Source organism: Rhodnius prolixus, unplaced genomic scaffold (genome assembly GCF_049639745.1).
Source record: "Rhodnius prolixus isolate KJV_2025 unplaced genomic scaffold, Rpr scaffold_8, whole genome shotgun sequence".
In the NCBI taxonomy this organism is placed as follows: domain Eukaryota; kingdom Metazoa; phylum Arthropoda; class Insecta; order Hemiptera; family Reduviidae; genus Rhodnius; species Rhodnius prolixus.
The window spans coordinates 7,509,260-8,567,024 of NW_027411593.1; the positions used below are offsets into that span (position 1 = coordinate 7,509,260).

The window sequence follows — 1,057,765 nt, forward strand, 5'->3', positions numbered from 1 at the left end:
TAGCCAACCCCAGATGTACATTACACGCCTGGCTTGAAAATACAAAGTAGGAAGCTGGAAACAAGGAAAACCTAGTAAAACAAAGGGAGATTGGTCTATTTTTCCGTTCTTTTATTACCTTAAGTTCCAAAACTAGCTAGCTACGGCTATATTTTGTACGCCTGGTTTGAAAATTCATCGTATTAAGAATGAATGAAGGAAATTCTAGTAAAAATAAGAAAGGTCCGTCTTATTATCTGTATTTTGAGAAACTTAAGATCCAAAACTAGCCAACTACAGTTGTATATGGTACACCTGGCTTGAAAAAGCAACGTAAAAAGCAGGAAACAAGGAAAATCTAGTAAAAGTAAGGAAGATTGGTCTATTTTTCCTTTTTTTGTAAGCTTTAAGTTCCAAAAGTAGCCAGACCTAGCTGTACATTCTACGCCTGGCTAGAAAATACAAAGTAAGAAGCTGGAAACAAGGAAAATCTAGTGAAAATTTGAATGGTTTACATATTTTTCCTGTCTTAGATAACCATACGACCCAAAACTAGCCAGCACAGGCTATATATTGTGCGCCTGGATTGAAAATACAAACTACGCAACCGGATAGAAGGAAATTCTATTAAAACTAAAAAATGATTCGACTATTTTTCCTTTCCTTTATTATCTTAAGATCAATAACCATCCTGCTCCAGTTGTACATTATACGCGTGGCTTGAAAATACAATGTAAGATGAATGAAACAAGAAAATTCTAGTAAAAGTAAGGAAGATTGGCCCATTTTCCTTTACTTTTATTACCTTAAGATACAAAACTAGCTAACTACAGTGGTATATAGTACGCCTATAGTGTGGTATATAGGCTTGAAAAAGCATCGTACGAAGCAGGAAACAAAGAAAATCTAGTAAAACTAAGGAAGATTGGTCTATTTTTCCTTTCCTTTTGTAACTTAAGTTCGTAAATTAGACAGACCTAACTGTGTATAACAAAGTTAGAAGCTGGAACAAGAAAAACCTAGTAAAACTAAGGAAGAATGGTCTATTTTTTTTCTCTTTTATTACCTTAAGATCCAAAACTAGCTGTACAATGTACGCCTGCCTTGAAAATACAAAGTAATAAGTTGGAAACAAGGAAAATCTAGTAAAACTAAGGAAGAATGGTCTATTTTTCCTTTCCTTTTGTAACTTAAGTTCGTAAATTAGACAGACCTAACTGTGTATAACAAAGTTAGAAGCTGGAACAAGAAAAACCTAGTAAAACTAAGGAAGAATGGTCTATTTTTTTTCTCTTTTATTACCTTAAGATCCAAAACTAGCTGTACAATGTACGCCTGCCTTGAAAATACAAAGTAATAAGTTGGAAACAAGGAAAATCTAGTAAAACTAAGGAAGAATGGTCTATTTTTCCTTTCCTTTTGTAACTTAAGTTCGTAAATTAGACAGACCTAACTGTGTATAACAAAGTTAGAAGCTGGAACAAGAAAAACCTAGTAAAACTAAGGAAGAATGGTCTAATTTTTTTCTCTTTTATTACCTTAAGATCCAAAACTAGCTGTACAATGTACGCCTGCCTTGAAAATACAAAGTAATAAGTTGGAAACAAGGAAAATCTAGTAAAACTAAGGAAGAATGGTCTATTTTTTTTCTCTTTTATTACCTTAAGATCCAAAACTAGCTGTACAATGTACGCCTGCCTTGAAAATACAAAGTAATAAGTTGGAAACAAGGAAAATCTAGTAAAACTAAGGAAGATTGGTCTATTTTTCCTTTCCTTTTGTAACTTAAGTTCGTAAATTAGACAGACCTAACTGTGTATAACAAAGTTAGAAGCTGGAACAAGAAAAACCTAGTAAAACTAAGGAAGAATGGTCTAATTTTTTTCTCTTTTATTACCTTAAGATCCAAAACTAGCTGTACAATGTACGCCTGCCTTGAAAATACAAAGTAATAAGTTGGAAACAAGGAAAATCTAGTAAAACTAAGGAAGAATGGTCTATTTTTTTTCTCTTTTATTACCTTAAGATCCAAAACTAGGTGTACAATGTACGCCTGTCTTGAAAATACAAAGTAATAAGTTGGAAACAAGGAAAATCTAGTAAAACTAAGGAAGATTGGTCTATTTTTCCTTTCCTTTTGTAACTTAAGTTCGTAAATTAGACAGACCTAACTGTGTATAACAAAGTTAGAAGCTGGAACAAGAAAAACCTAGTAAAACTAAGGAAGAATGGTCTATTTTTTTTCTCTTTTATTACCTTAAGATCCAAAACTAGCTGTACAATGTACGCCTGCCTTGAAAATACAAAGTAATAAGTTGGAAACAAGGAAAATCTAGTAAAACTAAGGAAGATTGGTCTATTTTTCCTTTCCTTTTGTAACTTAAGTTCGTAAATTAGACAGACCTAACTGTGTATAACAAAGTTAGAAGCTGGAACAAGAAAAACCTAGTAAAACTAAGGAAGAATGGTCTAATTTTTTTCTCTTTTATTACCTTAAGATCCAAAACTAGCTGTACAATGTACGCCTGCCTTGAAAATAAAATATAAGAAGCTGTAAACAAGGAAAATCTAGTAAAACTAAGGAAGATTGGTCAATTTTTCCGTTCTTTTATTAACTAAAGTCCCAAAACTAGCCATCCCCAGATGTACAGTACACGCTTGGCTTGAAAATAGAAAGTAAGAAGCTGGAAACAAGGAAAATCTAGTAAAACTAAGGAAGAATGGTCTATTTTCTTTTGTTTTATTACCCTAAGATGCAAAACTAGCTGTACAATGTACGCCTGCCTTGAAAATACAAAGTTAGAAGCTGGAACAAGAAAAACCTAGTAAAACTAAGGAAGAATGGTCTATTTTCTTTTGTTTTATTACCCTAAGATGCAAAACTAGCTGTACAATGTACTCCTGCCTTGAAAATAAAAAATAATAAGCTGGAAACAAGGAAAATCTAGTTAAAGTAAGGAAGATTGGTCTATTTTTCTAGTCTTTTATGACCTTTAGATCCAAAACTAGCCAGCCCGAGCTGTACATTATACGCTTGCCATGAAAATGCAGAGCAAGGAGGCAGAAAAAAGAAATGTTCTGGTATTACTATTAATAATGTGCGAATTTTTCTCTATTTTTCTAACCTTAGGACCCAAACTAGCCAACCCTAGCATTAAATTGTACACCTGGATTGAAAATTCATCGTATGAAGCCGGAAACAAGGAAAATCTAGTAAAAGTAAGGAAGATTGGTCTATTTTTCTAGTCTTTTATGACCTTTAGATCCAAAACTAGCCAGCCCGAGCTGTACATTATACGCTTGCCATGAAAATGCAGAGCAAGGAGGCAGAAAAAAGAAATGTTCTGGTATTACTATTAATAATGTGCGAATTTTTCTCTATTTTTCTAACCTTAGGACCCAAACTAGCCAACCCTAGCATTAAATTGTACACCTGGATTGAAAATTCATTGTATGAAGCCGGAAACAAGGAAATTCTAGTAAAAATAAGGAAGATTGGTCTATTTTTCTAGTCTTTTATGACCTTTAGATCCAAAACTAGCCAGCCCGAGCTGTACATTATACGCTTGCCATGAAAATGCAGAGCAAGGAGGCAGAAAAAAGAAATGTTCTGGTATTACTATTAATAATGTGCGAATTTTTCTCTATTTTTCTAACCTTAGGACCCAAACTAGCCAACCCTAGCATTAAATTGTACACCTGGATTGAAAATTCATCGTATGAAGCCGGAAACAAGGAAAATCTAGTAAAAGTAAGGAAGATTGGTCTATTTTTCTAGTCTTTTATGACCTTTAGATCCAAAACTAGCCAGCCCGAGCTGTACATTATACGCTTGCCATGAAAATGCAGAGCAAGGAGGCAGAAAAAAGAAATGTTCTGGTATTACTATTAATAATGTGCGAATTTTTCTCTATTTTTCTAACCTTAGGACCCAAACTAGCCAACCCTAGCATTAAATTGTACACCTGGATTGAAAATTCATCGTATGAAGCCGGAAACAAGGAAAATCTAGTAAAAGTAAGGAAGATTGGTCTATTTTTCTAGTCTTTTATGACCTTTAGATCCAAAACTAGCCAGCCCGAGCTGTACATTATACGCTTGCCATGAAAATGCAGAGCAAGGAGGCAGAAAAAAGAAATGTTCTGGTATTACTATTAATAATGTGCGAATTTTTCTCTATTTTTCTAACCTTAGGACCCAAACTAGCCAACCCTAGCATTAAATTGTACACCTGGATTGAAAATTCATCGTATGAAGCCGGAAACAAGGAAAATCTAGTAAAAGTAAGGAAGATTGGTCTATTTTTCTAGTCTTTTATGACCTTTAGATCCAAAACTAGCCAGCCCGAGCTGTACATTATACGCTTGCCATGAAAATGCAGAGCAAGGAGGCAGAAAAAAGAAATGTTCTGGTATTACTATTAATAATGTGCGAATTTTTCTCTATTTTTCTAACCTTAGGACCCAAACTAGCCAACCCTAGCATTAAATTGTACACCTGGATTGAAAATTCATCGTATGAAGCCGGAAACAAGGAAAATCTAGTAGAAGTAAGGAAGATTGGTCTATTTTTCATTTCTTTTATTAACTTAAGTCCCAAAACTAGCCAACCCCAGATGTACATTACACGCCTGCCTTGAAAATACAAAGTAATAAGTTGGAAACAAGGAAAATCTAGTAAAACTAAGAGAGATTGGTCTATTTTTCCTTTTTTTGAAAGCTTTAAGTTCCAAAACTAGGCAGCCCTAGCTGTGTATTGTACGCCTGGCTTGAAAATAGAAAGTAAGAAGCTGGAAACAAGGAAAATCTAGTGAAAATTTGAATGGTTTACATATTTTTCCTGTCTTAGATAACCATACGACCCAAAACTAGCCAGCACAGGCTATATATTGTACGCCTGGATTGAAAATACAAACTACGCAACCGGATAGAAGGAAATTCTATTAAAACTAAAAAATGATTCGACTATTTTTCCTTTCCTTTATTATCTTAAGATCAATAACCATCCTGCCCCAGTTGTACATTATACGCGTGGCTTGAAAATACAATGTAAGAAGAATGAAACAAGAAAATTCTAGTAAAAGTAAGGAAGATTGGCCCATTTTCCTTTAATTTTATTACCTTAAGATCGAAAACTAGCCAACTACAGTGGTATATAGTACGCCTGGCTTGAAAAAGCATCGTACGAAGGAGGAAACAAAGAAAATCTAGTAAAACTAAGGAAGATTGGTCTATTTTCCCTTTCCTTTTGTAACTTAAGTTCGTAAATTAGCCAGACCTAACTGTGTATAACAAAGTTAGAAGCTGGAACAAGAAAAACCTAGTAAAACTAAGGAAGAATGGTCTATTTTTTTTCTCTTTTATTACCTTAAGATCCAAAACTAGCTGTACAATGTACGCCTGCCTTGAAAATACAAAGTAATAAGCTGGAAACAAGGAAAATCTAGTAAAACTAAGGAACATTGGCATATTTTTCCTTTCTTTTATTAACCTAAGTTCCAAAACTAGCCAACCCCAGATGTACATTACACGCTTGGCTTGAAAATACAAAGGAAGAAGCTGGAAACAAGGAAATTCTAATAAAACTAAGAGAGATTGGTCTATTTTTCCTTTTTTTGAAAGCTTTAAGTTCCAAAACTAGGTAGACCTAGCTGTACATTCTACGCCTGGCTTGAAAATACAAAGTAAGAAGATGTAAACAAGAAAAACCTAGTAAAACTAAGGAAGAATGGTCTATTTTTTCCTTTTTTGAGAGTCTTCAGTTCCATAACTAGCCAGCTCTAGCTATACATTGTACGCCTGGATTGAAAATTCATCGTATGAAGCAGGTAAGAAGGAAATTCTAGTAAAAATAAGAATGGTCCGTCTTATTTTCTCTATTTTGAGAACCTTAAGATCCAAAACTAGCCAGCTGCAGTTGTATATGGTACGCCTGGCTTGAAAAAACAACGTACGAAGCAGGAAACAAGGAAAATCTAGTAAAACTAAGGAACATTGGCATATTTTTCCTTTCTTTTATTAACTTAAGTTCCAAAACTAGCCAACCCCAGATGTACATTCTACGCCTGGTTTAAAAAAGCAACGTACGAAGCAGGAAACAAGGAAAATCTAGTAAAACTAAGAAAGATTGGTCTATTTTTCCTTTTTTTGAAAGCTTTAAGTTTAGCTTTCTAGCTAGACTAGCTAGACCTAGCTGTACATTCTACGCCTGGCTTGAAAATACAAAGGAAGAAGCTGGAAACAAGGAAAATCTAATAAAACAAAGAGAGATTGGTCTATTTTTCCTTTTTTTGAGAGTCTTCATTTCCATAACTAGCCAGCTCTAGCTATACATTGTACGCCTGGATTGAAAATTCATCGTATGAAGCAGGAAAGAAGGAAATTCTAGTAAAAGTAAGAATGGTCCGTCTTATTTTCTCTATTTTGAGAGCCTGAAGATCAAAAACCAGCCAGACATAGCTGTATATTGTACGCCAGGCTTGAACATAAAAAGTAAGAAGCTGGAAATAAAGAAAATCTAGTAAATCTAATGAAGATTGTTCTATTTTTCCTTTCTTTTATTACCTTAAGATCCAAAACTTGCGGTACATTGTACGCCTGGCTTGAAAATACAAAGTAATGAGCTGGAAGCAAGTAAAATCTAGTAAAACTAAGAGAGATTGGTTTATTTTTCCTTTCTTTTATTACCTTAAAATCCAAAACTAGCCAGTCCCAGCTGTACATTATACGCCTGGCTTGAAAGTTCAATGAACGAAGCCAAAAAGAAGGAAATTCTAGTAAAACTAAGGAAGATTGGTCTACACTACCTTTCTATTATTACCTTAAGATTCAAATCTAGCCAGCTCCAGCTATACATTGTACACCTGGATTGAAAATTCATCGTATAAAGGAGGAAAGATGGAAATTCTAGTAAAAGTAAGAATGGTCCGTCTTATTTTCTCTATTTTGAGAACGTGAAGATCAATAACTAGCCAGACATAGCTGTACATTGTACGCCAGGCTTGAACATAAGAAGTAAGAAGCTTAGTACTAGGAAAATCTAGTAAAACTAAGGAAGATTTCCCTAATTTTCCCTTTTTTGAGGACCTTAACTTCCAAAACTAGCCAACTACATTTGTATATTTTACGCCTGGCTTGTAAATTCATAGAAAGAAGCCGTAATCAAGGAAATTCTTGTATAACTAAGGGAGATTGATCTATTTTTCTTTCCTTTATTACGTTAAGATCCAAAACTAGGCAGCCCCAGCTGTACATTATACGCCTGGCTTGAAAATACATAGTAAGAGGCAGTAAACGAGGAAATTCTAGTAAAACTAAGAAAGATTGGTCTACTTTTTCCTTTCTTTGATAACCCTAAGATCGAATACTAGCCAACACAAGCTGTACATTTTACACGTCGCTTGAAATTACATCGTACGAAGCAGGAAACAAGGAAATTGTAGTAAAACTGAGAATGATTTATCTATTTTTCCAGTCTTTGATAAACTTGCCACCCTAAAGTAGCCAGTCCCAGCTGTATATTGTACGTCCGGCTTGAAAATAAAAAGTAAGAAGCTGGAAACAAAGAAATGGTCGTATAGCAAAGAATGAGATCAAAGTCTACCCAATCCAAGCTGCCCATTGTACGCCTGGCTTTAAAATACGTACAGAGCGATTGTGCAGAAATAATGAAGTTCTAGTAGAAATGTGCTTTAGAGCACCTATTTCTGTCCTTCCTGTTTAATTAGTTTCAGAATTAGGGGATGGGCGATCTAACTTACGCTATTCTAAGTTACGCTTTCAATGATTTTTGTTGGAAATTGACCTTTCAAATTAAGACGTCTAATATTAGGCTGGCATAACCATTCTGATGAGTAATGAATTCTCCTAGTGCCACTGTCCTCTGTTAAGCATCCTAAATTAAGAAGTTGTCAGAATACTAAGAAGTGAGTCTACTATTTAAGGATAACAACTCCCAGGTGCCATTCACCTCTGCTCTGACAGGGAAAAAAAAGTATCCAACTTCAGACCTGTGGTAAGTAACAAGTCTTGAAAAAACCTCCAGGAATAAAAGGTAGCCGGGAGATCTGGATAATCACTTCCTGGTACCTAGATAACCTTACCACTCAAGATATACTCTGCAGAAAGTTAAGTACGCAGGCTTTCTGGGAACGGGGAAGTTCCTTCACTCGGAAGGAGTGGGTTCCTCTTGCCGGGTCCATTTTATCTCTACTAACGCCGGTTTCATTCTTTACTATTGAAAAGTCTGGCCACTCTGGAGCAGGATAGGAAAAAAACTTTAAGAAACAATGCTTCTTTATTTCTGTAATGCCAAAATACATATCTTTTAATAATACAAAACAAATTAGATTAATTAACAATTTTTATTTATTTATTTAGTAATTTACAATCTGTATACAAGTGTACAATGAGTAAATATGAGATATGATGAACTGGTGCGTGAAGAGCAGGAGGAGAGAAGCTACCCAGCAGTGGCACTCTCTGTAGGAGAGATGAGAATGTGAGGAGGAGAGAGGAGAGATAGGAAATAAATGACGTTTAGGTCTTCAGACTGCAAGGAAGTCGCGGGGCCACTGGCGATTCAGTCGCCGAGTAGGGTTGTTAGGGATGCCAGAGGAGGCGAGAGACTGTACAAGAGGTTAGAGCTAGTAGAGAGAGCAGTATAGTACTGGCGATTCAGTCGGCGAGTAGGGTTGTTAGGGATGTCAGAGGAGGCGAGAGACTGTACAAGAGGATTAGAGCAAGTAGAGAGAGCAGTGTAGTTATGTTATTATACAAAACAATATGTTGATAAAAATAACTAATATTCAGCCCTTATACTCTAATATCCTTTTCATTTGCCCTCAGCATGAATAGCTTTTCAAGCCCTGACCAGACACCCCCGATGACCATTCTAAGTCTCATTGTTCACGAAATAAAAGTATGACTTCACTATTACAGAAGCGAGAGAATGAAAGACTTTTACTTCCAAGAAAGACAGCTGATATCGAAAGATTGTTGACTAAAGATAAGTACAAATTGCAGAGAACAGTTACTGTGGAAACACTAGCAACTATAACAAAGCGTTTTTTGAAAATTCAAAAATATTAATAAAAATCTCAAATATGCCTACTAAGTCAGCTAAGAAGGTGGTGAACGTGGCTGGAAAGCGTAAAGGGACGGAGAGTGGATCGGTCCCTACCACTAGAAGCATGTTGCGCCAACCGGATGTGAAGGTAGCTATGGAACTGACTGAGGTAAGCACCAACCAAGAAGCAAACAAGGTAAGTGATGAACAAATTTACACCAAGGCGAACAAAAGTACAAATGGATACACAAATATGGCATATCAAAGTACGGATTTAGGACCCTTTTATGTTATAGTGGAAAGCACTAACAAGGACAAAAAGGGGCTTTCGAGGGTGCACCCAATGTCAGTTGGGAAACTATTATACGAAAAACACATAGACATTGCCAAAAGTATCGACGGAATTAAAAAGCTTGGCGTAAATAGAATGAGAGTTGAGATGAACAATGGGGTAGCAGCCAACAGATTAGTGAGTTCCGCAATTCTAAAGGAAAAGGGGTTCCGAGTATACATACCCAGATATTTATTGCAGAGAAGGGGAGTAATTAGGGATGTAGACACGGATCTGACAGAAGAGGAGATAAAGGAGGTTATGAGGGGCCCATTAGGGGCTGAATACCAGCTAATAGAAATCAGAAGATTAAAGCGAAAAGTGATAGACAGGGATACGAAAGAAACAAAATTCGTTCCCACTCGGTCGGTTTTGTTCTCGGTTAGGGGACAGCAGTTACCACAATACGTTTATATACATTACGTAAGATGCGAAGTGCACAATTACGTTCAAAATGTTATACAATGTAAACAGTGTTTACGATTTGGTCACTTTAAAGACCAATGTAAAGGGAATGTAAGATGTGGGAAATGTGGGGAGAATCATGAAGCATCTCAATGTAAAGATAACACACCTAAGTGTGTGAATTGCGGCAGTGCTAGCCATTTGGCAACTAACGTGAATATGTGTCCCCAATATAAGAAAGAGAAAACTCTAAAGCAATTAATGGGCGAGAAGAATATCTCATACCTGGACGCAAGAAGATTGCTATCCAGTAACAGTAACTCGTTTGCCGCCTTAGCGGAAAAACAAGCCCCCACTTTAGATAGTCTAAAAGAATTCCCCTTACTAAATAAACTCGTAGGTAACGATAATAGGCCATTCGCGTCTACCATCTCTTATAAGAGGAAAACCAAAAGAAATAGGTTTGAGGTGTCCCCTAATTTCGATAAAAAATTGATTAACGACCTATTAATTCAACCGGGTACGAGTAAAAGTACACCAGGAGGATTAATTCCTCAAAACCCATACCGCCCCTCAGAGGTAATGAAAACTGCGAAATCCCTTCAACAGGATCCCCATTTAGATATATTATATGAAGCGGTATACTCCATTTTAAAGAGTATAAATGGAATAGAATTAAAAATACCTGACGACAAACTGAGATTACTAATCAAAGATAAAGTGATAAGTTTGAACGAGGCAATGTAAATTTCCAATTGGTTCTGTTATTAAGTAACAAATACTTTTTAACTGTACAGTGTATATAATATCTCATAGTTTTACTTAGTATACTTTCATTTACAACACATGAATAAAATAAAAATACTACAATGGAACGCAAGATCAGCCGTTTCCAACAAAGGCAGCTTGGAAATCTGTCTAGGCGATGAAAAAATAAATGTAGCTATATTAAGCGAAACTTGGTTTAAGCCAAAGTCAATTATAAAATTTACACATTTTAATATAGTGAGAAACGACAGAATGGACGGAAAGGGCGGTACAGCGATACTAATTAAAAATGATATCCCTTTTAAAGAAATTACCAATTTGTACAAAATAAATAAGCTGATGACTGTGGGCGTTAAAATTCCATTTTTTAAGGATGAATTGTCGGTAATTTCGATATACAAAACCCGGAGAATAAAATAACATATCGCGAATGGAATTCACTCTTTCAGAGTATATCCCCTCCCTTTGTGGTTGCTGGTGACTTCAATGTACACAGCCAAGCGTTTGGCTCTAGTTACACTGAGTCTAAGGGTCGCTATCTATTAGAAGCAATACAAGATAACAATTTAGTTTATTTGAATGACGGAGCGCCCACTTTATTGAATAATTTAAAACAAAAAAATAATTCGGCCTTAGATATTACGATTTGCACCGCACAAATTGCTTCAAAATTTTCCTGGTCCGTAATGGATGATACAATGGGCTCAAATCACTTTCCCATTATTATAGAAACGAATGAAAAATGCTTAGAATGTATTTGTCGACAGAATTTCCGGACATGGAATTTAAAGAAAGCCGATTGGCCGACGTTCCAAAATAGGTTAGATGAGGCTATTTCCAGTGTAGAAGATTATGACAGTTTCATAAATGTTTTAAATATTGTAAATGGAAAAGCTATACCTAAATTAAATCCACGGGAAACCTCGCGTAGTAAATGCTGGTGGGACGAGAAATGTAAAGCCAGTGTAGCAAGTAGGAAAGATGCATTTAGAAAATATAAGTTGAATCCTAACTACGACAATTATATAGAATATAAAAAACAAACTGCTAAGACGAAATTAATTATTAAAGAAAGCAAAACGAAACATTGGAGGAATTTTTGTGAAAATTTGAACAAAAATACTCCAATAAGGCTAATATGGGAAAAAATCAAATCTTTAATGACCCCACCAAATAGTTACATTCCAATAGTTAAAGGTGACTGGTCCAACGATTTTATAAACAAATTAGCTCCCCCTTTTACACAAAATAAAATAGAATTAATGGGCAATAATAATGATAAACATACGCTATTAAAACCGTTTACCATCAATGAGTTTAAAAGAGCTATCAAAAACCACACGAATACGGCCCCAGGAATGGATCAAATACATTACGCAATGATTTTTCACCTTCCCTTAGCGGCTAAATACAGGCTGTTACAATTGTATAACGAAATGTGGAGTAAAGGTGAATACCCACAACAGTGGAAAAATTATTTAATAAGTCCGATATTGAAGAGAAATAAAAATAGGGACCAATGTGAGTCATATCGACCAATTTCGCTGTCTTCTTGCGTCATGAAGACGTTCGAAAGGATGGTGAAAAACAGGTTGGAATGGTGGCTGGAGTCAAAAGGTTTACTTCCGAATAGCCAATGCGGGTTTAGGAAAGGCAGATCGGTACAAATTGTGGAAATTAATGCACCTCGAACGTGAGGCTTAATTATATTGAATAAATAAGTTGATTTTTTTTTTTTTTAACAGTACGATTATTGTTACAACTTTAGTATTAATTTTAAATAAATTTATACTTTGGCTTGGTCTGTAGGTCACTAATTACACATAAAAGTAATTTAAAAATAAAAAATAAAATAAAAAGGCTTGACTTCAAATATCCAATCTTCCAACCAAAATAAATTTAAAATTTTTACCTAAACAGTTTGAATTTTAAACACCTGTATCAGTCTATAGTCACGCACGAGCAGAAAAAAACTAAACCGAAATAAATAAAAATAAAAATCAAATAAAATAAATAATAACTTAGTGAAAGTGAATATTTTAGTAAACAGAGTGGCCGCTAGGTGCCGTCAACTCCGTTGCTTCAATATTACACGATCGGCCGGTACGACTTCACTCTCTAGTATTAGAGTTGTTGTTGGTTGAACGTAACAGTCAAAACGTTACAAGTGTCAGTTAAAGTTTACTTAAGCGTAGTGTTTATTATTTCCCCACCCACCTCCTAGACACGTGCGTCTTTCATGTTTTATTTTTAAATTTTTTTTGGGTGTTTTATTGTTTAAAAAAAAATATTATCAACAAACTTGGTGTCAAAACGTTACTGGTGTGTTGTGTGTTGTGATAATTGCTGGTGTTTTAGCGCACTCATGAAGGCCAGTTGCTATCTTGTTTTGGATACACGACCAAGTAAGTGTTCACGATCAAAAAGGTTTTTAAGTTTAAAAGTTTCAAGTTTTCCACCCGGCCTCTTGGGAGAAATAATAGAAAGCTTAGCTTGAAAATGAAGCCTAAAAGATCTTATCTACAACTAAGAATTTTTACTTTTCATTCTCTCTTTTACTTGGTATCCAGAAATTTGGGTGGAGAGGCTTCTGATAGTGAAAAAGTAATATTTTTTAGAAATTGATTTATCTTGGGGGCAGATGGAAAATTTGAATTTGACTAGAATGTTGCCGGTAGTTTTAAATTCAACTGAATGATTTACTAAATTTATTCAAAATAGGTTTCTAAATTTTCCTACCAGTGATTATCCCATTCAGTTGAATTACTGAATTGGAAATTTCCTAGCTTTGACTAGTTTTAGAGTAAACTGTTCAATGAATTTGTCTGTACGTATTTTTGTGCGTGTGAGCTATGAATGGTGTAGTAAAAATTGGACTTAATAGAAAATCGCAAATCCGTTTCAGTGTTTCTAGGGCATCCAGACCATTCGGAAGCATATTTTGGTAAATATTAATCGATCATCCTGAAATCCATTTTACTTATTAATTATTTTCTTGAAAACAAATTTGATCTTTTCTTTGTAAAGTTCAAGTACAAACTGTATCCACTTCTTCGGAAATATAAATCTACTTAAAATATCCCATCTCCAAAAGAAAAATTTATTCCTCCCAAATTTTGGGGGATTTTTGAGTAAAGATAGGCTTTTCTTTAATGTACATTTCAAGATATTGCACATTATTGATATATGTTAAATATTAAAAGGAGGGATCGTGCCAAAATGCCGCATTTTTTTTTGGTTGACAGGAATGGTAATCTCTTGTGTATTATTTCCCCACTTTATTTTCGAGGAGCTTCTGTTAGTTCATTGGCAGGGTCTGTTTCCGTGGCTATTTACTGGGGAACCGCAGCAACAAATCGGGCTCACTCTGGGCTAAACTCTAGGAGCGCAAGAACCATGGTTTTATTACAATATTTTAGTTCCTCTACTTGAATTCAAACATCTCATCATATTGCGAACTAACCATTATAAACTAACCCAACCAAAGATACGAGGTGAGCAAAACACAGTTTAACTACCGAACGTGTTATTTAAGCCTACCGTGCTTTGTAAAAAAATAAATAATAATAATAGTAAATAAAAAATAAAAAAAACAGATCGTGTCAGCTAAAGTATTCAGCAGGGATTAGTTCGAAATATAGGCCAGTAGCCAAATAGCCAGCTTATTTTCGTTGATAACCAAGTAGCCAGCGTATCATAGTTGATAACCAAGTAGCCAGCGTATCATCGTTGATAACCAGCGTATCTTCGATGGTAACCAAGTAGCCAGCGTATCATAGTTGATAACCAAGTAGCCAGCAGAGACTAGAATGAACTTCAATAAATCGACTGTTGCGATTCCGCCTGCAAAGTAAAACAAAATATTCTAAGTAAATGAATTCTAGCAGCCCTTTTACTAAAAAAAAACTAAATTACTTTCATTGATCTATACTAAATTTATTAATTACGTACACCAAAAAGGCTGTTTATAATTATAATGAGTTTACACTTACAGTGGTAATGAGATTAAGAGAAAAAAAGAAAATCTTTAAAAATGCAATAGTTGGCACAAAATAAAACCATTAAGGTCATCAAATTACTGTCGCTACAAAAATTGTCCTCAGAGGACAATATTTAGGAAGAAAAAGTACTTATTCCAATTATCTTAAGTCTTCAATACTACTATGGATTTATTAATCAAATATTAGTTTAAATTTACTAAACTATTTGAAATCTTTTCCCTTGATAACTCGCTTTACTATAGCTGTTCTTTTTAGAGACTTTGCAGATCCAGTGGTAATATCCCACTTTCTTAGGCCCTTTTGAACAATCAAAAGGACCTTTAAGCCAATTAAGAAAGCTAATGTGAAGCAAGGCAATCATAAGGAAATGGTTTCCAACCCTTTCACTCTTGAATCGAATTTTGTTTACCTTAAAAGGGAAAACCTTTTTCTTTTCTTTTTATAACTGTGCTGAGAAATTTATTCTGATCGACAGCTAATCCTCAGATATGATTAACAGCAGAACCAACTGCAGAATACGGATCTCACACTGACGTCATTGTTTTCTTTCCTAACACAAATAAAAGATCACCATATTTTCATTATCTTTCAATAAAATAGAGCAATAAAAAGCAATATTATTCTGTGTTTTAGCTAAGGCAAGATGATGGTCTAAAGAGAAAGGTTAGATTGCTTTTTTTTAAAAAAAAATAAAAGTACTCCTGTCACAAGGATTGTGGCTACTTCCTTGCAGTTCTAGAACGAGTATCCTTTCCTTTATTCAATTCCAGCTAATTCCCAACAGACACTTTTTGCCTCTCATCCTATGGTACAGGAAACTAACACTGTACGTCTCATGAGTCTTGGCATAAAACTTTTCCTAAATAAATACAGATGTGAGGAAATAGGTCTTGCGATCGAGTCGAATTGTCTATATCAGATTTCCACCGGAATTGTCTATACTGATACTAGTTCAGTTACTCCAAACATGTGGTTATGTGTTTAAACAAAATATCTCAATAAAAGGAAAACGTTCAGGAACCTGAAGCTTTAGATTTCAGAACTGAATCAACCAATAGCAACTTTTACATGTATTGTTTTTACAAAAGATCTATTGTGCTGTCAACAGGAGCCAGGCCAGTTCCTACAGCACCCTCAACAGTTCCACATATCGAAGAAATCACAGACTGTAAGAGAGAACAGATTCTTCTCCAATCCTTGGTAATTTCCCAAGTCCCTGAATCTTTTTTATTCGCAGACATATTGGATTTACCTCAACCCTCTCAAAGAATATGCAAGTACAATCGCGTTCTTGATCAACTTCTTTAGTTGGAAAGTAGATCAGTTGTTTTTATTTCAATACATTAGCCAGGAGAATCCGTTTTAGGGTAGATCGAGATAGTGATGGGCTTTAACTTACGAGTATTGAGAAGTGAAAGAAGTACGTAAGTAGTAGAATTTTTTGTTTTTCAGAAAGGGGAGATACTATAAATTTAGGTTGGCTAGTTTATTCCAGTGGAATTATTAAACGTAACTAAAAATTTATTAAAATCTCATGTTCAAAGAAAACTTTTGGCTACTTAATTTAAGAAAGAGTAAGCCTTTAATTCCATAAATATCTTTTCCTCCTATTCTAGACCGGCTAACGAAATGATTCTTAATAAATCGCTAGAGAAATAACTGAATTACCTACAATTGAAGCACAGAATGCATGATACATTACAGTACCTACGAGGGTCGTTTGAAAAGTCCGTGAAAAAGTAAAAACTACTTAATTTTTTGGGGTAAACCTTTTTTATTTTTCAACATAGTCTCCATACACTATGTTGAACACTTCGTCCAACGCTGCTCTAGTTTGTTGATCCCTTCCGAATAATAGGATTTGTCCAAGTCTGAAAAATAGCCAATCGTTTCTGCAATCACCTCCTCGTTTGAATAAAATCTTTTTCCCGCCAGCCATTTCTTCATATTAGGGAACAAATAGTAGTCCGAGGGAGCCAAGTCTGGAGAATAGGGGGGATGTGAAACGAGTTGGAACCCTATTTCCATTAATTTTGCGACCACAACTGCTGAGGTGTGAGCTGATGCGTTGTCGTGATGGAAAAGGACTTTTTTGTGGGCCAATCGTGGGCGTTTTTCTTGCAGCTCGGTTTTCAAACGGTCCAATAACGATGAATAATATGCACCTGTAATAGTTTTACCCTTTTCCAGATAGTCGATGAGGATTATTCCTTGCGAATCCCAAAAGACAGTCGCCATAATCTTTCCGGCCGAAGGAACGGTCTTCGCCTTTTTTGGCGCAGATTCCCCCTTGGTAACCCATTGTTTAGATTGTTCTTTGGTCTCAGGAGTGTAGTGATGTATCCATGTTTCATCCACAGTGACGAAACGACGCTTAAAGTCCTGCGGATTCTTCTGGAACAGCTGCAAACCGTCCTTGCAACACTTCACACGATTTCGTTTTTGGTCAAGCGTGAGCAATCGCGGCACCCATCTTGCGGATAGCTTTGTCATGTCCAAATGTTGATGCAAAATATTATGTACCCGTTCATTCGAGATGCCCACAGCACTAGCAATCTCACGCACCTTCACTCTTCTGTCATCCATCACCATATCATGGATTTTATCAATGATTTCTGGAGTAGTAACCTCAACAGGGCGTCCAGAACGTTCAGCGTCACTTGTGCCAATATGGCCACTCCGAAAATTTTGAAACCACTTATAAACTGTTCTAATCGAAGGTGCAGAGTCACCATAATGTTTATCAAGCTTCTCTTTAATCTCCTGAGGCGTTTTGCCTTTCATAAAGTAGTGTTTAATCAACACACGAAATTCTTTTTCGTCCATTTTTTGAAAATCACTCGACTTCCTCGATTCAAACGAATGCCAAACACAAAGAAATAGACCGATCTGGCTGAAACTTGGTGTGTGTTCTTCCAAGAGATGCTACTAACTAAACATAAGCTCGATACGCGCCAGTAGTGCTATCTCTCTGACTTTGCACGGACTTTTCAAACGACCCTCGTATAACTTGAATCTCACTACATTACAGCATGATAACCGTTTCTTTAAAAAAACAAAAAAATATCTACGAAAACAAAGGAAAAAGTTGTTGTTTTTTAAAACATCTTAAAAGTTGTAAATAAACATGCTTTATTGTGTCTGCATTTATCTTTTTTTTTTATCTCATTTTAACAACCTATTTTAGCGTTAACGCACGTTTTGAAATTTTTCATAATTACCGTTAGGAGAGTGACAACAAATAGTTAACAAGCCAAAAAAGAAAATGGAACAAAATGTTTGTACTAAGTTGATTTACCTTGAAACAAGTTACCTAATAAATAGTTAAAAATAAAAATAATATAATTTATGCAAAATCATGATAATTAATTGAGTAAGTTAAATAGATAGTGATAAGAGTTATTCAGGCTAAACTATTTACTTATATTAGAATAAGGCCCACTAATATCATTACCTTTTTTTTATTTAAATTTGAATGTCCACTTAACATGCTCAATTTGAAAGTTCTTTAGCGTTATATATTATTAATTCAAATGTGATCAATTTGGCGGATGTTTTTATCAGTTTCCTTGGTTACTGGACAAACAATCTGATACAGTGAGTAGAAATTGGAAATGAGATTAATTTAAAACTGTCTGTACAAAGTTAATCTAAATTTTGTTAATGAAATTAATGAGCAAATAAGTTTGATTAATTATTTCGCTTAAAGCTGAAAGTATACTCGTAGTATTATTGAATTTTATGAACTTACATATATTTTTGGCCATTTTTACTGAGTCAGATTACCTTATAGGGAAAACATAGGTTAACAATGTCACCTGTAACAATAATTATTGTAGGTGTTACACGGATAGATCTGTAGTGGTTGGAATGACAGTCTATTTTAGCGAGTGGACTGTTTTCCTGGTCCTGAGCTTTAACACTGCACTATCCTCCGTTAAGTTTCGGGTGAACGGATCTTCAACTTGCCGTTAAAAGGGGTTTGCGACTGTTCAGACTGTAGTCATAGTTCATTGAAGCCAACTAAACTCTTGGGTCTTCACGTCAAGATTGTAGTTGTGGAATGTTATGATGGCTCAGGTTATTTGAAGGTTTCCTTCTAGGGGCCAGAAAGTATGCCCTTTAATGCCCCTTTCTCCTAAAAACCCTAAAAAAAAAAAAATCTTGAAAATATATACAGATGCTCATCATTCCAGCAGTATCACATGATAGCCCCTCTGCCCTCAAATTTCTGTGTTGGGAGTCGTTCAGAAATCGGAAGTTATTAGCTTAAAATAGTTCCATAATTATTAATGGCTAAACAAAGTCATATTGTTTATTTTATAGCTTAAAGAGGATCATACTGCCTAAATTATTTAGTAAACATTTTCTCAGAAACTATTTCATTAAGAAAAAGTGTTCGTGCTGAATGCATACTAAATGCGAGAATAATCTAAAATGAATAGCAATACATTTACTTTCGTAGACACATAAGAGTTTGTGCAAAAACATTGCTTTTTGTGATCATCGATATACATTTGAAATCGATGAAAATTCAATCTTGAAAATGAAACACTTTACTATTAAGAAAAAATAAAAGAATTTAACATTTATTTTAATAGTATAATTATTGCGTCAAAAATTTTCCTTAAAATTTTTTTTTTACTTGATCTATAAATTATTTCACCGTATTAACTTTTACAGAGTGTTTTAATTCCAGCTTACTGCAATAGTGTTGAATATTGAACACAATTGCAAAACACCCAAGGTCGGATAATAATGCGAGTTACAATTGTTGATGTAGATATAAATAAAATAGGTAAGGTTTAAATTAAACTAGACTAGAATGGTAGGTTCTTTTCAGGTGATAGTTACTATAGATACAGCGGAAGAGAGAGATAGAAACATTGGTAGTGACAAAGAGGGTAGTGGAGAGGGAGAGGCTTAATGTGTTTGTATATGAATGTCGTAGAATGCAAAGTGCATCAAACTACAGTTCCACTATTATAAACAGTTTTAAAATAGACTGGATTTTTACCTGTTATGAAGAGGCAGTATTAACCTGCAGAATTATGAAATATGATTTTAACGTTAATTTCAACAGAAGAAGTTTTCTTTAGAAAGGTACAAATGAACTTTCAAGTCAGAATTTCAGAGTGATGCAAGAAAACCTGTTCAGAATACTTCTCTGATTATTATTAGAACGTTCGATTCAAATTATAAAAAAGAAACCAATCAATCAATTAAAAAAAAATCTCTTTCACTTTATAACTATCTACTTATAGAGGGCAAATTTCTTTTAAAATATTACTCAGTTTACTAAATGTTTACGTTACCTTCAACATCATGTAAAAATGCACAGGCTTATCCAGAATTTTTTTCGTTAGGGATTGATTTGAGAAGTATTCCATACATTTTGATTTTAAGATTATTTATTTAATTCATAATAAAACCCACTTTCTTGATGAGATTGTTTCTCAGAATATGTTTACTGTAAATAATTAAAGCAGCACGATCTCTGCAAGAAAGAAAATAAATATTAATAATTGGCAGCTATTAATAATTAATTATTACTATAAATCGCTTAGTTTAGCCGTCATAGTGCGCATACTTTTGTTTCTCTGATCGATTTCAGACTTTCAGGCATCATCAATGAACTGATTCATCAGTTTGGGATAAAGAATTTTGCCTTCAACTGTGGTTTTACCTCATACCCTCACTTACTGATTGTGTGAGGGAAATAACTATGTTTTTTTTTTAAAAAAAAATGTTGATTAACCGTTAAAAACATTTTTTGTAAAAATAGTGAAATAAAATTATAGAAACCTAGCATGTGTTTAAGAGTTCTGAATATTTAGTGCATATGTAACTCCTTAACAAAAACTTACAGTTTTAAAAGTTAAGTATAAGGGTTGATTAAACGCCAAAAGGTACACAAATCAGCTAGTACCCAACATTTCATTCATGGTTAGTTGATATAATTTAAGTAATTTTGCTGCATTAACTTTTCCTTCACATTTTTTAGAATTTATTAGATGTCACAGACCCTTATGCTGGCCAGTTCGTTCATAATATTATTTGGTTATAATTATGATAAAATGTATATTATATCTTCGTTTTTAAATAGGTACTTTATTTTAACTCTATTCCAAATTATTCTTCGGATTTATCTTTAATATGCCCTTTATTCTGAAGTTGTCACATCTTATACATGCATGTTAAAGTAGAAAAAGACAAAGTTAGAGTCGGCTACTGTTTAAATTTGAATCACGGAGGATTTAAAACAATATTTCAGACTTGAATTCGTCTTACCGAAATATTCGTGAGCACAAATAACACACAGTTAATAACAAGTAGATTATTCAACAACAATTATTCATTTCTCAATTGTAATTTAATTTAGTCTCCCTAATTTTACTTATAGTAAAATACTGGAATAATTAGCTGTCCTAAAAAATATGCATATCTTATTTATTTTATATTACATAACATATAGAAGAACAGCTACATTGAGAGTGTGATTGAAGAAAACTATATTATTTGCGATAAAGCCAGATAATTATTACCTATTATTATAAACGTTTGACTACTACATAAAATAACAATTACTTTAATCGAAAAATAAACTTAAACCGACGATTTTTATTAAAAATAAAATAATCGAAATCATTGATGTATGTTGGTGTAAGCATTTTTTTTAAAAAGTTTTTAAATTTTGTAGCCTCGTAATTTTTTTTATTTTTTATAACGTTCTCTTTTTAACCTGTAATTAATAGTTTGATTATTATAAATAACTAGATATTACAGTCAATCTACAGTGCTACTTGAACAAATATTTTGTAGATGAAAATGGCCAGCATAAGGTCTGTGACATCTAATAAATTCTAAAAAATGTGAAGGAAAAGTTAATGCAGCAAAATTACTTAAATTATATCAACTAACCATGAATGAAATGTTGGGTACTAGCTGATTTGTGTACCTTTTGGCGTTTAATCAACCCTTATACTTAACTTTTAAAACTGTAAGTTTTTGTTAAGGAGATTTTTGTACCTTTTGGATAGATTTTCATTTTTGTCTATTTTGCTAAGTTACATATCTGCTTTACTGTTTTTTTTTAAAATTTGGAATAAGCAATTCTATCATTATAACCTGATAAGGTGTTAAGTAGGAACCGTAACTACCACTGGAGAGATCTTTTTAAAGAATGATTATAGTTGCGGTCCCCAAACCATCCTCAATAACAATTTCTTTGAGAAAGCCTTTGTATATAAAATAGGAAGGTATTTGTACGTAAAATGCAAATTTAAACTGCGATTTCAGACCTTCCTTTTAAGAGGAGTAAGAAAAATAAACGGGCGATTACAGTACTTCTCCCTAAAAGGCAAAGAGGCAAAGATTTTGAATCGAACGACAATTCATTAATGTAAATAGGTTCACCCATTGATAATTTTAACGATTGCAGTACTTCCTCTTAGTAGGTGTAAGAGCATGATGGCACTTCACAGCCATGTAGAGGAGCTTTAATCACTTCTTCGTGCTAAATTTTATCAAAATCGGACTAAGCGTTATAGAAATATTGGTAATAATAGTTTTAGAAACGGCCTTACTTGGGTGGGGCAAACTCCCCTCCATATGAGGCATAGCGACGAGACTTTTAAAGTGAAAAATTTCGATTCGAATGACACTTCATTCATGAAAATCAGTTCACGTGTCGATAATTTGAAACGATTGCTATACTTCCCCTTAACTAGTGTAAGAGCAGATCGTCGCTTTAATGTTACATAGGGGAGCCCTAACCCCATCATCCTACCAAATTTTATCAAAATCGGGCTAAGATTTACAGAGTAATTAGTAATAATAATTTTGAAGGGGGCCTTACATAAAGGGGGCTAACTCCTCTCCCATTCGGTGTACAGCGTCGAGACCCCCAAAAGGCACATCTACATAAAATTCCGAATCGATTGACACCTCATTCATGAAAATCGGTTCACGCGTTTAGGCGCTACGTTGTTTACAAAAAAGGTAACAACAACAAGAAGAAGAAGAAGAAGAAGAAGAAGAAGAAGAAGAAGAACAACAACAATTTCTGAAAATGCCGTTTTTGCTCATTTTCGGCAACTTTTTTCTCGAAATCTATTAGGTCTGGGTGGTTGCAAAAAAATTACAGTTATAAAGGAGGATTTGCCCTATATTTTAAAGAAAATTTGGGAATTTTATCTTTTATAGAAAAAGAGAAAAAAATTGTCAAAGTTGGGTGTTTTTTAACGTTACGCTTTTTCTTGCACTTTTTGACGATCAACCCTTATACAACTGTCCTACCGGACAGTTTTAATGATTTAGGATGAAAAATACAACATAATATCCAATAGAAAGACACAGAACTACAATTCACAATAAACCTCACATCACATTACTAACTTTTTTCACTTCTATCCCTAACAGAGACACTCTAAATATTATAAAACAGGTACAAAAAGATGAAAATATACAACATGACATGGAACAATAAATAGCTCTAACCAAAACTAAAGCATTCTAAAGATAATACCAGTGCACAAAACATACAGAATTTTTTCTTTTTTTTTTAATAGCAATTATTGGACAAATTATATTTTAATGTACTTTTAGGGAAGTTTTAATTCCTAAAAGTCTGCAAGGTGCATCTCACCAGGAAGGAAGTTAGTTCAATAGCTTTGCAAAAACCGTAAAAACCAACCATTGTTTTAAATAATGTTTCAACATTATCTGTCTTTAAAGCAACAAGTGCAATCGTTCATTAAGTAAAAAAAAATATATATATATATAACTGCGCTTTTTTTGTTCGATGTCAATGTCCTTAAATGCAAAAAATATTTCTGTTCAACAACTTCTCCTAAAGAACTTTCAATTTTGGCATTAGATTTACTAATGTATTGAATGTAATAGAATCAACAGCAACAAAGAAAGCGTAAATTCAATATTTCAATAGAACACCTTAAAATACACATTTTTCTGGTAAAATATTTCAAAAAAAAAAAATTACATACAAAGAGTAATAGACATACTCATTTAAAGTGTCAAGAAAAGTCTGGAATCTGTACTAGAAAACAGAAACAAAAACATCTGTAAGTGAAAGAAAAAAAAATACAGGGTTAAAAGTAAACAACCATTCTCTAAGATATTAGCAACAAATCTGATAAATCCTTCAAACAGAAACAAAAATAAACATACACAAAAAACGCACCAGTTTAAACCGGGTTCTACATGAAAAGGTCTAGGTCATCTTTTCTTTTAAATCTGTTTAATCGTTGAAAAGTTAATTCGGCTGTTTTACTTCGGTTAAATCATCATGTGAATTTAAAATTAACACCAGACTACTGGTATACTAATACCAGAAGACTATTTACCTAGGAGTACTTAAATACTTTTCTTCTAAAACCCATTTAAATTTTCAAGAAAAAGAGTTTAAGGAAAGCTTCTTAGGCTATATAAGCATATATAAGGAAAGCTTCTTAGGCTATATAAGCATATATATATAAGAAGCAAGTTTTAAGAAAAATCTTGTGGTTTTCTTGAATGAAATTGAAAATAAAAATCATACATGCTTACACGGAACTGTTTTTCAAATTTGTTATTTTATTAATTCATTTAATCCCCGTCAATATTAAACAAGTGATAGAATCGTATAATACACCCATATAACACATTTATGGGATCCTAATCTCACTAAATAAGTATGTACTTATAATTTTCTCAGAAAAATGTTACAAATAAAATTTATAGAACGAGATACTTATGAGTACTAATCATAAAAAACTTTCGATAAATTCTATTTAAATAAGTCGGTAAAATTTATTTATTTGAATGGTATTTACTTGCCTTTAACGGGTTTAAAGCACGAGTTTCCTGCTATTTTGAATCAGGAGTCACCTATGTTTCCGGTGTTAAACTTGGATAAGCTAGCCAAAATCTTTCAGAAATACAGGCTTCAATAAAGTCCTTTAAGCTCAGATCACCCTCTCAGAAAAGCCAGGCTTCTTTTTGAGCAATTAGATACTCCTAAGTTAATGCAAGGTTTGAATAGAACCACTTGGAGATCTTTCTGAGAAAATTACTAGCCCAAAAGAGCCTCAAAAAGGACTTCTTCAATATCCGAAGTTTGACCCCGACCCCTTTGAAGCATAAAAAGATGCCGCCTTATACTTTTTTCCTAAACGCTCAGAAAGGCTCCAAGTGTGGTAGGTGGAAACTTTTAACTGGTCATGCAGAAAACTATATTATTTACCTAAATTTACTACATTATTCCAACAAGGCCGTGCGATTATACTGACGACTGGGGCATGACTCTAGAACTCCTACTCTAACAAATTAATAGTCTGAAGACAGGAAGAGCAGTAAACAGCAATGAAAATTAAGTCTATTATTTCGACTCTTCAGGAGAGGAAAAAAATCAGAACCTTCTTAAAATTTCATTCAGAGGCCTCTAGAGATATTTCTAATTAATCAAAACATGAAAGAAATGGATATGTCCTAATTTTGGATGCCTTAGTAACTCTAGGCCGAAGGCTAACACTCTAACAGATCTATTGTAAAAAATTTGAAATTTATACTAACCAAAGACTGGTAACAATCCGGTTTAAGATTTTTCCTGAACAATACTGATAAAAAACTAATTTTTTTCTTCACTAATTTCAAAAGCACTTTTAAACAACACTTTAACAAATTATGGATCTCTTTGCCAATTAAACCTTAATTTAATAACACTTCGTCTGTAAGCAGCGTCATCAAGATGAACTGAAACAAAGAGAAGGTTACACTTGTTATATACAAATGTACATACTTATAGAATTTAATAATTTACAGAATAAAATTGTAGTATTGTAAAATTGAAGAATCTAATTGTTCAAAAGAAATTAGTTCTATATAAAAATAATTTTAAAATTGCTACTTAAGAATGTTTGAAATTAAAAAATATTTTTGACCGAGGTCATTTATGATTTTTTTCGTTTTTTAAAATTAATTTGGGAAAGAAAAAAATATACATTAATTTAACAATCACTATTTTGGTCAAAAATAAATTTTAATTTAATTTAATTGCAACGGATTATACCCTAATGTCTCCGGTAGCCCTGCGTTTGTGCCCCGCAGTCAAAATCGCGAGTGTTACGTCATCAACTTCGTTTTGGACTGGTAAGCATTTTTAATTTGAAATATTATATTAAATTTATGATCTAAATAAGTAAATCAACTGAGAAATCTATAAATATTATTTCAACAAGAAAAGTGTATAAAATTTTCTGAGTTTAATAAAGGATTATTTAAGTTAAATCTGAAAAGGTGTTTGGACAGTAAGGTAGGATTTTCTTATAATTACAAATGGCGTTATATTCAAAATTAATTATTTTAAGCTGAGTTTCATTAAATGAATCTTACAGGCTTTGGGCTAAGCAAAGTAGTGTAATTTTGTTTAAATGGATTGAATTAGATTTCTCAGTTTTTTAGATTAACGAACTGAACTCAAGGCCACCAGCTTAGCATCTAATCTCCGAGCAATTAGATAACCGGAGTTTTTGCTTTATTATAAATACGTAAGTTTTAAAAATGGAACACTGAGTATTATCTTAAATATTTGAAGTAAATATTCAGTTAACAATTAACAGTTTGGTCATTACCTGGTAACTATGATATTAATTACAGAAAATGACCTTCATCTTTAGATAATTTTTTTTTTATTGTGATCAGGTTTCTTGAATTTCTTTTATTGTTAAATAGAAACATTATCTGGACAATATAATTAATATTATTTTTACTTTGTCTTATTTCTTTTTGTTTAAAAGTTCACTTGAATAATTTGGGAAATTTTTCTTCTGTCCTTGAATGAATGAGTCACTAAAAAGGTACTAAGTTCCTTTTACAGACTAACAATAGTGATTAGTTTTTTGTTTTTAGTAATTTGAATCAGAAAATATCACGGTTATCAATTAGGCAAAGAAAAAAGGAAAGAAAAGCTAGTTTTTCAGTTTCGTGTAAATACCTTTTTGTTTACATGTCTCCAAGTTTGCTTTAAAATTTTTTCTAAGTAATTGGCAGATGGTCATTTTAAGCAAAGTAATTTTTGACTGGTTGTATTCTGCTTAGGTGAAATCACTAAGCAGATGATGTTCTGGCAAATTTATTAGGTATGGTATCTAGCTGATTTACTGAAAAAGGAGTAGGATTCATTTTATGATATGTGTGAGAAACTTGAAGTAGGATCAGTGTTTTAGTATTTAGATTTGCTTCTAAGACAAAAAGTAGTAGATTACAGTATTTAGGCATTTTCTTAAAGTTTTAAATTTAACCTTATTTTGTACAAGTAGAAAGTCGGAGCACTTCATTATTCCTTCTAAAAAAGACTGCGTTTTTAGTAATTTTTAAGCAAACTATAGCAATATTTAGTACCTTTGGATAGATAGCTTAGCAAACCTTCAAGTGTTCTAATAATTTATTGCATTGTTCATCACTTTCTCGCACTGTTGGTGAATAAGCTAAATATTATTATGCAGATTAGGTTCACGAATTCTATGATGCTTTGGTGAAGTTTCTTGTTCAAACCAAATCGAAGCACCATGTAAATTCTGTCACTGAAGTAAGGGCAAATTTCAATTTTAATAGAAAATCCAAATGACATGGATTTAGTGAATAGAAAGTAGCCTTAACAGGTTATCTAATTTTGATTGAATCCTTTGTGAACTGTTCATATTTGACAAAGTAATACGGGTCTACTTACTGTAGCTTTACGTCTAGACTCTATTGGCAAAAAACTTCTGATTCATAAATGTGTCTTCAAGTTTTGCCAACCCAATAGCGGACAATGATAGTCGCGTAGCTACTAACTACTGATAAATTGCCATCTGCCCATGCTAAAATAACCATTTGCTTCTAAATGTCGTGATTCTCCTAAACTTAAGAACATCCTGATGGAAATAAAAAGAAATTATTAGAACTTTATAATTACAGATTTTTAAATTCGTGCCGGGAGTGTTTTGTGAATTGAGTGTGCACCTTCCTCTAGCTGCAAAAAAGGGACTGAATCTTCAGTAAGCATAAGGTCAGTTTTTGTTTTTCAAATTATCCATTGCATCTGTACTCTTGATTTCCACGTACACAAAGTTGAAATGAACGAAACTGAAAGAGTTAAAATAACACACTTTTAAACATTAACACCAGATTAAATAAAATAGAAATTGTAACCTATGTAAACTGTTACACTCCCATTGGCATCTTACGAAAAGCAAAGCGTGTAAGGTTATTTGTTATGTGGAAGAAATGATGATCCCCACCAAGCAGTTTTTTTTTTTAAACTAAATCTTGTAGAGACTAATCGAACCCTCTATGATTTTATTTTGTAGGCTTTTGGATGCAACTATTTATGCTGCAATTTTGGGGAATATAGGCTCTTTTATGTTATGTTCTGTCCTGAATATATGTAGGTTCTGTTAACTTTTTCTGTCTTGTTTTCAGAAAGATCAAAATTAAATGTATGTATACTTGAACAAAAATATGTCCTTAATAAATATGATACTTCTTAGAAAGGGAAAAGATAAATATTTCTTTTTAGATAATCAGAACTGCAATTTCAGTGGTCAGAGGCTCATTTCTTTCGATGAATTAGTGTTGGTCAAGCATGGATGAGGATAAGAGTCTCCTCGGCCTTACCCTACGCCTACGCGTCAGGAAACTTCACATCAGTTTCCTGACAGTTTCTGGAGCTTTTTTTTTTTTTTATAGCATTTCATCATAACTGTCGGCTCAGTAGAGGGGACCCAACAGCCAGGGTAGTCTTTCTGAAGCTCACATTACCTCCTTTCTTACATGTTCAGAAAAGAGTCTTTCTGTTTTACAATTTTGTTGCATCAATATCTCGCATAAAGCCCCTGCTGTTTTTATCAACAAGAAAATGTTGGTTGCATTTTCAACTTGCAGTCGTGCCATTTAGCAAATATTGAGGTGCCAAAGGTTGACAATTTAAGCAGCTTTTGTTTGAGGTTTAGCTCGTTATTGGCAGTCTAAGATTTCTAATTGGGTATCCATTCAGAAATGATCATGAGATTCTGTAGCCACTTCAAAGGACCATGCTCATGTTTCTAGTTTAAATTCTTTCAGGACTGTACGGCTTAAGAAGACATCTGAAAAGGGATAAATACCAGACTATTTTGGTTGAAATCTTGTTTCTTTATAAGTTTTTTGGACGATCTGTTGTGAGCTTTAGACGGATTAGGTTGATCCATGAATCATTCCCTTTTTTGTTGTTTTTATTAGAAGAATCACGTTATTCATTAGTTACAAATCTTTATTTTTCTTTGTTACACTTCTATATAACTATAATTTATGATTTTATTTCTTTTCATTTTTTATTTTTAAAAAAATCATATTTCATTGAATAATGAAATTATTCGTTTTATTTATTTAATTTCATAGACGTTATTGTGGGGATGCTGCCTAAGGTTGAAGTCATATCTAGCTAAAAACGTTTTTCTCATCACCCACAATTAGGGTTATAAAGAAAACCCTGCACGCTTGGAGTAAATATATTTATTATATTAATGAAAGCAAGGAGAAAGAGGAATATGCTGATGATGTTAGGCAACCACTACTTATGTTACTTCTGGGCTCAGATATGCCACACATTCTAAAATGATTAGTCCGATTAAGAAACTATTTAAGGAATTATAATTACATTTTTCTTTCGAAATTCTTTAATTGAAGTAAAGCTGATTAAAGTTTCAGATTTCTTTTTATTTTTATTGAAAGCTGTTCAGTTAGCAATACTTGTCTTAGCTGCCGCTCCTCTAGACTGCTAGACTTACTAACCATCATTACAGTTATCTTTCAAGTTATGGGACTCGAAGTTATTTTTCTTTCAAATTAAAAACCGAGTATAAATGTACAGCACCATAAACGTTCTGTTGTTACTACTAGTAATAGACAAGAACTAGTTGTCACTTCCGAAGTTGTCGTCACTTAACTGTAAATACAACTAACCAGGGTCATTAGGTCAGTTTAGGTCAATAAAATGAATTAAACACTATTCTTAAGTATTAGAAACAGCTGTGTTTAAATTTATGTAAATAATTAATTATCTATTTTCTCAGCTAAAATAAATTTAATTTGTGTAAGTCTCCTGTTTATATAAAGTTATATCGTAGCAAACAGTGTATAATTGTGTTTTTGTACAGATTCAAAACTGTTTAGGAATATATGGTACATACTAAATTCAGATTCGAAAAATGCTGATAAAAAGTGATTTGAAGGTTAGAATCGAATACGAATGAGGCGACATTATCCATCCATCTCATTTTCAGCCTTCACACTCTTCTTTTCTTTTCTGTTACAACGATCAGCAGTGTTCTGGGAATGGCAGTGTCTTCCATTCTACCACCAAAGCTTCGTTAACTTTGATAATACTTCACTTCCGAATTAACCTTGCCTATTCCACGAGGTGAGATGTCCTCCATTGGCCATTTTCCTTTATTGGACTGAATATATCAGAAATTAATGCGAGACCTGGAAAGCTAATATGTATTGTGGTACTCGGTTCGATTCCCGGTCTTAGGCCTTGGATTTTATTTAATGGTTAATAAAAGAAATTAAGTATGTTAGCTAGACGCCTCCGTCCACGACACCTAATTAGTAGTTGGACGTTAAGCCCCGCCTGAAAAATTGGGTACTTTTATATCATAATTAAAATCTTTTTTCCAAAGACGAGTAGTTTTTTTGCTCCGACTCTTTGGTCCAAACTTCGGCTCCATATGTCAAAACGGGCGTATTAATTCTTAGTACAAAGTATATTTTGGATAAACTTAAATTTACATGTCAGGAGCCTATAGTGGTATTTAATGGCAGCTATGAGCCTCTGGTTTACCTCCCGTTTTAAGTCACTATTCTATATTTGTTGGTACCTAGTATTTTTTTTTGTTTTGGATACTGGTATTTAGCTCAATCTAGAGTCTGAAAGTTTAAGAGATGGTTCTGCTTATTTCTTCGCAAGAATTAGGATCTCAGGAGGAGGAGAGTAAATATCGAATGCTCAGGAGTAATACAAAAGAGTCTAACTTTTGTGGTTAGAGGCGTGGTCCGCAAAACAAGAACAATATAATGGTTTCAACTCAAATAATGGGTGGTAATGGGTTTAACTCCCGGTTTAGACCTTGGTTGTTTGGTTGTTATTTAATGGTTAATAAAGGGCATTGCTAGTAAAGTATGTTTGCTAACGACACCTAATTTGATAGCAGTCCGCCTGAAAAAATTTGATTAATTAATTTGACTTTAAATTTTTCACTTTCATGCAACCTTGTAGTACATTGACCTTCTTTTATATAGGAGATAAATAGATTCCTTCTTTCACCTCGAAATAATGCTTCAAACAATTCGAGCATTTGTCGTCCTCAGTTTTTCTTAAATAAATATAATAATACGAGGGTCGTTTGAAAAGTCCGTGCAAAGTCAGAGAGATAGCACCACTGGCGCGTATCGAGGTTATGTTTAGTTAGTAGCATCTCTTGGAAGAACACACACCAAGTTCCAGATCCAATGCCAGATCGGTCTATTTCTTTGTGTTTGGCATTCGTTTGAATCGAGGAAGTCGAGTGATTTTCAAAAAATGGACGAAAAAGAATTTCGTGTGTTGATTAAACACTACTTTATGAAAGGCAAAACGCCTCAGGAGACTAAAGAGAAGCTTGATAAACATTATGGTGACTCTGCACCTTCGATTAGAACAGTTTTGTAAGTGGTTTCAAAATTTTCGGAGTGGCCATATGGACACAAGTGACGCTGAACGTTCTGGACGCCCTGTTGAAGTTACTACTCCAGAAATCATTGATAAAATCCATGATATGGTGATGGATGACAGAAGAGTGAAGGTGCGTGAGATTGCTAGTGCTGTGGGCATCTCGAATGAACGGGTACATAATATTTTGCATCAACATTTGGACATGACAAAGCTATCCGCAAGATGGGTGCCGCGATTGCTCACGCTTGACCAAAAACGAAATCGTGTGAAGTGTTGCAAGGACGGTTTGCAGCTGTTCCAGAAGAATCCGCAGGACTTTAAGCGTCGTTTCGTCACTGTGGATGAAACATGGATACATCACTACACTCCTGAGACCAAAACAATGGGTTACCAAGGGGGAATCTGCGCCAAAAAAGGCGAAGACCGTTCCTTCGGCCGGAAAGATTATGGCGACTGTCTTTTGGGATTCGCAAGGAATAATCCTCATCGACTATCTGGAAAAGGGTAAAACTATTACAGGTGCATATTATTCATCGTTATTGGACCGTTTGAAAACCGAGCTGCAAGAAAAACACCCACGATTGGCCCACAAAAAAGTCCTTTTCCATCACGACAACGCACCAGCTCACACCTCAGTAGTTGTGGTCGCAAAATTAATGGAAATAGGATTCCAACTCGTTTCACATCCCCTCTATTCTCCAGACTTGGCTCCCTCGGACTACTATTTGTTCCCTAATATGAAGAAATGGCTGGCGGGAAAAAGATTTTATTCAAACGAGGAGGTGATTGCAGAAACGAATGGCTATTTTTCAGACTTGGACAAATCCTATTATTCGGAAGGGATCAACAAACTAGAGCAGCGTTGGACGAAGTGTTCAACATAGTGTATGGAGACTATGTTGAAAAATAAAAAAGGTTTACCCCAAAAAATTAAGTAGTTTTTATTTTTGCACGGACTTTTCAAACGACCCTCGTAGGAGTCTGATTATAAAACAAGAGTTACTATTATAAATGATACATACCTCAACATTAAATACATTATTTAAACGATTAGCGAACCAGTAGCCAACAACCTTGGCTGATTTGTTCCCCACTCCTTGATTTATTTTCACTCAAAAACCAGTCTGTACTTAGTGCCTGTAAAATTATTTATTGATTCTTTTTTTAAATAACCCTTTCCATTTTAAATATTTTATAAAAATAAACAACGGTTTAGGCAGGTGTTTTATTTCTTCATTGAAATTTATGAAAATATACAAATTTTTTTGAAGATAATGGAACTTCATCACTGTAGTTATTATTATTTTTAAGCACAGGTGTTTTATTAAATGGGAACACTTATAAAGTTCAAATATCTTACCAATAAATTTAATATTTGGCAATACGAAATTTATAGAAAAGTAATTTGTTTGTTACTTTTGTGAAATATCTGGTGGTAAACTGCTGAAACATTTCGCCAGCAAGAATGTTCGATAATTGGCTGATCCTGCAATAAAAATGCTAGACATCCTTTTGAACAATTTTTTTTTTATTTGATGTCTGCTACAAATTCCTTGGGCGTTCACTATGAAAGTTTATTATGTGGAAGCGATGTAGTAACCATTTTTTAGCTCCAAGTCCTGGGCCTTGGATTAAATAAATCATCAAAATATTTTTCGATTAAAGAAAACATCACTTTTATTAGACCTTTAATATTAACTATTTTTTATTATACTTACTACCGTATTTTGTGCTATCAAAGATTCCATATCTTCTTATCCAATCATCACTGTATAACCTTTTCTAGTTTAACCTTACCCAACACACCGGTTAGACGATTGAAGCGCGGCCACGTGATCACCTGAACTAATTCCATTGCCATAAAGCAATGCCACGTGGTATCTTTTTTCAAATATAACTTGTCTCTTTATTGTAGTATCGCAATACACTTGTTAATGAATAAATGGTGATAAGTAAATAAACAAATATTATATTTCGTTGCACTAATAGAGTAGATTTGAATTTCTCCTTCGTAAAATGCATCTGTATTGTATCACTGACCAGTTTCGAACTTTCATACATCATTAGAGATAGATTACATCAGTTTTTGACGTCGAAATCCCTGCACCAAACTGTTTAATCCATCTCTGGGAATGGATATTAAACCAAAATCTGTCAGGGATACAGTAAACGTGCGTGCTCTTATCCAGTACTGCATTCCTAACCACATTTTCAGTACTATTACAGCTTTGATAATTTAATTTTTTTGTTGTACTGTCTTATCATTTGAATAATACAATACATGTTAGTGAGAATCAAATTTGAAACTAAATGTCCAAATTTAAATAAAATTAGCTGACCAAAAAGGCACTTTAATTGAAACGTTTTCCAGTATTTTCAGGTTTTCTTTTTTAAATTTTCGTAAGAAAAACTTGTAAGAGTTAGAACTTAAAGAATTTGAGAGTTTACAAAGAGGAAGCTATGAGAATGTTTACGCTAGATGTTTTTTTTTAAGTACTCTAAACTTTTTAGCATTTCTAGAACAATTTCTTGAACATTACGTGAATTACAGCTTTCATGTTATTAACTTGAAAGTTGAAACTGAAGTTTCTGTACATACGAGGTGTGTTCATAAAGTAACGGGAATTTTCGTTTTTTGAAAAAAATATTTATTTATTCATTTACATTAATATTGTCGCCTTCAAAGTAGTCCCCTTCGCATAAAATACACTTGTGCCAGCGCTTTTTCCAATCCTCGAAACACTTCTGAAACTCGATCTTTGTGATAGTTTTCAGCTCTTTCAGCGATTCGCTTTTAATGTCATCTATGCTTGTAAAACGACAGCCTTTTAATGTTCTCTTTATGTTTGGAAATAGAAAAAAGTCACATGGAGCCATGTCTGGCGAATATGGAGGCTGGGGCATCGTTAAAGTTTTGTTTTTGGCCAAAAATTCACGAACAGGCATGGTGCATTATCGTGGTGCAAAATCCATGAATTTTTTGCCACAAATCCGGGCGTTTTTTTCGGATTGCTTCACGCAAACGGCGTTGAACTTGTAGGTAGTACTCCTTATTGATTGTTTGACCTTGTGGCAAGAATTCATGATGCACTATGCCATTAAAATCGAAGAACACAGTGAGCATAACCTTCACATTCGACCGCACTTGTCGAGCCTTTTTCGGTCTTGGCGATCCAGAATGCCTCCACTGGGACGATTGAGCCTTAGTTTTGACATCATATCCGTAAACCCATGTTTCGTCACCTGTTATAACACGTTTCAGTAGATCCGCATCGTTGTCGACTTCATTGAGTGACTCTTGAGCAACTTCCATTCTCCGCTGTTTTTGTTCGAAATTCAACAATTTTTGAACAAATTTTGCTGCCACACGTTTCATACCCAAAACATCCGAAAAAATTTCATGGCATGAGCCAATTGATATGGCAACATCATCAGCGACTTCTCTGATTGTGATTCGGCGATCGTTCATAACCATTTCTTTCACTTTTTTCACGTTTTCATCGGTTGTTGATGTGCTTGGACGTCCAGGTCGTTCGTCATCTTCAACGTTTTCGCGGCCATCTTGGAAACGCTTATACCACTCGTAAATCCTTGTTTTACTCATAGCAGACTCACCATATGCCTTTATTAACATTTCACACACTTTATTTCATTTTTTACACAAAATTTAATACAAATTCTTTGATCCATTTTTTTTAACAAACAAAAATCGCCAAGCTCGAAAAACACGTCTAACCTTAACGGCTGCCACTTAAGAAGTAAACAATGAATATTACTGAAAATTTTATCGTACTTCAGGGGCATGTGTACCAACATAATAAAAAAAAAAATTTTACAATCAGACTCTCCAAACCCGCGAAATTTAAAAATTCCCGTTACTTTTTGAACACACCTCGTATATATAGACAATGGGTTAAGAGCTACTTAAATTATAATGTGTAAGCTAGTACACTGTAATTGGTTTGGAAATTGACATTGTGACGCCTTGAATGATTTGTAACAGTTGAATGAAACGCTAGCTGTAAACATTTACATGCAATTACTGCACTTCTCATTCCTGTAACTGACAAGTTCTACGCATATTGCGGTTTGTTAAATACGATTTAATTGAACAGCTAATTTTTTAGAATACTGTATGAATTTTGGAAGCAAGCATATGTTAGTACAACATTTTAGGGTGCTAACACTCGAAATGAATTATGGTACTGTTAATTATTAATAGAATAGAGAGAAACGGTGATAATATTAGATCCTAGACTATTATGCTATAGGACTAATATCCAATTCCCGTAATTGGATAATTGGATTAGGCGCCTTGTTCAAGGATGTTGCTGTCTCCCAGCTAACAGTGATTTGTGTCCGCTGATTGCTATTTAGATATCCTCTGGATTAACTCCAGCTTAGTCTGCACATATTTCCCTTCTACAGATGGCTGTTTAAATGCCTTGCTGTTTTTACATCATAAAGATTCCCCTAGGAAAGTAGTGTGGTGTGAACAGTCACACACTCACATTGACATTCTCTTACTGGTAATCTCACGGGTGTAACTCATAAGTTTACTTCAAATTCCAAATATTTGAGTTACTCAGTTTGAACTGTAATCTTGCAGGGAAGTGCCTATCCCGAACTCTTCCCCCAAAACAGACTCCTTCCCCCCAAAAAAATGTAAGTTTGCAAAAATAATTATAAAGTGTAAGTTATCAATCTTTGTTACACGTTGAATATTAGAAATTTATAGAAAATCCAGGAAGAAATATCTGGAAAAAAAAGGTGAAAAAAAGTCATACTCTCTAAAACCTTTTTGAAAAGTGAAATATCACATTAGTAAAGTCGTTGTCTGGTAGTCTGGTTGTTGACAGATGTCGTTCATTATAATTGGTGTTAAAAGGGGCATTAATGTCAAAACTGAATATTAAGTTTTAAGTTATTGATGTATTGTGTTAAAACATACGTAAATATGCACACACACACACACACACACACACGCCCAGACAAAACCGGAAGAACATTTTTTTTCTGATTTATGGGATTCTAAAACATGTAAATCCAGATAAAAATCATTTCCTAAGATTCGACTCGTTGAAAAACTACTTCTTACTAAAGAGTAAAAGTACGTAAAAAGGAACAAAAAATCGAATTTGTTAGTGAGTCCTAATTGTTTCCGCTTTACCAAGATCAGCTTAGTTGTTTACTTCTAGCCAGGTAAAACTATCGGTTTGCTTGAATGAGTTGGTAACAGCATGCTGCTATAACCATTTCCGGTAGAGTTCTAAGTGGTGAATCGTATAGGAGTTTATCAGTAATCAAAGTTTTGAAGACAATTAGTTGCCCACAGTTTAATAGGATCTAGTATTTAGGCTCATTATTCGTGACCATATTATTTGGGGTTTCTTCGATCATCTTTCGTCCTTCATACGTCTGTCTACATGGTACTACGTAGAGACGTTTCCTCTACTTTTAAGATGATTATATCTTTTTAGCGTTTCAGGATTTTTAAAGTTTGGATATTCTACGTTGCTAGCCGTCCATCTTGGGACCTTTAACTTCCCATTCGCGCCGCAGGTCCAGCATTATTCCCACAATTCCCTCCAAGATTCTTTTTGTTAATGTTTCTTCCCTATAGTGCTAATCCGCAGTAAAGTATCCGGGCATCTTATTAACTCCTATGGATTTGCAAACTCTAAATTAAAAGGGGCATTAGCTATGAGGTTAGCATACTGGACTCCCACGCGGAGGTCCCGGGTTCGAATCCAGCTGTTGACCCTTAGATTTTCTCTTCCTAGGAGCTTCTTACAGCTCACTGTCCGGTGATGGACAGTGTTGTCTGTCTAGAGGCCGGCAGTGCACTGAAAAAAGCTCCGGGCGCCAATAAACCTTAGATGTTGACGCGCCTTAAATCATAAAAAAAAAAAAAAAAAACTCTTCAGTCTTTAAAGATTCAATTTCCTCGATTGTTTTTCTTGAATTAACACTTTTCCACGCATAAAGAGATACTCTGTTGTTGTCTCCCAAGTTTGCCTTGAGAATCAAACATTTTTTTAGGTCTGCTAACAGTTTTCTATTCTTTCAATTTTGCCATTACCACCTGGTCGCGGACATCTGGCCAGCAAAAGTGAGCTGAACCTTAAGAATGTGCACAGGTGTTCGTTATGAGATGTATGAGCAGTTCTAATCTCTGACAACATTTTGAAGATAGATTTGGGAAAGTGTGAGCGATATGGCTCTTGAGAAAGTCAAAGTTCAGCATCTAAATCCTTCTTCCAACTCTTTGATCGAGCTCTACAAGCACTATAGTCGAATAAGAAAGCTTGTAACTTCAAAATTACAACAGTATATTTACCTTCCAAGTGTTATGACTACAGGACAAGTGTTATGAATTGAATTTTATTTTTAAAAAATATATGTTTAAATAATTTTAATGTTTTTCTCTCTTGTCGAGAAACTGTCTATAACAGATTCATGTTTATTTTCAAAGAGGAAGACGTGGTGATAACATGTACATATATATAAAATCCTGACACCCCATATCCGGATTAAATATATATTTTTTAGCCAGAATTTATTTATTTATAAATAAATGAAGTTCCATCGTCAGTTTTATATTGAACCAATTTACCTGTGTAACATAACCACAACGTTTTCAGCTGCCCTTGACATTTCCAATAACCTGGTCGAACTCACAGACTCACGCACTTACATACATATGATGTACACACGCATTCAAGGACCTGCACAAACCAACCAACGTGTATTATATTGTATAAATAAGGTATTTTCCCGCAAAAAAAGTAAATATGTGTTAGTGAATACATACATGTGTTTTTTTTTTTTTTTTTTTTACATGTTCATTTGGTCGGCTTTGTTAAAAGTTCCGTGGGAATGCATTATAAAGTTTTATAAAAAAAAGGGTAAAACATAAGCGTCGCTAGAGGTATTAGTCATTTGCAGTTGGTTTACGAGGGTCGTTTGAAAAGTCCGTGCAAAAATAAAAACTACTTAATTTTTGGGGGTAAACCTTTTTTATTTTTCAACATAGTCTCCTTTTAGGCTTATACACTTCGTCCAACGCTGCTCTAGTTTGTTGATCCCTTCCGAATAATAGGATTTGTCCAAGTCTGAAAAATAGCCATTCGTTTCTGCAATCACCTCCTCGTTTGAATAAAATCTTTTTCCCGCCAGCCATTTCTTCATATTGGGGAACAAATAGTAGTCCGAGGGAGCCAAGTCTGGAGAATAGGGGGGATGTGAAACGAGTTGGAGCCCTATTTCCATTAATTTTGCGACCACAACTGCTGAGGTGTGAGCTGGTGCGTTGTCGTGATGGAAAAGGACTTTTTTGTGGGCCAATCGTGGGCGTTTTTCTTGCAGCTCGGTTTTCAAACGGTCCAATAACGATGAATAATATGCACCTGTAATAGTTTTACCCTTTTCCAGATAGTCGATGAGGACTATTCCTTGCGAATCCCAAAAGACAGTCGCCATAATCTTTCCGGCCGAAGGAACGGTCTTCGCCTTTTTTGGCGCAGATTCCCCCTTGGTAACCCATTGTTTAGATTGTTCTTTGGTCTCAGGAGTATAGTGATGTATCCATGTTTCATCCACAGTGACGAAACGACGCTTAAAGTCCTGCGGATTCTTCTGGAACAGCTGCAAACCGTCCTTGCAACACTTCACACGATTTCGTTTTTGGTCAAGCGTGAGGAATCGCGGCACCCATCTTGCGGATAGCTTTGTCATGTCCAAATGTTGATGCAAAATATTATTTACCCGTTCATTCGAGATGCCCACAGCACTAGCAATCTCACGCACCTTCACTCTTCTGTCATCCATCACCATATCATGGATTTTATCAATGATTTCTGGAGTAGTAACCTCAACAGGGCGTCCAGAACGTTCAGCGTCACTTGTGCCCATATGGCCACTCCGAAAATTTTGAAATCACTTATAAACTGTTCTAATCGAAGGTGCAGAGTCACCATAATGTTTATCAAGCTTCTCTTTAGTCTCCTGAGGCGTTTTGCCTTTCATAAAGTAGTGTTTAATCAACACACGAAATTCTTTTTCGTCCATTTTTTGAAAATCACTCGACTTCCTCGATTCAAACAAATGCCAAACACAAAGAAATAGACAGATCTGGCTGAAACTTGGTGTGTGTTATTCCAAGAGATGCTACTAACTAAACATAATCTCGATACGCGCCAGTGGTGCTATCTCTCTGAGTTTGCACGGACTGTTCAAACGAGCCTCGTAAGTAAAATAAAATAAATAATAAATAATAACATTAAAAAATAAATGTAATACAAATTTTATTTATATAAAAAGTCGTAAGGAAATGCGGAAGTAAGGGTATTACCAATAATTTTTGGAACAAGAGGTTTTGGCGTTTCAGTTGGGATTAAATTTTGTCCGAAATCGGTTAACCGGAAATGCGTCATTACTAAAGAATTTTTTTTTACGTTTCTCCGGAAATGGCTTCCAAAATGCTCTGAATGCTCAAATACTTCCTTCCCTAAATAACAACTCAAGATCAATTTTCGCAAGAAAATTTGTTATGAAATCATTTTACGGCTTCAGTTTAAATATATATTTTTTGCACCCATTGTAAATCACTCGGCTCCTTTGAGGGCATCTTCAGAACTCTCCAGGGCGAGACAGGCTGTCGGCCTTCCTTACTGTCTCACACTATCTTCAATTAAGTTTTTACAACCTGATGAGCCAGTAGAGTATCCTAGATGTCTGAGAAAATAGATTATCTTATTCTTATTCTCTCAGAAAAAATCATTGTAACTTGCCTAGAAGGCTATAGACAGTTTTCCTAGGCTTACTGAGATGATATTAGCGCCAATTATACCCTTTATCCACCTAAAAACACCTCACAAAGTCATAGGCTTGAATTGAATAATTATTAAATATATGTATTAATTATTACATATATTTAATAAATATTAATGTTAATTTTATCGCTTAAACAGATCACATTGCCTAAATTATTATTAAATTATTCTCCTCAACCATCTCATTAAGGAAGTGGTCCCTTTTTATCCTAAATGGAAAAATAGTTTTAGAATTAAATAAATATTACTTTTACTTTTTTTAATAAAATAATATAAAATAGTTTCTGGGTTCGATTCTGTGTACGAGTATAACAAATGGATAATTCGAATTTCGTTTTATATTTTGTATGAGTTATGCTTAGCCATACGTATTATTACACAGGTACTTAGATCATTGTGCTAATCGATTTCGTATTCAGTATTCCTCAGTAAGTGCATTTCCTGTGTAAACGCTAAATCGATAAATACGAACGATTGTAGTATTTCCACTTTTCGATTTAAAATGGCGGTGTTTGATGATTTTTGGTATTTCTGAAAGCGAATGAATGCCAACTGTACGGACGTGATTAACTCCATGATTGGTGTATTGTTTTTAGATGTATATGAGGTTGATAACGATTAGTTCAGCCACGAAAACTGTAGCTGGTTATTTTTTTTAGGCCCGAGCGGATTATTAGATTTGATTGGGAAGGCTGAAAAGAGAAATAAAGATAATATTACTAAATAACTTAGGAACGAGTGTAAATAACAAATAACTATCTGGGGTAAACTAAATATAAACTACTTCTAAAAGAATTGACTGAACACTGAATGACGAGTAGAGAAAGGTCGTGAAGAGAGTGTAAGAATGAATCCTCAGCGAGTGAATGCAATGCCCTGAATGCGATTGCTTCTGTTCTTCTGAACCTAGCTAACCATACTAAAAGAATAGGCTAAACTGAATGACGAGTGGATTGACGTCGTGAAGAGAGTGTAAGAATGAATTCTCAGCGAGTGAATGCAATGCCCTGAATGCGATTGAGTGTCCCGAACGGCGATCCTCTGATGCTAGGGCAGCTTCTACTGTTCTGAGCCCTACCTGGGCTTTAACCCTTTAAACCTTTGACTGCCACTTTGACCAACTTTTGAAAGTCCTAATTCTGGGACACTATACTCGGTTATTCAGTCTAAATGTTTACCATAGCAGTACGATTTTTTTACATTTATTAAATTTTTTAAATTGATGGAATTGAAAGGAACTGAATTGAAGATTAATTCATAGAATTAACAAGTTGTTTATTTCCTTTATTCACAAACTCAGCTATCTGAATAGTAGTGTTTACTTCCAAAGTTGAAATAATCGCCAAGATATTATTATTCCTCCATTATAGTGCTTGTTCCTCTACATAGCTATTATTTACAATAGGACTTCCTGTGTGTTTTATCAAACCGTAACGTGTTCACCTTTCTCCGACAGTTTTCATGTTCCCCAGTCAGAAATCAAACTTCCTACCAACATTCAACATTCTATGCCCAGAAACATCTCTGGTGAATTAATTGTGAACTATTCTCGTTTTCTACTTTCTCGTATTACTGCAGCTATCATGTAATAGCCAATTGACAAATGTTCTTAACATTTTATTGTTATTAAACGTTTATTGTGTTTTTTTTTTCTTTTTTTTTGTAATCGAGAACTATTGTGCACTGCGACCGAATAGATTTATTGTGCTCCTACTTGGAAGTAATCATTCTACTAAACGACATTCTTGTAGATTCATCCTGGTTGTCTTCAGTTCTTAGTCGGGAGCAGATAGAAATATTCTTTGGTGCTAACTCACCTCTTCTAATCTGAAGAAGGAGAGAAACGTATGCCTCTTCAATGCCTGGTAACTGTCCAGGCTCTCTAGTTAAGATGTACGAAGAGCAAGGGAATCAACTATCGGAGAAAATCCTTCTCTGAGGTAATTCCTGATGTTTTAAGGATGGCTGTTAGAAATTAAGGGGGATCAGACCCTTCAGGAATGTTCTAGAAAAAGAAAGATCCAAGCCAGGATGGGATAACCTCGCTGACGTCCAGATTTCCAATGATTGTACCCCAATTTAAGAAGTTTAGAGAAAGCCCTGTTCTTCTAAACTTAATAAGAAACCATGCTAATTAGGGAAATGCTTAGAAGGAGGGATTTCCTTTAAGGAACAGCTTAAAGGACTGGAAGTAACCTCACCATTTTTACAAGGTCTAGGGTTTTCCCACTAAGCAGTTTTGGATATCACTAACTGTGCTCCCAATTAGATAAATTATAAAAGTTAATTCTATTAATAAATACGGATTTACCTCACTATTAGTGCTCTTTCTCTCCTCTCTCCTCTCTGAATTAAATTTTAACTTTCAAATTAAAAAATTGAGCGGAAGTTCCGCTTTACTACATAATTTTTATGATACAGATTGCAGGAAGAGAATAACACGTCTCTGATTAAACCACACGTCTAATTATTTTTTTTTTAATTTATTTTTCGATTAGTTCGTCTTTAACAGCGGCAATAAATAAATAAATGATTTGTACAGCTGTTAGATAAATACAATTAAATCGATTAAAAGTGCGCAATAATGGAACAATCGACGACCCAACTTACACAAAAAGGAGCTGACACTAAACAAAGCGTTGGTGTTTGTCTGTCACTCAGCGACGGAGGAGATGTTTCACTTTTCTAGCGTGTCAGATTCGTTCCATTACAGGTCGGTGTTTTTTTTTTTTTAACTCTCAGCAACCTTTTGTGGTTCGTTTACATTTACTGTCAGCTTATTTTATTTTAGCTAACTCACGTTTAAAACAAAGAAATCTAGAAAAAAATAATAATAATAAAACTAAATTCTTGAACGTGTACTTGATTCTTCGTCAGTATCTTTTATGATTATATGATAATAAAGAATTTTTGTTTTAAGGCAACAATGAATTTGAATTCGAAGTTAATTAAAGACGTTAGCTTTGGAATAACGTCTTTACTTTTTTGTAAGTCCAGTTTGGACGTTGTTTGGTATTCAACTTTTTGTTTGAAATAGGAAACGTGGATTTCAAATTAGGTATCTCGCAATTACCTCGCTAATTTCTTCGAGAGATACTCTTTGCCGAACTCGAGATCAAGAAAACTGGGGGTCTCGAAGCACCCAAACAAGCTCAAATCTAAGAAGCCAAAATTTTCGTTGTCTGGTATTCCTCTTTTTTTTCTAAACTTCTGCCACTGCAGGCTCAGAAAACACATGCATCGCATGGGCCTGGCAGAAGATAGCCTTTGTAGGTACTGTCAGGAAGAGGAGGATACGGCACTGCACGTGTTGTGTCATTGTGAGGGGCTTGTATGGCTAAGGATGGTACTTCTCGGGGAGGAAAAACCAAGGCCTGAGAGCTTTACTCAGGAGCCACTCTCCAGAATTAAGAGTCTGATTAAACGGACGGGTCTGGAGGGTGAGCTCTAAAGTCGGGGAGCCACAATAGATCCAAAGGGGTCGCAGTGGGCGTAGGCCTTGAGGCCGCCCTAATTTAAACTAATCTAATCTAACATCTTTAGGAAATTATAGTATATCGTAGTATATTATAGAACAGGCGGATGATAGAACCATCCTTACATTCAAATGTTCCTCAATAGGAATGCCTACGTAGCCCCTCTCCACCAAAAGTGCCCTTCGTCCAGGATTTTCTGGGGAAGTAAGGCAAGCTATACTTTGTAGACCACCATCAGCACAAAGGGGGAACACACAATTTAAAGAAAATCGGTGGGGGGGCTATTTTGGGGAAAATCTAAAAAAAAAAAACAAAGTCCAAAATCCGCTCTGTGGAAATGGTACTTCCGTTAAGAGTTTTCTTGATCGCTAGTTTACAGTAGCCCCTCCCCCCTGCTAGGATTCAATTTAAAGTTTTCAGCTTTCTGGATTTTTTCTGACAACACGGTACCTCAAAATCCGTATATTTCCGGTGAGACGATCGCAATACTTCCGGTTTCAAATATGTGAAAATAAAAAATCATGACGGATCAACTGTATAAAAGTTAGAACTTCGAAAAATAACGGTTTTTAATTAAAAATCGAGTTAGTGCCCACTCCGTATGTATATATTTCTTATTTTAATGTATTATTTATTATAAATACATGTATAAAATTATTCAGTTGTATCCTACATATGGCGAAGAGCTGTCCACAATTCCATTTTCGTAAATCCACAAAAAAGAAGGTCGATTCCTTTTCTTTCAAGTGAAAGGATGTATATACGTATGTATACATGTATATATCTTGGGGAGCTTATACAAAAAATAACAGCATGTCCTTTGTCCGAAGTATCAGACACAATTAGTAGCCCTTGTATCCTAATGAATTCCTATCTACTCCTGTTTCCTTCCTTCCTGTGTCCTCCATTATTCACTTCCTTTTCTTGTATATATTTTCTGGGGTAATTTTCATTTAAATTAATCTGATTTAATTTGTGAGCTTCTGCCCCTCCCCTTTACTTATCGAATGTTCATTAACAAAAGACGTTTTCTTTTCGTATTTATTACTCCTGATGGTATTAAATTTTTTAAATTCTCTGTTGGCGAATTGAGCAAAACCGGAAATGCCTCTGCATTTGGCCGAATTTTTTTCAGTTTTGCGGAATACATCTCTTAACGATTTCTTTTGAATTTCACCTATAACCGTAAAATTCTTCTTAAGACAGTTCTGGGGAAGAGCGGGTTAAGCCTGCCTTTTAAATGTCATATGGGATAATGTAGTCACAATAATACTAATAGATATTAGGCGCCACGGTAGATTAGATTAGATTAAATTAGGGTGGCCTCAAGGCCTGCGCCACCGCGACCCCTATGGATCTATTGTGGCTCCCCGGCTTTAGAGCTCACCCTCCAGACCCGTCCGTTTAATCAGCCTCTTAATTCTGGAGAGTGGCTCCTGGGTAAAGCTCTCAGGCCTTGGTTTTTCCTCCCCGAGAAGTACCATCCTTAGCCATACGAGCCCCTCACAATGACACAACACGTGCAGTGCCGTTTCCTCCTCTTCCTGACAGTACCTACAAAGGCTATCTTCTGCCAGGCCCATGCGATGCATGTGTTTTCTGAGCCTGCAGTGGCCCGTTAATAGGCCTACAATTATCCTTATAGCCCCACGGTCTTGACGGATTAATTCTGCGGTCAGCCTCGGAGGCGCCACGGTAGCCGAACGGTTTAGAGGCTAAGCCCCACAAATCTAGGATGTATTTTTGGTTTCTGGGTTCGATTTCCGGTCTAGGTCTAGAGTCTTATTTAATGGTCAATATGAAGACTTTATTATAAAGTTGGACGCAAAAAACAAACGCCTGAGATTTAGGGAAGGGAGTAGCTCAACCAACCCGAAGATCCCTGGTTCGAAAATCTAGCTGCTGTCTGTTAGATTTTTCTCTCTTTATTGAACTTCCTACAGCTGACTGTCCGTTGCTGGACAGTGCAGTCTGCAACGAGAGAACACTTTCTAAAGGCTTTAAAAAACTCCAGGCGCCAATAACCTCAGATAGTTGACGCACCTTAAAATTAAAAATAAAAAATACTACGTAGATTGCTGTAAGAGGATGTCATGAGAGTTTACACTTTATACTTTTATCTCCTTGAAAATACATTAAAAATCCTGTATTGTAACAAGTATTCTTTGCTAATACATAATATTTACTCGTTTAGATGATAGGGGGAAAAATTATACAAAGTAAAACATATATATATTTATTTTTCTTTGTGGATAACATGCTTTAATTCTAAAAAGGCGGAAATAATACAATGTTTTAGAATGATCATGACGGCCATGGAATGACGACCATTATTGTTACCTTCACCCACATCTTTCCAGGAATGAATATGTTAATACGTTGGGCGAAGGTTTTTTTTTTTATAAAAACAGATCATTTTTTTGTCTTTGCGTTTTTGTAAAATGACTGTTGCGATATTCTCACGTGATTTTTTTTGTACCCCCCCTTCAAAAAAAGGAAGTGCCCAAAAAAATCCCCTTCGCTAATTCTTTTACAAACTTTTTTTTCGCAGAAAGTCACGAAGTAAAAGTGCCTGTTATGCAATAATTTTTAAAATAGAGCAAATTTAAAGATTTAAAGATGAAATTGTGTGAATTCGAAATTTCATTTAAGCCATTATGTTCAAAATTTGGAGTTTCAAAAATTTTAGTTGGGAGCTTTAGATTATTAATTAGCGATAGTCTCGTGTTAGAGTACTCTGCTCGTTAGTTATTTACCTATTAAGGGAATGACATCAAGGATACTGTTTATTGCTCTCCACGTCAAAGTTGGTGCTTTTAAAAATCATGACGAAGTACATATTTCGATGCTACTTATGGCTACCGACCTTGAGTTTTGTTACCATAAAAATAGGAGGCTAGAATCCTGAACTAATTAATTTGGGGGAAGAAAATCAATCGTTCACTCGATAACCTTCAGATGTCTTCATACTAATTTCAAGTTATAGTTACTATTCCAATCGACAGGTAGCTCAGTAGATCTCTCCCTTCATATTAAACCCTCTTGTCCAAAATCCTCTCCTCAAGAACAGCCCTAGGAAATCCTGCCAGGCAATAAGCCTTCCCCATTTTAGCAAGCATATCCCTGACTGAATAACTTATCATCCCTCTTTACTCACTCTTCGGGGCTCGTGTGGCTAAGGATGTTACTTCTCGGGGAGGAAAAACCAAGGCCTGTGAGCTTAACCAAAGCATTAAGAGTCTGATTAAAAGGACAGGTCTGGAGGGTGAGCTTTAGAGTGAGGGGAGCCACACTAGATCCAAAGAGGTCGCAGTGGCGTAGGCCTTGAGGCCGCCCTAGTTTAATCTATCTATCTATCTACCCAAACTTCGTATCACCACCGAAACCATGGAAATAAAGGAAATATAACTCATGGAAAAGTGGTAGTTTACAACCACTTTTTCGTAAAACAAGTGAGCTCTTTCCGCCGGAAACTAGGCAAAATAAAACTTTGCACAACTTGCAATGCTTCTTCTTATTTGAGTAGTAAAGGAAAAGTAGGAAAATTCAAGGAAAATATTAGGCCCTTCTTACAATAAAAGAAAACAGAATTTACTGTAGCACGACCGATCAACGATAGGGAAATTGTCGCAACTTTTCTTTCATAATACAAATGATACGCATTAAAGAAAATTTTCTTCTACTTCTTTTTCCTCATAAAAGTTGATTGTCATCATTGTAATGATGTTTATTTACTTATTTTTATTTTTTTTTTTTTATGTATCATTACAAAAAATTAGGTTATATTTTTGTAAGTGAAAGTTTTGAATGATGATGACACTGAATTTATTTAATGAAAGCTGTAATTCCTATTCAAAATATATAAATAAATAAATAAAAGCTATTAAAGAGTACATTTGGAGATAAAAAAAATGAACCCTACATCCACGAATACAGTATGTTGTTGTTGATTACATCACAAAAACTTGAAGTCCACACTTATGCAACAACAACGCTAACAACTGGCGTGACTTACTTGCATATACGTGTATGTTGTATACTGAATAAATTATTATATATTCTGTAGTCGAAATACAGAGGACAAAGTAAATACTCCTTCGTAATTTTTTTTGGAACTTGTTACTGTTTGTTACTCTTCTTTAGGTACATGTTTATTTAGTTTTACTTTTCCATAAACTCGAGTTATTTTTTGTATAAACAATGGGCTGGTTAAATTAACCTTTGAATTATAAACAGAAAACATCGAAATATTGCTGACGCTTCTTTAAAAACATAAAACTGTTCTATATATATATATATATATTAATATACTCGTATCTAATAAAAAAATTGAAATTGAAATTCCCCCCTCTAAACAATTTTCTATTTCGTCAATTCTCAAGGTTTTAATTTGAAAATTTTTCTTTAACTTATGAATTTCTAATAAATATTAACTAGCTTTAATATTAATCTAATAGAAGAGGATAAGAAAAAGGAGAGTGTGTGTGAGATAAGCGTTTGGAAGAGGCTGGAGAGCAGTGTTATGAACTTGGGAACAGCGGTAGAAGTTCAGAATTTTGAATGGAGCGGTAGTGGTGTGACTTTTGACTAGCGTAGTTTTTTAAAAATACGAAAGGAAGCCGAGTTGAATGAGTTCTAGATTGAGAGCCGACAAGTTATGTTCCCATATTTTGGGAATAATAACCTGCGAAGCTAATATGTATTGTGGTACTGGGTTCGATTCCCCCGGTCTTAGGTCTTGGATTTTATTTAATGGTTAATAAAAGAAATTTACAGTAAAGTATGTTTGCTAGTCGCCTCCGTCCACGACACCTAATTTAGGTAGTTAGACGTAAAGCCCCGCTTGAAAAAATAGGCGATTACTTTTGGGAATATTATTTTTATTAATTCTGCTTTTACATTTAACCCGTTGCCGCAAATGACGGCTATAGCCGTCCGATCTTTGTTGATATCTAGGCAAACGACGTCTATAGCCGTCGTGCACATTTTAATTAATAAAAAAAAGTACAGCGTTAGTACGAAGTGTACTAACGCATACACTTGTTAATTATTGAATTAGTAAAGCAAATGCTGTATAGTCGTCACGACGGTCATAGCCGTCATTTGCTCTGGAAAGAGAAAAAATGACATGATGAGCAAATGACGGTTATAGCCGTCGAGAGGTTTTTTGGAAAAACCGTGGCCAAATGTGATAATTTTTACTTCCAAACATACAACTTACACTTGATTCCATCTGGCAGTCATAAACAATTGAGAAAAAAAAGTGTGTTTCTGAGCTAGATCATCAAATTAAAAGTGTGCGGCAACGGGTTAATTACTTTTTGAGATCATTTTGAGTAATAACTCCCTCACTATACTGTATATATTAAACATTCATGTATGATAAATTAATATTGATACAATTCCCGCATTGTTATACTCCACTCCTTAGTTAAAGAACACCCAAATTTCTTCATCTAACTGATAGGAGACCCTAGATAGCTAGCTCTCAGGAGACCCCAGATAGCTAGCTCTCAGGCGACCCTAGATAGCTAGCTCTCAGGCGACCCTAGCTAGCTAGCTCTCAGGAGACCCTAGATAGCTAGCTCTCGAAAGATATTCAGACATTCTAATTAGGAGAAATTAATAATATAATAATATGAACACCGTAGAAATTTGACTAACTATAAATAATAAAAATCTAATATAAGATAAAAAATGAAATTTCTTCACCGTCTTTGATGGGCAAACTTTTTTTTAGGAGCAGGCCAAAAACTAAAATGTAAAATTTTGACGGGCCATAATAATTATTAGAATATTGATGAGTTCGAACCTTCAGAATAGTAGTAAAAAGGTCGTCTAAGATTCAAGCCAGATTTTTGTTGTTTTTTTTTCCTCTATTAATAGGACTCATTTTATAAAATTTTGACACAATATTAAATACTTCATTTAATATGAAATTAAATAGCAAAACGCAAGCACAAATCAGTATTGAGGTCATCTAATTTAAAATGCACATTTAATCTCAGCATTTAATTAAAACCTTTACTGGTTCTATCTGATGTTACTTTGTTCGAACGTTGGGAGGTTTACCCAATTGGTGATTGGCTCCTGTTTAGCCAACTGGTCCTTTGATTAATTAGCCCACAAGGGAAATTTCTCAGTGCCTCATCAGGCTTAATTAGCCTCTACTTGTCTTCGAGGAGGTCAGTACATTGGTTCTCCTCGTTCCATGCAAATTGTATTAAATGCTTATTCCTCTTTCCTCCACCAATTTTCTGCAAGCTGGATATTGTATCCAGTTTTGCAATAATAGTATTGCAATTAGCAACTTTCTTATAATCTTTTCTTTCTGATTATTCGTCCATTTTGCCTAGTTTGCGGAGGCTCAGTGATAAATAAATAGGCTCGCCATTAGTCCACGCTATTTATTTAAAAATAATAAATACTTTATCAATATTATCCATTGCTTTATTATAAAGTCCTTCGTTGGAGTTTATTACATGAAATTATGCGGTAATAATAGATCAGTAATAGTTATTTCCCCCCTCCACTGTTAACACAAAGAGAGAGGGAGATTATAGATCGTGGGCAGTTCGAGATCCATAAATAGTAGAGCCAATAAAAATTCTGATCATAATTATAGACCAAACACAATCTAGAAGCGTACCATATTTAGATATCATGCTTTTTAATATTTTTAGCTTTATTATTTTGAGTCCAGCTCTTTTAATTTCTAATATTTAAATATATTTATACTTTTTTTTTATTTTAATTATTTTTTAACGATCAAAATTGACCCTGACGAACAAACGATCACTATATACCGCCCTGCTTGCTCCAATACGGAATACAACTCTACGGAAGCGCTAAAAAATTGAACCGACTTCAAACCTTACAATCAAAAATTCTAAGAACAATAGTTAACGCTCCCTTCTATGTCAACAATCATACTATTAGATTAGATTAGACTAGGGCGGCCTCAGGGCCTACGCCACTGCGACCCCTTTGGGTCTATTGTGGCTCCCCTAACTTTAAAGCTCACCCTCCAGACCTGTCCTTTTAATTAGACTCTTAATGCTGGAGAGTGACTTTTGGGTAAAACTCACAGGCCTTGGTTTTTCCTCCCCGAGAAGTAACATCCTTAGCCACACGAGCCCCTCACACTGACACAACACGTGTAGTGCCGTTTCCTCCTCTTCCTGACAGAACCTACAAAGGCTATCATCTGCCAGGCCCATGCGATGCATGTGTTTTCTGAGTCTGCAGTGGGCCAGTTAATAGGCCTACAATCATCCTAATAGCCCCACGGCCTTGACGGATTAATTCTGCAGTCAGCCTCGGCGAATAGCCTTTAATAAACTCCTTCGCCTGTCTCTGCCCAGTGGTGGCAAGCCACCACTCCTGAGATCTACTCTGCACCCATAAGTTAATGGTCGCAGTCTTAACACACTTCGGAACCCCAAAAGAGGGCTCCGGGCCAACGAAGTATCCCGCAGAGCCTTCCCGGGCCAATAAATCTGCCGCTTCGTTACCCTTATGTCCTGAATGACCAGGTACCGAGACCAGAAAGACCTTATTTTGGTCACTAATTTCCTTCAGGGCACCCAGACAGTCCCAAACCAGTTTTGAGTTAACCTGATAGGACTAATTGCCCGTAGAGCAGCCTGACTATCCGAGAAAATTACGACCTTAGAATTAATATAAATCATACTATACACTCTGTGATCTAAATATTCCTCTCGTCTCTGAAATAGCCCTGATCTCGGATACACAAAACTCCATTCAAATCTACACAGTCATTACAACCCTCTGATCTATACAACATGTCTACTACAACACTTCCTTCAAATCCACACAGCGCAGACTGAAGCGGCGGTGGCCACGCGATCATCTCAACATTTAACGCCGACCTCCTAGGATGATTGCTGTGTAAGCTTGCCAATCTGGCGACTTCCATCACTGGATGGTCGTCGTTCACTCCACTCATGTCTCTAGGTGCAGATGCATGTGCGCGTGTATGTATGTATATGCATGTGTATTTGCGCCATCCCTTATCTCTCATCACTTTTGCCTATTGTACCAGGATACAGTTGCAAAATAAATAAACAAATTAAAAAAAAAAAAATAACAAATCTACGTTAACAGGCAGGGAACGGATTAGCTCAATCCGTTTAGGTTAGGGTATACTGGATTCCAACGGGAAGATCCCGGGTTCGAATCCAGCTCCTGGCCTAATAATGATTTAAAACTTATGATGATGACGTTTATTTTATATTCTAACTATTTAAATTCTCCTTCAAAAGTATGTCTTCTAAATTACAACAAGAATATGTTTCAGGAATGAAATAATTTTTACGAATAAAAAAAAGAGAGACAGTAGACAAACAAATTGACATTAAAGGTCTGTGAACTCTCGTGAACTCATCTGTAGAAAACTCATTTGGAAATGCAATCCAAACTTTTTGTCACTATTTTTTATTCTCCTTCTCTCTAGACTCTCATTTCTCTCTAGCTCACTAACGGAACTTCCTTCTACTAATCTAAGAGCAAGAAGACGTTACTGCAGTCGCTCTTCCGGAGTTATTTCATTTTTATTTTTTTGAACAGGAAGTAGAAAGTGTTGCTTGGTATGTTACAGTCATCTAACGTTTCAATACGTCATTCCATAACTTTCTTTTTTAAACAAAATTAAAGTCTGATACAAATCGTTATTATTCTGGATAAATCGGATTTTTCGATAAAATAAAATTGGTCTCTTGAATAAATAAGTAAATCATAATCCTATTAATAATCATGAATACTTGAATTAATTATTAAGAATAATTAATAATCCTACAATGGAAAATAATTTTTTTTTATTTTGTAATTTACAATCTGTATAAATATATACAATAAGTAAATAGGAGGTGAATGAGATGAACTGGTGCGGGAAGAGCAGGAGGAGAGAAGCAACCCAGCGGTAGCACTCTCTAGATGAGATAGGGGAATGTGAAGAGGAGAATATGAGTAGGAGAGAGGAGAGATTTAGTTCTTCAGACTGTAAGGAAGTCGCGGGGCCACTGGCGATTCAGTCGGCGAGTAGGATTGTTAGGGATGTCAGAGGAGGCAAGAGACAGTACAAGAGGATTAGAGCTAGTCGAGAAAGTAGTATGGATTTTTTTGATATTTAGTTTTGGCGTGGTTGGTCTACGAAGGGAATGTTGAGGTCGGTGTGAAGAGTGAGGTTAGTCACCATAGAAATGGAGCGTCAACTATCTGTCGGCAGTAGTTTTGACTGAAATGTTTGCACCGTCCGTACGTTTGTTGGTTTGGCTGGACCCCACAGCTATAGTCCGTAAGTCCACCATAGGTTTGAGGATAGTACTGTATATTAAACGTTTGAGTTCAATGGGCAATTTAGAGCGTTGTCCAAGTAGCCTGTAAAGCAGTTTCGCACGTTTCGTCATTGCTTGTCTTTTAAGTTTAGTGTGTGGGTTCCACGTGAGTCTTTTGTCTTTGTAGAGCCCAAGATAGCGCACCAGATCTGTACAAGGAAGAGGATTGCTGTTGAAGAGGACAGGTGGACAGGAGCCCCGCCCGGAGAGCAAACGTGGAAAAATAAATTGGATGAATAAGAAATACAAATATTTTTTAATATAAAATTAAAACCTAAATGATTTTGGATGCACCTCTTTTCTCTAATTAATGGCTTGTTCGTCCTTTATGCATCTCTAACATCGTCCATCTACCACCATCTCTTCCGTCTGCTTCTGCTTTCACTTCCTTCCGGCTTCCATTCTAAAATCCTTTTGTATATTCTCCATTATCGTACAGTTTTTTGATTTGCCGAGCTACCATATTCGTTTTATTTGCAGTATGTTCTTTTCTACTTCCGTTATCTACCTTAAGTCGTTGCTCCTAATACTGTTCACTTATTTTCCAAATTTAATTTCTCAGATTTGAATTAAATTTTGTTTCTAGTTCAGTTTTCACAGGACGTAGATGTTTTAAAGACTCTTGATTTAATAAGAAAGTGATTTAGCGAACGCACACTGTGGGACTGAACCATCTTGTCTCCTAATTTGGTGCTATTAGTATTATTGGAATCCTGTAAGTTTGCAATAATCGAGCTTTTTTTCGGCTAAACGATTCTTCTTGAGCTGCGGGTACCTTATTTAGTGGTGAGGCATAGATGGGCAACAATGGGCATTCAAAAAGACTGCGTTCCTTCCCTAAAGGGAGCCGTCCGGTTGTTCAATCCGACTAACTATTGGCGAATGGTAACTAAGTGGAATTCAAAATAATCTTACACTTCTCTTTGGGCAAAATATTTGACGCTAAGGAAGTGGTTAACACTAATTGCCATTATTGTTGGCTATTTTGGGGGAGTATCAGTGTTGGTGAGCTTCAAGTTGTTTTGAGGCTGGATAGCCTCAAGATCGCCAAGAAGCTAGAAGAAGATTAGATTTTAAGAAGCGAGACGGGACCCATGCTCCACGGCACCGCAGCCACAAGAGGCTTATTGTGCCTTCCTCTTTTGAGTCTAGTAGATGAAATCTCCCCTTCTAAAAAGGTTGAGGACTTTCCCTACCAGTTCCTTCGGCGCTACAATCTCCTTTGGCCTCAAAGTTCCAAAAGGTTTCATAGCGCAACCAAAACAAGTGAGAGGCCGTTTCCTCCTCTTCCTAGCACAATCTGCACAACACGGTTCCGAGCTGATAAGACCCTCGTACTGATGCTTTTCTGAACCTGCCGTGCCCTGTGAATACCAGAGTAATCTGATTTCTGCCCAAGCCCAGAGTCTCCCTGGTGATCCCCGAGGACTGGTTCCCGGGCCAATGAAAGGAGTACTAGCTCCGTTCCTGGCCAGTTAGTCAGTTAATTAATCCCCTACATGGCCCGGCACCCATTCCAGTCGAACTTTCTAGAAGCTAGAAGAAAGTGCTGAAACCTGGACGGCTTTTAGGGAAGAAATAATTCCCTGTTCCTCTAGTTCCAGTTCTTTTCCTAGAGAGCCAATTTAATTACCAGATTATAGAGGAGTCCTATCCTCAACGTATGCATTCACTCCACGAAGTTGTCCTAGCCACTCCTGATCTTCCAATTATTCCAGTAGAGAGCCTTATTATCTGTGAGATTATATCCACCCGTAATATTCAACTTTTGAAGAAAATAATTTTAGTTGTTCGCGTATTTTTCACCAGGTGTTTTAATATTGTGAATTCAATAGAAAGTTTCAGATGGGAGCCAAATTAATCTTTCTATTTTCCCTTTTCGTCAGCCAAATTTCTAGAGTTCAAACTACAATGTAAAAAATAAAAATAAAAAGTGTAGGCCTAGAAGGTTATGAAAGTCTATTTTAAATTTTATATCTTATTTAAAAAGAAAAAAAGTTATGTCTACATCACTTTCATTTAATTATTCCAACAAAAACAAAATCGAAAGCCTATTATTAGAATTTCAATTTCTAAATGAGAAAACTACAAACAAACCGGTCTAGGGCATCACCAAAGCTGGTACGTTGATGAACAGTTCGCTGTGTGACCTTCTGTAGCTCTCTGCACGTGTTCGAATGGCCAAACTTAAGACGTTCTTCTTGCATTGTCTCCACTAAATCAACAACATTGATGACCTCTACTGAAGAAAGTTCTTACCCGATGTTTTCTTTGTGAATACATTTGTACAAATTTTAACTTTCTATTGTTTTTGTTTCTGTTTTTACATTAACTTTAACCAATTTTTTTTAGAAACCAACAGTATAATAAATAAATAAATGATTGCTATATTCCAAAATAATTTAAAGTGTATAGAAAGTAGAAGTATTAAAGTTGAAATTTTGATTTTCTCTTTGTTTATTGCTTTCGAAAAGTAAAAGTTCGCTGAACTTTTTTTATTCGTTTACATAAATTTATTTTTGCTTATAGATACATGACTGAAAACATAGAATTAAGCGTTTACTTTCTTTGCTTGGTTGTATTTCATGACGATGGTTTCTAGACTTGACGTCTTTTAAAGACTATTCTTTCTTCAAATTTCTTTTTACAATTTTTTGGACACCTTTATATTATCGAACTTATATTTTAAACTAATTGTTGAAAATTGATAAAAGTGACGAAAGTTTGTATAATACTGGGAAAACCGCTAAAACTCCTTCTATAATCCATGGTTCATATATCTTGCTGGAGTTTCTGTCAGGATTATTTGGCATTAAAGTGCCACATAAATAAATAAAATCAGGTTTACCAACCAACTCTGGTTGGCACACTGTATGTTTAATAGTAGAATTGCTGAAAATGTGGTTAGGTTGGCAGTGCTAGGCAATATCTTTTGATTTTACTCTTCGTAGCTAGCGTATATTTCGACTTCACTTATGTGTCCTATAAATATTTATATAGTAAAGTTAAGTAAACTATTTTTTTTCAGGCGGGGCTTAACGTCCAACTACCAATTAGGTGTCGTGGACAGGGGACGGAAGCTCATACTTTACTATAAACAATTTTTTTCTAACAAATAAAAAGTAGTCATACACGGGATACGAACTGAGGATCTCCTACCTGCAAAGCCGCACTTCATATCCACAGATTAGCGCCAGTTCACTGAAATTATACGGTTTTATTAGTAAAAATTAATTTACTCGCCCAATGTTCAGGAGTTCCGAAGAAATTCGCGTATCTGTGGTCAATTCAGTAAAAAAAAATTCAAGTGTTTGAGGAAACCTACAGAACTTAGCATGAGAAGTCTTGTGAGTCACAGCAGATGGTTTTTTTTCTCTCTCTCTCTTTTCACATCATTAATATAAACCAGTTCGGTTCAGGGACTCTATTATAACTAACTGGTAACCTTGTAACCGCCCGTAAATCATTCTACCATTACATTAGAATGTAAACTATCCAACGTTACCATAACAATGCTTAGTGTCGTTTCCGCTAGAGTGGAATTATTCAAATCTATTTTGCTTCCTTCCTTTTGCTAAAATAACTATCTAAAATTAATTTGAAGATAAGTTTATTTTTTGGGGAGGGAACTGTTATTCTTTAGTTCATTTGGGTTTTCTTTATTTTTTTACCAGAAAGAAATGCGTCTTAGTCATATATTTGAAATGCAGAGTGTGCGGGTGTAAAAATAATACCTCAACAACGCAGAAAAATTGCAGAAATCCTTAAATTGGTTATCCTTAATACTATTGTCGCTTCAGATGCTGCAGAGGTTTTCGTACACCACAACAAGTTTTGTGTGTATGCTTGTGTTATAAAATAGAGAAGAGGTCCTTTGTCCTTTAAGGTCTAAACTTACTCCTTACTGATGCTAGGTGAAACCCTGCAACAATGCTCCAATCTAAGAAATCTTATAATCGAATAAGATTTCACAGAGTCCTTCCACAATCAACTGGGTAATTTCCCAGGTGTCTATCTCTTCCTTGGATAATAGCGGTCTAGTCAAGAGGTGTATTGGGATTGCCTTGCCTTTCTCACAGAGCCCACAGGCGCTTCACGTTTCTGACCCATCTTCCCCAGGGTCGACAATGTCCTGTGAGATGTATCACGGGTAATAAGTTTGTAACAAACTAGGCGTGCAAACTAGGAAGCCTTGGGCACTTAAACCCATGCCATACTCCTAAAACGCTTCCCAAATATTCTAAGGATGGCCGTTACAAAAAAAAAGAAAAGGAAACCAAGCTCCCTCCTGGGAAGTTCTAGAAAGAGAAGAAAGCCGGAAGTTATGTGTAACCTCCTAGTATCGCCAATACTCTCGCCACAATACCCTCTCCAGATGTTGTGGCTCCAAATTAAAAATGTTGGAGATTGTTCTTAGGAGGATAGGAGGATCCCTTTAACCCTAATAATTGCCCAGTAAAGTAACTGCCTATTTTTTCAGGCAGGCTTTACGTCCAACTACCAATTAGGTATCGCGGACGGAGGTGACTAGGGCAAACATACTTAACAGTAAATATGTTTTAATGACCATTAAATAAAATACAAGGCCTAAGACCGGGAATCGAATCCACTATCCAACAATACATATTAGCTTTACAGGTCTCGCCTCTAACCGCTCGGCTATCGTGGCACCTAATAACTGCTCAGTATCTTATCGGATACCCGAGAAATAGATTTAACTACTTTTTAGCGCCAAACCTCTCTCTCAATTCTTCCACAGAAGGCTTCTCTCTGACAACATCTGGTGGCGACTATTCCAGGCTCTCTGGGGAACTCTTTAAGAAGAGAAGTGAATCGGAAGATTGAGTTGATCACGCCTAAAAGCCTTAACACCCCCTCCTATGCAAGAGAGGATCTATCTTCTTCCATCGCCCGACATTTATGAAGCCTTTATGAAGGAATAAAAGTATTTTCTCCCAAAATCCCTTATCAACCAAGAACTACTTTATCCTTAGAGGTGATCTTTTTCAACTTGCTCCAATCTTGTGCATCATGCTACGAAGAGACAGAAGCTGTAGTCTGGGGATATCTCAGGATAACTCTCTTTTTTTCTCATCCCGCCCAAAGAAATGAAAGATCTTTCTTACCAAAGTTTCACTTTCAAATCTTGGGATAAAAACAAAACTTGCCCCACTCTTCCAAATTTAAATGTCAATATAAAAATCAAATGTCATTGTGGGAAAATGTTTTTTACATTTTTATGACACTCTCTTAACCTTTTTTTTATGACATGTTTGGTAAGGTTATGTTAATTTACGCTGCTTTTTTAAAAAAAGGTTAAATATAAATAAATTTTTTATTTTATTCCAGAAATATTCGTACAGAAGTCTTTTTTGAACAGATATTATGTGTCATTAAATAATAATAAAGATAATAAAATCGGGTTAAAAAGTGGTTACTGTTTCAAATGAACTTTTAACTTGTTATTAACCAATCGGTTGTATTTGTTCACTAGAATGACTACTTTTATACAAGGTGTGCGTAAAGAACGAATGAGAAGGTTCGCCAAAACCGACCAAAGGAAACCTGTTCGCTCACTTTTTCTATAAACAAGGCCCCAAGCCCCGTCTGTTACTTAGTAACCAGCTAGCACACCATATCCATAGTTTACTTAAGGGTACCCCCACCGCTGTGATACCACTTTACAACATCCTAACGATAGTTAAAAAAAATAAAATAAAAAATGTCCGTTCACCAACATAACACTTCTACCTTTATGGAGAAACCGTCTCAAGGTAAACTGCATTTAAGCGCTACGTAAAGATACGATGTGTAATGAAAGAAGGAACTGGGAGAGAGAGAGAGAGGTTGAAGTGAGAGGATGGAAACAAATTGCTCTAGAGGAAATTATTATTTTTAAAATTAATCAAAAATATGTCGAAGTCCTTATGGTTAAACTAAGTTAGCCGAAAGTAATGAACTAAGTCTTTTGAAGAAGCTTACTGACAAAAATATCTTTTATTTATCAAACTGAAAAACTTCAAATTTTGGGAATTGTTCGTACTGGTTTTTTTAAAAATTTATTTCATTTATACCAGGAATGTGGACATAATTCGATCGTAAAGATTTTCATTTTTTCCTTTTTATTACCGGGAATATCCTTTTTAAAAGGTTCTGTAAAAAAAGGCGCCACTGAAGCCGAACGGTTAGAGGCGTGGTCTGCTCTAGCTGAGAAGTATTGTGATATTGGATTAGATTCCTGGTCCTAAATCTTGGATTTTATTTAATGTTTAATGTGGGAAATTTATAGTAAAGTATAGTTGGCTAATCGCTTCCGTCCACGATAGCCGAGCGGTTATAGTCTAGACCAGCACAGCTAAGATGTATTGCGGTACTAGTCTATATTCCCAAATGGTTTATATGAGAAATTCACAGTAAAGTATAGTTAGCTAATCGCCACGATAGCCGAGAGGTTATAGGCTAGACCCCCAAAGCTAAGATGTATTGCGGTACTAGTCTATATTCCCAATGGTTTATATGAGAAATATACTGCAAAGTATAGTTAGCTCTACGCCTCGGAAGTCAAGTGGTTATAAACTAGACCCGCAAAGCTAAGATGTATTGCGGTACTAGTCTATATTTCCAATGGTTTAATATGAGAAATTTACAGTAAAGTATAGTTAGCTAATCGCCATGGTAGCCGAGCGGTTATAGTCTAGACCAGCACAGCTAAGATGTATTGCGGTACTAGTCTATATTCCCAAATGGTTTATATGAGAAATTCACAGTAAAGTATAGTTAGCTAATCGCCACGATAGCCGAGAGGTTATAGGCTAGACCCCCAAAGCTAAGATGTATTGCGGTACTAGTCTATATTCCCAATGGTTTATATGAGAAATATACTGCAAAGTATAGTTAGCTCTACGCCTCGGAAGTCAAGCGGTTATAGACTAGACCCGCAAAGCTAAGATGTATTGCGGTACTAGTCTATATTTCCAATGGTTTAATATGAGAAATTTACAGTAAAGTATAGTTAGCTAATCGCCACGATAGCCGAGCGGTTATAGGCTAGACCCTCACAGCTAAGATGTATTGCGGTACTAGTCTATATTTCCAATGGTTTAATATGAGAAATTTACAGTAAAGTATAGTTAGCTAATCACCACGATAGCCGAGCGGTTATAGGCTAGACCCGCACAGCTAAGATGTATTGCGGTACTAGTCTACGTATATTCCCAATAGTTTATATGAGAAATTCACATTAAAGTATAGTTAGCTAATCGCCTCCGTCCACGACACCTAATTTGGTAATTAGATGTAAAGCCGGCCTAAAAAAAATAGGCATTATTCCCTTTTTTTTCCTTTTTTTAAACCCTAAAATGTGGTTTTTGAGAAATTTTTGTATGAATTTGGTCAGTATAAACGGAAACAAAAAAAAATTGAAACTCGGGAAAAGCTCATTTTTTGATATTTCTTTTTAAATTAATGTTCTACCGTTGAAACAGGCCATAAGCTTTGGATAAAATCAACCTTCTGGAAATGCCACTTTTCCGAATCGATTTGAGTGAAAGTTTTTCTTGAAAACTGCTACGATTTTCTTTAAAAAGTGACAGATAATCGTTATCGGTGGGGGAAGGGGGAGGTTATCGTACAGCTTCTATTATCTGGAGCGTTCTTTGAAGTCATTTGATTTCCTGTTTAAGTTTTTAAGTAAAATAGGTCAAGTATATTTTGATCCAATGTCAGGCGTGTAGACATGTTTTTAATATTACATTTTTTTTTTTTAAATTCAATTGACTATCTTCTTAAACTAAAAAAGCCCCCTTGCGAACGTGGGGGGGGGGCAGCTTATCCTTTGAAGTCCTTCCAAAGAAGCTAAATGGGTAAAAAGTCCAGTGAGGTGGAATATTGTCTGAAACTTTACAAACAAACAAAAACAACTTATTTATTTCTTGTCGTAAACTATTTACAACGGACCACATATATACTTTACATACAGACAGACAAAGCATGTTCACTGAATAGAATACCTTCATTTCCGGTAAAAAAAAAACAACTCCAAATTCGAGAATTTGACATGGATCTTGCAATACTTTTCTTACGTAGTAAGAGATGGTAACCAAGTAACACTGTAAGGAATAAGGGCCGGGAACAGTGTAAACAGAAATACTAGAACCTTTCATAAGGATTGGATTTCACGTAAACCTTTTCTTGCTGATGTTATGAGATGTTTATAAAAAAAAAAAGTATAAAAACGTTCAAATAAACATTTTTTATTTATTTTTTTTCATACTTGAAAGTGATCGTGCTGTTGTAACTTAATACTTACCTGTCTAGGTTCAAAGACATTGCTTCTACAACCATTTCCGGTATAACACATCAAATTCGAAATTTTCGCGATATTTACTTTTACTCTAATGTTGCAGAAGAGGGTGGTGAGATCGTGCATGTTTCCGGTTTTGATTTTTCACCTGAAATATCCGTTTTCAGGTCCTCTCTTGTTTAAGTTGGCCCCAGAAGTGGGCAGTTCGTCTGTATTGCCTTCCACAGCTGATCCCTACCGCTCTTGTTCTTGCTGTAGGCCAAGATAGTAGTAGATGGGACGAGACCTATACCCCAAGGCACCGCAGCCAAAGAAGACTTATTGTGCCAGTCCCTTCTTAGTTCTAGTAGGCGAACCCTCCCCTCCTAAAGAGGTTAAGGACTTTCCCTACTAGTTCTTTTTGCGCTACTATCTCCTTCGGCCTCAACGTTCCAAAGGTTTCATAGCGCAAACGTTCGATTGCAACGCAATCGAACAACAGGTGAGAGGCCGTTTCCTCCTCTTCCTGACATAATCTGCACAACGGCTCCGAGCTGATAAGCCCCACCTTGCGCAGATGCTTCTTGAACCTACCGTGCCCCGTGAATAGGCCTGTAATCAGAGTAATCTGATTTCTGCCCAAACACAGGGTCTCTTTGGATCTTTGCTTACACAGCCAAGGCATCAAGGTCTTGCTGTGTTTAACCCCAGGACACATCACCCAGTTCTTTTCGTGCTCCCTCCAGATCCAATCTCTGAGAGCCGCACGAACCGAACCCCTGGTGATCCCCAGGACAGGCTCTGGACCGATGAAAGGAGTGTTAGCCCCATTCCTGGCCAGATAATCAGCTTTTTCATCCCCTTCAATACCCACATGACCCGGCACCCATTCCAACCAAACTTTGTTGTGCCGCGCCAGTAGTTCTAGGGCCTTCCTGCATTCCCAGACCAGGGAAGAGGTGATTCTGAAGGATACGAGAGCCTTCAGTGCAGCCTGGCTGTCCGAAAAGATGCGAATCTCCCTATTTCTAGGTTCCATCCGCAGGTTTTCCTCAGCACATATTTTAATAGCAAAAACCTCGGCCTGGAAGACTGTGGCGTATCTCCCAAGAGATCTCTCAATGAGTACCTCGGGTTTAACCCCACACACTCCAGACCCAGTCCCACAGTCCATCTTGGAGCCATCGGTAAACCAAATGCCTCCCTTCCGGTACTGATCCGTCCAGTTTACCCTCCATTCAGTCCTCGGTTTAATACACACCTGAAAAGGAGTCTCGAAACTGTATTTAGGACAGATACTGTCTCCTGCCATGTCAATAACCGGCCCAGGGTCGACCTTATCTGAAATAATCATATGGCCAATGCAGGAACTTATACGCCTCCATTGCCCATTGCTCGCCATTCTGTACGCACTGGCCCTTGCCTCCGCCTGAATAACATATTGAAGCGGAGCCAACCCCAGAAGTACCTCCAGCGCCGCAGTAGGGGTGCTACTAAAGGCCCCCGTGATCATTAGACAGGCCAGTCTCTGCACCCTTGCTAGAGCCTTAATTGCCGTCTGTTGTTCAGTCTTCCTCCACCACACCACTGAACCGTAGGTGATGATCGGTATGTCTGTACGTGTGTAGAGCCAGTGGGTCATGTTTGGGCTAAGACCCCATGTCTCTTGTTCTTGCTGCAGGTCAAGATAGTATGATTTGATTTATTATCAAAAGAGCATATGGGGTTTATTTGGCAGCCAATAAGTGCTAAATGGTGAAGGAAGTAATTATGATTACTTCTGAATATACTGTAACCGCATTTTTACTGGGATGGAGTTTACTGTATGGAGTCCGAAACTCAGGAAAACGTTTTAGAATAGAGTGTATTAATGAACATTGTAACTTAAAGACGAAAACTGGCAAAAAAATTGAAATTACATTTGTATTTAAGAAGTAAAACAGGATTTGGTCAATATCCATCTACCGGAAGTCCTCTGTACTCAAACAATTGGTCAGTTTTTTTAAGTGTTTTTCAAAAAGGTCCCAAAAATTTTCGTTAATTTTAGTGAACTAATTGCGTATACAGGGTGTATGCGGAGGAGTGGTCGAAACTTCGGGAGGTGATTCAACAGCTCAAATGCAATAAAAAATATTCTCTTCACTTTGACCCGATTCTCAATAGTGTCCAAGATATTTAACATTTTTAACTTTTCCGTCGATATTCGCGTTTTTCGCCCATAAAAACGGCCGTAACTTTTCTATCCTTTATCCTACAACAAATCTGCTTATTCCAAACGAAAGAGCATTAAATTTCCTATAAATTTGCTCAATACAGAGCCTCAAAACGTTTCTTATAACAATGAAATTTTTACTTTAATGTCTTAAAAATTCGTTCTCGATGATTTCTGTTTAAAATTTTCAACTGCATTTTTTCAATGATTAATGGAATCAAGGAGTCACATAATTTCAAAAAAAAGTTGCGCATTTATTGAGCTTCAAGACAAAAGGGATTTTTTTTTGTTTTTAATTAAACCCTACCCTTTAGGATAAAGGATAGAAAAGTTACGGCCGTTTTTATGGCGGAAAAACGCGAATATCGACGGAAAAGTTAAAAATGCAAATATCTTGGACACTATTGAGAATCGGGCCAAAGTGAAGAGAGTATTTTTTGTTGCATTTGAGCTGCTGAATCTCCTCCCGAAGTTTCGACCACTCCTCCGTATACACCCTGTATTTATGCAAAAATAGCTTTTGGTTCAACACTCCATCCCAGTAAAAATGCGGTTACAGTATATTCAAAAGTAATCATAATTACTTCCTTCACCATTTAGCACTTATTGGCTGCCAAATAAACCCCATATGCTCTTTTGATAATAAATCAAATCATACTATCTTGGCCTGCAGCAAGAACAAGAGCGGTAGGGATCAGCTGTGGAAGGCAATATTACAGACGAACTGCCCACTTCCGGGACCAACTTAAACACTATACTGACTTACCCAAACATTTACCCTGACTTATAAGAGGTCTAACCTAAAAGAAGACTAATAAAAAATAAATATATAATCAACTTCCACGCATCCAAACTAAAAATTATATTAAAACTGCATATTACAGACAGACCACCCACTATTTAAAGAAAGACCAATGGATAATGGCTGATTTGCAAGGAACATCAGACCAAGGAAGGAAGAGAAAGAATAAAAACAATTTTTGTTGGAAACATTTTATTCCAGGGAAATGTTTTTATTCCAGGATTAAGGGCAGAGAATGGGGAGTCAGGCCATTATTGTTGATTTTTCTGTGTTGCTGGATTACATATTGTATTATTATAATAATACGAGGGTCGTTTGAAAAGTCTGTGCAAAAATAAAAACTACTTAATTTTTTGGGGTAAACCTTTTTTATTTTTCAACATAGTCTCCTTTTAGGCTTATACACTTCGTCCAACGCTGCTCTAGTTTGTTGATCCCTTCCGAATAATAGGATTTGTCCAAGTCTGAAAAATAGCCATTCGTTTCTGCAATCAACTCCACGTTTGAAGAAAATCTTTTTCCCGCCAGCCATTTCTTCATATTGGGGAACAAATAGTAGTCCGAGGGAGCCAAGTCTGGAGAATAGGGGGGATGTGAAACGAGTTGGAACCCTATTTCCATTAATTTTGCGACCACAACTGCTGAGGTGTGAGCTGGTGCGTTGTCGTGATGAAAAAGGACTTTTTTGTGGGCCAATCGTGGGCGTTTTTCTTGCAGCTCGGTTTTCAAACGGTCCAATAACGATGAATAATATGCACCTGTAATAGTTTTACCCTTTTCCAGATGGTTGATGAGGATTATTCCTTGCGAATCCCAAAAGACAGTCGCCATAATCTTTCCGGCCGAAGGAACGGTCTTCGCCTTTTTTTGGCGCAGATTCCCCCTTGGTAACCCATTGTTTAGATTGTTCTTTGGTCTCAGGAGTGTAGTGATGTATCCATGTTTCATCCACAATGACGAAACGACGCTTAAAGTCCTGCGGATTCTTCTGGAACAGCTGCAAACCGTCCTTGCAACACTTCACACGATTTCGTTTTTGGTCAAGCGTGAGCAATCGCGGCACCCATCTTGCGGATAGCTTTGTCATGTCCAAATGTTGATGCAAAATATTATGTACCCGTTCATTCGAGATGCCCACAGCACTAGCAATCTCACGCACCTTCACTCTTCTGTCATCCATCACCATATCATGGATTTTATCAATGATTTCTGGAGTAGTAACCTCAACAGGGCGTCCAGAACGTTCAGCGTCACTTGTGCCCATATGGCCACTCCGAAAATTTTGAAACCACTTATAAACTGTTCTAATCGAAGGTGCAGAGTCACCATAATGTTTATCAAGCTTCTCTTTAGTCTCCTGAGGCGTTTTGCCTTTCATAAATGTAGTGTTTAATCAACACACGAAATTCTTTTTCGTCCATTTCTTTGAAAATCACTCGACTTCCTCGATTCAAACGAATGCCAAACACAAAGAAATAGACCGATCTGGCTGAAACTTGGTGTGTGTTCTTCCAAGAGATGCTACTAACTAAACATAACCTCGATACGCGCCAGTGGTGCTATCTCTCTGACTTTGCACGGACTTTTCAAACGACCTTCGTAAGGATCAAATGTTAAACTAAATAACAAAAAAAAAAAACAAAAAAGAAAATGGCCGAGAATTGAAATCGTTTTCGAGTGATACGCGAAAAAGTGAAAAAGTTCGGTTAATTTGGATGATAATCTCTTTGTCAGGCTCTTGGTGGGTGGCACCCAAAGTATAATTTTCTTTTGTATCTTCCGTTTTTGATGCGCATAGACGTACATACAAGATCAATTTGGAAACCACCTTTTTCGTGTACTGTAGTCCCCCAAAACTTAAGTATACTTCTGGTTAAACTATGCACAAAACGACATACTCACGTTTAAAGAAAGTATTTACATGAAAATAAATAAAATAAAATTAAAAATGATCTTTTTACAAATAATAATAGTTCTTTATACTTTAAAGAATGTCCATCCAATCTAAAAACCATTGTTCCCATTGAGTTCTAAAAAGCTTTACAATTCTCACTTTTTACCCATATTCACTATAACTTTTCTTCTAAATTAAAAACTATTTAAAGTTCTCTTTAATGAAGTAGTTCTTACTTTTTTTCCTTGCAAAACATAGCAACATTCTATTAGCACCTCGCTTGGGAAAAAAAGTGATTGCAAAGATGTTTTGTAAAGATGTTAGTTTGTACTATCAACCATTGATAACTTAACAAACTTAAGCTAATGCGTATTATTATAGAAATTATTATAATTATCACTTTGATTATAATAACTGATAATTATTTTAGTAAATTATTATTACTATAAAATATATATATGTATTTATGAAAGATGATTACATAATGTAAGTAACGTAGTGCAATTCAAATACTTGGCGATTTCGCCATTCGGAGCCTAGGTACAATAAATTTTCATTAGACTCCATTAAATATTACATCATCAAGACTTGTTATTTTAGATAATTTAGGTAATTTTATTGGGCAATTGCATTTTGATACTTTTTTTTTTTTTTTGATAGGTCAAAGAATTTATCATAACGTTATCTGTATTTTCTGATTATTTGTTAGGATATCAAAGTGGAATATCAGAAGCTTCTTTTTTTTCTAGAACTTTCCCTAATTCATTTTAAAAAATATCGTGCCAAATTTAATGGGATTTTGTTTCCCACATGGGAAAATCATTGCCGTAATCGGAAGAAATCATTTTAGTGATTTTTTGTGCCCTAAAGGCTGTGGTTTCCAATTATTACTAAAAGTTACTTTGATTAATTGCAACATATATTGGGACCACTTTAAAGCGGTATTTTTGGCGATAGGTTAAAAAAAAAAAGTCCTGAAGGAAGGGATTACCCAAGAGGGTAATCTCCTGTGCGGAGATTCCTGAAAAGAACACTGTCTGGAGACTAGTAGTGCTCTAAAAAATTCTGCGGGCACCATGGCCTTAGATGTTGACACGCCTTAAATAAAATAAAATAAAACAGATCAACTTAACAGCGCTTTAAATTGCTGATTGATGATTTTCTGACACTCAACATGTTTTTTTTGGTTTATTTCATCAAAGAAGTAGAAAGTAAAATTAAAACACATTCCACGTTTTACCGTTTTCCATTATCCTTGGCTAACTAACTGAGTGAATTGACTCTTTCTCTTAAACTGACAGTTCCAACTAGCAGATGGACAAAACAGTGAAAGCGGTTATCTGCATTTTTAAAAGACAATCAGATTTTACTATCCGTTTTTGCATATCATTAAGTTTACTTCTTTGATTGTAATCAAGGAATTCATTTCTCTTTAGTATCAAAAATTTTATTGATCTACAGATTCTCTTTTAAAAAAAATATAATATATTATATCATTTAGCTGAGGAAATGATATTTTTGTTATTTCATTTGTGATAGGGTAAACTGTTTGATTGTATAATTTAAATAAATGTCTCACGAGAAGATCTGGTATCTCATTCCGAATTTCTTCAGTGAAATAAAGTCAAGAAGGCCGATGACAAAATATAATCAGCAGTTAGAGAAAAATAGAACGAAATGGTAGATTGATAATTGAGAAGATAATGATGATGAAAGTTACGATATACCATGAGAATCGATAGTTCTAAAAGAATTTACGGCCAAAATCTCTTTTTACTGAAAATCTAATTATTCTAAGTTTTTCGTTATGCAAATTTTCCATAGTTCTCTCGAGACGGCGTATAGTTTTTCTTAAAAAAAATGTCTGTAAACAGTATCTCCGACCTTAGCTGATACTACTGTCCTTATTTCTCATCCTGGAAACTATCTCTGTCTCTGGACACCTTCAAGAAAAATCTGACCCTAATAGAAAAAAGGGTGCAAAAAATGGAAGATAAAGGTTGAATGAATAAAAATTTATTCAAAAACCATTTTTATGCTCTGACACTCTACTTGTCCTGTTGTTAAACTACATTATCTTGGGATGCACAGGGACAAACGGCTAACTTGGGAATCCTCACAATAGGCTGTGAAAAGAATGGAGACTAGCAGACGATTTAACATGCTATCAAGACTACTCGGCCAACGATCTAGACTTAAATTACAACACAAACTTTTTACGAAACTTTGCTGCAACCTATATGGGGGGAACCTACGGATTAGAGGTGTGAATCCACCCTTTACTGAATCCCAAATCCTTCGAAAAATCACCACTACTCCTTGTTATGTCTCCAGTTAAAACCCTACATAATGATCTATCCAATTCCCTTCGAGTTCCGATCTAAAGTTAAATTACCAAGTCAAAGATTCCGCAACTCCTTATCCCATCATCATAATTCTCGGGTAGAACAGCTTTCAAGATTACCCAGTACTTTCTCTTTAAACGACTGAAACGCCACTGGCCAAGTGATCATCACTATCTGCAGTGTTATCACTTAGTTATCTTCTTCAAATGATTCTTATGCCATTTTATTCTAGTATCACTTTTGCTTTTGGTAAAGTTTTTTTTCGAAACTTTGCTGCGAGCTATATGGGAACCTACGGATTAGAGGTGTGGGAATCCGCTAAGTATTCCACCGTTTACTGCATCCAAAATCCTTTGAAAAATCACCAATGCTCCTTATTATGTCTCCAGTAAAACCCTACATAATCCACTCCCTTCGAGTTTCGACCTAAAGAAACTCCCAAGTCAAAGATTCCGCAATTCCTTATTCCATCATTACAATCCTCGGGTAAAACAGCTTTCAAGCTTACCCAATACTCCCTTCAGACGACTGAAACGCCAATGGCCTCGTGATCATCACTATCAGCAGTGTTACCACTTAGTTACCTTCTTCAAATGATCCTCGTATCATTTTATTCTAGCATCACTTCTGCTTTTGGTAAATTTTTACAGTTGCGAATAAATTAATGGTTGATAAAAATAATATAAATAATTTAAAATTATGGGGAAAATGGTTTTTTTCCAGTGGAAAGAGTCAAGGGACGGTTCGGTCACTAAGAATGATTTAAGATTTCTGGCAGCCTTAAGTTCTGTATGCTTTATTTATTTTATATTTCTTGAAGGGCCAAGGGTTATTGTGGATCTGCTTTTTATTAGGTTTTACAGTAGAAATGTTTTTATTACTCTGACCCAATCATATGTAAAAATATTGCCAATAAAGTATAAAGGTTTCTTGTTTGATGCTTTAAGTGAAAGAAAAATAAAGCAAAATTTATTGAAAAATATAAAGATACTTGAAAAACAAATTTAAAAACTACGTACTTCCAAAATAAAGTCTACCATGCAGTGTTGACCGAACTTTACTTAAAAGGGTAAAAGTTGGTGAAAAACTTCTCATATTCAATATTTATCTGATATATTCCGAGATTTTTAATATTTAAGAACTTATACTACTTAAATCAGGTCGCTTGAATAAGTTTATTCATTTCGCTATTCAGGAATATACGTAAACCCTCTGCCCCCTTCCAAGCTCTACCCAGATTTGAGATTTTTTTTGGAGCGTATTCAATATCACATTGGCTCTTCAAATAATTTTTGAAAACTTCTCTGTTATAAATCGATAAACTCACAAAGTACACAATTAATTTTGTAAACTATAGGAGGCAGGAAGTGCAATTTAAAAAAAAAGGAGCTGCTGACGACAATGATCTCAGACGTTTGATACGTCTTAAAAAAAAAAATGAAGAGTTGTAAAGAGATCTTATCCGACATCGCTTTTTAAGGAATAAATAACACGATGATTTACCTAGAGGGTAGATAGTATCGTAATAATATTAAATTTAAAAAAATATATTTTCTTAAAAAAAGACTTACAGCTTATAATAAGTGTAAGCACGGTATTGTCTAATTACAACATATGTATGCACATAAGCATTTTGTGCCCACATACATATTATACAAAAGAACGTCATTATAAAAAACAGTCACGGAATAATCGATCACAGGAATCGAAGTTATTATCGTCTATTGATTAGATACAATCACCGGAATTACATTTTGATTTAATTGTAAAAAAAAGAGCTAGAACATTTTTATTTTAATATCTGATGCGTTCAAGTTTTATTAAAAATTACTGTTTTAAAAACAGTTTTTCTGGATTATTATTATTTTTATTATTGCTCTACTGTATTCACTAGAATTTAGTTTGGGTTTTTAGAAAATAGTTAAAGGTGAGGCCTGTACAGCTAACATTAAAGAAAAAAGTAAAGAAAAGTAATGCATATTTTTTCAGGCGGGGGCTTAACCTACAACTACCAATTAGGTGTCGTGGACGGAGGCGACTAGCAAACATACTTCACTGTATATTTCTCATATTAACCATTAGATAAAATCCAAGGCCTAAGACCGGGAATCGAACCCACTAAACCAACAATACATCTTAGCTTTGCAGGTCTCGCCTCTAACCGCTCGGCTACCGCGGCACCCCAGCTAAGATTATATTGTGGTACTGCGTTCGAGCGTCCAAGCCTAGAGAACATTGGAGTAAAGTATGTTTACTGGTCGCCTAAGTCAGCAACACCTAATTAGCCAGTTGGACGGTAAAGCCCATCTGAAGATATAAGCATCACTTTACTTTTTATGCGATCAATTGTAGCTCAAAAACGGACAATCTTTGTGGAGCTTAAAAAAATAGGCGGAAAAAACAAGACCAAATCTCGACGCCATCCTCTGTTGATGGGTGAAAGTTCGAAATCCGTCTGGGATCCAATAAACCAGCGTGCTACGATGGGTTAAAACCAAAGATATTAACCAGCACTGTGGAACTAACCGCAGTTTTTAACACCTATATTTACTTTAATTCACGTGTAGTGTGAGATGGAAAGTTAAGTGAAATCAAAATCTCTACATCAAATTGGTCAATCTTACCCTGATGATGGGTGAAAGTCCGATGCTGGCCAGGGATACAATAAATCAAAGCACTGGAGGACCATTTTTTCCAAAAGAAAAACCACTTTACGAAAGGCATTCTACAATATTTTCCTAGTAAATTTGCTCGTTTAAATGTCCTTAAACTTTGCATATTTATGCATCTAAAGCTCTAATACTTGTAGCTTATATAATTTTTTAAAGGGGTCTTATGATGGGAATTTGATACTGCTTAGAATAGATCATGCCTCCTCAAAAGTATTCTTATTGAAATAAAACGTTGGTTCATTAAAGCCCAAAATAAAGTGAAGCCGACCAAAATTCAGTAAAAAAAGTCTTGTGAGTGTGCATAATCAATTTTTTCTTAAAAAAGAAAAAAGAAAAATGAATCTTTGAGTATTATCTCGAACACTAGCGCTCCGTCATGGCAAAGAAACGCACTAGTCATTCTGATTACTTCAAATTATCTAAAAGCAAAAAAAAACAAAATGGTTACGCTAATGAAACTTGTTCCACTTTTTCTTAGTTAACGAAATGCAATTTGGAAAGTAAAAACGTTTGTTCCCAAATCTAGAAAAGGAAAGGAGAGAATCGCAGACAAGACATAAATATAAATTGGGTACGCACACCGCCAACTGTTCCAAATATGTCCGTCCTTCAGTATGTCTGTGCTGTAAATGATTGAAGCTAATTGTAATTGGCTTTCACTAAACGTATTTTTCTCACGCTAAGTTTAATATTTTATAATTAGATGGAATTAATTGTCAGCTGTTAAGAAGAAATCTAATTGCAGGTCTGATTTATATCAGCTGATGCGCCTTTTTGTAAATCGTACGGTCTTTTTTTCTTTTCGTTTTTTAAATAAAAAACACATGTTTTTATGTGCTAGTCTACACAACTGCTTGTACACATATCGCCACAGCAAACATCAATAATCGACTTGATCTATCGATTAGTTTTGTTTGCACTGTTTTTTTTTTTTTTTTTTAAAGTAGACATACTGTTGTGCGCATTTTTGTTATAAAAAAAATTTACTAGCATAGTGAGCCATCATAAAGTTCTTTTGTATGAGCGGTTTATCGCCAATGAAAATGTTTTAAAGGGTTAAGGTTGTGGAGGATCAGCCTACCGCTGGAGCTTATGGCGACTGTTTTGTTGAGTTTATGGCGGATCATAGAGGGCACTTCGCGGGGAAACAATAAAGAATAAGGAGGTTAATGTAAGGAGAGTTCTCTCGGATAGTCTCGGACAGTTTTGAAAATCCTAGAATAACCGGAGTGTTCATCAAAGCTGATGAAGGAATTTAGAAGAAGACTTAATTAGATTTTTAAAAAAAAGAGACTTTGGACATTAAGGAATCATGAGTGTAGAAAAGGCAATAGCAAATTGGCGTAGTGGGTTCTTCTCAATCCTTTCACAAACCCAGCAACTAGGCTGACAGCATTGAGAAGAGTAAGAACTACAAAAAAATGGGCATTAGTTGGGCTATTTCAAATTAAACCCATGGATTGACGAACAGGAAAGGTCTAATAATAAATAATGTGGCGCTGATTACTGAAACATCATGAACCAATGACTGCAATTCAGCAAGCTTAACAGTAGGTTAACCATTGTGGACTTTGAAGAGTTTACAAGAGTCTATGGCAGCGTCCTACCTTGGGAAATGGCTGCACTTTTTACAGTGCAGATAGAGACTTTTTCGTGTGAAGGTTATTCAAGGGTTTAATCTGCCCCTGACGGATTTGAGAAGGTAAAACTGTAACGAGACTGGTTACTGGGAAGGTTTAGGGTTCACTCTAGGTGTAGGTCCTAAACCTTTAGGCATCTGTCCCCCTCAGAAGTACAGTAAAGTAATGCCTATTTTTTCAGGCAGGCTTTACAGCCAATTACCAAGATGTCAAGATCGAGGCGACTCGTAAACTGTACTTTACTATTAAATTCTCATATTAACAACTAAATAAAAATCATGGCCTAGACAGGGAATTGAACCCACTATCCAACATCTTAGATTTAAAGGCCTCGCCACCCACAATTTTTCTAAAATCCGAAACTAAATTCTAATTAATCTAATTTGGCAAACAAAAAAATGTAGAATTATTAAATTTAAAAAAATATTTAAACTATAAAAATGTACAGCAAACATACCTCAACATCCAAATACCATTCTTTCTACCTTTGCTGACGATACTGCAATCTTATCTCCTCATTCCGATCCTCTTATCGCTACACGAACTCTACAAACACACATCGACCACTTACAGGGACTGGCTTTTCAAATGGAGAATCAAAACCAACGTTACGAAGTCAAAGTTTATAGTATTTACTCTCAGACGGAAAATCCTACCTCCTATCATCTGTGAACCAAACTCCTATACCAACTGTGGACAAAGTACGCTATCTTGGACTGCACCTAGACAAACGGATGACATGGAATCCCCCATACTAGACTCGAAAAGACAAGAAACTAACCAACGCTACAACACTTCTCGCCAGACTACTTGAGACAAACGATCTAAACTCAATCTACAAAACAAAAGACTCTTATATCTTCTGTTACTGCGACCTATTTGGTCATACGGCATCGAAGTATGAGGGGATCGACTAAGCGTTCCAACTCACCGTACGCCTCCAGGCATTACAGTCCAAAAAAATACTTCGAAAACTTCTTAACGCTCCATTCTATTGTATCTAACCTCACTATCCATAATGACCTCAAAATCCCTTTCATTACAGATCTTGCTAACACTCGTTTTCTCAAATTTCATTCCTCTCTACAGCAGCTCATCCTAACCCTCTCATAGAACACCTATCTTCCTCCACATTACCAGGTAATCCTCTAAGGAGATTGAAGAGAAGATGGCTTCTCAACTCATGATTTTCTTTTATTTCTTTTTTCTTACCATATTTGCTTGTTCCAACAACTGTTGCAGTGGTAAATTTCAATAAAAGATTAAAAAAAAAAAAAAAAAAACTAAAAGTTGACGCGATGCTTTCTCTTTATGCAACAGAAAGTGAAAAAACATGAATTTACTAACTTTAATACTAAACGAAACTCGTATTAGTTGTAGTAATTGTAGTTGTAATTATTGTAGTAGTTGTAGTAAGCAATACACTTTATTGAAAAACTAAATTGATTAGTGACTGCTCTTTTTTTTAATGGTAATTAGGAGATTAGTGTTCTACTTCCTTGCCACCACGGATTATCACTTCCTTGCCACTAATCCTTATCACTTAAGACATTTAGGAAATTGAAAATGTTGGGGATAAAAAAAAAGCCGACAAAAAAAATGCAAACAACGAACAAGAAGTTAGCAATAAAATTACTGGCAGTTTGACAGGATGTTGCCAATGCTCCTTTCTCCGTTTCATCAACCTTTTTGCTTTCACTGTCCATTTACAAACCATCGTACCGGTTGTTTATTTACTCTGTGGTAAAAGTTTTGCTGCTGATGACAGTTTTGAAAATGCGCATTAAACATTGATAATAACTTCTAAGCATGATAACATAATTAATGATTTTTTCTTCTTTTTTTTTTTAATTCTGAAATTATTACGCTAAATCATTATGATTTAATGGAGAACATCAATCAGATAGATTTTATTTGTTTTACTTTCCAATATCTCCCTCTTTATCAGCCACTTATCCTGTTTCTTTTTAAAAAGTGAAAGACTCATTTATTTGACAAGTTGTGAAGTTGTCACTATTATACAATTTGAGTTCCGGTTGCCTACTTCCGAGTGTCAACGAAATGAATACTTTACACCTGCTTTTAATATCGTGTCATACGTTTTTCTAAACCGTTGGAGTTCACTAGAGTTCTAAAAAAAAAAAAAAAAAGTGTTAGGCGATTAGTAAACATACATAAATGTAAATTTCTCTTATTAACGATTAAATTAAATCCAATGCCTAACCTGGAAATCGTACTAAATAAACACAATTCAGCTGTTAAGCACGCCTCGGCTATCGTAGCGTCTATGTCGTCTTAAGTCGTTTGTAAATCGGTAATTCTTTGGTTAATATCATGGCTGTGGAGGAGGTTTTTCACTTGATCGTCCGCGTAAGTAGTTCAAGTCGAAGAAGAAGGGTCTGGGGAATGTCCGAGCAAAGTGGAGATTGAAAAGTAGGAGGCTTATGCTAGAGCACCGTGATTCTCAACCACTGTGCCGCGCAGCACTTTTGCGTGCTGCGAAAGTTTTTGAAGTGTGCCGCCCAAATTTTAGAAATGCAAACAAAAATTATATATTAAATTGTAGAAGACGATATGAGAGTAGCATTAACCCATTTATACGACCAAATATAAACTGTAATTATCAAAAAAAATACATAAAGCTCAAATTTCTCATTAAAAGTATTCTTATTATTAACTTGTAATTAATCCCTTAATAAACATAAACTGTTCGTTTTTGTAGTACATATTATTTTATATTGGAAAATAAACATAAACTTATTTTACACAGGTATTATGGATAAGTGAAATACTTTTAAACTTATCTTATTGTTAGTGTAACGCCAAATTTTGAAATTGTTAAATGTGTGCCGCGACAAAAAGAAAAGATTGAGAGTCACTGATGAAAGCATAAGCGTTCATTGACTTTTATGCTCAAACCAAGAAATGCCGAATTTTTTTTATAATCAATTTTATGTTAACTCCTACCTGGAACATAGTAAGCTAACTGGATTTCCACTCCAAATGGAACCCACACACGAGACTTAGAAGAGAACAACTAAACAAAAAGTGCAGGCTAGTTAAAAGACATGATTGGACTTAAATCCAAAAAAAAAAAAAAGCCAACTAACCCTCTACAAGGCTTTACTTAAACCCTTTCTTAAATCCTACAGATCTAAACTAACTAGAGGGCTCTGCTGAACCCACCAATATTGTCTGGATCAAATCCTTTCTCCTTCGCCGGATTTTTAACGGCCCTGTTATAGTCTATCCTATTCATATTGAAGTCAGCAAGTGAAGTACGAGATGGAAACAAAAAGTGAGGTCGACTTCTCTTCACCAAACTGAGAAATAACCCCTGACGATGGACGAATGTCCGAAAAACCGGAAGGAGCACAACAAACATGCGCACTACGACCGAATAAAATCAACGATATTAATAACCCCTTTGTCATCGAAACTGCTAACACCACCTTTCCTCAATTTTAAGATTAAGATTTTTTAGAGTTTAATTAACATTAAATATAGTGTTAAAAAATCAACATTAGTAATAGCGAAACATTAATAGACATTAAGTAACATTGTAACCTAATGTTCTATAAAACCGTGTGAAAATGACTCACACTTATGTTTTCAAAGTCTGTAACTCCATATACAACTACTTTAACTGTTGTTGAGAAAAACAGATCATTTGCGAAGCATTCACGTGATATTTTCTGATTGCAAAATATACTTAAGTATAACAATTATGCATTTATCCTAAACTTGCTGGAGAATAGATTTCCTGCAATAAAATGTGGAAGCCAGCAAACTTTTTCTAGCTATTGAAATTAAATAAAACTTTTTAAAGAGAAATGAAATAAAATGCTAAACTATAGCTCCGAGAAGACTAACTTTATGTACTTTACTACTTCATTAAGTATTTATTGAGAATAGAGGAATCGCTTTGCATTCAATTCCATACTTTGCTTTGAAGATTTTTTTTTTTTTCGTAGATCACATCTGGTCTACATATCCAAAACCTTGGCGTTAGTTCCATTTAAAAAATAGAAAAAAATAAGAAAATCCAATAAGTTATCTATAAGTCCTTTAAAATGATCTTTATCATTGATACCTGACATGCGCCATACGATGGATAAATACAAAGATAGTAGAGGGAATCTACAAATCCACCACTATTCGAAAAAATTTCCCAAATATAAGTTGTTCAAAGACCTCACGATAGCCGAGCGGTTATAGGCTAGACCCGCACAGCTAAGGTGTATTGCGGTACTAGTCTATATTCCCAATGGTTTATATGAAAAATTTACAGTAAAGTATAGTTAGCTAATCGCCACAGTAGCCGAGCGGTTATAGGCTAGACCCGCACAGCTAAGGTGTATTGCGGTACTAGTCTATATTCCCAATGGTTTATATGAGAAATTTACAGTAAAGTATAGTTAGCTAATCGCCACAGTAGCCGAGTGGTTATAGGCTAGACCCGCACAGCTAAGGTGTATTGCGGCACTAGTCTATATTCCTAATGGTTTATATGAGAAATTTACAGTAAAGTATAGTTAGCTAATCGCCACAGTAGCCGAGCGGTTATAGGCTAGACCCGCACAGCTAAGATGTATTGCGGTACCAGTCTATATTCCCAATGGTTTATATGAGAAATTTACAGTAAAGTATAGTTAGCTAATCGCCACAGTAGCCGAGCGGTTATAGGCTAGACCAGCACAGCTAAGGTGTATTGCGGCACTAGTCTATATTCCCAATGGTTTATATGAGAAATTTACAGTAAAGTATAGTTAGCTAATCGCCACGATAGCCGAGAGGTTATAGGCTAGACCCGCACAGCTAAGGTGTATTGCGGCACTAGTCTATATTCCTAATGGTTTATATGAGAAATTTACAGAAAAGTGTAGTTAGCTCTACGACTCGGTAGTCAAGCGGTTATAGGCTAGACCCGCACAGCTAAGATGTATTGCGGTACTAGTCTATATTCCTAATGGTTTAATATGAGAAATTTACAGTAAAGTATAGTTAGCTAATCGCCACGATAGCCGAGAGGTTATAGGCTAGACCCGCACAGCTAAGGTGTATTGCGGCACTAGTCTATATTCCTAATGGTTTATATGAGAAATTTACAGAAAAGTGAAGTTAGCTCTACGACTCGGTAGTCAAGCGGTTATAGGCTAGACCCGCACAGCTAAGATGTATTGCGGTACTAGTCTATATTCCTTTATGGTTTAATATGAGAAATTTACAGTAAAGTATAGTTATCTAATCGCCTCCGTCCACGACACCTAGTTTGGTAGATAGACGCCTGTAAAAATAGCTATGATATTACTTTTTACTAGAAGACTAATCGAATCAATCGTACACTAATAACCTATTCTTTTGTGGTTTCCTTTAATAATAATTAACATTGTTTTTTTCTTTATGGTTGCAGATGTAATGTGATGTTGAGAAAATGGCGGAAGATGTGGAAAACCACCAGAGAGGACGAGAAAAGTCCAGACTTCTTTTTGGCGTTCAGCTGGAGGTAGGTTTGGCTATAATCTTATAATTTATAAATGTTTATTGTTAATAGGCTTATTCAGTTCATCTTTTTTGGTGGCTGTTTCGGTAAAATATGTTTCATAGCCCTGAAGATGACCTAGTTATCAGTTCAAAAGCTTGGTGAAGCAATAACAATAAAAATTACGGCTTAAATTGGCAATAATCTTTCATCTCTAAGGCTATTAAATATCTATGAAATAATCAGGCTTTAATTTTTCTAATTAATTCTGTTTCTAACGAAATCTAAAGAAATTCATTTCACTTTAAATCTCGATTAAATCTTGACAAGATTGGCTTTTTAGAACCTATTCTTTAGTATCCCTTCTTATTCCAGTTCTGGATATGTAATTTTTCATGTTGGTATGCTGTGTAATGCAGAAAAAAAGTGCACTAAGAATATAGTCGAAGAGTGGTAGTGAATGACTCTCATTCATGCAAGTTCATCCACGTAGTCAAAGAAAATCGCACAAATTCTAATTCTAGAGTAGAGGTTGTAAGTCCTACAAATTCAAGAATACCGTAAAAATAAGCCTCTTTGTCAGCAATGCACCTTTCGTGGGGTACAAAAAAAAAACCTCCCTCAGTTCTCCAATCACATTGCCCTAATCTATTTGAAAAGTCTGTCGCCAGAATTCACTCTAGGTTTTCATCAGTTCTGCTCAAAGTACTTACTAGACCCTGGCCCTTAATTTAGCCTTATAGATCTTGATAATTCAGAATGATGTTTTCGCAAAGTGATTCGCTGAAGATTGAAACTAGCCGATATGCAGAGGACGATAGAAGGAGAGGAAATGTCTCCTACAATCTACCGACAGAAAGGACTGGTTGAAATCCCCTGTACCTGCCAAGGGGTTGTCACTATAAGTCTCTTTTCTTCTCCAGGTGGGGTTAAGTAGGCTGGAGTCCCTAATTTAAGATATTCTCTGGAATAGGCCTGTTTACTGGCATTGCAATCGCTATTTGGCGATACGATATCTTTGGTACGCTAAGATCAGAAGAGAAATCGTATCGCCAAAACGGACAGTTGGGCTAGAACCCAGGAAAGAGTGGAGGTTGTTAGTTCTACAAATTCAAGGATCTCTATAAAATAGGCCTCTTTGTCAGTAGTGCACCTTTTGTGGGGTACAAAAAAACTTCCCTCTGATCTCCAATCACATTGCCCTAATCTATTTGAAAAGTCTGTCGCCAGAATTCATTCTAGGTTTTCATCAGATCTGCTCAAAGTACTTACTAGACCCTGGCCCTTAATTTAGCCTTATAGATCTTGATAATTCAGAATGATGTTTTCGCAAAGTGATTCGCCGAAGATTTGCTGATCTGCGGAGGATGATAGAAGGAGAGGAAATGTCTCCTCCGACAGAAAGGACTGGTTGGAATCCCCTGTACCTGCCAAGGGGTTGTCAGTCACTATAAGTCTCTTTTCTTCTCCAGGTGGGGTTAAGTAGGCTGGAGTACCTAATTTAAGATATTCTCTGGAATAGACGTGTTAGATGGCATTGCAAACGCTATGTGGGCGATACGATATCTTTGGTACGATAAGATCAGAAGAGAAATCGTTTCACCAAAACGGACTAATGGGCTAGAACCCAGGAAAGAGTGGAGGTGGTTAGTTCAACAAATTCTAGGATATCGTAAAATAACTGTTAGCAGTGCACCTTTCGTGGGGTACAAAAAAAAACCTCCCTCTGTTCTCCAATCACATTGCCCTAATCTATTTGTCTGTCGCCAGAAACTTGCTTTTCATCAGATCTGCTCAATGCTGCTGCATTTCCTCTAGAAAGTGCAATTGTGTCGGTTCCCCTTCGCTTTTTTTTTTTTTAGACTAAACAGACTAATATTTAATGATAACTTTGCTAAGAAAATGCTTCCGCGTACGTTCCTTTTAACTGACAGGAATGTCCATAAATTTAAATCTCAAATTAGAGAAACATAAATTTATTTATTTAAATTAAAGTGAAAGTTTGGAAAAAAAACGAAACTTTATAACTATTTTCCGTATCTAAAATAAAAATCAAACTAAAATAAATAAACTTTCATCTAGGAAGTAATTTGAAACTTTCTAATTTAAACTTACTTTTTAATTTACAAAAAGCAAACAGTTTGTCACTTCCCCTTAGATATAGAACGTTCCAATTATTGGCCAAGTTTTGATAAAGACTAATTTTCATATTTTACCCTGCCAACCCCCTCTTTCTATACAAACTTAATTATTTGCAGGTGACTAGCCTGTTATTAGAGGCTGAACGACGTAAACTAACAGTTTTACAAAGAGAATTGCAAATTGCTCTAGAGGAAGGAGGCTCTATCAAGGCCAAAGAACACCAGAAACAAGAATTAATACAAGCAATTACGTAAGTATGACCTTTTTTTTTTTCTTTTATTTTTGGTTTTGTTTTTTAAAAAAAATAAGAAAAACGTAAAGAAAGGGAGAAAAATAGTTTAATAATTGGCATTCCTGGACTACTAGTTCTGTAGTTAGTTATCTCCATACTTCCTTTTCAAACCGGAAGTAGTTTCACCTTCTCTCCGATCATAACTATAATCACTACTCGGTTCTGGCGATTTTATTTGATATTCATATACAGGGTGTCCCAAGGTATATGGATAACTACTTTTTCTCGGAAACTAAGATATCTAGAAAACAACTAAAAAATACGTGTTCCCTTAGTTTTTTGTTAGAAATCCAAATTTAATTTGTAAATTTTTTTCGGTGCTTCCAGAAGCGAGATACAGGCACCAACTTCATCTTTTCAAATGGGAAGGTGCGGTTTTTATTTCAGAAATAGATTCCTCTATTTTTTTTTAAGAAAAATTTACTCGAACGGTTTTTTGTCTGTGAGCGATATTTTAGAAGTTACGAATGAAAACATGATTCTTATAAGAAATGTCAAAATGATAATATTTAACGGTTTTTTGATTGAATAAGAAGAAAAGTACTACTTTTTTATTAAAAATTTTACTCCTCATTAATATTACAGATCATGCTCGAAATGGCCTCCACCATTAGAGATGCAAAGACATGCTCTTTCCTGCCAATTGTCCCTTACTGCCAAAGAAATAGATTCGGCTTTAACCGAGTTACAGGCATCTACTATTCTTTGCTTTAGTTCATCTACAGATGCCATCCCGACTTGATTCTGATACACCTAGATTTAGAAATGCTTTTAGATAAGCAGAAATAAGAAAAGAAAGAAAAAAGTTATGAATAATCACCTTGTTTTTCAGGTATCCCCAAAGGAAATAGTCCATAGGTGTCAAGCCCGGTGAGAGAGGTGGCCACTGAATCGCTCGCCGTGTCGATATAACACCATCAGGCATGTAAAGAGATATCTCGAAGGCAATTAAATGGGCGTGTTATATCGACACGGGGGGCGATTCAGTGGCCACCGGATTTGACACCTATGGACTATTTACTGGAGAGATTGAACTTAAACTAGATTGAACTTAAACTCTTGTGTATTTTTTTACAGGAAAATACAAGCCCAATATGACCATCTGGACAAGGAGTACAGACAGCATGCAATGGGCGCTCTTCGATCTTCTAACACCAGAGGAATTGGAAAGGTCAGTACATAATAGTCTCTTAAAATTGGGTGGTGTAAGGGTCACTTATATATTTTTAGAAATAAATTGTACTTCCCTCTTGTTCTATTTTATGTAATTAATATATTATTGTTATTAATATTTGGGCTAATTAGGACTGGAGAAAGGTAGCTAGTTCCTGTCTTGCAATTTATTTTATATGCACTCATTTCTTATCTCTCGCGATGTGTAGATTAAGGAAAGTTTTATTGCTATTTTTTTACAAATTAATGTAAAATAATAGCTTATTTTTTAGGCGATGCTTTATGTCCAACTATCTAATTAGGTGTCGTGGACGGAGGCGACTAGCAAACATACTTTACTGTAAATTTCTTTTTATTAACCATTAAATAAAATCCAAGGCCTGGACTTGGAATTGAACCCACTAAACCAACAATACATCTTACTTTTGCGGGTCTAGAATCATAACCGCCTAACATAATTTACTGTAAATTTTTTTATTAACCATTAAATAAAATCCAAGGCCTTAGACCGGGAGAATCGAACCAATTAAACCAACAATACATCTTAGCTTTGCGGGTCTAGTATCATAACCGCCTAACATACTTTACTGTAAATTTTTTTATTAACCATTAAATAAAATCCAAGGCCTTAGACCAGGGGAATAGAACCCACTAAACCAGCAATACATCTTAGCATCGCGGGTCTAGCCTATAACCGCTCAGCCCACTGTGGCGTCAACCTTAATGTGTAATTTCAGCGTATTTTACGGTTTCACAAATGTAAATATTGGTAAGAATCATGTATATTATGAAATTCGGAATTTTAAGCAAATTCTAAGTTGGAACTCTATTCACTTAAAATAATAGTAATAGGGAGGTGCCCACAACAGATTTGAGTTTTGATTTTTTATTTGAGTCATTAGCTGTTCTTTGCATTGCCAGCTTCAGACAATTACTAGCATTTAGAATAACAACGGCGCATTGCTGGACTCGAATGCTAGACTTGCGCGTGTAAGTCCGATGTTCTAGCCACTTTGTTAAGTTCTTTCTTTTGGTGGAATAGAAGGTGTCTGGGTTTGGCTAAGAGATGATTGTTCTGTTTGTAATGATGCTGCACGAAAATGTTTTTATTTTAACGTGATGAAGTCAGTTTCAAATGGAATGTTGTATATGGTTAGTGTGCTAACAGCAAGGTTCCATGCATAACAAGATGTGTCAGCAAAGTGTCTGTCTTATCCGGTTGGATTGAAATGTCTGTGTGGTGGTTGACACGATAACATATTGTTGTTAATAAATTACTTCTGCCCAAAACTTAATCTGTGTAGCTCTGTTGCAATAGTATTTTATTATTCAGATCAAGTTCTGCAGGAAAATGGCGATTTGATTTGGCAAAATAGTTTTATTTCAAAATGTGTGCATTATTTGGGTGCAACAAAATTGTTTTGTGTATCAAAAAACATAGATCTAGTGTAAAATATTTAATGAAATGTAATTGTGAGTGACAAATAAACGTAGACACAAATACATTTTGAAGTTTGGTAGGTTTTTTGGGGGGGGAGGGAAGGTCGGCAGAGGGATGGGTGACAGTGGAGACGGTGGCGCTACTGTTTGGACTGGAGGCGGGTGGTTGGCTGTGCGCATGCCGCCTCCGCACAGTGTTCGATCTGCCTTCGGCCCTGCCAAGGCAGTTTTGTTTACCGGCCTGTTCAAGCAATGTGACTCCTCTCGCCCTTCAAGGCCCTAGTGTATCCGTGAATAGAGTGTCTGATCTTCTAGTGCTGTCTAGTGATACCCCGTTTTATTTTTATTAATTTTTTCTCTCATTTTTTAATTTATGTGAAAGATCGTTTGAAAATTAAAAAAAAAAACGAGAAGAATATACTGTGTCAGTGATTGGTTTGTTGAGCTGGATACAAGCTGTGGTTTCCCGCGGTAGGGGCGTTACCCCTGAGGGAGGACCCGGGCCAGCGGCCTCCGGGACCCGCAGGCCGTTTACTCATGGAGCCGCCTCATGGCCGACACGCCGGCGGTGCACATTCTTCACTGCAACACAATGGAGGACCGCCGCCGTACGGTTCAACATTTCGGCCAGAACCACCACCTGCCAAACAACCAACCAACACCCCGTTAGCTACACCTACACCTCCGCAACCAGTCAGAGGTGGTGTACAAGTACTACCGCCTCTTATACCTCCACGTGGGCCAACCAAAACAAAACCAAAACCACCTGTCCCGCCAAAAAGGGATCAACTAACCCGACTCACTACAGTGAAAAAAGAACCCATACCAATTCACCGGGATGACAAAGACGAGGCAAAACCGCTTGAAGCTCTAGAACGAAAGATCAACGAAACGACAGAACCACAAGAAAGAACCTTCTCCGAAACCATAGAACACTTTGAACGACAAGGAAGTTTTGCCCAAAAGAAAAAAGTGGCCAATTATGAGAATACCTCCGAACTGGACCAACCAGTTTACGCGACCATAAATCCTGACACTAAGAAGGTGCACAACAGTGAGTCCAAAACCTCCTTAAAATCCGATTGTGAGCCCAAGGAGTCTTCCTCAGAAGAGGAAGGCGGAGCTACGGCCGATATTTGGGTAAGAGCCATAGACTCACCTGTGAAGAAGCCAGACAAAGCGTTTAGAAGTTACTCGAATGCGGAAGAAGTTACGGAAAAACCACCGGCTGCACATAGGGCTTCAATAGATAATTCCCAGCTGAAAATACCCCCAAAACTGGATAAACCAGAGATAATAGTTGAAAAAGATGGAGAAGAAGACAGGAAGTGTAAACTTGGTACTGAAAGTCTTCCTTGTTCAAGGCCAGGATCCAGGGCGACCAGTAGGTCTTCCTCGCCGGCCAATTTCGGCGATAAAGATAAGAAGAAGATAAGCGCGGCCGAAGCATTAGGCGTAGTGGCTAAGCCCTGTCCTCGGCCACCTCCAGGTAAAAGAATAAAAAATCAATTAGAATTTAGGAGGCAAAGTTTAGGCAATTTATCCGATTCAAAACTATCGATGGGCTGTTCAACATCTTGTCCGAGTCATCAGCTTTGGAGCAGTTTTGGTGAATGCCAAGAGACTGACTATAAAAGACATGAGCGATCCCGGGGACAGAGTGCAGATTCCAGGACCTTGCAAAGGTTAAAAACGGATAACTGGGAGACCCAAAGTTATTCGAGCACTCTTTCAAGAATTGGTAAATATTCTACCACTAAATATTTTACAAAAACCTCCACTTGTCCGGCGACTACATCTGCCACGTGTCCACCAACAACATGTCAGGATCGGCCAAAATCTACGTGTAATTGTGGCCGACATTCGGCTGCATCCAGCAATGGTGCGGCCGGTGCTGTTGCACCCAAGGATGTTGGCAAAAGGACATTTTCTGTGGAAGAATTAAGATCTGGTGGGTTTGTACGAGGTTCAAATAGTACTGGTTCGGCTAGAAGTTCATTTGGAAAATCACCCAGAGTCACTTTTGCCCTGTCAGAAGATGAAATGGGTGCCACGGGAACTACACCTCCCAGTAAATATGAACACGGTGGCGATTCAAGGAAAGCGACGGGACGAGCAAGGAGTTACGACGCGGACGATCGACCCCAGGTGAATCCTAGAATATTGCTGTTTATTCTATTTATTAATATAACATGATTAGTCAGTCTATTGTTTTCCGGCAGATTTTTAGTTCGTGTTTTCACCAATACGGTTATTGGTATTTGGTATATTAATATGATTTTTTACAATTTGATAGTGGCCGTGTGTGTAAGGTGTTTGCGTCAGAATATATTAAAATTAAAAAAGGCTGAGGGTATGAATTTAATATTTCATGTCCAATCATTGCTGTCCTAAATTCTTCTTCGTCCAATAGAATCCAATATTCTATCCACAAAGATCTTATTATATTCGTCCAAAACATTTCATTCTCACCTCGTTCATCTTAAGCCGTTAGCTCTCATCTCTTTCTCTTCCCGACAATCTTATTCGACGTCAAAAACAGCGCTGGTCGGGCGATTTCCTCATCGATGGAGATGTCAGTAAAATTACTTGTTTAGGAGAGCCACTACTGATTACTCGCGTATCCTTGTCAGCTGATCTACTTGTTGCAGGACTATTGTTTTGCATTAGTAAGTTACAGCGGAAGGTTTTTCGTCAAAACCGATTAACCGGAAGTGACTTTACTGGAACGATTTAATTTTTATTTTCTCGAAAACGACTCCATTTTTTTTTCTCTCCAAAACTTATTATAAATTTAGAAGACATCTTACACTCCATAGAGATTATACGTTTATTTGAAACAATTTACGATTGGCTGATATTGTAAATCTTGAGGGAAGACCAAAAAAAAAGTGCTGAGCAATAAAGTACCATTTCTTAAAAAATTAAATGATCTTAATCTATGAACTATATTAACTAAGAAGCTAAATTTATGATGTAAAAACCAGACAGTTTACCGGAGGATCACTTTCTGTGAACAAGGTTTACTAACAAGGGCTTACACCAGAAAGCTACCAAGCTTGTAGTATTAATTGAATACTATTCATCCCTCTCTTTAGGATTTTTTTTGGGGGGGCAGTTAATTTAAGGCATTTTACAGCTGAGGTTGTTTGCGCTTGGAGTTTTGTTTCCAGGGTCTGAACAGTGTTCTCTCTTTTCAAACAACACTAACACCGGAAATGAGCTTTAAGAAGCTCCTAGGAAGAGAAAATCAAAGAGCTAGTAGCTGTATTAGATCATTGGAAGTCTTCACATGGGAATCCAGAACGCTAAACACTTAGCCAATCCCTTTTCTTAGAACGTTAGTTTTTTAAAAAAAAAAAAAATTTAGGAACTTACTCGTATTACCAAAAGTGCCGCTTTTGTACAGTTGTCCAGTGTGAAAAAATAAAGTAATGTCAATTTTTTTCTGGCGGGCAACTACCAAATTAGGTATCATGGACGGAGGCGAGTAATTCTCAAATTAACCATTAAAATAATACCCAAGGTCTAGACCGGAAATCGAACCCAGTACCACAGTGGTCCAACATATGTAGCATTAAACGTACGATAATGCGAAAACAATTCTATACTTCTGTCGTGTTAGATAAAGTATCCAGATCGAATTTCTGCCGGATTTACTGCTTTAAGCCCCTAAAGTTAGAAAAAAAATCTATATTAACTAAGAACAACTTTTATATCAAAGCTTTTTTTTTGGAAAAGCCATTTTATGATAGTCCTGGAGGATCAATAAGGAATTGCCATTACAAAGTAATTTGTGTATTTCCAGTTCTAGAATAGAAATTCATTAAGTGAAATTCCGATTTTCCAGAAAATTACTAAAATCTTTACTTAAATCTCTTTTTTTAAAGTTAAAATTGACGTTAAGTCCTTCTGTGAAGTAACGTTTCAGTATATTATAAAAGTTGTATAAGGGTTGATCGTCAAAAACTGCACGAAAAAGCATAACGTTGAAAAACATCCGACTTTAACAATTTTTTTTTTCTCTTTTTATATAAAAGATAAAATTCCCAAATTTTCTTTAAAATAAAGGGCAAATCCTCCTTTATATCTGTAATTTTTGGCAACCACCCAGATCTAATAGATTTCGAGAAATACGTTGCTGAAAATGGGCAAAAACGACATTTTCAGTAAAAGTTCTTGTTCTTCTTGTTACCTTTTTTTGTAAACAACGCAGCGCTTAAACGCGTTACCGATTTTCATGAATGAGGTGTCATTCGATTCAGAATTTAATATTATTCAGTATTATCATTTGTAAAATATCTGTTGAATATGGAAAAATACTTAAAATTATTGCTATTCTGTGTAGTCTAGTCGTTTTTGAGTGTCCTGTAATTTCCTTTGACAGTCGCTAAATGATTTAATTGATGGGGGTTCTGAGGGAACAGTGACGTCTTGCTTGCTTTGATAGTATACTTTTATTGTAGTGCACAATATCAAGATAAACACTCTTGTTTTAATAAAAATGACAAGTTTGCAGAAAATGTAATTGCGAAATTTTGTTAAAAATCATGTATGTTCACAGTATTTTTTTTTTATTGTAATTTAATTACATTAATAGCCTTGTTAAATATTAATTATACAATTCACAATAAACTGATAATACGAAACCATCTTCTCCTGATTATATCTAGGAACTAATTTATGCGAGAAGCCTGGAAAGTAAATTAGGCTGAAAATAAACAGCCTCTCACATTATCTAACTAATGAGTGAATGTGTTGCTTAAGGCTGGAAGTTTCTGGACCATTAAACTGAAGTTTACGATAAGTCTTTACCATAGTATCACAAAATTTTAAACTTCCATTATACATATAAATAGGAGGGGAGGGATCCATAGAAACTTTGTGAACAATACATTTCCTTAGTTTCCTTAGGGTGCTTCAGTTTTCTTTGTTTATTTGCTACTGTAAAATTACTTACTATCAGTGTTTGTACGAGATATATAATTTATGTTTTAACATAAATGAGAGATACTAGCCAGCGCTGGCACTCTCTAGCGTGCAGGAAGTGAGGAGATCGCAGGAGGCTAACGTCGTCTTAAACGACTTGGCGTATTTTCAGGTTGGAAGTGTGGTGGCTAAAGATTAGACCAAACGTAGGATTCAAGATTGGCTTTGGAATCGGTCAAATAAAAAACAAACTCGTCTTCTTGCCAACGTTTCTGGCAAATATATTGTCCTCTTCAGGGCGTGGCTACGCGGGTTGGTTGAGTTACGCCCTGAAGAGGACAATATATTTGCCAGAAACGTTGGCAAGAAGACGAGTTTGTTTTTTATTTGGACCGATTCCTCGCCAATCTTGAATCCTAAGTTTAACAATTTACGGTCACGAAACCTATATATTCATATTAGACCAGAGGGTTCGAGTGGTTTGCTAGATTGAAATGGGAATTTTGGAATCGGGTGTGGATTACTTCATTGATATTGTCTGCAGAATTAATCCGTCAAGGCCGTGCGGCTATTAGGATAATTGTAGGACTATTGACTGGCCACCTGCAGGCTCAGAAAACACATGCATTGCATGGGCCTGGCGGATGATAACCTTTGTCGGTTCTGTCAGCAGGAGGAGAAGGAAACGGCACTGCACTGTGTTGTGTCAGTGTGAGGGGCTCGTGTGGCTAAGGATGTTACTTCCTTGGGGAGGAAAAAACAAAGGCCTGAGGAGCTTTACCCAAGAGTCGCTCTCCGGATTTAAGAGTCTGGATTAATCGGACGGGACTGGAGAGTGAGCTCTAGAGTAGTGGGAGCCATATGGGGTCGCAGTGGCGTAAGCCTTGAGGCCGCCCTACTTGAATCCAATCTAATCTACTTCATTGACGTAGGGCACTTAATCCATCATTAAAGGCACATTAACTATGACCTCCTTCCTGCTTAGACATACTTCTTTTTTTTTTCTATTTCCGTTTTAGCAACTGGACATGACTGCTTGTAGAGACATTTATACATCATCTCTAGCTCTGTCTCAAATCGGGATTTCTTCTCTATGATTCTTAAAAACCTATGTACACGTCATTAGTAGCACTGGAATGGATTATATTGGTGGACGACCTCACGGAAATAAGTGCCAAAGAAATACATTAATTTATGCAGCAGCTAGAAGTGAATTATATAATTGCTTCTCCCATCTATGATAAAACGAAGTGTCTGCAGCCAATAAAAAGAGGAGAATAGATGAAAGTAAAGTAGACCCTTTGACACTGAAGAAGCGCAAATAAATATTCTTCTTTCAAGGTCAAGACTTCCTTATTCCACAATTTTAAAAGCCATCTTCGCGCATGATTAGAATTTCAAGTGCTGCTAGAGATGCTAATAAAAGTCAAGATGAAAGTCAATCAGTACTATCACTCGCTAGAAATCGTAATTACTGCGCGTTTAGCCAATGAATAAATCAGATTCAATGATTAAGAAATTGCAATAAACGGAGTTGTCTTTCGTTTACCTTTCTTTTTTCTCTTATATTAGATTTTTATTATTTATAGTTATTCAAATTTCAACGTTCAAAATGATATTATTAATTTCTCCTAATTAAATTGTCTGAATAACCCCTTCTGAGAGCTAGCTAGCTATCTAGGGTCTCCTACCAGCTAGATGGTGTAGAAATTTAGGTGTTCTTTAGCTGAGGGTGGAGTATAACAATGTAGGAATCGTATTAACTCACATGAATTTATAATATACAGTGTAATGAGGGAGTTATAACTCAAAATGGCGCCCACAAGATCTCAAAAAGTAATTAAATGTAAAAGCAGACTTTATTAAAATAATATTCCCAAAATATAGGAACATAACTTTTCTGCTCTCAATCTAGAACTCCCTCAATTTGGCTTCCTTTCGTATTTTTCAAAAAACTACGCTAGTCAAAAGTCACACCTCTACCGCTCCACTCAAAATTATGAAATTTCTACCGCTGTTCCCAAGTTCGTAACACTGCTGTCCGGCCTTTTTCAAAGAATTTTCTATTATTATTATTTTTTAACTGATTTAAAGTTATTAGTAATAATTTGGTTATTTGTAAAATCTTTTCTTTTTATGTGTACGTTGATGCTGAAATATTTTGACATCATCCATTATTTCAGTCATTAACCAAAATCACTGAAACTTATCCCAGAATATTGCTATTGACTGCCCATTCATTTTCAAATTAATGTTGACGCCCCTTAAATGAAAAATAAAATTGATGATTCTAAATTAATAAAGGCCAACCAAAAAAATGGTTTAAAATTTAAATCCAATCGGAGTTTCGCTAATATTTATTTTGGTATTTATATTTTTCTCCATCATTTATTTTTGAAAATTCTTTAATCAAAGGAGTGGAAAGTAAAATGAGTTTTCATTCTACGTTCCACCTTTCTTATTATCCTTGGCTAACTAACTGAGCGAATTGACTCTTGCTACGAATTGACAGGCAAATTGGACTGACAGGGTGGACAGAACAGTGAAAGTGGTTATCTGCATTTTTAAAGGCAACTACATTTTATTATCTGTAATTGCGTTTTATTAATTTTACAACGTCTAGTAAATATATTATCTCTCTTCTTTATCCTTTTTCGAGGTGGCGTTTTCTTGATTATCTATAGATCATCACAGCCCGCCGGGATGCTGTAGGGTCCTTTCCTCTTCCTTTTTCCTGGAGGGCTTACTTCGGCCATGTTTTTTTTTTATCCTGCATACATCTCACATGACCGCACCATTGTACGTAGATTTCTTTCCTCTACTTTTCTGATGATATCCTTATTTTTGCTTTCCATTACCCTTTTTCCTATGGGACTCTTTGCTGTTTGGCTATTCTGCAACCACTGCTCTTAACTTCTGTCCTTCTGTTTTTAATTAAAGTTTTCACCAGTAGGTGAAGAAACTTATTACAATTAACTCCAGAAGTGTTTCTCTATTTGGACAGGGAGGTTTTCTTTTCTAATAACTGCTCTGGCTTTGCAATCTCTTTGGTCTATGTCTTTCTTTTATTTGCTAATATTAGTTTCTGAGAAGGATGTGCTTACTTCATTGAAAGAATGATGCGAGCAATAAAAAAAATATTATACTAATATATAAAACAAAAGGGCAAGAAATATTCAATATTATTTTTAAGGGCTTCATAAACAAAACAAGGGCATATAAACACAGTTGCGTGCTTTAATGCTATTAGAAGTATAAACAAAAGTATGATAATTCTACAAACTTACTAGTAGTAGTAAAGATGGATAAAGTAAAATGGTAATGAAGGAAAATAAAGCGAATGTGTAGGGAAACGCTGATTATCGACTTAGCTAACTGAGTACTCCAGTTCAACGGTGAAAATAAAGTTTAATTTGCTTTTCTTTTGTAATTAATTAATTATCTTTTATTGCGAAAGCTAAAAACTTTAAAAAAATTATATTTTAACATTCATTTCTAATTACGATCGTAAGAACTTTTCCAAATTCTGTTGTTACCGGAAATGATTTGTAGGTGTTGGGCCATTTCCGCTGGCTATATTAAAATTTCTCCCAAATTCGTGAACCGTGGAAGTACGACTATTACCAGTAAGTTTTTAATATAATGCGATTGCCATATTTTTTTAGTGCAATTATGGATTCACGCTAGCCGAGCGGTTAGTGATGGAGCCATCTTAGGCTAAGATGTACTGAGTTTGATTCCTCGCTTTAATGTGTTCATTATGAGAAATTGTAAGTAAAGTATGCAGAACATTTTATACTTATACAGAATATGAATATACAGGTTTCGTAACCGTAAATAATTAAGCTAAGGATTCAAGATTAGCGACGAATCAGTCAAATAAAAAACAAACTCGTCTTTTTTGCCAACGTTTCGACAAATATATTGTCTTTTCCAGGGCCTGGATATTATAAATACAAAAATACAAAACAATTTAGACATTTAGAGAATCAGTAAGATAGAAAATCAGTTAAAACTTTTTTTTATTTTTTTACTGATTTTCTATGTTACTGATTCTCTAAATTGTTTTGTATTTTTGTATTTGTAATATCCAGGCCCTGAAGAAGACAATATATTTGTCGAAACGTTGGCAAAAAAGACGAGTTTATTTGATCGATTCCTCGCCAAATCCTGAATCCTTAGTTTTATACAGAATATTTATAATATTTACTAAATTGGCTTCAATTTGGAAAATCAAAATTAAAATTTCTGCGATTATCATTTTGTTTTAAGTTATGATAAGTATTGTCCGCCATTTATCGTTTCGTCTCCTTCAAGATCATTCTCTCTAAAATGGTTTAAAACACCAGTGGCTTCCCGATTTTCTCAATTCTAAAGAAAGTAGTTACATTTAGAGAGTGATACCGCCTGGATAACTTCTTCCCACCCTTGGTGAGTCTGGAGTCTGTCATTGTTTTTATTTATTTTGTCAATTTGGGGGTCAATTATGATTTTATTTGGTCAACACTTAATGATGGATGTTGAGGGAGCCAGATTTATTAGTTTCAGTCTTTTGTCCGAACAGTTTGAAATCGGAGGTTCATAGGCTATTTACTTTGCTCTATTCTATGGTATGTGTGCTTTAGGTGGCTCAGGTCTGAAACAAGGACGAAATTCTGCTGATCTCGTTCCATGTACTTATTGTTTCTTTTTTCCTTTATGACCTCAGAGGCGATTGAGCGGGATTAGTCTTCCCTCAAGGACGAATAAAATCATAACATAACACCTAGGAGGGGGAGTAACACCTCACTATGACCTTGAGCAGTAAGCCTTTCACCTCGAAATCTTGACACGAACAATCTTCGGCCATTTTGCTGTAGACAAAAACGGGACAAGGGTCTTTGAAGATAATGGTGGACCCATTATTTGACCTGGATGCTGTAAATAAGCGATGAACTTTTGAAGGCTGTGCCTTTGGATTTATTTTTTTCCCCCACTTAGTTTAAAGAGTGATGATTTAAGTGAGAGAAGTAAATCTGAAAACTGTATTTAATAAATAAGTTTACCAATTAATAGGGTGAAAAAAGTCACATGAGTGTTTGTAAACCAGTTATTGAACCTAGGAAACCATAATACAATATTTGGTGAAACCTCCATTTGGAAAATTCGACCCAAATCTCCTCTCACGAGTAACTAAGAGAAAAATAAAGAGATTAACTGTGCGAAGGTATATAAGGTATTGTACTGTGAAGGTATTTAGGTACTATCTTCCCTGGGTGTGACTGAGTGCTGTTCATGTATTAGTAAGCGCCATGTTGGCCACAATGCGGATAGCAAAGCTTGATCCAGACGTCGTGTCTAGTTTGTGTCCGTATTGTCGTCTGCTGGGTAAGCACGTTGATGTTGATGATGAAGAAGCAGGGGGGCGCGGAGGAGGAGGATAATAATGATGTTCAGCGAGAAGACGGTAGTTTTAGAACAATAACTGAGCCAATGAGAAGTGTGTGCTAGCATGTAGTAGGATTTGCTGAAGAGAAAGAGAAATTAGATTTTCTCTTTCTCCTTTCTCTAGAGCCTAGAGAGAAGGAGAAAGAGGGAGAGATGATTTTCTCTTCAAGAGTATACAGTTTGAAGAGAAAATCATCAGACTGAACGCTGTGGGAGAAGGTTATAGAAGGCTCAGCGGTCGAGGTGGTGTGTTGAGCGTGCAATATCAGACTCGACGCTTGTCGCTATATATATCGACACAGCCCACTGCACTTATCGATATTGCTTCTCCTTCAAACGTTCCATTTTCCAAACCACACATAGAACCCACTCACCGGGTACTATTTCTTCTACGAATGAACCATTCTATCCTCTCAGGAAGGCAATAGTTTCTTGTCACATCCTCTACTCACTTCTCACTTACTGTTTTCATCTTTAAACCCAGGTCTTTTGCTTTATACTATCTATTCATTACCCTCTCACAGCTGTTTTGTCTCATCCGCCAGCTGTTAAGCTGTTGAATTTTAACTTTTAAAACTTTGACAGATCTCTTTTTTCACTTTCAAAGAGTTTTCTTTTTGGAAAATGGACCCAGTTTGTGTGTGTGTGAATAAAATAACTCCAATATAAGATATCGTGGGAAGACCCCACTTTATATTGCGTCATGGTTTCTAGCGCAGATGCTGACTGAAAATTTGTGTTCAGAACTCCCGCCCGAAAATACCACTTTACCAAAGTGATTCTGTTTGCTTTTTTTTTTAAAGTTCTAAACTAATTGAATGAATCAATTCAGAACTGTACCCTTGCACGAAGTTCCGTTAACAATAATGTCAAGTGCAAGATAATTACATAATATGACTGGTTGACCGCTAAAACTTCGTGGCATAAGTCGAAATTTAAATTTGTGAGTTCCCATCTTTTTTGTTATGCTGATCACTCACAAACGTCTTCTTCTTCTTCTTCTTCTTCTTGCTTTGCACTACAGTCCATGAAGGACCTTGACCCCTCAATAATCTTGTGCCATTCATCTCTCCCTCTCTTAGGCCGCTCTTCTCCATCTTCTTAAAGCCCAAATCTCTCAAATCCTGCTCAACACTGTCACTGCCATCTCACCCGGGGCCTCCCTCTCCTTCTAGCCCCCTCCTGGATGTCCAAAAAAGAGTTTCTTGGCTATTCTTTCCTCCCCCAATTCGTTCCAAGTGACCTAACCATCTAATTCTTCCTTGTTTGATAAGGCCAAGTAAGCTCTCTGACTTCCCTATAGGTCCTTATCCACCTTCCAAAATGGGGCCATACAGTCTTCTTAAAATTTACTCCACCTTCTTACGCCCACTTTATTATTTATGGGTACCTACCCACAAACGTACAGACAATTTTTTTAACACCATTTTTTCATAATCAGATCATTGAATTTCCGGTGTAAAACTGTAAATAGAAAATCTGCTTGACGTAATACTAAATAATTAAGGTGCCCACGATATCCGGGTGAGCTTAATATCTATTATGGGTTCGATTCCCGGTCTAGGCCTTGGATTTTACTTAGTGATTAATATGAGAAATTTATAGTTATGTTAGGCGTTTATAGGCTAGTCCCGCAATGCTAATATGTATTGTTGGTTAGTAGGTTCAATTCCCGGTCTTAGGTCTTGGATTTTATTTAATGGCTAATAAAAGAAAATAGTAAAGTATGTCAGGAGGTTATAGGCTAGACCCGCAATGCTAAGATGTATTGTTGGTTTAGTAGGTTCGATTCTTGGTCTAGGTCTTGGATTTTATTTAATGGCTAATAAAAGAAAATAGTAAAGTATGTCAGGAGGTTATAGGCTAGACCCGCAATGCTAAGATGTATTGTTGGTTTAGTAGGTTCGATTCTTGGTCTAGGTCTTGGATTTTATTTAGTGATTAATATGAGAAATTTAAAGGATTATTTCTTTCCACTCACCAATCTGATGAAGCACCTCACTAAAACTTTTTTCCGCAACTGTTGTACGACAAACTTTAAATTCGTTTATCTACATTTTAACGATTGCTTTTGATTAATAATTTGTAGTCTAAAATTAAAAATATGTATAACTTAAAAATTTTTATATTTAAATTCTGTACACATTTATGAAATAGTAAAGTTTATCACTCGTGGCGGTCACTACTTGGGGTCTTTTTGTTAAGTAAAACGGTAAAGTTCAACCAACCGTGCTTAAAAGTTTTAAGAAACTAGAAAAAAAGTTACCTTCAGTAATTTTATGATTCAAGTAGCGAAGGAAAAAGAACCATTTCGGCTGGAATATGAATTTCATTTTATATGAACTTTATTTTTTATGGCTATTTTTTATTTCCTATTTTTTATTACCTGTAATAAAAGATGGGAAAATTAAATGCGCTTTTTAAAGTTTCAAAGTTTAATGTAAATTGGGATCTTTATGATTATCTAAGCTATTTATTATTTATTTATTTATTTATTACCACCTGATATTAATTCCTGAAAATTATTAGAGTTCAAAGATCTGATGTAAAGACTCACTTGACTATCTTTAGTTACTGCTCTCAAGTTTATTGCTTAAACATTTTCTTCATCGGCATATTTAATTCTTACCAACATTAACCGTAATTACGGCGAGTCCTGGCCTCCCTAATCAGCATCCGCCCATCCTGCTCTATCTTGTGCGGCTGCTTTCCAGTTGGAACCGTACAGTCCACTAAAATGTAACCTTAGTGGTATAACGCCAACTTCTCCTCAGCAACTACCTAAAATAAACCTTTTGTAAAAATAAATAAATGTTTTTATTGAAAATCATAATTCAGAAAGCGAAATTAAGTGAACCAGGTTGCCAGACAATGCCAAGTAAGCCAGACAATGTTCAGGTTGGACTTTCATTGATTTCGAACACTAAGGCCGGGCGATAGTAATTAATTGGTAGGACTGCAGGCATGTTTTTTGCCTAAGGTTCACGCTCTGCGTTCTACGAACCTACGTATGCATTTATTCATCTTGCTTTACTACCAAATTAGTAGGTATCGTGGAAAGAGGCGACCCTAGCAAACATACTTTACTACCAAAGTTCTGGTATTAAACATTAAATAAAATTCAAGGCCTAGACCTGGGAATCGAACCTACTAAACCAACAATACATCTTAGCTTTGAGGGCCTTGCCTATAACCACTCGGCTATCGTGGCGCCTACCCTTTGCTAATGTCGGTTACACTATTTTTATTTATTTTTTGTTGAAATAAATTTTTAGCTACCGTCTACAGCTGACTCTAGATCTCTAGATCTGCTTCACACGCTTAGTGATGTATGAAGATGATTACGTACACGTAATAATAAAAACTTACGTCATCTTCTCGTTCGGTTTATATACTCATCATTGTAAAAAGACTGCATCTTGTTTGTATGTTAATTGTTTTTGGTCCTACTGACCGTATTATTGCATATGTGGGAATTTCATTGGATGCCGATGTTAGAAATATTATAATACTGTTTAAAAGTAATAAATTCTTCTCCAAACTTCTGAAGCAAGAAGTTACCATAGAGACCAATTATCGAAATCCCAGAATAAATTATAGGCATCATTAGAGATTCATTTTCGTCGTTGTGTAGCAATAGAATCTCATCCGATGGAGTTAGGTCTCATCGACTTAAGATTTTCATTAAATCTTTTTCTCTTGGCTATTAGTTTTCCATTATGTCACTATTTCCAGAGACTCTCGCATTTCGCACTGCTACGATGAGTTGAAGTGGCTTTTTCCTGTCTATCGCCGCCAATATTTTTTGGCTTCTTTCCTTTTTCAAGTCATCCAGTCTCAAAGGCCTTCCTATATTTTTCAACTCCTTAAGTTTAAATCCTCCATCCATTCCCGTAACACTAGATCTCGCTCATCTGATCTCTATATTCCCTCTCACCGTACCTCATCCTTTGACAAGTCCTTCCTCATACGTGCTACCTCTCTCTGGAACTCCTTGCCTTCATCTGTCCGCCATGCTCCTACCCTATCCATCTTTAAATCCCGTCTATTCAGTTATCTCCTTTCTATTCAGCTTCCTCCGAAATTCTAATTGTTTTAATTTATTTCCTTAATTTCTGCTGTTTTATTATTTTATTTTTACTTTCATTTTCACTTATTATATTTTCACTTTTGTAAATATTTATTTATTTATTTAATTTCTGTATAATCACAGGCCAAACTATTAAGGCCTCTAATTGTACCTGTGTTTATTCTTAGGGGACAATATTCCCAGAATAATAAATTTCTTTTCTATTCTATTCTATTCTATTTATGTCCAAAAATGTTAAGTGAATGAAATACTATTATACACTATTATTGTAGAGGGAAGGGATTAGCTATGCGGTTAGCGTACTGGACTCCCACGCGGAGGTCCCGGGTTCGAATCCAACTGCTGACCCTTAGATTTTCTCTTCCTAGGAGCTTCTTACAGCTCACTGTCCGGTGATGGACAGTGTTGTCTGTAACGAGAGAACACTGTCTGGAGGCCGGCAGTGCACTGATAAAAGCTCCGGGCGCCAATAACCTTAGATGTTGACGCGCCTTAAATCATTAAAAAAAAATAAATAATAGTATATTGTATAATAATATACAACAATTAAATTAAAAATTGACAATTATATTTTTAACATCAAAAATTGGGTAGCACTTTTGTCCTGCCTTTTAGGTACAACCTTTGATGCGAAAAATGTAAAAAAAAAAACAAAGTAAATATTGCAATCGACAGACAAGCATGAGCCCCTAAAGATGACCTAGTCCGTACGACGAAAGCTTGGCCAAAAATAATGACTAAAATTGGCAAAATTCTCGATTTTATTTTTGGATTAATGAATTAGCCACCAAGAAAACCACGAACAAAAATTCTACAACTCATTACTTGATCTTCCTTATTACTGTAAATTAAAGCGAGTCAAAGTACACACTGTAAGTTAAAAGCTCACCAATTTGTTGAACCAACAAACCCAGTTCACCAATTATGGTTCCAAGTCTCCAGATCGCCTAAATGATAATCCAATATTAAAGAAGGATATTAAAAGAGATTAAACGTTAATAGGATGAATACATGACTTCATTCAGCGCCATCACCATGGTTACAGTTTTCTCTACAATTGTTACTACGTAGTCATTATGAATTGTGGAATATTACGTACTTTCATTAGATAGAGCTTTATCTTTTTCTCGCTGCCACACTTAGGAGAAGATTTAAAGGTCGATGTGTGGGTGTCACTTATGAATGAAGTCATGCTAGTAATTACACTCATCAACTATATACACACATACGCATAGACACTCTTGTTATGTATTATAAGAGCATAATTTCTCGCACATCTTCAACGGCCCCGTCGTCCTTTGTGTTATTGTTTGGCTTCTTTATTCTCTTAATTACGTGTCAAGCTGGGAAATTCAGTTATTTTACGGTAGCAGTCTATTAACCTACCTATCTACACCTGTAATCTAAAATTAAGAACCTTCAATTAATAATAAAATGAGTTTTACTCTTTTTTTTAATTATTAATTATTATTTTTTTTATATCCCAACTTCTTTTTTTAATATTTTAAATGAATATTTTAAAATAATCGTCAGAAATTTATAATTAACAGGTTGAGATGTTAAAAGAGATAATTTTTCTCTTTTCTCATAATCTTTGTGACCGGCTAGGAGAGAGAGAGAGAGAGAGAGATCCGTCTCTCTTAAGGGCCGGTATCCTTACGGGCGCCAGATAGCCGGAGCTATCGGAGACGATATCCCTAACCAGCCCCAAACAGAAAAATACCCTTAAGGGCGCCTCTGGCGGGATAACTCACTCGTGAGATGAGGAAGGGTCCTGTAGACAATCACCCGGGGCGACAGGAAGCAAAATAAAATCCCCTCCTGTGCTACACTTGAACAAATAAAAAAAAATACCTTTATTTAAGGAAAGATTGATACAGAAAAGGTTGAGAGATTTATTACAGAGAAAATTGTATGTTCTAAACTAAAGCAAAGTAGAATGAAAAGCTAACAAAAGAGAATAATTAGGCTAAATACAAAATAATAATAAGAAAATACAAAACTCACAGTGACGATAACGATATCCAAGGCACTGGCCAAGCCGAGCGTACAGGAAGGAATGAATCTCTTATTTGTTTAAAAATGTAAGCGGTAAAGAGTACGTCACTCTGTCAGTTCAAGGGTCACTCCAAATTTATATTAATGCGGCAGCTCCTGCCATCTATCGCCCATTTTTCGGTACACGTTTTTGTTTTGGGTTTAAATATTTAAAACTAGTCATATTTCGTAGGCTGATTATACGGCCATTTTATCCCATTCTTCAGTTCCTTCCGTAAACCGCAATCCGATCCTACTCATCTTCATATCCTGGTACACCAGCTTCGCAAATGGTGGATAATAGCCAGCGAGACCAAATCACTTTTAAAACCAGTTAAGCGTGGAATTTAGTTTAAAAAAAAAACCGACAGTGTGCGGAATTAAAATCAGGCAATGACGTAGTATACACGTGTCGAACGCAGGGCAAAAACGACCAAAAGTTTACAATAGTCGTAATAGTCACTGTGCAAGCGACTTTTTCTGCAATCTCTCTGGGGGGGGGGGCTTACAGATTACCAGAGCATTCTGTGCTCTTTCAAAAATCTTGCACCGCTTCACGTATGCATTGCCTCTAGTTAACTAGGGACGCAAGAGCTTTTACAAGAGCAAGAAAAGAGCTTTGAATTCTGTACAAAATGAAATCATGCTTGTACTGAGGTCTGAATCTCTATCTAAAAGGTAAAAAACGTGCATTGCACAAGGGTTGAGAGCTTCTATTTGTATATGTAATTCCCAGTCTCTAATGCGGAGACCAAACATGTACCAACCACTTATCATTTGGCTGGCTCCCTCCACCTCCCTCCGTATAAAATACTTGGCAGTTCTATTGGTAAGATAAAGGAAACATCCCATCAAATAATATTCTGTAATGGCAATTTTATATTATTTAAAACGAGTATACACGTCGAACGCACTTAACAGGTTAAACGTCTTTAAACGTTATATTATCATATATTGTACATATATGTATAGTTATTTATTTAACAAGTGTGGAAAGTAGTACTTTTCCTCACGCGAGGCAGGGTTTGCAAGTGCAAATTGCCGAGTGTGAGGAAAATACTTTACACTAGAGTTAAATATTATATTTTTTCTGCAACCATTAGATTTATTAACTAAAAAAATTAAAAATTTCATTTTTACAGTCTACAAAAAGTAATTTATATATTATAAATATTTATTGTTATATTACAATTATTGGCATTAGTAATAAAAGGTTGGTTTGAAGACTTATTTAATGTAAGATTTGAATTTGAACTGGTGGAAGTACTAGGGAGTGACTGATTAGTTGAGAAGTGGGGTTGCCCTTGTAGAATCAGCTGTGCAGTGTTCTGTTTGGCGGCCATGGATCTTTCTATATAACCTTCTGCTATTGTTGAACTTTTCCAACCTCCATGTTTTTTAACTTGTATCAAGTCGCCTCCTTCGTTGGCTAACAGTGATGCTGAAGTTCGACGGAAAGCATGTCCAGTGTATCTTTGAAAATTGTCTTTTTTTAAATATTTTGCTATTCTTGATGGAATTTTAGAAATGGTATTTATACCTACTGGCTGTATATTACATTTACCATGGTTGTACCCAACAAGTAGCCGAGGATGTTTAGTGTGCTTGGGTCTGAGGTTAATATATTGTTGAAAGATCTGTTTAAAATTATAGAGCCCTACTTCATTTGAAATAAAAAAGGTACGTTGTACGTTATTTTTTGTGTTAGGAATATTTATTGTTATAAAGTCTTCTAAAAATTTAATTTGACTGAGTTCTAATTGTACTAGCTCACAACTCCTACAAGCCCCAGATATTCCAATAACAAAAACTACTTTCATCATTAAAAACATGTCATTTGGTGCATCATGTAAGAATTTGTTAATTTCTTCTCTAGTAAATATTTCTGATTTTTTTGGTATGTAATGTTCAGATTTTCTTTTAATATAAGTTTTAAGCTTTTTATATTGACTTATGTCTAAATTATCATTAATGTTTAAGGTAGTTTTTAACATGGAATATACAGACCACAATGTAGATGAATTCAATGTTGATGAAATTTCATCAAAGTAAGCTATAAGTATATTTTCTGATGTGTTTTTAACTTTTTTGTCAGTGCACCATTTCTTAAAATTATTGCAACAACTTGTATGACGATCTTTCGATTTTTTTGGTAATAAATTACTTATTACATTCTCTGCTGTTTCTTTTATTGATGGAGGAGTGTTTTCTAAACAGGAATCACTAGAATCCATTTTAAATTTCTATAAGGTAACACTATAACCTTTTTAACTGTTATAATTAAAAATATCTAATTATTTATTAAAGTATTATTTTTATTTCTATATTCCTTTCAATTTTTATTTTATTTTTTTAATATTCGTTTTTTAATTATTTAGTTACGTTAAATAAGTTTATTAAAGTTTTACCGAAAATATTTATGTTAATAACAAAACTTCTTATATCAAGGAAGCACAATAAAGTTTTTCCACTCACTTGTGCGGAAAGTGACACTAATGGAAATTTCCCCCCACTAGTGTGGGAAGTTGGGCATTACACAGCTGATTTTAATTGAGTAATGAGAACTTCCCTACATGGTTGCAGAAAAAATTAATTAATACCATTTTATTGTATTATTTGTACAATATATTCTTTGTTTGTTCTTATTTTGTCGACTTTTAATTCACTATTGATGGACACAAGGTCCCTGTTGTATTTTTTAAAAAAAGGATGGAATTACGTTTTGTAGAAATAAATTGGTTCGATAGAATATTTAATGTTACGAAAACGTTTCTTGTTTAATGCCGGCTGATTTAACCAAATTGAATATTTGATTGAATCACAAGCGTTGTGTCAAAATAAAATGCTAATAGGTGAAAGTATGGAGGAGGAGGAACACATGTACGAGTATGTTTGTAAATGAGAATTGTGTGGTTAAGGGAACAGGGAACTCTTTGAAAGTTACATTATTATTCTCCATTCGTAAATTTTCTAAAAAGTGAAAATTTATTGTGTTTTTATTAATGTACATAATTTGGCATAGATCCTAATTTGTGAGAGGACATAAAATAGAAATTGAATATTTTAAAACAATGGTTTTTGGGGGAGGCAGGAAATGGGAGTCTGTGAATGGGAGTCTGTAAATTTGAAATGAATTTGTTTGTAGAAAGAGTAAACAGTTTCTTGTACTATATCCGTTAACTAGAAGATTGGAAACTTGCAGATTATACAATATAATTACAAGTTGGTTACCATGGAGATGAGACAAGAGGGAGTTAGCTTGAAGAGTTAACTTTGAATGGAAAGCTCTCTGGAGAAAACTTGATCATTTTATATGCAATGCTGGAAAGCATCTTCTTAAAACTGTTTCCGAGTATTAGACGAAACGAAACAAATGTTGCTGCATTGTGCACCTGATATAAGAGAGAAAGGGGTGGATGCAAATTAATGGGAGAAAATAGTAAGAGATAGAGACAGAGTGAAGAAGGAGGAGGAGGAGAAGTAAAATGAGACGAAATGCTGACATCAATGTTTATCTAAGGAGTCATTGATGGTTTAATGACCGCCATGACATTCAGTGACCTTTCTGCAATGCAATCACCAACGGATAGTTCATTCTATGAAAACTGCAACCAAACAAAACCAGGAGTCTTCAACCTGGGTTTCCTGGGAACGTAGGTTGGAGTTCCCGCAAGTGATCACTATTTGCTCAGCCAAAACGCGCGTAAAATGGGTATCCTATTAAAATATGTGATTAATATAATATTTAAGTAAAAATTAATACACACTGACCTTCACAACACTTTCGTCACTGACCTAATCAAGTCTCGCTACCGCAAGATTTCACAGCCTCCTAGCTCTCTCCATCCTAATCCTCTTGTACAACAGCTCTCCTCTCCTCACCTTCCGGACAATCCTCCCTCGTCGTTTGAAGCGGAAGTTGCCTAGAGATCTATTGTGATTAAATCATTGTGAAAGAGTTTCATTGCGGAAGTTGCTCTAACCATGACATTACAAGTGAACTGAACCAGTAAGATCAAATTTACTTGATGCAACAATTGTTGTAGTTGTAAATATACAAATAAAGTGGGGGGAAAAAAAGAGTAAAAATGACAATATTAATATAAATTGGCAGTTGATTATAAAAAATAATTATAAATAAGTGCTTTCATGAACTATTTTATCTGCTACTTAAAAATGAGGTTCCTTCAAGAAAGACCATGAGCTCGAAAGGTTCCTAAAAGTGTAGAAAGGTGGAACACACCCGTTTTAGGGCAAATACAAAAAATTTTCTGTCCTTTTTTTTACTGGAACCAGAAGGAATTTTTTTTTTTTGCAGTTTCGGCCGCCAATACAGTTCTTCAGGTATGCTCAAAGATCTTTCGGATAAAGCGAGAGTGGATGCTTAGTTGGTCAACGCTAATCTTTTAAATATTTTACGATTCATTAATACTTTGAATATTAATATGTATTGTGGTACTGGGTTCGATTCCCGGTCTTAGGCCTTGGATTTTATTTAATGGTTAATAATAGTTATTTATTTAACAAGTGTGGAAAGTAGTACTTTTCCTCACGCGAGGCAGGGTTTGCACGCACGAGCGAGCGAAGCAAGTGCAAATTGCCGAGTGTGAGGAAAATACTTGGCACTCGAGTTAAATATTATATTTTTTCTGCAACCATTAGATTTATTAACTAAAAAAATTAAAAATTTCATTTTTACAGTCTACAAAAAGTAATTTATTTATTATAAACATTTATTGTTATATTACAATTATTTACATTACTTACGTATTCACATTACTTATTACATTTTCTGCTGTTTCTTTTATTGATGGAGGAGTGTTTTCTAAACAGGAATCACTAGAATCCATTTTAAATTTCTGTAAGGTAACACTATAACCTTTTTAACTGTTCTAATTAAAAATATCTAATTATTTATTAAAGTATTATTTTTATTTCTATATTCCTTTCAATTTTTATTTTATTTTTTAATATTCGTTTTTTAATTATTTAGTTACGTTAAATAAGCTTATTGAAGTTTTACAGAAAATATTTAATAACAAAACTTCTTATATCAAGGAAGCACAATAAAGTTTTTCCACTCACTAGTGAGGAAAGTGACACTAATGGGAATTTTTCCCCACTAGTGAGGGAAGTTGGGCATTACACAGCTGATTTTAATTGAGTAATGAGAACATTCCAACATGGTTGCAGAAAAAAGAAATTTACAGTAAAGTATGTTTGCTAGTCGCCTCCGTCCACGACACCTAATTGGCTTTACCCGCCTGAAAATACTTGGAATAACACACATGTACGCCATATAACCTTCCTGACAAAGTCAGCAAGTTTAGTGTGAGATAGAAACATAATTTATGTTGAAATCTTTAATCTAAACTGATAAATCTACATCTAAAGATGGATTAGAGACCGAAACCGGTCTTAAAAAAAAAACTATTAACAGGTGCTAAGATTGATAAAATCAAAGAAACTAGCACTAAATTGTCGAAAACCTTTTCTTTTCGAAAGAATATTTTACAAAGCAAATATTTCTGAGTAGAAGCACAAATTCGAAAATCTGCATTGCCTCTTCTTAGGTGAGTGAATTAAAAAAAAAATTACAATATATACTTTTAAAATTGGAGTATATAAAAAGATATTCAAACAAAAATAATAGAAGAAAGGGGATCTGGTTAGGAAACACCTCGGTTTTAGTAAGGAGTCTTTAGTTTGTTAATCGATAATAACGAACTGGACAAGCGCAGATTGAGGCAGGGCTTTTGGAATTGCACGAAACTTCGCTAATCACGAACAATTTCATTAATCACGTATATTTATTGGCTTGTATCCTAATATATTTGTATATATAATATAAATTTGGTGTCAACAAACATGAATCTTTCTCTTAGTTTCAAGCTACGAATGGAAAAATGGAAAATTCACATCAGTGGACTGAAATTTCAATGAAAAGTTTTAAATATGAGTGCAAGACTACTTGCAAAAAAAGACTAATAGTTCTTTAAATAAATATTTTGATTCGTTCAAAAAAATAATATTGACTCTTGATTTTATTTAAGAAATCTTGTTTTTTCTATTTCTATATTTATTTAATGGACAACTTATTTAATTCATACAAACTTACAAAATGATGTATGTAAATTTAGATAAGGAAATTGGTTCTCGATTTGATCAAGACAACCTAATTTAGCCGAAAATGTTGTTGGTAGAAAGAAAATCAAATGGGAAAGGAAGGAAAATAGATTTTCAAACTAGCACAATATGTACATGCTTTTTTTTACATCGATTTATTTTGTTAAGTAAATAATTCAGACAAGAAGATTGTAATTCCGGTAGCTTTTTTAGTAGAAATGACCTTCTTACTTCCTCTTCTCACCTCTCGCTCTGTCTCTAGGTGCCTGTGAAAGTGTCTGACATTTTGTTCAGTGCACATGCATTTCCGCTTAACTAGGTTTTCTTCAATTTGAGAATAAACTTCCTGTCCAATTCCTGTTTAATATTTAAGGCAACTAAATAGGAAATAAGACTGGATAATGCTCATAAATGACCCTTTAAGGGGATACAAAAACCCACTTTTCTCCCAGAAATGTCTTGAGAAGGTTTTTCTTCTTTGGAAAATAAAAATTAATGGATTTAAAAATTTGCTATAAAATGGACTCTTGACTGAGTTTTAGGGAAAATACGCACTAATATATAAAATAAATATACGAGGCTTCGTTTGAAAAGTCCGTGCAAAAATAAAAACTACTTAATTTTTTGGGGTAAACCTTTTTTATTTTTCAACATAGTCTCCTTTTAGGCTTATACTCTTCGTCCAACGCTGCTCTAGTTTGTTGATCCCTTCCGAATAATAGGATTTGTCCAAGTCTGAAAAATAGCCATTCGTTTCTGCAATCACCTCCTCGTTTGAATAAAATCTTTTTCCCGCCAGCCATTTCTTCATATTAGGGAACAAATAGTAGTCCGAGGGAGCCAAGTCTGGAGAATAGGGGGGGATGTGAAACGAGTTAGAACCCTATTTCCATTAATTTTGCGACCACAACTGCTGAGGTGTGAGCTGGTGCGTTGTCGTGATGGAAAAGGACTTTTTTGTGGGCCAATCGTGGGCGTTTTTCTTGCAGCTCGGTTTTCAAACGGTCCAATAACGATGAATAATATGCACCTGTAATAGTTTTACCCTTTTCCAGATAGTCGATGAGGATTATTCCTTGCGAATCCCAAAAGACAGTCGCCATAATCTTTCCGGCCGAAGGAACGGTCTTCGCCTTTTTTTGGCGCAGATTCCCCCTTGGTAACCCATTGTTTAGATTGTTCTTTGGTCTCAGGAGTGTAGTGATGTATCCATGTTTCATCCACAGTGACGAAACGACGCTTAAAGTCCTGCGGATTGTTCTGGAACAGCTGCAAACCGTCCTTGCAACACTTCACACGATTTCGTTTTTGGTCAAGCGTGAGCAATCGCGGCACCCATCTTGCGGATAGCTTTGTCATGTCCAAATGTTGATGCAAAATATTTTGTACCCGTTCATTCGAGATGCCCACAGTACTAGCAATCTCACGCACCTTCACTGTTCTGTCATCCATCACCATATCATGGATTTTATCAATAATTTCTGGAGTAGTAACCTCAAAAGGGCGCCCAGAACGTTCAGCGTCACTTGTGCCCATATGGCCACTCCGAAAATTTTGAAACCACTTATAAACAGTTCTAATCGAAGGTGCAGAGTCACCATAATGTTTATCAAGCTTCTCTTTAGTCTCCTGAGGCGTTTTGCCTTTCATAAAGTAGTGTTTAATCAACACACGATATTCTTTTTCGTCCATTTTTTGAAAATCACTCGACTTCCTCGATTCAAACGAATGCCAAACACAAAGAAATAGACCGATCTGGCTGAAACATGGTGTGTGTTCTTCCAAGAGATGCTACTAACTAAACATAACCTCGATACGAGTGGTGCTATCTCTCAGACTTTGCACGGACTTTTCAAACGACCCTCGTATATATTCAGTAAATGCGTGCTACTCTGACCCTCATGCAAATCACTGTTATCTCCATTCTCAGCTTGAAACCAGACGTTGTGTTCCAGGCTCCTGCATAAATGCAGTGTGTCTTTGATACTACTTATGTTATTGTTTTTTTATCAAGTGTGTACGTCATATCTGTAAGTGCGTAGAAAGAATAGAAGGAAACAGGATGTACATGTATAATTAAGGGGAAAAACAAAATGCATTAAACAACAAAAAAATTAAAAAAAAAAAAAAAATAATAACCTGTTTAAACAATTTTGAAAGGTGTCCAAGCGATTTGTTTGCGGTACGGACAAATGGTAACACTTAGAAAGCTGGGTTGCCAAGGTTACCTACCGCCAGAAGGGTGGGGGGATCGATTTCGCCGAACTTGTATAATACGCCCACGCAGGACCAAAACTCTGGCTGGTTAGCATGGGTTAGGGGGTGCTTTTATTTGGGTGATGAAGGAGGGGGATGTTGCTATCTCTCGTCATGTTGGGATAGGTCAGATTAATGGGCAAAATAAAATAAAATAAAGCATCAAAATAGACCTATTTTATTTATTTGGTTCTGTATTTATATTTTTATTCTATCTTGAACCTCGGAGGAGCATGCGTTATACTGGCGTGCAGATTTTGGATTTTGTTTTTCCACCGGAAGTACAGCGTGGTATTTAGTTCCGGAGTTCTGGGTAACATCTTTCGTAAGTAACAAGTGCATTGTATCCCTAATCGGTTTCGGTCTTACATCCTTCATTAGAGATTAGATTAGATCAGAAAAGGTACTGGATCTACGCTCCACGACACTGCAGCCACAAGTCACTAATTGTGCCTGCCGCTTTTTTGAATCTAATAGACGAAACCTCCCACTACTAAAGAGGTTGAGGATTTTCCTTACTAGTTCTTTTTTTGCGCTACTATCTCCTTTGGTCTCAAAGAGCCAAAGATTTCATAGCGCAATTGCAACGCAATCAAACAACAAGTGAGAGGCCGTCTCCTCCTCTTCCTGACCACAATCTGCACAACGGTTCTGAGCTAATAAGACCCCCACCTTGTACAGATCCTTCCTGAACCTAGCCATCAACCCCTGGGAATAGACCTGTAATCAAAGCAATCTGATTTCTGCCCCAATCACTGAGTCTCTTCGGTTCTTTGTTTATACAGCCATCATTAGAGATACCTTTTGATACACTTTGTCAAAGATATTTCTGCGTTAAACAGGGTTCTACGTATTCTGGTATTCCTTAAAGACATTTTCTGTAATTAGACTAAATCTCTTATATTTATACCCAAATTAGACCTTCCTACTCATCCTAACACCATCTTCTACACCTAAGACATCCGTTGTCTCTTCCCTTCCTGACCCAGTACAGTTTTCTCACATCTCACAGCGATACTTACATTTTCTAGAACAGAGCTTTAGAAAATGGAAATTTTCATTTCAAAAATTTCCTTTCCTTTATGAAAAACAAATTGTATGCTATTTTCTTAAACATTCCTATACCATAAATTTTGTTGAATTATGCACAATTAGCAGTGGCATTGGATTCAAGACCCTCTCCTCCTTATATTTATTGTGTCTTCCATGAGCTTATTATCTCTCTAGGTATGAAAAGCAGGCAGACTCCATTTCAGATAGCGATAAATAACATAAATTATTTTTGTTCACTGTAATTATGCTTAAATTGAGATCTTCCATTCTGAATGAATAGTTTAAACAGCATTCAAACTAATATATATTTTAATTATTTTAAGAAGTAGATTTACTATTTTTATGGATTTTTTATTTTTATTTTTTGCACTATATTCAATAACAATATGATTTTGATTTAATCTATCACTATTTTTGATTAAGATTATTTTTGAATGAAAAATACTGTACACATTTTGATGTCCTATTGTTCAAAACTTATTTAATAAATTAATAAATAATTAAAAAGTATTGAGAACTTACAAAAATTATTAAAGCTCATTCATTTTTTTGCATCGACATCGATGATAAATTAAAGGAAAGTTTGATGTCTGCAAGTTATAGTAATGAATGAGGTAGAATATATAGACTATTGCTTCATATTTTCTCCTAATATGTAAGCAAATAAATCTTCCAACTTTTCTGTTCATGTTGAAATAATAAATCAAACAGTCGAATCGAAGAAAAATATATATATTTTTTCTTTATTGGCCTATACTAAAGTACGTAAATAAATAAATAAAGAAAACCAAAATAAAATGTAGAAAATGTTCAAATTTATGATTCTGAACAAAGAGACGGTATTTCTTTTCGTTTGCAGTCGTGATTTTTCGCTTGATTTGAATAATAAATTTTGTTTGGAAGAAGTATTATGATTTGGAAATATAACGTTTGTGATATCGTACGAGTTTTTCACTAAGAAATCTGTTTAAGAAGTCCTCTGAGTAAAACCAACAGACAATAATTAGTTACCCCGCGAACAAAACCGCTGAACCCGGAAATATTATTTAATTTTTTGGAAAATCTCTTGAAAATAACTTCAAAAATTTCCACTAAACTTCTTATTTATAACTGCACACGCTTAAGATCTAGTTATCCTAGAAAAACTTTGTCTTAGGGCAGCTCTAGGGGAGGGATAGAGTTAGGTTACTCCTTCTTAAATTTCATGTTGATGAAAATGTGCGGTCATATGAACCACATAATGTTACATTACCCGCAAGGGGGTAGCTGATGCATGCAGCTTCCAGGGTGTTGCAATCTCGCGGGTTCAGTAGCACAGTACACCATGCACTTATAAAATGTAATTGCGTATTTTTTCAGGCGGGGCTTTACGTCCAACTACCAATTAGGTGTCGTGGGCGGAGGCGACTAGCAAACATTCTTTACTGTAAATTTCTTTTATTAACCAGACCTGCGAAGCTAATATGTATTGTGGTACTGGGTTCGATTCCCGGTCTTAGGCCTTGGATTTTATTTAATGGTTAATAAAAGGAAATTTACAGTAAAGTATGTTTGCTAGTCGCCTCCGACCACGACACCTAATTGGAAGTTGGACGTTAAGCCCCGCCTGGAAAAAATAGGCGATTTCTTTACTTACTTTTCTTTCATTAACCATTAAATAAAAATCCAAGGCCTAAGACTGGGGAATCGAACCCAGTACCACAATGCATATTTGCTTTGCAGGTCCCGCCTCTTAACCGCTCGGCTACCGTGGCGCCTTACCACGACACCTAATTGGTAGTTGGGCGTTAAGCCCGTCTGAAAAAATAGTTAATTACTTTACTTTACTTTAAAAATGATTGGAGAAGTTACCAAACTGACTAAAACACTGAACTATATTATGTTAGTTACTCTCTTTACTTCAAGCCATGGCGCACACACACCCAAAAAATACACTTACAACACATGACTCACAAAAAACACATACAGAAACACCAAAGACACTAAGTTCATATAATATAGTCCACACACCCAAGAGCTACCGTACGTTGAAGATTGTTTTCGGCAAAGGAGAAAAACCTTTTTCTCCTTCAAGATCCTCCTTAGAAGTGGGAGTTGGGTGTAGGGTTGACGGCACTATCCTGGAATAGTATCAAAAGTCAGGAAACCAAAAAAGAAAAAAGAGGATGATCCAGTTTACGTTGGCTGGATTACGTGTTAGTGGAACTGAGGGTATTGGGTTCAAGGAGATGAAGTTTCTACTCGAAGGCAGAAGGCCCAGGACAGAGAGCAGTGAAAGAAAGTGTCTTCGGAGGCCAACGTTCTGGAATAATGTTACTTAAGGATTTAATATGGTTTCTGTAATAGAGAGTTTAAAGGAAAATGGTCATGCTTAACGGTCCCTTAGCGCCTGGCCTCTATTCATTACCTGAAGCTCCTAAGAAGAAAAAAAATCTATAGATCAGCAGCTAGATTCGAACCCTGGTCCTCCGTGGCCATCCATTTCACTTTTTCTTATTCTTTCTAGTAAGAAAAACTTGTTGAGAACGTGTCGATTTTTACTTTTTGCCCGGAAATATCCGTTTCATTCCATTTCCGTTTACGGAAACTAAGAAAAAGAATCTATTCGCCTTCTCGGATTCGAAGCAAATGCGCTACCTGACCTAAAGTCTTGTTGTTCTTAACTCGAAAAAAGATGTAGAGAAGACATAAGAGCAGTTAATAGGGTATAGAGGACAAGTTTAGGGAAGTTGATGAATAACAGGCTGTAGAAGCCAGAAAAAGCGCTACAAACTGGGTCAACAAATAGTTTGCTATATTAAAATGCAAATTATTGCTAGAAAATACTGTATTTCCACGTAAGCCAATTTCAGCCTTGTTCTGAAAAATGACCTGATTAGATTGCATTTACTGTGCAAAATTGGTTCTCAGTAAATTGATAAAGGCTGGCGTATTACCCACATTAATAAATGATGTGGTCAAATTGGCAATGGATAGAATAACGTGGAATCCATGACAACCCCGGTCACCAATTAACAATTAAAATGCGACAATCACTGAGCTAAGAGAAATACGAGAAAGATTTCAATTTTACACAAAAATTTAAATTGCGCCCATTGAATTTCTATATTTATCTATAATGAACGTTTTTTTTTGTTTTTTTTTTTTTTTACTTCCGCCCTTATACAATATCCTTTTCAATTACAATGTTTGTTACTGTCATTGTCAGTAAAATAAAGACTAATTTAATATTTCTTATTTACAGAGCAATCGCAGTCAACCTGCCATCGGACTGAAGCAGACCCCTAAAGCAAGGGTGAGTAGGCTAGACTTGTATTACGCCTGTGTATTCACATATTGCCTATCCTATAAAAAAATGGTTCTTGTTATTTCCACGTATTAGACGATCTTTTCCTTGATTTTAATAAGTAACTTAGGTAATTCTTATTTTTATATAAAGGAAACTTTTTTTAGGTCCAAAAGCCTGATTGGCATTTTCAAATTTTACAAAACATGGTGTTCTTATTAAATATTTCATTTCTTTTAATATTATATAACGTTTAATAAAATGAGTTAAGAAAGGAAATTGCAATAGTCATCTCTGAGCAGTCTTTGCCAATCTTTTCTACCGAGCTAGAGAAACGCTCAGTGCTAATGTGAAATGTCCAAAGACTGCCTAAGAAGCCAACTATCTCTAAAAAAATAGTTCTTAGAAGATAGCGAGCCAAAGAAATCTTGAACTTTTATGAAACATTATTCTTTTTTTTTAAAAAAAGTTTTGTTCAATTAAGTTTTCTGTCACTTAATTAAGTTTTTGTTAAAAAAAAAAAAACCACTTCAAACTTAATTTTTTAGTAAGTTCTTGAGTCAGTATGTCTAGTAAAAGTGGGCGATACTTTGTCTGTAGACAGAGAGGCCGTCACCGGCAGTTCTTAAACAGATTCACTTGGACGTGCAGAAGGGTGGGAGCAGACGTGGGTGATGATACTAAGAGGGCGGCGGAGAGATAGAGAAAACTCATCGCTGCCTCTCTCTCTAGAATTCTCATGGTTCTGAATAACACAATTTTTCTCGCTTCAAATATTTTGCTCTCAATTTGAAGGAAGGAATTTATATTATTTTGAATAAGTGAACTAACTACTAAGTTAGGTGTGTACTCAGTAAACTAGTTTTAGGTAACTCCCTAGAGTCTGTATCTTCGGAAAAGTCTTTCTTGAATGAAGAGCTAATTTCCGAGTTGTTTAAAGTAACTCGTTGGTGCCATTTCTGGGAAAATGGTGGAAACTCAAGGGAAAATCGAAAAATTTATTTCCTTTATTTGTTTTCTTCCATTTAATAATTACTCTCTTGAATCTATTTCAAATTAAGGCGCCAGTTAGCGAGCGTTTAGAGGCGCCAAGTAATGTGCTAGTGGTTTCGATTCCCGGTCTTAGGCCTAGGATTTTATTTATTGGTTAATATGAGAAATTTATAGTAAAGTATGTTAGGCGGTTAGAGTCTAGACCCGCAAAGCTAAGATGTATTGTTGGTTTAGTGGGTTCGATTCCTGGTCTTAGGCCTTGGATTTTATTTATTGGTTAAAATGAGAAATTTATAGTAAAGTATGTTAGGCGTTATAGGCTAGACCCGCAAAGCTAAGATGTATTGTTGGTTTAGTGGGTTCGATTCCCGGTCTTTTGCCTTGGATTTTATTTAATGGTTAATATGAGTTTATTAGTAAAGTATGTTTGATGGTCGGTTCCGTCCACGGCACCTAATTAGGAAAGTATTGGTGAGGGAGTTAATGCGGAAGTGATTATCAGCAACCATCGCCTTCTATGCCTTGTACTTGGAGACCCGGGCGAGTTTTAAGTTTGATGAATTAGCTCTTGCTTGTTTTTCTGAGGAGACGATTTTGTAACGAAGTGTAATTTTTTTTCTAGCAATACATTTTAAAGATATATATTTTTACTTAGTTATAGCGGGGCTAGATTTGTACAGTTGAGCATTGATTAACAGTCAGAACTTTACCGGAAACCAAGGAATACGTATTGGCGTTAACTTCCTGACAGATCCTCAAGGATCTCAGTGGAATATTAAGTTTTAGAACTTCCTGCAAAAAAACAGATCCTTTTCTAGAAATTAATTATTTCTTGCAATGTGGGGGGGGCCTCTAAAACATGCAATGTTTTTGAAATCCTCCATTTTCTAAAAATTTAAAACTATAACAAAAGAGGAAAGAGAAAATAAAATGGACACGTGTAAAAATTGTATTTTGCAAACAGTAGCTCCTCCAGTGTTTATAGTGTTTCAAGTTTTAAGCTTGAATCTCTCAGCAGTCTTATTGTCGCCCAACAATGCCTACTTATTGACCTCCTGTGCTTCTTCAGGCTCCAGTTTCTCTCCCTTGCCTTGCGGTTATTGACACTGATAAGCTTGGTAGTGTAGGTGGGGGGGATCCAGTTTAGGGTTAGGGCTGAAGAAAGGCAACTTCCTCGTGTTGAGGGTCCTTCTGGGCAACAAAAGGTCTATTTACAGCTGGCGGAGAGAGGATGTTTTGTTATCTTTGCCTCCCCCTTTACTTTTTATCTCGTGACACCCAAGAAGCTGAAAATGTAAATAACCACTTAGGAAAATGTTGAAAGTGGCCAAGATTTGGATGATCATATTAACATTTATTAACAGAATTAACAAAACAAAAAAAGTGAAATCGCAAAGAACGCCAAGATCACTTAAACGAACGTGAAATCACTTAAAATTGCACTTCTGTATAATTGATTTTCCCTAAAAATCGGCTTATATCAAGGCTTTAAATGTGCCTTATTTTGCTGCTGATAGAATTAGGACATTTTAGAGAGATGCTTCCCAGACCAAATCAAACAATTGCACTTCTCTAGTAACCCTTACAAAATCAATTTCCGCCTAACGTTTTTTAATTCAGTGACTTCGTCGATGGCGTTCGGTCAACAAGGCGATGGGTTACCCAGTAAATGAAAGAAAAGATTGCTCAGCCTCTTGTGGCAATGGTCTAACTCTAACGTACGTTCGAGTACCAGATATTCTTCAAGAGTGGTATTCTTTCTACTCCTCAGAGTATACTGGGCTATCACCACCAACAATAAGGTGAAGATGAGTGCGGGCATAGTTGTGGACAGTGATCAGCCGGAAGGAAATCACTGTCACATTTATGGGATGGTTGAAAAGAATCCACTTTCAGGGTAGGCAACTGCTGGTCCTCTGCTTGGTTGGAAGTGTCTATTCTCCACCACTTTACTGAGCCAGCTTCGGAATCACCCGGTTTAGCGATGAATCCTATTCTATAACCTAATGGGGCTGCTCTTTTCTGCCACATTTTCTTTGCTAATCTATCGAACCTGCTCGATATCTATCACTTTACAAATACGTGACTGTAAAGTACATTTGCTGGTCGCCCTGGACATGCATTATTTTACTACTTTTTCTTTGCTTTACTAAGTAACTATAAAATATATATCAAATAAATCTAGAGAGAAAGAGATCTAGGACAATAGGCAGTAGAGGGTTCTTGGTTGCAATAATACAGTTTGGGTGTGATCAGGAGCCGGTAAGTTCAACGACCTTTAGACGGCCGACTGCGTAGTACTTGGTGGGGAGCAGTAGTATGCGCCATGACCGGCCGAGTAGGAAATGAATAGGGGTTTCCATCTGGGGGCGGTGGAGGCGGTAGACCCTATCATCCATTGCCAGGATTCTGCACGGTGTGGTCTGTATGTGAGAATATACACGGCGGTACTTTAGTTTGACCTTTTTTAATTTCCCTTTGTACTGATCGTTTTAAATAACTTATTTGCATACTTCTCTCGTATATACTTCAGTGCTTGATTTACTTTGTGTATGTGTTTTTTTTTTAATCCTAACTTTTCCGTTTGTGGAAATTGGATACTTTTGCTTTTGGGAATTGAAAACTAGCACAAATTGACCACTGAATGGTGGCTTCAGAGCTGTCTTTCCACTGATTTTGCTGCTCTTACTATTTACAAGAGGATGTGTTACGATTGTGCTGAACATTAATTTTACGATTACTTCCTTTTAATACAATATTTGAAGTCTCCTAGTACGAAAAATTAATATTTGGTACGTCTTAATCAGTAGATTAGATTAGATTAAATCAGGGTGGCCTCAAGGCCTGCGCCACCGCGACCCCTGTGAATCTATTGTGGCTCCCCGGCTTTAGAGTTCACCCTCCAAACCAGTCCGCTTAATCAGACTCTTAATTCTGGAGAGTGGCTCCTGGGTAAAGCTCTCAGGCCTTGGTTTTTCCTCCCCGAGAAGGAACATCCTTAGCCATACGAGCCCCTCACACTGACTAATCAGTAGATACGTATGTCTGTATGTATCTCTCAAAAATTTCAAATCTCAGGAAATTTCAATTTGTGATATTTAAGAATTAGGTAGTTCTAGTGGCACTGGCAATAAGTCTGGTTCACAAGGCGTACGACTTTGCGGTATAAGATTGTCATGATCTCGCGCCTGTAGAGGAGTCTGTAGACTCGTTTTCGCTCAAGACACTTCGGAGTGTCTTGAACGATCCCTTCTAAATGTCGCTTTATGCTAAGTCATAAAAGGATTTGGGGTTTAACGAATGTCAAGCTTCAGTACGGGCTTGTGCATCCGTTCCCACAACCTATTGGGCTTTGTTAAGCCGTATTTTTCATTTTCGTAACTTTAATTGGTGAATATTTTGATTATGGAATGGAATAACGAAGTTACTTTCGGATCTAAGTAAAAGTCTTGTAGAGGTTAATTTTTTTGGGGTGCTTAGTTTAGATTTAGATCCAATCATACTTCTTAGTTGTCTCACTTTTTGTTTAGTGGTTGTCTTTTGAGTCTCGCATATGGGTTCCCATATGCAGCGAACTGCCCTAGTAGGAACCCAGTTAGCGGACTACGTTCGAAATAGGGATGAGATTGTTATGTTAGAACACACGTTTTTGGACTCGTTTGTCGCCTGTGCGTGAAAGTTTTATGGACACTTTTGCTTTCATTTATTGTTATGCGCCAATGGGTGCACCAGCTTTCTATTAGATGGAGACTTCCATTAATACGGAGGTTTCGAAACCAGTTCTGAAGATTTTCTTTTAACTTTGTATCCTCATTACTTGCAGAAAGATGTAGAATTTACCATTATATCCATTTTTCCTGGATAATCATTACTTTCAATCACTAGCTATTGAACATTCTTCCCTAAATTTGATACAATAATGGGCCCTTTATTAAACGATTGCAGAAAATATTAATTTCTTATCACGTAATCCATGGTTCTAACCGCCTTTAGGCAAGGTGCATATTTACTCCGGCTTATACCAAGGCTTTAAATGTGCCTTATTATGCTGCTGATAGAATCACGACATTTTAGAGAGATACTTCCATGGCAAAATCAATTTCCGCAAGACGTATTTTTATTCAGTGACTTCGTCGTTGGCGTTCGGTCAACAAGGCGATGGGCTACCCAGTATAATTTTCTATTGTAAAAGAAGGAAAAGATTGCTCATCCTCTGTGGCAATCGTCTAACGTGTGTTCGAGTATCAGATATTCTTCAAGAGTGGTATTCTTTCTACTCCTCAGAGTATACTGGGCTATCACCACCAACAATAAGGTGACGATGAGTCCGGGCATGGTTGAAAAGAATCCATTTTCAGGGTTGGCAACTGCTTGCCGTCTTCTTGGTTGGAAGTGTCTATTCTCCACCTTTACTGAGCCAGCCTCGGAATCACCCCGTTTAGCGATGAATCCTATTCTATAACCTCATGGGGCTGCCTTTAGGCAAGGTGCATATTTAGATGTACGCGGAACTCAAACTGGACTGTTATGACTGGACTTTCCTTGTTAGTCGCGTTTCCATGTGCATATTATGATGCAGTTTTCGCACGCAAACCCACAGCTCTGATCTACAAGGATTAAGCAATGTCTGATGGTAGGTAAGATTGTTGGGTGTGCTTAGTTTAGATTTAGGTCCAATCATGTATCTTAGTTTCCCGCATCTTTTGTTTAGTTGTTGTCTTTTTAAGTCTTAAGAGGGGTCCCCATGTAAGTCTACCTTTCCAATTTTATTATAAATCAACTATGTACTTAATAGGAATTTTATTTCATTGACATTTTATCTTACAGCCATATACAGGGTGTTTCAGGGTTAAGTGTCCTAACTGAAAATATGAATTTAGGACCTCAAAACAAGAAAAAGTTTTCCTATGAAGGTATGCCCGTTAACGCTTTGTTTTTCACGTATAAAGATTTCCAATTTATGAATTATTGTTAGGTGGGTTATTAAAAAAAATAATAGTGTCTTCCAACTACTTTATTAATAGAAAATAATGACAATTAAAAGTAAATAATAAAGAGGAATCGGTATCTTTCTTCCACAGCAGCAATAGCCGATCGGCACTGGATTGCTGTTATTGATTCAATTACTCTTCTTCTTAAAGAATGAAGATCATTGACCGGCATTTCAAACAGTTTTCCTCAAAAGGCACCCTAAGCAAAAAAAAATCTATTTGTCTCAGATCTGGAGAGCAAGCAGGCTAAGCCGTCGGTCCTGTTCGGCCAATCCATCGGGTTGGGATAATGTTGATTTAGCCACTTTCGTGGACCTCTGCCGCAATGCGCTGGACAACCATCTAATTGAAACCATGAGTTCCTTCTAAGTTGAGGCGAAACAACTTCAATCAAAATGTAATAACCATTGCTAAGAAACTGTAGAAATGTGTCCGCGTCAAGCCTAGGTGGTATCAAATGCGAACCAATTAAAATATTGTGTAATATCACTGAAACTCACGCTGAAAATGGTGCTCACGAATTGCATGAGGATTTTCGAGCATCCAGAGATGATAAGTTTTTTGGTTGAACATTTCTTGTGAGTGTAGCTTCATCCGTCCAGAGAATATGACGCGGAAATTGCGGCTTAAGATCAGCTTGATTTAAATACCAATCGGAAATATTTCTTTGACAAAATTCTTGAGGTAATGTCGTACCGTTGATAATGCTATAGGTGAGGTCAATTTGCAGAAAGAGTTCTCCTTACTGTAGTTGGCGTAATATGTAATTCAGCTGCAGCTCTTCGTACACTGGCAGACGGATTATCGTCAAAATATTGTAATATTGTCGCACTCCTTTCATTTCATTAAGGGGCAACAGCTCCATCAGCACGTTCCATTAAAGCAAATATGCTAGTTACTCTAAGACGTTGAAATGTGGACCTAAAGATAGTCTTTTATGGTAACCTTTTATTCGGAAATCGCACGGAATATTCACTACGGGCAGCATTGCAAAAACCATATCGGCGTATTCACTGTTAGAATAAATGCGATGCATAATGATGCAAACTCTGCATAAGCGACAAACTGATGAATGTTATTGAGAAAGAGTTATTATTTAGAAAGTCCACACTGCTAATTCCAGATGGTATTATTCCGTAAAATATCAATATTGGTATGTGCAGTTAGAGGCACAAGATGATTTTAGCACTTATACAATCAATTTATCATTCGTTCTAAAATCTTTAGACGTGAATATCTCATAAACAAAGCGTTAACGGGCATACCTTCTTTGGAAAATGTTTTCTTGTTTTGAGGTCCTAAATTCATATTTTCAGTTATGACAACCCTGAAACATCCTGTATAATTGAACATTAATATGGGGCATGGAGCTGATAAAGCCGAATTATCCTTCACCAATGAATTTAACCTACCACATCCATAAAATAAACACTCGCTCGCCAATAAATACAGCACATCGTGACTAAAGAACCTAATGCGACAATAACTGTGTTAAGACACCATTAAAATGAATGATTCGAAATTAAAATTTAAAGTCTATTTATTCAGTGAGAAATTGGTGGTCCATATCAGCATCAGGAACCCAAGAAGCTAAAAAATGCAGTTAAGTGTAAAAAAAAAAAAGAGAGAAAAAATATATAACCATTGTACACGATAACCTCAATAGAAAAAGGTTAACAGCTGTGAAGTGGCAGACTCGCAAATCCGGCACGAAAAACTGTCACAACTGCAGTAAAATAAGGCCGCGACCATCAAAGTGTGATGTTGGAGACCAATTGGTGCCCAGAGCTAAACTCTGTGATACCACTCACGTCTCAATATGCACCCTTGCTTTTTACCAAAATAATTTCATTAAAAATTAATAAAAAATCCAAAACAAAAAGGCAAAAGTTAAAAGCCCAGTTTATTTTTTTATTTTTTTTCAAAGCATAGTGGGGGGGAATAGCAATCAGTACCCCTGACCACAAACGCCATCTAGCATGCACTGCCCCAACTAAAGTAGTAGAGACCGATTCACAGAGAGAGCGACTTGCGCGGCTACAATTCTACAAAATAATCAATAAGCGTAATTGTGTGCTTTTTTAAAAAGATGAAATTAGCTGAAAATGGACCGCGATTTTACTCCAGTCTTTCAGTTACAATTGTATGTTTTTTAAAGGTTAAACGATTGCATCATTTAAAGCTTTAATAACCAATTGAGATTTAACCATAATCCTTCCTGATAATCGACCACGACGTCTAAAACGACGTTGGTCTCGTGATCTCCAATCTTCCAAATAAAAAGAATAATGGAATTTAATTTAGGCTATTTTATTTATTTATAGCTACCTGTATAAAATATATGTACATCAGGCAAAGTGTAGATAGAGAGTGAACAATATCAAGATGAAAAAGCTGCCCTGCGTAGCGGATGCATAACGCAACCGTAAAGTCAAAGGAAGAGAGTGCTGACACTCTCGGCAATTTTAGTGATTGGAATTGTCAAGGATTGAAGATCACGAGGCCAATGTTGTTTTAGAAGTCGAGGTGGATTATTAGGATGGATTATAGAGGAAAGAGTTCGAGCTGTTGAATTGGGATATCAGGATAGGCTTCTGTGGAAATTGTAAGAAACTCAAGTGGATAGATTCAGTGACAAAGGAGGATGTTTAGATTTTTGTGAAGCGTGAGGTTAGATACATAATAGGAAGCATTAACACAATGTCGTAGTAGTTTACCAGAATGGATCATAGAGGAAAGAGTTCTAGCTGTTGAATTGGGTTGGCTGGATAGGGTTCTGTAGAACCTTGAGGATTCGAGGAAGGATAGATTCGGTGACGAAGAAGATATTTAGATCTTTGTAAAGCGTGTGGTTAAAGAATTAATATAGGGACCATCAACACGAAGAAGACTTTTGATTGATAAGATTAGAAGTGGAAGATATTAGTGGGTTCAGTTAAGTCCTGCACCTACGATTCGTATATACAGATGGGTTTAAGTAAAAATCCTGTAGAGGGATAGATTTTCTTGTCCCACGTAAGAGTAAATTGTATTTGTTAGCACTATTTCTACGTTTGCCTCCAGAATAAAATATATTCAGCTCCCAAAAAGTTCTAAGTATACTTAGTCAGTGTCGTAAAATTTGATTTACATATCATCAAAGTTTTATGTATTTGTATTTTCATATTGCTTGATATCTTCTTCTTCAAGTGAGAGATTGTATTGTAATATTTTGTCAAATATTTGAAATCAATTTCCGGAAAAAGAGAAACTGTCTTTTGAGAAAACGTATTCTCACATTTTTTTTGCCCTCAGTTTCTCTTTTTCATTTTGTGTAGAATGTGTTGGCGTGTAAGTGTGCCTGGTATTTGTTATTATATTTAAATTTTTACAAATTGGATTATTTTAATGTTTGGGGGTGGGGGTGGGATGCAATAAGCAAAATCAAATGCGCAAAAAATTCAGGAAAAGCGCCAATAAGTTTTGGTTAAAATTGGTTCAATCAAAAGTAAAATTCCCTCTTTTCTAAAAGGATTTTTGCAGTGTTTTTTTTAAAAAAACATATTTTTCGTAAAAGACTCGAACAATTCTCATCACAATTTCGAATCCCATTACGTACTGGAGATCTATGATTTTATTTTTAATTTAAACGTAATTTAAGTCTCAAAGAACAAAAAGTTAGTCTCAAACAAAAAGTGTCAACTTTTGATTTATTGTAATTTTCTTTGTTCTTTTTCCAGTTTTCTAATTAATTTCCCTTCTTTTTCAGGTAAGTCCACTTATTTGTTGCTGATTGTGAGTAAATAACATTAAATTATATACATTTTATCCGTAAGTTAAGCTCTTAATACAAAAAATAATAATAATAATTTAAAAAAATAATAGAAATAATAATAAAAGTAACAATAATAATAATATTAATAATAATAATAAATGGTCAAATGTGAGGATCACTTGGAAACAGAGGTTTTATTCCAAGCTGCAGTCCTAAAACTGGTTTGCAAAACCACCAGATTTTAGTACTACAAGCTGTAGATGATAGAGATCATCAGAGTTAACCGTTAGAACATGTTTTAGAGAACATTATCATCTCAGTTTTCTCGACATGTTATAATATGTTATCTGCTATTTTATTTACTGACGCTATCATAACTGTTGTCTAGTTTCAAACAAACTCCTGTACTATGATAACATCTTTTGAAATTGTTCCATATATTGTGTTTGTAAATGTTGAAATATGTATTATGGTTTATAAATTTCATTTATTGTATGTTTTACAAAATTTTAAATACATTTTATTTGATAGAATAGTTATTTGTTTCGCATGGGGCGCTTTTACTTTCTCTAATTTAATGTTGTGCGAGAAGCTGTGGATATGACATCTCTTCTAGATTTAGAATCTCTGCTTCTGCTTACCCTTCAAATTTCTGAATTGAACACGGATGCCTCCAGAAAATGGAGAACTGAATCCCTGGTTTAAAATTTGTGTAAGCCTATGCTGGCTGGGACAAACATTTTTTTTTAAGGGCGAAGCAGTCCAGTGTATCTTTTGTTTTTACTGTCAAGATCTTAAGTCAGACAACAATCAATTAACCAGCGTTGACCAATTAAGTGCACCGGAGTTAAGCTGGTGTAGGGCTGTTTAGAAATCTTGTCAAGAATTGGTAACCAGGTTAAAGTCTTAAGAATACTTGAGGATAAGGATACATTCGGTATTCAGGGCCAATAAGAAGGCGTATCATTTTGCCCTTGGAAAGGGACTTGCACAGTGTTCACGGAGCCTTTAAAGTAAATAACAGCATCAATCTTTTGACTATCTTTTTTAAAAAAACTTGACTTTCAAATCTGTATTCTATATTTTCATAATGAAACGTTCCCTTTCACCAGACAGTTGTGTAATGATTTAATAATTGAAACTGGTTTTACAACTTGTAAATAATTTTTTTTTATAAATAATAATTTCATCACTGTTTAGTTTGCAAGGATTTTAAAGACGGGTCTTTATTGTTTATTATAGTATACAAGCGCCATAAATTGTAATAAATCATTCGGCTTATTATTACAACAAATCGGGCTAGCAAAAGGCTCTTAATTTAGTTAAGATGTGTTTAAGGTACGTATTGTTCCTTAAGGAGGGGATTCCATCGTTTAGCTTCTGTTTACGTAATTTTAAAAACGTTAATGAGCTGCTTCGAATGATGTTCCGTTTCGGAAGGTTTCCAGTAACGGACTACATTGCTCTTATTAAAAGAAAAGTGCAGGAGAAATGCAGCCAAAAACCGGAAACACTGAATGGATTGTTTATTCGAAATTGGCCACCACGATTTCCTTTCTAGATACACGCATTTACTTTATGCAATGCTTTAAAATTTTGTATTTGAATGAATTTGTTTTGGATCAGTGTAGGATCTCGGGTAGTCTTTATTATTTCACACTTTATAAAGAAGGAGTTTCAAAATTAATAAATAAATAAATAAAAAATAATAATGATAATGAAAAAGCTAGAACATTGAAGAAAAATCGTTCTTTATTAAACGCACTGACAGATTTCCAGGTGAAATTCATCACCGACTCGGGCGCCATATTGTGAGAGGATGTTAGCATTGGAATTGGATTTTTTTTTCTTAGCAAGTGATACAATAAATCGAGAAATATTTACGTTCGATGTAATTTTTCGATAAATTGACTCCTAAGGCGATTAACTTGCCAGGAAACTTATATAAGGAGTAGGGAAAGAATTAGGCCCTCTTTCCTTTCCTGAACTTATCAAAAACGTCTTGCAGCATCCCCCGCTCGGCCTATCTCACAACAATCGCTTTATTCACCCCCTGCCCCTCCCGGCTTGGTTGGCAATTCCCAATAAGAATTAAATTTTCTCATAGTTCCCCCCCACTCTCAACATTTTCTCCCACACTTTCTCTTACATACTTCATCAGTAAGAATGTATTGAGAAGAATGGTTGCAGATTTTTGAACTCCTTTCAGAACAGAACAAAACAAAATGGTCTCCACCACAAATTGGTCTTTTTTCACCACTGTGGGAAAAATTCCCAGCAATACCAGATTTGATGTTTGCCAATGACAACATGGTGAATACCGGTCAATTATCGCTTTAGTTCAGTCGATTTTTATTGTTTGTTTTTTGAGAGATTTCTTCGAATAGCTCCCGCAATTATGTTTCAACTTGTTTTTACTATTATCTACGTGTTTATCGAATCACTTTTCTGTGCCCAATTTTTTTATTTTTTTTCTGAATTTGATTTAGGGCATTTTTGGGAGAGGGGATAATGATAAACTATGGAAATAAGATCTAAATTTGAGAAAAATCAGCTGAAGTGCTGTATTACTGTTTATATTTTTCTGAATTTCTCAAATTTTTTTTTCGATAACAGATTTAATTTAAATTTTTTAAGTGATTAAAAAAATGTTTTTAATAAGAGGTTGAACTTTTCACCTCACAATTTTTTCACATTTCATCTAAATTCAGATAATCTGTTGCTTAAAGTTTATTGAATATAAATGTTTAATTGAATTAAAACTCTTATTTGATCTCGTTATATAATTGGAATTTTCTAAATGTTTAAATAAAAAAAATTGTTTTTGAAAAGAAGGGAAATTAAGTGAACAAGTCGGTTGTTGTTGGCAGCAGTGCGCATGGCCGGGCCAACTCCCTGTCAATGCTGCCAGTCTTGCTTTTACACTAGTGTGTGTGGTGTATGTTCAGTATTAAGTGTGCGCTCGTTATCATTTTTTATGTTTATACCGATTTTGTGGTCAAATATCCTCTTGTGTTGTTCAATTTTACACCAAAAAAAGAAAAGTGTTTTTCCAATTTATGATTAATAAATGGGAAAATGCGGTGAGAAAATAATTTAGCTCTATTAGTGTTTTGTGTTACTGTAAAAATTGTGATTTGAAATTATTCTGGGTGCGCTCGTGACAGTGTTTACAAAATGAAGTGTGACGTCAGTCGTTGAAGAGGTGTCAAGAGAACAGGTTAGTTATTTATCTTATCCCAAATGGTGATTACTTATTTTTTTATAAATCTAAACAAGACTTCACCGTTTTGTTTTTAATTACTTTGACATCGATTTAATATAGTTTTTATTTATTTATTTAATAAATTGTTGCCTAAATAAAAAAGAAAGAGATACAGCCATTTTTACTATGCTTTTTATTTGTGCCGAGAGGTTGGGTTGTTTCCAGTGTGTGAACCGGTTTCTTTAAGACCTGTCCAGGTAGTCTGACAATATACAGCTAACAAGAGGTACTCGTCCAGGTCTTAAATTAAAAATTTCTTTTAAGTCATTCTGTTATTATTTATTCTTTAATTAAGATATACCAGAGTTTTACTAAAAATAAATTATGGAATTGATTTTAAACATTCAAGATGCTGTGTTGTTGCCCAGCATTTGGATCCATCCACATTTTCAAGTGCTTTAATTAGGCTTAAAAGGTAGATTGAGCCATTACTACATTAACTTAATGTATGACTGCCATTAAATGTTAAAAGCATTAGCAATATTATATGCATACCATGCTTAATGTATTGCTGACTATAATTTCTGTCTAAATGTCAATTAAGTCATTAAACGCCATTTCTCCACTATATGTGCATTAGACGAAATAAATGCGATTTAAATTTAGAATTTTTTAAAAACGGTAAGTTATTCAAGAATTATTGATTGAAAGATGGAGCGGCTTAAATTCAAGTTGAATGAGCCGAAAGATCTATTGTGGGGCTTTAGTTTTATAGAATGTGTGGGCTTCATGAAAGTTTCTATGGTGAATGAGTCTGTATCGTTAATGAGCTAGAGCTTACTAAAGCCAAGAAGTGGCACGCATATGAACTCTTGTTGTGGCAAGCCATGAGCTCCTTAAAGAAGTGGCTGGCCTAGTTTCCACGCTACAAGTTGAAGAAGTTTGGAATATATTACACGTTGATAATGCTTTTCGGTGCTTTATTTGGTATAAAAAGAAGTTTTAACAGTTCTGTAAGTGAATTGTCCTCCATCAGAGCTTAAACTTACTTAATCGGCGATTTCCTATATATATTAGTGGTCGTTCAAGTTCCTCTAAAGCTCCTGATTCTGCCAGTCAGGCTTCTGACTGCAATCTTTTCCTTTACTTCTTTTTCCTGTTCTTCTGTTCCGCCAGGAGATCCAGCCTCTGGTCATCTCGATAAGATAATCTAGCTTATGGTGCAAATAACATCTTAACCCCTATCTCCTCTCTTCTCTTCTTTATACTTCCATTTCCTGTCTAACGCTTCTATCTTTCATTCAATCCTTTCGCTTATTATTTTTTTTTTTGTGTAGTTTGCTAAAAAACACTTTTAAGTTTCGAGAACGGGGCAATAAGGAAAACGATAAAACTAATTTACGATTTTGTAAACACCTAAATTCACTACGAAAACATTTAGATGCTTCCGTAATCCAGTAGCGGGTATAATGAAGATGTCATGCTGACTCTACCGTCAATAATCTCCTTTAATATTGACGATAGTATTGAAGTTAAATTAGAAGTACTGAATATTTGATGTAGTTTGATAAAAGTGAACGATTCCTAATTCGAGTCCCGCGAGTATCTGAACCTGTATTTGGCAAAGCGTTAACAGTAAAGATGTGTGTGTTTCCGCTCTCATCCAAAACACCTAATTTGTTAGTCAAGAGTTAAACCCTGTCTGAAAAATTAAGCGATTTATTTACGTAATTTCTTGGCAATTGCAAGTCACAAAGGGTTACTCTAGATTGTGGCGTTGGTAAATAAAGGGACTATGGTACTATACCGCACTTTTCTATTGCCTTCGAAAGGGTTAAATTCTTTAGGGGAAATTCTATCTCCTTTTTGACAGAACGGTTTTCCTTTGAATCCACCATCCATTTTCTTTTATACACACCCAATTTTCTTACATCAATATTTATTAATTCAGGTAACATGGGATGAAATTTATTGCCTAAGAATTTAATAAATTATTAGAGCTGCCTTTATGGAAGTTTAAGCGGAACGTTTTGAAACATAATAACCCTTCCAAACCCATTGTCTGGATAGCTTTGTCCCCTCTCCAGTTGACAATATCTTCGCTAACCTTGTTCCAAAGCAAAAATTGAGGGGAGAACAATGGTTGGTTGAATGAACTAATCAGGAGATTGGGTTGAAGGTCAGAATTTCATTTCATTTTATTTTTTATTTTTTAAAGCCTACCTAATCTTTGTAAATGTTAAGTTTCAACTTAATTTTTCGCCCTTTTATTCCCTGGAGTAGGCGGTATTTTACTTACATTGATAAGCAACAAAATAAAAGGGAATCGTTACAGATTTATGGCTCCATAGCTTCGTTACAGAATTTAAACAGGACATCTTCCTGAAAAAGCAAAAAAACTAGCTGTTTGTATCCCTTTAAAATGTGCCCTACAATCTTAGACCTACATTCTTCGCACTTTTTTTTTAGCAAGAATGATGTTATTCTGGTAATAAATGGTCACCTGAAATAACACCTTTAGCAGGAGGAATGCCTTAAAATAAACTGTACTTGCCTGAACGTGACATTTTTCTTAAAAAATAGGGGTGTTATTTTCAAAAAAAATATTTAATCATTTCCTGTTTCTGTATTAAATAAGGACATTCCTCTCATTTTATCCCCAGATTTTAATCGAAAGTTATTTATGTTCTACGGAAAATCAATCCTTTTTGGCATGGGTAGCGTGTATTTTCGATTTTAGGAGCTGGCAATTAATTTGTCCCCATTTAACGTGTAGATTGTTAAAAACAAAATTTATCCCTCTTAAATTCAAATATTGATTATAAAAAAATTAAAAAGCGACCCGACAATTAGCACATATTTATATATTACGTAGCATAAATAGGTCATTTAATGAGCTGTAGATCAATAAATATCCTGTTCTGGATTAATCCGAGTCAGAATCAGTTTTGCTCTTATTCCTTAGACTTCTTCTTAAGAAGAGAAATGAATGGTCCCCCAGTAAGTTAGCGTACCAATCCAATCTCTAGGATTTCCTTTCATTGGATCCATTGTGCCCCCCGTACCTCTGAAATCCATATCCACATTGCTGGCGCCCCTCCACAGAATTCTCTTATCCAATTATGTTCTAGCCGCTGTCTTCAGAATCTTAGTTATCCTTCGTCATCGCGGGTGATTTATGAACTACTGTATATCTTGAATGTCTCCAATATGTGCCTTTTTTCAGCTAAGAGTTCTAATGTCTTTAAAGATGGAATCTTTATAAAGATGTGAATGAATTACTTCTGTATTCCTGTAAATTTTCTACATCTTTTTTTTTTTTGGCTCCCAGAGCTTTTCCCAGTGCACTGCCACCTTCCAGAAGTTTTCTCACGTTACAGAGACAACACTGTCCATTCCCGAACAGTTCTCCTAAAAGAAGCTCCTAGTGTTAAAAAAAAAACCTGACGGGATCTCCGCATTGGAATCCATACTGCATACACGGCGTTATTTACATACATCCTTGTCTTTCTCAGGTAATGTTGGGTTCTCCATTTCCAGATATAAGATATACGAGGATCTCGTACAGGATTCTTTCCCCCACCTCAAGGATGAACTCATATTTATAACTCCACCCCCTCACCTGATTATGTTAACACTATTAACCAGCTTGAATCTAGAACTTTAATTGGTCCAAACCCGCTGAAACGTGCTTTTCGTTGTGCTGAGCACGTTGCACTTCCGTTGTCGTATTTCCTGGGTTAATGGACAGAGTTTTTCTTATAATAGACAAGTTATCTGTATAATTTAAAAGAAAAATTTAATTTTTATGGAATTATTTACATTTATATTATAAGACCTAAAAATATCTACTTTTTTTTTACTAGAAATATCATTATTTTAATATGTTCCATTATCTACAGAAATGTACAGTTAAATAAATAAATTGTCACGTTTTGATATAGAGTAGATAAAACTGTATTTATCTATAAATTTATGGTCAAGACAATGCTTTGATTTTATTTTTACGTCATTTGTTATCATACTTTTAGCATGCCCTCATCATTGGGCTTATCATTCAATTGATCTTATCACAAACATTCCTTTCGTAGATGTTTTACCTGAAGTAGACTATTTTCGTAGAACGTTAATTAAAACTGTCCGGTAGGACAGTTGTATAAGGGTAGATTCTTGTATTTCTCTCTCTGAAAATCGTTATGAAATGGGTCTATTATTGTGATAAATTTAGTGAAGGAAGTTCTACTTTCAGTCACTAGTTTTAGAAAGAAGTTTCAATCACTTAATTACTTAGCTACTGCGTCAGGCACTTTGATTAGTGAAATCTAATATTCTGTTACTAAGCCTCACCTTCAGCTAGGTAATTTTTAGGTTATAGCATTCATCTACTAAATTTCTGAAACGATTGTCGGAAAATTTAATGCTGAACATTTAATGAAAGAGGCTTATTGTGTACCTCTCGTTGAAAGATCTGGTAGATATAACCTCCTCTATTTAAATGGCTATGCTTCTATTCAATTTTGCGACTAATCTCCTCAGGTCTCAATTTGCCATAGATCTTTTACCCAGCCTGTCTAGTTTTTACTTTAACGGGGAACATTAAGGCTATTTCCATTTCTTCTACAATCAGCCCAGGGACTCTAGGTAGATCATGTCTAGAAAGGAGGATTGTTGTAACAATTCCTTATAGTTCTAGTAAGAAATAAACCTCTCCTTTTTTACAAGGTCCAGAATTTTTCGACAGCCGATTTACTCTGAGTTGGCTAAAGTTCTCTTAAACGCAAACTAGTGGTTATAATACAATCTTGAGAAGTTGAGGGGATGTCTTAGTTATATCAGGGATCTGATCCCATCTAAAGCGTAACATCTGATGGAGATGTTTTCTGATCTAATTTTGCTTTATATTAGATCGGGTTAATTGGCCAGAGGGATGTTTGGGTTCACTAGACTAGTAGGATGATGTTGAACGCGTGATGAACAGTCTTTCCAGCTCAGCATCTGCTAGGTCCTCGCCACCGTCTCTAGATACATCCCACAATTAGATAGCCAGCATCCCAGATTACAAAAATCTGTCATCCCTAACACTTACTACCGCTTTGTAACACCAGCAAAGTCGCGGAATTCAAAAAACGGAAGTCGGACATTAGACAATCGCTACTTCCTCCACTCTCCCCTCTTTCTTACTGTTAGTCTTTCCATTTTTAAAAATGTTCTCTAAAATTGGTTCTTCTGATTTTCCCTAATCTTCGTACTTACTCTATATACTCGTACGAGGGTCGTTTGAAAAGTCCGGGCAAAGTCAGAGAGATAGCACCACTGGCGCGTATCGAGGTTATGTTTAGTTAGTAGCATCACTTGGAAGAACACACACCAAGTTTCAGCCAGATCGGTCTATTTTTTTGTGTTTGGCATTCGTTTGAATCGAGGAAGTCGAGTGATTTTCAAAAAATGAACGAAAAAGAATTTCGTGTGTTGATTAAACACTACTTTATGAAAGGCAAAACGCCACAGGAGACTAAAGAGAAGCTTGATAAACATTATGGTGACTGCACCTTCGATTAGAACAGTTTATAAGTGGTTTCAAAATTTTCGAAGTGGCCATATGGGCACAAGTGACGCTGAACGTTCTGGACGCCCTGATGAGGTTACTACTCCAGAAATCATTGATAAAATCCATGATATGGTGATGGATGACAGAAGAGTGAAGGTGCGTGAGATTTCTAGTGCTGTGGGCATCTCGAATGAACGGGTACATAATATTTTGCATCAACATTTGGACATGACAAAGCTATCCGCAAGATGGGTGCCGCGATTGCTCACGCTTGACCAAAAACGAAATCGTGTGAAGTGTTGCAAGGACGGTTTGCAGCTGTTCCAGAAGAATCCGCAGGACTTTAAGCATCGTTTCGTCACTGTGGATGAAACATGGATACATCACTACACTCCTGAGACCAAAGAACAATCTAAACAATAGGTTACCAAGGGGAGAATCTGCGCCAAAAAAGGCGAAGACCGTTCCTTCGGCCGGAAAGATTATGGCGACTGTCTTTTGGGATTCGCAAGGAATAATCCTCATCAACTATCTGGAAAAGGGTAAAACTATTACAGGTGCATATTATTCATCGTTATTCGACCGTTTGAAAACCGAGCTGCAAGAAAAACGCCCACGATTGGCCCTCAAAAAAAGTCCTTTTCCATCACGACAACGCACCAGCTCACACCTCAGCAGTTATGGTCGCAAAATTAATGGAAATAGGGTTCCGACTCGTTTCACATCCCCCCTATTCTCCAGACTTGGCTCCCTCGGACTACTATTTGTTGCCCAATATGAAGAAATGGCTGGCGGGAAAAAGATTTTATTCAAACGAATGGCTATTTTTCAGACTTGGACAAATCCTATTATTCGGAAGGGATCAACAAACTAGAGCAGCGTTGGACGAAGTGTATAAGCCTAAAAGGAGACTATGTTGAAAAATAAAAAAGGTTTACCCAAAAAAATTAAGTAGTTTTTATTTTTGCACGGACTTTTCAAACGACCCTCGTAGATGTACTACTTTCAATTGGATAATGTTAGGAAAATTCGGTATCTTAATAATAAATTTTCATTTTAATTTCGAGTATGTAGTAAATGCCTTAGGATCTTGAAAATTGTCGTAATAATAGATCACGCCATATTTATTTTTTGGTTTAATTTGTAATTCAGTTGAAGCATTTCAATTTAGCTAGGAAATCTCCTTGAATAAAATAGCTCGTTCATTTCCTCTCAGAAATCCAATTCATCTATACTTTAAAACAGTAAAAATTAATTTAACTTTTTTGCATCATCTAACGGTTCGCTTGAACTTGTAAATTCTTGACTGTGTGTAACCATTCACTTGTACTATATTAAAAAGTATTATTTTAAATACTGTTAACATTACTGTCGGCGTGAGTGTAAGCGGGGGTTTTCTCAAGGCTTCAGTATTCTAACTAAGTGATGATTTTTGTGTAGACGTGAAGATACGAGTACTTGAAATTTTAGAAACCTTTGTTCGGTAACCTGTGAGAAGCTTAGTTTTTTCGGATTCTGGGCTAACTTCTAACATCACGATGCGTTGGTTAATTTCACGCGATTGTAATCAATATTTTTATAAACGTTCTTAAATTAAAATCAATTACCTGAACTCAATTACAGTCAATTATCAGATAAAGACACCTTTAAAGTATTCATTCATTTACAATTTCTCTCTAAAGGGCTAAGCTAGTACCATGTACTGATCTACCACCTTATAAGTGAACTAAGTGACGTTAAAAGCATTACCAGAAATCCAGGTTTAAACAATGCTGGCTAAACCGGAAGTATAACCATGTACAGAACAATTTCTAAATGTTTGCTCTTGGATTTTTTTACTCCAAATTTCGACCTTTTTTTCCCCCTCTCAACACCAAAGAAATTGTCTTAATTTAAACACCAAATGAAGACAGCTTAAAGTAGAAGTCTTTATATCTAATTCCCACCGGTTTGCAGTGCCCGTATGATTTCAGTTCTGGTTCTTTCTAAAAATGTTCTTTGTGTTTTACTTGTAAGATATACTACATGCGGGTCTCTCTCGGCTTTGTTTTTGTCGTAATCTTTTATTTACTAAAGATTCTAAATTTTACTGAAGACATTTTTTTAAATAAATTGCTTTAATATTTAATTAATTTGTTCAAAATATTTAAATCATGATTGGAGTTCAAAATTATTATTGCGTTTGGTGCTATTGTCACTGAGAATAAGTAGTGAGCAAGTCAAATATTTCCCCCCCCCCCTACTAGAAGCCGCAGGAAGTACAAATTTGATATTAAGCTCAGTTGCCACAAGAGGAACGCGACAATAAGATTTTTGGTCAAAATCAGTCATCCGACAGTACCAATTTACAGTGATTTACTTTTATTTCGAAATGAACTCCCAGGATTTTGCTTTGAGTTGATGCGCAGAAATGGTTTTAATAGATCAGTTTCTACGAAGATTCCCACCATGATCCAGTGGGTATATTGTGAGCTAGAGCTCCTCTCCAGTATCGTTTGACTAGACTTAGAAGACTGGTGGAAAAAAGCCGTCTTGGGCGAATCGTGAACACGTGGATATTTCTCCAATCAAAGAACCGAATCTTGAACCAAAACAGCCATTCATATTGACTCAATTCAGGCAGTCTGTGGCTGTCTTCTGTCAAGCCCCTTGTGATACATATGTAAGGCTAGAAATGCTAGTTGAAAAAATACTTAGATAACCGGATGTATACTAAAAGTAAAGTACAGTAATCGCCTATTTTTTTTCAGGCGGGGCTCAACGTCCAATTACCAATCAGGTGTTGTGAACAGAGGCGGCTAGCAAACATACTTTACTGTAAATTTCTTTTATTAACTAATACAAAAAATCCAGAGCCTAAGGACCGGGAATCTTACCCAGTATCACAATACATATTAGCTTTACTGGTCTCGCCTCTAACCTCTCGGCTACCGTGGCACCTATGTGCGGAAGTGTAACTACAGGGTGACCAAAGTTATATGCTCCACCCACTTTATTTTTAAACGGCGGGAAATTTCGAAAAAATGAAAAACACATATTTAATCATTTTTAGTCTAGTTTATTTTCAGTGAATGACCCATTTTTTTAAACCCTTGTATCTCGAGTTACAGCATCCAACTTTTGTTTTTCAAATGGAACAATATATTTTTTGTTGCATATTTTTATAGTATTTGAGCTCCTAAAAAAAACAATTTTTGAAATCGGTTAGGTTTTTCAAAAGTTATGATAATTTAAAATATGGAAAACAAATTTCAGTTTATTGTCAAAATTACGTTATTTTTTTTAAAGAATCTATTCAAACTGGGCACAATCAACGGATAGGCAAGCCAAAACTCTGGACTCCCACGCTTTGGTTGTAGCAGCACTTATGGTGGCGAAGTCAAGATCTAAGCAGGCTAGAGTTATTCGACGTTTCAGATCATCGACTGAAGCCACGGGATTAAGGATACTGTACACTTTATTTTTTTAGGTATCCCCACAAAAAATAATCCATTGGGGTTATGTCCGGAGAACGAGGTGGCCATTGGATCGGACAATGAGTTCCTAAGCACTTTTCATGGAAATTTCTGTCCAGGTAACCTCGAACCACTCTCGCATTATATGCCGGGCAACCATCTTGTTGAAAATACATATCTAGCCGACGTTGTAGATGAACATCTTCAAGCAGAACTGGTAAAATGTCTCTTAAAAAAAAGTTGGATACCTTTCACCTGTTAGAAGTATGGGCCGATTAGTTGATTTCCTATAACTCCCACCAAACGTTTGTAGAAAAAACAACCTGAACGTCGAATAACTAGCCTGCCTAGATCTTGACTTCGCCACCATAAGTGCTGCTACAAGCAAAGCGTGAGAGTCCAGAGTTTTGGCTTGCCTATCCGTTGATTGGGTCAAGTTTGAATAGACTCTTTTAAAAAAATAACGTAATTTTGACAGTAAACTGAAATTTGTTTTTCATAATTTAAATTACCATAAATTTTGAAAAACCTAACCGATTTCAAAAAAACTTTTTCTGTTGTTTTTTGGAGCTCAAATACTATAAAAATATGCAACAAAAAATATAATGTTCCATTTGAAAAACAAAAGTTGCATGCTGTATCTCGAGATACAGGTGTTTGGAAAAATGGGTCATTCAACGAAAATAAACTAAACTAAAAATGATTAAATACGTGTTTTTCATTTTTAGGAAATTTCCCGCCGTTTAAAAAAAAAGTGGGTGGAGCATATAACTCTGGTCACCCTGTATATACAAACTATATGCGTCAAGATCTGAGATTATTAGCACTCCGTAGCTTCTTTCAGTGCACTGCTGGCCTCCGGACAATGTTATCAAAGCCACAGACACTGTCGCATCACCGAACAGTAAGCTGTAAGAAGCTCCTAAGAAGAGTAAACTCTAATGGGCCAAGCAGCTGGATTCGAAACCTTTGATCTACGCGTGGAAATTGAGTAATCGAATAACCACTCAGCTAATCCCTGTTATTATTATTTCTATTACGAGCTGTAATAACAAAAATGATTAAAATCTCATTTTCGGTTGAATTTTCCATTTGAATTCTTCGTACCGGAAACAATGAAGGTAACTAAATTTTAGATTTAGGCTTCCTGTAAGTGTTCATTGAACATTAACCCTTTCGAAAACATGCCATTTACCTTGAACCATGAATATAATTTAAAAATAAACTTCCAAAAAAAGCCATACTATTCCTCACACTGCTTTACAACTCTGTCCTCAGAACAACGCACTTTCCTACTCTGTGGAAATTCTCAATCATCAAAATGATACCAAAACCGACGAAACCCATCACTAGTATTACTTCCTACCGACCAATCTGCTTACTACCACTTCTTTCCAAAATCCTCGAAAAGCTACTTCTTAAAAGACTTTATCCTTTAGTGTCAGAACAAAATATGATTCCGGATCATCAATTCGGATTTCGGAGACATCACTCAACTTCTCACCAGGTGCTTCGCGTTGTAGACACTATTGCTACCTCCCTCGAGCGAAAGCAGTATTGCCCGAGTGTTTTCCTTGACGTCGCTCAGGCGTTCGACAGGGTGTGGCACGAGGGACTACTGTTTAAGCTGAGGGAGATTCTTCCTCATACTTACTACCTCATCCTCAAATCTTACCTAAAAGATCGATATTTCAGAGTCAACTGTGGAGCAGCAGACTCTGATATCCGTCTAGCTCGAGCTGGTGTTCCTCAGGGCAGTGTCCTAGGTCCTATTCTTTACTCCTTGTATACAGCAGACATACCTCAACATCCAAATACTATCCTCTCCACCTTTGCTGACGACACTGCTATCTTATCTCCACATTCCGATCCTCTTATCGCTACACGAACTCTACAAACACACATCAACCACTTACAGGACTGGCTTTTCAAATGGAGAATCAAAACCAACGTTACGAAGTCTAAGTTTATAGTATTTACTCTCAGACGGAAAATCCTACCTCCTGTCATCTTGAACCAAACTCCTATACCAGCTGTGGACAAAGTACGTTACCTTGGACTGCACCTAGACAAACGGTTGACATGGAATCCCCATACTAGACTGAAAAGACAAGAAACTAACCAACGCTACAAACTTCTCGCCAGACTACTTGACAAACGTTCGAAACTTAACCTACAAAACAAAAGACTCTTATATCTAATGTTACTGCGACCCATTTGATACGGCATCGAAGTATGGGGATCGACTAAGCGTTCCAACTCACTACGCCTCCAGACATTACATTCAAAAATACTTCGAAAACTTCTTAACGCTCCGTTCTATGTATCTAACCTCACTATCCATTATGACCTCAAAATCCCTTTCATTACAGATCTTGCTAACACTCGTTTCTTCAAATTTCATTCCTCTACAGCAGCTCTTCCTAACCCTCTTATAGAACACCTATCTTCCTCCACATTACCAGGTAATCCTCTAAGGAGATTGAAGAGAAGATGGCCTCGTGATCTTCTCTTATCTTAAGCACGTTACTGGAGTGGCACCACTGAGTGCCTTCTCCAATCATGATTTCCCGTTATTTCTTTTCCCTTTCACCGTATTTGCTTGTTGCAACAACTGTTGCAGTGGTAAATTGCAATAAAAGATTTAAAAAAAAAAAAATAAACTAATAAAAAAATTTGTGTCTGTTATAAAATAAAAATTATTAAGAATATAAATGTACGTTATGTTTTACGTAGAATAGATCGTTGGATTCAGGTGAGGACGTTGCATTCTCCACGGTATTTTTTTTTATCCCTGTATATTGGTTGCTACGTCAGTCTGTTTATACATGCATACAGTACAGGATATTCATGCGTTATGATACGACTAAGCGGACATGTTTGTTCAACTAAGTTCAATACAGATTTTTTACGGGCTATACAAGGCTCTGGATACAACTTGTCTCACTCTATTTTTATTATCCTAAACATTTATTTTTTTTGAATAGTTATTGTCGGTTTGAACTGTAAATGAAAGGTTATTGAACTCTCATCTTTTGTTAGCTCATTTATATTGATTTTTTTTTTGTATCATTTATTTTTTTGTAACTCCCTTGTTATTGTAACGTTTTATGTATATATGTTTACAAATACTTATTTCTAGCAAGTTCTCATACAAGAACGTTGTGTATAATACAGTACGCACTAGCTCGGCCCGTACGCATGCACAGTACGCACCAAAATGTGTAGGACCTTTTCCACTTTCGTTTCTAGCATATACACCCACAGATGTACGCACAGACAACTAGCCGAAGCGTGACTGACCCTCCAGTTGGTGTTCCCAGTTATAATACCACGCCTATTTTTTCTTTTATTTCTTATTTAAACTCTCTCCCTATAAAATGTTCTCCTAGTCTATAAATATCTATAGAATTGGCTTTTTTAAAAATTTAAATTCACTCGTTGTTTAAACATTTACTTCTCTTTGTTCATTCACTGTCTTGTTTGTATCCATTTAATAAATTAGTTAAGGAGAATAAAAAATGGTTTACACTTTTTTGGGATAAAGATACATATTATTAAAACGGATATGAACGCTGGACGATTCGATATCGTTGCACGATCGCAGTATTTCCGTTATCAACTTCTCAGCGAAGATCCATAAATGGTTGGAGATTCTAGGATATACGTTTTTAATTATCTGGTAAGAAGCAGCGTTACGAGTAAGGAACCTTTTGAATGTTTTATTAAATATTTCTATAGTCGAACCTCTTAATAACGGACACTGGCGGAGGGAAAGCAAAGTGGCCGCTGTTTGGAGGTGGCCGTTAGAAGGAGGTAGGCAAGTTTCATATTGAAAAAAATATGGGTTTTTTTTTCCAAACATCTATTTAAAAATTGTTTATTATTAATAGATTTAAAAAGCTACATAATTGCATAATTATTGCAGCTATACGATATGCATCCAGTTTTCCTTAATTATCCAAAAAAATTATCAAAAAACTACATATTATTGACTTAATTAATAATTTTTATAATAATCATCACATTTATTCATAACAATAATAATTTATGATAAAATTATCATCATACTATCATCTATTATTAGAAAAATAGAACAAACCTTTTGGAAAGTTGACGATGGCTCGATTTGGTTTTTGCAAAATCTTCCAACACATTTATTTTCTCTTCTAGAGTTAAACCCACTTTCGTTTAAGAGACATATTGGTAAAAATAATATTGTTCGTCCAAAGTAATATCGAAAAATGAGATTAAAATGGTACAAGATGTATGGAGCTTATACAGGAAACTTTAGGAAAAACCAGGAGAAAAACAACAAAAACTTGAGAGGGGATAATTCTTTTTATCGGCGCGTCAAACGAACTTTTTTAATAATAAGGTAGTCGTTGGTGGGAGGTGAAACATATAATCCGTTCCCTGAAAATCAATGTCCGCGGTTGCTATGTAGAGTGACCGTTAGACGGAGGTTCTTTTATTGTATAGAAAGTGTATAGGGGTAAAACGGGGAAATCCAAAAACTGTCCTTTATAGGACGCTCGATTGTATTTGTTTTTATTAAATTTAATAAAATTATAATTTAGAGCTCAATGAAATCTCGAGGAAGATCGCGTAAACGAGTCAATTAATCTCTTTGATCACAAAAAAAAAAAGTTTGAGGAGCAAAAAATTAAAATTATAAATATAATTGTGTATAAAAACCAAGTGAGAAATCGTAAATAACACCTTGAACTCAGATCACAGTTATTAGGTCCAGATGTTGCCTAATACCATAACAGATGTAAATAGGCAAGGTTAACACACAAGAAGAAAACCACCGCATCTTCTATTGGGCTTTAGGGAACCAATAAAAAAAACCTGTATCATTTTACATAGAATAGTAATTTACGATTGGTTAATTTTTTTTAAAGACGATGATAATAGCTACAACAATTTTAAATTAGAGAATTTATGTCATTTATTCCACGTTAGTGAAAGACACTACAGGAAACAATGCGTTCGTATCTTAAATTTTTACAAAAAATCCGCAATTTAAGATCCGCTTAACTATTTATATATCTAGTTTACTAAAACAATAATAAATAAAACAGACTGAAATTGGCAATAATTTCTCTTACTTTCCGGATAAATTATAACAGCGATCAATAAAAAAAAAAAAATGAACAATACTCAACAATAAAGAATAATTAAAAAGAACAACAATGGCGCACAGTGTATCCATAAGATTGTGTACCTAACGAAACGCTTCAAGTAAAATAACGCTTCATAAAAATGTTTCGTCTGTATGTCCGCATGTACTCTAAAAAGGAAAAAAAAAACACAGGAAGTTGAAATTTATTATATTTCGTACACTACAATGAGTTTTGGTCAAAATGAACCGGAAGTGCAGTTTTTCTAAAAGTTTTTCTCGAAAACGGTTCCTTTGATTTTCCTCAAAACCTTGATATACTAGTTGCATAAATGTAGAACTATAACTTTCATTTGAATCATTTTTCTTCGGGGAAATTCGGTTAAGAGTATTTTTGGAAAACTCTGGTTGGTTTTTCATTCCTCATTTTCGTACTTTCTTGCTAGCTTATTTAATAATAATGAGATTCAAAAATGATTAGATTAAATTAGGGCGGCCTCAAGGCCTACGCCACCCCTTTGGAGATCTATTGTGGCTCCCCTCACTTTAAAGTTCACCCTCCAGACCTGTCCTTTTAATCAGACTCTTAATGCTGGAGAGCGACTCTTGGGTAAAGCTCCTCAGGCCTTGGTTTTTCCTCCCCGAGAAGTAACATCCTTAGCCACACGAGCCCCTCACACTGATACAACACGTGCAGTGCCGTTTCCTCCTCCTCTTCCTGACAGAATCTACAGAGGCTATCATCTGCCAGGCCCATGCGATGCATGTGTTTTCTGAGCCTGCAGTGGCCACAGTTAATCGGCCTACAATCATCCTTATAGCCCCACGCGGCCTTGACGGATTAATTATGCAGTCAGCCTCGGCGAATAGCCTTTAATAAACTCCTTCGCCTGTGGTGGCAAGCAGATATTCTCGAAAGTAGCTTTGAGACTTCCCCGAATTCGTAGAGTTATTGGAAACTTTGGGAAATTTCAATAAGAGCAATTCTGAAATAAAGGAGGAGGGTCGATTCCCTCTTCTCACTCTATCTCTCAAGGACCTCTTTTTTTTGGTAAGATACGGATCTATCTTTTGTATGCAATTAAGGGGAAGAAGTAACGTATTTTAAACGTCATGTTTAGTAAAAAAAAATTCCTCTACCGTAAATATCCTTTTATTTCCAAGTTTCTAAGTTTTGCCCTAAACTTCCTCTTGGTTTGGGTAGATTTCTCCCGTAACGTTGTATTTCAATGTAATTACACGCTCTGATGTTGCTGCGAAAAAAGATATTGGTCACATATTCGGAGTTTGAAAAAAATATTAATGAGTTCAAACTTCGAAACTATTACTAAAAAAAAAAGTCATGCGGGTGACCACACCAGATTTTGGTGGTTATATTTGTTGAACATTTGTTCCATACAAATATTATGGTTTTAAATACAAATCAAGAATTAGCTATTACTACCATTTTCAAATTTTAAATAGTTTTATTAATATTTTTCTCTAAATTCTAATTTTAGTTGAAGTAAAAATGGCTAGTTTTGTCTACGTGTTCGCTTTCACTTCTTTATATATACGTATAGCCAGGTCATGGCCATTTTAATGTTTATTACAATTCCGTTTTTATTGCTCCGTAATGTTATTATCCTGTGTTGTTTATTGCCAGGGTTGGATACCTAATATGTTATTGTTCTAGTAAAAAATTTATTGGTCTATCTGTATATAGTATAATAAACGAATATCTGATCTAAAAATTGTAAACATTTGTTCATGTGAAGTAGTAAAAAGTAAAGTAATTCCTACTTTTTTAAGGTTAGCTTTACGTCCAACTACTTGATCACGTGTCGTGTAAAGAGGCGATTAGCTTTACTTTACTTTAAATTTCTCATATTAACCGAATTAAATAAAATATAAGACCTAGACCGGGGGCATCGAACCCACTAAACCAACAATACATCTTAGCATTGCGGGTCTAGCCTATCAACCACTCGGCTACCGCGAGGGCCATAGTTCATTTTTTTTTTATTTATTTGTAATTTACAATCTATATACATTGTATACAATAATTAAATGAGAAGAGTATGATGAACTGGTGCAGGAGGAGAGAAACTACCCAGTGGTAGCACTCTCTATAGGAGAGAGCAGAATGTGAGGAGGAGAGAGGAGAAATAGTAGAGAGTGATGAACTGTTGCGGGAGGAGAGCAGGAGGAGAGAAACTACCCAGCGGTAGCACTCTCTATAGGAGAGAGGAGAATGTGAGGAGGAGAGAGGAGAAATAGGAGAGAGTGATGAACTGGTGCGGGAGGAGAGCAGGAGGAGAGAAACTACCCAGCGGTAGCACTCTCTATAGGAGAGAGGAGAATGTGAGGAGGAGAGAGGAGAAATACGAGAGAGTGATGAACTGGTGCGGGAGGAGAGCAGGAGGAGAGAAACTACCCAGCGGTAGCACTCTCTATAGGAGAGAGGAGAATGTGAGGAGGAGAGATAGGAGAGAGTGATGAACTGGTGCGGGAGGAGAGCAGGAGGAGAGAAGCTACCCAGCGGTAGCACTCTCTATAGGAGAGAGGAGAGATAGGAGAATAATGATTCCTAAATCATCTGAAGACCCATCATCAGCCTATAAGGAAGTCGCGGTGCCACTGGCGATTCAGTCGGCGAGGAGTATTAGAGATGTCAGAGGAAGCGAGAGACAGTACAAGAGGATTAGAGCTAGTCGAGAGAGTAGTATGGAATTTTTGGTATTTAGTCTTGGCGAGTTGGTCTATAAAGGGAATGTTGAGGTCGTTGTGAAGAGTGAGATTAGTCACTGCAGAAAGGAGCGTCAACTATCTGTCGGAGGAGTTTTGACTGAAATGTTCTGTACAGTCCGTATGTTTGTAGGTTTGGCTGAATCCCACAGCTCTAGTCCTGTAAGTCCACATAGGTTTGAGGATAGTGTTGTATGTTATACGTTTGGAGTTCTAAGGGCAATTTGGAGCGTCGTCCAAGTAGTCTGTAACGAAGTTTCGCAGTTTTGTCATTGCTTGTCTTTTAAGTCTAGTGTGTGGGTTCCACGTGTGTCGTTTGTCTACCTGGTTCATATGAAGTACCAAACCTGAAATCTTATTTATTTTTTTAAGAGAGTGTTGTTATTTGTAGTTATTTTTGGACATTAACTTTTCTTTCTAACTTTTCTTCTAACATTGTTTTGGACATTAACTTGTTTCTTGAATGAACGTATGGAAAAATCTAGAGTATAACACTCTCCTGACTTCCTGTTTACTATGATTCTCAAGGTTCGAACTCATTAATATCCTCCAAACTTGGAATATTTGACCCACATATTAAAGTCTAGCAAAGATTCTACGGTTTGTAAAACTGTAAATTACACTGCAATATGTAACTTTACAGGTTAGCCTAACTTAACTAATACGAAATTAGTAGATTAGCCTAGAAGCCATTTTATCTATGTATCCATTGAAGAAAAGGGGTACTTCCGGTATCTTGAACTTTAAAAATTCATTTAACCTCCATTAATAGTACCTACACAAGAGATAGGGCCGTCTCTTTCAGAAAAGTAGCACATTAGTGGGAAATCTATCGATCAGAAGTAATATCTTAATGGATTTCTGGAAAAGAATGTTTCAAAAAATAAGTTTCGAGATTTGTATGTTTGTTCGCGCTATGTGAAAAACGTTAACATAAGAGAAAGTAGTACAAAAAACATCTCTCTCTCTCTCTCTCCCTCAGTGCAAGCGAGACAGAGAGGTGCATTTGGAGTGAGAGAAAGGAGTCTTCCTTTCTTATGTTACTCTCATAAGATCGTAACATCTGGCAGCAGTTATTTTTTGCTGCCCCAAACTAACCGCCCTTGAATATTATACGATTCCCCTCTTTTTTTTATTTACTTCCCACTTCTCCCCCTGCCTGTCAGTAATTATTATTTCGGTTTTACAGCCGTGTGTCTAAACTCGAGTGTACAAGTCCAAATTGTCTTTTATTTTATGTCTATTTTTTTTATTTATTTTTATTTTTATCTACTGTCTCTAAAAGTTCCTGTATTTTTCAACTAAATATTAAGACGATCTTATTTAAAGTACTTAAAGTTTTTGGTAATTTATCCAGAATTTTGTTCTTTGGTTTTTGTTTTATGGTGCCCAGTTTCATTTATTATTTTTCTTCTTTTCGAGAACTAGTTTGATAACCTTCATCAGGAGCTTCTGAAAATTAGCTAACAACTGGACACATTTGGAAGTTGACATAATTGTTTATACTGAAAATAATATCATAAAAGATTATAAATTATGCCGATTTTAGGGAATAGTAATTCCAATATATTTTTTTCGCTATTATACAGGGTGTTCATTTTAAGACGGCTCAAAAGTACTTCATGCTTAAACGGATATACTCGGCAAAAAATGGTAGAGGAAAAATTTGTTGCCCGTCAACTCTAGTTTCAGAATATGTGACTTGATTTTAGATTTCTGCCCGCAAAGTGAGGGCTTGCAGTTGACCCCCATTTTCATATATAGAAATAGAAAAGAAATTTATTATTCTGGGACAATTGTCCCCTAAGAATAAGTACAGGTACAGATAGAGGCCTTAATAGTTTGGCCTGTGATTAAACAGAAAATAAATAAATATTTACAAAAAAGTGAAAATGAAAATAACAGCAGAAATTAAGGAAATAAATTAAAACAATTAGAATTTCGGAGGAAGCTGAATAGAAAGGAGATAACTGAATAGACGGGATTTAAAGATAGATAGGGTAGGAGCATGACGGACAGATGATGGCAAGGAGTTCCAGAGAGAGGTAGCACGTATTAGGAAGGACTTGTCAAAGGATGAGGTACGGTGAGAGGGAATGTAGAGCTCAGATGAACGAGATCTAGTGTTACGGGAATGGATGGAGGATTTAAACTTAAGGAGTTGGAAAAATATAGGAAGGCCTTTAAGACTGGATGACTTGAAAAAGGAAAGAAGCCAAAAGATATTGGAGGCGATAGACAGGGGAAAAGCCACTTCAACTCATCGTAGCGGTGCGAAATGCGAGAGTCTCTGGAAATGCTGAGAATAAATCTGAGAAGCAGTTCATGAGGCGCTTAAGCTTCAATATCACCAGAAAGACCGCCATACACTAAACAACCATAGTCGAAATGGGGGAATATAAGAGAGGATACTATATACAGTTTTAAAGAGTAAAAAAAGTTATTAAAGAAACCGGAGACCTTAATTCGATGTCTTCAAAATTAAAGGTGCTAGGCCATTTCAAAAATCTGGTATTTATTAATCATATTTCAATTTTTTAACTTGTTAACTTAGAGAAAGAAGAGCACGCGATAGGTCATTTTTATGTATTTTTTCATCTCCTTTCTACTAAAAATATTGCCAAGGCAGTAAAGCTAGTATTTTTCTTAATATCGGGAAATATTTTAAATTAAAAGATTAAATTATTTTTTAGCCATTTTGTCTATGCTTGAGAACATCTAAAGCTCTATACATTTGATTTTTCTTAGAAAATCATTCGGAAAACGACTTATTTCTCGATATTAAGAAAAATACTAGTTTCTAACGCTGCTGGTATTTAAATCAATATTTCCCCTTAAAAATAAATCACTTTTGAGACCAAGATTCTTTCTTTTCAGTAAGGAAATAAATATCAAAGAATTGAGTAAGGTTTTTCACAGTAAAACTGAAATTTTTTCCTCTCTCTTTATTTCTACTCTTTTTTTGCTGAGTTTCTTTACAGAATTCCTTCTCTTTTTGTTTAAATGAACGTCTTTTACTTTTCGTTTTATTTGAAAATCACTTTTGAAAAGAAGAGATAATTAAAAGAAATGGCCGGCGCCTTACTGTCGCAAATAATGGTAGAGTGATCAAAGAAACACTTTTAAAAAACCATTCTTGTAAGAGAGTGTTCTTATATACACGAGAATTCTCTGTAGTGTAAAGAAGTAAACAGAGAGCATTAATGGATTAAGCATTCGTTCTACTAATTTCTCTTTTCTCTTACTTTACTTTCAGTAAGAGAATGTGTTTTTACATTTTCTATTTTCAGTTTTACATCGGTATTATCCGTTTTAAAGTTTCTTGAATCCGAAAAAGTGTTTTACACTTAACTATCTGTGTATGTATGTGGCTCTAATCTGTATTAGAGGGAAAGACGTTTCTTTTGTATCAAGTTTACAGCGTCAAAATTGCTTTTGTGCCTGTTTTTAAAGAAATACCAAATCTAAGCTATCCATTTTTGAGATATTCTGTTAACATATGTGCGGATCTTGAAGAAATTATATTTGTTTCTTCAATAAAAAAGTAAAGTAATTGCCTATTTTTTCAGGCGGGCTTTTTTCATGCAACTAGGTGTCGTGAACGGAGGCGACTAGCAAACGTACTTTACTGTAAATTTCATTTATTATCCATTAAATAAAATCCAAGGCCTAAGACCGAGAATAGGACCTAAGAAGGGAATTATTTACAACTTATCTTGTGAAGAAGTCCTTAATGCTGGACTACTTCACAGTTTTAGCTCGTTGTCTGGCCGCAGAGTCCCTCAACTTCCTCAAACACATAATGTCGGCTGCGGATATTCCTTCCTTGTTGAGTAATGTACTCTAGCGCTCCGTCTAGCATTTTAAACCCTTCTGAATGTGGGATAAGACTTGTCTGGTTCTCGGTTAGTTCTTCTTCCCAAGGTTTCTTCATTTGTTACCATTTTAATAATATCGTCGTCTGTTATTTTATTTTCATCGTTATTATATTACCTTATATCAAATCAACGTTTTGTCGTATTTATTTGCAAGAAATTATATTTTTTTAAATTCAAGATCATCGATCCGGACTACCCAGAGTCCGGACTAAGCCGATCCGGATTTCTGAGAGTCTACTGTATTAGCTTTACAGGTCTCGCTTTCTAACCGCTCGGCTATCGTGGTGCCATTATATGCTATTAATGTCCTAATGGACGGAAATTGAAACTCTCTTATTCATTTGTACTTCCATTGTTTCTTCAATATATTAGGGGAACATAGACTTCCGTCGGAAACAAAGTCGACAATTTGTGCACCAGCTATAAGACATTATTATGAGTGCTTTGATTAACTCTTATATTAGACTAAGCACTAACTTTATCTATAACTTCTAAATTTATAGCCTAAATCATATCCGAAAATGCAAATCTCTCCTCTTTTTATCTCAACAACATTCCTGGTCCTACTGCGAATCATGTAAATTACCTCGGTCTTTACCTGGACTAGAACCCTCCTATTCAGCTAAACAGTTAGACTGCTTGTAAAAAAATGTTGAAAAGATTGCTAGACAAACTAACTCTTATGAGACTAAAGACAAATTTACCATACTTTACTTGCTTCTATGTAGGACTTTTAACTTTACGGAACAGCCAAACGAACTATCGAAAAAAGAAAATCCCCCAGAATATCAAATTCTGAGAAATTATGCCTCTAACTTCGTCACCTATTACTAAACCTTTAATCCTTAGTCATTCTTCAAGAACACTCCCGGACCAATCTTTTTCGTAGGTGGTTCAGGCGCGCTGATATTCCTGTGATACGTTTAACTGCAATAACATTGATCGTCTAGGTTGCCAAGTGACAGTTAGCGCTGACTAATGGTCGGGCGCCGTTCGTTTTTATCGCGCTAGTGCGTGCATATCGTACATGTATATGATTAAAGTCGTAATTTTATTTGTCATTCTTGCTATTGCACAATTGTAAGCAGTTAAACAGGAAAGGAAGGCTGCTAGCTCTTTCATTATTTTAAATAAAATGTGTTTTCCTGTAATTTCCTTTAAATTCTTATCCAAGAAAATAAATCGCTAACTCTGGAGTAATGTTTCAAATATTGGATTCTTTATACGAGTAAATGGAATGCATGTTTTATTTAAAGCAAAGATTATATTACTATTATTAATAATAACTGCATGATTGTCGTGTAGCATACTGAATGTTCTATAAAGAAGCTAAAAAGAACCTGAACGTTGACATGAAAACGTGCAAATATGCACGTCTGAGTAGCTGTGCCGTGCTTATAAATCGCGATCTACTTAAAGCAAACACGACATACATACATACCTATATACACACTTTGATGACCTAAATTTCTTTCCTAGACCTAGTTGACAGACGGAATTAATAACGCACTATGTGCACTTTCTCTAATTACTTGTTACTCTAGTTACTGTTAAAGATTCTGGAAGTTGTCTTGGCTAATAGCCTAAAGAGAGAGGAAGGAAGTCGTGTTTTTGTCATTCTCTCACCTTCATAAGATGAAATATTTGGATTGTATTTGAGCTTCCTGAGAAATTCCTCATTTTGGTGGAAATCGTCGAAATTCTAGGACATTTAACTCAGTAGAAGGGCAAAGTCAGGTCGCTGTAGTCAGCTAACAAGGGCAGCTGAACATCCTCCTCTCACTCCCTCTCCCTCTTTCCATCAAATAAAAAGTAAGGTAAAGTAATCGGCTACTTTTTCAGGCGGGGCTTAACGTCCAACTACCAATTAGGGGTCGTGGACGGAGGCGACTAGCAAACATACTTTACTGTAAATTTCCTTTTATTAACCATTAAATAAAATCCAAGGGAATCGTACCCAGTACCACTATACATAATAGCTTCGTAGGTCTCGGCCTCTAACCGCTCAGCTACCGTGGCACCCCTTTCCATCAAATATATGTATATATATATCCTTCAATTACTGTTCATTGTTTTTGGTGACTGATACACTAATCTCGTAGGAAGAAAAGAATAATGCCAGTCTCAGACATTTTGTTTTAATTTCTCGAGCTTTCGACCTAGGTATCAGTGAAGATGGCCTCTCCAATTGACCTAGTCAAAATAAAAAATAATGACTGAAATTGGCCTTAATCTTTTCGTCCTATTGATCCTTCTTCATAATGAACCTGCCAAAATTCATTCTTAATCCAAATCCTCTTTATTCTAGAGCTCAGTCTCCATCATAGGAAAATTATTCTGGTGCAATCAATAAATATTGAAACAAATTTCCTTTGTTTTTTTCCACCGTCGTTTCAGTAAATATATTTACCTTCTTCAGGGTATTATAAAATTTGTGAAGTTTGATGGCTGTTTAACAGTTATGATGGTGTAGCTCAACATTAAACTTCACAAATTTTAAAAATACCCTGAAAACGTAATAAGTAAAGTACTGTAAATTTCTTTTTATTAACCATTAAATAAAATACAAGGTCTAGACCGGGGGAATCGAACCCAGTACCACAATATATATTAGCTTCGCAGGTCTCGCCTCTAACCCGCTCGGCTACCGTGGCGCCTCTTCAAACGTAAAATATTTTTATTAAAATAATAAATTAAATAAAAAAATAAGTAAAAAAATAAATTGATTTCAATATTTATTGACCGCACCTCAATAATTTTACCTACGATAATCTAATAACGACGCGTCGAAAACCAAAACCATCATTCTCGTATCTCCATCTTTGACCAACAAAATAATCAATTCCATTTAAAATTAAATTTTAAAATTATATAACGCAGATTCTCCATAGATGGCGCCAATGCATAAGTTTAGTTCTTTTTTATTTAAATTTTTATTATTGGAGAAAAACGAATTATTATTGGTAGTTCACTTTGATTCGCTAAAAATCATTGAAATGGTGCTAGTGATTGGTTGGTTGAATTTTGTGAGTAAAATTTTCATGTAAATGAAACAACTCGTGGTAATTAAACTTATCTATGAGTGCAGGTGTGTTTATTTACATTACATTCGTTGCATTTATTGCATTTTTATGCTTCAGTAAACGACATTGACCTCTCTCTTTGTTTCATTATTACGATAGAAAAAGAAGAAGATATATATATATAAATAAAGTCATGCGGGCGTCTAATACACATGAAATAGCCGATAATTTATCTGCCGAATCGATAGTTTCCTTTACTTATTCAGAGAGGATAGATGCCTCATTATTTCAGCATTGAATCTTATGTATAAAATTTATGATAAGAACAAAAATTGGCAAGATAATGAGCTAGGCGCCTAAAATGAATAATCCGTTTATTTATTTATTTTTTATAATTTTATATAAAAAGACACATCATCATTTATATAATATTTATATATACATATTGTTATCAGTTCTTCTACATATAGTCTCATTCATATAAATAATCTTACTCATTGTAACTCTGTTATCTGTTCCGTACTAACGCGAGTATAGTAACACGCAAAGTCGGGCAATTACAATAACCACAAGGAATAATGGAAAAAAAGATGACCGACTAGATTATCTTATTACGCTGTGACTCTGTTTGTTGTTAGTCTTTTTTATATATTTTTTGCTTTTTGTCCTTTCTTTTTTGGGGGGGAAAAAATGCAATAAACATCTTTCGCCTTTTTTGTGGTTTACTTCCGTTCCGCTTTTCATTGTAATTCTAGCAACTAATGCTATTTATTTAGTTTCTGGTTGAAGCAGCGACGATGATCAGAAGGACTTAATTTTATCATTCAAGCCTTGAGCTTCTAAAATGGTAGCACTTTTGAGTGAAATCTCCTGCAGTAAGTTTAAAATTATCTTCAGGAGTTTGACGGATGAAAATGACAATTTATCCCCAGAGCTTTGCCAGCAATACCTGTGGAGGAGGGCGATGGTAAAAAACTAGTCATGGACTAAGTAGAAGGGATAACAGGCAGGACGCAAAAAATGGGTGATTCTAGTGGACTGTGGACTTTCTAAGTTAACTACAGATAGAGCCAAGCTGGGCTTTAACCTTCTAATCATTTACTCTAGCTCTACTTTATATTGAACTAAATAGACACAACTTTCTGTACCCTATACCCTAGTTCAGGGAAAGGCAACCTAATTTAAGTAGAGAGCCATTTCTCCTTAAATAACTTTAATAAATCTTACCAAGAGCCGCAAGGATGATAATGTAAAAAACTCTGTAGATCATATGTATTCACAAATTATTATTTTATGATATTCTATAACATTTAAATGTTTTATATACTTATTTTCACATATTGCAAAGTAAATAAACAAATAAAATATAACTTAATGAATGAAAAGGCGGCAGTCTTACAATATAAATCGAGTACTTTATTTTGATATTGTATAATTCTATTCAATTTCGAACCTATCACATTTAAAATTATTTTTGAAAAAATACCTTTAATAAATGAAATTTTCATTCGTTTCAATGAAATTAAATTGTACAATATATTTTGGGCAGGCTGAAGAGCCATACAATTTGGATAAAAGAGCCGCATGCAAGCCGCGGGTTGCCGACCCCTGCCCTAGTTCAATTACGTTTGGTTTCATGATTTTTAAATGGATTTATAATTACGTATTACAATAACCCAAAAAGTTAAGTGATAAATCCACAGCAAAGCAAAGTAATTGAAAAAAAAAAAAATTAAAAAATTAATAAATAATGAATTGAATTTAAAGGACGTCTGCTTTATTGTTCGACCAGGTAGATCATCTTGAAGGAACAAGTTGCCGATTAAAGGATTAAGAATGTACACACTTTTCGATAAATAATTCGATTTAGCAGACTTGGACTTAGCAGTTCTGGAATAAAATTGGTATTCAAAGGTCGGCGTGAATAGTATGTAGATTGCTCACATTAAATTGGCGAATATAAGTCCTCTGTCTCCCGCTCATTTCTCAGTTAAAAGAAAACACTCGCAAGTCCATAGCCAATCGTATTCCTGTATTTGATGTACAGATTGCGGCAAAGAAAAAAGGAATGCCTTGATCAAGTTGGGGAATAGTGTGGCCATGAATTGTGTGTTTTTGAGAACGGTAATCTTTTGCGTGTGGCTATTGATAATAAATCATTAGGCTAAAATCCGTTCACCGAAAGTGCGACTATTTTTAAATGGATTTATGTGTTTCCCTTTTTCTTGAAAACCGCACCATTAATTTTCCTCTTACGCCTTTTTATTACTTAACCATCTACGAGCGGTTAGAGGCGAGACCTGCAAAGCTAATATGCATTGTGATACTGGGTTCGATTCCCGGTCTTAGGCTTTGTATTTTATTTAATGGTTAATTAAAGAAATTTACAGTAAAGTGTGTTAGGCGGTTATAGGCTAGACCCGCAAAGCTAAGATGTATTGTTGGTTAGTGGGTTCGATGCCCCGGTCTAGTCGCTTTGGATTTTATTTAATGGTTAATTAAAGAAATTTACAGTAAAGGATGTTAGGCGGTTATAGGCTAGACCCGCAATGCTAAGATGTATTGTTGGTTAGTAGGTTCGATTCCCGGTCTAGGCCTTGGATTTTATTTAATGGTTAATAAAAGAAATTTACAGTAAAGTATGTTAGGCGGTTATAGACTAGACCCGCAAGGCTAAGATGTATTGTTGGTTAGTGGGTTCGATGCCCCGGTCTAGTCGCTTTGGATTTTATTTAATGGTTAATTAAAGAAATTTACAGTAAAGGATGTTAGGCGGTTATAGGCTAGACCCGCAATGCTAAGATGTATTGTTGGTTAGTAGGTTCGATGCCCCGGTCTAGTCGCTTTGGATTTTATTTAATGGTTAATTAAAGAAATTTACAGTAAAGGATGTTTGGCGGTTATAGACTAGACCCGCAAAGCTAAGATGTATTGTTGGTTAGTGGGTTCGATGCCCCGGTCTAGTCGCTTTGGATTTTATTTAATGGTTAATTAAAGAAATTTACAGTAAAGTATGTTAGGCGGTTATAGACTAGACCCGCAAAGCTAAGATGTATTGTTGGTTAGTGGGTTCGATGCCCCGGTCTAGTCGCTTTGGATTTTATTTAATGGTTAATTAAAGAAATTTACAGTAAAGGATGTTAGGCGGTTATAGGCTAGACCCGCAAAGCTAAGATGTATTGTTGGTTAGTGGGTTCGATGCCCCGGTCTAGTCGCTTTGGATTTTATTTAATGGTTAATTAAAGAAATTTACAGTAAAGGATGTTAGGCGGTTATAGACTAGACCCGCAAAGCTAAGATGTATTGTTGGTTAGTGGGTTCGATGCCCCGGTCTAGTCGCTTTGGATTTTATTTAATGGTTAATAAAAGAAATTTACAGTAAAGTATGTTAGGCGGTTATAGACTAGACCCGCAAAGCTAAGATGTATTGTTGGTTAGTGGGTTCGATGCCCCGGTCTAGTCGCTTTGGATTTTATTTAATGGTTAATTAAAGAAATTTACAGTAAAGGATGTTAGGCGGTTATAGGCTAGACCCGCAATGCTAAGATGTATTGTTGGTTAGTAGGTTCGATTCCCGGTCTAGGCCTTGGATTTTATTTAATGGTTAATTAAAGAAATTTACAGTAAAGTATGTTAGGCGGTTATAGACTAGACCCGCAAGGCTAAGATGTATTGTTGGTTAGTAGGTTCGATTCCCGGTCTAGGCCTTGGATTTTATTTAATGGTTAATAAAAGAAATTTACAGTAAAGTATGTTAGGCGGTTATAGACTAGACCCGCAAGGCTAAGATGTATTGTTGGTTAGTAGGTTCGATTCCCGGTCTAGGCCTTGGATTTTATTTAATGGTTAATAAAAGAAATTTACAGTAAAGTATGTTAGACGGTTATAGACTAGACCCGCAAGGCTAAGATGTATTGTTGGTTAGTAGGTTCGATTCCCGGTCTAGGCCTTGGATTTTATTTAATGGTTAATAAAAGAAATTTACAGTAAAGTATGTTTGCTAGTCGCTCCGTCCACGACACCTAATTTGGTAGTTGGACGTTAAGCCCGCCCGCGCCTGAAAAAATAGGCGATTACTTTACTTATTTACCATCTAAAGCCAAATATATTTTAATATTCCCCCTCCCAAAAAAGAAAAAAACAGTTTACTTTAAATTATCCCCTCCATTGTATTTAGTATTTTATTTATTTTTAATAGATAATGGATTCATTGTGATTAAAAACTCTAAAAAGATAATCAAACAGCCTATCAGATATATGTGCTATCATCTTTCAATACAACATTGAGGTGGTTTATTGATTGGAAATTAAAATAAATTGTTGAGAGTTAATTTACACAGTGAACTCCCAATGTTTGTTTAAATTGTTTTGAGATTGTTTCACGTTTCAAGTTTATTAAATTATTGTAAATATGATACTTTTATTAATTAAAAAAATAAATATTATATTAAAAAAAAAAAAAACTTACAATTTCAAGGTTTCGTATTAATAATAATAATAATAAAAATAAATGACCTTGATAAAAAGTTCATTATTATTAATTTATAATAAAATGTTCGTTTGTATGTATGTAGTAACTTTAAGCTTGCAACTCAAACGATGATTCATACTTCCCTTAATTACGGACGTGTTTGTTTTTCCTATCTATGGGAAAATTTTAAGCTTTTTGTTCAAACTATTGTTTCTAAATGTAACCTGGTATTTATTGTTATATAATAAGACTTTTACATTCATTACAAGATCCGTGTATGTATGTTTTGTACGTATATATTTATGCTTTTAAGTACAGTTTTTGTATGTTTGCTTTTTTCTTTTGTCTTTTTCTCTATGTTAAAAGAAATTCTCGTTTTGGCTCTGGTCCAGTGGCTTGGTTACAGTCAACAATGTGCTATTATTCTCTTGTTTGCTTTGTATGAAAATTTACGGCTTTTTTCTTTTTTTGCCTGAGATTAAAGGGAATCTCTTGTTTTTCTTTTAACATATTTTAAAATAAACTTTTTATTTTCAAAATAAGTTGCGTCTGTCTTCTAAATATGAGTGAGGGTGGTTAAGTGATATAATGATACTCAGCACGTGTATTGTGAGATGGAGAAATAAGTGAAATCGATTTCTCTGCACCAAACTCTGAATAATTGACCTCTGAAGGTGAATTAAAATCCAAAACTGGTCAGGGATACTTCTTCTTCTTCTTCTTCTTATTTGGCGCGACAGTCCGTCTAGCGAACCTTGGCCTCCAACCGTATTTTGGACAGCCATTCCATTAATTTGGTTTCATAATATGTTAATTTAAGGAGAGTGGGTTATTAGCCCAAAGCTCCCGAGTCCAGTGGAGGGGCTGCCTTCTCTTAGCCTCTCAGGGGTTCATTACTACGAACCCTTCTCAGGGCGGAGACCCTAAGTCCTGTACTGTAATTGTCCTTTGTCTGTAAAAGCCCGGGGGTTCGTAAAGCCCCAGTCAGCTAGCGAGCGTCAGCTACCTCTTGCGATCAGGGATACAATAAACATAAATGCTTTTCTCAACTTTTCTTTAATTTCATTACACTTTTGGACACTGCAATCTATTTTACGCTGCAATCTCATGCATCATTAATATAGTGCTAGCCTAATCGCTAAAATATATCGCTAAAAATACATGATAATTCAAATTGAAGTTTAATATTTCAATAAAACCCAATTTAATATTTAATCTCCAGCTTCTAGCCATTAGATCCTCTCTTCCAAGAAGCTATTTACTGCTCACTGTCTGTAACGAGAGAACACTGTCCGAAGTGCACTGAAAAAAAGCTCCTGAGATGCGCAATGACCTTTGAATTAATGCGCCTCAAACAAAAAAATAAATAAATAAATAAACCTTTGAGGAATCATCTTTTTTTGAAGAATAAAGTTTTGAAACGAATCGTTTTTCCTAGCGGATTCGTTCAGAGACCCGAATTCAGCTCATTAAGTCTTTTTTTCAAGAGTCTAAACTCATAACCAATGACTTCACTCAATTTCAGACATTACCTCTTACAACCCAGCACAAGCTAGCTTCGCTGAAGTTAGATGCCGAGGTTGCCAAAGTGGTCTATATAGACCCCCCTAGGGGTCTATTTAACAAAAGTAGGGGTCGATCTGAGCCAGGGGGTCGAAGGAAAGACAATTTCGAACCCAATATAGCGAACCTTGCAAAGGAACACCAGGCACACCCATCTCATTAATTAAGAAGCTATACTGTAGTTTCTTTACTTACTTATAATTGCTTATTATTTAATAAATATTAAGGTATTTAAATTTCAACATTAAGATATTTTTCATAAAACTATTGTTATAAAATGTAAAATTACTTTAATAAATGTTTAAAATCATAAAATCAGTATACAAACACAGTACTTAATTTCTGATAGATAGTTTTATTTTTAATTAACTGAAAATTACTTTTATGGGGGTCGAGGAGATTTCGAAAAATTATATAGGGGGCCTATGATCGAAAAAAGTTTGGCGACCCCTGAGTTAGATAGAGTGAGCGTAACGTCTGTAAGGAGTAATCGTGAAATACTCTTTTTTAGACTCTTCTCAGCTACGTCATTGATCACCATAGATAAAAATAAAAATAAATCGACTTTGTTCACAAACCGGATCGGTTAAATCGCTTATCAGGCAATATGTTAAATGTCCATATTACGTATTCGTTTTAATAGGAACATTTAACGCTTAATGTGACTAACTAGCTGATTCTTTAGGAACAATTGTACGGCCTCATTTTGAATATTAAAAATGACTTTTAAATCATTCTCACTAATGAGTACCTTGCCAGTTTGGTTATATAAGACGCGAGAGTGCACTGGTGCTGATTCTATCACTAGGTCATGGTCCTTCCATAAATACAATACTATCTCATTAACAATCTTAAGAGGTTAAAGAGTTTTCTTGTTTTATAATTAGCACAAATTAAAGTGACTTGAGAATTGTATTATTGTTTTTGTTTTTAATTTGTAATTACTTTCATTGTTTCTAATTAGATCGTTAGAAACCTTTGTTCGTATGGCTTTTACAGCTGTCTTACTGGGTACCAGGTCATATGGAAATTTTTGGTAATGAGGATGTGGTCAGGTTAACCAAATCGGAAGTCTTATTTCTCCCTCAATTTGGGAAACCACTTTTCGTAATGAGTTCCTTTTCCGGTAAAAACTAATAATCGTAAAATTGCCTGTCGCAATACTGCAGTAATTAGGGCGCCACGATAGCCGAGTGGTTGTAGACGCGAGGCACGCAAAGCTAAGATGTATTGTTGCTTTAGTGGGTTCAATTCCTAGTTCTAGGTTTTGGATTTTATTTATCGTTAATATGAGAAATAGAATAGTAAAGTATGTTAGGCGGTTATAGGCTAGTCCCGCAAAGCTTAGATGTACGAGGGGGTACCCAAAAAAAACCGGAATTATTTTTTAAAAGCTATTTATTTACAAATTTTTTACAGAACAACCTTATCCCCTTCAAAATACTCTCCATTACAACTAATACATTTGTTCCACCGGTGCTTCCACTGTTCGAAACATTTTTTGTAGTCATCTTTAGAAATGGCTGACAGCTCCTTCTTCGTTTTTTTCTTGACCTCTTCAATGTTGTCAAATCGGTGACCTTTCATGCCCTTTTTCATGCGTGGAAATAAGAAAAAGTCGCACGGAGCCAGGTCAGGCGAGTAAGGTGCGTGGGGCAGCGGAACCATGCCATTTTTAGCCAAAAACTGTGTAACAGAGATGGCTGTGTGTGCAGGTGCATTGTCGTGGTGGAAGAACCAGTCTCCTGTTTGCCACAAATCAGGTCTTTTTTGGCGAACACTATTGCGCAATCTTTTCAAAACTTCCAAATACAAGGTTTGATTGACGGTCTGACCTGGGGGGACAAACTCTGACTGGACTACGCCTTTGGCATCAAAAAAGCAAATCAGCATTGTTTTGATGTTTGACTTGACTTGACGACATTTTTTTGGTCGGGGTGAAGATGACGTCTTCCATTGGCTCGACTGTTGCTTTGTTTCTGGGTCATAACCATAGCACCATGACTCATCACCAGTAATGACCTTTGACAGAAAGTCTGGATCAGTTTCAAGCTGTTGTTTCAAAGCACGACATGTTTCAACTCGATGTTCTTTTTGATTGTCAGTCAGAACTCGAGGAACAAACTTGGCAGCAACCCTTTTCATCCCCAAATCTTCCGTTAAAATTCGCTGAACCGAGCTCCAAGATAACCCACTACTCTCTGACAGTTGATCAATTGTCTGTCGACGGTCTGTGAACACCAGTTCTCGAATTTTTTCAACATTTTCGTCGATTCGGGCAGTTGATGGACGTCCAGAACGAGGTTTGTCATCAATCGACATGTCGCCATTTTTAAACCGAGTAAACCACTCGTATACTTGAGTTTTTCCCATAGCGTCATCTTTGTAAGCTGTTTTCAACATTAAAACACTTTCAGCAGCATTTTTGCCGAGTAGAAAACAAAATTTCAGAGCTGCACGTTGTTCACTTAAACTTGCCATCATAAAAAACGAAAAAAGAACAAAACAGCGCTGGTAAAAACATTCACTGCAGATGAACAGAACAAGCCAGGCAGACAACACAGGCAGGACTGAACTGGCAAGGAATTGCGCTATACACGTCTAGCGGCAGAAATGCGTACTACATAAGCTCCATGCGCGGCAACGCAATTCCGGTTATTTTTGGGTACCCCCTCGTATTGTTGGTTAGTGGGTTCGCTTCCCAGCTCTAGGTTTTGGATGTTATTTAATGGTTAATATGAGAAATTTATAGTAAAGTATGTTAGGCGGTTATATGCTAGACCCGCAAAGCTAGGACGTATTGTTGGTTTAGTGGGCTCCATTCCCAGCTCTAGGTTTTGGATGTTATTTAATGGTTAATATGAGATATTTATAGTAAAGTATGTTTGTTAGTCGGCTCCGACCATGACACCTAATTTGTGTCACTAATTTAGTAGAACTTAAAGCTCGCCTGAAAAAAAAAAAATAGGCACTTAACTTTACTTTTTTTTACTTCACCTCAACAGACCCGAAACATGTGTTGACGGTCCGGTCCGTTCATCACATCTGTGTGTCAGACTTCCAGGCTTGCTTCGTTGAACTCCGTATTGCTTTCGGCAATTTAAAATTGTTGATTCTAAGCCCATTTATGGGTTATTAATGAGATGCTCAAACAATAGTTTCTTTCATGACGTTATTGTTTAGAGTGTAGTGTAGCTTAGACTGTGTTCCCTTAAAGCTTAGACTAAGTACCTTGCATGGCTCCAGTTTACGACTGGACTTAAATCCTAAACTCGGTTTGTTGCGTAGGTTTTTCTTTGGCCTAGTGATTATACGTAGTGCCAAAGAGGTTTTGGATATCGTTTGCTTTCCTTGTCACTGAAGAATAATAATTCGTACAGCTATAAACTGATCGCGTCATACGAGGGTCGTTTGAAAAGTCCGTGCAAAAATAAAAACTACTTAATTTTTTGGGGTAAAACTTTTTTATTTTTCAACATAGTTTCCTTTTAGGCTTATACACTTCGTCCAACGCTGCTCTAGTTTGTTGATCCCTTCCGAATAATAGAATTTGTCCAAGTCTGAAAAATAGCCATTCGTTTCTGCAATCACCTCCTCGTTTGAATAAAATCTTTTTCCCGCCAGCCATTTCTTCATATTGGGGAACAAATAGTAGTCCGAGGGAGCCAAGTCTGGAGATTAGGGGGGATGTGAAACGAGTTGGAACCCTATTTCCATTAATTTTGCGACCACAACTGCTGAGGTGTGAGCTGGTGCGTTGTCGTGATGGAAAAGGACTTTTTTGTGGGCCAATCGTGGGCGTTTTTCTTGCAGCTCGGTTTTCAAACGGTCCAATAACGATGTATAATATGCACCTGTAATAGTTTTACTCTTTTCCAGATAGTCGATGAGGATTATTCCTTGCGAATCCCAAAAGACATTCGCCATAATCTTTCCGGCCGAAGGAACGACGCCTAAAGTCCTGCTGATTCTTCTGGAACAGCTGCAAACCGTCCTTGCTACACTTCACACGATTTCGTTTTTGGTCAAGCGTGAGCAATCGCGGCACCCATCTTGCGGATAGCTTTGTCATGTCCAAATGTTGATGCAAAATATTATGTACCCGTTCATTCGAGATGCCCACAGCACTAGCAATCTCACGCACCTTCACTCTTCCGTCATCCATCACCATATCATGGATTTTATCAATGATTTCTGGAGTAGTAACCTCAACAGGGCGTCCAGAACGTTCAGCGTCACTTTTTGCCCATATGGCCACTCCGAAAATTTTGAAACCACTTATAAACTGTTCTAATCGAAGGTGCAGAGTCACCATAATGTTTATCAAGCTTCTGTTTAGTCTCCTGAGACTTTTTGCCTTTCATAAAGTTAATCAACACACGAAATTCTTTTTCGTCCATTTTTTGAAAATCACTCGACTTCCTTGATTCAAACGAATGCCAAACACAAAGAAATAGACCGATCTGGCTGAAACTTGGTGTGTGTTCTTCCAAGAGATGCTACTAACTAAACATAACCTCGATACGCGCCAGTAGTGCTATCTGCACGGACTTATTAAACGACCCTCGTAATTTGGAACGAAATAATCTAATCCTGATAGTAAGGATTAAGGCATAACTTTCTGCTTTCACCTCCCGCGAAGTCAAATAGTTTATTACTTTAAAATTAGACTTATAATTTTATCAAAACTATGTATTCGCGGCCATTTTGAGTAAGGTTGCCTAAACTAGCAGCAAAATATTCTTTAAAAAATCCAAATCTGACTTAGCGTTGTTATTTTTATCATAGTCATTCTTATTCTTTCTTTCTTTTACCCGCCTTTCGTTGAATCTTTCTGCTCTACCTATTGGGTAAAGCTTCTTATCTGTGGAAACTGAGCGGGAAATTAATTTTACTTCTCTAAGCCTTATTTCTAAGTTTTTTCTACTGCTTCTTATCCTAAAAGGGAATCGATAGAACCAATGAAATTGTAACAGCTCTCAGTTTTTTTATATTATTTTTTCTAAAAATAATATCAATTTTTTGATCAGCTAGAAGAAATATTTCTTTTAATTTCTCATTTTGGGATATTAATTATTTTATTTATTTTTTAAGTGCTTGTTTTGGACTTTTAATAGCATGGCTTGCTACTAGAGGTAATCCAAGCGTACCCATTAGCTACCATTTCCGATTACGACAGTCCCAAATATTTCCCCCAAACCATACCTAATGAGGAACATGTTTTTATTTCACACTAAGCTAGTTTTCCATTTAGTTTACATTTAGAAAAGATTTTTGTAGTAATGAAATGGTGCAATAGCGTAGTATATAAAAGAATACAAAAAAAAAGTGCCGACGTGCCAATGTAATGATGGCAGTGCTTTATATTAGGTTGGTAATACTGACACAGCATCCTCATGTCGCCTCCTCTTAATTCTGATAAGGAATACTCAATTCAGCCCACGTTCTCCTCCGCATAAAACCTTCCTCTTCTTACTTTCAGCTAGAATTAGTCCTAAGCGCGTATGTGTGTGTGTGTGTGTGTGTGTGTATGTGTGTGTGTGTGTGTGTGTGTGTGTGTGTGCGTATATATATATACGCTGTATATGCGGTACACATTATCCCATAATGTTCTGTAAACACAATATACATCTTGTATATACATATATATCCGTAATTTTGTCTTTGCCTGATATAGAATATGATTACGGTTAAATTTCATCATCTGTGTAGCTAGTAGAGTTGTTAACAAATCAAAATATTGTGTCTGTAACTGTTATCGTGTTTTCAAATTACATTTTTTTTTAATTTGGATCGCCGTATCGACCAAGATGTGCTCTATCATTGTAAACATTAAATACGGTGGCTTATTACTCATATTGCTGGCTACAGGTAGAAAGAACTCTAGAGAGTACGCATTCGAAAACAGAATGAGAGAACAATTACAAGAAAATGATTTAAGAATGCACAAAACTGTTACATCCGGTGTTGAAAATTGACGCCAAATAATTATTCTTTATGAAGACTTGCCTATCTCGGCAAGTTATTAACTCAAAAAAAAATTATGTACATGGCCAGAATGTTCGCCAATTTCTCGTTTTGAAATACGTAAACGGAAGTAACATTTTTTATTTGATGGATTTTTCAATATCTTGGGATTTTCTTAAAGTTTGCTCTAACGAGTTTCTTTTCTTTTTTATTTCTTTCCCGATCCAGGGCTGTTCTGTTAAAAGGATTTCTTGGGAGTGGAATTAGGATTTACTTCTCTATTAAATTACACTTCAGTAAAACGTACGACTCATACGTACGTATGACTGTGTTAAAGTAAAGTTCCTATTAAGTGAACAACTCGAGAACGGTAGTTAAAGAAAGTCGTGGTACTGTTCACACCAGATTTCCGCTGAAATATTGAAGCCAAATTGAAAACCTGTAAAAATAGTATAAACAAGGCACCACGGTAGACGAGCGGTTAGAGGCGAGACCTGCGAAGCTAATATGTGTTGTGCTACTGGGTTCGATTCCCGATCTTAGGCCTTGGGTTTTATTTAATGTTTAATAAAAGGAATTTTACAGTAAAGTATGTTTGCTAGTCGCCTCCGTCCACAACACCTAATTTGGTAGTGGACGTAAAGCCCGCCTGAAAAAATAGGCAATTACTTTACCTTACTTTACTTTAATATAAATAATAAAACTTTTTAATGTAAATTTATAAGTAATAATGATTAAGTAGCGGAAAATGAAGTTCATGGCGTAAAGTTGTAATTTCTAAACTGTAACCATGTTGATAAAGATCGATTTTATTCCCTCCCGAACTTAGGGAAATACTTTAGGAACATCAAGTTTTGAATATAGTAAATAAGAAAATAGAAAGGAACAAGTCTCTTGTGGAATAGTTCAAAGAAAATTCGATCGCAGTATAAGTTAATAAGGAAAACAAAACGTGTAGTACATACTACTTTATATCTTTTCATCTCCAGAGATGTGGTTTAAGTGTGTTATAGAATGTTCCTTGCGGAAACGTCACGCTGTTGTTAACGCCGAGGAGTGTGCGATACAGATTGTTGTGGGGCACGTCATGCATCGTTGATATTTCTCTCCATTTCTTAGTTTGTAACAAGTCACGTGCAATCCACGAGCTATTTTCTGGATCTATTTTGTATCTAAATTTACAACTTCCTGTATAGCTGAACATGAGTGGTTTTTTTTAAAGAGCTACTCTAGGATTTATAAAAATAATATTTAAAATTTTTTTTTTTGAATTTTCATTTAATCTACTTCCGGGGGGAGAAGAAATCGAGCTGATTTTGGATTTTGAGTTGACACTAGGCCTTCTGTGTCCAAACAAGTGGTTGTATTTCTATCTTTGATTTTATCCGAGCCATGTTAATTGCATTTCCTGTATGGCTTCGAACTTTCATCCATGTCGCGTCATGCGAAACGGTAACATAAATGTATAGAAACCTCTACACTAGGCTGCCTCTGATCTTGAATCAAAGTCTGATTCCGGGGATGCAATAAACATGCTTCCTACGATGGATAAAGTCTAAGATATGGTCCAGCATTGCGGATCTAACTACATTTCCAACGGTTCTATTTCGAGGAGAAAATTTAAGGGCCTGCAGCTGATCTTGAATCATATTTCCGGTATTGTTTCCCTCACAATTGATCCGAAGCTAACAGTAAATCTTTTTTTTTGCTAAACAAACAAATTTAAACATTCATTGATCCATTGATGTTTGAAGGTCATTAGATGCTATAAATGATCATGATGTTATAATTTATGAAGTCACCACTTACCTCGCCCACAGTTGAGGTTCAATATAGGAAGGTATAGATAAATTCTGTATGGCTTCTCTTTGGAAACTGCTCTAAGGCTTCTTTCTTCCATGATGTCATTTATTATAGTAATCTTTTACCAAAAAAAAAAAAGGAAAAAATTATCTAGTTCCCCAAAATGGTTTCCTATAAATTCTTAACATTTCCTTGACTTCAGCATATAATATTTAATTATGCTGTATTTTCCACAGTCTTGTTACTTATCCCAGTTAATATTTGTAGTTAAGCTCCATCTTAGGCGGGAGGTCACCTCATAACCATGTTTCTTCTACCATTAAATGAAGCTACGAAAAGACAGTATGGGAAGGCTTTAAGGTGGTCTTTGATAAAAGACTCATTATCTCGTGATAATGAGATCTTTCTAATCCTGGATCGTGATACAAAACGAGTTCGGCCAGAGTGGGATAGCAAAGGTGAAAAAGAAGTAGATCAAAGTTGTAGATATATTGACAAAATAATAGACTAATACTTATATAGGTTATATTTAGTTAATTGTAAAAAATTAGTTAAATATGAGAGTAAGATAATCCTGTATGTGTCTAGTGTGTCACCTACATTGTTAAATTTGAGTGAAAGGTGGTTCTACATATGTTTAGTGAGTCATCAACATGGTTAACTATGAGTGTAATAGAGGCCTACATAAGTCTAGTGAGCCGTCAACATTGTTAAATCTAAGTGTACAAAATTGCATTTATGTTTACAGAAATTGTCGCTAGAGTTCTCCACCTGATGGAGTATAAAGTAAGCTTACAGCCTATTTAATGGCGGCTTACAAGTCTACAACGTGCCCATTTCTCTATTACCTATTTCACGATTAAACAATACAAATTCTCAACTTTTTTGTTTCTGTTAACAATAATTGTGTAAAACATGAAGTATTATCCCAAAAGAAAAATTATTTATCGCATTTTTACAGGGAATTTTTTTTCTTGCTTAAATCGAAAGTTTATCAAATACCTATGGGAGAAATGTTGGAAAAAAAATTTTAAATCAATTATTTCATTGAAATTTAAGCACTAGCCAATCACAGTGCAGTACGGTGGCTGACTGTGGGCGGGTCATGCCCACCTCTAGCGTCATCACTCCCACCACTGGTGTAGCCACGCCCCGTCCAATGAAAACCAGTTATGGGTGGATCTAATGCGTACTAACAATGGTGCTTCAATACCTTTCACTTATTTTTCTAAATCTTTTATTATTTTCTCATATTTTAATAACATTTTCTGTTATTTTAGAAATAATATTAATCTTACGTAGATATTTGTAAATAATACTAACAAATTATTCGAAAAAAAATGATCATTCTCAATTTTCAAGAAATTTTTCATAAGTTAAGATAGTTTTCGCCAATATTCGACTTTACTTTCTCACAAAAAAAATCTCGTACGAACACTCACATGACTTTTTCTTACCATAATTTGCGAATATAATTATTGAATTTTCTTGTAACTTAGAATTGCATAACAGAAAGAAAAAAGGATATCAAGATAGATAGATACGGTATATTCCCTCTGAATCAAACTACTAATTACGAGCCAAATTGACATCTAAGCTTAAGCTACGCCATTAGATCAGCTTCAAATGAATCCGTTTGGAAAATTCATAGTAAATTACAGGAAAAGCCTTTCTTTAAAATTGTACTTTCGGTGTATTGCTTTCCTTTCTTCTTGGAAATTTGGTTAGAAATTTAATAATCAAATACTTAGCAGGTAGTAAAACCTTAAAATATCTAAAATGGAAGTTTAGAAAACCTTATTATATTTAACCCCCTCGTAAATTGAGATTATAAGATGGTCCAACATTTTAAATAAGTTTAAAAAATTATCAGTTAAATGTATGATTAAATTGTATTTTAAATCATACATTTAATTGATAAATATGTATGATTTCAACAAGGAAATGAACCCTGAGGTATCACGTAGGGAATGCAGTCAGTATAATGCATACTGCAAAAGATTGAACACTATCCTCTATCCAGCGTTTAAGTGATCATAGAGCACTTCCTATCCAAAGAAGGCAGAATACATTTCGAGTTAACTGTTCCACTTTATGGATGGCCAACAATGTGACCTGATTTCTGTTCTTTGTTCTTCCAGCATTTCTTAACACTTATAGTTATTTTCCCAGATGAATTATTCATAAAGTATATAATATTATGGTTAACTGTAAACAAGGAAGAAATTAACATTTACATAACTTCTTTTATACTGACAAAACTAACATTGTTCGAGTTTACAAACTACTGTTAGAGCTGTAATTTTCGCTAGCATCTGTAATATTCAATAAATGGATATCTATAATATTCATTTATTTGTGTTTATTTATTTATTTATTTGTATGTATTAAGGCGCGTCAACATCCGTGGTCATTGGGGCCCGGAGCTTTTTTCAGTGCACACTCTCGTTACACCGAACAGTGAGCTATAAGAAGCTCCTAGGAAGTGAAAAATCGAACCCAGCATCTCCACGTGGGAATGCTAACCGCAGAGCTAATCCGTTCCCTGATATCCTTAGGAATTATTTTAATTTTTAGAAGGAAATAAAAAGATAATTGCTTATTTCAGTCGGTATTCATTTTTTACCGAGCTGTCAACCTAGGTCATCTTCAGAGCTTTTGCTCTGTGTGATGATTTTCTGTGTTCCTCTTTAGTATTAGTTCAGTCTTTTTTCACCGCCCCAAATTTTGGGTTATTACTCCTTCATATTTTTTTGAGTAATTTCATTTTATAGCGTTTTATAATTTCATTTTAACGTTTATAACGTACAGGAAGCTGCTGATACTGGTCCCAAATTTTGCCTGAAACGCAGTGAGAAGTAATAAAGAATTTTTTTACTCAAATAAAAGAGATTTGCTTTGCCGTTAATACCGATATCAGACTCCTCATAAATTAAAGGCCTGACGATTCACTAATCGATAAAATTTTACGATTTATGGCTTGTTATCTAAGAACGAGTCCATGTGTCTTTTGGCATTATGAGTGGCTATCAAAGTGTCCTTGATTTTTTATTTTTAGTTATTCGTATTTGTTTTGTTTTCTTTTTTGTTTTACGTTTCCGCACTAGGGGAGGAAAAAGTTCAAGTTTTCATTTAAAATCTTTATTCTTATGCCCTTTGATTCGGCAAACAGTGGTTATAAAGGAAATGACGTGTGTTTATGTTGGCAGGCTGTTGTAAATCCTAAAAAAATCTTAGGAAACTTTGTTTTTCGATTGGGAACTAACTGGGGACACAACTGCAGTACAGCGATCATAATCCGGAAGTTATGTCATTAAGATAAGTTGCACCAACTATTGTAGTCGACTACTGTGTTTTATTGCAACTGTATTTTTTACTTTCGGTTTAATTAAATAATAATTGGTAAAAACTAAAAGGGTTAAGTATTTTTTTTTTATTACTGCTCCAAAAATTGACATTCGAGTAAATCAGTAGTGAAAAGTCAGTTCCACAAAATCCCAGTTTTCTGCATTTACACCCCTCCGTTCGGGTTAGGGTTTTATTAAAAACCAAAAACAAATCCATATGATCTTGAAGCTCAATAAATGCACAACTTTTTCCTGTAATTGGGTGACTCCTTGATTCATTAATCATTGAAAAAAATGCAGTTGAAAATTTTAATAGAAATCATCGAGAACGAATTTTTTAGGCATTAAAGTAAATATTTCATTGTTTATAAGAAACATTTTGAGGTCTGGGTTAAGCAGATAGATTTATAGAAAATTTAATGCTCTTTCGTTTGAAATAAGCAGATTTGTTGTAGGATAAAGGATAGAAAAGTTACGGCCGTTTTTATGGGTGAAAAAACGCGAATATCGACGGAAAAGTTAAAAAATGCAAATATCTTGGACACTATTGAGAATCGGGCCAAAATGAATAGAACACTTGTTGTTGCATTTGAGCTGATGAATCACCTCCCGAAGTTTCGATCTCTCCTCGGTGTACACCCTGTATAATGGGATGTAGTTGGGCCTGCATTGCTTTGAATAAATATCAAAGATATATTACGAGGGTCGTTTGAAAAGTCCGTGTAAAGTCAGAGAGATAGCACTACTGGCGCGTATCGAGGTTATGTTTAGTTAGTAGCATCTCTTGGAAGAACACACACCAAATTTCAGCCAGATCGGTCTATTTCTTTGTGTTTGGCATTCGTTTGAATCGAGGAAGTCGAGTGATTTTCTCACGCTTGACCAAAAACGAAATCGTGTGAAGTGTTGCAAGGACGGTTTGCAGCTGTTCCAGAAGAATCCGCAGGACTTTAAGCGTCGTTTCGTCACTGTGGATGAAACATGGATACATCACTACACTCCTGAGACCAAAGAACAATCTAAACAATGGGTTACCAAGGGGGAATCTGCGCCAAAAAAAGGCGAAGACCGTTCCTTCGGCCGGAAAGATTATGGCGACTGTCTTTTGGGATTCGCAAGGAATAATCCTCATCGACTATCTGTAAAAGGGTAAAACTATTACAGGTGCATATTATACATCGTTATTGGACCGTTTGAAAACCGAGCTGCAAGAAAAACGCCCACGATTGGCCCACAAAAAAGTCCTTTTCCATCACGCAACGCACCAGCTCACACCTCAGCAGTTGTGGTCGCAAAATTAATGGAAATAGGGTTCCAACTCGTTTCACATCCCCCCTATTCTCCAGACTTGGCTCCCTCGGACTACTATTTGTTCCCCAATATGAAGAAATGGCTGGCGGGAAAAAGATTTTATTCAAACGAGGAGGTGATTGCAGAAACGAATGGCTATTTTTCAGACTTGGACAAATCCTATTATTCGGAAGGGATCAACAAACTAGAGCAGCGTTAAGTAGTTTTTATTTTTGCACGTACTTTTCAAACGACCCTCGTATACGATGTAATGGGAGTTGAATACTAGAATATTTTGCAAAATTCCAGTTTGAATTTCTTATATGATTAGAACTCTAGTTATTGTAGTCTTAAATAGTCTTAATTGATTGAATATACTTTAAAAACAGGTTTTCAAAAAAAAAAAAATTCAAACTGTTTTTAGACTATAGTTTTTACCATATAGTACAATTCCAAGCGGTTAATAATGATTAAGATCGTTACCACTTTAGTTGCCTCCATTGTTTTCAGATGGAAACTTGTGTTGCAAACAATGCTTTCACTTATAACTTCTATTTGACACCTGAATTAACTCAGGTATTGTTACATTTCCTTTCATAGAAACTTTCCTTTTGCATAAATAATTAGTTATAAATGTTTATTTCCATTTTTTTTTGTTACAATTATTTGTTAAATATTCGTTTATTCTTATTCGTCTATTTAGAATATTTTTTATTTATTCTTTTGTAACAGTTGTAACAACCTAACCATTTTTACGGAAAGATATCTAAAAAGGAAATTCATTTTTAGGGGCCCCTCTTAAAAAAAAAATTATTCTACTTTTTCCTTACTTCGTGTAAAAAATTATATTCAAGAAAACATTAAGTTACTAATACGATGTGGTACTTAAACTTTATAGTATGATTAATATTGGTTAAGTTCGGCCAAACTGAAGTTGTCAGCATTTTATTTTAAAGGAAATAGCTACTATAATCTCCACTAAACTTTAGATCTTGTTGTTGAAGTAACATCTTTGATTTTTGATCAGTTGTAAGCACGCAGGTTTAGAGCTTTAATCCATTATCAGAGGTAGATCAGCGTCTTACTTACTTGGTCAGGAAGTGTAATGCAAGATGGTAACGTAAGTGAAGGAGTAAATCTCTACATTAAACTGGTTATTCGTTCTCTGTTGATAAGGATGAGATTCTGAATGTGGTTCTAAAATAAACATGAGTACGACCAAGTATACTTAAGACATTTTTTGGACAATCTGAGGAGGTTTTTGAGTAAGTTTAAATGGGCTAGATTAGATTAGACTAAGGCGGCCTCAAGGCCTACGCCACTGCGACCCCTTTGGATCTATTGTGGCTCCCCTCACTTTAAAGCTCATCCTCCAGACCTGTCCTTTTGATCAGACTCTTAATTCTGGAGAGCGACTCCTGGGTAAAACTCACAGGCTTTGGATTTTCCTCCCCGAGAAGTAACGTCCATAGCCACACGAGCCCCTCACACTGACACAACACGTGCAGTGCCGTTTCCTCTTCTTCCTGATGGAACCTACAGAGGCTATCATCTGCCAGGCCCATACAATGCATGTGATTTCTGAGCCTGCAGTGGCCATTTAATAGGCCTACAATTAAATGGGCTATTTCAGTGCAGTGTTTAAGAGTTTTGCAAGCTTGATAAAGAGTAAACAATGTTTTAAATATTAGGTGATAGTTAAAATTGTTTTCAGTTCGAGTATTTTTGTAAGAGGTCTTGGGTGTGATTATACCAGATTGGTTACAGTGGTTAGTGTAGTGGCGTTTGTTTTCTAACTTCGATTTACCAAAGTAAAAAAACCAAAGTACCTTGGCGCCATAATATAAGTCAGCTGGGAATTACATTTTTAGTGATTTTGTTTTTATTTTATTATTTTTCTAGAGTTTTCTGGCACACGACCAGTAATCGTCTTTATATAGTAGTAGTTTTCCATCCCCTAGCAATACACGACAGTCCTGCCCCCTCTGGTAGCGTAGCTAAGGCCGGCGGTGTGCGCACTGGAGGGTGAGTCAGTCACAGATGTGGGTGTTTTGCTACCCTCGGCTGCTACAAACATTCATCCGGACAGATCAATAACTTGGGGGCCCCTGCTACTGCCAGCCTGCCTCTTCCCGCGCGTAGTGCCCAGCATCCCGCGCGCGCCAACGTACTCACGTCTTCACCGGCGGGGGGGGAAGCGCACACACCATAATATTGCGTCACTCCCACGTGCAATCCACCCTCGTTACACATGTGCATTGCAGTAAGAAATATTCAAGGAATTTAGATGCCAGTTAGGTTTTTTTTAAGTAAACCTTTTCAAACTTTATTTTTGGTTGCGTTATAAACAAAACTAGCAACTAAATAAAATTATTCCAATTATCTTCTAATCGTAAGAAAATGCAGTTATGTCCACAGTGCTGAACAATATCTTTGATTTTACCAGTCGTAGCAGACATGTTTAATTGTCGTCCCGATCAGTTTCTCTGCTACAACTGATTAAACCAAAGAAATTACCAATTTATTTATCCAGGCTTAAAAATAAAGTGCATTTTAACCAGGATTCTGACATAAATTTATAATATAGGCAAAGTTATTTCATTAAAGTTGAATAAAGTAATCGCCAATTTTTTTAAGGCAGGCTTAACGTGAAACTACCAAAAGAGGCTTATTGTGCCTTCCCTCTTTAGGATCTAGTAGACAATATCTCCCCTACTAAAGAGGTTGATGACTTTCCCTACCTAGTTCTTTTTGCGCTACTATCTCCTTTGGTCTCGAAAGTTCCAAAGGTTTCATGGCAACAGCAGCTGCGAGGCCATTTCCTCCTCCTCTTCCTGACCACAATCTGCCCAACGGTTCCAAGCTAATAAGCCCCCCCCACCTTGTACAGAACTTCTTCCTGAGCCTACCATGCCCTATGAATAGGCCTGTAATCAGAGTAATCTGATTTCTACCCAAGCCCAGAGTCACTTTGTTGGCCTACAGGGTCCAACTAATTTATAACCTTTTATTAAACCTTTTATTAAAATTTGGGCGAAGGGACGTTAACCTAAGAAGATAGCTATTTCAGTGTTGTAAATGATCTAGAAACGGAACTGTTTCTGAGATAATGTAGTGGTGGTGTTTAGGTATTGTTTTGAAATCATTTTTTTTCTTCAACTATATCCATTTGTTGAAATAAACATGTCTAATAAGTGCAATTCAAAAAAAGAATCGTTATTGCTAGATTCGGTCATAATATTTTAATTAATTTACCGAGCTTTCGATCTTAGAACTAGGACATCATCATCAAGGGGTGCGGAACATATTTTACAGTCACAAAATTTGTTATGTTCAATGCATTAATTTGATACAGAAAACACAGTTCACATAATTTATCTTATGCTTGCATAAAGGGCAGTAGACCCACCATCCTTTTAAATATTTGAAGGATTCCTTCGTCTTGATTTCCTGGGTAGTGCGGTGGATAATTTGTTGTGCCCGTTCCTCATGATTTTTAATGTCAGTTAGATTTTAACATCTATGGAAACTCAAAATTGAAGAAGTTTAAAACTTCAGCAGTTTCTAATAAAAATAGTGATTGAGGGAACCGCACTTTTCTCATTAAAGAGCTCCTATTTTAAGATCACCGATTCTCTCGCTCGTCTAGCTTAGGGACATAACTCTGTTTATTATCTTAAATTGCTGAAAGATAATCCAAAAAATTTGTGCACCGTATAAACGAGACAAATAGTTACAAAGAACCAAACATAATGGGGAAAGTGATCCAAAGAAAATCCGTCCATTTGTACGGGCGAAATTATTTTATTACAACACAGCCTCCAATGTCTTGCCCTGGTGTTATATAAAGTCCAAAAAGTATAATAAGAACTGAGATAGTTGGTTGGAGAGAGAGGGGATAAAATAAAAGACAGTTTCAAGGAGACCCAGGTGTGCTGAACAGGAAACCAGCATAACATCCACTAGCGACGGCGGCACGCAGCGTGACGATGCCGGAGGCTCGCCCACTGCTCCTTCTTAGAATCATACTTGTGTGAATGTCGATTCAACAAATTTTATACCTTTTCATTCATTCATAAAAGCCAGCAAGGTTGAAAAAGCAACAACCACAATGTAAACATAATAAATCTGAATGGATAATGGGATTGTTAATGAAACACTTATAAATAGTATTTCTATGTTGGAGAATAGACCATGACGAGGGATCGCCTGGATAGCGGCACTTCTGTAAAGATTTGCTGGATTTTCTAGTAAAAAATTTAAAAAAATTAAAAAATATTGTTGCCACAATATTTCGTTAAAAATTTACATTTAACAATAAATTAAAGGGAAAAGTTAGTCATATAAATATAAATTAAATCTATTATGAGCGAGCATTCCTGCCACTTCCTGAAAAAACCCGCTTCTTATTGGTTTAAAATACGAATACGAGTATTTAGAAAAATAATACACTAAAGTGAAACTTTAAAGTAAAGCATATTCTCACCATACTCTCAGAGCTACTCTAATCTAAAATTAACACTAAGTTTAACAATAAAAAAGTATAGGTATATGACAGGGTTCGGCAACCCGCGGGTCGCGAGCCGCATGCGGCTCTTTTATCCAAATTTTGTGGCTCTTCCGTCTGTCCAAAATAAATTGTATATTTCAATTTTATTAAAACAAATGACAATTTCATTTATTAAAGTAAAGATATTTACTCAAAAAGAATTTTAAATTGAGATTTGGTTTGAAATTGAATAGAATTATATTAAAATACAGTACGTAATATATAGGACTGAGGCCATTTTCATTCAAATACAGGTTTAGTTATTATGTATTCGTTTATTTACTTTGCAATATGTGAAAATAAATATATAAAACATTTAAATGTTATTGAATATCATAAAATAATAATTTGCGAATACAAATGATCTACTGAGTTTCTTTACAGCATCATCCTTGGTAAGAATTATTAAAATTATTTAAGGAGAAATGGCTTTCTACTTAAAATAGGTTGCCGACCCCTGGTTTATGATTATGCACTCTACAGAAAAATATGAATATACAGGTTTCGTGACCATAAATTATTCAATTAAGGATTCAAAATTGGCGAGGAATCGGTCCAAATTAAAAAAACAACAACTCGTCTTTTTGCCAAACGTTTCGACCTAATATATTGTCTTCTTCAAGGCGTGGGTGTGGCAAAAAGGGAGGATTCGTTGTTTTTATTTGGAACGATTCCTTGCCAATTTTTAACAGAAAAACTTCAAAGAGAAAAACTTATCACCAACCTCCAGAAATATTTCACAGAAAAAAGAAAAATTAGAAGGAAAATCCGTTCTATAAGTGTTACATCCGGTTTAGCAAATTTCTTTTTGAAACTCAGAATTTTAGAAATCCATTTAATATTCCGTAATACTATTTAAAGGTATAGTATTATATAGTATTATATACAGTGTAAGATACATTAAAACGGCACTTTTAAAGCATTCTACCTACCTCATATCTACAAAAGTACCTTCAATCGTATTTATTCGCAAAAAAAAAGAACATTATAGAGTTACGTGCGTGTAATGGGGGAAACGGCATCTTCAAAGAAATTATTTTATTAAAGAAAAACTGATTTCCGTCGTAAATTTATTGTCAGCTTCCTGTGTGAGGGCAAAGAAAAAGGTTTAAGCTTACAAGGAATTTTCTTTTTTCCTTGAAAACTCTTTTCACCGGAAATAACACATGTTTTGGTGGCCCACAAAAAATATGGATATTATATCGATTTTGATTTATCTGTGGCTGAAAGGAGAAAATAATTTATTTTTTTGTAAATCATTTTATTAGAACTAAGTAAAGTAAAAGTAAAGTAAAGTAATTGCCAATTTTTCCAGGCGGGCTTTACGTCGCAACTACCAAATTAGGTGTCGTGGACGGAGGCGTCTAGCAAACATACTTTACTATTTCTCATTTTTAAACATTAAATAAAATCCAAGGCCTATGACCGGGAATCGAACCCAGTACCACAATACATTTTAGCTTCGCAGGTCTCGCCTCTAACCGCTCGGCTACCGTGGCGCCTATTTTATTAGAACTATTTGTTACGACTATTTGGTTTGTAAAGGCGAGATAAGATGCAAAGGACCGGCGAAGTGGGAGGGTAAAAAAAGAAAAAAGCCAGTTAATGTAAACAAATGTTAAAAATAAATAAACACGAACTTACATGTGAGATAAATACATAAAACTATTAAACTAAACTAGTTACCGAAATAAATATCACAGAACTATTTCTAAATATATAACATTAAACTAGCTAGCAAGATGAACATATGGTCAGATAAGTTAGTTCACTTCATGGTAATCGTGTATCTTCTTCAGTTTTTGAGTACATTAGAATTTTGTTCGGGAATTTCATTTTTATTTTGGTAGCTATTATAAAAAAATTATCTTTTTACAAACAGGATTCGAACCCTTGATCTATGAGCGCGAATTCAGTACTCTAACGATTTAGCCTAAATCCTTTCCCTATGAATAATGAACTCATGTTTTCTCTCAGTGCTTTTGATTGGCAGTTTAGAAACTATTCATTCTAAGTCCTCCTTTTCCTTGTACAGATCTGGTGCTAGCTACCTTGGGCTCTACATAGACAAAACTGCTCACGTGGAATCCACATACTAGACTAAGAAGACAAGCAATGACATAACGTGAGAAACTGCTTTACAGACTTCTTGGACGACGCACCAAATTACCCATAGAACACAAACGCTTAATATACAGTACTATCCACAAACCTATGGTGGACTTACAGGACTAGAGCTGTGGGGTTCAGCCAAACCAACAAACGTACGGACAGTACAGAACATTTCAGTCAAAACTACTGCCGACAGATAGCTGACGGCTCCTTTCTACGGTGACTAACCACACTCTACACGACGACCACAACATTCCCTTCGTAGACCAAGCACGCCATGACTAAATATCAAGAATTCCATACTACTCTCTCGACTAGCTCTAATCCTCTTGTACAGTCTCTCCCTTCCTGACAAATCCTCCTCGCCGACTGAATCGCCAGTGGCCGCGCGACTTCCTTGTAGGCTGAAGACCTAAATTATTACTCTCCTCTCTCCTCCTCCAATTCTCCTCCTCACATTCCCCTATCTCATATAGAGAGTGCTACCGCTGGGTAGCTTCTCTCCTTTTGCTCTCCTCCAGCACCAGTTCATCTCATTCACCTCCTATTTACTTATTGTATATATTTATACAGATTGTAAATTACAAAATCAATTAAAAACAAAAAAAATCATTCTAAACAATGATGTAATCAGTATTTCAATCAACTTTTAATTACATGTTTTAATTTAATTATAAAAAAAATTAAGGGTTTTCAATTAAATTATTAAATTAAAAAAAATAAAGGGAAAAGAGGAGATTGGGAAAATAGATACATCGCGTCTCTGATAATACTCAAGGACTACAACTTCATCCAGATCATTTCATGCTCCTTGAGATCGACCCACTGTTGATATTTCTACGAACATATAGCTTCCGGATGACCCAATCAGTAAATATTGTTCCTTAATCAATTAATAAGATTCCCATAAATGGAATTCAAAACAATTCCTTTACAAACTATGACACAATTGCTAAAGGCTGTCTCCCCGGCAAACTTAAGTACATTGGTTTAGTTTCTATATAATAAATTCTCTAAATATTTTTTTTTTTTTTTTACTGTTTACAGAACAAGGGACGCCATGTTTATACTATGTTCTTGTAAAACACTTAGAATACTTAAAAAGGATGACTCATGCGCCATTAACAAATGTAAATTACGTCACCTGGGACTGCAATAGTACTAGCACACTCTGTAGATTTATACTTTTTTATTACGTCATTAGTTTACTTAAGAATTAAATTTTTAGTTTTTAAAAAACACATTTTTTTTTTGTTTTTTTTTACTCTCTTTTACTATTCAGGCGTGCTTTACGTCCAGCGACTAGCTAACTATACTTTAAATTTCTTATAATATAAACCATTGGGAATATAGACTAGTACCGCAATACTTCTTAGCTTTGCGGGTCTAGCCTATAACCGCTCGGCTATCGTGGCGATTAGCTAACTATACTTTACTGCAAATTTCTCATATAAACCATTAGGAATATAGACTAGTACCGCAATACTTCTTAGCTTTGCGGGTCTAGCCTATAACCGCTCGGCTATCGTGGCGATTAGCTAACTATACTTTACTGTAAAGTTCTCACATAAACCATTAGGAATATAGACTAGTACCGCAATACTTCTTAGCTTTGACAGTTTAATTGTTAAAACGAATAATTGGTTGACGTATTTAAATCATATCTTAACGCGTTTAGGATATCCTCCAATTTTAGATTCGAATTAAGATTGTAAAATTATTCTCAATAATTGTGATTACATTCTAAACAAATGGGCTGATCACTTACAAAGTAAAGATATTGAAAGTATCCTTAATTCAAGATATAAGTCCTTATATCTTATATATAAGGACTAAGGACTGTCCAGTTATAGGATTGATGGCATCATTTATTAATGATTAATACCTTAAAATATAATTGGTTAATAATACCTTAAAATATAATTGTAATCTTAAATATATTAGAATTGTGTCCCAATTGATGTTGTCAAGTATCACATAATTAATGCGGAGGAAATATGTGAAATGCGCAACTATTATGAATACGATAGTCACTTTCTCATGTACTTATCAGGTGCCTTCTTCCCTTAGAAATATTATTATTATTATTACATTTTAGCTTTGCGAGCCTTTACCGCTCGGTTAAATTAAAAATCACGTATTTTTATTTCGATTTTGAGCCACCAGAGGACCCGAATGTGTGTTGTTAGCTGTACATAATATCGATACTATACTTTATACAGTCGATACATGTGCTGTACATTGATATCGATGAGTGCAGCCACGATAAGGAGATTTGAGTAGCTATTAATTTGTAGACGCGTGCGGATGATTCGATTTGATTAGGGAGACTGAAGGGCTAAATACGGAATGAAAGATAGGATTACTGACTGAGAGTTTAGTGGCTAGCATTAACACTAACTTAGGAACGAGCGTAAATTACATTAACAAACTAGGCGGAAACTAAACATAAACTATTTCTAAAAGAATTGGCTGAACACTGAATGACGAGTAGAGTAACGTCATGATGAGAGAGTGTAAGAATGAACCGATATAAAATGACAACTCTTCTCCTGTTAAATACAGATTCTAAAAATATCTCTTGAAAATACTTCTATTGTTTCAAAAAAAAAAAACGCAACATGCTCTCGCAGAGACGACGGCTTCTTCTAATGACCAATGACGTACACCAAATCTCGTGGAAGTGAGCAGATTTGAAAAGTTTTCTAACGGTATTATCAGCTCTTGCAGGCTTGAAATTTTGATTTGAGAAAATTCTTTCGAAGGAAATTTTGTTCTAAAACTGACTTTTCATCATTCTTCACAAATTTGAATTAAATAGTAGATAAAGAAAATTAAAGAAATGTTTAATAATTAAATCTCCGCTTTTCCAAAGATTGTGTTTTTCACAATAAGTTAGGAAAATTTAGAAATTTCTTTTAATAAGTAATCTTTTAGAGTTACTACGTATTTATCAATGAAATTCCGGTTAGTACAGGTCAACAAATATGTGCGGCGGATTATCCTATCTAGTCTGCAGTCAATTTTTGGTGAGTAGCCAAGAAATGGTATGCATTTATCTAAACTGATGATTAACAGACAGATGTCCTCAAAAAATATGTCTCAAAAATATCATTGATCCCCTTTTTTTACTGATTATTTTGTTGTTTTTTTTTAGTAAGTGAAAAATAGATTCAGTTAATTTGGCAGTTATTTAATTTTGGGCATTTAACATACTGCATGTTAAAATATCATTTATTTTTAAAAATTGTCTTTTACTCGCTCTCTGTTCAGAAGGTAGCGTAGGCCTACCCAGATAAGTTTTTATTCGGTCAAGTATTTTTAGAAGGCTGGGTAGCCGGGAAAAGGTGACTTATAAAATAAAGTGCATCGGATTCTTGGCTTAAAGTTATAGTAAACGAAGATATCTTATATTTCCTGGACTAAGTTTAATAGCGGGAAAAAGCAAAATTTAATATTAAGATGAACATTTTAAAATCTTTTAACGCTAGATTGACTGAAATGGCAATCAGCATATCCTAGAATATATAGTTGTGCCAGGAAGTGTGCTGATAAAGTGTTATTTAAATATTTGCTAGATGTTTCTACGTGCTAGAGAGTATAATTCAGCAGACATTACAGCTATGTTGATGCTGTTCCGTGGGTGGGGCAGGTTAGGTTTAAACTATCACCAAGGGAAAGTTTGGTGTCCCATAATCCTCTCCCAGTTCTCGAGAGCCGGGAAAGTGGTGTGTGTGTGTTCTTCATCCCCGGTTTCGTGCCTCTTCTTGTATTTGAATTATTTACTGGTTTTGCCCTAGAAGTTTCCCCCCTACTAGAGAGGAAATGCTACTAGGGGTACCTCAACCTGTACCATTAACAACCCACTCACCAACACACACACACACACATTTGCCTGCCATAAAATAGTGTTGTTGTCTCGCCTTTTAAAGATTAACCAAAACCACCACCACAACTACTACACTAACTTCACTCCTAACTACATATAGCTTCCCTGCTACTCTGGCCAAACTTCACTTATGCGTTAGCCATTATGTTTTTAGTCCTGTTTTAGTATTTTAACGTCAACTTCATTGATTACTTTTTAAGTGAATTATGTAAATTTACGCCTTGTTCTTTGTTCATTTAATGTATACGTTAATGATTCTGTTGGCTATAAAACACGCATTTATTATTCATTGCTTAAGACGTAAATATAACTTAGCAAAGACCACAAAGCAAAGATATATCGAGTTACCAATTGCAATTTCCTGTATTGACCTTGGATTTTATTTAATTACTTTCAATCATTACTGATGAAAAAAAAAATTATTCTGATGACATCAAATTTTTAAATAGATTTTTAGAAAGAGGTTCAGAAATGTGTGGGAAATCACTAGCTTAGGAATGAAAAAAGTCACAGAAAACCTAAACTGTGTATTTCCGTGGATTTGACGGGAAGTTGATCGATCTAAATCCCCTCAATTGGCAGATGGTATTATTCAACTTTTGGATCTTTGTCTGGTGACATAACAGCGACATCTTGCAGGACCTTCAAAACCCATCAGCTTCAAAGGTGGCAAAATAATTGCTGTAGAGCTCTTTCTTTTTTGAAAAAGTTGAACCAATCATATTCTTAGCAGCCAAGATGAATGCTGAAGACATTCTAGGTTTCGTCGTTACTCTATCTATGGAATTCTATCTTACTCATTCCTTCCCTCGTTCTTGAGAGACTTCCCAGATGTTGGTGAGCCCGCCCTCTGACAACCAGCTTTTTTTTTTTTTGGTAAATACAATCTTGGTATATTCTTGCAGCAACAATATCGTCCTTTAAAAAAATCGATTTAGAGCTTGAAGTTTCGGTCGAAGGTTATGTCAAGTTGCATAGGCCTACCCAGATGGAAGGTTCTTGGAACTGTCAGCGGAGAAGCAGCCGGAATAGGTGGTTTTTGTTTTGGGAAGTGTATCGAATTCCTGCTTAGAAACTGGCTTTAAGTTGTATTAAAGAAATGGTATCCTATATTTCGTTGAAAAAGGTTAATAATTTAAAATTCTAAATGATTATAATATGGATTCAAAGCTTTCTCCCATTCTCAAGCTTGCTAAATATGGTTCTACCATTGGTACTTGCAAAACTGGACATACTACTTTTTTGATAAAGCATCGAAACGTAATAAATAGCTTTTTGATTCTTGCTAAGATACTTGTCAGAATCCATCTTGCCTATTTATTCTGTCATGCTTATTATTATTAATTTACGGCGTTTCAATGCAGGTGGGTGGAGTCCGGGCGCTCAGTGGTATTCAAAGGCTAGCTTGCCTGAGCGTCACTGGTGCCATGAGGACTTCCCCTACTGCGGCCTTGGAGGTTTTGTTAAATCTGCCCCCATTGCACATATACATTCAGGGCGTCACAAGGGCCGTTGTCGTTAGGCTTATGGAAGGACAAGCTCCTATTACCGTCAGGCATGGAGGAGCATATCAAGAGTTGTACGAGGAGCTGGAGGCCGATCCTATTTTGGGTCTGCCTTCGGATTTTATGACTCCCAAATATAACTTTGACAAGCCGTTCAAAGTCTGTATTGGAGACCGGGAGGCTTGGAGACGTGGACCCCCAGTGGTGGGAGATTCAATGTGGTACACTGATGGCTCCAAGATGGAGGAGGGTGTGGGAGCGGGAGTGTACGGGGTGAAGCCGAAATGTAGCTTTTCGGTTAGCCTAGGGAAACTAGCTACAGTTTTTCAGGCTGAGCTAGCTGCAATTAGGTTCTGTGCTACCGAGATTGAAGGGCGAGGAATTATTAATTCTAAGGTCGTAATTTTCTCGGATAGTCAGGCTGCTCTACGGGCAATTAGTTCCTGTCAGGTTAACTCAAAACTGGTGTGGGACTGTCTGGGTGCCCTGAAGGAAATCAGCGACCAAAATAAGGTCTTTCTGGTCTGGGTACCTGGTCATTCAGGACATAAGGGTAACGAAGCGGCAGATTTATTGGCCCGGGAAGGCTCTGCGAGATACTTCGTTGGCCCGGAGCCTTGTTTTGGGGTTCCGAAGTGTGTTAAGACTGCGACCATTAATTTATGGGTGCAGAGTAGGTCTCAGGCGTGGTGGCCCTGAGGCCGCCCTAGTCTAATCTAATCTAATCTACGGCGTTTCAATAGCTGAGGAGGTCATTGTTGTTTTGAGACTCTTATAAATAGTGAATCTAAGGCAGACCAACCAGTTTCGAACCTAGAATTTCCGCTGGTATCCTTACACACTTGTAATTCCTTACCTTATTGTTATTATCATAATCATTTCTCCCAACCATTTTTTCAGACACTTACCTAAGATTTGGTAAACATGTGGTTTTAAAAGGGGAAATTATGGCTCGTATTTGAGGTATTTAATTTGGTTGAAGTGAGATTCTCTTTATTTCATATTTATTTATTTACTTCATCTCTACGATTTTATTTTTAAAAAAAATATTAGTCAGTTATTTTATTAATATGCTTTTAAAGATATTTCGCTTTTCCATATTCAAAGGGGAAATAATTCTGCTAGAAATTCTCTTAAATTGAATTAAGATGTTGAGGTCGCCAACGGAATAGGATATGACTTGATTGGAATTAATTTCAACTGTCAACGTCATCTAAATAATTTGAAAAGTTACTTTAAATAATTCACTTAATCTTCCTTCTCTGGACGGCTTTTATTGAAATTTCTTTTTAATTAAATGGATTGTTATTTTTTTAAAAAATTGGCAGTTGGATATTTTATTTTCACAAATGATTGTGAGGGGAGGGGAACATCAAGGGAAATACAATTTTGATGATTTTCATTTTTCATTTTTTTAAAACTGATTTTCTCGAATGATTTATCTGTAAAACTCACGAGTTCACTCCTCTACAAAGAGTTCTTACTTTTATTCGAAACATTTTTCCAAAGAAAATTTGGGGAGGGGATAAATGATTCTCGGTGATCTTAAAGCTTTCCTTTAAAGTACAGGAAATAATTTCATTCAAAATTAAGGGCATTACTAGAATTATTCTATGTTTTATGTGGTAAGAAAAGTTGAACTAGATTCATTAGATTCATGGTGGTGATCTGGGAAACAGTGAACAGAAATTCAGATCAATGAATAGCCGTGCTTCAAACGTTCGTCGAAAGTGTGTATATAATGTACAGTAACGTTCCCTCCTCTTTCTATCCCATGTAAAGGTTGTATAGGTTTCTTTAGTCAACACGGGCTCTTCAGGAAACCCACAATCCTATGTAAGGCCGCCCCATGCTAGGGGTTTTCTGGTGGCTTAGGCGCCCCAATAGCCGAGAGGTATGATTTCCGGTCTAAGCTTTGGATTTTATTTATTGGTTAAAATGAGAAATTTACAGTAAAGTAAGTTATGCGGTTAGAGACTAGAACCGCAAAGCTAAGATGTATTGTTGGTTTAGTGGGTTCGATTCCCGGTCTTAGGCCTTGGATTTTATTTAATGTTTAATAAAAGAAATTTACAGTAAAGTATGTTTGCTAGTCGCCTCCGTCCACGACACCTAATTTGGTAGTTGGACGCAAAATTCGCCAGAATAAATAGGCATTATTTTAATTTATTGAGACCTAAAAATACACCCAACTTAAATGCGATTTGATATAAATGTAGTTTTCTAAGCATTTATCAGGCCTTCGAGGAAGTACTTTTTGAGAATTAGCTTAAGAGCATTTTTCGGAGAGCGACGTTTAAAAACATCATTTCCAATATTATGTAGGGTTTTATCAGTTAGATCTGAGTTTATGAATTTGTGCATATCTCGAACGTTCTTCTTCTAGATTAATGCAATTTTCTCGAAAACTATTTCGACCAGAATTCTTTAAATTTCGACTATAAACTACTAAAAGTAAAGTAATAGCCTATTTTTTCAAGCGGGACTTAACGTCCAACTACCCAATTAGGTGTCGTGGACGGAGGCGACTAGCAAACATACTTTACTGTAAATTTCTTTTATTAACCATTAAATAAAATCCAAGGCCTCAGACCTGGGAATCGAACCCAGTACTACAATACATATTAGCTTCGCAGGTCTCGCCTCTAACCGCTCGGTTACCGTGGCGCCTCCTATAAACTACTAAATCCTATCGATTTTGTAGAAAAAGAAAAGCTTCTTAAAAATTAATGTTCAAAGGCGAGATGTTGGATTGCTTAAAAAGTCTCTCTTGTAATGAAGCTGGGCTAAAAGTCTTGTTTTAACTTAAGATTTATTTGCTTGTGTTACTTAAACTTGTTCTCTATCTCTCTCTAATTAGTAATCAACGTGCGCACTTCTCCTTCACTTAATTACAGGCACTACTAACTACTGATTGCCTATTATAACTGTAAATGTTTATTTCTGTTTTAAAACTTTAGTTTGATTAATGGCTGACTTAGCGTCTCTATATAGTCTATATATGGAGCTTTCAGGGGAGTTAACGAGGCAGAAAGATGCTGCATTAGCTCTCTATTTTTATATTACTATTGGAAAGGTGGGCTTGCCATTTAATCGTTAAAATTAATGCGGCTCGCTTCGTTTTGCTCTCCTAATTCTCTTCCGCCTAAATATAATATACAGCTGAGGTTAGTCAACTCTGGCATACTGGAGTTATGGAATTCCTTTTCTATTTATAAACTTTCCATATTGTTCCAAGTGAAAAGGAGGGATAAACTTTTTACAAACTTCTCTGGGTGAACAATCAGAGGACTTCCGTTTCCTCCTTAATTCCACCCAAAAGTTTCAAAAAGTAAAATTGAGTTTATTGGTGCAATCGTATTTTAAAATGTATTTAATTTTTTTTCTATTATTATGCAGTTTGGAAATTGCACACATCGCAATTACACTTTACAGTCCTTGAAAGAGATACCTTTCCCCTTTCTCCATCCCTCAGAACTGCTCTAAAACTATATATTTCAAAGTTTGTGGAAAATCAAATGAGTTAAGTTTCAAACGAGTGAAAAATCTATTTTCTAAAATTATATTACCTTAATTTTATCTTCTTTTTTTTTATCCTTTTATTGAAATTTACACCTGTACCTACAGGGTACAATAAGTAAATGAGATAAGTGTATAAATAAGTAAACGTGGTAGACATGAATAACGATCATAGTTACAGTAATGGCCGCCATTAGTCCACCCAGTTGGTCACTGGGCCAACGGCGCCTCAGCCGTCTTCGAGGATTGGTGGGTAGCGTAGTTGAAGACAAGTTTGCAGCTAAAGGTTTGGGGGATGAAATGAGAGTTTTTAATGAAAATTTTTATATCGAATTTTGGCAAGTTCTCGGAGATGAGTGGAATTTGGAGATCTGTATGTATTGTGTGGTTGCTAACATAGAATGGAGCGACTACTATGCGGCGGAGTATTTTGGATTGGAGTGTTTGCACAGTCTATTGATGTTGGATTTTTTAGCTGTTCCGGTAAAGCTCGAGTCCGTAAGTCCATATTGGTGTGAGAAGAGCTGAATAGAGTCGTCGTTTGTTCTGTAGTGAGAGTTTTGGGTCGTTTGTCGAGTAGTCTGGCTAGAAGTTCGGTACGTTTAAGTCTCGTATGGGGGTTCCAGGTAAGTCTCTTGTCTAGGTTCATTCCAAGGTACCGCACATGGTCGGCTGGTGGGATAGGTGTATTTTGCAAGAAGACAGGTGATGGAGTTTGTCGTTTGAGAGTGAATACTACGCATTTAGACTTAGTTGGGTTAATTTTTGTACGCCAGTTTTCTAACCAAGGTTCTATTGAGTGAAGGTGGGACTGTAGTGAGCGTACTGTGAGGATAGGGTCAGAGTGTGTGGAGAGAATGGCAGTGTCGTCAGCGAAGTTGTAAATATTTTTATCTGAATTGAAAATTCCAGTAAATCATTTAAACCTCAATAATATTATTAAGTGATAGAACCGTACATTACACTGAAATGGTACTGTAGAGGAAAAATCTACCCACATTCTACTCCTTGTTGAAGCCTAACTCTAATTTTTTGCCCCAAAATAAAAAGAAAAATGCTTTTAGTAAGAGTTGAGGATTAAGAATAACAAATTTAAAGCACATACCATTAGCACCGTTTTGAGAGACGCACACATCAGGCCTTAATATTCAACCAATAAAGAAAAAGTATTGTGGACCATTACTGTTAAAGATGCTGTATCAATTAATTACAGACCGGACACGATCAACTAAAAATCAAACATATATTCAGATTAAGAACGTTCAATTACGAAGGCATCGGCAATAGGTTCCATTACGGACATCTGATTATAACCACTGTGGAGTGTTACCTCCTCATAAATCACACTCCACTTTTCATGGAGCAATGTGCCACTTATACAGTGCCGACTTTTCAGGTTTGTATCAAACCGAGGACTGAATGGAAGGTGAACTGGACGGACCAGTACCGGAAGGGAGGCATTTGGTTTACCGATGGCTCCAAGATGGACTGTGGGACTGGGTCTGGAGTGTATGGGGTTAAACCCGAGGTACTCATAGAGAGATCTCTTGGGAGATACGCCACTGTCTTCCAGGCCGAGGTTTTTGCTATTAAAATATGTGCTGAGGAAAACCTGCGGATGGAACCTAGAAATAGGGAGATTCGTATCTTTTCGGACAGCCAGGCTGCACTGAAGGCTCTTGTATCCTTCAGAATGACCTCTTCCCTGGTTTGGGAATGCAGGAAGGCCCTAGATCTACTGGCGCGGCACAACAAAGTTCGGTTGGAATGGGTGCCGGGCCATGTGGGTATTAAAGGGAATGAAAAAGCTGATTATCTGGCCAGGAATGGAGCTAACACTCCTTTCATCGGTCCAGAGCCTGTCCTGGATCACCAGGGGTTCGGTTCGTGCGGCTCTCAGAGATTGGATCTGGAGGGAGCATGAAAAGGACTGGGTGATGTGTCCTGGGGTTAAACACAGCAAGACCTTGATGCCTTGGCTGTGTAAGCAAAGATCCAAAGAGACCCTGTGTTTGGGCAGAAATCAGATTACTCTGATTACAGGCCTATTCACGGGGCACGGTAGGTTTAAAAAGCATCTGTGCAGGGTGGGGCTTATCAGCTCGGAGCCGCTGTGCAGATTATGTCAGGAAGAGGAGGAAACGGCCTCTCACCTGTTGTTCGATTGCGTTGCAATCGAACGTTTGCGCTATGAAACCTTTGGAACGTTGAGGCCGAAGGAGATAGTAGCGCAAAAAGAACTAGTAGGGAAGGTCCTCAACCTCTTTAGGAGGGGAGGGTTCGCTTACTAGAACTAAGAAGGGGCTGGCACAATAAGTCTTTTGTGGCTGCAGTGCCATGGGGCATAGGTCCCGTCCCGTCTACCATCTTATCTTATCTTATCTTATACAGTGCCGAAACTTTGTCCATCTAGAGCTAGAGGGTGTAGAACTTGAAAAAAAAAAAGGGAAAGTTAAATCAAGTAAGCTGAACTCGAGTAAATTATTGGATAAAGAGAAATTCGTGTTTGCAAACTTAAGTTTCTATTTAATGTAAATGAATTCGATTGTAAAAGATAGAAACAGGAATTAGAAGAGATTTTATAAATTAGCATGTATTCATGAGTACTGTATGTATTATATAGGTATGTTCACTATATGAAAAAACCGGATGTAGGTTAAAACAAATAATTTATGCGCATGAGTAGGCAGAAATTGAGGAGATAAGGCTAAACACTGTATTAGGATAACTCCTACTTGTCGTCTTTGTTGCCATTGAGCAAACCGAAACCTCAGCCATGAGTGCCTGTAGTGTTGACGACCTAACAGGTGTTTCAGCCTCCAGACTCCACTCTACCCACTGATATTTTCACCTCAAAATATGTTAATAGAATCTGTATGGTCAGTAAATCTTCTATTTTTCAAAAAAAATTCTCTATTTATACATTTGTTTGCATCATTATATTAGGGAAATTGAGCACGCAAAAAAAAAATGGCGATTACTATTAGGAAAAAATTAGTTATAAAAAAATTAGAACAAGACAGGTTTACGATAATCTGTGTATCCCCTTCTATTAAATGGTTTTTTTTTTTTTAAAGCGGGAATGAAAAGGTGTTGGCAATGCTAGAGAACATTTGTAATAGCCGACTGGCGCTCTAGTTGGCTATTGGCTTCAAGCTGTGTGTACACGAGTAATTGCTTGTAGTGTCTCTCAGTTGGCACCAATTCAGTTATGTTTATTATTTACATTCCTCAGATCGCTTTAGATGAAACTTTCTTGGCTAACTCGGAGCTAGTACAGGATTCTGTGTTGAAACATAAGGATAGAAAAGAAAACATACCTTCTTTCCGGTTCTGTAAATTAGAGTAACCTATCATAAGGTAGCCTAGTTTCCGGTTTTATTCTTTTTTTTTTACTGTTTTCACTTTTTAAAATTCAATCAATCGTTTTATTGTTTTTAAGATAATTTCTTGCAACAAGGGTTTTGCCAATTTACAAGATTACAAAAAGACGAAATAACATAATAATAAGGGTAAAGTAGGATGAGATGGCCACCATTTTATTTGGAGGGTGCCTGCAAATTTTTGGTAAGGGCTAGGCTTACTTTATTATTATTTTTGGAAACCTCATACGCTCACAAACATAAGATTTCTGTAGTTGAAGAGAATAAAGGTTTTGATCCTTGCCATAAATATTCTTCTACAAAATCCAGACTCTGCAATCTAATAGGATGTAGAAATCTACTTTCAATGTCTTTTCTTCTGCCCATCAGTTTCGAAACTTGGCAACAATCACAGTGCATCCTCTCACAGAAGGTATTAGGCTCCAAAACTACAGAATATTTCTGTCGAAATTGGAGAAAGGTGAATGATCTTCTGTGAAAACATCTGATCACTTTCTCATAACCCTTAATGATAGTATACAGTTTGCTTAATACTCGTGTTTAAATATAGGTGATTCAACTTAAGATAAATGTATGGTTGCATAATTAGAATAATATTAACATAAATTTACTAAGCGAGTACATAGTGCAAACATGTGCAAGGTATATCATGTTCACTATCATTATATAGCGCATACTAAGTAGCTACATGTATAACGGTTTATAATGTTGCCATTATTCTAAAGTCAATTTGAATTTACTGTCATTACAGAGAATTAAGCCCACAATAAAAGGGGAATTAAGAAAGCTGGCTAAGTAGAACTTTCTTTTTTTGGCGGCAGGAGCAGTGTAGTCCCTTAAATTTTGGTTAAAGTTGGTTATATAACCTTCCCCAGTTTGCTGTTCATCTGCTCATTCTCGCCTTTGACAAGTTCAGGAGCCGTATAGGATATTTAGTCATGAAGGAATCAGTATTGCCTATCGATAAGGTTCGAATAATAGGCTGGAAATTGATTGATTTTTTTTAAAATAATAATTATTCTGCCAATGTTTTATGTTCTTACTTTCATTGTGATTATGTGCTGAATAACCGAGCATTACGTTGTGAGCATGAATAAGGCGGATACGCGCACAGAAGATAGTTAAAAATAAAACCTAGTATGCTCGCATAATCAAGAATTATCTTACAGTAGTTGACGTAATTAGATTATATTTTATTAATGGCTTTTTTAAATAGACGTCATCTAACAATTAAAAGTAAAGTAACGCCTATCGTGGACGGAGGCGGATACCAAACATACTTTACTATTAAATTCTCATATTAACCATTAAATAAAATCCAAAGCCTAAGACCGGGAATCGAACCCAATACCACAGTACATCAGCCTCTAACCGCTCGACTACCGTGGCGTCTACGTGATATTTACTAGTTCCATCCTAGGTCCTATTCTTTTTTTTTTACTGTTTTCACTTTTTAAAATTCAATCAATCAATCACCTACATAAATCCTCTTCCCAAACCTCCTCATTTCAACCTTGCCTTGTACGCTGATGACGTGGCCTTTTGGAGAAACCAGACTTACTCTTGCAGCAATAGACAGTAACAAAATTCAGGCGCCACGGTAGCCGAGCGGTTAGAGGCGAGACCTGCGAAGCTAATGTGTATTGTGGTACTGGGTTCGATTCCCGGTCTTTAGGCCTTGGATTTTATTTAATGGTTAATAAAAGAAATTTACAGTAAAGTATGTTTGCTAGTCGCCTCCGTCCACGACACCTAATTGGTAGTTGGACGTTAAGCCCCGCCTGAAAAAATAGGCGATTACTTTATTTTACTTTTTTACTTTTACAGTAACAAAATTCTGCAGCAAATGGAAAATATTAAAATTAACCATGACAAGACTAACGCTATACTCTTCACCAAACGCAGACCCTCTTTTAACCGACAAATCAGACATAATAACACTCTCATTCCGTGGTCTACCCACGTTAAGTACTTAGGGCTAACTTTAGGCAACAAACTTTCACTACACACTTCAGGACAAAGTACGAGTAAACGCAGGCAAACTGGACTATACGACTATTATTTCCTCTACTCTCACATGACTCCAAAATGAGTGAGACTCAACAAACTCTCCTCTACAAAGTAGTCATTAGGCCCCGATGTTGCTCTACGCCTGCTCCACCTGGAGCCTGACTTGTAGTAATAACATCAAGAAACTTCAGATAACGCAAAACAAATTTCTCAAGACTCTCCACGACGCACTAGGATTGACTCACTTCACGAGACTGCGACCATTATCCCCAGTACACTCCTTTATCCAAAATCGTCTGCTCAAACTCCTTTCCATCCTAGACTGCCATCCTAATCCACTATGCCGCGACATAGCCTCCTACAGATCCTTCTACAACATACGAGTACAGACACAGAAGACTAAAACATATCCTACTCTAACTCTCTACACTAGCTGCAGGTTTTTCCTCTCCTTTTTTCCCTGCATTCCAATCCTCCTCACCTAACTTTTCTCTTTCCTCACTTAGTTAAGAAGGTTAAAATGTATAATACATTTACACTTCTGTATTCATTTTATATATATATTTATTGTAATAAATATTTATTCAATTAATAATTAACCATTAATTAAAATCTAAAGTCTAGACCGGGAATCGAACCCAGTACCACAGTACATCAGCCTCTAACCGCTCGACTACCGTGGCGTATACACGATATTTACTTGCAGCAAAAAAACCAAAACAAAATGTACCCTCTGGTCATATAATAAATAACTAATGCCTACAGTTATGCAAAAAAATTGACCGTCAAAATCCATCAGACTGGGGAAGCCCCCCATAGTTGCAGCTTGCTTTAGCAGCTGCCTTTGCCATTGTAGCACGTGCCTGGCTAACATCTGTCCCCCACTCGACAATCCAAAAAGGTGTTTTCTATTTTGTTAACGTCAGATTCGGAATAATAATCGCTTAAACGGGGGGGGGGGTCAAGCTTAAGTATCCATTGTATACCTATAATACTGGTATCAGCTACATACACCTGGTTTAGCGTACGATATTTTGCATAAAAATGCTCTCTTCTTGTTTGAAATACAATTTCAGTGTGTATTTACCAACTGTAAAAAAAAGCTATTAAAAATTAAATCTGTTTCATTCTAAGAAAATGAGTTTGAACCAAGAAAATTTCTATTTCCAATCATGCAGATTTGTGATTTCTCTAGTTTTCTCTCCCGGAATTGTAGGTTTCCAAATCAAATTAAGATTCTCTGAAAACCTCTGATATCGTTGTGGACGGCGCATATTTTTCTTTAATTAGCAACCTAATTTGTTTTGATTATTTACTAATTCTCCAAGGATAACTTTATTTTCATAACAAATTAGAAACATAATTGTTGCTAGTAATCATTTGTAGAACAAATTGTTATTCTTGTAGTTATAATTTGTGGCAGTAATTACAATTAAAATGTAATTTTCAAGATTTACATTCAGTATATTACATATTATGTAAATTGACGCATGCTTCGTATTCTCCCAGTGTTAAAATTGGTTCACAAAGCTATTATCGAAATAATAATTGTAGACATTTTAAGAAAATTCTAGGCTATATTATATTTAGCTGAAAATGATGAAGTTACTATTTAGATTCAATTTTAGCAGAATATAAATGGAGAATTTTGAACCTACTATACCAACAATACTTCCTAGCTTTGCGGGTTTTGCCTATAACCAATTGGCTGCAATGGTGCTTTTAGTGTTGCTTTTTAATTCTATGATTAATTCCATCTGTTTCTAACGTCATCATTTATTCTTTTGAATGGTGAAGAAGACTTTTTCAAGACTTCTACTAGTTTCATTTAAATCTTTTTTTTACTGTATCTGGTACCTTAAATTCATGTCCCTGAAAATAGAATGCAATTTCAGCACTCCCTGCATACGAGGGTCGTTTGAAAAGTCCGTGCAAAAATAAAAACTACTTAATTTTTTGGGGTAAACCTTTTTTATTTTTCAACATAGTCTCCTTTTAGGCTTATACACTTCGTCCAACGCTGCTCTAGTTTGTTGATCCCTAGCGAATAATAGGATTTGCCCAAGACTGAAAAATAGCCATTCGTTTCTGCAATCACCTCCTCGTTTGAATAAAATCTTTTTCCCGCCAGCCATTTCTTCATATTGGGGAACAAATAGTAGTCCGAGGGAGCCAAGTCTGGAGAATAGGGGGGATGTGAAACGAGTTGGAACCCTATTTCCATTAATTTTGCGACCACAACTGCTGAAGTGTGAGCTGGTGCGTTGTCGTGATGGAAAAGGACTTTTTTGGTGGGCCAATCGTGGGCGTTTTTCTTGCAGCTCGGTTTTCAAACGGTCCAATAACGATGAATAATATGCACCTGTAAATAGTTTTACCCTTTTCCAGATAGTCGATGAGGATTATTCCTTGCGAATCCCAAAAGACAGTCGCCATAATCTTTCCGGCCGAAGGAACGGTCTTCGCCTTTTTTGGCGCAGATTCCCCCTTGGTAACCCATTGTTTAGATTGTTCTTTGGTCTCAGAAGTGTAGTGATGTATCCATGTTTCATCCACAGTGACGAAACGACGCTTAAAGTCCTGCGGATTCTTCTGGAACAGCTACAAACCGTCCTTGCAAACACTTCACACGATTTCGTTTTTGGTCAGGCGTGAGCAATCGCGGATAGCTTTGTCATGTCCAAATGTTGATGCAAAATATTATGTACCCGTTCATTCGAGATGCCCACAGCACTAGCAATCTCACGCACCTTCACTCTTCTGTCATCCATCACCATATCATGGATTTTATCAATGATTTCTGGAGTAGTAACCTCAACAGGGCGTCCAGAACGTTCAGCGTCACTTTTTGCCCATATGGCCACTCCGAAAATTTTGAAACCACTTATAAACTGTTCTAATCGAAGGTGCAGAGTCACCATAATGTTTATCAAGCTTCTCTTTAGTCTCCTGAGGCGTTTTGCCTTTCATAAAGTAGTGTTTAATCAACACATGAAATTCTTTTTCGTCCATTTTTTGAAAATCACTCGACTTCCTCGATTCAAACGAATGCCAAACACAAAGAAATAGACCGATCTGGCAGAAACTTGGTGTGTGTTCTTCCAAGCGATGCTACTAACTAAACATAACCTCGATACGTGCCAGTTGTGCTATCTCTCTTAAGGTAGCACTCTTACTCTTATTCACTTATTATACGAACTCGCACACTTTTGTGAAGAGGCTAGGACCCTGTTAAAGGGTGGTAATACCTTGGAGATGAAGGGAAAGATATTCATATGAATATAATAATATTATTTTCCACGAAATAATTACTTTTGCGTGTGTTATTCATCTGGGTAGAAGGAGTATTATGTTTCTAAACATCTTTTGTGAATACCAAAACTAACCTTCTCAGAATTTATATTTCAAAATTAAGATAATATGAAGTGAAATTTGAATATCAGTTTTCAAATTCACCTTAGAAATATGTTGTATTTTAATATTTTACCAAACCTAAATGAAAAAAAAAAAAAAAAAAAAAAAAAACAAGATATGGGCCACTTAGAGGTGTGTTTCAGTGTGTGTATACAGAAATACCTTTGAAGATTTAAAAGACTTGTCGGTATGTTTGTATATACGGATTAAAGAATAGCAAACCTTTCAAAAAGCCTAGTCTTTCTCTAACTTTGGAACTAAAAGCCTCTTTCTATCTTTTTGCTAACCAAGAAAACACACGGAAAGCAGAAAATGAAAGATATTTACTATTTTATAACTTTAGTAGGGTTAAAGGGTTAACCATTTTGCCTTGGTAGTTATTGAAGGGAAAGTAATCATGTGATGGGGCAACATTCATACAACTTCCTTGGTAGCTACAACTAATTAGGTAGTTGGACGTAAAACTCATCTGTAATGATACTTTACTTTTTAATATTCAATTAAATCTAGTTAGATGTATTTATACAAAAGATGTGCTTTAAAACTTAGCAGACACCGTAACTGATACTTTGGATTCAAATTCAGGATTCAGGATTCAAGAAAATTTAATATGTTGTAATGACTGTTGTAAAAGAAAATTCTGTCCAAATGAGAATGTTTGTTTACTAGTAAGCTGATCTTCCTTATCAATGAAATGACTTCAGGAATAATTGATTATTAATGACTTTTTAAGTTGTACATCTGCTTTGATTGAAAATTTAGTTTTATCAGTGCAGCTACTTTGGCTTCTTATCTGTATAAAAAGCAGTCTGCATGCCTTTCTTATCTATTTCTAGTTAAATATAGTACCGCCCCCTTTGAACCACTCTCATGTTTCACTCTCCGAGCTTCCTTGTTACGTTCTTCTTCTGGGCCATTTCTATCTTCCGGATCTAACCTAACCTAACTCTAGACAGTATTCTTTAGTTTTTACTACTTCCTAATCTTCTATGTGAAAAACCTGTTTAGAGTTATGAATTTTGTGTGTGTGATCTAAAGTTTCAGCCGAAGTTTAACTGAAAAATTCACGTACTCTCTCTCTCTCTCTCTGTTCCTGGAACACAACTCACACGACCTGTTCCCGTCTTAGATAAGGACAAAATGAATATTTTTGAGGAATCTGGTTTGAATACTCGCGTCTTTCTGTATCTCCCATTCGCTTGCGGTATCAATTTAAATACTTTTTCAAGTTCTAAAATTTTAAAGATATGCTTTAGTTGTTAAAAAACACTTTCCAAATTTTAAACTGTAAATAATATAAGTTAGATGGCTCAGCAGAATTGTAGTAATAGAAATTCGGTGTGACCGTTCACATAGAAATTGGTAGCGCTGATTTAGGTATAAAAGGTACCTGAGTTATCACGCACTTTAGGCTGAATGATATTTATTGGCTGAAACTTTAGGAGTAGGCAATTTCAGCCAATAACGTGGCGAGTATAAAATTACTTAGAAAATTATAATTTTTTTTATATTTTATTTGCACAATCTACAGAATAATGAAATCCGTGAATTCGATATAAGTAGTCTTCTCACTGGATTGGCTGGATTAGGCAAGTAGGTAACCAACCATTGGCAGACACTCTCGCTAGAGTTTGTTTTGCATTAGTTTCGGAGATAATCACGAGTCCATTCGTTCCAGGCGTTTCTATCGACGTTGAAGAGGATTTGTGCGAAAAAGGAAGAGAATCGAAGAATTTTCTGTTTAAGTTTTGATTGATCCTGGGAATCCATAATCTTGATGAAGTATATTTGATTGAAAGGATTGGATTTGTTCGGAATTTGATTTTGAAAGTTTGGTCGAATCCCAGAGTATCAAATTGCTTAAGTCCAGATCAGTTTGAGTAGGTCTTTTTTAGTGCTAGCTTCGATTCTCTGCCTAATAGTCTCAGTAGTTTACTTGTTTCGTCGATTAAGATCAATTTTTTTCAGTCTTAAGTGCGGATTTCACGTTAGGTGTTTTTTTTCGATGTACACCTAGTCTCAAAGATAGCAGAAAAAAGAGGAAATGAGTTCAGTCTTATAGAAGAACACGAGTTACATTGCAGAGTAATAGTTATCTTTTGGCATTTTTGTGTATTAAATTCGATTAGCCACTTATAGGCTCATGGTTTGAGTTTTAATTTAGAGTGGCTACCAGATGAGAGGAAGCTGTTGTGGCTTCCGAGCTAGAAGAGGCTTCATGTATTTTCAGAGTTAAAAGTTATAATAAACTTGAAAAAGCTGTTCTGTACAGTTTACACACTTACGAGGGTCGATTGAAAAGTCCGTGCAAAAATAAAAACTACTTAATTTTTTGGGGTAAACCTTTTTTATTTTTCAACATAGTCTCCTTTTAGGCTTATACACTTCGTCCAACGCTGCTCTAGTTTGTTGATCCCTTCCGAATAATAGGATTTGTCCAAGTCTGAAAAATAGCCATCCGTTTCTGCAATCACCTCCTCGTTTGAATAAAATCTTTTTCCCGCCAGCCATTTCTTCATATTGGGGAACAAATAGTAGTCGGAGGGAGCCAAGTCTGGAGAATAGGGGGGATGTGAAACGAGTTGGAACCCTATTTCCATTAATTTTGCGACCACAACTGATGAGGTATGAGCTGATGCGTTGTCGTGATGGAAAAGGACTTTTTTTGTGGGCGAATCGTGGGCGTTTTTCTTGCAGCTCGGTTTTCAAACGGCATGGCTGAAACTTGGTGTGTGTTCTTCCAAGAGATGCTACTAACTAAACATAACCTCGATACGCGCCAGTGGTGCTATCTCTCTGACTTTGCACGGACTTTTCAAACGACCCTCGTATAATGGACTGATATTCTTTCATCTGTAAGAAATCTAAAATTCCAAAAAAATTTGTTTGCGTAAATTGATGTTAGCAAAAAATCATATGAGTGTCCAAACCATAGTTAAGCAAACATATAACCATATAACCATAGTTAAGCACACATAGATAACATTAATTTAAAGGTTAACATTTACACATTAGTTCCTTTTTGTTGGGAATTTATTAACTTCGAAATAAGGATATTACACAATCTTTTAAAAACTTGGGAAGAAAAATAAACGATGTAATTTACTGTAGTCATTGAGAAGAGTGATGCTGCGCCCTTCAATTGTCATGAGATAAAAGGCACTTTGTTGTTATTGTTGTTGTTGCCAGTGTGAAGAAAAAAAAATCGAACAGTTTACAAAGAATCTGGTATGTGTGTGTGTATATAATGGTTAAAACCAAACCATAGCTACGGCTCTTTGACCGCTACGGTTCGATCTGGACCAAGGACAACTTCGTTTCCGTTTTCCGCTACAGTGATTACATGACAAACCTGTTACACCTCCTCCTTCTCCTCTTTGTATTCCAAAAATCATTTACACTGTCACAGAACTACAGGGACTACTGTTGTCATAGAATAGAATTGTGTTACTGATCTACTGTAGGATCGTTGATATTTTTGTAATACTAGTATTCAATTTTGGTTGCTAGAGGTCGCATTGTACAAATAAAGATGCTTTTTCGTTTAGCAATAACGTCATTCTTTTCCAGAGTGGTTAACTAATGAAATGTGTCTTCTTAAAATAAGAATTTTATGATTCTTAAAAGTTTTATAAAAACGTCGTTTTTTTAAAAAGTGAATTCTGATTGTATATCTACGTATGAAAGGTGATTATCTAATTTAAAATCTATTTTTGTCTATAAAATCTTCTACTTAACCATTTTTTAAGCCTACTTCCAGGTTTTTTTTTTTTTTTTTTTAAATTCTATGGAAAATATCCATTTTATGGTTCCCAGAGTCCGTACATGGGGTTTCCGCAAACTAGTCAGCATATTTACAAAAAAACAGAAAATCTCGAGAAAATTCAAATTTGATATTTAAATCCAAGTTTTGGATTAAATCTGCGAAACCGGAAGTGGTTTTTTCTTTTTGTAAAAAGTCGGAAGTTTAAATGAAAATTTTATTACGTAAATGTGAATTACGTCTTTTTTTTGGTTTTATTTTTAACAAAAGTGTAAATTTACATTTTTTTAAAAAAATTATTGTAGAAAGTTCGTCAGTGAACAACGTCACTTTTCACCGGAAATTGTTTTTCTTTTTTAAAGTCCTTTGAGTTCGGAAAAAAAAATATATGCTTTTCTGAAAAGGAAATGTATTTCTGGTTGATCAATTGTGGTTAGATCCGCAGTGCTGGATAATATCTTTAATTTTATCTGTCTGTAGTACGTATCTTTTATTGTATCCCTGGCCGGGGTTTCGATTCATCAGCAGAGACGAAACCGATCACCAATGATGTAATCAAGCGTGCTGCAATGGAAAATTTTTTTGTTGAATTTTAATGATAATTCAATTCAATTATAGAACTTTAAAGATTTCTCGAATTTCCCCGCTAAATAAAGTTTGAAATTGTGGCATGATTTCATTTTTCACATTTCCGTTTAAAATATATTTTTCCAAGTTCAAAAATCGGCGCTAGTGCAATAATTTTCCTCGAAAGAATTTTAACATCTCTATTAAATATTCAATTTAAAATTTTTCAATTGAAACAATAATGGATTTCAAAGTCACATAGTAGTTGTATATTGTAATTTATTCTGATATTCAGTGGTGTGGAAATTTCATTTGAGTTCGGCTTTCAATCAGGGTCACCACTTCAACGTTCCTTTGATGTAGTGAACTCATGGAAACCGGCTATGCCCTGGCTCCCTGCTGGCCCAATTTTAGAACACTTTCCACCTGGTACACAAACTTAATTGGTAATTTAATTATCATATTGTTACCTAATTTACAATTCGGGCAATTCATTAACTTCTGTTAAAAGCAATGTATTATTAAAAAGTAATCAATCTGGTTTTTTTTGGGGGGGGGGGGTTGAGAAAACCCTGAGTTTTTTGGGCTGTATTATACCCATAATGTAGCTGAAAATAGAATACCTACCTCTTTTAATGAGCTGAAAAACAATCTGTACCTCCCACTCCATGTATATTTATGTTAAGGGCAACTAATGATTAAGTATTCTAGATTTGAAGATAATTGTAAATAATTGCGTAGAGAGTTAGCTGTAATCCCACACGGAGATCCCGGGTTCGAATCCAGCTGTTGGTCCTTACAGTTACTTCTCTTAGGAACTTCTCACAGCTTTTTTTTTTACTGTCCTGTCACTTACCGTGTTGCCTGTAACGAGAGAACACTCTGAAGAGGCTGGACCGTGCTCTTAAATGAATCCCCAGCCGCGCGAATGACCCCTCAGATGTTGATGCGTTTAATACAAAAACAAATCAAAAAAATGCAAAGAAATATAGGTTTTAACGTTTTTTTTTAGCACCAGTTTGTTGTTCAAAGGATACATTCTGTAGTTTTAATGGTTGAAGTTGTAAACTTCACTTTTATTTTCACTTTTTCATACGACCGAAACAGGAACTGCTTAGTTTAAGATTCTTCCGGATGCAAGTTTTTTTGGACCCCTTAATGCAGAGAGAAAAAAAAAAAACAGCCTGAAAACTCGAGGCAAATTATTATTGTAGCAGCTATAGAAATGCATAAATATTAGTAGTGCGTACGTGAATTATTATAGAAGTGCATAAGTATTAGTAGTGCGTACATGGTGTTCAGATAAATCGTGAAAGATGTTATCAAGATAATCTCAAAAAAATGAAAAAATAAACCATTTTTATGAAAAAGTCACACTTCCGGCTTAATTGTCGGAAGCGACAATAATACCAAAATGGAATGCTAAAGTTCGAATTTGTGACAAACGCACACACTTAGTGATTAGATAAAAGAGATTTTTATTTTTCAGCGGACTCTCAAAATATAAATTATATAAGCGAAGTAAATGTCTTATTAATTCAGACGGGGTGTCTGTACGTCCAACTGCCAAATTAGGTATCGTGAACGGAGGCGGGCTAGCTAACTATACTTTACTCTGCAAATTTCTCACATTAAAGATTAATTAAAAATCCAAGGCCAAGTCCAGAAATCGAACCCAGGACCGCATACTAGGCTTTGCACCTCAAAAAATATATTTCCGGAAATTTCCTAAAATTTGACCACCTCGCAATACTTTTCTTAACAATAATAGGAGAATAAATAAAATAGACAGGAAGTATTATAGTTTTATACATAAAGTATATTTTAATAGTTCGCAAATGCCCAACTAATCTTACATCTTACTTCCTACTTCCGGGTATTGTAAGAGTAGCTAGTATTTATAGAAACAGCTCCTGATTAGAAAGGCTGCATGTTGGATACCAGTCTCTTGTTAAAATAAATTTAAACGTTAAAGAGTGTTACCCACCTAATCTCCTGCTATTTTCTGAAGAAATTTATTTCATTTCTTAATTAGGGAAATTCTCTTGGAAAATTGGGCAATTAATTTGGTTTCTAAATAAAGGAAATCTCTAAAAAAGGCGAAAATTAAGGTTAAATTCTGGATAGCGCTAGCGAATCTTTAGATTTTTTTTTGTTTTAAATAGGATTATAATCGCATCCATACAACTTATACTTAAATGCTAGAAGATAGACCGTGATCTACCACTTTAAAAGCTCAGCTTAAAAATAGTGAGCGTCTTACAGTATTGTAAAGTTTTTGTCCGTTCACTAAAAACTTTAACTACAACTAGTGACTGCCACTAGTTATTAACATGTGTGGGTTCGATAAATAATAAAACTCGCTAAACTTATAAGTAGTAACCTGATTTATTAGCACATTAACATTACCAACATTAACATTTACTAGCAACTATCAATGTTCATTACATTGACCATTCCCAACAGTCACAACAGTTTATTGTCTCCCAGAACAATCTATGTAGGCCTTTCTTCTCTGGCTCGCGTTAACTTCGTTACAGTATTCTTAAAAAGAAAAAGACAACTTTGGGAACGTAAACCGAAAAGTAGAAACGAGAGCACTCCTCTGGCTGAGTTTCAGGCTAGAATCTCGGGCAGAAGATCGAAAAGAAGAAGAAAGATAACCCATGGGTGGTAAACCTGAGAAAGATGATTGGAAACAAATGGGCTTTTGCAAGGAATTGTTTGCAAATACAAAAACAAACCAAAAAAATGCAAAGAAATATAGGTTTGTAACGTTGCAAATCTTGGGTGCATCTTCTCAATTTAGATTAAAATTGTTAAGATACTGATTATTTTTGTTTTATTTTTGAAAATCGATCGCCCAAAAGTTGGAATTATCCAGATTTTTATTTCAAAGATTTGCTGGACTTACTGGATGAGATTAGCGATGAGTTTAATAATAATAATTTAGAACCCCTCAAAAAATGGCAGTGTTCAAAAGTTTAAATATTAAACAGTTTTTGGTTTTTGGAAAAAAAAATGGTGAAACATTGGAAACGATTTTGGAATATTTCCGCAAATTTCTCTCATTTCCACATGTATGGCTGAGTGAGGGGTGGGTTGAAAAAGAACAGGCCACCCTATTGATGAATGCCTTAGTCAACAAATCATTAATCACTGTTCTCTAGCGTTGTGGCCGGACCATTATTTATCTCTGGTAGCCCAAGTTTAGAGAGGTGGAGGTGGATTCCCACTGCAGGAGTTCTCCAGTATTGAGCTGGGATGGTTAACACATTAGAGGGACGGTTTGCCTCGTCTCCACTGCATCCCAGATACGGGACCAAATACTATCGTTTCAGCTTCGTCTAATGGCTGAAGTTAAATAATTACCTCCAATAGAATGGAAGTTTTTTGCCCTTAACATTGAAACATGGCAGGGATTTATATTATTAGTTAATAGTGAGCCACTAAGCCGTTTTGGCGACTTAAATGAACCAGCTCTTGGTTCTTGTCAAGCAATGTTTGGCCACGTGTTCTAGATCTACTTTAAACCTTCTTTCTCCCATGTTTATTCATCTGATACTTTAATCTGTAGAACATTTAAGAGTTCTGGATACTAGACACTTTAAAACTCATAAGCCTTTGAATTATTCTATTTTATTCTACATACTTTTAGATAAAATTAACTTGTTTTTAAGTTACAATAAGATTATGCCTGCCCTGTTTGCATTCTCTACTGACTTCATATTATTTCTACTTAAATTTCTGAGCCTAAATAAAGTTTTTGTGAGCTTAAGAAAAGAATATAAGACCGGAAACTGGATTAAAGTGAGAACTTTCATTGTAACTTTGTCGGCTGAATTAAGATATAAGTTTACAAAAAAAGGTAATAATAAGAACAAGAACATTTTCTGAAAATGCAGTTTTTGCTGATTTTCAGCAACTTTTTTCTCAAAATCTATTAAACCTGAGTTGTTACAAAAAATTACAGTTATAAAGGAGGATTTGCCCTATATTTTAAAGAAAAATTGGGAATTTTATCTTTTATAGAAAATGAGAAAAAAATTGTCAAAGTTGGGTGTAAAAGTGTATACACTTTTTAACAATCAACCCTTATACAACTGTCCTTCGTACACTTTTTAACAATCAACCCTTATACAACTGTCCTTCGTACACTTTTTAACAATCAACCCTTATACAACTGTCCTTCGTACACTTTTTAACAATCAACCCTTATACAACTGTCCTTCGTACACTTTTTAACAATCAACCCTTATACAACTGTCCTGCCGGACAATTTTGAATATTATAATTTCCCTTACGGTACTCGTAAGAGAATTTCTTCTTATTGAGATTTTGAGATTTAAATGAAAATATCGGTTTTTAGGTCTTCAGAGACTCCGAAAAAGTGATTGAGTTTGGTCGGTATATCTATTTGTATGAATGGGTGCCACTGTCAAAGTTACGAAAAACACCGAGAGTTTAAATTTGATATTTGGATCACGTGATTGAACATGAGATTCAGCAATTTGAATTATATCATTCAATCAAAAGTGGCCCTACACTAGATCAAATTTTCATTTTATGGGTGGGGCGGAATTTCTTTCAACTTTAAGTGCTTATTGCTTATATGTTTGGTCTATATCTGTTCCATTTCCTAATCTCGCGGGAGTACTTAGACTTACTTAACATTCTTCTTCTTTGGTGGGCATCATTTCATGCCATATTCTCTCAGGTCATGCCCATTCTTTGATTTTTTGGCAGCCCAATTGGATGCCAGTGTAGGGCAACATGGGCTCTGGGGCTACAAGGGTTTGAGAAGAGAGAACCCTTCGCCAACTGATCAGCTTTTTCGCTACCCTGGTTTCCTGCATGTGTAGAGCGGCCATGGACTTAGTTCTGTTCATGAACACGCACACGCGCAGACCATAAAACATCCATAAAAAAACATGTCAAATCATGTATTTTCGGTGACAAAAACTGTGAATTTCCTGTTAAAAAATCATTTTCTAAAATTTGTCACAATTAAAAAACTGTTCTCCTGTTCATATGAGAGGCAAGAGAGAGTAGATGACATTAATATAGGTCTAGCACAGCCTTTTTTAACCCCAGTTATAATGCAATTTATAATACCACCCGAGCGGATAGTTGGCCCTAAAGTACCCGAGCTCTTGTTCGTATTAATATCCTTGGAGAACTAGGGCTCCTTTACTCCAGTAAATTCTATGGTAATAGAATACTTGTTAAAATTCACTTAGCAACAACATGCTTTTTTAATAAAGTATACCTGCAGCGGACTTAAAGTGCTCTTGGCTAGAATATTGTTTTCTGATATTGGGAAAGCTTAAAAATGTAATTTTGAAACTTAATAAACAATGGCTGTATCTCTTTATTTTTTTGCCGGCAACAAAACGTGAATTAAAAAAGGTTAAAAAAAAATTATAACCCAGGTTGTTTCCTAACAGGTGATGGACGACACTGAAATCCAAGAGACCGTCGAGTCCATTCTTGGCAAAGGTGCACGTGTGGTAGATTGTGAAAAGAAAAGCACAATTCGTGAAGAAGAAGTATTATTAGTGAATGGTTGTCCAATTAGACTGGAAGGCAGCGAAGGTGCCGTAATCAGAGACGCTTTAATCCACGGTACAGCTCCACATTCGGATCTTCTGAATCAGATACTAATTAGAGCTGGTATCTTGTCGGCGCCAGTTAGGTTAGAGACTAGTCTATCAGTGAAATCTACCGTTGTGACCAGGGAACAAGTGACTGTGGCCAGAGGTGGCCGTGTGGTAGATGGTAGATCTAGAGAGACTAAAGAGGATAACTATTATACTTCCACCACTGCAGAAGTCTGGGAACCTAGTGGTGGTAAGAAGGAGTCAAGTTCTGGAGCAAGCTCTTTGACTTCAGTTACTAAAGATGATAAGTTCTCGTCTTCAAGTTCATCTACTGGCAGATCGTCCACCACAGAAGAAGATTCTTCGTCATCTTCTGTAGATGATCTTGTAGGAAATGATGTTACTGATCGAATATCTGGGCTTAGTATTAATGGACATGAGGTAAGCTTATCTGAAACACTTAAAAAAATTGCTTGACTACTAAAATTGTGTGTAAAAATTTGTTAACTTGTGTTGTTTTTATGCATTACTATGTCGAAAGATTTTTGGCATAAAGAAACTCATGACTTCAGAGATCTGATTAATCCAAGTAATCATGCATCAACGCTATGATAATTGATGTTATCACAGCAGATGAAACCATTCAAACTTCTGTTTCAGTAAGCACAAGTAAAAACCCTCCAATTGACTATTTAAACTTTAGAAGGATAATCTATAATAAAAGAAACAGCCTGAAAATTGTGGTGCATTGATTGGGTAAACCTGTGTTACACCTGCCCTACCACCATGTAAATAATCTTTGAAAGTAATCAAGAAAAGTATAATGATGATATTATTGTATCCACTTGTGTGGATCTAAGCGCGGAAGCTAAGCCCTGTCTGTACCAGTAAACACAAGTAAGCAGTCCGATTCCAGTCCTTCAAGGGACAAAGATTTCTTAGTGGGAAAAAACTTGGTGGAAGTTAATGACGATTAATATTATTAATGACGCAGTATATTATTTTGAAGAAAGTTTAAAAAACGATAATTTGGTTTAAATTATAACCCAAAAATTGTCATTATAAGTGAGGCTACAGAAATCGTCCAAAGAATCTCGAATTATTTGAAAATGATCAGTAGACATTGCTATGATCTTGGGCGTTGATAGGGTTTTTATAATTGGGGGCAGATCAAAAATCTAATTGCCCATTTTCATTCTTTGAATAGAGGTCTCCCTTTATAGCTATTATCAAAAGTAGCTGAACAGACTTTTATTGTTCAGTTTTCCACCGCCATAAAGAGTGAAGTGGAAATCCCAAAGGTGGCAGCATTTTATTGTTGCTCAAAGCGAAAGTTCTGTGGGTGCTAGACAAGTCTTAAGTTAAGTTAAGTTATTCTATGGAAGATTATTTGCAGAAAATCTTTTTCTTGGGGCGAAGAGGAGAAGTATTATTTTTCCCAGATTGTTTTTGTTCATTTATGGGCCGTCCATAAATTTATTTTCAATTATTTTCAAAATTATTTATTAATATTATTAGATTTATTAATTGGTTAATAATAAAGTGTTTTCTAAGTGTAATCACGATTGGTGATTTCAGGCAAAAAGTGGCTAATAAATATGAAGGGTAAGTCTTGCTTTAGTTTTTAAATAATAAAAAAATTAATGAAAAAGTGAACTTATCTATTTCCTCCTATTTTAATGATTTTTCTTTTATTTTTATAGCGTTCTGACTATCGTCCAATAAAGCTCTCTATTGGAATAAACAAATAATATTAATTTTAGCCAATAATTTTCTGTAAAATTAATGTAATCGGTTAAAGTTCTTTAATTATTTAAAATGGTTGTATATTGAGTGTAGTTAGTTACAGGACAAGCCGACAGGTTGTGCCACCTACTACGTTCGCAAACCTATCTTAGTACACTGTGTATATAAACTTAAAACTTTTTATCGCCTGTTTTATTTATTAAGTGTAAGCTATATAATAAATAGATATTTACTTTAATACAATTTTTTAAACCTTAACAGTGTAAATATTTACTTTATTGTATATATAGGCAATAAAATTGAAAGTAAATATAAATAAAAACTCTTCAACACCCTTACTGTCGGCTTTTTGTTTCTTTATTTACATCAATTTTGTAAATATTAAAATTATATTACTAAAAATATAGTTTTTTTATTTCTTTGTTAAGTGAAATAATTTTCCCTCGTTCTATTTATGGATGAGATAAACAAGGTTTTCTTCACTATTCCTCTTTGACTCCCTACAGACTAGTTTCTTCTTCAGGTTTCTTGGCGTCCCTTAAGGTATCCCAGGCTACCAATATTTAAACTAATTTCTATAACATTCACAAGTGAAAATGGTACAAGTGAATAAGCCGTGTGGAGTTTAGTAAATGAAAGCTTCTAATGTTTGGGTTCAGTAGCCTGCATTTAATGTAATGGCGACCAAATAAATCTATTATATCCCACGAGGTCTTTCATCCTATGGGCTCCTCCAAATCCTGCAAGGTTTTCGATGTTGTCGGTGAGATGGGTGCAGGATTACTGTGGAGACTTAAGGAATGGGGATGAAAAATCTTATTATATTCTGGCAGATTGCACTGTAATTGTCTCTTAGTTTCCGTTGTGAAGCCACTGCAATTGAAGCGTAAAGACCAGTAATAAACTTGTGACCTTGTAAGAAGGTGAAGATTTTTTCTAATATCAAGGGTTTGTCACAAATAGGCTTTCTTAAAGGTAGGTTAGGGTAGGATTCAGTTGTTATCCGATGACGGCAAGGCTCTATTGGTTACGAAGCCAAAGATACATACCAATTTTTACCCACGTTATAGGCACGTGCAATAAAGTGGCATTGAGGTGAAAGCCTACCTAACTTCAACTGCAGAAATGATCTAAAATAAGCATACGAAGTTAAACAAAAAAGTCGTATTTGTCACTTTCGAGATAATTGTAAAAATAAGTTAATTCCAGTTGTGGATTTTAATTAGAAAAGAAAATTCCTTCTGCTAACACCCACAGCAGCGAACCCACACACCCACCATAAAAAAGAGAAAATGTGGAAGTAATGGAGGATGATGGTGCGGGAATAAACGATCCATTAAAAAAATCATTTTCAGGCTGAGCTGCTCTCAAAAACTGTCTTTCCAACACACTTTACTTTTGCACCATCTCCTTTGATCAAAGGTATGCTGTATGGACCAAGGGCTAGTTCCAGCAAGTCTCTGTCAGTCATCTCTTCTTTTTCTAAATCGTTTCTGGAAACACGCCACTTCTGCTCTCCTTTGTACCTGTTCACTCATTCATTTGATCATTTTTCCTTTTTTTATTACCTCAGTTTTCTCACATTTTCCTCTTTTCCATTATCTTCACAACAACCTCTTCATCTTATCGACCCGTGTCTTCCTTAATTGTTTCATGAAATCCATTTCGACTGCTTTTACCATCCTTGGCAGCTTTTTCGTCATTGCTTAGATCTCAAATGCATTTGAAAGACAGGTCTGAGATGGGAAGCAAGCGAAAGAATTCAGGCTACTGTTATTTGAAATATTATTTCCTTATTTTTCACAGACATACTCAGCATCATTCCACAGATTTGAATTTAATAAACTCACTGATTTTCTTGCCGGTTCCACCTTGAATTTCACCTCGGTTTTTTCACTTCTCCTTTTTATACAAAGTATAACCAATGTATCTTAAATGAATTATCTGATTCTTTCTTCTTTTGATTCCAACTCTGTCTCTAAATTTTTTTAAACAGTGAAAACTTAATTTCGTAAAGTTGTGGTCATCGTATTTTCTCTTAAAAAAATAAAAGAACGAAATAAATAAAAATAAAGGCTGTCTGAATGTTTATCTCAACTTTCTCTAATTTTCTATTTATTTTATTTATTTTTAACTTTATTAACCTTAATTTCATCTAAAGATTAATTTTTAGATCCTAAATTTCTATCAACTGGTTTGTCTTACTTTTATATACCTACTTATTTATATTTATAATAAGTAAAAAAAAATAATGGCAAGTTCATTGGGTGTTTCCAACATCCGCCGATAGATAGCATTAAAAGACGCTCTGATCGCTATAGAACTCTAGCGGCAGAACTGGGCAACTAACTACGTAAGAGAACAGCTGGGTAATTTTAAGTAATGGCGACTAGTGCTGCCAGTTCGTGTAACGTATTACTACTATGTATGTGTTTTTTGTAGCTATATTTAGAGTAGTTTTTTTAAGTGTTTTAAATTTGAATATCGTGTGAGTGTTCTTAAAAAAGTATTTTCCATTTCCTGTGTCTATAAGTTGGAGCGATATCTTTTCTAAGGAAATGTATGAACTTATTGCTATACATCATAAGTGAGTACAACTTTTTAGTTAGTTCATCATATAAATGATTCGTATGAATTAATTAGTTTTAGAACTATACTTAAATTTATAGTATGCATGATTATTATTAATCCTTGTTTAATTTTCACCAGATGAAAATAGCTTCTTTCTAATCCTTTGCTAATAATTGTGGAATCAAAATAACATTAGTTTTTGAAATTTTCTTCAAGTTTTGGTTATTTTTCTGCATTAATTTATCTGACAAGTGATTTTTACCGAATATATTACCTATACAAAGTTAAAATAAAAGCGAAATAGTTGAATTAAAAAACAAAAAGGCTTTTTTCTTAACAATCCTTTAATTTACATTCAAAGTGAAAGAAGTTATGGTCACTTGATTTGAGTTTTACTTTAACTGAGGATAAACAATATTACAATTTTATTTTTGTTACAAAACTTTTGACAGTTCATTAATTAATTTTCCTTTTTATTATTAATATATTTTCTTCTTCGTTTGATGTCTCTAATGATCTAAGATAATTCAGAGTTTATTCTACATAAATATTCATTTTTGTATCCATTGTACTGCTTTAATTTCTGTTGAATATTTATTTTAGTTACTTAGTATTTTATCCTTGAAATGGAAATTTCATACCTGTTTTTTCGAATGTTGTCCTACAATTTTTAAGAATCTCATTTGAGTTAGTAGTTCTTGTAGCTTGTTATGGAACTCCTTGTCTTATTTGCCACTTTACATTAAGATTTGTACAAGAATAACGGAATAGTACGTTATGTTGCTGCTATGTAAGTTAGTGTTGAAAAGAATATCCATTACATGGCAGTAGTTGAATTCTGTGTTGCTATGGTACAAAATTTATGAGTTTCTAGTTAAGTTGTATTTGTATTATCTTTGTAACTACTTTATTTTTTCTGAGTCTCTTGCATGTTTCTGTGTAATCTACACAGCAAATGTTTGACCTACTACGGTCATCTTCATACCTGAATTAATATTTCTTACATGATGTAACTTTTAGATTATTAATAAAAAAGTGAAAAGATATAGGTAACTGTCAAGCAAAATTTAAAAGAACTTTATGAGATTTGAAACTACTACTTGCTTACCATTTTTAATATTTGGAATCTGTTCTGTTTGTAGATTCAAATGTGATTGAATTTCAACAATCACAACAGCTTGTTCAGCATAATATTTTGTAGTGTACTGTTATTTATATTTTTATTTGGAGATGATTGATTCATCCGTGAGGTATGAGAAATTATTGTTCAATTCTAGTTCTTTTGTTTTTCATATTTGCCAACTTTTCGTCCAAGGAATTTAGATTATATCTTTAGAACAGAAGATTTTTAATAAAGAATAATTTAAGCTCATCCCCCCCCACAAGTCGGCGGCTCTCTTTTGCTCCATCTTTTCAATTTCCAGGGGTTTTTACATTGGTTTTATTCGTCAGTACTCTTTCATTATTAATTTTTCACTTCTACTTTTACCCAGTCTCCGGGGATCCAGTTCCATACAGGTTTTCTTTCTCTGTTTAAGCATTATTAAGCAATAATTCTCTTATTATTTTGAGTACTGTGTATTTCTTTGTTATTATTGATTTATTAACACAAGTAGAAGAATGATTATTGATTATGCTGATCAACACAACATTTTGATTTGAATTCTAATAAACAAGTTGCACTTATAGATTTTGTTTTTGTGTACTCTGGTTAAAAAGCTATGGGTTGTCATCACAGATTCAACAGTTAATTGTTTCTTTAAATAGAATAGTTGTGCATAATCTTAATATTGAATTTTTCCTATAAATATTGGTCTCGGTTTTGCTCTACTTCTTGAGCAGTTTTTTAAATAACAAATCTGCTCTTTTAGGTGATTTAACTATGTGTATAATGTATAATAGCTTCTCCTTTTTTTAAAGAATACTGTTCTGAAATATATAACATGAACTTAGGCCGATAATTGTAGGTTTCACAACATTTCGTATGAAACTGTTGGTAATGAAAAATGCCTTCAAGTTAAAAGAAACAAACATGGTTATAGTAGATGATTTTCCAAAGGAGGTGCTTGAAATACGCAAGAAACTGATGTCACAGTTTAGGGATGCCCGGAAGGATGGTAAATTTGCTATATTAAAATACGATAAATTAATAATAAAGGAGTATGATACTCGGCTCGCTTCAAACAAAAAACGGCTGCTCTCTGATTCACCGCCCACGGCTCCTGAACAGGAAGTGAGAAAAGAGAAAAAGACGCTAAGCAAGAAGAACAAAACGGATACTGATGTAAAGAGTGTTAAGACTACTTTAGAGCGTTTCGCGTTCCGACCTCGTTCTGATTCTTCTTTGAGTCGGCGTGATCAGGAATCGATGACTACGGACACTTTCTTCTGTTAAGTAGCAATTACCGTATGCTAACGGTAAGCGATTGGACATTTTGGCGTATAATGTGGCAGGATTAAAAAGAGCTTCTACAAGGAATTCTATATCTTATAGGCTGCCGGATTGGGCTAATGATGGTAGACTTTGTAAATTCCAGGCAGGTTTCAGGAGCAATTATTCCACAACAGATAATGTATTCACTCTTTTAAACGTAATTAAATATAAACTTAGTAAAAAAAAAAAAAAAAAAACAGAAGGTCTATACATTATGTTGTGGATTTCTCGGCTGCCTTCGATACTATTGATAGGCATTCCCTTATTTGCAAACTTCTTAATCTAGCAGTTTCCTCTAAAATAGTCCGATCGGTTGAAGGCCTTCCATCACACAATATTGGTAGTGTATGGTGTACTTTTATTATATTATTTATATATATATTATTATTACTATTGTTATTTTCCTTAATTTCATTTTCTGGTTTATATTACAGATGTTTATTTCAATTATTTTTATTATATTATTATTTTTCCTTCTCTTTTACTCTTCTAAGAAATTTAGGAAATATTTAAAAAATCTATGTTGTATTCATCTTCTAAAAGTATTAGTTATTTATTTCATTTATTTTATTATATTATTATAATTATTTTATTATTATATTTTGGTTTTTCTTTCTTTTTCACTTTTTATAATGTAATTAAATTGTTTTCATTTTGTAATATGTATACAGATTTCATTATTTCGTTATTTCATTTATTTTAATTTTATTGTATTATTATTTTTCTTTCTTTTTCATTTTTTTAAATGTTAGAAGTTAAATTGCATTCATTTTTAATGTCCGCTACATAGACTTCTCCGACGATCAATTGATCAGAGATAAAATCTTTATTATTACATTATATAATGCATATTTATTTTAATTATTGTAATTTATTTGTTAAATAAAGTCTACTACTACTATATAACATGAACTTAATGAACTATTTTTTATTAAAAAGAACAGTAGCTCACTCAAAGTGCAACAAAATAAGTACATACTCATCCTCTGAATCCCCATTACTTCGACCCTCATACATTGAAGTCGCTCCGAATTCCTGTCTCTTCCTCCATCTTTTAAACTTCCCAGGTTTATTTGTACATTGATTTCATTCGCCAGTTCTATATCATGCAATATTTATTTTTTTACTTCTACTGTTTAATGACCCATCTCTTTCTTGTTTTTTTCCCCATTCTGCAAAATCTAAGGTCAACAACTACTTCACAACATATTCACCCTTAGATTGTACTAGTTTTTCTGAAGATCTATTCTTCAGTTTCAAATCCGAAGACATATCTTTGGAAACCTAAACATCGCTGAAAAGTTTTAAGTTGATACAATCTTTAAGTTTCACTTTACACAATGTTATTCGACAAGAATGAGTCATCCAGTGGTTTATTTCAGTTATTATTCCATTTTTAGCAAAATGAGCCCTGTGATTCCCTTGAATCGATTTTTCTAAATTTTATTTGATTCAATTAATACTCAATTTAAATTTGAGCAATTTGAACATTCACTTTTCACTAAAATTAAATTGCTTTCCTTATTTTCAATGTTATTTTTGACTGATTTGTTTTCTTATTCTGAATTTCAGCCGACCATATTTGGTACAGTTGCGTCAGATCAGACACCCAAGGATTCCACCAATTGCAGAAGGGTAAGTCGATATTAATATTTTTATGGGTGGTGGAGTAATTTTTTTTTTTTGTAATTTGCATGTTCTTCAGTGAGTTCATCTCATTGGTTATTACACTTTGCTAAAATTATAATTTTTTTTTTACTCGATTTTGACATCCATATTTTTAAATACGAGTTAATTTGATGGTACAAAGAAACCACTTCTATAGAAGGGGATTTTTTAAATATAGGTATTCATCCAAGTATTTTTGAAGTAAAGGTGTTTTTAATGATTATAACGCATTTTATGCAGAATAACTTATTATGAAGATTCATTCTAGTTGGTGAATTTTCCAGGCTATTGCAAAGTGTAACTCTTTTTATACTTTGTACCTTAGAAGCTCTATTGAGTTGCATCGATTTCGACTAAATTATGACACTTATATTAAGTCTCTCGTTTTTTTGAGACAAATATGGTAATTCATAAGACTTCTAACTGCTAGTTATTCGAAAGTTATTGATTACAATAGATCCCGTTTATGTCGTAGTGACAATGAGCCGTTTGTTGCTTCATTTATTCTAATTCACACTCTAAATCTCAATGTTTTTTGTTCTTATTTGGAACTTTTACTGAATATTGTTGCTTTAGATTCTATTAGAGTCTAGTTTCAGGAATGGCCAAGTTCTGTATACATAGGATCGACTTTTACTCTTAAATTTCTTTGATGCAATCATACGAAAAATTGAAAGCTTTTCAATCGTCTTAAATTGTAGTAATACTTCTGATTTTTTATATTTTCTTACTTAAGAAAAGGTGGAATAATTTATAAAGATCATTTTTATTATTCTTAGTGGTTTTGGTATTTATAGCCTTTCAATAGCAAGTCTTAATGAGACCATATGGTAATTTATAGCCTATTATTACACGGCTTATCTACATACTATAATAGTACTCGAGGGACTAGATCGGTTATTAATTGATTATATAATGAAGTGGTTGTAGGGCTCGAATTTATGGATGCTGCTGTTCGACAGTGCCAACTGAGGACTATTTTAGCCGACCTAATTGTGTATATCGATGTAATTTTTATTCAAGTAACGATTTGTTTACTGGATATCGCGGGACCTTGTTTGTCTTTGTACCTTAACTTGATAATTACGTCTTATCGTAGATTGTATTAGCTGTAGGTGGCATATTTAATCAGGGTAGGCTGTAACTGGGTTGAATTGTAAATTTAATATTAGGAACATGGTCTCACGGAAGTGTCGTGTCAATTTTGCTGACAAGACATCTTTAAAAATATATTTTTTAGTTGATCTTTTGAATACTACTTGTTTTTTTAAGTAAGCGAAGAAAGACGGAGATTCTATTAAAGTATATTTGGATATATATTTTTTTGGTTTTCAATTAAAACCCAAAATTCTGTCATAACAATAATTATTTTCCAACTGAACATTTGGTCACAGCTTTTCTTCTTTTAAGTCTTTAAATCTTCTTTTCGAATTAATTATTTATTCTTCCTTCCCCAGTCAGTTGTCATGGTGATGGTGAACTTTTGATCGTACTGAACTAGTATTTCGTAAGTCAATTTTAGGAGTTACTGTCCACTGTTGCAAGTCTCAAGTCTCTTCCTTTTATTGGTGGGGAATGACCGGAAATGCTATCGCTACCACTTCCCCCACTCTAGTCTTAGGCAGCTGATTTTTAACTCTTAATAATGTTTACCTGATTCTTAAACTTTAGACTACGCTGAAGTGATCTTTTTTAAGCTGACATCCCCATTCTTTATTAAAATGCTTTAAAAGTAATATTCTTAGGGAAATTATTTCAATCCTGTGTTAACTTCCATGTAGAAATTTTGACAAGATTGGGAAACTTTCTTTTTTTTTTGGCATTGGCTTCCGCCATACAGCCAGCATCGTCTAGGAGCTTATCACTAGAATATCCCTCACTCTCCATTCTTACTTATAAATACATTCGCTTCACACATTCATCCCTCTACTATATATACAACTATTTACATAAACCTTACAACTAATGGATGGATCAGTGCTCTATATTCCTGCCATCCGTATAGCTTAACCGAAATTAAAATCGCGTACTCCTTCTGTAATCATTTCCTTGCATTCATTCTATAACTTTTAAATACATTCATATTTCATTGCTAGCTCTGCTACAGACTTAAGCACATAGATGTTGGTGGAGAATATTATGTCTTCGTAGCGAAATGGTGCATCTAAAGCACCTGTATATGTCGTCAAACATTCGTTTCCTTTCTATTACATAACGTGGACACATCATTATTATATGTTTGAAATCCTTCTCCTCATTGCAATCTACGCAAAGAGGAAAGAGAGGACCTTTTGTTGATCCTGTGTAGATACGATCCGCACACGGCGTGGTTCGCTCTCAGCCTGCTTATTGTCCGTAACAACCCATAGTTTTATAGAATCTTCCTTTATTACCATTACTTTAATCTGTACTGTTGCAGTTTTGGGTAATTCACGTAAAAATTTCAATCTAATGTCTGAATGAATTTATAAAAAACAATGAACAATGTACTTACTGAATCTAAATGTGACTCCAATTTTTTTTTTTTTAAAGTTAAATAAATGATAGAAACTACAAAGTGACAAAGAGAGAATGATGTTCGTCAACAATTAGTTAGACTGTGTGTTAGATATTTGTGTTTAGTGTTAGTGTTTTGGTTCATTAATTTGAAGAGTGGCTGAAGCGAAGTGCTCTTCAGGGTCTTGGGTATGAGTACCATGTGACTGCACACAGTGTGGCCTTTATTCTGTCCACTCTGAAACCACTGGTTGGAATTGATGGTAACAATAAAGTTGGGGCCGCCATGTCCCACTAGCCTCTGTCTCCATTGTTCACTGATAAATACTGTTAATTTGCTGCTCTGTCCACCCTCCTGCAGATAGTGTGATGGGCGGCTAAATGAGAGCGCTAGTATTGGACCAGGATAGTGAATTTTTCTATAAACCTACTCTCAGTAATGTTTATACTCCCAACAGATGGTAACAAATGGTCCCTCATGAATGCTGGGAGCATTTAATGGTGTTTCTGTTTTTTTTATTTTTAATGAAGCATTCATTTAGATGGTCTAAAATTTATGTTAGCCAACGTTTTGAATAGTTTTCTGCTTTTTAAACGTGAGCCAAGTTGATAAATTGCATTCATTACGGTTTACATTTGCATTAATTATGTTTGCTCGTTTGGAAAATTGAAAATTATGAACCTAATGCCTGATTTTTAGCCTTAGCTGTGGTAAAAGGCTTGGCTGACATAACCCAACCAGTTAGTACAGTAAGATGCTAATGCAGGAATGAATGAATGAGATGAGATAATGAATATGAAAAGAGGTAATTACTCCAACTCTTATTAAAAGTATGATCATTGATCTATATTCTAATATATTTATAAAGCAAAAAAAACGGTCAGTTAGCTCCTTGGAAGAGAACATCGTAAGATTCAGCAGCCGAATTCGAACCAAGGTTCTCCGCGTGGTATTCCAGTACGCCAACCATTTCGTTAGTCTCCTCCCTTACTTACTTACTCCATGGCTCTACAGCCCTTGTAGGGCCTTGGCCTCCTTCAACAATTCACTCCAAGAAGCCGTTCTATCACTCGCTTTCCTTCTGCATCCTCCCGCATTTAACTTGGAGAAGTCCTCCTCCACCTTGTTCAACCATCTTAGTCTTGGCCTCCCTCTAGGCCTTCTGCCTCCGGGATGCCCTTCATAGGCGATGCGAGGTGCTCTACCTTGGTCCATTCTGTGGAGGTGCCCCAACCAGCGTAGTCTTCCCAGCTTTTAATGCTCTTTACAATGTTCGTCTCCTTAAAAAGCTCCCTCAGCTCAGCATTTTTCCTACATCATAAGTACCATTCTCCACAACCTAAATCCTTCTCAATACCTTTCTCTCCCAGCAGTTCAGAGTACTTTCATCCGCTGAGGTTAGCGTCCATGTTTTTGAGCCATATAATAGGACTGGTTTGATGGTGTAAATGGTGAGTTTGGCATTTCTCGAGATGTCCCTTTTTCGGAGGATTAGTCTCCTCCCTTATCATTATTTTAAGCTAGGGAAATCATTGAGGTACGATCAATAAATACTGTAAAGAGATTTCTTTTTTCACTCTGACGTTTCAGTAAATATAATACCTTCTTCAGGGTATTATAAAATTTGTGAAGTTTAAAGTTGAGCTAATTTAGTACAGCACCGAAACGTCGGTGGGGGAAAAATAAATTGATTTCTATATTTATTGATCGTACCTCTGAAATTCACCCTTGGATAATCTAATAACAGCGGTCGAAAACCAAAACCATCATTCTTATCATTACTAGTTAGGAATTTTACAACTTTTTCACCGTTATAGATGCTTGAAGACGTGAACGGTGGTCATCCAGCAATGTCAGCCGCCTTTATAGATCATTAAGGCGTTATGAAGTGTAGTTGCCTCTCCAGACCTCCTTGATAGTCGCATGTCCATCGTACGGATGTGGGGGATTAAGAGGACTTGAATGAATGGATAAGAATGAGGAAAGAATGGAACTATTTCAGGATATCCGGCGGGATTTGGTGTAGGCGGATCTTCCCCTCTTAATCCATAATACATGGCGTGTTCAAGTTAAATTATGATTGACGCCCCTAAACATAATTCTACTGAAATTTCAGCTATCTAGATATGAAAGTAAATGCATTTATCTGGACGTTTCCCCTGCATTGACGTCAAAGTGCATTTTATCAATTATCACATTTAATAATATTATTATCATATTGTGCCATTAGTTCCCCCCCCTGGATCTAATCAATATTAATTGTTATGGATTATTACATTTTAGCCAGGATTAGTGTTGTTAATAATGACTACATTACTCATAATTGTTCCTATTACCGTTGATTTCATCCTTTCTTTTTTGTATACCCGACCGGTTCCAGATTTTCATCCATTATCAGAGGTTAAAATTAGATCAGTTCGGTGTAGAGAATAATACCTTCAACTATGTTTCTGTCTCACACTATACTTCCTGACTGTGAGAGGGAGTTTGCTTGGTTTAATGGCGTTCAGTCTGCAAGTGCAGTTTGCAATGGAAACGTAGATTAAGTCGAATTTTCCGCACAAAACGGATTAATCAACCTCTGATAATAAATGTTGGCAGATTACAGAAAAGATAATTATTTTCTCGCTGAACAGGGTGTTCGGGGCAAATTCCAATTAAAGAAACAACTGATCCTCAGAATCTTTTCTTTTTATAGTACTGAACTTTTACTGAAACAATTTTTGTTTAAACAAAAATTATCGATGTTAGAGGCAAACCATTTTGAATTTGTAATGAAAGTAATGCAAGGTTGCTGTGAACATTTATTTTATTAATTCAAATGCTTGCTTGCAGCAGAAATTACAAAGCAACTTCGATAATATCAGATCTTAGTGGAATCTAGTAGAACTAAACGGTAGATATTTCATAAGTGGGCCGCTAGATAGCAGGCAAGCGCAGTTTAAGAGGACTTTAAAGATGATAAGGATATTTTATGCGTTCTTTATCTGTTTTTATTTATTTAAAGTGCAAGATTTATTGAATGGATGGAATTGCTATTTAATGGGTAATATAATTTTTGAAGGATAACATCTTTGCGCGACCGAAGTAGTACCATTCAAAGTTGTTTGTAGTACGTATTGTAAGGTTAGTAGTGAACACTTAACAGTTTAGGAACACTTCCGTGAGTCTCATGAACACTTCCGTAGGTCAGTTTGTAATAAAATTTTGATGTCTTAGACCAGTGATTCTCAAACTTTTTTTTTTTGTCGCGGCGGCACACTTTTAACAATTTCAAAATTTGGCGGTACACTAACAATTATATAAGTTTAAAAGTATTTTACATAGTGTATTATGGATAAATACACTATGTAAAATACTTTGTTTATTTTCAATATAAAATAAAATAATATGGAATACAAAAACAACAGTGTATGCTTATTAAGAGACTTAGGATTTAAGATTGGCGAGGAATCGGTCCAAATAAAAAACAAACTCGTCTTCTTGCCAACGTTTCGACAAATATATTATCCTCTTCAGGGCGTGGCTATGCGGGTTGGTTGAGTTACAGAAACAGTTTCTGAAAATCAGTTTCTGTAATTCAACCAACCCGCATAGCCACACCCTGAAGAAGACAATATATTATATTTGTCGAAACGTTGGAAAAAAGACGAGTTTGTTTTTTATTCGACCGATTCCTCGCCAATCTTGAATCCTAAGTTGAACAATTTACGGTCACGAAACTTACATATTTTATTAAGAGATTTATTACAAGTTAATACGTAATAAGAATACTTTTAAAGAAAAATTTAAGCTTGTTGTTTTTTTGATAATTTCGTTTATATTTGGTCTTAATGTATGATAATGCTACTCTCATATCGTCTTCTACAATTTAATATATAATTTTTATTGTATGCATTTCTAAAATTTGGCGGCACACTTCAAAACTTTCACGGCACAGTGGTTTGAGAATCACTGTCTTAGACCATAAAGTATGAAATATTGAAACCATTGTAGGGTGTTGTTCGTCCTTTTTTTGGTGAATGATTCGTTAATCCATAGGGATGAAAGAATATTGCTAATTTCATTCATATATTTTTTTTTTTATTTATTTTATTGCCAAATTTTCGCCTTCAGGCTTATATACTTAATGAACTAAGACGTACACACTTTAGTCGAGCGGTTATAGGCAAGGCCCGCAAAGCTAATGTGTGTTGTTGGTTTAGTGGGTTCGATTCCCGGTGTCTAGGTCTTGGATATTTTATTTAATGGTTTATTTGAGAAGATTAACAGTAAAACAAATAAACCAATTATAAGTTGGTTGATTTTATCCGACGTAGCTTGCAAATTGATTGCATTTTTGGCCGGTTTCAGACTTTCATCCATCATCAGAGGTTTGGTTAATAGATTTCTAACTTAATTTATGTTAACGTTTCGCACTACACTTGCTGACAGAGTGAGGGGACAGGTGATTGTGTCATTTAAATTGTTAATGATTCGGTAAAACTTTAAATCGTGAAACCTAGTAACTGTTTGACGGTTCTATTTTAGTTTACATACGTATAATGTTTTATTACTGTAAAGTTGGAGTTGTATTTGATACGAGGGAGCAAATTAGTAATTGGCATTGATCTTTCATTCTTTTGGATTAATGTAATCTTTAATTCAAATCCTGGAATAAATACTTAGCTAAGGCCTCATTTCACTTGAAACTTCTTTCCGGAAATTGGCTGTAATTCCTAGGTGGCAGGAAGTTCGAAAAACCTTTGGCACCTAGTTTGCAACTATAAAAAGTAGAGGAAAAGAGCACTATGTAATTGTTGCATTACAAACAAATTAGATAGTTTTTCGGGTGAAATATCTGGATGTAGGAATTAATTTTGAAGCAGGGAGCAGGAGAAAGGAGTTCTGTTCACTCAGATCCTTGTGGTGAGAAAATGTGGAGGTACACAGTGTGTAAAATTCAATTTTTTTCTCTTCTTTTCTCGCCTACACATGAAACTTTCTCTTTTGCGATGGAGTTAACTGTGTGGTATTTCTTTATAATTCTCCTAGCCATCTGGCCTGACCCAACTTCACTCTATTCCATTCACAATACTCATGAAGCCTAATTTCACGATTAAAGTATCCCAGGCGTCTTTTCCCATTGTCGACTGTGTATAGAAATGGAAGTAGTAGAGTCTGGGTGAATAGAAGGCGCGGCGCGTTGGCGGTACTTTGGCAAACAGCTGCCCCTATCTGCAAGTGGAGCACCCTCTTTGCTGTGTCTCTCCGCTGGGTAGAAGATGACGGGCGCCTCTTTGGAGGTTTGGAGGAATGGCAAAGAGGGTAGTTTCGGTCCAAAGCTTTCTCTTTCATCCACTTTACTCTCTACTTCCGCGTGCTGCCTCCATTCTCGCCATTGTACTTCTTCTCCCACTTCACCGCTATTGGTGGGGGCCTGCTGCTGCTGCTGCCCGCTTCCAGTACTTGTTACCTCTTCGCTTCTATCATTCCACCATCCTCCTCCTCTAAGGCCATCATCTAAACAGCAACTGCGTGAAATAACTCGGCGACAAATCCTCTCCCGTTTCCTTTTTAGATTCCTCGAGTTTATATTTTAGACAGGCAGACAGTTCTACTTTTCTTTCTTTCTCTTCTTCATTTAGGTGTTGCCTTCCGTTTATATATAGTGATTGTGTAACGTTACACTTTATCTCCGTGAATTTACCAGGATCATGTTGTTTGCTTGTAAAGAAGTAAATCCCTCTCTCCCTTAAATAAACTTGAATTAATCCATAATGTTGGGAATGTACGAGTATTAAAAAGAAAATTAAAAAAATATCTCTTTTTTAATTTAAATTATTAAATAACTCTTATTATCTCTTATTTAATTAATATTGCGAAAATGTAATATGAGTTTTGTTATCAATTTTTATTTATTTAAGACGTGTCACATCCGGAGGCCGGTCTTTGGAGAGTATTCTCTCTCTTTACTGTCATTTTACATTGTGTCAACAATGTACATCAGTGGACAGTGAGCTGTAAGAAACTCTGAAAAAGATAAAAATCTAAGGGTGAACAACTGGATTCGAACCTAGGATGTCCGCTTTGGAATCTAATAACCAATGAGCTTGCAAGTTTTTTTTTTAAATTCGAATTTCCGTCGAATTGGCTCCCATATTAGTAAAAGTTAGTCTGTATGGGTGAAACTTTCCATAATCCTAACTTGTGTTTCGCATATTTTCATGAACACCAGTACAGCGGAAGCTTCTTCACAGCCGGATGAACTCTTCTATGAATCATCCAAACGAAGAACACGATGATCTTTACTGAGATTACTAGTGCAGATATGTCTCAAGCTGACCATGCTTTTCTACAATCTTAGGTCCTGCAAAGGCAAATGTTAAGGGAAAGTGGACTAGCCACTTATTCAGGAATCTCTTCCACTTTGGCCGATAGATATTCTGGCCTAATGATACTTTTAAACTGCTAAATAGAAACAGAAGGCTGGCTGAGGTAGTTGATAACTGCATGCAGCAATTTGAGTTTTACGAACCCACAGACAAACTCTTGTTCGTCTTCCTGAAGCACACTTAGAATGCAACCGACTGTAACCCTAAATTTTTTTTTTTTTAGACCCCAGTCATGGAGTTGGATTCGTTCAACCTCAATTTGAATGCATTTATTAGATTGCATTTTTAAGTCACTTACTGCAAGATCGTGCAGCCCACCTCTAAACGCAGCTCTGTTCCGATATATGGCTCTCTAGGTCTATAGTTCTCTTTTCCTTCTAGCGTGACTTGATAGCCTTGAAATCTCTCGTACAAGTTCAAAGGGGGGTGCCACATTTAAAACAAAGTCCTTCTTTAAAGAAGTCGATTCACCCTCGCATGTTTATCTTACAATTATGTCAGAGTATGGAAAGAGGTAACTGGATTGGTTGGGACGCTGGATTCGTTCTGACTTTATTAGTTCTTTGAGATGATTCCGGGCGCCTTAATAAAAATAGTAATAAAATATTTAATTATATTTTAAAAGAGCCTTTAGGAAGTAGTACTTTAATATCTCTAAAAATTATTAATTCTATTTTCTACGTTGAATATGATTAATGAAGTAAATGGAAAGATTAATAATATTCAGTCGGGCCGCACTGTCTATATTTCATCTTCCGTTTCATCGGATGTTAAACTGTTACAAGAAAGTGGGTGAGTTAATGGACTGTGTTAATTTCCTGTCTGTAGCTGGGAAAGAAGTTTATTCTTGTAATACTGGACTGATTGACTGTCTCCTTGGAGGATCCGGGGTTGAATATCTAAGAGCAATGGAGGTGGTGAAGTTACAGCATTAAAGTTTGAATACTAAAATTCCGGGGGAAGAGGAAGATTGTGAAGGTTTCCTTTTTACTGTTCTTCTCACTCTGGATCGCTCCCCTCTTGAGTAATAATTGTGGGCGTCTTTCCTCTTCTCTCTGGGTAACATCGGGTTCCTTCAACACCCATTGCTTTATGGGTCTGTCTTCACTTCTATGTCCTGTCGGATGCCAATCCTTAACTAGTCTAGACTCCTCTTCTGTTTTTCATTACTCTGAGATATTCTGCACGACCCCCTCCCAAGGTGGGCTACCTCTCTTGTTATTTTATTGCTCCCCATCTTTTCTCATCTCCTTAAATCATAATTCCTCTGGTCCATCTTAGTATTTTTTTGGAGCCCCCTTTTCCAAAACTTTCTACAACACAATCTAGATTTGCATTTTTTTTTTTTTAATCGAAGTCCAGTTGAAAGTATCTTCATCTTATAGTTTGGTATAGTCTAAGCGTGTAAAGGCAAGTGTTCTAGGTTTCCTTTATTTTATTCCACTATTACTGCCACAGTGGACTGTTCATTAACATTTTAAACACACCATACTTCACTCAGACAGTATGAGACCGAAATATAAGTGAAGTTGAAATCTTTTTATCAAACTGATTCATAAACCTCTGATGATGAATAGAGGTCCGAAACTGCTCAGTAATACGATAAATATGCTTTCTACTGCCTTAAAAAAAAAAAACAGTGATATCTAAAATTGCTAACCTAACTTCATTTTCAATAATTGAATATATTCTTCGATGTTGAATATATACAGACTTTTGTATTTTATGATTTATTGTATATTACGTGACAAAATAATGTTGTTTCAAATAAAATAGAAACACAAGGACTCCTGATTTAATGGGCTTGTTATCAACTTGTAACAGGTTCTCTCTGGCGTCATTTCCAATGTATATATATATCCCGTTCCCATTGTTTTTATTTATAACAATATTATAGACATTTATTTATGTACATTTTCTATTTTATTTTTAAGTAAAAGTCTGGATTGATACTCTTGCAGAATTTCTCTTCTTACGTTGTCATAGTAACGGGTGACAAGTCTCGTTTATTCTATTTCAGGCGTGCTTTACGTCCAACTACCAAATTAGGTGCCGTGTATGGAGGCGATTAGCTAACTATACTTTGCTGTAAATTTCTCATATAAACCATTGGGAATATAGACTAGTACCGCAATACATCTTAGTTGTGCGGGTCTAGCCTATAACCTCTCGGCTATCGTGGCGATTAGCTAACTATACTTTACTGTAAATTTCTCATATAAACCATTGGGAATATAGACTAGTACCGTAATACATCTTAGCTGTGCTGGTCTAGCCTATAACCGCTCGGCTAGCGAGGGATTAGCTAACTATACTTTACTGTAAATTTCTCATATAAACCATTGGGAATATAGACTAGTACCGCAATACATCTTAGCTGTGCGGGTCTAGCCTATAACTGCTCGGCTATCGTGGCGCCTAAATCTCGTATATTGTCGCTTCATGAAAATAAATTCGAAGGAGGATCTTGTAGAGCAGCACAGTGTAGGAGTGTTCCTGTTAATTAAAGGGTACAACTGGGATTCAGTCGAGTGAAGGATGGAGGATATGTAGTCCACCAGGTGAGTTGTGTACCAAGGTAGCGCACTCCCTTGATCCTTTAAAAGCAAAATTTCATAAACTACTTTTTAAGGCACAATAAACTTCAAATCTTGTACTTCCGTTGTAAACAGGATGCAGGAAATTTTGCAGGATCACTTTACTTTCTCTCATCTTGTAAGAGAAAGAGAATTCTTAAAGACTTCATTATTTATCCTTATTTTTTTTACCACATTAAGCGTCATAAATGTTACTTTTTTTAATGAAGTTAGGTAATTATTTTTCAATAAATCAAGTAAAAGATTAAATAAGAAAGAAATCAAAATGAAAAGAGTAGATCTTTTAGATGGAAAGTTCGTTCGGAGTGGCTAAAGATAATATCTTTCTTGGAGGCGTACGGATTGAATGCGGCTGGTATGGGGAAGATAGCTTTATTCGGCTGCCTAATGTTCTCCCGCCCGCACCAGACGGGTAATCAGTGGCGTCCGCCCTTTTGCAGTATCCCTTTAAGGGGCAAACCAATCAGGAATTCCCATTGAATGTAAATTATTATACAAATGCCAGATGAATTCCCCCCTCACCATTTCCAATTTATGAAACGTCAAACAAAATCACACACATTCACAAACAAAATACTTTGATCCTAAATTGATGAATAATTCAGTTTTGGATTAACAAAAAGGTAAAGCTCTAAACCTGATTTTCTAAAGCTTCAAGTTTTTGTGTAGAGAGGATTAAGTTCACGGATTGGTGACTAAGAGATCAACTCAAACTAGTACTAAGTATTGGGGAAATTAGTAAGATAATAAACCGAAATGCTAAGATGTATTGTTGGCATTGGGTTCAGATCTCGGTCCCTAGGCCTTGGATTTTATTTAATGGTTAATATGAGAAATTATTAGTAAAGTATGTTTGCTAGGCGCCTCCATCAACGGCACCTAATTCGGTAGTAAGAAGGATGTAAAGCCCGCCCGGAAAAAATAGGCATTACTAGCAGATAATGAATACTAGATGGTAAAAAGTGGTAAGGACGTAGGAAATAATAGGGCTTTCTAATCTTTTAGGCCGGAAATAGACGGAATACCACATCAAATTAAGTTTTACCGTAGAAAATAATCACCTAGACTTAGGTGGGTACTACTTGAGCAGTTCACAGTGCCGCACGAACTGACGGCAACACGGCGGGATTCCGAAGTAATGGAAAAATCGAAAAAGGAAAGTCAAAATTGCCACCTTTCTAGAACCCGCTTAAAATAAATTTTCTGGAAAACAAGTTTCAATTTAAAAAAAATGATATTCAATGTAATTGGTTATTAACGGTTATTTTACGGAAATGAGCACTTTCTCATAGGCTAGTTCCTTAACAAAAATTTTAATACAACACTTAACGCTCAAAAAATGCTAGATATTAAAAAAACCACAAATTACCCTACAATAACTGTTAACTCCACCTCATCCTAAGAAATGCTTTAAAATGATTTAAAAAAAAAAGTTATAGGCATTTTTCAAGAAATACTAAAAACAAAAATTCTTGAACAAAGAAGCACTTCCGGTTGTTTGATATTTTAACGATAACTTTATTGTCGTTTTCCCTGATCAAATTATCGAATTTGAACTTTCCTTTATTTTCTACTCTTGAGTTATGGTGGTGAACCGCGGACCAATTTATGATATCCGTTAATAAATAAAAAAAATGGAATATCTGCACGTTTGGAAAACATCCTTTCCACTTGTAAGAGAAACCAATCCTTAACTCAGAAACAACAAGGAAATGGCGAAGAAAAGAAAGAAAAATAAAAGAAAAATTTTAGAAATACCTCCTTAAAAGAGAAAAAGTGCAGCCATGAAAAAGATGAAGCTAGTATCTGTGCGACGATGTAAGAGAGCCTGAAGGTGTAGGAGAAAAAATGCAGTGGGTTCCTGTCAGGAGAGAAGAACACCAGAGAGTCTCCTTTGATAAAACCAAGGAAGATTAGTGTACCTTTGGGAATGAAATGCTTTGCTTGTGCTTAATGTAACTCTTACAAGCAAGACTAAAGAAAAAGAAAAAGATACCTGAAGCAATCACTTCTCAGATCTCTACTCAACTAGTTCTTTACACAAAGATGTTGCAAATCTCCACGGAAATGTACTCGTATAGACCAATTTAATGTTAAGGGTTATTTCGTTTCATTTTAAGGGTGGTTTTCTCCTAACGGTTGCTAAGGGAAGATTTCTGATTTTGAGTTTATGTTAACATGCTTTTTTAAGGTCCTCTTAGTTTGAAGAAGGAGAATTGAAATCTGTTGTAACAGGATTTAGCCTAAATTAAGGATAAATGTGTGGTATAGGATATTCAGGATAGAACTTCTAGATTGATAGAACAGCTCATTAGGTTTTTGGAAGGATTTGATGCAGTAAAGATTACCTCTCTTAGCTGGTCCTTTGCAGTGAGACAATATTAGGGCTTTTAGGACTATGTAGAGCTTAATTTTGTTCTAGGGAGGCAATTTAGCCTGTGAAGCGATTTACCATGTACAAGTTAATCTACCAGGATGCATTTTTATTACACGGAGGAATAGTAATGTGTTTCTGCTAATTAGAGACAGAGAGAGTACTTGAATAATTAATTCTCTTTATTTATGCATAAAAAAGTAAGAGATTATTTACTAAATCCCTTAATTAGTAACATCAAGCATTTTACATTAACGATCCCAGCTTCCTTCATCTTTTTTTTCCAGTTTCCAGTTATGGAAACAATACGTCAACTTTTTCTCTGTATAGTTAATTACTACTCTATTCGCATTACCAGTTTGTCTGGAATCATTGTGATGTGCAAATTCTAACCTTTTGATGAGAGATCTTGACGACCGAAAAAGCTGGAAGAGGTAGTTCATTAAAATTTAGTAAAATTCACTTCGAGTAGTCTGGAATTTAATTTTCAGTTTATTTATAAATGACAAGAAGGCCGTGATGTTTTAACGAGCACCATGGAGGTTCTATTTTTTCATTTATTTTATTATTTTTAATTTCTCAAGTTATTGATAATTGGACTGGCTCTTTTATATTAGCGAGTAATATTATTCCTAAATAAATACTTTAATTAAACATGAATTTTGCCTTAACTAAGTTAATTTAGACTAAGATTTTGTTTTATAATTAAAAGCCTGTTCTGATTTAATCTTGAACTTGATTAATATTCAAGATTTTTTTTTTGTTACGCAATAATTTCGCAATTAAGCTGAGTCAAGATTTTGATTGGATGTTATCACTTGTTTTAGGGTTATCAAATTTTTAAACAGAGATATCCATTTTATAATATAACTAAACAAACGATACAAACTTCTAGCCAGACTACTTGACAAACGCTCTAAAACTCACACTACAGAACAAATGACGACTCTACAGGGTGAACCAGTAAGTATTGTCCATAGGCCTACTGTGTGTAGTACATTTAAAGTGGAGTACAATGACGTATTGGCCAACTTCATATTTTCCACTGTTCTTCAGTGAAGTCACTTTAATTTTTTTTTCTAAAATCATTACTTTTTCCCAATAAAAATGTTATTACTCAAAAAGTTTTAGTCCGAATTCGATTCTGATGATACGGTTAGTAAGACAGATAAATTTTTTAAAAATTAACACCATTTTGAAGCATAAGTTATTCTCCAAACAGCCTCAATTCATTAGGCCCTTATGTGATCATTATCAGACCTAGGTGCTGGCACTTTTTATAAAAGTTTCCTTGTTTAATGGGCTTCCAAACGGTATATCATTTTCCAGGATTCCATTTTATCTAGTGCCAGCACCTAGTTCTAATAATGATCACATAAGGGCCTAATGAGTTTTCTTAAAAATTTTAATTACTTTTATTTTTCCAGTATCCAGGAGGAAGATTGAGGCTGTTTGGAGAATAACTTATGCTTCAAAATGGTATCAATTTTTAGAAAATTTATCTGTCTTTTCTAACCGTGTCATCAGAATCGAATTCGGACTAAAACTTTCTGAGTAATAACATTTTTATGCAAAAAAAAGTAATGATTTGGGGAAAAAAAATTTAAAGTGACATCACTCAAGAGCAGTGGAAAATATGAAGTTGGCCAATACGTCATTGAACTCCACTTCGGATGTACTAAACACAGTAGGTCTGTGGACAATACTTACTGATTCACCCTGTATACAGCTCTTCTCACACCAATATGGACTTACGGACTCGAGCTTTACCGGAACAGCTAAAAAATCCAACATCAATAGACTGCAAAAACACTCCAATCCAAAATACTCCGCCGCATAGTAGACGCTCCCATTCTATGTTAGCAACCACACACAATACATACAGATTATTCCAAATTCCACTTATCTCCGAGAACTTGCCAAAATCCGAAATAAAAATTTTCATCAAAAACTCTCATTTCATTTTCCCAACCCTTTAGCTGCAAACTTGTCTTCAACTACACTACCCTCCAAGACTCCTCGAAGACGGCTGAGGCGCCGTTGGCCTCGTGACCAACTGGGTGGACTAATGGCGGTCATCACTGGATGACCGTCATTCAAGTCTGCCACGTTTATTTATTTATATACATTTATCCCATTTACTTATTGCACCCTGTAGGTACAGGTGTAAATTTCTATAAAAGGATAAAAAGATATCCATTTTGTGATCCTCTGAATCCAAAAAAGTTGTTTTTTGGGGAATGGTCGTATTTATGGGAACTCACTAGCTTGTAAATAAATTACATTACATTAATTTCCATCACTTCCGCTTTCTATAAGAGAACGGAAATAGAAAAACACTCTAAGAAATTAACAATCAAATAAAATGTTTTATTACTTGTTGGTATACTAAAAACTTGGTAGTTAATGCTACACTATCATTGGCTCTCCCCTCCAAAATAAAAAAAGCTCTGGTTATGATGTTGTTTGCTCACTAAATGGTGTTTTTGTGGTAACGAAGCAAAAACATTAAATTTGGTTTGAATTGTGTGTTTATAATATTTGTGTGCATACAAGAAACTGGATGGTAAATTGAAGGGTTGGGGTATAGAGAGATACGTGAACTTCTTGTGTGCTTAAGGGCCGTCTCTCTCTCAGTAACTTCGCCAAAATAACTTTTTGTAATCATAACTTGCGCCCAAACTTCGATTAAATACATTTGTTCCTCACAAAATCTATGGCCTTACCAATTTCGTTAATGAAAATTGTGAGCGATAAATTTTGTGCGGCCATCTTGGGTTGTGAAGAAGAAGAAGACTGACCAAAAAACGTGAAATAGTTTTTACTTTCTCTGACCCACCTTAAAGGGGAAGTAGTGTAATCCTAGAAAATTTAATGTTACGAGCTGTGTTATTTTAAACTTATATCGTCAATTTTCGGTTAACATTCAATTTTTGTACTCCATTTTACGGCTTTATTGATTATATTGTTGGTTACAATTGCTGTACTACCTTTTATGGATGGTAAGAGAGACAGAAATAGATAAAAATAAATGCGAAATTACCCATTCTTGGTGAATCAGATTTCAATAAACTGAAGTAACTAAATTTGACAGATCACCACCAACTTCCTTTGCTCCTGTATAAACTATTCAATCCGGATTAGGAAAAAGAACTAGAAACAATCCTGAAAATAAGGTTCTTTGTTCATTGTTTACTTCATTCCTGTTTATATTTAATGTTGTTCTCACTGTTTGCTGCCATCTGTTGTCAAATGTCTGGCCGAACAAACCTTCTGTGTTTGCTGCATAAAACATGAAGATTTACTTTAGTCCCAAGTAAGTCATGCTACCATTTATCATCTTATAAATGCTCAAATGAAATTTCCGCCGTCTTCTATTTTATCTAATAACTAACAATCCGACATCTGCTGAGAATTGTTGAAGTGGAATTCGATTAGAAAATGTGTGGTTCCTGTTTTGGCCTTCCTGTTTATTGTATCCAGACCGGTAACGGACTTACATCCATCATCATATAGTAAAAAAAAAAAAAACTTAGCAACTTAGTCTGACAGGTGAAAATTTGGTTCGGAAAGCAAATTTGGCCTTAAATGTCCAACGCCATCACGCCAGCAACTGGTTCGGGGACAGATTATTGGGGAGTAAGGCTTGCAATTTAGCCAGCAATTTATCCTTCTCATTGCTCCCCAAAATTCCCATATTACTCTCTGGCTACCCAGATAAAAAAAGAACTAGCTTTTCCCCGCGTTTTCTAGAAAAACTTACTAACACCAGTCTGTAGGGCGCCACGGTAGCCGAGCGGTTAGAGACCAATAGGTATTGTGGTACTGGGTTCGATTCCCGGTCTTAGGCCTTGGATTTTATTTAATGGTTAATAAAAAAAAATTACAGTAAAATATGTTTGCTAGTCGCCTCCGCCCACGACACCTAATTGGTAGTTGGACGTTAAGCCCCGCCTGAAAAAATAGGCGATTATTTTTACTTTACTTTACACCAGTCTGTATCCGCAGGCTGATTACCTGAACAGATGCACAAACCTCTTTTACCAGCCATGAGTTACGGTGCCAATCCATCTGTAAATAAAACAGAAGCATAAACCTGGTCCTGGAAAACAGAGGGTTCACGCGGTTTAAATTGCTATTGCTAAATTTTGGAAATTGGGCTTTGATTTAAAAAAAAAACATTGAAAACTGTAAAAATTTTCATTTTTCCAATGTTTACAATTTCGCGCAAGAGAGAGAGAGAGGGAGGTCAAGCATTGTAAAAATTTAATCTAAAAATTCGGACTGCACACTCTGAAACTATGTATGTACAACTGTGAGACAAATGTACGGACAGACCAACTGGGCGGATGTTGTTCCCAGGTGGTGTACGCGGTGACAAAGCAGGTAGACCACTTGTCCAATTTCTCACCTAGAATGGCCGGACAGCTATGTTGTTTGCTATGGTTGTACAATATGTAGCCAGGAGTTACCCCGAATTGTGTTTTGGTGTATTTGCTCTTACACACACGTGTAGCGGGTGGTCCCAGTTACTCCTGTATTGCTCGAGTTATTATCATTTCTGTTCGCTCTTTTATCAACACTCGAACGTACATTACAAAATTGGTTTTGATTTTTGGAAATCTATGCACTTCTTGGTAACAATTTGCTCTTTTAGAATTTAGAACAACAACAAAGCTGGTGTGTACAATCACGAGATTTTCCCTTACTGCCATTAATTTTTTTTTTCCTTTATTCTTAAATTCGCAACTGCGTAATCCAAAACAAAACAAGCAAATATATCGTATAGTACATAAATGTGATATAGAAAAATAAAATAAAATAATATATGAAGTAAAAACAAAGTAAAATAAAGTAAATAAAGTAAAATCACTGGAAAAGCGTGAATGAAGGCCGGCCATCCAACGATGACCATCATAAGTCGGTTAAAGTAAATACGAAGGATGCCCTTGTTTATCTTTCGACCAGGCGATCTCGAGGCTACCGGCGCTTCAGTCTGCGAGGAGGATTTGACGGGAGGTTACTGCAGGACAGGTTGCTGATTAATGGGATTATGATGTTGGTAAAGTTTGGAGTGGAATTTGATGTAGCGGGGACTGGGCAAGGTCAGAAACAAAATGGAATTCGCAGGTCGGTGTGGATGGTATGGTTGCTCACGTATTTTTTTTGGACTGGAGGGTTTGGATTCTGTTTAGGTTCGAACAGCTTAGCTGTTCCGTACAGTTGCAAGTCCGTAGCTCCAGATGGGAGCGAGTAGGGCAGTGTACAGTCGTTTCTTGTTTGTTACAAGTCAGTTTAGACTGTTTGTCAAGTAGTCTCTTGAGCATTCGAAACCTCTGGTTTAGTTCCAAGTCGTTTGAGTCTAGTATGTGGATTCCATGTGAGTAGCTTGTCAAGGTATATTCCCAGATAACGAACCGTATCCGCTACAGGAATCGGAATGTGATTCTGGTATACTGGAGGAAGTATACTGCCATTACTACAATTTTAATTGATAAATTCCACCAGAAAAAGAGAAAATTTAGTTTTCTTACCCCCTATAAAAATTAAATGAAAAATGGAGGGTACATTTCCTTAATGTTGCAAGTACAAAGAGATCTAGATCAGATCTGTTTCAAAGATTGTACAGAATTAAAAATGCAATGATAATAATTATTATTATTTGTATCTGTGCAACAACCTTTTATCAGTTCTGCAAAAGTTTTTTCTTTTAACCAAAGTTGCGGGGGGCCCTGAATGAAAAACAAAACTTACTTTAAACTTTCCCTTTATGAAAAAGTAATTTTTTAATTTTTCTCAAATCTTTTTACAGTTAAAGTAGAAGTTAATTTCCCTCTTAACAGAATTATTAGACAAATTAAATTTTTCTTTACCACTGAATTAAAAAAATTATTTTCTTTTACACAAATAAAGGTTTATTATTATTATTATTTTTTAATGATTTAAGGCGCGTCAACATCTCAGGTTATTGGCACCCGGAGCTTTTTTCAGTGCATAGCTGGCCTCCGGACAGTGTCCTCTCGTTACAGACAACACTGTCCATCAACGGACAGTGAGCTGTAAGAAGCTCCTAGGTAGAGAAAATCTAAGGGTCAGCAGCTGGATTCGAAGCCGGGACCTCCGCGTGGGAGTCCAGTATGCTAACCTCACAGCTAATCTCTTCCCTCTATATTATTATTATTATTACTACTACTACTATTACTGAACCACTTTTACCATTAAAAAATGGAATTAAAGTAATTAAATAGTGAAATCGTGGTTAGGTCCCCACAGTGATAGATAATTTCTTTGATTTTCACCATCGTAGCGTGTTTATGGTATCCTTTGATCGGTTTTGGTCCATTGATGATGAAAGACAGTCCATGGAGTACTTCCGCTTGATGTATTTTCTTTAGACTTTATTTTGTCAGCAACACATTCAATTCCCGTTTAACAGCACCCAAGAGATGGGAACTACAGGAGAAAATGGCACTTTAAATGGAATATACACACTCCCTATCCCAGAAGTACACTGAAGGGTTTCAAATAAAGGTTATCGATCTCAAAGGAAGAAAGTATCTGTACGATTAAAAAAGTATTTTCTCTTAGTAGAGAAAGTGGGCAATTAATAATAATATATCTAATCTCTCTTGTTCTCTCATCCTAATTCCAGTCAGACTTGACACAGGTATCTAATTAAAGGTGTACACTGAGTTACTTAATCACCCTTCAATTGTCTAGTAACAGTTTAATGATCATAGCTAGGTAAATTTTCAGCTCTGTAATTATGTTAACATTTGGCTTAAATCAGATAATTAAATTAGGTGTAGCCAATTAGTGCAAGGCTTCTGTAGGCATATTGGCTTACCTGGGATTAGTATATAGCTAAGTATTGGCTATGTACTTGGGATTTAAAGGAATAAACTTAATTTATTATGATTATTGCAGTTAATTTCTATTTAACAATTTGTGAATTATTAAATTGACAAGTTAAGCGTGGAATTTAGTTTTTAAAAAAAAAACCGCACAGTGTGCGGAATTAAAATCACGACAATGACGTGGTATACACGTCGAACGCAGGGCAAAAACAACCAAAAGTTTACGTGATAATAGTCACTGCAATCGACTTTTTCTGCCATTTCTGGGGCTTGAGATTACTAGAGCATTCTGTGCTCATTCAAAATCTTGCACCGCTTCACATATGCATTACTCTAGTTAACTAGAGACGCAAGAGCTTTGAATTCTGTGCAAAATGAAATCGTTATATGCTGCAGTTTTCTTGAGTACAGATCCATAAGTTGAAAAGATATTGAGAGTTGAAATTTTTTTGGGTCTTGGTTTTGCTGTGAAATGGGGCCCACAGTAAACAACAGATTATTCGTATGAAATTCTGTGCTCTTACACACTCTGTTTTACTGAGTTGTATGCTATGGTTTTCTTGAGTACAGGTCCATTAGTTGAGAAGATATTGAGAGTTGAAATTTTTTTGGGTCATGGTTTTGCTGTGAAATAGGGCCCAATTTCAACTCTCAATATCTTCTCAACTAATGGATCTGTACTCAAGAAAACCGTTGCATAGTACTCAGTAAAAGAGTGTGTAAGAGCACAATATTTCGTACTAATAATCTGTTGTTTACTGTGGGAATTATAAGGGCCCTATTTCACAGCAAAACCATGACCAAAAAAAATTTCAACTCTCAATATCTTTTTAACTTATGGATCTGTACTCAAGAAAACTACAGCATATAACTTATAACTCAGTAAAGTGTAGTATATAAAGGAACAAAATTTCATGCCAATAATGTGTTCTTAACTGCGGGAGGTAGTTGTAGGTCAAGGAAAATCAATTAGTAAAGCTGCTAAAAAGCACCCAGTCGCTCGAGTTACCCTACAGTACAAAGTGAAAGGTAAATCTACAGTCAGCAGACGAATGGAGCCATGTACAGTAGTTTTGTGGATCACGTCCGTTGCCAGAGCTGGGTTTCCCATCACTAAAAGCCTTCTACTGATGAGTGTGTGGTAACTTATTAAAAAACTAGATTCAATAATAACCTACCAGGTAAATCTTGGTAGAAAGCATTCCGGAACCGTCATCCTATCATTGCAAGAAGGATAAGCGAACTGTTTCTTGAGCCAAAGTCACCAATACTAGTTTGAACGTTTTGTATAATGAAGTTTCTCGATAACTGAATGACGCAGATGCCCTAGAAGGTTTGAACGAAATTAAAACTCTCCGGTAGGATAGTTGTATAAGGGTTGATCGTCAATAACTGCATGAAAAAGCGTTATGTTGAAAAATATTACATTATTTAGGTAGGCCAATTTAAAAACCGATTGTTATTAATTATGAATATGGCTGATTTTTTTGTTAAAAATCTAAGTGGAACAGTGATTTAGGTATTTTGAATTTTTAGGTCGTTTCAGGAATATACTTGTTGTCAATCACTGGTCCCACCCCATGTCAAACACTGGTACCACCGAATATTCGGTATGTCAATCACCGGGTCATTGAAATACTTTAAAAAAAGTAATAATTTTTGGTTGACATAAAAATCGAATTTACTGAATACATAATACAATCTAATGGAGCGGCACAATTGTACCAACCAACACCTGGAGCCAAAATAACGGAAGATATTCTAAACGAAACTCGAATTTTTTTTAATGCTCTAAATTACCGATCCCTTCACCCTATTTGTTTTGTGTGAGTGCTTTTTTAAACTCATTTTTCGAAAAAAATAAGCATACGCTTAAAAAACCCCTTTAGTCTGTTGTTTATTTTAAACTTCTCTGTCATAAACCTATTTATTTCAAACATTATTCTGAACAAAATTATTATTTAACAGTTCTGAGATCTGAGTATATCTATACCGATTTAAATCTTTTAAATCTTTAGATCTTTTAAAACGATTCCTCTTTTTTTTTGTGATGGTGCGGATTTCAGCCTCGTCAAATTCGATGATAGGTGGGGGTAGAATGGTGCTGATGGGTATGGCTTACAGCTTCGTTGAACTCGATGATTACCCGGTGAGATTTGGAGGTGTTTGAATCTGGCACAATTTAGTTGCGCCAGAACCGCCATTTTCCCTCTACTACTATACCTTATATAGTTATTCCTGTTAAGCCGAAGATATCTGCATAAATTCATCCAGGGTCAATTCATCATTTCAGCAGCTAAATATTCTGCAAAACTTTGCTAATTAATCTTCGGATTTTTTATAAACAGTTTCCATCGAATATTGCTGAAAGTGTTGCTGATTTTGCCCTTTCTTTTTCTAAGCTCTTGTACAAAGAGTTACCGGTAATCCGGGCAGATAATAATTTCATGATATTTTGCACTAAAATTGCTTTATTGGTACGCCACTGGATCCATCATCATATTTCAGAAAAAAAGAAGTTTTATCTGACTAGATGCCCTATTCATATAACTTTTCTCTAAAGGCAGATTATTTAATTAAAACTTAGTACCAATCTTTACTTAGCAGTTAGTGCTCTTTATCAATTCAGCTTCCCCAGATGGCCCAATTTAGAATTAGAAATATTTTCGGTGGGGAGGAAAACGTACAGCGTGGGGTGTTTTTTTTTTGCTAATTATTAAGAGTTTCCCAACAGAATATTTGCTTTTCTAACAAATCACGATCAATAGAGTATTCAGGTAAATGCCCTTAAAATAAACTCCCTGCAGTGTACGATGTTTAAGGTAATATTTTTATTTGTCGCGTTTAAGGAATGCGTGCTCTGATTATAATAAAGTAGGGATAAAATTATTATATACCGGGTGAACCAGTAAGTATTGTCCATAGGCCTACTGTGTGTTGTACATCTAAAGTGGACTTCAAAGACGTATTGGCCAACTTCGTATTTCCCACAGTTCTTGAGTGACGTCACTTTAAATTTTTTCCCCTAAAATCATTACTTTTTTTTCCAATAAAAATGTTATTACTCAGAAAGTTTTAGTCCTTATTCGATTCTGATGATACGATTAGAAAGGCAGATAAATTTTCTAAAAATTGACTTTATTTTAAAAAATCCTACTGTAAAATTGACTACTAGTCCATCTAAAAGAGTTTCCAATGAATTAAACAACTTGAAAAACTAACACTGTTGAGTGCTCGTGAACACGTTTTCTTGTAAAACAAACGTAATTTCTCGTACGAAGATAAAAGGAATCCTGGAAAATGATATACCGTTTGAAAGCCCATTAGGCAAGGAAACTTTTATAAAAAGTGGCCAGCACCTAGGTCTGATAATGATCAAATAAGGGCCTAATGAGTTTTCTTCAAAAATTTCGATTGCTTTTATTTTTCCAGTATTTGGAGGAAGATTGAAGCTGTTTGGAGAATAATTTATGCTTCAAAATGGTGTCAATGTTTAGAAAATTTATCTGTCTTTCTAATCGTGTCATCAGAATCAGAATTCGGACTAAAACTTTCTGAGTAATAACATTTTTATTGGAAAAAGTAATGATTTTAGAAAAAAAATTAAATTGACGTCACTCAAGAACAGTGGAAAATATGAAGTTGGCCAATACGTCATTGTACTCCACTTTAGATGTACTACACACAGTAGGCCTATGGACATTACTTACTGGTTCACCCTGTATATTTATGGAAAGTTTAATTATACTTGGGATCTGACTCCATTGATGTAGCAATAAAAAAGGTACAGTTTAAAAAAAGGTAAAGATTAAAGTTTGTTTTTTTTCTTTCTTTGTGAGAAATAAAAGTGGAGGATAAAGGAGGACTGCCGCATGTTACTGGGAGAGCACATCCATGGATCTGTTAGATCGGTCTACTATATATATATGGAATGGTAGTTTGGTGTCCTAAAGTACTATATTCTGCAGCTTCTTTCTTGAATACAAACAACCCATTTACTTAGGGAGAACTGGGGATCGATGCCCATTCCACTTACTCTCCAGGAAAATTCCCCGTTCCTATCCTAATTTCCTGCCAAACTCCTTTTCTTCTTACCAGTTTACTTATTTTCTATCCTCCTTTTTTCTCGTCTCTCTCTCTCTCTCTCCTTTTCATTCTCATCCTCCTCCACCTTTATCGTCTTCTTCTTCTTCTTCTTCTTCTTCCTTTTCTGTTAAGTCCAATTTCTGCCTCTTAAGATGGTACACTTCATTTATAACCTGAGAACAAAAAAGAATAAGAGCAAAATTATCTTGTAGATTCCATTCTATTGTTACAGTAACTAAGCTTTCTCTTTATCTCTCAGGGTGGTCTTCCCCTGCATCTATCTATCTCCGTATTTCTCTTTCATTCCTATCCTCTTAACCTCTTTATCGCTCAATCACCATCTCCCTCATCACTCTCTCTCATCTTCTCTTATAATTGGTTTATTGTTTTGTGTCATTGGTAATTGGATTACACAGTTACGTGTTAAAGTCATTTAATCAATTTTCAGCTGGGAAATGTTCAACCTTCTTTGTTCAACACTTTTCCTTTAAAAAAAGAAAAAAGGAAGTTGATAAAATTTCATGGAGCCGGAAAAAAGACATCGAAATATTTAGAAATTGTTTCCGTCTCGCGCTACATTTGCCTGCAGTTTATCAAGTATGGAAATAGCAAGTACATATAGTCTGAATTATAAGTAAAGTTGAAATCTCTATATTAAACTGATAAATATATTTCTGATAATGGATGATAGTCTGAAACAAGTCTGAGATAAAACTATGGCAGATCAGTTACCTAGACATCCATGGTTTAAGGGAACTGTCACTAATAAATGGGTTGTTACGACAATAAGCAGGATGAAAGCGAACCACGCGGTGTGCGGATCGTATCTTCACAGGCTGAACAAAAAGGTCCTCTCTCCTCTTTGCGTAGATTGCAATAAGGAGGAGGATTTCAAACATATAATAATGATACGTCCACGTTATGTGGTAGAAAGGAAACGAATGTTTGACGACTTAAACAGGTATTTAGATGCACCATTTCGCTACGAAGACATTATATTCTCCACCAACATATACGTGCTTAAGTCTATAGCAGAGCTAGCAATGAAATATGAATGTATTTAAAAGCTATAGCCGATTAGAATGAATGGAAGAAAATGATTAGAGAAGGATTACATGATTTTAATTTCGGTTAAGCTATAAGGATGGCAGAAATCAGAGTACTGATCCATCCATTCGTTGTATGTTTGTATGTAAATAGTAGTTGTATATAGTAGAGGTATGAATGTGTGAAGCGAATGTACTTTATAAGTAAGAATGGAGAGTGAGTGATATTGTAGTGATAAGCACCTAGACGATGCTGGCTGTATGGCGAAAGCCAATGCCAAAGAAAGCCAAAGAAAAAAAGTCTGAGATACAATAAATAGTATGGGACGGATACAGAAGATATTATCCGGTACTAGAGGCCTAACTACATTTACAACCGAAATTAGTTTGGTTGCGACTAGCTTTAAAGGTTAGATAGGACAGATCAAATTGTGTTTCTATTCTTCTGTTTACTGAGTTGCAGAGCTCTCGTTACTCCATCCGAACCATTTAATCTCCACCAGAACAGATTCCAGTAAACATTAAAACTACTTCCATCAGAAAGTTCAACATTAAAATTGTTGACATTTTACCATTCTTCTTGGTGTTTTGGTGTAATTGCAACTGTCGAGCATGCGCACTAGTCCCACTAATGGACCTCTGAAGTTCAACTACCCGGGGGTTCCTTTGGTAATCAGCGCACTAGCTCGTTATGACGTTTTAGTCGCTTATTCAAATTTAAAACAGGGAAACTAGACCTCTAAAACTTTTCAACTTCTACAACATAACATGTTATTTTCATTTAGAATGCTATATCTCTTGTTCAACACGAGGCGGTGAGTTGTCAACTTTTCTATTGTTAAGCTCGCCATGAATATATTAACCACTCTGCTTTTGTTTGATTTCATGTTGAACCAATTTAGGAAACAATATGTTGTCTAGGCTGAGTTTCTAAGATAAACTTTTGTAAATCGTTCAATCGTTAGCAACTTATGTAAGGCAAGATTCTATCTAATACTACGAATTATTACATTTTACAAAATATATTTTTACACCTATTGTCTTCATTGTGTACCCACCTCTACTAGTATTACCTTCGAACCTTCACCCAAGCAGATATATGACTCCCATCTTGTAGCAACCCCCAAAATTTTCTGGAGCAAAGGTTATTTTATTTTATTTTTTTTAATGGGGAATCAAAGTTAATACCCAAAAAAAGCCAGAATATAACTTCCATTCTTAGATGTACATCTTGTTTATCTAAATCAGGCTGCACTACCTTGCGCCAATACTGGCATATACATAAGCCTTTACATTTACAGTCGACTAACTTGGAATCCGCAAACAAACGAAAAGAACTGAAGAAGCGATACTATTTGGCAAGCGATCAAAACTAACGCTAACCCAAAAAATTGCCTATTTAAAACTCATTACTGAATCCGATTTGGTTTAAAGGAATCGAAATATTCATTAAAGCATCCTTAATCATTACTTCTTCAATCATTACAATCCAAAATTCTTCGCCGCCGTATACGAGGTGTGTTCAAAAAGTAACGGGAATTTTCGTTTTTTGAAAAAAATATTTATTTATTCATCTACATTAATATTGTCGCCTTCAAAGTAGTCCCCTTCGCATACAATACACTTGTGCCAGCGCTTTTTCCAATCCTCGAAACACTTCTGAAACTCGATCTTGGTGATAGCTTTCAGCTCTTTCAGCGATTCGCTTTTAATGTCATCTATGCTTGTAAAACGACGGCCTTTTGATGTTCTCTTTATGTTTGGAAATAGAAAAAAGTCACATGGAGCCATGTCTGGCGAATATGGAGGCTGGGACATCGTTAAAGTTTTGTTTTTGGCCAAAAATTCACGAACAAGCAATGAAGTGTGAGCAGGTGCATTATCGTGGTGCAAAATCCATGAATTGTTTTGCCACAAATCCGGCCGTTTTTTTCGGATTGCTTCACGCAAACGGCGTTGAACTTGTAGGTAGTACTCCTTATTGATTGTTTGACCTTGTGGCAAGAATTCATGATGCACTATGCCATTAAAGAAGAACACAGTGAGCATAACCTTCACATTCGACCGCACTTGTCGAGCCTTTTTCGGTCTTGGCGATCCAGAATGCCTCCACTGGGACGATTGAGCCTTAGTTTCGACATCATATCCGTAAACCCATATTTCGTCACCTGTTATAACACGTTTCAGTAGATCCGCATCGTTGTCGACTTCGTTGAGTGACTCTTGAGCAACTTCCATTCTCCGCTGTTTTTGTTCGAAATTCAACAATTTTGGAACAAATTTTGCTGCCACACGTTTCATACCCAAAACATCCGAAAAAATTTCATGGCATGAGCCAATTGATATGGCAACATCATCAGCGACTTCTCTGATTGTGATTCGGCGATCGTTCATAACCATTTCTTTCACTTTTTTCACGTTTTCATCGGTTGTTGATGTGCTTGGACGTCCAGGTCGTTCGTCATCTTCAACGTTTTCGCGGCCATCTTGGAAACGCTTATACCACTCGTAAATCCTTGTTTTACTCATAGCAGACTCACCATATGCCTTTATTAACATTTCACACACTTTATTTCATTTTTTACGCAAAATTTAATACAAATTCTTTGATCCATTTTTTTTAACAAACAAAAATCGCCAAGCTCGAAAAAAAGTCTAACCTTAACGGCTGCCATTTAAGAAGTAAACAATGAATATTACTGAAAATTTTATCGTACTTCAGGGGCATGTGTACCAACATAATAAAAAAAAAATTTTTACAATCAGACTCTCCAAACCCGCGAAATTTAAAAATTCCCGTTACTTTTTGAACACACCTCGTAACTAAAGCATCATTCTCATCATCTCGCTTTCATTCCCATCTAAGTGTTCATCCTAAATCCATTAATTCACCAGCTTTCATCTCAAACTCTTCCCAACAATCCTATACGACGTTTGAAACGGTTTGCTGACTGCACGATTTCGTCGGCGTTGGAAGTCAGTAATTAAATATTACTTTTTGAAAGCCACCATTGGGGGTCATGACATGCTCTTATTAAGTCTCTGGCTTCAGCTGATTTACTTGAGGCTTTGCGAAGACCTAAATAAAATTAAAGTTCAAAGGGAGGGAGTGAATAGGACCTTACGCTTGCATAAGGCAAGATTTGTCCTGTTTTTCAATTTAGTGTCTTTTTTTGGCTTGGTTTGGTTTTCCTTAATCGGATGTTGGATGAAAGAAAGACTGCACTGACTTTTGTCCTGCACTGAGTCTAGTCCTTACTTCTACTCGTCTGTCTTATGAAGGAAATATTTCACTCACTTGTTGAACAGGGAATACGGGATTTGGAAAATTAATTTAGTTTCATGTTTCAAAGAGGGGAAGAAAAATGGGATGATTTACTGTAACGGTTTTATGCCTCATAGAAGAGTAAAGGTACAGTGGCTAATGGGATAAGTATCCGTGCCAAATCCAGCCTAAAGTTAAAATAATGAAGGAGGTTATCTCATAGAAATAACCTTCCCAGCAGGCTCGTTCTGGAGCAGCCCTAGCTAAAGCCAATTAGTGAATGAAAATGGTAGTCGAAGGTTTTGTGGAAGGGATCCTACCGGGTTTTTTTTCCTCTCTCTCCCTCTTCCTGTCTCATTCATCCTAACCTATATCTTTTTAACCTCGCCCCTAATAGCTCCGCCTGCCAGTGCTGCTGCCAGCTAATGGGAAATGCACTTAGCCGGGGAAATTTTGTTAGAAAAAAAAAAAAAAGTTTCACACCAGCCTGGAACTCATTCTTCCCAATCCTCAACCTCTTTTCCAAGTTTTTGATGACTCTATTATAAATAAACTCCACTTTGCTTCCTCGTATTATTATACAGGTTTTACATTTATTTTTTCAGGATTATTGATCCTTTTATTATTATTGTGATATACCAGATAACTACATTTTATTTTTTAAAAAAAGTGAGATTTCCTCAAAAAACTCACAGTTTACACCTACTGTATACTTTACAGGAGCTTATATTTTAAGAATAAGGCGCTACGGAAGCCGAGCGGTTATAGGCTAGACCCGCACAGCTAATGTGTATTGTTGGTTAGTGGGTTTAATCCCCGGTCTAGGTCTTAGATTTTATTTAATGGTTAATAAAAGAAATTTATAGTAAAGTATGTACGCTAGTCGCCTCCGACACGACACCTAATTTGGTAGTTGGACGTAAAGCCCGCCTGAAAAATAGACAATTACTTACTTATTCTAAGAATAAACACTGGCACTCGCGGAAGCCACAATAGAACTATTGGTAGCAGTGGTTTCGGCTTTATTTAGCCACCCCCCACTTTATCCTACCAACTAATACCCTAGGAAGGGCTTAAAAGGGTGAAAAAGAAAGGATGGCATCATTTCCCTTATTATTATAACTATTGCAGCATTAAAATTTAATTATACGATATAATTCTTCCCATAATTCTAATTCTCTGCAAGAAGTGTGATCTAGCTTTAGTAACTTACTTTTAGTTGTAGTCTCTTCGGACCGACAGGGTGGGAGCTTAAATGATTAAGTTCGGCACTTGCTACTTTATAGTTTCCAAGTGGAGTAAATTCTCCAGAGAAATCAAGCCACTTTCTAACTGGGCTTGTTATTAATTGTCCTCTACTGAAAGTAAACTTTTAGTTTTTCCACACTTCCTGTGCTCTGGGAAAACTTTGATTATTTTCTTTTTGTTTCCTATTATTATTTCTAATAAATTGTTAAGTTTTTTTTTATTTTTAGGAATCATTAAACGTTAACTAATATCGTTAAACGGAAGTTATTGCCTGGTAAAACTCTGTAGGGCGAACTTGCAATCAATCACGAAACGCTATTTAGCATCCTTCTCAAAAGAAATTATAGCAGACTGATATCATTGCGGGCGGATTGATTAAAGCTAATTAAGTGGCTAGCTATTTTGACAGCGATTTCTGATTGATATGCTTTTCTTTGATGCATTTTGCTATTCTTTGCTGATAATTCCGAGCGTGGCTTTGTAAGTAGGAGATCCTCAGTTACAATCCCGCGTGAACATACTTTTAATTTTTTAGAAACAGATGTTAGAAGTAAAGGATAAGCTACCGCTTTCCATCATCGATTAGACACCTAATTGGAAGTTAAGCCTCCGTCTGAATACAGGGTGTATGCGGAGGAATGGTCGAAACTTCAGGTGGTGATTCAGCAGCTCAAATGCAACAAAAAATACTCTCTTCACTTTAGCCCGATTCTCAATAGTGCCCAAGATATTTGCATCTTTTAACTTTTCTGTCGATATTCGGATTTTTACCATAAAAACGGGCGTAACTTTTCTATCCTTTATCCTACAACAAATCTGCTTATTTCAAACGAAAGAGCATTAAATTTTCTATAAATTTGCTCAATACAAAGCCTCAATACGTTTCTTATAACAATGAAATTTTTACTTTAATGTCTAAAAAATTCGTTCTCGATGATTTTTGTTAAAATTTTCAACTGCATTTTTTCAATGATTAATGAATCAAGGAGTCACATAATTTAAGAAAAAGTTGCGCATTTATTGAGCTCAAGATCATATGGATTTTTTTTTTTTTGTTTTTAATGAAACCCTACCCCGCACAGAGGGGAGTAAATGCAGAAAACTGGGATTTTGCTTAACCGACGTTTCACTACTAATTTACTGACTAATTAACTCTCCTCCTCAGTAGATGATGATCTTTTACAAGTTTGGGTCACCAATTCCAGCAGCTCTTTCTAGAGTTTTTTTTTTTTTTAACAGAAATATTACTAACTGTTTGATACAAGTTTAAAGGCAAACTGACTCTTTCACAGCCATCTGTGAGCGATGAGATTAACTAAAATCGCGCAGTTTAGTGATCCTGTAATAGTTGGGGCCTTGATCCTATTGTCAATCAAGCAAACTAGGTACTTGGAAAAATAATGAACATTATTCATGTTATTTATACAAACATGGTGAACAATGCCTAGAAGCTTTTCCAGTCTTTTCCAGTCTTTTCCAGTAGCTCGAAACACTTCTTAAATTATTATCAAACTCTCTAAGGGAACCTAATTTTTTATTAAAGTACAATAAAAACAAAATTCTATAAAAGAGCGGGAAAACCAGTAGCTGGCGGCAACAAACGAGTGAGTACATGCCGCTGGCGTTCAGAGAGGTCCATTCATTTATCCAGTCTCCGAGGATATGTACTTAAATTTTTAGTAAATAGGAATTTATTTTGAAAATTACAAGCTCAGTTTTTTCCCCCCCATTTTGCACAGAGGTAATAATAGTTTATATGAAAAAATTGTTTTATAGTGAACGCAAAGTATGGTGTACGAGTATATTTCCAGGGTGGTTATTAAACGCAGTGAACGAGTTGAGTTAATTCTTTCTTGTATCGAAGTTTATTTTAATGCCCTTACAGTTCTCTTCTTCAAAATTAAAAACAAAAACTAAAAAAGAGCTGGAGTCGGCTGACTTAACTGCATGACGTAACTGATTTAACAAACCGGAAGTTTCAGGATGAATGATGAATGTAAAGGAAACATGTGTCCTTCTTATTTATTTATTTATTTTTTTTAATGATTTAAGGCGCGTCAACATCTAAGGTTATTGGCGCCCGGAGCTTTTTCCAGTGCACTGCCGGCCTCCGGACAGTGTTCTCTCTTTACAGAGAACACTGTCCATCACCGGACAGTGAGCTGTAAGAAGCTCCTAGAAAGAGAAAATCTAAGGGTCAGCAGCTGGATTCGAACCCGGGACCTCCTCGTGGGAGTCCAGTACACTAACCGCATAGCTAATCTCTTCCCTTCCCTTCTTTATCCTTCTTATTGTTTCGAAACTTGTTTGAAACGTTTTTTCCTAAGAAATTTATCCATTTTATCCTTTTTTTTAAAAAAACCGTCCTGTTAAAAGCAGCTGTATATAAAGGCTTGGTCGTCATAAACTGCACGAAAAAGTTGCAAAAATAATGCTGAAAAATACCTAACTTCATCTTTCCATTATTCGCCATAAATTATAGTGATCGGTAGTGCAGAAATTGAGCACTAACCGCCCTTAGTCCATGCGCGTAACTACACCGCAATTTTTTTTATTTTTATTTTTTTTATGATTTAAGGTTATTGGCGCCCGGAGCTTTTTTCAGTGCACTGCCGGCCTCCGAACAGTGTTCTCTCGTTACAGACAACACTGTCCATCACCGGACAGTGAGCTGTAAGAAGCTCCTAGGAAGAGAAAATCTAAGGGTCATCAGCTGGATTCGAACCCGGGACCTCCGCGTGGGAATCGAGTATGCTAACCTCATAGCTAATCCCTTCCCTTACACCGCAATTAGTCCACGAGAAAAAGGCAGTAAAAAAAATAGGTCGCTGCACCTTATTGATTAGTTTAAATCAAAATTCCAAAAATTACCTCTAGTTGTTTAGTTTTGACATCAGATCTCGCCCTCGCAAGTATCCAGGCTGGCATTATGCTGCGATCTTCAGAATAGTTACAAAACATTGTTCAGCAAGCGTTCTTTCTTTTAAAAAAAGCAAACCTTTTTTCTCAGACAAAAGAGTGAATCTATTCTACATAACTGAATTTTCCTATCAAATAGCCAGTTTACAGGTTATTGGAAGTTATTTTCCGGATGACTACTAAGTTTTCTTTTTACTAGCTTTTTATGAAAAAGTAGAGAAAAAAAAAAAATCATTTCCTGTTAGATTAAAAAAGTACATTAACTACAGGAAATTCTGTAAAGCCTATTTCCTCTTTATTATATTGTTCATTTTCAATCTTCTGTCATCAGTAGCGGGAGAGAAACACGTTCTATTGAAAATTCCTTTTTTAAATTTAATGAAATCCTTGGATGGCCGTATTTTGTGTTACCATATTTATGATTACCAAGTTTCTATAAAGTTCGTATAAAGGTAACATCAGGCTTATAGTAGTGATTTTAAAGAAGGGTTTGTGAGTTATTGATTTTGAATTTGCTATTTTCCGCGACAGATTTGGTTTTTTCTTCATTAAAACTTTTTTCTTCTGAAGTTTTTAATTTTCTTCACCTTTTTGGAAACAAAGAAAGCTCAAGCCTTTTTTCAAGAAACTTAGTGTGGTACCTACTTATTTATATTAATTACAATCAGGCTCTTTTTTATTTAAAACATCTTTATATTTGAATCAGTTTTTGCGGTTAACCAGTCTTAATAAAGTTACTGAAAAAAAGTCAATCTTTAGGAGCTAATCCTAACGTCTTCCCCAGGACCACCAACCTTAAAAGTTGCACTTTACTTAGGAGAATGCTTTGAATAAAAGTTATGGATCTTCACGCAATGCTATGAGTGTAAAGGATTTTTTTTTTTTTTAGAGAAGATCCCTGGAACTATTTCCCTAATAAATCTCAGGATTTCCAAACAAAGAACCAGGAATCCAGATTTTTGTTGTGGTGATTCTCCTAGTTGCATTAAGAAATAACAGCAATAACATTGAACGTCCAGCGGTCGAATGGCATTGTCATTTCATTGGCGCGGCAAGAATCGAATGGCTGAGTATATAATTAAGAAAAGGAAATTGGACAACCTAATTAAAAAGAAAAAGGTTCTGTAAAGGAGCAGTAGGGAGGTCACTAGTTATCTGCCAATGAGATTGTCCTTCTCTTTAATTGTGGGTCCTTTTTCCCGTTTTTCTTGCGACTTTACACTTTTCCGTCCTTCTACTATATTGAGATAAGATATTGTAATTGTGTGGATTTTCCATTTGGAGGTTGCACCAGTAATATCCATTTCTTTGGCAGTTCTGTAAAGGTTACATTTTAATGTAATCTATTGTTTTACAAATGTATGTTGGCAATTATGTTGTTAAAATGTTCTGGGCTTGAAGAATATTTGAGTTAAAAACCTTGAGCATGGTAGAGCAACAGGAAGTCGTGTGATCAAGGTAACAAGGAAATAGTAGTAAAACTGACGAACCTACCTCTACGAGGGTCGTTAGAAAAGTCCGTGCAAAAATAAAAACTACTTAATTTTTTGGGGTAAACCTTTTTTATTTTTCAACATAGTCTCCTTTTAGGCTTATACACTTCGTCCAACGCTGCTCTAGTTTGTTGATCCCTTCCGAATAATAGGGGAAACCTTGTCTCGTTCCAAAATGGTACCACAGGGATGTGTACCACAGGAACGAACAGCCTTTGAGTTGCCGTAATTTTTTGCCCCAGGCGAGCTTTACTTTTTAAAAATTCTTGGACGGAGGCGACTAGCAATAATACTTGACTGTAAATTTATCATTTAAATAAAAACCCAAGACCTTGGACCGGGAATTGAAGCGAACATTACTCATTACTTCTTTAGCATTATGGGCTTCCGTTCTTTCTGTCCGCTAAAAGACGATACTCTGGTTTTCCTCTGGTTTCGCCATTTTGTTTTTCCGCCCCACAACACCTTTCTGGAAAATTCAACGTTAAAGCGATAAGAGAACTTCGAATGAATGTTTACACCAGATTTAACTGCTTAAAGAACCGATTGTTCATAATATTACAATGATTGTCTTGAACTTTGCTCAACAGTAATTATAGTACTCTGAATTCTTTAATATTTTATAATCAGATTTTATTTAAACAAATGTTTGAATTGTAATGCTGAAGTTAGGAAAATTTTAAGAAGCTTACCCAGTGCTCCTGTACTTAATATATTAATGTGGTTGTATACATTCCTGTGCTTGGGGTACATTATCGCAGGAGTACTAAACCACTTTACCTGGAGCTTCCTGCTCGCTACCCACTACTTCTGTTTTCATTTAAACCCAGGATATTCACTGCCTTGCAAACTTTAATTTAAATTTCATTTAGTCTAAATAATTATTTTTGTACTTACTTTTTTTTTTGTCTATTCGAGTGGAATTATTACAATAGTACTAGATTTTTGTAACTGAATTTCCACGGAAAATGCCATGCTTCCCAGGTTTTACCTGGAAAAAAGCTTTTTGTGAATGCTTAGGTTGTAATTGTTCCTGTTGTAGAAGAGCAGGATTCAAACAGTCCCGGTGATTCGAACGGCTCAATTGTAACATTCTCTCCGGTTTATTAAGCCCAAAGCTCCTAAGCTAGGGATCCCCTAAAGTCGCTTGAAAGGTTTAGACTGGCGCAAAACAAGTTCAGAAGTTAATGTAGGGTCTTGGACTGTTCCACATAAAGTATTTTCACAGAACTAGGCCATTATATTTTTTGTAGAGTAACTAAAAAAAAGTTGGCTGGATCAAAATCTTAAAAACTCCAATCCACTATCTCACTTAAAAGTTTTGTAAATAATTCCAAAGAAGTTTGTCTTTTATCTTCGCATATATGAAGACCTAATCTATGTATTTCTTAAAACGCTTTGATCAATGCTAAGGAATGATGTTTAGTGTTCAAACTGTTAGTTAAAATCTTTTTTTCACTTGCGATGGAGATTGTTTTAGCGAAAGAATTGTGAAGTAGTGCTATCGATTTGATGCAACATATTAGACGGGAACCCGGTAGTTTTTCGTCGGCTGTTACTGTGTATTATGGTTTCCGCTTCAAATGGTGGTAACCTTAATTTACTCTCTCACATCTTTTCTCGTTTCCTTTGAAACCCATTGAACCCGTCGATTGAGCATTCTATGTTTGTTTTCTGTAGAACGCACCTTTCTTTTTGTATTAATAAATTTAAGTGGAGGTTATTTACTTTAATTTGTATACTTAGTTCAGTTTACTTAACCATCTTGACCGAATACTGAACTGAATTATTTTCATTTTCACTTATCTCATTCTTCAGATCCTTACAGTGCTTGCAGACGTGAGTGGCTGGCTGAAAATATATTCTGTAAATAATTTTCTAATTAATTTCGCCCATAGTTTTCTCAAAGATATTTTGGCATTCCTAGATTTGTTTCTAATAACCAGCCCAAAATAATTCCCTGGCCGGTAATACGAGGGTCGTTTGAAAAGTCCGTGCAAAGTCAGAGAAATAGCACTACTGGCGCGTATCGAGGTTATGTTTAGTTAGTAGCATCTCTTGGAAGAACACACACCAAGTTTCAGCCAGATCGGTCTATTTCTTTGTGTTTGGCATTAGTTTGAATCGACGAAGTCGAGTGATTTTCAAAAAATGGACGAAAAAGAATTTCGTGTGTTGATTAAACACTACTTTATGAAAGGCAAAACGCCTCAGGAGACTAAAGAGAAGCTTGATAAACATTATGGTGACTCTGAAAACCTTCGATTAGAACAGTTTTATATTTATAAAACATAATATTTTGCATCAACATTTGGACATGACAAAGCTATCCGCAAGATTGGTGCCGCGATTGCTCACGCTTGACCAAAAACGAAATCGTGTGAAGTGTTGCAAGGACGGTTTGCAGCTGTTCCAGAAGAATACGCAGGACTTTAAGCGCCGTTTCGACACTGTGGATGAAACATGGATACATCACTACACTCCTGAGACCAAAGAACAATCTAAACAATGGGTTACCAAGGGGGAATCTGCGCCAAAAAAAGGCGAAGACCGTTCCTTCGGCCGGAAAGATTATGGCGACTGTCTTTTGGGATTCGCAAGGAATAATCCTCATCGACTATCTGGAAAAGAGTAAAACTATTACAGGTGCATATTATTCATCGTTATTGGACCGTTTGAAAACCGAGCTGCAAGAAAAACGCCCACGATTGGCCCACAAAAAAGTCCTTTTCCATCACGATAACGCACCAGCTCACACCTCAGCAGTTGTGGTCGCAAAATTAATGGAAATAGGGTTCCAACTCGTTTCACATCCCCCCTATTCTCCAGACTTGGCTCCCTCGGACTACTATTTATTCCCCAATATGAAGAAATGGCTGGCGGGAAAAAGATTTTATTCAAACGAGGAGGTGATTGCAGAAACGAATGGCTATTTTTCAGACTTGGACAAATCCTATTATTCGGAAGGGATCAACAAACTAGAGCAGCGTTGGACGAAGTGTATAAGCCTAAAAGGAGACTATGTTGAAAAATAAAAAAGGTTTACCCCAAAAAATTAAGTAGTTTTTATTTTTGCACGGACTTTTCAAACGACCCTCGTATGAGTGCCGACAAAACGGGACGTGGAATATTTAATTTCAGAAAAAGTAATTGAATTGTTCAGCGATGCTTTTCATTTTTAAGTAAAAAAATCAGCATCATTTTCTGCACATCCATGCACTTAAACAAATTGCACATCTATCTGGAACTTATCTGGTATACACTTATCAATGATAGCAAAATTTGCATGTTACTCTAGGGAGTTTAAATCTTTTCTCCTACCACTTTACTCTACTTTTCTGGATTGGTGAATAGTTTAACAGCCATTTCTCTCACCTACGTTCACCATCCTAAGCGCTGGTGTTCGTGACAAATCCTACATATCTTTCACTGAAGAACTACAAGACTGTTTTGTAACTAGTAAGGAGAGGTAAAGTTTAGCTAACACCTTAGCTAGTAGTACTACCACCTCTTCTATCTAGTCCTGGGAACAGATACCAAGGCATAGATAGGGTGAAACTAGATACCTAACAGCCATTATAAGATTCCCTTGGGATTTTTACTTGGGGATTTGTCTACAGATTTACAACTGAGGCGAGATTTAGTTCGACCACCTTGGGAGTAATTCCAGTCGGATATTTTGTCCCTTTTTGTTGTTTACTTGTTGATTAAGGGAGTTACCTTATTTTCTCAGAACATATTTATATCTTAGGTGCTGAGAAATATTTACCTTGTTTAAAAATTAGTTTAAAACGAAGTACATTAATAATATTTTTCATTTGAAATGTCTCAACGAACGACAAAAGAGTATTAGTTAGTAAATACGTAATAAAAGTAAGGATACTTGGATGTAGGGGCTTGAAAACTTATCTTTTTCTGGGGGTTAAACGAATGAAGCACGAGAAGAGCTTAAGCAGAAGTTGACAGAAGTGAAGTCAAAATCTCTACTCCAAATAGAAGTTAATCTAAGAAGTTAATTAAAGAATAAAAAAACAATGAAGTACCTCATCTGAACTTTAGCCAAAACTTGAGATAAACTTAGTATAAATTATCAACTTAACTCGGTAGCATTAATTACTAAGTAATCGTCAATTTAGATAGTATAATGGTGTTTTAGCGATGATGAAGTATGGCAATTGGACTAGTTGGATCGAGAGATGGTGATGCTATTTGCTGGTTAGACTCTCTGTGGTTCATCCTATTCACAAGAGGGGGTGACAATCGTGGTCCAACCACTATCCCAGAGTAACTGGAATACATATACTACATACATGGAGTCATTAACGATTACATTCTGTAGTATTGTGTACGTGGGCGTCCTGTGAGAAGAGGGGGGGAGAACCAGGACTTGTGTCTGGTTCGGGTCCCGAGGACTGGTTGACATTGGTGGCACTGGAGTGGATATTGTCCAGTCTCCATGGGTCCATCCACATTAATGGGGCCGCTACGTGGAGAATAATAAGGCTCTTCAATCAGCCGACACTATTATTTGTAATGGGGACGGAGAGGAGCCCAACAGTGCTCAGCTCATCATGTACTTTAGGGGCGGCAATCATGTTATTATATATATCGAGTGCCATTTTATTCTTTGCAGTAAAAGTAGTTTTTTGGTTTTTCCATCATTTTAGAGCCCTTCGAAATACGAAGAAACCTTAGTGCTTTAAGAGCTTTAAAAATCAGGTAGTTCTTTTCTTTTTCTGTGTACTTAAAACAGCCTAAAGACCTAAAAAAGCGATGATATATACAGTCTTTGAAGTTATGTCCATACTATATTATATACTGTACATAATGTAGTCTGAGTGTGCTGGAGACCCAGTTTTTTTTAAGTACCTTCCAGTAGAGCCCCATTCCAGGCTTGAATGTGGACACCGGCCAACTTTCTCTCTCGATTTATTAGCTTTTAATGGACTCCAGGAGGTTCTCGCTCTCGCAACCGCCTCTTCCGACCACTATTTAAATATAAAAAAAATAAAGAAACATCTTGCTGGAGATTTATTATTTTTCTCTATTCATTTTATTTTTTTTTATGTTTGTGGTAGAATGGAGAATAGTAATTGCCTATTTATTCAGGCGGATCTTATACTCTTAACTACCAAATTAGGTGTCCTGAACGGGATGGTGGCCGAAGCACATAGTTTACTATTAAAAAAATTTATTCTAAAGTAGCCTACACGCGGGATTCGAACTGGGGATCTCCGACTTACAAATACATACATAATAACCTCTAGATCAGGGATGGCGAACCTTTTTGAGACGTGGGTCAATTTTTGTTCATTTTTTTTTAGTACTAGCTCTTGGGTCACTAATGCCCATTTGCACAAGAGTTAAGTTTATAAAAATGTTAAACTGAATATTTCCAAAACTAGAACATCTTTAAAATTCAGTTGGCTTAACGGGTAAAAACGGGACGAAACAAGTGCTATGGAAGTCTCTTTTTTACAAACATAACTGAACAAAACCTTACAAAAGTGTGTTTTATCTGAAGAAAAATCTAAATATGGTTATTTGCTTTGGGTTGTCGATTTTTTTTTAACAAACAAAATATGAGTAAAATTATACATTTTATTTGATATTTTGTAAACACTTTTGCTTTATTTCAAATACTACAAAAGCATTTGTCGTCATTTGCTCTTTTAGAACTGTAATGATCAAACTAAAGGTTATAGATAGGCATTTAAATTGCTTTTGTGTCAATGCGTGATTGAAAAAAAAATACAGCTAGAATATAAAATTATCTACACAATTAGAAAATCTAAATCAACCCGCGTAAACAAAAACAAATGGTTGCCTAGCAATTGTGTGGGTCAGTGAAAAAGCTTGCGCGGGTCAGTGTCTGACCCGCGGGTCATAGGTTCGCCATCACTGCCCTAGATCAGCACCTGGTACTTGGAAGTCTGGGCAGCAATAATTTTTTTTAAATCTTCTGGGGAAAATGTTTAGACATCCAGTTTCACCTTTAGGGTATATTAAGGCCCCATCGTACCTTTCTTAACTTTTGTAGCCCCTTGTGATGATGTATAGTAACGGCTCTGAATTTAGAATACTGTTCTTTGAGCTTTAGCTTGGAGAAACTGGCCTCAGAGCTATCGCTTAGTGATTTTAACTTAGCGGGAATTTTATTACAGTAGATTCATGTGAGTCGCAGTGATATTTAGCTCTCCTCTTTTACATTTTTGGTATTTCTTTAATTTAAGGAACCCCCCAAAATCGGAGAGATTATTGGCTCCTAGAGTTTTTTTTTTTTCTTTGAGTGCACTGCTGGTTTCCTGATGAACTTTCTCTCGATCCAGACAAAATGGAAGTATTAAAATGCATCTTATCCTTCATGACAAGATCCAATCTTATTTTCATAAAATTTTTCTTGTATCAGTCTCATTTTAGTATGTGAGGCATGTGGAATCTGGATGATTTAAGAAAGTCATCTTTCGGTAAAGACGCCTTTTGGATTCTTGGATTTATTACCCACAATCTTAAAGATTGTGATGTAATGGGCAAGATCCTAAGTGGTATTTCAATTTTATTTTTAGGTGATATCAAGTTTTTAGATTTGAGATGCGTCTCAAAATCCATTTATTCCTGTGATACGAGTTCTATTTTGAAAATTCTATACGAGCTCGTTAACAAAACCTTTGCGAGTAAATCTATGGGCAGTTTACATTTTATGTTGGTCAACCTGAGCCTCCTGTATTAAAAAGAAGAATGTAGAAGGCTGTAAGTTATCAATATTAAGGAGAAGATGGCCAAACTGGTGACGAATTCCCTTTCAATAGAAATCACCATCAAAAGGAACGGAAAATTCCCTGTGGGCAGGATACAATCACTGCTCCCTCCCCTGAAGCCTTCTTTACCCTCTCCTTCTGTCTTTAGCGGAAGGTGGAAGAGAATAAAGGGATAGTACGCCAGCTGCGTTGAAGCTAGTCTCTTCTGTCCTTAGGGACCTGTGTTCCACCTTCAAGTGACACTAAGGGATTTGGTTCTCTCTTTAAAAAGGGAACGCCACTAGAGTCACACAGGACTGGTGTTCAATGAACCGTCCCATCAACTTTTACAATAACCCCATAGTACACCCACCATTTCCCTTCGTCCAACCCAAGTATGATTAAAAGCTTTCTTTCAATCTATCCCTATATTTGCTCTCTTTTCCTTCTGCCCATCTTTTGTCTCTTTTTTTTATATTCAGAGAAAAAGGAAAGTAAAGCAGGATAATGAAACAGATTTTCCAACAATATTCTGCTCTTTACTCTACCATAAATATCCTTTTCTTCAAAAATATGTAACTGGCTTTCTTTGATGTTTTTTAATTGGGAACTTAACTCCATTAATAGATCAACTCAAAGAGCACACTCATTAAATCTTTGATTGATACGATTAAAAGGGTTCCTTTTGTTGTACGTCACTGAAAAGGAACCAAAATACCCTGGTTTAAAGGTATTTGGTTGTGAAAATGTTTAGGTATATATCTTTCGCCTGGATGGCCAGTCAACAACCGGGATTCTGTCCTGCTCCATCGTCTTCACATGTTCTAATCGGCCTCTATCGCTTCTATCCAGATCCTGTTCACCAGTATTATTATCGGGACAAGGAGCAGGTCCTGTTCCTTAAGGAACTGCAGGCTTATTGGGCCATACCCTAGACTAGTTGGATGAATTGGTTATTCTCTCTCTGTTCTTTGCGATGTGATCCCCTCTGGCTGCCGAGAGACTGACATCCCTACACTACAACTTCGCGATGGCTACGTAGTCAAACAGGATATGAGGAGCCGTTTCCTTTCTCTTTCTCCTGGCAAAGCCTTCACCAACTTTCCCCTCCCTTTGAAGACATTATCTGAACCCACCTTGTCCTATAATGAAAAAGAAAGAAAATCAAACCAGATTTAATCTAGTTTCTGCATAATTTCAGGGTCTCCTTAAGGCCTTCATTTGACCCAGATCGGGTTTATACTGCTGTTTTGATTACTAGAATAGTCTTACCGAATTTATCGTGCTCTTGGAACAGATTCGGAACAGTTGCTTGTCTTTGGCCGGTTGATCAACAACTTCGTTGTCCTTGATGCCATAACTATGTGCTCAAGAACTACCTCTTTCCTGGTCTCATCCTATCTTGCAAGGCAGGATATTATTTTTACGATACATAAAGAAATGTTTTGTGCTCTTTTGTTAGCGTTCCGAATTCCTACCTTAGATGTCTACCATCCTTAATGTGGCAACCACAGCCATTTGGCTTCCCTAATTCTCTAGTTTTTGTGTTATAGTTGAGTTCCTATCCTGTTGAAAACCTGTATTGATGGTTTTTCAGGATTTGTTTCTTTCTAAAACTATAAGGAGTTGTTACAACATACTTCTTTTCTTTTTATGGTGTAAATGATTAACTTCAGGGCTGGCAGTCTCTGTCAGCAAGATGTGGAAATGGTTTCGTAAGTTCGCCTCGCAATAGCAGAGATATTTTATATGCTTAGGCCAGAAGAAATTATTACCAAAATGATCTTGAGGTTAGAACCACTCGTGAAGAAGGGAGACCTTAGCCTACTAGAATATTTAACGTTATAAACCCTGCGGCAGTGCCTTGTTCCTGCCAGTAATACTGGTAACAACTGGTTTCTCAAGTTCAAGCTCAAAAGTTTTTTTGTTATTCGAGCTTTTCTGCCAAGTTTAACTTCTTTTCTGCTTGAAATAACAGCCCCTAAGAATTTAAAAGTTCTTTACAACGTCGAACTTATGTTTTTCTTTATTTATTAAGTTTGGTTATTTTTAATAGGCCAAAGTTATTGAATGGTGAATTATTCATAAAAAAACAAAAGACTTTTTAACATTGCAGGAAAAGTTCGAGCTGACAAAATGGCACCGTGACATCATCATTTATTCGGTTTGTCTTTATCGCGAAAAAAAGTAGGGATATTACGATTAGAAAATTTTATTTCCGGAGAAGCATTCAGTTTCGATAATTTGAATCGATTCGATTGATCGGAAGCGCTTGTTATAAGGAAAATGTACATTGTATTGATTTAACGGTTTAAAACATTGGCGCATATACATCATATCCGCTAAATAAATGTTATAAATCATTATTGATGTATTTATTGTTTATTAGTTAATGGTATAGTCGGAAGAATTGATTTACAATGCATAATAGAATGTTAAGCAAGGTCAGTAGTGCGGTTTGGATGGTTGTAGTTGTAGAGCAATGCAACTCTATATCCGGTCAGTATTGCAAATCGCAACAAATCAAACTGGAACTAGGGACTCCAAAGTGACCAATACCCAGTCATACAATACAACACACTAAGAAGATTGTGTGAAGGGGGGAGCCAATGTATCTGGGTTGTGTAACACTCCAATCGCGAATATAGCTAACGTATCGTCTGTAGCTACAAATATTCTCCCCATAGCTACGGTCCATAGCTCATTGTTAACATCCTATCTGCAATTTGTAGCCCAGGTAGTAACCATCCCAATGGTGCCTCCTCCGCTTCTAGATAACCCTATTTACAGTTTCTGTAACTTTCAGACTTAGTTTATTGCCCATCCAGAGGATCTGGAGGGTCCATTCCAACTTTACCCCAGTATATTGTTCCATCTACAAATACTGTCTTCTTCTTGTATATGTCTTTTATTATCAATCCTTCCACAAGGGTTGACTTTTTAAAAAATAAAAATAAAATAAAATGTAATTTATTTTCACCAGATATAACTAAATCGATTGAAACGGCGATCGATTCTCTCGTGGTTGATTACAAAACTTTTTTATACATTTAGTTACTCGTCAAAATTTCTAAGATTTTCACTTTGGTCATAAAAGTGAAAATCACATAAAATAAATGTCTTATTAAAACAAACATAATTATTGAATTCCCAACAAAATTAATCGAACATATTTTAATTTTTCTATTACAGAGTTTGCCGCAGACAACTCCGCCAGGAATCTCGAATGGTGCGGATGTTCATTCCACGGCGGAAACGAACCCTTCACAGGATAATGTAAGTTGCAAATTAATATTATTTTGTTTTATTTAATAATAATTAAAATCCTTTGAATTTCATTAAATTATACCCTTGGTAAAATCATACATTTCTAATAAAGTTATACATCAGACGGAAGTGAACCATCGCATAACCTCCCCAAGAACTGCATCAAAACAAAAATTATTCAAATTAAAGTTGTAAATCTGTAGTTTCAAATGTAAATATGAAGTTTCGAGTCAATAATAAGAGGTCATTTTTGAGAAAATCTAAAAAATCGTGAAACATTCTTTTTTTAGTAAAAGATTGTTTCCTGTAGAGAACTTTTCCTTCAAGTTGTTGCATCATTTCCTCTAAAGGGAACAACGATCGTTTTCCATGATCCTTAATCGTATTTTCTGTGCGAGGGAGGCATAGTTTCCGGAAATAGAGTAGCAGGTTTTATTTGTGTAAAAAGTTTTAGAATAATAATCCGTTGGCGTTTTATTCGAGAAAATCCCCATAAAAGTTCGAGAATCTATTTAATAAAATTCCTACTTCCGTTTCAAGAACCTTGATCTTAAATTACATTATGGCCACTTAGTGGGAGGCATCAATAATCGTAATATTAATTCTAATATTTCTATTTGTGAGTCTTATTTTGTAAAACACATGCACACGAACCTTTTTTCATATTTTCCTACTTGTTCAGGGGAAAATTCGGCATGATCGCAATAATTTCCTTACATTAGTACAAAAACATGTAAAAATATTTTATGTTAATAAACGTTTCGCAATTAGTAAATTTACAACTTCCGTAAAAACTAATTAGAACCCCAGCAAGGTAGTTTAGTTCAGCTAAATTATTCTGTATATGCTAATCTTACAGCTTCCACCCCCCGTAGACGGTTACTCCTTATCTGCTTTAAACATTCATGCTAATAACGCTGCTATACTCTGGAAAACTGGAAGCAATCTCAGTTCGTCATAGCTATGACGCAATGAATACATTGCAAAATGTTTATATTACGCGTGAAAATATGCAAAACTTCCATTTCCTCACGTTCCTTGTGGGGGGTACGTACACATTCTTGTTTTACTCTAAATCGATGGTTTTGCCTACACTGGAAACAGGCTTTTTTTTTATCTGGATAACATTAACCAGAGTTTTAGTATTTGATCGGACGTCCATTTCGACTGGTCTCTAGAGATTCATGGCAGTCATTTTCGTGGGCGTCGCCTGCTTTCCTCCAGACTAGGGAGGGATCTAATAATTTTTATAGAGCAGATAGAGGAAGGAAATAACATTGGTGTAATAGATAAGGAAATGGTTAATTAAAAAAAAATCTTGAGGGAGAAGATTAGCTGGTTAACGTATACTGGATTTCTCCGCGGAGATCCCTGGATTCGAGTCCAGCTGCTGGCCCTTAGGATCTTTAAACGTGGAAACATTTGCTTTTCTTGCGAGCTAAAAGAAAATAATTATTAAATAGTAAAAAATTTGTTCCGCTAAATTTCAGCACTGATACTGCTTACACTTTCACTTAATTATAAGCCTAGTTAATCAATTAGTAAGCACTTTTATAGCCAATTAGATGATATGGAACAGCAGACGACCATAAATTGTCCAGTTTGGAACAAGGTCCAGTAAAGTTGAACAAACCGGCGGAAGTACATGGTCCCAAACTCTGCTCAATTTCCTCTTCATATTCTAATTGGATTAAAGCCAGAATGTTCCTAAAATATATGGCGCTCGTTTTGATCTTACGGCTGCCACACACATATCTGTTATGAACATTCACTCCTGTATTAGGCAATTAGGCTATTCAAGTGGGCGTCGTAAACATTTTCGGTTTGTTTACGAGGAAGGAAGAAGGCTTTAATCTACTTTCTGTGTCTTATTAGCGTTGAACTGTTGGAAGTTATTGCCAAAAAATCAGTATGGTTCATATTATAGCCACACGGATGCAGAAGTTCTCGTCTAATTGAGAGACTTCCACCAATTTCAAATTTAAATCTTATCCAGGTCCAAAAAATGGATAGAAATTTGAACTTACTGAGCTAGACTTTAAAGGCTAGACTGTTCACGTACTGAGTTTACAAAATAGGCTTGGATTACATTGGTCCATTCTTCATATTCCCTAATAATCAGAAGAGTTGTGACATTGTTCTAAATGTTATCATTGTATAGCAGTGGTGGAGGTTAATGAATCCCTACCTATTTCGATTAGATCACCCTCGCCAACTTAAGAAGAAGAAAAAGAAACTAAATTTATTATCCTGGGACTGTTGTCCCCTTAGAATAAATACATGTATAGTTTGGAGGCCCTATTGGTTTGGCCTAACTTTTAAATATTTATAAATAAAAATTAGTATATTCAAAAATTAAAAAATTAAGATTAATAAAATAAAAGAATATAGTTATTTTGGAGAAAGCTGAGTAGAAAAGAGATAATTGAAAAGAAGGGATTTAAAGATGGAAAGAGTAAGAGCATGGCGGACAGATGATGGTAAGGAGTTCCAGAAAGAGGTAGCGCGTATTAAGAAAGATTTGTCGAAGGATGAAATACGATTTGAGGGAATATAGAGATCAAGGAAGGAGATCTAGTATGACGAGAATGGATCAAGGATTTGAACTTGAAGAGTTGGAAAAATATAAGATGGCCTTAATAATATTAAAATCACTAATTTTCTAAAGGTTTTTTGTCTAATTGTGTGAGATTTTTAAATGGTTCTGGTAATTTGAACAAAGAATAAGATACTAAGATTCAATACGGTCTATGAACAAATAGTGAGTTTGCACATTGGCAAAAACTTACGTTACATTTGATTATCACAACGAGCCCCGAGTCGTTTATACATGTGGCGCCCATAGAGCGGTAATGATATGATATTAGTGGGGTTATAGTTATGCCATATCTGTTGCCCATATCGCTATAACTACGCTATCCGGCAAGAGTCAGGTGCTAAATTCGATAGCCCCACTTGCAGTCTATGGATGTTTCTGTCTTGCCTGAGGGTCCTCAGCTTGTGATTACTGATAAGAGGGTAACCTACTATATGCATGTGCAGTACTTAGGAAGGGATCCTTAGGGAACTGCAGTATCTGTAACGTCATATTCCAGTTCCATTTCTACAACGGAGAATTTTAATTAGTTCATCTTTTTTTCGGTTATAACCCGCCCCCATTTTTCTTTTTTTCGTGGAAATATTGTTATTTTTTTCAGAGCTTAGTTTTGGGGTTTTCGTAGACAAGTCACATCTTAAGATCTCCCTGGACTGTGGATAAGAGTTTACAAGTTGGTCTGTATGTCTGTCTATAATCAGTAAAATTCAGAAACAGAAAAAATAAATATTAATACTCTGGTTAATTCTATTCATAGTTGTGAAAAACAAAAATCAGCAGATACAATCATTGCTTAAAATAAGATAAGATACATAAATTACCTCATTTTGATAACATATTTTTAGAGCCTTGTTTTTGTGATAACTTAAAAATTGTAGTTTTTGTTTCGAGTACCAAAAATAAAAAAGGACTCCTAAATGTTCTTTGTTCGTTGTTATCGAAGTCGCTAAGTTTTTAATTAATTCCAGAACCTGTTTTTTACGAAGTATTAATATTTTTAACAAGATAACTGGGACTTTTTATTTAATAATACTGTACTTGATTAAAAATATCCTCTCTACTTAATGTTCGCTAACTTCCTGAAACAAAGTACCAACTTCCTGTTATACTTCCGTCTAAAGAAGATCAAAGGATTTTTTTTTTGTTCTGGCAAAATATGATACCATCCCATATTACGTATATTTAATATAAAACTTACTAAGTATTCTCGCATTGAAATAAAGAACACCGTGCTTAAGCTGTTTTATAAGTGAAAAAATGTTCAAGCATGTCTGTGCTTCTCTAATAGTATTAACTCTCTCACTCTCCAAACAAATAAAGCTGCTTCCATCATCAGAAGGGAAAACTTTTTGTATAACTCCCACTACTGGTATCAAATTATCAACTTTTCACATGTTTGGGTGTTTTCTGCTTATTAGCAGCTGACTTTTATTAAAACTGTCCGGTAGGACAGTTGTATAAGGGTTGACCATCAAAAACTGCACGAAAAAGCGTAACGTTGAAAAACACCCAACTTTGACAATTTTTTTCTCTTTTTCTATAAAAGATAAAATTCCCAAATTTTCTTTAAAATATAGGGCAAATCCTCCTTTATGACTGTAATTTTTTTGCAACAACCCAGATCTAATAGGTTTCGAGAAAAAAGTTGCCAAAAATGAGCAAAAACGGCTTTTTCAAAAAATGTTCTTGTTCTTGTTGTTGTTGTTCTTCTTCTTCTTCTTCTTCTTCTTGTTACCTTTTTTGTAAACAACGTAGCGCCTAAACGCGTGAACCGATTTTCATGAATGAGGAGTCATTCGATTCGGAATTTTATGTAGATGTGCCTTTTGGGGGTCTCGATCCTGTACATTGAATGGGAGAGGAGTTAGCCCCCTTTATGTAAGGCCCCCTCCAAAATTATTTATTACTAATTACTCTGTAAATCTTGGCCCGATTTTGATAAAATTTGGTAGGATGATAGGGTTAGGGCTCCCCTACGTAACATTAAAGCGACGATCTGCTCTTACACTTGTTAAGGGGAAGTATAGCAATCGTTGCAAATTATCGACACGTGAACCGATTTTCATGAATGAAGGGTCATTCGAATCGAAATTTTGTACAGATTTGCACTTTAAAAGTCTCGACGCTATGCCTCATAAGGAGGGGAGTTTGCCCCACCCAAGTAAGGCCCTTTCTAAAACTATTATTACCAATATTTCTATAACGCTTAGTCCGATTGTGATAAAATTCAGCTCGAATAAGTGGTTAAAGCTCATCTACGTTGCTGATGCTCTTGCACCTACTAAGAGGAAGTACTGCAATCATTTAAATTATCAATGAGTGAACCGATTTAAATCAATGAATTGTCGTTCGATTAAAAGATCTTTGCCTCTTTGCCTTTTAGGAAGAAGTACTGCAATCGTAGTTAATTTTCCTACTCCTCTTAAAAGGAAGTACTGAAATCGCAGTTTAATTTTGCTATTTACGTACAAATACCTTCCTATGCTATTCAAAACGCTTTTTCAAAAAAATTGTTATTGAGGATGGTTTGGGGGAACGCAACTATAATCATTCTTTAAAAAGATCTCTCCATTGGTAGTTACGGTTCCGACTTAACACCTTATCAGATTATAATGATAGAATTGTTTATTCCAAATTTTAAAAAAATCTGTAAAGAACATATGTAACTTTGTAAAATAAACAAAAAGGAAAATCTACCCAAAAGGTACAAAAATCTCCTTAACAAAAACTTACAGTTTAAAATGTTAAGTATAAGGGTTGATTAAACGCCAAAAGGTACACAAATCAGCGAGTACTCAACATTTCATTAATTCTTCATTAATAGTTAAGTAATTCTACTGCATTAATTTTCATTAATAAGTTATTTTTTAGAATTTATTAGATGTCACAGACCCTTATGCTGGCCACTTCATTTATAATATTTTTTTGTTATAATTATGATAAATCACATAAATATGTACATGCATATTAAAGTAGAAAAAGACAAAGAGTAGGCTACTGTCTTGAATTCGTCTTACCGAAATATTCGTGAGCACAAATATCTCACAGTTAATAACAAGTAGATTATTCAACAATTATTCATTTCTCAATAAATTGTAATTTAATTTAGTCCCCCTAATTTTACTTATAGTAAAATACTGGAATAATTAGCTGTCCTAAAAATATGCATATCTTATTTACTTTATATTACATATATACAACATTGTGGTATGAACACCTAGATTGAGAATGTAATTGAAGAAAACTATATTATTTGTGATAAAGCCAAATAATTATTACCTATTATTATAAACGTTTGACTACTACATAAAATAACAATTACTTTAATCAAAGAATGAACTTAAACCGACGATTTTTATTTAAAAATAAAAATAAATAAATAAATAAAATAAACAAAATCATTGATGTAAGTTTTTTATAAAAAAAAGTTTTGAATTTTTTAGCCTCATAATTTTTTTTTATTTTTTATAACGTTTTTCTTTTAACCTGTAATTAATAGTTTCATTATTATAGATAACTAGATATTACAGTCAATCTACAGTGCTACTTGAACATATATTTTGTAGACGAAAATGGCCAGCATAAGGGTCTGTGACATCTAATAAATTCTAAAAAATAACTTATTAATGAAAATTAATGCAGTAGAATTACTTAAATATTAATGAAGAATTAATGAAATGTTGAGTACTCGCTGATTTGTGTACCTTTTGGCGTTTAATCAACCCTTATACTTAACATTTTAAACTGTAAGTTTTTGTTAAGGAGATCAGAAAATATTTTAACCAGAGCTTTTCCGGTTTGTTTATTTTTATTATTATTATTTTCACTCGGCAAGGAAAGTGATTATTGTGATGGTGACAAATTTTTTGATATCGGTATATCGATTTTGGGGTCGTCTCAGTCTATGTGCGTGCCGTATGAACTTAATCCGGATTTCCTTCTATGGATTTCCTGCTCTGGTCCACCTCCTTTCTCCAAAGCTCTCTATTCCACCATACGCTCGATTTCCTCTTCCTCTGTTCCTCGAATGGTTCCATTTTCTTAAGATTAAGATTAGAAAGCAGGATGGGACCTATGGCCCCACGCCACCGCAGCCAGAAGAGGCTTATTTTGCTCTCCCGTTTTTGGATCTAGTTGATGAAACTTCCCCTACTACTTCTTTAAGCGCTACTATCTCCTTTGGTCTCAATGAGAGACCATTTTCCATTTTCCGCCTCTGGGCATCTATCGATCCTCCTACGGTGTCCATAAAATTTCATTAATTTTACCGTCATTGTTTCCTGGACACTCTCCTTACGTCCTCATCCCTTCCGGTTTTCTGAATACACTGCCACCACTAAACCATTTAATGCTACCTCCACATCCAGCACTGACTGAACCTCCGTGTGTTAGGCCATGCTTCTGGCCCCCGTATCTAAGAATCCCATCTACAATTGTATAGAAAATCTTCTTTTTTTTTAAGTTCCCGTTAGAAATCACTCTATTCCTGAGCCGTGGGTGCAGATTTCCTGGGCCTGCTGAGCTCGCGACCCCCATTTCCTCCAGCTCCAGGTCTCATATGTGTAAATATCTTTCACTTTTCATTTTCCTTTCAATGAAGAAAGGAAAATATACCTCCTTCATTACCTTCAATGACCATATATAGCGTCTTGCTGAAGCTAATTTTCATATCCGAGGTGGTTTTAAATGAATCTTTAAATCCAAAAATATTCCACGTTAAAAAAAGATACAATAAATTCATCTATTGCAGGATTCAGCAAAATGAATGAATAGGTGATTAAATAAAGCTTTCAGCCATATGGGTTAGGTAGAGATTTACGATTTTTTTTTTTTAGCAGTGAGAAACCAAGGGATTTTTCCCCCCAATCTTGCAGATTATATTACTAAAACAGGATAGCTAGGTAGGGGAGCGCTGAATGCCAAGCTTACTGACGGCTGGAAACGCAGGCACCAAAAGCTTTGTTATAACTTACAGCATAAAGGCCCTTTTCTTATTATAAAAATATGAGGTAGGAATAGTTGTTGCTGTGAAGTTAGGGTCGCTGAATGTGGGAAGTGTGCCCTTGCCCCTCCTTTCTGGGGACACTCACTTTATTAAGAATAGCCCTTACAATATGTGGGCTACACCGTCCCATATGACACTCTCCTTATTGATAACTTATGTATTATGTAAGCTGCTATACATACACTTTTCACTTTCACTTCCCAGAAGGAAAAGTTTTGCGATCGGGTCAAGAAAACTTCCACAGGAATTACATATTTTAGGGTTTCCTGCGGCGAAAGATGTTTTTCATGAAATGATATATACATACATATATCAGGCTTCTTTTTACCTTTATTTCGCAACTGTATAATAAATACAGTTAGCGGAAATGATAAGAATAAATTTCATACATATAAGTAATAATACACTGTATTTATAGAAGAGAAAAATTTCTGTATTTCGTGTAATTTATTACATTACAGGGGTTCTGTGCTAATAATATTTAAATAATTTTTGAAATTAGTAATAATTTCAATAAAAAGTTATTTTTTGAAATTTGAAAAGTCTATTTACAATTTAAGAATTTATAAAAATATATATAAAAGGAGGTTTCAGGCTGCAGCGCCTGTATACTCTCCACAACAATGATTCTCACTTTGATAAGTACTCCAGACTTAATATAAGGCAAAAATATATTTAAAAAAGCTTACAACAATTTAACAATTATAACAGGATATGTTTTAGACTTTTGTGCTTATATTTTTTATAATTCAGTGAATTTAAGTTGTAGTCAACAATACTTCTTACATGCGGTTTATGGCCTTATTTTCCATTTTGTGAAGTATTTGAAACTTTTTTCAAAGGCTGTCAATAAATGTTTTGCTATTGCGTCAACTCTGAATGAAGAAATAAAGAAGGCAGTGTCATCAGCAAAAAGGGAGCAACTGGATTTAAGTTTCAGCTTGGTGACGTCATTAATAAATATATTGAAAAGTATAGGCCTCAGGACCAGGAAGAAAGAAAATATATAAACTCAAGTAAGCTTTCAGCTTACGTAATAACCAAAATAATGGTACTGATTCTAAAATCAAAGACAGATAATAATAATTATATAGTTCATTATTTTTGGTGACTGATTCGTAGTTTCAATAGGATGAAACAAATAACTGCCAGTTTCAGTCACTGATATATTTTTATTCTGCCGAACTTTCGACCTAGGGACTGAGGTCATCTTCAGGGCTGTGGAACATATTTTACAGTGTGTTAACAATAATTCTATTTAAAATGAATATGTATAATATAACGTATCTACATTTTAATATGGCTTACATATAATGTAGGGGTTATACATTTTACAGATAGTTGGGCACAATTTTGAACGTGTCTACTTTGTTAAAATCAATACATAAAAACAAAAAACTAACTTCCGGTCACCAGAACAAATAAATGCAAATTTTCGAAACTTTAGAACTGAAACAAAAAACTAAAAATATACTTTATTTGAAAATGATCTTTAATAATTAACAATAGTAGATCAATTAGTTGGATCAATATTTGTTTTACAAATCACATAATTCTGTAATTGTTATACTTGAGCTATTAACCAATGAAATCAATGCAAAACGTGCAAGCTGTAACCTGATGCTCTTACAGATTAAACTTTTTAAAAACTTGTATTTGGGGTGAATTCAGAAACATCTAGATTTAGTAGTGACAGTAGCGACAGACGGGACATGTCTTACTAATTTCAAGATCAAATCATTTTAGCCAAACTAATCTTAAATCTGTCCATGTAGAGGAGATACATATATATGAGCAATATCAAAGAGAGATTATCAAAGCTGGAAAACTTTGTAATTCAGGTTTGTAATAATACGGAGGTGATGTTTCCATTGCTCCCTAAAACGACGACGGAGGAGAGAAATCCCTGGGCGCAATGTGATTTTAGTTGAGCTTGCTTTTAAGCATGGAATAAAGTTTGCACGTAGAATCTTAATGTTCTGGTTTTAACTTTCGATTTATTTTGATTCTATCTTTTGCGCAAGCTTCTCTACACTCTAATCTCCCACTACCTCTCGCTGTCTAAGATCCCCGCCTGTCTAAGATGTTTGTTTTTTTGGGATCCTTTTCTTATAAAATATAGTTTTTTATGCGTTATTTTTTTATTTTTATTTTTATAATGATTTAAGGCGCGTCAACATCTAAGGTTTTTGGCGCCCGGAGCTTTTTTCAGTGCACTGCCGGCCTCCGGACAGTGTTCTCCCGTTACAGACAACTTTGTCCATCACCGGACAGTGAGCTGTAAGAAACTCCTAGGAAGAGAAAATCTAAGGGTCAGCAGCTGGATTCGAACCCGGGACCTCCACGTGGGAGTCCAGTAGGCTAACCGAATAGCTAATCCCTCCCCTTTTATACGTTATTAAGTAGAAATGAAATCAAAATAGGATATTCTTCTAGAATTGTGCTTTTTTTCATAAGGATTAAAAAAGTAAAATAAAAATAATAGAGTCTACGTAGAATGGTTCTAAAATCTAAAACTTTTTCCGCCACCTATTTCTTATAATTTACAACTCTAAAACGGTTAAAGACATTTTGAATGTGCCCTTTGCTCCTGTTGATGAAGTCCGAGGAAAGTGTTAAAAAGTTTAGGGGATGCAAAACAAGACAGATGCCAAAGTAAGCGAAATTTGCAATATACAGGGTGTTCAGCATAAGACTACGGTAACTTCGGGAGGCGATTCTGGGCATCATTTGCAACAAAAAATTCCATATAAACTATGGCTCGATTCAGCTCCGTTTTATAGATATTTTTAATTTTATGTTTTTTCAAGGTGTTACTACTTTTTAGCAAAAAGTTGCCTATATTTCTCAAACTATTAAAGCTACAGCTATTTTAATAAGCTCATTAGAAAGAAGGTTAAATTTCCTTTTAAATAAGCTAATTTGTATTCCAAAACAATAATATTAAGTATTTTACTTTGTGGCCCAAACATAAGAAATAGCAAGTTTCTAATTTTTTCCAAAAACTTTGACTTCATTTTTCTCAAAAACTTTTTATATGAAAAAACCGTGCACTATTCAGGAAAAACATCTGCATACGATCACCTTTCGAACGGTATACAATAATTGGGGTTATGTTAAAAATTGATGCAGAAATCTGTGATTAATTGCAAAAAAGTAGGCCTCAAAACAGTGTCGGCATTATGAAAGGAACTTACTTATCGCTCTAATCTCCAAGTTAAAAACTGACATGTTTTATCCTAATACGGCTTATAAAAACAAATAAATGCATCAAGAAGAAAAGATAGTTTAAAGTCTACATTTTCATTAGATATTTAGTTGTCATTTTGCTATCATTATGCCAGCGTATTCGAATATTGAATATCGCGATATGTTATACATCTACGGTTTCGTAGATGGGAATAGTGGAGAAGCTAGGCGGGAGTATTCTAGATGTTTTCCTGATAGGGTGTTCCGAACGCTAAGACGATCGTGGAGGTGTACTGGAGGTCCGGTGAAGTATTCCATCTACTATTATTTAATTTGGGGATCAGAGCGAGTAATAAGTTCTCTGCTTATTCATTAGCTCTTCACAACCTGTTAATTCCAAAAGTTTATTGAGTAGTTCAAAATGATGATTTATTCAAATTATTTGGAATATTTCTTTAATTAACTAAAGAATAACTCACAGATCTAAACTCGTTAAACGAAAATCCTTTCTTTCGAAATTGGTACCTAACACTCATTTAACATCATATTCATTTTTATTCTTCTTATTTTATTTTATTATTTTTAATGTAAGTTTTATATTTTTGAATATAGTTCTTAAATAAATTAATTACACGTTTGCAAAAAATCGTACTGGATTTGATGATTCTGTTCAGTTATATTCTTATGGTAGGTGAATTCCTTTCATAATGCCGACGTTGTTTTGAGGCCTACTTTTTTGCAATTAATCACAGATTTCTGCATCAATTTTTAACATAACTCCAATTATTGTATACCGTTCGAAAGGTGATCGTATGTAGATGTTTTTCCTGAATAGTGCACGGTTTTTTCATATAAAAAGTTTTTGAGAAAAATGAAGTCAAAGTTTTTGGAAAAAATTAGAAACTTGCTATTTCTTATGTTTGGGCCACAAAGTAAAACACTTGATATTATTTTTTTGGAATATAAATTAGCTTATTTAAAAGGAAATTTAACCTTCTTTCTAATGAGCTTATTAAAATAGCTGTAGCTTTAATAGTTTGAGAAATATAGACAACTATTTGCTAAAAAGTAGTAACACCTTGAAAAAACATAAAATTAAAAATATCTATAAAACGGAGCCGAATCGAGCCATAGTTTATATGGAATTTTTTGTTGCAAATGATGCCCAGAATCGCCTCCCGAAGTTACCGTAGTCTTATGCTGAACACCCTGTATAACAAAATATTGAAAATGTGCTTGGGTCCATAATGTTGGTTAAAATGTTTGATTTTTACCTATCTTAGGTTTTGTATTTTTATTCTTCTTCGTTTCTGGCCGGTTTCGAATTTTTATCCATCATCAGAAGTTGTTTCTTCAGAAGTTCTGTTTTTTTTTTTTTCATTTGTTGGTTCCTCCTCTTGAATCTCATCTCACCCAGAATGTTTTATGTACCTATACAATCTTCAGGTTATAGCTCCAGCCATTAACTCTATCATTTCCTTGGATTGCCTTATTTTCTTGCCGCCTAAAGGTTTTTGCAATCACCCTTTTTTTTTATTAACAGCTAGTGTTGAGAATGATAGGAACAAAGAGGAATGCAAATTCTCTTTATCAAACTCCCTTTTTGTCTTAGTTTGAAATTTATCTTAAAAATTATTGAAACGATTGCGGAAAAACCAATTGAGGCACCTGTTTTTCACTTCTTCGCCCCCAGTAGTCTATTTTCTACGCTTCTTGAGTGAAAACTCAACTTATCACACTCGTACAATAAGTGACATTTTACCGTCTAATTAAAAATAATTTGTCAAAAAAATATCCTGAGGCACTTTAATACATATCACTCCATTATAATTAAGATCGCTTTTAAATCACTTTTTAATAATGAAAAGAAGGACAGCAAGATATTGCTTACCTCCTTTCATAACGATGACGTCAGTGATGAAGAAATAAAAAGCCCCCCCCCCACAAAAAAAAAACGAAAAGTATAATTTCATTTCAGCGGTAAAAGTGAAAGTGTAAAAACTCTGACGGAAATTACATCTTCCTTTATATTTAGAGGAGCCGGCTGCCAACCGACACAATTTTCTCTTCCTTTTGGACTTTTTATTATTATTATTCCTTTTTACTTCACCGCCTCCTTTGAGGCAGGAGTTATTGGGAAGTCAAGGAAGTACCGCTATATTTCCATTTCACTCTCCTGTTCGGCCTCGTATGTATTAAAAGCAATTTTTTTTGCTATTCGTTTATCCCATTCTTACACCAACAACTAAAGGAACAACCTGGAAATTCATACTTGATGCCATTTCCGTACCTCCAGTAGCTACAAGTTGTGTTCCTGCATATATTGATTTCCGATGTTTTGTCAATAAATAGAAATTAGGTAGTACGTAACTTGAACGGCTTAAACAAAACAAAAGAATAGCTCATTTAAATCGTAACCTAGACAGGTCTCCCTTTAACTAAAAATCGATTGAAACAGTCGACCAACTGGCCAATGAATAGAGCTAACATTGGGCCAGAACCTGTGCTGGGGATCTCCAAGGATGCACAGTTCGTGTGGCTCTTAGAGACTGAATCTGGAGAGAGAGCATAAAAAGATCTGGGTGATGTGTCCTGGGGACAAATACAGCTAGAATATTATCATATTTATCTATAAAACCACATGTTAGACTGGCAGGAATCGAAATGAGGGAAAAAACCTTACTTCCTTCCTTCCTTCCTCTTCGGCGCTAAAAGGGCCAGGGCCTCCTCAACCAAAGCTCTCCACTGAGCTCTATCCAAGAGCCTTCAGTCTCCATCTTCGCACACCCATTTTCCTCAAATCCCCCTCGACGTCATCAAACCATCTCATTCTTGGCCTACCTCTTATTCTGGACGCCTCCGGGCCTTCCATATAAAAGGCGTCTAGGGATGCGGTTATCCACCATCCTCTCCACATGTCCTAACCAACTTAATCTTCCTTTTTTAATATATTGAACGATGTCTGCTTCTCCATAAATAGTTGGTGCGGATTCTCCATCTTCTTTCCTCGTTCACTGAGGATATTTTCCTCAATACTTTTCTTTCCCACACTCTTAAGGCTGTCTGGCTCTCTTGGGTCAAAACCCCCCCCAAAAAAAACCTTACTACTTACATAAAATCGAAACTAACCCTAAAGTACTGCTCTGCATCTATTGTTAAAACCAATAGGAAACTGAGGTTGTGACTCTATCGAGCTTTTATCTACTGCCTACAATAGTTCTTTTAAAGAGCTTAGCATCACTCAATTCCAAGCTCCAAATTTCTATTTTTGAATATCCTAATTAGAATTCATAATCGCAGATTCCACTTGCTTCTCACCCCTAATTAGATCATCCTTCTATCCGATTACATATACTTCCGATACGCCTGCAAGGGTCAGCTATTTCATACTTTGTTGTTTACCTATTATAAACTTACACACAAACAGCCAGATAATTATCCTCTTATGCTATTGGCTTTAGCTTTATGATGTTGAAATCACATAGGTATTTATTTAACGGCCAGTGATTAGCGTCCACATTGTGGAGAGGTTTTTCATTTTGTGGTTTCAGTTTTGTGCTTTTCTTAGCGTCGATCATCTTTAAAGAAGAAAAGTGCATCCATGTTTTCATCTAGCAACCCAATTTCTGCTCGATTTCAATATTAAGGAACGTCTTTGTATAAATCTTCATCATCTTCAAATGAGGTGATAAACAAAATACTTGTGCAGCATATCTATTTTATTTTATTTTTTTAATAAAAGCTTCATCAAGATGACTCATTATCTTGCAATTATCGATGTAAAAGAAAAATTGCATCGATAACAATGCCCATATCTGTTCACAGACGAAGACTTATTACCTTGCCCTCCTGAGCTTGTAAATAACTTTTTAAAAATTTATTTTTTTAAAAAAATCTATCCTTTTCGTTCGCTAAAAATCTTTTATTTTATTTTTTTAATCTTTCCAGACCTCCAAATATATTTCAAAGGAAATTCAGTTTCGTGAAAATTTGATCTTCGCGGTACTTCCTTTTCATGAATAATTAGAGACAATAATTAAAAAAAAAAAGAAAAAAACTTCTGCTGACAGAGTGAAATAAATAAATGTCTACCAAAAAGAAAAAAGACGAGTATCTTGAAGCTTGTACATTCGAGTATAATATTTAAGCTCATTTGTTTAAAATTTAAATGTTTACAGTAAGAAAAATGGTAATAATTTAAAGCAAAATGTGCTAATAGAATATTACTATATAGTAAATATAAAATTTTGAATATATCCTGTACATTTTCACTGTGCAAGTCTCATCTTAAGAAGGCAAGTTTTATAAATTGCGTACAAGATTGAATTCCAATAGATGTACTTATATATATTTTTTGTGGTCTCAATATTAGAAAGAGATTACATCCCTTTGGCAAGCGAGATGGGGGTGTATGTTCATCTCTGTATCCATCCGCCCGGAAATATGAGCTTTCTAAGTAACGGATGTTCTCTGAACTGCTCTCTATATATACCTTTTCAAAACTTCTTGTGTTATACTCCAAGATACGATATTTAAGTGTTGATTTTCTGTCTCTCCTTCTCACTTTTGGAGAATTTCTTTTTCGTATGTTATTTTTTATTCTTCATTCTTCTAGATAACTTTAGATTAGATTAGGCAGTGGTGGACCAGTATCGATCGTACTTTAATTTCCATGCTCAAGAAGATGTTTTTGATCTTGTCAAATATTTGTTTGGTATACAATTTTCAATGAAAATTTTGAGAATCTTTATTCTTGTCCCGATTCTTTTTGGGGCCCACGTTCAACTTTATTCTCACCATGAAGAACTGGAGTATTAGATGATTTAATAAGGGCGAGGCTTTTAGCCCCAGCTACTAGTGTTTCTTCGGTTTTTTTTATGAGAATTAATCCGGGTTCCGGTTTAGACATGAACTCGGATATTTTTTTTTTGTTTGCATTTGTGAAGCTATTTAGCTGAACTTATAGCTTGTATGAAGAAGGAAGGCCATAGATAAAGATGGTCAGATCATTTTGAAGAACTGATAATAGAGTAAGTAAGAAATATGTGGTGCCAACAGAGGCACGGGTTTGAACATTTTGATAATTTAGAAAGTTCATCATTAACCATATTTCTTTCTGATTGTTTGTTACAGTCTGTGATGTATCGAGAAGGGAATTTAATATCCGGAAGACTGGAAGCTTTAATCCAACACATGGTGCCTACTGCGGATTATTATCCGGATAGAGCTTTTCTATTTGCCTTTCTACTCACTTCCAGGCTCTTTGTCAAGCCGCACGATCTACTTGGGCAGATTCTTGCTTTCAGTGAGGCACAGTTAAAGGCAAAGCAGGCTCCTGCTAAGGTATGTTGCTAAATTTTACATTTATTTTATCTGTAGTGTGTTTGTGAAAGTTGTTATTGAATTACTATTATTCAATTATTTGTTGTAAAGAAAAATTGAATGACTGGTGAGAGTTTTGACAAAAGTAAATTTAAATTCTGTACAACATAATCTTGAGAGAAAATTTTTTCATCAAGAGTTTAGATCAATTAGTAATTAACTAATCAGGGGATCTTGGAATGATTTTTTTCTTGATGGCATCGATTCGTGATGATTAGTTTAGCAATAAGAATCAGTTAAAGGGGAAGGAAACTGTTCATGCTCATTTATGCGAAAGAGATCATAGCGTTTTACGCTCAGTACTCTGCGAGCGGATATATCTGCATGATTATTTCGTCACCTCTCGTTTCGTCTCCTTTCTGCGACTGTTTTCGCGATTGTTAGTGGGGGTTTATTGACGTTATCTGACTCTTAAGCCCGTTGTAAGTTTTTGTGTCTTTGCCATGAGCTTTATTGATTGCTCTACATTTACTCACTTAATTTTATTTATATTAACATACATATTGTCAGGTGCGCACTTCAATTTGGTCTATAAAAAGTACTTAGATTATTTAAAGAAGACAATCACGGTCATTTAGTCTACGTACTGTATGAGAAATTCCGTCCTTATTTCTCTTAAAGAGTCAAAGAGAACAAAGCAGGTGAAACTAGGAGAAATGAGGAGTAACAAGGTAAGATTTGGACAATTCTAAAGCAGTTAAGTGAGGGAATATAACAAACTGTAAGAATCACTGTGTAAAGAAGCTATTGTCCAAAAATTTATTGTAGAAAGGGTTTAATTGAGTTCCTTTGGGCACATTTTTAATCTTAATACCCATCGATGTCGTAATACTCGAGTTAGCTCCAATAGGTGGTCCATGGCATCCGCGGTTGAAGAAAACTTGGATAAAGCTTGAAAACATCCTGCATCTTCGAATAGTCGTCGAAGTTCTGCATTGACGATCCTCCTACCTCTAATCTCCTCTTCTACCTTTTGACAAAATGTACTCAGATTGTACTAGCTTTGCCAGGCACATACATTACATGAATTTATGGGTGGTCCTTATTGACTTATGAGCAAGACAATAGTCATTAAAATGACCTAAGAGTGTTTGCATCTAATGGAAGTCCACTTAATTGAGTCTTTGAGGAATCTTATTTGTGCCTTCCCTTGTCTTTCTTAAACTTGTTTCTACAAAAAATGTTGAATGTCTTTATCTTCTCTATCTGTATTCTCTTACGATATGTATGCAAAGCTTACATTGCTTCTTATATTATTATTTAAATTTTTATCCGACTTTAGCTGGTTATTAAAAAGCTTTGAAATCAGCTGAAATAGTTTTCAGTTATTTCTCCACGGAAGCGCCTAACTTGTTCGTTCAAAGGAAATATTATTTAACCAAGGCGCAGTACCTATGTATAACTTTCTAAACGACCTTTGGTACATTTCATATCCCTTAGGGTAGCCGGATTCCTTTAGAAGCTGGTGTTGATGAAGTTTGCATTGCTTTGGCAGTTGCTTGTTCAATGAATTTCTTATTATCCCTTTTAATAATAAATCCCTCGTTTGTGGAAAATTTTCTTTCGAAATTGGATTTCTGTGTGTAATTTGGAGCAATAAAATGGCCGATTTTGATGTTATTTTTGTCTTGCATGTTTTGTTTTTCTTTTTGTGTTTTTATCAATTAATCATCTGTTATTTTTTGAAATATTGTGGAATGTTTTTTTAAAAAAAAAATTAGAAAATCTTAGCAGCATCTTTAATGATACCACCTGGGGCGTTCCAAGATTATCCTGGAGGTTCCTAGCTGTCTAGGCAGAACGAGTGTCAAAAAAAATCATTACAAGAGATTGTAAGAGTGATTCGACAAGTTCTATGCATGGTAGCGTTTCCCAAAGTTTAATACCGGAAATCGATATTTTAGAAAATGATGGATACTCAACAATTGTACTTCACAATACTCCAGTAACAATCGATTAATACTTAGTTGGTAGCTGGGAGTCCATTGGGAGGCACTTGGAACATGGAAGACTGCACTTCCATGGATATTATAACTTCTAATCGTAACTCTCTCTCTTCAAGCTTACATTGCTTGTCTCTTCCAGTTTGTCTTTCCCTTAGAGACACCTCCCAGTCTTCTCTCTCCCTACAATATAAAAGAAAAACCAAGCCTCAAACTATGTTATGAGCGGGCGGTTGTTGGCTTCGGAAGGGGGTTGCCTTTTTTTACACGTTTTGAGGCCCCTAATAAAATTTATTTGTACCTAATGGTTTGTAAGTGTATTTTTCTGTCTGTCGTTGGTTAGCGTACATTAAAAACAGATGCAGATAATTCGGATTTGATATTTAGAGGTTGCCGTCAAATCGAACAAGAGGATGTTCCGCGTTATTCATTTTTTGCTTAAAAACTTAATTCCAAATAATTTTTTTTTCCAGTAACATTCATTTAATGGCCACTTCTAGCCAAGAAGCTGGTTAGGGTTCCTACCAAGTTTTAGTTTACTGTAATGTCCGGTCTTATTTCCTTTATAATATTAATAAGGATGTGACGATACGCTTCCATGAAATAGTAAACGTGTTCAATACTGAAGTCTTGTTTTAGTAAATTTGAATTAAAATTTTGGGAAAATTTAATTATGTATATTATAAACAGCATGAATTGTTGTTATCCCTAATGCATGATTTTTAATTTAAAATAATAATTCTATACTGACCTACCGACTGACTCTGCACACTCTGCTCTGCACTTACGCTGACGATACTGCTATTCTCTCTCTTCTAACTCGGACGCCACTACAGCTTCCTCTCATCTACAGTCTCATCTACCCAAACTAGAACCCTGGGCCTACCGACTGACTCTGCACACACTGCTCTGCACTTACGCTGACGATACTGCTATTCTCTCTCTTCTAACTCGGACGCCACTACAGCTTCCTCTCATCTACAGTCTCATCTACCCAAACTAGAACCCTGGGCCAACCGACTGACTCTGCACACACTGCTCTGCACTTACGCTGACGATACTGCTATTCTCTCTCTTCTAACTCGGACGCCACTACAGCTTCCTCTCATCTACAGTCTCATCTACCCAAACTAGAACCCTGGGCCTACCGACTGACTCTGCACACACTGCTCTGCACTTACGCTGACGATACTGCTATTCTCTCTCTTCTAACTCGGACGCCACTACAGCTTCCTCTCATCTACAGTCTCATCTACCCAAACTAGAACCCTGGGCCTACCGACTGACTCTGCACACACTGCTCTGCACTTACGCTGACGATACTGCTATTCTCTCTCTTCTAACTCGGACGCCACTACAGCTTCCTCTCATCTGCAGTCTCATCTACCCAAACTAGAACCCTGGGCCTACCGACTGACTCTGCACACACTGCTCTGCACTTACGCTGACGATACTGCTATTCTCTCTCTTCTAACTCGGACGCCACTACAGCTTCCTCTCATCTACAGTCTCATCTACCCAAACTAGAACCCTGGGCCTACCAACTGACTCTGCACACACTGCTCTGCACTTACGCTGACGATACTGCTATTCTCTCTCTTCTAACTCGGACGCCACTACAGCTTCCTCTCATCTACAGTCTCATCTACCCAAACTAGAACCCTGGGCCTACCAACTGACTCTGCACACACTGCTCTGCACTTACGCTGACGATACTGCTATTCTCTCTCTTCTAACTCAGACGCCACTACAGCTTCCTCTCATCTACAGTCTCATCTACCCAAACTAGAACCCTGGGCCAAAAAGTGGAGAGTCAAATTCAATACACAAAAGTGCGAACAGATAACTTTTTGACTCTGCGTTGTAATTCTTGTCCCTCTATAAGTTTTAACTCAATTCCTCTTCCTCTTCTGCTAATTTAGTTCGCAACCTTGGGATGTACATCGACATAAGACTAACGTGGAATCCGCACACTAAACTGAAAAGACTTGAACTCAACCGACGAAACAAATTGCTGTTAGCACTAATTGGCAGACAATCTGCCACTGGAACATAAAAGACTAATATATAACAGCGTACTTAAACCGATCTAGATTTACGGACTTGAGCTGTGGAGTTCAGCCAAACTTTCTAATTCATAAAAAATACAGTCCTTCCAATCCAAAATACTCCGACAGATTACGAATTCTCCATTTTATGTCTCTAACTCCACCCTCCAAAACGATCTCAAAATCTCATACGTAACTGACGAATCTAAATCTAAATACAGAAAATTCTTTGACTCTCTTCCATTCTGTACCAATCCTCTTGTTCGAAATCTCGCCTCCGAAACGATTCCAGATCGTCCTCCACGACGATTGAAACGCTATTGGCCTCGTGACCAGCTTCAGTAGTGCAAGAAACTCCAGCGAGAGTGTTGCCGGTGGGCAGCTTCTCTCCTCAAGTTGATCCAGTCAGGAAGTGTTCTTTTATCGTATTCACTTATTACATTTTATTCTTTGTAGTGGACTTCTCTGGAAGCTCAAGACCATCCTTCCAGCCACCTATTTCCTCATTTTGAAATCCTACTTGACTGACAGACATTTTAGAGTGAAGGTAGGAACTATTCTTTCTCCATTCAGCCATGCTGACGCTGGAGTTCCGCAAGGCAGCATACTAGGCCCCATTCTGTACACAATCTACTCCTCAGACATACCTACTCATCCTCAAACTACTCTTCTCACCTATGCTGACGATACTGCCATCTTATCTACTGACAAAGACCCAATAATAGCTCATAGAAACCTTCAGACTCACCTCACCTCCTTAGAAAATTGGTTCAAAAAATGGGCTATCAAACTGAACGAAACTAAATCTCAAAATATCACCTTCACTCTTCGACGCATCACTCTTCCTCCTGTCTTTTACAATCTTATTCCTTTACCTGCTGCCAACGTAGTCCGCTACCTTGAGCTTTACCTTGACAGAAGACTCACATGAAACCCTCATACTCGACTTAAGAGAACAGAACTTAACAGACGCTTCCGACAACTGAAAAGACTACTCGACAACAGATCAAAACTCACTCTGGACAACAAAAGACTAATATATGTAAGTATACTAAAGCCAGTCTGGGCTTATGGCATCGAACTGTGGGGTTCAACCAAACGCTCAAATCTGCAAAGGATCCAGTCCTTGCAATCTAAAATTCTTCGCTCTATAGTAAACGCTCCTTCCTACGTCACCAATCAAACCATTCACACAGACTTGAACATTCCTTTCGTCACACAAGTTGCAAAAACACGTTACAGAAATTTCCATCTTAACATTCAAACACATCACAATCCACTTGGTCAACATCTATCTTCAAGAACATTTCCAGACAACACTTCCAGACGTCTTAAAAGACAGTGGCCTCGCGATCTCCTCTCTGATGAACATATAGTTTAGACAGCTAAACTATATCCGATACAATACTTCTTAGCTCTTCAGTATATAACCCTGTTGTACTTACTGCAGACCTGAGTACTTTTCCAACTCATTTCCTTTAGTCCATTTCCTTTGCAGTCCCTTTTTGTGCCAGCGGTACTTTCTTTCTTTAGTTATAGATTGTCTTCTACAGCAAATAAAAGAAAAAAATCTATTATCTATTTCTATTTTTTAGTACTGTTAATATTGCTTTTCTTTGTTTCATTTATTTGAAACATTTTGCCAAGAAAATGTTTGTGGAGAAGTTGATCTCTGAACTAGATCAAAGACCTTTGCTCTCCAGGTACCACAACCAAATGGCTGCATAAGTCTCTCTGCCTCCAGTCAAAGGAATTTAATTATTCAACATGTCTTATGTTGTCCAGTGGCATTAAGCAATAATGAGGCAAACAAATTGTGAGATAATCAAATTGCCGGATAGAATTAATTTACGGAATAGATTTCTGGGCTTTTTGAAATTCTTTTAGGAGAAAGTTTAATTGAAAAAGTTGAATTTCTTTAAGAATTATAACTTTAAAACCCTGGAAGGGAATTTTGTGAAGTGTACGGCGGGTATTTCCGTCTTCATTAGCAAGTATATTCAAGGGCTGCATTAAAATGATTGAATCAATGAAAGCAGAACTTTATTCTGGGTCAGAATAAATGACCAGTACAAGATAATTGCCTTAATCTGTCTCAGCAGAAATTAGTATAGTAAAAGTAAAGTAATCGCCAATTTTTTCAGGCGGAGCTTTACGTCCAACTACCAATTAGGTGTCGTGAACAGAGGCGACTAACAAACATAATTTACTGTAGATTTCTTTTTATTAACCATTAAATAAAATCCAAGAGGCCTAAGACCGGGAATCGAACCCAGTACCACAATCTATATTAGCTTTGCAGGTCTCGCCTCTAAGAAATTAGTTATGTACCGCCGAAGCGAGTAAACAAATTAATTAATTTTAGTAGAATTCTGTTACTGAATCAGCACGATCACAATATCTTGTAGGAGCGACGATAGCCGAGCGGTTAGAAGCTAGGTCCGCACAGCTGAGATGAATTGGTTGGTTAGTTGGTTTGCTTTCCGGTTACACCAAATTGATTTCCGTTCCCCCGGAGTACGAAAAAGAGTTACTCACAATCGCGTGAATACAAAAAATTTAAAAAAATTGCCAAAAGTTCCAATTTAATATTTCGCTTAGGCGCCATCAGAGGGTGCCAAAATTGGTTAACCGCAAAAACCATTAAATTTCTGGTTCCGTTTTTTTTAAGATTCTATCAAAAACGGTTCCGGTTTTGTCTCTCCATACTTGCTGTTCCTGTTGTGTATGCAGGCTACCTATGGTGTGTAAGTAGGACCTACAGCTTTTATTTGTGACATTTTTTCCTTTCGAAATTCAATTAAAGGTTCTCCTTTGAAAGTAGTTTTCCCCTTTAAAAGGGCCATTCCTTTGAAGTGGACTCTGGTGAACTGTTAATGGCGGTTGGACCTGTTCCGCTTGAAGAAAACTCCCAACAGGAAGTCTCTCTTTTACTCAATGTATTTGTTCACTTTCTCGAAACTGGCTCTAAGGCTTTTCCGTTTCCTTCCTATACTCAATTGCTTTTGCAACATGTTTTAACGACATAATGGAGGTTATCAAAAAATCATCGAGAACGAATTTTTTAGACATTAAAGTATAAAATTTCATGGTTTATAAGAAACGTTTTGAGGCTCTGGATTAAGTAGATTTATAGAAAATTTAATGCTCTTTCGTTTAGAATAAGCAGATTTGTTGTAGGATAAAGGACAAAAAAGTTACGATCGTTTTTAAGGGCGAAAAAACGTGAATATCGACGGAAAAGTTAAAAAATGCAAATATCTTGGACACTATTGAGAATCGGGCCAAAGTGAAGAGAATATTTTTTGTTGCATTTGAGCTGTAGAATCACCTCCCCAAGTTTCGACCACTCCTCCGTATACACCCCTGTATAGTACATACGATCAAAAATTGGTGGTTTACGCGGTGATAAAGGTTAATGAGTCTCAAAAGTTCAAAGTTTGTGGAAAATGTTTGGGTTAGAATCTTTTGAATAGAAGTAGAAGCAAGTCTTGTAAGTTGTCACATCTCATAATTTTTGGGGAATAATGTTAGGGAACTTTAAAGAATTTGAGCAGAATTAATATTAAATCTTAACAATTTACTCTTAACTTATTCCACATTGATTACCTAGACTGGACTAGATATGAACTTGCAATCAAGATTGAAAATTACTTGTGGATAGACCGAGTGATGGGCAAATAGAGTGGTTGCCTTCAGGAAATTATTCTAGTTTAAGCGGTCGAAGTAATATCCTTCATTTTAATATTATTCTCTGATTACGTACTACCTCTCTGGCACAGATCTGCAGACAAACTAACGGAACTTACTGCGTGCAATGACCAGTATAATTTTTTTTTTTTAACCAATTCTTAGAGTAAAAACTGCCAACCTAACTGTTGTTTACCACTAACTACGTGTCAATTCTTTGCGAATTGTACTTCAAATAGTCTTTGAACGTTTCACACCGGATGTTGTAGATTATATTAAAAGGGCGGTTTCACCAAAAAGGTGAAGGAACGCAGGCAAGGAGGGTCCGATATGTTCCCGTACACCTTAATGTGCTTCTATACGAGTACATCTTCTGAAATAGACGACAGTTATGAAAAAAAAGTACACCGGATGTTAGTCTGTTTACTATTTCAATTATAATATTTTTTATTGATTATTTTCTCATATTTTGTTCGGCCTCCAGGAGCGAGCACATTTACTAGCAAGGCTGGTACAATTATTAGGCGAATGGTCGGAGACTTTTCCCTATGACTTCCGGGACGAACGTGTGATGTCCCATGTGCGTGATGTAGCTCATAGATGTGTCTCAGTGGAAGGACCAGTTAGACAGGAAGTTTCCCTACTTTTGCACAATTTATTGTACAGGTAAATAAAATTGAAAGTTTTAGTTTTCTTTGAGCTTATTGTAAGCTAATTTGTCTTGGACACTATATCTTTGATTTTTTTTCTTTTATTTAGATTGAAAAAGTTGGAGCAATATGAAGCGTTTCTTCACAGCATCCATACGGAAGCGACCACCACCTCGATTGAAGCGCTCAGTCAGGTAAGCCATTTTTTCTTTAAATTAATCTATTTTTTCTAAAACCAAACACAAGGTCAACTTGTCTTTAACTTTATTTGGCAATGATGTGTTCCCTAGTTTCGTTAAAACTATATGATCAAAAATAACTGTTTATTTTTACCGAATAATTGTTTTAAGTTTGGAATTTAAATAATTGAAATAGGTTTGGACTAGCGTTAATTATGGAATTGGGTATAAAGAAACTAGTAACGCTCTAAAGTAAGTGTTCAGTCTTATGTATGGTTTTGAAACCGTTTTTAGGAAACTGTAAGCGAAGTAGAAGAAACCATCTCGATGTTTTAGCCTTTAAATATTTAAGGACTGCTTTTCGCAGAGTTCAATGAAGTTAGATTAAGACAATAAGTCGAGGTTTTGCTGCCGGCAGTAAATGTTATTCTACCACTTCAAAAGTTGCTTCATATTAGTTGCTGCCCTAGACTTTCACAGCTATTGGTGTACAAGAATATTGTGAGACCTGTAGAGAAGCGTGCACGCAAGTGACAACATGGGGTGTTACTCAAGGAGGATGAGCATGCTCTGATTTGTATTGGTGAGGAAAATCTTCAGACGTACTTACGGGTCAGTGTAGGAGGGAGATCGATTAAGAATTAGGCCGAATGCAGAGCTGAAGGACCTGGAACCAGAACTCCAAGAAACGGATGTGTGATTGCTTGCCTGGAAGTAAGCTTTACAGCAGTCCCGGGGATCGGCTTTATCGAGGTCGTTTTAGAAGCGGAAGGCCGGCAATTGAGAAGAATCTAAGATAAGATTCTAATAGGGCGCCCCTTAAGGCCTTCGCCACTACGACCCATCTATTGTGGCTCCCCTACTCTAGAGCTCGCCCTCCAGACCCGTCCGTTTAATCAGACTCTTAATTCTGGAGAGCGACTCCTGGGCAAAGCAAGCTCACAGGCCTTGGTTTTTTCCTCTCCGAGAATTAACATCCTTAGCCAGACAAGGCCCCTCACACTGACACAACATGTGCAGTGCCGTTTCCTCCTCTTCCTGACAGAACCTACAGAGGCTATCACCTGCCAGGCCCATGCGATGCATATGTTTTCTGTGCCTGCAGTGGCCGGTTAATAGGCCTTACAATTATCTTTATAGCCCCGACGGCCTTGATGGACTAATTCTGCAGTCAACCTCGGCCGAATAGCCCGTTATGAACTCTTACGCCTGCCTCTGCCCTGTGGTGGCAAGCCACCATTCCTGAGACCTAGTCTGCACCCATAGTTTAATGGCCGCAGTCTTAAGATACTTGGAGACCCAAAAATAGGGTTCCGGGGGAAGAATCTAGAAAGATGTTGGAAGGAGACGCAGGTCCACTGTAGCCCCTCGAAAGAGAATTGTGTCTTGCGAGTATTCACATCTGTTTGCTACTTCTATTCCCTGAGTCCTTATTAGTTCTAATAAATCTGTGATATTCTGTGAGTTAATTTTGTAAAAGAACTGTGAATGATATCACATTAACATTCGAGTTGACGTAAAATAATTTACGACAAAGAGCTGACCTGCTTATTCCTTCTATGCTTGCCAGGAATTCTTCGGTAACTTGTTTTTAAGTATGCACCATAGGCTCTGCCTGATGACGTTGTTCGTCCAGTTTAGTTGACAGTTTTAATCCTCTTTAAGCGCGTTTCACTTCCTTCCTCTTAGTTAACTTTTACAGAGTGCCTCTTCACTACGTCCACATCTTCGTACAGGTTTTACCACGTGTCGTCCACTAAGTACCTAATTAAACTTGATGAAAGTTTAAATTAAACATAAACCAACGAACGTCATTTCAACCTGATTTTCCGCTAGAATAACACATAATCTCTGCCTTTCTGTATTTCTATACACTATCCTTTAAGGAAATCTTGAATCCTTCAATACTGTTTAATTCCTGTTTGTTTGGATATTGTTCGTCAATCAGAAATATATATTAATTTTCAATAATTTGTGCAATGAGGCGATTTGGTTGTTTAAATTAGTTGCGCGATTAGTTGTCCCCAAAATTGTTTATCTTCTTTCACCGATCTTAAGCGCCAATATATTGGAATCCTTAAATCATATTGGCAATTCGTAATCTTCATTATAATTGGTTTAAACTACTTTGTGACGCTCTTATGGGTGGTGGTCCAGTTGGCGAAGTTCTCTGGAGGATGCTCTGTAGTCAGAGCAGTTAATTGTGTTCAAAGATTTGTTTGAGCGTGAAAAAGGGTTATGAATACCGGGCTTCAACTGTGTGGCCGTTCTTATTGATTAATTTCTTCGTTTCTACTTTCAAGATTTAGCCTATTAGTCTATTAGTTGGAGGGCACATGAAAGCTATTTTTCAGTAGCTGAAAAAGGCAAACCCAGTTTTTAGGGTCTTTTCCAACCGACATGAACAGCTGCTAAAGTTGTGACAAAGTCTTTGAAAGTTCTTATACCGGACAGTGAGGCTCAAAAAGCGAGTACATACTTCCATTAACAGGCGACTCAGTTTAGTATATTTAACAATACCAAGGCGGAACAATGACTGAAATATACGGAACAAAATCCGAGATTTTAACCACTCGGTAAGCCTAGATAGTCGAGTCATCAAACGAGTAGAATAACTCGCCTATCTTAGGGAAAGAGTAAATTCTTTTTGTACGCCAGCAGTGGTCTGTTAGATGGTCGTATCTAGAATGTTCCTTCAAAATTAAAGAATTAGCAAACACGAAGAGAAAATACAAAAAAGTAAATGCTACATTAAAAATTGTATTATTTACTAAATCTTATTTCTTACATAATACTAGCGGAATATATAGATAAAAGAAGTTACATTTATTCTCTCTTTTTTTAATATTTTATTTAATGCAAAAAGAGCAGATTACAATAAAATATTTTTTCTTACATAAAGGAATACTTAAGTGAGTACATTGTTAGACAATAATGTAAACCATTTTTATTATTTATTCTTTGATGTATTCACTTATTATGAAAGAAAATGAATAAATAAGACGTCCGAGATTCATTTCATGAAATTATTTTCAAAGAAACTTATTTTTTTGTTTGCTTACTCCTCTTTTTTTGGTGGAGGGGGCATTATCCTTAAATGAATAAATAAGAAGTTAATCTTATCTTGGCAATATCTTCGCTTTACTTCTTGCAATAAGGAAAAATTGCAAGACCAACAAAAAAAAAAAAATTTATCGCAAAATAATAAGACCCTTTTATAACTTATCAGGTGCTCAGAAGGACTGTGAGTCCCAGGAGCTGTTTGAGAATGATTCTCGAGACTCTACCCGTTCGCCTAGATGTGGGCTCCTTTTAATTAATTTATAACAGTTTGTAAACAATCCTGATTAGTGCCACAAAATTTAAATGTTCATCCATTGTTAAAAAGAAAATAGAACAAAAAATTAATTCAGCAATGGCGGCCACGTGGGTTTTTAATTTAATTTGAACTGAATATTCCCTACATTTTATTCGATTGTAGTGTTCCTAGTAGGAGCTTGATACCATTTCCAGATTGGATTGAATGAATTAAATTACAGATCGATACATTCATTTTTTTTTCTTTTTTTAATCTACCTTAAAGGTGGGTGTTGTTTGAATCGATTTTGAATAAAATTAGCGTGTTCCTTCTGTTATAATCTCATCGGTGGTTTTTCTGTTTTTTATTTGAACAGACATCTGTACTTATTTGATTCCTTTTCTCCCTTAATTCAAGAAATAAATATGAATATAGTTTTGTAGAAATAAAACCTAAAAGTGCTTTGGCCTTTTTTGGAAATAACAATTCTCTTGCGTTTGTCTTGTAAGTTCGCTTTCCCCTTTTTCTGGATTTTTTTGGGGGGGAGTAATTCATTGATTTCCCGTAGGGGGAAGTGGACTAGCCACTTCTTCAGGGATCTTGGCGTACCTGCGGGTTAACCCAGCCTAACAACACGAACAATCCTCCCACTAACGTTCACACAATACTCCCTGTGTTTAGCGCGCCCACGGGCCTCTCTTGCGTTTGCAAGAGGCAAGCTTGAGCTCATCATCATCGCACACACTAGTTACATCCTGATTGATTCATCATGATTCCTACATCCTGTGAACAAACACTTGACACTTCACCAAAATCTCAATAGATCTTTTAGATCGCATTGGTGGTTTTTGTTTTATAGTCACTTTCAAGCAAATCTGATTCCCTAATTGTCTGCTCCTTAGCTCAATTTCCACCATCTTTCCTCCATTCTTTTTTTGCCTTTTTTTGGCATTGTCTTCCGCCATACAGCATCCAGCATCGTCTAGGTGCTTATCACTAGGATATCACTCACTCTCCATTCTTACTTATAAATACATTCGCTTCACACATTCAACCCTCTACTATATACAACTATTTACATACAAACTTACAACTAATGGATGGATCAGTACTCTGTGCTCCTGCCATCCTTATAGCTTAACCTAAATTACGAGGGTCGTTTGAAAAGTCCGTGCAAAAATAAAAACTACTTAATTTTTTGGTGTAAACCTTTTTTATTTTTCAACATAGTCTCCTTTTAGGCTTATACACTTCGTCCAACGCTGCTCTAGTTTGTTGATCCCTTCCGAATAATAGGATTTGTCCAAGTCTGAAAAATAGCCATTCGTTTCTACAATCACCTCCTCGTTTGCCATTTTCCCGCCAGCCATTTCTTCATATTGGGGAACAAATAGTAGTCCGAGGGAGCCAAGTCTGGAGAATAGAGGGGATGTGAAACGAGTTGGAACCCTATTTCCATTAATTTTGCGACCACAACTGCTGAGGTGTGAGCTGGTGCGTTGTCGTGATGGAAAAGGACTTTGTGGGCCAATCGTGGGCGTTTTTCTTGCAGCTCGGTTTTCAAACGGTCCGGTAACGATGAATAATATGCACCTGTAATAGTTTTACCCTTTTCCAGATAGTCGACGAGGATTATTCCTTGCGAATCCCAAAAGACAGTCACCATAATCTTTCCGGCCGAAGGAACGGTCTTCGCCTTTTTTGGCGCAGATTCCCCCTTGGTAACCCATTGTTTAGATTGTTCTTTGGTCTCAGGAGTGTAGTGATGTATCCATGTTTCATCCACAGTGACGAAACGACGCTTAAAGTCCTGCGGATTCTTCTGGAACAGCTGCAAACCGTCCTTGCAACGATTTCGTTTTTGGTCAAGCGTGAGCAATCGCGGCACCCATCTTGCGGATAGCTTTGTCATGTCCAAATGTTGATGCAAAATATTATGTACCCGTTCATTCGAGATGCCCACAGCACTAGCAATCTCACGCACCTTCACTCTTCTGTCATCCATCACCATATCATGGATTTTATCAATGATTTCTGGAGTAGTAACCTCAACAGGGCGTCCAGAACGTTCAGCGTCACTTGTGCCCATATGGCCACTCCGAAAATTTTGAAACCTCTTATAAACTGTTCTAATCGAAGGCGCAGAGTCACCATAATGTTTATCAAGCTTCTCTTTAGTCTCCTGAGGCGTTTTGCCTTTCATAAAGTAGTGTTTAATCAACACACGAAATTCTTTTTCGTCCATTTTTTGAAAATCACTCGACTTCCTCGATTCAAACGAATGCCAAATACAAAGAAATAGACCGATCTGGCTGAAACTTGGTGAGTGTTCTTCCAAGAGATGCTACTAACTAAACATAACCTCGATACGCGCCAGTGGTGCTATCTCTCTGACTTTGCACGGACTTTTCAACTACCCTCGTAAAATCACCGTAATCCTTCTCTAATCATTTATTCTTCCATTCATTCTAATCGGCTATAAATTTTTAAATACATTCATATTTCTTTGCTAGCTCTGCTACAGATTTAAGCAGATAGATGTTGGTGGAGAATATTATGTGTTCGTAGCGAAATGGTGCATCTAAATACCTGTATATGTCGTCAAACATTCGTTTCCTTTCCACCACATAACGGTGGACATATCATTATTATATGTTTGAAATCCTCCTCCTCATTGCAATCTACGCAGAGAGGAGAGGACCTTTTGTTGATCCTGTGAAGATACCAATCTTTCAAGTTGTCTTATATTTGACTTCATTGTTTTTCTTACAAATATCCACTTCATGCAGTATGCGAAACTCTTCTCTACTTAGCAAATGAAATGATACTAGTGGCACTGTTGTCTTATTAATGTCTAATTTATCCTCCATTTTGCGCATTGCCGCTCTATAAAGCCCTCTATAAACACAACTCTTGTTTAAGTACTTAGAACACTGTAATTCAGAGAATTTATCGTTATATTTATTATATTTTGGATTGTCTATTCCTAGAAATTAATCTCAGTCCTCAGTTTCCCTTCAAAACAGTAAAATGTTGGGTGTAGGATAACTTTAGGAGGCAAGGAGAAGATCCATTATAGCCAATACTATTTCACCTATCCCTTGGAGAAAGCATCGATTTCACCGACCCCCCCCCCCCAATGGCACAGTGTTTAATAAAGTCATTCAGCTAGAAGCATAGTTACTGGAGCAAGAATCCAAAAAAAGACAGAAGACAGACAGATAAATTGAAGGAAGTCGGTGAATTAAGTGAGGTTTAGTTCAGTTATGTACCCAGTTATTACAATCCTGAGTAGATTCAGTCGCCGAATGATTCTGCAGAGTGCAATCAGTGATGAAGCAGAGACCACAATTGCTTAGTGCCGGCAGTATTTCGAAGCTATGTAACTATTACCATTCCTCCTCGCCCATGTCTGTTCGCTGTCCACTAATATAGTTAGTTAATTCAATTTTCCTCCCATTTCTGTTGTGTATTCTTCCTTTGCAAACAGGATATTATTTTGTAAGGGCGTTACCTTGAATATTTATAGCTATAATTTAATAATATTAAAATTATTATTAAGTTACGTGTAGTTATAAGGTATTATTGATTATTCTTTACAATATTCGGTAATAAATTAACTTTACTTTTTAGAAATAATGCAAAAAAAAACTTCCGAATTAATTTAAAATAATTCATTTAACCAAGTTTTCTTAATAATAAAGTGTTTTCTACTTAAAATCAATTAATTTCCTCCATTTTATCTTGTATGCAGAAAACTGCCTTCCATTTGCAAATCTTATTATAAGTCGTTTTAACTTCACTTCTCCAGGGTGGTACGTTAAACTTTGTAATCTAGTTTTACACTAAAAACAACGGCTCTTCAATCTACAGTGGTTTTTGACAATAATTTGAAAAGGGTTAAACACAAGTTTTTGGAGGGCAATTTCCTTTCTTGAAGATTTTCTTTTTACTTATTGCCCTAATTGATTTTTCATTTTTTTGTCAAGTTTATTATCATCTTTCTAATTATTCACGTATTATTTTGAATAATATTCAACAGATTAAAACATAACCATCAAGATTAGATTAGACTAGGGCGGCCTTAAGGCCTACGCCACTGCGACCCCTTTGGATCTATTGTGGCTCCCCTTACTCTAAAGCTCCCCTTTCCAGACCTGTCCTTTTAATCAGACTCTCTTGCTAGAGAGCGACTCTTGGGTAAAGCTCCTCAGGCCTTGGTTTTTCCTCCCCGAGAAGTAACATCCCTAGCCACACGAGCCCCTCACACTGACATAACACATGCAGTGCCGTTTCCTCTTCTTCCTCCAGACAGTACCTACAAAGGCTATCATCTGCCAGGCCCCCATGCGATGCATGTGTTTTCTGAGCCTGCAGTGGCCAGTTAATAGGCCTACAATCATCCTTATAGCCCCACGGCCTTGACGGATTAATTCTGCAGTCAGCCTCGGCGAATAGCCATCAAACCCTCTAGACAACTACATTCAATAAAATCTTAATGTAAAATACACACACGATTACCTCTTTTACTACTACTACACTCAAAGTCTTAACCCCACAGATTTCCTTTCAACTTCGTTCTCCTTATAAACTTGAGAAGGAATCTATCCTGAACTCTTTCGCCTGCCTCTGTCCTGTGGTGGCAAGCCACCATTCCTGAGACCTAGTCTGCACCCATAGTTTACATTCTAATTTTTAACCCCATTAAATTTCCTTTTAACTGCGTACTCCTTATAAACTTGAGAAGGAATCTGTCCTGCTCCTCACACAGGATAGCCTCTAATCGAATTTTCGGGAAACCTTTTCCAGTAAAAGGAAGGATATTTAAGCGTTTTTAATCGCCATACAATGTTTTAAAATAAAATCATAGAAACCGTTTGCGAGAAAATATTATAAATATAGGAAATACTGTTTCATAAAGTGCCCATTTCCTGGCAGCCGTCTTCCCAGCAGACATCGGAAATCTAATCTCACGTTTGACACTTATTTAAATTAAATACATGCTAATGTAGTACAAAAAACAGTAATGACACTTTAGAGGTAAGTCTCACTCACTCCTTCGTCTCCCAAAAATCCCCTTAATCCAATTTTCCAGAAGAAAAGTTTCGAAATAAAAGCTGTAGCTCTATTTAAGAGCAATCAGCAAAGTATGTTTAACCAGTTAACTGGTTTCGATCTTGTTGGAAAATGTGTCCCCATAAGTGCGTCGTACAAAAAATAAGCGATGACGATTATATTCGTCAAACCCTGAGTATGTTTTTGATATGAAATTGGGTTGCAATGAAATGACTTTTATATATATTTTTTTTTTCGTTATTTATTTCAAGTATATTTATTCATTTATTTATATTAATATAAATTTGAACCCAAATACATAAAAAATAAATTAACGAATAGGTATATGTATTTTAGATTAAACTAAAATTGCAAAATTAACTGCCTATGGTCACTACTGAAACGCATCGACGAATATACTCGTCACAAACAGTTAACTGGTTAAGGGAAATCGTTTTTTTGAGAAAAAATCGCAAAAATTTGGGAAACCTACTTTCGGTTCACCTGCTTAAGGACCAGAATCTTATTGTGGTATCTTCTGTTTTCATCTGAGCGAGATATCACACTTTTATTTCGGATTCAAGGATATATATAAACTTGTATCTTGGTATAAACATGTACTATACAAATGGATTGCGTTGGTTTCTTTTCTTTGTAAAAACTTTCACGTTTCACCGTTTTGTATACTTCACTCTTCCAGAGAATTAAAAAGAAAGATGCTGTAAAGGAAGATAACAAATAAAATTTTAAAAAATTAAAATAAAACAAGCGTTATTGAGGTAAATTAAAAAAACCCCAACCGAAGTCCCAAAAGGATGCGCAGTGGTTAAGAGAAAAACTCTGGGTTGTAACCTCCCCTCCCCCCATAAACTTCATCTTGTCGACGTTAAGTGGTGGGGAGCCGCCGGAAGTGATCGTTAAAAAAACAGGAAAATAAGGGAAAACTTGAAATTAGTTTTGTTTTTTTTCCATTGTATCCTGAGCGTTTTATTTATTTTTTTAATGTTGGATCTGAATTCGAGTATTAAAAACCTTAAAGTGTGTTTTTAATTATTACTTCACGAAGTTATTACATTCATTGAGTATAATTTGTTTTTGGTTTAGTATTAACTAGTATAAGACAAGACAGAAGACACACCAACCCTGAAATGTAAAAGTATTACTTTGTAAACTAGGTAAATAATTTTTGTAAATTTCGTTATATTACACATACTCATTTTAATAGAATCATTGTTAACTAACTGTAAATATGTTCCACAGCCCTGAAGATGACCTAGTCCCTAGGTCGAAAGCTCGGCAAAATAAATTTTACTCGACTGAAATGGCAATTATTTTTCCATCCTATTGAAACTATAAATCAGTCACCAAAAAGAATGAACAACAATTTAGTATTAAAGTTCTCTTATTTTTTCCCATAGGAAGTATGGTAATCGTACAGATTTTCAATTTTTAGTTTTCGCCGTGAATAGCCGTTTCCTGTTGAGTACGAAAAAAGTTCGTTTTTTTAAATGTGGTTGTATGTCGATTGAAAAAATTAAAAAAAAACGGAAATTTGCAGAAAATTTAAAATCTGATATTTCCTTTCTAAGGTGTAAACACTGAGAAAACGCTACAATTTTAGTCGCATCACTTTACCAAGTGGATTTTCCGGTATTAAAAGTAAAGTAATGCCTCTTTTTTCAGGCGGGCTTTACGTCCAACTACCAATTAGGTGTCGTGGACGGAGACGATTAGCAAACATACTTTACTGTAAATTTCATTCATTAACCATTAAATAAAATCCAAGGCCTAGACCTAGGGCATCGAACCCACTAAACCAGCAATACATCTTAGCATTGCGGGTCTAGCCTATAACCGCCTAACACACTTTACTATAAATTTCTTTTATTAACCATTAAATAAAATACAAGGTCTAGACCGAGGGAATCGAACCCACTAAACCAACAATACATATTAGCATTGCGGGTCTAGCCTAACATACTTTACTGTAAATTTCTTTTATTAACCATTAAATAAAATACAAGGCCTAGACCTGGGAATCGAACCCAGTACCACAATACATATTAGCTTTACCGGTCTCGCCTCTAACCACTCGGCTATCGTGGCGCCTTTTTCCGGTATTTATTGAAAATTTATTTGAAAATGGCACTTAGATTTTCTTTTAGTGAACTTTTAGAATCATTCTTCAAAATAACTGAAGTAGTTTTTGCTAAAGAGTATATTTTAAACTTGGATAAATCTGTAGCTTTTCCGGAAATGGCTAGGTTTTCTCTATATTATTCATAGAAACAAAATGATTAGCTTCGGTTTCACATTTTTTTTTTATTTTCGCTAATATTTAGCATAAATGGTGATGGAACAATCGTTTACTAGCTGCATAATTGATGATCCGGGTCATTAGCATTGATAAGTTCATTGATTTATGCTTATAAATATTGGGATATTAATTCCAAGAGACAAGAGAGAGACTCTACTTCCTAATTGAGAAATATCAATTAGCAACTTTGCAGACATGAAGTTTGCTTGCTGGCAGCCATCTTTGGAGTTTCAAACATATTGTTCGTCTGCTAGGTAGGAGAGTTTTCAGTTTCACTGAACTGACAACCTGAGTACTCGATAAAACTTTAAGTCTATTTAGAAGATTAACTTCTAGCACCTTATCAGAATTTAGATATTGATAAAATAATTAAGTAATTTATTAACTACTACCTTCCCCTTATTGAATATGTGTGTATTTATGTCCGGTGTCTGAATGTAAGAAACAAGAAAGGGAAGTTCTTAATCCATGCAACTTCCTCGTTACTCTTTTCTGAAGAAGAATGGCGACAATCAGGTCCAATTTTCGAAATTGATTTTTGGCCGAAAGTGCTTGCCCTTAAGTTCTTCTTAACCCCCCAAAAATGCTTATTAGCACATTGTGTAAACAGAATATCTCAAAAACTGAATACTGATTTGCCTTTTTTTTATCCTGTAGGCAGGACTTAATCTCCAAGTACTAGTTAGGTGTCTAACATTTTGTCTAACAAATGAAAAGTAGCGCTTGCTGGATTCCCTCAACGAACTAGGGGACTCCTACTTACAAAACCACTACACCAATACCCGCCGCCCTACAGTCCTTTTCTATTTAGATCTTCCGGAAGACACCATTACGCGTAAGAAAATGGAGCAGGAGATGGGAATAAGAGGAAATAGGAAACACTTTATCAAATCATTTAAAATTGCAAAATTCTTCTGGTTGAAATAAGCGTAAGAATTTTAACTGTTGTCATAAGTTTTAAGCCGTAGCTCTGGTTGTTTATGATATAGAGGTTTTAGATGTGACGGTTAGCTTTTAACTAGAGTGGCTTTCCTTGTTACCCCTCAGCGGGGGAGCTAGAAGGAGCTGTAAGAGGATACAACAGGATCAAGGGAATAAAAAAAATTAGACCTTAAATCTTTCTTTACAAGAAATTCATAAATATTTATTCTGTTTTATGTAACACATATATTTATTTATTTCTACAAAAAAAAAAAAAAAAAAAAAAAACAACCGCCTTTGGTCTGTAAAATGTAATATCTTTATTGATTGCCCAGTTAAATCTAGTTAGTTTGAAGATCTGTAAGATAATTAAGGAGTATTATTAAAGTTAGGTAGACAGTGTTTGCAAGGAAACATTAATAAATCGAAATGGATTCAATAGAAAAGAAATCGTAAGAAAAATTAGTTTTTCGGAAGAGATTAGCTGGAATTCGTAACCACAAGTTTGGCCATTCAATGTCTACCTTCTCCGCACTCATGTACGACCAGTTTGCTCTGAACATTCTCTTGGACGCTCAGCTTGCATTGTTCATTTTCTTGAACGCCTAGATTGCACTGTACATTCTCTTGACTGCTTAGATTGCACAGTTCATTCTCTTGAACGCCTAGATTGCACTGATCATTCTCTTAACCGCTTAGATTGCACTGATCATTCTCTTGAAAGTTTATAATGCACTGTTCATTCTCTTGAACGCCAAGCTTGTTCATTTTTCTTAGAGATTTCTCACTTGGACCCAAAGTTAGTCCTCTTTTCTCTCTCTCTCTCTCTCTCTTGAACGCTAAACTTACTCTTCCATTCTCTAGAAAGTCACATCTGTCCTTCTTTCTCGCTTAATCACCAATTTAGCTCTCTTAATTTAGTGTTATTATTAATCTTTCTCGGAGCGGATATCCGTGTACCTTTTATAGTCGAGTTTTATAGGAAGCTAGCCACAGTCTCGGTTACCAGCTCCCTGTCTTTGCCGTGCCGTTCGGTTGTGCTATTCTTTTCTTCACTTTAAAACTCTTGACGAATTTTCTGATCTTTACATTTTCCTTCTCAAAAGCTTGTAATATTTCATTCAAAATTTTTTCTTTCCAGACAAAATTGAATATAAGCTAAACATTATTAATAATAGTTATTAATTAATAATTAAAGTCCAAAATTTGAATCCAGCATTATGGATATCAGTGACGTACAAATTCCGACGACCGTTAGAACTCTGAAAAAGGACCACCCATCGATGGCCTCAGATAAAACACCACCTTAAATTAAATAACTATAATAAATTTATATTTCCAACTGAAAATTGTGAAAGACTCAAGTTTTTTTAGTTGTAAAAATAATAAAATAAAAGAAAAACTGTGGTGGAAAACAAAAGAAAAGTCCTGGAGAAATGAACATGTGTTTTCCTCTCACGTGCTCTGAAACTTCCCAACTCTAATAAGATGTAAGAGAAATAACTTATTGGAACTCCATCGCCTCTACTGCTATGGATGGCGTTTCATATTATAAATAATGTCAAGGGTTCTCTGGTTCCTCTTCTGTTGGAACTTTACAGAACTGTCCCTTTTGCTGCCCTCACCGGTGGAAAAGCGGAGGGTTTTTTTCCCCCGCCTCCAACATAGAGAAACATTTGTGCGACACTCTATATCGTAAAAGATACCTTCATTCTTCCTGCACAGATGGCAGTAATTCCAGTAGACCGTGAAACGCAACTACTTCTTTCAAGGGTTCTATTCTTCTTCTTCATCTGTTGGCCTCATCTTTGTATAGATATTGTATAGAACCTTCATTTTGATGCCTATAGTAAATCTTATCAAAAACTTACAGTTTAAAAAGTTAATTTAAATAATTTTACAGCATTAAATTTTCGTTAACATTTTTTAAAATTTATTGGATGTCACACAGAACCTTTTATGCTGGCCATTTCCATCTACAAAATATTTCTAGTGACAGTTACCATTTAACTTAGATTATATTTAATAGGGAGGTAACAAATTAATTAATGAACTGGTTTTTAATGAAACGATAATAGTTTGCAGAACGTTGAGACTCCCAAATTTCATTTCTTAATGAAGTTTTGCATCGAATGACAACTCATTCATAAAAATAAGTTCATTCACGCGTTTTGGTTTTAGGTAAAAAAAAATAAAGTTTTTTTGAAATAATTGTTGCTTCGCAGCTGATATAAAAATTTCGGCGTAATTCCGTAGCAATGACAGTAGAACCCATGGTAAGAGAACTCACAAACGCCGAACTAGATAAGGAGAGAACGCTAAGTTAACCGACATGAACTAAGTGGGTGTATTTGGAAAAGGGAAACCAACATCCCTGACTGCCGGCTCGGCTCATCTTCTAGCTGGAATTCCCTAAGGATAGCACTGTATTAATAGCCAGGAGTGGTTAGCACTATTTATTTGCCAGCCTATCCGCTCCCGGAAAGGGGTATTGTAGAGAAGAGGATGTTTTGGTGATGTTACCGTGCTATCTCTAACTGCCGGTGTTCCAGTGGCTTCCGCATTGAACTTGGGTCATTGCCCGGTATAAGTGGGTAATATAACTTACCTGGAACTCTTCTCGCATCCTCTGTAATTTAGGGAACTTAACCTTGGGAACAATGCGGAGAGGTTGTTGAAGACTAAGTCGTTGAATAGCCTACCGAGGATTTTAACAAGTTTTTTTTTTTTAATTTGAGGTTAGAATCTTGTTCGGAATATTTAGACTGATTATTGAAAAGGAGTGGGTTGTTTGCTCCTTGAGGAAACACGGTTGAAATTAATTCCAAAGATCTTTTAGGTTAAAAATTTTAATTTAAGTCACCTTTCTTTTATAAAAAAAAAAAAAAAAAAACCTGACTTTGGAGGAGACCTTGACGATGGTAATAAGAGCTGGTCGTTAAGTGTCTTCGCTCCTTATTTTTTTCCATTATTCACTTCCTTTTGTTTTAATCCGTTTATGCAAACTCGCCTTGTACACTTCAATAAAAAATACAAATGTACAGCTTATCCTGTTCTTCAAGTAGCCCGTTTTGAAGTAAAGAGATCTCATTGAATTGTTACGCTTCACTTAGGCAGAAATTGTTATTAACCTTCCCTCTCCTGAGTTCTTCCGCTTCTAAGGCGTTTTATTTCAATATTACTTAACTACAAATGGCAAGCTGCTACTCAATTTCTTTTTAAAGTAAAATATATTATGTTTCTTTTGCATTTTATTCATTTTGTTTTTTCTTTTGCTTTGGTTTTTAGCATTATTTATTCTTTTCAAGATTTAATAGAAAAGTCTAAGGTGGTTGTGGAAAATAGATATTTCTTTCCGAGTCTGCTAAGTTCATTTTTCAAATATAAGCGAATGAAATTAAATGAGAAAACATTTCTCAAAATGGACAGTCCGCTTAAAGTACATTCTGACGGGTAAAGGGACTTGAATATATCGAAATGATAGGGATTCGCTCTTTATTTAAAATTTATAAAAGTAAAGTAAATGCATAATTCTATAGACAGGCTTTACGTCCAACTACTAAATTAGGTGCTATGGACGGAGCTGATTAGCTAACTATACTTTACTGTGAATTTCTCATATTAAACATTGGGAATATAGACTAGTACCGCAATACATCTTAGCTTTGTGGGTCTAGCCTATAACCGCTCAGCTATCGTGGCGATTAGCTAACTATACTTATTGTAAATTTCTCATATAAACCATTGGGAATATAGACTAGTACCGCAATACATCTTAGCTGTGCGGGTTAGCCTATAACCGCTCGGCTATCGTGGTGCCTTTTTTTAAGAAGATCTCCTGAGATGCTGTTATTTGCTAGTTTAAAACTTTTTATATAATTTATGTAATCCAAATGTTTAATTCGGGTGAGGAAACATCAATGAAAGAACTTTAAAATATTCTAACTCCTTACTAAACTGTTCCAATCTTAGATATCTCCAATCTCTTTCTTTTGCGAACATTATAATCTCTGGAACTAGCTACTCTAATTTATGGGGAAAACCAAGAAATGAAGACTTGATAGTGAATACGAGTCACATACGATTCATTAATATTTTGACTAACAGACATGCACGCCTTCCTTACTACTCAGTCAGCAATTGTTGTGCTAGTTGGAATCATAAGTGTAATCGAAAATCTCTTAATCCAAATTAATTAATATATCTCTGATATTGGATTGAAGTCCGAAACCGGTCAAAGATATTATCCAGCATTGAGCTTATCATATATTCTGTTGATTAATTAAACGACGAAAATCGTAGGCTCTTTGGAAATCTAAAAAGAAATTAATACGTTTTTACATTGATAACAACTTTGCGATTATAGTTATTTATTACTAAATAAATTATACATATATATACGTATAACTTTAGGTGCAAAATCTAAATTCACCATATTGAGAGGAGATATCCCCAGCACTTTGTAATTACTGTGCTTAAGTAATTGATGTCATTTCCAGTCTCGAGTAACGCTTTTGCTTGTTGCTTGTAAATTGGAAATAATCTTCAATCCCCACCCATTTCTCCTGCTACCCTTGTTGAAGAGAACTTTGTTGTCGACGGTTGTAGTAAAGAGCACGCGATTGTGGGGGCCGTGTTCATTAGAGTAACAATTAATCATTACATTTCAATAGAGGAAAGATTTCTAGCGTCGCAATATCTCTAGCGATATTTTCTCTCCCAATCTGTCAGAAACAGTTGCATTTCTTTTTTTTACAATCGTTAATTTTATTTTACTAAATATATAATATAAGATTTATAATTGCTTGTTATAAAAAAAAATCACTCGACTATTATCTCTCTTCCAACTATTCGAAATAGAACCTTATTTTCAAGACCCTAACTCGCAAAAAGTCTCTAAACTCCGAAGATTTGAGTCATATTTAATTCTTAACTGACACTATATGGTTTTTAACCTGTCAATTGCATAGAAATATAACCTTACAAAGAAGCCGAAGCCCCTAAAACGCAAACCATTACCTGGAAACTGCTCTAAAACAAAGTTTTATTTAAAAAGAAATATCGATTTAGAGATATTTCTGTTTGGGGGTATTTTTAGTAACACATTTAAAAAAGTAAAGTAACGCCTAAAGTATTACCTCTATTTTATCAGGCAGGCTTTACGTCCAACTACCAAATTAGGTGCCGTGGACGATTAGCTAACTATACTTTACTGCATATTTCTCATATAAACCATTGGGAATATAGACTGGTACCGCAATGCATCTTAGCTGTGCGGGTCTTGCTTATAACCGCTCGGCTATCGTGACGATTAGCTAACTATACTTTACTGTAAACTTTTCATATAAACCATTGGGAATATAGACTAGTACCGCAATGCATCTTAGCTGTGCGGGTCTAGCCTATAACCGCTCGACTGTCGTGGACGAAGACGATTAGCTAACTATACTGTACTGTATATTTCTCATATAAACCTTTGGGAATTTAGACTAGTACCGCAATACATCTTAGCTTTGCGGTCTTGCCTCCAACCGCTCAGCTATCGAGGCGTACAGCTACACATTTAACCTTCTTTAATACTAAATGAAAGAAATGTTAAAACCGTGCATTTTTCAGACAACTCACAGTACTTTTTGGAGGGAACCTTTCCAGAGCTGTTTTCCTTTTGATTTACTCTTAATCGAATTCCTTGCGTAATCTGTGCCAGTTAGTCTGTATTCTGGTTGTCCTGAATTATTGACTGACGTTCCTTGCAACTCTCCTGTTCTATTTCAGTAATTTCCATTCTTTTACCTGTTTAAGTGTTCAAAACGGCCTGAATGTTAGAAAAAGGTTAAAAAAAACCTTCTTCTTCTCATTCAAGATATTTCCCTAATCAGGGTTCCTTGCACCAAGTGACGATACATCCATTTTTATAGGCGTCATTCTTTCATAAATCTCGCGCAGCCATAATTTCTGAAACCTCTCCAACTATCTCGAGTTCTTCCTCTTCACAGCCTCCCAGGGGGCGGTAGGTCATGTCCATACCACAATAATTTCCGTTTTATCTATTTATCCCAAGTATACTTAGCGAGCTAAACTCTAGAATCAGGATAAACCTTAATTAATTTTTTAAAAAAACGAAAGAAAGAAGTTAACAAAAACAATATGAATGTGTAATTCTAAAAGCTTACATACCCACAGTTCTAAAGATTAGAAAACAACGAACAAACTACAAAGATTTAGTAATTATAAGTTTTGCAAATTAATAATGATGTTAAATGTCAGTTATCTAGTTGTCACGTCGTCATTGTTCTGTCAGTTTATTGTCAGATCTCGGTTGTCATTTTAACACTTCCCTACTCATCAAATATGTGCAAAACATTTTACCCACTTTTCCCTTTAATATCTCCCTCTTTTTTTTTTTGCTTTATCGCTCTCTTTCTACCTTTCTACTATTTCAAACCCTTATATTCTTCTTTCTTCTTTCTTATGAAGATTTATTAAATTCTCCCAAGTAACATTTTTGTCTTTTGCTCTTGCTGTTTCAATTTCTTCTACCATTTATATGTCACAGCTAAGTTCTTTTTACCATTCTGCTTTTCATCAGTTTTTCCGCACAACCATTTCACTAATGGATTCGTCTTGAATTTCTTTTTTCTTTTACTGTTCTCAACATGGGGTAGTTTTAAAAAATTTGTTTTTTTAAGCTTAAAAATACTTATATTATTAGGAAACGGTAAACTAACTGGTCTAAAGGGCTAATTTAAAAAGAATGAAGTTTTACTTATTTTTTGCAAGAGATGTTCAATAATCGACCTATAAATGAACTAATCTTGCCTTTTCTCAAATACATCGCAAAGTACAACATTCCTACATTCTCGCCAATAAGTACATTCCTACTGCACCTCAATATCTAACCATTTATTTATAAGCTAGGCTCCCGCACTGGTAAATAAACATTAGTTTATTGAGCGAGATTAACTGCAACGCGTGCACTTTCACCTGGAAGTGGACCCATTTCAAAATAATTTCAAGAAAGAATGAAACAACATCAATACCTCAGAAAAGTGAACAAGACTTAATTTCACTTCTTAATGCTTAATCAAACTTACAACTCCAGAAGTCCTAAAATTATGGACAAAGAAATGTAACAAAACCAATGAAGATATATGTATTAAAGATAATGCACATAGTCGAAGATCTTATTAAAGAACAGGAACAGAATAACTTTTAACAAATAATACAGCCATGTAATTAAAGTCTTTCCAATCAAGAAGGCTTTGGATAACAATATGTCCTGATTGTAACCACAACCAAGTGTAACCTCTTCATGCAATCCATAATGAAGAAGCTATGCACATGACTGTCCTTCTAATCAATTTTGGACTGCAGTTCTTTGTTCGTTATCGATGATAATTTAGCCTAAATGACCAAATGAAGCATTTGGATATGTGGGTCTCGTCTTAAATTCATCATCTCTTGAAGACATTGGCTTCTCGATTATTAAAGGTACCCAATTCTTAAGTAAATCCTCATACACCTGTCTGTACGTATTAATGATATGCAAACCTGAAAGGTATTTATATTGAACAAATTTAACAATATTTATCAGTGTAATTTAAATGTTACATATTTTTTTTTATACATATAGTATACGTAAATTTACTTAGTATTTTGTGGTTATTAATGAACTGTGATTCTGCTAGAGAGGTTAGTGTCGCTTATAACAGCCTCCACATTGCCGTGTCGAGAGGTACTCTTCGTTAGAGATAAATTACTTAACTGGATATAACACAATCATTAATGATCTGCATATTTGTAGAGGCTTTATTAGTTAACTCTTCCACTATAACAACGTCATGCGAGAAGGTTGAAATAAAATCTGCTTGAAAATCGTTAATAACTTTTATTAAAACTTAGAATCATTGATGTGAACACTTTATTTATTTTTTTTAATGAATTTACTTTATTTAAATATTTCAAATTTCATCTAATGAAACTTAAAAAGATAAAAATCAAAATAACCTCCCTAGAAGAAAGAAAGAATATTGCCTATTTCAGTCATAATTATTTGCAAAGCTTTCAACATGGGAACTAGTTCATCTTCAGGGCTTATTCTTATTTAAAAACTATCTGTTTTACATTGTGGGTGTTACATTAAAGGTTGGTTTGTCGACACCCACAATGTAAAAGAAATTACTGTTGTTCATAAATACGAGGGTCGTTTGAAAAGTCCGTGCAAAAATAAAAACTACTTAATTTTTTGGGGTAAACCTTTTTTATTTTTCAACATAGTCTCCTTTTAGGCTTATACACTTCGTCCAACGCTGCTCTAGTTTGTTGATCCCTTCCGAATAATAGGATTTGTCCAAGTCATTTGAAAAATAGCCATTCGTTTCTGCAATCACCTCCTCGTTTGAATAAAATCTTTTTCCCGCCAGCCATTTCTTCATATTGGGGAATAAATAGTAGTCCGAGGGAGCCAAGTCTGGAGAATAGGGGGATGTGAAACGAGTTGGAACCCTATTTCCATTAATTTTGCGACCACAACTGCTGAGGTGTGAGCTGGTTAACGCACCACTTTTTTGTGGGCCAATCGTGGGCGTTTTTCTTGCAGCTCGGTTTTCAAACGGTCCAATAACGATGAATAATATGCACCTGTAATAGTTTTACCCTTTTCCAGATAGTCGATGAGGATTATTCCTTGCGAATCCCAAAAAACAGTCGCCATAATCTTTCCGGCCAATGGAACGGTCTTCGCCTTTTTTGGGGCAGATTCCCCCTTGGTAACCCATTGTTAAGATTGTTCTTTGGTCTCAGGAGTGTAGTGATGTATCCATGTTTCATCCACAGTGACGAAACGACGCTTAAAGTCCTGTGGATTCTTCTGGAACAGCTGCAAACCGTTCTTGCAACACTTCACACGATTTCGTTTTTGGTCAAGCGTGAGCAATCGCGGCACCCATCTTGCGGATAGCTTTGTCATGTCCAAATGTTGATGCAAAATATTATGTACCCGTTCATTCGAGATGCCCACAGCACTAGCAATCTCACGCACCTTCACTCTTCTGTCATCCATCACCATATCATGGATTTTATCAATGATTTCTGGAGTAGTAACCTCAACAGGGCGTCAAGAACGTTCAGCGTCACTTGTGCCCATATGGCCACTCCGAAAATTTTGAAACCACTTATAAACTGTTCTAATCGAAGGTGCAGAGTCACCATAATGTTTTTCAAGCTTCTCTTTAGTCTCCTGAGGCGTTTTGCCTTTCATAAAGTAGTGTTTAATCAACACACGAAATTCTTTTTCGTCCATTTTCTTGAAAATCACTCGACTTCCTCGATTCAAACGAATGCCATACACAAAGAAATAGACCGATCTGGCTGAAACTTGGTGTGTGTTCTTCCAAGAGATGCTACTAACTAAACATAACCTCGATACGCGCCAGTGGTGCTATTTCTCTGAGTTTGCACGGACTTTTCAAACGACCCTCTTATAAGTTCTGTCGATAATCTTTGTTTGCCCTTAGATTAACGGAATCAATCCCCTAAAAAAGTTCAACAATTCTCCCCAATAACAACTTGCCTCTACATGCATTTACTCGACAGCTTTTGTAACGTTACACTTCCAAGTTGTACAACAGTGCTCTACCTACATACGGGGCCTGTTTGTAGTTCATATCGTCTGGAACCAACTGAAGTTGTACAACAGATCGTTTGCCTTTACGTATACAACCTGCTTGTTCTCCAACCCAGAACAAAATGCTCTTGTTAAGGCTGAAGAAACTAAAAAGCTCTGTTTAGACTGAGACCTACTCTTCTGTATTAAGAGATTTCTTGTAGATTGTTCTGCTAATCGTGTCTTCCATTAAATTAACTCTACAACGCGGCAATTCTAGCTGTAAGATAATTTTTTTTTTTATTTACTGGCATTATTAGATCATACTTTTAACATTATAAAATCTATTTGTAGGAAAAAAAGGTTACGTTATAGAGCAGTTTAATTTGTACTTTGAAGCCTACAATATACTCTAGACATTTTTTAACCCATTTCTTTCTTTTTTTTAAAAAAATCTCAAGCTTAAGCACAGTTTTGAAATAGTATTTTCTTGTTTATGGAAGTTGTTAAACCATATAGGGTCGTAAAAAAATAAGAGTAATAGGCGTGTTAATATTAATAGATCAGTGGGCATGTTGCTGCAATTAGAGTGTTTGAAGTATTTTTTTTTTGAAAATACGTATTTCATCAAGAAAACTGATTAAAGCAATTATACTGTGGCTCTTACTCCTGCAACTTCCTTTTTTGATAAGTATTAAAGAATTAAGCTTATTATAAATGGACGAAAAGTAGATAGGATGTGCGACCATAAAGGGAGACGGAATAGAGAATTAACAATTTTAATGTAAGATCGGCTAACTAAGCTGAAAAGTTTGCTGGTGGAGGGAAAACTCTAGAAAATTTCCCTGAAGGAATTAATGAAAAGTAAACGAAAGGTATTAAAAAGTGGCTGGACCAAAAGTTCTTTCTTCTTAATTATTATGAAAAATAACAACTTCTTTTTGGTTTTATGCTTTGTTTTTTCTTTACTTTATTTTGGGAGGGGGGAATCGTGGCCCCCCTTTGGGAAACATTTGAACAGAACCAGTTATAATGATTACTGATTTTCCAAGATTATATTCCATAATTATTATTCACGTACTGGAATTATCTAAATTAAAGTAATTGCCTATTTTTACAGGCAGGCTTGACATCCATCTACCAAATTAGGTGCCGTGGACGGAGGCGATTAGCTAACTATACTTTACTGTAAATTTCTCATATTAAACCATTGGAAATATAGGCTAGTACCGCAATACATCTTAGCTATGCTGGTCTAACCTATGACCGCTCGGCTATCGTGTCGATTAGCTAACTATACATTACTGTAAATTTCTCATATAAAACATTGGGAATATAGACTAGTACCGCAATACATCTTAGCTGTGCAGGTCTAGCCTATAACCGCTCGGCTATCGTGGCGATTAGCTAACTATACTTTACTGTAAATTTCTCATATTAAACCATTGGAAATATAGACTAGCACCGCAATATATCTTAGCTGTGCTGGTCTAGACTACGAGGGTCGTTTGAAAAGTCCGTGCAAAAATAAAAACTACTTAATTTTTGGGGGTAAACCTTTTTTATTTTTCAACATAGTCTCCTTTTAGGCTTATAGACTTCGTCCAACGCTGCTCTAGTTTGTTGATCCCTTCCGAATAATAGGATTTGTCCAAGTCTAAAAAATAGCCATTCGTTTCTGCCATCACCTCCTCGTTTGAATAAAATCTTTTTCCCGCCAGCCATTTCTTCATATTGGGGAACAAATAGTAGTCCGAGGGAGCCAAGTCTGGAGAATAGGGGGGATGTGAAACGAGTTGGAACCCTATTTCCATTAATTTTGCGAACACAACTGCTGAGGTGTGAGCTGGTGCGTTGTCGTGATGGAAAAGGACTTTTTTGTGGGCCAATCGTGGGCGTTTTTCTTGCAGCTCGGTTTTCAAACGGTCCAATAACGATGAATAATATGCACCTGTAGTAGTTTTACCCTTTTCCAGATAGTCGATGAGGATTATTCCTTGCAAATCCCAAAAGACAGTCGCCATAATCTTTCCGGCCGAAGGAACGGTCTTCGCCTTTTTTAGCGCAGATTCCCCCTTGGTAACCCATTGTTTAGATTGTTCTTTGGTCTCAGGAGTGTAGTGATGTATCCATGTTTCATCCACAGTGACGAAACGACGCTTAAAGTCCTGCGGATTCTTCTGGAACAGCTGCAAACCGTCCTTGCAACACTTCACACGATTTCGTTTTTGGTCAAGCGTGAGCAATCGCGGCACCCATCTTGCGGATAGCTTTGTCATGTCCAAATGTTGATGCAAAATATTATGTACCCGTTCATTCGAGATGCCCACAGCACTAGCAATCTCACGCACCTTCACTCTTCTGTCATCCATCACCATATCATGGATTTTATCAATGATTTCTGGAGCAGTAACCTCAACAGGGCGTCCAGAACGTTCAGCGTCACTTGTGCCCATATGGCCACTCCGAAAATTTTGAAACCACTTATAAACTGAGCTAATCGAAGGTGCAGAGTCACCATAATGTTTATCAAGCTTCTCTTTAGTCTCCTGAGGCGTTTTGCCTTTCATAAAGTAGTGTTTAATCAACACACGAAATTCTTTTTCGTCCATTTTTTGAAAATCACTCGACTTCCTCGATTCAAACGAATGCCAAACACAAAGAAATAGACCGATCTGGCTGAAACTTTGTGTGTGTTCTCCCAAGAGATGCTACTAACTAAACATAACCTCGATACGCGCCAGTGGTGCTATCTCTCTGACTTTGCACGGACTTTTCAAACGACCCTCGTATAACCGCTCGGCTATCGTGGTACCTAGGACCTAGAATTATCTAAACCTATTCTATAAATTACAGCCCTATTTCAAAGATATTTACATTTTAAATTAAAATGCATGAATTTTTGTGTTTTTAGACTGAGGTGAGCGAGGTATGTGGTTCGGCGGTGAGTCTTGCCCAACAGTTGACCCACATTGAGCTGGAGAGACTCTCCTATATTGGACCAGAAGAATTTGTACAGGCATTCGCCAAAGAGAGTCCCGCTTTGGAGACTAGCTTTAAGGATATGAAACAAACAAGAAATCTAGAATCCTATGTTTCTTGGTTTAACAGACTGAGTTATTTTGTTGCAACAGAGGTTTGCAAGGTATTTTACATTAATCTAAATTTAGCCTTGAATTATTTAATTTTTTTAATTAATATTGATGAGTAAATTGAATTTCCAGCATATAAAAAGTAAGAAACAAAGAGTACGAGTGGTGGAATTTTGGGTGGAGACTGCCAGAGAGTGCTTCAATATTGGGAACTTTAATTCACTTATGGCAATCATTGCTGGACTCAATATGTCGCCCGTTTCCAGACTCAAAAGAACCGTAAGTAACTCATTGAACTATTACTTCTTTTTAGTTATAAAAAAAAGATAGAATATTTTCGGGTAGTTTTAGTGGTTACGAAGTGCTTTAAATGTGCCATAACTTGAGGAATACTATTCTTGTCTGATCCTCTGTGATGGAGGTTATCCAGATGTTTGAAAGGGAACAAACCGTTGGTAGAGAGGTTTTTCTTAATATTTTAGGTAGATAAAGGCAGAACTTCAATCTCCTACCAGTTCAAATTTGGTACAGTGATCTCTCGAAATCTAATTGATTTGCTCTGTTGCAAACAAATAAAGTGTGTTCATTATTTTCAAGAAAAATCGGGTGTTTTTCTACAACTTAACACTTTTTCGTGCAGTTTTTGTCAAATAAAGTAAAGTAATGCCAATTTTTGTCAGCCAGGTTTTACGTACAACTGCCAAATTAGGCGCCCTAGACGGAATCAACTGGCAAACCAAGTTTACCTCTCAATTCTCATATTAACCATTAAATAAAATCCAAGCCCTCGAACCCAGTACCCACAATAGATCTTAGCTTTGCGGGCCTCGTCAGTTATAGTTTATATCGTGATAACCAGCAAGCATCATAATGTGATGAACCATATACGTAGACACGTGCACAATAACAGCTCGGACCCACTTTTGACAACCCTTATACAACTGTCCTATCTTTGATTTGTGAATTATTTAAACCCCTTCTGTTGACCAATGCCACCTGTTGTTACAGCAATTTCCGGTTTTAGTTGATTTTTTCGTCAATATATTGACGGTTTCCCTTTTTTAGGTTCTTAGGGGACCTCGTAACTATAATTCATATTTATGATGAAAATTCAAGTACCTAAAGTTGACACTGTTAGATCGAGTAAATCTTCTTCTTACTATGTGTAAGAAAAGACCATTTTCTGATCAACCAATGAGAGCAAACAGCGGCACTTTTCTCTATTTATCATATTTTCCAAAAATTCACTTTGGTATCTTTTACCAATCTCTTATTTTCTTTTTACTGTGAATACATTTTTACTTAGAAATTAATGAATCCTATCAGTGAAGCATTCATTGGCGGCTTTTAGGAGTTCATTTTATTTTAGAACTCATTTAAAAAAGTTCTGACGAAATGCCATATCCGATAAGATGAAAGTCTTAGAGTATATTAGGGCTTGGGAAACTCTTTTACAGCCTCCACCGGGCTGCTGGAAGATAAAAAAAAAACAACCTAATCTTCTAGTCAATCTTTAAAGTCTTTCAAATCTGCTTCGTTTTATCATTCGCTTTGTACTTGATTTTATTTTATGAATTAGGACGGAAAAAAAAGTATAAGTATAAAATAATAAATTGCTGGAAAGTTTAAGAAACGGAAAGCAGAGTTCTGTGTACCTTTTTTTTTATTTTTAATCTCTTTGAAAGTCTACAGAAACATTTCTATTGACATTAAAGGAAGTTGATGTTCTAAATAAGGACGGAAGATGCCTTCCACTTGGTTTCCGTTTGTCCTTTTCTTGCTACATATTGCCTGACAAGTTTTTGGCGAGAAATTCCCCCTCATTTGATTTCATCCTCAGTCTACTGAATGGTCCAGATTGGTCAACTGTCTCTGAATCTCCAATATATTTTAATTTTACTTACAGGGATAATCTTTACTTATATTGCTCTTAAGAACATAAACAAATTGTTAATTTTTTATCAACCAAACGCACAAATCTCCAAAGCATTCAATCTCCTTCAATCTAAAATACTTCGAACTACAGTAAATGCTCCATTTTTATGTCTCCCAACCTGGACTAAACATAGTGACCTTAACATTCCTTTTGTCATCCAAGTTGCTGAAAACACGATACAGAAAACTCCACTTCAGCCTGCAATCTCATATAAATCCTCTAGCTCAAAATCTTTATTCTAGAACTCTTCCTGATGACCCGGAGAAGACGCCTTAAGAGACAGTGGTGGCCTCGTGATCTCCTCTTTAGTGAAGAGAGAGGACTAACAGTCTAATGTTGTAGAGTGTTACCACTGGGTAACTCTTCTCCACAGAGTTACCTTATCATTTGTTACTCTGTTATCACTGTTACTTATAACGCTAACGCGCTGATTGTACCAAAAATAAATGCCAAAAAATAAAAAGAATTTAATCCAAATAAATTTTTTTAAAAAATAATTAACGTAAAGGAAGAAGTGTTTTAGTTTATTGTATTCCTGACCAGTTCCGGACTTTTATCTATACTCAGAAGTAGATTAATTAGTTTGGTGCAGAGATTTCGTCTTCACTTAAGTATCCTTCTTACACTAATCTAGGTGATTCCGCAGATGATTTTTTTGCCTTCAGATCACGGATGGTAATCCGAAATCGGTCAGGGATGCAATCAACATGCGTGCTACGACCGGATAAAATCAAATATATTATTCAGCAATGTCGACCTATCCAAATTTTCGTTCAAATTTTAATTTTACAAAATAATTTTGACCATTATACGTATGTTATATACGAACTTATGAAAATTGATTTGATCAATTTTAAAGTATTTGCGCCCAATTCTGGAATGAAACATAATGAAATGACTCAGTAATTTTAAACAGGAGCACTATTGATATGATAGTGTGTGAGTGTATGTGTATGACGTCACTCGCTCGTCACCCCCTCGCGCCGAGGCCCCCATATATTGCAGGAATATTCTTGTCACTTTGTCATAGATCAAAGCCCATGCCCGGAGATAACTTTGTAAACTGTAAAACAATTACTCGTGGTCAGCACCGGCTGCTCCTCCTCCTGTTCTTCTCCTTCTTGTATCTATATTTCCAGATTCGCTCAACTAGCCCGTGTCCATTTTACCCAGCATACCATCCCGGTAGACTGGGATGTAATTATTGTTAGGAGGTAACATCCTCCAGGAGAGAGAGAGTTGGACATGCGTGGTTACTCTTGTTTTATATTCTCTGTTCGCATGGCCAGATAGCGGCGCATAGTGCTGCCTGCCACTCCTTAATAAAGTCTGTTCAATTTGTACAGTAAACTGTCCATCCCCCATGTTCCCCTTGATGTTTGAAAGTGGACCCTATACTCGTACAAAGTGGTAGGCAGGTCTTCCCCCTTTTTGTAAGGTCGTATTACTTTTATCAGTTATATTGCTTTTATCTCCTTCTCAGGGGATGAAACATAGATATATATATATATAGAAGTGCCTGATTGTGGGTGTAAGAGAGAGAGAGAGAGAGAGAGAGAGAGAGTATTAAAGAAAGAAAAAGAGAACAAGACCTAGGACGAGGAAGCTGTACGTGTGAATGATTGCACATGGCAGATTACCTCCATCGACCACCTGGAAATCCAAGAGGCTTTGCCCAGACTGTGATAAATATATTGTGTCTCCAACCAGTGTTCCCCTTATACTCTGTTTCACTGCTGCTGAAACTGGAATTCCTGATTTTATCCAAGCGTTTTCCGCCAAATACTGGCTGGCTTTTCTCTTCTTCAACTCAATCTCCTTTTTATTTCCAATTGTAGTAATACTGTTCCTTGCACTCCTCTCCCCCCGAGACTCCGTAAGTTAGAATTTTCTTATTTCATTAAAATATTCTAATAAGCACCAAATAATATTTTGCTATTCAAATGCATAGCCCACTTGGGTGTGTCTCTAGGGTTTACATAGAAATGTTGGCAACCCAAACAAATAATCTTGGGCGCACGTATCCCCGACTTCCTCGTAATACTATTCCCCAAAGTTCCAGAGTTTGAGTCTTATTTATAATTCTTATGACTTTAAGAAGAATAAGAAGATTCTACCAATTATTCCCTTCCTTAAATGTTCCCATTAAATGAATTTTTGGTAATGTTTCCAGTAAAATTTGTTGATTTATTTGTAGATTTAAAGCCGTTTATGGCGAACAGTATTTGGTTATGCTTTACCTAATAACTCCAATGCGGTACTTGGTTTAATTATTTCACCAGGATTTGTTCTTAACAAATTGTTAAAGCTTAGTTATAATAACTCTTAAGGGATTTAAAAAAAGAATGGTCTAATGGCCCCATTGAAAATGTATTTCAACAAATACTCCAGGGAAGGGATTGCTATGCGGTTAGTGTATTGGATTCCCACGCGGAGGTCCCGGGTTCGAATCCAGCTGCTGGCCCTTAGATTTTCTCTCTTCCTAGGAGCTTCTTACAGCTCACTGCCCGGTGATGGACAGTGTTGTCTGTAACGAGAGAACACTGTCCGGAGGCCGGCAGTGCATTGAAAAAAGCTCCGGGCGCCAATAACCTTAGATGTTGACGCGCCTTAAATCATTAAAAAAAAAAAAAAAATCAAATACTCCAGAAAACTAAACTTGAAACTCCTTGCGGCCGGGTCTTAAGTGGTACCAGTGGTAAGACTTAGGAACCGTAAATGGGTTCTAGATAAGACACAGCACGCATGTCAGTTCATAAAACCTCAAAACTATTTTGAAAAAATCTTGTACTAAACTGTGAGAGACAAACTAATCACTAATAGATACATAACTTATACTAAAAAAAGCAAAATGTATTTAACTAATGCTTTCTTACCTTAAGAGCTTCCACACACCAGGTGGAAATTACTCTTTAATGACTATAATTGTATTTGTTTACCAAAAACAGTCTTAATTTCGCCACAGTAGCCGAGCGGTTAGAGGCGAGACCTGTAAAGCTAATATGCATTGCGGTACTGCTTCGATTCCCGGTCTTAGGCCTTGGATTTTATTTAATGGTTAATAGAAGAAATTTACAGTAAAGTTTGCTAGTCGCCTCCGTCCTTGACACCCAATTGGTAGTTGCGACGTAAAGCCCGCCTGAAAGGAGATTACTTTACTTTATAGTCTTAATTCATTGAATCACAGATGGCACTGTCTACGCGCATGAGTACAACCGAGCAGTATAACTATACACTGTTACGATTTGCAAGTCGGGAAAAGTACTTTTGAAATGATTGAGGTAGGATTTAAGCACCGGCACGACTTAGGCTACTTTCCCCTATATTGCGCTTAATTGTGCAAAAACAAAAAATTAAAAAGGCATTTATCCTAAACATTCAATTAAACAGATCTCATTCCAAACACAGTTTTTCAGGTAGTTGCGAATTTCCCATAAAACATTAAAACTTTGAAAATCTTTAAAAAAAAAAGAGTAAATACAAGAAAATGGCCTCATTTATAAATTGAATTTTTTGTTTGCATCAATTTTAAGTTTTATAAAATTTTTAATGATGTTAGTGCTGCAACAGTAATGATCTAGTTTTCTTGAAAACTGTTAGTTTACTTTACATTATAAGTTTTTCCATCTATAAAAAGTTTTCCCATCAGTTTTTCCCCTCTAACCATGGTTCTTGAACTAATAATCATGCGCTGAACATCGTTATAAGTTTGAATATTGATTACTAATCTGTTTAGTAAACTTTTTTTTTTTCTTGTATTTAGTGGTCCATTGTTGTATACAGTTTATGCTATACACAAATAGGAACATGGCGAGAACATGCACAAACCTAGCGTGCAATAGAGAAGTATGGTGGAAGTAATGGTTATGGTATTTTACGGGATGCCCTTAATTTGATAGACTGAACAACAAAATCTGTCAATTATTCACTACTAACTAGAACGTATATTATTGGATAGATAGATAGATGCATGGATGCGTCAAACGAGCCAATTAGTGGGCTGGTTGGTCTACTACTAGCTAGTGTTTAGTATTGGTACCAATTTGGAGACCCTATAGCTAACCCTTTTACCCACTAGTAAATATGGATGGATCCACATGGATATTGGATCCCCGCAGATATAACAACGCCCCCATTGTTGAACCTTCAATTCATTTTGATTTCTCTGGCTGTTTATTAACGCAAATCTATGAACAGATGTCGCATTAATTTCATTTGGCTGTTATTAAGCTATTTTATGGATTATCCTTAGGGAATTACTACGCTGTTAGGATCATTATTTCACCTAATAAACAGTATATTAAAAAAAAAAAAGGATGAAAATAAAGTCTAATTTTTATTAATGAAATTGAGATCGATATAAACGAAAAATCGAATATCCGAGAGAAGAACTAGTGAGAACTAGAAGTAAAAGAAACTATAACCTGGAAAATCGCGAAAACCAATAATTTTCAACAGTGAAGTTATGTATAATACAGCTTCTGAGAGCTACCCTGTATCTGCTAAGAGTTAAGACTTCACAATAACAAGGAACTTCATAAGGACCGTATAATGGCTGCTTACAATTAGATAGCGCAGGTTTTATACTCTTTCAAATTACCAAGAGGAAGTGGATGAAATAAAACCAGTAAGCATTCTGTATAATTGAATTTCTCTTTTGTTAATACGCTTACAAACTAAATGACAGGCTGCACTTGAAGGAGGGCCTATTAGCATGCCCTTCTTATTGTCCCTTGGCTGGAAGGGGAAGAAAAAAAAGAACTCTAAAGGGAGATTCAATTTTAATTGCAGCGGTTGCGTAATTCAGTCGCATCATTCTGGGAACAGAGCCTTGAAGTGCTCTCTTGATATTTGCGCTTTCTTAGCTTTCCAATCGTAATGTCTTCAGTTTTTAAGTCGTCATTTTGTCATAGAAGTAGCGTTCGCTCCTTGAGGTGAACTGTTCGGTTTTTTTTTTTGTCTAGCATTTCTACTTTACTATATAACCGCCACTCACTTTAATTTTTAAATTTAGTCTTGGCGAGTTGGTGTACGAAGGGAATGTTGAGGTCGTGGTGAAGAGTGAGGTTAATCACCGTAGAAAGGAGCGTCAGCTAAATATCAACTAAATACCAAAAATTCCAAACTGCTCTCTCTACTTGCTCTAATCCTTTCGTAAAGCCTCTCGCCTCCCCTGACATCCCTAAAAATCCTCCTCGCAGACTGAATCGCCAGTACTATACTGCTCTCTCTACTTGCTCTAATCCTTTCGTACAGCCTCTCGCCTCCCCTGACATCCCTAACAATCCTCCTCGCTGACTGAATCGCCAGTACAACACTGCTCTCTATACTTGCTCTAATCCATTCGTACAGGCTCTCGCCTCCTCTGACATCCCTAACAATTCTCCTCGCAGACTGAATCGCCAGTACAACACTGCTCTCTATACTTGCTCTAGTCCATTCGTACAGTCTCTCGCCTCCTCTGACATCCCTAACAATCCTCCTCGCAGACTGAATCGCCAGTACTATACTGCTCTCTCTACTAGCTCTAATCCTCTTGTACAGTCTCTCGTCTCCTCTGACATCCCTAACAATACTCACCGACTGAATCGCCAGTAGCCCCGCGACTTCCTTGCAGTCTGAAGACCTAAAGATCATTATATCCTGTAGAGAGTGCTACCACTGAGTAGTTTCTCTCCTCCTGCCTTTCACGCATCCATTTATTTATACCTATTTACCTATTCTACCTATTTACTTGTTGTATATTATACAGATTGTAAATAACGAAATAAATTTTAAAAAAACAATAATAATTAATAAATTATTATCATTAGCCGTTCATTATAAATTATTTCATTTGGAACAACCTCAACAGCAATGTGGGTGGTTCTAACCCTATTTTCAGCAATATCCTGATCGTCTCAATAATTCGCGAACAAAAAGTACCGTTTAACAAGTATAACAAGGTTTAGAGCCGTGTTAAGATGAAGGTAAGAAGAGTTATATTTAGGTGGCTATTCTTGGACACCCTTCTAGAACACCAAGATGTCTGAAAGGCTAATCCATTACTCTCTCTCTCTCTCTCTCTCTCTAGGAGACTCACCAAACCCATAGAAGCCATCCTTTCCTACTCCTTCTCCTTGAAATCTTCTTATCTTCCAGACGCATTGATATTTTGATTTATCGAGCTAACCATCTTCTTCGACACTAACATTGTTGACCTTGTCTACAGAAAGAAAATCATTTCTCGATTTAGCGTTCTTCTGTTGCTAATAACTTTGTTCTAACCTTCTGCAATACAGAGTAAAACATTCAAATAGCTAAGAAGTAGGTTTCGAGTCGCAGATGTGGATTATTGCGGGCGAAATTACTTTTAAACCCGTTGGCTAAATGTAAATCAAGTATTTAAGATGGAACGATTTCAGCTATTTCTTACTTCTTCCCTTATTTACATTTCGCTTAATTCTTCCGCTTATTCCAAACCATTGATACTCTTTTATTCATTTTTACTTTTTCTTAAGATTGAATTCTTTTCGAATCACTTTTTTTTTTACCGGAAATGCATGTATTCAAACCGTTTTGATATAAAATAATTTACTTCATTCATTTTCATAAATTCATTCTAATGAATGGTTACATTCGTACGAAGTGTTCTATGAACTACATACATCTTGAATAACGTTATCTTGAACATCATAAATATCTTTATGGAAGTAACCGTTGGCACAATAAGTATATTTCGTTTAAATACGGCAAAAACGTCCATTTTATTTGAAACCTTTGATGAAGGTGAGTCGTTAGCTGTTGATGAGGTTGATGTAGACGAGAAAAGCCACGAAAAGGAGATTTAAGTAATTACTGTTCATTATTTTTGGTGATTGAATCATAGTTTCAATGGGATGAAAAATTAATGCCAGTTTCAGTCATTTTAAACTTTATTCTGTCGAGCTTTCGACCTAGGGCCCTGAAGATGACCTAGGTCCCTAGGTCGGCAGAATAAAGTTTTTTTTTTTTGTTTTCTTTTTTTGGCATTGGCTTCCGCCATACAGCCAGCATCGTCTAGGTGCTTATCACTAGAATATCACTTACTCTCCATGAATAAAGTTTATAATGACTGAAACTGGCATTAATTTTTCATCCTATTGAGATTTAAGTAGCTATTAATTTATAGACACGTACGGATAGTTAGATTTGATTAGGGAGGGCTGAATAGAATAAAAGATAGTATTACTGATAAAGAGTTTAATGGCCAGCAGTTACACTAACTTAAGAACGAGCGTAAATTACAGTAACTATCTGGGGTAAACTAAACTATTTCTAAAAGAATTGGCTAAACTGAATGACGAGTAGAGTAACGTCATGAAGAGAGTGTAAGAATGAATCCTCAGCGAGTGTATACAGTGCCCTGAATGCAATTGAGTGTCCCGAACAGTGGTCTTGCGTCCGTACACACTCTGATGCTTGGGCAGCTTCTATTGTTCTGGACCTAGGCTTTAACCCTTTAAACCAGTCACAGTCACTAGAGAATTTCCTAATTCATTCATCAACAAAAGACACTAATACCTTTATTAGTTCAGAGGAGTACACGGAGATTTAGACGCTCAACTTTACACGGGGGGGGGTCACATGTTTCAGTTAGATTCATAATCGAGTAGAAATCATGGCCTAGAAAATACTAATAAGTTAGTAATAATGCCAAGTTTTATAAAATTGGCAATTATCAAAGAGAAATATAAGTGTGCTGCATTTACAGATTTTCTAATCCTTGGGCTCCTTACGACAGTGATTTTACTCTTTTTTATTTGTTATGTTTTCCTAATACATTTCCAAAATATTCCAGTGGTTTCGCTTTGAGATATAGTATCTGGAACGTTCAGTAAATTGGACGGTAGTAAATAATTGGTGAATATGTCGGCTGTTGGCATCGTTCACTGCATTAGAAAGAAAGAAAATAAACAGACTGTCTATGCCCTTGTGAGATATATCAAGCAATTTGACAGCCCTTTGGCTGTTATACCCAACCACATCGCCCAACATTCGCTCTCGTCTCCGCCCATATTGTCGCCCTCTTTTACAACAGTCTCTCTCTTTGTTGAACTTGTCAAATATTAAATTTATTTAATCTTCCTCACCCATTTTATTCATATTTATTCAACTCCTAATCTGGATTATATATTCAATCTAGATAAATAAACTTTGAAGGGGAAGTATGGTTGGCTGAATCGCGTAATATAAATCAAATAAACTTAAGACTGTCACTTAAGTTATTTAAAATACTGTCTGCGATTCCATTTAATTTTAAATTATATAGTTTAGGGTTTCAGAGAACGCTGAAAGATATCATGTCCCCCTAAATTCCAGTTACATTGATACGCGAATTCCCATGTCCATCAAGATTAAAGATTAAAGCTCTGCAATTTGGAGACACCCCCGTAGCTGCTCGCGTTCTTAAACCAAATTGTATGCAGCCGAAATAATTATCAGTATTCCATGCTTTACCTGGAGCTTCTCAGATTGTTATTCAAAGTATCCTTAGCTTACTCCAATATCTTCAAGATGTTAGCAGTTATGAGCTCTCTGTTATTCTGCAGAAAAACAGTATAACACAGATGTCCTTAACATAAATGGGATGAAAAAATAAATGCCAGTTTTCAGTCGTGATACATTTATTCTGCCGAGCTTTCGACCTAGGGACTAGGTCATCTTTAGGGCTAGTTTACAATGTAATATTTTACATTACAGGGTTGGTGTGTCTTCTGTCTTGTCCCTGAACAGTTTGTAAACTAGCCCTGAAGATGACCTAGTCCCTAGGTCGAAAGCTCGGCAGAATAAATGTATCACGACTGAAAACTGGCATTTATTTTTTCATCTTATTGAAACTATGAATCAGTAACCAAAAATAATGAACAGCTATAAATGGGTTATGTATCCCATTATTAGACTAGCCGTGGCGAATCCTACTTTTAACAAAATGTTCTTGCGTAGCCCAGAATGGGCTATGCAGGAAGAACTCTTCACTAATGAGAATATTTCTAACGATTTTACGCTTTCCGAAAGTGAAAAATCAGAACACAGAACGTTGTGTTCTTTGAAAGTACCTTGTTCGGGCGGACATGCCCCACATCTTAAGACCTTGAAAGATTATGTTTACTTAAATGTTAATCGAACAGCTTACTGAGACTCAACAAGTTTACGAACTAAGTTTACAATTCGCTGAATTAGGCGTCGCTTTCACTAAATTTGACTGTTTATTTATTGAAAGGCCCTCGTACGTAATAAATTTGTCACTTATTTGATCAGTTTACTTTAAGGGGGAGCTGTAGATTTTATGAGGTTTCCATTGTCGAGAACGTTTCCAACGTACGATGGAATGGCCACTTTAAGTGCTTCATAGACGAACAAACAGAGCACTCTTACAGGAAGTGCGCCAGTTAAATTCTACGCATTAATCTCCGCTTTTTTGGGGGGGGCTTTATTGTTGCTGAGGTAAATAAATAGTTCAACAATAACTATTATCATAGTTGTAGTTAGTGGAAGTCTTGAGAGAATATGTCGTACTAGATAATTTTAGTAACTGTAGATTTATATAATTAGATTTTCCTTCTTCTTTCACTTTATTCAGAGTTTTCCTTGCTTCATTCTAACTCCCTAAATACCACAACTTCCACAGTCTCCCTATTGTTTGAATGTTTCCATAGAAAATGAAACTATAGTTAAAATTTTCTAGCACTCTTTTTATTATCAAGTTTACAACTTGTGAACTCCTTTTGAAACTTTTCTCATTTTCAAAGCAGAATTGGGGGTCCTGTAAATTCTCTTTTAGAATCTCTAGTTTTTCGGCAAAACATATTGTTGGAAATTCTAGTTTTCTTTCTGTTTAAAAGAAGTAGGAAAAGTGGTCTCGCTTATTTGGGGGGGAGAAGATTATTGGTTCGTTGGTTTTCCAGAGATTCTGTCTGTAGATTATTTGCAACAATTTACTTAAACTCTAAACCTCTTCTACAATCTGGAGAAACCTTGTAAGCCGCACACTTTCATCAAATTTCTGTAGGAAATAGTGGATTTATGTCTGTAATTGGAACAAACAAGTCTAATGAATTAGTTTAAACGTCTAAGTGGATTGTTATCCCGGATAAAACTATTACCCGAAACGGATGTTGTGCCTGTGAAATTGAAAAAGGGCACCACCATTCATTGCAAACAGGTTGTTGACGGGTTTGCAATTGTATTGATCGTCGCTAAAGCTGGTAAAGCAGTGACTTCCGGAACTGTTCCTCTGCATAACTGATGTGGATCGGAAATGCCTAACCCGAATCCCATTTCTTGCTTCCTCAGCACTGTCCTAGCACCTTCTGATAACCACTTTTTTACCGCTCTCGGTACAAAATTTTTACGAATACTAGGCGGAAAAGAAGGTGGAAAAAGAAGGCTTCTGATATCCTAATCTGAAGACCATGTTCCACCAATCGATAGCTTCAAATTATGAAAATGAAGACCTAAATTTCCAAGCTGTTACCTTAAACAGGTGCTTAAATAAACCATTCTACTATTGAAGGCTAATAGGCTAATTTTATTACACTTCCATTACTTCGATTTACCAATTTCTAGTAGGCGAATATGTTCACTTCCCTCAACCATAAATTGCTTTAAAGCAACACTCACTTAGGTATTGTAACACTTGCGTCTCGTCTACTCACTTAGTAATGGGATAGACTAACAGTAAAGCCGCCGATCCTCTTGACTTCAGTATACATCCTAATACTTGACAACGACTTGAGAACCAGCTCCTAGAGAGAGAAATAAACCCATAATACACAATTATGCCACAAGTATACTTACTTCTAATGACTAGCTTTGTAAACTGTTGTTAGTAAGTATTATAGAACTTAATTTCTTAAAGATAATTTTGAATTGCTATTGATTTAAATTAATAGTAATTAGTAGCTCGTTATTATTTAATTTTTTTGTTTAATTAATGGCGCGACAACATCTCAGATCATTGGTGATCGTAGTCAGGGCCGGATTTTCCTATAGGCTAACTAGGCTTCAGCCAAGGGCCTCAAGATCAAGAGGGGTCTACATCCAGATTGTTAGCAAAATTAAAATTAAACTATTCTAAAAGCAGTGTACACTAAAACACTGTTTTAGTGGTGTATCAATGTAGTGATGTATTTTATTATCTCTCATGTAATTTACAAACTTAAAAATGGGAGGTGAAAGGGCCTCATAAGTGGAATAGCCTAGGGCCTCTTTTCATCTAAATTCGGCCCTGGTTGTAGTCTTTTATCGTAACTCTCGGTCAGCAGACAGTTTTCTGGTTGTAGACAACACTTTCTGAACTGAATAAGCAGTAAGAAGCCTCTGCTAGGAAGAGAAAATCTGGATTTGAATCGGAGTTCTCCGACGGCGTGGGAATCTAGTACGATAACCACTGAATTAATTCCTTCCTTTATATTATTATCATACAAAGAAACGGGCTTAAAATTCAAGGTACAGACGACTCATCCAACCCGTAATGCTCTTTCTTAGGGATTGAGGAGGTACTAACCCGAATATTCCCGATTAAAAACTCGAAATTCAGAAAACTGGACACGATCGTAAGTAAAGCTTTCCCTTTAGCAGTACAGTCTGAGAAAGTTTAAAATAAATTGCGGGTTGCTCTCCTGAAAACAGAAGCTGTTGAGCTCTTTTAATCTAGTCACTCTTTCACAAAAAGAACACAATTACACACAGTGTGTTTACCAGATATAGTCGGTACTACTGGCTTTATAAATTACGTTCATGTCTCTAGTAAAACCAAGACCCGGCCTACTGCGGGAAGTTTATGTGATTTTAGCCCTTTAAAAAAAAAGGGCCTAGTAATGAAATTAAATGCGTTGTAAAAATTTGAAAAGTTTTGTTCGCAGAAAGTTGCCGTACAGGCATTAAAAGGAGCTAGACTTCCCAGAGCGCACATATAATAAAAAACAAAAAAAAACTTAAAGAATTCTTTTAAAGTTTGCAATTTTGGTGGTAACGGCTGCAGTAGGATATATTAAAAGATTTACTACCAAAGGAAGGTTGCAGGTTGTTTGTCGCACCACGTTAAACTTTAAACATTCCCTTATCTAAAGCGAAATTTATCCCAAAATTACAGTCTCTTCTTCACTAAACATTCTAACATCATTAGAGTCAAAAATACTTAAAAAGAAAAAGGAAAAATTTTTAATACTCCATTTTTATTTTGTGTATAACACCTCACGAGCCTTAATTACCACAAAATCCTTTCCGTCAATAATCGCGTAATAACTCGTTTCCCCAAATTTCATTCCTCTACTGCAGCTCATCGTTCTTCCACAATACTACAGACAATCCTCCAAGAAGATTGAAGGGAAGGTAGCATATCCGGGATCTACTCTCATGAGATCAGCAGTGTTCACGTTAATGGATTGACTACGTGTCTTCTCCAAGCTAATATTCTGATACTCTGGTACCATGTACCACATTTACTTGTTGCAACTATTGGTGCACTTTTAATGTTAATAATCATAATTAAATATGAATAAATATTTCAAAAAAATTCGTTCAACAAATCAATAATTTTTTTTTTTTTAAATCTTTTATTGCAATTTACCACTGCAACAGTTGTTGCAACAAGCAAATACGGTGAAAGAGAAAAGAAATAACGGGAAATCATGATTGGAGAAGGCACCCAGTGGTGCCACTCCAGTAACGTGCTTAAGATAAGAGAAGATCACGAGGCCATCTTCTCTTCAATCTCCTTAGAGGATTACCTGGTAATGTGGAGGAAGATAGGTGTTCTATGAGAGGGTTAGGATGAGCTGCTGTAGAGGAATGAAATTTGAAGAAACGAGCTTTTAGCAAGATCTTGAATGAAAGGAATTTTGAGGTCATTATGGATAGTGAGGTTAGATACATAGAACGGAGCGTTAAGAAGTTTTCGAAGTATTTTTGACTGTAATGCCAGGAGGCGTAGTGAGTTGGAACGCTTAGTCGATCCCCATACTTCGATGCCGTATGACCAAATGGGTCGCAGTAACATTAGATATAAGAGTCTTTTGTTATGTAGGTTAAGTTTCGAACGTTTGTCAAGTAGTCTGGCGAGAAGTTTGTAGCGTTGGTTAGTTTCTTGTCTTTTCAGTCTAGTATGGGGATTCCTTGTCAACCGTTTGTCTAGGTGCAGTCCAAGGTAACGTACTTTGTCCACAGCTGGTATAGGAGTTTGGTTCAAGATGACAGGAGGTAGGATTTTCCGTCTGAGAGTAAATACTATAAACTTAGACTTCGTAACGTTGGTTTTGATTCTCCATTTGAAAAGCCAGTCCTGTAAGTGGTTGATGAGTGTTTGTAGAGTTCGTGTAGCGATAAGGGGATCGGAATGTGAAGATAAGGTAGCAGTATCGTCAGCAAAGGTGGAGAGGATAGTATTTGGATGTTGAGGTATGTCTGCTGTATACAAGGAGTAAAGAATAGGACCTAGGACACTGCCCTGAGGAACACCAGCTCGAGCTAGACGAATATCAGAGTCTGCTGCTCCACAGTTGACTCTGAAATCAATAATAATGACTAGATTCTGCGTCTTCTTATTATTATTAAAAGTTTTCTTTTAAAGCATCCTTTTTTAAGAACAACTTTTAAGGACCTTCTAAAGCAGGTAGTTAACTCAAAACAAAAAAAAAATCTTTCAGAATTCACGCAGGAAGTTTAAGAAAAAATAAATAACAATACACTTCCTTCTATTCTCTAATAATTCCTAATGTAATTTACTCTAGTTATTTCCTTTATTGTTTTGTCCAAAAATGGGCGAAAAATGGAGGAAATATAATATTTTCATTAATGACTTATTGAATGAGTTTTCAAAGATGTTCTGATCGAGCGATTTCCCAAATAATGTGATCATTTCTTTAATTTTCTTCTCCCTACTTATTGAGAAACATTTATCTTGGCCTTTATTGTCCACAATGAAAGTCATCATCCTTAATTATATTTTATTGTTAAAAAAACTTTCGAAAGTATATTTAGAAAGATAAGATTGCAATCTTATTGATTAGGATAGGATAATTAATTATTTTATTATCTTGGATTATAGCCAATCGTGATTTATGTTTTATGCGTAACATTCATTTACTTTGTGATTACTATAACCGATTCGAGGCAACGGCTAATTTTGTTGCTCCTTATTGGGGGAACAGAGCGGTCCTTTCTTTTCTTTAGTCTCTGGATGATTTGTGAAAATCTGGGAAAGTATTCAGTTGAAGGGAGATAAGGGAATTTTATGAGTAAATTCCAGAGATCTATGGCTGTATAAAGTAGAAGTTGCAATGAAGTGACCATGCTGCTATTTAAATGTTCTTTTTTTTTTTTAGATTTTACTGATTTGCGCATAATTTATTTGGTGATTCGAATCACATATTTATAAGTAACAATAATTATTTACCACAGTATATATGAACGTGAGTCGTTCATTGTTGCCTGCTTAATTTCGTGCGTCCCCTCATATATGTTACAATAAAATACAACTACATTTTTACCATTCTAAAAAATTTCCTGGCCACAAAAGTTATAGAAATCCCCTTAAATACATCGTTGATTTCATATAAATCTTTCATAGTTCAATAACATATGACAATAACATAATAACCACCGCATAACCTCCCTCGCTCAATCAGCAAGTCTAATGTAAGATGGGAGCTTAACTGAAATGGAACTCGCTACACCAAACTGAGTAATCAAGCCCGCCCCAAAATGAAATCAGCGACATTATCCATCACAGAGGACTTAACCACATTTTCTTATCAGTTATCGTCTTATTTCTTAAGACTGGGTTCTCAAGAGTAACTCTGCATTCACCTTGTGATACACTCCTCGTTCTTTAGATACAAAGAGTGGGAGATTAATTGACTATCCCGTAGGAGAATGAATATTATATTTTAAATAAAAACGATAGATTTTTGTTCGTGCAATTGGCACTCTAAATTTGAAGAACATTGAGGACACGATTAAAAAGCAAACTTTTTGGGAAAGATCATCTTTTAGTTGAACTATTTTAAAAAAATATTGCATTTAGTTAGTTCTACAATTTAGTTTAAATTTTATTCGTGTAAATTACTTCATCGCATAAAGGAGGCACATTAGAAGTTATTAGAAGATATCGAAAAATAAGAAAACTCCCCCAATTTTTTAAGGCAAAAAGCTTTTCTTTGATAGAAACAAGATTTTGCTTTTTAAACCATAAATTTACAGATTTGGTTTAAACAAGATTTGGTAGAAACTGGGAGAGATTCCAGATAATTTTGGTTAACAGCCAATGTACCCTCCAGGGATGGCGTTTGTCTGGCGGGAATTGCAGAATCGTCCATTTTCATTGTTTTGTAACTCTACCATGTTTTTTTTTTTTTTTTTTTTTTTTGTAACTACGTCACATGCAGGAGTGGCGGGGTGTGTGTTTTCAGTTGTCTGGATAAGTTACTGAAAAATATGCATCTGTAATTATTTGGATTGGTTCGTGAATTTTTATTATTTATTATCTTTTTTAAAAGTTTTAATGGTTTGTAATAATCAAATAGGAAACTTGATAACATGACGTTTGTTTGTAAATCAATTTTTGTATTCTACACATGCGCGAACAAAGCGTATAATTTCCAAATATTTTGTTCTTTTTCCTAGGATTTGTTTTGATAAATCTTCTTTTTATACTTTGTTTTGGCGGAAATATCAAGCCTCTATGTTATAAAAAATCTAGTTAGTCTGTGCGTTGGCCGGAAGTGCATACACTGCGTCTATTCAAATCAGCCGGTTCGTATCTGAAAGCTTCCGTTTAGCTTGCGGGGATATCTTTGGAAACTCTATAAATACTGTTTACTTCAATTTTTAGTTTTATTTGAAGCATTTCTTAGCAATACAGCTGAGTTAGGCAGCTAGAGGGTTAGAATGTGATGAAACTGAAGCTTCTTGAAACTTGAGTTAGCAAGTTCTTGAAGCTTCGGACACACACAGGGAACAAGGAGATCTTGAGGAAAAGTAGAGTTAGTAACAATTTAAATTGCATTCGCAATTCGACGGAGTGTTTTTGACTGATAAGATTGGATTCTGAGGATATTGGAAGCTTTAGCTGAGCCCCAAAGGTTCCATTCCAGACAGGTTTTTGAGTAACGTTGGGTAAGACAAGTCGTTTGTCGTACAAGTGACAGTTTCGATAGTTTGTCGAGAAGTTTAAGAGAGTAGTTTGCATATGAATATATAGGCTTCGTGACCGTAAATAATGTAACTAAGGATTCAAGATTGGAAACTGTTTCTGTAAATCAACCACAACCCGCATAGCCACGCCCTGAAGAAGGCAATATATTTGTCGAAACGTTGGCAAAAAGACGAGTTGTTTTTTATTTGACCAATTCCTCGCCAATTTTGAATCCTTAAAGCAGTTTGCTTCATTTTCTCCAGCAATTTTGATCCCAGGTTAGATGTAATATATCCATGAATATAGCCCATAGGTATTTTTCACAGACTTTGGGAGGAAAACGAAATGTATTTTAAGGTAAACAGGTGGAAGGACTTTTTGCCTTAGGGAAAATGTAATTTGATTACATTTGGTTTTCATTTATTTTCTTTGGGCCTGGAACAAGAGAGTCCAATATGAGGTTAAAAAGTGCTGTAGGCAATGCACTGTGGTCACTGTGGCTTCATATTTTTGGAAAGTTAACTGTTGAGTAAAAGGAAATTTAATGAAAATGCCACAGTAATTGCCTATATTAATTATTTCGTTTGCTATTGTAAAGGTTCTTTCTAATTTTGTTTATTTATACAAATGTTTGTAATGGTTTTAATAAAATGATTATTTTGTTTCGTTTTTGTTTTTTTGCCCCAGTGGAGTAAAGTACAATGTGCAAAATTTTCTGTACTGGAACATCAAATGGATCCATCGTGCAACTTCAGTTCGTACAGGTCGACGTTGAAGGCGGCCGTCTGGAGATCAGCCGCTGCAACTGATGACAGCCAACGTATAGTCATTCCATTTTTTTCATTGTTGGTCAAAGACTTATATTTTTTAAACGAGGGATGTTCTAATAAGTAAGTAAATTTGAAGAAAATTTCTCATTTATTTTGTACACGAGGTATCGGAAAAAAAAAGAAATGAGTCCTGGTAATGCATCACAATCTTTGGTTAGGAATCTGAATGTTTTGTGGAATCATCAATGATACACTCATCGGATGATGCTGATTACATTTTGTGAAAAGCTTTGTAATTTTCAAATCCGAATCCTAATTGCGAGGGTTAAACAAAAAAAGATTCCTATAGCAGATCTTTGGAGTCTTGATATTCCAAGACTACCAGCGGAAGGAAGACATGCGTGTAGAATTCCTATCTCAAATCTGGGCGACAGTACGAAGATAGTCCTTATAAAGTTATTGAGTCAAGTAGGTGCAAAGTATGTAGAAGTCTTTGGTCTCTTCAAAATAAGTTTTCTTTTCTATTCTATTCTACTGTTTTTTTTATTTTTAATGATTTAAGGAGCGTCAACATCTTAGGCTATTAGCGCCCGGAGCTATTTTCAGTGCACTGCCGGTCTCCGGACAGTGTTCTCTCGTTACAGACAACACTGTCCATCAGCGGACAGTGAGCTGTAAGAAGCTCCTAGAAAGAGAAAATCTAAGGGTCAGCTGCTGGATTCGAACCCGGGACCTCCGCGTGAGAGTCCAGTACGCTACCCTCATAGCTAATCCCTTCCCTCTACTGTTAACTTCTTTTCTTTAACCTCCTACAGTTAAAAGAAAGCGGAGTTTTTCCGTCTTTTGAACAAAATACCTGAACGAACTTATCCTATATGCGCTGAAAAGACTTCGCCTAGGCTTAAAACAAATATAAAAGATCAGTCTCATTTCTTTTTTATACCAATACCTCTCGACATCTTAAATTCTTTTTAAATCTGTTTTCAACTTGAAATTCTTGAAAAGAATTTTCATATATCCTCTTGTTTTTCTACTCAAATTTCAGGTTACCAAATGGTCACATAAATTTTGAGAAATTTTGGCAGCTAGCCAAACAGGTTACTGAGTTCATCACCTGGAAACAAGTGCATTGTCCATTTCCAAAGGCTGCCAAAGTTATTACCTACCTGCAGGCCACACCTGTGCTTAATGAAGACGGTAGGTGGAGATTATTGTATTGAAAATTTTTGTCGAATGCAAGCTGACCGGAAAATCTAGCGTTACGGAAATAGTTATGAGAGTTGGTGAGTTTCCCTCAAATGGGCACATTGTGCCATCACCACCCGGAGCATAGCCTTTGGTGAATTCTTTTAACATTATCAAATATTTAAGCGGAAAAGAACTTTGGTCAAAGCACTCAAGAAAGGTTACCCAACAATCTTAATGAATCAATCGCACTATTGTGTGTTTAATGATTGAATTTCCTAAGGATTTGAAATGAAGTTTCAGTCTTCTGGTCTAAACTTTTGCAAAGTGGTAAGTACTTTGCACAAGGATGTGCTTGAAAACTGTACAATCTTCACTAATCCTTTTGTCCTGCCTAGCAAACGGGATAGAACTCATGCAATTGCATTGCTAAAGATTTTATTTTTCTTTGTTTCTTCAAGTTCTATAAATAGTCATTTATTTAACAAGTGCGGAAAGTAGTACTTTTCCTCACGCGAGGCAGGGTTTGCACGCACGAGCGAGCGAAGCGAGGCGTGTGCAAGTGCAAATTGCCGAGTGTGAGGAAAATACTTTACACTCGAGTTAAATATTATAGTTTTTCTGCAACCATTAGGGTTATTAACTAAAAAAACTAAACAGGAATCACTAGAATCCATTTTAAATTTCTATAAAGTAACACTATAACCTTTTTAACTGTTGTAATTAAAAATATCTAATTATTTATTAAAGTATTATTTTTATTTCTATATTCCTTTCAATTTTTATTTTATTTTTTTAATATTAGTTTTTTAATTATTTAGTTACGTTAAATAAGCTTATTAAAGTTTTACAGAAAATATTTAATAACAAAACCTCTTATATCAAGGAAACACAATAAAGTTTTTCCACTCACTAGTGAGGAAAGTGACACTAATGGGAATTTTTCCCCACTAGTGAGGTAAAGTTGGGCATTACACAGCTGATTTTAATTGAGTAATGAGAACATTCCTACATGGTTGCAGAAAAACAGATTTTACACATAAACTAGTTGTGTTTAAAATATAATTATTCTGATGATAGGTGTCTGCGGCCAAAGGGTAAAGAATACCTTACTGCCGTCTTAAGTAACCTTAAAAAGATTAAGAAACTCTATATATCGATAGGTATCTTGCTTTGACTTTATCTCTTTTTTTTTCCACCTGCTTCTTCAGTAATAGCTGTCGCAGGCTCCAGGTGTGCAGGGTGTAAAAATTCCTTTACAACAATTCTCGAAAGAATCTTGCAATTTCTTCTGCGTGTTTCGTGCTTGCTTCCTTCAAGAAATTGATCAGTTATTTAGAGATAGATAAAGATCGTATTTTCAGAGCTTGCGTTTTAGAATTTCCTGTTTTATCAATGTAAGGAAGGTTTTAATTATTCAAAAAAAAATTTCACAGCGCTTTCATTGGCCTCTTTTGAATGTGAACCACCGGAGAACCATGAAAAGGATCGTTATAAATCTCTGAAGTAAGTAATCCTAGATGGATGTTGTTTTCTCTCTCTCTCTCATAATTAATAATTAATTAAATTTTGTGTATTTGTTAACTCAGAGCTGAACTTGGGAATTGTACTGGAAACAACTGAGCCAAATGCCCAATATTAGCAACATGTGAACAGTTGTGTTGGACTTGACTTCAAAATTACGACGTCGAATTCTTTAGTCCACAGACAGCATCCTCTACATTCTTGCTAATATTTTAAAGCCAAAAGAAATAGGCCAAGACCAATTTTCTAGACGGATGATTTAAATTAAATTTGAGGTTATGATCGTGCCAGGATTGCGAAAGAGCATTTCCTTCCCGCTCCCGCACGCACAGACAAGCAGACCAGAAAAAATGAGTGGGGGTAGAAGAAGAAGTTCCGCTTTCTGGCATCATCCTCAATCATCTGTCCCGCAAAAAGGAGACCAATAATTTAATTATTTACTTCTTTGATCGACGAGACATTTCAGTGTTCCCCCCTCTCTTTTTACCTCTTACCGCACCCTTGAAGAGAAAAGTATTCAACTTTTTTTAATTATTTTTTTAATTTTTTTAAGTATAAAAATCAAATTCGTATGCGTAATTTAATGTACTTTGTATTTTTTTATACTTTATTTTCTTAATAATTCGCATACGTTTTTTTTTTAAAAAATAAGATGGCAAATAAAAAAAGTCAGTGCTGAAATATGTTGCGACATTTTTTTGTAAATTGTAAGTTTTTATTTTGTGCCGCACTTGTATCGGAAAAAAACAAAATGTACGGTGCGATTGGATTGCGCAAACATGTTGAAACATGTCCAAGATTGTCTTTCCTTATATAATTGTTTTATTTTTATTATAATTCTTTTTTTTTTTTATAAAGAAATAAATATATAAATATATATATATATATATATATATTCTAAAACAAATAAATAATTATAATTAGTAAATAATACTTTCTAATGAAATTAAAAAGGTTGTGTGTGTGTCGGCAATCCAGATCGCTCCATCTAAATATGATGTAAGCCCAGTGAGGAAGTCCTTCTTTGGATCTGTCTAAGGGAGACGATTTGTATTGTAATTAACTTAAAAGAAAAAAGTACTGAAGGATGCTAAGAGAAGTGCATTGATTGTACCATTACTTACTATTGTACTTACTAAAATAGTCTCGTATAGTATTACCAATTATATAAATAAAAAATCAATTATAAAGCGTAATTTCAATGATGTTTCCGATTTATTTTCCCGTTTTTCCAACATCCTTGAAAACCTGTTTAGAAATGCAGACAGTAAACTGGTAAACATGGAGATCTTACCATCTCCCCAGGGAAAATGGGAACAAAGCACCTAGGAAGAGAAACTCTTAAGGAGGCAGCAGCTGGTTTCGAACTTCGCGTGGACTCCTGATATTACAGGTAGTACTGTCGCTGACACTTTGAAGCTAATCACCAATCTCTCCCAAAGGACTTGTCCTATAAAGGATAATCCTAAGATGTTCAAATAAAAAAAAAAATAGGAACCAACTATTATCTAGTATTTTCAGGACTTGATTAAATACAAAAATATAACAGAACTGGTTAAATCCCAATCAGCGTCTATCCAGGCAATCCATACGAGGGTCGTTTGAAAAGTCCGTGAAAAAATAAAAACTACTTAATTTTTTGGGGTAAACCTTTTTTATTTTTCAACATAGTCTCCTTTTAGGCTTATACACTTCGTCCAACGCTGCTGTAGTTTGTTGATCCCTTCCGAATAATAGGATTTGTCCAAGTCTGAAAAATAGCCATTCGTTTCTGCAATCACCTCCTCGTTTGAATAAAATCTTTTTCCCGCCAGCCATTTCTTCATATTGGGGAACAAATAGTAGTCCGAGGGAGCCAAGTCTGGAGAATAGGGGGGATGTGAAACGAGTTGGAACCATATTTCCATTAATTTTGCGACCACAACTGCTGGGGTGTGAGCTGGTGCGTTATCGTGATGGAAAAGGACTTTTTTGTGGGCCAATCGTGGGCGTTTTTCTTGCAGCTCGGTTTTCAAACGGTCCAATAACGATGAATAATATGCACCTGTAATAGTTTTACCCTTTTCCAGATAGTCGATGAGGATTATTCCTTGCGAATCCCAAAAGACAGTCGCCATAATCTTTCCGGCCGAAGGAACGGTCTTCGCCCTTTTTTGGCGCAGATTCCCCCTTGGTAACCCATTGTTTAGATTGTTCTTTGGTCTCAGGAGTGTAGTGATGTATCCATGTTTCATCCACAGTGACGAAATGACGCTTAAAGTCCTGCGGATTCTTCTGGAACAGCTGCAAACCGTCCTTGCAACACTTCACACGATTTCGTTTTTGGTCAAGCGTGAGCAATCGCGGCACCCATCTTGCGGATAGCTTAGTCATGTCCAAATGTTGATGCAAAATATTATGTACCCGTTCATTCGAGATGCCACAGCACTAGCAATCTCACGCACCTTCACTCTTCTGTCATCCATCACCATATCATGGATTTTATCAATGATTTCTGGAGTAGTAACCTCAACAGGGCGTCCAGAACGTTCAGCGTCACTTGTGCCCATATGGCCACTCCGAAAATTTTGAAACCACTTATAAACTGTTCTAATCGAAGGTGCAAAGTCACCATAATGTTTATCAAGCTTCTCTTTAGTCTCCTGAGGCGTTTTGCCTTTCATAAAGTAGTGTTTAATCAACACACGAAATTCTTTTTCGTCCATTTTTTGAAAATCACTCGACTTCCTCGATTCAAACGAATGCCAAACACAAAGAAATAGACCGATCTGGCTGAAACTTGGTGTGTGTTCTTCCAAGAGATGCTACTAACTAAACATAACCTCGATACGCGCCAGTAGTGCTATCTCTCTGACTTTCAAACGACCCTCGTAAATTCAGCAGTTTTAGATTACCTTGCTTCCCAGCTCTCTCGGGAGTGATTCAGCGCCGCCAGTAGTGGAACCAGTAAGCTCTTTATAGCGCCATTAAATTTCATTTAAGGGGTTGGAAAAAATATTAATAAATCAAATGAACAAAATAAATAGTAATTAAAAAATTTACATATATTTAACAAAAATACAAATTTCTTTACTTTTTTTTTAATTTATTACATTTAAAATTCAGTCCTTTTTTTTAAAAAAAACTTTTCTTCTTTACATAATGATAAATAATTTTTATTAAACTCTAAGAAAGACCTGAAACAATAAACGAAACAAAATTAGGAATTAATAAATATGGAAATATAAACAGAGTAGATGAAATAAAGTAATACTACAGGGTAAGTAATGAGAATATTTTTGTCCTGACCCGGCTGTACGCCAGAGGGCGCTCCGACCGGTTGGAGTCGGTAGTGGGGCCTTCGACTTTGATAACGCTTCACTCCGCAGTCGCCAGCTGGCTTTGGTTGAGGCAGGACATCTTCAAAAAAGTGTGTGCAAGTTCAAAATGCAACAAAGCATTGGACAGCGTTATGCAATCAAATTTTGCGTTCGCCTTGGAAAAATCGGGTGCATCAACGCTAGAAATGATTCATCAAGCGTACGGCAGGAAAAGCTTATCGCAAGCTCAAATTTTTAGATGGCACAAAATGTTTAAAGAAGGCCGCGGGAGAGCGTGGAGGACGAGCCCCTGTGCAGGTCGCCCGCCAACATCACAAGAACCGCAGAAAACGAACCGGCGTTTAAGTGTTCGCATGATCGTAGAACAGCTAGGAATGGATAAAATGGTTGTGCACAAAATCATCAGTGAGGATCTTGGGATGAGAAAGATTTGCGCCAAACTTGTGCCGAAAGTTTTAACGGACGTACAAAAAGCAAAACCGTGAGGCCGTTTCTAAAAGATCTTTTGCATCGAAGAAGACCCTCATTTTTTTGACAACGTCATTACCGGGGATGAAAGTTGGTTCTTTCAGTACGACCCCGAGACAAAACGTCAGAGCAACGAATAACAGAAGAAAGCTCGCATGTCCAAGTCGAGAATGAAAGCAATGTTGAAATGTCTTCTTTGACAAGAACGGTGTTGTCCACGCGGAATTTATGCCCGAAGGACAGACAGTCAATGGTGCCTTCTACGTGGAAACGACGGGGTCAACCGGGTGAGACCAGAAATTTCCGCCAATTGGAAGCTCCACCACGACAATGAGCCATCTCACACCTGCTTCGTGGTTACCGAGCACTTGACAAAAAAATGACATCGTAACAATTCCACAGCCTCCCTACAGCCCTGACCCTGCCCCAGCAGACTTTTTCCTCTTCCCCAAAGTGAAAACCGCCCTCAAAGGGCGCCACCACAGGACCCTGGATGATGTAAAAAGGGCTTGCACGCATGCTCTGAAGGATGTTTCGGTTGGTGACTTCCAGGGAGCGTACGAAGCGTGGAAACGTCGCCTGCAGAAGTGTGTTCATGCTCAATGTAAGGGTAGTGAAACCCCACCACTCATCCACTCTAGCGTAGGGGTAGTGAAACCCCACCACTCACCCACTCTAGCCAGAGAGAGAGAGAGAGACAGCCCCCTCGGCACACAGAGAAGGGAGGCTCGGCGAATGTATATAAAAACGAGAGGAAAGTCAAAAAGAGATTCTGTTCTAAGTCTTACACTTCAGTTGTACACATCGTTTTAGCCACGTCAGTCAGTCTGTTCTGTTCTTGTAGTGTAAAGTATACAGTCCTTGGCAGTCAGTCAAATACATATATAATATCTTATACCAATACAAGGTGTTATTTATCCATCAACATCTACAACCAACATCTCCTCAAACACCATTACATCAAGGAGCATATTTTGAAGACTACTAAAGTTTTGTAGCGATATCTCTAATAAATTATTTTTTGTGGACTTATTCTCCTTACTTAAAATACACACCCTGTAGGTTAGAAATTATTCTAAAATAATTAGAAATAAGTTTACGATCCGTTTTATTTTCAAGTTTTGATCGTATCACTTAAAATGATTTGTTTCAGTAACTGATAACATTTCTAAGAACAATTAGTAATGTCACATTTATTTTTAGAATCAAACTTGCAAGGTGGCCACACAATAAGCGCAGGAGTGTAATTTACGTATTAATCAGATTCTCTGTAAGTCTGTATAAAAAAAAAAAAAAAAAAAAGAAAATAAATATCAAATACTTTACCAGAAGTCGAAAATACTATGTACAGTTTCGTCCTAAGTTTTCTTTTTACATCACATCTATGGTAAAAGTTTACATTTAAAGCTGCATTCTCCGCCAACGGATCTCCTGTAACACAAAGAGTAAAGACTAAAGAAATGGTAAAAAAAAGAAGTTTTTACAACTCGAAAAGTTTTCATCTCTTCAGGTCGAACTTTGTTAAAAAGAGATTTGTCACAATTAGTTAAATTTCCTTCCTCTTTTACGTCATCGCGTATAGTTTATTTTTTGCCTTCAAAGGATTTTACTTTTCTCTTCTTTAAAATCTCTTTACTTTTTTATTTTTTATTTTTTGGATCAAAAAATACTGGAAGAGATTAAACGTTCCAGTTATTTGTTTACATTTCTTGTTCACCTAATGATGGCTTTATTTATTATTAATTAGGGAATTTTTTTTTTTTAATTAAAGGAAACACACGCGATGTTCACCTGTGTGTTGTAAGTCACGTGTTAGTAATGTGAAACATTACATTTTTCTTCAAATCTTCCAAATTTTTTTAAAATTCCTCTTAACCAGTTAAACCAGTGGAATTTAGTTTTAAAAATTCCCCCACAATGTGCGGAATTAAAATCAGACAATGACGTGTACACACGTGTCGAACGCAGGACAAAACAACCAAAAGTTTACAACGTCATAATAGTCACTGTGCAAGCGACTTTTTCTACAATCTCTGGGGTGCTTGAGATTACCAGAGCATTTTCTGTGCTCATTCAAAAAATCTTGCACCGCTTCACGTATACATTGCCTCTAGTTAACTAGGGGACGCAAGAGCTTTTTATAAGAGCAAGAAAAGAGCTTTTTGAATTCTGTGCAAAATGAAATCATGCTCGTACTGAGGTCTGAATCTCTATCTAAGAGGTAAAAAACGGGCATTGCACAAGAGTTGAGAGCTTCTATTTGTGTGCCTAATGCCCAATCTCTAATACAGATGATGGCCTCTGTAGGTTCTGTCAGGAATAGGAGGAAACGGCACTGCACTGTGTTGGTGTCAGTGTGTAGGCCTCTTATGGCTAAGGATGTTACTTCTCGGGGAGGAAAAACCAAGGCCTGTGAGCTATACCCTAGAGTCGCTCTCCAGCATTAAGAGTCTGATTAAAAGGATAGGTATGGAGGGTGAGCTTTTGAGTGAGGGGAGCCAGAAGTCCCTAGTCTACCCTAATCTAATCTTCTGTGTTGTTTTTGACAGAAAATCACAAACACACAAAGTGATGGAAATAATAAAATTTAGTACTGTTTCACTTCAGCGGTTTGACCAAAATGCATTAACAAACAGGTGGTGCAGCAATTTTTAAAGATTTGTTGCTCGGAAGTAGCTACCACGTAATGATGACTTTCTATTAAACTTCCTGTATTATCATCATCAAAGCTTATGCATTTTATTTGAAGGACTTCCCGTATTATCAGTGAATTGCAACTTAAAACATTGATAAGAGCGATACTCAAGTAATTTATGAGCTTCATCACGTTATAATATTAAAGTGCATTAAAAGCATTGTTAGCAATTTTATGAACATTTTTTTAAATATTTGGTTTTGAACCGCAACTTGAAATGTTCATTATCAGATAATTAGAAAATTTGCCAAACAGTACAGTATAATAATTTCAGTAAACAAAATAGTCGTGCCTTCGTGACACATTTTTGATTTAAAAAAGGGAGAGTTGGGAACAAAATTCTTTATTCCATAAAAGATTAAACCCTCAGTTGAAATTATCTTTCATTTTAAACTGTCAACTTAATACAATCTTTTCAAGATTATACATACCTTAACTGTTCACAATGAAACACTTTTCAGCTTGGAAAACACCAAGATTGGTTGTTTTTCATGGTTGGGAAATGGAAAAGGATTTGGGGAAAATTATTCTCGATCAATAGACGCTAACTTTGTCCTTCTTTCCTGTAAAAATGAAAATTAAATTTCATTTGATAGCTATTATTAAAGCTTATGAAAATCACCTAAATTTTAGGTCATGCTTCAATACCTACGTATTTCAAATTAATTCCTAAAAATTAATCTAAAGTTTAGAGATGAACTTACGTAAATAAAAAAAAAGAAATTGCTTTCTAACTTACGTTAATTTCAAGTTAAGATCCGCTTCATCAGGATTCTCTGGTGACTCACAATCGTAGGAAGCCAGCAGAGATGCTGAAACAAGTTTTTTCTTAGATTATCTGAGAGCTATAAAATTATTATAAACTTATCGTCTCTTAAATAGCAAGAGGTTATTTTGGATGAAGTAAATCACCTAAACAAACGTTTAAAGTTAACTTATTACCGGAAATGAGTACCAATGTCTTTGAGATAACCGAAAATACAAAAACAAATTTCGTATTCAACAAAATCCAGGAAGAGGTTAACGGTGATTTGTTTAAATTAAATAATACTTTCATATTTTGTCAAATTTTCTACAAAACCTCTCACTATACTCGTAATGCATTAAAAGATTCATTATTAAACGCATCATGCATTTTTAACGATTGCTTATCATTTTCATGATTACATAAATTTTGGAAATAAAATACTACTAGAAATTACAATATTATGGTAACAAAATTAATAAAAACCTGAAATAATTCGTTTAAATACAAAAAAAAACATTGATTTCCAGGTTCAAAATATCAGCAAAATCGACTATTTGTATTCGGGTAACATAATATCGTAGGAGCTAAGCTGAGAAGCTAAGACAGGGGTATGGTTAAGAGGGGGGTTAAACACTGCCCAATCAGAATGCTGGAAATTGTAGCTAGGCAATACGTTAGTTGACCAACCAATCAGAAAGTAGTAGTGCCCATTCCATCCACTGCTGCTTTCTCTTTGGCGTCTCTTTAACCCCCACCCTTTTATAATGATCACACCAGCTCTCCACAGTGAACTCCTGTCGCATTCTGATACCCTGATACAAATATCTGTTTTTACCTATATTTCTACGATAATTTTCGTCATTTTTTAAATTTCTAACATCGTATTTTCGTAAATATGATTATTTTAGAGTTTTTAGTTAATATGTTTGTTATTATTGTAATAGTTTATTTAAGAAAGTTTAAATTATAATTTATTTTAAATAAAATCAAATGTATACAAGTTAAGTAACGGTGATAGAATGCTGTCTGATAATATTGTGTTAAATATTACCACATTTGTTAAGAGTACTTTAAATTAAAGTTATTTTGTCTGTATTGTATAAACCATATAATATGTATCCATTATTTTATGAGTTTCTGTGAGTGTACTACTAAATTTTAATTTGCTTTTGTATGAAACGATACACTTGCCTCTAACTTTTATAGGTAATTAGAAAGGATAGAGTAAAAAATGGATCCTTCTTTATAAAAAGACTTGATGAGAGAATTAAATTGTAGGAAGAGCCAGTTCCACAAGTTGGGATGACATTGGATACCATCTCTAGTTGAAAATAATTTAATTATTAAACAGGTAAAAGGATACTATGACAATGTTAACTATGACAAAGGTTTTACTTTTTTGCGTGTGTGTGTGTGTGTATACACACGGGAATACGTAGAACAAACCAGGAATGTTTAGAATGCTACTTCCGTAGCATAGTATTTTTCTTTTCCTGTTTTTCCTACGGCGAGGACGTAGCCTGTAACATAGTTGTGGTCCAGTAAGCTTTAATACTATGTGAAATTGAGATGCTACCTTGGTGAGTGAAGAAACATACATCATAGCCACGTATAGGTAACTTAATTACGAAATGGTACTTTTGTTGCGTATTTTTCCTCTTTTATTTTAATCTTTTTTCTCCTTTTCCTTCCCTATAATGAAACTAAAAACTTTATTAAAGCAAATAAGCTAAGACAGAAGTACTTTTTGTAGTTTCTTAAATTATGTTGTAACTATTTTTATTCAGTAGTAAAGAGTCACTAGAAATTTAATGAACTTTTATGACCAAATAAGAAAATTACACCTAGGACTAATTTTTTCGTCCAAACGAAGAGAAATTACTACTAGTTTCGCAATGTTTTTATTAAATATCTGTGTAGCAAACGACTAATTAATCAAAAGACCTCAGGTGACCACAACTGTTTGAGACAGATCTTAAACATTTAGATAGAACTTATACATTAAGAAATTCAAGAACAACTAGTAAAAATCTTTTTAAAATGTAACAAAAATAAACGCATAACCTTGTATTTGTATTAAATAATGTATATTTTGTTGTAAGGAATTAGAATAAAGCATTTATAACCTCAGAAATTAATTATATGGTAAAAATCCCAACTGAAAGCAAAGTAAAATGCTATTTTAGAATGACCAAAACCGATTGGTGGAGGTGCTAGCAGTTGGTGTGGCTTCAGATAAGATGTACGGATATACGTCAGCCAATCAGAATTGAATGTACTAGGTTCCACTATGTTAGATTCCCCCACCACTTTCTGATTCGCTAAACAAGTCTTCCAATGCGCTGCACCTTATTTCCATGAAGCTACATTGAGCTCCTACCGTATTATGTTACCCGGATACAAATGTTAAATTTTTGCTCACTTTCTGAAGGTCTTTTTTAACTTTTTCTTTTATTTTTGGCTTTCTTGCACTTTCTGTATATGTTTTGAGTTGTATAACGTTATTTTAACTTATATTTTATAAAAATATATTAATATAAATTATAATATTTTATTTTGTTACAGATAAATTTTTATTTTTTTGTATTTTCATTGATAAATGAATTGTAAAACACTAGATTGAAGTAATTTTATTAGGAATGTCTTAAGAAATTGTTATTAGTTATTTTTACTAAGTACAGGTACACGTAAAAAACGTTTTTCCCAATTAAAAATACTTATACATTAAGAAATTCAAGAACAACTAGTAAAAATCTTTTTAAAATGTAACAAAAATAAACGCATAACCTTGTATTTGTATTAAATAATGTATATTTTGTTGTAAGGAATTAGAATAAAGCATTTATAACCTCAGAAATTAATTATATGGTAAAAATCCCAACTGAAAGCAAAGTAAAATGCTATTTTAGAATGACCAAAACCGATTGGTGGAGGTGCTAGCAGTTGGTGTGGCTTGAGATAAGATGTACGGATATACGTCAGCCAATCAGAATTGAATGTACTAGGTTCCACTATGTTAGATTCCCCCACCACTTTCTGATTCGCTAAACAAGTCTTCCAATGCGCTGCACCTTATTTCCATGAAGCTACATTGAGCTCCTACCGTATTATGTTACCCGGATACAAATGTTAAATTTTTGCTCACTTTTTGAAGGTCTTTTTTAACTTTTTCTTTTATTTTTGGCTTTCTTGCACTTTCTGTATATGTTTTGAGTTGTATAACGTTATTTTAACTTATATTTTATAAAAATATATTAATATAAATTATAATATTTTATTTTGTTACAGATAAATTTTTATTTTTTTGTATTTTCATTGATAAATGAATTGTAAAACACTAGATTGAAGTAATTTTATTAGGAATGTCTTAAGAAATTGTTATTAGTTATTTTTACTAAGTACAGGTACACGTAAAAAACGTTTTTCCCAATTAAAAATACTTATACATTAAGAAATTCAAGAACAACTAGTAAAAATCTTTTTAAAATGTAACAAAAATAAACGCATAACCTTGTATTTGTATTAAATAATGTATATTTTGTTGTAAGGAATTAGAATAAAGCATTTATAACCTCAGAAATTAATTATTTGGTAAAAATCCCAACTGAAAGCAAAGTAAAATGCTATTTTAGAATGACCAAAACCGATTGGTGGAGGTGCTAGCAGTTGGTGTGGCTTGAGATAAGATGTACGGATATACGTCAGCCAATCAGAATTGAATGTACTAGGTTCCACTATGTTAGATTCCCCCACCACTTTCTGATTCGCTAAACAAGTCTTCCAATGCGCTGCACCTTATTTCCATGAAGCTACATTGAGCTCCTACCGTATTATGTTACCCGGATACAAATGTTAAATTTTTGCTCACTTTTTGAAGGTCTTTTTTAACTTTTTCTTTTATTTTTGGCTTTCTTGCACTTTCTGTATATGTTTTGAGTTGTATAACGTTATTTTAACTTATATTTTATAAAAATATATTAATATAAATTATAATATTTTATTTTGTTACAGATAAATTTTTATTTTTTTGTATTTTCATTGATAAATGAATTGTAAAACACTAGATTGAAGTAATTTTATTAGGAATGTCTTAAGAAATTGTTATTAGTTATTTTTACTAAGTACAGGTACACGTAAAAAACGTTTTTCCCAATTAAAAATACTTATACATTAAGAAATTCAAGAACAACTAGTAAAAATCTTTTTAAAATGTAACAAAAATAAACGCATAACCTTGTATTTGTATTAAATAATGTATATTTTGTTGTAAGGAATTAGAATAAAGCATTTATAACCTCAGAAATTAATTATATGGTAAAAATCCCAACTGAAAGCAAAGTAAAATGCTATTTTAGAATGACCAAAACCGATTGGTGGAGGTGCTAGCAGTTGGTGTGGCTTGAGATAAGATGTACGGATATACGTCAGCCAATCAGAATTGAATGTACTAGGTTCCACTATGTTAGATTCCCCCACCACTTTCTGATTCGCTAAACAAGTCTTCCAATGCGCTGCACCTTATTTCCATGAAGCTACATTGAGCTCCTACCGTATTATGTTACCCGGATACAAATGTTAAATTTTTGCTCACTTTTTGAAGGTCTTTTATAACTTTTTCTTTTATTTTTGGCTTTCTTGCACTTTCTGTATATGTTTTGAGTTGTATAACGTTATTTTAACTTATATTTTATAAAAATATATTAATATAAATTATAATATTTTATTTTGTTACAGATAAATTTTTATTTTTTTGTATTTTCATTGATAAATGAATTGTAAAACACTAGATTGAAGTAATTTTATTAGGAATGTCTTAAGAAATTGTTATTAGTTATTTTTACTAAGTACAGGTACACGTAAAAAACGTTTTTCCCAATTAAAAATACTTATACATTAAGAAATTCAAGAACAACTAGTAAAAATCTTTTTAAAATGTAACAAAAATAAACGCATAACCTTGTATTTGTATTAAATAATGTATATTTTGTTGTAAGGAATTAGAATAAAGCATTTATAACCTCAGAAATTAATTATATGGTAAAAATCCCAACTGAAAGCAAAGTAAAATGCTATTTTAGAATGACCAAAACCGATTGGTGGAGGTGCTAGCAGTTGGTGTGGCTTGAGATAAGATGTACGGATATACGTCAGCCAATCAGAATTGAATGTACTAGGTTCCACTATGTTAGATTCCCCCACCACTTTCTGATTCGCTAAACAAGTCTTCCAATGCGCTGCACCTTATTTCCATGAAGCTACATTGAGCTCCTACCGTATTATGTTACCCGGATACAAATGTTAAATTTTTGCTCACTTTCTGAAGGTCTTTTTTAACTTTTTCTTTTATTTTTGGCTTTCTTGCACTTTCTGTATATGTTTTGAGTTGTATAACGTTATTTTAACTTATATTTTATAAAAATATATTAATATAAATTATAATATTTTATTTTGTTACAGATAAATTTTTATTTTTTTGTATTTTCATTGATAAATGAATTGTAAAACACTAGATTGAAGTAATTTTATTAGGAATGTCTTAAGAAATTGTTATTAGTTATTTTTACTAAGTACAGGTACACGTAAAAAACGTTTTTCCCAATTAAAAATACTTATACATTAAGAAATTCAAGAACAACTAGTAAAAATCTTTTTAAAATGTAACAAAAATAAACGCATAACCTTGTATTTGTATTAAATAATGTATATTTTGTTGTAAGGAATTAGAATAAAGCATTTATAACCTCAGAAATTAATTATATGGTAAAAATCCCAACTGAAAGCAAAGTAAAATGCTATTTTAGAATGACCAAAACCGATTGGTGGAGGTGCTAGCAGTTGGTGTGGCTTGAGATAAGATGTACGGATATACGTCAGCCAATCAGAATTGAATGTACTAGGTTCCACTATGTTAGATTCCCCCACCACTTTCTGATTCGCTAAACAAGTCTTCCAATGCGCTGCACCTTATTTCCATGAAGCTACATTGAGCTCCTACCGTATTATGTTACCCGGATACAAATGTTAAATTTTTGCTCACTTTTTGAAGGTCTTTTATAACTTTTTCTTTTATTTTTGGCTTTCTTGCACTTTCTGTATATGTTTTGAGTTGTATAACGTTATTTTAACTTATATTTTATAAAAATATATTAATATAAATTATAATATTTTATTTTGTTACAGATAAATTTTTATTTTTTTGTATTTTCATTGATAAATGAATTGTAAAACACTAGATTGAAGTAATTTTATTAGGAATGTCTTAAGAAATTGTTATTAGTTATTTTTACTAAGTACAGGTACACGTAAAAAACGTTTTTCCCAATTAAAAATACTTATACATTAAGAAATTCAAGAACAACTAGTAAAAATCTTTTTAAAATGTAACAAAAATAAACGCATAACCTTGTATTTGTATTAAATAATGTATATTTTGTTGTAAGGAATTAGAATAAAGCATTTATAACCTCAGAAATTAATTATATGGTAAAAATCCCAACTGAAAGCAAAGTAAAATGCTATTTTAGAATGACCAAAACCGATTGGTGGAGGTGCTAGCAGTTGGTATGGCTTGAGATAAGATGTACGGATATACGTCAGCCAATCAGAATTGAATGTACTAGGTTCCACTATGTTAGATTCCCCCACCACTTTCTGATTCGCTAAACAAGTCTTCCAATGCGCTGCACCTTATTTCCATGAAGCTACATTGAGCTCCTACCGTATTATGTTACCCGGATACAAATGTTAAATTTTTGCTCACTTTTTGAAGGTCTTTTTTAACTTTTTCTTTTATTTTTGGCTTTCTTGCACTTTCTGTATATGTTTTGAGTTGTATAACGTTATTTTAACTTATATTTTATAAAAATATATTAATATAAATTATAATATTTTATTTTGTTACAGATAAATTTTTATTTTTTTGTATTTTCATTGATAAATGAATTGTAAAACACTAGATTGAAGTAATTTTATTAGGAATGTCTTAAGAAATTGTTATTAGTTATTTTTACTAAGTACAGGTACACGTAAAAAACGTTTTTCCCAATTAAAAATACTTATACATTAAGAAATTCAAGAACAACTAGTAAAAATCTTTTTAAAATGTAACAAAAATAAACGCATAACCTTGTATTTGTATTAAATAATGTATATTTTGTTGTAAGGAATTAGAATAAAGCATTTATAACCTCAGAAATTAATTATATGGTAAAAATCCCAACTGAAAGCAAAGTAAAATGCTATTTTAGAATGACCAAAACCGATTGGTGGAGGTGCTAGCAGTTGGTGTGGCTTGAGATAAGATGTACGGATATACGTCAGCCAATCAGAATTGAATGTACTAGGTTCCACTATGTTAGATTCCCCCACCACTTTCTGATTCGCTAAACAAGTCTTCCAATGCGCTGCACCTTATTTCCATGAAGCTACATTGAGCTCCTACCGTATTATGTTACCCGGATACAAATGTTAAATTTTTGCTCACTTTTTGAAGGTCTTTTATAACTTTTTCTTTTATTTTTGGCTTTCTTGCACTTTCTGTATATGTTTTGAGTTGTATAACGTTATTTTAACTTATATTTTATAAAAATATATTAATATAAATTATAATATTTTATTTTGTTACAGATAAATTTTTATTTTTTTGTATTTTCATTGATAAATGAATTGTAAAACACTAGATTGAAGTAATTTTATTAGGAATGTCTTAAGAAATTGTTATTAGTTATTTTTACTAAGTACAGGTACACGTAAAAAACGTTTTTCCCAATTAAAAATACTTATACATTAAGAAATTCAAGAACAACTAGTAAAAATCTTTTTAAAATGTAACAAAAATAAACGCATAACCTTGTATTTGTATTAAATAATGTATATTTTGTTGTAAGGAATTAGAATAAAGCATTTATAACCTCAGAAATTAATTATATGGTAAAAATCCCAACTGAAAGCAAAGTAAAATGCTATTTTAGAATGACCAAAACCGATTGGTGGAGGTGCTAGCAGTTGGTGTGGCTTGAGATAAGATGTACGGATATACGTCAGCCAATCAGAATTGAATGTACTAGGTTCCACTATGTTAGATTCCCCCACCACTTTCTGATTCGCTAAACAAGTCTTCCAATGCGCTGCACCTTATTTCCATGAAGCTACATTGAGCTCCTACCGTATTATGTTACCCGGATACAAATGTTAAATTTTTGCTCACTTTTTGAAGGTCTTTTTTAACTTTTTCTTTTATTTTTGGCTTTCTTGCACTTTCTGTATATGTTTTGAGTTGTATAACGTTATTTTAACTTATATTTTATAAAAATATATTAATATAAATTATAATATTTTATTTTGTTACAGATAAATTTTTATTTTTTTGTATTTTCATTGATAAATGAATTGTAAAACACTAGATTGAAGTAATTTTATTAGGAATGTCTTAAGAAATTGTTATTAGTTATTTTTACTAAGTACAGGTACACGTAAAAAACGTTTTTCCCAATTAAAAATACTTATACATTAAGAAATTCAAGAACAACTAGTAAAAATCTTTTTAAAATGTAACAAAAATAAACGCATAACCTTGTATTTGTATTAAATAATGTATATTTTGTTGTAAGGAATTAGAATAAAGCATTTATAACCTCAGAAATTAATTATATGGTAAAAATCCCAACTGAAAGCAAAGTAAAATGCTATTTTAGAATGACCAAAACCGATTGGTGGAGGTGCTAGCAGTTGGTGTGGCTTGAGATAAGATGTACGGATATACGTCAGCCAATCAGAATTGAATGTACTAGGTTCCACTATGTTAGATTCCCCCACCACTTTCTGATTCGCTAAACAAGTCTTCCAATGCGCTGCACCTTATTTCCATGAAGCTACATTGAGCTCCTACCGTATTATGTTACCCGGATACAAATGTTAAATTTTTGCTCACTTTTTGAAGGTCTTTTTTAACTTTTTCTTTTATTTTTGGCTTTCTTGCACTTTCTGTATATGTTTTGAGTTGTATAACGTTATTTTAACTTATATTTTATAAAAATATATTAATATAAATTATAATATTTTATTTTGTTACAGATAAATTTTTATTTTTTTGTATTTTCATTGATAAATGAATTGTAAAACACTAGATTGAAGTAATTTTATTAGGAATGTCTTAAGAAATTGTTATTAGTTATTTTTACTAAGTACAGGTACACGTAAAAAACGTTTTTCCCAATTAAAAATACTTATACATTAAGAAATTCAAGAACAACTAGTAAAAATCTTTTTAAAATGTAACAAAAATAAACGCATAACCTTGTATTTGTATTAAATAATGTATATTTTGTTGTAAGGAATTAGAATAAAGCATTTATAACCTCAGAAATTAATTATATGGTAAAAATCCCAACTGAAAGCAAAGTAAAATGCTATTTTAGAATGACCAAAACCGATTGGTGGAGGTGCTAGCAGTTGGTGTGGCTTGAGATAAGATGTACGGATATACGTCAGCCAATCAGAATTGAATGTACTAGGTTCCACTATGTTAGATTCCCCCACCACTTTCTGATTCGCTAAACAAGTCTTCCAATGCGCTGCACCTTATTTCCATGAAGCTACATTGAGCTCCTACCGTATTATGTTACCCGGATACAAATGTTAAATTTTTGCTCACTTTTTGAAGGTCTTTTTTAACTTTTTCTTTTATTTTTGGCTTTCTTGCACTTTCTGTATATGTTTTGAGTTGTATAACGTTATTTTAACTTATATTTTATAAAAATATATTAATATAAATTATAATATTTTATTTTGTTACAGATAAATTTTTATTTTTTTGTATTTTCATTGATAAATGAATTGTAAAACACTAGATTGAAGTAATTTTATTAGGAATGTCTTAAGAAATTGTTATTAGTTATTTTTACTAAGTACAGGTACACGTAAAAAACGTTTTTCCCAATTAAAAATACTTATACATTAAGAAATTCAAGAACAACTAGTAAAAATCTTTTTAAAATGTAACAAAAATAAACGCATAACCTTGTATTTGTATTAAATAATGTATATTTTGTTGTAAGGAATTAGAATAAAGCATTTATAACCTCAGAAATTAATTATATGGTAAAAATCCCAACTGAAAGCAAAGTAAAATGCTATTTTAGAATGACCAAAACCGATTGGTGGAGGTGCTAGCAGTTGGTGTGGCTTGAGATAAGATGTACGGATATACGTCAGCCAATCAGAATTGAATGTACTAGGTTCCACTATGTTAGATTCCCCCACCACTTTCTGATTCGCTAAACAAGTCTTCCAATGCGCTGCACCTTATTTCCATGAAGCTACATTGAGCTCCTACCGTATTATGTTACCCGGATACAAATGTTAAATTTTTGCTCACTTTTTGAAGGTCTTTTTTAACTTTTTCTTTTATTTTTGGCTTTCTTGCACTTTCTGTATATGTTTTGAGTTGTATAACGTTATTTTAACTTATATTTTATAAAAATATATTAATATAAATTATAATATTTTATTTTGTTACAGATAAATTTTTATTTTTTTGTATTTTCATTGATAAATGAATTGTAAAACACTAGATTGAAGTAATTTTATTAGGAATGTCTTAAGAAATTGTTATTAGTTATTTTTACTAAGTACAGGTACACGTAAAAAACGTTTTTCCCAATTAAAAATACTTATACATTAAGAAATTCAAGAACAACTAGTAAAAATCTTTTTAAAATGTAACAAAAATAAACGCATAACCTTGTATTTGTATTAAATAATGTATATTTTGTTGTAAGGAATTAGAATAAAGCATTTATAACCTCAGAAATTAATTATATGGTAAAAATCCCAACTGAAAGCAAAGTAAAATGCTATTTTAGAATGACCAAAACCGATTGGTGGAGGTGCTAGCAGTTGGTGTGGCTTGAGATAAGATGTACGGATATACGTCAGCCAATCAGAATTGAATGTACTAGGTTCCACTATGTTAGATTCCCCCACCACTTTCTGATTCGCTAAACAAGTCTTCCAATGCGCTGCACCTTATTTCCATGAAGCTACATTGAGCTCCTACCGTATTATGTTACCCGGATACAAATGTTAAATTTTTGCTCACTTTTTGAAGGTCTTTTATAACTTTTTCTTTTATTTTTGGCTTTCTTGCACTTTCTGTATATGTTTTGAGTTGTATAACGTTATTTTAACTTATATTTTATAAAAATATATTAATATAAATTATAATATTTTATTTTGTTACAGATACATTTTTATTTTTTTGTATTTTCATTGATAAATGAATTGTAAAACACTAGATTGAAGTAATGTTATTAGGAATGTCTTAAGAAATTGTTACTAGTTATTTTTACTAAGTACAGGTACACGTAAAAAACGTTTTTCCCAATTAAAAATACTTATACATTTAGAAATTCAAGAACAATTAGAATTTCCCTATAAATCTGATAGAATTCCTCACGGAGCGTTGTCCACTGAGAGAAGACCTAAACAAGCTAGGTATGAAACGCTAATTGGCACCCGCATATTCTGTTGTTGGATGTAGCTATGGAGGTATGATCTATCTCCCTATTTATTAGGATTATTGTTGTAAGAATATTAATCACCTTGGAAGCTACCAGGTCATGGAGAAGGATATTACGATTCCTGGAACTCTCTTGGATATTGGGATTTCTTGGAAATCTAGAATAGAAGGTGGTAGCTGTGCCCTGTAACACCCCTGGGAAGGAAAAAAGGCGTGAATGTGTTCAACAAGGTGGTCCTTTATGTTCTGGGGTTTTATTCGATAAGATACAGTCTTTGGGGGCAACCAAATCGATGAGATTATTTTTGTTTCCAAACATATGTTGTAAACACATACAGAGTCCATTATCTCCTTGAATAAGGTTAATTCCAGTGAAGATGTTCCAGGTAATGTATTTTCAAAACTTGCAGTTTTGCTATTAAAGCAGAAGTGCTGTTAAAAATGCATAAAATCGTTAAAAGAGTTAAGAAAATTATGCATTCATATGAGTAAGTGATGATGGCGGAAACAAGAACCAAATGTTCGTTAATATAATGTTATCAAAGAAAGACACTTGTTATTTCTTGCAATTTTAAATTAAAATATACACAAGAAAGAGGAAGAAGTTAGTGGGTGTTAAAAGTTAAATGTTTGCCGCCGGTGGAAGGTGGAATTAAGTTGAAATTTAACAGACGTAAGAATTGCAAGTCTTTATTCGCGGTCTGCGCACAATGTACATAGCCCTTAGTCAGTAAACTCTACAATGCAAACTTTTAGTAGAATAACGGCCGTTCCTTTCCCGCCCGCTGTTCTACAGACTCTGTCTGCATATATTTCAAGTTTGTACGAACAGGTGTTCCAGTCGTCTGGGTTTTTACCCACCAAACACCCACAAAAACCCCAGAGTTACGATACATTGCTCTAGTTTCTCCTATCAGGCGTTTTTTTTTTTTTTTTTTTATTCACCTAGAGGGGGGTAAAACTTTCATCTGATACCAATAGGAAACAGGAGCAGAGAGAGCTATGTTACATCAGTTTTATTCAGGTTGCTACTTTTTGGAATTTAGTAATAATAAAGTTCTTGGAAGAAGAGGTTATTTCAATATTTTTGCTGGAATGTTTATGCAGGAACTGGAAGGAAAAAGAAAATATTTGGAATGAACTGTAACACGTCTTTCTTTAAGCGCAGTTAAAGTAATTTAATTTCCTTGGAACTTAGAATGTTCCTTTTAAAGAAACAAGTTTTCAAAAACGAAATTGCTAAAAAAAAAGTTAAAGTAGTGTTGTTCAAGAGCTGAGCTACAAGGCTATAAGGTTCGAGCCTTGAGCGCTCGAACTCTCAGGGCTCAGCAGGTGGCTCAAGTCAGGCAGCTCCAGCTGAAGCCTCACAGAACGCTCGGTGAGCCTCCAAGGCTCGAGCTTGTTTTTTTATATGAAGCATTTTATTTGAAATGAATTAATAAATTCATTTCTTAAAATAAAGTCAAGTTATAGCAGCTAATGAATTTTTCAAACATATTTTTTGTATAAATGAATACAATAATTTTTTAAATGTTCGTTGTTCATTGGTTATTCATCTTTCCTTAAGAATTTAAAAAGGCTTGCACTTTGTGAGAGCCTTCAACTCCAGGTTTGTGAGCCTCCAACTTGAGCTTCACGGCTCGAGCTCTGAAGGCTCAAGCCCTTCAAGCCTTCAGCTCGAACCTCAACTGAACAACACTAAGTTAAAGTTCAACTTTAGGTAAGTGTCACAAATTCATTCCCAATTATTTCACAGGGATACAACTCAACCCAGGGGTCATGGCCTCATCATATGCTTCACCAGGACTCGTCAATTTATTGCGACGTCCTACTTTATAACTGTTCAATTCTATAAGAGAGCTTTTGGTCTCTTTTTCTTTCTTTAAATGATTTAAGGCGCACCAATATCTAAGGTTATTGGCGCTCGGAGTTTTTTTTTTTTTAGTGCAATGCCGGCCTCCGGACAGTGTTCTCCCGATACAGACAACACGGTCCATCAGCTTTTCTTTTGCTCTGTTTTTACAGATTCCAAAAAAAAATGACGCAATCTTTCTACGATTTTAACTAAACAAAGCATTCCAAAGATAAACATATACACATACAAATTAATTCCTTCAAGGAAAAAATAAAATAAATTTTGAAATCACAGGATTTCAAAACAGATATTATTTTTGGTGTTAACTCGATGGAAATCTGACACGATTAGCAACATACGATCAATTTTATATTGCACTATAAACTAAAGAATACATGTTATTTCGTACTATAACTTAAAAAACAAACAAACTATATTTTAACGAATTCCAAGCAAATTCTTAAATTTCATGTAAAAATCTATAATTCTTAATAAATACATACACTGCCGCTCAAAAGTTTAAGACCACCTGTTATTTATATTAATTAATAAGTTTTAATCACTCAAAACCCTAATTACACTTAAGGTAGGCGTACGTACAATGGCGGTGCTTCAAAAGACGTGTATAAGATTGTAACAGGTGACGACGAATCATGGATATATGCGTATGGGCCGGAAACTAGACAGCAGTCGACTGTATGGGTGTTTCAAGATGAACCAAATCCAACAAAAGTTGTTCGCGCTCGAAGCACTTCCAAACAAACGGTCGCCTGTTTTTTCGGAAAAACTGGTCATGTGGCAATAGTGCCTTTAGAGCAGCGGTTCTCAACCTGTTGGTCGCGACCCCGGCGGGGGTCGAACGACCAAAACACAGGGGTCGCCTAAAGCCATCGGAAAATACATATTTCCGATGGCTTTAGCCGCTGAGAAGCCACGCTACCGTATGCAGCAGCGCTATTCAGCTGGAACGCGCGCCGCTATGGCCGTTAATGTTATTTATTAGAATTAGTAATAAATATTTCTCAATATATAATTTAAATATTGTTTTTGTGATTAATCACTACGTTTAAATTATGTTTGATTTGTAGCAATGAGAATAGATAATGCATATCAAGTATTTACATTCCGAATCATAACTGTAGCAAAATTAGAGTTATGAAGTAGCCACCAAAATTATTCTTTGGTTTGGGGTCACCGCAACATGAGGAACTGTATTGCGGGGTCACGGCATTAGAAAGGTTGAGAACCACTGCTTTAGAGGAACGTAGAACGGTCAATTCTGAATGGTACACAACCGGAAGTCTTCGATGAAATAAGGAAAACAAACAAGCGCCGTCGGATCATTCTTCATCAAGACAATGCCAGCTGACACACATCTCGTCTAACAACCGACTATTTGAGCACCCAAAAAATCGAATTAATGGGTCATCCGTCGTTCAGTCCTGATTTGGCACCAAATGGCTTCTTTTTGTTTCCGAACGTCAAGAATAAATTACGTGGACAACGATTTTCGTCGGCAGAAGAAGCCGTTGATGCATTCAAAAACCATGTTTTGGAGGTGTCTCAAGCGGAATGGAAAAAATGCTTTGACAAGTGGTTCGAACGCATGCAGAAGTGAATAGATCATAAAGGAGAATATTTTGTAAAAGAATAAAGTTATTTTCAATGACAAATTACTGTTTTTTTATTATTAGGCTCAAAATGTAAATAGTGCCCCTCGTATATTGAACTGTGCACTTCTGTTAACATATATTAAAGCTTCATTGATGAAAAACAATGTTAGTTTGTGTTATTTATTCCAAAATATATCGAATATTCTCAAAAAATTGAGGTGGTCCTAAACTTTTGACCGGCAGTGTGTGTATTTATTGGACTCAACACTACCTAAAACCTTCTTAATTTACCTATTCTTTCAATCAATAAATTTTTTAAAAGTGTATATGTAGTTCTAGTTAAGGTTTTTCAAAATTAAAATAGTGACGCGATATACTAAGGACACTGGTTTAAATCGAAACTCTTTAAATTGTCGCAAGGTCTCACAAATGGCTTAGGAATATAGACTAATAATCAATAAAACTGAATGAGAAATCAATAAAATAAGATTTATTATGAACCCAAAATTATACAGAAATTTATTTAAATTAACAATAATTAGTAGAACACATAAGTTCCGGTAGAAGTCAGTTAACTAATTTATCATTTTGGTTGCTTGTTTGTATGTTGGTCACACTGTGAGGCTGTGACGTCTCCAAATTATGGCAGAGAGGCGATAGAATGGTGAGAGGGGGCGGATTTGGCAATATGTGGCAGCGATGTACGATATATATCACTTGGCCCCAGTAAACCGCTTCACATACTACTACGGGGTTGAGGCGCTACCATACATAAAATCTTGGTTATATCACGTGATTTATGAAGTTTGAACTCATAAGTTTAAATTCAGCCATCTACAGTTGGCCAACAAGTCTTATAGAAAAGCTGGTAAACCAAGCGATTAGTTCTTGTTTACACAGGGCATTAACTCTGATAAAGGGCATTTTAACTTTCAGACGTAACAACATGCTAATAGCTTTCAGCCTATTTCCTGTTTGGGTGAAATTTCTTAATTTCGTACTCTTTTAATACTCAGACAAAAAATTAAAATAAAGGTAAATACTGGAATTGTCCGCAAGATTTTTTAAAGGATGAAGCTACTTAACAACGAAACGAACTTACCAACAGGAAGGCAAATCTAAACTTTCACATCGATTTCCTGTTCAAAAAGTAATTTTTAAGAGCAAAGAAAATTCCTGTTATTTTTCAGGATGTTTTACAAGAAATTCCACGAATTTGTACGTTTTTTTAAATTCCCAAGAATGATATAAACATTTCTACTCTTCCTTGATACCTAGCTCAAGCTAGATTTCCTTGTTATTCTATCCCTAACGTCCTAATTGATTCCCTAAGGGCAGACTCCCATTCCTCAGAGTAAAATTGTGTAAAAAAACTAGTGATATAAAAATTGTACTCTTAAAATAATATAAATGATATAACACAGCCAACACAACATACCTTCTTCATTAAGTACAGGTGTGGCCTGCAGATAGGTAATAACTTTGGCAGCCTTTGGAAATGGACAATGCACTTGTTTCCAGGTGATGAACTCAGTAACCTGTTTGGCTAGCTGCCAAAATTTCTCAAAATTTATATGACCATTTGGTAACCTGAAATTTGAGCAGAAAAAAAATAAGATTAGTTGGTAATATAGTATTTCTGTAATATTTTGTTTTTCTTTTTAATTTTCTTCTGGAAGATTGATGGTTTTGAAATTTACTAATAATATTTAATCCTTTAAATAATCATGATTAGAACAATAACAATTAAAGACTTACGTCTGCTGACACTGTTTGCAGATGACATGTAAATCGGCCGTTAGTATTGAGAACACGGGTATCACAGTACAGTGTGCCGAATCGTCCTTATTGAATCTAGTGGCCGCAGCTCGAAGCAGGGCCCTGTAGGACGCATGATCGTCTAGTGAGCACATTTGTGTTTCTAAAGATGTTAGCTGTTCTCTATCCTCCAATTTGGACCACTATAACAAATTTCAAAGTAATATTAATTTTACATTGTAGGCAGTTACAATTATAATTGGGTTTGTTTTGTGATAAGACCACTCTTAGCAGTTCGCTTTCTACGAGATTTACAGGGATGATGGACAGAATTTATCATCCACTTCAGTCTAATGTAGAAATCTTTAATTCTTCAATTCTTCTTCAATAACTAACTCATAGCTAACGCGAAGAGGCATTGAAGTCTTAATCACGAAACCTACCCTAAGGAAGGTTAACTCACCTTATCCTCAATTCTGTTTTAATAAGCACATCCCTGGGAAACTGTTTTTCTATATCTACGTTCGTAATGAGCTTTTCGAAGTTTAAAAGAAAATTGCAGGGTCTAATTTCCAGAAAACTCCAAAAATCGAATCAGGAAATCAGGCATCGAATATCCAGGTTGTCCCAAGTTTACTACTGGGTTCCATGGTTTCACACATAAAGCTAGGTGACTTCATTTACATAAAATCCCTTCCTTTTTTTTTTTTTTCAACCAATGAGCCTTAAAACTAGGCTAAGTAAAGTATTACGAGTTGTGGCTATTAAATAACCAGACTGATGCTGCTACAGAAGAACTATGCATGCGCCTAATCCTAACGACCGACAGCTGTGCAGCGTAAAGCCTTCTCTTTCGATTGCAGTGTCTCACGGGCTTGTAGAGAAATCTGTCTGACCAGAACCGTTGTTTGTGTAAGAGGTGTTAGTTTCGTTTTGCTGAAAACTGATACTACACATGTAGTAGAGCAACGAATTGTCGTAAAATTTAGCATGAAACTAGGTAAAACCGCTACTTAAACTTATCTTTTATTAAAAGAAGTCTATGGCGATGAATGTTTATCACATGCGCGAGTTTTTGAGTGGTTCAAGCGTTTCCAAGATGGGCGAGAGAGATAATGACCGCCCACGTCCACGTCCAAAACGGATGAAAATATCGATTATAATTAATCAACATTACTACCGTGAGGTGGTTGCTCAACTCCGTGAAAGTGTAAGGAGAAAAACGACCCAATTTGAGGGAAGAACAAGTCACGGGGTTCTCCATTCAAGACAACGCGCCGGCTCACACTGCATTGTCTGTCACAAGACGTTTCTAGCCGAGTACACCATCCCAGTTTTAGGTTAACCGCCTTATTCGCCTGACCTGGCCCCATGTGACTTTTATAGTTCCCCAAAGTCAAATCTGCATTTAAGGGAACACAGTTTTAGTCCGTTGAAGCTGTGAAAGAAAAAGAGGCACGCGTCATGCAGGAGCTCACAGAAAAAGACTTCCAGCACTGTTTCGAACAATGGTAAATTCGCATGGAGCGTTGTAGGGATAGGGGTGGGGTGTATATTGAAGGTGATAATAACTAAATATGTATAAATTTAAAATAAAATGTTTTACAGCAATAGTCTCGTTATTTAATTGCCACACCTCGTATTTAAATCTGGTAACATTAGTCATCATGGTTAGTTTTAAACTTAATGAAAGAAGCTGACGGCTTCATTAAAACTATTTAATGACGACAGAGATTTTATTTTATTTTATTTTTTGTCTTAATACTAATGTCGTAAATATTAATTTAAAGAAAACCTGTAGGGAAAACTAGGAAAAGTAAAAAAAAATAAATAAATAAAAATAAATCTCTAAAGTAGATATAACTTTTACCATAGAATAAATTATTCCTAAACTTGGACACTTACGGCCAGTCCCCAAGTGAATCGTAAACAGAAAATTGAATATTGTAGTAACTCTAGGAAGCCATAGCACTAACAAACTAGACACTATGTGATCTACAGTTATGTGTCTACTTTAGGGGCCTTCGTTTCTCTTCTTTGGTATGTTGTACCCCCCACCCAAAATGTTACAGCAAAAACATAAGTTATTAAAAAAATGTTTGCACTTCGTACTTCATTGTTTGAGGGGAGGAGACCTGTTGAGATCTACATTCCAGTTTCTGTACTCATTTCCTTCCGAAATCGAGATTTAAAGCATGCAATTGGTGATCCTACTTATCCAATCCACCAATCTGGAGACTAGGTTTGTTTGCTAACTAATAATTTGCATTCTTACTGGTTAATAAATAGTGACTCACTTGCTTTTAACTACACAGGTTCTAGTGGTCGGCGAGATTAATAATAAAAATTAAGGTAATTCTTAAGATTTCCTTAATTTTCTTAAGGTTCTTAATTTTCACTCCAAATTAATCATTTCTATACAAAAAGACACCCTCAAATTTAGGGTACGGCCTTTTCTAAATAGTCAATGAAAATGAGATAGTGCCTAACTTGCACTATAAGTATATAAATCTACCAACATTTGCTGAGGAAAAATGTGTTACATCAGGGATAATGTGGAAGAGCTTTGTTGGTATCACGCCGGAAGTTTTGGGTTTGTAGATTTACATCACTTTCTACCAATTTATTTTCTTAAAACTTAAATAAAGTTTAAAGATAAAAGGTGCATTCTATTTGAGAGGGGAGATCGATCAGGATAAATGGATTCCAGCTTCTAAAATTGCAAAAACTAGAATAAAAGTGCAACATATTTATTGGACTCCGTCTTGTATTTAGTTTTTAATTGCCTCATGTGGAACCCACACACGAGACTTAAATGACAAGCAATGACGAAACGTGCGAAACTGCTTTACAGACTTCTTGGACGTCGCTCCAAATTACCCATTGAACTCAAACGCTTAATAAACCACACTATCCTCAAACCTATAGTGGACTTACTGACTAGAGCTGTGGGGTTCAGCCAAACCTACATACATAAGGACTGTGCAGACATTTCAGTCAAAACTACTGCCGACAGATAGCTGGACGCTCCTTTCTACGGTGACTAACCTCACTCTTCACAACGACCTCCAACATCCCCTTCATAGACCAACTCGCCAAGACTAAATACCAAAAATTCCATACTGCTCTCTCGACTAGCTCTAATCCTCTAGTACTGTCTCTCGCTTCCTCTGACATCCCTAATACTGGAATCGCCAGTGGCCCCGCGACTTCCTTGAAGTCTGAAGGCCTAAACACCATTATTCTCCTATCTCTCCTCTCTCCTACCTCACACTCTCCTCTCTCCTATAGAGAGTGCTACCGCTGGGTAGTTTCTCTCCTCCTGCTCTCCTCCCACACCAGTTCATCACTCTCTCCATATTTACTGATTGTATACAACTGTATGCAGATTGTAAATTACAAAATAAATTTAAAAAAAAAAGAAGTTTTTAATTGCATTTTGTAATTTTGTAGATCACTTGCAAAGTATAATGTTTCAGCAAAATTACTTAAACTGATATTCCCTTTTAAAAAAGTTTGGTAGATAGAGACATTAAACTGTGATCAGTTTCCAGCATACTCGTATTCCTCACATAATAAATATGAAAGATAAGTTCGCATACAAAAAACAAACAAACAGACAAAGCATAACAAACAAACACAGTGATAAATGTGCACATTTACAGACAGCGTACCAAAAAAAAAAAGAAGAAGATACGTAAGCTGCAGAATTGATGATACCAAGCTTAGCTATGATATTGCGTACACGGGGCGTACTGCTAGCCCGATAATGATAATATTATGTCGCTGACAAATTACCTGAACACTGACACCTGTCATGCATTGATTCGAATAATCGTTGACCTCAATTTGTATGCAAAGATTGAACTGGATACAAATATTGTTGCGTTCATAAATTTCAGTAAGCAAACAACAGTTTCAATATTGTCTAAATTTATTCTTATCTGAGTGCAGTAAATTGAGTTACATTTTTATTGACTTTTATTTTAATAGTTAATAGTTAATTTTCTCTAATTAAAAATACATTTTTTTAAACTATATTGGACAAAATATAAGAAAAAGAAAGATGTCCAGAAAATCTATTAACATCCCCATCGTTACACAACTTCAATTAGAATCTCTTTACAGGAAATGCCAGGAATTTAATGTATTTTCCCAATTTTCGAGTTCCTAACTTGATCAACGATATTCGCCTCCTACTTACACTCGTAAATTTACTTTAGATTAAATTCTTAAATGGGAATCTAGTTTGCCACGCAGCTCCAAATAAAAACTGGTTGTACTAAACCTTTAAAGTGGGCTCCATTCTCCTCGTATAACATATGGTTCAGAAGCCACGGCTAACTAAATCGACCTAAAAAAAAGATCTATTGAGTCGCCCTTAAGCGTTCGTGTTTGTTCACAGATTGTAGGCGCGCGTCTGTGAAGTTTGTGTTAGTGTGTGAGTGATGAGCTCAAGTTTGCCGCCTGCGGGTTTGCTAAACCCAAATAGTTGCTACTACCTCTGGACAGGTTCTCGTGCAAGGTTATATTGTGTAGGTGTTAGAAGTGTCAGCGTTAAGTGTTGTTGGGCCAGAATAACCGAAAAGATGATGAGATTTTGTAAAGAAATGGCAAGAACCACTTCCTTGAACGTGAATGAAAAAAAAAACTGTTATTAACTTTTAAAAAAAAGATTTTGTGGGTAAGGGGGGGGTCATTGTGGTGTAAAAGAAAATGAAATTGTGGATAAACTTGCAAAGGAAGCCACTAATAGTGGGGAAATGGCTAACTATAAATTACCACACACCGATATCAAGTGTATAATTGCAAAAGCAGCACTACAAAAATAGCAGACAGATTACAGTAAGGCTGGAAACATAGTGGAGCGGCGAGCAAAGCGGCGAAATCAAACACAAGTAAACATATGGGACCGCGCATAGTGGCGAGCAAAGCGAAGATAGAGCAACGCTATCTATAGAGAGTAGAGCGAAGCGTTATGATATGTTTGATTTCTTCGCTCTTATCGCGCTCAATTTGTGAAGGTTATTTTTCAAAGGTTATGGATATTGATACATTTATTGGTTTAGTTTGTTTAAAGAAACCTCTGTGGGGCCATAGTATTTGTGAAGCTACAATAGTTTTTAATAATTAATAGTTTAAATTAATTAACAATTATTAGTTAATGGAGAATTCAGGTAATTTTTGCTACATTTAATTTGGTTCTCAATCCCTTAATGCTAACTTTCATCTAAATACTAGGCAAAATTAAATTACATTTTCACGTCCTACTACTTCTGATCAGGACGAATTCTCCAATCCTTCTTCTGTAGCGTCCTACTACTCCAGTTTTTCAGATGAACAACATTAATTTACGACAAATCATGGAGTAGTTATTTAATAAAATTGTTGTGTTTTTTTAATTGACTAATTTCTTTTTATCTGCATATATTTCTATTTTATTTTTATTTATTTTGATTTTCTAACCTTAAAGTAACTGCTAGGATTAATGGGGTTACACAGATTTGTATTTAGTTAATAACCTACATAGTTAATTTTTCTATATTGTGCCTAACTCATGTTATGAGCTGTATTACTCAAAAACAATAAAATTTGATTTTGATTAATGGGCTAGTATGTAATCAAATGTTGATATAGACATTCGAAAATACGCATGAAACTTGCCATGATGCTCCCGAAGTTGTTGGTACAAGTGATGAAATTCACCAAGTTCATTTCTAGACTTATTTATGTCATGTACACTGCAGCTCCTACTACTAAGCTGCTGCTAATACCAAAGTTTCAACGAAGAATTTTCATATAAAAATAGTTCCTCCATCTTGTTTTGTCAAAAGGAGAACGCGACTAAACTCGTCACTATGTGCATGCGACTCTTTGCTCGCTGTTCGTCGCTCTCTTTGATCTGAAGCAGCTATCATCGCCGCTTTGCTCGCCACTCCACTATGTTTCCAGCCTAACGGTAATAAAGGGAGATTCTATAAAACTATGGCAGATCAGTTACCTAGACAACCATGGTTTAAGGGAACTGTCACTAATAAATGGGTTGTTGCGACAATAAGCAGGCTGAGAGCGAACCACGCGGTGTGCGGTTCGTATCTTCACAGGATCAACAAAAGGAAGATTTCAAACTTATAATAATGATATGTCCACGTTATGTGGTAGAAAGGAAACGAATGTTTGACGACATATACAGATGTACAGTATTTAAATGCACCATTTCGCTACGAAGACATGATAATCTCCACCAACATATATGTGCTTAAGTCTATAGCAGAGCTAGCAATGAAATATGAATGTATTTAAAAGTTATAGAATGAATGCAAGAAAATGATTAAAGAAGGAGTACGTGATTTTAATTTCGGTTAAGCTATAAGGATGGCAGGAGCACAGAGTACTGATCCATCCATTAGTTGTAAGTTTGTAGGTAAATAGTTGTATATAGTAGAGGGATGAATGTGTGAAGCGAATGTATTTATAAGTAAGAATGAAGAGTGAGTGATATTCTAGTGATAAGAACCTAGACGATGCTGGCTGCATGGCGGAAGCCAATGCCAAAGAAAGCCAAAGAAAATTATAAATAAAAAAATTTCTGAATCAACTAGAAAAGGAAGAAGCTGAAAAGAAATACACGGTAATACAGAGCAGCCGAAGGCGAAGACACCCTAAATTGTGTTGGATAGATGGGATTGGCAAGGACTTACGTGTTGATTGCCCGCAAATAGAGAAATTGTAAGAGAAAAGACTAGACTAGGAAGCAGATCAAGAAGGCCAAGGCCCAAATAATTGGGCTGCATAATCGATACTAAGAAGATGTAAATCGATTAACCAGAAGTGCGATTTTGAAATTTTTAAATTTACGGGTGATTTTCTGAAAAATGACTCAATCATTTTTTCCCCTAAAATTTGGAGATTCTAGTTCCCAAGTTTTTGTGGAATCCATCTATACAGTTCCTATCGTAAATGTTGACCTGAATGCAATTTCCATCTCCGCTACATTATACATTTTCACTTTTATATTAAGTTTTACAAAACAGTCCGTAATTTACAGTTATAATAATTGTAGGATGAAAAAATAATTGCCATCTCAGTCGTGATACATTTATTCTACCGAGGGACTAGGTCATATTCAGGGCTAGTTTACAAAGTAATATTTTTATATTACAGGGTTGGTGTGTCTTCTGTCTTGTCTGTTCATGGACTGAGTGTGTGATCGGTCTGTGTGTGATATGTGTAGATATACAGACCGATCACACAGTCAGTCCATGAACAGACAAGACAGAAGACACACCAACCCTGTAATGTAAAATATTACTTTGTAAACTAGCCCTGACGATGACCTAGTCCCTAGGTTGAAAGCTCGGCAGAATAAATGTATCACGACTGAAAACTGGCATTATTTTTTCATCCTATTGAAACTATGAATCAGTCACCAAAAAGAATGAACAATAATAATTGCAGTAAGAAAAAAGTAGAATGTGTTTACACAAAATATTAACTCTTTTTTTATTATATATAATATATAGTAACTGAATTTAGAAGAAAGCATTTAAATTGATTTATTATACATGAACGGTGAAACTCAATAAAGCTCCATTAAGCTGAAAGCTTTGGTTCCCCAAAATGCAGTCTACGTTGAGGGCCAATGATTGATTTTAACAACGTTTGAGTATGACTTTTAAATTTATTCTCCCATCAAACTGATTTTCAGCAATACATTTTAGATATACTATTTAGATTAAAGCAGTATTATTTACTTTTAACATATAAATTCAAATTCAAGCGGACTAAACGAGAAAACCCATTTATATTCTGATATCAATCGATCGATCACTTTGACTTCTGTTTGATGGCATCTTTTGAAATTCTGATGGCTGGAAAATGATAATTTTCCTTATTTGCTGTACCGCCTTTTTGACATAAATAACCACCAGCTATGTGAGAGTTTGTCGCGCCAAGTGGAAGTAAAAGTTTTAACCATTCTAACACACAGACGATACCAACAACGCCGGGAAACTTGTAAATAACGTCTAGAATTACAGAGGACTGGGTCCCTCCCCCTATTATATTTGCAATATTCATATGTGGCAGTAGAAGAACAGGCTTTTAACACGCCTAACATGTGTCTATACTGTTCATAATACAGGACACGTGCCAGATCCCTTCTCTACTTAAATATAAACCAGATAAGTGTGCCATCTTTCTCTCGAATTCCTCAGAATTTCTCTCGTCAATCCATTAAGTGATCTTCCCTATCTCCCACCCTCTTCTCAATTTACATCAATGACCTTCCTCTTTCCATCTCTCATTCCCAGTATCACCTCTATGCTGATGATTTTCAGATTTACATATCCTTTTCCCCGTCGGATTTGTTTGAAGCTGTATTTAAACTTCAAGAAGACCTCAATAATATCTCAGCATGGGCCACGAACAATAAGCTTACCCTGAATGTAGAAAAGACCAAAGCTATAGTTATTGGCTCCAACCCACTCCTTAAATCATTGGCTCCTCTTCCTAATCTTTTCCTTTACAATACCCCAATAAAATATTGTTCCTCTGTGAAAAACCTTGGTATCACTTTCGATCAAAACCTATCCTGGAAAAACCATGTTTCCCAAATCTCTCGTCGTTCCATCCATATCCTTAAGCAGTTTAATAGTTCCCGTCAACTTTTTCCAATTAAGACCCGGCAACTCCTAGTTTCCTCTCTTATATTCCCCCATTTCGACTATGGTTGTTTAGTGTATGGCGGTCTTTCTGGTGATATTGAAGCTAAGCTTAAGCGCCTCATGAACTGCTTCATAAGATTTATTTTCAGCATTTCCAGAGACTCTCGCATTTCGCACTGCTACGATGAGTTGAAGTGGCTTTTTCCTGTCTATCGCCGCCAATATTTTTTGGCTTCTTTCCTTTTTCAAGTCATCCAGTCTCAAAGGCCTTCCTATATTTTTCAACTCCTTAAGTTTAAATCCTCCATCCATTCCCGTAACACTAGATCTCGCTCATCTGATCTCTATATTCCCTCTCACCGTACCTCATCCTTTGACAAGTCCTTCCTCATACGTGCTACCTCTCTCTGGAACTCCTTGCCTTCATCTGTCCGCCATGCTCCTACCTTTAAATCCCGTCTATTCAGTTATCTACTTTCTATTCAGCTTCCTCCGAAATTCTAATTGTTTTAATTTATTTCCTTAATTTCTGCTGTTTTATTATTTTATTTTTACTTTCATTTTCACTTATTATATTTTCACTTTTGTAAATACTTATTTATTTATTTATTTTCTGTTTAATCACAGGCCAAACTATTAAGGCCTCTATTTGTTCCTGTATTTATTCTTAGGGGACAATTGTCCCAGAATAATAAATTTCTTTTCTATTTCTATTTTCTATTAATATTGTTCGCTTAGTGTTATATTCCAGTATAATCTACCAGAATTCTAAATGCCAAGTTTCATATGTTGCATAAAGATCTAAAAGTAGATCTTGGTGCAAGTCATTATGTCAGTGATAGTAACTCCCTAAATGTAATAACTACTGAGAGGGGAATTGTTATCGGTGAACTATATTGTCAGTAGATCTGAGAGAAGGTATGTTTGTGAGCTCTGCATCTCCGGAGACCTTGAAGATGTGGTCCATTTTGTAGGAACTTGTCCTGTCTTGAGAGGAGTTCTGAGTCAGATGGCTAGAGAAGGTCTCCATCAGACAGAGGGAGGATATTAACCACCTGAATGGATAGTACGGTTGGCAGAATGTTCACAAATACACTCTTGAAGCTTGGTGTTACCGACCCTTTCTAATAATAGAGCAATTTAATTAAGATTCTTAATTAGTTATCTTTACAATAATCTTAATAAAGAATTCTGAGTATATAAGTAAATAGTCTTATTTATACAGGGTGAACCAGTAAGTAATGTCCATAGGCCTACTGTGTGTAGTACATTTGAAGTGGAGTTCAATGATGTATTGGCCAACTTCATATTTTCAAGCACTTTCATACTTACAAGTACTTAAACAAAAATTCATATAGTTTTGTATTTACTCCAAATTACAATTTCACACATAACTGCACTGTTGAAAACGATAAGAATGTGAATAAGCCCTTATAAAAACCCTTTCAACCCACTAACAGATAATCCTTAAATCGGAATCTGAATTAACCAATACAACTAGGTATCTTATAAATAAACTTCCCTGATCTGTTAGACTTGATCTTTCAAAATTTTCTATTGTACCCTATTTGAAACTAAGCAAATTAACCTTCGATTATAAAAATAGCACTTGTTTGAAATATTTCCTAACATTAACAACTCAAATATTTCAGTGAGATCAGAAGTAAATGTTTAAAGTGTACTCTTTGACTTCCTTATTTTAAGACAATCTACTTTAAAAATAGACTACTAGCCCATCGAAAAGAGTTTTCAATCAATTAAACAACTTTATACGAGTAAACTAACATTGTTGAGTGCTCGTGAACACGTTTTCTTGCAAAACAAACGTAATTTCTCATACGAAGATAGAAGGAATCCTGCCAATGATATACCGTTTGAAAGCCCATTAGACAAGGAAACTTTTATAAAAAGTGCCAGCACCTAGGTCTGATAATGATCACGTAAGAGCCTAATGAGTTTTCTTCAAAATTTCTATTACTTTTATTTTTCCAGTATTCGGAGGAAGATTGAGGCTGTTTGGAGAATGACTTATGCTTCGAAATGGTACCAATTTTTAGAAAATTTATCTGTCTTTCTAACCGTGTCATCAGAATCGAATTCGGACTAAAACTTTCTGAGTAATAACATTTTTATTGCAAAAAAAAGTAATGATTTTAGAAAAAAAAAAAAAATTCAAAGTGACGTCACTCAAGAACAGTGGAAAATATGAAGTTGGCCAATACGTCATTGAACTCCACTTCGGATGTACTAAACACAGTAGGCCTATGGACATTATTACTGCCTGAAAGGATTCACTGAAACAAACTGGAGTTCCAGATAATTTCGAACTGAAGAGTATTAATGTTAGAATTATGAGTTTTGTTGTCTAAAATTCAGAGTAATATTCAGATTATTTGTTATATTAATGACGTAGTAAAACTTTTGCTTACATTATCACCTTGTTAAGAATTTATTGTGTAATGTAATGATCGTATTGTTGACGAACTTATTTGTATTTTCATATGATTCAGGCGATAGAACAAAATCTTTTTCATTTTGTGAGTGTTTCTCATTTGTAATCTACTCTTTGCAACCATTCATCAGGTCCGTTAAAAGAATAAAATGTAGCTACAAATATAAAAATAAATAAAAAATAAATAAAAAACCTTCAAAAACATTTTTTTGCAGAAGTCACGTGATCAATTTAAAATTCAACTCGGTCTTATCATTTTCATCTCGCCTCATACAAAATTATATATACATATTACAATGAAAGTACATGGCACAACAAACCAGAAACCCTCATAACCAGAGACTAAGCGAGAAATAATCAAAATGGAGAACGTGTAATCTAAATACAAATCTTGTCACATTTCTAGGATGGCAAGGGGGTGCTGTGCGTGGCGTGTGAGTCAAGTGATGTAAAAACTTTTCATATGGTTTTCTCATTGGTAGTTAGGGTAGCGGAGAAACAGTTAGGGGTAGCGGAGAAACAGAGGCGTTACCAGAGCAATATCACTGCAATCTCGCTCTCTCTTCATTTCGCTGCTAGAGCGTTTATTCTAACATTTTCTATCTCTATCGTGTATTTATATGTATAATAAAACCATATCGCTGGTCCTTTATCATCCCTTCTTATTACTATCTCTTTTTCCTTGATAATCCTTTATTTCCCTACTAGGTTGCCTACAATCAGAGGTCACATCTACGTAATACCTCTAAGAACATTACTAGATGTAATATTAGAAAATCTGGCACGATCATTATCACGAATATCTCTTACTACAACTCACAACATTGTAACTTACAAAAAAAAAAAAAAAAAATGTTAATACCCTTTACATTTACGAGTATTAACAGCACCTAAAGGGATAACAAATTCAACCTAATATTATCGAGGACTACGCTCTAAAACAAATATTTGGTAGAAACATAATTAGTGCTAAAATTTAACGAGTTTTATGTTTAAGTAACGTTTATATGAATACACAAAAGACCCATTTCCAAGAAAAAGGATTTTTCCAGTTGGCAAATTTTCTTTTACCTCGGGAATTTCACCAACAAATTTAACCTATCAGTAAGTACACAAAAAAGGTTGGGAACCCTAACATTACGCAAAGATTGTACTTCAGGGGAAATCTTATTTAACTCATTTCCCTGAAGGATACATACTTCATCGAATTTTCCTTGGGAATATCTTTCGGAAAATTGAAGTTGTAGAACTACTGGCCTACAATTATCGCAACAATATAATAAATCTATAAAATCTAATTTGGTTGAAACGAAAATAAATTTTCAATTATTTAATAAATCAAAAAAATTTGTATTTGTTAATTATTAATGCATTAAAGTTAAAAAGAGCCTTTATTGGAAATTTTTAAAATATATTAAATATATTTAAGTTTGGTTACTTTCTGTTAATAACTCATTCAATCAAAAGCTGTATTATATTTAGTTGTAAAAAAGGCAACTCGTCAAGAAAAAGCTGTAGAACATTACACCGTGGAATAAATTGATTGATCGAAACTCTGGTTAATAGTGGCATTTTTGATTGATCAATTTTGACCAAAACTTTGTTGTGATTTGTCTTCTGATGATTTTTTTTTTTATTTTAAAAAAATTAAAGTAATTGCCTATTTTTTCAGGCGGGCTTTTACATAGATCTACAAAAGTAGGTGTCGCGGACGGAGACGTCTAGCTAAAGTACTTTACTATTAAATAACTCATATTAACCTATAGACCGGGGGAATTGGACCCACTAAACCAACAATACATCTTAGTATTGCGGGTCTAGTCTATAACCGCCTAACATACTTTACTATTTTCTCATATTAACCATTAAATAAAATGCAAGCCCTATAATTCCCACAGTAGGTAAACAATAGATTATTCGTATGAAATTTTGTGCTCTTACACACTCTGTTTTACTGAGTAGTATGCTATAGTTTTCTTGATTACAGATCCAGTAGTTGAGAAGATATTGAGTTGTATTGAGAAATTTTTTTGGATCATGGTTTTGCTGTCGGAGTTATAAGGGCCCCATTTCACAGCAAAACCACGACCCAAAAAAATTTCAACTCTCAATATCTTCTCAAGTAATGGATCTGTACTCATGAAAACTATAGCATACTACTCAGTAAAATAGAGTGTGTAAGAGTACCAAAATTCATACGAATAATCTGTTGTTTACTGTGGGAATTATAAGGGCCCCATTTCACAGCAAAACCATGACCCAAAAAAATTTTTAACTCTCAATATCTTCTCAACTAATGGATCTGTACTCAAGAAAACTATAGCATACTACTCAGTAAAATAGAGTGTGTAAGAGCACCAAAATTCATACGAATAATCTGTTGTTTACTGTGGGAATTATAAGGGCCCCATTTCACAGCAAAACCACGACCCGAAAAAATTTCAACTCTCAATATCTTCTCAAGTAGTGGATCTGTACTCAACAAAACTATAGCATACAACTCAGTAAAACAGAGTGTGTAAGAGCACAAAATTTCATACGAATAATCGGTTGTTTACTGTGGGAGTTATAAGGGCCCCATTTCACAGCAAAACCACGACCCGAAAAAATTTCAACTCTCAATATCTTCTCAAGTAATGGATCTGTACTCAACAAAACTATAGCATACAACTCAGTAAAACAGAGTGTGTAAGAGCACAAAATTTCATACGAATAATCTGTTGTTTACTGTGGGAGTTATAAGGGCCCCATTTCACAGCAAAACCACGACCCGAAAAAATTTCAACTCTCAATATCTTCTCAAGTAATGGATCTGTACTCAACAAAACTATAGCATACTACTCAGTAAAACAGAGTGTGTAAGAGCACAAAATTTCATACGAATAATCGGTTGTTTACTGTGGGAGTTATAAGGGCCCCATTTCACAGCAAAACCATGACCCAAAAAAATTTCAACTCTCAATATCTTCTCTTGTGTGAGTGCTTGTTTAAACTCATTTTTCGAAAAAAATAAGCATACGCTTAAAAAAAAACCTTTAGTCTGTTGTTTGTTTTAAACTTCTCTATCATAAACCTATTTATTTCAAACATTATTCTGAACAAAATTATTATTTAACAGTTCTGAGATCTGAGTATATCTATACCGATTTAAATCTTTTAAATCTTTAGATCTTTTAAAACGATTCCTCTTTTTTTTTGTGATGGTGCGGATTTCAGCCTGGACAAATTCGATGATAGAATGGTGCTGATGGGTATGGCTTACAGCTTCGTTGAACTTGATGATTACCCGGTCAGATTTGGAGGTGTTTGGATCTTGCAAAATTTAGGTGCGCCAGAACAGCCATTTTCCCTCTACTAATTATTTATTTATGACTGCAAAAATATGATGGATACAAGAGTGGATCAGTTATCCACTGACCATGCTCCGAGATATTTACAAGTTAGTGAGGTCTTAGAAATATGCAGGCGACAGCTAGAGAATGAGATGAAGGTATTATTTACAAGGAGTAGAGTTGACGGAGATGAAAGTAATTAGTGGAATTATAGTGATAGTGTTTAACTGTATGAGAAGAGCGATATCTTATATATTCACAAAATATTATCGATTGCTACCATCAGTAGATCTCCAGGCATCTCAGTCCTCTGTTAAGATTTCAAGGAATGGAATGGGTTCTTGGCTCATGAAGGCAATTAATAGAAATACGAAATTTGAACTTAAATGTGTAACAAACGACTTCAAAGTAAGAGAAAGGAAAAAATAACATTGAAATTTACAGAAAATGAAGGTGAAACACTTTTCTACAACTTAATTTAATAAAGCACTGCAAGTACTGTTAACCAAATGTAAAAGAGTTCCCGTATATAACGGAAGCAAGGTTGGCAATGATAATTAATAATGATTAAGATGGATACTGAAATAATCTAGCATTTTTCAATCATATTAAAAAAAGAAGAAGAAGTTAAGTACTTAAAAAATAATAAATATTGTTTTAAGTACGCGCTTTGTTAAAATTGAGAAGATTGTGAATAATTAATCTACTTTAATTTATTAGAGGTGGTACTACACTATCTTCAATTATATCCCTAATTCAGGGATAATACTAGAAAAAGAAAATCTTCCATTAATTATCTTCATTATGATCCACCTTAATAACTTGCTGCTTTAAAACATGTTACAGACTTTTTTTTATAGTCCAGCTTCAGATCTATAAATAGTATTAAACGTTTAGCCGCACCCAATCATATTTTGAGTAAAATGAAAAGTGGCATAAAACGGTTGCAAAATTATTCTCTTAAAAACTATTGGTACACCCAATTATTCGGCTAAATTTTATTTTCAAACATTTTCCACCAAGAAATTTTTAGGATGCGCTTACCTCTAAAGTGCTATTCGTGAAAATGTGCGTCTATATCACTCATATATGTATTTCACTAGGACGACAAAAAAAAAATAATACGCTGCTATAATTCTTGGTGGATTAAATAGACGCAAACGGAAGTAGCACAAACTTTTAAACGATTTCTTTTTAAATGTTCATAAACCATCAACTCGAATAAAGTGCTGGGGAGGGGCTTTTGTTTTGGAATTCTTTTCATGAAATTGGTTAGCAGGAGGAAGTTCTGGGACTTAATGCTTGCCCTTTTTAGAAGTTAAGTTAACATTTAGTAAACATTTATTTTGAATGAACTTTAGAGAATTAAGTTTGAGAAAGACATTATATTGACCGCTTTTTATTTAAATTAAAAATTATTTACTTCTAAATTTAATTATACCACTTTTGGCCGTTTAAAAATTCAGAATATTTTTGTAAAGATTATTAATTGAATATATTTATTCATCGGGTCGTAAGAAATAGGACAAGAATGTAAGGCAAACAAGAAGTAACGGTGGAATTCCAGATGCTGTATTCTAAAAGGGGGATTCCACGATAACTTTCTGCTCTTAGAAGCCGCTCCAGCATCCAATATAATGAAATAAATGTTTGTTTTTGTGTGAGTGTACGAGGGAACTGAAGAGGCTGTAATGTAAGATGTACCCAGATGTAGGGGAGCATACAATTTCACTGAGGCTTACCTCGACAAAAGCCTCCTTTGCAGTGGTAGTAATATCTTCTTTTTTTTCCTTTTTTTTAAAGAAAAAATTCCCAAACATAAAAAAGCCACATCAATATCTCCGAAAACATTTTATATGATGTCCGATATTAGCAATACAAAGACAGGGGGGGGCTCTGTGAAGAACATCAACACCATGGCAACTGTTGCTCTGCTGGTTGACACTCTTAGGTGTCATGGAAGAGTAGCTGCCACTTTGGCACAGCTTCCAAGGAGAGAGAGAGAGATTGGAAGTTCTCCGTCCTCTTACTAACACTAACCAACCCACAACACCTTTCAACACTAGCCTTTTTTTCGCCCTCTAAAGGGGAAGGAACTTGCTAGCTATTAAAATGTTTTGCGACTAAACGATCTTACTGGTCATACTTCACTGTCGTTGGATATTGGAACAACCAATGAAATATCGTACAAGCTTTAGTTTGGTATCGACACTTTTCTAATATATAAGGAACCTTCGCAGAACGGGATTGTAACTTTGACTTTTTTTGAAAATAATAATAATAATAATAATAATAATAATAACAACAAAAAGGGGAGGGATTAGCTATGTGGTTAGCGTACTCGATTCCCACGCGGAGGTCCCGGGTTCGAATCCAGCTGCTAACCCTTAGATTTTCTCTTCCTAGGAGCTTCTTACAGCTCACTGTCCGGTGATGGACAGTGTTGTCTGTAACGAGAGAACACTGTCCGGAGGCCGGCAGTGCACTGGAAAAAGCTCCGGGCGCTAATGACCTCAGCTGTTGATGCGCCAAAAAAAACAAAAAAAAAACAATAATAATAATAACAATAATAAATAATTATTTTAAAGAATAAAGTTTTCCTTTTATTTTCCCTTACTGGAAAATAAGTTGGAAAAAGTATTGCTATGATGTTAAATTTTTGAAATTAAGATTTCATTCTTTCTGAGGGCCCTTAAATCTGAAGAAAAGTTTTTTATAAAATGGTTTATATGAATGGTCCATGTGAAAAAGAATTGTCGGAAGCTGTGACATTATTTCGCGATTTAGATTCACTAGAGAACAAGGTAACCAAGCGTTCAATATCTCACTACCGAAAGTGGTAATTTACTCAATGTTTTTTTTTTTTAGATTTTCTCGAATATAGTACTTCCGGATTTTCTTTTTGTGTATTCATTGTATAGTATTCTGTAGATGAGGTTGATGTAGATGAGTATAGCCACCAAAAGGAGATTTAAGTAGCTATTAATTTATAGACACGAGAGGAATATTAGTGATTTTTTTTAATTTTATTTTTTTAAAGATGCTCAACATCTAAAGTCCTTCGCACCTGACAATGTTTCTTAATGACACTACACTAGATTTTCTGTAACGGAACGTTTACTGGCCTGAGAATCTATCTATATACTCGCTATTTTATGTAAACCCTTAACCCCGAATGAGGAATAATTCCCTGTAAAGCCCACAAATGTAATTATTTAAACTGCCATCTTTCTAAAACAGTTAGTCTAATCATAAACAGAATCATGCATATAAATACTTGCATCTAAATAAATACAATACACTCATTAAATCATACCTAAAATGCATTCCCTGGTTCACCCACTCACAATTCACTTATACTAATTGCTATTTGTGATCGAGTACTTGATGCATCACATTAATAACCTAATCTAAGATAAATAAAAACTACTTACACAATTATTTACACAACGTTCATACGAACCATTGGGTGGCCAATGGTTTTATTCTTCTATAAATCACAGATTTTATTTGTCGCAGCACATATGTTGATTGTGTTCTAGACTCAAATTGTGTGCTTTGGGGTTAGCTACATTTTTAGCAGTAGAGGCGCTACGGTTATAGGCAAGACCCGCACATCTAAGATGTATTGCGGTACCAGTACTATATTTCCCATGGTTTATATGAGAAATTTACAGTAAAATATAGTTAGCTAATCGCCACGATAGCCGAGCGGTTATATGCAAGACCCGCACAGCTAAGATGTATTGCGGTACCAGTACTATATTCCCAATGGTTAATATGAGAAATTTACAGTAAAGTATAGTTAGCTAATCGCCACGATAGCCGAGCACTTATAGGCTAGACCCGCACATCAAAGATGTATTGCGGTACTAGTCTATATTCCTAATGGTTTATAGAATTCACAGTAAAATATAGTTAGCTAATCGCCACGATAGCCGAGCTGTTATAGGCTAGACCAGTAAAGCTAAGAAGTATCGCGGTACTAATCTCTACTCGCATTCCCAATGGTTTAACATGAGAAATTTACAGTAAAATATAGTTAGCTAATCGCCACCGTCCAAGGCTTCTAATTTTGGTTTATTTTTTATATTTACCTTGCAGGAAATATTTCTATTGAAATGTAGGTAAATCGTAATAATAATAATAATAACAGAATACTGAGAGAATATAGATTCTGTTTTTTTCAAGTATATGTGAAAGGATAGATTGATAGGTAGACAGAATCGTCACTGACTAGCGGGTCGAAAGAAGAGAACAAATAAATGTACAAGTAGTGAATTTCCTGTTTTGTATTTTTCCAGGTGTGCGCTTCGTTGCTTCCGCCTGTCTATGACAGTTCTCCTAACAACCCAATCTATTACGTGAAAGAGATATAAAGCAGGATCTTGTTCGTGAACACGAGCATTGTTATATTTAAGTAAAAATGTAATAAATATGTAAAAAAGGTAAAACTAAAAAAAAAAAAAAAAAATGGTAACAGTTCCAACCTAAATAGGTAATTGGTTTTATACGTTCATCTTCATGGGTAATCTTCATAGGCAATTAGTTACAGTTAAAACTGTGATTTCAGTCCAAACTATACCCTTTCAGGCCTAATTCACTGAAGGATACTGAAGAATGGGAAGGGATTAGCTATGTGGTTAGTTTATTGGATTCCCACACGGAGATCCCAGGTTTAGACTCGGGATACTCACTGTCCAGTAACAAGAGAACATTATCCGGAGATCAGGAATGCACTGAACAAAGCTCCAGGTGCCTCCAATAACCTTAAATATTTTTGCGCCTTAACTTTAAAAAAATAAAAATAAAAATTACTTAAGAAATGTAGCATTGAATAATTTTTTTTAATGGGCCCTCAAAATTAGAAAACTTAGTGAACCCATTGTTAGTTCAAGAATTTGCATTATTTTCATCTATTGTCCCAATTTAAAATCAATCATATGTTCGTGCAATATTAATATTATTATTATACTTCATAATGCACTTAGAGATAGACGGTACCTCCCGTGACTTGAGACAATCAGTCCTCAGCTGTATTGTTGGAACAGGTACTTAGATAACATATCGCATTAGATAAGGCAACTTATTTTGTTGGCTATTTATTCTAAAAGTATGTTACAGTAAGAATAACATCAGAAATCCAATTTTACCAAGTATTAATCTTCTTACATGACGTAATATTAAGGTGAACATTAATTTCGTTGACTTTATCGGACGTAGCATGGCGTTTATCGTGTATCTGACTGGTTTCATACTTTTATGCACCCACAGAGGAAGATTACTGAATCAGTAGGTGCTGTGCATGACATTCAAGCGAGAAGTAACCATTTCAATGAAGATGAAGCAAGTTATCCTAAGAAGTTAGACAGTCTACAGTTCCAATAGAACGAAGATTTCTAATCGTATCGCTCTACTTCTACTTTCGAATGCTAACAATCACTAAAAAGTAATCTTTGGCTTTTTTTAAAGACAATCGGTTGTCTACTCGTGAATTTAATACTCGTTAAATTCACGACTCATCATTTCATGATTGTAATTAACATAAATAAAGTCTTGGTTTTTTAAATGATGAATTTGTAAATAGAAACTTATTTTCTTTTTTTAGTCGAACTCAAGAGAAACTTCAAAATATTAAATCTCAAATTTTATAGGACATTTAATAAACTTTCAACCAAATTACTTGAAATTTTTTTGTGTGGAACGTATTATCTAATAATGATTCCTGATCAAAATGTCCTACTTTATCAGTAAAATGAATTTTCAAAATTTTCTCCGTAATGGTAGTAAAAAATTAAACAAAAAGGAAAACCGAGGAAAGTTGATGAAAGTTTGAGTGGACAGCAATTTACAATATACCTTGTCTCTTCTTCCCACATTAAATTGTATTAAAATTGAAGTTGATAACAGTGGATTTCCATTAAATTGGGCTAGAGTGCTGTTTGTGGATTTCACGTTAGCTAGCCATATTGTAAATTACATGTTAATTTATGCGACAAAATGATGGACCCAGAATAAATTACATTTGCATAGATGCGAGAAGAGAAGAATATATTTTTTGTCTCCCTTTTATGAAACTTTTTTAAATTTATATAAATATACGATGAAAAGGTGTATTTGATGTCTAAAATTTGTAACTACGAGGGTCGTTTGAAAAGTCCGTGCAGTCAGAGAGATAGCACCACTGGCGCGTATCGAGGTTATGTTTAGTTAGTAGCATCTCTTGGAAGAACACACACCAAGTTTCAGCCAGATCGGTCTATTTCTTTGTGTTTGGCATTCGTTTTAATCGAGGAAGTCGAGTGATTTTCAAAAAATGGACGAAAAAGAATTTCGTGTGTTGATTAAACACTACTTTATGAAAGGCAAAACGCCTCAGGAGACTAAAGAGAAGCTTGATAAACATTATGGTGACTCTGCACCTTCGATTAGAACAGTTTATAAGTGGTTTCAAAATTTTCGGAGTGGCCATATGGGCACAAGTGACGCTGAACGTTCTGGACGCCCTGTTGAGGTTACTACTCCAGAAATCATAGATAAAATCCATGATATGGTGATGGATGACAGAAGAGTGAAGGTGCGTGAGATTGCTAGTGCTGTGGGCATCTCGAATGAACGGGTACATAATATTTTGCATCAACATTTGGACATGACAAAGCTATCCGCAAGATGGGTGCCGCGATTGCTCACGCTTGACCAAAAACGAAATCGTGTGAAGTGTTGCAAGGACGGTTTGCAGCTGTTCCAGAAGAATTCGCAGGACTTTAAGCGTCGTTTCGTCACTGTGGATGAAACATGGATACATCACTACACTCCTGAGACCAAAGAACAAACTAAACAATGGGTTACCAAGGGGGAATCTGCGCCAAAAAAAAGGCGAAGACCGTTCCTTCGGCCGGAAAGATTATGGCGACTGTCTTTTGGGATTCGCAAGGAATAATCCTCATCGACTATCTGGAAAAGGGTAAAACTATTACAGGTGCATATTATTCATCGTTATTGGACCGTTTGAAAACCGAGCTGCAAGAAAAACGCCCACGATTGGCCCACAAAAAAGTGCTTTTCCATCACAACGCACCAGCTCACACCTTAGCAGTTGTGGTCGCAAAATTAATGGGAAATAGGGTTCCAACTAGTTTCACATCACCCCTATTCTCCAGACTTGGCTCCCTCGGACTACTATTTGTTGCCCAATATGAAGAAATGGCTGGCGGGAAAAAGATTTTATTCAAACGAGGAGGTGATTGCAGAAACGAATGGCTAATTTTCAGACTTGGACAAATCCTATTATTCGGAAGGGATCAACAAACTAGAGCAGCGTTGGACGAAGTGTATAAGCCTAAAAGGAGACTATGTTGAAAAATAAAAAAGGTTTACCCCAAAAAATTAAGTAGTTTTTATTTTTGCACGGACTTTTCAAACGACTCTCGTACGTTGTTGCTTTTTCTTTTTTGTATCTGAAACATGACTGGCTCATATCTGGGGAATATTTGTACAGGTGGAATATTTGGATTAACAGCTTAGGTTTTTATCCAGAGTCCCAATTTTTGGATTTGTTTCTTTTGTAGAGACCTTTCGATTCAATTTATTGAACGAATTTTAGTATTTAACATTAAAGGATTTAGCTATACAATGCGTGGAAATATTTTAGCCAAATATTTATGTTAAAATTTAAAAAGGTATTACTTTGAAATTGTGAAACTCAATTTAAACAAAATTTAAGTACCCTTATCCATCTTACACATCTTTGCCAACAATAAACTGGAGTCGATCAATGTGAAAATGAAGTCCTAGCGAGCGTCTTTTTCTTGGGTCTTCAATTAATCAATAGTTGATCGAATTTGTGAGCTATTTTCAGTGTTCAAATCCCCCAAAATGGAATTTCTGAAAATTTTCCAAGCATTTCCAAGCCAGCGCTTTTCTTTCTCTGGTTTTTGATCCAAAAAAAAAGAAAAGATCGTCATAAATTGTTTTCGCAATGGTTCTGAAATAATTACGGAAAACCGTAAATATTTCGTTCAGCAAAAACGTTTTTGGAAAACACCCACGTGGAAATCCATGAAAAAACATTCCCTGGGGACTTTATAATTACAAAGTTACATTAACATTTTTTTTTTTTTTTTATCGATAATATTGTCAGCTGGAACTCCAGGATGTGTGCTGCTTGCTTCGGCCCAGCAGAAGCTAGTATGATTTGGACTTGTAGCCCGCTTGGTGGGTCTAAGAAACAGGTTTTTCCAGCTAAAAACGGCCGCAGATACGGGGGCTCTCAGAATAAGCACCCAGATTTTTTTCACGTACTGGGGACTTAAGTGTTTCGTGTCTTGGATGCAGGATGACTGATCATTCCCAAGAGGCTTTCCACTTAGGCCCAAGCTAAGGTAACAAGCATTGCAGAGATCTAACCCTAAATACTAGTGTACCTTCCACTTCCTTTTCGTGAACAGCAAAAAGAGCAGCCATTTCCTGCTGGTTCTAAAGGAGAAACATCCAAGTATGTAGTAGAACAATATACGATTTTGTTCTTAAGAGTTTTCCTGATCGCAGTTCAGTCACACAAACTTAGAATTAATAAAAAACATTATTTCTCGTACCTAAACCGGTATTTCCCGTTAAAATTTAATATCTACTCAAATCGCAACACTTCCTGCTCCAAATTAAAAATAAATGAAAAAAGAATTCTGATATCAATGGCTCCTCGTGCAACCAAATAACTAATTGGAAAAAAACTAATGAATCTGTCAATAAAGTAGGGAAAATAGAAGAGAGAGAGAAAGAGAGAGATAGAATACTGGTAATAATTTTCTTTTAACTTAATTTCAAACATTAATTGAGAAACTTTAGTCGATAAATTAGAGCAAACTTTAGTGGAAACGTTTTCAACAAATTCTAAAACTTAGTATGCAAATTTTGTAAAACTAACATTGTAATAGAATTGTCTTCAAGTTTTTGGTTTTCAATAAAGTTGTGGTAGGGGAGGACTATGAGATTCTTCTATTAATTTTGTGGCTGCGGTGCCGTGGGGCGTAAGGTTCCGTCCCATCTATTATCTTATCTTACCTGGCGGCCAATGATGTTGCAAGTAAAATTCGTAAAGTAACCAATGAATAAACCTTTCAATTGACTAATTTTTACGGACAATTACCTTCAAAGTGGCTGGCTTGAGGTCCAATAGCCACAAATTTGGGCTAACTGGGCTATTGATAAAGCTATTGATGAATATATCGTTGCCCCAAGATATTGTTTTATTTACATCAACAAACAGCTACAAAACCAAAGTCATACAGAGAGATTAATCGAGTCAGTAACTAGTAAACGCTATTGTGATTAAAATATACACCGAGTATTTTCGTTTCGTTATTCCCTGTTACGTAACAATGCAAACGTGTTCATCTCTTCGAACACTAAATTGTTACAGCTTCTACATCACGTATCTACCTTTTTTTTCCCCTGTTATCTGAATGTGAGGCGTAGAAGTGAGGAGTTTTTAAATATTGTGACGCGTCTGAGTCTGTCGGGTGGAATATGGAATTTGATGCTAGATATGATTTAGGCACAATCTAGCTCAAACAATAAGAATCTTTAAAAAAAAATTATTCAGATCATTTCTCAGTTGTCTAATCTCAAGTTAATCCTAATTCACAATTACAGTTTTAAATAGTACGAAGCGTGTTTTTTTTTTAAGCGAGTACCGTTTTGAAATTCGGCCGTTGCAGTGCTGCGGTCGCAGAATTTGGCTCTTGCGCGATTGTACCTACTATTACGAAAGCATTCAACCCCGGTTTGTGAGTATTTAAAATGCCTCCCCCGATTAAGAATACCGCCAACTGTGAAATACTCGATGTGATTCATTTTCTTAGTGCTATAACGTGTGAAAGCGGCCAGAAATTCATCGTGAGAACATTGAAGTTTACAGGAGCAAACATTATGAACAATGAAATGGTATGGCAATTTGGTTAGAGCTTTTAAACATGGCCGCAAGAATGTTCATGATGTGGAACAAATCGGGGGTGACCCTTCAGTCATTACTCTGACTGTGATTTGGTGCACAAAAGTTGACAGAAAAGTGAAAGAGAACAGACGCTTCACGATTTCATCGTTATCAAATCAGCTTCCTCAAAGTGTCCAAGAAGTGTTCTCCATGAAATTCTGACCGGACGTTCAATAACAATGTCCGTCTACAAACGGCTAAACAAACTCAAGATCTCATGGGAATCATTTGGCTTGGAACAACCTGGTCGATCTCCGTAAAGTCCCGATCTAGATGGCTACTACCTATTTCTGCATTTGAAGAAGCACCTGGGTTTTTTTTTGACGACGATAATGAAATCAAAACGACCTTGTTGCAGTGGTTAGCAAATCAGGTGGCAGACTTCTGCGAGGATTGGGTTTCAAAAGCTGGGTTGTACGATACGATAAGTGCCTTAATATTAGTGGCAATTATTATGTACGTAGAAAAGTAGATTAAGGTACCAGGCTTTCTTTTGGAAATAAGATTTTTAAGAAAAGTATACTTGTTTTTCATTTATTTCAAAACGGGACTTACTTAAAAACTCGCCTCGTACAAAGGGTTGATTAACGATTCACAAATCAGCAAGTACCCAACATTTCATTCATACTTCAGCTAGAAATTTTAGTCATTTAAAGACGTTCAAAAAACTTATTTTATTCAAAATTTATAACAATTAATACGAGGATCGTTTGAAAAGTCCGTGCAAAGTCAGAGAGATAGCACCACTGGCGCGTATCGAGGTTATGTTTAGTTAGTAGCATCTCTTGGAAGAACACACACCAAGTTTCAGCCAGAACGTTCTATTTCTTTGTGTTTGGCATTCGTTTGAATCGAGGAAGTCGAGTGATTTTCAAAAAATGGACGAAAAAGAATTTCGTGTGTTGATTAAACACTACTTTATGAAAGGCAAAACGCCTCAGGAGACTAAAGAGAAGCTTGATAAACATTATGGTGACTCTGCACATTCGATTAGAACAGTTTATAAGTGGTTTCAAAATTTTCGGAGTGGCCATATGGGCACAAGTGACGCTGAACGTTCTGGACGCCCTGTTGAGGTTACTATTCCAGAAATCATTGATAAAATCCATGATATGGTGATGGATGACAGAAGAGTGAAGGTGCGTGAGATTGCTAGTGCTGTGGGCATCTCGAATGAACGGGTACATAATATTTTGCATCAACATTTGGACATGACAAAGCTATCCGCAAGATGGGTGCCGCGATTGCTCACGCTTGACCAAAAACGAAATCGTGTGAAGTTTTGCAAGGACGGTTTGCAGCTGTTCCAAAAGAATCCGCAGGACTTTAAGCGTCGTTTCGTAACTGTGGATGAAACATGGATACATCACTACACTCCTGAGACCAAAGAACAATCTAAACAATGGGTTACCAAGGGGGGAATCTGCGCCAAAAAAGGCGAAGACCGTTCCTTCGGCCGGAAAGATTATGGCGACTGTCTTTTGGGATTCGCAAGGAATAATCCTCATCGACTATCTGGAAAAGGGGTAAAACTATTACAGGTGCATATTATTCATCGTTATTGGACCGTTTGAAAACCGAGCTGCAAGAAAAACGCCCACGATTGGCCCACAAAAAAGTGCTTTTCCATCACAACGCACCAGCTCACACCTTAGCAGTTGTGGTCGCAAAATTAATGGGAAATAGGGTTCCAACTAGTTTCACATCACCCCTATTCTCCAGACTTGGCTCCCTCGGACTACTATTTGTTGCCCAATATGAAGAAATGGCTGGCGGGAAAAAGATTTTATTCAAACGAGGAGGTGATTGCAGAAACGAATGGCTAATTTTCAGACTTGGACAAATCCTATTATTCGGAAGGGATCAACAAACTAGAGCAGCGTTGGACGAAGTGTATAAGCCTAAAAGGAGACTATGTTGAAAAATAAAAAAGGTTTACCCCAAAAAATTAAGTAGTTTTTATTTTTGCACGGACTTTTCAAACGATCCTCGTATCATTTAAATAATTTTATTGCATTAAATTTTCAATAATACTCTTTAGAATTTATTAAAAGCCGACAGACCCTTATGCTGTGGTCATTTCATTTATAAATAATGTATTTCTTTCTAGCTAATAATTTAAAATAAATGAGCTTTCGAATATCCAACCTAAGCTGCCAAAAAAAAGGAAAAAACTAAGTAAAATTGAGAGAAAAGTAAGAGCAGAGAAACATTTGTTTATTGACCTAAGTGAAGAAAACAGAGGGAAGACTAAGAAGGGTTTCTGGAGGGGTATATATTTATGAGGTGCAGATGTTCATGATGATGTATTCTCGTCCTACAAACCCTTAGACCAGATGGACATGGGTAAATCGAACGGAAGCTCATCCATCAATGGCAGCAAGTCATTTCTTATGGATATCAAGCACTTGAATAACACAGTGTCTGGTTACCATGAACCTAAACAGCAAAAAGAAAAACCCCAAGAGCAAAAAGAGCACAACGTAATATTTTTTCTTGCACAGAAAGAGAAAATAAAAATCATTTTTATAGAATTCTATTTCAGTTTCTCTTACAGAGAAACTATCGCGGGATGTTAATTTTTTGTAAATTGATTTTAACCGGAACTACATGTGTATTGGTTCTCAATCATGCGTGGCTCTTTCCGCTTTCTATTATCAAAGTTTAAGATAAGAGAAATCGCTATATTTTATTAAACTTAAGCTCCCAATCACAATACAGTATTCCCTCCAATCTATCTGAACCACATTCCTATCCCTCCAGAAGATAGAATGCAATATCCCGGACTTTACCTCGTCAAATGCCTCATATGAAACCCCCATAATCGATTCAAGCGACAAGAACTTAACTTATATTACCGAATGATCAAAAGGCTACTGTACAATCGATCCAAATCGACTGGACATACGGAATTGCGAGGATTTTGACTGGACTTGAATATGTACTTGGTACAGCTAAGCGCACTATTCTTTAACCGCATCGAAAATACTATGCACCGACGTAAACGTTTCAGCAAAATGGCGTAATTACTTTATTTAATTTAGAACTGGCTATTGGCAGCAAGTAAATATGAATGCGTGTAATATAAAAAACAAAATAAATTGAAAGAATTGAATGAGAACCATCTAACGATGACCATCATGAGTCGACCATCACAGTTAATCGCGAAGCCATTAACGGTCTTCGAGGACGATTCCAGAGAAAAGTAGTTGGGGGGACAGTTTGCGTTTGAACAGATTTAAGTGTTGAGTAGGTTTATGGAATGAAACTCGTTTTAATGGGATTTGGCTAGTTTAAGGGGATTTTTTTTAGGTCACTGTGGATAGTTTGATTGCTAACGTAGAAAGGAGCGTAAACGATGGTGCGTAGGATTTTCCATTGGTGGGTTAAGATAGGAGCGCTTTGCAGTACCATACAGTTCAAGTCCATATGTCCAAATTGGGGTTTAGTAAGGCTGCGTAGAGTTTCTTAATGTTCGTTAAAGTCAATGTGGATCGTTTGTCGATTAATCTTTTGACCATTATTCGTGTGTCAAGTTCCTGTATCTTGAGGAGGATATGAGGATTTCACGTAAATAAAACTCTTTCTTGTGGCAAACCTCTATTCAAGCTAAAAATTTAGCAAAATTTTAAAGTTTTAAGAACAAAAGAAAAACTCTTAAAAGAATAAGAAAAGATAACTTCTATTTTGGAACGTCAGAATTTAAGAAAAGTTTTCCCATAACTTTTAGCGTACACCAGGAGTAAGAAATGAACGTGAGCCGTCGCTCAGCGTTACGTTCTACACTTTGATTTATGCTCTGGTTGATAAGAAAAGTTGTATCTATCTAAGGCGGCTTTCAGAAATAGGGAATCTTGTCTCAGCTTTTGCTTCCACCGATAGAATAGAATTTAATCTATATTTATAGTATTTTTAACAACTATCTTTAGAACTTATTCACAAATAAACAATTTTAAGTACACTGTATTCTATCCCTAAGATTACACGAATGGCGAGGATGAGAAGTTACAACAAACTTTTGCGAGAGAATTGTGACTTTCTATTTATAAATACATTTTTGTTATTTCTTATAAAATATATATTTTTTAGCCAGGTTAAACTTTATGGTCACAAAGAAGCTTTCTTTTGAGCTCAGATAAGCTGGAAATTTGTGTTTTATTTTGGTTTTTGTCTTTTTTTTTTTCTTTTTTTTCCTTATTCAAGTAAAGTATTTTCTTGTAAGTTTAAATAAGTCCTACTTAGAACTTACTTGCAGCAAAATGGCTCTTCTCCAATACACTGGAATCCTACTATTCAACTAGGTCAAGGAGTATACTTTTTGGAGGATCTGAAGTCCAGCTTTATGTTCCTGGGTAAGCTCCCAGTCTCTTGATAACTTATTGTATGGTACTCGTAAAATACTCTGCTTCTTTTTTGTTTTTACATTTCATATTTTTTCGTTTTACAGAGCAGATATGGCCAACAAGTCGATCGCGAAGCTTTTTGTAGGATCAGAGCCGTCAGGAGATGATCTCAACGCGCACTAGTAAAGAACACTATAGATCGCTCTCTACTGATTCCCATACAGAAGATATCTTATCATAATCTTTCTTTGGATATACTCCACACATTTCGTGATTTCTGGGGTTAGAAACAAGCAGCAACAAGCTTCTAATTAACGATAGGACAGTAAAATAAAGTATAAATATGTATTTTCCCTGTAGTTACTTCTCAATTAATAAATATTATTAATAATATATTATATTAATTTAATATCCATTTCTCCCATTATTACTTTTTTCTAATTTGTATGTATTAAATATCAAGATTTTAATAAGTAGGTCGCGACACATTTTTCAGAGATCGTCAGTTCGTTCAGAGATTCAGTCGATCCTATATGTTATTTGTATACAGAAATTGAGTCACCCCTGTTGAATGAATAAAAATAAATTTATTATCCTGGGACTATTGGTCCCCTTAGAATAAATACATGTATAGTTTGGATCTGTCCGGCTTTTTCTTTGTTTTTACCTTTAATTTTTGAGTTTTTAAGAGGAGCGGGTAATTGGCCCGAAGCCTCCGATCCTGATGATAGGGCTGCTATCTATGACATCAGGCTGTCATGTGAGTTTCTTCAGACTATAAGATGTTACTAAAGTCCTACTTCCTGAGACATCACTCTACGTGCCCTCAGGTTAAAACCCACTTTTGTTGGTCGTTCGGTTCCTGCCTAAGCAGTATCCAGGGGCACCACGAGGAGGCAACCAACTCACCCCCCAAAGAACTTGGGAGTTGGCAAAAAAGAAAATGAAAATAAATGTAGAGAAATCTAAAACTATGGTAATTGGTGAAAAAGGAAAGAGACTACAGATAAAAGTTAAAGGAACTGTGCTGGAGCAGGTGAAAAATTTCAAGTATCTGGGTGCCCATCTAAATGAAGAAGGAAGAATGGAAGATGAAATAAAAGAAAGAATAGGTGCGGCAGGAAGATTTTTTCACGCAATCAGAAACAGCTTCATAGGGAAGAAGGAAGTCTCTATGCGGGCCAAGGTCACTGTTTACAAAACGGTATTTTTGCCAATCATATCCTACTCAAGTGAATCGTGGACCCTATCAAAAAAAGTTAGAGAGCAAAATCCAAGCGATGGAAATGCGTTATTTAAGGAAGATTTTGGGGAAGACGAGAAGAGATAGGATAAGAAATATAACAGTGAGGAAAGATATAGGTGTAGAACCTTCTATAGACATAATAAAAAGAAACCAACTCCGCTGGTACGGACATCTTATGAGAATGGAGGACAATAGAGTTGCCAAATTAGTATACGAGGCAAGAACAGAAGGGAAAAGACGTCGAGGTCGCCCTAGAAGAACTTGGGAAGAAGAAATACGGGAAAGCCTACAGGAAAAAGGAATAGAATGGCGAAAAGGAAAAGAACTCGCCAGGAACAGGGACGAATGGAAAAGTATATGCAAGACCTCTACACTGTCTAGGCGGTAGAAGAGGACGGATTATGTATGTATGTATGTATAGTTTGGAGGCCCTATTGGTTTGGCCTGCATTCTAGGTATTTATATACAAAAAAATAGGCGAGTATTTAACAGAAAATAAGAATTAAAATTAAGTAAATAAATGCATTCAATTATTATTTCGGAGGAAGCTGTGTAGAAAGGAGATAATTGAACGGAAGGGATTTAAAGATGGAAAGAGTTGGACAGATGAAGGTAAGGAGTTCTAGAAAGAGGTATTAGGAAGGATTTGTCAAAGGATGAAGTACGATGTGAGGGAATATAGAGATCATAGGATCAGAGATCTAGTATTACTAGAATGGATCAAGGATTTGAACTTGAAGAGTTGGAAAATATAAGATGGTCTTTGAGATTGGATGACTTGGTAAAGAAATGAAGCCACAAAATACTGGCGGTGGTAGACAGGAAATGGCCACTTCAACTCATCATAGTAGTGCGAAATGCAAGAGTCTCTGGCCAATGCTGAAGATAAATCTTATGAAGCAGTTCATGGAGGCGCTTTGAAGCTTAGCTTCGAGATCACCAGAAAGACCGGCCACACACTAAGCATAGTCGAAATGGGAGACAATGAGAGTGGAAACAATTGCAGAGTATCCATAGCAAATATTCCTATTGACTTCAATAAAAGTCCTTTAATAAAGGATTCGTCGTTTTAAACTGTCTATGTCCATATTTCTATCTGTGTGTTCTCACGTGATTATGTGAGAGAACACTTTACCCCTGAAAAAACGCAACCCCAGGTACCCCTAAATTTGTATCCCCATGGAACACCACAATACCTTCATGGTCAACATGTCGGAATAGAAAAATCGGAAGAGGAAGTAAAATTAAAAAGAATACACTTGAAAAAATTTGAATTAATTAATTTTAGGAAAAATCTACCAACTCAGGAAAATGCAGGAAAATGGAAAAACAACCTATGAACCAAAACGTAATAATTTTTTTTTTTTTTTTTTTTTTTGTAAAAGTAAAGTTTAAATTACATCGAAAACCGCATTAATTAAACAATTGTAATTAACATGTTTCAACTTCAGATACCACAATAATGAATAACTTTAACAAAGTTAACTTCGGTGAATTTAATAAAGTGGCGTTAACTGTAAATTCATTTTCACAGATACTCGCTCTCTCCTGTAGCAGTTGCAGAGGCTGTTAAAACTACATCATTGCCAGGTTATCCGGAGAATATAATAAATAATAGCATATACAACATTTCTCAATAATGCGAGGGAAATTCTATGTGCATTATATAGGAATTTGTATCCTTATTATCAACTTCCTGTTCTGTATAAATTTCACGCTCTGAATATATGTGAGTATTTTATGTATTTTGTTAGCGATAGTAGTTGCGATTATTAGCACGAACTTACAAACTGAGAGAAGTAATTAAACTAAATTTATATTTTTTTGGGGTTAAAGTAATGTTTCCGTTTCCGTTCCACAAGCAACTGATTTGTTAGTTGGATATCAGAAAAAGAATCGCGATTACATTACGTACAGAGGGTAGAGCAAAATTTCCTTCCTGCCTAGAAGAGCATTTATGCGCAAGTTTAAAGAAAATTGAAGAAGCCGAGTTTTTCAGAAAATCTTGAAAAACAAAGAAAATGGAAAATACATTCAGATTACGTTGAGAGGCTTACAGTTGAGTTCAATGGTGGCACCTAAACCAGACGACAAGTTTAAACTTCGTTTTTTGTGGATAAGCTGCCCAGGTAATCTACAGGCACAAACAAACACATGCACACTTAGACAATACTTGGCTTAAGCCAACTCTTCTTCTTCTGGAATCGTCCTGGAAGAGTATTTTCATGGAGGGGAAAAAAATAGATCCTGTTTATTGTAACATATATCACAATATAGATCGTGTCCTAAAAAAAAGTCTTTTATGTTCAGAGGAGATCTTACTTCCGGCATTAACTCCATTTCAAGAACACGATTACCGTACTTCCTCCTAACTCTTAACAAGAGAAAGCAAAGAAAAACAAAAAACTAGAAAATAAATTACCTTGAGAGAAATAATTAATTTACTAAATCAGTTAATTAAGATTAAGCACGTACTTAATTTATCTCCTTCAGACAGACAATGCGTTCGTAATAAAAGGAATTTTATGTATTCAGAGATGGCCAGCTGTCGGTAATTATAAAGGAGATGCGTATATCTAAATATGTCCACGTGCGTGAGTTAGTCTGTAACGAAATTGCTAGCAAAATTTGCATTCAGTAATTGAAGTGGAGATAGTTGTTACACAGGAGAAGCTTGATGGCTCACAGACAGATATCTGAATACGATACAGAGAACAAATCAGCTAACAGATAATTTGCAGTTTTTAACTCAAGTTACTCCCTTCGTAGGTTATGGACCAGTGAGGTACGTCTAAAATAAAGAATTTATTATGTTGTTCATTATTTTTGGTGACTGATTCATAGTTTCAATAAAATGAAAAAATAATTGCCATTTCAGTCGTGATACATTTATTCTGCCGAGCTTTCGACCTAGGGACTAGGTCATCTTCAGGGCTGCGGAACATGTTTACAGATTGTTAACAATGATTCTATGAAAATGAATATGTATAATGTAACGAAATTTCCAAAAAATTATTTACCTAGTTTACAAAGTAATATTTTTACATTACAGGGTTGGTGTGTCTTCTGTCTTGTCTGTTCATGGACTGAAATGATATACATATATCAATGATAAGACAGAAAACAGTTTAAATTTCAAAACAGACACGAACAATTTAAACAACATATATGCAAACTTACTACAAAATACTGGACAACTGGCAACACTGACTTCCACACAACCTAACACATATCACACACAGACCGATCACACTCAGTCCTTGAGCAGACAAGACAGAAGACACATCAACCCTGTAATGTAAAAGTATTACTTTCTAAACTAGGTAAATAATTTTTGTAAATTTCATTATATTATACATATTCATTTTAATAGAATCATTGTTAACAATCTGTAAATATGTTCCACAGCCCTGAAGGTGACCTAGTCCCTAGGTCGAAAGCTCGGCAGAATAAATGTATCACGACTGAAATGGCAATTATTTTTTCATCCTATTAGAATGTATTATGTTTTCCATTTGTTTTGTATAAGTACTCGAATAAAGACGAATATTAACTCAAATTTCGTGGCACTAAAATAAGAAAAATTAACAAGAGAAACAAAGCTCCCACAAATGATTTGGTTTATAGGTCATTTGTAGTCCTAAACGTGGCTACAATTACCCTTTTAAGACATACTTTAATCATAGTCAGCCAAATGACTAGCTAACGTTGACACAGTCCTTCTAAAGTAGTACTTTTTTGGTGGTATATGAAAAACAAAAAAATTGCAACTAAATTATAAACCCAAAAGAGACATCTTTAGAAGTAATTGTTCTTCAGGAAATTAAGGGAAAATATTACAACCTTTTGGAAAAGGCATTTTCTGATTTTAGCCTAAATATCTGCAGCAGATTCTTCTCTGGTAATTGGGAACAGAGAACTCTTTTAACTTTTTAATAATTTGGAGTAAATCTCCATCAAAATCTTCACTTTACATTTGTGGAGCTAACTACTCTCCCATTGCATCTACAGCGTCGAGACCAACAAAAGGCGCATCTACATGTAATTCCAAGTCGAATGATACCTTATTCATGAAAATCGGTTCACAAGTTTAGGTGATATTATGTTGCTAACAAAATAGGCAACAATTACAACACGAACAATGACAGAAAATGCAACCGTTTGCTTTGCATTGTTTCAAAAGGTTAGACTTAAAAAAGAGAATATGTTATTTATTTAGAAGAAACTTACGAGAATTTCAACTTGTATAGGAAAAGACGAAAAAATGGTTTTCAACATTACGCTATTTCATGAAATTTTTGACGTTCATAATACGTAAATTACAAAAAAAAAAGTTATGAAATTCCGATTTCAAAACTAGGATCTTCATACGACATACAGTCGAATGAATATTTATATGATGTCCTGGCAAAAAGAAGAAGAAGCTGGTCCCACCTGAGAAGGGAATAAATGGATCCACTTAATTGTATAATAGAGGCTCTGTCAAGCCGGCAGGCACTCCGTTAAGTGTAAGGGCGCACAGGCTGTTGAAAGCCGAGGGCAATCTGTCTGCAGCTTCCGTAAAGATGATAGATGTGGGAGGGCATTAGTTTAAGCAGCTTAGGGCAACCCTAGGGGGCTCGAGTAGCTGCGATAGATATCTCTATCCCTTTCCTTTACCAACAATCACTCCTAGCCCTCTCCTGTTGAGCTACAAGACAATCTCACTCCTATCTGTACAGTGTAAATTTTGGCACTTTGCACTTACATACTGGAGAAAAAAATGTTTACAAAATATAACAGGTTTTCTAACTTCTTTCAGGAATATTAGTAGACGCTTTTAAAAATAGAATTCAGGAAACAACAAAAATAAATAAAAAAATAGGCAAAACATCCGGTTTTGAACCAAAATTACGAAAAAAATCCAGTACAGTTATTGGCCCCACATCGAGAGGAGGGTATTTTTGCTTCAAGAATTATTCCTACCCACAAATGTACCAAAAGATTAGTTATAACTACATAGATTTATAATTCTAAAGTAAATTTGACTGATTTTCAGTATATTTATAAATATGAATACTAGTATATTTGTAAGTATTATCAGTATCGGTACACATCATTAAACTTTTTGGTATCTATTAATATTTCTGAAATATGGTTCTGATAAAAATGAAAACCGGCTAATAATTCTCCATCTTGTGATATTATCAAGGTAGATAACTAGCCAAAGGGCTTCATAAGCCTTTACTTTACAAAATTTACTTTAAATTCACCGATATGAATACTGTAATAAATTTCATTATTTATTATCTGTATCAATCAAATACAAAATTCCAAAATTACCCTCACAAAAGACACCTCACTTATAACTCCTACAAAAAATACCGATTGGAAGGTGCAATTATGCATAATTGTACAGGTAAAAGAGGACTATAATTGTACATATTATCACAAAGATATCGCCAATAAGACGGGAAATACAGCAATTCGAAATTTGAAGGAAAAGCAAAACTCCCCAACTTTATCTCCCTTATAACTCCAACAAAAATACCGATAGGAAGCTGCAATTATGCATAACTATAGAGGTAAACGAGAACTACGATTGTACACATTTACGCAGAGTTATCGCCAATAAGACAGGAAATACAGCAATTCGAAATTTGAAGGAAATGCAAAACTCCCAAACTTTATCTCGCTTATATCTCCTACAAAAATACCGATAGGAAGCTGCAATTGTGCATAACTATAGAGGTAACCGAGAACTACAATTGTACATATTATCACAGATATCGCCAATAAGACGGGAAATACAGCAATTCGAAATTTGAAGGAAATGCCAAATTTCCCAACATTATCTCCCTTATATCTCCTACAAAAATACAGATAGCAAGCTGCAATTATGCATAACTATAGAGGTAAACGAGAACTACAATTGTACACATTTACCCAGTGATATCGCCACTAAGACAAGAAATACAGCAATTCGAAATTTGAAAGAAATGGAAACTCCCTATCATTATCACCTTATATCTCCTACAAAAATACCGATAGGAAGCTGCAATTATGCATAACTATAAAGGTAAACAAGGACCATTTGTACACATTTACCCAGTGATATCGCCACTAAGACAAGAAATACAGCAATTCGAAATTTGAAAGAAATGGAAACTCCCTATCATTATCACCTTACATCTCCTACAAAAATACCGATAGGAAGCTGCAATTATGCATAACTATAGAGGTAACCGAGAACTACAATTGTACACATTTACCCAGTGATATCGCCACTAAGACAAGAAATACAGCAATTCGAAATTTGAAAGAAATGGAAACTCCCTATCATTATCACCTTACATCTCCTACAAAAATACCGATAGGAAGCTGCAATTATGCATAACTATAAAGGTAAACAAGGACCATTTGTACACATTTACCCAGTGATATCGCCACTAAGACAAGAAATACAGCAATTCGAAATTTGAAAGAAATGGAAACTCCCTATCATTATCACCTTACATCTCCTACAAAAATACCGATAGGAAGCTGCAATTATGCATAACTATAGAGGTAACCGAGAACTACAATTGTACACATTTACCCAGTGATATCGCCACTAAGACAAGAAATACAGCAATTCGAAATTTGAAAGAAATGGAAACTCCCTATCATTATCACCTTACATCTCCTACAAAAATACCGATAGGAAGCTGCAATTATGCATAACTATAAAGGTAAACAAGGACCATTTGTACACATTTACCCAGTGATATCGCCACTAAGACAAGAAATACAGCAATTCGAAATTTGAAAGAAATGGAAACTCCCTATCATTATCACCTTATATCTCCTACAAAAATACCGATAGGAAGCTGCAATTATGCATAACTATAAAGGTAAACAAGGACCATTTGTACACATTTACCCAGTGATATCGCCACTAAGACAAGAAATACAGCAATTCGAAATTTGAAAGAAATGGAAACTCCCTATCATTATCACCTTATATCTCCTACAAAAATACCGATAGGAAGCTGCAATTATGCATAACTATAAAGGTAAACAAGGACCATTTGTACACATTTACCCAGTGATATCGCCACTAAGACAAGAAATACAGCAATTCGAAATTTGAAAGAAATGGAAACTCCCTATCATTATCACCTTACATCTCCTACAAAAATACCGATAGGAAGCTGCAATTATGCATAACTATAAAGGTAAACAAGGACCATTTGTACACATTTACCCAGGGATATCGCCACTAAGACAAGAAATACAGCAATTCGAAATTTGAAAGAAATGGAAACTCCCTATCATTATCACCTTACATCTCCTACAAAAATACCGATAGGAAGCTGCAATTATGCATAACTATAGAGGTAACCGAGAACTACAATTGTACACATTTACCCAGTGATATCGCCACTAAGACAAGAAATACAGCAATTCGAAATTTGAAAGAAATGGAAACTCCCTATCATTATCACCTTACATCTCCTACAAAAATACCGATAGGAAGCTGCAATTATGCATAACTATAGAGGTAACCGAGAACTACAATTGTACACATTTACCCAGTGATATCGCCACTAAGACAAGAAATACAGCAATTCGAAATTTGAAAGAAATGGAAACTCCCTATCATTATCACCTTACATCTCCTACAAAAATACCGATAGGAAGCTGCAATTATGCATAACTATAGAGGTAACCGAGAACTACAATTGTACACATTTACCCAGTGATATCGCCACTAAGACAAGAAATACAGCAATTCGAAATTTGAAAGAAATGGAAACTCCCTATCATTATCACCTTACATCTCCTACAAAAATACCGATAGGAAGCTGCAATTATGCATAACTATAGAGGTAACCGAGAACTACAATTGTACACATTTACCCAGTGATATCGCCACTAAGACAAGAAATACAGCAATTCGAAATTTGAAAGAAATGGAAACTCCCTATCATTATCACCTTACATCTCCTACAAAAATACCGATAGGAAGCTGCAATTATGCATAACTATAGAGGTAACCGAGAACTACAATTGTACACATTTACCCAGTGATATCGCCACTAAGACAAGAAATACAGCAATTCGAAATTTGAAAGAAATGGAAACTCCCTATCATTATCACCTTACATCTCCTACAAAAATACCGATAGGAAGCTGCAATTATGCATAACTATAGAGGTAACCGAGAACTACAATTGTACACATTTACCCAGTGATATCGCCACTAAGACAAGAAATACAGCAATTCGAAATTTGAAAGAAATGGAAACTCCCTATCATTATCACCTTACATCTCCTACAAAAATACCGATAGGAAGCTGCAATTATGCATAACTATAGAGGTAACCGAGAACTACAATTGTACACATTTACCCAGTGATATCGCCACTAAGACAAGAAATACAGCAATTCGAAATTTGAAAGAAATGGAAACTCCCTATCATTATCACCTTACATCTCCTACAAAAATACCGATAGGAAGCTGCAATTATGCATAACTATAGAGGTAACCGAGAACTACAATTGTACACATTTACCCAGTGATATCGCCACTAAGACAAGAAATACAGCAATTCGAAATTTGAAAGAAATGGAAACTCCCTATCATTATCACCTTACATCTCCTACAAAAATACCGATAGGAAGCTGCAATTATGCATAACTATAGAGGTAACCGAGAACTACAATTGTACACATTTACCCAGTGATATCGCCACTAAGACAAGAAATACAGCAATTCGAAATTTGAAAGAAATGGAAACTCCCTATCATTATCACCTTACATCTCCTACAAAAATACCGATAGGAAGCTGCAATTATGCATAACTATAAAGGTAAACAAGGACCATTTGTACACATTTACCCAGTGATATCGCCACTAAGACAAGAAATACAGCAATTCGAAATTTGAAAGAAATGGAAACTCCCTATCATTATCACCTTACATCTCCTACAAAAATACCGATAGGAAGCTGCAATTATGCATAACTATAGAGGTAACCGAGAACTACAATTGTACACATTTACCCAGTGATATCGCCACTAAGACAAGAAATACAGCAATTCGAAATTTGAAAGAAATGGAAACTCCCTATCATTATCACCTTACATCTCCTACAAAAATACCGATAGGAAGCTGCAATTATGCATAACTATAAAGGTAAACAAGGACCATTTGTACACATTTACCCAGTGATATCGCCACTAAGACAAGAAATACAGCAATTCGAAATTTGAAAGAAATGGAAACTCCCTATCATTATCACCTTATATCTCCTACAAAAATACCGATAGGAAGCTGCAATTATGCATAACTATAAAGGTAAACAAGGACCATTTGTACACATTTACCCAGTGATATCGCCACTAAGACAAGAAATACAGCAATTCGAAATTTGAAAGAAATGGAAACTCCCTATCATTATCACCTTATATCTCCTACAAAAATACCGATAGGAAGCTGCAATTATGCATAACTATAAAGGTAAACAAGGACCATTTGTACACATTTACCCAGTGATATCGCCACTAAGACAAGAAATACAGCAATTCGAAATTTGAAAGAAATGGAAACTCCCTATCATTATCACCTTACATCTCCTACAAAAATACCGATAGGAAGCTGCAATTATGCATAACTATAGAGGTAACCGAGAACTACAATTGTACACATTTACCCAGTGATATCGCCACTAAGACAAGAAATACAGCAATTCGAAATTTGAAAGAAATGGAAACTCCCTATCATTATCACCTTATATCTCCTACAAAAATACCGATAGGAAGCTGCAATTATGCATAACTATAAAGGTAAACAAGGACCATTTGTACACATTTACCCAGGGATATCGCCACTAAGACAAGAAATACAGCAATTCGAAATTTGAAAGAAATGGAAACTCCCTATCATTATCACCTTACATCTCCTACAAAAATACCGATAGGAAGCTGCAATTATGCATAACTATAGAGGTAACCGAGAACTACAATTGTACACATTTACGCAGAGATATCGCCAATAAGACCGGAAATACAGCAATTCGAAACCTCAAACAGTAACCTCGTCTCTTTACTATGGAGCGGCTCCTCATTGATTGAACAACTACAGAAAAACCAATCAACGAGAAAATAATAACCAATAACACCCCACTACCTTATTAATTGAAAGTACCACTAAGTTAAAGTGTTTAATAAAGGAATGGAACTTAGTATTAGTATCTCAAAGGTATTAAAAGCTTTACTAATAACGAAATTGAACGAAACTATTAATTTCAGTTTATAGACAGCTAGTTAGTATTTAAGCACCATGTTAAACCAACTAATGGATGATGATTAAAACAGTACTATCCTTTTAGAAACCTAATATACCCTAAAATTCCAATCATTAAGTGACACAATTTACTGAAATTACCAATAACACTAGAGCAGACCACTCACAGAAAATTAACAATGAAATGGAACTTGAAAAAACTAGTAAAACCACATTTTGTAAATTGAAAAAAAATATATTTAAATCCATGATGTATTGGATACACTATTGTAATTCAATAACCCAATTAACTTACATTAAACAACTCCTTTTTTTAAAAGTATAATATAATATACAATGATTGGGTTACTCTAAAAGTATGTACCACAGCAACATGTTTGCAAATTAAACTGACCTATTAGGAGCCAAAGAACCCAAATAGAGAGGTCAATTGGTTTAGATTAACAAACTATGTGTAGTAAATGGTGGAAAATACAACATGGTAAAAGGTAATAAAACAATTTTATTTGTAAACCAAGATTTGACCAAAGTTAAAACTGATCGAAAATGAAACTATTACGAGTAAAACCTTTTTGAGTATACGAAATGTAATTTACCCAAAAACATGTATAATATCACTTGAAGAATCTTAATAATGTTGTATTAGTTATAATGGAAGTTATAGCAAAGCTATTTTGTATCATCAAATCGATCAAAGTGAAACAAGCTGAGCCAAAGTTAACGAAGGCAGGAATTATTAGAACAAAATTGAGAAACATTTTAGAATTTTGGTTCTACGAGTTTTGGTTCTCGTATTTACATTCATTACAATAAATAATTAAGTAAATTACTTACAGATAGTAACTGATGAAAAGATTGCCTGCACTACTTCACAACACACTAACTGACCAGAAGGTTACTATAACCTGCACTACCTTAGATTGACGAGATTATTACAATATAACCTGCATTACCTTCGCAAGTACCTACTCTAGTTGATTTTAAACTCGTTTAAAAAAATTAAGAAATGACCAAAGAAAATTGATAAAATACAGAAAAAAAAAGAAGTAATTTTATTAAACACAGAATAAAAAGGAAAAATGCCAAAATTAAATTCTATGTTTTTAGGGTGGCCCCCTCTCCGAGATTTTTTTTTTAACTTGAAGGCACCCTCCCAACAACCCCGCTGAAACCACAATTCTCTGAGAAATGTTTCAAAACAAAAAGGCCAAAATTACATTATGTGTAATTTTCAAATTATTACCTCTGAATTAAGTTTTAAAACCAAACATTCAAGAAACTCCGTAAGGCCATTCCTAGCAGTTTGCTATTGCAAAGTCCTTCCTGTCATTCATCTAGGATGGTGGACGCTTCATAGTAATAAATATTACACAGGTGTAAAAAGCCAAACCATGTACTGAAACAGTACGTTAGAGGAGAGCTTATCAACTTCACCCCTCCTTAAAAAAAAATCAAGCTTTTTTTTTTAATTAATTTTGTAATTTACAATCTGCATACAGTTTTACATATACAATAAGGAAATATGGAGAGAGTGATGAACTGGTGCGGGAAGAGCAGGAGGAGAGAAACTACCCAGCGGTAGCACTCTCTATAGGAGAGAGGAGAATGTGAGGGGGAGAGAGGAGAGTAATGATTTAGGTCTTCAGCCTACAAGGAAGTCGCGGGGCCACTGGCGAGTCAGTCGGCGAGGAGTATTAGGGATGTCAGAAGAAGCGAGAGACAGTACAAGACGATTAGAGCTAGTCGAGAGAGTAGTATGGAATTTTTGATATTTAGTCTTAGCGAGTTGGTCTATGAAGGGAATGTTGAGGTCGTTGTGAAGAGTGAGGTTAGTCACCGTAGGAAAGGAGCGTCCAGCTATCTGTCGGAGGAGTTTTGACTGTAATGTTTGTACAGTCCTTATGTTTGTAGGTTTGGCTGAATCCCACAGCTCTAGTCCGTAAATCCACATAGGTTTGAGAATAGTGTTGTATATTAAGCGTTTGAGTTCAATGGGTAATTTGGAGCGTCGTCCAAGAAGTCTGTAAAGAAGTTTCGCACGTTTCGTCATTGCTTGTCTTTTAAGTCTAGTGTGAGGGTTCCACGTGAGTCGCTTGTCTATGTAGAGCCCAAGGTAGCGCACCAGATCTGTATAAAGGAAGAGGATTGCTGTTGAAGAGGACAGGTGGACAGGAGCCCCGCCGGAGAGTAAACGTGGCATGCTGGCATTTCTGTGGGTTCATTTTAATCCACCACTTCTTTGCCCAGGATTCTATTTTATGTAAATCTGTCTATGTAAATAAAGTTTAAATTTTCATTGAAAAAATGTTCGCGACAAAAGAAATAAATCTTTATTTATATAACTTGTAACAAATGAAAGAAAATCATGGGCAAAATCATGAATATAAACAACAATAAATGCCCATCCAATAAATGAACAGATCTTAAATTTGCATTTAATAATTGCCTTAGCTATCCCAGTTATAAGAGCGCTATAGTACCATAATAACATATAATCGTATCATATTCATAATCCCCACAACTCATGCATATATCTGATAAGCATGATCATCGAATATAATAACATGCTGTATACATAGAACAACAAAGAAGGTCACTTAATTCAACACCAATTATTCGTGAATATTTATCATTCATAAAATAAATGTAGCAACTTTTAGAATTTCACAAGCCCCAAGTTTAGAATATACATTAATTGGAATAAATAATTGTTAATTAAAGAATATATTGTGAAAGATTAGTTGTGGTTTCCAAAATATAATATATTCCCTGCTATTGTCTCCTCGGAGTTCATTCCTGCTAGGATAGGATTACATGTTCCTTGTTGAATACCCCTCCATGACGTTATTTACGCATTGAACTTTTCAAATAAATCTGCAGGAATATTATTTTCGATATTAGAAGGAAATTCTACAAGGAATCTCGTGTGATTTCAATAAAAACTTTAGTAAAATCGCATTTCCGGATCATGATAACAATCAAAAACGTGTTCAAATTTCCAGAACATATTCAGTTCAAAATGTTCATGCTACCCATTTGAAGAAGAAGAATAGACAATGAAGAAGAAGAACAATGATTTGAGTTTCAAACTAGGACGAATAAAAAAAGAGCAAAATCTATGCGAAAACAATTGCCAAATATAGTGCTAGCTGTTACAGTCATCACTGAAGTGTAAACCAATTCATGAAAGCATTATTGATAGGTGTCGAAGCGTATTACGGAAATCAGTGAAGCGGAAACCACTCCCTCCATATCCTTTTCACAAAATTCTAAAAAAACCATTTTACTGAGGGGTCTGGTCGAGCCGGTACTCAAAAATGTAAGCACCAAACCAATCTAGGCCTCATCTTTCTCTGGGTAATTGTAATTGACAAAAGTTATTATCATTTTTTTTGTTTTCCGGTTTTGGGAAAATACTCCATGAAAGACAATTGCAATCATGTTAATATTGTATAATCTCGTATATCTTGAGACAGACTAACCTTATTACTGTACAATATTAACTACTTTACTGTATAATATTATTAATTAAAATAGTTTTTATGTATTTACTATGATATTTGTATACTTTATTTTTTCATGCCCGCCATTATTGATTATTTTTTGTGTACCACCAACCAGCAACTCGCGTACCACAGGTTGGGAAACGCTGCTCTACAAGACGTAGGTTTCAATTTTGCGTACCAGTAAGTAAAGTATATTTCAATCATGACGGAAGTTAATTATTTTTCATGCGAGTTTTAACAGGAAATACATGCTTAAGCTTTATTTTCCGTTTGAGTATTATCAAGGAAGGAAGAATATATTGGAAAACGATCTATTTAAGGAACTCGAAAGGAAAAAACAGACATTTTAGGATATTGCTGAGAGGAAATATGGCTGTAGTCTGCTCTCTCTCTCTCTCTCTCTCTCTCTCTCTCTCTCTCTCTCTCTCTCTCTCTCTCCGTGAGTCTGTATGTTAAAAAAGAAACAAAAATCTTAGAATCACAGAATCTTGGTACAATCTTGGTATTTGCCTAGTAATTCGTCAAGCAGAAGTTAGTTTTTAGTAAAACGAATTTCCATTTTTTCCAGCCACTTCCGCTACTGAATTATCAAATTGTGTTGTAACACTTTTATTTGAAATATTTTCTCCAGAAAAAAAAAAAAAAAAAAAAAAAAATAGCATTTTGAAGGTACTCGAAAAACTGCCAAAGATTTTTGTGTAACGTAAAGAATATATTTCAATTGTAAAGTGGATATGGATTTGAAGGCTGGTCTTAGTGGGAGCCACTCTTAGGATTTATGAAATCCTCTGGACCATTTTTAGTAGTAATACAGTTTTTTTTTGGCATTGGCTTTCGCCATCCAGCCAGCATCGTCTAGGTGCTTATCACTAGAATAACACTCACTCTCCGTTCTTACTTATAAATACATTCGCTTCATACATTCATCCCTCTACTATATACAACTATTTACATAAACTACAGCTAATGGATGGATCAGTACTCTGTGCTCCTGCCATCCTTGTAGCTTAACTGAAATTAAAATCACGTACTCCTTCTGTAATCATTTCCTTGCATTCATTCTATAACTTTTAAATACATTCATATTTCATTGCTATCTCTGCTATAGATTTAAGCACATAGATGTTGGTGGAGAATATTATGTCTTCGTAGCGAAATGGTGCATCTAAATACCCTGTATATGTCGTCAAACATTCGTTTCCTTTCTACTACATAACGTGGACATATCATTATTATATGTTTGAAATCCTCCTCCTCATTGCAATCTACGCAAAGAGGAGAGAGAGAGGACCTTTTGATGAACATGTGAAGATACGAACCGCACACAGCGTGGTTCGCTCTCGGCCTGCTTATTGAAAGTAACAACCCATTTATTAGTGATAAAGCTTTAGCATTATAATGTATTAGTAATAAAATTTGGATGAGGCAGACTATATGTTGGTTTTTTTGCCAACTAATTTTAGTTTTCAAAGAGCTTGGCCCTAAATTATGCTAAAACGCTTTTTCGTTATTCTGTTACTCATTTTATAATTAGTATTCACTAGAATAATTAGTTGCGTTTACCTAAACGGCAAATAGGAAACGTAAAATCCTCCATTGAAGTTAAAACCTGTACTGAAGTTTTGCAGTAATAAATAGTGCAGCTAGCTACTCCCGGAAGTAGGGTGCATCTGTTTAAACAGTAATGTTGTTTGCACAGAGAGAAACACATGAATCACCCCACTATAAAAGCCGCAATGTAAACTTTTACTCGTAGTTGTCACAAGAATATCTCACCCAAGGTACGAAGCATTCTTTTTTTTTAAAAAAAAACAACGCACTCTGAATTACACTTCTACAATTACATTGTTGGTTTGGTATTTGAAAAAGTTTGTCACAACTATACGTACAATCCAATGCAGTATTTGTAGGCAGCAATTGGTGGTGTCTTAGAAGCTGATTGGTTTTGGTAAAATGAATAAAAAAATTCTTGCTGTTCAAGAAATTTGATTGGCGATAGCGTCTTGAAGAAATAAATGTACATTGAGATGGGGCCATTCATACTTCTGAAAGATTTGCCTAAAATTGAAAGGAAACCTGTTTAAAAATAGTAAACTGTAAAATACTACGTTCAGAAAACCAAGAGACTCAGATATAAACGAAATGAAATTAACAGACGATATCGACTACCTAAAAGACTACTAGACCAACGTTCAAAACTTTCATTTAATAACAAACGACTGATTTATAATTCTATACTAAAACCCGTCTGGACGTACGGTATTGAACTGTGGGGTTCAACGAAACGCTCGAATCTTGCAACGAATTCAATCGCTTCAGTCTAAAATTCTCCGCACTATCGTTAACGGCTCCATTTTACGTCTCAAATCTTACTATCCACACAAACCTAGAAATTCCGTTTGTAGGTCCAGGTTGCACGAACTCGATATAAAAGTTTTCATCAGAACCAATCCAGTCCTCTTGTCCGCCATTTATCATCACATCACCTTCCAGATCATCCTCCTAGACGATTAAAATCAGCCAATGGCCTCGCGATTTCCTCTCTTCTGAAGAGAGTAGCTAATCCTCGACTTAGGGAGTGTTATCACTGGGTAACTTCTCCCCTCAATTAGTTAGTTTGATGTCAGTTATTGTCATTGTTACTTATAGCGTGCCTAGCGCTGGTGTAACTTTACAAATAAACTTTAGCATCGAAGTATGGTGATGGACTAAACGTAAGAAGAAAACTTCTTAACGCTCCGTTCTATGTTTCTAACCTCTCCATCCATAAATACATCAAAATCCCTTTCATTAAAGACCTTGCTAAAATTAGTTTCTTAAAATTTCACTCCTCTACAGCAGCTCATACTATTCCTCTAATCGAAAAACTATCATCTTCTGCAATACCAGGCGATTCTCCAAGAAGATTGAAGAGAAGATGGCCTCGCAATCTACTCTCATCATAAGAGCGGTGTAGTACTATATTCAGGATAATGGAGTGACACTACTGGGTACCTTCTCCACTTGTACGATATATCCTGATATTTGTTTTTAATCGTGTACCACATTTGCTTGTTGCAACAATTGTTGCGCTTGTAAATTTCGATAAAAGATTTTTAAAAAAATTAATTGCGTTTATTTTATTTTTTTGCCAATAGCAAAATTAAAAAAAAATTCAATTATAAAAAATAATGAAAGTGGTAAAGAGAACAGGCTACAGCGTAATAAACTTTGGTCACTAAGTTTGAAAACTTTTAAGCAAGTATGTTATTAACTTAGAAATAGTTGTTCCACTTGGAATGAAATTTTCAGCAGCTAGAGGGAAGCTTATTAAGAATTTTATTCGCTCGCTTTTGTGAAACACTGAATTTGTAAAATATACTTAAAAAGTACTCAATCTTTCTTACTAAGTTGTTATTCATTGGTACTAAGTTACACACCCAACTAATTTTGATTAATTCTTGCATTTATAACTAAACTACCTAGCTAAACTTCAATCCATTGAATTTTGGGAAATTCTACTTAACTTAGAAATAAATTAATTCAATCAATAGTTATTTATTTAACAAGTGTGGAAAATACTTTACACTAGAGTTAAATATTATATTTTTTCTGCAACCATTTATTAACTAATAAAATTAAAAATTTCATTTTTACAGTCTACAAAAAGTAATTTATTTATTATAAACATTTATTGTTATATTACAATTATTTACATTACTTACGTATTTACATTACTTATTACATTTTCTGCTGTTTCTTTTATTGATGGAGGAGTGTTTTCTAAACAGGAATCACTAGAATCCATTTTAAATTTCTATAAGGTAACACTATAACCTTTTTAACTGTTATAATTAAAAATATCTAATTATTTATTAAAGTATTATTTTTATTTCTATATTCCTTTCAATTTTTATTTTATTTTTTAATTATTTAAATAAAATAAATTTAAATAAGCTTATTAGAGTTTTACAGAAAATATTTATGTTAATATCAAAACTTCTTATATCAAGGAAGCACAATAAAGTTTTTCCACTCACTTTTGCGGAAAGTGACACTAATGGGAATTTCCCCCCCACTAGTGTGAGAAGTTGGGCATTACACAGCTGATTTTAATTGAGTAATGAGAACTTCCCTACATGGTTGCAGAAAAATTATTTTAATTAATTAACTTAGAAGTTATTGGAATCACTAAAAGGATTCAATCTTCCAAGTTGTCAATATCTGGCTTTGTTCAATAATTATCAATCCAAATAATCTCCGCCTTTCAGATTTTCAATCATTTGATAGAGTATTATCATGACTAGTAAATCTTATTATTCATTGATTTGCATTTTGCACAATATTGATCGTATTTTGTATGTTATCCGAAATCCTGTTTCCTTGACGACAATATTTCATGTCAAGATAAACTCCAGGTAAAGGGTACTTTTCTGGAATTCAAGCTATATCCGGCTTATTACATTGGATTGGTTTTTGTTAACTCGATTTTTTCTATTTTCTTTTTCGTTCACTTCCGCTTCACAAAAGGAAGTATTGGACTCGTATAATGTAAAAGTTATTTAAAGAATGATACATTTTGTGTACATTTTTCAATGAAAAGGATTAAATTTTAACCCTATTTGGAGAATGTATTGAGCTCTTATACAAAACAGCATAAAATTAAAAGCTCTAAAGTTGGTCTACTGGAGCAGGTCATCGAGAGACTACCAAATGGAGAAAAAAATTAGGCATCACCAGAAGCCTGAGGAAGAGGAATAGGTTATTGTGGTCAGAACCAAAAAGAAACGTGCTCTCGTCTAATAAGAACAATGCAGTGTAGTCTAGAAAAAGAATTGAGATCAAGATCAGAGAATCTAATCATCTAGGATGTGACGATTTGGAGGGATTTGATGCAATGATGGCCGATATAAAGGAGAATCCTCGGGGACTCTTGAGGAAGTAGCGTCATTACCAGTGCCTTCAAGAGTTCTTAATACTAGCCGTACCGAATATTACGATGCGACACAGAATTGGAGATATTTCAAAAAACAGGAAGGATGAATTTATCCTTGTATTTATCCTGGTCGTATGAAGCAAGGGTACTTGCTACCTCTCTAGAACTAGAGTATTCAGCACTGCCACTAGCCTTACCCCCTATAGCAGCGATGCTATTAAGTGATGTAACAATACACCCGGATTCTTTAGCGAAGTTCTAGGCAGCGTAATGAAAGCTGGTAGTTGAGAATATCTGCCTGGTCAGGAAAAGCCAGCTTGGATTACGTCAGAGTTCCTACTGAATTATCTACCCGTAGGCATAAGTCTTATGATATCCTAGATTAGAGCTTGATAAGCCTTCACAGGATATCAGAAAAGCTATATCTCTTATTCATTCAAGTAAAATCAACAACGATCACTATAGCGATCTATCAAAGTAGATGACAAGGCTCTTTTTTTTTTTTAGAGATTCCGTTCTAGGATCTATTTAGCTCATTAGCTTCCACTTCAAACTCTGTAGCATGTTGCTTATCCCACTTCTTTCAATCAGTGCGGATCGTCAGCTAGAAATTAATTGATTTCCCCCCTTTCTTTTTTGCTCCGAATTAATATATTTAATAAACGGTTTAATCAGAAAAGGAACTTGATATACAAGAGGAGAAAATGGGATATGTCTAGGGTTTGTAGTTTTATTTTATCCTCTTGGGAAGGCCTATACGTCAAACAAGGGCGAAGGACTGGAATATATTGACGCTGTGATCTGATACTCCAGCAAAAAAAGGGTATATCAGGAACAGGGCGCCTGTCATGGTGAATACTTTAATTGAATATATATTCTCTGATATTAAAAAGTTGAAAAAAACATTTCAACATTTTTTTGTATTTATCCTTCGGTATTATTAAAAATATTTTTAGAATTTAATTTTGAACTTTAATTTATGTAATATTGTTTTATAACTGTACTGTACAATTAAAGTTATTGTAACTATGCTGATTGGTTTATTGTTAGGATTCACCAGAAAATGTGCGTTTTAATGTCTCCTGAGTTCCGAAATAAAACGAAAATGTTAACCGAAAACTGGCCTGTGTGAGATAGCAAATCAAAGCACTAGGAATCTAGAATGTTCACATTTCATTGGTCGGACCTTCAGCCAATCAAAAGTGCCACTTTTTACTAAAAAAAAATAATTTTTTTTTTGTTTCACTTCGTAAGACCTTTTTTCGTATGCACATCTATAACTTACGTCTAGCGCATATTTTTATTGTATCCCTTACCGATTTTCTACTTTGATACAGTATCAGATGTTGTTCGATCAAGTTTAGACTTCAATTATGTTTAGATAACTCAGCAAATGCACTGTAAGGCGGAAACAAAGTTGGAAGTCTAATTCTTTTCAACAAACCGATTAATCTAATTTTGTAGATTAAGTAACTAAGTGACCAATTGAATAAAGCGAGATTCTATAAAACTATGGCAGATCAGTTACCTAGACAACCATGGTTTAAGGGAACTGACACTAATAAATTGGGTTGTTACGACAATACGCAGGCTGAGAGCGAACCACGCGGTGTGCGGATCGTATCTACACGCTATCAACAAAAGGTCCTCTCTCTCCTCTTTGCGTAGATTGCAATGAGGAGGAGGATTTCAAACATATAATAATGTTATGTCCACGTTATGTACTAGAAAGGAAACGAATGTTTGACGACATATACAGGGTATTTAGATGTACCATTTCGCTACGAAAACATAATATTCTCCACCAACATCTATGTGCTTAAATCTATAGCAGAGATAGTAATGAAATATGAATGTATTTAAAAGTTATAGAATGAATGGAAGAAAATGATTAGAGAAGGATTACGGTGATTTTACTTTCGGTTAAGCTATAAGGATGACAGGAATATAGAGTACTAATCCATCCATTAGTTGTAAGGTTTATGTAAATAGTTGTATATAGTAGAGGGATAAACGTGTGAAGCGAATGTATTTATAAGTAAGAATGGAGAGTGAGTGATATTCTAGTGATAAGCACCTAGACGATGCTGGCTGTATGGCGGAAGCCAATGCCAAAAAAAAGGCAAAAAAAAAGAAAAAAAGTTTCCAATTTTTGTATTTTTCACAGATTTCGGTAATCAGCACAATTGCCAGTTCACGCCCAATGGTGTATTAAGGGAGTTCTAGTACTAATTAAAGGGGATAGAAACTGGTCTACGAATATCAAGTAAACTTACAGATCCTAGGTTAAACATCTACTCAACTTACGCAATACATGGTAAAAGGCATTAAACATTTAATAAACATTCTATCTGGAAGATAATTTACAACTGTATGAGAAAGCCGTGAGCGCATTTTCCAACCAGGTAACTTTTTCAACGTTAGAGAAAATAATAACTAACATTTGAAGGGTCAAACTTTATTAATATCCCCCAATATTATAACTACTTATAGGGGGGGCCCATTAACTAACTCTACAGTACAACTTTCGTTTAAACTTTGCCCTAACGATCCTTCTACATGACGTCATAAAAATAGAAAGATCCTATACATTGAAAGTTTTGATATAAAATACTTACTAAAAGAAAATCTATTTTATGAAGATTAACTAAACGATAATGAAACTGAAAACCTATTTTATGAATGGCTGTTAAATCGTAAGAAATCTTCTTCATCGTTGGCGATTATCGTTGGCGATTATAACTTAGAATAACTTGTCGAACGATAATATAAATAACGGATCAAATATCAAATTTAGGATAATTTCAGACATACTCACATGTACTCGTATATATATATATGCCGTTCCCTGCACCACTCGATTAACTCCATAAAACAAAAAGTGGAGAAATGCGATGAAATACGAGGGTCGTTTGAAAAGTCCGTGCAAAAATAAAAACTACTTAATTTTTGGGGAGTAAACCTTTTTTATTTTTCAACATAGTCTCCTTTTAGGCTTATACACTTCGTCCAACGCTGCTCTAGTTTGTTGATCCCTTCCGAATAATAGGATTTGTCCAAGTCTGAAAAATAGCCATTCGTTTCTGCAATCACCTCCTCGTTTGAATAAAATCTTTTTCCCGCCAGCCATTTCTTCATATTGGGGAACAAATAGTAGTCCGAGGGAGCCAAGTCTGGAGAATAGGGGGGATGTGAAACGAGTTGGAACCCAATTTCCATTAATTTTGCGACCACAACTGCTGAGGTGTGAGCTGGTGCGTTGTCGTGATGGAAAAGGACTTTTTTGTGGGCCAATAGTGGGCGTATTTCCTGCAGCTCGGTTTTCAAACGGTCCAATAACGATGAACAATATGCACCTGTAATAGTTTTACCCTTTTCCAGATAGTCGATGAGGATTATTCCTTGCGAATCCCAAAAGACAGTCGCCATAATCTTTCCGGCCGAAGGAACGGTCTTCGCCTTTTTTGGCGCAGATTCCCCCTTGGTAACCCATTGTTTTGATTGTTTTTTGGTCTCAGGAGTGTAGTGATGTATCCATGTTTCATCCACAGTGACGAAACGACGCTTAAAGTACTGCGGATTCTTCTGGAACAGCTGCAAACCGTCCTTGCAACACTTCACACGATTTCGTTTTTGGTCAAGCGTGAGCAATCGCGGCACCCATCTTGCGGATAGCTTTGTCATGTCCAAATGTTGATGCAAAATATTAGGTACCCGTTCATTCGAGATGCCCACAGCACTAGCAATCTCACGCACCTTCACTCTTCTGTCATCCATCACCATATCATGGATTTTATCAATGATTTCTGGAGTAGTAACCTCAACAGGGCGTCCAGAACGTTCAGCGTCACTTGTGCCCATATGGCCACTCCGAAAATTTTGAAACCACTTATAAACTGTTCTAATCGAAGGTGTAGAGTCACCATAATGTTTATCAAGCTTCTCTTTTGTCTCCTGAGGCGTTTTGCCTTTCATAAAGTAGTGTTTAATCAACACACGAAATTCTTTTTCGTCCATTTTTTGAAAATCACTCGACTTCCTCGATTCAAACGAATGCCAAACACAAAGAAATAGACCGATCTGGCTGAAACTTGGTGTGTGTTCTTCCAAGAGATGCTACTAACTAAAAATAACCTCGATAGGCGCCAGTAGTGCTATCTCTCTTGCACGGACTTTTCAAACGACCCTCGTAATGTACGTTTTTTTAAAATTCCGTTTATAATACTCGTATAAACTCAAATAAATTTACAGGTTATCATTCAGTGCCTGCTCCTGAATTCGAGTTGAATTATTTGTAACGATTTACATTAGAGCACGGAGTTAATCAAAATCTTTATTATTTGGGAAATTTATTATTAAATATAGAAAGCTATGGGCGAAGCAAGTGCTTTGTGACACTTAAATTTAAGATATTTCAAAAAAAGTGGAGTTAATCGATTTGTGCAGCGAACTGCTCATACTTGGACCAATTAAAAAAAAGAAACTGATATGAACATTTATTATGCAACATTCTTTTGTTTTTTATTTTATTTTTTATCAAAGCCGCGTCAACATCTGAGGTTGCTGAGGCACCCAAAGCCTTTTTCCGGACAGTGTTTTCTCTCGTAACCGGAAAATGAGTTGTAAGAAGCTCCTAAGAGCTAGTAGCAGGGTTTCGAACCTATTCAGCCGCTGGGTGTTCGATTATGATTATTAATGTTTTTTTCTAATAATAAACATTATAAGAATATTTTTTGATTAACTTATTAATAAACAATAAATGTAAGTAATAAAACTTTTCCTAATCTATCATAAATGAAAACTTCGACCCGAACATTATTTAGTTAGAAGTTTTGTACGTAAGTTCATTTATTTTAGAGATTCTGCTTTATAAAGTTGGAAACTTCTTCAATATATGTTACAAGTTTTAAAAGAAAAGCTACTTATTTTATTTTATTATATATGACATTTATGGCTTCAAATTTTCTTAAAAGTTCGAGTTGAATATACTCGTATGTTAGTCTGTTTTATGTTCACTTCAATGGAATTCTTTTTTCTCATTTCTCCGCGTATTCATTCAAAGGAATGTTTAAAGGATAACTTTTAAGTTTTCCGCCAAATGGTGGGTAACTTATTTACAGGAAGTGGTGAGGGTTTTTTTGAGGTGAAAAGCGGTATACGAGGTGGTGGCTATTAAATAACGAGACTGATGCTGCTACAGAAGAATTATGCATGCGCCAAATCTTAACGACCGACAGCTGTGCAGCGTAAGGCCTTCTCTTTCGATTGCAGCATCTCACGTGCTTGTACAGAAATCAGTCTGATCGGAACCGTTGTTTGTGTAAGAGGCGTTTTGCCCGAAAACATGATACTACACAAGGTAGTAGAGCAACGAATTGTCGTGAAATTTCACATCAAAACTTGGTAAAACCGCTACTGAAACTTATCTTTTATTAAATGAAGTTTACGGTGATGAATTTTAATCACATGCGCGAGTTTTTTGAGTGGTTCAAGCGTTTCCAAGATGGCCGAGAAGACGTCGGAGATGATAACTGCCCGGGTCGACCTTCAACGTCCAAAACGGATAAAAATATCGATTATAATAAATCAACATTACTACTGTGAGGTGCTTGCTCAACTCTGGTGAAAGAGTAAGGAAAAAACGAACCGACTTGTGGAAGAACAAGTCACGGGGTTCTCTATCAAGGCAACGCGCCAGCTGACTCATTCAGGCATAAATCTATGTTAAGTATTGTGTGTGACAAAACGATATTTAGTATTCCAAATTTGTGTTTTCTATTAAGTTTTTATCACGCATGCGTCAACAAAAAAAATACTCTTTCTTAAATATGTAATTTCCGTTTAAAAGTTAATCTATGAAAATTTGAGACAATCACGATACTACCGCTTATTAAATATAAAAAATAAATACGTAATTAAATATTTTATAAAAGTCTATATTAAGGTTTTACTTGGCTAAGCGCTTTATCTAAGTGCTTAAACTTAAATGTAAATTGTAAAAGTAAATTTAATTAAGTAAGTGCAGCTTGGATAAATGTCATTTCTGCGTCATATTTACATTTTAAATGCGGACATTCTATTTATAATTCTCGTAAAACAAGTTAATAAAAAAAAATTCATTTTAAAAGTATTTTCCTCTGCATGGAAAAGAATTTTAAAAGCAAGCTTTTCATTCATTAGAATTTATTTTTAAAACGGAAATGTATATATATCAGGAATCTATTTTAATAGAGCAAGTGTACATCACAGTTTCCGGAAATTATCTAGGATATGATCAAAGCACGATAAAGACTGAAAACAACCAATGTACACAGACATTTTGGTGTTTTAAAAAATGTATTCTTGGACTCGTATAGCTGAGATTATACATCCATAGATATAGAAGCAAAAGGTAATGTATTTTTAACTTAAACTTATACCAATTTTAAGTGTCCATGAATGAACGGTATTTGTATTACGGAGCAAACGATAAATAACTATAATACGAACAAGAATAAAGTTCCAAGATTTCCAGAAGAACAAGTAGGGAAAATAAAAGAGATGTTGACTAGGAGGCTACAACTGGAAAAGAATCGGAACCAAGATTCATCTGTAGAAATCAGAAACTTGCGTCACCGTTTAAAAGAAAAGTGAGAATGGTCGAATAAAAAGAGAGAAAGTATATGTTCGCTAGATTTATAGAAGCAATTGTAAAAAGAATGGAAGAAAATGTTTAGAGAAGGATTACGGTGATTTTAATTTCGGTTAAGCTATAAGGATGGTAGGAATATAGTAGAGTACTGATCCATCCATTAGTTGTACTGGTTTATGTAAAAACGTAGTTGTATATAGTAGAGAGATGAATGAGTGAAGCGAATGTATTTATGAGTAAGAATGAAGAGTGAGTGATATTCTAGTGATAAGCACCTAGACGATGCTGGCTGAATGGCGAAAGCCGATGCAAAAAAAAAGCCCCCCCCAAAAAAGTAGGTAAAAGTATTCTTTTATATGATATTGACAATATCAAAGACTGACAATTTAATATTGGTTTGTTGTGATGAAGCGATGGCAATATTCAAAATTAAAGAACGAATAACGAAATTTGCAATAAACACATTGAAGATAAAAAAGCAGTCTGAACTCCAATTATAAACTGTGACAGGTATAACAAGATAAATTTTGCAGAACGTAACAAGATTTCGTTGATATTAAGATATATCGATACAGAAAATTGATGGGCAACTTACTATTAATCGAATTTAAATTTTCATAGTATATTGTAATCACTTTACTATTCTTGAATTTGTATTATACAGCTTCAAAAATGGCGTAAGGCAAGAAAAGTTACAAGATTTTAGGAGAATTATCTTTCAATCGAAATATCGTCACTAGCAGAAGTATAGCGTGGCTTTGTCAAACGGTTCGGCTGAACCTTGATGACTTATCGACCTTTACACTTGTACAACTTTCTACGGATCTCTTTGAATAGAGGGGGACAAATCAAAATAACATTTTTCAATTCTGTGACAGAAATACAATAGGACACTGTTTCTGGAGATGACGTGTTAATTTTTCTTCAAGCTCCCTTGAAGAAAAGATTGGGTGTAGGTCATTTGGATTTTAATTTTCACTTCCCACACCACCACACAATCTTAACTGAATATAAAAAACCGGATATTCCATTAAAATATTCGTTAACTTTTCGTTTTCATTTAAAGCCAATGGGGTCTTCGATATTTAAAATTACCATAATATATTTACTATCAGATTTTTAAATCGCAAAATACACAAACAAACAAAAATACATACATAAGTAGTCACACTTCTTAAGTAAGAAAACAGAGGACTTGACGGAGGTGGAAACGGAAGTGGCTTCTATCTCTGAGCCCAGTTTTCCCTTCATGATTGTAGACACGATGAAATAGAGACTTGGATTAAGAATTAAGTCTCTGTTCTGGGATGCTTGTTCCTACATATGGAGCGAGATAACATGGTGATGTACTCGTAGATCGAGAGCCAAGCACTATTCTACCTTGCGGTCTATGAAACTTCACCTCTGAAACATCAGTTCCTTTGTTACAGTATGCGGCATAGAAGTACTTTCCACTTGGAGTCTGCTGGTCAATGTAAACGTCATACGTAGACGCGAAGTGTCTTTCTTTGCCGACTTAACCCCTACCTTAAAGGCACGACTGGTCACACAAAATCTCTACAAAGTGTTTCTGCTCAGATAAATGAGTACATCACCTGTAGAGAGAAAGAGAATGACAGGTGCAGAGAAAAACTTATCTCAAAAACCCTATCAAATTTGCTTTGCGGGGGGGCCATTGGGTACCAGGTGACCAGAGAAGTCAATATGCAAAAGCATTGGGTGGTAAATTCTGGACTTTTGTAAAAGAGTAAGGTTTATTCTACGTGAGTTAAAAGAGAGGTCGTCACAATGGGTAGGGGTTTGGTTAACCTAAAGCCTCCGTCTAGTCTTTGTCCAGAAGAGAAAAATAGTCTCCCGTTTGCTGGCTTTGTGATTGCTGGATTGTGCCATGAGATCAGAGAAGATCATTAAAAAAAACAGAACGGCTAGATACACTGGACCAGGTATGGCCAACAAGTCGATCAGAGCCGACAGGAGACGAACTCAACGCGCAGTAGTAACGAAGACTATAGATCGCTCTCTACTGATTCATATACTAATGATTCCTTGCCATTATCTTTGTCTGGGTACACACCAAACTATGATTCCTTGGTTAGAAACATGCAGAAACAAGCTTCTCACTAACGATAGGGCAGTAAAATAAAATATACATATGTATTTCTCCAGTAATTACTTCTCAATTAAATAATAAATATTTACTACTAATAAGATATTTTGTTCCTTTTATTGCCCTTTCCCCCATTATTGCTTAGTAGTAGATCGCGACAAATTTTTGAGAGAAAAAAACTGTGGCTGCGTCATGGACACGGCCGTGTGTTGTACGTGAATACGTTTACGTAACGGGTTATATTTTTTATATAAAATATTTTTATTTATGTATTTAGGATGAAATCAAGGAAACAAATCGACGATCGAACACAATCTAGTCCGTTGTCGATGTAGAAGCGATTTCATCATCCACTTGCATACTTTCAACCGCCCAAGCTGCAGATATACTGACACCGTCGTTGATCCGCTCGGCCACATTCATTCTTTACGTTCCCGGCACAGCTTGTCTCGGTCATATGGTGTTTTATTATTACCATCCGATTGTTCTTGAGAAGCGCTTTCCAACCGTATACGATCTCTGTATTTGGTTTTGACTTTTCGACGCGTACAGGCAGACATAATATATTTTTGATAATATTTTTTTTATTCTAACACCTTATTATATTCACTGTCACTATTTTACACTAATGTTTTATACACAATCGACAGATTGTGACGACAGCAAACGATTAAAATTTAAACGAACATCGTAGCTTCTCCGGGTCAAAAGTTATACTACTTGCAAATCTCGATACGCAGTAAAATATTCGAAACTATAATGCCAAACTGTATCCCCCGATTTTGTTATCATTAGGTTATTTGGATTGCCTCCATATGATAGCAAATTTAAAGACGTATTCACGTCAAAAGTCCATCCTATATTATACAGAAGTTGGCCAATCCTGTACTAGACTTTTCTTAGGAAGGCTAATTAATTATATCCATTATTAATAAAATCTAATTTGATTTCACCTATAATTTACAATAATATAAATGAAATTTAAATTACGTTTATATCTCTCTCTTTCTCACACTCCCAAAAAAACAAAGCCCCACTCTCTTTGTGTTTAATTTCAAGTACAATTCAAGCTCGAGTGGTTCAATTTTATTCAATCAAATTTGGGCAGATTTATTATTCTATCTTTAATTAATATTATTCGAGTTAGTTTTACATACAGTACAATGTTTGTTTAGTAAAAGCTCCAACAATACGATAGTTTTTTAAATGGAAACGTTATATTTTGGGAAAAATTAACTAAAAATTTAGGATTTATTCGAGGTAAAGTTTTACTTTGGAAAAAGTTGCAATACTTTTAAGATAATGCTTTGATAACATGGTAAGTCTAGACAGTATTCCTATTTGCTACTTAATTTTCAAGCTACGGCTTATAAGTAGAATTTCTCAAAGAAATTAAATTTAAAAAAAATTTCAATTTAACTAAAAAGTAAAGTTGGATGTGAAATTTGTAGTCAACTGATAAATTTTAAAAACCTTCAATAATTTTATTAAATTTCATATTTGTGAATGATAAATAATGAATAAAAATAAAATTTTAAATTGAGAAGTGTTCTGAATGTTTATGTTTATTTAAACAATATTCCCCAGTCTCACAAAAATTGGAAATTGATTAAAAATAAAAGTAATAATAATGATATTGACTCACCGTCTTTTTCAGTCTTGCAACAGCTTTCGAATTCAGTCCATTTAAAATTGCTTTCAGCGAATTGAAGTTGCCAATGGTAAAACATTCTTTGGCTGTATCTACCCAAAATTGAAGCACACGAACTCTCTGACGTTTACTTTTCATTAACTACAACATAACAAGATACAAATAAATTTAAGTAAATATATTGATGTTGTTCTTTTATAAACTAAATAAATGGTCAGGGGGTTATCGTCTTTTTTTTTTTTAAAAAAAAAATACTTTACTTCATCTAACTCTTAGTGAGTGAGTTTGATCGATATTTAAGGTCACTTTGAAAATTTTAGGGAATATAACTGGAAATATAAAATATCTGAGGAAATATAAAGTACGACAAAATGAAGAAGTTACCTAGTGGTCTAGGTAACTAGGGCTCTCGTCGTCAGAGAGGAAATCCCGAGGAAGTGGCTTTTAAGACATTAAAGTGTTATCTGGAAGTGTTCTGGAAGAAAGGTGTTGTACCAGTGTGCATTTGCGATGAGATTTGTAAGTTAAGATGAGATCTGAGCAACTTATTTTGACGAAATGAACGTCAAATGTAGACTGCAAGGACACTGGATTCTTTGAAGAGATTTGAGCGTTTTGTTGAACCTCCACAGTTCGATACCATGAGCCCAGACTGGCTTTAATATACTTACATAAATAAGTCTTTTGTTGTCTAGAGTGAGTTTTGATCTGTTGTCTAATAGTCTTTTCAGCGTCTGTTGAGTTCTAAACTCAGTCGTGCTTGATGATTCCAAGTAAGTTTTCTCTCGAAGTAAAGCCCAAGATATTGGATTTATGTTGAATATTAGTTATCTTGAGACCATTCAAAACATATACGTACTCGTACATACATACACATATAAGTCTATTGAAAGCAAACTTATTTGAGTTCAAGAGGCCTCAAAATTTAAAATGAAGACCCTAGAACTTAAGTAATAAAATTGATATTAAATTGTGACTATTATAACGGATAGACACGCGACCAGGAGCAAGGGATGTTCCCGTCTAGAGATAAATAAATCATTGATTTACTTCTATAAATAAGAAATATTATCCATTCATAGAATTGTTTGGAGAAGTAATATTTCTTTGTCATCCGAGAAATGTTATTAAAAATTTGATTGATTAGACTTTCATGAAATTGATGTTAGTTGTTCTGTATTGTTGTTATCGATCTGCTATCAGTTTACCGTAATGGTGACCATTACTTTATTTATACTTTTGTCAAATAATAATAATAATCGATATATATAATAAAAATAAAAAGGTATTTTATTTGGAAAAGCTTATCTTAATTTCCATAAGAATTCTGCTTAAATAATTTTTCGATCAACATGTTTCAAATAAGGTACCTGCACATAGAGTACGCTCATAGAATTTTAGTTGCAAGCTGTACTATGGCATTACTGCCAATTACGCTGGATAAGAGGAAAAATAAAAAGAACATCTACGAACAAAAAGAAAAATACTAGATCTGTTACAGGAAATAGAATTCTAGAAAGTTCTAAACGTGAAATTTCTATGATAACACTTCGGATGAATTATTAAAGTAAAAGCAGTAAAGAAAACGTCAACCCTTTTGTTATAATTTAATTGTTTCCATCAAGAACACCATGACACCATGACAGGCAGTCGTGTCGAAATATTAAATTGTTGTGGTTAAATTTCTGTTTTGGGTAAAAGTTTTCAAGTAGTTGTAGGCAAGACCCTACTTGATTGCGGTACTAGTCTATATTCCTAATGGTTTATATGAGAAGTTTACAGTAAAGTATAATTAGCTAATCGCCACGATAGCCGAGAGGTTATAGGCTAGACCCGCACAGCTAAGATGTATTGCGGTACTAGTCTATATTCCCAATGGTTTATATGAGAAATTTACTGTAAAGTATAGTTAGCTAATCGCCACGATAGCCGAGCGATTATATGAGAAATTCACATTAAAGTATAGTTAGCTAATCGCCTCCGTCCACGACACCTAACTTAGTAGTTAGACGTAAAGCCCACCCGAATAAATACACATTACTGCATTTCTGTTCATTCACCACTATCTTGTACACCATTTTTTCCTTAGAGGAAGATGTTCTCGAAGGTGACTAGACGAAGGACAAAGTTACTGTACAAAGTATCTAAAGAAAGAGCAGCGGTGTGGATTGTATTTTAAACAAAATAGGTACCAGAATACTACTCGGAATTATTTCTGCCTTCTCCGAAAAGTAAGGTAGTTTATAAGTGATTAATCGACCTCTTGTGATCGATTAAAGTCTGGAATCGATCAGATATACAGTACTACGATAGATACAATCAGTGATATTAACCAACAATGCAGACATTTTCAAAAAAAAAAAAAACGGAAGTAAGGTAAAGATCCTTGGGAAAACCGGAAACCCACACATGATTTAAGACTGGGAAGCCCACTCATTGGGAAGATCCCTTTGATTTTCAACAATATTGAGCCGCCATGTTTGAAAATCTTTGAGAAAGGCACCATTTCAGTAGATATTTTAAAGTGGAAACTGTGATATCTTCAATGCGAAGAAATGGTTGCAATTAAACAGCAAGATAAATGAGTAGAAGTTGTAAAATTGAAAGATAAATTACATTTTCAAATAAACATAATTATTTAAACAAATTACCAAATAATAATGGAAGATTATTTAGTGAAAAACGTTTTTTGAACAGCTGTAGAATGTTTATTTTACGCTCGTTGAAGCTGAGCAGCTTTGCCATAGCGTAATTTGTGAACATATGTGACCCAAACAGCAGAGATGCTTTTTTTTTTTTTTTTTAGAGATAAGTAAGAGATTAGCGTTGACGCGTGCAAATTAAGGGCGCTGAAACTGTGCAGCGTTTTCAAGGAGTTTCTGTTAGACGCCAAAATTGTTAAACGAGTTGTAACAAAATTAAACAGGAACCCATATTCTTTGTTCTAATTAGCAAGCTGCATCTTTTGGAGCATATAATTTTATGTACTCTCTGTTGATTTATAGGAAGTGACAAAGTTTCTGGTACTGTCTGTGCTCCGGAAAGATATTTCAATTAGATTCGAAACTGTTTTTAGGTAACACGAATTTAAGTCAGTGCTTAAGTGAAATGCGTCGCCAAGTTTCCTTCATTTTTGGGGGGGGGGGAGACTTGATTTACATCTACCAAAAATAAAAAAAAATGGTACTTACCCTACACACATCGGTAACCACCAGACGAGACAAACGATTCGTCCAACCAACATACACCTCAAAGTTGGTAGTAATCCTTGGCTCAAAATCAGTTCCCAAACTTGGGGCATTTCCTTCATTTATATAGGCCTGTACAAATTCTTCTGGTCCAATATAGGAGAGTCTTTCCAGCTCAATGTGGGTCAACTGTTGGGCAAGACTCACCGCCGAACCACATACCTCGCTCACTTCAGTCTGTGAAAAATCAAAAACAAACATTCATCCATTATAATTTGCAAATATCTTTGAAAAACAAATTGAAAATTAACAACAGATTAATACAGCATTTATAAATTGAAATCTGAACCATTTAGAGGAGACATTAGCTAATTGGTACTGGAATTCTGCGCAGAGATCCAGGATTCAAAATTTTAGAGTTTCTTGCAGCTCACTGTTCGATGATGGACAGTGTTATAATGAGAAAACACTGCCCGATGGCCGGCAGTTCATTGCAAAAAGCTCCGAGAGCCAATAAACTCACGATATTGACGCATCTTAAATCTATTTAAAAAAAAATAATAATTGAAAATATATACTGCAAATCCTCCATTTAATAAATGGGAACTAAATAAAGATGAATGCAACAGCTGAAGATTGGTACTATTCCAAATAATTTTAATCAAAATTTATGTGATCTAAAGATACGAGTAGATAAATGTTCAGGGAAATTTAATTTGTGAAAAAGATTAAATTGAAAATAATACTTAAAACCTGGCAGTTTGAGAAAATAGGTGCCAACATTTTTTCCTTTTAACAAAGATAAATTGAGAAAATATACGTAGAATAGTATTTTAGAATTTACCTATATATTAAGGATCTAATCCATTTGTCAGCATGTATTTTTAATCAACCAAATGGGGAATAAAATATATATTTGGGAAAGAGATTTTTTACTTTATTTCAAAGAATACACTTATTAGTTATGGAGATAAAAGTTCTTCCTTCAATCTATGGGAAGGTATTTTATCAAAAAGGATTTGTTTATCTTAATAGCAAAGATTCCAATCCTGCTCTATTTTAATCGTATTGCTTTAACGCGAACGAGAATTCATTGTAGCCATCCTTTTTAAACATCGTTGGCCATTAGACCTTCACAAGAAAGGAAATTTGGCATTTGTATAGTTAGAAATGGTACCCCTTACGGGAACTTTGCCAAATAGTCTACCATACAAGTGTGAGTGTATACCCAGATACAGATTAGAGTAGAGCCTGTAATTGTAGAGGAATCATGCTTAGAGATTAGTTTCGCTTATTGGACCCACTATCTATTCACAGTTTATTAAGGTTTTCGCTAAACAGATCTTCCCTAATTAAATTGCCTTTATTAGTTAATTTAAATATTTTGGTAAACTGGTCTGTGATTTTTTTAGAAGCTTAATAATAATGAATATATAGGTTTCGTGACCGTAAATTGTTAAACTTAGGATTCAAGATTGGCGAGGAATCGGTCAAATAAAACAACTCGTCTTTTTGCCAACGTTTCGACAAATATATTGTCTTCTTCAGGGCCTGGATATTACAAATACAAAACAATTTACAGGGTCAGTAACATAGAAAATCAGTAAAAATCAGTAATACAAAAATAAACAGTAAAATACAAAAAAAATAATTATTGAAACTTACGTGGCTATGCGGGTCGGTTGAGTTACAGAAACTAAGAGCCAGAACTGGAGAAGCGGGTATACTTATATATACAGATATAGCAGATATAGGGTATATATATATATAAGAAGACAATATATTTGTCGAAACGTTAGCAAAAAGACGAGTTGTTTTATTTGACCGATTTCTCGCCAATCTTGAATCCTAAGCTTAATAATAATAAAACTCCCAATTATTGTGAATAAAACATTCCTCTGCTGCTTCTTTTTTCATCCCAGTACTTCTCTAGCCCAAACCTGAAAGAAAATTGGACTAGAATTGTCGGAGTCAAAAAACGAAGCCTCTCAGATAGCTGAGTGCGCTTTCTCGAGTCAACGAGCCGCCCACAAAAGCCGAAGTTGTTCTGCCGCTGGTCTGGTCGTGGAGTCTCCACCCAGACTAAACTGCATTGCTGTGCCATTCAATATGATCTGAGAAGAGGGCAATATAGGCTCATCTTCCCAGGAAGATACTGAACTCTAACACCTCTGGACAGATGATTATGACTGGAAGAATAGGCTGAAGATTGTGTTTGCTATAAGAGGACACCTTAAGACCAGAGGAGATGCTAGCTCTTGAACATCCAGAAAAGATAATTGTAAAAAACCATTCTTTGGATGAGATGCAATATCCAACCTAAATCGTACCTTCGCCGTGAGAGAGTTCCCTCTCTCTCTGTCTACCTCGAAGTCCTTCATTTTTTTAATCTGCAGCTTCCACTAACTCCTGCATCGCTTAAAAAACTTACACCATTACGCTAATAATTTTTTTTTTAAATAATAATACAGAAACCACTAGTCATTTTTATTACCATAACCTAATTCCAAGATAAATATCCCCCAACAGAGCTTAGGGGAAGAAAAAAAAGAGAAAAGTCCGGAAAGTAGGATTATTAAATCTTATCCCATAATAAAGAAATAATAAAGTTAACTTCTTCCTAAGTATTTGTAACGTTTATCCCTAGGGAACAGTCGAGTGCATACACTACCAGAACTTCTATAAATTATACGGTGAAAAGAAGAAAAAAGTAAAGTACTTTATTAATTTCCCAAGCGTGTAACTTCTTTAAAAAAGATTTTTCTTTTTTTTGAACTCCACAAAACAATGGATCACAAAGTTTTTGAAATAAGACATTTATATCCCACATTAATACAGAACTTTTAATTTTTTTTTTTTATTTAATAAAATTAATTTAATTCTGCGACGCATAAAAATATTATAATATTTTAAACTTAATATACACTATACAGTAAGTAGAAAATTTAGGAGGAAATAGCTTCTAAGCTGTCAGCAACTGTTATATTTCTTACAATATTAAGTGCTATAAAATAAAGAATGACTGAATTTAAATTGAAACCAACAATTTCAAAACTCGAGAAAAATTTTGTAGAATACAATTTATTTAGAAATTCATTTTAAGCGCTGACGGTGAAGTGTGTGTGTATTTTAAGAAACGCTTCAGTGAAAAAAAAGGACCATAATGGATTGTCTGTCATCTTCCGTTAGGATGTACCTTATTTACCTTTAAATATGTTGCAATTTATGTCAGTGTCAATAGTAATATCTGAAAGGAACGTAACTGAAATGAAAATGTTCCTATGGTGTGGAGAAAATAAATAAAAAAAATAAATATAAATAAAAGTGGGGAAGAGATAGAGACAGAGAGAGAGTGATAGAGAGAGAGAGGAAATCTTATTTTACCATATACAAGACGTTATAAGAATGTTGAGGAGTTGAAAGCGTAGAGGCTATAACCGTAAGGTTTACTCGGGAGAAATATGTTATATGGATTTTTACAAAGTATATAAACACCTACCCCCACTTCTTGGAAGGTTATTGAGAATAACTGTGACAAGGGTAAGTAGAATATCTTATGCGTTTGACATGTTCAGAAAGGAGAAGGTGCTGGAAAATAAATAAGTAAATAGCATGGTACTGAAGAATTGTGTACATGAAATTTTTTTAAATCAATTTAAATGTATATTAAGTTCCAAGTTGAACTTGTTGGTAAAATAAATGAAGAAAAATAATTTGAATTAAACCAACACCATTTTCTCTGAAATACGATTCTAAAAGCTTTTCCACAAATTTGGAATTTACCAGAAACATACTTAACTCTAACAAATTATGATTGTGGCCACTGCAGGCTTAGTAAAACACATGCATCGCATGGGCCTGGCAGATGGACAGGCCTTTTGTAGGTTCTGTCAGAAAGAGGAGGAGGAAACGGGCACTGCACTGTGTTGTGTCAGTGAGAGGGGCTTTATATGGCTAAGGATGTTACTTCTCGGGGAGGGAAAAAACCAAGGCCTGGTGAGCTTTACCCCTCAAGAGTCGCTCTCCCAGAATTAAGAGTCTGATTAAAAGAACGAGTCTGGAGGGTGAGTTCTAGAGTGAGAGGAGCCATAATACATCCAAAGGGGTCGCAGTGGCGTATGCCTTAAGGGGCCGCCCTATTAGAATCTTATCTAACAAATTATCATATTTCGTAGAACCATACATTACTACAAAACCTAGGGACTAGATCAACTTCAGGGCTAATTTACAATGTACTGTTTTACATCATTAGAGGGTTGGTGTGTGATCAACACAACTCAGTCCATGAACAGACAAGACAGAAGACACACCAACCCTCTAATGATGTAAAACCGTATATTGTAAATTAGCCCTGAAGATGACCTAGTCCCTAGATCGAAAGCTCGGCATAGTAAAGTTTATATTGACTGAAACTGGGATTAATTTTTCATCCTACTGAAAAATAAGTTTAGTTTTTATTCCACGTTTAATTAAGGCTCATGAATTCACTTGTTAAGAGGCTACTAAAGGAAAAGCCACCTCATCGCTTTGAGACTCTTAATTCAAGAATTAAGTGTTATAGGCCGCCTAAGTCATTGAAATAGCAAAGACTGGCTCAGCTATCCAAAAAAAAAAAAAAGCAGTCATACAACGTGATTAGATTACCGGAGATCCATTTCCTGAGAGTCGTGAAATGAAAAGGAACGAAAGAACCGGATGGTTATCAAAGGTGACGTCTTAAACATTTATTAACATTGTTAAAATTGGAAAGAGGATACAGCTGTTGAAGACATACCCTTTATGTGGCGTTCAAATGAAGAAGATGATGTTATGTTATAAAAGCTTACAAGAAACTAAATAACAGGATATAAGAAAGTATCCTTCCGTCATTAGACTAGATCTTAAATTATAGTCGTGACTTTAATATTAGTTGTAAAATTTACGAACAGTTTAGCGCATTTTTATTGATGAGTTCTGTCAATTGATGGCAAAAAAACCAAAATGTTTGGAGAACCCAATTAAAGCATCTGATTTTTTTAATTTTTCTACAAATTTTTTATTGCACTCCAATTCTTCTAACTAATAAAAGCCTCTCTCGCTATCTCTTAACTCTTCTCCACCTCCTTCGAGCTCTTCCTACAGAATCTTCTACCGGTATCGTTTATCGGTTTTCCTCAAATTATAAAAACCGAAAAACATTTTATTTCTTTCCCTTTATTTATTTTCAATTATTTTACTGGAATCTCATTTCCACAGATTGTTCTTTAAACCACAACATCTGATTATCACTGCCGTACATCAAAGTGTGGAACGAGGACGTCCGGTTGGTCTTTCTACTTATCCGAGACCCTTCTCACTAAGCTGTAAAATAAACTAATTGATGCTGATCAATGGTGCCAAGGTACTTGTGCTACTTCATCTGTTAGCCAATATCCACAATCTTTCTCTACTTCAAATTTGTTCTTGTCTGAAGGACCAACAAATTCAGAAAATCTAATTCAGCAAAACAAACTACCTTTTTGCACGCTACTGCACTCTCTCTAGATTCAATTAATTTTTTATTTTTTTATTTTTTTGCCAATTGTAAACTGTTAACGAACGAGTTAATGTAAATATGAATGGAATTGGCCTAAATATATTCTCGATAGAAGTGGTTGAATATATCAACGACCTCTGGTAAAACCCTAAGGTACTGTTTTTAAGTGTTTACTAAGCCAGGATAAGTGTAGTTCATATTTACAGTCACTGTAAAGAGTATCTGAAGTACACAGTATGGAAAACCTGCGCATTACGATACAGTTATATGATTACCGTTTAATACATCACTTTGAGTGGATAGAAATACCACTAATTCTCTCAAAGTCTTAACTTTTTGCCAAACTTCGAATTGTAGACTCATATTTAATTCTCAAACTATACAAAACTGAAGATGTTACACTAAAATAAGAATTTTGAGAGAAAACTCTAAACCAGAGAAAAATCTAAAACAAATTTTCGAACCAAGCACACTTTTGTAGAATGCAGAATGTAACAAATCACATGCAAATAAATTTTTTTAATAATTCAGTTTATTAAAATCTTTCTTACAATCAGATTTCCTCAAATTTAAGGATCAGTTAAAAGAGCAATCATTTTGAGTTTTGAAGAACATAAGCCAGAAATGGTATTAACAAAGTTTAAACTGATTTAAACTTTAGCATCCAACGAAGTATCAAAACAATACTTTACTATTTTTTCCTCTGTAGGTATTTCATAAAGAATCGACTTATGCAATAAAAAATTTTTACCACAAAAATTAATGGTTTTTTAAATTTAACTGTTTTATTCCGACAAAATTCTTCTATCAAATCAAAATTAGACACATCTTACTTGAAATAAAACATATTCGGCAATCATTCACTAACCGTAGTTGATGGTGAAACGTAAAATAAATTATTAAAATAATTTATTTTTATTTAAGCATAAAATCATTCTTTATCAAATACCTATGGGGGAAAAAATAGTGAAAAAATTCTAGAGTACATTTTTGATATGAATTTTTGGCCTCAAAAGTCTTAATGGCGGAACGTAGAAGTGGTATGTGGGCGTGTAATTGAAACTGGTATTCCCCCACCTACCTAGAATTCTATTGGCCAGTGAACACGCCTACCCTTCTTCGATCCGCCATTAGGATTTTTAATGCTTAATATTTCCATTAAAACAATACTTTAGAATTTTTTCAATATTTTTTCCTCCGTAGGTATTTCATAAAGAATCGACTTATGCAATAAAAAATTTTTACCACAAAAATTAATGGTTTTTTAAATTTAACTGTTTTATTTCGACTTAGTTCTTCAATCAAATCAAAATTAGGCACATCATACTTGAAATAAAACATATTCGGCAATCATTCACTAACCGTAGTTGATGGTGAAACGTAAAATAAATTATTAAAATAATTAAATTAAAATAATTTATTTTTATTTAAGCATAAAATCATTCTTTATCAAATACCTATGGGGGAAAAAATAGTGAAAAAATTCTAGAGTACATTTTTGATATGAATTTTTGGTCTCAAAAGTCTTAATGGCGGAACGTAGAAGTGGTATGTGGGCGTGTAATTGAAACTGGTATTCCCCCACCTACCTAGAATTCTATTGGCCAGTGAACACGCCTACTAGACCCTTCTTCGATCCGCCATTAGGATTTTTAATGCTTAATTTTTCCATTAAAACAATACTTTAGAATTTTTTCACTATTTTTTCCTCCGTAGGTATTTCATAAAGAATCGACTTATGCAATAAAAATGTTCACTGCAAAAATTAAATAATTTTCAACTTAACTGATTTATTCCGACAAAATTCTTCAATCAAATCAAAATTAGACACATCTTACTTGAAATAAAACATATTCTGCAATCATTCACTAACCGTAGTTGATGGTGAAACGTAAAAATAAATTATCGAAATAAGAAAAGTTAAGCCAATTTTACGCAGGCGAGGCTTACGTTTAACAACCAAATTAAGTATTGCGGACTGAGATGACTAACAAACATAGTTGACTTTAAATTTCTCATATTAACTAATTAATAAAATCCAATGCTTAGACTGAGAATCGAACCCTGAACCACAATGGAGCTTAACATCAACGAAAATAATCTCTTACTTTAATTCCCTTGAACAAAATTCCGTATTTAATAATTTTATAATTAATACGAAAGTGAAGGGTTTTTAGTATTTTATTCAGTAGGATAATACCACCCTTTTTCATTTAAACTCTAGTCTATAAAAGTACCATTTTACTCTCATGGAAGGTAAATAATGTAATAAATAGCTCACTTTCAGTTTTATATAGAGGAAGATAAAAATGTTTTATTTAGATTATTTCTTTGATAAATGTGCGGATGTATCTATCTAGTTCTACTGGAAAAAAAGTCGTAAAGATCTATTACCTAAAATTGACACGCTTTTATCGCAACTACTAAAGAAATATCTCAGATATTTGGCCATATTTTTGGCTCTTTTTTAAGTTCTATTAAGATTGTGTAACTTAAAATGTAAAGATATGAAATAAAATTGGTGTAATTTTTGGGTGTGGAGCATGTTTATACAATATTAGCTTACTTACAGCAATAATTAGACTTCTAATTGTAAGTAAAATGGTAAGGAGTCGTTTGGTTGGCCAAGAAAGGCTGGTTTTTTTCATTACGCCCTTTAACCCAAAACAATACGCCAGTGGAACTAACCACAAATTTAAAACACAAATCCCTATGGTTTTTGTGTGATTTACTGCTTGATCTTTTTGACTTAAACCTTTTTGTACTTTGGAAAATTATTCGTTCGTGAGATCATTCACAGATTCACATGATTAGAGACTGAGGAAAACCGTGAAAACTGCCATGAGGTTATAAACAGCCGACTGTAATGTGGCAATGTTGACGCTGCCATCTTGAATAAGTTTCCATTACTTTTTTAAATATTTATGACAATTATACTATTGATTTCATTGTTTTAAGATCAATTTTTCGGTGCATTTTCTTTAATATGGTTTCTCTTGTATTCGTAGTCTACTTTTTACAAAAATTTTAGATTTGCTGCTATTAAAAGTGTGGTTGTTTGCTAAATTTGGCCACGCTTTCACCGTTTTCTCTAAATGTTTCAATTTTAAATTGATCTGTTTGTTCTGTTGGGGAGGCGAACAGTTTTTGCTTTTTCCGGCACATCGACAACTTAGTAATCAGTGAGAAGTATTGTTGCACAAATTACTCTCTGTTTTGGTGTAATATTGATGGTTATTTTTTGAAGTGGGATTTTGAACTGCCTGTCACCTTAACTTAGGCCGATTAAAGGATGCTCTAAGGTGGTTCCAGGCGATCCTGCAAATTCAGAGACTCAATGGCATGTAAAATTCAAGTTCATGCTGTATATATGGAAATGGCAAGCTTTCACGTGAACTAGCCAGACTAGGACGTGAAGTAAAGTAATCGCCTATTTTTTCAGGCGGAGCTTAACGTCCAACTACCAAATTAGGTGTGTTAGACGGAGGCGACTAGCAAACATACTTTACTGTAAATTTCTTTTATTAACCATTGAATAAAATCCAAGACCTAAGACCGGGAATCGCACCCAATACCACAATACATATTAGCTTCGCACGTCTCGCCTCTATACGCTCGGCTACCGTGGCGCCTCCGTCACGAAAAGGATGTGATTCTTGGCCCTTCAACTAGGCTGAGTACCATGACCATAATCTTTCCTTATGATGATAAGACCCAGGAAACATCTCTAATTGAAGGCCCATAGGAGATGTGTAGACTGTAAAAGCAGCAGATCTTATAGAACTCCACGGAATCTGATTTGGTTTAGAATTACTACTTTGTGATCTAAACCCTTTAGCCTGGGAGATCATACACAAAAAGGATGCTGGGAAAATCTCCCTGTTTTTTTTTTTAATTTTTGAAAAGGGGAGCTATTTCTTGGTTATAAATACAAAGGGCCGTCACAGTTCGTTTCTTTTTCCTGCACTGCCTGGGAAACGGGACTCGCCTCCATACTCGGAAAACTCCTCAACCTAACAAGGGATTAAATTCAAATATAATTTTTTGGTCTAAGTATGGTATTTAGCCAATGAAAAGGAGTAAAAAGAAAATTTTTGGAAACCATTTTCATAATGCATTAGGAAATAAAGTTATAACACACAAGCAGTCGCAGGTTTTTTTTTTAAGAGGAATTCTCCTTATTCCCATCGTCAGTGTGGGCTGAACTTCTGAGAAGCACACAATACACTAGGAACGTGTATAATATTCTTGCATTTCAGTAGAGAGAAGAATATATTTATACAGTGCAAAAGTATACATAGATGTACCCGGTAAAGTATATTTACATAACGGGCGAATATCGAATATTTCCAGCTTGGTTACACAAAAGCAACCTCCCTCGCAGTAAATATGGGAAAGTCAACAGAAATGAGGAGAAAAAAAAAGCAGCAAACAAACCAAATAAAAATTTGTCCACGTGTTTATAATTTTCAGTATGACGTCAGTAAGATTTGTGTATTTCTGGTGTAAAAATGCTGGGCTGTTTAGGACTTTTTTTTTTTTTTAGTAGAATGGTTGATATTTTGTAGGTACCATTGTGAGGAACATTTAGTGCCTCCAAAACTGGTACCCGCAATACCATCTAACTCCCTAATGCGATTAAAAATACCAAAGCATGCTTATCCCTATTCGTATTTCCGTTTGAAAACTACTTCTTTTTTTTTTTATTTTGGCAACGTTAACACCGCCATCTGTCGAATGTTTCTCATATACAACACCCGCACCCACCCGCCGTTCTGGTTTAGGCTTCACCAAACGATTTACGCAAATTTGACTTGCTAATTCCCCCGCTACTTAGGCTCCTCTACAGAACCGTACACGCGCACACGCAGATATATATTTACAGCAAGCTAAATCGCCCCCGCCGTCAGCCGAGTTCCCGCCCCCAATCCATACTCATATACCCAACTGGTTTTGGCTGACAAGCCGATGTGGTTTTAGTGTGTACCAACTGTCCGCATAGTACTGACCTACATTTTCTTTTGCTAAAAAAAACAACAAAAAAAACAAATGTGTTTTAATTATGCCAAATTATGAAGATATTAGCTGTTTAGAAAGTTTTGACGTCTTTAAATTTGAATCATATGGTGGCAATCCAAAAAATCTAATGATAACAAAATCGGGGAATACAGTTTGGCATTATAGTTTCAAATCTATCGTCTACATCCAATATTTAATTAGACCACTGGATAGCTAAAGGATCAAAGAATTCATTACGATAGGCGAGGACTGTGACGCATCGCGCGCGGTGGAGGGGGAAGCGCCGCCATTTTGAGATCATTTTGCTGCGTATCGAGATTTGCAATTAGTATAACTTTTGACGCGGAGAAGCTACGATGTTCGTTTAAGTTTTTAATCGTCAGCTCTCATCACAATCTATCGATTGTATATAAAACATTAGCGTAAAATAGTGACAGTGAATATAATAAGGTGTTAGAATAAAAAAATATTATCAAAAATATATAATGACGCCCTATACGCGTCGAAAAGCCAAAACCAAATACAGAGATCGTATACGGTTGGAAAGGGCTCTTCTCAAGAACAATCTGAATGGTAATAATAAAACACCATATGACCGAGTCAAGCTGTGCCATCGGGAACGTAAAAGAATGAATGCGGCCGAGCGGATCAACGACGGTGTCAGTACATCTGCAGCTGGGGCGGTTGAAATTATGCAAGTGGATGATGAAATCGCTTCTACATCGACGACGGACTGTATAGGCATAGATTGTGTTCGATCGTCGATTATGAAGACACATTGTTTCATCCTAAATACATAAATAAAAATATTTTATATAAAAAATATAACCCGTCACGTAAACGTATTCACATAGAACACACGGCCGGGTCCATGGCACAGCCACAGTTTTTTTTAGTTAAGCTTACAGCCAAAATAAGCTCCTGATTCATGAAAGAGTTATTTTTAGATACTTTTTTTTTGCGTGTATAATAATGACAAATGTAGTTTCCGATTGTAAATTAACGATAAGGAAACGCTCAAATTAAAGTGCTACTTAATTTGACTTGAAATAGAGAGTAGATTTGCTGCATTTGAATGGAAAGCGTATTGCCAGGTCTTAACTTGGCTGGTAAACAAAATATCACAGTTGGAATATACTCTGATTTTTCATTTTTAAAAATTCCTCTGACCACCTTATACAGAATAGAATAGAATAAATCTTTATTTCAATAAATATACAGGGTGATCCTTTTAAAACGCACCAATCGCTAATAACTTTTTAGGAAAGCGGAATTTCGAAAAAACCCACGAAGTAAACTATGTTTTTCTTTTGGTCTACTTACCAAATTTCGATATAACCTCGTTTCGATATCCCTAATATTAGTTGAGATATTTAAGATCAAAGTTACAATTTTATCTATTCGTGAACGGTTTTCGATATTAATTTTCCACCAGAAATACACGTTTTTGGAGGTCCTCTGACTGCAAAAAATGTTATTGGTGACGCAAAGTGAAAAAATAATAATAATTTAAGATTTTAAAACATGTAGTGTAATGTAATGGTTGTGGGTGAATCAGGATAAATTGGTTTTATCATCAAATAAAAGCAACCATCACATCATTTTAATGCACCCCGTATGCAAGACTTCTTGACCTATGATTACGGTAAGAATATCTTAGCAAAATGGTGGTCCAGTGGTCAAGAGCGTGGCTTTGTAAATGGGAGATCCCCAGTTCGAATCCCGCGTATAACTACATTTTATTAAAAAAAAGTATTATGGTTTTTTAAATAATAAGAATGGACTGCATACGCGGGATACCCTGTATACATAAAATAAATACAGAAGTGTAAATGTAATGTATAATACATTTTTACCTTCTAATCTAGTGAAGAAAGAGAAATGAATACAGAAGAAAGAGAGGTGAGGAGGATTGGAATGCAGGGAAAAAAGGAGAGGAAAAACCTGCAGCTAGTGTAGAGAGTTAGAGTAGGATATGTTTTAGTCTTTTGTGTCTGTATGTTGTAGAAGGATCTGTAGGAGGCTATGTCGCGGCATAGTGGATTGGGATGGCAGTCTAGGAAGGAAAGGAGTTTCAGCAGACGGTTTTTGGATGTAGGAGTGTACCAGGGAATAATAACCACCTTATACAAAAAATTTCCTTTTATGAGCGTCAAGGGAATCTAAAGAAAAACAGATGAAAATACAGATTGCCCTCAAATCTTTTTTATCTGATAAAAAGAAAAAAAAAAATCATTCATGAACGGATTTTCAGTAGATTAAGATTTAAAAAATAACCCAAAAACATCAAATCTTCTGACTTAAGAGACATTGTATGGACAAAAAGGGAGTTTTGAACTTAATTAACATCAAGATTTGACCTGTAAATCGAATTCAAAAGAAAAGGGCTGGTTAAATTAGGACGATTTCCAGGGAGTGGGAGTCAAGGCCGAGAAAATGAGATGCTGCTTTTAGATAAAGTATTATACCATTGGTCCTTTAATTTGAATATAAACCCATATTAAATGAGCATAGTATACACTGTTGGTCCAGCCCTATACACCGCACATACTTGTAGCCTAAATTAATAACAAAAGAATGGTAATTTTCATACATTAATGTATGAAAAACTAATTATTATTATTTCCGCTGAAGGAAAATTTTGAATTTCAAAAGTATATAAATTCAAATTTTGTGGAGACAAAGTAAAACTAGGGTGAGACATTAAAAGAGGTTGGTTTTTTATTTTAAGGAAGTTAACGATTTTGTTTCCTTGGAAATAAGGGAGCAGGAAAATTAAAAAAAGAAGAAAACTTTAGATTTCCCTCCCTATTTAACTGTTCTGCTACAAAAACACTTCTTTCATTGCAAGTATTGTATTTTATTTTATATTTTTAAAGCCTATTTCAATGATAAATTCAATTTTTATTAAAGTTCAAAGCCGGATACGATTGTGCTTTTAAGCCAAACTTTCATTCAGCTGTTATTATTATGCTTTGTGCTTGGAAAACTCCGACACTCCAATTCCAAACCCTTCGTTGTTAAAGTTATTAAATTTCCTGGCGAAAGAAAGAGTGCCACCCTGGGCCCGAAGCAAAATGGTTGCTGGATAGAACTTAAACTGGATGGAGTTCAACCTTATCCAGTTCCACCCACGCTTCCTTTTATCTGAAAGTTTTTTACTTAATTGCAATCGACCCAAACTGGACAACTTTGGGCTACTTTTTTTTGACTTCATTCAATCTTCTGTACGGACTTTAAAAGCTCCGGGATTAATTGGAGGATAATTCTTCTTGAGTGATAAGCGTAAAATAACTGATTCATTATAATTTGAATACTGCAAGCTTAAGGCGGTACAGCTAATTTAACCTTATTTGCAGAGTAACGAGAAGTAAAGAACAGTAGTTGTTCATCCTGTATAACTGAAGAGAAATGATGGTCAGGTACCAGGTTTCGGAATGTATTTCCAGTGCTACAGTGATCTAGAGTTAGTTAGCTGGTGTATTGTTAGCTGTAGATGAGGTTGATGTCGGTTAGGTCAACTAAAATGAGATTTAAGTAGTTATTAATGTATAGGCACGAGCGGAATATTAGTGATTTGATTAAGGAGGATGAAGGGCTAAATGGAATAAAAGATAGGATTACTGGCTAAGAGTAGATTGGCTAGCAGTAACACTAACTTAGGAACGAGCGGACAGAAATTACAATAACTAACTGGGGATGAACTAGGTATAAACTACATATTTCTAAAATAATTGGCTAAACTGAATAACGAGTAGTGTAACATCCTGAAGAGAGTGTAAGAATGAATCCTCAGCGTGTGAATGCAATTCCTAAATGCGACTGAGTGTCCTGAGCGGTGGTCTGGCGTCTTTACACACTCTGATGCTAGGGCAGCTTCTGTTCTTCTGAACCTACCTGGATTTAACCATTCTAAAAGAGTTGGCTAAACTGAATAACGAGTAGTGTAACATCCTGAAGAGAGTGTAAGAATGAGTCCTCAGCGAGTGAATGCAATGCCCTGAATGCAATTGCTTCTGTTCTTCTGAACCTACCTAACCATACTAAAGGAATTGGCTAAACTGAATGACGAGTAGAGTAAGGTCGAGAAGAGAGTGTAAGAATGAATCCTCAGCGAGTGAATGCAATGCCCTGAATGCGATTGTTTCTGTTCTTCTGAACCTACCTAACCATACTAAAGGAATTGGTTAAACTGAATGACGAGTAGAGTAAGGTCGAGAAGAGAGTGTAAGAATGAATCCTCAGCGAGTGAATGCAATGCCCTGAATGCGATTGTTTCTGTTCTTCTGAACCTACCTAACCATACTAAAGGAATTGGCTAAACTGAATGACGAGTAGAGTAAGGTCGAGAAGAGAGTGTAAGAATGAATCCTCAGCGAGTGAATGCAATGCCCTGAATGCGATTGTTTCTGTTCTTCTGAACCTACCTAACCATTCTAAAGGAATTGGCTGAACTGAATGACGAGTAGAGTAACATCGTGAAGAGAGTGTAAGAATGAATCCTCAGCGAGTGAATGCAATGCCCTGAATGCGATTGCTTCTGAACCTAGCTAACCACACTAAAAGAATTGGCTGAACACTGAATGACGAGTAGAGTAAGATCGTGAAGAGAGTGTAAGAATGAATCCTCAGCGAGTGAATACAATGCCCTGAATGCGATTGAGTGTCCCGAGCGGTGGTCTAGCGTTCTCATATAATCTGATGCTTTGGGAGCTTCTACTGTTCAGAGCCCTACCTGGGCTTCAACCCTCTTTAAACCTTTCACAGCCACTTTTTCTCCAACTTTTGAATTTCCAAATTCTGTGTCATTAAACTGGGAAAAAAACCGTCTGGTTACTAAGTTAATGAAACTACTTAAAAGCACCAACTAGAATGTCTTGAATTAAAAGCATACAAAATATTGTAACGTGGTTGTCACTCTCTCAGAACTTAAACTATTGCAGAGTTATCCTTTTTTTAAAAAACTGTTTTCTAAACTATGTTATAAATACATGTTTTCAATTGTTGAATTATTCACTACTGGTACTGATCAGCGACAGAAATTATAGAATTTTTTCATATTTTCTTTGAAAAACACTTTGTTTTCCATTGTATTTTAAATCTCAGTTGATAACTTGGAACACAGACCAGAATTGTTTCAGTAATAACTGGGAAGTTTGTTTTTATATTTTATTTACAGTGAATACAGACAAACACACGCCAGGGAGAGATAAATTTCTAAAACCCACTCTTCCATATTGAAATGGGTACATCCGGTGTGAACTCCGAATTGAATAACCGTCCGGATGCAAGACTTGGCTCTCACGATAAAAGAATTACAAATATTAAAATTAAATTTTGTGCATAGCCACGACATTATTGTCCATCCCCTTTAACATAAATAACCAGAATCTTTTACTCTTTTTTTTTCGTTTAATTTTATTTCTGGCCATTTGTATACCGGAAGGCGGATGTTCTGGCAAAAAAAGTAGACTCAGAGGAAATAGGGAAGAGTTGGTGGTGAGGAGGGGCCTCCAAGTGAAGTTACGTAGCTGTGGGGTGCCACAACATAACTTTCCACAATGGCCTAATAAATCACACCCAGAATGGCATCCTTTCTTGGGCCGTCGCGCCCCCAAGCCTCTCTATGGTAGATGGGTCTTGGTGTGACCATCAGAAGAGGTAATGCTTGCACTAGAAAACGATGGTAATATCTGATATAATGGTATCTACTTATCGATATGCTCTTATGAATAAACTTTACTGCAGATGACACAAATATAAAAAATATATTGTGAATTTTCATTGATTTTTCCATATATTTTAACTTGAAAACTTGAAATTGGTCCTAGAATGTGGGCTAGTCCCATATTATACGTCTTATACCCACATACATATTAAAAAAGTAGCATCCTGTAGTTTAAAAAAAAAGGTAAAGTAATGGCCTATTTTTTCAGGCGGGGATTAACGTCCAACTACCAAATTAGGTGTCGTGGACGGACGCGACTAGCAAACATACTTTACTGTAAATGTTTTATATTAACCATTAAATAAAATCCAAGGGCTAAGACCGGGAATCGAACCCACTAAACCAACAATACATCGTAGCTTTGCGGGTCTAGCCTATAATAACCCCTAACAAACTTTACTGAAAATTTCTCATATTAACCATTAAATAAAATCCAAGGCCTAAAGATCGGGAATCGAACCCAGTACCACAATACATATTAGCTTTAAAGGTCTCGCCTCTAACAGCTCGGCTACCGTGGCGCCTACATTCTGTAGTTTATTTTTAATGCTAAGGAAATTCTGTAATTACGACGAACGGTTGTAAGACTTGCAGGAAGTTAAAAGTTTTCCCTGATTTCTTTTTAAATGCAAAGAAACTTGCAGAAAGAAAGCGTGACTCGCCAAAAGCCAAGATGATTTAAATTAATTTTTTTTTTTTTTTGTTAAAGAGAAAGGGAAAAAAGAAGCCTTTAAAGATAGGCCGAAGAAAAACTTCATAAGCAGTTTATTGAAAAACTTTTCACAAAACTAACATTAAAACACTTCGTTTTTCAAACAAACTTGCGAGAAGAAAAATCTTATTAAGATATTTTTTTTTTTTTGTCAAAGTAAAGCGGAAAAATCATGCTGAAGGAAAAAAAAAAGAAAACCTTTAAAGGAGACGAGAAGACTTATGGCCCCTTGATAATGGCAGATATTACTTTTCCAAGAAGTTAACTATATAAAATATCAACCATATTCACTGATTAAACTTTGTATCAACTGAGAGTGAATAGACGCCATAACGGATCTACTGTCAGTAAAATGCGTTCCCTCTCTCTTTAGAAATAATTTTATCATAATCGATTGTAAACTACTGTATCTTATTAGTGAAGCTTTGATTTTGAAACTATTCAGTGTCAATTGTAAATGGACAGAATAGATGTAAGGGGACATGGTCCAAGCCCTTTTGGGGTCATCAGGGGTCCCTAGATAATGTGCAAGGTCTTGCAAGATGAATACAGAGCGACAACGAAGTATTCTCTCTAGATTCTCCATAGTTCTTGTCTACTTGTCAGAAATGTCAGGTTCTTTGTTCTGACATTACAATCCATAGACACTATGGGGACAACATCTTAAGTCGATGAACGGATAGACAACTAACTTTAATTTAATTTTTTGTTTTTCAGTTTCCGTCTTTACCATTTCCTACGTCTTTAAAAGGAAATAACTTGGATAAAAGAACCATATTGCTGTTTGACTTTGCTCTTCTTGTAACGGCTCTTAAAGCAATGTTATATTTTATTTTGTTCATTCGTGTTATTTCCTTTCTAGCAGAGTTTCCACCTCTTTGTTCTGTTCTCTTAGCAAAAACTCTTTGTTGAGCCGTCACCTTGGATAAAAGGCATTTTCCCTTTTCTCCTTGTACTTCTTCCTACTTACTCTTTCAAGACTTTTAACTCGCCACTATCCCTGGTGGGATCTAAATTATAAATTCTGTACAAACTTCAAATTTTTAGGAAATGTACCCCCATCCCTAATAGAATTTTTCAAATAATTATTAATCCCGTAAGTGTTTAATGTGTACAGGAAGTTTGTACGGTAAAAAATCATTTTTGGAAAACTCATAATAATTGGGGGAACGATTAGCGCCAAAAAGTATTTAAAAATCAATGGAAAAAGTAGAATTTCAATTTAAAATAAACTAGATCTTACAAAGTAATATTTAGTAATGAATCTAAGTTTCAGAATAAATTTAGACAATTAGAAACAAACTTAGAACTCTCTCTTAACTTCCATCTTGTTACTAATTAATTTCACATACGTATTCCAGCTGTAAAACAATAACTTTGCCCTAGAATCACTTGGCGCAATTTCATTAGAATAATTGATAGTTAAATTTAGAAGCATTGAATACTAAGTAAGTGAAGCTTATGTTTGTCTTAATCTTTGTAATGGGGAAGTATTGCAATCATTCAGATTCTGAGTTTTCATAAGGAAAAATCGCCGAACATTCAAATTTTGAACCTTTTCCACCAATTTATTAAGCAGGAAAACTATTATAATTACATTAGGATGAAAAAATAATTGCCATTTCAGTCGAGTAAAATTTATTTTGCCGAGTTTTCGACCTAGTCCATGTACTCCAGTCCATGAATAGACAAGACAGAAGGCACACCAAACTTGGAAGGTAAAAATATTATTTTGTAAACTAGCTCTAAAGATGACCTAGTTCCTAAGTCGAAAGCTCGGCCAAGTAAATTTTACTCGAATGAAATGGCAATTATTTTTTCATCCTGATGAAACTATGATTAAGTCACCAAAAAGAATGAACAACTATTATAATTACTAGAAATTAGTACCTGAGAGCTCGCCGAGCCGAAAAAAATGGAAGAAAAGAAAAATATTTTCTATAAAAAAAAAAAGAAAAATGTTCTAGGCTGGAAAATTTTAAGCTAGGAAATAGAACTGTGTTCCAGATAAGACAGAGTCCTGTTTATTTATAGCCACAGCGGGCCAATCGCTCCCTAAGGTAAAATTTCCGCACAGCATATGAGAATCTACTTCTGATCAATATCTAAGGAACCAAAAACTAGAACGGAGTAAATATGAAATTTATACAAATAAATATAATATTTAATGAATTTTTCTTAGTTTTTGAAAGAACAGGTTATTGTGTTTCCCAATGCAATCTTTTGAGTTTCCTTGAGTAAGAAAAAGAAAGGGAAAAACTGTGGTTTGAAAACTCACACGACTTTTTCCTGCAACTATTTCTCTAGTTCCTAACTAATCAATTTTCTTCAAACTAATCAATATCTTTTGAAAAAGTTTGTAAAAAACGTATACTGTAATGAAATCTTGTTACTTAAGTGAAATTCTATTCCCGAAAATCAAATTTTTATAGTTGTAGAGATCCAAATTTCTTAAATTTCTCCATTACGTCATGAGTTATCTTTTTCAAGAAAATATTTTTGGATTTTTTTTTCCTCAAACAGAATTTAAGCTGATACTGCGGTAAGCATGACTTTAGAAAGGCTAATGAAGTGCCATTTCCTTATACAGTACAACCTCGGTTAACCAGGCTGACCTCCGGCTATACCCACCCCGGAAAACTGAAATCACGGTTAAACCGAATACACAGTATTACATAGTAATACATTACTGTTTCGTCCCAGAGATCAACTCCTATCTTAAGACGGCCAATCCTTTTTTTTATTTTTTACATACATACATTCATACCTACGTACATACATAATGACCCTTCAAGAAAATCAGGTATAAAAGAGTTGTTGCCACGCCTAACAATTATGTTACATCGGAAGACAAAAACATTTTCCTGTCCCCACCGAAAATTAACTTTTGTTTCGGCGCCGATCCAGGTGTTCTTATGATGACTCAACATGATCCCGGTTAATCCGAATCCCGGTTAACCGAGGTTGTACTGTAGTTCAAGAGTTCTTCGTATTGAAGGCAATCAAATATTGATGGAAATCAGAAGAGACACTTCTTTATTTAATTTTTTATTTTTCCTAATAAATAATCAAAATTGACAACATTATTAATGCATGAATTATTAATTTTATAATTAAAATAATGTCCGCGTGTAAATATGCAACATGCTTTGCAAAGTCACTAACAGGTTACTGCCGAAGTTACCGTTTAAACATGAAGTTTGTAAAGCGTACTTGTTGTGCTCCCACAGTATGTTGTAGTTGATGTTAATAGCAAGTTTGGTTAAGAGAACAACAGTACTTAGAACATGAAGTTTTATGTAACAATTTCAACATTTATGTTGCCGTCTAGACCGTCATCGTCAGTATGAACGCTTTACCGACAAGAATACTTAAGGCAATTCAGCAGGTGAACGTCATGAAACGTCTTAGCCACATTGAATTATTTACATGTAAGAATTGTAATTTATTTTTTATTAAATTATATTAGAATTAATCAATTAATTTGATATCAACGCAAATAGGCTAAAAATTAAGACTTTTGAGTATAAGATTTTGAGTATAAATACTCAAAAAACATAAAGCGGAAGTAAACTGTAAAGAAATTTGAAGTGAACACTCAAAAGACGAACCAAAAAGGCCGTTTAAGCAATTAAATTTTCTTGAATATTCGAATTCGAACTTAAAAAGGAAGTTGAATACAAATTTAAATTTCATTCCCGGAAAGCTAAGAAGCATTTATAGGACTAGGTTCGATTTCCGGTCTAAACTTTTGGACTCAAAATATGAATTTCAAAAACATAATGAATTTTCAATTCCACTTCTAAACAATGAAAAGAAAAACACTAAAAATGTTTCCAAAATTTTAAAAAAAATAATTTTTTGCATTAATAAATATGCTCCCATATTAAAGTTATAAGTTCCTTGCTAGACTAATGATGGTCATCACTGGATGATCATCATTCATGATTGCCACGCCATTTTTATTGTACGCACAGCATATTTACTTATTGTACTGCACGAGTGCAGGTGTAAATTTCAAATAAAAGATATAAAAAAAAAAAAAGTTTCTTGCAGACTTAATGGGAAAAATCATATGGACAATGTGATTTAAATAAACTCATACCTGACATACCAAGAAGTTAAAATATTCAATGGATATAATCATAAATTTAAATGTACAAATATACAATTTTGATATTTTACAAGAGATTACGCGCAAACTTGTTCATTAAATCAAAAGCCCATTTAGGTTGATCACTTGGCACCAAATGTCCAGCATTTCTCACTAAAACTTCAGTAAGGTTCCCAACAGATTTCGTGTAACCAGCCAGTTCATTATCTACGTACCACAGTTTCCTTTCAGCAGTCTTATATTCTTCAGCACCACTCCAATTCAACGATCGGATGAAATTTATAGACAGTGGATATGGAACCAATAAATCTAACTGTCCATTATAAATAAGGATTTTGTACTTTTCTATCAACGTTTCAATCCATGGTTTAACTGATTGCATAAAATCTTCGGATAGATATAGTTTAACCAATGCAGATGAGTGAAAAATGGCTCTACCTACATGTAATTTCTTCCTAACTTCGGCACTTTTAAAGAACTGCCTTAAATCTCCATATATTATTGGATCCTTTGTATATAAATAATTCTGTAACGTTTGAAATCCAGTTTTACGAGTAATATATCCTACCATTTCTAGTCCTAATCCATAGGCGAGAAAATATTTTCCTATTTTAATATTATTTATAATTTTATTTTGAAACACTTCCATTTCAGATTTAGTCTTCAAATCGATTAATCCTATCTGATAGAGATAGTTAGAATACTCCATCATAAGTAGAGGGTCACAGAATCCATTGCCAATTGCGATGCCTTTTAAATTGATTTTCTCATTAATCGATAAGTGCACATTATGTTTATCTATTACATAGCCTATTGCAGGTGCAAATTTCCCACCATACGATTCGCCAGATAAGAACAAATCATTTTTCCTGTAATGAGGAAACAGTTGGTAAAACTGTACTAAAGCATTATATAAATTTTCACCAATTACCCTTTCATTTGTAGATAAACCTTTTTCATTTCTAGTAAAACTGAAACCTGTTCCAATCGGATTGTCAATATAGATAACGTTCATCGTTTTTGTCCAATGAAATTCACGTGGTTTAATCTGTAAAGTTTTCGTCAAATAAAATGGTCCATGTTGTTCAAATAATCCAAATAAAGATGGAGTTCCTGGTCCACCCTGGAGCCACAGCACCACTGGGGCTGAATCACTGTCTATTTCTGCCGGGAAGAACCAAAAGTACATATTGGAATTGTATTCCTTGTTCACTGTGAGAAAACCAGAATAGCTGGTTATATTGCCATAAAAGGGTTCTACTAGGGCCGCTTGTTTAGCCCTCTCTATGTTACCACTTTCAATGTAGGGCGTCAGAAATAGTGGTTCGCCATAATCTCCAGCTTCCAGAAGACCATTCTCTTTTTGCTGCTCAAGATCGTCAAGTTCATAATGTTCAATATCGTTTTCATTGAAAATGCTCGTTTCCAACTCTCCAGAACTACGCACCACACTACATTTCACAATATAAAGTAACAAGCAAAGAACTAGTACCTTCTTCATGACTACAACCGTAACGTCAAACATCGCACTAGTGTGATTTCTTAATTTCGCATCTTATATACTAAATTAATTAACGTTTTTTATCAATTAAAACTACATTATCTTTACTTATCTTGTAATGTACCTCTTGTAAAAATTCTTTCATTTTTTCTGATTCATTTCGTAATTAATAATCTGTTATTTAGAGAAACATTTATCAACTTTGAATTGATTTAAATTTAAGTATTTCACAATTTTGAGCATTTACTGTTGCATTGAAGTTAGATAGATTTTACAATTTTGTGTGCTACTTTTTTCAATTTTTTTACTATCTATTATTCCTCTGAAGTTTTTGAGTTCTAAATTCCTAATGGAAAAACAAATTTCTCGGAATTCCTGGGTGGGAAAAGAGGAGTTTAACTCTCCAAAAAGAATGATGGAGGTTTTATTAATCTTCGAAAGAATGATACTTCGCTGGAATGTCCGGAGTAGGAATTCTATCCAGAGGAACTAGGGAACTTATACAGAGGAATTGACGTAGTGAAAATAATAAGATTAATTAAGCTACGCTTTGGAGGTGCAAGTGATACGGAAGAGAGCGGTATCTCTGGTGAGCGGAGGATGTGACTGAGGCGCTAGAGCTGAGGCTTCTAGAGAGAAACGAATCTCTATATTGTGGCTCGTTCTTTATAAATATAAATGAATTCGAAACGGGTTAATTGGAAAATGGGATGCTTCGTGTGCTTCTCAGGAAATCATTATCTGGAGTTTTTTCTCTCTAAACCAAGGTGAAGGAAAGGTGGCCAGCAGATGCAGCCTGCAGCATGTTCCAGTTCCATGCCTAATCTTTGCCAAAATCTACACGAAAAGACCAGCTCAGTCAGGTTTGCTCTACGCATAGCTCTACTGAGTGCCCGCGGCTAAACAGGACGGGCCAGGATCATCTCACTACTCTGTGGTCCGGTTTAGGTATTCTGAGTTTATTTTTCTCAGAAACTAATTCTCCCGAAGCAATTATCATTATTAAGTTTATGAAGTGGGTTGTGGAGTATCGCTCGCTCTGTTCTTGAGGAGGATGCTGTTGGGAGATTCTGCAGTTGTATTAATTAGGCACGCTTATGATGGCCAATCATATAATGAAATTAGAAGTTGAAAATACAACAAAATAATTATCATACGTCACAATCTTATTTCAATTCTCAAGGTTCTATTTTCCCAGATATTGCGTCAAACTTAAACAAAGTTTGGCGCAATATACCCAAATGGCTCTCTATAGTGATGCCCAAGCCCTCCGGAACTATTCCCGAGAATTGCTGCCATAAAACATATTTTCCGAGGATAATTATCAAAAAAAATTAAAGATTTATGGGTTCCGCGAGTTTTATATAATAACTGTTCTCAAAAATGAAATTATGAGTTTAAAATACATCAAAATAATTATCATAAGTCACAATCTTATTTCAATTTTCAAGGTTCTATTTCCCCATATATCGCGTCAATCTTTAAGTTTGACGCAATATACCCCAATGGTACTTTAAAGTGCCAAACCCTCCGGAACTATTCCATAGAATTGCTGCCATAAAACATATTTTCCGACGATAATTATCAAAAAATAAATAAATAAAAATAAAATTAAAGATTTATGGGAAAAGTTCATAAGAAAGTTTTAGATACCAAAAAAAGTTGGAGCCATTATTCGGGAAAATCTTTGAATACATTCCAATTTTTATTGAATATATATATATATATATATATATATTTTTTTTTTTTTTTACTTTATTTATTTTCACAACTGCCGTATAATTCTGCAACAAGTGAAGCTGATACAACATGGTAATTGAATAGATACATGAATAGCATGAGAGGAGAATTCGCCCATTGGTGAAACTCCCGAAGTGGTACAGTTCACAATTGTACATTGACATTTACTTCATTTAGAAGAAAGCGAGGCCTTCTGCGCTACACCGCCTGGGAGGATTTCCTGGTAGAGTAGTAAGTTGAGATACAAGAGGATTGGGGATGTGAGGTAACTGAAGTATGGAGTTTAATGTAACAGGATCTTACAGCTTCCGAAACATAAGGAACAAGGAAATCTCGGTGTAAGGTATGATTAGAAACCAAGTAAGGAGCACCAGCGAATCTACGGAGAGTTTTTGACTGGAAGGATTGGATATTGAATATTAGAAGGTGAAAAAAAGCTGGAAAACCTATCGTAAGATGAAAATCGAAATAAAGAAAATGTAAAGTAAATCACGCATGTGCAATGTCTGTGAACAACTACTACCCCATCCTAACAAAGAGACTGTGAATACAGTACCTATTCAATTAGAATAAAATGAATGAGTGTAAAGTTAGTATTCAACCATTTAGAGGTTTAGGGCGGCTATTTTTACACTTTCTTAGTAGATTGAATACAATCGGCAGGAAGCTACTGTTATTTATTTATTTTTTAATTTCCGTTCCCCCCAAAAAAAAACATTTATTGGTAGGACCGGAAGTATCGAGAGTACGAGATTGCGTGAGAAAGAGAGAAGCGAAAAGAAACCAGATATTTTGGAAAATTATTTATTCACTGTTTTTGGTAATAATGTAGAATTTACTAACGTTCGTAAGGGTAAGTAAAAGCATAATAAACATTGTTTTATTTCCGGTTTTCACCAGAAGTACACGTTTTAAGAGTTCTGCCAAGATTAAACAATTACATGACCTGCATTTGCTACAATTTCAGAGTTGTAATTATTCCGCAAAATATGAAATGCAAAATCATAATTAATTCTCTTAATTCAATCTCTCCGCTTAACAATTATTTTTTTTAAATGTTTACCACAAAAATGATAATAAACCTATATGAATATATAATACATTTTGACATACATATATCTACATAGATGTATAATAAATTTTTTACAAGAGATTATACGCAAACTTGTTCATTAAATCAAAAGCCCATTTAGGTTGATCACTTGGCACCAAATGGCCAGCGTTTCTCACTAATACTTCAGTAAGGTTCCCAACAGTTTTCTGGTAACCAGCCAGTTCATTGTCTACGTACCACAGTTTCCTTTCAGCAGTCTTATATTCTTCAGCACCACTCCAATTCAACGATCGGATGAAATTTATAGTCAACGGATATGGAATCAGTAAATCTAACTGTCCATTATAAATAAGGATTTTGTACTTTTCTATCAACGTTTCAATCCATGGCTTAACAGATTGCATAACATCAGATTCCAGATATTGTGCAACCAATGCAGGTGAGTGAAAAATGGCTCTACCTACATGTAATTTCTTCCTCACTTCGGCACTTTTAAAGAATTGCCTTAAATCTCCATATATTATTGGATCCTTTGTAAATAAATAATTCTGTACAGCTTGAAAGCCGGTTTTATGATTAAAATAAGCTAACATTTCTAGTCCTAGTGTATAGGCGAGAAAATATTTTCCTCTTTTAATATTATTTGTAATTTTATTTTGAAATACTTCCATTTCAGATTTCATCTTCAAATCGATTAATCCAATCTGATAGAGATAGTTAGAATACTCCATCATATGTAGAGGGTCACAGAGTCCATTACCAATCGCGATACCTTTTAAATTGATTTTCTCATTAATCGATAAGTGCACATTAAGTTTATCTATTACATAACCTAATGCTGGTGCATATTTCCCTCCATAGGACCCGCCAGATAAGAAGAGATCATTTTTCCTGTAATTAGGGAATAATTGGAAAAACTGTACTAAAGCATTATATAAATTTTCACCAATTACCCTTTCATTTGTAGATAAACCTTTTTCATTTCTAGTAAAACTGAAACCTGTTCCAATCGGATTGTCAATATAGATAACGTTCATCGTTTTTGTCCAATAAACATCACGTGGTTTAACCTGTAAAGTTTCCGTCAAATAATAAGGTCCATGAAGTTCAAATAATCCAAACAATGATGAAGATCCTGGTCCACCCTGAAGCCACAGCACTACTGGGGCTGAATCACTGTCTATTTCAGCCGGGAAGAACCAGAAGTACATATTGGAATTGTATTCCTTGTTCACCGTTAGAAATCCAGAATAGCTGGTTATATTGCCATAAAAGGGTTCTACTAGGGCGGCCTGTTTAGCCCTTTCTATGTTACCACTTTCAATGTAGGGCGTCAGAAATAGTGGTTCGCCATAATCTCCAGCTTCCAGAAGACCATTTTCTTTTTGCTGCTCAAGATCGTCAAGTTTATAATGATCAATATCGTTTTCATTGAAAATGCTCGTTTCCAACTCTCCAGAACTACGCACCACACTACATTTCACAATATAAAGTAACAAGCAAAGAACTAGTACCTTCTTCATGATTACAACCGTAACGTCAAACATCGCACTAGAGTGATTTCTTAATTTCGCATCTTATATACTAAATTAATTAACGTTTTTTATCAATTAAAACTACATTATCTTTACTTATTTTTTATTCTGCCTCTTGTTAAATTTCTTTCATTTTTTCTGATTCATTTCGTAATAAATAATCAATTATTTAGAGAAATATTTATCAACTTTGAATTTATTTAAATTTAAGTATTTCACAATTTTGAGCATGGGTGTATCTGTTGAATTTTTACTGTTGCATTGAAGTTAGAATTTACTTCATTTAGTAACCTACTGTTCTTTACTATCTCTTACTCTTAGTTAGTCCAAGTTCCCAATGGATGTACAAATTTCTGGGATAATAATAGAAGCGCTAGTTGGCAGTTTAATCAACAGTTTTGATAATATTGAGCAGAATGTACGGTGTAATTCCTGTAACCGCACATTCACCTATTTAGACTGGTTGTTCAAGGAGAAGTAGGGTGCGTAGAATGGAGAGAAAGGTTTCAGGGTGGAAGTGTAAGTACTCTTAAGGGAATACTTAGAGTAATCGTACGATATTGCAGGCAGGTTGGAATATCTCTTCTGGAGAAGAGCCTGTGGACTTCGTATAGAAGGGTTTTGAGCTGAAGATGGAAAGGAGTCCCATATTATGCTCGGGTTTCATGCTGTAAGACACCCCAACAATAATATTTTTCTTTTTTGCTTGGAATAGCGAATGCAGAAAGAGAAACACTTCTGCGAATTTTAATTATTCGAACACTTGGGCTTTACCTCGACAGAAGACTTACATGGAACCCTCACACTCGACTTAAGAGAACAGAACTCAACAGACGCTTCCGACAACTGAAAAGACTACTCGACAACAGATCAAAACTCACTCTAGAGAACAAAAGACTTATATATGTAAGGTATATTAAAGGCAGTCTAGGCTTATGGCATCTAACTGTGGGGTTCAACCAAACGCTTAAATCTGCAAAGAATCTAGTCCTTGCCATCTAAAAATTCTTGGCTCTTACTAAACAGCTCCTTTCTACATCACCAATCAAACCATTCACACAGATTTGAACATTCCTTTCGTGCAACACAAGTTGCAAAAACACGTTTCAGAAAATTCCATCTTAACATTCAATCTCATCACCATCCACTTGTACATCTATCTTCCAGAACATTTCCAGACAACACTTGTAAACAACTTAAAAGACAGAGGCCTCGCGATCTCCTCTCTGATGAAGGGAGGCAGTAGAATGTAGAATGTTTATTGGAGTGTTACCGCTGGGTAACTTCTCCACTCTGATATGTGTGAATGTTGCTTATTGTTACCCTCGTTGTTTAAAACGCAATGCATTGATTGTAACTAAATAAATGATTTAAAAAAATAATAATAATAATAATCGAATTGACTAGAGATTGGAGGTCACGAGGTCAACGAGTGTTTAAAGCGTCACGATGGATTATCAGGATGAATTATATAGAAAAATGATCGAACTGTTGAATTTGGATGACTGGATAAGTTTCTGTGGACAATGAGGAATCGTGAATGGATTGATTCGGTGACGAAACGGATAGTTAAGATCTTTGTGAAGCGTGTGGTTAGAGGACATAATATAGGGAACGAAGAAGAACTTTTGATTAGGTTGCAGGAGATGTTGGTAGGTTTAGTTGAGACTCACAGCTCCTGGTCCTTATCTCCAGATGGGTTTAACTTAAGTCCTGTAGAAGAATGTTTAGATATAGATCCGATCATGCACTTAGTTGTCCTTACCGTTAGTTTAGATGTCACCAAGTGTGGGTTCCATTCTTTTCTTTAAATAGAAACCCAGGACGAGAATAATAAATAAAAAAAGTTCGATATTAGCAAATACAAATACCATAGAACAATTAGCAAAGGGGAAAAAAGAACACTTTTCTGAATTGAAGGATCTCAAATTGAAAATCTGCACGATTACTGCACGATCTTATATTGAAGTAGAGTAATGAAAATTTAAAATTGAAGGTCAAAGTTTTTGCTAACAGCTGTTATAATTAGAGCAATAAATAAATAAATAATTGGCAAGTGTTCCTTTCACTTACATAATAAGTTTTATTTAATTGAAATTGATAAAGTTATTTTTTTATTTTTCATTAATTGAAAAACTGAAAATCATTTTGTAATTAAAACAACTAATCTAAAAGTAAGAGAGATACCTTATTTAAAGCTTCCTCATTAAAATGAATAATGGAAAATAGATGAACTTAACAAGAGCGAACAAGCTTCAGCTGTGCTGAAGTTGGTTCACATTTTCGCGGATATAAATGGGGAAGCAGATTAAAAAAAAGGATACAAAACCATGGGAAAGTGGTTGGTTCTCTCTCTCTTCCAGCAATGGCTTTCTACCACTGAAGTTCCCTTCCACTCCTCTAGGAAGGAACCTTTCTAACTATTCTATGCATCCCACTTCTACTAATGAACTCCTTTAACAACCTGTCTAAGTAGGTGAATGTGCGGTTTACAGAGAGGTCACCGGTACATTCCGCTTCAAGACTCAATATTAACAAAACAAGTTGATTAAACTGCGAACTAGCGCTCTCTATTGCTATATAGTTATATATATTTTGTGTTTTCTAAAAACATCACCACATCATCATTATCATCAATGACTCTGCAGCCCACTATTTCATCTTGAAAAGCATTTCTTTGATTTGATCTGTTGCCTTTCACTTCTTGATTCCCAAAATAAAAGCACCATCTCCTTATTAACGCCATCTCAGTTTTGGCTCGCCTCTATCCGTGTAAACATTCCCTTTTCTTTCCTTCCAGCGATACCGCCCTCTTCCATTCTTATCACATGTCCCACCTGAGCGTTTCCTGCTCAGTCTTATCATTTTCACTAAGTCAGCTCCTCTGTAATGCTTGACACAATTTGTCCACCTTTTCTCCAAAATATTTGAAAAATGATTTTTATTTAGCTAGCCAATCTTATGGCGAGAAATATGCAACAGCACTATGCACAGAGTTTTAGATTTTAGATTTTGAACGACGGGACGGGACCCATCCCCCACGGCATCGCAGCCACCAAAAGGCTTATTGTGCCTTCCCCTTCTAAGAAGTCTAGTAGATGAAACCTCCCCTTCTAAGAAGGTTGAAGGCTTTCCCTAACAGTTCCTTCTTCGCTACAATCTCCTCTGGTCTCAAGGTACCAAAGATATCGTAGCGCAGTCTCTCGATTGCAACGCAATCGAATAACCTGTGAGAGGCCGTTTCTTCCTCTTCGGTTCCGAGCTAATAAGACCTACGTTGTGCAGGTGCATCCTGAACCTTCCGTGCCCTGTGAATAGGCCTGTAATCAGAGTGATCTAGACTCACTTTGGTTCTTTGTTTGCACAACAAGGAGCATAACCCTCTTGCTGTGTTTGACCCCAGGAAACATCACCCAGTACTTTTCATGTTCTCTCCAGATTCAATCTCTGAGAGCCTCACGAACTGCACCCCTGTGGTTCCACCCCAGGACTGGTTCCAGGCCAATGAAGGGAGTACTAGCTCCTTTCCTGGCCAACTGATCAGCTATTTCATTCTCCGCATTGCCAGGCACCTACTCCAGTCGGACTTTATTGTGCCGAGCCAGTTAATCTAGGAACTTTTTTTACATACCCAGACCGGGGAAGAAGTAGTTCTGAAGGAAGAGAGGGCCTTCAGTGACGCTTGACTGTCCGAAAAAATGCAAATCTCCCTATTTCTAAGATTCATTTGCAGATTTTCCCCAGCGCAAGTTTTAATGGCAAAAACCTCGGCCTGAAAGACGGTGGTTTATCTCCCTAGAGTAGTGGTCGGCAACCTATTTTAAGTAGAGAGCCATTTCTTCTTAAATAATTTTAATAAATCTTACCAAGAGCCGCTAGGATGATAGTGTAAAAACCTCTGTAGATCATTTATATTCACAAATTATTATTTTATGATATTCAATAACATTTAAATGTTTTATATATTTACTTTCACATATTGCAAAGTAAATAAACAAATAAATAATGACTAAACCTGTATTTGAATGAAAATGGCAGCAGTCCTATATATTAAGTACTGTATTTTAATATAATTCTATTCAAATTACTAACCCAACACAGTTAAAATTCTTTTTGAAAAAATATCTTTACTTTAATAAATGAAATTTTCATTTGTTTCAATAAAATTGAAATATACAATATATTTTGGACAGGCTGAAGAACCACAAAATTTGGATAAAAGAGCCGCATGTGGCTCACGAGCCGTGGGTTGTCGACCCCTGCCCTAGAGCACTCTCAATGAGTACCTTAGGTAGCACTAGATCATATAATCGATAAAAATAAACTGCATTTATTAAATAGTGCTCGGAAAATCAGCTTATTGATTAATAGTGGATTTTGTGATCCAATAAATATGGTAAAGGTTTCTAATAATTTCCATCAGATTGGATTTGATTTATTTAAATACTAAATTTAAAATGGAACAATTTCGAGATAAACTTTTAACTTCAATTAAAAAAGAAAAACATCTGAAAGTTATAGAAATTTCAGGAATAGTGCTAAATTTAGTTTAGATTGCAACTGCTTTCAGATACTTTGTAAATTATCTATTTGCCAACGAACATAGTTTATCTGGTCATATGAGGGAATATTTTAAAAATCCATAACTAAGAAGAAAAGTGCATTTTGGTAAATCCATTTAACATGAAGGTTTATTGGTTAAACAATTTCTATCCGTAGATTTTATGCAATCGTTGACTATAAAATTCATCCTGGTGCTGAAGAATACAAGACTACTGAAAGGAAACTGTGGTTCGTAGACAATGAACTGGCTGGTTACCAGAAAACTGTTAGGAACTTTACTGAAGTGAGAAACGCTGGCCATATTACGCTGACTGATCAACCAAAGAGGATTTCCTCTTTGGTCCACAAGTTCATCTATGATTTATTCTAAATAGAAGATCAAATTTAGTGCTTTAATTAAATAGATTCTCGATGATGTCAATATTCACTAGTTTAGAAGCAGTTTCAACTTTCAATTATAGTTATTATAGTTAAATAGTGGATTTAATTTTCCTAGATTATTATTTACAGGTACATAGTATAGTTTTAAACAATAACAATATTTATTATTATAAAGAGATTAATTAATTAATTAGTTCAATAATCCGATCAGTGTGATGTTCAGTGAATGTGTAATGATATACATGAAGAAGGAGTTTTCAGTCGCAGGGTCAGTGATAGGGTGAAGGTAATGGAACTGGATTATTGAGAAATAGAGAGGGAAATGGGAATCCTGGAAACAATAATGGGAAAACTGGGAAACAAAAATTGAGCACAAATGGGTATGGACACTAGAGGATGCCCTCCCAGTAGATGTCCTGAGGAAGTAAAGAAATGAAACCATTCGTAGAACAGAGCAAGAGGAACATCTGAGAAGAGATAGGAGGAGGAAATCTTACAAGCAGTTAACGGGACCAAGTCTAAAGAGCAGAATGAATGGTGGAATCGAGTGTTGGAGACAGGATGTGACCCACAGAGGGCAAATCCGGATTAACTAAGTGAATTCTGATACTGAAGATGAGACATTAATTGAATCTAAGAACTAATAAGAGTGAAAATCAAATTAGTGAGTTCAAAAGAGACATTTTTTAACATGAAAAATCGAAAGTTAAAAAAATCTATAAAAAGCGTTTGTTTTGCACAACGTTGTGATAGTCATGTTCAATTTTACTGTAGCTATAAAAAAAAAGCAGAGAGCAAACGTGACTGAGCATGGGAAAAATATGAATGGTGGTAGAATTTTAAATAAAATATCACAACGCTGGCAACCAGTTTTTTTAGATGAAAACAGACAACTAAATTTAAAATATAGAATTGTTGATGAAAAGCTCCAAGGAAAAGCGTCCATACCATTTAAACATGGTATTTTTACTTGCAATGGCGCAGAATGCAGTACGCATGATTAAGGTGTGTTTGACAGTGGATATGACGTAAACAATCACGTTACTTTTCACGTAATTAAGTGTACTTAAAAATACTTAATTACAATGCGTACTAAAAAAAATAGTTTACTTCAATACGTAATTTACTGTTCACTTTAAAGATACCAATTTCGAAAAAGTATCTTTTAAGAATTTAAAAGCATTTCCGGGTTAATAATTATCTCAAATTTCAAATTTTACGATTATATATTCCATTTTTTTTTAACGTTTTCTAAATGAAAGTTACATATCTGTGCAATTAATATGCCAAGCTAGAAGAGAAAAGTGGAAAACGGGAAAATAATCCAATAAAAAGACGTGTCAGTTGGCTGAATTTATCCATACGTTTATGGTGAGTATCGCTGTAGAGACGCCACGGTAACCGAGCGGTTATAGGCTAGACCCGCAATGCTTAGATGTATTGTTGGTTTAGTGGGTTCGATGCCCCTGTCTAGGCCTTGGATTTTATTTAATGTTTAATATGAGAAATTTATAGTAAAGTATGTTAGGCGGATACAGGCTAGACCCGCAAAGCTAAGATGTATTGTTGGTTTAGTGGGTTCGGATTCCCGGTCTTAGGCCTTGGATTTTATTTAATGGTTAATATGAGAAATTTATAGTAAAGTATGTTAGGCGGTTATAGGCTAGACCCGCAAAGCTGAGATGAATTGTTGGTTTAGTGGGTTCGATTCCCGGTCTAGGCCTTGGATTTTATTTAATGTTTAATATGAGAAATTTATAGTAAAGTATGTTAGGCGGATACAGGCTAGACCCGCAAAGCTAAGATGTATTGTTGGTTTAGTGGGTTCGGATTCCCGGTCTTAGGCCTTGGATTTTATTTAATGGTTAATATGAGAAATTTATAGTAAAGTATGTTAGGCGGATACAGGCTAGACCCGCAATGCTTAGATGTATTGTTGGTTTAGTGGGTTCGATGCCCCTGTCTAGGCCTTGGATTTTATTTAATGGTTAATATGAGAAATTTATATAAAGTATGTTAGGCGGTTATAGGATAGACCCGCAATGCTAAGATGTATTGTTGGTTAGTGGGTTCGATTCCCGGTCTTAGGCCTTGGATTTTATTTAATGGTTAATATGAGAAATTTATAGTAGAGTATGTTAGGCGGTAAGGGACTAGACCCGCAAAGCTAAGATGTATTGTTGGTTTAGTGGGTTCGATTCCCGGTCTAGGTCTTGTATTTTATTCATTGGTTAAGATGAGAAATTTATAGTAGGGTATGTTAGGCGGTAAGGGACTAGACCCGCAAAGCTAAGATGTATTGTTGGTTTAGTGAGTTCGATTCCCCCGGTCTTAGGCCTTGGATTTTATTTAATTCGGTTAATAAAAGAAATTTATAGTAAAAGTATGTTAGGTGGTAAGAGACTAGACCCGCAATGCTAAGATGTATTGTTGGTTTAGTGGGTTCGATTCCCCCGGTCTCTAGGCCTTGGATTTTATTTAATGTTTAATATGAGAAATTTACAGTAAAGTATGTTAGGCGGTTACAGGCTAGACCCGCAATGCTTAGATGTATTGTTGGTTTAGTGGGTTCGATGACCCTGTCTAGGCCTTGATTAATTTAAGAATTATTTACAGTAAAGTGTTCTTTTAGGTCCATCTTATTATATTGTTGCGAATCCTGGGCTTTGAGGTACGCGGACGACATTGAAGTAGTTCAGTCTAAGTTTTTTAAATCGGCCCTCGGCTGGCCCAGGAGGACTCCCAATTATATCTTGCGCTTGGAGATAGCAAGAATCCAACTAAAATTCAATGTTTTTAAGTCTGCTCTTAATTGGTGGATTAAACTCCTAAAAATGAGCAACAACAGGCTGTCTAGAATCTGTTTCAATAGAATGCTGTTTCTAGGGAATCAAGGTTGTGACACTAAATACAATTGGGCATGTCAATTGAAACAGTTGATTACAGAGTTGGGCTATGACTCTCTCTGGCAATCCCAAGATCTGGACCAAATTGTAAATTTAAAAAAAGAAATTTTAAACAAATATGAAAATAATTTGATTGAGCTGGATGTGGTCAGATTACAAAATACATCTTACATTAACCTTTACCAACCTAATTTTCATAACAATAGTTCATATCTCCAATTAGAAATGCCCTTCCAAATAATTAAAATTATTAGCCAGCTTCGGGTTGCTTCAGTAGATCAATGTGTTATTTATTTTAAAAAAACTAAATACACTTTGAATTTCAATGAGAAATGCACACACTGCAATTTAGACGAGGCAGAAACGTTAGCACATATATTTTTTATTTGTCCAGCTTATCATCTTTACAGAATACATTATCAGATTGGTTGTTACAATGATTTAAATTCACTTTTAAATGATTTAAATAAAAAACAGATATGGAATGTTTACAATTTTATAATTTTTGTGCTTAAATTTAGGGCGCTACTTTCCTAGTTAGTTGGTAATTATAACTTTAGTAAATATGTTTTACTTTATTTTAAGAGTTACGTTTCTGTTCAGTAATCAGTTTAAGCATTTGTTAAAATTTATTTTAAGTTCATTTTTTGTTTGTTTGTTTTTTTTCTCCTCATTGATATTATAAGACTACATGTATATTTTCTTTTCTTTCTTTTTTGTTATTTTCATTGAATAGTGTCTTTTTTAGTTGTGTTTTTCTTTGTATTTTTATATAATGTATTTAGTTTGTATATTGCAATTCCCTCACTCCCTTGCTGTATGTACATTCATGTATTAAACAGTCAATAAAATAATAATAATAATAATATTTACATTAAAGTATTTTAGCTAGTCTCCTCTGTCCAGGACGCCTAATTTGATTGTTGGACTATGGCTCGTCTACAAAAAAAAAGTAGGTTATATTTTTTTATATTTATTTTATTTTATAATTTTTTGTTTACTTCATTAAACAGTTTAGAGAACGTTTAGCTTGTGACAAGAACATCATTACCAGAGGAAAAGGATAGAAAAATCTTAAATATAATATATATAATTTAACGAAATATAAAATACTGGCCAGTGGTTATTCAAATTCAGAATTCTCAACCAAACAACTGGTTTCAACCCAAAAAATTAAAAGAAATTTATAATCTTACACTTGATATTTTCAACGATGTTATTCTTGATATCGATAATAAACTTGTAGAATTTAAAAAAAAAATCATATTCTTATCATTACTAGTTTGTTATCAAGGTAAAACTTCAATTTATTCAATCTAATTATTTTTTCGGGCAATTTTAAAAAATTCTTTGAAGTAATTCGTTTTTGTCAACTTTTAATTTATAAGAAAAAAAAATATTTATTTTGCAATTATAATCAATAAAATAAGATAATGAAAAATAAAAATAAAATCAATTTTATAATGAAATATGAGATAATGAACCTTGAGGTTTTTTTTTGTATTTAAGACGCATCAACTTTAAGACTAAGGTTATTGGCGCCCGGAGCTTTTTTTAGCGCACTGCCGGCCTCCGGACAGTGTTCTCTCGTTACGGACAACACTGACTGTAGTCCAGTGATTCAGGCAAATAACGAATTATAAAACAATCAATTCTTTAACTTTATTTCATTTACAACTGTCCTTGTCAAGAAGTAAATATGATTACGTTATAAATATAAATATATAAACAAAATTGTTTGACGTAACTGAATGAGAGCCATCCAACGGTGACCATCATGAGTCAGCTAACACAGGATGCCGTTGAAGTGAATTCGAAGGATGCCCTTCATCCATCAGTGACCAAATGATCGCGAGGCCATCGACGCTTTACTCTTCGGCGAGGATTCAAGGGAAGAGTAGTCTGAGTTAGGTTGTGAATGAACGAATTGAAGTCACTTTGACTTCCAGTATGCAATAAAAAATAGAACGCGTGGAATAGAATATCACGTTGTCTTCTGCTTGAGTAGCAGGTGACCTACAAGTTGATCTTTGGTTATTGAGGTAACTTATAATCAGATGAATCCTGTCTCTACACTGTGTAAAGTGAATCTGGTAGAATGTTTTTTAAACCATGATAAGGATAGCAGCGAATGCCCATCTTTAGAGAGGAGGGAATCGGCTATTAACAACTTGTCAGTGCCCTGCCTTGAGTGTTCAAGACTGTCCAATCACCGAACAGTGAGCTGTAAGAAGCTCCTAAAGAAGAGAAAAATCTAATGGCCAACAGCTGGATTCGAACCTGGGATCTCTGCATTGGAATCCATTATACTCTAATCACTCTGCTGATCCCTTCCCTATTTTATCTTATTAAAATTCTCGAAATCCTAACATGAATATTTTTGTAAAACTCTGATTTCTACAACACATCTAATTTCTAATAAAATTATTTAGATACAGGTAGTCCTCGGGTTACGACGGTCTCGAGTTACGACGTTTCGTGGTTACGACTCCCATTTACAGTACAGTACTGTACAGTATGTACTATGAAAAGCCCGCGATCTACTGTACGTGTTTTGGTGGGCAGTATATACTGTACAGTAGTAAGAAAAGCCCACGAACTACTTCACGTGATTTTGTGTGCAGCGGCCACGGGACCGAGGAATACGGCGTCACCAGCATCCCAGTACGCCATTAACATCGTTGTCACGATCACTTTTTGCCCTTCATTATGGCTACCAAACGCAGACTCCTTCTGATGGCAGTGCATCGAAGAAAAGGAAGGCCATCACCATGGAAGTGAAATTAAATATCGTAAAGTACACTGTTTTTTATTACTGTTTCATTTCATTATTAAACGTTCTGTTCAGTATTTTATACGTCTTTTTTGATAATTATGTTTTTGTGTTAGGATAGGTGTTAGGATAGGCTAAGTGCTTACAGTACTGTACTGTATATGGTACAGTTTACGTATGTTCCGACTTACGTCGAAAAAACGGTTTACGACGCCGCGTAGGAACGGATCAACGTTGTAAGTCGAGGACTTCCTGTAGTAAAATTTCACCTCTTACTCTAAAATAGAGTTAAATTTGTAATTGTACTGATTTTCTCCAGAAATGTCCGCTTTAAGATCCCCTTAATCCGAAAACAGCTGTGTGTATTGTGTATGTATGTATGTACTAATACACCCCAAAATTGCAGAATGTTCTTATCTGATATTCAGTTTAGGAGTAAACTGAGGACGCCACTACTGAGTTTTGATCGAAATTAGCTTAAACGAAGGAATCATTTTACTGAACCAATTTTTTAGTATTTTTCTAAAGGGGAGAATAGAATCCGAATCTCGAGTTATTGGTTAAAATTTGCTTTTGAAATCAGAGATACTAGTAATAGAATCAAAAATAGAATTGTACAATTCACATGAGCAATTTAGAAAGAACAAAGAAAAACAAAAAAAATTACAATAGAACATGTGTGCAATGTTTGAATATTATCAGTTGTTCGTCCATTTTGAAATCCTGTACCACCCATTTATTGTCTCTTGCAAATAACTGTTCCAGACTTTTCAATGGACACCCTAGGATATGTACATTTTTACCCCCATTGTAATCCTCCTATGTTGCCAATTGTTGTGGATAACAATTGAAAACGTCATCATCAATTAGGATGAAAGCTAAAAATGGCGTCACCACCATATTGTTAATCAATCAATTAATACGCGATTGCAATATTAATTTTTTAATGTGCAGTAGTTTAAATTTAAAATTTAACTGTATTCCCATTGGTTTACTCACATTTGAACACTTACGAGGGTCGTTTGAAAATTCCGTGCAAAGTCAGAGAGATAGCACTACTGGCGCGTATCGAGGTTATGTTTAGTTAGTAGCATCTCTTGGAAGAACACACACCAAGTTTCAGCCAGAATCGAGGAAGTCGAGTGATTTTCAAAAAATGGACGAAAAAGAATTTCGTGTGTTGATTAAACACTACTTTATGAAAGGCAAAACGCCTCAGGAGACTAAAGAGAAGCTTGATAAACATTATGGTGACTCTGCACCTTCGATTAGAACAGTTTATAAGTGGTTTCAAAATTTTCTGAGTGGCCATATGGGCACAAGTGACGCTGAACGTTCTGGACGCCCTGTTGAGGTTACTACTCCAGAAATCATTGATAAAATCCATGATATGGTGATGGATGACAGAAGAGTGAAGGTGCGTGAGATTGCTAGTGCTGTGGGCATCTCGAATGAACGGGTACATAATATTTTGCATCAACATTTGGACATGACAAAGCTATCCGCAAGATGGGTGCCGCGATTGCTCACGCTTGACCAAAAACGAAATCGTGTGAAGTGTTGCAAGGACGGTTTGCAGCTGTTCCAGAAGAATCCGCAGGACTTTAAGCGTCGTTTCGTCACTGTAGATGGAACATGGATATATCACTACACTCCTGAGACCAAAAAACAATCTAAACAATGGGTTACCAAGGGGGAATCTGCGCCAAAAAAGGCGAAGACCGTTCCATCGGCCGGAAAGATTATGGCGACAGTCTTTTGGGATTCGCAAGGAATAATCCTCATCGACTATCTGGAAAAGGGTAAAACTATTACAGGTGCATATTATTCATCGTTATTGGACCGTTTGAAAACCGAGCTGCAAGAAAAACGCCCACGATTGGCCCACAAAAAAGTCCTTTTCCATCACGACAACGCACCAGCTCACACCTCAGCAGTTGTGGTCGCAAAATTAATGGAAATAGGGTACCAACTCGTTTCACATCCCCCCTATTCTCCAGACTTGGCTCCGTCGGACTACTATTTGTTCCCCAATATGAAGAAATGGCTGGCGGGAAAAAGATTTTATTCAAACGAGGAGGTGATTGCAGAAACGAATGGCTATTTTTCAGACTTGGACAAATCCTATTATTCGGAAGGGATCAACAAACTAGAGTAGCGTTGGACGAAGTGTATAAGCCTAAAAGGAGACTATGTTGAAGAATAAAAAAGGTTTACCCCAAAAAATTAAGTAGTTTTTATTTTTGCACGGACTTTTCAAACGACCCTCGTATATCCTACCCTATTGAACACCTGAGGTTAACCGTACTACAATAAATTACAAATAGCGTTTTAGATAACAGTTTCGACCAACTACCTATCTAATCCTTAGAGCTATCATCTCCAGAAAAAGATTTTCAATTGACAGATGCTGTTCCTGAGGAATCTAGAGTTTTGACCAGTTTGAAGTTGGGGGGGGGGGAATCTTTATTGCATTGTTTCGAACTATATTTAGTTCATCTTCAAGGTTTCGAAAATAAAAAACGAGAGAGGACATTACTCACAATTTACCAGTCTTCGAGCAATATAATTAGTCTATAATATCAAAAAAATGGATTTGAAATATAGGTGTTAATAACGATCTATACTTTTAACCAGGAAACAACAAAAATCTAACTACAAATATAACCGTCCAAAATGGCAACAATAATGGCCGCTAGAGATGGTTAAGTGGTCAGACCAGTGGTTTACTAATTATCCATGTAAACTGGGTGCCTGCCATTGGTCGGTATGCGATTCCATTCATTTAGCCTTTTATAGAATAATAAAGTACAATACATTTTATATTTCACCTTAATCTTGCATCGCTTTAGTGCGGTTTTTGGCAATAAATCAGTAATTGGGTATAAAAAGTCTCTTAGCATTTGTGGGCATTACTTTCTTACTTTTAGTTACGGCCCCAAAAATAATTCGACTGGAGAATATAAGAAATCAGAGAAGCGAGAAAATTACATTTGAAATTATTTAAAATGTCCAGGAATGGCGCTGGAATGGGAATATAGACACCTTGATAGAGGGAAGAGATCTTTAGAAGATAATCTTAAAAAAATTAATAAAAGAGCGGCCTGAGAGAGAATAAAAGAGTGCTGGAGGAGAATCAGCGAAGATTTAAAAATAAAAGTGAACAAAAAATTACGGTTAGCTCTTCCAATCCACAGATTATTGTCTTAATAACTGAACATAATCTCTTTTTTTTATTCTACTTTATTCAAATTTTTGCTGCCAAATTTTGCATCCCAACTTTAGAACGTAGGTAACACAAATGTTAATTTCAGATTTTAAGTCGACCCAAAATATTATTTCTTTTGAGTATGATACTTCTCCAACCTTTTGCCCATAAAGTGAATTCGCAACGTTAAAAGACATCCCCCAAAGTTGCAGGTTTCAAAAACCTCATTTAGAATCAGGGTCTCTAAAGGGAACCCAGTTGTGATTTTACTGCAGGCCACAGATCACAACAGTGACCAGTATTATACAAGCATGCCAGGGCAGAGGGCGAGCAAACTTTGATCGATTCAAAGGCCACACGCGGTACCACAGCTCGTTTCATCCTACCAAATGTTCCCCAAAAAAAAAGGCAAAGCCCTAAAACTAAGGCACATTAAACTTTGAGTGACTATCAGGGTTCTCCTGAAAGATCTTGGAAAGTACCTCTTTCTCAGTGTACTTCTCTAGTTGAGAGTGTACTTCCGTTTAAGCTAATCTGTAGCTTTGTTCATTGTTCAAGGCTAGTGTAAGCAAGAAACTCGTTTAATGTGTAAAAAAAACAGGAAATAAAGAATTTGTTCACTGCAGATTTGTGGTTGGCACCACTGTTAGCTGAGTCCGTCTTATTTGGAAATTTCATCTTCGAACTAGCTGAGTAATGAAGCTAAATTGCAATGTAAACGACTGTATGTAGAATTAAAAAATATTGGTTTGGCGATTGTCGATTCAAAAAAACGATGATGATATAACGAAGCAGGGGATTTTTACTAGTGCCCGTGTCAATCAATGAAGTTTCGTTCTAATTAGCAAGCATTTTGAGCACAATTTATGAGTTAAAAACCTTCAAAATTGTTGATTTTTTAAAATTTATTTACAGCTCCAAGAGGAAGAATCCTGGAATAAGCTAGGCGTGCAGGAGACAGAATATGCAAGGAATTATCTTCCAGAGTGGAATACATTACTGTGCATCGTTCAAGTGGAAATCATGCGAAGAATTCCGAGCTGAGGCACGCAGGAAAGCACAGACAGTTTTCCAAGATGGCGATGTTATGGGGGTGTGTTTGCAAGCGCTTGTGAAAAGATTGATTGCTTACATTGAGTTGGGATTATGTGTTGTTTAAAAAAAAAAAAAAAAATGTAAACACTGCATATTTACCTAAAGCATTACACCTGATATATTCTTAATTTTTTAAAAAAAATTATTCTTATCAATGATCTCATCGAGAGAATGAGTGGGATTTAAGAATACATTGAATTAATGAAGAGATGTGGTCAATCATAAATAAGTTCACATTATCTTACCATTCTAAAAATAGAAAGGACGTGATCGTCGATTTCGCGAGTTTTCAATGGGGATACCAGATTTCGAGCTCCTATGAGTCCAAAAAAGGTATAATTTTTTACAAATTAGTCTCTAAGTGAATCAGTCAATCATTTTGTGTACGATCAACAATAATCAAAACGGAAAATTGCAGCGAATTCCAATTTAAGGTGCCAATATTGGACCTGAAAATAAGCAAACCGGAAATGACTCTTCACTTAATCAGTTTTCTAACACTTTCTTAAAAATTGCTGCTACAATATATATATATATAATATTTTAAACTTGGTATAGTTTTTAGGACTTCTGGGTTTTGCGATTCCTCGCAAATCTTCCATCCTAAGTTTAACAATTTGCGGTCACGAAAACTATATATTCGTATTAAATAATAATGAATCTAGAGAAGGGATTAGCTCAATTGGTGGGTATACGGCAATTCCACCGCGAAGATCATGGTTTCGAATCCAGCTGCTGGTCCCTTAGTAGCTTCTTACAGCTCACCGTCCGGACAGTGTAACAAGAGAATACAGCTTGAAGGCCGGTAATTCACTGAAAAATGGCTCCGGTTACCAATGAACCAATGACGCCAGATGTTGTTTACACGCCTTAAATTAGGGGAGGAAAAAAGGATTTAATAGGGAAGAATGATTTGATGACGCAAACACCAGTAAGAGATAGCTATAATTATGTTGATTAAAATAATGTATGTTATTGTAAGCATTTTTAAGAAATTAAAGCTTTTAAACGAAAGAAGTGGAGCTTAAATTGTGAACTTAACGAAAAGAATTGTGACTTAATGGAAACGTAGAGCAAGTTCTATAAGAGCTGCAGGGCGTTCGTAGCTAAAGAAGGTTGCTAAAGGGGGAATTTTTTTTTTGGTTGCCTACATTGTTGGGACAAATAGTTAAATTGACGGGACACTTCAATGGTATTGATTAATGAAGTAGGATTAACTGAGATTTAGCTTCAACCTAATTAATCACGTTTCTCAATAGAAATCTAAAATGATTAATTGGCTGGGAGATAAACTCGAGATAAGCCCTGTCTGTAATAAAATCAAGGTGTATGTCTTCGATCTAAACAGTTGTTAAGAGTAACCGTCAAATTTAACCCCATTCGGAATGAAGAGGTTGATTTTAGTTAGTCTGTTAGTTCATTTAGTGGTGAAAAGTGAAGGGATATTTCAAGTATTTCCTGACAAGGATGGTGTAGCTGCTGGCAATTATTATGATGACCCATTGTTTCTGACGCCGTACATAGATCGTGGAGAAATAGAGGATGGAAAACAGGCTGCCAAAGTTCCACTGACGGATCAAAATATTGTCAGTTATTCTGGTCTACTGACAGTGAATAGAAAATTCAATTCGAATATTTTCTTTTGGTATTTTCCGGCAGAAATAGAGAATGGTACAGCTCCGTTAGTGGTATGGTTACAAGGTGGACCAGGTGCGTCATCTTTGTACGGACTATTTGAAGAAAACGGTCCATTCTATGTTGATGCTAATAATCAGCTAGTAAAACGTGATTATTATTGGACAAAAAATTTGAACGTACTCTACATAGATAATCCAGTTGGTACTGGTTTCAGTTTTACGAACAGTCCAGCTGGTTACTCTACAAATCAAGTACAAGTTGGGCGAAATCTTTACATAGCTATACGACAATTTCTATATTTATTCCCTGAATTAAAGGACAACGAATTATACATCACTGGTGAATCATATGCTGGTAAATATGTGCCTGCTTTTGCTTATACAATTGATGAACATAATGAACTTGGCGATGAGAGAATCAATCTTAAAGGTATAGCAATTGGCGATGGAATGTGTGATCCAGCCTCGATGTTAAACTATGGCGATTATCTATACCAGATTGGACTAATCGATATGAACACTAGAAGAGAAATGATCAAATTACAGGATATCACGTTGAATTTAATAAATTTAGAAGAATATGAGCTGGCTACCGACACATTAAGACAAATAATTCTCGGAATGGAATCACATCAAAAGTCTATATTTGCCAACAAAACTGGTTTTAGCTATTACTATAATTATATGCATTATAAATACGATAATGCCCATGGAGATGTTGATAAATTTGTGAATACTGATGAAATGAGATCGCTATTGCATGTAGGAAATCTGACATACAATAATGGTGAAAAAGTAAGTCAACATCTTAAAGCAGACATGACTAAAAGTATAAAACCATGGTTTGAAAAATTATTAGAGAAATATCGAGTTGTATTATACAGCGGACAGTTAGACATTATTATAGCATATCCGTTGACTTTAAATTTCATCCGATCATTGAACTGGAGTGGTGCTGAAGAATATAAGACTGCTGAAAGGAAATTGTGGTTTGTGGACAATGAACTGGCTGGTTACACGAAAACTGTTGGAAAATTTACTGAGGTTTTAGTGAGAAATGCAGGTCATATGGTACCAAGTGATCAACCAAAGTGGGCCCTCGATTTAATCCATCGGGTCACCAGCAATGTACCCTTTTAAAATAATCTGTAAGTTGCAATAAAGTTTTTCCTTTTTCTTTATTTATTTTAAAATTTTCCTAATTTAGCAAGGAAAGTTTCGCTATTCTATCAAATTTCCGAAATTATGTTTTGACCAGAATATTTAGAAATGCAAAACTTTATTATGGGGCCCTTTGGTAGGGCTTAAACTGACTGAGATTTAGGTTTTTAGTTTGTATTGTGCCACGGACCGACAGACAAACGTATATAAAACAAGTATTCACTGCGAAAACTCAAAATTAATTACTATCGATAGTTCCTTACAAGAAAGATAAACGAAATTTTGAAAAAAAAAATAATTGTAATAATTTCAGTAAGTGAAAAAGTAGTTCTGAGACATGTGGCAAGGGATAGATGTGGATATAGTACCGGGCGAGGGAAGGATCCTTTTAGAGGGCCTGAAATCTTCTATAGCAGGGATGGCGAACCTTTTTGAGACGTGGGTCAAATTTGGTTCATTTTTTTTTTAGTACTAGCTCTTGGGCCACTAATGCCCATTTGCACAAGAGTTAAGTTAAAAAATTTTAAGCTGAATATTTTCAAAACTAAACATCTTTAAAATTCAGTTGGCTTAACGGAGTAAAACGGGACGAAACAAGTGCTAAGGAAGTCTCTTTTTACAAACATAACTGAACACAACCTTACAAAAGTTGTGTTTTATATGAAGAAAAATCTAAATATGGTTATTTGTTTTGGGTTGTCGATTTTTTTTGTAACAAAATGTGAGTAAAATTATACATTTTATTTGATATTTTGTAAACACTTTTGCTTTATTTCAAATACTACAAAAGCATTTGTCGCAATTTGCGTTTTAGAACTGTAATGATCAAACTAAAGGTTATAGATAGCATTTAAATTGCTTTTGTGTCAATGCGTGATTGAAAAAAATACAGATAGAATATAAATTATCCACACAATTAGAAAATCTAAAATAACCCGCGTAAACAAACAAATGGTTGCCTAGTAATTGTGGGTCAGTGAAAAAGCTTGCGCAGGTCATAGGTTCGCCATAGAGAAGACGATAGTCACTCTCCGGGAAGGTGGTATGCAAAGGTATGTAGGCAGCCTAAGATCTGACAAAAAACAACCTATAACTGTAACAGATTTGAGATGTGCCTAGGGCCCTGAGTAGTAACAAATCCAGCAGGTGAACGTGGTTTCCTTAGGGTGCATTGTTAGCCTAAAAAGGGCACCTGCAGATTCTTGATTGAGAGATGAAGGGAACTCTGTTAACACATCGCCTGACTGTCAGCGCCACCATTATCACCAAGGAAGGAGAACCTGGACCGTAGGGAGAGCTGTTTTGATTCTCCTCGTACCAAGGAGAAAGATGCAGTGAATTTCGCTATAACACGGGTGAAAATTGAGTATAAATGAGAGAATGAGTAGATTTTTAACTACTTCAGTATCTGATAGTACTTGCAGAGGTACTGGAATATATTTTAAATGTAATCTACAGCACATGAAAGCAATTTGTAAAGGTAACGATATGCGTACAAGCTAGGGGGCACATAATAACGTATAACTATTTACATGTTAAATGAAGGGCTGCATTGTGATGAACTGTATACAGGTAAGAGAGCAATGGATCCAGTCCCGTAGACTGGACAGGACTGGAACCGTTAGGGGGGAGGGGCTGATTGATGTGCCCCGGACACCTCTAGAGGCACTACTAGTAATACCTGTACAATATTTTCCTCACACTCTGCACAAACATCTAACCAGTTTATAAAAGCCGCCATCTTGTTAGTTTGTAGAAACAAAAATTTATACACAACCATGTCCCAGAATCTAAGTCAGTGCCCATATCGTCCAGTTCACACTCATATCCCATACATCAGGTTGATGTATGGGATGGCCTAGCCAACCCCATACATATGGGGAGGAAAAAAGTATCATTTTTACAAGGAATAATATTAAACAATGTGTGTGCATCGTGTGATAAAACAAGAACGGAACAACGTGACCTTTTGTTAATTAGAATTTACAGCGCAGCCCGAGTACAGGTGGACAATGATTGATAGGGGGTTTTCTGTTTTTATTTCCAGGGATATGTGTGTCCAGTCTGCCTGGAGATTTCAGTCACACTCACACACACTGAACATTTATATACCATCGATCATCGCCACTGGAGTAGCCTTTACAATTGCCCAAGATGTTTGGATACCCTTGTTATACAACAGCTACTTCAGAATTTTAACCAAGATGCTCTCTCAGTTAACTGAAACATATACTCCTCAAGACTGACCCTAAATGCTATTCCGGAAGTTATTAACCAATTTTTTTTTTTAAATCTGTACATTACAAAGAGAAGTTTATTCACCATATCTCTACTTTAAAATTGCCTCAAATTGAATTCGCTCAGAAAATTCATTCCCACAAACATTTTTAAAAAAATAAAGCAACTTCCAAAAAATTGAAAAATCTTTTCAGCAATGTGATAATTTTCTACATTCTCGGAAATTTAGCAACTCATTTATTTATTTATTTATTTTTTTAAACGATATTGAAGAGATCACAGAATAGATTTTACAGAAACAGAAACACGAGGATAGATAGATAGATAGATAGATAGATAGATAGATAGATAGATAGATAGATAGATAGATAGAGAGAGAGATAGATAGATAGATGGATAGATAGATAATGTTTTTATTCACATATTTACAAAATACACTCAAAATTTCATGTATACGAGTACAAATACACTATAGACAGTGGACATTTGTCCGTCTGCCAAGTTAACCTCATAAAAACCACTGAAAATATTTACTTCTAATTTTAGTATGTATTACTTAATAAATACACTTTTTTTTTCTTTTCTTTTAATGCAACCAAAAATAATAAAACAAAAATAACGTACTTCAGTAGTAAAAAATTCAAGATAAAATCATTAGTGTGAGATTAAAGATAAAATAAATAAACAATTGAAGTGTAAAATAAAATTATCCATTGTATTGTGAGATCAGGAAAGCTCTATACGAGCAAAGTCGGAGAGATAGCACTACTGGCGCGTATCGAGGTTATGTTTAGTTAGTAGCATCTCTTGGAAGAACACACACCAAGTTTCAGCCGGATCGGTCTATTTCTTTGTGTTTGGCATTCGTTTGAATCGAGGAAGACGAGTGATTTTCAAAAAATGGACGAAAAAGAATTTCGTGTGTTGATTAAACACTACTTTATGAAAGGCAAAACGCCTCAGGAGACTAAAGAGAAGCTTGATAAACATTATGGTGACTCTGCACCTTCGATTAGAACAGTTTATAAGTGGTTTCAAAATTTTCGGAGTGGCCATATAGGGCACAAGTGACGCTGAACGTTCTGGACGCCCTGTTGAGGTTACTACTCCAGAAATCATTGATAAAATCCATGATATGTTGATGGATGACAGAAGAGTGAAGGTGCGTGAGATTGCTAGTGCTGTGGGCATCTCGAATGAACGGGTACATAATATTTTGCATCAACATTTGGACCATGACAAAGCTATCCGCAAGATGGGTGCCGCGATTGCTCACGCTTGACCAAAAACGAAATCGTGTGAAGTGTTGCAAGGACGGTTTGCAGCTGTTCCAGAAGAATCCGCAGGACTTTAAGCGTCGTTTCGTCACTGTGGATGAAACATGGATATATCACTACACTCCTGAGACCAAAGAACAATCTAAACAATGGGTTACCAAGGGGGAATCTGCGCCAAAAAAAGGCGAAGACCGTTCCTTCGGCCGGAAAGATTATGGCGACTGTCTTTTGGGATTCGCAAGGAATAATCCTCATCGACTATCTGGAAAAGGGTAAAACTATTACAGGGGCATATTATTCATCGTTATTGGACCGTTTGAAAACCGAGCTGCAAGAAAAACGCCCACGATTGGCCCGCAAAAAAGTTGGAAATAGGGTTCCAACTCGTTTCACATACCCCCTATTCTCCAGACTTGGCTCCCTCGGACTACTATTTGTTCCCCAATATGAAGAAATGGCTGGCGGGAAAAAGATTTTATTCAAACGAGGAGGTGATTGCAGAAACGAATGGCTATTTTTCAGACTTGGACAAATCCTATTATTCGGAAGGGATCAACAAACTAGAGCAGCGTTGGACGAAGTGTATAAGCCTAAAAGGAGACTATTTTGAAAAATAAAAAAAGGTTTACCCCAAAAAATTAAGTAGTTTTTATTTTTGCACGGACTTTTCAAACGACCCTCGTAAATGGAAGCGGTCTGTATGTATGTGTGTAATGGGTACCAGTCGCCCTTTCCGTTAAAAAACTGGTCAATTTTACCTTGTTAAGCCATCTTACCCCTGTACTCCTTCTGGGTACAGGACACACGGCAAGGAAATGGAAAGTACACTCCTCAACACCCAAATTATACATAGTGCAAAGTCGGGAATTTTCATTTCGCTTAAAGTTCAGATCTAACAGCTGGCATCTCACCCGAAACACTACTCTCTTTAGATAGAAACATGAGGATTTCAACACCTTTAGGTATATCCATTATTTTCTGGAAAAGTTCGTTTTTTAGGGAGGGCAGTTCTTGGGGGAGGGGGCAGGCTTCCCTTTCAAGTTACATTTCAATGTAATGTACGTTTTTTTTAAAAAAAAGAAAGCTTAGAAAATTTCGCATAACTAGCCACTGAACTAATACTTTTTCCTTCAGGAAGAACAAGGAAAAAGGACAATTTTTCTTTTGACTTTCCACTCGCTCTATTAACAGTAAATGAAAGCTTTGAAATCGTGCAGGTTTCCGGTTATTTCTTAGTTTTCACTAGAAATATCCAGTTACTGGTTTTCCACCTATACTGTATTACTAAGAACCAAATGAGCCGCTGCATTTTTAAATTTGATGAAAATTATTTGACCTATATGAAACTTAGAAAGGTTAATTAAACTAAAATATTTTTTTGAACCGAACGGAAAAAATCAATGAATGCACAATAAAGGTCATATGTCATGTTTATGCAATATTCGTTCTACATATAAAACCAGGAAAAGATATAAATTACATTTTACATCCTTTGAATTTAACAAGAAGTTTTTGGAATTCAATTTAGTGGTAGAAGTGTGACCTTTTTTTACCCCCCCCCCATCATTATATTCTGGAAGACAATGCAATAAACCCACAGGAATATTTTTTGCAATTCACAAATCGATCTAGCAGGGCAAAGGGAATACATGGAACATATTTTTCTCATCAATCTATTCTCGTTATACTTCGTTCATGCCTTTTGGCAAGGCTTATTTCTGGCTAAGCTTATATCCAGGTCAGGTCATTGGGAGCTAGAAGCTGCAGTGACAATACTTGGTCCAATCATCCTTCTCATATTTACCCATTTCTTGACGTTTACCTCAGCTTAACTTTAGTCTCAGTTTAAACTGACTCTCTCTAGTCACGTTCAAGACAAAGTGAAGATTGGTAAACTGACTACCAAGACTACTTTTCGCTTTACTCGAAGATGATTGTACAGAACAAACTTCTACTCTACAGAAATGGTCATCAGGCCGCCTCTATGCCTTGAGCCTTGCATGTAGCACTAAACTTCAAGGATCTCCCAGACAATACAGAACGAATTCCTCAGACTCTCCTCAACGTAATAAAAACCGACTCACTCCTTGAGACCTCCATCCATAATCCCAGTATACCTCTTCATCCAAAACCTACTAGCTGGAAACTCCTCTCCAATCTAGATTATCATCACTAACCCACTCTGCCGCCTACGATAGTTTCATTTCTCATAGACACAAACCAATTAAAGTTGTCCTTCACTAACTTTCTTTTCTAGCTGTCGGTTTTTATATCCTTATTCCAGGCAAATTTGTATCCTAGTGTTCCTTAAACTGTAATAAACGTTGTAATGTAAATACATTGATACTTCTTTTTTCTATTTCTTTGTAATTAATTGGACATTTTAATATTAATAATAAAGTTATATCAATCTATCTCGACGTTCTAACTTATTTTTAAACATTATCTGTTTCTCATTAGGATATTCAGATCTAGAATGACATGTTGGGGGCCCTCTTAATATGACGTATGCTAATCACTTTTATAATATTAAACAGGACCCCAAGTTAAAAAGCAAATCACTTTAATTAAGAAAATTGTGAAATGAAAATTTTTACTCGAACAGCTTTGGGTTTTTCACAATTTCAACTCTATAATTTTAACGTCATCATTTTTCTAGGAAAAATTTTGTTTATGTTCGTTCTAGGAGAAGGAGAGATGTTGCTATGTGGTAATCCTTTAAATTGGCACTTCAGTGTGTTGTGTATTTTTAGAAGCTGTACACAACGTTAGAAATGCATTTCATACATTCACTTCATAAATTTGGAAGCTATTAACTTTGACATGCGCAGTAAAAGAAAGTTATCATATGAGTGTAAAGTCCAGATAATTCAAGTTGTAGAAGAGGATGATGGGGAAGCCTCATCGTAGTGCTTCCAGGAGGTTTTATTTTGTACTATTGTGGTTAAAAAACGCATCTTTTTAGATGATCAGGCAGTAATGAATCATAAAAAAAGAAAATATTATAATTCCAATAGAGATATTTTACAACCAGTTAAATACGAAATTATTAAATCACACATACTTGTCACATTTTGTTCGTAAAATACAGTTTTATATAAATAAATTAATAAAAAACTGTAGGATTAAATAACAGGCACAAAAAGTCAGTAAAAATATCTTTCTAACTAGAACTATAGTTGGTAAAATACTTCATCAATTCAAATATAAATTTTGGTTGATCAAGTCCACTCATATGGCCAGCATTTCTAACCAAAACATCAGTTAATTTACCAGCGGTTTTCATGTAACCAGCCAACTCATTGTCCACATTCCATTTGGTTCTTTCAGCTTGATTATAAGCTTCCAGCCCGGTCCAGTTTAATGATCGAATGAAACTTACGATTGTTGTATAGACGATTTCTAAATCAAGTTGTCCAGTATGCATCATTATCCTATATTTTTCTACTAAATTTTCAAACCATGGTTTAACTGATTGCATTAAATCATTTCTTAAAGTTGTTGACACCTTATCGCTGGTATTAAATGAGATATTTCCAACATGTAGTTTCTGTCTAGTTCGATTGCTGTTCACAAAATTATCGATACTACCAAATGGATAGTAAAATGTATTATAACGAATGTTGAATAAATTATCGAAGCCTATTTCCTGAAATAAAGTTTTCCTCATTACGTTTACATTATAGTCTAAAGCTTCTACAAATTTTCTTTGTGTTAATAAAGATTGAATATTTTTTATATATTTTTCTAGTTCTTGTTTGAAATTAAAATCGATTAAGCCTAGCTGATAGAAAATATCGGAACGTTCCATGGCAGTAAACGGATCAACAAATCCACTACTAATTGCTAAGCCTTTCAAATTTATTTTCTCATTTTCTCTTAAAGATTTTTCATTTTCATCAATCGTTTGTGCAAGAGCTACCACAAATTTTCCACCATATGAATTGCCAGAGATGTAGAAATCATTTTTCTTGTATTCAGGGAACAATTGATAGAATTGTTTCATAAAGATGTATAGATTTTCACCGATCTGTGCGTCATTCATTGAATAACCATTATCATTATCAGTAAAACTGAAACCAGTACCAATCGGGCTATCAACGTAAATTACGTTGAATATCTGACTCCAATAAATTTCACGTTTTTTTAGCTGGTTACTTTGGTCGATAATGTATGGACCAAATTGGTCGAATACTGTGTACACACCTGAAGCTCCTGGACCTCCTTGTAGCCATATTATCAGTGGTGCTTTATCATGGTTTACCTCAGCCGGGAAGAACCAAAAGTACATATTGGAATTGTGCTCCTTATTCACTGTGAGAAAACCGGAGTAGCTGATGATATTGTTGAGAAAGGGCTGTACTAGGGCTGCTTGTTTAGCCCTTTCTACGTTATTATTTTCAATGTAGGGCGTCAGAAATAGTGGTTCCCCTGGGCCAGCATCTCGTCTAGGAGATCCCATTGGATAACTTTTGTGAGCACTGCTATTAACTATAAATACTGCCAAAATGGCGCACACATTGATAAGGTGTGCTGATAACATTCTTTCTCCCTTTAATGACCGAACACAATCACCACAGTAATTAAGATAAAGAAAAAACTGTTAACTTTAAAACTATAAAGGTACAGAGACACCTTAGACCATCACAGCGCGCCGACTCAGCACTCACTGGCTACCTAGCTACACTCTAAGATCTCTGACTGGGGAAAAAAATAACCTTTTATATATATAACCGCTATTTGCGAGTTAAACAACCTCCAAGACAGTGAGAAGGGGATTCAGAATAACCATTAGCCTACTTGTCACATGTTCAAGGTCAAAAACAGCATTTCCAACAAAAGATTATGTATTCTAATAAAGTCAATATATTCCTTGCATTTTAATGATTCCATAGAAATACAGAATTTTGCATTTCTCACTAATGTAGTCTGTCTTGAGGAATATTCAGCAGTTTATTAATAATAATTATATAAAAAAAAAAAAAAATTATGGATGCAAACGGAATGTAATTTAAGAGCCAGTTTTCCTTATACACGTATCCCCCACCGGAAGTATACTAGCCACACTTGTGACGTCATTTCTCCTAATTGCATTTTAAGATTGTTAAAACATTTACGCAATTTATATATTTCGGTTAAATTGATTAGACGATATGTTTTGTCAATTATCTCTATTAATTTATTTATTTTATTTATTAATTAATTTATGGGCGATTAGTTCAATTATCCCCGATAACTAAAACAAGGAAATTATTATTTTAATTTATTTATTTTTTTAACCTTTTATTGTAATTTACCACTGCAACAGTTGTTGCAACAAGCAAATATGGTGAAAGGGAAAAGAAATTAAAGAAAACCATGAGTGGAGAAGGCACCCAGTGGTGTCACTCCAGTAACGTGCTTTGCTCTCACGAGGCCATCTTCTCTTCAATCTCCTGTTAATGTGGAGGAAGATAGGTGTTCTATGAGAGGGTTAGGATGAGCTGCTGTAGAGTGGAATGAAATTTGAGAAAACGAGTGTTAGCAAGATCTATAATGAAAGGGATTTTGTGAGATCATTATGTATAGTGAGGTTAGAACAGAGCGTTAAGAAGTTTTCGAAGTATTTTTTGGACTGTAATGCCTGGAGGCGTAGTGAGTTGGAACGCTTAGTCGATCCCCTCATACTTCGATGCCGTATGACCAAATAGGTCGCAGGAACAGCAGATATAAGAGCCTTTTGTTATGTAGATTAAGTTTCGAACGTTTGTCTCAAGTAGTCTGGCGAGAAGTTTTGTAGCGTTGGTTAGTTTCTTGTCTTTTCGAGTCTAGTATGGGGGATTCCATGTCAACCGTTTGTCTATGTGCCGTCCAAGGTAGCGTACTTTGTCCACAGCTGGTATTGGAGTTTGGTTCAAGATAATAGGAGGCAGGATTTTCCGTCTGAGAGTAAATACTATAAACTTTGACTTCGTAACGTTGGTTTTGATCAGAGGCGGCTCTAGCTCGTGTAGCGCCCGTGTGCAATGAAACCCTGGCGCCCCCTAGGCCTGACCCCCCCCCCCCCGCGGCTATAACTATTAACTAAGTTATCGCGTTTGATAACTGCCGCCACCGCGCTGGCTGGCCGCTTCTGTCATATCATTTTTGTACCATGATGGTCCAAGACGATGCTCTTAGCTGTCTCAGGGAGCGCCGCGGCGCCCCCTGAGACGGCGGCGCCCGTGTGCATTGCACACCCTGCACTATGGGTTATGCCGCCCCTGGTTTAGATTCTCCATTTAAAATTATAAAATTGCACTTTTTACTGAAAATAAACGTTACTGATCTAATAAAAAGTTATAGTATGAAACATGTGACGATCGGGTTACGAAACAATCTGAGAAAAGTGGAAAATCTTCTGAATAAAGCTAAGTTTTTCTTTTGGTTTTGAAATTTTAGCAATAATTATATCCCTGTTCTTTTTGTTTTGTATTATTCCAAAACAAAACCACTAACAATATTGAAATGATAGTTTTAGAGGGAAGACTACCAATTCTCTTCTTCAAACTCTTCTTAAAAAATTCCCCCAATCAAATTATTCTGGAACGATGTTTCAAATAAAAGTTGTATGAATACAATAAATTTATGCAAAATCCAAAGGTTAGCTGAGGCCCAAAAGAGTAAATTTTCTTAAACGTTCCTACATTTCGTATATTTCTGGTGTCCTTCTTCAGGAACTGGTAGGGAAGATAAAATCTAACTGTAGGTTAACCTTCATAAGTTCCCCGAATCGTCGAACATTTAAAAAAAAAATTATTCTTTTAGGTCCAGGCCATCCATTGAAGTTTGTAATTTATAACCACGTCCAAAAATCCAACATATTCATTAGTCTACAGAAAATCTTTTGAGCTATTTCCGTAAAAGAATTAAAAAAAAAAAAAAGCTACTCAGAAAAATGGAATTTCCGGTAAAGGGATTTTGACCGCCAAGTTACAGACCACTTCCGTTCTGGAATCAAATCTAAATTCAAAGTTTCATCTGTCTGCGATCTTGTATTTTTCCATTTTATACCCCACTTTTCCTGAATTAGACAACTCTAACGACCTGTCTCCAGTGGAGACTAGATTAAGCCAACAATATTCACCAACTAAATACACAACCGCCTCCGGATAGTTACTGCCCCCAAACTCAGCCAACTATACACCAGGGAACATGGTTAATATTATTTAGTAATTTGATATTATTTAGTGTTCAAATTTAGATTTATGGTAATTAATTGTATTTGATAAATGACAAATAATCTTAATTATATTCACATTAGCATTTGATTAATGAATGGAATTGTTGATTAAATAGGACAGAGGACAGATATACCACTGCCCCCATGGGGGGGACGGGATCTACATATCAATATGTCGTAAATAATTAAATCAGCTGATTTTAATGAATTTTACATAATTACCAATTACTTCTCCTAATTGTATGACTGAAATACATCGTATAAATAAGTTCTGAAAGTTTCCGGTTTTAGATACTCGTATTTTCTTTGCCAATCTTCTGACTAGACTGCATGATAAATGTTCCAAAAAGGTACTTAGGAAACTAAAGCTAACTTTACATCTTTATTGGTATCGCAGACTAAAGCTGTTTCGATACAAAGAAAAAAAGAATTCCATTTGTCACTGGAGAGGGAAAATCATCGTATAAGACAAACCTCGGAGGAGGAAGTACAGTGCAAAATACTTCTGCTGAAGTTCATCATAGTCACAGTTATCAATTCTGTACATTCTCCAACAATCTTACTTAGAATACAGTGGATAGACGTCCAGAAGCATACATCAATTGCTCAAAAAACAGTAAGAAACAAACTCCGTTGGTATTTAGAAAATATCTGGTTACGGAGCTGCAAGATATAGCGACCGTTCACTACAGTTAAGTAAAAGCTCACGCTGGAACGGAAGGTGAACTTGGGAACTTCGGAACTTGGGAATAAAAGCTGCAGAAAAAAAACAAAATGAGAACCTCAAGAAGTATAACACAGCCAATGACCAATTTCCTATCTACAGAGATCAAAAAGATGCCTGGAGAAGAGGAAGCAATCTTGGCCAGCCTCCTTCAAAAGGGACAGGATCACTCGGCAATATTTTCCGATCGCCATGAAAGATGAAAAGACTTTATACCTGACCTATAAACTGATCCAGTTACAGAACATATCATGGAAAAAAATTAATTTTCTATTTATGCGAATTCTAAATAATGCCATCAGCGGTAATATGCTTGCGGAAACAGTACTGTGGACAATTTTACTATTATTATTGCCGGAAGACACAAGAATGTGCCAATACTACGCTCCTTACACCTGGCCACTCGACAAGAAATCACTTTTACATGAAGAAATAATTGTAAAATGTAAAAGCTTTTTACAGAATTCGGACTTCAAAATAATTGACGTGATAATATTAGTTTTATTTGCAAGCAAAAAAATAAAAATATTATTATTAATAATATTAGGAAAGGGTTCAGCTAAGTATTTAGCGAGTTGGATTTCCATGCGGAGAATCCGGGTTCAAATCCAGCTACCATCCCTTAGTTTTTCTCTTTCCAAGCTTGCTCAATGTCCGGTAATGGACAGTGTTGTCTGCAATAAAAGAACACTGTCCAGAGAGTGCGCTGAAAAAAACATCTGAAGGCGCTAATGTCCTCAGATGTTGACGCGCTTTAAATTAATTATTATGATATATAAATAAACAGTAAAATAAATGAATAATTTACAAAAAAAAAAAAAGAAAATAAATACTTTGTTGACGTCATATGAGTACACGTAATCGATTGATCTCAAAACCTGTATTTCAGGTGACAACTAAAAATTGATAATTTACACGATCGCAATACTTCCGCTCAAAAAGAGAAAGAGATTAAAAAATTTGTTGCATTTTTCTGGGAAATTATAAATCAAAAGCTAAAAAAAAAGAAGAAATCTATACAAATGAATGCTGTATATATACGCCATTGATTTATTTGTATGATCTGGTAAATTACCAACTGGTCCTACCAAAGAATAATTGGTACCATATGGTGCATCCATTTTATAGCTGTGCCAAAACCAACCAAAAATTTCGTTTTATTCCCTTCCCAACGAGTTTTGGCTCCCCTCCAATAGAAAACAGGCAATTTTTTTTAAATAGGTAGCTTGTTTTAAACAAGGAAATGACCGCTAAACGTGATTACATTATTTTTAATTTTTCCCTCTGAATTTGATGGTTATCCCAGTATTATTTTATAATTATTTTTGGTTATCAGTATTAATGTGAATTCATTAAATGAATTAGCGAGCTGTTCAATTTGTAGATTATTAGATTATTGCTAGAAAAAGTTTGAATCGTATAAAAGGACATTATGCAAAATATAACAAAAATTATCAAAAATAAATTTAATAAAAAAAATCACTTGAAATACCTGAGTTACTGCGTCAACATTATCAGTGACCGCATCCTTATTGATGCTGTGCAAAAATGCTTCATACTGTTCCAATTTGGTCAGCTTATCCAATAGATTATGCAACACTAATGAAATTTCTTCGCGAATTTCACCTTCTTCAATCGATACACAACGATGTGCAAGTTCGCGCACATGAGACATAACCCGTTCGTCTCGGAAATCGTACGGAAATGTTTCTGACCATTCTGCTAATAATCGCACCAGATGTGATGATGGTTCTTCTTCCTGTAAAATGAACAAAAATGTATAAAATTAGTCAAATAGTTTTTTTTTTTTTAAATTTATTTGTAATTTACAATTTGTATATATTGTATACAATAAGAAAATATGGTGAGAGTGCGGGAGGAGAGCAGGAGGAGAAAAGCTACCCAGCGGTACCACTCTCTATAGGAGAGAGGAGAATGTGAGGAGGAGAGTGTGAGGAGGAGAATACGAGGAGGAGAGAGGAGAGATAGGAGAGAGTGATGAACTGGTGCTGGAGGAGAGCAGGAGGAGAAAAGCTACCCAGCGGTATCACTCTCTACAAGAGAGAGGAGAGTGTGAGGAGGAGAATACGAGGAGGAGAGAGGAGAGATAGGAGAGAGTGATGAACTGGTGCTGGAGGAGAGCAGGAGGAGAAAAGCTACCCAGCGGTAGCACTCTCTACAGGAGAGAGGAGAATGTGAGGAGGAGAGTGTGAGGAGGAGAATACGAGGAGGAGAGAGGAGAGATAGGAGATTAATGATTCCTAAATCATCTGAAGACCCTTTTTCAGCCTACAAGGAAGTCGCGGGGCCACAGGCAATTCAGTAGGCGAGGAGTATTAGGGATGTCAGAGGAAGCGAGAGACAGTACAAGAGGATTAGAGCTAGTCGAGAGAGTAGTGTGGAATTTTCTGGTATTTAGTCTTGGCGAGTTGGTCTATAAAGGGAATGTTGAGGTCGTTGTGAAGAGTGAGGTTAGTCACCGTATAAAGGAGTCAAATAGTAATTAAGATAATAAAGTTCAGAGAAAGTTCAATCATTTCATCTAATGATTTTCTATTTTCTCTTACGCTAATAACAGTAAGAGAAAGTATTTTAATGGTGCAGATTTTCTCTTTAGATGTTTCTCCTCCGGAAATATCCGTTCTGAAGTCCTCTGAGTACGAAAAAGTGATTTTTACAAATTGATTTGTCTGTCTCTCTCTCATTTATCTATGTCCGTCCGTTTGTATGCATCCAACGTAACTCAAAAACAAGATAATTGCTAAATTTTCAAATTTTATATTTAGCTAGATGCTACAATAAATGCTAGAACGCCACAATAAGATTTTGCTCAGAATAGGTCAACCTAAAGAATCACCTTCTTTTTTTTTTTTTGTATAGATTTTTCACCTTTTTTTTTATTTATTCTGCTAATTGTGCATCGATAGATCTATCATAGGCTAGATTATTCGACGAAGATATACAGCCGGGTTCTCCAGGCAAGACCTTTGGACCACAAGAAGAATAGGTGCTGTTTGTTTTGTCAAAAGCAAGGGCTAGGATGGAATAAAACTGGTATATCACATATTGGTCTTAATTAAACTATCCCTGCAGACTAAAAGCTCCAAGCTCTGTAAGTGAAGGGATGTAGTTGAGAACAGGCATCCATGGGTATGTCTACAGTTATAAATATGGAGAAAGAAATAAAGTTTTTAAAAACGACTTTATTTTAAGGAAATACAAATACTGAGAAAGATTGCAACACTTTTAGCAAAAACAAACAGTATAACGGCTAATGAATGAAGTTCGTAATGGGTTTTTCTCTCCGCTCTTGATTGCTGGAGTATATATATTATTTGCGGGAGCTTATCTCCGCAGGTGTTTATCTCATAGGAAAAGCATCTGTAACTTACGACCAACGAACATCCAAGAGATCGCTCAGATGGGGCCCAAATTGAGGTAACCCCAACTGAAAACTAACTCTAACCCCTAGTTCTGAGACTTTTCCGTAATTCCACCAAAAATATAGGGAAGAAATTTGGACATGAGAGAAGGACTACTTCCAGCCAATGGTCACCAAAATAAGAATAACCATGCTCCTGATTTCTTACAAGGAACCATCAATCTCTCTCACTTTTAGGGTAAAGATATCAAGAGGTTTAAGGTGAGAATTAGTGTTATAAACTAGAAACACTTAACCAGTTAACTGTTTCGACCCTGTTGGAAAATGTGTCCCCTACGTGCGTCGTACAAAAAATAAGCGATGACGAATATATTCGTCAAACCCAGAGTACGTATGTTTGATATGAAATTGGGTTGCAATGAAATGACTTTCATATTTTTTTTTTTTCGTCATTTATTTCAAGTACATTTATTCATTTATTTATATTAATATAAATTTGAACCCAAATACATAAAAAATAAATTTTGCGAATATATTTTAGATTAAACTAAAATTGCAAAATTAACTGCCGATGGTCACTACTGAAAACGCATGACGAATATACTCGTCATAACACAAAATTTTACATTTTTTTCATGAAGAATATCTTCGTCGGAAACAGTTAACTGGTTAATATTAAGCTGAAAAAGTGGTTAGTTCCGCTGTGCTAGACAGTACTGTTGATTTTATCTGTTTTAGCACGCTGGTTTATTGTACCTTTAAGCAGTTTCAGACTAGCAACCATCATCAGAAGTAGATACAATAGTAATCCACCTCTGATTATGGATGGAAGTCCTAAAGGGGCCAGGCTTTTCAATAAACATACGTCCTACGATGGATAGAATCAAAAATAATAAGTATAACATTTGCATTTGGTAAAAAACCAATACTTCAATGGGTAGTAGCTCAAAGTTGTTTGCAATGCTTTCAATTTAAAAAAAAAAACAAAAAACAAAAATCAAATTTGATGGCAATATTTCTATGTACTCAAAATAAATAAATAAATACATAAAATAAAAATTCATGTACAAAAAAAAAGAAGCTTAAACTTGAAGAAAAACAAGAACATCTTTTCTTTTTTGTAAAGAATTTGTTATTGAATCTTAAAAATAAACTTTGCTAAAGTAAAGATGCAAAAGAAACAGAATACACCAGCAATTTATGCTCCCCGAAGCCGGTGCAAGTAAACAGTATCCTATGCAAAAACAACCCTACATAAATGTCAAAATTTGAATGCAACATGTACACTTTATGTGTTTGTTTACTTAGACCAAACACCATTTTCTTTTTGGGCTAAGACTGCATAAATATTGTGCACAAAAATATAAGAAAATAAATAAATAATTTTTCAATGAAATTATTTCTGAATATATTTTAGGTATTAATTTAAAATATACTTATGAAAGAGAAACGGATTTATAATCAAAATGGAGCTAAAAAATTAGCTTTGGTGAAAGTGGGGTTGTCCCCAGTTCGAATCCCGTGTTAGCAAAAATGTTTATACAGAAATAAAATAAAGTAACAGATAACTTCAAAAAAATGAAGTAGCAAAATAAATAATCATTATTACGAACATTTTCTCAGAGACTGGGCAAGATTTGGCACCCCCCCCCCGTCAGAAATCAAAGGCATCCCTACCCCATGCCTATTTTGCTCATCCTGAAGTAATAATAACTTAGAGACAGGTTTTGTCCTGTCACAAAGATCTTCCCTTAATTGTCTATACTTTTCTGTGAAAGCTGGAGTCTGCAGAGAAGTCATTTTGGGACCTATTTTATGTACTATTTAAACTGCTTTTCTTCCTTTGCATCCTAGAAGTGTAACTTTATCATTTGCTATTCTCTCTTCTCTATCTCGGCTTCTAGACACTTTCACGAATAACTGAAGAAAAGAAGAGGAGGCAAAAAGTGGAAGATCAAGGTTGGACGAACAGAAATACATTTAAACATTTTTACGCTCCGACATTCTATTTGTCCTGATCAGGGCCGGATTTAGATGAAAAGAGGCCCTAGGTTATTCCACTTATGAGGCCCTTTCACCTCCCATTTTTAAGTTTGTAAATTACATGAGAGATAATAAAATACATCACTACTGTGACGTAGCATATCAATATGTTAAATGTTAATATAATATAAGTTTTTAGAATTTTAATTTTGCTAACAATGTAGGCCCCTCTTGATCTTCAGGCCCTAGGCTGAAGCCTAGTTAGCCTATAGGAAAATCCGGCCCTGGTCCTGATGACAAATTCAATAATACTATGTTTTTTACTTTTGACAGATTGCGCTATCTTTGGTTACAGTTGGAGAAACGACTAACTTGGAATCCAAACTGAAAAGAATGGAGAGACTAACAGAAGATTTGCCATGATATCAAGACTATTTGGCCAACGATCTAAACTTACATTACAACACAAACGTTTTACGAAACTTTGATGTAACCTATATGGAGGGACCTACGGATTAGAGGTGTGAATCCACCCTTTACTGAATCCAAAATCCTTCGAAAAATCACCAATACTCTTTATTATGCATCCAATAAAACCCTATATAATGATCTATCCATTCCCTTCGAGTCGGATCTAATGAAATTCCGCTATCTAAGATTCCACAACTCCACATCCTATTATCACCAGTTCCCGGTAGTTTTATTTTGACTAAAACCTTGTAGTATGCTCCTGTGTTAGCACTTAAGCGGAAATAAACTTTTTTGGACTTAAGGAGCCACAAAACGAATAAAAAAGTAAAGTAAAGTAATTGCCTATTTTTTCAGGCGGGGCTTAACGTCCAACTACCTATTAGGTGCCGTGGACGGAGGCGACTAGCAAACATACTTTACTGTAAATTTCTTATATTAACCATTAAATAAAATCCAAGGCCTAAGACCGGGAACCGAACCCAGTACCACAATACATATTAGCTTTACTGGTCTCGCCTCTAACCGCTCGGCTATCGTGACGCCTCACAAAACGAATAATTCCAATGTAAACTCAAATGTGAAAATTTGGAAAATTAGTTTTCTCTTATAAAGAAAAAGTAAAAATACAAAATTTAAGAAGAGAATCATAATTAAAGAAAATAGGTCAAATATTGATTAAAAAAAATAATACAGGGCTACAGTACGAACCCTTTATATGATCCCTAATATCCTAGGATACACGTGAGCAAAAATAACCCCACTATTATCGGCTAGGCACAATCATGGAGTTCTGATGGTTGTTGTTAGCCTCCCATCCGCCACCTGTTCCTGCTAGCCACCCACAGGATGAGAATCCAAGCCATTTAGGGCATTTTCCAAACCATCTAGAAATAACCCTTACTTCCGGCTTCCAGGTACAGCGGGAGAGAGAGATTGGCATTAAGATAAAAGTCTAATACTCTTCCAAAGCAGTTTAGATGTTCAAATATACGGGTCCAGGCAATGTTAAAGGATAACAGCCAACGCAGCCCGGCACACTAGCGCAAAAAAAAGGAAATAATGGCTGACAAGTAAACTAACAATGTGTGTAACAATGTATTGACCATTGTGTAACTGCTATAGCTCACTGTATAGCTGTAGCTATGGTTACAGCCAGAGATCGGTACTGATTAAGAATACAGTTTAATCATAAATTTAATAGATTAATTTTTTTTTAATCGGCGAAATAAATCCTAATAATCAATCATATGACAATTAATTACTGAACTAAATTTCAAATTTTTCAAATGGCGAATCAAAACTAACGTTACGAAATCAAAATATATAGTATTTACTCTAAGACGAAAAATCCTACCTCCAACACCTACTGTGGACAAAGTACGCTACCTTGGACTGCACCTAGACAACTGCACCTAGACAAACGGATGACATGGAATCCCCATACTAGACTGAAAAGACAAGAAACTAACCAACGCTACAAACCTCTTGCCAGACTTCTTGACAAACGATCGAAACTTAACCTACATACCAAAAGACTGTTACTGCGACCTATTTGGTCATACTGCATCCGAAGTATGGGGATCGACTAAGCGTTCCAACTCTCTACGCCTCCAGACAATACAGTCAAAAATATTTCGAAAACTTCTTAACGCTCTGTTCTAAATATCTAACCTCACTATTCATAATGATCTCAAAATCCCTTTCATTCAAGATCTTGCTAACACTCGTTTTCTCAAATTTCATTCCTCTACAGCAGCTCATCCCTAACCCTCTCATAGAACACCTATCTTCCTCCACATTACCAGTTAATCCTCACAGGAGATTAAAGAGAAGATGGCCTCTCGTGATCTACTCTTATTGTGAGAGCAGTAGTTATAGCAAAGTCCGTTACTGGTGTGACACCACTGGGTGCCTTCTCCACTCGTGATTTTCACGAATTTTTTTGCTATCAGGTACCGCATTTGCTCGTTGTTACAACCGCTGCAGTGGTAAATTCCAATAAAAGATTTAAAAATTAAATCGGTATCAAATTGTTTTCATCCCTCACAATATGTCTTTTCAACTAATGGTTCGGACCACGTTTTGGCGAGGCCACCTTTCTCAGTATCTCTAAAAAAAACTTTTCGATTAAGTTTTTTCAGACTTGGACTTCACAAGTATACGATTCACTAAACCAAGATAGGTCTACCTTACACTCACATTAAACCGTGTTGGTGACTCACTAGTCCTCTACATAGGACTATCTTATACTCTCATTTTACGTAGTGATAAATAAGGTTTTCTAAACTTTCAATTTTAGATATTTTAAGGTTTTACTACCTCAAAGTATTTAATTATTAAATTTCTAACCAAACTTCTAAGAAGAAAAAAAAATCAATACACCGGAAGTGGAAATAAAATTAATTTAAAAAAAAAAAAATGTTTTCCACCAATAAAACTTAGCTCAGGTGCCTTTTGGTCTGGCAAATACTGAAGAATGAATTTAAATATCCGCCCCTCTACAAATGGCTAACAACTGCACACACTATATTCCATTTCAAAGAATGGGTATTCCCAAAGTAATCCAGAAAATTCCCTTGGGTAAACAGTAGAGCTATTTGATTTTATTGTCGATAGTCCATTAAATAGGATATAATAAGATTTTATTAGAATTGTTATTTTCTGACCATTTTCCTTTTGGAAAATCTTTATCAATCTCTTTATCTATTATTAATTTTTATTATTTTCTTCAAAAAGAAAAAGGGTTTTACATCCGCTTACTTATGTAAAAGGAGGTTTGCAATCACGCAGATTTTCATTATTCCGTTTCCATCGGAAATACAAGTTTTAGGATCCCTTGAACACGAAAAACAATTTCTATCTGTCTCATCTGTCAGCGTAACTCTAAAATAAAATATTACAAATTGTTGAAAAAATATTTCATTTTAGAACACCGAAATAATAAGATATGTGTCAAAACCAAACAACCAGAAGTCCATTTGTAGGAAGAATTGGAATATAGTGCAACACATCAACATTCTCATACACCTTTATCTTACTTGAAGGTGGACAAGGTAGCCAGTTGTTTCCTTATCTTCGCCAATTTCAAGATTCAAACGATCTATGCCGGGGACTTTGGATGCACAGAAGAAGCAGAGAAGAGAACGAGCCTTCCTTGGCACTACTCGCAGTTAAGTTGTCATTCTAAACTAACGTGAGCTTAACAGGGCATTTTACTTCACCAGAAACCTTGACTTAGTCACTGGGTATGGAAGCAGGAAATGGCGTGTCTGTGGGAGAGAGGTTTTTTTTTAGGCTTAAAAGTGGTGGTTATCATAATCTGCCGGTTACTGAGGTTTACCAATAAGGATAAGCTGGAGTATTTCCTCTTTAAAAAACTGCCAATTTCCTAATTTTGGCGGGGGGGCCAACTTTAAAATTTAAGGGGACGACTTTACGAGGAAAGATGCATGAGACACCCGGAAGTGAGGAAAACTGATCTCTGGAATTTTCCTGGAGAGTCTGGTTTCTCTATTCTTGGGACACCCTAGGTAGATTTCAAGTATTGAAACGGGATTACCCTTAAAAGCTCGGTTAACGATATTTGTACCAAAACTTTTCGCTTCAGCTAGAAATTCGCCACAATTTTTAACAGATTTTTGCTTATTTCTTTATCGCTTGAATTTCCATTCAATAAAAACAAGAAACCAACAACAATATATTAACAACAACAACTCTTGTATAATGAATGGAATGAAACATTACTTGTTTGGGAATTAGTTTCTTCTAGTTGTTGTCCAGATGGGTAGCATATTGTCAAGTGTAGGACTTACTAAAACGTGAGTAAACGAAACACAGTTTTCAGGGAGTTAAGTACCTAAGTAGGTAGGGCCACTTGAGAGGTGGGTGACACCCTTAGTCCTAGAGCTGCTGTCACCAAGCGACCCTTCTCGCCCCAGATTTCCACTGTCCTTCACGCACCAAATCTTATCCCAAGCCAGTCTACTTTCCTAAAAATCCCTTTTCTTGAGCCATTAGTTCCAGCTACCTAAAGTCTTCTCAGAAAGTGCCAATCTCTGCTTTCATTGACAATAGCTTGGACGTTAACTTGTGTAAACATAAATAAAGTATCACGTTTGGTACGGCCACTTTTGCTAAAAACTTTATATCTTTACATTGTACATCTTAAAGGTAAACACTTGTACTGCTCTCAAGGAATTCCCAACTTTGCTTTTAGCACTACTGTTTCCACTAGTTCTTCTTTTCCAAAGTACTTTCTACCAAGAAGCGAAGAATAAACTTTTAACACTATTTCATAATTCTCTAAATTACACCAAACTATTTCACAGTCTGTAGAACTTCAGAAGAAAACCATCCACAAGGTACTTTGTTCCAAATCTAATTTCTCTTAAAATTACAAATTCAGGAAGATATTTAACTCTAATAAGGAGTGCGGTTATAGGCTAGACCCGCACAGCTAAGATGCATTGCGGTACTAGTCTATATTCCCAATGGTTTATATGAGAAATTTACCGTAAAGTATAGTTAACTGATCGCCACGATAGCCGAGCGGTTATAGGCAAGACCTGCACAGCTAAGATATATTGCGGTACTAGTCTATATTCCCAATGGTTTATATGAGAAATTCACAGTAAAGTATAGTTAGCTAATCGCCTCCGTCCACGATAGCCGAGCGGTTATAAGCTAGACCCACAATGCTGAGATGTATTGCGGTTCTAATCTATATTCCCAATGGTTTATATGAGAAATTCACAGTAAAGTATAGTTAGCTAATCGCCTCCGTCCGCGATAGCCGAGCAGTTATAGGATAGCCCAGCACACCTAAGATGTATTGCGGTACTAGCCATATATTCCCAATGGTTTATATGAGAAATTCACATTAAAGTATAGTTAGCTAATCGCCTCCGTCCACGACACCTAATTTGGTAGTTGGACGTAAAGTCTGCCTGTAAAAAATAAGTAATTACTTTACTTATTTCTTACGGACCATTATTCAGTTTTTTTTTAAGCACAGACTCGCCATCCATTTCTCTACTATCCTAGTGTAAATCATAGAAAATAAAATGAATTTGGTTCTAGTTTTGTTCAATTTTGAACTTAAAATTTATATCTAAATACGTTTTTGTATATGTCGAAATAAATAAATCTATGTAATGTATTTATTTACTAAATGAAAATCGTATGTTTTCACATCAGTTTGGTGTTTACCCATTACTTTGCTATGGTAATTTTTGTAACAAACCAGAATTTTGCGTAAACAGTTTATTTATCGTTAATCCCTTTCCATATTTATTGCAACATAAATTCAGATATAAATACATAAACTAGAATTTAATATCCCTTATAATGCTTCTTTATATTCTTTTTTTATTTGTCTGTCCTCAAATCTGGAATTAGTTTGGTTGTAATTGGTGTATTTTGAAGCATATTTAAACAATACTAATGGAAAACAGCGTTACTAAGCACATTTCATTAAGCTGATAAGCTTTCACGACCATTGCAACCGATTGGCAATAAGTGGCTCCACTAAAATAAACGTACAAATGAATCTAAGCACAATTCTAAACAATAGTTTAGCTAATGTAGCTAATCACTGTAAACAAAATTTAACAAAGTAAGAAAAACAAAATTTAAATAGATTAAAATGATGTCGTAATTAAATAGATAAATGCAATTTTTGGGGGTAAAATTAGAATTTGATCAATGACGTCAATATTGTACTACAAGAAAATTGGGCATTGGAAGGAAGTGTGACGTCATAATGTCCCAGAATACCACTAAAATCTATATTATCTAAGAAAACTGTTTAAATCAAAATTGACCGGCTTAAGAATCTTTGACAGGAAACTCGAAGAAACCGTTCTGTACAATGTCTTTTCCGGACTATACGTACGAGGCGTGGCTATTAAATAACGAGACTGATGCTGGCTACAGAAGAACTATGCATGCGCCAAATCCCTAACGACCGACAGCTGTGAAGCGTAAAGCCTTCACTTTCGATTGCAGCAGCGTCTCACGTGTTTGTAGAGAAATCTGTCTGACCGGAAACGTCGTTTGTGTTGTAAGAGGTGTTAGTTTTGTTTTGCCGAAAACATGATACTACTACACATGTAGTAGAGAAACGAATTGTCGTGAAATTTCACATAATACTTGGTAAAACCGCTACTGAAACTTATCTTTTATTAATAGAAGTTCATGGCGATGAATGTTGTATCACGTGCGCAAGTTTTTTGAGTGGTTCAAGCGTTTCCAAGATGGCCGAGAAGACGTCGGAGATGATGACCGCCCGGGTCCGCCCTTCCGTATCCAAAACGGATGAAAATATCGATTATAATTAATCAACATTACTACCGTGAGGTGCTTGCTCTACTCCGTGAAACAGTAAGGACAAAACGACCCGATTTGTGAAAGAACAAGTCACGAGGTTCTCCATCAAGACAACCGGCGCCGGCTCACACTGTCATTGTCTGTCACAAGACGTTTCTAGCCAAGTACAACATCCCAATTTTAGGCCATCCGCCTTATTCGCCTGATCTGACCCCATGTGACTTTTATCTGTTCCCCCAAAGTCAAATCTGCATTAAAAGGAACACGATTTCTCGGTCCGTTGAAGTTGTGAAAGAAAAAGCGGCATGCGCCATGCAGGAGCTCAAAGAAAAAGACTTTTAGCACTGTTTCAGAACAATGGTAAATTCGCATGGAGCCGTTGTAGGGATAGGGGAGGGGTGTATATTGAAGGTGATAATAACTAAATATGTATAAATTTAAAATAAAATATTTTACAGCAATAGTCTCGTTATTTAACAGCCGCACCTCGTAGACCAAACTGATCAACTTTTCTCTGATAATGGATGTAAGCCCGATACCAGTCAGGGATTACAATACACATGCGTACTATGAAGGATAAAGAGATTATCCAGCACTGCCTATCTTAACCATATTTTCAATACTTGTATATTATTAGAAAAACGCCCACGATTGGCCCACAAAAAAGTCCTTTTCCATCACGACAACGCACCAGCTCACACCTCAGCAGTTGTGGTCGCAAAATTAATGGAAATAGGGTTCCAACTCGTTTCACATCCCCCTTATTCTCCAGACTTGGCTCCCTCGGACTACTATTTCTTCCCCAATATGAAGAAATGGCTGGCGGGAAAAAGATTTTATTCAAACGAGGAGGTGATTGCAGAAACGAATGGCTATTTTTCAGACTTGGACAAATCCTATTATTCGGAAGGGATCAACAAACTAGAGCAGCGTTGGACTAAGTGTATAAGCCTAAAAGGAGACTATGTTGAAAAATAAAAAAGGTTTACCCCAAAAAATTAAGTAGTTTTTATTTTTGCACAGACTTTTCAAACGACCCTCGTACATCACCAATACCTAGATTTTGATTAGATAGTATTTCATACTGGTGTTAGGGCTGTTCAATTTATTGTAACAGTAATTTATTATTTACGAAGGCACCATATATCATTGAGTTTTTATATATAAAGAGAAAAACTTGACAAATTGAATCAAATTTCTAAAAATAAAGTTTTAAATAGAATTTTTTTTTTTTTGATTTTGATTAATAAACAAGTAGATGATAAGACCGTAATTAACTAAAAGTTCTCCATTAAGCACAATGACAATTATAAGCCCTACAAAGTTGAGCATGAATTTCATACAGGATTGTTTTTAAACTGGGGAATTGGCCACAAAGTCAAAAGGAAATGTCAGGCATAAGTAAAAGGTGTAGCCGGGGGCGAAAAAAAATATATAAACATACATATAACACAAGTTCATTAATTACCTTCTCGTTCTAAAAACAAAAAAAAAGAACTTCATTTGACTTAATTTATGATGGTCATTTTATTTGTAATTAAAATTAAAAGGTTAATTAAATTTTGTAACCTTTTTAATAAAAAAAAAAATACATAATAAAAAAAATTTGTATTACCTTATTAATAACTTTCATGTGTTCCCTACAATTAGCAGAAATCTGTCCAAGTAGATCGTGCGGCTTGACAAAGAGCCTGGAAGTGAGTAGAAAGGCAAATAGAAAAGCTCTATCCGGATAATAATCCGCAGTAGGCACCATGTGTTGGATTAAAGCTTCCAGTCTTCCGGAAACTAGATTTCCCTCACGGTACATCACAGACTGTAACAAAAAAAAGAAAGAAAAGAAAATGAACAGTTATTCATTTAGCAGGTACTATTATCTAAAATAAGTGATAAAGGAAAATTAATTTTTAATAGAATTTTCCTTTTAATGGAAAGTTTATTTCTGTAGACAAGTAATATAAATGAAGAAACAGTGAAATCGGTGAGGGAAGTTGACATTTTCAGAAAATTCTGGTAAGTGGAAAATTATTTTCATTATTATGGAGGTGTGGAAGTCTGCTGGGAAATAGGAATTATAGTTTAGGTCCTGCAAGAAAGTAATTATACCTCTTATAGTTATAGTCAGTGAAAATGGTGAAAATGTTTAGGCTAGAATTCTTATAACTTCCTCCTTTGCAGCCGTAGTTGCAAATCAAAAAGACTTCCGTTATTCTGTGTCAATTAACCTAATAAATTGAGAACGTTGATGTTATGATCTGCTGGATAAGAAGCACGCATATTTCTTGTATACTCGGAGACTTTTATCCAAAATTATAGGCAGATTAATCGGTTTGGTGCAGAAATTTGGACTTCACTTATTTTACTGTCTCTTCGGAAGTTTGAGGCCAAAGGAGATAGTAGCGCAAAAGGAACTAGTAGGGAAAGTCCTCAACGTTTTCAGAAGGGAAGGTTTCGACAACTAGATTCAAATTGGAGGGTCCAATAAGCCTCTTGTGGCTGCGGAGCCGTGGGGCGTAGGTCCCGTCCCATTTTCTATTCTACTCTTTGTTTCCGTCAAGCACAGCACGACACAGAAAAACAATTAACATGCGTGCGAATACTCAACGATAACCTAATACAATTTGGATATTTAGCTGCCCACTAGATTCTCAAGAACATCTTTCAGATTTGTGAGAATTGACTGCGGTTTAACGTTGCATGGCATCTTCAATGCAAAGGTTTCAAGTTAATGGCGTCCAGTAAGCAATCTAAAACAAAGGTACTGATCTGAGGATATCCAGGTTGTCGATCTTCTAGGACTTCATACACTGACGGACCGCCCATTGCTTCTGCTAGGCTTTCAAATCAATTTTTTTCTTCTTCTGTAGAGGCAAATGTCAGATTTAATTTTGAGGCTGTTTAGAAGGCTAATTTTAGCCGCCCTCTCAGCCGCGATATCGGAGAAGCTGAGTATCCTTGCTCCGAACATCAGTAACCCATGAAAGAGAGCTTTATTTTTGTCTCTTATGACAGCTGTTTGTAAAACCAGTAAACACATCTACGTTATATTTTTTATTGTCCTAGCTGTTGAATCCTCTAAGACAAGGATATTGTCCAAAGTTTGACAATATCCATTCCACCAGACTGGTCACAATAAGACAAAATAAATACCCATGCCCAATCTCAATACCCTTTGAGTATTAAGAGTGAATCCAAGAAGAGTAATGGAAACATTCGATTGATTGTTGCCAAGGCTACTTGCTTTCAATTCACATATAGTCTTATCGTATTTACTCTCAACGTAACAAGCTTCTAACCAGTGCTACGTGTTCACTTCAAGGTACCTCTAAATAGTCTTAATACAGTGTAGGCCTTCTGTTGCTTTGAAGCCACAATCATCTTCAGTATTTGATTAGACGTTAGAAGATTGGATCCACCAATCATGCGCATTTAAGGGATACAATCACTCACTTAGTCTCTCAGCCGTTGTACGAATGAATGTTGCCGAATAAAAAAAAACTTGGTATCCAATAAAAGTAAAAAAATAAAAAGTAAAGTAATCGCCTATTTTTTCAGGCGGGGCTTAACGTCCAACTACCATTTACTAGGTGTCGTGGACGGAGGCGAATAGCAAACGTACTTTTACTATTTCTCATTTAACCATTAAATAAAATCCAAGACCCTTAGACCGGGAATCGAACCCACTAACCAACAATACATATTAGCTTTGCAGGTCTCGCCTCTTAACCCGCTCGGCTACCGTGGCGCCTCACTTGGTATTCAATAAGTGAATAATATATTTTTAAATCATGGCTGAATTAAGAATAAAAAGAAAATCTTTGCTTTAAAAAGTTTTTGCCAAACTTACATTCAAAAAAGAAATCATCAGTTTTGCTTCAATAATCAGCCTCCGTCCAAGATATTTTCAAAATTTGGTAGAAAGACCGTCCAAAAAAAAGTAGCCATTACTTTATTTTAATTTTTACCATACATTTATATAAAATATTGTAGAAGTATAATCCAATCAACTCCAGCTATCCCTTTGGTACAAAATTCTGAGTAGAAATAGTCTTTTAAAGTTTCATTAAACTCCAAAATAAACTTGCAACAAGAGAAAAGAGCAGACCAAGATTATATTTTGATGAAAATTTCATTTTCAGTTCCATTTAACAACATTTTCAAACAGTGATAACCATTTTCTACACGATTAACTCTTCTCAATGTGGGCGTTTCCAAAAATAACAACCCTTTCTTCCACGCTTAGAATATCCTATCTTTATCCAAATGTATTTAGTTATATTGCATGAACGGCTCTCTCTGTGTTTGAACTGACCATATAATTACTTTGGGGGAATCTATTTTTTTGTTAAATGAATTCATTTCTTGAAAAGGAATCCAGTTGGAACATAGAGCCAATTAAATTTTAACAAATACAAATATAAATTTAAATTAAACATAAAAGAAGTAGAGGGGGAACATTATGAAATGAATGAACAAGTTCCAGGCATTTAGTTTCCCTTTTACAAACAAGCCAACCTTGTTTAAGTTTTTTATTTAAACTTCAACTTTCTGGAGTTTATTAATCAATAAACTAAGGTACTTCATTTTTCAATTTCTCTTTTAATTCTGCGAAAGTGGAAAATTTTTTCAACGATAATTAATGGAAAAATACACAATTGTTAAGAGCGCTTTCAACAAATAGACCCCCCCTCCACAAATACACTTTTTTCTTTGATGATAACAAGAAATATTGATGAAAATTAAAATTTCAATCAAAATATCAATATAAGATAAAATGAATTGATCAATAACAGAAAACAAAAAATGTGTTATAGAAAAATTTTCTTTAAATGAACTAACCCTAATCACAAGTAATTAATTTTTTTTATTTTTAATTTATTTGCTATTCACAATCTACAAAAAGAATAAAATGCAATCTGTAAATATGATAAAAGAAGACTTCATGACTGGATCAGCTTGAGGAGAGAAGCTGCCCACCAGCATCACTCTCGCTAGAGTTTCTTACACTACTGGAGATGGTCACGAGGCCAACAGCGTTTCAATAGTCGTGGAGGACGATCTGGAATCGTTTTGGAGGCGAGATATCGAACAAGAGGATTGGTACAGAATGGAAGAGAGTCAAAGAATTTTCTATATTTAGATTTAGATTCGTCAGTTACGTATGAGATTTTGAGATCGTTATGGAGGGTGGAGTTAGAGACATAAAATGGAGAATTAGTAATCTGTCGGAGAATTTTTGATTGGAAGGACTGTATATTTTGTGAATTGGAAAGTTTGGCTGAACCCTACAGTTCAAGTACGTAAGTCCAGATCGGTTTAAGTACACTGTTGTATTAGTCGTAACATTGATTTGTTTCGTCATTTGAGTTCAAGTCTTTTCAGTTTAGTGTGCGGATTTCACGTTAATCTTTTGTCGATGTACATCCCAAGGTAGCGAACTAAATTAGCAGAAGAGGAAGAGGAATTGAGTTAAAACTTATAGAGGGACAAGAATTACGACGCAGAGTAAAATTTATCCGTTCGCGCTTTTGAGTATTGAATTTGACTCTCCACTTTTTGGCCCAGGGTTCTGTAGTTTGTGTAGATGAGATTGTAGATGAGAGGAAGCTGTAGTGGCGTCTGAGTTAGAAGAGAGAGAATAGCAGTATCGTCAGCGTAAGTGCAGAGCAGTGAGTGCAGAGTCAGTTGGTAGGCCCAGGGTTCTAGTTTGTGTAGATGAGACTGTAGATGAGAGGAAGCTGTAGTGGCGTCTGAGTTAGAAGAGAGAGAATAGCAGTATCGTCAGCGTAAGTGCAGAGCAGTGTGTGTAGAGTCAGTTGGTAGGCCCAGGGTTCTGTAGTTTGTGTAGATGAGACTGTAGATGAGAGTAAGCTGTAGTGGCGTCTGAGTTAGAAGAGAGAGAATAGCAGGATCGTCAGCGTAAGTGCAGAGCAGTGTGTGCAGAGTCAGTTGGTAGGCCCAGGGTTCTGTAGTTTGTGTAGATGAGACTGTAGATGAGAGGAAGCTGTAGTGGCGTCTGAGTTAGAAGAGAGAGAATAGTAGTATCGTCAGCGTAAGTGCAGAGCAGTGTGTGCAGAGTCAGTTGGTAGGCCCAGGGTTCTGTAGTTTGTGTAGATGAGATTGTAGATGAGAGGAAGCTGTAGTGGCGTCTGAGTTAGAGGAGAGAGAATAGCAGTATCGTCAGCGTGAGTGCAGAGCAGTGTGTGCAGAGTCAGTTGGTGGGCCCAGGGTTCTAGTTTGTGTAGATGAGAGGAAGCTGTGGTGGCGTCTGAGTTAGAAGAGAGAGAATAGCAGGATCGTCAGCGTAAGTGCAGAGCAGTGTGTTCTGAGTCAGTTGGTAGGTCAGATGTGTACACAGTATAGAGAAGCGGTCCGGAGAATACTACCTTGAGGTACACCAGCCTGTGCCAGAGAGTAGTCGGAAGAGGTAGATCCACAACTTATCTTTAAAGAAGCGGTCGGTAAGAAATGATAATATAATTAATAGTAATAAGTTGATGGAAGAGCTCTCTTTAACTTCCACAATAGTCCTGGGTGCCAGACTCAATCAAAGGAATTAAATTTTAAATTTAATTTAAAATCTCAAATTAAAAATCAGTGAGGAGTGTCTTCTTTGTTTAGTGAGGATGGCACGCATAGACGCTAAGACTACGCGATAAAATTACTTCATCGTTTCAAACCAAGAAATGCAAGAATTCTGTTGACATTCACACGTTTTCACGTTTCCTCTTAATGTGCAAATAAAAGAGGAAATGTTATGATGATTATGATGATGCAAAATTTTCGATATGGAATTTACACTCAAAACATCCGTTTTGTCTTTTCCCAGAGTCTAATGATTTTTTTATTTTTTTACAAATTAGTCTGTCCGTATGTAGAGTGTGTAGTCATCGCACTACACTCATTTTTAAATCAATTTCTGAAAAAAATCACCTGTTTTTCAGACTTAAAAGACCACAAAATAAATATTTACGGTTAAACTCAAAACTGAAAAAAATTTCATCCAAATTCAGATAATTTGAAGCATGTACAGTCGACTATCGATAAATCGAAATCCAAGGGACTACAAGAAAAATTCGAATTATCGAGAGTTCGAATTATCAAGAAGGGAAAACAAAATTCGAATTATTAAGAGTTTTTATTATGTATATATGTATGTACATACGTATATTGAAAATACGTATGAGCTTACCTAAGTTTTAGACATATACAGCCTCAAGTAAAAAAGTAAAATAATGAAAACGACAAAAAAGAACAAAAAAAATTACATATGTATTAACATTTCAATACATAATAATATACATATGTACCTAATTAAAAAAATGAAGAACAGTTTTTTGTTACAATGTGGCTTGACTTAGTCGAGTGACTTAGAATTGTAGAAAGCGTTGATGGTGGAATATTGAAAGTTTTGGCGATATCTTCTTTTTTTCGAACCACTTTTCATGGCCACAATACTGTTTTCTTTGTGGGACACAGTAAGGGAGACGTACTTCCTATCGTGACAAACTAAGAAAGAGAATTGTAAAGTTAAACTGGGCTGGAAGGAGGGAAACATTACGCAGGAAATGAACAATAAGCGGAAAATGAGAAGTAAACATTACTAGGGAAAATTCGAATTATGTATAAAGAGGGGAAGCGGCCTCGTTCGAATTATAGAGCCTTCTCTCCCCCTGTTGTTAAGAAAAGGATTTCGAATTATCGAGCTTATCTAAATACACTGAATTTTTTCGATTTACCGAAGTTAGCAGTTGTAGAGTTCGAATTATCGAAAAATTCGAATTATCGAGTTTCGAATTATCGAGAGTCGACTGTATTTCCGGTGAAAGTACGATCGTAATACATCCTTTTACTTCGGGTAAGAAAAAATAATAATTTCTACAAATATTATTATTATTATTATTATTTTTTTAATCAAAGATTTAAGAGCTCAACATATGTTCAAAAAGAAATGATAATATTTATCAAAAACTGGAAATGAAACGAACATTTTCAATTAGATCACATTATAGTAAACCATGGTTTCTCTCGAACTAGAAAATCTAACAGAGAGAAATCTGTGATTTACTGGCACACAGTGTGTGAAAACTAAGCGCCACTTCTAAAGGTAATACTATGTACACGAACAGTTTGGTTATAGCTTGATGGGATGACTGGAATAAGGGCTAAGGGTAAAGGGTGCCCTCTGAGGCAGAGGAAGGGCGAGGATATAAATAATCTAGAAGGGTGAAGATTCCACCATTCTACTAGGAACAGGATTACATGCTATATCCTTCCAAATGGCAATTGCTGGCAGTTCTATTGTTAAATATACCTACAGGATATACTTTGAAAGGTCTGGGTAGATGTCTGTAAAATAGTAAACCCTTGTAAATAAATTCAAGGTAATATCAGTACAATAATTTTTATTATTATTATTATCCGGTCAAGGTAGGGTCAAAAAGCATTTTCAACTAAGCTGCCTTTTTACTATAAATAGTGACAGTTCCATATACTTTTACTTTATCTCATCTAATAAGCGAAATTATTATTATACAGGGAGATCCATTTAAAACGCACCAATCGCTAATAACTTTTTAGGAAAGCGGAATTTCGAAAAAACCCACGAACTAAACTATATGTTTTTTTTTGTCTAGTTTTCAAACTATCCAACCCCGATGCTGTGTCTTCATTTTTGGAGGAGTTACGGCCAAAAACCTAATTAAGGTTTCATAAGGACCACTGGTTTCGACAATGATTATGAGAACTACAAAGAAAACTGTGAAAAATGACGTTGACCCCGTTTCGATATCCGTAATATTTGTTGAGATATTTAAGATCAAAGTTACAATTTTATCTATTCGTGATCGGTATTCAATATTAATTTTCCACCAGAAATACACGTTTTTGGAGGTCCTCTGACTGCAAAAAATGTTATTTGTGATGCAAAGAACAAAAATAATAATAATTGAAGATTTTAAAACATGTAGTGTAATGTAATGGTAATGGGAGAATTAGGATAAATTTGTTTTATCATCAAATAAAAGCAATCACATCATTTTAATGTACCCCTATGATTACGGTGAGAATATCTTGCCTGGGAGGGGCGGGTGTTGGTCTAGTGGTCAAGAGCGTGGCTTTATAAATGGGAGATCTCCCAGTTCGAATCCGGCGGGTGCAGTAATTCACAATACTTAATACATCATAACACTTTTTTAAATAAAATGTAGTCATACGAGGGATTCGAACTGGGGACCTCCTACTTACAAAGCCACGCTCTTGATCACTAGACCAACACCCTGGCAAGAGATTCTTATCGTAATCATTCGGTCAAGAAGTCTTGCATAATGGGCACATTAAAATGATGTGATGGTTGCTTTTATAGTTGCTTCTTAAAGCTTACTGTCCGCAGACTTGTAGTGAAATTGATAAAAGCTCCGGGCGCCAATGACAAGAGACGTTGACACGCTTTAAATTGAAAAAAAAAAGAAGACCTTTATCTTAATTTGAACTTATTAAAGATAATGGCCCAAAATTGCTTTCTGGACGCAATGGTTTTGGAAAACTAGGATGATTAAGCTTTATTTAATGAAAGACTTAAAAATATGCTATTAAAAGACCCTACTAGCAACAAGATATTAAGTTCAAGTTAAGTAGAAAGAAAATGCTTAGTAAAGTGCACAAGTCGAAACCTGGAAAACTTTCTTTACAATCTAACACACAACGATTTAGAACTTTAAAATTAATATAAATGTGGAATGATTCTTTAAAATGTTTTAATATAATACTAGTTTTGAAGCCGTAAAACCTCGGAGCAGGTAAATTCTACACTATACCAAATATTAAGCACAATCGTATATCATAGATGACAGAAGGCGAAGCTTTACTAAATCGTAGAGGATCCCCAAAAACCCGAAGCTTTCTCATTACCTTTACACTGGAAATACGGCTATATATACATAGGCAGGTAGGTAGGAGAATGAGCTGCTCTCCTGACAAGTCGGTAAAGCTGGGGAGCTTTGTGAATATGTGATAACGGTGGCAGTGTCTGTAAATTTTGTGGGTCACAAGAGAAGAGCTTGGCAGAAAGCTTGGGTCGCCATATTGAAAATTGCTTTAACACAAACCCTTCTTCTCCTCCTACTGCTGCTGGTACACTTATTCCTTTTCTCCTTGAAATAAGCCCTTTGGATCCCGTTCTTCATACAACTACTCTGCTAAACACTACACTGTTAAGAGGGTATATCCATTAAATGTAGAAATTCCTACAACCTCTAACAACCCTGGGGCTAATAACCTAGAGAAGAACAATAAATTATATATTTTTAGATTGGCTACCAGTTTTAATCTAAATTAATTTATTATTTAAATTAATTATACGTGATATTTCATTATTAAAAAGATACGAATCTGTATTTTATGCATTAATCAAATTAATTACATCCCAAAGTATTTTTTTTTAAAATCACTTCTTATTCTGTGTAAATCACTCTTCAAACAGCTGAAGAGTACTGCAAAAAAGAAAACGACTAAAAAATTTAGATACTAAATAAATAAATAATTTAAATACAGATATATTCTAACTGCGGCAAACTGTAGCATATTATTATTAGATTTCACTCTAAATTTGAAGATAATGTTAGCGTTAAAAGGCAATAGAGAGGACAGATGAAAGTTTATCTCTACCTCTCTCACACACGGAATGATAAACTAACAAGTTAGCTACAGCCTCTCTTTAGTAGCAACTGTAATCTGATTTTAAATTGTATACTTAAAACCAATTCTCCTTTTTGGAAACTTTTGTCTTAATGAAGGAACTTTTAAATGTGTTTAATTTGAATTTAATTACAATGTTCAAACAAAAGCCAATTGTAAGATAACGTAATCTTGGAGAATATATAAAAGATTTCGTACATTATTTAATAAATACTACAATCATCGACTGAAGATAAAAGATTATTGTTCTAGTGAAGTTCCTACCTCTGGATAAGTCTTAGAGGATCCAGGCGAATAGTCAAATTGGTGTTCCCTTTCCCGATTCCCGCTGTTCTGCCGGGACTCCCAACTATCCCCAGAAAATAAACTCCTCCTATACAAGGTAGTGGTTAGGCCCATGTTACTTTATGCTTTGTCCCTCCTGGAGTGTCTGACATGTCGATCCAATATCGCCTCGCTGCAGATCATACAAAATAAATTCCTCAGACTGGTGACAACTTCCGCTCGCTACAGACCGTATTATAGACTTACACGCCAACACCAACAAGGACTATGTAGATCACTACATCAAGTACCTCGCTACTGGTTTTCTTCAGCAAGTGTGAATCATGTCACAACCACCTATGCAGGCAAATAGGGAACTATAGTTTGGACACTGTGCACAGGCACTGGAGAGTTAAGGACTCCCTGATGTATGTAGAACTTTCCTATCAGCTGAGGTTTTTTCGCGTTTTTTGCCTCATTATTCAATTTTATGATTTATATTTTGCACAATTTATGTAATTATTATGCTGGAGGCGATAGTACACTATACCAAATATTAAGCACAATCGTATATCATAGATGACAGAAGGCGAAGCTTTACTAAATCGTAGAGGATCCCCAAAAACCCGAAGCTTTCTCATTACCTTTACACTGGAAATACGGCTATATATACATAGGCAGGTAGGTAGGAGAATGAGCTGCTCTCCTGACAAGTCGGTAAAGCTGGGGAGCTTTGTGAATATGTGATAACGGTGGCAGTGTCTGTAAATTTTGTGGGTCACAAGAGAAGAGCTTGGCAGAAAGCTTGGGTCGCCATATTGAAAATTGCTTTCGTATTGGCACGCCATTGTACATATGTATTTATTTTTTCATGTAATAAATAAAATTCTTTCTTTTTTCTTGTACCCTTTCCCTTATTTAGGAGTAAATTAAAAGTGGAAACTTCCTGTTTTCGAGGTAGTGTATTCCAAAAGAGGTTTTAAGATCCTTTCGAGGGAAAAACTTCCTGAAACGGAAGTGAAAGGGGTACCCACATTTATAATTTCTAAAATAATCTTCTCTAGTGCTAAAGTACCGAAGGAGAATTACGTACAAGTTAATAACTTAAGAAAAACACTAATTAATATAACCCAATACTGTAATGTTTACTCAAACTATGAGCTAATTGCAAGAAAATTGGATTAATTATAAGAAAAATGTTGGATAAGTTGAATGAGTAAGAATGGATATAAGCCACAACTTAGTGACTGCAAACAAATCAGACCAGAAGAAAGAGAAGTAGAGCCTGGGTCAAAATTTAGCCAGCGGCTAGTAAAATGGACTATATAGTATTAAACGCAAGCTGGTACTAAGTTACCAACTTCCCAGCACAAATCTTCCAAGGATCGATGGTGGAACGGCGTTCCTCCCTCCTAGATAAGCCGCCACTGCATAATAAAGAGCTCAATTCAATCCTGATTAAAGATACCACTCACTGAAACTTGGTTAGAGGCATCCTAAAGAAAGTTTACGAGGCTTCTTTTTTTTTTAAAAAAGCAAGTACCATTTTGAAATTGGGCCGCTGTAGTGCTGCGTTTGACCTACATCTGAAGGAAGGAATAAAGCGCTATAACGGAAACATTTGACCTTGTTTACGTTTGTTTGTTTGTGAGTACTTAAAATGGCTCCATGGACAGAGAATTCTGCCCACGGTGAAATTACGTACTAAAGGTGTGAAAGAGGTTGAAATTTATCGTGAAATCAGTTTAAGGAGAAAACATTATGAGCAGCGGAAATGGATCCAAAAAATGGGAGGTTACAGCTTTTCAAGATGGCCGCACGAATGTTCATGATGTTGGAAACAATGTGTGCACTACTGAAGATTTGTTGTAGAAAGTTGACCCTCCGTACAGTCTCGATTTATAGCACCCAGTGGACTACCACCTGTTTCTGAAGATGCATCTGGGTGCATGGATAGTCACTACGGCGATAACGATGAGGTGTCAAAACGAGCGTGTTGCTAATGGTTGTCAGGCGGTAGATTTCTATGAGGATGGAATTCAAAAGCTGGGTTGTACGATACGTTAAGTGCCTTAATATTTATGGCAATTATTACGTAGAAAAGTAGATTAAGGTACCAGGTTTTCATGTAAAAAATAAAATTGTTAACCAGTTAAGCGCGTTCGACGTGGTATACTCGTTATGAAAAATATAAAATTGCCATTAACTATAAAAACTCGAAATTTTAATAAAATACAATTAAGAATATTATTTGGTGGGATGTTTCCTTTTATCTTTACCAACAGAACTGCTGTGGGAGTCAGGCAAATGATTAGTGGTTGGTACATGTTTGGTCTCCGCATTAGAGATTGGGGAATTACGCACACAAATAGAAGCTCTCAACCCTTGTGCAATGCCCGTTTTTCACCTTAGAGATCTCAGTACGAGCATGATTTCATTTTGCACAGAATTCAAAAAGCTCTTTTCTTCCTTGTAAAAGCTCTTACGTCCATAGTTAACCAGAGCGTGCAAGCGGTGCAAGATTTTTGAATGAGCACAGAATGCTCTGTAATCTCAAGCTCCCAGAGATTGTAGAAAAAGTCGTTTGCAGTGACTATTACGACTATTGTAAACTTTTGGTTGTTTTGCCCTGCGTTCGACGTGTATACACGTCATTGGCTGATTTTAATTCCGCACACTGTGGGTTTTTTTTAAAATTAAATTCCACGCTTAACTGGTACTTGTTAAAAAGTATACATGTTTGTACTTGTTCGTGTACACGCCTCGTAACACTAAAACTAGTCCTGGCTTTTTTTTTTTTTTTTTTGAACATCCAGGGAGAATAATGGGAATACTTTAACAAAAAGCGATTTTAAAACTAATTACAATATTTCACGATAACTAAGAAGAAACTTATAACAAATGACTGCTGTCCAAAACTTGAGCATTTTTTACAAGATAATATATTCAAAATACAAGTGCACAAATTCTAAGAAAGAGACGAGAATAGTTTTGTCTTATATAAAGGCAGTTTTAATTTTCTCTCACTTTGTAAAATGTAGGACCGAAAGCCCAAGCTCTAAAGATAATGAAGCTGCTGCTGGAGAATGTTTAAGAACATTGATCCAATGTTAAGACCAACTGGTAGAAAAAAAGAAGAAAAACACTACAATAGTAGGAGAAAGCGGAAGACAATCTTAAGAGAATGAAAAGAATTTTAACTTTGTTTTTACTTAATACATTTAAGGAATTTTCTAAAGTAATTCTTTCTACAATTTCAAGTTGTGCTTTAAGCAGTGAATAAACTTTAAACGTGAATCCAATCAAAAAAAAAGAAGTAAAAAATAAAAAACTCTGCTGGAAACGTTAACATTTTTATAAAATATGACACTGCAATCAGATTAAAACTATCCAACAAGAACGTCAAAAACTGCATGAAAAAAAGTGTTAATGTTGAAAAACATCCAACTTTAACAAATTTTTTTCTCTTTTTCTATAAAAGATAAAATACCCAAATTATCTTTAAAATATAGGGCAAATCCTCCTTTATGACTGTAATTTTTTTGCAACAACCCAGATCTGATAGATTTTGAGATAAACTTTACTATAAAAGGAGAAAAACGGGCATTTTCAGAAATTGTTCTTATTTAATTCATTTATTTTTAAATGTCAACATCTGTCAGTGGCTCCCCAGAGCTTTTTCCAGTGCACTGCCGGCCTCTGGACAGTTTTCTTTCGTTACAGAAAACACTGTTTATTACAGGACAGTGAGATGTAAGAAGCTCCTAGGAAAAGGGAAATCTAACAGGTCAGCAGCTGGATTCGAACTCATGATCTCTCTCCGCGTTGAAACCCAGTAAAATCACTGAGCCTAATTTTGTCCCTAATTGTTCTTGTTCTTTTTTGGTAAACAACATCGTACCTAAACGCGTAAACTAATTTTCATGAATACTTGTAAACATGATTGAAATGTTCTTGCGGAAAACCACTTTAATGTTTATTTTAACATTAATGCGAATCGCAAGTTCTTGTTACCAAGAAGCAAATTCTGCATTCGTTGGTTCAACGTAGGAAACACTAATTTTCTACACAACCGTCAGAAAAATAATTCCACACAAATTTCACACTATGAAGCAATTTTCCTATAGAACGAGACAAAAATAGGGAAATTCAAATATAGAGGGTACATTTTAAATGTACAAACTGAATGTAACAATGAAGTTACTTTTTACATGGAAAAATTGAAGTTAATTTCCACGTGTTGCTGCTATCAAATAAAAATAATAATAAATAAAGCTGAAATATGTAAATGTATTTAATTTTCTATGTGTAGTATGAAAAACATGAAATTATGTTTTCCGCAGTCTAAGGGAACAGATTGTTTTTCACTTTTCGGGGGGGGGGGGGTGATGTTGGGAAATACATGCATGGATGCCACAGTGTAAAGCTCGAATTAATGAAAGCATTGTTATTTTTAATCATCAAAAATTGTATTGAATAAAAATATTTATTTAGTTGCGAGTGGTTTTTAATTAAAACCGAGATGTTAATAATTAAACTTATATCAACCCATTTTATTGCATCTACCACATGAGACGAGCAAGTCGAGCATCACTTGGACTTCCTTCCAGCATAGATACGTAATTTGATTTCCTAAAAACTTGGGATTTGTACTAAGAACGACTAGATGTACTTAAAAATATTAAAGGGCTTACACTTGGGAGCTTAGTTTGATAAATACGACTACCCTATTAAAGTTATGCGGGCCTTTTGATAACATTTCTCTTCCGAGAAACCATTTCGTCAGTCAACCTTGTACTTAGTTTTAGACTGATTAATTCTGAGATCTAAGCATAAAGCAGCATCTTCCAGTATGATGATGGCGGCTGTGTCAATATCATCAGCAAAAACAAGGAGCAGAACAGATTAATTTTATCATGGAACCACTTGTTGAAATATCTGACATAACCGACATAACTTTTCCCAAGAGTTATATTAAATGGAAGATATCCCCTCTCTTTTCTTCTTTTTGGCAAGAAGTTCTTGTATAACTTGTTTTGGGTCCTATGGTGCATCTGATTTCTACTCATTAGTCTGATCAAGTGAACAAGTCCCAACATGAACATTCAACAAGAATCATCTACTTAATACAGGTTGGGTTTTGTTCCATGCGAATGTCAAAACCGAGCAATTTACTGGAATAATGCTGAGGTGAAAAGTTATAAAAAATAACTAAATAATATTTATAGAACTACCAAGGGTTAACAAAGTATATAAAACAGCTATAGCCCTTCTTTTATTGATTTCTTTCTTTTTTGCTTTTTTTTTTTAAAGGGCACATTGATCCTAGATTTATAAAACGGAGCTCTATCCCTTGATGATACCCTAACTCCCACTTTTCCTAAAGTTTTCTAAACCAAAATTTACCAAACAAATCAGTAGGGTGGAATTGAAATCAACCAGTGCCATATCAATAGACAATAAACTGCCGATGCCTTAATAAACTTAGTCGGGCAGAAGGGCTCCCACAATATATTTAGTAACCCAACTATAGCGTCGTCCTTCGACGGACAGATGGTCCTCAGTTATGCAGCAAGTATGCTCTTGTGGACCAACTAATAATCGCATAAAAAACTAAAAAGTTTATCCAGCAAAGAGGCTGGTAGTGGATTTTCTTCAAATTGGAAATTTTCTTAAAAACATTTTTCCAGCCTCTGTACAGTTTCCTCTCGTTACAGATCACACTGTCCAAAAGCCGGAGCTGTAAAGAGCTCCTAGGAAAAGAAAATTTAAGGGCTAGCAGCTGGATACGAACCAGTGATATCCGCGCGTTCCTTATAGTTCACTTTTAGTTATTTTTTTTTTCTAATTACTGTTCATTATTTTTGGTGACTGATTCATTGTTTCATTAGGATGAAAAAATAACTGCCAATTTCAGTCATATTTTGTATTTATTTTTTTACTATGCCGAGATTTATTATGCGAGTGAGACTCACACTCAGTCCATGAGCAGACAAGACAGAGGACACACCAACCCTTTAATAATGTAAAATATTACATTGTCAATTAGCCCAGAAGATGACCTAGTCCCTAGGTGGAAAGCTCGCGGCATAATAAAAATATATCATAACTGAAATTGGTAGTTGTTGGTTTCATCCTATTGTTAGTTTTTTGGTTTTTGTAAATTATATGTAAAATTTGGGAGCACGAGTGTTATTGACGTTGATAACAAGTGTTCTTGATTGGGTTTGGTAGTGTAGAAGGTCTGAAGTGAAGGAGGTGTATATATTATATAGAGTACACTATATTGTTTGGTGGAACGGAGCCCTTAATAACTGTACAGAAGGCACAACACTGGAGGAACCCTCTTCTTCCCTGCTAAGGGACTAAAGGACCAGCAAAACTCAGAATGAGATGGAACAGTTAATATAACAGCCTATAAGGGAAGAAGTTAGATCAGTTGGTAGCGCGTTTTGCCAAAAATTCTGGGTTCAAATTCAGGTAAGTCACACCTTAGATTTCCGCTTCCTAAGAGCCTCTGCCAGCTTACTGTCTGATTGGAGGGCAGTGTTACCTCTTGCGAGAGTACACACCGGAGACCGAAGACTTTTGAGAAGGCTCCAGGAATTATTTAGAAGCTAAGGGAGACACGCCTTAGATTTAAATCTAAGAATAAACAGCTCCATTCTTTATTTGAGCATGAAGTGGGCCATTAAAAAAAGGGAGAGAAAAAGACCAGTTGAAGAAAGCTCCGAACATGTAAGCTGAACTTGATGCTTTAGTGTAAAATATTTCTTTGGGCGTGTAAGCACGTGAGGTGCAGTAAATTACCCCGAGCCGGAATGGGAGCAGAGGGAAGTTAAGTAAACGCTAAATGGTCCAACCATTTTGTCCTCTTCACCGCCTCCGCGCCTCCAAACGGCCGCTTATAGGCCCACACTTTGTGAATATAAACTAACTGTATTATTATTCTCTTCAGAATATGTGTATACACTAGGTTTGCATACATTTTCTATTCAACCAAATATGAAGACGATAGTATTTACTAATAACGTGGTAATGCTAAAGGTATTAATGGGTTTAGGAAGATAAGGGCGTAATTTGGTAATTAAATTAAAATATTCTAAGGCATTAAGGACTGAATCATGTCTACTCAATATATAATCAACATTTTACCAAATATCACACATAATGGTTGATGCATTGGACTAGAAATGCGGATGAATAAATCCTAGAGGTAGAACCAAGAAGTTATGCACCGGATCACACAGCCTTCTCGATTATTTGGAAGCTTTGACAGGAACTGGAAATGATCTGGTAACAATCTAGCCACTGATGGGTGAGAACATTAAGGAAAAGCCTATGAAAGGCTATTATCCTCCTATCTAAGACGGATTAAGGTAGGCAACAGAAGAGACTTTACAGGTAAGAACGGATAGCTTAAGCGATACGAAGTTAAGGTTCTACGTATTCAGAAGCGTTGATTCCAGAATTTAGATGTAGTCTAGAAAAGTAATAATCTTGAATATATACGAAATATTAACGAACTGACATTTCAATACAATAGTTCGAAATTAACTTTTCTAACTTCCGTCATAATTGATTACCCAAACCAATAATAAATCAATTTAACGGAATTGGACAAAATTGTGAAGAAATACATTTACAATATTGACAATATATTTATCGTAGGATCATAATACTAAAAGCATTCAAATTCATTTTATTAATCTCTATACACAATGAATTTCTGCTTGAAGTAATTCAAATAAAACCATTGAATGTATCAATATAACAAGTGTTAGTAAATTATACAAGCTTCACAGGATGGAAAATACATAAATATATATAGAGATACATAAATACAGTAAATCTCTCACTCACTCTCTGTATAATAAACTAAGATAAAAGTAAATTTAGGTAAATATGTTGAATACGGATTCTTTTATACGTTTGAATAAAAATTCAAATATTAAAATATTTATAAATTTAATAAACAAAATAAATTTTAACAATATACTGTCTGATTGGTGAGTAAATGGAAATGGCATTGTCGATTCTGGGGCAAAAACAAGCGGTTTCAAGTGGACCAAATCATGACACTAGTCAGGATAGAGGATCGAATAAATGTACCAAGAAATAAAGAGTTGTGGTAAATAGGTTTGTCTTGCAGCATCCATGTTCTGTCTGATGTAAAGAATCCGGCTTCACTTATGTTTTCATAAGTCGTTGCAATAATTGCTAGATGAAAACATGAGTGAAGTTGAAATCTCTACACCAAACTGACTCAATAACTGAGATACAATAACCATGCATTGCTACCAAGGAGAGAACGATATTATCCAGCACACTGTTGGTCTAACTAGCTTGTAATTCTCAACAAATCTGCTTGATCACAATACTCTCTCTTAGGAGACGAAAGAGAATGTAAACATCTCTTACACCTTATGTAAGTGAAACAAAATAGAAAAGAACATAAAAAAGGTAAAAATTTTGGAGCACGAGTGTTGTTGACGTTGATATCCAATCAAAACAAGTGTTCTTGATTGGGTTTGGTAGTGTAGAAGGTCTGAAGTGAAGGAGGTGTATATATATAGAGTACACTATATTGTTTGGTGGAACGGAGCCCTTAATAACTGTACAGAAGGCACAACACTGGAGGAACCCTCTTCTTCCCTGCTAAGGGACTAAAGGACCAGCAAAACACAGAATGAGATGGAACAGTTAATAAAACGCCCTTCGCCACGTTCAACCAATCCTATCTCACCGCTACTCCACAGCAGCCAGTAGACCCCGGAGTCACCTCGTCTCTTTGCCATATTCAACTCACTGGAATCGTTCTACCGGCTGGAAAAACATTCTACCCTTTCCTTAGTGTTTTGTTTTTTGGTCCAATGTGTTAGTGTATTTGTGGCTCTTTGTATAGTATGTATTAAGTTGGTTGGATATGTGACCGTATATAATACACTGCATGTATATACATACTCGTACATACACACATGCGTATAGTAAAGCGGCGTGTACATGTTCAAAGTACAATTCTGTTTTATATGTGCGCCGCGAGATGCAGGCAGAAGATTTAGTTTCATTGGTACGCCTTCTTATATTCATACCACTTTCTTCCTCAATGTATACATGTAAGTATTGTATATATGTATACAGCCCTGAATTCTACAATGAAATAAGTCTCGGAATACCGTAAACTTTTGGGGGGAAAAAAACCTCGAGAAAAAGAGAATATTGTACAACAATTTCTCTTACAATAAGAGAAATTGTTGAAGATGATGCATATTTTTTGCTTTCAATTTTCACCACAAAATTTCCATTTCAAGATCCAATGATAGAAAGGAGTTCCAAGAAATAGAATCAAAGGAAAAACAAAAAAATGTCAGAGAATTAGAAACCTAGGTTTCTAGAGTAAGGCATTTCATTGGCTGCCTTACAATGGAGGGGACCCCGTGATCTTTTTTTATTTTATTTTCATTGTTTAATTAAGGCACGTCAACATCTGAGATCATTAGCGCTCGGAGCTCTTTTCAGTGCACTGCCCGTTTCAGGACAGTTCGACTCTCGTTACAATTTCAGGACAGTGAGCTGTAAGAAGCTCCTAGGAATAGAAAGTCTAAGGGCCCAGCAATACTGACTGATACCTTAAGGGTAGAAAATGAACATTTGACTAGCCTTATCTATGTGACGTCAAAGGAACTGTTTTGTTGAAGAATTACGCCTTAGAAGGAACTTCAACTAAATTACAGCAGTTATAATGGATTAAGAAGAAAAAGAATCACTTTGTATAACTTTTTGAATCATAAACTTCTTTGTACATTAAGTTTTTATAAATAATAAAACATTGCAGAAAGACCAACTTTTTTTTTCATTTCGACTTGGCACAAAGTAACGACATCAATGCTTCAATAATAGCAATGCTTGCAAAAAATGTGACCTCACTATCATTATTCTCTACAAAATAAGATTGAAACTAAAATGCTAGGCCTAACATTGACGATCTACTCTTAGTTATAAAGAAATCATTGGCGATTAACCAGATCAGCTGCACAAAGAGGTTAGGTTAATCGACAAAATCAAGTTATACGTTTTGCAAAAATAATACTAGTAATGGCGGAAAAGAAATAAAGAAAAAAGAACTAAAAATGAATGAGAAATCCAGAAATTAACACACACACACCAGCGTAATCCCCGCGAAATCTCAAAACTGAAGAACTCAAGATAACTTCTTCCGGCCTTTCGTAAAAGGAAGAACATTAAAAAGAGGATTTTTTTTTATGAAGCTAAAAATAGAATATAAATTCAAGTACTGATATAAACTAAATATAAACTTTTTTTTGCGTTTAATTTTGCTACAATCAGCGCGTTAGCGCTATAAGTAACAGTGATAACTAGGGAACGGATTCGTATGTATTTACATATTTTTTTCTAGGCAATTTACAGACGTTTTTCAACTAGAAGTATTCATACTGACACTCTTTAAGCCGTTTGAGCCTACTTTTATTTCACATATTTCCACATATTTGGATGTTATCGCATATTTATACATATTTGATTAAAATAAATAAATATTTCTACATATTTAATCAAAATATGTACATATTTTTCATTTTGGGCATATTTTCATAATTGGGAGGTGGTTGACAGGAACTGTGAACTTGTGCCTTCCACTAGAACCAATATTGACAAGATGGGGTACTTGGCTGGAAGCAGCTCAGTATTACTATGAAAACTACAATAAAATCAAGAATGTCCTTTCACATCTCAAAGACGAAGCAGTAGCGATAAATACAGCCAAGTCTTTATTCGAGAAACCTAATTTAAGGAATGACCTTGCATTCATTTCTGACAATTGCGTATTTCTTGCACAAGCCATTACCCAACTTGAGTCCCAAAATGTTCGACTGACAGAAAACGTGTCCAACGTTAAAAAAGTCATCGAAAAGGTGGAAGGAATACCTGGGAGTAAGGGAGATCTGATCAGATCAAAACTGGTAGAAGTACTGAGCAAGAACAAAGGGTGGGAGACCATCTGCCAGATTTCTGATATTATCAGTGGAACAGAAGTCACCTCAGAACATCGTGTACCCTTTACAACCAACGAGATAACTTCTTTTAGCAAGGCACCTATAACATCTGTAGATGTTGAACGATCTTTTAGTCGTTACAAGTCCATTTTACGCCCAGATCGTCGTCACTTTACGTTCCAACATTTGAAATTTCATGCGGTTGCAAACAATTTCGAAGAGTGAAGTTTTCAAAATTGAAAATTTAACACATCTTTTTATAAATAGTAAAAATGTTCTTTGTTGTATAAATCATTATAACTTGTAAAAACAAATTATTTTGTTCCTAATAAATTATTATAAATTGTAAAAATATTCTTTTCTTGTATAAATAATTATAACTTCCCCCCCCCAAAAAAAATTCCATTTTCATAAAAAAATGTCCATTTTACTTAAATATTCCAGAAAATATTTTAAGAAAATCACATATTTTCCACATAATTGACGAAAATAAATGCATATTTTAGTTAAATATTTGGCATTTTTAAATACATAAAAATCCGTTTCTTAGTGATAACCGAGTAACAAATGATAAGTAACGAGTGGAGAAGTTACCCAGTGGTAACACTCCTAAACATTATATGGTTAGTCACTCTCTTCACTTAAGGCGTCTTGTCCGAGTTATCAGGAAGAGTTCTAGAAGAAAGGTTTTGAGCTAGAGGATTTTGTATGAGATTGCAGGCTAAAGTGGAGTTTTCTGTATCGTGTTTTAGCAACTTGGGTGACAAAAGGAATGTTAAGGTCAGTGTATATAGTCCAGGTTGGAGACATAAAATGGAGCGTTTACGATAGTTCGAAGTATTGTAGCGATTGAATCCTTTGGAGATTGGAGAGTTTGATTGAACCCCACAGCTCTATTCCATACGCCCAGATGGGTTTCAAAATAGAAGTATTAATCAATCTTTTGTTGTCCAGAGAAAGTAGATATAAACTTTTTTTTTTTTTTTTTTTTAATTTTATTTGCCATTTACTATCTACAAAACAAACAATGCAATCAGCAAATCCGATGAATGATGCTATGGACGTGATTGGCTGGAGGAGAGAAGCTGCCCACTGGCAACACTCCCGCTTGAGTTGGTTATCAATCCATGAGATGGTCGCGGGGCCAGCAACGCCTCAGCCGCCGTGGGGGGTTGTCCGGAATAGCTATGGAGGCGAGATTTTGGATTAGAGGATTAGAGCATAGAGAAAGAGAGTTATGGAATTTTCGGTATTTAGTTTTAGCTGTTTCAGTCACGTAGGGTATGTTGAGATCTTTATGAAGAGAAGAGTTTGAAACGTAGAATGGAGCATCTGGAATTTGACGGAGAATTTTTGATTGAAAGGCCTGGATTTTTTGTGAGTTTGAGCGTTTGGTTGAACCCCACAGTTCAAGTCCATAGGTCCACATTGGTTTAAGTATGGTGTTGTATAATAGTCGTTCATGTTCTATTGGAAGTTTCGACCGTCTGCCAATTAGTCTTAGTAACAGTTTATTCCGTTTGTTGAGTTCCAGTCTTTTTAGTTTAGTATGTGGGTTCCATGTTAGTCGTTTGTCGATATACATCCCAAGGTAGCGAACTAAATTTGCAGGAGAAAGAGGTACAGAGTTAAAGCTGACTGGTGGAGAAGTACGGCGTCGCAGAGTAAAAGTGATGTGTTGACACTTCTGAGGGTTAAATTTTAATCGCCATTTTTTGGTCCAAGGTTCAAGTATGTCTAAGTGTGTCTGTAAGTGAGTGGAAGCTGTTACGGGGTCGGAACTGGAAGCAAGAATGGCGGTGTCGTCAGCGTAAGTGCATAGTATTGTGTTAGTGTGAGTCGGTATGTCTGCTGTATATACAGTATAGAGAAGAGGACCAAGTATACTACCTTGAGGGACGCCGGCTAGAGCAGGAGAGTAATCAGAAGTGGCAGAGCCACAACTAACCTGAAAGAAACGGTCTGTAAGATAAGATTTCATAATTAAGTAGAAGGAAGATTTCTCTTTAACTTCCACAACAGCCCCGGATGCCATACCCGATCAAAGGCTTGAGCCACATCAAGGAAGGCCCCGGAGCAAAGATATAAACTTAAATTTAAATATTCACTGGCATTTAGAATATTTTTAAAAATACAATAATAACATACTCTTACTTTAAAAAATATATTTATGTAGAATATAAACAAGTCTGAAAGTCTCTTTTCTAAATGAAACATCTAAAGAGGAAATTAGTAAACAACATTATCAACAGAAAACGGAACTCGGAAATGTCTTATAAAGGAAGTTTCACTGTTTACTTAAAGTAGGCAAAGAACTTCGTAATTTTTTGTTAAAAGAACAGGAAGTTCTTGAGATAATTTTGTTAGTTTTATAATATTCATTTAAGAATCCGACTTTCAAAATGGTATAATTTTTTTTTCTTTGTATAAAAGTTTGAAGTTATTTCTTGAAAATATAGCATTTCCGGTGCTTTTTCTTCTATCTGGAAGGTCTTAATGTCCAGCTACACTTTAGGTATTTGATAGGAACGGAAGCACTGGCTTTACTTTTAATTTTGTATCCCCCTAACTAATAAAAAGTAGCTATACGTGGTATTGAAACTGGAGATTTCCTGTTTACAAAACCACTCTTCGTAACCACTAGACCAACATCCAACCCTTCACTTCTGTTTAACTTTGGTTTTTAAAACAAAAAAGAGAGTTTAAGTAATGTTTTAAATTACTGAAACATTAAACTGATGCCTACGGTTGTTCTAAGCGATTTTCTGGGAAAAAAGTCACTCGGAAAATTTAAAAAATAAGAAATAAGCTTAGAATTGGCGGTAAAGTCGCCGAGAAAGCAAAATAATCATGAAAAAATTCCTCTCTCTCTCTTCTGCTTTGTCGACTAGTTCGCTGAGATGAGAGCGGATGCTTAGAGACGCTAACGTTGTACGAAACTCGTAAACACCGCCTTGCACAGTAAGGTCAGCTGTGTGTCAGTAAGAGCCAGAAGGTGAGTGGCCCCCCCCAGCATGAGAGAAGAAAAACAAAAACAAAAATGATCAGGGGTGCCACCTCAGCAGTTGATGCACCGTAAAATAATAATAATAATAATTTTCCGGATCTCCACACTGATCTTGGAATATTGTAATTAATTTATACTGAGTGTAATTATTTATTTTTTTTGTTTTTAGTTTATTTATTTTGCAACTGTAGTCAATAGAATAAGCAAAAGAGATGAGGGCAAGGAAATGGTGCAAATAATGTACACGAATATGCATATGCATATACATACATACACGCGCAAGAGGCGAGTGGAATGAACGACGACCATCCAATGATGGAAGCCGTTAGTTCGCCACATTAGCAAGCTTACAAAGGCAACCATCCTAGGAGATCGGCGTTATGTGTTGAGAGGGTCGCTTGCGTGGCCACCGCCGCTTTAGTCTGCGATGTGGATTTGAAGGAAGTGTTTGTAGTAGACATGTTGTGAATCAGAGAATTGTAATGACCTGTCTAGATTTGAGTGGATATTTATTTAAATTCTGAAAATAATGCCTAGATATCTATATATCGTAAGACTTCAGAAATTTTATTTACGTACAACTTCCGCTGTGTGAAAGCTCTTCATATTTAGAATTCAATTATAATATTAAATCGCCATCAAAAGAGAACACAAACCTAGAGCTAAGATTGTACATTCAAAATGTCTCAGAATGAAACAATCTTAGCACAATGTCTGATTCTATATAAATAGCGATTAAATATCTCTATTAAATTCTAAATACCAATTTTTTTTTTTTTAATTTATTTTGTAATTTACAATCTGTACACTGTACACAATAAGTAAATATGAAGAGTATGATGAACTGGTGCTGGAGGAGAGCAGGAGGAGAGAAACTACCCAGCGGTAGCACTCTCTATAGGAGAGAGGAGAATGTGAGGAGGAGAGAGGATAGATAGGAGAGATAGGAGAATAATGATTTAGGTCTTCAGACAGTAAAGAAGTCGCGGAGCCGCTGGTGATTCAGTCGGCGAGGAGTATTAGGGATGTCAGAGGAAGCGAGAGACAGTACAAGAGGATTAGAGCTAGTCGAGAGAGTAGTGTGGAATTTTTGGTATTTAGTAGTCTTGGCGAGTTGGTCTATGAAGGGAATGTTGAGGTCGTTGTGAAGAGTGAGGTTAGTCACCGTAGAGAGGAGCGTCAGCTATCTGTCGGAGGAGTTTTGATGGAAATGTCCTGTACTGTCCGTATGTTTTGTAGGTTTGGCTGAACCCCACAACTCTAGTCCCGTAAGTCCACCATAGGTTTGAGGATAGTGTGGTATATTAAGCGTTTCGAGTTCTATGGGTAATTTGGAGCGTCGTCCAAGAAGTCTGTGAAGAAGTTTCGCACGTTTTGTCATTGCTTGCCTTTAAAGTCCAGTGTGTGGTTTCCTCGTGAGCTAAATACTAATAAAATGGGCCCAGCGAATGTGCTACTTTATCGAATAAATCATATGGTTTGTCGATTTTCTGTGAGCAAATTCTGAGTTCAAAGAATTAGTTCAATTGTAATAATCCTCGTTGCAAGAAAATGCACAAAAAATAAAGCAATATTTTAATTAATATGGATTATTTATCAAATTTCCTTTTTACAGAGAGAGCTCTTTTTAATAAATAAATTTTTGTAAACAAAGTAAATTAAAAAAATAGATATTCATGAAGTTTATAGAAAAGAAAACTTTTAGGAGGAAAATATGTTGAAAATTTTCATAATCGTTTTTCATTTAATAAGGGCAACTATTCTTTAGAAATGAGTAGAACACAAGGGGAAGGGTTGAAAAGGAGGGATGGGGGATGAATATCGGGGGGATAAAGAGAATGAGGGGAGAAGCGCGGGGATGTGGGCTCCCACATGAATATTTAGTATTTCTCCACTAGTGCGTAAAGATGAGTTAGTGGTTGGCGTGATCAAAATTCTCCCTTCGACTTTAGTGCCCACGCCTGGGGTTTTATAAGGATTGTTTTCCTTTTTTCTTTATTTTATTTTTTGCTTTTTTGTTTGTGCTTCAGAATGTATTTTTTATCTTCTTGAAGTTACAAAAAGGCTGTTCTTTGTTTAACTTATCTTCACCAGCCTTGTTTTATGGAAAGTCAACTTGAGATTTTCTTTTATTTTTTGGTCAAAAAAGAAAAAACAAAATGAGGAGAGAAAGCCCCGAGCACCGTCTGGACACAGATTCTTCAATTAAATTAACAAAATAACTTTAAAAATGTACTAAGAAAAAAAATTGAAGACAATTTTTTTAAGTTAGAACTTTGAAAATAGAAAGAAATGAAACTGGGGTTTCGTTTACTCGAACATTTTTTTTTTTTTTTAATATTTTATTTATTTTGCGCATCAACAGCTGAGGTTATTAGCGCCCGGAGTTTTTTCCAGTGCACTGCCGGCCTCCGGACAGTTTTCTCTTGTTACAGACAGCACTGTCCATCTGTAAGAGCGCTGTAAGAAGCTCCTAGGAAGAGAAAATCTAAGGGTCAGCGGCTGGATTCGAACCCGGTACCCGTATAACTAATCCCTTCCCTAACATTTTTTATTATTATTATAATCATCATCATCATCATAATCTATCCTCTTCTAGCGCCTAGGCAGTGTTGAGGCCTTACATAATCTTTTCCATTCACTCCTATCCCTGGCAAGCTCCTTCCGCTTCCTCCATTCTACACCCTCCATTCTCCAACAGGTTCTCTCTTATCTCTTCTTCCCATGACCTTCGAGGGCGGCCGCGTCGTCTTCTTCCTTTTGTACGTGCTTCGTACACTGCCCCAGCAATTCTATTATCTGCCATTCTCATTACATGACCGAACCATCTGAGTTGATTCCTTTTAACGTAATCTCTATGGCCGGTTCAATGTCCAGTTCTCTCTTCTCACTGTTACATTCCTGGTTTCTATCTCTCTTCGTTTTCCCCGAAAATCTTTCTTAAATAGCGCATTTTCATCGCTTGTATCCGATGTCTCCTTAGTTAGAGTCCACGATTCACTAGAGTAAGATAGAATCGGTAGAAAAAACATATTTTAAAAACAGCGACTTTAGCTCGCGCAGAGACTTCTTTTCTTTCCTATAAAACTGTTTCTGGTCGGGGGGGGGGGGGGGTTGGTCTCCTCCAGGTGGTGCCCCTGGATACTGCTTCGGCAGGAACTGAGCTACCAACAGTGAGTTTTAACCTGAGGGCACGTAGACTGCTGTCTCAGGAATTAAAGCCCTAGATTATTATTATAAATTTATTAAAATTTACAACTGTAGGCGCAATTTCTCCAATAATAAATAAAAATCAGCAGACTGATTCAATGACACGGCGATGATAGCGAAGAGCAAAGCGGCAAAATCAAACACAAGTTAACATATGGGACCGCGCATAGTGGAGAGCAAAGCGAAGATAGAGCAACGCTATCTATAGAGAGTGTTTGTTTTCGCCGCTTTGCTCTCCGCTATCATCGCCGCTCCACTATGTTTCCAGCCTTACTGGTGGCTCTAGAAATGATTCAACTTTATAGAATTGCACCGCTGAATAAATCGCCAGACTAGCATCGTTTCAATCAACGGTTTAGCTTATCAGAGATCAAGAGATAAAAGAAAAACTGGTCCATGAAAGAGGAAGTTTAGAATTTGCGGGAGAGGAGAAAATGAAACTTCTTTTCTTTTCTTTTTTTGTAACCGCCAGAGATTTAAGGTTTCTTGAATTAAAGATACTTTTAGATCGGTATGAATGGGTTTCTGTTAGGGCAGACCTAGTATGGAAGCGTTTTAGTTATTCGGTGTAGAATTTGTGACTGTCTAGAACCAGTTAGATGTTAGAATGCTCGGCTGAACATCACACTTCGAGAACGTTATAAGTCCAAATCGATTTCAGTAACTGAAAAGTTATGGCTACTTTTTTTCAGGCCGGCTTTTTGTACATCTGCTAAATTACTAGCCTACTTAACTACTACATTCCTCATATTAACCATTCAATAAAACCCACGCCTAGACCGGATAATACTTATTAAATGAATAAAATAAATTATGAATGGACGAGCAGACGGCTTTGCCATTGTTATATTTATTTTGTACATTCCTTTTGGATATGTTTATGATTTCTAAATAAAATAATAATAACTAATTAATTATGAATGGAAAATTGTTCTTCAAATCTACATTTTGCAATCAGCTTAATTATAAAGTTAAGCACCCTATATCTTAAATAAAGAAGGAATTATGCTTTGATTCAGTAACTGGATCTCTTAGTACTCCAAACTCCAAACTAAATGCATGTGATAGAGCCACAATCTCCTGCCTTTCCGACAGGTCTACTTTGTGGGATTTTGCCACAAAGCCTCATTCAATCTTTAGATGTCAATATTATTTGGTAAGCCCACATCTAGATCAGTTTAAACAATGGCTAAACTTATTCTATATCCAGTTTAATTAGGTTAGATTTATACAGATATGTTCCATTTATATTCTAATAAAATATAATAAATATCTAAACATTATAATGTATAAATTATTTATAACAAAATAGGTAGTATGATATATTTTCTTGACCTTACCGCATCACGACAGGAAGTATGCAATCGTACAGATTTCCTATTTTAGTTTTCAGAGAGGAAAATAGAGGTTCTAATGTTCCAGACAGAAAAATCTGGTGCGGACAGAGATATCACTTTACAGGGGGAATTACCACCTCAATCCTAGGGTCCCGTTTTTGATAAAGTGAACAATTCTATGGAATACTTCAGGAGGAACTTTTTTCGGATTTAATTTTATCAGCAACACATTCAATCCCGTTTAACAGTACACAAGAGAGAGGATCGTAAAGTACAGGAAAGGAAATCCCTCCAATTCCCCCCCCCCGCCAGGAATACCTCCTTAATAAATGTTTTCGGAGAAAATGTTTTTTTTAAATAAAATTTGTAGAACTACATGAATGCTATTGGCTGAACAGTTTTACAGGAAATGGAACCTTTAATGAACAGTCTCCTTTTACCTCAATCCTTAGTTTTTTTTTGGCGTTTATTTAGTTATGATCAACGCATTTATGGCGTTTTAAGGAACAAGGATAACACATAATGTCCACACGCTAACAATATTTCACTATCTATGGGGCTCTTGTCGTCAGAGAGGAGATCGTGAGGCCAATGTCTTTTTAAAACTAACTAGGACTGTTATCTGGAAGCCAGGAAGTGTTAGCGTAAGATGTTTAGGCCAGTGGATTGTGATGAAATTGTAAGCTAAGATGGAATTTTCTATAACAGGGTTTGGGGTATTTCAACCCCCCCTTAGGTTTAAATTCTTTTAGGATTAGGTCACATTTAGAGTGTGCAGGAACATTAGTTAAAAGTACTGCACACTTGAGTTAGATTCTACGGAAATAGTCTCCTTACGATAGGCTATATACTTGAAGCGGATAAGTCATCATGATTATGTATATGTTTAGTTGAAGCTAAACCCAAATATAATACTTTAATTGATTGATTCTTGAGAAAATGTGAGTTTATAAATTTAAGGGATGGTACAATCGGCGAAACCGCATTCCTCCTCGTCGACCAGCTCGATGATGTAAGAAGGGAGCGCGGTCTGCATCCATTAGCCTAGGCTCCACCTTGTCTTGTTGAGCAAGATATGTGTGCGGCAGCCTGATAGGCCAATTGGTACCATCCCAGCTCTAGTGGCCTTTGTATGAGAAAAGAGAAAATGTGTGGTGGCATGTGCGCTAATGGCCATAGACGTCGATGCGCCGGCAGAAAAAAAAACAAGGTTTTGGAGCAACTTGTGTTGCACGAAAGGAATGTTTAAGTCTTGGTGAATGGTTTGGATTGGTGATGTAAGTAAGGAGCGTCCAACTATAGAGCGAAGAATTTCAGATTGCAAGGACTGAAGAGCCTTTGCAGGTTTAAGCTTTTGGTTGAACCCCCACAGTTCGATACCATATGCCCAGACTGGCTTTAATACACTTACATAAATAAGTCTTTTGTTGTTCAGAGTAAGTATTGATCTGTTGTCTCTTAGTCTTTTCAATAGTCGGAAGCTTCTATTGAGTTCTATTCTATCAAGTCGTATCTAAGGATTACAACCTATTTTCACACAGAGAAATGTTTATAAAAAAAATACAGATCTACGTAATTAGCAGAACTAGTGTTTTTTTTTTTAAAAAAAAAAAAGGTAGGATAATTTGAGCGAATCTCAAAAAAACTAAAAAGCCCATTCATTAAAGAGGTACTTCCGACTTTATCTCCCATGGGATCTCCTATGTTATCTCCCAAGAAATATCAAGATTTTAGGCATTTTTTTGTTTTTGTAGTTATGGTGGATACGTATTTCCCCAAAAAATGGACATTTCGATGAAATCTCCAAAATCTTCACGATGATTACCAGACCTTCTCTTTCTAGTCAAAATTAATAAACGTTAAGGCGATCTATTGCAGGACACACTAGTTGCTAGTCCGTATAAATATTACATAAATGTTGAAGAAAAGGAACAGCTATCCCCGCCCCCCAAGTATAAGGATGTTCTTTTGATTTATATGTTATTCCCTAGAAACTTCAACGGAGATAATTGCAGAATTGAGTCCATCCGGCAGAAGTAGCTAGAAAAGGACGAAGTGTATGCTCAGATAGCTAGATAATAAAAAGAGAAGTAGACGAAGACAAGGGAGCCTAGTATTGTGGTAGATTTCGGTGAAGAATCGCCGAGGAGAGGAAGGTGAAGGAGGAGTAGCTAAAGCAGTGATGTATGTGAAAGAAGCACAGGAAATGGGTCCTTTAGGATTATGTTTTATACATGAGAAAAGGAAATGGTAATACCTTGAGCGAGCTGATGGGCAAGAAGAGCAATCTGCATTGTCAGCTTTTTCAACCGTTCTACACGGGAGCTTAATAAGTATTTGTGTGTACATAACGTTGTACTTAGTTCGCGTGTGCTTTAGCCCGCTATTCATGGCCCTATTAGGCTATTCATCTTCCAATTATTAAAATAGATTGAAATTAATTTTTAAAGAATTAAAAAAACAAGATAAAAGCATTTTTTGGAGTGCAGCATTTTTTTTTGGGTGTAAATCTTTTATTTCTCAGCTCAATGCATGATCATGTTATCAACGTATTCTTAACAGCTACAAAGGAAATTCGGCGCCAATTAATGCAAACGATTCGTTAAACAATGAGAACCCAGGAATTTCGAAACAACTTATCTAAAAAAAAAGTGAAAAATTAATGGTTAATATTTAGAAAAGCAATACAATATAAAATTGTCTGCCAATCGAGATCGTGCAAGCCAGGCAACTAACTATCTGGTCAATCAGGACATAAGGGAAACGAAGCGGCTGGTTTATTGGCCCGGGAACTCTGCGGGACACTTCGTTGGCCCGGAGCCCTGTTTTGGGGTTCCGAAGTTTGTGAAGTCTGCGGCCATTATCTTATGGGTGCAGAGTAGGTCTCAGGAGTGGTGGCTTGCCACCACTGGGCAGAGACAGGCAAAGGAGTTTATTAAAGGATATTCTGACAGCAGAATTAATCTGTCAAGGCCGTGGGGGCTATAAGGATGATTGTAGGCCTATTAACTGGCCACTGCAGGCTCAGAAAACACATGCATCGCATGGGCCTGGCAGATGATAGCCTCTGTAGGTTATGTCAGGAAGAGGAAGAAACGGCACTGCACGTGTTGTATCAGTGTGAGGGGCTCGTGTAGCTAAGGATGCTGCTTCTCCGAGGAGGAAAAACCAAGGCCTGTGAGCTTTATCCAAGATTCGCTCTCCAGCATTAAGAGTCTGATTAAAAGGGTGAGGTTTAAAGTGAGGGGAGCCACAATAGATCCAAAGGGGTCGCAGTGCCGTAGGCCTTAAGGGCCGCCCTAGTCTAATCTAATCTAATCTAAGCCAAGCAACTTCTGGGCAAAATACCCAGAATGCTTCACCTCTTCCTTGTGCCCCCCCCCCCTTCAACCCGGACAAAGTTCCCTATGAACATGCCACCAGCGAAGATATGAGGTTTTGTTCCAAAGAGTGTCGGTAAAGGGATTGTGTCGAAAACCGGAATATCCTGAAACACCCTCTCGAATTTAAGTAACCCTTTTCGCTGATTTTGGAAAGCATATGTCCCTCACTTGAGAAAAAAAAAAGAAAAAGATTTCGTAAACGTTGGGCTAAATTGGAGGATGTGGCCTCTTTTGGGGAGTCCTCTTTTGAGGGCCAATCTGCCGGCTCCTCTCTCTCTCTCTCTCTCTCTCTCTCTCTCTTCTTCTAGATTTCCTAAAAAAGAGCCTCAGAGTTTTCATGAAGGATTAGGATTAAGATATGTTTCTCCAGTGAAATAGAGAAGAAGTTTTAGCCTCATGAGTATTTAATTCAATCTGCCCAGCAGGCTATCTGATCACAGCGATTTATCCCAGAGAACCTGTGTGGAAGATTACCAACTCCACGACCAGCACACTTTGGGGTGGTGGTGGGGTGGAATCTGGGGCGGGTCTTGCAGCAAGAGATTCAGGAGGATATCAGGAAGATTATCCCTGACTAATCGGCTCCTCTGGCGGGCTTGCTTTTCCTTTTGATTTGGGATATAAAGTGGGCCACCAGCAGCTTATCTCCACCCTCAGGTAATAAAGCATTAATTAGAACCATTTATTAGTTTCTGAGGCGATTCTACCGTACATTTGAATTTGATTTTAATTGCAAAATTGAAATCATTTGTTTCGAGTAATCTATTAATTCTTGCATATCAAGGAAATTAAAAATCATTTAATTTCCTTGATATATTTAATTAATAACACATTTTATTCATAAATTTTTATTTATTATTATTATTAAAATAAGAAAAATATCATAAAGCACAAAATAAAGTACTTTAATATTAAAATAAATAAAATGGAAGGAAATAAAGTGAGGATATTATGGAAGTAGATAATATAATCAAGATTATGAGAGCCGGTTTCATTTCCCAGGTAATACGGCGATAGATAAAACGCACTGAAATTGCTTTAATAATTTTAATCAGAAACCTAATTAGATCTGCAAAGGAAGATAAGGGATAGAGCTAAGTTATTATACATATTTACTGTGAGAATTAATTTAATTTTCTCAGTTAAAGAGAAACAGTTTGTAAGAGAAAGAAGTATCGTGATCGCGACAAATTTTAGTAAATTTTTGTTTTGATCAAGAGAAACAAGAGAAACAAATCTTTCTCTCTCTCAAATCCTGAGAAAAAAGGAGCAAAAAACCTGAACCCCCTCGCCGCAATTTGTCTTAAAACAAATTTTCTAAGAAAAAAAAAAATGATTGAATTAATCAGCTATAGATTTATGTGTATGTAAAAGTGCCAAAAAATCCTAGGAGGCACTTTCAATAAAAAAAACTCAAAACAAGAAAAAAAGTGAAATAATCCGTTCTTTATAGGGATATTTTGGCTGAGGGATTTTCGAAAACAAAAACAAAACCTAGAACCTGCGGGAAATAACGACGAGGTAGTACATAAGGTTAGGTTAGGTTGGATTCAAGTGAATTATTACTGAACCAAGAAAGAAAAATATTGGATTCAGTTTGTGAAAGAAGATTGAATTCCTGAAATATTCAAATGAAGGCTCTAAAACAACGTATTGCGTAACCAGTTGCCATAAACTGTGTAATACTGAGAATATTTGAAACAGGAATCACCCTTCAAAAGTACTGAGATTCTCCTACTTTGGACTCAGGATGGATGGCTTACAGTACTGAAATATGTGGCATCAATTGTTCTTAAAATGTTGTAAAACTCCATCAGAACACTGATATCAAAAAATAAAAAGATGTCAAGATAGCTGCTAGAGTGGCAAATAATTATACGGCTAGCTCAACAACAAAGTTCGGGTTCGAATCCAGCTGCTGACCCTTAGATTTTCTCTTCCTAGGAGCTTCTTACAGCTCACAGTCCAGTGATGGACAGTGTTGTCTGTAACTAGAAAACACTGTCCGGAATCTGCCGGCAGTGCACTGGAAAAAGCTCCGGGCGCCAATAACCTTAGATGTTGACGCGCCTTTAATCATTAAAAAAAAAACAACAAACAAACAAAGAAGAGATAATAAAGATGCAAGAGGCTGCAGAACCAGTTAACAACACAACACAATCAGTAAACATGATTTCAACTTAGCAAATAAAAGAAACTGACTAAATCTATACAAAATTCAAGTATCATGTCAGCCAAGATATTTAACAAAAATAAGGCACACATAGATCACTCTAAATTTAAGAAAATTTCTTGATTAATGAACTGTTTTTAGAAAATTAGAAGAGCTTAGGAGCTCAGAACTGGGCGGTAAACGAATTAAAAATTAACTAAGAAATTAGGTAACTTCCAATTATTTATTTCTTGTCTAATCTCTGATACCCTGGTAAGTAATAACAATGTACGGGTTACCAGAAAAGAAGAACATCTTGCGGACAATACGGCAGTGTTCTGGATCACCGTTAATTGCAGTTGGATAGAAATATTTCAATCCAATCTCAGGGCTGCTGCAAAGGAGGTGCAGTTCCAATGGAACTATGCCTGGTGCCTATAGAACTTAAGGCACTATCTGGACAGTCTCTCTCTCTTTCCATAGGCTTCCCACATTAGAGGCAAGGAGTCTGAATGAGACATTAATCATTAATAAATCCTAAAATTTATTTAGAAATCTTTACAAGATGTAACTCAAGTCTAATTTTAAAAAAAAAATTGTCTGTTATTCACACCCATAAGAGAACGCAGAGTGTGTAAAGTTCATAAAATTGAAGAAAGAGGTAAATAAAAATGGAAATGTCACCAATATTGGACACCGGTTACTATTATAGTGCCCTAAGGGCAAGCAATCTTCCTTTGTGGCACCTATATTACACATGTACCTGGAAATCAATTCAGAATGGTTCAGTATTTTTTAATATGCAACGTTACAAACTGATATATCCACAAAGGGTGCTATGAGAACTGACTCTAGGCAAAGATATCTAACAACAAAAGTTTGATACATCATCCGAACATAGACTTTTCAATCATCGACTCTTTTTTTTTCCACCATTTCCCATCAGATAACTTCCTTTTTGTCTCTTTTTGATGTGTCCTAAATAACCATTAAAGTTCAAAAGCAAAGAACACGAGGTATTGCTATTTGTTCTAGGGACAAGAAATTTGTTTCAATGAAGTACAAATGAAACAAACTGGTTTTGAAACAAAAAAATATTTTCTCTTACTGCTCTATTTGGAGTGAAATTTTAGAAATTGATTTGTCTCAGAGACACTAGTTTTGGAAACCCTGAAGACGAATTAAGATATTTTGGTCATAGCTCCCTGTATCAAACAGCTTAAGTTAAGGGAGATTCTCTTTTATTAGTATAGTACTGGAAAAAGCAGTATGACAATACTGACTAAGCTAGGACACTGTACCTTCAACAAGACTATTCCTGTATTTCTAGATTGCAATAGAAGAATTCACCCTCCACAAGCAGGAAACCCTTGGACTTAGCATAGAAGGAGACGTACAAGGGAGCTGTACAATTTGGTATCTGAACTTATTTTTAAAAGATATTCAATCTTAAAAAATGCTTGGTATCTTGAAGCATCAGACCCAGCAATGAGCCCAATTAATTTCTAAATCTAAACTGCAGTAACCCTTCCCTCAAAAAATGTCCAAATATTTTAAATATGTCGCGCCTTGAATTAGATCAATTTTCGAACAATACTTTATAATAATTCAAAGATCAATTTATATGAACTAGATCAAAGGTAAGCGTACTGGAATCCCCCAGCTGAGATGAAATTGGGTTCGAATCTAGCTTGGTGGCTCTTAGATTTTTCTTTTAGGAGCTTTTTACTCTCTAGCCGGTGACTGACACTGTTATCTTCAACGAGAGAACACTACCCAGAGCCAACACTTAAAATAGCTCCTGACACTAGGAAAAAAAGATATAATTAACTTTTAAATTAAAAATAAAAATTGTCAAGGACGTATTGACAACTTGTCAATATATGTGTTTATTTGAACAGATTGCAGTTTGTAAATCTCTAGTAAAATAATTCTATATTTGTAAAAATACAGTGTAATTAGAAAGAGACAAAATTTTAACGTTCAAACGGTATTTCAGTTTTTTTTTGTCTTTAATGCAAAAATATTCTACGGCGCCCTGAGCATCAACATGCCCTCTACCATCCTTGTTACGCCATGGCCCTCACATAGTCGGAGCCCATTCTACCATCTGTTTTTTTTTTTTGTTAATGGGTCTTCCGCAGTGAGATATTTATTTAAAATTGTTCTGCCCTCTACACCAACTCAGGATGTCTCCATAGAGCCAGGGAGTTTACAGTTACGGATTGCCACTCCTTAATGCTGGCCCATGCCACCTCCCTAATGCTCCGCTCCTCCAAAAATTCAAAAAAATCAGGCTCTACAAGGTCAGTTTTCGTGGCAAAGATAGGGCAATCTCCAGTTGATCTCATGCAACCTTTACCGCAACTAAATTTATAACAAAATGTATTTGCAAGTTGTAAATTTTGCACAGATTGCATTTTATTGCCTCAATTTGCATTCGTGCTTATTTTAAGCCGGAAATCATTTTGGAAAAGAAAAAAATACTGGACACTAAAGTCACGCAAAAACCACTTCCGCACTGAGACAGCTTTCAAAATTGAACCGAGACTTGATTTAGTCAAGACCTTCTGATATAATGGACCGGAAAGCATTAGTCAGCTCACGAAAAAGGAAATAACAGAGAATTCTAATTTATCTTTCTAAAAAACATTGCATGACTTTACATTTTATAACTATTATTTTTATTATTTACATTCATGTTAATAAACCCTCAACTTTGTCTTGGTTTTCTGATTAAATGAACATCATTCAAGATTAAAATAGTTTGGAAATCTATTTTTGTTTTTATAGTTAGTTTCTTTTTTTTTGCAATTATGAAATGCATTACTTTAATAAGAAAAGAAAAATGTAATTTCCTTTAAAAACCCATTTTTTATAATTGTCCAGGTAAGAAAATTAAGCACATAGCTTAATAAGTATAAATACATTCAAAAGTTTTTCAAATACACTTTTCAGATACGAAAACAGCAATGGCTGCAATTCCTTTGGGGAGTAGCTAGGTTCAAATCAAAAGAAACACATACCCCCCAAGAAGCTGAAAGCTCCCGCAACAACAAAAAAAATCATCATAGGGCACCAGAGCACAAAATCTACAGAACCTACAAGGAGTTGGGGATATTGGAGTAGTGGTTATGAAGCATGGATTTGTAAATAGGAGATTCCCAGTTCGAATCCTGCGTATGGCAGCTTTCTATCTTTTAGAAGAACTATTAATAGTAGAGTATTTGTTCGTATCCCCCTCCAAGATTCCTAATTGGTAGTTAGACGTTAAGCCACACATGAGAAATAGGCAATTACTTTACTTTTACTTTTAGATAAACTACAAAAAGACTCAAATAGAAAACATTCAGACGACAATTAAAAAAACGAAACCATCCTAAGATTACTGTTCATTATTTTTGGTGACTGAATCATAGTTTCAATTGGATGAAAAATTAATGCCAGTTTCAGTCGTGAAAACATTTTATTATAGATATGTACTGTTTTACATCATTAGAGGGTCAGTGTGTCTTCTGTCTTGTCTGTTCTTGGACTTTTTTTACATCCTAAGGATGTAAAAAAAAGAAAAAGAAAATCCATCTAAGGTGAACAATTACTCGACATATTGTTCTCAGTATTACTCTTTGTAAGAAAAGGAGATACTGTTACATTAAGTGGATCACAGTCAATGGAATTATTCTTCCAACTCCAAATTTTGATAAGACAGCCCAGATTTTGAAAATGTTTATAGATGTTAAATCCATACTGTGTTCTAGAATGACATTTCAAGGAGTATTAAATTTTATCCCTCGCCCAGGCTCAAATGAAGTTTACAGAGAAATGTAGCAATTTGTAGTAATAGATCTGCCATGAATTAAATGAGTAACTATGTAAAGATAAAGGAAACCTAATGGATTCAAATTTGGGAAAATTTTAGGTAAATATTGAAATATCTATTAATACTATATAAATAGTGATATAGTACAAAATACTGAGAAATGACACGTTAGAGAGATGTTAGCTAGTGTACTGAGCGAAGCTAAATAGATCTAGTGTTGCCATCTACTGGTGAGAGAGGACAAGACTTGGAAGGTTAGAAGAAACATTTCAACATAATTGAATGCATTCAGTTAATAGATACTCATTAATTTCTACCAGTAGATCAATTTGAATCCACTTTTCCTTGCACAGGTTCTCCTTAAAACATGTTTTTCCGTTAAAAAAATTGGAAAATAGAAAAAATCTACACGATAACATTTCTTCTTACGAGTATTAAGAGAAGTAATTGATAACAAACGTATATTTTGAATTGCAATAGTTCAACTTATATATTGCTTTTTTTAAGCTAGAAAAAGGCTGTCGTAAATAAAGGTTCATTGTGGCATAAAGCAGCTTAGAAATCAAAAGAGAAACAAATCTTTTGTGTTCTTAAGTTGACTAAAGAAAACTAGCAGAGCATACGTTTCATTCCTCCGACCCTATTCATCTTTTACATCATGCGACCTATATTCTAGAATTTTAAGTCTTATAGGTAAGTTGGGCCGTACATATCCAACAAAAATATGTATTACTGGAGCATGATGGAATCTTTTCTCTGTTTTGGAACAGTTAAGAGAGAATTAGGGGAAGAAGTTGAAGATAAGAAAATGAGAAAAGTGGACTGGAATTCCAGTTCTATAAAAATTTGCTTCTCTTAGTTTTTTTAAAGAGTTTGTCCATTTCCTAGATGCCCTGTAAAGTAGTTATCTCAAACTGGGAAAGTGCTAAATCGAATTAAACATCCAAATCGATGTAACTACAATCGCCGCCAAGGACAAAGAACCAGACGGACAGTGAAACCTTAAACGGATTATTTCAATCGGAAAAAGAAAAGCAGAAATGAAAATTGGGAAAGAAGGGTCCTTCTCAAAAAAATAAAAATAAAGAAAGGGCTCTATTCATTTTTGATCCAGACAATCAGCCAAACTTATGAATTATCTAAATGCACTAAAAAGCTAAAGATTAAAATTCACCATAAGAAAAAGAAATTAATGAATTCACTTTAAATTTTATGATTCTTCGGTAGAATTTAGAACAGAAGTGGTGAAAACCGGTGAAGAATTGCAAATTCAGTACACCTGGGAACACTTTCAAACAAAGGTGGATAATCAATCAATTCCTGGATAGAATTTTGGCTACAGGCTATCAAATGCAACAATGTTAATTCGATATTATCTGAGACTGTTCGGACATTCTGATGAATATAAGAACAAATGTCTGGGGATTTAAGAAGAAAAAAATGTTGAATGACCTGGAAAGAGTTCTAATGATATCCAACAATGACTTAACCGTTTATGGCTTAGCAAAATACCACAATAGTGCTGCCATCAAACAAATAGGCAAAGCAATGGAGTGTGTAAATCTCAGTCCTTACTCCATCAAGCCTAAGATAGAAAGGTTCTTGACGGGCCACTGCAGACTGAGTAAACACACGCATGGGCCTGTGAGCTGATAGCTTTGTCAGAAAGAAGAAGAAACCACTTCATCAAGAGATGATTCAGCTCTAATATGGGATTAGATTGCTTCAACTCTATAAACACCGCCGCGCTCTACTGCAGATGACTACAGCGCTGAACCTAATTAAACGATAAAAAAATAGAATGATCCCAAAATTAAGCAGTATATCATCCCCAAACAGTTATTAACTAAGACCAACAAGTGATACCAAAAAGAAATTCGTACAAAAAAATTAAGCTCCTCCAAAGTATAAGCTACAACATCTGGATTGTTACTCCACCAGAAACACAAAAAGCTTAAAAGACACTATCAACAAGCATTAATGTAAAGGAAGCATGAACAGAGCTAAAAATCGTTAAGTTCTATTATTAAGACTCTTCTAGAGCTGTAATGTACTTTCCAATTGTGAAAATTGTTGTTTTCTTTTCTTTTTTTGTAGGAGAGCAAACCTAAGGGGTCGCTACAGACAAGTGGTCACAAATAATGAATTTCTTAGTGAGTACAATCATGCTAGAATTAGGAACTGGAATGTCCAAAGAAGGGGAATAGTCAACTACTGCCATCAGGGAACGGTAATAGTAGTGAGAAGTTAACCATTTTTTTTTTTATTGCTATATGTGGGAGGATCAAGAAAAATTTACTCAAATTTTGGATAAAAACCATCTTTTACATTTATAAATAAAAGAATCATTTCGTACTACACGACTCGCAAATCGCATTCGAAATGGACTGTAATTTTTAAAGGGTATGGTGAATTTAGAGTAACAATATATTTATTTTTTCGTAAAAACTAGATCTTTTTTAAGTACTGTTAAACAGAAATCTGTAAAAGATAACTTAGATCTAAATTTAAGATTATAAGTAAAATAAGCGAGTAAGTAAACGAAAAATGAAAATAATTTCTTCAAAATTAATTGGGAATATTTTATGAATAGTATATTCAGTATTTTTTAACTAGTTAAAGGTTAAACGAGCTATGAACTTTAGAAGTTCATACCACTTTAAAAAGCTTCTTAAAATTCTAAACAGATTCAACAAGCTTTTGTGAGTGTATTTTCAAACATTAAATATCTTTAAGTGGGCATAAGTTTAAATTTTGCTTGAAGAATGAAGACTGGCCTTTTAACAAATACTTGCTTTTGTAAATTAAATTTACTTAGAAAATTCAAGATTTTCATGGTAGTTTAAAGGAAAAGTTAATTAAATATTGACCACTTAAACTAAGTGATAAGACAAGATAATGTTCTGAAGTGTAATTCGAATATATATTTGAATCCTAATTATGTGAAAAATGACTCAGTAATTAACAAAAACTCTTAACCTGAGAAAGCACTCAACTACAAATTAAAATTGCTCTTACCTTCAAATTTTAACAAACAATATAATTCCATACAAATATAGATAAATGATCACTGGTAACAGAATTTCTTTCGACTGAATTGACTTTCGAGAATTACATCTGCTCAAATTCTTTCTGAACGTTTTTTCATCCATTTTATATATTTTAAATTATTTCATGTACTTTACTTAATTTATTGAAATAAAAGTAACATGCATATTAAAAATGAATAGAGATTTACCCCCCAAAAAAAACTGGTCCACAGTAGCAGCTACCAAGAAAGGATGGTGGTTTCGATACACTTCACGAGTAATGTTTAAACAATCTATATTTTACTAATTTTATAAAAATTTACACGAAATTTAACAATCTACTCACTTTACAATTAATAATACAATAGAGAAAATAAAGAATACAAAAAATCACTTCATTTCATCACTGGACCGATTAACAATGGCTCCCCTTCACAATGGAAACCACGGCTGCAACAATGAAAGGATGTATAATTAAAATTAAAATTTTCATTATTTAAATATTTAAAATAAAATTAATAGTAATTTTAAACAATCTTTTTTAATCACAATTTTAAATTTAAATATTTTTAAACTAAAACCCAAAAAATTAAATGGTCATTTGCATCTGGTCCAGACTTCTCCATTCAGTTTCCGAAATCATGGCGGACAATGGATAATTTGGATGTTTTTGTAAGTTAATTTATCTATTAATAATTATTAACAAATGCAATACATTCATAAAAATTAACACAATAATTCATTTATTTGCCAATAAGAAACAAAATTATAAAAGAATCATTAAACTTTTTTATGGATGTATGAAGGTAAAAGTTGCAACTTCAAATTCAGTTTTCGAAGTAATAAAAAGTGTATTTATTGTTTAAAAAACGAATATATCAGAAAATTTATTCATAAAATTCACAAAAGAAATGGTATTTCTTTATAATATTGAAAATTTAATGGAAATCAAAGTAAAAAGTTTTTGAATTTATAATGTCCTACAAATCAATTTTAGTTTTATGAAAGCTTTTACTTTGTTAATTAGTACGTTATAAATGTAATAATTTAATTAGTTTGGAAGATAAATTAACTATCTTACGATGAACTATAAGTTCATTCTGTAAGAAATTTGTCTTTAAGAAGGAAAATTTCTTTGTATTATGGGTAAGAATATTGAAGAACTAGTATTTCTTATTGCAATTGGTATAAAACCATCATAATTTTATTGAAATCTGAATGGTAGATATCTGCTTTAATAAATTAATATTCATATTTTGTCAATTAACTTTTCTAAAACTATATTCAATCTCAAGATTAATTCAAACAATTAAATGTATCACACGATAATGCTTTCAATAAGAAATTAGAATCTGAGATTTCTTTTATACATTTTAAGTAATACATAAAATTGTTTAGTTGAAAATGCAATGCTAGTTACAAAAAAATATCTTACAATTCGATAAACCATGATAGTTTCCTTTAAAAATTCTGTCAGGTTTTGATTTTCATCCATCAACATTACGGATTCTTTCATCAAGTTTTGTGCAGAATATTTAACTTTACGCAATGATTAATACATTTGAGTACTGATTAACTGAGATTTTTTTCTTACTTTTTTCCGTATATCCATAAAGCAGAAGAATCACAAATTTAAAATTGGGAAATTAAAATAATTGTATTTTTTAATGATTCAATTTTGAGATTACTAATTCTTGATTAAACAGTGAATCACAAAGCAATTCAAAGTATTCTCTGAATTATTTTCATGAATATGAAGGAATCAAATCAAAATAGATTCCTTATTTTATATTTGAGAACTTTTGAGGGCATTCCCATTTATACAAGGAATCAAATTCTCCAAAACAATAGTGAAACATCCAAGAAATGTGAATGAAAATCAGAGTTAAAGAAAACAAACATGCTTTTATGACTAAAAAATCAACATTAGTAATATAGGTTAAGAATGTAGCATACATTCCCAATAGTAAAGAAAACATACCTGATAATTTTTTTTTATTTCCTGATAGCCAATAATTTGATCATTCACTTTTTATTGATTAAAATTATTCTTGCACACAGCACAAAGGATAAGCTCCAAAATGTTCTTATTTAAGTATCATGTAGTTATTAATCCATCAATTATAAATAAGTTCTTCGTACCAAAGAAAGTTATTAGGGTTTTATGTTGAATTATCCAAATCAAAGCCGTTTCTCTGCAATTAACGAAAAACACAAGTGAAATAAGTAATTTCTTTCCAATTTCATCTATGTAGCTACTTACATAGTCGGTTCCTTAAACATCCAGCTGTTTATAGCTCATTAAACTGTCTTATATATGAAAGATTATAATCTAACATACAATATTATAATCATGTTTACAGAAGATACGAGAGTTTGCTGAAAACAGTTATGGCCTGTTTGAAGAGTGTGCGCGTATGGCGGATCGTGGATGTAACTTAACCTCCCAGACATAGCCTAAGGTAAGAGAACTTGCTCAGTGATTTAGGTAAATTCAGTTGATTAACAAGATCATCCATGTTACTTGTATTATAGAATCTACTAAAACACAAATGAAGTATTAAAATCAATTATGTTGATTTGATGTCGTCAAACAATTAACATTTTTTTGAATGAATCTGCAAACAAATGTTGAAAAAAGTTTATCTATGATAGCTTTATTCACAGGTTTTTAACTTACCTAACATTTTTTACCTTACAAAAATCTTGTGATAACTTTAAATCAACATCAATGCTGCACTATTATCCTTGCACTGGCGTAATTACAGTTTGTTGTCTTGACGCACTAAATTAGAATAAAAAAAATAGCCGCATAAAGAAGTTCCTGAAACAACTATCACATTTGCCAATTCACCAACAGTTTTAGTTTACAAAACCTCATGGCTTATTCTGTATAGCTAAGAACCGCGAACAGCGAACCATTATTTATCACATGTGATCTGAATTTTCCCCCACCAATTGAATATTTGTTTTGATCGCTTCCCCACTTAGAAGTTATTCAATTATTTAAGCAAATGCCTGGTTTCTTTTCTGAGGAAGAGCCCGCCCTCTATGAACTTTGTAAACTAACTTCTTTTGGCACTATATGATGCGGTTCTACTATACATACACGTTATTAAATATGAAAAAGTAGTTATTATTCATTAGTCAATTTATGATTGCCTTGAAATAAACTCAATCTTTCAAGCGTTAAACATTAAATGTTACTTAAAGTTTAATTATCTAACTGCGAGGAAGATAATCTTTGAAAAAAAATTGTGAAAATTCCTTTAATGGAAATATAAACGTTTTTTAATTATAATTGAGCTTAATTTGGATGTAAGCTTACATATCTAATACAAATTTATACAATTATGTTAAACATACACATTTTAACATGGTTATTCGTTAAAGTTTGGTTGATTTGAGAATTCTACTTGAGGTTATTGATTCTTTAGTCCATTAAGTTTTCTCATCTTTAAAATTAAATTGGGATATTTCCCCTTATCAAAGTAATTACCTTCACAGCGTTAATGTTGGAAATTTGACTTAGTTTTCAGCTTACTTACTTAATTATTTACTGTATGGCATTAGATCGTTGTTGAACTGAATCCAATTAAAAAAGTATTTGTAAAGTAGTGTACAAATTAAACAGGAAAAGAAATCCATAATAAAAAAAAAAGGATAATCTTAGCCCAATCTTAGTCCAGGTTCATTAGCAACTAACATATTTTTAATCGAATATCCTTCTTAATACATTTTTGCAGGAAGACATATCCTACCTTAAGAAGAAGGATGTTTAAGGTTTTAAGGTTTTTGTTCATTCCTATCAGCCAGCTATTCTCTTTTTTTCTAGGAGTTGCTCAGAGTAGTTTATTGTTAGAGTTAGGAAGGGATATTTTTTTTCCCTGGGGTATTCGGAAAGGGTTTTGGCCACCAGCAATGGTTTATCCTAATCTACCGGCTCTGCGGTCCCTTTTATTTTGCTAGGAAGTCTGTTACCACGGTTCTTATACTCTCTTTAGAGCTCTCCCAGTCTTTTCTGGAAGAGCTTGGTTCTCTTTTGGAACGGGGCATTGCCAACTCAGAGGGCACATGAAGCAGCTGAGTCTAGAACTTGGTTGATACTCACCAGATTCTGTGTGGAGATGGAGGAAACTACAATACATCTCCTACCTGAATACGGTGCCATCATCCAATGAAGATTTCAGACTCCTGTGAAATTACCAAATCACAAATCTTGACCAATTAATGCCCAATACTTTACCATAAGTGGTTAACACCATTAATTTTTATGTAAATAAAGATTCAGGCTTATATAGGACACTTGTTTGAAGGGATGCTGTGGCCATGTCTAACACAAATTCTTGTATTTTGTACATCAAAAAGCTGTTGCGTTCCTTGCCTAGACATGGCAAAAAGAATTCATTGGAACTTGTAAATGACTTTAAGTTAGGCCAATCACTATAAAATCTTCTCTCCAGGAATATTGTTTTTAATGAAGCTTCAGGTGAGCTGTGTGACTTCATGCTTCCTTCATCTGTATCTATCCAGTTTTAGTGAACATGTTCAATATTAAATAACCTTCCTTTTTTTACTGAAAATTTTAAAATTTAGATTAAAAAAACCGGGTTAGTTTTTTATCCCGTTTTTTTCGTTAAAATGTTTATTTTCTCTCAATCACAAATATTTAATTCCTACGTCTTCCACCAGGTGATTTATTGCATTGAAGGCTTGAATTCTCTGTTTCCCAAATGTTATTAACACTAAACCTACCACGACCGGTCAATTGACTGTTTTTTAAATTTGATTTAAATTTTCTAATTACAGCGTCATCATACCGCCATTAAACTTCACGGCTTTTCCTAAAATGTGTATACAATTGTTTTTTTAATATTCACTTCTTTTCCTAATATTTGATTTTTGAGAAAAATTTGTAGTCCCTCTTAACTACCGCGACCGGTCATTTGACCGGCTGAATATTTTCATTTTATTTACTTATTATTTAATATTTTATTTTATTTATTTATTTATTTTTGTAACAGAATTCTCTCAAAAACTCAATTTGATAATGCATTTATCGGATTATTGTTTGCATGTGGTGCATATGAGGCGAAAAATGTACGATTTTGCCCTTTTCACTGGAACAAAAATAGGGACGAGCATTCTTCTCAAACACTGTGAGCAGAAATGTATAGACGGAAATTTTCGAGGCTTATTCGAGTGGATCAAAGAAATAATCGTTTACAAACCGATAAATTTGCTTTGATTTCTAAATTTTGGAACAAATTCGTTGAGCACAGTCAAAACTGTTCTAACCAGGAGCATATATCTCTTCCAAGGACGTTTGTTCCCAACAAAGTCAAGATGCAGATTTACTCGGTACATGCCAAATAAACCGGATAAATTTGGTATCAAATCTTGGCTAGCGTTCGATGCAATAAAAGGCTTTCCATTTTTGGAAAAACGTGAAAGCAGAGAAACCAGTTCCGCTTGGGGAGTTGGTCGCTCTGAAATTAGCAGAAATGTATACAGCTCGTGGAAGAAATATAACCGTAGAAAATTTCGGAGATGGCCTCAACAAATAGTTTTCAATATCCTAGACTTAGCCCCGGGATAAATGCATGGATTTTGTATCAAAAAACTACCGGAAGTGAAATTTCAAGGCAAAATTTGTGTTACCATTGCAAAAGCATGGCAAATACTAGTACAAGAACAAATGGTCGGAAAATAGCCAAATAAGATACTGCTGTCTAAAATGTAAAAAGTAAGTATGCGGGAAATTTGCAATTGAGAAGCCTGTAATTATAAAAAATGATGCAAGAAAGAGTAAAATCTACGAGATTTATTTTTAAACAAAAGAAACTATGCTTTTTCATTGTTAAATAATTATTATCTTCATTCTAAAATAAGAAATTTAAGTGATTTTAAAGTGCGGTCATTTGACCGGTCATGGTAGGAATAGTTATGCATAAATGTCCGGTAGGTTTAGTGTTAAGGAAAAATATAAAAATGAATAGAAATATATGTTAGGTTCGTATTTATAAACTTCTAAGCCTAATTTTTATAGCTCACAAATTTTCCTATAGATCAAAGTAAAACAATCATTGTAGTGAAATAGCAGATTAGGGTTTAGGGTTTAAATCAGCAGATCTCTAGGGAATTGTACTAATTTCTGTTTCTTTGTATTTGCTTTTTTTGAAAGGGAAAAATACTTTAGATAAAAGTAAGGTTATATTCATGTGACCAATTAAAATAATTGTTTTTTAGAAATCTTTTTTGGATTTCTTTTAGTTTTTCGCTCTGTTTTTCACTATTCTTTATTGTTATTCTTTTATCCTTTGTAAATCCCTATTAAAGTTTTAAAAAAAGTTGCTTCTCCATAGGATAGTTAAGAGGAATTAGAAATCAACCGATTCTGTTTCCTGCAATTAATTTTTTTGCTACATTCTTTATATATTCATTTACACCGGGCATGGTATTAAATATTAAGAAACTATTTCTTTTTAATTTAATCTGTGTATTGATTTTTTGATTCTTGAGCGTCCACCCTACAAAAAAATAAAGTCGTTTTTTAATGATTTTAATCCCCGAGAATATTATTTACTCATTTAGAAGCATTTTCTCGAGTAAAATGGGTTCCCCAAAGTACTATAACTTTAAATATCCCAGTAAACTGTGACTTCAGAACAAGATAGAGTTTTGCTGATGATTGAACATCATCAAGTAATGTTCATAGTTTATTTTCTATTAGCTCTAATTTTTCTTGCAGCTCACTGCACAAATGTTGTCTGTAATGATAGAATATAGTCTGTAGGCCAGTTCTAGGCTAGAAAAAGTTCTGGGCGTTAATGACTTCATATGTACGAGGGTCGTTTGAAAAGTCCGTGCAAAAATAAAAACTACTTAATTTTTTGGGGTAAACCTTTTTTATTTTTCAACATAGTCTCCTTTTAGGCTTATACACTTCGTCCAACGCTGCTCTAGTTTGTTGATCCCTTCCGAATAATAGGATTTGTCCAAGTCTGAAAAATAGCCATTCGTTTCTGCAATCACCTCCTCGTTTGAATAAAATCTTTTTCCCGCCAGCCATTTCTTCATATTGGGGAACAAATAGTAGTCCGAGGGAGCCAAATCTGGAGAATAGGGGGGGGGGGATGTGAAACGAGTTGGAACCCTATTTCCATTAATTTTGCGACCACAACTGCTGAGGTGTGAGCTGGTGCGTTGTGATGGAAAAGGACCTTTTTTGTGGGCCAATCTTGCAGTTCGGTTTTCAAACGGTCCAATAACGATGAATAATATGCACCTGTAATAGTTTTACCCTTTTCCAGATAGTCGATGAGGATTATTCCTTGCGAATCCCAAAAGACAGTCGCCATAATCTTTCCGGCCGAAGGAACGGTCTTCGCCTTTTTTTTTTGGCGCAGATTCCCCCCTTGGTAACCCATTGTTTAGATTGTTCTTTGGTCTCAGGAGTGTAGTGATGTATCCATGTTTCATCCACAGTGACGAAACGACGCTTAAAGTCCTGCGGATTCTTCTGGAACAGCTGCAAACCGTCCTTGCAACACTTCACACGATTTGAAAATCACTCGACTTCCTCGATTCAAACGAATGCCAAACACAAAGAAATAGACCGATCTGGCTGAAACTTGGTGTGTGTTCTTCCAAGAGATGCTACTAACTAAACATAACCTCGATACGCGCCAGTAGTGCTATCTCTCTGACTTTGCACGGACTTTTCAAACGACCCTCGGAGATGCATCTTAAATTTCTAAAAAATTTAAAATTTGAATAAAATTGGTTAGCCGGACAAGCAACTATTCTGAATAAGATTCCGGGATACTGATTTGGTACTTTTAAAATAGGCGAACACTTTTGGGTTGAGAACTTGTTCTCATTATGGTATATTTTTGTTTTACTTTTTCTGAAATGGGGGTTTAACCAAAAGCTCAAATCTCCAAAGGGTCCAGTCCTCTGCTGTCTAAAATTCTTCACTGTACAGTTTGATGTTCCCTTTCTGTGTCTCCTATTAAACAATTTACACACTTCTTTCGTCAGTAAAATTTTCTCAAACTCGGTACTGGTAATTCCAACTAAACTTATAGTCTGATCACCATCCAATGAGTTCAGTTCATAGACTGACTTAAGAGATAACGGTTACGATCTTCTCTCTGAGTTAATCTAGAATTAAGTGTTGTTAGAGTGTTACCACTGGAGTAACTTCTCCATTCTCATTGTGTTGTTGTTGTTGTTGTTGTTATCCTTGATGCTTTCAAAATGAATCATGCGTTGATTTTAACCTAGCAAATTTCTAAAAATTAATGAGCAGAGCAAAATTCTTAATACTCTCATACATCTGTAGCCAGTTAATTCGTTCTTAGATAATCAGTTGGCTTCTAAGTCCTTTATTAATTCCCATTCCAAACAGTGTAGCCCAACTTGCAGTTTATTAAATCTCCTACTTTTTTGTAATCGCGACCAAATAATTATCGTCGTAATTACTAATTATCAATAAAATATATATTACTGTTGGCAAATAAGGGAAATGTTTGAATTATTTTGTTAATTTTAAATAATTTATAAAACCTTATTTATACAAAACAAGTGGTGTTTCATCATTAATCTGAGTTAAACCAGCTGTAACCATGGTAGCTGCACGTTTGGTACTTCATCTAGATACTCTCACGCATAAAACTGGGGAAAACGCGCTTTAATCCCAAATTTGAAGGTTCTATTAAAATATTCTTTTTTTCAAAGTTGGAAACTTTACATTAAATGTTTCAATACTATTGATACCATTTCTAACTAGGTTCGAATCCAGCGGTTGGCCCTTATAATTTCTCTTCCTACAAACCTCTTACAGCTCACTGCCCACTCATAGACGATGAGCTCTGTAACGAGAGAGCGCTGTCTGAAAACTGGTAGTGCACTTTAAAAAAAAAAAACTCCAGGCACAAATGGTTTTTGTCAGTTGTTGACATGTTTTACTTAATAAATTAATAAATTTAAAAAAAGACTTAGTAACTCCCAGGACTTTTATATAAAAAGTTGACTGATTAATTTATTTGGGATTTGTGGCATCTGTGGTCCATGGATACTTATTCCAAAAGCGCACCATGTGCTTCGAAAATGCCCTATTCGAAAACGGTCACCCCTGACTGTGAGGCCTTATTACTCCATGGCTTTCAGCAAGGGTCTTGGACTGATTTAGTCTAAACGAGTTCTAGGGAAATGAAGAGAAAATCAGTGGGGAATATCTCATTCTTTACAGGCCTTAAGATCCTTATCTTCCCTCAAACATCATCCTTAGATGTTCTGAGGATGGCTGGCTACCATTTGTCCACCTCATTTAACCACAAGTTGGTGAAGTATGAACTTGAGATTGCCCAAATCCCGACTGTGGGTGAAGACCCCCCCATACCCATCCTCAATATTGTTCTGCTTTATTTTTTTGAGCAGTTGCTCGGGGGTGGCAATAGCTCTCTTTGCCCAATTGCCTTCACCTCCAGCACAATATATTCATAAAACCACAAGAATGACATATACTGATGAAGTAACCAGAGATTTCAGCATAAACGATACGATTAGCGACTGACATTGCTAGCTATCTATATGAGGCGAATCAATTAGCCAGTCTTCCAACACTGTTCGAAGAACCACTTGTCTTCCTGATTCTTCGCTTGTCACTTTGATTATTCTTCTAGTAATTCACTAGTTTTGCCCGACTAGCTTTTTTTTGCAGGCTTTTTGGCAGTCTTTTTTAAAAATTGTTCCCATATTTCCCTCTCAGTGTTTGACTCACCTAATAATGTGAATTTGCAACTGTCGTTAGAATAAGAGTAATAACTTATGTTGGAGTGGAGTTATAGTTTGGCTAGTATAAATAATTTCATTGGCAGAATGTCAAAGACCGTTTTTTCAACCACTCTTATAAAAGCTCGACCATCTCATTGCACGAATTTATTAGAATGAATGTGTCTAATTGCTAGGTTGACTACAACAGTTTGTTGCCTAAAAGACCACTTTAATGGCGATAATAACCTTTACAGTTGATGCGTCCCTCTCAAAAGTCTGTCCTTTAAGCTGCTAAAACTTTGAAACCAAAATCCCTTTTGAAAGGATTAAGTGGAAATAAAAACAAAGCAGGGGACCCTAAGGGTTACATATCACGAATAGTTCGTTACAATATATGATATGTAGACTAGACATACGATATATGTATATTTCTCACGGACAGAAACGCCTTAATAGGTTCCCACTTGTTACATATCGTATATACATATGTACAAGTATACATACATGGGTTTCCACCTAGATGCCCTTCGCTATTAATATAGCTGTAGCTTGGTATAAGATAGATAAGCAGGGAGGTACTAAGTAGGTCGGTGCTTTTATACCACAAACCCACTTAAAATGCTTATTATGCTTCCCTCTCGCTATCTCTCTCTCCTCTTCTCTCTCTTTTTGGGATGATGGATGGGTATACTTTATATTGGTATTTTTATTATTATTTTATATTTATGTAGTTCAGTGTGTAATAAATTCTATTTTATTGTTTGATAAATTGAACAAGGCAATAAAAGTTCTTTAGTGCATTTTCGTAATAATGAAGTTGGTGTTTATGAGATTTTTATTCTTACAACTTAAAAAAAGGAAGTATTATGACTCAATTTTGTGTCTTTGGCAGAAATATCCGTTCTGAGTCCCCCCCTCAAGAAAAATTGATGTATGTGTGGAATGAGTTGCTGGCTGTATGTGCCGTGAGTGAGTACAGTGAGCCTAATTCAATACCAAAAACAAAATGGCAGAAAATTCAAATATCTTGGTATCTGGGGGTGCCAAAATCGGACTGGACAATAAGCTTTTAGATAAGTAGCCAATTATACTGAAACGATTTTTAAGGTTTTTTTTGGATATTTTAGTTCGGAAATCGTTGCTTATTCTATAAATGAACTCTGGCTTATCGATTAGCTACAAATTTTGCTTCAAGAAACAATTTTGTAGCACTTTTAAAAATTAAAAAAAGATATCAGACGCCTCTCTCTTAATTGTGGCATCGAGAACAAATTATCTGCGCATGTTCTTGGAAATTGAACAAAGTATATTCTTCTAAGTGATTAGAAGGCATTATAGAGCAAAGCTCCGCCATCAAGAAAGTTCTCTGTGACATGTGTACGCAGTGGATCTCAATGATGAGAGATATGCGAACACATTTACGTTTGAACTGAACGTTAGAATAAGCATGTATCGTCGAATTACGCAGTGAAATTTGAAACCAATGACAGAAAGAAAGGAGTGAGACAGTAGATGGTGAAAATTGACGCATTTATGCCGTAACTACTGAAAGAATTATAAAGTAATCAAAGTAAATTTTGTTAAGCAAAAGAACGGTAAACGATAGAAACATTACAATATGCAGCTGTACTGGCCAGCCAGTGTGACATTACACTAATCATATTTTATTACTGACGGTAAACATGTTAATCGCTTATTGCAGTCCAACGGTCAGCAACTCCTCTAGTTTAAAGACGTAATAAAAAATAACCAACTAGTACAGCCTTTGCCATCTAGCAGATATTTTGGTAATAAAGTTAAATAAAAATTGATGTTTTGTTCATTAAACAGTAATTATTCTACAGAAATAACTTTGTTATTAGTTAGTTTTTACAGCTGATTAAAGAACTTCAAAACAGTTGTTTTTTTAAATAATAACTACAAAAAAAAAAAAAAAAATATTTCCCAAACAAACTTTTCATTTAAATTAATCAGAGAAAACAAAATGATTAATTGAAATTTTCTTTGAAATTGGAAACACTATATTTTACCAGCGGTACCTTGTTTTATGACAAGTATAATAATTAGGAAAATACCAAACTTTGATCATTATTTTGAAGGATCATGGAAATTCCTTTATTTTCCGGTTTTCATTTAGAAAATTTTAATTGAAATATGTTAGCTAAAACTGTTCAGAGCATCTCTCAGTACAATCTTTCTTCTAAATATTTTTAGTTAGTTTTAATTCAAATTTATAATAGTTCGTTAATTATTGGGATGTTATTAATTACATTTTTATTTCTCTCTTTATCATTTCTTTTATTTTTTCACTTTGCTCTCAGTTATCTGCTATTTCGGACAATCTGGGCCATTTCTCCAGTGGCTAAAATACAAAGTTTTCTTAATTTAATTAACTGACTCATGTTTGTCATCTTTGGATTGGTTCTCTACTGATTCTTTCAATTTAATATTGTTTATGGACTGTACGCAATCATATTTATTTGTTGCCAATACGCAGTCGTAAATTAAATAAAGGGAATCAAAACAATAATTTTTTTTTTTTTTGGCGTTTATTTTTGCTCCAATCAGCGCGTTGGCGCTATAAGTAACAGTGATAACAGAATAACAAATGATAAGGTAACGAGTGGAGAAGTTACCCAGTGGTAACACTCCCAAATATTGGATGGTTAGTCACTCTCTTCACTTGAGAGGAGATCATGAGGCCACACTGTCTTTTAAGGCGTCTTGTCCGGGTTATCAGGAAGAGTTCTAGAAGCAGAGATTTTGTGCTAGAGAATTTATATGAGACTGCAGGCTGAAATAGAGTTTTCTGTATCGTGTTTTCAGCAACTTCGGTGATAAAAGGAATGTTAAGGTCAGTGTGTATAGTCCAGGTTGGAGACATAAAATGGAGCGTTTACGATAGTTCGAAGTATTTTAGATTGTAGCGATTGAATCCTTTGGAGATTGGAGCGTTTGGTTGAACCCCGTTGGGTTTCAAAATAGAAGTATAAATTAGTCTTTTGTTGTCCAGAGAGAGTTTTGATCTATCGTCTAAGAGTCTTTTAAGTAGTCGATAGCCGTCTGTTCAGTTCTGTTCTTTTAAGTCTAGTGTGGGGGATCCAAGAAAGTCTTTGGTCTAAGTAAGACTGGAGGAAGAGTAATGCGACTAAGTGTGAAGGTCATGTTTTGCGACTTAGTTTCATTACGCTAAAAATAGTCCATTTCTTGAACCATTGCTCTAATGAGGAGAGATGTGATTGCAGATTTCTGTGTGCTAGCACTGGATCATGATTAGAGGAGATTAGAGAGAACCACAATAATAAACATTAACTAATACATTATTAATGTTATAATACGTTTACAGCCTATGGTTAATAATTGTCGTTAATTATTTTTATATTACCAAATTAATGTTACGCCGTCATCAGTTGGTGTTAAATATTATGTTCCTTAGCTCCAAAGAAGACCTTGTCCCTTAGCTTGATATTAATCTAATGATGCTAAATAATAACAAACAAAAATAATGACTGAAATTGGTAATAATCTTTCTCCTTCAATTTAAGATGATTTTTATGAAATGATTTTTAAATGAAAATCAACTAACTTTCGAAAAATTCCATAAAATACCTTTTAAAAATGACACAATTATTTTTTTATGAGCCACAAAATTCAAAGTAAATATCTGACCAGATAAATATTGAAGCTGGGAAAACTTTTGTAAAGCACCTTAGGGCGACCAAAAAAGGGGAAAAAAAGTTTCTGAAATAAGGGTCCACTCGCTGGGCTAATCTTAAAACTTGGCTTTGCCGAAAAAAAGAATTGAATTAAGACCAGCCTATTCCAGATTAAGGGAGAATTTAAACCAATAAAAAACTTTACTTTTATTTAAATGTTAATTAAGTTTCATGCTTACTAGAGTTCACGGTTAATTTATATCCATACTTTTTTCCATGATCTGACTAAAACGGAAGTTTAACTGTAGTTAAGGGATTGCTTAGTTTAATAAAAATGATTTCAAGCGTGCTCCAGCATTCTCTACGCTAGAATTTGCCCCGTGCTTCCGCCTCGCCATCTTCTCCCACATTATTATAAGGAATTAACCTAGATAAAAATCAAGCTTGTGGTCTACCCAGTGTGCTTACAGACTCCGGGCTACAGTACTGTACAAACCACTTTTCTAGTGAAGCACGTAAAAGTGAAGGCTTGGTGAAGGTGGAGAGGTAAGCAGAAAATGAGCACGGAAAGACCAACTCGGGCGGACCCAACTAAACTACAAGAAGGGTTGGAGGCCGAATGGGGTTAAAACGGTCAGCTCATTAGTCTCCAAGTTGGCAGGGTGGGAAATGTACGAGCCAGTTTATATGGGGAGTTTTTTTTTTTTATGAGAATGGGGGCGGCAAATTTAGAAAGCTTTTTGTGAGGAGGAGATTTTTTTCTTTCTCTTTTGCCTTGAATGTTAGAGCGAGATGGAAGAGAGTAGAGTGTAAACAGTTCTATCCTAGGGCAGACCTGCGGGCATTATCTAAACGGCGGTCAGGTTTAGGTGAGTCCTAGGGGGCGAAGAAGTCATTATTTCCGTCAGCAAAGCAACAACAGTGTGTACCTTGTTTGTGTTTGGCTAGGAAACAATGAATGAGGATGTTAATGCAGATTTCCCGTCTCCACCAAAGCAACAAATTGTGCTCTTCTTTAACCAATTTAAAACATATTTTTTAAAAAGTAAACCTTTGTTTGTTTTGTTGTGGTTTCCTCCTAGACTGGTAGTCATAGACAATGCTAGAAGAAGTATTTTTGAAAATATGTTTAGTTCTGGTGGGCTGCATAATATTGCTGCAAGTTGTAGATTAGATTAGATTAGACTAGGGCGGCCTCAAGGCCTACGCCACTGCGACCCGTTTGGATCTATTGTGGCTCCCCTCACTTTAAAGCACACCCTCCAGACCTATCCTTTTAATCAGACTCTTAATGCTGGGAGAGCGACTCTTGGGTAAAGCTCACAGGCCTTGGTTTTTCCTCCTCGAGAAGTAACATCCTTAGCCACACGAGCCCCTCACACTGTCACAACACGTGCAGTGCCGTTTCCTCTTCTTCCTGACAGAAACTGCAAATGCTATCGTCTGCTAGGCCCATGCGATGCATGTGTTTTCTGAGCCTACAATTATACTTATAGCCCCACGGCCTTGATGGATTAATTCTGCAGTCAGCCTAGGCGAATAGCCTTTAATAAACTCCTTCGCCTGTCTCTGCCCAGTGGTGGCAAGCCACCACTCCTGAGACCTACTCTGCACCCATAAGTTATTGGTCGCAGTCTTAACACACTTCGGATCCCCAAAACAGGGCTCCGGGCCAACGAAGTGTCCCGCAGAGCCTTCCCGGACCAATAAATCTGCCCTTATGTCCTGAATGACCAGGTATCCTGAATGACAGTCCCCATACTAGCCTTGAATTAACCTGGTAGGAACTAATAGCTCGTAGAGCAGCCTGACTATCCGAGAAAATTACGACCTTAGAATTCATAATTCCTCGCCCAATAATCTCGGTAGTACAGAATCTAATTGCAGCTAGCTTAGCCTGAAAGACCGTAGCTAGTTTTCCTAGGCTAACCGAAAACCTAAATTTCGGCTTCACCCCGTACACTCCCGCTCTGCAATTTGTAACTTGCATGTTAACATGCTCTGACAGGTCTCAGACTTTCATTTATCACAACTCAGAAAGTAAAGTAGTGTAGTAATCAGAAGTTAATATAAGTGAAGTCAAAATCTTTACACCAAACTGACTCTGCTGATGGTAGAAAGTCTGAAACCGGTGAGGGAATACAATAAACATGCGTTGTACGATGAATAAAATCAACGGATATTATTCAGCACTGCCAACTGAACCACATTTTCATCAGAAGAAAGATTATAGCCAGTTTCAGTTATAATATTTTTACGAGGATCGTTTGAAAAGTCCGTGCAAAGTCAGAGAGATAGCACCACTGGCGCGTATCGAGGTTATGTTTCGTTAGTAGCATCTCTTGGAAGAACACACACCCAGTTTCAGCCAGATCGGTCTATTTCTTTGTGTTTGGCATTCGTTTGAATCGAGGAAGTCGAGTGATTTTCAAAAAATGGACGAAAAAGAATTTCGTGAGTTGATTAAACACTACTTTATGAAAGGCAAAACGCCTCAGGAGACTAAAGAGAAGCTTGATAAACATAATGGTGACTCTGCACCTTCGATTAGAACAGTTTATAAGTGGTTTCAAAATTTTCGGAGTGGCCATATGGGCACAAGTGACGCTGAACGTTCTGGACGCCCTGTTGAGGTTACTACTCCAGAAATCATTGATAAAATCCATGATATGGTGATGGATGACAGAAGAGTGAAGGTGCGTGAGATTGCTAGTCTCTGGCATCTCGAATGAACGGGTACATAATATTTTGCATCAACATTTGGACATGACAAAGCTATCCGCAAGATGGGTGCCGCGATTGCTCACGCTTGACCAAAAACGAAATCGTGTAAGGACGGTTTGCAGCTGTTCCAGAAGAATCCGCAGGACTTTAAGCGTCGTTTCGTCACTGTGGATGAAACATGGATACATCACTACACTCCTGAGACCAAAGAACAATCTAAACAATGGGTTACCAAGGGGGAATCTGCGCCAAAAAAGGCGAAGACCGTTCCTTCGGCCGGAAAGATTATGGCGACTGTCTTTTGGGATTCGCAAGGAATAATCCTCATCGACTATCTGGAAAAGGGTAAAACTATTACAGATGCATATTATTCATCGTTATTGGACCGTTTGAAAACCGAGCTGCAAGAAAAACGCCCACGATTGGCCCACAAAAAAGTCCTTTTCCATCACGACAACGCACCAGCTCACACCTCAGCAGTTGTGGTCGCAAAATTAATGGAAATAGGGTTTCAACTCGTTTCACATCCCCCCTATTCTCCAGACTTGGCTCTCTCGGACTACTATTTGTTCCCCAATATGAAGAAATGGCTGGCGGGAAAAATATTTTATTCAAACGAGGAGGTGATTGCAGAAACGAATGGCTATTTTTCAGACTTGGACAAATCCTATTATTCGGAAGGGATCAACAAACTAGAGCAGCGTTGGACGAAGTGTATAAGCCTAAAAGGAGACTATGTTGAAAAATAAAAAAGGTTTACCCCAAAAAATTAAGTAGTTTTTATTTTTGCACGGACTTTTCAAACGACCCTCGTATTATTCATATTAACGCCAAGCTTTCGACCTAGCAACTAGATCACTCCTCTTAAGAGGTTATTAACTTGATTTCCGTTTTTCTGCGTGATGCTGCAAGCACATATTTACCCGATTGACACAAAAACCACTTTTCTTTTTTTTTTTTTGGTTGCTCTCAGAAAACATTTCCGGTAAAAAGTGAAAATCTAAAATTTGCACGATCACAAAACCTTCTTTTACAGAGAACTCTGTACGAAGGCGGGCAGTGCACTGGGAAAAGCTCCGGACGCCAACGATCTCAGATACTGACGTGCCTTAATATTAAAGTAACATTCAATTTTCGTTAATATTAATGCAATATTTTTGCTTCATTTTTAGTTCAAATTTTTTTTTAAAATCTTTTATTGCAATTTACCACTGCAACAGTTGTTGCAACAAGCAAATATGGTAAAAGAAATAAAAGAAAATCATGAGTGGAGAAGGCACCCAGTGGTGCCACTCCAGTAACGGGCTTTGCTCTCACGATAATAGAAGATCACGAGGCCATCTTCTCTTCAATCTCCTTAGAGGATTACCTGGTAATGTGGAGGAAGATAGGTATTTTATGAGAGGGTTAGGATGGGCTGCTGTAGAGCAATGAAATTTGAAGAAACGAGTGTTAGCAAAATCTGTAATGAAGGGATTTTGAGGTCATTATGGATACTGAGGTTAGATACATAGAACGGAGCGTTAAGAAGTTTTCGAAGTATTTTTTTTGACTGAAATGCCTGGAGGCGTAGTGAGTTGCAACGCTTAGTCGATCCCCATACTTCGATGCCGTATGACCAAATAGGTCGCAGTAACAATCTTTTGTTATGTATGTTAAGTTTCGAACATTTGTCAAGTAGTCTGGCGAGAAGTTTGTAGCGTTGGTTAGTTTCTTGTCTTTTCAGTTCAAATTTAAATTTAAATAATCTTTAATTACGTTATTTGCGGTCTAGAAAATTTCTTTATTGTTAAGTAAGGTCTTTTAATAACTTACATCTTCTAATAAAACGGAATAATTTTAAAAATGATAATGCTAATTATGATTATAATCTTATTTCTTTCTTCCTGCATTTTCAGACAAAACCACTTTTATGATTTCTTCTCTTCTTCTAGCAGTAAAGCATCTTTCTTCTACTTTCCATTGTCATTCATAACAATCTCTCCAGCCTCCCCAAACCCAGTCAGCTGTCACACAGTTTCTTGACAGCCGTGGCTGTCAAGTATTAAACAGCTCTTGCTTCTACTGCGATTCTTTCTGCATCCTTTCTTCTATAATATAAAGTCCCAGAACGGAAACAAAAGTCGAAAATGTTTATTGCAGCAGCAGCAATGGCCAGAGTTAGTTTTGGTTTGTTTGCATTGTTAGTTTTTTTGAAAAATATTTTTTGATTGGTTATTTACTGGTGTTCTTCAACAGGTTTATCTGAAAATGGTTTTAGAATAGATTATAAAGAGTTACAGCCCGCGTTAGGGTATTAAAAAGAAAGAAAAAATTCTTTGGGGTTAAAAAAATAAATAAATAAAACTAACGCTACAAACTTCTCGCCAGACTACTTGAGACAAACGTTCGAAACTTAACCTACATAACAAAAGACTCTTATACCTACTGTTACTGCAACCTATTTGGTCATAAGGCATCGAAGTATGAGGGGATCGACTAAACCGTTCCAACTCACCGTACGCCTCCAGGCATTACAGTCCAAAAAATACTTCGAAAACTTCTTAACGCTCCATTCTATTGTATCTAACCTCACTATCCATAATGATCTCACACAATCCCTTTCATTACAGGTTCTTGCTAAAACTAGTTTTCTCAAATTTCATTCCACTCTACAGCAGCTCATCCCCAACCCTCTCATAGAACACCTATCTTCCTCCACATTACCAGGTAATCCTCTAAGGAGATTGAAGAGAAGATGGCCTCGTGATCTTCTCTTATCGTGAGAGGAAAGCACGTTACTGGAGTGGCACCACTGGGTGCCTTCTCCACTCATGATTTTATTTTATTTCTTTTTCTTTTTTACCATATTTGCTTGTTGCAACAACTGTTGCAGTGGTAAATTACAATAAAAGATCTTTAAAATAAATAAATAAAATAGAGCGAATCATATTTCGTATCCCAATTTATTCTAAATTATATAGAAAGAAATATCTATCATTTACTGTCATTGGTTAAATTTCATTATTATAAACCTTCATGATAGGATGAATAGATGAATGCAAATGCATGAATGACAACGCATTTCTATACGTGAATTTGTTGGTCATGTATATACGCGAATATCTATAATACAGAGAGTTTGTGGGTACAATGTGTGAATGCAATGTAGAAGAGGTAGGAAGTGGACCCCGGGTATTATATAGGGTCTTGCTCACGTTATAATGTACGTGTCCATGGTGAGGTATATATGTATATGGGTATGTATATCTGGAGAGAGAGAGCGCTGTAGGCTGCAGCTACTCGTCGCTGATTTATCGAGTTTCAACAGCCCACTACTATCGCTAACATGCATGGCCATGTCAGCATGAACGTATATTATCATCGTCAATGAGCGAAGCACATGGACCTCTCTCTCTCTCTATATATATATATATAATTTCTCACTCTTTGTCACCATCCTTCAAATTATTTAGAATTATAATTTAAATGATTTTATTTTCCCTTATTTTATAGTAGAAGGGAAGTAATACATTCATGCTCATTTTAACCGTCACGATGTTGATTGTAAACCGGAAGTATTCGTTTTGAAATATGAAAATTTAAAAAATATTCCAGTTTTTTAAAAATATTTGATTTCCGTAAGTCTGTCTTTTACTTAATGTGGTGGGATCAGTATAATTTGAAAAGAAAATCAAAGTAGGGTGTTAATACTTGATTAGTTTAGTTGCCTTGACGATAGACCTCCCCAGTCCATCAGCCAACTGATGAAGTCACTTTATGATTATCCAGCTTTTTGGAAGTATTTTCTTCAACATGCTTCAGTGCAGGGTTTAGAATTTAACTTTACAAGCGACGAACATGAAATCCACCCACCAGACGCAAACGACTTGAACTTAACCAAAGTTGTCGAATGCTAAAGTTACTTCAAAGACAAACGATCAAAACTAACACTCAGGGTACGTTGACAACGGAGCTGTGAGTATAGATGATAGCGGAGATGATAGCAGTGATGCATCAGCGCTTATAGAATAACCTAGTACATTCTTATGTGAGCGTGCACAACGAAGTTTCGACTAGTGACTCATACGCGCTGCTATAAACGAGCATAGATGATAGAATTGAATTTTTCATTTTTCTGCTAGCTGAACTCCAGTATCGGAGCTTCAAAATGGACGTCGAAAAATTATTTAGTGCTCTCTTTACTCATTATTTTTGGTTATTATTTACTTTTAAACAATATTTTGTTTTTTTTAAATCGTGCTTACATTTATTTTCATGTGTATTTATTTGTTTTTTTTTTTCCAATAAAATCATTACTTACCTAAGAGTAATCACTAGTTTTTCTTCTATGGTTATAGGATTTCCATGACAATTTTTCCAAAGTTTTCTTAATTTTGACCTTATTTTTTCTAAAATATAGTCGAATGTGGGTGGACCCATCCTCACATATTCAAAAAAACGATCCGGATAATTTCTAAGTTCCTTATATAAATAGTGAAATTCGCCCAAAGTACTTCGTTTTTTATTTATGGGATGTACATGATATTTTCTAAAGCGTTTTTTCTTTAAAATATTCCATTTTGTTGCTGGTGAACATAAAAACTCTTCTTCACTACTCGACATGTTGCATGTATCACAGCTCTGTTGTGCACACTAATCAGCGATTACATTTTACTCTATCAGTTATCATCTCTGCTATCATCTACACTCACAGCTCCGTTGTAAACGTACCCTTAGAAACATGAGAAGATTGTACTTAGCCGCTACTTACTTCTATCTGGTGCTGAACAAGATCCAAATTCTCTAGTTAAAGGATCCTTCGATCACTGGACGCACTCTTTTCAGTTTAAGACAACCATACCATCCCCGCACACGAACCTGCGAATCCCATTTGTTCCAGAAACAGTCCCGACTATATTAAACATTCCCTACATCTTAGTCCATTAATCTGCAATCAATCCCTATGCAACTATCCAGCTGCACAATTTTAATTTCTTCCCTCTACTACACTCCCGTCAAACCCTGTTCAAGGCTGAGGCGACAATGAACAGGACATCCTACGAATTCAGTTCCTTTTTTTGCTTTAAATTAACGGACTTCGCATTATGCGGTTATCGTTGTTATGAATTTCATTCAAATCTCTCTGGTTTATTTTATTATTATTATTTCAGAGAATTTTAAATATTTTGGTTTTTCAAAAAGAGAAGAAATATTATTGCCAATTTCTGTCGTAATTTCTGATTTATTTTTCTGCCAAGCTTTCGACGTAGGGACACTAGATCATCTTCAGGGCTTATTCTTAGTAACAATTATAATTCATTGTAATCATTACAATTTTTTAATATATTAGGGGGACCGAAAAGTAATCAAAATTGATTTTTTCTGGCGAAAAACATTTATTTATTAAAGAAATCTTAAGTGCTAATCAATAAAATAATTTCTATCATTTTCTAACACTTTTTGCCAGCGAAAAGGCAATTGTTCGATTCCCTTTTTAAAAAAGTCCTTCGATTTTTCATTGAAGAACTTTTCCAAGTGCGTTTTCACTTTTCCAACATTGGTAAATGTTTTACCTCTTAATGTATGCTCTAACGATCTGAAAAAGTGATAATCCGACGCCGCGAGATCTGGTGAATAGGGTGGAGGGGGTAAAAGTTCTAACTCAAGCTCCCTTATTTTTAAACCTGTGTTCTTTTTGCTGCGTGAGGCCTCGCGTTATCGTGTTGATGGATCTTTTTTTTTTTCTTATTGACCAAAACAGATTTTTTTATGAGTTCTTGTTTAATTCGCTCGAGTTGTTCACAATACACTGTCGCTGTAACGGTCTGACCAGGTTCCAGCAATTCATAGTGTAAGATTCCAGAAAAATCCCACCACACACACACAAGGACCTTCTTTATCGTTAGTGACGGACGAGGTGTCGGAACAGGTGCTTTTCCGGGAGAAAGCCATTGTCTTTTTCGTGCAGGATTGTTGTATAGCACCCACTTCTCATCTCCAGTTACAATTCGTCGCAAAAATGGATCAGCTTCATACCGAGACAAAAGAGACGCGCTGATGGTACGCCGTTAAAAATTTACCAATGTTGGAAAAGTGAAAACGCACTTGGAAAAGTTCTTCAATGAAAAATCGAAGGACTTTTTTAAAAAGGGACTCGAACAATTGCCTTTTCGCTGGCAAAAAGTGTTAGAAAATGAAGGAAATTATTTTGTTGATTAGCATTTAAGATTTCTTTAATAAATAAATGTTTTTCGCCAGAAAAAATAAATTTTGATTACTTTTCGGTCCCCCTATTATTTTGGAGTTTTATAAAGTGAACAATGTTAGTAAGAATTAAATTTGTCTTCAAAAATCTTAGTTCAAATAGAATTTAGAAGTTTGAAAGTTGACTGATTTTTTTATGTTCTCAAATAAATTAGATTTATTTTTATTAATACTTTAGTGAAATATAAATTGAGATGAAGATCACCAGATCGTTGTCGTAATTTCGGATTTATGCGACTATGTTGGCATTGAGTATGGGTGTACAGTTTGCTGTAATAACAGGGCACTTGTTGAACAATCATGTAAATCCTAAGTGACCATTGTGAACATACACACACACGCACATTAATCTACTTGCTAGTACCACTTCCTGTAATACAAATCCTTTTTTTGTGATTCTGTAAACTTTAAATACTCATCAAGCTATTTTGTGAACAGAAAACTTTGGAGCAAAATTTGGGAACTGTAATTTGTTTTCTAAAAATAGTAGATTTGATGTCGTGCAAGTCAGAAAAAAGTGTGGTTTTCACAAATGGTTTGTGTGAATGTGTGTGCTTGTCTCTCTGTATTTCTGTCCATATTCAACATAATTCCAAAATTGCCGGAAGTATTACATATTTGATATTTCGTTTAGATGCCAATATTGAGGTCTAACAACAACGTTTTCGTCAAGAAGATCAATCTTTTCACTGATTCAATTGTTCAATTTTTTTTTAAAAGATTATTGATGATCGGCTGTAGTGAATTTTTTTTTTAAACTTGGTATCCTAATTGTAGATATGTAGGTATGTAACTTTTGCCTGTTTAACTTATCCAGGAGAATTCGATTATGGACACTTTTGGGAGAGTGGGTGGTTTACGGATTTCCTCTACATTATGGATGTCAAACTGGCGGCCCGCAAGCCGTATGCGGCTCCCTTTGTAATTTCTTGAAGGCCCACGATGTACTGAAATAAAAATGGAAAATAGAAAAAGTGTTTTTATGAAGGAAATAGCGCTTAGGGAAGATCGAGGCAAAATATCGGTACACATAATTCCCAGTTTCCGTTAACTACTGAAGACGAGTATACACGTGGCCCTGGCGGGGGCCTGTGGGCTTGTATTAACGCGCTGACTTAATTCCAGCGACCTTTGGAAGCGATAAGTCTGCCACTATCAGTGGAATTCCAGAATGATTTGGTTTTAAAAGAGACGAAGTAGGAATTTGGAAAATATATTCTTTTTTAGGTGAGAAATATCCAAAAAAATGTTTGCTGTACAAATCTTGGGTTATTTTTGGAGTATGTCCTTGTGTGAGCAACTATTTCCGTCTATGAAATTAAATAAGACGGCATACAGATCAAGATTGACTGGATAAACATCTTATCTACCTTAATGAGGAATTTTCTGTTCTCAGTCTCTGAATACAGATATTCGGAAAACTAGGGAAAATTTGTAAAAATGTTGTGGCCCGCGTGAATCTTGCCTGTGAGGCACCAAGTGGCCCGTGGTTTAAATCGAGTTTGACACCCCTGCTCTACGGTCACTTTTTTTTGTACTTTTTTTTGGGCATTGGCTTCCGCCATACAGCCAGCATCGTCTAGGTGCTTATCACTAGAATATCACTCACTCTCCATTCTTACTTATAAAGTACATTCGCTTCACACATTCATCTCTATACTATATACAACTATTTACATACAAACTTACAACTAATGGATGGATCAGTACTCTATATTCCTGCCATCCTTATAGCTTAACCGAAATTAAAATCACGTAATCCTTCTCTAATCATTTATTCTTCCATTCATTCTAATCGGCTATAACTTTAAAAATACATTCATATTTCTTAGCTAGCTCTGCTACAGACTTAAGCAAATAGATGTTGGTGGAGAATATTATGTCTTCGTAGCGAAATGGTGCATCTAAATACCTGTATATGTCGTCAAACATTCGTTTCCTTTCTACCACATAACGTGGACATATCATTATTATATGTTTGAAATGCTCCTCCTCAACACAATCTACGCAAAGAGGAGGGTGGACCTTTTGTACGGTGACATTAAGCTTTAAGGGACGGTTATATCTCTTCTTTGCTGTTAAGAAGTGTTAAATTTATTGTTAAAAATCGAGGCTGAAGATGATTCCACTGCCGGTAGTACACCTTTATTCAATGAATAGTTCACTTTGTCGAAAATAGCTCCTAGGCTATTCTGTGAACTTCGTATTGGTTGGTGTAAGCTTCAAATTGTCTGAGTTTAAAGAATATTGATGAATCTTGAGGATAATTGTAAGATGTCTTATGAGAGACACTAGATAGAACCATTTGGTCCGTTAGTTTTGTTTATATCAAAGCGAGCTTAAATCACGCTAAATGATCACTTAATTTAAGTAAATATTTGCCAATAAAGGTGCCGACTGTTGAACTTAAGAGCACTTTAGTTTAGTATGTAAAGTTTTAAAGTTGGAAGTGATTGCCGAGAGACTCCATTAAATCAAACGAATAGAAAGCCGACCCCGAGGTGAGAGTATTTATAAGATGGGTTAGCTAGGCTGTTCTATTTACATTCAGCGAACAAGTCTACCTTGGGAATCAGACAAGTTTGATTTTCATGCAGCAGCCTGTTTAAGCAATCAGCTCACGAAACTGGTTGATGGCCAGCCACCTCTTCGGCGCTCCCTCTGTCTGTCCTCACCAGAGAGTACTTTCAGTTTTCACCTCGTTCACTTTCCACCTACTTACCTTACATTTTTATCGCGTTTTATTCTTTACCTCTTTTTTTATTTTACATTCTGTTCCTGCTAAAAAGTGGGAGTTTACAAAGTTTTACTGGAAATATTTTCGATGTCCCTTGAGAGGCCCCCCCCAAAAAAGGCAAAGAAGAATGGTACTAAAAAAGATAACATAAGAAGCAAGGATTTTTTTTCTTTCTTGTCTTTAGGCCTTTTGTACTTAGCAAATCAGCTATTTAAATGTTGGCTGTTCGAAGAAATATATTCGCGTGTTAATATATCCAAAATAAAATCTATGATTATATTCTTTACAATGTTTATGCTGTTGTCTTCTTTACATCGTCATTTCAAGTTTTTGTTTTTGATTTCTTAGTTGTCTAGTCCTGCGTTTCCCAACCTTTTTTGGCTCACGTACCACTTGGTAGTAAGTACATCATGCCAAATTGTACCACTTCGTAAAAATGGGTGTGTTTCGTGAAATTTGTTATTCCTGTCTATCGCCGCCAATATTTTTTGGCTTCTTTCCTTTTTCAAGTCATCCAGTCTCAAAGGCCTTCCTATATTTTTCAACTCCTTAAGTTTAAATCTTCCATCCATTCCCGTAACACTAGATCTCGCTCATCTCTCTATATTCCCTCTCACCGTACCTCATCCTTTGAAAAATCCTTCCCAATACGCTCTACCTCTCTCTGGAACTCCTTGCCATCATCTGTCCGCCATGCTCCTACCCTATCTATCTTTAAATCCCGTCTATTCAGTTATCTCCTTTCTATTCAGCTTCCTCCGAAATTCTAATTGTTTTAATTTATTTCCTTAATTTCTGCTGTTATTTTTATTTTCACTTTTTGTAAATACTTATTTATTTATTTTCTTTTAATCACAGGACTGTTAAGGCCTCTATTTGTACCTATATTTATTCTTAGGGGACAATTGTCCCAGAATAATAAATTTCTTTTCTATTCTATTCTATTTTATTATTATTATCTTTTTTTGTATAGAGATACAATGTATCTCTATACAAAGCAGTTCAAGTTCATGTACACTTTATAAACCTTGTAAAGTGTAAGATCTTAGTTTTAAAACTTTTTTTTAAATAATTAAAAATTGCGTAAATATTTTTCTCTTCAAAATTATTAATTAATTTACAAAGTTCTTCTTTAGGATTATTATATTGGTACCCAAATCTTTTAAATTAATTTGTTTTAAGAAATTTCTTTTAAGCATTAGTTGAATTAGTTAAATTTAATTGATACAGGTAGTTTTACCTGTATCAATTAAATTTAATGTTGCTTGGATAGAGCTTACTCATTACAATCCAGTCTCTTTAAGCAGATTTTTACATAGTTTTCATTTAAGTTCTGTCCCATGATCATTCTATTAAATTTTCTTTATCTTTTATTGATAATGATATAGTTTTTCCTAAATATTCTTTATAGAAGGGGGTTTGAAATCCAATTATCATTTGTGTTTTCGAAAAGTTTTGGAAAATACTCCATGAAAGACAATTTTAATCCTGTTAAATATTTTCTCGTGTACCTTAAGACAGACTAACATTATTGTACATATGAACAACTTTACTGTAAATTAATTTATTAATTAAAATAATTTTTATGAATTATAGGAAAAAACCTTTCTACGATATTTTTATGATTTAATTTTTTATGTCCGCCATTATTGATTATTTTTCGCGTACCACCAACCAGCAACTCGCGTACCACAGGTTGGGGAACGCTGGTCTAGTCTATAAACCCTATACATGAAGAGCGTCTTTAGTATTCTTGATTAATTACAGCGTTATTCTGTTGTTTTTTTATGAATTCAAAGAGTTCTGTGCAAATGTTGCCATCATCAGATGCAAGTATAGTTGTTTAGATTGGCAGATAAGGGTCAACCAGTCCAAAAAAAAATTTGTATTAGGGTTTATTCAGTGGATCTGACCGTAAATTAAGATGAATCTGTTTCAAAGGGAAGGGATTAGCTTTCTAGTTAGCGTTTAGAGGATTCCAACGCGGGGGTTCGAATCCAGTTGCTGGCCCTAAGATTTTCTCTTCCTTGGAGCTTTCTTACAGCTTCCTGCCTGGTGATAGACAATGTAACGAGAGAATACTCAGATATTGATGCGCCTTAAATAAAACTAAATCTTAAAGATAAGGGTTAAACAATAATAATAACGGAACAATAATAAAGATATCCTTAATATCCCTGGATTACGGGGATATTTGGCATCATGTTAGGAGATAGAGTACATGAATTTTATTTAAATTCCAGTCTGCTTAAATCAGCCAGGTATGAAATATTGCTAGAAATAAGCAGTTCTAATGAACTGAACAAGATGAAAAAGTGTACATTGTATACTTAGGTTGAAAAATTACTGGCTTTTCTTCTACTTAGTTTTCTTATATACTTGTATATACTAAATCCCTTAATATCTGCTCTCATAGCGACTGCCTGCTGGTTGTACCCTAATAGTCTGCCACTTGTCACAAAATGTAATTACATACATTTCTCTGGCCAAACATTTTTAATCCATTACGTTGCCATTTATTTTGATTTTATGGACTTGAATAAAAATTTGGCTCAAGTCTACAATTTTAATTTTCTCTTAAGGCAGGAAAGAGGAAGTACTGGAATCGTCAAGGGGTTTTTCTATTTGAGTGCTATATTAATCATTTTTTTTTTTAAGGACCTCTTAGATTTGTGCGTACTTTTGTGTAAAAAAAATAAAAAGTAGCTATATCCGGGATTCGAACTGCGGATCTCTCATTTACAAATTCATGATTTATAAACACTTCACCAACACCAGCCCCCCATTCAAAAAATACACAATTCCTCAGAATATAGAATGACGCTTAATACTCTCCTTTTATCCTATATAAAAATACATTCTCCGAATAATTTGCTCTGTACGGAGTGAAACCAGCACTTTGTTACTTAAACGGAAGTATCCTAATCTCACAATTTAAGGACTAACTCTTACCATTACTCTTCGGAAAAGTATTGATACCTATCGGTATGAACAATAATATGAAATTTTTTGCTTATTAACCGAATTTTGGGCTTTGTCAATGGTGCATTTAAATGTCATTATATCAAGAGCATATTAATCTATACTAAAAGTAAAAGTAAAGTAAATTAATCGCCTATTTTTTCAGGCGGGGCTTAGTTAACGCCCAAATACCAAATTAGGTGTTGTGGATGGAGGCGATTAGCTAACTAACTTTACTATAAATTTCTTTTATTAACCATTAAATAAAATACAAGTCCTAGAGACCAGGAGTAGAACCCACTAAACCAACAATACATCTTAGCATTGCGGGTCTAGCCTAACATACTTTACTGTAAATTTCTTTTATTAACCATTAAATAAAATCCAAGGCCTCTAGACCGGGGAAATCGAACCCACTAACCAACAATACATCTTAGCATTGCGGGTCTAGCCTATAACCGTTCGGCTATCGTGGCTCCATTAATCTATACTATGTATTAAAGGTTGCATTTTTCAACCATACTTTCTAGCGTTTATTTATTTTTATACCTACAATTAGTTACATAAGACAATTTCTGATTCGGCAGGACATATCGTAGTCCTATATTTTCCATGTTACCCTGTAATTCACGAGCCCTTTTAGTTTTATTATATCGAATTAATTTTGTTTTTTAATGCTTGCAGATGATGCGGATGGCTAAGATTACTTAAGTGTTGTAACCGAAGTGTGTTGAATAATTTTTATTTTTTTTTATAAAAAAAACTTTATAACCAGTGCGAATGGAAAAACAAAAACTATTTCCGTTTTCGAAATTAACATTTGTGTTTCAATTTATTTTGTGTTAATACATTTAAAACGAAAAAATTTGTGTGAAGTGTCCAGTGTTGTGGTAAAGAAGACATCATTGCGATCCTACACAGTAAAACAAGGTAAGCATTACCATAATTTTATGCTTTAAATTAAGCCACTTTTTGCTGTGTTTTATTCGTTTTAATAAATTTCTATCAATATGAGACCATTTCAATTCCATCGTTTATTGATTAATATAATTAATTTATGAAATTTAAGTTGTGAAAATTAAATGTAAAATATTCACTTTGTTTCCTTAAATTTTTGGAACATTCTATTTTAAATTACTGCTTCAGGGAATCTTAATTCCTGTTTAATAGTATTTTAACAGTATCATTCAAGGGATCAGTAATTAAAGTGACGTAAGTCATTAATTAATTGCTCCCCATACTTGTAAGAGCATTTAATTAATCATTATCTCTCTTTGAAATTTAAATCAGATTAATTTCTGTAGATTTTCAAGTATTTTATAATTAATTTCTATCACTGGGTGGGGGGAGATAATCGGGAAACTCTTTTTTTGGAGAGGGGTAGAGTTTTCACCGGAAACTATTCGCTTTAAATGTGATTTTCTTGGATATTGCTCCGATTTTTCCTAGTACACACTCACAAATACAAGATTTATTTGAAACAGTTTTCCTGGGAAAATTCTATGAAGGGCACTTCTAGGAGTGGAGATGGGATTCCTTTAAAATACCATTTCAATATACTGTAAGGACGAACCTGTACCTTTTTTGTCATTAAGAAAGGTTGATTGTGTAATTAGAAATTCAATATTTTTTTAAAATTGATTTTGCAACTGTAATTAATGTACAAAAAGCAAAAGAGATGAGAGATAAGGATAGCGCAAATACATATGCACGTATATACATACATAAACGCGCACATGCATGTGCGCCAAGGGCGTGAGTGGAATGAACGACGACCATCCAGTGATGGAAGCTGTTAGTTCGCCAGATTGGCAAGCTTACAAAGGCAACCATCCTAGGAGGTCCGGCATTATGTGTTGAGATGGTCGCGTGGTCACCAGCCGCCTTTGGTCTGCGCTGTGTGGATTTGAAGGAAGTGTTGTAGTAGACATGTTGTGTGAATCAGAACGTTGTAATGACTGTGTAGATTTGAGTGGAGTTTTGTGTATTCAAGATCAGGGCTATTTCAGAGACGAGAGGAATATTTAGATCAGAGCGTTAACTATTGATCTCAGAATTTTAAACTGTAAGGACTGAAGTCGATTGTTGTTCGATTTTTTTTGGCATTTCCGTAGAGTTGTATTCCGTACGTCCATATTGGGGCAAGTAAGGTGGTATATAGTATTCATTTGTTCGTCAGAGTCAGTTTAGAACGTTTTTCGAGTAGTTTTTTCAACATTTTGTATCTGAGATTGTGGCCAATTCGTTTGAATCTTGGTTCAAGTTTTTAAAATAATTTTTCCGGAACTTAAGAGGTACCTATGATTTTTTTTTGTTTCCTTTATGGATTTTTCATCGAATTTGAATTTCCATCGATTGTTTGCATAGGTTAAAATGGTCCATAGGGATGAGTTTATGTTTTGGGATATTCCCAATGTACCAACCCTTTATAATACACAATTTTAAGCTTCATTAAGTTCGTTATTAGATTTTTCAGTTCAAAGAATATGTAATCGAAATAAGTTTGACTCTACAGCCTTAGATTTCTGAGTTTTCCAGATAGCTCCATTGATTTTTCTTTAAGCTCTGAGAGTCAACTACTTAGTAGTGAACAAATCATAATATAAAAATTAAAAAACAAAGAAAATATAAGTAAAAAATGTAGTTACTCCATATTAATTTGCTATATTAAAAGAAATAGATTATTGCAAAAAAAAAAAATGAAAGTGACCTAGTTAATAAGTACCGCTGGAACTTTACCCAGTATGTTTTTCAGGTCTAGTATTAATATCATATTTGGGAGGAATCCATCACTTAGCTGATAAGTACCTCTAATGGTGTTGACGAAGCGCGTATCATATTTCAAGCTACAAAACTCTAATCTCACCCTTCTTGGCTTTTTTACCTCTGAATTATCACCTCATTTATTTTCTTACCGTTAAATAGTGCGTCTAAATTTTTTTATCTACTTTAAAAATTATCAAAAATAATGGGAGACTAGTCAGCGATACAATAAACGTACGTGCTACGATGAATCGTTTGCTTTTCACGAAAATTATTTAATATTGTTGGCCATTAATATCATCACTGCCGGCCTCCCTGATGAAGTTAAAGTTCACAAATAAATTGCCAATAAATTTCTGTTTGGGTTCAAACTTTCTGATAACTTTGAACTTATCAGTGATATGTTTTGAAGTTTCCAATCTGTATATATATATATATATATATATATATATATATATATATATATATATATATATATATATATATATACGTATATTTATTTTAGAGAAGACCATATTGAATATAAATTGAATGAGGCATATATACTTGATAAAACCATTGTATTTACGAGTATATGTTTGTTATACACTTATATAAGGCTTGTCATCTACAATATATATGAGTATAAAGGAAGTTGTAAGCGACGGCCAACTTTCTACAGTTTCCTTTATATCCGCTTTTATGTACTGGAACTTTTCAAAAACTCTCATGTTCGTGTTATTTTGTTTTGGAACTTTTAAGATAAATTTCTAATTTTAGTACTTAATTACCAAATTTATTATAGTTTCATTGTAGATAATGTTACCTAGAAAAACAAATGGCTGGAAAATTATAGGGGGTTGAGGAAATTTTACTAACGAAACCCTTGAGAACTGATGCGAAAGAGAAACGAGTGAATTTTTAAGATTATTTCAAATAAAATGGTGTAATAAATTGACCGATTAATTGGTTACATAAATAAGGAATGAATCCTCAACCTGTTATCGCTGTACACTTCCCGGATTGTTGACCGGGAAACGAAGTAGAGGGTAAGAACTTTTAGTGGATATCCCACACCGGCTATCTTTCGACGAAGGAGATGATTCTGCTTGATTCTAGCAGCTTCCCGTTCCACCAGTTAGTCCTGGTCTGTCGGATGCCCCTGAAAAGAGTACTGGACCCTGACATACTAACAGTAAATATACAATACTTTATTCGCTCCTATAAGGACATACTGGACATGAAGGACTCGAATTATACGAGACTGCCAAAAACGAACTAACCTCAACCAAACACTAATTCTCCAATCCCAAATCCTAAGAACCACAGTAAAAGACCCAATTTTAAGTCTCCAACTTCACCACCCACACAGACCTAAATAATCCATCTGCTGGAGACCTAGCCCAACCTCCCCTACATATGCTCCTCAGTCTCTTTCATCTAGAACACACAGACTCAGGCGTCGGTCGATCCCCGAGTCCACTTAACAGCAAAATGTCGATCCTCCTAGGATGGCTTACATGTTTGCGGTAAGAACTGCTGACTCATTAGCTGCTAAGACTGCTTGTTCGCCGTTCACGTTGCCATGCTAATGAGTGCTTATGTATCTAATATATTCTCACTTATCCAGCATTTCTGCTTGTTGCACCAATGCATTCATCAAATTAAATTTAAAAAACAAAACAAAAAATCCTGGAGTTTATTAATTATTTAACTAAGACCTCCAGTCACCAGTGAAGCTTATGTTATATTCTAGAATCAGAATTTTTTTGGTCTTTTGAAAGCTGAAGGTTTTTCCTTTCCCGAGATTGTTGCTTCCGATGAGTTTAACGAACACTCCAGGGTTCATATCGTACAAAGCATTGGATAACTGCATAGCCATATCTTCCAGTCTGCAGCTACTAGTAGCTGGTAATTACGACCATTTATCGGCTTCTTGATGCCCTGGTATCCTCCTTTGGAGTTCGAGTGGTGGGCGGCTAACAATGGACAGTCCTTTTTTTGCTTGCTTGCTTACGTTCTTTCCTTTGTCGATGTCATCCTTTGTGTAGACTATTTCTAACACATAAAACCTCTCCACTTCCTCGCTGTTTCACCTGAACAGATTCAACTGGCCGACTCTTTGTGTTTGTCATCTACTCTTCTAACTTCACAGTTATTCCAAGAATGCCAACTTCTTGTTTTCCTTTTTGGTTCTTCTCAAATAAAAGTCTTTATCAGATTAGTTGTTCTTTTTTTTTTTTTTTTTGTTCTTCCTCTTCTTACCGAGTAAAAACTGTCATTCTGACAAACTTTCAAAATTGTGATTACTCGGTAATGACCTTAATTGCGATAAGCGAATTCCTTGTGCGTTTTCATCGTTTTTCATATAGTTGGATAATTATGCGATCAAATTTTTTAATCGTTATTTACCGGAGTTATCTATTTTAAGGACCCTTGAAACTGAAAAAGTTACTTTTTAGACAATTCTGTGTTTGTGTGTTTGCGAATACTCAACACAAAAAGACACTCTCTCAACCGGAAATAGCACTTTCAATGAGCGGATTTCTTATCGTCTTTTTTAAAGGTGATTTTTTTTTCCTTTTAAATCGTTTTAATTGTTCTCGAAATCTGACTCTTACGATTATGAAATAACAACTTACTTATCAAAGAATATTTTACTAGTTGAGTAAAGGGAAAGGGATAAGGCTCAGTTATGAGCGTTATCAACGCAGAGAATCCAGATTTGAATCCAGCTACTGGCGTTTACATTTTTCTCTTTCTACGAGGGTCGTTTGAAAAGTCCGTGCAAAAATAAAAACTACTTAATTTTTGGGGGTAAACCTTTTTTATTTTTCAACATAGTCTCCTTTTAGGCTTATACACTTCGTCCAACGCTGCTCTAGTTTGTTGATCCCTTCCGAATAATAGGATTTGTCCAAGTCTGAAAAATAGCCATTCGTTTCTGCAATCACCTCCTCGTTTGAATAAAATCTTTTTCCCGCCAGCCATTTCTTCATATTGGGGAACAAATAGTAGTCCGAGGGAGCCGAGTCTGGAGAATAGGGGGAATGTGAAACGAGTTGGAACCCTATTTCCATTAATTTTGCGACCACAACTGCTGAGGTGTGAGCTGGTGCGTTGTCGTGATGGAAAAGGACTTTTTTGTGGGCCAATCGTGGGCGTTTTTCTTGCAGCTCGGTTTTTAAACGGTCCAATAACGATGAATAATATGCACCTGTAATAGTTTTACCCTTTTCCAGATAGTCGATGAGGATTATTCCTTGCGAATCCCAAAAGACAGTCGCCATAATCTTTCCGGCCGAAGGAACGGTCTTCGCCTTTTTTTTTTGGCGCAGATTCCCCCTTGGTAACCCATTGTTTAGATTGTTCTTTGGTCTCAGGAGTGTAGTGATGTATCCATGTTTCATCCACAGTGACGAAACGACGCTTAAAGTCCTGCGGATTCTTCTGGAACAGCTGCAAACCGTCCTTGCAACACTTCACACGATTTCGTTTTTGGTCAAGCGTGAGCAATCGCGGCACACCCATCTTGCGGATAGCTTTGTCATGTCCAAATGTTTATGCAAAATATTATGTACCCGTTCATTCGAGATGCCCACAGCACTAGCAATCTCACGCACCTTCACTCTTCTGTCATCCATCACCATATCATGGATTTTATCAATGATTTCTGGAGTAGTAACCTCAACAGGGCGTCCAGAACGTTCAGCGTCACTTCTGCCCATATGGCCACTCCGAAAATTTTGAAACCACTTATAAACTGTTCTAATCGAAGGTGCAGAGTCACCATAATGTTTATCAAGCTTCTCTTTAGTCTCCTGAGGCGTTTTGCCTTTCATAAAGTAGTGTTTAATCAACACACGTAATTCTTTTTCGTCCATTTTTTGAAAATCACTCGACTTCCTCGATTCAAACGAATGCCAAACACAAAGAAATAGACCGATCTGGCTGAAACTTGGTGTGTGTTCTTCCAAGAGATGCTACTAACTAAACATAACCTCGATACGCGCCAGTGGTGCTATCTCTCTGACTTTGCTTGGACTTTTCAAACGACCCTCGTAGAAGCTTATTTTAATAGAGCTCACCGTCCGGTAATGGGCAGTGTTATATAACGAGAAAACATTTCGAGAGTCCGGCATTTAAAGAGCTCGAAACGCCAATAACTTCAGATAATGAAGCGCTTTAATTTGAACAAAAAAGAGAATTATTTAGGTACGACAAAAAGACACCAAACCAAAATTCGGACATAAAAGTTATAAATAAAAATGAATGACGCAAAAGGAAGTAGAAAAAGTGACGTAACAAAAAAATAAAAAATAGTGACGTAACTATTTAAATGCGTAAAACAAATTCATTGAATAATTTTGAATTAATTAATTAGGAATACCTAATTGGGTAAGAATTAATCACTTTTGCACCTGGGGTAAATCAAATGATTTTAAAAATTAACATTTTCTGTACATACGTAATTCTGGGGTTTTGTTGTTTTTTTTTGGCGGGCACTCTCAGCACTGCCTCCTAAATCATCTTTACTATAAATGGAAATAAAATATTAAGCCACGCACTAATACTTGGGGTTATGGAATTGTAAATGCGGGTGCTTAATTACAGCGAAGCCTTCCTACACTTGTCTAAGTTATTCATGAAAGATCCTTCCGCTTTGTTGAATTAAACCGCATTAAATTCTATTCTTAAAAATTACGCTAGTACGTTATTATTTTTTTTCTTACTTTTTTTTAAAAGTAATTTAATATTTAAACACATGTTTCGTAAATATTGTTTAAATATTAATAGCCTCTTATATTTTCTTTTTTAAGCTCTTGTTCAACTTTTTTTTTTTTTTAAACCGAGATTTGGAAAAGCTCTCACTCAGTATTTTTCTTTTCTGGGAAATCGAATTTCCATCATCAAGTTTTTCACCGAATGAATCTGTTTTAAGGACTCCAGTTTCATGAAAAATTAAAGTTTTAAGCTTTTTTTAAAGCACAATGTTCTTTCAGGAAGCTCTGTGTTGAAATGATTTTTTATTTCCTGTTCCCCCCCCTGTTAGGGCTATTTTTTGAGGAAATAAGAGCATGTTTTCGTCTATAGTAATATTTTTGAGACGCCACGGTAGCCGAGAGGTTAGAGGCGAGACCTGCTAAGCTAATGTGTATTGTGGTACTGGGTTCGATTCCCCGGTCTTAGGCCATGGACTTTATTTAATGGTTAATAAAAGAAATTTACACTAAAGTATATTTGCTAGTCGCCTCCGTCCACCACACCAAATTGCTAGTTGGAAGTTAAGCCCCGCCTGAAAAAATAGGCGATTACTTTACTTTACTTTAGTAATATTTTTGGGTAAGATAGAGGAACTAAGGAAGTCCCGAGTCGATTCAGTCTGCGTGGTGAATTGTCAGGATTGGTAGTGTAGGCGAGAGATTGCACGAAAGGATTAGAGCGATTAGAGAGAGAGAACAGTATGGAACTTTTGATATTTTGTTAATCTGTCAGCATCAAACGATAGATATACAATTCTGTATCAAAACCTAGTCAAACTATGGTGTTTAAGAATTCAACCTTTTTGATCAAACATTCTCCGCAATCGTTTACGTTTCACAGAAATTCCCTTAGTAAGGTCCAGCTTGTTCGAACTTAATAGTCTCATTCTAATCTTCTTGTCCGCTATGATTCATCTCGTCACATTCCGGATCATCCTTCTCTAGGAGATTAAAACGCCAATGGCCTCGCGATTTTCTGTTCTCTGAGCACAGTAGTTTAATCCTAGAGATACCTTAGGGAGTGTTATCGCTGGGTACCTTCTCTTCTCAGCTGGTAACGTCAATATTATTGTCATTGTTACTTTATAAGGGCATCTAGCGCAGGTGATACTTTCAAAATGCGATTTTTTTTTTTTAAACGAAGAAATTTACACGACATATCTATGTCGGTTCCTGGGTTTAGCTCGCAGGCATCTTGGTTTTTGCTCCCCGAATTGTAACATCCTTAGCTAAACATGCCTGTCTCGCACTGACAAACACATACAGGGACGTTTCCTCCTTCTCCTCCTGGCAGAACCTACAAAGGTATCTGCCAGTCATTATTTTACTAATAGCTTCAAAAAAAAAATGTACAAAATTCTTGAATTCGACTCTCAAGAACCCTTTAAATTCAGACCATAAATCACTCTGATTTACAACAATTTTGATTAGGGATTTTTGTTTAAAATTTAAATAGGCAAAAGAAAGCCTTTAGGTGTTTATAAATTTATGAAATACAGTAATTTTACTGTCTTTAAATTTTAAACTTTGAAAACAAGTTGGTCAAACTAAAAAGTTTTGTCATTATTTTAATACTTAACATTAAAAGCTATTGTTAAAATTTTTTTTTTTATAATGAAATTGTTAAACAAGTATTTTGAAAACTAATTTTCCGAGAGTAAAAGTTTCTGTTTTCCACAGGTTACTTGACAACTTTATATTGAATAACTAAAACTTTATAACTTACTATAGAAGTTAGAAATTTACAATCTTTGTAAAAGTTTATATGAAACACAAGGAGGTTTCCTACTAGGGAAATTGCATTTCTGCATATTTTATCTAGTCTTTAAGAAAATATTTGAATGTGAAAACTATTCTAGACTAATTTCTGTGAAGAACGTATATTAATTTTGTAAAATAGTGTGTAGAAGAATTTCTTTTAGAGATTACACATTGTTTTTAGTTTCCTTCCGTTCGTAACTTTTTCTTAGATTAGATTAGATCCTAATATGGCAAACTAATGCCTAAGTCACCACGGCCCAATAGATCCATTGTGGCTCCCACTACTCTACAGCTCTCCCTCCACACCTGTCCTTTTAATCAGATTCTTAAATCTGGAGAGCGACTCCTGGGTTTAGCTCGCAGGCATCTTGGTTTTTGCTCCCTGAATTGTAACATCCTTAGCCAAACAAGCTCTTATCGCTCTGACACAACACGTCCTCCTGACAAAACCTACAAAGGCTATCATCTGCTTGGCGCATGCGATGCAATTTGTTTTCTGAGCCTGCAGTGGCCGGTTAATAGGCGTACGATTATCCTAATAACCGTACACGGTCTTATGTCTGCAGTTAGCTTTGGCGAGTAGCGCCTAATGAACTCCTTCGCCTGTCTCTCTGGCCAGTAGTGGCCAACTACCTCCTCAGGCACCCATAATTTAATGGTCGCACTCTTAAGACACTTGGAAACCCCCCAAAAAAACAGGGCTCCGAGCTAACGAAGTCTCCCGCAGCTCCTTCACGGGCCAATAAATCGGTCACTTTGTTTCCCTTATGACCTGAATTTCCTGGTACCCACACCAGAAAAACCTTGTTTTGGGTCACTGATTTCTGTCAGGGCCCCCCAGACAGTCCCAAATCAGCCTTGGAGTTGACCTGGAAAGAACCAATAGCTCGTAGAGCAGCCTGGCTGCATGAGAAGGTTATGATTCTAGAATTAATCATTCCTCGTCTCGGCAGCACAGAATTTCTTTATCAGCACAGAGTGTTTACTTCTTCTTACTTCGAGGAAGTGATTACCTCCCTAAAAAAAAAAGCTGTTTACCGGATATTCATCCGGCTATCAAAGGCTATCATCTGCTTGGCGCATGTGATGCAATTTGTTTTCTGAGCCTGCAGTGGCCGGTTAATAGGCGTACGATTATCCTAATAACCGTACACGGTCTTATGTCTGCAGTCAGCTTTGGCGAGTAGCGCCTAATGAACTCCTTCGCCTGTCTCTCTGGCCAGTAGTGGCCAACTACCCACTCTTGAGACCTCCTCAGGCACCCATAATTTAATGGTCGCACTCTTAAGACACTTGGAAACCCCCCAAAAAAACAGGGCTCCGAGCTAACGAAGTCTCCCGCAGCTCCTTCACGGGCCAATAAATCGGTCACTTTGTTTCCCTTATGACCTGAATTTCCTGGTACCCACACCAGAAAAACCTTGTTTTGGGTCACTGATTTCTGTCAGGGCCCCCCAGACAGTCCCAAATCAGCCTTGGAGTTGACCTGGAAAGAACCAATAGCTCGTAGAGCAGCCTGGCTGCATGAGAAGGTTATGATTCTAGAATTAATCATTCCTCGTCTCGGCAGCACAGAATTTCTTTATCAGCACAGAGTGTTTACTTCTTCTTACTTCGAGGAAGTGATTACCTCCCTAAAAAAAAAAGCTGTTCACCGGATATTCATTAAAGAAAAGAATACGACAAAATATATCGTATGGAGATTTTGGAGAGTGTCTCAAGAATGATTATAAGTTTCGAGATGGTTTAATTATTTCTGGAAGAAAAAAAGAATAGAATTGAGGAGTTCAAGTTTCTGCAAGATTTTCTTATATCTTTTCTTGAAGGAAAGAGTATAATTCACAAATCTAGTTTTTTTAAAAAAAAAAAAAAAATAGTAAAATTAACTAGTTTTATAAATTTCTAATTTCATCATCTTTAGTTTTCCTTTATCGTCCTTAACTGCGTCACAGCCTTTCTTAGACATTGTTCGAACTTCTATAGAATGAGAGAGTTTTAAACTTCTCTTAAAATTTTGTTTTCGTTTTTTTCTACTTGGAATAAATAGAATTTAACTTTTCTAAACTGCTGTCAGTTACTGTGAAGAACAATCTACGTACAATAAAAACTTCTAAAATTAGTCTAGGAACGCCATGACATTTTTTTTTATGTAAATGACATTTACATTTCCTAATTTTCCTGAAGTAAATAATTAATAAAAATACATGAGTTCTAATTTTAGAAAAATTAATTAACTGAAAAAATATTTTTTTTTTTTTAATTAACTCGCTTTTTTGTAGTTGTGAGTTTTCTTTTTCCATGTTAACTTTTGTGTTTATTTATATTGCAAACAGCTGATATGAGAAATAATGATCATGTGTGCACTTGTCACTTTTGTTTTTGTTACTGTTAATAAAAACAGCAATTATTTATTTCAAAATTTGACTTTGCGTAACTATTGCTGGAAGCCATAGGCAATAAACAATTTCTCTGCAAATATACATATATTAAAATTACGGCTTTATGAATAAAAATCGCCTGACGATTGCTGGACATAAATTGTTTAAGGAAAACAATGATGAGTTTCATACTTATCAACTAAAAACTGGGTAAAAACGTCCAAAGTTGTGGTCAGAAATATTCATTACATCCGCCATTAAAGAAGAGTTTGTGGAAATTGGCTTCAAAGTTAGAAATCTCCACCATACAACCTCTTAACAAACCCTACATCTCTTCTGTGTTGATCTTGAAGGTGTAGGAAGACAATGAGAATATATTTTTCGTTTAACGTGTCCTACTGTACAAGTGGAAGAACTGCACAGAAGAGAGTGCATTCTTTAGTGCATAAAGTGCCAAGAGTCACCACAACAGTACTTCCTCCAACCGCCCAAGAAGTGCCAAAGGTCTGCACACCATACAGAGAAGAATAAGAACCGCCATTGGATGCTGGCACTACTAGCTGGGGCTAGTACAAAGGCTGCGATATTTGCCCAGGAACTACTAGCGCCTAAGGGATAAGGAAGAACAACAGCACTAATCTACGCCCTCAATTATCATCTTGTTCAAGCCGGAAGGCCACCATTCCGCCGCATCTTGAGCTCCAATTTTCTCCATTGCACCATCCCCTCCACAGGGAACGTCAAATCCTTCCTCCACCTTCTGACAACACACCTTTACTTACCTCTTTTCTTGATAATTTCATTAAATTAAATTTAAATTATTACGACCATACTGCTCTCTCCACTTGCTCCAATCCTCTAGTACAGTCTCTCGCCTACTCTGACATTGCTAAAAAAACGCGCCGACTGAATCGCCAGTGGCCCAGCGACTTCCTCGTAGTCTGATGACCTAAAAATCATATCCTGTAGAAAGTGCTAGCACTGGGCAGTTCCTCTCCTCCTGCCTTTATAGAAGTATAGAGGCACTTCAATCTCCCTATTTACTTATTGTATAGTGTATTATACAGATTGTAAATAACAAAATAAATTAAAAAAAAAAAAAATAATTATTACGAAAACAATTTTGAAATTTAAATAATAATACAAAAAATATTTAAATCAACACTTTGTGAGAACAAAGTTCTATATCGTTCACTAACCTCTCGCTCTTCATTATTACAAGTGTATCGTTTAGAGCAGTGCTTAATTTGGGGTTTGACATGAAGTCCTTCAACTTTACAACCGCCTCCAATGGGTGCCTGCAACAATACAATTTCTATTATGATTTTTAATTAAACTGCTTTCCGTAAGCGTGGGTAAACAAAACGGAGTTAGTCTAGTGGGGGGTGGTAAATTATTTGTGGGTTCGTAGAGACTTGACGGTAAGTGAAGACGGCCGACTGTTAATGTTAGTCTCAAAAAAAGTTATTTACTTTTCTAACCATGTTTTCGGTACAAGAGAAGAAGTAGATTGTATTCGGATGGATAGGAAATGAAGCCGTAAAAACATAGAGTCAAAATCGGGAGCAAAAGTTCTATTCCCTGAGGAACGTCCAAGAATATTTTCGGGACAGTCTTATAGTCTTATTTTCTGTATCGCAATATGCTTTGTTGGATTGATTAAGACCAACACTGAAGCCAAATCGATGGTTGGGAATTATTATTATTATTTGGCTGAGATGCCTCCCTCAGCGAAACGGAAGTGCATTTTTTACTACATTAATTTTTATTCAGTTTTTCAAAGATTTTCTAGGAAAACAGCTCCTTTAATTCCTTTTTTTAGAGGGGTGGGGGAAACCATGGTCCAGCAGTTATAATTAGTTCTACATCTTTTTCTTTTTTTTTTTCATTTTCATGGTAAAAATTAATTGAAGGTACTTTTGAGCAAAAGGGATGCATAGGCTCTCTTTTATAGGGCCATTTCAAATTAATTTATGGGCTTAATTACCTTATTAACTGTTAATAATAATTATATTTGGATCCAAAATTCCATATTCGAAGGAAATTGGCAGACAAGAAGTACCATTTTAAATAGTACGTAGTTTTTAGCGTTTATTTTGAATTTACCTCTTCAAAGCGAACGTTTCGTTTTAAATTTAATTCCCCAAACTGCGGTAAAGAAAAGTCGTGTGCGTTTTTTAAATCCGATTGCTTTTCTTTTAACAAAGAAATAAAGTTCAAAAGTTATTGTAAGAAAATTGGTTACACCCATAACTAAATGTGGCTTCCAATACAACAATTTCTTTTTCTATTATATGAATTATATTCCATTTTGGTTCATACTTAAGTTGGGCGAATAACTGAGTGAATAACCGCTTTCCTTGGACATTTTCATCCATAATCGATTCTTTGAAAATCTTCCAGACTTTTCTATTGAAAATATATATTGTACGCCCATTGCCTTCTGTTCATTTCTTCTTTTCAATAGCTTTCCTTTCCTTTTCTTGGAATGTATTTCTATTTTTGTAATTTTCTTTTACGAAAATATATATTTTCTTCTTCAGCGATACTTCAAAGTATTAATTTAGTTCAACCTATTGCAAAAATAAATACATAAATAATTTCTCTGCCTTCATTTCTTGTAGGTTTAATTAAAACTTTTTTTATAAGTCCATAATTGTAATCATCATCCAATTATCCACCCTAAGAAGCTAACTACCTCTCTATTCCAAAAGCTTCAAGGAATAGATTGAGCAGTCTCTAAGTCTTCGTCACCAGGCCTGAGTATTTCGAATCACTCCTTAGCTGGATACGATGACCTTTTAAAACCTCCTAATTCGTCGACCAAAATTCTGGCATTTCAGAGTTGAAATCTAAAAACTCCTCTCTTGATTCTCTTCGCTATACCAGCGCGTTCAATATAGGACCTTGAGCAAAAGCGGTAGAAGCTGCTGTTTCCGCCTCTAGCCGCCAACATTTATTGATTTATCTACATCCTGTATGATATATGTGTTTGAAAATTCTCCTAAGATTCAGCACCATAATTACAGGAGCCCTGCCTTTGCTGGAACTCTTTAGTAGGTTGTCTAAGCGGTTAATTGTTGTTCATTATTTTTGGTGACTGATTCATAGTTTCAATAGGATGAAAAATATAATTGCCATTTCAGTCGTGATAAATTTATTCTGCCGAGCTTTCGACCTAGGGACTAGGTCATCTTCAGGGCTAGTTTACAAAGTAACTACAGTCTACAGTCCATGAACAGACAAGACAGAAGACACACCAACCCTTTATTGTAAAATATTACTTTGTAAACTAGCCCTGAAGATGACCTAGTCCCTAGGTCGAAAGCTCGGCAGAATAAATCACACTGAAATCAATCACGTCTGAAATGGCAATTATTTTTTTCATCCTAAGCAGCTAAGTTTTAAGTAGTTCGGTGGTCGTAATTGTTTCGTGCGACATGAAAGATCATCAAACAGGATAGAACAGGTGAAGAATAGGATTTGTGGAACAGCAATGAGCTGATAGATTTTATTCTTTTCTTATTGTGGGAATTCTGGAAGCTAGTATGGATTGGTTAGCTTACAAAGAGTTGGATTACGAGCCATAGTGAATTGTTAAATTCGCTAAATTTTACGTCATTGAAAACAATGACAAAAGATTTTAGATTCGAATGATTTTTGTTGGACAGTTTGAGGAATTTTGCGAAGCCGCTCAGTTAGACTCCACCCCCCACCCCCCCATAATTTCAGATTGGTTTCATAAGTATTAAAACTGTCCGGTAGGACAGTTCTATAAGGGTTGATCGTCAGAAAGTGCACGAAAAAGCGTAACGTTGAAAAACACCCAACTCTGACAATTTTTTTTCCTCTCTTTTTCTATAAAAGATAAAATTCCCAAATTTTCTTTATTATGTTGGGTAAATCCTCGTTAATAACTGTATTTTTTTCGTGATTATATAGATTAATTAGTTTTCGAGAAAAAACGATGCCAAAAATGTGCAAAAACGACATTTTCAAAAATTTTTCTTGTTCTTGTTACCTTTTTTGTAAACTGCGTAGCGCCTATAAACGCGTGAACCGATTTTCATGAATTTTGTATAAAATGTTAGCTTGTATTGTGTACCTTCATGATTAAACACCATCCCAACAACAGTCACCGTAGTTTACCAAAATACAGTTCTTGTATTTCAGTCCCGTATATCTGTAGTGATAGCAGTAAATGTACAGAAAAATAGTTAGTAAAAGTGTGTTTGGACAAGCCAAAAGCTGGCCGACGATAAGGTACTACGAAGTGCTGGTGCTGTTGCAGTACCTTTCGTCAGACAAGGAAGGAAATGCCGTCCAACCTGTTGCTCTTTATAAAAAAAGAATTGAAAATAAAATATGAGTAAAAATTAAAAATAATTTAAGAATTTAATTACAATAGAAATCAATGAAAATTTAGAATTCGTTAGATACAAATGTAGAAATAATCGCAGTTATCCTCTTAATGAGAAACATTAATTGCTTTTCAGCTTATCGAATGTTGTTACAGTTCGATGTAATGTCGGCCATCTAAGTACTGTCCGAGGTAGTGGTACTTGAATAAAAGTCAATATTTTCTCAGCTGTTAACGTGCTTGAGAGCGGAAGTTTGTCTACGTAGTGTGAAAGTAATTTGTTCGAATGTTTTTGTCGTTCTCATTTATTTGAAATTTGTTCACTTAAATCGATCCGTAAAAGACTCATTATTAATAATAATAATTGTAATTAGTTATTATAATTCTGTGGAGTATCATTGAACGCTTACTATACAGAATAAATTGTTGAAAATTAGTCGGATTTGTGGAACATAACTGATACTGAGTTTAGACAATCCAGCGAGCAGTTATCTTCACTTCATAAAACGGAATGAATATATCCTATTGTTTACAAATGCTTTTGTTAATGAACAATAAAATTAATTTCCTAAACCGCGTTTAGGAATAATTGCAATTATAATTATTAATGAATAATATTGTTAATTAATGCTGCTGACTGTGTTTTGTTAATAATGGCTGCCATTAAATTGCAAAGGGTTGTTTATTTAATTTTTGGATCAAGTGAACTTCGTGAAACTGGTTTAGATAATTAATATAATTGTAGTTCGTTACTATTGGTGACTGGTTCATTAATCCTGAAGTAAGAAAGAATAATGCCAATTTCAGTCATTATTTTTTATTACGCCGAGCTTTCGGCCCCAGGGACTAGGTCATCAGCTGGCAGGTCAGAAGGCACACTAACTTTATAATAATGTAAAAATATTATATTGTTAATAAGTCCTGAAGATGACCTAGTCCCTAGGTCGAAAGCAGTAAGTATTTTTCTTAATATCGGGAAATAAGTCGTTTTCCGAGTGATTTTCTAAGCAATAATCTAATGTTAAGAGCTTTAGATGTTCTCAAGCATACACAAAATGGCTAAAAAATAATTTTACATCCGTTACAAGCAAGAAGGTTTAATAATTATTAGGTCATATTGCCTTGGCAATATTTTTAGTAGAAAGGGGATGAAAAAAAAAATAAAAATGACCTATCGCGTGCTCTTCTTTCTCTTTGATAACAAGTTAAAAAAATTGAAATATGATTAAAAATACCAGATTTTCGACCTAGTCCCTGGGGCCGAAAGCTCGGCGTAATAAAAAATAATGACTGAAATTGGCATTATTCTTTCTTACTTCAGGAAGATATCGAATTGCGGTTTCCGGTTTCTTTCATTACTTTTTATACTCTTTAAAACTGTGTATATGAAAATGGGGGTCAACTGCAAACCCTAACTTTTGGTCGCGCGTCAGCCGCGTAAGCGGGCAGGAATCTAAAATCAAGTCACATATTCTGAAACTAGAGGTGACGGGCAACAAATTTTTCCTCTACCATTTTTTGCTCAGATTAACCGTTTAAGCATGAAACGCATTTGAGCCGTCTTAAAATGAACACCCTGTATATATATTTATATCCCTCGTTAAGGTGTACAAAATTCATTTACTAGGTAAGAACTGTATTGTTAGGGATAGCCATCTTTTAAGGTGTGATTTCTAGGCGTTTTTTTCAGGATATTAGGGGTTGTAAGGCGGCAGGCAGACTTGCTGTGCCCGGTAGGAGTTCCATGGAGGTTTTAGGGATCCGATATTTTTTTTGTGGCAATGTCAGAAGGTTGCGGGTATGGTTGGCAGGAAAGTTTATTAGTACTTTTACAACGGTATCCACAACCTGAGGAAGGACACCAAAGTTGCTCGAAACGTTCGGCAATTAACTTTCTTTTATCGTAGTTAATAGAAGTTTCTGATTCATTATTAGCCTAAGTAAATTTAAAAAAAAACCTTAAAATTATATTGAATTTATTTATTTATTTTATTTGAAACATTATCATAACAGAATAAATTTTTGACGTGAATACATCGTTAAATTTGCTATCATATGGAGGCAATCCAAAAAAACTGATAACAAAATCGGGAGATACAGTTTGGCATTATAGTTTCGAATCTATAGTCTACATCCAAAATTAAATTAGCCCCATGGATAGCTAAAGGAACAAAGAATTCATTACGATAAGCGAGGACTGTGACGCATCGCGCGCGGTGAAGGGGGAAGCGCCGCCATTTTGAGATCATTTTGCTGCGTATCGAGATTTGCAAATGGTATAACTTTTGACTCGGAAAAGCTACGATGTTCTTTTAAGTTTTAATCGTCAGCTGTCGTCACAATCTATCAATTGTATATAAAACATCAGTGTAAAATAGTGACAGTGAATATAATAAGGTGTTAGAATAAAAAAATATTATCAAAAATATATAATGACGGCCTATACGCGTCGAAAAGCCAAAACCAAATACAGAGATCGTATAAGAACAATCGAATGGTAATAATAAAACACCATATGACCGAGTCAAGCTGTGCCGTCGGGAACGTAAAGAATGAATGCGGCCGAGCGGATCAACGACGGTGTCAGTACATCTGCAGCTGGGGCGGTTGAAATTATGCAAGTGGATGATGAAATCGCTTCTACATCGACAACGGACTGTATGGGCATAGATTGTGTTCGATCGTCGATTTGTTTCCTTGATTTCATCCTAAATACATGAATAAAAATATTTTATATAAAAAATATAACCCGTTACGTAAACGTATTCACGTACAACACACGGCCGTGTCCATGACACAGTCACAGTATTTTTTTTTTTCTTCTTAAAATTGTCGCGAATTCCTCCCAATTCAATATCATAAATTCTGTAGGACTTCCCTACATCCTCAGAGCATTCCAGTCCCACCTCTCGTCCCTACAGCAGATCCTTCTCCATTCGTGTCACTTCCCTTTGGATTCCCATATCGGTTTAGATCAGTGATGGGCAAAGTACGGCCCGCGGGCCAACTCCGGCCCGCGAAAGTATTTAATCCGGCCCGCCGAGGGTCCATCGGCATGGATAGTATATGGCCCGCTATAATTACGTTTTGACAATCGAGAAGTATAAAGTAGATTCTACTTAGTAGAATAATAGATGCATAACCTATAGGTGAAGCTAAACTAGCCGCGTAGTTACACAAGTGTGTAATGCTGTAATGTTTTTATAATATTATGATTAAAAGCTTTAACACAAAATGCATTTTTTCTATCATTCTGGCCCTCCTCTAGAATTTCTTAAACTTTGTGGCCCCCCCATTAAAAAAGTTTGCCCGCCACTGGTTTAGATGATTCCACGTCGTTTCCTTTTCTTGTTTTTAAAATCTGCATATCTCCCAGCTTCTTCAGCTTTCCTACTCTAATTCCTCTTGAATCTTTCTTCTGTTTTTCCACTCACGTAATATTTTGCATTTTACCTTCGCGTACCATTTTCAATATACATTTATACATTACATGATTATACATTGAGTTAGTAAAAATCTATTTTCTTGTCAGCCAGTTTAGGCCAATGGTTTGGGTACTTGCCTAAATTCTTGGGTGTATAAGAAAAATTCTTGTGAGTCTCACCTTTAGATTATTGTAGATATATATTTTATTTAAGTAACAGTAAACTTTTGGTTACTAATGTGTTTTCATTTCCGTTAAGATTTTTTCTTCTTTGTTTTTTGATGAATAATGCAATATCTGACTGGAGTAAAAGTTGGATGCTGACAGAGGGCGTGTGGAGAAGTGAGAGAGTGGTGAAAGAGAGGACTGGTGTGGCAGGAAGAGAGAGAAAGAGTGATACAACTCCTGGCCGCCCCCCCGAGGGGTTCAGCATATGTCACCAGAAATGTGGTCAACATGTATATATGTACCACTTCCTCCCATCTTCCTGGTGGCTGTTTCTGTGTGTGTCCCATATATACATACAGACACACTCCAAAACTGTGTACAAACCAACAAGCAGAACTGCTGTCAGCCCCCACAGGAGCTACTGCAGTTTGGTTCCAGGACCTTGTTTCCTCCAACTGTTGGAAACCAAATAGTACAAACACAGGCACACGTACATAAAAACAGAAAACACTCCTTCTACTTCCTGAAATCCAAATATACCCTCTCCCATTTCTTCCCCTTTCACTCTTTACTGGAGGCAGAGCCATCGAACTTCCTCTCAACCACCCACACCTCTCTCCTATAACCTTCTAACTACCACCAAACATTCTCTCCAGTCTACCTGCCTGGTCTATCTTTACCCAACTACATACCACCTCAATTATATTCACCAACAACACTGACACCAACTTGTATTTCGTATTGGCTATGTCAGGTTTTTGTTTTTTTGTAGTGGGTGGCATTGTTTTTGAAAGGTAGAACTAATCAGGATTAAAAAAAACAAATACAACGGAAAAAGAAATGCACCGTAGGGTGTCCTGATAACATGTGGTCGGATAACATGGAATTCTCCATTGCTCTTAAAGGGTTACGCACATCTTTGGCTGAAATGGAGTGGAAGAGAGTGAGGGACGGAAGCTCTAAGTAAAATATGGATTACCAACATTATTTTTATAATTTGCGGAAACTGTCACAATTATTTATCCTTTTTTTTTTTTAAAAAAAAATTGCCAACGATGGAGAATCTATTGTAGGATAGAATCTATACTTGCGCCCTGTACAATATTATTGTAAGATACAATATAAAGCTGGGGTCCCCAAACTTTTTATACAGGGGGCCAGTTCAATGTCCCTCAGACCGTTGGAGGGCCGGACTATAAAACAAACTATTTTAGAATAGAATAGAAAAGAAATATTATTCTGGGACAATTGTCCCCTAAGAATAAACACAGGTACAACTAGAGGCCTTAATAGTTTGGCCTGTGATTAAAAGAAAATAAATAAATAAATAAGTATTTACAAAAAGTGAAAATAAAAATAGAAATTAAGGAAATAAATTAAAACAATTAGAATTTCGGAGGAAGCTGGATAGAAAGGAGATAACTGAATAGACGGGATTTAAAGATAGATAGGGTAGGAGTATGGTGGACAGATGATGGCAAGGAGTTCCAGAGAGAGGTAGCACGTATTAGGAAGGATTTGTCAAAGGATGAGGTACGGTGAGAGAGAATATAGAGATCGGATGAGCGAGATCTGGTATTACGGGAATGTATCGAGGGTTTAAACTTAAGGAGTTAAAAAATATAGGAAGGCCTTTGAGACTGGATGACTTGAAAAAAGAAAAGAAACCAAAAAATACTAGCGGCGATAGACAGGAAAAAGTCACTTCAACTCATCTTAGCAGTGTAAAATGCGGGAGTCTCTAGAAATGCTGAAAATAAATCTTATAAAGCAGTTCATGAGGTTTTTTTTAAAGTAAAAAAACAAAAAAAAAAACGGGAACAAATAGAATATTTCAAATAAAGGACAAGTAAATTTAAATCACCTAACTGCCCAGTATTTCTGTGGGAACTATGGACCTGCTTTTGGCTAATCAGATGGTCCAATGTCCGGTTTAGTTATAGTGCTTTGCCTTTCTTCCTACTTCTGCTGGTATTTTACCACTATTTTCGGAGCCGTGACGCGTGCATCCCGCACGTCATCGGAAGTAGTACTGTACATGAGCGACTCAGCGCTTTGCGGCACCGCCACATATAGTGGCTCCTCTCACTGACCGCCAATGAAAATGATGCCCCTTCCGGAAGTGCGGCGGGGGCTGTATAAATGTCCTCAGGGGCCCGCCCGCATGTGGCCCGCGGGCCGTACTTTGGGGATCCCTGATATAAAGCAAGTAAATAGCCCTTGCTGAGGAGAGGTTGCAGGATACGTTGTGATTTGTGTACTTTACAAAAAAGAGTTTTCCTGAATAATTTGATGAGAGACATCAATAGTGTGAGAAAAACTAGCTAATTTTCTATTTGGAGATTTTTTACTCGTATTCTTCAAAGATAGCTCCACTGGGTCATCTGGCGGTACCGAAGTTGGCGATTTAAGGGTTGTCATGGAAGCTAACTAACCTATCATTTAATGTTCGTAGGTTCGTGCAGCAACCTGATTGTAACCAGATTGTTGTACTGGACGATTTAAAGTACATTGAGAAAAGTGGTAAGACTCGAAAAGTGAGCTCTTAACCGATATAAACGATCGATTGTATGAAGAATTCTTTTTACATTGTTTAACTTCTCTCCATCATTATTTAGAAAAATCGTCCCAGTTTTTAGCATTTGTTTTCTTGTAGATCTTCTTGAAGTTGTTCAGTTTTCTTAAGCAATCCTTTGTCTGCTTCCTCCTCTTATTTCTGGTTATGGATTTTTACATTTCCAATAAAATCAATAATTCATCTAAATAACTTTCCATACAAAGACTTAAAACTTAAATGTTTACAAAGAAAAATTGAAGAGCTAATACAAACTCGTCGGGCGACAGCTGGTTAAACGTTTTAAAATGGTAATGCGAAACAAAGCCGCTTGTTACGTCAACAGCCGAAGGGATAAGACGGTTAAATTTGCACTTAGCATAGATTATGGTTCAGTAGAGTTCCGCCCTACACAACCTTAACAATTTTTGTTCTTTTTAAAGAGAACTTATTTTTATTAACTGTTTGTTAACTACATTTTATTTGGTAATTATAATTTAGTCTAGATCAGTTTCACATAACCTCTGAGTCTTCACTGTAGATTACGTTAAATTTTTAATGGGTCGCCTCAAAAAATGAGCGAATAAAATGTATATTTAATTAGATTTATGCTCTATTTATATATTTTGAATTTGAATAGTTTATTTACAATTTAAAAAATATATACAAATAAATGTACAAAAGGAGGTTTCAGGCTGGAGGGCCTATACACTCTCCTCAACTTTAATATTTACATGGATAACTGCCAACGTTTTGACGACTACATTGTCTTTTTCAAGGCAGTTAGAAGTAGTTTTTCTTCTTCTTTTTTTAAATAATTACATGCAGATTTGTATTAATATTAATTAGGAATCTGTACAGAAGCCTAACTTTCCATCTTGCTTATGCAACTCTAACTAGGGAAAAAAACATTAATTTTTGGTAATTGGGAGTCACAAAAGCGATGCAGGAAAATTAGTTGCTGCTAAGTTCCTTATTAATCATCAACGTAAAGCTCCATGTAACAATCGTTTGATGCAAACTTAAATAAATTAAAAACTTAAAGTGTATAACTACCTTGAAAGTTGATGTATTTGTCTAAACGTTGGCAATAGCTTTCTGCTTTTTTTAACAAAAGTATTTGATAGAACCTATTTAATTTAATTTTGCTCACAATAACTAATTCTATGTTTGTTTTTCTGTGTTACAGGAGTGCGGAATTGTTAAAATCCCCGGGAGTGTTCTTTTTTTGCGGGAGTACTTGATCACTCTTTATTAAGATATCAGTGATTACCTTTAACCTGTGCGCTCAGAGAAAAAAAGTAAAAAGCTTCGGTTATTTTCCAAATTCCGTCAAAACATAATAATGCGTCATAGTTTCTTGGCCGTTACGTATCTTTTTAAACTGTGTCCAGTGTCCAGTGTTGACGAGGCGAAGAAGACATCGATGGATATGTACTGCAAGCGATTGGTACATGTCCCAGCCTACAGCAAAAACCAGGTAGGTTGAGGAATTAAGTTGGTGGTCCATATTTATGACAAGACTCTGTGTGTCACTCTTCGGAATGGCACACTACCCGTGCCACTCTTCTGAATGGCACTCCTGCCACAGATCATCGTTTAAATATTAAATTTGTTAAAAATAATTATAATTCCAATTATTTCTTTATTTTATTTTACAAATGTATCTAATCAAAACAGGTACCATTGGGATAAGGGGAGCTCCTGCTCCCCATGGCGCCGCAGCAGAGGCTTATGCATCAATTAGTATAAGTAAAGTAATACCTTTCTTTCCAGGCGGGCTTTACGTCCAACTACCGATTAGGTGTCGCCGACGGACACCAATTAGTTATATTTGCATGGTATTATTAATGCATGAGATTAATGACACTAGTCATTTTTATAAAATAATGGGAATTATAATTATTTCTTACATTTATATGGCCACCATTAATATCCTCCTTCGGAACTTCCAGTCCAAGTTGAGCAGCGAAGGTAAGTCCATTTCTGCATGTTTTTCTCTTTTAACATTACATTATTTCAAAATGTATGTCTTCGTTGGGGGCGTTATAGTCTGTAAGTTGTCAGTTATTGGTACTCTTCGCATTACGTTTTCAGCGTTGTTTCTTATTTCTGTAGTTGCGTTGTTATTCGAATCTGTGGTTGTTTCTTAAGCTTGGTTCTGTAGTCAGTTGAGATGTTGTTGTGTCTTTTTCTTCTTTGCTTACCGCATTCATGTAGGATTCATTATCATGTTTTTCTATCGATCGCTTGATTTAGGGCTAGTTACCCAGCCTTGTCCACCCCTCTGAAAATTAACAGGCCCATTTTTCCCAAAATCGCTTTTTCCCAAACGTGTTCTTCACCTACAAGCGACCTGCTTTTCGCCATTACTGCCAAATATCCATTAACCCACCTAGGTCCGGATAATCGTATTCCTTAACGCGTTCTTTGCTGGTTTTCTCTTCCCCTCCCCTCTGAACATTGCAGGTAATGCATCTCCATTGTTATTGAGATTTGCTACTACTCCTGCTTGATAGAGGATGAAAACCAGCGGGGAATACGATATTAAAGGCAGGAAGGCATATTTTTGGGGGGCAAAAATTCTGAGCTCTACCTCCACGAGGTGCCCCCCGGACAACTGCTCCCAGAGGAGCAGGCTAACAGAGCCAGTACCAACTTCTCCACATAGCCTGAGTGGACATTCTCTGAGAATGATGACTCTAGTCAGTGATGTGATATCGACAGTTTTAAAGTGGTAATCGCCTCTTTCGTTCTTTATTAGATGTTCACCATACTTCCAGACTTTATTATGTCGTAATCCGCATTAAGTAGATTGGTTTAATTCCCAATAGATGGCATTGCTGCCCTAGTTGGGCTTCCCAGGCACCATTATGCAGCTCTCTTTGCCTAACCTACTTTTTTTAGCCCGTCTGTCCCGTATCTGGAATCTGTTCAAATGGCCAAGCCACTTCTTGCAGAATTGCTCCGTATTTTTACGGATTGATTCTTTTGGTTCAGCTTTATTTCTCTTCTATTTTGCGACCTTTCTTATTTTTTATCAACACCTTAAGAATTATATAACTACTTTAATTATACTTACGCCAGTAAGAGGAAGTACTATTTACTCGGAGATTTCTTTTACTCAGTCTGAGTTTGCGTACGCTCCTGTAGTGTCTGAATCTCAGAAACGAAGAATGAAGCTGAAACTTAATATTTCGATTGGCTCCTACCAGAGGACCCGGATGTAACTTGACGATCTAAATACGTCTACCGGAAGTACCCCTTTGCTGAATTGATTTCAACTTTCTTGATTTTCAATCTCTTCCCGAACATTTCCTGTCGATTCACCCAAGATGTCTTAAATGATGCCAATGGTCTCGTGATTTGCTCCAGTGAATATATGGGACTAAAACTATCAATTCTCTGACGCGGAGTGCTACCACCGGGTAGTTTGTTCTGGCAAACAGCTGTTGCAATCAAATAAATAATTAAAAAATTTGTTAACGATTTTCTCTGAATCATGGTATTAGAAATTCTTTAGCATATTCCCATCGTTTTATTCGTTGAATTTAGGGCTGTAAAATAAGGTAATGTCATTCATAAAAATTAAGCCCCTAAGGTTATTATAGTCGATGAAATCGTTGTTAGTTTTTTTTATCAAGCGAAGCGGAAGTTCATCAGTAGCGCTAGCGGACCACTCAAGAAGTGCTATACATCTCAATCACTGCCCAAATAACCGGCTACAGTAGATTGGATGACTAAACTTTCTAAGTTTCCGACGGAAATACAAGTTGGGGTAGTTCTTGCTGGGGTACAGTATATATTTAGAACAAGACGAACTTAGTTCTCTGGTTGTTTCGATTAACATCATAATTCAAAAACAGGGTTTTGTATTGTTCTGATTTTTGAACTATTGTACTCTAAATGTTTTATACTAAACTTTATATTGATGGCCAAAATTCTTGTATAAACTTGCAAGAAAAACAGTTCTTAATTTTTTTTTTTTAACTTCGAATTTCAACTGAATGTTGTTAAAGTTCAATGTAAGAAAAGGGCATAAAAGAAACTTCACAGTCCAGACCCTTAACCCATTAAAATAAATTTTTATAAAAGAAATTTCAAACAGAAGCAATCGGATTTAAGCCCAGATTAAACTTGCTTAAGTTCTCTAGTTTCTAATTTATATATTTTCTTAAAAGCTCGAACTTCATAGCATGTTTTTTATTGATACCAACAATAAGCAATGCAGAACCGTACGTCATTCTCAAATCTAAGCAATCTAAGCACTGTAGAGGAAAGTCTATTCTCATCTCTTCTCAAAATTGTCCTAAAATGAGGGTGCCTTAAAAAATTATCCAAATTAAATTTATTGATCTTTTTCTTGAGACCCAGCCGATACCCCAAAGAGGCCTGCAGCCCAAAGGTTTATCCTGTAGTATGAAAATCCTTTCTTCTTACAATGTCCAGAATCTTCCACATCGTTACCATGGGTAACGCTATCAAACAGAATATAAGAATTCTTATATTTCCTTCTTTTCTGGATTAAATTACTCCATTCTGTGGCGGAGTTTCCTGATCCTAACGTGCTCTGTATAAAAATCTGTACCCTACATAACTTTTATGGTCTCGTTAGCCGTGTTTTGTACGGGAGAGATTTTAATATGTTTGATTCATGTAATTAGGTCATCAAGAATTAATCGTGCTTCCTCCTAAGTCTATTGCTTAAAAGACGTTCGCACGGTGCCTATGTTACAGTAATGTCAAGAGGATAGATCCTCAAATAGTGTTGATAGTTCCTATGGACAACTGGATCAGAAATGTTTGTCACTGATCCGGCACCAATTCTACGTTGTAATTGGGAAACTGAGTTCAAAGAAAATCATAAAAACCATTTTCATTTAAATAAAACAAAAACAAAATCGGAAAAACTTTTACTGAATCGATTCAGTATAATGATAATTCGTATTTACGAAATTCGACCAAAACTTTTTTTAATAACGGTGAACAAACACGCTAATTTTTTACTATCAAGCCACTTTTTCGTACATAGGAGCTCCCAAAAAGTTCCGGTAAAAACTAAAAATGCACGATTACAATGCACTTCCTTTAACGAGTCAGAGAAAATAAACATTCGCCCTCATAAACAGACAGACAAACATATTTCACAATAATGAACATTCAGTATTTTACATACATCATTTAGAAGCGTAGATATAAAAAGTTAGTTTCCACACGTTTGTATAATATTGACAGAAGTGCCTCAATACAATATGTTTTCCAAAATTATCACATATTACCAAAATGTCAATATTTATTGAGGTGAATATATCGTGCCAAACTTGTTTTGTAACAATTTATTGTGTATAATTTATAAGTTAAACAAAAAAGGTACAATAATTATAACGAATAATGTCAGATAGGAACTTTTGAACAACTTTGTTTTAACATCACATAACATATATATGTATTTTGTATCTTATATATAGAATATATGTATATCTTCTCTGTTAAATACTAACAGAAGTCGTAAAGATAAACTCATAGCCTCCGGCAATTTAGTTGACTTTGTCTTGGTAATTGACAAATAGGGTAATACTGACAGAAGACGTCTTCAAAGAGAACTAATGGTGTTTGAACTCTTGATGTTGAAAGTTGAGATAGAGTGAAGATGTAACGAAAAGGGAAGTTACGACGGGGTTTTGGAACCTCAGCCGCGATTTTTCGCGTTTTTTTGAGGAATATTCTGCGCTGTTTAATTGGAACTATTTTGCTCTCCATCTGGGTTTGAAGACGTGAAACCTTGCAGCGATTTCTGGGATGAATCAATGCACCGAAGTGCTACTCAAGTTGGGATGGTTACTCCCTAGAACTAACTAACCTCTTCTCTCCATTTCGTTCCCTTAATATTCTTAATAAAACTCTCTTAAGAGGGTTCTACGTAGGGGGGGGGGCATATTCCGTTCTAAGACGCAGTAACTTCCCTGGCTCTCCAAGAAGGAACTCTCGACGCCACGTCACCAACGCTTAGATCACAGGGGAACAAGTGCCTCTAGGGGAGATTCCCAAGGTGAAAGGGAATTGGTAACAAAGCTTTGGATCTCGGCAAGCAAACTGTTTATCTATCTTCTTTCTAAATAACATTTCAGTTGAGTACTTAAAGTTGTGCTTTGGGAATAAAATCTGGGATAAATTGCGGTTATTAAACATAAAACTGATGAGCTGTCCAAACAGTTATGAGAATCGTTTGATTTATTACTTATTTATGACGCGTAATCCATGGGCTTATCGACTATGTTACCCCTAAGCAGAGGTTTACCGTCTTTCATTTTCTTTAATGTTCCTTTAAATAACTTAAGACATCGTAATCTGTTCTCTGGATCGCTTCTATAAACAACCCTATCCCTACACTAAAAGCTTCTCTTTATTCTTGGATTTCAAAAGCCCTTAAAATACTTAGCCTGGAGAAATAGAGATTTTCACTTTAGCTCTCCTCTCTCAAGGAAAATTAATTACTATCCTGAATAATTTGTAAAATAATTATTAAAATAGTTTTTTCGTTTTTTACTTTTCCACCATTATCAAATTTTTAATCATATTAACCAATCACATGAAAAACAAATACCTATTTGTAAAAAAACAGTTTATCTTAACTTTGGAGGCCTCAAAGCTAATAAAATATTCTTTTCTGGTTTATTCTTTCTTTGTTATTTAATAGAATAAAGGAAAAAGAAATTTGTAAAAAGAGGAATAGATAAAAATAAAATGTTTTATTCAGCAACTATGTAATAGAAAACTGAAAATTTTAAATCTATTCTATCGATTAATGAGTCAAATTCCCCAAAAAATGTCTCTCACAATGAATAAATAGAAATAAAACTGAGGAATCTAGAGTTTTGGTTAGTTTATAAATAAAAAGAGTTTTACGCCAACGTTTCGAATTGTATTTAGTTCACCTTCAGGGCTACAAAACGGAGGATCTGGGCTTTGCAAATTTGGACATGGAGAAATTAAGACATTATTCAAAATTTTACATAATAAAAACTAAAAACTATCGATAGTAACTATCAAACTTGTTCAACTGTAATTAATGTTATTATAGTTTTAATTAAGTTTTTAGTTCTGTCAATAGTTTTCCAGATTAATCATGCTTTATATTGTTTTAAGTATAATTGTGAATAATGTCTTAGTTTTTTCTTGATAATTGTAAACACCCAGATCTCTGTTTTTTTTTGTTTCTTAGTCCTGAAGATGCACTAAATACAGTTCGAAACTTCTGGCGTAAAGATTTTTCAAACTGACAAACTGACCAAAAACTCTAGATTCTTTAGAAAAAAGTAAAAAACTATCTCATAGATAACTGTTCAAGAACTGCTACCATCGTTATAATTAACGTTGGCTGCTTTTGTTCAAAATTATTGCCAGTTCTCGTATCAAAATTTGAACATTCCGCGACTAACTGCAGTTGAAATACACACATAAACTTGTACGTTGTCTTCAATTTGTTTGCAACATTTGGTCTCTATCGTGACCGTATGAAAGCTTAAGCTTAAGTACATGGTAGGTGTTAATTTGCACGATATTTGGGAGTTTAACGGCGGTGAACATGATTCTTGCTAAACGACCTCCACCAAACTGAGATTCTGTAGAAAGGATTGCTCTCATGGTCCGCATACTGAAAAGGATTCTGCCAATTTTTACTTGTTTAACCTCGAAGATGCTTCTTAGCAACCATTTTGGGTGGGAGAAAATTCGACGATAAATAAATATATAATAAGTTTAACATTACTCAGAAAATTTATTTTTTTTCTTGTAAGAAATAAATTCTTGTATTAATCCTAAAATATCTCTTTAATTCTTTATCTATTTTACAATAAATAAATGTGGCAGAAATAGGGGGATTAAATAAATAATATTTCTAAAAGCAACTCGCTGAACGTTTACAATAGGTACACCGGAACAACTGTGCTATATCCTTAATGCTTCCCATTTCTATTTTATATATATTATAATTCTATTCCTTTTATCATCGCCCGCCGTTTGCAGCCATTCACTCGCTGACTTTCCTCTCCCTCGATATCGATAAGTCTCTGGAAAAGCTCTTACAGTTAATCCCATCTTGATATTGGATAAATGAATGGAAATCTTTGGTTTTTCTTCTGTTTTTTATTATTCCGATTTGAGACGTATATCTACAGTAAGATCTACTTCCTCTAGAGTATTTATTAAGTAGTGGGGAAAAAAGGGTCTATTGTCTCCCACTATTACTCCTTCTTTTTGGGGCGCTACAGTTCTGAAAGGACCCGGGTCTCCTCAACCAGCCTTCTCCATTCCTCTCGATCGTAGGCTCTAGATAGCCATCTTCGCACGGCCATACTCCTCAGGTCTGCCTCCACAGCATCTAGCCAACTCATACAAGGCCTCCCTCGATGACGTCGACCTCCTGGAGTGCCATATAGCATCTCTCTCCCTCTATTCTCAAAGTTCTATTCAAAAAAATTTCTCCAAGCCCCCTTTAAGTTCTAGAAACTGAAAATATTTCTTAATATTAATTACCAATTCACACAGTTAACATTCACGTAAATTAAAAAAACAATTTAGAATGGTTTCAGTTAATTACTTCTTCCTGTTTCCCCCCCTCGTTTCTTTCTTTACACAACTGAACGGTGTACAACATGTAAAATAGATCGCAGAGATAAAGAACATTCACATAATGTGGCACGTGGCGGACTACACTTTTATTGAAGTGCCTAACTAAACAAAATTCGTATTATTGGGTTAATTGGTCTCTAGTCTGTTTGCGCTTTAAGCGACGCCCAAGAGTTTTCTGGAAGATTAGATGATATTGAGTATACATAACTAGGGAATTGGCATGGGTGAAAAAGGATGAACTGGAATTTTCCATTTCTAGATGTATACAGATAGGAAACGATAGGGATATTGCGACCATTTTGGATTGGGAGTGGTTCATAGTACTGTATTGGGGCGACAGGAACTGAAAGGCTTCGTTGAACCCCCATAGTTCAGCTCCGCAAGTCCCAGATGTTTAGAATAATTGTCCAGTAAATCAGTCTTTTTTGTTTTCTAGGGCTTAGCTTGGAGGGTTTTCCTAGTGAACGACGTTATAGTTTGGTATCGTCTTATCAATTTCTGGTCTTTTGAGTAATTCCACATGAGTCAACGACAATGAACTTAATCGAAGATAATTTTATACTTTTCAAAAAAGTTCAAGTTTAGTTTTTTACAACTTGCTTCGCTCTTGTGGTCAATTAAGCATCGCTTTTCTCACTTTTTTTGGGTGGGGAGATAAATTACGGTTATTACGATATCATTCAAGTGGAATAATTAAAGAAAAACGCAGGAAAAACAATAAAAATTGCACACCGCCAGCTTAATGACCCTCTTCTAATGCAAGAATCGTAAAGAACTCTAATTGTTTCAAGCTGGTAGACATTTTATTACTCTGTGGTAAAGCACCATCAAGGCAAGTGGTCTCCAAACTTTTCAGCATCCGTCTTAGCTTTTACAGTTATTTGTGTATAAAATTTAAATCCTACTTGATGATCAATTAAATGAAGGAAAATTAAGATAAACTTCTATGCCAAAGAACCATAATTAAAACATTATCCGAGGACAAATTTTTTTTTTTTTAAAGACCTATAATGAAGAATGGAAGATCTTGATTTAAGATGGCGGATGTAATAAGATTTAAGAATGCCATTCGGGCTCCTTCGTAACAGTTACCCATTTTAAACAAAGCATTACTATCCTCTTAAGACGTTTAATAAAAAACGGGCGTTAAACTTGGTTGGAAAAAAAGGAATTTTCTCTAATAATTTGTTGAATAAACTTATTTTCCATTTGTCACTACTTCAGTTCTTTATAGGTAAATTCTAAATTTTAAAGAATAACTGATAAATAGTAAGGAAACAAAAATATACAAAAGACTGAAAAACGATGAGGGAAATTCGGGAAATTCATACTTTCTTACAAGTAATGTTCTAAATACAGGGTGTATCCCTGTATACACGGTGTACATGGAGGTGAGGTCGAAACTACGGGTGGTGATTCAGCCGTTCAAATGCAACAAAAAATATTCTATTCACTATGGCCCTATTCTCAATAGTGTCCAAGATATTTGCATTTTTTAACTTTTCCATCGATATTCGTGTTTTTCACCCATAAAAATGGCCGTAACTTTTCTATCCTTTATCCTACAACAAATCTGCTTATTTCAAAAGAAAGGGCATTAAATTTCCTACAAATCTGCTAAACCCAGAGCCTCAAAACGTTCTTATAAACAATGAAATTTTTACTTTAATGTCTAAAAAATTCGTTCTCAATGATTTTTGTTAAAATTTTCAACTGCATTCTTTCAATGATTAATGAATCAAGGAGTCACCCAATTACAGAAAAAGTTGTGCATTTATTGAGCTTCAAGATCATATGGATGTTTTTGTTTTTAATAAAACCCTACCCCGAACAGAGGTGGGTGTAAATGCAGAAAACTGGGATGTTACGTAACCGACTTTTTCACTGACATCAAATTATTAAGTTACTCGTATGTCAATTCTTGGGGAAGGAACCATTTTAGTTTTGAACAATTATTATTCAATAAAACGGAATGGTTATAAAACCAAAAAAAAATCCAAATAATCTTGTAGCTCAATAAATGCCCAACTTTTCCTGTAATTGGATGTGACTCCTTGATTCATTAATCATTGAAAAAATACAGTTGAAAATTTTAAACAGAAATCATCGAGAACGAATTTTTTAGACATTAAAGTAAATATTTCATTGTTTATAAGAAACGTTTGAGGCTATGGTTTAAGCAGATTTATAGGAAATTTAATGCTCTTTCGTTTTGAATAAGCAGATTTGTTGTAGGATAAAGGATAGAAAAGTTACGGCCGTTTTTATGGGTGAAAAACGCGAATATCGACGGAAAAGTTAAAAATGCAAATATCTTGGCCACTATATAAAAAAAACTAAGTGTTCATTAATTTTACCCCTATAACGCAACACATACATGCACGGTTGGTTAGTATAACTGTTGATTCCTATCATTCCTATTGAAATAGTGGTTTGTTCTGCAGTGCTGTCTAATATTGTTGATTTTAACCGTCTTGAAATGTGTGTTCATTGCAGCCCTAACCGATATCGGTCGGATCTGCTGATTGTTCTGCCTATGATGATGCATGAAAGTTCGAAACCGGTCACGGAAGCAATAAACAGGCGTGTTGTGAACGATAATTCTATTTTTTATAGCGATAAAATTATTGTTTTATTTTTCCAGCGATTTCTTTTGCGTAATTTTTCCGTACTATTGTTTGAATTATTAAGACTTCAAAAAGGTTCATTTTGTGTGAAGTAATTCTAAAAATGGTCAACTTTTAATAACAAAGGACAGTAAAAGAGCGGACCAAAAAAAAAGATACGTCATTGAGCGCAAAAGGAAGTGAGGGAAGAGTAATTTATAAATAAAAAGTTATCCGCCAGTCAGCGTTGATAAGTGTAACTACTGAGTAAACACGTGCTCGTTATAAATACATATTCGAACTGACAACTTTCAAGTGCTAAGTTTAGAATTTACTAACTCAATTTTCAAGAAAAGTTAGGTAGCTGTGACGTAAATATAAGAAGTCTTAAACAAAGAAAATGTCAACTAGAGATAGTATAAGCAATACAGCATTTACTTTATTTTTGTATTTTTTTAATTTTTAGTTCTTTACTAAATTGGTTCAAAAAAAGTGTAGTGATTATAAAAAAAAAAAAAAATCGATTTTGACCTTTAATCGGAAATACCGGGTTTTGTGGTTCCGGTAAAAGTGGTTTTAAGAAAATGATCCGCGTGTATTTGTGCAGCCCAATATAAAGTACCGGGCGTTATGGGATCAAAAGATAAATGTTGCAGGGTTTGGGGAATTCGCTTCCCAATGGTTTAGAGATGGATTTCTCCTTATTAAGAAAGCTTGGCCAACCAGGAAAGTTATAGGAAGCCGTTGATTATTTGCTAAAGAAATTTGAAGGTTTTTACTGAGGAAACTCGGCGTCCTAGAAAGCGTGCGCAGTTACCCTGATAGTTCTAAAGGATAAACACTTTTTTTTGGTAGGACGAGCGTATTCAGGCACGTGGGGAATGGTTACTCTATGTCGGTCTAGATAGTGTTCAATTGTTAGGTTGAGAAAATACCCAATCCAGAATTCTCTCCATTTCTTCCTCTCGCGTATTTGGTGGAAACCTTGTTAGGTTAACCAGGATGGGCATTCAAGCAGTAAGGTTGTTCGCAACGTGGTTAATCCTAGCTCACTGCTGCCATCGTTTTACCTATAGGCTTTCTAAGTAGCTTATACGAGTTGTTCCTTTATTTGGTGCGGTGGTACTGAGTGTTCAAGCATCAAAAACAGGATGTTCCCTACCGTTGCGAAGAAACAGGAGATTTCTAGAGTAACATTTACATACACAAATTACCAATAGTAAATAGCAAGTTTGGGGATAAACACTAAGTTTATTTTAATTTAGAATCTGGACCCAAATGATGAAAGTCAAAGCCATCTACATTCACAAACACACAAATATTTATATCATGCAATAGTATGTGGTCAAATAATAGGAAATACATTCACACGGAAGAAAGTGGTTTATCCGGTCTAAAATACTTCGTTATTTTACTGTCCTTTCAGTGTAGCCAACCTTAATCCTTACTCAGAGATTCAACTATCCTCTCACTTCCACACCCTGGCTAAAAAGCCATTTACTGTGGAGATTCCACGGTAACCTCATGTAACTATTCTCATTCAAATCCTTTAGTCCAATACCACGTCTCACGTTCCCTACCTGGAAAACCTACAACAGGGCTTACTAAACGGAAATATCGTACGATGATAAATTTACGTGATAGCTAGTTTTAACAGCACACTTCCTTATTAGTCAGAAAGCATTTTCTCTCAGAAATAAAAAGCATTCTTCACTCGAGATTCGAACTGGGGATCTCTCACTTACAAAGCCATGTTTCATAACCACTAGTCCAATACCCGTCCTTTTTGAAGAGAGTATGGCCTTCTTCAACTCCTGGCAACTTCCCAGATGTTTGAATCTTTCTTGAAAAACCGAAGGTTTATTGAAGTATTCTCCATTTCTCCATAAGGATATTCCGTGCCCAGCTTCTCCTCGTGCCAGTGAGTCAAAAATGTTCTATTAGATAGGTGACAAATTCGGACCTCCTCTTCCTTCTACTAAATTCGTCCTGAGAAATCTGTCCTAGCCGAAATGCCTTGTCATCCAGAATAAGATGAGTTAATTTTCTCTCTCTAATCATTAAAATTATTCGAAACAATTCCCAAACTATAATAAGTCATCATAAATCTAAGCGTATCCTTTCTACAGGATCAAAATGGCAGTCCATTTGTCGTCTAATTGCACACACTTCTTAATGGAAGCCCCAGATTCTAAATTAGATCTAATTCTACAGGATAGAAGATGCTAAAAAATCAACTAATTTTTAGTCTTTTGGCTTCTAATCTCCTCAGCGGTTTTCCGATCCATCCGTGTACCATCCGGTTGCGTGTTCTTTGATTCCAGAAAAAGGGTAGACTGACCTTTCCACCTTTATTTTAAGAGCATTTATGAAAACTATTCCTGCCTAAGTACGTAATTATTACTTTCCTAGATAGTAAACCATGATGTAGGGTTTTAAAAAAATGCGTTTATCTTTTTTCTTAGTTTTAAGATTATCTATTGAAAAACAAAAAGAAAATAGCAAGCCAGGTTTAAGATTTATTTAGAGAAATATATAACATAATAAAACGAAGATCGAATACTTTTTAATACTGTTCCACAGTTTGAGCGTTATCATTTTTATTTTCATTTTTTTTTAGTGCGCTACAAACATACAAACTCACGCGAAGGGAAAAGAAATGGGCCGTAACTGAATTATAAAACTATATACCTAAATGTATATAAAAGAGAGAAAACTCTTTTTCCCAATAAATCCTATACTGTCACTTTTCCAGTTAAGAGCTACAACACGATGCGGAGGCAACGCCGTCTCGCATTTTTCAAATCTGGGAGATTGTGGTCTCCCATTTCTAGACTCGCTCAGGCAGCAAGGCTTTTCTTTCTCTTTAACGCCTACCACATTTTACAGTTTCCATTCATTTCCTTTTCAGTGACTCCATGTCGAGTTACACCGGAACAAGATGGTATCTCTTCTTTCGGTCATTTTTTCTGGGTTTTTTTCCATTCACTTGTTTGGCATAAAATGAAATGAGAGGGATATCTTTCTAAAGTAGGAATAAGATGAATTTCTACTTCTAAGTATGAGTACATACTCTTAAGTAAGAAAAATTTAAGTCATTCCATCTATGAGAGAGAGAGACCGAGAAGAACAAACATTTAATTTGAGAAATAATATGAGGAATAATTGGGAAACACATGGCGAAAGGAAGACAGACTTTCAGTGCAGAACTAAAAACTTCGCCCCCACTTTTCGTCTCCCTAGTTCATCAGTTAATGGCGTCTAATCTCTAATGAAAATTAACGACCTCTTCTTTATTAAAACTACTGCATTTATCGTGAAGTTTTAGTTTTCCTTGACGACTAACTCATTCGCAAAGTTAAGTTACAGTTTTTCTTTCTTTACCTTCTAAATGCATTTCTTATTACAAAATTAACTCAAGGCATTTAACGTGTATTTAATTCAGGATGTTGCCATTTCATGCTGAAGTAAATTAATGTTACTTTAATAATCTGAAATTGAACATTTAAATTAAATTTGTTGATTTTTTTTTTATAAATTATGAAAAGAATTAGTAGTTCTATAGTTCTGCGCTACAAACGTTAAATTTTATTGATTTTGAATCAATTTATTAATCAATCTCCTATTATTAATAAATAATAATAATATTCTTTAACTCAATATTACAAAAGGAAGTATTACAATAAATGATATGCATGATTTAAAGCCATCTACAAAAGTTGGTACAGATTATAAGAGCATAGATTGATACAAAAAAGTATTGTGAGTTATTATAATGCGGAAATAGAGTAACAGAGTTCAGAAAAATGAATCAATACATAGAGAAAAGTAATTAAAAGAAAATGTCGTTAGCAGAAGCAATCATTAACCCAAAAACACGACGAAATTAAATAGCAAATAATAATTAAAAATATCAACATTTCTCATTGAAATACTGGATATAAAATGATTCGCAGTATTGCAGTTTTTAAACTCATATAAATAGCTAGGATTCAAACAAGTGGATGCAATTAAAATGTCTAAATTATTCACTTTTAGTAAAACAGAATGTCTACCATCAATATTAATAGATTTCCCTCCATTTTAGTAAAAAAAATATGAAAGGTTCTAATCAGTTTTCTGTAATTCCTCCAACTGTCTTAAACAGCCAACTTTGGCATAACCTATTTCAATCAAAAGTCACTAGGAGACCATTTAAAGATCGCTTTCTTTTGGATGGACCATGTCTTTTAACGCCATTCTTTGTTCTATTCGGTCCAGCGATTGAAATGTTCAAATAGCAGATTGCATGGGATTCCTTTAAAATTTACCTTAAAATATGGTGCTGGAATATTTACAAAAGTGTGGAAGAACTAACTATTTTTCAAGGATGCTGTTTCTATTCTGGATAATGTTAGGTTTTCGAGTAGTGAAGAAGTAGTTAGGAGGTAAACATAATCAGCATCTGACTCTTTCTCTTTCACCGTAGTTCTGGAAGTACCGGTGACGTGTCTTTTATCTTCATAGAATCAAAGATTCTGTCCAGTTTATGCAAAGTGTACAAAAGAAAAACATGGCAGTTCAGATTGAAATGAATGAAGACTAAACCAACAAATTTAAGCAGGAAGAAGAATACCTAATTGAGATTCCAAGATTAATGGAAATTAAAAGGGAACATAAACAAAACGAAGGATAAATTATACCAATCCAGATTAAAGTGCAACAAAGAAACTGACAAATTTGTGAAGAATTAGATATTCTGAAAGTCCTCCGTTTTCAGGAAACTTTTTCGCGATATCCTGGGACACGGAAATACACTATGAGCAACTCAAAACTATTTCCCAAGGAGTATCACTGCGCTAGACTCAGGAATTTAAAGGAAACACATCTAAATAAGGTGGGGCTAGCTACAGAAACGCTGGACAGTAAACGCTCCATTGCTTGGTGCACCACGATCGCAAATGGATTCCTCAAGTTTAACGCCACTAATTTCTGGCCGAATAGAGCAGAGGAGATCTTGAATGATACAGGAATGAACTGAGTTGTTTATCAGGGCCCAGTAGGAAAAATATTGCACCCTTATTGCCTTGGGAGCCCCTGATTTTAGTTAGCAAAAATTCAAAGACAAATTTGGAGTTTTCATTATAATAATTGCAATAAAGTAAGGGTACTTATTTGTTCGTGAACTTCGTAATTAATTTTTTTATTTTAAATGGAAAAATCATTTGTCTATTTTCACAAGTTCTAGAAAAACAATTTCACGCTCATTACTGAAATTCGTGTTTAGTTTTGCTTTTTAAGTGAGCTAAAATTCTTTGACTGAGCACAAAGGCGTATTAATTAAAGAAATAGAACTCATAAAAAGCGTTCAACTTTGGAGCAAACAGAATACCTTATTTTCTGAGAAATTAAATTTATAGAGAAGTGCCTAGGCATCTCCTTGAACTGAGCGAATGGCACAGCTAAGTTCTGAGCTTTTGTCTGTTTCCCTTGTATATATATATTTTAGTTGGTGGACTACGTTATGTGGATTTCAAAGAAGAGAAATTCAGAAAAGCGAGAGGAGGGAAAGCAAAGCTTTGTGAAGGGCGTAAACTAGGTCAGGAAATAAGGGAATAAAATAAATTGAACAGAAAACCCAACAAAATTCTGTTATTCACATCCGCTAGATGGTGGTGTTTTTCGCTTTGTGATTGTATCCAATATTCTCAATAAAAGTCAATAAATTTAATAAATGAGAAAAAAGAGAAAGGAAGAGATTAATAACGATTGTCAGCGCGTGAACGTTGACACCCCAAAGCGTAGCGTTAGGCGGGGCGCTATGCGCCAGCGGATAAAACCGGAAGTGACGAAGCGGGTCACAATAATCGTGAATAGGTCACACTTGAATACTTGCAAATATACAGAGAGAGTAGAGCAGAGGTAGGAATGAGTAACACTTACCCTTGCGGCCGGATGTGAAGCTCCTGAAGCGCAGGGCTAGAAGTATAAGGGCGAATGCCAGGACAGCGGAATATGGTAGAGGTATAAGCGTCTCTAAGGAAAGCGGAAATAGTAACTGTATATAATTGTCTGATGGTTAAGCCTAGCGTGGAGGAAGAGGGAAATCTCAGGAAAGGCGTAAGGAGAGAACGAACCTTGCACCGGAAGCGGGTCCACGGAGCGGCCCGCGAAACGTAGAATAATTGGGGTGATGTCCCTTGATGCCAATCGAGTGATGGTACGTGTATACCACCAAGGCGGAAGCGAAGCGTAGCAGCGTAGAGAAGGGGTAAGAAGCACAGTAAAACCAGCAGGCTCAAAAGCACATACAGCAGACCAAGCACCGTACAGGACGCTGTACGGACTCCCTCAATAGATAAGGAGGTGACCCTATGGTCTAAGAGAAGGTAGAGGGGGTAGTTGGGTAGCGTGAGAATGGCATAGAATAACATAGAAACTACGGTAAAATATATACAAAGCTTCAGAGAATAAGAATAAGGTTTTAAATATACACGAAAAGCTGAAAGTCCAACCAGCGGAGGCGAACGTCAGTACGCGCGAGGGCGATGGGCCGACCAGCGCGAAGTCATAGCCAGCCGAACTGGCCGAACGTCCCCGATCGCGACCGAATAACGATATTTATCGGTTTTTCATTATTTTACGAGTATCACATCAGCCGATTGAAACTTGCACTGATTTCTAATGAATTTAATTGATTTTGCAAAATAAAAAATTTCACTACAAAAATTATCAGAGATTTTATCATTTTTTAATTGAAAAATCCCCCTCTTTTTTCCGGCCGCTGAAGTAGCTCTTCAAATTGGTACTTAAAGTACTCTCAAATCAGCAAGCTTTCCATCAAGCCCCGCAGGACTACTTAACATTCTGTACTTTTACTCTTAACAATATAGTTCCAAGTAGTTTTTCGTTAATAAAACAAATTATTATTGGCGATTTATTTATTTCCACCAATAAATCAATAGAAACAACAGATTAGAGAGCTAACCAGCTGCTGCAGTTCATTGAAGAGAAAGTTTGAGGAGAAAAAGAAGTGATGTAACTACGAGATAACATTCATTTTGAACTGATTCCTCATTGTAGAATGAACGACTAAACTGTACCACACTTAAAACTATAGCTAGATAGCTGTAGAATGACGCATTTGTTCTTCAAAAAGAGAAAGTTTGAGGAGAAAAAGAAGTGATGTAACTACGATATAACATTCATTTTGAACTGATTCCTCATTGTAGAACGAACGACTAAATTGTACCTCACTTAAAACTATCGCTAGAAAGCTGTAGAATGACGCATTTGTTCTTCAAAAAGAGAAAGTTTGAGGAAAAAAAGAAGTGATGTAACTACGAGGTAACCATTCATTTTGATCTGGTTCCTCATTGTAGAAGGAACGACTAAACTGTACCACACTTAAAACTATAGCTAGATAGCTGTAGAATGACGCATTTGTTCTTCAAAAAGAGAAAGTTTGAGGAGAAAAAGAAGTGATGTAACTACGAGGTAACCATTCATTTTGATCTGGTTCCTCATTGTAGAAGGAACGACTAAACTGTACCTCACTTAAAACTATAGCTAGATAGCTGTAGAATGACGCATTTGTTCTTCAAAAAGAGAAAGTTTGAGGAGAAAAAGAAGTGATGTAACTACGATATAACATTCATTTTGAACTGATTCCTCATTGTAGAACGAACGACTAAATTGTACCTCACTTAAAACTATCGCTAGAAAGCTGTAGAATGACGCATTTGTTCTTCAAAAAGAGAAAGTTTGAGGAAAAAAAGAAGTGATGTAACTACGAGGTAACCATTCATTTTGATCTGGTTCCTCATTGTAGAAGGAACGACTAAACTGTACCACACTTAAAACTATCGCTAGAAAGCTGTAGAATGACGCATTTGTTCTTCAAAAAGAGAAAGTTTGAGGAGAAAAAGAAGTGATGTAACTACGAGGTAACCATTCATTTTGATCTGGTTCCTCATTGTAGAAGGAACGACTAAACTGTACCACACTTAAAACTATAGCTAGATAGCTGTAGAATGACGCATTTGTTCTTCAAAACAGACCGTGACAAAGTAACATTATTCGCTCGTCTCTAACCAGTTACTATTAGTCCAGAGAGGGAGGAGAAGGATTATTGGGGATGTAAAAGATAAAACAAATAAAAAAAATCTTACAAATCTTTAGATTACAAATAACGAATAAGACTAAATAAATACGTATGAATCAATGTAAGACTATTAAATTGGAAACTGCAAGTCTGGAAAATCAAAAACAAAATTATTAAAGTAGAATTTAGTTTATACTTTCATGAAAAGAATAATGAGAAAGAGGAAACTGAAATAGCAGAGAAATAAATCGGTGATTAAATTGCAAGTCCTGTGATCTATTAAAATCCAGCTTGACGAGCAAAAAAGAGATCAAAAGAGAAGGGTTAAAAGCTGGCCAATTAGCAAATCTAATATTCCACTCCTGGAGGAAAGCAGGAGAGAAAGAGAGAATTAAGGTGCCCCCAAAAAAAAGTGGTGCCCATTTTAAAATCTTAGAAACTCTCGACTGTTAGGATTTCCATTATAAATTATATTAGCTATTATAAATTTTAAATGTCACTCTGGATGTTGAAAATTTATCATCTTATATCTCCTACAAAAAAAAAAAATGAGGCAGAAAGCTGTAATTATGCATAATAGTAAAGGTAAACGAGTACTATAATTGTACATATTGTCGCTGGGATAACACTAATAGGGGACAGGAGATACAGAGCAATTCGAATTATGAAGGAAATGAAGGAATCCAAAATTTTTAAAGTTTAAATCGCCATCAGAAAGTTCCCTAGATGACAAAAAAAATATCAGCAGCATCTTTATTAAATCACTCTTGGATAGGAAATAGCCAGTCAGACATACAAACAGCTCCTCCGATTCGTTTGCCGGCAATTTGAGAACGAAACTGAGAATTTTCTGGACACGGTGAGAAAGAAATTATTCTAAACAATGCTGTAAACACAGGATCCCTTTTGTATGCCTCAAAACTTTACTGCAGCCCTCCGATCTCGTATAAAGGGTGATCTCTCAAGACAGCCAGCATTTGCCGTAAAAGGGGCCTAATAAGACGCTCTAGCGGAGTGTGAATCTGGTTGGGAGATTCCATGCCTTCCAGGACGGGCAGTTTGCCTGAGATAAGTTAATCAGTATAGTGAAATTTTGACTTTACTTATGTTTCTATCTTGCTGTCTCTATATCCCAAACTAGATTTATCTACCTCTGATGATTGGTGAATATGCGAAACTAGTCAGGAATACTATAAATATATACGTGTTACAACTGATAAAATCAAAGGAATAACACTTTCTCTCACTGTACTGGGAAAGTAAAAAATTCTTAAATTATAAATGAGAATTTGATTTGTAAAAATAACTATTCAAATAATAAGAAAGAAAACGAAAAAATAAGTAAATTATGAAAAACCGCACGAAAACTGGATAAGAATTCCTCTGTCCACGATTACCAAACAATCTCTTTGGTTATCCCGTATGGTTGAACTCTGTACCATAATGGTAAACAATTCCATACAGGATATGTGAATATCCAGGATACTCCAGTACTTGTATGTGTACCTATTGTTGTTCGGGTTATACTCCCAAAGGAAATCAGGTTTACCTACGTAGTTATTTCTAAGCAGAAAGCTTTTCCATTGGTAGGACTTAAGAAAAACCAAGCTAATAATATTGTGGACCATTTTCTGAAATATATATATATATATATATATATATATATATACATATATCTACAATATATACTCATGGAAAATGATCTTCGACACTTTAAAAAATTTCCCTTGAGAAAATTATTTTCCTTGAAGCAACCTTTCATTTTCCAACTCAGAGATCAATTTAAAATTAGATTTTCTTTTAGTTAAGTACCATGTTTTCTAGTTTCTGTGGATCAAGATTAATTTTTTTTGAGACTTATTTTTTAGATAAATTCAGCTAAAACACCCCCATAAATACTTAAAAGACCATTGGTTAAAATGCACTTATTTTTCTTCTTTAAGGGACTTGGACTTGAAAACATTCCCATTTTCTGGGTGAAAATTAAAATTAAAAAAAAAAAAGATTCACTGGAGCCATACATTTTATTCCCAAGATATTTTTTTTAACCAAGTAAAGTAATAGAGGAAATAAATATACCAAGATTGAGGAATATTGATTAATCTTAGAAAGAACCCTTCTCAGGGGGCAGCCAAGGGTTTTAAGTTTTCTATTGCAATGGTTACTACATCTTTACATGTCATTTTTATGCAACAGCAACTCCGATTCATTGGTAAACCGGGTCAACTGCGTTCATTTGGTTATCGACCATGCCCTACATTCCTTGGCTATTAAAAGCATTGGCTATAAGAGAAAATGCATTCAACGTATAATATAACTGCAAAAGCATTTCCTTGTGCTTTATTATACTAAATTTTCCTCTAATTCATTTTTCCTTGTAAAAGAGAGAAAAAATACAAATTCGTAAGTTGAAAAAATTACAGTAATTTAAAATTGATGAATAAAATTAAATTGAATGGGGCCTATATTTTGTTAACCTCTTGGAAGCGGAAGTTTAGATTTTTAATTTATTAAGCGCAGAATAAATGGTATTCTGGAGAAGTTTAAGGAAAACAGTCCTCGATAGAGTCCTGAATATGGTTATAAGGGAAGCCGTCGATATTGACAGAACCAACCTGGATTGAGTAGACGAAAGAAAGCTATTGTGGTTTGGACATGTTCTTCGCATGAGCGATACGCGCCTCCCAAATAAAAAAAGGCACTCTGCTGGCAACCTGTTGGGAGACAAAGTAGAGGAAGACCCCTTTGAATAGTTGGCTCGCGCAGGTAACAGAAGTAATGATAGTGCGACGTCTATGCGAAAGGATGGATGCTTGGCGCAAATAACTTGGAAGAAGAAGAAGAAGAAGAAGCCCGAGATGAAATTCGAGAAGCATGCTGCATCTGAAATAAGCTCTCCCCTGATCTGAAATTATATTTTTTAAGTGAAGACACCCTTTATTATCATTTAAAAATTAATTAGATTGTCAAAAAAAAAAAAAAAAAATGCGCTCGGAAACGTTGGTTATAAGCTTCTCGTTGGATTATAAGTCCAATCGTCTCTGAACGATTACTGAATTACAGACTTCCGACGTGACCGCTAAGTTGGAGAAATGAAATACGAGAAAAGTTTCGTAAAAAGAAAAAAAGAAAAAGGGGTCACGTCAGAAGTCGGCTTTACTTCACCAGAGCTGACAGCTTCACTGAGCGTACAGTCCCATTCTATGTGTCTGACTTGGCTCGTTAAATTCTATGAAAAGCGATTTTTCTTATTTATTTTTTGTATTTAGTAAAAAAAGAAAAAAAAAAAATTTCTTGTAATATAGACGATCAGTAAACTATGAAAGCCTTTCTGTCAACGTACACATGTCTTAGAACGCATTACTAATAACTTACTTGGCTTAAAAATTGATCAACTTTTCTTGTAAAGTAGAATTTTACAAAATGATTTCAGCGATATATACGCTGAAATTGAAAGAAAATTTATAAATTCTCTAAATATAGTCAATGTAGCCTGGCTTCACAATTTCGTCAAATTTTGTAATAATTTTCGGAAGAAGACAATTTGAAAATAAAAACTGAGTAAAAAAATAACTGAAAATTATATTCTGTTAAGTGGCACATCCGGTAAAACAGAATTTTTATCAAGTTTTGAAGTTCAGTCACTTAGATTAGATTAGATTATCGAGGTGGGACCTATGCCTCACGGCACCGCAGCCAAAAGAGGCTTATTGCGCCATCATCCTCTTTGGATCTACTAGATGAAACCTCCCCAACTAAAGAGGTTGAGGGACTTTCCCTACCAGTTCCTTCTGTGCTATAATCTCCTTTGGGCTCAAATAGCCAAAGATTTCATAGCGCAATCGAACAGTCAGTGAGAGGCTGTTTTCTCCTCTTCCTGAACACAATCTGCACAACACTTCCGAGATAATAAGGCACTCCTTGTACAGAAGGCTATGCCCAATGTGTACTGTGTGGGTTGTAACAGTGTAACGTTGTTCATGTTGTAAGGGTAGTGAAACCCCACCACTCATCCACGCTAGCGTAGGGGTAGTGAAACCCCACCACTCACCCACTCTAGCCAGAGAGAGAGAGAGAGACAGCCCCCTCGGCACACAGAGAAGGGAGGCTCGGCGAATGTATATAAGAACGAGAGGAAAGTCAAAAAGAAGATTCTGTGATTCGAAGATTCTGTGATTCTGTTCAAAGTCTTACACTTGAGTTGTACACATCGTTTTAGCCACGTCAGTCAGTCTGTTCTGTTCTTGTAGTGTAAAGTATACAATCCTTGGCAGTCAGTCATATAAATATACAAAGTCTTATACCGATACTAAAATCCTTGGCAGTCAGTCATATAAATATACAGTCTTATACCGATACTAAAAGTGTTATTTATCCATCAACGTCTACAACCAACATCTCTCTCCTCAACTATTACAATGTTCATGTTGTTAGACTTACGGGATACCCGCAGAATCGCCAAGTTACCCTGAAGAAGTGGTTAATCCACTTCCCCCCCCTACGGGCAGTCACATATTTTATTCTTATTAACATTATGTTGGTGGTAAGCCCCGTACAATGTGCATTAATGGCACATTCACAGCCCTTAAACGAATTTTTCTGGAAAAACACGTAACAAATACAAATTATAGATCTACTAGCACATTTAGTTTAAAGGAAATTGCGGAAAATCTTTAATAAAATTATTCCAATTTTTTTTTTGCTATATGAATCTGTCCAAGCGTGGCTTTTATAATACATTAACTTTTCCTAATTTACAAAAATTTGTATTACCTTCATGCTTTTGAAATACAAACTGTAAATGATGTTGGATGATGTTAGTTAATTGATGCTAATTGGGAAATGTCTTTTCCGAAAAAATGACAGTTAAGGTTGAGTAATTTTGAGGGAAACCTTACTGTGTCACTTTTCAGCAATTTTTTGATTTCTTTTTACTGGCGCACACAGGTTTTTTTAAATTTTTATTAAACCATTTGTTGGTATTCGTATTCAGCTATATCCGGTAAAAACTCAAAATCGATAATCAACACGGAAACGATAATTTCTCTTAGTAAAGAAAAAGAAAGTCTTGTTACTATATTTTCACTAAGTTTTCTTCTTTTTTTTTAAGTAACAATTTTATCTGTGAAGTGTTTAGTAATAACTGAATATTAACTAATAATTCACCATTTAATGTTGTCACTAAAACTTGGTATAATTAGATTTTCAAATTATAAATCTGCCATGCAGCTTTTATAGCTGTTGTGAATTTCCTTTATAATCAAATTATAAGAGTAATTAATCTGTTTTTCATGTGCTGCGTGTATCAGAAAATGGAATTTTCCTTCTTCATGACGGTGGGGGAAAAAAAAGAATAGTTAATATTATATAGATTTTGGGAAAGCGATTGAAGGGCTAGTTTAGTGGGTTGAGGTTATAAATAGAAAAGTGGAAATATGTCTACCTTTTTTCCCCCCCTTTTACGTCGCTAAATCAGGTGTTCAAATTAAAGAGATTTTTTCCTTCTTTTTTTTTCCACGATTGAATAATAAATGAAGGTAACTTGAAAAATTAATTATAAAAGAATGATTGAACCAATAATGGAAACTGAAGCAGCATGGCTGTTAGTCAGTCTAGGTAGGGTATGGTGGGGCAGGGTTTGGTTGAATGGCCGCTTTTTGTGCCAGAATCTCCCTTTTGCTTCTACTAACAGCAATTACTCTCTCTCTCTCTCTCTTCCTGCTAAAACAAATGAAGTTTTCAACTTCTTCTTTTAGGCTTTTCTTTGTTACCCCCCTATTTCTCTGTGAGGCCCCTTTTTGAATTATTTTTTTCAAAAAAAAAATTATTTTCAGAATATTGTACATCATTTTTATAAAGAAGAAAGAATACACATCTATGTACTCCTAATTCGCTCATGCGTATGTACCAGGATAGAGTTCGTTTTCTTGGGGTGGGATAGCGCACTTTGCTGGGCCTTCTGTACTGTTGTCAGCCACCTTAGACTCTAGATGGTGCCCGTAGATGAGGGAATATTTTTCTCTAGCACCTGAGTAAAGAGTCTAAGTCAGGGGTCGTTAAACTTTTTTGATCATGGACCCCCCCTATATAATTTTTCGAAATCTCCATCGACTTAAATGTAATTTTACATTGTGTAACAATAGTTTTATGAAAAATATCTTAATGTTGAAATTTAAATACCTTAATATTTATTAAATAATAAGTAAAGTAATTACAGTAATGTTTCTTAATTAATGAGATGGGTGTGCCTGGTTTTTCTTTGCAAGGTTCGCTATATTGGGTTCGAAATTGTTTTCCCTTTGACCTCCTGGCTCAGATTGACCCCTAAATAGATCCCTAGGGGTCTATATAGACCACTTTGGTCTAAGTAATCACATCTTACTTGGGTAGCGTGGTTAGAAGGCTGCAGCTGCAGCTTTTTCCAATGTATCCTTCAAGTCGGCAATACCACCGGGAGTAAAAACCATTAAAACATACATAGCCTTGGTTTAGCTCAGTCCCAAACCTTTGTCACAAAGTAAGTTTCAATTGCTTAGACACTTCTCCGAACTGCCTTAGAACTGTCCAGAACTTAGTTCTCCATTCTGAGCACCTGCTACAGAAGCCTGTCTAAGGTTTGCTGGGCCCTATAGGTGGGAATTTCAGTGCCTAGTCTTTCCGGAACGCCGGCGACCTCATTTTCCTCTGCGACAACGCGTACTGGGGTCCGCATTAAGTTGTTACCTTAAAGATATAGATATATATAGTCTCATATGACACTATGCTAGTCTCTAATTATGAAAGTATGTAAATATGGTTTTATCTTAGATTAGGTTATTAATGTAATGCGAGGAATATCAAGTACTCCATCACAAATCGCGATTAGATTTAATGTGTGTGATTGTATTTATAGCATGAGTGTTTTTTATTAGAATGATTTTTTTCAGTTTAGAGCGAGCTAGTATAGTGTCATTCAGGGACATTATCAGGTGCGAAGGACCTTAGATGTTGAGATCAGGTGCGAAGGACCTTAGATGTTGAGCACCTTTAAAAAGAACACAATAATAATAATAATAATTAAGTTGTTATCATAAACACGCGTTGTGTTGACCGCGCTGTTGAACATTGTGGTGCTGGGTTCGATTCCCGGTCTCTAGGCCTTGGATTTTATTTAATGTCTAATACAAGAAATTTACAGTAAAGTACGAACGTATGTTTGCTAGTTGCCTCCGTCCACGGCACCTAATTTCTAGTTGGACGCAAAGCACGCCTGAAAAAAAAGGCGATTACTTTACTTAGGTACTTTTTACTATCACAAAGAGTTTTTTGAGGGATAATGCAAATTTTATTAATATTCAAGGATAAATGATACATTTAAAACTAAAAAAAAATGCAATATGGATTGCAATACTTCTGCTTGAAGGAATAAAATATAGTTGAAACGTCAAGTAGGTTAACGTTGTAAATCGTAACAAGATGGTCATGTGCTTGTGGTTAGTTCCAGAAAACAAAGTAGGGAGCATAGGATTTTTGCTATGGTAGAGATCCCAAGGTAGTAATGTGTTTTCTCCTCCTGAACTGTAAATGGTAAAAACTTTATTTTAGCTTATTACGTTTGTAAAACTTCGTGGTAAAAACGTGTTTTTTTAGGATCGAGATGTATACTTAATAGAAATCCTGATTTTACGCAGTTTCATGGTAATAATTAGTCCAAATTTTTTTGCTATATGAATCTGTTCAAGCGTGGCTTTATAATCATTAACTTTTCCTAATTAAAAAAAAATGGAGTACCTTCATGCTTTTGCTACAAACTGTAAATGATTTTGGATGATGTTAGTTAATTGATTAGCTGATTGAAGTGAATATAATTGATGATGAGGGATGCTGAAAATGTGGTTAGGTCCGCCTTACTGGATAATTTATTCATCCTATCACGTATGTTTTTTAATGCATCAAAGACAAATTGTAAAGTTATTCATTTTTAAACCGTGTTCTTTAAAAAAAGAAAAAGTACTAATGATATTAATAAATATTTTTAATTACGTGCTTATTGAATGAGAAATTTATGAAGTTTAGTAAAAAATACTTTGCAAGACGATACTCCGAGTGATGTATATTGCTTTATAATAGGAATTATACAATATTAGGACGTCAGAATTAACATCCAACTTAACTAGTTAATAACACTTCACATGTTAATTAATCCTTTGCAAAGCATTTCCTTATAAATCCAATTATAATTTAGACAGTAATTGAGGCAGTCTTATAATCCTGGATAAACATTAAGACCTCCTGATATTCCAGCTTGACTTTCCTTTTATACTGATGGCGGAAATTCCTGCTAGGAAATCATATTTTCTAAATTTCGCTTCCGCTTACGCACTCAGTGTTTCAATTACGTTTTTTTTTTCTTTCGAGAACAGTCTCAGAAGGTCTATATGTTTGTCTGCTAGAAAGGCTTGTACCTATCTAGACAAATTGTAGGGCCATAATTGAGAACAGTCTTCAAAGCGGAGCATTTATGAATTTCCCAGCATAAAGCCAAGATAAGTTGCGGTTTCAAGCTCAAGACAGAGCATAAAGTTTGCTCTGAAATAAACAAATCTCCCGATCGACCTATATTACCTTAAATAGAACCGTACTCAGATAACGATTGTGATGCAAGCAGTAAAAGAAAATAGAATAACAGATATTAAAGGTATTTCAACCCCTCTAGGTTAATTTTAGAATGTGCAGGAAAATTTGTTAAAAGTACTGCACATTATCATAGTTCTAGGGAAAATAGCCTCCTTATGGTAGATTAATTCTCGTTCGACAAAAAAAAATTTTTGATCTTGCTTTAATATCTTAAGTTGATGTAGCTAGGGGAAGGCACGAATGTATTTCACTCTCCCCCTCGTCGACTGGATCGATGAGATAAGAGGGGATGAGTGGGATATATACTCCAACATACCTGGGCTCCACCCTACCTTGCTCAGCAAGGTGCAGTATGTGGAAGCCCGAAGGAACCGCGTGCCGACCCATCTCGAGTGGCTAAAAGAAGAGAGAAGATTAAAACGATTAGAGGCGCTAATGACCTCAGCAGTCGATGCGCCAAAAAAAAAAATAAAAATAAATGATATTAACGGTCCAGCATCCTCACAAGGAAGAACTTGAAACTGCATGGGGTCAAGTTCTTTACTTTAGAACCTAGTAAATTAAGGAAGACCGCTCTCAGCTTTCTACAGAGAATGGTTGAGGATCAAGAAAAATAAAAATGTTTTTCATTAGTTCATTAACTGGCCAGTGAATTAAGAGCCTATACAAGAAGGCTCAACTGGCCGGAATGAGGAAGAAGATCTTCTGAAGATCTAATGTATCGGAGATGAAAAGCAGCATACTAGGATGGTTGACAAAACCTACTGATAAACGTCATAGCTCTGAAATGGGTTGAAGCGACTCACGAACGAGTAAGGGGAGAAGGGAATCTTGGAGGATGTTGTAAAGTACGATATTCGGACTAGTCCATGGGAATTGGTCAAATAAGAGTAGAAGGAACAAGGGATATAGGAAGCTTGCCACTTATCACTTTACATTCGTATTTAGAAGAAGTTATATGTTAGAACAATATAAAGAGACAGAAACTCATCTGTAATAACTTATTTAGTCTCAAAAGAACTGAATTGAAGATAACTTTGCAAGAAAACAAAAATTGATAAAATCTAGTCAACTAAAGGAACTGGATAAACAATAAGAGACAGAGAGAAAATCATTTTAAGAAAACAATTGTTTGAATGTACAGAGAAGAACAAAAAGAGAAATAGAAGAAGAAGTTTTCTTACAATGCCGGAAAGCAGAGCAGTTTGTCTGACGTTACGCGGATGTTTGTTGCGTGTTTCCAGGATCAATTGTTTGGAAATATATTGCTGGAGTTGGAACAGTGGTACTGAACAGTGAAGCTGTTGATAATGTTTAATTACACAGAATCAGTATGATTACAAAAGATTACTAGCCATTGTGCCCAAGCTCTCCAAGATAGTATTATTTACTTTTATGAGTTTTCAGCTAGGCCTAGCCGAACAATAAAGCTCGGAGAAATTAATTGAAGAAATTAGCAGGACAATAGTAAAAGTGTGATGAATCTTGACAAGACTGATGTGAACTTTTCTTTAGCTTTTGTTCCATTCGGAGAACAAAAAGTAAAAACTTCTATTGTGTGTGAAAGACAAGGGAAGTTACAATCAATCTAAGAAGACAAGGGGTACACGCACGTATAAAAATAGATTAACGGAAGCACTTTCTGTACGGACATACATGAGGATGGACATCAACAAGTAGGTTGATGTAAAGTTACTGAAAAGAGTGGAAGAAGGCTTAAAATGAGGGAAAACTACGGACCATGAAAACAGCGCAGTATTCTTCTAGGCTACACGAAAGCTGAGATGTCCGTCAGCTTCCTTAGATGCGTGTTAGCAGGAAATTGAGTCGTCCAATTATTCATACAAATTGTGCGTTTCAACGTGTTTCTGCGCAATGCTCATACAGATATCCGTAATTCTTCAAATATACTTGCAAAGTGATCTATTCTCTTCCCTATTCTCTCTCTACAACACTGACTGAGGTAACTGGCGACGACAAATTTTACTTTCAACATATTACTTTGGATGTACTAATAGATAGTTTATTTAAAAGTAGATCTGGGGCTGTAGGGGTTGATGATATCCCAATTAATTTCCTAAAGAAGTCCGTTCCTGTTATAATCCCTTCTCTTCTTGATATATGTAACTATTCCCTAACCAATTCAGTTTTTCCTTCTTTATGGAAACTATCTCTTATCCGCCCTATTCCCAAAATTAAATTACCTTCCTCTTTAGATGATTATCGTCCAATTTCCATCCTTTGCGCTACATCCAAGCCTTTAGAAAGAATAGTTTCCAATCAGATTTTTGACAATCTTAAAACTTATCAATCAGGATATCGGAACAACTACAGTACTCAGACTGCTTTATTAAAACTAACTGATGACATACGCCTTGCAATTGACAAACGAATGGTTACTGTTTTGGTTTTCTTTGACTTTTCTAAGGCCTTTGATTCTGTCTGTCACTCTGAACTCCTCTTTGTTCTTAAAAGCTTGAATTTTTCTTGCAGTGCTCTCAAATGGGTTGAGTCTTACCTTTCGTCTCGGCGACAATGTGTCGTTGGAATGAATGGTGCTCGCTCAAGATGGGAAAATGTTGCTTCTGGTGTGCCACAGGGCTATGTTTTGGGTCCGTTATTGTTCTCTATCTATGTTAGTGATATTTCTAGAGTTATCTCAAATTGTTTGCATCTTATTTACGCTGAGATTTAATTCTCTATTTTCATATTCCTTTTGATCAATTGGAGAATGGAATCAGATGTGTAAATGATGACGTCGCTTCTGTTTTTAGTTGGGCAAAAGATAAAAATTTATCTTTTAATGCCAGTAAAATGAAGGCGATGGTGGTTGGTAGCTCTTGGTTTGTTAATTGCATCGATTTTAACAATATTTCTAGGATAAAAATTGATAACATTAATCTACCTTATGTGGATTCTGCTAAGTTTTTGGGGGTTACCTTCAAATAGCACCTTAACTTGGCATAATCATGTGGGTGATGTTGTCAATGGAATGAACAGAGCTTTGTACTATCAACTGTAACGGAAGCACTTTCTGTACGGACATACATGAGGATGGACATCAACAAGTAGGTTGATGTAAAGTTACTGAAAAGAGTGGAAGAAGGCTTAAAATGAGGGAAAATTGCCTGTATCATTAAGAAAGCAGTTGGTTCAAACACTCATCTTCCCGCATGTCTTGTTAATTTGGATCTGACTTCGGAACTTGAATACAAGGATACAAAGAGCTCTAAATTCGGGTGTTCGTTTCATTTTTGGATGTCAGGAGAGATGAACATATTACTCCTTATTACCACCGGCTGAACTGGCTATATGTTGAATACAGAAGGCAATATTTTTTGTTGTCCTTAAGGGACTAATGTCCCAGGATATTAATAAATGTAATTCTTTCTTTCTTTCTTTCTCTCTCTCTGGGCGTGTTATGTTTGCCCTGTGGTCGTAAAGGAAGCTAAAACAATAAGATTCTAGTCAAAACTAGTTAATCGGAAGGTACCAATTTTTTTTAAACTCAGGTGGAAAACCATATAAGATTTTTTGGGGGGAAATGGCCCATACTAAATTCTTTTTTTACAAATTTATGAGCACATTACATCAATTTAGCTTCATAACTACTATTTGGAACTTTATTTTGAAGCAAAAAACCGCTCTCTAAAAGTGCGATAACTTCAAAAGTTGTTCCAATCAATCCAGCAAGCGATGAAGCATCAATTTTGAAAATATTTACGAACAAAAGTAACCAAAAGGAAATAAAATAACCAATTTCCATAAAAAACCAGTTTTTCATTTACCATTTTAACCTTTAAAGTAAACTGGTGAAAACTGAATAGGAAAAATTCTGACCCAGAAAAATAATATAATAGTGTTTTTCTTTGCAGTGGCTTTAAGAGCAAGAAAATGAAAATCATATTTCCACAAATCACTATAAATGACCCTCCGTTATCACATACTTATGCTGCAGTTACTCATAAATTTATCGGAAAATGGGCACAACATGATCAGTTCATTTATTTTAGTTTTTATTTTTTGGTGGTTTTTTCTTTTCCTTTTTCTTTTTTTTTTAATCCAGCATTTGTTTCATCCACCCTCTTCTATCCGTAAACAGTAATCCTCCTCAGAAAGAGGAGGGGGTGTGTGTGGGGGGGAGAAAACAGAGCGAGCCGTTAGAAAATTGGATATAAAAACCACAAAAAGTAATCAAAACTTTGAAATAGCACACTGCAACCAGAGATAACCATGTAGTACACAGATGCGCTCAGTTAGGGCAGGGGTGATCCAGTCTCACCAGTTTACTGGATTTAGTTAGCGGTAAGGGTGTGGGAAGGGATACAAAAAAAAAAAAAAGAGGGAGAAGGAGGAATCGAGACTTAGGTTTTTAAGGGGGGGGTGTCTCCCTCTTAAACTTGGAGGTGGAACTTGTAGGTCTCACATAATCTAGCCAAAGGTTTTTCCTTCTCCTCCTCCTTCTTTGCACTCCTCTAGAATTCTGCCTCTTGTACATTCGTATATCTCTTTTTTTATCCGACATGAAGAAGACCTACAAAACAAATGGCATTCTAAAGAGGAAATAAAAAATAAAAAATGGCCCGCTATCTTCCTGTCTGTACATGCGCCTTCTACCACTGACGGCTAACTTTGTTTCCTCTTCAGTAAGTTACCAAGAAAGTTGGGGGAGGGGGATTCATTTAATGCTAGGATTAACTTTGAAAATGAGATGTATTGAACATATACAGCCGTCGGTGAGAAGAGATTGTCTGAGAGAAGAAAGAGGAGCGATTAGTAAGAGATCTCATAGAAATTATTAAATTTTGTAATATATGTTTAATAATCTTTATACAAGACAAAAAAAAGGGATACATCTTAATTCTTTCTATCTAAAAGATATTGCCTGTTTTATGGAATTACTTTGTACTGTTAGAAGATACGAGTATGAGGGCAGGTTTCTGTCAATGATACAATTTCAAGAAAAATAAATAAAAAAATACTAGGGAAATATTAATATCAGGCTTATTCATAAATGAAAAACTGAAGGAGCGTAGAAAAAAGAAAAGAAAAATATTTTTGGATGCCTAGAGTATTTTCCTTTAAAGTCGTAATTTGTATTTACAGGTACTTTATAATATTATACGTAGGCGCCACGGTAGCCGAGCAGTTATACGATATACTAGATCCGCAAAGCTAGGATGTATTGTTGGTTTACAGGGTTCGATTCCCGGTCTAAGGCCTTGGATTTTATTTAATGGTTAATAAAAGAAATTTACAGTAAAGTATGTTTGCTAGTCGCCTCCGTCCACGACACCTAATTGGTAGTTGGACGATAAGCCCCGCCTGAAAAAATAGGCGATTACTTTTTTTTAAATATTATACAAAGCAGTACCAAATATTAAACAGAAATGTTCTTCCAAGGGTAGTTTAGCTACCACCCTCTCTTGAATGAAAGCTTAGAGTTAATTCTTCTGCAACATCCTTAGTTATTTCCCTAGAGCATAATCTTCCTTAGATAATGGCATCGCAATCAGTTAGGAAGTGAATTGGTTTTACATCAATCTCCTTTTACAGATTGTAGAAAGTACCATTACGGTTCCAGATACTGGTACTTCAGGATTGTTCTAGCCACGGGAATACAAGAAACCACACTGCAGTCACACGAAATAAATCCTCTAGCTCAAAATCTTTCTTCTAGAATAATTTATCACAAGTCAAAGACTTAAGTTGTTAGGTTTTTTTTTCTCTTTTTAGGAGCTTCTCTTACTGTTCCACTGTTCACGGTAATGGAAAGTCTGTAACGGGAGAATAATGTCCGGAGGCTGCCAGTGCATTGAAAAAAAAAAAAAACTCAGAGTGCAGGTGACTTCAGGCGTTGGCGCTCCTTTAATTAAAGAAATGTCTTAATCTCTTTTCTAGGAAAGAGAGAGACAAATAGTTCAGTTTTTTGGGGAAGATACGAGTGGGTAACTTCTCCACAAATTTTGTTTCTATGTATCTGCTGCTAATTAGTGTTATCATTGTTATATATAAAAAAGGAAGTTCTAGGAATAGAAGGGAATCGGAAGACAGATTTAATCTCCCTAGCGTCTCTTTATTTACTCTCCCCTGTAATCCTGGTAACCCTGCTCAGAGTTTCTAGAATTTTCCTAATCTGGGATGTCCATAGATTAGGATGACCACTCTTTGATAACAGAACTTTCTCCCGATTCCAGGGAATGAGCCTACCTGGAAACCGCCAAAAATCTCTGGAAAACTGGCTCCAGTAAGACTTTTGGCATATTACAGCGTAATTTCTTTGGCTCTGGAGGTGGTATAGTAAATTTCAAAATCCTCAATTCCTGTTTCTGTCTCTCTACGATCTGGTTGAGCTTTAACAAGTTCCTGGCTTGAGTTTATGCAATATTCATGTGGTAACCTGTCAGCTAAAACACTCTGGCTGTTGCTTCAGTCCTTTCTGGGGTACACATTACTAGGGGCTGTAAACTAACTTTCATTAGAGTTAGTTAACCTTCTCTTTTCAGAAGTAAACATTCTGTGCCTTTCCAGTTTCTGCGTACTTTATATTTAAAATAGTTTCAACTGTTGCTGAAAAAGTATTTAACTTCAAAAAGTTGGGTTTTCCAACGTCTATCTTTGTTTTATATTACTAGAGCAGTTAAACTGAAGTTATGCTAAAGTAGGGTGCGTAAAAATACCCTTTAACCTAATTAAGTATTCTAAAAATAAAGAAACAGAATCTACAAGTTAAACAATTTTAAACATTTCATGTCCTTACTTAAGCCGAAAAGTGAAACTATGAATTCTATTTTATCTTAAAATTCCCAGCATAATTCAGACTTATTCCATACTAAGTTGCTTCAATTTACTTAATTCATATAATAGAACATAAAGCCTCTATCACGCCGCCAGCAACTCTTACAACGTTAATTTAAAGTAGTATATCATTATTATGCGTAATTCTTCAATCTCCTTGGAGGATTTCCTGGTAATGTGGAAGAAGATACATATTCTATGAGAGGGTTAGGATGAGCTGCGGTAGTGGAATGGAAATTTGAGGAAACGAGTTTTAGCAAGATCTGTAATGAAAGGGATTTTGAGGTCATTATGGATAGTGAGGTTAGACATATAGAACGGAGCGTAAAGTAGTTTTCGTAGTATTTTTGGTCTGTAAAGTCTGGATGCGTAGAGAGTTGGAACGTTTAGTCGATCCCCATACTTCGGTTGCTGTATGACCGAATAGGTCACAATATCAGAAGTTAGCTTTTGTTATGTAGGTTGAGTTTAGATCGTTTGTCTCAAGTAGTCTGGCGAGAAGTTTTATAGCGTTGGTTAGTTTCTTGTCTTTTCGAGTCTAGTATGGGGATTCCATGTCAACCGTTTGCTTCTAGGTACAGTCCAAGGTAGCGTACTTTGTCCACAGTTGGTATAGGAGTTTGGTTGATGAAGATGGAAGGTAGGATTTTTCGTCTTAGAGTAAATACTTATATTTTGATTTCGTAACGTTAGTTTTGATTCGCCATTTGTTTAGCCAGTTAGATTTAAAGAAATATTTTACATGAAAGACTAAAATATAGATTATTAATGGCGATTAAAAAGTATTTTGTTTAGAGCCATTGTTAAGTAGTTAACGTTAGATTTGCGCTCGATTTAAATACTATATTTGAGGATTGCTCGCTATTTCATGATTTCTACCAGAATTGCGGAAGCCTTGTGGGCACAAATGGTACTGCTAAGACACCCGTAACATAACACAATACACAGCCTCTGTGTGATAGTTAATGTGTTAAGCTTCTTAGGTTTAGCGATAAGCCCGGAGACAATGTCTTCATCGCCATCATCACTCTTGCCTCACACACACATTAAGATATTCTCACTTATGCATTCACACAATCTCGAGACGATTATGCTCTATGTAAACACCTTTATTCTAAAGATATTGCAAACGTTTCTCTGTAGATTTTTTTTTTTTTTTTTTTTGGCATTGGCTTCCGCCATGCAGCCAGCATCGTCTAGGTGCTTATCACTAGAATATCACTCACTCTCCATTCTTACCTACAAATACATTCGCTTCACACATTCATCATTCTACTATATACTGCTATTTACATAAACTACTGCTAATGGATGGAGCAGCACTCTGTGCTCCTGCCATCCTTATAGCTTAACCAAAATTAAAATCACGTAATCCTTCTCTAAGCATTTTCTTCCATTCATTCTAATTCGGCTATAGCTTTTAAATACATTCATATTTCATTGCTAGCTCTGCTATCGACTTAAGCACATAGATGTTGGTGGAGATATACCTGTGTATATCGTCAAACATTCGTTTCCTTTCTACCACATAACGTGGACATATCATTATTACATGTTTGAAATCCTCCTCCTCATTGCAATCTACGCAAAGAGGAGAGGACCTTTTGTTGATCCTGTGTAGATACGATCCGCACACCGCGTGGTTCGCTCTCAGCCTGCTTATTGTCGTAACAACCCATTTATTAGTGACAGTTCCCTTAAACCATGGTTGTCTAGGTAACTGATCTGCCATAGTTTTATAGAATCTACCTTTATCACCATTATTGTAATCTGTCTGCCATTTTTGTAGTTCTCTGTAGATAGATCTAATAACTTAGTGCGTTCAATTCTGATTCCAAGTTTTAGTAAATGAATATGTGGGAACTTTAATTACCTAAGTGAAAAAGCACAATCGTGTCAGTTTTATAGCTTTCGGAAACAGCTGATAATAATCGATTTGCTGTATAATGCAGGCCTTTTTCTTTTTTATGATCATCCTCTTTGGCAGATTTCCAATGTAACGGCCTTCCCCCCCCCGCCATTATGTGCTGTATTCTGTCAAGGATAATTAGCTAGATATTTATTTTTCTGGCTCTTTAAAGGAAAGTTGTCTTTTGATGAGCCTAATTATCGTGTAAAATTCATTAGCTAGATCAGTGACGTCGATTTTTTGTTGTTGTCTTAAACTGGGGTACGTCACATATCGAAGAGTTACTCTGTAAATGAATACAAAACAGAATGCATTACTCTCTTTTCTTCATATTCGGGAATTTAGCAACAATATATTTTTTTAAATTTTCCCTAATATTGACATAGATGGTAACAATGTAACATTAAAGGGATTAGGCACTTTAAAGTCATTTTCTTGGAGCGATAACTTCCTAAAAATGATTTGCCCAAGAAAAAGTTCATTCAAATGTTATCATTCTTGATTTTTCGTTTTTTCGATAGATCAACATTTAAGACCGAAAGCTTGGCAAAAATATAAAATAAATTATTTGCAATAGTCTTTCTTTGCTTTGAATTAATAAATCAATCTCCAAAAAAAAGATGGAACATTATTCTAAAAAACGTTTAAAGTAAAATCAATCAATTAGGTATAGTTTGTAATGGCTGGGTCAAGAAAAAGACGTGTGAGTGTTCACGAGAAATTGATCTTTTTATTTTTTTAATTCTCTCTAATTTTCTCAAACAATATTTCTCTTTAAAAAAGCAACATAAAAATAGAAATTTGAACAATATTAGTGACATATTCTAAATGAAGGCGTGTCACCTACAGACCCATGTTCATGGAAAGTCCTGCGGTTTTTTTACCTTACTTACCCACAAAGTTCACCGGCACCCACAAGATTCATAATGGCGTAGTCTCCAAGGCAAACCATTAAACTACTGTGGTGGAACTGTCGAAAGTTGGCCAGTATCTTCTTACAATAAATATAGTTGTAAAACTTGTTGAAGGGAGTGGTGAGATAGTTATTATTTTCTCTTGAGTGAGACGTAGCATCGCAATCCGGTTAAATTTGCGCATTTTGTGGTACTAATCTACCATGCGAGTGATTGTTCTAATTGATTTTTGATCGATACTAAACTTTTGAAGAAAATTAATCGTTTAAATTTTTATGATAATCTTTACGAGTAAAATAAAGTCGTATGAGTGTTTCATCACGCCAGATGATCTAAAAGCATCATCAGACTATTTACGAGAATTCTGTTCCCACCAAGGAAACTCTTTTATTTATATATTTAATCTTTTAGCTCTTTGATCTCAGCGAATAAGTTCTTGTTTAGTAAATGAACCGTGGAATCTATCCCTTTTTTTCTACCATAGCTAAGAATAGTTCATATTCATCCCTAGATCAATAGAGTGGGGAAAAGTAGATGGAACTCTGCTTACTACATCTTTCTACGTCAAAATGTAGAAAAAAATTGGCTTTTCCAAATACGTCACAGGAAGAAAATAAATGTAGTAAAGGAAGTCCTCTCCAACATCCGCTTAGTTGGCTGTTTAGCATTATTCTTACATTGCACTCTCACAGAATTATACAGTCGACTCTTGATAAATCGAAAACCAAGGGACTACAAGAAAAATTCGAATTACCGCGACTTCGAATTATCAAGAAGTTTGAATTATCAAGAAGGGAAAACAAAATTCGAATTATTAAGAGTTTGTATTATGTATATATGTATGTACATACGTATATTGAAAATACGTATGAGCTTACCTAAGTTTTAGACATATATAGCCTCAAGTAAAAAAGTAAAAATAATGAAATCGACAAAAAAGAACAAAAAAATTACATATGTATTAACATTTCAATAAATAATAATATACATAGGTATGTAGCTAATTAAAAAAATGAAGAACAGTTTTTTGTTACAATGTGGCTTGACTTAGTCAGTGACTTAGAATTGTAGAAAGCGTTGATGGTGGAATATTGAAAGTTTTGGCGATATCTTTTTTTTTCGAACCACTTTTCACGGCTGCGATAATTTTTTTTTTTGTGGGACACAGTAAGGGAGACGTACTTCCCCATCGTGACAAACTAAGAAAGAGAATTGGAAAGTTAAACTGGGCTGGAAGGAGGGAAACATTACGCAGGAAATGAACAATAAGCGAAAAATGAGAAGTAAACATTACTAGGGAAAATTCGAATTATAAAGAGGGGAAGCGGCCGCGTTCGAATTATAGAGCCTTCTCTCCCCCTGTTGTTAGGAAAAGGATTTCGAATTATCGAGCGTATCTAAATACACTGAATTTTTTCGATTTACCGAAGTTAGCAGCTGTAGAGTTCGAATTATCGAAAAATTCGAATTATCGAGAGTCGACTGTAGCGTCAAAAAAATGGTAGAAGTAGAAAAAATAAATAAATAATTTCAAAAATAAAAAAGCTTCGTGAAAGAAGTCTCCCCATTTTATAGTAAAATAAACTCATCGACTTTTTCTTTCTAAAATTTTTCAATGTTTAACTCATTTTGAAGTTTACAGAATAGCCTAGGAGCCGTTTTGGAAACCGTGGAATATCCATTTTGAATATAGGGGTACTTCCCTATATTCGATTTTAAGAATACATTAATAGTACTCAGAAGATACATTACCGAAATATGGCGCATTACATCTTGTTATCTTATCACCAGGAAACGGCACTGCACGTGTTGTGTCAGTGTGAGGGGCTCGTGTGGCTAAGGATGTTACTTCTCGGGGAGGAAAAACCAAGGCCTGTGAGCTTTACCCATGTGTCGCTCTCCAGATTTAAGAGTCTGATTAAGCGGACGGATCTGGAGGGTGAGCTCTTAAGTCGGGGAGCCACAATAGATCCATAAGGGTTGCGGCGGTGTAGGCCTTAAGGCCGCCCTAATTTAATCTAATCTAATCTACCTTATCATTCCTTAGTTAGAAGTACCCTTCTATTTATAGATTTATTTGTTTGCAATCACAATTTGGAATTTAAAAGAAATTGTAAGGATCCATCTCCGCAGAAATCTTGACAAATCTAATCAGTTTACAGTTAAGTGGGACTTGATGTCGGTCATTTTTCTTTAAATGTGAAAACTTTGTTTCAAATTTCATTATTATTATTTATTATGCAACTGGCAAGACTTTACAATAAAGAGTAATGCACTTCAGAGAAAAGTGTAACCGCGTACATCACTTGTTCCAGCAGTAAGGCGTAAATGGGATGCAAAGGTTCTAGGATATTTGTATAATCTCCTCTTGAGGAAAAGGGGTTCAGGAATTTAGGCTTTTAGAAGTTAGGTCTTCTCAATCTGCCTGCTGTCCTCCATTTTATAGAGCCTGGATAGTTATCAGGTTTGCCAGAATGTAACCCTTCTTAGAATCCAATTTTCTCCAACTTTCTGATTTAGAGCGCCATTTTTAGAAATATCTGAAGGGAAGAATAGCAAAGGACACCAGGGTAGAGATTATGCGAGCCCGTGAATTGTTCTCATAATCTTGGGAAGCTATCCTCAGAACAGCTGGAAAGCGCTTTGGGGGGTAGTGGTATCTCTAAAGACTGACTTCCCGCTTTATCAGTGCCTTCCTAGAATAGTCTGGTTAATTACTGGGTATGTATGGTATGTATCCTACCTAGAATCCCCTTCGGAGACATTCGTCAGAATATTTAGTGAAGAAATGAGGTTATTTGGGTGGGTTCATGGGACACCAGGACCGCCTTCCAAGTTCTGCTCTTCTCAGAACCTTGCTGATTGTTTCATTCACAAGATAGCTGAAGTATGATGATTTTACCTGGCAGCTCAATAGATCCAAATAAGGACAGAAATTTGAAAAAAAAAAAAGAAGAAAGATATGCCCCAGCAGAAAAAGTTCAAAAATGCTTAAAAGTTACTGAAACTTATCCTGAAAAGTTTAGCGTTGTTGGTACTAACACATGGTTTAAAAAAAAAAAACTGAAAAGTTAATACAATAGAGTGGTTTTCATGCACTTCCGTTCTGTCAACATCACCTAAACTTTATGATCAACGGCCAGCGCCCTAGTCGATACTAATTCAATTGTTGGTACTCTCCAGCAAGACACGATGTCCTGACCTCTGGTGGTTTAGCTTGTTAACCCTCTCCGTCACTACTCGTAAGGGAACATTGGACTTGTGGATTTTTTTCATTTGATACATTGATGACCCAGGTAGCTGAAAAAATAAAGCTATCAAAATATATCTGAAATGCTGTGACCCAATGAAAATTTTCCCTTAAAATAATGTAGCCTATTAAATTAACGGTCGACGGTTTTTCTATAAAAAAAAAAAAGTAGTATAAAACAACTTTTCATTCCCTTTTTTATGAATTAAAAAATAAATAAATGATTGAATAGAGAAGAAGGTCACTAGATCGCGATCTAAAGAATTTACTTCAGACTCCAGTGAGGGACCCCTGGTCAAAGGAAGAATCGAAGAGTTATACTTCTCAGAAGAGCCGAATCTGAGCCATACAAGACTTTTTCACTGATACAAGACATGCAAGTGCTGCTTCCTCTTCTTTCTGACAAAGCCAACAACAAGACATGCAAGTGCCACTGTCTCTTCTTTCTGACAAAGCCCACAACAATACATGCAAGTCCCACTTCCTCTTCTTTCTGACAAAGCCAACAACAAGACATGCAAGTGCCACTTCCTCTTCTTTCTGACAAAGACTACAACAAGACATGCAAGTGCTGCTTCCTCTTCTTTCTGACAAAGCCTATAGAGGCTATCCACTTCTAGGCCTAAAATGCATTTTTTTTTTCTTCAGTAAACGCTGCCTCGTAAGGTGGATTATCCCGATTGGTCTACTGGATTTGTTAGCATAGCTATAGTTGAGCAAAAAAACCTGTAGCGAATTTAGTTAATTAATCAAAAATTTTCTTTGGCGTGGTGTGATACTACGATGGTTACATTGGTGCGTTGGATTCTGCCATCAATACCTGAAAAGGGGATTAGATATATATATAAAAAAAAAAAACTATTTAGGGCGCCACAAAAACTAAGCGCTCTACCATTTTAATGTCCTTTTCAGACGTAAAAGTACTGATTTTGGCTAAAATTTCTTTTTAGGATTTTCTAAACAGTCTCACATTAGCCTAGAGCAGTCTTCAAAGGTAGTAGAAAAACTGCAAGGCCCGCCATTTGATCCAATATTGAAGTGAACTATTTTTCTGAACAAATTGTTAGTTTAAAGAAAATTTAATAACTGTAAGAGGACGTCGTGTGAGTGTGTGTTCACTCAAACTTATTTTTTTAATTTCGCTAATGTAGAGGGGCAATTTTTGTTCTTTGTTATATATTGTGAGATCGAATTCATCCTTCATCCTTTTTTTTATTTTTTTTTGAAGATAATAGCAAATTATTACAGTTCAACAAACGTAAATAACTGCCGTTCAAAATGATAATGATCTTCCTTGTACTAAATATATACCAACAAAGAAACATAAAAGCAGAAACTGTAAAAAATTCTAATGTAAAACATACTTTGTTTTTACTTAGTGGAAGTAGAGGCGTAGATGCTACTTCACTCATCATGCTGAACACGGCAAACAGTGAAACTACCACCACCATATACGCTGTGCTACATCCTTTGAAATATTAATGATCTCTCTTCGAATGTAACTTTTCAGTTTTCGTAACATTAAAAAAAAAACCTGATGAAAAAGGTATTTCTCACCAATTTACTGTATTCAAGTTTATTATAAAAGTGGAATTCTTTAAAATATTCACCAATCCAACAAAAGCTTTACGAGAAAAACAACCAAAACCGGAAATTCCCTTCCATGGGGAAACAGGAAATACTCACTTTTTGTACGTACACGTAGAAACTGCTTAAAAATCAACACATCCTCAACTTTACCCTTTTATTAACATAAATGTGAGGCATATTTCTATAATTTCAATAGCCAGTCTGAATGATTAGTATTATTTTAATTTTAAGGCGCTGAGATCATTGGCGCTCAGAGCGTTTTCCAGCATCCCTAGACAGTGGTCTGTCGTTACACTGTCTATCATCGGTGACAGTGAGCTGTAAGAAGCTCCTAGGAAGAGAAAATCTAAGGGCCACCAGCTGGATTCGAACTCCGTGTAGGAATATTGCCAAGTGCATAGATGTTACGATAATTATTATTAATAAATTAAATACGTAGATACTAATCGTAAATAAATGTACGGTGCTCTTGTAATGTATCATTCACTGGTACCGTAGCACGTCTTGGTTCCATGGGAGAAAAAAGTTGACAAAATGGCCGATTGAGCCCGTTGCGTTGCTTTGGCTCTTATTTTGATTTAAAACGAAGCACCGTTTGATGATATTTTGAGGGATGATAAAATTTTATGCAACGGGGTATGGCCTACACTCTCCCAATAACTTAGATATAAATGATTTAAGAAAACCCAATATTAGTCTCAAATTGAAGTCAGATGCAATGTCTGGACTGTTTTTTTTTTTGTATGGAGCTGAGGCTTGGACTCAAAAGATTAACACAATGAGAAAATTCGAGCCCTCAACGTTCGGAAAACCGGATATGCCACACGAAAAAGAAGAAGAAGAAAAAGAAAACCCACAACGTTCGTAGATAAGCAGAACATTGAAATTGATTTCAACGTTTTTACCTGTTTCTATAAAGTCTAATATGGTTATACTATGCATGCAACACATAACTGTATTGCGGACATCCATTAATTCTATTCAAAAATATAATATTGACTATTAAAATCCCCGGATATTGGCGTCCCTGCGGGTACACCAGCCTAATAACACAAATTATACTCATTAATGGCACAACAAACACTTACACAATAAACATAGGGTCTGCTAAAAATAGTTACATGTATTTAGTGAAGTCAAAGGCTAGCACATTATTAAACGCACAGACAAACAGTCAGATGTAATTAACACTTTACAGTCGTCCACTGGTAACGTTTGGTGTTAAAGTAAGTTGCGATAATTATTGTGTAGAGAGAGATAGAGAGCGATTGAGCGAGTGAGAGAGGGAAGTAAAAGAGGTTTCTTTTTACTGTTCTGTCGTCTTCTTTATTGCAGTTTAGTTTTATTAGATATTCCAGCATTGAAAGATATCGATCAATTGTTATTGTCACTGCAAGAGATTTAAAGTAATCATCTTAATTGAATCATTTCTCTGTAGCGCTGTGGGGTATTCAATTTAAGCGCGATTGCCAAATTAGTACAGGAGAAGAAGCTACACCATAGATGTGCCCAATAATAAATGCTTGGCAATAACTTGCAGGGCACTGGGACGACAAGAATTCCTAACTTCGTAAATTTCTTAAATTGGACATCTCACGGGCACAGAACCCTCTTGTAAATTAAACCCTTAATTCTTAATTAACTTAATCCTGTTTCCATCAAATAAAACCTTTTTATTCTTCAAATGAAATTGTAAAATCAAATTTACTTTTTTTCTTTTCAAAGACCTAAGCTTTTCTAATGAAACCATTTTCACATATTGTCCACTCTATGACTGCTAATGAAATTCGCCAGAAATTTACTCGAACCATAAAACGCTGTTATAACTTTGTATTTGTGTTTTACTTGGTCTGCTTCACTGCAATTGATAATTCCTCGTAATTGAAAGCATGGTTGACCAATTAGGACCTATTTAGCAATTTAAAATTTTTCTATAACGGATTGACGAAATGAATTCCAAGAACTCTGTGGATGGTTGAATTTTGAAACGTAGAAAGGAGCATTAACTATTCTGCGGTACATTTTGGATTAAAACTTCGTATCTGAAGCAAAAATAGTGCAGACCTAAATTTGAGTGATGACGTACACACCCACAGACCATTCGCTGAAACTTCCTTTTTTTTTTTTCTTTGGTGTTTGGAGGATCCCGCAACTTTGTTGCGATTAAAAACTCAATTAAAAGAACCCCCACACTAGACTTAAAAGAACAGAACTAAACAGACGCTATCGACTACTTAAAAGACTCTTAGACGATAGATCAAAACTTTCTCTGGACAACAAAAGACTATTTTATACTTCTATTTTGAAACCCATCTGGGCGTATGGAGGAATAGAGCTGTGGGGTTCAACCAAACGCTCCAATCTTCAAAGGATTCAATCGCTACAATCTAAAATACTTCGAACGTAAACGCTCCATTTTATGTCTCCAACTTGGACTATACACACTGGCCTTAACATTCCTTTTGTCACACAAGTTGCTGAAAACACGATACAGAAAACTCCACTTCAGCCTGCAATCTCATATAAATCCTCTTGCTCAAAATCTTTCTTCTAGAACTCTTCCTGATAACCCGAACAAGACGCCTTAAGAGACAGTGGCCTCGTGATCTCCTCTCTAGTGAAGAGAGTGGACTAACCATATAATGTTTTGGAGTGTAAACCACTGGGTAACTTCTCCACTCGTTACCTTATCATTTATTACTCTATTCTATCATTGTTACTTATAGCGCTAACGCGCTGATTGTAGCACAATAAACGCCAAAGAAAAATAATAGAAAATTCGAAGGAAATTTTACGAGGTGGCACAATAATCGAAATAAAGATTCGATAGGTGGCAATGCTATCATAATAATAATAATTTTGTTTTTTAAATTAAACTTGTTGGAACATGTTGAATGCGCGGGAGTTAAACATAGATGTTTGAATGTAATAGTTTGAAACGGTATAGCAAACCGAGATCATATGTTTGCCTTCCCGAAAAATAATATAAATTGTAAAAAAGTTGAACAAAATTTAGTGAAAACACGTGCTAACAATAAATTACATTCACGTTACGAACATGGCAGGTATGATGTCCATTTTCTGGATATCTGGAGTTAGAACCACCGAGTGAAAAGGTTTCAGTTGGTTTCCCCGGATGGGGTGGAGTGAGGATGGTATTTTGGGTTGAACTTAGTACGTGTAGGTTGAGAGTATAACAATGGGTGGGATATAACTTTTGTGATAGGGTAGCAAGGTTTTGCTGTGGGTACGACAAGGACTTAGTTGTAGGTGGGTCTTTACCCAGTATCACCCGAGATTCTGCAAGAGTGAGAAAGAGGAAATTAGAGGTAAAGAGCGACAACGGCTAGCCCAGAGAATGGATCTATCCCCCCCCCCCATTGCTGCTACAATATCCTCCTCTCTTTGGCTTCATCCTCTTTCCATCTCCATCCTTTTCTACTACAGAAATACTCTCTCTCTCTCTCACTGTTACAAGGTAATGGATGAGGCTGTAAGCCTGGAAGCGCTAAGTACAGAAGTATCGGATAAAGTTTGCTCCAAGTTCCAGGGCGGTTTTCTATCTAGTACATCTCTTATCTAATGTTTACCACATAGAGGATAGATAAGGTGCACCAGGAAGAGATTACTATTTCTGGATGAACGAAGAGCTCTCATCATTAAAAACTGATGCGAACATCTACGTCTGCCTTTTCTTCTTTCCCCCTCCCCCAAGAGGAAATACCCCCAGTACCAATCACGAAGCTTCTGCATCCCCAATCTATCTCTCAACCCTCTTGCCGCTCCCTCGTTACATATCCTCCATTCAGAATTCCTCAGGATGTTTCGTTTCCTCCTTACTAGTAGGGTAAGGTTATGGATACTCTTGAGCTAGCTATTTTCATACTTCCGCATTAGTTGACCGTTTTAATTTCTGTAAGTTAGAGCAAATATGAGCAATCGACGGCTTCGAAGCCTAATTTATCTATCCCCTGCTGCAGTTCTGTGCAGGAAATATTCAGCTGATTTATTTAAAATAAAAACAATATTATTTAAAAACTTGGTTGCTAACCAACCCCTTAGCGATTTGCAAGACGCAAATCGCACTTCTGGTGATCTAATAATCTTTCTTATTCAGACTTTTGGCTAAAATTTTATGTTCACGTAGTTCATACAGGAATTTGAGCCTAAGTCGACCTATAAATGTGTTCTTAATCTCATCCCCGGCTTCTTAGGCCGCTTAAATGAATTTTTCTTTTGGCAATGGAAATGACCAATAAAAATAAATGTTATTTATAGTCGTTTTTTAATGAGAAAATATTATGGTGGTATTTCTACATAGCACTAAGACTAAATATGAAATTTGAACTATTTAACTATCCACCATAGTTGAACTTACGAAATATAAAACAAATATTTTCTCGAGAAACTTAGCATCTCTGCGTTTATCTCAGCCAATTAACGTGAACAACACTCTTATAATGAGACTTTCGATTTCCCAAACACAAAAATACTAAAAATCAGAGATAAACAAACGCACCAAAAAAGGGAAAACACTGGAAATGAAATTTACATATCAAAAAACAGAAAATAGAATAAATTTTGAAACATATATATGAACAATCTAAACAACAATTTACAACACTGGACCTGTCACAAACAAGAACATTTTAAAACCAACCATGTCAGTAAGTACCTGAACAGAACGGAAAATATCCTAACCTTTAGAGATTTGTACCCAAAATATAAAACAATTTACAATTGTTAATTATGAGGTAACTATTTTCAATTCAACGTACATTGTAGACTGTTACTCTAAAATATTCGATAGACTTGAAGATGACCTAGCCCCTAGATCGATAGCTTAGGGGGAAAAAAATTGTAAAAGATGAACAATACAATACTTATAATGTGCATTGTAAGTTTACAAAAATACCCACATGAAGCCTGGAGAGTTGATTGATGTGTACAACAGATTGGGTCCAGCGAACCCACAGTCAAAATCTCTAGCACATACGTATTCTCAAAAAATCCACATTCGCACATTATACTCTTCACCAGCTTACTGACTATGTCAATAAAACAAAAAAAAATTATACTTGAGGAAACCGCAATAGATTATTTAGGCTGCAGGGGAATTTGGCTTAATTTCACTCGAAACAATTTATTAAAAATAGTTTATTTCCGGTTACAAATGAAAACTCGAGACTTTTCTCCCCCTTTTCGAGGAATAAGAGAAAGTAATTATTTATGTAAATTTTCCTCATTTCTTTTCAACGAATTTACTCAAATTCTATATTTGTAGAGATCTTATATCGGATAAATGGATAAATTTAGCGTGTATTATATTTACTTCTCGATTGTAGCTACATCTGAGTGCAGAAAAGAAAAAAATCAAATTAGGAAAAGAGGAAGGAAATGAGACAGTGTGTAAGCGAGGAGATAATAAAAGCCCAGAACAGAATCTAGACAGACAGACATACACAGGAACGAAGGTAGGTGAAGAGCATTCGGGAGATAAATCACAATGTTTGACTACACCATGAGGAATAATTCTCTCACCAACCATATATAAATATATATATACACCCTTTAGATAGATAGTGAGAGAGAGATGGAAAGGTAGTTGCTATGGTGGTGGAAGCTGTGATGATGCTTTAGTTTAGCTACGACTATATAATTAATCATGAGATGAATCGACTTCAACAACAATTGAGATCGATGGTACTAACGTAGCTCTACGTAATACAATGAATTAAAACAGCTACGAAATAGTACATGGAACTGATGATTAGGCTAATCGATATCTCTCAACTTCCTACAACATGTACAACATATGTTACCTAAAAGTTCCTATATATTTTTTATAATAAAGATAATTTTAGGTTATTATTAGGGGATTGGTAGAAAGGTTTTTTTAAGGATTTTGTTTGTTTCATTTTAAGGATTTTAGTTATTTTATAAAGAGCGTTTTTCTAAATTTAATACCATAGAACTTGTTGACTATATTTTGGAATATTTTCCAAATTTTAAGAATGTTCCAATTGTTTTTATTAAATATCTATTGTAAAAAAGTAAAGTAAAGTAATCGCCTATTTTTTCAGGCGGAGCTTAACGTCGCAACTACCAATTAGGTGACGTGGACGGAGGCGACTAGCAAACTATAAATTACTTATATTTCTACTATAAATTTCTTTTATTAACCATTAAACAAAATGCAAGGCCTAAGATCGGGAATCGAACCCACTAAACCAACAATACATATTAGCTTTGCGGGTCTAGTCTATAATAACCCCTAACATACTTTACTGTAAATTTCTCATATTAACCATTAAATAAAATACAAGGCCTAAGACCGGGAATCGAACCCACTAACCAACAATACATCTTAGCTTTGCGGGTCTAGTATCTTACCGCTCGGCTACCGTGGCGCCTAAATATCTATGGTTTTCCCATTTTTTAAGAACTTGTTAAACATTTTTCACAAAAAATGTCATATATTGCAGTTTCAACCTTTATTAACTTTTGGCAGAGCAGCAAGTCGCTCTGTATTTATTAATAAATTAACAAAAAAGTTCATTCAATATCATTTTCATATCGATTGACTATTCAGTTATTTTTATTCTAACAAATTATCTTTAGGCTGTAATAAGAAAAAAAAAAAAAAAATGGAGTTTACGTGTGGGAAATTGAGAAGAAAAACCTCCCCAGATAGCCGTCTTCAGTTTCCTTGTCTCTTCAGTTCTAATAATTCCTGTCTCAGTGAAAAGTTTCTCTCGATTTTCTCCTAAAAGGAAGTAGTAATTCAATAGTTGGCCAGTCAGCAGGACTTGATGGTGTGGAAGAGGGCTTTATCTCTGGCCAGTGTCATCTTCTCCTGCTGATTATATTGAACCTTTACATCACTCCTGATCAAATTCTATACCTCTACCTCTGGAGGTATGCGAGCACCAAACGTTTCGTCCATTATCTTTTTGGCCTCTTTATCTCTCTGAGTAAAAATACCTAAAAACAGTTTACACAAAAGAATTTGATAAGATTATAAAAGCAGAAAATCCGCATTTTAATTTATGAGGTTTACAAGGTGGACGTTTTATTTATTTTGGTAGACTTTTTCTATAAATAATACACCTTTTCTGAGCAAGATTAATAATTAATTATTAATTAGAGAAGAAAACTAGCAAGTGGTAGTACTCCGCGTCAGAGAATTGATAGTTTTAGTCCCATATATTCACTGGATCAAATCACGAGACCATTGGCATTTAAGACGTCTTGGGGAGGATCGACAGGAATTGTTCGGGAAGTAGAATGTGTTGTGGACTTTTTTTTTTAATGGCGGATTGAAGATCAAAAAAGTTGAAATCAAGGGGTACTTCCGGTGGACCGTATTTAGATCGTCAAGTCCGGATCCTGCTTAATAGGAGCCAATCGAAATATTGGAGTTTCAGCTTCATTCTTCGTTTCTGAGATAAAGTCACCACAGGAGCGTACGCTAACTCAGAGAACATTGTAAAAGAAATCTCTGCGAGAAAATAATACTTTCTCAGTAAACAGGAAAAAAGAATAAAAGCGGAAGGAAACCAGCGAATAAATCTGCAAAAATATCCAGCAATTCTGCACGAACCATTTGAACTTTATTTTATGCCGGGATTTATGGGGCTTACTGCTCTCCTTCCAAACTTCTTTCCCAGAGGTTCTGAGAATGATTCCCTCTCGCCCCATTTGAGATTTAGCCTTGATTCCGGCTTTGGAACCAATCCTCATACAGTTCCCTAACTACAATTGTTCAAGGAGTTAGAAATAGGATTTTAACCTCATTCTCTCCTCTTAAATTAGCTCCAACAAATTAATAATCAACTAATTGAATTATAGCACAATGAAAATGAGAATTAGGGCTATTTTCATTGAATAATACGGGACTTTGCTTGTAAAGCTCTAGCAATGAAATGTGCAATATAATTGCTCTCAGTGTTTACGGATAACCATATGCATTATCTATTATCCTGACTTGATTATACTATAAACATGTTTGGCCAGTCTATACGAATATAAACATTGAACAATAATATTGTAATTTAAACACTCTACTTAGTCATTAATAACAAAGTGATGTATTACACGAGGTATTCCAGCGTAGACGTACATAAATACGTTTAATAATAAATTTATCCATTTTACAGTTACATAACTAGATAACAAAAACAATTGCAAAGCCTCGGACAGATGCTGTGAAGGATGTAATGGCTAGGGGTTACCGGAAGTAAAAATGACTACACGCATTACAACTTCCTCCTTAGGTACAAGTACATTTTTCAACAAGTTCAGTTTTTTTTTTTGTTAATTCATTGCTGTATGCCCGCCGTGCATATCTCTCGTAACTTCCTTCCTCTGATTTATGTTGGTACCCATTGGGGAATGCCGTTCCAGTTCCGTTTTCACTTCAATTTTTCTTTTTTTTTTTCATTTGTTATCTTTATTATAACTTTACTTTTACAGCAAGTTTATAATTTTATTTTTATTTCAAAAAAGTAACAACATATATTATCATATTTTACTCCCAAAAGGAAAAGAGGAAATAGAAAAACTAGAAGAAAATTCAATAAAAGAGACAACTCTTAACATTTAAAATACTCGTACATATAAGAAAATAAAAAAGTGACTTAACAATCATACTACTCTTCTCGAGGTCATAATTTGGCCTTCATATTCTTCAAAAACATTTTGGAGTCATAGAAGATAAATGATTCCGATAAGTTATCGATCTATGTGCATCTAAAGTATACGTTATCAGTAGAATGTGGAAGCGTGGGAATTTTATCTAAAACCTAGTTACTCTATTCGTAAAATGTCTTACCAATTCAAGCATCCTGCATCTTACCAATTCTGAACTTTTAAGGGTGGGTGTTTAGTGTAATGGTTACAAAGCGTGGTATAATGTATGTGAGGTCCCCAGTTCGAATCCCGCAAGTAGCTACTTTTTATTGGTCAAAAAAAAAAAGAGGGGTACTCCCTCTAACGTGCCATTTTTAGATATTTTCTGTTTCTAAAAACTTTCTAATATTTGATTACAAAATGTATAACTAATTCCGAAATGGAAGAATGTCATTCCCACAATAAGAACGATTTTACAGAAAGGTTTTTTGTTTCAATAATTTAGGGATCTGTAACGTTTCATTTGTTTGAAAATTCGTCCAGAAAAAAAAAGAGGTTTGCCGAAGTTCTTGCCTGGGAATCAAATTTGTGTCCCTTCTTCTATTTCTTGGAATGGATTAAAAGTTGCTCCGATATCTTTACTTTTTTTCGAAGCACCAAAATATTAAAAGCAACTTTCAATATTTATTAAAAAAGTTTTAAGTTTTAAAAAAAAAAATAGTCAATTGTCTTATGATAATCTCAAATAGAGTGAAATCTTCGGAATGAATCAACCCACATTTTTTTCTTCTTTAGAAGATTTTGTAATCTAAAACCAATCATTGACTAAAGCCAAATTCTGCTTAAGGGAGATAGAGGCCTCCTCGGCTACTGTTTCTTCAGAATTAGTTCTGGGGCCTTTGCCTGGGAACTTAAGCTAGGAGTTTTGATTAGTTCGAGGGTACTTGGTAAGCCTTTCATTTAAGTAAAGCCCAAGATATCGGATTATGGTCCGCGACTACTCTTGGATAGAAATGTTGTGAGGAGAAACTATTTAAAGAGTTTTTTCTTGTCTTCTTTTTTATCAAAACTTGCCAATCTCTGATAAGGTTATTTTTATCAGGAATTCGTAGATGTTTTATTTCACTTCATGCAATTTCTTCAGCTTTTAAGATGTAAATTATGGGGGCTTGTAGAGCTTTAAGTCAGTTTCTTTCAGCAACAAAATTAATCCCTTATTTCAACTAAATGATTAGCAGTTAACGGTTAAAATTACATTATAATTAATGTTTCTATAGTTAAGGGACTAGCTCAATGATTAGCGTATACTGGATTCCAACGAGGAGATCCCGGGTTCGAATCCAGCTGCTGGCCCTTAGATTTTCTCCACCTAGAAAGGCTCTTTGGGAAACCTCCAAGAAAGCCGCCAATTTGGGATGGCCACTCCTTTAAAAGCCTCCTCTCATCCTACACCTCCACCTCAAGCTCGCGTATACTTGGAAAGTTTATTTCCAGTAACTTGGAGGCTCTCTGTATTCGAAACTGTCACCTCTGTGCTAACCATCGTGACTAGGGAAGTGCTGGCAAGAGAGGGAAGCAGCTGTCAGAGATATCTCCAGGAACCCCTAGAAAAGCGCTAGGTGTTAGAGCCGTATATTTCCATCCTGGGAGAAATGGATAAAGGTTTGTTGCTAGCGAGTTGTTTACCTCAATCTGCAGTTACCAGGGATAAGGTGGTACCCCCGATATAAGAACTGTGGTGGTCCCGTGGGGGTACGCAGACTAAATATGCCACACGCTTACTGCTCTCCTTCCAAACTTCTTTCCCAGAGGTTCTGAGAATGATTCCCTCTCGCCCCATTTGAGATTTAGCCTTGATTCCGGCTTTGGAACCAATCCTCATACAGTTCCCTAACTACAATTGTTCAAGGAGTTAGAAATAGGATTTTAACCTCATTCTCTCCTCTTAAATTAGCTCCAACAAATTAATAATCAACTAATTGAATTATAGCACAATGAAAATGAGAATTAGGGCTATTTTCATTGAATAATACGGGACTTTGCTTGTAAAGCTCTAGCAATGAAATGTGCAATATAATTGCTCTCAGTGTTTACGGATAACCATATGCATTATCTATTATCCTGACTTGATTATACTATAAACATGTTTGGCCAGTCTATACGAATATAAACATTGAACAATAATATTGTAATTTAAACACTCTACTTAGTCATTAATAACAAAGTGATGTATTACACGAGGTATTCCAGCGTAGACGTACATAAATACGTTTAATAATAAATTTATCCATTTTACAGTTACATAACTAGATAACAAAAACAATTGCAAAGCCTCGGACAGATGCTGTGAAGGATGTAATGGCTAGGGGTTACCGGAAGTAAAAATGACTACACGCATTACAACTTCCTCCTTAGGTACAAGTACATTTTTCAACAAGTTCAGTTTTTTTTTTTGTTAATTCATTGCTGTATGCCCGCCGTGCATATCTCTCGTAACTTCCTTCCTCTGATTTATGTTGGTACCCATTGGGGAATGCCGTTCCAGTTCCGTTTTCACTTCAATTTTTCTTTTTTTTTTTCATTTGTTATCTTTATTATAACTTTACTTTTACAGCAAGTTTATAATTTTATTTTTATTTCAAAAAAGTAACAACATATATTATCATATTTTACTCCCAAAAGGAAAAGAGGAAATAGAAAAACTAGAAGAAAATTCAATAAAAGAGACAACTCTTAACATTTAAAATACTCGTACATATAAGAAAATAAAAAAGTGACTTAACAATCATACTACTCTTCTCGAGGTCATAATTTGGCCTTCATATTCTTCAAAAACATTTTGGAGTCATAGAAGATAAATGATTCCGATAAGTTATCGATCTATGTGCATCTAAAGTATACGTTATCAGTAGAATGTGGAAGCGTGGGAATTTTATCTAAAACCTAGTTACTCTATTCGTAAAATGTCTTACCAATTCAAGCATCCTGCATCTTACCAATTCTGAACTTTTAAGGGTGGGTGTTTAGTGTAATGGTTACAAAGCGTGGTATAATGTATGTGAGGTCCCCAGTTCGAATCCCGCAAGTAGCTACTTTTTATTGGTCAAAAAAAAAAAGAAGCAAAAAACGCCCGAATAACACATTTTATTTCACTTGATCTGTGGGGTTCAATCAATCGCAGCAATTTCTACAATCCGAAATACTTAGATCCATAGTAAACGCTCCTTTTTACGTCTTTAAACGGACTATACACCACTAACCAAGTTACTAAAACCAGATTCAAGGAAACTCCACTTCAATCTGCGGCCACCCGCGAATTCCTCTCGAAATCTCAAAATCTTTCTGCTAGAACTCTTCCTGACAACCCGGACAAGACCTTTTAAGAGTCAGTGGCCTCGTGATCTCCTCTCTAGTGAAGAGAGTAACTAATATAGTTCAGTGTTTTAGTCAGTTACCACTGGGTAACTTCTCCAATCGTTTATAAAGTAAAAAGTAAAGTAACTGTCTATTTTTTTTCAGGCGGGGCTTAACGTCCTACTACCAATTAGGTGTCGTGGTAAAGCGCCACGGTAGCCGAACGGTTAAGAGGCCGAGACCTGCAAATCTAATATGCATTATGGTACTGGGTTTGATTCCCAGGTCTTAGGCCTTGGATTTTATTTTATGGTTATTGTGAGAAAACAGTTAAGTATGTTTGCTAGTCGCTCCCGTCCACGACACCTAAAGTAAAGTAAAGTAATTACCTATTTTATTCAGGCAGGCTTTACGTCCTACTACCAATTAGGTGTCATGGACGGAGGCGACTAGCAAACATACTTTACTGTAAACTTCTTTTATTAACCATTAAATAATAATCCAAGGCCTAGACCGGGAATCGAACCCACTAAACGAACAATACATCTTAGCTTTACAGGTCTCGCCTCTAACCGCTCGGCTACCGTGGCGCCTACCAATCGTTTATATCTACTACAGTTCACTGTTATCATTGCTACTTATAGCGGCCAATGCGCCGCCGATTATGGTACAAATAAACGAGGAGAAAAAAAATATATGTACATCGAATAATGTTAAAAATAAAAAACAAGCAATAAAAAAGAAAAATGGAGATCACGTGTTTACCCAATTGAATGTAAACTTTGTAACAGCAATACTAATAAGAATTGTAGATAACATCAAAAACACTAAAAAAAACAAAAAAAAAAAAAAAAAAAACGGATATATATATATATTGTAAACGTTACAATTGTAAACGTATTGTAAACAAAATAAAGTTTAATGTTAGAAGCCAAGTCAGTAAAAGCGAATACAACAAACTTTTCCGCCTCTAAAAGAAAAATAAACAAACTAAAGAACAGAGTTTTTCTTTTTCCTTTCTAAAGAGGAAAAAGCAACATTACAATTCTGCAATTCTGTTGCAATGTTTATGTCACATCATTTATTTCTTACTTAAAAAGATCTGGTCGAAACCTCGCATTTCTTTTTTTGTTTCGTAATTAAATTTTCTGTAAATTTAACATTTGTAGTAAAATGTCAGTAAGCTGTAAGAAGCTGTAAGGAAGAGGAAATCTAATGGCCAGCAAGATTATTCTTTCCTAATAATGTCTAAGAACAGAATCGTACATTATTCTAAAGTGTCTTGAGAAATAGGTATCGGGCCTTCCTCTTCAAAAATTGCCATTAATCTAATAGTTCCGGAAATTTAGTTTTCAATCAAAGCCGTAGATTAACGGAAGTACAAAATATGTCCGAAAGTTTTTAATTAAATGGTTCAATTAAAAATAAATAAAAGTTGAAAAAACAACTCAGTAAAGTACTATTTCCGGGTTGAGAGACTATTCGAAAACCATGACGGAACTAAATCGAACCTATAAAGTTCCTGTAAATTGCTCGTTTTTTTTAAAAATAGTTTGTAAGTACTGTTCATGTTCTAAACCAAATATTTATCCTGACTTCAGGAGACCACAATTTGATATTGCCAGTGGGAAACCCCCCCCCCCCACCAAAAAAAAAGGAAAAATTACTACGATTTCAATCCTTACCTATAATATGAGAAAATAATAAATCGTGGAAAGCGGCTCTTAAGACCCTAGCCTCTTCACAAAGTTTTTCTTTACAAAACAAAATCGTATTATTTTAATTTTATTTTTCCAATTATACAGAAGATAATTGAATTTTCTTTTTATATATATATTTATATTTTTCTTGTGGAAAAATTCATCATCACAATATCCTCTTTTCCCTTTTGTAATGATTGTTGAACATCCTTCCATTTTAAGTAGAAAAAGTGATGAATTTATTTACAAGGGTTTTTATTCAAAAGAGAAAATTAGTGGAAAGCTTTTTCCTTTTTTATTTATTTTATTTTTTCAAAGGATGAAAACATGATGTTTAATTAAATAGTGAAAAATAATATTAACAAAACTTATCTTTTTAAAATGGCTACTGGCTAAAAAAAAAGGGAAAGATCAATCGAGGGTTTTCTTTTTCATAATAAAGTATTTTCCAAGTTAATCAGGATGTTACCTGCGCAGCATAATTCTTTCATGTACCTAATGGAAGTATTACAAACAAAAATACGTTTTTCCTTAGAATTACAAATTATTGGATTGATGTCTATTAATTTTCTATTTTATGGACTAAGAATAATTTGGCAAGAAAAATACTAAAAAAGCGATACAGTAAAGGTTATCACAAGAAGTAAAAAATGAAATTAAAAAATAATAACAATAATAATAATCCGTTGGCAAGAATATTACATATAGTCGTATAAAATGCTTGATATCTCTCATCCATACACAAACCCAGGTTAGGCAAATCGTGGCTCGTAGGAATCTTACCAGGCCCCCATTAACTCACACACCTGTTTAGGTCCAAGCTCAAAATACTGATGCAAAACTCAGCTCCACAGTCTTGCTAGGAGGAGCATTGGCTGAGTATTGTGCACGGGAAAGGAAGAGGAGGAAACGGCCTTTCACTTGCTGTTCAATTGCGTTGCAATCGAGCGGTTATGCTATGAAACCTTTTGACTCTTTGAGACCAAAGGAGATAGTAGCGCAAAAAGAACTAGTAGGGAAAGTCATCAACCTCTTTAGTAGGGGGAGGTTTTGTCCTCTTTTGATAGAAAGAGGCGCCACGGTAGCCGAGCGGTTAGAAGCGAAACCCGCAAAGCTTAGATGTATTGTTGGTTTAGTGGGTTCGATTACCCTGGTCTAGGCCTTGGATTTTATTTAATGGTTAATATGAGAAATTTACAGTAAAGTATGTACAGGCGGTTATAGACTAGACCCGCAAAGCTAAGATGTATTGTTGGTTTAGTGGGTTCGATCCCCTGGTCTAGGCCTTGGATTTTATTTAATGGTTAATTTGAGGAATTTATAGTAAAGTATGTACAGGTGGTTATAGACTAGACCCGCAAAGCTAAGATTTATTGTTGGTTAGTGGGTTCGATTCTCCCCGGTCTAGGTCTTGGATTTTATTTAATGGTTAATATGAGAAATTTACAGTAAAGTATGTACAGGCGGTTATAGACTAGGCCCGCAAAGCTAAGATGTATTGTTGGTTTAGTGGGTTCGATTACCCTGGTCTAGGCCTTGGATTTTATTTAATGGTTAATATGAGAAATTTACAGTAAAGTATGTACAGGCGGTTATAGACTAGACCCGCAAAGCTAAGATGTATTGTTGGTTTAGTGGGTTCGATCCCCTGGTCTAGGCCTTGGATTTTATTTAATGGTTAATTTGAGGAATTTATAGTAAAGTATGTACAGGTGGTTATAGACTAGACCCGCAAAGCTAAGATTTATTGTTGGTTAGTGGGTTCGATCCCCTGGTCTAGGCCTTGGATTTTATTTAATGGTTAATTTGAGGAATTTATAGTAAAGTATGTACAGGTGGTTATAGACTAGACCCGCAAAGCTAAGATTTATTGTTGGTTAGTGGGTTCGATTCTCCCCGGTCTAGGTCTTGGATTTTATTTAATGGTTAATATGAGAAATTTACAGTAAAGTATGTACAGGCGGTTATAGACTAGACCCGCAAAGCTAAGATGTATTGTTGGTTTAGTGGGTTCGATCCCCTGGTCTAGGCCTTGGATTTTATTTAATGGTTAATTTGAGGAATTTATAGTAAAGTATGTACAGGCGGTTATAGACTAGACCCGCAAAGCTAAGATTTATTGTTGGTTTAGTGGGTTCGATTCCCGGCCTTGTATATTATTTAATTGTTAATATGAGTTTACAGTAAAGTGTGTTTGCTAGTCGCCTCCGACCAAGACACCTAATTGGTAGTTAGACGTAAAGCCTGCCTGAAAAAATAGGCAATTACGTTACTTTACTTTACTTACTTTTATGCAGAGAAAGTAGGCCTCAAGCTAGGTTGGGGGATCATCAACACTAGAATACCCATCAATACTGAAGCTAGCGGTTGTTGCCGTTATGAAACAACTTTATGACAAGTGTTATTTGGAGATGAATGGTTTTGAGAAGCATTGCAGAGCCATTTACATGGGTGCTTTAAAAGTTAAATGGCTTATTTAAATGCAACGTTTTTTTTTCGAAACTTGTGTAACGTTAGGCTAGATTTAAATATTATTTGAATATTCAGAAATCGTTGAAAAGTTTTGAGACAGAAGCTTTGAGATTAATCAGATAAGGTCGTGCGAGTGTCAGCAATAGATTACTTCCTTTTATTATTAGAACGGAAACCCGATTTATTAAATGTTTCCCTATTTTTGTTTTATAACTGTCAGACTAAAATAATAAGGTGTTATCTTCAACTTGCCACTTTGGCAACTAAAAGTAGAGGACCCTTATACACCTTACTTCTAGTTTATATTTGAGACTGGTTGGTACACTGGTTGTTGGGTAGTTTGGTTTGGTATAAAAACTCAAGGTCTTAGAAAATAAAGAAAGTCTTGGTTTCTTAGGGTTTTCAGTTCGGCCATTCTTATATCCCCAGGGAGTGATAAATTTAACACTAGACAGAATGGTATACCTGTTTTTGTTGGTAGCGAATAAAGTTGGGCCCGTTTCCTTCCGCCGCAAAGTTACCACCTTAGATATTGAATATTCTCAAATATTCACTCAGTAACAATACAAAAATAACTTATTTGAATATCTTTTTTTTCTCTCTCTCTCTCTCTCTGCTTTTTCTTACGCTTTGTAAGAATTGCGATCGTTTCCAGTGCTCGCTGGAAACAAAAAAGTTTTTGAAGTCATGAGAGACCTGAAAAGTGGTCCGTATTTATAAGTGGGTGTGCTTGTCAATACTAACTTAATGTTCAATAATTCAATCAAGTAGATTGAAGATTGTATTAAAAGGGCGGTTCCACCAAAAAGAGGAAGGAATGCAGGCAATCCAAATGCCCATTGTTCCCCGCCCACCCCTCATCACATCAGAGATACCGGGGCTTCAAGACCAACAAATCCGGCTAAAGATTGCCAGGTGCCAATACAATAAACTAATAAAGTAGTAACAGGACACTAGGGAGCATGGCGACTCAATCGCCCAGTGCACTCAATAAACCTAGAAAGTTCTGGTAAAGATTACCAGGCACTATAATCTCCAGTAGGGAAACATTTACCCTCCCGAAGACTAGGAATCTAGTTTTAGAATAAACGGGGCACACCTTTAAAAAGTGCCGCACAGTCTCATTGGACTCACCACAGCCAGCACAATTTGGCGACTGGAAAGATGATACGCTAAATTCGCGTGCCCACTCAACCAACCTGAACCAACTGGCGGATCCGCTAAAACCAACTATAGCCGTTTTTGACAGGCCAAGAATTTCTATAGCCTGACGGCAGTCAGCTCGGAATCTCCACCGTTTCCGATGTTTCTTCAAAAATCCACTGCTCCAACTCTGTTCTAACAACGTCGACATGGATGCAGGGATAATGGGCTAAGGAGTAATTGTGATCATCACAGCTCCTTCCTTTGCTGTTTCATCAGCAAGTTCGTTACCCGGAATCCCGGAATGACCAGAGGCCCCCAAGCAACCGAAACAGTATTTCAAAGCTCCCAACAAATTGAGAGTATCTAGTACAATAGGTAAAAGTGATGAGAGATAAGGGATGGCGGAAATACACATGCACGCATCTATATATGTACATATACACACGCGCACATGTATGTGAGCCAAGGGCGTGAGTGGAGTGAACGACGAGTATCCAGTGATGGAAGCCGTTAGTTCGCGCCAGATTAGCAAGCTTACGCAGCAACCATCCTAGGAGGTCGGCGTTATGTGTTGAGATGGCCACCGCCGCTTTAGTCTGCGCTGTGTGGATTTGAAGGAAGTGTTGTAGTAGACATGTTGTGAATCAGAGGGTTGTAATGATTGTGTAGATTTGAGTGGAGTTTTGTGTATCGAGACGTGAGGAATATTTAGATCAGAGTGTATTGTGTGATTGTGAGACGTAGAAGGGAGCGTTAACTATTGCTCTTAGGATTTTAGATTGTAAGGTCTGAAGTCGGTTGATGTTCGATTTTTTTGCACTTCCGTATAGTTGTATTCCGTACGTCCATATTGGGGCAAGTGGAGCGGTATGTAGTGATCGTTTGTTTGTCAGAGTCAGTTTTGATCGTTTGTCGAGTAGTCTTTTCAACATTTTATAACTCAGATTGAGGTCAGTTCGTTTGTCTCGTGTGAGGGTTCCATGTTAGTCGTTTGTCAAGATGTAGTCCGAGATATCGTACTTGGTTAGAAATTGGTATAGAAGTATTGTGGAAGGAGAGAGGAGGGAGTGATTTCTTGTTCAGAGTGAATACTATATATTTAGATTTCAATTCATTCATTTTGATTCTCCACTTTTGAAATTTAATATCAACATTCTAACCAACCTCACAGACTCTTTGGTAATTCCGTTAGTAAGTCAGCTGGTTCGAACTCAGGACACAAAACTTTCATCAGAACTTTTGGGGCTGCCATTTATGAGGTTGGTTTTTTTAAATTTTAAAGTAAGTACCATTTTGAAATAGTAGTAACTGGGTAACTTCTCCCATCAGTTAGTGAGTGTTTAGTAGTGCCAATATTATTGTCATTGTTACTAATAGTGTATCCAGCGCTGGTGCAGCTATCGCGATAAATTAAAAAAAAAAAAAAAATGATAACACATAATTTTGGTGTATTATTTAGTATTTTACTCTCAAAGAAAGAAGAATAAGATTGAAAAAATGGGATTGGTTTGCCTTTTGCTCTCTCTCTTTCTCCCTCTTTCTCTCTAAAAGCTTTATTTAAGAGAAGTTTATTTAGAGAGCCCTCTCTCTGTTATCTATTCCCTTTAAATATTATAAAAGTTCTTTATTTTAAATAAAAAGTTTCTCTCCAGCATGCTTGGGAAGAAACTGAGATTAATATAAAATCAAAGAGAAGAGTATAAAAAAAAATAAAATAAGAAATAATAATAATGATAAAAAACAAAAGTAGAGTTGACAATAAAGTTTTAATGGGACGCTATTAGATATCTAACTGAATATTATATTAAGAGCAACATTTTTATTATTATTATTAAAAAGTACAACTTTGTCGAGAAGAAATTTAATATTAAAGAAAATCCACACAAAACAAAAATAGAACAATGTGAGAGTACATAAGGAAAATTTTAGAAAACTATTTCTATCTATTTGAAACAATGTTTTGACAATTTTAGGATCACTTGACTATCGTTCGCAAATGTAATTTGGTGCCTTCAAGCAAAATTGTGGAACATTCATCAAGCTGGGGGAAATCTTGAAGCTACTAATGAGTGAAAATTAGTTAAGAAATGATGGAGAGCAGCTTTGCTTTTAACTTCATGTTGAATGTTGTTGCATGGCGGGACAGATCACGACTTAAAACCAGATATAAAGGAATTTGTATAAAGGTGGTGATGAAAAATGGCGTCAATCACACAGTACCATTTAAATAAGTACCTGCTGATGTACAAAATAACATGGTAACATTTTTCGGGATACACTACGTGCATCAATGAAGAAGTCTCGGCCGAAGAGGCGGTTTTTTCGTTGCTCTCAGTGATTACTGAACATTAAAGTTTACGAATAACTCAGCGACACACAGAGAATTCGGACAAATTCTAATTGTTGAACTTTCATAAAGCTAATTAACATCATTTCAAATTTCTCGTTTTATTCTCTTTTTTGGGTTCAAAACAAAAGGTTAAAGTATTCCAATAAGTATTCCAATACCAAATAATTCATTAACCAAATCAAAATTAGAAACCACACTAACCACATCTACATAAACCCTTAATATTATTAAAGTTTGGATCAATACACCAGCTGGCTGTGGCCTGCAATCCTGTTCAGTCCAATACACAAATTATTTTTAGAAAAGGTTGTTCGTTTAAAAAGACATTTCAACTTTGAATTACAAAATTGTTAAACTTCACTTTTAGAATCGTGATCACAAACATTAATGTAGACGGCACCTTGGCGTATTTGTGGCACTTTTTTTTATCGTGTGAGCGTTAAACGCTGTACATTTAAGTGCTATAAATATAACTTAAGTGACCCATAATATTCAATAATTTAATGGGAAAGTAAAAGAAAAAAAGGGATTAGCTCCCTGCGAAGTGCATTCCTTCGCGGTGATCCAGAGTTCGAATCCATCTGCTGGTCCTAAAAATTTTTTCTTCCTAGTAGCTCCACATCTTCTTTTATCCCTGACTACCTTTTTTTTTTTTCCTGAAAAGTCTGATTCTCTGAATATGGTGGAACATTTTTCAGATATGGCGGTACAAGGAAAATTAACTTTGGTATGTAGGCCTCAAAGAAAAAACATTAAAATTACGTTTGTGCAACTGGAAAGCTTTAGGAATGTCAAGCACACTGAAGAGTTTCAATACAGCGGCTATGCTTTGGCTTCTACACTGTAATCATGTGGAAGGTTTTAGAGATAGCCTACGGTCCTGAAAAGAAAAGAAGTAGCATCAACTTAGAGAAACAGAAACCCTTGAAAGAATAAGGGCTAGTTTCCAGCCTATGTCCTGAAAAAGAAAGAAGTAGCATCAACTTAGAGAAACAGAAACCCTTGAAAGAGTAAGGGTTAGTTACCAGCCTAAAAGAAAGAAGTAGGATCATCTTAGAGAAAGAGTAAGGGATAGTTTCCCCTTTAACAGTTTTGAGGCAAACTTTCAACAATGTGGAATATAGAAACATAAAAAAAAAAAGAAGCTGCATCTCCTCTATAATTTAAAAGAAATTGGAAATACTAAAGGCTCTTGTAGAAAGTTATACCAAGGATGCGTAATTCCCTGCCAACTTCATGAGAACCTGATTTGTGTGGCGTCATTCAGTTTAAGGCTAAAAAGCCACTGCCCAGATGGAAAAAAGGGAACGTTCAATAATTTAGGGACGTTTGAAGATGTGGCACCTGTTGGAAGACCAAAATAAAATTCTATCTGTTTAACTGCAATGGCCTCCAAGGCTGAGGAAGAATAACATTTCTGCACAGGAAAGATATAATAGAAAACAGACCACCTTAAAGGAACGAATTCACCTTTGATCCATGCATTCAGGTAGACAAAGAGTTGGCCTAACCTTTGAAATTTCTAACATCTATTAATATACCGCACCTCGCGATTATAGTGTTTCCCTACAAAAGTGAAGAAAAAAAAAATACATCTCTTAGAATGTGGTATATTAAAATAAATTATTAATAATGGCGATGACGTTATGAAAAATTATTAAGCTATGCTAATAAATACGTTCGCTACTCTCAGTCATTCAATCTTCATTACTATTCGACAAAGAGCCCAACAGTAAACATCCAGAGGGCTTAAAATTTAATTTTGAATGAAATAAGTCATATCCTATATTTATCTCGTGAAATTAAAATTAACGATTCAATTTTCTAGCATCCCCTTTAAGTTTATTTTACTCAACAAACTCATCTCTTTTTGGCAATTTCAAAGGCTGCCTTAAAATTAAGTTTTAGATTTCTAGAAATCTTACAGAGTGAATGCAGCTATATATTGTAATACAGATTAAGGATAGGATAAGATCAAATTTTCAGTTATGATTAATTTTAAATATTAATGGAAAATACAGCTTGTAATGTAATACGATTATATTTTGTATTACAGAAAGTTTTCGTCGAAACTTTAAATGAAACATGTGTTTGGAAACTCGAATTGTTTCAAAGAGGATTCCCACTTTCCCTAGATCCATTCTGGCTGGTATCTTCAATTACAAGTCATGAATGTTGCCAAAAAGAGATAGAAGGGAAAATGAAAAGAGAAGAAGAAGAAGTAGGTAAATTTTGGCCAATGTGAGAGATCTCTAAGGAGGAAATCAGGCATTCTGCTGCAGTGGACATGCTTTCCGTTCAGTGATGTAGTAGATCTGTCTCTAGAGATGTTGAACTGAAGAGGCATTTGCTTAGGGCCAGTATAGTACGTCATGCTAGTTCATCCTTCTAGTCTCTGCTGGTCAATGCAAAGGGTACACCTGCTGGTCTCGCTGTTAGTAGTTCCAGATCTCAATCTTGACTAGGCCGAGCACCTATGCCACCTGAATCTTGCCTTAAACCTTAAATTATAAAAATGCTGTTAGGTCCTCAGTGTTGAATGATTTTTTTTGTATTATTATTTTATTCTTGTTACCACGCAAGTTTTTTTATATTCCTGACATCAACAGATTTAGATTAATCAGTCTGGTATAGAGATTTCAGCTTCAATTTTGTTTCCTCCTTGCATTACTCTTACTGAGTGAAGGGAACGTAAAAGACGGATGAAAGTCCAAACCCGGTCACCGACACTACGCGTGTTTTTGATAAAGTCAAAGATCTCCTATTATTTGACAGGATAAGTCAGAAAACATCTCCACTCGGTACTTCCACAGTTTTAAGGCCACCAGCACTTGATGGTTAATGTTAGTGGACCATTAATGAAAATCCACAAAAATTCGCTAGTCTGCATCAGGTGCAATGGACGAGGTTTAATCTGAGGAAGTGGAGAAAATGAACGTCTTCCTGATTAGCGGCGATTTTGGCATGAGTTCTTGGACTATTTGAGACCAAGGAAGATCATATCGCACAACGACTCAGTGCGATTCTGGTGTGTGGGTGGTTTACTGAGTCTTTTCAAGGTGGTGGTAAATTAGCTATTGCACTTTTTTGGGGGAACAGGAGCTGTGTTCCAGATCTGTGCCGTATTAAATAGATAATAATTTCTGAACTCACCCACAAACCAGATAGAGTGAGCGGGAGAAAGAAACCACTTTTTCAGACTCAGACTCTCAAAAACCGGATACTCTCAGTTGAATCTTATTCTCCAAAAATTTGCCCTGATCGCGAAGATCGCCAAGAAAATGAAAAGAAACAGAAAGATGAAGAAATAAGAATGAACCATAAACCAACAAAAACAGCAGACTGTGATGCATAGTAGCATTGGCAATTGCTCTTCGAGATATATGAAGTGAGTTAAGCAACCTTGACTCTGTAAGGTCAAACTCAGTGAAGAAGGATCCTCCCCTACCGCAGGCCTCTGAGAGAGAGAACAGCACATCTGATGCTGTACATACCACATACTTCCTTCCTACCCACTAACAGACCATTTAAGAGCTCGGCTCCCCACTTGGTTTATTAAAAGCTGCCCTATCTCTACTACGTAGTACAGTTCTGCTAGCCCCAGTCTTCACGTTCACTGAAATATCTCAAATTTTCTTCGCTGTTTGTCAGCTAAATATGGCAAATATTAGGATAACGCTTACCATAAAAATGTAACTGCCATTATAATGGCCCGTAAAAAAGTCCGTTATTAACAATGACGACTTTATCTTGTACAAAAATTTTGTTCAAATTTCGTATTGTTACAAATTTTAGTAATAGGTTTTAGGTTAAATGTTATTTAATTTAAGGCATTTTTATGTATCAGCTCTTTTATTTTGAAAGCTACATCGGCGCTAGCAAACTACTATATAAGCTGAGGAAGTGTTGGTAATGTAGAAACCTGCTGGTATTATGGAACCCTATAATATTTTGGCAGCAAGTGATCTTAGGTTAACAATATCCGATCCAAACTGTAGCTAGATAACGGTAGTGTGCAAAGCAGGGTGGTTGGTTCAATTGCTATTGTATTGGTCATCTTGAAATTTTCAATTTTGTTTTTATCGATTCTTGAAAACTTAAGGAAGGCAAGTTCAAACTGTAATTTTAGTTTTGTTGTCAAAATAGTGGTAGTTTTCCGCACTATATATTGGTTCAATGGGATATATTGCAGTGATTTTCATTTGTGAATCAGTTCTTATGTCTCCCAATTTTTTGTTTGGCGACTTATCAAATCCAAGATAGCGATGTTTGCAATATGGAACCCTGTTCTACACTCGCAATAGAAAAATTTCATGGGGTTCTATATTGCAAGCATCACAAGCAAATCATTTATATTTCTGGGGGCAAAAAAAGGAGAAGAATCTAAAATGGGGCTAAAAAAAAAATGCTGCAAAAATATTCATTGTCCTAAATATCCACTCTACGGCGACTTGCAATAAGGTGTTGTAATGTGTTCCATATTACCCGCACCTCAAGTCAGAGGTACCACTTTTACTTTTTCCATAAAATTGAAGGTTGCTCATCTGGTAGTTGGAGGAGAGTGTTCATTTTAAGACGGCTCAAATGCATTTCAAGCTTAAACGGTTAATCTGAGCAAAAAATGGTAGAGGAAAAATTTGTTGCCCGTCACTTCTAGTTTCAGAATATGTGACTTGATTTTAGATTCCTGCCCGCATACGCGGCTGACGCACGACCATAAGTGAGGGTTTGCAGTTGACCCCATTTTCATATACACACTTTTAAAGAGTATAAAAAGTTATGAAAGAATCCGGAAACCGCAATTCGATATCTTCAAAATTAAAGGTGCTAAGGCCATTTCAAAATCTAGTATTTATTAATCATATTTTAATTTTTTAACTTATCAAAAAAAAAAAATAGAGCACGCGATAGGTAATTTTTATGTATTTTTTCATCCCCTTTCTAATAAAAATATTGCCAAGGCTGTAGAGCTAGTATTTTTCTTAATATCGGGAAATAAGTCGTTTTCCGAGTGATTTTTCTTAAAAAAATCAAATGTTAAGAGCTTTAGATGTTCTCAAGCAGACACAAAATGGCTAAAAATTAATTTTACATCTGTTACAAACCAGAAGGTTTAATAATTTTCTGGTAATTTTGGGAGAGTTGCGTTTAATTACCAAAAAAATTGGAATCCTCCTGCCACATATTTAAGTGATCAATATCTTTCATTCAAATGTTCACAATTATTCCTTTATTTATCAACTAATGCAGCTTGTGCAGCATGTACTGTGCCTCTTCAGTTACAGAGAGCAGTTGATTACCTCCAGGCTAACCTGGCTTGACAGCCAGAGGAGGCACACCTTTGAAGGGCACAGTAACATGCTTTGCTCAGATTAACCGTTTAAGCATGAAATGCATTTGAGCCGTCTTAAAATGAACACCCTGTATAAAGCTAATAATTACCAGAGAAAGCAATACAGTTTTTTGGAAAGTCTAGCATTGGTCAGTCAAAAACAAAGAAGGCTTCCACATTACCACCACTTCCTCTAATAATTGACGATTTTGATACTATAATCACTAAGGAACGGATTTTTATGTATTTAAAAATGCCAAATATTTAATTAAAATATGCATTTATTTTCGTCAATTATGTGGAAAATATGTGATTTTCTTAAAATATTTTCTGGAATATTTAAGTAAAATGGACATTTTTTTTTATGAAAATGGAATTTTTTTGCGGGGGGGGCAAGTTATAATTATTTATACAAGAAAAGAACATTTTTACAATTTATAATAATTTATTAGGAACAAAATAATTTGTTTTTACAAGTTATAATGATTTATACAACAAAGAACATTTTTACTATTTATAAAAAGATGTGTTAAAGTTTCAATTTTGAAAACTTCACTCCTCGAAATTGTTTGCAACCACATGAAATTTCAAATGTTGTAACGTAAAGTGACGACGATCTGGGCGTAAGATGGACTTGTAACGACTAAAATCCTTTGAAATGTGGATTTTTAAGTTTGTGGAAAGGGATATCTGCTCTAACCAAAGCCCGACACAGATCTGTACTCAGAGTAGACTTACTTGATGATGGAGATGTAAGGAAGGCTTGATAGGACGTCCTCTCTTTCTTTCTGTTTTTATTCTCTATGTGCGATCCGGTGGCAATATGTTGGGTGACTTGGGAACGTTGAAAGCAAGAAACGCGCTTGTCACAAGCTGTGCAGTACAAAATGTCTCCATCACTTCGAAAAAGTCCTGCTGGAAACTCGCGAAGATATTTAGCAACCAGTTGTTTGTTTGAGGCCGATGTTCGTGGCATTTCACCCAGAAAAGAATACACTAAGTGACCGAACGGAATGAATTGGACACTTTAACGAACGAGCTGAAAGAACAGACAAAGTCAGACAACTTCAAAGAACTAACAAGTGCCCGTCACTGTTTAGCAGCATTCTGTGTAAATTACAATAACCATTGTACCCACTGTGATTCACAGCCCTACAGTCTGTGGTTCACAGTTCCTGTCAACCACCTCCCAATTATGAAAATATGCCCAAAATGAAAAATATGAAAAAATATGTACATATTTTGATTAAATATGTAGAAATATTTATTTATTTTAATCAAATATGTAGAAATATGCGATAACTTCCAAATATGTGGAAATATGTGAAATAAAAGTAGACTCAAACAGCTTAAAAAGTGTCAGTATGAATACTTCTAGTTGAAAAACGTCTGTGAATTGCCTAGAAAAAAATATGTAAATACATACGAATCCGTTCCCTAATAATCACATACCTTCTAATCCAACGCTAACATTTCAAAACTTAAATAGGAATCAAAACCAGATGGAAAAATTAAAAATAATAATAAATTAAAAAATCCAGCCGTTGCAATAATATTATTTATTAATAAGTTTAAAAAATAAAAATTTGTGCACAAATACGTGGGGAAAAGAAACCTAATTTTGGATAATAAATATTTCCTGTGAACAGTCAAAAATCTACATTAAAGGAAGTGACGCTAGAAGTTAACAAAAAACACGTATTTCTGTAAATTCTCGAAAAGAGCTGTATATTTATAGCCTCGTATGTGTCATCCGCAAAGAAAAAGAGAAAATCAGAATACAAACATATGTTTTCATTTCTGGGATAACCTTTACTTTTTCTTTTTGTTTTTTGTGGGTTGGGGTACAAATTATTTATTTAAGCCATTATGTACGATGATGTAGATACGAGTATCTCTGTATCTCGAGACCCTCTAATATAGTTCTTGTAAATGTATGACCCTTGTTGAAGGACTACTGAAATATAAGAGGGCCGCTCTGGAAAAAAATATGGGTGCCTCTCTTTCTTAGCCTTACCATATTCATCTCCACTCCCTGGCAAAACACTCTCGTAAGGTTTTCTCTACATGCTCCTACTCCATAAGGGCTAAAGGGAAACGTGTTTCTTCTTAGTTTTTCTTTTTTCCCCCCTTCTCTCTAGTTGCTCTTGGCCAAGCTGGTGAAATATTGACCATGCACAGTTTCTTTTAACTCAGTCTAACAACAGATTCACACTTTTCTTAGCGAAAGAACTTCCGGCTTCCATTTTATGTTCTCCCCACCCCCACCCACATTATACTGAAACCTTTATCACATAAAACAACATAAAAGAAAGAAAAGATTCGAAAAAGTAGAAAAATTAAAATATCAGCTTACACAAATATATAAATTTTATTTCAAAGAAATTTTAACATTGTAAACTTGAAAGTAAAATCATTGTCACCTGATTTATGTTGGCGCAAACGCAAATCTATTATTAATAGTTCATAACCTGACCTGCGAAGCTAATATGTATTGTTGGTTTAGTGGGTTCGATTCTCGATCTTAGGCCTTGGATTCTATTTAATGGTTAATAAAAGAAATTTAATAGTAAAACGTATGTTTGCTAGTCGCCTCCGTCCACGACATCTAATTGGTGGTTGGGTGTTAAGCCCTGCCTGAAAAATAGGCGATTACTTTACTTTACTAGTTTATAACCTGGTTTCATCAGCTGATAGAAAAGTTCAAACGGTATGCGAGCGAAAAGGAAGATTTCTATATTTAAATAGGAAGTTAGTGGCTTATTATAAATTTTGATTCAAATCAAGCAAACTAAGTATCCACAAATTTTTGGATTTTACAAAGTTTGAAATTTAAATTGAAAAAGTTTATTTACAATTTAAAAACAGATATACAACTATATATACAAAAGGAGGTTTCAGGCTGTAGTGCCTATATACTTTTCCCAACCATGATTTTTACTTTGATAAATAGTCCAAACTTAATATAAGGCAAAAAAAAACCTTACATTAAGTTAAATTATAGCAGGATATGTTTTAGCCTTTTGTGCTTATATTTTTTATAATTAAGTGAACTTAAGTTGTAGTCTACAATACCTCTTACATGCGGGTAGGGACTTTGTATACAGGAAGTTACAAAATTTTTCCGCCGCCCTATAGATAAATGTGTAGACACGCTGGGGCAACATCAAGTGCAGCATGTATGTAGTCTATGGGTGACCACCGGGGGATATGACCCAACTAGTTTTTTTTGGGGGGGGGGGCGCATCGACTGCTGAGGTCATTAGCGCCTTTCATCATTTTAACCTTCTCTCTTCTTTTAACCACTCGAGCTGGGTCGGCACGCGGTTCCTTCGGGCTTCCACATATTGCACCTTGCCCGACCCAACTAGTCTTATGCATTTGTTTTGGACTCTTTGTAACTTCCCGTAATTGGTGCGACAAGTATTGGACCACACAGGAGACGCATATAAGAGTACTGGGACTTACAAAGTTTAGGTACTTACTTGGATACTTACTTTTTTTACGATGAATGCAAATCCAAATTCATTTAGAGATACAATTGTTCAAAAAAACATATGTATTTTCTTGTATTTAATTATTTTTCTATAAAATCGATTATTTCTACTATTCTGGTCCTTTATCAGTTCGGATATAATCGATGCTCTACTGTATTTACTGTAGCGAAAAGAATGAAAACGGATGTTTAAAATTTAAAAGATAATTTTTAAAAAAACATGTAAAAGAAATGAGAAAAAAAAATAGTTTATTTTAGAAAATGAAAAAAAATTTCTCTTACTTTTTTAAAAGGAGCACAACTTGTTTCCTGAGACAATAATTAGTGCGCCGAAGGGCTAGGAAAAAAAGGTTTAGTAAATAAAAGGGAAAGAACAAAGATGTTTGCTGGTTAGAAAAACCCATTCCGCAGAATCCAAATTACAAGTCAACTAGAAAGGCAGGAGAAGAAGAGAGAGAGATAAGGGCTTAAATGCTAGGGCTCACCCTTTCTTAGTGATGAATGGTGCGCAGGGCTGGTTTCAGTTTCTATTTACCTTACTTTAGACACAAACCGCTGGAATTCTAACCAATAATCAATTCAATTAATGTTACTATTTTGTTCCTTCCATTGGTTTGTTTTCTCGTTTTGTTTAATTGTTTTCTTCTTACAAAAATCCAACAAATTGATTCCATTTTATTTATCCATGGATTTTATCTATTCTATAGCGCCCATGTTTTGTTTTGTATTACTGTCCTGTTCAGACTTCCGTTTACATCGTCTAAGGGTAGAATAATCAGTTTGGTTCAGAGATTTCGACTTTATGTTTCCGGCTGGCAGTACAGTTGCTGACTAAATGTGGGTTAAATTAGGCTCAACTTACACCTTTACCAATCAGACAGTGACAATAATTCAAAGATGATGTTACTTGAAAGAACGGAAGACGTAGGGTACGTTCACAACGGAGCTGTGAGCATAGATGATAGCGGATATGATTGCAGTGATGCATCAGCGCTTATAGAATAACCTAGTACATTCTTATGTGAGCGTGCACAACGAAGCTGCGACTAGTGACTCATACTCGCTGCTATAAACGAGCATAGATGATAGAATTGAATTTTTCATTTTTCTGCTAGCTGAACTCCAGTATTGGAGCTTCAAAATGGACGTCGAAAAATTATTTAGTGCTGTCTTTACTCATTATTTTTGGTTATTATTTTATTATTTACTTTTAAACAATATTTTGTTTTTTAAATCGTGCTTACATTTATTTTCATGTGTATTTATTTGTTGTTTTTTTTTCGATAAAATCATTACTTACCTAAGAGTAATCACTAGTTTTTCTTCTATGGTTATAGGATTTCCATGACAATTTTTCCAAAGTTTTCTTAATTTTGACCTTATTTTTTCTAAAATATAGTCGAATGTGCGTGGACCCATCCTCACATATTCAAAAAAACGATCCGGATAATTTCTAAGTTCCTTATATAAATAGTGAAATTCGCCCAAAGTACTTCGTTTTTTATTTATGGGATGTACATGATATTTTCTAAAGCGTTTTTTCTTTAAAATATTCCATTTTGTTGCTGCTGAACATAAAAACTCTTCTTCACTACTCGACATGTTGCATGTATCACAGCTCCGTTGTGCACACTAATCAGCGATTATATTTTACTTTATCAGTTATCATCTCTGCTATCACAGCTCCGTTGTAAACGTACCCGTACGGGCATCTTAGAAACAGTACAAATATACAAACAGAAAGCATTGTGAGCAACCAAATTAACTTTAACTTAGAGGACAAAAATCAACGATCTTATCCAGCACAGTGGATCAAACTACATTTTGGTACTTTATTTACTTTAATTGTAGTAATGTAAGTAAAGTAAAGTAAAGTAATCGCCTATTTTTTCAGGCGTGGCTTAACGTCCAACTACCATTTACTAGGTGTCGCGGACGGAGGCGAATAGCAAACGTACTTTACTATTTTTCATTTAACCATTAAATAAAATCCAAGGCCTAAGACCGGGGAATCAAACCCAGTACCACAATGCATATTAGCTTTGCTGGTCTCGCCTCTTAACCCGCTCGGCTACCGTGGCGCCCTAAATTGATGATTGATGTCCTAAATGGACGGACACTTTGAAACGTTGGTATTCATTTGTACTTCGTATGAAGCAAAAACTACATACATTAATTGTATTAAAGGGCGGTTCCGCCAAAAAGGGGATGGAACGCAGGCAATCCAAAATGCCCATTGGTGCCCTCATTTACTTTAATAATAATAATAATAAACCTTTATTTGTTATACAAAATATACATACATAAATCATAAATTATAATATAAGGAAATATTGCATGGCTAATAGCCGTCTGCAGGAGTTGGTACATTCATTAGAAGAAAATAATAATTAATAATAATAATAGTAATAATAAAAGAAAAATGATGTCATGTAACAGTGAAAGAAACATTAAATAATATTTTCACCAAATTTTATAATGTAAAGTAAAAAATAGAAGGAGCAATATAGGTAATAATACCGACATAAAGATAATTAAAAGAAGAAACAAGCAAATTCTGACAATGAAATGCAAAGTTATGATTGTGTTGATTTCATAATTACATTAATATAAAACAAAAATTGAAAAAAATAAACTGACCACTTCTAACTACAATAACTATGGATTTAAAAGTTTTGAATGGAAGAATCGTCTCCCTTAAGAATTTTAATTCTAAGACTCCATGCTTTTCTGGAAAATTTTACAAGTGGGTGATAGTCTAGAGAGGATAGCAACTGAACAATCTGGGGTCCGGAAATATTAGAGCATCCCATATATTTAATGCGAAGTTCATTTAATCTCGGACACTCTGCCAAAAAATGGAACAGATCCTCCCTCACTCCAATCGTACATAATGTACAAAGTCTCTCATCCTCCACGCTGTCTAACCACGGCACACTACCCAAATTTACTAACTCGCCTCTCAATCGGAAGAACCATCTCAAATCAATCAACTTACTTTTGTTATCCAGATTCTTACCAAAATAGGCCCCAAATTCCACTTTAATAGTAGTCAGTTCCCTGTAGAGGAGAAAACGTTCCGTATTTTCAGCTCTTCTAACAGATTCGTCCCTAGAGGTTCCGAGGATTTTTGCTCTTAACAACGATAGTTGTGACTGCCATTGATCGTGACTGGCCAATGAAGTGTCAAACTCCACAGAGTGTTTTTCGGCAAGATTCTTCCAACGTCCAAAGAAAGCTGTGTTTCTCTTAATTACTTCGAGAGCTACAATACGAGACAGTCGAAACGAGGGTAGGTCATTTACTTTAATAAGTAGTAATGATTTATACTTTGAACATTTGCAAACAAAATGTTTGATGTAATTTATTTTGAAGTAAGGCTTTTTTCACATTTTTTAAAATTTTGTATCAAATCTTCTTTTGTTTTATCCTAATGAAAACATGCCAGTTTTCATTAGGTTATTTATTAAAATGGTTAATTTTGTACTTTATACTATTAGGCGCCACGGTAGCCGAGCGGGTTAAGAGGCGAGACCTGCAAAGCTAATATGCATTGTGGTACTGGGTTCGATTCCCCGGTCTTAGGCCTTGGATTTTATTTAATGGTTAATACAAGAAATCTACAGTAAAGTATGTTTGCTAGTCGCCTTCGTCCACGACACCTAATTTGGTAGTTGGACGTTAAGCCTCGCCTGAAAAAATAGGCAATTACTTTACTTTATCTATTGTCTTGTATTTTATACCTTATGAGAATATCTGAATAAGTCTTTCTAAGAGCATCAACTCTTTATCTAGGATTGCCTATTTGCTAGATTGTGATTAAATTTGGTTTTCTTTGACTAAGAGTAGAGTAAAAAAAAAGTAAAGTAATCGCCTATTTTTTCAAGCAGACTTTACGTCCAACTAACAAATTTGGTGCCGTGGACGGAGGTGACCAGCTAACTATACTTTACTGTAAATTTCTCATATAAACTATTGGGAATATAGATTAGTACCGGAATACATCTTAGCTGTGCGGGTCTAGCCTATAACCGCTCGGCTATCGTGGACCGAGGCGATTAGCTAACTATACTTTACTCATATAATTTCTAGATAAACCATTATGAATATAGTCTAGTACCGCAATACATCTTAGCTGTGCGGGTCTAGCCTATAACCTCTCTGGTATCATCGCACCTAAGTAATTTTAATAAATAACTTAAAACAACATTTTCGATGTTAATTTACTTATTTTTAGTTAAGAAAAAAATCATGCAAAGTTTTAGAAATGTCAATATTGCCTTTTAAGAGCGAAAGTAAAAAAAGGAAATTTCAATTAAAGTTTAACTTCATTAACTAATCAAAGCAATTTTGTCTGGTTTCAAAACTGTAATTACATTGAAAAAATGAACAAAAGCTTGGTAAATACAGAAGAAATAGTTTTGAAACGATGGTTACACTAAGTTTTGTCATTGACTGAACCCCACTTATAAATTGCCAATATGTCGAAACAATTTGTCTTCAGTTTAAGCAGTTTATAAAGTCAATCGTTTTCTCCACTCCATGCCCCATTCCCGGTACTATTCTCCTTAACCAATTGATTTTGTGTTGCCCTAAAAGTTGGGAGAACTTTTACTCCAATCTTTCATAGTGATTATCTGGAGGCGGGAAATGGAGTATGTAAATGTCTAAATGTCGAGAGGTTTTTTTTTACCCGTTAAGGATTTTCTTTTTTGTGAAAGGGAGAGGAAAATTGATTTTCCTGTACTAATTTTTGTTGAAAGGAGTCAAGTACATTTGGGTTTTGAAACGAATTTATCTCTGAAGTGATATGCAGGTGTGCTTCATGAGAGAAATATGGTCTATGAGGTTTTTTTTTTTTACTCTATTGTGGTTACAATTTAGTGTTTTGTAATAGCGCTTGTTACCTATTCCTTCTTGAATAAGTTTTGATTTTATGTTTGTAAATTTGGTTTAAGTTAGATGCCACGATAGACGAGCGGTTGTAGGCTAGACCAGCAGAGCTAAGATGTATTGCGGTACTAGTCTATATTCCCCATGGTTTATATGAGAAATTCACAGTAAAGTATAGTTAGCTAATCGCCACGATAGCCGAGCGGTTGTAGGCTAGACCAGCAGAGCTAAGATGTATTGCGGTACTAGTCTATATTCCCCATGGTTTATATGAGAAATTCACAGTATAGTTAGCTAATCGCCACGATAGCCGAGCGGTTGTAGGCTAGACCAGCAGAGCTAAGATGTATTGCGGTACTAGTCTATATTCCCCATGGTTTATATGAGAAATTCACAGTAAAGTATAGTTAGGTAGTCGCTTCCAACCACGACACCTGGACGTAAAGCCCGCCTGAAAAAATAGGCATTACTTTACTTTTTTTAAAAAAATTAAAGCTACTTTAATGTTTGAATTTTATTTCCTTCTAACCAACTCTTTAGACAATGGATTTTCCTGGTTGAATACAAGAGTTTTTAAGTATTTTCAAAACGCATAAAATATCAAAATTTTTTAACATAAACCATTTATTCACGGTAGACAAAATTTTTAAAAAAAATTTGTTTTGTAAGATTGTAGGCAGGAAAAATGTTGTACATACAATTGTACTTTTTTCTTTTGAAACGTTATTCCTTTGGGTCAAAGAGTTTACACAATATAATGCCAATACAATAAGTCAGTTATACCAACTTCATCCTAATAAAAAAAAAATGCTTCCTTCTGACAAAAGCCCACCTGTTTATGCCGCAGCTAAACACTGAGTTTCCTGTTTGGCTCCACCCCCCCCCCATACTTTTTCACGAGGTAAAACCTCGTCCAACTTGTTTAGTAAAGTTTTTTTCCTTTTCATTTCGTCCTTAGTGCAAACAGCTAAGTCAACAGTATAATGTCTACATGACTTACTACTTCAAGATGTAATGTCCTTCAGAGGCCAGTTTTTCGTTTTTTTTTTTTGTTTTTCATTCCTTTTCTCTCACACCTCGGAAGTAGAGGAAGTATTGAAATTTAGTCAAAGTTGAGATCCACCGGAAGTACGTATTTAGCGGTTCCTTAGTTCGAGCGGACATTTATTACATTTCGCTTCCAATAAAAATTGACAGTTTCATTTCTGAACGGATTGTAGCTTAGAGTGTTCTGACCAAGGATTAGGCACTCGGAGTGTATGGATAAATTTCTCCGCATCTTTTAGGAGGAAATTTCACGCAATAGAAATATGAGCCCAGTTTAGATTTGACAGGAAGTAGTAGAATGTATTGGATTACAACACATTCCAACGTCCTGAAAGCTATTACAGCTCTGTTTCCTCATGTAATCAACTCAAAAACGGTTTGAGAATGCCATGATAAACTCAATGATCAGGATAGAATAGAATAGAATAGAAAAGATTAGGGCGGCCTCAAGGCCTACGCCACCGCGACCGCTATGTGGATCTATTGTGGCTCCCCGACTTTAGAGCTCACCCTCCAGACCCGTCCGCTTAATCAGACTATTAATTCTGGAGAGCGGCTCCCTGGGTAAAGCTCTCAGGCCTTGGTTTTTCCTCCCCGAGAAGTAACATCCTTAGCCAAACAAGCCCCCCCCCCCAATGATCTGGATAGAAAAAAAAATTCACCTTATCTTGGGTATTAGGTAATCTTTTTTTTGGTAAACTCTTGTTAATTTTTGGACATTAGGTACATTTTACCCTGTTACAAGAAATAGAAGCGGATAACCATGTTAATAAATAGCAAAAGCTGTGTTACCAAGGAAACTACAAAAAAAAAAAAGAATAGCGCAATAAGTAGAATTTTATTTTACAAGTAAAAACCTCCAAATAAACGTGTAGCGTCAACTGATGCTGGCAAGATAATTGAAGGAAATGTCGTGCCATTGCTTGGGACATCGGAAACAAGCTTATTGATCCTTGTTCCTTCCTTGTTGTTAGCTGTCTCTCCCCTTAAAGTATTGGGTTTTAGGACCAAAACTACAGAGCAAGCTTTTTGGTCTTATATAACAAGAAATTTACTCTTTAGATAGAAACACCGTTTTCCAGAAAATTAATATTAAAATAAAATTTTATATAATTCAGTTTCAATTTCAGATATAATTCTTTTTATTTTTTTGCAAATCTTTCGACTTAGGGACTAAGGTCATCTTCAGGGCTGTGTCAATGCGCTGATTGGAGCACAAATACCCTCTCGTTGAACCACTTTCTTAGGATAGAGTATGTGTTAACCAGGCTTGTTATATTCGGCATGCCCTCAAAGTAATTGTGGGCAGATTCCGTGCATGGAGATCTCTTAGGGTGTATGGATCGAGGCAGCGATTAGGATGAGAGTAGATGTGAACCACGTTGGGCTCTGATTCCCCTGTCAGTCAGGCACCCTACTGCAACAATCCATTTGGAAAGTTGGATCTAGATTCAAATTATATTCCGTTTAGTTTTGGGCCCAATATTCTAAGGTCAAATTAGTTGAATTTAAAATTTATTAAAAAATGAAATTGCAAATGTGGTTCTACTCGTCAGTTATTTTATTACCAGTTCAATATGATTGATATGATGTGATTTGAAATTACTTTTACTTCAAACGATGTCGTCTAGAATAGTTCAGACAATCTGTATAGCTAATTTCACCCGTAACATTATCATACTGTTTACACTTTGTTGTTACATTAGCCTTAGGCTATTGTCAGATACATAAATGTCAATAGGTTTATCCTTCATGTATATATTATGCAGCAATAATGCTATATACAACGTGGCTTAAAGATGACACTTAAATACAAACAATGCTTTGCATACCTAACAGAGGAACCTAATCTCTGGAATTTGTGTATCTATTCTTGGATCAGTTTAAGATAAGGAACATCTTCATAGATGTTCTTGAAATTAGAACTGATTATTTCCCAGGCTTCTGAAGCTCCATTTTTTCGTAGAACGCTAAGAAATCTTTTTTTTGGAGTCACATGTTCCATTTTTGCACAGAATATGCAGGAGCCTTGAACAAGAAATAGATTCCGCTTGCACAAATATCTCCACGATGGAAACCACGGTGAGGGAACCAATTTGCAATTTTTAGTTCTTTTTAAGGTCCCAATTTAAGCACCACCAAACTTTCAGTTCAAAACTATTCTAAAAGTAACAGGATAACTCTCTGTTATTCTCCTAGCCTAAAAACTTTGAAGTCACCAGTGGTCTTCTCCTTTTTTGAAAACTTGCAACTCATGGAGCTTATGACTTTAATCGGGAAATGAGATTAAGATAATTAAAACATATCTAAAATTTCATGTTTGTATAAAAAATTCAGACAACAGGATATGCATTTTTCTACATGAATTTTCCGGGATAAACAATTTGTTTCAGAATATTTTTTTGTTTTCAAAGGTTTCTGTGAAAAACTAACGGGTTAATGAGAAAAATTCAGTTTTTCCAGTGGCGATAAAAAATAGAGAGGGCTGCGATTCGATATGAACCCCTTCAGAACCCCACTAATGGCATATATGTATAATATTGATGTTATTCAAAAAATAAATAGTCAATTAAATAGAAATGTGATTCTATTTCATAGCGGACTTTTTTAAAATAGCATTTATTACTTTTCTAATAGTTAAATGGAACAAATATTGCAAAAAAAATAAAAAATAAAAGAAATAAAAGTACCGACAAAATAAACTAAAATATACTTTTTTCCCAGACCATTATTTGGCTTCAGAGAACTACAACATTATCTGCTTTCATTCCTAACCTAACAATAAGTTGTTAATGTAATTGAATTTCAGTATTGTTGGGTGTAGGATGTAAAAAAAAGAAAAGATTATTGTTATTATTTGTCAAAGTTTTGGTACATTCAACTTTGTCGTCTCTGTTATGTTAATAAGACAACGATCGACATTCTTGATAGAGAACTGATACTCGCAAGGAGCAACTCTCATTATTATCTACTTCTTACTAATTTTAGTAAGCGATACCTACCTCAAAAAGGGCGAGGAATTCTTAATTCTAAGGTCGTAATTTTCTCGGATAATCAGGCTGCTCTATGGGCAATTAGTTCCTATCAGGTTAACTCAAAACTGGTTTGGGACTGTCTGGGTGCCCTGAAGGAAATTAGTGACCAAAATAAGGTCTTTCTGGTCTGGGTACCTGGTCATTCAGGATATAAGGGTAACGAAGCGGCAGATTTATTGGCCCGGGAAGGCTCTGCGGGATACTTCGTTGGCCTGGAGCCTTGTTTTGGGGTTCCGAAGTGTGTTAAGACTGCGACCATTAACTTATGGATGCAAAGTAGGTCTCAGGAATGGTGGCTTGCCACCACTGGGCTGAGACAGGCGAAGGAGTTTATTAAAGGCTATTCGCCGAGGCTGACTGCAGAATTAATCCGTCAAGGCCGTGTGGCTATTAGAGGATGATTGTAGGCCAATTAACTGGCCACTGCAGACTCAGAAAACACATGCATCGCATGGGCCTGGCAGATGATAGCCTCTGTAGGTTCTGTCAGGAAGAGGAGGAAACGGCACTGCACGTATTGTGTCAGTGTGAGGGGCTCGTGTGGCTAAGGATGTAACTTCTCGGGGAGGAAAAACCAAGGCCTGTGAGCTTTACCCAAGAGTCATTCTCCAGCATTAAGAGTCTGATTAAAAGGACAGGTCTGGAGGGTGAGCTTTAAAGTTAGGGGAGCCACAATAGACCCAAAGGGGTCGCAGTGGCGTAGGCCTTGAGGTCGCCCTAGTCTAATCTAATCTACCTCAATTTTGGCAGGTCACATTACTCTCATGAAGAGCAGATACAAAAAAATTAAGTCACCGATACTGCTAATATCGCTCGTCCGCCATTGTGATCGTCATCAAATAGAAACGTTGCATCTTAAACAAGGACTATGGCATACTAAGAGCGATTTGAAGAAATCTCATCAGCTTCAAATTAGCATGATCATCGCACTTATCTGTGGAGAAGTGAGATATTTCTTGTGTAATTCAGTAACTCCTGGTCCTGGGTTCATCTTCCCAGATGCATCCCCCCCATGCAACCAGGCGCGTCCACAGGTTGCGGATAGTGGAACGGCCACCCCAGTAATGGTGGTTAGCTGTGAAATAAGCAGGCTCATGTCTGGCGAATAAACAGCCGCGGACAAGGGGGTGTGGACACATCGGAGAGGAGGTGGGGCTGTCTGGTGACGCGGACAGCCCAATCAAATACCTCAGAAACTCAATGATGATGTGTCTTAGTGGCGAGTTAGCGCCGCCACTTAAAATAAGCGCTTTGTCGGGGGGTGGAGGGGGTCGGATGTTTGGAGCTTCTTGGCCGAATAGGGGGAAGAGAGCCGATCTGGGGCGTGTGTTTACCTTGAAAGTAAATCTCTGGGGTTCTATGTGGTGGTTGTAAGTCAGGCCAGCTTCGGTCTACAGAGAAAATATTCAATTGCTACAAGAAACTTTTTTAGAGGCAAGACGACGATAACTCATAATAAGAAAAGAGGAAATATAACCAACAATATGTCTAAAAATATTGTTTGGAAGGAATAAAAATTCAGTTAAAATATACGTATTTAGGTATTTGATCAAAATTAAATGTATTTTGGAAAATAAAAATTACGCTGTGGTGTACACAAAGCAAATTTAATAAAAATAGAAGGGTTTAACTCAGTGTTTAGCGTACTGGATTCTCCTGCGAATTTCTCTGGTTCGATTTGATTTTCTCTCCTTAGGAGCTTCTCACTGCGTCACGGACAGTGCTATCTGCAACGATAGAACCCTAAACGATAGCCAGAAGTTCACCAACGTTACTCAGATGTTTTTGCCTTTTTTTGGCATTGGCTTTCGCCATACAGCCAGCATCGTCTAGGTGCTTATCACTAGAATATCACTCACTCTCCATTCTTACTTATAAATACATTCACTTCACACATTCATCCCTCTACTATATACAACTATTTACATCAACCTTACAACTAATGGATGGATCAGTACTCAATATTTCTGCCATCCTTATAGCTTAACCGAAATTAAAATCACCGTAATCCTTCTCTAATCATTTTCTTCCATTCATTCTAATCGGCTATAACTTTTAAATACATTCATATTTCTTTGCTAGCTCTGCTACAGATTTAAGCACATAGATGTTGGTGGAGAATTTTATGTCTTCGTAGCGAAATGGTGCATCTAAAATACCTGTATAAGTCCTCAAACATTCGTTTCCTTTCTACTACATAACGTGGACATATCATTATTATATGTTTGAAATCCTCCTTCTCTTTGCAATCTACGCATAGATTACTTAATTAATGGTAATAAAATCTGGTATCGCAAGAAATTTGAACTGCCAGTTCTTTTTACAAGTTTTATGTATAAATATCTGTTTAATTTTGTTTTATACACATAAATATGATAACCAAATGATTCCTCGGTCTTCTGCTATATTCATAGCAGAAGCCCAGAAAATAGGGGATCCCCTATTATTTGGGAAATGGTTTAAACACAAGCTCAATGGTTCGAAACTGGGACAGTCTCGGTCCCTCAAATTTTTCAATGTTCACATTCAATTGCATACAATTATGCCAAGTATAAGATAGTATCGTACAGATAGTGGAAATACCGCTGATCTAAAATGATCCTGTCTGGAAGATGAATTTTTACCCTAATATTCCTGCTCTACTTGAAAATAGGATATTTTAAGGATGGCAGGGAACAATTTTTATCCTTAGTGCGGGTTGTATTATGTTGTGTGGCTTTTGTTGAAATGACAAAACATTCTAGGTTAAGAGTTATATAGTACACAGGTATTTCAGTTCATTGCAAGGGAATGCCAGGTAGAAAAACCCTCTGTATATAAAACAAGTCATCTATATATAAACCCTGTGCTGAAATACTGAAAAAAGAATTTACTTGGTCTCCATGGTAACTCCTTTGCACAGATGCACGTTGTCATCTCTAGTTGAAGAAATAAAAAAAAACAGAAAATCATTCTTTTCTGTTAATATCTGCAGTGATGGGATTTGATAAAATATGATTTGATTTGATAGTGAATTTGATAAATTTATTCAGGGATACGTAATGCACTTAGAAAATTCGAAATTTTCACTTTGTTTTGAGACAATCATATGTTCGTAGTTATAATTAACCAATTGGGATTTTCCTAAACTAAAGTTTAGCTACTTATTTAATTTTCACCACGTTTTATGGTTGGAAAATCCGATCAACGCCTCCTCGTATTGTTCTCTAGAGAACTCCTTTTTTGAGGAGACTTTCTGAGACCATCTCCCAAAGCTGGGGATAATCCTTAATCCACTTTATTACACTTCTTCCTCTCACAGTGAGCTATTTGCCAAACAACAGTACATCTGAGGAAAAGACGTTGGCTAGAGGGAAGCTAGATCATGGTTATCCCTGATTTCTACTCATAGCTTTATCCTACAAGTTCACTAGGACAGCCTTAATGATTATGGAATGCTGGAGAAGGATTTACCTTTCTGGAGCGTTGGGGAGAAGTATTTTGTGCACTAGGAAGTGATTGTCTTTATCTGCTGACTTCTTTTATTCTCGGGCCTCTAATTAAGATCCCGGTGGGCGCCTCGATAACGGTTATAGGCTAGACCCGCAAAGCTAAGATGTATTGCGGTACTAGTCTATATTCCCAATTATGTTTATATGAGAATTTTAAAATATAGTTAGCTAGACGCTTCGGTCCATGGCACCTAATTTGGCAGTTGGACGTAAGGTTTGTTTGGAGAATCTGCATTATTTTACTTTTATTGTTAAGATTCTAGTGTAGTACCAGGTGTCGTAGGTAATTTATAGTTTTCAGAATGGTGGTGGGATTATTTCAGCGCCAGGGTATCCCTATTTAACTATTTCCTTTTTCCCCCTGGGGTTTATTAAAAGAATCTGAGTTATCAGATACAGGATGCGTGTAAACCTTCCCTAGAAACTTTGAAATTCTTAACTTGGGCTATTATTTTTGTAACCTGAGAGGGATTTTTAGGAGAAGGGTTCAATGGTTTCAGTGGGTAATCTGCTCTTCTAAGAACTATAGGAGGGAGCAGTGGCCCCTTAATTTGGTACAGCTATAGAATTTCCTGATGTTTAGGGGATGTACGTAGAAGTGTTACAGCAACAGTGGGCGGTTATCCCCTTACTGTTAGCTTCCCACTTTTCCAGCAATTTCCTGGGGAGATCTTGCCAATTTTTTTCGGAAGAGATTTGATACCCTCAATGGAATCGTTTTGAATTGGTAGAGTATTCTTTAAAATATAGTGGGTCTGAAAGAGGGAAACTCTAATTGCCCTGGAAGCTTTTCGGAAAAAGAAAGATGCAGGAAACTGATAAGTTCTGCTTGATGTTTTTTTTTTTTTTGAGAAAATCACCTCTAATATGCGTGCCGGAAGTCCTCGTCTTCATGAATAATAGTATTGTACTGAAGAGGAAGTAGTAGAAGTATTTCCAGAGTGTGATAAATATTTTCTTTGATAATGAAAAGAAATTTCCACCATGAAATTGGAAAATACCACTTATGCTAAAACAAGTTTTACTTTTAGTAATCTTTAATTCACGCCAGTGTAAACTTTAAATCGACCAACTTATACTTCTTGTAGACAGTACTTTATTTATTACAATGTTGGCAGCTAGAAATTTTAATTATTATGAAAACTTAATGAACCTAAATAATTTTCTTTAATAAATTAGACGTCACCGCAGTTTTCTCTTACCCTCTCTCACTCACATTGTCTCTCGCGAAAGAGAAGTAATAAATCTTTTTATTTTAACTACAGATAATTCAAAACTTTTTACTTGATCGTGATCATGATAATATCATGCTGGGTTTGTTCTATTTATTTTATTTTCTGCCATAAAAATATATTCTTTGTAATTTGGTTAGCAGCGAACAGTAAAAGTGTTATATAGAACAGTAGTAGCTAGAACATTGGCGATACTATCAGTCGTATGAGTTACGAGCGGAAATAAACTTTATACTTGTTACAATAACGGAAGTGGGCTGTTGTCTGACTTGCTATATAACATTACGAGAGTGGTAAATTTGTCGTTTTTCTTTACAATGATAACTTGTGATATTTTTTAGTGACCAAATTCATCTAAATTATATAAAAAATGAGTGAAAAGATGTTTGTTCCTTAAACGCTCCTAGACTATTGCTTGATTGAGGCCAAATTTGGCACAAATATTAATTAAGATTGTAACACTTCGACCGTTGTTTAGTTCTTTTGTGCCCTCCCCTTTGTGATACCCTGCAGCATTCTAATGATGAAAAAAAAAAAATCTCTGTCAGGTACTCTTAGAGAAGTTTGAGGAGTAGAAGTCAAAGTAGGCAGAAAGAGTTCTTTACTCCCTGCAGCCAAATCACTTCTCCTCTTCATTTCTCTGCCCAAATATCGTAAAGAAGAGGGTTCTAGTTAGGGCATATTTCCTCTCAAACACGTGGTAATTACCCAGGTTCTGCAAGAGCAGGAGCAACCTACTCACGCTCCACAAATGTTCTAATGAAGGTTCCCATAGATTAAAAGGAAACCAAATCTCTATGCGGATGATGTTCAGTTATAAATTCCCTATTATCCCATAAACTCCTCTTCTGCACAGCCCTTCCTGAACTAAAAGTTCGGCCAAAAATCTTAATAGTGCTATAAGGAATATATAGGCTTGGTGGACCGTAAATTATTAAACTAAGGATTCAAGATTGGCGAAGAATTGGTCAAATAATAAAATATATTGTCTTCTTCAGGGCAATATATTTGTCGAAACGTTGGCAAAAAGACGAGTTGTTTTTATTATTATTATTATTTTTTTATTTAAATTCATTTATTTGCTACCTGTATAAAAATAAATATACACCAGGCAAATTGTTTTAATAGTACAAGTGACAGTATAGGATGCGAAAACTGCCCGGCAAAGACGACGCACACCGCAACCGTAAGGACGCAGGAAGAGAGAAATCAGCCAGTGCTGACACTCTCGGGAATTCTAGTTGTGGAAAGGTCTAGGCTAGGAGATCACGAGGCCAACGTAGTTTTAGACGTCTTGGAGGATTATCAGGATGGGATGATGAGGAAAGAGTTTGAGCAGTTGGATTGGGATGATAGGATAGACTTTTGTGGAAATTGAGGAATCGTGAATGGATTGTTTCAGTGACAAAAGGAATATTTAGGTCTTTGTGAAGGATGAGGTTAGTGACATAATAGGGAGCATTTACAATACGGCGGAGGACTTTTTATTGGAAGGATTGGATGCGGGAGATATTGGAAGGTTTATATATAGATATTGAAAAGTTGTTTTTATATGGCCTATTTCTAGCCAATCTTGAATCCTTAGTGCTAAAAAGGGTCCAAAACTTCAAACCACTGTTTCGCCCTTCACACGGTTGAGAAGAGCACCATTAAAGTAAATTTCACTCATTATTCACTTCGGAAAATATGGCTAGATCCTGCCAGAGATGGATAATAAATATCTTTGATTTTTATCCGTCGCAGAACGCATGTTTACAAAATCCTTGTAAATAAAGTGCTAGACTTCATTAAATTTTATTTCACTATTTTGGCAAAATGTTTTATGATTCCATGGACATTTTGAATTGACACACATACGAGGGTCGTTTGAAAAGTCCGTGCAAAGTCAGAGAGATAGCACTACTGTCGCGTATCGAGGTTATGTTTAGTTAGTAGCATCTCTTGGAAGAACACACACCAAATTTCAGCCAGTTCGGTCTATTTCTTTGTGTTTGGCATTCTTTTGAATCGAGGAAGTCGAGTGATTTTCAAAAAATGGACGAAAAAGAATTTCGTGTGTTGATTAAACACTACTTTATGAAAGGCAAAACGCCTCAGGAGACTAAAGAGAAGCTTGATAAACATTATGGTGACTCTGCACATTCGATTAAAACAGTTTATAAGTGGTTTCAAAATTTTCGGAGTGGCCATATGGGGCACAAGTGACGCTGAACGTTCTGGACGCCCTGTTGAGGTTACTACTCCAGAAATCATTGATAAAATCCATGATATGGTGATGGATGTCAGAAGAGTGAAGGTGCGTGAGATTGCTAGTGCTGTGGGCATCTCGAATGAACGGGTACATAATATTTTGCATCAACATTTGGACATGACAAAGCTATACGCAAGATGGGTGCCGCGATTGCTCACGCTTGACCAAAAACGAAATCGTGTGAAGTGTTGCAAGGACGGTTTGCAGCTGTTCCAGAAGAATCCGCAGGACTTTAAGCGTCGTTTCGTCACTGTGAATGAAACATGGATACATCACTACACTCCTGAGACCAAAGAACAATCTAAACAATGGGTTACCAAGGGGGAATCTGCGCCAAAAAAGGCGAAGACTGTTCCTTCAGTCGGAAAGATTATGGCGACTGTCTTTTGGGATTCGCAAGGAATAATCCTCATCGACTATCTGGAAAAGGGTAAAACTATTACAGGTGCATATTGTTCATCGTTATTAGACCGTTTGAAAACCGAGCTGCAAGAAAAACGCCCACGATTGGCCCACAAAAAAAGTCCTTTTCCATCACGACAACGCACCAGCTCACACCTCAGCAGTTGTGGTCGCAAAATTAATGGAAATAGGGTTCCAACTCGTTTCACATCCCCCCTATTCTCCAGACTTGGCTCCCTCGGGCTACTATTTGTTTCCCAATATGAAGAAATGGCTGGCGGGAAAAAGATTTTATTCAAACGAGGAGGTGATTGCAGAAACGAATGGCTATTTTTCAGAGTTGGACAAATCCTATTATTCGGAAGGGATCAACAAACTAGAGCAGCGTTGGACGAAGTGTATAAGCCTAAAAGGAGACTATGTTGAAAAATAAAAAAGGTTTACCCCAAAAAATTAAGTAGTTTTTATTTTTGCACAGACTTTTCAAACGACCCTCGTATACACCATGTTTAGCTCTCTTATTGAATCATCATGGGGTAGTGTGATACGGAAAAATAAGTAAAGAAATTTCTACACTATCTCTGATGATGGATTTAAGTCTGAAATCGGTCATTGATACAATGAACATGTATGCTGCCCATTTATAAAATCAAAGATATTATTTACTTTTTTTGTACCATCAAAAATGCCTGAAAAGTTGCCTTCATTATTTATATTTTTCTTTTTTTTCTTACAGAAAAAGAAAAACTTACATGTGTGAGAAAATGATCTAATGGTAGTATTTCTAGAAGATCTAAAGAGCATTTTACCAGCTTTTTCTTCAGAGCACTAAAACTGTTCACATGTGAAACATGTTCTTGATTGTAAAGCTATGTGTGTGTGTGTGGTTATATTGAGCTCACCGTCAAACCCAACAATTTTATGAGAAACTTCCCTTGATAGCCTTTACAAAGCTTAGCTTTTATCGATTCTCTCACTTCGACTTATTTTATTTAAAGAAAAAAAAAAGTGTACAAACTAAATTCTGTTAATTTAAAATTTTAGCCTCATAACTTTATTACGTCACTGTTTAAAGCTTAATAAACAGAAATCATTCCTCACCGCCCCCCACACCAGGTACTAAATAGGGCTCAAAATTAAGAGGGCATGTTCTTTTTTTAGAGGGGGAGAGAGATTTTAGCCGAAAAAGGAGTGGCTGTGCGAAACAAAGTTACGAGGGTGAACATTTTAAATACTGAAAAGGCATGTACAGTGTGAAGTCTATGGGGCAACCCTTTTAGGGAATCATTAATAGCATCAAGGAGAAAAGGGGCAAAGCGTGGTTGGGGGGGGAACAAACCTCTTAAGATATAAGAATTATTACTCCTTGGCGGCTCCAAGATTAGGTAACAATTAACAGTTTTCTTCCCGCGTCCCTTGATCAACCTCATTCTCTCTCTCACTCTATTTTCCCTAACCATGAATATTAATGAACTTTTCCTCTTCTTCAATTATTTTTCTTTTTTTTTTTACAAAGTTTTCTTGCCCCTCTTTACTCATTGGAAAATTTGAACTTTGAACAAGTAATTCTTGATATCTATAAATTAAAGAAAGTGCAAGAAAAACTTTTAGTATCCAATATAAATGTGCCACGAAAAGAAAAACTGGTCTGGAAAAAGAAGAAAAACTAATGACTTTCTCAGGACTACTATTCCGCTAAGTTGTAATTGATACATTTTTTTTATCCAAACTTAAAACTAGGCGGAGAAAAGAAACTGTAGGTACTATAAAAAGTAAAAACACGAACAATTACAGAATTTTCTGGTTTTTCATTGATTACATACTTTAAAAAAAAAGAAAAAGGATAGGATTTTCTAATTAATTCTGAGGAAATTGCTTTAACAATGGAGTTGAGAATTACAAGCTATTTCTTCACTAGCTCTTGGCAATTTAGTTTTAAAACTTAAGCCAAAAATAATTCCTCTAAAACTGTAATTTACAAAGAGCTTTTTTTTTCTGGATTTGAGTGGACATATGCCTTGGAATTTAGTGTTTAATTACTCTCCAGGTGTTGATAGCAATCCAAAGGAGATGCTGCGTGATTGTGGCAGAGAGCGCTAGCCTCTTGCATGTGAATTGGTCTTAATATCATTCTTCTTTCTGTCTTGGCGATACTTTCTGTGTTGAGCACAATATCGAACCGCTCAAGGCGGAAATTAGATACATTAGAAGGTGCACTATCGGCGCGCTTGCATGGTGACAATCAGACCTCACTTTCAATTTAAACTGATCTGCTGTTCATTTTGGGGATAATCTACATAAATCCGCCCGGCCCACATTGTACTGTTGTCGGCGTCTGTAGCCCGTTACAGTAAATCCTGTAGGCAGACTCCTGGGGAGCAGGGGTTAATCCTGGAACTTGTAATAACTATCCCGGAATTCTAAACTTCTCTACAGTATAGCTTCACAGTCTGTCAGAACTTGCACCAATGGAGCCACCTATCTATCTCCCCCCAAAGTATCTGCAGCTGCTGGTCTAGTTCTAGGCTCAGTTTGTTTTCAGGATTCCATCGAGTAGACAATACCATGTGCGGGATGCTGTGTACTCACACTGAGGCAAGCCACTGATCACTTCACCGGTTTCTAATGTTTCTAATTATGTAAATCTCTTCAAATTTCTATGAATAATTGAATAGCGATTAATATACTTTCAACGCTGTAATTAAAGCTATTAACAAAACAAAAGCACGCTAACTATTTAGTTAGCATTTGCTTTCATTAGTTAAGTAACCTCATATTTTTTTTCAGCCAGGGCTTAACGTCTAACTACCAATTAGGTGTCGTGGACGGCTTTCATTTAATACATTGTTATTTTACAATATTTATAGATATTTAATTATAAAAAGGCTATTGATTCCATTCATAGTACTGTATCAATGATCATGCACAAATCCTAGCAAATCTGGGGCAGATGTTTTGGTCTAGTGGGCAAGAGCGTAGCTTTGTAAGAACTGGGAGATTCCCAGTTCGAATCCCGCGTATGGCTACTTTTTATTTTTAAGGAAAAAATTGTTTTTAGTAAAGTATGAGCTTTCCGCCCCCTAATTGGTAGTTGGACGTTAAGCCCCGCCCGAAAAAATAGGCGATTATTTTACTTCTTTTTTTTTTTACTTGCTAGCAAATCTTTGTCTAACGTTGGAGGCGGTCCATCTAAATAAAACACAAAAATTGAAAAAACAGAATTATATTTCAATCCTGTAAATTTTTATGCGTAATATAAACATATTTCATAAGAACATCTAAATATATCATCACTTAAGTATTAAGTACATCAGAGTTCAATCTGCTGTAAAATGCAAATGGTACTTTCATATGCACCCTACTTGTTATTCTACTGAATAAACTGTTTATTGTCAATATACTTGGAAAAATGTATTTGTAGAAATGTATCGAATACACTCTGAGTGATATAGTAACACATTAATTCTACTGTTCTTAGTAATTAACCTTTGTCGAGCTGGTACCAAATCCAGATTAATTCCAACAGTATTGTATATAATAGAACATCATTCAAGCACACTTTGTGATCATTAATCAATTGTTAGAATCAAATGTTAGATGTTATATAACAAAGCTCAGCTTTGTATTAACAATTGTATACCAAACTTATCATATCTCACTTATGGACGTGTTTAGATTAAATAAATCATACCATATTCTAGTTTAGTTTAGTTTATTCCAGTTTGCCACAAAACTTGCACATAAGTTCATATAAATGAGAGTTATGGAGGGGGTGAGAGAAGCGAAATAAGAACAGCCGTATTCTTTGTTTGCAAACTGCACTGGAGTTTCACAGTGCCGAGAAAATTGGAAAAGTTGAATCTGTGGTGGTAGTCCCAGGAATTGTGTAATATGAGTGAGTGGGTGTGCGGATGTACGGGAGTGTTTCCTGTGGGTAGGAGATGATGGGTATTCTTTCCCAGTAATTCACCCAATATTCTACAGAAAACTAACCCTCTCCATTTTCCTTCCCTTGCTGATCGTCCAGCTTTTTCTATAGATCCTTGACATCCAATAGAAAAAGAGGGTCGGGGAAAAGAAGACGTTAAAAGAAGAAGAAGGGGAAGCAACAAAAATAGAGTTTTTCTTCTTGTTAAACTTTTTTATAAAATGTCAAAAGCAAACACTGTAAACGCTTTACTCTGTGCAACGTCTTTAACACTGTGTCTTGTAGAAAGAAATATGAATTTACATTCCCAGCCAATCGAACATCATTTCCGTACTTCAATATAGTTTAAGTCGTTTTTTTTTTAAGGCTCTTCTAAGTTTTCAAGTGCGTTGTTACAGCTGTTAACAAGATTCATGCAATTGTTAATCTGAATAGGTTACGTATTAGATGTATTAAAGAATCAACCTCTGATCATGGCCGAAAATCTGAAACGGGTTGAAAAAACAATTACAGTACAACCTCGATTAACCGGCCATCGGTTAACCGGGATTCGGATTAACCGGGATCATGTTGAGTCATCATAAGAACACCTGGATCGGCGCCGAAACATAAGTTAATTTTCGGTAGTTCGATTGTGATACGAGATGCTCCACAGTTTGCATGCCTTGGTCCTCAAAAAAAAAAAAAAAAAAATCGTCCAGAACATCCGAGAAGACGAACCGGAAGAAGGAAATGAAATCGACGAAGAAGAGAATGATCACCCAGGATGCAGCATCGAATTCAGTTGCTGAAATGATTGAATTTTATTCACGATAAGGACATTCCACAACCAGTGACAAAGTTTAAGCTTTTTAAATTGCGCACACTCATCAGAGAGTGGTCGTTTGATTAAAAAAAAAAGCAAACAACACTTGAAAAGTATTTTTCAAAAAGTTGAACGGCAAAAAAATGAAAAATTCAAAAAACAAAAATTAAAAAAAAGGACTGGCCGTCTAAGATAGGAGTAGATCTCTGGGACGAAACAGTAATGTATTACTATGTGAAACTGGGTATTCGGTTTAACCGGGATTTCAGTTTTCCGGGGTGGGTATAGCCGGAGGTCAGCCCGGTAATCCAGGTTGTACTTTAAATATGCTAGCCACAACGGGAAAAAATATCGATAACAGTTTACGGTTCGTAATCCATTAAACTGAAATGACAGATTAGAATCTAACCGATTAAATTCTAATATGGAAAACAAATAGTTAATAAATACTAAAATACAACTATTCCTGTACGAAGGGATAAGTAAGTAAATTACTTCATTAAAAAGGAAAATGAATTAATTAAAATAAAGAAGAGGAAGAAAATTAGGAAATTAACAAATCGTATTTTCTACGTAATTTTCTTAATCTTCCATTAAGTTTTTCCGCACCATTCAATTGTAATGACGGTCATTGCAAAAATGGGGCCTATTGTGTAGGTGGGAGGGGGGGTATTCCACTTAATTTAATAAGGTTTTTCTTTCCACCCTCTACATCTGTCTGTATGGGTTAGCTGCCGGCCTGCCTAGTGGTGTTGAAGTCGGCCATGTAGTCCAGAGGGAGCTCCCCCTTACAATGGCGAAGAAGACAGTGCTAGTTTGATCTTGTAATCTTTTGTTCTTGTTTCGCTAAATACATAAGAGTTTCTCCTTCCTTTTTGTCCCGACTTCCTCAGCTGCCAGCTTGCCTTAAGCCGGTTTCCCCTATTCCTTTTGTCTTTACTTTCTTCTCTTCCTATTACAAAAGAACAAATTTTAGGAACTTGTAAAATTTCTAAAAATAGAATTGAAATTTTCTTGCGTCTGTTTTGTGCCGTTGAAAACACTCGTGTTTTTCCCCTTATAATGAAAAGTAATAAGATATTTATTTGTATAAAGATAATCCAATTTTTTTTTAGTAAGGACTCTGCCTTGAATATGTACAGGATAAAACAAAATTTAGTAAAATAGAAGAATTAAAACCACATCCAGAAAATAATGGTAATTTAAACTGTTGTTTCTACATTATCTAAGATCAGGGCCTCTTTTAATTTTTTTAGATTACCATGTATATAATATATTTAAAAAATAAAATAGGGATCAGATCACAACAAAGAGCTGTACACAAAACGATACATTCGAGTATTCCAGAGTTCAGTACCTCAAAGAACTTGATACATTCTTGAAGCTGAAGGCTCGTCATGATGGTAATGAGCTGTAGATGGATGGCAATGAGTCGAAGAATGAGGAAGAAGTTTGTCCATTAGTTTGGTCATGTGAGTGTGAATGGCCTTGAATGTCCAGTTCTGTGGGTATTTGTGTGTGTTCCTAGTAAACCATGTTCAGTGTGGGCTATTCGTAGTACTTTATTTTGCAAAAGTCTGCAGCCCTTTTCGTCATTGTGTAGCTAGCTGTAATCCAGACTGGGCAGACGTATGTTAGAACAGATCTAAGGAGGATCTTGTTGAGCAGTACAGTGCAGCAGTGTTTAGAGCGGTGTGTTTCTGTTAATTAATGGGTATAACTGTTTCAGTCGAGTGTATGCTTGTTGCAGTTTTGTGTTGATGTGCAGTCTGCAGCCCTTTTCGTCATTGTATAGCTAGCAGTAATCCAGACTGGACAGACGTATGTTAGAACAGATCTAAGGAGGATCTTGTTGAGCAGTACAGTGCAGCAGTGTTTAGAGCGGTGTGTTTCTGTTAATTAATGGGTATAACTGTGTTTCAGTCCAGGGTTTGCTAGCTGAAGTTTTGTGTTGATGTGTAGTTCCTCCAGGTGAGTTGTGTACCAAGGATTATACCCCCAAGGTAGCACAATCCAGGTTCCTTTTGGGTCCAGGAAATTTCCTGATTGTTGAGTTTTAATAAGCACAGGTCTTCATTGAGGAAACTACAAAGGGAGAAAAGATTATTAAAATTTTTAATTTTATAGATTGTAATTGGGAAAGTTTTCCATAAGCCCTGAAAGTAATACTTCAAACTCCGAACAGTCCGGAAAATTTAAAACAAATGATCATTGTTAAATAAGTTTAAGCCCTGAAGATGACTTTGATGGAAAGTTTGGCAAAAAATTGAATAAGCATAACAGGTTTTTTTGAGGTGGGGATCCCAGAGGACCTAAAAGCATCCATTTCCGGTGCAAACAAAATTAAAAAAATAAAAATAAAAACATATTCTCGCAATGCTTCCTCTTCCTGCTGACAGTGACAAAGAGAGGAACGGTTTAAAAGGAAAAAAGAGGTTTCGTCAACCCCCGGCTCCTAGTTTCATTAGATGAACGAGCAGGAAATTCTATTAAAGCAGGATAAAGTAGCAGTGGAAATTACATTGGGAGCTAATTATATAGGACATTTTCAAGTTTATTTAAAAGCACTAGCAATGAATGTTAAGCTTATTGGAGGGGATGTTTGTTACTTTAAAATCATTTTGTCCGTTAGTAAGTAAGTAGAGGTAGTTGTAAAGTAAGAATGGTGATAAAGGAAGGAAGTGCTGGGTGAAAACGAAAAGTAAATGGGGATTGGAAATTCCTAAGACTTGTATATATAGATATATAAAAGAGGCTTTAAATCCAAGTGAACAACTGCAAAATAAGACCTGTTCCTCGCAGCATCCCCTTACTTTACAGAAAGAGACTTTCAACTTTTAACACTTTACATTACACTTGCAGGTGCTGTATCTATTAAGGAGTTATTTATGAAAATTCTTAAAGGATTTTCATCAAAAACGAAAGCTTTGTAAATTTATTACATCACCTTTTTTTTAAGCATCATTTCAGGGAAAAGCTTTTCCATTTCTTCCGTCACTTTAAGAGCTAAGTTCTATTAAATCATTTACTTGGGCGAGTCTTTGATACCTGGTTTGTGGAATCATTGGGGAAACTCTTTAGTGGTTTAATTGGATCTTTGTTTTATTGCTTGTTAAAGAGCTGTGATCAAAATTTAAATATTTTAATGATCAGTTTGAATTGTGCCTTTTCTTTCACATACTATTCCTGTACGAAGGATAAGTAAGAAAATTACTTCACCAAAAAGGAAAATGAATTAATTAAATTAAAGAAGTAGAGAAAGAAAATTAGGAAATTAACAAATCGTATTTTCTAAATAATTTTCTTAATCTTCCATTAAGTTTTTCCGCACCATTCAATTGTAATAACGGTCACAATATAATCACAATATCCCATTTAGGCTTAATGCAACCATTTACTGGCGGAGTTTTCCGAACAGTTTCAAAGCAATCTTATTTCATTGATGTTTATTATTTTCCTTTTAAATGTTTTAAAGGTCAGTCTCTGTAAGTCTGTGGGCGTTAACAAGCCGACTGAGAAGGCAAGGAAAATACGCCCGGATTTGTGTGGTAGTCGTCTTTTCAGGAAATTAGTTTAATCATTCAGGAGACACGATATCTTAGAACGAAGATTAAAAATTAAAAAACTAAAAGTAAATCAGAAGTCAAAGATCAATCCCTTTATTTGGCTCGCTCTAAAAGAAGCCAAGAGAATATTGATTGAATCTTCTTTAACTTTTAATTAGTGGTGTACAGTTATAATGGTCCAAGATCTGTTTAGCAGTCAGTTTTTTTCAAAGCAACTAAATTACGTTCCATTTTTAATGTTTTAATTTTATTCATAATCTATCTAGTAAGTCAAAAAGCGTACGCTGATTTCTGCAGGACTCAGATACTTAATTAGAGGGAGGACAACATGCTGGAAACTAGTAAGTGTTGCCAACGTGGAAGATTGTTCAGCATGTGCGGCCGTATGTAGGGGGGGATGCTAAAGATTGGAATGGATTAATAGATTGTTTTAAAAAATTAATCAAAAATGGGTTGGCCGGAAACGTACGATATATTGAGGTCTTTTCTGGGGAGGTAAATTGAAAATCCACAAAGGAAATTTGAGAAGGATACGTCAGGTTAACTTTCTATTCTAAAGGGAAAAGTAAGGCGCAAGCCTGTCCTGGGGATCACCAGGGGTTCGGTTCGTGCGGCTCTCAGAGAGTGGATCTGGAGGGAGCACCAAAAGAACTGGGTGATGTGCCCTGGGGTTAAACACATCAAGACTATGATGCCTTGGCTGTGTAAACAAAGAACCAAGAACCTGTGCTTGGGTAGAAATCAGATTACTCTGATTACAGGCCTATTCACGGGGCACGGTAGGTTCAGGAAGCATCTGCGCAACTGTGGGGCTTATCAGCTCGGAACCATTGTAAGGAAGAGAAGGAAACGGCCTTTCACCTGTTGTTCGATTGCGTTGCAATCGAGCGTTTGCGCTATGAAACCTTTGGAACGCTGAGGCCGAAGGAGAGAGTAGCGCAAAAAGAACTAGTAGGGAAAGTCCTCAACCTCTTTAGGAGAGGAGGGTTCGCTTACTAGAACTAAGAAGGGGCTGGCACAATAAGTCTTCTGTGGCTTCGGTGTCATGGGGCGTAGGTCCCGTCCCATCTACTATTCTATTCTAAGACGTACGCAATATAGAAGTGTAAATAGACGCTATGATTGAAGAGATGATATCTGAGTTTCTGATGGTCTTGTATTACATATGGTAACTTAAGAAAATTCGGAAGTATGACAAGGTTTGGGCAGAAGTTCTATTTCAAGGGCTTGGTTCGTTTGTGCTGGATCGTCTTGCACAGATTCTGACTTAAAGATTGGCTCCGAGTGGTGGGTAGATGAACAAGAATTTTCAATTGGCTGCGACTAAGCCCCGAGAACCATCTGAACTTAAAACAAAATAAACCACTTTAACTAATTTCATACGAAATTTTGGGATTCAAATATTCTAAATATTAATAAATTGGTTTGAGTCTGCTACGCCCACGCTTCGAGTAATTTTTTTGGTGCCACAATTAAGGGTCAAAAAAGAAGAAAAAGGAATTAACAAGTGATCAAAGTGCTTTTTGAGTACTATCAGGGATGCAATCCTAAAACTGATGAAACTTGAAGAATTAAATCACTTTGCAGAGAGAGCGCGTAGCTGAGTGAACTCCTTCATAAATCAATTAAAAAGCTTTCCATTACAGCGGTAACATCAATTTTTCAGCCCATCGACCTATTTAATTGATCCATATAATTTTCACTGATATAAGGTGGAAAATTAACTTATAGTTCATGTCGCTATCATCTTTTTTAATAAAAGATAAATAACTGAAGACGCAATTACATTTGGTGCATTAGTTAAGCTAATGTAAGACTTTTAGCATAATTAGGTGAAAAATATGAAATTATGGTGTTATGGTTGAGTTTAAAAACAAGAATTAAACATGGACTACTCAGAAGGCTCCTCAGATTAAAATCCATCCAGACGTCACAACAACAAAAGCTTACTTTGCAAAAAAATTACTTCGACCAATATTCATCCTGTACGGAATCTGAAGTCCTTTGCGGAATCTTAATCATGTCTCCAATTCCGTGATCCTCCATCATGATCTTGAAGTTCCCCCCTGTCAATGAAATAATTAACACTAGAGTCTTAAATTTCCACCACAATCAAGCAGACCACCCTCGAATCGATTCTGATAAACCTCCTCGTGGTTTTGCTCCGCGAACTTCTCGCTTCCCAATCTCTTCCAACAACCTAGCTGGCTGGTTTCTCTCATGACGTCGGTCCAGGTTGTGGCGCTGAGCTAGCTCGGTGGCACAACATAAATTATATAGTATATCCCTGTATAATACTCTCATTTGCTGTGAAGTACTATGTAACGAACAGAAGACTCAATACTCAAAATCTTTTCAAACATTGAAAGTTGTTTCCTAATTTAATGGCTGAAATGTATTTCAGGTAGCCGTAGATAACTGAAGAAACCCTACTACATACTTGGACTGTTGATCACGTCATCATTTTCATCCAGAACGAAATTTCAGCAGCTCGTTTAATCTTCTTTCTATGTTGATGGTAACACCCAGAAATTTATGGTAGTTCTATTGTTCCATCTGGTTTTTGTATAGTAAAAACTCTTTAGACAAATTTTTCGATCATCGAGATGATAAGCCATATTTTCAGTATTCCGCTATAAGCGACGAAACATGTAAAATAGAGATTGGTAGTCCAGATTGATTTGGGTAATGAATTCCGCCCTGGCCAGGTGATTCGTTCCCTCAATGCATTATTTAATTCCGTTCAACTGGAAATGGATGATTTATTCGATCGGCCAATATTGGGATATCATTTAACCTTATACATTCACTGGATTAAATGGGGCACAAAGCTTTGTGGGGAATAATCTTCCTCTATTTGAATTTTTATCTTCGTTTGCCGGAAATGACGTTTTTTTTAAAGTAAACATGTGGAGTTTTCCGATCAACATTCTTGTGAAGTTCAAAGAGAAGAAATTTTCCATATTGAGTTTACTATAAAAGAAATACTTATATATTTTCTGAAATCCTCTAAGATTGGAAAAGTGGTTGTATAAGATGATGAAGTTTGTTTGTATGCGAAAAAATAATTCAAAAACATAATCCCAAAAAGATGAAATCTATAATTTCGATTGGGGTACCACTGTATACATAAAGTCCAATGGCCACTTTCTTTCCTTGAGCGGGAAACGACTTCCCCAGTTTGACTTGCTGTTTTTAAAAATTGAAACAGCTGATCAGAATATGGCGCGAAGATTCCAGAATATGGCGAGGTCTAACACATGGGCAAATTGGATCTTTTTTCTTTTTTTTTTTTTTTTCATTACTTCAGCAATTAAGTTCTAAGTAACAATAAAAGAGCACTTATATGTTCACACTCTCATTCACTCGTGCACATGCGCTTTCTGTGAGGAGAAACTAAGCAGTGGTAACACTCCTCATTGCTGGAGCTAATTGCTCTTGTCACACTCTATGTGGAAATCGTAAACTACTAACAGTTTAATTGTCTAGGAAGTGAGCAAAAAAGTAAAGTAATTGCCTATTTTTTCAGGTGGGCTTTACGTCCAGCTACCAATTAGGTGTCGTGGACGGAGGCTACTAGCAAACATACTTTACTGTAAATTTCTCATATTAACCATTAAATAATAATCCAAGGCCTAAGACCGGGGAATTCGAATCCAGTAACCACAACACATATTAGCTTTAAAGGTTTCGCCTCAAACCGCTACAAATGAATATCAGAGTTTCAGTTTCCGTCCTTTAGGACTTTAATATAAAGGTGTATGTGAAATGTCGGGGCCCTCTATTGTCTGGGAAGTTATTTGGTATACTGCAGGATGAGAGGCGAAGAACAGAGTGATTAGTAAGGGGATGATAGGGATTTAGATTAACAGGTTACTAAGGTTTTTTAGACCATTGTTGTTCTGTTGGCGCCCCTATTGCTAGCCCTTTTATTTTCAGCGCTGCCAACATGAGCGCAAACGCTAACTTAGCGTTTACCTTCCATTCACTTGTTGATAAATCCATGCGACTGATTTTGAACGTTCTCAAATCAGTGAAAAATGATGATTATAGTTGTTCAATGCTGAAATTAGTTTTATTCTGTCTGTCTGTCAGTATGAATGCCTTCTCCACAGATGAGCATTTTAACATCTACATTCACTTGAGTGCATTAATTATGGCAAAGTGCTCTGGCTGGTTATTTGTGCATGAACTGGATACTCGGGAATTTCCATTTTGTATCTGTGCATTGCTACCTTTGTGTAACAAACTGTGCAAGCACATCCTGTAGATGATTCAGATTTTCTCTATCTCTCTTTCTGTTACATTTATATTTAAATGCAAGATTATACTGAAAATGTTGAAGCGATTTCAGTTCTGCATTGAAGCTTATTATAAAAGAAAACTTAGCCGTCCATTTAGAAACACATTTTATGGACACTACAAGTGCACAAAGGGAGAGTTTTATATTTAGCTCACTTAGAAATCGACTAGCTGAGCAAGCAGAGTGCTGAACAATCCACAATTGGCCGTTTGGAAGAACTTAAAGGGTCGATTGAGGCAGAAGACTTGCTATTTCTACAATCGCTTGATGTCCGTTGACTAATTCAAACGCTTTGAATTTGTTCAGCTTTGTTGAAAGAGCTTTCGAAAGAGAAGGGTTTGCTCTGAGAAACACATTTTCAGTGATGGTAGAGTGAACAGGCTTCTGTGCAAATATCCCTGGGGAACACAGAGTTGGGAGTTCACCCTCTCAAAACTGGAAATATCTTTTTTACTCCCATTGTTCATTTTTCCAAAAATCGCTCCTTCCATTTTCTGTGAACTCCTTGTAATATATTAAATACTTAGATTATTTGTAGCTTTTTACTTTTATCATTTATCTCGTGAATCTCGTTTATAGCTTAAAGTTACAATTTAGTATAAAGTACGGCTTTAAAAGCTGTATAATTTGGATAAGAATTAAAAATGACTCAAATTCGTAACCCAAAAAAAGATGTGTCAGACAACCAATAACCTCAAAATAATTTACCTCTATTTTCTTGATTACTTCCTCAAATTTTTAAAAATTAATGGCTTGAAGACTGAAAACACTAACTGCCGGGGAGGAAAAAAAATCAACCAACGCAAAAAAAAGGCTAGATCTGGTGAAGGCAAATGTCCGAGTCTGAGGAGTCATTACTGTGGTGATAAACATTGTAAGCCACAAATCACAGGAGTGCTAGCTCCCAGATAATGCCCGCCTCCAACCACCATTGGATTTGGGTCCCGCACAGACCAGATATTAACGATTGCAATGGCACACCGCACCCAGAGTGGCGGTCGACCAATAGATCGTTAGTCAACCGTAACCCTGCCCCCACCTCGCCACCCTAACTCATAGTAATTTATGGTTCCCCCTTCCATATTATATTGGGTGATCGCGTAGAATGTGCGTGCTCCACGCTGGACCAACCAATTCAGCCTCCCTTTATCATTCCATAGAAACGGGCAAGTGCTTTTGGTCAACTGAGTGATTGAGAAAAAAAAAATGGTGAAGGTTATAGTATAACCACAATGCAATAAAATATTGACATTAAATTGAACCTTGGTTTTTTATTTTATTGTTGAACAATAAAAATAATCTTTTGGTTTGTCTTAAGAACCACTTATACGTGATTAGTTAGGCAATTAACGAAACGCACCAAGTGATTTTTTTAGCTTTTCATGTGCTTCAAGAACTTAAAATCATTTTGTCTCTACTTTGGATAACCACCTGACATGGATGTTCCTACTTAACACATTGCCGATCGCACGAGTTGCAACTGGATATTGTTGAATCACTGTCTGAATCCTCCAAATTACTCTCTGAATCGCTTGACATTATTCTACGAGTAGACCTATTTCCTGATTTGATAATGTCCCCATCATGGATATCAAAATTGCCTTCTGAACATACTGATGGTTTGATAATGTCCCCATCATGGATATTAAAATTGTCTTCTGAACATTCTGATGTCAGTATTAAGATGACATTCATTAAAAGCATCTTCAATTTCCTTGTACATTTTATTAAGGTCTTTTATTATATTCACAAAGATAAATTACAAATTAGATATGGAGTTGTTATGCTCAATACAAAAATTGTAAGACTGGAATTGTAGATGTGACTATGCTATCAACTGTAATCCAATATGGCGTATATTTTTTGTGAAAATTTCATGGACCGTTTATCAGCATCATTTTCAGCAATATCTCTTTCTTTCTCATCTCCTAATTCTTTTACACTCTATTATTTAAAAAAAAATATAGTGATAATATACAGGGTATTCATTTTAAGACGGCTCAAATGCATTTCATGCTTATCCATCTTAAGACTCACAACAAACTTAATTGCCCATGCTCCTCCAAAGCTAACTATTCTTTTTAAGATTCTAAAAGCTCCTAGCCTAAAAAAAAAAAATCCTTCCTTTGATGAATGATACTTTCTTTGCCTAATTTAAAAACTTTTACTAAAAAGAGTGTTCAGCATAGAACTTATCACTCTAAGTAACATCTTTTTGAACAATAATTCTCTCAGATAAAGAACCAACCCAAATGAACCGGGTAAGTCACGAACCATTTCTCTCTATATTTAGATACAAGTACCCAGCGACATCTTTATGAAACAATCCATCACGTTCAATACTCCATCTTATAATCCCATCTAATATACAGTGTTCATTTTAAGACGGCTCAAATGCATTTCATGTTTAAACAGTTAATCTGAGCGAAAAATGGTAGAGTTCTCTAGTTATATATGTGACTTGATTTTAGATTCCTACCCGCATACACGGCTGACGCGCGACCAAAAGTGAGGGTTTGCTCGATGACCCCCATTTTCATATACACAGTTTTAAAGAGTATAAAAAGTTATGAAAGAAACCGGAAACCGCAATTCGATATCTTTAAAGTTAAAGGTGCTAGGCCATTTCCAAAATCTGGTATTTATTCATCATATTTCAATTTTTTAACTTGTTATCAAAGAGAAAGAAGATCTCGCGATAGGTCATTTTTATGTATTTTTTCATCCCCTTTCTACTAAAAAATATTGCCAAGGCAGTAAAGCTAGTATTTTTCTTAATATCGGGAAATAAGTCGTTTTCCGAATGATTTTCTAAGCAATAATCTAATGTTAAGAGCTTTAGATGTTCTCAAGCATACAAAAAATGGCTAAAAATTAATTTTACATCTGTTACAAACAAGAAGGTTTAATAATTATTTGGTCATTTTGGGAGAGTTGCGTTTAATAACCAAAAAAATTGGAAACCTTCTGCCACATATTTAAGTGATCAATATCTTTCATGTAAAGGATCAAACTTATTCCTTAATTTATCAAATAATGCACTTTACTCAACTTGTGAAGCATGTACTGCGCCTTGAAAGGTAAGATGCCCAACGAAGAGAAGCGGGCACCAAAATATATAAGTACTTAATATACTTAAAACCATTGCATATTCAGTACTCCATTGCATTGCATTGTCAAACGGGGAGATTTCCTCCGATCGGTCGTGCACTGACATATTACAAAACGGATAGATTTCCCCGAGTGGGTCGGCAATGTGTTTAACATTAAATGATCTTTGTGAAATTGTGCTCCAACAAATTCCACTTTTTAAAAATTAAACGAATATCCTTCTCCTGTTATTCCTCATTCTCTTCTCCTGTAGCTCACCCTCCCCAGTGTTGACAAGACCTACACCTAACAAACCAGAGTTCAGTAGTACAAAGTAGGGATCAAAAGTAAGCGAAATACATGACGTAAAAAAATTGGAATTACTTTATTTCATTTTACATAATATAAAATTTGATTAAAGTTATTTAAAGACATCTTTTAAACTTGATATCTTCAGAATATCGATAAGAATATAGCCTCATATTGTAAAGTAGGATAATCTTAATAAAACATGCATTCATTTGGATATGGTATGCCAGTTCACATGCGCTAAATAGTCCGAAATGGCGTCTAACTTCGATCTGTATCCATCATATAATGGGCATCACACCAGCCCATCGGTTAATGTACTTACAGAGCTAATTGAATTTCGATATTTCCACATTTTTCAAACTTATAACGTTTAATTTTAATCCGAGTTTGGGAAACTGCAAATATTTTATTTTCGTTTAAATTTCTGTTTACTCTCAATTAAGTATAAAATCTGTTGAACATATGCACATCCTGGTTATTAGGGATTTAGACAGGGAGGTAATGTACCCTAACTAGGGTTATCTATGTATACAATATAGAATACACAACGGTGAACTGTAAACCTTGTATCTGATACTAATTACCTAATTTGTAAACAGCATTAGGTAATTATACGAACAACATTTTGCTACAATGCTTTGTTGGAAAAGCGAGTATTACAATATCCAATAGAATATCTTGTAAAATTTCATAATACCTTGAGTAAAAATAGTTATTTATAATTTTACAGCTAAATTGTAGCACACCAAGTAAAACTATAACAAAAATAGTCAGTGTTGTCCATAGGAATGTTATTTCCATGGGAATCCCATGGGAAACGTCCCATGGGATGGGATGGGATGGGACAGCACACATTTGTATTTCTCGTGGTAGTCGATACTTGATATTGTAAAATAAACTCAGGCTGAAATTTGCAGTTGCGTAAGTGCAACAAAATAGAATTCATTCATCATCTATGTAACTGTATGGTGCTATGAGAAGGATTTCGAGTCTAAAGAATAATTCAGGTTTACCTAGAGTTTTTAAAGGCTCTGTATAGGTATTAATATTATAATGGGAATCCCGTGGGATGGGATGGGATGGGACAGAAAAATATGTCCCATAGACAAGCCTGAAGATAGTTAGTTTGAACACAATCTTCATTTTACAGACTACAGTTTTGGAGATTCGAAATTTATAATTCTTCGAAACATTATTTAAATATTTAACAGTTTAAGGAATTCCCAAGTAATTTTTTTTTTTTAATTTTATTTTAAGGCGCGTCAACATCTGTGGTCATAAGCGCCCGGAGATTTTTTACACAGAAGTTACAGACAACACTGTCCATTACCGGATAGTGAGCTGTAAGAAGCTTTTAGGAAGAGAAAATCTAAGAGCCACGCTGGTGGATTCAAACTTGGGATCTCTACATTGGAGATTGGGTGCTTGATAATGGTAGTTGATTTGATCTGTCATAACACGCATGTTTTTCTGCTTTCTCACAGGTATTCAGATTTTCAACCATCATTAGAAGTATAGTCTTCAGTTTGGTGTCAAGATTAGGCCTTCTAAAGATAGTCTTGACTCAGTTAGCAACCGGAAGTATCAAGCATTTTTCAGAAATGTTTTTACAGTTTTCAGCGTTTTTTTGGCCTTTCATTTGATCTGCCAAGATCTCTCATTTCCTTAAATTTTGGCCTCTTTATTTTCTAGGCCCTTCAGGCCTTGACCCCACCCGGTGCTTTACCGTGACGTGGTGGTGGGGCTCCCTGAGATTGCTCAGGGCTGAAGAAGCACGAAGATTGTCCGTCAAGACTTGTCCGCGATCCCTTTGTCCCCTATTAATAATGTTTTAGCTTGCATCTTATTTCAATTCTTTTCTTTTAGGCCACGTCTGTGCATATCCTGCTGAGCTTCAGTTACAGTTCACAGGTTACCTTGCCGCTCGCTTTCAGAAGAAGTTGATTTTCTCTTTGCTTTCTTTGATCACTTCTAATCATTTCTCTGCTTCGTACTGATTTACTGTGCGGAGGAGAATTCTACCCTTCTTAGGTAAATAGCACCTTCCCCCACGAAAGAAAATACACCTACAGCAACAGTCCGAATCAAGGACAGAAGATCTGACTTAGAATACGAAGGATTCAAGCTAAGATATCACACGAAAACAACCTTAGCTCAATCAACCAATTTTGATCTAAAATCCTGAACATCATCAACACATCCCAACAATTCCCGCTAATTCGAAACATAACAGATAATAGCATAAACCTTGGCCCATAAATCGGTAGTCCACTTCCCAGGTAGCATCTCCACCACGAAGTGGAATCATTAAGATAATTTAGAGGAATCACAGGAGATGCTAGTCTTTATACCCTTAATTTAGCTGTAACAATAATTCAAAATATACTATCCTATCAATAGAAGACCAGCACTTTTGCTTATCATTGGTATATCGCCAAATCGGAGGTTTATTACTTTTATTTCAAATTCTTTTCATGAAAATGATTCTCAGCTGAAACTAATTAGTGTGGGTGTTTTCTCATCAGTTCTTCAGTACAACTCTTTCACCGGAAGAAGAGAAAACAAATAGTTCAGTCAATATTGAGCGCCCTTTGTATTCAACTAAATTCTCAAATATGGTTACCAAATAAATGTTTAATTTTATTCTTTTATCTCATACTTTTAATTAAAGGTAATTACGGCAGCATAAGCCCCCCCCCACTCGTTTGTGTATAAAGATTTCATATGTAGCGTTTATACAATGTAGTTAAAACTACATTTTGGGCGGACAAAAAACAAGAACAGCTGATGCTTTATCTAGTATACTGTCAATAAATAAGAGAAAATGAAAGAGCGCTCGATTGAATGGCTCTAGGCGAACAGTAAATAACAAAGAAAACACATTTTCCAAAAAAATAATTAAGTAACAAAACAAAAATTAATCAAAAAATAGCAAAAAAAAAAAAAAAGTAGGAGCTATATATATATTTTATAATAATTGATAAATTTATTATCAGGCGTCCCTTTAGAAAAGGAGCGTTAGGTTAAGATCGATTAGGCTGTCTAAAGCCTCGGGCTATCTAGGGCTAATTTCAACTAGAACCCTTTGATCTCTTCTACAGTTTGCCTCACTCTAGGCCTTGCGCCTTTTATGAACTACCTAACACCACTCCTAAAGCTACTCATGTTCGGTTTTCTACCATTAATTAGTTGGCTAAGAGACAAGTGTTTGCTTTGAAGGTTTTCCTATAGTAAGAACGTAACGTTTAGTGAGAAAATAATTCATGTATCTAACTTTACTTTGAGCTTTTACTTGGTTCCTTAAGAGCTTTTCATGTTCCACACTAGTAGCTGATTGAGAACTTGTCAAGTTTTTGGAATTTAGTTACCATAATGGAAGTGCCTTGAATGTTTAAGAAAAAGAGAAACAACAACAATGTGGACGTGACTTAAACTAATTTTCTCTTAAGACTAGTTTTCCCGAAATCTATTTGATCTGGGTTGTAGCAAAAAATTACAGTTATAAAGGAGGATTTGCCCTATTATTTAAAAAAAGTTTGAGACTTTTATCTTTTGTAGAAAAAGAGAAAAAAAATTGTCAAAGTTGGGTGTTTTACAACGTTACCCTTTTTTCGTTCAATTTTTGGCGATCAACCCCTTATACAACTGTCCTACAGTTTTAATAAACAGACTCTGTGGGTCGAAACGTTGGGCATTTACAAAAAAATAAAAAAATTAAAGATTAAGATTAAGAAAATAGCATTAAGTTAGTCCACCAGAAGTGCGGCTGTGTATCGCCTAACTTTTCTAAATTTTCTTAAGGACACTGATTGGGGAGGAATAACATCAAGCTTTCTTTAATTTTCACTTGATTATGGTTTCATCATGAAGTTTCAAGAAAGTTCATCAGTAAACTGATGAACTCGAGAAAGTCTTCATCAATTAAATTATATATATATAATTTAATGTGTTTATCCATTTTGAAATCTTATTTTAGTAAAGTAAAAGAAATGAATGATTAGCCCTTACTTCCTGCCTAGCAAACATGGGATTTCATGAAAGATTCCTCTCAGCTAGGCCTGTTTCCGCTGTTGCTGAAACCAAAACCACTTAACAAGAATAGAGGCTTGTAGAGAGTCTGACATACGATCCATCATTCATAACGATTAGAATCTGGGAGTTCTCTCCACGTCTCCTAGTATTTCACTTCTCCAAGCCATTTTCCTTTCATCCATCTTTCTCTCTCTTTCTCACTCTACCTCACCATTCTAGGCTTGGGAGTTCCTGAGGGAGAGTTGTCCTACACAGTGTTCATGAAGGTAATCAGTTCCTAAATCGTTCTGTTCCAAACTCTACTTGCGTACTTACTTAGTTGAAGTAAATATAACTTCCTTAGTTGAAGTTTCTTAAGTTAAGTATTATGCACCAAGGAAATTTTCGAATAAAATATCCTAGAAGAACATTGTAGTAGGATAAAAGAAGAAAAATGAGAACATTAGGGAATTGGTTAGCGTATACTGGATTCCATCAAGGCGGAGATCGCGGGTTCGAATCCAGCTGCTGGCTCTTAGATTTTATTTGCCTAGAGAGCTTCTTACAGTTCCGGGTTCTGACTGCAGTGCTCTTTTGGGAGAAATAAAGGTAACCATCGTGATCGTACACTTATAACTTGTGAGAAGAACTCGCTAGTAAGATGCCTACTTCTAACTTTCTCTCTTCTAAGGCCAATTTCTCTCTTCTAAGAGCCAGAAAAGAGAGAAATTACCCTCTTTCACTTCTTACTCCAATAGCTGATAGGCTTACTAAATATACAGGCAGTTCATTTTAAGACTGCTCAAATGCATTTCATGCTTAAACGGTAAATCTGAGCAAAAATGTACTGTGCCTTCAAAGGTGCCTCCTTTGGCTCGCAAGCTAGGTTAGCCAGGAGGTTATCAACTGCTCTCTGTATCTGAGGAGACACCTTTGAAGGCAAAGTACATGCTGTGTAAAGTGCATTATTTGATAAATTTAAGAAATAAGTTTGATCCTTTACATGAAAGATATTAATCACTTAAATATGTGGCAGGAGGTTTCCAATTTTTTTTGGGGGGGTAATTAAACGCAACTCTCCCAAAATTACCAGAAAATTATTTTTTTATTTATTTATTTGGCTTCAAAATAACAATTTATAGCCAGAGTACAGCTGTTTTACAATGGTTCAGTTAAACACACGAGCAAAAAGAAACAAAATTACAGAAATGTTTATCTGAATACAAAGTCCCCCTAACGAAACAAACAAATAGCAGTTATTATATTAATCTATTTACTCACTTTTATTTATTAATTATTATTATTATTAACATGCTTAAGGCAGACTCAACTTCTATTCAACAACCACGGCTCAATTTCCCTTCTCAAGGCTAAACAAACTTTCAAATATAAACAGATAGGCCTAATCTGATCCAAACTGGTACAATTCAGTAGAATGTCTAATTTGTCTAATTCTGAATGTTTCCTTGTCAAATCAAACCTCCGTAAATACTTCAGTCTGTAATAAGTAAAAAAGGCACAATCCAGCAATAGATGTTCAATGGTATCTTTAGCGTTATCTGAACTGCACAGGGCACAATTGTTTTCCGGTTTAAAGTCATATTTTGTGTTATCTATTATTAATCTAGGGAATTTTTTACTCATTAACCGTACCTGACATATGGTCTTTAAAAATCCAAAGGGGATATTTAAATTGAGGTAAGATTGTTCACGGTTAAAGCTACTGACGAACCGGATATAACTATTATATCTAATATTGAAAATTTTGTTAATATCAACACTGATCAGATGGGATTTGTACGCATTTATTAAATCATTCTTAGTTCTATTCACTTCCAAATAATCACCGTTTTGCCACAAATCCAAAGCCCCGATTTTTGCTAAGCATCCCTTAAGAAAATTGCACCAATTAAAGGGTAACTGTTGACAACAAGATGATGCATTGTACAATCTATTATAACATAATTTGGGGATACGGTTATTATCCATTTTAAGTAAAGTTAACCACCAGTTAATCGTCCTTCTAAAAATCTGAAGCTCCAGGTGTGCTCTACCAGTTTCGTATCTCAACAAAGCATCGGGCGTAGATCTGGGCAATTGCAGGAGTGATTTAAAAAACTTTATTTGAACTTTATCCAGACTATTAGAATACGGAAGTGACCAGACCTCTCCACAATACAGCAACACGCTACTAACCATAGAGTCGAATAGCACCTCCTTGGTTTTCCAAGAGTCCGCTCTGCCCTTACACAGTAATTGTCTGATTTTAGCCACAGCAGCCACCCCCAACGACTCACTATGTGCGCTCGCTTTCTTAAATTTACCATTTGCTGTAAAAATTATCCCTAAATATCTAAAGCTCTTTACTATTTCTATTTCTTTTTTATTATAATAAACATTTTTATGCTTGCCCAACTTTGCTCCCCTATGAAAAGGTAAAATTTTTGTTTTATCTATGCTGACATTCAGCAGGTTGGCATTGCAATATTTATTTAAAAGTTCCAATTTAAATTCCACATCTCGCCAAGAATATCCTAAAATGACAATATCGTCCGCGTATAAAAGCATCAAAACGTCATCTTTCTCGTTAATACTGATACCAACTGCTCCATGATTCCTGAAGAACTCAATGATATCGCGTATATATAAGGTGAACAAAAGTGGACTAAGGTTTTCCCCTTGTAGGACCCCCTCTGTAACGTTAAATTCATTTGTTATTTGTCCGTCACATTCAATAAAGAGAGACGCTTCTCTATAGAGGTCTTTAATAACATTAACGGCTTTGCCGTATACAGAAATAGCATTTATTTTATCCCATAATTTTCCGTGAGAGAGGGAGTCGAAAGCACGCTGGAAATCCACGAAAATCCCAAAGACTTTAGACTTTTTTATACGCAGATGTACGTTCACCAAAGAGGATAACGAAAACACAGCGTCTCTACATCCTCTTTGTTGCCTAAACCCCATCTGCTCCTCGGGGATCAAATTTTTACTCTCAACCCAATCAGTCAATCGCTTATTTAGAATTTTAGTAAATACTTTGACTAAAGTGTTGACCAGAGCAATACCTCTATAATTAGTGGGCTCGAGAGGACAACCTTTTTTAAACATCATTTTAATTTTAATTTTCCCCCAAGACTCGGGCACTTTCTCTCTGGCGAGAATAGTATTAAAAAGATTCAGCACATAGTGCAGCCAGTTTGGAGGTAGCAGCTTATAACACTCATTTATTATTTCATCAGGACCCGAGGCTTTATTAATTTTCAACCCATCAATACTCGCTATTAATTCTTCCAGTGTTATATCATAATCTAAAAATGGATGGTAAGTGACTGTAGTTAAATCTAAAGCAATAGGTTTTTGTTTGTAAACACTTACAAGAAAGTTCTGCCATGACTCTATCGTTATAGGACACTTGTGAAAGACTTTATTTTTTAAATTATTTATTACCGCCCAAAAATCTGTATTATTTTTAACATTCCTCAGTTTTAATTTAATATTTTCATAGTGATTAGCCTTAGTAACCGATAAAATTTTCTTATACTTTTTTTTAGATTGAAGATAGTTATTGAGATGTGGTTGTTCAAAATTAAATTTTCTGCATTTCCTTAGTGAATGAGTAACTTCTTTTTTAGCCAAATAACACTCTTTATTAAACCAACATTTATTTATTGTATTATTATTATTATTATTATTATGCCTGACCCGAACAGTTTTCATACCGGACTTTATCAATGCTTCCGACAATGTATTCCTTAAGTTATCATTTAAATCATTAATTGAATTACTATGGAAATAAATATTACATGAATTAATTAGAAATTCCTTAAATTGTCGCGTGTACAAAGCATCGTTATTGATTGCATAATAATTACCTACTTGATTTTTATGGGTTGGGAGAGAACGCTCGTCTAAAAAATTGTTCACCTTCAGAAGAATCGGTAGATAATTACCAGAAAATTATTAAACCTTCTTGTTTGTAACAGATGTAAAATTAATTTTTAGCCATTTTTTGTATGCTTGAGAACATCTAAAGCTCTTAACATTAGATTATTGCTTAGAAAATCACTCGGAAAACGACTTATTTCCCGATATTAAGAAAAATACTAGCTTTACTGCCTTGGCAATATTTTTAGTAGAAAGGGGATGAAAAAATACATAAAAATTACCTATCGCGTGCTCTTCTTTCTCTTTGATAACAAGTTAAAAAAATTGAAATATGATTAATAAATATCAGATTTTGAAATGGCCTAGCACCTTTAATTTTGAAGATATCGAATTGCGGTTTCCGGTTTCTTTCATAACTTTTTATACTCTTTAAAACTGTGTATATGAAAATGGGGGTCATCGAGCAAACCCTCACTTTTGGTCGCGCGTCAGCCGTGTATGCGGGTAGGAATCTAAACTCAAGTCACATATTCTGAAACTAGAGATGACGGGGAACAAATTTTTTCTCTACCATTTTTCGCTTAGATTAACTGTTTAAGCATGAAATGCATTCGAGCCGTCTTAAAATGAACACTGTATATTAGATGGGATTATAAGATGGACTATTGAACGTGATGGATTGCTTCATAAAGATATCGCAGGGTACTTGTATCTAAATATAGCGAGAAATGGTTCGTGTCTTACCCGGTTCATTTGGCTTTGGTTCTTTATCTAAGAGAATTATTGTTCAAAAAGATGTTACTTAGAGTGATAAGTTCTATGCTGAACACTCTTTTTAGTAAAAGTTTTTAAATTAGGCAAAGAAAGTATCATTCGTCAAAGGAAGGATTTTTTTTTTTAGGCTAGGAGCTTTTAGAATCTTTAAAAGAATAGTTAGCTTTAGAGGAGCATGGGCAGTTCTTAAGTTTGTTGTGAGTCTTAAGATGGATAAGGTCTGTGACAGGACTAAGGTTCCAAACCTATCCATATTTTTCTCAGGGTATTCGAGTTTCTCTGGTATTTCACAACGTCACTAATTAACCATAAAGCTTAAACCCAAGAAAGTTTTAAGGTACAAACAAATTTATTACAAAACTAAATGAGTTTTCAACTTTACAAATTATTCTAGAAATTGTAGAGTTTTCTTTATACCAAATTTTCCAGTTTAAATCAAAACCATTTTATGCAAAATTTATAACTATAATAATGTGGAAACAGATTTTGGAAACAAAATTTAACAAAACCACTTTGCGGCTGTTTGTATGTTATCTTGGGAAGCTGTGGAGCTTGATGGCCTACAGGCAGGCTAGAACTTTGGTAAACTATAATTGTTATTATCGTGGGTGGAGGTGGAGCGCAGCCTGTTATTGCTTGTCATAAAGCTACACTCTCTCTATATTCATGCTTATTGCTAGCTCTAATATCGTCAGGAATCAACTGGTCTTTTTGTTTATTTGTTAAGAATTTGGTGAACACAATTAATGACTCTTTATTGGGCAGGTAATAGTTATTGGTTAAATAGAAAAAAAAAAGCTATCTTAAAATCCTGTTTTTACTTAACTGCGTGTTCAAATTGATCAGATTGATCAAGTGAATCAGATTCAGTTTTAAGATTTATTACTATAGAAATAAAGCCCATCAATCTGTCAGTACCTGCTTGAAATTCATCAAACCCATCTAAAGCAGTTTACAGCTCCAACTTCCTGGAAATAGTAATTGCATTTCCGCTATTGAAGCTTCTATTTGATTGAGCGGTTGCTTCATCTCCTTATTTGACGGAAACTGTTTATTACTTCAGTTTAATCTATCCTTTACTTTTGCGCACAGATATTTTTATTCTTTTTCATTATTCTGAGTGTTCTGAATGGTTAAATCAGCATTGTATTTCTGCGACCATTTTGAGTGGAGGATCATTAGAAATTACAAAATATTGCTTTAAGCACGTTAATCTAAAACTAAGTTAAATGGTATTTTGGCGTATTGATGTTTACATCTATAAGAAGTTTCAGGAGCTGAGCTGGAATGGATAGTCCGCAAAACTCCTGAGTTGGCAAAAAAAAAAGAGAGAGAGATCTGTAATGTACCGTCTCTTAACCTGTGGGTTGTTAGAAGAATCGAAGTTTTAACTCAAAACTCCTATCACGATGTATTTTTTGAATTCTTCTTTTGCTCTAGCTACTTTTTCGCGTTTTACGAGGGTCGTTTGAAAAGTCTGTGCAAAGTCAGAGAGATAGCACCACTGGCGCGTATCGAGGTTATGTTTAGTTAGTAGCATCTCTTGGGAGAACACACACCAAGTTTCAGCCAGATCGGTCTATTTCTTTGTGTTTGGCATTCGTTTGAATCGAGGAAGTCGAGTGATTTTCAAAAAATGGACGAAAAAGAATTTCGTGTGTTGATTAAACACTACTTTATGAAAGGCAAAACGCCTGAGGAGACTAAAGAGAAGCTTGATAAACATTATGGTGACTCTGCATCTTCGATTAGAACAGTTTATAAGTGGTTTCAAAATTTTCGGAGTGGCCATATGGGCACAAGTGACGCTGAACGTTCTGGACGCCCTGTTGAGGTTACTACTCCAGAAATCATTGATAAAATCCATGATATGGTGATGGATGACAGAAGAGTGAAGGTGCGTGAGATTGCTAGTGCTGTGGGCATCTCGAATGAACGGGTAAATAATATTTTGCATCAACATTTGGACGCCGCGATTGCTCACGCTTGACCAAAAACGAAATCGTGTGAAGTGTTGCAAGGACGGTTTGCAGCTGTTCCAGAAGAATCCGCAGGACTTTAAGCGTCGTTTCGTCACTGTGGATGAAACATGGATACATCACTACACTCCTGAGACCAAAGAACAATCTAAACAATGGGTTACCAAGGGGGAATCTGCGCCAAAAAAGGCGAAGACCGTTCCTTCGGCCGGAAAGATTATGGCGACTGTCTTTTGGGATTCGCAAGGAATAATCCTCATCGACTATCTGGAAAAGGGTAAAACTATTACAGGTGCATATTATTCATCGTTATTGGACCGTTTGAAAACCGAGCTGCAAGAAAAACGCCCACGATTGGCCCACAAAAAAGTCCTTTTCCATCACGACAACGCACCAGCTCACACCTCAGTAGTTGTGGTCGCAAAATTAATGGAAATTGGGTTCCAACTCGTTTCACATCCCCCCTATTCTCCAGACTTGGCTCCCTCGGACTACTATTTGTTCCCCAATATGAAGAAATGGCTGGCGGGAAAAAGATTTTATTCAAACGAGGAGGTGATTGCAGAAACGAATGGCTATTTTTCAGACTTGGACAAATCCTATTATTCGGAAGGGATCAACAAACTAGAGCAGCGTTGGACGAAGTGTATAAGCCTAAAAGGAGCCTATGTTGAAAAATAAAAAAGGTTTACCCCAAAAAATTAAGTAGTTTTTATTTTTGCACGGACTTTTCAAACGACCCTCGTATTTTCAGTTTCTTAGATGGAGTTACGCGAACAGATGTGCGTGTTAGAAGATACCTTCAGAAGTTAATGTAAGAGAGAAATAGACGGTCTGCTGTTCGGTTGATGGTTTCAAACAGAGGCTAACAAGGCATGTCTGGTACTGTAGCTTGGTAACTGGGCTTGATCAAATTGAAATCTGTTTTTTTTTCTTTTTTTGGCGATCGTGTACCAAATTCTTACAGGTAACTTGGCCTTCGAGTTCTAAAAAGGATTTCTAAGCTTTTTCTTCTGATCTTCATCTCTTTCGCAGTCCGCATTGTGCTTTATCTTAGCTGGAAGACTCCATTCTTCTTGTAACTACTCTTTGGTTTTTTTTATTTTCTGTTCTTAACTGTCTCTTTTTCTCTTTTCATAAGTGGCTTTTAATTAAGGGTGAACCATTGGCTCGCCTATTTTAAAAAGGTTCTAAGCATCATTTTTGAGAACTATTCCGTGAAATTCTACTAACATTCCTAGACACTGGTATTATTTCAGCCACAGGAACATTATACTAGAGAAATTGAAGGTTTCACATGACGTGTTTACAATTCCTTTATATTCCTTATTTCTCATTTGCGATCCTTCCCTTCACTTACCAGAACTTTCCAAAACATTCTCCAACAAAACCACATTTCAACATAGACCACAACATATTGTAGCAGTTCACGTTCTTTAATTATTCCAATATTCCAGAAGAGCTAGAATAATCTAGTTATTTGTAACATTTAATCTTCTGGTATTTATAGTGTACATTCTCGTAGTAACAAGCATTTATATGTAATGTATAATACGTCGTATAATGCTTCATTTACAAGGATTAAGCTGTAATCGGTCTAGTTATACAACACTAACATATATTTACTATCGTGACTGAAACTGTTTCCTCTTTAATAAGCTTTTTCTTTGAGAAATTTATATAGCTAATTACGAAGATACATCCGGCCAAAAACCATAAATCAAGGGAAAAAACCACAACGACGGTTATAGAGATTACCCTGGACGTTGGCCATCTTAGTTTATGTCATGGTTGTACTACAATCACTTTAAAATTGGGAAAAGTCTAACGAGACTCAAAAGAAATTCTGTTTCTCACTGGAGACTGAAAACTCTTCCAGACCAGGGGTGTCAAACTCGATTAAACCACGGGCCACTTGGTGCCTCACAGGCAAGATTCACGCGGCCCACAACATATTTACAAATTTTCCCTAGTTTTCCGAATATCTGTATTCAGAGACTGAGAACAGAAAATTCCTCATTAAGGTAGATAAGATGTTTATCCAGTCAATCTTGATCTGTATGCCGTTTTGTTTAATTTCATGGGCGGAAATAGTTGCTCACACAAGGACGTACTCCAAAAATAACATAAAATTTGTACAGCAAACATTTTTTTTGGAATATTTCTCACCTAAATAAGAATATATTTTGGGAATTCCTACTTCGTCTCTTTTAAAACCGAATCATTCTGGAATTCCACTGATAGTGGCAGACTTATCGTTTCCAAAGGCAAGCTGGAATTAAGTCAGCGCGTTAATACAAGCCCACAGGCCCCCGCCAGGAAAAGGCCCTGGGCCACGTGTATACTCGTCTTCAGTAGTTAACGGAAACTGGGAATTATGTGTACCGATATTTTGCCTCGATCTTCCCTAAGCGCTATTTCCTTCATAAAAACACTTTTTCTATTTTCCATTTTTATTTCAGTACATCGTGGGCCTTCAAGAAATTATCTTAGGGGCCGCCATTTTGACATCCCTGCTCTAGACTGATCTATGACTTCTTGTTTAAAAACTGCTTTAATGTATTCTAATGTTCTTTTCCCGTAGGAGAGGGAAGTGGACTGGCCACTTCTTTAGGGATCTTGGCTTTCCAGCGAGGGTTCCCAGGTCTAACAACACGATAAACATTAATATTGGACACCTTAAACAATCACATAAAGTTAATTATCAGAGAAAAAAAGTTTATTGTCAATTTCAGTCATAAGTTTTTTCGTTTTATTTATCCCAAGCTTTCGACATAGTGACTAGATCATCTTCAGGGCTTATGAACACTTGTTACGCGTACAGGTGGCCTAGGCTCTTTTCACAGCTATTAAGAAATTCTTTTAAGGCACGGCCATAACATCTCTAAATCTATTTGTGTCCCCATCAAACCTTGCACAAATTAATTTGACCAAATCCATTTTCAAATTCACTAGTTTCTCTAAGGTGTATTAATCCATTCTATGATGAACATTTCAACATGAATAGCACTAATCCAATGGTTTGTGGTAGCATAGTTATGGCTAGACTATTCACTAAATTGTGAATTCAGCTCTCAATAATTCATGATCACCGGCCGTTGACGGTTAGTCAGTTATTGGAAGTGTAAAACGAGAAATCCTAAGCTATTAATACAATATAATTAATCTCCAATACTCAGCTCAAAAGATTATTACAGTCAATTAACTAATCTTCCAAGGTGTATACAATCATTGAAATGAGCTTGTCTTTTCCATACATATATACATATATGTTCGTGATAGTTGAAACTGAATATTTAGATAGAGGTAGTGAATTACAGAGCAGTCTAGCGCATAAATTCAAATGGTGGTGTTTACCGCTAAGTGTTAACATAATGTTTACTGTTGCGGACTTCAACCTGCCTGACATTTTCTCTACCACAATATAATATAAAGGCCAGCGTACGTAACACCCAATTTCAGAGTTAAATTATGTTAACTGGCCAAATGGAGTGTAAAATCTAAGTTTTCCGAACACCTCTTAATATTAGCTCGTAAGTTTTGCCGGAAATGGATTACTTTTTGCGTAAAAACTAAAAATTAAGTAATATTCCCCACTTTTGCTGGCAGCCCTTAGGTCCAACTACCTAATTAGGTGCCCTGATCGGTGACGGAAGTTCTCAGATTGACTAAAATCCAAGGCCTAGAACGGTAATCAAACCCTGTAACAGATAACATCTTAGCTTAATGGGTCTCGCCTCTAACCGCTCGGCAACGGTGGCGCCTAACTTTAAGTTTAAAGATATAAAGGCTTAGATAGTGCCTATCTCCAGCGTTTGGGGGGGGGGGAAGAACGATTGAAGATTAGGATAGGAATAGATGTCTAGACTCGCACGATTCTCTCATAATACCACTATCAAAGTAGTAATTCACAAATTTTCTTTGAGCTCCAAATGTTTTCGAGTCCCAAATTTAGTGCTTACCAACATTATAACGTTTGTAAACGTAACCTCTTACTCGTTGATTTGCTTAAAACGATTTTTTTTTTTTTTTTTTACAAGATAATTGATAAAAGCAAAAGCTATACTAATCATGGGTATGTAAAGTATATTTCTGAGTTTCACAGAAAGTCGTTCGAAAATCCTCTCCCAAAAAAAGTGAGTTAAAATCCTTGAAATTAAAAAGATCCTTCCAGTTGAAAGCTTATTCTTGGAACTTTGTTCAAATTTGGTGTCCCCTCTCCCCACTCTAGAAAATTGCACTGATGCCCGTTTCACAAAAAAAAAATATTTGCTAAGAAAAATCATTCCTTTTCGTTAGCTCTTGCGACCGTGCTGATTATTCTATTTTGTCAGCGGACTTTAGGGTTTGCAGCAATCGATTCCTTAAGATGCCCCAAACAATCGATTGTGGAATACGACTATTTTTGGCTGTGATTACTCAATGTTTCAGCTTTACCATTGATTGTCTTTCATCTGATGCTTTACTGATGGCTTAAAGAGCTGAACACCCTTCTGAAGAAGAGTGTCTCTGGCCACAGGGGCGGCTCTAGCTCGTGTAGCGCCCGTGTGCAATGAAACCCTGGCGCCCCCTAGGCCTGACCCCCCCCCCTCGCGGCTATAACTATTAACTTTGAGTTGAAACAAAATGTCCGAAAAAGAAGCCGCCCATAGGGCGCTCGCGTTTGATAACTGCCGCCACCGCGCTGGCTGGCCGTTTCTGTCATATCATTGTTGTACCATGATGGTCCAAGACGATGCTCTTAGCTGTCTCAGGGAGCGCCCCTGTCTGGCCAAGTCCAAAAAAAAACACCTTCTTCTTGAAAATTATTTCATTTTAATTAGGAAATCTCTAATTGTGAGACGACTCAATTTTGAGATATCTATTAGTTATTTGTCCAAGATTTTTAAAACATTTTAACCAAAAATTAACACAGTTTGTCTCAAATTTCTCTCCTCTACGAGTATATACTAAATAACCCAAGACCAATTATACATAGGCTCTATAACGTTACAATTTAATATCTAATAAACGGATCAATAAAACGAGGCATTCTGACGCAACCAGAAGTGACGTAAGATTAAAATTAAACCTCCCCCCCTCTAAGGAAGTGTTCCTGTGTTCCAATTAAATTAATTAAACATTTGTTGCATGAGTGAAATAGCTGTAGTTAATTGGCTGATCAGATTGTCAGTCAGGTAAATGCAAATTCACACCTCTTTTATGTAATTAGAATTTAGAATTTAACAGTTAAGACTTTTGAATGATATTAGAGGCTAAAGGAGAAATTGTAAACGTGATGAGCATATTTTGTAAATCTAATAATTTATTTATTATAGTTTTTTATAAGGAATTAATAGTAAGTCATTTTATTCACTTAGCGTACTGGGTTCCCTCGCGGATATCCCGGATTCGGAATGCAAGTTGCCCGCTTTTAGATTTTCTCTTACTTAGGAGCTTTTAATAGACAGTGTTGACTGTAACATGAGATCACTAACGAGTGGAATGTTCGCACCCAAAGTTTTATTTTTTCCAAGATTTTCAAAATGGAGTTTTCCACCGGAAAACGCATTTTTCTCCCTGACAAATGCGCTCAATATTTTCCTCAATTTTTGTTTTTCGACAACGACAACTTCCTATTGGCACTTAAGGAAGCCAGCGCGGAACTTGAACTGCTCACTAGATTTGGTTTTATAGTCTCCTCCAAAAGACTAAATCTAAATCTATTTCTTTGATAGATCAATTTTTCACAGAAGAGAGAGAGAGAGAGTGGTTGACTACAAAAGATGGTTTTTATGATTTCAGCAGTGATAGCGTCACCATGACCGCCTTTCAGCTGTACCCAATCTGCTTGTCTTGAAATTGATTAGTCTTCAACGTAGTAGACAGAAGACACATACTTCTGTCTCGAAATAACATCCGAAGACTGGTGGTAGTTAAAAAATGGAATTATTACTAAATGAATGGAATGGTTAATGCGACATTTCATTTTTATTTCAATATCAATTTATACTTATTTTTATTAAGAATAAAAAGTTAAATTTTACAAATCCTGTAAAAAAGTAAAATAATCACGAACTGTGTGCAAAGAGATTTTATAGCGCTCTTCCAGTTTAATCGCTTGTTCAGATTTAGAGTTCACCAAGACAGTATTTACATTACCATTGTCTCTGGATGTTTTTAAAAGCATTTCTTGGTGTATTCCTTGAGCGTACCCAATCTAATTAATCTTGAACTTGGTAAATAGTGTTTCCAATGAGAATATTTCCTGTAGCGATGTTTTAACTCTGTGTACCAGGAAGTGTGTATTATTTGAAATCATGACGCCTTAAGATAATGTAGAAGCCCTTAGGACAATATTGACCTAGGGAGTACTCCATTTAATTATCGTTTACTTTAGGAATTGAATTTTTCCCTTAAGTAAATTTTTTTTTAAATTTTAACAGGAGAACTCTGGAAGAGGCATTCTATGTGCCTGCTTCAACGTATTGAGAAGCTGTGAAACCAAGAATCAGTTTGCATCCTTGTTTGGTGTTTTTATCTATGTTCTTGAAGTCGATATGTGGATATAAACTCCAATATCCCACAGTCAAGAACGGAGAATATTCGTCGGCTATTATTTAACTGCGTCTTGGTTGTTTTGACGTCTTTAAGTGCCATTGCGATTGGGCGACGAACAGTTTCTACATCATATACGAGTTCTGTAAATTAAGTAATGAGACAGATTTTTTAAAAAAATTTTATTCAAAAAGAATTACAATTCTATATTGTCACCTTCAAAGTAACCTCCTTCTGAAGTCACACAGCGCTGGAGACGTTTCTTCCACTCCTCATAGCAGGGCTCGAACTCCGATACTGGAATAGCCTTCAGCTGGTCGGTTACAGCCGTTTGAATGTTTTCGACTGTCCCAAAATGAGTTCCCTTGAGGTGATTTTTCAACTTCGGGAAGAGAAAAAAGGGCACAAGGACTTAAGTCAGGCGAATAAGGAGGCTGAGGAGCCGCAGGAATGTTTTTACTGGCCAAAAACTCGTTTATTGAAATTGCTGTGTAACAAGGTCGTGATGCAACACCCACTTGTTCTTGATGTTTGGTCTCACATGAATGACCTTTTTCGAAGTTTTTCATGAACCTCTCGGTAAAAGTGTTGATTGACCGTATAAATATTAAGAAGTTCTTGAAAAAACTTCGAAAAAGGGTCATTCGTGTGAGACCAAACATCAAGAACAAGTGGGTGTTGCATCACTACAATGCTCCTTGTCACACAGCTATTTCAATAAACCAGTTTTTGGCCAGTAAAAACATTCCTGTAGCTCCTCAGCCTCTTTATTCGCCTGACTTGAGTCTTTGTGACTTTTTTCTCTTCCCGAAGTTGAAAAATCACCTCAAGGGAACTCATTTTGGGACAGTCGAAAACATTCAAACAGCTGTAACCGACCAGCTGAAGGCTATTCCAGTATCGGAGTTCGAGCCCTGCTACGAGGAGTGGAAGAAACGTCTCCAGCGCTGTGTGGCTTCAGAAGGAGGTTATTTTGAAGGTGGACAATATAGAATTGTAATTCTTTTTGAATAAAATTTTTTTAAAAAATCTGTCTCATTACTTAATTTACAGATCTCGTATGATGCTCTATAACCCGGTCTAGAGGCCTTGGATGATTATTTAATGGTAATTTTCTGCACTTACTTAAGTCTTATTTGGATTCACATTCAGAACTCTTTGTCCTCCTTCCCATTAAGGAAATCTCTTACCAATTCTTTTAAATTTAAATAGCTGGAACGGTTACTGTTCCTGAAACACTAAACCTTTTTTTTTTGTACTTCCGGCACACCTCAGGACTCAAGATCCACTATGAAACAAACTTAGACCTTAGTAAAGAAATTTACAGTAAAGTATAGTTTGCTAATCGCCTCCGTCCACGACACCTAATTTGGTAATTGGACGTAAAGCCCGCCTGAAAAAAATAGGCAATTACTTTACGTTATGATGCTCAACTCCAAGGGGTTAACAACTTGATCGTTCTCAAAACCGTTTCCTCTTCCCTTTCTCTTCCGTTTTGAGAGGACTAAATAGAGAATATATATAAAGAAAAGATAGGGGTGAGCCCCAGCAACCTTGCTGTAGTTTTTCCGATAGATCAAGTTTCTGAATTTTATCACGCGTTCTTATACAATTTATTTGTGAAATCAGATCACTAAAATTTCACCCAAAGGCGAGAATCCTTCTTTAGAGTAATAAGTATAAATAAAAATTTAAAAAGCAAAGAATTTATTATCGCTTTTTTATCCAGCCAAATTGGGAAGAACTTTTATGATTTTAATAACTCTCTTTAATTGACTCTCTCTAATTAATAACTGGGACTTTATTGTTTATTACAATTTTTATTAATTAACTTCTGCTTTATTAAAAAAATAAAAGTGAAAATAATAACTTTTGTTTATTTTTAATTAAGCCACTTGTTTCGTATATTATTATTAATAATAAGTAATGTATAACATTCTTAGCTGGAGAGGGAATTATTCAAAATTAACTTTTATTGAATTTCATGTAAAGTTTGTAATGACAATTACACATAGACGTCATAGTTGATTCATGTTTGATTGCAATTGTAATTAACAGTGAGTTCTAGTTTTCATATAATCAAACCTCTCTAGAGTAGCCACTAAATTAGTGTTAGAAACTCATGAATACAATAGAAACAATAATTTAAGTTATTTTACCATTTTCAGCCCCTTAATCAGTTTGCTTTACGTTATTTGGACAGTAAATAACTAATCTAACAATGCTATTGGTGTTTCATTAAAGAATTAGTCGTAGTATTCCATTTTTTGGTATCATTAAGTTGGAAAAATCGAAGATTCCCATATTTTTCTCCTATGTTTAGAATTTTAAATCATCCACAGGAACGCGAGTAGTTTGAGTAGAAGTGTTGTTCTCATACGAGATAAATTGGCAAACAAGTAGGCGAGGTTTGCGACGTTCTGAAATGTAAGCGATCTTACAGAACGCGGTCTAAGTAAAGTTTCATAGGTAGTTCTTGAGTCCTGAGGTATGCCGGAAGCACAAAGAAGGCGTTTAGTGTTTCAGGAACAGTAAACGTTCCAGCTATTTAAATTGAAAAGAATTGTAAGAGATTGCCTAAATGGAAAGGAAAAAAATGGTTCTGAATGTGAATCAAAATAAGACTTAAGTTAGTGCAAATAGAATGGGAAGATGCGCGAATAGAGGCATAAACTTTTGAAAGGTCTTTTCACATATTTGGGCGCTGAACTGAACAATTGAAACAATCTACACTATGGAAGATTTGATTAAAGTCTTATTTGGGTTTTGTCTTCCTCTGAGCACTTTGTTAGTGCACTTGGCCTCCACATCATTAAAGAATTTTTTATAACTAACAAAGGCGTTTCTATCTTAAGCAAGATAGGCTCCTTCTACAAACTTAGATATTGGAAGCATTGTGTGGAAGGAAAGTAAAATAAAGATGGATGAAGATCTTTAACAATCTTAGATGGATTTACTGAATGATTTTTTGCGGCAGTAATCTTCGGGCAGAGAAACTGTCTAAGAGAGTAATTATTCCAGAGACGTTTTGAAAAAGATATTCTTTTGAGGAAACCATCTGCAGTGAGCAAGAAGAGGTACACTGAGAATAAAAAGTGGCGACGCCCTCCTCAATGTAAAGAAAGAATATGAATCTAGAACATCTACTGCTGAGATTATTCAGCAGACAAGGAGGATATCTGGTCGTGCCCAGGACGTGCCAAAAAATGATTGGTGATGAACAAGCATTCAATGATGAGTGGATCAAGAGAGGACCGCAGTGAATGGAAGAAGTAAAAAGGGGGGAAAGCTAAGGAATAAAGAAGAAGATAAGTAAGAGAATTTGAAGGAATAATTAAATATTTAGAGATGTTAAAAATTTGCGCAAATACGTTCAGGTTACTTGTTCTTTCATTAAAAGATCTTCATGGCACATTATAGGTATACATCCAGAATGGCTACTTAAGAATTTAAACATCATCCCTATCGCTGAGAGATTCTGGGTATAAAAGAGAAAAAAACTTTTAAGTGAAAGATCACAAGTTCTTACATAAATAATGAAGAGTCTGTGTGGACCACTTCCTTGACTAGATTTTTTTCTTCAAAAGCAACATCTTCTCAGCTTTTTACTTTACTTTTTGTTTTTTTTATCCTTTACTTGATTCCATCTTTCTTCTATTTTATCAATCTTAGTCTGTTCAAACTTTTCATGATGGGGGGAAAAAAATCTTTGTCTTTATTTAGTTAATAATGGGTTAATTAAAGTACACCAAAAAGCTTTTACTAAAAAATATAATTAAACATTATTCTTTTATCCAAATGGATTAATTAATAATCAGTCACCAAAAAGTATGTATTACCTAATTCTTTTTAGCATAAATAACTCCAAATTTGGGACGAAAATTTGTTAATGAATTTATTAATTATTGTAAAATAGCTTTTTGAAAAGCCATTTTTAATAGCCAAATAAACTCTGATCCAGTTGTTATTTTAGATTAAAAAAAAAAGCCATTTACTTTATATAGGTTCTATGTAAAACGGATCTAATACAGAGAGCTCTGCCAAGTCAAGAGACTTCACTATTCCTGACTTGACGTAAGATTTATTCCAAGCAATAAGCTACTTACTTTCGCGTTTGGCTGGCTAAGTGATATTTTATTCTCTCGGGAGCAATGAACTCCAATTAAATAGATCACTGCTTCAGTAATAAATCTGTCTGTCTAAATGTGCGATCAGTACTATGAAATGCTTTAAGTAACAGGTGGGGGGTCCTATTGGAGAAAATAGAGTGCTATTTTCACAGAAAGTTGTATGAATGGTTTTTCTTTAGTTAGTATTTAAAATTTTCCCCGCAAAGAGTGATATAGTTGCATGCAGCCACTCGGGAAGTAGTGACCCCCACGGGTCATTCACAAACACACACACACATGCACACTTACTAGAACAGTACACAGACATTTTCAACCACTAGAAAGTCAACTTACTAGCCATAGCTGTTCATTATTTTTGGTGACTGATTCATAGTTTCAATAGGATGAAAAAATAACTGCCATTTCAGTCGTGATACTTTTATTCTGCCGAGCTTTCCACCTAGGGATTAACAGACAAGACAGAAGACACACCAAGCCTGTAATGTAAAAAATATTACTTTGTAAACTAGCCCAGAAGATGACCTCAGTCTCTAGGTCGAAAGCTTGGCAGAATATGTATCATGGCTGAAATGGCAATTATTTTTTCTTACTAGCCATAGATAGATAGACAGTTTAAACTAGGGCGGCCTCAAAGCCTACGCTACTGCGACCCCTTTGGAGATCTATTGTGGCTCCGCTCACTTTAAAGTTCACCCTCCAAACCTGTCCTTTTAATCAGATTCTTAATGCTGGAGAGCAGCTCCTGGGTAAAGCTCACCAGGCATTGGTTTTTCTTCCCCGAGAAGTAACATCCTTAGCCATTCGAGCCCCCCTCACACTGACACAACTTATGCAGTGCCGTTTTCTTCTCTTCCTCCTGACAGAACCTACAAAGGCTATCATCTGCCAGGCCCATGCGATGCATGTGCTTCCTGAGCCTGCAGTGGCCTGGTTAATAGGCCTACAATCATCCTTATAGCCCCACGGCCTTGACGGATTAATTCTGCAGTCAGCCTCGGAAATTACTAGCCATAAACTAGGTTTTCAGCTCCCGAGTTTTTGGGGGAAATAAATCCTAAAAATTACAGATCTTTCAAGGTAACGGGGGGTTTGGGCATGGGTTTAAGAATAGCCGAACTGATCTTCAAAGGAACCTTTAATCAACGGAGAATGAAGCGAAATGGAGGAATAGTGAAGGCCTTGGTCTTTTAAAGGATCGTCCAGCCAGAAGAAGATGAAGAAGAAGAATTTAAAATTTATTATTTAAATATGAGAAGAAACTGGCACGAACGCCTCAAGATGAGAACGATCAGCAGTAAAGTGAATGAAATTTCTCCAACGAAGTGTCTAAATTATGTTAGCCTGAAACGTATTTTAATTTCCGTTTATTGTTGTTAAAGGAAGTGTTGCAATCGTAATGGCTATTTCGATTTTTCTCGATCATTAGGTTTCCTCTTTCGCATCATTAGGTTTCCACGGAAAGAAATACGCTGTGAGAAGCCTGATAAAGGAAAGTTTAATTGGTTTCCATCCAATTTTCTTCTTTTTTTTTCTGTGTGTTTGTGTGTTCGTTTCACCGCCTTATTTCGCCATTTCCGCTTGTCAAGGTCACAGTCCATTTTCAGGAAGCCATGGTACGCAATCAGCAGCTTTTTTTTTTTTTAAAAATTTAAAATTTCGTTTCATATGAAAATGGAAATGTTATAACCCTGCATTTTTACTATTTTTCGCCCGGAAATTTTTCCCCTAAGGAGTTGAACAAGAACCGGAAACTGTGGTAGTATAAATTACATACTGTAAAGCAGGGGTCCCCAAACTTTTTACATAGGGGGCCAGGTTCATTGTCCCTCAGACCGTTGAAGGGCCAGACTATAAAACAAAACTATTTCAAAGTAAAAGAAACAAAACGGGAACAAATAGAATATTTCAAATAAAGAACAAGTAAATTTAAATCAACAAACTGTCCAGTAATTCTGTGGGAACTATGGGCCTGCTTTTGGCTAATGAGATGGTCAATGTCCGGTATAGTTACAGTGCTTTGCCTTTCTTCCTACTTCTGGCTGTTATTTTATACCGTTTTCGGAGCCGTGACGCGTGCATCCCGCGTCATCGGAAGTAGTACATGAGCGAAGCAGCGCTTTGCGGCACCGCCACATATAGCCGCTTGTCTCACTGACCACCAATGAAAGTGATGCCCCTTCTGGAAGTACGGCCGAATAAATGTCCTCAGGGGGCCGCACTATGGCCCGCGGGCCGTAGTTTGGGGACCCCTGCTGTAAAGTATGCCACTCTCATCTTCAATGGTCACCAGAGAATTAACTTAGTCATGAAGCAGAAAGAGTCGCCTCTTTACTTCTTCTGGAAGCAAATAGAAAAGGCATATTCTTCTTCCCTCCAGACGATGATATACCCTCTCAATCTGATACAACCCTTAGTTGACTTTGTGAGCATTGAGCTCTGAATTACTACTGTGTCCGCTAATTGGGAAATGTTACAATAGATCCTAATGAGTTTGAATATCCACGTTTAGATCTCTTTGTTAGAGAAAATGAACAGCATAGCTCAAAGAGCTTTAAAAAAAATCGAAGATAGTACAAATTTCACTTATTGACACCAGAAAACACAGTAAAGTTTTGATCGAAATCGATTCTAGTACCTCTATAATAAATCGATTTTTCAGTTATTTTTACTATTTTCTTGAAAACTTGATCAGCTGATTGCCCAAGTTGTAAGCTTTTGATACATTATTCGAGGAAAATTTTTGTAATATGTTACCTTTTACCTTTACTTTTATAAAATCAAAAATTTTTTTGTGGTCCCTCGTTTTCCTCAGCAAAATATAATTTTTATCATACAAAAAAGTGGATAAAAGGTATAAAAACTTATTCGTTATTCAAATCCATCGTTTCCTCTTACATTTTCTCATTCGTTATAATCTTATTCATTTTCTCACTGCCTTTACAATCTACCACTCCTAACTGAAAACTTTTAATTCATAACGTCATCAGTCTGCTTCAAATTTCTTGTGGAAGGTGACATCATAGGTTTTTATTAACAATTACAAATTTACAGCTGATATTTTCTTTAAACACGATCAGATTGTTAACTAGAATTAAAACACACAAAAAAAAGCCATTCACTGACAGACAGACCAACTAAAACGTATAAAAATTTATTGTCAGTAAAATTTTTATGTACTAACTAATATACATTGTATGAAATTGTTAGTACAGTAGGAGTGACTACAGTACTGGTCACGTGGGGTTTTATATTTTAGTTAAAACAGACTTTTTATTCTTTTTTTTTTATACCATTCACCCAGTTGTTACAAAGAATGCAAACGGGACATACTACATATACACAAGGAGTTGTACAGGTCTGTGCATGTTAGTACATGTTTGTACATGTGAGAGTAAATATATCTAACACATGACTTCATTTCTTCAACAATTCTGCGCTGGCTTTAACAATTCTACAGTTCATAAATTATGGGGGGTGGAACAAAAAAAATGAAAAACAAAAGTTTTTTGTTTTGTATCCCATCTGAATGTAAACCTTTTTTTGGGGGGGGGTTCTCTTTTGTTTGATGTATTGTGTTATTAAAGCATGAAATTATGTTGGGGATATTAGGGGAAACAAAATGGAGCACACATCAAACACAGTGATGGGCCATTTGTGGTCAAATGATTTGTTTCACGTTTGGAATCATTATTCTATATTTCTTTTAATGTTTATTTAAATTCAAAGTACATATTACATATACAGTCGACTCTCGACTACAAGAAAAATTCGAATTATCGAGACTTCGAATTATCAAGAAGTTTGAATTATCAAGAAGGGGAAAAAAAATTCGAATTATTAAGAGTTTGTATTATGTATATGAGTTTGTATGTATGTACATAGGTATATTGAAAATGTGTATGAGCTTACCTAAGTTTTAGACATATATAGCCTCAAGTAAAAAAGTAAAAATAATGAAAACGACAAAAAAAAAAAAACAAAAAAATTACATATGTATTAACATTTCAATAAATAATAATATACATATGTACCTAATTAAAAAAATGAAGAACAGTTTTTGTTACAATGTGGTTTGACTTAGTCAGTGACTTAGAATTGTAGAAAGCGTTGATGGTGGAATATTGAAAGTTTTGGCGATATCTTCTTTTTTTCGAACCACTTTTCACGGCCACGATAATGTTTTCTTTGTGGGACACAGTAAGGGAGACGTACTTCCCATCGTGACAAACTAAGAAAGAGATTTGGAAAGTTAAACTGGGCTGAAAGTAGGGAAACATCACGCAGGAAATGAACAATGAGTGGAAAATGAGAAGTAAACATTACTAGGGAAAATTCGAATTATAAAGAGGTTGAAGCGGCCTCGTTCGAATTATAGAGCTTTCTCTCTCCCTGTTGTTAAGGGAAAAGGATTTCGAGTTATCGAGCGTACACGAAATACACTGCATTTTTTCGATTTACCGAAGTTAACAGCTGGTAGAGTTTGAATTATCGAAAAATTCGAATTATCGAGTGTCGACTGTATTTAAATCATCAAAAGAGCCTGCTAGACTGTAACTTCTTTTCCGAACCATAATTAAAGTGTCCCAAATAAAAAAAACCCACAATTACTTTGATCTTGTTAAATAAAACTGTCCGGTAGGTTGATAGCCGAAAAATTGCACGATAAAGGGTAACATTGGAAAACACCCAACTTTGAGACCACTTTTACCTCTCGCCAATAAGTAAGTGGGTAAATGGTTTCATCACTTGGCACTAATGGCGGGAGGGCTGAAGTAATGAGAGTCTAATCAAGGATGCAATGCAGAGTATCCCGTCTCCCCAAAAAATAAAACTTCCAAGGCGTCTAATCTTGCAAAAAAAGAAACCCTGCTAATAAATTCAATAATACAGAAGAAAATCTGTCTAAATGTGCTTTATATTGATTTATTCCATTGGAAAATTTTTTGAAAAGAATTTCTAAATATAGTATCTCTTAAGGGGAGTATTTATGTTTTCTTTTTCTTCAAAGAAACCCCCACAAAACAGCAAAAGTCGAAGGAAAAGATCGTTGGCATCAGCTATTGAATGATTCTCATTCAATTTCCTTTGAGGAGAGTTTAGAAGGCAATTGGGTTCTTATCAAATAATGATCATGATAAATCCATTTTCTTTTCAATTCTTTTTATTCATGTTGAATTTTTCTTTCATTCTGAAAAAAATTAACTTGATCCAGTTGTCAACCAGCAGGAGAGATGAATATGAAAATGATGGATATTGATAGCGGAATACGGTGGTCAACCCGTAATTGTAAAGCTAGGTCCCTGTTACGTTCAACTTAAACAATAAATAAAAAAAAAAAAAGTAAAGTAATCGCCTATTTTTTCATGCGGGGCTTAACGTCTAACTACCAATTAGGTGTCGTGGACGGAGGCGACTAGCAAACATACTTTACTATAAATTTCTTTTATTTACCATTAAATAAAATCCAAGGCCTAAGATCGGGAATCGAACCCACTAACCAACAATACATCTTAGCATTGCAGGTCTCGCCTCTAACCGCTCGGCTACCGTGGCGCCTTTAACTTAGACAATATCAATCCTAGAAGATTGACGTTATACGAGGGTCGTTTGAAAAGTCCGTGCAAAAATAAAAACTACTTAATTTTTGGGGGTAAACCTTTTTTATTTTTCAACATAGTCTCCTTGTTGTGGGCGTTTTTCTTGCAGCTCGGTTTTCAAACGGTCCAATAACGATGAATAATATGTACCAGTAATAGTTTTACCCTTTTCCAGATAGTCGATGAGGATTATTCCTTGCGAATCCCAAAAGACAGTCGCCATAATCTTTCCGGCCGAAGGAACGGTCTTCGCCTTTTTTGGCGCAGATTCCTCCTTGGTAACCCATTGTTTAGATTGTTCTTTGGTCTCAGGAGTGTAGTGATGTATCCTTGTTTCATCCACAGTGACGAAACGACGCTTAAAGTCCTGCGGATTCTTCTGGAACAGCTGCAAACCGTCCTTGCAACACTTCACACGATTTCGTTTCTGGTCAAGCGTGAGCAATCTAGGCACCCATCTTGCGGATAGCTCTGTCATGTCCAAATGTTGATGCAAAATATTATGTACCCGTTCATTCGAGATGCCCACAGCACTAGCAATCTCACGCACCTTCACTCTTCTGTCATCCATCACCATATAATGGATTTTATCAATGATTTCTGGAGTAGTAACCTCAACAGGGCGTCCAGAACGTTCAGCGTCACTTGTGCCCATATGGCCACTCCGAAAATTTTGAAACCACTTATAAACTATTCTAATCGAAGGTGCAGAGTCACCATAATGTTTATCAAGCTTCTCTTTAGTCTCCTGAGGCGTTTTGCCTTTCATAAAGTAGTGTTTAATCAACACACGAAATTCTTTTTCGTCCATTTTTTGAAAATCACTCGACTTCCTCGATTCAAACGAATGCCAAACACAAAGAAATAGACCGATCTGGCTGAAACTTGGTGTGTGTTCTTCCAAGAGATGCTACTAACTAAACATAACCTCGATACGCGCCAGTGGTGCTATCTCTCTGACTTTGCACGGACTTTTCAAACGACCCTCGTAAGTTAGTTGGCGAGAAGATAATCTATTTTGGGAGAGATGAGCGGACTAGGAATTATTCTTATGGAATGTTCAAAATCTACGAATCTACAGTGGATTATATGATCGGAGAGTTCCAAATGAAGCTTTTAAATAGTGTTAAGATTTTAGGATGCAGGATTTTTTGAAGCTGATAAAATTGGTCGGCAATAGGACTTTACAAAAAAAACAGGAGTAAAGTATAATGCCAATTTTTCCATGCGGACTTTAAAGTTCATCTACCTAATTAGGTGTCGCGGATGAGGCGGCTATACCACATTAATAGAGGACTTCTGACTATAGCTTTTTGTCTTGCTTTTTGTTAGTGTCAGCTTTGAACGTATTTTAAAGCAATTATTTATTTTTATCTAAGTTAGCAATCAAGCTACTCACACCGGACCCCAAAAATCCCTTTTGTCCTTGATCTAGCCGAATCCCGTTACAACCAAATTTCATTCCCAACTTTCCCACACACACCATCCCGCTCATACAAAAATCTGTCCCATATCCTCCGATCACTTGAAAAAGGGCAACTTTGAATTCACTTCATCGGTATTCTGTATTAGCTGATGTACCATTGTTGGATGCTACTGATTCAACATTCATTTAATTTATTTTGTTTATATTAATATACGCAATCATATCATTGTTACCAATAGGCAAATCAAATCTAAATTAGAGTTGAAAAAAAAAACTGTGGCTGTGTCATGGACCAGGCCGAGTGTTGTTCGTGAATACGTTTACGTAACGGGTTATATTTTTTATATAAAATATTTTTAATTATGTATTTAGGATGAAATCAAATTTGTCATTATTTATCGACGTTGATGACATTAAACTCATTGAGTCGCGATTTAGAACCCAACAGTGGTGCGATACAGTCCGCTGTCGATGTAGAAGCGATTTCATCATCCACTTGCATAATTTCAACCGCCCCAGCTGCAGATGTACTGGACAGCGTCGTTGATTCGCTAGGCCGCATTCATTCTTTTACGTTCCCGGCACAGTTTGACTCGGGTCATATGGTGTTTTATTATTACCATTCGATTGTTCTTGAGAAGCCCTTTCCAACCGTGTACGATCTCTGTATTTGATTTTGGTTTTTCGACGCGTATAGGCCGACATTATATATTTTTGATAATATTTGTTTATTCTAACACCTTATTATATTCACTGCCACTATTTTACACTAATGTGTTATATGGAATCGATAGATTGTGACGACAGCTGGCGATTAAAACTTAAACGAACATCGAAGCTTCTCCGAGTCAAAAGTTATACTAATTGCAAATCTCGGTACCCAGCCCTCCACCGCGCGCGATGCGTCACAGTCCTCGCTTATCGTAATGAATTCCTTGATCCTTTAGCCATCCAGAGGTCTAATTTAATTTTGGATGTAGACAATAGATTCGAAACTATAATGCCAAACTGTATCCCCCGATTTTGTTATCATTAGGTTTTTTTGGATTGCCTCCATATGATAGCAAATTTAAAGACGTATTCACGTAAAAAAAAAAAAACCAAGAAAATTATTTTAGGGCACTTTAAGGAAAAGGAAATTAAATACTTTTTTCCAATTTCTGAGATTAAAAAAATTAACAAATACAGAATTTTATTAATGCCATATTTTTTTGTTTTATACAGCTGTTCTATTTGAATTTACGTGATTCTCTATAATCACTGTCAACTACCAAAAAACTAAGACCCCATTCAGTTTACTTAAATCTCCATCAATAATATTTATCCCAAGAAAAAGAAAAAAAAATCTTGTTTATCTCCAGTAAAGTTAGCCCAAGTGTGTAAGCTTGTTTCAACTTTATTTTTCTTCGTTTTTGTTTGATCAAATTTTTCTTTTGTTTACAAGATATTTTTTTTTCTTTGCTTTGCAAGATGGGGGTTCTTGTTTGGAAGCTGTCCTTTGTTTATCGCTGTGAATGATGAGAATTAAGAACCTACTAAAGTAAAATGCTTTCTTTTACCCAAAATTATGGGAGGAAAAAAAATAAGATAGAAAATGTAACAGCGGAAACGGAAGATAAAAACTATGTTAAGAAATGAGCTTAATAAGAGAGAGACAGAGCGACGAGAGAGAGTGGGTTAAGGGAGTGAGAGAGATGATGGATAAAAAGAGAGAGCTAAACTTTGTTTTTTGGTATTGATATTCTAGTCTACGGATAGAATTTGATATGGATAACCTTATTTCAACATTCTCTTACGAGTAAGTAAACCACTCAGAGCAAGCTATTTTATAACCTTCCTCTCCTTCATACTAACATATGTATTCGAACAACGTTTCATAAAAAACAAAAAATTGTTCCTCTGGAACAATATGGCAAGAGAAAAAAAGAGCAGATGTACATGATTTCAGACCTGCGATTCCGCTTGAATGGGGAATAAAGCAAAAAAAACAAATAATCACCATCAGTACTTTTATTAGTAAAAAAGTAAAAGTCCAAGTTTGACATTTGAAAATGTTTTAGAAAACTAGAATAAAGTTTAAACTAACAGGGAATAGTTCAGGCAGAATGGAATGTTGCCTACTATTTCCGGAATTCAGTACAACCTCGATTAACCGGCCCACGGTTAACCGGGATTCGCGGATTAACCGGGATCATGTTGAGTCATAATAAGAACACCTCAGATCGGCGCCGAAACAAAAGTTAATTTTCGGTGGCGACAGGAAAAATGTTTTTATCTTCCGATGTAACATACCCCGCAAGGATTAGCTGTTGCATGCAGCTACTTGAGGATTAACAACCTCACGGGATAACCTGAGCTCAGTACACCATGCACCAGAATTCACCAGAACAATACACTAAACATATCCACAAAACACTCCCTACACTACAGACAAGGTACAGACAGTACACAACATAGGGCAACCGTCCCTATGGAGATATGGCTAGCCTGGTAGCCATAAGGAGGCAGCCCCTCCATCAGGATAGGTTGCTATGGGCCAATCCCTCATACGACTGAAAATTTATAGATTACAAGTACATCTCGATACTGAAAGGTAGACGAGGATTGACTAAGAAGAAGAAGATGTAACATAATTGTAGGCGTGGCAGCAACTCTTTTACACCTGATTTTCTTGAAGGGTCATTATGTGTGTAGGTATGAATGTAAAATATTTAAAAAAAGGATTGCCGTCTAAGATAGGAGTTGATCTCTGGGACAAAACGGCTTTTTAATTTACATATTTTCACATAGGCATCTTACTGATGAGTCTACCTATGCACCCGTGTAATACATACATACTTATATATACATAATACATCCATAGGTACAAATGTACTATGTAATACTGTGTATTCGGCTTAACCGGGATTTCAGTTTTCCGGGGTGGGTGTATAGCCGGAGGTCAGCCCGTTTAATCGAGGTTGTACTGTATCTATTTTGAATGCAGTCAGAGAGTCTAAAGTTTCTATTTTGAGCTGCGAGGTTAAACATAAATGAAGCTTAAAATAATGAAAAGCTTGCCTTTTTTAATCGAATGGCTTTCAATCAAAGCTACCTCTGATACCTAAAAACGGCTAATTATACAACAGCGGACTCAAACCGGACTTAAATTATGGGTTTTGTGGGGGTTTCACTACCCCTACATCATCCGGGGATGATGTAGGGGTAGTGAACCCCCCACAACTCATCCACTCTAGCGTAGGGGTAGTGAAACCCCACCACTCATCCACTCTAGCCAGAGGGAGAGAGTTAGCCCCCTTGGCACACAGAGCCCCCTTGGCACACAGAGAGGGGAGGCTCGGCGAAGGTATATAAGAACAAGAGGAAAGTCAAAGAAGATATTCAATTATAGATTCAGATTCAGTTCAATATTCAGTGAGATATATAATATTCAGCTCGAGATCTGTGATTCGAAGATTCTGTAATTCTGTTCAAAGTCTTACACTTCAGTTGTACACATCGTTTAGCCACGTCAGTCAGTCTGTTCTGTTCTTGTAGTGTAAAGTATAGAGTCCTTGGCAGTCAGTCATATAAATACATAAAATCTTATACCGATACTAAAAGTGTTATTTATCCATCAACGTCTACAACCAACATCACTCTCTCTCTCATCTGAACCCATTACAGTTTCAATCACACTTTCAAAATCCATTCCTATCGATCAAAAAATATATCGCAGATTACGGATTCATTCTTCATTTTTTTTTCCATCACTAAACTCCGTAAATATCTCAAGATCTCAACTGTAAATTACAGACAATTTTTTTGATTCTATTTCTTTCTGCAAAAATCAGGCCACTACAACGATTCCAGATTGTCCACCATGTCAATTGAAACGTTGTTGATGATGCGCCGAAACTCCAGCAGGAGTGTTGCTAGTGGGCAGATTCTATCCTCCAGCTGATCCACAGTCACTAAGACTTTTTACAATCAGGATATTGTTCATTTTTGTTTGGTGACTGATTCAATAATCAAATAAGAAGTAGACAGATTTTAAGCAGTTTATTTTTTTTATTGATACCAAGAATTTAACAAATATTTCAATGGAATTCTCACGTAAGTTTTGGAAAACAAGTTAATAACTTAAACTTATCTATCTTTAAAAGCATTATGGAAAATTAAAAACACAGATAGCTCTTGCGATTGGGTAAAAGAAAAAGAAAACCGTACTCCATAATATAAAGTTTTATCAACAGCAAATATTTTTCATATTTCCTTGTTTATTTTTACGTCATATCCTGGCTTTGAGATTGAGGGAACGTCCTTGTTTTTTTGGGTGGTAATTGTGCGAATTGATCTGTAGCCGACATATTATATATTACCATTTAACGGCTAAACTTTCCATATTTAGGGGCTCTTGGCACCCCCATACATGAACTCCATTGGTCGTTACTGTTTGCTAGTATGATGGTTACCCCCCGGTTACATTTATACCTACATATTGTTGACAGTACACAATAGAGCTGTTAGTCTAAACAGTGAAATTTACAGTTGGTTGGTTTGAAACAAAATTTTAAACAAGGATTGTGCTTCAGTTTGATGATGAAACTAATTTGCATTTTATTAACGTTCAAAATGTTAACCTCGTTTAATATTTTATGGAACTAATATGGGCCGAACTTAATTTATACGGCCTACAAATTGCATACATAATAAAAACTACTAAACGTTCACTTGCAGATGTACCTTTAACAAAGTTCTTTCTGGAAAAATGATAGATCTGAAATTCTTAAATCTACAAGTGTGCATAAATTTCATAATTAATTATTAAATAAAATCCAAGACGCAGACTTGGAATGGAAGATTTCAATGCAATCTTTACCGAATGGTAAAGAAAATTAGCTCTACATAACTAGTATAAATCGCAATGTTTTAGTGATAATAGTTACTGTGATATAGTAGGGTAAACTTTAGTGGTTTTCGAATTCGTTCTAATTTCAAACCTCTGTATCTCTCTTCGTATTGATCAGATTTTAATGAATTCTTTACAGAATTGTAGAGAAAAGTTACCTCTATAACTGGTATAAATTGCAACGTTCTAGTGACAATAATTACTGTGATATAAAAGGGTAAACTTTAGAGGTTTATTGATAAGATTTCAATGCATCCATCATCCATAATAATAATTCATAATAATAATAATCCATAACAATAATAATCATAATAATGCCAAATATACATCACATCTTTGTGATCCTCGCCTCTAACCGCTTGGTTACCATACTTAGGACAATTTCTAGAAAATTCATTCAAAGAATGCATGTAGTATACTCCACCCTCCAGAAAGTCAGGTTAGTGTTGCTTATTGTAGCCCAGGTAGGAATCCAATTCGTCTTCTTTTACTACTTCCTCGTGTCTTATGCTTTCCGGATGTGCGGCTAGTATAGTTATATTCTTTTTTGCTTATCAAATTTAGGGTCGCTCCGATTTCTGGTGTTCTTTGCACATCTTGGGCTCCGTCCTTCTTTTGTGTGCGGCAGGCACCTTTTGTACATTTACAACGAGCTGCCTAGGTGTTCCTCTAGATAACACGCTGCCTGAGATATAACCACTAAGTTCTTGTACGGCTCCCAGATGCTCTCTTAATGAGATGTTCATCTCGGTTTGCCAAGATCGCCCTGGTTATATTCCATCAAAATCGACTTATATGAACCTTCCAATCTTTTAACATAAAGGAAAGAGGTAACTGACAGAAAAAGCTTTCTTATTCTAATTCAAACAATGTTTAAACTATTAAAAAAGAAGTCATGAAAGAAGTATCGGTTTACGTTTCAAAGTCTAGCTTCTGTCAAGAATTCTGCGCGAACCTCTCAGGTATACCAACCCCAACATCATGGACAACATACAATACTGCCATTTCCAGCACTCAATATACATAGAAGCTATTTCGGTTTAGCAAAACTACAAGCCCAATCCATGGTGGTACAGAGTTGATTGCGTCGAAAACAAAGCCTTCGAAACACTAAATTTCTTTAATCTCATATAGCTTTTATTGACTAACATATGCTTGGGAGCGGTGCGAAACTTTTTAAAACTGTTACAATTTGTTGAAGGCTAAAATATCCCAATAAGTTCATCTCTCCTCTCTTCCTGGCGTTTACCTAGAGAGCCTGTATTGACACTAGGTCTTGAAGCAGGATATATGTACTCCTTGGAGGGAAATTGAGGAAAGCGATGAATTATTCCTGTAATACCCTGGCCCCCACACCGGATTTCCTGAAGATGTTCTATGGTAGCACAGTCGAGAATCACAATAGATCTATTTTGTCGCTGTGAACAATATCCTGTTAAGGATTGAAATAATTTTCAATTTTTCTCTTACTCTTCTTAGGATCAGGATGACTCTCTGGCTGGTTATGGACCAGAAAGGAGAGTTACTTTGCCCGGAAATAGCTCCGGATGCCTGCAACCTCGAATGTGGACGCGCCTCAAATTAAGTAACTGTTGCCACTTAGGCTAAAAACAAGGAATATTATACAAATAATGATTATATTATGTTCTGCGCATTTTTAAACAGATGGTTGCTTTTGTAATGAAGTTATCCTCTGTCTCAACTTGATTCCAGATGAAATAACAGGAAGGAATAGGAGCTTGGCAGAACTTTCTGAAAGTATTTGGCTTTCCTAGACAACTTCTGAATTGGAATCTAACAGTTTTCATTCAATTTATAGACCGATTTTCGCTCAACTGATTTTAGTTGGGAGAGAGAGAGAGAGAGTTAATATATATCGAACGGTTCGACTATATTGTGAACTATATCAAGATTCTAGATTACAAGAACAACAGAAGAGAAATCTAATACTAGCAACTTATCTGTGTTGTTACAGATTGTGAACAATTTCATTGCGGTAGACTAGAATATAACCAATAAACTGTGTTCGGTATAATTTATTCTGACCTTCATTCTATAGATAGCTTACGCTAGCCATTAAAATCTCAGTCAGTTTCGCTTAGCGAGTTGCAAAGATACGATGACGAACACTATTTTGCAACTTGTAATTTTTCACCCTTTCTGAGTTTAATTCAGTTGCGGACTATATGATGTTGATAATGTGGTGTAAGGCTCCACTATTCCATTCATCGATCGCTTTAAAAAAAAGAAAAATAATGTTAATAAAAAATTTATTATTTTAGAAGTGAAACCAAATGAACTGTGAAAGATCTTACAAACAAAGCACTCATTGTTTGTGTTTTAACAAATGGCTAGTAATTTATACACATTATCTAAGCACTTAAAACATTACCATAGTTATCCCTTCCCCTATTACTTGGAGCCAAGCTGTGTAGATAGGTATAGGCGCTTCACACAACTTTACCAGGTCTAGAAGCCCCATTAAGTGAGCCCCTAACGTCTTCAATAGACAAAGTCCCCTTTTCTTATTACCATGTTGTCTTTAATCATTTGACTTGAGGTAACTTTGGAGATTACAGTCAGACATGTTTGTGAGGGGGTTTACCTAAATTGCGATTTCCCTTGTTAAATGTGAATTTTGTTGAAATACATTCGCTTGAAACACTCACAGGAAATTCCTCTGTAGTAATACTGATAAAAGTATCATAATTACTTTCTTTTACATCAAGTAAATACTCAGTACGAAGTAGTTGTTGGTAATTCGGATAAATTTAGTGTCATGTAGTTTCAAATCCCAAACTCACTTAAATTTTTTAGAAAAAAATAGTTTCAAACTGTCATAAGCCTAATTACCATCTCAAGTTTACAGAAAAATTTTCCGTCCATTTTTAGGAAAATTCCAAAAACTTTAAAAGTCTACTCTCTATAGTTCTATTTCCTATTTTAAACCAATTTGAAACTCTAGCATTGGAACCCACACACTAGACCTAAAAGACAAGCAATGACGAAACGTACTAAACAGCTTTATTACAGACTTCTTGGACGACGCTTCAAATTACCCATTGAACTCAAACACTTAATATACAACACTATCCTCAAACCTATGGTGGACTTACGGACTAGAGCTGTGGGGTTCAGCCAAACCTACAAACATACGGACTGTACAAGACATTTCAATCAAAACTACTGCCGACAGATAGCTGACGCTCCTTTCTACAGTGACTAACCTCACTCTTCACGACGACCTCAACATTCCCTTCATAGACCAACTCGCCATGACGAAATATCAAAAATTCCATACTGCTCTCTCCACTTGCTCCAATCCTCTTATACTGTCTCTCGCCTCCTCTACAATCCTCCTAACAATCCACCTCGCAGACTGAATCGCCAGTAGCCCTGCGACTTCCTCGCAGTCAGAAGACCTAAACATCATTAATATCCCGCAGAGAGTGTTACCACTGGGTAGTTCTTCTCCTCCTGCTCTTCACGTACCAATTAATCTTGTACTTCCTGATTTACTTATTGTATATATATGTATATACAGATTGCAGATAACTTAATAAATTTAGGGAAAAAAAAAGTTTAGAGGTGTACTTAAATTAGTTGTAATATTCCCGTAGGGGGAAATGGACTAGCCACCTCTTTAGGGATCTTGGCATCCCTGCGGGTATCCCCAACCTAACAACACTTACAACTGACAGTTCAACAGGCTCTAACATTACACTGGTGGTAGATAATACGTACAACTAATACAGGTTTTAGCGTTTTACCCGCAGGTAAACTCAAGTTCATCAATCTAAGACTTTACACAGTCATAATAGTTATTTTAAGATCGCAATTGATTTGGCTTTGCAGCCATTTCCTTTTTTTATATTTTCTTTAATTGTGGTTCCTAGAGTATCTCACCAACAATCAACTCAATCAACTTTTCTGGGGGGAAAAAAATGTTTTAAATCAAATATTTGGTGTCTTAGTGCATAACGTGTATGGAAAATTCTTGAAGCGATTTTGGAGAAAAAAAAGAAAAACAGTGGCTGTGTCATGGACATGGCCGTGTGTTGTACGTGAATACGTTTACGTAACGGGTTATATTTTTTATACAAAAAAATTTTATTTATGTATTTAGGATGAAATCAAATTTGTCATTATTTATCGACGTTGATGAAATTAAACTCATTGAGTCGCGATTTATAACCCAACAGTGGTGCGATACAGTCCGTTGTCGATGTAGAACCGATTTCATCATCCACTTGCATAATTTCAACCGCCCCAGCTGCAGATATACTGACACCGTCGTTGATCCGCTCGGCCGCATTCATTCTTTTACGTTCCCGGCACAGCTTGACTCGGTCATATGGTGTTTTATTATTACCATTCGATTGTTCTTGAGAAGCCCTTTCCAACCGTATACGATCTCTGTATTTGGTTTTGGCTTTTCGACGCGTATAGGCCGACATTATATATTTTTGATTATATTTTTTTATTCTAACACCTTATTATATTCTTTGTAACTATTTTACACTAATGTTTTATATACAATCTATAGATTGCGACGAAAGCTGACGATTAAAACTTAAACGAACATCGTAGCTTCTCCGAATCAAAAGTTATACCATTTGCAAATCTCGATACACAGCCCTTCACCGCGCGCGATGCGTCACAGTCCTCGCTTATCGTAATGAATTCTTTGATCCTTTAGCTATCCAGAGGTCTAATTTAATTTTGGATGTGGACGATATATTCGAAACTATAATGCCAAAATGTATCCCCCCGATTTTTTTATCATTAGATTTTTTGGATTGCCTCCATATGATAGCAAATTTAAAGACGTATTCACGTCAAAAGCATGAAAAGCTAGTAGAATTACACCAAGAAAAACGCAATTAAAAGACGTTCAGTCAAGAAAATAAAGTGCAAGGCGATTGAGTATGAATGATGTATGGATGTCTTAAAAAATATGGTGGCGCCAGTATTGGACTAATTTTTGTTTTTATTAGTTACTAAAATAACGACCGCCCTTCAAATGGTCAATGGACCAAGTACGAGGTATTTTTGAATTTTATATGAATGAAAAACAAAACAATAATGTAAATTTCATTTACAATTCAAAATTGTCGTCAATTCGTCGTACATTAAAATTGCATTTAATTATAATGAATTCATAGAGAATATACAGGGTGTCCCAAGCTATATGGATAACGACTTTTTCTCGGAAACTAAGATAGCTAGAAAAAAACTAAAAAATACGTGTTCCCTTAGTTTTTTGTTAGAAATCCAAATTTACTTTGTAAATTTTTTTCGGTGCTTCCAGAAGCGAGATACAGGCACCAACTTCATTTTTTCAAATTTTCGGTTTTTCAAAAAACGGTTTTTTTCTGTGAGCGATATTTTAGAAGTTAGGAATGAAAACATGATTCTTATAAGAAATGATAAAATGATAATATTATAACGGTTTTTTGATAGAATAAGAAGAAAAGTATGTAGGCCAGCCGCTGACTCTTCCTAGTTCTCACTTACTTGAGCAATGATTCTATACGCACACACACACACACACACACACACACACACTCACACACACGCGCACACACTCACAGAGAGATATGACCAATAAACTATTTGACATAAGCTAAAGTAACGATGGCCAATCTTACCATTACTCAGAATAGGTTCACAGGATAAATTCTTTAATAAATTATTTAATAACATCAATTACGGCAGGGCCGTAGACGAGAAGACTCGCAGGTCAACAAGAGGTACCACAGGGTTTTCCACACAGTTTTGTCCTTGTCTTACTTCCAGCAAGTCCCAACTCAGAATGAATAAAATATATTTAAAATCCTTTTTTCCAAATCAAAATCACACAGCTGTAACCATAAACATAGCAACTATAGTTCTATTGCCCAGTTACATTATCCTCCCCTTTGAAAAAAAGTGGACTCCACTTTTCAAGCCCCGGGGAGGTAGTTGACTATGCAGCTTCTGGTCCACTCCTAATTCCACTCCGCATGGGCAGCCGACCCTTGAATGTTCCTGGTCCATGTCTTCGCAGTTCATGAAATGTAGGTGTGCCCCGTTGGTGAGCAAGTTGCCCCATCTTGGTCCTGCGTGCTCTGTCACTGCCTTCCAGATTCGATTCTTCCCGCGTCTCATCCTTTAGGTTACGTTTTCGGAGTTGAGTCGACTACGCGAGGCACTCTTCAGCTCAATAATCTCTTCTGCTCAGAGACACTCCTCTTTTAAATGGCTGGCGGAGTTTTGACCTCGTACTTGGTCGTGTTCACATCGTCTCCACGTATTTTGTGATTTTTCAAGTGGTTAATATTGAGTTTTTTGAACGAAAATTTGCAGAGTTTTAGTGAAAGTTACGAACATTATTTGTGCGAAAAATTAAACGAATCTATAGAGTAGTTGTTTGATTATAGTGAAAAATAAAATAATAACGATTGGTTTGAGCAATACATACACTTGGTTAATATTTGTAACAGTGTGTTACTAAGTGGGGTGGGCTGGAGGTGTGGAACATTGATAGCACAGGTAATGCTTCTGAACTGTATTTCTTTATAACATTCTGTGTATAACTCTTGGACCTTTTTTATAAATAATTTTCCACTATACATTAATTAAAGTATATTAGTTAAATTTTTAAATAAAAATCCCTAAAAGTTCTTATGTCTAAATCTTTAAAGGATTATTTTGAAGAGATAGAAAATAAAACACCAGTGAGTTCTGACAAGAGAGAAAATAAAACACCAGTGAGTTCTGACAAGAGGAAAGCTAAACGATCGCGCTCTTCACCAGCTCAAAGATCTAAGAAAGGAAGAGCCAAAATTTTGGGAAAGGAGATGGATGAGCAAGTTGGAACAATGTCTCTTAAAGAACTTCTAGTTGAAATGAGCAATCTAATTGACTCGAAGAATCTTGCTAGTAAAAAAGATATTGAAGTTGTAAAAAAGGAGTTATGTGAAATAAAAAAAGAAAATTTAAATTTAAAAGACGAAGTTGTATTATTAAAAGTGGAAATGAAGAAAAGGGATGTTAAACTGGAAATGGTGGAAAATTTTACCAAGAGAAATAATTTAATATTCAAAGGTTTAACAGTAGAAAAAGGCGCAGAAAAGAGTACAATTGAAAAACTTTGCAAAGATGTGTTGGATAAGGATGTGACTAATTGTATTCAAGATGCGTATGCTGTGGGCAAGAAGTACCCTGCAATTAAAGTGGAGTGCGATAGTAAGAAAACGGTAATGGAAATATTAAGAAAATCAGGGAAGTTAAAGGGTACGGGGTACTACATAGACAGAGACTTTGCCTGGCAAACAAGAATGAAGAGGAAAAATATGTTTCTATTTAGAAAAGAACTCCTGCAGAAAAATCCAAACTTGAAGGTGCGTATCTTGACCGACAGTATGTTAATTGAGGGGAAGAGATTCAACTGTGATGATACAGGGTCACTAAGAGCCAACTGTGAAGAGGACGAGACATGGTTACAGCAACTAATGGAAAGGAAATGAGAAGAATTAGTCTGTCAGGTATATACAACTGGTGAAGAAAATCCTGATTGTAAGTTATGTAATATTTTGTCATATAATGTAGCGGGGCTCAAAAATAAGGTAAAAGATAATTTTTTTATTAACTTTGTGTGCAAATATGATATTATCATTTTATTAGAAACATTTATTGAAGAGAAAGATTTTGCTTTATATAAGGATAGTTTTCTTGATTATAATTTATTCTGGTGCCCAGCAGTAAGAACATCTTCTTTTGGTAGGGCTTCTGGGGGAAAAGTAATAGGTGTAAAAAAGGGAAATGAAAATTTACAAATAAAGTTATTACAAAATTGGGTATCAGTTAAAATAACTACTAGTGATAGAGTTGTATATTTAATGCCAATATATGTAAATTGTTCTAATTGGGAAGAAGAGTATGATGAGTTAGAGAACTTTCTAAATAATAATAATGATTTATCATTTATTTTGATTGGGGACTGGAATGGGAGAATTGGAATTAATCAAGGTACTTTAGATGAAACTGATAAACTGGTTGATAATGTTGTATTAGGTAGAAATTCAAAGGACAAAAACAAAGATGGCAAAGGCACTAAGTTGTTAAAATTATGGGCGGATAACAATCTCATTGTGTTAAATGGAAGAGTGAAGTGTGACATGGGTGGAGAATTTACTTTTTTGGGTAGTAGAGGTAATTCTGTAATTGACTATGCTGTAATTGACCTTGGGATTCTGAGTATTGTAAATAGTTTTGAGGTGCTCGCGGAGAACTTTTCAGACCATATGCCAATTTCTTTGACAATTTACATAAAAGAAAGACAGTTAGAGGAAAAAGTACTGCCCTTAATTCCTGCTTTTAATTGGTCAAAAAATGATAGATTAACTTTTCAGAATAAATTAAATTCATATTTAAGTGATTCAAACAATATACAAAATAGAATAGTAGATTTAGATTTTATCAGAAGTGCGGTAAAGTTTTGTGCAGAAACCAAAAGAAATAACGCTGTCTTTAATAAATATAGTTTGAAAAATAAAAAACCGTGGTTTAATTATAACTGTCAGAAATTAAGAAATAAGACCTTTGCTCTTTTAAACCTGTTTAGGAGGTGTAATAGTGATTTAGTAAAAAACCAATACAGAGAAATCAATAAAAAATACAAAAGTTATATACAGAAGGCACGCCAAGAATATTACATTAAAATTAGTAAAAATTTTACAGAAGTAAATGATACCAAATCATTTTGGAAAATGGTTAAAAAATTTAAAAAGGGCAATTTTCAGTATGCCCCACAAATTAAAGCAACAGAATGGGTTGAATATTTCCGGTTGCTCTTCAATCCACCAATCATATGTGATCGAATGCTATTTGTAGAACCACGTTATGAAGATGAATACTTGGACTCTCCAATTGAATTACCTGAATTAGAACAAGTTTTACATAAAGCTAAAAATAATAAAGCCCCGGGGCTTGACAGAATTACGTATGAATATTATAAAAATGCACCTTATTCATTTTTGAAATTAATAGTAGAAGCTTTTAATAATCTAAAACAGAACGGAAATTTACCGGATAATTGTAAAACATCTATAGTTTTTCCATTATATAAAAAAGGAGATCGGGATTTGATTACTAATTACAGAGGTATATCATTCATAGATACAATAATGAAGTTGTATACCGGGATATTGACAAATAGATTGACGGAATGGCTAGAGAATGGCGGCCGGTTGTACGAAGGGCAGTGCGGTTTTAGGAGACGATACTCAACAATGGACAATTTGTTTACTCTAACAAATATTATTCAATATTACATTCAAGATAAAAATAAAAGAGTCTATTGTTTTTTTATTGATTTCAGAGCTGCTTTTGATTCGGTAGATCGCTATTCACTTTTCATAAAACTGTTTAATCTGGGGGTATCCGCCAAATTCGTAAATGCAATAAAAGCATTATATGAACAAACAAATGCAGTAGTTTGGCTGAAAAACGGAGTATCTGACTCATTTAACACAAATGTGGGTGTAAAGCAAGGTTGCCTCTTGAGCCCCTTATTATTTTCTATTTATTTAAACGATTTAGCTGAATATGTTGGCGGTGGCTTAAAGGTTGGAAATATTAAAATTGGCACCCTTCTGTTCGCGGATGATGTAGTGTTAATTGCTGATCACCCGTTTATTATGAAAGAAATGATAAAAAAGCTAGAAATGTATTCAGATTTATGGAATTTAACTGTAAGTATGAAAAAATCTAAAATGATGGTGTTTAAAAAGAATACAGGAAAATTAAAAAGAATTGAGAGGTGGTACTTTAGAGGAGAACCTGTAGAAATTGTAAATAATTATAAGTATTTGGGGATAACGCTAACGCCACAACTGAGATATACAAACTACTTAAATGAAAAATATAAAGCGGCGAAAAAAGCCATTAATTGTATTTGGTCTGGCATTTTTATGAATGATTATATACCATTTTCAAAAAAACTGCAAATTTTCGATTCAATAGTTTTGGCATCTATGTGCTATGGTTGTCAGATATGGGGATACAATATTTACGAACAGTTGGAAAAAATTCAAAGGTTCTTTTTAAAGAAAATACTCAGGATCCCAAGTGTCACTCCTAATTATGTTTTATACTTAGAAACTGGAAAGGATTTGCTTTTTTACAAAGTCTTTCAGCTACATGTTAAGTATATATTAAAAATATGTGATTATGATGATAAAAGGTTTCCGAAAATTGTGGCTAAATTAATTATTAGGGAGAAAGTGTCATGGTTTGGTGAGTGGCTGAATTTAGCAAATAAATATAAATGTAATATAGACAGTCCTTTCATTTCTAAAAGCAGATGGGAAAAACAAATAGATGATATTGTTGAAATAATGAAAAAATCTTTTCATCAGGAATTTATTACAAAAGCTCAACAATCGCAATACCATAAATTATACCAAGAACTACTACCCATAGAAAATAATCACTATATTAATAATAAAAAAATAGATTTTATTAGAACAATAGTTAAAGTTAAAGGAGAACTCCTAAACCTAAATTATAAACCGTGGTTATCAGATAGGGTCTACCTATGTTCACTCTGTAATAAGAAAGAATTCGAGGATACTGTACATTTTATGACTGCCTGTCCAACGCTAGGTTTTATCAGAAAAGCATTTTTTGAAAGGTCTGTAATAACAAAAGAAGAATTAATCCGAGTTTTAAAATCCGATCAACTCAGTAGTATATATATGTATACAAAAAATGCTTTAGAGTACAGAAATTGGTTGGTAGAGCAGTTCAATTATTGAGTGTACGTTGGTGTGTGTGTTCGTTTGTGAGTGTATGTGTTGTACTGGATTGTATATAATTAAACAAAATAAATATGTTCATTTAGGAAAAAAAAACAAAACAAAGAAAGGTCAAATTCCTGGCAGACGGTTGTTTGCAACCATTGTCAGATTGCTTTATATTCTTTAAGAAATATAATTTTGAGTTTAATAAGTTAAAAGAGTTTATTTTGTAATTTAATTTGTAAAAGTTTCTTTTTTTATGTAAATAAAGCATATTCATTCATTCATTCATTCATTCAAATGGCTGGCAGATTAGGAACCTAGGCTGGATTCCTGAGTTGCCAAGACCTCTCTTTGCTGGTATTCCGCTCGAGAAACAATCCCTTTCATCTTGATTTATGGGTCCTCTCATTTCCGCCACGGCCATTTCTCCGTCCACTCCCCTACCGGCCTCACACGCCTATCCATATCAATACTAATTCTTTGGCTTTTGCTCCATACGCTTATTCAAATAGTTTTGGGGCCAATCAGGGTGATTGATAAGAGAATGGAGTCTAGTAGTTATTCCTCTTTCATTTTCATTCATCTATGCGCTCTCGACGACGTCTCGGCCGTAGATTGACTCTAACCTCCCAAGGAATGTTGTGGTTAGATTCTTGTTCGCTCTCTTGACCACGTAACAAATAAGGGGACCTTGGGGGTTCTGTTGGACCCCGCTGTCCGGATGTTGGGTGCCACGATGAATCTGCTTCTCCCACCGTGGACTCGGGACTCTCGGAAGCGTCCTCCCTTCCCTCTTCCACCGCCTCACTCGGTGTGGATGGTGCTAGGGAAACTCTGGGAGGGGTTTCACTCAAGCCTTCTCCCAGCCCTTGCCCATTATCCGCCTGAGGAGTACTGCCTGAGGTGGCCGTCTCCTCCGAAACTCTTGAGGGGTGAACCGCGTCATTTGCTTGCTCCTTACCATAGTCTCCTCTGGCTTCATAGGCAGGCTTGAGCCGGTTGGCATGCACCACATACCGACCCCCTGAACTCAAAGCCAATTCATAGTCGCAGGGAGAGATTTTTGCACTTATCTCATGTGGTCCCGACCAAGGTTTATAAAATTTTTTCGCCTGACCTTGTGGTATGGCCGGCTCCAATAAATACACTTTGTCGCCTACGTGAAATACCCGGTCCTTTTTCCCCGAGTCATAAGAACGGGTCCACGACTCTCGGGCTTTAGTCTCAATTTCTTTGGCCTGGGCATACGCCGCGGAGAGCCTCTCCTTTAATTGCGTCACATACTCCTCCACAGATGCCGCCCGTTGCTGCCTCGTATATGGGAAATCAAACGGCATTTCAAAGTCTCGCCCATATAACAGATAATGAGGAGTAAACCCTGTTGATGAATGAACAGTGGAGCGGTACGCCATCACAACAAATGGCACCCATCGATCCCAATTCCGGCCATCTTTTCTAACAAAGTGGGAGAGAGATTCGATGAGTGTCCGATGCATACGCTCCACTATTCCATTGCTCTGGGGATGGTAGGCGGTGGTCTGTAGCTTCTTTATGTGCAGCACGTGGCAGACTGCTTTAAACAAATGGGATAGGAAATTTGTACCTCTATCGGTCAGAACCTGACGAGGAGCCCCATGTCTCAGAATAATATTATGGACAAATGCCCGAGCAGTCTCTTCAGCCGTTTGCGTTCTCATCGGGACCACCTCTGCGTACCGAGTGAAATGATCGACCATAGTAAGAAGGTAGCGGTTTCCCATGCTACTTAGAGGGCACTCCACTACGTCCAGGGAGACCAACTCGAAGGGATAAGTAGCTCCAGCTACCCGGCCCAGTGGTACTGCTAATCCACTTGGTGTCTTACGTTCATTACAAGAGTGGCAACTTTTGACGTACAGCTCAACATCTCTAGCCATCTCGGGCCAAAAAAAATTCTCCTTGATACGAGTTAAAGTCCTCTCTATACCGGGATGGCCGGACCAGGGCGCGTCATGATGGACTTTGATTATATGAATTCGCTGTTTGGCTGGTACCATTATACGCCACTGGGTTCTCTGAGCTTTACCATCGGTCCAGTATAACAACCCGGATTCGTGAACATGTGTTTTCTCTGGCCAGGACTTCCTAGTTTGGCTACACCAGCGATCTTTGGATTGCTCTTTTACGAATCGGTCGCTTTCCCCCGTACCCCACCAGAGTTCGTTTACCGACTCTGGCTCGAAAGCAGAAGCGACCCTTCGGCTCAACCCGTCAGCGTTAAGGTGTTTAATCCCGGGCCTATGTTCTACGTCATACACGAACTCGGATAACCTTAGAGACCACCGTGTCAATTTCGCGGAAGGGTCTTTCAGGCTCAGCATCCACTTTAAAGCAGCATGGTCTGTGACGAGTTTGAATTTTCGACCTAAAAGATAACAGCGGAATTGTGTTGTGGCCCAGACCACTGCTAGCAGTTCTCTTTCCGTGGTGGAATACTTTTGCTCAGCTGGAGTTAGTTGACGGCTAGCATACGCCACTGGTCTTTCTAGCCCTTCACATAGTTGGGAGAGAACTGCTCCTAACGCTATCCCCGAAGCGTCAGTCGCTAATATAAAGCTGTCTCTAATATCTGGGTATACTAGTACTGACGAGGAGCACAGTGCTCTCTTCAAAACCTCAAACGCAGACTGCTCCTCCTTGCCCCAGGTGAACATCACATCCTTCTTAAGTAATGAGGTAATTGGTTGAGCAAGGTCCGCAAACCCCTTTATAAAGCGGCGGTAATATCCCGCAAGACCCAAAAACTCTTTACCTCTTTTGCCGAGGTAGGAGTAGGATAGGAGTTGATGGCCACCAATTTGCTAGGATCTGGTTTTACGCCTTCAGAAGATACAACATGTCCCAAGTACTGCACCTCCCGCTGTGCGAAAGCACACTTCCCTAGATTAGCTTTCAACCCCGCACGCTCTAAGAGATGCAATACATTACCCAATCGGCGACAGTGTTCTTCGAGAGTGGGACTGTAGATAATTATATCGTCCATGTAGACCAGACACTCCTCCCCTTTGATTTCCGCCAATAATTGGTCCATTAAACGTTGAAACGTCGCTGGCGCGTTAACCAGACCAAAAGCCATCCGTTTATACTCAAAATGGCCCCCTATAGTTGTAAAAGCTGTTTTTTCGCAGTCCTCTGGGTGAATAGGGATCTGGTGATAACCACTGGCCAAATCGATTGTTGAAAAGTACCTGCTTCTACCCAAGTTCTCCAACGTTTCCGTTATTAGTGGTAGTGGGTAGGAGTCTATTTTAGTGATTTTGTTAAGTCCCCTAAAATCAGTACAGAAACGGTATTTACAAGTGCCGTCCCCACTTTTCTTTGGTACCAACACGATCGGGGCAGACCATGGGCTTGTTGACGGTGCAATTACCCCCTTGTCTAGCATTTCACGGAGATGTTCTTCCACAATGGGCCGCTGATTATAGGGAACCCGGTAGGGACGCTTGATAACGGGACCTTCCTCTGTTGTTTTAATTCTATGATACACAGGTAACTTGCACCCTTCTGGCCCAGGCTCCAGAAAGACTCGTATGTACGAGCGTAGCACTTGCATCAATTTATCGCGGTCTCCCTCGGCCAAATGGCTTAACTTCCCTTCCCACTCGGCTTCCACTTTTCCCTCCGGGACCACTTTCTGTTCCACGGCACCAACCATCTCCGCTTGAGATGATGCGCTATCTAAGTTTATCCTTTCCGCGGTGGCTACCCACTGACCTTTCCCCACATTCACATCTGACCCAGTCAGGTTTATTACCCTTACCCAAACCCGGCGGCCTTCAGCTCGGTTTAGACTTCTCGCTATCCTCAAGCCCCCCTCGATTGACCCCAAGGGCTCTAAAAGAATGTCCCCTTCCAGGTCGTGGGCTATTTTACCCTCTACTAAGCATTCGCTGTGACCCGGTATCTTCTGACATCGTGCTACCTTCACTCCGAGCTCGCTTAACCTGCCCTCTCGAGGCCAGTTAGGGTCCCTCCCCTTTCTCCCCTGCTTGTCCCTACCGTAGGACGATGCTTCCTCCTTGCAGCCATTCTCCACCATAGCTACGGAAGGGTTCCTTGGTTTAATGGTGATCTGACCTCGGCCAGCGTCTACAACCAACCCTAGTTTCTTCATTAAGTCCCAACCCATTAGACCGTCCCCGCGAGTGGCTACCTCGGCGATCACAAAGGTGTGGTTCACCCGGCTCCCCTCTACAAGGAACTCCAGCTCTTGTTCACCCATAATGGGTACCGAACTCCCCGTAACTCCTGTTGCTTTTATACGGGACTGCTTGACTACCAATTCCGGAATCGCTTGTTTTAAAATGGAAATTTCTGAACCGCTGTCAACAAGTAATTCCAACCGGCGCTTTCCTGTGAACACAGGTATTGTTACTCCCTTAGACTTCCCCGTTGCCACACTTGGCACCAGGACAGGGGCCCTTGTTTCTAACGGGCGTTCGACGTTGGGCCATCGGTCGAGCCCTCCGCTTTTGGGTGCCAGTTTTCCTCCGTAGAACAAGGTCTGCCTTTTGTTAAGGTAGCTCGTCGAGCACACTCCCGTGCGTAGTGTCCAAATTGGCCACAGACAAAACAGACGGTCTCCCTTTTTGAGGGCCCAGCCTCAATGCGTGGATTACTCCACCCAAAGCTTCTTCTTTCTCTCCGACCACATGATTTCGCAAAATGACCCGGTCTCCCACAAAGGAAGCATATGCCTCCAGATCGTTGAGGCTCAACTGCTGTCTTCCCTTCTAGACCAGAAGTTCCTCGCACTGCCCCTATTTCCCGTGGAGAAGTTGACGGCACTTTCACTTGCTCAATACGCGAAGCCCGAGCCACCGCTTCCTGAAACGTTTTCGGGGGGTCGTATTGTAGCTGCCGACTTGGCTCCCCTTTTAGCCCTTTTATATAGGCAGCCATAAGAATTCTTTCGAGCTGAGCTCTAGCCCAACCCGCTTCCTCCACTGATGCCTTGACAGGCAATGTTTTTCCACCAACATGCCGACACCTATCTGCAAACTGACGCGCATCTTCCCCCGACAGCTGTTCAAGGGAGTTAAGTTCCAATAGCCTTTGCTCAGGCGTGGCCTCTCTCGCAAAGCGAGTTCTAATCACCTCAACCAGGTCAGTAAACGTCGCCGTGGGCAGCAATAACTCCGGTCGACAAGCCACACAATCCGCTGCAGCCCCTTTTAGTTTAAGGCGATATACCATAAGTTTATCCGCCTCTGACCACCCGCCTCTTTCGGCCACTAATGCAAAATTCTGCAAAAATTGATCAATAGGCCTATCTGATATGTCCCCACCCCAAGGCATGATTAGCGATTGTAGGGAAAGGTCTCGTTTAACCCCCCCTTCAACGGAGGATAAGCTTGCAGCTTCCTTTTGGGAGCTCATCCTGCGAACTTCCTCTTTCAGCAGATCTACCTCCTCCTTTAGAGCCTTTACGTCACCCATACTTCAGAGGTACTATTAATAAGGGTACGCGACGCTATTATTGCTACCGCAAACAGCTCGGTACGGGTTTCCACCTGACACCAATGTAGGCCAGCCGCTGACTCTTCCTAGTTCTCACTTACTTGAGCAATGATTCTATACGCACACACACACACACCCACACACACACTCACACACACGCGCACACACTCACAGAGAGATATGACCAATAAACTATTTGACATAAGCTAAAGTAACGATGGCCAATCTTACCATTACTCAGAATAGGTTCACAGGATAAATTCTTTAATAAATTATTTAATAACATCAATTACGGCAGGGCCGTAGACGAGAAGACTCGCAGGTCAACAAGAGGTACCACAGGGTTTTCCACACAGTTTTGTCCTTGTCTTACTTCCAGCAAGTCCCAACTCAGAATGAATAAAATATATTTAAAATCCTTTTTTCCAAATCAAAATCACACAGCTGTAACCATAAACATAGCAACTATAGTTCTATTGCCCAGTTACAAGTACTATTTTATTATAAATTTTACTCCTCATTAATATTACAAATCATGCTCGAAATGGCCTCCACCATTAGAGATGCATAGACATGCTCTTTCCTGCCAATTGCCCCTTACTGCCAAAGAAATAGATTCGGCTTTAACCGACTTAAAGGTATCTATTATTCTCTGCTTTAGTTCATCTACAGATGCCATCCCGATTTGATTCTGATACACCTAGATTTAGAAATGCTTTTAGATAAGCCGAAATAAGGAAAGAAAGAAAAAAGTTATGAATAATCACCTTGTTTTTCAGGTATCCCCAGAGGAAATAGTCCATAGGTTTCAAGCCCGGTGATAGAGGTGGCTACTGAATCACCATATAACACGCCCATCAAATTGTCTATCGAGATATCTCTTTACATGCCTGATGGTGTTATATCGACACGGGGGGCGATTCAGTAGCCACCTCTCTCACCGGGCTTGACACCTATGGACTATTTCCTTTGGGGATACCTGAAAAACAAGGTGATTATTCATAACTTTTTTCTTTCTTTCCTTATTTCTGCTTACCTAAAAGCATTTCTAAATCTAGGTATCAGAATCAAGCAGGGATTGCATCTGTAGATGAACTAAAGCAGAGAATAATAGATACCTTTAAGTCGGTTAAAGCCGAATCTATTTCTTTGGCAGTAAGGGACGATTGGCAAGAAAGAGCATGTCTATGCATCTCTAATGGTGGAAGCCATTTCGAGCATGATCTGTAATATTAATGAGGAGTAAAATTTATAATAAAATAGTACTTTTCTTCTTATTCTATCAAAAAACCGTTATAATATTATCATTTTATCATTTCTTATAAGAATCATGTTTTCATTCCTAACTTCTAAAATATCGCTCCCAGAAAAAAACCGTTCAAGTAAATTAATCTTTAAAAAAAATAGAGGAATCTATTTCTGAAATAAAAACCGCACCTTCCCATTTGAAAAAATGAAGTTGGTGCCTTCTGGAAGCACTGAAAAAAATTTACAAAGTATATTTGGATTTCTATCAAAAAACTAAGGTAACACGTATTTTTTAGTTTTTTTCTAGCTATCTTAGTTTCCGAGAAAAAGTCGTTATCCATATAGCTTGGGACACCCTGTATACAGTCTATTTGATACTTTATGAAAACTACATTTTAAAATAATACCTATTTTTTAAACCGTTCCATAAAAAAATATGGAATATTAAAAAAATATGCCTAAATATTTTATCCTAGAGAATATAAATTTCAAAAAGTTTCACCCACTTTGCGTCATATAGTTTAGATTTAATAAAATCAAATAAATCAAAGGGAAAAAATGCTGTCACTTTTTGTCAGAGTTTTTAATAAAAGCTCCTATATCGTGTAAAAAATAAAAGAAAAATGAAATAAATCTGTCAGTATATTATAAAAAGGTAAAAATACCACGCCTTTAAAAACCACATTGTAAGTTTTTCTGCACATTTTTTTTGATTTATTATTTTGGGCAATATGATGTTTGTGGGATTCTATCCCAGGAAATTGAATCAAAAAGTTAAAAAAAAAAAAAAAAATTGATCACTCTCACGATTCTGCATTACCCTTAGTTTGCGTAATTAAATTTTCTTGATACTTAGTACTTATGGAGGATGACTTCATTGTACCACTGATGCTGACTGATTATCTCAACAGAAAACATTGATTAAGGTAGTGTGTAGCCGGCTAATAAGCAACGTGACTTGCACTCTTGCTGAACAAAATGAAAAGGAAAATGGTGAGGGCGTCAATGGAGAGTCGGCGAACATGACGTCATGAACGTGACCATCCGGTAGTCCAGTTTGGTTCACTTGGTGATGACCTAATCACATGCAAATTTTCCACCCGTCAAACTAATGTACAACACTGTCTGTACCCAATCTACTCTACCCAACTAAATTGCCGAAGGAGCTCTAAAAGGAAAGTTTTGGTCCGTGGGTTAAGTAAGGGTTTGCTGCATATATTTCATGTTCTAGCATGCAACAGCATAATTTGGGCTGGCCGCCTTTCTAGTTTAATCCAATTCTTAACTATCCTCCACTAGTCTATTGAATTTTATGGCTATAGATTTTGTCTAGAATAACTTATAGAAAGACTAAGTCAGTTTTTCTGTTGGTCAAATTTGTTTACGTGGTACTCAGACGTGATGACTTCTTTTTTCATTTCAGGTACGTTTCCAGGAAATGATGTCCAAAAACTTCGCAACTGATGATATTGATGAGACGGATACTGATGTTTATTGTTTCTTTAATGTAACTGAAGCAAGATCGAATTACAGCTTTAAAAGTATTGAGTGAAATGTTTCTACTGTCCGTATGTTTGTAGGTTTGGCTGAACCCCACAGCTCTAGTCCAACAGATAGCTGACGCTCCTTTCTACGGTGACTAATCTCACTCTTCACAACGACCTCAACATTCCCTTCATAGATCAACTCGCTAAGACTAAATACCAAAAATTCCACACTACTCTCACAGACTAGCTCTAATCCTCTTGTACTGTATCTCACTTCTTCTGATATCTCTAATACTCCTCGCCGACTAAATCGCCAGTGGCTCCGCGACTTCCTTGTAGGCTGAAGACCTAAATTATTACTCTCCTCTCTCCTCTTCGTATTCTCCTCCTCACATTCTCCTCTCTCCTACAGCGAGTGCTACCGCTGTGTAGTTTCTCTCCTCCTGCTCTCCTACCGCACAATTTTCATCATACTCTTCATATTTACTTATTGCATACTGTATACAGATCTATATCCCTGGAGTTCCTTCTAAAATTCTTACTAGACCAGGTAAAAAAAGTATTTCTTTTTTTTACGATGAGCAGTAAGACCTGTCTTTGTTCCTGGTCTAGCCTATAACCTCTCGGCTATCGTGGCGATTAGCTAACTATACTTTACTGTAAATTTCTCTTATGAATCATTGAGAATATAGACTAGTACCGCAATACATCTTAGCTGTGCTGGTCTAGCCTATAACCTCTCGGCTATCGTGGCGATTAGCTAACTATACTTTACTGTAAATTTCTCTTATGAATCATTGAGAATATAGACTAGTACCGCAATACATCTTAGCTGTGCTGGTCTAGCTTATAACCTCTCGGCTATCGTGGCGATTAGCTAACTATACTTTACTGTAAATTTCTCATATAAACCATTAGGAATATAGACTAGCACCGCAATACATCTTAGTTGTGCAGGTCTTGCTAGATTATCGTGCAACCAAAAATATGCTTTTATAAATCATATTTATTACGCAAAAATGTATAGCTTTTTTTTTCTTTTTTTTTTTTGGAGCTATTAGCTTCTAAACAAATATTTCTGGTAAACACTCCCCGACTCTGTATGCATAGAAACACTGATAAGACAAGTAACGTAAAGGTGCCTTTGCTTTTAATCATAACAATCTCTAAAGAAATGGAAAGCAACAAATTCAAAATTATTTATTTATAAAAAGTTTTATGCCTGTGAAAATAATTTAAAAAGGAAATTGTACGAAGCATCCTTCGTTTACAGGAAGTGGGTTTTCCTTCTGTTAAAGTAATTAATTCATAATTCTTTCATGCCTCTCTCGGTCTATCTCTCTCTCTCACTCTAAAGTGGCTGCAAGACTTTGATGTGCTAAATCTTATTTGTGGTATAAAACAAGTCCATACGTTGCTAATGGAAACCAGTAAATTCGTCTTCACTTGCCCAGGAGATTATGTTAAGCAAGATAATGAGACTAATTTCTTTCCAAAAGATTTCTCTAAAAAAAAATCTACAAATTTATAAAATTATGGCTAGTTGTCAGACTAATCTAATCATATTAAAAGATTATCTGGCAACTATAAATTATACCTCAAAGTAAGCTTAAGTCATAAAACATCCGATTAAGTTAATTAAGCTAATTGTGTTTAGATAATAAATATTGAATATTAGTTTAATTAATTAACCAATTTATTTTCAATTAAATTGATAATTTATTATAGATTATACAACATATTAAATGCTTTTAGCTGGATCGCGCAGCTAACTTAAGCTGCATAATATTGTGCCCTAAGGCTTCATATTAATACAGCTATTATTAGGATCACCCTGATTCCAGCAATCCTTTTGATTTCTATAATGTAATGAATGGATTTATACTGTATTGATTAATTTTAGGGATAAATGTCAGTCACTGAGTAGACAGACGAGTTAATGGAGGGGATAACTCTTAGAAGTCTAGCTACTTTTTAACTTTTATTGAGATTTTGTAAACTGCATAAAAATAAATGCAACCAGTAAAACAGATTAAAAAGTGTGCTGATCGGCAACAAAGCACACACGGACGTGAACGACGACCATCCAACGGGAGCAGTCGACGCAGTTGGTCCCGAGGCCAATAAAGCTTCGAACGTCATGGAGGATTAGTTTGGGTGGGTGGAAGTAGAGAGGGCTTGGGCTTACGGAGAGGATGGTTGGCAATGGAATTTTAGGTAACGGGATTTGGCGAGGACAGAGACGAAGGGAATTTTAAGATCATTGAGGATAGTGTGGTTAGAGACGTAGAAAGGAGCTTGGCCTAGGGTGCATAGGATTTTGGATTGAAGGAATTGGGTACGATAAAGGTTCGAATGTTTGGGTGACCCGAATAGTTCTATCCCGTATGCCCATATAGATTAGTGCCCCTCTTTTGATACGTAATGTCAGTTTCGAACGTTTTTCTACGTCTTTTTTAAAAGTTTATGTCTGTTATTTAACTTTTGAGTCTAGGTCTATGAGAGATAATAATTATGGTAGATAAATAATATGATAGTCTTCAATCGAGGTTCATTTAAACGGTCTTCATTCAACCAACTGCTTAAACGAGCTGAAGAAACATGCAGCTTATGTTACTTCATGAAGCACAACATCGCTTCCAGCTTACTCTTGAACTTCGCTTCCAACTCTCAAGTATCCCCGTTTCGGTTTAAAGTAAAGTAATGCCTATTTTTTCAGTCTAACTACCAATTAGGTGTCGTGGACGGAGGCGACTAGCAAACATACTTTGCTGTAAATTTCTTTCATTAACCATTAAATAAAATCCAAGGCCTAAGACCGGCAATCGGGCCCAGTACCACAATACATATTAGCTTTACAGGTCTCGTCTCTAACCGCTCGTCTACCATGGAGTCAACGTTTCTGTTTAATTATATCAATTTCATTCGGTTCCCAATTAGAAATTTGGTTGTTATCTTCAAATTCCTGAAGAAGGGACCTGTTTAGCCTTTAGGGAATTTAGGAAGTTTTAGCTAGATTATAATAACATACAGCAATCTTAATGTTACCTCTGACATTTTAATGGTTGGTAAAATAAGATATCTCCCACCTTCGTAATGCCCTTTCCGCATCTGCGCCAAGAAGCAGCAAGCCTACAACGATTGCCATCCCATTGCCGGCATTGATTAATCAACTCTTCACTGACTCAACTTGTGGTTGAGTGATAAGAAGACATCGTCAATATGTTAGTGAAAGCATTGTATACGAGAGGTTTTGCTGGCATCAGAGTATGGTTTAACTCGCACTTCTCTCTAGACAGCCACATTGTCTTAATTTAGAGGCGGAGTATGATTCGCAGAACATCTTGGGATTGGGGGCCGTGCAGTGTGTTCACCAGGAAGTGATTATCGCTTTACATCTGGCTCTTGCTGTTCCAAGAACTTTCCTAATAATGTCTTATTCCTGAATCCTTCATATCTTCTCGTTTCTTGCTGATCAGATTGTTATTCTTTACATGAGAGAACAGGAATATTTTTCATACTAAATGTGCATTGCATTACATTTAGTGAATGTTTTTTTTAAATGAGTGATAAAAAGAAAGGAATCTCTTGATAATTAACTTTAATTACTTTTTAGACGAACTGAATATAACTTATATATTGTGCTTTTCAAAGACATAGATGAGAAAGTGGTAATATGGGACAGTCTTTTACCTTGCATATTTTGAACACTACTGAATTTAAAATCTACTCTGAATTAAAATCATAGTCATTATTTGTCTTTGTAAATTTGGAATCCTGAGTGGATCACAGCAAGGAGTCTGGAGTTATAATGAAAAAATCTGTGGTGGTGCCATATTGGGTTTTCAGAAAGTGTGGTCGTCATATGGGGGACACATAGTTCCTTCCCCTCAGTGTTTAATGAGAATATTTTGCTGTTTACCTAACATTAAATTTGTAATTTTTTCTTTCTTAATTTATATCTTAAGATATTGTTGCATCTTCCCCTGCATCAACTGGCATCTTCCCCACATGATGGGGGAAGATGCCAGTTTTGACAAATTTCATTCAAATGCATTTTTATCGGTTTTGCATTTAATTATATATACTAATATATATATGTAATTAAAGAATAAAAAACAACCTAGACGTTGATACATTTGGTGTTGTTTTTCGATAACCCAGTTTCCTACAAAACGGAAATAAGTGTTAAGTGTGGCATTTTCCCCCGACTTACCTTATAATAATTATAGTTAATGTTCTCGTTTCTCCATGAATTGTACAAAAATAAGCCTTAAATATGCCACAAAACTATATTTTACACAATTATCGTACATTAAGGAGAAAAATTAGGGTGTAATCAGTTTTCTTAGAGAAATGTCAAGAAATCTTAGGCCCTTTATAGCCCTGTAGAAAAAAAAAAAAATTACAAGACACTAGTTTCGTCCTCAGTGCCACTTTTTACACTTTTTCGGCAGACGAATAACGAGGTTGTTATATGAGACAACGCTGTCCCATAATACCACCATACACCGCGTACAATATAACCTCATTTTTTCCCCCAATATACATTCATATTTGAAATCCATAATACTGGCATTTAAAACTCTCTACTTTCTGCATTTTTAATGCCAGTGGGAAATTATTCTAACTTTCCTCGGTATTAACTTAAAGCAAAGGAAAATCAACCTTAAGAAAACTCTTTAGCATCGACAAAATCATCACGGTCCTCTCTCTTGGACAAAGCTGCCCCTCGATTGATGGCGCTGCCTTCTGCAGCAGACAAAGCCTATCCCAAAAGAGTAGTAAGGCACAAAAAACTACGTAACAGATAGCACTACTGGATGTCCCAAATTCCAACCCCGTCCCATATTACCACTTTCTCCTCTACGATTTAAAAAGTTGACTACAGCTCAAAAAATTAACGGATTAATTAGTACACAAGATTTTGTTACAAGTTCTTGTTTTTAAAAGGTGCAGAATTGTATTTTTATGGGAATTTTACTTGTTTATGACTTAAAATCTCCTTAACAAAAAAAATTGCTATTTACTAATTGAATTCAAACTTCTTAAATATTGCTTGTAATAAGTGTTCATATATATTTTAATTAAGAGAACGAGTTTATGTCAATGCTGTTATAATAAACTAGATTTCTAAATTTAAAAACTCTGGACTTAATAAACTTTGCAAGCGATTAGTTGCAAAGTATTGATTGCATGCCTCGGATCAAAATGCACAATGATCGGCGGAGTTTACAGGAACTGCATTGTGAAGAATTGTCTGACGTCATTAAAGTCATTGATTAAAACTTAATGATTTCTGGCTATCAAATTCATTAGAATTCACTTAAATAGTGATTAAAAATATCTAGAATTAATTTGAATCTCATTTAAATAGTGTTCTATTGAATGATATTGTATATTCAAGTGTTCATCTCTCATATAAGATGAATATATTATTCATATATGTATATACAACGCTCTTTTATGAATATTTCCCTAAATAACGAACTCAATACATCTGCAAACATCTGCTATGTTGAATATGCAATTAAATAGAAATTGTTCTACGCTCTATTAAATAAAAAAAAATAAAAAAACATTCTGTACAGCTGATAGCAAAAATTGCTCATCCATAACATGTCTCTATTTGAAATTGGAAACACTGCTATCTATATCTTTATCGAACAGAAGGCCAATAAATTTTATATTTATTCCAGTTCACTTTTATTGGAAATTACGTATCTATTGAATTGGCACGTTTTATAACAAATACTCTTTCGTCAAATTCATGTTTTTTCACACAGACTTTTTTACAATCATTCCTCGATTTACACATGGTAGATCTACAGGGTGTTCAGCATAAGACTACGGTAACTTCGGGAGGCGTTTCTGGGCATCATTTGCAACAAAAAATTCCATATAAACTATGGCTCGATTCGGCTCCGTTTTATAGATATTTTTAATTTTATGTTTTTTCAAGGTGTTACTACTTTTTAGCAAAAAGTTGTCTATATTTCTCAAACTATTAAAGCTACAGCTATTTTAATAAGCTCATTAGAAAGAAGATTAAATTTCCTTTTAAATAAGCTAATTTGTATTCCAAAATAATAATATTAAGTATTTTACTTTGTGGCCCAAACATAGGAAATAGCAAGTTTCTAATTTTTTCCAAAAACTTTGACTTCATTTTTCTCAAAAACATTTTATATGAAAAAACCGTGCACTATTCAGGAAAAACATCTACATACAATCACCTTTCGAACGGTATACAATGCATTGGGGTTATGTTAAAAATTGATGCAGAAATCTGTGATTAATTGCAAAAAAAAGTAGGCCTCAAAACAGCGTCTGCATTATGAAAGGAATTCACCTACCATAAGATTACCTTATTTGAAAGAAAATTTAACCTTCTTTCTAATGAGCTTATTAAAATGCCTGTAGCTTTACTAGTTTGAGAAATATAGACAACTTTTTGCTAAAAAGTAGTAACACCTCGAAAAATCATAAAATTAAAAATATCTATAAAACGGAGCCGAATCGAGCCATAGTTTACGAGGGTCGTTTGAAAAGTCCGTGCAAAGTCAGAGAGATAGCACCACTGGCGCGTATCGAGGTTATGTTTAGTTAGTAGCATCTCTTGGAAGAACACACACCAAGTTTCAGCCAGATCGGTCTATTTCTTAGTGTTTGGCATTCGTTTGAATCGAGGAAGTCGAGAGATTTTCAAAAAATGGACGAAAAAGAATTTCGTGTGTTGATTAAACACTACTTTATGAAAGGCAAAACGCCTCAGGAGACTAAAGAGAAGCTTGATAAACATTATGGTGACTCTGCACCTTCGATTAGAACAGTTTATAAGTGGTTTCAAAATTTTCGGAGTGGCCATATGGGCACAAGTGATGCTGAACGTTCTGGACGCCCTGTTGAGGTTACTACTCCAGAAATCATTGATAAAATCCATGATATGTTGATGGATGACAGAAGTGTGAAGGTGCGTGAGATTGCTATGCTGTGGGCATCTCGAATGAACGGGTACATAATATTGCATCAACATTTGGACATGACAAAGCTATCCGCAAGATAGGTGCCGCGATTGCTCACGCTTGACCAAAAACGAAATCGTGTGAAGTGTTGCAAGGACGGTTTGCAGCTGTTCCAGGAGAATCCGCAGGTCTTTAAGCGTCGTTTCGTCACTGTGCATGAAACATGGATACATCACTACACTCCTGAGACCAAAGAACAATCTAAACAATGGGTTACCAAGGGGGAATCTGCGCCAAAAAAGGCGAAAACCGTTCCTTCGGCCGGAAAGATTATGGCGACTGTCTTTTGGGATTCGCAAGGAATAATCCTCATCGACTATCTGGAAAAGGGTAAAACTATTACAGGTGCATATTATTCATCGTTATTGGACCGTTTGAAAACCGAGCTGCAAGAAAAACGCCCACGATTGGCCCACAAAAAAGTCCTTTTCCATCACGACAACGCACCAGCTCACACCTCAGCAGTTGTGGTCGCAAAATTAATGGAAATAGGGTTCCAACTCGTTTCACATCCCCCCCTATTCTCCAGACTTGGCTCCCTCGGACTACTATTTGTTCCCCAATATGAAGAAATGGCTGGCGGGAAAAAGATTTTATTCAAACGAGGAGGTGATTGCAGAAACGAATGGCTATTTTTCAGACTTGGACAAATCCTATTATTCGGAAGGGATCAACAAACTAGAGCAGCGTTGGTCGAAGTGTATAAGCCTAAAAGGAGACTATGTTGAAAAATAAAAAAGGTTTACCCCAAAAAATTAAGTAGTTTTTATTTTTGCACGGACTTTTCTAACGACCCTCGTAAAGTAAATAACCATATAATTAAAGTATAATAACTACAGACAAAATTAAAGCAATCACGTTGTTTTATTTATATTATGTTAAGGCGAAAAGTTTAGGATAAAGGCCCTTTTATGTTAAAGGTGAGAAATAAACTTTTTGTACATTTATTGCCTAGCTTCGTCATCTTGTAATCCATTGAATGTCTCAAGCGCATAGTTTCCCTTAAATGTACGGGTAGCGGATTGTTTCACGTAAGGAAGTGTAGTTTCTTAAATCAGCCAACAACAGTAGGAGCCGTTTCTTGACCATAACAAGGCAAAGTCAATCATCTAAATTATTCAAAAACGGAGACGTCACGATTTTGTTATATAAAGAGGAAAAAAAAAATTTCAAAGGTTTTTTTCAACGTTACGCCTTTTCATGCACTATTTGACAATCAATCTTTATGCAACTATCCTACCGCGTAGTTTTAATTTGATAAATTCAGTGCCACCGATAATAAAACTGTTAAAGACAAAATCAGGGAAAAAAGGGAAAATGCCACTATTTTGCCAATGTTTTTTGAAAAGCGGCCCCCCCCCTACGATTTTCTGTAAGCTTTGCATGCTCCATTGCAACAAAAAAAATGTACCCCTTAAAGCTGTCCTGGATGAGGAGTGAATCTCTTCTCTAACGTGTCATTTACGTAAAATCATCACCTGTAATATATATTTAGAAATTAATTATGCAAGTAAAATTGCTATTTCACTGAGAAAATTTTGCGGGTATTTGGGATTTTCTACACAAAATATTTTCAAGAAAATTCTATCTTATCAATGGCGGTAAGAGAAATCATGTCAATCTGTATCAATTATATTTATTTATTCTTATGTCCCCCCCCCCCACTTAAAAACGTGTTTTATCGTTAATACATTTTTAAGATTATTCAATTGAAATAAATACTTAATCTCACAATAAATACTTGAGGGGAAAAAAAAGTTAAGGCGAGTAAATGTAATCTTCCATTTTGTTTCATTCTACACTGACCATCAGTTGTCTTAAATAGTTAAGTACGTACCACCTATTAGAAAAAGCGAAAGTAAATTCCTTAAGAAGAAGTTTATAATCGATCAGGTGTTTAGAAATTCATTACCAGTCGACCGCATTCACTTTAAGTACATTTAGTTAGACGTTGAAATGTTAAAACCTTCCTATTTGCTAACATCTTCAAAACCACATCAATCCAATGAATGCAGTATATTACTAGTTTCAAATTTCTCTTTCTTAATGGTATTATTACATCTAGTGATATTCCCTGGTTATAATGGTTATGGTTTTCTTTTTACAGTATTTTCAGTGTCATTATAAATTTAGTTTGTAGTGTAAGGCTGGGACTGCAGCAGGAAGTAATTGATGCTTTACAAAGTGGTGTTCCATAGCAGTTAGATTCTAAGCATCTTCTTGCTCGTAATCTCTTTATGTATTTAAGTTTATGGAGTACAAAAGTGTTTCGATTCCTGATTACCTGTTCAATTTTAGATTATAGAATCTAATATATTGTATTATAGATTATAGAATCTAATATATTGTATTATAGATTATAGAATCTACAATATATTCTAATTTATTTTATAAACCCTAAAAGTACAGAAATTCTAAAGTTTTTAAACAATTTTGTGGCATAATTTAGGCAAACGGTTTCCTTAATTTACCAATTTAGTAACAATTTATGAAATAAAATAGATAATTTAAATAAAATTAAGCCAAACAATGTGCACATTAAAACGAATTGACTTTATCTTCTCCAAATACCTTAGCATTCTAATCGAATTCTCCTCCTAGTTGTTGGAAGATCTTCCTGAGAGCCTTCGTTTCACCAAGATTTCCCTTAAAAAGCTTGCCTTGATCCTTGATCATCTGTGTAGGAGATGATATTCAATTCATCTCAGCTTTTCCAGCCTATATCACTTCTATCTTAGGGAGTTCGGGGTTCAAATCTTTCAATCTCTGTTTAGGCTGAGAAATGTCATAGACTTCAGTCGGGATTTCGGCTTTGTTTATATGTAGAAAACCGATTGGAAATGAAGTTAAAATAAAATAACTTCAAAAAATATACGTTTTTTTTAGAAGAAAAATAGAGGCGCCACGATAGCCGAGCGGTTATAGGCTAGACCCGCACAGCTAAGATGTATTGCGGTACTAGTCTATATTCCCAATGGTATATGAGAACTTTACAGTAAAGTATAGTTAGCTAATCGCCACGATAGCCGAGCGGTTATAGGCTAGACCCGCACAGCTATGATGTATTGCGGTACTAGACTATATTCCCAATGGTTTATATGAGAACTTTACAGTAAAGTATAGTTAGCTAATCGCCACGATAGCCGAGCGTTTATAGGCTAGACCCGCACAGCTAAGATGTATTGCGGTACTAGTCTATATTCCCAATGGTTTATATGAGAACTTTACAGTAAAGAATAGTTAGCTAATCGCCACGATAGCCGAGCGGTTATAGGCTATACCCGCACAGCTATGATGTATTGCGGTACTAGACTATATTCCCAATGGTTTATATGAGAACTTTACAGTAAAGTATAGTTAGCTAATCGCCACGATAGCCGAGCGGTTATAGGCTAGACCCGCACAGCTATGATGTATTGCGGTACTAGTCTATATTCCCAATGGTTTATATGAGAACTTTACAGTAAAGTATAGTTAGCTAATCGCCACGATAGCCGAGCGGTTATAGGCTAGACCCGCACAGCTATGATGTATTGCGGTACTAGTCTATATTCCCAATGGTTTATATGAGAACTTTACAGTAAAGTATAGTTAGCTAATCGCCACGATAGCCGAGCGGTTATAGGCTAGACCCGCACAGCTATGATGTATTGCGGTACTAGTCTATTCTATCTATTCAATCGCCTCCGTCCACGATACCTGATCGATTTCATTCAGTCTAACAGAATAGCACGTCACTGGACATAAACAAAGTACACTGGCTATTCATACGATTCACACTTAATTATGCCCTCTCAATCTCTCTTAATAATCTTTAAATTTTCCAATATGGCAGGAAAAGTCTTTTACACAGCCAAAAACGTGAAGGAAAAGGATGATAATTTTTCTCGCTAAAAATCCCACCTCGGTCGTCTAACTTATTTTTCTTAATATGTCAAACGATCAATACTTCGCAATAAGGCTATTTCTATAAAAAAAAAAAAAAAGTAATCGCCTATTTTTTCAGGCGGGGCTTAACGTCCAACTACCAATTAGGTGTCGTGGACGGAGGCGTCTAGCAAACATACTTTACTATTTCTCATTTTTAAACATTAAATAAAATCCAAGGCCTATGACCGGGGAATCGAACCCAGTACCACAATACATTTTAGCTTCGCAGGTCTCGCCTCTAACCGCTCGGCTACCGTGGCGCCTGGCTATTTCTATATAATCTTCTTACTTTAAAGAAGCACCGCACTCTATTGAGTATCGGTATAGAATTCATTAATTTTTTGTAATTAGTACCAACCATCTTTTTAAAAGAAAATAAAAAAAGAGAACAGACGAAACGCGAGAAAACATAATTTATCTTGTCTCAGTTACATGCTGCACATTTATGAAACAGACAAAAAAAAAAGAAATTAAAGCTAGAAAATACTAAAACTTGAAAAACAGCGCCTTCATTGGCCACCTGTGGAGTGCACTGTGTGGTAGGCCTATGCTATCTTCATTTAGTTTTTACATTTCACTAGATTTCCCATTATTATTTTCCATCTAACAATGGAAATTGATTTTCTTTTCATCTAAAAGATCATTTTTAAATGGGGGGAGATATGGTTTCAATTGTCGTAATGATTATAATTAATTTTAGGCGTAAACCATTGTCAAAGGCCTTTCTTCTTTTATTTGTACAAGGTTTGAGACAAATCGCTAGATTGCGTTCATGAATGAAGCCATTTTTATTTGAAAGGTACTTTAAATTTATTTACCATTTATTATGTAGTTTTATATACTTTAGCTGAAGAAATAAAAATAAACTCGCCTTTTATGAGATCGGAATAGTGTTTACAAATGAATTCAAATTGAATCCGCTTTACATTGTTGCCGCCTGCTAGAATGAAAGCGCGGCAGAGAGAGAAATGAATTCACCCAGAGTAAATATCTTCACATTGATAATAGATTCATTCGCAATTTAGATTTATAGTGAAAGGATGGGGAGGGGGAATTGATAGGTATGTTTTGTGTGATTCAGTTCTTTATCAGTTGGCCAATTCATTAATTTAAAATAGTTGGTTGTTTTTTTAGCAACAATATTGGTTATCACTTTTTTTGTTCGTTCTGTTCGTAAGTGGAAGAAGATGGCGAACTTGCAGGTTTTTTGGTTTTGGGTTACCATCACTTAGTAGTCACGTGCTAGATTCAAGTTATCCTATCCCATTGATTCAGATCCTCTAAATGCAATCCTCGAACCCTGGGTTTCGCAAATACAGAATGAAGGTCCACGAGGCTAAATGATGACACTATATTGCCTTTGCCCTCAATCATAAAGTGCTCCCTCCTAATCTACCTAAACTATTTTTTTTTTTTTTTTTTATCTTAAAGTGTGATATATCGGGCTCTACCCCATATCCGATTTAAATGACATGAACTTAGCTTTACGTTACTGAATGATCAAAAGACAATTAGATAAACGATCTGAATTGACTAAAAAGGAGCCCCCAAGCTGGACATGGTACAGCTAAGCGCCTCGAAAACACTACGCACTCTCGTAAACCCACCTCCCTACGTTAACGATCAGTCTATTTACACTGACCCAAAAAAAAAAATCCCTTTCATCCCTGACCTAGCCTAAATACCGTTCGCACCCAAAGTTCATTCTAAACTTTCCCAACTCAACAATCCGCTCATGCATAATCTGTATACTTCTCTGGAATCCTTCCCGAAGGCTGTATAGAATCGATGGCCTCCGATTATCTTGAATTCACTTCATCGGCTTACCTGAGTCGGCCGACTCATGTTGTCATCCTTGGATGACCCTCATTTAATTCCTTTATTTATATACGTATTACACCCAATCATATTGTAATTTGAGGTACCCTGTATTGTTGTGAGTGTATAGTTTGTGTTCTCAAAAAATGGAACTGCAGAAAGTAGATATTTCTATTAGGTTACACACCTGGGGACAATGTTATGATCTAAAATTGCCGGAAGTGACGCCACTTTACAAATAGATTCAAACGTAATGTGCAAAAAAAAAAAAAAATCATCAAAAATAACCTTTAAGCTTCGCCCTCTTCAACTTTTACTTGATTGTATGTCTTTTGAATGCACAGAAAACCAACACTTTTAAACAGAATTTATTGAATACTGAGTTGTATAAAAAGGAGGTGAAAATACAAACAGTTCTAGAAGCCATATTAAAAGTCTCGCTAAACAACTTTTCCTCAATTTATTCTGTATTGAATATAAAATATTCTATATTCATTGACAAATATTGTATGAAATATTGGTCCATTTCTTTGCACAGTTCACGCATCAACTATACAAACTTAACCAAATATACAATACTTTGTACATATATACCGACGACCACAGCTAATCTTTCATTCAATTCTGTCGTCTGCCGCCTTCACTCACTTTGACTTATTGTTTATCTGAGAACGCCCAAAAAAAGTGACATTCATGCTCAATAAAGGACAACGAGTAAGTTCTAAATCAACAGCAAGACAGTTCTTTCTGCCAATCTCAATGCTCAATTTGATTAGATATTTTGCCTTAGTTGACATCTTCAACATGTTCAAATCTCGGTTTCAATACTTTTGTCGTACTCTTGGATGCACGTCGAAGCTCTCTCACCATACTTTTTGAAGATCATCAGAAGCAAGTGTACACAACCGATCACACTCAGTCCTTGAGCAGACAAGACAGAAGACACACCAACCCTTTAATCATGTAAAATATTACATTGTCAATTAGGTAAATAATTTTGTAAATTACGTTACATTATATAGGTATATTCATTTTAATATAATTATTGTTACTACACTGTAAATATGTTCCACAGCCCTGAATATGACCTAGTCCCTAGGTCGAAAGCTCGCGGCGTATATCATGACTGAACCTGGCAGTTATTTTTTCATCCTATTGAAATCATTAAAGTCAGTTTTAGTCCAACGCTCCTTACTTGCAGAATCTTTACAGTGTGACCATCATACCTCGTTCAACCATTGTTATAACAGTTTTTTTCCATTTCCAGCTTATTAACAGAAAGAGAATACTTACTATATCTCCTGACGATATTATAGTATAGCTGATCGATGAAGGTTACTTGCTATTAGACAATTTATTAATTATTATAAATGGTTTCTAAAGGGTACAAACCCATGGGTTATCTGCTTAATGCGTTTCCATCCATAATTCGTAGCTCTGCGTCCATGTGGTGAGCAAACAAGACCGCACTTTCCATATTTTATTACCTAAATTTCCGCAGCCTTGAGTGAAGTATCCAGCAAGAACTGGCATGATTATTATCTTGGTTTTTTGGTTATTATCTTTATCTTTAATCTAACCAAAGACTACTCAATGTATTCATCCAAGAATGTGAGGCCATTAAATTGGTAATAGTTTAAGGGCTTAAGAGTTATAAAAAGTCCTGTTTCTTGATCGATAGATTTGTAAAAATTTTCCATGATTAAATTTTGAATATTGAAAAATTGTAACTAGCAAAGTACATTTCTTCGAAACTGTATCTATCCTATAAATCTATTCAGCAATGTGGTACATTCGGTTGAGAGATATTGATCACAGTTCTTTGGTAGGACCTCAATCAAAATAAAAAGTTTTTGGTTCGTTCAGTCTTTTTTGTTTTTCTTTTTCGGAAAATTTTGTTCACACTCACAAAACGGACTTTTCCGGTGAAAGACTGTTAACAAAAGTTTTTCCTGAACACAGTATTATCCTTGCAGTTGCAAGAGAAAGGAAAATTGCTCCCTAAATTGGGAAATAGCTAAATTTGCTATGTAACAATCCAATTAAATAACTCAATTATTAATTCGCGTTACCATTGGTACATTTCTACATAAATTAATGTAATTTCGCAATTATTTTACTTGCTTGGTACATGAGTTTTAATTAAATTACCAACAGTTAATTAATATAATTGGTGACCTCACAAGTGTTTGTGAAAACCGTGAATGTTAAAGGAGGAAAATGAAAAAGAAAACCTGATCGCAAGTCTGAGAGGACTTCTCTTACAATATACTTCTCATTGCTGTGAGAACGAGAAAACCAAATTTTTTCAAAATTTATTTTCTCTTATAACAGTTAGTATGTATTGGTATACGTACTTTTCATTTTGAGTTCCTGGATACGAAAAAAGATTTCTGCATACTAGTTCTTGTTAATTAGTGGGTATGAGGTAGCCAAAAATTCAAAAAGTGCATCTAAGGAGAGGATATTCCTCACTGGCTGACTGCTCTTCGATCAGGAGCATTCTTATAGTGGAAATAATAGAAAATAAATGAAACTTTTTCGATTAGGGATTGGTGCTCAAAGGAGAGTGCCTCGACGTAATGGAGCTGAGCATCCACCCTTCAAGAACTATACAGATGGTGCTGGAGGCTAGTGTTCATCCAAGATTTCTCAGCATCTTTTAATTTAACCAGTTTAACCTCGACAGGAATTAGGAGATAGTAATAAACTTTTCGATCACCAAGCTGTCATTAAAGCGCTTAGTTCATATGTTATCAGATCAAAGATGGTTTGTGGAATGCCTTAACTAACTTCAATGATCTGTATCATTGAGTCACTGCATTCCCATTAATGGAATCTGTATCCGCATACGTGTTTTATTATTCTGTCGGATAAACGACACACTTCTGGAGAATTAGTTCAAGAATAAGTTGAAAGCAACAGCAAAGCCTAAGACTCTGTAGTGCCGTAGGAATGTGGCAGACGACGGACGATCTGATGATCTATGTCTCAAAATTCTGATTCTCAAACTGAAGTCTTTCCTTCAGTAGCATTCTCAACGTAGAAAGCTTCCGAAGAAGCTGGATTTGGAACGTGGTGGCGTTGATTTTGACGGAGAGATGACGGAGACTGTATTACATTTTCTCGTTCAAACTGAGGTTCTCTCGTTCAAAAATGTATTTGAATACCAGGGTAGTCACCGAGTATCATATTCACCACATTGGACACAGATGTACCCTTCATAGAACCCTCTAGATTCTGAGATTTTGTCATACATCTTAATTTGTGAAGAGTACCCAACTGGAGAGCTTTTTCAAGCAACGCTAATTGATTTATTTTCTTTTAACTTTTATTGATGCTAGTCCATCCACTTTATTAATGATCTATAACTATGATACGAAGAAGATACCAAAACTACGGATATCTAAGAGGACGTAAACCTACCTGCACATTGCTTATCTTACGTGCTTTAAGCAACACTTTTACATTTTGACACCATTCCTTCCAAATACGCGAAATTATAAACATAAAATAGAATTAATTTTTTTTTAAAATATTTTCTTTCATTAATTCTTCACAATTTCTTTAATTGAGCTTTTAGTTTTCCCCAACACTAAGTTTGTAGTAAAGCTGTAAAGCTGGTTTTCTATGTTTTAAAGTAAAAGTTAGCTGTAATCTTTTCGCTATACTTTTGTTTCCCTAAACCAGGCATGCAAAATAAAAAATAAAAAAATCTTTTAGCAAAAGAAGAAAGCAGCAATAGGGTTGTACATTACGTAAATACAAGGGCCGTTTCATCACACTAATGGGCCAAGGACTGGGCGGATAAAAAATTACGGTGTACCACTAAAAGCAGTAGGGCATTTTCATTACCACATCTATGAAGCCCCAATGCCCCATTATACCCAGCTGATCATTACAAATATTTCAGATTTCTCTTCGTACAATTAGAAAATTTGTTGTAACCTAAAGAAAATATAGAAGAATAGCTTAGTTTTAGTTACCAGATTTTCTATTTTGAGATCTATTAATGGAAATACTTAATTTTAGCGTTCACCAGGGTTTTTCCAAACAATCGCGTCTTCTTTAACGACAGAGAAGGTGCATTTCCTCCTAGTACTAATCTAGGAAGCATTCCTTTCTAGAAATTACATTATATCACCATTTTTACTAATAGTTAACCTCTATGACGTCCTCGTTATTTTAATGCAAAATTTAAGTTTTTCGAAAATTTAATTACTTAACTATGCTTAAGTCAAGAACGAGAGAGTCGTTGTAAGTTTTCCTCAATCAGTTTTCTCTCTTCCACTTCTTCTGAGAAATTTTTTCTTCAAAATTGCCACTTCTCCATTCTCCAATTTTTCCCTCCAGCTTAATTTATTATTAAGGGTTTTTATTATTAGGAAAAAATTTATTTAAAAAAAGAAAATAGAGGTACTTCATTACTGGAAAATATTTAGGTAATAAAACTGGAAATTAAAAAAGGGTTGGCCCAAATTATGCTGCGACCTTCTTTTTTTATATAAATTTTCTTTCCTTTATTTTTTTTCGGAGAAAGAGAGAGACAAATTATGGAGCAAAAAATAAAAATTAAAAGTAGATACAAAATGTGAAGAAGCCACGGAGATGTTACATCTTATTACTTAAGACGGTTAATTAAGGTTTCCGTTCCTTAGTTATTTTTTAAGGAAAAACCCTTTCTAATAAAGAAAAAAGTAATTTATTTTTTAACGTAAAGAAGTAGAAGGACAAAAGAAGTAGAAGCCTTGGTAACCTAGTTTCTTTTTAGATTGGAAAATTAAGGAGAGACATTTAACTTAAGAAATAAAAAAAAAGCTGATTCTCTGAGAGAGAAAGAAGTTTAACAAACAGGACAAAATCCTCATAATTACTGGTTCAGCCAAACTACATCATCAGTTCGCTCGGGTGTAATCCAGTAAAGTGTTTTTCTTTAGCTGAAAATAAAAGTATTTAGTGAGTTTAGGACCTTTTAAAACAGAGGTATTGTCCAAGTTAACTCCTACAATCAAAGCAATGTGTCTTTCTAATCTATCTTCACCTGCATCTTGAACAATCTGCACGTTTTTTTTTAGTAAAGTTGGTAAACTATAACGAGTGCTAACGTAATAGCCAGGCTTGTCCATGGGACACATTTTTCTGTCCCACCCCATCCCATCCAATGGCAATTTATGCCTGTCCCATCCCATCCCATCCCACGGGATTCCCATTATAATATTAATATGGAATACAGTTCAAATAAAATTATTAAATTTATGAAAGTTTACGTTTAGTGACTACTAAATAGGACTACATGTACAAAGAGACATGCAAAACGACTAAATTTATTAACTTTAAAACTCAAAAGTATAATCTAAGTATGACAATTCAGTATCATACTGACACTCTCATTCTATTTCTGAGTCACTCTGCTCATTCAGCACACTATCAATTTCCTATCAATTTTGTTGCACTTACGCAACTGCAAATTTCAGACTAAATTTATTTTACAATATCAAGTATCGACTACCATGGGAAATACAAATGTGTGCTGTCCCATCCCATCCCATCCCATCCCATGGGACGTTTTCCATGGGATTCCCATGGGAATAACATTCCTATGGAGAACATTGGTAATAGCTCTACCGTGAGCTTCTTTCTAATCTATCTTCACCTGCATCTTGAACAATCTGCAGGTTTTTTTTTTAGTAAAGTTGGTAAACTATAACGAGTGCTAATAGCTCTTGCCGTAAGCGTGTTTCTAATTTGATTCGGCATTCAAAGAAAAGTGCAGAAAATTTGGCTCTTGCCATATGCTGACATACGAGGGTCGTTTGAAAAGTCCGTGCAAAGTCAGAGAGATAGCATTACTGGCGCGTATCGAGGTTATGTTTAGTTAGTAGCATCTCTTGGAAGAATACACACCAAGTTTCAGCCAGATCGGTCTATTTCTTTGTGTTTGGCATTCATTTGAATCGAGGAAGTCGAGTGATTTTCAAAAAATGGGCGAAAAAGAATTTCGTGTGTTAATTAAACAATACTTTATGAAAGGCAAAACGCCTCAGGAGACTAAAGAGAAGCTTGATAAACATTATGGTGACTCTGCACCTTCGATTAGAACAGTTTATAAGTGGTTTCAAAATTTTCGGAGTGGCCATATGGGCACAAGTGACGCTGAACGTTCTGGACGCCCTGTTGAGGTTACTACTCCAGAAAATTTATGATATGGTGATGGATGACAGAAGAGTGAAGGTGCGTGAGATTGTTAGTGCTGTGGGCATCTCGAATGAACGGGTACATAATATTTTGCATCAACATTTGGACATGACAAAGCTATCCGCAAGATGGGTGCCGCGATTGCTCACGCTTGACCAAAAACGAAATCGTGTAAGGACGGTTTGCAGCTGTTCCAGAAGAATCCGCAGGACTTTAAGCGTCGTTTCGTCACTGTGAATGAAACATGGATACATCACTACACTCCTGAGACCAAAGAACAATCTAAACAATGGGTTACCAAGGGGGAATCTGCGCCACCGTTTCTTCGGCCGGAAAGATTATGGCGACTGTCTTTTGGGATTCGCAAGGAATAATCTTCATCGACTATCTGGAAAAGGGTAAAACTATTACAGGTTACTATTATTCATCCGTTTATTCATCCGTTATTGGACCGTTTGAAAACCGAGCTGCAAGAAAAACGCCCACGATTGGCCCACAAAAAAGTCCTTTTCCATCTCGACAACGCACCAGCTTACACCTCAACAGTTGTGGTCGCAAAATTAATGGGTTCCAACTCGTTTTACATCCCCCCTATTCTCCAGACTTGGCTCCCTCGGACTACTATTTGTTCCCCAATATGAAGAAATGGCTGGCGGGAAAAAGATTTTATTCAAACGAGGAGGGGATTGCAGAAACGAATGGCTATTTTTCAGACTTGGACAAATCCTATTATTCGGAAGGGATCAACAAACTAGAGCAGCGTTGGACGAAGTGTATAAGCCTAAAAGGAGACTATGTTGAAAAATAAAAAAGGTTTACCCCCAAAAATTAAGTAGTTTTTATTTTTGCACGGACTTTTCAAACGACCCTCGTATATTAAGGGTATAGGGTTTGAAAACTTGTGAGGAGTATCAACCCTTCGAGGGATCTTTTAACCAGTTAATGGTTCGTTATTAGTGGAAATGACCGCCGAAACCATTCATCAACTTTGATTGAGTTGACGCAGGTAACGCTCTCTAGCATTGTTACTGCGGTAAAAAAAAAAGAGCAATATTTGTTTTCAGCAGATTTATTTTCATTCAACAAAAATTCTCTTCAAGAGAATAGAAAAGGCAAAGAATAAAATACACCTACTTTCAAGTGTATAAATACTTTTCAAGTACACATGGGGATGGGTGTAGCAAATGTTTGGTTACGACGAAAGATGAAAAGGTCGAAGAAATCGGATTCATAAAATAAAAAGAACGATCCTTAGTTTTAGTGTTGTTCACACGCATGTGACAACAATGGTGCGTACTTCAGCAATCAGGCTCGCTCTCGGCTGGACAAAGAGATAAAAGCAACAAAGGAAGCTGGAACAATTGTCTGGACCATGAGGGAGAACTAGGCGACTTTAGAGGGAGGTAGAGGCTGTACATGGCTATCAACAACACTGATAATGTTGTTATGTCTCTTGCTACTTTGGAAATGTGACCAACCTCTTTTTGCTTTTCTTTTGTTCCTCGTTTTTCTTTTTCCTTTTTTTTCCCCTGGAAATACCTAAAGTATTTTCCACTTTTCTATTAAATAAAGATGAAGACTTGGCGGAAGAGGGATTTCCTTTTAATAATTCAGTAGCAAATACTTTTGGGAGGAATTTTAACAGTTTATTTTCTCAGAAAGTAACCGGATAAACGTGGAGGGATTCGTCTCACCGTTCAGTTATATCCTCTGGGTTATATCTCATATTGTACCCACAAAAATTATGTAATTGGTGCGTAGAACCCAACATGGGTTCTAGTTGAGTTTCATTAATAAATGAGCTTCACTTCTCTTATAATGGGATAGCAGTATCTTTTATTGTCTTAATATTGTTCTCAATTATTGTTAATCAAAATTAATGAGATTCTCAGAGAACAAAGAGGCTATTTCTTTCTTTTTTAGGCTTTCCTTTAAAAGCAGCTCTTGAATGGAGATCCATTTTCTGGATATTGTTTATACTCTTTTGCCGCTCGTAAGAGCTTGCACATTTCTTCAATTTCAAGTTTTCACTAAAAGTAGGTTTTGTTTTTACTGAAAGCAAATGAATTTCCATTTAAAATTTTCAAGTTATGTGTACGTTTTATTCGCATTTCCTTGAGGTTCATTTACTTGAATCCACTAGCTTGTAGCGGTGTACAAAACCTATGTCAGGAGTACAGACATCCGCCTTGCTATTAATACAAAGTTCAACTATAGAATATATCCTGTTCTAATTTGGTTACACGTTCAATTTTTCAGTTATCGTATTGTTTATTTTATTTTTATTGATTTGTGTTTTTTTTTGCATCAAAAAAATCCGTATCACAGTATACGCGCCAACAGGAAGCCTTATCGTTGACAACTGCAGAATTCTTTCTACATTAACGGAAATTAATAGCGTTGAATATGATAAAACAAAAGTACGGACCTGCGCACAGACTTGTTGAAAGAATTTCGCATTTATTGGGTAGTTGAAAAAGAATATATATATATATTTTTTTTTTACCCTTTTATTGAAATTTACACCTGTACCTACAGAGTACAATAAGTAAATGCGATAAGTGTATAAATAAAGAGCGTGGTAGACGTGAATGACGGTCATCCAGTGATGGCCGCCATTAGCCCACCTAGTTGGTCACGGGGCCAACGGCGCCTCAGCCGTCTTCGAGGATTGGAGGGTAGCGTAAGTGAAGACAAGTTTACAGCTAAAGGGTTGGGGGATGAAATGAGAGTTTTTAATGAAAATTTTTATATCGGATTTTGGCAAGTTCTCGGAGATGAGTGGAATTTGGAGATCTGTATGTATTGTGTGTGGTTGCTAACATAGAATGGGAGCGTCTACTATGCGGCGGAGTCTATTGATGTTGGATTTTTTAGCTGTTCCGGTAAAGCTCGAGTCCGTAAGTTCATATTGGTGGTGAGAAGAGCTGTATAGAGTCGTCGTTTGTTCTGTAGTGAGAGTTTTGAGCGTTTGTCAAGTAGTCTGGCTAGAAGTTTGTGTCGTTTGTTTAGTTCGATACGTTTAAGTCTCGTATGGGGGGTTCCAGGTAAGTCTCTTATCTAGGTACATTCCAAGGTACCGCACATGGAATAAATGAATAAAATAATATTAGACCAAACTAAATGAAAAATTATATTCGATAGAAAAGTAAATAACTTCTTTATTATCATTATCATTAACACAAGAAAAGTTCATTAAAAACTTTTACAATAAAAGCATCAAGAAAAACGATAAAAAGATGTGTAAATTACAAAGAATGAGCTTTTTAAATAATTGGTCCTAGTTCAACCCCACTTAATATTAATATCAGCTTTAGACACAATTGTCATTCAGTAAGAAAACAAAGTGAAAAATAATTTCCTTATTTATTTTTTTAAGGTTTTCCTAATTTCTTTATAAAAGCCAATTGACAATTGAATAAGAAATTGAAAAATAAAAGTTCGATTTAACCAAATCAGATGATATCTCTGAAAATGACAGTTTTCAGTAGATGTAGTAGAGGTTGTTTTTTTTTTTTTCATGTAGTTTAAGATTCAATTATTTAGATGGCTTCCTTGAATTGGAAAAGGATAATATGTTCTAAGGATCTTAATATTGGAAAATAAATTATCATTTTTCCCTACAAAAAAAGAAAATAATTATTTTATTCCATCATATTAACACTTCAGCCTTAGTGAGATTATAAACGCGCAGCATCCCACTTTGAGTGAAGGTTCGGTAATTGAAATTTAATTTTAGAAGTGGCAGTGATTGTTCGCTTTAATCCCAAAGAGTATTGGTAAATTAATTTGAGTTTTCTCTTAAAATTTTAACACTTTAGTAAATTGATTGTCCTAATTGATTGCTGAAAGGAAATGAGCCTAATTCTTTTGCAAGGGCACTTCCGGGCATTAAAGCGGTCCTTTTCCAAAAAAAACATGCTAGCTTTTTAACGGAAATTGAGAGATCCCTGATCCCAGAAGAACACAGCCTTCTGAAACTTATTCTCTTCTGTAACTATCTCTTTTCTTTTTTGCTTTTCGGGCATATTTAGTGCTTTAAAGAATTGTGTCTGTTTTTTTTAATCTCAATTCCTCCTGCTTATTTTTACCTTTATCAAATTGAACTTCTGCATTCTTTATCTTTCCCATCCTAAACTTTCCTGTATGTAATGATGTAATGTAATTACACATCTATATTTCATGTTTGTACTTACTGTGTTTACATATTTATAATAGTTATTTTATCTATATATCGATCTTTTCATCAGATCGTAATGATAGTAAATTTTGCAAAAAGAAAAATACAATATTTTATTTTATTTTTATTATAATAATTTTAAAACTGAACTACATGGTACAAGTAAAACAGATGGTTGTGTACCTAGAGTAAATATTATGCTTTGGCTTAAGGCCAACGCCTACACAATGACTTGGATTCGTGAACGGCAGCTATCCAATAACGGCAGCGGTAATTATGTTTATGACGAAGATATTCGTCATGAAAAAAGTGTAAAATTTTGCGTTATGACGAGTATATTCGTCATGCATTTTCAGTTAGTGACCATCGGCAGTTAAATTTACAGTTTTACGAGGGTCGTTTGAAAAGTCCGTGCAAAAATAAAAACTACTTAATTTTTGGGGGTAAACCTTTTTTATTTTTCAACATAGTCTCCTTTTAGGCTTATACACTTCGTCCAACGCTGCTCTAGTTTGTTGATCCCTTCCAAATAATAGGATTTGTCCAAGTCTGAAAAATAGCCATTCGTTTCTGCAATCACCTCCTCGTTTGAATAAAATCTTTTTCCCGCCAGCCATTTCTTCATATTGGGGAACAAATAGTAGTCCAAGGGAGCCAAGTCTGGAGAATAGGGGGGGATGTGAAACGAGTTGGAACCCTATTTCCATTAATTTTGCGACCACAACCGCTGAGGTGTGAGCTGGTGCGTTGTCGTGATGGAAAAGGACTTTTTTGCGGGCCAATCGTAGGCGGTTTTCTTGCAGCTCGGTTTTCAAACGGTCCAATAACGGATGAATAAACGGATGAATAATATGCACCTGTAATAGTTTTACCCTTTTCCAGATAGTCGATGAAAATTATTCCTTGCGAATCCCAAAAGACAGTCGCCATAATCTTTCCGGCCGAAGAAACGGGCTTCGCCTTTTTTGGCGCAGATTCCCCCTTGGTAACCCATTGTTTAGATTGTTCTTTGGTCTCAGGAGTGTAGTGATGTATCCATGTTTCATCCACAGTGACGAAACGACGCTTAAAGTCCTGCGGATTCTTCTGGAACAGCTGCAAACCGTCCTTGCAACACTTCACACGATTTCGTTTTTGGTCAAGCGTGAGCAATCGCGGCACCCATCCTGCGGATAGCTTTGTCATGTCCAAATGTTGATGCAAGATATTATGTACCCGTTCATTCGAGATGCCCATAGCACTAGCAATCTCACGCACCTTCACTCTTCTGTCATCCATCACCATATCATGGATTTTATCAATGATTTCTGGAGTAGTATCCTCAACAGGGCGTCCAGAACGTTCAGCGTCACTTGTGCCCATATGGCCACTCCGAAAATTTTAAAACCACTTATAAACTGTTCTAATCAAAGGTGCAGAGTCACCATAATGTTTATCAAGCTTCTCTTTAGTCTCCTGAGGCGTTTTGCCTTTCTTAAAGTATTGTTTAATCAACACACGAAATTCTTTTTCGTCCATTTTTTGAAAATCACTCGACTTCCTCGATTCAAACGAATGCCAAACACAAAGAAATAGACCGATCTGGCTGAAACTTGGTGTGTGTTCTTCCAAGAGATGCTACTAACTAAACATAACCTCGATACGCGCCAGTGGTGCTATCTCTCTGACTTTGCACGGACTTTTCAAACGACCCTCGTAGTTAAAACTAAAATATATTCGTGAACTGCCAGTAGTTTGGAATATTTTGAGGCCATGTCGAAATAAAAAGAACTAATAGAAGATATAGTATGCATGTAAGTTTTCGTAAATGTATCCTTGTCTTTTATTAGTCATCACTGAATCAATAACGAATTCATATATTGTGTTAGGCTAGACTATGCAGTAAGTGGCGCGCCTGGTAATAAAAAACGGGATCAGGATCCTTTTGTTCCCTATTTACCTGTATTCAAGAGGCGGAGCTTTTTTTTGGGCACATGTGTGGGGATTTAGCGATCATCCAAATTGCGTCGTGGGCTACTAACCTGCCAAGATATTTCTCTGCATAATTTTATCATCTGGTCAGGGATTCGTTTGCATAAATACCAGTCTATAATGTTGCGACCCTACTCGGGATAATTGCAGCACTGCAATTTCATATCAAACATACTCTGGGTTTGACGAATATATTTGTCATCGCTTAATTTGTACAACGCACGTAGGGGACACATTTTCCAACAAGGTCGTAACAGTTAACTGGTTAATAGCGTTATGTAGTGCTACTTTCTCTGTGAACAGCGAACTTTAGGCTTACAGACGGTCGCACGTCCAACGACACCTCAGACGTTTTGGCAGATTGAAAGTAGTGTAGACTTGGATGAACGGATGAGGAGCTAATTTCAGGATTTAGCAAAGTCCAGATAAGAAGAGACTTCCTCCAGCAAAATTAGAAGAATCAAGAATTGAAAAGAAGTTTGTTTACCTTATTGACGATAACATCAACTGCTTGTGGAGACGTGGCTGTTGATGAGCATGGTTGATGTGAGATGGTTGCCACTGTGCTGATGCTGCTACTGCCATCATTCGGATTATGATGGGCATGTGCCAATGGCGGCGGTGAGTCTCTACGTGCGGAACAGGCCGCCGACAGTCGGCACGCATAGTAATACATAGCCATGACGACCGGCTGTGGGCCTGCACCCGACCTTCAGCACGGACCGTCGTCACCCACATGACTTCATAGCAGGCCGCACGGCCGTTAGCGGGTCTCTTAGCCTAACACATCCACTATTGTCCCAACCAACATCTGAAAATAACAACACCAAAAGAAAAACAATTCATCAGCTGTATTTAAGCATTTTATCCAAAAAAAGAAAAACTTGAATAGGGAATAAATTTAGCTTAATAATGCCACTTTTCTCTTTTTTAGAAAAATATGAGAACATGTATAAGGCAAGCTATAAAATTTTGTTAGTACCATGATTAGATCAATAACGACGAGTTATGATGGATACAAAAAATATATACGTATATATGAGATATAAAATATAGGTAGCAGTGAGATTTGCCCGTTAGTTTAGCAACTTGTTACAGGATGTAACAAAGTTGTAACAGTTAGAAAGGGCTATCTTTCAAACTACAGACCCTTCGGCTATTACATGGACCTTTACCATTCTAGCAAATGCGTTACAGCTCCTACAATAATAGCACGTCCTTCTTTGAAGAAGCACATTGTCCCTGTGTAACTGCACACCAACTAGCATCCTTATATCCTCTTCATCTGAACATCTTTGAACATATTTTTCTTACTCGTTTACTTCAGTCACTAGCCAACATTTGTTTAAAATTCAGCTTCTTTACTTTAATTAATTTCAGAACTTTTAACTAATTCCAGTCCATGTAGAGTTTGAAATTATTAACATCTTAAAGATTCTCATCCTATGTCAATTTCCTATCCAGTGGATGTTTAAGAGGTTGACTTCCTTCCCCACATGTAAAATCACAAGCTTTCCACTAATATTCTAAAAAAAATATAAGTTTTAACGTAATACTATGGAGGGTTAGTGTCCCGTACTAAGTTACCAGACCCGGAGTGAAACTGGGATACTGGCTGGCTTGGAAAATGGCTAGTCCTCTGTATTTTCACGCCTCATGTTTTTTTACAAAGTTATCGGTTTTCCCATAATAATGACAAAATGGTTAGAAAAATTAATAACCATACACAAGTGCATATTTGGCTCATAAAAACTACTAACCCATATTGCTACGACAGATTGCAACAGCCATAATAGTTGCATTAAACATCTCCTATTGGGCACGCCCACTAGGACAGTAGGTGTTACATTTTAATAATCATTAATTATTTTTTTTTAAAAAAAGTAAAGTAATGCCTATTTCTACCGACGGGCATTACGTCACGCTTTATTTGTTTAAATAAATTCTTTTTATTTATCATTAAATAGTATTCAAGGCCTAGACCGGAAACCGAACGCAGTATCATCAAAATAGTTAATAGCTTTAGGCTGGAAACATAGTGGAGCGGCGAGCAAAGCGGCGATGATAGTGGCTTCAAATCAGAGAGAGCGACGAGCAAAGAGTCGCATGTACATAGTGACCGAGTTTAGTCGCGTTTCTCCTTACGACGAGACATGGTGGAGGAATTATTTCTAAACGAAAATTCTTCCTTTGATAATTTGGTATTTACAGCAGCTTATAAGTAGGAGCTTCAGTGTTCATGATATAAACAGGACTAGACATGAATTCCATCACTTGTACCAACAAATTCGGGAGCATCCTGGCAAGTGTCATTCGTATTTTCGAAATGTCTATTTCAACATTTAATTACATACTAGTCCAGTGTTGAAGGCATTTTAATCAAGAAAAGGACGAATTTCAATGTTAACCCCATTAATCCTGTCCCATTTCTTATCCAACACAAATCGGTTGTGATGTAGAGGATCCTTTTGGTCTCTCAGAGGTTTCTTTTTAAAAAAAACTCCACCAATAAGTGCAGCAATAACACCATTTTAACCTTGAAAATTGAGCGCGATGAGAGCGAAGAAATCAAACATGTCACAACGTGTTGCTCTACTCTCTCTTGGTAGCGTTGCTCTATCTTCGTTTTGCTCCCCACTATGCGCGGTCCCATACGGTTAACTTGTGTTTGTTTTCGCCGCTTTTCTCGGCGCTATCATCGCGGCTTTGCTCGCCGCTCCACTATGTTTCCAGTCTTAGGGTATTGCCTCTAACCGCTCGACGACTGTGGCGCCTTCAAAAAATATGTAGATTTTTATAGCAGAATTTATTTTTATCTTTATTTTTGCCCCCTCAACGGCCTAACAAACTAACTTTACTTATTGACCTCCATAGAAGCGGAAGTAACAGGAAAATTTTAATATCTTATTACTAAAAAAGAAAAGTTATAAACCACCTATATTTAGTCTATGATTAAACTATATTATAAAAATGTTCACGCTCTAAAAAACTTTCTTGAAAATTAGAGGGAATAATCTACCGTTCTATTATATTTTCCTCTCTGTTACGTGGAATTTTCTTCCCTCAGAAATCCTTCTAGCATGGCATCTTAATGCGTTATGTGAGAATACAGTATATTTCATAAAGAACATTTATAGTATCCACAGAGCAAAGCAAAAGATTAGTTCTGGATTTGGTCCTGAACTAGAGAACGGGGTCTTAAAAAAAATAGCCTTGCGAGGAAGTTAAGAGATAATTAGTTTTAAAGACATTACTGAATTAAAGGCATTACCTTAAGTCATTGTGGAAATTAAAGGCAGGGGGCTTGAATGTCTGGGACCTGTTGACGATAAGATTTTTTAATATCAGTGAGAGAAAGGTTGCAGATAAAACTTACTAGCTTTAGAGTCAATGACGTCTCCACTACTTGAGCTAACAATAAATCTTTGACTCTGATGGTGCTCCTACAAATAGTGGTGACCAGTAACTAACCATGGTAGAAGCAACAGCCTCTTTACTTGGATTAGTCGTTTATATTATTGGATTTATATTTATCCAATGATAAGCATTTGCTAATATATTTTTTTTTCTTTTATCACTTTACTTCTACTACATTTACCAGGGAAACCCTCTAAGCTAAGTCTAGAAAACTAAAGATTGATTTACTGGACAATCTATCTACCTGGACTTACGAAACTGAAGTATGAGGTTCAACCAAGCCTTTCTAATTAAAAATGTCTTTTGATTTCGATACAACTAGCTTTCTAAAATCAAAGTAAGACAGATATTGTAGTAAGGTTTTCTAAACTTCCATTTAGATACTTCAAGGTTTTACTACCTCTAAGTATTTGATTATTAACTTTCTAACCAAACTTCTAAGAAGAAAGGAAATCAATACACCGAAAGCGCAATTTTATAGAAAGACTTTTCCTGTAATTTACTATGAATTTGCCAAACAGATTCATTTGAAGCTGATCTAATGGCTTGTTTAAGTTTAAATGTCAAATTGGCTTGTAATTGTTTCTCAATTAATAGTTTGGTTCTGAGGGAATGTGTCGCATTCTATCGACATTATTATTAATTTGATCTCTTTTTTATTTTTATTATGCGATTCTAAGTTACAATAAAATTCAATTATATTCGTAAATTATGGTAAGAAAAAGTCATGTGAGTGTTCATACGAGATTCTTTTCATGAGAAAGTGAAGTGAAACTGGCGAATATTGGCAAAAACTATTCCAAAACGAGCTTAACTTAAGAAACATTTGTTGAAAATTGAGAATATTCAGCATTTTTCTCAATATTTACGTAAGATTAATATTACTTCTAAAATAACAAGAAATTTTATTAAAATATGAGAAAATAATAAAAGATTTAGAAAGGTATTGAAGCCCCATTGTTAGTACGCACTGGATCCACCCATAACTGGTTTTCATTGGACGGGGCGTGGCTACACTAGTGGTGGGGCATGACGTACTAGAGATGGGCGTGACCCGCCCACAGTCTGTAACCGTACTGCACTGTGATTGGCTACTGCTTTAAAATTAATGAAATAATTAATTTAAAAATGTTTTTCCAACATTTCCCCCATAGGTATTTGATAAACTTTCGAATTAAGCAATAAAAAAAAAAATCCTGTAAAAATGCGATAAATAATTTTTCTTTTGGGATAATACTTCATGTTTTACACAATTATTGTTAACTGAAACAAAAAAGTTGAGAATTTGTATTGTTTAATCGTGAAACAGGCAAAAGAGAAATAGGCACATTGTAGACTTGTGAGCCGCCATTAAATAGGCTGTAACCTTACTTTATACTCCATCTGATGGAGAACTCTAGTGGCAGTTTCTGAAAACACAAATGTAGTTTCTACATTTGCATTTAACCTCTATAGGACTATCTTACATTCACATTTAATAGGTTGGTGACTCACTAGACTTATGCAGGATCACCTTGTACTCAGAACAGTCAAATTTTCAAATGAATTCAGCTTTCCCATATTTGAGTGTACTCAAAAAACGTTTAGTGAGTTATTCGTTTAAGTAAAGAACAAATAACATTTTTTTAGTTTAGAAATACTTATACCCTCTTAGGTAAATGATTAAAATTCCTTCAAAAAATACAAAAATAAACTAGTGGCACGTTTTGTCCATAAGGGCTTGTAATTAACAATTCTAAAATCTTAGAACTACATAAAACTTTAGTTGTCCTCAATGAGGTGTTGGATTATTAATTACACAGCTAGTTGAGCCAATCAAAGTTTGTGTATTTAGTTTGTTACTATTTCCATGAAACTTAGGTATTTCAAATAAACTAAACTAAACTCCTTCTAGAAGTTTTAGTTCTATCTGAAATGTGTAATAAACTCAGTTTTTAAAACTATATCATGTTAACTTAAATAAATATAACCATTAAACTTACGGAACGGTTTCGCCACTGATAAAATGTTTCAGATAGTTATTTAGGCTAATGTAAAGAATAGTTACCCGGAGGTGTGGCCTGATTATTTTTAGGGCATGCGCAGTACAGCACACTTACCGTTGAGTTTTTAAACTACTTCCCGCCAATGTACTGTATATAATTTGTTTGAATTTCTTACCTCTTATGTTTCGCGCGCATGCGCAGTACACTTACTGCATAGCAACTGCTTCCTGTTTAATGTATTATCAGTTCCCGCGAGTGCCCTGTTTGTGACCTGAGGTGCCTTTTTTTTTGTAACTTTATGAGCATGAGCGTTTTAAATTTGCAGTTTTTTTTAAAAATTAAAGCATGATTGTAGTGTGAGTGAGGATGGAGTAATGAATGTTTTAAAATTTTGTATGGATGTTGGTTTGGATTTTCTGGAGGGAGTCCGCCAAGTATACCCTCCTCAGGAAAAGGACTCCACAGAATAAGGTAAGTTTCTTTTGTGTTGTTCTTTGTAATTATTGTAATGAATCTTGTGACTCAAATTAAAAAATTGAGGGTGATTAGGTAGGTTAGGAGGGGGGTGTGGGGGCAAAGCCCCCCATTAAGAAATAAATAAATCAGGGGGTGTGGGGGCAAAGCCCCCACATAAAGGGGGGTTTAAATAAAATTATCAATCTTAAATAAATAAATCGAAGTGATTCTGATTCGTTGTTACCATATAACCCGCCAGATTTAAATGTAAATATAAAATAAAGAAATAGTTTTATATTTATATTTGAATATGGCGGGTCATATAGTAACAGCGAATCAGAATCACTTCGAATTAGGCCACACCTCCGGGTAACTATTCTTTACATTTACCGTTATTTATTTAACCAAAATTTTAATTTTAAAGGAAATCTATGCAGCATATTTATTGGCAATTTCCAAATCAGGTGATGCTTTTTGCCTTAAAAACTTGTAAAAAGCTCAATACCAAAACTTAATTTAGCCTATTATATACTTAATTACAGTAGAGTAAAGAAAAGTTTATATTATTTAATACTTGAGATCATTTATTCTCAAAATAATCGTCATTGTCACCATCCGCATACGATGTCATTAAATAATACCAATTAATCATTAAATAAATAAATTAAAAAATGTTTCAAGTCAAAAGAATACGAAATAATCAAGCTCAAATTATTAAATAATTTTTAATATAATAAAAAAATAAATAGTGCCATATGTACATACGTAACGGCCATTACGTCAGTCACTCTGATGACCACGTGCAGGCAACATCTCTGCTGCTCGGTAAGTTCATTTTCTTTATTTTAAATTGAAAATTTTACACCAAATTTTTTACTATTACTTGTAGATTGCTGATTCAAAGATTGTAGATTCAAAAAACATTGAAAAGAGTGAGGTCTCAAAAAGATCGACATGTTTCAACTGGCATGAATTCTTATTTCAATTGTCTTTCCAAACTTTTTAAAACTAGAATTTAATGTTTTATTGATATTTTAGTCTTGAAAACTATTTCTTACTAATAATTGTTTTGTTTTTTTCTATTGTAGGTTTCGAGTTCGGGAGTGTTCAAATCCCCGGGAGTGATTGTTCGGAGTGTTTTTTTATCTTTTATTAAAAGAAGTGCGTAGATAGTTAATATAAAAATTGCATCGGGAATATTCCTAATTCCGTTTCATGTAATGCGCTAAACAGTGTTTTGGATTTTGCGGTGTACGTCTTTTTAATCAGTGGCCAGAGTTCAGTGTGCAGTGTGCAGTTCAAGAGTACTGTCAAGCGTCTTCTTGGAAGACGAATAAGATGAAGACCACAGCGATGGATACGTGACTATAAGTTAGGATTAGTGAGTCATATCCAGTCCGAGTACTGAAGAAAATGTAAGTCAATTCTGCATGTTACTTAGCATGTTTTCTTTGTTTGCATGATTTTTAAAGTCATCATTTTCTTCTTCTTCTTCTGTATACTGCGTACAAATCTTATGTTTGTATTTTAGTAATTTTCATATTCCATTTTATTGTGTTTCGTTTCTTCAAGAAGGTTTTGTTTCGTTTCGTTACTATATTCGTTTTCTTTTTAATTTTTTTGTTGGTTGTGGTTCTCTTCTTTTGTTTTATGTAGATTTTTCAAACGCGATTAATCCGTAATCAGCTAGATTCCCCACAATTACGTACTTCGCGTCTGATTCCGGATAACCCTATCATTTCCTGATTTTTCCCACTGTATTCAAATAATGTTGTCATTTGCTACTAACCCTCCACTTTATGTAGGGGCCAAAACTAGCATGGATATGGTTTTATAGAATTTTTGTAACAATGATTTAACTCAAAAGTGGGGGGCAAAAATCTGAGCTCTACCTCCTCGTGGTGCCCCCCGGGAAACTGCTCTTCTGAGCAGGCTAACAGAGCCAGTACTCTTATTTTGTTTTAATTTTAGAGCTTGATTTGGATGTAGGAGGTGATCTTGTGTTTAGGATAATAGACAATCTTTTATTTCCTTTAAAATTTCCAGATTGTTAACTTATAAACTTTGTAACCGTGTAGATGTAGGCAGAGCCAGCGGGGATTGCAAAGTAGAGTTCTGTACAGCTTAATAACTTGTATGAAAGTAAATGTCTAGTGAATTGTCTACATCATTAGAATCTCTAGACTATGTTGGTAGTGTCAGTAGTTGGTTTAAGTCACATAAAATGTATATAGTTGTCTGTTGCTTTGGTTAATGTCTGTAGTAAATGTGGCCAGCATGGCAAATGTAGCCACTTTTGTCAAAATAGGTTCAGTAATATCAGAATAGTAGAGATTAAAATGTAAATATATGCTCATGATTGTGGTCTTGATAGAATCTGTTGCCTGAAATTGTTGTAGACCTGAATCTTGTAAAACAAAGAACCTATAATTTGTTTACTGTAGTCACTTTTCAGGTGCTTTTGTCTTTCTAAGTTTTTTGATTGAATTCTAGTGTGCCTACTTGTATCGAAGAAAAAAAAAATTCGAGTTTATTTCTGTTCTCAAAATGGTGTTCAATACGATTCTTTGAAGTTGATGTACTGGTGAGAATTTAGATTGAATCACAACTGGTTAGATGAAATGGTATTTAGTCAAATAAGTTTTTATAAGGATCTTTTATAAATTATTTACTTTTGGAATAGGAATTTGTAGACTGAACGGACAGTCTCTTATTTGTTTGCTAGGTTTTGAAATTCATAACGCTTTGTATTACCCATTTCTTTTCGGTAACAATAATAATTAATTAAATATTGAAATGCGGGTTAAAAAGGAACGGCAATACATTTCATTGGTAGACTGTTTTAACATAGTATTAGGTATTAATTCGTCTGAGAGAGCCTTTTAGGCAGTGCTTTGATATTTCAAGAGGAGAAATGTAGAAGATAGGAAGTTCTGTTGAAGGCGTGGATGCTGTAGTTTGTTTTTAATGTCATCATCATCACTTGCTGTTATAGTGAATTTATAGCTTCCTAGATTATTTGTAGATTTATCTCATCTTTTTCATCATCTCTTGTGCCTATTTGTGTTTCCATCTTATAGTGGCAGAATCCTGAATTACCTGGTGATACCTCTTCTTAAAAAAGAAAAAAGGGAAGAAGCTGTATCTTTGGGTTCTGTAATGCCAAGTTCTCGTTTAATCTACCTTGGCAGGTGGTTAATATTATTTGTTATTGGACTGATATGATTCCTAGTTTTTTTTAAAGTAAATTTTGTGGATTCTGTATTTTCGTGAATTAGTTTGATAACAACTTCAGTTAATCAGTTATTTGTCTGTTGCTTTTGTCGTGTCGTTTTTAAGTAGAGATCTGTAGAGCTTTATAACTTGTATGAGAGAGAAATTGTCTATTGAATTGTCTACATCATTAGACTATGTGGGTAGTGTCAGTGGTTAGTTTAAGTCATGTCTAAAAGTTTCCTATTCAACCTTTTCTACTGATTAACTTAGACGGCATCTGCTGCACAGTGGAGCACAACCGTCTAAATTATTCAATGGAAAATTAAAGCATAAACTTTCAGCCAGCTTAAACTAAACTACTGACAATAGACTACAGGAACTCTGATGACCTTCACACATCACTTGGACACATTCTCTCTCAAAATTTATTTAAGTTAAACTTAACTCTTCGTACCTCAAAGGACATGATAGTAGGGAACAAACATAACTGTTTATCAGGACATATTCACAACTTAATTTTAAAATACTCAGAACTTGCTAAACCTGTTGAGCTCTCCAGCTAAAAAAAAAAGTCGAAGTTTTCTTTTTAGAAAAGCTCTTACTTATTCCATTAACCAAGTTGGTGTGTTTGTTGTTGAGCTTTAGTAATATTAGATTCTGTTTAGTTTTAAAGATGTCTTTAGGTTCGTTTCGCAGTAAGCACTTCTGCTGTTACTGTTTTTTTTTATTAAAAGAATCGTAGTATTAAGTTCTGCTCTCTTTAAAGAAGTCTTCACGTTCAATTGGCAGAATTACAGTATATCCCCAGTACGAGTAATTGTCTTTAAGGTATTAGAGTTCGTTTTTGTTTAAATAAATCTTCATATTCGTTTTACTAAATTATAGTTCTTTGGAACACCACTATATCGTTTGCTTTTAAGGTTTTGTGGTAACATATTAGGTTTCTGCTGCCTTTAAAGATGTCTTCAGGTTCGTTTTGCTAAATTATGGTACTTCTGTTAGTAGCTCTAAAAAATACAAACTGTGTGGGTTTGTTTTTAAGGTTTTATTGTATTAGGCTTCTGCATTCTTATAGATGTCTTTAAGTTCGTTTTGCTAAATTATGGTACTCCTATTGGTAGCTCTAAAAAATACAAACTGTGTGGATTTGCCTTTAAGGTTCTGTTGTATTAGGTTTCGGCATTCTTCTAGATGTCTTTAAGTTCGTTTTGCTAAATTATGGTACTCCTATTGGTAGCTCTAAAAAATACAAACTGTGTAGATTTGCCTTTAAGGTTCTGTTGTATTAGGTTTCTGCATTCTTATAGATGTCTTTAAGTTCGTTTTGCTAAATTATGGTACTTCTGTTAGTAGCTCTAAAAAATACAAACTGTGTGGGTTTGTTTTTAAGGTTTTATTGTATTAGGCTTCTGCATTCTTATAGATGTCTTTAAGTTCGTTTTGCTAAATTATGGTACTCCTGTTGGTAGCTCTAAAAAATACAAACTGTGTGGATTTGCCTTTAAGGTTCTGTTGTATTAGGTTTCGGCATTCTTCTAGATGTCTTTAAGTTCGTTTTGCTAAATTATGGTACTCCTATTGGTAGCTCTAAAAAATACAAACTGTGTAGATTTGCCTTTAAGGTTCTGTTGTATTAGGTTTCTGCATTCTTATAGATGTCTTTAAGTTCGTTTTGCTAAATTATGGTACTTCTGTTAGTAGCTCTAAAAAATACAAACTGTGTGGGTTTGTTTTTAAGGTTTTATTGTATTAGGTTTCTGCATTCTTATAGATGTCTTTAAGTTCGTTTTGCTAAATTATGGTACTCCTGTTGGTAGCTCTAAAAAATACAAACTGTGTGGATTTGCCTTTAAGGTTCTGTTGTATTAGGTTTCGGCATTCTTCTAGATGTCTTTAAGTTCGTTTTGCTAAATTATGGTACTCCTATTGGTAGCTCTAAAAAATACGAACTGTGTGGGTTTGTTTTTAAGGTTTTGTTGTATTAGGTTTCTGCATTCTTATAGATGTCTTTAAGTTCGTTTTGCTAAATTATGGACTCTAAAAAATACAAACTGTGTGGGTTTGCTTTTAAGGTTTTGTTGTATTAGGGTTCTGTTCTTTTTTTTTTTTCTAAGATTTCTTTGCGTTTGTTTTGCTAAATGTATTTCGGTTAGTTGTCCTTAAAAACCACTATGTAAGGAAATCTGTTATGTTTTATTAGTAATACCTAAAGTTCTATTGTATTTTGTTTGAAGATGTCTTTTAGATAGTTTTGTTGTATTATATTTCTGCTGTTACTCATTCAATATCCGCAGTATGATGAGTGTTGTTTGCTATTGAATTTGCGTAGTATTAGGGTTCTGTTCGGTTTGAAAATCTATTTATTGGTTAACCTCAGTACAGGTTTTCTCAACAGAAATTTCGTTATATTGATGTTCGATGTTGTAATCGAGGTATTTGATCATCAAGTTCATTTTCCAGAATTTAAATACCACTTTTAAATACTTTTTGGGATCCCCAGTTTTTGTATTAACTGTTTTGTTGGATTAGGGTATCGATTAATTGATGTATTAGGGTGTCCTGCCCAGTAAAAGTGTCTTTGTTCGTTTTAGAGTCAGTACCACTGTTACTTCTTGAAGTATATTACTGTTCATTATTTTTTGGTGACTGAATCATAGTTTCAGTAGGATGAAAAAAATTAATGCCAGTTTCAGTCATGATAAACTTTATTACGCCGCGAGCTTTCGACCTAGGGACTAGGTCATATTTAGGGCTGATTGACAGTGAACTATCTTACATCATTAAAGGGTTGGTGTGTCTTCTGTCTTGTCTGTCCATGGACTACTGTTCATAGACTAGACAGAAGACACACCAACCCCTCTAATAATATAAAACAGTAACATTAAAAATGTTAATCTATTAGAAGGAGCAACCGCAGAATCCCCCCCGCTAGAAAAAAAGTTTGAAAGACCAAAGTGATTGGCCTAACATATGTGAGGTTATTATATAAATAGGATGAAAAATTAGTCCCATTTTCAGTCATGATAAACTCTATTATGCCGAGCTTTCGACCTTGGGACTAGGTCATCTTCAGGTCTAATTTACAGTGTACTGTTTTACATCATTAGAGGGTTGATGTGTCTTTTGTCTTGTCTGTTCATGGACTCTGAGTCCTACATCTCTAATGATGTAAAATAATACTTTGTAAATTAGCCCTGAAGATGTCCTAGTCCCTAGGTCGAAAGCTTGGCATAATAGAGTTTATCATGACTGAAAATGGGACTAATGTTTTCATCCTATCTTCAGTATAATATGTGTATTTGTTGTTGAGGTCTCCAAGTTAACCTTTAAGTGACTTGCTCTCACTCTAAAGTAAGGTTTGTTCCAAGAGATCAATTTGTGCTAATTATTTACTTTAATTGTTTAGTAGAAAGCGACATTTAAAGAGTTTAGGCTCAGTTTTGGATAAACTACTATTTCTAGTTCATGCTCTAATTTAGGTTTGCATTTTTGCTGAAAAAAAAAATAATTTATTGAAAGTGCACTTTCATTGCATTATGTTATCAATGCTATAGGTCCAACAGTCGTCATTGCGTTCTGAACTTATGAAAATAAATTCTGTGATCCACAGAGATGATAATTTATTTAGAGATTTCTCTCTCTCTGGTAGCGTGCGTTTTTTTTTTTTTTTTTACCACTTTTCAGCCTACCCCATTCTCCATTTGAATACCATACTTTGGTAAAGGAAATATCACAGAAAGTTTGAATTGATATTCCACGTGTAAGCCCATCTCTCTCTCTCTAGCGGGTTTTCATCCTATTCAGCTAACTGTAAAATATCCACTTTTAACTGAAAGGCAATTGAATATTTCACGATTTATCTGGAAAAAGGTTTAAATATTTTGTACTAATTTTTTTTTTTTTTAAATTTACATAAATGTGATTATAAAACTTTTTATGATTCTGGAAAATTAGTTTGTACATTTTCCTGGTAAAGCTGTATCAAATATGTGGAAAATGGAAAATTTTATCTCTAGTTTCCTAACAGGAAATACCTGCTTTTTTTGTTCATCAAAATTCATTACGCGCTCTAAAACTTGAGGAGCAAAAAACAATTTGGTATCCATGGCAACAGACTCAAAGTGGAAATTCTTGTGAGAAAACTATTTTACTCGACTTTTTACTCACAATGCTCTAATTTTGACAATACAATGAAAAATCTATTTTTATTTCCTCTTCCGACTACTCTCTGGCACGGGCTGGTGTACCTCAAGGAAGTATTCTCGGACCGCTTCTCTATACTGTGTACACATCTGACCTACCAACTGACTCAAACACACTGCTCTGCACTTACGCTGACAATACTGCTATTCTTTCTTCTAACTCAGACGCCACTACAGCCTCCTCTCATCTACAATATCATCTAAACAAACTTGAACCCTGGGCCAAAAAGTGGAGAGTCAAATTCAATACTCAAAAGTGCGAATAGATAACTTTTACTCTGCGTCGTAATTCTTGTCCCACTTTAAATTTTAACTCAATTCCTCTTCCTTCTGCAAATTTAGTTCGCTACCTTGGGATGTACATTGACAAAAGACTAACGTGGAATCCGCACACTAAACTGAAAAGACTAGAACTCAACCGACGAAACAAATTACTGTTACGACTAATTGGCAGACAATCCAAGCTACCATTAGAACACAAACGACTAATATACAACAGTGTACTTAAACCGATCTGGACTTACGGACTTGAGCTGTGGGGTTCAACCAAACATTCCAATTCACAAAGAATACAGTCCTTCCAATCAAAAATTCTCCGACAGATTACAAATTCTCCATTTTATGTGTCTAACTCTACTCTCCATAACGATCTCAAAATCTCATATATAACTGACGAATCTAAATCTAAGTATAGAAAATTCTTTGACTCTCTTCCATTCTGTACCAATCCTCTTGTTCTAAATCTCGCCTCCACAACGATTCCAGATCGTCCTCCACGACGATTGAAACGCTGTTGGCCTCGTGACAATCTCCAGTAATGTAAGAAACTCCAGCGAGAGTGTTGCCGGTGTGCAGCTTCTCTCCTCAAGTTGATCCAGTCAGGAAGACTTCTTTTATCGTATTCACTTATTACGAATTCTATTCTTTTTAAATTGTGAATAGCAAATAAATTAAAAAAAAAAAAATCCTCAAACTCGGAAATTCGATTTTCATTCCAAGAAATTTCATCCCAACTTTCTCAAATAATCAGTTCACTTCTTTAAATCTACCTGACCAATCCAAGGCGACGTCTGAAGCGGCGCTGGCCACGATATTTATTCGGCGTAGGAGGTCAGTAATCAACAGAAGCCACCAATTAATTTTACTCATTCAAATTTTGATCTGGGAGAGAAAAGTAGTAAAAGTTATTATTCCCTAATTTTGCGCCTTTATTGAAATATTTGGTGTATTGGTAAATTTAGCGTACAAATACTCTTTAAAAAGAAAAGCGTGTAACTTAACTCGCCCTGAAAACACATATTAAATCAATTTGAAAACTTTTCAAATAAAAGAGACAGGGCTACCAACATCCGCTTCTCTATTTAGGGGGGAAAAAAAGTCTTCTAAATGGAATCTCCCCCACTCTATATTTCCCCGTTATCTACAAAACAAAACCAAAAAAAAAGAAATTGGTGCTCTATTTAAGTAGGTGCTAGAGAGAGAGAGAATGAGAGAGAGGAGAAGGAGGAAATTGGTGTGAAAGAAATGTAAGAGACAATTGTGTCGATGTGTCAGCCATTCTGAACGGCAGCCTCCAGGACTTGGGATCTCAGCCAAACAACTTCCAAGACTCCATTATCAAATGTCAGCATCTCTTTGCAAGTTGGACATCCTTCGCTTACACCTAAATTCACTTCATATGATTTTTTTTTTATTTTTATTTTTGTCCCCAAGGAAGTGACGTCTAAATGTTTACAATCAATATTAATAAATAAAAGAGATTGATTTTTATTTGACTATTTTTTTTTGTTTTTTTAAAGCATCACACCATTTTCTCTAAATTCCATTGTTTAGAAATCAAAAGCCAATATTTTATTTGACTATTTTTAAATAGTATTAAGCCATTTAAGGCATAAGTTTTAAGAAAGTTAAAATGTATTATAGGTTAGCATCTAGAGAATATTTATAATCTTGGGTCTCGCACCGGATGTTTTTATTTTTAACGATTTTTTAAAATGGTTGTAAACTTTCTGTAGTTACGGTTAACTTAATATTTAAGCAGTTTTCTTAAAAACAGGGTAAAATTAAGCTCTCTAGTGTCATTTCCAACTCCTAAATATTTATAAGTTTTCTGTCTCTTTTTTTGCTCTCTTTATTTAATTAAAAACTTATGCATAATTTTTTTTTTTTTTTTTTTGGCGCATCAACAGCTGAGGTCATTAGCGCCCGGAGCTTTTTCCAGTGCACTGCCGGCCTCCGGACAGTGTTCTCTCGTTACAGACAACACTGTCCATCACCGGACAGTGAGCTGTAAGAAGCTCCTAGGAGAGAGCCCCCACGGGATAGCTGAGTGGTTTAAAACTGTGGCCTCTCAGCGATGTACATTTATGCATAATTTATTTTACGTAAAATGTATTTAAATATATAGTAAATAAATTGAAAGAATTTTAAGAAAAATTATAATTGGATAATAATGATGACCATCATGAATCGAGGATGCCCTTTTCTATTATGCGATCAGGTGATCGCGAGGCTTCAACTTTCTGAAAGGATTCGAGGGAAGAGTAGTTTAGGGACATATTGCGCATGAGCGGGTTGAAGGAAAGTAGGGAATGAAATTTGGGTGTAAAGGGATTTGGCTAGGTCAAGGACAGAAGGGATTTTTGAGGTCAGTGTGGATAGTGTGATTGCGAACTTAGAAAGAAGTGTTTATCGATGGTGCGCTTCGATTAGACGGGGTTAAGATTGGAGCGCTTAGCTGTACCGTACAGTTCGTATGTCCTAGATTTGAGCAAGCAGGGCTGTGTAGAGTTCATTTTTGTTCGTAAGGGTCAATTTAGATCATTTTTCGAGTAGCAGTCTTTTGATCATTCGATAACCTAAGTTAAGATCATGTCGCTTAAGTCGGGGCTCCACGAGAGGCGTTTATCCAGGTGGTGTACGAGATATTGCACTTATCAGCCGAAGGGTTAAGAATATGGTTCAGATAGAGTCCAACTAACAAATTAGGTGACGTGAACGGAGTCGGAAGCTCATACATTACTATTAATTTTTTTTTTTTTCCTAACAAATAAAAAGTAGCTACAGCGGGATTCGAACTGGGGATCTCCCCACTAATAAATCCACGCTTCAAAACACCTGACCCCATTTGGAATGTCTATCCATTCGTCCACCGGAGTTAAGACAGTTCAGATCTCCTTTTCTGCGTGTTCTACATTAATTTATGCTATTGCGATCGCGGTTGCCATTAAAATTAGAAATAAGTAATGTTAAAGGCATTACTTATGTTTGATTTTTTTTCAGAGAACCGTATTTCTTTGAAATTCCCTTCAAGCAACCTGTTGCGACGGCGGGTAGAGGTCCTAAGAGGCCTTTCCTACTCCTCCGCCTAAATGTTCTGGTATAAAAGTAAACACCCACAATAAGCTATTTAGCTTATTGGGTTACCTGAGCTGACTGAAGGAACAGAAATTCAATAGTGCGTTCTGTGATGAATTGCATGTATTTACAATAAAAAGGACATAAATGAATTGCTATATGATAAACCCGAAATGAAATTGTAGCTAAATTACTACATAATATAAAGGATATCCTGTTAAATAACTAACAAACAAGAAATAAACAAACATCTGTGGAAAACCACGACACTTAATAGAGTACAACATATAACCAAAATGCACGTACAGCAAGAAAGTAATTAATGAATTACCTTATGAGAGTAAATGAATCCATCATGAATAAAGTTATTAAATAATGACAATAATTATTTGAATTAAATATGTGAGGGCGATAAGAGGTTAAAATGTATGTCCCCGTTGAGGTGAATTAAACTTGTGTACTTGGCCTGGCCGGAGTCGCTCTGTTGTGACGATAGTAAGTGCACTTACGTGGTTGTGGTTATTCTTCTTTGGTTTTGGCTGCTGCAGCTCTAAAAAAATCCAATGATGGTCCCAATGAAGTAGAATAATTCATAGAAGTGAAAACTGGTCGCACAACGGGTGTTCAAACTAACCCTTTCCAGCCATATATAATAAGTGTCCTCTGAGGTTATAGCGCGGCTACTCCCAGACGCACGCACACCCCAACCACTCGTTTGCTCTTAACAGACTTCGCCCCCCTCCCTTGCAATTGTTTACATAAAACTATATTCTTTTAATTTTAATTTTAATTTTGTTGTTTGGCCACAACACAACCAAGAATCTTTTTATTATTAATTCTAAGCTTCAAAGAAAATTTATGTACAGTGAGGGGCAACTGAAATTAACTGGATGTTCAATGAACAATTATAGGCTGTAGTTTTATTGTTTTTAAATAAGTAAAAAAAAGGTCACCAGTGAAAATTTAGAGCTTATTTAAGTCCCAAATAGCTAACTAGTAGTCTGTAGATCGATAAGGTAATTAGGCTAAGTTACAAACCGCTAGCTAAGTTTAGGGCCATAGTTTGAAACGATTTGAAATTAAAGTAAATTAACTTCTTACTTGTAAAACTTAATGATGAGATTGACAAATAAATTGGCAATAACTCTGATGACGCTGACATGCGGAAAATTATTAATATCTCATTAAGCCATACTCCAGTACATTAAATATTGTAATTATTATTACAGGAAACTAATATTCACTTCCTTTTTATAGTACTTGAAAAACAAAATCAAAATCTGTTATAAAACATTCCTCAGATCTCCTCTTATAATATTATTGGAGTTCTTGTTTCTAGGGGTGCCTGGATGCTGAGGTTTTCCTCAACCAAATATTTCATTTAATTTCAGCTTCCAACTGGCTGTACTTTGGGATAACCTCTTCTCTCAGTCCGTAACCGTGCGGGCTTTCTCAGACGCCATCTATCCACTTTTCCTAGGGGTCTGCCCTTTCTTTGTTCAGCTTTCCCAGTCTAGGGTTTCCTTAGCCATTCTTCTATTCTTTTTTTTTTTACCCCTGAGGGTGTGGGGACTAGGAATACTTCCACAGTACACCCTGCTTGTCGCAAGTGGTGACTAAAAGGAGTACCCCGAAGGCTACTATCCTGCTTAGGGTTTCTCCCTTATCCTCTCCCGATTTCCCTTCTACCCTCATTTCTTCCTTCTAAATTTACCCCGGGTATGATAAAAACTGCACCCTAGGAAGATGGTTCTCATAGCCGAGGTGAAGGCTACTACATCTACTGGAATAAATCCTGGTCCTCTCAGCAGGAAGTTGATGTCAGTCGGGCCAGCCCCTCCCCCCCCCCCCCGACCATAAAAAAACGCTATTACTTCGAAACCCTTCCCAAAAATGAAGAATAATTTACTAATTAAATGATTGGTTGCTAAAAATAAACTTCAAGTGTTAAGTTTTATTTAATATCTTTGATTTTATCCGTCATTGCGCGCAAGTTTTATTGTATCCCTGATCGGTTTCGAATTTTCATCCATCAGCAGAGTTACGATTATTCTTTTCGTCTCCACTTTAAGTTACCGTCTCGCACTCCACTTGCTGACTGTTAAGTTTAAATTCAAATTCAAATTTTGGTTGACCGGAAACGTAAAGATCTTGCACTATATTTTTTTTTTGTTGGTCTTTATTTTTAATCTGATTGTTTTTTTTTAATTTTCCCTGGGACTTCAAAACTAGCACCTAAACTTAAATGCATAAAGTTAATTTCTACTCTTTGACACGGTCGCTGAGCTTATTCGTATTAGAACTAAAAGAAAATAATAATTATGAAGCTTAATCTTTCAACTCCAAAACTAATTTAAATAGGAAGATTCGTACACTATATCATTAAAGAGATTTACGCTCCAGCATACACTAAAGTGTGGCATAGTAACTTCTAATGAACTGGAAACCGCTGCAATCCTAAACTTGATTTTGTAATGGTTGCGGATTAAGGAAGGTGTAAAGTCCCCAGGTAAAGTCTTATAAATTACACCGAAGTTATGATCCAAAAAAAAAACAAAAAAAAACGAACTTTTAATGCTTTAAACAATTCTAAAGTGGAAAATCAGCAACGTAAAAGTTTTATGATGAAAATGTATTTTTTTCTTTTTCCATACAGTAAATCAGGAAAAGGATAAAAATAATTTCAGTATAATGTAAGGACCCATTTTCTTTATAATACTGTAAGCTATTTGATTGGTAATTTGATTCTAAATTTAAAGAAATTCATTTGTGTGGATGTAAATAATTTTGATAAATATTAGCATTTTCACCTTACAAAATAATTGAAAAAATAAATATTCATTATTTAAATTACGATTATAAAAGGCATGTGTATCTGCCACATTATTTATTTTATAAATTAGAGATTTTTTTTTAGCATAAAGAAAATCGAATTTCATTTTTCTACTTATTCGGGAAATAAGAAAAACGTAAAGCCTATTTTTTCAGGTGGACTTTACTTTTACAAAAAAAATAAGGTGTTGACTGAGGCGACTTGATCATTAATTTCTCATATAAACCATTGGGAATATAGACTAGTACCGCAATACATCTTAGCTGTGCGGGTCTAGCCTATCGTAGCGCCTTTCTTTAGGGAATAATAATAATAACGAAGGTTTCTATATCGTAGAAATGATATACATATCTACGACAGAAAACAGTTTAAATTTCAAAACAGACACGAACAATTTAAACAACATATACGCAAACTTACTGCAAAATACTTGTGGCAATTGGCAACACTGACTTCCACACAACCTAACACATATCTCACACACAGACCGATCACACTCAGTCCATGAACAGACAAGACAGAAGACACACCAACCCAGAAATGTAAAAGTATTACTTTGTAAACTAGGTAAATAATTTTTGTAAATTTCGTTTTATTATACATATTCATTTCAATAGAATCATTGTTAACAAACTGTAAATATGTTCCTCCACAGCCCTGAAGATGACCTAGTCCCTAGGTCGAAAGCTCGGCAAAAGAACTGAAATGGTAGTTATTTTTTCATCCTATTAAAGGTTACTCTAATTGGCCGCCCAAAATAATCAATTATCAAAAGGTTGCCCTGGTTGAAAACCATTGCTCTAATGAAAAAGTCGCCTATTTTTTTATCGTCTTTCTGAAAATAGAAAAAGTGGGCTAGAGCAGATCGTAAAAACTGCTCCCAAGAGGAAATCACCTTCTTTTTGATCAATAGTGAACATCATGTACCAAAGATGGACCATGGACAAACCATAAGACCATAGGCGCCTAATAAGCAGCATTTTGGTGGGTAGCTGCTGAAAATAAAAAGCCATTTATCGATGCTGAATATGATCGTCACTAGGTTTTCATCACCATTGTGGCTACACTGCGAACTATTCTGAGTATATTGTTAACTAGTTTCAAAAATTAATTAATTAAAAAAAAAAAAAATCACTGAAATCCCGGTTTCGAATCCCAGCAAACTGCTCTTAGATTTTCTTTTCCTGGAAATCGCTTACTGCTCACCATCCGACGTTATAAAGGGTTCATTGTGACTAGAAAATACTGTCCGTAGATCGACAGTGCCACTGAAAAAGATTCCAGGTTTGACTTAAATAATTTTTTTTTTTTTTAATTGTACGTATTCAGTTTTGTGTTGCCTGGATCGAAATGGATAAATATTTAATAGCTCTATTGACCACAGGTTGTACCTAAAAAGCCTGCCAAATATATTGATAAGGCAGTATTGAAAAATCTATAAATATTTAACACGCTGAAAAGCATTAAGCCTTTTCAGCCATTCAAATGGTTGATCTCGTCAGGGAATTCTCCAACCAACTTTATAAACCAAATAGAATATCAACATAAAAAACTTTTAACCAAAATCAAATCTGATAACAATCAGCATCACATAAATCATTTCAGATCACTTTTGTTTGTCATATTGTGGTAACTTCATTCCTATTCATAGCGGACAGGAAACGATATTCTCGTTTTCATTTCACCCATGAATGAGAAATGAATTTTTACTGGATTTAGTAGAAATGGTAGATAATGAATGGATTGTTATTTAAAAAGGGAAAAGACAATAAATTTAACTGGAGAAATTTAAATTGAAATAAAGTGAACATTTACTCTGAAGGGACTATCACTAATACACTGACACACTATCATCAAACCTGGCATCATTACTAAAATAAGAATTCTTCGTTGGTAAAACTGTCATCTGGAGTTCCATACCATAACCAACATTATCTAATCAAACTAATAAACTTACTGTAATATATATATATATATATATATACGGTTATACGATCTGGTTCTAAAAAATATCCAAATTTATGTTTTAGAGATCATTAAACACCTCTACCTGTAGTAAACGTTGCCCGCTACCTTGGGCTTTACTTAGACCGAAGACTTTCTTGGATCCCCCACACTAGACTTAAAAGAACAGAACTGAACAGACACTATCGACTACTTAAAAGACTCTTAGACGATTGATAAAAACTCTCTCTGGACAACAAAAGACTGATTTATACTACTATTTTGAAACCCATCTGGGCGAATGGAATAGAGCTGTGGGGTTCAACCAAACGCTCTAATCTCCAAAGGATTCAATCTCTACAATCTAAAATACTTCGAACTATTGTACACGCTCCATTTTATGTCTCCCAACCTGGACTATACACACTGACCTTAACATTCCTTTTGTCACACAAGTTGCTGAAAACACGATACAGAAAACTCCACTTCAACCTGCAATCTCATATAAATCCTCTAGCTCAAAATCTTTCTTCAAGGACTCTTCCTGATAACCCGGACAAGACGCCTAAAAGAGACAGTGGCCTCGTGAACTCCTCTCAAGTGAAGAGAGCGACTAATAGCCTAATATTTTGGAGTGTTACACTGGAGGTAACTTCTCCACTCGTATTCTTCTGTAATTCATAGTTCTGTTATCACTGTTACTTATAGCGCCAACGCGCTGATTGTAGCAAAAATAAACGCCCCCCCCCCAAAAAAAAGAGATCATTAAAACAAGCTTTTTTCGTGCGCCATGACTTTGTCACAATTTTAATTGAAATTTGAGTAAACTACAATACCAAAAAAAAAGAAGTCCTATCTGTCTCGAAATCCTTTTCACTAGAGAGAATTACGTGATTAATTTTGGTTATTGATGAAATTAGATCGCATGAAAATGAAACGTTCGGCTGGAATTGATCAAAATTCTACCAAAAAAGCATCATTAGCCTTGATTAAAGAACTTGAGCAGGATTTTTGCGTTATTACAGAATAATCAATTTCTAGCCAAGGCAATTATTGATTCTAGTATTTTTGGGGAGGAATTATGATACAATTATTAAACAATTTTACACGTAACAGTGAATGTAATTAATATGTTGCATTGACTTCTATAAGAAACGCATGAGAGTCTTAAAATCAATGTTTAAAAAAAATATACAGGGTGAACCAGTAATTAATGGCTATAGGCCTACTGTGTGTAGTACATCTGAAGTGTAGTTCAAAAACGTATGTCTTGTTGACTATAACAGAGGTAAATGTAATTAATAAATAATAAAAAAAATAAGGCATCCTATTTGAAACTAAACAAATTAACCTTCGATTATAAAAATAGCACTTTCTTAAAATATTCCCAAACATTTACTCAAATATTTCAGTGAGATCAGAAGTAAATGTTTAAAGTGCAATTTGTAACCTTTGACTTCCTTATTTTAAGACAATCTACTTTAAAAATTGACTATTGGTCCATCTAAAAGAGTTTTCAATGAATTAAACAACTTGATAACTAACACTGTTGAGTGCTCGTGAACACGTTTTCTTGTAAAACAAACGTAATTTCTTATACGAAGGTAAATCCTGGAAAATGATATACTATTTGAAAGCCCATTTAGACAAGGGAACTTTTATAAAAAGTGCCAGCAGCACCTAGGTCGGATAATGATCACATAAGAGCCTAATGAGTTTTCTTAAAAATTTCGACTACTTTTATTTTCCCAGTTTCCGGAGGAAGGTTGAGGATGTTTGGTGAATAATTTATGCTTTAAAAAAGGTGTCAATTTTTAGGAAATTTATCTGTCTTTCTAACCGTGTCATTAGAATCGAATTCGGACTAAAACTTACTGAGTAATAACATTTTTATTGGAAAAAAGTATTGTTTTTAGAAAAAAAAAATTAAATTGACATCTCTTAAGAACAGTGAGAAATATTAAGTTAGCCAATACGTTTTTGAACTCCACTTCACATGGTACTGCACACTGTAGGCCTATGGACATTACTTACTGGTTCACCCTATATAGCCTAAAGAGTAATGTTTATCAGACTATGTAGCTCTAATTCAGAGAAAAGTGACGGAGAAATGAAGTCAGAGATGGAGAGTCACGTGACAATACGACGTTAAGGGAAATCAAAAGCTATTTCAACAGAAAGTGTTCCTCTTTTTTCCGCTCTAAACCTCGAGAAGATGCCTCCAAATTGGGACATAGTATTAGGACTGACTCATGGATATTTAGGGACACGTAAACCTCCACACCAACTTACCCAATCGTGCAGTGACACGCTTACCGACTTCCTGTATTACGAATCAGTGGGAACTTCAGTAAGGACTGCTTTTCTAAAATTTTCTCTTCACTTTAGATAAGAGGATGAAAAGGCGGAAAGTTTAAATTTGTTCGTTCGAGAGCCGACATTAACTTAACGATAATAATCCGTGTACCGGTAGAGCACACTTTTCATCTTATTTTTTTTTTTTTTTACTTTTTGAGATTTTCAAAAAAAAAGAAAAAAGGGTTCCAACGATTTTCTGGAAACTTTTACCAACTCATTGCTCGCATGTTATTAAAAACGTTTTTCCGAAAGGAACAAATGAACTGGGAAATTTTTATTGAGAAAAGAGTAGTTTGTCTAGCCCAGGGGTCGGCAACCTATTTTAAGTAGAGAGCCATTTCTCCTTAAATAATTTTAATAAATCTTACCAAGAGCCGCAAGGATGATAGTATAAACAACTCTGTAGATCATTTCTATTCACAAATTATTATTTTATGATATTCAATAACATTTAAATGCTTTATATATTTATTTTCACATATTGCAAAGTAAATAAACTAATAAATAATAACTAAACCTGTGTTTGAATGAAAATGGTGGCAGTCCTACATAACATATAACGTACTGTATTTTAATATAGTTCTGTTCAATTTCAAACCTGTCACATTTAAAATTCTTTTTGGAAAAAGTATCTTTACTTTAATAAATGAAACTTTCGTTTGTTTCAATAAAATTGAAATATACAATTTATTTTGGACAGGAAGAAGAGCCACAAAATTTGGATAAAAGAGCCGCATGCGGCTCGCGACCCGCGGGTTGCCGACCCCTGGTCTAGCCTGTCAAGAGCCATTTTATTGTTTTATAATTTATACTTTTTTTTTTTATGTACATTAAGAATTGATTTTTCGATGAATGATTGATAAATGAAGTATCTGCGATTTCCATTAAAAAAACTAATGATCTCTGAACTCTTACAAATAATTGGTGTGGTTAGGTCCTCAGTGCTAGTTAATATCTTAAATTTTATCCGTCTTAGAACGCGTCAGCCATAGAGGTTTCGACTTCACCTAATTTACCGACTCGTACTTCACTTGCTGACTCTTTAAGAAATCTATAAAATAAGTTTTTACTAAATACACGTGTTTAAAAAAAAAAAAAAAATCAATTTTCAAGAAAAAATTTCCAACTAAAATATAATTTTTTGGGGAGGTTTCCGGAGGATGGATATTTCTTGGAGTTTCCCGCTTAAGTATTGTTTCTGCAAACTCAACTATAGTTTATGCTTCTTCTGAACTGAATACGTGGCTAAAATTCTAAGTTTTTCTTTCTTTTTTTGGAAAATCCACAGAATATTACCACTTAGAAGTGGAAAAATTGTTGGGAAAGTTAGTCATGCGAGTCTATAGAGTGATTGTAGATGTAATCAATGAACTTTTTTACGTTTATAATTTTTGATATAATTAAATTTCAAAGCTAATAAGAAATTTTGATAATTTATACTATATTATATATTTTACGAAAACATGAGCGAAATATCTTTAAAAAGCATTTAATTAATTTTAATTTAGCATCGATTTAAATTTGAATTTTACCTCTGAGAATCTTAAACCTTCCATTAAATAAAATTAAACTAATTATAATTAAATAAATATGTAATTAAAAAAAACTAAAAATTAATTAATTAATTAAACATTATAAAAGTTGACAAAAAAAAAGTTGGGGCTCGTTTTTTATTTTATTTATTAATTTTCTACATTCTCCTTTATTTTAAAACTAAATAGAAAATATAAACTAATTAATTAAATAAATAATTAAAAGTAGCAACAAAATATAACTAACTAAGTAAAATTAACAAAACAAAATAGATTTTTTTTAATTAACAAAATTTGATCCTTTATTTTAAGAGTGTTTTATCCGTTTGGCGCTTGATGCATATGTCAATTATATCGTTGTAATTATTATTCATTAATTAATTTTTCCCTAACTTGCAACTACAATAACAATAAAAATTAAAATATAAGATTATTAAATTTAGTCTAATATTTATAAAAAATAAAAACTCACAACTAATTCCACAGAAGAAAATTTTAAACCCCAAAAATAATTTGTTTTTTCAAACAACCCAACGATATTTTGCACAAAAAGACAAAAATAAAATAACTAATAAAATAAATGAAAAAAAAAATCGCACTAACACTTTATAAAAAACACATTATCACAAAGAGTAAGAAAAATGATAAAATAAAATACAAAATAAAGACACAAAAAAAAAAATTAAATAATTAAATAAAAAAGAAAAAACACGTAATTAATTTTGTGGGTTTAGCAGCGAAATTAATTAATTGTGGTAATGTTTGTAAAAAATAAATTTTTTTCGTAATAACGAAGTCAGTGAATCCAGAAATATTACAACCGTTCGTATTATACTGTTCGCGCCATACGTAGCTATTCCAAACACCGAAGCAAACTGATGATGGGGGTGCGAGCTCGCGCCCTGGTGTCCAGTTATACCAACTAGAGAGAGACACTAACGGGGAAATTTCCCTGACAGCTGGTGGCTTGTTGAAAAGGGTTTTAGTGGCGGAATGGATAAGCCTTCGTATTAATTTCTTACCTAGTATAAGATTTTTTTTTTTGTTTAAATCACATAAATCTAATAAACTTTTTTGGTAATTAATTTTTACGATGAATGCTGTTTTAGATTTTCTCTCGCAAGAGCCACATGGGCACACCGTACTTCCGTAACGAGAGAACACCAATCATCCAGTGCATGGTGAAAGCCAAGAGTGCTGAAGATTTTAAAAGGCTTCCAGCGCCTCAAATAAAAAAGTCTGGTGTACAAACACAAACGCAACTTCAATACAGGGATCCAGAAAGGAATTGTAGTTGAAGCATTCCAGAACCTCAACCATAGAACCAATTTCCAGGGAAAGAATTTCAAAGTAAGCTTCAAGACTTTAAATTAGGATGAATGAATTTGCAAACAAAAATTGGGTTCAAGATATTAACACTTCTGATCATCCTTATACCTCTTTTTCTGACATCATACTTGACTATTAACCCATTTATTGGCTGATATTTTGGTTAATAATGATTATAATCAAAGGTGTACATTCCTTAGAAGTCTCCTTTCTGTGGTAACCTTGCTGGTACTTCTCTTCTTCGCCTGTGTCGTTCCTTATCTTCCTCTATGAGAATTCTAATCTTCGCACTTAACTGAGTAGGATTCACTTATCTCTGCCACGGTCATTGCTAGTTGAGAAAACCCTAGTCATCTTCTTGTATAAGTATCCCTTATCAGCTTCCCTTTTAACACAAACTTCTTGGCCTCTTTTTATCAACGATTTCCCAATCTTTAATTGCAATAATGTTTCAATTTCCATTGCTGTAGCTGCAGAAATTTGATATTGTGTGTTAAACTTTCTAATATTGTATGGACTAGGTTAACATAAATGATGTTCGTCATTAAGGACATATAAAAGATCTTTTTTGCTTGCTATGAGTCCATGAAATCAGCGAAATTACTGCTGTTGGATAGTTAGATAGTTTTCTCTCTATGCCTTTGATTTGATCCCAAAAAAGCAGTAGATCTTGTAGGAGAACTGAAAATACAATAGTTGGCTGGCCTGAGCTCTTGTGATTATTTTAATGTAATATTTTGAGGAGTAGCGCCCCCCTAATTCCGGAAAAAGGGGTTTCGTGACGTCTGTGTTACACGTCATTGAGGAAAGATGAGATAAAAGAGCATTTTTAAGCAGATATGTGTAAATAAGAATCCTTAAGGGAATCCCATGCTGCATCCCATAAATGCTTATCTCTATCAGCATGAAGCAGTTCTCCTCCTCCTAAAAAAGAAAGCCTATTTTTTCAAGCAGGCTTAAAACTCTCAATTACCAATTAGATATCATGGTCTAAGGCACATACTTCGCTATTAACTTTTTTCAAACAAATAATAAGTGGCCACTTAGGGAACCGAACTGGAAATCGGCCACTAACAGAGCCACCGCATCATAATCACTAAACCCTCTCCTATTTGAAGCATATTTTCAAGAGTATAGATAGGTAATACACCTATTTAGTACCATAAACGATCTTAAATGATGAAAATCTAAATTATAAATAACTTTTAAGACTTTCCAACTTGGCGTAAAACATTTTACAGGGAATATTAGACTGAAAAGTTTATCTACGATGTAGTATCTAGCAAGCTAGATAGATTAACAAGTCTGGTAATCACATTTTCGACAGCATTACTTTGACCTACTACAGATATACTACCTATAGCTAATTAGCTTTTAATGTTAGATAAGTTAAGACCAAGTGCTTCACACTAAACGTTCCATCAGCTAGCCTGTTGACTGCTTGGAGAATTCTAGTTTTAACTTCTAAATGAGCGGACTTTCATCTGTGTGTTTCTCAATTTTTATCTGCTAAAATTAATCAAGAGCTTCTTAAATATTTCAATCTTTCTGCAGTTTCTCATTTTCTCTTGCAGCTTGATTTAAAAACAAAAATGAATACACACTCAAATGACTCCCTCATTACATTAATTACTATTCTTCAATTAATCCTAAATCTAATATTTACAATTCTTAAAAAGAACCTCTCCAATAAATAATTGAAGATAATATCAATAAATCTGTGCACAACTTAAATTCTGTGTAAAAATTGAAGTTCGTAAACACTGTGGTAGCTTTTAATCTCTTGTAATTAAAAAACTTTTAATTAAAGTTTCTATGCAAAAGATTATGTAGTATAGTGATTTATTGGGGGCAATTTTTTCATTATACTGTTAAACAAGAAGTCCTGTTGGTTTAGTCTATCTGTTTTCAATTTATTAAAAATGTTAATCTATTGGAAGGAGCAACCGCAGAATCCCCCAGCTTAAAAAAAGTTTGAAAGACCAAAGTGATTGGCCTAACATATGTGAGGTTATTATATAAATAGGGTGAAAAATTAATGCCCAGTTGCAGTCATGATAAACTCTAATATGCCCTAGCTTTCGACCTAGGGACTAGGTCATCTTCAGGTCTAATTTACAGTGTACTGTTTTACATCATTAGAGGGTTGACGTGTCTTCTGTCTTGTCTGTTCATGGACTCTGAGTCCTACATCTCTAATGATGTAAAATAATACTTTGTAAGCCCTGAAGATGACCTAGTCCCTAGGTCGAAAGCTCGGCATAATGGAGTTTATCATGACTGAAAATGGCATTAATTTTTCATCCTATTGTAACTATGATTCAGTCACCAAAAGTAATGAACAGTTATTGTATAAAGTTACAATAAAATCTCAAGGCACCGTCAAAAAAAGAGGAATCTGTTCTGTGCAGTTATAATTTCGGTGAAATTATTCTTCAGTTGCGAAACTTTTTACAATACATTTTATATCTATTTCTAATAGGTCTTTCAACCATGTAACATGCTGAAACGAAACTGTAAAGGAGAACGTAACTCTTGCGACGTTCCATAAACATTCCTCTTGAAATGAATCCGCGTACACTTGGTTTGCCCTCGCTTTTCCGAAGGCTAAGCTTTGGTGCCGCATATTCGTTTAGTAGTAAGCAGTTTATGTCTTACGGATCAGCGCGTATAAGGTCAACTCAGTGTAATTTGTGTTCAGACTTCGTATATTCAAAGAGATAGTTGTTCAAAATTATGCCAAAAAAAAATAAATAAATAAATAGCATTTCTGTTTAATTATTTGACAAGTATTCTCGCTTCCTGGAAGAAAGATATTAAGGGAGGATCTTAGTCAGTCAAATGGTATTGAGATCGTACGGGATCAGGGAACTTAGTGTGACTTTATCTGGTTGGGATAAGAATCTCCGAAGATGGCTTAAATCCCTCGCGTCTTGCGGCCTGTCCAATTAAAATAACGACCTACAAAATATGACTTAGTTTTGTAATCAACTTTGACTGGTATAATATAGGGGGCTATTCTTCTGTGAATTAGAGATTTAAGAAAAAGTATTTTTTTCAAATCAAACCAGACTCATCAATAATATTGGTTCTCTCCTTCCCAGCTAAAGGAGTAAAAAAGCAAAGTAATTTTAAGTAATGTCTTTATTGCAATTTCTCCTTTCAACTACTTCTTATTTTCTTATAGACTGAGGTTTCTTCACAAAGAATATCGAGGTTGCATTTATTTATTCTCCTTTCAGAGATGTTTAAAAGAAATTGGATTTTATATTATTGGATAGAATGGAAAAAGGCCATTTTAATTCTGTTCGATTTCAATGTTTGGTTCAAAATAGCCAGTCTTGTGTAAAATAACTCAAAAGATTTTTTTATTTCTTTAAATCCAATTTACATAATTATAGTTTTAAAAATCCCGCAAGGAGTAACTGTTGCATGCAGTTACCTGGGGAGTAACGACCCCACGGGCACCCTAGTTCAGTACACCATGCACACTTATAAGAATGAGTGCACAGTACATCTAAACGTCATTTATTTTCACCATACACAAAGACACAAATAATAAGGGAATATGGGTTACTATTCCTATATAGAGTGGAGTCTGGCCATTCCCTAGGGGCACCGCGCGACCAGACTGGATTATACAAGCCCATTCTCTAGGAATGAATTACCAATAATTAGTCTAAATAACGGTAAAACTGAATAGATTTTATAGAATCAGTTCCTAAGAAGAAAGCAGAACTTGGGACGTCAGAGAATTGGAGGGGTATGGAGAAAAAAGGATAAAGCAGAGGAGTTGTAAAATTGGAAAACTGGTAATTGGCTGTATCAACCAGTAACGAGAAGGCGTTGTTAGAAGGATGGGAAAGCCAGAGGAAGATGCATAGAAATGGGGCCTCACTTTTCCTGGCAATAGATGATGTCGTAATTATGATGATGATAATTGTCTTACTTGAAATTTTCACAAAATGCTTAGTTGAAAGAGATTGGAAATTCTTTAAGTAGATTTTCATTTCACATCGTACGTCTTTACGTATCAAGAGTTTTTCGTTATATTCAGGGAAAAACATGATCTATAAAATCAGCATCCGAGTGTAATTAATTTACGATGTTAATTTCACTTTTTAATATATCTTTAATTATCTTTATAATTTACCTTTACAATGTTATCCCGTCCTCAACTGCCTAATGTACTTGTATTAAATAAAGCTATAATTTAAATAAAATTAGGAAACTTTTGTTGATATCTTAAAATTTTAAACAAACAAAAAATTTAAATTATTCACAGTTTTAAAACTAATTTACATCTATTTCTAACAATGAATTGTTTTAAAAATTTACAATTAGGTTTAAAACAGAAAATATAAGCAAGCCCAGACAAGTCCAGGAGTAACTTGCAAAAATGTTCAATAGAATGCGCTAGCTGATAGATTCGCCCTGCTGGTCGAACCAAGGTGCAAAAGTTCAATTAATCAATTGATTTTTCCACATTAAGTTTGTTCATATTAATACTTCATTCATCAAGACTTCATTAACAATATCCAACGTTTTATTTTTCTTTCTTTCTAAATTTATCTAGTTGTCGTTTTAACAAGTTTAGTTCGTCTAAATAAGATATATTTCCTTAACTGTCTAATTGTCTAAATCTCATTAATAGTGTACAGTTATTTTGCTAGTCAGATATGGTTTAGAAGTTAAAATTCTTATTTTGTGTCACAGGTTTTTTTCATCGATGTCCATCTATTGAAAATGGAAAAAATAAAAGAAAGATTTTTCTTATAAATATTTCTTATAGTTTTAGATTCATTCTCACTAAACACTTAGAAGCTCCAGATTATCATTATTTCTAACATTCAATATTTAGCATGTTTCGTAGATCTCAATTACGAGATTTTCTTCAGTTCCTTCGCATAATCGGTAAAAGTAGCCCCTCTTTGTTTATGGCACCATTAATACCGTCCTTGTTGCTTACAGCCATTCCGAAAAAGTAGAATATAGTCGGGGAGCATGACGAGAATACGCGAAGTATTCTTTGATTGGAAGGTACCCATTAACCTCAGTTCTTTGATTGACTTGGTGATACTTCGGCAGAGAAATAGTTTCGAAGCAGTAATTTCATTACTCAAGATACATTGGATCCAGAAAATACTCATTACTTTCTTCTGTTCTATTTCATTGTCTTTTTCTACATTCCTTTCTCAGCACTGTTGAACTCTGTGGTTTTTCATAGCTTCCAATGCAGCCTGACTATCCGAGAAAATTCTTCTGTACTAACATGTTCTCTAGTAGTTTCAGAGAACTACACTTTAGGATTGCTCAAGAACTCTGAAAAACATTCGTCAGACTACCCAGCAACAAGCAGACCAGACATCCACATCGTTATCTTTTATCCAGTCAATAGTTCTTTATGAAATTTGTTCCTTTACTCCTTACGTCTGTTCTACATAAAGAAACAGGATCTATTTTCATCATTATTTTTGTACTCTCCGTGTGCTTGCTCCTAACATTCTAGCCACTCAATCTTGTTCATCCCTAAGAAAGACTATACATTTCACCTTCAATGTTCATATCTAACAATGTCAAGTAGAGCAACTTCTCAACAGCTGCCGTAGGTGTAGTTCTCTTAGATCCTGAAATTGTTTAACATTGAATAGCACGTCAGTATTGTGAGCGCAGTAATTTTCATTGAAATCTTTGTATTCTGCAAAGATTGTTCTGTTTAATAGAACACCAAACTTCGCTGTCATACTCGCAGTCATGTCTTTTATTTCCGATTATATTGTAGCGATTGTCTTAAGTATTTATCATCGTCCAGATTTAAAATTTTACAGGAAAACGTTTTTCACAGATTTTTTTTTAATTGGTAAGGTCTTAAACTAAAAAAAATAAAAATAAAACTTTCACTTATTAAGAAGAAAATAATTTTCTTTTTTCCATTTATTTTATTTATTTATTTTACAATTAAATAAAAACATGAGCATTACTGAAGGACGACACATTTCTTGAAACCAAAACTTATTTCGGCCCTAAGAAAAAAAAAAATGTCTCACGATACACACAGCTATCAAACGGAGAACCTTTATTTAGTATTGTTCATTCTTTTTAAATTTTTTACTATATTTCTATATATCTTCTTGTTTTTAATAGGATAATTATACACCGTAATCGAAGTATACAGTATTTTCCCTAAATATCTTAATTTTTCTTTTTAAATTTTATGTCTAAATCTGAATAGTTACAATTAGAGATAAACAGAAATAATTTTCATCAATTATTTGAAAATACTAAAATATTTAAACTTGAAATAAAAAATAATATATTATTATGAATTGCTACGTTTTTCGAAAATTAAATAATATATTAAAATAAAGAATTCAATAATTAAAACTTAGAAAATTAAAGTATATTTTGTTATTTAAAATACAATCGCCAGTTTATTCGAAATAATCTCTTGTAAATTCTACTCTTTGCTCAGATTATTTTCTCATAAGTTCCAAAAATAGTGTAAATCTTTCCAAATTGTTTACTACAATCATAATAATACGAAGTTATGCAAATTTGAAGTGCTTTTCCAAAGGAAAAATAAGCAATTTCTCTTCAAGGGATCTGACACCATGTCACATCTAAACACACAAAATACTTATAAGGCCAATTAATGAAGGTGATCTAGACCAACGAAAAAGTTTTAGCGTCTCATACACTTATTCTCATTTACACTTAGTATTTTCTACAGACGACGACTGCATTCTGTGTACTACCACTTAACTCTCAAAGGAGCCACTATAGATCTTTGAGGTCTTATTTAGATTCGATTCCCACTCTCACAATCTATGATGAATCTACTGGTACAATTGAAATAGGACCATCCGCTACAGACAATTACAGTTCCGCTACAGACCATAGGACTACAGTTCAGACAACCCTAAAAACCTACCAAACAATACAAATACTATACTCAATGTTGATACCTCCAAAAAATAATCACACATAATACAAGTAACATTTGCAGAGGTAGTCGATGTAAGATTACTTTGTGGAAATTTAAACATTACCACCAAACAATCACTCCAGAGACATCTTAGATTAACTCCAGTTCACAATAATAAACTGACCCACACATATTTACACATTTAAATTCATATTAGGTAGAAGTATGTAAGATAATACCAGGTCGCCCCGAGTGAAACTTTATCGTGTAGGAAATATGGACAAATGGAGAGATACAAAGATGGATGTTGCACCCAGTTTTGTGGAGTGTTTAACCGTTTCTTAATTATACAAGAAAACAGAAGTTTATCAAGACAATAAATAAACGAAGATGACACAGACTCGTGCAAAGAATAAACCTGTGTAACTAATGCTAGCGGATTGGAGGTCACAGGAAAAGCCTGAATGTAAGGAGATAATGGCTTGTCGAAGACTTGCAAACGGAAGGAACAATGAGAAGGATTTTTTTTAAAAGCTAGTCTCAAGAGATTATTAAGAATAAAACTGCAAATTCCATTTTACTTTCGGGGCAGTTATTTCAAATTAATTATCAAAATCTTAATTTTAATAACACGTATCAATGTTGATATATTAGAACTAACATGTATTTGCGATGTATTACAGAAAAAGAGAAGTTTTAAAGAAAAAATATATATATCACAGAAAAACTATGAACAAGATTTATATAAAAAACAAATTAACTAACTTAAAAAAAAAGGGAAAGATTACAAATTATGTCGTAAATCACAAAATAATAGTGCATTAAAGGAAAATGCAGTCAAAAATTAAATAAAACCTACTTTTATTAGTTAAAAAAGAAAATTACTTCTAAGAAAAATAATAAACTAGTCACAATCAAAAATTAAGAATATAGAAATTGTAAATTAATAAATGTTCACACTATTTTAATTGCGAAATCTTTTATGGTATAATTTTTTTAAAAATTATTTCTCAAAATTAATCAATAGGATGATAGAGACAAAAGTCATTTTAGAAAAATTCATGTTATGAATTGTAAAAAGAGAAACAGGAGTAAATCGACCTTTGAATTTAGCTCCCTCTTCTTAAATTTTATACTTTGTAAAATGTTGCATGCAAGTTTTCATTTTGTTTTTTAATAAATCATTTTTAGATCTTTATTAATTAATTAAGATAATTAATTCTGTGGCAAATATAAAGCATGAATCGCTAAGACTCTCAGCCATTGTTTTACTTTCTCCAACCCCCCTTAAGAAAAAGTATAGTTCGTTTTGAGTGAAGACCTCATTTCGATTACGCGTTATCAAGAGTCTGGTAATTTAAAATATTCTACTACTTAAATCTCTTTCGGCAAAAAAAAAATGCTGGATATCAAGGAGTTGTTAAAGAATATCTTCTGTAAGCTGGGAAATATTCGCGAAGAAGTAAATATTGTGGAATGATGAAATATGGCTAGATGACAACATGAAAATGAAAGAATTAAAACTCTCGAACGTAGATTCAATCAACTTCCACGATCATCTGGATGAATGGCTAACTAAGTATAACAAAGAGTTTCTGTTTCTTCTTACATAACAGCTATAGAGGTGAGCACTAAAACACGGGAGAACAATGCCAATGTTCAATGTACGAGTTTAATGCTAAAGATGTGCAATACTTTTACAGAAGAGACAGACCCCTCAAACTAGATAGGAACCAGAGCAGTCTGGAGCCTTTCCTTGCCTACAGAGCACGTAGGTTCACAGGAAGCAACTCACTTAGGGGACGACGAATAGTACCCAGTACATGTTACGCCAGGAAGAGGAGAGAAAAATTGCCTTGGCGTTGGTAACAACTGCCATGCGATATGAGACCTTGCCACAAAGATTACTATGCGTAAAATGCTGTGGACCTTGCAAGAAGTGGAGGGCTTCATTTAATCCGACTCTTAGGGAGTTGACGTGTTTAGTCTGCAAAAGGAACAGGAACAACTCCATGCTTTAAATGTTTGAAGCTAAGTAATTTCCTTCATTTACTTTTTTGTAAAAAAAAAAAAAGAATTGATAGCTCACAATTTAATTAATACTGACTGTCGTACAATGGCATGGGTCAGCTAAATCAAATAGTCATATTAACAAAAAAAGTGATGGAAAAATTGTCAGTCTTTACATACATTGTGACTTTACATTATATTACGATTATCAACAAAACCCAAAATATGTAATTCTGTAAACTGCAATTAAATTTACGAACAATTATCATTCATTTAAAAACATAAAAGCAAACTAGTAATTTAACAATTACAATACCACTATTATATCCAATTTATATGAATAATTTTCATTATTTTTTTAGACAATATTTCATCCAAAATTTATGCTAAATATCTATTACAAAAAAAAATTATCCAAAAAATGGTATAAAAAATATAAATACAAAAATAATAAATTCAATAAAATTCAACTAGCACAATGTTCAGAATTACAAAGACACTCTTTATAGAAAATCGAATATAAGAATTAAAAAAACATTCGGGAAATTCATGAGTTTTAGAATTAAATTATCAGCCTAATGAGAAAGCCAATTCTTATATTAATTTAATAATAAACAAAAATGGAATGAGGTTTCTATTCATCCAATCATAAGTACACGTAGGGAATTTCAAATTCCCTATATAATAAAAATAAATAATTAATTACATTAAATTATTCCTACTAGATGAATTCTACGACTCCATATTACTATTTCTCTGCCAGAATTAACTTATAGTTTGAAATTTACACAACACGGAGATCAACAGAATGTCTCTTATATTCTGCTCTTGCAAATATTATTCGTTATTTTGTCTGGAAATTCATCTATAAGTGCTAATTACACGAGACGCCTCCTTCCCTGTACACACTTGGATGTAAATATCACAGAGACGGGAGTAAAGTTTGACAGCAATTACAAGATTTTGTCCCCCTCCCCCCACCACCAAAAAAAAGATGAAATTTTGAGCAGATTTTAAACATATTTGCGCATAACAAGAGTTCTGCATGATGCTTAGAACAACATAAAAATTGAATTGTTTACGAGAGGCACTAAACTGAGGCTGTACAAAATCTTGCACACTTGTTTTTGTGGACATTCGAAAGAAAACTACTTAGTAAAAAAAAAATCTTCGCCAAGTACGCTAAGAAGGCGAGCAATTCTCGTGTCGTAGACAAATCAGCAGACAAAAAAAATAATCATATTCTATGAGAATTAAAGTGGTGATTACAAAAACCGTGTAAATTTACCCGTCGATTTATATAGATATTTTCAATGCGAACAGAATTATTCCCAGCAGTATAATTTACAGGGGGGTTCCACCATACTTATATTTATTATAATTTACTGTCGTTTTCTACTTTAATCCTTTTCCTTTTTAGCAAGTTAGGAATTTTTAGAATCATTTTTAGAGCATAAGGAACAATATTTTAAGTTTTCTTTAAAATCTATTTAACTTAATACCTATTATAAAAAAAAAGTTAATACCTATGTATAAAAAGCCTTAAAATAAAAGCATCAATTAAGATTAATAATATCATTTAAGCATCCAGAGAATTTTTAAAAAGATATCAATATAAACAAAATTGCCTTTGACATAAACTGAAGAATAAACTAATTGCACTCTCATTAGACTTAAATATGCAAATGTATATTGTAAATTTAATAATAACTCTACCTAAATTAAAATGTAAATTCATATTAAAATATATATATCTATATATATAACTTAGAAATGAAAGAAAAGAAAAAAAATCGAATTACATTTTAATAAGTAGGCAATGTAATTGTCTTCAATAGTGTTGCTATGAAGTGTTGTTTTTCGGTATTAGAGTCTGTAGTTTTCTCTAGTATGCACACAAAATAATTACTTAAAGATTAAAAGAAAAAGAAAAAGTTTTTTCTCTTTCTCTTTACATTTTAAACGTGTAATGATTGAGAGGTTTTCAATATTTTGTATATATATTAATTCAGACAAATATAGTTTTCTTAACGATGGATGGGATAGATGTTAGGTGATAAGACAAATTATAATATCGTTATCTCATCATGATTTGACTGAAGGCAATCTAAATTCTTTTCTAATATAAAAGAGTATATATGGTTTACAAGCGAGTACAACATCTGTTTCTGTCGGCTTTACAGTACTGTCGTTAAAATGAAACCACTGACCTGGAAAAAATAATGATTTGTTAGCAATATTTTTTAAATATAATATTATGATAAATTAGATTAAACATAGCGTTAAGAGTCTGCAACACTAACTAGCTAAAAAATTAAATGTTTAAAATTTCTCTAGGATAGACAAACAGCTAATAGAATCAATCAGACAAATTAATAAATTAAATTACCATCGTTAATCGCGAACGCAGTATAATGCCCACATCCATGGCCTTGTCCATGATGTACAATCACAGCGGCTAAATCGTATAACTGAGTACTGGAGCTACGGGTGTCTGGCAGATCGCTCAATACAAACTGTGACATATCCAAAGCTATGTTGGGAAATTCTACGTGAGTTTCCACTTTTTGACGGAAACAATTCTGCCATCTAAATCGTTTTAAATGCAGACATAATACCTAAAGAAAGCAAAAAAAGTAAATAAATAAAGGTGATTAATAAATTCACAATAAAAATAAAATTCAATTCAATTGTCTTGGTAATAGAAACTCGAATCTTCACATTTATTTAGTATCCCATTCTTGATCATTTATGCCTAAGCCATGAGACGAACTGTACAAAAGTTAATTATCTACAAATAAGCATATCTTAAGGACGGCATCACGACCAAAAATGTAAAGCAAGCATTGTTAGAAATCCACATCGAATGCGTACGAAATACTTTTTTGGGGGATTCGTAATTTTGATTTTACTTGCACAAGAACGGTGAACAGGACGAATCCTCCAAGATGGCGAGGTTCCAGGAAACAATAAGGGGACTCTAAACGTACACTATTTATTGCTAATGTTGACAATAACATACAGTACGCACGACTTTTGCGTACGCAAGACTTAAGACCAAATAACAAATTAGACTGATGAAGTAACTGTTTGTAGGAATGTTGTTTGCAAAAAAAAAATGATTTGGACACTGTTAATGATTGTGCTGAGTTGCTTGCTACGGAGATTGAACTTATATCAACTACTGATACTCTTGTAGAATTAACCCATATCGAATATTTCATATTGTCTCGGCAATTCACTACTTAATTTGGTCAGGATGTCTTGTAAGTTCTAAATACAATTTTAGATTTAAAACAGTCCCATCTAGCACTGCTTACTCTATCTTTGGTTGTATACTGTGTTAGTAGATTGGTCTGTTTGACTGCACTGCAATCGCTGGTTCGCGATATGACACAAGAAGAGGTAATAAACAAAAACGATTGGTGAAAAAAGGGCCATTGGAAGAACTTTAAAAAAGAAGTACTACTGTAAGATCTCTTAGCGGACAATAAACCATAATTGCGTGCACTACCAGATGAATAGAACATGTTCTTATCTGCATTCATAATCTTTTTTTTAAATTAATACAAAATAGAAGATAAGTAATAATATTTCTTTACATTTGGTAGTCTTCTGATCCAGAACCTCTTAGTAGACCTTTGTTTGCTTTTGCAATTGCTGCAATAATAAAGTTCTGTTTCCGCCAACTCTTCGACTTCAATAAAACTAGTTAAACAATCTAGGCAAAACAACATCTTTTTCTTTACAAAATAAAGATAAATAAACAAAAATACTTTGAAGATTTATAAATGTTCTGAAAAAAAATAATTTGAAGGTTACCTAATATATTACAGGGTGGCGTTTCCTCGCCTGTTTCTTTACATTTTCTCTGATTAATACATTTTTCAGGAATGTCCAAAGATAAATCAAGGAATGGATCGTGTTTTTTAGATTCAGTACCACAATTAAGACATTGTACCTAAAAAATAAACATAATTTAAAAATCATAAAATGCAAAATGTTTTATAAAGAACGGATTTAAAAAAGCATTACATCCGGCGAGTACAAATTCGGTCTTCTGGCGAATCATCTCCAACAGATATTGAAGGAGTGTTGTTACTGAACTTATAAATAAAAATATTTAATTTAGTAAGGGAAAAAAGTACGAGCCAAGAATTTATTCTGTTCATTCAAACTTATCTGGTTTCAGTTCCAACAGTCGGATTTTGAAGATTTTACTAAGAAAATAATGTTATACCAAGAACCAAGACCATTAGAACCATTCAGAGCGTACAGGAATGCCTCTTCTAATCATTAGGGAGGAACAATATCATTATGAAATTTTGAAAGGTTGTTGTGGAAAAGAAAATGAAGGCCCAACCCGTTAAAGAAAGGGCAAAGCAATCCTATTAAACGACCTGTTTCTCCAAACAACCTTTTAGACTGATTTGTTCGCAAAAGGGGCCAAGATTGTTGGTGCATTGGCTAATCTACTTACCCCTTGGGAAATCTTTCGTTTGCTGGTGAAAGATAGTTTGTGTGAACCATTTTCACACAAAGTTTTCTCATTTTCAGTTAAAATCTGTCGTACAGTTTTTCCAATTCATTTTTACTCCTTCTACAAACATCTTTATTCAGTTCTTTCTAATTAAAAATATAGTCAACAGTTCGTTAACTTTGTTGGTCGCGTGATGTTTGCACTTCTAACATCAAAAAGCTTAACCCTTGACATTACCACAATTCCAAAAAACTGCAAAGCTTCCTTAGCACAGTGACCATTACCATAAGGTCTTACACAAAAAGTGATTTAATACCACTATCTCATTTTTGAAACGAGAGGTTGTAAACTTTTAATTTCGGAATATTAAATTGCCTTTTTTTTTGTTTTAGGAACTATAACTTACCTCACTTTGCAACATCCCACCAAATACCGTAGTAACTATGGATGTTTTATTTTTATGCGAAATATATTGGCTTTCTTTTAATGAAAAATCAGGTAAAAGATGCAATAATTCTGTATGCAATCGATCCAGCATGTACCGTAAAAATTCATGGGCATCTTGTTGTTGGTATCCCCTAAAAACGCAACAGTTTTTACCCTCAAAAATTAATATGAGAACAAATAAAAGGAGAAAAAATAAGACATTCCATTCAAAGTTATGCCAGACTTACAAATTTATTTAGAGAAAAAAAAATGCATTAACTATTTACCTGTATCGGGGTACAACCTTCCAAATAACTAAAAATAATGATTCAGGTGATATCGCACCTTTAGCACCTTGGTCAGTCAAATTTACCAATACTTTTCGCAGTTCTTCAGCCATGACTGCATCTTTTAATTCTTTAAAACTACGCGATTGATACATTTTATTTCTATTTTTCATTACGTCGAGAGAAGGTAATTTTTTAAAATAACGACAAAATTCTTCAATATTGCTGTAAAATAAATTAACACTAATCAAACAATGAAAACAATGTGTTTACCTCCTTAAAAAACACTTAACCTGACATACCTCAACGATTGTAGAACTGCATTCATAAAGCAAGTATTGCCTAAATTTCTAAGCCCAACAACTTTTCTGAATTCACGTTTTTCCCTGTTTTGAACTTTTCGATGATTATCTTTTTCTGATCGTTTCCTTTTCTGTTTTCTTTGGGGGGTACAATGAAAATTTTCCGAACTTCCAGTGCTGTCATATGAACGTGATCTAAATAAAAAATTTAAAAAATAATCTGTGGTTCGATACTCCCCAATTGAACCTTACTGATTTCTCATCAAATAACAAGTAATTCTCCCTAAATATACTATTATTACAACTCAAACTAACGATCTTAGGTAATACAGATCACTATGGTCTATAAGTTTAGATATATTACGTTCGATTTCAAATAACCAAATAAGTTAATAGGCTCCTTAATTCAGACTTGTTTCGAATTCGCAGAGACAGATTTATCAGACTTGAATCTACCACACTTTACACTGACTTAAACAGTAATGTAATATATAACGGCAGTGCCTATAGCTCTTAATACGATGCCCTTAAAGTTCAAAAAAGGACTACTGCAGAGACTTAATTTAGTCATAATCAATTGCTTAAAGGTTTGAATTTTACTGACAAAATTTAGAAGGTGAAAGCATTTGCAACGCTAAGACAATACTTTCATATTCCAATCCAACTTATAACTTGGTATCAAATTCATTTCACAAACCTGATGAATTATCTCTGATGATGATTGGAAACCTAAAACCGTCAGGACCATTGACGAAAAGAACGAAAGAAGCAATTCCATGCTAAAAGTATATTTAAAGTGCCAATAGAATTTTTCGTTTTTGGTCTTTAAAAGAGTATAATTAATAGAAAACTACCTAACTGTTGACAAACGTCTGTTAAAATGGTATAAAATAATTTAAAGAATAATAAAGCATTTTTATCTGCTTCTGAAACAAATAAGATTTATACATAATAAGAATAGCAAATATATATATTTTTAGAATTGCAAAGAATGAAGTCAATTTAACGTTTAAAAGTCACATTACTGTTTAGAAAACCTTAAGAGTGACATGTTTAGTGATAAAGAGGGAATTTAAAATTCACAAAATTATAACTTACCGCTTTCTGGTTCTCGGCCTTAAGTTCCTTCTACACTGTGTAGGATCCGATTCACTGATATCACATGCTGGCCAAGCTGCAGGGCTTTTCTGAGTCCAGCTCAGTATCGCCTCTCTTAGCCTAGTAATCAGTCCTTCGGCCGTATCATTTACTATATAATCATTGCAAGCGTAGCTGCAAAGTCACAGCACCGTTTAAAGCATTTATTTACCTGTGAGCATCAACTAAATTTGAAACTTTAACTTTCTAAATCCTAAATTAAAAAACGGGTCAAAACAAAATTCTTCCCTTATGCACAGAAATGTTCTCGAATATGTATTCAACAGTATAATTTCTAAGTTTCTGAAAATGATATCAACTGAAGCTATATTTATAAAATTCTGAACGGCATCTTTAAGAAACAACACTTAAGGCTGCACGAATAGGAATGGGCGCCGACAAATAGAAGTGATCTTTTGACGGATCGAGAACAATTTTAACAATCTTAACCCCAATAGCAGTCCCAAAAGGGCCATTGGCTATTCAGAAGAGCATTTTCCTTATCGCAATGATTTTTTGTGTCAGTATCATCTGTGCCACTATGTTTATACAAATGAAAATAAGGAATCGCCTATTTTTCCATGCGGAGCTTCAAGTCAATTGGACTATGGTGTAATCATTCAATCTGTTAACGTTTTCGTGGGATTTGAAAAACCAACGTACTATTTGGCAGTGGGCCCCATCTTAACTACTCGAGCATGCATTATCCCTGAGTTCACTTAAAAATTCAAAGGGGTGAATTTGCCAACTTCTTCAGGGAGAATAATCCCAGCTCAACAACACAACATTTACACTGACATTACACCAACTCATACAGTGAACACAGGGCCTGCAGAGGTAGTAGATGTGCACAACTATTAAAGATAAGCGAACCCAAAGGCAAACTTGAGCTAATCTCACACTATTAACAGTAACTAATGCCTACAGTTATGCTCAACGCTGATAAATTGGTGAGGGACAATCATTTTATTTTATTTGCATGATTTTTTAAAAATTTATGTCGCAATTAATTTTATTTTTAGTTTACGTTTTACATTTTGGTTGAGAGTACATATTTTACAAATGTTTCGGGGGCCTATATTTCTTAATATAAACTTGAGGATTTTTCGGTTTTTGACATCCTTAATCCAATTTTAAAAACTTCCTTTTTAAAGCAATTTGTCCCCTTAACGCGATAATAAATGGCAGAGTAGTATGAAACAAAAATGTGTACGAAATTCATTTCATTAAAAATATATTGTAAATCCTTTATCTTACCAAAAAACTGACAAATTTTCACAGTCCATACAAATAGTGTGTTTGGAATTTTTTTCTGAATGTTGCAAAGCATGGGCGTTTACATATCGCCCACAATTTATTACACCACAGTGAAGACACATCCACGGCTGCTGACTCGAAGAACATTCTACAATAAAAAAAAATCGAAAAAAGAAATAGGGGCACTTCCAAATATAATTTGCTTAATTATATAGTTAACCTAGTGGTAACCTTTCCAATATTCCAAGGAAAAGGTTATTGATTGGAAATAAACGATTAGTGGTAATTTTGTTACTCTAAGTGCAAAAAAAAAAAAATTGTGCATAATCTTATTCACGTCAGAGATATGGTTTAAATTCAATTTAACGCGACTTCTAATGTTTCGTTCAATAATAGAAATTCTTGTTTTTCCGTACCTTAAATTATTATGACTAACAAGAGGTTACAAAAAATTAATGAATTAATTTCAATAATTTATTCATAAATAGTTTATATACAATTCGAGGTTAAACTAATATTATAACTAGCATAAAAACTACATAAAACAGTGATCAGATACAGTTGTTTTTTTTTTTATTTGTATTCAAAAGAAAAACCACAGCAATAAATGAGATGGAATTATAACTTTTAAAAATAATACAAGTAATAATAATAATAAAAAAAAAGCCTAACGTATTCCAATTTATAACAAGATATCATGTTTTACATCAGAAATGTATAAAAGTAATAAAAACTCTAGTCAGTGAACACGTAATCATTTTTATAAAATGTTAGCAATGTTCCCATTTACTCCATGTCTTTTCGTACTAATTGGAATCTTAATGGTTTTTTTTTAAATGTGTAACTCAAAAAAAAAAACAAAGCTCCACCCAACGATTACTGTCACATTACCTTAAACTTCAAAAAACATTTTTTTTAAATACTTTTATTTTTAGCGAGATTTAAAAAAGGTAACAGATAATCTTTTTAATACAATTTTGAAGTATATCCTATTTGAATGGACACAAGTGAATTATTTAAGCATCCGAAAATATCGATCTTCCATAGGTTAGCTGTCATAAGGTTATAATATATGTAAAACATTCCCGTTTTGGATTATCTTACTTTTTAACTAATGCATTGTTTTTGATTGATTACTTTAAAAAAATAAATAAATAAAATAGAGTCTTCTGTCAATGACCTGGGTAAGAATCTCATAAAGGCGATCAATTTTTTTCCTCTCTTAGGTAAAAGAATTTTAAAAAAAATTAAGGCATTCAACTATAAAATATATGAATTTATTAAATCAATAACTAAAAAAAAAATCTCACCTGTACAAAACCATTCCTTTGTTTCTTTCTCGTTTGAAATTATAGGGTTCTTAATTATTACGTTTTCGTTGACGTGAGGGCATTCCATTCTAAAATACGATCAATTTGTTTACTGCGATTTCTAAGCCAAAGTTTTCGCTGTGGATGCGATGTGGACTCCCTTCCCAACCAAGCCCTTTAAATTAAAAAAAAAAGTATTTAAAAAGAAAAATGATACCCTTCCCCACACTTCCAAGGAAGTCCACTCGACTCTGACAGACCTAAAATGTAAAGGTTTTTGCGCATTCGCAAAGAAGAAGGTGGGGGCAATAGGCGCAATTTTCAAATTGTAGGTATAGGTAGAGTTTTTTGAAAATTATCAAAACAATATCGTAACGGTAACTATAGATTTTAAAAAGTAAACTAATAACATGTGCACCAATTTTGTCTCTTTTTAATACTCATAAATAATGAAACTAATTAATAATTAATACAAAAAAGTTTTTAAACTAATTGTTTTTATTTAAAAAAAATAAAATTTGCAGTAAGCAGAAACGATATTCTGTACTAGCCAAACCTCCTATTAATATCACATGGCCTTAAAATTATTGTTTGTCATTCGAATCAAAAATTAAATTAATATAAAAATCAGATGTGAAACTCTCACATGACTGTACTATTTTCGCAGTTGAGACGAATATGCTACTGAAACTCAGAATTTAAGTTACAAATTTAAAGCCACTAATTTGTAAAATCTGTAGTCAAGTAGTACAATTTACAGAAATAGTTCTTTATAGTATGGATATGCATATTCTTCTCTTAGAACATCATAAAATAAATATTTAAAAAAAAATATAAGTAACATCTTTTTTTCAAGGTTTTTCTCTCTACTCAGAATTTCATCAAACGAATATTTTTTTCAAGGACCTCACCAAAAATTGCTGCCAGATACCTCTAAAAGAACCGTATTAACTTTCCTCCAACTAATCTTTTCAAGTCTTTTTCGGTGTTCCTCTCTTCCTCCAAATCTGCGTAGGAACTCCCTCCAAATCCAACGTACAAACATGTCCAAATTCCGCACTACTCAATTAAAGTAAAGCCCTTTTTCTCGTTAGGTAGCTCACACTTCCCAATTTTTCCTTTTTTTCTTGTATCCCAGTTGTAATATTTACTACTGGCTTGTATAACTGTTGTTATTATCGAAAAACACCCCTACTCTCGCCTTACAGCTCATAGTTTCTTATTTTTCCTACGTTTTACGCAACGAAAGGAAAGGATAAGGCCTACCCTAGTTATTATATTTATTTTTGGCCAATGTAGACGTTGTCCTTACTGCAAAACACCATTTTTCTCGCCAAACTAGTTCACATTTCTTATTTTTCTATTGTTTTTCGCAATAAAAGAAAAAGAACTTCAGTTGGCAAATTTACTACTGGCCTGAATAGCTGTTGTCCTTACTGCAAAACACCATTTTTCTCGCCAAACTAGTTCACATTTCTTATTTTTCTATTGTTTTTCGCAATAAAAGAAAAAGAACTTCAGTTGGCAAATTTACTACTGGCCTGAATAGCTGGTGTCCTTACTGCAAAACACCATTTTTCTCGCCAAACTAGTTCACATTTCTTATTTTTCTATTGTTTTTCGCAATAAAAGAAAAAGAACTTCAGTTGGCAAATTTACTACTGGCCTGAATAGCTGTTGTCCTTACTGCAAAACACCATTTTTCTCGCCAAACTAGTTCACATTTCTTATTTTTCTATTGTTTTTCGCAATAAAAGAAAAAGAACTTCAGTTGGCAAATTTACTACTGGCCTGAATAGCTGGTGTCCTTACTGCAAAACACCATTTTTCTCGCCAAACTAGTTCACATTTCTTATTTTTCTATTGTTTTTCGCAATAAAAGAAAAAGAACTTCAGTTGGCAAATTTACTACTGGCCTGAATAGCTGTTGTCCTTACTGCAAAACACCATTTTTCTCGCCAAACTAGTTCACATTTCTTATTTTTCTATTGTTTTTCGCAATAAAAGAAAAAGAACTTCAGTTGGCAAATTTACTACTGGCCTGAATAGCTGGTGTCCTTACTGCAAAACACCATTTTTCTCGCCAAACTAGTTCACATTTCTTATTTTTCTATTGTTTTTCGCAATAAAAGAAAAAGAACTTCAGTTGGCAAATTTACTACTGGCCTGAATAGCTGTTGTCCTTACTGCAAAACACCATTTTTCTCGCCAAACTAGTTCACATTTCTTATTTTTCTATTGTTTTTCGCAATAAAAGAAAAAGAACTTCAGTTGGCAAATTTACTACTGGCCTGAATAGCTGGTGTCCTTACTGCAAAACACCATTTTTCTCGCCAAACTAGTTCACATTTCTTATTTTTCTATTGTTTTTCGCAATAAAAGAAAAAGAACTTCAGTTGGCAAATTTACTACTGGCCTGAATAGCTGGTGTCCTTACTGGCAAACACCCAGTTTTCGTAAAATAGCTTATAGCTCCTTATATTTCTTTTATCTTTCGCAATGAAAGAAATGAAAAAGATCTTTCCTAGTTTTAACATTTACTGCTATCCTATGTAACCGTTTTTCCTACCGGAATATACCCTTGTCGTTTAAGTAGCACCCAGTTCTTAATTTTTCCTTCCTTTTTCTCAATGATAGAAAATAAAAAGGCCTACTCCAATTGTAACATTCACTACTGGCTTATATAGATGTTGTTTTTACCAAAAGAAACCGCTTTTCTCGCCAAAGAAGCTCTCAGTTTCTTATTTTTCTTATATTTTACGCAATGAAAGCAAAGAATAAGGTTTACCCTACAGGTTATACTTACTGTTGCCAATATAGCCGTAGCCCTTACTGGAAAATGATTATTTTTAACGCTAAACTCGCCACAGTTCCTTGTTTTTACTTCATTCTTCGCAATTAAAGAAAAGAACAAGGTCTACCCCTGTACAATTTACTACTGGCCGATACAATCATGACCTTTACTGGAAAACAATTCTTTTCTCGTCAAACTACATCCAATTTTCATTGTTTTTTGCAATGAAGGAACAGAAAAAGGGCTACCCTATTTGTAAGGTATTGTGCTGTCCAATTTAACCACGGTTTTTACAGAAAACCTTCATATTTCTCGCTAAACTAGCTTAGTTTCTTATTTTCCTTCGTTTTTTTCAATGATAGAAAAGAGAAAAAGTCTTACCCTGGTTGTAAAATTTACCTCTGGCCGATATAACCGTGGTCCGTTTTGAAAAACGACCTTTTTTCGTCGCAGTCCCTTATTTTTCCTTCGTTTTTCGCAATGAATCAACCAATAAAAGGGAAACCTATTGGTAACTTTTTGTGCTTTACTATTTAATCACAGTTTTTATCGAAAACCACCATTTTTCTAGCTAAACCTGATCAGTTTTTTATTTTTCTTATAATTTTATAAAGTTAATTCCAGTTGTAACATTTTTTACTGGCGTATATCCAGTGTACTTACTGGAATACTCCTTTCCTCTCGCCACACTAACACTTATTTCCTTTTATTCATTTGTTTTTCGCAATGAAAGGAAAAAAAAAAGATCTATTAAATTGGTTACATTTACTACTGGCCTATACAGCCGTCGATAATACTTGTATTAACTACTAGAAAAATATGAACATTTTTAGAAAAAGTGTCAAATGGCATTAAGAAATGCAATCAGAAAAGTTATAATTCGTTTACAATAGATTTCTCTCATTAAACCTGAAGGATCTAAGGTGAAGTAAGAGCAGGAGGAGAGAAACTACCCCGCTGTAGCACTCTCTAACTTCGAAATAGATAAATTTGTAAAGAATAATACTTACTTAATGACAAATTATTATGGGAAATAAAAACAAAACAAAAAAATGATAGATTCAGAAAATATTAAAATGTTATAAAAACATTTATTTTTTTCTTAAAAATACATAAAAATTTATGGACGTCGCCCATAAGATTGATTCGGTGGCTGAATAAGTTGTAATCCGGAGATATTTGTAAATTCCTGTAAAAAAAAAAAAAAAATTATTACACAGTTCAATTTGAATTTATGCACTACAACTGTATTATTTCAAAAAACAAAAATAAATAAAATTCTAGTTGGAAAAAGGGAACATTCTGATTATTTGGAAATCAATTTAAAAACTTTTATTCAACTTGTCCTAAATTTCTTATTTGTTATTTTCAAATTTATCGCTACCGACACTACTTCGACAAATAAAGTAAGACTGATAATAACACAATATTATAATGAGAGCACTGAGGAACTCCTACTAATAAAAACAAGAACGATTTGTATTACTGGCCTTTGAAACTTAAGGCTCTTACAAAAGAAATAGAAGTTTAAATTTGTTTAGATTCTAATAAACGAGAAATTTGCTAAAAGTTGTTAAACCGATGTATTTAATAATGTAAGCTACTTTGTTTTTACACTTCAGAGAAGTTTTTCATACTCATTAACTTCATTGATGAAAATATCAACTTACCAACATCTTCAACATTTCCTTGGTTTCTGGATCTACCTCAATTACATCTTGTTCCAGAGCAGATACATCAGGCACATAGTTATCTCTCCTTTCTCTTTCCTCTTCCTGCAGTTTGATGGAAATTCCTCTCACTTGTGAATGTCTAAGCCTTTTCATGAGATGAGTAACGAATCTGTAAATGTATGTATATATAATAATTAGTAACAAACAGAAATCAAATACTGTGGCCATACGAAAATACAATTATAAATTAGTTTCCTAAAATATTAACCCAAACAGTATATGTCCAAGAGATATTACTAGAAAAAGGCTAAGCTATAGTTCCAGTCACTATAACCGAATTCGAACACTAATAACAGTGTAACTCAAAGGGGAACCAGAGAATAAAATAGACTCCGATCAGAAGCAGGGAGAGTAATGAAAGAGTTTTTGAAAGGTTTTTCGTTTTCTGAAACAGAATTAAAGCTTTTAAATTCTATGAGATCTTTTAAACTTCTATGCGAGGTTTCTGTATTTCAAATGAGGACTTTGGGGCATTAAAAGATCATTTGAAGCTGGTATGAGCTCACGAAGCCGTGCTATGGAGAAAGCAAAAGCTCAAGACAATAAAGATCGGAGAATAGATATGTTGAGTAGAGACTGTTATTGTTTCAATGGCGAATGGAAGTTAATTAAAGGATATAGTTAGAAGTTGGGTATGTCTTAATTTCAGCGTTATGAGAAGAATCCAAATTAGTCTTAAATGACGTGCTGTATACAAAGATATATGGTCCCATCCACAATAGCACAGATTGTAGTTCCATAACTTAATTTCTAGTATATTATGAACTCGGTATGGCTGGATATGTCTTAAAAATTTAGATTTTTAAAAGCTATTCGTTTCGGCAAGGATGGAGACTTATTCGATGGTATTTTGACAAGCCCAAGATTTTTACAATATACTTTACAATGTACTTAGATACTTTAGTACACTAAAAATCCGTATGGAATTATTTGTTTCCCTTTTGAATCAGAGAATCTTGCCAGGGAAACTGTAGCTGTCTACTGAAAACCTAAACCTGTTTAAATTGTCATAAAATGTTGACTAGTAAGTACAACGTAACATGGAACTGAGTATGAAACCTCTGAATAGAGACTCAAGTTCCAAGATATTGTAACCACATACAGAAACAAAATATTTGAATAAAGCAAATCAAGCATTATTATGAGAAAGTTAAACAAAAAGATCATACCCAGCAATTTTATTTCTCAAAGACTTTGTTGGAATAATAGCGATTTCTTCACAGATCCTTTTGTTAGTGTGGAAGTCCAGTGTAAGTCTGGTATAATACTTCTCAATAATCACTCTTGAAGCTTTTTTCACTGTTTTGGTTCTAACTCGACCCTGAAAAACGTAAATGGAAAATAATGTTTGAGATGAGAATTAACATAACTGCAATCGCGGCAATACAAGGTCTATGAATGTTACTGACAGCAGAATAAACACATTTACAACAAAATATAAATCTCCAGTTCTATTTAGTGCTCGGTGCATTTTACATTTAGGTAATTTTTAAAAATACCCAATGTTTTTTTGGCCCTCTAATGATGATCTATTCTGAGGTTATCATATTAGTGATACAATCTTCTTTTAAACCACAACTATACTTTTTCTGACTTTTAAGCAGCACTGCTTAATTTTAAAGGGTAGAAAAAAACGAAAAAATAAAAAAGGAGAGGAACAAATGGGTTCATACAGGACTGCTTAAAGTTTTAACCTATTTACTCGTCATTGACTTAACTAAGTTTTAAAGCAAATCATATATGAAATGTAGCATTAGGTATTTTTATACTAAATTAAAAAAAAATATATTATACATCACCATTTCAGCTGATTTATTTTGAATTAACTAACAACGATAACTCACGGTCGTCAGACACGCACCCAAAGAACGAACAACCTATATAGCTCTCGTAGACAGTACACATGTGCTACATGTTTAAGGTTAGAAATGTATAACTTATGAATAAACTTTAATAAATGCAATTTATTTTTTATTTAAAAATGAATATTTTTTAAATTAAATAATCATTATTCAGTACAAATGATTTTTTTGTTTGCTTTGTTCGTTTTCAATAGAGTGTATTATATCATTCATATTAATAAAGTGCTTTCACATTAAAATAATAAGCTTTTAAATTTCTAAAATAAACACTAAACTTGTAGCAAAAATATTTCATAATATCTTTAAAAATAAAAAAGCAAATTTTATAATATCAGTATGGAGATAGGTTGTCAACCCTGAATCAGCTGTTACTTAAGAAAACGTTTTGTGGTTTCTGTTAAGAAATGTCAGTGCGAATTGTGCATGAGTGTTGGAGGTGGCCCAGGTAGTAATTTTGTAATTCTTGCGGCAATATTGTGCGTGAGTTTCCCTTTGTAAGTGAGTTTCTGAACAAATATGTTGGTGAGGACAAAAAGATAGTACAAATATATTAAAATCAGTTTACTCTGGAACTTCAATTCTGGGTAAGTTTTAAAAATGATTTATTATAACTGAATAATTTTCTAAGAATGACTTTTGCATTGATTAGAATAAATTACTTGTGAAGCATAAAAGATAACAATTAGTAAGAGTATTCATTAATATTTTTTACTTTTGGGTCTTTTCTAATATTTAAATCTTGATTTTACAAACGTATCATTACAGTAACGTTCCTATAAAATATTATTTAGGTAATTTTCTGTTTAAGAGAGAATAGACTAAAAATCAATCCATATGAAATGTAAATATTTGAGATTTCTTTTATGAACTACCCATTCATGTATCATAATTTCATTCAAGCATCTTATAATTTGTCGTACTTCTTTTTCTTTAAATGTTTTTTTTTCCTTTTTATTGAATTTTATTACTTTTATTGAACTAGCAGTAAATTCTCTTTGTAGAAGTTCATGAACGTTTCACTTTTAGTTTCATTCCTTTTTCAAAATAACTGAACTTAGTTTATTTACATTTGCTGTTGTCTTTTTTATTGTGCAGATTACTCGTTTACCTTTCTCCAATTGAACATTTTTGAAGTTAATTTAGTTCAAAGCTGTTTTAAGAATTGTCTTTTATTTCAAGTTCCCTTTGTCATCATAAATAGTTCTGTTTACACCAAAGAAATGATGCTTGTTTTTAACCCAAGAAACTCGTTTGATTAAGCATTTATATCCAATTTTATAAGTGAACTTAAAACTAAATTTGATTTTACTATGTTGAATTTATTTTTTAAAATTTCATAAAGTCCGATGCCTATCATATGTTTTATAAAGACTAGTTTTAGGGAGAAAAAATCATAAAATGCAAAAGAAGTATTGTTTTCATTATTGGATTATTTCTAAATTGTATGTAAGTAAATATCCATATTAAGATTTGCCGTAAGTTTTTTCTCCAAATATTTCTTCTCTTATATTCTTAGTTTCTATTTTTATTTTTTTAATTTGAAAAATAACGGTTTTAGTTTACTGTATTAGTACGAAATGTAGATACGAAGGAGGTATTTTTAAAAAAGGAGATAAGTTAGCTGTTCATAAAATAAGTTGAATTCTTTAAAAAGTTTGGTTAAAAAACAGATATTTGCGTATGATTGATTGTGATGAATTAAGAAAATCTTTGATTTGACAGAATTACTTTTTCAAAATATTTTACTAAACAGATTGTTCTTCTTGAAATTGAGCAGTAATCAAAAACTAACAGCAATGGATTTATAAAAGCAAGTGATTTTCAGATTAATACGGATAGTAGTTGTTTTGAAATCAGACACTTTCGTAAATGTAATTATTGTCTTCCTGCTATAATCAACCTTCTTGTTGAAAATATCCCAATTTCTTGTACTATTTCACTTTTAGCTAGTATTTGATTCTATAAAAAAAGAAAAAAAGAAAATTAATCAGGATCTTAAGTAATTGTGTAGAATTTGGCAAGACATTTAACTTGGAAAAGTATTCGTCAAAGAATCTTATTAAGAGAAGTGTTCAAAAGTTTCCTAAAAATGTCCTATTTATTTTAATGAGCACCATAACTTCTCGGGTGATTCTAGAGGGTTTTTTTTTCACCCTCTGTTTCAGAGAGGTTTATTTCTGGGTGTTGATCGCATGACAAACGTTTTTCTGCTAGATCTTTTAGTCTGAAAGAAATTAAATAGGTGAAGGTTCTTTTTGAATGTAATTGCTAAGCAAGATTTTTTTAAATAGCATTATTTATTTTGAATTTAAGTTGAGATGTTGAGCTGATTTCAGCAAATAAAATACTTTTTGTTGAGTTTCTGTAAAATTGACAATACCTGACTAACGTTAATAGTCGTGAGGACAAATTAACTTTTAATAAGGATCAAATACAGTTTTTTGTAACGTCAGTAAAAAAGAAGTAGTTAAATTCTAACCGTTTCTCAATATCTGATTATAAATTCCTCTAGATGAGCATCTAGTTTCATCAGAAACATTAATCTTTCTTGTTGACATTTTCGCTTACTATTTACTCAAGTTAGTTTTTTAGGTCTTTGGAAATAGTTTTTTTTTTAACATTTTTTTTTATTAATAAGATTGCTGAATTTCGGCCAGGATTTGCGCCTTTTTTGCTGTATAGTTAAGAGTCACAATGGTGTAGATAGTCGGTCTATAACGACGACACTTCTGCCAGAGAAGTTTGATGTATGACTAGGTTTAGCTAACCTTGTAATCTCTAATCAAGTTTTCTGTAGCATTGTCTTCCCAAATCTTAAGGCACCCACAGGAAATTGTAGGCTACAAATAACTTCATCGTTTGTTTCTCCTAAGATTTTTCTCTGTCCATAGAATCTATCTTAACTATTCTTAAACTTCCCTAATATCGTTTAAAGGGTAATTATAAAAAGCTCTCTTCCATTTTTTCTACTTTGTTTCGAAAATCATAAAATCTACGGACTTAATCTGGTATTTGAAAATAATTTTTTTTAATTCTTTTCTTTGTTTTGCATTGTTTGTATTGTATTTCTTGAACAAAATAACATTTTGCCATTTATAGCGACTGTTGGCTTCAAATATCACTAATTGTCGCTATATTTGTGACAATTTTGCACGTGCATGCATTTTAAATGGATTGTACTAATAGCCTCTCCTTTCTTCTTTGTGATTTCCACGAGATAAAAATCACTTAGTTAAATGTTTAATTTATATATTTATGTAGCGATAAGTGATTTTGTACGGTTAATTGTGGTGTACGGTTTTTTTGAATTCAGTGAAGAAATCTTGAAGTCACGTAAATCCTATGTTTTTTATGTTATTCACTCTAATGAATTTTTAAATGCATCATAGTGCTTCGGGTTTCATAGTTTTATAAACTTGTTTCTATATTTTGTGTTATATGTTTCATTTAAAGTGTGGGCGATTGATGCAATTCCTTCTTATGACTTCATTATTAATGTCATTAAGAGTGCACCCTTTTTTAACCCTAAGGGTTGCTACTAGAGCAAAGACCATGTTGTATTCTCCTTCTAAAACTCTCATTGCACACACCATTTATTATTCATAAAGATTTTTCTTAAAGAATTAATTAACTAAAGAATAATAATGTTCATTTGAATTTACCGAATTTTGAATATACCGAAAAACAGAAGTTAACTAAGTATATTAGGCTTGGATTATCCAACATGTAAATGTGAAAATTCATTCTTCTTGAATATTTCAAGCAAGATGAATGAAATAAATACAATAATAGTAAAGTTTTTAGTATTTATAACATAAAAGTGTTCTGTTACAACACAATACGTATTTCTAACTCTTACTTTTTATGTGGCAACGATGACAGCTATCTCATACTAAATGTTCACTATAGTATTTGTGCACTTTATCGATGTTTTCCGTTTGTGGTTGTAATTTTGGTTCTCTCTTTCACAATAATTATGATCTTCAAAAAAAATCGTCTTTAAGTTGCCCATGTCTTTCTTCACTGTTGAAACAGTTGACACATATCCTACCTTTGAATGAATTTCTTATTTGGCAATGAAAGGATAAAAAATTTAAGGCACTATATTCAACTTTATCGATTTCATTAATGAAGTAAGAAGGCGTTTACACTGCTTTAACGAAACTTAAATATATAAAACTACTCTAACGCCATCTCTGTGCAAGACCGAATTCCTGATCACCTTGTCTTCTTAGTAGCGGTTTCTTTAAGACATGTTAAGGTCTTTCAGGTCTTTGAAACTTCCTTTTCATCTCCTTAGAAGGTCGATTTTAAAAAATACTTAATTTTTTCTTTTTTTGTTAGTGAGTCTCTTCTACTTCAAATAGGAACCTATTTTTAAGTTTCATCTTTGTAGTTTCAGTAGTTTGAAACGTTTGATAATCCTACCATTAAGGACATTTCCTACATTAGTAAAGGGAAAAACAACATCAATTTGCATTGTGCATTCAGTTTTAAATGGCTTGCACCAGTAGCCTCTCTTCTCTATGATTTCCACGATATAAAAGTCACTTAATTTCTTAACTTATTTCCGTCATGTGTGTAGATAATTTTAAAATGAAGCTTTACATTAGATCTACATCAGTTTCCAATTTCTAAGATCCTATTTTTCGTACTTAAAAGTTTCTAATTAAATTCTTGTTTAAATTGAAAGTTTCACGTCAGTAATAATTATTTTTTCAAAGATTAGAGAAATTGAAATAAATTAATATTGCTGTAAGAGGAGTCTGCAAACAAATTGTATTCAAGGTGATCTTATCTTTGAAACATATCTATTGGGTAACTTTGTTGTTAAGGCACTTGGAGAGCAGATTAGTGGGGCTTCACTCTACATTATATTCCCATTTGTGAAATTTATCTTTGAAACGAGATTGCTTTTGTCCAATTTGTTATTATGTCTTCAAAGTATGGATAGGTTTAAAGGTAAGAAAGATATAATGTTGGGATTTAGGATAGGATATTGGCCCTTATAGCCTAGGCTAATAGGTCACCCGCATGGGAAAATATAAACAAGTTAGTTTTCTTTAATGGGGACATATTTTTAACGCTAACGTTTAGCTGTGAAAGGTAGTTAATTGGAGAAAATCGATTTTGCTGAAATTGCTTCTTTCTTTTTTTAAGTGAAAATGTTGCTTTTCAATTCTCTTTCTTTTATTGCACTTATCTTTAAAATTACTTTCTATGCGCTAGATATAACTTGGGTAATGTTTCTGTTCTTCTCCTTGATGATAAGGCCAAAGTTTGAACTGTAGGAAGAGTTGTAATTGATGGAACAAATCGCATACAAATAACCTTGACTTAAAGCGTTTAAATTAGATGAGTTTAATTTATAGTCTATCTGATGGTACTCCAGATTTATGTATAATAAAATAATAATTTGAGGCGCCACGGTAGCCGAGTGGTTAGAGGCGAGACCAGTAAAGCTAATATGTATTGTGGTACTGGGTTCGATTCCCAGTCTTAGGCTTTGGATTTTATTAAATGGCTAACAAAAGAAATTTACAGTAAAGTATGTTTGCTAGTCGCCTCCATCCACGACACCTAATTAGGTAGTTGTGACGTAAAGGCCGCCTGAAAAAATAGGCAATTGCTATTACTAAATAATAATTTGGAGAACCAAATGGCCAGTTTCAAAGCCTTCTTCCATTTTAATGAGATTTAACATAGATTGTAAAGGACTTGAATGAAAGCAATATTTTGTCATAATCTAATTTGCTCCAGGAACTCTTCATCTCACAGTAGATTGTGTATGTTTTTATTTGTGTGGACTTATGACATCATTATTGACGTCATAATGAGTACTCCCTTTTTTTTACCCTAAGTGTTATAGGGTTGCTAGTAGAGCAAAGACCATGTTGTCCCGAACCAATCTTCTCCTTCTAAAACTCTCATTGCAAGCACCTTTAATGAATATTCGTAAAGAATATTTATTTAATAAGGAACACCAAATTCCAACATTTAGAGAAATTATTAAGAGATTTTGAATTAGAAGTTTAAACAAATATCTGATGATGTTAATTTGGACCATCCTCTGTAATAATGTAGGTACATGTTGTGTACTATACTAATGCATTATAATGCAGTTATTGTTGGGGTAATGGTTATGAAACGTGAATTTGTAAATGGGAGATCTCTAGTTCGAATCCCGCGTGTAAAAACTTTTAATTTGTTAGAAAAAATAATGTTAATAGTAAGGATTGTGCTTCCGCCCTCTGTCCGTGCCACCGGAAGTTAAATGTTAAGCCCTGTCTGGAAAAAAAAAATAGGCGATTACTTTGAATTTTGTTTACGTCCTTCCTTGATTCACCAAACCAAAATTGAGTGAGTTTTTGATCCTGATTCGTTATCGTGTACCTTCTAGTTATACTTATATCGTGGATCTCACTTGTTGCGAATAGGCATATCTTTTTACCGTACCTCATTACTTTGTATGATCATTAGGCATAACAAGGTTTATGGAATAAGTTCTTTATCACCATGTGATTTATAGTAGCGCAGCAGAATCGATCATCGAACTGTTTGGCGTTTTTTTTCCTTCTTTCTCTTCAAAAGCATATTACGATAAGCAGTATTTTGTAGTAGGCATCATGTTTTTACTTCTCTCGGTCCGTTGCTTTCGATCATTATTTAAGTTTTGGGCATTCATTTTTGCTTTTAATATATCACTTTCTGTTTCAAGAAATTTAGCGATCGTGTCCCATTTCAAGTTTACATCGGAAATATTCGTGTTAAGGTTATCTGCAGTATGAGGGAAAAAAAAATAGAAGGTTTTAAATGCGATGTTTGTGTATAAAATATCTAAACAAAGTAGAAACTTTGATATATCGATTATGGACAACCAAGATGATTTTCTCCCACAACCAAATTCTAAAAATCGATTCACAACAGTTTCCTTTAAACTTAACTATAATTGCAGATCTAAAGCTTTATTTTCCAAAATTTTTCATGGAAAATATCGATTAATGATTTAGGTTTCCTTCTAAAGTAATCATTTTCCGTGTTATTTTCGCCAAAAATGGTTCTATTTATAGCTGAAATTTTGTTCGTAGAATCTATTTATCGAATTAATTTTTACTTATAGAGTGTATACAAAAATGATTTGCTAAAATTGGCCTTAATCGGTATAGTAGTCGTAAACTGTTATTAATGATAAAAAAAGCCACTTAAGCATTTTGCGTTCTAAATATCTACGAAGATTGGCCGGAATGCTTACGCCCTCCACGATCCCTGAGGAATTTATTGTGGCAATATCAGAGTAATATAGAGATACGATCACGAGAGATAAGGAGGGGTCATTTGATTGCGTTTTATAATTATGTATTAATGATTTAATTTTATTAAATAACTGTACTCATCTATTTTGAGGGGGAATTTATTTATACACTTATTAATTATATATTATTAATTATAATAATCTCGTTTTTTTCTTTTTATTTCAGCGTAAACTCAAAACAAATTCACCATTCATCAAGAAAGAGAAAATTAAAGTGTCATTTTCATCATGAAAGCCGTAGTATTAATAGTTAGCCTATTTTGGATAAAAACTGCGGTCACATCGAATAGACCGCAGCCCATCTATACTAATCAGTTTGCTGTACACGTACCCAAAGGAAAAGAGTATGCTGATGCCATTGCCGAACGACATGGTTTCATCAATATTGGCCAGGTAAGTGGGAAATTTGCTTCTTATTTTTTTTCTTTTAAATACTATAAATTTGAAATGAGGAACAAACTTGTTCGTGGTACTTCCGTATAATGGATCGGAACAAGATGTTTTCTTTGTCCCACTTCCGTTTATGTTGTAATACGATATAAGTGCACAATATATTTTGTTTACAGTAAAAGAAAAGAAGAAAATTTTCATTATTCTATGACAATGCCCTGAGCATAATTTAGCCCAGTTATGGCATTCATATTGAGAAAGCTAATTTGAATTTCCCTTTTTGTACATCGATTCACTTTCGCCCCCGCAATCTTTACTATCGATTTATTTATTTTATTTTATATATTGGTAAAAGTGGATACTATTCAGATTTCTTATTCATTTATTTTTTAATAAAAGCTCCAATACAAAGGACTTGATTGGACCACAAGAGTAGGGGGAGCATACCTGAATGTTTACTTTCACTAATTGAGAGCAAATTATTTTTTTTTTTTTTTTACCATCATAATTTCTCCGGAAGTGATGGTATTGCAGTTATCCCGATGCACTGGAATATCCTCTTTAACTGTTCTCTGGCTTGCACTGGTGAGGATTTAAAAAATAAAGGACACTGCTGAGGATTTCTTTCTCTGTTCCTTGAATTGCCTTGTTTTGATGGAAACTATCTCTTTCTTTCCTGTATCCTGAACATCCTGGTCCCTTTACTGAATATCCAGCCTTGTACGCTATTCTCGGGTGTATGTATGTCTCTTTTTCTTGGTAGATATCCAAAACCACTGTATCGTAAGTTCCCGTAATTGGTGAGAAAGAATTTGTATCCCATGTTCATATTATTGTTCTTAGAACGTTCTGGCTTTGAATGCTCTTGACAACACGCCGTTCTCTACACCAAAAAGAACATCCTTCGCCTCTATACAGAGCGAGTTTCTTTCTTTTATTCCGCAAACATCTCTTGATAAAAAGAGCTTCCCGTATTGATGCTCTAGGCACTTTTCTTGTTTATTATTATTCTGGTACCCATTTGTTCACTCGCATGGTATCACCTTTAGAGGGGCCACTGCCATCTAAATTGTGGAAAACTTTTTTCAGTTTCTGTTTCCCCCCTCCCCCTCACAAAGTCTGTTAACGTATGCATTCAGGAAACCATTCAGCGTACACTTCCGTCGGAAAAAAAGTTTCATAATATCCGTTTTAATGGTATCTCAGAATCAAGATCCAACCAGTAGCTGAAATAAAGAATAAAATATATATTTTTTTGAAAACCATATTTAATCTGGTTGTTATGCTCGTAGAAGTTCAACGGACTAAGTCCTTGCAGGAGTTTGTCTGCTACTAAATTCTTTTCTTTATTAACCGGCTTAGATTTCAAGAAATATAACCTCACTTTTACTTTTATCCACGTCTTTGGAATATATATTTATTTACTTCATTTACATATTTATTTCTTTTATTTGTTTATTTACTTTTTAAAAAAACCTAAACTTTAGCGCAGATGTCTGTTGACTGATGCTGGGGGAATCTGTTTGTAGATTATCTATACGTAGATAACTCTTTAAGATTTATTACCATGTGGGTATCCACTTCTTAAGTCATCCAGATTAAATATTCTCTCTCTCTCTCTCTCTCTCTCTCTCTCTTTCTTTCTCTCTCTCATGGTACCCTACCCACACTAGAAGAGATCTTTAGACCTTTACAGACACAGGCATTGCGTAAGGTACATTAGATTTATATCAACCATGTGTTTGAAACGTTCAAAAATGCAAATAAGTATAAGAGCGTTTTGAAGCTTTAACAAGCTTAAAGTCTTTGGCCGATTTATAAGTTTATTTTAAATTGTATCCTCGTACTTGCTTACTAATCGGTGCAACAGCCCTTAAGGGTAACAACACAGTAAGGCTTGAAAACCCTATTTTAAAAACTGGTCCCTGAATTCTTGACAGTTACAGAACAATGGTGGGTTTGAGTAAGACACTGCACTATTCTTCTTCCCGCACGTAAATAGTCTAAAAGAAATGAATGTTTTCGTATTCCAGTTCGAATTCGATAAAACGGTGGTGGTTAAATATTTAGGATTGACAAAATATGATGATTGATTCAATATAAATAAATACAACTAAAAAAAAATGGCGGAGAAAGGCGAAGTGAAAGTATGTTGAATGTATGCACTCATCGGCGGCCCGTCAGCCTGTGTGGTGCCAAACCAGCATTATCACTTCCTTTTCTCACAGACATTTTTATTTTTTCGCTTTTTCACCAGAAATAATCCGTTTTGAGCTCTCTTCAGTTAGAAAGAGAAGTTTTTTTTTTGTTTTTTTTTGGCGGAAGTTCCGGTGTTGGTGGGTATGTCCATAATCTGGTGATCAGAATTTCTCAAGCGGAAATACCATTTTATTAAATGAATTTTTTAATTTCTCTAATTTTTACCACCTACCTAGAATCGACTTTAAACTTTTCGTATATCGATCGATTACCTACTTTTATTTGAATAATCGAAATTCGTTTTAGAATATTTCAGTGGACTGTAGTATTCTATAATCTAGATATTGTTCGTAATAATTGATATGTTTTATAAATCGAATTTAAACAAAAAAAAAACTTAATTCTCGCAAATTTTACTAGAACAATAGTGCGAGTGTACACCAGATTTGGGTGTGCTTATTTTGGAAATTTCAGTAAACATGATCTATGCACTTGTGTGTATACGTAGTCTAGGCCCAGGGATGGCGAACCTTTTTGAGACGTGGGTCAATTTTTGTTCATTTTTTTTTCAGTACTACCTCTTGGGTCACTAATGCCCATCTGCACAAGAGTTAGGAAAAATTTTAACCTGAATATTTTCAAAACTAAACATCTTTAAAATTCAGTTGGGTTAACGGGACGAAACAAGTGCTATCTATGGAAGTCTCTTTTTTACAAACATAACTGAACAAAACCTTACAAAAGTGGGTTTTATCTGAAGAAAAATCTAAATATGGGTTATTTGCTTTGGGTTGTCGATTTTTTTAACAAACAAAATATGAGTTAAAATTATACAATTTTATTTGACATATTTTGTAAACACTTTTGCTTTATTTCAAATACTACAAAAGCATTTTGTCGTTATTTGCGTTTTAGCACTGTAATGATCAAACTAAAAGGTTATAGATAGGCATTTAAATTGCTTTTGTGTCAATGCGTGATTGAAAAAAAAAATACAGATAGAATATAAATTATCCACCACAATTAGAAAATCTAAATCAACCCACGTAAACAAACAAATGGTTGCCCAGCAATTGTGGGTCAGTGAAAAAGCTTGCGCGGGTCATAGGTTCGCCATCACTGGTCCTAGGCTCTTGAATAGTGTGAGAAATTAAGAGTTTTTGGTGCTTTCTAGAGTAGAGAACGGATTAGCTGAGTGGTTTTTAGCGGAAACTGGATTCTAAGGCGCAGATCGTGGGTTCAAATCCAACTGCTGGCACATAGTTTTTTTTTTTCTCTCTCTCTCTCTCTCTCTCTTTCTAGGAGCTTCTTATAGAGTACATTGTCCATCCAATGGGATAGAATACTGTTAGCAGGCCGGCAGTGCTTTTAAAAAAAGCTCCGGGCGCCAATGATTATAGATATTATCAGGAGCCTTAAATTTTTTTTAAAAAAACAAAATTGATCTTGATTTTTTAAAAAAAAGAACGATATTTTTAGTATTAAACCCATTCTTTAAATTTGGTTATTTAATAACGAGCTAACCAGCCCAGTTGTCGACCGGATTGCATAATAGGCATACAATGGTCGTTTTCTTTTTTACATTCTATTTCAGGCCGTCAAGTATTACTTATTTGTTCCTTTAAATTTGTTTTACGAGATGTGGTCACATTCACTTATTGTTTATTTACGATATTCCTCTAACTTGGCCATCTTTACTTTCGCTCTCTACTATACAGGAAAGGGAAGTATTGAGTATTGCGATTACGACAAATTTTCTTCAACGATTACTTCCAGAAAAATCTTTTTTGAGATGCCTTGAGACAGAGACTTTATTTTTTTTAAAGAAAATGGGGCTTGTGTTTATGTTTTTGTCCCAGTTTTAATGGAGTTTTCATGAAAAAAGGAAATTGTGAACAATTTAAATCTGTATAAACTAAATTCAAACTGTCCCGGTAGGTTTTATATTTAAAAAAATCGTTTTTTTTTTGTTATGATTTATTTTTATGATAATTTCGTGTTTGCACCAGATTTTTTTTGAATGAACCAAAGGAGATTTTTTTTTGAATGAACCAAAGAGATTTTTTTATTGAATGAACCAAAGAAATTGTTTTTTTGAATGAACCAAAGAGATTGTTTTTTTTGAATGAACCAAAGAGATTGTTTTTTTTGAATGAACCAAAGAGATTTTTTTTTTTGAATGAACCAAAGAGATTTTTTTTTTTAATGAACCAAAGAGATTTTTCTTTTGAATGAACCAAAGAAATTGTTTTTTTTGAATGAACCAAAGAGATTTTTTTTTTTAATGAACCAAAGAGATTTTTTTATTGAATGAACCAAAGAAATTGTTTTTTTGAATGAACCAAAGAGATTGTTTTTTTTGAATGAACCAAAGAGATTGTTTTTTTTGAATGAACCAAAGAGATTTTTTTTTTTGAATGAACCAAAGAGATTTTTTTTTTAATGAACCAAAGAGATTTTTCTTTTGAATGAACCAAAGAAATTGTTTTTTTTGAATGAACCAAAGAGATTGTTTTTTTTGAATGAACCAAAGAGATTTTTTTATTGAATGAACCAAAGAGATTTTTTTATTGAATGAACCAAAGAAATTGTTTTTTTGAATGAACCAAAGAGATTGTTTTTTTTGAATGAACCAAAGAGATTTTTTTTTTTGAATGAACCAAAGAGATTTTTTTTTTTAATGAACCAAAGAGATTTTTCTTTTGAATGAACCAAAGAAATTGTTTTTTTTGAATGAACCAAAGAGATTTTTTTTTTGAATGAACCAAAGAGATTTTTTTATTGAATGAACCAAAGAAATTGTTTTTTTGAATGAACCAAAGAGATTGTTTTTTTTGAATGAACCAAAGAGATTGTTTTTTTTGAATGAACCAAAGAGATTTTTTTTTTTGAATGAACCAAAGAGATTTTTTTTTTTAATGAACCAAAGAGATTTTTCTTTTGAATGAACCAAAGAAATTGTTTTTTTTGAATGAACCAAAGAGATTTTTTTTTTGAATGAACCAAAGAGATTTTTTTTTTTTTTTAATGAACCAAAGAGATTTTTTTTTTTTGAATGAACCAAAGAAATTGTTTTTTTGAATGAACCAAAGAGATTGTTTTTTTTGAATGAACCAAAGAGATTGTTTTTTTTGAATGAACCAAAGAGATTTTTTTTTGAATGAACCAAAGAGATTTTTTTTTTGAATGAACCAAAGAAATTGTTTTTTTGAATGAACCAAAGAGATTGTTTTTTTTGAATGAACCAAAGAGATTTTTTTTTTAATGAACCAAAGAGATTTTTCTTTTGAATGAACCAAAGAAATTGTTTTTTTTGAATGAACCAAAGAGATTTTTTTTTTGAATGAACCAAAGAGATTTTTTTTAAAATGAACCAAAGAGATTATCTTTTATGGTCTTGTTTTATTTAATAAATAAAATAATAATGAATTTAGGACGTTAAATTTGTGGTAGTAAGCAGTAGTTGAGGCCAGTTAAACTGTTCTTCTAATAACGTAGGAAATAGATCGTACTTTTTATATATATTTTTTTTTAAAGGGGAGATAACTGTCCTGCAGGAAGGAGATTTCCTTCTTCCTGAACCTTATCTCCATTATCTCCCTTTGGATTTAACCTATCGGGGAATTTAACTTGCATCATAGATAAATTGAACTACAATTTTTTTTGTTTGTTTCCTTATCACTCTTGCGCGCGTGCATGAATTTTTTTCTAATCAGATCGTTTTCTTGATCAGTAAATATCTTTGACTGCATTTTGGTAAGAGATCAGTTACATTAAATTACTATTATTTGTGTTCAAAACTTATTCTATGAACCTACAAGCTAACTTGCGAATATTCAAAAACAAAGTCCTATGGGAATGTGTTAGTAGGACGAAGTTAAGTATATAAGCTTTTTTTCTTAAGGAAATCCCAGAAAAATGAAAACAAAGTTGTAATTCCGTGTGGACTTAAAACTCTTAATTTTATTAATTCTTTTATTCCTTGAAAATGTGGTAAGGTTGGCAATGCTGGATCGCTGATTTTATCTGTCCTAGCACGCGTGTTTTATTTTAATTATTTTTTTTTGTCTCCCTGGCTGGCTTCCGGACTGCCGGCTTCCGGAAAAGTGTTACCATGTTACAGATAATGCTATACATTAGCAGTAGAAAGAAACAAACTCTTAGGTCCAGCAGCTGGATTGATCCCAGAATCTCAGCGTGGGGAATCTAGTACACTAATCCCGACCCTTCTTTTCCAGCACAAATATTGGATATATCTCTATTGGCGTACTGTCATCCAATTATTACAGATTTATGGTCGTTTCCTCACTATATTTCTTTTAAAAAATGTGGTTAGGTTTGCCTTGCTGGATAATATCGCTATTTTTCATCCATTATATCAGAGATTGATGAATCAGAGTTTGGTTTAGGGTCAATTTGACGTCAAAACGAAATTCTCTAGACCAAACCTGGATCAATTAATCAATGATGAATAAAAGTCGAAAACCGGTCTGGGATAAAACAAAAAAGATGCGTGGTACGACAGATTGAAAAAAAAATCAGCTGCAGTTTTAATCTTCGTTTAATAATAGATGAATGGGCTAGGATAGTAATTTCGCGCTGAAATAGCGAAGACAAATCTCTCTTTCTTCTAGACGAAAAACCATTTACGGAATTTTCCAAAAAGTTGTAGTTGATGACCGCAAAACAATGGACATCTGGTGGTTGAGTTTTAATCTATTTAAGATTATGTTTAATCCCTGTGAATATATTGATTACGTGAACGTAAATTATTAAACTAAGGATTCAAGATTGGCGAGGAATTGGTCAAATAAAAACAACTCTTCTTTTTGCCAACGTTTCGACAAATATATTGTCTTCTTCAGGGCGTGGCTATACCCTGGTTGGTTGAGTTACAGAAACGTTGGCAAAAAGGCGAGTTGTTTTTATTTGACCGATTCTTAGCCAATCTTGAATCATTAGTTTAATCCCTGTCTTGTTGTCATGGAATCAAGAGCTACGGAGTTTAGCCAAATGCGTGTAAATCTCCAAAGAATTCAATCTTTATTACAATCTAAGGCCCACTTCACGCACATCCTCTAGCTCAAAATCTTTCTTCTAGAACTCTTCATCCAGGTAATCCAACAAGATGTCTTAAAAGACAATGGTCTTATGAGCTTCCACTCCAGTGTTTCCTCTGCGTGTTTGGAGTGTTACCAACAGGTAACTTCTCCACTTGTACCTGTCTTATGGTTGTTATCGTTGTTACTTATCCCAACGCGCTGATTGTAACACAAATATCGGTATCTCGGAGGTATATCGTACAACACTACGAGTATGTCACATTTTTAATTGTTTACAGGATAGCAAATGAAAGAAGTTTTTTCGCAGTTTTTTCCTTACTTATAAGCCCACGGAAGTTATTCTACTTAAATCTTTGGTGGATAATAACTAACATAGATGCACCTTAACAGATGGTTGTGTAATAAAAAATAATAATTTTGTATTAGAAAGATTAAAAAAAGAAATTTTGAGAAAAAATGGACTCCTCCGAGGTACTGATATATCCAAACGCATATTTCTTGCTCGCAATTCTTCGTCTTAACTAAAAAAATTAACGAAGTCCACTACTTAGATTAGATTAGACTAGGGTGGCCTCAAGGTCTACGCCACTGCGACCCCTTTGGATCTATTGTGGCTCCCCTCACTTTAAAGCTCACCCTCCAGACCTGTCCTTTTAATCAGACTCTTAATGCTGGAGAGCGACTCTTGGGTAAAGCTCACAGGCCTTGGCTTTTCCTCCCCGAGAAGTAACATCCTTAGCCACAACACGTGCAGTGCCGTTTCCTCCTCTTCCTGACAGAACCTACATAGGCTATCATCTGCCAGGCCCATGCGATGCATGTGTTTCCTGAGCCTACAGTGGCCAGTTAATAGGCCTACAATCATCCTTATAGCCTCACGGCCTTGACGGATTAATTCTGCAGTCAGCCTCGGCGAATAGCCTTTAATAAACTCCTTCGCCTGTCTCTGCCCAGTGGTGGCAAGCCACCACTCCTGAGACCTACTCTGCACCCATAAGTTAATGGTCGCAGCCTTAACACACTTCGGAACCCCAAAACAGGGCTCCGGGCCAACGAAACGTCCCGCAGAGCCTTCCCGGGCCAATAAATCTGCCGCTTCGTTTCCTTTATGTCCTGAATGACCAGGTACCCAGACCAGAAAGACCTTATTTTGGTCACTAATTTCCTTCAGGGCACCCAGACAGTCCCAAACCAGCCTTGAGTTGACCTGGTAGGAACTAATTGCCCGTAGAGCAGCCTGACTATCCGAGAAAATTATGACCTTGGAATTAATAATTCCTCGCCCTTTAATCTCGGCAGCACAGAACCTAATTGCAGCTAGCTCAGCCTGAAAAACTGTAGCTAGTTTTCCTAGGCTAACCGAAAAGCTATATTTCGGTTTCGCCCCGTACACTCCCGCTCCCACACCCTCCTCCGTCTTGGAGCCATCCGTGTACCATATCGAATCTCCCTCAACTGGGGGTCCTCGTGTCCAAGCCTCCCGGTCCCCAATACAGACTTTGAAAGGCTTGTCGAAGTTATATTTGGGAGTCATAAAGTCCGAAGGCAGGCCCTGAGTCTTTATTCAGGCCCAAGTCCACTACTTGTATTCAAGGCCACTTTTTTCATCCTCTCCGCATCGTTTCTTTGTTATTCTATATTGTCCATTACCGGGACAATGAGCTAAAGATTCACTATTTCATTATACGGTTCTTTTTAGCTTAAATATTTTAAAGTAGAATTAAAAGAGGGTTGCTACAAATTTTGAGATTGATAAGTAATTCCAACCGGGAAGTAAAATTTTACAAGACAATTTTCATTTTCCCAAAGTTTTTGAGGTATAAGTTGTTCATTCTTTTTTGGTGACTGATTTATAGTTTCAATAGGATGAAAAAATAATTGCCATTTCAGTCGTGATACTTTTATTCTGCCGAGCTTTCGACCTAGGGACTAGGTCATCGTCAGGGCTAGTTTACAAAGTAATATTTTTACATTACAGGGTTGGTGTATCTTCTGTCCTGTCTGTTCATGGACTGACATTCATGCCACACTCAGTCCACGAACAGACAGGACAGAAGATACACCAACCCTGTAATGTAAAAATATTGCTTTGTAAACTAGCCCTGACGATGACCTAGTCCCTAGTTTGAAAGCTCGGCAGAATAAATGTATCACGGCTGAAATGGCAATTATTTTTTCATCCTATTGAAATATAAGTCAAAACTTTGAGAATCGAAGTGATAGAAAGCGATTGTTTGGCTAAAAGGAGAGGCGAATGCAGTCAGTCCTGTGGAAAAGGAAGTTCTTGTTCTTTCCGGTATAGTTACAAATTAATCATGGAAAAAGTTAGTTTTTTTTTAGCAGATAAGGAATGTGGAATTTTTGAAATGGTATTGCTTTTGGATTTCACAGAATTTGTTAGTAAATAGAAATGAAAGACATAGATGACAGTCTGAATACGTTTAATACTAATTAGTACATTTTTTCTTTTAATTGCGTAAAGTGGAGCACATCTTACATAATTATTTAGAACAGTATGCAACGTACATCGCGTTTTATATAATTTTGGGAAGAAATGATTAGTACTTTTATTTTAGCCTTTTTTGGGGGAAAGATCGTGCAAAATAACAGACAAAAATGACTAAGCTGGTATGTGCAGATTCTTATAACTTTCTCATACTTTACAAAAAGAGAAAGTATCGTTTCCGGGCTGATTTTCGATTTTTGAGCCTTTTACCGGAGGTATTCATTTTGTGGCTTCCAGTGTCCCCCCCAAAAAGTTGTTGTAACCTATTGATCTTGCACCTCTCTCTGTACGCACTAACCAGGGAATGTCACTATGAAGTTTTGGTCCAAATCTATCTACCGGAAATACAAATTTGTCGAATAGATTTTTTCCAGTTTCGTAAACCGTTAGCTACAGATAAATGATGCTGCAATTTCCCGAAATTACATTTTCTCAGATTATTTACTCAGATTTTCATTTGTTCTTTATATGCATAAAAAAATTAAAGTGAATGTTTTGCTCGTACTTAAAAAAAAAATAAAATAAAATAAATAACATCCGTTTTTAATACCGACCTAGAAAAGTATGGAGAGGAAATTGTGAAAAATTATAATTGCACATGATTATAATTGCAATAACTTGATCATAAAATTCCACAAGGAAATTTCATTTTAATTAAATAAGGTGATTAAAAAAAGGTGGACGCCAAAACGGATGTCGCTACTAAGATGGAGTAGAGTCTTGCAAGTTACACAGATTATTTACGTAACCTTCAATAGTAAATTATTTCAATTGGTTGGAGGAGGGATGACAATTAAAGCAGAAATTTAATAATGGGTTACGTCACAACCGTGGTTAACAATACATTATCTAATGTAACGCATCGATGCTTCCAATGTGATGATCGATGTCTTTTTGTGGTGTCTCATTCAAGCTGTAGAAGGTGACAGAGCTGCTTAAGTTGTTTATTGATTGATAGTAACAACTTAAGCGCCGACCTAACTGACACATGTTCTATTGGCCGAGGTTAAGTTTCTCAAAATTTTATCTTAAGATTTTGTCAATGTTTCGAAGAGTATTGAATGTGCCTTTTTTGTGGTGCAAAAAGCATTCTGTGCTTAAGACCTCTGCGGACCTGCTTTGCTACACACTGCCTCAGTCTTTGATCACTCTGATTGAATCGCCGATGTTTTCCGTGACACCCCTGCATCCGGCTACTTGTTATGAAGTGTTGAAAATATGGTTAGATATACAGTGCTGGGTAACATCTTGGACTTTATCCGCCTAAGCAAGCATGTTTGTTGCTAATAGTTTAAATTCAATAAACATGCTTGCTTAGGCGGATAAAGGCAAAAGATGTTATGAAGTAGGGTACCGTAAATCTTAAGTAATGCGTAACTTCACTCCAATAACTGGTGAAGAACAGAAACCTTCTTCCTTAGAACTCATTCATCGGAGACACGCCCTCTTTTGCGTTGTTTAATTCCCCAAAAACATCCACTGGATCCCCTTCCTAAGACCAAGATCACCGAAGAATGCTTTCAGTTTAAACGATGCGTGCTTTTATTTATCAGGGAAGGAGATACTGCTTCTTGTAGCCTATAATTCTGCACACTTCTTTTTCTTTGCAACAATTGGCATAGCGTTGGTTTCTGATAAAATTGTAGACAATGACTGTTTACTCTATTAAATGATGCCCTGTACCTTTGGATCTTTGAGACCTAAGGAGATAGTAGTGCAAAAATGAACTAGTAGGGAAAGTCCTCAACCTCTAGTGGCACAATAAACCTCTAGTGGCTGCTCTGCTATGGTGCATAGGTTCCATCCCGCTATCCAATCTAACCGAAATGATGCCTCTCTACAAAAAAAAAAACTCACACTTACTTTAAAAATGCTTTACCAACATGTTGAGCTTTGTTCCGAAAATTCTTTTCATTGTTGCCATATCTTTCTCCCATTACATAAGTAAATAAACTATGAAAGTTTCGATCAATTGCTTGACTTCATCAGGATGATGGGGTATTTTTTTTTTTGTATTTTTTGCACCACTTCCGTTTCTGTGGAAGTTTTGACAAGGTGTCAGGGCAAGGATGTAACTTTAGCCTTGTATATTATTAATTACCAATTAGTTTGCAAAAGTACTTAAGTATTGAGGAAGCCTAAGTAAGCGCGAGAATGTCAGTAAAGAGAAAGTAAAGAATCCACGAAGATAGCCACATACTAAACCCATAAATTTCGTATTTACTCCTTTTTTTAACATTTAAAAAAAAGGCTACATCTCCTATGTCCGTTACATATATTATATATTTTTTTTTAGCCTTGTATTTTTGTTTTAAAATGTCAACGTAATATTTGAAATGTTACATACGATAATATTTGGGCTACAAAGTCCCCCACCCTTGAATGTAGGCCTCAACAAAGAACATAACCATTACGTAACAGTTCCAATTTGTTCAAACTGTTACCCTATTATTTTTGATTTGTTATAATAAACTAGTGATGTTTGTTCTTGTCTTTTGTTAGTAGGTCTACAAAAGTTATCAGATTTTTACTTTAGCCCTTCAACAAATTATTGTTTGTACTTCAGTAAAGAGTATTTCATTTTTTATTCACATATATGTGCAGAAATACAGAAAAAAAAATGTAATGACTTGAATCAGTAATAAATTAAAGCAATGAGCCTAAAAAAAATTAAGACTTTAGAAGTCGAATTGTGTTAAAAATGGTTTTACCAAAAGATATTTCAAAAAAAAAGAAGACTCTGAAATCTTCTACGATGAGTTTTCCTCAAATTGAAAAGCTTTGTATATTATGAGTGAGCAATTTCCCTGAAGTGGTTATTTCGCACTCGAAATTTCCATTTTAAGAGGGGGCAAATCATGGTGTATTTGTAAATAATTTTTTTTCCCTTCGTATTATTAATGTTCAAAAAAATGTTTTAGAGGAGCCCGGTGTGGCTTGGAGATTTCCATTCACGATACAGTCATCCCTTTGACTTTGGGGATTGGGCTTGAGATGTGCTCTGGGATGAATAGGGATGAGTTTGGGTATATTTCATCCCGTTATTCCATAATTCCAGTTTCGGGAAAAGCAAAAAAAAAAAATCTTTCTTTAAATTGCCACTTCCGTTTTAGGAATATAGGCTGTGGGTTACAGTGAACTTTTTCTATTTAAGAAAAAGATTTTTGTATTTTGTGCGTTCCCAAACCCATTTTTTCTCTCTCTCTCTCGATCGCAGAGGACCTCAGATCGTCTATTTCCGGTTTAGTTAACTCGACATCGAATATTTGACACAATCGCAAACTTGTCTAACACTATTTCTATTTAAGAAAAAGATTTTTGTATTTTGTGCGTTCCCAAACCCATTTTTTTTCTCTCTCGATCGCAGAGGACCTCAGATCGTCTATTTCCGGTTTAGTTAACTCGACATCGAATATTTGACACAATCGCAAACATGTCTCACACCAAGCTTATCTTTCTTTTCGTTTAAAGCGTATAAAACGTAGATTCTAAAAATAGTACAAAGAAATGATTGTTATAAATATAAATGAACGTAGTTGTGCGAACAAGTATAGTCTTCTATAATTAGTAAGAATGTTCTTCTGATCAGACTACTTTCATAGCAACTATGACTTTCATTGGAGCGCGTTAGCTGTTCCAGTTCATGCTGGCCACTATCTCACTCATTATGAATTCACCGTATATTAGAAAATGAAAACATGTTAATAAGATCGTAAACAAGTAACGTATATTAAGATGTGGTAACTTCCTTTATGTATGTACACCAATGTATAACATTGTAGTTGTGCACTCATTGTATTTAACCTTGTCAATAGTGTATGTGATAAAATCTACATTGATATGGAAGTTTGGCAATATAGTTTGCGAAATCTTTTGTATTTCTGTCCTTTTAATAAATCAATATAACTTCTCTCTTTAATTTTTTTTCACTTTCTCCTGTTAGGTAATGTGCAAATTTCCCATTGGGAGTTTTTCCGGAAAGCTCCGTATTGAGTACGAAATGATTTAAGATCAAGTCGTAAGAGTGATCCCATTAGATTTTTTTTAAATAAATTTAAAAGGTATCAAAGTAAAAATAAAGGGTTCAGGAGCAGAAGAACGGTCTTGAAAAATTAAGATCGATTTTTCAGGGCAGTGCGTTTTTCCAGATTTAGAGACAATCAGTTCGTGTATAAAAAGATCTTTAAGCGCTAATAATGCAATAGTTGATGCGCTAAAAAAATGAAATAAACTGGCCTAATAAATATCTCAAGAATGTTTCTTTTTGTACCATCTACCGGTGATTGGTGGGTTGCTAAAGACCTGTTGAATTATTTTTGCGAAAAAAAACTTTCGAATGCGTGACCTGAAACATAAAATGGAGGATATTAATTTATGTAAAAAACAAACAAAATGATTTCAAATTATTAAAATGTTAATATTGCTTAAATATTTTTGATACTTAAAAAGCTGATTTCAGTTTGATAAAACCACTACTACGTAAGTTTGAACACAGTTTTGGTCACACATATGAATTCTACTTTTGGTAGTTCTTGTGGACAGTAGTGTTGGTATTTAGTAGTTTGGGATAGTAGTGGGATGTTTACGTAGTGGTGGTAGTGTTTATAAATAAGTTTACTTTATTATGTAAGTAGGGAATTAGTAGTTATGTTGAAACAATGTTGACTTGTAAGTCTGATCGCCTTCTTTAACATACAGACAAACAATAAGTGAATTTTATTTTCAACTGGTCTACATGTACGTCTACATGTCACTGTTATCTGTATCTTGTCTGGTATTTATTTTTTTAATTTAGTATTTATTTTTTTATTATTATTATACGTAATTTTGTACAGCTCATAAAGGCTGTGTACATTTTTACTTTGCTCTAAACAGGAACGACAAAAAATCGATGCGACTTTGTTTCTATTACTGTGATTATTGAGTGTAAATAGGGTTCGAATCCAGATAGTGGTTCTTAGATTTCTTCTTCTAAAGGAGCTTCTTACAGTCACCGGACAGTGTTGTTTGTAACGAGACAAAATCTTTCCGGAAATTGGCAGTGCATTGACAAAAAAGGAAAAAAAAGCTTCAGGCTCCAATGACCTCAGCTATTAAAGCGCCTTAAATTAAAAAATATATATATAAACCGGAACCAGATTCTTAATAAGGAAGTAAAGGTGGGCTGAGACTACAAGTGAGCTCATTGCACCTCTCTCTCTCTCTCTTCCCCCTCCCACAATAAAGCAACTCACAACAGCTTTGTAGCATTGAAGAGCGCCGAGGACTGCGACCTCTGCTATTTTTTTCAATGGCCCTCAGGCCAAATTTGTAGCGCCGCAAAAAAATAGAGAGAGAGAGAGAGAGAATGTCCACAGGAGCTTTGCCATTGTCAGCATATCAGCCTCCTTGTCTTCTCTGTGTGCCTTTGTAGTCCCACTTAGTCCTTACGCTGTAGTAGTTCTTCAGGAAAAGAAGGGGTATCGTATTTTGTTTTGGATTATTTTTCAAGTACAAGGGTTGGCTGAAAAGTAATGCACACATGCTAGGAGAGAGGGAAAGAAAAGAGTCATAAAGTTCGGACAGAAAGTTTATTAAAGTACAATTCTTGAGCTTCACAATTATGTATTACTTTTCAATGTAGTCACTATTAACGCTAATACATTTCTCCCTACGTGAAACAAGTTTTTTCATTCCGTCACTGAAGATTCTTTTGACTTTCCTTGAATCCAGGAATTGACAGCTGCCTTCACCTCAATCTTCTGAAGAGTAGTGATTACCCTTGAGGTCTCTCTTGAGTAGAGGAAACAAATAAAAATCGCTGGGGGGGCCAAGATCCAGGGAATAAGGAGGGTGTGGAATTGGTTCAAACTTCAGTTTTTCCAGAGCCTCTTGCAGTTTCGCCGCGCAAGGTGTGAGGACGAGCGTTGTCATGTTGCAACAATTATTGGTGCCAAGCTGGCCTCTAACAAGACAAACTCGACGTCGGAGGTTTCTTCGAGCCTGTAAGTACCGAGAAGAATTTACCGTTGCCCCAGGTTCCAGAAAATCGATCACATAAACCCGTTGAGCCTCCCAAAATACAGTCAGAAGAATTTTTTTTTTTTTTTTTTTGCGGACGGTTGTGTTTTGAACTTTTTTGGCCGAAGAGAAAACGCATGTCGATATTCAGTGCTCTGGCTTTTCTCTTCTGGGTGTCGTAATGATGGACCTCATGATTCCTTCCCTGTCACAATATTCAAAAGAAAGTCGGTAACAGCACGCTGTTTAACTCGCAGTGACATAGCACCAGTACACGTGTCCATACTTCGGCGTCTAGAAATACACTGGCAGAATGCAGCGAGTTCAAACTGCGCATACGTAATAAGGGGAAATGTGACTTCCAAATGTCACCTCGCGCGCTTTTTGAAGCTCTTCGTTCGCGCTCGGCAAGCATGTGTGTATTACTTTTCAGCCAATTCTCGTGTATATTGCATTTAAGGTTGTATTTAGGGTTTTTTTGGATAGGGATAATGACATTTTACTGAAATTGATTTTGTATTTCCTCCCTTAGAATATTGAAGTTACTCTTTTTTTCTTAAATTCCTGAATTCTGAATACAATCGCCTGACCGGAAATGAAAAATCTCTCGTACGATTACTTTTTAGCGTTCGTATTTCGTTTTAACAGTTCATTGAATTATAGACCTCCCACTTTTGAATTATTTTCAAGATAATATAGTTTATGGGAGATTCTGGGCAGTTATGTTTTTCCCTTATACTTTTTATTGTACCAATTAAGGACCTCCATATTATAGTAATAAAAATTCGAGTCTATGTTCGCACCAAATTTAATATACTTATATAGGTATTCGTAAACACTTTGCCCTGACTCAGCGTTATTAGGAATGTTATTCCCCTTTAATTATTAATTATTATATAATTACCGCGTATTTTATCCAGTTATTTTGCATTTGCTTTCTTCTTTTTTCCATTTCCTTATTGTTATTATTGTTATTATTTATAAAAGTTTATTGGCTGTGCATTAATCATTCGATATCGTTCATATCTACGACAAAAAGTTATTGTGAAAGTTCATTTAGGTTCTTATCCTAATTACTTAATCAAGTAGGAAAATTACTTGAAATATTACCCATTAATTAAATTAAATAGTTCCTTCAAAATTCTCGCTTGTTACAATTTAATCACTACTTGACTCAAGTTTTCTTGTATAACCAATTAAGTTACACGATCCTTATTAAAGGAAGGAAAAGGTAGTCCATTTTCCTCGTCACTTTCTGAAGAAAAGTTTTGTGAAGTGTTTGATTTTCAAGGTTTTTGTTAGTTTTCCAGGTCGTTTTTTTTAAAAACAGGACATTTCGTGTGTGAAAAAAATGTCTGATAAAAAATTACTTAAACTTTATTTTATTTTGAATTGGGTCCCTGCTGGAAAGTTGACTGTAACTTATCGATCAAAATTTTTTAACTAGAAGTATCGATTCACTGGATTTTTTTTGTTATGGGTTTGCTCAAAATATGGTTTTAACGATTTCCCTTAAACTAGGTCTAGAACTATCATTATGAGGTGGGATAGGCTTTGCTCACTTCACTGTTTCATTTGAACTTAGAACTTTGCACTTTAGTTTGAAAAGCATTCCCAAGGAATACGGCGGGGCATTACTTATATTTTGAGCCTTGGCAACACTGAGTGTTGTCAGGTGCTATCTGACGTTTCCACTTGAAAGTTTCGACATTTTTGACCATAACCTTCTTCAGAACGTTTTGTTATTTGAGCGCGATTTGTGTTGTTTACAGTCACTCAGCGAAAAAATGGAATTAACTCGTGAAAATTTTCGTGCAATGATTTATTATGACTTTCGACGTGGATTATCAAAGACAGGAGTGCATCGATCAACTTACTTCCATTTTTGGCGATAAAGCCCCATCCTTTGCCACTGTGAAACGCCTGCTATAACGAATTCAATCGTGGTCGTCGTTTACTCACCGACGAAAGTCGTGAAGGTCGTCCAAAATCAGTTGGTTGTGTCAGAAAACATTGATGCTGTGCAAAAACTAATAATGCAAGATCGTCATGTGACGTATTACACTTAGTGAGATTCTAAAGAAGCAGTTACGTAGCACTCTTTCTTGAACAAGATCTTTAGTAATAAGCCTAAATTTTGAGAAAATTTAATTTTCTTAAATTGCGGTGTGTGATTTTTTTCGACTGATTTCCATTTTGTTTCTCTCTCGCTCTCTTTCTCTCACTGTCTCATGTAAAATTTATTTCAGTTGAATAGAATTGAGGCCACAGCTGAGAGAATGTGTAGGAGATTGCAGGCTAGAGTCCTAGTTGGTACCTGATCAATATTGTAAGTCCGACAGACGGACAAACCACCTGTAGCTATCTATGATGACGTAAAACGTTATTATTTCGACCTTTACATTTCTATTTTCTTTTAATTCTGTAGTAAAAGGAAAGTATTGCTCAGCGTACAGATTTTCTATTTTTATTTTCGACGGAAATACGCATTTTGAGGTTGCCCTAGTCCAAACAAAAAATTTAAAGTAGTTTTTACAAATTTGTTTGTCTGTAATGTGTGCAAATCTACCTTATTTAGTTTAACTCCATCAAATAAGTCGAAATCTGATTGCCGGAAGTGCAACTTCAATAAATGAATTGTACAGGCTTTTTTTTTTTTTGCATCCAGGTAGATCAAAATCGTTTATATATATAACGAGGATACTTCTAGAAGTGAAATGTGTGTTAGACTTCCTTTTAAAACGCTATTGCAGCATATTGATTGGTTATACCATCTGTATAATATTGGCGAGGAATTTTGATTGCATAAAAGATAGTTCCACCTAAAAATTGTCCATCTTTCCCGCGCTTTCCCTTACAGCGGAAGCTAGTATCAAAGCGACAAATACATCCAATCAGGTTGCTGGATAATCCGTGAAAATTGAAACCATACATTTTCCCTTAAGCTTAATGAGAAATTAAATCTCGTTTCTTCTGAACTTGTCAGGAAATTGAAAAAGGTTATTTCTTACGTGACCTTTAATACAAAGTTAACCTAGTAAGAATTGACAAATCTTCACGTTTACAACATAACTACGCAATATAACTGCGCTGTGTGTAGGCGAATGTTAAGTGTAGATTGGCTGCATAACGGGCAATCCAAGATTTTTGACAAAATGGGTGGTCCAATGCCCTCCAAAATGAAATCTATATATTATTTAAGGGTTTGTAACTTGAAGAAAACTTTAAGTTAGAATCTTGGAAAAAGCGTATATAGCCAGAAAGGGCCTAGTTAGTGTTCACTTGCGATCTTTATTACTTCATGCTTCTGGGGAGCAAAATACATCATCAACATCTTCTTAACATGTTCTGAGAAGATATTGATTCCGGGCCATGGACTTGATTGATACGCTTGTCAAACTCATGCGGCACTACATTACTCTTACTTGTAAATTCTTATTTTCTTATTTATTATCGTAAAAAAAAACTATATTTCATTCTTCTACCAAACGTCCTTTGCAAGGACTGAAAAGGAAAGGGACCCTCTATCTTGGGCTTTAGATAGGATAATACTTCGTCCTTCTCTAATGCACATTAAGTGATATTCTCACTTATAGAGGACCTCAAATTCTTTTTTTGTAAAACAAATCTAAGCGTTCGCAAAATATTTCATTGGTTAGCTTCCAAAGAAATGGCTATAGTAGCGAACCATCTGTCTGTAATTACTTGATTGAATAATTGAATGGACAAACCAAGAATTACCAAGTAATTCAAGAGATCCGCGATTATTATCTCCAATTCAGATGTTATGACGCCACAATATTGACGGAACTCTTATTATCTTCTCCCTCTCTTCCTTTTCCTTTTGCATGATTTCGTCTTTATTTGATTATTACATCACTGATATCCTTGAAATGTTTTTCTTTTCTTTTGTTTAAAATACTTAAAGTGCATAAATATACGATCTTTGTAATATTTATCATTATTAGAATGTACTGTTTGAAGTTATTTTGTGATTTTCCTTGAAAAATCAAAGAATAAACCCAAAATGTTGTAAAGTTATCTCTTGCTGTAAACTACGTCGTGTGATAGCTTAAAGTTTGTTAAAAGTTACGCAAAAAAAAACAAATACCTCTCTGTAAATTCTGTATGAATTTTGTGAATATTGGGATGTTCATGATCTTAGGCTGGCAGGAACACGCTTCCTTCGAGGAAAAAGAAAATGGGACTCCATATTTCCCAACTTATATTCAGTTTTCAAATAGCCCTACTATTTCCAGACAACTGGCTAGTTTTGTTAGACAAAAAAATAATTTTTATCGAATTAATTATTTTTTGGTTCAAAGTAAACTCCTAATTTTTTTATTTCAGGCGGGGCTTAACGTCCTACTACCAATTAGGTGTCGTGAACGGAGGCGACTAGCAAACATACTTTACTGTAAATTTCTCATGTTAACCTTTAAATAAAAATCCAAAGCCTAAGACCGGGAATCGAACCTACTAAACCAACAATACATCTTAGCTTTGCAGGTCTAGCCTATAATAACCGCCTAACATACTTAACTATAAATTTCTCATATTAACCATTAAATAAAAATCCAAAGCCTAAGACCGGGAATCGAACCTACTAAACCAACAATACATCTTAGCATTGCGGGTCTAGCCTATAACCGCCTAACATACTTAACTATAAATTTCTCATATTAACCATTAAATAAAAATCCAAAGCCTAAGACCGGGAATCGAACCTACTAAACCAACAATACATCTTAGCTTTGCAGGTCTAGCCTATAACCGCCTAACATACTTTACTATAAATTTCTCATATTAACCATTAAATAAAAATCCAAAGCCTAAGACCGGGAATCGAACCTACTAAACCAACAATACATCTTAGCTTTGCAGGTCTAGCCTATAATAACCGCCTAACATACTTAACTATAAATTTCTCATATTAACCATTAAATAAAAATCCAAAGCCTAAGACCGGGAATCGAACCTACTAAACCAACAATACATCTTAGCATTGCGGGTCTAGCCTATAACCGCCTAACATACTTAACTATAAATTTCTCATATTAACCATTAAATAAAAATCCAAAGCCTAAGACCGGGAATCGAACCTACTAAACCAACAATACATCTTAGCTTTGCAGGTCTAGCCTATAACCGCCTAACATACTTTACTATAAATTTCTCATATTAACCATTAAATAAAAATCCAAAGCCTAAGACCGGGAATCGAACCTACTAAACCAACAATACATCTTAGCTTTGCAGGTCTAGCCTATAACCGCCTAACATACTTAACTATAAATTTCTCATATTAACCATTAAATAAAAATCCAAAGCCTAAGACCGGGAATCGAACCCACTAAACCTACAATACATCTTAGCTTTGCTGGTCTCACCTCTTAACCGCTCCGGCTACAGTGACGCCTCATTTCTTTAAAATAAATTTTTAATGGAAACGGTGGAAATACTAAGTGGCCATTAACTCTTCTTGATCCGCTGGTAAAAGATTACACTCCCTTCAAAACATATATCGTATATGTTCCAGTGAAAAACCAAAAATTTTCGAAGTGCATACTAGTTTTTAGTAAAGATTCATTGTTTTGGGAAAATATAGAAAAACATTAACAAAAAATATAGTCAGAAATTGATTTTTCTTCTCTGGTATTTAAAAAAAAAAACAAAAAAAAATTTCGAACTTATAATTTCCGGTAACTATATTGTCGAACAAAAAAATAGTTAAACCAGGTAAATGATGTTCTGGAATATTCCAAACTAATTCTTAAGTAAAAGTTGGCAAGCTTGTCAGAGTGGCAAACTTGTTTGAAAGATGGAATTCCATTTGCTTTAATAAGGGAAGCTTTTAGTAAGCTTATAGCTCCGGATTCTTCCTTTAGCTTGCAACTTGAAGGAGGTGGGAATTCTATTTTGAGATTTAGAGCAAAATTATTCGTCTTATATAATAGGATGACGCAAGCTCATATGGTGCATTTAAATATCAAGTAAAGGCCGGATGAACAAATAATCTGATCTTCTCTTACAACATTTTTTTAAACTTAAAATATGTTCTAAAAAAGATTATTAACTTGTTCATTGTAAATTGATCTTTTTTCGGTGGTGGGAGGGAATCGCTGAAAAAGTATCTATTCAGTCAAGTGATTGATTTCCGGTTCGCTGATTTTGTGAAAGAGCTGATTGTGGGTTCTGATGTTGGCATCTAAGCATTATTATACCAGTTATCAAACAGTATGCAATTTAATGCAATTTAAATTTCAAGTTATGCATGCACTGCTAGCGACAGATAGTTGACACTCTTTTCTACGGTGTCTAACCTTACTCTTCGTAGCCGGCCTCAACATCATCCTATTCGTACATACAACAACTAGCCCAAGACAAAATGTCACCACAGTTCCATACTGCTCTCTCTACTTGTTCTAATCCTTTTCGTACAGTCTCTCGCCTCCTCTGGCATCCCTAACCATCCTCCTCGCCGATTGAATCGCCAGTACTATACTACTCTCTTGACTAGCTCCAATCCTCTTGTACAGCCTCTCGCCTCCTCTGACATCTCTAACAATCCTCCTCGCTGACTGAATCGCCAGAACTATACTGCTCTCTCGACTTGCTCTAATCCTTTTCGTGCAGTCTCTCGCCTCCTCTGGCATCCCTAACAATCCTCCTCGCCGATTGAATCGCCAGTACTATACTGTTCTCTTTATTTGCTCTAATCCTCTATTACTGTCACTCGCCTCCTCCGACATGCCTAACAATCCTCCTCGCCGATTGAATCGCCAGTACTATACTACTCTCTTGACTAGCTCCAATCCTCTTGTACAGCCTCTCGCCTCCTCTGACATCTCTAACAATCCTCCTCGCTGACTGAATCGCCAGAACTATACTGCTCTCTCGACTTGCTCTAATCCTTTTCGTACAGTCTCTCGCCTCCTCTGGCATCCCTAACAATCCTCCTCGCCGATTGAATCGCCAGTACTATACTGTTCTCTTTATTTGCTCTAATCCTCTATTACTGTCACTCGCCTCCTCTGACATGCCAACAATCCTCCTCGCTGACTGAATCATCAGTACTATACTGCTCTCTCTACTTGCTCTAACCCTCGATTACAGTCTCTCGCCTCCTCTGACATCCCTAACAATCCTCCTCGCTGACTGAATCACCAGTTTCATACTGCTCTCTCTACATGCTCTAATCCTTTTCGTGCTGTCTCTCGCCTCCTCTGACATTCCTAACAATCCTCCTCGCTGACTGAATCGCCAGTACTATACTGCTCTCTCTACTTGGTCTAAATCCTTTTCGTACAGTCCCTCGCCTTCTCTAACAATCCACTGCGCTGTAACCTAAGAAGAACATCCTAACTTATCTTCTTAAATCAAACAAAGTTGTATTATACCCTGAACCTGTTTCTCTTCAATAAATCTGTTCCAGAATATCCTAGATTCTGGTATGCATCAACCTCGGGCAGTCACCTATTTTCGTCACCATTGTTTGCGCCCCCGCGTTGCTGGCACTGCCTACTTTGTCCAATAACCCCCGTATTGAAAACTGGTGGGATCACCATTACTTCCGAATCAGTTCGACTCCAAATTGGCGCCGTTTCAGTTAGCTTATTTATATGTTCTCGATTCTCTACACATTTTTCTTAATCTTTTTTGGCTGTCCAATAAGTAAATCTCTCCGTTTTTTTCTTAAAAGGTACTAAAAGGTTTCATATCGCATTCTAGGTTTTTAAGAAATCAAAAAAGTGATGTGATACCGTTTACATCTTCCGTAGTTTCTCTCCTCCAGCTCCTCACGTACCATTTACATCATCACCATTATATTTACTTATATGCAGATTGTCCAAAACCGATGCCGACCACAAACCTCAGGTGAAATTGTACAAAACCACTTTTTTGAACTCAGAAAATGCCTCAAAACCAATATTTCTGGTAAAAAAATTTAAAATTTGTTCCTTTTTTTTACACGATTGCAATACTTCCTTGTATCTTGTGAAATAGTAAAAGAAATTTAGAAAAAAACTTGTTGAAAAGTCTAGAACCGATTATGGCATAATATTTATGCATTTATTTACGTCATCAACGGGTATAATACTAAGCAACTGTATGCATTAGAGGATAAAACCATAATGTTTAAACCATCAAATAAAACGGAACAGTTGTAATACCATACATTCAAAAACATCACGTATTTCCAAACAAAATTTAAGATGGTACAATGGTTTTCGTTACAATTGTGTTCGTGGTTTGAAAAAAAAAACTTAGTTGCTTTAAAGTTATTTAAATGTGCATAGCTGGCAGAAAATAGTTTCACTTCTAGGGCTGGAATAGAAGGTAATATTTAAATGAAGTCCATTTATGAAATGCGGATAGTGTTTTTAAGTTATAATTTTGTATAAAATTTGCATTTCTAACTTTACTTCCGGTTTCTTGCGTGGCTCTTCTAAATTTCTCATAAAGATCGTTGTAACCTTACCGGAACTACCTCATTCTTAATGTTTTTATTTTTCCTTATATATATCATATACGAGGGTCGTTTGAAAAGTCCGTGCAAAAATAAAAACTACTTAATTTTTTGGGGTAAACCTTTTTTATTTTTCAACATAGTCTCCTTTTAGGCTTATACACTTCGTCCAACGCTGCTCTAGTTTGTTGATCCCTTCCGAATAATAGGATTTGTCCAAGTCTGAAAAATAGCCATTCGTTTCTGCAATCACCTCCTCGTTTGAATAAAATCTTTTTCCCGCCAGCCATTTCTTCATATTGGGGAACAAATAGTAGTCCGAGGGAGCCAAGTCTGGAGAATAGGGGGGGATGTGAAACGAGTTGGAACCCTATTTCCATTAATTTTGCGACCACAACTGCTGAGGTGTGAGCTGGTGCGTTGTCGTGATGGAAAAGGACTTTTTTGTGGGCCAATCGTGGGCGTTTTTCTTGCAGCTCGGTTTTTAAACGGTCCAATAACGATGAATAATATGCACCTGTAATAGTTTTACCCTTTTCCAGATAGTCGATGAGGATTATTCCTTGCGAATCCCAAAAGACAGTCGCCATAATCTTTCCGGCCGAAGGAACGGTCTTCGCCTTTTTTTTTTGGCGCAGATTCCCCCTTGGTAACCCATTGTTTAGTTTGTTCTTTGGTCTCAGGAGTGTAGTGATGTATCCATGTTTCATCCACAGTGACGAAACGACGCTTAAAGTCCTGCGGATTCTTCTGGAACAGCTGCAAACCGTCCTTGCAACAATTCACACGATTTCGTTTTGCGTGAGCAATCGCGGCACCCATCTTGCGGATAGCTTTGTCATGTCCAAATGTTGATGCAAAATATTATGTACCCGTTCATACGAGATGCCCACAGCACTAGCAATCTCACGCACCTTCACTCTTCTGTCATCCATCACCACATCATGGATTTTATCATTCTGGAGTAGTAACCTCAACAGGGCGTCCAGAACGTTCAGTGTCACTTGTGCCCATATGGCCACTCCGAAAATTTTGAAACCACTTATAAACTGTTCTAATCGAAGGTGCAGAGCCACCATAATGTTTATCAAGCTTCTCTTTAGTCTCCTGAGGCGTTTTGCCTTTCATAAAGTAGTGTTTAACCAACACACGAAATTCTTTTTCGTCCATTTTTTGAAAATCACTTGACTTCCTCGATTCAAACGAATGCCAAACACAAAGAAATAGACCGATCTGGCTGAAACTTGGTGTGTGTTCTTCCAAGAGATGCTACTAACTAAAAATAACCTCGATAGGCGCCAGTAGTGCTATCTCTCTTGCACGGACTTTTCAAACGACCCTCGTACATATAAATATTGAAACTTTATCTCATTTTATGTACCTACCCACATTTAAATTGTGAAATGTATTTTTTTTGTTTATTTACTACTAATTTATGTTTGTAGTTATTATTTTATGTGGGTATTCTATAACATACCCACATCTGTGGTGACAGGTTGGGTCAGGGCTGAAAGAGATGGCTGGATGTTGTAGCAATTTGCTCGATATTGGTTTACTAACTTCAATAATACAATAAAAATGTTTTTTTTTTTTTGTTTTCTTTTTTTGGCATTGGCTTCCGCCATACAGCCAGCATCGTCTAGGTGCTTATCACTAGAATATCACTCACTCTCCATTCTTACTTATAAATACATTCGCTTCATACATTCATTCCTCCACTAATATACAACTATTTACATACAAACTTACAGCTAATGGATGGATCAGTAATCTGTGCTCCTGCCATCCTTATAGCTTAACCGAAATTAAAATCACCGTAATCCTTCTCTAATCATTTTCTTCCATTCATTCTAATCGGCTATAACTTTTACATACATTCGTATTTCTTTGCTAACTCTGCTACAGATTTAATCACATACATGTTGGTGGAGAATATTATGTCTTCGTAGCGAAATGGTGAATCTAAAGCACCTGTATAAGTCGTCAAACATTCGTTTCCTTTCTACTACATAACGTGGACATATCATTATTATATGTTTGAAATGCTCCTCCTCATTGCAATCTACGCAAAGAGGAGAGAGGACCTTTTTGTTGATCCTGTGTAGATACGATCCGCACACCGCGTGTTTCGCTCTCAGCCTGCTTATTGTCGTAAACAACCCATTTATTAGTGACAGTTCCTTTAAACCATGGTTGTCTGTTTTTGTTAAATGTTATTTTTAAAAAATCCAAAATGGTATCATACAAACTAAAGAACATTGTGTTCTTTTTTTTTATAAATGGTAATTTCTTTTTACATATATTATTGGAAATAGCTTAATAGATCTTTCTGCTTTTCACATGCATCTTTTTAGACAAAGCGTTTGGGAGAACAAAGATTTGGGGGCGAACTTATTTTCTTTAAAAATTGTTGCACGGGAAGCGAATTAAAGTCCTCAAAATGGCCTTGATCCTAGCTAATCCCTACAATAATATTTCTTGCTAGGAAATCCACCGTAGAGGCGGATTAACTCCTCTAAAAAAAAATGTACCTCATCAATTGAATAAACAGTTCAGACGAACAAAAATGCCAATTTAATCCAAACATTATGCATGATTGAATATCGAGTTATTTGTTGGCAAATACTACTTAGCAACTTCTGTGATGTAAATTATTATACAAATCACACCACTTCTTTGGACATCTTCCAATAGCCTTTAAAAACAAGACAAAAAAATCACACGAATCATTCACGCGAATTTCTTTTACGCAATATCAGCCCCCCCCCTTTTTTACTTCAAATTCACCTCGTAGATCAAATTTGAAATGTTAATTACTGAATGAATCCTAAGATTCAGAGAAAAGAGCCGTAATCTCTTAAAAATCGATCGATTGTTATCGTACTTCCTCCTACAGCATGTTACGATTCAATCTGATTTATGGAATTTCCTTTCAGAATTCATTTATTTCTTGTTTTCTTTAATATGGATATTCACGGTGAATTGCGCAAGCGTGGTGCCATTAATATCAGTTTAATATTAATTTTTTAATAAATTATTTAGGGTGAAGGGACCAGTAATTGACTGGGCACCAGTAATTGACATACCAGAAATAAACTGGTATTATAAGGGATATGAACCGTTTTCAGTGGTGATTCTTTCAATTTCGTTATTGAGAAGCCTTTGGGCAGCAGTTCCAGAAAAATATTAATTATTGGAAGGTTCCTTGGTATCAGTGGAAGGTTATTTGTGTTAAAAGTTCAAAATCAAGGAAAAAACAAGCCGTTGCTAAGGAGGATTGATAAGAAAATAATTTTTCATTTTTCTTATTTTTCGTTTATTTGTTCATATATTCGTGTGGTTATCAATGTTCTGTTATAATTAGTATTACTTGTAGATTTCATTTATGTAGTTTTTTTTTCATTATAAGAAGCATTGAGGATTAAAATGGGGCTGTCAATCACTGGTCCTTGAAACGGCAATCTGCCCAGTAATTGACATACATGTCAATTACTAGTCCTACAGCTTTTTTGTTTGAGACCAGTGATTGACTTCCTGGGAAAATGGTAAGATAGGTTGATAAATTTTATTATAATTAAAAATTCAATCATTGTAAAATAAAATCATTGATAAAAATCGGCAAAATAAATAGTAAAACTTCCAACAAAATATGTTTAAATTAATGAATTAGCAAATGTACGCCTTATTTCAAGAGGGCATGCAGAATGATTATTCTGTAGAGAACAACAATGTATGAACAACAAACTGGAATAATCGTGATCGCCGAACAGCTTCTGAGGCCCACGTGATTGATAAAAACGACGCCCACTTATCGGAGTTGGAAAATCTCTCATTCTCCCTCAGTTTTGGGTCCTTGCCACATGACAAAGAAGAAAGGGAGGAAATGGCTAAGCCATAGAATTCCATCAAAGGAAACGGCCAGAGGAAAAATGAAGCTCCCTCAAGAGAAGTACCAGGTGCGAAATCAAACATACGAGCACGTGGAGAGTTGGTGACTTTGTGATGTTACACAATAATAACATAAAAAAGACTGTAAGATCTATTGTATTTACCAATTGACAGACATGTTGACCGAAGACGAATATATAGCATCCCATAGGCTAAATAGGCTAAACTGTATTAAAAAAAAATGAAATCGGTATGAAAACCATTTTTAATTCCTAAACACGTGAAGGTTGGATCGCCCTGTACTACTTTATGGAGAACGTTACAAATTTAATAAAACCGTTGATGTGTGAGGTTTTCAAATGGCTTGTGATTTCAAGTGGCTAATTATCAATTACATAGGATATATTATGATGTTCATTTCCTATGTATTCCGAAAAAATATTTTGTTTTTTCATTCATTTTTTCTTTTATGGTGTGCCTATTTTAGTAACACATATTTTTGTTAATTGGTTACCTAGTTATGTGAATATCAGTGGTTTATTTGTAGGTATGTGTATTTTAATACCTATCCTTTCCAAGTTAAAGAGTCAATAACAGATATATATTTTTTAATCTAGTTTTTTTTTCATTGACGTTTCATTTATTTATTACTGTTATAAGTGCGAATGCTTACAACCTGTGGCGGGACGCGATGAACGTGCACACAATGTATAATATACATGTGCCCAAGAGGTAACTCAGTAATAATAAACAATGAAATACTGAATAGATGCAGAAAGTAAGAATGAATTACATTCAGATAGTTTGGTTTCGAAGCAAATGACACTGGCAGCACAGATTGTGGAAAATATTAGCGAAGCGCTCCAAAAGAAGGGAAGCGTAGGAGAAATTTGGTTCACTAGAAAGCACCAACAACTCGAACACAAAGTCGCGTAGTTGCGATCGGTAGCAGCGTTATAGGCGGAATGAATAAAACAAGGATGTGACCACATAGTCTAATCGGAAGTAGAGTTTGGTAAAGTGAGAACCAAAAAAGTTCCCAAAAAAAAAGGTTTAAGTAACAAAATATTTAGCGGAAACTTGAAAGGATAAGAGAGCGGAAGGGTTGAGAGAAAGAGATAAAAGCGAGCCGACAGACAAGTATGTTAGCTAATATCTCCTTGGTACTATTGAAAGAAAGGGCTGTTCTTCAAATTACCTGTCTTGGATTGGACTTAATTAAAACTGTCCGGTAGGACAGTTGTGTAAGGGTTGATCGTCAAAAACTGCATAAAAAAGAGTAACGTTGAAAAAATATTAGATTATTTAGGTTTGCCTATTTAAAAACTGATTGTAATTAATTATGAATAAGACTGATTTTTGTTATAAATCCAATTGAAAAAGTGATTTAGGTGATTTAAGTGATTTATTTAGATTTAAAAGTGATTTTGAATGCATACCTTATGTCGTTTCATGAATATATTTGTATGTCAATTACTGGTCCCACCCCATGTCAAACACTGGTTCCACCGAAAATTCGGTATGTCAATTACTGGGTCATTGACATATTTTCAAAAAAAATCATTTTTGGTTGACATAAAGATCGAATTTACTGCTTTTAAAATATTAATAAAATACAATACATCCTACTGGAGCGGTACAATTTTACAACCTACACCTGGAGCCAAAATAACGGAAGTTATTCTATCTTAAACTCGAATTTTTTCTTAAGCAGTCAATTACTGGTCCCTTCACCCTATTTATTCATTTTTTAAAGAAAGAGATCGATCTTGAAATATTGCACGCAATGTAACCTCTGCTTTGCCATTCCTTCCGCATAAGTTCTTATGTTCTGTTCACGGCTTTCTATTATCACACGTGGTCAGAATAGCCGTGACTAATAATCTTCTGAAAAGGAAACCTTGGCAACTATTGTGATTTGTCTATTTTTCTGCTTTTCTGGTATTAAAATGTTAATTTTTTTTTTCCATTTCAATACGTAATGCCGTCATCAATTTTCTGACATATACACTGCTGGTCAAAAGTTTAGGACCACCACAATTTTTTGAGAATATTCGATATATTTTGGAATAAATAACACAAACTAACATTGTTTTTCTACAATGGAGCTTTAATATATGTTAACAGAAGTGCACAGTTCAATATACGAGGGGTACTATTTATATTTTGAGCCTAATAATAAAAAAACAGTAATTTGTCATTGAAAATGACTTTATTGTTTTTCAAAATATTCTCCTTTATGATCTATACACTTCTGCATGCGTTCGAACCACTTGACAAAGCATTTTTTCCATTCCGCTTGAGACACCTCCAAAACATGGTTTTTGAATGCATCAACGGCTTCTTCTGCCGACGAAAATCTTTGTCCACGTAATTTATTCTGACGTTCGGAAATAAAAAGAAGTCATTTGGTGCCAAATCAGGACTGTACGGCGGATGACCCATTAATTCGATTTTTTGAGTGCTCAAATAGTCGGAAAGTTAGACGAGATGTGTGACAGCTGGCATTGTCTTGATGAAGAATGATCCGACGGCGCTTGTTTGTTTTCCTTATATCATCAAAGACTTCCGGCAAACAAATGGTTGTGTACCATTCAGAATTGACGGTTCTACGTTCCTCTAAAGCAGTGGTTCTCGCTCTTCTCAGTGGTCGTGGTCGCGACTGACAGGTTGAGAACTGCTGCTCTAAAGGCACTGTTGGCCACATGACCAGTTTTTCCGAAAAAAAACAGGCGACCATTTGTTTCGAAGTGCTTCGAGCGCGAACAACTTTTGTTGGTTTTGGTTCATTTTGAAACACCCATACAGTCGACAGCTGTCTAGTTTCCGGTTCATACGCCCATGATTCGTCACCTGTTACAATCTTATACACGTCTTTTGAAGCACCGCCATTGTACGTATGCCTACCGTAAGTGTAATTAGGGTTTTGAGTGATTAAAACTTATTAATTAATATAAATAACAGGTGGTCTTAAACTTTTGAGCGGCAGTGTATATACGTACATGTATTTTAAATTTGCTATTTACTTTATTTTTGTTTTTAAGAACGCGACCAAATTTGAAAATGAGTTTGGCACCCCTGTGGGAAATGTACTTTTTACCCCTTTTGTTCTAATTAAATTTCCCAAATTTCCAAATTTGTGGAAAATCTGTTGACTCTTAAGTAAGTGTGAGGTAGTCCTGTTTTATCCCTCAATACTATCCATTACAGGACGGGGTGAGGTATAAAAAGCTTCTAGGAGGAGAAAGTCTAAGGGTCTGAAGCTGGATTCGAACCCAGGTTGATGGTTTTTTAATATTAGATTTACTTTTTCGTTTTTTTTTTCCTTAATTAAAATAACGTTGCTAATATTGAGAAAGGAAATAGTTAAGTGGGCGCTAATATGGCCACGTTAATAGAGCGCCTAAGCGTTAGAAGTAGTCGCGTCGAATTCCTTAATTTGGAATGAAACAAGACGAAGTGTGAAATGCGATACTTCCTCCTCAAAACCTGGTCCACTATTGCATCACTTCCTGTAGATCACCTTCACTTTTGCTTAAATCAATCAAAATATAGTTAAAACTCCTAATATCTCATTAAATAATAATAATTTGAGCAAAATAAGATTGATTTGTTTTCTCTCTTTTGTTTAAGACACGAAGTTCTTCTCTCACTTAGAAATTTTATTTCCGCCCCCACCAGAGAAGATTGTGAAGCTATTTGTGATCCACATTAATTCGCTGGATGTACGTCATTACCTCTCCTGAGATTGATTCCTATAGCTTCCTCCTTTTAGGATGATATAAATAGTATATTTCCTGTCTATTACTTCAGATATATATTGATTTTGTGATCGAGGCACGTGACATTTCAATCAGTTTCCTTTTGTTGCTGCGTAATGTTTATTGCCTTTCAGTTGGTTTTTTTGCTACCTTTTATATAGCTCATAAAAATTTCAAAGATCGTACGTATTAAGTACTAAATGTCAATTATAATCCGAGGAATGATAAATGAAATCGAAAGTTGATGATTCGACGACTCAAAAAGCGTTTCAAACAATCTTCTTATAAATTCCTGTCTTTCTCATTTAGGATTTAAATTTTTTTTGTAATATTTGTGGCTTGCCATTTAACTTTTATCTAACTAGGGCACGATTAACTAGTGTGAAAGTCGGTTAAATGTTGGCTATTTTGCATGCGACTAGTATGAAATGTTATTTAGACCAAAAAAAGTCCCAGTTTTGACGCCATCACTTCACGAGTTTATGAAGGATTTAGATACTAGGGATTGTGGTTATCGGTGACATACAAACAGCTACCCACTCTTCATCACACTTTGCTGAAGCGCTTGGTTTCCTTAATTTGGGTAATTTATCTTATGAACATGTTGGGAAAATAGGGGAATAAGGTAGTGCGGCCTAAATTGGGCCACATTGGTTTATCACTGAGTGCCTGGGGGCTAACCAGGAGAGCCTGGGATGGTTACCAGGTTTGGTGTCTATAATTTAGGGAATTTGCCTTCAGAATATGCATTGGAAGGGCTTACAGGCTGTAACCTACTTACAGACTTCCACTTGTTTACCTAGGAATTCCCTTGAGTACCTAGGCAAATTTGTTTTATCAGCTGCAGGTGCGTAGAATGGATCCTATCACCCTGACACTAATGCGATGCCCAATAAATAGATCTGATTGGTTCACAGAATTACCCATTCAAAAAAAACAAAAACATAAAAACATAATTTTGTTTTGTAGCAAACTCCATTATTTGCAATAATTCTCGCATCAATTGGAAGTTATATGCTTAAACTTGATTAACCAATCATGTCTCTCCTATACTCTAATTACCAGTTAAAATTTGATGTTTGTGCTAGCAATGGCTTGTAATTCAGCTAGACTGTTATTTTTGCTTGTTAAAAATTTTTTTTGAAAACAAACTTTGTTCAATTTTAACATTAATGAATGAAATTTCAATATGAAATATTGCATTTAATTAAATCTAAATTATAAACACATATTGCCCCAGTAATTAATTAAAATTAAGTTGAGTCTATTCCAGATGTTTTGCTAACAAGGCTTGAGGTACAAAACGGGACTTTTTTTAAATGAAGGATTAAAAAATAAAAATCGCGGCAATAAAACGATCTACTTGTAACTCCATTGGCAGGGTAGTATTATGATTTTTTTTTTTGTTATTAGTTAACGAGAACAGTGTAGATTGTAAAACCTTTTTTTTAAAATCCACTTAACGTTTCTGCTTTACTACTAATTGAGTTACAATTAGTTAAAAAGTAAGTTTTTTAATTACTAGAAATGACCATGGCTTTTTTTTAGCGAAATATTCCAGATTTCCTTCTCCTCTTGTACTGTTTTGCCAGCTAAAAAACTCCTATTGCCATTTCTGCTGCCAGTAGATCCATCGTTTTAAACTAACGTGCTTTTTCAGCTTTATTTTGTCTAGTAGATTTTCATTCTTTTTTTTTTTTTTTTTAAAAAATCCTATCCTTGACTTAGCCCTTTACCTTCTACTACCTTATTCCCCTTATTTCTCATTCCTTTCAAAGTCCGCTTAATTATTCACTGGCATGTTCATCACCAGAAAAGCCGGGAGCTCAATGTACAGTCGAGAAAAAATTTTAAAGTTGACCTACTACCTAGTTATTACTAAGATCTTTCTCTTAGAAGTCAATGAACAACTCTTTAGGTATCTTAAGATCGCTACAGATCTCTGGCGGTGGTAGTTAATGTTCGCAACAATTCGGATTTTAGGGAAAACATAGCTCGCCAAGAACTGTACACAATCACCTTCACATTCACATTTATACACTATTATAGCTACCCACAAAATATGTCTTGAGTGCACTACCAATTGCTTTGTAGCTAACTATACTTTACTATAAATTTCTCAAATAAACCATTGGGAATATAGACTAGTACCGCAATACATCTTAGCTGTGCTGGTCTAGCCTATAACCTCTCGTCTATCGTGGCGATTAGCTAACTATACTTTACTGTAAAGTTCTCATATAAACCATTGGGAATATAGACTAGTGCCGCAATACATCTTAGCTTTGCGGGTCTAGCCTATAACCGCTCGGCTATCGTGGCGATTAGCTAACTATACTTTACTGTAAAGTTCTCATATAAACCATTGGGAATATAGACTAGTAGCGCAATACATCTTAGCTGTGCTGGTCTAGCCTATAACCTCTCGGCTATCGTGGCGATTAGCTAACTATACTTTACTGTGAATTTATCATTATAAACCTTTGGGAATATAGACTAGTAGCGCAATACATCTTAGCTGTGCGGGTTTAGCCTATAACCTCTCGTCTATCGTGGCGATTAGCTAACTATACTTTACTGTAAATTTCTCATATAAACCTTTGGGAATATAGACTAGTAGCGCAATACATCTTAGCTTTGTGGGTCTAGCCTATAACCTCTCGTCTATCGTGGCGATTAGCTAACTATACTTTACTGTAAATTTCTCATATAAACCTTTGGGAATATAGGCTAGTAGCTCAATACATCTTAGCTTTGTGGGTCTAGCCCAGTGATGGGCAAAGTACGGCCCGCGGGCCAACTCCGGCCCGCGAAAGTATTTAATCCGGCCCGCCGAGGGTCCATCGACATGGATAGTATATGGCCCGCTATAATTACGTTTTGACGGTCGAGAAGTATAAAGTAGATTCTACTTAGTAGAATAATAGATGTATAACCTTTAGGTGAAGCTAAACTAGCCGCGTAGTTACACAAGTGTGTAATGCTGTAATGTTTTTATAATATTATGATTAAAAGCTTTAACACAAAATGTATTTTTTTTCTATAATTCTGGCCCTCCTCTAGAATTTCTTAAACTTTGTGGCCCTCCATTAAACAAGTTTGCCCACCACTGGTCTAGCCTATAACCTCTCGTCTATCGTGGCGATTAGCTAACTATACTTTACTATAAATTTCTCATATAAACCATTGGGAATATAGACTAGTACCGCAATACATCTTAGCTGTGCTGGTCTAGCCTATAACCTCTCGTCTATCGTGACGATTAGCTAACTATACTTTACTGTAAATTTCTCATATAAACCTTTGGGAATATAGACTAGTACCGCAATACATCTTAGCTTTGCTGGTCTAGCCTATAACCTCTCGGCTATCGTGGCGATTAGCTAACTATACGATACTGTGAATTTCTCACATAAACCATTGGGAATATAGACTAGTCGCGCAATACATCTTAGCTGTGCGGGTCTATCCTACAACTGCTCGTCTATCGTGGCGATTAGCTAACTATACTTTATTGTAAATTTCTCATATAAACCATTGGGAATATAGACTAGTACCGCAATACATCTTAGCTTTGTGGGTCTAGCCTATAACCGCTCGTCTATCGTGGTGCCTTGAAGCAAAAAAAAGTATGTATAGGTATTTTTTTGAAAATCTAAATCTCTGGTAAAATTATCTTATTTTATTTCTTACATTTTATTTGAATTCAAGTAAAATATTTTGTAATTAAGATTTAAAAAGACATAAAAAATTTGCAACTTCTACAACTACTGGATAAACGTTCCAGCTCATATTTCATAGAAATATCTGTAAACGATTCAAACATGACGCTCTTTCGTAATAAAAGTTTATTAATTTCAGTATACATGTGTAGAAATAATCATAAACTAAAGTGATAATAAATAGTCGTACATTTAAAACTCAGTTGAGTAAAATGTTGATACTATATTATCGGCTGGCCTAGTTGATATTTAAGGTAAATTAGGTAAGTCACACTAACTTAGCTCCAACTTTTTCAACATCCTCTTTGTATCTTCTCCAGACTTACGAGCGACAAATACCATTTCCAGTAACCTGGTACGCCTTCTTTCTTTTACTTTTTCGTCCAGATGTGGTGTAAATCCAGAGTTTCATCCAGTAGCTTCCGGGAGGCCTTAAACGAGGCGTTGCTTTTTAAGTTGGTACGTCTATCAGAAAGAAACCAGACGCTATTATGAAAACATTCGACCATGTTTCTTTGTGAGAATTTAAAATGCTACCCGCCGACTCGTGTAATACGCGCTGCTTGTGATTCTTTTAAGTGCTAAAGAAGTGTGAAAGCGTGCTGAAATTCTTCGTCAGATCAGTCGAAGTTCATGGGAGAAATCATTCTGAACAGTGGACATGGATAAAAGGAAATGTGGTTAAAGCTTTTTAAAGATGGCCGCACGGATGTTCATAATATGGAACGAATTGGTGGTGACCTTCTAGTTTATTACTGAAGATTTGGTGCAGAAAATTGACGGAAAAGTGAAAGAGAACCAGACGCTTTACGAATTTCATCGTTATAAAATTAGCTTCCTCAAAGTGTTCTAAGAAGTGTTCTCCATGAAATTGTGACCGGATGTTAAAATTTATCCATAGTTACACTCACGCTGGGTACCGAAAGTTTTGCTAAATGTCTCTCTAAAATGTTTTTGCATCTGAAGATGTATCTGGGTGGACAGCGCCACCACGACCGTGTAGCAGTGGTTGGCAAATCTGGTGGCCGATACGATAGGTGCCTTAATGTTAGTTGGCAGCAACGGTATCGGTATCAGGCTTTCATGTAAATAAAAAAAATAGTTACGAAAACGATACTTACTTAAAGAACACGCCTCGTATATTTTAATTTTTAGGGTATTCCAGAAATGTTGCCCTAGAATTAATATTTTATAGCACTGAAGCGGCAACTAAGAGATTATTATCAATATTTGAAGTACAAAATCCTTCTCTCTTGTAGCCATCAATTTTAATGAAATCTTGACGAAATATTCAATTATTTTAAGGGAAAATAAGGAGTCAAATAATTAATTAAATAATAGATATTGAAAGTAATGAATATTTCGGCTTATTGTTAACAATTAGCCGGATTTGTTATTTTTTTTTTAAACCCGGTATCTCTTATGAGATGAGGGGTGGGCGGGGAACAATGGGCATTAGGATTGCCTGCGTTCCTTCCACCTTTTGGTGGAACCGCCCGTCTTAAACAATCTAATCTATTGTTAACAATTATGGTTACAACAAAACCTTTGTAGTCAATTAAGTAATTGTCACCAGTTTTTTATTAAAACATTGAAGATGTTTAGGTGATCAAGTCCTTGTATTACTTTTACGCAACTCAATTTATGTTTTATTTATTTATTTATTTTTACGCTTCATTGATTCAATTTTTTTCAATGAAAGCGCCTTTTATTCATAGTTGAATAAATCATAATTTTGCTCGGTGATTTGCGCATTTGAATTTATAGGTTCGAAATCTATTGTGATAATGCAGAAGTTAGTGATTCGAGTTGTTTTTTTGTGGGCTCCTGAGTACTCATCTCAAAGGATTATTTTAAAAAAAGTCAGGAAGCTGTGACTTATTATTTCATTTTTGTATAAACACTGAGGGACCCTTTATTTAACGTAGAGAACAAAATCTTTCCCAAACTGGAAAAACCACATTACTGAATAGATTTTCCACGAAAATGGTTTTATTTTGGTACCCACAAAAATATCTTTCCAAAAATATGATGAGCGAACTCCTCCAGCAAGTGAGGGTGTTCACGTATTCCTCTCTAGAGTACCATTTTAGTTCATAATAATTTTTCTGTTTTGTTTCATACACATAATAGAATAAAGATTATGTTGCCGAAATTATGCTGAGTTACATGAAAATCTCATAAACGGAAGTACCACGTTAATGAAAGATGATCCATTATTTTAAGATTTTTGTTTTTGCAAAATACTTCATTTGATTGCAATTAGAACATAAGGCGCCACGGTAGCTGAGCGGTTAGAGGCGAGACCTGCGAAGCTAATATGTATTGTGGTACTGGGTTCGATTCCCGGTCTTTGGGCCTTGGATTTTATTTAATGGTTAATAAAAGAAGTTGACAGTAAAGTATGTTTGCTAGTTGGCTCCGTCCACCACACCTAATTGGTAGTTGGACGTTAAGCCCCGCCTGAAAAAATAGGCGATTACTTTACTTACTACTTTTTAGAACATAAGTTGCCAGTAAAATCCATTTGGGATATTTTAAGATGCTCCTGTAAGGCTGGAAACATAGTGGAGCGGCGAGCAAAGCGGCGATGATAGCGAAGAGCAAAGCGGCGAAATCAAACACAAGTAAACATATGGGACCGCGCATAGTGGCGAGCAAAGCGAAGATAGAGCAACGCTATCTCTAGAGAGTAGAGCGAAGCGTTATGACATGTTTGATTTCTTCGCTCTCATCGCGCTCAATTTGTAAAGGTTATTTTTCAAAGGTTATGGATATTGATACATAGTATTATCTATTTAGTTTGTTTAAAGAAACCTCTGTAGGGCCATAGTATTTGTGAAGCTACAATAGTTTTTAATAATTAATAGTTTAAATTAATTAACAATTAGTAGTTAATGGAGAATTCAGGTAATTTTTGCTACATTTAATTTGGTTCTCAATCCCTTAATGCTAACTTTCATCTAAATACTAGGCAAAATTAAATTACATTTTCACGTCCTACTACTTCTGATCAGGACGAATTCTCCAATCCTTCTTCTGTAGCGTCGTACTACTCCAGTTTTTCAGATGAACAACATTAATTTACGACAAATCATGGTGTAGTGATTTAATAAAATTATTGTGTTTTTTTAATTGACTAATTTCTTTTTATCTGCATATATTTCTATTTTATTTTTATTTATTTTGATTTTCTTATCTTAAAGTAACTGCTAGGATTAATGGGGTTACACAGATTTGTATTTAGTAAATAACCTACATAGTTAATTTTTCTATATTGTGCCTAACTCATGTTATGAGCTGTATTACTCAAAAACAATAAAATTTGATTTTGATTAATGGGGTTACACTGGGCTAGTATGTAATCAAATGTTGATATAGACATTCGAAAATACGCATGAAACTTGCCAGGATGCTCCCGAAGTTGTTGGTACAAGTGATGAAATTCACCAAGTTCATTTCTAGACTTATTTATGTCATGTACACTGCAGCTCCTACAACCAAGCTGCTGCAAATACCAAAGTTTCAACGAAGAATTTTCATATAAAAATAGTTCCTCCATCTTGTTTTGTCGAAAGGAGAACGCGACTAAACTCGTCACTATGTGCATGCGAATCTTTGCTCGCTGCTCGTCGCTCTCTTTGATTTGAAGCAGCTATCATCGCCGCTTTGCTCGCCGCTCCACTATGTTTCCAGCCTAAAGGATCTGCATCCGGAGAATTGCAAGATTTAAAGTTGTGTCTGTGTGTTCACGCCATATTTTTTTTTTATAATTCAGTTATAGAATTAAAATAATTTTTTTGTGAGCTCAATATCTGTAGTTAGTGTAGCAATCATTGCAATAATGATCAATAAAATCTGCAGATATTTAGCTTATTATTATTCAATGAAGTGAAGCTGTAATTTGACTCTCGCTAGCCAGGCGAGCCGTGTAATACGCGGTGTTCTCAACTCAATAACAAGATCTTGTTAATATTTGGTTTCGTGGACATGATTAGAGGATGGCTGTATATGATTGGTGCTTGTTAACTCGATGACTCGCACAGCTCCTCACACTTTTCAGAATCGATATTTTTAGCATCATGTTTACCGGATGATGATGAGTAATGCGAGTTTACTAGAAAAGATTTATGGGGCTGATTTCTTTTCCGGTTTACATTTTTTTTTTTAATTCAAGATTTTCTTGCATGATAGTGTATTGATGGTGCAAATGAAGTTATTACCTTTTTTTGCCAGGGATATTTCTATCGTTTGTGTACTGTTTAGAGGGGGGGGGATGAAAATCGAGTTTAATTCCTCTAGCGGAAGTAGGCCTTAATTCAATGGATATTTCATTTTCAGGAAATGGTAAACTAATTGGTTCTTGTAGGTTTCTTTGTAAAATTACATTTCATTTTAATGTACGATTACACAAATTATTATGTGGCCCAAATATCCTGAGTTTTGAAGGAATATTAATGAGTTCGAACCTTGACAGTTACAAGCCAGATTTTTAGGTTTCTCTTTCTCAATATAAACTTGAATATTAAAAACCGCTTCTTTAATTTCTTATCAAATAAGACCACGACAACTAATTGTAGATGGACGTAAAGCCCGCCTTAAAAAATAGTCATTACTTTACTTTTTTTTTGTCTAAAATTAATTTTGCATCAATCAAAAATGCTAATGGTATTATTTTATTTGTGTGTTACAGGTAAGTGGTGCTAAGTTCAAGGTGTTTACGTCTTAACAATGAGTAAGTTCATGCTATCTGTATGGTCAATGTTTAGTTTTAGATTACTTCTTAATGGAGTTTTATTTTACAATCATTTATAAGTCTTACAGGAGAAATCTCTGCATTCTACAGGACCCAATGCGTACCTCTCGTTTAGTAACCAAAATACCTCCTAGAGGTTTCCTAAAGTAAACATATAAGGACCACCAAACTCTTAACAATCCTGTTTTTTTGTAAAAACTAGTTTGTCGTGCAAATTTTACGTGCAAGTGTGATATATCCGGTTTTTGAACGTTCACGTTCAAGTTTTATTTAGGCTCTCGTTCTCCACTGATTTCTCGTGTTTTTTAGAATGTTGCTCAACATAGATCTTTTTTTTAATAATCCAGAATAATGAAGGAAATGGTGCAAGCAGTGGTTACTGGAAAAAAAAAGTTATTGAAACGCCTTAATCTACTTTAAATTTAGTGAAGAAATGTAGAGTGAGACTTGAAGATTGGTATAATTGTCTGAGGATGGACCATGACTCTTTAATTTATCGCTTGAGCCTCTCCAAAAAGAAATACGTCATCAATATGCCATCAATACGCAAGCTGTACGCTATCTTCCGTCAAAGAAGAAAGAATCAATTTGAAAATCTGTCGTGATTGTCGGCTTGATGAAGTCAAACTTACTAGTGCTCGCCGTAGCAACGTTTCAGTCAAAATCAGAAAAACAGTCATCCAACGTTTTACTTCGTAAAATTGACCTTTAAGTAGTAAAGTAAGTACGAGGGTCGTTTGAAAAGTCCGTGCAAAGTCAGAGAGATAGCACCACTGGCGCGTATCGAGGTTATGTTTAGTTAGTAGCATCTCTTGGAAGAACACACACCAAGTTTCAGCCAGATCGGTCTATTTCTTTGTGTTTGGCATTCGTTTGAATCGAGGAAGTCGAGTGATTTTCAAAAAAATGGACGAAAAAGAATTTCGTGTGTTGATTAAACACTACTTTATGGAAGGCAAAACGCCTCAGGAGACTAAAGAGAAGCTTGATAAACATTATGGTGACTCAGCACCTTCGATTAGAACACTTTATAAGTGGTTTCAAAATTTTCGGAGGGGCCATATGGGCACAAGTGACGCTGAACGTTCTGGACGCCCTGTTGAGGTTACTACTCCAGAAATCATTGATAAAATCCATGATATGGTGATGGATGACAGAAGAGTGAAGGTGCGTGAAATTGCTAGTGCTGTGGGCATCTCGAATGAACGGGTACATAATATTTTGCATCAACATTTGGACATGACAAAGCTATCCGCAAGATGGGTGCCGCGATTGCTCACGCTTGACCAAAAACGAAATCGTGTGAAGTGTTGCAAGGCCGTTTTGCAGCTGTTCCAGAAGAATCCGCAGGACTTTAAGCGTCGTTTCGTCACTGTGGATGAAACATGGATACATCACTACACTCCTGAGACCAAAGAACAATCTAAACAATGGGTTACCAAGGGGGAATCTGCGCCAAAAAAAAAAGGCGAAGACCGTTCCTTCGGCCGGAAAGATTATGGCGACTGTCTTTTGGGATTCGCAAGGAATAATCCTCATCGACTATCTGGAAAAGGGTAAAACTATTACAGGTGCATATTATTCATCGTTATTGGACCGTTTGAAAACCGAGCTGCTAGAAAAACGCCCACGATTGGCCCACAAAAAAGTCCTTTTCCATCACGACAACGCACCAGCTCACACCTCAGCAGTTGTGGTCGCAAAATTAATGGAAATAGGGTTCCAACTCGTTTCACATCCCCCCTATTCTCCAGACTTGGCTCCCTCGGACTACTATTTGTTCCCCCAATATGAAGGAATGGCTGGCGGGAAAAAGATTTTATTCAAACGAGGAGGTGATTGCAGAAACGAATGGCTATTTTTCAGACTTGGACAAATCCTATTATTCGGAAGGGATCAACAAACTAGAGCAGCGTTGGACGAAGTGTATAAGCCTAAAAGGAGACTATGTTGAAAAATAAAAAAGGTTTACCCCAAAAAATTAAGTAGTTTTTATTTTTGCACGGACTTTTCAAACGACCCTCGTACATATTAGCTTCGCAGGTCTCGCCTCGAACCGCTCGGCTACCGTGGCGCCTTAAAATTGACCTTTATTCCAAACCGTTCCGGAACTCGTAACAAAATTAAATTACACCAATTAGATTTTCCAAAAGATTTATAAGAAAAGCTTCCATTAAAGTTCTAAAAATGACCAAATATTAATGTGCAATAAGCTGATATTTTCCAATATTACGTCATTAATTTTCTAATGAATGCATTTTAAATTATCTATTTGCATACACTATGAATCCAAAATCATATTTTCTTTTGGTAAATCAATTTAATGCGTTCAAATATTTTATTTATGGACAATACCGTATTATTATAAAACTACCACATGTAAATAACTATTGGAGTTTACCATATTACTTAATGAGCACTTTAATATGATAATTAGTGCACGTAAAACTGAAATTAGATGTATATCCCTAGCTCAGTACATTACGCATACAAAATATCTGCTGCAGCAATCACTAATAATTAATTATATCTAATTTTTCTTAGCTGACGTCATATGTCATACATGGTAATGGGATTTACATTTTATCAGTTAGCAGTAATGGTGCGTCATTATTACTTAATTTGAAAAAAAAAATATTAAAAATCTTTTACTGACTTTTAAAGAAACACATTTCTTTGTGATGTTTAAATTAGACGCTTAATTATTATCGTATTTCATTCTTTATCACTCACATCTGATTTAGGTCTTTAATTAATCCTATTCCCTAATTTGCTCTTCTGTAGTGTGGTCTTGTCAGATTGACGAAAATAAATAAGGTCCCTTGTGTTGTATCGCAGGCTTACTAATTCCAAAATCATATCCTAGACGCCGTGATGGCGAACCTATGACACACCTATATATTTATGAATATTTCTACATGTGACACGGCACCCAGAGTTAAGTTAGGGTTTTTTAAAAACCTTGACCCGCCAGGTTTAAAAACTTCGCCATCACTGCACAATACTTTAGGGCTGTAGATTCTTATGTTCTGATCCATTAGTTGAGAAGGTATTAAGAGTTAAAAAATTTTTTTGTCGCGACCGCCATATCACGCTGTGTAAACAACATATTAGCATGAAATTTTGTTCTGTTATTCAATATACTCGTACACAACTCAGAAGTATACTTTTTTTGTCCACAGATGTATAAATTGAGAAGATATTGAAAGTTGAAATTTTTTTGGGTCATAACTTTGGTTTGAAAGGCAGGCTTTACTTCCAACTCACGTGGACGGAGGCGACTGTAAATTTCTCTTATAAACCATTGGGAATATAGACTAGTACCGCAATACATCTTAGCTGTGCTGGTCTAGCCTATAACCGCTCGGCTATCGTGGCGATTAGCTTACTACACTTTACTGTAAATTTCTCTTATAAACCATTGGGAATATAGACTAGTACCGCAATACATCTTAGCTGTGCTGGTCTAGCCTATAACCGCTCGGCTATCGTGGTGATTAGCTTACTACACTTTACTGTAAATTTATCATATAAACCCTTGGGAATATAGACTAGTACCGCAATACATCATAGGATGGCTGGTCTAGCCTATAACCCCTCGGCTATCGTGGCGATTAGCTAACTATACTTTACTGTAAATTTATCATATAAACCCTTGGGAATATAGACTAGTACCGCAATACATCGTAGCTTTGCTGGTCTAGCCTATAACCCCTCGGCTATCGTGGCGATTAGCTAACTATACTTTACTGTAAATTTATCATATAAACCCTTGGGAATATAGACTAGTACCGCAATACATCATAGCTGTGCGGGTCTAGCCTATAACCGCTCGGCTATCGTGGCGATTAGCTTACTACACTTTACTGTAAATTTCTCATATAAACCATTGGGAATATAGACTAGTACCGCAATACATCGTAGCTTTGCTGGTCTAGCCTATAACCCCTCGGCTATCGTGGCGATTAGCTAACTATACTTCACTGTAAATTTCTCATATAAACCATTGGGAATATAGACTAGTACCACAATACATCTTAGCTGTGCTGGTCTAGCCTATAACCGCTCGGCTACCGTAGCGCCTTAAAGAAAATTTATAATTTTCAAGTTGAATTTAATTACTGAATATTAAAAACACTTTTTTATCACAAAATTCGTAAAAAAAATAGGCACATTTCAGGGGCATTAGTTCATGTCAAATATGGTCAATGTTCCAGAATGTTTAAAAAAAACAGGTCCATAATTTTTAAAACCTGCAATCTCATTCTAAAAGATTACATTTGACCAGTTACCTAATTAATATTTATTCTGAACAGGATTTTCTGTTGGCATTTAATTTACATGGCACGATTTTAGCCAATAAGGAGCTCCCTTATTCCTTCTATTGCTAGTTTTGGCATTGGAATTTGCAATGTTAACAAAATAAAAAAAGAAGATTACATTGACTGCGAGTAAATAGTGGTTAAATGTTCAATTGTATTCAAGTAATAATTCTATTGGCCAATTTGAAGGCCAATGATTGTAGTGTTTTCGACATCCTAGAAGGAACTTTGGCTAGCGATTGTAATAATTTCAAAAGCTAACTTGTCGTTGTCTTTTTTTTCACGATCTTTATTACCTAACTTTCTAGTTATTCCGTGCGCTAAAGTTGTGGAAAAAAAGAAGTTATTTTTTTCTGGTTTGAATGTTCTGACATCTTGTTTTCAATCAAAGCTTATCACAATTTTAGTGCTGTTTAGTTTCTATAATCTTTTAGCATTTCACAATTCTCTGGAGACATTTTTTTTTCCAAGGTTAAAAATCTTTACTGATTTTATTTAGTTTTCGTTCAGGATGCCCTTAGAATTTGTAAAGGAATTGAAATCTTAGTTACTTTGCCCTTGACATGATTTGATTTAGATTTTTTGTTCTATAAATTCTATTTATAAAACTTCTCCTTGAAGCTATTTTTCTCTATGGGTCTTATCCTTCCTTGTTAATAACTATTATGCAAGAAATAAAATGATTTTGCTAGAGATTCTGTGCTTAAAGATAAAATGTCATTCCGGATAGTGCGAATAAGCTGATTTTCTTCATACATTTCCGCATTTCTTGAAAAAACCAATGAAGCAAAACTGTTTTTAACTTGGTATTGGTATTTAATATATATACAGGGTGATCCATTTAAAACGCACTAATTGCTAATAACTTTTTAAAAAAGTGGAATTTCGAAAAAACCCACGAAGTAAACTATATGTTTACGAGGGTCATTTGAAAAGTCCGTGCAACAATAAAAACTACTTAATTTTTTGGGGTAAACCTTTTTTATTTTTCAGCATAGTCTCCTTTTAGGCTTATACACTTCGTCCAACGCTGCTCTAGTTTGTTGATCCCTTCCGAATAATAGGATTTGTCCAAGTCTGAAAAATAGCCATTCGTTTCTGCAATCACCTCCTCGTTTGAATAAAATCTTTTTCCCGCCAGCCATTTCTTCATATTGGGGAAGAAATAGTAGTCCGAGGGAGCCAAGTCTGGAAAATAGGGGGAATGTGAAACGAGTTGGAACCCTATTTCCATTAATTTTGCGACCACAACTGCTGAGGTGTGAGCTGGTGCGTTGTCGTGATGGAAAAGGACTTTTTTGTGGGCCAATCGTGGGCGTTTTTCTTGCAGCTCGGTTTTCAAACGGTCCAATAACGATGAATAATATGCACCTGTAATAGTTTTACCCTTTTCCAGATAGTCGATGAGGATTATTCCTTGCGAATCCCAAAAGACAGTCGCCATAATCTTTCCGGCCGAAGGAACGGTCTTCGCCTTTTTTGGCGCAGATAACCCATTGTTTAGATTGTTCTTTGGTCTCAGGAGTGTAGTGATGTATCCATGTTTCATCCACATTGACGAAACGACGTTTAAAGTCATGCGGATTCTTCTGGAACAGCTGCAAACCGTCCTTGCAACACTTCACACGATTGCGTTTTTGGTCAAGCGTGAGAAAATCACTCGACTTCCTCGATTCAAACGAATGCCAAACACAAAGAAATAGACCGATCTGGCTGAAACTTGGTGTGCGTTCTTCCAAGAGATGCTACTAACTAAACATAACCTCGATACGCGCCAGTAGTGCTATTCTCTGACTTTGCACGGACTTTTCAAACGACCCTCGTATTTTGATCTAGTTTTCAAATTTTCTTCTCACGATGCCGTATCTTCATTTTTCACGGAGTTACGGCCAAAAACCAGATTGGGGCTACATTAGGACCGCTGGTTAGCCTACATAAAAAACTATGAAAAATGACGTTAACCCCGTTTCAATATTCCTAATATTAGTCGAGATATTTAAGATCAAAGTTACAATTTTATCTATTCGTGATCGGTTTTCAATATTAATTTTCCACCTCAAATACGCGTTTTGGGAGGTCTTCTGATTGCAAAAAATATTATTTGAGACTCAAAGAACAAAAATAATAATAATAATTGAAGATTTTAAAGAATGTAGTGTAATGTAATGGTTATGGGTGAGTCAGAATAAATTTGTTTTATCATCAATAAAAGCAACCAACACATCATTTTAATGCACCCAGTATGCAAGACTTCTTGACCTAACATTACGGTAAGAATATCTTGCCGTGGGTTTTTTCGAAATTCCGATTTCTTAAAAAGTTATTAGCGATTGGTGCGTTTTAAATGGATCACCCTGTATATATATTTTTTTAAACAAGTCTTATTACCACTATTGTAAATTGATTACATTGTTTATTTAGAACGGATCTTTTTCAATGAGTATTACACATATAATTCTATATCATTTAGAGAGTACGTTTTGCTCGTACGTATAAATGTTAAAATAGTCTTGTGAAATTGCTATAAAAGCGTTTTTGTGTTCATTTTTAGAATTATTTTAATAAGTGAGGGAATTTTATATTATTTGTGTATATATGAAGCGTGTATGTTAGTGCACATATACTCCTTCATGTAATATGTATTTATTTAGAATATAATTTATAAGGTTATAGTTACACAATGGTTAAGATTATTTTGGTTTAGATATAAATAGGTTATTGTTAAAGATAGGATTCACATGATAAAGGTATTTCATTGTAGAGAAGTAAACTTATTATGGAAATCAAAGAGCAAAAGTTATATGTATATATATATATATACATACACATGTAACAGTGTCCTTGTAAACCAAATCTTTTATATAATATATAACAAATAATGATTTGGTTTATAAGGACTCTGTTACATGTTGAACTGCATGTGACCTGGTTTTAGGAATTGTGGTATAGCATTATCCATCCTTCAGGACCTTTTTTGATGTTCCTCTTTATTACTATCTATTACACAAAATTAGGATGGAATGCAATCGTACAATACAATTTTAGACAATTATTATGTACAGACCATTTTCTTAAAATAACTTTTTTTCTGATTTTGGGTTCCAGAAAATGTAAAATATTTACATTAGAATTAAAATATTTAAATTATAGGCGCCACGGTATCCGAGCGGTTAGAGGCTAGACCCGTAAAGCTAATATGTATTGTGGTACTGGGTTCGATTTCCTGTCTTAGGCCTTGGATTTTATTTAAAGGTTAATGAAAGAAATTTACAGTAAAGTATAATTGCTAGACGCCTCCGTTCACGACACCTAATTGGTAGTTGGACGTAAAGCCCGCCTCAAAATTAGGCAATTACTTTACTTTTTTACTTTTAATATTTAAATAGAAAAGTCAATTTCTAAAATTTAGGTATAAACTCAATTTGTTTTCATAGAAAGAGATAGTGAATTAAAAATAGAAACATGCAGAGGAGACGCCGGGAGATTAGAGTGGGAATTAGCAGTAGGAGCTCTTGACAGACTGCTCATTACTTGAAAGAGAAAGTAGAATTGAGTTCTGGGTGCTCAAAAAGAAGACAATCACATTGGCAGTGGCAACGTTCCACTACCGCCCACTCTTTGATGCTCAAACTTTAAAGTCTCAGCTGAATAGAAACTGGTTTGTAAGTGAGGGCTTTCAATTCTATTAATGCATTTATTGTAATACTAAAATATTGTTGAGGCGGGTGTTTGCGAAGTGTTTACGAATAGATTGGATTTGTAAGTGGAAGATCCCCAGTTTGAATGCTGCGTTTTTAAATTTTTTGGAAACAATGTTCATCAAAAAAGTATGTGCTACCAGCCCCCTGACCACGACCCCTAAGTGGTAGTTAGACGATAAGCCCTGTCTTGAATACTAAACGATTATTTCACTTTAAACTGACAGGTTCCTCAACGGGCACCTGAAGAAGTATATGGGGGTCTAGCATGCGATGGTACTTGCAGATTCTGTGAGGAATTTGAGGAGAAAATTCTAATTCATCTCCTTACTGTCTGCACTTTTGATGGCGGAAGAATTTAACTCTTTCCTCTAGGAACTTTAAAATCATTTTGCCGGAAAATGGATTCAAGTAAGTCTTACATAGGTACTGCAAGTTTTCAAAACAATAATAGCACACATTTTGCCTAAAAATGCCCATCCTCACGGAATGCCCTTAATCCGGATTTCCTGGAAAGTATTATAGTGTTAGATCTGTGTATGTAGGTACAACGTGAAAAAACAGTAGATTTGTTGCTGAAGTATGGTTTCAGCGAAACCCTAAAGGCTTTCTCGAGCTCACACATTAGGCTCTCTTTAACCAGTTGTTTCCAGCAATGTTTTTATCTTTATTTTTGGCTTCAACTGTACAAGGTGGGGCTCTTTAGCTGGGGAACCATTATGCAGTTTGGGTCAGCAAGAGAAGGAAACGGCCTCTCTCACCTGTTGTTCGATTGTGTTGCTATCGAACGGTTGCGCTATGAAACTTTTGGAACCTTGAGGCCGAAGGAGATTGTAGCGCAAAAAGAACTAGTAGGGAAAGTCCTCAATCTCTTTAGTAGGGTAGGGTTCGTCAACTAGATCCAAAAAAGGGAGCTGGCACAATAAGCCTCTTGTGGCTGCGGTGCCGTGGGGCTTAGGTCCCGTCCCGTTTCTAATTTTAATTCTAATTCTTTCGGCTTCATTGAATGGTTAAGTAAAGTAATCGCCTATTTTTTCAGGCGGGGCTTAACGTCCAACTACCATTTACTAGGTGTCGCGGACGGAGACGACTAGCAAACGTACTTTACTATTTCTCATTTAACCATTAAATAAAATCCAAGGCCTAAGACAGGGAATCGAACCCAGTTCCACAATGCATATTAGCTTTTCAGGTCTTCATTGAATAGCATGTCCAAGTTTACTAGCTTTTCTGATCTTCACCAAAATCCTAGTATTGTTTTTAGCTTTTAAAACAGCATCATTATAGCTAGACCAAGTAATTAATTTTTTCTTTTTAATAAGACGGTGTTGCACACTTCTTTATTGGCACCAAGTTAGACAACAAAAGAGGCAATTTGATTCTCACATTTTGAAAATATAAAATTCAATACCTCCACATAATTAGTACCAGTGGATATAAAAAATCCATGGGGTTAAATAATTGCGTAAATTGAAGCAATCAAGAAATTTAATATTCTTAAAAAAAATTTAATAATAATTAAATTTGAAGCCTTCCGAGAGAGTAGAAGATTGTTCTTGATACTAATATTGCACTGTTCTGCTGCAGCAATATTGAATGCTGTCAAGTGCATCATTGCATCATTGTGTAACATATAACATTCTGTCCCCTCCTCTCGAAACACATGTAATAAATCTTAACATTTCTACTTGTCTTCATTTGATTTCAATATTGTGATATCAAAAAGTTAAATATCAATATAAGTCTTTTCAATAAATTACTTGGTTCTGATTCTACGTCTATATTTCATAGAATATTGAAGAAGTTATTAGATCTTAGATATTGAAATATGATCTGTATAGCTCAAATAGGGTTTTGGTTAAACAATCATTTTATTATTGTTTCATAATACTTAGCAGTCGATAGTATTGAAATCGAGACAAATTTCCAAAATCGACTTTATACAGAAAATATCCGTTATAAGGTAGCCTGATTCCAAAAAACTTTCTCCGCCACATTACTATGCCAATCTCGAAGGAAAGAAGTATTACCATAATGGTACGCATCGAAGACTCCTTACCAAGAGTTGACTGTAGCTGCAGTTAGGAGCTATCTTATCGGATGGGAGGGGGAAGTCTCATAACCTTACATACATTTCTTGCTCCTCACTTAGCTTTTTATTATATTCTACTGATTGCAGTGTATGGGAGCCACCTCCTTCAGTACACGTGTGCTGCCACGTGTGTTTTGAGCCTATATTCACCACAATAACTCATGCAGTACTTTTCAACTGAAACTACAGTTTAAATTATTTTTAGTCCCAGCTAATAACATTTCTTCCGTTGTAGCATGTCTATGAAAGAGTTACTCTTATCTAAAATATATCATTATAAAATTCTGATTGTTTGGAATATCATACCTCTTTGGAAGTCTTTGGTTGTGAATATCTCTTTGTAAGTGACCTGTTTAGATTCTGTGATTATTGTTAGCGGGATGTTCTTGCCCAATCTGAGCCTTATTTAGATTTATCCTTCATCCATACCCGTAGGGAGGAAGTGGATTAGCCACTTCTTCAGGGAACTTGGCATCCCTGCGGGGTTATCCCAGCCTAACAACACAAACAACACTCCTAGATGCATACACTCACAACACTTACAGAGCCCAGCAAAGATATTTTCTATACACACGTACACAAAAAAAACACTAATAGAAGACAATACAGATAAAAATCTTATTGAATAAAAGAAATTATGGGTTTATAAGGAATAATGACGCTGAATGAAACAATCAGTGATTGGCTTCGTTCAGTGTTATTCCAATATTTGTTTGCGTTTTAAGGGAATAAATTATTTATTTAACTTGCTGCCAATGTTAACATGGGATTGATCAGAACAATGGACAATAGAAGTAATTGATGGCGTTACATGTGTGAGAGATGTTTAATTTGATTGGTTTGTTTCAGAAAAACAAATTTATCAAAATGAATATATAATAAAGATTGTAAAGGCTAGAGAAACATGTTTTTTTTTTTTTTTAAAATAAAGGGAAATCTAAAACAAAAGGGTATTTAGTAAAATGGAAACATTTTTTCGTAAATATAGAAATAGATCTGCTGTAGCAATAACCTCCATGGTACCACGATGCATGTTTGTCATAGAAGGGTAATCGACAGTAATTATCGATAAGATATCAAAGAAAAATCTAATATTGAATGATAACAATATTATTGCATCCATTGCAATACTCAATGGTTATCTCTCTGCGACAATCTCTGGTATACAACCAGTCCACTGACCTAAATTCCTGTATAGAATGTTGTTATTCTCAAATAGAAAGGATCAGTAGAGTTCTCAGACAGATACCTCTGTTAAATCCAGATGATTTGCCTGAAAAATGTATCATATTCTGTTCATTTAATGGGAAGATAAAACATGAAATTGCATCGAAAATTTGCACAAGTGATTTCAATTTTTCAGCTGTGCTGAAATAATATCTTACACTTCATGGAAAATTTAATTTTCTTTCTTTTTTTTCTTTTCCTAATTTCCTCTTTTCTAATTTTCCGGAATCCGCTCTTCTCTTGAGCTACCTAAAGCGCCCATTGTTGCGTTATCGTACCCTGTAGTGACTAGAACTAGTGTAGATTAACGGGTGATTATTATTTTTATTATTTTAAGGCTTGTCAACTTCAGAGTTCATTAGCGCCCGAAGCTTTTTTCTCTGTGTACTGCCGGCCTCTAGTCAGTGTTTTCTCGTTACAGACAACATTGCCCATCAGCAGATAGTTAGTTGTAAGAAGCTCCTACACCTACACTAACTATAGAACTAATTCCAAGCGGAGATCCTGAGTTTGAATCCAGCTTCTGGCTTAGGTCAGATATTCTCTTCCTAGGAGCCTCTTAATGAACCTCTGTCCGGTGCTGGAGAGTATGGTAACGTTAGAACACTGTCAGAAAACCGGCAGAATACTGAAAAAAAGTTCCGTGTGTTAATAACGTTAGTTGCTAACGCGCAATTAATTAAAATTAGAAATAAATAAATAAATAAGACTAGTGACCATCTTTTTTTTTGGATAACTGCTTCATTAATCCAAGCGGAAGGAAGATTTTTATTGTCGTAACACAGTATCTTCGTTAATTAATTGGATCTTGAGTTATATTTTGGTGATCATTACAGATACTGGGAAGTTGAGTACATGTTACTGTGTGATACGAAGTTCATAGTTTTTATTTTAACTGATACAGAAATAAGCTTTAGAAATATCAGTCGACATTCCAATTATGTGCCTTAATTGGTAATGAAGTTGTAGCGGAATAGTGATGATGAAATTTTTCTGAAGAAAGATTGTAGGCTTAAATCTGGAACAGGGTGACACCGAGCTCGAAACCAGCCGATAATAGAATCATTTTATTCTTTACTGTACCTTATAATTTTTTTTAAAGTGGGTTAAATGATTCGCTGCAACCTTTAAGATCTATTGTTTCCTTTAAGTGATGTTAAACGAAGTTCTCTCTGGCATTCCACCCTGGCCAAACCCCTAGATCTTCTGTAGATAGCTCCTCTAGAACTAAGCTCTCCAGAACAGCTAACTAGGAAGGAACTAGGAATCTTCCTACAGTGTGCAAAAACCCTGCCACTGGTATTCCAAAATTGGTCTAAAATTTAAGTAGGGTTTACCACCCTTTTATCCTTGATAACAGCTTCATCAGGGATCGAGGAGGCAATAGATTGGGGTTGGACCGCTCTTTCCATATTCCGATATAGGATATATCAGTACCACGGAGGTAATACAACACTATGTCACATATTAAGATCTCCAAAGAATTCAATCTTTACAATCTAAGGCTCACTTTATGCACATCCTCTAGCTCAAAATCTTTCTTCTAGAACTCTTCATCCAGGTAATCCAACAAGATGTCTTAAAAGACAGTGGTCTCATGAGCTTCCACTCCAATGTTTCCATGCGTGTTTGGAGTGTTACCAACAGGTAACTTCCCCAACTTGTACATGTCTTATATATTAAATTTTTTTACAGGAGAGCAAATGAAAGAAGTTTTTTCGCGGTTTTTTCTTACTTATAAGCCCACGGAAGTTAATTTACTTAAATCTTAGAAGGATAATAAGTAACATAGATGCACGTTAACAGATGGTTGTGTAATAAAAAATAATAATTTTGTATTAGAAACAGTAGAAAAAGAAATTTTGAGAAAAAATGGACTTAGTGTTGTGTACCTCCGAGGTACTGATATATCCCTTTCAAACTGAGGCTAATCTATTTGGGTACCCCACTCGGGTAGATTAGATGATAATCCCTAAGATTTTACCACTCTCCTCTACTCAAAAGAGGGAGTTCATCCCCCATCATCACAGGAGAATTATTTAATGAACAAAAGTGAAATTCTCCTCCTAGACGGTGAGAAAGGCTAATTTCTTTTTTACCTTGAAGTCCACCCTTTTTTTTGCTTCTTCGCCAGTCATCCTTCGGCACAGGTCCCATTACGCCTTGAATTAGGTTATGGAAATTCTGGGAAGAGAGAGTGAGAGAGAGAGTGATAAGGAGTCTGGAATGTCCTGATTCTATTTTCTCCCTTAAAGTCATTAAGGACGTTAAGTTGGAAGCATCTTGTTGAAGTTAGTCTGTATTGTGATTGTTGAGAATATGAAGGTGTCGCCCTCTCTGGGAGCTGTAAGAAGCTCCTTCGTAGGGTAAATCTAGTGGCCAGCAGCTGGATTCAAATCCGGTATTTCCCGTTTGAGCTCTAACAACTGAGCGAATCTCTTCCCTATCAACACTAAAATCGGATCTGCTAATATTTACCATTATCTATCCAAATATTCCAAGTTCATCCATTTCAACGAAATACACGTCTCTTTTAATTATCACATAAAGAAAAATTAATTCACAGATTAAGGTGTTCATTAAAGTACATTGTTAACGATAAGTGTTCTGACCAAAAACACAAACTCATTGATAGTTACGCCATCTCTTGTGAATCCAAGGACTTTTCACGTGGTTATAGTGTAATTACAAGGTTACATTGTTTTGATTGTGTAAATCGTTGATGCGAAAGAAAATATAGAAACAGGTCTCTGTGCATTTATTCCAACTGTCCAAAATCTATCCGTTCACATTACAAATTTGGCTAGCAACGATTATTCAATTGGCCGGCGAGAGTTGTGCTCCTATTTCAAGTAAATTATGGGTGTAAGTATTACAATAATACTTATTTAGTTTTGACATGGGGGGTGCATCACTTGCGGAAGTGATTTTTTATCACTTGTGTAACGCTATTTAGGAAAGTACTATTTTCCGCACTAGTTACAGGAATAACTGTTTTATTATTTTTTAAATACAGCTTTTTTAAAAAAATTTCTGCACTTCTGTGCAAGGGCAGACGGGGTCAGACTTTAAGTTAATAAATTCTCTCTAAAGTGCCACTTTTGTATATTGTCCCTAAATATTGTATCCTGAAAAGGAGGGTTATATTTGTTATTAATAATTCCGAGTTTTAAAAAAATAAAATAAATTCTTAATCCGAAGTACGTATTTTTCTTCACGGATTCTTCATATTTTTGACATTTTCTCGGAAATGACTTCTAGGATTTTCCGAAAACTACATACTTATTACAGACATGCAGTTAATATGTCACCCTGTAGGTTAGATTCCCTGTAACACTTCATTGTATTGTTTTACAAACATTTAATGTTGAAAAAAATTGTGATATAAATACGAGGGTCGTTTGAAAAGTCCGTGCAAAGTCAGAGAGATAGCACCACTGGCGCGTATCGAGGTTATGTTTAGTTAGTAGCAACTCTTGGAAGAACACACACTAAGTTTCAGCCAGATCGGTCTATTTCTTTGTGTTTGGCATTCGTTTGAATCGAGGAAGTCGAGTGATTTTCAAAAAATGGACGAAAAAGAATTTCGTGTGTTGATTAAACACTACTTTATGAAAGGCAAAACGCCTGAGGAGACTAAAGAGAAGCTTGATAAACATTATGGTGACTCTGCACCTTCGATTAGAACAGTTTATAAGTGGTTTCAAAATTTTCGGAGTGGCCATATGGGCACAAGTGACGCTGAACGTTCTGGACGCCCTGATGAGGTTACTACTCCAGAAATCATTGATAAAATCCATGATATGGTGATGGATGACAGAAGAGTGAAGGTGCGTGAGATTGCTAGTGCTGTGGGCATCTCGAATGAACGGGTACATAATATTTTGCATCAACATTTGGACATGACAAAGCTATCCGCAAGATGGGTGCCGCGATTGCTCACGCTTGACCAAAAACGAAATCGTGTGAAGTGTTGCAAGGACGGTTTGCAGCTGTTCCAGAAAAATCCGCAGGACTTTAAGCGTTGTTTCGTCACTGTGGATGAAACATGGATACATCACTACACTCCTGAGACCAAAGAACAATCTAAACAATGGGTTACCAAGGGGAAATCTGCGCCAAAAAAGGCGAAGACCTTTCCTTCGGCCGGAAAGATTATGGCGACTGCCTTTTGGGATTCGCATGGAATAATCCTCATCGACTATCTGGAAAAGGTTAAAACTATTACAGGTGCATATTATTCATCGTTATTGGACCGTTTGAAAACCGAGCTGCAAGAAAAACGCCCACGATTGGCCCAGAAAAAAGTCCTTTTCCATCACGACAACGCACCAGCTCACACCTCAGCAGTTGTGGTCGCAAAATTAATGGAAATAGGGTTCCAACTCGTTTCACATCCCCCCTATTCTCCAGACTTGGCTCCCTCGGACTACTATTTGTTCCCCAATATGAAGAAATGGCTGGCGGGAAAAAGATTTTATTCAAACGAGGAGGTGATTGCAGAAACGAATGGCTATTTTTCAGACTAGGAGAAATCCTATTATTCGGAAGGGATCAACAAACTAGAGCAGCGTTGGACGAAGTGTATAAGCCTAAAAGGAGACTATGTTGAAAAATAAAAAAGGTTTACCCCAAAAAATTAAGTAGTTTTTATTTTTGCACGGACTTTTCAAACGACCCTCGTATTGTATTTTGGGGGTGCGGCAGAGGGGAATGAATTAGCATCTCGAGAAAGTCGTTAGAATGGTTACACCAGATTTTTGGGTTGGTTCGTCTAATAAAATGTAAATCATATACTTCAAAACATGTGATTTTTGTGAAAATTGAATTTATTAAAAATTGACGATAACCAGCTATCGTACTTCCCTGTACTAATTGTGAGAGAAGAGGTATATTTAAAATACCAATCATTAAAAGAAATAAAAATAAAAAACCGCCCGTTTTGTGCCACCCAATAGCGGCGATATTGCATAAGGAAATAAACCACCCTCAATATTGCTAGGTAACTAGAATCCCCGCCTAAAGCCTTCTCGACCTACCCTACAATAGATCCCTATTGGGCAGGTGCAATGATTTCACTTACGGAGCAACATTTAAAAGGGCGCTGATTTATCTCTTGCGCTTCAGAAACCCTCGGCTCGCTCTGCTTCCAGGAGCTGTTAGTCCAATTTTGATTTGTCTCTTCTACTGAAAGGTTAGAAATATTTTTTTGTTTCCTCTTTAAATGTTTTATTTTTTTTCTGATCGCAAGTTCTTTTGTGTGCTTTTTGTTTTTGAGTACAAGAAAAGATTGAATATTTTTCTTTAAAATATAAAGTCTATAAAATTTAAAAACTTACTCTCAGTGCAATTCTCACAATTGAAAATGCCAAGTTTTCATTAACTTTTCCCCCCCCAAAAAAACCTCAGGACTTTTATTGTAAAGTTAAAAATACGGTGTTACCATTCGATAGACATTTTTGTAGTTCGCAAGAAGACTATATCGTACAATTGGAAAATAAAATACATTAAAACTCGTATGAAAACTCTAATTATGACGTGAGATACATATATATCGATCATGCAGTTTCTAGTGTCAACGGAAGATGAACTAAGAATAGTTTTAATGCGCGTTGAAGTCTCCAGTAATAAAGAATAGAGAATTAGGAAATGGTTTGCTCGTTGTATGTTTTTCATTTTTTAGGATTAAAGTTTTTCTTTTAGCAAGGAATTTGAATTTGGAAAATTTTTTACAATCTGAAAACAAGTGCCATTAGAATATATTATTAGAATATTTATTAGAATTGTTAGAACAGCGTTTCCCAATCTTTTGGCTCGAGTACTACTTGGTAGTGCATCATGCTGAGTTGTACCATTTCGTAAAAATGATTGTATTTAGTATACAATAGGATGAAAAAATAATTGCCATTTCAGTCGTGATACATTTATTCTGCCGAGCTTTCGACCTAGGGACAAGGTCATCTTCAGGGCTAGTTTACAAAGTAATATTTTTACATTGTAGGGTTGGTGTGTCTTCTGTCTTGTCTGTTCATGATATATCACACACAGACCGATTACCCTCAGTCTATGAACAGTCAAGACAGAAGACACACCAATCCTACTCGGCAGAATAAATGTATCACGACTGAAATGGCAATTGTTTTTTCATCCTATTTAAACATAATACTTTATTTAAATCAGTTAAGTGCAAATGTTCCCTGTTTTATTATAGAAATATTAGGTTTGTGATACAGTAAGCATTCTAATGAGCAATTCTAATTCTAGAAGGGGGGTTTGAAATCCAATTTTCATTTGTGTTTTCGGGTTTTTGAAAATACTCCGTGAAAGACAATTGTAATCCTTAATCCTGTTAAATGTGCGATTATATTTTCTCGTATATCTTGAGACAGACTAACCTTATTACTGTTCATATTAACAACTTTACTGTATAATATTATTAATTAAAATAATTTTTAAGAATTCACTATGATAGTTTTACGCTTTATTTTTTATGTACGCCATTATTGATTATTTTTCGTGTACCACCAACCAGCGATTCGTGTACCACAGGTTGGGAAACGCTGTGCTAGAATATTAACTTGTAACTGGTTAGAATTAAAAGAAATACAAAATTTAAAGAAAATATAAATAAGATTTGAAATGGTTTCTAATATAGTAAAAATTAATAAAATATAAACATATTAAAAATTGAATGTTAAACTTTTTTTGATTGTTAAATGTAACAAAAATTATTGGTCCACTTTAAAATTCTCTTCAACAAATTGATTAAACAACCTCTGATGGTACATGTAGGTCTAAAACAGGTTAAGGACAGAAAATCAATGATTATGGACCCAGTAATGCGGTCCAACAATCTCAACAGAAAAATATATATCTGGAAAGGATGGAAAAATCCTTAACTTGAAGAATCGTGCGCTCATTATGTATTTTCTCTTCAGGGTTTTCCTGTTCTAACCATTGTTCTCTTTATATCCCTTTAATTTTCTGGCAAATACCTAACCTATTAGGGGCATTTCAAGGGTTTAGGAGATTATGAAGTCCCACTTTGACTATAATTAGTAACATTGTAGTAAATCCTATAGCTTGTGTATTATTGATAGATTAACTTTTCTATTAAATATTTACAATAATTTACACAATATCAACTTAAATTTAAATTTACATAACAGTCTGGGGGAGGATAAAATATGTTAGGAAAAATGATGGGAAAAAGGAAAATATGTTTAGGAAGGATGGAGGTTGTGTTTATTACTAACGAGAGTTGCTGCTAAAATTGAGAGTATGAAGAAAACCCTTTATCAATATTTAGTTTACCGCTTTTCCATGAAATTCATTCAATCCGATTATTCTAAAATTGGTACAATATTCGAAGGATTAGGTAAAATATTGGAAGGCTAAAATTGTTAATTAACCCTTTACTGGGAGCCATTAAGGGTAAGGTGAAAAACAATCATTAATGATGTCTTCCTTGAGAAAAAAGGAAAAACAATTTGATGTTATTTTGGGAAATCTAAGTATTAAAATACAGTAACTCATCATAAATTTGTAAAGCTAATGAAGTTAACAATGGCATACAAAAACCACCATTATGTTATGAATAGAATTTATAGTTTAAATACAGGAAAGACATGAGATTAATTTATTGGGTTTGAATAACATTTATGGGACAAGAGCTTGCCTAGAACGCTGACACAATCTGTTGACAACTTCCAATGAAGGGATCATCCCATAAATCGTTTAAAACAACGTTTAGAATTTAGAATGCTACGCCAAACGTTAGCCGCGTTATTTACTAACATGATATACAATTAAAATCGGTTACTGGTTTTTCATATTTACTTTGTTAGAGTAGCAATTACTGAAAAAAAGGTTGGTAGTTTCTATGAGGATTGGGCCGCCACGAACCTGGTTGGTACAGTGTGGTACCCACTAGTCAGAGCACTGCTTCCAGGTACTGACTGTTTGGCATCCGGTTTGGGCTAGTTATTTAGGGAGTCCTCATTAAAATTTGGATACGCAAGGTGCATGCCACAGAGCGGCAATTTTGCTGGGAACCGAGAAGAAATGAAGCTCCGGATTTTTGTTTTTGAAGCCATTGAACTCTTTTCAACAGGAGGTAATGTGCTCCATGGAGATTCTCAGATCAAAGGAAGCTGATTTAAAGAAATAAAAATGAAAATGAGTTCGCCAGCACCACGGCCTTGGGTCAAAGTAGGTTTTGAAGGTGGTGAAATTGAATCGATTGCGTGGACACAAAGAGTGGGTTGACCTTTGTCGACAGAGAGTGGGATGTACTGAGTCACCAAACCGACAACTTCCCTAAGTAACTTGAGATGATCTGATTCCGGAGAACCGCAACATTTAGTCATATATAAATTGTCCGCATTTAAATAAACATTTTGTTTATTATTACTACTTTTAATTAAAGGCGCGTCAACGAGGCCCGAAGCTTTATCCAGTGCACTGCCGGCCACCTGACAATGTTCTCTCGTTACAGACAACACTGTCCATCACCGGACATTGTGCTACAAGAAACTCCTAGGAGGAGATAAATCTAAGGCCTAGCAGCTGGATACGAACCTATGATCTCCTCGTTGGAATCCAGTATTTCCCTATGTTACTAAGCTAATCTCTTCCCTTATTATTTTGTTATTATTATCTATTTTTATTATTATTATTATTTTTTTTTAATGATTTAAGGCACATCAACATCTAAGGTTATTGGCGCCCAGAGCTTTTTTCAGTGCACTGCCGGCCTCCGGACAGTGTTCTCGCGTTACAGACAACACTGTCCATCACCGGACAGTGAGCTGTAAGAAGCTCCTAGGAAGAGAAAATCTAAGGGTCAGCAGTTTTATTATTATTATTATTGCCTATTATTATTATTACTTATTATTATTTTTATTTTTATTATTACCTATTATTATTGTTATTATTATAAGAATAGAAAGACTAGCTTTCATTGAGCTTCGTTGAGCTTCTTTTTATTTTACATTAGCTTCGCAAAGTTATGTATTACTTATCCGTAGAATAAGCATTAAAGCCCAAAAAGTGCCCTTTAAAGAATATTTTTGGAAAAACTGTTAAATGAAAAGTTGATATGGAAAGTTTAACGTGAAACTTTAGGGCCTTTTTTGAGAAAGTGAAAATGAAAAGAGATGTGACACTTCCGTTTGGGAAACCTCTTCTTTTGAACTCAAGATTCTTAAAAAGATATTTCTTACGTAGTAAGAGAAAATTATTGAATATGGTGAGAGAATTTTTTTAAATAATAATTTATTACATCAAACTCTAATTGTTTTCATTTTTGTTTCATATTTTTTTTGGTTATAGTTAAAACAACTAGATTGTAAAACTAAACTGGCGAAACAGTGACAGTTAGTTGTGTTACATAAGATCGCAGTCGGTTACTTCCAGATAGAGCTGTAGCAGCACTTTTACTTTTTTTCAAGCTATAGTTTCATCTACACAACCGGCGGGGGCCCCCGCACCTGTCTATGTCCCTCTGTGGTTGGTTTACCTCTGTTGATTGTCTGTGCGAGTGTTAGTAGTGGGGAGTAGAGCGGAAGTAGATCAAATTATAGTCATCAGTGATTCTGGCAATAAATGCTCCAGAGTACTGGTCTAGCCAAACAGATTTTTGTTGCTTCGCTGTTTTATGGTGTTTAATGAGGTTTGGTTCGCTAGGAAATATGAGGGTTGGCTGAAAAGTAATGCACACATGCTAGAAGAGGGGGAAAGAAAAGTGTTATCAAGTTCGGACAGAAAGTATATTAAAGTACAATTCTTGAGCTTCACAATTATGTGTTACTTTTCAATGTAGTCACCATTAACGCTAATACGAGGGTCGTTTGAAAAGTCCGTGCAAAGTCAGAGAAATAGCACCATTGGCGCGTATCGAGGTTATGTTTAGTTAGTAGCATCTCTTGGAAGAACACACACTAAGTTTCAGCCAGATCGGTCTATTTCTTTGTGTTTGGCATTCGTTTGAATCGAGGAAGTCGAGTGATTTTCAAAAAATGGACGAAAAAGAATTTCGTGTGTTGATTAAACACTACTTTATGAAAGGCAAAACGCCTCAGGAGACTAAAGAGAAGCTTGATAAACATTATGGTGACTCTGCACCTTCGATTAGAACAGTTTATAAGTGGTTTCAAAATTTTCGGAGTGGCCATATGGGCACAAGTGACGCTGAACGTTCTGGACGCCCTGATGAGGTTACTACTCCAGAAATCATTGATAAAATCCATGATATGGTGATGGATGACAGAAGAGTGAAGGTGCGTGAGATTGCTAGTGCTGTGGGCATCTCGAATGAACGGGTACATAATATTTAGCATCAACATTTGGACATGTCAAGGCTATCCGCAAGATGGGTGCCGCGATTGCTCACGCTTGACCAAAAACGAAATCGTGTAAGGACGGTTTGCAGCTGTTCCAGAAGAATCCGCAGGACTTTAAGCGTCGTTTCGTCACTGTGGATGAAACATGGATACATCACTACACTCCTGAGACCAAAGAACAATCTAAACAATGGGTTACCAAGGGGGAATCTGCGCCAAAAAAGGCGAAGACCGTTCCTTCGGCCGGAAACATTATGGCGACTGTCTTTTGGGATTCGCAAGGAATAATCCTCATCGACTATCTGGAAAAGGGTAAAACTATTACAGGTGCATATTATTCATCGTTATTGGACCGTTTGAAAACCGAGCTGCAAGAAAAACGCCCACGATTGGCCCACAAAAAAGTCCTTTTCCATCACGACAACGCACCAGCTCACACCTCAGCAGTTGTGGTCGCAAAATTAATGGAAATAGGGTTCCAACTCGTTTCACATCCCCCCTATTCTCCAGACTTGGCTCCCTCGGACTACTATTTGTTCCCCAATATGAAGAAATGGCTGGCGGGAAAAAGATTTTATTCAAACGAAAGGTGATTGCAGAAACGAATGGCTATTTTGACTTGGACAAATCCTATTATTCGGAAGGGATCAACAAACTAGAGCAGCGTTGGACGAAGTGTATAAGCCTAAAAGGAGACTATGTTGAAAAATAAAAAAGGTTTACCCCCAAAAATTAAGTAGTTTTTATTTTTGCACGGACTTTTCAAACGACCCTCGTACATTTCTCCCAACGTGAAACAAGTTTTTTCATTCCATCACTGAAGATTCTTTTGACTTTTCTTGAATCCAGGAATGGACAGCTGCTTTCACCTCATCGTTTGAGGAGTACTAATTACCCTTGAGGTCTCTCTTAAGTAGAGGAAACAAATAAAAATCGCAGGGAGCAAGATCCGGGGAATAAGGAGGGTGTGGAATTGGTTCAAACTTCAGTTTTTCCAGAGCCGAGCGTTGTCATGTTGCAAGATTATTGGTGCCAAGCTGGCCTCTAACACGACAATCTCAACGTCGGAGGTTTCTTAGAGTCTGTACGCACCGAGAAGAATTTACCGTTGCCCCTGGGGTTCCAGAAAATCGGTCACATAAACTTGGTGAGCATCCCAAAACACATTCAGAGGAATTTTTTTTTTTTTGGCGGACGGTTGGGCTCTGAACATGTCGATATTCAGTGCTCTGGCTTTTCTCTTCTGGGTGTCGTAATGATGGACCTCATGATTCCTTCCCTGACACAATATTCAAAAGAAAGTCGATAACAACACGCTGTTTATCTCGCAGTGGCATAGCACCAGTACACGTGTCCATACTTTGGCGTCTAAAAATACACTGGCTGAACGCAGCGAGTTCAAACTGCGCATACGTAATAAGGGAAAATGTGACTTCCAAATGCCACCTTGCACGCTTTTTGAAGCTCTTCGTTCGCGCTCGGCAAGGGTGTGTGCATTACTTTTCAGCCAACCCTCGTATCTTGATTTTATCTATCGTAGTTCGCTTGTTTGTTTTTGCATCCTTGATCTGTTTCAGGCTTGCATCCTTTAACAGAGATAGGATTAAACAGTTTAATATAGTGACAGTTCGATTTCACTTATGTTTCCGCCTCATTCTAAACTTGCTGCCTCAGAACTCAGTAGTGACCGGTTAAGGATACAATAAAACGGATAAAATCAAAGTTAGTTAATAATTTAAACCTACAAACATGCGGACAATACAAACATTTCAGTCAAAATTACTTCGACAGATAGTTGACGCTTCTTTCTACAGTGACTAACCTTACTCTTCACAACGACCTCAACAACCCCTTCGTACACCTACTCGCCAAGATTAATTATCAAAAATTCCATACTGCTCTCTCCACTTGCTCCAATCCTCTTATACTGTCTCAACGCCTCCTCTGACAATCCTCCTAACAATCCACCTCGCAGACTGAATCGCCAGTGGCCCCGCGACTTCCTTGAGGTCTGAAGGCCTAAACATCATTATTATCCCGTAGAGTGTGCTACCACTGGGTAGTTTCTCGCCTCCTGCTCTTCACGTACTTAATTAATCTTAGTACTTCCTGATTTACTTATTGCATTTATGTAATACAGATTGTAGAAGATAACTTAATAAATTAAAAAAAAAAAAGGGTTAATAATTTGGTAACTTCCAGATAACTGTTATCAACAGTTAGCTATTTTCTTCTAATGCTGTAAGAACAGGAACTAAGTGCATTGTCACAGCTTTACAGTAATAGAATTGCTACAGGAAATACATAATTTTTTTTTAGCTTCTCTGAACTGGAAAAAATGTGGTTACTAGAAAACGCTAATTTTTTACCCACTCTCTGCTCGTTTTTCACTATAAGTGATAAGTGTTTGCGCATGCGTGTCTTCTTGAACAGTTCAACTCTTTAAAAAAAAAACAGTCATGGAAAGATATTAGAGTTGGATTGCTCAGCTGGAAAGTATCTCATTGCTGATTTGAACTCATTTTCTAGTATTTCAGGGGAGATAATAAGGCTTTCCTTTCTCTTAGCCGAGCGGTTATAGGCAAGACCCTTAAAGCTATGATGTATTAAAGATATGGGGTTCGACTCTCGGTCTAGGATTTTATTTAATGGTTAATAAGAGAGATTTGTAATAAAGTATTGTTAGCTAACTGCCTTCGCCTTCGCGACACTTAATTCGATTAAGTGCGCTTAAAAAAAAAAAACAAAATTATTTAAATTTCTTACTTTCCCTTAATTGTTACGATCAAGTTAATTTTTTTTAAAAAAAAAAAGAGTTCACACTCAATGTGAACCTCCATTTTGGAGGTATCCTGAATCCGAGCAATGAATAAGAAAAGAAATGATTTCATGTAAGTCTGTCTAGTGGTGCAAACAAAATGTCTCCATTTCATGAAGAAGCTGACTGTAACTTAGCGATCTCAAACTGGATGTAGCAGTTTATGGAATAGATTTTCACTTTTTGGGGGGAAAAGTTAAGTGAATGCCGTATCAAGATTATTTCCATGTACGAGATTAAACTTTTGCATTATTATTTGGACAAGGGGAGGGTCTTGTTCCCAAAAGCACCACAGCCAAAAGGCTTATCGTATCAATCCTTAGGTTATCTAGTACCTGAATCCTCCTCTTCTTACTAGGTCCTGGATCTTAGGAACTTCTTGCCTTCCACTTTGGATCTAGTAGACGAAACCTCCCCTACTAAGGAGGTAGACTTTCTCTTCTAGTTCTTTTTGTGCTACTACCTCCTTTGATCTCGAAAGATCCCCAAAGGTTTCATAGCGCAATTGCAATGCAATCGAACAACAAGGTGAGAGGCCATTTCCTCCTCTTCTTGACCACAATCGCATAACGGTTCCTAGCTAATAAGCCCCCCACCTTGTGTAGAACTGCTTCGTTGAACCTACCATCCCCTGTGAATAGGCCTGTAATCTGATTTCTGCCAAAAACACAGGGTCACTTATAGGCTCGGCCCCAGGATCTTACTTACCTAGTTCTTGTTGTCATAGGATCTTCTCTGGGTGATGAGTGCCATATATTGTAACCTCGCTACGCTGCCGTTTAAGGCTGGAAACATAGTGGCGCGGCGAGCAAAGCGGCGATGATAGCTGCTTCAAATCGCATTCGCATGCACATAGTGACGAGTTTAGACGCGTTTCTCCTTTCGACGAAACAAGATGGAGGAACTATTTTTATATGAAAATTCTTCGTTGAAACTTTGGTATTTACAGCAGCTTAGTAGTAGGAGCTGTACATGACATAAATAAGTCTAGAAATGAACTTGGTGAATTTCATCACTTGTACCAACAACTTCGGGAGCATCCTGGCAAGTTTCATGCGTATTTTCGAATGTCTATATCAACATTTGATTACATACTAGCCCAGTGTAACCCCATTAATCAAAATCAAATTTTATTGTTTTTGAGTAATACAGTTCATAACATGAGTTAGGCACAATATAGAAAAATTAACTATGTAGGTTATTTACTAAATACAAATCTGTGTAACCCCATTAATCCTAGCAGTTACTTTAAGATAAGAAAATCAAAATAAATAAAAATAAAATAGAAATATATGCAGATAAAAAGAAATTAGTCAATTAAAAAAACACAATAATTTTATTAAATCACTACACCATGATTTGTCGTAAATTAATGTTGTTCATCTGAAAAACTGGAGTAGTACGACGCTACAGAAGGATTGGAGAATTCGTTCTGATCAGAAGTAGGACGTGAAAATGTAATTTAATTTTGCCTAGTATTTAGATGAAAGTTAGCATTAAGGGATTGAGAACCAAATTAAATGTAGCAAAAATTACCTGAATTCTCCATTAACTACTAATTGTTAATTAATTTAAACTATTAATTATTAAAAACTATTGTAGCTTCACAAATACTATGGCCCCACAGAGGTTTCTTTAAACAAACTAAACCAATAAATGTATCAATATCCATAACCTTTGAAAAATAACCTTTACAAATTGAGCGCGATGAGAGCGAAGAAATCAAACATGTCATAACGCTTCGCTCTATTCTCTAGAGATAGCGTTGCTCTATCTTCGCTTTGCTCGCCACTATGCGCGGTCCCATATGTTTACTTGTGTTTGATTTCGCCGCTTTGCTCTTCGCTATCATCGCCGCTTTGCTCGCCGCTCCACTATGTTTCCAGCCTAAGAAGCCGTGATCTAGACATTTAGGTACTTTAATTCCCACTCAGTGAAGATGTTTTGTTAATAGACTGTACACTGAATGAGACCAGTTACTAGAACAATCTGATTCCTATCTAATAACATCAGGATCTCCTCTTATTCATAGATCTGGCTTAGTAATTTTTATTAAGTTTAATTTCCTAGCAACAGCTTTCCAGGATTTATCGTGTCCTCTTCAAATTATGAAGTAGGTGCATCGGTCAGGAGTATTATCCCATTCAACCTTTCTCCTTTCGTAACTAAGTGTATAAATGTCGCTCTTTCACTTTACTTATTCCTTCCTGGTTCTTCTTATTTCTTGTTCATTTCTCTCACCTTTTATTACAAATAAAGAGTTTGTTTCTTCATAAACAATTTTATAAATAATGAATATTATGCAAAATGCTTTATATTCATATTGTATTCTTATAGCTTTTTTTTTAAATTTTTTTTTACACAGAAAATAAGTATATAGATTCGAACCCGTGATCTCTGCGTTGGAATCCTGCATTCGCTAACCACTCAGCTAATCCCTTCCCCTTTTCTCCATCTATTATTACATAAATAGAAAATATGAAACATATAATCAATCATCTGAGACCTGCAAAGCTAATATGCATTGTGGTACTGGGTTCGATTCCCACTCTTGGCCTTGGATTTTATTTAATGGTTAAATGAGAAATAGTAAAGTAAAGTACGTTAAGCCCCGCCTGAAAAAAATAGGCGATTACTTTACTTTACTTAATCAAGCATCTCGTGCTACCATCCTCTCTTGTTGTCTGATCTTCAGTCAACTGCGCTAAAATCTGCTTGGAACTCATGTAATAGATTTTATAAAATTAATCAAGTCTACAATTCTATTTTTTTAGTATACCAGAAATTTTTATTGAATCTACAAAGGAAATTCTTCTATAGTTGGTGCAGTAAATGAAAATTGCCTTTTTTTAATATACGTACATATTTAATATAATATATAGACAGGAAATATAATATGGCTTTTGTTAAGACAAATTTTTTTGTTTGAAAAAATTATTTGGACCTACCCCACTCTTGTACATAAAATTGAAAACATTCAAAAGCTTTTACAAAAATACGTCGGAAGCGCAATTGCGGAAAATTCAACCAGAATTCCGGAAGTTTTGTTTAATATAGTTAGCATTATTACTTCATTCTTCTATTATTAATTAATACTTCTTTTTTCCAATTCTCAGTAATATAAATTTAAGGTTCTGCGTATGATAGAAAGGATTTTTTTTTTTAAATTTTATTGAAGAATAGGGATTATATTTGAAGTTAGGGATTAATAACTAGGAATTAAATTGTTCTCATTCAAGAGACAAGAGAAAAGATCAATGAAAGCAGAAATGCAATTAAGAAATGATTTTAACAATTTCAACGTACTTTCATTAATTTAAAACGCATAAAATTCAACCAGTGGTAATTGATTGCATTTTTCTTATATTTATGACTACTTAGATCTGCAGCTTTCCTATTTATTGTACTTTCTTTGAAAGCATCAAGTTTATTGGCAATTTTAGATTTTTATCTTTGCTGTATTTTATTTTTTTGTTCTCTTATCAGTAAAGATTAATTTGATTTCTAAAGGAATTATGCTAATTTTTGTATTTCATTAATATTTAGAGCTAATACTGCGGGCATATTGTCAGAGAGTGTATCTAGGACAAAACCTCAAAACCGTATTGTCACTAATAAAACTTATTGTTTTCACTGCTTTCTTGTACGGTTTTTATAGTTTATTCTCTTTGTTTTTTTCTTGCTATATATCAGATTTTGGGAGACAAATTTCATCTGGCTCCACTTGTAAGTCCAACACCGTAGCATTACAGTCTCCGATGGCAGATTATTTTATTGCATACATATAAATGAATTCAGAAATCCAGGAAGTGCAATTTTAAGATAGACTACTAATAAGCGCATCTACTGTTTGCCTTTATTAACTCTAGGTGTAATTGCATCTTACGCTATTAACATTCCATCCTTATAGCGCGGCCAATATCTTTGATAATATCCGTCATAGTTAGCAAGCTTTAATTGTATCCCTGACAGGTTTTGGACTTACATCCATTATCAGAGAGTTAGTCGAGAGTAGAGGTGAGCTTTCGACTTCTTTTATGTTTCTGTTTGATACTATTCTTGCTGACTAGTTACTTATAGAGTACTGACTGACTCTTGCTGACTCAGTCAGTGAGATAGAAACATAAGTGAAGTCGAAAGCTCTCTCTACGATACACTCAACGAACTCTCTGATAATGGATGTAAGTCCAAAACCTGTCAGGGATACCTAATCTAAATCTATATTAATAATAAAATAAGGAAGCTAAAAGTTTCGAGTTTTTATAGAACAGTTTCTGTTAAAGAATACTAAAAGAGATGGACAGCATTTGTCGCCTAATTTCATAGCATTAGGTAAATTAAGAACTGTAAGCTGAAACGATTGGATTATATTGCCTTTTCGAATCGGTCGGCAATGTCAATCGTCCGTTCTGCTCTGGCTAGGCTATTAACGTAATCATGTCAAGATCGTAACCTTTATCTAGGCTATACAACACCGAATGAAAACTATATAAAAAAAGACAGAATGACAATACTAGCCGTATGTGTGTCTGTCAACAATCATTTGTTGTAACTTCCTGCATTACATACTCTAGCCTTTTACTTTTTAAAGCTTTCGATTACGCGCTTTGGGGCTATTTCTATCCGGCGTGAATAAACACAGTTTAAACTAGGTAATTGTTGTTTGGGTTGTATTTAGAATTTGAATAGTCAATTAATTATGCGAAGAGAAACAATTTATATTAATTTTTCTTCTGGTTGGTAGAAACCTTTGGGATTAAATAAATGCTTTTGGCTCCCTCTGCTACAGTTTCTGGAAAATCTTCGAAGACTTTTTTTTGGGAGGGAAGAAAATCGTTTAAAATTGAGTAAACATTCGAAAATTTCCCTGATTTTTCTGTATAAATAAAAATAAAGTGTAACTCTTGCGAGGTGTGTTGAGCTGCAGAATGTGATATAGGTATAACAGAGCGCGTTGTTGAACGGACCATAAAAATCATTTAAATATTTTGGGGATCGATTCTCATCGATTATATTGAAATTGATTCGGACATTAACGCAAAGATCGCTTCTTTTAAGAAAGCTATCTTTGCGGGCGTAACTGCTGGTATTATTATTAGAATACCCTGGTTTTAGACCAGTAGTAACACGCACAAGGAAGATGTAGGTGTTATCTAGAAAGGATGAGTGAACTCTGAATGTGTGATAGAGGAATTTAGCGTTTAGTGAAGAAGTTGAGCAGAAGATGGAGCTGCTGAGGAATCTATACTAGGTACCAGATCTCGTGATCTTCACTTAACATTGGACAGTTAGGTCTGGTGGAATCGCTGGCCTAGAATGTTGTTCTCTGGCACTCTCTTTAAGGAAGGTCTCATTAGGAGGTGGTCATTCGATGACAAGAGGAGTGTGGTACTTTGTGGATGTGGCACTTCAAGGCCGGCGTTCTCGTAGTATCGAGCAAGCTGGTATAGGAGACCCTGGTTCTAAACTCTTAATTACGTAAATAAGATTTTTCCTTACTAACATCTCTTTAGAGGAAACGGCAGAAGTGCCGTTAAACTGTGTCTTCGGACATCAAAAAAATTGTTGCCGGTCTTGAATTAACACGATAAAAAGCGCAAAAAATTATATTCTCCTAAATGAATTCTGCATTTCCTGTACATAAGAATATATGCAGCAATAAATTAATCAATAACTTTTGCATTAAACAAAAAAAAACCTTCGTCAATATCCAGAGATTTTATGCAATTTTTCATCTTTTAAGTAGTTTTATCGCTAACTGATAACATTTGAGACAGGAAAACCCAATAGGAATTAACTATAATTGGCGAATTCTAGGATTCCATAACTATATTGGTTTAAACAATAAAAAGAAAAAAAAAAACTCAAGTCATTCCAAGAAGTGTTTGTTGTTGGGTTTCTCCATGATATCAGCTTTAATCTTAATCATTAGAAGAAGATGACCTTGCGCTCTTAAATCTCTAGTTTTGGCTCGTGAGATCCCAACTTGTGCATCACAGCCTGATCAGTTTCCATGTAATTGCTTACCCAGTAGTAAGTTAAAGATAATCACATTAATGAACTAGAAATCCACTAAATTGGGATTATATGTATATATTCAAAATTTGGTAAACGTTTTCGAATAGCAATATTGGGGCAGGTATTGGTTACAAAGCGTGGCTTTGTAAGTGGGTTCGAATTCAGCGTATGCCTACTTTTTGTTTAAAAAAAAAAAGAAGTTTATTGTAAAGAACGAGCTTCTGCCCCATCCATACTTGTATGTTAAGCCCCGCCTGAAAAATTAGGCAATTACTTTAATAATTCAAAAATTTCAGATATATTTTAATGAGAAATAATTGAGCATAAAAAAATTGACCAATTAAATGAAGATGTAAGGGCGGTTTTGTAGAGCCAATAAGAAGCCATACAAGTGGTTAGCTGCTAAGCACGTTAATTGTTTTGTAAGATTTTCTAGCTGTGAATTGAAGAGCATGTAAAATCTAGTTATAGAATGAAAGGAAGAAAATAATTAGAGAAGGATTACGGTGATTTTAATTTCGGTTAAGCTATAAGGATGGAAGGAATATACTGATCCATCCATTAGCAGTAGTTTATGTAAATAGTTGTATAGAGTAGAGGGATGAATGTGTGAAGCGAATGTATTGATAAGTAAGAATGGAGAGTGAGTGATATTCTAGTGATAAGCACCTAGATGATGCTGGCTGTATGGAGAAAGCCAATGCCAAAAAAAAAGCAAAAAAAAAAAAAATCAATTCAAAACAGGCACTTTTAGACAACAAATAGACTTCAGTGAGTCAAATTAAGGTAAAATGATGCCCATTTTTTCAGGCAGACTTTACGTCCTTCTACCAAATTAGATGCCGTGGATGGAGGCGATTAGCTAACTATACTTTACTGTAAATTTCTCATATAAACCATTGGGAATATAGACTAGTACCGCAATACATCTTAGCTGTGCGGGTCTAGCCTATAACCTCTCGGCTATCGTGGCGATTAGCTAACTATACTTTACTATTAATTTCTTTTATTAAACCATTGGGAATATAGACTAGTACCGCAATACATCTTAGCTGTGCGGGTCTAGCCTATAACCGCTCGGCTATCGTGGCGATTAGCTAACTATACTTCACTGTAAATTTCTCATATAAACCATTGGGAATATAGACTAGTACCGCATTACATCTTAGCTGTGCGGGTCTAGCTTTTATAAGCGCTCATCTAACGTGGCACCTTTGTAATGACATATTTTCATGCTATTCTAATTTTCATATTTCTACGTTTAATTTTTAAATTACTTAAAATTAAATATTTGTCTCAGTAGGTGACTTTATTTCTAACATTTCTTTGAATACAACTCAGTAAAGGTGTCAAGGTGAACTGAGGGGAGACACTTAATATTTTACAGCTGGAAGTTATACTCCATTTCATCATTCAAACATACCTCGTTGCACATATAACGTCATATCTAATCTACTTAGTTCTTATTTTCCATGTTTTACACCATTTTTACTAATCTATCTTTCTCTCTCACTCGATCACTTATCTTGAAAACTTCATTTCTACGTGACCAAGTCATGATGGCGCATTATGGTCCATTGTCTTGGTTAAACTTCTGTTACCTAAGGTTGTTTAAATAAATGTAAATTTTAGAAACAAAGAGGTAGGATAGTTGTGTTTGGAAATATTTCTAATTTGGATATAAAAAATGCAAAGAAAAATTTTACTTATCAGTGGGACTTAGAGATTACATTATGTGCTAAAGAATGGCATTTACAAAGACGAGTATCTTAAACGCCAATTTATCAATTTTTAAGTATGACATAAATTCTGAATTCATTATAGGCCTAGCAACATAATATTGTTTGCAAATTAATCTATTTAAAAAAGCAAAAAAGAAATTTATTTTATTAAATTTTTATGGCCGAAATTTGTAACTAACTTAAGATATTTTATTAGATTAAATTTCAGTTTTTCATAATCTTTCAAGTGGAATATTAATTAAAGGTGTCTTTTCTCAAAGAAAGGTAAATAGAGTAACAAAAGATATGTGAAAGCTTTTAGCTTTTAAAGGGGTACATTTGGAATCTTTTTGCTCCAAACAAAGCTTCTCCCAGATAGAAACAGTAGCAACAACTGATCAAAATAAATCATTGATGTTGCTATCTGATGTAGGAGTGACATGGAGATTAAAAAGAGGTGAAGAATTTTTGGACAATCAGGATGTGCTCAAGACACATTTGAGTTCGCCGTGTTGGGAATTCTCCAAATTTGTAGGAGAATTCATAGACTACTATGTACATTAGTCGGTCTAGAAGAGCGGTATCAAAGGCAATGTGAACATCAATTTTCTGGTCAGGATGGGATCGTCGACATTGTTCTGTATTCCTGAACCTGCAGTCACCATCTGGAAACAATATATTGTGACTAAGAGATTAAGGACCTGGAGAATGGGTGAAAAAGTTCCTTCTCTTTCTGTCTGGGATCTTGTAGTCAAGAGTTTGGGGGTAGTGAGCACTCCTCTAGTGTTCAGTCGATTTTTCAATGCAAGAAATCAGGGCGGCCAGTACTAAGTGCAAGAATTTTGATCGGATTTGGTGAATCTTTGAAACGCTATTTAGTTCAGTGTATCCGTTTATATGTCGCAAATCTGAAGGGAAATGACTGTGTGATTTGGAACTCAGTGGTCATCCTTACGATGAAGTAGACAAATTGAGGGCGGTATCTTGGCTGGCTTGGACATCCCAATAATTTTTAGCTTTTTTTATAATTTTAAGAGTAAAAAGCATGCCGACATATCTTACAACTAAATAAAAACTCGCAGTCACCCTGAAAGTGGCATACAGACGAAAAGATCGACAGAGTCGCTCGCTCATATCTAAAAAAAAGTATTGTATTTAACCGATTCTTAGGTCTCTTTGTACAGCACATTGTGTAATTCAATTTGAAAAAGATTTGATACAATCGTGATATTTCTACTTCAAACTGTAAATATGATCACGTAATTTGGTTTTAGATGATAGCTGTAGTTGTGGTTTTATCTTCATTTTTATGAACGCCATTTTCCTTGTTCGCTCAGGGCTCTTAGAATTCTTTTCTTTGTTGCTATGAGGTAAATCTTATTGTAGGTCGTATCCATTTGTTGGATTGCTATTTATATTATTTTCATAATTTTTTTAAAGTACAATTGAATCTTGCTACATGAAGAGATGATTAAAACGAAAATTTTTATATATTTAGTATTTTCCTCAATAAAAAATGTATTTAAAATTGTTTATTAAGAAGGAAATGGACTTATTTGTTCAATCAGAATGGAAAATTCCAGAAACGTCTGCGGTAAGCTCATTAATAATAGGATAATAAGGAGGCCTCAAGAGGAAATGAGTCATTGGTTTTTTTTTGGGTGAATAGAAAACAGACGAACGTATACAGGGTGAACCAGTAAGTATTGTCAATAGGCCTACTGCGTGTAGTACATCTAAAATGGAGTTCAATGACGTATTGGCCAACTTCATATTTTCCTCTGTTCTTGAGTGACGTCACTTTTAAGTTTTTTTTCTAAAATCATTACTTTTTTCCAATAAAAATGTTATTACACAGAAAGTTTTAGTCCGAATTCGATTCTGATGACACGATTAGAAAGACAGATAAATTTTCTAAAAATTGACATCATTTGGAAGCATAAATTATTCTCCAAACAGCCTCAATCTTCCTCCGGAAACTGGGAAAATAAAATTAATCGAAATTTTTAAGAAAACTCATTAAGCCCTTATGTGAACATTATCAAACCTAGGTGCTGGCACTTTTTATAAAATTTTGCTTGTTTAATGGGCTTTCAAACGGTATATCATTTTCCAGGATTCCTTTTATCTTCATATGAGAAATTACGTTTGTTTTGCAAGAAAACGTGTTCACGAGCATACAGCAGTGCTATTGTATTGTGTTGTTTAATTCATTAAACAAGTGCTATTTTTATAATCGAAGGCTAATTTGCTTAGTTTCAAAATCTAACATTTTGTCAAATATTTCAGTTTAGATTTTTTTTTTTTTTTTTTTATGTGCAATAAGTAACCTTAGACTACCTTATTTTAAGACAATCTACTTTAAAAATTGACTACAGCTCCATCCACAAGAGTTTAATGAATTAAACAACACAATACAATATCACTGCTGAATGCTCGTGAACACGTTTTCTTGCAAAACAAACGTAATTTCTCATACGAAGATAAAAGGAATTCTGGAAAATGATATACCGTTTGAAAGCCCATTAGACAAGAAAACTTTTGTAAAAAGTGCCAGCACCTAGGTCTGATAATGTCCACGTAAGGGCTTAATGAGTTTTCTTAAAAATTTCGATTAATTTTATTTTCCCAGTTTCCGGAGGAAGATTGAGGCTGTTTGGAGAATAACTTATGCTTCGAAATGGTATCAATTTTTAGTAAATTTATCTGTCTTTCTAATCGTGTCATCAGAATCGAATTCGGACTAAAACTTTCTGTGTAATAACATTTTGATTGGAAAAAAGTAATGATTTTAGAAAAAAACTTAAAAGTGACGTCACTCAAGAACAGAGGAAAATATGAAGTTGGCCAATACGTCATTGAACTCCACTTTAGATATACTACACGCAGTAGGCCTATTGACAATACTTACTGGTTCACCCTGTATATACCAAAATATGGTATTATTTATTTATTTTTTAGTTTTAGGCACGTCACCGGACAGTCCGCTTTAAGAAGCTCCTGGAAAAAAGTGGATCTAAGAGCCAGGAGCAGCTCCAGTGACTCTAACCATTCTCAGCTAATCCTGCCCACAAATTTCCTGATATTTTTATGGAAATAGTAATTGATGCGAACTAACTTTTTGTAAAGAAAATGGTGGAAAACTTTCAGCCTTGTAGAAAGAAAAATCGTTTGTGTGTTTTGCATTTTTATTTTTATTTGCTCTCGGCTAATTAGCCGTTGTAATGGATATCACGCAGCCCGAGGGCAAGGGAGATACTGTGTTTTGGAACAGGGAAGAGACTAATTTTCTCAGCCCCTCAAGTAAAGTACAAGAGTTATTCTAACCCTGTCCCTATGCACAATCCGAGTGATTACAGCTTCCAAACATTGTGCAAGGGCTGCTAACCTGTATTTGTAACTTAATTCCTACACACGATTGAGCTGTATATTGGCTGGCAGGATCCGGGGGCTGAGATATCTGTTTAAAAAAAATGCTTATCTTTGCTCTTTGTCATGTCATACTAGATTTAGACGGGTATTATTAACTGGTCCTGTCAGACACCACAAGGTCGCTCAGTAGAGCCTTCAAGAACTGGTACCTTAAAATAAAGGGAAGTGCGTCCAGCTCCAAGCTCTGGCAAACAACCTTGCGGTATACTCTACCTTGGCCATACAGTTGCTTGGCCTCTGTTGAGCAAATAATGTAAAGTTTCCGGACCTGCTGGACAAAGCCTGCTCATCCAGTTCAGTTTCGTCTTTCATGATCTTTAGCGTTATAGTTTGTAGACACCACTTGATCCTCAGGCTTGTCCATGGGACATATTTTTCTGTCCCATCCCATCCCATGGCAATTTATGCCTGTCCCATCCCATCCCACGGGATTCTCATTTTAATATTAATATGGAATACAGTTCAAATAAAATTATTAAATTTATGAAAGTTTACGTTTAGTGTCTACTAAATAGGACTACATGGACTAAGAGTCATGCAAAACGACAAAATTTATTAACTTTATTAACTTTAACACTCAAAAGTATAATCTAAGTATGACAATTCAGTATCTAACTTTAACACTCAAAAGTATAAAGTATGACAATTCAGTATCATTCTATCGACTACCATGGGAAATACAAATGTGTGCTGTCCCATCCCATCCAATCCCATGGGAAATGTCCCATGGGATTCCCATAGGAATGTTATTCCTATGGACAACACTGTTGATCCTGAATTGCGATGAGGGCTCCCTTGGTTTCCTCTCTTATTAAGTTATTTACCTTTTCTTTTATTATTATTATTATTTCTTTTCGGAACTCCGATATCCTCCTGGGATTTATTAACAATTTAAGGATTACCAGCCAAGCACATTATTATTGATCACCCAGAAATTTGCGGGCAATACGGCAGGTGATCAAAAAGAACTCCCGTTTTCTGTACTTGGGTGTAAACATTTAGGACAAAACTTAGGGCTGCTGTTTCTTCTTCCCAAAGCCACCTTATTTCATACCATAGTTGCGCTACTTATGTTTTACCTTTTCTGAACTTGAAGGAGGTTGTTAGGGCTTTATTTATCGATAATATTATTATTTTCATTTAAATTTAAGGCGCGTCAATATCAAGAGATCATGGGCGCCAGTATCTTTTTTTCTCACTGCACTGCCATCACCGGATAGTGAACTGTTAGAAGGTTAAGGCAAAAGAAAAATCTAAGTATCTATAGATGGATTCGAACCCGTGATCTCCGCGGCCTACCACTTAGCTAATCCTTCCCTTATTATTGTTGCTAACGCCAAGCTAATCTCTGGTTAAAATATGTAATATCGCCAATCAGTTCTCTCTACATTTGCTTCAATAGACACGGATTAAATTATGCCTCTCAGCGCCGCCGCAGATTATTATTAATTGATTCTGATGTAACCTCTTGGTTTGGAACCTAATCTTCATTACCTTGATTAGTGGCAATAATCAATATAAAGTCTATAACGTTTCCACTTGGCTAATTAAGAAGCCAATGTTATCTGTTATCAGTTTACTAGTTAACATAGAGTTCTGCATCTGTTAGTGCATTAGTGATACACTTTAGTGATAATATTAATCGCATTTTCACAATTTCTACATTCACAAGCAGGTTGTTCTTTGTAAACATATAAATTGAAAACAATAATATCGTGTATATAGTAATTGTTACGTTTTATACATAGGCTTATTTTATCTGGGTGGTTCTGTTAAGAAATAAGTTTAAATTTGATGACTCTTGGTTTTAGCGAGTTCTGTTAAAACAATAAAATATAAATTAAGAAGAATTCGTTTACCCTCATTAACTCAAATTTTTGTATTTTTTTTAATCAAAAAAATAATAAAGTTCAATCATTGCAACTGCAACGGTTGTTGCAACAAGCAAATATCCAAATATGATGTAGTATAATGTCGTGAATGAAGATAGAAGAAGGCACCCAGTGGCGACACTCCATTAACGTGAACAGATGCACTATACTGTTATGAGGAGAGTAGATCGCGGGGCCATCTTCTCTTCAATCTCCTTAGAGGATTATCTGGTAATGTGGAAGAAGATAAGTGTTCAATTAAAGGGTTAGGATGAACTGCTGTAAAGTAATGAAATTTTAAGAAAGGAGTCTTTAATGAAAGGGATTTTGAGGTCATTATGAATGGTGAGATTAGAAATATAGAATGGAGCGTTAAGAAGTTTTCGTAGTATTTTTGATAGTAAAGTCTGAATGCGTAAAGAATTGGAACGTTTAGTCGATCCCCATACATCGGATGCCGTCTGACCAAATAGGTCGCAGTAGCAGAAGGTATAAGAGTATTTTGTTATGTAGGTTGAGATTCGAACGTTTGTCAAGTAGTCTGGCGAGAAGTTTTGTAGCGTTGGTTAGTTTCTTGTCTTTTCGAGTTTGGTTCAAGATGATAGGAGGTAGGATTTTCCGTCTGAGAGTAAATACTATATATTTTGATTTCGTAACTTTAGTTTTGATTAGCCATTTGAAAAGCCAGTCCTGTAAGTGGTTGATGTGCGTTTGAAGAGTTCGTGTAGTGATAAGAACTCAAATTAATATTCAAAATTAATATTACTGTTATAAATTTCTGCAAATTTGCTATTCACTGATTGTTTGCTTGAAACGGAAGTGCCAAACTGAACAAACAATTTTTTAGGGTTTGCCCTTGTTCAGGAAGCCGTAATTAAGCAATCCTTATCTCAGCCACGATATAGCACATTTACGAGTACATGCTCTCTAATTATTAAATAATTATCATGGTGTAACCGTTTTATTGGGTACCACGAATGTTAGATAGAGCATTTTGATTGCATCAGCTATTTTGAATTCAATATCAACGTTTCACAACGCTTTGCACTCACAATGATTTTGTAAATACTTAGAAAATTGTCAAAAGCCCACAGGAAATTAGGAAATTTTAAAAGTTTCAGAAAAAGTGGCTGTGAATGGTTTAAAGGGTTAAAGCCTAGGTAGGGCTCAGAACAATAGAAGCTGCCCTAGCATCAGAGTACTACACAAAGACGCCAGACCACCACTCGGGACACTCAATCGCATTCGGGCAATGGATTCACTCGTTGAGGATTCATTCTTACACTCTCTTCACGACGTCACTCTACTCGTCATTCAGTGTTCAGCCAATTCTTTTAGAATGGTTAGGTAGGTTCAGAAGAACAGAAGCAATCGCATCCAGGACATTGCATTCACTCCCTGAGGATTCATTCTTACACTCTCTTCACGACCTTACTCTACACGTCATTCAGTTCAGCCAATTCTTTTAGTATGGTTAGGTAGGTTCAGAAGAACAGAAGCAATTGCATTCAGAGCGTTGCATTCACTCGCTGAGGATTCATTCTTACACTCTCTACACGATGTTACTCTACTCGTCATTCAGTGTTTAGCCAATTCCTTTGCTTTATCTCAGTACCTATTTTGACACTTTAAATACGAGGGTCGTTTGAAAAGTCCGTGCAAAAATAAAAACTACTTAATTTTTTGGGGTAAACCTTTTTTATTTTTCAACATAGTCTCCTTTTAGGCTTATACACTTCGTCCAACGCTGCTCTAGTTTGATGATCCCTTCCGAATAATAGGATTTGTCTAAGTCTGAAAAATAGCCATTCGTTTCTGCAATCACCTCCTCGTTTGAATAAAATCTTTTTACCGCCAGCCATTTCTTCATATTGGGGAACAAATAGTAGTCCGAGGGAGCCAAGTCTGGAGAATAGGGGGGATGTGAAACGAGTTGGAACCCTATTTCCATTAATTTTGCGACCACAACTGCTGAGGTGTGAGCTGGTGCGTTGTCGTGATGGAAAAGGACTTTTTGTGGGCCAATCGTGGGCGTTTTTCTTGCAGCTCGGTTTTCAAACGGTCCAATAACGATGAATAATATGCACCTGTAATAGTTTTACCCTTTTCCAGATAGTCGATGAGGATTATTCCTTGCGAATCCCAAAAGACAGTCGCCATAATCTTTCCGGCCGAAGGAACGGTCTTCGCCTTTTTTGGCGCAGATTCCCCCTTGGTAACCCATTGTTTAGATTGTTCTTTGGTCTCAGGAGTGTAGTGATGTATCCATGTTTCATCCACAGTGACGAAACGACGCTTAAAATCCTGCGGATTTTTCTGGAACAGCTGCAAACCGTCCTTGCAACACTTCACACGATTTCGTTTTTGGTCAAGCGTGAGCAATCGCGGCACCCATCTTGCGGATAGCTTTGTCATGTCCAAATGTTGATGCAAAATATTATGTACCCGTTCATTCGAGATGCCCACAGCACTAGCAATCTCACGCACTTTCACTCTTCTGTCATCCATCACCATATCATGGATTTTATCAATGATTTCTGGAGTAGTAACCTCAACAGGGCGTCCAGAACGTTCAGCGTCACTTGTGTCCATATGGCTACTCTGAAAATTTTGAAACCACTTATAAACTGTTCTAATCGAAGGTTTTCAGAGTCACCATAATGTTTATCAAGCTTCTCTTTAGTCTCCTGAGGCGTTTTGCCTTTCATAAAGTAGTGTTTAATCAACACACGAAATTCTTTTTCGTCCATTTTTTGAAAATCACTCGACTTCCTCGATTCAAACGAATGCCAAACACAAAGAAATAGACCGATCTGGCTGAAACTTGGTGTGTGTTCTTCCAAGAGATGCTACTAACTAAACATAACCTCGATACTCGCCAGTAGTGCTATCTCTCTGACTTTGCACGGACTTTTCAAACAACCCTCGTAAGTGAAGACGTAACTAGATTTCTTTATGAAATTTACTTTGTACGTTACATAAAATGGCCATTGAAATTTTTCTGTAATTGAAGTGATTTGTTCACACGGAGAGGCAGACAAATTATTTAATAATTAATTATTATTTTGTGTATTTTAAGCGTTTGCAATTTTTTATTTTTTGTTTTTGTAAAATATTATTGGGTGAGGTTAACGTTAAGTTCAAGGCGATATAGAACCGGTATATTTTATATTGAATTTTTGTTTTATCATTTATTTACAAAATATTTTATATCAATCAAATATTGATATTTATATTTATTTTTTTCAAAATATATATTTTCAAGCTGCAAATTTATTTTAAGGATAAATTTATTGATCTATTAATTGATTGTTTAGGATTTTTTTATGTTTGTTTTATGATTAGTTGGGGTGTGGCCCAGATATACTCGTATAACTTGTGTTTTGTTTTTTTGTTGGCAGATTGGCTCCCTAAAAGAATATTATCTTCTAGAGCATAGACGATTACATAAACGATCACTAAGTCATAGTCAAGAACATCACGATCTTCTCGAAGCTGAAGAGCATGTAAGTAAGAAAAAAAAAAAGAGTTTGAATCCATTAATTGATATTTTGTGTTAAATTTAATGAATTCATTTCGATGAAATTTTTCAATTTATATTGCTTATTTCTTTTGCACCAATGTTGGGTCTTTCGTCAAATTGGTTTTTCGTCTCTAAACTCGACCCTACAGGTGGTGCCACTTCTATTTGTATTGCTGTTGGAGAAGAGGATCTAGTCAGTGGAATTGTCTCAAAAAAACTTCGTAAAGTGCCAAAATCAAACCCTTTCAGTGAGCAAGAAAATCTTCAGACCTGGCTAGATCCTTTCTAACATATTTCTAGAGCCAAATTGTAAAAAAAAAAATGGGCATGCATTCCCTTGCCGTAGCCCCTTCGGATTGCTGAATTTCACTGGAATAATCCTGAATTTTCGACCTCAGCACCATCGCTGTACAAAAAAATTAATTTAATATTTCAGAGGCCTTATTTTCTATTTTTGAATAATACAAAAAAAAAAATTGACTTTTAAGGTCAACCGAAGGTATTGTAGAATCCTTGAAATAACCGCATAACATTCAGGACCTTGGGGTGCTGTAATCTACTTTCCCTTTTCATGTTGGTCACACCCTTCCTATAGCCTATAGTTGTCTTTTAATTTATGTAGTATTTATTTTTAATTATCCCTTAATATTGTGTTAATTTTTGTAATAAGATATGTAGCTATTTATTTTATATTGTACTTCTATTTCGCCTTTAATCCTACTTCTAGTTTTTTGTTTCCTTTTATATTTAATATTTCCGCTTTCTTAAAAGCGAGTCTTATTTCTATTTTTTTTTTTTTTTTTTATGTCTTTCTTTAAGGGCTCTCTTAAAATACTTCTCCTTTCACTTTACTTGTGTAAAATAATATTTCTAGCATTTAATTTTTGCTTTTAGTTTACAATATCTCTAATTTCATTCCAATTGGAGTACCTATTTAGTTGGTGGGGTGCAGAATCCTTACAATATCTATAATATTTCCCAAGAAATTAATATTTTATGAGGGAGATCTGCAAAGCTTGGCTTTAGCTTTAAATCGATCATTACAAAGTTCCGTGTGGTTCCGTTAAATTTGTAGGAATAATTTCAGCTTTTTTTTATTGTTCAATGAGACCCACAACTATTACCAGCAACAAAGAGCCAAGATTCCAGATGTTCCAGATTCCCATTTTGTTTTATTTCCATTTAAACCAAATACTAAAGTGTGTGACTATGTTTCAGGTGCACTGGTATCAGCAACAGACAGAGAAACGTCGAGTCAAGCGGGAATACGCTAAGCGAGATATATTTTCGGGGCACCCCTTTATACCGTCTTATGATAGTGATTTTTCTTCCTCGTTGTTTACCCATAGGCACTCTGCGAATAGAAATCATTATAGATCTGGAGGAGGATTAAGTTCCTTTTCCTTTCCAGATCCGTTGTACAAAGAAGAATGGTACCTGGTATGTGGATTACAGTTCTTTTTATTTATTTGTATTCAGTTTCATTGATTATTATGATTGTAAACAATATTCAATATTCAAACTTACTGATAGAATGGTGGTGCTAAAGATGGATATGATATGAACGTAGCGCCCGCATGGGCTAAAGGATATACCGGCCGAGGAGTTGTGGTATCTATCCTTGACGATGGTATCCAGACAAATCATCCAGATCTTGCTGCAAATTACGTGAGTAATAGTTGTAATAGTTATTTTAAGTTTTAATTTAGACCAATTAAAATGAACCCACAGAAATGCCCAGCATGCCACGTTTACTCTCCGGCGGGGCTCCTGTCCACCTGTCCTCTTCAACTGCAATCCTCTTCCTTGTACAGATCTGGTGCGCTACCTTGGGCACTACATAGACAAACTACTCACGTGGAACCCACACACAGACTTAAAAGACAAGCAATGACGTGCGAAACTACTTTACAGACTTCTTGGACGACGCTCCAAATTACCCATTGATCTCAAACGCTTAATATACAGGTACTATCCTCAAACCTATGTGGACTAACGGACTAGAGCTGTGGGGTTCAGCCAAACCTACAAACATACGGACTATACAAACATTTCAGTCAAAACTACTGCCGACAGATAGCTGACGCTCCTTTCAACGGTGACTAACCTCACTCTTCACAACGACCTCAACATCCCCTTCGTACACTAACTCGCCAAGATTAAATATCAAAAATTCCATGCAGCACTCTCCACTTGCTCAAATCCTCTAGTACAGTCTCTCGCCTCCTCTGACATTCCTGACAATCCTCCTAGCCGACTGAATCGCCAGTGGCCCCGCGACTTCCTTGCAGTCTGAAGGCCTAAAAATCATATCCTGCAGAAAGTGCTACCGCTGGGCAGTTTCTTTCCTCCTGCCTTTCACGCCTCTATACTTCAATCTCCCTATTTACTTATTGTATAGTGTATTATACAGATTGTAAATGACAAAATAAATTGAAAAAAAAAAAAAAAAAATTAGACCGATAGCGAAATATGTGGCACTGGCCAAGCGAGCGTTCGATTACGAATATCCCTTTTTTATGGTTGACGATAAACAGTTTATCGTTTATTGGAATCGAACGGTAACTTCAGCCTAAAGTTACGATTAGAATGTAACCAATTACGGCAGCCTCTGCCATCTAGCGGGACTTCATTAAATTAATAACTATAAATTCAATCGCTCCTGCTGCAACTAAGTCCTTTAACAGATATTGCAGCATGAAATAAATTAACATTTTTATGGGGAGGGGCAGAATTTCCGCCGCCCTAGAAGGTGAGTGAAATTATCAGGATGAGTTAAAGATGAAAGGTTTGGGGTCAGTGAGGATGTGAACTAAGAGACGAGAGTTCTTGGGCCGACTTCAGACTTAAACTTTAATTAAAGATATTTTTCTTTTAGGTCCTAGTGAATAATAACGGAAGTTTATTATGGAGCTCTGTATAGTATAAAATAATATAATTTGTTGTATATAAAATTTTCCCGAAGATATCTTCTTTTTTTTATCGTGTTACTGCGGCCTTCTTACGTATTTATATTTATACGTATTTATAGAATAAATCTCACGAGCGATCAATAATGGTATTGTATTCACGACGTACCTCCAGAAGTTGAAAACTAAATTAACCGACCACTCGCCTGGTGTTAATTCCTAGAGTATAACGAGTGACCCAGGGGTCTCTCAACTGCAGAGTAACTTGATACAAAAGATTACTGAACCTTAACCCAAAACAGTGCAATGACCCTGAGTGTTAATTTTTTAGTTGTTTGTTTGCTTGTTTTGTTTGTTCGCCTTTGTGACCCCTTTTGTTGTCTTTATCTGTTATTAACGTAAATGATATCAATTATTGTCAATGTTAAAGTCATTATTTGTAAATAATTATCAAATTACAACTTCCTGTCTATTGCTTTTTAAAATACACATTGCAGTTTTGTACAAATTCTTTTTTTTTTTTTTTGCCAGAAAAACAGCTCAATGTCTCGTGATTTTTCATGAATCAGAAATCATGGATTCGAAACCCTGTTTTTGTGTGTGTACGAGAGTGTCAGATTTCCAATTTCAAGTAGAAAGTTCAACGGAAATATAATTTTACTTAATCGATTTTCTTTAAAACTACTTCGTGGAAAAATATTACAAACCGGAAGCTCCCGGATTCGAGTTCAGGCTCCTAGAATACTTCCCTGCTAGCTCTCAATTCCGCAAGGTATCTTATGAGAATTAAAGACGACTTAAATATTCGGAGAGTGAAGAATTTTTAAGAATTTTGATGAAGTATTTTTGTAAATTCCTTTTTTTAAATAAATACGGCGCCTTTCAAATTTTAAAGATGTTTAAGGATAAATTTACCAGGCCAAATGTGTAATTTTGATAAATTTTATACCTGCTAAATTCAACACTGTTAAAAAGATATCGCCTTTCAAATATTTTGTCAGAATTTTAACGCTCTATTAAATTAACAATTTCAACGATGGTATTCAACAACTACGAAACCGCTTGGTAAATGTTTTAATATTGTTCCAGTTTTTATAATTAAGTGTTTATTGAAAGAAAACCCTCATTTAATGGGAATTATAATTAAATAATAACATTACGAGGAAATTGGTAAAAAAAAGAAGGTATATTGACTTTCGCTAATTTCCGGGAAGTATCGGTTGTTCTTCTTTTTTCATTTAATGAGAAATATAGACCACCGGATGTTTATTTGACCTTTGGAATTTTAAAATGGATTAAACTCTTCTCATTTGAACCTTCCAGTCTACTAAATTTGAATTGTTACTTTCATTTTGAAATGACTGTTTTAATAGAAGCATTACAATTGTATTAAAAATGCACTTTTCTTGAAATTTAGATTCTGTTACACGATTAAACATATAATGATTGAATTGAACCCCACTCAGACCACACCACATCAAATCAGAGAAGTTTAAAAACAAAGTGATGGGGCTAACGCAGTTCCCTCACCCTTATATCATCCGTGGTCCAGGGATTTTTAAATTATTTTTATTTTTTGTAAGCGCAACTTGTTTCTAAGAGGTTACAGCGTTATTTGTCAGAGGCGCCAAAAAGTAAAACCTCTATTAAGAAAGTGGTACTTTCTATTACGCTTTAATTTTGCATCAAACTTCGAATGTTAACTACTACATACTTTGTTCCTTCTCAACATTCCCAGAAGAACAGAACTAAACAGACGCTATCGATAACTTAGGACCTTAGACGATAGATCGAAACTTTCTCTTCAAAACAAACGATCACAAACTTCTATTTTAAAACCCATCTGGGTGTATGGAATAGATCTGTAGGGTTCAACCAATCGTATCAATCTCTACAATTCGAAAATACTTCGATTCAAACGTACAATACTCCTCTTTACGTTTTTAACCAAACTATACATACAGCTTTTAACATTCCTTTTATCACCCAAGTCGCCATAAACCCGATCCAGGAAACTCCATTTCAACCTGCAAACACACGCAAATCTTTAGCTTAAAATCTTTCTGCTAGAACTCTTCCTGACAACCTAGCTAGACATCTTAAGTGATAGTGGCCTTGGGATCTCCTATCTAGTGAAGAGAATGTCTAATAGTTCCCCGCTTTTTTGGGGTAGTTACTTCTTCACTCGTTTCTATCTACTGTTCACATTGTAGCGAAAATAATCGATATAGAATAAAATCCCTCAACATTGGTAATGGTGCCGTGCATTTCACCAAAATGTCCCCTTAGAAGGTCCTCTGCAAGAAAGAAACAAGTTGTATTTGATTGACCTGCTTCACTCTCAGCTAACGTCTGAGTAACATAGAAATTATTAATAGTAGAGACTACATATATGATTAAATTGTATTTATTTATTTATTAATTATCGATGATAGGATCCGGCTGCCAGCACAGATATTAACGATAACGATGATGACCCGATGCCCCGTGACAATGGAGACAATAAACATGGCACCCGATGCGCTGGCGAGGTGGCTGCAGTAGCTTTCAATAGCTTTTGCGGTATTGGAGTTGCATATAATGCTAGCATTGGAGGTACATCTTTATTATCCTCTTTGATTAATTTAGCATGCCAATTATTAAGTGAGTTACTCAGAAATAATGAGGGAAGAATTTCCATCCATTTTTTAAATTTTGTTTTTAACAGAAAATCCATTTTTAAATACCTTATAACTAATTTCCTTGTCACTAATTTTTTTTTAGGTGTTCGTATGTTAGATGGTAGTGTAAATGATGCTGTAGAAGCGAGAGCTTTATCTTTAAATCCTGACCACATAGATATATATTCTGCATCCTGGGGGCCTGAGGACGATGGCAAGACAGTGGATGGTCCCGGGCCATTGGCCAGAAGAGCCTTTATCAATGGAGTTACCACAGTCAGTACACTTTTTTGTTGTATTATTAATATCTCAGGTTATTGGCGCCCGGAGCTTTTTTCAGTGCACTGCCGGCCTCCGGACAGTGTTCTCTCATTACAGAAAACATTGTCCATCACAGTGAGCTGTAAGAAGCTCCTAGGAAGAGAAAATCTAAGGGTCAGCAGCTGGATTCGAACCCGGGACCTCATTGTCAATGAGATTTAAAATAATAATGATAATAACAATTTTATTATTATAATAATTAATATTAAAATCCCTATATAGATCTATAATCTTTAAATTTGATCATTCCATTTATCTGGGACGTGAAATCAAGATGGCCACAGCAACTTGCCGCCATTACACGTACCTGATTATAACCACGTCTGAGTATAACCTCAACAACACTGGCAACCTCCGCTCTTAGTCCCGTTGGTCCTCTAGTCTCTTAACGAAGGCACAAAACTCGGTGTAACTGTGGCACTTATAAGAGTTATTTCTATAGATTTGCCCACTGGTGAAGTAGAATTCAGAGTTAAAAAAAAAAATGGAACAACTTACTATTTCTTAGTTCTGAAATAGAGGTTCCCGGGAGATCAACGCGAACAGAACATTCCTGATTTAAGTTTCGAAAGTTACGATGGTTTAGACTGATTTTGATAGAGTGTGTATAATACGTGAGTAATTATAAAAATCCTATTAAGTCTTCAATTTTTTTATTTCTTTAAGTCACAAACATTTCGGTTTGCTCCTGGTCCATCCTCAGTCTTCAAATCTGATGAAGTTGTATCCTACTACGATGTATATCGCCATGTGTGTTAATTTAAGTGACTGGATTTTGTGGATTATAAAGGAGTGTTCGTTAGATTTGTGGCCAGATTTAATATATTTATTAAAGTATTAGCTAACACAGGTTGAGATGTAACTATGGAGGCTAGCCTTATTCTATAATTTATAAAAGTCTAGTGTATTCTACTTATGAGCATTCAGCCCAGTCAGTGAGATAACATATGGGACATAGTAATGATATGGTTTTGGACGAGATTAAGGTTATCTGAAACTATACAACTATAGTGAAGTGGTTACGAGGATGTGATATCTACTACTCACATCCAAATTTGTATACTTTGAGTGGACACGGTGCTGCCTGAAACGTTTTTACAAAAAATTAGAAAGTTGACACTGAATAAGCTTTAGCGTAAATATCAGTTAATTAATTCACCTGTTGATTTATCTTTTAATTATCCTGACGAAATATTACTTGCAGGGAAGAAAGGGCAGAGGGTCGATCTTCGTGTGGGCAAGCGGTAATGGTGGTCGTCACACCGATTCTTGTAATTGTGATGGCTACACTAATTCTATATTTACTCTTTCGATTTCAAGCGCCACACAAGGAGGGTATGTAATTTTATTATAAGTTTATAGTTTAAAAATTGTATTTAAAATAATGATAAATATGAGTGGGAATGGTATTATTTACGAGATCTTTGAGTGGAAAAAAAATGGGCAAATATGCAAGGAAATGTAGTAAATCAACTTTTACTTTACAATCTCTAGTGATAAAGGTGTAAATAATATTTTTTTTGACATGTTATTCTCCATTAAAGATTAGAAGTAGAAAGCTTATTCTTAAATGACCATTAAGTAATTATGAGTAATTAAGAGCTTTCAAAATTGAATTTACTGTTCCTATTGTAGCTTTATGATACGTAAATTTTCTTTTAGTTGTATGACTTCTTGTTAGTTTTTCATGCTAACAAGAAGCGTTTTTTGTGTACTTGTACCATTCCTATTTATAATAAAGCTGCTTTTAGTAAAAATAAATAAATAGCTGATTAAGTAATGTAGAAAAGAGATGTAAAATGTTACAAGAAAAAGCTTCTTTTTTTTCAGATACAAACCTTGGTACCTAGAAGAATGTTCATCTACCTTGGCCACAACTTACAGTTCAGGGACTCCGGGGCATGATAAGAGCATAGCTACCGTAGATATGGACGGCAAGCTTAGAAGTGATCACATATGCACAGTGGAGCATACAGGTAAATGATTAAAGATAATATTTAATGAAGAAATCAGTTCGTTTTAAAGAACAAATTCTTGTGCTTCAGTGGGTTATTTATTTGCTAATATAAGTTTAGAAAGAGATTCTAAGCGAAGTGAACTTAAACTATTATGCCATGGTTAGATTTTAGAAGTTTTGTCAAGATTTGCTCTTCAAGTTCACATTAATCTCTTTTAAAACACTGTTATGCTTTGGGTTCATAAGATGTGAACCCTATCAACATAGTGCTTTGAAGAATTTTCAATAAAAGTCTTGAAAGGTCTGACGAAAATTAAAATATGAAATGAAATTTGCTTACATTTGTTATGGGCTTTGGAAAACATTAAATTTGTTTTTCCAATCATTAGAAAAAATACCTATAATATATCGGGTAGGGCATCTGGTAATGGGAATGTAAGTAAATTAGAACTTCTCTTCTAATCTGTTGCCAAGGATTCGCGCATATCCCTATCTTAACAATGAATCCTAACGTAAACATTAACCATTTCATTTCAATCTTTTAAAATAAATAACTTAGTTAGTCATACGAAAATTGTTGAATCCACAGTCAATAAATGAGAAGTGAAATAAGCAAGTTTACTAAATTAACAAAAAACAAAAATGTTATAGGTACTTCTGCATCTGCACCATTGGCATCTGGTCTTTGTGCTTTGGCTTTGGAGGCCAACCCTGATCTTTCTTGGCGAGACATGCAACATATAGTAGTAATGACATCAAATCCTGCTCCACTTCTCAAAGAATCTGGATGGATCACAAATGGTGTGAATAGAAAAGGTAAAGAAATTTATAGCTTTATTTCTTATTATTTTTGAATATGAAAACATTTATCTTTCTACAACATTTTTGAATAGTAAGCCACAAATTTGGTTATGGTCTAATGGATGGCGCTGCAATGGTAACTCTGGCTGAACAATGGACTAGCGTACCTCCACAACATATTTGTAAATCTCACGAAGTTATCGAAGATAGGTAATTAGCAGAGGCAATGTTCTAAAACAAAATCTTGCTTATTCACTAATATTTTTTACAGATTATGACATTTACTTACAGACAAATAGATCCATCGTTTAGCAGCGTATTAACGGTAGCTGTAGATGCCAGCGGATGCCCTGGTACTGTAAATGAAGTACGCTATGTAGAACATGTACAATGTAAGATCAGCCTTAGGTTCTTTCCTAGAGGTAACCTACGCCTTGTACTTACATCACCAAAAGGAACACCGTCAACATTACTAATGGAACGTCCTAGAGATGTTGTTTCTTCTAATTTTGATGATTGGCCGTTTCTTTCTGTACATTATTGGGGTGAAAATCCAAGAGGACGATGGACATTGCAAGTTATTAACGCAGGAAATAGACATGTAAATCAGCCAGGTAATGACTATATTACGAAATAAATTTCATGTTAAGTAGAGTTAATATAAGTCATATTAATAAGATAAGAATTATTGCACAACTAAGATTATTCAATAAAAAATATCCCTCTCTATACCTTAACTTTAAAAATTATAAATTTTTTCCAGACAGAATATGTTCTCTTTGTTCGTTAAATCATAAAGATAATATCTACCATTTTCTTTTTTATTGTTACAACTTTAATAAAATTAGAGATTAAATATATTAGTCCTTCTCCTATAGTTCAGGGAGAATATGTGTCTATGGAGACTTTGCTGTAGAAAATAGATATTAACAAAATTAATGACATATATTTATATCTTTTAAAGGGATTGGAAGTTAGAGCAATGAACCATAATAATATCTGAATTTGCCATTTTCAAAATTTGAATTGTAAAAGAAAGATAATGTTTTTTTAATTTGTTATGGAGTCTATTTTATTTATTTTTTTTGACTAGAACTATTATTTTCTGATAAGTTGATATTTCAGTTTTATTTATATATTCTGTTTGAGAACTTAGATCTTTCTGTTCAGTTTCTTTTATGTTTCTGTTTTTATGAACTGTAATGTTTATTGTAATCACACCAACCCTTTGTATAAGTTAAATCTTGAAACAAATAACAAATATTATTATGTTAAGTAGAGTAAAGTAACGTATTTCTATCACGAAAAAATATCTTGAGTGTGTCTCAAGATATACGAGAAAATATAATCGCACATTTAACAGGATTAAGGATTAAAATTGTCTTTCACGGAGTATTTTCAAAAACCCGAAAACACAAATGAAAATTGGATTTCAAACCCCCCTTCTAGAATTAGAATTGCTCATTAGAATGCTTATATATCACAAACCTAATATTTCTATAATAAAACAGGGAACATTTGCACTTAACTGATTTAAATAAAGTATTATGTTTAAATAGGATGAAAAAATAATTGCCATTTCAGTCGTGATACATTTATTCTGCCAAGCTTTCGACCTAGGGACAAGGTCATCTTCAGGGCTAGTTTACAAAGTAATATTTTTACATTGTAGGGTTGGTGTGTCTTCTGTTTTGTCTGTTCATGGACTCTATGACACACATGACTTGTCCTTGGACAAGACAGAAGACACACCAACCCTAAAATGTAAAAATATTACTTTGTAAACTAGCCCTGAAGATGACCTAGTCCCTAGGTCAGAAAGCTCGGCAGAATAAATGTATCACGACTGAAATGGCAATTGTTTTTTTCATCCTATTGAAACTATGAATCAGTCACCAAAAAGAATGAACAAATTTCTATCACGTTCGTGGACGGAAGCGGAAATCTAATGTAATTTGTTAAAAATGTATCATTTAACTCATTAAGTAACTTCCAAGTTTTAATGCGAAAATCGAGCCTATTATTGTAATAATCTTAGCTTTGAGACCTTTGCCTCGCTCGACGAAAGAATGATAGTTATAAGGATCTAACGAAAGTCTTTTTCGTTTTCTTTCATTTTGTTGAATGAAGTGTTCATAGAAACGTATTCTAATTCATAATACAAAAGCATTTTTTCACTTAAATAGCATTTCTAAAAATATCCTTATAAACCCTAATGTAATCGTTTATCTTTTCTAGGTATATTAAGAAAATGGCAGTTAATCTTCTATGGCACTGTCGCCGATCCTGTAAGACTGAGATTACCACAGAGTTCAACAACCAATCAAGATTTTACTTTTCCATCGGTTGCGCCGCCTTTGAACTCTTTTTTTCCGAGTGCACCTTCTCAAGATATCTTTTCAGGTTTTAGAAATTTACCCAATATTTTTACTGCGTCTGGATCTGAGAATAAGGTAATTCATTCTTTCAGTAGATCTCTAAATGGATTTTTCTATTTATTAAAATAAATTTTATTTATTTATTTTACAGAAAATGAAAGTATTGATGGATTTAAATGAGTAAGTGTAGTTGCATAACACCTATTCTTTAAGTTAAATATTATTATCTTTTAGTTTAAGAGTGTCTTAAATCTTTTTATGATACTTTGTATCATTTAGATTGGCAGAAGGTGAAAATTGCCATGAAAGTTGTGCAACTTGTGCTGGTACAACGCAGGATTCTTGTTTAACTTGTGCTCCAGGACATCTTTATATGACTGATCTTGGGCTATGCTTACAACGGTGTCCCGATGGCTACTACGAAGGTAAAAGCTAAAATATTAATCGTTTTGAAGCTGGAAACTTGTATTTGACTCGTAACTGAATATTGAGCAAACAGGTTTATATTGTTTCTAAAAAAATCATATTAACAATTGTTGCATTGATCTTAAACTTTATTTATCCTGTAAACGCCTGCTCCTATTGACAGTTTTACTTCTCTTATTTTTGCCAAATTGTTGTAGTTCAGATCCAAGTTTCAGCTCCAAAGGATTATTTTATTGGTGCTGCAGAAGTCTTTCTTTATTTTCATTTCACTCATTATTTTTAAGTAATACATTTTTTTTTTCATTTGTTATATTATTTCTTTTTTTCTAGATCAAGTAAGTAATTCTTGCATTGGTTGCTACGGGAATTGTGCCAGTTGTCCTGAACATCCTTCAGTTTGTGGCTCTTGTGACCATCATCTCATACTTTTTAATGGTACTTGTGTTACTGGTTGCCCTAAGGGTACTTTTGAAACTGATGATTACAGGTTTGTATTTTTTTGTTTGTTTGTACTAAAGATACTTTCGAAATAAAGCTTGAATTTGCTTGCTTATTACTAGAAGCCTCTTTAAGCATGACCATTAGCCATGATCGTTGCTAACGTTCTAAAAAAATCTATGAGGGTTGCAATGCTAATTTGTCAAACTTCTCCTTAATTTTTCAACAAGTTTTTCGCAAATCTTACTTTAATGTCATATCTTTTGGTCTATTAAGTTTATTTTTGATATACAGCATTCTAATAAAGGGTGTTGCATTTAGACTAATCTATATCTCCTTTTAAATTTATTTATAACTTTTTTTCAATTTACACTGTTAAATGCAATTAAATTATCACTTAATTCTTAAATTAATACAAATTAAGTATTTAATAAATTCAAAAAATTAATAAATAAATGAAAGTGGAGGATTCAGTAATGGGTTTAATGTTTGATAGGAAATGAATAATTAGCGTTCATTTTGTATGTGATTTTTTTTTTTAGGAAATAGTCTCAATTAATTTTTAAACACCCCTTCAACTACGAGTTCACCAACTCATAAAATGCCATGGATTACAGTTGGGTATTCCTGAAGACCCTAAAAATCTTTTGTTGTTAGCACATCCTTATGGAAGTTTTTAAATCCTTTCTGAACAGTTTTTATTATTTAATCCTGTTAAGAATCTTTTAAAGAAAACGACTATTTATCGGTAATACTTTATTTGACTTACCTAAGAACAATGTTCTGAGAAGGACGAGTACTTTTCTTTTTTATTAGAATTATTATAATTTTTATTATTATTTTTTCATTCTAAGACTTTTTAAAATAAATATTATCGTTAAAATAAAAATAAATCTTAACTTTCATTCCAGTAATACTGCGGAGATATCAGAAAATTTGTGAATCAGTTGCAAGTGCAAATTGTATCCTTTTGTTGAATTTCTTGGCCAATCGTGGTATGTTTGCACTTTTAAAATTTGCATTAAGAACTTTTTCAAATGTTTATTAGTTAATTTTGATTTTTTACGTTAATGATCTTCTACTCTACGTCATTTTATTGTGCGTTGTGGTAGACCAAGGTCTCGGTACTCCACCATTTATTCTCCTTATGTTATTCAAACTTGTTAGTTAATTTGTAAGCTAAAATGAGAATTTTGTATTGAAAAAATTATTAATTTTTTGTTTTTCAGGTGTGGTGAATGTGACTCATCATGTGAAACGTGTTTACACGATGGAACGACCGGCTGTGTAACCTGTAAAGGTGGCATTAGGGCCGGCTCTTCAGGGAAATGTCATAATAAGAGTTTTGAATGCCCACCTCATTGTGTATTGTGTACACTTCAGGAAGATATTTGTACTGAATGTTCTGCAGGATATATAATTGATATTAATGGAGACTGTGTTATTGATGAAAAATCTTGCAAACCAGGTAAATCTATTACATTTTTATGAATACTATTTCTCGATAGTTAGCGAGATTGATTTTTTTTAAAAATATGTCATGCAGAGCAATTTATTTATCTTATAATACTTCAAGCTAAGTGATTATTTCACAGTAATCTTTGATAAATTTAAATTAAAAAGAAAATTTATTGAAAGTGGCGAAATAGTAAGATAATATCCCTCGTTCTGATGTAAGCGAATTCTTTATGTTTTAGAGGGATGTATTATTTACATCATTCGATTATTATTATCTCGATTATTTACAAGGAATCTCTATTCTAACTTCAGTTAGGATTTATAATAAACATTTTGTACACTGAAGGACTGTTAATAGGATTATTATTGTTAATGTTTACATTCGAGAATTAACCCAGACATTCTACTTTGTATGATCAACTTCTTTAGTTCTGACAGAAAGTTTAATTTTTTTTTCTTGAGGCCAACGTATTCGTTAAAGATGATTGTTCTTTGAATTTTATTCTAGGAGAATATACAACTACAAATGGATGTGAGCCATGTGAAAATTTAAGCAATTGCACCAAATGTCCACCAGGATTAAATATAATCAACAATACGTGTGTAGCATTTTGTGGAACTGGGTTAGTTATATATTAACATTTAAAAATCTAGCTTTATATGTTGGTGATATATTTAACTCTGATGTTTTTAAAAGTCTTGCATTTTTTATTGCATTTCGGTTTTGCGATGAAAAAAAAATATATGTATATATCGTGAGCAAGTGCATGGTAAGTCTGTTATAATGATGTAAGTTTTATTTCTCAGTTGGCGGTTTTCTTGAAATAGTAACTTAAGCTCACTATTTTCGTTTATTGAATTCTTTGTTTGGACGATCAACCCTTATGCAACTGTTCTACCGGACAGTTTTAGTATCTAGAAACTTTATTTTAAGATGGTATTGGAAGGAATGTTGATGGTAGGTTCCTATTATTATCAAAGTTTAGTCATGTGTTTTATGGTTTTGATTGTGGTCAAATAAAAACTAATTTCTTTGTTAACTTTATGAAATAACTATTATGCCAGAAATATCTTTTGTTAAGTGTAATGACATTCCAGTTTGAAAGATAGTTTTTTCGATTTTTAAAACTTGAGTTAACTCTGTATAATTCTGTCTATATAAATAGTTAAGTATAGTCCAGTCATTTTTATTTCGAACATCCTGTTTCGAAGATTGGTAGGAAACCGTTAGAAGAAGATAATCTGACGGTTTCCAGATTTGCATTTTATAAATGTTTAATTTAATTTACCTGCTTGTTTCTTTTTATTTCAAAGATGCCTTGTTATATAGCTAAAGCATCAAAAATATGCCCCTACAGGTACTTCAGTGATAGTGGTTGGTGTCGGCCGTGTGCTGAACATTGTGCAGAGTGCTTAGGCGATCGTCAGGATCAATGTCTTTCTTGTGTTGATGAATACAAGTTTGCTTCTGGTTACTGTATGGAATCATGCCCTGGCGGTACATACAAAACACAATGGGGTTGCCTGAAATGCCATCATTTCTGCAACGAATGTTCTAGTAAGTTAATATGTATATTTTTTTACTCATTCTTTCGCATTTAAACTTTTTCGTACACAAGAATACATATTATAAAAGGTTTAAGTAATATTAATAGTTTTTACAAAATTAATAGTATTTTCTTTAAAATTTCGTTTCAGTGCAACTTTCACATCCAATATCCACTTATATAATGTATAATGGCAATGAGAATTAAATACTGAAAATGTGGTTAGGTCCGAAGTGCTGGATAATATAGTTGATTTTATCTTTTGTAGCACGCATGGTCATTGCAGCCCTGACCATCATCTTTCATCCGTTATCTCAGGCAGAATAATCAGTTTAGTGTAGAGATTTCAACTTTTGCTTCAACACGCTGACTGTGTGAGGGGGACTATAGGTTGTGTATGTGTGTTATTCAGAAAGTTTGATGTGGAATATAAGGTCGTTCATGTTTTGGTGATTAGTATTCTGTTTGTATTCCTTATGGTATTATATTTCTGTTCTTTTTAAGATGTCCATACGTCTTCCCTTCCTTCGTGTTCGTAAAAAGCATCATTTTGTTGTTGATACCGTTCGGTTAGTGAGAGTTGGTATTATAACCGTTACTTCAAGCTACTGTGCAAATGTTAGTGAGTTCTCGCTCATAGTGCAAGATCTACGGTTTTTAATCTTTTTTTTCAAGTATCTGGGAGCGGCTACTTTATGTTGAATAGGATGGTGACAACTGTTACGCATAGTAGTGTCAATGGGCATGGGCTTTTAGGTCTAGTGAGAAAATACCTATTTGAATTACGCGCCGACAGGGATATTTAGTGTTATGAAGTTAACAACATTGCATTACCTCTGCTGTAACCACATGTTCTTGGATTGTTGATAACACGGTTAGTTTTTGAGATGTAATTATTCGAACGCAACGTGCGTAAGTGTTAGTGGTTATTTTTGAAATGTGTGATTTTTTTTTATCAACGATGTAACGTAAAATTATGCCTGAAACTTGGGAAAACATTCACTGCAACTTTTAAACTTAAAAAAGTTCAACCATTTTAATGTGTTTGGCAAAGGATTGCCCCACGGAAATCTTGTCAGTCTCGATTCAATAATAATTCAAGTAATGCTCACTGTTTTTTTTGAATTTAATGGAATTACGCTTTTCGGATTCTTGTCTCAAGGTGAATCAGTGAACAATGTATACTATCAAGCCGTTTTACAAATATTACATGGAAAAATAGTTATAAGAGATCAGAGTTGTGGTGAGACAACTTATGGTTCTTGCAATAGGCAATGCGTCCGCACACTCAGCTTTGTCAATTCGTCAGTTTTGTTTAAAATATCAGATGACTGTCCTCCTTATTCGCCGGACTGACTCTATGTGGTTATTGCTTATTTCCAATGTTAAAATCAGTGATCAAAGGACGCCGAATCAAGACATTGAAGCCATTAAAGAACAGGCGCAGACCCTAAAGGGCAAAGCAAATAAAGCTAGCCAGGACTGTTTACGAAGTAGAAACACCGCTGGTAAAAATGTTTGAATAAAAGAGAGGAGTATTTTGAAGGGGACAACTACAATAATGTGTAAAATTAATAGTAAAGTTTAGAAACAAAAAAGTTCGGTTATTTTCTGAAGATTTATTTTCGGTCGTGTATTCCGAATTCTAAGTTGTTCTCTCTGTGTGATATCCAGAAAGTTGCGAGTTTTATCGTACTCATATTCGTGTGTCAAATTTATGTTAGAGTGAAGGCTGTTTAGGTAAGTCAATAATTTGCAAATGTCTATATCTTGTTTAAGTAAGAATGGGTGAGTCGCCTACATAACCTGCGTAAAATGTTACACCTAATTCTTTCTTCAATTGTGGATCTTAAGTGTGTTCAAGATGTTTCTTAAATGTATTGCCGATATGGGTGTCCCATTTCTATTCCATCATTTCATAGGTAAATTGTTAAATCTGAAGTATTTTCTTTTACGGGAGTTTCGATTAGAGCAATTAGTTGGACAATGTATTGTCGTGTACTTTCATCCTTTAGTTTCTGTTTTGTAATGTTTATAATATTCTCTGAAGGGGATAGAAGTGTGAAGGTTAGTCATGTGAAAGGGGTATGAGGATTGAGTGATGAGGGTGTCAGTTCTGTCTTTGAAAATCCTTTTACCGGTTAGGGATACACTGAACATGCGTGCTAAGATGGATAAAATCCAATAATTAAATATTTTGCTAAAATTCTAAGGTTCTAGAAAATCGTCTGTCTGAAATAAAGAAATTATCGAAAACCTCATCTAGGTTTCATTAACTTATATTTTACTAATCGTTGATGGTTCTATCACTGAACTTATTTCATTTAGAATTCTGAAACAATGTAAACTTCTTGGTAGAGAGAATGTAGATCTTTCTTCGGGTTAAAGTAGACTTGCCTGTAAAGTTACATTCCTATGTAATATACATTTTTATAAACTGTATATTAGTTGGTAATAATTAAATATGATTTAAATATTCTTGGTATAAAGAAAATGTATGAGTTAGAGCCTTAAGTATTGTAGTGAAAGGAAGGAAGTATTGTGTCTGTTCATACCAGATCTTTGTTGTTTCAGGTGAAGGTCCATATGCGTGTACTTCGTGCTCTTCTGGTAGATTTCTGGACGCAGCTACTAAATTATGCATGCCGTGTCATCCGTGTAATGGCACTAATACTCATCAATGTTGCCACTGTGATCCAACCACTGGTTAGTTTAGTTCAAGTAGTTATATTTTTCCTTCAGTTCAATTGAAGCGGTGAGATTAAAAAGGAAAACATTCCACTTTTTTATAAAATCATTCCAACAGTTTTATTTGCCTCTCAGGGTAAAACTATTTAATACAACCCAAAATCACACTTGTACAGTACTGTTACCATAGTTACAAGACAAATTTGCAATTTTTCATTTTAGCCTTAAAACTATAGAGTTTGCTTGCTATAAAGTTTTTTCCTGTTCCCCAAAAATTAGGTCAGTCGGAATGTTTTCCTTTTTAATCTCACCGCTTCAATTATTTGTCTACGTTTCCCCTGCATTCTTATCCTACACTAATTTCTTGTTATGAAGGTTACCATGTTTTGTACATTGATACTACGTATATTTATTTTTTTTTGTTCATATACATATTGTAATAAAGATTTATTCTATTTGCCTGCAATTTTACGTTTTACTATACAGGTAAATGCCACTTACCAGCTGGTAAACGTAGAATTACTTCCGAACAAGCGGCCAAGGCCCATGAAGATGAATTATTAGCTGAGGCTTCAGCTCCACATAACTTTTTTACAACATTAACTTCTAATAACCACAGAAATGCGTTTACTGGTACAACATTGGTTACCATTGCTAGTTGTGCAATAGTTGTAGCATTATTTGGCCTTATTTTTACAGTATTACAGGTAAGGTGATTAACATGTAATTGTATTTAATGTTTTGTTAAAATATTACAACTTATGCATTGCACTAGTCGAATAAGGCTCGTGTGGCATACCAGTAATAGAATAGAGACCTATAAAGCATAACACGAGGCGCCACGGTAGCCGAGCGGTTAGAGGCAAGACCTGCGAAGCTAATATGTATTGTGGTACTGGGTCTTTAGGCCTTGGATTTTATTTAATGGTTAATAAGAGAAATTTACAGTAAAGTATGTTTGCTAGTCGCCTCCGTCCACGACACCTAATTGGTAGTTGGACGTTAAGCCCCGCCTGAAAAAATAGGCGATTACTTTACTTTACTTTACTTTAAAGCATAACTCAATAAAGAAAATTACTATCCACAGTCATCTTTCATACGCCATAATCATGTTCTTCTGAGATTCTAATGGGAGCATAATTATGGAGTTATTTTTTCCAACATCCGAGCCTGTTGGCTGCGTAGTCCTACGATTTCAAGGCTACAGTCATTATTGTCTACTAGCCCAAGTGTGGAACTCTCCCAATTAGGCCAACCACATTCGGATTATCCCAAATTTTGTGGTTTTTATATCATTACGTTGGACGCAACAATTGAATCTTGCTTCTACATAAATGATGGGAAATTTAAGCCATTTAATCTTTACTCAGAGCTGGAAATTCTTCTGTGAAAACACCACAGAGCTCTTCCTTGAATGCTTAAAGCAGGATATCAGAAGTGTCTGAAACGTCCAAATAAACTTTTGAAGAAAATTGGATTTCTTGTTCTCATTCAATTATAACAGCACCTCATGTTTGTCTTTATTTCTCTTGGTTAATTGTTTCTTGGTAAGTAAACTATTGAACTGGTTGCTGCAGCCTTTCTAATAAATACTTGCAGTATCAAAAGTACTATTAGAATTAAGACATCAAAGGTGTTCTCTCTAATTTAATGCTTCTTTGAGGTGGCTTAAATATTATTCTTAAGGTTGAATCATTTAGTATTCTTCATATTTGATAGCTATAAAAAAATGTCCGAATATCCTTGTCAAATTGTTCAATCGACACTCATTGTGATTGATGACAAGAGCTGGAGATTGATTGATTAATTTCAAAATTTCCCTTGATGGAAAACCGATTAATTCAATCATTTAGGAATCCAGGCCTAACATCTCGTGCTTGCTGGGGTGCACAAAATGGTTAAGTACTCTCGAAATTAAACTTCTTGATGATGTATAGTGTATATATAATAAAAAAAGACCTTGAAAATGGTTTTTCAATTGAGTATTCTAGAGGTTTCTACGATGACTTCTTAAATGTTTTTCCTGAATGTTTTTTAACGAGACCCTTATAAACATAAAAAACAAAATATGGATTTTTCGGACCATTTTGGTTCGAAACATTATCTATGAAAACTTTTATAAATTGGAGAAATAAAAGAAAATGATGTAGAAAGAGACTGAAATGGCTTGTTTTATTTCTAATATCATGTAATATACGACTAATTTTATAATTTTATTACAGTTTTAAATATATTAATATATTTCATTCATATTTTTAGTTAAGATCTCGTGACAGAGACCGACGAGGTGGTTATATGAAGGTACCAATACAAGATATGAACTTTTCTACCTTAGGAGAAAATCCACGTAACAGTAAGATACGTTTTTCAAGAGGCGATTCTAGAATAACTGATTCTGATGAAGAAGAAGAGGAACAAGTTGCGTTGAATATGACAGCGGAAAAGTCATGAAGAATGAAAAATGAATGTATGTATGCTCAAGTTTAGAGAGGTGTGTTTTTTGGTTTTTCTTATGCCTAAATGTAAAGTAATTCTCGCGGGCGTCTGTGATACAAAAAAATAAATAAAGAATAAATAATAATAATATTATTAAATTTGCATATTATACACAGTGAATGAACTTTTAAACCGCCGCTAACTATTTAATAAATACTACTTGAGAATTTTTCGCATGTGTACGATTTACACATGATTTTTTTTTAAGGACCGAAAAAAGAAAAATTATTTTTCGAAAACCAAAATGATATTTTTGTCATGTAGGCATGTATACATAGATTTTAAAAACATATTTAAATGAAGTTAAAAGAAAATATTGTAAGAGCCTGAATTTTAATGCACTGGATGATAAATTAAAAAAAAAAAAATTGCTTTTATAATAATTCACCTTTCCCTTTAAAAAAAAAAAATATATATTAATATAATGTTATAGATAATTTATAAAATCGGTTTAAACAGGGCGGTCAACTATACAGGGCATCATGTGCAAATTCATTTTTTGGGGCCATCTCAAAAAAAGAGACATAAATAAATAAAATAATTTGTTAAAACTAACTTTTTTAATCAATTTGATTTGGTTGATATGTTGTTTAGGTACGTTTTATTTCGTCTGTGTTGTGTTATTCTCTGCACTTTCAGAAGCCTAACCGTGTTTATTTCTTCAATGTTCTAGGGCGTCACTTTTTTCGGTTTTACTATTTTCAAAGTCGCTAGTGAATTGGTTTCTTTTTAGAAATCGAAAATCTTAGAGAATTTTTTTAATCAAATTCCATTTACTTCGTTCTTCACTAGGCTAGCAAGCTGATGAAAATCCGAAACCGGTCAGCAACTGAATAAACGTGCTTTCTGAGATGGATAAAATCAGCGATACTATCGAGCAATGCTTTTAATTAATAATTAAGTGATTGGTTAACTATGTAAGGAAATATCTTGTGCCTAAAATGCAAACTGATTGTTAAATCGATGTGTCGATTAGGGATAAAACCAAAAAATCTTATTCTAGGATATCTTTTAAAGCTTGGGTTTCCCAACTATTTTAGCTCTTTTCCCCTAATTAAGAATTAATGTTTTTCTGTCTTCTTCTTCATCTGGTGCAACACGTGCATGCAACAGCCTTTGACTAATCACCATTCTCTGTTGCCAGCATGGCCCTATGTTCCAAAAGGAGTTTAAGATGTTATGAAGAATATACTATCGTATTTAGTTGTGTGAAGTGGTTAAAAAGTTTTTCTGCGGTATGAATAGTTTGTCTGAAGTATCACATCGAAACTTAGTTTTCTGAGAGGCATTTTAGCAAGGTAGGATATTTGCTACCCACGTTTAAAAGCTCCACTTATCCTAACTGAGTTTTATCTTAAGAGAGACTCAATGAGAAGAGAATGTTTTTTGACTCTTCATCTAGATCTTGCTAAGTCTATCCCTTCAGTAGCTTTCAATTAATGATTCCATCGGAATTTGATAGTTGAAGAAGAAGTTATTTCTAAAATAATTTCGCGATAACGTTTAAACTTTATTAGAAACTCTTAGAATGGTCTCGAAACTATAAAATGAAGGTGTGATTTTTTTTTAAGTTCCAAGAGGGCAGATATTTTAAACATGTTTACTAGGACCCCTCCTCTAATCGGGATCCGGGTGTAACGATACCCAACATAGTTGACCGGCCTTTGGTTTAAATTTAAATTAATTATAAAGAACTAAGAGAGGACTTCTATCAAAGGGAAAATACTATTTTTGCGATCGAAGAAGGCAAATTTTTATACTAAGAAATTATTACTTTTTTCTTTATTTCAAAACAAATGTTACCTTTAGAATTAAAATAAATAAAAATTCGTATTTGTAACCGTTATGCTGTTTAGTCTGTAAGAAGAAACCGTGTTGTATGTACAGTATTTAAAAAAGAAAAAGAAAAATGATATTTGTATATTATAAAACATTGATACATGATCAAATTTGAAATTTAATATAAATATATAAGTGTATGGAGAATATATATATATATATTTATATTCTTTAATTATTCGCCATATTTGTACATAGATTCCTTTTTTTAAAGCCTTATTTCAATTAATCGAACGGAAAGTAACTGAGTCGGCGACCAAAAGTAGTTTCGTTTATCGGATCTCATTTTGAAGAAATGAAAATACGCGGAATTCCAGTAAGAAGAAACTACCAGATTTGGAACTATTTTAATTAATGGAATTTTTTGGAGTTTTACAAAGTTAAAATTGATTAAAATATAAATACAATTTATGTTTTATTGTAATAATTGAATAAAAAAAATAAGTTAACCAATACTGACATAAACTACTTTCTCATAAAATAATAATGCTTTAATGGAATCGTTTCATTCTTTTACATAATTTAAAAGACTTAAGCCAAATGAACAAAATTTCTTCATAAATATAGATAAAAAGTCGAAGGGCAAAATATGAATAAAACATAAATAGCATATTTGTTTAATATAAATATTGTCGTTGTACACTTGATATTAACAACGTTTGTACATTAATAACAAAAATAAACAAAAAATATAATTCCTTCTAATTAGTGACTGTGGTCAAGAAATTTGTGGGGGCAAATTTATTACAGTTAAAATTTTGTATATTAATTTGGGGCGAGTAGTAGTATGAGCTTGGAAGATCCCCCAACGTTTATGTTGGTTGGAAAAATTGTAGTAGGGAAGTACTTGCTTTTCTTCTTCTCTTCATTCACGACATATAATTGGTGGTTAAGCTAGTCTGAAAAAAAATGGCTGAATAAGTATTAATTTTTTTTATTTTCTTAAATTGCAAAACATGTTGTAACAGGGTTGCAACCCGTCCACAGTTTCTAAACCATAATAGTTGTGAAGTATTCAAGGTAGGGGATAGCTCATTGGTTATACTGAATTCTAATGCGGAGATCCAGGGTTCGATTGCAGCTATTGATCCTTAGATTTTCTGTTTGTAGGAGCTTCTTACAGCTCACTGTCCTATGATGGAGAGAACACTGTACGGAGGCGGACAGTGCCCTGCAAAAAGCTCCGGGCGCCAATGAGCTCAGATTTTGACGTGCCTTTTAACCAAAAAAAAAGAAAAAAAAAGTGATATTGAACAACACTTTCTCTTATTACAGTTCTCGAGGTTCTGATTTCTAGTTATCATTTCTGGCGCTAATTAATGTAGCCCAGAAAAATTTTCACTTCCACAATTTTCCGACTCTTGAATATTAAAACATATTTTAATTGTACTGAATGGCAGCGGCTCATTGGGGTGATCATGATCTACCGCGAGTTATCCATACGGGTAGATTCTTTTGACCATAGTTATAATTAGAAGTTTTAGAATGAAGAGAGAAATATCTGCTAATTAAGTATTTATTTTAGTTTATATTTACTCCATTCATATGTTCTAACCTGTAAAAAAGCCGAGACCTATTTAAATTATTACTTTTTTATGAACGATAGTTATTTAAATTTTAATGTTTAAATGAACAAGGCTAATGTTACTTAGATATAAAGTATCATAAGATTTTTATTTCTTTGAATTGTAAGCATACTTATCTCGTTATCAGTTGAAGCTTGAAAATATTCGCTACTTAATAAACTTAAAAAGAAAGGATCAAAATGGAGTAAGATACTTTATAATTGAGAATAAATAGTTCACATATTTTTGCTAATGTTCATGTTCATTGTTACTGAACGATAAAATTATTTTTTATAATCAGTATTCAATAAAATTCAAGGAAAATTTTGCTGAACGCAAAGAATAAAATATCGCCGATTAACTGCTTTTAAAAGGACACAATGAAAAGTGGTATTTATAACATTTATATGCTATGTAAGCAGCCTTTGAAAGCTTATTATTTATAACTTTTATATTTTAATATAAAACTAATGAGTTTTAATGTAATTGCAGTATTTAAAAAAAAAGTACATTACAATAAAGTAAAGCAAAATGTAAAGAATGCTAGTTTTTTTTAAAAAAAAGAAAATTAATCAGAAAAACAAGCCAAAACAGGAAACATTCACCAATAATTTCGTTATTTGTAAATGATGCTAACTTTCTTGTAAAAAAAGGAATAATAAAAACAAAAGGAAGGATTTCAGTAAAGGATCGAAATCCTTGAAATGGATTCTAATTTTTCCTTCTAATAAAATAAAAATTGAATTTCAGAACTGTGCTTATTTTATGTAATAACTACTATTGCTTATTTTGCTTTACTGAAGATACAGGTAGTTTTTGATTAAGCTTATTTATAATACTATAACAATAGTCTTTTAGAAACAAAAAAAAAAAAATTAAGCTGTTTAGAACTATTTTTGTAAATTACTTTTTAAAAATCAAACTTTAGTTTTCATTTACGGTTAGCTGTGGACACTCATATGACTTTCGTTTAACGTAATTTTTAAGTTTCTGTTCTACACTAAAAAAAAAAGTTGTATGTAATTCTTAAACACACTTCGTTGAATGTATTGAAAGTTGGCTTGCAAGTAGTGTGGTTTTACGTTCAGATTTACTAACATTCCCCAGAGAAATCCGTAAAAATAAGTGTTCTATGAAAGTCCATAGAAAACTTAGGGGTTTTTCTTTCTTTGTTATTTTTCTTCCATTTAAGACAGGTCCAACATATGAGGTGTCATTTGAGCCTGAAATATTCTCTGGGCACTGCTGAACTCAGGATACTGGTGTGCAATAAGTGGTTTCTAATGTATTTAGGGCTGAACGGAATTTGTGATGCGCGGAGAGGAACTGTAGTTCCAGTCAATCTCGTGCTGCGCGTGAAACGAAATCGTCACTTCCATTTTGTCTGGCTATGACCAAATGTAAAATCATAGTAAATGAGTAAGCTTTACTTGTTGTATCTTTATTGTTGTAATGTTAGCATATAATTTTTTTTTTAAACAAAGTACAATACAGGTCTGAGGCGTAGACTTCAAAAATAGTAATTTAAAAATAAAAAATGGTCTATGACATGCTGTTTCACAAATGAACGACTTTAGTGCAATGCTTGTTCTTTTGATGTTGCATTACCCTTACACTTTCCTGGCCTTAAGAAACCGGTCGAAATGAACTTGAAATGTCTACGACGATAACAACCTTGGAATAAATCAAATCTATATCAACATCAAATGCCCAAAAAAGAAAAGGTAAGCTTAATTAACTTTAAAACAAGAAAATACAAAAACTTGTGAAAAGTTACTGTCTAATGTTGTTTATTTTCTAAAATAATGTTAATCAAAACTTGAAAAAAAAAACGTAGTTTAACATTCAAGAATGTGAAACAAATAAAATATGTATATAAACTTATTTGTATGGTCAGAAATGTATTTAAAATGAACGTTGAAATTGTCACAGTATTTACTGTGACCCAATTTATGATATTTGTAAAGTTGTGATTATCTCTTTTATTTTATCTGACGTAGCACATTTGTTTATTGTATCCCTGACCAGTTTCGAACATAATTCCATCATCAGAGGTAAATTTATCAGATTGGTGAGAGATTTCAACTTAAGTTACTTACGTTGCATGGCTACTTTAATCTCTTCAATTTCTTTTAAGCATATTTTTTGTTTATAAATTAACCATCTTGAGAAAAGATTAGTTTACGTTTTAATGTTGCATTTAGTTTCCTATTATATTTGCCCAAGTTATTTCAATCAACGTAAAGATCTGAATCAAAGTTGTTGTTAACCCAATACAGATTTTCAATGACATGCCCTTTTGAATGAAGCGGTATACGTTTTAAGAGATTTTGATGTATTATTTCCAAAAAAAAATATTCTCTAACGTATAAATGTTAATTGTACCTAATGAAGTTAACTTCATTTTAAATATTTTTTCATTATTTGAAATCTCGGTGTATTTTTGTTCAATTATTACAAGGAAAAGAGAAAAAAACTGTATAGTTTTCAAAGAAAATTACATATCTTTTATTAAATGTTATACATTTACAGATGTTTAAAAATAAAAATATATGTATTATGTGAGAGCATTGCAAAATTTATTAAAAAGCACTTATGTCTTTTATTTTCATATTATTCCAGAGTCCCAGGCTATATGAGGGGTTAATGACTGACTGGCTTACATGCACATGTAAAGACAGTGGTGTACCTAGATGTTGGTTTAAGGAGTGAACGCATTAATTTTTCACTCAAAAACTTATAAATATTTCAATTGGACTACAATTAAGCACTTTCTTAATTATATTACTTGTGGAAATGTTGAGTACAGCGATAATCCAGGTAGTTGCAGTACATTTCTATTGCTAGAAGATTAGTGTGGGATTGCTTGGGCATTCTGATGAGTATTGATGCATGATGACCCAAGATTTCAGGACATTAAGGGCGATGCCTGGTCCGGTAAAGTTCTCAACTCAATAGACCTGAGAAATTTTCAGCACAGTAAAATGCCGCAACCAACAAAGCGTGAAGCTCATCGAAACTAGAGACAGCCAAAAATGTTAATTATTAACCTGTCGGCTAAGATTACAACGGCATTGTTTCATCAAGACCGGAAGCCATTGGGAAGATCGTGGACAATTTAATTGGTAACCGTAGTCTTTAACTATTCACAGCTTTGGCTTGAAAACAGTTAGAATGTGTAGGTTTCTCATGAAGAAGATAAAAAAGCACTACTCATGTCCCTTAAGAGTCTATTTTCTATCAGATGGAATCTCGTTTTCAAGCAAAAGGATCCCAGATCTTTTTTAAAACCTTAATTATCCTTCGAACACCTCCTGTGATACGTTACTATATAAAGAACTAAGATTAGGTAAATAAGGTTTTGCAGATAAATAAAATTAACATTTTCCTACCAATCTTCCTTGAAGAAAGGTTAGATCTTGTATTAAGTTTTCTTTTTTTAAGTGAATGGAGAAAGACAGCCATTCTAAGTTTATCAACCATAAAGCCATAAGAAGTAGTAGTAATTTAGTATGAACAAATATTTTTACTCTTCTGGCATGACTCTATCCTACTTCACTTCGGTTAATAAAAACCCTGTGAAGAAGAGATGACAGAAAGCTGCCGCCAGGGAAGTTTGGTGAGTTGTTGGATTTGTTGGAAACCGAAAAATGAGGAAAAGCTGGTAAGCTTAGAGAATAGGAAAAATTGATAGGAGTAGAAAGAGAGATCAAATTGACGAACACACTTTTAAGAAATACTTTAAAGAAAATTTATTTTTCTTAATTTATATTTGTAATGTATAATATGTATTCTTATTCATTTATATACATGCATTCTTTTTCTAAAATCTGTTGAGAGTCCATTGCTTTCATTTAAGAAACAGACCGGTGTTCTAGAAAAGTGGATGTATCTGAAGTAAACTTTCTTCCTCTTTAATCCAGGTCATTAAATCGTGATCACAAAGAAGAAGTACTCACTACATATGTTACTTCAGAGTTTGTTTTGTATCAGTGTGACGCGTGTTGATAAATTTGTTTTACTTAACTTCAGGAAAAATTTATTAGCGGATCTTCATCGTCAGTGTCAGTTTGCTAATTTTATATCTAAAATTGAAATTGTTCCTAATTTCTTATTTTTATTAAACCCATTTGTAAATTAGTTGCTGTTATATAAGGTAAGAAAGTTAGTTTACTTATTATACATGCCACAATTAAGGAAAGAGCTCCAGGCCAGTTGCTGCAAATTATGTAACTGTCGCTTCCTGACAAAACTCTCTTAACTCGAGTTATCCTTTGTCAGATTCATGCGTTGCTTGGGCTTCTTCAGTATTCAGGTAGGGCTTAAAAAAATCCGGTGGTCGGGGCCAGAGCATGAAAATTTAATCAGGAATGTTAACCACTAAAAGTCTCTGAACTGAAATAGTATATCCACGCTTCTATCTCAAATTGTAAGAGTTAAGATCACAGCTAGACTTTGGCAGAATTAATTTCGGTGGCGATTATTAACAAACTATTGATTGTAGGCCTACTTTTGCCAATAACTCATTCCCTAACCATTAAAAAAGTACTGGAAGAGCCTTTTCTCTCAAAATATCATGAAAAATAACCGGATTAGCAGACTCAAGCCCAAAAACACACCCTTTCAAATACTCAATATTTTCCCCGTAGGGGAAAGTGGTCTAGCCACTTTTTCAGAGAACTTGGCGTCTCTGCGGGTATCCCAGCCTAACAACACTTACACTGACATCCTTAACATTCACACAATTCACTTAAGGCCTAGCTGATAAGTGCAAATGCTTGAGATCTAGCAAGCACATACGTAGACAAATTCCAGCAAATCATTTACACTCAACAAAACAAGTGAGAACATTGTACAGATGTTCTTATTTTTTTACAGGAAGACATTAGGAGTCCATTATAGATTTTTCAGATATGTGGATTAGGCTTACAGCGACTCCCTTTATAATTTACTCTCTACTATGAGCAAACTCTTTTTAATTTAGGAACTCATAATAAAAACAAACTTGTTGCTGTAAAGGTGGATTTAGTAGCTCTCTCATCATTTTCAAAATCAATCTATTTGGTCGACAAAATTTAGTAATGATATTATTTGTATGAACAGGTATTTTTAAAGTTCTAGTAAACGCTTTATTAAATGCCAAAAATAGATGTTTTACTATTTAAAAAAGCAAAACAAAATAAAAATGGGCTGGAAATAAACATATTTTGTTCAATCTGCTTTATAGGTGGACCAAAATTTAAAGGAGAATAAAACGCTTGTTTTAAAAAAGATCTGGAATAGCGCTCTTTCTTCTTTGTAATTTCTTTATGGTACGCATTTTATTTTGTGGCGTATAATTAAGGTGTAATTTGCATATATCTTTAAAGAAACATCCATAACAGGTGCGCAAAAAAAATATTGATTTACACGTGCAATTAATTCAAAGACATCGAAAGAAAAAGTTACCATATTTTTACCGGTCTATCTATATTTCTTTTTATTTGGTATTACAACAAATAGTGAAACAACTTCTGTAATACCATCATGTATCCAACACAAGTGTTCAAAGTGAAATTGACCAAGCAACAAACGAGGTTTCGTTTGCCCAGGGATCAATCCTCTGATCGTGGTACTAGTAGTAAGGCAAGCAAGACATCGTACGTGACCTGACTTTCTCCTATCGGGTTCTTCGAATGATCTTTCTTTGTTGCAACAACAAACTAACTTTAGTTTTCTTGTAAACAGTAATGTAAATTTAGTTTTTGTTCGGAAATTCAATTAAAGAGGATAAACATTCTGAAGTAAAAGAAAACTGGTGTTAGCGCGATTGGATTTCTTAAAAAAAAAAAAAAAAAAAGCCTCAAGAAGTTGTAATTAGGCAAATTTATAAGGTGGTTTATAAACATGAGTAGACTTTGTCTGCTGGCGATATTTACTTGAGGGACATTGTATCCTAAAGTGGCAGACTAACGACAATTTCTGATTCTGTTAAAGTGATCAATTAGACCACCAATTTTAACCATTAATCAGAAAAGGTTTAGAAGTATTGAAGGGTATTAAAAGAAGAGCTATTCTTCCATGGGTTTTCTTAAATTCTATGATTTCATTTGAGGAGGATGTACATCTGATTGGCTAAGTGCTACCATCAGGAGAATTTAATATCTCTATTTATTCTTCACAGTCCATCTGGGGAAATCATACTCAGCCTTCTTTAGGATATTTAGAGTCTCAGCGGTTATTCTGGCCTTACCTATAAACTATCTTTTTTAGGACTACCCAAAACGCTTCTTGTTTTTGTTTCTTTTAAGGTGAGTCAACAACTGAGGTCACTAAGGCGCCTGGAGCTTTTTTCAATGCATGATTTAGGACAGTGTTCTCTCGTTACAATCCAGAGGAAGCTGCAAGAAGCTCCTAGGAAAAGAGGTAATCTAAGAGCAGGTAGCTGGATTCGAACCCGAGATCATCACGAATACGCTAACCGCTTAACTAATCCCTTGTGTTTGTATTAGCCAACAAACAATTTTTTTTTTAATTAAGGTACTTACGTCACTCTAAAACTTTTATTTGAAATGCCGCTTAATATGGTGGATTTTTTTTTACAATTTTTAAGATTTCTCTGAATATGGCTGCTTATGAATGTTTATAGACTTCGTGGATACAGATCAAAATTCTTATTAGGGATTTCTTAGGTCGGATGGCCATGAGTTGGGTAAGTGTTATTTCAGTTCTGTGTTGTTTTATGATGTGGATAATTTTAGTTATAATAATGCTTTGCAATTCAAAACATGAAAAAAGAAAAATCTAGTGAATACACTCAGTTGTTTATGCCGAAATACTATCAAAGTTGACTGCTTTAATTTCAATGCGGTTTAAAATAAAAATTATTTTGTCCAAGAACGGAATCATGTCTTTACACAAATATTTATTACACCTTATTTGCAATATAAAGTGTGAACGATGGTGATATTTTAACACAGGTAATTGTATATAACGTCATATCGTGGATGATGTTCATAGAGAGCTTTTAACTAACCATCCAATATCACAAATAGGGTTAACACCCAGTACATATAATTAGTTGTGGTATGTTAACACAAGAGTACCATCCCCTTCAAGCTGATAAACCAATTAGCCGCTAGAGTGCAGCCTAACAAACCCTGTTACCATCTACAAAGTGCTTTTTGTTAACTTGCTGGTGAGGTATAGCGCCATGTCTCCTAACTTCTCGCCGACCTTTAATCTATTTATTAGTTCAAAAGGTGCTTCCAAAACAACCCCTTGTGTTCCGCTAGCCAAACTTTACTTCCTTTTTATCTTTATTTACTACTCTTTTTCTTTTTAACAGAAGCATTTCTCATAATATATGGGGTTATACTAAAAAGAGAACAGAAGAAGTGCTTTCTTTTTTATTTAGAAAAGTAAATGAACACATTGTTCGAACTCCATCTTGTTGGTAAATGGTGGAGAAAAGAGGGAAGCTGTCTTCAGTGAATCTTTCCTGGATGCAGCTTCGTCGAGAACTTTCTCTCCGAGGCTGGGCATCAGCTGATGGAGAGTGGAGCAGTTAATATGCTCTGTCGCAGTGAATCACAAGTGGATCGAGAACATCGAGGAAACCGAAGCTGGAATGTTTTGGCCCAAGAAAGGTAACTTAAAAACAATGGGAAGATTTTCCATTGTTTATTAGTCCGAGATTCACGTTACAGGAAGCTGGGAAGATTGATTTTTTTTTTTTTCCTTCAACTAGGTTGTCATTAAAAGCGCATAGCTCTAATGTCATCGGCAAGAAAGAGATTTCGCATGAATAAGTCAGTAGAGTTATCAGTGAATGTATTCATTAGTCCAGACAGAACTTAAGTGTTTCCCAGCGAAACAAACTTCTAAGACTGAAGCAAGCGAAGTTCTGCCTCGGTATCTGTAAACAGAAGAAATCTGTCATTGTCTGAGTATAAAGTAGGTGATGATAAGAGATGATATCTGCCAATTCTGAAGGAAGATAGTTGAAAGTCCTTTCAAAAACTGCTACATCATTTTGAACCAGTACTAAATGTTACAAAACTAGGGTAGATCTTTTTCATTTCTCTCAGTGCGAAAAACGAAGAAAAAATTAGGTACTCTCTCCCAGTTGGGCCACAGAAGGGTGATTTAGGAAAATGACAATGGCTATACAGGCCAACACTAAATTTTACAACTTGGGTAGACTTTTTTCTTATCATTCATCGTGAAAATTGAAGGTAAATTTAAGAACTAACTTTAACTAGTTTCTTTCTTAGGCTTGGTGAAAACAAGGTGTTACTTTTATTAGAAGACAATAGTTTTGAATTTTTAGTAATCTTGGGGGGTTAAATTAAATTTTATTTCATGATCTGAACCCTGAAAGGTTCCATTTATGATAGGGTAATAGTGCTATTTAATAATATAATAGTATTATTGTGTAACAGTGCTTGTAAGAAAATTTGCTTACTTGAAAAAGCGTTACTTGTTTCTATTTAAAACGGGTTATAAAAGGCGAGTTGTTGATTAAGGTTACTGGTGGAAGTTGGAAATAAAAATTTTGTATAAATAAAGCCATCAGTTTGACAATATTATCAACAAGCCCGGGCCTAAGCTTTATAAATAATTTAAAGCCGGCAGCCTATAAAACTGTATATAATGATCTACTATACTAACTTGTACTAGAGTGACAGATACAATTGGCTGACATGTTTTCACCAGGCTCTAGCGGCGTTTATAAAGGTTCTCTTCTTGTAGAAGAGCCGTCGGCATTTTGTATCTGTAATTCTAACTCACTCATACTCGGCTAGAAGGTTCGGATCTCGATCGCTCTCTATCTCTCATGTTCTCCTCTCATACTCTTTCTTACGGAACTGATAAAGCTGTTCTTTGCTTTGCAGCCTTTCATTTAACTTATGTAAAGTCATGTTCCATAACAATGGACACCAAAATACCGGCACCTTTATTAAGCGCACTCCAAACTTTAATGTTAGTATCATCTTAGAATAATATTCAATTTTCATTCGGTGCTTTATACTTTTATCTTTATTTGAATGGAGTTAATTAACCAAATACATTATATTCATATTCCTTTTAAAAAATAGTCCACCATCTTTTCTAAAAACATTTCATTAAAGAATAACAGTTTTAATAATTTTTTTTGTTTTGATTATATTTCATATTTACCTACAAGTACACAAAGATATTTACATCTTAATCATATAAGGTGAATCCAACGGAATATTTCTGACTTTTAAAAAGGTAAATAACATTAAAATTAAGTTTTTATTTAATGATTTTCATTCCTTAACTTTTTTTGTTGACTTAACTCCTTAGTTGTTGATATATCCCCTCTAGCGTGTGGTGAACAAGGGTAGAAAGTGTTGGCAACAGGAGTGGATCCCCAACTGCAGGCTCTCCGCCTTTTCTTGGTCTTCTTTGGACAGGATAATGGATTTGAATTAGCATCAGTCTAGTTTCTTTTAGTTTGGGAAAGCTTCATGGTTGTAACAAATCTACTTAATAAGACAGAATGGAATTCCTCAACGAAAAGTAGATGTTTTAAAGAAATTATGTTTCAATTTAGTTGCTAAATTTTTGAAAAAGGTTTTTGTAATGAACCGGTAGATGTGATGAAAAAGCAAATATAATGAGCGGGGATAGAAAAAACTAACGGAATCTTGTCGTGAATCGAACTCTCCTACTTTGCTCGCACATATTTAGCCACCCTATCTGTATTAATATAGTCAAAGCGGTGATATTTTTCTACCCTTCGGACTACGATGTTGATTAAATTCAGTCTGGCTTATTCCCTTAGAAGGCTTCAAAAGGATTATGTCCACCCCACAAAAAGATTACATTCTGCCCTTCAAAAGAAAAGTGGCTTCCAACAAACTGCCTAATACATTTTCCTCTTTAAAAACAATTGCTTTATTCTTAAGGAAAAGTGAGCAACGGAAAATTGATTTATCCGAAATAGAATAGTACGATCCAGCTTTCCCTCAATGGTGTATGAACTTATCACGTCTGGAAGGACCTTCCGCATTCCTAACTTACGTAAATCTTAGTGAATTATCTATGATAAACACCCGAAGTAAACTGTCAGAGCCACCTTAAGATAACTAACAGGACTACTTTTGTAGCTTAAAATTTAGTAATAGAAAAAACGTGGTATTTTGTTTCGAACTTTTATCAGAGATCACAAGGATAATTAAGCCGAATTAAGCTTTTTGTGCTGCTTTTGTGAGACGTGAGCTTTTCTGAGTTAGTAACTTCATATCTCTGTTAATAGATGGTGATTATGCCTAAAACTTGAAGAGTAATGAGAAATGGTTACAACGAAGGTTTGATAATTATTAGGCCGATGAAAAAAAAATGCATAATTGGGCCCATTACCTAAACATTATGGAGGCCCAGAACACAATAATTAATGATCAGCTGTTAGATAATATTTCCTTCTGTTATTGTACCCCCAGTTTAGCAATGATATAAAGAAATCCCACTACTACAACGTGGACACAAATAGGGTGACGAGGAGAACCCACATATGGGTTGTATCATATGAAATAGGGTGGAATGGTGAATGGCGTAATAATCATGGTCTAATAACACAGAGTACATACATAGAAGAGTCCAGTAATCCGATCATCTTATTTTATATATAATCATCGCCAATATCCCACTGTCGTCAATGCAAAGTAAGAGAGAAGCTTCTATCATCACCTCCAACTTTTGTGAGAGAGCTTGCAACTCCTTCACTCTCCTGTGTTGAGAGGAGATAGTTTCCTTTTGATGTACAAGATATAGGGTCGTGATGAGATAGAGCCTTTAGATTCTGTATTCTTTGCTTAGTTGAATTTTCTACTTTTTATCTCGCGTATCTTGACGTTATCATGTTGTGAAAGATTTTAACACTCTTACCATTCAAAGAGGCCACGGTTGTTTCTTTGGATTGAACGAATATCTTCAGAGACACATTCTTCTAGCGTTCGGCCACACTTTCTGGAAGTAGGACTCTTGTTATGAGAAAACTGTTGCTGTAACCTCTAATATGATAACCTGCAATGCAATAACAGGTTGAAAGTATGCGTTCAAATATCGATACCAGTATCGCAAAAAGGTATTTTGTTTTTTTTAACTTAGATATAACTTTTGTTGGGCCTACCTCTTAGGTTAACATTTTTTTCAGCAAAGAATTGTTTTATATTGGAAATCTTGTCGCCACTCCGCCTTTAATAGAATAGAAACTTAATTACTATTCTCAGATTAAAAAATAATAAAAATATTAAGAGCAAAAATTTTAGTGACAGCAAATCATTTGAGGTTGACAGTTTGTTTTATGAAGCTGACAAATTTTTTTGAAAGATCACACTATTGGATGAAGTAGCGGTAAAGGATAGTAAGAGAGAATATGGATTTACATAAATATGGACTTGGAAGAGGGAACAAATATAATATATGGACTGAAAGTTGCCAGTTACAACTCCCTTCCTCACACCCCAGCAGACACTGGGAACGCGAGTTTGCAGTAAATACATAACCGTCACATTATAAACTCGCCTTACAGCTACTTCTTTTCCGGCAGCGCGTTCCCCAGCCGTTCCTGGATCATCATTCTCCGATTAGAATACAAAATAAGCCCCAGGCTTGCTGGTTGGTGACGAGTTTTCCAACATTTCCCAAAGTGAATACCTAAACATACCACACACACACACACAAAGCTAGACCGGACCAGAGTTGTGAATTATTATACGACTTGTTACACCATTCTCTCTCTTGCCTTCTTCCATCTCTATCTCAACTCAGAGGGCCGCTGTTAGGCCCTGCCCCTAATTGATAGCTTGAGGGTGAGACTACTACGAGGAATGGTGTAAATTGTTCTTGGCTAGATCTAACACCCCTAACCACCTTGTGTAACTACTGTATCTCGCCTGGAGGGCCACGTCACTGGTTTTAGTATTCACTGGGAAAAACCAACCAACCTTCCTCGCTACTGAATTCTCCTATATCTCATACAAAAAAAAAAATTTCTCGGTTGTGAATATTTTCCCTTTTTTTTATCTACTCTTTTTAAAAATAAAACTCCATCTCTTAGTCGTTCTTTCAAAATGTTTATTTCCATTGTATTTATATTTGTGTCTTTCGTTACCATGAAAGAAAATGTTAATCTTAGAATTCTATTGATGATGTATCACTTTTTAAGAGCTCCAGTAAACTAACGGGAAGGAAAATCAAATTTGAAGAATCACATTGCTCTCTCTTACCGCAACTAGAGGTATTAAATTTTCTTTAATATAACGAGACAATATCTTCAACGAATCACTTTTCCTCCTGTCTTCTACGATTAAAGTCTTTTAGCAGATGTAAATGAAGTCCGCTAGCTTTACTGGACAGAAACTTGGAATCCTCATCCACGACTTACCAGACATATTGATTTAGAGAGTGAAGTTCTTCATCTCTCTAGAGTAAGTTCATTAGAACAATCTAGGTTCTACCATCTGGATGTATAATATTAAGGATTCATTTATAGTGTTGATGGAATACCACGTTTCAGAAAATTGGTTAAACTCTTAATATGTTTGTATAAAATTGGTTTCTGAGTTTCAATTGTTTATAGAAATTGGTTCCTTAACTTATGAGTCCTTGGGGAATCTTCATTTTACTAGTAAAATTGAAACTATTTTTTTTCCTGGTTTAGCGAAGATGTCATGATTTGGTTGGCTCTTTTTAAAGCAAATAATCCCTTAGGAGAAGGTGGACTAGCCACTTTTTCAAGGAACATCGCATCCCTACGGGTATTCCAGCCTAACAACACTCACAATGACACCTCAAACAGTCATATGATAAACATAAGGCTCGCAGCGGTAGTTGCTATTCACTTACATTCACCACTTTATTGATGCATATAATCTTTAAACTTAAGGGAGCCACAATAGATCATTTAGATCGTAGGATTATTAGCTTTACGGCCTGCTCTGCGATCCAACTGAACGTGTAACTTTATGACTGGTCTCCACTCATAGTTACTTAACGACACCTGAACCAATTAGAATTCAATGTTCTTAATATTGTCAAATTGTAATTACTGTATTAACAACAGGTATTCGATGTAAATAAAAAAAAATGTGATATAGTGAAAGATAAATAATATTGGGAAATAATGCGTAGGCGTGAAAGTATACTTTTTCTTATTATTGACTTTAAATGAGCATATGAAATGGAAAGCAGTGAAACCTAATATGCTATAAAATGTTCAAAACGAAACAATATTAGATTTTACAATTGTAATATTTGTTTAGTATATATATATGTTGGTGGGAGGAAATATTTGTTTGGCCATAACTCACAGATGTTTGGTAGAAGTGTTGTTTGTATTGCTATTGTTTGTACAATATCTCGGGTATGGCGAGTGTATTTCAAACACACCCTGATACAATGTACACAGTAACCAACTACCTTCACTTTTAGCTACCAGTTTTTGGATTTCTCTCATGATGCTAGAAATATTCTTGAAGAGATTGGGAAAAAAAGTAGATGTAAAAATTTCTAGTATTACCTAAAGTTAATGCAGTTAAAATTGCAGGGTTCAGGACAAATTTTCTTGTAAGGAATAATAACAGTTGTACTTAACTGTACTGATTACTTAAGGTAACTTAATTCTTTTAATACTTAGAATTTGAGCGAGGAAAAATGCTGAAACCTTAACATTTATTCAGTAAAACTGAGCTTCTTCATCGCCGTTTTACTTCAAATTTGGTATTTGACCTACACATTTTATTCGCATTAGTACTAAGTAGGTAACTAAGTCAGATCGCACTGTTCACTTGCTTAAAAACCACCTTAGTAACTTCATAAGTTAGTTTGAAATGGTTCGATCACTTCACTCTAAATTATTAACGTTAAATCAAACTCTTAGATCTGTCAATAACTCTCTAAATATTCTATAAACATTTAAGCCTTCTTTTAAAGTTCAAAACACACTACGATCTGACATCGATATGTGCGCTCATAAGTGTACTCTGTTATGATAATACGAGGATGTAGATTCAACTTTCTTGACGTAGAGCCACCTTTTTTGATTCGAATTTTTGATTATGTCTTTACATGTTAGTTATGTTTAACTTTTCTTTAATCAAGATGACATAAGACATTTTTTTGTTATCCGTTATCCTAAAGTTCCTTAGTGTTGAAGACATGTGACATGTCACCCATTCTTTGGAGGGTTTTCTATTATTTTCTTTCTTATGCCGTTAAAATCTTCATTATAAAATGCTGGTAAGTTTGTCCAGTATACGACTAAATAGCTCCCGATCAAGTATACGTTGCAGTTAATCTTTACAAATTGAACTACCCTCTGATTTTTGAAAAAACTTACTTGCCAATTTACCCATTAAACAAAAAGTGCTAATTACCTAGTTTGAAACACTTTCATTTAGAAATATTGCTTACGTCAGGTAAAGTTGGATATAAGCAAGCCGAGGAAAGGATCTGCGAGAATCTAGCCTAAGTTATTGCCTTAAAAAAAAAAGAAATAGGGTATTCCAATGGAGGTGAGAAAGTTGGCTGTATACCAAGGCGATGTTTACCAACTGATATTCTAAGATAGTTTTGTAAATATGTACCTGGCCAGAGACTTAAGTGGGTACCGACTTAAGATTCGGCTTCTTCTATAAACACATTTTTTTCTCCCATTTCTTATTTTTTTTTTGGCTTTTCTTTGTTACAAACTTAACTTGACCAGAGTGATATTTATGTAGGTCTTGCTTTTTTCAAATTTTTTATACATATCATCTTCTTTAGTGAAACCTATTCAATAAAACGTGTTGAATATTTGTTCGTAGAATTGTGTTTGTATAAACTGATCGGGAGACGTTCAAGAAACTATTCGATTTGGATAACATACTGGATGCTCTGTGTGGGAAGTCCAGAGTAATTCCTCTCTCTTAATTAATTCCTCAATCCTTACCGTCCAGGTCTTTACTTTTATGCTACGATCTTCTCTCCTTTAGCCTGAATTGATTTATTTTTTTTAATTGTAGAACTGTAGATTACAAGCAAATTTATTAAGTTTCAAGTACAGCTTACTAAAGCGATTCAGCTTTCAGCGAGATAGTCTTACATTAGATTTGAACAATTAGACACTGTAACCAACAGAGGCTTATGTTACAATAGCCCTGAAGATCAAAGCCTCTCAACTTTTTCAAGTTCTCCATCTTAGTTGTTTTTCCGATATATATATATGTATAACATATATACACTCCTCCACTCTATGCACCCTTCCAGTAATTGTCGTGCTATTTCCAAAGCCATTGCTTAAGAGCAGACAAGCATAACTTCTACAAAGCAAGTCTATTTTTAAAGAAAGATGAGGCGTGATTATTGTACTGGAATTCTTGACTATATTTCAAACTTCCATATCTCAAAAAGTCACTCTCTTCGAAAATTACGATCTCCGTTTCGCGATTCCTCAGCTCCGGCCTTCAATTATTATTAATAGTTGTGCCTCTGTCTCAATTTTGGGTTTAAAAAAAAATCATTCTGCACCCAGTAGTAACATCCATACTTGAATTACTCCGCTCTAAGTAGGTAATTACTCTAGGTAGTAAGTACTTCGCTATTTCAGGTTCGGTGTTTCCCTTTTTGAGATGGGCTCAGATTAGACGCTTCGACTTCGCACAGTTATTCACTAGAAAGACTGAAGAATTTTCTTTTCCGCCGATCTGTCCACCTCCTCTTTTCTCATTCGCTGAAAGTCTCTCTCTCCCTTTTTCTCACTCACTTCTTCGCCCTTCTTGGCAACATCAGTAAATTCTACGATATTCTACTTTCTTACTTCCTTTTCTACAATAAAAATGGGCATCTTGCAATCTCCAGTGTTCTTCCATTTCTTTGGATAGAAGTAACCCTTAACCAGCCAGCTTTGTCTCGAGTTTCTTAAACAACCTCCTGAGTACTCTATCTCCAGAGTTGCAGTTAGTTCTTTGGATTAGGTCTAAAAGGGTCCCAAAGTGTAAATTAGAGATTACCGTTAGGGGTAAATTCAAGCGAATGATTCACGCCTAAAAATCCACAAGTATAATGCCAGATGTTTAATACGGCTACAGATAGGTTAGGTGAAATGATAGAATCTGGTTGATAATGATGACTTGGCGTTTCTGATTCATACGTTAATAAAAAAAATACCTATCTGGTATTAGACAGCTTCTTCTGTCGCTCACTTTAGTCTTTTCTTTTTAGACTCAATATCATTGTTTGTACTTTCCTGGCTCTCTGTATATGTTGTCTTTTCGTGATACTTTATTGTGTAAATAAAATCAACTAGTGTTAGTACACGAGCCCTGTTCAGTCGTTTGTAAATAGTATATCTATCCTAGCTCTTAGCTAACTGGTCACGATTATTCTTATCTTATGTGTTGTAGTGATGTATTAGAATAAAACTATGCACCCCTGGATGCGTAATGGCTAATATTGTGTTGAGATTTTCGTTAACAGACTGTATACTGCATTATAACTGGTATTTGTCACTTCATTACCTAATATATCCAATAAGATGAAGTCTTTTAATATAGTTAGAAACTATTTTCCAATGTTAATTACTAGAAGTATGAGAAGTTCGCCAATTTGTACTTTCAGGAATGATGGGAAGGATTAACAGAATTTTTTGCAATTAAATTTTCAGTGGGAATATCCGTTTTATGATTCTACGGAATTAAAACAAAATTGTTTTTTCTGAACAAAATTCTGTTTGTGCGAGTGAAATAAAAAACTAATATGAATAAATTTGCCGGAAGCTAAAAGTCAATATTTCGCTCAAGTCCTACCAGAGGGCTCTGCTAGTAATTGATGGATCAAAACTCGTACTTAAGCGGAAGTTCCACTTCAATTTTTTTTAGAGATTTTTTTTCGAAGGAAATTTGGTTAAGTGCGTTTCTCAGAAAGGATGGTTTCACGTATTTTTGTTGTTTGTTTTTCCCGAATAGGGTCGCTGTTTATGCCAGGAAATTGAAAAATTTTTACTTAGATGTCCAGTAGAGAAGTTTTATTGCCTGAAATTCGGACAGTAAGCTGTGACTGTGCAGACTCCTTAGGCGTTGTTATCCCTACTTCTCTTTTTGCAAATGTTTTAGACATTTAACGCTAAACTCATGTTATAATTTTACTTCTTTTATAGCTAATGACAATGGTTGATTATTTTCTGTTTTCATTGTAGACTTCCTTCTCTTTCTCTGCCACTACAATAGTTTTTTCTTAAACTAGAATAGTTTCGTATTCAGTTAATGAAAAGCCCTGTCATTATGTTAGTTACATGAATAGGACTCTCTTTTATTATAATAGTTTTTATAGATTATTGTGTCAATGTGTGAAATCAACTAAAATACATACACAGCTCAATGATTACTAATAGAATCTGATTCTCATTTCTCTCGACACACAACTCTTGTTCTCTTTAAATTTTACACTTGGCTAAATTTACAGGGCAAAAGGCGTCTTTACTGGCGGGTGGTCCTAGGGAGGGCATTAATGTAAATATTTTGGCGCAGTCAAGTGTAGCTGATGTTTTAGTAATAGTAGCGAACACCACTTAGTTACTTTTAAGGGGGGACTTTCTGTGTTTGGACGGGCGAGAGGGGCGCGAGTTACCACTTCATGCTCATTCTGTCACTGTTCTTCGTCCAATGGTTCTCATATTGTTTAAGAGCCCCCGCGCGTTGCGCTTTCTTCTCCCCCGTCGACGGGACTTCACACTCTCCTCTTGTGTGCTCGTAGACCGACCGCTGTACTCCCTTCATGGTCTTCTACAATAGTAACAATTGCCACAGCTTACCTAATTGCTCAGTTGGCGACCTTTAACGCTTCTAGCTACTATATTCTTTATGATTTTTTTTAGAAGCTTCAACAATATTTACAAATAGGATTCACTTCAATGCTATAAATGAACAATCCTGTATCAAATGAATTGTCGCATAATTTTTAATAACTTCCGTTTTCCACAGAGACTTTTTCCATTATTTTGATTCCTGTAGTTGCTCTGTTTTTTCATCTAATTCCACTGCATATTCTTGTTTGTGTTGCTTAGTTTTTGGGAATCACCAAAGAAAGCTGTACCAGTTATTGCAATTTAAGTTTTAAGTTTAAAGTTTTAAACGGGACTTTATACTTTCTCATTTTTTTTGCTGAGGAGCAGAAAACGAAACAAGTATTTAATGTAAGTATTGAGAATATAAGTAGCATAAAGTAGTTAATATTCATCAAAAAAAAAAAAATAGAATAAAATGTTCAACGAACAATGTTGGTGTTTCCGAACATTCAAAACATTTGCTCGCAGTGCTAGATATAATCGAAGATTTTTTCCAACTAAATAAGCATGTTGTCCTTATTTCTGGCCGGTTTCAGACTGTCATCCTTCTTCATGTGTTGGTTAAACAGTTATTTATTTATTTATTTTATTTTATTTAGCAACTGTACTCAATACATTAGCAGAAGAGATGAGAGGGACAGCGCAAATACACTTGCACGTATATTTAATATATAAGCATGTATATATAATATATAAATGTGCACCCAGAGACTTGACTGGAGTGAACGACGACCATCCAGTGATGGAAGCCAGGTTTACACAGCAATAATCCTAGGAGGTCGGCGTTATGCGTGGATTTGAAGGAAGTGTTGTTGTGGACATGTTGTGGATCAGAGGGTTGTAATGATTGTGTAGATTTGAGTGGAGTTTTGTGTATCCGAGATCAGGGCTATTTCAGAGACGAGAGGAATATTTAGATCAGAGTGTATAGTATGATTGGAGACGTTGAAGGGAGCGTTAACTATTGTCCTTAGAATTTTAGAATGTAAGGTTTGAAGTCGATTGATGTTCGATGTTTTGGCACTTCCATAGTGTTGTATCCCGTACGTCCATATTGGTCAAGTAGAGCGGTATATAGTGATCGTTTGTTCGTCAGGGTCAGTTTTGAACGTTATCAGTTTAGTGTACAATCAAACTTACAGAAGTTTGGAAAACTTATTGCCGAAATATTTATAAGAATCTTGATTCAACGTATAATATCAAAAATGTAAAAATATTTTAGTTACGTATATCAATCAGTTTTGTTCGTAACTCATCATCAACAAAATCAATATTAATTGAGAGATTTGAAGTGAGTGATACAGTTTTCGTTCTGCTTATATAAATTCAGTTTTCAACTCAAAATGTTACCCAATCAGATGAACCCTTTGACGAATATTTCCTTGAAAAACATTTCAAACGGACATTGCCGTTGAAATTTCAACTTCGAAAAGTTGACCCTTGCTTTGAAAGTGAACGAGAATTCCATGGAAAATAGAAAAAGAAAAAGCTTCAAGCTCATTTCCGAGCACACATATTTGTGGTAAGCGTAATTTTATTTGCATTAAGCTCGCCTGATTTACTCTGTCGCACCATTCATGAACTAGCCTCAAAACCAGTCGTCACTAGATAAAATCCGATTTTAGAGTTTACATAAATAATTACATTGATTGTAGGATTATTAGGTTGAACCCTGCTGTGCGTGGTCCAAAAAAAAAAAAACTACAATAGTTTACCCGAGGACCCTTTACATAGCCGGGGACTTAATCTGTACCAGTGTGGTTAATCCAATTTATAAAAAGGAAGTGCTCTTGGTGTTCACAATATACTTGACTGTAGTGGTTTGCCAAGCTAGCCACATGTGGTCGTTCCTACCTACTTGAGATTTAAGCTCTTGTAAGGGATCGAGTTCATGAACACCCCTGTGTACATTTTGATGTTTATTAGATTCTACTAATGGAGCAATCTTATTTTCGCTTGCATTCAATTTTCTGTATTTAGACAAAGTTTCTAGTTTTTGGGGGTTTTTAAGAAATTAATTGTTAAAATAAGCCACTAACTTTAAATTTAAGGGAAGCTTTCGCTAGGGATTGTTTAAATTATAAAGTTTTAAGATCCCTAAAAGCAGTAAAATGTTTACAGGGTAAAATAGTGTTTGTGTACGCTTCTGGGTGATCAGACTTTTATCAAAACGAAAATATCTCCCACTGAATCAATGCTAAGTTTAGTCATACCATTTGTAAATAAATACTTACTTATATTTTATCCGTAATATTTTTTTTTTTTTTTTTGGCGTATCAGCGTCAAGTAGATCGTGCAGCGAAAATCCATTTTAAGATGTCCTAATCTTTTAATCTGGTTCTTGCAATATTTCTAAATCTTTTCTTCTTTTTTTCGCTCAATCTTGTTCAAGGAACGCTCTCTATCCTTTGGGATAATTCTTCTGAATTAAACAATTTTAGAGTCAAGGAAAAATGGTTTAATTGGTGGAAATTCTTGATTCTTTATAAGGTTTTTGAAATAGTCAGTACTTTTGTCTGCTTTCTCTTGTTCACTTTGTGGTATGACCATCTTAAATAATAATTTCGAGATCAACTGAGAGTTAGAATCAATTTCGTACTTGGGTGTCGACTACAACGTTTTTCCCCACCCAAAAAATCGATAGATCAAAGTAAGAACAAACCTACTTACTACGTAACATATTTAAAAACTTATTAACTTTGTACTTCAAATATTTTTAATCAAAGATGGGATTCTCAAATTTATTTTTTTACGCTAAGTGTTTACAAAGAAATATATAATAATAAAATTTCAAAACCTATATTTATAGAGAAACTCAATACCGAAAAATTCGAAACGTTTGCAATATTTTCTTTAATTAATAATAAAAACTTAAATGAATAATGGAAATTCAAATAAAGCAATTAAAGTGAGTAAAGTATAAAATTATAGGTCTCACAAGTTTGCGTGCTTTTAGTTTTTTTTTAAGATGAGTGATTAAAAAGTTTTTCCCGATCGTGAAAACAATCTTGGAAAATGAAAGAGAAAATAATAAACAATTGTTTTTCTAGATAACAATATAAATGTTACAAACTTGGGCTATTAAAGAAAAACTTTCCTATTCTATTTTTCATTGTTGAAAATTTGTTGCGAAAACTTCTGTCTTCAACAGATTAAATTGTTTGCATCTTAAAATTAATAATCAATGAATTCAATAAAAAAAAATATACCTTTAATTTAGAACAAAAAGAATTTTTCCGGTTTTTGTCTTCCACGTTAATTAATTATCTGAACGAAATCCTATAAATGGTTTCTATCTGTTCTTCGACATTTTCTAGGAAATTCGGTGCATCCTAATTTTTGGGAATAAGGAAAATTATCGAAGCTCCGATGATAAATCTAAATAAAAGCAAACAAAAATTTTTTTTGCGACTTTCTTGTCGGAAACTCGCCAATGAACATGATCTGGACCAGGCTGAGTGCTCGTGTCTCATGTATACTTTATTCTAACCTTATAATCTTTCTCTAGGGATCATTAGGCTAAAAATACATGAAGATATCCTATCTACAGAGTGGTAGAAAGAAGATGAGAAATCACTCTCCCATATCCATTTCCGATTTGATACTTGGAAACCAGAGGTATTATTCACAAAAATGACTCTTAAGAAACCCCTAGATCTTGCAAAAAAAAAAAATGGGAAGAGATTTCTTTTCCAAGATCTTCAAGGTAAAGTCATCACTTACTGGTAGCATTGTCCGGGAAAAACATCTTACGCGAAGTTTGAATCTAATCTAGTCATCTAGTTACTAGCCATTTGTAAGCGTTGTCCAGTTGTCGTTTGATTCCTAATCACGTTAAGAGTATTTCTCTATTTCAAAAGTACTGAACTATCAAGTTGTCTTTTTCTTTTTAAATCAAGTTTAATTACTTAATTCTTTTCAAATTCGCTACAAATCTTATCTCTGCGTACTAAATCATTCTACTAGATTGTAATTGCACCAACAGACGATAAATTTATGTTATTTAGGGAAAGGTAGTGAATCAATAACCTAAATTAAATATAATAATACACTCAGAATAACACGTGCGCCTGACAGTAATTCTCCACAAGTGACTTTATCTTGATCGGCAATACTACCACAGTTCGTGACCTGAGGATTATCTTACTTAGTATTAAGATGGATTAGCCTTATTTAGTGTTGTTAATGGTAATGGAAAAGCAATTTTCTTTACATCAACATGGCTTTTATTTGTTGGGAAAATAAGGAAGTAAATAATAATACATCTTAACATTAGTTTTATTGCTGAAAATTGTTTGAAAGCAATTTGATTAATGAAATCTACTCATACGTTGGCAATTTTGGTTTTTGTTGAAAACATACTTCGGCAATTTGACGATACTTCTCTTATCACAGCTGTGATGAGGAAATACGAAAAACTGGTGTCGGTACTCGGAACTTTTCCGAAAATCCATAAAAAAAACAGTGGAAAACCTGGACATTAAAATAATTCTTCTTTAGTTGAAATAAAAATTGAGATTCTCCAGAACTGAATTTATCCAGATAATGTTGTTGCATGTTGATTAACGTTCAACCATGGAAATCAAAGACTATGGACATTAGTCGGAGATCGCGTAGCATGATTATAGGGATAGTCTTAGCCAAAAGAAATTTTCACTGGCTTGAAGAGAAGGTTCTGAAACGAAACAAAAATTAAAAAAGGGATATGGAGAACATACTTCCATAATTTTAGTGTCGGACAGCGAATCGTAGTTCTCAACCTCAATTAAGGACTGATTCAGGAAAAAAAACATGTCAAGACAAGATAAAAAAAGTGTGCCAATATGTTCTACCCTCGAAGTCAAACTTCTAGATGAACAGCAAAGACTTGGCTCTGGCTGGTTTGAGCTATTAAATGGAAATGAAGACAAGCATTCTGTAAAGCTTTGCCATAAAGCGAAAGTGTATACCCAAATAGATACAGAAAAACGAAATTTAGATTGCAATAAGCGGTCCAGAATGATCCAATATAGGGGAGCTTGGCGGGCACTTATGAAAGCTCCTCGACTTCACCAATAATGTTATAAGAGGTAAAGTTCAACTAAGTCAATATTTTTTAATCAAAGACTCTTGACTGGATTCAAAATTAAAGGAAATCGTAGAAGCTATTTTAGAGGAAATAGAAGCAAAAAGCTTTTAAGATAAGTACTTCTGGAATGTCCAATCTTTTTCATCAAAACCTTGTAGCCTTTTTTTAACTATTATCACCTAGAAATATACAATTTAAAATTTAAACAATTATTTTAATTTACAGAAATTTAAACCGTAAACATTGTACTAAAATCTAAAACAAGTATTTTTGTTATTAAATTCAGCCATTCTGAAAACTATTTTGTTAACACTAATCTACAAGTAGTTAATACGTTCCCAAAAGCAACCGGAAGTTATAAATTTCAATTAATAAATTTTTGTTGAGAAATTAATTCTTCAAATCAATATTTTACTCGATTTGAGTTTTCCTTTTTGGCTGAAAGAAAATTTATTAAGTAGAAAAACAGTTTTCTTTGATCATGGTAGAGTTTCTTTTCATTTTAGAGTCTAAATCTTCTTTAACCATGTTTGTACCCGTTTAATTCTTAAACACTTAGTAAAAACTTAGTAAAAATGAGGAAGTCGGAGATTTTACTGAATCTTATTAAAGTGAATGTTGTTTATTACAATTTTCTTTGTAGATTTTCCACTACTTTTCCGAACAATTATTGCAACTTTCTCAATTATTTTTTATTAATTAACTTCACCATAATTAAGAAAATAAACAGTATTTGGGAAAAAACCCAAAGAATGACTATGACAAATATTACACTGTTCTTAAATATTTTACAGTTTAAATTGTCTTGAAGAAGGCAGATATTTACGCCGAAAAGTTGGTATTCAAATTACATACATCAAATTAAACTGATTAATTTTCTTTGTGTTTCAAAAAATTTTTTAGATCGATAGCTAAGAACTTTTCAAAACAAGTTTTAATCTATCAGAATAGTTTAAATCCATTTAATAATTTCAATAGTTAGGGGAAAATACGACAGTAATCAACACTAAAACTCCTTACTTCTAAAATTGAATTCTAAGAGAATTTATTTGTGTGTTAACCAATTCAGAATTAGCTCAACTCGGAACTCAGAATTACTACGAAATATGAGAGTTTATCTGATAAATATTCGATAACTTCTTAATGAACATTACGGCCAATAATCATTGGTAAAAAGTGGTTTATTTTATATTGAGTTACTCAGAGACGGGCGTATTTTTTAGCAAGAAATGTGGTAAGAGTTTTAAAAGATGGACTAAGTATTCCTATATATTGTAAAAGATATCGTTAAAGACTTACAGTCCTTTTTTTTTCTTTAACTGCATATTTTTTCAAGCGATCTTTACTTCCAGCTTTCGATCAGATGTCTTAGACAGACAGAGTGATGATGGCTAGCTAGGTAGAAAGTTCTCTTATTAAACATTATTATAAAATGCAAAGCCTAGACCGTGAATCGAACCCAGCATCTTTAACCGGTCGGCTAATTAATAGAGGCCACTTTATTTTCAAGAGAGCATTAAGAGAAAGATTAGCATCCTAGTGGGTTTAAGATCTATTGAAAAAAAGTATTGTATCCCAGAAAGCCTTTAATATGAATTTGTACTAATTAGAAAAGCCACTAAACTTTTAAAATTTAAGCTTGCGGACTGATAGCTTGTTGTCTACATTTTGAACTTTATTGCTTATAAAAACCCCGAATGAACTTTACTTTCATGATTCTGATGACATCATAGGAAACTCTGTGACAAAGCTTATTAAGAAAAAATGTTTATGAAGCGATTATTATAACTAACTGCACTCCATTAGATAAATCCAAGAATTAAGGCTGAAATTAGAGATTTTCTGGTATATTTATGGTATGGGCATTCTAATAATCTCTTTATTTAGTTTTTTGATTTACTACCTATTTTCTATTAATAGATACGCTGTAATAGAAAATTTGTTTTTGTAAAGAAACGATTAAACTTATATATAATAAATATAAACTTTTCTCAGATTATATTACCAGTTCTAAACTATCATAATTAGAAATTGAATTTCTCGTTTCTATTTCTAAAATTAATAAATTACGCGATTATTATTTTCAATTAGCCGTAATCGTTTTTTTTATTTTAAATTTCTGAAAATCTCACAAAGGGGGGTAGTTTAAAGGAAATTGAATATTGTAGTGAAATTGTAAAGGGTTTGTTGATTCAAGTAAACAGAAAAAATTAGGAACAAGATTGATCCGATTTTAATCCGCTTTATTAACATTTGTAACTACTATTTACAAGGTTCCGTATACACATATACATTTATTTATATATAGTTACCATAATTTACAACATAAATAACATTTTTTTATATATATATAAATATTATGTACTTAGAAACATTTTTTCCTTTTTATTTACAGTTATTATTTTATAGGGAAGTAAAAAAAAATTATAGGTACTAATAAATATTGAAAAGTACGTAATCAGGTAACTAAAAAATAAAATAATAAAAAATAGAAATGTAAGTTCAGCAATGCGTTTGGTAGTACCTTGCCATTAACTGCTGATTTAAAGTATGGTAGGGCCATGCTGGCAGACTGGGTCCACCGACGTCTAGTTCTTCATCATCACTTCTAGCCGGTTCTTCAGGATCCGGTGCTAACAGTGAGGCTACATCAAATTGTCTTTTCTTGGTCCTAGGTCTTGGCGGCCAATAGGGTACAATGGGCAATGCCGTTGACGTATTATTAGGCGGTGGACTGGCCGAAATTGGCGGTGGACTTGGTGAATCTGTTCCATCATCTTCTACGGCCAGTCCCATATGTTTTCTAACCTTTCTTTGTGCTTTCCTCCGACGAAAATCACCCTTTTTAAAATCTTCCACATTTGCCGGATGTATAGCCCAATAATGGCCTTTACCATTTGCACTACGTCCAGCTTTTACAAAACAATCGTTCAACGATAGATTATGTCTTATAGAATTTCTCCAGCCGGGTCCTCTAGTACGAAAATATGGATAATGGTCCAATATATATTGATATATGTCCGACAGCACTAATTTATATTCTGGTGAACTCAATATGGCCATAGCAATTAAACCTATATAACTGTGTTGTGGTTTTGGTTCTTCTGGTGGTATACCTCTTGGATTGAGCAAAGATAGGGCCAATCTTGGCGGATATCCAGTGTACTGGGGATACAGACGGTGGGCGGCCACAGCATACTGGTATAACTGGATACGATACTGGTCAACGTCCACTAACGGATACATCGGCGCTAGTTGTGCACTTGAATTGCCGTCTTCCTTTGAGCACATCACTTCACTCTGACGTAGTACTAGTCCCAGACGCACTCACTGTTCACTCAGAAACACTCTCGTCTAAATGGCAGGAGAGGGTAGAGAGGCTGTAGCCACGCCTAGTTTTCCTAACAGTGGGGATAACCGAGCCACTCCCATGGAGCCCCCTACCGTAAAACCTAATTATCCACAATTACAGATGTGAACACAAAATACAACTACTCTTTTTTTCCCTTTTTCACAGCATCCCTGGACCAAAAAAAAGGAGCATAAAAAATTTAAAATGCCGACAAATAATCGTGGAAAAAAGTTACACTTGTAATTTGTCAAGTAATTAAATTATGAGTAACTTTTTTTTTTAATTTATTAATTATATTGAAATGTAGTAAAAAAAAATGTCAACTACAGCGCTACAGTTCCTTTAAATAAGTTTTCCGCCTATTTGAACCTAATTGGATTGTGGTTAGCCTAATTGACGGTTCTCTATTCTAAATTAACGAATTTTCACCTTTTTTTTAATTCAAAATTTAACATTTTTTTAATTCAGGGTGTGAGACTCCCATGATTTCCCTTTTCCACAGTTTACGTCATTAAATTTTCTTTTGAAAATTTGAATTAACTAAAAACTTCGAAGGCTACCATTACTTCAAATGTTCATTATAATAAAATTACAGTTAAAGGAAGAAGCGTGTCGTCACAGTTTACCCAGCAAGTCACTGACGTCAACTTTAGACCTAAATGATAGGCCTTGCAAACGTTATGCCTTCTTCTTAAATAAATAAATTGGTCTAGAAAACGATCTGTGTGTTTCTGTTTACGAATTTTGATGAATAAATTATTTCTGATGGATAGACACAGAAAACAATTTTGTAAAAGTCACATTACTCATTTCTCATAACTTGTATTAAAAGTTGTGTGATATGCGTCCAAAATTCTAGAACAACTTCCGTACCATAATGCCGGGCTGAACTGAATGAATTCAAAGACCACCATTGCAGGGTAACTCTTTCTAGTCAGTTCTAAGACCATAGATGCAGCTGGAACTGTTTTATAAAGATGCAGGCCAAGAAACCATTATTTGGATTGGCTAGACATGCAAAGTAAAAGTCTCTGAAATGGTACTATTACCTACGGGTATCCGAGGAGATCATAAACCAAATCTCTATAACAGAGAAGAATTCTTTTCTTTGTTTGCCAAAAACCCCTATTTTTTCAGGCAGGCCAGCTACAAAATTGGATATCTTGGACGGAGGCGACTAGTTAACATAATTTGCTTGAAATTTCTTATATTAACCATTAAATAAGGTACCTGGGGCCAGTTATAAGCAAAGATGGTAACGGTATAGAAGATATTAAGGACAAGATTGTTAAAGGTAGAGCTGCAACACGGATGTTAGATTCTGTAATTTGGAACCATGATATTAGCATCCTTACAAAGCGTAAAATCTAAACCTTTTAAGTAGAAAGCCGGATATTGTACGGATCCGAGGCATGGACAGATACAGCCAGTATGCATAATGCATTGAATGCGACGGAAATAGGTTTTTTTGGAGGAGATGTACGGTATAAGACAATCCTTGATAAGAGTTACCAATACAGTCATAAGAAGGAGACCGATGACACTATGTGTACCATAGCTGACCCGACTAAATGAACGGAAATTATTGTGGTATGGACAAAAATAATGCTTGAGGAATCGACGTGCAGGATACGATATTTTTCTTCGGTGGTGTAAAAGTCAAGTTTTAATTGTGAAATGTCTGAAAGATCATCTCCTTTTTTTCAGTACTCGCTGTGGGCGAATGTCTGAAAGCATTTGTTGACTAAAAAACAAGAAAACTAGTAGAAAAACGTCTCTGAAGATCTTCATATCGTTTCTATTCTTTACCTCATTATGCATCCTTGTGACTAATTACTTAAAAGTAAAGTATGCCTATATTTTCAGGCGGACTTTACGTCCAACTACCAAATAAGGTGTCGAGGCAATCTTAATTTACTGTAAATTTCTTATATTAACTATTAAATAAAAACTAAGTGCTAGATCGGGAGTATAGACTAGTACCGCAATACATCTTAGCATAGCTGGTCTGGCCTATCGTGGCACCTACCAAATGCCATTGTTCTGGTAGTATTCACTCAGTTATCTCAATTGCAGTTATCGTTATGATTGCTCTGCAGATGTTTTGTAAAATCAAACATATTATTTTTTTTTTAAATTGGTATAAAATTGATTTTAACGATATTAAAGCGATACAGATATATACATACAGATGTGATGTCACAGATTAGCCAATATTTGGGGCTAAAATCAGTTATCCTTTGTGATGTGTAGGTCTATGTGCAGTAAATGTGTACACGAATTTCTTTGGTGAGTGTGCGTGTTTTGTTTTATTATTATACATATACACAAAAATCATACTTTCGGCACAAGAGAGATGTATAACACTCTCTGGTGGGAGAAGTATCATGGCCTCTAGTCCAATGAGCAAATCGGGCGGCCATGTTAAGCTCCGCCCTTTCACTTCGGGTTTTGGGGAGGTTGCCGTCGGCGCTTCTTTCACCCCCTTCATCTACATGGTCTCTCTCTCCTGCTTGTGCCCCTTATACAAGGGTAAATATTGAACAAACTTTCCAGAATAAACCGCTACAACTTATCTCCTACCACTCGACTATGTTTTATGTTACTCGTTCAACTTCTCCTTCTTCTTCCTAGGAGACGTACTTTTACCACTTCTCTAAGATTTTGGGCATACCTTTGATTTCTTCTTCTTCTTTTTTTTTTGCTCCTTTTTTTCTAATCCTTACCAATTTTAAAACCTCAAAGTGAAAAAAAACCTTTTATATACTTACACATTTATTATTATTATTTATTTATATTAATATTTGTTTAATTTTATTTTTCTGTTTACCTGTAAATAATTTTAATCAATCAATATCTTTTGATAATTTACTGTTCCCAGTAGGGAAGATAAGCATTGAACAATGATAAATTGTCCCAAAGCAAACCCAGTAATGCTTCAAATAAATGGGTGGAAACCAAGAAGATTGGAGAGCAAGCCTTAAGAAAGCCGGAAGTTGCCATCGCGATTGATGGACAGTATGGTCTGTACGAGGAAGCACTCGCCGGAAGTTGGCAATGCGCCAAAAAAAGCTGCGGGTACAACCTCAGATTTTGGACGCGTGTTGTTAATAGTTCAGGTTAAGTTTCGGCTGTTTTTGTTATGCCGGATTATGATATTTTTTTATATTTCTTATTCATATCTCGTCAAAATTTTAAATGCCTATTATTCATGTTCAGTTGACAAGATGGATGAACACATTTTTCATCATTATCTAACATTAATCTATGGTTTGAAACACTTGTGTGAGTGATTGTTTTTGTGTTTTCTGTTACTTTGTGTTGTTATTTACTTGTTTATTCATAGTGTGAGACTAAATTTGGGTAGGCCAAATTATTCACATCGGAAAAGATTGCTTAGCAACTAATTGTTGGTTTACTATTAAATCTACAAACTGTGTAGTGTGAGATGAAAACGGCACAATGTTACAAAATGCTACAAAATTACGTAGTGTTTAGATTTTTATTAAAAAATCGATCGTAAGACAATTCAATGTAAAAAAAATAATTTAATCAATCAATAAAAAAATTGCTACACGTGAATTGTTGCGTAAATATTTCACAACAAAGTTTCCCCCCCCGTTTCGTATATTGGTCACCATCAAATCGAATTCTGTATGTGAAATAATTTTCACTTCCAATAGAAACGTTCCAACACTGTTTAGTTATTCAGTGGGTGATCTGATGCATATAAAATATTTACTTCTATGTATATGCGTAGTGTATAGATGTATATACACAATTCTCTGTTTGAATAATACGATAACGTGTCAACAGATTGTCGTCTCAGGGGCGGTAGGTACTCGTCAGGCATTTTTAGGGTCGTGATTTGAATAAAATATTACTTAGTCAACATTCTACTGTGAATTATATAATGTATATTTATTATTTGATTTAATTGACCTAAAGTTTTGATGTTATATTGATATAATTTTTGAAAATGTTTAAATAAAGAAGGGGGTAAATTGATTGACAGAATATCTTTGGTAGCCGAACGGTTAGAGGCGGCGCTCGCAAAGCTAAGATGTTTAGTCTTTAGTGGGTTCGATTCCTTGTCTAGGCCTTCGATTTTATTTAATGGTTCTTCTTCTTCTTCTTCTTCAAAATATTTCCCTAATCAGGGTTCCTTGCACCAATTGACGGTACATCCTTTTTTATAGGCGTCATTCTTACAAAAAAAAAACCTCGCGCAGCCAATAATTTCTGAAACCTGCGTAATCCAACTATCTCGAGGTCTGCCTCTTTGGACTGCCTTGTTGGAAGCCGTTCGTCATTAATGCGGTAGTCCATACCGCAATAATTTCCGTTCATTTATTCCGGGTCTGCTATGTACACATTGCGTCAGCGGTCTCCCTCTTATGTCTGTTAAAAACTCTATCGAGGAGTATCTTATACTGTACAAACTCCTCCAAAAAACCTATTTCCGTCGCATTCAATGCATTATGGTTACGGGCTGTATCTGTCCATGCCTCGGATCCGTACAATATCCAGCTTTCTGCTAAAGAGGTGTAGATTTTTATGCTTTGTAAGGATGCTAAATATCATGGTTCCAAATTACAGAATCTAACATCCATGTTGCAGCTCTACCCTTAACAATCTTGTCCTTAATATCTTCTATACAGTTACCATCTTTGCTTATAACTAGCCCCAGGTACCTTATTTAATGGTTAATATAAGAAATTTATAGCAAATTATGTTAGCTAGTCGCCTCTGTCCAAGATATCTAATTTTGTAGCTGGCCTGCCTGAAAAAATAGGGGTTTTTGGCAGACAAAGAAAAGAATTCTTCTCTGTTATGGAGATTTAGTTTATGATCTCCTCGAATACCCGTAGGTAATAGTACCAATTTCTATTTCAGAGACTTTTACCTTGCATGTCTAGCCAATCCAAATAATGGTTTCTTGGCCTGCATCTTTATAAAACAGTTCCAGCTGCATCTATGGTCTTAGAACTGACTAGAAAGAGTTACCCTGCAATGGTGGTCTTTGAATTCATTCAGTTCAGCCCGGCATTATGGTACGGAAGTTGTTCCAGAATTGTGGACGCATATCTTCTATACCGTTACCATCTTTGCTTATAACTAGGCTTACCATAATTACAAAGAGCCAAACTGGGACGCAGAGGAGGAAGAGGCTCATTTTCGTTTTGCTTTTCGCTTAACTTGTGTTTTTCATATTTGAAATGCAATCAAAATTATTAAGAACTGAAAACATATTAATAAATGGGCGCGGGGGAACGATCGGCCGGGGTGTCGGTGTTGTTCAAGTTTGACCGGGACGCCGGGACAGGGATCTCAAACCGGGACGTATGGTAAGCCTACTTATAACTGACCCCAGGTACCTTATTTAATGGTTAATATATGAAATTTATAGCAAAGTATGTTAGCTAGTCGCCTCTGTCCAAGATATCTAATTTTGTAGCTGGCCTGCCTGAAAAAAATAGGGGTTTTCTTTATATTCTTATGGTAATAATGTAGCATCCTAATTGAAAACATCTCGTTCAGAAACTTACAAGTCTTTCTCTTACCGCAGTTGACGTAAGTAAATTTTCTTAAATTTACAATTTGTGCGTAAAACTATTTGACTTCAATATTATACATTTTCTTTGTAAAAGGGAAAATTGTCTCCAACGGTAAAAACTACTAAAATCTAATTTATGGATCTTAAGTCTTCTAGTCCGCTAGCTTTCTTCACTTTTGGAATATTCATTAAACATTTGTTTGCGGAAGTACCTATGACTAAGTTTCGTCAAACAGCTTTCACGCTTTCCTTTAGATTTACTTAAAACTTGAAATTGCCATTTGATTCAAGCAGTAAGCAAGTAAGGGCTTGCGAATTTTTTGACTTTGAGAATTCTCCTTTTTCGTACATTACGCTAAAAACAATTCGTTTACATTCACTAAGCCCAAAACAAAAGTTTTCGGCTAGAACTCTCCTTGAATCCAAGGCTTCCAAGGCTAGAAATCTAATTCTAAATTCTGTAGCTTCAGTTATCAGTTCTTGGCAATACTAGAGTCGCGGAAATTATCGCTTATATAATGTAGCACTTCCGGCATTAAGACACAGCTGCACTAAAAATCCATTTCTATTTCTTTCTAACATTCTGATCCTGAAATACATCAATGTTGTTTCTTTGAACTTCGTTTAAGCCGGAGTTGATCGCTCGATTTCTACGTAGAAAGCACCAATATTCAAATAACATAATATTCGTAGTTTAAGATCTTCTGTTAATAAGTGAAGTCATTTTTATATTTTGTTTTATTACATACTAAAAACCAAACATCTGTTTCTTAAAATAAACACATTACAGTGCGTTCGACGTGTATACTCGTTGTGAAAATATAAAATTGCCATTAACTATAAAAACTCAGATTTTAATAAAATACAATAAGAACATTATTTGGTGGGATGTTTCCTTTATCTTACCAATAGAACTTCTGTGGGAGTCAGCCAAATGATAAGTGGTTGGTACATGTTTGGTCTCCGCATTAGAGATTGGGGAATTACGCACACAAATAGAAGCTCTCAACCCTTGTGCAATGCCCGTTTTTACCTTAGATAGAGATTCAGACCTCTCAGTACGAGCATGATTTCATTTTGCACAGAATTCAAAGCTCTTTTCTTCCTTGTAAAAGCTCTTGCGTCCCTAGTTAACTAGGAGCAATGCAAGATTTTGAATGAGCATAGAATGCTCTCTAATCTCAAGCCCCAGGGATTGCAGTAAAAGTGCTTGCAGTGACTAGTATGACGTTGTAAACACGTTATTTCCGGTAAACTGTTTTCTATTTACTAAATTAATTAATTACAAAAACAAACGTTACGCAGATAATTAATTTAAATGAGAATAAAACTGAATTTGCTTGCTATTTTCCCTTAATATGATTTGGAATGGTAATTGTGTTTGTCCAGTATTTATTTGTATTTGTTTAATGTATCGTGTTATAACAAACAAATTGTTTAATTAATTCCAATTTATATAATAGTCACCAATGAATGAGTTCTCAGATCTCAGGGCATTTGGATTGCCTGCGTTCCTTCCCCTTTCTGGTGATTAAAGCAATCTTAACCTTAGTTCTCAGATCTGGTGATTGTTCTGTTTTCTTGATTGACACACAAAATTGGCTCCCTCTCTCTTAATTAATAACTTAAGATCCTTCCTGCTCGGTAACACGACATTAAAAGACAAGATGCAAACAAAGAACTTATAATTCATATTAATTAATCTTAATATGAATATTTTATTTGGTAATTTATTTTAAAGTACTTTGTAATAATTATTTGAAATTCTGTTGATTACTATTGATCAAATCCCAAAGATACAGCTACAGAATCACAAACATATTCCACTAGTACCAGTTATAATAAACAGAGTTCTCTATATGATTAATCCTGGCTGAAAGCCGAGTATTGAATTGTTCTGGTTTGAGTGAGAGAGACAGAGAAGCTACATTGTTGCTCTAAATCTTAACACCATTGTTGTACTGCTAGAGTTGTTGACTACAATGTATTCACTACATCCGGTAGCTCTATACGGTCTCAGTTTAGGCCCTTTAGTTACAGGGACTTTGCACACTTTGTACCATATAGTGTATATATATAAATCCCATCCCTTGGTTACCATCACTCTGTTGTATATTTACATCTGAATAATAGATTACAAATATATATGGGGCGTGTTTGGTAATAAAAGTAAATAAAAAAAAAAAATCTATTATCAAAAGCATTATGAAGTTCGTTACCAGCTGTTACTCGCTGCAACATTCATTTTAAAGTATTCTGTTGTAAACTCACACGCTTTCTCATTGAAAACAATTTGTTTAATGGCTAAAGCAGTTGGACCGCGAAAGGAGTACCAAAATCAGACTTAAAAATATCATTAGGTTCTAAATACAAGTAAGTGTATTACATCTTTCTACTAAAATCCATATGATTACAATAATCTGATGTGAATAAGGGAAATTTAAATTTTCTGGCTCAATATTTTAGACATTATCTTGGCAAAAGACTCCCGTGGAATCTACAAACTAGACTCAAACGACTGGAACTCATCCAGAGATACCGAAGGCTCAAGAAACTGCTTGACAATCAAGAAAAGACCGTACTTAAGCTTATTTAGCACTTAGCCCTTATCTGGACTTGAAAGGAATTGAACTTTACGGAACTACAGTCTTTAAAGCTAAACAACATCCAAATGCGCCAATCAGAAATACTAATTCACTCTATTAAGTGGGCAACACTACCACGATCACAACGATCTGCAAATCCCATTTTTGTCCATGTCCATTCCCACTATTTCAAATTCCATTCCAAAATTTCCCTCTACATCATAAACCGTAATTTATCCCCGTACTTATCTCCCATCGAATCTTCCTCGTTAGTTGAAGCGAAGATGACATCAGTTTCCAAAATGCTTTTCGTTGGAAACCTTATACATTGAGCTACCAAATATTTAACCAAAAGTTTTAAACCAGGAGAAGTAGAATGGCCAGACACTTTTAGTTAATACTCGTACTTAAGTTGTAATTTCAAACAGGAGTTATTTTCAATTAAACATTATTCGTACTACTTTTAGGAGCACGAAGTTACCAGGATAGCCAAGTGAAGCCCGCAAAGCTGAGTATTATGGTACTGGGTTCGATTCCCGGCCTAGGCCTTGGTAATAGTATTTAACCAGTTAAGCGTGGTTAAGTGTGTGAAATTAAAATCACAACAATAACGTGTAAACTTGTCGAACGCAGGGCAAAACAACCAAAAGTGTACAACGTCATAATAGTAACTGCAAGCACTTTTACTGCAATCTCTGGGGGGGGCTTGAGATTACAAAGCATTCTGTGCTCCTTCAAAAATCTTGCACCGTTTTACGTATGTATTGCTCTAGTTAACTATGGAAGAGCAAGAGCTTTTACAAGGAAGAAAAGAGCTTTGAATTCTGTGCAAAATGAAATCATGCTCGTACTGGAGGTCTGAATCTCTATCTAAGCTAAAAACGGCATTGCACAAGGGTTGAGAGCTTCTATTTGTGTGAGGTAATTCCCCAATCTCTAATGCGGAGACCAAACATGTATCAACCACTTATCATTTGACTGGCTCCCTCCATCCCGCTCCGTATAAAATACTTGGTAGTTCTATTGGTAAGATAAAGAAAACATCCCACCAAATAATGTTCTTATGGTATTTTATTAAAATTTCAAGTTTTTATAGTTAATGGCAATTTTATATTTTTCACAACGAGTATACCACGTCGAACGCACTGTATAATAAAGATTTGGTTTGACGTGTATAAACCTTAAACACGTTTAACTGGTTAATACTAATACAAGAATACGTTTTCTAGGCGCCTCCGTTCACGATACCAATTTTTGTAGTTAAACGTAAAGCCTCCTAAAAAAAAATACGCATTACTTTACCAATTTTTTTCTAGGAGCTTGAGAAAGAATAAAGGGAAAAGAAAAAAAAAGGTTGTCAGCATCATTCTAAGCTCCTGGTGCTGTTAATAGAATAATAAGCAGACTAAGAGGTGGGCGGTTGATTCTGTCGACAGCCTGCTACATCAGGCTGCGGTTGAAATTGGAGATTGGTACCACCATTTTACACCCAGTTCTATCCCCTGGAAATCTTCACGTGCCTCTCACAATTACCCTTAGTAAAGTTTCTTGTACATAATCAAAGTATGGGAATATAAACTGTAGCGATAGCAACGATTCGAAGTTGACACCCCCAATGAAAAAGGTACATTAGATCCAACAGTCCGATACAATAGCCCCAATGTATGTACCTCCTCTAATGTTCCCAGCTCAACCATATTTCCTTAAAACGTAAAAACAAGTATTTCCTTTATTCCCCTTCTATTTGTGTCGGTTTATTTCTATTATTAGTTTTTATTACTTCTTTTCCTGCCATACTTATAATTTGATTAACTGTTACCAGAGGCTTTCTTTCATTTTCATCATTTTCATTCAAAATTATTGCTCTGTAAAATATTTCCCAAATTAGATCTTCCTCTATTACTTCTTGCTTTTTGAGCTCGATTCTTTATTAATGGCATTATTAGTTCATTAAGAAAGTCAGGGAGTCTTTAATAGGCCAAGCCAGGGAAATTGATAAAGAAAGTTGTAAGAGAGGTGAAATGTAATAAGTAGGTGTTGCTTTTATGGAAAATAAGGTTTTCTTTCTTATTTTTCATTTTCCGCCAGAATATCGCTTTAATGAAAATTTGTGATATATTCAGACGACTTACTCTTGACTACAATGAACATAATTTTCTTAAGTTAAATTCTTATTTCTAATTTCTAATACTCTCTGAATTATAGAGAAAATTGCTGGGTCAGTTTCGAGAAAATCTTAAAAATTGTGAAAATATCCATTTAGGGACGCGCTATTTCCTGTCTAGGAATTTCCTTTGGACACAGCATTTAAGCAACCGGTTTAAATGAACATAATTAAAACTGATCGTCAAAAAGTGCACAAAAAAGCGTAACGTTGAAAAAACACCAAACTTTGACAATATTTTTCTCTTTTTCTTTTCTATAAAAGAGAAAATTGCCAAATTTTCTTTATAATATAGGGCAAATACTCCATTATAACTGTAATTTTTCGCAACTTTCCCAGATCTAACAGATTTCGAGGAAAATGTTGCAAAAAATTTATAAAATAGAACTTCACTTTAAGAAGCACTAATTTTCACTTTTGTAAAAAATCACATTAACCAAGAGACACCAGTAAGGAGTTCGAAATTACCGCCGGAAACTGCCCAGGAAGATCAGCTGGTAAATGAAGGTAATCCAGGCAGAGTAACCAATTTTTTTTTAAATTTATTTTCATTCATAAGCTACAAAAATTAAATGCAATTAGTAAATGTGTAGTAAGCGAATTAGGAATTTTATTTCATTCATAAATTAAAAAAAAAAAGTTGGCCGTTGTGTTTAGATAACCTTAATTTACCAGCTGATCTAGCTGGCCAGTTACCGGCGACCATCTTTAACTCGTTGCACGTGTCTCTTTATTAACGTGTACTTCAAAGTGAATATAGTGCGTTTTAAAGTAAAATTTGGATTTATAATTTGTGTTTAAGTTATATTTAGTGCGTGATATTGAGTTTTAGTGCAAATAGTGTAGTGAATTATTTTAAATAGTGTCAAGTGTCAAGTGCTATTGGACTGATGATCTACTGAGTTGCTGATGAACTTGGACATTCCTTAAACAAGGTAAGACTTTATTATCAATTATATTAATATTATTCTTGCATGAAAATAGCATGTTACCATTATATTATTACTTACAAATCAATATTAGTGCAACGTCTTGACTACGTTAAGTGTTAGTTAATACTTTGATTTCTTATTCTACAAAAAGTATTTTAATTGATATCTCAACCTTTTTGATGTATTCATCAATCTAATCTTTTTAATCGACTATTTGTAGTAAAACAGTGGTTCTTAACCGGTGTTCCGCGAATTGGGTCCAAGTGTTCCACGAAATTTCAATTTTAAATGTATCGAAATTTAGAAACTTAGAAAAGATACGAAAACAAAAAATTATTCCTTTTTTTAAAATTGAATTTAATGTTAAGTTCTTGCTAAATACCGAATTTCAAATTATTTAATGTTAGTGTTCCGCGATTTTGGGAATAGATATCTTAACTATTGTGGTGTATTCTACAATCTTTACTTTTTATTCACTTTTAAGTTCAAAATTATCATTCATTGTACCCCTACATTGATTTTGGGAATAGATATCTTAACTATTGTAGTGTATTCTATAATCTTTTCTTTTTATTCACATTTAAGTTCAAAATTAACATTCATTGTACCCCCACATTGATTTTGGGAATAGATATCTTAACTATTGTAGTGTATTCTATAATCTTTTCTTTTTATTCAATTTTAAGTTCAAAATTATCATTCATTGTAACCCCACATTGATTTTGGGAATAGATACCTTAACTATTGTTGTGTATTCTACAATCATTTCTTTTTATTCACTTTTAAGTTCAAAATTATCATTAATTGTACCCCCACATTGATTTTGGGAATAGATATCTTAACTATTGTAGTTTATTCTGTAATCTTTTACTTTTATTCACTTTTAAGGTCAAAATTATCATTCATTGTACCCCCACATTGATATTAGGAATAGATATCTTAACTATTGTAGTGTATTCTATAATCTTTTCTTTTTATTCACATTTAAGTTCAAAATTATCATTCATTGTACCCCCACATTGATTTTGGGAATAGATATCTTAACTATTGTAGTGTATTCAATAATCTTTTACTTTTATTCACTTTTAAGTTCAAAATTATCATTCATTTGACCCCACATTGATTTTGGGAATAGATACCTTAACTATTGTTGTGTATTCTACAATCATTTCTTTTTATTCACTTTTAAGTTCAAAATTATCATTAATTGTACCCCCACATTGATTTTGGGAATAGATATCTTAACTATTGTAGTTTATTCTGTAATCTTTTCTTTTTATTCACTTTTAAGTTCAAAATTATCATTCATTGTACCCCCACATTGATATTAGGAATAGATATCTTAACTATTGTTGTGTATTCTACAATCTTTTCTTTTTATTCACTGTTAAGTTCAAAATTATCATTCATTGTACCCCCACATTGATTTTAGGAATAGATATCTTAACTATTGTAGTGTATTCTACAATCTTTTACTTTTATTCACATTTAAGTTCAAAATTATCATTCATTGTACCCCCACATTGATTTTGGGAATAGATATCTTAACTATTGTAGTGTATTCTATAATCTTTTCTTAATATTCACTTTTAAGTTCAAAATTAGCATTCTTTGTACTCCCACATTGATTTTGGGAATAGATACCTTAACTATTGTTGTGTATTCTACAATCTTTTCTTTTTATTCACTTTTAAGTTCAAAATTATCATTCATTGTACCCCCACATTGATATTAGGAATAGATATCTTAACTATTGTTGTGTATTCTACAATCTTTTCTTTTTATTCACTGTTAAGTTCAAAATTATCATTCATTGTACCCCCACATTGATTTTAGGAATAGATATCTTAACTATTGTAGTGTATTCTACAATCTTTTACTTTTATTCACTTTTAAGGTCAAAATTATCATTCATTGTACCCCCACATTGATATTAGGAATAGATATCTTAACTATTGTAGTGTATTCTATAATCTTTTCTTTTTATTCACATTTAAGTTCAAAATTATCATTCATTGTACCCCCACATTGATTTTGGGAATAGATATCTTAACTATTGTAGTGTATTCTATAATCGTTTCTTAATATTCACTTTTAAGTTCAAAATTAGCATTCTTTGTACTCCCACATTGATTTTGGGAATAGATACCTTAACTATTGTAGTGTATTCTACAATCTTTTCTTTTTATTCACTTTTAAGTTCAAAATTATCATTCATTGTACCCCCACATTGATTTTAGGAATAGATATCTTAACTATTGTTGTGTATTCTACAATCTTTTCTTTTTATTCACTTTTAAGTTCAAAATTATCATTCATTGTACCCCACATTGATTTTAGGAATAGATATCTTAACTATTGTAGTGTATTCTATAATCTTTTACTTTTATTCACTTTTAAGTTCAAAATTATAATTCATTGTACCCCCACATTGATATTAGGAATAGATATCTTAACTATTGTTGTGTATTCTACAATCTTTTCTTCTTATTCACTTTTAAGTTCAAAATTATCATTCATTGTACCCCCACATTGATTTTAGGAATAGATATCTTATTGTAGAGTATTCTATAATCTTTTACTTTTATTCACTTTTAAGGTCAAAATTATCATTCATTGTACCCCCACATTGATATTAGGAATAGATATCATAACTATTGTAGTGTATTCTATAATCTTTTCTTTTTATTCACATTTAAGTTCAAAATTATCATTCATTGTACCCCACATTGATTTTGGGAATAGATATCTTAACTATTGTAGTGTGATCTAAAATCTTTTCTTTTTATTCACTTTTAAGTTCAAAATTATCATTCATTGTAACCCCACTTTGATTTTGGGAATAGATTTCTTAACTATTGTAGTGTATTATATAATCTTTCCTTTTTATTCACTTTTAAGTTCAAACTTACCATTCATTGTATCCCCAAATTGATTTTGGGAATAGATATCTTAACTATTGTAGTGCATTCTATAATCTTTTTTTTTTATTCACTTTTAAGTTCAAAATTATCATTCACTGTTCCCCCACATTGATTTTGGGAATAGATATCTTGTTTTCTTATAGACTTTGTTTTTCTCAATTATAAACTATAGTTATTTTGTGCACAGTTCTATAAATGTAGAAGATATAAAGGGTTGAAATTTTTTTGGGTCATGAAATTCTGTTAAATTATGGCCGTTCTATATCTCCCACCGTGAACCACGTATTGGTATGAAATTTTTTTCTCTTATACACTTTGTTTTTCTCAATTATAAACTATAGTTATTTTGTGCACAGATCTATAAATGTAGAAGATATAAAGGGTTGAAAATTTTTTGGGTCATGAAATTCTGTAAAATTATGGCCGTTCTATATCTCCCACCGTGAACCACGTATTGGTATGGAATTTTGTTCTCTTATACACTTTGTTTTTCTCAATTATAAACTATAGTTATTTTGTGCACAGATCTATAAATGTAGAAGATATAATGGGTTGAAAATTTTTTGGGTCATGAAATTCAGTAAAATTATGGCCGTTCTATATCTCCCACTGTAAACCATGTATTTGTGTGGAATTTTGTTCTCTTATACACTTTGTTTTTCTCAATTATAAACTATAGTTATTTTGTGCACAGATCTATAAATGTAGAAGATATAAAGGGTTGAAAATTTTTTGGGTCATGAAATTCTGTTAAATTGTGGCCGTTCTATATCTCCCACTGTAAACCACGTATTGGTATGGAATTTTGTTCTCTTATACACTATGTTTTTCTCAATTATAAACTATAGTTATTTTGGGCACAGATCTATAAATGAAGAAGATATAAAGGGTTGAAAATTCTTTGGGTCATGAAATTCTGTAAAATTATGGCCGTTCTATATCTCCCACCGTGACCACGTATTGGTATGGAATTTTGTTCTCTTATACACTTTGTTTTTCTCAATTATAAACTATAGTTATTTGGTGCACAGATCTATAAATGTAGAAGATATAATAGGTTGAAAATTTTTTGGGTCATGAAGTTCTGTAAAATTATGGCCGTTCTATATCTCCCACCGTGAACCACGTATTGGTATGAAATTTTGTTCTCTTATACACTTTGTTTTTATCAATTATAAACTGTAGTTATTTTGTGCACAGATCTATAAATTTAGAAGATATAAAGGGTTGAAAATTTTTTGGGTCATGAAATTCTGTAAAATTTATGGCCGTTCTATATCTCCCACCGTGACCACGTATTGGTATGGAATTTTGTTCTCTTATACACTTTGTTTCTATCAATTATAAACTGTAGTTATTTTGTGCACAGATCTATAAATGTAGATGATATAAAGGGTTGAAAACTTTTTGGGTCATGAAATTCTGTAAAATTTATGGCCGTTCTATATCTCCCACCGACAACCACGTATTGGTATGGAATTTTGTTCTCTTATACACTTTGTTTTTCTCAATTATAAACTATAGTTTTTTTGTGCACAGATCTATAAATGTAGAAGATATAAAGGGTTGAAAATTTTTTGGGTCATGAAATTCTGTAAAATTATGGCCGTTCTATATCTCCCACCGTGAACCACGTATTGGTATGGAATTTTGTTCTTTTATACACTTTGTTTTTCTCAATTATAAACTATAGTTATTTTGTGCAAAGATCTATAAATGTAGAAGATATAAAGGGTTGAAAATTTTTTGGGTCATGAAATTCTGTAAAATTATGGCCATTCTATATCTCCCACCGTATACTACGTATTGTTATGGAATTTTGTTCTCTTATACACTTTGTTTATCTCAATTATAAACTATAGTTATTTTGTGCACAGATCTATAAATGTAGAAGATATAATGGGTTGAAAATATTTTGGGTCATGAAATTCTGTAAAATTATGGCCGTTCTATATCTCCCACCGTATACCACGTATTGGTATGGAATTTTGTTCTCTTATACACTTTGTTTTTCTCAATTATAAACTATAGTTATTATGTGCACAGATCTATAAATGTAGAAGATATAAAGGTTTGAAAATTTTTATGGGTCATGAAATTCTGTAAAATTATGGCCGTTCTATATCTCCCACTGTAAACCACGTATTGGTATGGAATTTTGTTCTTTTATTTACTTTGTTTTTCTCAATTATAAACTATAGTTATTTTGTGCACAGATCTATAAATGTAGAAGATATAATGGGTTGAAAATTTTTTGGGTCATGAAATTCAGTAAAATTATGGCCGTTCTATATCTCCCACCGTATAACACGTATTGGTGTGGAATTTTGTTATCTGATACACTTTGTTTTTCTCAATTGTAAACTATAGTTATTTTGTGCACAGATCTATAAATGTAGAAGATATAAAGGGTCGAAATTTTTTTGGGTCATGAAATTCTGTAAAATTTTGGCCGTTCTATATCTCTCACCGTGAACCACGTATTGGTATGGAATTTTGTTCTCTTATACACTTTGTTTTTCTCAATTATAAACTATAGTTATTTTGTGCACTGATCTATAAATGTAGAAGATATAATAGGTTGAAAATTTTTTGGGTCATGGAATTCTGTAAAATTATGGCCGTTCTGTATCTCCCACCGTGAACCACGTATTGGTATGGAATTTGGTTCTATTATACACTTTGTTTTTCTCAATTATAAACTATAGTTATTTTGTGCACAGATCTATAAATATAGAAGATATAATGGGTTGAAAATTTTTTGGGTCATAAAATTCTGTAAAATCATAGCCGTTTTATATTTCCCACCGTGAACCATGTATTTGTATGGAATTTTGTTCTCTTATACACTTTGTTTTTCTCAATTATAAACTATCGTTATTTTGTGCACAGATCTATAAATGTAGAAGATATAATGGGTTGAAAATCTTTTGGGTCTTGAAATTCTGTAAAATTATGGCCGTTCTATATCTCCCACCGTGACCACGTATTGGTATGAAATTTTGTTCTCTGATACACTTTGTTTCTATCAATTATAAACTGTAGTTATTTTGTGCACAGATCTATAAATGTAGAAGATATAATGGGTTGAAAATTTTTTGGGTCATGAAATTCAGTAAAATTATGGCCGTTCTATATCTCCCACCGTATAACACGTATTGGTGTGGAATTTTGTTCTCTGATACACTTTGTTTTTCTCAATTATAAACTATAGTTATTTTGTGCACAGATCTATAAATGTAGAAGATATAAAGGGTCGAAAATTTTTTGGGTCATGAAATTCTGTAAAATTATGGCCGTTCTATATCTCCTACCGTGAACCACGTATTGGTTTGGAATTTTGTTCTCTTATACACTTTGTTTTTCTCAATTATAAACTATAGTTATTTTGTGCACAGATCTATAAATGTAGAAGATATAATAGGTTGAAAATTTTTTGGGTCATGGAATTCTGTAAAATTATGGCCGTTCTATCTCTCCCACCGTGAACCACGTATTGGTATGGAATTTGGTTCTCTTATACACTTTGTTTTTCTCAATTATAAACTATAGTTATTTTGTGCACAGATCTATAAATGTAGAAGATATAATGGGTTGAAAATTTTTTGGGTCATAAAATTCTGTAAAATCATGGCCGTTTTATATTTCCCACCGTGAACCATGTATTTGTATGGAATTTTGTTCTCTTATACACTTTGTTTTTCTCAATTATAAACTATAGTTATTTTGTGCACAGATCTATAAATGTAGAAGATATAATGGGTTGAAAATTTTTTGGGTCATGAAATTCAGTAAAATTATGGCCGTTCTTTATCTCCCACCGTATAACACGTATTGGTATGGAATTTTGTTCTCTGAGACACTTTGTTTTTCTCAATTATAAACTATAGTTATTTTGTGCACAGATCTATAAATGTAGAAGATATAAAGGGTCGAAAATTTTTTGGGTCATGAAATTCTGTAAAATTATGGCCGTTCTATATCTCCCACCGTGAACCACGTATTGGTATGGAATTTTGTTCTCTTATACACTTTGTTTTTCTCAATTATAAACTATAGTTATTTTGTGCACAGATCTATAAATGTAGAAGATATAAAGGGTTGAAAATTTTTTGGGTCATGAAATTCTGTAAAATTATGGCCGTTCTATATCTCCCACCGTGAACCACGTATTGGTATGGAATTTTGTTCACTTATACACTTTGTTTTTCTCAATTATAAACTATAGTTATTTTGTGCACAGATCTATAAATGAAGAAGATATAATGGGTTGAAAATTTTTTGGGTCATGAAATTCAGTAAAATTATGGCCGTTCTATATCTCCCACTGTAAACCACGTATTGGTATGGAATTTTGTTCTTTTATTTACTTTGTTTTTCTCAATTATAAACCATAGTTATTTTGTGCACAGATCTATAAATGTAGAAGATATAATGGGTTGAAAATTTTTTGGGTCATGAAATTCAGTAAAATTATGGCCGTTCTATATCTCCCACCGTATAACACGTATTGGTGTGGAATTTTGTTCTCTGATACACTTTGTTTTTCTCAATTGTAAACTATAGTTATTTTGTGCACAGATCTATAAATGTAGAAGATATAAAGGGTCGAAATTTTTTTGGGTCATGAAATTCTGTAAAATTATGGCCGTTCTATATCTCTCACCGTGAACCACGTATTGGTATGGAATTTTGTTCTCTTATACACTTTGTTTTTCTCAATTATAAACTATAGTTATTTTGTGCACTGATCTATAAATGTAGAAGATATAATAGGTTGAAAATTTTTTGGGTCATGGAATTCTGTAAAATTATGGCCGTTCTGTATCTCCCACCGTGAACCACGTATTGGTATGGAATTTGGTTCTCTTATACAATTTGTTTTTCTCAATTATAAACTATAGTTATTTTGTGCACAGATCTATAAATGTAGAAGATATAATGGGTTGAAAATTTTTTGGGTCATAAAATTCTGTAAAATCATGGCCGTTTTATATTTCCCACCGTGAACCATGTATTTGTATGGAATTTTGTTCTCTTATACACTTTGTTTTTCTCAATTATAAACTATCGTTATTTTGTGCACAGATCTATAAATGTAGAAGATATAATGGGTTGAAAATCTTTTGGGTCTTGAAATTCTGTAAAATTATGGCCGTTCTATATCTCCCACCGTGACCACGTATTGGTATGAAATTTTGTTCTCTGATACACTTTGTTTCTATCAATTATAAACTGTAGTTATTTTGTGCACAGATCTATAAATGTAGAAGATATAATGGGTTGAAAATTTTTTGGGTCATGAAATTCAGTAAAATTATGGCCGTTCTATATCTCCCACCGTATAACACGTATTGGTGTGGAATTTTGTTCTCTGATACACTTTGTTTTTCTCAATTATAAACTATAGTTATTTTGTGCACAGATCTATAAATGTAGAAGATATAAAGGGTCGAAAATTTTTTGGGTCATGAAATTCTGTAAAATTATGGCCGTTCTATATCTCCTACCGTGAACCACGTATTGGTATGGAATTTTGTTCTCTTATACACTTTGTTTTTCTCAATTATAAACTATAGTTATTTTGTGCACAGATCTATAAATGTAGAAGATATAATAGGTTGAAAATTTTTTGGGTCATGGAATTCTGTAAAATTATGGCCGTTCTATCTCTCCCACCGTGAACCACGTATTGGTATGGAATTTGGTTCTCTTATACACTTTGTTTTTCTCAATTATAAACTATAGTTATTTTGTGCACAGATCTATAAATGTAGAAGATATAATGGGTTGAAAATTTTTTGGGTCATAAAATTCTGTAAAATCATGGCCGTTTTATATTTCCCACCGTGAACCATGTATTTGTATGGAATTTTGTTCTCTTATACACTTTGTTTTTCTCAATTATAAACTATAGTTATTTTGTGCACAGATCTATAAATGTAGAAGATATAATGGGTTGAAAATTTTTTGGGTCATGAAATTCAGTAAAATTATGGCCGTTCTTTATCTCCCACCGTATAACACGTATTGGTATGGAATTTTGTTCTCTGAGACACTTTGTTTTTCTCAATTATAAACTATAGTTATTTTGTGCACAGATCTATAAATGTAGAAGATATAAAGGGTCGAAAATTTTTTGGGTCATGAAATTCTGTAAAATTATGGCCGTTCTATATCTCCCACCGTGAACCACGTATTGGTATGGAATTTTGTTCTCTTATACACTTTGTTTTTCTCAATTATAAACTATAGTTATTTTGTGCACAGATCTATAAATGTAGAAGATATAAAGGGTTGAAAATTTTTTGGGTCATGAAATTCTGTAAAATTATGGCCGTTCTATATCTCCCACCGTGAACCACGTATTGGTATGGAATTTTGTTCTCTTATACACTTTGTTTTTCTCAATTATAAACTATAGTTATTTTGTGCACAGATCTATAAATGAAGAAGATATAATGGGTTGAAAATTTTTTGGGTCATGAAATTCAGTAAAATTATGGCCGTTCTATATCTCCCACCGTATAACACATATTGGTATGGAATTTTGTTCTCTTATACACTTTGTTTTTCTCAATTATAAACTATAGTTATTTTGTGCACAGATCTATAAATGTAGAAGATATAATGGGTTGAAAATTTTTTGGGTCATGAAATTCTGTAAAATTATGGCCGTTCTATATCTCCCACCGTGAACCACGTATTGGTATGGAATTTGGTTCTCTTATACACTTTGTTTTTCTCAATTATAAACTATAGTTATTTTGTGCACAGATCTATAAATGTAGAAGATATAAAGGGTTGAAAATTTTTTGGGTCATGAAATTCTGTAAAATCATGGCCGTTTTATATCTCCCACCGTGAACCATGTATTTGTATGGAATTTTGTTCTCTTATACACTTTGTTTTTCTCAATTATAAACTATAGTTATTTTGTGCACAGATCTGTAAATGTAGAAGATATAATGGGTTGAAAATTTTTTGGGTCATGAAATTCAGTAAAATTATGGCCGTTCTATATCTCCCACCGTATAACACGTATTGGTATGGAATTTTGTTCTCTGATACACTTTGTTTTTCTCAATTATAAACTATAGTTATTTTGTGCACAGATCTATAAATGTAGAAGATATAAAGGGTCGAAAATTTTTTGGGTCATGAAATTCTGTAAAAATATGGCCGTTCTATATCTCCCACCGTGAACCACGTATTGGTATGGAATTTTGTTCTCTTATACACTTTGTTTTTCTCAATTATAAACTATAGTTATTTTGTGCACAGATCTATAAATGTAGAAGATATAATGGGTTGAAAATTTTTTGGGTCATGAAATTCTGTAAAATTATGGCCGTTCTATATCTCCCACCGTGAACCACGTATTGGTATGGAATTTGGTTCTCTTATACACTTTGTTTTTCTCAATTATAAACTATAGTTATTTTGTGCACAGATCTATAAATGTAGAAGATATAAAGGGTTGAAAATTTTTTGGGTCATGAAATTCTGTAAAATCATGGCCGTTTTATATCTCCCACCGTGAACCATGTATTTGTATGGAATTTTGTTCTCTTATACACTTTGTTTTTCTCAATTATAAACTATAGTTATTTTGTGCCGAGATTTATAAATGTAGAAGATATAAAGGGTCGAAAATTTTTTGGGTCATGAAATTCTGTAAAATTATGGCCGTTCTATATCTCCCACCGTGAACCACGTATTGGTATGGAATTTTGTTCTCTTATACACTTTGTTTTTCTCAATTATAAACTATAGTTATTTTGTGCACAGATCTATAAATGTAGAAGATATAAAGGGTTGAAAATTTTTTGGGTCATGAAATTCTGTAAAATTATGGCCGTTCTATATCTCCCACCGTGAACCACGTATTGGTATGGAATTTTGTTCTCTTATACACTTTGTTTTTCTCAATTATAAACTATAGTTATTTTGTGCACAGATCTATAAATGTAGAAGATATAAAGGGTTGAAAATTTTTTGGGTCATGAAATTCTGTAAAATCATGGCCGTTTTATATCTCTCACCGTGAACCATGTATTTGTATGGAATTTTGTTCTCTTATACACTTTGTTTTTCTCAATTATAAACTATAGTTATTTTGGGCACAGATCTATAAATGTAGAAGATATAATGAGTTGAAAATTTTTTGGGTCATGAAATTCTGTAAAATTATGGCCGTTCTATATCTTCCACCGTGAACCACGTATTGGTATGGAATTTTGTTCTCTTATACACTTTGTTTTTCTCAATTATAAACTATAGTTATTTTGTGCACAGATCTATAAATGTAGAAGATATAATGGGTTGAAAATTTTTTGGGTCATGAAATTCTGTAAAATTATGGCCGTTCTATATCTCCCACCGTGAACCACGTATTGGTATGGAGTTTGGTTCTCTTATACACTTTGTTTTTCTCAATTATAAACTATAGTTATTTTGTGCACAGATCTATAAATGTAGAAGATATAAAGGGTTGAAAATTTGTTGGGTCATGAAATTCTGTAAAATCATGGCCGTTTTATATCTCCCACCGTGAACCATGTATTTGTATGGAATTTTGTTCTCTTATACACTTTGTTTTTCTCAATTATAAACTATAGTTATTTTGTGCACAGATCTGTAAATGTAGAAGATATAATGGGTTGAAAATTTTTTGGGTCATGAAATTCAGTAAAATTATGGCCGTTCTATATCTCCCACCGTATAACACGTATTGGTATGGAATTTTGTTCTCTGATACACTTTGTTTTTCTCAATTATAAACTATAGTTATTTTGTGCAGAGATTTATAAATGTAGAAGATATAAAGGGTCGAAAATTTTTTGGGTCATGAAATTCTGTAAAAATATGGCCGTTCTATATCTCCCACCGTGAACCACGTATTGGTATGGAATTTTGTTCTCTTATACACTTTGTTTTTCTCAATTATAAACTATAGTTATTTTGTGCACAGATCTATAAATGTAGAAGATATAATGGGTTGAAAATTTTTTGGGTCATGAAATTCTGTAAAATTATGGCCGTTCTATATCTCCCACCGTGAACCACGTATTGGTATGGAATTTGGTTCTCTTATACACTTTGTTTTTCTCAATTATAAACTATAGTTATTTTGTGCACAGATCTATAAATGTAGAAGATATAAAGGGTTGAAAATTTTTTGGGTCATGAAATTCTGTAAAATCATGGCCGTTTTATATCTCCCACCGTGAACCATGTATTTGTATGGAATTTTGTTCTCTTATACACTTTGTTTTTCTCAATTATAAACTATAGTTATTTTGTGCAGAGATTTATAAATGTAGAAGATATAAAGGGTCGAAAATTTTTTGGGTCATGAAATTCTGTAAAATTATGGCCGTTCTATATCTCCCACCGTGAACCACGTATTGGTATGGAATTTTGTTCTCTTATACACTTTGTTTTTCTCAATTATAAACTATAGTTATTTTGTGCACAGATCTATAAATGTAGAAGATATAAAGGGTTGAAAATTTTTTGGGTCATGAAATTCTGTAAAATTATGGCCGTTCTATATCTCCCACCGTGAACCACGTATTGGTATGGAATTTTGTTCTCTTATACACTTTGTTTTTCTCAATTATAAACTATAGTTATTTTGTGCACAGATCTATAAATGTAGAAGATATAAAGGGTTGAAAATTTTTTGGGTCATGAAATTCTGTAAAATCATGGCCGTTTTATATCTCTCACCGTGAACCATGTATTTGTATGGAATTTTGTTCTCTTATACACTTTGTTTTTCTCAATTATAAACTATAGTTATTTTGGGCACAGATCTGTAAATGTAGAAGATATAATGAGTTGAAAATTTTTTGGGTCATGAAATTCAGTAAAATTATGGCCGTTCTATATCTCCCACCGTATAACACGTATTGGTATGGAATTTTGTTCTCTGATACACTTAGTTTTTCTCAATTATAAACTATAGTTATTTTGTGCACAGATCTATAAATGTAGAAGATATAAAGGGTCGAAAATTTTTTGGGTCATGAAATTCTGTAAAATTATGGCCGTTCTATATCTTCCACCGTGAACCACGTATTGGTATGGAATTTTGTTCTCTTATACACTTTGTTTTTCTCAATTATAAACTATAGTTATTTTGTGCACAGATCTATAAATGTAGAAGATATAATGGGTTGAAAATTTTTTGGGTCATGAAATTCTGTAAAATTATGGCCGTTCTATATCTCCCACCGTGAACCACGTATTGGTATGGAGTTTGGTTCTCTTATACACTTTGTTTTTCTCAATTATAAACTATAGTTATTTTGTGCACAGATCTATAAATGTAGAAGATATAAAGGGTTGAAAATTTGTTGGGTCATGAAATTCTGTAAAATCATGGCCGTTTTATATCTCCCACCGTGAACCATGTATTTGTATGGAATTTTGTTCTCTTATACACTTTGTTTTTCTCAATTATAAACTATAGTTATTTTGTGCACAGATCTATAAATGTAGAAGATATAATGTGTTGAAAATTTTTTGGGTCATGAAATTCAGTAAAATTATGGCCGTTCTATATCTCCCACCGTATAACACGTATTGGTATGGAATTTTGTTCTCTGATACACTTTGTTTTTCTCAATTATAGACTATAGTTATTTTGTGCACAGATCTATAAATGTAGAAGATATAAAGGGTCGAAAATTTTTTGGGTCATGAAATTCTGTAAAATTATGGCCGTTCTATATCTCCCACCGTGAACCACGTATTGGTATGGAATTTTGTTCTCTTATACACTTTGTTTTTCTCAATTATAATCTATAGTTATTTTGTGCACAGATCTATAAATGTAGAAGATATAAAGGGTTGAAAATTTTTTGGGTCATGAAATTCTGTAAAATTATGGCCGTTCTATATCTCCCACCGTGAACCACGTATTGGTATGGAATTTTGTTCTCTTATACACTTTGTTTTCCTGAATTATAAACTATAGTTATTTTGTGCACAGATCTATAAATGTAGAAGATATAAAGGGTCGAAAGTTTTTTGGGTCATGAAATTCTGTAAAATTATGGCCGTTCTATATCTCCCACCGTGAACCACGTATTGGTATGGAATTTTGTTCTCTTATACACTTTGTTTTTCTCAATTATAAACTATAGTTATTTTGTGCACAGATCTATAAATGTAGAAGATATAAAGGGTTGAAAATTTTTTGGGTCATGAAATTCTGTATAATTATGGCCGTTCTATATCTCCCACCGTGAACCACGTATTGGTATGGAATTTTGTTCTCTTATACACTTTGTTTTTCTCAATTATAAACTATAGTTATTTTGTGCACAGATCTATAAATGTAGAAGATATAAAGGGTTGAAAATTTTTTGGGTCATGAAATTCTGTAAAATTATGGCCGTTCTATATCTCCCACCGTGAACCACGTATTGGTATGGAATTTTGTTCTCTTATACACTTTGTTTTCCTGAATTATAAACTATAGTTATTTTGTGCACAGATCTATAAATGTAGAAGATATAAAGGGTCGAAAGTTTTTTGGGTCATGAAATTCTGTAAAATTATGGCCGTTCTATATCTCCCACCGTGAACCACGTATTGGTATGGAATTTTGTTCTCTTATACACTTTGTTTTTCTCAATTATAAACTATAGTTATTTTGTGCACAGATCTATAAATGTAGAAGATATAAAGGGTTGAAAATTTTTTGGGTCATGAAATTCTGTAAAATTATGGCCGTTCTATATCTCCCACCGTGAACCACGTATTGGTATGGAATTTTGTTCTCTTATACACTTTGTTTTTCTCAATTATAAACTATAGTTATTTTGTGCACAGATCTATAAATGTAGAAGATATAAAGGGTTGAAAATTTTTTGTGTCATGAAATTCTGTAAAATTATGGCCGTTCTATATCTCCCACCGTGAACCACGTATTGGTATGGAATTTTGTTCTCTTATACACTTTGTTTTCCTGAATTATAAACTATAGTTATTTTGTGCACAGATCTATAAATGTAGAAGATATAAAGGGTCGAAAGTTTTTTGGGTCATGAAATTCTGTAAAATTATGGCCGTTCTATATCTCCCACCGTGAACCACGTATTGGTATGGAATTTTGTTCTCTTATACACTTTGTTTTTCTCAATTATAAACTATAGTTATTTTGTGCACAGATCTATAAATGTAGAAGATATAAAGGGTTGAAAATTTTTTGGGTCATGAAATTCTGTAAAATTATGGCCGTTCTATATCTCCCACCGTGAACCACGTATTGGTATGGAATTTTGTTCTCTTATACACTTTGTTTTTCTCAATTATAAACTATAGTTATTTTGTGCACAGATCTATAAATGTAGAAGATATAAAGGGTTGAAAATTTTTTGTGTCATGAAATTCTGTAAAATTATGGCCGTTCTATATCTCCCACCGTGAACCACGTATTGGTATGGAATTTTGTTCTCTTATACACTTTGTTTTCCTGAATTATAAACTATAGTTATTTTGTGCACAGATCTATAAATGTAGAAGATATAAAGGGTCGAAAGTTTTTTGGGTCATGAAATTCTGTAAAATTATGGCCGTTCTATATCTCCCACCGTGAACCACGTATTGGTATGAAATTTTGTTCTCTTATACACTTTGTTTTTCTGAATTATAAACTATAGTTATTTTGTGCACAGATCTATAAATGTAGATGATATAAAGGGTTGAAAATTTTTTGGGTCATGAAATTCTGTAAAATTATGGCCGTTCTATATCTCCCACCGTGAACCACGTATTGGTATGGAATTTTGTTCTCTTTCATTATTTGTTATCAAAATTACCATTCATTGTACCCCCACATTGATTTTGGGAATAGATATCTTAACTATTGTAGTGTATTCTATTATCTTTTCTTTTTGTTCACTTTTAAGTTCAAAATTACCATTCATTGTACCCCCACATTGATTTTGGGAATAGATATCTTAACTATTGCAGTGTATTCTATTATCTTTATAAAACGAAAGCAAACATTAACACTAAATATCTCGTTTTCTGCTAGATAGATTTTTACTAATATTTACACAATTATAGGCAAAAAAGCTTTCATATACAGGTAAATTATAAACAAAATCTATCGAGTAGTTTACGAGATATTTGAAGTTTAAATTTTCACTTTGTAAAAGAAAACCAAACTTTAACCCCAAATATCTCGTTTTCCGAACAGTGAACTGTAAGAAGCTTTTTGGTAGAGAAAATCTAATGGTATCGAACTTGGGTTTTCCGCGTTATAATCCAGTACACGCTGACCATTAAGCCTTAAGACAAAGTGGAAGTTTTGATTAAGTCCAGCAGTATCAATGGACCATATCTTAGATATTATCCGGCAAGGATTCAGTAAATATGCGTGATATGACAGGGTATTAGAAATATTATTTTTTATAACATACGATTAAAATAAACATCATATAATTTGTTCGCTCCCTGAAATGAAAAAACATAATTACAAATGAGCTTAATTAACAATTACAACATTGTTATCTTGAATAGAAAATAACCTATTGAACGGAAGAATTCCATTAGAGGGTTTTTTTTTTCACCATAGTAAGCTGGGGAGGAAAAGAAGCATGGGTAAGAGCGATCGGTTGAAAAGAAAAACCGTTTCCCGTAGGAGAGAGAGAGAGAGGAACGATTTTTTCCAGTGAATTTATCCACTTTGTGCTTGGAAGCTTCCAAAAAGGGGAATGGAGGGAGTTAATAAAAGTATTTTGTAGGAACACTTTTCTAGAGAGCGGTCACAGTTCTCCAGACTGCTGATGGATAAATACACGCCGTACTAAAAGCTACCCGCACCCATGGTCCATGGTTCGTCACACTCTCTGTCACACAGTAGTTGCAGACATCGAATTGCGTGCACATCTCATCCCCGTCAACTCCCTGTTTCGACAATTCTTTCCAATTTCCAGCTCCGTACCCTCCGCCTACCAGCCATTCTTCTTCATATTTCTTTTCTTTTTTTCCCTCCCCCTACCGCCTCCAATTCACTATTCTATCTGAGACCACTTAACGAGAAAATCTACTGTAACGTTAAAAAGTAATAACCAAAAACCTTTCCCCACAGTACATTCTAGAAAGAAACTGTCATGCTTCTAAAATATCCAATTTAATATTCAGAGAAGTATTCCAGAGTTTTCATTTTTGGCAATTACTGTGTGTTTGAAAGTCATTAAAAAAACCTCTTTCAAGGCCGAGGTGCTAGCACTGCAAATCCAAGGTGTAGTTGCAGTATTAGGTCTGATGCTCCTACTTGATTTGGGCATTATCTTGTAAAACTAAACCAAACTTTAACCCTAAATATCTCGGTTACTACTCGACAGATTTTTATTAAATTTTACACAATTATAGACAAAAGTGGTCTCCATATACAGATAAAGTATAAACAAAATCTTTCGAGTAGTTTACGAGATATTTGATGTTTAAGTTTTCTCTGTGTAGAACAAAACCAAACTTTAACCCTAAATATCTCGTTTTCCGCTCGATAGATTTTTATTAAATTTTACACAATTATAGACAAAAGTGGTCTCCATATACAGATAGAATATAAACAAAATCTATCGAGTAGTTTACGAGATATTTGATGTTTAAGTTTTCTCTGTGTAAAACAAAACCAAACTTTAACCCTAAATATCTCGTTTTCCGCTCGATAGATTTTTACTAAATTTTACACAATTATAGACAAAAGTGGTCTCCATATACAGATAAAGTATAAACAAAATCTTTCGAGTAGTTTACGAGATATTTGATGTTTAAGTTTTGTCTGTGTAGAACAAAACCAAACTTTAACCCTAAATATCTCGTTTTCCGCTCGATAGATTTTTACTAAATTTTACACAATTATAGACAAAAGTGGTCTCCATATACAGATAAAGTATAAACAAAATCTTTCGAGTAGTTTACGAGATATTTGATGTTTAAGTTTTCTCTGTGTAAAACAAAACCAAACTTTAACCCTAAATATCTCGTTTTCCGCTCGATAGATTTTTATTAAATTTTACACAATTATAGACAAAAGTGGTCTCCATATACAGATAGAATATAAACAAAATCTATCGAGTAGTTTACGAGATATTTGATGTTTAAGTTTTCTCTGTGTAAAACAAAACCAAACTTTAACCCTAAATATCTCGTTTTCCGCTCGATAGATTTTTACTAAATTTTACACAATTATAGACAAAAGTGGTCTCCATATACAGATAAAGTATAAACAAAATCTTTCGAGTAGTTTACGAGATATTTGATGTTTAAGTTTTGTCTGTGTAGAACAAAACCAAACTTTAACCCTAAATATCTCGTTTTCCGCTCGATAGATTTTTATTAAATTTTACACAATTATAGACAAAAGTGGTCTCCATATACAGATAGAATATAAACAAAATCTATCGAGTAGTTTACGAGATATTTGATGTTTAAGTTTTCTCTGTGTAAAACAAAACCAAACTTTAACCCTAAATATCTCGTTTTCCGCTCGATAGATTTTTACTAAATTTTACACAATTATAGACAAAAGTGGTCTCCATATACAGATAGAATATAAACAAAATCTATCGAGTAGTTTACGAGATATTTGATGTTTAAGTTTTCTCTGTGTAAAAAATAACCAAATTTTAACCCTAAATATCTCGTTATCCGCTCGTTAATGCTTAAATTCTCAATGAAGCCTATTGAGTTCTAAATTTTACAATATATAAGAGAAATTTCCAAAAAACTTTCATGAATATTCACATCACTTTCTCTTATTACTATTTCCTCTCAGTTCTAACTCTCAAATTGTCTCCAAGTTGTGGATAAAGAAATCTAATAAAAGTTTTAGTTTCAAATCTACAAACAGACCTTGTCCATACAATTTTGTATACTAAGTTAAAAGAACAGGGTATGTATTGCATTTGGATGTTGCAGTTGATTGGATTTGTTGTGATTTTAGTTTAAATATTCTTGTGCCAAGAAGTTAATGCGCTCTAGGGAGTAATGTACCCTCCAGGGTTACCCAAGCAGTTATACTTGTTGCTGCTAAGGCCAAGTAAAAGTTTAATAATTTTATCATTAAGAATGTATATAGTTTCAATAACAGAAACTCGTGCGAATCTTAAAAATCTATATAGATAAACTTATTCATTGATTTGATTAGTTGGTGTAAACAAACACTCAACAGTGTAGCCCTAATCAAGATCTTTAGCCGATCTAAGAATGCTGCTCGATGGTGGGACAAAAGAAATATAGAAAGAATGGGAAAAAAAAGTGCATTGACTAAGAAGATGTTGTTATTTCTCAAGTGGTTACTATATATGTGTAATAATATGTGAATGGTGTAGGCGTGTCGTCACTTAAGTGGCGTGCTGGCGTGTTCACAATAGCCGACCTTCTTGGCCCAGAAGAATTGGTACTCCAGGTGCACCACCGGGTCCATAGAGTTCTGTCTCAACTATTAACACCTTTCTTTACCTACTTTAAAAACACCTTTTTTTCTGTAAAAGGGATAATTATTTATCACTTTACTTCATGAAAAGAAAAACAAGGAAAATTGTTGCTGTGAAAATCCTCTCCACACTCTGTTTTTGCATTTAGTGGAATTAGCTGGAGCCTTTCAGTTCTGAGGTGGGGCAAAAAGTAGGCTTAAATTCCGGATGAAACTTTTATTACGCTCGTGCAAGTTTTGCGTAAATACTTCTACTTATTACTGGTTTAATTAAAAGTAAAATTTAGTGTGTGTACAAATACTACGCGAACAAAATATGCCCAGTTCCTGTTAAGCGCGGAAGAGGAAATAAGACTATGTACATTAAGATCATTCAGAGAATTCAGCTAAAATAAAAGACGTCTTTCATAAATTCGTTCAATTTAAATCGTCCAAATAAATACCAAACATCCTCTCTCTTTGTTCACACACACTATTGGTATTTTGTCGTTCATGTCCATCTTCCCCGTTGAACAGATGACATCCTACCATCCACAGAATCTCATCCCATTTTTCTTCTTGGAAAGGAGAATCTAGGCATCTCTTTAAGTACACAATTATTAGCCTGTTTACCTGGGTCCAGGCAGTTAATAATGTTTACTTTAGATTGTAAACTATTTCACAGTGACAATCTAGTCCCACCTACAGTAGCAGTATAACACCTTAACAATATAAATATACTAAATAGCCAGATTACATGTCTAATGTTGATATAGACAGGGCATATTTCCCGAGGATTTTCTAATAAAAGATCCTTTATTTGAAATCTGTGAATGATTGCATTCACTCAGTTATGTAACATGATATAAAGCAGGTAATATTTTTCTCTTTAAATATTATATTACTTCCAAAAAAACATTCTTCAGTTACATAGTAACTGTCACACGTCTTTGACAAATTTCTATTGATTATTTTTCTTCAATATTATAACAATAGCTCCTAAGTTGAACAGTTTAATAAAGGCCTAAGATGTGGGCAAATTATATCACTTTATCAAAGTCCCATTCAAATCTAAAATGGGCTTTGACAGCCTCCTATCAAAGATTGTGATAATTAGAAAAAGTTAGATTTGTTACAGAAAGTGGCTTACAATGCCAAAACCACTGCTATATTAAAAGATCTATTGTGATTCCTTTAGATAACATTGTTAGAAGATTACAGCTGATTATGAGGTTCGAGTATAATACAATGTGTACGTATGTACGTAATGTTAAGAGCTAGTGTTAACTTTTTATTGGAACGGAAAACCCCGATGAGTTTTGGTTTGTTTTGTGTTGTTGAACTGGAATTACATGCGCTGATTGTTGGAAGAAAACGGTTTTGGTTTCTAAGTTTTTTATTTAGTTTGGAAAATAGCTCCAAATTTTGGGGATTCCAAAGTTGGAACTTTGATTATAGATTAAAATTAACATTTTTAAAGAAAACTTTTTTCTGGAATGGGTTTTCTTTCATTTGGATGAAGTATGGAGCAGAAAAAATGGTGGTTTTTTATGGATTCAGGGCAGAAAAAGTAGATGCTCTACGGATCTCCAGACAACAATTGACTAGCCGTGACTTAAGTCAATGCTAAACCATATTTAGTTATATCGTTTTTATGTTAAACTTGTGACTAAGCTTTTTAGAAATCCTTTGGGGTGAAGCTAGCCACTATTTCAGGGAATTTTATGAGCACATCTATACTAATTCCCTCCTTGCACATAATGCCTGCGGAGGTAGTTTGATGTTTGCAACTATTTGGGGTTTAGCGAACCCACAGGCAAACTTGAACTCATCACTAACACTAAAACACACACACACACACACTCGTTCACATTCAACAATAGTACAAACATTTTATATACAAACACAACAGTGTTCAATGTCAAATTTAGGGACCTATTATAGTTCATTTGGGTCGCTATAGATTTGGGTTTCATTAACTCTCTCAGTTTTCAACAAACCTTTAAAATATGTTTCAATTAAAATGTAAAAGAGAAAGAAAGTGATTTTTATTGGTTGAAAATGTTAATGAAAGGAGCTAATGTACTTTATTGAGGAAGGGTTGTAGTGCTGCACGAGAAACGAGACAAATCTCGGTCTCGGTACCGAGACCGAGACGAGACTTGAGCAACCAAGACAGAGACCGAGATCGAGACATGATATATATCTCGTCGAGAAATCTCGGTCTCGTCTCGGTTTTTCAAATACTAATTTTTTAGCTACAAAATTATAAAATTGTGTTCTTTATTAATAAATAATCATTACGGGTATTGAATTAATTATTAAAAGATACGATTTTATTATATACGTTCAATATTACTACATCTATTTGACTTCGAATTACATAAGTAAAGTAAGCAAAGTAAAGTAATCGCCTATTTTTTCAGGCGGGGCTTAGCGTCCAACTACCAATTAACGCACCGCTCGGCTACCGTGGCGGCCCCCTTCGAATTACCTAATTTTTACATAAATTCACTAAATTTCACTATTCATATCAATCATTCATTCAATTTCATAAATTTCACTATTAATAATCTAATACTTTGAACTTAGATATTATTTGAATTATATTTTAGAATTTTAGAATTAATGAATTTGAAAAAAAAGACTATCTATGCACCTAAAAAATATTGCCACAAATTTTCGTTTTTAAGATACACTTTGCCCAAGCATTGATACATAAAAGAGCTTTTACTGAGTCAGAAGTTAGAGAAGATCTTCTATTGGTCATTATCATCGCAAGCACTGAAGTTGCACAGATACTAAAAATATCTTTCGCCATTCTAGACAAATTTTTGAAGGAATTCTCAAGTGTTTTCCACCATTCTAAAATGTCAACGTCTACTGGTGCTTGGTCTAATTTGGTGTAATTAATTATTTCTGTCTTCCACGCTTCGGTGATATTTGCTGATTTTTGAGCAAATGGTGCAAAAATATTGATGCAGTCGTCTTCGTCGTCAAAAGGTGAATCATCAGATTCTTTATCTTCACGAACAGCCATAACTAATGGAGCGGGAAGTTTGTTGGGAGGTGTATTTTTTATTTCACGAATCGACTTGTTATAGCAGGCAGATATGTTATTTGGGTTTTTCATTTGGCGCGTTTTTAACATCTTGAAATTATATAAAGATATATAACAGTAATAGTAATATATGATGCATTGAAGTGTAAGTAGTTGTCTTCTTTTACACACATTTTCATTACCAATATATAAATTAAAATAATTATTAGAAAATAATAACATTTTTTGAAAAGATTATTAATAGGAAACCGCTTTTAATACTTAAACAAAAATTCAAAAAAACCGAGACCGAGACCGAGATATCTCGACGAGACCGAGACCGAGATATCTCGACGAGACCGAGACCGAGACTTGAGCGACCGAGACCGAGATCGAGACTGCATAAAGTCTCGCCTCGTCTCGGTCTCGTGCAGCACTAAAGGGTTGTATTTATTTCTTAACCTCTGTATTATATAGGCATAGTCAACTTTTATTTATGCATATATATAATATTTTAAGATTTAATTAAGGTTCCACACAGGTTGGTCGGATATAAAATTGAAAGTAAATCCAAAAAGGGAGTACAATGAATAATCTCCCTAGAACAATACTTAATAATTTAAATAAGTTTGAGTAATTAACAATAGATTTATATTTTAATATTATTCAAAGTCTAATTAAAAGTTTGAGAAGCTCTAGTAATCAAAAAGCTTTAAAATGGCGTTGAAGCTTTAAAACATTCATTTTCCCAGTTGATATTATTATCTGAGCGCTGCTTCAGATTAATCAGCGCCACTGTCTGCCTCTTTTGTGCCATTGTAGAGGCAATCTCTCCCTCTTCCTCGCGCGTAACTCCAGCATCCCAGTAGATAACGTGATACTTCGTTTAGATATTTGCATCATCTCTTTTTAATAACTATGTACAGAATAAATACTCTAACTTATGTTTTAAATTGAAATAGATATTCTGCTACTTACCTGATGCTTAGTTCAGAATCTATTGTATTATTCTCTGTCTTTCTTCAAGTAAATGATAGATTTCCATTAACCAAAATTGGAATACGAATAGTTCGGGAAGTTTATGTGGGTGTTCTTCTAAGATTATTAGAAACAAATACCACAAAAAAAGAACTCTAATATTCTTATACTCGTACTCATGTGAGTGGTTAAAGAAATCATTCAGTTCAGTTCTTCAATTTTGGTGTAGAGGATTGTTCATCTGCTTTTGGGCCACTGATTTGTTAATTCAGAAGCAGGAAGGATTTTTTATTGCCTATTTTAATAAGAACATATGTTTTATTTGTTTTTTGGCTAAAGCATTCGACAAAGGAACTAGGTCATCTTTAAGGCTTATAATTAGGAACAATTGCAATATGTTTTACATTACACGTGTTACCCTTGATGGTTGGCTTCTTCAGCCTTTATCATTTTAGTTAATGATCTCTAGGTTTTCGCATACGATTGACATTTCTCATAAAACGAACTGAACCGAATCACAGATATAGAATGTAGAAGGAACTATTTGACAAACGTTTCAAATACTTAACAAAACAAACGAAAACTATACAACACTCTGTTAGCTCCAATACGGACTTCTGGACTTACACAATACGGGACAGTCGAACGCATAAACCTCAAATCGCATTTAATCCTTATAATTCCAAATCCTACGCACCACGAGTTAATGCTCCCTTTTACATTTCAATCCTCACTATCCATACCGACTTAAAAATTCCCTTTGTTTCCACCAAAGCCAAACTCCATTACCTGAAATTCCTTTCAAAACCATCCTTAACGTCTGTTATCACTCACTGGATGTCTATCAAGCCTCGATATCGACTTTATCGTACATTTCATCTTTTTTAACTTGTTCTACTAACTATATAATTGTAAAGTTCTTACATAAAATAAAAAGTTATTAGTTCAGAATTGACCTCAATCAGTTTGGTGTCCAGAAATAGTGGAAAATCAAAGTTAATTGCAAAAAAATATCTTGAAAATTGTTGCTGTAAAGTGGTACTTTTTCGTCATTAAAATTGAATTAACTTACAGCATTAATTGATTGACAGACACACTTTTTCGGAATGTTTCAAAACCTGGATTTCCGATGAACACTTTAAAGAGAAACTCTGCAGGATAACAATGAGAAGGAAAACTCCCCTATTTCATGCAAAACCCTGATGAAATCTACATTCTCCGACTGTACCTAATGAATACAATTTCGATCTTGTCAGGCTAGTGCTATGACATTTTCAATCTTGGTTAAAGGTATACACTTCATCTTTTTTAAATCTTTTAACTACAGAAACCATTATTGTGCTTGGTGCGGCTGGCTAGTGACTACATCCGGCCTAGAAATCTGTGTGGTTTTCCATAAATTGCCGTCCACTTTGTACACTTGTTAAGTTATTCTTCTCTTTAAGACCCAATAACTTGTGAACAAAAACGAAGCACGAAGTTGTGGTATTTGACAGACTTTTACCTGGTCAAGGCCCACCTTCAAAAACATGTTGACATATACAAAACCTTTTTACCACCGTGAAATAACTCTTTCTCACCGTCGACCCTCTCCAATAATTCTTCAACTTAACCTTTTTCTTCTCTTTCTCTTTCACCCAACAACGGTAAACAATAATATTAGTGTGCAGTATCTCCAAGAGGAGCAACCATGTTTTGCCTAGTCTTGGTTACCAGTTCTAATGATTGTGGTTTATTATTATTTTATTTTTTGGGCCACTGTTTTGAAAATATTGTTATTTCTACAATAACTTGTTGCCTCAAATAACAAGTCAGTTTATTCTTTATTTTGATTTCTCAAAATTATTCATTAAACAATTTTTTTTATTTCTTCATTTCGATTTGAACAAGAAGGGCAAATTCTTAGGAACGCTTAGTCATTGAAGGGTTTCGTCTACAAAATTCAGAGGAGCCATATTGATAGTTTTTATTTAAGAATTTTACAGCTAATACAACCAATGAAAAAAGATGAATTTTGTACAGGAAGTGCGAGCTCCTAGCGCTGGCTCATGATTTCATGATGGTGGCCATCCAGTGATGAATAGCTCTTATGGCGTTTCAAATATTTTTCCTCACAACTTTTTTTGCAATTGGGGAGTAATCGGCAGTAAAATTTCAAAAAAAAACAGCAGAAAAAATAATTGAATTATTTTTATTAAAGGTTAAAGTTTGGTCGATTTAATCGCTTTATTGTTTTGAATAAATAGTAGCTTAGTAGTTGTGTTGTTGTGGAATCAATGATGTAGAAGTTGGCTGGCTTTAAATTGTATTGATCACTGGTGAACACGAGGGTGTATACAAGGAGTTAGTAGGAATTTAGAGGTCGCAAGTTTTACTGGAGCTTTGCAAACTTTGTGCTCTGGATGGTTTGGAGTAAGCTGGCCCGTTTTCCAACCCCACAGTGTCGGTCTGTGATTACCCCGTTGGCTTCCATCAGCAATGGGGAGGTGGTGGTGGTGGTGGTGGCTCTTATTAGCCTAACAAGGCGCAAGGAGATGGGTTGAAGAGTAGAAAAGGCGATGATGTTTCAACAAAGGACAAAGGAAGGCCACGCAGAACCACGCCCCCATCAATATGCAGATAGCTCTCAGTCTTTCTCATCCTCCGCCAACCCTGGGAGAGAGAGAGAGAGCATTCCCACAGGAGCTTGTTCTTGATGTTTAACAACACGGGTAATTCGGTTAAAAAGAAACCATGCCTTCTTCCCGCACCTTCCTCTTTTATCTTTATTTTTCTTTCTCCTCCTGAGTTCGAGCTCTCTCCTCTCCTGAATATTTCTTTCTCTCTTGCTTTGTTTCCTTTTTCACTGGCCCCAAACCTTTGACACTTCTCCTCCTTCCTCATTGATTACTTCTACACCATACTTCCCTCTCTACTGCCTACCATAGTGTTTCACTTCTGCTTCAGTCTTCATGTTTAAAACATTAAAGGACCTTCAGGCCCTTTGCGACTTTGCTCTACTAATCGATCTCGTTTCAACAAGAATACATTATAGTATTCCCGGCCCTTTCTAGCGAATGCTTGTATACATATATATGATGATGATACCTCACACAAGAGTGAACAAGTGGCTTATTCGGATTGGAATGATCGTTTTTAGGGATTACCTTACCATTATATCCACATTTGTTAAAAGCTGACCACAAAACAAATTCTATAACGAATTTCACGGCAAAATTTTTGGCTTATTTTACAAAGCATTTGGATTAGATGTGGGGGTCCTCCAATAAATAGTAAGTTAACAAAAAATCAAATCAAAATCGAAGGCCGATGGCTTTGCCAAAGAAGGCTAAGTTGATTTGGGAACCGCTGAAGATGGATATTTCGGCCATTCTTTTCAGCATCGAACTTTAGGGAGTGAAAAAAGTGCATTAAACTGAAAGGAAACTGTTTTTTTTTTAAGGAGAAGAGAACAAAAATGCATTTCCGGAAGTTTCTTACTTCTAAGCGAAAAAGATTCACGTTACTTCAGTAAATTCCTTATTAACGAACGTAAAATTATTTTTCTATATCAAAGTGACACCTTGCAATTTACGGATTTGGTCTGTTTATTTTGTGTAAGTATGGGTGGCTAGTTTTGTGTTGACGAAAGGGTGAACTACTGTCCTTGTAGACAACACAAATAATGCCTCAACCATTCTATTCTGCACGACAACATGTGCTGTCCCAACAACACACTCTACTAGAACTACAAACACTAACTACCACAACTACTACATCATACTCTCTCTTTGACATCCTATAATGTTTCAACCCTTTTGGTTGTACATCATCAACAAGAGTTGATGTGGTGGAGAGTAGTACTCGGCCCTTTTATCTTACACCCTGTGTGCAAACCACAAAAGCCTTAAATCTTTTTGTTCCCCTAAACTAAGTTAAACTTACTTTTAGTTTAGGTTTAATAAAAGGGTTCACCAAAATACACACTCAGGGCTTTTGTATCAGCTCGCCAGTAATGTCGCTATTCTGCTACGGCTGCTGGAAAAAATTCTTCTTTTTTTCTGGTTCACCATCATCAATTTGATGCCATCCACTTATCATCCTGTTTCAACTAGTAGCCATCTTTTTTTTAAGGATGTCAAGTAATAATTTTTTTTTTTTTTCATAATGATGATTTAACGAGATACAACAGATGGGACTAATTCCTACTTACTATTATCTAATAGTCCAGATAATTAGTTAATAAAAGAGTGCTCCATCCTAGTGTTCTTACTGCATAGTTGTTCATTTAGCAACAAAACAAACTCAGGTCTCTAATAACATTCTAAATAGATAATACATAACTCTTTCTTTCTGCCACGGTGTTGAGAAGGTCTCAAAATACAAGTTTTAAGAGCCTCTAAATTCACAAAGATAACAAAGTTTCTTTTAGCCCATTTTCTCGCGTTTAATCTGGTATTCCGTTTAAATGCGATTGTCGTTTCTGATTCTATAGTTTTAGCCTAAATTCTGCAACTGAAAATACTACTTTTTATACTTATTCTTTTTGAAATATTTCCTGCTTGATCACATATTAGGAAAGAAATATAAGCTTTTCATCTGTACTTGTCTTTTTATACGTACTGACAGAATTGACTCTTTTATCGAAATGGCATTCTAAAAGCAAATGTTTTGTCCGATTTGCCCCAAATTACAAGTAAAATAGTGATTTTCTGGATAGAACTTACTTTCAAAGCACCCAGTGGGATATTTAATTGGTTATAGTCCTGATTTCTGTCCATAATTATAATCGAATTATACTTACATGTAGTTGAATAAATATTGTTTTCTCATAAGTTTGCTGATCTACCGGAAATGGGAGTTATATCTATGATATAACGTCTTGCCTATGGCGTTAAGAGGTGAGACCTGCAAAGCTAATATGCATTGTGGTACTGGGTTCGATTCCCAGTCTTGGCCTTGGATTTTATTTAATGGTTAAATGAGAAATAGTAAAGTACGTTTGCTAGTCGCCTCCGTCCACGACACCTAGTAAATGTTAGTTGGACGTTAAGCCCCGCCTGAAAAAATAGGCGATTACTTTACTTTACTTTACGTCTTACCTATGTCTAGGTGGCAGAATTTTTGTTTACAACTTATTCGGAGGTAGTAGTGCACATTTTTTTCTAGAGACGATAATTGTACTAAACTCTTTGAAGTAAAGTAATGCCTATTTTTTCAGGCAGACTTTACGTCCAACTACAAAATTAGGTACCGTGGACGGAGGCGATTAGCTAACTATAATTTACTGTAAATTTCTCATATAAACCATTGGGAATATAGACTAGTACCGCAATACATCTTAGCTGTGCGGGTCTAGCCTATAACCTCTCGGTTATCGTGGACGGAGGCGATTATCTAACTATACTTTACTGTAAATTTCTCATATAAACCATTGGGAATATAGACTAGTACTGCAATACATCTTAGCTGTGCGGGTCTAGCCTATAACCTCTCGGTTATCGTGGACGGAGGCGATTATCTAACTATACTTTACTGTAAATTTCTCATATAAACCATTGGGAATATAGTCTAGTACCGCAATACATCTTAGCATTAGAAGCGCCTCTTCTAATTACATGGTCTAGTATTTTGACCATCATTTTCTTCACCTCCGATGATTTCAACGTAACAAAGAACTGTACCAATCTATGACCTAGCGATGGTAACGCTGTCCATTACGATATACAAAATTAAATCTATGGCGACGATTATATTACCAATTTCAAAATTGAAATAATCTGAATATTCCAAGGAGAATAAGCAAAAGTTTCATAGATTTACTCAATTTTTTATCTAGCATTTTTTTTAATATTAATCTTCCGCAATGATTTAGGTTGATAAATAAATAATCAAAAATACATTTTTTGATCCAGAAATATCCACTTTTTTGTTATTCACTGTTGTCGTGGATGATGAAAAAGCCAGAGGACAAGTTTTTTTTTTTGTTACAATAGACTAGAATATTGGAGCGAATGTATGTGGATATTATTTTGAATGAAACATGTTGTACGCCTTTCTGTCAAACGTTTATCGTAGTGTTTAGGATGGTAACGATCGCAGAATATCAATGAGCATCAGTTTGGTTTCACAGCCGATAGACGTAACCCTGTTATTAACTATTAACCAATTTATTCGAACACAATGTTAACAATTTTTGATAAAGAGTTTTGAATTTTTTATTTACTTTTAGGGGCGGGAGAATAATTCTAAATTTTATAAGATTTCCAAAAAATAGTGTTAAAAAATAATTTTACATAAAATGGATAGTACGACTAAAAAATTATTTATAAGAATAGTGTGCAAATATTAAATAATAGATAAAAGTGGCTATAAATTACAAAAAAACCCGGGCGGTTCTTCCCTATGTATGTGTGTCTATTGACAGGGAATTTAAGGTAGCATGTGTCTACTGTTAACGGACGGGGATGATATTAGGTTGTAGGAGAAAGGAGCTAACTAACCTCGTCAGAGAGTACCTAAAACAATTACCCGACAGCCCGTGGGGCAGACCGACAGGGCAACTAACCCTGCTAGATCTGTAACCCGACCCTCTCCAGGCTCTAGCTACGCTACAATTACACGCTCCATTACCATAACTTAAACACATCTGACGCCCTTCTCCTTTTCGCTTCTTTCTCCTCCCTCTTTTTTGTACATATATAGATATAAACTCCTATTTTACAAAAAAAAAAAAAGATTTACATCCTGAGTCATAACTTACAATATTTACAATATTTTCTTAGTAGCATACATTTTTTTGTGACTTAATTTTAATAACAGTTTTCATTAAATTTAAAAACCGTAAGTCTGGCCACTAGGAAGATTCTTCTAGCCCAGTCTTGCCTCTGAAGAACTTACAAGGCCATAGCCAAATATAAGAGTAAACTCTCTCGATTCGATTAAGCAATTTTAAAAACATTTGTTTGAATAATGTTTTAATGACAAATAAACCATTCTAGCCAATTCTGCAGATGCCAGTGGAAAGCTGTGGTGCGTAAGTTGGATTATCCTTGGACTTCTAGCTGTCTTCTTGGGCTAAATCACCTGAAGGAGAGAAGCTACCTAATTGAGCAAACCTTGCGATGTTGATGGATCCATTATAGACGGAGATGATCAAGTATCTATCATCTTGGGAATCATCTACATTCCAAGAGGTAAGCTATTGAATCATTGGATCTGTATAGTTAAAAAGATAATCAAAAAAAGTTTTTGGCCATTTGCATTTTACTGCATCAGTGATATTTGAAAATTTTATTATCGTTATTTTAGGGTAAGTTTTAAAGGAACTTAAAAATCTGTAGATTAGATTAGATTAAATTAGGGTGGCCTCAAGGCCTGCGCCACCGCGACCCCTATGGATCTATTGTGGCTCCCCGGCTTTAGAGCTCACCCTCCAGACCCGTCCGTTTAATCAGACTCTTAATTCTGGAGAGTGGCTCCTGGGTAAAGCTCTCAGGCCTTGGTTTTTCCTCCCCGAGAAGTAACATCCTTAGCCATACGAGCCCCTCACACTGACACAACACGTGCAGTGCCGTTTCTTCCTCTTCCTGACAGAACCTACAAAGGCTAACATCTGCCAGGCCCATGCGATGCATGTGCTTTCTGAGCCTGCAGTGGCCCGTTAATAGGCCTACAATTATCCTTATAGCCCCACGGCCTTGACGGATTAATTCTGCGGTCAGCCTCGGCGAATAGCCTCTGATGAACTCCTTCGCCTGTCGCAGCCCAGTGGTGGCAAGCCACCACTTCTGAGCCTTACTCTGCACCCATACATTGATGGCCGCAGACTTAACACATTTCGAAACCCCAAAGCAGGGCTCCGGGCCAACGAAGTGTCCCGCAGAGCCTTCCCGGGCCAATAAATCTGCCACTTCATTCCCCTTGTGTCCTGAATGACCAGTTACCCAAACTAGAAAGACCATATTCTGGTCACTAATTTCCTTCAGGGCACCCAGACAGTCCCAAACCAGCCTTGAATTGACCTGGTAGGAACTAATTGCCCGTAAAACAGCCTGACTATCCGAGAAAATTACGACCTTAGAGTTAATAATTCTTCGCCCTTTAATCTCGGTAGCACAGAACCTAATTGCAGCTAGCTCAGCCTGAAAAACTGTAGCTAGTTTTCCTAGGCTAACCGAAAAGCTACATTTCGGTTTCGCCCCGTACACTCCCGCTCCTATCCCTCCTCCAACTTGGAGCCATCTGTGTACCACATTGAATCTCCCACAACTCCGGGTCCACTTTTCCAAGCCTCCCGGTCCCCAATACAGACTTTGAAAGGCTTGTTGAAGTTATATTTGGGAGTCATAAAGTCCGAGGGCAGGCCCAGAATTGGGTCGGCCTCCAGCTCCTCATATAACTCTTGATACGCTCCTCCATGCCTAACGGTAATGGGGGCTTGTCCTGTCATAAGCCTAATGACAACGGCCTTTGCAACGCCTTGAATATATATGTGCAATGGGGGCAAATTTAATAAAACCTCCAAGGCCGCAGTAGGGGAAGTCCTCATGGCCCCAGTGACACTCAGGCAAACCAGCCTTTGAATACCACTGAGTGCTCGGATTCCCCCCCCCTGCAAGGTTTTCGCCCACCACGCCACCGCCCCATGTGACACCATGGGTCTAACCACACTTTTATAGATCCAGAGCGTCATCCTAGGGCTTAATCCCCAACTTTTCCCACACAGCCTTTTGCAGCATCCTAAGGAAACATTAGCCTTGTGGGAAAGAAAAATCTGTAATCTGGCCAAGAATTTTTCGATGAAAAAGAATGTTTTTCTGAATTTGAAGCTTTGGGTTGAACCCCACAATTCCCAACGATTGGTTGGTGATGTTGAGGTAAGTTTATGTTGTAGTAGTCATTTATTCCGTCTGTTCAGCTCAAGTCAATCTATTGAAGGGCTTCTTCATCAGCTGTTTGTTAGAATATATCTTAAAGTATCTAACCCACTAGAGAAAAGTTTTTTTTGTTAGTTTTTTTCAAGAGAACAAAAGAAATGGTTCGCTGAGTAAAAGTTTGTATCTTTGTACTTTTCAACAACAAACTCCGCCACATCTTTTTTGGTGCAAAGTTTTTGTTTGTTTGAGTCTGCAAATAAGAGGAAGCTGTAATGTGGTCCATACTTTGTAAAGAAAGAATGGTAGTATGATATGGATAAGTACAGAGCAGAATGTTTGAGTTATTTGGTAATACGTATTATTGAAATTTTTTACTTGTTTTCACAAGACCGTTCCTTCGGCCGGAAAGATTATGGCGACTGCCTTTTGGGATTCGCAAGGAATAATCCTCATCGACTATCTGGAAAAGGGTAAAACTATTACAGGTGCATATTATTCATCGTTATTGGACCGTTTTAAAACCGAGCTGCAAGAAAAACGCCCACGATTGGCCCACAAAAAAAGTCCTTTTCCATCACGACAACGCACCAACTCACACCTCAGCAGTTGTAGTCGCAAAATTAATGGAAATAGGGTTCCAACTGTTTCACATCCCCCCTATTCTCCAGACTTGGCTCCCTCGGACTACTATTTGTTCCCCAATATGAAGAAATGGCTGGCGGGAAAAAGATTTTATTCAAACGAGGAGGTGATTGCAGAAACGAATGGCTATTTTTCAGACTTGGACAAATCCTATTATTCGGAAGGGATCAACAAACTAGAGCAGCGTTGGACGAAGTGTATAAGCCTAAAAGGAGACTATGTTGAAAAAGAAAAAAGGTTTACCCCCAAAAATTAAGTAGTTTTTATTTTTGCACGGACTTTTCAAACGACCCTCGTATATTAGGCTCTTTATTGACAAATTAGACTAGCGATCTATGTTCAGTAGTACACTTCCTTTTTTTTAAGAGTTTAAGTATTAAGTATTTTGTTCGGTTAACGGCCAATGTTGTGTGCCTTTTGATTTCTTACCTTTTATTGAGCATTTTACTGTTCTGAATGAAATTTTCTCAGATCATTTTCTACTTGCTCTTGTTATTAAACTTCACGTTTATTCATATACTACCTCATTACCCCTAACTCCTCAACTAGTTTGAAAATATTGTAATAAAGATCTGTCCTGCTATAATCTAGATTCGGCCCTTGGTTCAATAATTTATATTCTAATTAATCAAGTTTATGCAGATGCACTTACTGATTGTCTTAGGAAAGTATGACTCTCTTTTTCTTTTTACTTCAGATTAAATTAAGTTAAATATAAAATTGTAACTTGTATATCGATGAAAGGAAATTAATGTATATACTGTTTATTTTATTAATGATTTTATATCTTCTAAAACATATTTAAGCAGTGTTCTCGGGCAGACGGCTTTGCCATTGCTTCATTTATTTTGTACTTTTCTTTTTGCTATGTAATTTATTATTAAATAAAATAATAATAATAATAATAAATAATAATAGGTTCTTTATTATAATTGTTAGTAACTTAAAAAAAATGGCAACTGGCCATTACAGTTTTCGTCCAATAACCTCTGATTTCCAAGTAACATTATCGCACAGACTCTTCTATTGGTCAGTCTCTCTTTTTTCTCTCTTCTTGGATTGTACGAAGAAATTCTCTTTGAACCCTCCTTTGTCATGTTTTTTGTTTGGTCCCCATTTTGTACTCTAGCATTCTAAGACACCGTTAAGAATGTTGATTAACTTTTTTTCCCCATTGGTTGTTTTATAAGTTAATTGCTTCTCAAGTTTACGTTTTTCATCAATAAATACAATCGTTTGTTTTTATTGACTAATTAATAACTATCCCCGTTAAATAAAATCCAAGGCCTAGACCGAGAATCGAACCCGATACCACAAAAATAAATCTCGACCTCTTTGCGGGCCTCGCCTACAACTTCTTGCTTCAAATCTTAGAAATTCAAGTTCATGAATTGTATAATTAATTTACAGTGAAAAATGTGAAATAACTCGGCCCCAAAATGTATTCTGGTTTTGCCATGGCCATCAGAATTCCAAGAGCAGCGTCCAGTCTATAAAATTTATTAAATCCAAATCAAAACTTACGTAGTATTTATTATTGTTAAAAGATCTTTAATACCAAAAATGAATAAACTTAAGTAGGGGCAATTAATTAGTTATATTATGAAGATCACGTTGATTTGGCACGTGACTAACGTGAAAAGGAAGTTGTATCGTATCGTCAGTTGATGGTAATGGGAAGAGATTTGCTTGAATACCGTGCTAGATTAACAAGCCTCTTTTAATACTAGACACCATTAGATAGGATCATGCTACAGTTATAGTGTGTCTAACGAGTAAATCCTGTACGTACGGCCCCCAGTGTGTATGTATAGTAGCAGAACAACTATAGGAATAATGTGGGCGAGAGATTCAAGTAAAGAGATAGAATCCCCGGAAATGAAGAACTCTCGACTCTATCTGATATACAGACGTAGCAAGAGTGGAACATCTCTATTTGCATCTGAGACACGCTTGTCACCTGAACCGAACTACATTTAATTGTTTCCTGCTACTTGCCTTCAAGCTCAACAGACAACAAGTTTCCGGATCCGGTCCGCCATCTTGGATTCCTTGCAAAACGAGAGACATAGTCCTGATGAAGGGTGTGTGTGTGTGTGTGAGGTTCTATCTGTTGTTGTTAAGGGATTGGTAAGGGAGACGAACCTTTACACACTATTGCTAAACACAGTCTAGAGAGTGTACGTCTGTGCGCGTGTCCAGGGTTCCCTCATAACGCCCGCCTTCTACTTCCCTTCAACTCGGCGCTGATCTACCCCCGGTGATGCTGGGCTGTAAGAGTGTGGCACTACGCAAGATTTACCACAACATTATCAGAATATCAATACGCAGTTGTTCTCCCCAGCTATATATACATGTTGACGTGATAAAGGGGCGAATTTTCTCTATTGTAATCTATTCTACATTAAGACTGATCCAGTTAAATGTTTTATACAATATAAGATATAGTTGTTTCTTTATCAGATCTTCTTTGAATTAATTATTAAGTATTTCCTTCTTCGAGTTTCCTGATTTGAATTTCCTGCTTGATTGAATGTTCTCTTTGTCTGGTTGGGTTTGAGACCTCATAGATCTCAAAAATAGACGCAAATGCATAACTTTCTCTTACCCCTGTCTTTGAAATTATCAAAGACAAATGCTCTTCTAACTCTTAAAAAGAAGAATGCCACGAATAACAGCTAAAAGCATTTAGACGGACCATCAGCGTGCCAAATTTAATCAAAAAATCCCAAAGATGTATTCATTATTATTTAGCAATTTACTTCATGTGTAGAAAAATAAACAATAATTTTTTAATAAATTATTTATTTAGTAATTTACAATCTGTATAAATATATATACAATAAAGATGGGGTAAATATGATTAACTAGTGCGGGTTGAGCAGGAGGAGAGAAACTACCCAGCTGTAGCACTCTCTATAAGAGAATAATGATGTTTAGGTCTTCAGTTTGCAAGGAAGTCGCGGAGCCATTGGCGTTTTAGCCGGCGAAAAGGATTGTTAGGGATGTCAGAGGAGACGAGAGACTGCACTAGAGGATTAGAGCAAGTAGAGAGAGCAGTATGGAACTTGCAATTTTTCGTCTTGGCAAGTTGTGGCATGTTGAGGTAGTTGTGAAGAGTAAGGTTAGTCACCGTAGAAAGGAGCGTCAACTATCTGTCGGAATAGTTTTTATTGGAATGTTTGTACTGTCCGTATGTTTTTGGTTGAATCCCACAGCTCTAGGTTACTTGATTGCAGAGTTGTACATTAGTCTTTTTACTTCCGTTGGTAATGTCCACGATCACCAAGTTCGTTAAAGAACTTTGGTACATCTAAGCTATTGATTGTATTTTAAGTATTGTGTTTAGGTTTCAAGTTAGTTGTATGTCCAAGTTAGCACACTAGATCTGTGAAAGGAAAAGAACTGTTAATGAAGAAGACTGGAGAACAGGAGCACGTCCAGAGAGTGGACGTAGTATACTGACATTTTCATACTCCAGTTTTTCGTAGATGTGTAATGTTAAATGCAAAGTTGCACTTTTGCTAAAACGATCTTACCTCATTTGATTGCAGACAGGTAACTACAAGTGTCTTAAACCAAATATACACCCATTTAATCAAAAGTCAATCAAGAAAGCATTGGCAACAGTTGCCATTGCAGTCACCTGATTATAACCACAACAGAGTATAACTTCCAAATTTATCATACTCCTCTCACGAAGCTTGCTGCTCCCTGTATGCCCAAGTTTTGTCTCTGTGCAAGATGTTTAACGCTTTTTCTGCATTCTAGTTTTGTCTAATGTGGGTTTAGCTAGTGCTTTAGAGCTGCCGATATCACCTGGTTTTATACTTTTGTTAGAGTGTAAAGCTAATATGTATTGTGGTACTGGGTTCGATTCCCGGTCTTAGGCCTTGGATTTTATTTAATGGTTAATGAAAGAAGTTTACAGTAAAGTATGTTTGCTAGTCGCCTCCTTCCACGACACCTAATAGGTAGTTGGACGTAAAGCCCGCCTGAAAAAATAGGAAATTACTTTACTTTTACCTTTATTAGAGCGCACAGTAGGCTCAGAAAGTATCTCCAGCTTTTGGGTGGGTACAGCTTCTGTGCAGTCTTAGACAGGAATAGAGAAGACGGTCTCTTATATTTGCCAGTCGATGCAATCGTTATTTTGCGGTATAAGACCTCTGGTACTGGAAGACCAGAGGGTATAATACGCAAAAACTATTGGTTGGAAGTTGTACATCTTGTTCATATCATTCTAGAGTTAGAAAATTTACATAGATAGCCCCATTTCAGATTTCTATTTGAATATGTAAAAGTATTTAAAAAGAAAAAGGGTACGATCCACTTATATTGGCAAAAATCATCCACATTTTACAAGCGGAGCATCATACTATCTTTCCCAAAGTTGTCTGTGCATTTTTTTTAGGCTCTCTCTGGATCTCTAAGTCCCTTGAGAAAAGCATTTCAGATAAATGCATTTACATTCACACGCTTCTGTTTAGGGCCTGACTGAAAGAGTGACAATTTGCATTTAACTGAAAGTAGCCTAAAATAAAAAAAGGACCTGAAGCAAAAAAAACTAGTATGGGTGGTTTAATGACGGCGAAGACCGATAATGAAACAGGGAGCCCTGGTTGAGTGAGGTGGCGCTGAGAGGAACCAGTAGATATCTGGCGCATAGATGACTGGAGTAAGTCCATGGAACTAGAGAGAGAGGTGTGTGTGCGTGTGTGTATGAAGTGAGACAGAGTGGTTATGCGACCAGAATTGGGAAGGGTGGTTATGTTGTAAATAGCTTCAAATTGATTGGTGGCACATGCCCTGGGTATTTAGCCAATCAGGGATTGTACTGATGACAGTACGGCTGTTACAATAGACAATTATTTACCCGGCGAATTAGAGTACACTTAATTGCCCGTTTACCCTTCGATGAACGTTTCTTCATTCAGTTAGAACGCCACTCACTGCAATCATTTCAGCCGAGTTCCGCCCTCTAGTGTTCCAGTTAAGTTCAACAAACTGGGATTATTTACTATTCTAAATGATTACCTTTCTAATAATTCAGAATTGTTAAAAGGAGAAAAAATACTTTTCTCTTATCGCAGTAACAAAATTCGATAAATCGAATCGAAAGTGGTAATCATACTTTATTACAAATTAGAAGAAAACATTAAGTTTTACAGCAATTACAATCCAATAATTACCTATTAAGCTAAAAATAATGTAAAAGTTTTTAAATATTATGAAAGTTGAGTTTCTGTAACTCAACCAACCCGCATAGCCACGCCCTGAAGAGGACAATATATTTGTCGAAACGTTGGCAAAGAGACGAGTTGTTTTATTTGACCGATTCCTCGCAAATCTTCCATCCTAAGTTTAACAATTTACGGTCACGAAACCTATATATTCATTATGAAATAAGTTTTCGTGATTCTATCATCCAATAGACCTTAACCTCTTTCGTTGATTGACAAATTTCCTTTTAATCGAAACCATTTTGCGAGGTACTTAATGATGTTTAAATAAAAGTTGCTTTTTTTTGGCATTGGCTTTCGCCATACAGCCAGCATCGTCTAGGTGCTTATCACTAGAATATCACTCACTCTCCATTCTTACTTATAAATACATTCGCTTCAAACATTCATCCCTCTACTATATACAACTATTTACGTAAACTACAGCTAATGGATGGAGCAGTACTCTGTGCTCCTGCCATCCTTATAGCTTAACCGAAATTGAAATCACGTAATCCTTCTCTAATCAATTTCTTGCATTCATTCTACAACTTTTAAATACATTCATATTTCATTTCTAGCTCTGCTATAGACTTAAGCACGTATATGTTGGTGGAGAATATAATGTCTTCGTAGCGAAATGGTGCATCTAAATACCCTGCATATATGTCGTCGAACATTCGTTTCCCTTTCTACCACATAACGTGGACATATCATTATTAAATGTTTGAAATCCTCCTCCTCATTGCAATGTACGCAAAGAGGAGAGTACCTTTTGTTGATCCTGTGTAGATACGATCTGCACACCGCGTGGTTCGCTTTCAGCCTGCTTATTGTCGTAAACAACCCATTTATTAGTGACAGTTCCCTTAAACCATTGTTGTCTAGGTAACTAAATAAAAGTTAGAGAAGTTAAAATGTTGTGGCATTTTGAGAGAGAGGAAAACAAATCTATCTTTAGTACCGAGTATCTTTCTCTCCTAGGGAACAGCGCCCCGGAGCATGCTAGATGTAATTGTAAATAAACTCTCGCTGTTCTTCCAAAAGTGCAGGAGTTGGTGTATAAGATGTAGGCTTGTACATTAGGGTACGTAAGAGATATTGAGCTAACTCCCAAAGGATGGAAGTGAACAAAAAGCTCTGTTTACAGGACAATCTCTTGAATTAATTTGTTAATTACTACGCTGTTGATTTGATCACATTATTAAAAAAATTGTTCCCAAAAGAAGAATACTTTAAAGTTACTCAATGAAGCAATCCCAATTTGACTCACACGTAAGTTGCGAATTAATTTCATATTGACTTGAATTCTACACTTGTAAAAGAAAAATGGGGCTACAAGGAGTTTCGAATTAAGGGTTATTAAGGGATTTGTTGATATTAAACTGGGAAATAACTCTATAAGTATGTGTGGGTGTTTGGTAAAGTGATGTACCTTGAGTAGATCTGAGCAGGAAATGAACACATGAAACCATAGTATTGGAGAATATGATTAGCTCTTTCGTCTTTAGGCTTCCGCACTGAGAGAGAGAGAAGAAAGACTTTTTGTAGGTCCTGTAATCCTCTTATTGCAGCAGCGCAAAAATTAATCAAACTCAGTGAAGACGACGGTAAAAGCAGGAACTGGATATGATCCTGGAGAGAATGACAGAGAGAGAGAGAGAGTGATGAAGATGAGATGGGCTGAGGTGGTGAGTTTGTGATTGATGCTAAAGTTCAATTTACTGGTTGGCTAGCGGACATGATCTGAAACCTTATTCACTTGTAACCAACATCAATAATGTTTACCTTCTCAATGGAGGGAAACTTCTTTTATTCTCCTCCCTTTCACTCTATTCCATAAAAGAAACATCTTTAGCCTTTGTCAAATATTTTTGTCAAATATTTGGTTTTACTTTTGTGTTTGAAATGCCATTATAGCTAACAATAGAGTAATTCTTTTATTATTTATTAGATTAGAGGCATTTTATTTGTTGAAGGCAAATTTTTGTTGAAATAATCTATTAAACACATTTATTAGGAAAGAGATTAGCTCGTTGGTTTTAGCGTTCTCATGCGTAGATTTCGGGATCAAATCCAGCTCTCGAACCTTGAGGTTTTCTCTACCTAGGGTGCTTCTTACAACTCATTGGGCAGTGTAATGGACAGTGTTGTCTGTAACGAGAGGAAGGCTGGCAGAGAACTGAATAAAGCTATGGGCGCCAATGAACTTAGGTGTTGGGGCACCATAAATTACATTTAAAAAAAAAGTAATAATAATTTATTATAAAATAACAGAACTAACATGTATTTATAAAAATTCCTATCATACAAAAAAACATCAAACCGTTTTTGGTTGAAAGATTTAGCTCTAAATCAACAGTAGAATTTTGCCGTACACGCTCATTTAATAAATATGCTTATTTTAAAGAAATTTTTGAGATCGTAAAAGAATGGCTGTGAAGAATATAGCATAACAACTCATCCATTGTTATAGTAATTATTATAGTATATTATTATTAATAGTTCTTATCACTTTTATTTTCAGGTTTTTTTTTCTTTAAATTATTGGTTTCTATCTTTGATTAAAACAAAAATATATCCAGCACTGCGGTCATAACCACATTATGATCAAACATTGTTTTTTTTCGAGTTGGATCTCGGGTTTTTCACCTTATAAAGCGGCCTTAGAATTTCTTCAATCCTCATACTTACCCATTCTGCATTACTTACTAACCATAAAACATTCAAGACAACACTGACAAAAAGGCAACACTGCTTTAGTGTTCGAATACGTATTGCTATCAAATACTACAACAATCGCCAGGTTCATGTTTTGTTAGACAGCTGACTCTACTAAAATTAACTCTAGTAAAGTTATTTACAACTCAATATGTTTATTTTCTGTGTTTGATGGACAGTTTTCATTAGTTTTTCGTTTTTATTTGCCTATTATTCTTTTTTCTACTTTGGCTTGTTCGTGCTACTAAAAGAAAGAGTAATGTATAAAAGTTGTGAGTATAATAAAAGCTAGATGGAAGAAAATGTTTATTCGACTGTATGGCCGGCATTTGGATACAAAGAAGAGCACATTCCACTCAGATAGATATCTCTCAGTGTGTGTGTAAAGAAAGGTGTAGAAAAGATGAAAAGGTGGTCCACTGTGATGATGCTGGTAGTCGGCGCCCTCTCATTAACTCTGGACCGCTCTGCTATCAATCCATTCGTCCAGGCTAATGCATCAATACTGCTGAGTAACAACCATTTACAAATACACTGTCCACACCTTGCTTTCTACTCTCTAAGACATTTGGGGGGGGGGAATTAAATATATTACAAATAAACAAATTAATTTGTAACTGTTTCAAAATTTTTTTGAAAAAAAATCTGTTACGAACAAACGTGTTACTCTAAAAGTCAGTGGTACAAACGTAGTACACAGTCTCAGTGGTTTTAGCGCACTGAATTCCCACTTGGAGATCGCAGGTTTGAATCCAGCTGCTAGCCTTTAGATTTTTCTCTTCCCCTAGAGCTTCTTACTGCTCATTGTTGTCTGTAATAAAAAGAACACTGTCCGAAGGCTTCAGAAAAACCGCCGGGTGCCAATTATCTCAGATATAGACGCGACTTAAAGTAAAATAATAATAACATTATCCACAATGAAATTACACTTTTGGCAGAAGCCTAATTATTTGCCTAAAATTTCTAAAAAATATACAAAGAAAAATTTGTTAATCTAAATAATAGAAATTTTGTAAACAAAGTTCAGAGAAAATCAGTCATTTGAACTATTTTCAATAAAACATCTCAAAAATTTTATCTGGTTTGTCTTGGTCATGAAATTTTCTTTACATTCTAAATTTAGAGCAATTATTTGACCCTCTTTATAAGACACTGAATCATAAATTATACTTACATTGCATTTTAAAGGAAAGCTTTCAATTTTAACCCATCGCTCCTGTAACTGCCCTTAATCGAATAATCTTGTAACAAATTTTTACAAAATAAACGTTTCAGATTGCCATTAAGTTTTCAAAAAAAATTGTTAAGTGTTTTTTTTTTTAAGTGAAGCGGCACTTTTGATTGAGAAATTTTAATCGTTAAGATACAGTCGGCTTCTTTGGAAGAACCCCAAAAATGATAATAAATAAGTTTCAGACTTTTTCTTCAGTTTTTTAATTTAGTCCCTCTAAAATGAAGTTTATGAGCTACATGAAATATAAGTGCAGTATTGAATATTCTGCCATTATTTCTAGTTATAGAAATTTAGAGTTGATGAACGTATATTGTTTTTAAGTAACCATCTTTGAAGATAATAGGAAAGTAAGAGAAAGAGTTCAGTTCGAAAAAAAATCTTCCATTATTGGAGTCTCGGTTTTGTCGAGTTTATTTATTCGCTTTATAGTTTTCAAAACTTATAGCACTAATGTTGGACCTGCAAAGCTAAGATGTATTGTGGTACTGGGTTCGATTCCCGGTCTTGGACCTTGGATTGTATTTAATTTTTAATTGAGAACTTTGTAGTAAAGCATGTTTGCTAATCGCCTTCGTCCACGACACCTAATTTGGTTGTTGGACGTAAAGCTCGGCTGAAAAAGTAGGCATTACATTTTTTTTTTTTTTACTTTTTATACCACTAATGTAACTGAAACATGCCCTGAGACATTTATGTTACAAAACTAATTATTATTTTTCTTGTTTTTTTCAGTTTTCGCAGTTTGGCATAGAATTCTAAACAATATAGCCAGCACCTGGACAACATGTGGTAACCACCATAATGCCAAATTTCAAACAAGTTGGCCATGAAGTTGTGATGATTCCAGGGTATAGTTCTTTGAATTTTAAGAAGCAGTCTATTTCCTGAGGATGTTGTAGTAAATCTTTTTAAATGCTATGAAGAAACTTATAACCTATAACAGTTGAGTTCATGAAATTGCCGCAGAAGATAGGTTTTTTTTTAAAGGTTAAGGTCCAAGTTTGCTACAAAGAACGTAGAAAAGGAACCATCAATGAATGATAAGGCAATTTTGGTAATGCGAAGTTTTGTCTGCAGCTCAAAAAAAGAGGAGCTGAATAACACAGGAAATACTCAAATCGTCGCTGAGAAGTAGAATTTGTTTATTTGTTTTCTCAAAATGAGCATTTAATATTGTGTAACTGTAATAAAGGGCAATCAAATTTAGAATAACTTTTTGAGAACTGTAGGAAGAGAGAATCTCTTGTGATGAGCGTAGATTTGTTTTACTCAGACATCTTTGAGCATTGTAGAGTTTACTCAGTAAAAAATGCTTTTACTCAGAGATATTTTTTAAAATTTACTGCGGATTTAAGAAGATGGCCGAGGGGTAAGAGGGATTTTTCAAGTTAACAATGATCTTTTAATTAAAAGAAAATTGGTTGGACATTATTACTAAATAAGAGAAATGAAAACTCGCCGGGCATTTTCTCCAAGGAATCATTTTATTACTAACTATTAAAAACTAAGTACCTATCTGAGTAGTAAGAAAACCTAATCGGATTTATGCTGCTACAAAATACGCTTAGTTTGCGATCTTTTTTCTGATTAATTTAATTTCGGCCACCACCAACCGGAGCTTCCCTGCAAGTTGGCAAGCTTACCTTCTTCCTCCCGCCATTGTACATAGAGTGTACTCTCTTATAAGTGGTTTACCTTTATATATCTCTCTCTGTCCTGCACACACACACTAGATATAGCTCTTTCACTTGCTGTTAGAACAGAATTACAGTTCAGGATGTATAGGAAATCCCTTGGGGGCGGTGGTTTGCCTCCGCTAGATTCTCGCCGCTCCCAACATTGTGTAACTCCCAACACACGCAGCACAACTGCTCCTGGAACACACCCATCTCTCTCCCTCTACACCCCTAGCACATAGACTCACAAGCTTAAAAGTGGCTCGATAGAGTTTCAGAGTTGATTGTGTTTGCGATATGTACCAGCGTTTGATCCTGCTTCGAATATACAGACCCTTCATCAACTTACCAACTTCAACTCTACATAATATTTTGAAACAATATCAAATTTTATTTTATTTTTTTAATTCTATTTTTAGTGGAAATCATAAGAAATATTTATGTATGTATCTATTTTGTTTGTGGTAGGAAATGTTTTAACAACGCCATTACAATAAACCTTTGTAATGCTTCAAAGATTTCTTTCACCTAAAAAAAGAGATTTAGTATGAACATTTTTACGACTTTAGCGGTTTACATAAAGCTTTGATTATTGGCTGCATAGATTTACGTTTCTTAATCAATACACAAACTCATTCAAATTCACAGACCAATTTGTAAAAATCCGTTTTTTTCACTCAGAATATTTAAAAAATCTGAACGATTATAATATCTTTGATTTTTAAATTTCTTTGGTGGATTTTGTCATAGCATTTAATTTGACTGAACCTATTGTTGTGCTGCAACAAACTGACTATATTGTAAGACGTAACATAAATTACGTTCAGTTATGACTGGTTACATTGCCACAAACGAGGCTATACCAGCGTACATAGGAAATATAATTCCCTTAAATGGCTATCCTCAAATTAGAAAATAGTTCATTCTATGTTTCGTCCAAAGGTGCAGTTAAAAGTGAACACTTCTGATATGGAGGGCTAAACTTTGTAGGTTCCATTCTCACCTGACTTGAACCTGCAGATTTACTTCTGTTTGCAAAAATTAGAAATAAAAACTGCGATCTTTTTTTTATTGAAATTCGCAACTGCAACAACTGTTGCAACAAACAAATGTGATATAATTTAACAACAGCATGAATATGGATCGGAGAAGGCACCCAGTAGTGTCACTTCATTATCGTGAATATATATGTATACTGTACTGCTCTTATGAGGAGAGTAGTTCGCGGGGCCATCTTCTCTTCAATCTCCTTAGAGGATTACCTGGTAATGTGGAAGAAGATAGGTGTTCTATGAAAGGGTTAGGATGAGCTGCGGCTGAGAGGAATGAAATTTTAAGAGACAAGTTTTAGCTAGATCTTTAACGAAAGGGATTTTGAGTTCATTATGGATGGTGAGATTAGAAATATAGAATGGAGCGTTAAGTAGTTTTCGTAGTATTTTCTGACTGTAAAGTCTGTTTGCGCAGAGAGTTGGAACATGTCGATCCCCATACTTCGGATGCCGTATGACCAAATAGGTCGCAGTAAAAACAGATATAAGAGTTGCGATCTTTAAATAAATAAATTGGTTTTATATTTCCTTACAGGAAATTACGAATATATTTTTTCTTTTTAATTTCAAAAGACCTGGAGTTTTTTAAACATTCTCCGGAAGTCCCGGTTTTGAACCATATTCTGCAATCTGACCTAATCGTACCGGTATAATTTTCTGTCTTAAATATTGATCCGCGATAAGTGTTTAGGGACTTAGCAGACATTCACCCAGTGATGGGGTAAGTACGAAGTGGAAGTTACTAAGAAAGGGCTGATTATTCTCTTTATATCATTAGTAACTAGAAACTATACTTGCAGGGGTCTCCCTAAATACATTTAGTTCTTAGGGGGCGAATTTATTGTCACATTACTAGAGACAGCCAGTTAGTCAGTTGTTTTAACATCTGTCATTGGATGGGCCGCAAAATACATTCAATATTTCATTGATGTCTTAGTTAAACAAATGAGTATTATGGTCTTAAGTCTAAGTTTAATTTGTGATAATCTTTATTTAGAGAGTAAAATCTCAGATTCACTTTTTTACTCCTTCTTAGTATTGCTTTCAAAAATATTTTGTCTGACTTCGGAAACGTCTAAAATGTTTATTTGCGTTGAAAGCTAATCTTTGAAATTTTGTAGCGATCCTCCCACTAACAAGAAATGAAAGTAAAGCTTAAATAAGCAACTTCCTGCTATATATACAAAAAAAAGAAAACATATTGACGAATTGTATAAAACATTGTGAAATTAAAAGACAGAGAATGGTTAAGCAATGTAAGATAATGGTGGAGAATTAGCGACTCCATTGTGAAGGAGTGGGTTTGCCCTATGTCTTTAGGAACTATGACACATAAGCGCACAGTGTGCGTACATCTATCCTGTTGCTCACTTTGGCGCTGCTTTAACTTGTAATAGTCTCCTGTACAAGTGTTCGTTAGCTGTTACTTCATCATCATCCCCTTTACCAGGCACACAACATCTCTAATTCATCGCCATCAAGGTTTCCCTATGTTTTCAATTCCTCCTTCCGTTCTTCTACATCGTAGAATCCAAGTTTCCTTGTCATACACTGTCACTATCTCTCTATATGTTGTAATGTTGAGGTAAACTGTTTGCTAAACTAACACTTCCTAACAGATATACAGAATTTAACACAATTTCTATCTTTTGTATTTATTTACAAAATAAACAAAACACATTTTATCACTGAAGACATCTATTTTGCTTATTTTGTCAAATTTAAATAAATAAATAGTTGAAATAAAATTTTAAAAAAGAGTAAAAATACCATAAAATAAATAGAAAACTAAAGTAAAAACTTTACACTTGCTTATACTATTAAAATTGGGAGGTATTTGTACGTAAATAGCAAACTTAAACTGCCATTACAATACTTCTCCCTAAAAGGCAAAGAGAAATTAAACTTACTAATACGCAAGATTGCAATATTTCCCTTTAGTAGCTGTAAGAGTTGGATGGCACTTTAATGTCTCGCAGTAAAACTCGAACCACTTCTTCCTGCTAAATTTTATCAAAATCGGACTTAGTGTTGTAGAAATATTAGTAATAATAGTTTTAGAGAGGGCCTTACTTGCGTGAAGCCAAACTCTCTTCAAAATTTATTCGGAGGACACTTCATTCATGAAAATCGGTTCACGCATCTATAATTTGAACGATTGCTATACTTCCCCTTATTAGGTGTAAGAGCAGAACGTCGATTTAATATTCGAAGCCCTAACCCTTTCATCCTGCCAAATTTTATCAAAATCGGGCTAAGATTTACAGTAATAATAATTTTGAAGGGGGCCTTACATACATGGGGCTAACTCCTCTCCCATTCAATGTACAGCGTTGAGACCCCTAAAAGGCACATCTACATAAAATTCCGAATCGAATGACACCTCATTAATGAAAATCGGTTCTCGCGTTTAGGCGCTACGCAGTTTAAAAGGTAAACAACAAGAAAAACAAGAACATTTTCTGAAAATGCCGTTTTCCACTATTCGACACTTAAGTCCAAAATTAGTGGTGAAATCGAGCCTGTTAGAACAAACAAATTTGGGCTGCTTTGACAAAATCCCAAGTATAAAGATTATAAGAAGTTCGAATGAACAGAAATTTTGTTTTCTAAAAGTTTTAGTTCGCTTAAAGTTTCATTTGAAGTTGGCTACGACAGGCTTATCACTTTGGTTTCAAACATTTAGCGAGGGACAATTAATTTTTTGATGATCTCGAAGAGTTGCGAAATCATGCTTTCCTCATCACTAACTATTTGCTTTAATGAATATATGTATTATTGAAGTCAAATTGTTTTCTTTTTGTAACTTTAGTCTAAAATTGACATTTGGGTGCAATTAACCCAAGATGTAAATCTTTAAACTATAAACATGAGAGGCGTTTACAATTCATTGGTTGCTTTCCATTACCTCAAATTACTATATTTTTTGCTCTGACGGTTAGGTTTGTTTGGAAGAGTTAGGGGCTGAAAACTGGGCAAAGATACGGTTATGGGAGACGGAAAATTAGTCATCATACGAAGGGAAAGCTAGAGTGAATTTTTTTTGCCGAATTTAAGCTTAAGCAAATTGTTTAACCGTTCTATTACAAATGCAGCATAGTATTTTCAATGCAATGTTTGGGGGTGACCCTAGACGTTTGATTACTTGGTTGCCCAAACTTTAAAAGTCCAAATCGGTTTCAGTGAAACGTTTTTATTGTATTTTGGTAAGTTATTGCTGTGTTGACAGTGTTCAAGGAGCCTTGCAAGAAACGTTTTTGTCTTTTTTTTATCGTTTAAGAATAATAAATGGATTCCATTTTGCCAATGTATGTCCTAAAACTGACAAACTAATGGGCAGTTTAAAACACTGTTTAAAATTACTTTAACACTTTTAAACACTACATCTTCCCGGGTCACACAATAAACTCCCGATAGAAATTAAGGAGAAATTTGAATCAAAATTCTTATTTTAAATAAAAATTACTTTTCAGCAGAGTAAGAACTGGCTTTATGGAAACATTTATGACAGATTTACACCTCTGTTTCAGAAATAATAGTTGTGATTTTGTTGTTTTAATGGGTGAACTTTGATGTGCTTTATTAAACTCATGATTGAGATTGTTCAGCAGTAGTTGGGGGCCAATTGTAGATCGTGACCCTTAAACTCCTGTCATGTCCTATAATAGAAACTAATATTTATTTTGTCAACACATTTCAACTGTTATTATCAATACAACAGCTTTTCACTTGAAAGTTCAGCCGTCCTTCAAACAGCCTTAAATATATATGTGTGCGAGTAGTCATGGCTACCCTATCTATGAATATATTTTTTTTTCCTATTTTAATTTCTCACTAAATAGTCCAAGTACCATTTTGTGAATTTATTTAGGTGGCCCTTTAAGAGAACAAAAGTTCCTCTCTCTTTTTTACTACTTCTATTGTAAGGGATGTGACCCTTGTGATTTTAAACTGGTAACGTATGAACATGAATATTGAAAAGTGTCCCGTATTGGAATACAGATGTTTCATTCTTAAAAGGGGAAAAAATTGGATTCATATTTCTCTGTTAATTTTGTCTTCTTTTTTTTTGCCTAATAAAAAATAAAAAATGAAAAACGAGAAAACAGAATATGAGATAGTGGTACTAAGATGAAGTGGTTGCACATCTGAACGATTTAGAGATAGCACTTACCTCACTTCGAATTAAACAAAAGACATTATACCTGAACACCCTGTAAAAGATGTATATTACTTTACTAAATGAGAGAATCCATCTCTTAGACAAGGTTAACTGGATTGAGTTCTTTTTGCAAATTAATAACGACATGAAACCATTACAAGAGTGATATTTACATTTATTAAGAGTAATGAAACACTGCAAATATTTGACACACTGTAATTTCATTCCATTACACACGGTAATTCTATTCCACTTCTAACGTAGAAATTTCAGCACTTTATGGAATACTACGTATAAAGGAGCAAAATAATTACTAGAAACCAGTTATAAGGAGATATATAGGCTCAAAGATTGGGAGAAATAAAACATCGTCAGTATTTAACTCCTTATTACTCTACTAAACTTCATTCCTAATGTTTAATTTACATAAATGTTTTGTGGTTACATTTCATTTACAGTGAACAAATGTATTTCCCAACATAAATAAACTAAGAAATAGTTTTTGCTTAAATGTGCCCCCCCGCCAATTTAAAAAAAATTAACTTTAATTTCACAATTATAAAATATTACCTACTAAAAAAAAACACAGAACTCTTTAATACGTAATAAGTTTTATTAATAACATTATTTTTATAAAATATTTTATGATTCATTTGCTCTTTAAACTCCTGTGAACACTGTGTAACCTTCCTCACTCAGTTAGCTGGTAATGGCGAGTAGAAAACGTGTGTAGTGTAGTTCTTTACTGATTAATCAATCTGTGATAATTGTTTAAAGTCTGAAACTGTTCTACAATACAGAAAATATGCCTGCTAAGGCCGATTTAAATTTAATATAACGTGTTACCGTAAAAACTGAAGATTCTATATTTTATTTGTAACTGCATCGTCAGTGTTGACATTTCTTATCTTTAGAGTTGTTAGCTGTCTTTAATTTAGCAAAACTTAAAAAAATTAAGACCATTTAGAAACAAAATATGTGGTATAGTCGAATAACATGAAGTTTCAACATCATTTATCTCCATTTAATGAAATATTACTCATTTTCAGTTTTTTCTTTTGTTGTATCCTTAAATTGTACTATATTTGTTTTGGACTTGGGACTATTGGTAAGTGTACCTATTCGCCTAAGATAAGTAAGTAAGATATTAGCAGAAAAAAATTGGTATATAGGTTTCAACGACCTATAACTTCACCTCAGTTTTTTTCGGGTTGTCATTGGTTTGGTGGTAGAATTTATTGTTTTTTCACAATGCTTGTTGTACATCATAACTTAGTAGTACTTGGGAACTAAAATTAGAAGTTAAAATTTAGAGCAGTGTAACATTTCAAAAATTAAACATCTAATTTCTCCCACTATAATTGTATTCCGAACATTAGCATTTCTGTTGTTTTGTAGAGTGGTTTTGTTCTTTAATTGAGTAAAATTTCAAGGGTTTGAGATACTGGGAGCAAATATTTGGAGTCATAAATTGAGAGTATTGCAAAATTATAAATTTAATTTTTTTAAATTCTCCACTAATTATTTATTTTTCAACAATTAAAATTCTTTGCTGTGCATGATTTTTTCCTGAAATCATTTCTATTGGTAATTGGCAACTTCATCTTATTCAAGACTCTAGATATTAAAAAGTCTTACTTTTTCACATTAATGCTTACAAAGTGTACATTTACTTGTTTAAGATTATTTCTCGATGTAGGACATACATACATTGTTTATGTAAACAAAGTCTAGAATAATGAGGCTGTAGATTGCTGAATGAAAAGGTTGACCAAAATAGACTTGAACCTTTTGCGATTTAACAAAATTCATTAATAATGCTGCATCGAAGCATAGGCCGTAAATTTCATTCAAAAGAATTGAAAGAGAAAAAGAGAATATTATGTAAGGCTTCAAGTTAATAAATAGCATATTCATTTAAATACTTTAGCAATTATTGTTGCTTCGGCTTGTAATTGTACAAATCGGTGTATTCAAAAGAAACTAATGAATGAAGTAACTGAAAACTGTTGAACTGTAACTGTACAATATGAGTATTTTTATTGTGAGTTCAGACACAATGTAAACTGTTTATTCATACACCTTCAAGCAGATGTGAAGAATTTGTCACGTGTGAGTCCAACCAACCACTGGACATTGGACGAAATATTTTCCTACTTTCAGTTGACAACAAAGTACTCGACCCTTTATTGTACTGTCCACTCAACACATACTTGAAAAAGGAAAAAGAATAAGAAAACCGAAAAACCACCTTCTATTTCCTGCATTCTGTCCAGGTTCTGAAAATATAAGAAGGAAACAGATTAAGATCTAAATATCCAATTCGTTTTCTGATGTGTTGACAACTTCTTCCTGGCCGTATTCATTAAGTATATCTTGTTTTGATGTATTCCTTTTCTGCCATTTATTTTCACCATTCATTGAATTATCTGATTTTGGGTATCGTTTTTTGTTTTCTCATTCTACTGGTAATATACCAGTAATACACTGTATAGAAATACACAGTGAGAAAGTGCTGAAATTTGATTAGAATTGCTTTTGAACTAAACTGCTTAGTATAAGGTTTTGTTCACAATATTGCAACTTCTTCTTCATTTGCTTTTTTTGGTAAGAGTAAAAAAAAAAAGAGATGCACTTAAACACTTTTTTTGAATTGAGGTTACTGGCGCATTTCCTACCACAAGACAGCAAAGCAACACTGTCCATCAGCGATACTGAGCCGTAAGAAACTTCTTAGAAGAGAAAAAATCTAAGGACCAGTACAAAATTTTCTCTTTACAGAAAGGTTGAGAATCTGTTTTTACAACAGCCTTTCAGAGTACCGGATATACTAACAAATACAATGAAGTGACCATCATTTGGCTAGGGAAAAAATGGAAAAGCTAATCCCCTCTGACCGCACACAAAGTAAGTATATTTAAGAAAACATTCAGCTCTGCACAATGAATTTTTTTTTTACTGGTCAGACAGTTTGGCTCCGTTTTCTGACCAAATTAACGATTAAGTAGTTTTCCCTAATCTCCTTATAAGCTTAGTATTTTTTTTGGTCGCAAAAAGTTTTGTTATTAACTGAAGGAGATGGTTAATGTTGTACTCAAATGACTTTTCTTTTTTTTTGTGTGTACTACACAAATAATAATAACTATAAGGACTTTTTCTTTAAAGTTCTATTTTTATCCCTATCATACACTGATTTTCTGACTTGATTATTTGAAATATTCTTCAAACTTATGTTCATGCATTTCAACGTTCATGCAAGACCATAGAGTTTCAAATTGTGTAACTGACTTCACCTAAATTACCTACATGTATTGTCGGCTACCTTGAGACAAAACTGTCTCGCTTAACAAGTTTAAAAGAAAAACTATTTCTTGTAAAGATCAAATAATTAAAAACAAGCACTGTAGTATTCTCGGAATCAGTATTACTCTGCCATCTAGCGTTTTGAATTCTTACCACTGTGTAATTATTTGTTAATATTGATCTGATACCTATGGTAGACTCAACATGCTTACAAACATTTTAAAGCTCCAAATATTCTATTTGGTTGATTGAAAAAAAAATTGTATGGTTTAGTTAGGTTTCAGTAATATATAACGTTTCAATAAACAGGGTTTCACAAAGTAATGTAAAAACAATTATCAAAATCATTAACAGTAATATACTTAAATATTACATGAATCTCCTAACTTATTAGCATCGTATAAAGAACTTAAAAAATTAATTGGTATGTACTAAGGTTTTATTTTTTAATTCTGAAACTTAATGTCGAATATATTGTATAAATCAACTAGATTCTCAGTGTATATTAACTAATTTAAGTTTTAAATGACTAATTTCTTCTACCTTATGTAAAATGGTTTATTTCAGAAAAAACTTGACTTAACATATTATGCCTATAATTTGTGTTTTCATTCATAAATGAAAACACAAATTATAGGCAAAACATTACTTTGTTAAATAAAAGCGATTAAATTTGCATGAATGTAGCCCGGGGCGGAGAGAATTTAAAAATCCCTAAAAGACTGATTTATATTCAAGCCTAATGAAAATGTTAGGGTCACAATTTTTCAATTTTTAAACATACGTATGTAAAATGGGTTAACCTAATTTTATTAAAATTAGTAATCTAATATTTCCTTTAACGTTACTTTATTAAAATTGTGTGGCAAAACTATATATTTTTCTAAAATGGCATTGAACGGTACTTAAAGTTGAACTTTAATTTTTAAAAGTTTCCTGCGTAATACATGAAATGAATTATACCATATTATGAACCATATGCATGTAGATGCGGAAATAATTTAAAGAATTCATATTTGGAGACTGGTAACTAATTCTTTTAAATCTTATTTTGTTAACTATTTTACTTTCAGTTATTGCACTATTTAACAACTGGAGTCGTAGTTAGTGAATGCAACTAATTGGATTCATAGCTAACCATCTAGTTTATCTTTACATTAAACCCGAGAAAGTCAGCAACATGGTTAAATACAAGTGTAAGATCGTTCTAACTAGGTATAGAGAGTCTCTAGCTTGGTTAAATATGAGTGTAAAATAGTCCTATAAAGGTCTAGAGAGTCTCTAGCTTGGTTAAATATAAGTTTAAAATAGTCCTAAATAGGTCTTGAGAGTCACTAACATGGTTAAATATAAGTTTAAAGTGAACCTATATAGGTCTAGAGAGTCACCAGCATGGTTAAATATAAGTTTAAGGTAGTCCTATATAATTCTTAAGAGTCACCAGCATTATATTAATAATATTGTTTTTCAGATTAAATACCTCTGGTACTGGAGTTCGCCATGATTTCAGGATCTAATGTGAGAATTTTTACTTAAAAGTTGTATTTGTAAAGTAATGTTAAAATTCATTTATTTTTAAAATAATCTGTTTATAGTGTTTGTAAAAATTTATATAAATTTATGTAAAAAAAATGTAAATAATTTTAAAAAAATAAAAAAGAAATAATTGATAATAATATTGTCTTTATTTTTCCCTACAATCTCATAATTATTAAAAAAATTGTCTTGAGAGTGTGTAAATGGAAGGTGAAATAATATAGGAAAATTGGCCCCTAAAGTCTAGAGAGTGTGTAAGGGAAAGGTAAAATAATAAGAGTGAAATTGGTTGTTAAAGTCTAGAGAGTGTGTAAGCAGATGGTAAAATAACAATAGAGAAAATGGTTGCCAATGTCTAGAGAGTGTGTGAGAAGAAGGTAAAGTAATAGAAGTGAAAATAGCTGCCTGAGTCTTGAGAGTGTGTAAGGGAAAGGTAAAATAATAAGAGTGAAATTGGTTGTTAAAGTCTAGAGAGTGTGCAAGCGGAAGGTAAAATAATAATAGGGGAAATAGCCGCCAGAGTCTTGAGAGTGGTAAGAGGAAGGTAAAATAATAAGAGTGAAATTGGTTGTTAAAGTCTAGAGAGTGTGTTAGCGGAAGGTAAAATAATAGCAGGTAAAATGGCTGCCAAAGTCTAGAGAGTGGTAAGAGGAAGGTAAAATAATAATAGGGAAATTGGCCGCCAGAGTCTAGAGAGTGTGAGAGCAAGGTTAAAATATGACAGCGCGTGACATCTAGTGACAGCTGGTGGAACTAATATAGCCGTTGCCATGGTGATATGACGCGGCCAGAGGGTATATAAGTAAGTTCGCCGCGCGGGCCGGGCCGGGTGGGGAGAACATTTGCCTTCCGACCGTCGAAGCGACAACATCTTCATAACCACAACATGACACTTTTTCAAGAGTTTTTGAGGAAGAAGTATGGATTGACAAGATTTATTTGGAATATTTGGGAGCGACGAGCGACAATACCCCCCTGCATCAAGCAGTACGACTTGTGTCGTACTGACGACCATTTTTTTTTGTCCACGTATATATAGAGAGGTACCATATGATATGAGCGTCTTATCACCATGGAGACGTCCGCCCATCAGTTAACTCCTCCCACTGGCTAGCAACGCCCATATTTTGTTAACATTGCTCTCACACTCTCTAGACTTTGCCAGGCATTTCCAATTTTATTATTTTACGTTCCTCTTACACTCTCTAGACTTTGGCAACCATTTATTATTATTTTATCATCCTCTTACACACTCTCTAGACAATGGCAGCCATTGCTGCTTTTACTTTTTAACTTCACAGTTAAGAGGCTCTCTCTGACGGATTTTTTTGGAACTAACTTTTGTTTTCCCGCTTTTTTAATTATTATTTTTTAAACCTTGCTCTTACACACTCTCTAGACTCTGGCAGCCATTGCTGGTTTTATTATTTGAACTACTTTTTAACTTGACATGTTAGTGGCTCTCTCTGACGGATTTTTTTGAAACTAACTTTTGTTTTCCCGCTTTTTGAATTATTATTTTTTAAACCTTGCTCAACACACTCTCTAGACTCTGGCAGCCATTTTTATAACTATCACTTTTTAAAGAATTGACGTTTTTCAATAATTTGCTACTCCATTGTTGAGGATATAACCTCTGTAGTACTATTTTTTTTTTTTTCCATTTTTTACGTTTTTAACCATTTTTTTTCTACAAAGTTTTTCTTTCTTTTTTAAATTAATTTTAATATATGTATTTTAACTTTTTTATTTTTAAATTAATTTGCTCAATTTTTCTTTTTGTAGAAACATAATTAAAACTATTGTTATGTGAAAATAGGTAAATAAATAGACTGTTTTAAATAGATTTTCACTTTATTCTTTTATCAATTATACATACCTATAAATTACAATTATCCAACTTTAAAGCATACATTCTAACAATTAGTTAATAACCAAAATTACAATACAATTTTATTTTATAATTCTTAAATACATTTGGTATAATAATTGCTTCATGACATTAGCGTTTTGTATTTTTCCAAAACCTTATTCATTTTGGCTTAATTTGATGAACAGTTTTGAAGCTTTATCCAGTATCACCATTTTTTTTTACTGGAAAACAACATTATACAATGAAGTAAAATTTTCGAATAAGTTTATTCTGTTATTAAGAAGCTTTCACATGAATTTCTGTCGTAGTTTCCAGTCTAATTAAATCTTTTCTTATTCAAATTTAAAAACACCTATTTGGTGATATTAAAAAAGTTTTTATTTGAATGATAAAATAAATAAATGAGATAGAATATTAAATAACATCAAAATAATTCTTATATGTATTCAAATGAATAATGTTATTTGAATTTAGCAATAATAAATTGTATGGGCAGAAAATATTGCAATAATTCTCGTGTGGGCATAGTTTCCGAAAAGAGCTCAATGAACATCTTTTTTAGAGTTACTGTAATATCCATTCCCATTATTTTACAATTTACTAATTGTACTTACATTAATAGAAGATGATAACACATCTTTAAATGTTAAGAATAAAATGTTAATGAAGATGGTTGATTTCCTCTGACTAACAAGAATGGTGGCATACCTTTGGTTAGAATTTCCACCCATGCCACCATGTATAGTGAAGCTTCTACTACATTTTTTCTTGGCATTGGCAGAGTTCTGGAAGAGAAAAAGAGATAATCGAATTGTTAATTTCATTTTCTAAATTGAATACGTACTCAAATAATGATAATTATCTTTTCTTAGCTTTCCTAATAGTTAGACAAACTAACAGTAAATGGGAAAGCAATATTATAATATCTATGAAATCTATGACAATGATTGGAAGGAAATTGATCGATGGCAAGGTCTTCAAAAAGTTGTATGATTTAGCAAATTATTCCTTGTTACAACTCTTCCAAGATTTAAGAAATATTTTTGTGAAATAAAATATTAAATTAGTTAACAGATACATTAGTAGGTTTTATGCAATTAGGCTGCCCTAAACCTATCTTGACACCTCAAAATTACCTATGATATGTTTCAAATAATAGTTACAGATGTGTGTAAAATGAGCTGAGTTCAAACAAAATAGTTGCATCTGCTGCTGAATTAATTCTTACTGAAAAGTTTACTGTAACACAGAGTTACCTGAAACTTTTTGAAAAATAATAGTCTCTAAAAGTAGGACCTAATTCATTTTAGAATTCAGAGCAGGGCTGGAATAATTTCTGTTTGATAGCTACTAAAGTTATCCTTAAAATGAAGAGAACTACAACGTTGCAGAGCATAATAATAGTAAAAAATCAGTAAAGTTTATAAAAAAGAGCTTTTTTTTTTCATTCGAATAATATAATCCGTTATTCTGGAATTAATCTCTTATTTCACAAAATTAGTAGTAGTTGATTTAATGCGATGAGACTAGGATTTATAATTTATAAAATTACACTTTAAAGTTTTAAAATTAAATAGTTTACTGTATTTATTTTCATAAATATTAGTCCCACTAATGATGAGTGGTGAAGAAAGGAGAAGTCAAATATCATGTCAAACATTTAACCAATAATGAAGTATACTAAATATCAACAAACAATGAATACCAAAGCTTAACAAATAAATCCTCCTTAACAAGGATTTATTAAGCAAAAATGATGGAAATCAATCTTAAAAACATCCTAAAAGAAAATACTTTATCTCACATCTGGTAACTCAACTTTTAAGCTGTCTAAACACAAACCAAAAACGTTTTAGGGGTACTATATGTACTTACGTTGCTATAAGATTGGAATTTGCAGTCTCTTTTAAACGTGTCAATTGGTATCATCTCCCATGGCAGACAATTCAGCCATTCATCAACGACTCAAAATAATTCAAGTGGTCCGTTTCAATTTTCTTTGTCAACTTCATTATATTCTTATTCTGCACCTTATGTACATTCCTAAATCTATGATTATGCAAACAGAAATTCTTTTCTACAAAACCTTTTCTTCTTCACAAAAAATATTATTACCTTATGCAATATTTATTTATCATACACTCAAAGAATTGTCACTTCTTATTAGGGCAGTCTTCTAGCCGTACCATCTCTTGCCAGCAATAGCTCTTTATCAGTGTTTATAATCAAGTAAAGTACTTTCTACGAGGATTTGTCACTGGTTATCACATTTCCTACTTATTTTAGCTGAGATGTAACAAACGTCTTTGATATCTTTGGTATTTACAGGAGGCAAAAAGTAAAATAAGACTAACCAGGCATTGTTTATTCTTATTAGTACATTACATTTAACTTTATTCACCTTGTGTCAGTAATTCAATTGCTCTTTGGGGTCATGAAACTTCTTTGGAGGTAGAGTTCAATAATACCTATACTTCCTTCGATATTATATAATAACTATTCAACAAAGTAGTCCAAAAAAGAGAAATTGAATAAGCAGAAAGAAATTTAACTCTAACTCACTTAAATTTTTCGGTAGTCTGAAGCATTAGTTGTCCCAAAAAAACTATTTTTTTGGTGATTAAAATTGGATACTTTCCGGCCAGAACTTCATGGAATTAATCCAGTTGTGCTAAATAGAGTTCATCCTTAAATTTCGCTTGAACAACTCTTTTACCTCTTGCAATTTTTCACCATCCTTCCCAATTTACATACTTTTGCAGGCCCAAAAGTTGTGTGGGAAATTGTCAAAATACATGATATTCGTTACGTTTGGCTGGAATATACTCGAAGGATTGCAGAGAACTTCAATGACTTGGTTAATTGCTGAGTAAAGATGAACCATATTTTGTCTTCTGTCAACGTTTACTTCTGTAGCACAATATTAATTTTGTTCTGATTTTTATGAGACCCTTTCATAAAATACTGATCAACGTTAACAATGTTGTCCAGTTTTCCAGCAAATTATCTTGTAAAATGAAATTATCATAAGACATTTTCCTCTCATAACCATTTTTTTATTTTTTACATAAAGAAAACGCTGAACTTTTACAAGTTAACCCTCATCACATCAGTTCAAAGCAACAACTGAAATCGCAGTCATGAAAAAGATAGATTTATATCAATTTCGTCCTTTTTTTCCCAATAATAACACTTCTGAAATATTTGCAAAGGAAACAGTTACTGTTGAAAATGTGGTTAGGTTCACAATGCTGGATAATATCGTTCTTTTTACCTGTTGTATCACTCATGGTTATTGAATAGTCAACAAGTGTGGTGCGAGTAGTGTTGTAGAAACAAAGTGAAGTGAAAATCTCTACACCAAATGATTAATTTATGTCTGACGATGAGTTAGTTTCTTTTGTGTTCCCCCATCACTGCTTCTAATACATTAGTGAATCAAATAACAGACTTGTTTCTTCCATTGGTTTCTCAGTTATCAGGCATTATTTTCAAATCAGATTAATCTATTCTGAATTTAGCAGAAAGCTGGCCACACTGAAAAAAAAAATCACAAAATTTCAGTTAGTAAAAAAGAATTAGGGAAAAATTACGACTACATCTGCAACTTAAATCTGTTTTTTAGTACTTTTTGTAAATAGTAAGTAACAGCAAGTTAACTGCCGTCTTATGTACTAAAAACTAAATTAATCTACAATTAATACATTAAAGTGTATAACCAAATTAACGATTAAAATGAAATAAATGAATTATAAAATGATTAATCACTCTAAAGAGCATTCAATTGTTGAATGAATTACTACTTCATGATAAGGTAATGCATAAGTGGTACCACGTTTGAAATTCAGTTTTTGGAATTTCAAGGCATACAATAAAATGGAAAGTAAACAATAGAATAATAGTACCTACTTACCAAGAAAAGTTGGGAGAATCAATGGATCCTCAAAATGTATGTATTCACATTTATTGTCCTTGATCAGAAGTATATTAATAACTTTGATGTAACAAAATCTACTTCAACAACTTTCCAACATTACACTTGCTAACTGTTTGAGGAAGGTTATATGATGTTATAAGGTCATATGGTACGACTGCTATTCAAAATGTAAATGAATCGTAAAATATTTTATAAAAATAATGAAATAAAATTATTGAAACCTTGTTCATGTTTAAGGGTTCTGTTTTTTTTCATAGGTGATAATTTTAGAATTGTTAAGTTAGAGTTTTATTGTATACGGGGGGGGGCAAAGTTAAGCGTAAACTAAGTCCTAGTTCATTTGTCTTGGGAAATAATTACATATGTTTTAATTAAATTAATATGATTAGTTATGAATATTGATGAATATGTGATTCTAATAAATTAATGCATAAATAAGTAAAATCTTACAAAGAAAACTTTAAAACAGTAAGAAGATGCGACATACTCGTATATTCATAATGTATTTGTGAATGACTTACTATTTGTGTATTTCTATTCTTTCTGAGATATCCATATGTACTTCTTTCCTTAAGGGAAACAATAAAATCAACGGTAATATTGAGCACAGCGCACCTGTCCACATCTTCGATGAGAATATATGTAAGGGGTGACATCCCGGGATGCTGCTTCATGTCAAGTGCCTCCCGTTCAATACTGTTTTTTCTCAAATTACTTAAAACACACCAAAGAGAAAAACATTTGTCTCCCTAATAAAAACTTGCAAGAAGCTTAACTTGATATTCCGTAAAGTCAGACCGCTACATTTAATTAGAGATTTAAAAACCATTAAACTTAATTTATTGTGTTATTATCTTGAATTAAATTTTATTTATAATTCAAATTAATTTTTTAACAATTAATTGATTAAGTAAATACAAATTAAACTTCTAAACAACTTGAAATTTGCGGATGATGTAGTTCTGTTAGCTCCATTGGAAGATCAGCTAGTCAAAATGTTTTAAAATGTTGAGGAAGCATGTTAGGAAGTTGGATTATGTATCAACTGTGCTAAAACAAATCATCGTTTTGTTAAGTAGAAAAAATATAATATATTTGAAACAGATAATCTCCTTCAAAAAGGAAAGGAAATTCCGAGACGTATCGCCTTGTATTCAAAAAAATTATGAAGGCCAGCAAAGAAATAGAGTGGAAACGTGTTGAAATTAATACCTAAATACTCCCGGTTTTTTCGTATGGTTGTAAGACTTGGTTCACTACCAAAATACAAGAAACAGAGAGACAGATGTGGAAGAGAAATATCGAACAAAGTATGCTTAATGTAAAAAGAAAGAATAGGATTAGAAATGAAAATATCAGAAAGAAAACTTCGGTAAGACGCAGTGAGTTTTAATAAAAAACTAAAATGGGAATGGGCCGATCATCTGGCTCGTAAAATTAATAGTTGTACCACTACTGAATTCAATGAGCGAATAAGTATGAAATAAATCTCCTCATTTAATGTATTCTTTGAATATATACAAAATATAATTTAATAAATATATGTATTTACTTTTTCTGTTCGTACATCAAATCCTCCTTTTTATTGGCCAACGTAAATACTCGCAATTTACATTCAGAACAGTTTCGTCTTGTACTAATTATGTATGGAAAAAGTGAAGTCAATCCTGCAACAATGTTTCATAATTAGCTAAATGTCGGACTAAAAATCGGACATCTTTTCCGAGCTATTGAGCTTCGCTTTGAGTCAACGGATATATGATCATAATCACTGTGATTTCATAGAGAATGTGTTCAACGCAATCACAAATTCAGTGATGTTAAGCCTTCAAGATCTCAGATACTGAATATGGATGAATGTTCTTTAACTTTCGATGACCCAAAATTTATTCCAGAAAATGATTCTGCTGTTTTTCGAACAGTGCAAAAATCCAACAAAAATAGATGTCAATTACCAACAGTTTAATAAACGAACCTCCATCGTCATAAAGCCACCATACATCGATGATTTCTTTCTTTTGTTTTCTGTGGAACTGATTCAATGAGAGTATAGCACAACTGTTCCTATAAAATTAACGTCATATAAATAGTGTTATAAAAATAAAAACCCATGAATACACCAAACTAAAGAATGAGCTATTTACTTGTACATATCTGCTCTGAAGAACCTATAAACCTTGGCTGGTTTTGGTGTTGATTTGGCAAGAGGCGTAGCAGTATCTGGGCTGGGATTTTTGCTAACCCTCGATTTGTTCATGCTTGGAATAGCCGATGGTGCTTCTTGCTTTTTAAGAAAATAATTCTCAAGAATTAAAATATGTTAAAAGAAAAAATCTTTTTGATCCATGAGATTATATTTTTACTTAGTGTTACAATACAAATGTTTTTCAGGATTTCTGCTTCACCATTCTATTACCCCAAATATTACCAAAAAATATTTCTCCAGCCTACAGAGTGGCAGGGATTTTTATCTTCTATCCAATTTTCAGGGATTTGTAACTGTTCACCTAGTAACACACCATTGAAATCTATTTACTAGCCGTCCAATACTTATTTATTTACAGTTTTCTGGTTATTTTTCAAACGCACAATATCCAAATTAGGTAAAATATTAAAATTAGTTATTTCTTATTTATTGAAGAAGCATCTCAACACTGTAGATCACACTGTCCTCAGTGTACTGTAAGTAGCCCCTTCGAAGAGAAAATCTAAAGGGCCAGCAGCTGAATACTAGTTATTATTTTTTAATTTAAAATCTAACTTTTAAAGTACCTACAGTAAATTTACAGTTAAGTATATGAACATCTGCTAATCGTACTAAACGATTTATTCATTTTTAAAGTAACGCTCATTCAGCTTGGCGAAATAAGTTCTAGCGGACATTACACATAATTCCCAAAATATATCCGCCATACAAAACTATGGTTCCATAAATACAGATGAATATTAAACAGACTCTAAATAGCAATAGCTATAGATAGATGGAGATCCGTTCATGGTAAAATTATTTATTTTACATAATGCTAAGCGACACCTCAAAATGTCTGTCTGCACGCAATCTGAACAGATAATTTACTGCAAAAAAAAAATCATAAGAACAAATATTGAAACCTCCTAAAATGCAGACAAACTAAAAGAAAGCTCTATTAGGACGAGATAGATCTCAACTTACATAGAATTCTGTAAAGAGTGTACAACGTTCTGTCTCTGGCAAATTGTGACTTCAATTCTTCAATATAGATTAGAAGAATTCTTTCTCCATTCAGCCAAGCTGACGCTGGTGTTCCGCAAGGCAGCATTCTAGGCCCCGTTCTGTACACTATCTACTCCTCAGACATACCAACTCATCCTATGCTGATGATACTGCCATCTTATCTACTGACATAGATCCATTAATAGCTCCTTTAGTCCCACCTCACCACCATAGAAAAATAGTTAAACAAATTGGCTATCAAACTGAACGAAACAAAATCTCAAAATATTACCTTCACTCTTCGACGCATCACTCTTCCTCCTGTCTTTTACAATCTAATTCCTTTACCAGTAGTCAATGTGGTCCGCTACCTAGGGCTTTAATTCGACAAAAGACTTACATGGAATCCTCATACACGACTTAAGAGAACAGAACTCAACAGACGCTTCCGACAACTGAAAAGACTATTTAGACAACAGATCAAAACTCACTCTGGACAACAAAAGACTTATTTATGTAAGTATATTAAAGCCAGTCTGGCTTATGGCATCGAACTGTGAGGTTCAACCAAACGCTCAAACCTCCAAAGAATCCAGGCCTTGTAGTCTAAAATTCTTCGCTCTATAGTAAACGCCCCTTTCTACGTCACCAATTAAACCATTCACAGAGACTTAGACATTTCTTTCGTCACACAAGTTGCTAAAATGCGATACAGAAAATTCCAACTTAACATTTAATCTCACCACAATCCACGGATACAACATCTATCTTCCAGAACATTTCCAGACAACACTTCTTAATAAATATTATTCGTTTTTGGTAGGAAACAAACCATATCCTCACTGGGCCCTTAAAGCTACCCTTCTTTTTAAAAGAAAAGAGAAAAAGCCAGCTGAGAAAATAAAGAAAATTAAACCCAGTCCTAAGAGCACGACCATCTGACCTAGTTTTCCAAAGTTTGGATCAGTAAAGAAGACGTTGTTGGGAATATTTCACTCTGAACTGTTAACTGAATGTGATAAGAAATATAATTATTTTTTACAAATTCCAATTTTATTTAAAAGTTGATTTCGCAACATATTTAGTATTCAGCTGTTACAAAGTTAGACTGCGTTTCCTCTAACCAGTAGTGTTGGATATTTTTTTCACTGTACTATAGTTTTTCAGACATTACGAACTGGTGTAGAAGACTAATGTCTTTCAAGAATGGTTGTTTCCATAGGCCCAAGAAAACGCAGAACATGGAAAAGTGATCATTCACTTTCTCTTCAGCTGAACATGGAAAAGAGGAGAATCCCTGATCTTGTTCTTAATGCAGAATTTGGAATTTAGTTCAGAGTATTGTTATTTCTTTAAAAAATATTTACCTTAATCCCGATCGAGAGACTTCATGCATCAAAGTCAGGATGAAAAAAACTTGGAACAAATATTATTCTATTCTGATTCCCACAGTAATCACATTGTAAGTTAACTTTTTTCTTTTTTCAGTCTACTGAAACAAATGTCTTAGATTTTTCAAATTGCATGTGATTTGCTGCTTACTTGAGATTGTTTGCTCACCTCTGCCCCTCCAAAACTGCACTGCAAGAAAGAATTTAATTCGACTAAGGTAGGAATTTCAATTTTATTAAGTACTTTATTGTTTCCATCTTTTTCTGGTTCCTAACTCAAACTTTTTGTTTTGTTTTAATGTGGATTAATTATGATTCTATTGATAGATTGGCAACCTAAGTGATTGTAATGATTAAAGTGGGCCGAAATCACGATTATCGGGTGCACGATATCCAGAGATATCTGATTAATCTCTTCGCATTCAGAATTTGATGTGCTTGGAACGCTTGTTTGGGTTTTATTAGAGGCTTCATACTCTCGTGCTCCAAATACTCGTTAATAATTGAAGTTTTGAACTGACTGAAGATCCAGATCTTGAACCTATTAAAGAGCGGAAATTCCTCCAACTTACCATCAAATGTAGGTAACCTAATCTAAGAGAGAGCAACTATCGCAATTTTTGTTTTCATAGCAATCTTCTGAGTGAATTAAACTGTTATCACTTACTTGTAGTTCAACAAGCCATAATTCTTACCTTCCAAGCTATTATTTTGGAACATTTCTCCTTGCTTCGATTCATCTTAATTTTCTGCATTAAATACCTCAGTTTTCGTTTAGATCTGAATTAAGTTCTTCCCAGCTCTTTGTGAAATTAAATACACAAATAGACACACCACTGTTACTGTTGCTGAAAATAGTACAAATCTTAATTTTCTATACATTACAGAAAGGTTTCACTAATTTTTTTGTGTTAACATGGGATCGATCAGAGTTTTGAGGATAACGATACACTGACACCGATTTGATTAATTAAATTAATTTTATTAAATTCAAAAATTAATGCACCAACCTGTTGAGGGCTCGAGGAACACATGTCATGGATTTTTTTTAGTAACAATACTTAGTTACTTTCAAAAATTTCGATAGCTTAATGTGACATGTTATTTACATTATAATTGAATTGTAGTTTCCAAGTAAAAACCACATAAAAGCAGCGTTCATTTCAGGCCTAACCCAGCTGAGACATTATTAACCAGCTAGGGAGGAAGATTCACAACCTGACTGGACGACTTAAAACTTTCGCAGAGACTTAATCGCAGAAGGGGAAGGATATTTGAACACATCAAAGATAATATTTAATTGAAGTACTAATATATTGTTATATATAAATCATGTGTTTCCAATTTCAATAAAATAATTGTAATAATATTAATCTATCTTGTTATTTCTATAATAACCTAGTTATACCTAATTATTATTATGATAGTAGTTTGACATTAAGCCCTACCTGAAAAAATAGGCGATTACCTTACTTTATATCTTGTCATATCTTAAACCTTCTAGTGAGTGCTGTTATTTACGTAAACACTTAAAGCCATTTACAGCCTGTAAAATGTAACACACAATCAGAATTCTGAGATTGAGCAGTCACCAATTCACCTCCTATCAGAGTGCGCTAACGTCGTTTAAAGGAGATTGGACTGCCTGGGCAATTACCAGGTGTTAAAGAAGGATTTACCTTCGCTATAATCTTTCCAGTTTCTTATATAACTCAATTTGCTGAGAATAATATAGAGTGATCTTACCTGACACCATCATCCGTAAGTACTTCTTCAAAAAGCGTAATGCTCAATAATATGGTATTCTTGCCGATCTTTCTGGAAATGCAACTCATATCATTGCTGCATCTTTCATAGAGCTTCAGCTTATTCTAAGCTAGTAATCTTCGAACTGCTTCAATCACGCGGAGCAAGTCCCTGTTTTATTTCTTCCAGAAATTGTACAAGAATTCATCGAATGTTTTGATAGAATAAGGGAGGATTATCTATCAAACTCGCAAGATCTCAGATTGATATATGTTGATAAGCCGATTCTGAGGAAGACTATTATACAGATAACTATTGGTCATTAAAAATTAGCAACAAATTTCACAGCAGTTTTGTAGCTACTATTCATTTAAGTAATATAATTAAAAATAAACAGGTAATATCAAAATCTCCCAATATATGCAGAAGAGTGGAAAAAAAAGAAAGAGATAATTTAATCATATGTTCTTTAGTAGGGTATTATGTTAAATATTAAACAGGAAAAATAAAAGGTTTCTGTTACGCCGGGGGTGGCATGTATTGTACAGGAGTGGTGAAGGCGGCAAAAAAAGTAGTGGGGATGAGTTCTTGGAAACCAGACGATTGGATGAGTGAAACGACGGCGCGGATGAAGTATACCACGCCCACTGGTATGCTATTAAGGGCTAGGAGGACCGATGAGGTTCGCCTACCACTGGTACCAAAACAGGCGACCCCCAACATACAATCACTTCAAGTGAAGTGATTACATCTCTAGGCTACTTGTCCTATATTTTGATATCCGTTACTTCACTATTATCACCTTTATATACAGTTTGCTAGATAGAGAAGACATCGCTTCATTTTTACATCCACTCAGGTAATTAATTGTTTCTTAAATATTGTAACGAGCAAACAAATTAATAAAGAGTAAAAGATTTAATTTCTGTTACATCTTGGGTGAACTTAATTTATTTTTTAATGATTTTTTTTTTTTTAACTGGACTGCATGAAAAATATTTTAATTTTATATATTAGTTAGTTTTTCTAAGAAGCCTTCGATGAATGTATTAAATTTTTGTTTCTGAATTAAAACAAAGATCGAAAATAAAATTTGGGGTACAACTTTTAATAAAAATGTAATCGATTTTCTTTCGATGTGGTCTTCAAACATTTTGTTGGAACGGATTTTCTCCGATGCATCAATTCCCCAGAGTCATAACCGATTACACTTGGAAATCAAGACAAAATATTTCCTAATCCCTACAGTGAAAAAGTGCACTAATCCCTACTCATACAACCATTCTAGCAAATTCTGTCACACCAATAAAAACTTCTAAACCCCCTCTTTAAAAATAAATAATATTTTATATACCTGCATTATGTACAACTTTATGTTCTTCATACATATTTTTTACTCTTAAATCTAAATTTTAAAGTATAAATCTGAGAATTCGAAGAATTGTTTCTAACACTTTGTGTCCTGATCTAAGAAATCCTTCACATTGCTGGGCCACCCTATTCTATTTCAATGCACTTGCAGATTTTCCCAAGTTCAACAGTGAAATTTGTACATCACCTAGGGCATACGATTTTTGGAACTTGAAAGTAATAATTGTGCTTAACATTTTATGGTCTAACAAAATTCTAAGTCTTTTTTTTATCTGTCTCTCGTGATTAATCCTCAACTAATTTTTTACTTCTTATCCTAAGTAAGCGGCCCTACGTTTCTTTTCTGCTGACGCTTATTAACAGCTTTTGAAAATATCTATCTATACCTTAAACCAACGAATTTAATCGCTACAATGCTGCAAACGCAGTTCAGAAATTAATGAGGTAGAGTTGGGATAAAAAAAAAAGAAGCGAGTTTCTACACGGATTACTCAAAATCTGGTTCAATAAATTTAAAGCGGGATTTATGAAAAGTAAGCTACACTCCTAGGATTCAAACTCCAATGAGAGGTTGTCATCAAAAAGAAGCGGACTCTTGCTTGCACCACGAACATTGAAGTGAATTAGAACTGTACCATAAATCCCCATCTGTGAGCAGCCGGTACAGATCCCGGAAACTGTTACGCATCAAAACACCTTTAAAGACAGCATCTGATTTTTAATTTCTTCGAACAAAATTTTTACTTGCGAGAAAAAAAATAATCGATTCTTGCGTTACAGAATAGAAATGCGCTTAACATCAGCTTAAGAACTTCGAGGTCGAATGTCTTTTTTTTTAATAGCTACTTCCTGAAGCTACTTAATTAGCTGACTTGCCATTTTTATTGAAAAATATCGCTCTTTTACATAAATCGAAAATGATTATTCCTTCAAGAAAAATACAATGCCGTACACATTAGTCAAACGTCCTAAATACAACAAGATACAGCTTTTAAAGCCCAGATTACAGTACAAGACGTAAAACATTCTGATTACCACCTCTTTCACTTCAAAGCCCAGTTTTTTGTTTGTTTGTTTTTTCCTCCAACAGCTCCTGGGAAAGACAAGAATTAAGGTTACTTGAAGGTGAATGAATAGGTTAAAAATTGTTCAATTATAAAGGGAACTCTAGTGCAATCCCTTTTATTTACATCCTAATTATTCAACGCTCCATTCTTCCTCTTAATTTTTTACTTTCACTCACCTCAAATAACAGGAAATATGTCAAGTTTTCATAATTTTAAGTGGAAGTACTTTAAGTCCTCTGAATACGGAACAAATAATTTTTTGCGCACGATTTGTGCTTGTAGGAACGGATTATCTGAAAAACAATAATAACAGAGAACTCAATATTAATACTCCGTTTTTATACTATCGCTATTTCAGTTTTTCCCAATTTTTCAAGAAAATTGCTCCAATAATTTTCTGTTAACTACAAACACTATTTACTTACCTAAATATCTATCCTTGAATATCCAGGTTAACTTTATCCTTCTAAAGTGCAACTTCAGGAAACTACTTGTCCTGGTTAACTGGGTTGCTCCTCTGGTTCTTAGATGTTCCAATTTTTTAGAATTTGTGTAGGTTTCTGTGAATAGATTTAATATCATTAAATCTTTGAATTTCGCTAGATCGATGATGATGGTTTTGTGGTCGTTTGCAAAAAAAGAGTTTAGAGCGTCCGTTACTGAGGCTTAACGGAAGATTACATATGTTTGATTTCTAGGTGATCTTTGTATTTGCATTGCATTTGAAGTAATGATTACTGGGTGAAACGGAATATGTTGGTAATGGAGAAATAAATTAGCCGCTGAGACTTAGACCTTGAATAAGGCTTTAAGGACAAAGCTACTATCCACCGAGATGGAATACTGAAGAAGGGCACCACGAATAAGACTTGAAAGAGTAAGATATGAAGAAATAAGAAATTAAACTTACATAGTACGGCCATATAAAAAGAATGGAAGAATGGCTGAAGAAGTCCTAGTCTGAGAAGCCGAAAGAAGAAGAAGAAGAAAGAGCAGACCCAAGAGGATAGATGGCGTCGTTGAAAGCCTCCACGTTTACGGACTGAGAAAAGATAATATGTCGGATAAGTTTCAATACCTTCTCTAGAACAAAGAGAGCTTGCCGATTCCTAGGCTGTTCATTTTGTACTTAACTCCATTCTTAGCCAGAAAAATTGGTATAAATTTGTTTTTGGCTCATGCAACTGCAAATAAGATTGATCTTATTTCAAGTTATACGAGTTTTTAATTTCATAGAAAGACGACAGAATGATTGTATAGAAAAGACGCCAACTTTTTTACTCAAAAGAAAAAACTACGATAATTTTTGGCGATTTAACTGAATCATGCCTGTTTGTTAAATTAAAAGTTTGTAAAAGGTTGAATGTCTAAAAAAAATTAGATCTTTAAGATCTAGAAAAATCTAAGTGACTCAATTTGTTCTCAAAGTGATGGTGAACCGCCAGAGTTAACTTCTGAGTCCATCAAACTCCAGTTAAAGAGCATTCTCTGATGAGCCCTTCCATGTGTTACTTTTTGTATTAGAGCTGTCAGTCTCAGGGTTTTGGTTTCCCTTGTTAATACTGGGATGTCGAATCCCCCAAAAGAACGGTAGTCCACTTCTCCTTAAAAGGTGATTTTGGGTGAAGACATTTAAACAACGCAATCTCATCGGGTTTATACCCGCTAGGTTTTTTTTTTTATTTATTTTTTTAAGAATATATGTTTTTAAATAATTGAGAAAATTGTTCCTGTAAACGAGGAAATTTGAACATTTTTAGAGAAATCCCCACCATTAAATTCTACAAAATCTATTAATTAAGAAATAATGATTGTCTTATAAGTAAAGAAGAAGATAAGGGGCTTAGACTGTGAAGTGGAATATTTCATCAAGTCTTCTCATGCTATTAAAGTATCTTTAATAGTATTCAAAATCAAAAGTATCTTTTTCTAAAGCTTTAAAAAATTTATTTAATTTGTAAAAGAAAAATTTAATTAGGCATAGCTTTTTTTTACTCTTTACAAATAGAAAATGATTTTCAATAATTAGTTTACAATTTTAACTTCTATATACAGTCGACTCTCGATAATTCGAATTTTTCGATAATTCAAACTCTACAGATGCTAACTTCGGTAAATCGAAAAAATTCAGTGTATTTAGATACGCTCGATAATTCGAAATCCTTTTCTTAACGACAGGGGGAGAGAAGGCTCTATAACTCGAACGAGGTCGCTTCCTCTCTTTATACGTAATTCGAATTTTCCCTAGTAATGTTTACTTCTCATTTTCCGCTTATTGTTCATTTCCTGCGTAATGTTTCCCTCCTTCCAGCCCAGTTTAACTTTCCAATTCCCTTTCTTAGTTTGTCACGATGGGAAGTACGTCTCCCTTACTGTGTCCGACAAAAAGAAAAAATTATCGCGGCCATGGAAAGTGGTTCGAAAAGAAAAAGATATCGCCAAAACTTTCAATATTCCACCATCAACGCTTTACAATTCTAAGTCACTTGACTAAGTCTAGCCACATTGAAACAAAAAACTGTATATTAGGTATAATTAATTAGGTACATATGTATATTATTATTTATTGAAATGTTAATACATACATATGAAATTTTTTGGTCGTTTTCATTATTTTTACTATTTTATTTGAGGCTGCATATGTCTAAAACTTAGGTAAGCTCATACGTATTTTCAATGTACGTATGTACATTACATATATACATAATAAAAACTCTTAATAATTCGATTTTTTCCCCCTTCTTGATAATTCGAAGTCTCGATAATTCGAATTTTTCTCGTAGTCCCTTGGATTCCGATTTATCGAGAGTCGACTGTATTTGAACATTCACAACTGCACAGAAGGATTATTATAATGGGGAAACAATCGCTTGCATGGACTAATGTGGTAGCTATCGTCTTTAAATATATATATATAAAAAGAGCAATCGCCTCTTCAGCCACCCTGGTTTCGCGAACAGGATTAGAATGGTCGGATGGGTTACGACTAACCAGAAGAAAGGAGCCAAAGAAAGCATCTTTGGCGATGCAACGAAGGATATCTGCTACACTTAGCATACGGTCCACGATAGCCGAGCGGATAGAGCCGAGACTTGCGAAGCTATTATGTATTGTGGTACTGGGTTCAATTCCCGGTCTTAGGCGTTGGATTTTATTTAATGGTTAATAAAAGAAATTTGCAGTAAAGTATATTTGCTCCGTCCACAACACCTAATTAGTAGTTAGACGTAAAACACGCCAGAAAAAATAGGCAATTACTTACTTTACTTACACTAAGCATACTGCTTGCCGTTCTAGTCGTTAAATCCAGACAAGAGCCAGTGGTGGAATTTATTGAAGTTTTATTTTGTCCAGAAAAATTAGTTAAGAAAATTTAACAAGAAGTTTAAAAAAAAGAAGTCTGAAATGTTAATGGAAAACTGTAATGGATTTTGATAGTCATTTTCTTCACTAGTAACTCGGAAACTAGCTAATCCCTATATGCTCTAGATAATCCCTTCATTACGATGATGTTGTCACGAAAGATTGGCTAGGATTTCGATTTTAGAGTCAGATTTCTTAGTCGTGAGATTTCTGCTAACAAAATTTAGACCTTGTGGAGGAATTACAGGAATGATTTCTACGTATAAAGTACGACGTACAAAGTGGTCATAGTAACACCTCAGAGGAAAGCTCAAAAACCACCACTATCAAAAAACTTCCCAAAAATAAGTAGTTCTGAGGAAATTTTTTCAAATAAAAATGATTGGTAGTGCAAATTTAATGATGAAAAACCTGTATCAGGACTTGACAGATTTTATTCAAGCATATTTTTAAAAAAACCTTAATTTTTACTTTCTTTGAATTCAGAGAAATGCCAGAAATAACGCGTTTCCAGTAGAAAAGATTGATATAATAATAGAAATAATTGAAATACATCCTCTTTAAATAATTAAATTTACTTCATTTCCTTTAATTTACCAACTTTATTGTCTTTTTTTTAAATTTTAAAACTAAATCTGAAAAATAAGTTGCCTTCCTATCATGTAGACATATTTAAAGTTAATAGAAATTATGGAAACAATTAATTATGGAATCTGGTAAATCAATGTTGGCCGTATCTTCCAATTATGTTAAATGTACAGTCTGTGGTTTAGATTAATATAGGAAACTGAATAAGAGAAAGAGTGGAGAGGGGAAGTTGCTGGCTGTTGTACCGAAATTGAACTAAATCTGCCACAGTGAATCTAAATAACACAATATTCAGCGTCGAATACTATACCATCCTCGTGACTACGTAATAACAATGTATATATCTGCATAATTCGAACTAATCGCAAATCACCAACCATGATACAATGTGATTAAGGCCAATATTACGGAGGTGGAATTATTGTGTGAATGTAGGGCATAACTTGGAAGAGCTTTTTTTAAAAATAAATAAATTTCTGGCTCAGTTCAAAATAAATATATACAGGGTGAACCAGTAAGTATTGTCCACAGGCCTACTGTGTGTAGTACATCTAAAGTGGAGTTCAATGACGTATTGGCCAACTTCATATTTTCCACTTTAAATTTTCTAAAAATTGATACCATTTCGAAGCATAAGTTATTCTCCAAACAGCCTCAATCTTCCTCCGGATGCTGGAAAAATAAAAGTAATCGAAATTTTCCAGAAAACTCATTCGGCCCTTACGTGATCATTATCAGACCTAGGTGCTGGCCACTTTTTGTAAAAGATTGCTTGTTTAATGGGCTTTCAAACGGTATATCATTTTCCAGGATCCCTTTTATCTTCGTATGAGAAATTACGTTTGTTTTACAAGAAAACGTGTTCACGAGCACTCAAGAGTGTTAGTTTATCAAGTTGTTAAATTCATTGAAAACTCTTTTAGATGGACCAGTAGTCAATTTTAATGTAGACTGTCCTTAAATTAGGAAGTCAAAAGTTACAAATTGCACTAGAAAAAAAAAAAAAATCTAAATTCTGAAATTTTTGAGAAAATGTCAGGAAATATTTTAAACAAGTACTATTTTTATATAAAAAAAAAAATCATATAGTTTGTATTTACTCCAAATTACAATTTCACACACAATACACTGTTGTAAAAGAAAAAAATGTAAATAAGCCTTAACCACCCTTTGTACCCCCTTTGAACCCTCTATCAGATAATCCTGATATCTGAATTAGGTATTAACCAGTACAACTAGGTGCCTTACCAATAAACTTCACTTATCTGTTACCTTGGTTTCAAAATTTTCTATCGTACCATAACACTGTTGAGTGCTCGTGAACACGTTTTCTGGTAATACAAACGTAATTTATCATACGAAGATAAAAAGAATCATGGAAAATAATACACCGTTTGAAAGCCCATTAAACAAGGAAACTTTTACAAAAAGTGCCAGCACCTAGATCTGATAATGATCACGTAAGGGCCGAATGAGTTTTCTTGAAAATTTCGATTACTATTATTTTTCCAGCATCCGGAGGAAGATTGAGGCTGTTTGGAAAATAACTTATGCTTGGAAATGGTATCAATTTTTAGAAAATTTATCTGTCTTTCTAACCGTGTCATCAGAATCGAATTCGGACTAAAACTTTCTGAGTAATAACATTTTTATTGGAAAAAAGTAATGATTTTAGAAAAAAACTTTAAAGTGACGTCACTCAAGAACAGAGGAAAATATGAAGTTGGCCAATACGTCATTGTACTCCACTTTAGATGTACTACACACAGTAGGCCTATGGACAATACTTACTGGTTCACCTTGTATACAATATATTTGGAAAATCGTCTGTATTCAGTTCATACTACTGTAGGATTCTCAGCTTCTTTTTGCGCTGAAAAGACCTATAGCATTTTCTTTGGGCAGAACCAATATTGTGTCCGGCGATTTTTCTAGGCATTCCACATTGCCTTTGATCGAAGGCAACATTTCGAACTTTCGGACCAAGAATTACTAGAGGATCACTTCACTAAAAATACTACTTTCTAGTCCCTTCTACACGCGCAGTCGTTGCTCAAGGCTTCATCCACTTTTATTCATCATTCACCCAGCAGATATCCTGCATCATCCCCCCCCCCAAAAAAAAAAAGTATTCTACACATGCGATGAAATCATTGTTATAATTTTACCAAATACTCACCCTTTTCTGTCGCATCCCTAACTTTCGTACGGTCCGCTCAATCTATTTCAATTTTGGTTAGTTTCTAAATATTTATACATTATTGAATATTTTTTGCCCAAGGATTACCGTCGATGCACTAATTTAGGCTAGAAAGATTTCAGCATTCACAGAGATTTTGATCTGAATTAATGACCTTCGCGTGAGCCTGCTACAAGAAATGTGAAAAACATCACAAGATCAGACTGTCACTTTTACTGTAATAACTGTACACCGCACACAATGATGCAAGATAAAAGTAAGAGAATAGCAGTGAGAAATAGTTGCTTCAGTTTCAGAAAACTTTTTTAAGTGAGTTTAAAAAAGAAAAAATTGTTTTTTCACAATGAACTGTTAGTAATGACCGCAAAAAAACTGCCAATTTGATATTACTAATCGTCACTACCGAAGTTGAACGATTTCTTTTTCTAAGTTAACATCCAAAGTTTCAAGAAAAAATGGCCTTACTTTTTAAATGTGGTAAGAATAAGTCATGCGGGTGTTTGCAGTATTTATTTTATACCCTTGAATATGCCAAAATGGAACAGTTAACCCAATTTAAATGGAAGGAAAAGGAAAATTAATTGCATTAATGTAAGTAAATAGATGGTATTCTGTTAGTTCTCGATCATTTTCATTACTAATGACTCTGCCCAATTATACTGAACTAAATGATGAGTCTGTATATATACACAGTTGAAGCAGGCTCCACCATTGTTGAAGAGATTATACCTAGTTCTATCTCTAGAATGGTGTTATCTTAGGATTATCTAGCGTAAATAATTAATAACAGAGTATTAAATCAAACTATTACCCTTTCAATTAATTACTAATACCTCCTTTAGCTGTGTATATACTTACTCGATATGTATCGATTATTATCAGATTGTTTCAGTATATGTTCATCTACTAGAATATGAATGGCGGCTTTTGTCTTTAAAACTTCTTTGAATAAAAAGGAAATATTGTAATTGTTTGGCTATTCACCGAGAATATCTTGATGATCTCAGTAGTCTTAACTGCGTCATCGTAATCTACTGTCGCTTTCCGCCCGAGTGAACTGAACGGCTTTATATTCTTCTAATTCACACATTCATTTAGCGCTCCAACAACTTACTCTCAGAGCTTTTAAAAAATTTATAATCTATTCTGGGATGGGTTAATAGAAAAGTAAAACTAAAGCTCCAAGTGAGGCTATTCTATCCCTTCACCCTTAGAAAGCAGCTAACACCAGCCTTGTATACTCGCCAGGACTGAGGCGAAGTGTTCATCTTCCAGTTCAGTTCGAAGTTGCCGGTGCAAAAAAAAGTTAGGAATTAAATGCGAACATAATGCATACATTCTACAAGAAAATAGATTTCTGCAGCTAGTCCCAATCTATGAAGATGATCTTTCAAAAGACAATACTCTTTAAATGAAGGTTAATTACCATGAATGAACCCTATCTTCCGAAAATATACTCCACGTTTTACAGATTCCGGCTAATCTTTCCTTAGAAGTGATATTCAATGATGCCAAGGATCTCACCATCAGGGTTTTGCTCTCACTAAAAAGAGATATCAAAAAACGCCCACAGAGATTCTAATTTTAGTGTAAAGATAATCATTATAGCATAATAGTACAATGAAATCGCCGGGCTATCGAATATTAATTCTGTTTAAGTTAGGCATTTAAAATTTCGAATTAATATTTGAATTATTGGTAATAGAATAGAAAGAAATGTTTCAAAAGGGATAACTCTATTTTATAGTACAATAGAGGACGGTAGAGCTGAGGAGCCAGAGAATGGGGAATGTATTTATCTTCTTTCAAGTCATATTTATATTAAAGTAATTGTGTAATGGATCAATTAAGTTGTTATAACAACGGCAACAAGAACAGATTTTAGAGCGCAGAAACTCATCAAGAATACATCTCCACTCTTTAGAAAATAAACTAAGCAAACAAAAGGACTAATCTGTCTTTAGCTAACAGAGATTTTCCAGTCATTGTCTAACGGCTGGCTTTAAATAAACATTTTAATACGACCTAACTTCCATCTCTTGTCTCGCAGCAAACCGTCCTTTACCTCTGCGCTCAGCGCCGCCCCCAAGGGAACTTGCCCGGTACCCTCTCTTTTGCTATTTAATTTGAAACGTCTTCTGTATAGAATTAAATTTGCGGAGCACAGAGAAAGATTTAGACAGGAAGATAATTAGTAGTCAACTAAATAAGCACAATTCTTTCAATTTTATATTTTTGAACATTTTTTTTTGTTTTAGTTTTAATGGTGGATAATAATTTAAGATCTATCCACATACTTCGGACGTTAATAAAAGCGTTGCTATATAATAAATAAAAATTTTTAAGGTTCAACGATAACTGAGCACCGCGAAGCTAAGATGTATTGTGTACTGGGTTCAATTCCCCGGTCTTGCGCTTGCATTTTATCTTTTAGAAGCGGTACACAAAATTGAAGATAAAGAATGAACAAAAATGGAAGATAAAGGCTGAATGAACAAAAATTTATTCAAACCACTTTTATGCACCGACACCCTACTTGTTCTATTGTTAAATTCAATAATAGTAGCATTCTATTTCTGCCAGAGAACACTATCGTGGGTAACAAGAACGAACGAGTAAATTAGAATCCATACTAGGCTGAACAGAATAGAGTTTAACAGATCATTTTCCATGCTATCAATACTACTAGATAAACGATCAAAACTTACTTTTCTAAACCAATTTACTTTGTATACAAATCTATATTGAGACCTACAAGGACTTGCGGACTAGTGGACAACCTCCTAGGAAGTGAAATATGTAACCGAATTCATTTAAATTTTATCTTTAACAAAGGGCTTACACTTGAGGTTTAAAAGCTCTACTCTGTTTTACTATTAAGCCCTAGCGGTCAGTGTACACGAGAAATTAATTGATATCAACTTTGAATCCATAATATTATGTACATAAATTTAAAAATGTCCTTAAAGTAGTGGCTTTCCAATTTCTAAACTTAATATTTCTTCTCTATAAAAAATAATTAACGCTGTACAGCTAATTATTAATTTGAAGGGTGATTTCCAGAAATATGAATAATGGCGTATTAAAAAATTTCTAGAATTTAAATTAATTAAAGAAGTTATTGGCCTCATTAAAAATGCTTAGCAAAAAATTCATTAATAAGTGCTGGTACAAAACAGTAACTATGTAATTAAAGAGTTCGCGTGATCTCTCACCACTTGTTCCAATCAGAACACTCTTTTTGATTGTCCATACAGTCACCACTTAGAGTGATTAAGTTGTCCTACCAAACATGCAAAATAAAGAAACATATTTAAATTTAATGGCTACAGTCGCACGAAATTCTCTAGCTCTATTGGTTAAATAATTGGTGAATTTGCTTTGTAAAAAGAGTTTTTACTAAACACCAATGTGTGGAACTCAAAAAGAAATAGGAGCGTAAAATACTCACTTGACATTCTTATACTCTTCAATTAAACACTTGTACTCTCGATTTGTTGGATGTAGGTCTTTAAAACTTGTCTTCTTCACTTTACTAAATGTTTTGATACGGAACAAGACATGTTTTCACCAGGATACGATTTTTATGGTCTTCTGCGTGTACAGTGTCCTATCACTATTCAGTTTATCCTCTGTTCTGGTTACAATCAGGTTACTGCAATGGCGGCTTGTTGCAGCTGCCGTCTTGATTACATTAAATCTTTGGAAATGATATATATTTGGTTTAAATTATTTTTGTTAGTTCTGTGGATAATTAAACGTGCATTTTTTTTTTTTTTTTTAATGTTATAGTTGCTGATGCTATAGATGCGATAGATAGTTAATGAATTTGTTGTGTATTAGTCCTGACTTTGATTGTATTTTGTAAAATGGTTTTCTATGGATATCATGTAACGCACAGGTGCAGGCTTTGAATGATTAATTTCCATGAAACCAGAAACGTAAGCCGTCCGAAAAACCCAAGAGAAAGTCACCTTTTAGTTACCCTCAACTTACTCGCTCATCTTACTATGACATACACTCGACAAAACAGACTCACATTCAAAACATAAGAATAAGAAATAGACAAGATCAACAAGTAAGCAATAACCTTGAAAATTTGTATATCTGGTGAAAATTCAATTTCTAGGAGTTAGAGTTGTAGACATTACAGAAGTTGCTGGCACCATGCGTACATATCTAACAGCCGAAGAGAACAGTTGTAGATGGGCTGTTGGGGATGCAAGTGTCTCGGTGAAGATTGGAGAGAGAGAAAGTAACAAGTGGCGAAGGGTGAGCAAGAGATCAGCACCCTATTCGCCCCCGCCTAGTGCTCCCATTCACGGCCGGTCCCCCATAATACATCTAATACTCGATCCACAATTAAGTACCACCCTATTCTGTACATGACAAACAGAGCTATAACAATAGCAGATTATTTCGAGAAGATCGCATCTTCTACCATAAACAAATTAATCTCCTCTTTTTTCCATCCATATTTCACCTGCCACATGTTACATCTTTTCTGTTTGTTTTCTCCCTTCCTGTCTTGTTTAATTAATTTAATGTCTTCTTAATTTTAATATACAGATATACAAAATGTTAAACTATCTTTCTATTAAGAAACGAATATTTTATCACGAACTTCTTTAGATTACAATTCTAAAAAAGTTTTGAAAAGAATAATTTTTTTTTCCATAAACTGACAATGGTGCTTTATCAATTTTGTCATTTTGTCAAAAGAAGGCAAATTATCGGAGAAGAGAAAGCTTAAGGGAAAAGAATTCCAAGAAAGAGCTAACCAATTCAAACATCATCTCAAGAAGAGAACTAGGCATTTCTGTACATCATCACTCCGAAAAGTGTCGTTCCGAATGTAAGTCGAAAGCAACTGTGACCAGTCAGTTCTAATCAGATAGTCTACGGTAGGTTCAGACAGAGTACATCGCTAATCATCTGAGTTCGGTGCTTTCTAAGTAGAGTGTGGCAATGTTGCTTGCCATTCCAAGAAGAGGGCATCGATCATCGTATTTCACTACTATAATAGTTATTAGATAGATTGTAGACATTTGTCAACCTTAAAACTACGAAATGGAGGCTTTTGAATGAAATGCTAACCGCTAACACCCATATAAAAATAAAGAAGCCATTACAGAGCTTCTCCAAAAAATATTTTTGTTTTAGACAAATATTTCATATGGAAGTAATATATTTTTTTTAATTTGGAACTCTAAATAAAATCGTTAGAAATATTGTTAAGAAAATTAAGTTTTTACTAAAAGAAATAATCCTCAGATAATGGAATTTGGTGGTAAAATTGTGTTTCCACAAAAAGAAGGCAATTTCAGAAATTGTCTCTTAGACCAGTACAAGTAAGAAAAAAGACAGTAAATTATTAAGAAACTTAAGTTTGAATACTCTAATACTGTATACAGAATGACCGTATTAAAGTATAATTACAGATGTAAGTATTTAGTTTAGAGGCAGATGTGATATGGCGGCCGGTTAGTAATCAAGGGGACTTCAGTCTCTTGGGACATTGTCACAAGTGAAGTAGGCAACAGCCCTACAAACACAGACTAAGCGCCCTACCGTCCCTCATTCAATTTGACACCAGTACTGTTTTTAACTCAATCACCAGTAACTTGTATCACGCCCTTCTGATTCTCTAAATTAAAAATCACAACTCCAATAACAAACTTGGGAGTTAATTCTCTTTTCACTTGCTTCGCAACAGACGGAGTAGGGAAGTTCAATTCACTTCTAGCCTCAGAAGTAGAACGACTAAAGTAATAATCCGATTTCTCAAACCGCCTTGTTTAGGAAGAAAACTGAAATTAACGTAGTTTGCAATTCAAGCGCTTGTTTATTAGGCCATGTGCAAAAACCATTCCTGCTAACCACCCACCTCCACACGATCGCCCTTTATTATTTGTTCGGGCTCTTCCATCATTTCCCAGTTCTGTTCTAATACTGGTTTGTAAAATTAATTCTATGCTCCAGTTCATCCACTTCTTAAGAGAATATAATTTGTTTTCCTCGTTGTATAATTGCTTCTTCTTCAATTTAGCTTCACCACATACTTCTGAATATTAATTTTCACCTGTAGGTCGTGCAAAAGATTGAGGGAAGATCGTTTTTTTTTACGATTCCTTACTTTTTTTTTTAAATTTAGCTACTGAACACTGTTCTTGACGCTCTGTCTATTCTAGACCTCTCAAATCTTTGGGAATCCCTATTGATAACTTGATAATACTATCAACAGCTCGTTCACCTTCCCAGATTTACCAACTAAAGGAACTCAGAATAGAAATTTCTTCATCGTTACCCAAAGTTGAGGACGGCCCAACTAAGCGGGTTGTTAATTGTAATGAAAGTTTAGCTTCTTTTCTAGAGCATCAAAGGTGGCGTCTTAAGCAGATAAGGCTACACACACAAGATAAACCTTCATCGGATGTTTCAAAAATTCCTTCTTTGACCTTCCCTACTCAGTCTGCAACTTTCTGTTTGTTTTAGTTGCTTTTGATATTATTTATTATTCTTTATATTGAACTAGTACAACTTATATAACATATATTCTCACCAATAAGCTAACACATGGGCTGAAAAGTCCCGGGCCTAACACATAGATGGCGCTAGTTTTATTGCATTCACCTCTTTTTCAGTTAGTACTAACCTTCAAAAGACAGCTGTTAAAATTTCATGATATTCTATACATTAGTTTGTGAGTTATTGCGCTAAGAGTGACGCTACTTTTGTTATTTTCAAAACAATGGATCAAAAACAATTTCGTGTTTTAATTTTACACTGCTTCTTGATGGGAAAATGTTTTAAGAAAAACACCAGATTTGGCTCCCAGCGACTACTGACTGTTCGCAGACCTAAAAAAAATGCTCGCCGGTAAGAAATTTCGTTCGAATGAAGAGGTTATCGCTGAAACTGAGGCCTATTTTGAGGCAAAAGATAAATCGTTCTACAAAAGTGGTATTGAAATGTTAGAGCGGCGTTAGAATGATTGCGTTGTTCTTGATGGAAATTACGATGATGAATAAAGCTAATTTTGACCAAAAAAAAACCGTGGGACTTTTCAGCCCATGTGTTATATACATATCTTATTTATACTTGATTATAATTATTATATCTGTTGTTTCAGAATGACTATGCCAGTGGGCGTTACTGCACAGCAAATAAATTCAGTATCGCCTCTACCCCAACCTAAACCTAATCAGGTAATTTTTTAAAATAAATTCTGCCTTAAATAGAAGCAGTTAGGCTTAATTAAGCCATGCTATTTTTTTGTATAATTATACTTCATATTAAGCCGATGCCAAACAATTGCAACATTTCAAAATGCCTCGTATGATCAGTCTTATGGTTTTTTTTTTTTTTTAAAAAAAAAAAACAAGGCTCTAAGAAACTGGGAACCCCATTTCTTGTTAAGAAGCTTTTTTCAATTTTTCGAAAATATTTAACAGTACTATTTCGATTAAGAAGAGCTTTTAGGATGACGATATTGCTATACCGGAAGAAAAGGCATGAGAATTTGTAACGTACTGACATGGGTTGACTCTGCTAAGATTTGTCAAGACTGAAAATTATTCCGAAAGCTCTGAAAATATAAGAGCCACTCTAAAATCCTTTAAAGTCGCGATAACTGTTCTGTGAGGTAAAGTTGTCTGTTTTAATTAATCAAAATTCAGTCCAGTCAAACACTATTGGTAAATTGATTCGTTTTTCTACCATACATGAAGAAAACCAAAACTATTCATAGTTTAAAGCCTAAATCCAAACGATTGTTATGTTTAGGTCGGTTCAGTAATCTTGTACGGAGTGCCGATTGTCTCTTTGGTGATGGAGAACCAAGAACGCTTGTGTTTGGCGCAGATCAGTAACACATTGCTGAAAACTTTCTCTTATAATGAAATCCATAACAGGAGAGTAGCACTTGGTATTACTTGCGTCCAGTGTACTCCCGTCCAACTGGAAATGCTGCGAAGAGCAGGTGCGATGCCAGTCTCATCAAGACGATGTGGTTAGCTTCTTTATTTCCTCAGTTTTGATTATAGTTTTATTTAGTTTCTTAATTCCATGGTTAGTGAATAAGTATTACTGTTTTTTGAAGGCATGATTACCCGACGAGAAGCTGAACGCCTCTGCAAATCATTTCTAGGAGATAATTCCCCACCAAGGCTGCCCGAAGACTTTGCATTCGCCGTACATCATGATTGCGCTTGGGGTTGCCGCGGTGCTTTCCTACCGTCCAGATACAATTCGTCTCGCGCTAAATGCATCAAATGTTCAACTTGCGGCTTGTTTTTCTCACCAAATAAATTCATATTTCACTCGCACCGTAACAACCCTGGTGCTAAATATGTCCAACCGGATGCGGCAAATTTTAACTCATGGCGTCGACATATGCGTTTAAGTGGTAATCCACCAGAAGAAGTAACTCACGCATGGGAAGATGTAAAAGCCATGTTCAACGGTGGTACAAGGAAACGTATGCTAGCCGGTGCCAAAAGTTCCAGCAGTCGTCGAAGAATTGAAAGTCCGCCGAGTGCAGCACCGGCCGCGCCCAGAGTGCCGCCTCTAGTCATGGACTATGTGTGGAAAGCGCCTTTATATCCAATGTGGCTTCCACCGGCTCCACTCTTAATCCCACCTCCGCCAGACACGAAATCATATTCATCTGCGTTTACTCCTGTATATCCGGTGGCGGACAAAACAACTGACAACTCTGACAGTGAAGAGACGGTGGATATTGAGACTTGTCCGGAAGATGATGTTAAACCATTATGGAGTCCAGTTTCTCAGGTAAGTCCAGTTTCATAGCATGTATACAGTATTTTAAATCTTGTGAACTCCATTATTCTGCTTTTAAAAAACTTATTTATTAACTTTAGCGACTAGCGTCCCTTTTTCAAAAGCAGACCTTAGAATTCCCGGAAGATCCTAAGTTACATTCCTCTTTCTTCGGATTTGAATCTTTAAATAGAAACATCTTTAGAAAAATCTATTACGTTATTTAAACTAAAGTGCACCTTTTTGGCTTGACACTGTTTAAAAAGAACTGTCTTCGCAGATCTGAACTAATTTCAATTAAAAAAGACAGTCTACTTGAATTCTTTTCTCTAGCTCAGGACTTGTATTTCAACATATTTAGAGCAGGCCTTTATCTTCTACTCTAGATTATAATTCGAAAAAGAAGACATAATCTAAAGCCAAAACAGCTCCTTAAAGATCTCTTAAGTGATGGATTGTTACGGAATACAAGCGCCTGCAATTTCACATTAAGTAAATGGGAATGAGTGGGTTCGCTAAACCCAAATTGTTTCGCACATCAACTATCTTAGCCAGTGTTCTATGTGTATAATTTAAAAGTGTTTTGGATGTCAGTATTGAGTGTTGTTCGTGTTGTTAGGCTAGGATACCCGCAGGGTACGCCAAGATCCCTGAAGAAGTGGCTAGTCCACTTCCCCTTACGGGGTTTTATCTCTTTCGATTGCGGCAATTCCTTTTATTTATCACTTAATGTTATGTGTATATCGTACTCATATTTTATAAAAATCCATTAAAATATTCTATAACTAAGGAGGTGAATGCAACCAAAATGAATAAAAAACCTTAACGAAGCTACATACAATTTATTATTATTTTATTTAAAAGTTACCACTTAATTAACGCCCTAGACTTTAGAGAATTAAAAAAAAATACTCCAAGCCTCGAAAAAAGAGGCTGAAACAATAAAATCACCATCCTTCTTTTATAGGAAAACGCGAGTCCTCTTGAGCCTAGAGGCGCTAGACGCAGATTCTTATCTAGTTGGGTCACTCAGGTAGCCTGTCCAAATTATTTTTAGAAAAGCAGTCCCGCCAATTGCTTGCTCAGTTCTTTACTTCAGTTACGATTGCTGCTTGACAGTCTCGTGTAGAAAGGACAGCCTTAAATGAACTCCAGCAGTTGTTAGAAGGACGATAATGTATCGAGTTTAACTGTTCTTTTTTCTTTGTAGTGAAATACTTTAATAAAGCTGCCATCTGATTAGTCAGAAAATTCGTTTGTCATTTATTGAACAAGCCTAACACTGATTTCTCATTGAGTCAGTGAGTATTTTTATTTTTAAGAGAGAGGTTCAAATTTAAGAGTTACATTTAGGTAATGAACTCAACTTGTCTCATATTTTAAGACCCCGATGCTATAAAGGCAGCTGTTCAGGAGAGTTTGTTGAAATAAGTTTTACAAATTTCAAAATAAAAATACAAATAAATCCCAACTCAAATAAAATAACCACAAGACATGCATGTTGATGTAAAATAATGAAAAAAAAGAAAGTCTATTCCTTTAATTCACTCCAATCTATAAAGTGATAAAAATCCACGCATAAAATTAAAAATTATGTTTTTCTTTAAAAGCTAAAAAAAGTATTTATCAATAAAATGCAATAATACAATCACGAAGTTAATTTTCATGTCCAACACTGGGGCTAAAGTAATTATATTATTATATTATTCAGTAGAGTAATTTATTAAAAATAATAATATCGACGATGGGGGACGGACATTCGATAAGGTTTACCATACCGTGACCGTGCTCAGATTACATGGTTTTATATAATGTTGAGTGCCAACTCTTTAAAACATTAAAGAGAAGTAAGAGGGAAATATAATCAACTAGCTAGCTGGGCATAGCACTGCTCTCTGTTGGTACAACTCTATAATTATATTGATAGTTGCCCATATGTCACAATATCGAGATGTACAATCCTTTTCCATAAAGGTAAATCATTCAATATCTTGTTATTAAAGTAATGAAATATAAATATAAACTATAGTGACAGAGACAAACCTGTTCAGACCGGTATTGATTACTATTTAATGTACACTGACTACCCAGTTGGAGTTCCTATCTAGTGGACTTGTAATGTTCCAGATTGTTTACTTTTGTTTTATATTTATTTTTTTTAAAAAGAACTTACTACAATTATTCTTGTTTTTGATGATTTACAATATTTTCTTTCAGAAAATCAAGAAAGTCAAGTACTTACTTATCCGGCTGTACCCATACTTAAAGATTAAAAGTAGCCAAATTATTATTCTCCACAATTACCACCTGTTCACTTCCCTCCAACTAGTAGTCCATCTCTTCTTCTAACTCCCGTTTTCCCGAACTTCTGCTTCTTCTTTTTCGTAAAGGAACAAATTGGCTACCTTTTGCTAGCCGTTTAGTTGGGCAGATACGTAGCATATAACTGCACCATCCTACTTATTATTTGATAATTCTCTCAGCAACTGTATCCTCAACATCCATTTCATTCATTATCTCTCTATTCCTCAACCCTGTCAATGGGTCTCTTGCGTGTACGCTTATCCCCGCGACAACAGTTTCATTGTTGTAGATTTCAGCTTTATAGGCTAAAAATTTCCTCTACAATATAGTGGAAGAAGAATGCTTTTATTTTGTTTTGATTTGTCTGTTACTCCACAGTACGGTGAGCAGCATACTGGTGGCTCTTTGCTTGTCGCTTTCTGTTCCGTACTTCTAATTCAAGCACTTAGCACAAGCAAGTTCATTTATTTCCAGGTCACAGACATCTCAGTTACCATCAGCCATTTACTCAGCTTTAGCAAAGATCTTTAAACCCTATTTCTTATAGTCCAAATTTAATTTTCTTAACATATTACATAGACTCTTTATCATGAGCTGAAACAAATTGGATGTCTTCAAAGAATAGAATAGAATGGGAATGAGTTGACTGCAATCGTATCCGAGAGAAAGTAAAACAAATGGAACTTTCAAGAAAAGAAAACTCATCTGTGGCTTCCATCTTCACCAAGTAGCATACAATATTCAGGACGTTCTCTATGTTACTTTCTTACGAACTTAAATTCATTAAAGATCTAATATTGCTATTTTTGGCCATTAGTAGTGCGTATGTCAACTGGATAAAACACTGCTGGACAGGTTATCCGGACGGCCATTGTCTGTACACAAGTTTGACATTTACAATTAAGGCTGTAAGAGGTCCGCGAAACTTAGTCGGCACGCTGACAGACAGAAGAAAGGGTCTCAAAGGTCGCCGGCTGACATTTAGAGGCACGCCTTTAGAGTCTTGTATAAGAATGTACTGTCCATGATTAACTTTTCTACATCATTACTTAGAGGTCGCCACCATCACAGCTACATCTATCCCACCCTCTACTCTTCATTGTAGTGTACCCCCTCAATCTTACAAAAGGGATCCCTTTGGCCCCCTTTCTATATCAACTGTTACCAACAGAACTTGTATTTAAAGTTAAATCCAGAGATTTATTATGCACCTTCTAAAGACTATTATATATACGTAGATGTCTCTCCATCCCATCTACTCCTTCTAAAGATACTTTCATTATCAAGCATCTTCCGCAAAGGAAATCTCCAGGATTTGATTTAATTTCTTGTTTCATCATACTTCCGTACTAACTCTTTCCCGTCCAGTATAAACACTCAAAATGATCTCTAAACCGAACAAACCTCATTATCTCGAACAACTTACTGTTCTAGACGTCTAGATAAATCTAAAGTGACATAGCATATTCCTACTCTTAATGATGCTGTATCCTCCCGCATCCTGCATTGGATAAAATACTAGAAAAGCTACTCCTTACGCGAGTTATCGTCTTATTCTCGATGCTCAAAACAATCTGCCTTAACACCAGATTGGATCTTGTAGTTTTCATTCTGTTATTAACCAGTGATTTTTGGCAATACATCTTATTGCTCTTCTAGAACAAAATCAGTATTGCTCGAATGGGTATTACACAAGCAACTGATCGAGTTTAGCGTCCGGATTCAGGGGCTCAAAAAGAAATTCTTCTCTACTCTTATTATTTGATCCTTTCATTATAATTCTCGAACAGGTTTTTCTGCGTCAGTCAGGGAAGTTCATATACTTGGTACATCAGGTGAAGCATACTTGGTCCATTTCTCTTTATCACATGCGTTAGCGATATGCCTTTTCAATCTCTTACTACAATATTCAATCATGCAATTCAAGCAAAGCAATTCATTTTTTTCATACTGATGGTGAACAGCTCAACCGACTCGCAACTGCTTTTACTTTTTTTTTGTACAACGGTTCATCAAAACGAAAATGAAAGTTAATCTTTAAAAGTGCCGACGTTTACCTTTTGACGAAGGTATCCTGTCACAATTACAGTACAGTGCATTACATTGGGCTCAATGTTAACAAGCCACTGTACTGCAGTTCGCACAATAATCTTAAAAGACAAGACCTCAAAAACGTTAACATTTTTTAGCTCTACTTCTAGACCGACAATCAAAAACAGAATCACAGCGCACTCCTGAAACAGAACTAGACATAATTGTTGGAGTCAGTTAAGCATTTCAATATATTTCACCTTCAATCTTTAAAATCTAAAATTATTCTTTCAATGCTTCATAAATTATATCCACTTCATAGAGATCTAAATATAACACATCCAACTGTTATTACATATTAATCAGAAATACAAACGATTTTTCAATAACTGTAGGCGTTATTGAAAGTGCATGTCAGTATTATTAAGCAGAGTACAGGAATGTGACAAACAAAACAGAAGAACCCCTTCCAACTGTTTGTAGAATAGGCCGTCGTCTGCCATATTTAATTCGAAAATAATTACGTTTATACGAAAACTTATTTTATGTTATTGTCTGGACGTAACAACTTGGACAAATACAATAATTTAATCAAAAAGAAAGGTTATCCACAACTACTCGATATGTACGAAATTGACGAGACATTGCAATAATGTAAAGTGATTATTTTAAAAAGAACAGCTATTGTATTGAGTCGAACTTAGATCGAAACACAATTGGTATTAGTTTTCTCTGATTTACTCGTTTTAGAAATACTCTAAGTTTTCTCAAATAGAAAGTATTACAACTTGAAATTTCAAGAAACATTTTTTATGAAAATGAATGTATGTCTTGATTAAGCGAATAATTATTTTTAGAAATCTATCAGTACTTGGTAAAAAAGATATCAAATGAGGCTAATGAAAACCTATCATTCCGTTTCACCAAGTTACACTTAAGTCCCCAAATTTAGATAGATTTATAATTGTTCAATTAATAAGAGAAAACTAAAGAGCTTCAGGAACTGAAAAAATGACTTTTTCCCTCCAAAAAATCCGAACTTTCAGCCATGTAACACTCCTACCGCTCTCCCAATCGTCGGCATCGTACGTAACTATTGTGCACCTCTGGCTAGATGGCTATGACACATTTTACTAAACCGAAAATCCATAGCCAACAACGAATCTGCCACTTCCATCAATCCTAATGCCTTTAATAACTAGACATCGAAACGTGGAAGACCTTGTTTGGGGCTCATCAAAACATCCAAGAAGGCATGCTGTAGTCTTAACAAGACTTCTTTGTTGGCAAATTTCGATATTGGTCTTTAAAATTCTTGGAACGTTCTCTCAACTTAATTACATGCTGTTTTATATATATATATATATAAAACCACACACAAAAAAACAGTTGGAACAGTTAAAAGGTCAAATCCTACTTAATCTTGGTATAAAAAGTTCCTTAATCTGGGTACTGGTGAGTAATGGGTAGTTATGTAATAAGTTTTAGGTATTCCAAGGTATGGCCAGTTCGTCACGGGTAATTCTCTTGAGTCAATCTGGTTTAGTTGGTTCAGCGGGGATGAACAGGGGTGAAGAATGTTATTACTGTGTAAGAGGTTAATCTAAGTTGTTTGTAAGAACATCTGGCGTCTTTTTTTTCCCATTCTTTCTTTATCCTGAGTTACTCCCTTCTCCTGGAGGCTAGAGTCAGGCTCCCTTGGGGATATTGGAGTTCGAAAAAGTTGTCCATTCAAGAATCAAAACTATTCTTCCTTAACTTTATTTTTTCTCTTCTTTCATTCTTTACTTTAAATTGAAATTTTACACTAAGTTTATCTGAAATGAAAGAGCTTTTCAATCGCGTTATCTTTTGCTCTACCATTCCCTTACCTTCAACGCATCCATCCATTTGTAGTTAATGAATTATTTTAGGTGGTGTATTTGATTTTTGTGGTAGATTTGTCTTTCTTGATATTTTGTAATAACCGTCTAACTATTTTCTGAACTTAGAGAACCTCAAAGGAAATATCTTTGGCGAAAACTGATAATTTTGGCATGTTTTCAAAATAAATAATTTTAATAAACAAATAAATCTTAAGTAACTCACGAATATTGGAAAAGTAAACTCTTTTCATTGCAGATTATTGAATATAAATTCCTCTTTGAAACCTTCTTCAGAAGACTGAAAATAAATTAATCGTCAAATAAAATCAGCTGTAGAATTATGTGATAAAAGTGAAAAGTAATGAAGCAGATAGAACTTAATTTATTAAACAAGATTTATTTATGAATTTTATATCTTTATTTACTCACTATAATTAGGAATCCATATTCAATAAAAGCTTAACATTAAACCCCCTGATTAATGAATCATCAAGCATTCTTTTATGATTTAATTGGAAGTAGTTAGTTAATTGAAGAGTTTTATTTAGCTTTTACTGATGGCGGGAGTCGTGATAATTGGATTATGAAATTAGAGAATTAGTGTTGTTGTTTTCTGAGAGTGATGTTTGTGCAAAAACTGTGCCAAAACTGTACTTCGACAGGAATTAGATATTCTCTAAAAGCTCCAAGTTCCTCACTCCAAGTTCCAGCGAAAGTGGTGTAGCCACAAAAAGGTGAGAAAGTGGTTTTTGGTTTTCAATCCTAGAATGTATGCTACCTAAATTTAGATTCTCTTGGGTGGTCGTAGGATATCTAGCTCTTGAGATTGTTCCAAAGAAGCTACTATGGCCCTTGAAGCTTTAAGCTAGAGAAGTAACTAGTTTTAGAAGCCTTTAAGGTCGGCATGCGACAAACAAGTCCAACCCAACTAGCCTCTGCTAGCTAGACAAAATTGACGATTCCGTCGGTGACTGGCCTCATAATAATTTTTACACTTAGATACGGCCGTCCTTCTAATTTTTAACAAATGACTGGCAAACCAAAAGTACTCTGACAGCACAAATAAACAAAATTTTAATGGTACTCTACTCACGTAGTCAAGTTACATCTTTTCTCTGCTTTCGTTGCTGTGGTGATTGAAGCTGGCTTTTTATGGACCCAAAGCCATCCAGGGTATAAGTAAAAACTCCCAAGACGTTTCTTTGCGTGAATTCTTGTAACCAAGGTCCCAGTGCCATACAGGCTAGTCTCCACCACTCTGGCACATCAGGAGTTGCTGTCTGAGCCAATACACTCCAATCGTTTGATTTCCTTAAACATGTGGTAGAAGAAATTTCTGTTCTCTTCGTAACGATTCTGCTAATTGTCAATGTAAATCTTAATTTCTGGAAACAGTTAATAAGGTAATAAAATTAATTTGTAAATAATTATTCATTTTACCAAGTATACAGACATAATAAAAAGTATTAACTTCTTACGATAAAGCCATTACCTTTATGTAGTTAATGATATAAATATTTTTAAAGGGAAACGACTTCTATCTCTTCTTCTGACCTAACCTTCTCTTGATGTTTGTCTTAGCATCATCAATCATCGAGGATCTAACTAGCTGTTATGATAAACATCATTAAATTGCATTATATAATGTATAATCGATTACTTTTAAACGATGCTGAAGAAATTAACTACACAGTTTACCATAAGTATAGATTAATATGGAATTATTTTTCAAAAGTTTTGTTCCCACCATTTTATTTGTTTATATAGAAATTTTTTTCGCAAGTTTTGAGTTTTCTAAATGTGTTTTGAAAGTCCGAATTCTCTTTCTAAAGTAAACCTTGGAATAAGAGCAAGATTGGAAGGTTCATAATACTTCGATCTTACTTTTTTAAGAGTGATCCAAAACACAAGCACCCAAAAACGTTCTTATTTCTTCAATTTGACTCAGTTAATTATATTGTATATATCACGTTTTTAAGAATGAAGGCAAAAGACAATCTCTTCAGAAACTTTTATCTATCACTAGAAATCTAGCGGGAGAATTAGAATTGTCTCCTTATACCACATATCGGCAAGGTATTTTTTAATACTCTTTAAAGTAAAATTTATTCAATATTCATTATTTCCTCTTTCATTGAGAGGAAATAAAATTGACATTTCACTTCTTTTTTTCTTTTTAATTTTCTTAACGCCTTTAGCTTTAAAAAACTTCCATTGTACACGTAAATGGCAGAATCTTTTCAAAATATAACTCTAATAAAGAATATATATAATAAACAAGCGCATATCTAGAGCGATTCTGTCAGCTAAACAATACTATTCTGGATGAATAAATATCTGACAAAACCAAAAATAAATGGATATCCACTAACCATTCATATATCTTGGATAATCGGTTTATCATCGTTTCCAATAATGGAATTCTCTGGTTTTAGATAGGGACGTTGAGGATGAGGAGGAGGAGGAGGAGGAGGAGGAGGAGGAGGAGGATGATGATGATGATGATGATGATGGCGTGTTCAGGGAAAATCCGCTGGAAACTATGGAAGCAGAAAACAATTGCGGACGGTAGAAAAACAATTTCAAATTGTGTAAGAGATAGAGGAATACTGTAGGTACCCCTCTACGCTTTTTCCTGTGTTAGTAGTAGACTTCCATTAATACTGAAACGCAAAGTGCTGGTCCTGCAGGGGGGGAAGTATTTTGGGGAATAGAAGTGGGATGAAGGATTGTAACAAATCCTCGGTTGAAACAATGTATACAGAAATGTATACACAATTAGTTGATTACACAGATCCTCTACTACAGCGGCAAGGTAGCCACCCTTCGGCGGAGGGCGGAAGTAGATTATTGTGTACATTGGAAGCGGTAGAAGGTGAGGGTGCTTTTCAAAGGCCTCCCCGTGCCGTACTTTATCCTTTAGGACTTTAGCCAAACAGTAACCTGGATTTATCCCTCCACGCCTGTACTCTTCCATGGCGTAGAGTCATATTGTTAGGCACATTCAATTAAATGTTATTATGTAATAATTCCATTCCCGGGTGCACACATACACACGAACACACGAACCAATGACCGGCAGCCATCTTTAATACAGAACTACAACCTTTCTCCGACACAATGGGGCGGGCATTTTAAAATTAATTAGGACAGGAGATTGCGCACAGGTTGCATAATTGATCGTTCAGCCCTTCCAATCTCGTCGCGCTTTTTCCAACAGTTCATTTGCGACATAATCTGATTCTCTTCCCTTTCTATTTTTTTTTTTTTTTTTTTTTTTTTTTTTTTTTTTTTTTTTTACCTCAATCCTCCCGCAAGCAAAAATTCCTTCTTTTTTCCCCAAAGCCACTGAAAAATTCTAGAAGGGAAAATTAATTATAATCAAGGGTATTTTTCATTTATTATTGTTATTAAGGAAGTATGGTCAATTTTTACGTCATTTGGAAATATTCCGTTGGGTACGGATACAGCCAGAACATTCTACAGACAGACAGGAAGTTGTGCCGTCTTTTCTGCAACTACGAGCCTACAATTTAAGCTTGACATTCCACAATTCCGGATAGCCAAGTGTAAACAGACGTTTTCAATTCACAATCCATGGTAGCCGCTACAAAATTTATTCCAGATTTCCTTTCAAAACCATTAGAACGATTAAGTTAATAAAACGTTCAAAAAAAAAAAAAAAAATTAACCACTTATCTTTTCACATTTAGTAGAAATATTGTTGGCGTTAAAAAAGTGACCTTATCTGCTTTTCACTTTTCATTCAATTGTAAACATAATTTTCCAAAGCTCTTTCCTCATTTTAAGTAATTAAACCTAGAACATATATCAGATAATACTTCGTGACAGCCAACTTAAACGAGAGAACAAAATATCGATTCCACTGTGAACCGCAACAATTGAACAGAGTTAAAGAATATACAATTATTAATTTTAATATACCCTCTGCTATTCAAATAATGGAATCTTAAAAGTTATTAGGGTGTTCAAACCATAAATTTGGACTTCATAGTCATTCACACTTTGTACCTCAACCAAGTATATGTTTACAACCAACTTGAAAATTGATGAATGATAGAATAAAGGCAAGAGATCGTGTCGTTCCCTCGGCACAGCCTAAAGCAAAGAGTAAAAGAAGTTTTGATATACTTGCTACGATGATAATCAAAATTTGTTTCTTCAGATTTTGGCCTCGCGCTCAGTAAAACAGCTAAAGTAAATGCTTAAGCTTAAAGCTTAAGTGAAACAGCTACTTTCTTCATGTAAATTACGAATTACATTACAAAGACTTACTCCACTCAAATTATCAAACAGTTGTCTTAAAATCTATTGTTTTTTTTAGTTGATGCGCTTTTCTTACTGTCTGAAACAGTAATGAGTTTATTTTTAAGGTTCTGACGACTTAAATGCTTACAGTTCAAGGCTAGCAACGACACTATAACTTCCAAGACTGTAGTTACAACCAAAGGGTGCCTTAGTCAAAGATTACTATTTCTTTGGAATTGAATTTTTCTATTTAACAATCCATTGCTATGTGCTAGAACTGATATTGTTTTTCAGAAAGATGAAGGACTCTCCAAGATGGCTGAAAAGAAGGAGGACAATTTACCAATAATATCAGATCGTTAGTATTCTATCAATTTTATACTCTACCTTTTTTTAAAATGTTGTTTGAACTGTAATTGATACTAAAATTCACAGCAGACGGTAAACTGAAAACTTTGGATTGGATGGCGTCACATTTCTCTCTAGATGCTCAACCATTGTATCGAGAGCACATCGCCAGGCAGATACACATTATGCGAGGTATTGCTTAAACTATTGCATGACCGGTTGTATCAGTCAGAAAAATTCTAAATCTTTAATCTGTATTTCAGTCACGGTTAGCAAGTACTTATTAGAAATGCTATTGAATCAGTTTTATTCTGATTTTGTTGCGCGAAATTTAGTAGGCAATTTCATAATGATTATTATTTTTTTTTGTAATAGGTATTTAATATTAAGAATAAGTAAGCAATCTACCCTAAAGAATCAGGCTCCTTTCTTGATATCCCTGAAGAAGAAAAACACCGTGCCTCGATTGTTGCCCTAATCATAGCACATGCTTTTATAGAAAAATATACTGCGATTGACAAGCTGTGGAATCGCTTTGGCAAGGGCGAAACGCCGTTTCACCTCCTGGGATAAAGAGTGCATTATGCTTGCAAGCGTTTCTCTAAATTTAATCGCTGCATCCTGGAGTGGAATTGGGATATCGGAGTTCGGTATTAAATATTTATTTGGGTGATGTGAGTTGTTTTTTCAAGGAAAGGATCAGTTTCCAAAGAGTTCACGTGAGGCTCTTATGCATGTTCTTGTTTGTAGATTATATTCTGTACTGTATCCCACTTGTACCAATTGAAATATAAAATTTTATTTTTTTCTTCGATTTTCGAGTTTTAATGCAAAAACATTCCTCTAATTCTAGAAACCACTTTTTTCAGATTCACGTTCAATTTTCGAGTAAGGAAAAATAAATTTATTAAGTTTTAATTTATCCTTTCTGTGTTGATGTTGCCCCTTAATTTTCCTTTATAATTTTTGTAGTCACACAAGTGATTAGTGTATACTTCGACAAAAAGGCTATTCAAACAGTTGGATGAAAGGATTCCCAGATAAAGATATCCAGAGATTTGAATGTATATTTACTACAGAGATTTAAGGTATCCTCGTCTTTTTACTTTTTTTCCCCCATTGAATACAAAATATAATAAATACTTAGGGGTCCTACTAAAATCGTGTCCAATACAGACGGGTATTAGAGAGGAATGATCTGTTATAAGTTGAAAGATGTTTGGGGGAATGAATTGAATTTTTGCGGGTAACATTGCCAAGTGAAGGGGTGGTACTGTAACTAATCCTCAACAAAGATGCTTAGCGCTAATGAATACGATGTTTCTATTGAACTAAAGCAAAACCCATGGCGAGAAGGTGCGGCAGGGATTGAAAGTGTATTGAATTCAAACGCAGTGAATGTGGGTGTTAGATGGTAATTAACAAGAGGCTGCCAAACCTTGTACACAAAACTGTCAGAATACTCTGTATAAACTAGACGGTGGTGTAAACACAAGCGCGCTAGAAGTGGTCGCCTCTCAAAGCTTATTCACTTTGTACACACTAACACATTCTAGAGGGTACAGCCACAATTAGTATTAGGTCAGCTTTTGCTAAATAGTAATTGATGCTTGTGCTTTAAAGTATAAATGCTTTGAAAACTAACACGCTCTTCTATATGTAACATTACTGTTAAATTATATCTTCTTATTGCGATTAACTTAAACTATAATCACATCGCTCTCAAATGGGTAATTTAAACAAAGGGTTTTAACTTTTTCTTGTCATTTATACATTTTCTTGTCCGTGTATAAACCATGTGTTAATTTTCCAAATTCACAATTAATATTTCCGTGAAGTTTGTCTCATCTTCAGTCAATGTAGGCCCTTACTTCCTTCAGAACTACCTCTTCCATGGTTTGGGAATGTAAAAAGGCCCTGGAACTACAGTCGACTAACTGGCCAGGAACGTAGCTAACACTCCTTTCATTGGCCTGGAACCTGTCCTGGGGATCACCAAGGGTGCACAGTTAGTGCGGCACTCAAAGACTGGTGCATGAAAAGAACCGGGTGATGTGTCCTGGGGTCAAACACAGCAAGACTATGATGCCTTTGGCTGTGTAAACAATGAGCCAAAGAGACCTCCTGTGCTTGGGTAGAAATCAGATTACTCTGATCACAGGCCTATTCACGGGACATGGTAGGTACGAGGTGGGGGCTTATTAGCTCGGAACCGTTGTTCAGGTTATGTCAGGAAGAGGAGGAAACAGCCTCTAACTTGTTGTTCGATTGCGTTACAATCGAGTGGTTGCGCTATGAAATCTTTAGCTCTTTGAGACCAAACAGAGGAGATAATAGCTCAAAAAGAACTAGTGGGGAAAGTCCTCGACCTTTTTAGTAGGGGAGGTTTCGTCTCTTGTGGCAGCGGTGCCTTGGGGCTTCCTAAGAAAAGAAGTTTATCATAGTGAGGTCTATAGAATGAAAGAGACTTCTATATGTACTCTTAGTCTATAGATTTACATAAAATTGTAGGCCCATTATAGAGAAAAATCTCTAAAAATGTTTGGATCTCTTAGTGATCGTAAGATTGGTGAAGATAAGATTCACGGGTTTCAAGGAAAGGACTCATTTCAATGAAGCAACAATATTTAATTCTGTAAGTTGATACTCTCTTACAGAAATAAGATAGACAAGAACAAAAAACATATCAAAGGGTATTCACTTGATCAGTACAGACTAATATACAAAGACAACGACGTTAGGCAGCATTCAGGCTGGTAATTAAAATGTCAGGTCAGAATAAGGATTGGAATTTTTCTATTAGAATGGGAAAACCTGTTTCTAGAATCATTACTATAACTAGTAACATAATGTACAGAATTGAAACAAATATGGCCTTGAGCATAGTGGAAGAAGTAGAAGATAAAGTAAGAAGTATGAATAGTCTTCCAAACCTCCCTTGGATTCATTGTCTCCAAGCAAAAGGTGACCAAATATACAGCAGCTAAAAGCGAACCATGTCTAAGACGGTTACATTGATTTATAGAGCCTAAATGTGCAACTATATCCTAGAAAGGTGGTCTTGGCGAATAATTGATCATATAAAGGAGTCCAAGCTACTTCTTAGACTTATCATACTATCCCCAGAATGACCTTAACTTTTCATGTGAATCCAAGACTACTCAAATAGTTCTTTCTCACCTATTTTTGAGGGCACCCAAAGCCGCTAATTATAGCAGTTCTTATCCTCTTAACACTTCTTGAAAACCGTTTTATTAATTCGTCAATTCGTTTTAATTGATTACCCTGATGATAATGGTCAGTAAACGGAAAATGGTGCAAGAGTATCACGCCTCCGGAAAGTGATTCCATTCACGCTTCCTTTAGTCAAATTATTAACTAGCGGGTAGCTTTATCGATCTGTAGTTTTAAATTTTAAATAAAATAAAATAAAAAATATAAATTCGTTTATTTTATTTATTTCTGCTTACGGTGGGACAATATGATAAGCAGCTTATAGCTGTTACTGCAGTAATAGGACACGTGCTGTCGGCACTTACCAATTATTTCCAACCTTGTAACTACAGATTTTTTTTTTTCGTACTCGGTTAACGATACTATTGAACACATTGCGCCAATTAAGTGTATTTATGGCAATGATCTTCCCGTTATGCTTATTTATTTACCCTAACTATAAGCTTCCACTTTTTTTTTCCTTCCCTTGTAAGTGTGTACGTTTTACAAAATGATTTATAAAGAGAGCGCTCCTAGTGACAACATTATTGAACGAAAAGAAATAAATAGGGGTTGCCCCATCCCTTTTTTGTTCCCTTGCAGTTTTAAAAGCTCTGAGAAAAAATAAATAAATGAAGAGAAGTTAAAGGAAAGTAGGTTTTTTCTTTTTTAAAAAAACGAGCAAGTTTCAGACCTTTTCCTTTGTGTACTCGTTGTTGGGTTTTTCAAAGATAAAGTGTTGGAGTAGATAGTGAAAGGTTTGAACGAATGGAAATGGTCGTTCCCTTAGTTATAGAGGAGAAGCAGAAGAATAGGACGAGGTAGAGGTTAGGAGAAAAACATACCAGTGAACCATGTAAATGTCTAAAAGCCTCTTAGAGGAAAAGCGTTTTGTAAGTGATACACTAACAGAAAGGAAACTCCTCTTTAGAAGTGACGAACCGTTTTCCCAACCTACCGTCGGCTGTACTTAGAATGTTACCAATTTCAATTGCCCTTCAACGTTAATGCTAACATAACTGACACATCTTTGGAATAAAGTTATTTTCTGCTTAACAACTTTTTTCCCCCCTCTTTGCGAAGGTTAAAAAAAAAACCTTTTATAGATTTTGACTGATCTATTTCGAATATATATTGGGTGAAATAAAATGTATTGATATTTAGAGTAGCTAAAAGTATTAAACCAAAATCTATCTTAATACATTCTCTTGCAAACTTATACTTGTAAAATATATTTGGTTTTATATGTACCTTTTACAAAAGAATTCAAATTGTATGCTAAATATTTATAAATAAATATGTATACGTTTAAGAAATATCAAATTATGAATGTTTAAGCCATATACCAACATCAATAATACTTATTAACTTCATCCAAAATTAATAAACTACTAAAAACTTCCTTTCATTATGCACTGCTCCAGCAATAAATCTTAGCTAAGTTTGAAAGAGAAATGCTCTTAAAATAATTAACTTTGAGATCCTCTGAAGCTGGTGTCGAAATGAATTTTATTTTCGAAAGAAATAATATACTTCAGAAACTGCTTGAAAGATTTTCTTTTAGAAAGTTTTCGATGCGATGATTTCTGTCAAAATCCCATGTGGAAGAGGGACAATTTTACTGATTTTGTTTTTTTTTTTGGTCCAAGTTTAAAATATTCTAAAACAATTTTCAATAAACATCTCTTAATGATGCCTCTCATTTTTTATTTTTGACTGGTTCTTGGATGAAAAGTAACGTTCAAGATTCCCTCTATAGCAAATTAAAGTACCTAAAGGATTCAAAATTGTATTCAGCACTGCGATCTTAAGCAACAGAGAAATCCATTTTTTCCCTTTATTTCTGTTAAAACTCATGTATTCAGAAAAGAGATCTAGGCCCAAAGAAAATTCTCCAATAACTGATATTTCCCTGTGATTGCGTTAAATGAAAATTGGTGCGAGTAAAGCTAAATTTATATACGTACCATTGCATGAACTTATTCAAGCTTAAGCAATGAATCTCATCCTGTGAGCTTCTGATTTTCCTTTTTCTTTCTAGAATTGGTTTCTACTGGAGAAAGTAGTGCTGGAGCTTTCAGACCTGTAGCAAGAAGTCCAGATTCTACTGTACCTAACCTTTCAGGTAATTCGCTCAGTGTTCTTTCGCAATGTTTACTCTAATGTAGGCAATCCCTTTGGAGACTTGCTTTTGATCCGCTTGGGCTGAAGAGTTATAAAAATAATTCTTGGTGAATATGAATTAAGCATTTTTCTACAAGAAAGGAGGTAAGAAAAGTTGTCAATAAATTTAGAAGGAAAAAGAAAAAACATTGTCTACACTTTTGGATATAATGCAAGCATTTAAGTTTATGCAAGCATTTGTTTTACATGTCCACCACATTCTGGAAAAACCCTTGTCGCCCACAATGAAAGCATAAATTTCTTGAATGGGCGTCCAGGGCCCACATGACTGCCTTTGTCACAAATAAATTAGAGAAAACTACTGATTTCTAAAATATTTTTAGTCGAAAGTTTAAGGAATTCTTAAAAATGTAGCTAATATATTCACAGGTAGTGAACGAGCAGGCGCTCCATCACCGATAGACTGCAGCACATGCGCCGCTTACTTGGTCCCAGAACAGAAATCACCTCCATCCTCATCGTCCACATCTTCATTCAGAAATTGATTTAAACAAAAATAATAATAAAATTATCTTTCGTAGGATTACTTAGATTTAAAAAAAAAAAGAACAAGTTTATCCAAATTTAAGAGTATAAGAATATTGATAATTATAAGAATAGTATTTATTCAGGTTAAATATTTTAACAAATAAATTTTTAATTTATGATTTCTATTATTGTGCGTAAATATGATCAAAAATTGTTGATTATTGTAGTCCAAAAAAAAAAGCACATTAATTGGCTTTAATCCTCCTGGTTGTGCAATTGTAAAAATATAAAATTAATATATAGAATTTGTTGTGTAAATAGAATCTATTGATATGTACACTATCTTAGTAATATAATTTGTTTTGTTTTGTTTAAATATTTTAAATAGTTTATTATTTATTTGTAAAAAGTATGCAAGTGTGTCTGTTTATGAAGTTATTTATTGAAGTAATAAAACTACTGAATACCTGCTTCATTTTGATTGAACCTATAAACCGGCACTTATTAGATTTTCCTAATAAAATTTTAGCCACTAGTTAGTCGAGTGAGGCATTCGTACCCTCTAAAATAGCCGTACAAAAGAAGTAAGGGTTCTGCGAATTGTAAACTCTAATACTGAATAAACAAAAAAGTTATTCTTATAAGATGAACACTTTTTGGGTAATAGGTGAGTAAAATTTGGTCCGAAGAGATGAAAATTAAAATCGCCTACTTTACGTTTAACTTTTAGGTAAAGTTTTCTAACTTTTTTACCAATCCTGTAGTTACGGAAAAGTGCTCGATAAATGAGTGCATAATATACTCCGACTAGGAACCGGCACCAGGTTTTTGTGAGTCTTTGGGCGATAGAGCCTCAGCGAGCCACTTTACTTTGTTGACATAATCATGTGGCGACAGACAAGAACATTATCAAGTTTACAGTATAAAAAACGATCTAAATAATAGGCCTCGCCCCAGGTCGCTGTTCTGAAGATTAAACGTTGTGTACTTTAAGTTGCAAAAGTTCTTTGGTAAGTTCTTGATTCGTAAATTAAAAGTGCGTATTTCTACAAACCAATTCATGCCTGAATATTGAATTAATATGACAAAATAATTGGAAAAATAAGGAATTCATGTCTAGTTTTGTACAAACGTATTTGATTTCTGCTCCCGTTTATCAAAAAGTAAGCCAATGATGGATTGTACACAGAGAGTGGATCGTATTTGAAGTTACGATTGCAAAATTAATGGAAAAATAAGGAATTCATGTCTAGTTTTTGTACAAACGTATTTGATTTCCGCTCCCGTTTATCAAGAAGTAAGCCAATGATGGATTTACACAGAGAGTGGATCGTATTTCAAGTTACGATTGCAAAATTAATGGAAAAATAAGGAATTCATGTCTAGTTTTGTACAAACGTATTTGATTTCTGCTCCCGTTTATCAAGAAGTAAGCCAATGATGGATTGTACACAGAGAGTGGATCGTATTTGAAGTTACGATTGCAAAATTAATGGAAAACTAAGGAATTCTTGTCTAGTTTTGTACAAACGTATTTGATTTCTGCTCCCGTTTATCAAGAAGTAAGCCAATGATGGATTGTACACAGAGAGTGGATCGTATTTGAAGTTACGATTGCAAAATTAATGGAAAACTAAGGAATTCTTGTCTAGTTTTGTACAAACGTATTTGATTTCTGCTCCCGTTTATCAAGAAGTAAGCCAATGGTGGATTGTACACACAGGGTCAACCGAATTTGAAGTTACGATTGCAAAATTAATGGAAAACTAAGGAATTCTTGTCTAGTTTTGTACAAACGTATTTGATTTCCGCTCCCGTTTATCAAGAAGTAAGCCAATGCTCGATTGTACACACAGGGTCAACCGAATTTGAAGTTACGATTGCAAAATTAATGGAAAACTAAGGAATTCTTGTCTAGTTTTGTACAAACGTATTTGATTTCTGCTCCCGTTTATCAAGAAGTAAGCCAATGGTGGATTGTACACACAGGGTCAACCGAATTTGAAGTTACGATTGCAAAATTAATGGAAAACTAAGGAATTCTTGTCTAGTTTTGTACAAACGTATTTGATTTCCGCTCCCGTTTATCAAGAAGTAAGCCAATGCTCGATTGTACACACAGGGTCAACCGAATTTGAAGTTACGATTGCAAAATTAATGGAAAACTAAGGAATTCTTGTCTAGTTTTGTACAAACGTATTTGATTTCTGCTCCCGTTTATCAAGAAGTAAGCCAATGGTGGATTGTACACACAGGGTCAACCGAATTTGAAGTTACGATTGCAAAATTAATGGAAAACTAAGGAATTCTTGTCTAGTTTTGTACAAACGTATTTGATTTCCGCTCCCGTTTATCAAGAAGTAAGCCAATGCTCGATTGTACACACAGGGTCAACCGAATTTGAAGTTACGATTGCAAAATTAATGGAAAACTAAGGAATTCTTGTCTAGTTTTGTACAAACGTATTTGATTTCTGCTCCCGTTTATCAAGAAGTAAGCCAATGGTGGATTGTACACACTGGGTGGACCAAATTTGAAGTTACGATGGCCAAATTATTGAAAAAATAAGGAATTCTTGTCTAGGTTAGCTGAAAAGATTGATATTTCTGTTTTATCCGTTCAATTCCTAAGCCAGAGGTACAATGTATACATTGGGAAGCCAAGAATATAAAGTTACGATCGTAAAATTAATGGAAAAATAAGGAAATCTCGTCTAGTTTAGTTGTAGAGATGGTGTTTTCTCTTTCATACTTTTAATAACTAAGACAAAGTTGGATTAATTATTAATAAACTAACGCGGAAACCCTAATAGTTTTGGCCAAACTAGATGAAATTTCTTATTTTTCCTTTTATTTTGCAGTCCTTTAAACTTTAAATTCGGAGTATCTTGTTTGTGGAATCCAATTTTCGAGTCACCATTACAAAATAATTGAAAAAATAAGTAATTCTTGTCTTGTTTTGTACAAAACGTATTAGATTTCTGCTACCGTTTTATAAGAAGTAGGCCAATGGTGGATTGTACACACAGGGTCGACCAAATTTGAAATTACAATGGCGAAATTTGTGGAAAAATAAGTAATTCTTGTCTAGTTTCGCTGGAAAGATTGTGATTTCTTTCTTCATTCCATTGCAATCTTTCTCCTTCATTTGTTCAAAACTAGAAGAGAATTTCTTATTTTTCTATTAAGTCTTCAGAGGTTCCTTGAAATTCAGCAATCCTATGTATATATTCTACCTTTGCCCTAATTATTAATACACTGAAGCAGAAATCCAACATATTTCCGTACTAACTAAACAGAATTCCTTATTTTTCCTTTTAATTTGCAACCGTAACTTTAAATTCAGAGTACCCTGGTTGTAAAGTCCAATTTTGTCTTGTTTTGTACAAAAGGTATTAGATTTCTGCTTCCGTCTATTAAGAAGTAGGCCAATGGTGGATTGTACACACAGGGTCGACAGAATTTTAAGTTAAAATGGCAAAATTTGTGGAAAAATATGTAATTCTTGTCTAGTTTGACTGGAAAAATTATGATTTCTTC

The 1,057,765-nt window shown here is 35.0% G+C and overlaps 13 protein-coding genes and 4 long non-coding RNA genes across 27 annotated transcripts; 5 read left to right on the top strand and 12 right to left on the bottom strand.

Moving 5' to 3' along the window:
• Positions 1–12,225: 12,225 nt before the first annotated feature.
• On the bottom strand, positions 12,226–25,296 carry LOC141450796 (uncharacterized). 3 transcript variants are annotated; one of them, XR_012456329.1, is made up of 6 exons: positions 25,123–25,296; positions 19,866–20,047; positions 18,369–18,697; positions 18,005–18,139; positions 14,960–15,100; positions 12,226–14,392 (listed from the first exon to the last, which is right to left on the bottom strand). It is a non-coding gene; the product is annotated as an uncharacterized lncRNA (long non-coding RNA). The 3 variants fall into 3 exon arrangements; XR_012456328.1 differs by having other exon boundaries at positions 18,302–18,697; XR_012456327.1 differs by lacking the exon at positions 18,005–18,139.
• A 3,995-nt stretch (positions 25,297–29,291) lies between these two features.
• LOC141450797 (uncharacterized) lies at positions 29,292–33,407 on the bottom strand. Its single transcript, XR_012456330.1, has 3 exons — positions 33,001–33,407; positions 32,305–32,907; positions 29,292–30,062 (listed from the first exon to the last, which is right to left on the bottom strand). It is a non-coding gene; the product is annotated as an uncharacterized lncRNA (long non-coding RNA).
• A 50,133-nt stretch (positions 33,408–83,540) lies between these two features.
• LOC141450795 (uncharacterized) lies at positions 83,541–326,899 on the top strand. Of its 2 annotated transcripts, XM_074121603.1 has the most exons (14): positions 83,541–85,471; positions 112,486–112,536; positions 201,826–202,419; positions 210,302–210,364; positions 255,083–255,166; positions 271,081–271,290; positions 279,495–279,676; positions 279,770–279,854; positions 303,949–304,179; positions 304,259–304,405; positions 322,906–323,108; positions 324,034–324,185; positions 325,610–325,679; positions 325,763–326,899. In XM_074121603.1, the coding sequence occupies exons 1-14, from the start codon at positions 83,861–83,863 to the stop codon at positions 325,794–325,796; spliced, it is 3,717 nt and encodes a 1,238-aa protein (XP_073977704.1). In that variant the 5' UTR covers positions 83,541–83,860; the 3' UTR covers positions 325,797–326,899. The 2 variants fall into 2 exon arrangements, with proteins under 2 accessions (XP_073977704.1, XP_073977705.1); XM_074121604.1 differs by lacking the exon at positions 201,826–202,419 and having other exon boundaries at positions 83,544–85,471.
• Positions 326,900–328,592: 1,693 nt separating this feature from the next.
• Positions 328,593–779,271, bottom strand: LOC141450799 (ras-GEF domain-containing family member 1B-like). Of its 2 annotated transcripts, none has more exons than XM_074121605.1 (13): positions 778,757–779,271; positions 753,472–753,795; positions 563,072–563,170; positions 481,831–482,031; positions 469,545–469,811; positions 411,974–412,207; positions 408,777–408,923; positions 349,673–349,875; positions 349,353–349,504; positions 332,920–332,992; positions 332,612–332,743; positions 330,812–330,916; positions 328,593–328,873 (listed from the first exon to the last, which is right to left on the bottom strand). In XM_074121605.1, exons 2-11 carry the CDS (start codon positions 753,664–753,666, stop codon positions 332,725–332,727), a joined length of 1,590 nt encoding a protein of 529 aa, XP_073977706.1. In that variant the 5' UTR covers positions 753,667–753,795; positions 778,757–779,271; the 3' UTR covers positions 328,593–328,873; positions 330,812–330,916; positions 332,612–332,724. The 2 variants fall into 2 exon arrangements, with proteins under 2 accessions (XP_073977706.1, XP_073977707.1); XM_074121606.1 differs by lacking the exon at positions 778,757–779,271 and adding an exon at positions 770,127–771,450.
• On the top strand, positions 329,149–329,502 carry LOC141451517 (protein GVQW3-like). The gene has a single exon (XM_074122955.1). The coding sequence runs from the start codon at positions 329,149–329,151 to the stop codon at positions 329,500–329,502; it is 354 nt and encodes a 117-aa protein (XP_073979056.1).
• LOC141450800 (venom serine carboxypeptidase-like) lies at positions 433,066–434,610 on the bottom strand. Its single transcript, XM_074121608.1, has one exon. It carries the CDS (start codon positions 434,581–434,583, stop codon positions 433,126–433,128), a length of 1,458 nt encoding a protein of 485 aa, XP_073977709.1. The 5' UTR covers positions 434,584–434,610; the 3' UTR covers positions 433,066–433,125.
• LOC141450801 (venom serine carboxypeptidase-like) lies at positions 436,377–438,911 on the bottom strand. The gene has a single exon (XM_074121609.1). It carries the CDS (start codon positions 438,898–438,900, stop codon positions 437,443–437,445), a length of 1,458 nt encoding a protein of 485 aa, XP_073977710.1. The 5' UTR covers positions 438,901–438,911; the 3' UTR covers positions 436,377–437,442.
• LOC141450802 (venom serine carboxypeptidase-like) lies at positions 455,140–456,632 on the top strand. Its single transcript, XM_074121610.1, has one exon. The coding sequence runs from the start codon at positions 455,200–455,202 to the stop codon at positions 456,589–456,591; it is 1,392 nt and encodes a 463-aa protein (XP_073977711.1). The 5' UTR covers positions 455,140–455,199; the 3' UTR covers positions 456,592–456,632.
• Positions 463,108–464,836, bottom strand: LOC141450803 (venom serine carboxypeptidase-like). Its single transcript, XM_074121611.1, has one exon. The coding sequence runs from the start codon at positions 464,668–464,670 to the stop codon at positions 463,291–463,293; it is 1,380 nt and encodes a 459-aa protein (XP_073977712.1). The 5' UTR covers positions 464,671–464,836; the 3' UTR covers positions 463,108–463,290.
• On the bottom strand, positions 522,403–525,088 carry LOC141450798 (uncharacterized). The gene is made up of 4 exons (XR_012456331.1): positions 524,805–525,088; positions 524,388–524,665; positions 524,106–524,319; positions 522,403–522,574 (listed from the first exon to the last, which is right to left on the bottom strand). It is a non-coding gene; the product is annotated as an uncharacterized lncRNA (long non-coding RNA).
• Positions 779,272–790,490: 11,219 nt separating the features above from the next.
• On the bottom strand, positions 790,491–797,982 carry LOC141450804 (ubiquitin carboxyl-terminal hydrolase 3-like). The gene is made up of 10 exons (XM_074121612.1): positions 797,748–797,982; positions 796,438–796,585; positions 795,142–795,315; positions 794,044–794,238; positions 793,742–793,966; positions 793,435–793,606; positions 792,371–792,509; positions 792,151–792,269; positions 790,938–791,166; positions 790,491–790,758 (listed from the first exon to the last, which is right to left on the bottom strand). Exons 1-10 carry the CDS (start codon positions 797,833–797,835, stop codon positions 790,634–790,636), a joined length of 1,614 nt encoding a protein of 537 aa, XP_073977713.1. The 5' UTR covers positions 797,836–797,982; the 3' UTR covers positions 790,491–790,633.
• Positions 797,983–801,612: 3,630 nt separating this feature from the next.
• On the bottom strand, positions 801,613–804,230 carry RpS17 (ribosomal protein S17). The gene is made up of 4 exons (XM_074121618.1): positions 804,074–804,230; positions 803,444–803,595; positions 802,212–802,383; positions 801,613–801,730 (listed from the first exon to the last, which is right to left on the bottom strand). Exons 1-4 carry the CDS (start codon positions 804,074–804,076, stop codon positions 801,662–801,664), a joined length of 396 nt encoding a protein of 131 aa, XP_073977719.1. The 5' UTR covers positions 804,077–804,230; the 3' UTR covers positions 801,613–801,661.
• Positions 804,231–804,523: 293 nt separating this feature from the next.
• On the top strand, positions 804,524–919,341 carry LOC141450805 (furin-like protease 2). 4 transcript variants are annotated; one of them, XM_074121615.1, is made up of 23 exons: positions 804,524–804,720; positions 811,615–811,841; positions 893,147–893,251; positions 894,487–894,708; positions 894,802–894,936; positions 898,613–898,772; positions 898,941–899,113; positions 900,363–900,493; positions 900,989–901,134; positions 901,767–901,931; positions 902,009–902,126; positions 902,208–902,530; positions 904,155–904,369; positions 904,446–904,474; positions 904,574–904,719; positions 905,051–905,207; positions 906,388–906,626; positions 907,125–907,239; positions 907,975–908,174; positions 910,738–910,869; positions 911,338–911,558; positions 913,111–913,342; positions 915,401–919,341. In XM_074121615.1, the coding sequence occupies exons 2-22, from the start codon at positions 811,677–811,679 to the stop codon at positions 913,300–913,302; spliced, it is 3,489 nt and encodes a 1,162-aa protein (XP_073977716.1). In that variant the 5' UTR covers positions 804,524–804,720; positions 811,615–811,676; the 3' UTR covers positions 913,303–913,342; positions 915,401–919,341. The 4 variants fall into 4 exon arrangements, with proteins under 4 accessions (XP_073977716.1, XP_073977718.1, XP_073977714.1 ...); XM_074121617.1 differs by having other exon boundaries at positions 913,111–913,318; XM_074121613.1 differs by having other exon boundaries at positions 913,111–919,341.
• LOC141450807 (uncharacterized) lies at positions 915,788–927,780 on the bottom strand. Its single transcript, XR_012456332.1, has 3 exons — positions 927,648–927,780; positions 926,039–926,163; positions 915,788–916,085 (listed from the first exon to the last, which is right to left on the bottom strand). It is a non-coding gene; the product is annotated as an uncharacterized lncRNA (long non-coding RNA).
• A 14,105-nt stretch (positions 927,781–941,885) lies between these two features.
• On the bottom strand, positions 941,886–943,044 carry fd102C (forkhead domain 102C). The gene has a single exon (XM_074123039.1). The coding sequence runs from the start codon at positions 942,941–942,943 to the stop codon at positions 942,155–942,157; it is 789 nt and encodes a 262-aa protein (XP_073979140.1). The 5' UTR covers positions 942,944–943,044; the 3' UTR covers positions 941,886–942,154.
• A 71,555-nt stretch (positions 943,045–1,014,599) lies between these two features.
• On the bottom strand, positions 1,014,600–1,019,866 carry LOC141450809 (bumetanide-sensitive sodium-(potassium)-chloride cotransporter-like). 2 transcript variants are annotated; one of them, XM_074121622.1, is made up of 7 exons: positions 1,019,439–1,019,866; positions 1,019,124–1,019,276; positions 1,018,405–1,018,618; positions 1,015,989–1,016,351; positions 1,015,820–1,015,908; positions 1,015,397–1,015,511; positions 1,014,600–1,014,894 (listed from the first exon to the last, which is right to left on the bottom strand). In XM_074121622.1, exons 4-7 carry the CDS (start codon positions 1,016,099–1,016,101, stop codon positions 1,014,879–1,014,881), a joined length of 333 nt encoding a protein of 110 aa, XP_073977723.1. In that variant the 5' UTR covers positions 1,016,102–1,016,351; positions 1,018,405–1,018,618; positions 1,019,124–1,019,276; positions 1,019,439–1,019,866; the 3' UTR covers positions 1,014,600–1,014,878. The 2 variants fall into 2 exon arrangements, with proteins under 2 accessions (XP_073977723.1, XP_073977724.1); XM_074121623.1 differs by lacking the exons at positions 1,019,124–1,019,276; positions 1,019,439–1,019,866 and having other exon boundaries at positions 1,018,405–1,018,526; positions 1,018,598–1,019,076.
• A 12-nt stretch (positions 1,019,867–1,019,878) lies between these two features.
• On the top strand, positions 1,019,879–1,054,690 carry fuss (SKI family transcriptional corepressor fussel). 3 transcript variants are annotated; one of them, XM_074121621.1, is made up of 8 exons: positions 1,019,879–1,021,033; positions 1,035,896–1,035,971; positions 1,036,549–1,036,774; positions 1,036,865–1,037,556; positions 1,048,308–1,048,371; positions 1,048,449–1,048,553; positions 1,053,616–1,053,699; positions 1,054,128–1,054,690. In XM_074121621.1, the coding sequence occupies exons 2-8, from the start codon at positions 1,035,897–1,035,899 to the stop codon at positions 1,054,241–1,054,243; spliced, it is 1,362 nt and encodes a 453-aa protein (XP_073977722.1). In that variant the 5' UTR covers positions 1,019,879–1,021,033; position 1,035,896; the 3' UTR covers positions 1,054,244–1,054,690. The 3 variants fall into 3 exon arrangements, with proteins under 3 accessions (XP_073977722.1, XP_073977720.1, XP_073977721.1); XM_074121619.1 differs by lacking the exon at positions 1,019,879–1,021,033 and adding an exon at positions 1,035,328–1,035,642; XM_074121620.1 differs by lacking the exon at positions 1,019,879–1,021,033 and adding an exon at positions 1,035,328–1,035,642 and having other exon boundaries at positions 1,048,452–1,048,553.
• The last annotated feature ends 3,075 nt before the right edge of the window (positions 1,054,691–1,057,765 follow it).

Coding starts and splice junctions, on each gene's coding strand:
- fuss (XM_074121619.1), top strand. CDS start 1,035,515: ATGGATCAAAAACAATTTCGTGTTTTAATTTTACACTGCTTCTTGATG. Junction 1,035,643..1,035,895: donor CCTAAAAAAAATGCTCGCCG/GTAAGAAATTTC, acceptor CTGTTGTTTCAG/AATGACTATGCCAGTGGGCG. Junction 1,048,554..1,053,615: donor GCAGATACACATTATGCGAG/GTATTGCTTAAA, acceptor TTTTCTTTCTAG/AATTGGTTTCTACTGGAGAA.
- LOC141450804 (XM_074121612.1), bottom strand. CDS start 797,835: ATGGAATGCCCTCACGTCAACGAAAACGTAATAATTAAGAACCCTATA. Junction 795,316..796,437: donor GAAAATTTGTCAGTTTTTTG/GTAAGATAAAGG, acceptor GTGACTTTGCAG/CTACGCTTGCAATGATTATA. Junction 794,239..795,141: donor AGGCCGAGAACCAGAAAGCG/GTAAGTTATAAT, acceptor TTTTTTATTTAG/ATCACGTTCATATGACAGCA.
- LOC141450803 (XM_074121611.1), bottom strand. CDS start 464,670: ATGTTATCAGCACACCTTATCAATGTGTGCGCCATTTTGGCAGTATTT.
- LOC141451517 (XM_074122955.1), top strand. CDS start 329,149: ATGCAATCAAATTTTGCGTTCGCCTTGGAAAAATCGGGTGCATCAACG.
- RpS17 (XM_074121618.1), bottom strand. Junction 802,384..803,443: donor TTGAGAAATAAAATTGCTGG/GTATGATCTTTT, acceptor ATACATTTACAG/ATTCGTTACTCATCTCATGA. Junction 801,731..802,211: donor AGGAAATGTTGAAGATGTTG/GTAAGTTGATAT, acceptor TTTTTTTTACAG/GAATTTACAAATATCTCCGG.
- fd102C (XM_074123039.1), bottom strand. CDS start 942,943: ATGTGCTCAAAGGAAGACGGCAATTCAAGTGCACAACTAGCGCCGATG.
- LOC141450802 (XM_074121610.1), top strand. CDS start 455,200: ATGAAGAGGTTGATTTTAGTTAGTCTGTTAGTTCATTTAGTGGTGAAA.
- LOC141450800 (XM_074121608.1), bottom strand. CDS start 434,583: ATGTTTGACGTTACGGTTGTAGTCATGAAGAAGGTACTAGTTCTTTGC.
- LOC141450805 (XM_074121613.1), top strand. CDS start 811,677: ATGAAAGCCGTAGTATTAATAGTTAGCCTATTTTGGATAAAAACTGCG. Junction 906,627..907,124: donor TGAAAAATCTTGCAAACCAG/GTAAATCTATTA, acceptor ATTTTATTCTAG/GAGAATATACAACTACAAAT. Junction 911,559..913,110: donor TTATTTTTACAGTATTACAG/GTAAGGTGATTA, acceptor TCATATTTTTAG/TTAAGATCTCGTGACAGAGA.
- LOC141450795 (XM_074121603.1), top strand. CDS start 83,861: ATGGAGCCGCCTCATGGCCGACACGCCGGCGGTGCACATTCTTCACTG. Junction 304,180..304,258: donor TTGCAACAGAGGTTTGCAAG/GTATTTTACATT, acceptor TTGAATTTCCAG/CATATAAAAAGTAAGAAACA. Junction 325,680..325,762: donor GATCGTTATAAATCTCTGAA/GTAAGTAATCCT, acceptor TTGTTAACTCAG/AGCTGAACTTGGGAATTGTA.
- LOC141450799 (XM_074121605.1), bottom strand. CDS start 753,666: ATGGCTATGTATTACTATGCGTGCCGACTGTCGGCGGCCTGTTCCGCA. Junction 482,032..563,071: donor GTAATAATGAAGAGCGAGAG/GTTAGTGAACGA, acceptor TTTTTGTTACAG/TCTGTGATGTACCGTGAGGG. Junction 469,812..481,830: donor ACATGAAAGTTATTAATAAG/GTAATACAAATT, acceptor TTCATTTTACAG/GAAGAAGAACCATCATCACA.
- LOC141450801 (XM_074121609.1), bottom strand. CDS start 438,900: ATGTTTGACGTTACGGTTGTAATCATGAAGAAGGTACTAGTTCTTTGC.
- LOC141450809 (XM_074121622.1), bottom strand. CDS start 1,016,101: ATGAACAAATCGAGGGTTAGCAAAAATCCCAGCCCAGATACTGCTACG. Junction 1,015,909..1,015,988: donor TTCAGAGCAGATATGTACAA/GTAAATAGCTCA, acceptor TTAATTTTATAG/GAACAGTTGTGCTATACTCT. Junction 1,015,512..1,015,819: donor GTGGCTTTATGACGATGGAG/GTTCGTTTATTA, acceptor ACATTGTTGCAG/GATTGACTTCACTTTTTCCA.